Source organism: Opisthocomus hoazin, chromosome 16 (assembly GCF_030867145.1).
Source record: "Opisthocomus hoazin isolate bOpiHoa1 chromosome 16, bOpiHoa1.hap1, whole genome shotgun sequence".
Lineage (NCBI taxonomy): Eukaryota > Metazoa > Chordata > Aves > Opisthocomiformes > Opisthocomidae > Opisthocomus > Opisthocomus hoazin.
The window spans coordinates 20,184,369-21,293,768 of record NC_134429.1 but is presented as its reverse complement, the minus strand read 5'-3'; the positions used below and the strand labels follow the sequence as shown (position 1 = coordinate 21,293,768).

The window sequence follows — 1,109,400 nt, the reverse complement described above, 5'->3', positions numbered from 1 at the left end:
ATCACCCAAGGTCTCAAACTCCTCTAATGGTCCTGACGGGACTGCACAACAAGGCACAGCTCCAGCTCCCCAGACCCCTGGCAGGAAAGAGTCCAGAGGCTGGGGAGCTGGGGGGGAGGGCTGAGAAGACGTGGAAAAGCTGGAAAATATTTCACGGGACACATCTGCCTCCTGCCCGTTCTCCAAGCCTGAAAGAGCCACCGCAAGCCCCCGCAGCCCCCCGGAGCCTCCCTGCAGTGTGGGCTGCCTGCCCGGGGAGGTCACCCCGCTTTCCAGCAGCAGCTCACTTTTGCAGGGAGGCATGCTCTTTAGCCACTGCTGTCCCCAGAGTCCTCCCCAAGGAGAGGAGGCAGAGCACCCTGCCCTCGCTGCCGCAGAGCCTGCCTCGCACGGCGGGCTCTGTGCCCCCCAGCAGTGTTTGTCCAGCACTGAGAACCAGCAAAGAAGGCAGGGGAGTCGCTCCCCAGAAGCTAGCGCCCTGTATGGTGCTTGTGTGCCCAGGCTGCTCTCAGGCAATTTCTTCTTTTTCCAATCTAAACATTGCTAATCAGCTTCTTCAAGCTCTAACATATGTCCTATAAATATCCCTTGTGGAAGAAAAATCTGTCTCATATGTGTATGCAAGACAAAAGGAAAAATTGGAAAGCATGAAGCCCTGACTTCGCAGCCCAGTAGCATAATTAAGCTAAAGCCTCAGAGATTAATGAAAGAGGGAACAATGCCTACCTCCTCCCTGCCCTGCACACAGCCACAGACCACGCAGAAGCCCCAGCAGACGCAGAGTTTGCCCGGGCTCAGGTGCTCGTTGTTATTGCCTTGCAGGTCCCTCATAAGCCACCCACAAGGCCTGACAGCTGTTTGGCTGAGGACGGGACCGGGGATGGCGTGGGGACAGGGGTGGGAAGCATTTTCATCTTGGAGCTAAGCAGGAAGCTTGGTGGTTGCTCTTCTTGATGTTTAGCAACAGCCCCAAGAAGCTTTCATAATTTTTCTTTCAAGTGGTTGCTTATGAAATTTATGGGTCCCCGGATGAGCTTAGGGCAGGGTGGGATGTCACGGTTCTCAGCTGGCCTCTAGGTGGGACGGGATGGGGACAAGCTCCTCGCGCAAGGTACCTTCAGGTACCAGTAACCTGAATGCAGCAGCACTGCCGTGTAGACAGGGCTCCTCCGGCTCTGCCTCTATTCCAGCACGGCGGGAATGAGCTCAGATCAATCACTTTCCTTTCTCTAACTGGTTATGAGCTCAGATCAATCACCTTCCTTTCTCTAACTGGCTATGAGCTCAGATCAATCATCTTCATTTCTCTAACTGGTTTCCTTGCTTGCATCCCCCCCGCCTCCGGGCCAGGCTGCAAAGCCCTGGCTCTGAAGCAGGACCCTGAGGACAGATGAGTATCTGAGCAGCCTAATTGCCTTCAGCAGAAGAATCAAGAATCCACCTGCTCACCCCACGCTTCGTGCTCAGGTACCTTCTGTTTTGATGGAGGCACAGTCAGCTCTTGGCTGGCTTCATCTCCAGCACGCTGAGCCCCCGCTCCTCTGTTTGGAGCGGGCAGGGCAGGCAGGGGCTGCAGAGCCCAGGGGCACAAGCTGAGGTCAAAAGCAAATGCCTGAGGAATAGCACTTGCGGGAGACTGGAAGCTGTGCTTTTAACAGCTCGCGAGGTAACCTGCCTTTGTTAACTCCGCTGAGAAATCCTTGGCATCGCTAGAAAGGTGACACTGACTTCAGCATTGCCATGGTTTCCCCAGGTTTTACATCTAGCTGCTGCAAGGTGAAGCAAGGTGGCTCTCCTTCGCGCAGTGGCTGTCGGCTGGGAGACTTTAACGACCCGGAGACGTGAAACTAAAGCTGAGGTCTCCTCTGCCTTGCAAAGGAGAGGTGCCGTCCTAGGGTGAAACGCTTTGCACCGTTCCTCACGGGGAAAGAAAAGCTAACCCAGTCCTGTGTTGCTAAACGGGGTGAGGTGAAGGGAACTGGGCTTGTTCAGCCTGAAGAAGAGAAGGCTGCGAGGGGACCTTATAAATGCCTACAAATATCTGAAGGGTGGGTGTCAGGAGGATGGGGCCAAGCTCTTTTCAGTGGTGCCCAGTGACAGGACAAGGGGCAATGGGCACAAACTGAGGCACAGGAAGTTCTGTCTGAACATGAGGAAGAACTTCTTCCCTCTGAGGGTGACGGAGCCCTGGCCCAGGCTGCCCAGGGAGGCTGTGGAGTCTCCTTCTCTGGAGATATTCAAGACCCGCCTGGACAAGGTCCTGTGCAGCCTGCTCTGGGTGACCCTGCTTGGGCAGGGGGTTGGGCTGGGTGACCCACAGAGGTCCCTTCCAACCCCTACTATTCTGTGATTCTGTGAAAAGAAATGTCGCGTTCTTCTGAACCTCTGCAGGAGCAGGGGCTCAAGCTATGGCAGGAGCCTGAGCTCCGGGTGAACGAGCTGTAGTCAGGGCAATAGCAAAGAGAACTTTGATTTCACTGGTTTGCAGTTCCCGTTGGCCACACAGCAACCACATCGCGCGGAGCAGCTGCTGCTTTAGAACTGCGGTCCCCAGCAGGAAAAGACAGCGTTAGCAAACCCGGCACTCGGCAGAACTTCAGAGAGCGGGCCACCGGCTTCGTGGCCTCCCCGTGTGGGTGCTTCCATTGCTCTGAAGCCTGCCTGCAGCGGGTTCCTCCCTAGGACACTGATTCATGCGGAATTACGGGTTTTTCACCTTGATGGTGGCGCGTAGCGTGTGTAGGTCCAGCCCTACAGTTCCTCCTGTGAAGAGGTTTTCTCCAGAGCGGGGGCCTGATGCTGAGGCAGCTGATTTCCAGCTCCGGTGCCGGTGTAGCCATCTGCCGTGTGTCCCTGGCCGAGGAGCTTTCCCGGCTCTCCGTCGCTGGGAGGTGGTACGCGGGGTAATGAAATTAGAACACTTGGTTTCAGAAACGGTATGCGCTTCTTAAACCCTACCAGCATCTCTGGCAGGGCTGTTATAGATTCCCTTTGCTTTGGCTATATTTGTCTTATAAATCTCAGTGATGTTGACAATCAGGCACGGTTTAATTTTGCAAATCTGAGGAATGATCAGGCCAATTTAGTTCACATTTAAAGCATTTGTGTTCACATGCTGGAAAGCCTTTTTTCTTCCTTGCTCCTTGCCTAAGGCCCTTATTACCTGCTGGTGCTATTTATCAATGCACAGCAGGTGTATTACAGTGAGGTCTCTTTCGTAAAGTGATACAAAATAATCATTCGTGTTCCTCATCTGCTCAGCAAGAAAAGTGAGCCTGACTCTCGTGCGTGTCAGTATTCCTGAGCCGCGGCATTTTTATATTACTGCGGGAGAAGTGATTTAGCTCAACAAGCTTTCCCCACAAAAGGCCATGGTTTTATAAAGCGAGAGGAGGCGCGTGTGGATGGCACAGCCTCGCCCTTCAGCTCCGTCCCCTGCCGCCTGCCCCGGCTGCGGGGGGTGCCACGGGCCCCCTCCCCGGCGGCAGCGGGAGCGATCCCCCCTCCCGCTCCCAGCTCGCGCCTGGAGCCGCGTCCCAGCGCTGGGAAGCCTCTCGCCGAGCGGGCGGTGCTGGGACGCTCTCCTTTCCGGGCAGGGAACTCCCATTTGTGCTCCTGAGGTGCAAGAGATGAAGAAGCAGCCTTGAATAATGGCTGGTACCTCTGAGAAAGCCGCTGCTCCTCCTCCACCCGCGCACACAGCTCCTTCTCCCCTCTTCCCGAGGCAGAGCTGCCGGTGTTTACCTGTTTTGCCATTTAGTTGACACCAATGCATGCGTTTGTGCTGCGTGCCGTGCCCGCAGGACGCTGCCGGTCCGCAGCGGCAGCTGAAGCTGTCGGAGTAGGGTGCTGCTCCCTCGGGCGCGCAACGAAATGCTGGGTGAAGTGGCCTGAGATGTCTGCACGCCTAGAAAGCACCACAGAAAGTGAAGTCAGGGCGCGTGTTTCCCCACCGAAGTTACGAAGGAAGATCGCACAGAGCCAGGAGACGGAGAGGAGCGAGTCCCACAGGACCCACGAAGGGCGACCCGCGTGCCCCAGGCACCCGAGCCGGGCTGGCTCCTGGGTCCTGCCGGATGCCCTGGCAGAGCCGGGGCCGAAGCTCCCGGGCTCCTCCGCGCTGCTGCTGCCCTCGGAGCGATGGCCTCTGCGGAGCGAAGGGGATGATTTAACGGGCTGCCTTTCCTTGAGCACAGGGAACGTGGGTTTGTTTGGCTTTCTCCTCCCCCAGGGACTGAGGTTTAATATTACCTTCCCATTAATTTATATGAGAACATTTCCAAATAGTAAACTTCCAATAAATTAGTAATGCTGATCTATAAAAGGGAAAAAATGGTGTGTTGTGAGTTTATAGCCCTGTGGAAAAGACATTAAAGAGAGGCCTCCTTCGCAGAGAGCGCTCTGGGGGCTGAAATCCGGGCTGGAAACTGGCCCGAGCGCGGCGTGTCTGCAGGGAACCCGGCTCACCTCCTGGCTGCGAGGGCACTCGGCATCCTTCCCCTCCGCACGGGGTAAGACCTGAGGCAGGACGGGTTGTCTCATCGCGGACCGACAACGCCTTTAGCGCTTACAAAACTCCCCTGCAGAAAGGGGCCCGCAGGCACGCGCTGGGCGACGAGGGGCTGCTGGCCTCCCGTCCTCAGGTTAAGCTCACCAGCCCCGCAGCTCTGCTCTGCAGCCGGGGGGCCGCAGGGATGGGCGGCTGCGTGCGTACGAGCTTCCCCTGGAACAGCCATGTTCAGTACAAGTGGAGTTGATTGATAATTTTCCCACTGAAGAAATGGAGTAAATAGGATTTGACATCCGAGGCAGCGATGATGCTCCCCTGCTGTCCTCTGTCGCTGTGTGGCACGGGTGCGCCCGCTGCGGCTCTCACCATCAGGAGCTCCGGTCCCCACCAGTAACACACTGGGCAAACGGGGAATGGAAACCTCGCTCCTTCCAGGTTTTTCTGTGTGTTTGGCACAGGGCTTGGGGCCCGCTCCTTGCTTGGCGTCAGCGTCTCGGGGCGCGTGGCGCTCCCTGCTTCCCGGAGAGGCTCCTTCCAGCAGAGACAGCGGCTGGCTGGAGGGCAGATATCGAGGCCAACTGGTCATGAAATCTGTCCTTCACACACGGAGGGGAAACCTCGGCGCGGGTTTCGCTGCCCGGCCGAGTGCCCCCTGACCCGGCAGCCAGGTGCCATTCCCACGGCTGCCAGCGCGGAGGCAGGATCACCCTCCATGCCCCATCCCTCCCGCGTCTGCGGTGTGTGTCTCCTGGTCTTCATCACCACGCAGCGGGCGGCGGACGGGCAGGGTGCGGGTGGGCTGGGATGCTCCGGCACGCGGCTCCGCACCGCGTCTCGACGCGACCCAGCGCTCCGCTTCTCCAGCCTGTCCCTGCCCCAGCCGAGGGGACAACGCGCAGACGTCACCCAGCCGGGGGACAGGGAAGGAAACTTTGATCTCTGCTGTCGAGGCCCCTCGCTGCACAGAAGAAAAGCGAGCGCTTTCTGGTTGTTTTCTAAACGCGCTCCCCCCCGGTATCTCTTTGTCAGAGCCAGAGAGGGGAAAAAAGCACAAAAAGATTCCCAGCGACCAAACCAAAGGTGATGAAAAATGAATGAGAAGGCAGTTCAGCCTGGAGAGTACAAACAAACTATCTGGAGCAAATAGTTTATTTTAAGATGCTAACAAATTTGCTCCAGAGGCCTGTAGAAAAAAGTCAGGCACCGTACAGCCAGCCTGTCCCTTATTTATAGAATAATTACGATGATTTATTAGCTGTGATCAGAAATGTATTTATGGCATGGAAGTTTTCAGCCATATTTCAAGTAATTCACCACCTCGCACAACTCCCCGTCGCTGTCATCCCAGCTCCGCTTTTTCTTCCCCTTGAAACCTGCTTGCACGACGATTTATGGCTCTGTTTGTGGGAGAAGCAGGTGTCTTGCTCCAGAGAACAACAGCAAAACAAAGCTCAAGGGTAAAGCCCTCTCGCCAGCCGCCCCCCAGCAGCTCGCCGCGCCGGCGAAGGCAGTGCCCTGCCCGGCACGCGTCCCCGGCACGCGTCCCCGGCACGCCGCCGCTCTCGCTGGCACCATCCTCAGGCAGCGGGGCAGGGCTCTGTCCCCAGACCCCGGCTGCTCCTTCCCGAGCCCAGCGAGGCGTCGAGCTGAGGGTCTCCTGGCAGCGTCTCCCCGGCCCCCTTCCCCCGGTGCCCAGCAGCAGCCAGCCGGGTAGCGCGGATGGAGGGGTGACAGCCAGCATCCCATCCGCCGCAGGTCACATCGGAGCCCGGCTCGCTGCCTCCGAAACAGCCAGAAAAAACGTCTTCATGTTCTCCTGCTAGCCGCTTAATACAGCCTTGTCCTCTCCCTGCTCCTGCTGCTTGATATATCTCGCTGTTTGCAGCCCAGGGAGAAAGTGAACGCCCTCAGAAGAATGCCAAATGTAACAAGTTTGGGACAAACACCAAAATATTTGGCCTTTACCCCAACAAAAGCAGTAAATATTTTTTTCTGCCGCACCTGATGTTGTTTTCCCAGTGAGCAGGCGCGGCGGGGCTGCCGGGCTGGGAAGGGCAGGGCTGGGGGCTCGGGGACCCCCGGGGTTGGCTTCGGAGGGGAGCCCTGGCAGCCCCCTGCTCGGGGCACGGGCGGCCGTTCCCCGGGACGCAGGGGTGGCTTTGTGAGCGACCCTGCAAGTCGCTTCCGCAGGGCGGGATGAGCTCACGCGCCGCGGAGCGCGTGTGCACGCTTTGCACGAGGGCTCGTGCGCGGGCTGGGTGTGCCAGGCTGCAGACAGATGGACAGACGGACAGACAGACGGACGGACGAGCAGCCGCCGGCTTTGGGCGCAGCCGTGGAGGGGAGCCGAGATGCCCATCTCTGCAGTTACCTGCTTCAGACGCCTCTGCCGCTTGCTGTCTTCTGCCGCTTCCAGCCTGAGCCACAGAGTTTTATTTAATCACTTCTCCACTCTCCCCTTGTCTTTTTCTTTTTTATCTCACAGTAAAAGTAAGCTGTTATTTCCAATTTGTTTCATGATGCCCTCATTCATCCCCCCCTCCCGGTACCCACGGGGCTGGCAAGCTGGAGACGGTGCCAGCACTTCAGTACTGAGGGGGGAAAAAAGGTCTTGAAGTTTGGAGGCCCTTAGGAATGAACGAAGCTCCACGCTGCTGGAAATACGAGCTGCTGCAGTCGAGGGCCTGCTGCAAACCCATTGATTCTCATCAGCTCTGATTTGCCTGCCTGCACGGTCTTAGGACTGGCTTCTTGCACAAACATCCCCTCCCGCTGCCCGGCTTCTCCGTGCCTTTCTCCTGTGCAGGGTCTGCGTGAGCTGTCTCGGAAGCTTTAATTCTCTGCTTTTAGGAGGTGATCGCACTTCACCGGCTGAAATGCCGGGTTTTATTACAAAGCTGGGCTTGCAAACTTCATAAAAAGGGACTAAACCCCCCCTGCACCCTCCAGCAGCTCGGCTGCCATGACAGCAACCTCAACTCCCTCCTTCAGAGCACAGGTATTTGGGCAAAGGGCGGGCCAGGGGTAATTAGCTACCCTTAATTGGCTGCCAAATCCCCTCCTGCCCTGATGTGGGAAGCTGCATCCAAGGGCTTTTGCTTTGTGCCCTCTTGGAGTAACCTGAATTTCGCACGCCCAGGACCAGATGCAAAGGCTGACACTAATAGGATTAATGACCAGGGACCAGAAACAGCTCCATCGCGGGTCCAGAATTAGATGTATCTGGGAGCAGCCAGGATATAATTTGGTTCATTTGTTAAAATAACATACAAAAAAAGAAGTCTAAAGCAAGCCCATTCCCAGGGCCCGAGAAGACAAATAAGAAGGATGGCCCTTGTCTGGGGTGGCATTTGTTTTCATTAAGTGGGTGGAAGAGACCTGATGGAAGCGGAGCGCTCGATCCTGGAGTAACCTTGTTGACTCTGGAAAAGCCAGCAGCTTGCAAACAGCAATTAGCAAACCAGCTCGATTAAAAAGGAATAAAAACCAACCTAAAGCTTAAACCTCCACATCCCTCGGCTTCTCACTCGTTTTGATGAGTCTCCAAGCGTCAGCTCCCCACCCGACACCCACCTGCAGAGGACGTGTCGGGGTCACGCGAGGATCGCCGTCGCAAGCCGGGGTGCTCCAGGAGCCCTCTGCACAGCCGGAGAACCAGCGGCTGGAGCTTCCTACCTAAAGGGCAACCAACGAGAGAAAGTTTTAGCTCCTCCAGCTTGTTTAATTCTCTGAGCTTTGTTTCGTGTTTGCTCCCAAGGCACCAATATTAAAGGGATTTGTGCACTAAAGTGGTTTGGAAATTTATGACTCGTGGCCTGGTGTTCTCCGGGAGCCTTTCCTTGACATCCGTCTTTCTGCCTCTGGTTTTCCCAGAAGCAAAACCTCACCGGTCTCTTCCCCGAGTTAAATGCCTTTCCCAGCCCTAATCCGCCTAGAAATATCCACAGCGCAGGAGCCTGCCCTGCAGACGGAGCCGCTGGACGCTCGCTGCTCTGCAGGCTGCCGGCCAGTCCTCCCTCGGGAGCCGTTTCTGCCCGCCGTGAACGCTGTGCCCGGCCCCGGTCCATGGCAGAGGCAGCCCCGAGCCCTTGGCCGAGCGTGCCCTCGCCTGCAGCCCGGCCTCTCTTCTCTTCTCGCTCGGTCAGCTTGGGTAGAGCTCGTCAGCTCGTCCTCCAAATCTTCTTGGCAACGAAGTCACCTGGGGCAGTTTAATGACTGTTAGAAACTGGTTAAACGATGCCTGGCCCTTTTGCCTGCTAATTAGAAGTCCTTCTCCCTAATACTTTCAAGGTCACGGCTCTTCTCCCCAGGCCGCCTTATGGCTCTGGGCTTACGTGCTCTTTGACTAGTCCGGCTTATCCCCCCGAGCTTGCTTTGCTGCAGCTCCTAATCGCTACCTGAAGCGGCTCCTCATCGTCACCGCGTCCCTGTGTGCGTGCATCGCGGCCGGGTAACGGGGCCCCTGGGGCACCCCGCTGCAGGTTTAATCCGGGGGGCAGGGAGGGGGGAGAAGCTTTTCTTGCTTGGGCTGGGGATGCTGCGCGGTGAGGAGGGGCCAGCGGCCTTCGAGGGACCCGGCGCAGGGAGAGGGGTGATGGGGCATGGGCAGGAACCCGCTGCCCGCTCCTCTCGCTGTGCTCCGGGCCGTCTCCCCCCTTTCCTCGGCAGGAAAACCACCGAGAAACGTTCCCTTTTACCCCGCTTCTGTGGCTCCAGGCTGCAGCGCTGGCCCCGAGCCCTCTGTTAGTGCCACCGCTCTCGTGAGCCCTGTGCTGTAAATCAGGGACTCCAGCCCGCGCTGCTGCGGAGACCTGTCCCGTCCTTCCCCAGCCGCTCCCGGCCACGCAGAGGTGCCTCCTCGGCGCCGCTGCCATCTCGTCCCTCTGATGCCGGAGATTTTTTTGATAAGCTCCTTGTTTCCCAGGCACAGAGCACAAAACTATTTTTCTTGCACTGAGCAGACAAGATGTTGAAATGTTTTTTCCTGTGATAACTGAAAGGGGAAGAAATCCTGCCTGCGATTCTTGTCAAGTCGAGGGATCTCTTTGTAGTTCAGTGAATCATTTCATCCCCAATGTTAATTTAAAAGCAAACAAACAGAGCTGAATGCGTTTGATAGTAGAATTATTTCCAGTACATTTCAGGTTTTGTTGCGCTGTGCTGTAAAACGCTGCTGTACGGGCACTGTGAGGTGGGGCTGGGGGGGCTGGCAGGTCGGCTGGGGACGGCCCTGGCCTGGCTGCACCCCACTGCACCCCGTCACACCCAGGCTGGGTCCTGCAGGGCATCAAAGCCCGGTGCTGGGGGAGCAGAGCCCGCTGCCGGGCCCAGGGAGCATCCCCGGAGCATCCCCATCTCTGCGGGCGCGGTGGAAAGGGCTCTCACTCACCGACGCAGCCACAACCCGGGCACGCAAACCAAGAGTTAAAGCCTCCTCTTGGGAAAGGGGAGATGCAAAGCATCAGCCTTGTTCCACCTCAAAAGAGCAAGAATGAATCAGAAAAGGGCAAAGTGTGTGAAAAGGATGAATTGTAATAAAAACTGTGTTTAAACGTGCCACCAAGAATTAATCGTTTTTTCCTGTGTAGCTTCCCTTTCATGGGCTCTTCCTGGGAATGCGTGGAGGGAAATGTGAACAAGGAATTAGTTTTATTCTGCATGTAAAGGAGATGGGGGGTGTGGCTGCCCTGGTCTGCAGGCACAGGGCCTGGCTCCGCGGATGGGAGCCATCAAGCCCACCGGCACCTGCGAGGCGAGCGGGGTGCAGCCGGGGTCTGCAGCCCCGCACCCCCCTGCCCGGGGGCTCTTGGGGGGGGGGTAGTACTCCTGGAGGGAAATTTTGGCTCTCCTGCAGCCCCAGCAGCTCGCCGGGGCGGTGATGGAGGCTTTCCCACTCGTTTCGGTGGCAGTGGGGTCGGGGTGAGAAACGCCACGGCGCTGGCAGAGCAGGAGGCGGCCGGTGCGAGCCCAGCGCCGCGGGGACCAGGCTGGCCTCCGGGCTCGATAAATGCCTGAAACGGGGAGCGTTTATCCGCTTTGAGCCGAGGGCTGGGCAGCAGGCGTCCCAGGGAGAGGCAAAGCGCTCCATCTGCTCGGCTCGGTGGGAAGGGGACCGGGGCCAAGCGGGTCCCAGCCAGCCCAGGTCAGAGCCGGGCAGGGTGGGCAGCGATGGCAGGGAGCCCAGGGAGGTGATGCCTTCCTCCCCATCACCTCATCCCGCCTCCTCCTCCCCTCCCTGTTCGCTGGGTTACCCCGACGCCCTCTGGGAGCGAGACGCACGGTATCGGTGGGGAGGATCAGCGCTGAAGGATGCTTTGTCATCAGAACCCCCGCTCGCTGGCAGGCCCTGCGAGCGTCACCTTTTCAGATACACAAAATCAATGCTGTCCTGCATTCCAAAACCTTTAAACACCAGACAGGCAATTTATCTTCTTTTATGGTGGCTGAGAGTCGGAAGGAGCCTGGCCAGATTAAATAATCCAGCAATAGCAATTTGAGGTCATTTTCATCATATTAATGGTTTTCTTGCCGATACTCAAAAAGTGAGCTAAGGACCCGAGCTTGAACTGGCTCTGTGTCAGCACCGCTTTTCTGCTGAGAAGCCATTTTTTATGAAATTTGCAACGAAGTGGAAGTGCTGGGTGACGAGGCAGCCCACATCCCGGGCACGCATGGCATCTGCTGCAGCCCGGGGAGCCGTGTCCTGCCTCCTGCCCCACTTCGGGACCCGTGGGCTGCTCACCTGCTCTGCCAAGGAAGCAACGGAAGGAGAATTATTTGAGACTCTGCTTTTCACCCCCCTTTTAATGAGGAAGCAAATAGAGTTGGAGCTTTACGAAGCTGTTTGAGCGTTTCAGTGCAAAAACGCAGCTCTGTATTTTCAGGGAGGTTTTGGTGAGCAGCTCTGCGGACGCGCTGCTGTGCGGTTATGCACAGAGCACACGGCCTCACTCCTCCTCCCAAACCCAGCTCCTACACCGCGGGCAGCGGGGGGGGAGGAGGGAGGAGCTGAAAGTCTGAGCGCTCCTTAGAAACAGAAGGCAAATTTGAGATAACGTGAGAAACATCATCTCGCATATCAGAAAGCCTTTTGTAAGCACTTTCCAGGAATATTTCACGGCCTCCATTTCATTACTAAGAACACTTACAGAAAGCAAATTCTCAGCTTGAATGCTTGTGCATTTGGTGCTTGCAAACGTTGCGTTACAGATTCAGCTGTGGGATGCACAACTTGGGCTGCGAGATAACTCCCACCAAGAAAGAGCTGCGTGCGGCTTGTGGGATTCCCCGGCACAGCCGGCTTCGCCAGCCCAATAAACCCCCTGGAATTCCCTGCCGGGGGCAGGCTCCGCACTGCCGGGCTTGTTCACCGCGGGGATATTTCTGTCGCGCTCCAGAATGGCATCTGCAGGCAGCCACGGGTGGCACGTAGGTAGCTGTTTGCCGGGAAGGAGACGCAGCTCTCCTGCGCGACGCTGACTCAGCGCACGCAGTGCAGACCGCGGTGTTTCCGGGGGAAAGTCAGCAAGAACCATGGATCCATCAGAGAGTGTCACCGGCTTTTTGCCTGTGATTCATAAAGAGTGAGGGACACTAAACGTACCGAATAAGTAACTTCTTGCAGAGATATGACTGAAGTCAGTTACGCACGGGACGCACAGGAGGGCTCCCTCCACCCCTCCAGCCGAGCCCGGCAGCTCTGCCTGCAGCAAGGCAGGATGCGGGTGCTCCCTCTGCCCGGCGAGGTTTTGGGGTCCCAGCCCTTCGCCAGCTTGCCAGGCAATTCATCCTTGAGGTTTTTCTGCTTCAGCACGTTGCCAAGAGAGACAGTGACAGATAGAGGAGGAGAGTTCCGCGTAACCTCGATTACCCAAGGATAATGAGCCCCAGTGCACCCTTAAGGTATTGGCAATATTTGTATCTATTCAGCTTTTTCAGCTCTAAAGGTAACCATTTATATCCATTAAAAGCAGACAACCGGATGGCAAGCGGAGCCCTGCGTGCCCCTCGGCCCCGGCTGCCTCGCGACGGGCAGCATACATCACGCCGCACGCACCCGGAGATCCCTGCCCGCGGCTCAGCAAATGTCACGACGCTCTAACGAGCCGCCGCCGCACATCACCTTCGAGGCTGCCCCACTGCCCATTCTGGCAATGCCAGCCCAGGGCGAGCATCCCCATCCCGCCGAGCCCCAGCACCATGCCCGGCACTGCCGTCCCCACCGGCCCCGGCTCCTGCAGGCACCGCAGCTGGTGTCCTCCAGCCCTCGGAAACCAAAGGCAGAGGGATCCCTGCCGGATGCCCTCCGGACAGCAGTGTCTGCTTTCTCCACCGCCTCCTGCCAGGATCTCTCACACCACAGACGGGGCCACGCTGCGGTGCGCGAACGCCCGTGGGTGCTGCGCAGGGCTGGGTGTGCTCAGCACCTCCCCAGCTCCGGCGCGTGACGGTGTCCTGACACAGAGTCCACGCACATCCCCGGGGAATCCGTCCCTTGCCTCCGCAGGTGCTTTTCCAGCACTGAAACCCTCGATACGCTACTTTTAATTATGGGGGCAACATCGTTAAGTAGACTAATCTTCACACCAAACTAATGTTTGGTGGCCACAAGGTGCCTAATTGGTTCAGGCATTTTATAATTAGACCCCCTCAATACCTATGCAGATGGGGCCACTGGCTAGAAAAAACCCCTGTATTTCCTGCCAGAGTCATTTAACCAGATGAAGAAGTGACTTTTTTTAGCCTAGAAATAGAAAATTAGATGTATTGCTGTTAATTCCTTTTCTTATGTGAAGATGGTGTAAGAAATAAAAACCAAAGCCCAAACCATGCACGTTGCTGATGAGTTCCCTGAGTAATTAGAGAACTTGGCGATGAAAACAGACAAAGGCACCCAGCCGTGGGGGCTGAGCAAATTGAACAAATCAGTTTGGTTTGTTCCCAGAGGTCACCCGGTGTTTGGACAGCCCTCGTAGAGCCGTCCTTCGGATGCGACACGCACCCCTCTCAGGTAAATATTTGGCCGGGGGATGGGGTTATCTTCCCCTTTGCAACGGCTCCTATCTGTCCTGGCGCAGGCGGGCACGGCCCGAGCCGCCGGCTCCGGCTCCCTGATCGCTGTCGCTGCGGCGGTGGGAGCGCCGGCAGCCGAGGAGCCGGTGGGATAGCAATAGCAATCACGCGTCTCCGATGTTGCTTTCCACCCATAGAACATAATTGCTTCTGCAGAAGAAATTAAGCATCATAATGAAACGCCCATAAAAAGAGGCTTTGCTCTCCATCACCAGATCACAAATATCGCAGACGTTGCCTGACGGGGCAGGAGCAGCTCTGCTGTGCCGTCCCCCCCTGCTGACACCACTGGCTCCGGGGCCAGGACTGTCCCTGCTCACCGACCTTCACCCACAGAAGAGTCTGGATGGAACCAAGCAGTAAAGGTGACCCCAATTCGCAGACCCTTTCTGCCTTCCCAAACTTCTCAGCTTTCGCTCAGTTCCCAGGGTATTGGCTGCCCCTCGCTCAGCTTTATCCCCGTTCCTGGACAGTCTGTCAGGGTCCTGGGGACACCACGCGTGGCTTTAGCCCAGGTGCTCAGGCTCTCAAACCTGGGAAGGGAGGAAACACTTTCCAGAGAAGCTGCACGTATCCGAATGCAGGGTTTGCAATGCAGCGGGAAAGGTGACTTTACCAGAAAGGGCAAAAGCGCAGGAGGAAAGTGAAATGTCAGCTTTGCCAGCTGAATCCTTGCGCTGCTCCGAGCGGTCCCTGGGTTTTGGAGCAGGGCTCGTGCCAGAGCCCCCTCCCAGCCGGGAGCTGCGAGCGATGCAAAGCTGAACTGCAGCCGTCGCTGCCTTTGCGTCCACTTCACTGACGTTCTCGAGGAGCATCTCAGACACGTGGAAATCTGCTCTGCGATCTGCCCTCGAGTGAGTCCATGGCTCCGTGCTCCCGGGGCACGGCCGGGCAGGGCCAGCTGGCTTTGGGAGCCAGCGCCCTGCAAAAGGCTTGATTTTGTCTCCTCTCCCTCCACTGAGCACAAACTCCTGCCCGAAGCGTCCTTTTATCATTTCCTGCCTGTGTTTTCTTCCTCCATTCATCACCCATGCCGAGATGCTGGCTGAAAGCGTTTCTAAGGCGTCAGCCTCAACCTCACCCACGCTGGTTAGACAAGTGTCCTTCGTGCCAGAGGTCCCCTCGAGGAAGGGCCAGGAGCCCCATCTGCTGTGGAGAATTCACCCGAGCAGTACATCGCCCGTTCGTAGTCTCCTTGGACACTACCGAAGAATCTGTCCACTTAAAACAGGATTATTTCTGGGTGGCAAACCACAAAGTTAATTTGGCTCTAATCCCTTTAAATGGAACCAATTATTGGAGTGCTAATGACTCTTCTGGAGGTCTCACCCATGCCGCGGCTGGCGAGGGCACGGCAGGCTGGCAGGCAGATGAGCCTGGCCTCCCACCCGGTGTGGGACCAGGGCACCGGGACGATCGATGAACCCCCTCTGTGAGGGGCCATGGCGCTGGGCCAGGACCCCACACAGACCCCGGAGCTGAGGGTCCCCTCCTGCCCGCCCCGGGTCCCTCACCGCCTGCTTTCCGTGAGAAAGCATGAGAATAAACAGCTTTAATCATACAATCCCTGCTTCCTATTGCTAATAATATTATTATCATGATATTAAGCCACTTAATTCTTTCTCTCAATTTATTTGCTTTTGTTTTTGTACTCCCATGTTGTAATTTTCAATTTAATTAGTTTTAGTGTTTCTGAGGGCAATAGGTCTTGGTTTATCTTTGCAGCTAATAGTCCTAATTGTTTACCCTTTCTTCAGCAATATCTCATTAACTTTATGGGCCATCATTTCCATGGCATCTCCAGAACTAATTCCCTCGCTATTTGAGTCATATTCCTAAAATCTCCCCCTCCATTCACTTCTCTAAGCCTGCTTGACCTTGCCCATCCTGGCGTGCCCGGCTGCTCCTGCAGCCCAGAGCTGTGTGTCCCACGACGTGCTGGGGCAGAGCCGGGGCACCCCGGGACGGTTCGCACCAGGGATCTCCCACAGCAGATGGGATGGGAAAAGGCTGGAGCAGGGGGAAAGCAGGCGTGCCGGCATCGCCGGTGAGGCTTGGCAGCGGCCAAGGGGAGCAGAGCCAGGGCAACTGCCAAGCCGTGCCGGGAGGGAGCCCAGGCTGCTGCGGAGCAAGGATCAGTGCTGGACAAGGAAACCAAGAGGCTTTGGGTCGATTCTTACACCGGTGTCAGGCCACAGCAGCAAAAGGAGCTTTGTTCCTCAAAGTGCACTTCTGGTACATCTAATCAAGCAGGCAATTTAGAAGAGAAACCAGATCAGGTCCCTCCTGAATACAAATTTCGCCAGCGCTGGAAGCAGGCTGCGCTCCAGGGACCTCGCCATGCGGGGAAACTTCTGGCTCCCACTCCGGCGCTGCAGGGATGCCGGCCCCGGGCAGACCCCCCTGCATCTGTCATCTGGTAATTGCAGTCACGTCTCTCCTCTTTTTGTGCCTTTCCACAGTTGGCCCTGCTCCTCAGAGAACATTTTTGGTGGTTGTTTCTATCTTTAGCAGCCCAGGGTTGCTTTTCCTGCCAACAGAGTGGTCTGGCTGTTCCCCTCAGCTCCATCCAGCTCAAAGTTTCTTCCCTCCAGCAAGGGAAGACAAAGCTGTTGGGAAAATAAAGCATCACACCACTTTTGAGGCGGCTAACGCGGTGCAGAGCTCCTCACCCCCCTGCGAGCTCGGGTGCCTTGGCTTCGGGACAGCGGGGCTGCTGCCGCACAGCACGGGAGCTCGCACGGGTTAAGCGGAGGGCAGAGCTTGCAGATAGCTGTGCTACCCCTGACTCCTGCTTTCAGATGCCATTAATCATGCTCCTAATGAGTTTGTGTTCACAGATGAGATGTTTTTGGCTGCAGAGACGAGTTGCAGATTATATCTCCCATTGATTGTTTCATCCCACTTCAATGATTTGTACCAGGAAACGGTTCTGAATTTTCAGCTTAAATCATGCTCGGAGAGCGGGCTTGGCACGTGGAGATATTTGTTCAGTTGTTGTGACTGCAGCGACTCGGGATTCGTTTTCCCCTCTGCGTTCCCAGCTTTACACTCGCCTTCACCCTCAGGTCTGATCTCCCTGGGCTCAGAGGGCAGCAGACCCCCGTGCTCGGCAGCCCCAGTTGGAGGGGCTGCTGGGTGCAGGGGCTTGCACGGCTGCGGGAGCGATGCCGGGAGGCTCCTTTGGTTACTGCTGGCCCCTCGGGGCTCCCCACCCCCGTATCGCTGCGCGAGCCGGGCACCGAAACGTGCGTTCCCATCAAGCAGGCAGGGAGGGACCCACTGGCAGCAGCTGCGAGGGCACCTGAATTATTGATAGGTACACAGGCTCCAGCCGAGGCAGCGAGGGCGGCGAATGGCATCTGGCTCGCAGTGAATCAACCGGCGAGGCCCCGCGAGCGCTTGCGGCTCTGCACACCTCGTGCTTCACGGCTTGCAGCGAGAGCTCAGGGAGGGCAAAAGTGATGTCGGGGCAAGGACGGCTTTAATTTTTCAAGACGATCAAGGGGGTTTGGATAAACGGCTTTGAGGAACAGCCCAGGGAAGCAAAGCGCGCCTAAAGCTCCTCAGTCTTTTACAAGATAATTTTGATGGGCTGGAGACTATCGCTGGCAAGCAAAGTGCACGGGGGGTGAACAAACACATGTACGTACAGCATATGGAGAAACACACATGAAGTACAAATCAGCCATATGGCCAAATGTTCCTGCCAAATTTTCTTTTCTCTTTCTTTCCTTTGGCTGTTTTTCATCTTCCATGGGCTGCCATGAAACATGCCCCGTCTCCTCCACGCCCCCATCCTGTCCCAGCTCCCTTTCTGAGGGCCAGTTTGAGCCATTTTCTGGATGCTTCCATGTCTTAAATTTTGTTGTATTTACCTTCCAGACTGAACAAAGGAAAAATATGCTCTAAAATCCAGAGAAAGGTGGGCAGAGGGCTTGACCTGCGGGGCAGAAGGTGCCCGGGCAGCCGGCTGAGAAAAAGGCATCACTGCTCTGCCGCTCGCTCCGGGTCTGCAGCATCGCTCCCACCTCCCTCGCAGCCCCGTGTGTTGCTCTGGGCATGAGCCTCCACAGGTGAAGGTGACAGGAGCCCAGCTGCCTGCCAGGGACAGAATCAGGGCCAGGAATCACCTTTGGGTGAGCAGGGTCTTGCTGCTGAGATCGGAAGGATCTGGCTTGTGCTGGGCCATCTTCCAAAACTGGAGACAGAGCCGCTACCCCGAGCAGCGCAGCGTGCAGAGACGGGGGTGCAGCGTCACCTTCGTGCTCAGGTTTCGTCACCCCATGGCATCGCGCTCTGGTGCGTGAATCACCCCCTGCTCTCCGTTTCCACTGCAGGCTGAGCGATGCCTGGGCAAGGCTCTCCAGAAACACACGACTTCAAAGGGAAACAGCAAAAAGAAAAGGTGCCCAAGGGTTGGCAGATCTGATCCGGTTCAGGAAAGGGAGCGGAGCTCAGGAGGCATGTGGCCATGCCAGCCAGATGTGGCCATGCCAGCCAGATGTGGCCGCGGAGGCTTCTGGAAGGGAGCCCATGGCAGGCGGTGGTGTTTCTCTAACCCCGTATTGACTTTGGCTCCCAGAATCAATTTTCTTTATTAGCTGATGAATCTCTTCAAAAGACTTTCTGTACTGAATCTAGATAAATTATTTAAGCAGTAAATTCTTTCCACTCTAGCACTGTTACGGCGCGGTGATTTCACAGGGGAAAGCAGCAGGGAGGGGTTTGGGACAAGGTCACCGTCAGCAGAAGATCAGAACAGGAACAGGTTTGCTAAGAAGTGACTGTACAGCCAAGAGCTACTGTAAAACAGAGGCGATTAATAAGAAACAGGTTTTTGGCAAAACGCTGGGATTAGGGGTGAATACGAGGAGCAAATCATAGGAGACTATAGTCTTAATTATTTATGCAAGCAAATTGCTGTGGATGGAGGCAGAGCACAGCGCTGGATGCGGGCGGGAGCAGGCAGCACACACGCGGCAGGGCTGTTGTCTGCCCCAGGCGAGGGCTGTCCGTGGGCAGCAGCTCTCGGGCTGCCGGATGGACAGACAGACCTCGGCAGGAGCTGCCGTGCGGGAAGGCGCGAGCACCGGCGCAGCAACGCGTTTGCAAACATCCAGGCAGCATCGGGGCTCCCGCCGGCTCTTGGGACCGCGACCGCCCACACGTGCGCTGCGGTTGCAGCAGCAATGTCCACGGGCACCATCGTTTGTTAACTGGCACCCAAGAAGCAAGGTGCCAGTGGGGGGCTGGAGTCGGAAGGGTGCTCTGCTGCCCTGCCTGCCTCCAAGGTCTGCTGCCAGCATCTCGTTTGCTTTGTAAATGGGGCTTCACGCACTTGTCAGGGGCTGGGGAGCTTCAAGGCCAAAGCTAACCTACGAGCCAGAGCAAGAAATAATTCTGCCTCTGAGAATAATGCTGGCTCACGAGGTCAGAGAATTCGAACATATTTATAGCCAGCAGAAGAAAATGATTGTGTTAAACAGCAGCTGAAGTACGCGGAGACCCGGCAAGAACTGCTGGCTGCAGCCATTCATTACGCTACCGGGAGCGTAATTACACAGCTCGGTATTCACATCCCAAAGACTGTTCTGCAACCCTGCTCAAAAGCCCACTTTGGGGATCAAAACGCTAATGTGTATTTTCTGTGGAACAGCACTGTGAATTGAAGGCTGCCCAGGGGCTGCAGAGGCATTCCGGCCGGGTGGGCGCGAGGCAGGCACAGCGCGGAGCCGTGGGGCCGGCGAGTGAGCGTGCGTCCCCCCGAGCGGGGACAGGGACAGGTGGGAGGGACCAGAGGGACTCACTGCCTGTCTCCTCACGGAAATCACACCAAGAGGAGTTCGACCTGGTTCCAATATTCAGCTATAAATAGCAAGCTTAATTAAGGCAACCAAACAAAGGAGACGATGGATACCTGCACAGAGGGACCGGGGAGGGAGACGGGGTTTCTCGCCTTCCCTGTGCAAACACCACATTTTCACACCAAGCCGAGAGCAGCAGGTTGAGCACGGGACGGGGACAGCGGGGACCGGGATGCCAGCACACGGGCTGTGCTGGAGGCTGCAGCAGCGTGCCCTCACGCTCAGACACCCACCGAGGGGCTGCACCCCGGCACACAGCCCCTGGCCAGAGGCACCGGCCGGGCTCCCTGCACGCGCTGCCTGCAGCCCCCTGCACGCCCGCTTTGCTCCAGGCAGCTCCGGGCCATGCAGCGCCTGGAGGTTTCAGGCCTGAGCTTTAATTACAGCCCCCCAGCCAAAGTGAAAACCTGTTTCCCAGTAAAGTCTTCCCCTCCCCTTACTAGTCAGTTTATACTTGTGGCAGTCTCATATTCAGGACCAAGTATGATTAGCACCTTTGTGTTAATTTTTCACACGTACTCCCCAAACCAAGCAAACACAAAGCATTGAACCGAATGAGGCTGCCCCGGTGCAACGCCCGGCCCTGGCCATCACCCGCTGGCAGGAGCCCAGCTCCGAAGCCCCTCACTCACCGCCCACAGCAGCAGCAGCCACCGCAGCCCATGGATCACCGGCATTCAGAGATTTGCTGTCTGGGGAACCAGCATGGCAGCCCCACTAACAGAGAAAACCACAGTGCTCCCACTGCTGCTGCTTTATACTGCAGCCTGGGTCGAGTCATTAAAGCCCAATTTCTGCTAAACCCTTTCAGCTGGAAATGAATGCCAGCATTTGACCGGCAAGGGCTGATTTTTAGTAGATGGGATAACCGCTGCCAGCTGCTTCCACACCGGCTCCCTCCCTATCCACGGGGAGAGGGATCCTCGTGGCAGATGGGTGCTGAGCCCTTTGGTCCGGGGCTGCAGGGAGCAGAGGCACAGCCCCGGCAGCCGCGGTGCCGTGTGGCTGCGGAGGTGGGTGCTCAGCTCCCGCGGCCGGGTCCCCCCCGTCCCCGCGGCGGCAGGACCTGCCAGGCACGGGCATGGCCCAGCAGCTCGTTAGGGAGCTCATCGGTGCCCTCATCTCCCCCCACAGCAGCGGGGGTTCAGAAGCACTGGGAATCGAAGGAATAAATTTAAAAGTGTGTACACCTCGCACTGCATACATCAAGCCCGATTTATTCAGAGCGAGCAGCTCGGACATGCTCCCAGCAGCCTGGAGAGCGTGTTTATCAGCCGGGCTCCTTGGGTGATCGTTGCCATTGATTGCCATGTCATTGTCACCTCTGGGCACTACGGGAGGCCGGTGGGAGCCAGGTGACAGCGTCAGCAGCACCGGCGATGGCGGGGAGCCACGGTTTCCCCGGGACGGGCGGGTGTGCAGGGGTCAGGCAGAGCTGGCGATGCTCTGCTCGGTGCTGGAGCCTGCCATGCGGGGGGACCAGACCCCGAACACTGCTGAGCTCTGGAGACCCAGGTGTGATGGTGTGACCTGCCAGAGCCCTTCAATGGTGTTGCCATTTATTTACAGATTTCTATAGTGCCACCCGCGAGGAGAACACAGGCCTTTTTCAAAAGGAGAAAAGAAAATCCCACCTGGTGGAAACAGAAGCAGACCAAATGCTGCACATAAAGAAGGAGAAAAGGCAGGCAAAAATGAGCTGAGGGTTGGGAAAATCTCTTCCCCAAAAGGAAGTTAAAGAGCTCAGTCTATTGAGCTCATTAGAAGAAGGCAGAGGGACGGCTTGGCCCCTGCGCAGGAGGACGCGCGGGGAGGGACAGCACTGCAGGGCTCCCAGGTACAGAGCAGCACTGCGAGAGCCAGCGGAGGGGAGCTGAAGCCAGGCACATGCCAATTAAAACTGAAGTCTTTTTATTCCAATAGCACCATGGGCAATTAATGACACCGAGAGAAATGACGGACTGCTGGTGTCTCCACCCCGAGGAGGACCCTTCCCGCTCTCCCGAGGGAGCAGCTGAGGGCTGCCGCGCTCCCGCAGCGTCTTGGCCCCAGGGAGGGCTCAGCGGGAGCAGGGACGGTGCCGGCCCAGGACGGGGCGGCTGTGGGTGCTGCTGGCCCAGCCGGAGGGGAAAAACTACACCCTACCCAGAAAGGGACTGCTGCTGAGCGGTGCAAAGCCCTTTTATCTTTACTCCGAATTGTTATTACTAATCCTGACCCCCTGGACGCCTCTGTTGATCAGCAAATCCACAGGTACTTTGGAAAGGAGGTTGCTCCCATCGTCCCCTTTTCTGCAGACGAGGAGACCGAAGTCAGCTGGAATTGCCGGCGCTCAGCCCTCGGGAAATGAGGCTCTAAATAAGGGAGAGCGCAGGGGCCGGGAGGGAGGCAGGGTGTGACAACCCGAGCGGGAAGGTGTCCAGGGCAGCAGAACGGGCACTGCCGCTCCGGAGAAACATCTACGTCACGGTCACGAGCGGTGTGAGCACTCCTGTTTGCACGACCTTCTCGTCAGCGAGGCAGAGACGGGGCGTGGAGCAGCCTCGGGGGCCAGGTCCCAGCCAAGCCCCCCCACTGTGCCCTCCCGGGGGGTCCCCACCGCCCGCCCTGGCCACCCAAAGGCTTTGTGGGGTTGGATCACGCACCACAACTTCCCACTCTTGACTTGGACTCGGGCACGGCCGCGGGCTGACGCGTGCGGGCTCGCAGCAGAGCGGTGGGGAGGCAACTCCCGGCTGGCAGAGGGGCGGGAGGGGGGCTCGGGGAGATGTCACGGGGCCAACCCCACCACCGAGATTCCTCCTGGAGAGACTCGCAGCAGAATGGTTCGGGCTTTGCAGTCACGGTGGGGTTTGCCTTGTCTGCCCGGTTGCACTTTGCTCGCCGTGTTTCCAGCTGCTCTGGCGTGTGTTTGCACTTTGCAGGCTTTAATTGGGGTGGCTGAACAAAACCTGTCCGCAGCCTGCGATGCTGCAGCGATAAGTAACAGGAGGCACAAATTAGAGCAAATAAATCAGAACCAGATTCAATTCCTTGTGCGATCACGAAGACCAACACGCCAAAGTGCAGGCGCTATAAATTAAAAGCCGCCGGGAAGAGAGTGGCAGGCGCTTCCCCGCTGCGGTGGCTGGCGCTCAAAAGGCAGCAGATCTTCACAGAGTGACCCAGAGCCCTGCGAGCTGAGCAGCACGAGCTTTCCCTTCACCGCCAAAAGCTTTTTGCCACCAGAAGATTCCTTTCAGCAGACAGGAAAACCCTCTGCGGCGGCGGTCTGTGCGCGGCGGTGGCAGCACCGCGGGGGTCCCGGCGCAGGCGCGCGGGCGGCTCGGCGTCGGCAGCGCTGGGCTCGGCGTCGGCGGGACCCGGCGAGGAGCGTTGGTGCCAGCGGGCAGGGAGGTCCAGGGCCGGCTGGCGTGGGGCGAGCGCGGGCGTAGTTTTTCCCCTCTGGCTGGGCCAGCAGCACCCACAGCCGCTGCGTCCTGGGCCGGCACCGTCCCTGCTTCCCACGTCGTCGCCGGCTGCTTTCACTCTGTCCTCGGCGCAAGAAATGGGCGTTCGCAGGTCGGCTCGGCTGCGGAGCTTCGGAGGGGGGCCGAGCCGGCCGATCTCCCCCAGCATCGCGTCGGTGGGCCAGTGGGTGCCCAGCATCGCGCTGCTCCCGGCCAGAAGCAGGGCCTGGCCACACCGCGGCCGGCGGGCGGGAGAGCACGCTTACCCCCGCTCCAGAAATCACCGCTTCTCTGGTAGAGCAGTGCGCTTCAAAGAGCGAAAAGCTTCCACGGTATTGTGCAAAAAAACAAACTGGTGGATTTCAAAAGACGTACGTGGAGATAAACAAGCAGGACGCTCGCAGGCTCGCTCGCTGTTACATTATTTTTCACGTTCCTTTAGCTATTAACTCGCTTCTGTTTGATCAATGAAACTGTCTTTGCTCCGGGACACAAAATAAGTGGCATATAAGGAGGGAGGGGTAAAATTTACCTGCTTTAAAGATGAGCAGAACTGTCTTCTGCAGCTTAAGCAGCTACCGAGAGCTGTGCCCACCTCCCTGCTACGGGGCACTTCCCTGCTTATTGATCTGGTGCCTGGCGTGCGCCGTTTGCTTTCCCACCGCCCAGCTGCCATTTGAATTTTATTGGATTCTTCTGTTTAAAATTACAAGCAGGTCCTCTGAATTGGCATTAGCTCTTTAAATATGTGCTGCATCTTCGAGTGTCATGCCAGCACGAGCCAAGCACATCAGAAGCTGCTAGATAATAGGCAATTACTGCTCTTAAACAGACGAGGCATTCACTAGCAGAATGGGCTGCATCTTAAATCTTCCATAAATTCTCTAATAGTCCTTCTATTAATACCTGGTTTCTGGCACATTCCTAATTATTGTGCTCCTTATCAAACCACCGCCTTTCCTCGGCAAAACAGCGGTGCCGGGTGGAGGAGGTGAAGGCAGGAGCCGGCACAGCGCCCCGGAGGGGAAGCCCAGGCTTGGCGCTGGCTGCACCGGCACCGGCCCGGCTGTGCCGCGCTGGAGGGATGCTGCTGGGCCGGGGGCTGCGGCGGGCGAGCAGGCAGGGTGAGGGCAGCTCTGCCTCCGCCCCACCGCCCGCAGGGCATCGTCCCGCCGTGGGAGCTGCGCCGCTGCTGCCTTTGCCAGGCTTTCCTACGTAGGGTTCCTCAGCTCTGCCTTCCCCGCGGCGCTGTTGGTCGAGCAGCATCTTTTGGTAGAGGCTGAGGCTTTGGGGCAGATAAAATCACCCAAGGTGTCCTGGCGGAGGAAATAAAATCTCCCGGGTGTCCCGGCTGCGGTGGCTCGCCGGCCTCGGAGGAGCCGGGTGGGTGCCGCAGAGTTTGGCTCCTCGGCAGGCACCGCACCGGCAGCCCCGCTCGGCGCATGAGACGGGTCGTAAACGCCTCCCGTCCTCCCTCTTGAGCCATTACACACTCCAGAGGATGAGCATGTACAATTCATGTCTCATTAAATTTTTTTGAAATATTATCCTTTTCTTCTTCCCTGCGTTTTCCCCCTATTAAACCAAAATCGTGCTTCCTTTGGAGAATACAAGTCATTAGTTACCATAACAACACCTTTCCTCCCGCACCGCCAGTGCAGCCGCCGCTCCCCTCCTGCCTTCGGCCCCTCCGCGGGCAGCAGACCCCACCGGGGCCGGTGCCGTGGGACCCCCCGGTGTGGCGGGACCCCCTGGTGTGGCGGGACCCCCCGGTGCGGGCAGGACCCCCAGCACTGCCGCCGTTCCACCGCTGCCGGGGTCCAGCATGGCCCTTTGACGGTTCAGCTCTGGATCCGGGTTCTGGGGGCTCCGAGCTGCCCCTGGCATCGTTTGGGCGAAGCCGGAGCCCCCGCGCAGCATCTCCTCGGCAGCGCTCCTGCCCGCTCCCGTCTGCCGAAGGAGCAGGTTGACGCGTTCGTCTGCCAGGCCCTCAGTTCTCTCCGAATCCTGATCGCACGAGACTCTTCAACGCCGGGAGCTTTGATCATTTTTTTTTTTTCCACGTGCCCTGAAAGCTCCCCAGAGCCCGGAGGGAAAGCGTTGCTCCGTGAACTCCCGTCTCCAGGTACCTCCCGCAAGGTCGTCAGTGCTGCTGCCGATTAGAAAGTCCCCGTCCCGCCTCCGGACCCTTGCCGTGCCAGGATACAACCCTCCCGAGTTCACGTGAAAACTAAACACCAGAGAGGAAGCTGCTAGCTTGGATGCACTGACGTGGATCGGCAGAGCCCCAGCAGCACCCTCCCCGGCACCAGAGGCGAAGCCGCCCCGGGAGGGAGGGGAGCGCAGCCCCTGGCAGGGGGTTGGGACCCTCCGGAGCCCACGGGACCCTCCGGAGCCCACGGCCCGACGCTGCCCACCGTGCAAGGAGCTTTGCGAAAATAAAATGAAAATCGTCTACAACGTCGCGTGTTCCCCAGGGATGGCCCTGGGATCCCCGAATTCTCTCCCTGCCTGAAGTGGGGTGCGAGGCGCAGCGGGACCCGTCCGAATGGCAGCCCAGACCCCGGCCCCCTCCTCCGGGCAGCACCCACCGGCCCCTCGGCTGCGGGAGGCGAGAAGCAGCCTGGCAGGGGAAGGAGAGAGCAAACCCTGCCAAATAATTCCCGTGCATGTTGATTCCCCTTCTTTCTCGCCACACAAGATTGATTTATTTATTAAATAACCTCGCTTCCTCCAGCCCCTCACCCTCTCGGCACTCCCTTTTGGAAAACCTTGCTGCGGCTCGGCTGTTGCCAAGGTGGAGGCACAGAAACAGCTCTCGGCGGGCGTACCCTTGGATTGGCAGAACTACCCAGCGCCCCAGCAAATCTGGAATAGAAATGTGCCGTGAAATGGAGACTTTGGAGGATTTCCTCTGTGAGCCGGGCCACGGGGAAGGGAGACGAGCGCCGGTGATTTATGCGACCTGGCAGCGCAGCCCGGGTTTGAATATTCCTGGTGAGCAGACGGGAAACACGCCGTCCGCGTGGCAGCCGCGCGGCGGGGAGCTCCGAGAGGGGCCGCTGGGACCCCCGGGGAGCAGAGCCGCCGGTACCCGGCGGGAACGCCAACGCTCCGGGCGTCCCTACGCTGGGGTCGAGGTTTCATCTTTGGGATTGGTGCGGAGTCGCTGCACGCCCACGGGAAGCTCCTCACACCTGGTCTGTGGGCTGAACTTCACAACTTTGCTATTCAGTTCTTCCTCGGCTGCCCATCCCAGGCCACCGAGGAGGGCAGGTGCCACCCGGCGTCCCCGGCGCCTGCCGTCCCGAGGCAGTGGGGTACCCCTGGCACCCCGCTCCCCTCCAGCAAAGCCCCTGGAAGCTTGGTCACTGTCAGCTCCTGACCAAAAGTGGTTCTTTTCTGAAATGGAAGTCATACGCGGTGTTGGTGCCCCACCTTTGTGAATGTCCCCGACACTATTTGGCTTTATGAGGTCCATAAAGAAATTAAAATACAGTTAAAATGGTTTTCTTAAATGGACTCATAAAAGCTTTTGATGGAAGAAACACTTTATTCTTCTAACTTTTTTACGACACCTATTCACACTTTTCCTTTCACTATGAACTTTTAATGACTTCTAATTTTTTTGCAGACCGATTTGTCTGTAACCCCCAGGAGACCCCTTTCCGCCGCGGTGTCGGTCCCGCGGCAGAGCCGGAGCTGGGGGACACTGCTGGGACAGCCCTGTCGGGCGGCTGGGCCAGCGTGCCCGAGGACCGCAGAGGGATCGGATGCTGTTATCAGTATATATTATTACCATCAGTATATATTATTACCATACTATACCATGCTCTAGTGTACTATACCAAGTGTTATTATATTACTGTTAATATCGGTATTGATAATGGTGATGATGACAACGATGCAAATGCTGCCCGCTGCTTCTCTCGGGCTGCGCCCCGGCAGAGCAGCCTGGAGGTGCCGGGTCCCGGCGGGTGCCGGGGGGAAGGCAGGGTCCCGGGGCCGCTGTGCCACCCCAGCTCGCCGCTCCCGAACGGGCGGGAGACGAGGTCCAGCCCCTCGATGCCACAGCGCTGAAATAAAGATGATTAAGGAGATATTCCAGCCTCTTCTTTTTTTCCCCTCCTCGGTAAATGTCATGCTTCAGGGGAGTATAGCCAAGAAAAGTTCAAAGTAATAATATCAGAAATCTGCTTCTCTTTTCCTTTTGACATTTTATTGTGATATGAAATAGCAGGGGATAAAAGCTCTAATGGGGATATTTGGTTCTTTCTTTCGGTGAGCATTTTAAATGCTGGCTGGTTATGACTCACATTTATTATGATATATGCAAATCTTTAAGGGCCTCATTCACAAAGTCGAGGCGGCGGCGGCCGCCCTTTCAGGGGACTCACGGCGCGAGGATGCCTGCCGCCCAGACTCCGCGCTGCGCCCCGGCTCCTCGGGCAGCCCGGCCCCGGGTCCCGGCTGCACGGCGGGATGGCGACGGCGGGATGGCGACGGGGCTGCCCACGCCGCCCCGGCACGGCAGCCCCCGCGGCACGACGGGCAGCTGCGTGGGGAAAGTCGCTCTGCTTCACCCTGGCTCTCGTCGGAGCACGCGGCTGCGCCCTGCGCCCGCTTCTTGCAATTAAAGCACAAACTCTTTCTCCGCCGACTGCGTTGATTGTATTTCTGTGTTGACTCCAAACCAGAAATTTCCAGTGGATAAACAATGGCAAGTAACCGGGCTATAAATACAACTTTAATAATATTTAGCTGGTAATGTGCACAGAGTCGTGTTGATTTGTGTAGGGGAACAACGAGTTGATTTAAAAAAAAAAAACACCACCTCATTTCACATTGAATCCTATCCTAATTAGACGCTATTATTGCTCTCCAACAAATAATCTTCTGAACTAAGTCCATTCCACCGGGAGTGATCAAAGGGTAATTTAATTAAATTTTCATGTTTAATTTTCCTTTTTCATTTCTGACTTTTTTTTTGTTTCTTTCTCTGATGACTGCTGTTGGAGGGGGCAGAGGTGCTGGCTGGGGCACGGCTGGCAGCCGGGTCCTGCTCCGGGCCGGCATCCTCCCCCCGGGCACCGTCGGGTACCGACATCCAGCTGGTACCCTGCGGCGTGAGCCGCCCAGAGAGCGGGATTCCTGCTTCATGGTGTCTTGGTTTTAGCTGTCTGGTCCGCAGCCAGCTTAAATGTTATACTTAATTTAGAGCAATAACACTTAAATTATGAATTGTCTGCTGTAAGTATAAATTATACATTTTGGAGATGAATATTCAGGTCCTAATTCAAAGCAGCAGATGTGGTACGGAAACGTTTGCAGGCAGACAGGAGTCCAAGCCATGATTTGTTTTTATTTTCCCTGGGAAGCCATCGCCGGCCGACCGTCCCCCGCAGAGCCGGGAGCCCATCGATGGCCCCAGGCCTGCCCCGGCCCCGTCACCCCCCGAGCCCCCGGGTTTGTTCGCTCTGTGCCCTCAGGGCGCCGGGGTTCGGCTTTGCAGAATCCGAGAGAGCAGCACCGCCGGACGCGGCCGGAGCTCTGCCCGGAGCCGCCATTGGTGGCTGCCGGCGCTGCGCGGAGCCGGTGCCGACGGAGACGCGCTCGCCCCGCAGACCGTCGTGGGGCTTGGAACTCGGCGACCAGCGCCGAGCGCCGTAACGTCTGCGGTGAACTTGGCCGTGGGCAGCCGAGAGCGGACGAATCGGTCGCGTTCAAGGCGCAGACGTGGGCTGCGGGAGCAGCACCCGTGGGTGGTCAGGAGGTGAATCTTTGCTTGCGCCGACCGCCCTGCTCAGAGGCCCCGCGCTTCATGGCTTTCGGGGTGGATTTTTGCACACGAAGCCGCTGACGTGGCGTGGCTCGCCGAGTGCGGCGGCTGCGTTTGAGGGGAGCCTGCGTCCGGCCTCTCTGCAACCACCCAAAGGCTCCGCTCCCGGGGAGCAGCACGGGCACGACCCAGCGTCCCTCCTAACGACGCCTTCCCGTGTCCAACTCGTGGGCACAAGGACAACGTGTATTGCCGATTAGCGGGAAGCACGTAGGCTTTTCTCCAAAACGGGGCTCCCCGGCTGCAGCCCGCGCGGCTGCTCCAGCTGGCATCTCCGCGGCGGGAGAGGCGGCGAACAGCCCGAGCCTCCCGCGCTGCCTCTGATGGCACTAAAGAATTCATCAAAGTGACAAGGCTACAAAAGCCGCACATTACTGCTCCACCGCTCCCTTGCCACTCACCGGAAAATAATGCCCCTGCTGAGTCGCATAGGATCTGTTTCAATTATTTTTTAATTTTCAATGTGTTAGTCAAACTCCGACACTTGGAGAAAAAGGATAAAATCATGCAAAGTACTTTTGAAAACTCCTGTTCTGGTAAAAAGCTCTCCTGCTATGAATGCACAATATCTCCTGTAGCAACTGGCAAGTTAGTGTGCCTTTAGAAAAACCCCATTTACATACAAATATGATTTCAGCCCCACACCTACATGGATGGAGAGATACCTCCTCTTTTCTTCCAGCCACGAATAATCCCGCGATCATTGGCTTAGATGTTCAGAGTAAGACGTACGCTGACTTGCACAAGAGCGTGGCTGAGGAATGTGGTGTGCTGCCTGCGATGTTCCTCCCCCTGTTTTTAATCATGCAAATAATCTTTCCTCAGGGACTAACTGCTGTGCCCGTGGGCACAGGGAAGCGGGCAGGATGGGGATGCAGGCGGGATGGGGATGCAGTGGGATGGGGATGCAAGTGGGATGGGGATGCTGACAGGATGGAAACGCAGCGGGATGGGGATGCTGTGGGATGGGGATGTGAGTGGGACGGAGATGCGGAAGGCATGGAGGTGTGAGTGGGATGAAGATGCAATGGGATGGAGATGCAGACGGAATGGAGATGCTGACAGGATGGAGATGCTGACAGGATGGAGATGCAGTGGGATGGGGATGCAGGCGGGATGGGGATGCAGGCGGGATGGGGATGCAGACGGGATGGGGATGCAGGCGGGATGGGGATGCTGACAGGATGAGGATGCAGGAAGGATGGAGATGCATGTGGAATAGAGATGTGAGTGGGATGGAGGTGCAGTGGGATGGGGGTGCAGATGGGATGGAGATGCTGACAGGATGGAGATACAGCTGGGATGGAGATGCAGTGCGCTGGGGATGCGGGCGGGAGCTGCTGCCAGGCCTTGCAGCACATCTGTGCCAGGCGGTTGTGCGGGGACGGGCAGGCGCTGCGCAAGCCTCAGGTGCTTGTATTTGGCTCCAGGGCTGGCAACAGCCCTGTGCCAGTGGTGCCAGAGACGTCCAGGAAACCATGCGCCAGCGCTTCATCCCCGCCGCTGAGCCCAATGGGTGCTTTTAGAATGGTTTACCCAACGGTTGCTGTCGAATCTCAGCTTCTACAAAAGTACTTATCTGATGGAAAAAGCTTTATTTTTAGCTTTGCTTTTTCACTGAAAAATGAAGAATTCCCCTCAGACCCCTCAGTAATGAATTGCAGAGAAAGTTTCTCTCCAGTTCATCTGAACGATGCTCATCTGAGGGGGTGGAAAATTACTGAAAATCTTTAATAGTAAGTAACAAAAAAAAGTCTTAAATTCAACCTTTATGGCATTTCTAATCACATCAGGCGTGATTCATTTCACATGCAAATCTGGCCTCACGCTCTCTGTGCCGCTAAAGCATCTGACTTCAAACCATTTCAGCACAAAACCATTTCAGCAGAAAAGAGAGATTCAGATCTTCACCAAATAACAACCGGAATTCTAATTTTACTTTGAAATCTGGGATTCCTTTTGTGAGCGGGGCATATCTGACAGCACCCTCCCATGCAGAGCCCTTCCGTCTCTAGCGGCGGGGCAGGACAGGTCTCTGGGAGCGCAGGGGTTCACGTCCCAGCCGTAGCAGCAGTCCAGACAGCAGTAACAGCCCCTAGCCCTGCTGCACAGCGCGGAGTGTCCCAAGGCGCTGTGCAGGCGTGTGTAATCTCATTACTGGCCAGCTCAGCAGCCGGCTTTCTCCACTCATCTCTCACAGAAAATACAAATAAATGGGTCACCTGTCCCATCTGCTGGGAGGGGCTGTGATGCTGGGAGCAGGGGTTTGTGCTGGTGAACGGGCTCACCGCGCTTGCCCTGTCCGTGGCCATCGTGACCCGGGGTTGGGAGCCGGCTGGTCTGTCCCATCCCGTCCCGTCCCCGGGTCCCGGGTGCGAGCAGCTCGCTGCCGTGCTGCAGGAGAAGGAGCACAGGGGGAAGGGAAATGAATGGCTGGGGAAAAAGCCATCAGGGAGGAACTTGCTCTATGCCTGTTGTTTTCTGATGACCCATTTTAGAACAACAGCCATTGAGAAGAGCGGGTTTTGCTCTTCTTCTCCGATCCACAGCACAGGACAAAGGCACCTCTGGAAATCGGCTCGTGCTCACCGCCTGGACTGGGCCACCCCACCAGGCCAGGAGGCTCCCAGCACCTCCCCAAGCCCCAAAACCCGCCGAGCCCGGCAAGGCCATCCGACAGCAAGCCAAGGGCACCGCGTGCCAACCAGACCCCGAGGCGGAGGGGCTGGGGACAAGAGCCCAGAGCTCCCCGAGACCCCGCGATGCCTCGGGCTCCGCTCCCCTGGGCAGCGCCGTCCTGCATCCCCTTCACCCAGGACACTGCGTGACCGTTTGCAACAGTGCAGAACACTAAAACTCTGGCCAAAGAGGTTTTTCACCAGTTTGCAGGTTTGCAGCCACTTTTATTCATTAGTAAAAGCAACCCCACTCCGACTCCTGCAAAGCCCCCTCCAAAAGAGAAGCCAGGCGTAGCACAGCGTTTCTCAGCTCATTTTTCTTCCTTAGATTTTAGTCTAACCTGATTGGTTTTTGTTCCTGCAATAGCCCTTCCTGTCGGTGGGATAAATAAAGCAGAAAGCATTTAACTGATCAATAGAGACGTAATGAAGTGGATGGTGTCCGGTGATAAATGAGCAGTCAGAGGTGACTCCTGGATTGCCGACTGCGTTGGCCATGGTGTTGGTAATGGGCACGGCTCACAACCTCCATTTCGACTGCAATGCACATCAAGTATTTATTAAGATGCTCTAAATTAGAATAAGCTTAAGCAGAAAAGGGAAATAAAGCGGTGACCTGCATCTTTAGAAGAGGGCTCTGAGCCGCCCCGCTTGCACTGCTGTAAGAATCCGAAACCCTTTTGATTTCAGCAGTACCGTGACTGAAAACGACGAGGGGAAAAAAACATCTCCTGGCTGTGAAAGATGCGGAGCGGAGCCAATAAGAAGTTTCTTTCAGCTGAAGGGAGTTGGGGACATTTCCAAGCATCCTGGAGTTTTGTCCACCTTATTCCTTTTCTCACTGCATTCCCCACTCCTTTCTTCTGGAAAAATGAAATGAAAGGAAGTTGACTTTTTCAATGTTCAGATTCGCATGAAACCCCGAGAACAGGGACCACCAGGTGCCGATGTGATGGAGAAATCAGGGTGACGGGGCAGCCAGCTCTGACGCGGGTGGCCATGCCTGGGGACCGTCCCCTCTGGCCGGGCACTGGGCTCCCACGTCCCTTCTCCTCCTCGGCTGCTGCAGGCTTGCCATTCTCCCCACCCAGCCAGAGCCGAGCCGGGATAATGGGATGAGGAGGAGGAGGAGGAGGAAGCCAGGGATGAGCTGACGACGCGGCAGCTGCCCAGGGCAGCAGCGACGTGCCTGGCACCCGGAGCCGCTCCCTCCCGCGTCTCGCCGGCGGGCGATGGTACAAACTCCCGCAGGCGCGCGGCGAGCAGAGAGCACGGCACTACGCGCGCTGGGAGAGGGTGCCAAGCGGTGCCAACGCCGGCCGCCCGACCCCGGCTCGGCACTGGTGAGCGCAGACGTTAACGACGTCCCAAATCTGTGTCTTGGAGCACTGCTGGCTCTTATCTGCTTGTGACACAGCTATGTGTCATAATACACAACAGAAACAGGTTTCTACTGCACAACTCCGGCTTTTTCACGCTGATATAATCCTCGGATTGATTCAAGCACTGTATGGCAGTGAATTCCTCTAAAGACAATTTCTTTGGAAGCAGAACACGTTGTCCAGCTCTTCTTCCCCAGAGAATTCAGCCCATTCGCTTTTCCTCACAGCTAAAGGAATAACGTGAAAAAAATCCCACGAAAGTTGTTCAGAGGGGAAAAAAACTACAAAACATTTTTGGACCCCGCAGCATCGCGGGATGAAGCTCGAATCCATCACTCCAGAGCCGGGGCCATGCTCGGGGCCGTGCCTCTCCCTTCATGGCGAGGGCTTCCTTGCCAGGCTGCGCCCGGCAGGAGCTTTCCCGAGGGTGACGGTGCCGCAGCGTGCAGAGGAAGACGCGCTCAGCTCTCGTCAGTAAGCCGACACGCAGCGACGGTCTCCAGCTGCCAGGTCACCCAGCGACGGTCTCCAGCTTCCAGGTCACCCAGCAGTGGTCTCCAGCTGCCAGGTCACCCAGCAGTGGTCTCCAGCTGCCAGGTCACCCAGCGATGGTCTCCAGCTGCCAGGTCACCCAGCGATGGTCTCCAGCTGCCAGGTCACCCAGCGACGCGGGAACCAGACCTGCCCCCCCAGCCAGGCCCTGGCCAGGGCTCGGCTGCTGCACAGCAGCTCCGCGCGTCCGGACGCCAGCCGAGCGCTTCATTACGTGGCGTTTTTTACACCAGTTTTGGCTCCTAATTGGATACAGTTTCCCACAAGGAGATAAAATATTTAGAAACAAGTATATGAAAGAGAAAGTCAGCCTTTATTAAAATGACTTCATCGTTTTGAACTGATGCCTTCAAGTACTCTTTTGTAATTCATCCTTATAGATATAAAATTATCATCTGAAGGAAGATTGTTAATAAAACTGACACTTCCCCATCAGTCAGCTTAATTCACAATATAACACTTTCCAAATCCAATTATGTCTGTCTGATGACTGACGTTCGGCTCAGCGTTATTGTTCACGTGGAAAAGCGGATACAAAAATCAGACACAAGTAAATCATGAAGCACCAGGCGATTTCTGTCGGGACGGCTCTGGAACGGCCGCTGGCAGGGACGAAGCCGACAGCCCAGCGCAGGTCCTCCTCCTCCTCCTCCTCCTCATCCCGTTATCCCGGCTCGGCTCTGGCTGGGCGGGGAGGATAGCAAGCTTGCGGCAGCCGAGGAGGAGCAGGGACGTGGGAGCCCAGTGGACCCTCAGCCCCTCTCCCCTGCTGTCGGAGGTCGGGTGCTCGCAGCAGGACCCTGCGGCCTCGCCACCTCCCCTCCCAGCTCCAGCCGGGCTGGACCCGGCTCTACCCGGTGACCGGTGCCAGGGGCGCAGCCCTGCTCTAAACAACCGCTGCGTGTTTCTCCATACGTTTGAAACATTTACTTGATGCTTTTCAGCGCGTGATCAGATGCCTTCCCGAGCCAGAAGCCCTCCGCACACGATGCCCATTAACACCTGCGCCGGCGGGAGCCTCGGCAGCCCCCTGCGCCCCGGGCACGGCTCTGTGCCATGCGGCGGCGTGACGAGGCGGCACGGCGTGAATGGGTCTGCATCTCCGGGCTGAACCCGTCACGGGATGGCAAGAGACAAAGCGCTTGTTCGTCTGGGGGTGTTGCCTCTTCCCACGGGCTTTCTACTACCTTTCTGCAACTTTAATGTGATTTAGGTTTTGTTTTTACATTTGGATTTTAAATGAGAAACTTACATTCCTATAGAGGTTTTATTTTTAAAAACAGCGGAGTTGTCTCACAATGCAACTCTGTCTGTTTGCTGGGGGACAGAAAGCGCTACCAGAACAGCACTGGTAGCCCATCCACCTAGGGAGCACAGAAGAGGCTGCGAGACTGCTGTGAAACTGCAGCGACAAGCCGCAGCTCAGGCAGCATCTGAACGGGCTGAGCACCCACCAAAGAAGGGGTTATAACTGTCCTCCTGGCCACGTTATGCTTGGAAATCTGCACATGCCGCAGGGCTGTGACCGACGGTCGTGTCCCGTGGCGGGACATCATGTCGTACCCGGGCAGGACCCTGGGAGGGCAGGATACGGGCCGTGACCGCGCTCTCCGTTCCTGCCGCAACACCCGCGTTCCGCCTTCGCTGCAGACCGGGGGCAGCTCCACCGCCGGGTTCAGACCCCCCGCTTTCTCCCTCTTTTCCCCCCTCTCCCCATCAGCGGGGGCCCGTCCATCCCCAGCCCCGCGTCGTCGCGTCGCGGGGCTCCTCGCTGCCTGGGCCTCCCCAGGGGACTCCGACACGAGCCCGTTCCCTCGGGAAGGAAAACGTGTTCAGCTGAAGTCAGGCGGACGCAGTGCCACAGCAGCTATCGCATGGCAACCATTGCCAGGGAGACCGAGCTCTCCGCCGCGCCGCGCCGGGCATCTCCGTCAGGCGACCGCGTTTCGGCCAGGACGGTCCCACATCGCCCCGGTCTCTGTGCTTGCCGTGCCTTCCCGTTCTCGTCCCGCGCTGCCCCGGAGGGCTCCGCTCCGGGGGGTTTCCACCAGCCAGGGTGGGGAGGTCCCAGGGGTGCAGCACAGGCACCTCGCCTTTATGTAACGTTCATAAAGTGTTTTGAAATCCTGGTGAAGTGCTGCCACGTGGCTTCTCCTGCCGCGCAAACGACGCGTGCGGGGCCAGCAGCAGCACCAGCGCTGCGAGGCAGCACCCCGACCCGCCGCACGCAACGTCCGGGTGCTGGGCTGCGTCGTGCGAGGCGCTGGAGCAGCGAACGCTGCTTCCAGGAGCAGATGGGCAGCAGGGCCGGCGTGCCGCGTCCTGCTCCTCCCCATCGGCACACGCACCGGCTGCCCAGGACACCGGTGCTGCCGAGCACAGGATGCGTCCCGCTGCCTGCAAGCAGTCATTCCTTCAATGCACAGTTAGGGTGTCTGAATATTCTTCTTTGTTAACCGGGGTTATTTGTTTAAAGACAAATATCTCACCTGATTGCCACAAGGAGCAGCAGCTTAGCACTTTACCACTCTTCGGGGATGCCATTCGCGTCGCGTTTCACATTTTATTCCCTTTTATTGGCTGTGGGGTTGTTGTCAGGGAATGAGGTGCATCGATCACGCGCGCGGGAAATCTGCCGAGGTGCTGGGGCCTGGCTGGGGCTGGGAGGGGAGGTGGCGAGGCCGTGGGGTCCTGCTGCGAGCACCCCACCTCCGACAGCAGGGGAGAGCGGCTGAAGGTCCTCCGCGGCGGAGGGGACGGGCAGCGAAGCGATGCCCCGTCAGCGGGGGCTGCCACGCTGACGGAATACGACGCACGGCGGATTAATCCCTCCTTTCCACCTGGTTTAGCAGAATGCTCAAATAAGCAGCATAAATTTTTATTAGAGCAATAAGTCGCGGGCTCCTCTCGCAGCGGCCGTGCCCCAGCCCCGCGGAGGCGGCCGCTCGTACCGGAGCAGCAGCGGGTGCTGCGGATGTAAAGCCGGCAGGAACGCGCCGCGGTGCCACAGACGGCCGTGGCACAGGATCAGTCCTCCCCCAGTCCGGATGGGAACAGCCTGGGACTTTGCTTGGTGCTTTCCACAGTCCAAGAGGAGCGTGAACACGAGACCGACACGAAGACGCGGCAGCTGGCGCTTCCTCTAAGGTGGCCCCGAGCACCGCAGTCAGCCAGGGAGCTGCATCGGGCTCCTGAAAGCGACTTTCTGTTTCGCAGCTATTTCTGTTCAGCGTTTAAAGCCGAGCAGCGAATTGTTTCCAGGCAATGCAGCCTGTTAAAGCAGACAAAGAAACATCCCGCGTCTACCTGCGGGGCTGAGGCTCTCCGAAAGCCGCAACTTGCCGGTGAGACAGACCTCCAGACCTCACACGAGCAAGAAGATGGTCTTGGAGCTTGACATTGTCCAGAGATCTGCCCAGCCAGCCCCAAGGCACGACTGTCCTGCAGACCTTCTGCTACTGCGCTGCTGGCGTGACTCCGGCTATAGAAATAGAAAATCTTGGCTTTGGAAAGAGTTTGTTTTAGGCAACGTTGCTCAGATGTAATGCTGAGGCAGGGAACGACTGCTTTATGTAAGCACAGCGCCGAAGGTCTCTGTTTAAAAGAGCTGCACGGTCCTGCTCGGCGTGGATGCCAACCACCACCTCCTCCCTCCAGCCAGAACAGACAGATGCGGGGGGGAAGGAGGGCTGAACTCCCGGTTCTTGCCCCAAAAGCAGCTGCAGAGGAGCAGTATGGAGCGAGGGGGCCCACCTGCTCCTTAGAACATCAGTTCCCCCCAGCAGCCTGCCGTGACCAGGTTCAGGCAGAGGAGAGAGAAATTCCTTGCCACGGGCAGCACGGAGCGGGTGAGTTACAATATACATAAAAGATACAATCTACAGGAAGAGAAAGGTGCGCATATCAAAGCGAGCGGGAGCAGAGGGAGCCCTGGGCGTGCAACCTGCAGCAGCGCAGGGCGCTCGGTGTCACACCGGCCTCACCCCGGGGCGCAAGAAACACGGAAATTAAGACGAGAGATGAGCATCAGTTATCTGCAGGCTCCCAAGACCGGCGGAAAAGGTGTACCCTGCCTCTCCCTGCCCTTCGGCTCCAAGCATTAATAATTCCCGTCCGTACTGCCTGGGAAAGGGCAGCAGCACCGTTGCCACGGGTGCAGGGAGCGTGTCCGGAGCCTCAGCCGGCGCTGCTTGGGGGCTGCGGGCAGCGCCGTGGGCAGCCACGCTCACCACGGGGCCGTGGTCCACCCCGAGCCTCCAGCCGAGCATCTCCAGTTAAGGCAGGGGGTAAAATCCTAAATTCTCACTCCAAGGACGGCGTCAGAGAAAGCCGCGTTCCCAGCGGCCGTGGCGTCCATCTGCCCTACGCAAGCAGAAGTGAGAGAGGGGCCACTTTCCAACAGCAAGACACAGCAGCCGCTGCCCCGCGCTTGGCAGTGCCCTCCCCGGCGGCACGAGAAGCGATGCTGGGGCAGCTCTTCCACCACACCGGCCCCACACCCTCACCGCCGGCACGGTGGCACGGCTTGGTGGCTTTGCTGCCGCTCCCCGGGGTTTGCTCCCCTCGCCTCCTCGCCTTGTTGAGCACGACGGTCAAGGCTCAGCGAGCCTGCTGGGCACGGGGAAGGCCGGGGAGCCTGCCAGCCGCCTCCTCCCCGAGGTGGGATCTGGCAGCGGAGGAAAACAGGGCTGAAATTCCTGCCGGTGCGACAGGCAGCCCGGTCGCTTTGCTTTGCACCGTGCCCTGCGCAGCGCCGGGTCTCACCGCGCTCTCCCAAGCACCCGCTGCAGGCTGCCGTGCCCCGGAGCACAGCAGCTCGGCAGGGCAAACAGTGCCAGGCGCAGGACGTCATCCGCTTGGGAAAGCTTGTGGTGGCAACCAGGGCACACAAGTTAGATGAATGGTTCGAAGAGCTGGGCTCGTTTGTCTTGTTGCCCTGCTGAAAATACCTATAGATACAGGAATGTGCGTCGTGCTTCTCCGCAGGGTCGCAGCTGTTCCCTTCCAGCACGGAGGTTCTGGAAGCAGCGCGTGCCACCCGCTTCCCGAAGGAAGCAGAAGCAGCTGCGGGTGTCGTGGCGTGCACCGGTACCCAGCTCCACAGCACGGCATCCTGCCGTCGCCATGGAAACCAGAGATGCCGGCAGCACTGCCGAGCTGGTGCTCAGCGCGGGGGGACCTGTCCTGCCGGAGGGCTGCGGTGCCCAGCGGCGGGCGGGAGGGACACGGAGCGCTGGCTCCGGCCGGGCCACAGGCAGGCAGCGGGGAGGAGGGGGCTGGCTCTGCCGAGCCCCTTCCGCAGCGAGGGAAACAGCCGGCGATGCTGGAACTGAGCAGCACTGCCGCGTCCCTTGGCAGGGGTTGGGAGAGTTGCCCAGCCTCAGCCGGAGGGCAGGGGACAGCAGGGGTGAGGTGAGCCCCGGAATAGCTCTCTTTGAGCCTGGGGGTGTCTGAAAACCCTTTTTGCCAGGTGCTTGCAGTACACACGCGAGCAGGATGTGCAAACCCCGCAGTGTTTCCCGGTCATCAGCCACCAGTTTCCCCAGCACGGGGACGACGGCTCCCCTGAAGCCTGGAGGGTGGGGAAACAGCTCACAGCACTGCCCCATCAAAGATCATCTGCCCTGGTTTTTCACCTGTCCCGATTTTGAAACCACATTGCTCTCCTGTTTTCCTCCTTCTTCAAGAAAATTCCTGGATCAATTACAAACCCGCTTAGTAATTAAAACGAAATGAAAGTTCACTCACGTCCCCTTCCAGGGTCCGCGCTTCCTCCAAGCGCATCCCAAGAACTAACCCAGGGACAGCAGCAAGCTCTGCGTTTGCTCACAGCAAGGCAGCCGCAGCGAGGACGGACGGACCCGCTCCACAGCACCCTACGTCATCTCCAGCCCAAAACGCCCGGCGCCTTTGCCCTGCCGTGCCACTGCCTGCAGCCTCCCGGGGGTCCCCACCCCCCCGGAGCTGCTCATTTCCATGGAGATGCTGAATCTTGGGCTTCTCCTCCACCCAGCGTGAGAGTGCCCTCGTCCCGGGGAAATCCCAGCAGACCTGCTGAGCTGATTACGCTAATGCAAAACATGGGAAAAAACCGAAATCAGCTGGAACATCTGCTGCTGATGATGATCATTTCGGCAGAGGGGAGCACTGCAAACAGCCCAGGAGCTGCTGGTGCAGCCCTGGAACAGCCACTCTGCTCCCGACGGTCCCGGCGTGGCCGCGTCTGCCGCGCTGCAAAACCGCGTGGCCGGGGCACAGGCGCCAAAATCCCTTCCGCACGCTTTCACAGTTGTGAGCCTTGGGGACCGCTTACGCAGATTACGGAAAGAAATTGCTCTAAGCAAATATCAGAACCCAGGCTGATTAAAAACAGCACAGCTTCAAAAAAAAAACAAAACCACTTTTTCATCCAGATGCTGCATTCTGGACTTGTAGTGACAGCTCATCCGCTGATGGGAAGGGTACGGCTCGCCCGGTGTCAGAGGGGAGGCAGTCACGGCAGCGTACGCCGTGTAGCACTCGTGTGATGTTTAACCGGCAGAATTCATCACCGTTGCTCAGTATTTTCACCCTGTGTATGTGTCCTGTGCGGTCCGCAGAGAAATCCCAAGCAGCATCCATGAGCTGCCATAAAAACATCTCCAGGGTGAAATAAAAGGGAGAAGGAACTCGGTACTTCACGGATTTACAAAACTATAAGAAATGAACACAATGCCCCATTTTCCAAACTAGGTGCTCCTCTTGACGGCTCCAACCTGGAAACCAGCAACTGATGGAACATGCAGCACGGACGTGACAAACAGAAGGAAAAAAGCTATCTATCACAGCAATTCCTGAAGCCTTGCAATAAAACAAAGTGCCAAATGGAATTATAAACCACTGCTGGTGCTTTCGGAGCCGGCTGGGAAGCTGCAGCATAAATAACAGGTCTGAAGCAGGCCCCGAGCTCAGCCCGCGCAGACCGCTGCTGACGGGAGCGATGCCCTGGGAGCTGCCCCGGCCAAAAGGCAGCGCTGCTGCCAGCAGGACTGCGCGTCTGCCTGCATCCCTGCCTGCACCCCGGCTTCTCCAGATCGCCGGGGAAGTCAGCGCTGGAGATGGTGGCAGCTTGCTTTTCACGGTGAGGATGAGACCAGAGTCCTCCAGCCTTTGCTCACCGCACACGTGGTCTGTGATACCCAGGCAAGGTCTCTGTGATGGTCCAGCTCTGGCACGTCCACGTGAAACACAAATCTCACCAGGATGAGTTCACTACAGCCAGGCTTTTGGGCAACGTGAGCTTGACAGCCAGCTTCACCATCTGGTACTACCGGAGGCTTTCCTCCAGGCTGATGACATCTGCCATCCCGGGATGTGCCCAGGAACAGGCGCCCGCCCGAGCCCCCCGTGTTTCTGCAGAGGAGAAGCTGCTCGTGTCTTCATGGACCATCAACCTCAAGACTTCGCCTGCTGCTGAAAGGACGCAGGGGTTTGAGGAGGGACCCTTTCAGCTTTTCAGAAGAGTCCAAGCGCTACTGAATCAGCACAATATTGTTTTTTCTCCTCTTCTTTTTTCTTTATTCATCTGAAATAGTTCACTCTGCTATTAAGGCTAAACCACGAATCTGAGAGGACCGTATGCTGCCAGCTACATTGCAGCAGCCCAGGACTAACGCGGATCTTGAGCCCGTCTTTGGGCCATCTGTTCGCAGGATGCACAAGACAATGTGTCATTATGGCTGGGAATTTGCATAACGGCTTCGGAGGAATTGTGTCCAACTCTATTCATACCAGCCACAAAGAATTTTCTCGCGCTGCAGGAAGGGGGCAGGAATCGTACGAGAAGCCGACGAGTATCGCAGAGATGTTTCCCACGAGGGGCCCGGCCGAGGAGTGGACCGAGCATCCGTGGGACCCCTTCGAGCCACTCGAGCACCGGCGCTGCCATCCCCCTCCGCCCGTCCTCCCCACCCGTCATGGCTTCAGCTCTGATCTGCAGCAGCAAACCCACGCCGAAGGGCAGAGCACCGGGTGCTTGCAGCCTGCCGGCACTCCATCTTCTCTGCGAGGTTAACGCATTAATTCTCCCAGCTCTGACAACAAAGGCTTAAATAACCGTGTAAATAATAGATCAGGCTGCGGAAGGCTTGGCGGAGCGATGCCGCGCTCGCTGCAGCCTTGGGCCCTCGCTCTCCTTTTCGGCTGCGGAGGAAGCGATGCCAGCAAGAGATAGCAGAGGCTGAAATCCACCAGCAGATGCATGGTCTCCTCCCCAAGGCTTGCACAGGGTGGAAGCCCTGGCTGGGGAGCCCAGCCCTGGCCCAACATTGCTCCTCCAACATGTCTCCAGTTCTTCATACCAAGCCCCAGTGCGACTGGTAGCTCTCCCCCCGTTAATCGCTCCCTTAGGAGGCTGCGGGGTGCCTCGCACTGCAGAACTTCCCCAGGGGATGAGCGATGGGCCCTGCCTGAAACCAAGCAGGGTTTGGGCAAAATCGTGTGCTGGGACATGCCCAGCTGCCCCAGCAGCCAGGGGAAGGGAGCAGGCAGGCTTCGGCCCCAGCTCCACTCTTCCTCCCTTGGCGAGCAGGAGAGCCAGCCTGGAAAGCCTCACCCGCCGGCTTTGTCACCGCCAGCAGCACAATAGCCCTTTAATGATAATTACAGGCTTTCCAGCAGCTTTGTTGTTCCGTGGGGCTGGGGCTTTTTTGGTAGCAATAGGTGCTGTTTAAGTACTTGAAAGAATGGCACTTAGCAGATGTCTTGGGGTAAATGGTAGGTTAAGGATACCGAGAGCACCCGCGAAATGAGCGCTAATTTACGCTCACATGATTCAATTTGCATGGTTAATTCTATTTAAAGCAAACATCCAGCACACGCCGGAGCTCGAAAGAACCATCGCTCTCATTTCGCCTTCTCTGCAAGGCTTTGGAGCAGGAAGCGGTCGGGATAACGGAGCTGACAAACACGGATGGGCGGCAGGAGCAGAGTTTGAGTCACATCTCCCTTCGAAAAGCCTCAGCCGCACCCCAGAACATCACGGGGCGCAGAGGCTGCCCACTGCAGAGCAAAGGCAGCTGCTGCGTTGCTTTGATTAAATGAACATCCTTCAGCTATGTCAACTCCTTTGCTGGTCTGTGCCAGCTGCCAGGGACCGGGTGCTCCCACCCTCTGCTGTCACCTGGGATGGGCTCAGGCTCCTTGTGATGGGTGAGCAGCACCCAGCAAGTGCCAGGCCCAGGTGAGCACCCAGCTGCAAGAAGTCTCCAACCCAGCAGACAATAAATCCCTGCTTTTGCATCCGCAAGCCCAGACCGGAGGCGGTGGGTGCCAAGGCTGGCTGGAGGCGTGGGCATCCATCGAGGCAGCGCCTTGTTTGAGAGCTGCTTGTGAGCTGGGCTGGTTTCAAATTATTGCCTGCAATAAATGCTTCGTCAGGATCTGAAACTGCCACCCGTGAAATGCTGAGCACACGTCTGGTGCTGCAACGCACGCAAACGCCTTTCGCTCTCCATGGCTCCGCTGCCGGGTGCCAACGCTGCCGATGCCACAGTGGCATGGGGCCGGCTGGCTGCTCACTGCCGTGTCTGAGGGACAGGAGCCACCACCGTGGCCTGCATTAAGCTCTTACTGGAGCACCTGGAGCCGCTCGCTGAGGATGAAGCACAGGCAGCACACGCAGACCCAGCGGGGTCGGAAGCATCGCTGTCTCCTCCAGCTTGGCCGGGTCAGCAGACAGGCACCCCCCTCCCCGGGACAGGCACCCCACTGAGCTGCAGAGCCGGTACCCAGCACGCTCCGCAGCACTGGCCCCAGATACAGGAGATGCCCGTAAGAGGAAGAGGTCTAGAGCAGGTTTTCTCTCTTTTTAGCTGTAATTTAATAACCTAGGTAATGCTATACAGGGAACTGAAGTATCTTTAATTTGTTCTTAATTGAGGTTCTTAAAAATTTACCGTAGCACCATGGCTCTTTGCCACCTGGATGTTATTTTCCCTGTTCCGCACCACTTGGGATTTTCCCTGGGGCTTTTCCCCCTCCAGTTTGACACTGGGAGGATGGAAGGCAGTGACTTTGTTTGCTTTTTAGCAATCAATATTGCTCATTAGCTGAATAACAACAATTCCTCATTACAATTCAAGTTCTGCAGGGAACAGAAGGCCTGTAAACACCCTGGATGAGCAAAAAAGCATAAATTACCTTGGAGATAATAAGCCAAATGTAAACAGTATTTACGGCTCATTAAAGCAGTGATGCTGCGCGTGCAGGGGAACACACGCAGCAAGCAGCCGGAAGAGGAAGGCGTTTGCACGCTCTTTCTTCTCAGCCTGAGAAATGTGAAAGCAAAATATCGGAAGAGATCTCCAAGCGACGTCCTACAGATATCCACATCAGCACACTTTGCTGTTTTCCCTTCCTCTCACAGGGCAGAAAAAGAGCTCTGCGTCCTGCCGGTGGACCAAGCCCAGGCATGATTTGGGAATTACAGGCGGTGAGCAATCAAAAGCAATGATCAGAGGAAATATTTCACAAACAACCAACAGGGCTGAAATCTTTCCAGCAGAGAACAAATTTGTAAGACTCCGAGCTGGTGCCTGGACTATTTGTGAGCAGTAAGAGGAACCGAATGCAACAAATGAATCGCTCGCTGCAAAGCAGCTCGCACGGCTCCAGTAACCACCCAGCAATACCAAGCCTCCCGCAAATTGCTAGGTAACTACGCTGAACAGAGCCAAAAATAATCCCTCCTGTGACTTGCTCTGACAGTGTTTAGAAGAGTGAAATAACAGTGTTTCATCACATAATGGTGTGATACTGACTCTGCAGCGCAGCGCCAAAGGGTCTCTGTCCATGGCACACGAGCGATGTGCCGGTGGTGGCAGGTCCCTCGGGTGGGTGCTGCCCAGGGGCTGGGGCACCCAGCTCTCCCCAGAGGCTCCCCGAAGGCTTTGGGCTCCTTCAGGGTGGGAAGATGGGAAGAATGACATGTGGGCATTTCTGAAAATGGCAAATAATGGCAAATAAAGGCAAAAAAGGGGCTCTCCAGGTCCTCCCTGGGGAGCATGGCCGAGGGATGCTGGAGGGACCCCTGCCCTGACCCACAGCTTCCAGCCCGCGCACAACCACCAGTGACTGGTGAAAAGTCCTTCATAAATATTGCTTGCACCAGGGGTATAAATAACGCCCGGCCATCTCTCAGGTGCTTCTTGAAAAATGTCTTATTATTGCCACGGAAGTTCAGGAAACATCCTGATTAAATCAAAAAGGCACCATAAATTGCCAAAGTTAGAATTCTCTGGGATGAAAAAAGGAGCAATTTTGTACCCTGTCAGCAGAATGTAAATGAACGGGCTGAATGAATTAGTGCACGATAAACTTTTAAAAAGCCAAGTTACAATTTAAAACAGTAGCGAGAGCTGTAGAATGATTTAAGATATATAAAAAAATAAAAAATAGCACCACTCTAATGCCATTCAATTATGGCCTGCATGGCTACCCATAAATATCTTTTACCACCTTCTGAGACAAGACATCTTTGTTCCGCAGTGCTAAGAGGGTTACGTGCCCGATGCCTTCTGGATGACCGCCCCTGGCATGGGACCACGAGGATGACGTTGTCCACTCAGGGCACCTATGGAGGAGCTGGTCCTGCAGCCCCCCCCAACCTGCTGGGCTCCTGGCAGAGTTTTCTGCAGAGCTGCGTACTGACCAGCCATCAGACAGACCTTTACACGGGGACACAGCACTAGGACAGCCTTGACAGAGAGCACCTGCCATGCCTTTCTGCTGCTGGCAAGCAAGGGCTCCCTGCAGAGGCAGGCAGGGATGCTCAGCTGGGGACACCGCTCCCGGGAGCCCCTGCCTGGCCCCAAGGCCGGGGCTGAGCCCCCAGCACATCCCCGCCAGCAGCCCAGCGGTTTCCCCATAATTGCTTTGTGCAGCCGCTGAGCGCTTTATCGGCACCGTGAGATTTCCCGGGTGCCTTGCTGCGCTGCGCGTAATGAGATTAGCCACAGCCCCCCGACAAGTTTCGAATAATAATTGGCTTTGTTTTGTTTTCAGTAAGCCACAATGACTCTGCTGATCCGAGCGATTAATTCTGCTCCTTCCCGATAAAAGGGTTGATGGCTGTGTCATCCAGGTCCCTGATCCTTTACTACTTCTGCGGAGGTGGGAACATGGCGAGCTGGTGGGAGCGCTTCCCAGCACCCATCCCCTGCGCCCATGGGGCTGCTCCAGCAGAATGGGGAGCACAGGACCCTGTTCTGGGGAGACACCCACCCAAACACCTGGGCCACCCCACACCGCCGTTCCTCGTGGAGCCCTGGAAGGGTCAGGGCTGAGGATGCTCAGGAGGTCCCACATCCCACCCCAGCCACAGCAGAAAGACTAAACACACCCCGCAGCCGAGCTCTTGCTTTTCCTCTGGACAAAGGCAGCGCATCCTCTATGGCGAAGCAACGCCTCCATCGCAGCAGCCAGAAGTGCAGCAGGATAAAGATTAGTCGCAGAAAAACCTCGCCTCTGATCAGGCGGCTGCACGGAATTGGCACAGACACCAAAATCCAGCAGTGTAGGTGCGCGGGTGCAACTCTTCCGCAGCCTCACACGCGCCTGGGCTGCGTGCAGGGACGCAGGCTGCCTCGTACCGCCGGGGATGCTTCCAGTCCCACCACAACAAGAGGCAGCGGCTGTTGGCACCCACGCTGCCTACCCAGGCACCCCACCGCCGAGCACCTTGGGATGCTGCAAGGTGGTTTACTTAGCAGAAGAGATACAGAACTTATCCCCCACCCTTTGGCACTTTGCCTGCAGCCCCTTCTGCTCAGCCGCATCCCCCACGAAGCGCATTCAGCCCACGGGAGACGCAGGCAGGCAGCCAGCCCAGCAGAAGCCGGCAGCACTGCGGGCGGGCTCGCTCGCAGCCAGAGGTGACAGCAACAGCACCGAAACGCAGCCACAACCATTTGGTGATCTCTCATCTCTTCTCTCATCCCAGACAGATGCCCGTTGCTCTAACGTGGCTCCTCCAGGGCGGTTCAAGGCAAACACCCCCCCCATAAGCAAGCCCCCACGCCAGCTCAGCCTCCTCCGCGGGGAGCCGGGCACGCCGAGGCTTCTTGCGGAGTCGCTCGATGGTAAATGGCTGCGCTGATCCAATTTCATGCTTATCCTGGAGCCTCTCGTCCTCCGCCGCAGCGGCTGTTAGTGGCTGTGCTTTTTGCTACCTGCTATTAGCCCTGGGTGAACGGGCTCTTCAGCAGCCGCAGCACCAGATGAGCTGAGCTCCCTGGGTCACACACAAGGCAGACTTTGGGGGGAAGCTGGGGGAGCAGAGACAGCCGAACAGGCTGCTGACGCCCTGCCACAGGCACGCTAACTGCTTTCCTTACCTTGGGCAAGGAAGGCAAGAAGACTGGGTGATCTCTGTTGCTAAACGCAGCCTGGAAGAGCTGCCCAGCCCTGGTGCCTGCTGCTCGCTCAGACTGATCCCTATGAGGCCACGGAAAGCCAGAGCACGCCCTGCACCTCTGCAGGGACAGCACGGGCTTACTGCGCATTGCCAGCGTCCAGGCAAAGCCCCAGCCCCTCCAGCTGCAGCCCCCCAGCCCGGGCTGCGGGAGCCAGGGGCTGCTCCCCGGGACGCTGGCGCAGAGGCTTCACGCCGCGGAGCTCCAGCGATGGCATGAGTCAGTAATTGCAGAACTCATTTTCAGATAGTGCTGCAAACGAGCCTATTACCATCAGCTCACATCTCCTCGGAGTGATTTACCTGTTTCATTTTATCCAGTGAATTAAACACAAAAATAACCGTGGTCTACACCAATCCTGTTATCGATCTGCTTCAGATGTGCAGCATCTGTCACTCCGGGGCCGCGTCCCCCACCCGCCTCGCCGCCACGCGGGAGAACGCTGGGCAGGTCACCGGCTGCGGGTGGGGAATTCGGTTCCACGGGCACCAATCCGCCTCCCCAACAGCCAGACATCAGCCTGTGAGTAATTATTTGAGGAATGAGACATTTTATTGTCCAATTGATGACATGTCTTATAGCATGCCTCAGACATTAATGTTCTTAAATCATTGCTGGGTATAATATTTTGCCACTGATACTGCACATAATCTTCACGTTTGATATTCTCCTGTTACCTAATGGTACTCTGTAAAATTACAGTGACACTAATGCTTGCCACCCTTATTGAATGGAAAAATCAAATTAAAGATGAAGTATCATCGATTCTGTTATGGGCTCCAGGGTGGCAGGGAGTCAATTGACCTTTCTCAAGAAAACAAGAAGCTAGAGATGTTTCTGTAGTTTTTTTTATCGCCCTCCTGGCACTTATTGTAGTTTCTTCAGGGGTTTATTTCCTCGCTAGCTTTACCGTGGTTGGTTTTCTGCACTAGAACAATGCAACCAAAGCGCTAAAACTTGCAGGCAAACTGGGAGAATTTTCCCAAATGGGCAAAGACAGAGATTGCAAGGACCATCCCGCCAGTGCACAATCGAGGACTGAAAAACCCCAGCAAGCCGCTGCCAGAACCACGTCTCCTTTCCGGACGCTTTGCACAGAGCTCCCGATCTCAGCCCCACCCCAGGGTCCGTGGGTCCAGCACCGAGCACATCCCAGTCCCAGCTGCGCAGCTGGAAGCAGGAACCCCCCCTCCCCAGCACCCCTGGGAGCTGGGAGCCCAAGGGCTGGCAACACCGCTCTCCCACCTCGCCCTCAGCACGTTCATCCCTTAAACCGAGCCCGTCCACGCTGCCGCTCCGTGCGAGCGGGCTTCCCCGCCTGCTCCGCACAGCGTGCCTTAGCAGGCTGGAGACACTAATGCTTCGCTGAGCCCTGGAAGTGGAAGCTGCTGCTGCTTACCAGCCCTCTTACAGAGCTTGAAAAGTCTTCTACACGCGTCCTGACTTTGTTGAGACTATTCTTAAGAAATTCACAGTGAAATGCAACAAGAAAGGATCCTTCCTTATCAGGGTTTGCGCCACTTGACAGACAAACTTTCCCCTTATTAAAGACGGAAAACACTTTTTTCCCCATGAATGGCCTGAGGCTTTGCAAATTTGATTAAAGACGAACAACTGCTGCAGGATTCACGCGTCTCCCCTCCTTAAGCCGAGAGCCAGCACCAAGCACGTGCTCCACCAGCACTACCGGCAGGCACAGGGAGGGCAGCCCCAGCAACTGGAAGCCTTGCACCAGTGCCCTGGCGCAACTGGAGCTCTGACGAGGAACCGCAGCTTCGTGCTGCACGGCCAGAGACCGCACTCCCCACCCTGCCCCACCGCAAGAGCCGCACGACCTCGGGCAAAACATCCCACCGGCGTTCCTCACCCGCTGCTCTCTCCATCCTCCTACCTTGCTCCATCCTTCCTCGCCTCTGCAGACCCCAGCCTGTCCCGCCTCTTGAGGAGCATCTGGAGAGGGAGGGAGTCCTTGCTGGTGCCTCCCATCAAGTCTGCAACAGAAAGGGTCACCTCTGAATCTGATGATGCCAGCGGTTACGTCCCCAGTACCCAGCTCCGGGGTTTTCCTCCCCGGGCTCCCCTCCCTTCCACGACACGCAGAACGAGACGGCTCCCTCGGTAAATGGACGGCAGCTTTTTCACCGCTGATTGCATTAACCTAAAAATACCTGCATAAAGCAATCAAAATAGGGACTGGAATGTTTTCTGTTTGTGTTTTAAAAACAAAGACCTGAAGTATTGATTAAGTTAGAGGATTAAATTAAGCAGTGACTGCATCCAGTGCAAGGGCTGGTGAGGCTCTACGTGCAGCACGCTGACAGCAAAGGCCACGGGGGAAACACGCAGGGCTGAGGAGCCCGCAGAGCCACGCACCACGGCCGTCGGAGCAGAGCGAGACAGGCAGGAGGAGCACGGCCAACGGGCAAAGCCCCCAGCCCCCACCCCACCACTGCACCTCGCAACAGCCCATCAGACACGTGAAACGCAGCTTACGGCTGCCAGCCACCGTCAGAGACACGAGGGACCCTGGAGGAAATCCTGTGGAAGGCTTCTCCCCAAACCAACCATTTTCTCCCTGTAGTTAACTCTACACGCAGCCCAACGACACCCCCCTCGCACTCGCAAGCTCCATCCCTACAGGTGGGTTCCCTTTGATTTCCATGGCTGGTGAGGACCCAGCAGTGTGGTCCCGTGGGTGACTGCTCGCCAGTGCCCCGTGCAGCCCGGCCTCCCGTCAGGCACAACGGGACACATGGCGCAGCGCCCGCCGTTCGGAAATGCCGTAATCACGGGGATGTGGGAGTTTGTGTGTGCCTTCCATCAAGTGGCATCATAAGCTGTTACAGTGATTTCTCACCAGTGGTCCTGAGAAATTGTTGCTTCTACTTTTCTCTTTGAGAAAATTCCGATCCCGCATCAGAGATGCGAGTTGCATCATCTGGGTGCGCAGTAAACCGCTTGTTGTGGTTATCGGCTTTTCCTCAGTTCCTTCAGGCTGGGTCAGCTTCACTTACACAAAATTGTCGTCAGAAGACCAAAAAAAAAAAAACACTTTTTCAGCTGGTACAAGTTGGGAGATCCCAATTGAAGTGAACAAATTGATTTTAGCTTACATTATCCAAGTATCTCACTGGAAACCATAAGATCCAGACTAAGAAATTCTCCAAGAATTTATCACTTCTGATAAAACCAAGATCAAGGGGTTTTGTGAACTTCATAATGGAATTAATATTGACATCTCTGCTGTGCGGGAGGCTGCAAAGGATGCACAAGGAGAAGGCAGGCTCTCCTGCACTTCCCACCCTGCCCAAGGCTCACTTCCAGCTCCCCCACTACACTGTTGCTGGAAGGGTAGGATTTGGAAAATCCCTTGGGCTAGCCAGCAGCTTCTCCATTAATCCCAAGAGACCCAGAGAAACATGTAGCACATCAGCACCTGTAATGCTGCAGAAACAGACAGCGACCCGACCTTGGCTGGAAGGACAACGCAGCTCCCCCCAAGCAGCACTGCCCATGCAGGGGCATCTCCAGACCCGGACATCCTCAGGCTCCAGCCCCCCGTGCCAGGCCAGTGACCAGGGGAGACAGCCCCCCACTCTGCCCACACAGCCCCATTCCCAGCTCATCCCCCTGTGTCCTCTCCCGGGCAGCTCTCTGCCCCGCACCCGGCTCCCGGGAAGCTCCGGAGCCGGCACCCCAGCTCAGCAGGGCTCCCAAAGGCAGACAAATAGGCAGGCAAATGAGTAACGGCAGCCTGGCGACTGGGAAGAAATTTGCTGAACAAGAGGAGCAGCAAGTTAGCTCAGGGTTGGTAAATTCTAGAGGCTGAGGCTGGAGAATAAATGCATCTGACAGGCAGCAGGCGATGCCAGCCAAGCCACTGGAGCACCTGGGATTCCCTATCAAACAAATTAAACTTAGCAATAGGCCAGAGGCTGACATGCCCACTGCCTGGGGCCAGCGCTGCCACGCAGAGGCCAAGCTACCGGCAAGTGAACCATCCCTCTGCCTCTCCTGGTGCAGACCCACCCGGCACTGCTCATCCCACCAGCAGAACACGGAGCAGGGGGCTGCAGGTGGGTCCCCCGCCCAGCCCTCCCCCTTCCCCAGGTGTGAAGGCACAGTGCTCCGGTCACAGGACAAGCTGCCCCCTGAGCTGTGATCTGTGCCCTGCTCTTGCCCACTGTGCGCAGCTGGATTTCTTCCAGGAAGGCACGGAAAGGGAGGGATGGGGACCTCCTAAAGCCAGCCATTCCTTACAGCCCCTGTCCCCAGGAGCACAGCACCAGCAGCACCATTCTCATAGTGCCACTGCAAGAAGCATCTAATGAAGATCTCAGGAACATGTCACACTCCACTGCCATTTGAAGCCATCAAGGCCCACGTCTGTAATTAGGAAGTTTCTTTCTTTTCCAGTGCAGTAAGGGATAAGTCATCTGAAGCCACCAAGCTGCTCCCTGGGTCAGTGAGGATGTCAGGTAAAATATTCATAGGACAAGAAGCCAAGAGCATCCTCCAGAAACAGTTCTCTTGGGCTGGGACAGAGACAGCTGGTGACATGAAAAAACCTGTGTTACATCTCTCTTTCTGTGGCTCATTAAAGTGCCACTTCCAATCTGGCACACGTCATCAGCACTGCATTCCCATTTTCATACAGATGCCAGTTTATAATCTTGATGATTGGCCTGGAACCGCGCTCCTTTTTACCATGATTTGAAAGGAGAATAATGTTTTACACCAACTTCCCATTTTCATTTCGAGGGTATTAAGAAATGAAACATTAATGGAATGTAGTAGCTGAACACTCAGCTCATTTTCTATTTACCAAATTGTTCCTGTTCATCTCTGGGAGAGGAGGAAAAAAATAGGAGCAAGAATAAAACCGTGCCTAGAAACATACCATTTCTCCAATGCTTGCATGGCTGACAGCCACTAAGCACGAATGAATAAATATTTTATGTACTTTAATTTCCTCATCTACGAGCTTGATGTTCTGAGCCTTTCTTTGCTTTATTTTGCTACTTCATAAATGCTAAAAACATTTATCCTCTTACTCTTTGCAAGAAAAGTAAGACTTTTGCCAGTCTCTGCTCCTGTTCCATTTGCTTTCATCTCTTTATTAGCATAGCAAAATAGCACATCACCTGCAGGTTTCTCCCTTCAGTAATTTCTCCTTTCTATTTTTACTTCCTTCATTCCTTTGGTCGCCTTCTTATCAGCTGGACGCCCAACTCCATAGGGTTCAGGAAGCACGGGGGTTGCAGTTTTTTGTCCCAGCTGCTCATCGAAACCTACAGTCTATTGAGAGGTGGCTTGGTTTTTCCCTTGTGTTTGTTTCATTTCCTTTTTCATTATTATCTGTTCATCCTTACTATGCCATCACTTTTTTCAGCACTCTCCGTTCCCCAGCTCTCGTGTCTCCTGCGTGCTGTGGCCAGGGACATCTCCAGGCTGGCATCCTTGTCCACTCTGCATTTTCTGTCTCGCATTTGTCCTTCTTTAAAAAACACAGTTTCTGGAAAATTCCCACCTCATATTCCTTCAGAAAAAGATGCCAGCATCCCTGCGTCCGCTCCCTCAGCCAGAAGTGGCTATCCTCAGCGTGCTGCCGGGAGCATCCGCCCGTCGGGGAGAGCCAGGAGGCACCAAGGGGCTGCAGCTTTCTGGAAAGACTTCGAGCTGCCCCAGAGGCCTCAGATCGCTGCCAGACAGCTCCGCAACACCACAGCAATGTAAGGCAACCCCCCCCAATTAAAGCTTAATCCTCCTTAAATGGAGCAGGGAAAAGGACAGGTAGGTGAAGATTGCTATCACCGAGCTGAGAAACAGAGGAAGGCAATAACAAAGAACAGAGAAAGAGGAGCACGAATGAGGATTAATCAGAGGCAGAGTTCAATAGGAAGGTTTTAAGGTGAGGCAAGATAAGTGGAAACATCTCCTGAAATGGGGAATTGTCAGGAATTTGGAGAATTACCAGTACCAACTGTGTGCTGCAGCTCCAGTGTTGCATTAGCCTTTTCTGGTGATTTGCTAAATTTATTCTTCTGCAATTTCTAACAAAATTCAAATGTCGTCATCACCCAGTGGGTTATTTCTACTTGTCTGCTTTAACAGTGGTTTTAGAAAACCTCAGACACTTTTAATTAGCTTTAAATTTCCCAGCTCTTTTCCTCAACCTGTGATTACTGTTTAACTGAACTGTATCTATTCTTTCCTCCCTCCCCCAGGCTAAGAAATTCCAATTTCTTTCAAACCAGCCACTGCATCTGAAAAATTTGCAGTTGTGAGTTTGATTTTCAGAAGTGTTTTTTCTTTGCCTGTCACAGCCAAACAGGCCTGGAGCTCAGGATGCAAGAAGCACTCCGCTCCTCCCCAGAACAGCCTCTTCCCACAGGCAGCCAGGAGGGCTCTTTCGGGAGACCCTTCCCCACCTTCCAGGTAGCTAAAGCTCTCATCACCGTGAGCGGCAGAATTATGGCAGCACCCAGAGAGCTGCAAGCCACGAGTTCACCTGAGGCACCAGTCATTTGCTCACACACCTGGCCAGAGCCAGGGCTGCTCTTACAGGCAAAGCAATGCAGCACCCGCAGCGTGCCCAGCCGCTCCTGCCCTGCGTGGGCAACCCAGCCCTGCCACCACCATCACCCCTTTCCCATCACTTCGGGCTCCCACCTGCCAGTTCTGCAGGATTCAGATGGCTCATTCTTAGTGATCCCACTCATTTTAGTGGCATCTAGAAGTTCAGATACCTCCCGTGACTCTGGAGGTCTTAGCTTTGATCCCCAGCCCTCAAATCAATAGGAGTTTTTGGCATATTGCAGAGGCACAGGGACTTGGGATGCATCCCTCAGGCAGGTTTAGCAGCCCACCCGTCTCTGCACACACACACAAACCCCTGTTTGTGCTCAGCACGTGTGCCTGGGCAACACCAGAGCCACACAGAGCCGGAAAGCCATCACGGTTTGCATGGGGTGGAGATCAAAGCTGCCTCGCAGTGCTGATTACTGAGATGAGCCCTGACATGGAGAACTATTTTTAATTCAAAGAGTTGTGTCTGCCTATGTGCCAACCTGCGAGCTCTGTCAATTTGCAGGGAAGTAGTCAAATCCGATTACTACAGAAAATATGCAGGGAGGGTAACATGGTGTGAACTGACATAATACGTGTTGGTTAAGGTGCTATCCAGGGCTTGACTGTTTTCTGGATGTTATAAATCCCACAGCAGTAAAGAAAAAGAGACATATCCAAGGGTTATTACTGCCATAAGCCCTTGAGCTTGAGATATATTCACTGTGAGAGTCACAGATATGACATTTCCCTATGAATATGTCTTTTTGCAAGTGGGGTTTGCATCTTCCCTTTCCCATGTGAGAAGGTAGAGCCATACTGGCCTTATTCAGGCTCACAGATTAAGACCTCCTGCACAGGTACATCAGTAAAGGCACCTCCTGTTCATGCTCCAGCTCTCCAGGGAGCCCCAAGGACCCGCAGCAATGCTGGGTGCCTACAGCCAAGGCATCAGTCAGGGAGCTGGGTACGGCCACACAGGGTCTGGGACAAGCACTGTGGGTGGAGGCGAGGGAAGGCAGCTCACCTTGGAATTTTAGAAGTGGTGGAAGAGGGACAGAGAAAAGGCAATGATCCAGCAGCAGCATCTTCCAGGAGACCCATACAGAAGGGAACTAAAGCCTCAGCAGGCTGCTAAGAAGACATGCCTACGAAGACACCTCAGCAGCACAGAGCCCCACATCCCCATCCCTTACAACGCCAGGCCAATTAACAATCCCAATCAATAATCCTGACTCAGAAATTTCAGACAGGAGCTACAAGCATAGCAACATCTCCCCAAAGGCAGCCTTGCAGGCATGATTTTATGGTGTGCAAGGGGCGAGACTCCCTCTCAGTCAGTTCTTACAGGTCCTTTCCTTGACTGTGGGCTGTAAGGTTAGGGACAGCAGCTTAAAGAGCACTCCCAGATCTCCTGGGGTAAGTCACATCACCAATATACTTGATAATAATTGTTAATTGCCCCTTTATTGCTCTGGATATCTTGAGGTGGCACACACACATTGAGTTTCCATAAATTGGGAAGCACACCAGGTTCTCCACAATGCACTCATAAATCTTGAGGGTAACTAGAGGAGACAAGAGACCCCACACTCACCAAGGGAGAGAGCAGCACCTCCCTCCTTGGTAGGGCCCTGGGTGCTGCTATCCAAATAATAATACCAACACAGCAATTTGCTACCCTAGAACAAATAATACCTGCTAATGTGAGGGCATTTCACTTCCCCTCCAAGTAATTACCTTTCTGATTCTCGTAAGAGGCTGCAGATAACCTGCTTATCCGAGAGGGTAAACAGCCCACCTTCTCCTCCGCACGCAGGCTGGTCCTTCGCTCCCCAAGCACACCAACAGCATGCAGCCATCCTCACTCCTCACATCCCAGAAGAAAAACAGAGCTTCCTAGAGAGCCCTGGGGGTTTTAAAGCCTGAGGTCTGATCACCAAAGTGGGAGAACCTGCTGCCATCAGGGGTCTCTCCAGCCAACCCACCCAGATGCTAAGGCGAGCACAGGTGGAGTGACTACACCTGGGAACAGCCACCTGGGTACAATAGATGGGATGGCAAAGGGCAGAGGCACCTTGTTTATTTTTAGAGGGCTCATTTAAGGATGAATACAATAAAATCCATCTTTCAATGGGCAAAAAATACTGACAAAAGGTTAAAAATAGAGCTCTGTGAAAAAGAAAACAGCTAAAGAAGCTGCTGCACAGTGAAGGGGACAGGAAAACCCGGCTAAGGACCGTCATTTTCATGACAGGGGACAAGCAAGGCTGTGGTTTTGAAAGACCTTCTCAGCAGCTGTGCAGAAGGGCATCTTTGTCCACTGAATCTGTGCTCTGCTTTGAAAATTTAAAATGTTTTTAACATCAGAGAAGCAATCCCTCCTTAGGCAGGCTTTTACAGACCCAGCGTATCCGAAGCAGGGCACGTTACGATGCCAGAAATAGTTCTGTCTTTACGGGCAGCTCCTCTGCCGAGCCGTGCGTCTGCCCGGCGTCCGGCGCAGCGGCTCTCACCCGCGCCTGCCGGCTGCTCGCTCGCCCAGGGCTGCTCTGCACCACGGGGACCGGGCTGCGCGGGGCGAGCGCTTTGCAGAGCAGCCGGGTATGGGGGCACTGAGCGTCTCCCTCCCTGCGGCCACACTGGGCAGGAATTTGTCTCCCCGGAAAGGTTGAGGACAGGGAGGGAGAGCTTCACAGTTTCTCCACAAGCCACTGAAGCAGAATTTTAATGGGGAAGAAAACAAAAATATGAAAGTGAATACAACAAACAAGAATAAATTATTTATGAGGATGAAAGTGAAGAAAGGAAAGTTAACCGAAACAAAGGGAACCACACATTTCCCACAGCGGAGCTATCGTGATCAAAGCGCTCGCGAAACCGAAGCCGATCGCTCAGCAGCCCGCCGCAGCGATCACCACCGGGGCTTTGATCGCGCGCTGCGAGGGGTGCAGCGCGGCGGGCACGGGGTGCTCCCCCCTGCGCGCATCCGTCCGGGGCACACCTCGCCCCGGGGAGCGGCCGCGGGGGCCAGCCGGGCGCATGGTGCTCAGCGAGAGCCGATGCTCCGCTAATGCCTTATTTAGCACAACCTCCGATGAACTTTCTGGTTCTCAAGATGTGATGGAAACGAGACGAGGGCTCCCTCCTGCACCCCAAATGAAGGTCTGCTTCGAGCGATGCGAAGAGCGCCCAGGCTCGACCCCGCTGGCAGCGAGCAGCCCCGCTGCTGCCCGGCACCGGTGGCACGATGGCAGCTTCGGGAGGCTGCTCTCTCTGCCGAGGGAGAAACATCGCAGCACTAAACTGAGCTCAGGTCTGCGGTGCCCCTGGGCACACTGCACCGCGGCTCCTCACTTACAGTAACTCCCTTTTACGTCTCACCTACTCGGCTCCGCTCAGTGCCTGACTTCTGCGGCGTTAGAGATAAATCCCCAAGAAAACCTCGCAGCCCTTGATGCGCTCTGGGATCCTGGAGGAGCTGCAGTTCAGGCTGGAGTGACCGGCAGGAACGCTGCCGGGCGAGAGCCGTCTCTGCCTTTCGCCCCTAAACTGGGTGCCCCTCGCCGCAGGTCGCCCCAGTGAATCACGCCAGAGCGGGCTGGGACAGTCATACCTACCTGCTGCTCAGTTACTCAAATAATCTCTCTCAATTGGGTAAATTAAAGACAAACTGTGGTGCATTCAGGCAAACATCTTCTCTTTAAATATTTCAGAGCCATTAACCTCTCCCAGCACTCGTCGTCATCTGCCAGGTAATTGAAATGGCTTTGCCTAAGCAGAATTTTTCGGAGATCAATTATTTACCTCCAGCAGAAGGGTCTGGCTCCAGGCTTATTTATGATGCAGCTGTTGCTACCACCGGCTTCCTCAGCCTTGTTTATTCCTAAGCAGATAAAAGCTGGCTGATTGGAGATGAAGTTCTTGATTTTTCCAAAGTGCCTGATTGATCTTGTTGGCCACACTTGGAAATTGGGACGCAATGCTTTCATTAGGCTGTTGGCTTCCCTCTATTGCCGTTCTGCACATCAGCTGCACGACGGCGAGTGGCTAAAATTGGTGAAACGAGCTGGTATGGAGACGGGAAAACCCAATTTTGCTGTTTGTACCCCGAAGGGGCAGAGGCCACAGGTGCTTTGGGTCCCCAGGGAACCCCGTGTCGGCGAGCCCCGGCGGGAGCAGCGGCCGCGGAGGGACGGGGCTGCAGCCTCCCGCTCGATGCCATCCCACCTCGCACAGCTTCCCGTGCCCGCGCTCGCTGCCCTGCCGCTGCTCTGCACGCGAAGGAGGAGCGTGAGGGGTGCCCGTGTCTGCCTCGGGAGGAGCGGGAAGTTAAACCCGATACTTCACTCTTTTCATGAAGAGCGTCATGGCCGAGTGAAGGCGAGATGAAAAGGGCGAAGAAGCGACGTGGGAGCCCGTCAGACGTGGCTGGCCCAGCGGTAGCTGGCGCGGGAGCGGGCGGTCGCTGCTTCGCTCGGTGAGCTTGCCGTGCCGCAAGCGAGCTGTGTTTGACCGTATAAATGGTCTTATTCAAAGCAGGGAATTAAGGTAATAACAGTTCTCCGGGAAGGAAAACGAATTCAATTTCAAAGCCAAATTAAACAAAGCTTCCAATTAGAGCAGATAATGTCTTCAGTGAGCCGAACGGCCTTTTTTTCCCGCTCGGTCTGAGTTTAATTTTTCTAATCGGCTCTGTTTTGTCACTTCAGTTACTTCAAGGTGGCCAATTTCTTAGGAATTGGCAGATATTGACTGAGGATGCTCGGCTCAGAATTGGCTTTTTTTCTCCACCACCAAAATCTTTGATCGCTCGCACACCTCCGGCGCCTGGCTGGGCTCCCAACGGCCGGCACGGCCCCGATCCCCACGGCACGGCCCCGATCCCCATGGCACGGCCCCGATCCCCGCGGCGCAGCACGGCCCACAGCTCCTTGCACGTGGCATTTCTCCAGCGTGCGGCGGGGCTGTGCTGCTGGGCATCTCCTCGATGTGGCCTCGGGCAGGCCCTGCCAGCACCCCGCCGGCAGCAGGCAGCTGCCCGTACCCCGCCAGTCGGCACGCACAAAGGCCAGGTTTGCATTATTAAAGGAGACCCTAAAAGCTTCTTGGCTTCATGTAGATGAAGTTATTGATTTTGTGTTTTCAGGAAAAAGCCGAATTAAGAAGATCTAATGGAAACGTGACCCTTTATCCCCACTCTGTCTTCTCTATCAGCAGCTAACATTCAGCTGTGCCAACGCAGGAGAAAAACTGGTCTTTTTTCTGTTTCCCTTCTCGCTGCTTGCCGCAAGAGAGACTTGCTGAGTGTGAAGAAATCCACCCCCAGCACACCTGACCTCCTGAGGGGAGATACTGGGGTTCCCAGGGGAGGCAGCCGCCTGGGAAATGCAGGCAGGAGAAGGTGGGACGGGAAAGAGCCGACCCGCTGCAGGAGGGAAGCCCTGTCCTCCTCCTCCTCCTCTTCCCCATCCTCAGTCTCCTCCGCACCTCTGCCATTCCTCCCCTTAAACAAGCCAACCTGAGGCATGCTGGTGTCACTGGAAAGAGTTCTCAGCCTCGTCTGCCGGTCCCCGACTAGTTTTCTCATTGATTTCTCTCCGGACTACACGACAGAGATGCCACTTCCCAGTAAAGAAGGACTCTCCGGAGAGCCGATCCGCACTCCTGATGTGACATGAATATAGCTCCCAATAACGGCAGCGGCCGGGGAGCTGTCACCGAAGCAGAGGAGAGCAGACAACATGATTGCTTTAATGCGGGTCCTTAAGAAACTCCGCTCGTCGGGGAACGGCGCGGGGCGGACAGTCCGAACGCCGACGAACCGCGCCGGCTCTCCCGCAGCCCGCGCCCGCGCCCGGCCTCACCCCGAAGCGCAGCGTCTCGCAGGGCTCCTGCTCATCTCCTTCCAAGTCGTTCCGTGTTAAACCGGCTCTGGAAGGGCTGTGTCGGACTCGCTCTGCTCGAGGCTTTCTGCCAGATGAAGTTTTCAGGGGAGCACGGACCCCGCCGCCTCTGGGGAACGGTCTGGGGGCTTTGCTTGCGCCAAGGCTCTTCCCCCTGCTCCTGCTGCTCTGGAAGGGATCTGAAAGAAAAACTATAGAAAGAGGGCAAGAAGGGCTGCTCCCTTCCCTTCCCGGCCCCGAAGTTCCGAGGAGAGCGCGAGGTGCCAGCCCTGCGCTGCAGGACATGAGTTTTGCCACGGGTCAAGCCCCTGCCCGCGTTCCCACGCAGATAATTCAATCACTCGGCGTGTCTGACCCTTCAGACAGCGGCCGGCGACCGCGATATTCCCAGCTCACTCGGGGGGCCGGGAGGGCTCCGGCTCCTCGCAGCAAGCAACCGGCCGTGGTCCCAGCTCCTGCTCTCAGCCATCGGTTGCCATGCCAAGAAGCCCGTGGCACTTCAACCTTCCAGGGCCAGTCTCCTCCCTGGTTAATTATGTTAGAGGACCTCACTTATTAAAACTTCCCACTTTGGCAGCTCATCTGAGATGAAATCCTCCAGCTTTGTGCAAATAATTCGCATTGGATCTCGCTGCCACATATTCAAGGCTCGCTTGTTAGCTGCGAGCTGGGTGGATGCCAGCGGTCGTCACTCCTGACTATCTGGGAAATGGATGGTTGCCTGAGAACAGGCTGGCTTAATTTCTACTGATTTGATAAAGCACATACTCTCTGGGGATTTTCTAGCCTTCTTCAGCGGAGACCAGTGAAAATCTGGTTTTTCTGTTGGTTTGCCTGCGGTGGGCCGGCCGGGACACGCTGCGGACCCGCAGCAGGAGCCGTGCGAGCAGGGTCCCGCTCCCCGCTCCCACGTGTTATTGCCCTCTCCTGGGAGCAAACAGAACTTCCTGCAGAAATCATCCGCAAGCAAGAAATCACAGCGCGTGCCACGAGTAGCCCAGCTCCTAACGAAATGGGGTCCCCTGCCCTGTTTGATCTGACGGCCGCGGCTTCCACGTCGGCTCCTGCAAGGGCTGGCTCCTACCCTGCGTGCGCTGCGCGCCGCGGAGCAGCCGTAACGTGCATCACGGCAGGAGCAGGACCCGGGCGGAAACGGGTCCTCGTGCAGCTCTGGACACGTGCGGGCACTCTGCTCACGCTGTCACTGCGTGCAAGCTGCAGGCTGTGATCACATGCAAGCTGCAGGCTGTGATTACATGCAAGCTGCACGCAGTGGTTGCACGCAAGCTGCAGGCTGTGATTACACGCAAGCTGCACGCTGCGGTTGCACACAGCCCAGAGACAGCCCCGGAGGAATTTTGCCGGGCTGCTGGCAGAGAGCAGGGTGCCCGGCTGCGGCTGCCGGAGCACCTGGCCGCCTGCCACATTTTTTGCCAGCTCTTCTGCATTCGCAGCGCTGGCAGCGGCTCTCTCGAGTGCGAGCTTGTAAGGGCAAAACGGCTCAGCAGCTGCGCGCTGCGTCCCAGCAAAGCGCTCTCCCCAGGCTTCCCGGCGGCAAAGCCTGGCTAGCCGGCGTCAGCTCCGGTAGCCCCGCGGCAGGCGCGTGGCTTCTCTCGCGTCACCCACCGCGACGGCGCGGAGCTGTGCCGGGAGAGGCACCCACCGCCGCGGCAGCAGCCGCCGATGTCTCCGGGTGAGGAGCGCAAGCTGCCGCGGACGGGATGATCTTCTCAGCTTCGTTTCTGAAAGGTGCTATAAAAAGAGGTCCCAGCTACCGCGTGGCGAGGCAAAAGCCTTTAGCTGGCACTGCCAATAAAAGTGATTTGTAATTAGTTCAAAAGCAGGTTTATCTCCTCCCCGCACAAAGTGGTTTTTGCACAGGACTTCTGAAATAAATATCAGTGAGAATAACCAGAAGCTGATATAATAGAGCTGTCTGCTCTATACTTTACCTCTTCCACTGCAAGAGAAGAGTGTGAAATACGTTTATAGTCCCACTTACAACCTTCCCTAGGAGTGGTTCCTTTGGGCAAACTGAACTGGTGATCAGCCAGGATAAATCACCCTTTCCCCACCACAGCCAGTAAAGCTGTGCGAGCGGGCACCGTCTGGGGACGCTGAAAGTGTGAGCAGGGGACAGAGCCCGGCTTCGATCCAGCCTGGACCTGGCGGCGGGGAGAGCCGAAACGGCGCGAGCTGTATCGATTCTCAGGCTTTGCACTGGAAACACTGGAAACCTCAAAAAGACAAATGTCTGTTTGGAGGAGCTTTGGAAAGGATAGACCCTGAAAGCAATAAATATGCCTCAGAAAAAAGGTTAAACGTGTTACTTGCGTCTGCGGGTAGCAAAGCAGGTTAGAGCCCGGCTGGGAGGAGAGGACTGGCAGAGCGGAGCACGGCCGGAATATGGAAATTGCTGCTAAAAGAGGGTGATTTATGGACCCAAAAGTGAAATGGAAGAAATCACTGAAATACGGAGCCTTTCCCAGTGCCCTTCGCAGCAGTTCAGCTCCCAGGTGGGGAAGTCTGGAAGCAGCAGCCAGGGCTGCCGGGGCTGCTCGCTGCCGGCACGGCCGGTGCCGTGGCCAGGGCTGCGGCTGCCGGCGGGGTGGGATGGCAGCAGCCGCCCGCTTGGGGAGATGCGACGAGACGAGGTGAGATGAGATGAGATGAGATGAGGTGCTGCCGGTGTGCCGGAGTGGGGGCAAGAACAAAACTCTGGCCTGAGAGCTGCGTCCTTCGAGCCCAGGTGTTTACTGGCTGTCAAACCGCGGGCAGCGCGTTGCCGTCTGTTAAGAGCCGTTGCCTTGCAGCTGAGCCATCCACACGTCCCGAGGTCTCTCCTGCGCTCCGCCACCCTCTCCTTCTCTGAAATGCTAATGGCATTAATGTATTTGTCATTAACAAATCTATTAAGTTGGAGAACTGGATGAAACTGCTGAGGTGTAACATGTCATCTGTAATTTTTGTCGCTGAGGACGCTGTCAGATTATAAACCTGCGTCCCACACCAAACGGCGCACAGCACGCGGCGCTTCGGGGAGCCCGGCGCGGGCTCTGCCGGGAATCCAGCAATGGATTCGGCGCGTCCCGAAGGCTGCGGGAAAGCGGGGCTGGCGGTTCGCAGAGCTTCGTGTTCCAGTGGGGAAGAGGCACCTTCAGGCCCCGATGGACTAGGGACACGCTGGGGCTTCGCTAGCAGGCGGGTGGGAGTAAGCGCAGCTCCCCACGGTCGTGCCTGATGTGCCGATGGAGGGGGGCTCGGGGCTTCGGCTCTCGCTCCGGGTTTGCAGAGCAGCAGCAGGCTTGCCCTGGGGACCGACAGCGGTCTGATGGCAGCAGGGGCTGAGCAGACGTGGCCACGGGGATGGGGCTGCTCCAGCCACCCTCGCTCCCATGAGAAGGCCCCAGTCCTGCCGGTGGTCTGCCCGCGAGCCCAGCTCCGGCCGGGACGCTTCCGAGAGGAGCATCAGCGCTTCTGCATCACCGCATCCTCCCGGCGGGATGCACCCGGGTCACGGGGCTGCAAAGGGGTTACAGCAGGCTGGGAGGATGATCATTATGATTATTATTGCTCAGAAATATTAAGACAATGAGGAATAAACACTGGATCTATTTCTAGATATTCTAGGGAAATCTCACTCGAGCCATAAACCCACTTAATTGCAAATCTGCACAGATGTTTCCTTTGAATTTGAAAAGTGATTAATAAATAAATTAGAGTAATGCTTGTTTTGGCTGAAATGTAATAATAAATAATGTTTATAGTGTTCAGTTACCAAAACATCCTCGGCGCTGTGTGACAAATCAGACACATGCTAAATGGCTAAAACCTACGCGATGGAGACAATTAAAGGCAGGCTCAAGCCATAAATAAACTCAACAGCACAAGCGCAACAGCGAGTGTGCGCAGGCAGGCGCCGAAGCCGCTGCGTGGGCTGGGACGCTCTGCAGCCCCGCTCCCGGTTCAGTTCTGGCCATGGTGGTACCAGTCCCCTGGGCCCCGTGGCACAGCACAGCATGGCACGGCACAGCATGGCATGGCATGGCATGGCATGGCACGGCACGGCACAGCACAGCATTGGCACAGCATGGCACGGCATTGCACAGCACGGCACGGCACGGCATGGCATGGCACGGCTCAGCACAGCACGGCACAGCACAGCACAGCACGGCACAGCATGGCACGGCACGGCACAGCACAGCACGGCACAGCATGGCACGGCACGGCATGGCATGGCACAGCATGGCATGGCATGGCATGGCACAGCTCAGCACAGCATGGCACGGCACAGCACGGCATGGCACAGCACGGTAGGGCACGGCACGGCACAGCACGGCACGGCATGGCACAGCACGGCACGGCACAGCATGGCACGGCATGGCACGGCACAGCACGGCATGGCACAGCACGGCACGGCACGGCACGGCGTGGCACAGCACAGCATGGCATGGCACAGCATGGCATGGCATGGCATGGCATGGCACGGCTCAGCACAGCATGGTACGGCACAGCACAGCACGGCACGGCACAGCACAGCATGGCATGGCACAGCATGGCATGGCATGGCACGGCACGGCACGGCACAGCATGGCATGGCACAGCACGGCACATCTCAGCACGGCACGGCACAGTGCCTGCACCCTGGCACCCCGTGGCACCACTCCACCTCTGACTCCCGCAACATGGGAAGCTTCCCCGCACAGTCCCCTGCTTCACCTCCCCTCTTCACGCTGCCGGCAAAGCCAACGTGTTTACCGTGTCGCTCGTATTGACTTTTTTTAATTCATGCATAATTCAAACTATGTATATAATTCCAGGGTAAACACAGATATAACTTTTCTGTTGACTATTCCTTGACCCAGTTACTGTACAAATATGCCTTGGAATTTAGCAGCCCTAGAAAGGAGAGACCTTCACAAATTTCAAGGGCTCGCAGGGAGCTGTGCACGTCCCGGGGCAGCAGATTGCCGCCGCCGGCCGCAGCGACCCCGGGCACCGGTGTCACCGGCTTCGGGAAGGTCACGGCTGCGGCGTGGCGAGGCGGCCGAGGGGCCACAAACCCACCGGAGCTCCCGAGGGAACTGCTGGCGGTGACTTTGGTGCGGGACATGTGGGAGGAAGGCCCACGGCCCCGGTGAGAGCGTGGCAGTGCCGTGCCGGGGGGTGGCACAGCTGCCCGCGGCCCCGGCTCCGGCCCCGGACGCACCGAGGCAGCGCGGTGAGGGGACAACGGGTTTGACAGCTTGCAGAACTGTTGGCAAATCCCTTTGGATTTCCACTGAAACAGGAGCTTTTATTTTAATTTATATTGTAATGAAAGCTTGTAACAGTACCGTATCGTAAACACAAACAGTGCAATCTTAAAAAAATTTCATCTTTATCTATTTTGGGGAGAAATAGCCCTGTCTGCCTAATTGAAGCATCTGTCATTCTGACATTAAATAGTGCATCCATGGCTCTTTTATTATATTTCCTTGCATTTCTCATACACTGTTAAATTGAAATAACACTGTTGGCTAGCAGATAAAGGGAGATAATAGGTATTTTATAATGAGCAGAAAGGAGGATTCATCTTCAGCCAGAGCCGAGAATTGCTTTATCTTATTTTTGGTGTTGTTATTTTGTTACCCTAACGGGGGAATTCTGCTGCTCAGCCTTCCCAGCCCTCGCAGATCAAGCGAGGAGCATTTATCCGCGCGTGAAGCGGTGCGAGAGCCAGGCAGCGGCTCCTCAGCGTCCGCAGCGACCGGGTTTCCTACGCGCCGCTCCCCCGCCGACCCGCCGTCCGCAGAGGCGTCTGAACAACGCTCCTCAGGGCGCCTGGGAGACGCTTGGTCGTCGTTTTAAGGAGTCGTCTTTTCCCCTCATTGCTGTTTGTAGCTGCTCCTTCAGCGTCTGCTGTCGTGAAGAGAGTCCCGTGTGTGGGTGGCCAGGGCACAGCACGGCATGGCATGGCATGGCACGGCAGGGCACGGCACGGCACGGCATGGCACGGCATGGCAGGACACAGCATGGCACAGCACGACATGGCACAGCACGACATGGCATGGCACGGCACGGCATGGCATGGCAGGGCACGGCACGGCACGGCACGGCACGGCACGGCACGGCACGGCATGGCACAGCACGACATGGCACAGCACGACATGGCATGGCACGGCGTGGCACGGCACGGCATGGCATGGCACGGTACGGCATGACACCGCATTACACAGCACGGGGACCCCAGGCAACACCAGACCCCGAGTGAAGCCACCTCAAGCCCAGACCGATCCGTTCACGACAAGAAGGAGCTGGGGCGAATCAAATCAGCCTTGGCTTTGCACGGAATAAGTACAAAAAAGCAGGTCCAGGGGGATTTGGGATCCAGCCGGGGGGGGATGCCAGGCAGAGTCCCTCTCTGGCTGCCAGGATGCACAAGCCCGGCGCGGCTGGACCACGCGCTGCTCTCCGGGCCGACGCTCATCGCCTCTCAGCAGCGAGACGTGGCCAAACGGGGCTGCCCGAGGGAGAGGGACACCCGTGTCCCCGCTACAGCTTCGCCGCGGGGCAAACAAGGCACGTGAAATCGAACCGTGCAGCGATTTCCCCATGCCAATTTCTGTAATTAAATTCCATCCAAAACGAAGCAATTAACCAAAAAACGGCGCTGCGTGACTGCGGATGATGACCAGCACGGAGGCACCCCGGGTGGCTGGCAGAGAGGCTGGGGCCAGCGGGGATGCTCCCCTCGGGCCCTGCCACGGTGGGAGCTGCCCGAGGCAGGCGGTGGGTGCCTGGCGCAGCTGCCCCTGGGTGGGTCTGGTTTGGGTGGCCCCTGAGCCCTGCGCCGCGCTGGCCACCGATCCCCGCGCCTCCGGCTGGGCTCCACCGGTCGGCGGGAGGAAAAGTGGGGAAGGAAGCGACGCCTGGGGAGGCGAAGGAAGAGCCGGTGCTCGGAGTAAAGGCACAAGTCATCTGATTGAGACGGCCTTGAAACCCACTGGAAATAATTAAAATTGACTTCTAATACTTTACAAACTAATTAAGAGTATTGGACTGGATAACCACATTGAAATGTAAGTGGCATTTAATTGGGATAAACTGAATCATGACTGGAAATAAGCACAGCCCTGAACAATAAACAGCGAGTGGGAGAGGTTACGGGCAGCTGCTTGAACGCAGGGAAGCGCCGGGCTGGCTCGGTGGCCGCCCAACGTGGATGCCAGCGCCAGCGCATCCCTGCTGGGACACCTCTGACGGTGCGTCTCTACCTGTGCACCTCTGCCGGTGCATCTCTGCCTGCCCATCTCTGCCTGCCCATCTCTGCCTGCACATCTCTACCTGCACATCTCTACCCGCCCATCTCTACCTGCCCATCTCTACCTGCACATCTCTACCTGCACATCTCTACCCGCCCATCTCTACCTGCGCATCTCTACCTGCACATCTCTACCTGCCCATCTCTACCTGCACATCTCTACCCGCCCATCTCTACCTGCCCATCTCTACCTGCACATCTCTACCTGCACATCTCTACCTGCACATCTCTACCCGCCCATCTCTACCTGCACATCTCTACCTGCACATCTCTACCTGCCCATCTCTACCTGCACATCTCTACCCGCCCATCTCTACCTGCCCATCTCTACCTGCACATCTCTACCTGCACATCTCTACCTGCACATCTCTACCCGCCCATCTCTACCTGCACATCTCTACCTGCACATCTCTACCTGCACATCTCTACCCGCCCATCTCTACCTGCACATCTCTACCTGCACATCTCTACCCGCCCATCTCTACCTGCACATCTCTACCTGCACATCTCTACCCGCCCATCTCTACCTGCCCATCTCTACCTGCACATCTCTACCTGCACATCTCTACCCGCCCATCTCTACCTGCCCATCTCTACCTGCGCATCTCTACCTGCACATCTCTACCCGCCCATCTCTACCTGCACATCTCTACCTGCACATCTCTACCCGCCCATCTCTACCTGCGCATCTCTACCTGCACATCTCTACCCGCCCATCTCTACCTGCCCATCTCTGCCTGCGCATCTCTACCTGCACATCTCTACCTGCCCATCTCTACCTGCGCATCTCTACCTGCACATCTCTACCTGCCCATCTCTACCTGCACATCTCTGCCTGCCCATCTCTACCTGCCCATCTCTACCTGCGCATCTCTACCTGCACATCTCTACCTGCGCATCTCTACCTGCCCATCTCTACCTGCACATCTCTACCTGCACATCTCTGCCTGCACATCTCTACCTGCCCATCTCTACCTGCACATCTCTGCCTGCACATCTCTACCTGCCCATCTCTACCTGCGCATCTCTGCCTGCACATCTCTGCCTGCACATCTCTACCTGCCCATCTCTACCTGCACATCTCTACCTGCACATCTCTACCTGCCCATCTCTACCTGCCCATCTCTACCTGCGCATCTCTGCCTGCCTATCTCTACCTGCCCATCTCTACCTGCACATCTCTGCCTGCACATCTCTACCTGCCCATCTCTACCTGCACATCTCTACCTGCCCATCTCTACCTGCCCATCTCTATGTGCACATCTCTGCCTGCGCATCTCTACCTGCCCATCTCTACCTGCACATCTCTGCCTGCACATCTCTGCCTGCACATCTCTACCTGCCCATCTCTACCTGCACATCTCTACCTGCACATCTCTACCTGCACATCTCTGCCTGCCCATCTCTACCTGCACATCTCTACCTGCCCATCTCTACCTGCGCATCTCTACCTGCCCATCTCTACCTGCACATCTCTGCCTGCCCATCTCTACCTGCCCATCTCTACCTGCCCATCTCTACCTGCACATCTCTACCTGCACATCTCTGCCTGCACATCTCTACCTGCCCATCTCTACCTGCACATCTCTGCCTGCACATCTCTACCCGCCCATCTCTACCTGCACATCTCTGCCTGCGCATCTCTACCTGCGCATCTCTACCTGCCCATCTCTACCTGCACATCTCTGCCTGCCCATCTCTACCTGCCCATCTCTACCTGCACATCTCCACCTGCACATCTCTACCTGCACATCTCCACCTGCCCATCTCTACCTGCACATCTCTACCTGCCCATCTCTACCTGTGCACCTCTACCTCGCATTTCTGCCGGTGCATCTCTGAGCAGCGTGGAGCGCGAGCTACCCCGTGCCAGGGCTGCCGGAGGTGCTGAGGACGGGTGCAATTGGATTTGTTCTAAAGACACCAGAGATGTTAAACCCCCTTCAGCAGTGCTTGCACGCCGAACTCAGTTCCTAGAGCCTGATCTGCTTTATCAGCCTCCGACTCGTGCCTGTTCAGTGATTTATCTCGGCTTTAATAACGGTGCCCTTTCTGCAGCATCAGACAGCCACGCCGCTGCCTTGCCCGCCGCTCACTCTCTGCAATGAGATGGGAACAAAGTGGCTGGATGCGGGAGCTGCCGGGCCTTTGTTCTCCCTCATCTGCTCCCCTCATTACTTTGAGGAGCTCTATTTTCCTTTTCTTTACAGCTTTCTTTTCCCAAACAATGGGCTCTGAATGTATTCAAGCAATTCTTTCATAGCTCACTTCTGCGGAGATCTTTAAGTTCTCCACCTGAACAGCTGGTATTTCTATTTATGAAAACTTTCTTGCTGACCGCTGAAATTTAGATTTTATTCTGGCAGTGACGAGTTAGTTCAATTATCTCCTGTTTCATTCCCCCCTTTAGATTTAACAGCTAAAATTTATAAATGCCATCCTTTCCTCTTGTTTCCCTGTCTCCTACACACTTGCAGTGAACCCAGAAGCCTTCTGATCTCCCCCGAAGATCCCTGGAGGTCACCAGACCATTTTTCTTGCATCGTTTTCCCTGCTAAAAGAAAATGGAACACAAATTCAGACAACCCTGGATGCATTCCCTCCCTTTTCACCTTTTGACCGGCTGCAGACCTCACGAAGCGCTTTACCAAGGCAGTGAAGCCCCCGCCAGCCCTGGGAGTCACCCCCCCGGCACCCCCAGGCTCCCCGGATCGTTTCGAGGACGCTCCATGATGCTTCTTCTCACATCACTGCTTTTGCTTCCAAGACATTAAAAACCTTAACGGCTTTTGCTTCCCTCCTTTGCTTCGACAGTTCCTGTGAAGGTCGCTCTGCTTATGGCCGCTTGCTGGCCCCTCCGCGGCCAGAGGAAGTTTTCCCTCCCCGATAACGGCTTTTTGCCCTCGTGCCTGGGCAGTCCCCAAACCCTCCTCAGGGTGCAGGCTGCTTTTGGAAGAAAGCCGGCGTCTCACCCTGCTCCCGGCTCCAGCCCCACTTAGCCTTTGTCGCTTTGCGGCTGGTGGTCCGGGCTGCTGTTCCTCAGCCGGACCCCCGCGTTCCCGAGCTGCACCGGCCGGTGGAGCGGGCGGGCAGGGTGCCGGGTGCCCTGGTTGGTGTTGGTGGGTGCCGGCTGCCCTGCGCGGTGGTGGCAGCGGCAGCGGCGGCAGCGGTGGCAGCAGTGGCAGCATCCCACACCACGCAGCAGCGACGGGTTCGCCTGGTGATGGGATGCACGGTGCTTTCGCCCAGGGCTCCTCCGGCAGCGAGCCCGTCCCGCGGCACAGCGCGGCAGACGGGCTGGAGTTCATCGATGCGGTCGCATTGCACAGTCCGAGGGGCCCTGCGAGGAGCTCCAGCGCTGCTCGCACGGTTCCTGATACCCGCCCGGCTCCTCAGCTCAAAATAATTTTATGGTTAACTACAGACCATCTGTTATCCTCCACTTTTCTAACAGAGCCCATGTTCTTTATGGCTTATTAATATTTATTCAGCCTGTTTAAAGCTAAGCAAGTTGCAGGAGACTTGTGGCACATCTACAAGGACTGTATCTCCCAGTTTGGCTGCTGCTGCGCCCAGGTACCCTCAGAGAGCCAAGCGGGTGTTTTCAGAGTGGCTTTCCCTCTGCGCTGGCAGTTGGCAGACACCCTGCACGGGGAAGCCCAAGCTTCTCTTGCACCGAGGCCACTCGTCCCGCGTGTCCCTGGCATCTTCTCCGGCAGCACGAGGGTGATGCTTGTGATGATGAGGACTACGGACAGCGAGCAACTCCCTTCTGGGCCTCCAGACCACGTGGCCATCCCGCTGCGCCCACCGCTTTGCGAGTCCTTTGAGGGGAACGGCTGGATGGAGGTTTCGGTCCATGCTTCTGGCGCACTGAAAGCTCCACCGCCGCCTCCGAAGCGGGCACAGGCTGCTCCGGCTCTCCTTGAATTGCCCCCCTGGGAATTCCTTACTGCCCAGCGTAGCTGTCGAAAGCCTGTGTGGCTGCAAACCGCGAAGGCATCGGCTCTGTGCTGGCAGAGAGAGCGGTCTGACTGCCCAGCAAGCCCGAGGAGGAGTCAGGAGGCTGCTCGCAGCACCGCGCAGGCAGGAGCTTTGCGGTGGCGACGCCGGCGGGATAAATCACCCTGCTGCAGCTCCCTTCTCAGCAGAGCTCTGCTTTCCACCGTATATTCCCTTCCATTTTTAGCCATCTATTCCGAATAAACACCCCAGGGGATGGCAGTGTGCTTGTGCCGGGGTGCGGAAGGAGCAGCACCCGGGCAGGGCAGCGAATCACCGACCCGCGGCAGGGCCAGCCCCTGCCACCCCGCAGCAAGAGCGTTTTGTGGCGCTGAAAAAGCCGGGGACGGGAAAGGAGATGAAAGAAAGGAGATTTACCGTGAGCTTTGATAAGCATTAACAGCGTGCAAGTCTTACGGCTCCTGATAAACGGCGAAGATGCTGGGCTGTAACCAGCCGAGCAGCCTCTCAGGAGGCCAAAGAAAATAAAGTTTAGCATCAAATTTTAACTCTCGCTCTGCATTATTTAATAAGTGGTTTGAAATCTGCCTTGCATCATGAGAGTTTTTTAAATCATCCCTGCACTGGAAGAAGAAAAAAACCGATATCTTTCTGCAGTTACAGTAACGTCCTTCTCAGCTGTGCATGCTTCAGCTCTTGCTGCATTGGTTTGCTTTGGTTTTTTGAGGAGCCCTCATCAAAGCTTTTCAACGTGTTTAATGAGATTGAGCAAGGATGGAACAAGTGGAAACTAATCTACATGGGGGCACCTTGCGTGCCTCTGCTCTCGGCTAATTTACACACCCTGGCCAGCTTCAAAACAGCAATAACAAATCAGTCCCCTGCCTTTTCTGGAGAGCAGCTCGTACGAGCAGCCCTTCTCCGGGCAAACACAGGCCCCTCTCGGTGCTTCTCCATCCTCCTCCCAGCCAGGGAGGGTCTGGCCCGGGGGAGATGGAGCTGCCGACCTTCCCCACCGCGCTGCAAGGGGCTGAGCCAAGCGCGGGGTCTGAGCCCGGGACACATCCTGCACCGCTGCACCGGCTCCCTGCACCGAGCTAACGCAGAGCTGTGGCTGATGTGCTGGCCATCAGTATGAACTGGGAGTAATTATGCATCCTCGTTAGTATTCTTCTGCCAAGCTGTTGCAATGTAACCAAAAAATGACCTCCAAATCGATCTCATAATGTCACATCGGGGTCTTTTCACTATTATTTTTCCTGGCTGGCGGCTCTTTCTGGGGAGGAGGGTCAGGCTGGCGCAGACCTGACAGCACCTCGGCGAAGCAACGCGCCCGGCGTGCTGCTGCTTCTACCTCCCTGGGTCTCCGGCCTTTCCCGAACTCCCCGAAGGCTGCAGCTGGTCGGTGCTGAAACCCCCCCCGGGCAGAGCGCAGGGCCTGGGGAGCTTCCCAGCTGACACCGGAGCAGGGGGTTTGGCAAAGCAGCATCACCGCTGTCCCCCGCAAAGGCGAGGGAGCCCGTGCCTTCCCTTCGCCGGGCGGGACACGGGCTCCTCTCCAGCTCCAGCAAGGCAGAGGGTTTCATTACTCAAAGATTTCCAAGCATTTCCCAGTTGGAGTAAAACACACCATTTACCTTTCAGTGGAGGCATCAAGCTGTTCATGCTTTTCTCTCCCTTTTTTAAGGGAAGCTTTATTAGCCCACTCGATGGATTTTCCAGTTAAAATAATGGGTGTTTTACACTGTAGGCATCAATAAAAATGTAAATACAAATAGGAAAGGCAGCGGCAGCAATGGATTTTCTGGCTTTTGCTCCCTGGGCTGAACTGGCAGGTCTCTGGTTCCCTGTAAAGAATAATAATGAAGTGTCTAACTTGGGCAGGCAGCTTCGGCTGAGCCTCGTTACTAAAGCCCCTCCACGCTCCCACGCTGAACCGCGGTTCCCCTGGTTCTTGCTGGGGAGTTGTGAGGGGGTGAAGGCGCCTGGCACGGCCGGCACGGGGACAGGCTCGGGTGGCACCACGCTCCTCGGCACTGCTCACACCCTGCCCGACGTGCAGCCCTGCCAGCTCCACTCGCTCAGAAATTAATGGGATGATTCACATGAGAGAGACGAGTAGCTTTCTGCTTCCAAATTTCCATAATGATCGTGGCCCTAGAACGGAATAAATCACTTGCTTTGGTGAAAATATTTATAAAATGATGGTTTGTGAATCCCTGTGCGGCAATATTCAGCCTCTTCGATGGCAGTGTTACTGACAGGCGCAGGCAGCGAGGTCTCTGACCGCCTGCAGCCCCTTCCAGCACCACGGCGTGGGCATCCCTGGCCTGAGCTCATCTGCATCAGCGCAGCGCGGAGCGATGCCCGGCGGCGGGAGATGCTCTGACGGCCGGGGGACCAGGACACACGTCCTGACCTACTCTCGGGTCAAAAATGAATGGCAGGTGCTGGCTGCCCTCCCTCGGGCCGAGGAGCTCTGCATCCCCAGGCAGGAGCTGGTTAATAAACCCCCGAAAGCAGCTTATGAAAGCATAATTCCCAGTTCAAATGTCACGCCAATACGCAGTGCTCACCCATATTGATGCATCCCTCCCTACCTGGGCAAATAAATGAACACCGGGCTCTCTCTTGCAGCAGTGGAAGGATGAACTCTATGGTATTCTATACTTCCTCCTCCATTTAGATGGATTAATTGACCTTTAAAAATTTACCCAGAAAATAAATGACCTAATAAAATGAATTATCCTTTTCCACACAGAACTTGAAATCCACTGTAACTGGAGAGGAGACTAATGAAACATTGAAAGCATTGAAGAAATGACTAATGAAAGAAATAAACCTAATAAAGAATAATTGATTAGTCATTACGAAGCATGGGGCAAAATCCACAGCCCAGCTATGGACCGAGGGAGGGGGCCGGCTGGCCGGGAGACCATGGGTCAGCTCACCGTCCCCTCCAGCAGCAGGGTCCACCCCGGCAGCGCAGACCTTTCCTGGGAAGGGATACTCGGCTCCATCCTAAACTGCTGCACCCAAACAACTGCACCCCAAAATGCTGCACCCCAAGCTGCTGCACCCAGACTGCTGCACCCAGACTGCTGCACCCCAAACCACTGCACCCAGACTGCGGCATCCCAAACCGCTGCAGGCTCACGGGGTGCCGGGGCCGGAGCCAGCCCAGCAGAGGCAGCTCCTGCCTGCGCACCCGGGCCAGGCAGCGATGCCAGGGCGAGAGAAGGTCTCCAAGAGCTCACGATTCATGAGGACCCCTCCGAAATGCCACAGAAAAGCAGTGCAGGCTTCCTCACGACTGCGTCCCGCCCGGCTGCGCACCAGCGCTCAGGCACTCACACGTCTGTTGAAAGGCAACTTCCAGCTTGAAAGACCACAAAAATCACATTTTCGATTCCTGCTGGGGCACAGTAATGCCAGCCCCGCCACGTTAGTGCCCCGCTATCCATTCAGCAAAGCCTGGGCACTGGAATTGTAGAGACCAGGAGCAAGACCAAAAATGACCTGAACTTGCTGATTTTCCCCCATTTCTGCCCCTCCAGTGGCCGGGCAGGAGATGTGGGAGCCACTGCTGAGGCCCATGTGGGACCTGCACGTTGCCAGCGTGCTGCTCGTGTCAAATTATCCTTCCTTGGACAAAATTAAGGGTTAAGAAAAAGCTTAATGAGACAGCCCGAATTGCTGCCGCTTCTTTAATTGTAGTTTACAAGAGTTTGGTAAATTGGACACGGAAAAAGAAAGCTCGCTATGCTACAATCGTCTCCTCAGGCTGGAGCAATTTTGTGCTTCATTTTTGGCAACCAGAGCCCTTATCTCGCTGAATAAAAACCATTCCTTAATTTTTATGAGCTCTTCAGTGAGACTGGTCGAGCAGAATGATTGCAGTATATCCTGCCTTCTCCTCCCAGTTTGGTGCGAGGGGATATTGTTCCCTGGGTGAGAAATAAAGGCGGAAGTGTCCATGCTGAATTTACAGCTCGCAATAAGCAGGGCTTTATCAACAGCCCGCCAACAAATTATTTTTATTGTCAGCCTCTTACTGCCTGGAGCTGCGGCCGTGAAAAAGCAATTCAGCAAAACTGTAATCGTGTCACCTATTGAGTGGCCCCGGCGATGCCCCGGCGCCGGTGCAGCCGGCGAGGCCGCAGCTCCCCGCCAGCGACGCCTGGGCAGCCCCACCTCTGCCGTGTTTTCCCTGCCGAGGGCATCCCGCGGCTAGGCGGGCAGAGCCGGGCAGGAGGGCTGCCGAGCCCCGTGCCCGCCGGCAGCGGCGCGGCAGGCTCCCGGGGGGGGGTCCTGGCAGTGCCACCCTCCGCAAAGCTCCTGCGGGCAGAGCATCCGGCTTCACTGGCGTGAGCCGCTGAAACGGATGGATGCGTATTTACATATTTATTAAAGAGTTATTAGAAATTCTGCAAAAGGAAGTCGTGCCGAAGCGCTCGTTAATAATCCCGCGTAGACTGCGGGATCTCAGGTCTGTGATGCAATTGTTTAAACACGCCGACACGTTTTACAATACAAATAGGATGTACTCCTGCGATGATTCCATCCATAATTCTATATTAAAAAGTGTCACGCGAAGCTTGCACTCGTTACTCAAACTCCATTTCTTCCATTTGTTTATTTGTTCTTCCAGCACAAAACAAGTCAGCCTCTACAGTTATTTTAAGCAAATTAGGTTTTGCTCAGTTTCATTTCCATTTTAAAACACGTCCTTGCAGGAGCTGCTGGAGGTGCGGACGTTTTCAGCAAATCAATACATTCTGGCTGAACTATTTTTCTAATGGCATTATTCACGTTGGCAGCAGTAGATGGGGCCTCGGTAGCGTGACCCGACCGAGCGTGGGCGCAGGCTGCCGGTCCCGTCCTCCCCGGTTCGCCAAAGCCTGGCAGCTAGCGAGGGGCACGGCAGCGGCCGAGCCCGGGGGCCGGAGACGCGAGCCCTCGCCTTAGCGCGGCTCCAGGCACGGTGCTGATCATCTCCTCAGCCTGATTTTCTCCTCTCCCTAATCAGAATGACTGCAAGACTAGCTAGAGGTGAAGAGAATATTAAAACTGCAATGAAGCCCTTGAGACTGACACCATCTCTGGGCTCTGGTCTTGCCTGCGTGTTACCTTTGATTATAATTTATATTTTTGTAAAAAATTTAGGATCTGTAGTGGACTGGGAGGAAAAAATCAGGCTCTCGTGTAGTTCTTGGTACCCCAGCATCGGGGCGCAGCGGCACGAGTGAACCCCATGCCGGTGGCAGGGACGGGGCTGCAGCTGGGTCTGGCCGGGGACGATGCGAACAGAGCGAGCCTGGCCTGGGACGCTCGGCTGCGCGGCTGTGAGCGGAGAAAAGGCTTCGCACTCCGTCCACAAGCGTCCGTGAATCGCTCCAAGTCAACACTTGTCATCAGTCGGGTTTTCTGCCGGGAAGACGCACGGTCTGTTTGCACCGAGCCCCGAGCAGCGCCCGAGGACGGCGGCAGGGCGCAGCCCCAGCGCCCGCGTGTTCCCCGCAACGCCAGCCCTCGCCTGTTGATTCTCCTACGGCCGGCTCGGCTGCGCTGGCACATGATGGAGCTGGTTAACAAAAGCTAAGTGGGAGTTCAGGTTCGTTACGCGGAGCCTCGCCGCTGGTATCCCCCGACACCCTTGTCCCCGGGTCCCGGCCGCTCCAGGGTGACTCCTCCGAGCAGTGGCTGCGTCGCGCCGGGGCCAGCGCCGGGCCCCGCTTCATCCGACACCATCGCGTGCTTAGCGAGGAACGGAATGACACTCGTTCACAGCGCGAAGCAGCACCAACGAAAGGTTTGGTTTAGCCCCAAACGCCTACTCTTTACACCCACTCGAGCGCTGGAGAGCGTACATCTCACTCCTCCTCACTCAGCCACCCAAACCCCGGGCTTTGTGTCGATGGGGAGGAAGGCACGCGGCTGCTGGGCGGCTCGTCGGAGCACGGCTCGGGCAGCGGAGCGGCGTCCGCAGGGCAAACAGCGGGGAACACCCCGGCTCGGGCAACACCGGAGGGATTCGGTCACGGGCAGCAGAAACCTGGAACAACTTCCCAACTTTCAAGCGCAAATCTGAATGACAAGTATATTAAAATTGTTTTTTTTAAAGAATCACCATCTCTCCATTCATCTTTTGAGTTAATTGCTCGGAGCAAACAGCTCCCTGGCAGCTCCGACAGGTACAGCGCCGTGCTGATTCATGTAGAGGTGTGCAAGCAATTCCTCTGTTCTCGGGGCTTTTCTTCCTGACAGAGACGAGCAGGTTTGGCAGCCCACACACAACAGAGCCGCAACGGATGCCAACGCGCCGCGTCCCCTCGTGTCCCCTCGTTAAACACGTGTAAGAGGCAGACAGACGGCAGCCGCGAGCCACGGCGGCACTGCCTTCGGGTGCGGGGCGGAAGCGGGGTGGTGGTCACTGGGGTAACGAGGAGGGAGCTGAGCAGTCCCCGGGGAGAGGGGCTCCCCGCTGCCGCTGCGAGGTGCAGCAGCTGCACGGAGCCGTGACGGGCAGGGAACGTCCTTGCTCGCCCTTTGCACCCCCGGAGCCAAATCCCACCCCTCCGGCCCCATGCTTGTGCAGCAGAACCCACAGAAGAACCGGAGCGCTTCTGCGGAGGTCAGGGACGCGCGGGCGGGGGTCGGGACGCAGCAGCTCTGCTTACTTGAGATGCTGAACTGTGCTCTCAGACACCCTCTGCTAATTAATCTCCACAGCCCTGTTTGTGCGGCCCCGCGATGTTCCGGGCCGATGATTAATCACGGCGCTGAGTTTCAGATTGCAATGAGTGCAAATTGAACTACAGCTCAAAACCAACACTGAGGTCATCGACTCAAGGTGTTAAAGAAATGTCTGCCCGGCGCAATCAATCCCAATTTGGGTTTATCACGGTGTTATCAGCAGGGGGTCTGCCAGGGGGGGTGGCACGGCTTCGCTGCTGCCCGTTTTGCCTCCCCGGGGGTACCCCGGGAGCAGGAGCATCCCCCGGCCCTTCTGAGCGAGCACCCGGTGATGCTGCCGCATCGCACGGGAGCAGCCTTCATCGCGTGGCTTTAAGCCTGAACTCCTCAGATTTCACACAGAAACTCATCTTAAAATAACAGCTTGACGAGTGCACTTGGCGCTAATGAAATGAAAAATGTTTGTGCTGAGACAGAGAAGCTGTTAAGACAGATTTAAACATTGTGCTATCCCGTTGACTCTGAGGTGGACACGCTCTCCACGATGTTCTTATACATATTTGTTCTTAACCTCTCAGAATATTGTGGGGATGATAACTCAATTTTGCGAGCAGGAGAGAAAGCAAACAGAGAAAGCCGTCCCGCTGTTTGCCTCGGGAAGGGACGAGCCCTTGCGGAGCCTGGGGGTGAGGCCAGCTCTGCCCGGGGAGCGTAGCTTCTCAACCCAGTACGGACACCTCGAATAACCACGCGGCACCAACTCGGCGGCAGCGGGGAGCCGGGCGCTGTTTTCGGGGCACAGCGCTCTCCTCGAGGACCGCAGCGCGTTGTCCTGGCCGCCAGCCCCTGGCAGCGGCTCTGCCCTGTGGTCCCTGCGCGTGCGGGGCGCGGGGAGCAGCCATTCTCCGGTCACGCCGCTTGCGGTCCCGGCTGGAGCGGCTGTCGGTTGAGCAGCCACCCAGGGGCAAACCGTCCTCCTGCGGGTGCTGAGCTGCAGACCTGCGGCCGATGCTCGGCACGCGGAGAGAGCTGCTGGGGAGAAGCAAACGCATTTTCTGTCGTTGCGTGACTGATGCCTGAAGTCATACGCAGAGTGACAAACTCGACTGCAAATGAGATGATTGTCCTCTGGGTAGAGTACAGGTGGGAAACTTGCATTTATCAGGATGGAAACAACTTTTTGATGCAAATCTCCCAGTTCTGTTGGTAAACCTTAATTGGCCAGTGTATCAAAACAGGTACAAACACAGCTCCGTTCCCGGGATGCGATACTCCCCTCCAGCTCTCAGAAATGGGCTTATGTCTTTTCCAAATTGTTCTCCAGCTTTGGAAAAACCCAACGTAGCCTGAACAACCGAAATGAAAGACTGCAAACGGGCTGCTGTCTCCGTGCAGGATCCAAATCCCCAGGCAACAGCATCAGGATGGCTGGGGAGTAATAACGCAGAGTAAGTGTTATAAATTGCCCAAGATCTCCTGCTTCTTTTTTTTCCCATTTTTTAGCGAAATGTGAATTTATGAAGACAGACTATGAATTATTATCCCAGAAAGGCACATTAGGTATTTTACAGCATATTTCATATAGTTTCTCATCTAAAAAAAGGCAGACAGTCAGAAGAGTATAAGAACAAACTGTTCTTCACTAATAAAGTGTCGCCGAAGATAATCGGCAAGCTCCTTTTACTGCAGAGCATGTGCACGGACTTGACATTTACAGTCCTCTGCCCTGTCCCGGGCCGGGGGCCCCGCGCTCCCCCAGAGCCAGCCGCAGCCTGGAGCCCTCCCTCCCATCACCCTGGGCTTCGGGGGGACGGCTCCATCCTCCCGAGCTGCGCCCGGGTGACAAGGATCTCTATTAAGTCCTACAATAGAGCCTAAAGCCCACCTTCCTGCCTGACATTATGATATAGCCAGAAACAGCTCAAAATCCACCCTTGCAGAGTCCACAGGAGTAAGAGGATTAGGAGGGATGGGAAATTAAATGCAGGTTTCTCCAGAAGCTGAGCAGAGGAGAGCTCTGCCGGTGCCCTTCCTGGCCAAGGGCTCGACACTGAGAGATGCTGGCTGCCGAAAATGTCATTCCTCAGACGAGGAGCCTGAGTCGATGCCCTGAATTGTCCCCCTCCCTCTTGCTATTCGGTCCGTCCTTTGGCTCTTCACCGAGCCCGGCCAGGTTTCGCAGCTTCCTCTGAGAGACAGCCCCAGCTCTTGGCTTTGGGTGCCAGGCCAAAGCTGTTCCTCCAGTAGGAAGCGGCAATGTTTGCCCGAAAACATGAGGCTGAGAAATAAAATATAAACTGAATGTATCCATCTGCTATAAAATATGCTTAACTCCTTGACCTAGAGAAGAGTTACGGCCACTCTGAGAACTCTCAGGGAGAGGAGAAATGTTGGGCTGATCGGCTGACACAAATGGTAATGAAGATTTATGGGGTCTGTCGGTGGCAAGAGTTTATTTAGGCTCCTACAAAGTGCTCCTGGGAGAGGGGCATGGATGTGTAACTCGACGGAGTGGCAGAGAGGCGACCGGTCACGTCCCCCAGCCAAGCCTGGATGTGGGAGCTGAAATGGTCACAATGAGAAATTAATGACAGCACAAGACTCCCCCGTAGCTTTTCCAAGTGAAAGCTGCTTGCTTTAGGGCCCCGCTGTACGCAGAGCCCCTTCTGCCCTGTGTTTGGAGCCCACACACCGCAAAGCCGCTAATGGGCTGTCCACAGCTGCCGGCAGCAGCGTTTCTTTCTGCTCCTTCAAATCACTGCAGCTGGAACCTGCCTCCCCATATGCAGCAGCTTCAGAAAATGTGCAATTAAACCAGGGGCTGGAAATGAAGTAGGAGAAGAGTCTGCTCTGCTATGGATGTAGGAAAGGAAACAAATGTTTTCATATAAAGGAAGTTTACACTGCATATAAATCTGAATGCCAGAAGCTTAATATATCGTGGACAGAAGTTGTTCCATCATTCTGGGGCTATTAAATTTTTTAATCAAACGCTTTAGCTATTAAACTGCCTGGGATTGGCAAAAGCTTGCTGTTCCTACGGGCTAAAACCCATCACAGTCCAAACAAACACAAAATTAATTTCAGGTGCCAAAGGAACAGAGGAGTCAATACAACAGCGATATTTCCTGGGGGCTGACTTCGTGGCCACCATTTCCACCCCACCTAATGGGAGATGACCCCCAGCTTTCGGGAGGTTTGGGGATCTGCCCAAAGCTGCCTGGGAGCACATTGCAAACCTCTGCAAGGACCTGGGCTCTGCAGCCCGGCCCCTGCCTCGTCCTGCTGTCCCAGCATCACCGAGCGCCGGCGGGGTGCTGCTGGCAGTGGCTGCGGCCGCCTTCGCACGTCAGCCCCGGCACCGCAGCCGCGGGGCTGCACCCGAGGACAAGGGGGCTGTCACCGCTCCGGGGACCGCTGCTGCTGGCGCCTGTCCTCGGAGCCGTGCCGCGCAGCTGATACCCCGCTAACCCGAACCGAAGCGCGCCTTCCAACGTGTGGCACAGCTCCAGCGTCCTGCGAGTCCCAGCAAGGCCGGCGCTACAGGAAAACCCGCGCCGAGCCCATCCATCACAGCAGCTCCGTCTCCAGCCAGAGGTCCTCCGGAGGCACGCGCGTACGTCACTGCCGAAGGGCTGCGAGCAGGAGGACTGACGGGCTGTGATGGAAAGAACCGACACAGAGGAAGCGGTGGGAGAAAAATATCTGCAGCCTGGCACTTCAAAGCTGTTTTTAAGGATACAGAGAAAATTCGTGATGGGTGAGAAACTGGAAGTTCCCTTTGATTAAGTAGCCTGAAATACGGAGGCTCGCTGCACTCCTTTGCTCTGGCAGCAGGGCTGATCGTTATTTCTTATGACATTGCCCATGTTTCTAAAGCTGAAAAGATGCTGGGAAAAGACCTCCCACCCCGAGATCTGCCTGCCGAGCCGCTCTGCAGGGAAGCTGAGGCAGAAGCGTGCCCATCATATTCAGTGTCTGCTCTCCCAAAATAACCCATAACTGACACCGCGAAGTCTGAGGGAAGGCGGCAGCAGGTAATTACGATGTCCCGCCCGCACCTCGGCTTCTTCCCTCACATACTGATACCCCTGCGGGTTCTCCCTCATGCAGAAATGTAGCTTTGGGTTTGCTCTTTATGCCTCTAAACACATAATCCACCCCGAACCCCGCCGGTCCCTCGCAGCTCATCCTGACAAGGCAGCACCACATGCACCTAATAACGCATTCATTTGAAAACGTTTGAATTTACCCCTTCTAATTGTCTTTCCTTGCAATTTAGGGGGAAAAAAGATCTGTAAAGCTGCCAGGTTCTAAGCCTGAGAAACCGTATCCCCGCGAGCTCCCTGGATTCAGCCGGCGTCTCTTCGAGGGCGGCTGTGCAGGTGCCAGCGCAGCCGGACAGACGTGGGCACAGCCGAGCTGCTGGGGCGCGATGGCTCTCGCCGCCTGCCATCATCTCCCGTCTCCTGCTGTCCCCCGCGGGCTCGGAGCCCAGCCGGTGCCCGAGCAGCTCCCAGCACTGCTGGCGAGGCTCTGCAGAGCCCCAGGCGTTCGCCCACGGTGGCCGGTGTGACGGGCTCAGCAGGGCTGCAGGCACAGCGCGAGCCCCGGGGCTGGCGTTCGCCGCGCCGAGGTCAGCGGCGTGCAGCTCCCACCACAGCCTGGGCATCTCTCTGCTTGCTGACCCTGAAACCTAAGTTGCTCTGTGTCTGTTCACATGAAAAACCCAAAACGTTTTGTCCTGGATTTCCAAGCACTGAAACAAGCCTGGGAAAGATTAAACTCTGTTCTGAGGTCTCCTGGGTGGAGGGATTGCTCTCTCTGCCCTCAGGTTTTCTGCGTACGCGTAGTGCTAAACTCGTAGGTCGTGATCCCGACAGCCCTGACGCTTCCCCTGGCAAAGTCAGGAGGCCATGGTGGGTGCCGTCACCTTGTTGGCCGAGTTGAAACCAGCCACCAGCGCCTGCCCGCTCCGTGTCCCCGGGGTGGGTGCCAGCCCCCGGGACTCGGGCAGCACCCGGTGCTGCGGGGGGACCCTCCCCGGGACCCCTCGTGCACCCGACATCCCCGGGCGAGGTGCCTCTGCGGCTGCCCCAGCCCGAGGGCCCGGCTCCGCGCTCCCCCTGTGCCTGCTGCTTTGTAAAACCCTCTGCAACAGCGGATGAAAAATGGAAATTCTCCCGCAACCCCTGCTTCAGCCTTTTGCTGCTTAGCGTGTGCAGCGCAGGAAACGTGTCGCATCGGAAACACGCGGCGGTTTAGAAATGGTTTGCTTTCCAACACGGGAAAATTGTGCCTTAATTGTGTCCCGAAAAAGCCCAAGGCTCCCAGCACTGGAAAAACCCAGCATCTAATAATAATTCCCCAGTGCCTCTTTTTACTGATGATGTCTTGAACGATTTGGAAAAAACCCATTCAAGGAAGAAGAAAACCGAGAGGGCTGTCAGCAAACAAAGAAGGCAGCGGCGAGGATAGGACGGAGCTGTGTATTTTTCTCTGGTATAGTTAAAACTGTGACGGTTTAGAACGACTTGAGCTGGTTTCACCGTTGCGCGGGTGGCACGGGCTGCTGTGAAGCCTGCAGCTCCGGAAAGCTGAGCAGCCGGTGAGCCAACGTCGTGCCACGTCTGCTGGCTGCCCGCCCGCCCAGCCGCTCGCTCGCTGAAAGCCGACGGGCTGAGACCAGCCACGTCCCTGCTTCCACCCACCCCGGGGACGTGCTCTGCCGTGCCACGCAGCAAGGACCCGGGCACCGCCTCGCACCCGTGATTCACGGCTTAGGAAAACAGGGAGCTGCTTAATTAGTGTGCGCAAAGAGAGCGATGTGATTTCTGCTTATCGGGGATCTCTGGCTGGACCTAAAATGATATACACGGCTTTAGGGACAGTGGGAATATTTTTTCTTTTAAATAACAGCACCTACATTTTTAATTTAGGTAGCACAATAACCATAAACCCTACAAAGCAATTCTTCATTTTAATAATTCATCTCCCCATGTTTTACTGTGATTGATCAAAGATATTAAATTTAATAAGAGAATTTATCAAGGTTATCTGATGTCAAAATGAAAGAGAGTCTGGCTTTTTTCACCAGCTGGGGGATGCTGAGCGTTTGCGCGTGTCCACGTCGTGCATCCGGGTCGCAGACGCACGCAGCAGCAGCGAAACCCAGGCCACGCAGCCGCAGCCTCGCCGGACCGGGGCAGGAGAGTCCATCGGGACAGGGCTCCGGCTCCAGCTTCGCGCCCAGCTCCCGGCGGAGCGGCCAAGCCCTTCCCCCTCCGGCTGCAGGCTCCAGCCCTGGCGTTATTTTTGCGGCGACGCTGAAGCCCTGTGCGGTGCCACGGCCCCACCGGCGTGACCGGCGCCTGCAGACCCGTACCGGCAGGTACCCCGGCCCAGGGCAGGCGGGGAAGGGCTGGCGGCAGGGGATGCTCCCAGAGGTGAGGGCAGCGGGGAGCGGGGGCAGGAGCTGGCCGAGGGCAGAGCGAGCAGGTCGCGAGCTGCCAGCGAGCCGCAGCTCTCCCCCAGCGCGCGGCGTTTGACAGCGACGAGAGGAAGGAGCGGAAGGCGGCGTCTCGAATTGATGTTTCCAAGCACTCGGATTGACACCGGGAATTTAGCATACATCACCTAACACTGGCGGTGATTAAAATCATTTTGACTTCAATGCTGTAGGTGTAACTCAATTACGGAAAGGAAAACCCGCTACTTTAACGCAGTTATCAATCTGAATTAAATTGAGCATTTTTAATAACGTAGCTCATTCCAGGAGGCTTTGCGTGCCGGCTTCGGCATCTTCATCCTTTCCATACTTCTAAAAATGACCCAGAAGGAAGAAACAAGCAATGGAAGCTCGGTGGGGCTCAGCACACGCAGCAGAGCGTGAGTTTGCACGCGTGCAGCTCTGCTCCGCCGCCGGCCCGAGGCAGGAGGGGACGGGCTGGGGGATGCTGTCTTCTTCCCCCCGAGCACCGGCCCTGGGCCAGCCCGGGGGGATCGCGTGCCCCCGGGCCCCTCGCGCCGGGCCGAGCGGCTCCGGCCGTGCCGCTGCAGGGACGCTCGCGCGTCCAGCCCCGACCGGGCACTGCTCTGCTCGCCGAGGGGCCGAACTGCATTTCATATTTCTTGTCCATGATTCATTTTCTCCCTGAGCTGAAGGATAAGCTCCGTTTATGAAAGAGGTTGAATATCCATCAAGAAGTTGCTCAGACAGGTCAAGTGGAAACCTACGTATTCAAGTAATAACTGTAAAAAAATGTCCATTATGTATAAATTAAAGCCTGTCAGGAGCTGATAACTGCAGGTATTAAGGACTGCAGGCTGGGGTCCTCGGTTTGCATGTACCCTGCAGCCCTCACCCCTTCGTCAGGGGCTGGGGTCAGGACCACCATGGCAGGAGGAGTCTCTTCTTGCAACTGGGATGCTCCCAGTATGGCCCAGCCTGGCACCCACGGAGCACTTTGAGCCCAGCGGCGTGCAGAGCTCCTCCACCTTCCCTGCCCGTCCTGGCAGACCTGGCAGGGGCCCCGTTTGTTCAGCAAACACGAGGCTCCCAACCGCCCCGAAGGAGAGGGTTTCTCCTAAATGCTTTATGCCTTTTAAAAAGCAAACCCCAAATGAACAATAACGACGTGATGAGAGGCAGTGCCACAGCCGGTGAGAGTGGAAACTGCTCCACGCGTGTTGCGAAGAGGAGGATGAGGAGCCTTCCTCCACCCGGGAGGACGAGCTGGGCAAGCTCCGAGCGGCCAGAGGGAGAGGGAGTCAAATGGAGAGGGAGACTGCTGGACTGACAACCCTTTGGTTGCACACAAGTCCTCTCATTTCTCTGCTCAGGAGCAATTCGGCTTTGGAAAATCACGTCTTGCCCAGCCTCCAGCCCAGAAGGAAAAAAAAAAGACCCTTAATTTACATAGCTACAATATTGAATTACCATTACGCTGCTGAATAAATAAAGAATGCGGTTTCTGGAAATTCCCATAGATCAACAATCAACATAAAATGCCTCGTTATTGTCAGTGTGGTTTATGATGGGGGCTATTAACACGAAATGGAATCGACAGAGACGACGCGCAGGGAATGCGCTGTGCAACGGGGACGCCGCGGCCGAGGCCAGCGAGCGCGGCGCGGCAGCGAGGGCCGCGTGCTCTGCGTGGCGATGGCAGCCCTGCGCCGCGGGCACGGCTGGGTGCCCGCGTGGCTGGCGGCTCGCCGCCTCCGGCAAGCAGCACCCCGCGCCCTTCAGTCGCTGGCATCACCCGTGGACAGCACTGGGCGCTGCCGGAGAGCGTTGGGTGACCCCAGGCCGCAGGCAAAGCTGCTTTTCCAGGCGTGGGGAGGGGGATTTGGGGGCAGAGCCCGGGTGTCCTTCGCTGGGGAGCCTCGCCTGCTCGCCGGGGGAAAGCAGGAGGATTGCCCGAGGCTTCCGAGAGGCAGCTGCCCTCGCACAGAGGCAGAGGAAGCACCAGTGGGATGGCCAGGCAGCAAAATCCGCCCCCCCTTTCCCTTTGGGCATAACTGCCTGTTTCCAGCCCATTTCCAGCCCGTTTCCAGCCCGTTTCCAGCCCGGCTCCATCCTCAGCGCTGCCCCCGGCAAACGCCCTGGCACCCAGGATGTTTCCCAAGGAGACAGCTCCGCTGGCCAGGGAGGAGGGATTATTCTTTCAAAGACTAAAGTACATTTTGCTAATCAGGATTACGAACAGCAGGAGAAAAAAAGAAGCCAGCAACGGCTCTGTCCTCTAAATGCTAAATTTGCCCTTGGATACAAAGAACAAATTGATAATTATTGTTCTAATTCTTTTCCCTGAAGGTCTGGCTAGATAATTAAATGTGTAAGCTTTCTGGAGATTGAATACCTCAATTTATAATTTGTTGCTTCCCGAAGCACGCTGTCCTACTGCTTACTGCCTGCTCCAGCCACGACTCCATCAGCGGTGCTCTCTCCCCGCGTGCGCCGGCCGCTCTCGTGCCTGCCTGAGGGGTCTCGGGGAGCCCCTTCGCAATTTGTTCTGCGTTATAACAAGTAAATAAACTTGTCAGCCGGCGACCCGAAACGCGCGGAGGCAAGGGGGCGAATACAAAACCCAGCAGCACATCGTGCTGCCGCAGCGTCGGGAGCGGAGCTGCGCTCGGGGCCGGGACGGGGCCGTGCAGAGGGTTCCCAAAGTGCCAACGACGCACAGCGCTCCTCTCCAGTTCTTTCAAAGTCTGGCCTTGCTGCCCGGCAGCCGGTCAGTCGCTTCCCAGCGCGCTTCGCCTGCTGAGCGCGGTGCGGGGAACGGGGTGCTGCAAGCCCGCAGAGCCCCGGGGAGCCGCAGAGCTCCCCGCTGCATCTCCCCCCCCATCTCAGCATCTCCCGGGTGCCGGTGACAGCTCGGGGTGTTCGGGGGTAGCATCGCTGCGGCACACAACTCCCTCTCCAGGACTCTTACGCTGACAAAAAGGAAGCTCTGCTGAAGAAGTGTTTGCTTTTCGTGTTACAACAGAAGCCCCAAAGCGTGAAGCAAAACCTGCTTCAAAAACTGGGAACATAAACGTTGAAATCGCAAGCCACACGTGGCTCTGAATTACGGAGAGGACAGCCCCATAAATCTCCAGGCTTAGACCTTAAAATCTGATCAGGGCTATTAAAAGCAAGTAGATTTGAAAGATATGCAGAGTCCAATATTATTTAAAGCCTCATAAGTCAGTAATAATGCTTTAAAATCCACCCTAAATCTTGCCAGGAGCCAGGGAGGGTTGGTTTGACGCCGGGAGCTGACAAGCTACACGTTATGTGCTGCGCACCAGAGCGGTGGGGACGGGAGAGACCCTCGAGCACCCGCCGGCAGCTCCCGCGTCTGCGTGGGAAGGGCTGCGCTCGCTCCGGCCCCGGGCGTGCTGGAGTGGAGGATTTACTGCAGGAGCGGAGGATTCGGTGCGGGAGCGGTGGATTCGGTGCGGGAGCGGTGGATTCGGTGCGGGAGCGGTGGATTCGGTGCGGGAGCGGTGGATTCGGTGCGGGAGCGTAAGATTCGGTGCGGGAGCGGTGGACTCGGTGCGGGAGCGGTGGATTCGGTGCAGGAGCGGTGGATTCGGTGCGGGAGTGGTGGATTCGGTGCGGGAGCGGAGGATTCGGTGCGGGAGCGGTGGATTCGGTGCGGGAGCGGAGGATTCGGTGCGGGAGCGGAGGATTCGGTGCGGGAGCGGTGGATTCGGTGCGGGAGCGGAGGATTCGGTGCGGGAGCAGAGGATTCGGTGCAGGAGCGGAGGATTCGGTGCCGTAGCGGTGGATTCGGTGCGAGAGTGGAGGATTCGGTGTGGGAGCGGTGGATTCGGTGCAGGAGCGGAGGATTCGGTGCGGGAGCGGTGGATTCGGTGCGGGAGCGGTGGATTCGGTGCGAGAGCGGAGGATTCGGTGTGGGAGCGGTGGATTCGGTGCAGGAGCGGAGGATTCGGTGCGGGAGCGGAGGATTCGGTGCGGGAGCTGAGGATTCGGTGCCGTAGCGGAGGATTCGGTGCGGGAGCGGAGGATTCGGTGCGGGAGTGGAGGATTCGGTGAGGGAGTGGAGGATTCGGTGAGGGAGTGGTGGATTCGGTGCCGGAGCGGAGGATTTGGTGCCGGAGCGGAGGATTCGGTGCGGGAGCGCGGTGCACGCGGCAGGGCGCTGGCCTGGTCTAACGCAGAGGGACTGGGTGCCGTAACCGCAGGGGGGTCTCGCCAGCAGCAGGGGCAGGAAAGCCCTCGTGATTGCGGGCTGGTCGTTCAGATTTCTGCAGTGGGGAAGCGACAGCTGCCTCGTGCTCATCCTCTGAGCTTTGCCAGCCGGAACAACAGCGGCGTTTCCACTGCGAACCTCGCAGCCAACAAACCGGTCAAGGGAGACATCAAGGTGCCGGCTGCAGCGGCTGCTTCGCCCACCGCCCGGGGAGGACGTGGCTGTTTGCCACCGGCAAAAGGCTTCTTCAGCCACGCACAACAACAGCGTGTGTTTGTACGCATCGCCCAGGCACGCAGAGCCCCTCGGCATGGCCAGAAACCTATGGATTTCCTCGCAGCCGGAGCAGCAGAGGTTACTCGGCTTCATGCCCTCATAGACCCCCGATGGGTCCCGGCCCCCGGCTCCAAGCTCTTTCTTCCGGAGACATCCAGCCAGCGACCGCAGGGTGCAGGAAGCCCGAGGCCGGCGCTGCCCGTGAGAAGCAGAATGCAGATACTGATCCGAGTGCCCTGGCTGGCAAGGGTGACGTTTCCAGCGGTACTTTGGGTTCAGCCTCGCTGATCCCCTCCCTCGGCAACACCGCACGCCTCGGCCCCGGGCAGCGCGGTGCTGCTTCGGGACGCCCAAGGCAGCCTGGCGGCTGGGACGCCGTGCCCTCCCGGCGGGAACGCGCCCGGCTCCGTTTCCACGCTGGCTCCTGCCCTTCTGCCGAGCCCCGGCTTCGCAGGGACGCTCTGCTTTTCCTCCGGGCTCCTGCACGCTGCCGCTGCCGGGCCCATCCCCACGGCGCCCGAGCAGCGGCCGGAGCCTGGAAAGGGTGTCGAGAGCCTCGGAGACGAGGGACATCGGCCGGGGGTGAAAACAATACGAGTGCATCATCTGGGCTCCCTGGCAGCCAGAGCCGTCTTTCCGCTGAGTGACCCAGAGCAGTAATCCCTCGCGCGGCGGCGGGAGCATCACGCTGCTCCTGCCCGCAGCCATGCTCCGCCGGGCGAGGACCGGCACACGCAGTGCAGGATGTGGCACAGAGCCGGCCTGGCGGCTGTCAGGATCCTCACTGCTCGTCACAACGTGGGCTGGAGATGGGGGATCTGTTTCTCCTGGTTAATAAGGTTTATTTTTGTTCTGAATGAATAATACATGATTAGTGTCAAAATAAATTACAGTCCTTCCATTATAAACCACTTTGCTGTTCTGTATCTTCTCCTCTCCCTGTCTTTCTGCTTCTTTCAACTATCTTTCTTTCTCTTTGGCTTCTTCTCTCTCTTTCAAGCTCCTTCTTCCTCTTGTCACTGTCACACCATTCATTTTCTCAGCAGCAGAACAGAATTTAAATTCGATGCCTCAGGGCTCAGCAAAGTTAAGAGCTTGTTGCGTTGGGAAGCACACTGATTGGTCTGAATTATGTAAGAGCAAGCCGAAGCGGCTGGCAATTCACTCATTTGATATAAACAATAATAATATCAAAACCTAAATGCCTGCATCGTTCAGCCACGCTGGGTGCCCAGGTTGAGGGAGGGAGCAGGGCTGGGCTCCTGCTCCCACCCGGAGCCCACCTGAGTGCTGGTCCCCACGGCTGGGACGTTCGAGCACACGCGTGGCATGACGGCGTCTTTGAAGCATCCCCCAGCTTTGCCCTTCGTCCACCTCCGCCGCTCGGATCCCCGCTGCTCTCCACGCTGTCCGGGATACAGAAAGCCTGTCTGGAGCAGGGACCTCCCGGCAGTGGCTTGGCCACGGCGTGGGTTGCGAAGGGCACGGCTCCACGGGCCCGGCGGTGCCCCGGCGCGAGGGGATGCTCCTTCCCCGCTTGCAGCTCGCCCATCGCCGAGAAGGTCCCCGCCGCCGTGCCAACAGCATCACCCTCCCAGGCACCGGGCTCGCCGGGGCAGGAGGGAGCTGCAGCCGCTCCTCTGCGGAGCCAGGGCACGGCAGGCTTCAACCGGAGCCTGACCGCTCCGCGCCGGCAGCAGAACGGCCAGCTCCGATATGCATAATTTAGCAGAGAATATTGTATTTCAGACTCCTTTCTAAGATGCTTGGAGAAGGTGACTCAGGTGAAGTGCTGCAGGCTTTGAGATTGGATTGCTGCCTTGCTTTCTATCGCTAAAGAGCAAAATGGCTGTATTTTTCTTTATTCCATCATTAGAAAAAGAAGCAGCTTCATAAAATATTTATATTTCTAAAAATAATTGATTTCCTTTTAAGACCCTTGAAGTGGAACCTTATGGTGGTGTAAGTGTTGTCTGGGTCATATTCCAAAGCATAAAACCCATAATGAAACAGCTAGTACCAGCCACTTCAGAGGGAAGACCGATGGCTTTATTTAATTACTTTCTACAATGCGTACTTTGCTTTTCAGCCTCAAACAATGAAAATTCCTCTCAATCTCCGCACCAGCGCCAGGATCGAGGCAGCTGCAGGAGCTGCTGGAGCTGCTGAGGCACGTGGGGCTTTGCCAGCTCTTGGAGGGTGGGAATAGGGGGAAGAGCAGCTTGGGAACGTGGGGGTCTGAGGGGATCCGGAGCCTCAGCCGGGCCGGGGGAGCACTGGGGTGGGAGCACCCCCGTGTCACCCGTGGAACCTTGCTTTGCGGAGCGGCGAATGGCCCGAGCTCCCCATGGCAGCTGAGGACGGCAGCCACGGCTGGCCCGCAGCCAGGGGCAAGGTGGTGACTGCAAACTCTGCCACAACTCACAAGCACTGAAATGCGAAGATTTGCTGTGAAACGGAGGGACTTGCAGGGGTGGGCAGACAGGGTTTGCCTCGCCTCGTTTTTTCAGAAACACCGACGCTGCTCCCCGCTGCTGCTCCGGCAAGCGGCGATCCCTGCCCGGCGCCCACGGCACACCGCGGGGCGCGTCAGGCCCGCCGAGCTGAGACTGGACCGCAGCCGGCTCGCCGGGGGCTGCGGGGCCCTGCCTTGGCTCCCCGTCACCAGACGATGAGCTTGCCACCAGCAACGCCTGCTCACCTAGAAGCTTTCTCAACAGACACCCAGCCACGCAGCAGGGTGGTTGCCCTTGTGCTTCGGGATGCCATAAAATAAGGCGTATCGTGACCTTTCCCGAAAGAGAAAGACGATCTTCGTTTGATAAATTCCAGGGAACAACGCGCATCTCATTCAGTTTTATTACCCTTGTCGTAAGGTTACAGAAATGCTGTTTCAGATTATTGCACTTAACCCGCCGCCAGCCCCCGCAGTAAATCAGCAGCCGCTGCCCGTGCCTTACCCTTGGCCAGGCAGTGGGCAGGCGGCTCCGCGCCGGAGCTCCCGGGCAGCCCGAGGAGGAGTCCGCTCTTCTTTTAACCTCACGTGCAATTTTTCCCAGTAAATCTCCTTCAGGACACGAGTATATCACAGCCGTCTGTTTGACAGGCGTGGTGTTTCTGCCGTCACGAGGTGCAAACCCGGCCAGGGAAATCTCTCCCGGGTTGATTTGTGCCAGCAGCTGAGTCATTTAAATGGTGGGATTTATACAGGCAGGAACAAATTGGACACCTGCGCTGAGAGAGCTGAGTTAAAGCCAAAATAAAAATCAGCCCCCGATTGTTCGGCGACGGCTCCGCTGTTCTGCATCAAGGGCATTGTCTTCGGCGAGACCGTTCGTTTTCTGAGCTCGTCCTCAAGATGCCACGGGAGAAAAGCGGCATCGTCTTTCTCTAATCCTTGTCAATTGTTCAAGATGATGGCACGTACATAAAAATCCTGTCAATTCCAGCGTGTTTTGGCTTTGCTGTTTAAGCACCAGGCCCTGACAATAAGGTAAGGGATAAAGGTTTACACCATGGGTGTTACCCAACACACAGCACTTGCAGGCGCGGGGCAGGGAGGCAGACGCTTTTGCAAGATCATGGCCGCGCTGGCTGGCTTTCGGGCCGCTGCAGAGCGGTGCGTCGGCCATGAGCCGGAGGATGCCCCCGAGGACGCAGCCCCCTCCGTCCCACCCGCCCGCCCGTGGGCTTGGCAGGACGCTGGGCACCGCAGCCAGCACCGGGGAGCGGCTCGACACGGCGTGCCACGTCCAGACGACGCGCAGAGGACTCCTCTGCAGCAACGGTGCTGCGGCTGGGCTGGAACAGAGCGAAAAGCGAGTTCTGCTGGACCACGGCGCTGTGAATTCCTAATGCCTCTGCCTGGGCTGCTCTGCGGCTCGGTGCAGAAGCGCTAATGACAGAGTCTTGCTCAGAAGAAATAAAACATGAGCGCAAAGAGCCGAGGCTGCCGGCGCCGATTTCCCCCGCAGCAGCGGAGACGGTGCGAGCAGGCTGGAGGGTCCCGCGCGGCGCGGGGGGGACGGTGGCGTGGGGAGCCGGGGTCTCCGCGGTCCTGTGCTTCCAACCCGCACCGGCTTCACCCCGCTGTGCACCCCACACTCGGGGTCCTCGCTTCCCTTCTAATCGCACTTCAAAGCCAGGGTAACAACTTGAAAGTAAGCAAAGGAAGCAGCCAACAAAGACATCAGGGCTTGTTTGATCTTCCTCTGAAAGGAGATTAGGAACCGATTGATAATGGAAAAGGTGGAAGTGACAGCGCTGGAAGGAAAAGCCAGAAGAGAGCCGGGACCAGCTGCCCGTGGGGGGTTCGTGCTCCCAGGACGCACTCAGCACCTCGAGGGCAGCGGCCGGGCAGCGCAGGCAGCGAGCACCTCCAGCACCCAGCAGTTAGATTGCCCTGTTTCTCCCTGGACTGTGTGTGCAGGCAGGGAAATCCGTGTGGATGAGGCCAAGAAACCCGACGCTGGGGTGGGGGCCGTGCCCGTGCCCCATGGCCATGCCCATGCCCACACCACAGACGCCTTCCCGAAGCTGCTTCAGTGAGAGTCGGGTCTGATGGAGGAGGAGGAGGAGGGTAAAGCCCGTGTAACATTGATTCTCGCTCAGGCACGCACGCGGCGGGCACAGGGCTGGCAGGGGAGCGGTGTAATTACCCCCCACTGTCCTGAGTGTACGTTCCCCTCGTTCCCCTCAAGAGTTTCTCACCAGCTCTCCCATCTCAACCAAGCACGAGCCTTGAGTGCTGCCTGGGGTTATGCTTTTTAGTGCCAGGATTTAGAAGAATAAAGTCTAAAAGATGGCATAAGGCATGGAGTGGAGTTGCTGCCTACAACAGGAACAGTGTAGCTGAGTTGAATATGACCCCACTTACGCAGCAGGTCAGCAAACAAATCAAGGGATTAATTGCTGCTGTCAATGTTTATCACGGCAGTGTCCAAACACTTCCAAACGTGAGCCCAGCACCACGGCCGGACGCCGGAGCTGGCGTGTCCAGGCCTGGCCAGTCCCACCACACCTCGCACCGCGCGGTACTGGGGACATCGTCCGAGTCGTTCTGCTTTGCTCCCAGCTCAGCACTCCGGCTTCTTCCAGAAGCACAGAATCATCGAATGGTTTGGGTTGGACATGACCTTATAGATCACCTCATTCCAACCCCCCTGCCACGGGCAGGGACCCCTTCCACCAGCCCAGGGTGCTCAGAGCCCAGTCCAACCTGGCCTTGAGCCCTGCCAGGGCAGGGGCAGCCACAGCTCCCCTGGGCAGCCTGGGCCAGGGTCTCACCGCCCTCACGGGGAAGAATTTCTTTCTTATAGCTGACCTCAATCTCCCCTCTTTTGGCTTGAAGCCATCACCCCTTGCCCTATCACTACCTGCCCCTGTAAAAAGTCCCTCCCCAGCTCTCTTCTAGCCCCCCGAGCCAGCCATGGTGGTTTTGGCCGTGGGCAGCGCCCACCCCTCACTGCGCACCCGGGGGCACGTCCCGGCTCCGTGCCCGCGGCACCGCGGTGGCTGTCCCCGCGTCACCCTGCTGACAGCAGCGCTTCCGAGAGCCGGTTGCTAATAACCCCAGCACGCTTCTGCTCACGCTCTCCTCCGCCGGCAAACCCTGCCCGCAGCCCCAGCCGCTGCGTAGGCAGCAGCAAAAGAGCAAAGCTGAGCGAGCTCAGCTGTGAGCTCCGAGCTGAGCCAGCGGCCGAGGAATCCTGCGAAGGGAGCGGAGGGGAGCTGCGGGCTGGGGCTGGCAGAGCCGCCGTGCAGGGCGGAGGTTCTGCGCCGAGGGAAGGGCTCTGCTCTGCTGGCAGCCCGGCGAAGGCTCCGAACCCGCAACCACGAGCGGGGCTGGGCCGGTAGAAAGCCAGCAGCGAGCGCGAAGGTGGGGCTGCAGCCCGGAGGGGGGCTGCCGGCGTCACGAGGCCGTGCGCGCTTGCTGTCTCGCTTCCTGATTTCAACTCTGCATCTTAGATTCTAGCGCTAATAGAGCAAAACGATATTGAACTGGAAATGCCATTTAATTATTTTTTAAAAAACAGACTCTGGAAGGTCAGTAAATGGAAATAGCAGTACACAGATCACGCTGCCAGTCTTATGGCAACAAACGGGTCCTCCGTTCTCCGGGCAAGTCGGCTGTGACTTCATCTAGCCACTGGGCTGCAAATTATTCATGGCTTCTGATGACCATCGTCAAGAAATCATCAGCCCTTCCGCTCCTGGCAGAGCTCCTAGATAGCTGTAACAACCTATTTATATTCACGCATTCGTCATAGAAATTATTAATTAATACGTTTTATTGGTTTTGTTAAAATCATCTGTGCTAATTCTAGGGGGGATTTTAGCGATATCATTGCTGTAAGTGCAAATAACCTGGAACTAAGGGATTGTTTTTGTGAATGTGGATATTAATGCCTCTCCTGGAAACGCTCGGCAGCGGGGGGAGGGAAGGCATTAATGGTCCCATTACGCTGTATTACACAAATGGCATGTTTCGCTCATGGAGGGGATTTAACGGCTTGGTGCAATAACAGTCTAAAAGCTGGCAAGGGTAAGATAATGGACTGTAAAAAATATATGTTTATTGACACTTCCCCTCATTGTTTGGATTTCTGCAGGGCTGAATCTCCTCGGCATGCCGCACGATGCTGTGCAGGACGGTGTCTGTGTGGGAGGAGACCTTCCTCTGGCAGCCAGGGCATGAGGGAGGGGGCCCGGCACACATCCGAGCTGCCCGTGCCGGCCACGATCCAGCTGGGAAGCGGGAGCAAACTCCCCCCGCAGTGATGTGACAAGCCCCCCCCGGCTGGGAGCCAGAGGGATGCACCCCACGAGCCGGGGGACACGGCTCAGCCTCCTGTGCCCACGCATGCTGCCGGAGCTGCGAGGGATGCGAGACGATGCCCAGGGAGGTGAGAGCCAGCCCCAGCCCGTGGCAGCCGAAAGCTGGCCCTTCCACGCTCGCCTGCTGACACCGAGGAGAGGCAGCCCTCAGAAAGACGTCAAATTAGCGTTCCAGCACAATGCACAGGCTTTAAATACAAACTTCGTGAAGAGAGGCTGACATCGCTGCCTGTCTCCAGGTCCTCGGAGTCATTTCATCATCTCGCTAACAAAACACCGAGCCCTCCCAAAGACGCACCGCTGCAGGCTAAGAAATAAAATCCCCATACAGATGCCACGATCTGGAATTATATCATCCCTCATTATACAGTGAGGTGGCACAATGTGGCCCCTGAAGCCTAAGATGTATTTTTCAGACATATTCAGAATGCATTTATGTTTTAAGCGTCCACGCCCGGGCTGCCTTCCCACGGAGACGCGGGGTGGCTGTGCCAGCCGCTCGTCCCAGCGCCGTGAGCAGAGGCAGGCAGCAACGGAGCCGGACGTCCCCCGCGCATCCCACCCTGGTGCTCCCCACGCCTTCGGAAGCCTTGTCCAGGGCTTATTTTCTAACCCAGCCAGGGAGTCTGAAACCACTGAGATCCCACAACAGACACAGCCCTGTTTGTCTTCAGCTTCTAAGGATGGGGTTATGAAGGAAAGAAATCCCTTGACTACTTCTCCAAGCAGTAGCAGCAGGGCAAGAGAACGCCCTTCCAGCCCTTCGGTTGCCGCACCGGCTCCAGTCCCGGGTGGGACGGCGCTGGCTGCCGCACCAGAGCACCCGAGCTGCCCAGAGCCGTGCAGCGTGAAAACAAACCGAGGGGCGGGAGACGTCTGCGGAGACCCACGGCGGTTAGTGATACAGCACTTATGGTAATGGTTCTGCGTGGAATCTCATGCACTGGTAATTATTACTCTCCTAATTCCATTATTCACTATTGTGATAGTACCTTCACCTCTCTCTATTTCTTTCTCTCCTACAAACCTCTTATTAGCGTTCCCCGCAATGAAATTATTCCCCACCCGACAGCGGAAACAAGCCAAGAGCCGGCTGGCGCACAGGATCACCATGCTGCATGGCCTTTCTGCGGCGCCTGTCCTCCACGCTGGCTGCGATACCAGCGGCGGTGTCACCGAGGGCAGCGCGGGGCCGCGGTGCCGCTCCCCGATGAGCCGTGGGACACGCGTCCTTCCCCGGGGGGGCACGGCAGGGGAACCCACCCGGCACAGATCCCCCGCTGCCGCACAGATCGCTGCTCCAGACCACACCAAGCCACTCCATTAGGGCTGTTTGATCTGCTTCCAGAATAAAAGAAGGAAAACTTCCACTTAGCCTTTCTTCTGATCCATAAAACGCTGCTGGAGGCAGAGACAGCTGCTGGTATAACAAAGTTACGGTGCAGAGAGCTTCTCGCGGTTGTGCGGGATGCCTGCGACTGTGCAAGCGCAGTGCTGCTAATGCAGAAATCTCCACCGCTGCTGCCGTCCCCACGTCCGCGCCCCGGCGTGCCACGCACCGGCCGGCCGCCCGTCCCAGGACTGCCCCGGCGCCCGCGGCTCTCCGACTCCCTCGCCGCGCGCTGCCCGCGGGACGGCCCGCGCCGCAGCCGGTGCTGTTGCCGCGGTGGGTGCAGCACAGAAGCTCTGTCACCAGGGAAGGGCTGGCACAGGGAGCTCCGGTGAGACCCCCAGCTGAGCGCCTGGCCGTGTCCCCGAGCAGCTGGGCACGCAGCCTCCGCGTCCCACCCTGCCCGCGAAGGTCAGGGCCACGGAAACGGGCAGCAGAGGGTTAATGGAGGTACCGGAGCAGCCTAATTAACCTCAGGTGCAAGGGTATAAAAAGCTGCAGGTGGGAGGAAGGGCTCTAGAGCTCTGCTTGCCCCAGTGCTGGAGGAGGATGAGGACACGGTGGGGGCTGCTGGCGTGGAGGCTGAAGGAGCATCCTGCTGCCCACCCAAGGGGCTGGAGGTGAGGCTGGGTGGGGGGCAGCCCAGAAGGGGAGTCCCTGCAGCCCTCCCTATTCAAATCAGGAAAGCCAGCACTCCCCAAATTCTTGTCCTTGATCCATCGCCTTGTTTTTCCTCCTGCAAACTCAAGAGGGGGAGGCGTAAGGTGGGAGGAGGCTCGTGGAAGACTAATTGCAGCTATACCCTGAGACTGTGGGTGCTGCAGGCATCTGAGACAGGGGAAAAAGTAATTTTCAGCTACAAATTGGTAGCTGGATCCTTAATACTAGCTTTGCAGTTCCAGAAAACACAACAGGCTGTTGTAACGCTTCGCCACGCAGCGCTGGGATGCGGCCAGCCAGGCAGGGAACAGCGCAAGCCCACGCAGCAGCCAGGCCGGGGCCCCGTCACGGCCGCAGCTCCCGTGACGATGCTCGCAGAGGGCTCGTGATGCTCGCGGAGGGCTCGATGCAACTGTTTAACAGCAGTGTTTAAAAAGAGGAGTTGCCATGGCAACTGCCACCCGGGGTTTTTTGGCACATCATCGGTACAGGGAAATGCTTGCTCCGTGTGCGCCCGGCGCGGCGGTCACGCTGCTCTGCTCCGAGGCAGCCTGCGGTGCCCGCTCTCCTCCGTGGGCACGTCTTTGGCGGCTGCCATCGGGGGTCCGTGCCCCAGGGGGTCCCACAGAGAGGTGGCCGCCCGCAGCTCCCAGCTCGCCATGCTCCTGCCTGAGCTGTGGCTTCCTCTAGCAAACGCTCGCTCGCCTTCCAGGCTCCCTGCGATGAGCACAGCGGGCAGGAGCTCGCGCTCTTCGTCACGCAGGGACCTGCTGCCGCACGGGCCGAGGGCAGCCTGGTGCGGGGACGAGCAGCAGCTGCCCCGAGCGCAGGGCGTGTGTCCCCAGGGAGGCGACTGCTGATTTCCCACTCGTCCTTACCTTGCACGCTGTCCTAACAGCTTAGTTGCTAACTAAGACTAGATCTCCGGTAGTAATAAAAGCAGTCCCTTGGTGGGTGGGGTTTTTGGCATTTTATCTCAGTTCCAAAATGAATAATTTATACTAGGCTTTATTGGAGCCCAGAGTTATACAATAAATGTTCCATGCAAACATGCTCACATATTTCAATGTTAATATTTCTCCAGCGAATTTCCCTGGCAGGCCAAGCCAGTCTGGGACTGCCACATTGCTTATTTACGTAAAATATCATAATCTCACTTTTATTTGCATTTCTGAAGTGCCATTAGGGTGATTTGGAGCATATGAGCCCAGCCAGTTGATTGCAGCTGCAGCTCCTGGTCCGGGGTGGGAAATGACTTTCAGGACTCCAAGGCGAGACGTGGCCAAGAGCAGAAATGGGTTTTGGCAGTCGGGCGCTGCGGGAACCCAGAGCCCACGGAGGTGAACGCCAGGGCGCGGGAGCTGAGCGTTTGGGTGTTTTCGAGGGGCAGGGTGTTTGTGTGGGGCCGAGCAGACGGAGATGGGAACAGCGTGTGTCACCAGGAGCTGCAGCCTGAGCCCGTCCTCCTGTCTGGCTCTGGGCAGCAAAGCCTTTCAGGCAGCTGAAATCCAGCGCAGCTCTTGCAAGAGAAGGGTGGCAGCTTTTGGCAGCGACAGCTGGGCTGCATCCCTACCCCTCCCCAAGCCAGCATGCTCTTTAGGGGCTCCTTCCTCTCTCAGTTAGGTGAAATTGTACCCATCTAAAATGATTTCATTGCTTAAATCCCAACTGTAGCCTCCAGAGACTAATTACCTTCTTCCTGCATTTGCATCATTCACATTCAAGTTGGTTTAAGGGAGGTGTGATGTTTTGGAAGGAGATGTGAAACTGGGAGGCAAAAATCTTCCAAGAAGTAAAAGGCTTGGAAGAAAGATGTGAGAACACGTGCGTGGTGAGCGCAGCCATTTTGAGATGGGTTTGACCCTCCTTCCCGTCAGGACTGGGGCAGGGGAGGAGGTGGAGGGTGAGGGTCCCTCAGAAGAGCACTTGCCAGTGTTTCACCTGCAGAAGAGGAGTCTCCAGTGGGAACAGAGTGCAGGTTCTGCCCCCCTGCACCCCCTTCCGAAAGCAGTGACAGGCACTGGCTTGGTGACGCTGCGCCTGTCTGAGTCCAGATGTCTGGCTCCCGTACAGATCCGTGCTGCTTCCACTGCTCGCAGCAGAGAGGCAGCTGTAAGACAGGCGAAAATTATTTCCAAGTTGTTGCTTTGTGCACCGTTGTCTTCAGCCAAGCTAACTGCTGCTGGGGCTTTCTGATGTTCTCCGTGTGATTTGAGGCTCTCTTTAAAGCCGAGGATTGTGCAGTCACAGGTCTCGGGGACGGAGAGGCGGGAGCAGTCTCCTCGCAGCCAGAATGCCCGCTGACACGTCCTCTGCTTTGCTCTGCTCCAAAACAGGGCACGGAAATGACTTCCCAGGCATCTGCGCCTGCCACGCAAACCTCCCAACTCCGGCATTTCACGCACGTTCTCATCCGCTTTTCTTCTGTCCCTGCAAGCTCCATGCGGGGCTGATGCCCCAGGTCAGCTCATGCGGCCAGGAGACCGAAGGTGGTGGGATGTCCCCTGCGCCGTGGCTGGGTGGCCGGCAGCCCTCCTGGGGCTTGGCACCCTGGGCTGCCTGCTGGGTGCAGCAGCTCGCTGGGGAACAGGAGCTTAAAACACAGCAGGCGAGCTCGACAGGAGAGTTTCCAATGAAAAGCAGTAGTGGTTGTTTGAGAAAATGAATTGAATTTATTTGACAAATACTTGCAGATCTAGGGAGCAAGTACATATCTACCAGGAAGAATTACTTCAAAGAAAGCCTATTGTGGCGGCTGTCACTTGTTCTGCTCCTCTTTCATTTTTTTTTTTCCTCTTGAAACCGGTATGAACCAGAGGGTGAGTGAAAGAGGACTCATTTCATCCAAAAGCAAACTCCGTGGCACCCGGTATGTTCTGGAGGAGCTCAACAGCCCTTCATTGTCTGGCCGTGCTGCTGTCTGGGCAAATTTAGCACATCGCCAGTGGGCTGCTTGAATAGGAGTGCTGCGATTTCAGGAGAGCTGTAAGTTTATATTCCTCTGTAATTGCAACAGCACACCTCAGTGCTGTTGCTGTAGCAAGAAAATGGTTCTCCCCATGCGCTGGGGACTTGGCAAAGATGCTGCCACAAACAGGATAATGAATGTGGGATAGCTTGCATGTTTCACAGACTGAGCTTAAATATTGAAAGAGCAGCAGCCCTGCATCCGAGGGGCTTAAAACTACCTTAAATCTGGGGAATGTTGTCCCCTCTGCACACTGGGATTTGCATGGGGACCTCGCTTCAGGGTTAATGGGATTTGGGAGTTTGGAACATATCTTAATGCACTGCATCCCTCGTATCTCCTGTCTAAGTAAAACGAGTTTGAATTTTTCATCTTAATCACAGGCTTGTGATCTGGAATAGACATTCTTGTACTGAAAAGCATCTGCTTTTAGATCCGTTCCTCAGGGTATGCAACGACAAAGGCGTGTCCCCGGTCTCCGCTGCCTGCGTGCTGCGTTCGGAGAGCACAGCTGTGTCCCAGCAGCGGTTTGTGTTTCCATCGTCGCTTCAGCCAGCCAGAAAATCTCCAAAATACCTCGTGGCTCCAGAAAGACTCCCTTTCTGTGGACAGGTAAATTCAAGCAAGACATTTTGTGCTGTAATTCACCACTTGGCTTGGAATGGTGTTTTCAGTCTGCAGTGTGGGGATGTGAAGGGGGTCCCTGCTCCGAACAGCCCCGGTTTGGCAGGAGCGGTGAGGGAGCTACAGGCTGGGTGGCAGCAAGCCTGGGGGTCCCCTTCCCAGGCTGGCCCCCGGCCGGCTGGAACGCTTCGGGCAACTCCTCGTGGAGCTCGGGACCGGGCTTCCCTGGCCTTAACATCGAGCTAGTGGCTGGGGCTATTGCTGCTACGCTGCGACGGTGGGAGCACGCCTTAAAGTTGCTGCTGTAGTGGAATGAGGAGTTATCTCTAACCCTCCAGGGATTTGGCAACAAAAATAGTTTGTAATGAGCTTTAAGACATATTAATGAAGAGAAGTGTAATTATTATTACCAAGTTCAATTACAGCCCCTGGATTACAAATATTGTCCCACAATCCCTCAAGAAAGAAATGCATCCTGTCTCTGCAATTAAACAAACTGTATATCAAGGGGAGGGGAGAGGATTAAACTACAGAAAGAAAGAATTGCTTCAGCGTGGCTGTGGTGGCCCCTCTCATCCTCCCAGCCAGCTATCTGGGCTTTGAGGAGAAGGATCCCTGCTCAGCGCAGTGCAATGGCAAGAAAAATATTCTCTGAGAAACTGGTGGTTGGCTTCCGTCCAAAGGCTTCGGCATCTGTAGTGCAGCAGTTGCCATGTTAGTAGAACCTAATAAACTCCTTTCTGAAATATTTATGGAAGTGCACACCTGTACACTTCTCTTTCCCAAAGATGCAACCTAGGCACTTCTTAAGGGGTTTTTCCCTCCCTGGTTACTGAGCGTAGAGGCAAAATTGAGGAATTCGCACATTTCCCGCAAAGGAGCGTGACCGAAAGCACAAAGCGGTGAGAAATGCGTGGCTGCAAACACAGAGCATTGCCACGGGTCAAGTGCTGGGGAAGCTGCACGTGGGGTGCAGGGAGCTTGACCCTGACAACGCAGCAGAACTGTCAGACAGTGGTAAAACCAGCATGCTCCCTGGAGAATAGCCAGATCCAGGGGTTGAGTAGCTACTGAGCTGCCTCTGGGCTGCTTGGCTGGAGAAGCTTGTTTGTGGAGAGCTTTGAGGGAGGGGGCAGCTGGTGCTCAGCTGTCTGCTGAGCAGTGAGGGCCATTGCACTTCTTCCCCTTGCAGTAGTAAATCCATTCCTGCGAGGATCGCCCTGATGTGGACGCTGGGTGGCAAAGGACCAGGCTCGCACCAGGGTCAGAGCAGCTCTGCTGGCTTTGATGCCGGTGGAGAGCAGTCTGCCAGCACCCAGGAGACCGTTCAGGCAGTCCTTAGAGCACTGCTGCTGCCGTGGAAGATGGTGCTGCTCCCTTCTGCTCCCAGAGCAGCGTTGGGTGCCCAAGCCAGCCAGGGCAGGGATTAGTGTAGCTCCATATTTGCTGTTTTTAACCCTAAAATCTACCCTGAAACACTTCCAACATCAAAATGCACTGAGTTAATCACGAAAGCAGAAGTCCTTGGTGGTGCTGTGGCTGTTTCTCTGCGGGACATAAAGCAGCAATGACAGCCTCGGCAAGCGGACAGACGGACACGCATGGAGACTGACGGCAGCGGTGTGGGTGAGGCACCAGCTGCCTTCTGAGCCCTGCCGAGGAGCTTGGTTTCTCTGCCTGTTTAGCAGGATGACCAAACCGCCACCACGCATGCTGCAGTCGCTGCTCCCTGAACGTTGCTCTCGCCCGCAGACAGCGCGGTTTGCCTGCCTGCACTCGACGTCTCTGGAAATGACAGAGCTAATGCTTGTTTGAATTCCCTCAGAACCTGCTATCGGAGTACATTTCTGGTGCAGCCTGACTGTTGTTAAATCTTTCCAACCTAACCCGGTTTACACACTGTTTCAGGGCCTCCTTTTGATCGCTCTGGCTGTAGGACACTCGTTCGTACTGTGAACCCTATTTCTTTGTTCCTGCGAGTGTGCTCCCCGTGGGGAAACCTTTGTCCAAACAAGCTCACGTTCCCCAAAGAGAGAGAGCACTGCCGGCTTGCCTTTCTAGTTGCAGTGACAGCAAGGAATATATAGATTTAGTCTCATTGGTGGCTTTCTATTAGTGTACCCTCACATCAAATCAAAGTGTCGAAATAACATTCCCGGTATGCCCGCCACAGCTTCTGGCCGCTCCACGGACCCCTGAGGAGCAGGTATTTTTAGCTGCAAAGGATAACCAGCAAGGGCTATTGAGTGAAGAAGACCCAAGACACACGGTAAGAAGAAACTGTAATGCACAGACTCTCACTGGAGTCAGAGAGGACTGGAATTGCCACGGCCGCCCCTCAAACCATGCGTCTCGGCCGTGTGCCAGGCAGCTCCGGCTCCTGCCGGCATCCCCGGAGCAGAGCCATCCGAGCGCTGCGCTGCCTGGCTCTAGATGCTCAGCCTGGCCACGGCCCGGCTCGCGGCCGGGCGCTGGGCACAGCGTGGTCAGCCAGTGCCCGAGGCCGGAGAGCAGTCTGCGCTGCCACGCACCCGCCCCGGGCACGGAGCGAGGCGAGGGGAGCGACGGAAAGGTGCTGCAGCTGAGTTTCTAGGCGGATGACAGCGTTGCTACACTGCCCTGGTGAGGCCTCATCTGGAGTACTGTGTCCAGTTCTGGGCTCCCCAGTTCAAGAAGGATGAAGAGCTACTGGAGAGAGTCCAGCGGAGGGCTACAAGGATGGTGAGGGGACTGGAGCATCTCCACTACGAGGAGAGGTTGAGGGAACTGGGCTTGTTCAGCCTGGAGAAGAGAAGGCTGCGAGGGGACCTTATAAATGCCTACAAATATCTGAAGGGTGGGTGTCAGGAGGATGGGGCCAAGCTCTTTTCAGTGGTGCCCAGTGACAGGACAAGGGGCAATGGGCACAAACTGAGGCACAGGAAGTTCCGTCTGAACATGAGGAAGAACTTCTTCCCTCTGAGGGTGATGGAGCCCTGGCCCAGGCTGCCCAGGGAGGTTGTGGAGTCTCTTTCTCTGGAGATATTCCAGACCCACCTGGACAAGATCCTGTGCAGCCTACTGTAGGTGACCCTGCTTTGGCAGGGGGGTTGGACTAGATGACCCACAGAGGTCCCTTCCAAACCCTACTATTCTGTGATTCTGTGATTCTGTTTGTGTTAGCAGAATGCTTTTAAGCTCTAAGCCTTCTTCCAGGTTTTATTTAATTCTGACTCTGTTCAAGTATTAAGCACTATCAGTGCAAGCAGAAAAGAGCCCTAGAAACTCACTGCTTGTGAAGGAGTCCCCAGCTGAAGTCTTTGTCCGCTTACATGACTAATCTGTCTCCGTCTGAAGTGCAGCCACTGCGCACCGGGACGGTGTCTGTCTTTACAGCACGCAAGCAGCGTGGATGGCAAGGCATGCAGCGACCCTGGGAAGAGGTGGAGGATGACTTCAGTGCTGTGGCATGGTGTAAGAGACAGAGTTACTCCCGGAAAACCGCTGCAAACGAGGCAGTACGCAGGAGATCCACCAGTGCTTTCTTGACAGAGGCATACCTGCATGTAGAAAACACTTGAGCAGATTGGAATGAAGGTCTGGCTTCATTACTGGAGCCTCGTAGGGCTGATAACGGAATTGCTCCTGTTGCACTGAAGTCCCCAGTTGGAACGAATGTGCAAACGCACAGCACTCCAAGACACTGGAGCAGTTGTCTTAGCATGAATCCTGCCAATGGTACAATATTGCTTGCTGTTGCATGAACAGAACATGTCTCCTCTGATTGTTTTTTCCTGCTCTTTTGAGATAGATGCTGTCTGAGGATCCCCGCTGGTAGAAGGTCCTCTCGGAGGTACAGTTACAGCTCTTTACACGTAACCTCTGGCATCGGTAATGGAGGGTAGAAAAAAAAAAAATCTAAGTGCTTTTTGGATGAAGCTGGCTGCTTTTCTGGAAGGAGTTTGTGAGACTTGATAAGAGACTGATCTCAGCAGTCTGTTCCATGGTCCTGCTTTCGGCTGTTTCAGCTGTAACTATCCTTTTTTTAATTTGGGGAGCTATTGAACTGTGATGACATTCCTGGAGTGGCTTAAACTCACGCTCCTGTAAGACACCGGGGACAAGATGCCTCGAGGTAAATGCTGGTGGCTTTTTGCTCTGCTAAGAAGGTGCTGTCAGCCACCTTCTCCATCTCAGATTGGTGATCACCAGTGGGGACTGCACCTCTGCTTGGGCCAGCTCTGTCCTTGGGGGTATCATTCATCTGCACAGCAACTGGTGATTCTTAGGAGCCAAGAATTACAATGTTGAGGCTTTATAAACTTTATATATTCAATTCTCACAAGATAAGTGACAGAAAATGAGCAAGAGTTAATTATACGACGGGGGGGAGCGCCACCGCGTAGCAATCATTTCAAAGGCAAATGGAAATATTTATAGACTCAGGACTGCAAAACTTGCCACTGCGCTCTGACACGAGATGTGCTATTGATTCACAGAGCAACACTTTGAGATGGGGCTTTGACAGTCACGTGGGCCACACCTCTGCTGAAGGGTAAGTGCGTCTCATCTCAAGTTGGGTTCAAAGGGACGCGCTAATGTGACAAAATCGGGTAAAACTCTGTAAAATCAGAATTTAAAATACCCTGGCAACCTTCTCTTTTCACTCTCTCTTTATATTTCCCTATCTGTACTGCTCACTGAGGCTCAGCGCAGGCAGGGATTTCTGCGGGGTGAGGGCTTGTGGAGCTCCCCGGGCTGCCCCGCTGCACCATGGCACCAGCTCTGAGGGAGCGAAAGCCCCGTGTCCCGGGCGAGGGAGGGCTGCATGCAGCTCGGGTGGCTCCCCGTCACACAGCGTCCTGCGACGCTTCTGCTCCGCTCCTGGGTGCAGGCAGAGTGCCACAAAGCGAGGGAGCTGGGGAGAGGAGACCAACGCGGTCCTGAGAGTCTGCAGACGCGGAGCGGTAGAAAGACTTCAGGGCTGATGAGCGTCTGAGAGCGGCCCCCCTCAAGTCACCCTCCTGCGGGATGCTTCCCCGCTTCCCTGCGTTGCTCCGGAGGATTATCCCGTGCTTGGGAGCAGTCAGAAAGCAGAACAATCCTTGGGGGGTATCCCCCACCACCGGAGCCGCACGCTTTCCCAGCAGCTGCAGACTCGGCCCGCACTCTTGTCGCTTTGCTAGCAGGGACTGGCTGGTTCTGATGGGGGACGGAGAGTTTGCTGTCACCTGCAGACAACAGAGGGAAGATAATTCATTCCCTCCCAAAAGTAGTCTCTGCAGGTGGGTGTTGAGGCAGGTTTCCAGTCATCTCCCTTCGGAGACCACCAAGCAAGGCTTTAAAGAATCCTTTATATTTTTAGCAGCAATATAATAGTGGTAGAAATTTAATAAACTTCACCATCAAATATTTATCCCATTACACTGGCTCAAGTAATTTAAGCTGCTGAAATCAACACTGTGGTTTTATTTTTAATGAGCCTTCTGTAAAACAGCCTCTTCTATCACTGTCAGCGTGTGTATGGAAGGGAGTTGCATTTATTCAAAGCATCTTCAATCTCCCCAAAGAAACAATGCTAAATAATGTACATTTACCAAACTGTTACCTGCCACTGGTAGGAAACCAAGCTAGGGCTGGGCAAGCCTGATGTTTGCTGGCGCTTAGGACAGGGGAAGAGCGCTTTTTTTTTCATATTTTTTTTAATCCAGTTAGGCGAATAATGCTGAGCGTGCTCTGGGCTCAGATTTTGGACGGAGTTCACCCTCACTGGCTGCGATGTCCCCGGCCTGTCCCACCGGGAGCCGGGCAGGGAGGCGATGCCGGGAGCGGGGGGAAGCTGCTGGCCCCCGAGCTCTGCACCGGCTGGGTGCTGCGGGGGCTCCCCAGCAAAAGGCCAGCCGAAAGCCAGGCAGGAAGGCTCGGTGAGGGGGTGCCAGGCCACAGCCCCCCCTGCACCGCCGGGCTCGCACTGGCCCCCAACATCGGGCGGCAGGGCCGAGGGGACCCCCCCGGGCTGAGCCGAGCCCCCCCGGGCCGTGCAGCCGCCCAACGGGGAATGCAAGGAAAGCGGCTGCTCAGTTTGGTGCGAATTAACCCAGAATCCCCGTAGCAAAGCGATACGAAAAGGGAGAAAGCGCCGGGCAGAGGACACTTGTTTGCGTGCCTGCAGCTGAAGCAGCTGCTAAATGAAGTCAGGAAAAGGCTTCTGCAAGCCCTTGTTTTGCTGTTTAACGGCAAGGCTAAGTTGCCTCAGCCCGTGTAATCGGATTCCCGGAGCAGCGGGAACGATGTGGTCTCTGTGGGACGTTCTGTGCTGGGAGAGATTTCTTGCGTTCCGTGAAACGCTTTAAAAATCAATGCTGCTCAAAGGAATCAAGGGCTTTGGAAGGCTGGGAAGCTTTGGGCAAATCAGGTGCCCTGAATTCATCAGTTAGCATTTGCAGAGTGCTTTGGAAAGGATTTGCCAAGTAAACACCAGAGATGGTTACGAAAGTTGGGTCTGCGCATCAGTAGCGGGGAGGATCCGCTCGCCAGCAGCCGGCCCTGGGCAGGACCCCGGCACCTCCAGCCGTGTCTGTGCCAGGGAGCTCAGGGCGATGCGGCTCCGCGGCCAGACAGGCATCACAGCTACCCGGCTGGGGAGGGGTTCTCTGCATTCTCTGCTTCTCAGATGTTCTTCGAGGTTTTTCATTAATGAATATCATTGTTTTTCTCTTTGCTGCTCTTTCTTGCAAAGTCTGTGTACCCTGCTCAGTTGTGTTAATTTATTCAGATACTGGCTTTCCACATTGGGTTCTTGGTAAGATACTAACAAGAAATACGAAATAAGGCTCAAAAAGATGTTTCTCACATGGCAAGGATAAGGTTTCATTATGTATCATAAATTCCATGTTCTTTCTGAGTGAGGGCTCTCTAGTTCCTGGTGTGGACACTCCTCAGTAACGAAAATGAAGGTCTTACTCGGTTTGAGTGGTGCAAAGGTACTCAAGAGAGCAGTGTTCAGGACAGCTGCCTCGGAGTGTTGCAGACCCCCTTGGATGTTTCGGTGGGATGTCAACTCCTCCGAAACTCCTCCAGGAGACGGTGCCTCTGGGAGCCCACCATCAGCTGTTCGATATTCACGGTCATCACCTGAGTTGGCACGAAAACATCGTCTGACAGGAGAGAACAACAGCTAAAAAGCTGTGCCTTCAAACCCCGGGTGCAAGACTGGTCGTTACTGCCGGTGCGTGCTCTGCCGAGGAGGCGGCGGCAGGAGGGACGCCGCAGCGTGGTCCAGGCGCCGAGCGAGGCTCCCTGGGCCGGTCACTAAGCAATGGATCCTCCGCCTGCTTCCTCCCCAGGTCCTGCTAATGAAAAATAATTCAGCCGCCGTAACTAAAAATAACTTGCCCGTAGCAGGAAAAGACCAGCCAGCGCTCCTGCTGGATGGCTGTTGGGTTTGATAGACCTCTCGTTCAACAGTTAACAGCCAGCATGTTCACAGGCAACGGGTTTTTTGGCTGCTGTCCCTCGCATGTCACTAATGTTTAGCCAAATGAACTGGGAGGACTGTAACAGACAGGGCCACTGATGACAGTGACAGGCACAGAGACAAGTGCTGCAAGAAGCTAATTTACACATCGAGCTTCACAGCCTGAACCTCCCTTCCCGCTCAGCAAGCTCATCAGCTGCTGCACACCCGCCAGCCAGCTTTCACAAAAACCAGGGAGCTCACAACATCTTTGGGCTTTTTTTTTGCCTGCCTGCTTAGACAACAGATTCTAATAAAAACCTCTTTTAAATATTGTGGAAAATAAGTCCTCTTTTATGTGGGCATGTGAATTTAATGTAAATAGTTTGTGCTGTTCTGATTCGCTTTAAGGGCTGCCTGGCTGCTGGCAGTCCCTGCGCAGCCTTTCGAGTCCCTCTGGAGACGCTGCCTGCTGCTGAGCCGGGGCCCGATCTCAGAGGGGATCTGCGCTCTCGCCGGCCTCTCCCGGGGTGCTCCCTGCACCGCCTGACGGCTCTTTACTCAGCGAGGGACCAGCCATGTTCCAGAACACGCAACCACCTCTGCAGTCGCAAAATCGCCACGCCCTTCCCACGAAACGACGCGGTTGCAGGGGAGGATGTGGCGACCGCAATACAGGAGCTCTGCGAGGGAGCCCTGGCGTCCTGGCTTCACCTGCGCCGGGTGCCACGTCCCTCAGAAGCGCCGGGTCCCTGCCGTCGGCATCCCCGAGCCCGCGGCCGCCCACGCACACGAGGCTGCTCAGGGCTTGGCCACCTCTGCCCTCGTCGCCCCAATGCGCACGCCAACCTTACAAAGCGGCATAACGAACGGGAAGCATACGGTGTTGTGAAAAGTGTTTATTAACATTTTCAAAATTAAATTTTTCTTATGAATTCCAGCTTATTGGAGAAATTAAAACAACCACCAAGTTTTCCAGCTGCAGGAATGCTGTTCTCCAGCCAGTTCTAGTCCTATTCTGTTTACGAGACAGTATAAGTTTTCACTGCCTAACAAAAACAACCATCTGTATTCCGTGGATGCAAGCAACAACACTGTGAGAGAGTGGAGCAAGTCGAGGAGCTTTTGGAGGAGAATATGAATCATCTCAGCCAGAGAACAAAGCACAGACGGGCCCCTGAGCACCGCGAGGAATTTCAGAACAGCGTATCAGGCATGTCTCCGAGCCTTCGCAGTTTAACTGGGAGACTTTATGCTTTTGAGAAAAAATGCCTTACTTGAATATTCCCACAGGTACATTCTTGCCACTTATTTCTGTGATTTGAATTGTTGCTTGTGTTTTTTAAGGCCAGGATGAATGGGCAAGCATTTTGTCAGCTAAGTTGGATTGAGGAGCACAGGTAATATCCTCAAACCACCGAGACTTGTGGTACGGCTCTGCAATGAGCAAGAACATTAAAGGCTGCTATAAAGAAACAAGCTCCTGTGCCCTCAGCCAGGCAGAATTATAAAAATCCCCCCAGCGTCCTCAAAGCACTGAGTTAACAGCAGCAAGCGCTGTAGTTTAGCGTGATGGATCGAGCCCCTGGGCCGCATGGCGGCGGGCGCTGCCGTCCCTCCTCCGGCGCAGAGCGTCGGGCCGCGCAGACCTGCAGCTTCTCACGGCGAGCAAGCGTGCGCCCTCGCCTCCCCCCGTAACAGGAGAGACAAGAATTATGTACTTAAATCTCGGGTCGGGCTGCTTTGCGACGCAGAAACTCATCTGCGCTCGTCAGAGTCCTTGAAGTTAAACAGGGATTTGAGGTACTGACATAATTTGTTCCCTGAGGGCTGTGGGAACGAACTGAGACCTATCTGAATAATCACCCCCCGACCGCCCATCTTCCGACAGCAGCAAGCGTTGCTCCGGGAGGAAGACACAACGGGAGGCAGAAGATCTCAAACGTTTATAACCTATGCTGCGATCAGGTGGAAACGTTCGGTTCCTTTCCCCCGGCAGCAGCCCATCAGGGAAACCTGGAGGCAAGCTTCTCTGTTCGCGCTTCGCCAAAGCTCATTTTAACCTCGCGTCAGGGCCGGGTTCCCCGCCCGGGCCCCGTCTCGCCTCAGCGCCCGCCGGGGATAAGCCGCCCTCCGCCTGCCCGCCCGGTGCCCCGGGAGCCGGCGAGGCCCGGCCGCCCCTGAGGCGAGCGCCTCCACAAGATGGCGAGCGCGGGCTCCGCCGCCCGGCCCAAGATGGCGGCGGGCGGCCCGGCGCGGCGGGCGAGCGGCGCGGCCGGAGCGCGGGGCCGGGGCCGCCCGGGGACCCCCGGCGAGGCCTTCCCGGGTTGGCGGCAGCGGCGGCGGCCTCCCGGGCGCGGTGCGGAGGGGTCCCTGGAGGGCAGGCACCCGGCCAACCGCCGCCCGCAGAGCCCGGTAGGAGGGAGGGGGCCGGGGGCGGGGGTTGCCGCTAATATCAGCAGCCACGAAGCCGGCCTCACCGTGAGGGAATTACCTGGAGGCCCGGGGTACTTCCATCGCCTCCCGCCGCCGTGCTGGGGCCTGCGGGCAGCCGTGCGGCGCGGGGCGGCCGTGTGCGTGCCGGGCCGGCGCTGGCTCCGGTACCGCGCGAGGGCCGGTGGCCGTCAGCCGGTGCGCTGGGCCGCTAGCGAGCAGTTCGTTCTGCCGCGTTAGCCGCCATCTGCGGCACCCCCAAGGACACGTGAAAACGGTGCTGAGCCAGGGTGCGGGTGCAGAGGGGCTGCGCGCTGGGGTTTGGCGCACGCTGTCTGCTCCTCTGCGCTGCTTTTCCCGTGCACCTTCTGCTGATTATTTTTCTCTGGCTGAAGGTGCTACTCGCTCGATGGAGCCCTTTGGTTCCACATCCTTGCAACTAAAGAGATACGGTGATTTTAGTTTTCTTGATGTCAAGTAAGCTTTACATTCTTTCTGTTTTTCTAACAGTGTTCTTCACGCAAAGCGGCTGACAGACGATGCTCAAAGAGGCTAAAAAACAGCCCAGTAAAATCCGAACTAGGAGGACTTGCAAGTGCAAGTGAAAACCTTGCTGCACTGGGGGAAGCGCCTAACACACCTGATGGCGATCGACACTCAGAAGATCCAGGAGGCTGTGGTGTAATTCAACAGAAAAAGGGTGAAAGCATTCCTGAGGCTAATGAGGACAAGCAGGAAAAGGAGCATAATGCTTCTCTCGAGCCATGTGCAGTGAAACCAAGCGGGGCTCCATCAGAAATGGATAGCGATGAAAATCCGTGCAGTCCTGTCTGCAGCGAAGAGGAGAGCAGCTGTGCGAGTGCACTTTCAGACGGGTCTGGCGTGGAGGATGGAGATGTCCCGACGAAGCTGACACAAGCAGACAATAGTGCTTTCCTGGATGAAGACAGCAACCAGCCGATGCCAGTGGAGCGGTTCTTTGGAGATGCTGCGTTTGGACAGGTGAGCGGTGACAGTCTGTTCTCACTTCACAGACTCGGGCTCTGTTCCCCTTCAGTCTTGCATCCTCGAACAAAATTAGGCTAGCCTCAAAATTGTGGCCAAACTCGACCAGTTATCGGTAGGCACCCGGAGTCATATCCCTGGCCCCTAAATTAAATTATTTGTCTCAGAGATGAAATTAATTGCCAAGGCAAGTTAATTTCAGATGTGAAATCTTTCTCGGTTCGATTTTATCATTCCAATTCCATAAGATAGATATTTTTACTCATAAAGACACAGTGTTATTCTGTCAGAATGGCTCTTAGTTGTGATTATAGTAATTCTTCGGAATGGAAGCTGATTTCTGGCCACCTCTGCCTTTGGATCAAGAGCCAGAGATTTCAGTTTGAATCCCAGCTCTGCCTTTAACATTGCGTAACTGTGGGCATGCGATGCCACCTTCTTTTGGGCATTTCCCGAGGACTGGTATTTAGCAGGAGGCACGGCTGGTATTTAGCAGCGAGGATTCATTTAGGGAGCACTTCACCCTCTGAATCCTTCTGAAGCCTGCAGAAGGATTGCCAGCCCTCACTCTGACCGTGAGCCGCGTCTGGTTCAGGCAGGCTCCCCTCAAAGCTCCTCTGCTTTAGGTCTGGCTTTCTGCCACAGCTTCCAAGTGAAGGGGCGTGTGTTGGTGCCTCACGTATCGGATGTGGAAGTGTGGGAACTGCTGGAGAGGTGGGAGGTCTGCCGTTTGCCGCACCAGGCTGCCCTTCATGATTTTATCTGTTTCTTAAAGGATCTCCCGGCACCTGCGCTCCCCAGCACAACGATGAGCAGGAGGGAATTCAGAAAGCTGCATTTCATTGCAAAGGAAGACGACGAGGAGGAAGAGGACGTTGTCTAGCAACAAACTGTAAACAAATGAAATTTTTTTCTTTGCAATCACATAATGGTGGCTCACTATGTCACTAACATAAGGTGTCTGCGTTTGCCTTTTCTCAGAGAGAGAAGAACTGGTAGTTTGTTTTTCTGGAACTGGCAGATACACTATTCTCCCACGGTTATCTGGGGCAAAGATTCACTGACTTTTCAGTGATTTGGAAGTGAATTGTAATTTATCATTTTACCACTAATATTTAGGAAAAAAACAGGGAAAATAGAGGTTCTTACTGGTTTTTATAATTTGGAGCCACTGTCTAGGGTGAACTCCTTTAGGAGTCTAGGGTCTCACTCCTTTTTTCAAAATAGCCAAAAGCCCCATGTCAGAACAAGGTCCTTTTCCTTTTCGTTCTGCAATGTCTGCCATGGTGGCGTCCAGTTAGTAACGCAGCCAGTCGACTGCCAGTGCAGAGAGGGACACCGGCCTCCGGTGTGTAAGCTGTGTTGCAATGTTTACATCTAAACCAGAACCAAACCAACCTCGGAAATGCAGTTCTGCTGGTAAACCTAAATGCATGGATGTCAACGTGAGTTCAGTTCAGTGTTAATCTCTGGAAGCTAAGCACATTTTTATTGCACGTCAGCCCTCCGAACAACCACCACGTGAAGCTGACTGCTTCCCTCTTCCACCAGACCAGCCGCAAGCACTGCCTTTTTCAACAGTTGTGCAATGCAGCTGGTGCAGTATTTTCAATTGACTTCCGAGGGTTATGAATAGGAATTTTGTAAACAAATACATTGGTGGTGATAAAGGAGGAATAAAATCTCTCAGTGTCAGACTTCATCGGTAGATGAACGAGTATTGATTGCTAAGGATATGGGTCAGTCCACCGAATTTGTTATTTTGGCGTGCACTTTTAGAAACTAATGAGCAACCTCAGATGATTTTAGGAACAGTTAACTCACCCGATGTTTATGATAATACTTCTCTGAAAGTGTCATTATGCAATAAGCTTCCAGATCTTTATTGTTTAAATAGTTTCTTCTACGTTTCTAAAAATACAGAGAAAATGTTATCAGCAGATGGTTTAAATAAATATTAATTTCTACAGCTATAGCCTATTAAACATTCAAAAGTTGTAAGCCAAACAAATTGTATATGCATGACATGTTAATTTATTCACATTTCCACTCCAGCTGATGCATTGTTTCTGTCAACTATATTTCTTGGCTCCTTTTCACTCTAATTCTGTAACACAGAAAAATCTAATTTTTTAATAGCATATTCATGGTTTTCAGCACAACTCCATCTTGAAGTAGCTCTCCCAGCTTTCCTTAAATGCCATATTTGCTGCCGTCTCTTTCTAGCAAATATGTCTTCACACACAGACACTCGTTTTAGGTTCAGCCCTGCGCAAAATGGTGATTTTCAGTTTGTAGGAAGTGTGCCATACAGATGAATTGTGTTTGTCATCAGAAGCTTGGCTGTGATGCCTTCCCCAATGTCAAAACAGCGCAGCCTGTGCGTTTCTATCGTAGTTACCGCTGACACATACGCTGTAAGGCAATCTGGAAGGATCGACTCAATGCACTGGTATTAGAAATCCTCTGTCTAAAATGCACCTACTTACTTTTCATATTGAAATGTTTGGGAGGGGGACCGAGTTTGGCATTTAAACTAAATCAGTACTCTCTGTAGCAAAGCTTGCATTTCCAATACCTAGTATGTTATGGCTCACACAGCAATGCTCTCTTAATACAATTCTTCATGGCCTGGCTGGATTTTCCCGGGTCAGAAAGAGGACCAGTGACAGGGGGGAAGACAGAGCTCTTCCCTAGAGCTGAGCGAGGGTATTTACCTAGCAGTAAGTAGCTGGTGCTCCATTCACAAACACGTTTCCCTGTGCTCAGCCCTTCTAGTCTGTATTTGCCATGCTGTCTTGCACCTGATTAACCACTCGTGCACCTCTGCCTCCACATACACCCACAGAAAGATGGTGGTAATTTTTTTTATTTAAAAAAATTCATGTAGTTTACACCAACAGTCACTAAAAGTTCAGTTGCTATCAGCTGGTATTAAAAAAAGTACAAATTTATCTGTTTGTATGTTGTTACCTGAGGTAGGAATTGTTTTACAAAAGCAATATTCTCTAAAGCAGCAGGTAAACATGATTATTATACAGTAATGTTACTTGTGTTTCTTCAAGCAAACTCAAGCTAAAGAGCCAGAAACTGTTTGAAAGCAGAGGAAAATCAGCGGGAAAGCTGGCAAAGAACAAAGGTGGTAAAAGCAAAGATAGGGCACGGCTTTGCTCATGCTTCTAGGAGATGCGTGTCTAAAGCAGCAGCAAATGCAGTGGCCGTGGATGAGTGCAGGTTAGTTTAGTGCAGAAGAGCCAGCAGCTCTGTCACTGCATCGCCCTCTGGTATATCTGAAATGCAGTGGTCGTCTACCTGGAAAAGGCACAGAGCAAAGTAATTATCCTAAAGTATTCTGTGTTTGGCTCAGAGTTCACAGAAATAGGACTCTACAAATCCACTCAGATTAGTTGTTAAGAAATGCTTTGTCTAAGTTTCATTTCTGTGTACTGTGAGTTTTGGGCCTACATTTGTCATGGTAAGAAAGAGGTAGTAGGATGTAACCAGTGTCAGCCTCCGGCCTCATTTTTGTACTCTGACTCACAGCTGCATTTTATCCCACTTAACAGAGTGTGGTCTAAGGAAGGCTTGTAGTAAGTGAGAAGGCGGGAGAGTAGAATTAGCCATGATATGACTGTACGCTTTGTGAGACTGCCATTGAATTACTTAGCAAGTCTCTTTTGCCAGGGACTCTTAAATAAGTTTTTGTTTAAGAAACTAGAGCTATTTAAAAATACCATGTGACATGATTTTGAAAAAAGCAGGAGTCAATTCCAGAGATAGCACTATGAAATCTTGTGGGTTTGCTTCCTTTCTCTGTAAATTTTAGTTTTGTCACAGCTGAGATTGTGGTTGGTTTTCTTATGGCAGGCAATATGTACAAGTTTTAAATTTTCCACGGTAAACAGCAGCTGATAGAAGTATTCCCAGTTCACTTCTCTTCCATCTCGTGTTTTGACAGCTTCTGCCAGTTCTGGGACGACAGCACGTTTCTTCTCTATTCTTCAGTACACAAAAGAGAAAACAGTATTGCCATCAAAAGTTTTTTCATCATAATCACGTCTCCATTGTCCTTTTAGAGACAGGTGGAATTTGAATTCTTTCACCATAACTAGGTTTATGGTTTATTTTCTTTCTCGAGGAAATTAGTTTAGCAAATCCTGCTTGCATCACAAGTGCACAATGCCTGAAAATGGGTCTGAGGGGTTTTTTTGCCAGAGAGGAGCCTTCACAAAGGCTAACGTGGTGAGGAGGGGTATGTTTCCACACAAAGGACATCTGAACAGAAGCCGAGCAGCTGATGAGACAGCATTCTAACCTGCCTTCAGGAGTTTACGTTGCCAGAAACAGCTCCAGCACCCAAGCATCTTCTATCACAACGCCCTGTTCACAGCAGAGATAACTGCAGTGTGCGGGGGGAAGACTCAGTGGCTGGCCCTTTCCTGCCTAAGATGAAGGGCATGAAACAGGTACGTTTGGATTAATACTTTGTACATACATGTGATCGAGATTCCAGGTACTGAAGAGGATTCTGCTTTCCCTGTTACCGTAGGGGTTGATAGAATGCTTACATGGGCAGTCGTCTCTGTCGAAAGGTCCCTGTAAAACCAGACGGCTACGATGAAAGGCGCACTGCTCCTCACCCCGGCACGGCCCTTCCCCTTGCTGTAACTAACCAGCGTCAGCCCGCCAAGCTTCATACTGCACTGTGCAAGCATCCGAGTAACTATCTCCCTCCTCTAATGTCGCTGCAAGTCATGCCAGTACTTGCTGGAACCGGGGCACTCTGCTTTCGAAAGGGCTGCGCTTACCTGACAAGAGAACCATCCCTCCGTCGTGCACAGGCGGGCTGCCTCCTCCGCTCTTCTGTCAAAGTAGCACCCGTTGTATTTCACGGATTTCAGTTTATCTGACATCAGGTCAATTATCCTTTTATATGCATCTCTTGCTGTGGGATGAACATTTGAAGTAAAACCACTAACCTAGAGGGAGGAAAAAAAACCCAAACCAATCATTCCTTGGTGCCTGTAGCCTGAGGCCCTCCTCTACAATCAGTATGTTGCACTGTAAAATCATTTTATACATATGTGGTCACAGAATTACTTTTACTAGCAGCTTGGAAATAAGGGACTTCAATAGAAACTGTTACCTCTCTCATGTAGCTTCGTATTCTGCTTTCACAACTGTATCGCATGTAGCTTGACTTGTTCTTAAAACGAGACTCTAGACCTGAAGGGAATTAGATTGTGCTGTAACTTAGTAGTTTTAATGCTGTGCTGCTGCCTAGCTGGGTATTTATCCCTTCTTTTCACAAACTCAGTATGCACAGATTTTTTTTCTTCCCCATTTTTATTTTACTGGTTCAAGACTACCCTGCTTTTAGCACTTAAGGGGACCATGGAGAGCATCTGCTGTGAGATCAGTAGCTGATACTATAGCTGTTAAATGATTCTCGTTAATGTGCATACACAGAACACTAAGAGACTGTGAAAAGAAACACGAATCGTTCAGGAAAAACTGCAATAATGATTTGGGAACGGGAGGGGGAACTTGCAAAGAAAGTATAAAGAGGAACGTAAAGAAAGGTTAGGGGGCTGATAGGTGCAGACTGTCAAGATGCTATTAGCAAACTGTTAAAAGATTGTAAATGCGGAGCTATGTTAATGGGGAAAAAGCGTATTCCAGAGCGATGTTGGATAGAGGAACAGGGAACATTTTTTTACCATTTTCTGATAGTAAACATGCATATATTTTAAAGAAACTTGAAAACGTATGCTAATGTGATAGCTAATCCCCTGACTGGGTACCAAACCACAGCCGCCAGAAGGACTCCCAGATTTTTCCGCTCCTTTACTTTAAGCCCGGTGAAGTCGCCAGCGGTGACCGCCTGGCGCGGAGCGAGCCCCGCCGCCCCCCGCGCAGCCCCCCGCGGGTGACCGCTACCTTCGAACCACTGCTCGTCGTCCTCCCTGCCCTCGGCCAGGATGTTCTCGCTCAGGTTGTGGATGAGGTCCGCCAGCAGCTTCTGCCTCCGCGGAGCCCTCTCGCCGGAGAGCAGCCGCCTGGCCGCCCGCACCACGGCCTGGCGCTGGCTGCAGGAGGCGGCCAGGAGCCCCTCGATGTCGCTGGCACCTGCGGCGGGCGAGGCGGCGCCGGCTGAGGGGCCGCGTCCGGGCCCCGCCGCACCGCCCCGCTCCCCGCAGCCCGCTCCCCCCGCACTCACAGCCCCGCCAGGTCTCTCCCGGGCCCAGCAGCACCAGCTCCGTCTGCGGCGGCAGGGCGCGGAAGTAGCTCTCGGTCAGCTCCGTCCCGTCCTCGTAGAGGCAGAGCCGGCTGCCTGGCAAGGGAACCTGCCCCCCCCCCAACCCGGGGCGGGTGAGGACGGGCGGGCCCGCGCCGCCAGCCCCGCGCCGCGGCCCCCAGCCCGCACCTGCAGCAGCCGGCAGCCCTTCCGCAGCAGCCCGCGCAGGCTCCCGGCCGCCACGCCGAACTTCTGCGGGCTGCCGCACCCGCGCAGCCGGAACGCCCGCAGCTCGCCCCGCTCCGCCATGACCGCCGCCGCCGCCCCCCTCCCTCCCTGCCTCGCTCCCGGCCAGGCGCGCATGCGCCCCGAGAAGGGGCTGGGGCTGGGGGGGGCGCGCATGCGCGGCGGCGCGCGCGGCGTTGCCATGAGAGCCGGCGCCGGGGGCGCGGGGAGGCAGGTGGGGCCTGGCTGCTTTTCTCGCCGCTTCCCGCTCCCCTCCGCCGCTTCCCGCTCCCCTCCGGCCCGGCGAGCCGCCCCCGGCTCCCCCTAGGTCCCCGCCGCGGAGGGCGGCTCTGTCCGCGGCCCGGCCGTTCCCCCGAGTCAGCGCCGGGGCCTGCGGGCGCCGCCGCGGCCTGTGGCGGAGCGGCCGGGGATGGGGGGGGGGGGGTCCTGGGGGGGGGCGCGGAGGGGCAAATTAAAGGTACAGTATCGGTGCGGCGCGGGGGTGGCGGGGTCTCTGGCGCCTGTCGTGGCCCCCTCCCGCTGCCGTCCCTGCCCGCAGCCTCGGCGTGCGCGGGGCCGCGGGCCGGCGCCGGCCGCTTCACCCCGTGCTTCCCTGTTGCTTGGTGTTCTCATTCGGCTCCAGCGCGCAGAGGGTGGCCCGGGTCGCTCCTGTGCTGGCTGCTAGCTCGGAGAGTTGCAAGTTTCACCTCAGATTAGTGGATTTAATGGAGTTTTTTGGCATACTGCTATACAACTTAGCCAACCTTCATTTCACGAAGTAGTAATAAAATGCTCAGCGTAAGAATATGATGCCAATAGTAATTAAAGGCAATTCAGCTTTGTAATCACTGTCTACTGACTTGATGGGCCACAGGATTTCATTTTTTGACTGTAGTGTTTCCATGTTCTTTTCTTGCCCTTCCAGGGGTTAGCTTAAGCGTGAAACATCGTTGCTTTGGCTGCATCGCTTCTGCAGGATGCCCCACAAGCTCGGTTTTACAGTTGTGAGTTCATCGGGACACGAAGATGGCTTCAGCGCGAAAGAGCTGATGGTTCATGCACCGACAGTGAATGGGTGGCGATCGCCCAGGTACTGCGGGGGGAGGAATGTGCGGAGTTCTGAAGCGCTGAGCTTAAAACGAGTGGGGGGTGTACCATGTGTGCTCAGAGTGGTTTACAGCATCCCAGACCAAACTGATTATAAAACCAAAAAAGTTTCTTTAATCCCATGGAATCCTTGTCCTGGGGGAAAAAAGTGCTCTGGTTACCACCTGGAGGCATCACACAGCATTTAAATAAAGTCTTTTGAAAGGAAAAAAGGGAAATAATTTTGTTCTTGTCAGTCTTGGAGTTTGCAACTGCTTTGACTTAGTAGTAAAAATTCAGTCTTCTCGGCCCATCCTCTAGATGTGTATGCAGTGCTTTAACATACCCATGCATGCGATAAAGTGAAGAGTGTTTCTACTCTCCTCTTTGGTTTCTTTTTGCAATATTTGTAATACTGAGTCAACCTGTAATAACTCTGGGAAGTTTCACAGTTAAATGTTACTCAAGTTGGAAGTGAAGTAATCTTCAAAAAGAAGACTCAAAGATTGTGTATGTTTTCAGACTCTGTCAGTATCCACAGGAAATTGTTCTGCAGTTGATGGAGAGATGTCGAATACGAAAACTGCAGTTGCTTGCTCACCAGTACATGATTTCAAGCAAAATTGAGTTCTACATCAGTGAAAGCTTGCCTGAATACTTTGCTCCTTATCAGTCAGAGAGGTTTCACAGACTAGGGTAAGTCAAAAAGCTCTGCATTAGCTTAATCAGCAAGGTCTCAGGAGGAAACAACATTCATTACGCTTTGCATGCAACATTGATACACCATGCTGCAAGCAGTAAAGTGATTCCGTGCTTGCTTAGATCTGTAACAAAGCTGGAGACATAGGTGTTAGAGGCATGGTGCAGGTGAACAGTCTTGTCGGGTGACAGCACACATTGTCTCACTTATGAGGGAGTTTTAAACCTTATCAAAGTACTAACCTGAGGAGCGAAAATACAGCTGTGTATTTGTACGTGTCCCCTGCTTACTTGTTGTGTTTTCCTTCTCAGTTATGTCCCTCTCTCGGACAATGAAAAGACTGGTTTCAAAGCACGAGAGTTAAAATCTGTGTATATGGATGCAGTTGGCCAGTACCTGAAGCTGATTTTCCATAAAAATTATGTCAATAAATACAACTTATACGGTCAGGTAAGCTGAGTTAAGAGTCCTTACATGGTAAGCTAGATGACATTCAGTAGTACAGAACAGGCATGGAAATCTGCTCCCTTGATTGCAGAAGCCAAAAATGTTGGTTGAAAGCTCCTGGATTTATTTTTGGTTTCTTTTAAAACACAAAATACAAATGAGAGGTTATAAGTCACTTGGAATCATGTCCAAGTGCCTGCAACTTATCCAGAACAGATGAGTCGAGTGCACGTTCCATTACTGCCTTTCATTTTGAGTTTTAGACTGCACAACAGGCTCTGTGCCGAGGACAAAGTACTTCCTCTGAGAACAGCCTTGGGGTCGCTACAAAGCCACTCTTGGTCTTTAGGATCTGATGTGGCGTTGAGCGGAGGTGTTGTACAGCCATCCTGATACAGAAAAAGCAAAGATCTGCCTCAGTTCTGCGGTGACTCTTTTCACTTCCATCCCAGAAAAGGGAACAACTGGTGACTGTACAGTGTGGTCTGTAGATATGGTAACAAATTTGTAATGAGACATGAATTACATTTACCACTTGGTGCTTTTCCTTGCTTCCATACCGCCCTGGAGACCACAGCTCCTATTTTTTTGTTATTCCAATTTTTTGTTTCAGTTTTCGTAAGATACAACCTTACGCATTTACATTTCGTTTGAATCTATCCTAGGTTGCCCTGGTAGCTATAAACATTATTGGAGACCCAGCAGACTACAGTGATGACAGCAATAATACTGTAAGTGCAAAGCATCCCTGTCTTTTTACTGTTGCTGCACATCTGCAGTTACAGGGTTCTTGGGGTAACGGAATGCATCTTGCTTCTGCTAGTTTTGTGCTGTAGCAGAGGTACCATGTATTGATTGTTTTGTATTTTTTTAATGTTATCTCGAAGTAAGAAAGCTCTCAGAAATTGAGCCTAATTTGTGCATACAAAAATTAAAACATAATCAATTGGAGTGTTTGCATTTTCAGCCTCCCCAAATTCTCGTTTCATAAGCCCCAGAACATAAATAGTAGAAGTTGCATGGCTTACATTGATGGTGGCAAGTCAAAATTTCTGTCCTGAATGCACACTTGGTGTTGATGAATGTGCATTAAGATATTTTTTTCCCCCCTACAAAGCTTTCCAGAGAGAAGCTGATAGACCACTACTTAGGAATTAAATCAGATGATCCTGCCTTAGACGGAACTTACCTTGGGTAAGGATATTTTCTTGCTTATACCCTGGCAAAACATCTACTCAGTCCAAAGTAGTTCTCAGTCTCTATATTTTGTTAGTTCCCTGCTAGTGAAAAGAGAAGACATATGCTTAGTCTGGTGTATTGTGGATTAGCTGTAAGTTTATTTTGTTCATTTTATATCTTCAGGAAACCTGATTGCATTTCACCTCTGGATGATTTGGCTTTTGACATGTACCAAGACCCAGAAGTTGCTCGGATAATACGTAGACTGGATGAGAAGAAGCGCGAAGCTGTCCGTCATGAACGCTACGATTATGCCAAGAAACTCAAACAAGCTATCGCCGACTTGCAAAAGGTGTTGTTGAAAGACTGTTTCTCTCTCAAGCAAACAGTGTTCCAGTGGTCTATCAGGGACCCAGGCATTCATGTGGAATCATAATGATTTGTCTATGTTTTCAAAATAGTAATTTTAAAATCAAATAGCTTGATTTAACGCCTTCACTGGAAATACTGAAACATGTACGTATGTACAGTAATGTGATTCCAAGCTAGCTTGTTGTACCACCTTCTAGGTAGGGGAACGGCTTGGACGGTATGAGGTGGAGAAGCGCTGTGCTGTAGAGAAAGAGGATTATGATCTTGCTGAGAAGAAGAAACAGCAAATGGAAGCGTATCGCCTGAAGGTGTACCAGCAACTGGCGCTCCACGACCTTCTGGATGCCGAGCTGATGGTGGGCACTGTTATTCCTAACAGGAGGCTTTATCATGTGGGTGTTGTAAACAGAAGTGGCAAACCAACCAAAATAAATTCAGAGAATAAGAGTTGTTACACAGGTATTTTATGACAATTGCATATGGATTTTAAGTTTTCTGTTTTGTGTTAGGGAAATCCACAATCCAAACTTGCGTGTGGCATTTTATGAACATGCTTAGTTCTCCCTAAATTACACCACATTAAACTGTTAAAGTCTCAAGCAAATGACATTAGAATCCTGACTGTTTTGCATAATTTCAGGGCTACCCAATGCAGATTCATAAAGTACTGTCTCGTATTTTGAAGGTGTGTAACGGGCTTATGCTGGTGTCATGGCTAACCATACAGAATTAATGTGAAAAAATACAGTTTTATATTGTCACAGAACAGGAAGCTTTATAATCTCTCTACACACATCCACATAGAATTATTTTCTGATTGTTTCCTAAAGCTGCATCCAGTGGAAATGATCACACGTCTGCGAGTGAGGTCTGATATTTACTTGAAAGCAGCAGGATCTTGTTGACTGTCAGAGTTGTAGCTACGTTAACTGTGATTTTACTACATCGTTAGCCTCGCTTTACAAAATCTGCTTCCCTTTTTCAGATTCAAAAACCGCCTGAATTGCCTTTGGAGTCTGTCATTTGTACTGACAGCCCTCAGCACACAAAAGCTACAAATTCACCTCCTTGTGAGCACACAGAACCGCAAAAAGGAGAGCGACGGAAAGCAGAGCCTCTGCTGGAGAAGAAGTCAGCAGATCCCTCTTCTCCTGAGCCCGGTGCTCCCCATCAGTCCCCTCCTCCTTCTGTGACTCACGCCACAACCTCCAGGGAAGGGTTTCTCAGAGACAATGTGAGTAGTGGACCTCTGTTACTGCAGAAATCTATCACAGCAAATGATCTTGCATTCAGCCTTCGGAAACAGCAAGGTCTTTTGTGGTTATTCTCACAGATTACGTAGTAACTGAAATTGTGTTACTGAGCAATGCCCATCATTAGGTGGGTATTGGTCTTTCTCTTTCCTGAATTTCTTCGGAAGCTTTTACAAATGCTCATTGAGATTGAGGCAAAAGGGGATTATGCCTGATTTACAAGTAGATGAATGGAAGCAAAATGATTGAGCAGAGGTCACACAGCCAATGTAGTGGAAGCTGAATTCTGCTTGCTCCATTAATGGCTTAATAAATCTCCTTCTTCGAGTTCGTGCTGGATGAATCCACAGCAGCAAGGGAATTTATTAAATGAGGTTGTAGGGTAAGAGTCTTGGTGTCATGTCTGGAGAGAAGAAGAAAATCATAGTGCCTAGTTAGCATGATCTTTATGTTTTGTTGCTCCAGCTTTTGGCAAAGCCAAGGAAGACTTGTGTTGACTCTAGTAGCAGTAGTATTCTCTTTTAACAGGATCTTGACATATGGCTTTCTTTGTTAAATTATTATGATTTGCTGGCTTCCTGTCAACAGATGATTTCTGTAGATGTGTGCGCTTCCACAGAAACCATTTTGTGTGTGTTTTATTGTATTCAATAGACAAGGAAGAAGTTTTATTCACAGGCACTGATTCCATTTCTTCGTGATGTCCTTATAGGAACTTCAATGTCATAATTGTAAACTTAATCGTAAAGTGATAACTGCTTTGATGGGAAAAAATGCATTGAGGTGAATCCAATTAGTGATGAAACAACTTCACATCTAAGTCATTTCTAGAATAGCAAATTTTATCTTCTCTGTTAGGTTGAATTTTTACCATATGATGAGAGACCTCTTCCAGCTGTCTGTAAACAGCCTGACGAAGCACTTGTGTACCTTGAGCCGGAGATGACAGAAGGGGATATCGATGATACGCCAAGAAGTGGCATTGCTGGGGAACCAGAACCGTTGACTGACAAGGCACTGAGGGAGGCCAGCCCTGCTGTTGAAGTTTTTGGAGAAGCTTTGGTAAAGAACAACAGAATGAACATATGGATTATTGTGATGTGTTCAGCTGATTTGATATGCGCTCTGTCAACAAAGATCTGCTGATATGATTTTTACATGTTCAGAGCTGTTACTTAAAATCTGAGATTAAAATTTGACCTTGGATATATGGTGCCTGTTTTCAGTGTTTAAATCGTATTGACCTTTTAAGAGATAAACTTGTTCTGTGTTCAGGTTTCAGGAGCGTATTCCAAAACTTGGTCGTATCGAGAAGACGCGTTACTGGCTGTGTATAAGAAGCTGATGGAAATGTCAGTAAACACTCCAAAGGAAGAGTTAAGGAACATGCTGAGGGCTGCCATTTTTCTTGTTAGGAGAGCCATCAAAGACATAGTGTCTTCAGTAAGTTATGTGTTTGATAAGAAATGCTCCAGTGAAGAACGAACAGCAAAAATTGTAGAACTGTGTGGTTAACACACTTTAAATAATTTAAACAGGTAGCTTGTAAAACTGCTTTTGAGTAAGTATTAAAAGAAAACAACAGCCAAAAACCAAACCAAAAACCCAAACCAACTGAAATGCCAGCTTTTAGTTAGGCTCAAGGACTGCGCACTGTCTAGCATTCAGCAGCGAGGAAAATACTGCCCTGGGCTGAGTAATGAGCTCGAGAGACAACTGCTGATGCAGTACATGCCTAATGTCGTTGAGGCTTTGTGGTTTTTTTAAGTTGAAATAGAACAATGAAGTAACTTTTAGTTTCAAACTTGAGAGACTACAGTTAGCCTAAGGAGACGTAGGCTTCAAATAAGCCTTAAAAAAGAAGAAAAGAAAAAAATCAAAAGCTGCGTTACTCATTATAAATAAAAACACATTCTGAGGCCTTTCACCTAAGCCCTAGCAATAGGTTTTCTGGGAGAGAGATGTCTGCAGTAGCTGCCATTAAGAAGCTTACTGCAATTCTAGATTCCGGTTCACAGAATCACAGAATGTTCGGGGTTGGAAGGGACCTAGAACTGCAGAAAATATTTTACAATGTTGTCTGGAAACAAGGATCTATGTGGTATTTTTGTTCAGTGTTTCTTTTTTCTTTTTAATGTAGGTTTTTCAAGCTTCCCTGAAACTTTTAAAAATGATCATTACCCAATATATACCAAAACATAAACTAGGAAAACTAGAAACTTCTCATTGTGTGGAAAAAACGCTTCCAAATTTGCTTTCTAGGACAGGAGACTCTTCATCCCGTCTTCGCCTTATGGCTTCTAACTTTATTCAGGTAGGTGCTTTTCCTCAAATTATGGTTTGCTTTGCATTGAGAATGTCAGAGCTCACAGGTGGATAACAGCTAATCAGGCTTGTCTGAGAGTCCAGAGTTTGCTGCTGTAAAGAATTACGCATGGTGTGGGAGGCAAAGTGGTAGCACCCACTTAGTGTCTTTGCAGTATTTTTTCTGGCAGTGTGTTGCCCTCTTGGTTGTGGGGGACGGTGTGGGGAGATACCTGCTGCTGCAGGTGCGAGAAGGGTGTAACTTCCGTTCTTCGTAGTTGCAAATTACCCACAGAGAAGGTACAACGCACTCCTCAGACGGTGTTGCGATTTGATTGCGGTTTTGACAGTCAGCTTTTGAAAGTCAACTTAGCAAAGGCATAAAAAGGATGCCTGTTTTAAAAGACACAGTCCGTTCCTTGCTCAGTGTTAGCAAAGAGCAGCTGTGAATGGCTGCTAGAGGATTATTCTTTTCCAGTAGAATTTAGAAGAAAGGACAGTGGTTCTGTGTGAAAATGTGTTAATTCAGTCCCAGGAGTGGAGTGAGTCACTGGCTGGGGATTACTTATGCTTGCTTGCATCCCCGCATGGAGGGAAAAGGCTTCTCTTTCACTGCAGACGTGTAACTAAAATTTTAACAGGGTTGTTGCAGGAATCGCAGAATCACAGAATCACAGAATAATAGGGGTTGGAAGGGACCTCTGTGGGTCATCTAGTCCAACCCCCCTGCCCAAGCAGGGTCACCCAGAGCAGGCTGCACAGGACCTTGTCCAGGCGGGGCTGGAATATCTCCAGAGAAGGAGACTCCACAGCCTCCCTGGGCAGCCTGGGCCAGGGCTCCGTCACCCTCAGAGGGAAGAAGTTCTTCCTCATGTTCAGACGGAACTTCCTGTGCCTCAGTTTGTGCCCATTGCCCCTTGTCCTGTCACTGGGCACCACTGAAAAGAGCTTGGCCCCATCCTCCTGACACCCACCCTTCAGATATTTGTAGGCATTTATAAGGTCCCCTCGCAGCCTTCTCTTCTTCAGGCTGAACAAGCCCAGTTCCCTCAACCTCTCCTCGTAGGGGAGATGCTCCAGTCCCGTCACCATCCTTGTAGCCCAGGAAGTGGCCTGGTGCATCACTGGAGCCCCAGAGTTGACAGGTTACTTTCTTACTGCTGCCTGGCTTGGTTATAGCAGACTTTGTAACTGAATGAGAAAGGAACTGAGAACATGGCTACAAATGTATTTTCATAGACAGCACATGGCCTGGACAGAAGGAAAACGTGTTTATTTTGTATGGCTGCTGGTAGGTGAGACGCTGCCTGGAGAAGCAGTTCTGCAGGGAAGGGGCAGTGTGTTTCTAGCTGCAGCTGTGTCCGAACCAGAGCAGCCAGCCCAGTGCCAACTGCGCCTGGCCCTCAGCAAGAGGGGCTGCAGCACACCGTCGGCTGCTTACTGCCCGTGGCTGACAGCAGCTGGGATGGGGGGTGCCTTGGCTTATTAAACATTCTGCTACCCGCAAAGAAAGAAACACTGAGCTTTGAATAACAGCAGAATTTAGCTCTTAAGATTCTTTGTGAAATAAAATGAGGAATTATAAGATGATATATGTCTTCTGAAGCACTCTTGAAATCCATCCTGATGCAAAGTAAAGGCTCTGCGTGCTTTGTGACACTTCTTATCTACCTCCTTTTCAGACAGTTCAGTGTAAGATGGAGTTCTTGAAATAATTCTTACAACCCAGTTCTATAACTCTTGCCCCTCTGAGCATATCTAAAATTTTCTCAGTTTCTCAGTAGCTTCCTCTGATGCCAAAAGCAAGACCAAACACCAGTGTAATCGTCTGTTTAAAACCTTTGCGAGTAACTTGTGGCTTCTAAAGTAACAAATAAGCAGCTGCTTCTTCTGGAGGGTTTACTTCATTTTACTTAACTTGTTGTAAGGAACTTAGAATAACTCTACTTTGCAAAGACAGTTAATTTTCCTCATTTAGCATTCCTGTGTGCACACTGACTCTCTGTATGTTTGTAGGAAATGGCACTGAGTAGTGAAGTTAAACCTCTTCAGATTGTTCCTGTTCATTTGGTTCAACCCTTGAAACCGAACTGCCCAACGCATCTGGCGATGAGTCAAGTGGAATTAGTGGAATGCCTCCTGAAAGACGTGGGAACTGAAAACTCTGGGTTTACCATCAGCAATGTCATGAAGGTAGGAGTCTGAGTTCACAGCACATGAAGTTTTTTCTCTTGTTGTTTTATTAGGGCTTGTCTGTCAGTTTTGGAGTGCTTGGTGAATTACTGAAGAGAATTTGAGCCTCTTGGAGGTGACAACACACAACCTTGTGAAGAAGCAAGGTGCCAGTATGGGAAAAAAGAATCACTGGGTCAAAAAGTGTTTGCAAAAACCTGTCTGTGTGAAGATTTCTCCCACTGTGGTGAAATAATTGTCTTAGACTAATAAACAAGTCTTTAAAGAACATGCGGGAGTAGAAAGACATAATTTTTTTTTATTATTACTATTTTCAGTTTGCAACAGGAGCTTTGGAACACAGAGTTTGTGAAGTTCGTGATGCAGCACTGCGGATTATCTTTGATGTGTACAGGAAGCACAAAGCTGCTGTACTGGAGTATCTGCCTTCAGATGATGCAAGCATTCGCAAGACTGTGCTCTATAAGACGCTCTTTGATGGATTTACTAAAATAGACGGTACACTTTCTGAGTCTGAAATTAGGGTACGTAACAAGATTGTAGAACATACATAGCTGATACTGATTTCATAGCTATATTAGACATTGAATGACACATGTGGCAGAGTATCTTGAGGTGTATTGTTAACATTGCCTAGTGCAAAAAGCTGGTGTTCAGTTTATTGCATATTCTCACTCTTACGAATAAAGCCTACAAAGAATACAGAGATGGTACTTCTGAAATAATACACAATCATTTTGGAAAATACACATACGCTGTTTTATACTGGCTAGGCTTGGAAGCAGTAAGCACAGGGGAAATGCTATGTGTTTCTTTCAGGTTAGTACAGAGGAAGCTGGGGGGAGGGAGGTGTCGCTCTGACAGCCCAATCATTTAACCGAGCAGGATATTTCTTGTACTGCATTGACCATTTGTTCTGTACTGATGTGTTTTGCAATCTCTTCTATATGACAGATAGTTCAAAAACTTTTCCAATTGAAATAGTGTTTCTTGACAGGCACAGAGAAAGGCAGCAACAGAAGAAGCAGAGAAACAGAAGAAGGAAGAAATAAAAGTTCTGCAAGGTCAGCTGGCAGCTCTAAAGGAGATACAAGCAGAAGTTCAGGCTGGAAAGGTTAGGGTGGTTTTGGTTTGATTTTTGTTTTTTAAATCATTTTTTCCTCAGGTATCACAGGCTTTGATTAATCGTCTCATTATAAACTGAAAAAAAGGAAAGAGGGACTCCATGACATACACTAACTGACTTCCATCGTCAGCAGTCCAGCTCTAAAATTTAGGGGGCTGTTTTTCCTAACATAGTATAAAATTTGATTCTTTTTTATAACGGCTTTGTCTGTTGTATGGTATATTTGAGAGTGTTCCTGTGTCAGCTAATGAGAACAGGAATTGTACTGAGCACGTCAAGGCCCTCCAGAAGCATGCTGTGCTGCGTTTCCATTAGGTTTCAAAGCTGAACCTTAGACAGGCAGACAGCTGCCCCAGTGCTGGGAAGTAGGACTGCTTTCCTCCTCGGAAGACTGCTGCCTCAGTACCCGAGAGATTTGCTGTAGGACCAGAGGCGAGAACTTTGTAACGCGTTGGCTCTGCTTGTAAGCTTTTAATTCTAGAGGAAACCCAGGATATAATCAGTTCTCTTTCTCCCTGGTAAGCATCACTGTCATCAAGGAATTTTCTGACTTAAATTTCTTTATTCAATAGGAGCAAGAATCTGATTTTCAGAAGCCAAAGTATCAAGGTAGGTAATTTCAAATAATATTAAGAACTGTAGAGGTATTTCAAGATGTCTTTGAAACACTATAAATGCTTAATGGATTATTGAACTATCTCAGTTAAAGACATGCCAGAGTGCTTCAGACTGGCTGATTGTCAGTCTGCCACGGAGGTAACCATTATGTTCACAAAAGAAAATTTACCGTCAGATAACCGGCTAATTTCTAATAATAAATGAGTATGTCTTGGCTTGAAACCACTTTAGATTTCTCCCCAGCCTGAGGCAGAGCATCTAGTACATGTAAAAACAACCACTAAAACATTTTACTGTTGTAGATCGCTAAAGCAATAGTTTCCAGCTGCTTACAGGTATGTTGTCTTTCAGGGCCTGTTTACCAATATGGCCATGGGGTGCTTCTGTTAGGCTTTGTTGCTGTGAAGGTCCAGAGAAACATTTTTTCTAGGCATACACAAAAATTAATTAAAATGTGATCCTGGTTTTAATGGGTCTCTTTTTACAGGTTGCGAGGTAAACAAAAGCCCACAGCCTGCAGCAGCAGAGATTCCAGATCATCATTCTTCTGTTGCAAATTACTTGGATAAGTAAGTTAGATGAGCAGCTTCTAATCACCATAAGCACTTAGTATAACTTGCAAGCTAATAATATTAATAACGTCTTTCCAGTAGATTAGAGCTAATACCTTCAGCATTTAAACAACGAAAAAGAAAATATCTTCTAACAGATTTGGAATTATCACCAGGCAATCCTAGATACTGTATTTTAAGGTGTTGGATAGTGTGACCTTGAAGTGGTTTTCTGAGCAGTTGCTTGTGGGATAAGAAATTGCCACAGTTTAACGTTCAACTGCCAGTATAAAATGAGGCAAAGAGATATTATAGCTTTTGTGTGTATTGGAGGATAAGGGCATAAGAGAAAGCATTTGAAAATTCTGGAGCCATGAAAGCCAGTGAGCTGTTCTCAGTGCTTTTGTGGAATGATGTCTTTCTACGTGAACAAATGCTTCGTAGCTCTATTTACCATCAATTACAGAGTAGTATCTGTTCATGGCCTATCCTAAGGTCAGCGCTGTATAAGGAAAACAAGGCGTACCAAGATGCCAGCTATTTTTCAGAATAGTCTCTAACAGAAGAAACAGGGTTCATCCATTTCACTCTGTGATGTTACTGATGTTTGTATTTTTTTCCTAGATTATGTATTTTTTGTGGTGAAAGGGACGAATCCTTCACAGAGGAAGGGCTGGATCTCCATTACTGGAAACACTGCCCTATGTTAACCAGATGTGAGCACTGCAAACAGGTTAGGCATAAACTTCCTAGAGCTGCTACAAGACATTAACTGTTGTTATTCTGGTTTTAAGGTGCTGTAAGGTATTTAACGCTAAGAATTCTGAACACAACTGTGTGACCTTGGGTAGTGCTTTTCACAAAGAGCAGCATTATAAATTGTATTAATAACTGGACTGAAATTTCATTTTCTCTTTGTCATTTTGGAAAGTTAGATTTAACTTCCAAAAATCACAGAAGTAGTTTTTTAGATGCTACCCTTATCTACTCACTATTTATCACTATCCTTATGTACTGCACTACATGGTACAAATCTTCTTGGGCGCCTCTTGCTGTGTTGCAGGTGGTGGAAATAGCAAGCCTGACAGAGCACTTGTTGACTGACTGTGATAAAAAGGACAGCTTTGGGAGATGTCAACGCTGCAGTGAGGCCCTTCCAAAAGATGAGTTGCCCAAACATACTAAGAGCAAGACTTGCAATTGTGAGTAGTTTCAACAGGAAGGTTGAACTTCAAGGTCAAGTCAGTCAGACTTTCAAATACTGTGAATCTTTGGCAAGTCAGACCGCTTCTGTTTAGGTGCTGCGCTCTGAGTTTAGAAATCTCAGTAAATCCTCAGGAGGGAACACTTCTGGAATAAATGCCTGAGTTTCCCAGCGCTTGAAGTGCGTTGCTTCTGTGAACGTATGTGGGGAGGATGAGTGAGGAGAACAGAAAGCCTCTACCACATCCGTGTGGATTAAGCCCTGTCATTCCTTTTGATCGTGTTCTGATGTAGGTGATTAAATACAAGACTTCTTTGAGAGCAGTTAATGATAATAGGGAGGAGCTGGTTTAGCCATGGGGTAGTTCTACGTTCTTTGTTTTGCAAGTTTTCCTCTTGTATTTTGAAATTAGCTTGTCTTTGCAATTGTTACATTATTTTTCTAATAATTTCAGCTGCCAAACCAGAAAACGTGGCAAACCATTGCCCATTGTGCCATGGCAACTTTTCCCCGGGAGAGGAGGTAAGGTTGCCTTCCAGATTGGTTTGATGTTACGTCGCTGGGACTGAATTCGTGTCCTCTCCTAACACTGGCTTATACCCAGCGACTGAAGAACTGGCCTGGATTATTGCTGGGGTCTCTAATGGCTATCTCACGCTGTGGGCACCATATCTGAACCTGGGTCTTCTACCCTTAAAGGTGTATATAAGAACCACAGGGCGACAGGCTATTTGGTATTGGTCGTTCTCCTCCAGCGTAGGCAGATACATGCTGTAGAGCTTTCCAGATTCCCAACTACTACCAGATTCTGTGAGTTCACTTGTCAGCCTTAGGGTTCAGAGTGATATTATGCAGCTTAAAATGCTGCAGCGGGACTGAGCATATCCAACAGGGCATCAGGGACGGAGATGTTGATTTGGGTATAAGAAAAATTTGACATGAAGTAAGCAAGAACTGCTATAATTGTCAAGAGACCTGAGATGGCGTCTCTCTAGTTTCTACACAGTGTTCCCTCTGACTGCCTAATGCTGTGAAATCTCTGACGTGCCAGCTCCAAAATGCTTTAGTGATTGAAAATGTATAGTGGTATTATATAAGAAGTGATTTGTTCAGAAAAATACTTAACATATCTGTCTCAGTCTTTTATATGAATCAACTGATGCTACATTATGATTATATTTAAGTAGTTCTGTGTATGATTTAATTTTCTGGAGAAAGTCTGTCCAGGAGGCAGCCAACAACTCTGTGCTGAGTGTTGGATCCAGTTAAATGCCGACGGCTGATATGTAATCTATGGCACTTTCTTCCTTTCAATGGGACGTGGCAGTCGAGTGGTGCTTCTGTTCTCACAAACAGCTTTTTTCCAAATCCTTTTTACTTTGTGCAGCATGAGGAGTTCAGAAAATGTTGTAACCAGGTCTGAGATGCTTGTTGAGAAATGTATGTGGTGTTTGGATTTGGGGATTTATTTTTTTGTTGTTGCTTCTGCTCAAATTGTTCTTGTAAATAAGAGACTTCACAGTCTCTAGTTTGAAGAGGCTGTCATGTTTTCTTGTAATAGCAGCTCCTACTCCTTCGCATTGCTGAGTGCTTTCACTATTAGCATAACCCTGTAGTTATGCCCATGCTTTTTTAGTTTAAAATACATATTGACAAAAATATTTTCCATGTTGTTTGTACATTTTTTTCCTGATTTCAACTCAGTTGTTAATTAAGAAAATTTAAAAAACAAACAAATATCACTCATTTTTAGTTTCTAGCATCTGGCTGCAATTTTTATTGTTATGTACCTTTTAAATTATATTTTTAAAATGGATATATCAATTTCTGTTCCCCTTTTTAAGTCATAAGGTATTCATGCTTTTGTGAGTGAGCAGATTAAAATGCTATTGCCATAAAGTCTGTATACAACTCCAATTTTCCCTGTGTTTTAAAAAGTATATATGCATACGTAGTGCCCAGGTAAAAGATTGGCGAATTCTGCTGGTTTTGTAATATCACTTCTTTTTAATTGACTTTAGGCCTGGAAGTCTCACCTAATGGGCAACGACGGCTGTAAAATGAATCAACGGAGGTTACCCACAATAAATAAAACTGTTCTGGTGCAGCCTGGTAAGATACTATTTTATGATAATGGTGATTATGGTTTTTGCTATGTTGCCTTTACTTAAGAAAAGTATTTCATTCTTGAAAGCAAGCTGGCTCTTGATTGCTTGTTGAACAAGCCTGTGGCATTTGTGTAACCTAACTGATATTCCTTGTGCTGGTATAGACTGCAACATACTTAGGGAGCAAATTCTCAAAACATTCAAGGACAATAATTTCAGAATGAGGGCAGTAGCTCAGTCAGCTGGGGGAACTGGCATATTTGATAATTTGATCAGTTCAGTCTTGTTTCTGCGAAATAGTGTGACCGTGAGTAGAACAATCAGCAGTGATACTGAACAGGTAACAGTCTGGAAAGCTCCTGAACGCTGACACGGAGAACCAGGAGCCTGATTTAGCTTCTAATGCCCAATCAGAGGATGCTAATCTCATCGTAATTACAAGATGAAATGAATAGTTAGTGCTGTGTACTGCTTTTCCTTTTCAGCTCAGACCCAGGAGCTAGGCAGAATTTATGATTGTGTAGCTTCTACACCAGCAAAGAGAAATTGATGCTGATGTCAGGTGTTCCTTTAACAGTTGTCTTTATTTATGAAGCACATGTAAAATCCTTTTATTTCCTGAACACAGGAGTTAAACAAACAAGCTATTTTCACTGCCTGCAGCACCGAAACTCTTTTGGCTCGTAACATCCAAAACCTTTCCTCCTTCAGAGTTTTTTCAGGGTTATTTAGTCTGCTGCATGCTCAGGTTGTTGCTAGAGTTAACCTCCTCTGGCTGGCATTTGCTGTGCTCATACCTGCATTTCACAGCGACTCAAAGTTCCTGGAAAGAACTGCTGAGTTGTCTCTTTCAGCTGTCAGAAGTGAATGTGGTTAAACTCCACAGTTTCCAGTCTTGAACTGGACCTACAATCATGTCTGTCTGTCTTCAGCCTTGCTATTTCCACTTGCTTGTGAGAATGCTAGTTAGTTTGCTGCTGCTTAGAGTTTTGGAAGCATAGTCAGAAGGAACTTTAAATCCTGCCTGGGTGAAGCTAAAACTCCACAGCAGTTTCCTAGAGATAGGAAGGGAACCCTGACCATTTAGTCCTACTGCTCCTGGTATGAGACGCACCTCGGACTGGATGCCTGCCAACTTTAATTGCTAGTATCAGTCATTTAAACTTAATATGTCTTGAGAATCAAAATGGGAGATAAAATCCAGGGCTGGGACTAGATGTGCTTGCAATAACTATCTGTATTTTCTCTTCACAGGCAAAATAGTTGGCCAGTATTTAAGGAAACCAGGTCCTTCAGGAGCAAAACCTCAACCTCCCTCTGTAGGAAGCAAGATCCCAACCCCAAGAGGGGGCCCAAATAAAAGCACTGGCAAAACATACTCAAAGCGATGACAGGACAAGTATTTTTATCTTTGTCTTCATATAGTTGTTAACAGTTATTTAAAACTTGTGGGCACCTTGTATCATCTTTTTTCTTTGCTTACACGGGGCTGTTTATCAGCCTTGAGCAGTACTTGCCTAGTCTGGTAACCGCGGTACGGAACTTCTGTGTTAGCTGTCTGTGCAGCACTGTGGTTTTCTCCTAGAAGTGCTCATGTTAGAAACATGCAAATGTTCTGGGGCAGCTCTGGGCTGCCACATTCCCTCTGTGGCACGAGGAGGGCCATGCATTGGTCTCTGGCTGGTTCCTCATGCTAAAAACACTCCCCAGTGAGTATGGCGTTAACGTGGCCACGCTGTGTAGCTACTGGCACAGCCAGCACAGAGGCTGTGCCCTCGGTAGTGGATTACTCGGGTGCTGTGGTTCTGACTGGTTTTGAGATCCAGTAAGGAATTTCCTCGAGATCCGGAAGCCACAGTCATTTGCCTTTTGGCTTTCTTTTGGGGAACAGCAAGAAACTTACTGAGCAGAAATTGTACTAGATTGTCAGGACGGAGCTGAAACGCGTTTGTTCTTTTGATCTGAGTGTGACACTTGTTTGCAATTACATGTTCTGGAAGCTTGGGAAGCAATACGTGTGTTAGCTGATGACCACCTAATCGCTTTAGTGTGGTAATTGCAGAATATACTGCTAATAGTTTCCTGCTAAAATTGAATTTATAACGTGCTGAAAGTGGTAGGGTCAATAATTTTTGTTTGTCTTGCCATCAGAAACTTGTGATAGACAAATAGGTTGCGAGTTAGACTGTGTGTACTGGTTGGCGAGGAGATGGGCTGCCTCTGCATAGTTCTGCATTACCTCAGTGCATTTACAGCTAATTCATCATAATCAGAATTGAGGAAACACCGTTGAAGATATGGGTATATTAGCACCAAATGAAAAAGCTGCAGGGCTGGTGGGATGTTGCCATATGACACGCCATTCCCTGCTGCCTCTCTGGCTGTGCACTAAGTGCCTGATTAGTCCCCTTGACGAGAGGGTTAAGCTAAACCACAAGAGTCCCATTCGGTACCTAATAAGAGTGTGTATTGATGGAGCTACTGTAATTAAAGTTATGCTTTAAAATCTCACAGTTAATTCTGAAATAGATCCCCAAGAAATGGCCCCTTAAAAGAAAGAAAAAAAATCTTAGTGGGGCCCTGGAAAACTTGTATTAATAAATGTAGACCTTTTTTCCTGCTTTAGTGTACTTTCAGCTCGCTTCCAGTTCCAGCTCTAAACTGAATTTCTCTAGTCAGATACTGGTTGAAATGAACATCCATAGACTACGGCATGTGACCACTGAATAGCTTCAAAGAGAGCAAATTCTGCGAAGACACAATGTATGAAGCTTTGTACTGAAAGCAACAATCCTAAGGTTCCGACTTGTAAGGCTTGGGCCATTGCTTTCAGGACAGGATGAACTGGTCCCATGTCAGTGGACACGCAGGTACAAGGAGGAGTGATCACGGTAATACAAGTTTTGGGGGTTGGTTATTTTGCTGCCACGGAGTGAATTTGTGGTATTGTTTTTTATACACAGCACTGATTTTGTAAGGCACAGTTTTTATAGCTTGCGTGCAGCCTATCTACAAGCTTATGAATTTTACAGGTAGATTGGTGCACTTGTATTTTGAAAGGCTTTATATAAATTCTCTCTTTAACTCTTCCAAATATATGAATCAGAAAATATGCATATGTTAGGAATATACATATGTAATGTATTCTTATTTCTACTTCAGTGACACAGGTTGCCACTTGAGAACCTGCTTCCTTATGCAAGCAAAATAACCATTGATTTTGCTCAGACTGGCACGTGCGGTGGACTGCAGGCTCATGAGCTGTTGCCCAGAGCACCTTTTCCTTTTCAAATTAAAATTCTGAGCTTTCCATTGTGCAAGTTTAATGAAAAAAACCTGTTTGCAAAGGTCCTCCATTTATTTTGGATTGGCAAACATAGTATGTATATGGAATTGGTAAATACAGCTCTCCGTTGCTCCTCAACCATGGCTTTTAAACTCAGCCAAGCAAAGCGTAATTAAAATAATCAGTGAAATCCTGCATGTAGCAGGATGTGTGCTTTCTGTTGTATAACATTATGGGACAACCTTTTTAAACATGTCTTTAAAAAATGAGAATAAGCACTTGATTTAAAAATAAACAACCAAACAAAACCACCAAAACAAACCCGAGACCCCCCAGCCCCTATTGCTGAGAGCGAGGGTCCCGTTTCCCGGTGCTGGCCGGTCGGAGTCGCAGTGACGCTGGAGCTCTGTGAGCCGCTTTGGCTGCCCGTCTCCGAGGCCCTTTCTCCCTGGGGTGGCCCTTGTCTCTGATGGACGCGTCCCTGCTGCGCCGTGCTGAGTGCCCGTCTCCCCAGCGAGCGCAGCGGCTGCCTTCCTCTTCACTCCGCCGCAGAGCACAGCAGTGCTGCCCGAGGGGCCCGTCCCCCCGGCTTTTTCCCTGCCAGAAGCTGTCCCGGGGGAGACTCCTGCCCCTTCGCTCCCCTGTCCCCCCACCTTGCCTGCCTGAGGAGCAGGAATCGGGTGTGTGCATTGCAGAGCCTGTCAGGCAGCTTCTACAAGAAAAACCCGTAGGCTTGGGCCACCACGTTGTGTCTTGGGGCTTTGGAAACTTTTTTCAAATCTCAAATAGCTTTGTAGCAACGCTTTAAAGAAATTGATTAAGTATTTTGGAGTGCATAGGCTTCAGTGAGCTTGCTGAGTATCTTTAGACTAAAAAGTGCACTTCTGAAGTGAGGTGTAAAATAATAATAACTACTCAGTGGTACAAATTGGAAACAGAAGTGAGAAAATGGAAAATTTTTAGGCTGTGAAAGGCCCATCTTTGAGCACAGTGGTACCACCTGCCATTTTTAGGGGATGATTTCACTGGGCTGCTTCCTTTCACTTAACAACCAACCTGTGTTTTCTGCAGTGGCAAATAAACACTGGTGTGAAAAACACAGTGGTTTGTTCCTGTGATGCGAAGTCTTGAGCAAAATGTTCTGGAGCAAAAACATTGCCCAGGTGCAGGTCTGGCTAACGGGAAGAAGTTCTCCAAGCTGTTGAACTGGAAAACCTGAACCAGCAGCGCCGGTACCTCGTTACTGAAGAACAGACTGTCGTCCCTAGCTCCTGGGCCTCTTGCTGTCTGATCTCTTTCTCCGCACTGCACCTGAACGCCAGCCAAGTTGTTTTCATCCATCGGGACTGCGGAGACGGCTCGGGAGCAGCCAGCGTCCCCGCCTGTGGGAACTCATCGAATCTCGAGAACCACTTGGAGCTCCGCTGCCCCAGGAGAGCGTTTGTGTAGGTTCTGCGGCTCCCAGGTGCTGGATAAGCAGATCAGGTATTTAAATCCTAGAGATTTTACCACCATCATTTCAAGAGAAAAAGTCACTTCTGTTAAACATGTAAGTTATTTTTATTGCACTTATTTAATAAATTTGTTTAGCATGTTTGGACGGTACCTCTGCGCTTTCAAGCTGTTCTGACAGAAGTCGGTGCTGGGTGGGGTGAAAGTGTGGCAGCAGAAGCAAGGCCGTGGCAGCACCCGAGGGTGCCTGTATTGCACCGCGATGTTGCCGTGTTTAAGGTTCCGCTTGCTGCACCCCGGGGCAGGGGGTCCCTTGTAGTGTTTTAACGTACCCCTTGCTGCACCCCGGGGCAGGGGGTGCCGTGTAGTCCTGTTCAGACCCCCCTTGCTGCACCCAGGGGCAGAGGGTCCCTTGTTGCTATGTTTAATGTACCCCTTGCTGCACCCTGGAGCAGGGGGTCCCTTGTAGTGTTTTAACGTACCCCTTGCTGCACCCAGGGGCAGGGGGTCCCTTATTGCTGTGTTTAAGGTACCCCTTGCTGCACCCAGGGGCAGGGGGTCCCGTGTACCTCTGTTCAGACCCCCCTTGCTGCACCCAGGGGTAGGGGGGGTCACTTGTTGCCGTGTTCAGACCCCCCCTTGCTGCACCCAGGGGTAGAGGGCCCCTTATTGCTGTGTTTAAGGTACCCCTGGCTGCACCCAGGGACAGAGGGTCCCTTGTTGCCGTGTTTAGACCCCCCCCTTGCTGCACCCCGGGTCAGGGGGTCCCTTATTGCTGTGTTTAAGGTACACCTTGCTGCGCCTAGGGGCAGAGGGTCCCTTGTAGTGTTTTAACGTACCCCTTCCTGCACCCCGGGGCAGGGGGTCCCTTGTTGCCGTGTTCAGACCCCCCTTGCTGCATCCAGGGCGCGTATCTGGCCGGCGGGGTCTACCCCCGGCCGCGCCGCCGGCTCGGCGCGGGGTCTCGGGGCGGGGCGGGGTTTCCGGGCGGGGCGGGGCTCTGGGCGGGGTTTCCGGGTGGGGCGGGGCTCTGGGCGGTGTTTCCGGGTGGGGCGGGGCTCGGGGCGGGGTTTCCGGGCGGGGCGGGGCGTGGCGCGATGGCGGCGGCCTGGCCGGAGCTGGAGGCGGCGGCGCGGGAGCGGCGGCGGGAGCTGGCGCTGGCGGGCGCGGCGGTGGCCGAGCGGGTGGCGGCGGGCGGGGGGCGGCTGCCCGCGGCGCTGCTGGCGCTGCCGCTGCTGCAGTCGCTGGAGCTGAGCGGGTGCGCGGCGCTGCGGGAGCTGGGCCCGGGGCTGGCCGCCGCCCTGCCCGCCCTGCACACGCTGGTGCTGCGGGGCAACGCGCTGGGCCCGGCCGGGCTGGGCGCGGGGCTGGGCGGGCCGCTGCCGGCCCTCCGCCTCCTCGACCTCTCCGGTAACGGCCTGGAGGCGCTGCCCGCCGCGCTGGGCGGGCCGGCGGACGCGGCGCCGGCGGGAGCCCCGGCCTTCCCGCAGCTGCGCAGCCTCAACCTGAGCGGCAACCGGCTGCGGGAGCTGGGCCCGGGGCTGGCCCTGGCCGCGCCGCAGCTCCAGGCGCTGCTGCTGTCCGGCAACCGGCTGCGGGCGCTGCCCGGCGGGCTGCTGCCCCCCGCCCCCGCCGCCGGCCCCGGCCCCTTCCCGCTCCTCAGCCGCCTGGAGGCGGCCGACAACGAGGTGGCGGAGCTGGGCGCCGGCATCGCCGCCCTGCCGGCCCTCAAGGTGGGAGCTGGCCCGCGGCCCCCCCGGCACCTCCCGGCCGGGTCCCCCCCTCCCCGCCGCCGCGCCCACCCCCTGTCTCTGTCCCTTCCAGAGCCTGGACGTGGCCAACAACCGGCTGCAGGAGCTGCCCGCCGCGCTGGCCGACTGCCCCCGCCTGAAGGAGGCCAACTTCAGGGGCAACCAGCTGAAGGACAAGCGGCTGGAGAAGATGGTCAACGGCTGCCAGACCAAGGCCATCCTGGAGTACCTGCGGGCCGGCGGCCGCGGCAGAGGGAAGGCCGAGGGCGCCCGGGAGGAGGCCAGGAAGAAGAAGAGGGAGAAGCAGCAGCAGAAGGATGGCGGGGACGGGGAGCGGGACGAGCTGGAGGAGGCGAGAAAGCTGCTGGTGAAGGTTCTGCACGTCTCCGAGAACCCGGCACCCATGGTGGTCAGGGCGAGCCCGGGCGTCAAAGATGTTCGAGCCTTCATTGTGTGCTGCGTGCTGAAGGGAGTGAACCTGCAGCCGGGAAATGCGCTGAAGAGGTTCCTGTCTGCGCAGGTAACTGCTGCGGTCTGGTGTTTCTCGTTTGCAGAGGGAATGTTGTCACTAGCAGCGCTGGAAACGGACCGTTCGAGACCCCTTCCAGCAGAGAAGTTTCTGAAACTTGGGGTGAAGCTGCCCACTAGCCGGTGGTGAGGGCGCGGGGCGATGGCGCAGCGTGGCCTGGGCCAGGCCTGGCCACCAGAGCTGGTTCGTGAGGAGCCCAGCAGGAGCTCAGATGTGGCCGTGAGAGGGTGATGAACGCGCGCGCATCTGCGTCGCCTCAGTTGCAGCCGCTTGTGAGTGCTGTGGAACCTGTTGAGAACTAATAACAGTTCTAACTTCCGCGCTGGAAGTACGCTGGTTTGGCTCCAGGTTCCCTAATCCGCGCTAAAACTGTCTCGCACGCCTGACCTTCCCCCCGAGGCGCCGGGGCCACGGGCTTCGGCCCGGCGTTCTGCTGGCCTGCCCTGCAGTGGCGGGGGTTAGCTGCCTTCCGGTTGCGAGATCGCGCGTCTGTGATTGCTCTCTGATTTCAGGCTGCGTAGCTCCGAGCTGAGGAACACGTTGTGTGCTCTGCTTCGTTGTCTTTACTTTTCGTTTGCAATTCAGATAAAATTATTTCGCAGGTGAAGAGAAGGGCTCCGTTTAATGCAAAAGGGCTACTCAACTAGCTAGCAGTGCTGCGAACATGAAATATCAAAGGATCTGAACCCTAGGAGGAATAAATAATGTTGATATTGCTGGTATATTTTGATGGCATTCTTTATGTTCTAGACTAAGCTGCACGAAGACATCTGTGAAAAGCGGACAGCGGCCACAATTGCCACCCATGACTTGCAGCTGGTCAAAGGCCCTCTGACATACGACGTTCGGCCTCCAGACGAGCTGAAGGTAGGGCCAGTGGCATCACTGGGCCTTTCCACTTTTTTTCCTTTTGTTTGTTTGTTTCTTTTTCTTTTTTGCTTACCCTGTAGAACCTAGAAAAGCTAAATCCAGGAACTTTAATTTAGAAGCTGTACTAGCTTTCCTGCTACCCTGCTGTAACAAAGCGTGCTTCCACAAGCCTCACCAAGCTACCTGGTGTTACTCCCGGACAGGTCAGAGTGCATCTGTCTGAGGATGTAATCGGAGAAAGCAGGCAGACGTTTTTTCCCCCTCTGCAGACGTTCTGATCTTGCTCAGTGTGTGCCTCTGCTCAGGGTGGCTGAGGTGTGGGTGTTCCGCTGTTGATCCTTTCTCCTGTGTTGTGGTGTCACTGCCTTCATGTTCCCTGGAGGTCCGTGTGTGTCAGGATGTGCCTGCAGTCTCCTGCAGTGACCGGCAGCAGCCTGGAAGGCAGCCGAATGACAATCAGCGCAGGTTCTGTGCGTTTGCCCAGTCCTGAGTTGTTCATGTCGCTGCTTTCAAAGAAGAGGGAAGAAGAAAAAAAAAAAAGCTTGCGGTACATTTGTGTGACACGCTTTTAGACAGCACTTGTAACTTCAGTCCAGAATATAAAAGTGACTCTTCAAACTCGTCGTCCTTATTAGGCCTGTTTCAGCGTGTCCGTTAATCCCCTGCCCCAGACCCGATCTCGCTGAAGGATCGAGCAGTTGGGGTACGCTGACTCTTGGGGGCTGACCCAGAGTTGTTGTTGCATGCTGCTCTCGAGACCCCTTGGGTTTGTAACCGCTCTGTGCATGGGGCCTGATCCTCGGGAATCAAGTCTTTGTTTGCTGATGGCTTACAGAGCCTGTCGTGCATGGCTAGCAGGTTTTCATTGTTCAGTAAGTAAGGACTGGAGGAACTGGCTAAGAAAACTGTCCCCACCTGGTTCCGTACCAGCAAATGAGCCTGTTTTTCAAGCAGGTGTTGTAGCTCACACAAAGGTTTAAACTCCACGTGATCATAGCAGTCCATGTGAAAGTGTATTTCCATATTGAATAAGATGTTAGGAATGACGGCGTACAGACGTAATGGGTTTAATTATGGTCTTGCTTGCAGGAGAGTTTTAATAACCCTAGTGTTTGAGTCACTGAAACTCCAGTGTTTGTTTTCTTGTGTGGTGTAGATAATGCCCCTGGGCCGAAAGGAGATCAAGGCAAAGGATCTTCTCCGCCAGCTGCACTTAGAAGCTGAGGAGCAGAGGAAACAGAAGAAGCGTCAGAATGTTTCTGGATTGCACAAGTCAGTATGCTGACCTCTGGTTGTTTTTTCTTCAGGTGAAGTTTGGTAACTCACTCTCGTATGGAAAAACGGTACAGAAGCAAACGTGCTCGAACGTCTGACGAAGCACGTTCCGTAATGGTGATGGGGCTAACGAACCCTGAACGAACTTTTAGGAGTTGAGATGAAAAACACCGAGCTGAATTTATACATAAAGAGTAACCTGGAGTGAAACGAGGATGATGAATGCCTTCTGTTGTTTCTAGCTGCAGCAAGAGTAGATTGGTGTCACATGGGTTGTTCTTTGAGGTGACAAATGCATTGAGAATAGCAGTAGAAAGGAAATGAGGAATGAGGTGTACGTCACGCACCTTCAGTAAGCTAAGCAGATGAGAGGCACAGTAAGTCTGCGTGTAGGAGCAAGCGACCTGTGAAGCAGAGTGTGGCACTGCTCTGGCCTGTCTGGTGCTCATGCGGAGGTCACCACCCATATCCGTCACTCGGACAGCTTGGGGAGGTTTGCCAAGTACGTGACAGGAGAGCTGTGTATCACCACAGTAAGTGAGAGGGGAAATGAAGTAAGCTGTCTGGAAGAATCAGATAGTGGACTCCGATACTCCTGTTTGAGCACTGGGATCCCTGAAAGCACGAGGAGCATGTCTGTCTGCTTGGACAGCGTGGATGTTAAAATGGGAGTTATGGCTCTAGCCCATCCCCTCCTGCCGCTGGTGGCTCTCCTCAGCTGTATCACCCTGATACTGTTTTGCTGGATTTTAGTGCTCCCACTTCTGTTTTCGCTGCGTGGTGGATCAGGAACACACCAGTCTGTTTGTGTCACTGTTTTCTGCTGTTGTGTCCAGCTGCTGTTTCACTTGTTCACTTTTTGCTTCTGTATCTTTCTTGGCAGGTATCTCCAGTTACTGGATGGCAAAGATAACTACCCGTGTCTCATGGATGCCGAAGGCGTTGTGATTTCTTTCCCACCAATAACCAATAGTGAGAAAACAAAGGTACTCTCTGTTAGTGGAAATACATTAATTAGAATTAAACGGCGTTTCTTTTTACCAATAGGTATTTAACTCCAAATGGAAAGATGCACGTGGTTCTGTGAAACTTGTGATTGCGTTCCGAGTATAAATCTTCACAGCCTGAATCTCTTCTGCTAGATGGTCAGACTGAGGTGGATCTTGGAGTTGTATTTTTTACCCTGATAAATCTGTAAAGCTCTGGCAAACTGTCTCACAGGGGTCATTGTCCCTTTGCAGAGATGGTTTTATTGAATGGTGAGAATATGGTTTTTTGACTTGTGAAGAAGGGCATTACTCTACCTCTGGTAGAATTAATGACAGCCTTTCATTCAGTTTGTGTATCACAGCATTGCCACACGGCTGTGGGTGAGTATGCTCTGATTCCTTACTTGCTTTACCTGTCAAATTCTTACAGATCAGAAAAGACACCCGTGATCTCTTCCTGGAAGTGACAAGTAATACCAGTCTACAGATATGCAAAGATGTCATGGACACACTAATTCTGGTAAGGCACAATAATCCCCTCTGTCCTTGATGTGCTGCTCAGTGAAATGTTTAATTGCTCACATGTATTGAGAAGAATAGAGAAGCTTATTGTCATTATTGTTACTATAAGCGTTCCCTCTCCTTTACTTACTCTTCCATTCTTGCTGTATCGGAGAAGGTTTTTATGTTCTTATATCCTGAGTAACTACCAGACCTTAAAACACACTGGAGTAAATCAAGTTGTGTTACCACACCTGGAAATTTATGGTTTGACTTTCAATGCCTCCCCCTTGTTAGTGAGCTCATGGCTTCAGTTGCTGCCAATAAATTCTTATAGGGAGGCTTCTCACCTCGGCACGTCCGTCAGTCGGCTGGCTTGGCCCTGTCGCTACTACAGAGTTAGCTTTCAGAGAGCAGCAGGACAGTCTCGTCAGTGCCATTCAGCATGCTTGCTTTTAATTAAAGCTTTCATGCTGGAAAGGGTAAGACTTGGTCTGAGGCGAGGACAGGATAGTATGCTGTTAAACACTTTGCAAGATCAGTGTATTTCTTCTTGTCCACTTAGCATAAGCTGTAGGGCACGCTGGTGAAGGCTGGCTGATCTGTGTAGCTGACACAAGGCGGTAACGGAGGCAGTTTCACACAGAGTGAAAGCAAACTCGTCAGTGGTGATCCTGCAGCAGGCCCTCACTGCTTAGAACCCAGTCCTGTGACACAGCACAGCTGCGCTGTTCAACGTAAAAACGGAGCTATTCAGAGGAGCGGGACCTCCTGGAGATCGCAGGAGTGGCAACAGCAGAAGCCTTTTCAGTTTCCTGAAGGATGCTGACCCACTGAAGGAACGTTTTCATGCAGATGTTCCTCGAGAGGCTGGCCAGATCCATGCCTGGGAAGAAACTTGGAGTTGTTGAGGGCTTTGCTGCAGAATTAATCTTGTTTTCTGTGTTTTGCTTATAACAGAAAATTGCAGAACTGAACAGATTTACCTTGGAAAATAAGGAAGACTCAGGCTCGGATAACGAATCTGATGCTCTGTGTGGACCAGTGAATTTGAACCCCAGCCAAAATGTACAGCCGACGAATTTTCCGTTGGTGGTGGAGCAGGTTCGAGTGGTGGACACAGATGGAAACTTGAAAGTACTTTATCCTTCGAAAACTGACCTAGCCACAGTTTCCTCTCTTCTGACTGTAATACGTTAGCAGCTGTCAAAGCTAAGAACATTATTCCATTTTCTTCTTCCCCCCCATCAGCAATGCAACTTGTACGCAGTGAGGCGGTTTGGTTTTTTTAAGGAAAAGATGCAGTGCATCCTGCCTGGGCATGTAAAAACTTTACAGTTGGATCAAGCTACAGCAAGGAGCATTGCATTCTTTGAGCCTTAACAGAAAGTCATCAGTATTCTGACCAGGCAGAGCGAACGGCGTCTTCCAGTGCCATCTTAAAGGCAGGGAAGGCATTGGAAGTCAGAATGCATGAACGTGTAGAGAAAATCGTTGTGACATCGTGGTGTTTATGAAATGAGTGCTGTCGTATTTTTGTGCAAGATCACTGTTTGCTCCTGGTCTGTTCCAGCTAATTACTATTTTAGCAGCTAAACTGAGAAATCCAGTAGGGGACAGCAGTGAAACAAAGTTATGTGCCGTGTACCAGTGCTGAGGACAGAAGGCAAAACTACTTCGCTAACATCTCGTTCTGCACAATTTTATTTTTATATCTGGACTAATTGTGAAAATTTAATTGCTGTCAGAACTTGAGGAGTGATTTTTAAAGTGATGTTTTCTGTGTTCAGACATGAACACGGCTTCCATTTTTAAGTGAGTTGAATGGGCTGCAGGGGTTTGTGTATCTTGCTGCATTTTAGAGCCGTCATCCATCCTTGCGGAAATACCAGTTGTAGTGACCGCGTTGTGTACCCGTTGAGTTACTGTCGATCGAGCACTCAGGAAGTTCAGTTGCGTTCAGAGGGCTAATGCTGCCTTACATCGACACTACTCAGGCTCCCCGTCTCCCCAGCGCACGGGCGCTGGTGCCCAGCGTGACCCTCCTGGAGCTTTCTGTGTCAGACTCCCGCATGAAGAGTGTTGGGGACACCTTCCAAAACACAGGTGGAGTCGTTCGACTTTGTGCAGTCTGTGGGGGACTTCTACATCTGGGCGAATGCGAGCCTCTCCGTGAGCTAGGGTGACCCACGGATTGACTTCTTTCTGTTAAAAATTATACAGAGCTCTAACTGAACTTCCAGATACTGTGTCAAATACGTCCACCTGTTGGGACTTGCATACTGAACAGAAAAATAAAACAGTTCTCGCAGTCATACATCTCTGTGACTTGTTTTGGCACTGGTGAATTTTTGAGTCGTGTAACTACACCAACTTGCCCAAGCAGCTGTCATATGCTGCAGAAAAGGGAACGTCATGCTTTCGAGCCCAGCTTTGTAGCCCAGCACTCCCTAGCAGTGCTTCGGGCCTCCCCGTGAAGTCGCGTGTTTCTGCAGACCAGTGATGCAGTCAGCGGTGCTCTGGGTCAGCTGAAGCAGGTGAGTTGGATATTCCGGCAGAACTTGATTTTAGTAAAGTGAGTTTAATTTGTTAGCACGTTACCATCTGAAAGCCAAGGAACAGGCGCCTGGAGTGAGCGAGGTATTCTGAGCCGGCCGTTAGGGCTGCTTTTCGGGCCCTCAGAGACGCTGCCTTGCGGGACTCTCCCCCCCCTCAGCGCTCGCAGGCGACGAAGCAGACGTGTCCATGCTGCGGAGCGGGGGGACCTTGACGCCTTTCTGTTTCAGCATCTGATGGAACTCCATCCGTTAATTATTTTCTGAAAGTTAGGGGTGCGTAAAGGGGTGGGGAGGCGTTAGGCGGGAAGCAGTACTGCAGAGCGTTCTGCTGCCTCATCAGTCCCTTGCCAGCAGCTGGCAGCAGAGTTTGAAAGAGCCATTGAGCTGCATTGCCTCCAGCAGCTCCTCATCGCGACCTCTGCCTGGGGAGCCTTGCTGCCGGCTGTGCTGAATGTAGCCTCAACTATTTTGCTTTGATATCTTTCAAACTTTTGATACGAGAGGAAAGAATTAGGTGTGTTTAGTCTTTATATACAGTTCTTTGGCATTTGCGTGGATTTACAGAGACTACGCTGTCAGACTTGGACAAAGTACTAGTGAGTGATGGAATGGAAAACCCGTTTATATGAAATTATAGGCAGTTTGGCTGGGCTTCACTGCAAGTACCGCGATAATGATGCGTTTCGGGGTGGACTGAGTCCCTTACCCAGGTACCGGGCTCTGTGCTTGCTGCCAGGATCGCGTGCTGCAGGAGATGGCTTTGAGGTGGTATCTGTTACTCTGTGAGCCCGGAAGGATGCCAGAAATCTGGTGATGTAACTGTTCTGAACTCGAGTTTCTCAAGGGCTCTTTTCAGTGGTGCCCAGCGACAGGGCAAGGGGCAATGGGCACAAACTGAGGCACAGGAAGTTCCGTCTGAACATGAGGAAGAACTTCTTCCCTCTGAGGGTGACGGAGCCCTGGCCCAGGCTGCCCAGGGAGGCTGTGGAGTCTCCTTCTCTGGAGATATTCCAGCCCCGCCTGGACAAGGTCCTGTGCAGCCTGCTGTAGGTGACCCTGCTTCGGCAGGGGGGTTGGACTAGATGACCCACAGAGGTCCCTTCCAACCCCTACTATTCTGTGATATTCTGTGATATTCTGTGATAAGGGCTTCTGGTATTTAAGGCCCGTTTGCTTTGTCAGGGACGTAAGAGCTGCGTGCTAAACAGCTGGGAAGCAAATGGACTGAGCGTCCTGCTCCTCTGGCCCCGTGGCCGCAAAGGGAAGCCGGGGCCCGGGAGCAAAGGGCTGCAGTGCCCCGGTGCCTCTCGCGCTGTGCTTCTGCCCAGGAACCAGTCCAAGCTTTCAGGTTCTCTGCCCGCAGTGGCTGAATCGTCCCCCAGGAGGGAGGCAGGAGTCCGAAGCGAAGGAGGCTGCGCTTACCCTGCCGGCGATGCATTCGAGGGCCGCTCTGGTTTGCAGCTCGCTGTGCTGCAGTGTCTTGGCGTGGCCCTGGATCGCCTCGCGGGCCCGCTGCTGCTTCTGGACGTGGCAGCGGCCGCTCAGGACCTCTGCCCGCAGCTGGCTGACCGTCCCCTGTAACTCGCTGCTCAGCTGCTGCTGCTCAGCCAGCTTGGACTCCTGTGCTGTAACCACCTGAGGAAATACATAAACCGAGCCGTTGTAGCCAGGGGGAAAGTGAGCAGCTTTGGCTGCTTCTTCCCAGGGTCTGGCCCAAACGCTGCTTTTGTGTCCTGGGCAGAGTCTGCAGAGTCTGTCCACTAACAACATGGTAACTCTTACTGCTTGGCGTTTGCTCTGAACCTCCTGGATTGAGTGGGTTGGTTGGGTGGGTGGGTTTTTATGTGGCAAATTTCCCCCAAGCCAAGAACAAGCACAACTGAGCAGCCGCTGGCCCCATCCACTACCTGACTTCCCACTCGGGTTGGATTTCCCGGCGCTGGGGTCTGCGTTTGACCCGGGACTTCTTTCTACGCCTTTAGAAGGGCGTCTGAACATGAGGAAGAACTTCTTCCCTCTGAGGGTGATGGAGCCCTGGCCCAGGCTGCCCAGGGAGGCTGTGGAGTCTCCTTCTCTGGAGATATTCCAGACCCGCCTGGACAAGGTCCTCTACAGCCTGCTCTGGGTGACCCTGCTTGGGCAGGGGGTTGGGCTGGGTGACCCACAGAGGTCCCTTCCAACCCCGACCATTCTGTGATTCTGTGATTCTGTGGATGGTGCCTCAGCATTGCTGACCTTGAGGACTGCAAGCCGTGTGGCCGTGGAAATTCGGCTTGCTGTCAGAATTACTGGCTTATCTGACGGGAATAGATTTATTAATCTTTATAAAGTGGTGTTTCCACTTGTGACCTTACATCTGGACCTTTAATCTTAAAATAATTGAAGCAGAAGGACAGTAGAATAATTTTAATTCGCTTCTGCTCCGTTAAACTTGCAGAAACTCGGGGAGCTCTACTAGAAGTCGAGAAAGCCGCTGCAAACTCGCGCCCGGTCGGCTGAGTGGGTGGGGGTTGGTGGTGACCACCCCGGCTCCTGCGCGGAGCCGCCGCTCCGCCTGCGGCGTGGCTGCCGGGTGCAGCGGAGCGAGCGCGGGCCCGGCTCTCGCCGCTGCCGGAGGGCACTGTCCCTGCAGCAGAAGCAAGACTGCAGTTGCCAGGTGTTGTAATTCCCACATGTGCTTTTATTGTGTTACAAAAAAAAAAAAAAAAAAAAGAGAAACCACAGCTATAAAAATAACACATTTTCCAAAGATAACGTTACAAAAAATACCGTTCATACCAGGTTTGGGGCGCATCGGTTAATACTGCCGGGAGAAGCCTTAGCAGTGAGAACATGAATGATCGTTTCAAAACCTTTAAAGCATTAAAGTGCTTTAATGAGCCGTTCTCTTCGGGCACGCGTTCACGTTCCGGTAGCGCTGAAGGCGCCGTGCTCCGAACCGCTGCGGCGTGGAGGGGTGCGACGGCCCTGCGGCTCGCCCGGGCGCGAGAGCGGAGCGGAGCCCGGCGCCGCGGGCTGCGAGGGAGAGGAGGCCACCCCCTGCGCGCCGAAGGCTCCGAGCTGTTGCTGCACGCCGGGACGAAGGGAGGACCCGGGCCCGGGGGCTGCTGCTGCGGCGGAGTTTGCGCTCGCTTGCCCGTGATGCTGCCTTCGGGTGGGGACGTGGCCTGCGAGGAGAAGGCGCATCGCTGCGGCGCGCCCGGCACGGGTGGGACCGGAGCTCCTCTTCCTCAGCTCTGCTGGTGCGAAGGCCTGGGGCTGTGCGAGGGGTCTCCTGGCTCCTTCCCCAGCCTGGGGGCCGTGGGACGCAGCCGTGGGTCTGCCTTGGGAAGGTCTCCGGCACAGAGAGGAGGAGACGCAGGAGTGGAAAGGGGCCGGGCAGCGTCGTTCCTGCATGGGTTCCCTCAGGCTGCCCGACGTCTGGAGCGGCCGGAGGCTGAGGGGGCAACTGCAGGAGGTCCCTGCCCGCCGTCCCGCTCGGACACCGGTGGGCTGTCACCCCGCAATACGCGTGGGCGCTGGCAGGGCGCGCGCCGCCCCGCGTCCCAGCCTTCCGCTGAGGTCTGCTCCCAGCCGGAGTCAGCAGACAAATGATGCCTGGAAAAAAAGGACCAGGAACAGAGACCAAAACTGGAAAGACCTCACGCGGTCGCCTCGTCCGTCTCCTCGCTCCAGCGCGGGATCGAGTCTGCAGCGCCTGGGCTCCTGCTCGCCAGCTTGGCCCCGTGCCGCAGGGCGGGATCGCCCAGCCCGCTGCCTTCCCGCAGCGTTCCCGGGCTGGCCCCCGAGAGAGACCCAGCGCAGGAAGAAGAAATCGCATTTGGAACAGAGAAGGCCGGAGACGTCATTTTCTGCATGTTTACATGCTAGAACATGAAATTAATTTACTTGACACTACAGTGTCTCAGGAGCAGGTATCAATTTTTATAGCTTACATGAAAATAAATCTTTTTTCTCCTTACAGCACAACGACTATACCGTATGTACAATTGCTTCTGGTTATATACACAAATATTTAAGTACATGAACACATTGGGAACGGACAAACAGGTTCTTTTCTGCTCTACGAAGCACTGAAGGGAGCGGGCGCGTGCTGGCCGTCCGTCAGGAAAGCGGTGGGGATGCTCGGCGGCCGTCGCGGGCAGGTGACGGGGTCGGGGACGGGGCGGCCGAGGGCCGAGTCCTCCGCACAGCGACGCAGACCCGTGGGGCGTGGGCACCGCGGGGGCAGCCGAGCCCTGACGAAGGCTGGGAACTGTGCCACCGGCCCTCCGCCGCGGCTGTCGGCTGCGGGGTCCTCGGGTGAAACCCGGAACGGCGTCGAGCGGCGGCCGGTGCCTCCCCTCCCGGCAGCGAGCTGCCTCAGCCGCCCTCCTCTTCCTCTCGGCTCTCTGCCGAAGCCACCGCGGCTTCCCCTCCGCGGCAGGGCCTCCCGCTCGGCCGGGGCCGTGCTTCTCGCAGTTCCCCTCCGGACAACAAAATTACACTTTTCCAGACGCTCGGGGCTGAAAATATTTTTCACGGGGGGTTTCGCTCCCCCCCGGTGCCTGGCTGCCTGCCGGAGGCCCTCAGTTGATCTCTCCCTCCGTGAATTCCTCCTTTATGGACTGTTTGCGAGCTTTGCAGTCCGGGAGGTCGAACCCGAAGTCTGCCCACTCGTCGGCCGCGCCGCGGTTGGGGATGGTGATGGTGTGGCGCACGCGGAAGTGCACGGCCTCCATCACGCGCTGCCGCTGCAGCTCGCCCGAGCTGCCGATGGAGATGGTGGAGGCGTTGCTGCTGGAGCGGATGAGCTGCTGGGCCCCGTAGTCGTGGCTCTGCTTGAGCTCCTGCAGACCTCTCCAGATGATCATCCTGTACTGCTCCGGGATCTTCAGAGCTCCAAGATCCTGCAAGGACAACGCCGCTGAGGAACGGCCGGCAGGCGCGGCTGCGCTGGCGGGAGCGAGCCCGGACCCCCCAGCTCTGCTTCCAGGGGGCCACGCGAGCACGATGCCCCAGCCCCCCGGCCACGGCTCCAAGCCCACGGGTGCCTCCCCCACGGGCACTCCTCCTTCCTGCCGATGGCCAGCTGAGCGCTTACGCGAACTTTGCAGGTTAGAATTTTTTTTTTCTTTTTTAGGGGTGCGTTCACATCAAACTGATGTGCAAAGGGGAGGGAGGGGACCTGTCCCCTTCGGACGCCGGCTGCAGAGCAGCACGTGGAGCATCCTCGTGTCCGTTCGCCTGGGCGAGGAGCTGCCAGCCAGGCCAGCTCCTCTCCAGTCCCGGACTGGGAGGCTGGAGCAGCAGGTCTGGGTACCGCCAGCCCTGGGGGGCTCTGAGGGCCTTGGGGACCTGGCCGGGCTCCCTGCGGGGCCGGCGCCAGGCTCGAACGCTCCGAGGCGGGCGGTCGCAGGCTGGCACGACGCGAAGGGCGGTGGCCGCGACGCCAAGCGAGGTCGATAACCTCGGGACCCGGGGCGAATGCTGCTGTGGCAGAGAGCTGCCAGGGATCCACGTTAATGCCAAACACAGAGACTCACGTGAGTGTTAACTAGAGCAGACAGCGAGTACGCAATTAGTAATTACTAATTACTGACTGGGACACACAGCTCAGCGATCCGACACGAGTTTTGGCCACACCAAACGTTTCCTTTGACAGCTTACAGACGGTCACGGAGTTAGTTCAGAAAATGGTCCAAAGCCAGGCTAAGGTCACGCAACTGGTCCCAGCTACCACCGAGAGATCATCGCGTCTCCGCCAGCGGCATCCCCACGGCGCGGCCGCGCTGTAGCTGCCGGGCAGGCGACAGCCACCACAGCCTGCCTGGGGGCAAGGCGGGACCTTGTCTCGGCCAGAACGCCCGCGCTGGCATTCAGAGGGCTTGCTGTGGCTCAAAGGGTGCCGGATTTTTATCTCTATTTTTTTCCTTCTCCTCGTCACCCTGATGGGCCGGGGAAGCCCCTGCCTCGGTGCCGCCCTGGGTACCGTCAGCAGGAGACGCGCTTTGACCCAGAGCGGCAGCAGCAGAGGGCTGACCTCCGTGCAAGCTCGGGTTTCGGTAGCATCCCCTCTGCTGTCTTTCACACAAGGTTTTGTCTGTCCTGGGCTACTTCATTCCAGGGTTCCCTCGCTCCAAGGGCCCTGGGTTTGACTCCCTGCTTCAGCCTCTTCTGCCGTAGAGCTCAGCGGGCAGACGGCAGAGCAGGTCAGAGTCTGACTGAAAACTGCCTGAGCCGCAGCGGCGATGCTCCCGCCGGCTCAGCGCGCTGGGCGTTATTCCGCTGAGCGCTCAGCTGCTTTTCCTGCGTTAGGTGGAAAAATCTACCTGAGGTCTGGGGCTCTTTTAGCTCTTTTGTTTCGGACGGTCTGGAAGAAGCAGTTGAGGCTGCGGAGGTTGCTACCGTGGAGGGAGCTCCTGCTGCACACGCAGGACCAGGAGGATGCCCCGGCCCGGGGAGCGCAGGCGCTGCCCAACGGGCTGGCGCTCAGCTCTCCCGTTCCTCTGCAACGGATTTGTCCCTGCTTTTCAGATCGACCGCTGAGAGAAACAAGTGGTAAGAACAGATCTTCCCAAAGCATTTACCTCTATGGATAGGTTCTGCAGGTGGTAAATATTCTGTAACCCTTGTGAGGTGAAATAGTCGATGCAGTTTGGACACCCCAATCCTGTTAAAAAACTGCAGAAAAAATTTGGAAAATTAAGTGGCGTTAACTTCTCACGAAGACAAGCTGCGCTCGCAACCATCGCTGTGGCTGCAAACCACGGGCACAGGCGGGGGGGCTGCGGCGAGCCCCTGCCGCCTCTGGCCCCGGCAGCTCGGCACGGCCGGCACGGAGCTCGCTCGCTCGCTCGGGGCTGCTCCCACTGCTCGGGCCGGCTTTTTGCCTCGCGCCGTTGCCATCCCAAGCGTGACCCCCGCTGCCGTTAATCTCAGAGCGAAGCAGGCGCCTGGGTTCATTCCTAATATAGAATTTTTTCCTCTCCTGCTCTTCGGAGGTTTCAGCTGAGTAACGGACGGGGAGAACGCGCGGGGGCCGAGGCTGCGGGGAGGTGGGGGTTGCCTTGCTCTGGGCAGCGGGTCGGGCTCTGGGGCGTCAGCCTGGGGGGCTGGGGCCGTGCGACCCTCACCGCGCCGCCGCAGAGCCCCCCGCTGCCGAGACTCCGCGGCCTTGCTGGGGACCGCACCGTTACGACGTGGCTGCAGACCTGTTCCTGACGGGAATCAGCCCCCGGAGCGATATCCAGACATCCCTGGTAAGGGAGGGGAAGGGGAAGCTCACGAAGCTGCGTGCTGCTTGACATGCAGGAAAAGACTCTCGTTTGGACGCATTTAATTTTTAATTAAGCAGGGATGGATTACCCAGACAGAGGTATACGAGGGAAATAGAGGTTTCTAACTGGTAGGTAGCTGGGCTTTGGTTTCTGAGGTGAGGAGAACGGTCTACGTGATCTCGTGAGCAGTGATTTCTCAGTTGGGACCAGTGGCCAGCTGACCGGTTTCTAGACAGCTCGGAAGGTTAGAGCGAGGGACAACAGCAAGAGACGCCAGAGGACGAGACAGACAGGGCACCGGCCGCCTTCCCTACCTGACGAGGCTGGGATCGGGGTTGTAGGGCGGAGGGGGGGTGCAGTGGGATCCGGAGACCATGGACTGGGAGGAGTGGCCGCCGTTCATCTCCCCGTTGGGTTGCATGGGGTGGCTGTTCAGCATTCCGGGTCCTGCCAACGGCCACGCCAACGCAAACAGCTCTGTCAGGCATCGCCCCAGCCGCGGTGACCGCCCGCTCCCTCGGCAGGGAGCCCGCGGCCGGATGGGCCCCTCTGCCCGCGCTGCCCGGCGAGGCAGGACCTTACCCATGGGCCCCAGGCTGGGCGCGGAGCTGGAGCTGTGCTGCGCCGGCTGCCCGACCAGCTGGTTGACTGAGGGCAGCTTGTTGATTCCCCCGCCGTGGACTTTATTCATGGGTGAGAGGACGGGGCCGTAGGAGGAAGGCGGCTGCAGCGGGGTCCTGCTCGGGAAAGGCAAGCGGCAGCCGGTCAGCCCGCAGCGGGGTGGGATGGGGCTCCCCTGCCCCGTCAGACCGTGCTGCTGGGCTGCGGGCAGCCGTGCTGCGGCACAGAAACGCGGCTCTGCCACGGCTGTCAGCCCCGGCCGGGTAGCAGGAGCTCGGCAGATGCGCTGCGAGCCAGCCCAGCACCCCGGACTGGGATCACTGGGGGGCTGCTCCCCGGGCGGACCCGCTGCGGGCCCTCGGCACTCACTGCCTCTGCAGAAGCTGCTGCTGCTGCTGCCGGTACGAGTCGACCAGCTGCTGCGGGACCAGCTCCACCAGCTCCAGGCTCTCCTTTATCTTCATCAGGATCTCGAAGTTCTCCCGGCCTCGAACCTGGAGGAGGGAACAAGCCCAGGGCTTCGCTTTCTGCCCACCCCACCCGGGCACCTTCCCCACAGCCCCATTTCCCACCCGGCCGCGCGAGGTGCGGTGTCTCTGCGGCCAGGGATGACGCGGGGGTCCAGGGGTCCCTCGGACACGTGCATTCGCAGGTGCCTTGCCCCTGTTCTCTGGGTCTCTGCTCAGCCCCCGTGCCCGCTGCCCTGCGGGACACCGCAGCCCCGTCCTGCCCCACGCCGCAGCCCCAGGGCGTTCCTCGCCGAGGGGACCATGCCACCACCATCCCCAGCCGGGCTCTCGCCCAGCGCAGCCCACGGACGCTTACAGGCACGTAGTACATCTCCTCGTCCCCCTGCCTCCGCTTCTTCACGCCGGCCCCCAGCGCTGGGATGCCCTGCGGGCTCTGCTTGAAGGCTGGAAAGCAGAGAGGAAGAGCGTGGGCACGCTGTCCTGGGGACACGGCGGCGGCCGCCCCCTCGGCTCCCTGCAGGATTTGGGCTCAAGCCGTGCAGGATGCCAGCGTCACCTGGGTTCTGGTATGGATGATGTCCCTTTATTAATAACAATAATGAAGAAGAAATATATCTGGACGTGAAAGCCCTGCGCAAAGGGCTTTGCGCTGTGGGTCCTGTCTATCAGACTCCAGATTTAGTCGAGAAAAGCCAGGGCATCGTGCCTGGATGTGGATTTGAGCCCCAACTTCTGGGGCGCAGCGATTCTGGGTGGGTGGGAAAGGAGCCGAGGCAGAAGCATCCACACGGCTTGGAGCGGCAAGGGGGGGGTGCAGCCCGGGGCTGCGGCAGAGCCCCCCTGAGCCCCCTCCCTCCCCCGGCACGGGACTCACTGCGCTTGTTGGCGTTGCCATTTTTGGCTGCGCTCTCGTTCAGGGCTTGCTGCTCTCGGTAATGGTCTTCATCAGCTTTCCGGTCTCTGCCGGGACAGGCACAGATCCGTCCCTCGAACGACCTCCTGCCGAGGACCTGGCCGCTGGGAGCAGAGGGAGACGGGTGACCCTGCTTCTGCCTGGGAAGCGACGGCGGCTCCGTCCAGCGCAGTCACAGAACCACAGAATGGTAGGGGTTGGAAGGGACCTCTGTGGGTCCTCTAGTCCCAGCTCAGGAACCAGCCCAGCAAAGCGCCTTCCCACCCCACCTGCTCGGGAAGCAGCCGAGCCCCCGCGGCGCGGGTGCGGGGAGCCCCTCGGCAGCAGTCTCCTGAGGAAGAGGAGCTCCTGCAGCAGAGGAAGGCTCCAGCTGCTGGCAGAGAGGCCGATGCTGGGCTGGGTCCCCAGCCCCTCCAAGCCAGCAGAGAAGAGTTTTTCCCCTGCCGCAGGCTGAGGCTGGGGGGGCTGCCATGTCTGCTGCTCCTCGGGGTGCTCCCTGCAGCGGGGGGCTCCTCCCTGAGAGCCCCCAGCCCGCCCGCAGTGCCCGTCCCTGCTCCGACGGCCACTCACTCTCTGGTCTCCAGCGTGATGATGATGAGGATGGGCCTCCTGTTCATCCCTCCCACGCAGCTGCTGTTGCACATGAAGTTGTAGAGGATGGTGGTGAACTCGGTGCCCACCTGCCCGGGAGGGGAGAGCCGGCGCTGAGCGGGGCGTGGGGGGGGGGGAGGCAGGCTGGGCCCCCCAGACAGAAGCAGGCAGATGCTGCCTGGGCCCCCCCGGCTCCCGACATGGGGCTGGCACCTTGGCAGGGTGAGGGGGGGGGCTCCGAGGGGACGCTTCGCAGGGGGCACCGGGGAAGGGCGGTGGGGAGACGGTCCTCGCTGGGAAGCTGGGGCTGGACAAGGACTGTGGGGTCCCTGGGGTCCCCTGGGGCTGGCCTGGGGGGGGATTTCCCTTTGCACCCTGCTTCCCAGGAACGGGATGCTCTGGGGTGCTTCACGGCGCTCGAACGCAGCGGCCACCAGCGCGGGGAGCGAGGAAGGGTTGGCCTGAGGCGTGCCAGGGCCAACGGGGCTCCTGCTCAGGACACCAGCAGCCACCACGCAGCCCTGTCACCGCAGGCTCACCCCCAGCGCAGGCAGAGCTGCTGCGGCCCCGACGGAGAGGAGCACGGGTCCTGCCCCCCACCCCGGGTACCTGCGGGGGCTCGTAGGGCACCATCACGCTCTGCCTTCCCGTCACGGGGTCGTCCACGTACTGGGAGAGGTTGTTGCCTTCCACCCGGATGAGGTGGCTGGCGGGGGCTGCCTGGCCTGCAAGGCAAACGCGGCGTTGGAGGACGGGGCCGCCCGGGACGCCCACCCTGCACCCGCCGCACGGGGACCAGCGCTCACCGTCATTGAAGTCGCGGCCGAGCTCGTGGTTCGGGCAGCGTTTCACCACCTCGGTGACGTGCTCTGCCTTCTTGTAGACGGGCATGGCCCGGATGATGGTGCCCGGGGGCGGCGGGGTGGACACCTTGATCTGGATGGGACATGTCTTCGCTATCTGGCAGTAGAGTTTCTTCAGCAGGGGGGAGTACTGGGAAAGAAGAGAGCCCCATCGGGCGTGTGGCACTGGGTCTGGATGCTCCCCTGCCCACCCTCAGCATCCCCGCTGCTGCTCGGGGGCTTCGCGGGGCTCCCGCCTGCGCCGGGCTGGCGTTTCTGCTCCCGCGGCTCTCGCGCCCACCCACCCGCGGCTTTCCCAACGCTCCGAGCCGAGCGCCGGCCGCGCCGCAGGGGCTGTGCCAGCGCCAAGCCGCTCCGCGTGCCGCCGGAGGGAACGGCCCCGGGCTCCGCGCAGCCCCGCGACGGGTCGCAGCGCTGCAGACCGCGGCTGCGCGTCCCGCAGGGGCCAGCGGCCAGAGGAAATCCAGCCTCTCTCTGCAGGAGCTGCTTATTGTCTGGGCTCGATATTTGGTTTTCCCCTGGAGATATTTAAATATGACCAAATTCACCCACACTGCATCCTATCTGCTTCCCACACAAACCAGATGCAGCCACCGAGGGGGTCCAGGGCTGGGTGCTGTAGGCAGGGTTTCCCGACAAGCCTCAGCGCTGCGGCACGGCGGGAGCACCCGCGACGCTGTGACTGAGAGGAAATCTTGCTGAAAACCACCGTGAACCCTCGTTCACACATCCCTCAGCCCCGCTTGGAATCGTCACCCTGAGTCTGTTGCCACACGCAGCTCCTGGCTGAGCGCTCCGGGTGCTGATGCACCGCAGCCTGAGGACGCTGTGCTCGGCATCGTTAACAGAATCACAGCTAATGACGCCAGACCTCGGGGTTCACTTCTGGTGACACAGCCAGGGTTGGCCCTGGCCACGACTCGCCCCTCTGCAGCCGCCGGCAGTGGCCGTGGTGGGGGACGTGGCGGGGGCCGCTCCCCGGGCGGGCTGGGGGAGGAGGATGCTCGGCAGGCTGCTGGACCCCGTGCCCGCGTCGCTCGTTAATGGTTTGTCACCACTGAAACGCTCCTCGTGAGGGCACAACGGGATTTGCTTGGTTAGGAGCAAGAGGCAGACTCCTCTGGCGAGGACCTGCTTGGCACGGGGAAGCTGAGGACGGGAAGGGGATGGCAGCGTGCCCGCGAGCCGGCCCCGCTCGGAGCTCGGCAGCGCGGCAGAGCCCCTCGGACCGCTCTGCGCTGGCGCTGGGCCCTGGCACTGCCGGAGCGGGGCCAGCCGGCAGCGTGTGCCACAGCCCGTCCCTCGCCTCGCCGACACCGCGTGCCCCGGCTGCCAGCCCGGGGGGACGCACGATTCCCCTCCGCCTCTCCGCTGCCACGCTGCTCTCCATCCCACAAGGAATGCGTTTGCTGCGCAGGAGCCCACCCCGGCCGCCCAGGGCGAAGCCAGTCCCTGCATGGCAGGGCATGTTCCTGCTCACAAGCATTTTATCTCATCCCCACAACACAACGCCCGATGCCAAGGAAATACCACCGTGCAGGGTACCGGTGAGGACGTTAAAGCTTGTCCTGAGCCATCCACACACAGGGGTGCGGAGCCCAGCGAGGCTCCCGCCGCGGCAGCCCGTGCCCGGGGACAGCGGGGCTCAGCGGCAGCGAAGCTCCAGGGGCTGAGGGGGACGGCTCAGACCCCGCCGCCCGCTGCCGCCAGCCCAGTGCCGTGCCCCGGCGCACCGGCCGGCTCCGCGGAAGGGATCCGCGCTGCTGACCCCATGCCCTGCCCGCGGGAGAGGGGCTCCCACCCAGCCTGCCAGGGCTGGATGGGCTCCTGCCACCCCGGGAGCCGCTAACGAGGCAAACGAGAGAAACCGCTCTCAGGTGGCGTTTCGAGGGAAGGTCAGGGAGGATATAAAGGGGAGAGGCTTTGGCCAGGGCAGATGGCAGCAGTCCTTGTGCTGTGAGGATGTGCTGGGCTCATGGCTGGCCGGCAGCAGGTACCAGCTCGCAGGGCAGGGAGGTGGCTGGTGGGGGGCACGTCCCGGGGGGCAGAGCCCGCTCTGTGCCAGGGCGAGCTGAAGGATGCTGCTACTGGAGAGAGTCCAGCGGAGGGCTACGAGGATGAGGAGGGGACTGGAGCATCTCCCCTACGAGGAGAGTTTGAGGGAACTGGGCTTGTTCAGTCTGAAGAAGAGAAGGCTGCGAGGGGACCTTATAAATGCCTACAAATATCTGCAGGGTGGGGGTCAGGAGGATGGGGCCAAGCTCTTTTCAGTGGTGCCCAGTGACAGGACAAGGGGCAATGGGCACAAACTGAGGCACAGGAAGTTCCGTCTGAAGATGAGGAAGAACTTCTTCCCTCTGAGGGTGATGGAGCCCTGGAACAGGCTGCCCAGGGAGGTTGTGGAGTCTCCTTCTCTGGAGATATTCAAGACCCGCCTGGACAAGGTCCTGTGCAGCCTGCTGTAGGTGACCCTGCTTCGGCAGGAGGGTTGGACTGGGTGACCCACAGAGGTCCCTTCCAACCCCTACTATTCTGTGATTCTGTGGTTGTTAGAGGGTGCGATCGGGAGGTGTTACATGAAGCTGAATCTGGCAGCAAGAATTAATCCTGAATCTCAGAGGCACGCGGGCTAGCCCAGAGAGAGAGGATGCTTAGAGATGCTGCCTCTCACTGAAATCCCCCAATTTTGTACTGAGGGCTGTGACTACACCCGGGCCAGGTTAGCCCCCCGTGCCGCCGTGCCTCTCCAGCAGGGACCGTGTCCGTGCTGAAGCACGGTCCTGCCTGGAATGCGGCTGCTCCCGCATGGCTGCAGCCCCTGTAACCCGCTCACCCGCAGCGTGAGGGGTCTCAACACCCCTGTTTTGAGGAGACATCGTGGCAAAACAGGGGTTATTTGGAGGGGGGGGCTCTTCCTTGCCAGGTGTTAAAATACTGACAACTGCTGTCAAAGGATCCTTTCATGTAGACATTCCCGGGCAGCCCTCAACACGCCTGGGAAATAAAACTGCTCTGGAAGAGTGGAGGTGCATTATGGCAAGTTCTTCGGTAACAAATTCTCTCATTATACCATGTTATGACATGGATAAATCTCTGTTAAATAGCAGAGCGATTGCCCCGCAGGGAGAGAGGCTGCCACTCAACGCAGGCATGCCTCCGCTGATAACCTTATCATGTCTTAACAGCTCCAGGATTGCCTTCAAAGATCCTTCCACAATAACAAACTATTCTTTTAAGGAATTCCGTGCTGATAACTCTGGGCAAGAAAAGTCAGGGCTGTGCCCTGTGCTGCCATGCTCCTGGCTCCCCGCGGCGTGCGGCCGTCCCGCAGCCGCATCTCCAGCCGCTGCTGGGGCGAAGCGCTCCCGGGCTCGCAGAGCCGGCCCGGCCACGGCCACCGGGCGAGGGAGCGTGGTGTTCTGGGGATCCCGGGAGGCTCTCCATCCCCGGCCGTGTTCTCCACCAGGAAGAGCCCTCGGCAATGTACGCTCTCCATAGGGGACAGCCAAAGGTACCTCTTGCTCAGATGCCAAGCAGAGGAGGTGCCTCTGCTCCTACGTGGTTATCTGTGTTTGCTAATAATCTGCCACACGTGCGTCTCTGCAGGGCTGTGCCCCATAACCTGATGTCCTGGTACCTGGGAGCCGCAGCTGAAGTGTGCACGCCCGGCTTGCAGCGAGCACGGAAGCACCGCGCGTTCCTCCAGCGCCAGACGAGGCAGTTGTGAAGCGGAACCCAGGAGAGCAAAACGCCGGTATTTAATGGCCCACGCAGGAACGGCATCTCCGGACACCTGCACCCCGGCGCTGGTGCATCAGCACATCCAGACCTCAGCCCCCAGGTTTCTCTCATGCCTGCAGAAGAGCTTGGGTACATTCTGCCCTGGCACCTCCCACCTCCATTTTCAGTCCCTGCTCTACGCTTTGGGCCGTCAGTGCCTGCCTCCCCCGTCACGTTCTGACTGAGGTCGTCTCTCTTCGCAGAAGATGTCAGAGGCTCTGCTGTTGCACGTTTGCAGAGCACAACGGGTTCACGTGTCGGTGTGGCTTTGTGGGTGCTGGAACGGTGTAAACAGCAGCCACAGCACTGAGCAATCTACCTGAAGCTTACGTCAACCTGCAGAACGTAGATTGCTCTCGGCTTTCTCTGTAGTTTGGTGGCTTTCAACGTCAGCCCTCATCTGCTGGGTGAAAGGATCCTGCAGTGCAAGTCCGGAGCACTGGGGATAACTGCAAAAGCCAAATTATTTCAGTGCTAGCAGTGTATCAGCATTAACCTCTGTTTCTCCAGGGACTTGGTACCCCAAAGGGTCTTTCGATGGGGTTTGTTTTGCCTCTGCATTGAAATGCAGCCGCTTCTTGGATGAGGTGGAGGCCACGCTGCGTCGGTGCCGAACGTAACGGGGAAATGAGCACGACGGAGTTTTGGGGTGCAGCCAGCCCCGGCGGGGTTTCCCGAGGTTATCTCAGTGCCGCTGCACCCAAGGAAACGTTTTGCACATCCCGAGATCTGAGCGAGCTAATGCCCCACAACGAGTCATGGAGACGGAGCGAAGCAGCGTTGAAATTAAGTCTTGGCATCAGCTGCTGCCCACCCGGAGCGGGTACCCAGGACCTGCTCTGGAAGAGGCCACTGCACTGCTCAGACCCACAGCTACCTCTCTGGTGCAAAAAACTGGAGTGGGGAGAGGTGGTTTTCCCCACGGATGCTGTCAGCCTTGCACAAACAGTAACCTGAATCTTCTGCGTGGAGAGACCTGCCGGTGAAGTCCATCTCCCCCCAGCCCTCCCCGGGCAGCAGAACCGCTAGGAGGATGTGTCCCAACAGATTCGGAGCTGATAAAATCTTATTTATCTTCAACTGTTGACACCGAAGCGTCTAGACTTGCCTGCTTCGGGAGGGCTGCAGCCAAGTCCTCCCTTCTCTCTTGAAGGAAATGATTTGCTCCACAATTACTTTTTCCACAAATCCTCCCCCCTCCTCCCTACCAGCCTCCTCCTCCTCTTCTACATTCCAGTCTCCTCATTAGCTCTACTCAAGACGTGTCCAGGTCTGCAGTCAATGGATCCCAGTAAAGCCACTAGCCTGGCAAGAGAGAGAGAAGAAAAGTGCTGCCTCCGGCTGCTAATTTCCTCGCGCTCCCCAGCAAGCAGCTGCGGAGCTGCATCCTGGGACAGGTTCGGACAGATCGCAGCGGAGAGGTGATAATAATGTGTCTGTCATCTTACTCAGACATGTAGCATCTTGCAAACCGCAAATACCGTTAACCGGCTCGGACGAATCTGTTACGACAGATCCTGGAAGACATGCCGACTACAGAGCTAATTTTTTTTCTTTCTAATTTTTTTAATAACCACTTTTTAATCACCGGCCTATATAGTTTCTCACTGAGCTGGAAATTCCTCCCAGAGCTACTTTGTTGCTCATTTACTATGAGCTGGGTTTGAATATGCCCAGCGTACCGCTGATGGCCGAGAGGAGAGCATCCGCCGGTGCTCCCCGGGCGGCCGGGACGCTGCCCTGGGGGTGGCTGCAAGGGGTGCCCCAACACCCACCCCCCGTGCCTGCGGTCCCTGCACCACGCTGGTGATGCTTGGGGTGATGGCTGGGGCACTGCCAGCCGTGCCTGGGACAGGGGGGTTCTCGAGGAGCCTGGCAGAGCCCCCCCACCCCGCACAGAGCTCCTCTGCTCAGCCTGGCCACCAGCAGCTGCAGGGACCCCCCGGTCACCCTGGGTCCCCCAGTCCTGCTCCCACGGGTGCTGTACCACCGGTGATGTCCTGGGGCTGGGGCTGCCCCCGCAGCAGGCAGCGCAGAGAGGCTGCTGCGCTCCAGCCTGCACTCTTCTACCTTTATTATCATGCCATTAGTGCTAATTAAAATCCCTTGGTTCACCCCCAAAGGAGTCCTCTCCCTCCCTTCCCTGGTGCACACATCCTTAAAATAACTGCCAACCAGGACCACAGCCGATCTTAGTCATGGCTCGGCCAGCCAGCGCTGGCACGCTCGGGGCTTGGCTTGAGCTGTTCTAGTGTCTGGACACCCAGGGCTGCTGAGCAGCCCGCGATGGAGCTCCCTCTCACCCAAAAAGCCAGCCGAGAATCCAGCAAGGCCGTTACGCTGTGTTACCGAGACTGGATACGGGGAGCAAGCTGGGAGAGGAGGCTGAGCTGCGCTTGGGAATCGCTGCCGGGAACGAAACGCGTGAACCGGAGCCGCGGGGAGACCACTGCCTCTGCAGCATCCCCGGCAGGCAGTGCCAAGCTGGAGGGAGCTGCTGCTCCTCCTTCCTCACAGCCGCTGCCGGGAGCGGAGAACGCGGCCAGCCCAGGGCACACCCGGCATCCGTCCCCCCGTCCTGGGCCGCGGGAGGTCGGGGGTCCCAGAGCGCTGCCAGCCGCGCTTTGCGGGACGCGGGTCTGAAACCCTCGGCCCTGTGTCTGCTCCCGAGGGACTCGGCCGGGGCAGCCGAGGTGGGGAGCGCTGCTGGCCGGGACGCAGCCGCCGTGTCCCCTGGGATCGCCGCGGGGCCGGAGCACGGAGGGGCATTTCCTTCTGCAGCCGGTCTGTGACCGGAGCTCCTCCAGCGGGTCCCTCGGTCACCACCTCTCCTCCGCGCTGCAGACCCCGAGGACCTCGCTTCCCCGGCGCGTCCTCGCCCGCAGCACAGCGCTGCCTTCCCGCCGGAGCGGCCCTCGCCAGCGACTCCTTCCCCTGACCTGCGCATACCATAGACCTTCAAGATAGTGGAGCTGATAGCGGGATCGTGTTGGAACATCGCACGCCAAATTCCTTCGCCTTTTTTCTTAATTCCATTGTGTCTGGAGCTCCTGGAGCCTCATCCACGCCCTGCAAGAGCTGGTGGAAAGCCTCCAGTGGGCTGGCTTCGATGGGCTTTGGAGCAGGCTGATGCTGAGGTTGCTCTCCTACTTCTGGCACACCAAAATATCCATGCTCTTCTGCCCAGCCACTTGGATGCAAACAAAGACGTTTGTGGCTCAGAGGTAGAGTGGACGGAGCCATGCCTGGCCCCTGCTCAGCTCCAGGCCGCTGCTGTCGGACAGGAACCTCTCTGAAGCACGGAAAGGTGCCAGAGAGTGTTTGAACAAGGGGCTCCTTTTCTGTAGATGCTCCTCACAGGTTTTCCATGCTCCTCACAGGTTTTCCCTCCTCCTCACAACGCCTCTACCCCAACAAGCTCCAGACAGCAGCCAGCGAGGGAGGCCTCCTGCCACACCGATTACTTCCATCCTCCTCACTCAGCCAGCATCAGACAAACCACGTCAGCTCCCCGCTCCCCCAGCACCCGCGCTCCAGCCGCAACCGGAGCTAGCTCAGCGTGGCCGTGTCCTGCCGGCCGAGCGCTGGGACGCAGGCGGCTTTGCTGCAGGTGGCTGCTGGACGGCGTCCATCACAGCAGGAGCATCTCCCCTCCGCTTTGAACCTCTCCATCGTAGGCTGTTCGCTCCCCGAAGCAGCAGGCAAGACCCTGGATGTGGCCAGGGACCCCCCACCTGCGTAGCTCGGAGGTTTGTCCGTCCCCCCGGCTCCAGGGGCTCCATGCAAGCCCGGGCAGCTGCCCCGTGCGGGGGGCTTGAGCCCCCACGTCCTTTCGCAGCCAGGCCATGGGAGGCCAAAGACCCTATTAACGCTTCTGCTGGCTCTGGCGCACGTGGTAGCGTTTCTGCCGCAAACCCGACTTGAGAAAAATACTAATTATCTATCAGTTACCAGCTGGCCGGCGTGGCGAGGGGCTGCCGGTGAGAAAACAGCCGAGATCGGCTCGCGGCTCTAGCGTGTACGGGCAGCTCCGGGGAACCGAGAGCCCTGACAGCTTCCAGCAAACAGGCAGGCTGCCGGCATGCCCCGTCTTGCAGCTCCCGGTCCTCCTCCCAGCCCCGTCGGAGCAGCCTACCAGAGGGGGGTTCGAACCTACAGGGAAAACCTTATTTTCAGCATCTGGCCACTGCTCTCTGCTGATAAGAAGGCCATTAAAAATGAAAAGGGAGGCGGCGGCAGCCCGGGGGCTTCCCACAGCACAGACCAGCCCGGGCGATCGGGTTCGGAGTTTGTGGCAATGTGCGGTGCTCAGAGCCCAGCCCCGGAGTGGGGACATCCAGCGTCACCCACCCGCTGCCTGGCACCCCTCTGCCAGGACAGACCTGGTTCTGGTAAACCGAGCCCCAAGCCCATGTCCCAAGTCTTTGCCCCTTCTCCATTCACCCACTTCCTAAACTTAGAAATCCAGCGTTTTAAGGCTAGAGAGGACAGACGACGATCCTCCGGTTGGGTTCCCTGAGCTGCTGGCCTGAGACCTCTGCCTCCTCGTTCTGCGTTGAGCCCACGGTGTCTGCCTGAAGCACAGCTTATCTTGTGAGAGATACGCAGACTCTTCATTTGAATACTTCAGGAGTTGGAGAAGCCACCGCATTCCTTGGTAAATTGTTCCTACGGTTAATTATCCTCACTGTTAAAAAATTTCCACCTTGTTTCTAGTCTGAATTTGCCTGGCTTCGGCTTCCAAGCACTGGATCTCATTATGTCTTTTTCTATTAGATTAAAGAGCTGTCTGCTATCAGAAACCATCTCCCATGCAGGCTGTGATCAAGCCACCCTTACTCTTCTCGTGGAGACCTTTCATGCAGTACGTTTCTCTGGTATCACCCTACAAGGCTTCTGTTCCAAACCTTTCATCTTCTTTGGATTTCCCTCCCAAGCCTCTTCTGTTTTGTCAACAGAGGGTTTGGAGTGCGGACACGAGAACTGCACACGAGGGCAGTGGGCTCGGTGCTACCGTGCTCCCCCCGCCCAGGTGGTGCTCGCCTGCCCAGGTCCTGCAGAGCCAGACTGGCCCTCGGCCGGGAGCCCTGGGGTCCTGCGGAGCCTCCTCTCCTAAGCACGGGAGAACGGATAACGCCAGACCTCCCAGAGGAATAGACAGAGGGGTTTGGTCAAAACCCTTCAAAAACAGGAATCTACGGGGCTACGCTCCTCCATCCACCCCAGCTTATGGTTGTGTCAAAAAGCCACGTCAAACCGCTTGACAAGGCGACTCGCATCAAACTCTTTGGCTTGGCACTGCCCGCGCACCAGCTGTCCATCCCTCCTCGGCTGGATTCTCCGTGACCCGACCACAGACTGCAGGAGGCCTTCGGAGCCGCCGGTCTGGCCGAGCCTTCCTCCGGGCGGAGGGCTCCGCGCTGCCCCGAAACGCTGCCTGGCAAGGCCAGCCTGTGCCCAGCGCTCACAGCGGGCCTGGCCTACGTTATCTGGTGCCGTTAACCTTAAAGCATCGGGAGCCACGAGGCTGCCCCAGCTGCCGATGAAACGGGCAGTGCTGTTTCTTTCGCCGAGCTGAATCCAACCACGCGCGTCCTTTCGGGCACCGGGATGGGTAACGCGGCTGCCCGTGGCTGGACGTCACCGAGCCGTCAGGCGTCACGCTCCCCAGCCCCGCGGCCTCTGCACCTAACAGTCCTCCCCACGTGCCTGCGTTTCCTCGCAGCTTTCCGAGCCTTGCCTGCATGCTGCTACCTACGCACTGACAGCTCACGTAGGGAACCGCACTGGGGACCCACATCACTGTTTGTATATTCACTCTCTGGCAACATATAACGCACGTTTTTGTGCTGGCTGCTTTTCCCCATTTAACCAGGACAGACTCTCAGCGCGGCGGTGGCTACGCAGACCTCGAGGGGAGCAGGAGGAAGGCAGCAGCCCTGTCCTCCAGCACCAAACGTGCAGCTGCGTGGCTGGGACAGCCACCAGCCGGGAGGAGACGGAGCGAATCTGGCTGTCGCTGCAGCAGGACCGCTCTTCGTGCTCTTTCCAGGGTGCAAGGCGCTGCCTGCTCACTTCTGTTCTCGTGAGGCTCAGCTTCAGCGCGGGGAACGGCGGGCTGCCCGGTGCCAGCCCTGCAGCCAGCCCTCCTTCGGGGGACGCACAGCTCACCCACCGCCCTGCCAAGCGTTAAAGCCCATCCAGGCATCTCACTCCTCCGCCCTCCACTTCCCCGCAGACCCCCCCCTTGCAGCCGCACGCTCGGCAGCCTCAGCCCCCAGCCCAGGGACCATCCTCTGCCGGTGTCCACGGCTGCCCAGGTGTGTTCACGGAGCATCTCTGGAGTCCAGCGGCTCCCCAAGGGCTCTCACAGCATCCACGTGGCACTGGCTGCTCCCACGTAGAAAGGCCACCTTCACACAAAGGCTTGAGGAAAGAAGTGGTCCTGTCCTGCTTCGCCCAGCTCCCGCAGGACACCTCAGCTACAGGAGCCCGGTTGGCGCCGGGTGATGCCGAGACAGTCACGCTCAGTTTAGTTGGAGTTGTGGAAAGATGCCTGGCGGGTGGGGTGGCTCCGGCAAGGGAAGGGGTTGTCCCGGGGTCCCTCGCTGGGTGGCACCGCCTTGGGGAGCCTCTTGCTGCTCCCTACGCTCTTCTGGGGACAACCAGCCAAGAAGACCTTAGTGGCTTTTTTGGTTTAGTCCCTGCAGCTGCAGAGTGCATCATCTGGGGTGAGGGAAGGGTATTTCCTTACTACTAATTAAAGTGAGCACAGAGAGTATCTTGCTAGGTGCTCTCTCCATCTCTGGATGCGCACGAATACGCCCTGCCCGCCGCGCTGTCGGGGGGGTCCCGCAGCCCCCAGCCGGGCTGTGTCCGCTCCGTCCCAAAGCCTTCCCCCCGGCACCGCCAGCCGGGGACAGCGGCAAGAGAGCTTCAGGCACTTCCCCGTCCTCCTCCCTCCACGCCGGGACGAGACCCCCTGCATCACCGTGGGCTCGGTTTCCATTCGGACACTTCTGCGGCACGGGAACGCCGCCTTTCCTTGTGCAGCTTTGCTTTTAACTGCTGTGAGTTATCCCCCAACAGGGATAGGGGTGGGCTGGAGTCACAGCCTGCCCTGAGCACCTTCAGTTCATCCAAAACCTAACGAAACGCATCCTGTAGCAACACCTCGCAAGGAAAGGCAGTGGAAAACAGTGAACACTTAACCGCTCCTACGAGGGCAAGTCGTATTTAATCGCGGTGCTGGTCCCAAGCCCCTGGTCAGCACGACTCGGCAGTGAAGCTGTGAAGCTCTGGTGCCCGGACAGGGAAGCTGCTCCGCTCCCCAGCCGTGAATTTGGCCGCATTCAAAGCCGGCTCGCGGCCGGCTCGCTGCCGGCTCGCCAGCTCTGCCTGCCTGCTGGTGTTCACAGGGACGGACCCTGCGCTGCGGCAGCTGCCGTAGCCCGTCCCCTCCTGCACCCTCTTACCACGACACACCGGGAGCAACCCGCCGTGCCGTGCCGTGCCGTGCCGTGCCGTGCCGTGCCATGCCGTGCCGTGCCGTGCCGTGCCGTGCCGTGCCAGCAGCAGCGAGCGGAGCAGCACCCGGCCACAGCCCGGGGTCTGCCCTGCACAAAAGCATCCCGAGACGCATTCTGTCGGCGGCAGGAAGGACTGTCTTAGCAATTAAACACATCAGCTTCCAAAAATAAAAGTCGTTATCGCACCTCGGGCTGAGACACCTCTCCTGGTCTGCTCTGCCTGTTTCGTGCTCACGTCAAGCCGCAGCCCCAGCGGAGACCCCGCTGCTGCCTTGTGCTGCCGGCTCTCTCGCCCCAGCCCTTCTGCTCTGCTGATGCTGCCCGGAGGAGAAAGCCCCTGCCCCTGCCTCTCCCAGGCGCTCAGGGGACAGCCGTGGCACACGTGCCTCCGACTCCGGCCACAAGTGCTATTTTTTCTTAAAAAGAGGGACAGTTTCCACACTGAGCCAGGAGCCAGGATGTGAATTTAGGACCTTTTGCCACAAAAAGCAAGGCAGCCCTGGTACGCTCTGCCCGGTTCCTGCGTCCCTGGTCTGCAGAGGGCTCCTCTGCCGGGCTGCAGACGGGCGGTCAGGTCGGCAGTGAACCAAACCCGCGTCTCCGCTCCCGAGGACCGGGCTGCTGCGCCCACACCCCACGCGGCGTGATGCCACGCAGTGATCCCTCTTCGGTGAAAAACCTGCTCTGTTATTTTGCTGTGACTGCTAGAGATTAAGTTACTCTTCTGGTACAAGATGAAAAAGGATTGTAAATGACAAGCGAGAATTAACGGCAAAGGTGAGAAGGGCCCCAGTAGACGCAAGCAAAAGTCCGTCTCGCCCACTGCCTCGCCTCTGACAGCGGTCGCTGGCGAATGTGTAGGGAAGCACCAGCAGAACAAGGCAGGTATCTCCCCAGGACATTTCTCCAGCTTTGTGATTTTCAGGGACATTTACCGCAGTTTAGGGAACGGCTGTGAGAGAAGTTACATTCAATTAACAGCCCTTGTAGAGAAAACCCCTGAAAAGCAAGCACTGACGTTTCCTGCACGTTTTACTTTCCAGGACCACCTGCACGGGTGAAGTCCCCGTCAGGCGGGCTCCCCACGCGAGCGTGCCCGCTGCGAAACACCACTGAGACCTTCGGGTGCTCGCGGCCGGCCAGCCGAAAACACCGCCGGCAGCAGCAAGCATCGCTCTCGAGAAGGCAAGAAGACGTGCAACTTACTGTCCAGGTGGCTGACTTGGCGGTGCTGGACTGCTGGAAGGTCACCTCGAAGTGGTGGGGACCGGGGTAGTCAGTGTTGGAGGGGATGACGGGAGCTGGGGACATGGCGTCGAAGGTAGAGCTGGGCTGCGAGTAGGGCGAATGCGTTGGGACATTGGAGGTGTGCTCGGAGCTGTAGGGGCTGGTGGAGGCTGCTCTGCTGCCGATGCTCTGATCCATGCTGTTGTTCAGCAAATTGAACTGGGACTGGAGGAAGGGAAAAGGGGAGGAGGGAAAAAAGAAAACACCAGCCAGTTTAGAGACATGGAAACCTCAGCCACACTTCTCCAGGGCTCCAGGTGTCCTGTTACAGCCTCCTTAAAGGGCCAGCGTGCGGGAAAGCCAGCAGAAAGAGCTGGGCCGGGTCACCTGGGTTTTTGATCAGGTCACCGCTTGTGCAAGGGGTAAAGCCAACACACCGCAATCAGCCCCCGTACCCGCTCCGTCCTCTCCGGAGGCGCTGAGACCCCCGGCTTCTGGCACACCTGGCGGTGCAAAGCCACGCTTTTGCCAGCCAGGGACCGGCCAGGGAGTTTCTGGGCTCTGCTCCGGTGTGGGAGATGCCCCGCTGTGGGTGGGGGGTGACAACCCTGTCCCACGCCGGGCTCTGCTCGACGCCGGGCTCCCAGCGCCCAGAGCATCGCGGCTTGGGGCAGCTGCCCGGCCCTGGGACGAGGGCATCGCGCCCGCTGCGACCGCACCGCTCGGCGTCCGACCGGCTCTCCAGACCCGTCACGCGTGCACACACGCACACCGCTTCTGGGAGCGCTCCCCCGGGCAGAGCCAGCCCTGAATGGCGGTTTGTGCAATTCCTTTCCCAGCCGGGATGTTTGCTTTCAGCGGCTCCGCTGATCCAGGTCTAATTTGGGGAAAACCTCAAACCCGCGCCGCGCGTAGCTGTGGTGCAGCACGCTGCAGCGAGGGCACAGAGCAAGCGCCCCTGTTTATGCATGTGCTGGCTCTTCTTCCAGGCATGCTGGACCAAATCTGCACTTTTTATGATGTTTTTTGTCTTATTCCTCTTCCGAACAACTACTGTCAGATACTTCCAGTAAGAGCCGGCAGCTCTCTCACCTGCAGGCAGAGCCTAAGCAAAGCTACGTTCTCAAAAGCTGCGTGGCTAAAGTGACCTTAATCTCTCATCTGAAAATCAGACAAAAAAATCATTTTTTCTATGGTAAAGAAATAGACTAACATTTAAAAAAATACATCCCAGACGTAACTGTTTCTCAAAGCAAGGGGGATTTTTTTCCCCCCGGAAATCTGCAACTCCCGAGCCGCCCGAGGGCTGCCCTCCCGGTGCTGCCGGCGGCTGCCTGGGCTCCGCGGTGACCACGCGCAGCGGCCGTTGCATTGCTGCTGGTCACCCCACCGTCCTCCACCACCCCTCCAGCCACCAGCGCCGGCTGGGGCGGCTCTGGGAGACTGGGAGCTACTGGGAGGCGACCACCGCCGTCCCGCAGCCCAGCAGGCTGGGCCATCTGCCGTCTCCTCCGAAGGGCTGCGAGGCTCACAGCTTAGGAATCAGGAGACGTGTTTTAACTTGGGATCCCAACCTCACCCAACCGTCTGCGATGTATAATGGTTTAAAGGCAATCAGCCTTCTCCAGGAAAGCTCTCCTGTTGTCTGCATCTCTCGCAAGGTCGTTGGAGCCTGTGACTAACTGGAGGAATGCTGAACAAGATCTGGCTTGCTTTTACACATACAGCCGTTTTCTCCCCTAAAACATGTGCGTAAACCCCTCTATTCCTTCTCGTTGCTCTAGAAATAGCCCTGCCAAAGACAAACCACCCCCAGCCAAGCTTTCCACAATCCCAGGCTTCACCTGGAGCAGAAGTTACAAGAAACTTCAGCAAAATGGGCATTAACACTGCCCATGGGACACCGTTGCCATCAGCAGGGGACCTGCCCGGCGGGGGCTGCCGGGCCGGGGCAGCCGCGGCGGCGAGCGGCAGCGGCTGGAAGACGTGCAGCACCGCTCACCCTCGAAAGGCAAAGCTCAGGCGTCGGACAGGAGGAGAGCAGCAAGGAGAAAAGCGATTGCTGCTTGTCAGGGCTGATCCACAGCCGGGATAATCCACGAGCATCACGGCCGAGCTGTTTTGCTCTCCCGGGAGAACGGAAGGCCCCGGGGCACGGGCTGCACGCGCGCCCTGGACCCAGCCACGTGCCTTTTGGAGGAATGAATGGAGAGCGAAGCGCTCTGCGCTTGACGAGCAAACGAGGCGATCTTCAGTGCTGCCCTTGCACACGTACGTGTGTGCTCAGGAAAAGCGGGCTACGTCCAGACCGCCCGGCAGAGCACGGCACGTCTGCTCCCGCGGTCGCTCATCTCCTGCCGCGGTGGGAAGTGGCTGGGAAGCCTTTTGCCTCCCAGCAATATTTGCCGCTCGGGACCCACGAGCTCGGGTGGGCTAGGGGTGAGGTGGCCCTTGGAAGTGGCCAGAAAAAAACTCCACAAAACTCCTCCCTGCATTGCTTTGTGAGCTGGCGGTGCTGGGAGCAGCCGAAGCCCGCGGCTGCAGGGCTGAATGGGTGGGCAAAGTGGCACTGACCTGCTGAGAGGAGCACCCTGACTCCGCACAGGAGAGAGCCTTGCCTCGGGAAAAACGACCACCTCTCCGCACACGAAGGAGACACGAGACCCAGAGCATCACTGCTGCAAGCCGGGCTGGCCACCCCGCGCCGGGACCCCCTGCCAGCACAAAGCAGCAGGCAGCACCCAGTACCGGGGCTCTGCACATCCGCTGGCAGAGACACCCAGAGTCAGGTGCAGGGGGAAAGCCACCAACCTGTGTTTAAAAATTGCCTAAACTTTGGAAGCATTCCCTTAAAAGACAGATCCAAAGCATGAGGGTTTGTATGTGAGTCAACAAGCCCAACACAGCGCTTGTGTGTCTAAGTCTCTAATACACACGCACACACGTTTATACACACACATAAATAAATATTCATGACTGCAGCAGCGATGACCTCCCAAGTGACAGCACTATGGCACAAAATGAACCTGCTTCATACGTGCTTTACACCAACTCAGTTATGACAAAAAAAGAGGAATGAAGTAATTTCTGGTCGGGAAGCGCAGCACCGCACCGCGCTCTCTACCTGCACCCATGCCTGTATCTAACTTTTCTGAACGCCAGAGAGCAGACACAAAACCCTCCTGACTCAGAGAGCGAGCTCAGCGCTTGAGGATGGGGCTGAAAATGTATCACCTGCAAGCACAGGTCCCATTTCCTCCGCTCTGCCCTCCCAGAGACACTAAAGCAGGGAAGGAAAGCCTGCCTGGGGCCCCGGGTGCGTGCCGTGAGCTCGGCTGAGGAGGTCCCCAGTGGAAGAGAAACTGGTGCTGCTGGTGCTCAGCACCACAGGCTGCTCCTTGGAGGGATGCTCCAGCTACCCCCCCTCCCATCGGCACGTACGCAGGCGAGGGAGCCTCTGCGCTTCGCACCAAAGGTTTACACCGCACCTTGGGCTCTGCAAGCAGCGGATCAGGCAAAGCCAGAGAGGAACGCGCGGCCGAGCCACCGAGGCTGCAGCATCCCACGCTGACACCGGTTACGGTTAACGGCCGGCTGAGCCACCGAGGCTGCAGCATCTCACGCTGACACCGGTTACGGTTAACGGCCGGCCGAGCCACCGAGCCTGCAGCATCCCACGCTGACACCGGTTACGGTTAACGGCCGGCCGAGCCACCGAGGCTGCAGCATCCCACGCTGACACTGGTTATGGTTAACGGCCGGCCGAGCCAGCAAGGCTGCAGCATCCCACGCTGACACTGGTTATGGTTAACGGCCGGCCGAGCCACCGAGCCTGCAGCATCCCACGCTGACACCGGTTACGGCTCGCGGCCGGAGCAGCCGCAGCTCCTTCGTGCAGCCGTGGGAAGGCTCACGCCACACCGAGCCTCGGCATGTCCCGGGCAGTGGCGGGCACGGAGGCTCAGCAGGCAGAGCCGGAGCCCGTGCCCAGCTCCTGCCTCGGCGGCGGAGGACGATTTCAAATAAGGAGCAGAAAGAGAAATCCCGTTAATGACGAGTAGCACCTACCGTGGTATAATGCTGCATCGGGTCGCTGATGTACAGCATTTTAGTCGTCTTGCGATTCACGGAGCGCTGGGAAGTGTCCCGCCACGGGAGTCATGGGGTCGGGGCGGCAGCGGGGATGGCCGGGGTGGGAAGGCGGCTGGAATTGGGAGCGCGGGAGCCGGGGCAGGCAGTGCCAGGGATGCTGTGCTGGGAGCCGGGATGGGCAGTGCCAGGGATGCTGCGCTGGGAGCCGGGGTGGGCAGCGCCGGGGATGCTGCGCTGGGAGCCGGGATGGGCAGCGCTGGGGATGCTGCGCTGGGAGCCGGGATGGGCAGCGCCGGGGATGCTGCGCTGGGAGCCGGGACGGGCAGCGCCGGGGATGCTGCGCTGGGAGCCGGGATGGGCAGCGCTGGGGATGCTGCGCTGGGAGCCGGGGCGGGCAGCGCCGGGGATGCTGCGCTGGCCACCCGTGTGCCGCTGTGTGTTGGCTTTTTTGCTTTTTTCATCTCCCTTAGTTCTGTCAACTAGCTGCATCCAACAACAAAACGGGGCCCACCCCTTTCTGTCCCTCATGACTGTTCATTAACGCACAGGGCAGGCCCCAGCTTGCCCAGTGATGGACTGGGCGATACCAACCATTCCCACTGCAGGGAGAGCGGGGGTCCAGCTCCATCATCAAACCCAGCCAGACTCCAATCCAGAGAGCTGCTTGCAGCCTCACTGGGGTGGAAACCCATTTGGCCGGCACCCTTTACCAGCAGACCACAGCGGCTGCTCTTGCAGCGACCAGATGGTGTAGCTACTCCGAGATACGGAGTTATCCATGGATAGAGATGGATAGGTGGACGCCTAGATGGATAGATATGGACAGACAGGGAGAGATGGCTAGATAGATATCTAGAGGGACAGTTATGGATAGACATCTAGACAGATAGATATGGATAGGTGGATATCTGGTGCGACCAGGCATATTTCCTTCCGACTTGGGCAGAGGGGTGAACGGTGTTTCCTACAGCCAGACCACACCGTGGAAGGCTACAGGCAGAAGCAGATAAGCGGTTCAAAGCGTGGCGTATTTCCGAGGCTGGAACCAGCGTGCATCCCCCTCCTCCCAACATTGGTGCGCACACGCGGACCCAGGCACAAGGATGTCAGCGGCGGCGTCACACAGCCCAAAGCACTGCCCAACCCGCCGGCCCTGAAGCCGTCTCCAAGCAAACACCGCTCCGGGGGGCTGAGGAGTTGTTCACATCGTTAATCACAGCCCCTCCTCGCATACGACCCTGACACAGGCTTTGAGGAGCGATGCAGCATCCGTGCGACGCCGAGACGGAGCATCACCCGCAGCTGGAGGGCAGGTCCCAGAGCGTTTGGGTGGCCTGCTCGCAGCCACCGAGCACCAGCGCTGGCACTGGGTGCCGCAGCACCCGCTGCTTCCCGCACGCCCGCTCCGGCGCTGCCGAGCATCACGAGCACCGGGTTGCAGAGCAGACTGGGCAGCTCCTCCACTGCAGCTCCCGTGTCTTGCCTTTCGGGCCGGCAGCCCCACGTTACCTGTGCATTTATTTCCATGCACGTCAGCACGCCAGGCGTTTTGGTGATGCCAGACGGCGAGAGCTGGCCGTGGCTCTCTGGGAGCTCAGCTCGGTTGCAGGATCGGGCCAATGTATATATTTACAACCAGCTCGTTATCCCGAGCAAGGGCCAGGAGCCGGCTCTGCCCTCCTGTGTGCAGCTGCTGTGCTCAGAGCCCTGCAAGGCCAGCGCTCACCCAGCCCCGGCAGCACCCCGGGCTGCACCGATTCCCACCGGGCTCAGCTTCGGTTACAGCCGGAACGGCAAGAAAGGCGACGGCAAGCGCAGCGAGGGGCAGCTCCCAATTAGCACCGTGGCCTCCGCCTGATCCCTCCGCCAGGCTGCTGCCCACTGCAGACAAAGCCCGGGGAAGGGAGGGAAAGAAAAGAAAAGCGAGGGAAAAAGGGGCTGGGGGAGGGGATGCAAGCTGTCGAGGAGGGAAACGGCGGCTTTCTGGAGGGAGATGCTGCCAGCGGCCGGCGCTGCTTCGGGGATGCTCCCAGGAGGCCGCCCTGCTCCGGGCACTGAACACGCACAGGCGAGCCGGGCGTCTCGCACGCCCGCTACGCTTTTCAAACCCTTTGCCTTAGACGGAGACGCACCAGCTTCTTGGAGAGCAGTGCCTACAGCAACGGCACGGACCCTCGGGGACCGCGGTGGGAGCAGAGCTGGGCGCCGGGACCGCAGTGTTCCCCTCTAGCAGCTCTGCCTCGCCAGCAGCTCACAAACAGCTTTTACTACGCAGCGTGTTTATAGCAGAGCAAATTCTACTCTCCTCTTGTCGAGGACCTCGAGCTCCATCGCCGTTACAGCCTGGAGCCCCTGCTGCTGCACGCAGCAATGTTATTATTAATAAGTAGCCACCATTTATGGACGGCTGCACCACCCGGCTGCAGTCCCGCAGCGCAGCCATCGAGCACAGGGCATCAGACCCCGCACAAACGGCAGCAGCACTGCCCCTGGAGTGCCCGTGTTCGGTGTACGCACCAGCGAGCGTCCCAGTCCCCACCACAGAGCCCCCAGCCCTCCGCAGGGAAAAGAAGTTTGGGTTCGACGCAGCTCCCACGCGTGCAGCCCGAGCACACTCACCATGACCGAGTCGTCCATGCTCCTCATCTGGAAGACGTCCATCGTGACCTCTGTGCGGTTGGAGACCTCATTGCTGCCTGTGTGGTTGGGCGGGGGGAGGTCGAAGTAGGTGCTGTCTGGCTCCCTGTGGAAGAGGCGATGGCAGACCGTCAGCCCTCCAGCTCTCCAGCGCAGCCTGCGCCACCACCACCCAGCAACCTGCGAGTCCCTTGAACCTTGTCCCCTTCTCAACCTCTCCCTCCATCCTCTGCTTCTATTTTCACGTGGCAGAGTGGGCTTTGCTCAGGCAAACTGTTGCCTGGCGGGTAAAGCAAGCAGAGACGGGGAGTTCTCATCCACCCAGCTCCTCTAGCATATCCGTCACCTTGGGGTGGCTTTAAGTGAGAGGAGGCCAGGGAAGAAAGAGGATGAGATGAAGCACAGGCCTTGCTTGATCAGACCATGAGGCTCAAAGGCCAGAAGACTTGCAAAAGTCTGAGTGTGACAGGGAGATGTTTAATTTTAGAAAACACCCATTTTAATTAGGCAGCCAAGCCTCGTGACCTCATGAGTGGAGGCTGACGGGTAAGAGCGCATCCTCCCAGGCTTGGTCCCAGCGTCCCCTGCCACAACACAGGCAAGCGTCCCAGCTGAAAGGGGACCTTTGCCTTGGCCCTGACAGCATCTCCACGTGGCCCTGCACCGAGGCAGATGGTGTCACCTACCAACGCCAGCTCTGAGGACCATGGTTGAGGAAAACCAGCCGCGTGTGTTGGTGCTTGCACTCTCTGCAGCCCTGCTCTGCCCACGGGGACACGGGCAGGGCCCCGGGCGCTGCCGCGGGCGGTGGGCTCCTCAGCATGCCGGGCACGGGGGACACGGCCCGGCTGCTCTCCTCTGCCCACGGGGACGAGTCAGTGCCTCCCGTCCCAGCTGCTGCGGAGGCGTTTCTGCTCCCCGAACACCTTTGCTTCCTCGAGCGAGAGGAGTCGCGCCCCGATGCCGACCTCCAACTGCACGAGGGCACCGCGCTGCGGGAACGCTGCGCCGTGCTTTGCAGCTCTCCTGCCCTGGCATTTATCATGCACGTTGAAAACTCTGGCAGCCACACAACCCGCTTCAGAAGCAGCATCCAACGCCTTGAAACAAGGTTTGTGGGGCCCTGCTTTCAGCGTCTGCAAACTCCGCAGTCTTTGAGCTGCCCAGCATCACCAGAGCAAAGGGGTTTGGCAAAAGAAATGATCTGAGCAGAGAGATCGGAGTCTGGGAGCAAAATTCTGAATGTGGAAAAGGAGTACAGGAGAGGTGGAGCATGTGAAAGAAACTTCTCTACCTTTGGGCCATGCTAACGCTGTGTGCTAACACAGATGACAGAGAAAGAGCCAGTTCTGCCTCAGAATACACCGCAAGGCAGAGCATCAGCCACCACTTACAGCGTGCTCCAGAGGTGCTCAAACGTTGTGCCTTCATCGGCTGGAGACGACTGGGACATCTTCACAGAGGGGGACTCCGACAGAGGATAAATCACTCTAGGGGCAAAGAGAAACGGCGAGGTTACAGCACTGCTGCCGTGCCGTCTCACGCCAGCCGAGCGCCCGGCGAAGGACCCCGCTCGCGGCGGGACCGGACCCCCAGGGACCCGTCGTGGGGAGATGCCCTCGCCCCGGCGCGGGCTGCGGGCACGGGGCGGTGGGCGGAGGGGCGAGCCAAGCTCAGCCGGCCCTGGAGGCTGCTGCACCGCAGGACGGCTCGCACGGGACGCGAGGCGACTGGAAACACCTTCGCTGCAGACCAGGGCTGCAGATCACAAAATAAACCCGCCGGGCTTTCCCGTAGGGGTGGCATTTCTGGTGACGAGGTCGCGGGCCGATGTTCTTACGAGTATGTGGGTATTTTGGAAGGGGCCAAAGCGGCAGGGCGGTGGGGTGTCAGCCCGGCTCTGCTAAGCACTGATCCTGTGACTCAAGGCTTCCATTTGAGATATTTACAGTGTGCTTCAGCGTGGGCACAAACAGCAGCCCCCGTCCTGGGCAGGGGTCACACCACTGTTCTTAGCAGTCACTCTGGAGCAGCTTCATTCAGCAAAGAGCTGAGACTCTCCGGGTAGACACAGCAACACCAAACTCCTGAGTATCAGCTCTCTGAATCAAACCGAAACCCCAAGATAGGAGGCAAAAAAAAAATCTTCAGCAAGAACGAGAGCCGAAGGCACCCTCGTTGCAGCCCCTGTCCGGGCTGCCGGGCTGCACGGTGTGGTCCCTGCCCCCTGAGAGCAGCCCCTGTGCCTGGCTGCTCAGGGCCCAGCACCAGCGGAGCTGTGGGGAAATCCTGCTCCACGGATCTGGGGAATATGGGAGAGACACCCCTGTCTCTGAATCCCAGCAGTGCCACAGATTCAGGCCACGGGCCATACCCTGTAGGCTGGCACACGAGACATCCTCGGCTGCCACCAGCTCCCAGCAAGGCACGCCAGGAAAGCGGGATCGCAGAGCTCGGAGCGCTGGCAGGAGCTGAGGCATCCCCCGTCACCAGGGGCCACTTCAGAAGAAGCCTGCCCGTTTCGATGCAGCCCTCCAGGCCTGATCTGGGTTTGTCCACTTCAGGCACAGAGCAACTTTTATCCCAGGAACATCGTTTGCCAACAGGCCAGCATGTTTTTCTCAGGAAGCTCTACTTGGAAGTGCCACAAATCCGCACAGGCACAAAGACAGGTAAGAGCCTCACATGCACAGGGCAAGATATCCTAAATATCGCTTGTTCAGACACTGAAATGACCTTCCCACTTCTAAGAAACATTATTGAATGGAATATTACGCCCTCCAGGTGACACAAGGCAGGAATGCTGCTCTGCAGACGGGGCAGCGTCCCTGGGAGCAGGCGCTCCGCTCACCCCGCGCTGCGCACGGGAGGTCGGTGGCAAAGCCCATTCTTCAGCCAAAGCCTCTGCACGCGGCTGCCCGGGCACAGCCAGAGCCACCCTCAATCCGACCTGCTCCTCCGGCCCCGGGACAACGTTTCTTGGCCCCTCTCAAGCCGAAGGCAGCCCGCACCCTACCTCGGCTCTCCCTTTGTGCCCAGCACCTCTCCGACCCCAGCGGCAGGAGCGGCAGCGTTTGCGGAGCCATCTTGAGCCCCACGCTGCCTTCCTCTGCTGGCAGCCCCGCCATCTGAGCGTCCTCCTCCTCCCTCACCTGCTCCCCAGAAGCACCAGGACCATTTCCCTGCCCTGCTTGACACGGATGTTCCCCAGGCACCATCTGACTACTCCTTTTACCCACGCCAGCGTTAGCATCTCGTTTCAACTCGGTACCGACATCTAATAGTGAAAGCCCGAAAGCTTCCTGCTTTTGGGGCTCGAGCCGCCGAGCGCGAGGGAGCCACTTTCTAGCTGAGTGATGCTCGGGGTCGCCCGGGCCCCTCTGCGTCAGCTGGGACCGGCGGTTGGGGGGCCAGGAGGTAAAACGAAAGCGGGGCGGTGTCCCCCGACGGCTGGTCCCACGGGCTGCTTGCTGCTGCGTCTGCGACTCGTCTGCGAGAAGCGGCATCCCCGGAGGAGCTCGCAGGAGGGTCTGCACAGCGGAGGAGGGCTCCTTCCCCGCGGGTCCCACCACGGAAGAGCCAGCAGTGAGAGCCTGGCGTCCTCCCATCCCTCCTCGTCCCACGTGTGACACACAGAGAAACGAAAGGACCTACACGGCAGCTTTGAGCAGAGGGAAAGCCTAGAGCTGAGGCGGGCGACTGCGGGTGGCCTTACCCTGCTTCCATGCTGCTTCCCCTGGCCCAGGGCAGCGGCAGCTTCGGGAAGGGGCCAGGCCTTTCCCTGCAGCGAAGCGAGCACCTCCGCACCGCCCCGGCTGTGTGGTCATGATGGGTGACACCAGCTCTAACCACGTGGCTGCACTCGTTTTCGAAAGAAAAAAATCTGAACATTTTAAGGGCGTTTCGGAAGTTCCCTTTCTCTTTCAAAGCACAGTTGACGCTTGCAAAGCCAGGGCAGCATTTTCTCACCTCTGAGCTCCAAACCTCACCGCACGAGGAGAAGCTCGGGCTGTTCATGAGCATCCCTGCTGCAGCGATCGCCACGCAGCCCGGGAAAGCATCCCTGCAGCGAGCGTGACAGCCTGCCAGCCGGGCATCCACGGGGACACAGAACCACGAAACACTTCGCAAGGGTGTTCCCCGAGGCTGGCAGTGGTGCGGGCACAGTGTAGTTTAACAGGAGGTGCCATTTAGAGCCCCATTATGCCATGAACCGTGGAGGAATTCACATTCAGGGAAGTCGGGAAAGCCCTCTGATGGGGAGGTCCAGCAGAAGGAAAGAACACCCCATCGAGAGCAGCGGGGGCCCTGTGGCACAGCTTAATTAAAGGTGAACCAGGAAGAGCCTTAAAGACTAACCCAGCACTGCTGGAGAAGCAGTGCTAGATGGCTTGGATGTCACCGCCTTCCCAGTGCCTCGGGCTGTGTAAACGGCACCGGGAGGTCACTAACCTGGGGCTAAACACATCGGCAGCGGCAGAGCTCGAGACCAGCCGCAGCCGAGGCCCAGCTCCTCCGCCACTTCCAGCCCCCAGGTCCGTCTGGAGGCTATTTCGCCTCTGCCGTACCTGCGCCAGCCCGTGATGTCACCCGCTTCCCAGCACCAACGGAAAGACCTGAGGTACCACCCCGACTTCTGCCAGAAAGAGCTCTCTGGCCAACCCTCCGTCAGGAGGATTTAACTCCTCCAGAGACCCAGACCCGCTTGTTAAACTGAAGATCTCTTTGCCCAGGGAAGGGTGCGGCCAGGACCCCTCTGTCCCTTCCGCCCCGACGCGGGCGGGAGGCCATGGGGTAGCTCGGCGTGGCTGGCACCGGGGCTGCTGCCCGCGGGCAGCCTGCGCTGCGGGAGCCCGCGGCAGCACGTGCACTGCATTTACTGCAGGCTTCTGGAGGAAGCAAGACCGAAATGCGCCAAGCGGAGGGTCCGGTGCCGGGTGCCAAGGCTGCTGGCGCGGTTTGCCTCCGGAGAGCTGCTCCCCGTGCTTCCCCACGCCGGCTCTGCCGCTCGCTGGATTGCTGCTTCCCTCTGTTGCAGGTCAGGGCATTGCAGGGAAACCGCACTCCGAAAAGGAAGGGCAGGAGGACCGAGACGCAGCCTGCGAAGAGGCAATCTGCACCGTGGCTTGCGTTGGGGCTCAGCTCGGTCCGCAGCCAGCAGAGCACGGAGCCGGGGGCTGCCAACCCCCGGGGCTGCAGGAGCCGGTTCCTTCTGTCCACGTACCTTCCCCGCTAACCGCCACCGACGCGATTCCCGAAGGATCAGGATGGAAACACTCGGTGTCCTCAGTCTTTTCCCCACTGCTGTGACTTTGGCTATATCCGAAACGCCAGGTCAGCCGCAGCGTAGCTGAAGCAGCCACTTCTCCCCCAGCCCCCGGGATGCAGGAGAACGAAAAGCAGGCACCGAGGTCCACTGCAGCCACCCCAGACAGGGAACAACTCTGCAGAAGCAGAGCCGATGAACTCGCATATATTCAACCCTGCTCCATTCAGCCCCCAGTTTGACCACGGAGTCTGAATATATTCTTGGAATTATTCTAAACTCAGTTTCCTTCTTTCACCACCACAAGGAGGGTGAAGGGTACCAAGGGCATCACGAGGGGGCCGAAGCCTTGCTGAGCGTGACGCCTGGCAGCTGAGCTTCTGCATCCTCTAGAAGCAGCATCTCTGACCTCACCGTTAACTTTCAGCCTCAGTTTTAGGCGCTTAGAAATGTCTGTAGCTATTTCACCCAGCAATAACATATTTGACGCCATCCTGCCACTCGAACAGCCTAGAATGAAACACGACAGCATTTTGCAGCCTCCTTAAAGGGAGATAAATGCACCTGCATAACAGGGCTGTTCCCAGTTCCTAAAGACTCTCGGCCCATCCTGTGAGAGGAAGACTTCTGAGAGCAATTTCCAGCTCTCACATCGAGCTGCTGTGTGTTGCTTGACGGTTTGTGCACCGGCCTCTGGACCTTCTCCTCCCCTCCGCACACCGAGAACCACCAGGCTCATCCAACCCGCAGCAAATCACGTTTGCAAAACACTGACAGATCCCAAGGCGCCAACACTACCCCGTGCTATTGCTCATTTCTCCCAGATTATTAAAGTCACGCCTGTGAAACGAGGCTTGTAACAGTGACCAAGAGCGAGCGAGCTTTCCTGCAGCGCACCCGCATCTCAGGAGCCCTCCTTGGGGGCCAGCAGCTTATTAACAATGATTTTCTTCCCAAGGAGCAGGCAGGTTGGACAGAACTCCTCTCTGCCGGACAGAGCCATGGACAGGCAGCTCGTGGCGGGGCAGGAGGCAGCTAAACCTGCCCGCTCGCCGTCCCTCCCCGGAGCCGAGCGGGACCCAGCGGCGGGCAGCCAGCTCAGCATCCTCCCGGTACCCAGCCCCACCGCTGCAGTTCCCGTTCAAGGCTTGGTTTTTCCTCCACAAGTGCTTCAACTCTGGGTCTAAGGCACTTGGGAGCAAACTTTCCAAGGCGCTTTAATATTGTGTAACCACGCTACGAAGCAAAGCAGCCACAAATCATCTTCCAGCTGCGTCCTCGAGCGCTTGAGAGAGGGTCGTGCTGAGTAACCCCCCCCCACACAAATAGCAAGGGGTTTCCCTTTTGTCAATTTTTTCCTCCTACCTGCTCTGGCTCCCCAGGCGTCTGGAGTTCCCCCGGAGGTCTCCCGCGGACAGGAGCGGCCTGGGATTGAGGACCTATGTTATTTACTGCACTACAATCAAGTAGCGTCCCGGTCGCCTAGGCGATGACATTGGAGCTGCTGAAAGCTATGTGAAAAGTGAGGCAAAGGCTTGCGCGCTCCTTCCTGGAATAGGAGCCAGTCGCAGGGGGGTGGGGAATGCTCAGCCAAGCGTGCCGGGGAATTAAGCTGGTCACCAGTGCCAAAGGGGCTCGGGGGCAAGCTGGCTCTCGGGGCTCCGGCAGCCACCCGGCAGCACCGCGCCCGGGGCGGCTGCGGGGGTCTAACCCTGACGAAGCGGGGAAGGAGACGTGGCAGAGCCCGCGGCGCTGAAGGAGGCTCGTCCCGTCGCCAGACCGGTGGCCGAGCTGCTTTTGTGCTTGCGTTGGTCAGAATGACCAGCTCGTCCCTCCTGGGCAGCGAGGACCGGGGCAGCCCGCCCGGGGACCAGCAAGGGCCCGCGTCTCACCGCGCTGCGTCCCGCGGTGGGACACACGGCTTGCCGAGACCCACCCGAGCGGCAGTGGATGGAGATTGAACTTTTCTGATACAAACCCAGCAGCCACGAGACTCTATCTGTGCTGTGCGGACTCACTGCTGCAGCTTCTCGCTGGCTCCCGTCTTCTCGAGCTGCCGTTCCGTGGGTCACTCGCCCTCGGTCACCGGGGGAGAGCGGCGAGCGGTGCTCACGGCTGTTCAGTCACCGGCAGCGCGTTTAAGTCACCCGTCTCTGTTCAGAGACTGACAGCCTGGGGCAGGCGGTGGCTGCAGAGCGGCCGTCAGGGTCTGTCCCCTCGTCATCCGGGTCTGTCCCCTCATCATCAGGGTCTCTTCCTTTATTTTCTGTCAGGGACTGTCCCCTCATCATCAGGGTCTGTCCCCTCGTCGTCTGTCAGGGTCTGTCCCCTCGTTGTCTATCAGGGACTGTCCCCTCATTTTCAGGGTCTGTCCCCTCGTTGTCTGTCAGGGTCTGTCCCTTCATCATCAGGGTCTGCCCCCTTGTCAAGGTCTGTCCCCTCGTTGTCTATCAGGGTCTGTCCCCCCATTTTCTATCAGGGTCTGTTCCCTCGTCGTCAGGGTCTGTCCCCTCGTCTTCTGTCAGCGTCTGTCCCCTTATCGTCAGGGTCTGTCCCCTCGTTGTCTGTCAGGGTCTGACCCCTCATTTTCTATCAGGGTCTGTCCCCTCATCATCAGGGTCTGTCCCCTCGTTGTCTATCAGAGTCTGTCCCTTCATCATCAGGGTCTGTCCCCTCGTAGTCAGGGTCTGTCCCCTCGTCACGCGTAGGGCCAGAACGCAGACGCATTTACCAGCCCCCAGACACACCAGAGTTACTGTGACCCATTTTGGGGGCCCAAATGCCCGATCCGTAACGAAAGCAAGATCCAAACGCCTGCTCTGATCCCGAGCTTTATTTTTCAGATGGCGGGGGCTGCCCGTTTTCCGGGCGGGGAGGTGGGGGTCCCACACGCTGCCAGGCTGCTGCCCACCCCACGCCGAGGCCTCCGAGGCCTTTGTGCTCGGTGCCTGACAGATGGAGCCGCTTTTGGGACGCAGCTGTCCCCGCCACGGCCCTCGGTCCCCGCAGCTGGCTCCTCTGCTCCCCATAGCAGTGGGGCGGGGGGCTGCGGGACCCCTGAGGGGCTGTGGGCCCCGGGAGGGCTGGCCGGGCTCCTCGCCCTTCGCCGGCCGCTCTCCCCACAGAGCTTTATTGATTATTGATTTATTCCCATCACGCCGGTGTCCAGTTTGGCGGTGCGCTGCCATTGCACTTGGCAGCTTTGCTCCGTCCCAGGCGGGGAACCTCCCGCGACAGCCCGCCCGCGGTCCCGCTGCTCTCCGTAATTAGCCAGGAGCCGTAATTAGCCGGAGCGCGCGGGCGCGGGGGGTGCTGCCCGCGGGAAAGCGCCGAGGCAGGGCGGGGAGGCCCGGCCGGCCGCCGCGGGCCGCAGCGGAGGCAGGCGGTGGAAGGGGGGGGTGACAGATCGGCGTCTGCCCTCATTAACGGCTCATTTGCATCATAATTACTTTCACGAGACGGCTTCCCGCCCGTTTCCCGCCGCCGCGCGCGGAGCGCGGGACTGCAGCTCCCGGCGTGCCCCGCGGCACCGCCCCACCCGCCTCCCCGCGCTCTGATTGGCCGCCCGGCCGCACCCGCTCCCGCCCCTTCCGCCCGCTGCCGCCCCGGGGCCAGGGCCGCGGCGGGCGGGTTTAAACCGCGCCGGGGCCGCTCCCGCCATGAACTTCTCGGAGCTCTTCAAGCTCTCCGGCCTGCTCGGCAGGTTCTCTCCCGACGGCCGGTGCCTGGTGAGTGGCGGCTGGCGGGGCGCGTCGCGCCGGGGCCGCTCCCGCCCGCCCGCGGCCCGAGGGGACCGGCGGGGCCGAGCGCCCGGCGGCAGCGCGGGGCGGGCCAGGCCGCAGCCCGGCAGCGGCCTTTCCCCGGGGCGGGGGCCTGGTCGGTGCTGCGGGCACCGAGCCGCCGGCGTGCGGCGGGGCTGTTCGCCAGCGCGGCTCTGTGCGGCGGCGACCGGGTGACGGTTCGTTAAATCACAGTTACGAGGCAAAGAATAATGGTTTTTTAAGAGCAGAACTGGTTAACGGGTTAACTAGCGGTGCTGGAACGAGTGGGGATTGGGTTTGTCAATATAACCCCCCCGTCGCCTCCGGTTTAACTGTTTCTGCCGCCGCTCGCAGCAGAGCACAGCCTCATCAAGCCCTGCTGAAATTAAAATTCCTGCTTGCGCCCGCAGCGCACCTGGGCAACGGCAGCACGCCGGTTCGTCAGGCTAGGGCTGCAGCCCGGCACCGGCTAAGCTCCGGTTTCATTATGGCCGTGGCTGGAGCCCAGCACCAGCTCAGCTCCGGTTTCGTTGCGGCGCAGGCTTCGTGCGTGCAGTACCGCTTGGTGGTTCGGGACGCGAGCACCCTGCAGCTGCTCCAGCTGTACACCTGCCTGGACCAGATCCAGTATGTCGAGTGGTCGTCCGACTCCCTGTTCATACTCTGCGCCATGTACAAGCGTGGGGTGGTGCAGGTAAGGCCAGCGGCAGGGCAGCGTGTGTCTCCCGCTGGGGATTCGTGGGTGGCCCGAGGGAGAGCACTAGTTCAGTGCTTTTGCTAACGTAGCTGACGTTGTTATTGATAACGCATGGTGTGAGGGTAGCCCAGCATGCCGTTGTTTTTAAAACCATGACAAACATCTTAGTTTGAAAAAAAAAACAAACCCAAATTTAGAATGAAAATATTTATCAAAACAAATCAAAATTGGAGATTACCTTACCAGTTTCTTAGTGCAGTAGAAAGTAAATACATGCAAACTCATTAAATGAATGAAAACTTTTAAGTGTTGGATGTTCAGAATATTCGTCACAGGAAAAAAAAAAACCAAAACCTTACTTTACAATGTGTATTAATACACGGAGATGCAGGGCTTACTTTTGTAGTGGGATCCAGCGCCAGTCCTTCATGGCCACGGGCGTTCAGTGATCTCCTGAGCTCTCTGGTATGTGGTGCGGGAGCCCTTCCTCGGCTGGAGCAGAGGTTTCGGGGAGCTGTTTGTTCCTGCACTGTCGGTTTGCTTTCCTCTCTGACCGAGGTCTGGTCCCTGGAGCAGCCGGACTGGCACTGCAAGATAGACGAGGGCTCAGCAGGATTGGTGGCTTCATGCTGGAGTCCGGATGGTCGTCACATTCTCAACACGACCGAGTTCCATGTAAGTGTGAAGTCACGATTGCTCTCGGGGGTATCAGATGTTACTGTCTGCCCTTTGCCTCTTAAAATAACCTAAAGCTCTTAAAGCTGTAGTGGTGGTAAAGAATGCGGATATGGTTGTCTTATATTCATCTGTGTGATCTAGGCTAATTCCGGTTTAGATGTTAGTTTTCTGTTAACATTTTATCCTCTTGCTTCTGATGACAAGATAGAAAATGGACACTTAGCTTCGAAGGTACAGTTATGTGTTTGAGAAAAGTGTAGGGCTCACTGGCGTTCATCGAAGCAATTTTGGAAATCAACTGTGTTGCTTGTAGCTCAGGGAAGGCTCAGGGTTTCTAGCGGAAAAAAAAACCAAACCCCCAGCCATAAACATTTAAGAGCGGCTATGGAATTAGAAAATATGGGCTTAGGTTTGTTGACCTATGGGATGAGATTTACATCCAGATCCTGAAAATACTTTCATAATTGTTTCATTTTACACATGGGAGTAAGACTGCTGTTGATAGAACCACTTGCAACATGAAAATTAAAACACGTGCAAGTGCTTACTGGTTAAGAACCATATTCTGGAATCCGGATGGGATTGTGGATGCTGGGCACTGGGCTTGTTGGAAGGCGTGTGGAAGTCTGACTCTCCACCTTCCCAGTCTCTGGATTAGAGCTGAGAATTCGATGAACGATCAGCAAATAGCTAAGAACTACCTGCAAGACATCTTTCTCTGTGCTTTATTTACCCTTATCAAAGCTGTAGATGGATTTTCGATGACGGGTTATTGTGTCATAACCCTCACTAGCACTGAATTCAAATGTTACACTGCAGGATTCTTCCTTTTTTCCTGCAAATACCAATGTTGGTGGAATATAGACGAGGGATTTTATAATCTGTGTGTGCGGACTGGAGTTAGTGCAAATCCTTTGCTCTCAAGGGAACCCGTGGAGAAACCTGCGCACAGCTATGGTGTAGTTCCTGATGCACGCATGGGGGAATTCTCTGGCAAGGATGTTTAGTGCTGGCAAGGAGTTTTAGTGCTGACTGGGGTAGAGATTTTCTGGCTATAAAGCAGTCTCTTTCCATTCCCCTTCCCCTCTAGATAGTGAGTTACGAGGGGTTATGGATTTGGGCCTTAGTTTTCCCAGGAATGAATCACCCTGGTGGCTATTAAAATAAAAAAAAGGCTCTAAAATTTCAACCTGAAGTCGGAAGAGACATGCCTGCCAGTCAGTAACCCAAACTGAGGGCTGGTGCTGTGTGCTGCCAGCGAGTATCTCGTGGCACGTGTGTGTGGGGGTGGACTAGCAAGTATTTATTGCCTCCCAACAGAACTTGGTTTGACCTTAGAGGATTTCATTAAGCCTTTGCCAAGTTGGCATCTGTGTTGGGATAAGTTTTCTTTCCAGCTGTAAACAGGTTGCTAAATTAGCTTTTGTCAGACAGCTGCCTGGGTTATGCCGATGTCTGAGTTGTGTTTACTCTCGCTCTGCTAAATCCATGGTCTGGTGGGACAGGCGTGAGCAGTGCTTGAGACAGAAACTGTCAGGATACTTAATAGTGGTGTATTATGTACGTTATCGAATTCAGCGATTGCTTGGAGGGCTCAGAGCTTCCTTGTCAGCCAGTGCAGCTTGGCTGTGGTAGTGTGACTTTCTCAAATGGCATCAACTAATTACTCGTGCTTGTAATTCTTCAGGTCAACACGTGAGCTCCACTGTAAGCTCACAAATAACTTTCTTATTCCTAGATTTTTTTAATGGATATGGTTGTGCTAATTTATTTCTAGCAATCCATAGTTACTAGTGCCTCAGAAAAATTATTCGCCAGCTAACTTGCAGTCAAGTTCTTTTTGTGGTCAGCATTATAGTGAATAATGTTGTGGGTTTTTTGATGTGACTGGTGTGCAGTTCCTAATTTGAGATGAGTGCAGCAGAATTCTGACCCACGTTTCCAAAATCCCATTTTGACTCTGGTCTTTTGAGATCGGCAGCAATGCTTCATACGTGCTTAATATTAACATAACTCTGCAAATATGATCATTTTATTGGAGAAGAGTCTGTAATAATGGGCAGGTTTTTTGGGTCCAAGAGTTGTTACACAATGTGCAGTAATATTGGATGGCAGAGGTACCTGTCTAAACCTTTACACGGTTACTGCAATAAACAGCATGGTATACAAGGGAACTAAACGACACAGTCTTATCAGAGAAAGTGTGTAGAGACTCTGTCCTTTCACTTGATAGTGGATCACTGGCAGATGCAGAGAATTTGCTGTGCTTAATTACAAAAATGTGTGTGGTACCTAGTTACTTGCCTGAGATTTTTGAAAGCATCTTTGTGCTGTATGTTAGCTGAAGTGTTATGTGTGGAGGGGTCATTCTGCCAGCATCTGGGATGGCAGTCCTGCAGAGATGTAGAAAAGATGTAGGCTTGTTCCTCAAATCTTGCTGGGCTGGGTTGGAGGATTGCCTGCTGTTGGAGACTGTCAGCGCTGCTGTCCAGACTGGCAAACTGCACGGTGAGATACAGACTTGCTTGGTTTTGCCAGGCAAAACCTAGTTTTACTGGGCAGCTGGATGTATTCAAAGGTAGTTCCAAACTTGGAAGGCTTTTTTTTTTTGCTTTAATTGTCCGCTTATATCTTACAGGTACATGTGAGAAGTGGTCAGAATAGTTGCAACTTGATTTTTCATCACCTTGTTGTTTATACCAAGCTAGAGTACAGTTCTGTTAGGAAAAGCTGGGGTTTTTTTTTGGGGGGGGGTGGAACTGAGGCAGTGCTTTCTCATTTCACTAACCGAGAGCAAAGCTCAATTAGTTGGAAAAATACATTTTGAAAGCCTGCTGTGCGAAGTCTGTCTAGAATCTGAAAAAGTTGGAACACCACGTTAATTATACTGATTCACGCAGTGCACAGGAAAGCAGCTTGTCCCATTGCTATCGTTTGTTACTTCTTTTGTAGTAGGTTCTTCCTCTCCTGCCAAAACCTGCTCTGTGAGGCAGTTCTGCATGCCTGCTGTGTGTAGCACAGCAAGCTGCTTGCTAGAAAATCCCACGTTGTCAGTTTGTCCTGTGGAAGGTGTTGTACTGGGTATCTCTCCTCTTACAGTGCCATCGTTCCACTCGAGTTCATGGGCACATGTAGAGCTTAAGCAAGAGCTGCGGTTAAAAGGTGTAGAGAAAGCAAATGGATCCTCTGCTTCCTTGTGATTCTCATTTTTGGTGATAAATAGTGTGAAGATCAGCAGCATTGTGCTTGAGTGTTTCTTTTAGGAAACTTTGAAGATACTTTCTCTAGTTCCATGTTAGGTATGGAGGCATTAAGGAGCTTCTTTCGAACTACAGCAGCAGGGGAAAAAAAGCGTGTGTTTCTGTGTGTATTGGAGCTAATCCTTAGTAACTGTAAATGGCTACGTTGGTTGAAAAATGCTTTCTGTCGAGGAATGTGCTCTGAATAATCTTCTGAAATCCGGTGCTGACAGACACTGCTATGTAAAGAGGCCTTGTGACCCAGTCAAGTCTGGGACAAAAGTTGACAGTCATTTGAGATGCCAGGTTGTTTAAAAGTGTGTTTTTATCTATTGAAAATCACCAGTCTTACACCTGCCTGTAGCTGTCAACGTTGGGACGTAGTCCTGAACCCAGCACTGGAGACTGTTTATCACGTTACCATCTAAATACTTTTTATTTCTCAGCTGTTTTTAGGCTATTTTAAAAATGCTTCTGCTTTTGGTTTGTTTTTCCACTGCAAAACAACAGCTGAAAACTTCTCAGACAGAATTATCATTAAGATTTGAGTTTGACAACTCCACTTAATCGAGTCACCTACACTAAAGAGAAAGTACCCCTCAAAATGACCAGTGAAAAAGGAGTGCTTGCTGCAGACTTGATTGACCATGATCTATTCTCCTGCTGTAAAAGCAGTTGTCCCTTTGCCACAAAGTCTCTGAGAAAAGCAAAAAAGAACAATGCAGTTTATTGTGATTTTTGAAGTGTTTCGCTTTGTTTTTTCACCGTCTGTGCATTTTATGTTTCTGTCTCTCGTAATCATATCTGCTGGCTGTGGAGGAATTTTTCTTGGGCTAGTTTATGTTGACAACTTGGGCAGGATTGTTGAATAATGTTTTAGTTCCAGCTGGGAATATGAAGGTTCTCCCTTTTTGTCACAATTTAATTGTAAACATATTGTTAATCCATGTAAGATAGGTGTGAAGTCCATATTTTAAGCCCATAACGTAACTTTCTCAGCTCATAAAAATGTTTGAGTGTACGCAGACAGAACAACTGAAAAAAATCCTGATTTGGGGAATCAAAATGGTTTGCTTTTACGTGTTTCTAACACTAGGCCACAACCTGTGTGATTTGGGCAAGAGGTTGCAATGAAGTTATGGCAGAGCATATGCGTGGTCTCCAACCTGCAGTTGTGTGCTTCCCTTACGAGCTTGCAGCCTTTTCAGGAGAGAGACACCGAAGTTGAGTAGAGGATCTTATTAGTTGTTATGGGTACGTTGTGATTGATTTGGAGTCTGAGGTCTGAAGAGGAAGTGCTTTGGTTATCAAAGGGTTGTAGGCATCCAGTATAATAATAGGTCTTTGGTTTTGAAGGTGTATTTTTGTGGGCTTGTTGTAGACTGGGTGTAAACATCCCATGGGTGTGTGGTGGTTGTGTTCTGTAGTCTCTTCCCAGCACTGCCGTGGCACTATGGCAGTTTATGCCATATATGTTAGAAGTGATGTGTTGGGGAGGTGTGGGGGGCAATACACTACCACTCCAACAATATCAGCGTTCAGTGTTACAGGAGCTTGTGGTGTCGATCAAGTGCATGCTCAGCAGTTAAGTGCAACATGACAAGAATGAACAGGGAAGCCATTATTAGTCTCTTCTCTGGGGAGTGGGAAGCCATTATTAGTGTCTTCTCTGGGGAGTTACGGAACTTTGACCCTTTTAGAGAAGGTTCTGTCTGAACAGCAAGCAGAGGACTGCACCCAACGATGACGTGGAGATGGATGCAGAAAGACTTCTCAGAATGAAGGTGTGCTTGCCTTTTCTCTGCTGTAGTGGAGCCTCAGGCAAGGCCGAGGTGACAGTAAGAGCCCTGCAGGTGATGTGCTGTTTCTCACCTCCAGAGATTTTTCCTCTTCTGATGGACTTGAGCTTGGTGGGAGCAGTAAGGCTTTGCCTTGATCTGAGGCTCTGAGCCAGGCGATGTGGTCCAGGGTAGAAGTGTGCGTGATGCACAGCAGCCAGGTGAGTTGATTGTGAGGCCGAGTAGCAGCACAAAGGTAAACTTGGATGCCTTTGTCAGGAAAAATTACGATCCAGACCTCAGCATTCAAAGCTTGCAGCTGCTAAGCTTGTTTTAAGTGGCTGTAGAATGTGTGGTGTGTATGCTGCGTGTTTTGGTCGAGGGAGGAACAGCAGCAAGTACATTTAACACTGCAAGTAACAGGAGCAAGCAGCATATCACTGTTGCAGTTGCTACAGAAGAATGTGAGTAGGCATTGTGTTGGTATTTTTAAAGTAAATCTTGCATGCAGAGCAGACTAACAATGCTGTATTTTTGTATGTCCGGAAGTGAGCAGTTGCAGTGATAAAACTTGATTAATGTTGCTAATCTAGTGGATTCCTCTAGGACCTGCCAAATTTAAAGGTGGTACTATAGATGTCTCGCTGTAATTTCGTACCTGTAAAATAAAGAGAATAATAAACACTGTATTAAACAGTGGTCCAGTACCTTTTTTAACTTCGGATAGAAGTGGACTGGAATCCGACCTGGCTGTGCACTTTCCTGTAACAAATTTAGAAACACCCAACTGATTTCTGTGTTGTCTCTTCAAATCTCAAAACTTTCTTCTGTGTACAAGAAGCAGTAGGGAGAACAGCTAATGCTGCTCTTTTGCTTTGGGTCTCCGCGGAGCTCTGGAGGGAGGCAGCATTTATTAGGCTTCTGAAGCCTGGTTTGAGCACCAGGTCAGTTACTTGTATCATGCTTTCTAGCAAAAATGATCATGGCAGCAGTGAAAAAACTCCTCCACGTTCTGTTGCAGTGCACAGTCTGTAGCGTTACCGGGTGGAACAGATACATAGGATGCTACGTTGGAGTCCTCTGTCACCACTGAATAGTGCCAATTATTCAGAGAAGGAGAATGTGCATTGAGGACGCACGTGCGAGAAAGCGCAGCAGAAACTTCCTCCCAAGACTGCTGGTGATGCTGATGGTCTGCAGGAGGGTGCTGAAGTGGTAGGCAGGGCTGCAGTTTTATTTATATATAACATATCGGAACTGATTTTGTTGTTCAGTAGTTCTGGGGAAGGTAGCTTTATGACCGTGACGCTTTACCGCAGAAGTAGTTTTACCTGCAGGCCTTCTAGAATCTCGTACCTTGGTGCAATGAAATGTAGGAAAACACAAGAAAAAACTTACCCTGGAAACATTCCTCGCTCCGGATATAAATGCAGAGGTTCACATGACACACTGATTAATGCACATATGTCTGGTGTGGCTGCCGTTGCTAAGGGAGAGTAAGTATTTGTTTTTAATTGAATAATCTGCAGATGGCAACGCAGAGCTTCCAGAATGCGGGCTGTGACCTTGAAGAGCTGTGGAGAGGCTTGTTTTGCAGCTGACTGCCTTCTCTGCAGTTTTTGTGTTTTATGGATGCACGAGCCACCAGAAATACTCCAAATGAGATGTTTAATGCCTTCCTTTGGATACCAGATTTTAGTTCTTTTCTAATTCTTCCAGTAACTACGTAGTGTTGCCTTCTTGCGGGTGGCTGAAGAGGGAAGAGCAAAATGCAAATTAGCTGTCAAAGCTGAGCCTGTCTAAAAGTTGAAAAATACAACCAAATGCTCATACTTAGCAGCCTTTTCACAAGAGATACTATGTTCTTAAGCTGCGGTAAATTCTCGTCCATTCATAAATGCAAGAAACCTCCTTTCGAGACTGATGAAACTGGTTTTCCAGCTGAAGAGTGTCTGTGTGTGATACGCTGGCGGTCACGGAGCAAGGTTCCTGCTGGTATCGGTAACTCGAATGTGAATGAAGAGCTTCTCTCCGTGTTGGTGTCCTGCATCTCATACCCCTCTAGAGTATCCTGTGTGCCTGTAGTGTTAATGTGGCAGAAGTAGCCTTGCTAACTGAAGGCAGTTGGGAGGTAATTCCTCGCAGTTACTCGTAAGGGCTTTGTGTTTGAGCTGCGTAGAATAGCTGCAAAGTTTGATTAACCACAGAAGATGGGTTGATCTGCTTTGTGTTGTTGAATTAGGTTCATGAGTTTCTATTTACTTTTTTTAATCTACAAAAATAAACAAATACTTCCTTGTCTCTTTCTGTCTGAGACAGCTGCGGATAACTGTGTGGTCCTTGTGTACAAAATCTGTATCTTACATCAAGTACCCCAAGGCTTGTCAGCAGGGTAAGTGTCACAAATCTAACACAGCAGTGGGAGTTTTTTAATAGGGCAGAGAGAGGGAAGCGAGTTTGATGTGTAATGGTGAAACGTGTGTTTCGGAGGAGGCTCTGGCACTCTCCCTGCTGCGGGGTTAGCTCGCCCGCAGGGATGCACGGCTCCGAGATCCGTACCTGTGTGCCACCCGCTGCCGTGCGCCAAGGCGTGCTGCGGGGCTGTCCCGTGCTCGCTGTGGGTGAAGGGTTGCATCCATCTATGTGCCAGCTCTGCTGTGTTCGCCTCTGAAGGGTCCTTTAAGGCATTAAATTAAGCTGGATGCACTGGTGATGAAAAGCACTAATCCAGAGTGGCTTTTGTCATCTTCTACGCTTGAAAATATTTGAAAGGGAAACTCGTGTCAGGACTGTAGCCACATGGCTGTGGTTAGCAGTTTCCTCCCTGGGGCTCGTATATAGTAAGATCCCATAGATGACAAAGACAATTAGGTGTTACATATAAAATAAGGGTGGATGAGGACCAATGCCTGGAAGCTGGTGGAGTACGAGTGGTTGCACAACTAATCCATTTAGCTAGACTAAATGAACTGTTTATTGGAAGTCTGTGGTTTTTATGTAACAACTGTCTGTCAGTAATCAAATGTGGGTTTTTTGAAGCATGCTGAAGCTCTGCGATGTCTGTGAAGCTGCATCCTTAGAAATAGTATATTCAAAGTTTAAGAACTGCCAACACAAACAAATTAGTAACACTATGCATTGCCTTGATTAATGTGATCTGCTGTGAAGATATTTTTCCTTCTTTCTTTATTTCCTCTTTGAACTGGGAGTAACTGATTTTCCTTGGAGAATTGTCAGCTATTCTGTGGTGTTTTCTCTCTCTTTTTTTTTTTTTTTAATTAACTTTGACAGGGATAGCTTTCACTAAGGACGGCCGCTATATGGCAGTAGCAGAAAGACGTGACTGCAAGGACTTCGTCAGCATCTTTGTATGCAGCGACTGGCAGCTACTGAGAGTAAGATATGTCCTCACCTTCCACTGCTTCTGCGTAGACCACAAGCATATGTTGCACACGACGTTAGGCTCAGTCATTTGCTGCTCTGATTTTAGACTTGTCAATGCATTTTCTGTCCAGCATGTGGCTCCTTCGCTGGCCTGCAGGCAGCCTGCCACTGCAGTATTCTGTTCAGGAGGCCAATACATACTATATATGTGTAAAGAATTTCTGATGGAATGCAGAAGTTCTGCCCTTAAATTCTTGCATGAGCTTATTTACAATAAACTGTGCTACATGAATAACAATGACAGCATCAAATGCTTGATAAAGTGATCATTTGCAATGCATAATATAAAGTGTCGTATTTCCTGTTTAACAATGAGAATGGTCTGTGAAGGGTGCACATTGGCATGCATCAGAGGACCGGATGGATCTGTGAAATTAAAACCCGGGAAGAACTAGTCCGTATGTAGTGTCACCTCTGGTTCAGGGTTTCTGAGTCTCATTAGAAGCTGGTAGCAAAATTTGGGAAATGCCACTAAATGCTTGTCATGTTCCTAAGCTATGCTGGTCTTTCTGAGGCAAGGAATTAGGCTAGCTAGATTTCTTGACTGATTCAGTGTAACTACTTTTGTCTGCTTACAAAATGCTGCTCATCTTAAGGCATAGCAACTTTTTTGCTTTTTCTGTAAAGGGAAAGCAAAGAAGCAGCGAATGCAGCATACTGTAAATATTTCTGTTTCTACGCTGGCATGCAAAAGGCTCTTTTGCATTTGTGGTAGCACTTAAAAGGATAAAACTGAGAATTATGTTGGTCAGATGCACCAGTATTTGTTAGCCTAATATTTCAGATGGTTTTGTTTTTTCTCTCTTGGGGGCAGCATTTTGACACTGAAACGCAAGATCTGTTTGGGATTGAATGGGCTCCTAATGGCTGTGTTCTGGCAGTGTGGGATACGTGTCTGGAGGTACGAGGAAACAGCAGATTATTTTCTTGGAGAGTTCAAGTTGGTTTTTAGCCACGTATAAAGCAGTAACGGAAATAACTAGTGCTACAACTTTTTTCTTTTAGTCATAACAAAGCCTCAACTCAAACCATTTTAAATATTGTGCTGGTATTAGTAATGGATGCCCTTACAAGCATATGTCAAACTGTTATGTAAATCTTTAATGACAGCAAATTATCTCATTAGCTTTCTTTCTAATTTATCTTGGGGAAAAAAAAATGTAAACATTGCAGAAGCCACTATTGAAATAATGAAAGAATTCTTCCGTAAGACTCTTCTACCATTTTACTTTGCATTGCACAGTAATTTTACAGTTAAGTGAAAGTACTAATCCAAAAAGCTATATCTAAGTTAATCTATAAATTGCTATCCTTTCTGCTCTGACTAAGTAATCTTCTAGCTATAGAAAAGTGTCCTCCCGTGGCCATAAAGTTACGATCAAAACAAATACCCCTGGGAATGGGCAGGGTTGTAACGTCGCTGATGAGATGGGCTGCAGATGCCGAAGGACCATGACAGCCTTCCCTAATGGCATCTGCTGTGGACGTTGTTGACGAGCATTGGGCTGGGTGGGCCCTTGTTCAGGCCCAGTGGGGTATTTGTGTTCTTGGGGAAGGGGTGGCCGTGTTGTGAGAGTGCCAGAAGAGCCAAACTGGAAGCCTAGAGCCTCTTATCTCATGTCACAGATAAGAGACCGTGCCCCTTATATTTAATTTGCTGCATTTGAAGCAGGGAGAGTTTGGAAGGAATGGTTTTTCCTGTCCATGGCTTTTAACAGTATTGTTAGTCTTCAGAATTAATCTATTTCTGTTTCAGTATAAAATATTGCTGTACTCCCTTGATGGCAGACTGCTATCCACGTATCGGGCTTATGAATGGTCACTAGGCATAAAATCTATCGCCTGGAGTCCCAGCAGTCAATTTCTGGCAATTGGCAGCTATGATGAAAAGGTAAGAAATAGGTTTACTTTCTCTCTCTATTTTTTTTTTTTAATCTCTACCATTTGTAGAGCTTTGTCATGACAGTTCTGTCCTGCAATGCTTTCTTGAATTAGGTGCGTATCTTGAACCATGTAACATGGAAGAAGATCACAGAGTTTGAGCATCCAGCAACCATTGCTAACACGAAGACTGTGAGTATGGATCCAAAATCCACTGAATCTGTAGCAGTGCTGTGACACTGCTGTTTGTATCTGGAAGGCGCTGGTAAATCCATTTCATTCTGGAGCCCTTGCTTTTTCACGTCCTAATGTGTAAATAGGGCTTGGGGAATTGCATGAAAATTTGGGGATGTCAGAAAAACAGAGGAATCCTTTCAAGTTTGGAATACGCATGTATGATCCTCTCAGCTTCAGCAGTAATAGAGTCTCAGAGGAATTCTGTCGTAGGCCAGTGTGTTTTCACGTGTATGGTGATTGTATTACAGATTTGGGTGTGCAGAGGATGACAAACTGGGAAACTTAACAGGAGAGATTTGTCTTAACTTGATACAGTTCGCAACTTTAAACAGCATTTGAACTGTATGATTTACATCTTGTGTGTGCAAGCTGATCCAGCTCTCCTGAAGAACACTTCCTGTAAACATCTGTCATCATTTATCTTTACCCTCGTGTACCTGTATATGCAAGGCCCAGCAGATTCTGGGGGGTTGGCATGAGGCGCAGAGCTGTAGCTTTTGTTGCAGAAGTCACAAGCTGCTCTCATCCGTTAAGGTAAAAAGAACACCCAGTGTAGTAGTGCTGCATGCTGCTGCAGGGGAAGGCCTAGTCTTGTGTCTGGACAGCCAGCCTTGTAAGAGTTTGCATGTGTAGGCTGTAGGTCTGCAATATTCACGTGAATCTGTTGATGCCTCTTAACCAGAAACAAGGCCTAATCCATTAAACACACCTCAGCAAAACTTCTCATGCCCTTACTTCCCGTTAGGTGTGAAAGATGTAATGGAAAACAAATGGAAGTAGCTCTGTTAATCTCTACTACACAGACGAGAATTGCAGTTGGTGCATTTGGTCCTGGTGCTTTTGTTTGGGAGTAGTATGTTGTAGGCACGCTATTAAAATATTTTTGCTGTTTCCTTCTGCGGTGCTGCACTTTGCATTTGTTTATGATAGTATCTGATTAAAGATTCTTTGTCGCAAAAATGAAATCTGCGTTCCCATTGTGATGAAGATGATTTATTGTACTGCCAGATTTAGCTCTCAGGAATAATGAGTGAGGTGTACTCTGGCAGACTCATTCTTCGTAGACTTCAAGGTTCGTTTATTTGTCACGGGAGTGTTTTCCTGATCCTGGTTCCAAATAGCAAATGATTCACAGAGAACGCTGGATTTGGTATTTGCCTGCTGAAGCCCTTTCCTCCACTGACGAACTAGGGGTTGCTGAGATGTAATACACTTGAATATGAGCTAGTGGGATGTGGATGATCTGGTAATAGCCCATGTGCAAATTCTCCAAGGCCCTTCTGTAGAACTCTCGCTTGTTTCTTTGTAGATTGTGTATAAAGAAGTGGAGAAATCCCCATCTGTTGAAACAGAGAGACTTTCTTTCCCTCCAGCAAGAGCATTGGCTAGTTCTCTCTTCAGCACACAGAGTAAATGTAAGCCAAAGTTTACTAAAATGAGACACTTGAGTTTGCCATGCACAGTCTTTCTGTAACTCAGCATTATAGGCGAACTCTGCCTCTGATGCTGGAATGGATCCTCTGGATGCTCTGCTCAAGGCTCCCGAGTTCACTGAGGAGCTGCAAGGGCAGTAGGCACCCTGCTAGAGGGACTGCTGTCTGCATGGTGGCTTGAGGGCAGGTTAAACGCTGCTTAGTTTAACTGTTGCAGGTAATTGCAATAGTTCACCTGATTCTAGCAGTTAGAAGTCTTAGCACAGCATGTGGCAGTTCCAATAATTAGAAAAAAAAAAAAATCAGGAGTGTTACAGCCTTGCTGTCTGTTTTAGGATAGTAATTAATCCCTGAGGTATGAGGTTGTGTAAGAAAGCAGAACATGAAAAGGGCCTTTTGTCTAAGAAGCTGTAGTTGTAGCAATGCTTTAAATATGCCTGCAGACAAGAGGCTTTGAAATACTAAAGAGATGGCAGACAGTGTATGACTCGTATTTTTTTCTGGTTTTTTTACTGTCTCATTGCTTGTGGTACTGTAAATCACCTTTGTTTTGCATTAGTATTTGTTTGAAATACTGTTTAAAAGGTAGTAGAAAATTTGATATCTCCTTTTTTTTCATAGTTTAATCTCCAACTTGCCTGGATTTCCAGCCTTTCTGTTGTATGTAGAGGGGCAAGAATAGCAAGCTGTTTATATGCAGATGCAGTATCTTAAAACAATTGAAGTTTTTGATTGGAACAGCTTGGAGAAGAGTAAATTATGGCCCTATCAGTTCAGAGATGAGGGGTTTTGAACAGTTGGAATTTAATTATTTCGTCCATTCAGGCTTGCTTAATAATGTACTTCTATTTCAAATTCCAGATGACATTTCCGAGGTGCCAGTTTCTTTACAGTACATCAAGCCAGTTGCTGACAGGGCAAATCCCAAAATGGGAATTGGGATGTTGGCATTCAGTCCAGATAACTGTTTCCTGGCAACCAAAAATGGTAAGTTCCCACAGGCCCATATTAATGGGGAAACCTACTCATTTTGTGGTGTGTTTTCATAAAAGAAATAGGGACAATAATTGGCGAGTTATTTTGCACTATGAGAAGACTCATGGTGCTGTTGAAAATCAGTTCTCATTGTGCAAACATGTAACTACAGAGGAAATTCAACCTATGTCTCCTAGCATATGTAAAGTATTGTGAGCTGCCAGAACTGCTTATCAGTGCATTAACTTACTCTTGGCTTTATATTTAATGAAAATAATATGCTTTTTATTTCTTCAAATGTATATGAGCTCACTGTATTAGAAAATGAAAGACACAAATCCTTCGTCCTCCGTTTACAGCAAGTGTCTCTCGAAAGGCAGAGCTCTTCACAACCTGTGGTAGGGGGCTTTTCATTACCTCAAGTAGTGAAAGTCATGGAATTAACGTTTCATCTCTCCCTTCGATGGTCCTGAAGGGCTGACTATGTCTGGATGCATAAGCTGTGGTTCAGAGGAAAAACCCCATCAACACTAGAATAATTGTGAATAATTTTATAAAAGCCAGTGAAGCACTGGAAGAAAAACTAAGTCATTTCTTTTATCCTTTGTAATTTTTCCAGAGTGAATCCGAAGGCACTGCTAGGCAAAACTCTAGTGATGTTAAACCTGCGGTGTTTGTGTTGTGTTAGACCTCAGTTAATGCCCATTTCTGAAAGTAAAAAAGAAGTGTGATCTGTTTCTCTCTCAGGTGTTTACATGATTACATCTTCCCTTTCTGACAGATAACATTCCTAATGCTGTCTGGATCTGGGACATTCAGAAGCTGAAGCTGTTTGTAGTCTTGGAGCAGCTGTGTGCGATCCAGTCTTTCCAGTGGGATCCGCGGCAGCCTCGCCTTGCTGTATGCACAGGAAATAGCAAAGTCTACTTATGGTCCCCAGCTGGCTGCGTGGCGGTGCAGGTTCCCGTGGAGGGTAAGGCTGCAGTAACCTCCACAAGCCAGCGTTAGCTTCTTGCTTACAAAATATTTTTCCCCTTAAAAATCGGTCTGAGCATTGTCATGTAAATGGCTCGGGTGTGTTCTTGGAGCTTTTTCAAAAGCTGGTATTTCTGTCCTCAAAAAAGAGGAGCTTATAATAATACATAGCAAACATGATAAAAACATATGAAGGACAGAGCACAGGGGCTAACAATGATGTAATTGTGGCTTCAGTCATATGGCATGTTGAGCTCTTTCTCAAGCTTTATATTCGTATCGGTTTATTTACATAGAAACTGTAGTTGTGCAGAATGCCAGGTGTTGAAATGAAGGCTCTGAAATGCCTGTGATGTTTTTGGGTATTCTGAAAACAGCTAAACTACAACAAAACTAACGGGGAAAAACACCCATGGTAAATCTGCTGTGGAAAGATAGAACATACCTGAACCTGAACTCTAAGTGAGCCTGCGTGATGGGAAGTTTTCTGGTTGGCAGCAAGTGATACGAGGCCATTAGCTAGATCACATAAATGCCTTTCTGCGTATTAACCAGAAAAGGAATCGCAGAGATTCACCTTTTTCCTCTGTGCCCAAGGAGTTGCACTGTCATTGGGGTACGCAGCTCTGCACCAGTGAACAATCTTGTGGCACCCATTTGCATTAAAATGATGAGTCTACAAAATCTGTGTTTGTGTGCGGAGCGCACAGTGCTCGCAGGCTTGGGGCAGAGTCAGTAATTGGGCTTATCTGCACGGCTGTGTTGGACAACGGACCGGCACTACTGCAGCGGTAACAAAATGGAGCACCCTGCTACGGCTTCCAGGGTGGGGAGGGTATTTTTGGCAAGGGTGTGACTCCAGCTACCTCTTCCTGGAGCAGGAGGATGGACTGTCAGCTTCTCGCTGACAAACTCTGATCTGTTTCTGCAGGTGACTTCCAGATCGTGTCTCTCTCCTGGCATTCCAGCGGAGACTCCATGGCGCTTCTGAGTAAGGACAACTTTTGTGTGTGTTACTTGGAAAGAGAAGAGGTAAAATAACAATCATTTGCATTAAAAACGCTCGCAAGTTTGAGGAAGAGTGAGGAAAGGGGTCAAATCCTGTTGCCCAGTCTGAAGTTTTTGTATTTATTAAGTATTTATTTGAAGGGCCGTAACCAAACTCGTGTGTGTAAAGTACCGTGAGTGCATTTGAATGAAGTGATGTAGCAACTAAAGCGTAGAGAATGAAGCCCGGATTTCAAGAAAGCTTTAGTATTGATGTAGTTGAACTTTCTCTTGATCTTTTTCAACTATGAAACCTTATTTTCTAAAACTGTAGCTGTGTGTATATAATGTATAGCTATTATTTAATTTTTATAACTGCCAATAAATATTTTGATAGTTACAAACTTGTTCTGACTAATTATAAACCTGCACTTCTCCCTTCTAAAGTCTGTTTCTGTAGGATCAGTGATGTGACTGTGTAGCTATTAAACAGTTCTTTGCACACAACAGCACAGCTTCTATCTAATCTTGTAAGACAACAGATTTTTCTGGTGCATGAGAATGAAATATTGTAGCAGAAGTAGATATATCAGTAAGATACTTTCTAGCAAGTCATTTACTGTTAAAGCAAAACAAGGTCTTTATTCAGGAAGCAAATTAAGCCATTGGTAATAATTTTGCCTTTCCAGACTAGATATGTAAACAGGTGACAGTAACTGTGCCAGGTCTGCCACAGATTTGTTATACTGAATCTGTACAAGAAGGACCATAACTGATGCTTTAGAATGATGCATTACAGGCAGCCGGAATGGGAGCTTTCGGCCCAACTATCTAGTGCCAAACTGGAGCGGACGGTTCGGCAGGGAAAGGGCAGCTGGAGTATCCTTTATCTTTAACCTGAGTAGCCAGCCACTGTGTTCTTCAAAGGAAGGGAGCCTGCTGTTCAGGAATTTATTGGATGTGTTTTCTTTTGCTACTTAATTTCACAGCCTCGGTCTCCACAAAATGAAGAACAAAGAACAAATGGAGTTGAAATTTAACTTTACTGCAAGATTAATGAAAATTAAATAGGTATCTTAGAAAATGCATGGAGCGGGGCATGCAACTTGTTGCATTCCATCATGACTTTAGCTTTACATAGGCTTCATAAACACACATCTACTTTAAGTTCAGAACACCACCACAGCAGCACGGCATTTATTCAGTATTGCAGTCGCGCAGATAAATGCTCTGATAAAATGGCCTGTATAGAAGGTCATACATCGTCAAAAAGCTTGTTAGAGTAACCTCATGAGCAACTGCAGTTGTGGTGTCGCTTATGCTGCTTCTGAATTTCATTGCTGGATGTTTGTATGAGGTTAAGTGCAAGAATGTATAAATCGAGACTGAGGTACAGTGCTTAAAGTTTTATCTATCTCCATTAGAGTCCTGTACTGCTGCTGTCCCAAACTAGAGTAGATTTAAGGAAAAACTGCTAAGAATATAAATCTAATAAAAAATAGAATTCCTTTTCAGTTTTACAAATAATAGCTTTGAAGGCAAATGTGTTTGTGAGGCTTTTGGCAATATTCTCTCAAGAGTCTTTATCTATGGCTGCAGCAAGAAAACACGTAAGAAACGAGGAAGTTAGACTCGGTTCTTAGATGGAGGTATTGTTACAAAAAGCTAATAAACACATATTCAGCCATACACTTCAGTTTGCAAAGTGTTAGTTGATGTACACTGCTTCTGAGCAGACACAACAGTACAGCTCTAACAAAATTTGCTGACTCTGTTTTGCTGAAGAATGACTGACACAGCTTTCAAAATTCTTAACAGGCATTAATCAAAAGGCTACGATTGCTGTAATTGTGAGCACTAATACCTCTGAACAACACACATCAGTCCCAAGCATGCTACATGATTTGACACCATATATAGGGACACAGCTGTAATACGGCATGAACATTCTACTGAATCTTGGATACAGTGTTTGTAGTAGATGCCAATCGCACTTAATTAACAAGGAAGAACATGTAGTTAGAGATGGAAAATACCGCTGCTCACTAGCCCTGTGCAAGAACCACAAAGAACTGTAAATTAGATGCAAAATACAAGAATGACACTACCTTGTCTGCTTCAGATCAGTCTGACCTGACCATACCAACCAGGGCCTCCCGTCAGCAGCTGGGTCTACAACCACCCCTCTCCTTCCCCTGACGTCCTTCACTTGGATTATCGGGTATTCTGCCCCACAGCGTGCCCTCCCCAGATCACTTTCCCTTGAAAAGATGAAATGCAGTTCATTTTAAAATCCAATGTTGCCTCTTGTCATGGAGTAGCCAAGTTTGGCCTCATTGTTGATGAAGGACATCAGTCCCAGGTAGGTCTCGATCAGAAGAGGACGCTCCAGCACCAGCACGCCGTTCGCCTTTCCTGGCAATGGACGCTCCTTATGGGCTCTCTTCACGGCTTGAATTAGCTGAGTTTTAAAGTTTTCCAACTGAAAGAAGACAAAAATCACCTTGATGTTTTTTCTATTGTTTTAAAAATCGTTAGGCAAACAGCTGCTGATGTTGAATTGTAAAGGATTAGCACTGAAGCTGTAGTTGTCGTCGATCTCGCGTGCCATGGTAAGCTCTAGGTTCTGACATGTCACCTGACTGATGGTTAATTTTGTACCAGGACACTATTCATGTGTGGCTTCCACACCTGGGCTACATGCGTGAGGATCGATCAGTGACTAACGCTGTTCATGTCTGACTGTAGTTCTCCTGCCCTTATCACTGATGTGCTGAACTTAAATTACCACAGTGTTCTGTTTGTATGGAAACCTTCAGAGGAAAATAACTACAAGAAAAACTGAGAACCACTGAAGTGAAGGTTAAAGTTAGCAATTAAACTACTTGTTTAATTAGCTGGCAGTCCAAGATGAAAAGTCAGGCACTGGCCTGTCAGGTAAGTAAGAGCAGGAGTAGCACCAAGATCCATTTTTTTGGGGGGTTTTCAGGGCTCTGCGCTTTTGGGAGTCTCAGCTTCCTTCTTGTATAAATCATTTCTGGGAAGCTGGGGAAAATTGACAGTGGGGCTGCCCTGCAGGTCAAAATTTGGAGCATGTACAGCTTTTAAGTTCTGTCTCTTTGATTGAACTGCTTCTATTTGATTTAACTCCTCTATCTTCTCAAAATAATCTAAGTCGTGTCCAGCCTAGGAGGTGGACAAGCCGTCTAGCATAGAAGAGATGACGTCCTTACCAGGCAAAGGGACGCAGTCTTCTCGTCGGCATCCGCCATGGGATGTTCGGTGAAGGTGATGTATGGGATGTTTTTGGACCACGGGTTCCATCTGTGTATGAAGGAGGTGCGACTTGGCTTGTCCCACTGAATTCGAATCCCGATACCTTCTCGCCTGGTATTGAAGACGGCAAAGTGAATATGGTAAGACTTTGGAGTCTTTGAGGCAAGTTTAACTAGAAAGGTACGGCTGAAAAAAGACCTGCTTAAAACTGGAAGCTGAAATACAAGTGTGCTAGTGAGTTTTTCTTCCTCTAGAACAGCAATAGAAGAATTCAGCCCCTGACATATGCAAAGGTCCCTTCTTATAAGCTGAGTGCAGAAAGGTTAAGCGCCTCAGACACCCAGGACACGCGCCTGAACTGGACTGCCTGCCACAGCCCGCGGTAATGCGTGACCTGACGCTTACCCGCGGCTTTCTCGCAACGCTAACGTGGTGCTGCTACTGTTACTCCATTACGTAATGGCGATGAACTTCTACTCCCCAATCTATTCATCTTACCTCAAAATTCCTCGACAACTTGCTGTTAATGTAACTACTAACTGTCCCAGCAACACAGCAGCTACTCCGAGGTCTTCTAATGAAGCTTCAGTGATTGCTTGTGCAGTCACAGGAGCAAAAGGAAGAATTCTCCACCTTGTCCAATGGTCAGTGAGAAAAGTTGACAGCTCCAACTACTTGCAATAACACAAGAATTACAGTAACACTACAGTATTGCTGTGTCAGCTTACTTGTTCAGAGATGCAGCTGGGAACTCAAACTCTCCTACAGAGATGGTGTCGACGGCGTTGAGGGCAACCCTCGTCACGTGCTGGCACTGCAGGCTGACGAAGTTGTATTTGCAGATCAGGAGGGACAAATCCGTGATGAGAACGAGACGCTCCTTCTCGTTGTTCCAGTGATCGATTCTGGCAAGGTAACACAACTGAGTTTTAGCAGTTTTGATTAATGGCTAGAAACACTTAACAGCTCGGCAGATAGAAGAGTCGCTAAGGAGAACGACTCTGAAGCCTTAGTAACGCTGTGTTCGCCGTTACAGCCTTTCCTTTGACTCGGCAAGTCTGGTAAGAGGTTGAACGTCACAATGTAGTCGTGTTACAACACAGGAAAATATTAAGAAAACCAGAGAAAGTCTGAAGATCCTGAGAGCGCTCTAGTGCTCTCTGCTGTTATTTGAGAACACGTGCTGCCTCACGGGGCAGGCGAGTCTCCAACAACTCAATGTCTAATTCTGTGCTGTTAGTGTGTTGTCACGTCTGCTAAATTACTAACTGCATTTGTGCATGTTCAGGGGAGAGAAATAGCTTTCTTTAACTGTGTGGTCTGACTTAGTATTTTCATCTGTAAGAACAGCCTGTATGTTCAGGAACTTGTTGGTTTCTTCAAATGTCATGAAGTAAAGATCTCCCCTTTCCCTGAGCACCTTGTCAGACTCCGTTGTTGAACCATCACAGCTCTAATGCTCTTTCATCCTTGGGGCAACCTAGGAGTAGGCAACATCTTCACTCTAAGGGTAATGAGCTCAGCTTTTAAACTAGCACCTTTGAAATGTGCTACGGCTTATTTTTAATGTTACTGATTTAATTGTCTTTCCTTACAAGAGTTAAAAACCATGTATTGTTTCAACAGGAACACTGACGTAAAGCTGACGAGACCAACGCTCTGCTCGCTGTGTAAAGGTGAGTGCAAATGGTGGGACCCAGCAACGGGCTGGAGCATTTCCACCGGCCCTGGACCCTTCTCCGACCTGTGTCACGGTGACAGGACCCAAACCGCGCTCGGTGCTTGTGAGTCCGGCCAGGCGTTGGTCCGGAGCAGCAGGCACGCTCAGCTTGTGTTTCACTCCCCTCCCCTAGCCCCGATAGACTGCGAGTTCGGCCGGCTGCCGTTGTGTTCACTGGGGAGGGCTGCGAGGATGAGGAGGGGACTGGAGCATCTCTCCTACGAGGAGAGGCTGAGGGAGCTGGGCTTGTTCAGCCTGGAGAAGAGAAGGCTGAGAGGGGACCTTAGAAATGCCTCTAAATATCTGCAGGGTGGGGGTCAGGAGGACGGGGCCAGACTCTGTTCAGTGGTGCCCAGCGACAGGACAAGGGGCAACGGGCACAAACTGAAGCAGAGGAAGCTCCAGCTGAACATGAGGAAGAACTTCTTCCCTCTGAGGGTGACGGAGCCCTGGCCCAGGCTGCCCAGGGAGGCTGTGGAGTCTCCTTCTCTGGAGATATTCAAGACCCGCCTGGACAAGGTCCTGTGCAGCCTGCTCTGGGTGACCCTGCTTGGGCAGGGGGGTTGGACTGGGTGACCCACAGAGGTCCCTGCCAACCCCGACCATGCTGGGATTCTGTGTGATTCGATGGCTTTGGGGGCTGTAGTGTGTTAGAGCTGCGTTAGTGGTTTCAGTGTGTTGTACTGGATTTTGTTACGAGTTAATTGACGAGCGTTCATCGAAATCCTCCGGGGGCTGGATTACGGGCTGGGGGTGTTGGGAGCGTTGGGGGTGTTGGGAGCGGGGCCGGAGGAGCCCCAGCAACGATGCGAGGGCTGGAGCCCCTCTGCTGCGGGGAGGGGCTGGGAGAGCCGGGGCTGCGGGGGGAGAGCTCAGGGCAGCTGCCCGGGCCCGCAGGGGCTGCGGGGGAGACGGGGGGAACCCGCAGGGCTCGGGGCAGCGCCGGCGCTCGGCTGGGGAGGGCAGCGCAGGCGGGGCAGGACGAGGAGACGCTGCACCGTGCGGTGCTGAGCCCCGGGAGGGCTCCGGGCCGGGGGCCCCGCAGGTCCCTACCCCGCACCCCCCGGCGGTGACAGAGCCGCTCCCCGCCGCGCAGGGCCCAGCGCCCGCACCCCCGTGACGCGGGCCGTGACGCGGGCGGTCACGCAGCCGGTGACGCTGCGGGGGCCCCCCCGCGCGGTACTCACTCCGCCAGCAGCCAGACGCCCCGCACCTCCCCGTCCTCCGCCGGCGCCGCGGCCGCGCGGGCCTCGCTCACCGCCTGCTCGATCGTGCCCGGCTGCGGGGGGAGAGGCGGCGGTTACGGGGCGCGGGATGACCCCCCCGTGCCATCCCCGCCCCTTCCCCCTGGGCCCGCACCCGGAACACGAAGTACTCCCGCAGGCGCCCGCCGCGCGTGGCCGTCCGCACGCTGAGGGGCCGCAGCGTCTCCCGGGGCGCGGCCGCGGGCCCGCCCCGCACCGCCGCGGGGCTGGCGGCCGGGCCCCCCTCCGCCGCCTCCCGCAGCTGCAGCATGGCCGGGCCGGGCGGGCCGCCTTCCAGGGAGGGTGGGGTGCGGGGCGGGACCGGGCCCGCCTTGCGGGGCGGGGCGGGTGCGGAGCCCGCCTTGCGGGGCGGGAGGGCTTGGGAGGGAGCTGGACGGGCCGCGTGGTCCGACCCCCGCAGCCTGCCCGCGCTCCGCCCGTCACGGTGTTCGGCTGCAATGCCTCGCGATGCACTCATCGCGATAATTTTGTGGTCTAATGTTTCAAGATCTAATAATCAAGACAATTTTTTCATTTTAATTGTCTCCCGGAAGTCATTCCTGTAGCATCTTAGAGAATATGAATGAGGATTTTTGAGAAGAGCTTGGTTTTTAAGCACGTGAACCAACGCTAATTCTCTGACAGAGGCTGGGTTCGATGCGGTGGCTGATGTTGGGTGGAAACATCCCGAGGCTTCCTGAGCTGCTCTGGGTTTCTGCCACCCGGTCCCAGCCAGCTTCGGTCCCCCGACCCGAAAAGCGACGCGCTCTTCTCTGACGGCAAAGAAAATCCTGTTCCCCTGCGTGCGATGCGCAGCCGGTGTGCCGCGCTCCCTCCGCGGCCCGCCCGGTCCCCGCCTCAAAGCTCTTTTCACGTCCGCGGTGGCAGAAAGCTGCTGCACCCCGAGTCCGCGACGCGGTTTAGTAGGCTTGGGGGGGGGCCAGCGCTGGTGGGCGGTGGGGTGGGGGGCTGCTGGGGCATGCGTGCTTCGTCCCTGCGCTCAGCCGGGGCTGTCCGAGGGCTGCCGTGGGCCACGGTGGGCACGCACACGTGGGGACCCCCGGGCTCGGCCCACGTCGGGGTGCTCCTCGGCTCGGGTGGGTGGAGGGGGAGCCTGCGGCACCCTGCAGCGGGGGGGTTCAGGGAGCTGCAGGGGCTGAGCAGCTGTGGGGAGAAATGTGACCAGATGTAGAAACTCCTCAAAATCCCCCTGGTGAAGTTTTCTGGGCATGGTGGGACAGGGGACGCGCGGGAGGGTGACGGAGCGGGGCAGAACCACGAGCTCAGAGCCCCAGAGCCGAGGTGGGGCAGACCCTGCAGACGTGGCACCTGGGGACAGGGTTTCGCAGGCACGGTGGCGTTGGGGTGACGGCTGGACTGGGTGAGCTCAGGGGTCTGCTCCAACCTTGGTGATTCCACGCCACGTTGGGCACACTCGGCAGCGAAGGCTGGGCGATGCCAGGGAGGGAATGGCAGACTGGTGTTTGCATTGCTGTGGTCTCTGGCGCTGTCACACCTCCTGTCATCGCTATCTGGGGAACCGTATCGCATCGGTGACCGCTTTCCAGGGCTGTGTTACCCCGAGCCAGGGGATGACATCTGCAGCCGGCAGCTGGGCTGGGAAACAGCGCGAAGTTGGAAGCATGTTAAATGGACTTCACCGACGGTGGTGGGTGTCAGGTATCCATCTTCCGTACGGGTTTCGCCAGTTCTCTGCTGTTCTCTTTGCGACCTCGCTCGCGTGAGCCTGCTTAATCGGGAAGCCTCGTGGCTGGCTTTGGAGCGAGTTCCAGCAGCGTTGTAGCGTTGGCTTTGTGCTCGGTAACGTCTGGCACCACGTTCACAGCACCGGTTTCTCCATGGGAGCCCCCTCCCCGCTCTGCGGGAGGCTGTCAGGATCCCCTCGGTACCCGGGAGGCAGCACTGGGGTTCATCCCTGTCCCCGGCCGCCGAGCCGTGTCCTGGGGAGGGATCCACGCTCCAGGCTCTGCCCGCGGGGCTGGGGGCCCAGCGGCCCCCCCTTCCCTCCCCGGTCCCTTCCAGCCGGCCGTTGCCCGGGGCCGGCAGGGACTGGAGCCCGAGGTTTCTCCTGGGTGTCTGGGAAGCCCAGGTCCCGCGTGCCCAGCGCTGTGTTTGCCAAAGCTGGGTCCAGCCCGCGGGGCAGCTGAGCGTGGGGAGCGCTCTGGGGTAGCAGTGGCAGGTGAGCACCGGACGACCAACCGGGAGCAGTCTTACGGTTTCCTACGGTACGAAAAGTCCTGACAGGAAAACAGAGGCCTGAGCTTGTTGTGCCCTAGAGCTCTCTCTGTCATTGTAAAACGTCTTTCTGCAGTTGCCTTGCTTCTGCAGGAACAGTGGAAGATGCCGCCTTCCCCTCTGTTAGGCCTGGCCGATGCTCCTCGGTGAGAGCCTTGCCCGGTGTATTCCCTCCAGCCTGGGACGGGTTGGGGACAGCGCGGGAGCAGCCGAGCGCGGGTCGGGTCTGTCCCTGCCCGCTTCGCACGCCGGCCGAACTTCCTTGGGAAGCGAGCAGTGCCGTTATCTGTTAGAGAGGAAGGGTTAAACCTCTGCGGGGGGGTTGTAGAGCTGCTGGGAAGGAGGTTTGGGGTGCTGTGTGCGGAGCCGGCCTTGGGCAGTGCGGGAGAGCTGCCTTGGGAGAAACAAACCCGAACCCTCTCTGCTCCCGTTCGCAGGGTTTCCCCCTCCTCTGCGGGGCTGGGCACGGCTGGTGGGAGGGATTTCTGGCTATCAGCAAGGGAAGAGCCAGGAGAGCGTGTGAGGGAAGGGAGCTAGACCTGGGAAAGGCAGGAGGAAAGTTCTGCTGCTCCGGTGAGACGCAGGGACGCTGCTCGGAGCGTGTGCAGGGGGTGCCGGAGCTGGTGGGTCCCGTCTCCGGAGGACGGTGGGGGGCTGTAGCAGGGGGATGGCTTCGGCCGTGCCGGTGGGGTGAGCCAGCTCTGCCCGCTGCTGGAGGAGCCCTCCGGGAGGTGGGTGTCTGCGCGCAGGGGAGCACCCCTGCTCCTGCCTTTCCCTTACCGGGTGCCGATTTCTACATTGGAGCAAAGCGGAGCGCGACTCGCACCCAGCTCAGCCCAGCCGGGGCTTCCTTGCTGGACAGAACCCAGGTCTTGTGAGCCACCGGGTCTGCGGCTTTGGCAGGCAGCAAACGCCAGAAGGAAAAGTCACTTCAGCGCATTTCACCGCAAGCAAAGCAGCGTAAGAAGCCAGGTTTGGTTTGGGGAAAAACCCGGTGACAATCTGCACGGTAGTCACTTCCCACGGACTGAGGAAACGCGCTGAGCTGAGCCCATCTGGGAGGAAGGCTCCCGGCGTGACAGACCTGCCGTCCCGGCGCAGGAACCCCGGGGTGCTCCAGCAGCGTTGCGCTCTGCCGGAGCGAGAGACGGCGGCAGGTCGGGAGCGGGAGGAGCAGGAGCATCCTCCGAGGAGCAGGAGCTCGCCGGCCGGGGGCTGCGGGGAGCTGCGGGCGCCCGCTGGAAGCACCGCGGCGGGGAGAGAGGAGCTGCCGCGATGGGGCTTCGTGCCGTGGCACTCTCGTTCGTCCTTGCGCTGCGAGCGTCTGCTCTGGCTTCTGGGAACAAACTTCAGCCCCATATGTAAGTAGCAAGAAAAGAGTCCCGGAGGGTTTCTGCAGAGCAGGGAACTGCAGGGCAGAAGCTAAACACAGTGTTTGAACATCAAAGGTAAACGGAGGAGCAGAGGGAGTGGGGGGGGAGGGAGGGCTGCGCTGTGTTGCTTTATCCCAGCACCAGATGCACAGAAAGGTGAACAGAAATTTGAAAATCGGGGTGGCCTTTGCTTGTAGGAGGTGACTCGCTGTTTTAGACTGAAATGTTGCTATTGTGCGAGCACAAGAGGTGGTGGTTGTGCAAATAGTTTGGCCTTTTGTCACGGAGCTGCTGGTGTTTATTGCACTTCGTGTATCTCTTTCTTACTGCCTGTTTCTGTCGCTCTTTCGCCGTTACTCTAGCAGCACGTAGTCCGTTCCTTTTAATGAAATTTTACAGTTACAGTTTGGTGTTAATCACTTGGCTTCTTTGGAAAACTTCCTTGCACTTTTGGTCTCCTGCCAGAAGATGACCTCTCGAAGCGGAGGGATTGCTCTGCTGGTTGTAAATGAGCCCAGTGTGGCACGGCGTGCTGACCCCCAGCCGCTCTCCCTGACGCCTTTAACTGTCATCGAAGCGGGGTCCTTTTCAGCAGAAAAAGGCTTTGCAGGAGGATGCCTTTTCTCCCCGTGTCAGAGGCTTTGTGCTCCTGCCGTGACAAGTGCTTTTAGGGCTTCTTGGATGAGACCCTGGAGCAGAGACGCGTGCCAAGGCGTCGGAGCGAGGAGGCCGCCCGCCTGGGACGTGCTGTCGCTTCCCGTTGCGCACAGCCGCTCTCTGGGGCACGCAGGGACCCTTCTTCGCCGTGGCAAACGGCAGCGGAGCGGTGCCGCTGCCAGCCCCGTTCCTGGGGTTCCCCCCCGCCGCCCCTCGGACGCGCAGCCCGCTCGGAGGCGAGGCGCCTGCCGGCTGGCAGCGAGGGGCTGGGGGGGGGATGCCGCTCTCGGCGTCGGCTGGCGGCTCTCTGTGCGTGGAGACGCTCGGAGCTCGGACGGCTTCGCTGGCGGCCGCCGTCAGCGCCGGGCACCGCTGTGCTGGTGAAGCGGTGGGTGCAGAGCTGCGCCAGCCATGCAGCTCGGCGGTGGCCGCGTCTGGGGGTGAGGAGAGGGGGGCTTGGAGCGAAGCTGGACGGGAAGGAGCCGTGCCCTTAGCCCCAAAGGCACTGCCCGGCTTGCGGGAGCAGCGGCGCGGTCGAGCGTCCTGCGCGGTCAGATGCCGGCTGCGAGCGCTCTGCTGCGCCACGTCCAAATGGTTCAGGGTGACTTCTGTATAGAAGGTATTTTTGTGAAAACTCTCGGTCCCTTTTGCAGAATTGGAGGCAACAGAAGCGGTCCCAGACAGCTCATAACTTACTGAGTCAGGGACAGATGTTCCCTCTTCATTCTTAGTTAAAACTACTGACTCGTGTTTGGCGAAGGAGAGTTAGGATTAGAAAAGAAATAAAGTGCAAATGGTGTTTTCCTCATTTTCTTACTCACCTTATTATATATGTTCACTTTATTTACTGGAATTAGTCTTGCAGCCCGTAGCTCTGAATGAGGGAGAAATCATCTAAGACAGCAAACGGAATTCTGATTTAAAGCAGTATTGATAAAATTACATATCATCTCTAGTGGCAGAATGATTTCTTGCCCCAAGCACTGTCGGAAGATGCAGCTATCATTGGCGTTTGCAGTGGCAATAGTCATGAAAATGATCCCCCAGGTGCAAAGAGAGCAGATGTGTTCCCGTGTTAATGGAGGGTGGGCAGAAGGGACGCACTGGGAAGGATTGTGTGGTAGCAGGCTGCTGCCTCTGCTGCGATGCGTCCTCTCTGCGGGAAGGCGAAAAATTAGCCTGAATGTGTCAGTGGAAAAGTAATAGCTGCGCTTTTCAGGTGGGCTGTAGAGTGTCCCGGGACCTAGAGGTACGAAATGCCGGCAGCGTCCCCCCCTGCCTGCAGCCTGCTCTGTCGCAGTGCTGTGAACCCGCGTCGCTGTCGCCGTGCCCGAGCTCGCCGCGGGCTGCAGGTCGGAGGCGCGAGGAGGGGGCTCAGGACGGAGCAGCGCGGGGTTACCCAGCCTGTCCCCTCTCTGCGTGGCGATTTTCCATCTATAAATGCGGGTTGTGGTGTTCGCCTCGTAGTTCTCCAGCGCTTCGCTGGCTCGGGAGGGCCTGACGACACGTGTCGGAGCAGCAGCCGGATTCTTGCGCTGTCTGCTGTGCCGGTGCCACGCTGGGAACGCGCTGCCTGTTTGTGAGAGCACCAGACCCCGGCGTTGTGGGGGAAGGCGGGTGGGCTGCGCTTGACAGCTGCCTGTGGCTGGCTGACCTGGCAGATCGCTTTGCCCTGCACCAATTTAATTAATCAGGGAGTTTAAAAATACTGTGTGTTGCGTAGATCTTCCTGCTGCCTGTGAGGAAGCGGAGCTGCCCGTGGCTGCAGCGTGGAAGCACCGCGCTCCCCTCGCGGCAGCGTCCAGACCCCCGCACCCCTCCTCTGCTTCCCTCCGCCAGGCCAAACGTCTGCGCCGAGCGGGAGCTGGCGATCGTGGGGCACCGGCAGCCATGCGTCCAGGCCTTCACCCGCACCGTCAAAGTCTGGAAGCAGGACTGCGGAGGACGGCGGTGGTGCACGGGCTACGAGCGGAGGTACGTGTGCTTCCTCCGGGCTTGGCTCGCTCCCTGCGCGCGGAGAATGGATCCCTTCTCCCCAGCAGCAGCGGGGAAGCGAGCTGCTTGCTCCGTTTCAGAGGGCAGAGCCCGTTGCGCCGGTGGGACCTCAGCAGAGGGGGTGAGCCAGCGTGCCCATCCTGCTGCCCCGGCTGCGGTCGGGCGCTGGAGACAGTCCCCGTCACTGCTCGGTGCCCGCCGGGGAGCCTCGGTGACCGGGCAGCGGGGCTGGGGCTCTCCGGGGAGAGGGGAAAGGACTTGGTACCGGGCTTCAGTGGGGCTGGCATCGAGGAAACGGAGCAGTTCGTGTAGGGGTCGATGCAACGGAGAGCTACGTGCGGGGAGAGATGTGGCTCTGAACCCGCCAGTGAGCTGTAAATAGCAGAGTGCTTTCAGTGGATGTTTTTCTTGGCTGAAACCGAGAGACTATGAGAAATTTTGTAAACCCTGTGTGCGTGTAGCTGGAGGGGCTCCTGACCCTGCCTGGCAGTCTGTGGCACTGACCATCTTGAAGCTGTTGAGGAGTTCCTGGAGCCGCTGTTCTGCGGCAGCCTCGTCGCTGTGCTTAGCCGCTCCCGGCGTTCCGACGGTGTCCGGCGTCTGTCCCCTCCGGTCACGCTGTGTTAATGAAGCGGCTTCAGCGCATCACGTGCGTTGCTCCTGTATCCCTCGATGTCTCCGCTTCAGAGCCGAGGCGTCTCCGTGCCTCTGTGGATTTACAGAGCTGAAGGCAGTAGCTGGGTCCCGGTGAGGTTCATTGCGCAGCTCGGCCGAGGTGGGCTTGGACGTGTGAGAAAGGAGCCTGAACGTACTCCACGCGGAAAACCGCCGCGGTGGCTCAGCTGACCGGGGCGAGCCTCGCGTCGCCGGCCGGGCTTCGCTGGGAGCGGGGAAACAAGCAGGGGCGATTTGTAGGGGGAGGACTATGGCCACGTGCAGCAGCGCAGGTAACGCGCTCTGTATCCACGCAGCAGCCAAACTACGCCGTGCCCGAGCTGCGTCTGCGCTCCGGCTGCTTCTCCGGGCTCATGAGGCGGTTACAAGCCTCTACAAAATAACGACGGTAGCAGTAGTTTCAAAGCAGCATCTTGGACTAGAGACAGCTTTAAAGTCTTGACTTTAGGAATTCCTCCTAACCTGTAATTGCCAGTAATTATCTCGGTGATGATATCTCTGTGGTGATGATAAAGGAGCAAACAGAGTCCGTCTTTTGACTGTGTTTTAGGAGGGGACTCTGAGATGATAGGTGCCCTGCCGGCCTCTACTTTCAAAGGCTGGGGACTCTGCAGACCCAGCTGTCCCTGTGGTTCTTTAATGTGCGTTTCTGGCATTGTAAATCAAGGAACTGAAGTGAAAAAACCTTCTGTCATGCTTCATTATAAATGTCAGAACAGCCTGGTGCTAAAACTCTGTTCCTGGTGAAGACAGGCAGGTGAAGCCTAGGGGTGCTGCGAGGGGTTTCACCCGGGGGGCTTTAAAAGCGAGTACAGTAGAGGGGCCATCGGCAAAGCTTTCCCCAGGCAGGATTCTGTCCCGTATCCCCTGACTCTAAACTTTGTTTGGGAGTTGCCATCGCAGCAGGCTTATTCCAGTAGATGGAGGATCCCCTGCCAAGCTCCCTTGTGCCGAGCGACCGAGGGCAGCGGGGCGCGCGGTTTCGGCGTTCGCAGGGATGCTGCGCGGCCGCGGTCTCGCCCGCTGGAGCGGCTCCGGTTGGACCCGGCTGCGGCAGCGCGGGGCTCGGGAAGGGCAGTAACAGCTTCAGGGTCTGACACGCGCAGGGCTGGCCTGAAATTGGCCTCGGTGCCTCTGAGCTCATGGACGTGACTAGGAGAATCCAGCGTCTGCTCTTCCCTTCCCCGGCACACGGCTGGGCGCTGCCGCCTGCGAGGAGCAGCCGGCTGCGGGGGCTCCAGCCCTGGGTTCATCACCGTTAGCCGATTTCCTAAAATTCCCGGGCACGCCTGGGCTTCTGCAGACCCTGCTACAGCCCCATCATTTTGCCTGAGCGCTGAGCGCGATTGCGAGCGTGGCTGGGGACTTTGGGGTGGGTCAGAGCCCGCGGCAAGCCCGGGACGGGGGGCAGCGGAGAGGGCAGTTGTCTGCTGAGTTCGTGCGTTCCAAAACCAGGTTTGTTTTCGTAAGAGTCGTCTCTGTGCCGAGAGCACGGGGTTGTAACGCTTCCTAAAAATCCGAACCAGCCTTGCTCGGCACCCCCGGGACGCGGGCCCTGCCTGCTCAGAGGGCCGGCGGCTGCTCCTCAGCAGATGGACCGAGCATCCGCTGCGCTGCGCGTGGTAAAGTGATGGCTTTTACTACTGGTTGTGTAACTTTCCCGAACTGGGTGACAACAGAAGGTAGCTTTGCTCAGCCCTCGGTAACGGAGCTCGGAGGAATGACGGCGCTGTCCCGGAGGGGCTGGAAGCGGATTTTCCAGCAGCAGGACACAGCAGGGTTTTTAAGCCTGCGTTCCATTAGTTCTGGCTCATTCAACATTTTCTGTGCCAGGGACTCCTTAAAACACAAAAGCAAGCAGAAACATTGAAGATAAAGTATCTCCTGTGCGGTTCTTTCCAGCCTGCAGCATCCAGATAGCCAGAGGCAACTGGGGCTGTCCAAATATTTGTGTCTCCCTGCAAACCCCCTCGGGCTGACTGAAGGAGCTGAAGCCTCTGACAGAGCCCACCAGGGCTCGTGGGGTGGGGGGGTTCAGGGTGCTGCTGGGGCAGAAGGGTTCGTCCTGAGCTGCCTGACCCTCCTACTTCTCGGAATGGCTTTCTGAGCTTGGGCAGATGGCGAGGCTGCTCGCTGCCGTCCAGCCCTGCGCGTTTCGGATGGAGAGGACGGCGTTTCCCAGCGCGGCCGTGCCGTGGGTGCTGTTGGGTTTGCACCCGCCCGCACCTGTCGCATCCTCCCGGGCTTCCTAACGCGCCCTGCCCACCGCGTTACGGTCCTGGGCTGGGGCTGGCTCCGACGCCGAGGGGATCCCCATGGATCTGCGCCCGACTGCAAGCTGCTCTGCTGCCCTGGTGACTGCAAAGCGCTTTCTCAGCTGCTTCTGCAGCACGAGCATTTCCTTCATAATTTGTTAACAGCTCGTACAAAAAAATCGGTGTCTGCTTTTATTTTTCTCAGCTGTGCTTCCATATGCTGGCTGGCACAGCAGAGCAGCCAAAGGTTTCCTTCATGGGAATCGATGGTTCACCGTTATTTAGTTTTATTTGTAGAAACATTCAGACAAAATCAAACAACTAGGCTGAGTTAGGGTAAATATTTTCAGCGGACAAGTACAGCACATCTGCTGTGCCAAGTATTTGTTGTTGTTTGTCTGATTTGTTTTGGTGGAGTAGTTTCATGTTCTGCCAAAGGAGCTCTTTAAAAATCAGCTTCAAAAGTTTTATCTGTGTTTCAATTTTCACACACACACAACATAAAATTTTTGGGGGAGAAAACGTGTTGCTTTTATTTATTTATGCTTCAGATCAATCCGTGCTTTGCTACCCCCACTCCCACCCTGGGAGTAGCTACTAGGAGTTGTGAAAGGGACCTGCAGCATCCCCTGCCCAGGTGGGGCTGCGGCCACTGTGTTGGGAGGGGGTCCCAGTGCCAAGTCCCGGTGCGGGGTCCCAGTGCCATGTCCCAGTGCCATGTCCCGGTGTGGCACTGGGCTGGAGAGGGCTCCGAGCCCTTTCTGGAGGGGGGTCCCAGTGCCATGTCCCGGTGTGGCACTGGGCTGGAGAGGGCTCCGAGCCCTTTCTGGAGGGGGGTCCCAGTGCCATGTCCCACTATGGCACTGGGCTGGAGAGGGCTCCGAGCTCTTTCTGGAGGGGGGTCCCAGTGCCATGTCCCGGTGTGGCACTGGGCTGGAGAGGGCTCCGAGCTCTTTCTGGAGGGGGGTCCCAGTGCCATGTCCCACTGTGGCACTGGGCTGGAGAGGGCTCCGAGCTCTTTCTGGAGGGGGGTCCCAGTGCCATGTCCCGGTGTGGCACTGGGCTGGAGAGGGCTCCGAGCTCTTTCTGGAGGGGGGTCCCAGTGCCATGTCCCACTGTGGCACTGGGCTGGAGAGGGCTCCGAGCCCTTTCTGGAGGGGGGTCCCAGTGCCATGTCCCACTGTGGCACTGGGCTGGAGAGGGCTCCGAGCCCTTTCTGGAGGGCCGGGGTGACGCGCGTGGCCGGGCCGGTGCTGGCTGTGCAGGGTCACTGCGGGCGCGGCGGAGGGAGAACCGAGGAGGCGAACGCCCTTTTCTTTCCGTCGCAGCGTCCGTTCTGCCCGCCTCGACCCGCGGGAGCCCGGCGATCTCGAAGGCAGCTGCGTGGAGAGCGTTTTGAGAAGCGTGAAATTCCCATCAGGATTCTGGTGGTTTGTTTAGCTCGCCAGCACCTTGGAGACACCTGCTCATCCTCACTAAGGCTGGAGGGAAATACCTGTTGTTCTTAAAATTTAAACTTCCTTTCTTAACAAGTAGTTTAAGAGAGGAGCACAGAGCTATGAAGTAGTTTAGAAAAGGAGAAAAGAGCCAGCAGTGTTATGAGGACCTGGATGCCCCAGTCTCTCGTGTTCCTGATCAGAGTAAATTAAGAAGTATTTTCTTAGCATCAGCGATCATTGCTAGACCAGGTGGAAAAAAGCATCAGCACATTTGAAAACCCAATTCCTCATTTTACTGACATCCATAGAGTTATAAATTCTGTTCTCTCCGGCTTCCTCGTTCCCAGGAGCGAGCGTTGCCCGGGTGCTCTCTCGTTTTGTGTTTCAGGACGGCGTACCGGACGGGCTACAGGCAGGCGTACGGCCTCGGGTACCGGACCGCGTCCAGGTGCTGCCCGGGATGGTCCCAGCGCGGAGGGGACGCCGGCTGCCTCCACCGTGAGTGTCGCGCAGCTCGGGTGCGATTCTGCGCGCGCTGCCCTCACGATTGGTTTTTTTGGCTCAGGGTGCTTTTTTCAAGTCCCGTGCCTGCCGTAAATGCTACAAAAATGTCTTTAAAAAGAACTGGGGTTTTGTGTTGTTGTTTGCTTCTGGGTTTTTTATACTTATTTGTTTTAACTGTGTGTCAGAAGGATTTTTCTCTGGCTCCCCAGGCAGCGCTGTGTGTTGCTTTCCGTTTCTGGAGAATGTCCTCACCGCAGCATGAAAGGGTTTTCAGAGTCGCATCCGTGTATCCAGTTGCCAAATGCTACTAAACATTTAAAATCAAGCCCAAACCAGTGTTTCGAATGCTGCCGTTGGCAGAAGCTCTGGAAAGCCCGAATCCAGGCCCTGAGTGGACTTTTCGTTATAAAAACCAGTGGTTGCTGTCTGTGTGGCTGGTGATGGCTGGGTGCTCTTACTCGGCGTCCGTGGAGGAGGTGGCCGGTGCCTCGTGACGCGCGGGCTGCGAAGCCGGGCTTCGCTGCGCTGCTCGGGGAATGCTGGCTGGCAGAGCGCGGCCGCTCCTCGGGGCGTGCTCCCCGGCCGTTCCCCGCTCCTCGCCCCGAGTAAGCGCGGGATCCCTTCATCCGCTCACGCGTGAAGGGATGCCACTCCTCAGCGCCTTTGGGAGGGCGTGTCGGGTGCTAATTCTGTTATTTTTAAGACTCGCTGAGCTTGAGGTGCCCCTGCCAGAGGTCAGAGATCTCCGCAGTCCTCCCCTTCGCCCGGGGGAGAGCGTTCGGGTGAGGACTGGTGGGGTCCGGCAAGGGAGGTCACAGCACCAGCCTCAGAGGAGAAGGCAAACCGCCGGCACGGGTGAAGCGACGGCCTCGTCACGTTTGCAGCAGGCACGCGGAGCTGGAGACTTTTGGGTTCTGGCTGGCTTTCCTCCCCTTTTATGTTCGCCCTGGTGTCACTCCCTGCAAAGCAGGCGTGGAAGTGTCTGCTTCCCAGCCGTGCGGGGAAGCTGCGCTGTGCATGCGAATTGGAAAGCGAGTCAGGCTAGGGACGTGTGAATACTCGTGTATAAGATGATTTTATGCTGTTACTGCAGAAGACAGAGGCAGCATTATCCTCGTGGGCCCCATATTCCTGCCTCCCCCCCAGGCTGCACTGCCTGGCATGGGAGGCAGACGCTGCGTAGCTCCCGGCTCCTTCCCCCCAACACTGCAGCCGCGGCCAGCTGGGGAAATGTTTAAATTAAACTTTGCTTTTGAGATGCTGAGAGCAAAGGAAAATCTTCTTTTGAATCAAACAAAGGTTTAGCGGAGCATATGTGTAGAAATAAATGTCCCCATCAAGGCAGCACTGCACACGCTCCCTGTGATATATTATTAATTCTCTGCCTAGCTGAATAACGGAGCTCTGATCTTTTCTGGATTAGACCGTGGAGGTGCACTCCTGCCCTCGCCATAGAAAAGCAGCTTTCTTGCAAGCAATAGGCAGGCGAACCAACAAAGCCTTTGGGATCTGACTGCCTCACCATCAAGGGCATGAAAGCCAGCCGTGTCCAGCTCCGTTGTAAAGGCAATTTTGGTCGTAACTGACCTACAGTACAGGAAGCCATCTCCCACAGCTAGTCATCTTTTGTTCTCTCAAGAGGCTGCCTATACCTTCCTTGTGCTTTGATGCTTGAAGCAAAGGTTTAAAAAAAAAAAAGGAAAAAAAGGTGTGTCTAGCAAGCTGATCTTTATTCTTCCTGTGCAAAAGCCTGAACGCAGGAGAGCAGCCCCACCGTGCCAGAGGAAACTCCGTGGGGGCCTAAGAACCCGCGGCCAGCGAGCGGAGAATGACCTCGGATGAACTCAGAAAAGTGCGTTCTGAAATGGTTTTTCCTGCCGAGGAAGTGAGTAATTCCATCCAGGAAGGAAGCGGAGAGCTGCTCAGGGCGCGCTCCTAACTGACCATCCCCGTCCTGGGGACCAGCGCTCGCAGCCTGGGCGATGGTCTTCGCTGGGCGGCTCGCGGCGGTCGGACAGGAACGGAAGAGGTCCAGCCCTTCTGGAGACAAGATACCTCCGCTCTCCTGTTTGGTTTCAAACTTGCTGCCGCTGTGACGGGCAAGCCGTTGGTGCTCACTTTCCGATCACGCGTAGGTCAGCAGTTCCTGTTGCTCTCTTTTAGCTGGGTCTTGCCTGCAGGTTTTCTGTGTGTTGTTCCCAAGAGTGGGAAAGCTAGTGGGTGTTTCGCAGCTGGGGTGTAAGCTGAAGAACAGGTTACAAAGCCCGTGCTTTTCCCTCGCTTCCATCCGTTAACCGCTGTGTTTCAAAGTGCGCTGAGGGTGACACGGTCAGTGTTTAGCAGGAAGGACACGAACGTGCAAACCAAGTGCCCCGTGCCGGGGCGTAGCGCTGGGCAGCTGCGGGTCCACTCCACAGCTCCGGAGGCTGCCCGGCCGTCCCGGCAGCGCTCAGCCGGCTCTCTGCGTTGGGCTGACCCCGAGCGTCTGAAACGGTACCCCTGTGACAGGCAGCTTGTGTGGGTTCGTCCCCTGCTTCGCAGCCCCTGGGGACGGCCAGCCCGGCTGCTCTCTGCGCAAGGAGAGCGACGTGAACGCTGAAAACTCAGCAGAAATTGCTGCCAAGCTGCTGGTGGGGTTTTGAGGTGGGGTGTGAGCGCTGGCCGGTGAGCGACTCGGGTGGGATGTGTGTGGTGCATCAGGGAGGGCCATGGCCGGCTTCAAACCACTTCTCGAGAAGTTTTGGCGTGGCAGGAGGGAGAAACCAGAACTTGAGAGCATCGCTGATGTGGTAGCGTGGAGCTGGTGCTTATGGCAGAGAGGGCTTAGTTTCCAGAGGCAGAGGTTGCCCAGACCTGGCATGAGCTCGCAAGGAAGCGTGTGCTGGATTCCCAGCTGTCCTGGGGAACCCTTCTGGTTTCTGTCTCGCTAAATCCTCCGTCCCGAGGAGCTCCAGCTTTCATTCTGCAGGGCTGTGACGAGTTTTCCTGCTGGTGGCCTGGGCCTTAGTACGAGCATGTTCTTCTAGACCAGAAGAGGCTGTAGGAAGGTCTGACAGGGGAAAGGAGTCAGTGACTATTAGTGAACTGCTGAGACAGGGAAACATAGCCAGGGCATTATATTTGTCAGAGGATTTTCTATTTCGTATATAGCAATCGCGAGGCAGCCTGCGTTCACTCTCTGCTAAAGGCGATGAAGCTATGCCAAAATGTGTCGACGGGGATTTGTGGCCCTTCCCATCTGCCTTCGGAGATCATTGATCGTCTTCCAGGGGTACCAAAGTGTGGGAGGCCATTGCTGTGGACGGTTTAATTAGAGCTGCTGGGCAGCGCGTGGTGGAATCACTCCGGGGAGGACACCTTCTCTCGCTCTCCCTTGGAGGCTGGCATCTCTTCAGCGCAGTGCTCTCTGCTCCAAATGCTGGACTGTTCATCACTTTTCCTTAAAAATTGTTAAAACCTGTGGTGGGTACTGGTTCAGTCGCGTTGTTTGGACTCCCAGAGCCTGCGCTGGGGCCTGGAAGAAGGGAGCTTGTCCCATTGTAGCCACCATGCCGAGCGTGCTCATTGCCTGGCTTGGTGGCTGTCTGTAGCCAAGAAAGAGTCGCGCTCCTCTTCCTCACGCACAGGTTTGTGCTCTGAGCACTTACAGGTGGGCAAACGGCCAGTACAGAGCTGCGAGGGCAGTGCTCGGTGCCTCGGAGTGCGTGGGCGCTGCTGGGAGCAGGCAGCTTGGGAAGAGACGGAGAATTTCATAGGAACACCCTGTAAAACGGCGCTGAGCCCAGCGGTCTGAAGGCTACTGGCTCCACAGAGACCTCATGGGTCTCAAAGAATATTTGATGTCTTAGTTCCTCTCCTGCTGCGCCGCTGGAAATCGTGGCAGCCATGCTACAACGGCTACAAGGATGATGAGGGGACTGGAACATCTCTGCTACGAGGAGAGGCTGAGGGAGCTGGGCTTGTTCAGCCTGAAGAAGAGAAGGCTGCGAGGGGACTTAATAAATGCTTATAAATATCTGCAGGGTGGGTGTCAGGAGGATGGGGCCAAGCTCTTTTCAGTGGTGCCCAGCGACAGGACAAGGGGCAATGGGCACAAACTGAGGCACAGGAAGTTCCGTCTGAACATGAGGAAGAACTTCTTCCTTCTGAGGGTGACGGAGCCCTGGCCCATGCTGCCCAGGGAGGCTGTGGAGTCTCCTTCTCTGGAGATATTCCAGCCCCGCCTGGACAAGATCCTGTGCAGCCTGCTCTGGGTGACCCTGCTTCAGCAGGGGGGTTGGACTAGATGACCCACAGAGGTCCCTTCCAACCCCTACTATTCTGTGATTCTGTGCTTGCTAATGGCACCCCTGGAGCTGTCAGATCTCACCTGGTAAGGGCAGGGTGCCTGGTTCCCTTCGGCCTCCTGCGCTCTGCCCCGTCTCTGCTGCTGGCAGCAGAAGTGTGAGGGCTCGCTGCCTTTCCGTTGCCCTCTGCCTTGGAGCATTCATCTGCTCAGTCGCGTCTGGGAAGGAAAAAGGTCAGAAGTCAAGGCACCCTCTGCATTTTTAGCATGGCATCAGGTTCTTTCCCTGCCCGATTACTGATAAGACTGACTTTCAGACTAAGCTTCTCAGGTTCAAGTGGCCTCTGAGATGCTGCTTCAGTTCCCCATGGGTTCGATGACGCAGTTAAAGCCCTTGCTGATTAGTTCGAGGGGCCTGCGTGCCTGGTAGTCCCCATGATCTCTGCTTTCAGCTCGAGATGTTGAAAAGCCGAGTCCCACCGAGTCTGCATGGAGGAGCTGGAGGTGAGCGGCAGACAGCGCGTCTCTGCGCTTGGGCCAGCCCCTGCTGCATCCAGAGACGACGCGATGAGGCAGGAGGGCACCAAGGAGAGCAATGAATATGGAAGAGGCTAAAGAGGAGACCGTTAGTAGAAGTTTTAGTACGTGATGACCTTGTCGTGGTTGAAATGTTGCCTGTGAACTGTGCAGGAGGTGCCAGTGCTCTGCCCCGACTGCACGCTCCTGCAGAGCACACGGGCTCTCTGCTCGGGCTGGGGCAGCAGCGAGGCCGCGTGGCCTTGGTCCAGACTGGGTCAGCAGCTGGGAGAGAGCCTGGCTGTGCTGCGGAGCGGGATGGAGATACCCGAGTCGGTTTTTAAAGAGCTGGCCCAAGGAAATGGGGCAGCCTAGGCGAGCACAGCCTGGCCAAGAAGCGGTTTAGCCGCCGTGCAGCTGTGTGACCTTCGGCTGCCCGGCACCGCGGTGCGGTTTGGTCTTTGGATGCCTCCATGGAGCTACTGGAGGAACTCGCCTGGAGCTGCGGGTCTGAAGCGTCAGCTGCCATCCCGAGCTGTCTTTATCTTCAGTTTTTATCCAGCCCTCGTTAGGATCACGCTTTGCTCTGATTTTTAGCTCAGGTAGAGGTAGAGCCTGGCCCTCGGTAAAGAAGGAGGACTAATGTTCGTTTGGCGGTGGGAGGAAGCATCGTTTGGTGGGAGGAAGCATCAGAGTCCGAGACACGATGAAAACCCCTCCGAGCATCCGCAAGGGCTGAGTCAAAAGCAGCTGAATTTTAATTGCCTCATTAAAAGAGAAACTTTTATTAGTCACAAATGGCCTATTAAAAGGTTCCAGAGTGAGCTACCCCGTGCTGAACCGCGCTTCTCCCTGCCAGCTCTGCTCAGCTGTCGCTCCCCATCCGGCGAGCGGGGCCGGCTGCCGCAGCCGTGCTGGGCTGCTGCTGGGCTCGCTCCGCAGCCACGGCCGAGCCCGGCTCGCCGCGTCGCCCGGACAAGCGCCGAGCCCGCATCGGGGGAGCAGCTCCGCTGTTTGCCGTGCAGGTTGGAAGGCTTGGCAGGAAACGTGTCCGGTTAACGAATTAATTCCCCTATTAGGCTGGCTTTCCTTTGTACATCCCCTCTTGGCTGCTGCGGGCTCATTGTTTTGTCAGCTGAGGGGCTCTGACCGAACTCCTGAACCTTTCGCCCCGGATCAAGCGTGGCAGTGGCTGAACTTCCAGCGTGCCCTCCCCGGGGACACCACCGCTGGGCACGCAGAGGGTGGCTGCGAGGTGCTTTGCTGAGCCCGCACCTCGTAGGGGAAACGCTCTCCTCCATCGCTCTCCTTTTAAATCAGCCTCTTGTCTCCGACTCCCCAAGAATCCCACCTTGCTAAATCCTGGCGAAAGGAAAGACGTGGTCTGGCCTTGCAAACAGAGGACGGCGCCGCTTTCTGTAATTTACCTTTTCTTTCCCGTTTCCCAGAACAGCGTTGTTGCCCTTTTCCCACATTTCCATCGCATTACGTTGCGTGGCTCCGAGCTGGGAGCTCGTCTGCGGCGGGCTGGAAGGCGCAGGGGAGGAGGAGACCCTCGGCCCCTCGGCCCGCGGGGCTGGGACGCGGGCTGCAACGACTGCCTCTCGGTGCGCCCGGCTGCAGCGGGGCAGGGGCTGTCCGGGTCACTCAGGAAATAACAGGAATAACCCCCGGGTCTGCTGACCCCTGATTTGCGTCGCTGCGATTGCTTCTGGTATTTTCCATCGCTGTGCTTTGGGCCTTGCCAAACAGGGGGCTGAGCACTGCCGGCAAACCGGGCATCAGGCAGCCGGGCTTGCAGGTGATGGATTCGGGGAAAACCAAACCACCTTCTCATGCAGTTTGGCCACTCAGTCAATTCTATCTGGTAGAGTTGTGGCCTGAGGGAAAGGGAGCAAGCAGAGGACAGCCCTTCTCGCAAGACCAGAGCCAGCGAAAACTTCAGCTGCAGCCCTGGGAAATCTTCTCGCACACGCGGAGATGGGAAGCGGCAACGAAGCGCTGGCTGCCCCGAGCTCCTGCTGCCTGGCGGCGCGGGAGGGCACGCACGGGGAAGCGCTGGCGGTCACCGGCGCCGCACGGCTCCGCTGAGCAGGGGGCTTGGGAAGGCGTTTCCCAAGCTCCAGAATTCTGCACCAGCAGGCCAGCACGGGATTGATACGGGGTGGCCACGGTCCCCAGGGATACGTGGCTATGAAAAGTGACTAAAACATTAGATCAGAAGATAACTGGCTTTCTGAAACAGCATTTCATCACTGTTTCATTAGTTTGGGTAGATGGGTATTTGGACTTCAATGCTACCTTTGTGTTACAAAATAGTCTTTTTTCTTTTTTTGGAGGGGGGATTTCAGATATCGTCAGGTCCTCAAAAGAGCCTGCATGGAGGATCAAGTATTTCGGCTTTAGTGCATCTAAGGTGCAAAGTTTGGGGAGCTTGGATGTCAGTGAGAAGGAGACTTGGAACGAGCTGAGGTTGTCACTCGGAGCCGGGGCTGGCTTGGCTGCAAGGGAGCTCCTGGGTCTGCCAGCCGTGCCTCAGAGCGGGCAGAGGTGGGAGAGCAAACGCCCTGAAAGTAGGTGCGTGGCTTTGTCTGGTAAGAGTGGGTGCTTTTACAGCAAGCATGCAGATTTGTAGCATGTCATATTCACCTAAACCTGCAGAAAGCCTTCTTCATCACTGCAGACCGGGTGGAAAGCGTTGTGTAGGATGGAGGAGAAATTAGGAAGTCGGTTGTGTTTCAGTAGGAAAAAACCAGAGCCATATTTGATATGTGGAGGATTCAAGGCTAGGAGGAGATCAGTGGGAAGCTTCACGATGTGGCCGTTAGATTTCCAGCTAGAGCAGGCTGTGAGGATTCATTACGGTAGGAGTGGTGTCCATACGTGAGAGCAGAGCACCCGGGGCTGGCTGCAGCGGGTTCAGCCCGGTGATTTGACTGTCGCTGAGCCCCAAACGAAGCGCCAAGTTGTCTCTCTCCAGATGCTCACCAGGACACTGACTATTTTGGGCAGCTTCACGCGAGCTGTCGACGAGCTTTGTGCAGCCGAGGAAACCTTTTGGCATTTAGGAGTTCTGAGGAGGTGAATCTGCAGGGCAATAACTACATCGGCTTCGTTACTTAGCGGGCAGGAGGCTGGAGGTGAGGGTGGGCAGAGAAGAGGGCTCTGTAACCCCTTGTGATTGCAGGGGATGCTCGTACCACCGCAGCGTGACTCCCACCAACGCCACTGCCCGCAGACCTGTAGCCAGGAGGGACGGAATTTCTCCAGGCGTGGCAAGCTGACGCCCACGAGCTTTGGGTTTCTTCTGAGCAGGTGGTACCTGCTCTTTCCCATCTCTGATTTTGTGTAGATGTCGTCAAGTTTCAAGTTATCTTTGAAAACGCGTTGGTAACGTTGCAAATTTCTCTTCTGGCGTGCACAAAATGTCCTGCCAACGTACCCCAAAATGCAAACCCCCTCCCTGAGCGGTTGCCACCTGTGATTGCTTTTTCTGCTGAATGCACAACTGGTGTTTTGGAGTAGGCACGGGATATTTTGTGCCAAGTATTTCAGAGCCAGTTTTGGAAGCCTGCGCAGGGTGCTTTTCCTCCCCAGTTATAATGAGACAAAAAGAAATGTGTACTCACAGGCCTGCTTTTTCTGTTACTAATTAGCTACAGCTTTAGCTGGAACGGGAAGAGGAACCTGGGGCTCCCAGCTTGCAAAGAGGAGGGAAAAGCTGCAGGCAGCGTGCGTGGGGAAACCTCAGTCCGGTGAGCGCGGTCGCCGCTGGTTTCTGGCCGTCCCGTCTCGTACGTGGGGTTGCAATTTAATCACAGGCTTTGTCTGTTCGGTCGGTCACTGCGAAGGTGCCATGTCATCGCTGGCCTCGAGCGGAGTATGGAGCCCTCTGGTCCGGGGCTGCTCCACTGGCCGGTGCCAGGACCGCGCGCTGCCCTCCGCGCCGGGCGCTCGCCGGTGTCTCCTGGGGACCATAGCCAGCGGTCGGCTCTCGGGCTGTGCCTGCTGGAGATGTATCTAATTCTCCAGCTTTTTCCTTAAAGCAGTCAGGGCATGCAGAACTGGCAGCCTTGCAGCTTGAGAAAAGAAAAAATGGCTTTTTCAGGCATTTTTATTTACTCATTTATTAATTTAGTCCGTCTGCGCTCAGGAGCCCAGGTAAGGTTGATGCAGGAGATGCTGCTGTGCTGTTTTCCCACGTAATGAGAATTCAGCCCGAGGGGTTGCAGACGTGGCGGGAGCGTGGCCAGGAGCACGCAGGGCTCTGAAGTCGGTCTGAAACATCTCGGGCTTTTCCTCTACAAAGCGAAATCCTTGCAAATGCTCTTTACCCTGACGCACGCAGTCTGGCTGTTTAAAAGGAAATGTGACTGCCGAAGTTCTGCGGAGAGGCCGGTTCTGGTATTATTCTGGAAAGTGCTTTTCCTGAGCGTGGGGGCCGGTTCTGGCCGTGGGTCTGCAGCGGGGTCGCTCGCTGCTTGTGATCAGCTCACAGACACCAGCAGCTCCGCTACCCCCGCGCGTGCCCTGGGAAGGGAATCGCCCCTAACTCTCCTAGCAGGGCAAAAACATGGCACTCCTTCTTCCCCCTGTCGTTGCCACTGAAGCCAAAGCCTTTGCTTCAGCAGAGGAGGCTTTCCCGAGGATGCCGTGCATGTTTGCAGGTTGCTGGGTCACTTCTGCTGGCCGGTCGCTGCGGTCGGCGGTGGTGCGGGGCAGCGGTCGGCGGTGGTGCGGGGCAGCGGTCGGCGGTGGTGCGGGGCAGCGGCCGGCTCCAGCCGGCACACGGCCCTCGATAAATCACGGTGTGAGCTCTGCTTGGCTCCGCCGGTGTTCATCTGCTCGCCTGCCTTCTGTGCTCTTTCTAGCAAATCCGCATTTCCGAGCCAACAGGTTTTGGATTGCCAGGTCTGCCTTTTGTAATTCCAGCTACTTGAAATAATTATGTTCTCTGGAGCCATCGACTGGATGGCTGGACACGAGGGCCCCTGGCACAGGTGGCCGTGACACAGTTGGCGCTTGCAGTGCATTCCTGCCTGGACCCTACGGCACTTTCTCACCGCTTCACGCAGGGGCTTGTCTGGGATTTTGTGTTCCAGAAGCTGCTGCTGTAACTGCGAGTCTTCGGCTGGAGGCTGTGCTTTTATACTGCGTGTTGGTGCTGCTTTTTGAGGCGTATCAATAAAGAGTTTGCTTTTTATATACTTATATACATCTATATATGTGTATATATATATATTTCCTGGGATGCGTGAGCGGCAACGCGCCGGTCCCCGCTGCCCGGGGCCGTTCGGGGTGGGCTGAGCTGGATCTCAGGGCAGGCGAGTGGGAGCTGCTGGGCCAGGCACGACCTCTGCATCTCTCGCGCCACGGAGACGGGTGAAGCTCTCTTTGCTCCCCGTTATCTGGTTTGCCATGGCTTTCCTGGAAAGTATTCCTACCCAGTCCCGCTGTTCTGGGAATTTGTTGCAGTTTGTTCAATGGAAGTGAAAAAGGAAAGAAAAAGAGAAGGCGCAGGAAAAAGAAAGAAAAGAGAAATTGGCTGTCAACACAGCTATGTCCAGATCAGCGAGTAGAGAGAAAAATTCATTGTCTGAATCTTTAAATGGACTTAAAAAGGAAGATGGGCGCTTGTTCTGCGTCCTTACACTTTGACAAAGCACAGCACACACGATGGCATCGCTTGTTAACAACATTTCTCCTTCTGAGATGAACGTTTTCTAGTGGGAAGTTTAAGATGTTGGCTGTGTTTCGTGAGTGATGAGAAATACGCATTTCACAGGAAAAACCCGTCCTTGCTTGTGGTTTCATTTAGGTGATTTGAAAAGGTGGATTTCGGAAGCCTAACTGAGCATTCTCTGTCTCTGTGCACGTTTTACCCTTCGCTTGGTGAGGACAGAGAAACGCGGCTGCCCAGGGCTGCTGGCAGCTCAGCTCTGTTCCACCCGCTCGGGAGCGGACGCCGCGTCTGGGCAGCCCCCGCTCCGGGACAGCTCTGCGACAGGCGGAAAGCGGCCGCTCGTGGCTCGTTCCTGGAAGATGCCTCCAATTTCAAAACGAATAACTTCTCTCTCTTGCCACTAGATCTGGTGTGACTCTGCACGAGTCATTTTCCTGACAATTTTGCCCACTTGTTGGCTGGAAAAGCGTTATTTCACCAACAGCCCTGCAGCTCTGCTGGTGTTTTCCTGGGAATTGTCACTTAGCCACACCAAGAAAAGCCCTTGGACACTGCCTGAGGTATTTTACTTGCTACCCCAAATCTTGAGAGACTCTGTGTACTGTTGGAGTTGCCAACTGAAGAAGAGTGGCCTTTCAAAAAGGGTTCAATGGTATTTTTATAATTCAAGCTTGCTACAGGGCTGCAGGAGCCTCATCAGTGATGGGTGTTTCTGAGTGCGTGCACAGCCCTTGTCGCGCTCTCAGGCGTTTTCTCTCCCTCCTCCTTGCAGCTGCCTGCAGTGATGGGGTTTGTTTCAACGGTGGGATCTGCGTGGAGGGGTCTGCGCAGCTCTGCCGTTGCCCCGCTGGCTTCCGAGGAGCTCGCTGTCAGTACGGTAAGCAGTCTTCTCAAGTTCTTCCTTCAGTTTGGAGTCAGAAGTGGAGGGGACAAAGAGCGAGGGATGCCCCAATATTTTTTTTCTCCTAGCCATTGTTTCATCTGCACAACTCCAACAATCTGCTCTCTACTTTCTTTGGCCGCTGTTTGTGATGCTTGGGGAGCTTGGCTGTTTGGAGAGGAAAGGCTTATCACGACTGGCTGTGAAACGTCGCTCCGTCCTGTACAATAGCTTTTATTCCTGGCTGCCAGCGGCAGAGGGGTTCGCTGGAATTGGAGAAGGAAGCTGATTAAAACTGGGTCAAACAAAGAAACCCTGGGGTCCCGGCCGGTGGAGTGAGGCTCAGCCATGGGGAGCGTGGCGGCGGGCTGCCGCAGCAGAAGGGAAGGTAGCTGAGCTCTGACTAGCTGGGTCAGGTATATCTTTGGCTATATATTTTCCTATGTTTGGTCATTTGGAGATGTTCTGATTTGGTAAGGTGATGGTCTATAGCAAACAGCTGCTATAAGCTGGGAGTGGTTGTCTGTGCCACATACACGGCAGGAGAAAATGTGCCTCGTGCTGGGGTAGAGAGAAGCGGCTGTCCCTTCCCTCTCACTGCAAAGTCTGCAAGGTACAGGGCAGTAAAAGTCACTCAAATTCTGGATTTATAACAGCAAATTAAATAATAAGATGGCTTTTTTTTTTTAACCATCCATAAGTGTGTATCCCTTCTACAGACAAGTGGCTCCTCGCCCTTCAGAAGTGGAGGTAAGTTCACAGATCTAGAGGAGCTGACAGCGGAACAGTCCTTGGCAGGAGCTGGGCTTTTCCCACCAGGAAGGGCTGGGGAGGAGAAACCCTCCAACCCCGGAGTCACCAGCAGAGAGGGCCGGCGGGTGGCCGTGCGGGTGAACCGGACCGGGGACAGCGAGTGTCTCAGCTCCGTGTCTGGGAGGGCGGGTGCCAGGTCTTGGCACTTCAGGAGGCACGCGGCCGCTGCTGAGCCAGCCGGCTCCTGCACAGTTTTCGTGGTTCGTCTGTTTTAAGGAACTTTAATTGTTGTTACAATGTCAATTTAGGAGTGCTTAAAAGGCCCTTACTTTGCATTTAGATAATAGCTATAAAAGAAAGGGATTCTACAAGCTGTAGATCGGCCAGACCCTCCCCGATGCTGTTGACTTAAGGCTCTGTTCGTTCCTTGCTCTTTCTTTAATCTGTGTCGTGAGCTGGAGGTGGAGCTGGGTTTGCTGCAGTCGGAGGCTTTCCCTGGACTCGTCGGGGGCAGTGGTTTGTGTCTGGTGGTTACGAGCCCCATGTTCCAGTGACAGCACGAGGTCTTGCTTGGGCAGAGAAGCAATTTCCATGGTGAGGAGAAAAAAGAGTGGCCTCAAGCCCAGGTGTAGGGGTCACGAGCCTGGCCGCTGCTCCGCTGCTGCAGGGCGTCCACACCAGAGCTGCTTCCACCAGCGCGGGCTCCCCTGGGCGAGAGCCGGCCCCTCGGGGCGCAGCCTGGGCAGGGAGCGGGCACGGACCCGTCCGACGCGGGGCACGGACCCCCGGAGCCTGCCCGAGAGGGTTCTGCTGGGTCCACGGGAGACGGGCGATGCCCAGCCGACGGAGCCGCCCGGCTCGCACCCGCTGGTCGCCCGCAGCTCCGCGGCTGGGGCCACACCAGCGGTTTAAATTCTGCACTTTAGGGGGAGGAGAAGAGAAAGCTGCTTGGTCGCAAAACCAACTGCCAGTTTGAGAAACCTACAGCAGAAGAGCAGTTTGAGAAACCTACAGCAGAAGGTTTTGCTCTTCTGCTGTAGGTTTCTCAAACAGCCACGCTGCAGGCACAGTAGTAACAGGAGTCCCAGTTCTCTACCCGCTCTGCCGCCTGCAGAAGCAGCAGGCTGCGGGTGCTCTCTCCTCCGAGCCCGAGGGAGCGGCACGCGGCCGATCCTCGGAGACGCGCCGGGTCCCGCGCTGCTGCTTGGCTTCGTCTTTGCGCACGTGAAGAAGGCGTTACGGGGTTCTCCGGGAAACAAACCGCCCCTAAATTGTCCCTGCAATTTTTTTGTCGTGGTTTCTCTTGCACAAATGAAGAAAATAAATGTTAGGTGCCTCCCTGCACAGAACCGGAGAGGTAAAAAGCATTTTCACGTTTGGAAATGCTTAGGAATTCCCGCAGCCATAATTGGTTGCAGCTTTGAAAATAAAGCGCACATTTCTGAGACCCCCCAATATTTTTTTAAAGGGGAAACGACTGCTTTATTTTGGAAAGGAGAAAAATACGCCTGCAGTTCCACTGACGTGACCCCCCCTTCGATGCTGGACTCGAAGCTGGTGCTCTGGGTCCGAAGGGGTCAGCCCGTGGCCGGCTGCAGCTCAGCGTTGGCGTTGCTGCCCTGCAGCCCGCTCGGCAGCGCCGGCGGCGGAGCAGGACGGCCGTGGTCTGGGTCATCTTAATTTCTTATTGACTGCTGTAAATGATTTTTCTTGGTAAATACTTTTTTTTGGACAAATTTCTGGTGGAAACCTAATTGTCTGGATTCTCGTCTTCTCTTTCAGTGTTAGCAGTGCTCTGGGTGGGTAACTTCCGCGCCGGTCAGTCAGCATCTGTGCCGGATTGTAAGGATAGGTGGGAAGCTGGAGGCTGCTTCAGCGGAGACAGCTTTGGGGAAAGACACACAGTGATTAATTAGTGAGCTATATTTTCTCATCTGTCACCTATAAAAGAAGCTATCCTGGTATTTGAGATGATGGCACCTTCTTGAGAAATCGTTCCCCGAAATGGAGCTGCGTAGCACCGACGGGGATGGAGCTGGTCGTGGGCCGGAAGGCTGCCGGTGGGGCGGCTTCGGGAAAGCAGCGCGAGAATAACCCCGAGGGAGCGCAGTTGCTCCACGGCGATATTCCACGGTGCCCTTTGCCTTCCGGAAATCTCCGTGTCTGATCTTAATGCTATCATTTTTGCTTTTCTGGAAAGAAACACCGGCGTGTTTGTGTTAAAGGCAGGACGCGCTCTGCCCTGGCCAGACTCCTATCCCACCTTTCAGCGTGGGATATTTTCACTGGCCAGCCCGGAGCAGCAGCCGTCCCGTGTTTACCCTGGCTGGAAAGCAGGCGCTGCCCAGTCAGCCTGGCTTCCACGGGTGCGATGCTGCCCTTCCTGCTCTCCTGAGCTGCTGAAACATCTGAGCGCTCTCCGTCTGCGCTGCATCATCCCCCTGGGAAGGCAGACCTCTCCACGGGGCCGCACGAGCCCGTGCGGGGAGGTCTGCGGTACGTCTTGTTGACGCTGACTAGACTTTGCTGAGGGAGAGAGAATAATGGTGAGCTAAAATACCAAGGGTGACTGCTTCGGTAGCTTAAAATAGTCTCTTTTTTTTCCCCTCTCTATGCAGCTGCAAATCAGTATCATGATCATTTAAATACTGTACTTCCAGTCCTGTATGCATAACGAAGAAGGTAGTCATAGCATTGTTTTTTCTTTTTAATAAGGAAAAATTGTATAGAAATTTAATGCTACTATGATCTACAAAGTAACAGGGAGGTGGGAAAGAAAGATGAGGAAGTTGTAAGTTCCCTACCAAAGTCTACCTGCAGATTTAAGAGAAACAGACCAGGAGAAAAACTTTAATACTATATCAGACTTAAGATAAATAATTGAAGAAAAACATTGAAAAAAAAAAAAATCTGAAAAAAAAATTGAAAATAAAAAAAATCTGAAACCCGTCTGGGTTTTCAGCGCCTTTTCTGTTGCTTCTTGCATCTCGGTGGCTTTTTGATCTTTCAAGGTGCTGTCAGGGTGGAGATTTACCTTCTTTCTTTCCCCTCCGCAGCGGGGCATCGCCGACCTGCTGTAAGCGGGGCTCTGCTGGCGCGGCCAGCCAGCGGGAGAGGTTGAGCTGAGCGATGGTCGTGGCTGTAGTGACTGCCGAGGCCGTTCCTGAACCGAGGAAGCAGCTGGGGTGTCCCGAACTCCTTCGTCATCGTCCGTGTCTGGTAGATGAAAGGGTTGTAAATGGCGTGTTTGAGGTTCGGTCTGGGCTGAGACTCGCCTTAGGAGCTCCCTTCTCTGAGCTTGGGCGTAAATGCCCTTTCCGTAGAGGGCTGGTTGCTGGGAGGGAGGGGGTGTCGGGAAGCCTGGGCTCTGCTCCAACCTGCCCTGCCTTCCCGGGGCATCTCGGACCACCAGCTCGGGGTGCCCCGGTGACCGCGGCGGAGCGGCTCCCGGGACCGGCGCGCTGCGGGCTGGCGCGTTCGTGGCGGGGACCCTCCGTCCGCGGGACGGGGAGCGCGAGGGCTGCCGGTGTTCGCATCTCCTGCCGTAAATCAGCTGCTTGGCTTCAGCCTTGGCTTACTGAAAACTTCACGGCGGAGCGGATCGTTTCAGCAACACCCCGGCTTTGGGGGCTCTTGTGGGGGAACTTTGCCGTGCTGAGGGGACGGGACCCTTCCTAATTAGCCCGGCTGCGTCTTGAAGGCTCGGCCAGACCAAATCTTCTTTAGCTTTGCACAAAGGAGAGGTCAACTGTGAGCAAGCAGGCGGTGATTAGTGTCTGCTTTGGCAAGGCCAGCTGAAATGGCTTTGTCCCTGCTCCAGGAGACCATTACTGTCTCTGTCTTTTATAGCACTGCCCTCCTTCACACGAGCGTTTGACGTGCCCTCGGTGTTGTTTGACTGACTAATGACCCGATTTCTGCCGCCGGTCTCTTCGAGCTGTTCAGTTGGAAGCCTTTGCTGTGCGTTAGGGCATGGGCTGCTTGGGCAGAGGGGTGGGAGAGAGGGGATTGCTGCAGCCCTCGGGCTGGAGGTGGTTTTCAGAGAGAAACCCGGGACTGCAAAGCACTCAAAGGCATTGAAGTCAAAATTGGGAAGGTTTTGTCTTTGGAATCAAAGGATCCAGGAGCCAGAGGCGTCTTTCCGAGATCAAAAGGCACCCCGGGTGAGTGTGCACGTGTGATAACGCTTGCTGGGACTCGGGTGACTTCCCTGCTCCACGGGGACCCCGGTGCCGATTTCAGAATGACAGCAGCAAGATATTGCGTTCGATGTTTCATGGGTTTACAGTTCACAGGGCCGATTTAAAATCCGTTTGTAGGACTAAATAGCAGCAATTGTTCTTCAGCTGTCAGTTTATTGGAGAGAATCCACTGTCAGTAATACCAGGGCGAAATTAGCAGAGCATTTCCCCTCCAACAGCCAAGAAATCCAAATACTTTTGTTTACAAACAGCCTCCTGATTCAACGGTTTGGCCGTCTGCTGGGGACGGGAGCAGAGCCTGAGCTGCTCAGGTCCGCAGCGTTGCCGTGCAGCTCTGCCTGCCGGGATTTTCTCCTTTTGGCTCAGGAAGGCAGTGGAACAAGGGCGGCTTGTGCAGAGCTCGGCTTCGTCCCCCGCTATCTGCTTGTCCATCAGCCAAGCGTGAGGTATTCAGTCGCTGGCAAACAGGTAGCGCTGAGCTCTTTGAAAAAGTTAGTGAGAGGAAACAAGCCAAGGCTATGTAGGGGTTTATTCAGTTAAAAAAAAAAAAAAAGTTCTGTGAAGTGAGTTTTGAAGAGAAGGGGAAATGTGCTGAAGCGGGGGAACGGCTGGGCTTGTCCCTGCGAAGCAATTTCCTCGCCCTTCCACCCGTAGGGTGTGCTGGGGTCCAGCGCCCTTCACCGAGACAACGCGGCGCTCATCGTCAGCTGCCTGGCACGACCTCGGTTTTACAAATCTGGCCATAAATGCAGGGCAATTACTCTATGAATAACTTCATAGTTCATATGATTTGAGTTTCTAAAGGTTAACTGGAGTACAGCAAAGAGCCTTTTGGACGTATGCTATCGCATTTAAAGTCGTCCAGCTTCATGGATGAGTGATGGAGCATACGCACAGGCAAAAATATTACTGACACATTTGTTTAAAGGAACATGATAGAGGGTGAAAAAGAGCTGCGATTTTAAGAGACTCAAATCTTTAAAGGCTTTAGTGAATTCAAAATATGCCTTTCTTTGTTCTTTTCAAGCTTTCCTTGGGTTGAACTCAAGAATTAAGGATTTCATTGTCATTTAAAAGAGGTGATTATATTGGGTGACAGAAAATACATGGCTCAAGTCCTTGAGATGAGCTGTAGCCCTCTGCTTGGATTTTGGCAAAGAAACGAGAGAGGAATCCCTTCGCTGACATTGCACTGGTTTGAAATATTCCTACAGATCTGCACTGTTCCTCGCGTTAAGGTCTGTCGGTGGTGAGAAAAGCTTGGAGGGAAACTGCTGGTTGTGCCAGCTGGAGAAGAGCAAATCTACGCTTTGTTTTGAGGGATTCGTACCTTGGGCCTAGTCGTGTGAAGTGCTGGGTGCCATCTCCAAAGCGATGCGTGTTTTCCCTGCAGTGAGGGCTGAAGCTCCCCAGCACCTCCCGCGATCGCCGCCTTCATTATTGCAGTGCCATGGCGTGGCGTCGGGCCCCGCTCCAGTCTCCCCTCCAGGGTTTCCGTGACTGTTCAGGACCAATTAAAAAGAGGGGGTTCGTTTGCAAAACCTCAGCGACTCGCCAAGTTGAGCTACGGGTCCGAAGGTCTTTGCGTTTTCGAGAGCTATGTAGTCTACCCTAAGTGTTTCCTTCTCATAAAGCATCTGTTGAAAGTCTGACTGTAAGCGTGGAGGTGAGTCCAGGGATATTTATGTAGGAGAACAGATCATTTTCCAAGCAATGGAAAATACTCCAGTCTTAAAATGGACCACTGGGGACCCACCGTGTGATTTGGAATAAGAAGAATTTGATACGTGAATGCCAAGTAGACTGAATTAACGCTGAATCTTTGCACCATTACCCGAGGGGAGGAGGCCATCCCAGACTCAGAGCTGCTTACCCCCCTGGCTGGGCTCTTGAGACGAGAGAGAAGGATGCGGAAGCCGTGGCCTGGAGCGGTCTGTGCAGAAGCACCTTTTCTGGAGCCATGGCTGAGATTGCTGCTCCTGCACCCTGCTCGCTCCGTGGCTGCTCGCCCTTTGGCGTTTGGCTCTTTGGTGTCACCCGAGAGAAGCGGCGTAGGGCAGCTTAGCCCTCGGACCTGGGATCTGCCGTTGTTTGCTGGGATCCTTGGGACTTGGCAGTGCGGGGATCCACGCTGGCTGCGGCACAAGGGAACGGGTTCCAGCCAAAATAGGTGGTTTAGTGAGTGCAATGAGGAGTGAAGCCCAAAGCAGGAAAGATAAGCATTGCTGCAAACCTTCCTGGAATTTTTAGAATTAATTTATGCTTAAATACATAGTACAGTCTGCAATAAATCGTCAGTATGTTATGCTTTCAATTTCTGGGTTTGGAAAGGTCGGAGAAAACATTTTTCTGTTCATTATGTGCTGCCTTCTCCAAGGAGTCTTTTTAAAGCAGTGCTCTCTAGCAGGTGATAACATCTTTTAACCAGCCTCTGAAACTCCTGCTCTCCACCTCAGCCACAGGTTTTCCTTTGGTTTTTGCTTTGTTTGTTGTCTCTCAGCCCGTTTCCTCTCCTTTGCTGCGTGGTCTCAGTGCTGCAGTATGATTTGTGTAAGAATTCAAGAAACAAACACATGTTGAGATTCCAGCCATCACCAATACTTTTTTTTTTCCCTGGGAAGATGCTCAGAGGGCTCCTGCTCCAGAGGTTTAATTACTGAGGGTTCTGTGAGAAAGGGAGGACGCTTCCCGTAGATCCTGGATCCGAGTTCAAGGGCTTGTGCATTCCTGTTGTGCAATGCAGGTCTTTGGCCTGGGCTGGAGATACCCAAACCAAGGGGTCTGATAGCGACGGCGGAGGAAAACCTCCCACCCACAAACAAGCCAAGGGGGGCACCAGCCCGCGAAGGAGTTTGTCACAGTCACTGCGTTGCTGCTAGGTGTGTTGCAAAAGTTCAAATGAAAAATGGTGTCGCTGAAAAGAGGAATCCTCCGGCTCGGTGACGGGTCTCCCCGTGCCCGGGCTGGGGGGCAAGCGCTGGCCAGCGGGAGCAGCTCTGGACCGAAAGCAGGGTCCGGGCAGCCCTTGGCGTTCTGGGCTGAGTTCTCCCACTCCCGGCGGGGCTGGTTGCCTCCTAGATCTGCTTCATTTTCTGGGACCGCAGTTTCTCGTGGTTCGGCTTGCACACACGGACACACACGCTCTATGTGGCTGTGCAGACGGTTTTTCTTTGTGTAACTCAATGTTCGTGGGGCCTCTGCGACCCCTTTCCATTGCTGCTGGCTGCAGGGACACCTGTCAGACCCTCCGTCTCTTTGAGCCAGCCAAAAAACCCTTTTGAAGCCCAACAGGCGTTTCTGCTTTGCCGTACGTGAATGCATATGAACCGTCTTTCTTCTCACCTCCCCAAGCAAATCACCCCGGGGCTGAATCTGGAAATGCTCCGCTCGACACCAGAGCAGCAGGCAGCCCTGCCGGGGGGGCCAAGCAGCCCAAACAAGCTCCCCGCCCCGTGGCGGGCTGGCTGGCGTGCCCACGGGCCAGGTGCCGGGGCTGCTGGCCTGGAGCTGCTCGCTGGAGTCATGCGTTCGTGTTTTGCTTTCCATTTACTCTGGAACATGAGCTGAAAGGCCTGGCACGCTGCAGCTCTTAGGACACTGCCACCACTGCTGGCTTTTGTCCTGCAGGTCACCAGGCAGGCTGGTCCAGCTCTGCCTGCGCGCAGTCGGTGGCCATCAGAAGTTCTGCAGTGGAAGCAGTTTTTGATGTTTTTCACCCTATGAAGCACATCTGCCTTTCTTGGGTGCCTTCAGTCCAGGCTTCTCAAAGGGGTCTTGTGGGTGGCAGAGACTTCGACCTCAGGTCACTGGTCTGAGGTGGGACTCTGCTGCAGGCGGGCTGTGCTGGCACAAACGAACGGTGATAATAAAGAAGTAGAATAGCCTGTGTCTGCAGACTAGAATAGGGATGTTTTTTGTTTTTTTGTTTTTTTAGAGATTGAAGTGGCTTGCTTAAAGACTGGGTGGATCGTTACCAGAGGTCCAAACCAGCTCTTGGCCCTTCTAGCCAGGAGCTTCTTTGCACCATTGATAATGGCGGTTGGTTCTGCTGATTCGTGGTCCTGACCTGATTTGTCAGGGATCAAAGGGCTGAAAAAATGTGGTCCTGTGTAATAAACACAAGCGATCGGTGGGTGCTGGGTTCCTTTCGCTGGTTTGACAACGTAGTGTGCAGTGGATAAAGGGGACGGGTGGGTCTTCAGCTGCTGAAGAGAAGCCCGGGGATTTGGTGCCTTTCCCCAGCGTACCACGGCGTTTTGTGAGGCAGCTGGGGTTTCAGGACAGCGGATGCTGTGATGACGGGTGCCAGATGCGTGTCATTAGAGGATGCCTCTTTGTACCAGCTGCAAATTGTCCATCGCTTCCTCTCCTGTACGTTTTCATCGTGAGAAGCTTGAATTCCCACAATTTGCTGGTATCTCAGGTGTTATCAGGCTTCTCTTCGACTGGAAAGTCATGGGCTTGTGCAGCCCAAACCAGTCACAGGTGGAAAAGTCAAATAATGTATTTTGATTTGTATTTGTTCAGGAGCTCAGTTATGATTTGCCTTGATAAACTTGCCCAGAAAATTGTATTTTACATTTCACTTGTAAAATGAATCCCTTGAAAACTCCAAGGATTTAAGTGAAAGAACGCCAGAGATGTTTTTGTACTTATGTGAGAACAAGCCCTGGCTTTTCACTTTACGGTCTCTAGTGTAACAGGATACACTCTTTAAAAATGCACATTTTAAAACTGAAGAAATGGTTAAAAAGAGAACATTAAGCCATGCAGACAGTATGAATACAGACTGTAGGATGGCACATTTAGGGATCATTTCATTATGGAAATATTCATACTTTGCACGGGCTTTTAATCGCAAGGAATCTGAGGTTTATGTGAGGTTTCATATGTGTTGTTTGGTGCAGCTCCATAGTAGGCTTATCTAGTTCTGTGAATATACCATTTTCTAAGTCTCTGGAAGTTCATCCCTTCCTGCACGCATTTCCCAGACAGAATGCTTCAGAAAATGATTTTCTTGAGATGGTTTGTAAGGTCATTTTTTTTTTTTTTTTTTTCCAAACCTAGAAGAAAGGTTGATGGTAAGGGAAACCGTGCCGCTGACTTTCCTGGCAGCTTTCTGCTCCTGGGAACACCTTTGGGCTCTGCTGATCTCCCCTTCAGGCTGTGCCCGGCTCAGGAGGAGGGAGGTGAGAGCTGGGGGCAGGAGGGCAGGGGGGAAGGGGCCCTGGTCCCCGAGAGGGACGTGTCTGGGGCTGTTGGTACCACCCTTCCCCGCTCTGTGGCACTGAAACTTTCCGTAGCTGGCGATGCAGCACCTTTCTTGTGCAGCATATTGGCTTTGACCTTTTTTAACGCAACAGCAGAGAGCAGAGATATTTGAAATGTGTAGGAGAAACAGATGTAGAAATGGTTTTTGGGAAGCAGCAGATCAGGTAATTTTTCTGGTTTAAAACGATTTAGGCATTATCGCCTTCCGTTGCGGTCTGGGAAACTGCCCTGAACTGCACAGCAGAATACTTACTTCTAGCAAAAATGGCTGTTTTGAACCCTCTGACTAGATTTTGACAAGTTTTTCGTCGGTTCTGAGCGGATCTCATTGGCTTTGGATCAGGGCGATGGCGCTGGTGAGGACAAAGCTCCGTGCTTGCTGGCTGCCTCGTCTCCTCGGGCGCGTGGCAGAAGGTCTGGCCTGGCCGGGCTGCTGGGGTCCGTGGAGAGGCCGTGGGCTGCGTGCCGTGGGGGGACAGAGCCGAGCATCGCCAGCTGCCCGGGGAGCGCAGAGCTTCGCCCTGGCACGGGCCCCTCTGCCAGCAGCAATTCATAGCGGGACCGAAGTGCCGCTGCCGTTCACACCTTCGTACGCGCAGCGTTGGCAAACGCACCCGTCAGCTCGTGGAGCTGAGGTCGCTTCAAAGGCTTGGAAACTCTGAAGGAAGTCACTTCTCCGTAAGAGGGCTGCGGGTTCCTTCCCATGAGAGCCATCTTCCTGTCTTCCTGTGAAATGCAGTTCTGGCCATACAGCGGGAAAAGAAATCATCCAGCACTTCCCAGCTGCGGAGCTCCCGAAGGGAAGCCTCGGAAGGGCTGCCAAGCGCCGTGTATTTTTGTATTTTGTCCATTATAGAACGTGTCAAAAAAGAACTCTCTCCACTACGGAGAGATTTTTACAGCCCATAAGGCTTTATGGCAGAAGCTGAGCATCTAAGGTTGCTCTGCTGAGACCGGGCAGGCTGCTGGGCTGGAGGGCAGCCTGGGCCACGAAACAGCCCGGCTGAGGGTGCTCCCCGCGGGGAGACAGAGCGGGAGCGCGCCAGAAGGGCGAATCCGTTGGGCGCGGCAGCAGAGAGCGAGGACCTCAGCAGGAACCGGTGACAGCGTATGGGACCGGGCAGGAAGAGGAGAGGACATCTCTGGTGATGTGGGCGGGAGCCTGGCTGGGGCTTGCGGTGGGCAAGAAGCTGAGGGAACAGGGAATCGTACGACATCGATGGGAATAAAAGTGCCTGTGTTCTGAGTGGAGCGAGAGCATTTGATGAACATCTTTGTCTCGCCCCTTAAGGGAAGCTGTGCAGAAGACACCCAGCACAGCCAGTTACGTGTGTGGAAGTACTGGCAGGTCCGCATAGCTGTCATCTCTTGCAGATGTTCCTTCCTCCAGAACGTCTGCACAGCCTGGAGAAGGAACTTCTGCTGCTCTGGCAGGTATTGGCACACATTCCAGCAGGGAAGGAGCGGTCCCGACAAGCCCTTCGCACTGCGTTGTGGTGCAGATGGAGAGGTCGCAGACGTTACTTTGAGCCTCCGTTAGGTCAGGGAGACTTTGGGGAAGCCCTGGTCACAGTTTCACTGCAAAGATCATTACCTGGTCTTGGAGGAGGCCATGCAGCTGGGAGAGGCAATGAGCAGAAAGGCATCTCTGTCATGTGTTTACCCAAACTGAACCACTGAAATATTTGAGCTTAATTTTTGTCTTCTTTAAAAAAAACAAATACCTTAAAGAGTAGATAAAATCCTTTGGACCTTTTCATGGCATAGGCTGTCATGTCCAGGAGTTGAGTTATAAAAAACCTGCAAAGTTTATGATCAGTGTAGGTCGACTCACGGTCTTAGACAACCTTAAGTTCATAAAAATTTAAAGCCCTAACTATGATATTGATTAAATGTAATTTGGCCAACTTACGTACTTAGGTTTGTGGGAAGTTTAGCGGGAGCCAAATGATAACGCAGCCGCTCTGGAGAGGCTGGCCGAGGCTGAGCAGAGGACCGAAGACTGCCCATGCCCGGCTGGGCTGTGTGGGAACGGCAGCGCTGCGATAAAGGGACCCTACGGTCTCTAGCCCGTCTGTCCTGGAACCCTCCAAACGTCCGCTTAGAACAGACACCGCGCAGTGTACGCGTGTCTGCCTGCGGGTGGCTGCGAATCTTGATACTGACGCCGTGAAAAGCCGGAGCTGCAGACTCCGTAGTCAGAGGGCTGTGAAGCAGGGATTCCTTATTGCGGAGCCGGGCACACGGGGGATCTCTCCTCCGAACGTGCACCCCAAACACCCCTTCATTTCAGGTTAACTACAATCACAATATACATATTCATTACATTTCCAAGAAATGTTTAGCATATTCATGTCTTTTCCAAGAAGACATTAACATATGTTAATATCTTTCACGCATGTCTGTTAGTGTCCTCGGGTGGTCTTTGGGGGTCTCAAGATGAAGGCTCATACTCCTCATCACAGTGCCTGCTGGTTGACCTTTGTTTCTGCGCAGACTCCGTTGTAAGATCACGTATCCCGTGTCCTGCCAGGTTGTTTTGCTCCGGTCTTGTTGCCCTCCTGGTGCCTCTTTCTCTCTGTAGCTTGGTGCATCTGCCCTGCCAAGGCTGAGCTGTCTGGGGTAGAATTATTGAGGAGCCTCTCCATCTTAGAGCTTTCCTACCTTCTCAAAACAGCAAGTCCAGTTTGTCTAAGTAGTGTTATTGAGGAGCCTCTTTATCTTAAAGCTTTCTTGTCTTCTCAGAACAGCAAGGATCTAGTTTGGTTTAATTACAATCACTCTGGTAAGTGGAAATTTTACATTTACAGGTATCAATACGCATGCTGCTGCGTTTTGGACATCAACATCTTAAAAAGCATGGCAGAAACGACTCACACGCTGCCCTGCCCGTCATAGCAGGTACAGCCTCGCGTGGTGTCGTTGATGACAAAAAGAGTATGATAAACTAAAAGGTGGAAAAGACCAGATACATCCAAAATGTCTGAAAAATTACATGTAAGTGACCAGCAGAGTTAAGACGATGTCAGTTTGGACAGAAGATTACAGAAGACATTATGGGTGAATGAAAAGCCTGTGAAAAGCAATGAGTGTTGCTCTGAGTAAGTTTTATCTGAGCACTGCAGGAAGCTACGGAGCTGTGAGAGATAATCTGCTCCCTGCAGACCCCGGCAGACCGCATCGCATCAGGCATGTTCTCGTGAAAGGCTCTGCTCTTTCTTTTTTTTTGTTGTAAAAAAAAGAGGTTTCCTGGAGGAGCTGTCTGTTTTATTACGTCTCTGTTGCTGTGGATCAGGAGGAGACAGGCTGAGGCTGTCTGGCTGTTTGATATAAGCCTTAGAACGACATTGAGTTTATAGACAGTTAGGTGGGTAAAGATGAGAATCTGGTTAAGAATCCCTGAAAGATGGGAAAATATAGGCTGTATCCTTACAATTTCTCTTTTTTACAAGTCTGGGTATACCCTTGTATTCTGCAGCTTGCCTTTCCCACCTTCACGACCCCTCTGCACCAGCAGCACTGCTGCCCTGCCCGACGCAGGGCTCCGTCGCTGGTTCTTCTGCAGCGAGAACTGAGCCGGGGGGAGAGCCCCGTCGCGAGGCTCGCTGTCTGGACGGTGCAGCAGCCTGCTCCGGGCTCGTCGCTTTGGCGGATTTTCAGAGAAACCGTTGAAAATATTTTCTTTCAAACCAAATTCAGCCGCGCAGAAGTGTCCGTAGGACCCACACGGTTCTGGCATTGCTACGCCTGACTGCTTACATTTTAGTACTAGAGAAGGCGCATTCCCTTGCTGCCTTCAGATGATCAGGAGGGCTTGTTGTTGGGAGAGCATTAGGTGAACTTTGTTGAACGGGCTGTGTTATAATGGCTGTAAACCAGAGTATATCAGATTCTCAGGACATCACAGCTTTTCCCCAGTACGGCTGTTGGAATGAAGATACGCTACAGCAACTTGATTTTTCGTGAACGGTTCTACGACGTTTCATCCCCGGAGTGAACCGCGCTGGCAGTGGCTGTGAGTCCGTGAAACGTCGTCACGGCCGGAGGGAGGGGGTAGAGCCTCTCTGCTCTGCTCGGGAGAGGAGCCTGGGGAGCTGGGACTCTCCTCAGGGTGCCTACCTCACCCTCGGACAGCGGTGAGAATTTTTCCCGTTGAAGAGCTGCAGGGTTATCCCTTTCGAATTAGATAAAAATTATTTTATCCCAATTTTCACCACTGTTAATCTATGCAAACTCTAGCAGTTTTTAATTTTTTTTGGTCAAACAAAATGCAGCAACTTTTGTCTATTTTTTTGCCTTATCAAAGGTCACTTCCCTAATAAAAAAGGGAAATAAAAAAGCTTTTTTAAAGCTTATAGAGTTTTTCTGGGGGAAAAACATTACAGATAGAAGTTATATGTATGTGTGTGTATACAATACTACACGTGTAAGTGTGGATTCTGTTGGAAAAAGAGACTTCGTGGGTTTTATTGCTGGATGATCTTCTGCACAGGCATCAGGGCAGTATTGCTGAGAGGCGTTTGGGGCTGAGCCAGCTGAGGACGTGAGTTTTGCATCTTGCAGATAAGAAATTCTGCTTTCTTGGGGTGAGGGTTCAGCAGCCAGGAGCGTGGAAGCCGTACAGCCGTCTTGCGTGGAGTGCACAGGTGATCTCAGAAACAAACTCCCCTGTATTTATAATAAAGAATATGTTTAAGTGAAGAGAGAGAGAAGGGAGCTGCCAGTACCTAGCTGTGGGTGTGGAAGAGGCTGTGGGCTTCGGGAGCTGCTGGGAGCTCCCAGCTCGGCGATGCGAGGAGAGTCGCTGCGGCAGCCGGCGGGGATGTGCAGAGGGGGAAGAGTCCCAGCAGAAAGGGTTTTTTCCCTGAATATTGGGAATGAATCCAGTCTGCTTGCTCTGTCCAAGGGGAGGAAATGGGCTGCCGAAAGCAGAAGGAACGAGAATGAAAACAGCGGCACCGACTGGGCTGCTTGCGCTCGAGGTTTTGCTTCTCGCCCGCTCCAGAGCCGCAGGGTCCCGGCTGTCGGCAGAGCGAAGGCAGCGTCTGGGTCCCTCCCGCGGCTTGTGGGAAAAATCCCAGCAGGACCAGAGCCTCTTCCGACACCGAAATGAGGGGAGACGAACGTCAAGGACTGGAGAGAGCAAAGGGGGAGTCCAAACCACGCGCGCAGTGGGGGCTTTTGGCTCCACAGAAAAGTCACAGTGGGAACCGCGGAGGAGTCCGTCTGCTCGGGGCCGGGAAAAGAGCAGAATCACAGAATGGTCGGGGTTGGAAGGGACCTCTGTGGGTCACCCAGTCCAACCCCCCTGCCGAAGCAGGGTCACCTACAGTAGGCAGCACAGGACCTTGTCCAGGTGGGTCTTGAACATCTCCAGAGAAGGATGTAACAGCAGCTCTGCCGCTCTCGGAGGGGAAAGGGCCCTCGCGAGCCAGGGGCTGCGGCTTCTTGCCTGCGGCCTCACACGATGCTCCCACCCGTGCTCTCCCGGCTGGCAGCCCGACACACGCTGTCCTCGCCTTTGGGACGCGTCCTGGCAGGATTGTCCCTTCCCGAGTCCTGCTTCACCCCCTCTGCCCCGGGCCAGAATGTCCGCTGCCATCTGCGGCCACCGGCGTGTCCCCAGCGTCGCGCTGTGCAGGGCGGCCATCCTCGGCCGGGAAGGGCTGGCAGTGGAACCCGAGCAGATCTCCTGCCTGCTCCTCTCACCTGCCACCTCGGGTGGTTTTACTCACTTCAGGGAAATTAAGCCATGTCAAAACTTCACCTGCTGGGATGGGGAGGAGGTTGGCGCGTCAGCACCAAACTGTGGACCCCGGTCCTCCTTTCTAGGGACTTGTGAATATGCAAATAGCTGAGATGTGTGGTCCAGAGTGCGCTTACCTGGTATGGGTCATCAGAATAATGTGCAAAGCTGTTCATTTTTCTATTGAGGGTCCCGTTCTCTGCCCTGAGTCTCCAGAACCTGGCTGATGTGTGAGCTGGGAGGCAGCTCTGTCACTTCGTGGTGTGATTTCTGGGCATGCTGGAAAGGGGCAGCTGTGTGCAAGGGCAAGCCAGATGCTACAAAACTGGGGCCTCTTGGCATTTAAGCTTCCTCCAGGCCTTTTTACAAGATGTTGTAAAGTCGCTTGACAATAGGCTGTGAATATTAATGGTCTCTTAGCCCAAAGGCAGATGGAAAAGTGGGGAGGGGGTGTTATCAGTTTGAGTGGATGGTTTCTTTCTTGTGGGAGTGTGTAAGCTCCATAAATAAAATACCAGATGTGCTTGAATTCTGTTTTCCTTAAAATGACTCATAAAGAACAGGAATGCCTACTGTTCTCAGTGCTTTACTTCAAGTGTTTTCTAGCAAAAGGTGTCCAAGTGAGTTTGTGAATGCCGGAGCGTGGTAGCCAGGTTGCTGCAGAACGGGTACCGCCACCGTCACATGCAGCCTCGGTCCTCCCAACGCTTCAGATGAAGCCAGGCTTACCTGTAAGTCCAAATCCCATCGCGAAAGTGCCGTGCTCGATGGAGCAAAGGGGAACGCAGGACCTCAGACGGCCCCGTGAGCGAGCATCCGAGCGCAGTGCGGACACGCGGCAGTCCCAAAGGTAAGCCCTAAACCCAGCCGAGCCGTCGGTCTGTCCTGTCCGTGCGCAAGAACAGCCACTGATGCATTTAAAAGGGCGATTCTGAGCCCCAGCAAGAAGTGCCAGCAGGATGGTAAATACAGGCGAGCAGAGCTGTGCGGTGCAGGGGGGACGGCACGGCGCAGAGAGGAGAGCTGGCCACGGCCCTCTCTGATGCTGGGTGGGATCTGGGCTCAGGGGGGGGCTGAGGATATATCTGATATCTGATCCCAGTCTTGTGCAGGTGCAGGGCTAACGCAGCAGTGTGAAATTCCTCTAAAGCAGATGAATTTTGTTGTGTGAGAAACATGGTCATTAGCTGGGCGTGACTGAGCTTTGTGAAAGGTCTAAGCGCTCCTCTGCGAAGCTGCTTAAAAAGATGGATGGATTTTTATTTTTCAATTTAACTAAAATGATATCTTTCTTTTCGTATCACAGCCCTGCCACTTCGAATGTCGTGAATTTCTTTGAATGTTTGAAGGTTGGGCTGTATCTGATGACACAATTCGGTGGTGATTTTAGCGTAGGACCCTTACGGTTGGTTTCGGCTCGCTCGGGCGCTGCGTGGGTGGGTAGACGACCGCTAAGGACAGTGAGCGTGAATATAAACTATTGCCGTGCCTTAGAACCTCTGCTCTAGAGGGAGCACGGAGCTCGAGAAGCGAGGCGATGGCTGAAGTCTCAGCTGAAGCGTTGCGGAGCGCTGTGCGTGTGTTCTCGGAGGCGTTCGTGGCCGGGGCTGCGGGGCACGCGGGCTGGGCGGCGTCACTCGCTGCTCCGTCTGCTGGCTGGGAGACAAGCAGAAAGCAGAGCGGGTATCGACCGGTTGCACTGCGTGTTTATCTTTCCTCTAAGCACCCTAGGATTCCTGCCCACCTTTGATTTAGTGGGAGCGTGGATTATCTGGAGATCGGTGTTTTTGAATGAGCACAGATTGGAAAAATGTGCTGTATGCGTGGAAGTTCAGTGCAATATTCTCTTATCTGCTCCTGACTCTTTCTTAAAAAATAAAAAGCAAATGTATGTATTTTACAAATGGATTAATCACAGAATCACAGAATGTTTGGGGTTGGAAGGGACCTCTGTGGGTCACCCAGCCCAAGCCCCTGCCCAAGCAGGGTCACCCAGAGCAGGCTGCACAGCACCGTGTCCAGCCGGGGCTGGAATATCTCCAGAGAAGGAGACTCCACAGCCTCCCTGGGCAGCCTGGGCCAGGGCTCCGTCACCCTCAGAGGGAAGAAGTTCTTCCTCGGGTTCAGCTGGAGCTTCCTCTGCTTCAGTTTGTGCCCGTTGCCCCTTGTCCTGTCGCTGGGCACCACTGAACAGAGTCTGGCCCCATCCTCCTGACCCCCACCCTGCAGATATTTGTAGGCATTTCTAAGGTCCCCTCTCAGCCTTCTCTTCTCCAGGCTGAACAAGCCCAGCTCCCTCAGCCTCTGCTCCAGTCCCCTCCTCATCCTCGTAGCCCTCCGCTGGACTCTCTCCAGTAGCTCCTCATCTTTCTTGAACTGGGGAGCCCAGAACTGGACACAGCACTGCAGATGGGGCCTCACTAGGGCAGGGTAGAGGATTAATTGAAACCAAGTTTTAAGAGAAATCTTGTAAGAAGGTTCAGGCTGAATTCATTTGCATTTGCTTGGCACTTCAGTAATGTACAGAGGACGCTAAGGAGAGGACGCAGCCTGTCTTGGGAACAGGTTTCCGGAGCTCCCCGACGTCCGCCGTGCGGACCTTGGAAATCAAGTGTAGGTGGAGCCTGTGGGTGCGATCCGAGGCGACCCATACTTGGTTTCAAGGGTCTGCAGGGCATCCACGGAGGGCACCGGGCCGAGCACCCCGCGTGCTCCAGCCGTTGTATGAATCCTCTGCTCCGTTACCGCAAGGAAAACGCGAGCGCGCGGAACCCCGGCCTTCCGCTGCCGAGGGGCCGGTTGGCTCAGTAGTGTGGCTGGACGCTGACTTTTCTTTTTGGTTTTGAAAAATCCTCCAATGCAGGTGAAAAGTTGCATTTCCCAGGCGATGTGAACTATAGGAGTAATCTGGACACAGACGCTGCGTCCAGACAGCCCGAGCCATCTCATGCGGCCCTGCCTCCGTTCACCTCCGCCCGCCACAGCTGAGGCTCTGAGCAATCTGCAGCAGACTCATATCCACCACCCCAAACATTGGTGGGTCGTTGTGCACCTACAGTCGCGTTTCCAAGCACTGAGAAGGCTGTTTGCCATCATTTCACACCTTGCTGGCGAGCCACGTGCAACTTTGCGCTCTTTTCTTCCCCAGGATTGTCTTCTAAAAAAGCGTGCAATGTTCAAGTCCAAGTGAGGATCGCGGTCTCTCAGGCTGGATTTGATTTAGGGAATTTGGACAGGCCAAAATGACATACTGTGAGTGGATTCCCTACGAGAAGTATGAAGGATCTGTGAGTTTTGCATGGTTTCAGTGGGAAATGGTGACTTGGCCCTTTTCATGCTCAAACCCAGTCCTGGTTTCCATCAAAGAATTTCAGACCTTTCAGTGAACTTGAAATGAGTTTTGAGCTTGTCGGGAAATATAAGTCCAAGAAAGCTCTAGGCAGGATTGATGTTGTAGTAAAAAAGTTGGCGCGAGGCGGTGATTTCAGGAGTACGTGGTCTGCGGGCCAGGTTCGGGTCTGGGCTGCGACGGCAGCGACGGCAGCGACGCAGCGCTGGGTTGACGCTGGTGTTTCAGAGGGAGAAGACGCTCGGAGTGCCCAGGGTCCTCGGTGTGTGGGCTGTAGGTGCCGTAACGCAGCCAGCCCCCAAAACCCGCGCCAGTTCCTGCAGCCGCGCCTTTGGCACCCAACGCACCGGTCCTGGGGGCAAGGAGAGCGCTGGCAGTGGGTGGCATACGGCACGCACGCCGAGAATCTTCAGTGTGAGCCAAGCACACGGAGCGAGGGAATGCCTGCGGCCATCGCACCTTTCTGAACTACTGATGGATCATTTCGAAGGTGCACGACAAGAAGATATAAAATCTTCCCTCCCGAGGGCCGCGAGGACCGATCCCAGCGCAGCTGCTCCTGGTTAGCTCGCAGCTCCAGGAGGCTCGGCTTTGATTTAGGGACCAACCTTTGCCACTCCTTGTTCGGGACGCCCGGCTGGTGGTGACAGCTGATTCATAGCTGCTTGGCAGAGGCAAAATAAATCTCGTGCTTCTGTGCCGGGGGGTTGACTACAATTTCAAGGTATCCTTTGTCCAAAGATTTTCTAACTTAGGATGGCCAGACAGCCTCAGACTGAAGCTGGAAAAGTAGGTAACCTCAGCCTCTCCCCTGTTTCTAAACAAGGATGGGCTGTTAGTATCTCAGAGCTGCTTTTCTGTGGTAGTTGGCAATTAATGCCCTTGGAGTGCCATGGCAATTAATGCCCTGCGGTGCGAACAGTGGCAGGGGACAGGGGTATGCTCTGGCGTTAGGGTCAGGTTCAGCAGAAGCTGCGGGGAGCGAACACTGAGCGTCCCAGCCCACGCCCTGGCCTCTGGTGTGAGCTTTCACGCTCTGCCCAGTTGCCCTGGGAGCACGGCTGGGATTCCTGCTGTTGGGAAGTCGGGGGGCTCGCGGGAAGCGGCAGCGTGAAATCAGCCCCGGCTTCGAGCAGACATCGGCTCCGAGCCGCAGCGGCTCCCGGGCAGGAGCGGGAGTCGGGGTCAAAGCGCGCGAGGTAGATGGACAGCGGCGATGCCGGAGCGGGTGGCTTTGTTCCCTGGGGTTCAAGGTGTCTTTCCCTGTCCCCCTGTGGTTTCTCTCTGATCCTTCGTAAGGTCATAATGTGGATTTACGGCCTCGGACAGGTCTCCTCCCGAGCGACAGATCGATGTCCCAGGCGCAGCTCTGCTTTGCTGCTGTGTGAGAAGCTGAGCAAGAGTCTTATTAAACCCTGAGATGTTAAGAGGATGAGCAGCACTGAGACAGGCACAGTCTGGATCGTGAACTTCTCCCTGAACGCGCCTGGCGGGGTTGTTTCCACTGGAGAGGGATCTTCAACCCGACAAGCCTTCCTGCTCCTCTTTCCTTGCCTAACTCAGTGTGACAGATGCTTCATTGCCTCCAGCTGCCCTTTCAGCTTCTGAAACATCAGGTTTTCAAATTCTTAAGCCTTCTCTAAGTTTTACAGAATCCCACAGGCCTCATTTCCTAATCCCCCCTCTGCTTCACGTAACACATGGGTAAGTGTTTCTGTGAAACGCTGCATCGCCCGGGCGACGTGTCTGGCCGCCGCCGCTGTTCGTGGGAATGGAAACCGCGTGAAAATGGTTACAGGAGCAGGGACAGAGCAGGAAGGAGCATCCTCCCCGGTCTTTGTGAGTGTCAGTCACAGCACTTGGAATCGCTTTTCTTGTAACACGGGAAGCAGAGTCCACCGTGTCCGCTGCCAGAGCTGGCATCTCCCTGGCAGTTCCCAGCAGCACAATACGCACAGGTTTTGCCAGCTCTTTGGTGAAAATAGGAAAGCCTTTAACTGATGGACAATTACTTTCCAGAACTGGTTTAAAAAACTCTTCATGCAGTTGTGACAGTAACACACCTTCTGTCAAACAGATCCTGCATTCAGGCAGCCACAGTACATGAGAATCTGATTAAAATTTACGGAGCGATTGAGTTCATGCTTTTGACACCTGTGGTGTGAGCAGCCACTGCCGGAGCGCCGGCGAGGGGCCGGCAGGTAGCCTTGCCCTTGCACGCAGGTGTCTGGACCGAGCTCCTCACGCTGCCAGGTTGCTGCCGTGGGAGGAATGAGCAAATACAAACCCTTGGGGAGTTTGGTAAGCTCTAGCAGGTCGGAGGGCTTCCGAAAGGTAAAAACTTGCATGGTCTGGTGTTCCAGAAGGAGCTGGGGAACTCCGAGCCTGGACAGGACTGAGTTAGATGAGGGAGTTAAACGGCGGGTCTCTCTGATCCCATCAGCCTTGTTTTGATCACCGTCCTTCTCGGTTCTTGGCAGGTAATGCATTTCATTCCGTGGTGCCTGCCAGGTTTGCGCTACCCGCAGCCACCTTTGATTGCTGTTATGGCAGGAGTGTGCTAGGGCCCGTTTTATGCCGAAGAAAGAGCATCGCTGCATGGACGCCGCTGCAAAGAGCTGTTCTGCGGGCAGGGCAAGGCTGCTGGCAGAGCACGGTGGATGCCCGGGGCGCGGCGATGGCTCTGCCCGTCCCCATCCCTGCCCCGTCCCCATCCCTGCCCCGTCCCCGTCCCCCTTGGCACACGGTGTGTGTGCAAGAGCTGCTGTGCTGCGTCAGGCCACCCGCTTAACTCCATGCCCACCTTCCTCTGCGTCTAAAGGGAAATTTCACGTGCCACTCACGGCAGTGACTGGCTCCGTGGCTCGGTGTCCCTGGAGACAGCGGGGTCTGACACGGCAGCTCCCCGGCCGTTGGGCACGGGCAGGAGGACGGAGCTGCTCGCCTCCCAGACCCAGACGCACCCTCGCCCGGCCGGCGAGAGCAGCCCCAGCAGCACCGCTTCCGCCTGGCTGGGACCCAGCCTGTCCGTGCTGCTTTGTGGTCCCCAGTTTGCAAACCGCTGATTTTAAACGTAGTGCGACGGCTCACCTCGATACCATTTTTTTCCCTTTTCTCCTGCTAACGCAGGCATGTGTGGGTGGCTGCCCGCCGGCTGCCGCTCCGCAGCGTCGGGGTTGAGCGTGCTCTCCGGCGTGTGCCGGACCCTGCCGCGTTCCCAGGGCTTGTCGGAGGCTCCTGGCTGCGTTTGGCCGTGGAGGCAGCGGAACCCGAGTCGGGCTCAGAGCTGAGGGCGGCCGGGAGTGGGGCTGGCTCTGCGTGAGCAAAAGCAAAGCCAGATTTGTCTGCAGTAGCAGAAGGAAACGTACAGGGTACAGTATGGCTGGAGCATGCGTTTTTGGCAAAGCTACAGCTCATTATTCTTCCATCCAAACCAAATGCCTTGAAACAGCATTTGTCTCCATTTCTCTACTTTCTTTTAAGAAAGAAATGCTTCTTTACAGAGAAAAAAAAATAGCTTCTTAAGCACAAATACATTTTTAGAGTGCCTTGCTTAGTGCCAAATGTCAAGAATTTGCTAACAACTGATCAATCCTTTTGAAACCTCCCCATATATTTCACATATCTAACTGAAACTTGGCTTTTCTTAATCCGGGGTTGATTTTGATCTGTAACTGAAAAGACTAAAACGGCCTAACGTTGATGCAGCACAAGGTTTCCTCCTTACTGTCTCGCTGCCCGTTCCCTCTGCCGTTCTGTAGACAGGGACCGGTCTTCCTGGCTGCGCGTTCGGTGTTTTCCCGGGGACTGAGGATGCACGGGCTGTGCGGGAGCAGGGATGTGCAGCCCCCTGGCCGGGGGTCCCACTGCCTGCACCGTCCCCAAGAGCCCGGGCAGCCGTGCTGGGGGTCCCACTGCCTGCACCGTCCCCAAGAGCCTGGGCAGCCGTGCTGGGGGTCCCACTGCCTGCACCGTCCCAAAGAGCCCGGGCAGCCGTGCCGGGGGGCTGCTGGCTGCAGGTTCTGGGGGGTTCGGTCGGTAAGGCTGGGATCCTGCAGTACAGTGGGAGCCCTGGCAACCCGCACACAGTGGGCTTTTTGGACTAATTGAAGTCGCTGTCGTGTATCTTGGTGAGGTGTGAAAATGCATGAATTGAAAGCATCTCCCGTGCTTATTACCCGCTTCCAGACGGACTTTTGGGGGGTGCTGCTGCAGAGTTAGAGGGGAGGTACAGGCTGCGGCTCCTCGGGCCCCCCCCTTGTTAAACCCTGGCTGAACGGAGCCTGTGGTTAGGTAACAAGGAAAACAAGGGGGGTGGCGATTCCGCCATTCCACCTGGTGATTAGTCATCCACTCTGTTAAAAAGGTAATTTGAGAAAGGTGCTCTGTGTTCCTGAAAGGTCTGGCCCATGCCCTGCTGAGGGGAACAGAAATCTCTGGTTTCGGTGGGGTAACATGATTTATTCTGGGCTTCAGTTACAAAAACCAGTAGAAAATCTGTACTCTGTGGGCATTTTAATTTTTTCAGCCTTTTAGTTTAGTCTGGATTAATACTATTCAGGCAACTTGTATGGGTTTATTTGAAGGAATTTTAGTGGAAAGGTATAGTAGTTCTACCTCTCTGATTTAAGACAAGAAAGTAAAACTTCTAAATCAACAAGTTAAACTTGGAAAACAGCACATTTTTAATGTAAAATAATTTTGTCTTCTCATTTTCGTGAACAAGATGGCCATTACAGAGTGAGGCATCGTGTGTGATAACGAATATATCCTTATCTGTGTGAGTGCTGGTGTTCATCCAGGTTAGGAATCTTCTGGGTAGTGGCATCTTAAGTTTTGGGTGTGTAACGAGGGGGATCATTTTGTACTGGTTAATGTCCTTTCTTATTGGCACTGGAAAGTTAATAATAGGAGAATAAGCTGCAATAAATCATCTGTTTTCCCCTCGTCCCCCATGGCTTGCCGCAGCAGCTCACCTGCGCTCCCCCTCCTCTCGCCGACGTGGACGAGCGCGAGGTGGGGAATGGCGGCTGCGAGTCCGGGTGCTGCAGCTGCGCGGCGGGGCTGCGGCTGGCGCCGGCCGGGAACGCGTGCGCAGGTAGGGTCAGGGTGCTGGCACGGCCCGACGCGGGGGCCGGGCACGGGCGTCGGGTCTGCCCTCGCCCCTCTCGTCCCGTGCGCGCTGCGGGTGGTGTTTAGCCAGCCCAGTGCTCTCATCCGGCTGCGCGCTTAGAGCCGTGAACGGCAGTCGTAGCGGGAGAGCCTGACCTGGGTAGACGCGAAGTTTTCCGGGTGAGACCTTGGCCCCGTGGAAGGTGCTGTGCGTTTTATTGCTTCGAAAGAGACGAGGCTGCTCCTTCAGAGTCTGTGGCATCACCTAGAACTCTTCCACTTAAAATCTCTTGTGGAATGTCTGCCACTTTAAATCTCTTGCTATCAAATCAAAGTGGAAGAGAAGTTGCAGTTTTACGTTTGTAAAATCACAGAATGTTGGGGGTTGGCAGGGCCCTCTGTGGGTCATCCAGTCCAACCCCCTGCCCAAGCAGGGTCACCCACAGCAGGCTGTAGAGGACCTTGTCCAGGCGGGGCTGGAATATCTCCAGAGAAGGAGACCCCACAGCCTCCCTGGGCAGCCTGGGCCAGGGCTCCGTCACCCTCAGAGGGAAGAAGTTCTTCCTCGGGTTCAGCTGGAGCTTCCTCTGCTTCAGTTTGTGCCCGTTGCCCCTTGTCCTGTCGCTGGGCACCACTGGAAGGAGTTTGGCCCCATCCTCCTGACCCCCACCCTGCAGATATTTGTAAGTATATATCAGGTCCCCTCTCAGCCTTCTCTTCTCCAGGCTGAACAAGCCCAGCTCCCTCAGCCTCTCCTCGCAGGAGAGATGCTCCAGTCCCCTCACCATCCTCGTAGCCCTCCGCTGGACTCTCTCCAGTAGCTCCTCATCTTTCTTGACCTGGGGAGCCCAGAACTGGACAGAGTACTCCAGATGGGGCCTCACTAGGGCAGAGCAGAGGGGGAGGAGAACCTCCCTCGCCCTGCTGGCCACACTCCTCCTAATGCACCCGAGGATCCCACTGGCCTTCTTGGCAGCCAGGGCACACTGCTGGCTCATGGTCACCCTGTCATCCACCAGGACACCCAGGTCCCTCTCCGCAGAGCTGAAAATGGAAACACTAGATGGGATTTGTGTTAGCCCAGGACCCCAAGCAAGCCTCACCTTGCGTGGCCTTTTCAGCTCCTGCAGCAGAGTCTGTGCTGCTGGGCACCGAGGGGCTTCCCCGTCCCTTTCTCCCCGGCCGTTATCGTCTGTACAAGCGCTGCGTGTTCGAGCCGGCTGGAGCTGGGAGTCAGAAAAATGCAAAAAGCTATTTGCTTATCGGAGCCAAGAACAAGACGCTTTTCTGGAGTGCACTGCAGTTCCAGGATCCGGTGTTAGAGAGAGAGCCCTTCGCTGGGCTCCTGCAGACCAGGAGCCTGGAGCTCCCGTGCTCTCCAGCGCAGCGTCGCAGTGCTCGCCGCAGGGCGCTCTCCGGGTTGCTTCGGGTGGTTGCGTTTTTGTGGTGGGGTTCTCGCGTGTTTTCGGCACTTATTTACTTAGCAGAAGTCCAAAAGCATTCAAAATAATTAACAAAGATTGCTAACAAACTGGGAAAGAGTCATTTCTGAGGATATCGGTTGGGACATTGAAGAATTCTGCAGAAAAATGTCCGTTTCTTGCCAATTTGGTACATTTGTCTTGTTTTGTTGAAAATAACTGAAAACTATTTCCTGGCTCCGTACCACTGTAGAGATGTGTGAAATAAACAGCTCTGCCCTTATCTTAGCCAAGCTAAAATATTTTCGGTTTCCCCAGAATTCCCCTGATGAGGATTAGCTTCTCGGATGATTAAGAGTTCAGGATTTTGGTGGAAACAAATAATCCGTTTTTTGCCTCCCCCTCCCCCCCTTTTTTTTTAGGGGAGACAATGTGAACCCCTTTTTGCAGGTGTTCTTGGAGTTATTTGTAATCAGCTGTGCCTGCAGAGCCGGCACGTGCCCCCTCTCTCCCCGTCGACGCAACCTCGTGGCAACCCACCTCAGTCCCCCCCGTGCCTGACCCCCTCGCGGGGGGCCGTGGGGTGCCCGCAGTGCCGCCGTCCTCCGGGAGCTCCCCGTTCTTTCTGTGTGCCTTTGTTCTGTTCTCTGCAGGTTTCGTCACGCAAAAAAAGAGCACGGGAAAGAGTAAGCCCTAAATTAATGGCGACTGGAATTTGCATTGAGCCCCATCACTCCTGTGCTCCCATTTTCCTCCAGCGTAAATCTCCACATGCCAGCGGAGCGGGTGTTCGTTATCCCCTCCCTGGTCTGCACTTCCCCGTCAGTCTTACTGCTGTGATACTGGGTGGACCCTGCTCTACTCGCCACTTTTTACGTTCATTTTTATTTTTACGTCAGATAAGAAACTCTTTCCAAATACCCTGAATGCTAATGCAGGTGTGAAGAAGAGTGGGTGGGATTAGATCTGTGTTTGCACAGACCGGGGAGCGCAGGAGAGACAAAAGGCACTGATTAATGTTTACAGTTTGCAAAATATTCAGCTTTTCTTGACCAAAGTCCTGATGGAGCCTGAATAAAGCAGCCTGGGCTTCCAAAACATGAGGTCAGATCTCCAGAGCCCTTTGCTGGCTCCGTGCTGGGCAGGAGGGCTTGGACCTTGCACCTTTCCCGAGGGTGGCCCCAGGAGAGGAGTCGTGGGCTCAGAGGCCGGCAGTTGACTTTTCACCCTTGTGACTCGATCCCCGGCTCGCGGTGATGCCAGGCTGGCCTCTTCGGAGTCCTCCTCTCTGAAGTATCTGCTGAACACATAGCTGCGCAGTAGCATCAGCAGCTTTGGGTGGAGAGCAGAAAACTGCCCAGGTTTGGCTTCTAAGGTAGGAAATTTTTTGAAGGAAAAAAATTTAATCTGGGCTACGTGAGGACTTTCCGACCTAACCTCTGTTCAGCAGCAGAGGGATGTTGTGGCTCAGGGAGAGCTTGCCACTTCTCCTGCCCAGAGTTGGTGAAAGGGATGGTGGTTCACCCTCCGTAGATATATGGAAGGTGGGGGGTACCACTGCAGGAGCAAGCAGCAAACCCCAGAATTTCTTCCATGCCAGGGTGTTGGTTGGTTGGCTGATGCCTGGGATCTTAAAACAAGTGTAAACATTCTCCTTCAACGCTGCAAAGCAAGCTAAGAAATTCTTCACGTGTTTGGCTGTCCAGAGCCTGGCACACTTGGCAGCGCAACGACAAGTTGCGATGGTCCCATGCGACGTCTCCCGAGCTACGGGACCCTCCGGTTACTTCCCGCTCTGCCGTTTCCCGCTGCCAGCAACGTCCGCCGCGGGACGGGGTTGGGGGACGTGTCCGTGTGTGCACGCGTGTGCGCGCACGCTGCTGGCTCCGACCTGGCCTGGTGCCTTACGGGGTGACTCCTGGCTTGGTCTTATCCAAGAAACAGGCAGACGGGCAGCAGCAGTGTTTGGCTGGCTCTCCAGTCTGTTTTCACTTCTGAGCTAAAGGGATTATAGTTAGAAAGAAAATCCTCCCCTGGATTTATTCAGTCCTGGGCTGCTTTGCTGATGCTGCCGGGAGAGGAGCCAGTTGTGCCCCTCTGGGATCTGCCTGCCAAGCTCAGTCCCGGCACCGAGTCCCTGGGTGGTACCAGCTCTCATTGACATGGCTTGAACTTGAGCTGGGCAGCTCGAGTCGCAAGGAAATGCGTTTTGTATGCTACCGATTCTCGTATGATTTACTGGTATCAATAATATACAGCTGACTTAGGTGCTTGTCGAGTGCTTCTGTTTTTTGGATATAGGATGGTTACACTTGTAAAAAAGCTCTTAGCTTTTCCAGTTTGTACTCATTCCTGTTTCTTCCTCTAAGCTATTCCTGTGGCATCTCTTTGGTTAAAATTCATAAATAAGAGGAAAACCTTGCCCACAGTAGTCCCAGGTGGCTGAAGGTGGAAGGCTGACCCTAAACAGCTAAGAAGTCCCCGGGGACGGGCGAAGCAGGTAAAAGATGCTGGAGCAGGCTTTGTGAAGCGCACGGCCCCTGCTCACCCCTCCGTTGCGCAGGCGTACGCGAGCCAGCAGCTGCGAAGCATCTTGCACCGCTCGCGCTCCCCGTGCCTTTCGCCCGGCACACGAGGCGACGGCTCGCGCTGCACGGGACCCAGGGCCACCAGCCCCGTGCCTCCGCCTGGGGCTCGCCGCTCTCCTCCCCTGTTTCACCTCGTGCATTTGCCTGGACTGATTTCATGTTGTCTATTTAGCTGTTTCCTTTTAACTTTTTTAAATGTCAGAAGAAACTTGCTTTAGGGGTTGGGTAATTTCTGGATGAAGGTTCAAGCACTCATGCTTGCCTAGGCTGGTTGACCTGTGTCTGTGCGGGGATGAATTAGCTCCAGGACTTCACATGCCGTTGAAATGCAAAGTGCCACATCATCAGCTGTAACTTGTTTGGGTTCTTGTGAGAATTTATTAATGCTAAGATGGAATCTGAATGAAATTCCACGAGAGCTACGGGTTCGGTCCAGCTTGGTCCCTGCTTACAGAGCCCCTCTGATGTTAATGCTCTCCCAGCTAATTCCACAGGAAGCAGAAACGATTTGCTGCTGATAGTAATGTGTTACCATACACCAACCAACTCTTAGTCCTTAATCAGCTGAAGTAAATGAGGTGACAAGGAAGCTCGAGCTGGCTCAGACCTGGCCAAGCACAACTTCTTACATAAGCAGAATTCAGTTTATGTTCAAGCCCGGTGCACTTTTGATGCCTCTGCTACACCACAGAGCCCTTTGGAAAAGTCTGAGCCTCTGACTGTTTTTTAGCAGTCTAAGAAAATATGAGATTGAACAAGTTTGTGAGATGATTTGTGGAGCATCAGCGGCTGTGCTGTGCTAGCGTTCGTTTCTGCAGGGCAAGGCGCGAGGGCTTTTTGTCGGGAGCTGCGTACGCCTGGGCAGGAGGAATTGCCAGGTCCTGGAGCCCCTGGAAAGGTGCCCTTGGTTGGTGCTGGTGGAGCCGGGGAGTCGCTTGGAGAGCTGCGCTCGCTGCGATGCATCTGCATCCCAGGCAAGGGTAATTGAACGTGGACAATGTCTTGGTGACATTACTGAGCTGAGGAAGTCGGTCTAAACCGCTTTTCATAGCTCTGTGGCAACATTCAGTTTTGCGTGTCAACACCACTGGAAACCTTTGCAGGAAAAGTGTCAACGCTGGCCATCGTGACGGCTGAAACGTCCCAAGGAACTGAGCCAGCCAGCCATGAAAATTCACAATGTCTGGCAATGTGTTATTTTTAAACGAGTAAAGTATTTGGCAGATCTAAAAGGGGTTTCTAGCAGGGTGGCAGCAGATGGCGGCAGGCACAGAGGCGTGTTGCACAGCCGGGCAGTCAGTCCATCACCGGGCTTGAGGTGCGCGGGTGCCGTTTCTGGCACCTCTCCATCGGCCCCTCCAGCGCTTCCCCTCCTCCTGCCCCTCTTCTGCCCCGTCTCCTGTGTCCCCCGGGGCCGAGCATCCCCTCGGGGACGCTGGGGGACCTACCAGGCAGTGGGAGGGCTGTGGCACGCCAGCAGTCTGCACCCATTTGACTTCTGCAGATGGGTTCTGAACATTTGCAGCATCTTTCGGAAAGGTTCCTTTTTTTTTTTTTTTCCCACAAAGTAACTGACAAATTATGGGGTCAGGTTTTTTTTTTTTTTAACTCAAAATGTTAATGAGAAGCATGTGTATGGTTGCACCGGTGAATATTCAGATGAGCTGAAGCGCTCCTTGAAATGTTAGGAAGCTGCTCTTGCTTGGAGCGATCTGCAAAGGGGGCTCGTGACTGGAGTCCACCTTCGCTTGGAAACCGCTGCAGCAATAGCCTGAAATCCTTATTTTCTTCCTGGATTCAGCTCCTCTCTCTGTTTCAGAATTTTTTTGTGGAATGCTATTCATTGCAGCCTAAACCACAAGTTTTAATTTGGAATTTTACTACGGCCAAATAACGCTGCTAAAACGCCTCAGAGTAGCAGGCGCTGCTCTCCCCCCGCTCAACCCCGCAACCGCGTTGTTTCAAAACATTTCGGACAGTGAAATGAGGCTTTGGATCTGCCTCGGGAAACCCAGTACCTGTTCTTGCTTCTTGCTTAATGAAAAAGGTGAAATAAAACTCTCGGCCCTGCCTGGCGGAAGCGGGGCCGCTGGGCGTGGAGCTGGGGTCGTTCGAGCTCCGGCGTGCGGATGAGGTTTCTCTTTTTCCCCTGCTTTAAGCAGAGCCCGGTGCGGGTCTCCCCCTGCCGCAGTCTCACCGGCTGCGGGCTGCATCTGGGAGGTGCGGTAACGGGGCGCCTGCCCCGCATCACGCACCCGGGGGGACACTGGGGACCCCCCACATCCCCCGAGGGGGCTCGCTGCGGGCTCGGGGCCCGCTCCCCGCCGCTCCTCCGCTGTTTTCGGGGCCAATACGTGTTTTTGGTGGTTTTTTTTTTTTTTTTTCTTTCTGGCGAAGGTTCCGCTCCGGTTCCGGAGATGCCTCGGGAGGGTGACGGCGGCCCACGCGTGTCCGGCTGCGGGGCTTCTCCCGCGGGGTGGGCTGGGCTGGGGTGGGGGTGGGATGAGCCGAGCCGTGCCGGGCTTTACCTGGGTGGGCGGTGCGGAGCGGGACCGCCCGCCCCCGGGCAGAGCCACCGCCCCCCCCCCCCCCCCCCCCCCCGCAGCTCCGCGCATCACCGCCGCGCTCCCCTGCGTGTCTGGGCTCGGCCGCGGAGCTTCCCCGCACCCCCCCGCCCCCGGCCCGCTGCGGGGCTCGCCTTGCGCGGGGTGCTGCGGGGGTCGTTCCGGCCCCCCGCCATGGGCCGGCAGCAGGGGCGGCTCTGGGCGCTGCTGTGGTGCCTGGGCGCGCTGGGTGCCGTCCCGGGGAGCGCGGGCAGCCGCTACCCCTACGTCTGGAGGAGCTGCTACCCCTGCTTGGTGGGGCACCCCGAGCTGCGCCCAGGTACGTAGCCGGGCCGGGGGCTCCCAGGGGTTCCGCGGGTGGGGGGTCCCCAGGCTGGCAGCCGCCGAGGCCGCGGGCTGGTGACCCGGCTGTCCGTCTGCCCGCGTTGGCGTCGTCCGTTGGCATCGTCGCGGGCACCGTCCGCCCTCGGCGGGTTCGTTGTTGGCAGCCGTCAGAGGGGCTGAGGAAGGGGGGTGTCTCCCCATCGGTGCTGTGCAGCTGCGGTGCGGCGTGCTCAGAGACGGCTACTCTGCAAGGTTCCTTTAAAAAACAGATGTACACATTTTGTTAGGCTCTGTTGGTTAGTTTGTTCCTCAGTTCCCCACCCCAGTCCAGGGCGATAAATGAAATATGATGCTGTTTTATCACAAAAAAAATCTGCCTTTCTCCCTGCGAGGGGATCTGAGTTTGCCCGCGTGAGCGTTGTGTCGCGGGGTTTGGCGAGGGACGGAGCTCCGCGTGGCTCGGTCTCGTGCTGTGCGGCGGGCGATGCGCTGGCAGCCGCCGCCGGGAGCTGGGCAGCGTGAGGGCTGTCGCTGGCGGACGCGGTCGGAGCGGCCGCGGCTCGCGGGTCGCCTCTCTGTGCTGACCGCTGTTTGAAGCGGGATCCCCACACGGGTGTCTCCGGCCGGTTGCTGTGCGGATGGTGCTCGCCCGGCCCGAGCTGCCCATCGAGGGGGTGGCTGGGGGGGGGGCTCGCTCCGTGCTCCCGCTGCATGTGTCGATGGCACCCAGCGCCGTGTCATCACCTCCATGCATCGGGCGGTCGGGAGCTTTGACAGCCGGTGCCTGACAGCAGGAGATGGAGCTTCCAGCGTGCCAGGAGGCGAACGCTCGGCTTCCATGGCTCCGTTTCCCTGGCAGTAAGGAGCAAAGCGCACCGTTCGCCCCTGGCATCGATAGGTTTGCTTTTGTTTGCTGGTTTGTTTTGTGAGACTTGCGCTTTCTGCTGCAGCGTGCCAGGCACTGCAAGGAGGTGATACATACTTTTTTGCTGCTTTCCAGTATCTTTTGTTGAGCGTTTACGTGCACTGGCTTCTGTGTGATGGCAGATGGGGACGCTGAGCGAGGTGCAAGCTCTGCGAGTACACACACGCCTGTTTCTTCCTCGCCGCGTGTTCAGCTGACTTCGCAGCAGATGAAGTTTGTGGTTGCCTGAGGTTTTAGGAAATAATGGGGAATATGTGAAGTTCACTAAAGACTTTGGATGCTCGCGAGTAATGTAGACATCAGGGAATGCATTATCTCATCGTGACATAATCCTAGTAAATAAATGCCCCAAGCAGTCGGTTATAGGAGTGATATCAGTGTATTTGTGCGGTGTGCCAGACCTGTGGAAGTGGGGTGAGTTGCTGTTTTATTCTTTGTAGATCAGCTGTCGGTCTCAAACTGAGACCGCGTCTGCCGTCCCCATCCAACTGCGTTAGCTCATACAACTTCTCCAAGACAAGCTCCTGGGATCCAGCTCTGTGCCTGGAACACAAACCTCCAGCCTTCCCTGCCCTACCCCACCTGCTCCTGCGTCTGCTTACCTCGGCTCCGCAGAGCGGTCGCTCCGCGCACACTCCTGCCTTTGCCCTGACTTTCGCGTGAGGTGTCTCTCAGCCTGCAGGGCTGGGGTGTTTTTCTCGTGTTGGGGAAGGATGTAATTTAAAGCTTCAAGCAGGAAAGCAAAGCGCCTTCACCCAGGCCTGCTGGCTCTTCTTGCGAGTGCTCTGAACCTGGGGGAAAAGTGACGAACCTGCAGAAAAGTGCATGTTCTCTACGCCTCTTTTTCCAGGAGCCTGGTCTTTTTCATCCTCAGAAAAGGGGTGAATATCCAGATATTTGCAAGCCAAAATCTGGCAGATAAGCGAAATATGTCTTTCCTCCAAGAAGTGATGTCTAATATTCTCACATGGTTTACAAAGAAGTAGGTGCAGATTGCAAAATAAACCAAACCCAATCCAAACCCACCACAGCCTTCAGGCCCACCCAGCTGAGAACAACAAAAAAGGACAAGAAAAAAAGATATTCTTCTCCCTCTCCACCTCTGAACACAAGTGTGGGTTTGACCTGTTGACCTCGCTCTGTGGGTGCTGATACAACAAACAAGGTAATTTTTCAGGGGACTTAATTTTTGGCTTTGAACGCACTCAGGTGCTCGGGAGAGGTGACCGGAGAGGAGGTGCTGGGCGAGCTCCCTGGAGACACGGCCCCTGCTCTGCAGCCCTCGCCCGGCAGCGTGCCGGCGCATTGCCCCGGGCGTGCGGGAGCGGGGCGGTGGGAAGCTGGTGGATGGCAAGGCAGAGGAGATAGTCCCAGGCTCATCCTAAGCTTGGCATTGCTGTGGTGTTGGCTGGTGATTTCTCCTTTGCTCCTTGAGCTTCTCTTGAACAGGTAGTAGCGGGCGTTCTCTTGTTCGTGTGAAAAGCCTTCTGTGTACAAAGAGTGCTCTGCTGGATCCTCGCGTCAGAGCAGAGTGGCTAATGGCAAGGCTGTGCGTTATGTCCTCCTGCAGCCAGCCTGCACGGGAGAGACCGCTGTGCTCTGCTGGGCACTTGCGTTAAATCGTCACAGTGAAGTAGACCTGGTACCTTGATATTCTCTCTGTGATCCTCAAAGCGTGTCGGGAAACAGCCTAGAGCGTAGCTGGGCGCTGTCGTTGGGTTATGCGGTTTCCATTAGCTCCTCAGTAGGGACCAGCGTTTCCATCCGTCGGCGCCGTTGCCAGGCTCGTGTCAGTGTTTGCCTCTGCGGTTCGGCGCGGCGACCGAGCCGACGTGCCCCTGCACAGGTCCGTCTGCTGGTCAAAAAGACGTCCCGCACCGAGAAGTGGGGTAAAACAGAGCCGCGGCAGAAGCTTGGGGTGGGTGAGCGTAGCAGCAAGTCGAGAGCAGGCAGCCTGCTTGTTGGTACGTGTGCCTCTGCCCCGCTCTGAGTAATGCCTAATTATCAGCACCATCCAGAACAGAAACGGGAGCGCGAGGGAGAGCTGGGCGACTCTCCCAGCTGCTGCGCTTGAAGGCAAAAAAAGGTGAGCCGAGGACAACGCGAGTGACTGAGGCAAAACGGCTCCCTGGTGCGTTTGCACTCCATCAGATCGTTGTAAAGCCCATGCATCGGCTCCCGCAGTGCCTCTGGGAGCTGCCGCTGCTGAGGGCGGCACGGGGAGCACGGGAGAGCCCTGGGCCCCTCCTGCCTGCCTGGGAGAGGCTGCAGCAGAAGGAATGCCAGCCCACGTAGCTCCTTCCTGAACGCCTCTGTTAGAACAAGGTGAGGACGGAGGGCGTGGAGGCATGGTGGCCACCCAGAATGACCTTTCTCCTTTCCTCGCATGAGCCAGGCGGATCCCGAGACCAGGCTGGGGCAGGTTCCTTCCTCGCCGTGTGCTGGAGGAGGGGAGAGCTTCCGAGTGAGCAGGGTGGGGGCAGAAACCATCGTCCTCTCCCATGTCTTCCTTGCCCTGTTGGACCTTGCTGTTGCCGAGTCCCGTCCGCACGGTCGACGAGGGGAGCGTGGGGTAACGGGGCCTCCAATGGCTCCAGGCTGCCCATGCTGGGGGCTGTGCAATATGTGCAAGAGAGAAAGAAATACGGAGGAGGTTTTCCTCCTAACACATCCCGGCATCTTTCGGCACCCCGAGTTTCTGATCCGCGTCTGCAGTGCGGGGTCGGGCTGAGCTCCTCTGCCCGGGAGCGGGCGGCCGCTCTGTGGGTTCGCCTCCTTCCAGCCTCTGTACTCCTGAAAACTGCTGAACTAGCTTCAACAAACTGGTACCAGAAAGATAAAGTCGCTAAATCCCACACATGCTCATCTTGATGGATTCTAATTAAGCTTTTCCCTGCAGCCCTGCTCTGTAATCCAGGCTAATTGCCGCAGGGATTGAAGCCTGGCACTGCCGCTTGGCCAGGCAGAGCGAACCTCAGCAGCGTATCTGCTGCCTGTGCTTCCAGCTGGGATCCATCTCCTCCTCCTCAGCCTTGCAGAGGAGATAAACTGCCTCTGTACCAAATATGTAGTAATTTGCAGAGCTGCTGTTGCCACTTTCTTTCCTCTGACACGGAGCTCTTGTTGGGGATAAATCATAGCATTTCTTCTCGAAGGACCTGCGCGTGGTCAGGGAGTGAACCAAAGCCATCTCCTCACACCCTTCTCTTTCTGGTCTTGTGTTCATCTTCCCTACGTTCGATTACAGCATGGTCCAGGCAGCCAGGACCTGAGGTCCGATGGATTGTTTCTGTTGGGGAAGAGGCTGGTGAGAGCCTCAGCTGTCTGTGGGGTGAGCCCCGTGTCCTCGCAGAGGGGGACATGAGCTCCGGTTTCCTTCCGCAGCAGGGAAGGTTCCCTGCCTGGCGAGCCAAGTCCCGCTGCCAGGCTCTTGCCGTGTTTGGCTTTTGGGTCTGCCTCGGAGGGCTTCGGCCGGTGCCCGCTGCCCTGGCCGTGCCGGCCCGGCGGAGCATGCGGGCACGTGGGCTTGGCACGCTCGCTCCTGGCATGGCTCTGGGCTGCTCGGTGTCAGCTGCCCTCCTCGGCAGAGAAGCCTGTATGCTTCTAATTTTCTTTCTTTGGTATATTAATTTCAACCAGATTTTGTCAGCTCTCCAGTGGGAGAATAACCTCAGCGTGCCACAAACCGCATCTCGCAATGTGTCACATAGGTTTCTGGGTCTCTGTACTGCCAAGACGTGCAGCGAGGGCAACGTGGCCCTTCACAGCGATGCTCCGTCCTGGCCCCGGGAGCAGCTCCTGCTGCTTCATGGTTTATCTTCCCAGGGGAACACCTTGCTGGTGAGCCTTGTGCACGCCTGGGCAGGCTGGAGAGGCTGCCGTTGTGCTGGGGGTGGCCAGGGGTCCCCAAGGCCAATGCGTCGCCCTTCCTCCATCACAGATCCCCCTGGGAAGCGCAGCTCTTGCCGCTTCCCTCGCTCCGTGCTCTGGTGTCTGTCCTGGGTGTGGGAGAGCCAACCTGGGCTGCAGGACGGACCCTGGTGCTTGGGCATGGCTGGGCGAGGGCCACCCGGAGCTGGAGCCACTCCTGTTCCCCAGCGTGAGCCGCTGCTGTCGCTCGGGCAGGGCAGGGCAGAGCAATCCTCTCGGGGCCCCAGCGCACCGTCACTGCAGCCCCTTGTTTCTAGTGATGCGTTTCGGGTCAGACCAGAGAAAGCCCTGCTGTTTCACACACCCGTGAGCAAGCTCTCGCTCCGCTGTGCCCCAGCCGCAGCCCACGACGCGGCGGCCTGAGGAGCGAAAGCAACCGGTCCCCGCCAGAGAATGGAAACTCTCGGCAGAGCTTCGCCCACGAGGTGCCTCTGCTCCCCGCGCGCTCGCACCAGAGCTTGAAGGTGTTGGGGCAAATCGCACGGTTGCGTTATTTCCAAAGGCTAAGATTTCTGGGGGGATGACGCTGCCGCCCTCCCGTCGGGGTGCGAAGGGGGGAGGTGGTATTTTGGTGTCACCACCCTGTAGCATACACCCCAAACCCTCTCTTCGTGCAGACGGAGGTAAGCGAGGCTGCAGCAGGACCAGCAGGGTCGCGCGGGCAGTGGGCACGGTGGAGGTGACGGCGTTGCTGCGGCCGGGCGCGAGGGGCTGGCCGCCTGCCCGGACCGAGGTGGGACGGGGCAGAGGGGGCTTTGGGGTGGGGGCAGCCCTCTGCAGTTACGGAGATTTAGAGGGTGAAAAATACAAAGGGGGAAGAAGAGACGTTTAGAGAGGAGATGTGTAATTACTGAGTATGAGTAATGGGGTGAAAGTAAGAAGTTTATTCAACACATCACTAGCTTTTTTGGACGGTGAATTCTCTGTAGTTTCAGATTAGAGTTGGAGGGAAGCAGTGGAACAGTCATTTAAATTCAGACCAAAAAACTTTATTACTCTATATAAAAGCTTTGCAAACCCCAGTTTTCCTGTTCTTGAGCTGAACAGAGCCAATTCTGTGTATTGAGAGCTAATTCTGTCCATAGAGACGTTAAAAAACCCCAAACAAAACAACAAGAAAAGGAGAAGGAGCAGAAATGCAGAGTATGAAGCGTGGGCCGGCTCTGCATCGCTCACCACGCTGGCTGGACGGGCGCAGGGCTCGTGCCGCCGCGCCGAGGGTGGGATCCCCATCCGTGAGCGACCGACCTGGGGCAAGCTCCTCGCGGAGACGTCGGACCCGAGCCCGCGGGCTGCAGCGCTGGGGGATGCTGGGGAGCTGCGGGTCGGAGGCTGCCGGCAGCGGGGCTCGGGAGGACGCGTGCCCCGGGGTCGCTCCCGACAAGCTCGCTGCCCTCCTGCGCGAGCGGTGAGGGCATCGGGGGCCCTAGGGCTCGGCAGCGTCCCAGTGGCGTAAAGCCTTCGCAGAGGAAAGGGATTTAATCTGAGCTGGGTTGCTCTGACAGGCATCTCGGATGCATGCCACAGCATTTTTTCCCCCCTGAAAAGCTGGTTTGGATTTGGGTTCCTTGAGCATCACTCAGAGCTTATGTTTCACCTCAAAAATCTGTTCATTCTCCTTTCCTTAAAAATTAAGTTTCTTGGAAAAAACAGGAAGAAAATACCAAAACCTTCCAAAACGTCCAGAGAAGGAATCTCCAGCCCACTGAAGGAGGGAAGGTCTGGGGCTGCAGGAGCTGCCGCTTTCTGTGGGGCCGACGCAGACCATGGCTGCGGCCGGGAGCCGCGAGGAAAGGACCCCGCACGGCCGACGCAGCAGGACATGGGGAGCCGGGGTCGCGGGCTCGCTGCCCGTCACCGGGACAGGGAGGGCACAGAGCCGTTCCCATGTGCTCTGATCCTTGGGTTTTAGCTTTGTAAGCAGTGAGAAGCCTTCTAAGGAAAAGTATTGGGAGAAAACAAGTATTTTTATGATTACTGTGTAGCTCAGACACACCAAGTCAAAAGAGCATCAACTTTCCCACTTGGCTTCCCGCTTCTTCCCTGACCCAGCCCATTTGCTTGCTGCTAGCTGAGTTTGTTGGCAATTAATCAAATGCCAATTAATGTAAAATTTTAGCACTGGCTTCAGCCAGGGTTGCGTTTCTCCTTTTCCTGTGGTTTTCGATGCACTTTGCCTCCCCGGTGAGGACAAGCCGGCAGAGCGAGCGGGGAGCCGGGCGATGCTCCGGGCAGGGGAGCGGATCGCAGGCGCCGGGCGAGGGGGAGGCGAGAGCAGCCGAGGTTGTGGCTTGCAAAGACACAGCCAGGGGCAACACCCTGCCGTGATTCACCGAGGAAACGTTTCTCTATCTTATTAGCAACAGTCATTGATGAAACGGTGCTGGCTCGCTGCTCGGCTTGGCGCTGTGACCCACGCCGCTGTGCCAGCGGGCTCTGCCCTCGGGTGGTCCCCGCGGGGCAGCACCCGGCGAGCTGCCGGGGAGCGAGGGGTGGTCTGCGCAGAGCAGGAGCACAGTTCCTGCTGCCGGTCCCATGCATGGGAGTCCTACCACCTGGCTGAGCCCGACTCACAGGAGTTCTGCTCCTGCTCTCCTTGGTTTGACTTTTCCATCATGTGATGGTGGGACTGGAGCATCTCTTCTATGAGGAGAGGCTGAGGGAGCTGGGCTTGTTCAGCCTGGAGAAGAGAAGGCTGAGAGGGGACCTTCGAAATGCCTCTAAATATCTGCAGGGTGGGGGTCAGGAGGACGGGGCCAGACTCTGTTCAGTGGTGCCCAGCGACAGGACAAGGGGCAACGGGCACAACCTGAAGCAGAGGAAGCTCCAGCTGAACCCGAGGAAGAACTTCTTCCCTCTGAGGGTGACGGAGCCCTGGCCCAGGCTGCCCAGGGAGGCTGTGGAGTCTCCTCTGGAGATATTCCAGCCCCGCCTGGACGCGGTGCTGTGCCCCCTGCTCTGGGTGACCCTGCTTGGGCAGGGGGTTGGGCTGGGTGACCCCCAGAGGGCCCTGCCAACCCCCACCATGCTGGGATTCTGTGAAAAGCTCCGGGGAGCTTCAGTGAGGACTGGGAGGCTCCGGCTGAAGAAATAGGGTGGACTGGACAGATTTACCGAGGTGAGTGACGCGACAGCGGGGAGAGTCTAGGATGCAAAAAGAAGTCACGCGTTGTCTGAAGCACTGCACACGCAGCGTAAAGCCTTCGGTACTGAAAATGTGCGTTTTGCTTGTGGCAAAATCAAGCTGAAATCCTGTTGAACAGCACAGATCTCAAAGTGCTGTGTCCTCAATCAAGTGTCTCAGCTATGGTCTAGCTTCATAGCTAACCGGTGGTAACAGCTTTTTGGGTACTTAAAGTGCCCTAAAGAACCTGAAGTGATGTATGCCCTTATCCGGAGTGCCCCCCGTGACTCTCCCCGGAGCGGCTCTTTCCGAGCCGCGTGCACTGCTTTGGTCCGTTGTCACCCAGGCCCTTTAAGGCATTGATTCTGAGCAACGTGTATTTCTGTGAAGCTGTGGAGTTGCCCATGGAACAAAGCTGGTGGACGGGCAGGGCTTCGTGTCGGATGCTTAGCAGCCTCCAGAGATTTTTCTCCTCACTCCCCGCCCCGTCCAGGCCTTGGGCTGGGGTTTCTGCCCAGGTTGTGGCACCGGGGAAGGGTCTGGTGGGCAAGCCCCGGGCAGAGCTGTGCCCCACGTTAGCTCCTTGCCTGGGGGGGGTTGGCTGCCTGCTCTGGCAAACTCCTGCCTGACGGGTGTCATGGCCAGCAGCACCGCTGCGTGCCAGCGGACGATCAGGGTGTGTGCTGAAGATGTTTGCACAAAACGCAGAAAGTGCGTAGAAACGCTAATGGACCCACAGCTACTGGAGTTTTCTCTCCAGGAGGAAAGGAGTTGCTGGCCGGCTTCTTTGCTGTTAGCGGGAGTGTGATCTGGTTCCCTCATCTGACCAGGGATCTTTGGTCCTTTCCAGTCCGAAAGGTAGCGTAGATGTTCACGTGTGCACACCCACACAGCTGGCAGGGACTGGGGAGCTGTGCAGCCATAGCCACCAACACCCCTGTCATTTCTAATCACCGCTGTACGAAGGAGCCTGAATGTCTCAGAAACTTGCAGATGCCTTTGACAAGCTTCTGATGCGCAGCTCGGTTAGCACCATGTAGCTGGGTGCTCCAGTTCTACGTCTCTTCTCAGTCCTGGAAGTTATTCCCAGCGCTTAAAGGCGATGTAAGGTCTGTGCAACAGGAAGGAATCTCCCTTTCTGCAACGCGCTGCCGCCCGCCTCCCTGATTCGGAAGCTTTGATAATGAAAATAACAGGATTTTTTTTACCCAGAGCTCGTGGGTGAGTTCCTATTTCAGCTCTTCAAAGTTTGCTTGGCGCTCGGCGGAAGATGCGTCTGGCTCGGGGGCTGCCTGTTGTTCGAGGGCCCATCGTCTGACCCGTGGGAATGGAGACGCACGGATTTACTGGCCGCTGGGTTCCTCGTTGCAGGCACGGCTGCCTCGGTTCTCCCGGGCTTGCTCTGGTCGTGGGGCGGGGAGGAGAGGGCTGGGGACCTGCGGTCAGAATCTCGCCGTTTGTAGCCTGCCTTTTGTACTTTGGGGTCAGGCTGGACTTCGTCGTGCTCTCGAGTGTCGTGTAGTTATGAACAAATCCTTGCTAATTGTACAATTGATCCATTGGTGGCTGGGCCGGGTGGCAGCCGGGCTCCGTGCTGCGAGGGATGAGGCTGGGGGCTGAGCTGTGCTGCTGCGCTTCGGGCTGAGGCCTCGGGGGTTTGCGCTCACCCTTCGTGTGCGTGAGTAACAGACGGGCTCGCCCAGTGAGGAAGTGTGAAATTTTAATAACTCCATGGTCTGAGAGCAAATGGGAAAAGTAACCGTTGCAGGGTGAGCAAGGCGAAGGACGGTTTATGCTGAGTGACAAATAAGATGCCTTTTTTGTCATCCCCCACCCCCCAACCCATGCTTGTCCTTGGAATTTCTTGAAGAGCTTGACTGATCAAACACACTGCGATGGCCATCTTGTTCCTTCTGCGTCCGTTCCTCAAGTCTGGAGCCGCTCACCAGAGGATGAACACTCCTGGCTGCAGATACCACCATGCCCGCTGCTCTGAACGTTTCTTCCCCTCTCCCTTTTCGCAGATGTCGACGAGTGCCAGGTCCACAACGGGGGCTGTCAGCACAGATGTGTGAACACCCTTGGGTCGTATTATTGCGAATGCAAGCCAGGCTTTCGCCTGCACACGGACGGCAGGACCTGCATTGGTGAGTCACAGGCTGAAGCTGGCTGAGAACCTGTCATTCTTTGCAGCCATTTTCCCACCTGTAAACGCGTGGCGTTGTTCACAGAACGCTCGCCCTGGCTTTCCCGCTCGCATCCGTCCTCTGTGCAGGGAATTTGAGATGGTGATGGTGGAGCGCCTGTTCCGATGTTTCTCGGGATCCTGCTGCTCTTTCTTAACACGTTCCTATTCCTGGGCTCGTAGCGTTTGCTGCTCTTCCGTACGGCCACGTACAATTTAGACTTCCTTGCAGCTCCTCGGTTTATTCTGGTTCAGGAGAAGTAACTCCCAGCGCTTCTGCTTTTGATACTGGGTGTATCAGATACGGCATTTTCAGAGCAAATACATAAAGGAGATTATGAAAAGGTTCAAGTCAGTCATTTTTGCCTCAGCGACTTTCCCTAGTCCGCAGGGTAGGCACCGGGTGTGACACAGGCGCGAATCCGCCTGGCTGCGTGTGGAGCCGTGGCCGTGCCAGCCTCACGGCCCGCTGCCCTGGGACGCTGCTCACGCGTCCGCTCCGATGGCGCGTGCCCAGGCGCTGCGCTTCAGATGCCAGGTCTGGCTTGCAGCTGGCTTCGGGGCCAATTTCTTGAAATGTTCTCGTCTGCCTGCCCCAAACTGGAGGCTCGGAGGCACCGGGGTGGAGCTTGGAGCCTGCCTCTCAGCATCTGCTGCTGCTGTTGCTTTTATTAAACCACTTCTCCCTCACAACTTTATTTGACACATTTTTCCATTTTTTGAGGGATATTTTCATACAAGTGGAAAGAATTCCTGGGCGATGGTATTGCAAAGGCCATTTGCTGTTTTTTCCTCACGTTCCAAAGTTTGCTAAAATTGTGTGTTCCGGCCGGGAACGGTGATGTGAGCCCAAAAAAAGCCGTCTAAGGGACTGGCACCCAGCATGCCCAGAGCAGCACGGACTGCCCGTCCTTCCGCAGCTGCCCCGCTGTGTGCCGGGACTCTGGCAAGCGCAGCGAGGCGTATGCTGAGGTGCAAGGCACCGAGTGCCCTGCGTTTCGCTGGCAAAATCCAGAAGCGAAAGGATTGTGAAAGCAGAAGGCAGGCAGTGGTGCCCAGCCCCCTGCTCTAGCACGGCACACGTGAACTTGTGTTCCTGGCTCTGCATCGCTGCTGTTTGCTCGAAGCGTGGTGTGGTCAGGCACCTGGTAAGGGGCTTCATAAGGTGGAGTTCTCTTTTTTGTGGGACAGAGTGATTCTCTGTGGTGGGAGTCAGGAGGACAGGGCCAGGCTCTTCCCAGTGGTGCCCAGCGACAGGACAAGGGGCAACGGGCACAAACTGGAGCAGAGGAAGCTCCAGCTGAACCCGAGGAAGAACTTCTTCCCTCTGAGGGTGACGGAGCCCTGGTCCAGGCTGCCCAGGGAGGCTGTGGAGTCTCCTTCTCTGGAGATATTCCAGCCCCGCCTGGACGCGGTGCTGTGCAGCCTGCTCTGGGTGACCCTGCTTGGGCAGGGGGTTGGCCTGGGTGACCACAGAGGGCCCTGCCAACCCCAACCATTCTGTGAGTCTGTGATTCTGCCGCCTCTGCCTTGTAGAGTAAAACACGAGCCAGCCATTGGGAAGCTCTGACGTTCTCAGGAGGGTCAGGCCCAGAAGGTGAAACCATTTCCAGAGAAAGCGGAGAAGGGATGACTGCAGGGAGGAACGGCTTGTTTGAAAGCAACCTCCATCCTTTGCTTTCGCTCTTCAGGCTCAGCGACGGGGGCTGCGATGGGATCGGGGCGGGCAGGGCTGCCCTGCTCCGCGCTGCCTCGCTCCGCGCTGCGAGCCTGCTTTGCGTTAAACTTCTGCGCGTGCGTTTGCCCTCATCTGCTCAGTGCTGGAATTCATCTGCCACAGTGCAGGGGTCTCTGTGCGTGAAGCCTGAGCTGCTGCGGGCGTCACTCGGGCGGTTCGGGGAGCTCTGGGGAGGGCAGCTGGCAGGGTCTGCTGGCGCTTTGGGGGTGCCTGTGCCCCTCTGAGCCACAGGGCACACGGAAGGCAGACGCAGACCAGGCAGGGCGAGTGAAAACTCTCCCTACGTAATTGTCCAAAACTGTTTCTAAAATAACAACAGAACAAACTTAAAAATCCGCCTTTCTCGCTTCAGGGCTGGTGGCTTTTGTTCTTGACACTTTTGTGACAGAAATGTGCATATATGTGTGTGTACATCATGCCTTATGATGGCTCTGGGCGAACCGATTAAACCAGTTGTGTAGAGGGGTGGAAGTAAACTTATTTTGCTTGTAAGAGCTCAGCACAGAGCACAGGTTTAGGGGTTCCTCCTCTGTGAGGGTGTTTGTGGCTGCCCGCTGGGCACCCACAGAGGCAAGGTTGCCTTGTCCCACGGGTGTCTGCGTCCCATGGGTGTCTGTGTCCCATGGGTGCCCGCATCCCACGGATGCCCGTGTCCCACGGGTGCCCGCATCCCACACCTGCCCCGCTGGCTGCCTGTTCCCCGTGCACAGCTTTCTGCCCTGTGGATTCCGTACGATGGTTCTCGATGCCGGCGCCCAGCAGCAGTCCTCCCTGCGTCTGCTGGCTGCCCGGCGGCTCGGCGTGACGGGGTTGGCGTTCACGCGACTGCTCGTGCCCTCGGGACAAGCCCACCCCACAGCAGAGCCCAGGCGAGGGAAGCACCTCGGCTGGTGGCAGCGGGGAGGCCACCGAGGGGATGCTCTCGCCCCGGTTCGGGCACTGCGGCGGGATGCACTGTCCCGTTCGCTGCCTGCGCCGATGCTCGGACAGGGAGCCCACGAGCCCGGCCGCGGCGTGCGGGCCAGGCTTTCCGCAGTAATCCCAGTCCCTCGAGCGTGCGCTCGCACTCTGTGGTGTTTGCACGAGTACACGCAAGTGGCTCTGTCCTTCAGTGCTCGGTCTAGGTAAATATTTACACTGCGAAGTCAGAGGCTTTGCTCCGACTTGATCTTGGAAGTCGCCCGGTTTTTATTAAGCCAGCATTCTCGAGAAGGGTTACCAGGCAGCGCGGGGGTGCGGCCAGCCGCAGCGAAGGCAGGAGGGCTCGCTCGGCACACCTTCCCTCCACACCTCCACGTTCTTCGTGTTTCAGGAGGGCATTCCCAGCACTGCCGGGGCAGAGGAAAGCTTTTTCTCTCACTAAATGCCGAGCTTAAGGCCGGTGGTAACGGGAAGGTGGAGCAACACGTGGCTGTGGGCATGCTGGGGGGACCCGAGGCAGGGTCTGACCCAGAGCAGGGTCCCCCCCCGGGCAGAGCAGCTCGTCCTTCCCGTGGAGGCTGAGCAAGGCTGGCGTGGACAGGAGACGCGGTGGCCTCTCTGGGTTGTGGCATGTGGCAAGGCCAGAGCCGCAGCATGATGCTGAGCGGGTCAGGGTAGGTGTCTTTGGGCACATTGCAAGGCAGCGGAGACATTGTGGTGCCTGGCAGCTGCTTTCTGGGGCTGAAGGTAGCAAGAGGTGGTGGGTTCTGCTTGGGAAGACCTGGGCCACGTTTCTTCACTCCTGTGAAGTTTCAGGCACTCACTTGACTGTGACTTGAGTGGTTGAGTCCCCATCCCTGGAGGTGCTCAAAAATATGTAGATGTGGTACTTGGAGACATGGTTTAGCAGGCATGGGGGTGTTGGGGTGACGGTTGGACTTCATGATCTTGGAGGTCTTTTCAACCTTAATGATTCTATGACTGCAACCAAGGTGTTTTTTTTCCCTGCGTGGTTCTGAGGGATTAGGTCAACGGATAGAAGCTGTGTTTCTGGTCAGGTTGGGATATCTTCTAATGTTTCTGGACAGGGAAGATTCAGGGCTGCCGAAACAGGAAAAAATGGCCACTAAATAAAAGGAATCGGCAAGAACTGGAGATAGCAAGACTGTCCCCTCCGTTCCCTTCTGCTCCGGAGCTGCTCTGCCCGTAGAGGCAGGGAAGTCGCTGCCGGGATCGGAGCCGGGGTGCGGGGAGGCTTGCGGCCTAGAGCCGGGTCAGGCGCGGCGAGCGGCTTTAGGGCGCTGCGGGCAGCCCCCGAGAGCAGCAGCGCAGGCCAGAATCAGCTGGAAGACGGAAGACGACGATTGCCGTGAAGTTTCTAGTTAAGCTCTGCAGAACCACAGATCTAATTCTTGAGATGTTTTCCAGTCCCCGCCAAACCCGCAGAGGCTGCAGCGGCGCGGCCGCGCTGCCTGGAGCGCGGTGCCGCGGCGTTCCCCTGCGGAGGCGTGAGCTGCCAGTCCGAGCTCGCGATGGAAAGTCGCAGCCTGTTTTATTCCTGAAGGCGTCAGAGAACTGGAAAACGGCTAAAATCTTTTGCTACTTCATTTTGATGGCTCTGCCCCTTTGGTAGTTGTTTGCACCTTTGTGCAAACAGGTGATAAAAAAAGGCACAATGCAGGGAAAAATCAGCAAAACATTTCAGAAGTTACTTAAGCACCTTTAAGAGCAATTTCTGAAGTGTATTGCGGTTCCAGATTAAGAGCTGTTTAGATTAGCACTTGTGCTTTGTAGGATTGGAAGAAATAGTTTGCCTTTAAAAGCACTTTTCTTTGAGGCTGTTGGTACCTTGCACAGCGTAAGCAGAGCTTGGCTCTGTGCACAGTCCCACAGGGGATTCCTCAGTCTCGTCTTTGACGTTGGCAGGAGACTCAAAGGCAGTCGATGACAGCAGAGTCCTGGTGTCCCCTCGCAGCTCGGGATCCCTTCCTTCGCTGGAGCTGCGCCTGCCCCAGCCATCACGCCGGGAGCGAGGGGCTCCGAAAGCCTCCCAGCGATTGCTGCGGTGCAGGAGAGCAGCAGAAGCTTCCGGCCAAGGCCGAGCTTTCGGCCGTGGGCTGCATCCCCGAGATGCTCCCGCGCGACCTGAGAGGCCGGGGCAGCTCTCCAGGGTCCGCTGGTGGCTGGAGCCACAGAATCACAGAATGGTCGGGGTTGGAAGGGACCTCTGTGGGTCACCCAGTCCAACCCCCTGCCGAAGCAGGGTCACCTGCAGCAGGCTGTAGAGGACCTTGTCCAGGCGCTCGAGTGGCTGCGGCTCAGGAGAGCAGGAAGGATGGCTGAAAGCCACCTTCCCACGCCCTGCTCTGTGCCTCGCAGCGGCTCTCAGCCCTTGGTGCTTCGGGTAATCCGCAGCTCGGCTGTGCAAGGTTCTTTTATTGTGTCTTTGCTGTTCAAGGATAGCAAGTCACGGAGGTTTTTAGTACAGAAGGGAGGGGGAACAGAGCAGACATATCTACTGAAAGTGAAACAGAACAAAAAGTGTCCTCGGACGTCCTGAAATTACCTCTTTCTTTATCAGAACCACATGGGCAGGAGGCAGGAAGCTGACATCTTCAGGTCCTTCTCCGCTGCTTCAGCGGAGGGATGAACTCCAGTCCAAGGCAAAGAATTTAATCGGAGCCAATTGCTTTTGTTGGCCTGCAGAGCAGAGAGATGGTCTGTATTAGCACACAACATGTTTCTGGAAATTGTCTGAGGTTAGAATAAATCAGTTTGGGATTACATGATGTATCCCTATTTATATTAAGAACACTTCAAACGAAGAAATCTCAAATACAGCAGCAATTTATGTAGTGACCAGCACTGTGTCGTGAAGGTTTGTGTGGGCTTGAAGTACGTGCACAGAGAGTGATCATCTGTGTGTCCTTGGTAGAGGTTTTTAATTCGCATGCATTACCCAGACACCTTGTACACTTTAGAAAAGTTGACCTTTTCTTTGTCCAGTGGGGCGTTTCGCAGCCATTTCTTAGAAGCAGTGGGTTTGTGTGGTGCTGTAAAAGGGAACGTCATGCTCGATTCCAGCTACTGCTGCTTATGGTTACTTATGAAGTATCGGCTCCCTGCTTCTGATGGCGAGTTACTGGGGTGTGAAGGAGATGCGGATGGGGAAGAGGAGAGGTTGGAGTGGAGGAGCCCGAGTCAACCCCAGCCCAGGGTTGTTACCAGCCCCTCGCCGCGGTGCGAGAATGACTCCAGGTTTGCAAGGCAGCTGAACACAGGCACGGCTGCAGCGCTGCCCAGCTCGCCTCTGCCGCGGAGCTGTGGGGACGAGTGGAGAGGGATGCAGAGGCTGCGAACACCGATGATGGGAAGCTGCCGATGGCCCCTGGGCTGGGCGAGGGGCCCTGCTCGGCTCCCCGGAGGCTGCAGAGCTCCAGGGGCCGAGTTCAGCTCTTCCCAGTTCATGGGGGTCAGCTCAGCTGGAGGGTGGGGAGCTTGGGTAGCTCAGTTACCGACTCCTGTGTTAGGCTGCAACTTCGCAGACCCACTGCAAATGTGCAGCCAGCACTAATAATGTCCTTTTTGTCCCTTTCTATCCGTTTCCTGGGCCCGAGGGGATCAGAATCTAGGAGCTAGCACCTCTCAGCAGCACTGCTCTCCCTTCAGACAGAGGGGATGGAGGCAACGTCCCTCTCGCAGACGATGAAATATCATCTGTGGAAAATCTGTCTGAGCTTTAATTACAAAAAGCTGTGGGATGTACAAGATGACACTGGATTTGGCAACATTGTCCCAGAAATGTTAAGCTAGGAAAAGCATCTGGGAATGGAAATATTTTTAGAGTGGTTCTGTAAACAGCAAAAGAAAAGCGCAGTAATTAAAACAAGGCCAGCAGTGAGGTCTACTGGCCGTTGCTCTGCGAGAAGCCAGCTAAGGAGACCCAGCGTTAGCAGGCCCTTGCTGTGACGGAAAGACACCCCAAAACAATTTAAACAAGTTTCATTTGTTTTGTCTCATTATTCCTGAGTCTTAACTTGAATTAGTTCATGCCTTCGTGAAACTGCGGTGCTGCCCGAGCACCCCTGCCCGGTCAGTGCGCCGGGGCTGGCTCTGCGTGACGCCGACGGGCGCGACCGCGTTGCTCGTCGCGACACGCGCGTGCCGCCGGGGTCGTGGAGCTGACGAGCACCGCAGAGCCAGTGGTGCCCGCCGCTCCTTCCCCCTGCACGAGTCCCCTGGCAGAGAAGGGCTTCTGGTTCCCATCACCCGCGGAGCTCTGGAACGTACCCGTGATGGCGGAGACAGCAGCGTGCGCCGGCGCCTTCGTCATCGTGTGCAGTCGCAGAGCAGGGAGGCTCCGATGGGGTTATTGGTCTTGAAGAGCACGTTTGCTAGCAAGTAAGCTATACTGAAACACAAGAGGAAGGGACATGGTCTGCACGACCCCCGCACTCCCGCTGCTTCACCTCTTACGTCCTCTTGGTGCTCCGCACACGGTGTTGGTGAAGCTCTGCGTAAGCGGTTCCAGCTCCTGGTTGTGCTTGAACACCTTGGCCAAGGGGGACTGGCGGGAGCCGCTGCGAAGCTCCATCCCTACGGGGTGGGCACCGTGTCTTGGCGCACCGGTCGGCGCAGCCCCGAGAGGCGCGTTGGTCTGCTGGTGGGCAGAAACCGTGCGTTTGGGAAGTCGGCTCTATCCAGCCTTACAGGGTTTCTGTCTGCTCAGGTTTTGTCTGATAAAGAAGAACCTGGACTTCAGCTTTTTCCACTGTGAAAAGCTGTCTTCTAGAGGTATGCAAGGAGGGCAGTTATTTAGGCTGCAACTTCATACAAAGAACTGCATACTGGGAGGTTACTTTAGACGTAAGATGCATTGGCTTGTGATAGACTGGCCCAGCACTTTTCCCATATGAAGGAATGTTTTGGCAGGCATTAGCATTGTTTTACTTTTTTTTTAAAAAAAGCACTCCAACAAGCACATTATTGATGGGTATTTTTGAATATATGTCATTAAACACTTTAATATATCAGAATATTTTAAAATGACCACCCATCTCTGCTAAAGCTGGCGTCCTGTAACTCTGACCCATAACTTTTCAGGAACGTGGAGTATTTCTGTTGCTTCCTTCCAAACGGATTAAAGGAAACGAAGTCAGCACAACCAACATGAACGCATAGCTCTTGCTCCAGCTGTATGTTGTGCATGGCAATACTTCAGCCCTGTTAAGTCACTTTTATTCCCCCAAACGTTGTTCAGTTAATTAGAGGCATACAAAGGGAAGTTGGTTTTTAGGAGTTAGAAGTGAGAGCTCCTCTGCCCTAAGTCAAGCCATATTTTCTGCAGGGGAACTGTTTGCATAAACGAGAATATGAATATACAGCTTTGTCTTTTATTTTCCTCCTGTGCCAAGTATCTGTTTTTCACTAATATACAAGAGAGGCTTAATCAAATTACTTTCAGTACTTTGTCAATAGAAAACACTCTTTCGACTGCTCGGACGCGGCGCTGGCAGAGCGGAGCTGCCCGCCCACCCTTTCAAGGCATCGGCACCTTGCTGCCTGCCGCCTGCCCGCCCGTCCGACCCAGCTTCCCTTGGGATTCAGAGACCTTGCTAAAAGCAGGGACTTTTACTAGCACGTGCTTTCCAGGCTCGCCTGCTTCCTAAGCTCTCGAGGCTGTTGAGGGCACTGTGATTACCTGAAGTGTTAGTTTGTGGAGAGATGTTTTTCATTAGAGATATTTTTAGCTTTCTTACAAGATTGCTCAGAGTCAGCACATTAGTTTATCCTGGAGTTTGAAAAATAGGTCAGGAACATGTGAGACCACAACTCATCATACCATTCTGCCTATGGAAACCAGGTCTGGGTTTCCATCCCAGCCTGTGGCTGGGTTTTAGTTGTGTTTAGTTGCTTTGAAGTGCACAACACGCTGCACGTCGCGGCCATTCGTGTCTCGTAAGAGGAAGAACAGACTTTAAGGGCTGTTTCCCAGCTCCCATAAGGGGCACCTCGCTTTGGAGCAGGGATGCTCACCCATCAAGGAGTAGGTGAGCTATCTCAGGAGACATGCAATGGTCTAAGAGGAGACTTTCATTACTTTGGAGGCAAGGGATTACCCCAAGATGGCTGATGTACCCCAGTCTGTGAATCCCTCTCCAGAAAGTCCTTCCCCCCTTTGCTTTCTAGCTCAGGTTTCTCCTGGACGTTCTCCTGGACGCAGCAAGGCCAGTGGTCCCGGGTAGCTGCAGCCTGGTAAAAGCAAGCGGGCAAGCTCTGCCCACTTGCTGGCTGCAGGGTGCCCACATCTCCAGTTAAACCTCTTGCTTTTGTGGCTTGTCCTGCAGAGAAGCCCCGGGTCAGAGCAACAGAGAGCGGGGAGGAGAAGACTAAGGCTGATTAATGACAGAAGCCTGCAAAGAGAAGAGAGCGTGCTCGGTCACAAGATCTGTTTTGCTGCCGTAGCCCAGGCAAAACCTTCTGTTTCCTGACTGTGATCCTTGGGGCAGGAACGCGCCTTGCGCAAGGCCACACAGAAACGCCGTGGCACGGCCAGGAACACCAGTCGGGAATCGCAATTCCCAGTCCCGCCTGCACTGGTGATGAAACCGCAGCTCCCGCCAGCACGCCTTGGCCCGGCCGGCCGCAGCGTCGGTTCCTCGCGGGGTGGGCGAGCACACGCAAGCCCCCCACCAACCCCCCCACCAAAGCGCTGAGCTGGGGGGGGGGGCTGCTACACCTGATCGGAGCGCGGACGCGCAGGATGCGTCTGAAAACACTTCCTTAAATGTTGCCAGAAGAACTGCTGGTACCTGCCAAGCCCTGCCCTGTGCGGTCAGCGTCTTCTGCACAGCGTGGAGCCAGGAACTTCGCTTTCCCTGTCATGTTACGAGAAATCACAGACTCACAGAATGGTCAGGGTCGGCAGGGACCTCTGTGGGTCACCCAGCCCAGCCCCCTGCCCAAGCAGGGTCACCCAGAGCAGGCTGCACAGCACTGCGGCCAGGCGGGGCTGGAATATCTCCAGAGAAGGAGACTCCACAGCCTCCCTGGGCAGCCTGGGCCAGGGCTCCGTCACCCTCAGAGGGAAGAGCAAACCCGAATACACCCGCGTGCCTCTCCCTGGGCGGTAGTTAAGCTGAGCTGGTTGTGGCATTGCACTCGCAGGGACGGTCTGTCACCAACGTTGTGAGAATTTCAGCCGTAACGCAGCACAAGGAGCCTGCTCGCTGGCACGGGCACCCTTCGGAGAGGGCTGGTAGTGCTGGCTCTGGGCTTCCCTCCCGGGTGACACCGCACAGGACCCGGCCCGGACACCCACACCCTGGTCTTGCCTCCCAGGAGAGCGGCTGGGAGCTCTCACTGCAGAAAACAGCGATTTTCAGCTGCTGCCTGGCACTGTAGAGGCAATCTTACCCCCAAAGAAAAGGGACCCCACCTCAAGGGGCCCTGCCCAAGGTCACTCTCTGGCACAGCGGTGGGTGGGCTCTCCCGTCCACCGCATACGGACCAGAGCTTTGGAGCAACAGCTCACATTTAGCACCCTTCTTGCTTAAGAAGTTTGCTGTGAACTTCTCGCTTTATCATAGAACCATAGGATCATTAAGGGTGGAAAAGACCTCAAAGATCATCAAGTCCAACCGTCTCCCCAACACCACCATGCCTGCTAAGCCATGTCCCCAATTGACGTATCTACATGTTTTTTGAACCCCTCCAGGGATGGTGAGTCCACCACTGCCCTGGGCAGCCTGTTCCAATGCCTGACCACTCTTTCCAAAAAGAAATTTTTCCTAATATCCAATCTAAACCTCCCCTGACACAACTTGAGGCCACTACAGCATTTAGCACAGGTTGAATATGCCCCAAGTTTAAATTCTCGTTAGCAGTGCCCTGGGTGAGCGTGCGCCGTTTGCCCTGGTCCCACACAAGAGCCTCATCCAGGCGCCGTTATTTGTGTGACGAACGCTGTGTCCCTTTGCCTCGTAGCGGTGCACACGTGTGCCCTGAACAACGGCGGCTGTGAGCACGACTGCGTGCAGGTGACGCTGACGCAGCACCGCTGCCGGTGCCGGCACAGCTACCAGCTGCGGGAGGACGGCAAGCGCTGCGTCCGTGAGTCCCCTCGAGCGCGGCCGGGGAGCGCGGGAGGCAGAGCTTCGCTTTGGCCTTTTATTCCTGGGCAGCTGAGAGGTCGGGGGGGAATACGGAGCGTGCGCTTGCGTGCTCGGATGTCAAAGAGATCAGAGCAGGGAGTTCCTCTCCGGGAAAAACTCTGCCTGTTGTATTGTGGCGGCTTATTGGGAAGGAATTATTATTATTAAGGAAGAGCTGAAGGAGTGCAGCCAACGAAAATGAGATTGTATGAAGGCACTCGCTTCTGAGAAAGCGAAGGAAGGGCAGCGTGTCGCTGCGGGACGGGATCTTCTCCCCCTGCTTGCAGACAGCTTGCTGGCTGACCTGCTCCCGGCTGCGGGAGGGAGGGAAGCTGAAGGGGGGACAGAGCAGTTTCATCTCCTCATTCATAGCAGCTGGCATTCAAGAAGCAGGAGGAGGGAAGTCTTTAGCTGTGAAGCTGCTAGGGGAAAAGGAACAAGTGGGGTATTCATAATGCAGCAGTCAGCAGGGTTTTGTAGCATCTGTCCAGGTCCTGGAGCAGGTCGGGGATTGACAAATCTCTCGATAGCAGCATCGGAAGCAAGTTTGCCTGGTGCTTGCTCGGTCATCTCCGCAGAGGGAGGGAGATGCCTATGCCAAGCTCCTGCTTGAAAGGTTTTACTCAGGTTAGGGCCTTACTTTTGCGGGGTCTCACACTGTGTAAATCCTCCTACCTGGAGGGAGCAGTAAACAGTAGCAGAGATTTTCTGTCTGGTGCAGAACGGTCTTTCACAGACTGCAGACTTTTTGGCTAGGCATGGCTGCTCGAGGCTGTGCTTTCCCGTAAGCAGAATGCCAGTAAGAGCTAGGACTAGTATGAACTAAGCCTGCCTCTGCTTCGACCTGCAGTGAGGAACCCCTGCGCCGACAGGAACGGGGGCTGCATGCACCAGTGCCACAACCACCGAGGAACAGCCCGCTGCCAGTGCCACCCCGGCTACCGGCTGGCGCCGGACAGCAAGGCCTGCGAGGGTAAGACCCCACAGCAACGCTTTTAGGAGAAGCCAGCCGTGTCCCCCGGGGCGAAGAAGTGCCCGATCGTAGCGCCTGTCGGCGTGTGAGCCGAGCGGGGCGATGCCCGAGCCTTCCAGAGCGGCAGCATGGAAGAGCTCGGCTGCCCAGCCGACGTCTGCCCAAGAGCCCTGCTCACGTTGTCCGGAACAACACTCGAGTTTCATGGGATCCAGCTTCATGGGAAGCTGTGCAGTAATTCTGAACCCTTAACTCTGTTTCTTTGTTGGTCTGGACATCAGTGAAGACTTCAGGGTGCAAGAAACCAGTGAAAAACTTGAAGATAGTAACAACTGTCCCTTTGAATGAATGTGTGTGGCTCAACCTGCTTTGCTTATCGATTGCTCATCTCTTGCAGACGTGAACGAATGCCTGACGGGACTGGCCATGTGTGCACACCAGTGTCTCAACACGCGCGGCTCCTTTAAGTGCACCTGTAACCCGGGCTATGAGCTGGGGGCAGACGGCCGGCAATGCTACCGTGAGTACGGCAATGAGCACGGCAATGCTGCCGTGAGCACGGCAATGAGCACGGCAATGAGCACGGCAATGCTACCGTGAGTACGGCAATGAGTACGGCAATGAGCACGGCAATGCTACCGTGAGTACGGCAATGAGCACGGCAATGCTACCGTGAGTACAACAATGAGCACGGCAATGCTACCGTGAGTATGGCAATGAGTACGGCAATGAGCACGGCAATGCTGCCGTGAGTACAACAATGAGCACGGCAATGCTACCGTGAGTACGGCAATGAGTACGGCAATGAGCACGGCAATGCTACCGTGAGTACAACAATGAGCACGGCAATGCTGCCGTGAGTACAACAATGAGCACGGCAATGAGCACGGCAATGCTACCGTGAGTACGGCAATGAGCACGGCAATGCTGCCGTGAGTACAGCAATGAGCACGGCAATGCTGCCGTGAGTACAGCAATGAGCACGGCAATGAGCACGGCAATGCTGCCGTGAGCACAGCAATGAGCACGGCAATGCTACCGTGAGTACGGCAATAAGCACGGCAATGAGCACGGCAATGCTGCCGTGAGTACAGCAATGAGCACGGCAATGAGCACGGCAATGCTGCCGTGAGCACTGCTCACAGACCCCACTCTCAGATGGGGAGTTTGCTTCTGCAGGCAAGTGTTTGTGCAGCATCCTCCGAGAGCTGGCGGGGCCAAGTTAGAGCAATCTTTTTTTGAAGAATTTCACAAGCAGGTCTGGGGCTGTTTACTCTCCCACCAAGATAAAAACACTTTGTCTGGTCTTTAAAGTTACCACGAAGCTACTTTTTCTGGTTTAGGCTATTGATTTGGAGCTATTTGGCTCCAAAGAGGCCGAGTTCTGCTCTTGGGGACTTCATGGGATGAGTTCAGTCAGCTGCAGATGTGTAACTGAAGGAATTGAGCTAGCGAAGCGATCACATCTGCTCCCATCAAGAAAAGGAATAAACGCTATTACACAAGAATGAGCCAGATTGTCCGCACCTCTTTGTCCAGCTGATACACAGCAGCAGGGACAGTCCGAGGCAGAGCTGTCAGCGTTAAGCACTAGCAGCCCCCTCGCAGATGAAAGCCACGGTGTCAGTCCCAGTGCTGGCAGCTGGTGTTACTGGGAGCCTGCCAAGGTTATGAGGGTAAGGCTTTGCAGGCCATCAATGGGTCTTGAAAGGCATCAAACAGAGCAATGTGAGGAACCAGACTGATTACCTGCTATTTAAGAGCCTAAGCATGTAGACACCTTTTTTCCTAGGAACGTGGTTTTTCTCACACTCCATATCCTGTAAAAAAATATCCCATAGTTCAGTTTCATGTGCAGCTGCGCGTTTACCTCCAGCTGTTGGGGTGAAGAGGCACGATAGCCAGCCAAGCTTGCAGAGGGTTGGGTTAGCAAGCCAGGTCTACGCCCAGTAAATCTTAGCTACCTCCTCACCTCCCTCTGTGACTGTGCGGCAGGGAAGATTACCCTTTGTGGCTTCGGCTAACTGGCTCACCAGTGATCAGAAGCTTGGGTTTGTTGCTGCTCAAGTCTTGGTTTTGTGGGTAAGCCCCCAGTGAGAGATGCCAGCCCTGGAGGGTGGCTGTTGGCAGCAGGGACAGTGGAAGCACAAGCTCCACTCGTGTTCTGACATGGCTCCTCCAGTTGCTGTGACTCATTGCCATAACCATTGACAATACCTCTAATTTGGTGCCAACTACAGAATTAGTAGCCTTCCTGTATGGACAATGTTTTCCCCTGCCCCTTTTAGCAAGTTTCTTCCATGGAAAACCCTGGCTGATCTTGCATTAATAAGAAAAGGAAGGACAGAGGGACTATATTCATGCTGTGAAATAGGGAAGATGGTCTTCCACCATGGCACAGCTTTTACGACGTGCACAGATCCAGTGGGGAGCGTCAGGTGCCCCTGCTTTCATCCTCCTTGGGTCTGAACTCACTAAAATCTCAAAAATATTCTTGTAGGCAGAAACTGTTTTCCTGAGGTACAGGACTGAGTCAAAGCTCCATGGTACAAGTTCCTTTCAGTTTAAAAAAAAGCTTAATTAACCAGACTGAAGTTTACGTAAACTTTGCCCAGCTAAGAAGATATATGGCTGCTATTGATGTTTGAGCCTACTATTTTTGACATGTCGGTAACTAGCATTTCTAGCTGTAGGCATCTGGATGTTTCAGTAATTAGCTGTACTCTGCTGCTCCCACTTCTAGCTGGCATTAGAACAGCTCTGTACGTACGAAGACTGAGCCAGCTTTTGGTCGGCAGCACATACTGCAGCTTGTCAGGAGTGGGAGCAGTTTTGCCTGCAGTCTGGTTCATCTCCGAGGTTGTCCAGAGCCTGCTCCACAACTCCATCCCTAAGAGGCTGCGTGGGGCGTTGCCTGGGATCCATCGGTTTATGTCCAAACCTCCCTTCCCAGCCCAGCAGTGGCCTCTGTGCAAAGCTCTTTTCCTCCTTTCCCCGCTGCAGATCACTCGGCAGAGCTGCACACACGAACACGCACGCGCGAGGAGCTCGGCTGGCGGCTGCTGTGTGGGTGCCTGCCCGAGCGCAGCGCCGAGGGGAGGCGTGGGCCTTCCTAACCCCTGTGCCTTTTCCAGGGATAGAAATGGAGATCGTGAACAGCTGTGAAGCCAACAACGGGGGCTGTTCCCACACATGCCACCACACCAGCTCTGGCCCAGCCTGCACCTGTAACTTTGGCTATCGGCTTGAAGAGGACCAGAAGACGTGCACTGGTAAGGCAAGGGGTACCTAGCTTGTTTTCCAGCTCAAGTAGCAATGAGGATCTCCATAGGTTAGCTACTGTGTGTTTATGAACTGCAAATAGGTTAACGAGGCTAGAAACAGATGCAAAGTAGGGGATGAGATGTTCCTCTACTGAAGGTATCCTTAAACCTCTGCTCAAAACCTACTTGGACAGTGAATACTGACCTCAGAACTAGTTAGTTTTTCCCTGCTGAAACTGGTCTAAGGTGACCTTGGCAGATACAGAGACTCACATCTCAGGTGCTTAAAAGCCTGCATCTAGAAGGGATGATGCTTGAGATGGACACCTTGCCTGTTACCTCAAAGGAAGCAGCAGTGCAGCTGAGTGCAGGAGTGGAGGGGTCACTAGCTGCAAGCCAAGGGTAGTTCAGCCCTATCCAGTTCTATAAAGGATGTATTAACGGAGAGGGAAGGGTGAAACGCACCTTGAGCTCTGTAAATGCTATGAAGTTGAGACGTGTAGTGTATCTCCCATTGCTCTGAGTCCCTTGCAGCAAATAACCTAGTCAGAACGCCCTGCAGAGCTCTCTGGTAGCCAGACATTTCCTGCACCCGTGGCGGGCTGCGGTTTGCCCCTCTGCTGCTGATGGGGCCGGGGCTCAGACTTGCCCAGCAAGGCTGGCTGGGTGTTCCCACCCTCCCGGCAGCCCGGAGCTGCAGGAAGCCCTGGTGCGGGTCCATGCCTCAGGCAGCGCAGTGAGGCACTCACACCTAGAGACTTCTCTGCCTATAAAACCAGCAAACAGGAGGTTGCTAGCAAAGAGTAACAGTGTTTAGTGATGCAAAACAGCACTTACATATTTCCATGCAGTGTACAGTTGCAGTTCACATTACTGAGGAAATAATTTCTTGAATTTGCTGCTTCTCTGTTCAGTATCACCTTCTTCCTGCAGTTTTGAAGGAGGATGTCTGCCCAGGACATCTGCTAGAACAGGTACACTGCTTATCAGGCTGCCAGGGCACCCACAGTCGCTTGGGCAGAGGGGGTGACTCCTCTGCCAGAGGAGAGGAACCCAAAGTCCCCAGGACCTTTGCTTTCCTCCACAGCTCCGAGGAAGCAGTCGGAGCTGTGTCCATACAGCAGCACAACATGGGAACAAAAAAGCCAGGACCTGAACTCAAGTCTACTCTGAAAGAACATTTTTCCTTTGCAAACTACAAACTTTCTGTAGCCCAGCAGTGCTATTTGCTTTCCTAGCAGATACCTCCTTGGTCCAGCCTGCTCTGGTGGTAGGTGGATGCTTCACAAACCTACTACTACATGGGCACAGCAATAATTCCACTTCACAGTGGACAAATGGAGTCCCATCAACACAAGGGGCTTGACATTTAAAGCTGCAGGAGCTCAGCTTTCTCCAGGCTATCTAGATCCATCCTTCAGAGAGCTCACTCTGAGACGGGCTGAGACCACGCGGTTCTCAATAATTGCTGTACTCAACATCAGTATTTGTAACAGTGCAAATCAGCAAACAGAGGTCAGTGTTACAGCTGGAATCACACAAAACATTTAAGAACAGTCTCAAACTGAAGATCACGGTTAGCTTCCCACAGGCCTCTAGGATTCCGGATTCCTCCCTGGCAGGGACACTGGGGAGGATGAGCTCGTAACATAAAGCTCACTCATTTCAAGAGGAGAACAAGAATACTAGCTCAGCATTCGGCAGCCAGATCAGTAAAAGCTCACCAGGACCCGTCACAGAGCAACCTTAGCAAGTACTGTCACCGCTGCATGGCCAGGGGTGTGTCAGCACCCAGTGCCCTTTGTTTCTCATTCAGATATCAATGAATGTGACAACGGCTCTCACTGCTGTCAGCAAGACTGCCTCAATTACCCCGGAGGCTACGAGTGTGCCTGCTATGCTGGCTACAGGCTCAGCGCGGATGGCTGCGGCTGCGACGGTAAGCAGAACCTGGCTGGACTCCTGCAAGTAACCCGGCGCGGCCGGGGACACGCAGACAACGGGTTCCCCCCAATTCTGGCTTTCTGTGCATTGTCAGCCTCCTCGGTTTGCTGACTCTTGAGGCAGCTCAGCTGCTCTAATCCATACACTAGTCCGGCACCACTGCAGAGGAACAACGGGGCTTTTGAACACACTGAGTTCAAATCAGGAAATTTCAAAGTGAAGTTGGTCCAGGTCCGACTCCATTAATTCACAGAAATAATTTTATGGTCAACCCCAGAGGCCAACTTTGCCCATCGTTTTCACCCAAGAGATATAGACAAATAGAAGTGTCTGTATAAAATATAGCTAAGACAGTGACTAAGACAAGCTTTTAATAAAGAGAAAAAGCAATTGTCCTACCTGATGATGAACAGCCAGGCATTTCTTCCAGTTTCTCCCAGCTGATACCAGTTTTCCTGTTGGCTCTCTGGTGAATCACCTTCTTACAGTAAAGAATTTGGGGCTTTTTCCCTCCTAATGACTTGTTCTCGCTACTGAAGCTCTCCAATTACGCTTCACAGGTGCAACCCCAAGTTTCCCCACCTGTTTCTACTCAATTAGTGAGAGTTGTGAACTGAAACCCAGCACTTGGTGTTTTGAAACCCAGGGCTGCCCGAATCACTTAGGTAGTCTCACTCAATCTGCAGAGGTGGGTGGCTTCACACCATGAGGCTGCCATCAGCCTCCTGCTGATCTGCAGTCAGAGGCACATGTGGGCCCCCGTCCTCTCGAGGACCTGCTCCCATGACCCTGGATCACCCCGTGTTTTTCAGATGTGGACGAGTGCTCTTCAAATAACGGTGGGTGTGAACACACATGCCAGAACCTGCTAGGGTCCTTCCAGTGTGGCTGTGAGAGCGGACACAAGCTGGATGAAGACCGAAGGAGCTGCGTCTGTAAGTGCAACGCCTGCGCGCTGCCGGCCCCTTGCCCGCTCCCGGCAGAGCCCGGTTGCCCTGCACACCGCCTTGCCCAGCTTTTCCCCAGCACTTACTACTGTTGGCAGTGGCACTGACTCACACCACCAGTGGAAAGCTTTCCCCTGACAGGGCCAGTCCCATTTCAGCCGTGTCACACAGCACTTTCCAGAGCAGCACAGGGGGTTTGGGCACAGCTACGCCTGCAGTGATGACTCCACATGAACCAACGAACCAGAACCCTTTCCACAGTCACCAGCCTCTACAGTTTTTCCTTATAAGAAACAAAGGAATTGTTTTTAAGCAGTAGCATCTTTATACTCCCACTAAACACACTGTTACACCACTTACTCACTTAGTAGGGCAGCCAGCACCCCACTCTTCACCAAGTGACCCCCAGCAGCATTGCCCAGGTCCCTGGAAAGGCTCTCTGAGGTCTGGACCCCAAAGAGCAGCACTTCATACCCACCCCCCTGGCAAAATGCCTGAGCCTCCTCCGGCCCCGTGGCTTTTATAGGCTCTGCAGCCCCTGCCCTGGCTCCAGGTGTGCTGGGCTGAGCTAGATTGCCTGCCTTGAGCCCTGCAGGGAAGGAAACCTGTAGCTGTAGCTGACAAATGCTCTTCCCAAAAGGAGAACCAAGCTGAAATGCATCGCTTGATTTTGTTAGATGGGCAGGCTTGTTTAATTTTCCAGAAAAGAATTAACTTATCTGAAAGCTCAAAGAAGCTGCATGGCTCAGAGCAAAGGTGGTGGTGTGAGCACGAGCTCAGCTGCTTGAGAAGCCAGAGCTCCGTGCCAAGGTCAAGATCAAAGCTTCTCCTGTAGATGTTGAAGTCACTGAGCTGGCCCGTGCCCTTTCTAGCCGAAACAAACAAGCCAACAGTCTGCAAGTATTTTAGAGGTGTCAATACCAAGAGAGATCAGTGGTGCGAACCGTGCCGAGTCAGCTGCCCCAACCCTGTGCAGAGTTCTGGTTTCCCTTTCCTATTACAGAGGTTCTGTCCCACTGTTCACCTCTTAGGGATCGTGCCTCTGTTCCCACTGTGACATTGTCATCTCCATGACTGCTTCCCTAGCTATAGAGGACCCTGTGGAAGCTCTGGATGCTCAGCACCCCGTTATCCGCCCTATCCCTCACGTTGCAATCCTGCGAGATGAATTTACCCAGCTCTTTAATGACGACTATGAGGAAGAGGAGGCAGAGATGGAAGCAAGAGGAGAGCACACACTTTCAGAGAAATTTGGTGGGCATTTTGCAGCGCTGGTAAATGACATACTTTGCTTGGAAGTCTTCAGAATTAATCATGCCTGCTGAGTTTGTCTGTATTTGGTGAGCATACCCACAAGGCTTGTCGAGTGCCTTGTCTACGTACGCAGAACCTGTGGCACAACACAGACGCATTTAGCTTGGCCGCAGCCTGCCCACGGCGGGGTTGCTCTGCCCAGACTCTCCGCGACGCTGCGGCGGCGATGGGGAGGGCTTTTCACCCGCAGTGCCTCTCGTTGCAGTCTGCCTGGAGCACACGTTCGGCCCCGACTGCAGCCTGACCTGCGAGGACTGCCGGAACGGAGGCTCCTGCAACGCCGAGGAGACCGGCTGCAACTGCCCGGCGGGCTGGACCGGTGTCCTCTGCAACCAGAGTGAGTGATGCCGGCGGGCGAGGAAGCTCTTCTGGTCCCCGCTCCGGGATGCTCGGCTGTGCGCGGGGCCACGGTCGCCCACTGAGCATCGCCTTTCTCCCGCCCCAGCCTGCCCGGCCGGCACCTTCGGCAGCGACTGCAGCCTGGCCTGCCGCTGCCAGAACGGCGGCACCTGCGACCCCGCCACCGGCGCCTGCCGCTGCCCGCCCGGCGTGGCCGGCGAGCTCTGCCAGGACGGTAAGCCCGGGCGATCCGGCGGTGAGGGCAATCCCCTTCCTTCTCGCCGCAGCCCTCGGCGAGGCGCGGGGACCTGGCGGGGTGCGGGTGCCTCGCCTCGCTGCCGGAAGGCGGGACGGCAGCGCTGCGGGGCCCCGACATCCAGCACAGAACACTGCAGCTTCCCTTGTCTTGCTGAAATATTTTCCTGCGAGGTTATAGCGATATTCCAGAGCTGCCGGTTGCAAGCGGTGCTCCCCAGCCTGCGGAGGTGGCTCGTTTCTGTTTCTCTCAGCCTGTTTGCCATGACTTGACAAATGGCTGTTACAGCCATCCCTGATGCCACTCTTTGATGTCCCAGTTGCGCTCCTCTGAAGCCTTAAAATGCTTTCTGCAGAATGGCTGACACTGCTCCTGTGGCAGCTGCTCACTGAAAGCATCCCTCAACTCTGGTGTTGACCCGTCCCAGTGTGAGGGGCTCTAACACATCCCTGCTCCGGCTGACTCGGCGGGTCTGGCATGGAAAAATGTCATTTTAATAAGGAAAAGATGGTAAAGGGGATTCTTCACCCACAAAACAGTGCTCCGGGGAGCACGCCTTGTCTTTGCGCTGGAAGATCTTTGCAGTCCCTGCTTGCTACTCGGCAGTGACGTGGGCAGCCGTCTGTGTTTCACTGGCCATTCGGTGGTGGGCACAGAAAAGAGTGTCAAGGCGGCTGTTCAGTGGTGAATTTACAGCCCTGGGGAGGTATTTTCTGCTGGAGATAAAGGAAAGCATTGAAAAGTTGTGGCCGCAGTAGTTACCCAAATTACTGCAAAAGGAGGTGTCACTTGCTCTTGGTAGGTATTTGTTCTCCCAAAGAGTTAAAATCTGGGGCAGGTAATCTAAAAACTCAGAAAGAGTGAGACAACAAGAGGCTCAGAGAAAATGACTTCAGACAAAGGGTGAGGAGCATCTGGGAGCTATTACTGAAGGAGAGCGAAGCAGAATGTAAATGAATGCAAGAGATACCCCGACCTTTTCTTTCTGTAGGAAGGAGTTGATTGAGGGGTGCAGAGAAAAAACAGGAAGGTGAGGTTAAAATAAACAGTGACGAACTGATCTGTTGTCCCAGGGTGGCATTTCCTCTGCTCAGACTGTCTGCTGTTCTGCTCACACGGGAGAAGGCGTGTGCAGCCGGGATGGATGCTGGCCGGCGCTTGCTGCTGACACAGCCTGTCTGCCATGTGCTTCTAATATTAGGATCTTTAGCATAACAGAGAAAGAATAATAATTTTATTCTCTTAATAGTGCAAATATCACTGTTACTTATCGGTAGGAACGGCCTCATGGGTGACTTTCTCACGTGTGAAAAAATTGACTTCTGGGAGCCCTGCGGGGTAGCGTCCCAGCAGGAGCAGCGGTACCGTTCCAGGCGAGGTGCAGAGCCCATGGATGCCCTCGAGGCCCCTCCTCGGGCTGCGGAGCGGCAGCAAGCGAAGGGCACTGTGACACTGGGTGAGGACGGGGTGGCCGGCTGCTGCCGCGGTCTGATCCGGAGCCGGGGCGGGGAATCTGACCCCTCATACCATCACCTTACTGCGCAGAGACACGAGCACGCTCCTGGTCAGGAGACAAGTCAGCCTGCTCCTCAGCACTCACTGCGCCCTTTGCTTAGGTTCATTTCTGAGGCGGTGCAGCTTGAGTTGGGTCTGTTTTTCCTGTGGTCTGCCAGAAATGAAATGACAGGCTGAAACTGGCTCATCGCCCCAGGAAAATCTCTCTCTGTCACTAGGATGCCCCAAAGGATTTTTTGGGAAACAGTGCAGGAAAAAGTGCAACTGTGCCAACGGCGGTCGCTGCCATCGGATTTACGGAGCCTGTCTGTGCGATCCTGGCTTGTACGGACGGTACTGCCATTTAGGTATGTTTGTCCCCCTCTTTTTTTTGGTAGGTTACAGCTTCCTAGGTGCCGTCCCTGGGAAGGGCCAGCGCCGGGTGGCCACGTTTCTGTCCCTTGCCCTGGGTCGCTTGGCCTCGCGGGTCGCTGACAGCTCTTTCCCCCTGTGTCCAGTGTGCCCAAAGTGGGCGTTCGGCCCCGGCTGCTCCGAAGAGTGCCGCTGCGTGCAGCAGAACACGCAGGACTGCGACAAGAGGGACGGCTCCTGCCGATGCAAACCCGGCTACCGCGGCGAGCGCTGCGAGACGAGTGAGTTGCCAAGAAGTCTCCACGGAGCATCCCCCTTTCTCCCCCCGCGCCCTCCTCCCCCCTAACTCGTTTTCTTGGAGAAAAGCTCAGCTCGCTTTCCACCCTCTCAAGACTGTCTTGCCCGTAAACGTGGCCGGTGGGTCTCATCCAGCCGCTGCACCCGGCCGTCGGCTCGGCAGGGTGCTGGTCGGTGCCCAGCGCTGCGAGCTGGGCTGCCCGCTCTGCCAGGTCAGTTGAGCAATGCCCGATGTTCTCTCTTTGCTTTACGATTGTGGACAGGCTGTGACCCTGGCTATTATGGGGATGGCTGCAAGAAGAAGTGTAGCTGCTCCCCAGAGGTGTCTTGCGACCATGTCACCGGGGAGTGCTGGAAGGAGTGTCCCCGAGGCTACCACGGGGAGAACTGCGACCAAGGTAAGGCGGGGGCCCTGCAAGGCAGCTCCGAGCGTGCCGCAAGCTCACGATTCACAGAATCACAGAATCACAGAATGGTCGGGGTTGGAAGGGACCTCTGTGGGTCATCTAGTCCAAGCCCCCTGCCGAAGCAGGGTCACCTACAGCAGGGTCACCTACAGGTTCCTCACCCACACAAACCTGCTCTTCACGAAACAACATGAAAGGACTTCCAGAACCTCTCCTGTGCTCTCTCAGACCCCCTAGTCCACTGCGGTTCATCTAATGAGTGAAAAGGTGAAATGGCTTCAGGGGGCACAAGAGCTGCCATGTGCAGTCTTTGTACAACGCTGCAGTCTCGTTAAAGCGGGCAGGCAGGACGTCTCATGCGTAATGAGTCTTATTCAGAAAAGAAGAGCAAGGTCTCATTTTACCCTGCCACTTGGGCACCTCTGCTTTTGATGATGAAGGTGTCAGATACCTGGTTATCTTCCCACACACACACTTTGATGCCTTTTTACTTCCAGGCAATAAGTGCCCAGCAGAACGGCATCATATTTTCCACTCCATGCTCTGTTTCATATTGAAACTCTATTTGATCTGCAAATGGAAAAGAAAATTTTGTATTTCATTTGCATTAGAATTTAAACTCCTGCCTCTGAATGAACCTCCTGGAGCAGTTTCTGCTCTTCACCAACGGGCCAGCTGGCAGAACGGTACCGGAGCTGCGCGGCTCGCTGCGTGCCGTGTAACACCCAGGCTCTGAGGGTGCAGCGGTTCAAGAAGTGGGGAGACGGCTGGGCTGTCAGAGAGCTGGACTTGCCCGAACAAAGGTGTTTGGAGTGAACATAATGGCAGTGAGTCACTGGCACGAGGTGATGACTGCAAAACCTGAGCGCAGTTCTTGGAAGACAAGAACTTGTGCCAGGCTCAGCGCTGAGCAGTGCCTGGGGAGCCAACGTCCCGCTCCCGTGAGGCCGTCTCCTGCCGAGTCGCGCTTCAAGCGGCCGCATCCAACGGAAAGTGCAAAACGCTGGACTCTTGCAGTCCACGCCTGGAGACACTGGAGAAGACACGCTGCGCGAAGAGGCTTGTGGTGCTCAGCAGCCACGTCTTGATGCGGGCCCCCCGGGCGTTTCTGTGTTTGCCCAAGCCCTGCATCCACACCCAGCCCAGCAGCTATAACCGTGAACCTCGTTAAGCTGCTAGCACACGATTATCGTGCAGAACACCGCAACGGGGAGAACGTAGCTGGTCTGGGGGTCAGGCCAAAAGCTGCAGAGGGCCACAGTAACTTCCAGCGCAACCAAGTGCTAACAGAGCGTTAGGAGAGCTGCGAGCAGCTTTGGCGGGGCCGGTGCCCCTCGCAGGGGTCCCGGCAGCCCCGGTTGCCCCGCGCGGTGGGATGCTGCGGCCCCCGGAGCCACGCGGCGCCGCAGCCGGCCCGGCGCGCTCCGTCGGGATGTTTTTAAAAAGAATAAGAAAGGAGCTAAAGCCTGTAGGGGGGAGTCACAGGAAATAACACAAATATTTGTATAGAAATAGTAGGCTCTTGGCTGTTGTTGGGATCTGGAAATTATTAAAGGGTGAAGACAAACATCTGCCATCAATTAGCAAAGAGGAGGAATAACAAAAACTCCACTGTGGCACTTGAAGTCTGCGCGCTGGTGTGCTTTTCCTCCGTGATTTGTGAATGCTGGTGTGCTGGCATCTGCCGAAGCCTTACGAAACATCGGCTTCAGTGAACAAAAGGGACTGCGAGCATGGAGCTTTTTTGGGAGGCTCAAATAGGATTTCAGGATCTTTGGGTCTGAGGCCTTCAGTCTGCACGCAATTAGCTATTGCTCAGTTGTGTCACGGGGTACAAAGAGCAAAGCCAGCGTTCTGGCATCAGCAGTACCGCCGTGGCGTTCAGAGCAGAGGGAGGAAAAGCGCTTACTGCTCCTGTGCCGGAGGATGCTCGCTCTTTATTGCTTGGCATCGGGGTACCTGCTGCAAACCTTGCTGCTTCGTCAAAGCCCGGCTCCCAGATCCTGGAGGCATCCAGCCAGGGCAGCAGCAAGCCCTGACAGCAGCTCAGAAAAGCCAAGGGATGGTGGGGGTTTGGGGGCTGTGCGCCCGGGCTCCTGCACCCCAGCACAGAGGGAGCGGGGTGGCTCGGGTCTCTGCCCGTGGGACGAGCACCTGTGGCTCAGAGGCAGGGCGAAAACGCATCTTTCCTGGCCCGTTTGCCTCGGTGCGGGTGCCTGCTGGGGTACGGCCGGCTGCGGCTGCTGCCCGGGCCGCAGCCCTGCGAGGGCTCGTGCTGCAGAATGGAGTTCACAGTTTGGGGACCAGCCTGGCCTCAGCCGTTCGGCGTGCGAGCGGTCGCTCTCCCGTGAGGGAACGCTTGTTGAAAGGACAAGCGGCAGCAGAGAAGCGATGCTCGGGCAGACGGATGGGGGGAGAGGTGCGGGATGCTGGGGGCTGCGGGTGACACTGTGGGCACCCACCGCGCGGTCACGTCCCAGCCCGTGGGCTTCCTCTGCAGCCTGGAGACCGTGCACAGCCCGGCGTCTCCTCACCGAGCCGGCGGCTCCCTTGGCGTGCGGGCTCTGATGCTCTTGGAAAGCTGCTAAAAGTCTTGGCTGTTTTCGCTGCAGAGTGTCCGGAGGGGACGTTCGGGGCGGGCTGCCGGCGGTCCTGCGCCTGCCGGGGAGCCCCCTGCGACCGGAGCACGGGGCAGTGCCTCTGCCTGCCCGGCTGGACGGGACACGACTGCGGCCAAGGTGAGCAGGCAGCAGCGGCGAGGTGGGGGGGAGCAGGGCGGTTTTTTTGCTCTTGTTAAAATTAGTTTTAAGAACACCTGGTGCAATTAGAATCATCTTCATGGAAAATTAGGAAAAACGCAGCTTTTGATGGTAAGTCTTAAACGCTAGCTGCAGCTAGCTCAGCTCTGTGGAAGCCGAGTGAAGCACGAGTAAACAGACATGATGAAAAAGAAGAAGATGCTTTCGGTTGTTGCAGCTCTTAACGTAGGAAAGGAGCCTTTCCTTACTGCTGTATATTTTTAATTACCTGCACCATATTACTCTTTAACTGCTGGAAAACTGGAGAGTCCTAAATGAAAAACGCTTACATGAGTATGCAGTGTTGCAGCAGCTGGGAGACATCGGTCACGTATGGCTGTGCTGCTCCGAGTAGTCTGACGGAGCAATAGAAGCAGGCGTGCAGAGCGCTGGCCGTACCTTGCGAACGGACTGCTTCCAGGCCCCGGAGCAGCTGAGGAGCAGTCACACAGGGATTCTCGCCCCAGTTTGATCACTTCGTAGCCTTTTGCTTCTCCTCTGCAACTAAAAGCAGATCTGGGCTGGCTGACTACCGGGCTGTCCGGCGGTGTCAGCCGCGAAGCCCCTTTGCCAGCAACGCCATTCCCTCGCGAGGAGCCCTTGGAGCTCCCCACGAGTAGATGTGAACCCAAAATCGACGTGAAAGTACTGGAGTGCGCTCAGAACAGCGCTTAGCAGGGCTCACACGCTGTCCATAGAACAAACCAAGCGAGGTTGTCCTTGCTGGTCGCCGCGTGTTGCCAAACAGGAGCCTGTGCTTTGCCTGGCGCACGGACACGGACGAGAAGCACGAATCTGTCTGTGCACCAGCAAAGAGAAGCTTCCCTCTTGCGCCTGTGATCCCCATCCTTGTCTGTCCTCTCCCCTGCCGCCCTCCAGCTTGCCCTGACGGTCGCTGGGGCCTGGGCTGCCAGGAGCTCTGTCCCGACTGCGCGAACAACGCGAGCTGCGACCGCGCCACGGGAGCCTGCCTGTGCCCGCCCGGCTACACCGGCCACCGCTGCCAGGACGGTGAGTGCCGTCCCTCGCCCTCGGGGGCCGTCTCCGGCTGGGTGGGGGTTGTGTAGGCTGACCTGGAGCACCTGCTCCAGCGAGCAGAGCATCCAGCACCGCCGCACTCATCATAGAATCATAGAATCATTAAGGTTGGAAAAGACCTCTAAGATCATCAAGTCCAACCATCAATCCAACACCCCCACGCCTGCTAAGCCATGTCCCCAAGTGCCACGTCCACATGGTTTTTGAACCCCTCCAGCGATGGGGACTCCCCCACTGCCCTGGGCAGCCTGGGCCAGTGCCTGACCACTCTTTCAGGAAAGAAATTCGTCCTAATATCTGACCTAAACCTCCCCTGGTGCAACTTGAGGCCATTGCCTCTGGTCCTATCGCTGGTTACTTGGCAGAAGAGACCAACACCCACCTTACTACTACCACCTTTCATGTAGTTGTAGAGAGCATCGGAGCAGGGCTTGGCACCACGCACACCTCCATTGCCTCACGCTTCGGGGCAGGCGCTGGGCTCTTCCCTTGAAGCCCCTCTAGTCCTGTCTTCCCGGTGGCCACTTTTGCATCAGCAGAGAGGGGGGTGAAACCGGCAGCCCCCAGCCCTTTGAGCCCAGCACCGAGCCCCACGCTCGGCCGAGGCGCGGCAGTGCTCAGGGTGCCTCTGCAGAGGCGCGCTGGGGGCTCTGCCGCGGGGAAGCCCGTGCCGCCTGCAGTCAGTCTGTCTGTGCCTTGCAGTGTGTCCGCCCGGCTGGTTTGGCCCAGCCTGCCAGCTGAGCTGCAGCTGCGGGAACGACGGGCACTGCCACCCTGTCACCGGGACCTGCAGCTGCGCGCCGGGCTGGACCGGCCAGCACTGTCAGAGAGGTATTGCACCCGCTGCGCGTTAGCCCCGCGGACGCCGACCTGGGCAGAGCTGCGCTGTGGTTTGCTTCGTTGCCATCTGCGTGCGGTGCCTCTGCCAGGAAAAACCATCTCTCTCCGAGATGCTTTAGGTTTCTCCGCTCTGTCCCGCCGGTGCCGCGTGCCTGTCTGTAGCGGGAATGAATTCGCATCAAACACGTGCTAGCGTAGCACCCGCGCTCGCTGTCTCGCGGGGTTTCCTGAGGACCCACAGCCGTGTTTGTCCTGCTGCCCAAGCGAGCGGTGGTACTCAGTGGGGAACCACAGAACCACAGAATGGTTGGGGTTGGCAGGGACCCCTGCGGGCCATCCAGTCCCACCCACTGCCCAAGCAGGGTCACCTACAGCAGGCTGTAGAGGACCGCCTCCAGGCAGGTCTTGAACATCTCCAGAGAAGGAGACTCCACAACCTCCCTGGGCAGCCTGGGCCAGTGCTCCGTCACCCTCAGAGGGAAGAAGTTCTTCCTCATGTTCAGACGGAACCTCCCATGCCCCAGCCCGCACCCACCGCGCCCCATCCCGCCTCTGGACACCACCAAAAAGAGCTTGGCCCCATCCCCCTGACACCCACCCTTGAGATATTTGTAAGCATTTATTAGGTCCCCTCACAGCCTTCTCCAGGCTGAACAAGCCCAGCTCCCTCAGCCTCTCCTCGTAGGAGAGATGCTCCAGTCCCCTCCTCATCCTCGCAGCCCTCCGCTGGACTCTCTCCAGCAGCTCCTCATCTTTCTTGAACTGGGGAGCCCAGCACTGGACACAGCACTGCAGATGGGGCCTCCCCAGGGCAGAGTAGAGGGGAAGGAGAACCACCCCGCGGAGCCGGCAGCGCTGAGCCCACGCCGTCGCTCGCCGCGGGAGCCGAGCGCGTGGACCCCGCGCCGCTGAGGGTCCCATCCCCGCTGTGTTTCAGCCTGCGACGCGGGTCGCTGGGGGCCCGGCTGCGCTCACGCCTGCAACTGCAGCAACGGCGCCGGGAGCTGCAGCGCGGCGACGGGGCAGTGCGCCTGCGAGCCCGGCTACACCGGCAGCCGCTGCCAGGAGAGTGAGTGCCGCCAGCCGAACGACGCGGGCTGGCTTTCTGGGGGGAAGGCGTCGGGTGGGCAGGCCAGGGGGCTTCTGCCTTCTCCTGGGGGGGGGGGGCGGGGGGAAGCCGCAGCGCGGATTTGTCCAGCAGTGAGTCTGGGTTCGGTCACAGGAGTTCGGTCCCCGTGCCCTGTCCGTGATGCTGCCAGTCCTGTCCTATCCTGGGGGTGGTTGGGTGACACGGACACACATCGGGAAGGGGTAGGGTAGAGCCCACTGGTCGTTATAAAAAAGCAGCTGCCAGATACGGTGATTTCCATTCAGAGCCTGAGCTCCTGCCTTAGTGCAGCTTCCCGGGGATGGCAGGGAAGGACAGGCTCCTCAGTCTCACAGAATCACAGAATGGTCGGGGTTGGCAGGGACCTCTGTGGGTCACCCAGCCCAACCCCCTGCCCAAGCAGGGTCACCCAGAGCAGGCTGCACAGGACCTTGTCCAGGCGGGGCTGGAATATCTCCAGAGAAGGAGACTCCACAGCCCCTCTGGGCAGCCTAGGCCAGGGCTCCGTCACCCTCAGAGGGAAGAAGTTCTTTCTCATGTTCAGCTGGAGCTTCCTCTGCTCCAGTTTGTGCCCGTTGCCCCTTGTCCTGTCACTGGGCACCACTGGAAAGAGCTTGGCCCCGTCCTCCTGACCCCCACCCTGCAGATATTTAGAGGCATTTCTGAGGTCCCCTCTCAGCCTTCTCTTCTCCAGGCTGAACAAGCCCAGCTCCCTCAGCCTCTCCTCGTAGGAGAGATGCTCCAGTCCCCTCCTCATCCTCGTAGCCCTGCGCTGGACTCTCTCCAGTAGCTCCTCATCTTTCTGGAACTGTCTCGTTTGCTTCTGCTTGCTAGAGTGCCCGGAGGGGTGGTTTGGGCTGAGCTGTCGGCACCAATGTCAGTGTGAGAACGGCGCTGCCTGTGACCACGTCAGCGGGGCCTGCACCTGCAGCCCGGGCTGGCGAGGAACCTTCTGCGAGCACGGTGAGTTCCAGTGCCTGCGGTGGCCGCGGGCCGGGGCTCCGTGCTGGCAGGGTCTGCACTCCTTGGCTGACTTTGCTATCCCGATACGGCAAAGAGAATCCATCGGGAGGGTGGTGGGGAAAACCGCATGTCCACAAGCTGCTAAGTGTCTGGTTTTAATTCTGAAGGCGAAAGGTCTAGGAAAAAAAGAAAAAGAGACTAGCAAAATATAAACAAGGAGTAAATGCACAGCTGCCTCGGGCAGCCGTGGGTGTACACGCGTCGCACATGGGGTCTCGGAGCAGCCTCTCCAAGGGGTCCCTGGAGCAGGGCTCTGGCTCCCACACAGCCTGCTCGGTGGGCAGAAACCTCGTGCTGTTCCTCTCCGGATGCACCACGGCTTTGTCCCCTGCCCTCGATGTCCACAGTGGACGGGCATCCAGCGCTGCTGCCCTGCCGGGGAGAGCCGCAGGAGCTGGCTGTCACACTGGGGTGGCACTGCGTCGGCAAAAGAGCCCACCCAGAGGCATCTCCTCTCGCTGGGAGGCTTCCAGCTCTCCGTAGGCATTCTGTGGGGACTTCTCCTTTGTTTTCCGCAGCCTGTCCTGATGGATTTTACGGGCTGGAGTGCCGGGAAGCCTGCGACTGCCTGAACGGCGCCCGCTGTGACCATGCGACGGGCCGGTGCCACTGTGCCCCCGGCTGGGACGGCCCCCGCTGCGGGCAGGGTGGGTGTCACGCGCTGGCTGGAGCGCGGCCGGAGCAGCCCTCGGCGAGGCACGCGGGACCCCCGGCCGTCCCTGGTTTAGGTGTCTGTTCCCCACCTCTGATTGTCTCTGCGTGGACGTTCGTTCTGCGCGGCAGAGAAATGGGTGGGCTCGGGGCGGGGGACTGGGGGGCTCTGGCTGAGCGCGCTGTTGTTGAAGGTAGTGAGGGCTCGGGCATCCAGCAGAACAGTTCCCGGACAGGTAAAATGATGCTGAGGACAGCAACGCTGTCCGTGTTCGGATGTCACCTGTAGAATGCCGCTGTCACTTCCCCCAGCACCATAAGAACCGACTCGCGCTGCCAGCGCAGCCACGCGCCAGCGCTGGTGCCGCTCCCAGACAAGTGCCTTCGGGACGGTCAGGAGGAGCTTGGCTGACGCCGTTCGTACCTGCTGCCTAACAGTTCTGCCTGCTTCTGCTCCCACGAAGCGTGCCAGGAGAACAGGTACGGCCAGAACTGCAGCCAGACGTGCGGCTGTCGGAATAACGCTACCTGCCACCACGTCAGCGGCCGGTGTCTCTGCGCAGCCGGGTGGACGGGCCCCACGTGCCAGCAAGGTAAGACGCCCTGCGGTGGCTTCCTCGCCCAGACCGGCTGCTTCCTCTGCCAGCGTGCGTTAGAAATGCCGTTTCGCTGCGTGGGTCGGAGTTCGCGATGGAGCAGCAGCTGCAGAAAGCTGAGACAGTGTGACAGCAAGGCCAGATGGCAGCTAAGATGGCACTTAGCTGGGCAGTGCTTCCTAATTCATTCACAGAGAGACAAGCCCTGAGTTTGCCTTCTCCAAGGGCGCCAGAAATGGCACTGACTTGCAGTTCTGTAGCAGCACACGGAGTAAGGGCTCGGTCGGTCACTGCACTGAGCATTCAGACACCAAGTCAGCAGTGCTTTTAGGCACAGCTCAGTGAAACTGTGCACATGAGAGCAATTATTCGTGTGCTTAAATCGTTTTTTGCTGTGCCAAGCCCTGGCACTATCTGGGTCTAGGAGAGGAGGATGCTCTGCAGCTCAGGGCTGATGGTGTTGGCTACCAGCTGAGCATCGCTCCTGGCTGCTGAACTCACCCAACCTTTGTTATTCTGTGTATTTGCCACCACCAGAGTTAAGGCTCTAAAGAGACCAGGCACCCAGCACCCTGTGCCATCTGAGCAGGTTAAAGTACCGAATGTCTTTCTGTGGGCAGCTCAGGAGCCTCGGCGCGTCGCGGGCTCCGCTCCCCGCGTCTCCTCGCAAGCCATGATGGCTTCGTTTTTCACCAGCCCATCCACCTCCTGCTCTGGCAGGCTACCAGAGGCACGGGGCTTGCCTTTGGAGCTGGTTTCTGACCGGGATGTTTGGCCTGCTTTTCCCTCAGCGTGCCCGGTGGGGTTCTACGGGAAGAGCTGCCTCCAGCGGTGCCTCTGCCAGAACGGTGGCACGTGTGACCCCGCCAGCGGGCTCTGCGCCTGCCCCGAGGGCTGGACCGGGCTGGCCTGCGAGCTGGGTGAGTGACAACGCCTCTGCACCAACTCGCCCCGATTTGGACTCGCTGTCCTCTGACGGCTGGGGGTGACGTGCCCGGTGCCGGGACGAGCGAGGGTTTGAGGTCGGGGCGCGGGGTGCCGGGGCGGCGTTTCACCGTGTGCCTCCCCGCAGAGTGCGCGCCGGGACGGCACGGGGCAGACTGCCAGCAGCGCTGCCGGTGCCGACACGGGGGGCTCTGCGACCGCCGGACCGGCCGCTGCCTCTGCCAGCCCGGCTGGATGGGCGAGGAGTGCGAGAGCCGTAAGTGGGGCCGGGGGGGTCCTAACCGTGGGGACCGCGGGCTGCACCGGTGCCCAGGGGGGCTCTGGGGGGGGGCAGGGGTGATTTAAGCAGAGTCATAAAATGTGGATTTCTCCAGTGGGAAAGGGGTGGGGTCCCCGAAGGCTCCGTGCAAAGCTGCAGGCTCCAGGCAGGGATGCAACGCAGGGCAGCAGTCCCCCCCTCGCCCCACCACCGGCACAGTGACCGCAAAATGCCGAGTGCAGATCATCTTCTGTTCTGTTTATTGTAAGAGCAACAGAAGATCGTCTCCTTTCCATTCTTTGTCCTGCTCTTCCCTGTATCCCTTATATATGTTATACTGACCCGAGATACCTGGCTTCAGTCCTAAGCCCCAGCAAATAATCACAGAATCACAGCATGGTAGGGGTTGGAAGGGACCGCTGTGGGTCACCCAGTCCAACCCTCCTGCAGAAGCAGGGTCATTTGGCAGGCTCCTGTGTTTTCTTTATCTTTAAATGCATCACATACCCTGGCAATCCCTTTACTATGTGTCGAAAAGGCCATTGGCCTTATTCAGAGCAGGAACAGGGACTTGCATGGAGCATCAGCCCACCAAGAAGAGATCCACAAGCTTCTTCCCCTTTCAGGGGTCAGACCTCCTCAGCCTAGCACATTCCCTATGCCAAAGGCATGTCTTAGTCCCGGGCCACTCGTCAGCAGAGGTCTGGGCACAGGGGAGCTCCCGCTGCAGCCATTTCTGCCATCAGCCACACCAAAGTGCTCTGGGGTTGCTGCCTGGGAGCGTTGCACCTCGCAGAGCCGTGAGCAGCTCGGCTGGCCGAGGGCGAGCAGCCGGATTCTGCTGCATCCTCAGGCCCGCCGTCCCCTCCCAGCGACGTACCACACGCCTCCAAAGTCCCACACCGAGAAACCCCCCAGCAGCAAGGTCCCGTGCCCCGAGGCAGGATGAGCTGCCGGGGTGGAGATGACGAGGGATGGGTGCCGGGGGTCTGGCTGCCGGGTGTCCCCGTGGTTCTGGCCATGGGACCCAGGGGACCTTCCTGCCCACCCTGCCCGCGCTTGCTGCGCTGAGCTCACACGCAGGGTCACTTTTGTAATTTCTTTCAACATAAATTAAGGAAAAAAACCCACCCACAAATGCATAAATTACATGATCTCTTTTTAAACAAAAGCTAGAATGCTCCCCTCGGCGTCCCGCAGAGCCGCGTTTCAGACCGCATCTGTGTGCAGATATCTGCCCAGCTGCGCGCAGCGCAGCCACACGCTCGCCGCAGCTGCGTCTACAAACTTGGCCCTTGCCTGGATGAGCAACCAGTTTGGACAGTTCTACAGGGACTTGCTGGGTTTTTTTGCATTATTTCATGAGGCAGAAGTCAAAATTAGGTTCATGGATTTTGCACCTGCGTGCTAACTTCTGCATAGCTCCCGTACTGCACATGCTGTGCTTTGCGGCCGCTGTCGAAACCGGGTGCCCCTGCGACAACAGAAGCAGCAGCAAAAAACAGTTGCTGCCACGGTTGACAATAACGCCACGTTGGCACCCGGCTCTCATTAAACAGTGCCAGGAACAACACTTCTGAAAACACATGGTGCCGTTAAAAGAGACTTTCACACTGCAGGAGACCGCCAGCGGTACACGTCACGCGCGTGTACCCCGGGCAGATGTGACCGGTGATGCTGCTGAGAAGCCCATGCTTCCCGTGCATGCGGGTCTGGGCCGTGCAGTGATTTCCCACGCCGTACGTGCTGTGGGGCGAGGGAGGGACTGCAGACCCCGCGCTGCTGCTGCCCACCGTCACCGAACCGACAGCAAGCGGGGCCGTTAGCTCCAGCCGCGCGGCTGGCCGGAGCCGTGATCCCCTCGCGGGCTGGCAGAGGCCACCGGCCGTCTCACAGCACCGCTCTGCCTTGGCAGCCGTGACGGGCACGTTAATGACACGCGTGTGCCTGTAGACGCAGCAGCGAGAACGGACCCACGTCACCTTTTTTTGTGTAACTTGTCGTCTCTCCCGTGTTTGCCTCTCTGAAGCTTGCCCGGAGGGGCTGTTCGGGGCGCGCTGTGAAGAGCGCTGCGACTGCGGGGACAACGTCTCGTGCCACCACGTCTCCGGCGCTTGCGATTGCCCCCGCGGCTGGAGGGGCCGGCGGTGCGAGAAGGGTGAGCAGCGTCCCCTCGGCGGCACGGCGTCCCGCCGCCGGGCAGACCCTGCCGCAGGGGCTCCTTCCGAGGCCGCGGAGGCAGAGGAGCAGCGTTTTTAATGAGAGTTACAAGGTGTGGCAAAGCGTGCTGAGCCGCTGACAGCCTGCCCTGGAAGAGGCTTTGGGCTGCTGCAAAAAATGCAGTCTGGGTGCTACGGCAGGGTCCTGCAGCCGGGCGCGGAGGGCAGGAGCTGGCCCTTCGGCTCTGACGCCTGCCAGGCACTAGCGATACCTTGAAATCCGGTCGGGAGACCCCCCCCCCATCTCCTTGCTTGTCTCCCCACAGCCTGCCTGCCGGGTTCCTTCGGGAGGAGCTGTGCCGGCCGCTGCGCCTGTCCCCGGGGAGTGCCTTGCGACCACATCACCGGCCGGTGCGGCTGCCCGCCGGGCTTCACGGGCTCTGCATGCGAAAAACGTACGGAGAAGGGAGTGAGCCTCTGGTAGCGCTGCTGACAGGCTCTGGGAACATGACGAGTCAAGCAATTGCTATATAAAATAGAGGGGGGAAAAAGAAGAAAAAAAGAAGAACCCCCCCCAGCAGCAAGCCGAGCCAAGGAGCGGCTCACATTTTGGCAGCTGGGTGCCCGCCCGCAGAGTGTTAGCACAGCACAGGGAGCCAAGTGGGAAATCAGGGCTGTGTATTTATCCAGAGGATTAGCAATAACTCGGTATTAAAATGAGCTCTTGTGGGTATGAGCAAGTCTGGAAGAGCCAGAGGCATGTGAGCACATTCCTTGCCCAGAGGACGGGGTGTATTTGCCATGTCTGCGTGTGTGGGGACGTTGTTTGGCAGGAATATGAGGGCAGGTAGGGCTGGCATTGCAAAAGGCATCTAATGCCTTGAAGTGCTCAGTTTTCTTTTCAATCTAAGTCTTTCCTGGAATTGAGGAACCATTTGCGTGTGGCATTCCTTGCTTTTTGGGTGGCAGAGAACTGTCACTGTCATAAGAGGCTTCTTAAGTCCTGGCTTAAAATAAAAAGGGGGGAAAAAAGTCTTGTGCAGAGGGGTGGGATAGCTCCTGCTGGGCGAATCTGAGTCGCCCTGGTGCCCTCTCTCCCGACAGCCTGCCTGCCAGGGACCTTCGGAGAGGGCTGTGCCCAGATCTGCCAGTGTGCCGGAGCCACCCAGGAGTGCCACCCCGTCACCGGGGCCTGCGTCTGCGCCCCGGGCTTCCACGGTCCCTCCTGCCAGCTGGGTGAGTCCTCTCGCTGTTCCTCTGCTGCGTCCTGACCGCGCGGCGCCGGTGCCGGCAGTGCCAGCGGTGCCGGCAGTGCCAGCGGTGCCAGCGCTGAGCCATCGCCCCGGCACGGGGGACGGCGCTGGGCTGACCGCAGGCACCAGCTCACCGGAGCGCTTCAAAGCACGGGTCCCGACGGGCTGTCTTGCCTGGTTTCTTGCCGTGCTCGCTCCCCGGCAGGGCCGAGGTCTGGTTTGGTCTGTTCTTAACCGTTGCCCAGCTCTTGCAGCTCGGCGCTGAGTCTGTCCGGGCAAGTGCTTTCTTGCTCCCTTGTCCAAGCCTGGCCCTGCAGGCAGAGGCTCTGACCCCTGTGGTGTCTCTCATGGACTAATTTGCAAGCAGGAGTTCATGAAGCAAATTCTTGTCTGCGCTCAGGCCATTTTTTTGCCATTTTCCTTTTGGATTGTGGGCTATTTACCGGCCATACCTTCGGCAGAGCGGTTCCAAACAGTCTGAAGCTCCTTGGCGTTGTTGCTCCTTTGCCGTGAGAATGCTTAAAAGTGCTCTCTGGGGTTTCCTTTGGGTCCCGTGAGCAGCTGGCACCTCGGAGCAGCCGTGTTCCCGTGCTGCAGCGTGCGCTGCCGGGAGGGCAGAGGCACCCGCGCATGGCTGGCGGGGGCTCGCGTCGGCTCCGAGCTGGGGGTCGCATCTGACGCAGCCAGCGCGAGCCCAGGGACGCGTCTGCGTGACGTGCACGCCCTTGGCGGGTCGCTGCAGCTGGTTGACGTGCTTTGGAGCAGCTCTGCGCTACGAAGTGGGTCAGAAACCCAGCGGCCGTGCCAGCCCGGCACAGACCCGCTCCCGGCAGAGCTGTCGGCTTCCTCCCTGCCGAAACGGCTGCGGGAATCCACGCCGTGGATTTTTCCAGAGGGTCGGGACCTTCTTCTCAGCTTCCAAGGCACTGAGGGCCACGGTTCCTTTTTCCTTCCGCAGAGTGCTCCCCTGGGTGGTACGGCCACAACTGCGAACGGCCGTGCAAGTGCAAGAACGGGGGCCTGTGTGACATTACCACGGGGATGTGCCACTGCCCGGCTGGCTTCATCGGCGCCGACTGCGGTATCGGTGAGTGCCGGCTCAGCGGGGGGATCGCTGAGCTCGCGGAGTTCCCTCAGCGGGAGGGGAACGGAGGTAGGCGCAAACCCTGCGCGCAGCCGGGTTGCTGACGCTGCGGGAGAGGAGTTACGGGGACTGGCTCCCACCCTGGCCCAAAAAAACCTCCTGGTCTCACCCTGCAGCCCTGCGCTGCCAGCGATGCCCTCCCCGCCTCGGTCCGGGGGCTGCGGGCGTGCTGCCAGCCTTCCTCTGGGACTGCGGTCGCAGCTGACCTCCTTCGCTGCCTGCCTTAACCTGCGGAAACATTTTTCTTGCACCAAATTTTATGCCAAAATGATTGCTCCACCACGAAGGGCCTGCGCAGCAGCCTCCGCATGGCGCGGGGCGCTGCGTCCAGCGATACCTCGCTGCCTCGCTGCTAGAAACGCTCCGCTCCGCCAGCAGAAGGAAGCCGAAAAGCTCCGTCGCGCTGCGGGCTCGCGCCAGGGCTGCAGCCCGTCGTCCCCTCGCGCCCCGTGGCTCTGCGCGCGTGCCGTCGCCGAGGCTGTGCTTTGGGGCGGCCGAGGCAGCTCGAGGTCTTCCTCCCGCCAGGATGTCCTGCTGGTCGCTACGGCAAGGACTGCGCTCGGGTGTGCTCCTGCGGCAACGGCGCTGGCTGCCACCCCGTCACCGGAGACTGCGTTTGCCCCACGGGACGCGCGGGTCCCGCCTGCGAGCAAGGTGGGTGCTGCCTGCAGGGTCGGGAGACAGCGGGCACGTCGGGCAGTGAGCTGGGAAAGGTCCGGAGTGGGAAGTGATCTCCTTGCCCTGAGACCCCTGCCTGTCCGTGGGTGCTCCTGAGCTGTGGTCTGCGTGGTCTGCGTGCCCGCTGCCACCTCGTCGTGTCCCGCAGGCTGTGAGAAGCACCGGTACGGCGTGGGCTGCCAGCAGACCTGCTCCTGCCGCAACGGCGGGCGGTGCGATGCAGCCGACGGCTCCTGCTCGTGTGCGCTGGGGTGGACGGGCACATCCTGCGAATTAGGTAAAGCTGACCCGCGCTGGCCCAGTAACTGTGGAGCTCACAGAATCACAGAATCACAGCATGTCAGGGGTCGGCAGGGACCTCTGTGGGTCACCCAGCCCAGCCCCCTGCCCAAGCAGGGTCACCCACAGCAGGCTGCACAGCACCGCGTCCAGGCGGGGCTGGAATATCTCCAGAGAAGGAGACTCCACAGCCTCCCTGGGCAGCCTGGGCCAGGGCTCCGTCACCCTCAGAGGGAAGAAGTTCTTCCTCGGGTTCAGCTGGAGCTTCCTCTGCTCCAGTTTGTGCCCGTTGCCCCTTGTCCTGTCGCTGGGCACCACTGGAAAGAGTCTGGCCCCGTCCTCCTGACCCCCACCCTGCAGATATTTAGAGGCATTTCTAAGGTCCCCTCTCAGCCTTCTCTTCTCCAGGCTGAACAAGCCCAGCTCCCTCAGCCTCTCCTTGCAGGAGAGATGCTCCAGTCCCCTCCTCATCCTCATAGCCCTCCGCTGGGCTCTCTCCAGTAGCTCCTCATCTTTCTTGAACTGGGGAGCCCAGAACTGGACACAGTGCTCCAGATGGGGCCTCCCCAGGGCAGAGCAGAGGGGAAGGAGAACCTGAGCTCGCTCAGGTTGTTTCATACTGGGTCCAGTTTCTGCTACCCCGCCGTGCCCGTTGTGCCTTACCGTGTCGCAGCACCTCAAGGGTGCAGGACCAGGGCCGGCTCTCCGGCCGCGGAGCAGCTCTGCCCGCTGCGTTTCGCCCGCAGAATGCCCGCCGGGAAGGTACGGAGCCGACTGCCAGCTCCGCTGCGCCTGCCTGCACAACGCCAGCTGCGACCCGGCGACGGGAGCCTGCCGCTGCGCCGCCGGCCGCTACGGGCCCCGCTGCGAGCACAGTGAGTGGCGGCCGCCCAGCACCCTCGGCTTCGCGAGGAGGAGGGCGGGGGGGGGGGGTATTTTCCGAAGCTCCTCCAGCGAGCATGGCCGTAGGACAGAGGTGTGACCCCGCTGCAGCCGCACATGCGTGCGCCGACGGGCTCGTCCTTGCTTACTGGTGCTCACTGGAACCCTTCCCGGGCAGCAGAAGCAGTCACGGAGAAGGTGATGTCTGTTTTTTTGTGTGGGGACCGCTGGAGGCAGAGGTGCCATTCGCAGGCATGCGTGTCATGGCCACGCAGCTGGGTGCCGGCTGACCGAGCCATCGCGCCGGCGCTGACCCGCTGCGCTGCGCAGCCCAGGCTCGCTGCCGGAACCCGGCTGCGAAAAACCGCCTGTTCGGGCGCGTCTCGGCGAGGAAGGCTCGTTGCTTCTCTCTGCTGGGCTGAGGGAGGCTTCGCTGCAGATGCTGCCTGAGTTCAACCCGCCCGTGCTCCAATGAGCTCTCCATCCCAGGCTGTCCCGCCGGCTTCCACGGAGCCGGCTGCCGGGAGCGCTGCGACTGCGAGCACGGAGCAGGCTGCGACCCAGCCACCGGCCGCTGCCGCTGCCCGGCCGGGCTCCGCGGCGAGCGCTGCCAGACAGGTACCCCGTCCTCCTCCCAGACGGGCACCCCGTCCTCCTCCGGCTCCCCGAGAAGCAGGAGGGAGCCCGAGGCACAGTCTCGCAGCTCGTGTGCTGCATCTCACCTCCCAAAACAGGCTGCAAGGAAGGGACGTACGGCGAGGGATGCCAGCAGCTCTGCGACTGCGCTGGCGACGCGCCCTGCGACCCAGCCACGGGGCACTGCCTGTGTCCCCCGGGGAAGACCGGCCTCAAGTGCGGCTCGGGTGAGCTGAGCCACAGCTCGGGGGGGTGAGAGAGGGCACTGTGCAAGAGAGCATCGACAGCAGGCTAGAGGCCAAGTCCTGAAATGGATGCAAAACCCCTCTTCTTGGCGCTGGATTTGCATGGATGGGGGCTTTTTTTGTGTGTGTGTGTGTCCCCTCAAAGAGTAAGAGGACATCTCAATGATGCTGTGATTCTATAACAGTGGTAGTCACCTCCCCAGCCTCTATTTATAGTCAGCTCCGAATGCAGATGTGCCCCCAGCCTCCAGTGCCCTCGTGTTTAGATCCCCAGGGTCACAAGGCTGAGGCTCACACGGAGAAGGAGCACGCCCTTGGCCTTGGGACGCTCTGATGTCCCGAATCCCCGGCGCTCGAGAGCAGGCTGGGGCCGGGGGGCGGCGAGGCAGAAGGCTCTCTGCCTCACCTCGCCCTCAGCCTCCCCTGCAAGCCCTGCCTGTCGCGCCGCGGGAAATGCCGGAGCGTTTCGGAGCCTAAGAGCCTCTCTGCCCCTCCCCAGACTGCCGGCCGACCGAGTACGGCCCGGGCTGCAGCCTGCCCTGCCAGTGCGTCCCCGGCAGCTCCTACTGCAACGCTCGGAACGGCCAGTGCCTCTGCCTGCACGGGCACATGGGACCGACCTGCCGGGAAGGTAACGCAGTGCCACGGGGAGCACCGCGGGCTGCACGTGACGGCGGTCCCGATGCAAAGGCAGCCGCTGCGGGGGGATGCTGGGGTGCCCGTGCTGGACCGATGCTCGTGTCCTGGTGGGTTGGTTTCGGTAGCGGTGCTGTCAGCTGAAACCAGTGACATGGCGGAGCACCTGCCCCTTCCCATGGCCCACGCTTGGTGTGATTTGTTCACCGTCACCCCAGCCGCGAGGGAAAACGCGGGCTGCGTGCTGACAGTGCTGTGAAAACAACGCTGCTCAGCAGTCGGACCCCAAATGCGCCCGTGGTAAAGCCAGGGCACAAAGCCCACTCTTTTCTGGGCACACTGGAACAAAATGATCCCGGGCACAGACCGTGATGGAAGAAACGCACCCCGTATGCCTGCCCGAGGCATGGCTGAGCCTGTTGGCTCCCCGCGGGCGCTGCTGCGGGACGCTGGCAGGACGGGTCCGCCTTGCTTTGCAGGTGCTGCGCCTCGTCTGCCGCCGGCCGAGCATCCCTCCGCGGGCCCAGGTCAGTGACAGACCCCCGTGAGCAGCCCACCGCACGCCGCCGCTGCCGGCACCCGCCGGAAAATGCAGCTCCGACGTGGAGCGACAGAGCCCGGCTGCGGGCGCAGAGCGGGGCCAGCGCGGCCGGCTCGTGCCGTGCCCTGGCCGGAGGGCAGCGGGCGGTGCGGCGGGTCACCCTGGCTGTGGCATCTCCCCTCCCGTGCCATGGGCTGTCGGCACCCGCTGCGAGCACTGACCCGTCCCGGCTTCCCTTGCAGCTGCGCAGACCCCGGTGCCCACTGCGTCACCATGGCCCCGGGCCGGGCGCCAGCCAGCCGAGCACTAGGTCCTGCGGCCACCGGCAGCCGTGTGACCAAGCAGCCACCCGAAGATGCCAACGACCCATTGAATGGACTTGTTTAGGAGCCACACGAGCGGTTATCGTCGCCTGCGCTGCTGCTTTTGGAGGTGTCTGAGCAAGGCTGAAGCGCCGAGTGTAACCGGTTCACCACGATGGCACGGGCTGGCCTCGGGGCATGCCACAAGGACACGCACGCCGACACCAGTCCATGCCACGAGGACACACACACCAACACCAGTCCATGCCATGAGGACACAGGCAAACACCGGCACATGACACAAGGGCATGCACGCCGACACCGGTGCACAGCATGAGGACATGAATGCCGACACTCGTGCACATCATGAGGACGTGCACACCGACACCGGTCCATGCCACGAGGACACATACGCTGACACCGGTCCGTGCCACGAGGGCACGCACGCCAGCACCGGTGCACACCACGAGGACACGCACACCGACACCGGCACACGCCTCGGCCAGACAGCAGAAGGAACAGTTCGGGAGCGATCGCTTCTGGGCAGCGGACAGCGGACTTGATAGCTCGTGGCAAACTGCTGGCCTTCATCTTTTGGGTGCTGGGCTTGGGGAGGGGGCTGACGTGGTTCAAAACAGGTATTTATGCAACAATATTCATGGGGAGCTGAACAACAGGGTTGTCAGAACTGAGAGCCGAACGTGCCTGACTCTCCTGAGTTCTCCTCCTGTAGAAGTACCGCCGCACTTGAATTTTTTTTTTTTTCCAATTTGAATTTGCAATGGTCTTTTACTGCAAATTATCATTTGGCGTGGGGGCAAGGCGCTGGGCTCTAGCACTTAGCACTCCGGCTCCGCAGCGCCGTGCCCGCAGCCCGACCTCCTCCGTCAGCACGAGCCCAGTGCCCCCAGTTGGCACGTGCAGCGCGGCCGTGCCTTCCTCGCGGACGGCCCGTCTGCCCTTCGCCAGCTTCGCAGGGGTCAGGAGCCGGCGTTGCACACCAGGAGGGTGTCAGCCCACTTGAGCTGCCCACCTCGTTTGCTCCACTGAAAAATAAGCCTAAATTAAGTGTAATAATCAAAGATGCTGTGTGGATAAGCTCAAAGCTCTTGCATGGTCAGGTAAATCCCAATCCCCATTTAAGCGTTCTCGCCCCAGCCCTGGACCCTGCGTTATTTTCCCACCCCAGCTGAGCCCAGGAGCTGGGAAGGGGACGGAGGAAGAGCCCGGAGGCTGCACAGCCTCAGCCGGCGCCCGGCTCGGCAGCGAGCGCGGACCCCTGGCTGCCACCCGCCGCAGCGGGGACCGCCGTGCCCCAGCCCGGGCTCCGGGGCCAACCGCCTGCCCCAGCCCCGACACGTGTGTGCACAGAGCTCTGGGGTCGGCGGAGCGCGAGGGCTGGCGAGGTCAGCAGGCAGCAGCTCAGTGAAGTAACGGGGCGGCCCCGGCCCCCCCAGGTGCCTCTGCCACCGCCGCCCAGCCCTGCCCAGGCGCTTGGCCGTTAAATTATTCCCACGGGGGCCAACTGAAAATAATAAAAGAATTGTTTCTTTTCCTGATGGAATTTATTTTAATCTGTATATAACTTGTAATTTTTTGCTCATTCTTTTCTTATTTTATTTCTTCCTTAACAGTATTTTTTGCATTAGGTATCATTATTGTGAAGAAATAATGTTAATATAAGTCTGTAGTGAAGGACCAAAACGGTGTAATTGAGGGTGTCTGTGGGGGTAGGAAGATGTTGTCCGTGTGCCAAGCGACCCCGATCAGTCCTGCTGGCCCTGCTGCCGACTCCCCAGACAACCCGACGTTCTGTTCCCTTTGCCTTTCAGCGACCCTTGCGTCGGACGCAGGTTTCCATCTCTTTCCTCGGCCGGCTGGGAAGCGAGCGCAGCCTCCCCCGGAACGCGAGCAGCCCCTGCCCGCGGGGCCAGCCGGGCTCCGCAGGGCGAGCACGGAGCCGGCCAAAGACCCGGGAGCCGGCGAGCGATGCCACCGCGCCGCGTGTCCCCCCGCAGCCCCTGCCGCCCGCCAGCACCGAGGTGCAGAGGAGCCCTTGGCCCCCCTGGCCCTGCTCCGGGGGAGCGCAGAAACCCAGCCCAGCCCCTAGCACGGGGACCATCGGTCCTGTCCCGTCCCAGCAGCGAAGCCGGAGCTGCAGCTCGGCCCCTGCTTGCACCGAGCCACACGGCTGAGCATGGGAGCGCAGCAGCTATATTTTTTTATATCATGTTTTTTGTTGCTGTTTGTATTTCTCAATACAGTTTGTCTGCTTCCTCTATTCACGTAGCTAGTGCCTCTCTTTTTAGATCCCATCTCCTCTAATTTAGCACCAATGAGAAATCCTCGTTCTTCCACAGTTTAGAGAAATAAACGGAAAGCCTCACCGAATTTCCGTCTGCCTGGCGTCTCTCAGTCCATTGCACGTGAAACGCGCCGTGCCTGACCGGGGGTCTGCAGCCCGCTCTCCCCACGGAGGTGTCCCGGGGTGCGCGGTGTCGACAACAAGCAGAGGCCAGCTCGTGCTGCCAGCCAAAGGAAGCTTTCGCTTTAGAGCTTTCTCTTTCTCTTTAGAGCTCGGAGTGGGGAGCCCTGGCTCCTTGGCGCTGACCTGGCACGGAGCGGTCGTGCTCAGGGACGCCGTCACCGTAAACCCGGGGCCCCACCGGTGCTGCTGACGCTGTGCGCCGTTCCCTTTCGGGCAAGGACAGGCGTTTCATGGGGAGCCATGAATTTATTGTGAACCCAATTCATCCTTTAACAGGTTAATCCAAACAGAAGCATCGCAACGCTGTCGACCCAAAGCCAGGCAGCGCGTGGAGCTGCCTCACCCCGAAATCGTGGCTGCCGTTTCCCCTCCACGAGGTGCGACCGGCTGAGCATCGCTGAGCGTCGCTGAGCACCGCAGAGCGGCCGAGAGCCGCCCGGCCCCGTCTCCTTCCCCCCACCCCAAGGCCCTGCGGCATGGAACACCCCACTCCTGAAAATCCCAGATGCGAACTGCTCAGCTATGACAGAAGAATCACACTGCCTCGGCCCTCTTCGTTAATCACTTGTTGGTGCTAATTCTGGGGGAGAAGGGGACAAGAGGGGACCGCTCTGCCTCGGGAAGGCCCAGCTGGACCCTGCGTGCCTGCGTCCCGCTCCAGGGGACGGAACCCCCACCTCCTGCCCATGGTGGGTGGTGGTGCGGGCAGCCGGGCGCCGCAGCACGGCTCGTCCGGCAGCACCTGCCAACCGCTTCCCATTTCACAGCCACTTCTGGCCCTGGAGCAGACTCCGTGGGAACAACGCCGACCGCACCAGCCCCCGGCACCGGCTGCTTTGGGCAGCGACCGGGAGGTGGTGGGCACCACCTCGCCCTGTGGCGGTCACAGCTGTGTTCAGAAGAACCAAGAATAATCATGGGGGGAGGAAAAAAATGAAAAAAAAAAAAAAGAGGAGGGGAAAATTGGGCCAAGAGATAAGCCTAGCACATTGATTTAAGCTGTTAGAAGTTCTCCATTCCGGTACGCTCTCCCTACGCCCCGGTCTGCCTACGCCAGGCGTGCGGCCGCTGCCAGCGGGCACCGGCCCAGACGTCAGCACGGAGAGAGATGGCAGCACCAGGCGCTTCACGGAGCCCAGAACGCAGCCGTGGCCTTTTCAGCTCGAGCCAACACCCCGGCTGCCTCCCAAAGCGTGTTCCGGGTCATTCATATCGGTGCTGGCCCGGAGCGCTCGGACGTCTCACGTCAATTGGCTGCTGTCACGGCCACTGCAACGACCGGCCCTGAACGATAAGACCTGCCGCCTGCGACTGCTCAAGACAAAGGAAACTCTAAGAAGAGAGCACCTCCTGCTCCCTCCTCCCTGTGGGCTCAGTCCGCAGAGGCTTGAAGACCCCTGCAATAAGTCCCGACGGAGGCGTCTGTCCTTGGCCGTGAGCTTACACGTCGGTCTCGATGCGCAGCCGCTCCATCCGGCGGACGTTGCACTCCACGGCCGTGCGGCTGGTGATCTGCCGAGCGCAGGCCTGGGGAAACCAGCCCCGCTCGCCGTCCCTGAGCCTCTCACCCCAGCACCAGCCTAGGAGGAGAACAGAGCTGGTCACAGAGCCTCTCACCCCAGCACCAGCCTAGGAGGAGAACAGAGCTGGTCACAGAGCCTCTCACCCCAGCACCAGCCTAGGAGGAGAACAGAGCTGGTCACAGAGCAAGGGGCCAGGGCCACGGCTCCCGGGGATGCGCGTGGAGGGAGAGGGCTGCACCAGCCGGGGACAGCGGGGAAGGCTTCGCAGGGGAGGAGGTTTCTGATTTACTGGGGCTGATTTCTCTCCCATGTGAGGTCTCCAAAGCCGGCTGCGCACAGGAGTCACTGGTGAGTAAGGCAGCGGCCGCCCATGGCAGTGCCACCTCCATCACCCTGCTGTCACAGCACCAGCCAGCGACACGGACCCCACCAGCAGCCAGGGCTTCCTGGAAGCCTCTGAAAACTGCTGATGTCCCAGTTCACTGGGATCACTGGAGCTTTCCACCCCCCCACCACCGCTGCTCTGCCCCAGGTCAGCCTTCCCCGCCGCAGCTCCCCGCTCGCCGGCACTCACCGTCCTCCCCGCCCAGCACCAGGACCACGTCCGCCTGCTGCAGGGAGAGCTCGTCCGCCTGCTTGGCCAGGTACGTGCGGATCATCTCCACTTGGCTCAGCTCTGCAGAGGACAGCGGGGGCTGAGTGAGACCCCGGCACCCCTCGCTGCCCACCCCGCCGGGCTCCGCAGCCCTGCCCCGCGCCCCTCCTGCCCCCCATCCCCGCGGCACACCGGGAGGGGAGGCCAGACCTCTCCTTCCCAACAGCCCGAGGCACTCCACTGTGCCTCCCAGGAAATGTATTTAAGGTTTATTGTGACTGCCAACTTAATTGGAGGCAACTCCTAACAAGCAAGGCGCGGTGCCCGGAGCTCTCCTCTCCCTCCACACCCGTCCTCAGCTCCTTCTCCAGCAGGAGCCGGTGGGAAGCGGGTGAAAACCTGCGCCTGCAAACGCTCAGGCTCCAGCACGGCCGCCAGTCCCCGCGTGCCGGTACCTCCTCTAGGAGTGGCGTCCGGCTGCTCCTTGTCTCGGTGCATCAGCGCAGTCATCCACCGGGCCCGGTCGCTCCTGGCAGAGGGAAAGCCCCGCGTTACGGAGAAAGCCTTAGGGACAGCGTCTGTGCTGCTGGCGGTAGCTGGGAAAAAGGCTGGATAAAGGATTTCCAGGGGTCAGGCTGGACAAGCGTCTGATCAGAGCGTTCCGCGCAAAGACACGTCCCAGGCAGCGCACATCACCCAGCCGCTTCGCTGAGTTTTACACGGGAGCTACGCTGGAAATCGGAAAGAGCGGAGGAAACGGCAAAGGGGCCGCTGGTGGTGGGCATCACCTCGCCCTGTGGCGCTCACAGCTGTGTTCAGAAGAGCCAAGAATAATCATGGCGGGGGGGGGGGGGAATGAAAAAAATAGAGGAGGGGAAAATTGGGCCAAGAAATAAGCCTAGCACATTGATTGAAGTTGTTAAAAGTTCTCCATTCCGGTACGCATGGAACGACTGCGCAGGTCGCCCTTTCTGGGAGGAGGAGCGGGGAGGGGAAGGGCGCTTCGCCTCAGCGGGAGGCACCGGTTCATCCCCCAAGCGAGAGCCAGCACCCTGCCAGATCCCACCGGGCCACTCACAGCGTCTCCGCCGAGAGCACGACCTCCTCGCGCCGGCCCTCGCTGTCCTTCTCCATCGCCACCCGCAGCAGGTGCCCGTTGGCCGCGCCGCGGGCCGTGCCGCCGCTCCCGGCCTTGCCGGGAGGAGGGGAAGGTGGGTCCGCGCTCTCGATCTTCTCCACCGTGATCTGGTCCAGCGCGGCGTAGTTCACGACGGCGTAGCTCTCCTCGCTGCGGCAAAGACGGGGTCGGCACCTCAGCCCCGCGCAGCCGAGAGGGGACCGAGCTGCCTCCCGGCACAGAGCTCAGCGGGCAGCACCAGGGTGACCGGCACAGTGAGGACACGAGGTGATGATGCCCAGGGGTGGGACACGGCTCTGCAGACTTCCTGGCCACCCACAATCAGCCAAGGGCTGCGGAGCTGGGCGCTAGGAAGGGCCACGTCAACGCAGCTCAAAGCAGGGAAATCTCGAGAATTTCTTAGGCTTGGGAAATTAAGATTTTAACCCCCCTGGAGGGAAAGGAAGGGGCGTTAAAGCCTTGATGTTATGTAGGGAAAGGAAGCGCTCCCCCGCAGCCTTACCTCTTCTTCTTGGTGATGATGAGGACGTCGTTGAACAAGAAGAGGTGGCAGAGCCTGCCGGCGCCTCGGCGGAAGATGCCGGCCTCCTCCGACGGCAGCAGGTACAGCTCGCCCCGCTTCAGCAGCCAGCGGGAGGCAGAGATCAGCGGCAGAGGCTGGAAAGGATCCGCAGAACGGCCGGCTTACTGCCCGTCTCACGAGTGGTGGGAAGAACCCACCCGAGAAGACGTCTTGGGACTCGGAGTGGACCCTGGGGTCAGTCGGGATGGACACATCACGCACATTTAGCGCGTGATGTGTCCATCCCGACTGACCCCAGGGTCTGGGTCTCCTCAACAGCACGTCCCCAGAAGATTTTCTTTTTTCCCCCCACCCTGCTTCCACAAGTCCTCACCTTCTTCTTCCCGAATTCCAGCTGCTTCTGCAGGGTGTACATCTGCTCGGTCCTCTCCATAGCGCGAGCTCCCTCGTTGCATTTCTTCACCAGCTGCAGACAGAAAAACCACCAGAAGGGAAGCGGAGAGCGGCGAGAGGCTGAGCCCATCCATCCCTCGCATCAGCAAGAGCGCGGCCGGCGCGGGCTCTGCCCACGCTCCTGCACTGGAGAAAGAGCTGAGTCCTCGCAGAGGGTTCAACCGGGTTTGGGACCGGCAGCTGGAGGTTCTCCTGCCAGCAGAGAGCTCCAGGAGGGAGACAGCACCTTGCCTCTGCCTGGAGAGGGACCAAAGCAAAACCTCACCGAAACCGAGCTTCACCGAGGAGGAAGAAGAGGACTCGAAGAGGAAGAAATAACCACCTGAGGAGAGGAGGTGAAGACAGGAGGACGGGCGATCAAACAGTCACTGGGGAGGTCAGAGATGGGGGGCCAGCGTGGCCCAGCCGGGGGGGTCACGCAACCGTTCCCCCCGCCGGACAGCCGGCGAGCGGCAGGAGCCCACGGCCAGGAGCCGGGCTTCAGGGGGACGAAAGGAAGAGCCGCCACCAGCGATCCGGTGGCCGTAACCTCCGTGGCATGTTGCCTTGTGGGAATGACCACCAGGTGGGAAAGCAGGTGGAGGTGAGACACGGGAGCATGAACAGCGCACGGCCAAGTGCCACCGTGCCCGCCGTTCCCTCGCTCCTCTGCACCTGGCCCTTTGCTTCCCTCACTGCTCTTCGCCTGAATCTCCAAAACCCGCGGCGATTAGGTGTCGAAGGCCACTGTCACCTCGAGGGAGGTTCTGAGGAGGGAGAGCACTAACGGAGAAGACAACGCTGAAGGGAAGGACAGAAGATGGGCCAAAGAGGCAAGAAGAAAAGATGACAAGAAAAAGGAAAAAAAACAAGATCAGGTGAAAAAGGCGAGGAAGGGAGAAGACGCGTACATCCAACAGCTGCCTGGAGCAGAGGAACCTCAAGTGAGGCGTAGGGAGGAGAAACAAGAGGGCAGAAGGGCAGGCTCGGGGCCGGGGCGACGGACCGGTGCGCTGGAAGGACGAGAGGCGCAGGGCTGCCAGCCGGGCCTCACCTTGCTGACGGCTTTCAGGGCTCTGGTGGCAGCTCCATACGCCGCAGTGCACGCTTTTGTTTTTTGACAGATAGTCTAGAATTTCAAGATAGGACACTTCAGTGATATCACAAGACAGAAAACCGCGCACCGGCCCCGGGACTCCAGGACGGGAGACGCGCTCGAGCCGCTCCCGACGGCCAGCCCAGCAGCGGGACAGCGTTCAGCGCCAGGTTTAACGAGCTCGTAGCTGAGAACCTGGTCTCTGCTGGGGCTTCCACATCAGCAGGTGCCTGAGCATCCCTGCCAGCCCACGCAGCGGGCAGCCCCCGGCCCGCGCTCCCGCAGCTAGTCACAGACCGGGAGCAGTCACCAGGAGCCCCGCGTCCAGTGGCTTGGCTGGTGGAGCAGCTGGGTCCAGAAGCCACGGGTTTCGAGGAAGCTTGGTGCAAGACCTGCTTTCCCTTCCCGGGCCACCTGACCACCGATGAACCAGGACGCCCGTGCCACCCCACCCTGGGCATGGAGACACGGCACGGGGCGCAGGAGAAGCGCAGGTCGCTCAGGTGGACGGCGCCGAGACGCGAAGCCGGATTCATGCAGCTTGAAGCTGCACATCTGGCACCCACAAGAAGCTCTGGAGCTAAATCCCGAGTTCAGGCTCGGGCATCCCGGCCTCGGCTCCCGCAGGGAGGGAAGTCCAAGCAGAAGGCTGGCCCGGGCTCAGCACACCGAAGTAGGACGTAACCCCGTCACCTCCCTGGAGGTGCCAAGCAATGCCACCCCGTGACTTACATCTAGCAGCAGAGGAAGCCGTGTTACTCTCTGCATGGGGAGGATGAGAAATGAAATCATTGGCAGGCCTCCACATTCCGGTTTCCTTTCAATTTGTTTCAAGGTCTCTTTAAATGAGGAGTTTGTGTTTCTGGAACGGGACAAGAAAGCTGCATGAGCTCCGTTCTTCAGTCCTCAGCATTCTCCAGCGCTTCCCGTGCACGAGAAACGCAGCGACGGCACTGCCCTGGTGCTCAGCGGCAGTCTGCCGAGCTCAGAGCACGGAAAGCGGGCGGATCCATTAGCAGGAGATGGACAATCCCCTAGAGATGCTGAGGCCACCAACAGGCAGGTAAAGCCACAGATGTACCAGCAGCGGACACAAACTTGACCTGCACCACCAGCGCGGTCCGAACAGCCTCCGTAGGTGTCCCCACCACACCCCGTACGTGTCGCTGACCTTGGCAAGACCCATCTGGCTGCAGCACGTGGCACCAGTACCCCCACCTACCCCCGTCCTTCACCCTTCCCGCAGCACAACACGGAGCACGTCCTAACATTTCCAAGAGGCAATGGACCCAGGTTGCACCAGGGGAGGTTCAGATTGGATATTAGAAAAAACATCGTTACTGAAAGAGTGGTCAGGCCTTGGACCAGGCTGCCCAGGGCGGTGGGGGAGTCCCCATCCCTGGAGGGGTTCAGAAACCATGTGAACGTGGCACCTGGGGACATGGTTTAGCAGGCATGGTGGGGTTGGGTTCACAGTTGGACTTGATGATCTTAGAGGTCTTTTCCAACCTATGATTCTAACCATCCCCCACAGACACACCGAGGTCTGGAAGCTGCAGTCTGCTCCGGAAGGAGACAGCTGTCCTTTGGGAACAGGACACGAGCCCAGGGTGCGGGACCCACGCCAGCAGCCGGCCAGCAGCCCCGAAGCCCGGGGACCCCTCGCAGGCACCTCCCCGGCTGAGTGCCCGGCAGGACTCACAGCAGCTTCTGAAGTGTCCTCTGCTGGTAGACCTCGTTGGAGCAGTAGCTGACGTAGGGGTTGAAGTGCTTCGAGGCGTGCTCTTCCACGATGTCACTGATGTCGGGAATGACGAGGTTTTCCTGGTGTCGCTTCTCCAGGTCTTCAAAGAAGCTAAGGAGAGAATTTCAAGTACCTTCACTACAGGACGAAGCGAACAGCCAGATGTTTAACAGTGTTCCCACTGCAATTTTTCCCCGGTTTTCCCAGCGGAGCCAAAGCCCTGGAGCCCTTCTGCCCAGCAACGTCCACACGTACGCCGGCTCTTGGAAGGGGCAGCTTCAGGTTCGGCACCGGAGCGAACCCCTGCCCGCGCTTCGGAGCAAGCAGCCGCCCGGTGCCGCGCCGTCGGCCGTGCCACAGCCAGGCTGGAGCCCGGCGGCTGAGCTCTGCCGGCTCCATCTGCCCCTCGCACCAGCCCCGAGGCATCACCTTCACGGCAGCACCAGGACACCCGAGCAGGGGTTCCCAGGCAGACAGGAGCATCCCAGGCGCGGGGACCGGGGCTCAGCCAGCTTTGGGTGCCCGATGGCAGCCACACGACTGAGCACCACCACCATAACCCATTAAAAAACTGGGTGTCTGGGCGACAGACCCTTCAGCTAGACGATCTCGGGCACATAACAGCAGAGAGCGACAGCAGGGGAGCGTGCCGCGGCACGAGGCGCTGGGGAGATGGGCGATAGACGGGACATCTCGGTACCTTCCACAACCCCAAATGAGCAGAGCTCCAGAGCCCCTCCCCGGGGCCTGCCCGGTCCCAGCCCCGCTTGCCTCGTGCTGGCGGCCAGGACGTCGCTGATGTTGGAGAAGAGGTGGTGATGCTCGGTCTGGGTCATGGTGCCCCTCAGCTCCCCCGACCTCATGAAGTGGCTGACCAGGACGCCCAGGCTGTGCAGGTACGAGTACTCAGAGGTGATGATCTCAAACATTGCCTGAAAGAAGCAGGGCGGTGAAGATGCAGCGACACAAACTGGATTATTCCTGACCAAACAAGGCCGTGGATTAGAACCTGCTGTATCTCCCTGGCATGTGGCTGGCACGCAGCCCCTGGAAACGGCTTTTCCCCAACAGCAGGGCAGCCCCTCACCCGATGCGCTGCCTGGCCTACATCAGTGATGTCAGCAGGTTTGAGGACTTTCGTTAGTAAGCCACAGCCCTACGAAGCTTTGGCTATTTCCCATCAGCGTCCGAAGGAGCTGCCTGCTCCCCTGCCAGGAGACGTGGGTGAGCCCTCCCTACGCTGCCCAGTCCCAGAGCTGCTGGGAACCCCCAGCAGCACCACAGACCCCGCACGCAGGAGCTGAGCCCAGCCCTGCTCCCAGCCGACCCCTGTGCGAGAGGGCTCGGACACCCACGCCTGTCCCACCGCCCTCTGCGCCGGGGCCCACCGAGGCTCTGCTCACCTCCTGCCGCCTGCGCTCCTCGGGCGAGATGCTTTGCAGGACGCCGGCTTCCAGCACCTGCGGGCAGACGCCGGGGTCAGCGGAGCTGGGCAGCCCAGCCATGGGCTTTGCGAGACCTCCAGTGCGGCCAGGGCTCGGCCCCGCAGCCGGAGGTGATTCTCCCCTGAAGAAGAAAGCAAGCCCAGGCGCCAGGAGCACCCGCCTGCTCCTCTCCCAAGCACCACGGCAGCAGCACTGCCGGCATCCCGACGAGCCTGGGCAGGAACCTGCGTGTCCCAGCCGGCACCGACAGCCCCACAATGTCCCACTGCAAAGACGAACGCTGCGGAATCACCTGCTCAGTTTGCTCAGGGAGATCACCAAATCCCAGCATGGCAGGGGCTGGCAGGGCCCTCTGTGGGTCACCCAGCCCAGCCCCCTACCCAAGCAGGGTCACCCAGAGCCGGCTGCACAGCACCGCGTCCAGGCGGGGCTGGAATATCTCCAGAGAAGGAGACTCCACAGCCTCGCTGGGCAGCCTGGGCCAGGGCTCCGGCACCCTCAGAGGGAAGAAGTTCTTCCTCGGGTTCAGCTGGAGCTTCCTCTGCTTCAGTTTGTGCCCGTTGCCCCTTGTCCTGTCGCTGGGCACCACTGAACAGAGTCTGGCCCCATCCTCCTGACCCCCACCCTGCAGATATTTAGCAGCATTTCGAAGGTCCCCTCTCAGCCTTTTCTTCTCCAGGCTGAACAAGCCCAGCTCCCTCAGCCTCTCCTCGCAGGAGATGCTCCAGTCCCCTCCTCATCCTCGTAGCCCTGCGCTGGAGATTTTAAAGCACGTGCAGCTGCAGCACGTCGGGAGCACAGGAGCAGCTGCGGCGAGGCCAAGCGGGGCCTCTCGGACCCCCCGGGCTGGGCTGCTGCCCTTACCTCCGGGAGCTGGCTCCAGCTCACCCGCGCCGGGCGATAGCTCCGCACGACGACAGCGGCTCCCAGCGGGGCCGGCTCTTCTGGGATGGGCTCCTCCAGCGGTTCCTCGTCTGACTCATGGCTGACCGAGTTCAGACCTCTCTCACGGATTTCCTGGTATAGCTGGGGCTCTGCAGATAGAAAGGCAAGAGGTCAGGGAGGACTCTCCCATGGCTTCCCTTCCCACCCCCGCCTCGCCCCGTCAGCCAAGAGCACCGGAGAGCCAGGGCTGGACTTTGCACAGCCCCAGCTGGCCAGCAGCTCCGCTCCCGGCAGCGTCCCGCAGCCAGCGCTGCGCGCGGCTCTCCCATGTTTGCCCAGGGCAAGCAGAGCCGGGAGCGACCCGGCTGCGAGCGCGGCAGCAGCTGCCCGAGCCCCATCGCGCCCCGGGGAGCGGGAAAGCGGGGCCGCAACGCTCCTCGCAGGCTGGGAAAGAGGGGCAGCAGCCGTCACCCCGGGCCAGGGACCCGCAGCAGCCAAAGGGACTTGCAGGGACTCGCTTGGCCAGGCAGAGGGACGCCGGCACTCACGGTCCTTGAAGGAGCCGCCACGCTTCTGCACCCGCCTCCGTCCAAATGCTCTCTGCGGGAGGAAGAAGAGGAGAAGACGCTGTGGTTACTGCGCTTCTGCGGCTCTGGAAAGGGGAGCAGGCACCTGCACACCCAATCAGCCACCACCCCCCCGTTCTCTCAGCCAGGCCTTTGAGCGTTTGTTTGCCTTACCGAGGTGACTCAGCCCTCACCCGGCACTATCGGGGTCACGATCTGAACCATTTCGCGGCGACGCCGCTGCCTCTCACATCTGTCTGTCTCACTCCTGGACTTTGCCTGCTCCGGAGTCTCCTTTCGCCCAGCCCGGCTTCACCCGTGTCTGAGCACAACCAACCGCCGCCCCGAGCTGCACGCCCGGCCAACCCCACCCTGCCCTGACGACGAGCCCCAGCGCAGCCAGCTGCACCCCCCGAAAGCCATCGCAGCTCTTTCTGGGCTCTCTGGGGACCTGCAGCATCTGCGGGTGACACGCAGAGCCCGTCCCCAGGCTCCGCAAGCCCCGCCAGCTCCCCGCCAGGCTCCGTAACCGCAGCAGGACGAAGGCTCTGCAGAGCCCCCGGCAGCAGCTCATCACCCAGGAGAGTGGGGGGCTCGATCCCCCCCCCAGAGCAGCGGGGTGGCAGCGGGTGCAGAACCCACCTTGCTGCGGCCGGGGCTGCGGGCGGGCAGGGCGCTGCCCTCCTCCGACACGGGCTGCAGCGAGGGGACGGCGCTCGCCGGCTCCGGCTCCGCGCCCAGGCCCTTCATGGCGGCGCGGTAGGACATGTTCCTCAGGTTGCGCTTGAGGACCCCCCCGCCGTCATCCTCCACCTCGGCCTCGGGGAAGAGGCTGGGGACGGACGCCCGCTTCGGGTCGGGGCCCGGGGGCTCGCGGCTCAGCCCGGCCACCCCGAAGCTCTGGTGCCGGGAGGGGCTGGTCCTGGTCTTGGTGGAGACGGCCAAGCTCTTGGGGATCAGCTGCTGCGTCCCCATCTTCAGCGCGGCCGGGCTGTCCGTGCTGAGGACGATGCGGCGGGGCTCAGCGGATGGGGGGGAGCCCGCAGCCGAGAGCGGGGCTGCATCGGGCTCCATGGAGCTGCGCTTCCCGGGGGGGGAGGTCGGGCTGGGGGGCTCCGGCCGCGGCGGGTGGCATCGGTACTCCAGGAGAAAGGTCTGGTCACCCACAGCGCTGCCAGGGGGGCTCCGAGACATGGCGGTGGCACGGGAGGCTGCGTGAGACAGACAGACAGATGGAACCACGCTCCCCAGCGAGGCAGAGGGCATCCACGCTTCGCCACGGCCGGCGTCACCGCTCTGCACGGGGAACCTCGGGGCAGCGCAGGACGCAGCCTCTGCTCTCCCAGGGTGCTGCGGGCAGGCAGAGCCCGCTCGGACGCCCTCGCGATGCTCCCGCTGCCCACCCACCTCTCCCCACGCCCGGCTTCGGCAGAGCAGCCAGGCCCCGCGGCAGGCATCACCGTCCCCGTCAGGGACCGGGGTGCCGGCAGCCAGAGCCACCGGCCCCAGCCTTCACCTTCCGACTTCCACCTCCCCCAGGCTGACCGGGGGTGAGGACCCCGGTGGGTGCCTCGCCGCGAGCCCCCTCTTCCCAAAACCACCCCGGGGAGCGGCTCCACGCCCCGTGCCGCAACACCTGCCTGAGCCCCCAGAGCTCCCCGTCCGGGGTTGAGCTCACTCCTCTCCTCCCATGCCACCCCACGCACCCTGCACTGGCCGGACAAACACCCGGCAGAGCATCGCACGCCCGCTGCCCACCCCGTGGCACGACCCATGGAAAACCCGTGGTTTAACGAGGTCTCATTGACCGCCATCGCCGAGCTGCTCCTTCCCAAAGGCCACGGACCAGGAAACAGAAAGCAAAGCCCGAGCGCGTCTCCCCACGCCAGGGATGGGCAGAAGGACAAACCGGACCCACCGGCAGCAGCTCCTTTCGTCAAGACGCTCCTTCTTCCCCTGCCCTTGGAGGAAGGACGCGCGGCCAAACGTCCCGCCGGCAGGGAAAGCGCTGCGTTCTACCCCAAACCCCGTCCTGGCTGCAGATGAAGCCCACCCTGTGGATGAAGCCCACCCTGCGGGTGAAGACCCCCCCTTCTCCCCACCCACACCCCCGGAACCCCTGGCCGGGACAGCGAGAGCATGGAGCCCCACAGACACTCACCGCTCAACCCTCTGCGGACCCGCTGCCTCCTCCCGGGGGTCTCCTGGGGGTCTCCTGGGCTCCACCAGCCTCCCTTCCCCCCCCAGGAGGGTGCCCGGTAGCTGCTGGCTCCGGGGCCCCACGCTCGCCTTGGCCCCGCCCACTCCCTCCCTGGCCCCGCCCCTGGCTGGGGGCACCATCCTGGCTGGGGCGGGGCCAGGGAGGGAGTGGGCGGGGCCAGGGAGGGAGCAGGCCCACCCCCTCACCCAGGCATCAGGGGTCCTGGGGTCCCCGGCTCTGCCCCAAGCCCTGGGACCCGCGGCCGGTGCAGCTGCAGCCATCTCGGCGAGCTCCCGGGGGGTCCGGAGGCTCGGCAGCAAACCAAGAATTAACTAAATTAACTAAAATTCACTAAAATAATCATTTTTCGATGTTTCTCGGCGTTTCTTCCGCGGGGTGTCTGCCCGTGCCGCGCCTCTCCTCGCCCGCGGGATCGCCCGTTCCCCAAAGCCTCCCCACCGAGGTCAGCGGAGGTCGCGGGGTGGTTCGGCAGCGTCCCGCTGTCACACTGACCGGTGACCAACTGCCCCCCCCCCCCGGGGCCTGGAACCCCGCAGACCCCCCCGGCTGTTCCAAACCGGGGGGCTGTCTCTCACCAATGTCAAGGCTCACCGTCGCAGCTCAGGTCTTCCGTGGCTCGAAGTCACCCCGGCTGTCCCTCCCGGGGCTCAGGCACCAGCTTCGGGGGCTCCGCTGCCACGCGCTCGCGGCCGGGGGAAGGGGGTCGGGGGGCCAGGCTGCTGCCAGCCGCCCAGTAACGAACGCGGCTGCCCAGTAAGCCCAGGCTCAACAGAGCTCTGTGTATTTCACAGACTCATAGAATGGTGGGGGTTGGCAGGGCCCTCTGGGGTCCCACCAGCCCAGCCCCCTACCCAAGCAGGGTCACCCAGAGCAGGCTCCACAGCACCGCATCCAGGCGGGGCTGGAGTATCTCCAGAGAAGGAGACTCCACAGCCTCCCTGGGCAGCCTGGGCCAGGGCTCCGTCACCCTCAGAGGCAAGAAGTTCTTCCTTGGGTTCAGCTGGAGCTTCCTCTGCTCCAGTTTGTGCCCGTTGCCCCTTGTCCCGTCGCTGGGCACCACTGGAAAGAGTCTGGCCCCATCCTCCTGACCCCCACCCTGCAGATATCTGTAAGTATATATTAGGTCCCCTCGCAGCCTTCTCTTCTCCAGGAGACAGGCTTTTCCCTGACCTTCTCCTTTGCCCCTGCTCCGATTTTTTTTCCCCACCCTCAAAGCAGAGCCTTTTTCTCGCTGGTTTATGGTGAATCTCAAGCGCTTTCCGGATGACAAAGTCCACTTGTCAGCAATGTTCTTTTAAAAGACCCCGTTCTCCTCTCCCCAGGCCTGACAATCGCTCTATTATCAGAGCTCTCTTACCCGATGGGATTTTTTCCCTTTCCCGCCGGGGCTAACAGGGAGGAAGGCTCCGGCCGTCACCGAGAGGCGGAGGGTTCCCACGCCGGAGTCCCGCCAGGGCTGAAACCCTCCCACGGCCAACTCCAGGGAAGGGCTGGGACGCTGTAGGTGGGACACCATCCCTGGAGCACGACGAAGGACTTCTTGGAAGCGGAGACCGTCCATCAGCGCCGTGCTGCGCGTGGTTGGTTCAGACGCCCTGCGCTCAAGCCATTTTCGCTCCCGGGACCCCCGCCGAAACGCCTGACCGCTGTCTCTCGGCAGCCCGCTCGCTCCGGCTCGTGGCTGTGAGAGGAAATATTCTTGATGTTTTCAGACAGCTCGCAAACGCTTTGTCCTAAACCGTTCCCCCCGCCCCAGCATGGTCCCTGGGGCGGGACGTGGGGCTCCGCGCCCACCGGCTCCTTCCGGACCCCCGCGGCAGGGAGGGCTGCCCCGGGGCCGGGCTGCGCAGGCTCTTTTGGAGCGTTACCAACCACGCACGTGAAACACCAAAGGTGCCGAGGGCTCTTTAGCATTACACCACGTCACTCGACGGAGAACCATGGAATCATGAAGGTCAGGAAAGCCCCCTCAGATCACCAAGTCCAGCCGTCACCCCAACACTGCCATGCCTGCTAAACCACGTCACCAAGTGCCACGTCCACACGGTGTTTGCACCCCTCCAGGGCTGGGGACTCCCCCACCGCCCTGGGCAGCCTGGCCCAACGCAGCGCGGCCCCCCGGCCCGGCGCGCAGCAGAGCTGCCGGAGGTCTGGCTTCCTGCGGCACCTGCGGAAGAGGAGGAATACAAGATGTTATTTTTGCAGACTATAAAAGTTCTCAAATCCAGATCTTCGTCCCCACCTACGTTCTTCCACCACGTTCCCCTCCAGCCCGGGGCTCGCCGGCCCGTACCGCGGCTCCACCGCCCACCCAGCAGCCCCCAGCCCACCCAGCAGCCCACCGCGCCGCCGCCGTCCTGCCAAGAAAGCGAGCTCACGGGACCACCGCTTATAAAAGCACACAGGTTTATTGCATATCAATCTCATGTATAAATTCGTTGTAGCATTGGAAAGATTACATTTGGTATACATTCCTATTCTACAGCATTAACCTCAAAATCAGCTTTTTCTATTCATTATTTTAAAGGAATTTCTCTACACAAGTACATTTGTCTTTTATCACAAGCATCAAAATGAAATTTGTAAAATCGCTTTTTTAATTATTTTCTACACTTCATATCTTTTATTTCATTATGCTCCCAACAAAGCGATTTCATATTAATTAATAACTGCCAACACTTTTTTTTTTTTACTTCTTCCTTGGCAGTTCAAGGCTTCTAGCCCCGGACGCAAAATCTAATCACATATACAATAAGTGCATCTACGGAATTTTTTTCTTTTTAATAAAAATTTCACAAACAGACACAATAATGACTGCTAAACACAAGTCATGCACAGTTTACTTATAAACATAACAGAAGCAATATACAATCAAGAATGATATGGAACAAGCACCATCCTCTTTCTCAATGTTTTTTAAACATTATATGAAAACCAGACATTTACAATTGATTTTAAAAAAACACTATACAGTTCTAAAGAAAAAAACCCAACTAAATCATATCTGTATTGTAACAATGGGAAAAGGAATGACATAGGATGCACAGCTTTATGATTCTTGCAAGCACAATATATATATGTTTTAAATTACATCTTCTGCAGGCTGGAAATGACATCAGGGCAAACCATCTCCTGCTTCGGAGAGAGCGACGAGAACGTCAGATACATTGAGAATTACTTTCAGAATTACTTTGTTCACATGTGAATTGCACATTTGGAAATCAAAGCTGCCTTTTTTTTCGTTTTCATTCTTTTTCCAAAGTGGTAACAAGAATTAATGACAGAAGAGAGAGAAAAATAATCTCGGAATCATTCAGTAACATTTTAATCACAGTATCACTCAACACTACAGAGAAAAAAGTTCCATGGCTTTGTGAGAACACTACTGACCATCGGCCGGGAGCAGGGGGTTCTGCCTGCCCGCCGCCAGCGCCGCGCCCAGCGGACGGCGTCGCTCCCTGCCCGCTCTCCGACGGGCAGCAGCGGGCAGGTTCCCACCCCGCGACGCTCCCTGCCCCCCGCCACACACACACACACACAGTACAGCACGTAAAAATCGCATGGAAGTCAGTAGATCGAGCTCGGCGGGGGAGGGGGGGCTCCCAATCCAGTGCTTTGATGCTTAGAGTCAAACACGTCCACGCCATTGTGCAAGTGCTTTGCGAGAGGCTTCCGGCGAAGCGAGAAAGAAGCCGTTGCCACGAGCGTCTGTCGCCAGTCTAAGTGCTGAGCAGGGAGACGTGGAACGCTTCCCGCCAGCCAGGCGCCGAGCGCCGCGCCTGGGCCCGGCACGCAGCGCAGCGCGGGACGCGGCTCGAAGGCACGCGCCGAGCGGGAACGCCCGGCTGCATCACGCCGCAAACCGGCGCGGGCTTGGCTCGTCCCGTCCCACCGCGGAGCCCGGCGCGCTCGTGGCCGTGCCGCAGCGATCTGCATCCGTACCGACCCCGAGCGCGCAAGGGACGGGCACAGCACGCGCACCAGACCCCGCTCCTCCTCCCCGACGAAGACAGACCCATCCCTGGCCAAGGCGGCGTGCGGGAGGAGCGAGGTTCCCGTCCCGGCGCAGCTTCGCCCCAGCAGCGTCGCACGGCCCAACGGCCACCACCCGGCGCGGCTCACACCAGAAATCCGCAGCCCTTCTCCGCTCCGCTCCCCGTCGCGGCGGCACGGCTGCGAGATGCGACAACGCTTTTCATCAACAGATCCTGCGCAAGTATCCCCGGGGTGAAGCCCACCGCGAGCGGTGCCCCGGCGTCCCACCACCGCGACCGCGGCTCCGCGGCATCGCCTCCAGGCCACGGGGCCCAGGCTGGAAGCCAGCCGCGCTCCGGCGGCAGGACCTGCCCGGAGACGCCGGGACCGCTCGGGAAGCATCCTTCGCAGCACGGCATCGCCTCTGTCTGCAACGGCAAATCGAGAACGGAGCCCCCGCTACGAGCTGCAACACGTTTCAAGTGCAATCGAAGGCAAGCTACGAGATGGCGAGGGACGCAGCGAGGCTTGCTGTTTATTTAACTGGGGGAAAATTAAAACTTGTAATCAGTGCTAAATTAGAGGAGTCGGGAGATCCTACAACAAACAGAGACACTGGCTAGAGAAAACGGGAAGAAAACTGCATTAGGAAATACGAAAAGAAAAAAAAAAAAAAATCATTTCATGATTTTAAGAACTCTGTTTCGAATGTCCTTAATCCCTGGCTGGATTGTGCCTGCCCGTCCCCGGCACCGCGGGAGAAGAGCCCGGGGAGCGCGGCGCAGCCCTGCGAGGGTCCGGAGCTGCTGCCCCGCCAAAGCGCCCGGCGGCAGGCACACGGCAGCGGGCAGGGGGCTGGGAACACCACGTACCCCCCCAAAAACCCCCACAGTAACAGCCGCGTTCCTCGGCGCTCAGCCCCCACCCGGAGAGCAGCTCCGTCACCTCCTCCCGCGGAGCAGCACGCCGCCGACCTCGGAATTCACAGCTTCCTTCCACAACGACCGAAACGCTGGGTCAGAGCACGCACGCACTTACTGCGACCCACAGGTCCCGTTCCAGCACGGCAGACGGAGTGGCGGGCCCTACCAGGAGGATGCTCAGACGTGTGGTTTACTCCAGCCAGGTCCCCAGGAGTCCCCGAGCTGCAGCGGGACAGGAGCCGTCCGTCCCCTGCGCGAGGCCGGGCTGTGCCGCCGCGCTCTCCCGGAGCAGGGTCTGGGAACCCGCGCGGTCCCATCGGGGCCAAGCTGGTGGCGATGGTCCCCAGCCCCGAGCGCTCGCCGGACGCTTCCCTGCGCTCCGGGGAGCGGAGCTGGAGCTGCCGGTGGGGGCTCGCGAGCCGGAGGCTTCCCCGGGGCAGAGAACGGGTGCGCAGCCCTGCGGGGGGACACGCGGCGCGGTGGCATCGCTCGCCGGCGCGGTGGCATCGCTCGCCGGCTCCCGGGTCTTTGGCCGGCTCCGTGCTCGCCCTGCGGAGCCCGGCTGGCCCCGCGGGCAGGGGCTGCTCGCGTTCCGGGGGAGGCTGCGCTCGCTTCCCAGCCGGCCGAGGAAAGAGATGGAAACCTGCGTCCGACGCAAGGGTCGCTGAAAGGCAAAGGGAACAGAACGTCGGGTTGTCTGGGGAGTCGGCAGCAGGGCCAGCAGGACTGATCGGGGTCGCTTGGCACACGGACAACATCTTCCTACCCCCCGGTTACCAATCACACCACAGACACCCTCAATTACACCGTTTTGGTCCTTCACTACAGACTTATATTAACATTATTTCTTCACAATAATGATACCTAATGCAAAAAATACTGTTAAGGAAGAAATAAAATAAGAAAAGAATGAGCAAAAAATTACAAGTTATATACAGATTAAAATAAATTCCATCAGGAAAAGAAACAATTCTTTTATTATTTTCAGTTGGCCCCCGTGGGAATAATTTAACGGCCAAGCGCCTGGGCAGGGCTGGGCGGCGGTGGCAGAGGCACCTGGGGGGGCCGGGGCCGCCCCGTTACTTCGCCGAGCTGCTGCCTGCTGACCTCGCCAGCCCTCGCGCTCCGCCAACCCCAGAGCTCTGTGCAAATCGTGAAGCAGTTCGGGTTACACCGTTGGTCTCAGAGCCTTGGGCACTTGCACAGGGTGGAAAACCAAAAAGGAAGGGTAAATTTTCTTGGAAAATATGCTGATGCTGCTAGTTGACCTTTTGTTCCTTCTGTACCAAAGCCACCCTAGATGCTTTCCTCCTCGGACAGTCTGAAGCTCCTGGCTAACTAAAATCGGCCTCACGCCTGCTCGTGGGTGCAGAGAGCGAATTGCAAGGGCATCGTTGGTAACACAGCCCCCCGTTCCCCCGAGCAGCTGTTTCCCGTGTTTCAGCATGCTGGAGGGAGCCTTCGCCGCTGTGCTTCTCCACTCCGGCCCGGCACAGCAGCCTTCGCCTGTCCTTCTCCACGCCCAGCAGCCGGAGAGGCTGCGCGCGCCAAGGACCTCCAGGCCGATACACTGTGCGCCGTTCCTCCGAAATCGGCCGGTAGCCCCGTTCTGCAAGCAGCTATGACCCGACACGACACTTCGGAGAAGCACTAAAACACGGTGAAATTCATGGGAGCAGCTCCTCTCGACGGCGGTGGCTGTGGACGCACCTCCCGCTCCCCACGGGCTGCGGATGCGGAACGGCAACAGGTGAGACGCGGAGCACGTCGTTTCGCTCGGTGGCGGCAGCAGTCCAGTCCTCGGCATTTCTGATTTTTAGATGCTGTAATTCGAAAATGCCCCGGACACACATCCTAAACATCACCTGTGTCGCCACAGTTACCCTTTGCAAGGTGTAACTGCTCTCCTGACCCTCCTGCAATCCCGCTTTACCGGCAAAATCACTGCTACAGCAGCAGATCGCAGCTGCAGCGTAGAACAGCGTAAACATCACAGTATTTCTGGAGGCTGCTTTGTATCGGTGAGGATGACGAGACTTTGCAGCGATTTAAAATCACCCATAAAATATCTGCGAGCAATTACACTCAGAGAGACAATTCGATTCTTAGCTGTGTGCTTGAGCAGAGGGCTGTACCCCCGAGGTTGCTGACGCAGAGAAATGATTGAATCTTTCTACTTAAATTATAGGCCAAATAGCAGTGTGCGATGCAGAAGCAGCCATCCAGCATACCAAAACAACGGCACGAGTCAGAAATTTCTGCCACAGCTCCCGGATACTATCAACACGGAAAGATGCCACTCTAAATAAACCCCAGGCGATGAACTGGACGTGTCCGCATCGCCCTTCCCAAGGCCAGCCCGCCCCAGCTCAGACGCCCTCGCCTCTCCGGGGAAGGGTTTGCCCCGGACCTCTCCGCCCGGGCAGCCCAAGCACCCCCCGCAGCGCGGGCCCAGGGCCACCCCCTCGCCCCACAGACTCTGTGAGCGCGGCGTTCTGTGACGCGCTCCGGATGCCCCAGGGCCGAGCCGCAGCCTGGGCTCGCGCGCAGCAGCAGAGGTGGGCAGCGCTCCGACCCTTCCAGCGCAGGCGCGGACGGAAGGGCGTCCAGGGCAGAGCTGACGACCGCGAACCGCGCATTCGCACGACATCGCTGACCCCAGCCGCAGCGATGCCCCAGGCTGGCGCTGCCTCCGCCGGGACACCGCAGGCTGCAGGCACCGGGGCCTCGCGTTCCAGCAGCTCTGCACTGTGCCGACGCCTTCTGATGGGAGCAAAGGACAGGACGGGATTTCTGTGGGAGCACAGAATTTCAGATTCTTTTGGGGGTCAATTAAAGGGGTTGAATTTACCCCTCCCTGGTATAACTCCAGTGACTGTGCCAGAATTGCACCAGGGATAGGTCACCCCTGGCTCTCCTTCCTCGTCCCTTCACTACCCAGCTGGACGGAAAGGCCGTGCTACCGACGGTGCCAAGCTCTCATTCGCACGCAGGCTGTCCTGGCTCAGGGAGACCGATTCGTAACGTCAGAGGGGCCAAGATTTGATTGCACTGTTGCAATTCGTGTCTTGCTCATGCTATTCCTATAGACCGTGAAATCCCAGGGCCGTATCAGGGTTATCCAGTTTTGGAGAGGTTCATTCTGATAAATTAGAAACGAAAACTCTGGATAGGTAAAAATGCAGGACTTGTAGGTTGGATGCGACAGGTTTCCTTCTCAGCCAAAAGTCCAGACGAGTCCCTGAGGCCCTCTCATCCATCTTCTGCTTGCTAGGATTTTTGCTAGGGTAACTGCAGCACCACCGCCTCCTCGCTTGGGCTCTGGCCAGTGCCTTGGTGACCTCTCAGAGGTGGTTGATGGGGTTAAAGCTCCCCGACTCTGAAGCTGCTCCTGCCATGTCCAACCAAGCACCCAGCGAGTTCTGGGAGGACGTGTGGAGGGGAGCGTTCTCGGACAGGGACAGCATCATTGCATAAGCCTGGAGAGAAAAGAGCAACGCAGAGGACACGTGTGAATAGACACGCAGGACAGGCTGAACCAAACCGTGCCAAGCCCCGCATCTTCTAACCATACAGGACACGCAGGCCAGCCGGCAGCCGTTGGCCCGGGCCAAGAACCTTGCCAGCAGGTCTAAATTCACACCCACACGCTAGCGTGACGCCCGTCACTCCAACCATTCACACTGGCCACAGAGTTTACAGGCAGCGGTGGGCTTGGTCAGGAGAGGCCTCCATTCCCACCGGCTTCTCCCGGACCGAATCCAGGCTGTGCCAGCTCTGCGCTTGGTCACAGACCCACTCTTCATTCCAGGCTCTGCTCTCAGGGGAAAGCGGCTACACGCAGAATGCCAGTTGCTTTGTTTTGTTCTTAAAATGAGTGCACCTACTGGCAAGCGGGCGGCTCGGCTCGGTCACACGCCGCAGGAACGGCGTAGCAATACCCAGAGCACCCAGGCCAGCCGCAGCCCCGGGGACAGCCAGGTCACCATCCCGACTGACCGCCTGGCCTGAGCCCACCGCTGCCTGCCGAAACCCGCATGGAGGTTTTTAGGAATACGGGCACGACACGCTCATCAGCATCACCAGCGTGTTCGTATGTTCTTGTCAAGGTAGATTTACTACTTATTTATTATTTATTTAAACGGTTAAAAGCATCTGCTGAGAAAAATGCATCGAGACTTCTGTCTTCTTGATAACAATCTGCTTGCTTCTCTGCGACCCAGACGCTCTCCCTCTTCCAAGACTACTTGTCTCACAGACCTTCGTGTCATTTCACAGCCCACAGAAGCTCTGTGAAGGGTTAGGCAGATGGCAACCTCCCGTACTGGAGGTGAAAGCCAGTGTAACTGCCACCCACGATCTGACGCAGAGGAGGACACGGTGTCCCCTCCTCCCCGGTCCACATTCGCTGGTGCAACGCCTGCTCCCACCCTGCAATGACGCTGTGGCTGCACCCACCCACACGCAGTGCTTTTTTTTTTTTTATGTTACTTCTTGTAACTTCAGTGTAACCAGTCCTGCATCTCGTACACTAGAAAACTGATTCAAAAACAAAAATATCCCCCCCCACCCAAGCATAGGCTGGACCTAACGATGTAGTACACATTTTACAGAGCAAGCTGTGCCTAAACAGTTAGGACATTGGGCACATTAGTAACAGCACACATGTAAGAGGCAGGCAAGCGGCTTGTGTTTGAATTGAGTTTCACCCAGGAAAAAGCTGTGCCCCATCCTCAAGCAGACCTTCCCCAGCTGCAGTACCAGCACCTACTGTGGAGCAAGACAAGAATTTTGCAAGCTTTGGGTGATAATAAAGCAAAAATCATGTTCTGCTTGGCACCTGCATTAAGCTGCTGCTTTGCTGGACGTTTAAAATAGATTCAGTGACAAATTCTGTTGCTTGAAGGTTAGCAAGAGACTCCAAGGCAACAGCTGCCCTCATCCCCCAGGAAGGGCCCGGTGATGTGACTTCACTGAACAGTTCTTTCGTGAGAACCCTTCTGTAGGGATCAAGATCTGAACTTCATAAAGCTAGGCTCAGTATTCTGGTTTAATGATTTTTCTCAAAACTCCAGTAGGTGCTGAGATGTCATTTTGAGGTCTCTTGGTGGGTCTGCACTGGTCCAGCTCACAGGGCAGATTTCCATTTTACAGTTTCTTTTAGAAACTGGGGAGATACACGAGGCAGTCCTCTAGACTTGCCAGATTGCAAGGCCTCCAAGCGCTACTATGACACCTTTCATAATCAAACCCAAGAGCGCTTTATCACTGTTTCTGCAGATCAAACCTTGAGTTTCTCAGTATACACCAACTGAAGACCCATCCCAAAGTGTAAATAAACAATAGTTATAAAAACATTTATACAGACAGATAAAAACAGACAGATGCCTCTCTCTTTCTACATAAGCATGTTCTCACAGCACAGGAGAAACGAGAGATTGATCTGGTGACCTAAAACTGCTGCCCACCCCGTTTCTCCTCTGTTCAGCATCACTGCACCAAGGCTCGGCTCGCATACGATTCAGCACTGCAGTTGGAATTCCTGCTCGCTGGAAGGGGGAAAGGAACCTCAGCTACAGGAGGCCAGCTGCTTGCTAATGCTATCGCAGGTGCTGGCGGCAAGCTAGATAAAACGTTCTGTCATATACCTACCTGGTTTTTAGCCTGCCTGTACAGAGTCTGTTTTATTGTCTCAGAGTCTAAGGTGGAATTAAACACATCTTTAACTTCAAACGCTTCCTCGGCTGCTTTGCGAAGATCCAGCCCCTTCCCAAAATTCGGCATCTGCTCCAAATCTAACAGGCCGGCTTCGTCCTCCTCAACACACCTGTACCAATGACCAGGGGAAGGGGTTGACCCGTTGTTAGCTCATCTCACCGTTCACATCTAGCCAGCGTGAGGGCTGCTAACCCAGTGCCTGCATGCACATACCACGGGGGTCTCACAAGCCACATGCGTGAACGGACAGACAGACGAACACGGAAACGACACAAAATGCAAGGAGCAAAGAAGAAGTGGAGAGCATGGCTGCGCGCAACCAAGCAGCAGCGCTACAGGCGTTTGCGATTCAGCGGGGCTACAGTTCACTCTGGTCTTCTGTGGGGAGATGTCCAATTGCTGTCCACTCTGTGAAATGTTTGACACTGGAGCAATGTCTGAAGAACCCTGCTGCGTTCTCTTTGAGCTGCAGCGAAAATAGTGATGCACTGAAATCGAGTAAAATCCTACTTTGCGTCATGGGACACTTGTTACAAATACTGGCTGGGAAACTGAGGCAAACCGAGGCAACAAGAAAGCTAAGCCTGTACTATGGGCAACAAACTTTAATTTTAAAGGTGCCTAGACCTTGGAAAAAAAAATCTTCACTTTTTTCCCAGAGCTCTGAGAACTCCGCTTGAAGTCAACAACATTTTGCTACAGCTGAAACGGGCAGAGCAGCACAAACCAGACTGGATGTGCACGCCTCTTCCCTCGCCCTGGCCCCTGTTTTGGAGCAAAGGACATCACCCGCTGAACTGCAGGACCCTGACAATGCTGTTCTCTGTGCTGGGCTAACAGTTCTGACAGGAACTTCTCAAGCTTTGGATAAATTTCTCATCACAGCCTCTCCTTGCAGTCCACTTGTTTCATGTCCCCCACCACGGTGAAGATGGCATCTCTCAAGTGAATGCTTAAATCAAACTGGAGGCATGACACATGGCTCGAAAAATAAAACAAGAGCACTCACAGTCTACCACCGACACAGGGCCAGAAGTCTGAGCCCTGTTTGACTTCTCAAAGGGAACGGCCGGCCTCACCTTCGGGTGTGGTCAAAGCTCATGGTGAGAGATGTGGGCTCTTCATCTTCTTCATCCTCAAATGCTCCTCGGGGCTCTGCGGTGGGCGATACCGTTTCATCCTGTGACTTCCCTGTCAGGCTGTCATCATCTTCCTCTTCCAGTTCTTCATCTTCATCATCCACATCTTCTGTTTTCTCATTTGTTAATCCATGACACTGGGAATTGCCATCGATATCTGGGATTTCTGGCCTGAAATATTTGGTCAAGGAGGGGAAGAAGAAAGAAAAGAAAAAAAGAGAAGATGCCAAATGTGTTAAGTCCTGCATTTTCACCGCAACACAAGACTCTGATAACTTTATACACATGTATGAACATGGAGACATATTTATGTACATCTACATACTATTTAAACTGCAAGGAAAAGGAAAAATTACATGTTTCAGGCATTTAAAACAATCAGTCTTCACCGTGTCTTAAGGGCTAATAAGCATGTGAAGTATATACCAACCCCAATGCTTTTCAAACTAGAATTTTGTCCAGTCTGGATTTAAATGATGGTTTTCCATGTCTTATATAACATCTGTGGGACAAGCGGCTTTCCTCCTCCTTCTCTGTGCTACTGTATCCTAACAGCCTCCCTTCCAGCAACCAGGAGGAGGAAGCTTCCTCACGGTGTAATCTAACAGCCAGCCTAAATCCTTTCTCGTATTACTTTTGCTGTTTGTGCTCACATGGACCTAGAAAACTCCACAAAAGTAGCAATTTTACATCTCATTAAGAGAATGGGATCGCCAGTGCTCTGGACCTGGAACCCAACAGGATGACACCAAGTGGCAGAAGACAAGATTCACATCCTCACTAGAAATGTTACACCAGCACGTTCCACACTTCTCACTGTTCTTTACGTGGATCACATCATCACGTGGATTCCTCGTACTTACATTTGGGACTTAAACCTTAGCATTGGCACTAATTAGCTATTTGTGCAAACAGGACAGCAGCAGGTGAGACAGCCCTCTGTCAAAACAAGGCTCGTGATACCGAGAGATGTGAAACAAACTGACAGACCAGCAAAGCAGGTGCCTCCGGCTGCCTTAATCCCTGCTCTCTGGTCGGTGATGGACCAGGCCACTTGGCTTCACGGCAGAAGGTAACGGATCAATAATCACATTTATATCTAGCGAAGAAATGGTGTTTTCTCACGGCGACTGCGCTGGAGCCCAGCGCCGCAGCCAGCCTGCCCGCCCTCTCTCAGCGCACTGCTCTCGGAGTTTGCCCCACTGGTTGCTCCCACCGGTCTCCAGCCGTTAGCAGCTCTCGGCTGTCAGCCCTCCTACCTTAAATCTCCTTCTGAAAACACTTAACACTGGGCTTAGAGCTTGAAGTTCAACACATTTTCCTTCCAAACTGTTAAATTTCTCTCTTTTGAGCATTTTAAATCAAGCAGTGCAGGACAGAGGCTGACGGCTCTTTCACCCGCGTTAACAACACATGCCACCAGATAACTTCATTTGCTCGTCTACCTTTTCTCTGCTAAAGTTGATGCTTGATTCATCTCACTATTAGCAATAAAATTTCTGATTTCAGAGAAATACGAATCCTCTTTTTCATCTAAAAGTGCATGGTTGTCTGATTCCGAGTTTGGGGAAGAGGCGCTGGTCCCGAGGTGGTTTGTAATGACTCCGGAGTGCTGGCTCACTGAGCGAGAGAAACAAGAAAAGAGAACGGGGAAACAATCAGGTCTTGTCAAAGCCATTAGCAGAGGAACAACGAAGGAGGAACGTTACGCAGCAATCCTCTCACTAAATAGCAGTGGTTTAACATTTAAGAGAAATCCCACGGACCGAAGCTGCCAAAGGAAGCTCAGGTTTTCCAGACTTGAACTACAGAGGGAAACACGGGTGATGTTTAGCATTTACGGCCGGTATATACAATTTAAGAATCAGTATCCATTGCGTAGCTCTTTGCCTACAACTTTTCCATAATTTTTTTTTTTCCTAGGCTGGGAAATCACTCAGTTGGCTTCAGCACAGGAATTTCTTCCTTCAGTTTTTATCTCAGGGCAAGTATTTATCTTCTCGAACTTCACACGTACCTAGGGTTGAACACCCTCGGCAGAGCTTGGCATGGCCACAGCAGCACTGTGCCCGGAGACCTGACAGCGCCAGGCTGGGCCCCCTGGGCAGAGCCCCCCGGACGCCGGCATCGCCATCGCCGTTCTACGGGCTGGGAAAGGGCAGGCGTCAGCAACACCTGACGAGGGCCTGCCAGAGCCGAGTACCGCGTGTGCGCGCGGGTGTCACAGCTAGGCACTGCGGATAAATGCACCTTTGGCTGCACGAGGAGCTGGCAGTTGGGTTTGGTACCTGATGATACTCAGCCTTAAGAAACAGTGCTTTCCACAACGGCTTCCCAAGGACCAGCGAGACCAGACCACAGCATCTTCTCCCTCCAGTGCCCCAAGACAACCGCACAGCAATGCCCCTTCCTACCTGGAACGTTCTCGTGTTCGTGCTTCTTCAGATGTCGGTCCAAGTTGGTCTGCTGCCCAAAGCATCGGTTACACAGGTGACATTTGAATGGCTTCTCCTTGTTATGGATGTTTCGAACGTGCCGCTGGAGGTTGGAGGAAATGCTGAATGACCTGTCACAGTATTTACACCTGAAAAATAGAAGCAAATGCCAAAGAGTGAAATGTGAGGGAAAAAAAGAAAAAGAAAAATTTGACTATCAGAAAACCAGAAAATGTTGGTCTATAAATCTTTACCCGGCTGAGGACCTAGGAAGCACAAGGCATTAATCATTCCAGACAAATCTGATATTATTGTTATTCAAGGAGCACAAAGAAAGGATTAGGATTAATTAAGAAGTGAGCCGTCCAAACAAATAAGAATTTTAAACACAATAATTACTTTTCCACATACGAATGTAAAAATAAGAAAGGTGAATTTATTTCTTCCACCCTTCTTATTTTGCGGGGGAAGCAGGTGAAATACGGCTGTGGAGGGAGGCAAAAGAAGACAGAAGGAGAAGAAAGGAGGTTAAACGTATAAAGTAGTTATTAGCTAGCATGTCCCTACATGACAGAGTTATCTGGACGTACAGAAAACTCCAGATTTGTGAAATTCCTTGTGGTACTTAAGATGTAGGCAGTACAGCATGTCTTTAAAGCTAATTATGGTTATTATTATAGTACAATAGCTCCCAAGAAATACACCGTAGTTTCCAGACAGAACAAGGTTTACTCGTAGGTAGCGAATATCTGGTTTACGACGAAAAAATGTGGAAAGTAAGAAGCCAAGCCAGAATGTTCAGAGAAAGTGCTGAGTAAAGAAATGCTCCCCCTTTGAAGCCAACCGCCGCAGGACCCACGGTGGATGTGCTGGATGCTTGTTCAAAGCTGCCAGCCCCCTCCAAACAGAAACAGGGCTCTGTAAAGCTGGTGCTTTGTGAACTCAGCCCTCCACTTCTCCTCCAGCGCAGGAGGAGGAGGAGGAGGCGGCAGCCGATGAACTCAAGAGGGCAGCTTTGAGCCACCGTGAAGAGTTTCAGTACTGAAGTTCAAGAAAATCTAATTCCTCTTTGAGTCCGCCCGAATCCCTCATCAGATCGCCCTTCAAATGCGTCATTTGTACCTCGCAAAGCTGCTTTCCTCACAGCTCCGCTTCCAAAACCCACGAGCAGCAGAATCCTTTTTCCGCTACGGACCTCTACAAATCCTCTACGCTTACGGGACACAATAAAACTCGCTCCTAAGCCCCCGTGATTCCAGGACAAACTCTCCTGCTTCAGCAGACCTGCTCCGTGCTCCTCCAGCCGAGAGCAGAGCTTGCCCCACCGAGCTGAGCCGCTCTCCGACGTGGCACCAAGATGGGCTTCAGTGGCGCGCGTTCTGGGAGCGCCATCAGTGCGTTCTGCAAAGCGGGCACACAGACCCGATCTCGTGCCCGTGTCACCGAAGTACAACACGGGATTTGCCCTGTCACTCAGGCCATAGGGCTGCTTCCTACAAACACAACAGGTTCAAATGTGGGAAGGAGGTGCGAGCGTAAAAACGTACGCTGTGAAACACACAATTTCCAGATGTGCTACAGCTGTGATTTTTATTTGGCCTCTAAAAACAAATTGGTATTATTTTTGGAAATAGCAGAGATACATTTATGAAACACTCTCTCTTACTGAATGTTTATGGATTCCATGTCCACCTCCGAATTTCCTACTGTTAAATCACCAAAAAGAATAAAGATTTTTCAAATAATGAACCTTTATGATGATTAACCTAGGAAGAAAGCAAAACCTCTTTTTAAACCACAGTTTTCTCAGCCTTCAAAAGTTTTTCTTTTTCATTTTTTTCAAAAATCATGAATGGAACAGCTAAAGAAAACAAGACGTTATTTGAACATCAGCAAGAATAAGCACACTTTATACGCTGAGAGTTAAAAGCACAGATTTCCAGCTCCTACTCTCCTCCTATCTGCTAGCAACCAATAAATCTGCTTTCAGGAGCTGCCAGGCTTCGGCAGCTTCTACTGTTCAGCACTTCAGAAAACTGAAATATCCAAACTAGCCAGCACCCCAACATCCCCGCTGCCCACAGGGCGCGGCTGTGCCCAGCTGAGCTCTATGGGCACTGTACCGTCAGCCCCCTCCTTGCCCCCGCTGCCCCCAGCAGCTCCGGGCTCTCCTCCGCGGGTCTCTGCCCGCTGCCTGGCACGAGGGGCACCGGGCCCCCGAGCGCGGCCGTGCTGCCGCCTGCCCCGGTACCCACGCCGGCTCTCCCCGGCAGCCCCAGCGACTTCAAAATGCGTCAGGCCAGAGCGAGCCGGCCTCCTGTATGCCCATTTATTTTGATGCTCAGGAAGTCTTTGAGCAGTTTCCTTTGCCAGGTCCTCGCTCTGACTGTGAGCTATGTGGATCCAGGCTGGGGTACGGAGAACGGATCAAGAGCTTGTTAAAAACCCAGAACACAGAGGGGCATTCGAAAGGAGCAAGAGCGAATGCCTGAAAGCAAAGGGATGAGGGAGACGTACTGCATTATTTGTGGTCCCAGAGGGGTCGGTACTTGGATCTCTGCTGGTTTTAATCTAAACAAATGACCCAGACAGAGGAACCAGCTTAAATTCAGGGAAGAGGTGAACACAGAGGCAGGAGAAGAAGAAAACTCCAAAGAAACAGTATTTGCTTTGTAAACACACTGACAAAATGCTAGTAAAGTTTCTTCCTCATCAGTTTCAAGTAACACACCAATGGGCTAAAAAAACATAAAGTGGGAGTGAATGATGGCCCAGAACAAGCCAAAGCTTAGAAATGCCTACAAATATCTGCAGGGTGGGTGTCAGGAGGATGGGGCCAAGCTCTTTTCAGTGGTGCCCAGCGACAGGACAAGGGGCAATGGGCACAAACTGAGGCACAGGAAGTTCCGTCTGAACATGAGGAAGAACTTCTTCCCTCTGAGGGTGACGGAGCCCTGGAACAGGCTGCCCAGGGAGGCTGTGGAGTCTCCTTCTCTGGAGATATTCAAGACCCACCTGGACAAGATCCTGTGCAGCCTGCTCTGGGTGACCCTGCTTCGGCAGGAGGGTTGGACTGGGTGACCCACAGAGGTCCCTTCCAACCCCTACTATTCTGTGATTCTGTGAAAGCTGGAACTTGGGAGCCCTGAGGGACCAGGCGACCTCAGAGCTGGAGGAACCCCGATACCCGGCACCCCGCGGCTGGGAGGGGAGAGCCAGGCAGCACAACCCCGCAGCGCAGGAGCGACTGGCTGGGCGATCACTGCCCCGCCACGACAGCACCTCGAAGGCGACAGAAGGGCGCTGGGTAACACGCTCTGTAGTCTCAGCAGCACGGCAGCGCTCGCAACATTTCACCCTTCTGCTGTAAAGGCAGAACTGCAAAAAGCACAAAACCCCCGGATGGCTGCTCTTGCCCCGAGTAACTCCTTAACCTCAAGTGCATTTCTACCAGGGATGATTTTAGGCTACATTTTTTAAAAAAGCAAACAGGAAAGAAGAGATTTTCACTGAACTACACGCAATCTTAAATGACATGGCAGATGTCAGCCTTAGCTGTTATTTTCAGCTTAATGCAGATAACGGGACACGGGGGCTTCAAAGGAAATTAAAGAAAAACAAATTCAAAACAGACGTCAGGAAGCACATCTTTATAGGAGGAACCACTGCCGCACAGGCAATGCTTCAGGACCGGGAGTAATTCAAGAATCAATTAGATGGCATCCTGGAGGGACGGGACATTCGAAAGAGGAACATAAAGTCTGGATGAATCAAATGGCTCTTAGTTGTTCCCAGTCCAGGTTTTATGTAGTTTACGGGATTCTGTGATTCCAGAGAATGAAAACAAAACTAAGCAGCAAACCCACAACTGCAATGCACCCTTACGGTCACGTGCTCGAAGCACACGGAGCTTCTGGACATGGCTTGGTAGCTCAGAACGACAACCAAGCCCTATTTTCTGCGACCTGAGCTTCCAGGTAAGCCTGACATGGATTCTTAGGAAGTACATTACCAGGTATTTCTCACTCTCCAAAAAAGATGTAGCTCCTTCTCTTCATAAAAAGAATTCGTTTGCTTCCCTGTTGTGTATGTGCTATTAATTCCTACTTTTTACCTAGTTAAATAGACACCCAGGAAGTTTAAGTGACCTGGTAGAAAACGCATCACTTCTCAACAACAATCAGGAACCGAAACCAAAGCACCTTACTTTCTGGCCTCCCTGTTTCTTGAGCTACATTTGGACATTTGGCCAGTTTCTGTTAGCTTTAAGCACATTGTAATTCCTATTTGGATGAATATATAACACTGACAGAGCCAAAAGAAAAAACATTTAAGCAAGTCATAAGCAAGACATCAGTAAACCACTGAATGCTCCTTTCTGCTGCATCACGTCGGCACTTAAAAAAAACAGCTTTCAAAACAATCATTGCTGCGAAAGTTGGAAATCTCAGTTCTCTGAGAGCAAAAGAAAATCAATGATAATTAAGCTCTTCTGTAAACGTAGCATTAACTCTCAGGAGTGCCATTATAATGCAACATTGTCCAGAAGTCAAACCTCTATTACAAAAAAAAACACGCAGGCCATTTTCTGGGAGAAGACCAGATCAAATAAATCTTTATTTTTCTAACCTTTGTTAAGTTGCAAGTCTCCTTTTTTGGAAGAAAACTGAACTAACAATCTCTGAATAATCGGGAGCAAGCGTTTTCGTCAGACAGGGGTGTCCAGTGAATACACAGTACTCATTCAAGACGTATCAAATAACGCAACTGAAAAAATCAGAACGGGGAAAGGTTCCAAAATATATGTCTGCTTTGGAGAGGGGCTTTTTTATTTTTAATTTACCTAATGTCTACACTCAAAATTCTGTATGACTCTGTATGGAAAAAAGATTTGACTCCGTATGTACCAGGGATTACAATGTGGGAGAGAGCAGCTTCTTAAGTTAAACTCAGCATAAAAATTTGATGTATTTGACCACGTGGCTTTTTGCTGCTCATAAATTTGTTTGCGTTTCTCTTTACATAAAACTATCACATTAGCTTTGTTGTGAACTTATGATTGTGTATGGAAATACCACAATATTAGCTTACCAAAAATGAAACTGTTTGAATTGTTGCTATTGTTTGACAACGTGCAAAACACTTACCTCACATCATGGAAAACACAATGCTTGGTTTGCAGCGAGCTCCCAATTCATCAGTCATTCACTTTTGCTCACGTATGTACCTATTCTAACAGGACAGCAACCAAAGCATGTTTTTTGCCAAACTTTGTTGAAAGCGACTGCAAAACACCAGGAGAAAATACTGGGGGAAAAAATTCCCACTTGGTCTTCCATGAGAAATACTCCTTTGGATACCTGTACACACGCACGCATGCTCACACACGTTTTCTTCTGAGTTGCATCCAAATTTCAGACACTGCCTTAAGCAGGAGTCCGTCTGTGAGACCTGTGCGTGGAAGGGACGCCTGGGCGCAGGGTGCTGGCCGGGGGGACGTGCAGGGTGCCCCTTTGCACAGATCAGATCGCTGTGGCCACAGCTAGCAGGGAAGAGCACTCCGGCTTCTGCCTCAGACACCCAGCTGAGTGGGTGCAGCAGCGGCCGAACGTTCCCCCCAATCACTCTTTTTAACTTTGTGATTTAAGGTAGGACGCTCCCTAACTTCGATTTCCAAGCAGATACACTACAGGGCTTTTCTGTTCTTTCCTTTTTTGATCCACTACTCCAGGCACCTCTGCTATGCATTAGGAAAAGAAAAAAAAAATCCAGCTCGACCCAGCAGTTCACTCGCTGGCAAGCCCTTCAAACCAGCCCGGCTGTCAGCGCCGTGCAGCACCTTCAGCCGTCCTTGAGATGAATGGCTAACGTGAGCGTGAAACAACCCCGCCGATCGGAGCACTCCTTCGCCAGCATACAGCTAAATATAAGTGAAGTGTCTCTCTCCAAGCTGCCAGGCCTGATTATTTTTGTCTGGTACACATAATATACAATCCCATGAATCGATGTATGTAACGCTACAGCCCTGCGGTATTATGCTGGCACAGCTTTACAGAAGGGGAAAAAAAAATAACAGCGCGGTGAATGAGGCGTGTGTTGGGGAAGGGGTTTTATCGGGGGACAACATCACCTGTACGGCTGCTCTCCAGTGTGTGTCCGCAGATGCCTGGTCAGGTTTGCCGAGCGCGGGAAGATCTTCCCACAGTACCTAGACAGCGAAAGCCAAAGCAACCGTCAGCGTGAGGAAGGCCGGCCACCCCGCACCGGTCACAAACACGGTATCGCCAGCGACCATCGGCCTCACTCCTCTGGTACCGCCCCCACAACGTGGAAGTCCCTTGCACCCTAACAAGGCTGGGCACCCACCTACTGGGGAGGGAAGCCGTGGGGGGAGGAACTAACAGAGCAAACCCAGCCAGTGCAAGGGGAGCTGCCGCGGCGAGACGCTGGTGTGGCCCATCTCCACCAGCGACACAGACTGGCAGTCGATCACCGCGTCATCGGGAAGGGCCGGAGAAAGAGAAATCCCTGTGAGGACACCCAGTTACGCCCCAAATGCTGGCTGACTTTGTAGCTTATCTTGGAGGCCTGGGCAAGTGTGCAGGAACCCGGGGATGGAGCGACCCAGCCCCAGCACATCCTCCCAGCTGCCGTCCGCAGGTGAAGACCCTCCTGAGCCCCAGGCTGCGCAGCCGTGTTCAGTACCCTTTGGCTGAGTTTATCTCTCTCAAAGTTTTTCGAATGCACGTAAGCTTTGGCCACCTGCAGCCGGCCACGGTTCCTCTGCCGAACGCCGCGCCGTGTGAAAGGGCCTCGTGCTCCTCTGAGCCCGTCACTGCCTCGCTCCTGCCTCAGGACGAACAGTGTTTAGTCGCTGCCTACGCGTACTGTCCTTCGCTTGAAATTTTTCTAGCTCTCGTTTACTGCCCTGTTCAGCTGCTTATCATACAGGAGCTACTCGATCGTCCTTCTCGGAATTCACCGATTTTTCTTCTGGACAAACGCGGCAGCACTGCGTTGCTGTGATCGGGGGACACTGCTGTGAGCCTGACAGTCTGCTCAGAATAAGGAAATAGGCAATAGGAAACGAAATCCGAGAAGGAACTGTGTTCCACAATAAACCTCATCCACAGTAAACTCAAAAGGAAGGGAGGCATGGATAAAAACATTAATTGGGAAATAAAATATTAAGGATGTGATACTACATTCTGTGACTAGGAAGCCTGACGCTTAATGTTGTGCAAGGAACACGTGATTAGACTTTCTTGATCTGAGACATTCAGCACCTTCAGATGTCCTTGAGATGAATGATTAACGTGAGTGTTAATCAACAATGAAAATCCAAATATTGACTTGCTAATGTATATCTAAATATAAGTTTAGCCCCTAGTGTAGGCAGAAACCTCAAATGTCTAAATACTCCACTGAAATTTGAGCCCATAGCCTTCGTGGACATAAGAAATGCATCAAACAGAATATGCACCCACTTACTGCACCCAAGAAAAATGCAGCGGGAGCCACCACGAGCACCTCCAGCAGTCGCCAGTAAAACTGCGTACGGAGACACAGGTTTTGATACCCCAGCGATCTGCTCCGATACCAGCTGCAGTGGATACGCAAATAATTGTGTGGATACAACTCTGTTTGAAAACTTGGTTTACTGTGTGGCATTTTTAAAATTGCAATATTTTGCACGGCTGCGATCGGACATAGCCGAGATCGCACTCGCTTTGGGAACTGTGACATTTGCCACCACACACAAGAGCTTGGCTCGGAGAATTCGGCTTGCTTGAGAATCTCCAGATCTGCTCCCAAGGTTCTTAAAAATTACAAAGAAAATAGAAGACGCTGATTTTCTACCAGACAAAACAAGCTATTTCAGAGTGAATTAGTCATCAGAATGCTCTGTTCTAATTCTGCTCCTTCTTGTTTTCCCTCCCACCCCTGCCGAGACGGCGGAGACGTCCACGCGAAGCTGCGCTGCTGCGCGCTGGTGCCCGACGCAGCTCCCAGCGGGCGCGAGGAGCCGGGGGACGCGCTCGCTGCCGCGGGGCGCCCGGGCCCTTACCTGCAGGTGTAACGCTCCTTGCCCTTGCGCAGGATGGGGTCGGAGAGCGTGGGCGGCGGCGATCGGAAGTTGAAGGGGTGATGGGGAAGGGGCTGCAGGGAAGTGCCAGTGTCTGCCTTCATGGCTGCAAAACTCTCCAGTTTCTCTGTCATCGTTTCTATGGCTGACATCTACAAGCACAAGGCAAGATCTCACGTCACAAAAATCCACAGGAAGAACAGCATCTGCTGCGTAAAACACGTCTTTTCGCACTAGTGTGTCGGTCCAAGCCCGCTGCTGATCTTTGCTCCTACCCTGAGCAGCCAGCTGCACAGCGTGAAATGGAGCCAGAGCCCAGCCAGGGAAGAGAGAACGGCGTATCGGGCTCGGACGAGTCCGAAATGAGACCAGTGGCAAAGCCGTGCGGCAGGCGTTAGGTCTCAGGGATCAGGCACTTGTTTACCTTCTTCAGTGCACACGTGCCTACTTTCAGCATTTCAGACTAAAAATTATCTCAGAATACGCTTGGCTTCCCTTTTTCCAGGAATTAGACACCGTGGTCAGCTGCTGGGTGTCGAACTCACCGCCCAAACCCTCCTCTCAAACTCCGACCAGGGTCTTGGAAGGCAAGGTTTGATTTCTGACCCAGCATCCCTCGCCCTCGGACGGCGCAGGGGCTGGCAGCAGCGAGCTGCGGGCAGGGGCTGGCAGCCGGCCCCTGCTGAGAGAGGACACAGAGGTTTGGGGCAGGAGGCAGAGGAACCCTGGCCGAAACGGTGCGGGAGGGAGCACGGGGGAACGCGCGCCCGCTGGCCCGGGAGCTGAGACCGGAGGGGCGAAGAGGGGGAGTTAAGATCAGACTCAGGACGGAGTGGGGGCACTGAGAGTTTGCCTAGAAGAGTCCAACATTTTAACGATATCTAAGAAAGGTTTGGAAGCCAGGAAAGGTGATGGAAGGATGGGTGGGAGATGGTTGAGCTCCCTGGAGTGCAAGGGAATGCCAGCCCCAGCACTCCACGCGAGCCATGGCTGGATGAGTCGTAACTCATGGGGGACCACGGCCCAGCACTGAGAGCCTCTTCGGATGGGAGCGGCAGGCGTACAGGCCCAATAAAACGATTCTGGGTGCCTTTACCAGCTGTAGTTTGGCTCGGCAACGGCCATGTTCTCACCTACACACTGACTAAATGCCACACCAGACAGAGGGAGAAAGGGAAAAACCTGGAGATACAGGAGAAGCAGAAGCTGAAATAAGTCTGCCTGTGTGAAAAAAACAGAGATACGCATAAAAACCCTACCTAAAGAGAACCACTTGTACTTTCATTAGAGCAAACCAGGAAATCCAAATCCAGGAGAGAAAGGCAAGTCGGCGGACTACGCTGACAGCTCCAACGTTTGATTTTATGCACACTTGAGAACGTTTTCAAGACACCCAGCAGAAAACAGGGATAAAACAAACAAGGCAGCAATAAAGCTGCCTCGTCACCGCAGCTGACGTCACCGGGCAGGCAGGGAGCTGCGGGGAGCGGGAGCCTGGGTGGAGAGCCGGCCCGGGCGCCGGGGGACAGCGAGCGGGCGGAAGGCAGGAGGAAGCCATATATCAAAACTAGATGCTCTATTGTACAGGAAGGGCTGACCTTTTGCACGTTTACACTTTATTAAACTGGGCTCGGGGGGAGAAAGGGAGCCAAGATATTGTTTAAAATGTATGACTATAAAAAAAAGTTGTCTTAATCACCAAAGAATACATTGTGGAAGGCTGACAACCATTCATAAGCCGTAAAAAAGAGGAGTAGTAAGACCCATTTCTCGATAATAGATCCACGGCCCCTTAGTTGGAGGCTCCCAGCCCATGACAAATAGTAAGTAATACTTAGCGCCAGCCACTTGAAAAGGTTACTTGATCATTTACAGCAAAAGCTCTGCCCCAGCTGCCAGTCATGTAACAAAACCATCACGTTAAAATGCTATCCGGATCTTTCAGAGCTATGCCACTCAGCCCTTTGCTGGAGTACCTGGAGATATCTTTTGTTGTGCCCTGTTCTTTAGGCACTTAGTCAGAGATGTTTGCTGGCTTGATAGCCGTAGGCTTATTTTAAAATTCTAAACACCGGCCATAGCCTCTCCAGTGGTAAAGGCACTTTGCTATTTAGGGAACAACTGCCTGGTTATAATAAAAAAGAAGGGGAGAAGAAAAGAAATTTAACAGGTGAGAAAAGGTTTTCCATTAAGTTATCAAAAAGTTACACCTTTTATTTATGTTGTCCAGAGTTTCATTTAAAACAGACAACGCAAGAATAACTCCCATCAGAGCAGAGAAACTACTGTCACTGACTGGCCAAGAAACAAAAGTTGCCTGAAATTCATTTTCAGAGAGAAAGCATCTTCTGAATGCTCAGTCTTTATCACATCGTTCGGCTTAATCACATCCCACGCAGGGCCCTCCGTGAGAGCTGGGGAATTATTTGCAGAAGAAAAGGCTGAGACCAGACTTGTCTTCAGAGTGAAACACGCGCAGAGCGTGCCTCTAATTGACCCGCTACAGGAACGCTGGTACTAACGAAGCGGACAGAAGCAGGAGCCCCTGAAAATATGACTTCTTAAGAGCAGATCCAGGATCATACCGGATGGGCATTTGGTAGTAAAAATCTCACATATTCTTGAACAAACGACCTGTCTTCATTCACCGCATGTGAAAACCCTGCTTGATGACATAGCATGGGAACAGCAGCTCTCCAGATCAAGTGATCTTCACACAGCAACCCAACTTCATTAAAAATTAGTTATCAGGAAGTTTCGGGCTTGAGTGATTGTAAATTTTAGGCTATTCTGTGTGATAAGCTATTAGAGATAACCAGACCTTCCACATCTTTTCATTGCCATGGGAAGAGGACGTGGTCAGGATTTCAGGAACAATGTTAACAACCTTCCACCCAAAGCTTGCTCCTGCTCAGGGTCTGGACGTTTCTCATCGTCTTGTTGGGTTGCTTTGCCACACTAGCTCCTCCCTGCTATCAGATTCTTTACAGCAGATATCCCCACCATTCTAACTCACACAAACACAGGATGTTCCTGGCCAGCCTGTCACCATTATCCAGCCTGTATGAAGGAAAAATCGGGGGAAGTTATTAACCAAACTCTGGGGCTGATGTGAAACAATGAGGGAACTAAGTTTAGCTGTGAAAGCAACCAGGATCCAGCTTTCACAAACCTGCAAGTTATTTATCTAAGGTGGGAAACACTATCAGAGGAGAACAATGCATGTGACTATAAAGGAGAGCAGAATAACGACCACAGAGCTCAGCTCCCAGCAGAACTGGCTGCATTATCACTAGGGAGCAAGGAATCCTAAGGGCAAAGAGCAACCGCTTCTTCCAGAGTTTAGTTATCGCTTTTCAGCTCAGGGTTTTTGCAAACTGGGGTTGATTCTCGTGAACAGTCGCGGTTGCACCGGACCCGGTCGTGCCTTTCACTCGGGGGTGAAGGCCTGGTGCGGCCGCACTGCGGGGCGCTGGGCTGGCACCCCAGGCCACTGGCAAATGGGAGCAGTGCCCAGCAGCGCTTCCCATGGCTCTGCAGTGACTCTGACCTGCAGGAGACGCAGAGGGAGCAAGTATCTGAGCACTGCCAGAAGAACAGAGACTAGAGCAGCTGTGCAGGGATGGAGAACACAAGCTCTCCACCAAGTGACTCATCAGCTTTCGGAGCAGGCAGAACTGAACCCTGATCCTCCGCTGCCCTGCACTCTCACGCTTTCTAGATGATGTGAGGGAATGCCAGGCTGGTGTGAAACGCTACTGCTTGGATGCTGGACAGTCCACCTGCAAATGACCACACCAGGAGCTCCCAACGGAAAAATTATGCAGGCATTCTGGCACATGAAAGGGGAGCTTGGCTGTCCAGACCTCATCCCTGCTCTTCTGTTAATGCAAGAGAAAGAGCAAGGCACAACCACCCTCATCCTCAAACCAGGTATGAAACCAAAAGTGTCTGAAAGTAACTGGTGGAACACAGTGGAGTTTCCAGTCAGGCCCCTGGACGAGAAAGCGTCTGCCCCAAGCGACCTGTTGGCACCAGCTCCGTCTCAGCCTCCCCAGCACTCCACCAACGCCGCATTGTAGCGTTGCTGCTGTTACCTGGGGGTGAAAAAGCAGCGGGGAGGGTCGCAGGTACTTCTCCTTTAGGGCACCCACAGGGTCCGTCACCTTCCGCTTCTCCACCCTGCTGGACAACAACACAGAGGGTTACATACCTCACAGGGCTGCAGGCAGCACAGAAAGAGCCAAACCATCGGCAGAGGTGTTTCAATTCTGTACCTGAGGCTGTTCTCCTACTGACACAAACACCTTTCTTCCCCTTCCACCAGGTACTACAAATGATGACCCACAAGTTACCCCGCAACAGGCACTGGAAACGATACGAAAACGGAGCCCCTCCTCTTGGCAATATTGTTTTAGCCATCAGACTGATGACTAAGAAAACCTTTTGATCTATGTGAGAACCAATGCCTCTGCTATAGTGGTTTATAAGCCTCTGCTGATGGAAAAAGTAATGAAAAAAACTACATTTACAGCAAAAGCAATGTTTAAGTGGGAGAAGCTCTAGAGTCCACAGCAGGCAGCCACTGCATGGAAAAAATCGGTCTTTGAGAGCTTGTCTCTATCTCAAGAGTTCACGCTGAACCAGGCTTTGCAGCCCCCCGTGTGCTGAAATCATGAGGTGTTTCATATTTATTTCCCTTGCAGCTGAGACATAATTTGCATTGAGTTTCTTTAGCAATAACATGTGGACAACAACGGGAACAGTTGGGAACTGGTGGGAGATTTCTGGAGTGACTCAGGAACCCGAGTTCTGATGTCACTTTGGTCCACGCTTCAGCATCTTCCTATGCAGAAATGATCCTAAAGTCAGGCTCCTGTTTTTGACTATACTGGCTTTGCTTTCACAAAATATTCTACTCGCAGGGAAACCACGGTGTCGAATCACCAGAAAGAGAAACTGAAACGTCCTCTATGGGAAAAAAGTGTTATGAAAGTAACTCCAATGATCACAGCTGCATCTTCCAATGACTGGAACAGAGTCCATCTCAGCTAAGCCAGCAGAAATCCAATAGCAAGAGTAATTTTAACTACGTTCGTCCAGCAGAAATGAGAGCAAATTATTTTGCTGCGTTTCAGCTGACTGGTGTGTGGATCAAATTTCCAATGAGTTTAAAAGAAGAGCCATGCAGAGTGCTATTTAGCGAACGTATTTAATCTGCATTTATCTCTCTTAGGTAGAAGAAAAGGGAAGAGCTGGATCTGAACTGCAGTCAGAATTACTGCGCTTCGGAAGCTGCACGTTTTTACGGGCATGAGTTTTCAGACAAACAACGATCTGTGAAACAACAGGTAAAAAGTTGCTCCCCGACACGGGCAGAACAGCAGACGGCAGCGAGCGGCACGCGAGCGCTGGGGCTTCGCTCCCGGCGAGCTGCGATGCCCAGGGCAGAGCCCCGGGACCCGGCAGCAGCCGTCCCGGGACGCGGCCCCACCGGCACCAGGCAGCGACAGCCGGAGCGAAGCGCCAGCGTTCCACACCGCTTCGCCACCTCCCCGCGTCGGGCAACGGCAGCACAGGAGACGCACAAACCTCCTCGTCAGAGCTGAATTCCGCAGCGAGCAGAGGATTAGGCTGATCTTCTCAGCCCAGTGCCTGAGAACGTTACCTTAACAAGGCTGAGCTAAAAACTGCACTGATTTCAGGCTGTCTGGCTGCATTAAATTATATCACCGGGAGAAAATGTCAAGGATTTAAGTGGCCTTTGGGAGAAAAATGAAGGAGCCAAATGATGTGAGACAGTCTGATAACAAGAAGTTTAGAAACAAAATATTTCCATATTTTTTAAGCTGGGACTTGGAAGCTCTGCTGTTTAGCTCATTACATCAGAAGTCTGATTCACAAGCAACTCCACCGCTGACTTTCTATTTTAATATATTACTAAAACTATATGCATCCCATGGAATGCAACAAATGATGCCCCCATCCTTCACTGCCATCTGTCTTCTGGACCTTTATGGTTTTCCCGAGGCTGCTATTTTAATTGGCAACGGCTTTTTCAACCCGTGTTATTTTAGCATTCCTCCTGAGAATGCCCAGAGGTGGCAGGATCCTACGCTAACGCGGAGCTTTTGCCTTCCTATCCCATTCATTTATTTTTTTCCAGAAGTGCTTTTTACAAAAATAAATGCTGGGCTATTCCCATCGTTACTTGTTTTTCCAGGAGGAGCTGCCCACGGTGGGTCCCAGACAGAACCCATTACACGTCCCAAGCTGTGATGCAGCCGTTTCCATCGCAGATGGCAAGCGTGGAAGCGAGCAGCGCAGCACCAGCCCCGCGAGCGCGGGCAAAGCCAGAGACGCTTTCTTAACAGCAAGCGACGAGGGCTCGCTAATCCCCCTCTCAGCTGACAGTTCTCTGGCCTGGCTAGACATTGACATCATTTTTTCCCACAGTTATCAGCCGTGCAATAGCAGCACGGCAGTGACATAGGTGCTGTTCTCCCAGCCCGCTTTTCCAGCCGGCGGCGAAGCCACCCCACCCGTCGCTGCTCGCAGCCCAGCGAACGGTCCCAGCGCTGACACGGCCGCTCTGCGGTGACCGTGAGTCTGTCCAGCGCTACGGGAACGCCGGCTCCTGCAGCGCAGCCCGGAGCCTGCCCGCGGTGGGCCCACGGCCGGGCTCACCGCGCAGCCCTGCCGCACACTGCTCGCCTTCAGCCCAAGTAACGAAGACCAAAACCGCTCGCGTGCAGGAGCCGGCTGCCCCTCCGGACACCGCACCCCGCAGCCCTCTGGGCCAAACCCACGGACCAAAACGGATGGTACAAGGCATCCTGTCCCACGGGAGAACTAATTGCCACAGTGATGCCTGAATCAGACTAGTTCTCTCTTCCCTGGACTTTGCTAAAGCCAAGCAAACGGTATTTGCTACGTGGCAAACGCAGCTCACCCGTGGCAGGAAGGTCACCAAGGCAGTGCCACTGCCCGGGTGGGTAACCCAAACTCACTGGCACCCTCACGCTAAAGCTGAAAATAATTTTCTGTTGGAAACAGGTTTTATAAAAAAGTTCTAAAACAAAAAAAGACTCAGGTCTTCCCTTCACCTCTTCTTCTGAATTAATTCCTTCTGGAAGTTTAACTGGCATTCAGGTAACCTCATCCAGTCTGCTCTACACATGCCTTCCACGTTCGGCTTATTCTAGGCATGACATAACGAATCAGCCTTCCTCAAAAACCGTCCGTTTCGAGTGAAACTAGAAAACCCTTCTTATCTTCCAAGAAAGATAAGTCTGCAAGAAATGTATCTGGGAGAGACCGGCTAATAGCACTCTGCCGCCTATTTACACAGTACTTGCCACTCCAGGCTTCAAAATGTTTCAAAAGGCTGGGTCCACACCAGCAGTTCCTACAAACCGAGAAACTCTAAGAAAAGGAATTAGAAATAAAACAGGGGGTCAGGAGGAAGAAAGGTGAAGTGGCTCATCGAGTCAGTCAGTGGGAGAGCTGCATTTCCAGGCTCCCAGGGCTCCTGACTCATTCCCAAGCCATGAGAGCCCGGGCTCCGAGGCATCTGAACTCTGCATTCTTATCGAATCAAACCTCTGGAATTTCCCCAGCAGAAGTGCCATCTTAGCGTTGGCTCGTGGGAGAGTCCTTAAATAGGTCAAGCTACTTCTTTATCAAAATAAGGATGTGTTCTTTATACATATTGATTATGAGTCCTCCTTTCAAAGATTCACCCCTTTTGAGTCAGCAAACACAACGTGCTGTGGCAAGGGAGAAGCACAATCAACTGCAGCAGACTGTCGCTGCTCTTTCTGAACATCCTACGCCCCGATCCACCTCAAGCTGCCACGCCAGCTAGAAAATTAGCTCATTAGAGGAAACGCTTAAGGCAGGGTATGTTAATACCTGTATATGGGGTCCATGAAAAAGGGTGATGGCTTAGCGTAATGCAGGGATGGCTGCTGAGGCAGCTGCGACTGGGAAATCTTAGGTAAGACTTCACTCGCCATTAGCTTCCTCTCCCCATAAATGTGGTTTTTCCGTGGCTCTCTTCCTCCGTTCTGACTGGCTCGGATGCGGTTGCCAATGCTCAGATCCAGTGGCTGTTCCTCCCCTGAGGACGGGGCTGGCAGGACCTTCGGCGGCGGCAAGATTGGCTTCATCTCTTTTGGCTTTGTGGTGAGATCGAAGGGCGACTCCGAGCTGGTGCTGCCCACTTTGTGGAGGTCCCTGGGTGACTTTGGTTCTGCCTTGACCAGCAAGTTGTGATTGAGGGTCCGCTCCGTAAAAGGATAGAGTGAATGGGGGAAATTGGGGAGGAACTGAAAAGGGAACATGGAATGATACGGGAGCGAACCCATCTTTTTTTCCTGCATCCCCATAAAGCCAGGTCCAAAGTATTTCTCCGCGATGGAGGCGATAGCTTTAATAGAGTCATTGGCTGCTCCCGTGGCAGGCAGCAGGTGCTCCTCGGGGGGAGGAAAGAAGGAATGCTGAGAATAGAAGAGAGGGATCTCACTCGTGTTGTTGGTGGAACTCGCAGACACAGAGCTGCTGACAAAGTCTGGCTTGCTCTCCATTTGTTTGCTCTTCTCTTTCGTTTTGTCCCTGTCGCTCTCTGCATCACTGTCCAGGTCAGACCCGGTGCCAGTAGTGGTGTCCAGATCCGTGCCTGTGGTTGTGTTGACATCCTCAAAGTCACTGCCGTCGGACATGTCGCTGTTCCTGGCTTTGAGCTTCTCCAGGTAGGAGTTTTCCAGGCTGCCTTCACACTTCTCCCCTGAAGCGGCCTGGCTGCTGTTGCTCACGGCAGAGATCAGCGGAAGCGCTGGGTTCCCAAGGGGGCTTGGAAGCTTTGCGTCTGGAGTGTGGTTGAGGGGACTTTTGAGTAATTGTGTGGGCGGTAACAAGGGGGGCCTGGGGTATAGGGACGGTGGGAAAATCCCTGGGAATCCCGGAGTGAGGGCAGGAAATGCTGGGGGGGCAGGTGAGAACGGAAGACCCCCCGGGTGCGGGCGGGATGGAAAATAATCATTAAATCCCAGGCTGGCATGATTGAGGTTGGGAGAGGGCTTGGATTTGTCCATCATGGAAGTGGGCGTTAGGGGCAGGCCAGGGGCAAAAATCCCACCAGGGCTGTAATGGTTCTTGCCCTCGCAGAAGCGCCGGTGCTTGTTGAGGGAGGAGGTAGTGCTGAACATCTGGCCGCAGTCCTTGCACTTGATCTGGGTGCGACAGTCCGCGTGCATCCGCTTGTGACGGCAGAGGTTGGAGAACTGCGTGTAGGATTTGTGACAGACCTCACCTAAAGCGTCAACAGAAGGCAACAACAAAAGCGGTATGAAATTAACAGGACACGGCAGGGACCTCCCAGGAGCTGCTGCAGCAGCGTCCCCCCCGCCACCCCGCTTCCCTAAAAACAGAGAAAAAGAGGCAAAAAGCAGCTACGCGCGTGGGTGCCGAGCAGCCCCGCGCGAGCGGAGCCGGCTGGCAGAGCCCGGAGCAGCCGAGGGAAACAACGCTCCCCGCAGCCCGGGCATCGCCCAGCCCCGTGGCTGCCGCCCCAGGCACAGCAACACCCCCTGAAAGGGGTTCAGCAAACCCCCTCCCAGAGAACCGCCCGCGAGCGACTCGCCACAGGGACCCAGGGGATGTGCGACGCCCGCGCAAACCATTGTTTTTTGGATTTTCAGTACCGATAATCACGCATTTTAACGACAGTATCTATTTATATCAGCTAGTCTGCTCTCCCTGCAGCCCTGGCATGCCAGGAAGCGCTGAAGGGAGAAGAACTTCGCCTCATTTAATCAAACCTACCCTTTCTGCAATGCCGTTCATAGTAAGCACGCACTCCACGGGGATGATCTATAAATACCCGGCCAGCCAGGCCTCAGCTCAGCTAGAAGCGGAGATCTTGTATTTGGTAAATTAGTAAGACACCCTAGTCATGGTAAGTTAACGCTTAATCAGTGTTTTCTTTAACAACCTGTAAATACCAAGCTTCCAAAATGTGCATTTTTCTGACCTCTTTCACCTACAGACTCTGCTGGTGTGGAAGGAACAGGGCAAAGTAAGAGAAAAATCCCACCCAAACTTTTCTCTGTATCAGAACACCGTAACTTTTTATTATCTGATGCCTCTTTCAACATAGGAACAAATTCTACCTCTCCAGGAGTTAACACGCTTCTTTCACCGGAGACCTGCTGTTGTCACCACTTTGTGAACGTGGAAAGGGAGACAACGGGAGGGAAAGCGCGTTGTTTGGGGCTGGGCAGGCACGGACCCCAGGCCAAGCTCTCCTGCCTGCCAGCCGTCCAGCTGGGTGACGAAGGGGTCCTTCCTCCCTTCCTCCCTCCCAGCGTTTCAGGATAGCTGCATGCAAGTGTGACTTTCCCTGTTTTTTCCTAAATCCTTAGGATTTACATCAGTGCTGGAGTACCAAATGACTGTCAGGAGCATATTTCACCAGCAGCTCTGAAAATACAAGGGGAAGCCCCTTCTACTGAAATTCAAAGCAAAGATTACTGAAATTTAACAAATTTGATATTTCAGTGCAAAGGAGCATCCCAAAACCAGTGGCCTATCACTGCAGGGTGCGCAGGGTCTGCTTTCTGACCGCACCAGGCATTCCACAAGCACCACCTCTCCTCCGAGCACGCCAGCCCTGCTGCTCCGGACCCCGACGCAGCCAGGAGCTGCACAGGAACACAAACAGCAGGAGAACCAGAAAGCCATCAGCAGAGTTTCAGTGTTTGACCAACAGCTTTGTCCGATGAGTATGCTAAAGCCATCCCTAGTTTTTGGCACTCACACCTTAAAAACTTGTGTCAGTTCCTCTGAACTACTATTATTTCATACATATAGTTTTATGGCTGTTGCTTGTATTATTTTAGCTACCGTAGACTTTCAATGGAAGGGTTTATTTAGGCTTTTTACTTAAGATGTTTTCTTAAAAAATATCTGAATAGAGTTCTTAAAGGAACCACTACTCAATTTACTCTCCATAAAGCTAACAGTCCCTTCGATACAACAGCCTCTGTTTCTGCAGAAATCTCAGCAGAAGGGCACGTCGGCACCCGCGTCCCACGGACTGGCTGTGGCTCTCCGGGCCGCTCCCCTGCGCTGCTCCCGCGAGCGATGCTCGAGGGACGCGAGGTGCCGGCCGGCTGGGCTCCGGAGGCCAGCGCCCTGCTGGGGCTGGATGCTCCCTCAACTGCTCGGCCCTTGGTTCCAGAGCGGGCAAGCACTTCGCTTGTCCTGCCTGCCTACACAAAGCCACATCTCGGAACCGTGTCCGAACGAACAGGCAGGTGCAAGTACTTCTACGTGTAAGGATACAACGGGTAAGCCCCCTCTAAAATTACTCATAATACCTGAACAAATGTCACATTTGGGTGGGTTTCTTTAAAAGATGTTTGTACGTTTTTCTTCCCACAACAAACTTACCCCTTTCTAATTGTACCCACCTCCCTTGCCATGTGCCAGGGGATGCTCTGCTGGGTTTAGAAGATTCGCTCAAGTTTACAATAAATGGCTCATCTGCCCAAGCAGCCCGTACCCAGCTTTCTGTCAGCTTGCGCTGGCTCCCCACTGTGTCGGTGGTGCTGGCGTTACTTTTACTGCACGCATTCACAGTATCACAAAAAAGAAGTCCTACTGTGCCCATGTGGCAAAACTTTATGACAAGACTAGGGACAACAAAAGCGAAGTCTTCCAAGGGGATCAGGTTCCTTTCCTCCATTTCCCACTCCTGGAAGAGCTGCTACATACATACGATCTATGCGATGCCGCACAAAACTCCCTGAAGAAAAGCGTGTCAGGTATGAGCGCTCACATCATCATTCTAAAATAAGGAAAACGGGAAAATCTTTGTTTAAGTCCCCATTACACAATGATACACTAACTGTGGGTACTGTCCTCTCCAGCTGTCCTCTGTTCTGCAGTTATAAAGATTCGGTTTTGGGGTTTTTTTTAAGTATAATATTGTAAAACACAAACAAGCAAACCCCCCGCACACAACCCCTTTTCTCCCGCTGCAGGGGAAGCGAGCCCGCCTCGCGGCTCCCCTGCCGCCGCTAATGGGTTCCATACCCACGCAGGTGACTCCGCCTGGCACATCTGAACCAGGCAGGATCAGTCTCGAGTCGCTTTACACGCTGATTTAGACTGACAACTCCCTAATTCTTATGAGGTGAGAGTGAGGAGATTATGAGAAGAAATCATTCATCTCAGTGCAGCAATACTATGAGATTCAAATTATCTCTTTCATGTGCCCGTCACCAAATGAAAGATTGCATCAAAATGAGCAGTAAGAGTATTTTTTCTTCCTCTGCTGACACCCATCTGATTATCTCAGAGCACATTAATGAAACGAGGCTCCCAGGATACTCTTGCATACTGTTCCCATTATACCAATAGGGAAAGAAAGGCAGAAGTGGGTTCAGTGGCTTCCCCACCGTAACATCAAAGCCTGGAATCAAACGCAGACCCCGCTCTGTGCTTGAACCACGCTTTCTGAAGAGTGTCAGGAAGCAGTCCCCAAAGTTTCTACAGCTTTGTTGTGACACAATCCACTTTTCTGAACAGTTATCAAAACCCAATAGGTGCTGTGTCAATTAAAAAAATATACAACCCTGAGAATGACAAGAGATGAGATGAATGGCTCTCCAGAGAAAATGCCCTTTTGGAAATATTCCACTCAGGACACAGCTGATCTGCTGCTTATCTGGCTTCCACGCATTACCTAGATGAAACATGCAGCAAATAAAGAAGGCAAAAACTCTCTTTAAAAAACACCTTCTTCTTGTCTCTGTGACTATTCCAAATTCTTTACAATGGCTACAGGATTTGAGGCAACCTGAAAAACATTTCCATCGGGCCGTGTCAGCTATTTATTTATGTCATCAACATGAACATTCAAAAATTATTAAGGAAAAAAGAAGACAGAAAGAAAAGATATCAGAAAATGGCATCGCTAGGACTGCTGAGAGACTCAGCTTTTAACTTGTCAAGAAAGTCAAAAACTGCCATCAATGTTTACTGAAGAAACAGGGAGCGTGCAAAAAAAAAAAAGAACAAAAAAAAATTGCTGCGGAATTTCATCTTGTGCTCTGACCTATGAAATTACAGCGGCTGCTCACAGAGGGACAGCTAGTACTGGGGGGCCCTGCAGGATACGGGCAATTACGGCAAAAGCCAGGGCTCCGTGATGGCCGTGACAACTTACATATGAAAGGTTTGACAGTGCTGTGAATGTGCTTGTGCTGTTTGAGGCCAGACGAGGTGGCAAAGGTTTTGCCGCAGTCCGGGCAGGCATGGGCCCGCGCCCCGACGTGCTGGGAACGGATGTGCCGCTGGAGGTTGCTGGGGTCCGTAAACACCTGGAAGAGAAAAAGCCTTGAAGGAGGGAAACACGGCAGTGGGGAGAAGAGCATATATGTGAAAAACTTGACTGTTTTTTTCGTTTTTTTGTCACCAGCGCTCCTGGCATTCGGCGAGCAGGACATTCACCTCCCGCTGTGAACAGACGCGGAGCCGAGCGGGCTGAGCCGTGCCCCGCCAGGCTGCTGCCACGCTCGCCGAAGCGCGCGGTGCTCGCCACTGACCAGCCGCTTGCTTCCCCGCGTCTGCCCGGCCCACGCTCCCCTGCCTCCCCGGCAGGCTCTCCAACGCCCGGCGCAAGGCCGAGCTCCGCATCGAGCTGCCACGCCGGGGCCCGCCGAGCAGCCCGCTCTCCCCGCGTCACCACGCTCCGCACCACGGCTAGGCCACCACACGCATCGCCCGCCCTCCGGACCCCTTCCCCCAGGTCCCCGCGCCCTCTCCCAGGCAGAGCTGCCCACGGGTACCACGTCCTGCGCCGTACCTTGACGCAGTTTTCACATTCAAACCGTTTCCCGCTGTCGTGAGACATTTGGTGGCGGATCAGGTTGGATTTCCAGTTGAACGCCTTGGGACACTGGTCGCACTTGTACTCCCGCTCCTCGGTGTGGATCACCATGTGCTGCTCCAGGCTGGGGGAGAGAGACAGGCTGAGATCGCGCTGCCGGGGCACGCGCTGCTACAGAACTCAGACCAGGGAGGCTGGGAACGAGAGAGGTGGTCAGAGATGGAGACAGAGACACAGGAGGGTCCGGGGGGCTTCCAGGACTCACTGCGGCCGGCCAGCGCGACTGCCAACGCCTTCGTGACGGGAGGCGAGCAGCACGTCGACCACGGGAGGTGCAGCGACACGCACCCACCATTTCTCTTCTTGGCATTTATTTTACAGAAGGAAGCTGCCCTATTCTGCCTCAAAGGATGGTGCGTTTTATGGTATTTCTTACTAAATATCTGAGTCCATTTACAAGGGGGAAAAGGAAGGTGAAACCAGACCTGACCCTGCAGGTTCCTGAAGGGAAAAATGAGCACTTTGTGACCCAGACTCCTACGGCATCCCCACAGGGAGAGACAAGACATTAGCTGCTGCTGCCGAGACTATCACGTTGCCGTCCGCATGGGCACAAAGCCCACGGCTTCCCAGAACGCAGCAACTTAACGTTGGAGAGAAACATGATCAGGTGCAAACACATTTCACTTCTAAATGTCAGACATCTTTTATTACTTAACTCGGCAATTCCAGCTCCTGCCAACTGGCAGCTCCTCCCCGCCCAGGAGGACGATGGCAAAGCCGAGCGGCTGCCGGCACAGGGCCACGGCGGGGACGGCTCGCAGAGACACAGGGAGCTCCTCTTCCCTCCGCCCCAGCCCCGGCCCTGCGCATCGGGCCACCGACCGGGCGTGACAGCCACCAGCAGGCACGGGCGGTGGCACCGGGAAACCAGTCTGCAAACGGTGCTCGTCAGGCTGGAGACCCCGCTCCTCTCCGGCCAGCCCTCAGCAACAGAGGAGGGACGCGTGTGTCCTCTACTGCCTTCCGTGTAGTTGAACGGGAGTTACCAACGCTCCTCCTCACCGGGACTCCTGACGAAGGACAAACTTCCCTGAAGGGTGGGTGTCAGGAGGATGGGGCCAAGCTCTTTTCAGTGGTGCCCAGTGACAGGACAAGGGGCAACGGGCACAAACTGAAGCAGAGGAAGCTCCAGCTGAACCCAAGGAAGAACTTCTTCCCTCTGAGGGTGACGGAGCCCTGGCCCAGGCTGCCCAGGGAGGTTGTGGAGTCTCCTTCTCTGGAGATATTCAAGACCCGCCTGGACAAGATCCTGTGCAGCCTGCTCTGGGTGACCCTGCTTCGGCAGGGGGTTTGGACTAGATGACCCACAGAGGTCCCTTCCAACCCCTACTATTCTGTGATTCTGTGTGATTCTGTGATTCCGTGAAACCCACCGCTGCCTGAAATCCCCTCCAGACCGGTACTAAACCATTCCTATGGAACTTGAAAGCACGGCTGTATTTTTTACAGGAACATTAAAACTAAACATTACTGAAAAGTCCTGCCAGTCCTCACTCAGTGCCACAGGACAACCTCGCAGCAGGGAACTCCTGGGCTTTTCCACGGAGCCCGAGGGCTTTAAAAACCAAGGAATTGACTCAGCTGTGGCAGGTCACAGAATCACAGAATCACAGAATAGTAGGGGTTGAAAGGGACCTCTGTGGGTCATCTAGTCCAACCCCCCTGCCGAAGCAGGGTCACCTACAGCAGGCTGCACAGGACCTTGTCCAGGCGGGGCTGGAATATCTCCAGAGAAGGAGACTCCACAACCTCCCTGGGCAGCCTGGGCCAGGGCTCTGTCACCCTCAGAGGGAAGAAGTTCTTCCTCGGGTTCAGCTGGAGCTTCCTCTGCTTCATTTTGTGCCCGTTGCCCCTTGTCCTGTCACTGGGCACCACTGGAAAGAGTCTGGCCCCGTCCTCCTGACCCCCACCCTGCAGATATTTATAAGCATTTATTAGGTGCCCTCGCAGCCTTCTCTTCTTCAGGCTGAACAAGCCCAGCTCCCTCAGCCTCTCCTCATAGGGAAGATGTTCCAGTCCCCTTATCATCCTCGTAGCCCTCCGCTGGACTCTCTCCAGTAGCTCTTCATCTTTCTTGAACTGGGGAGCCCAGAACTGGACACTACTCCAGATGGGGCCTCACCAGGGCGGTGTAGAGGGGAAGGAGAACCTCCCTCGTCCTGCTGGCCACACTCAAGACCGTACTGCTCGCACTCTCTTCAGAAGCCCATGGGACCAGCATCCCCAGTGGGACCAGCATCCCCAGCGGGGCAGTTTGCCGACAGGCACCTGCCTGCACCGCCGTGGAGCACAGGGCCTCTGAACTTCCCAGTGTAAAGGCTAACTGCACTGACAACTGACCTGCACCCAGCCCTTCGTGCCCCGGGGGCATCTGCTGGCCCACGCGCACGGGCCAGCCTGTAGCGGGTGGCTCCACCAGAAGCGGGCTCGGTGGGACTGCAGCCTGACGGCAGCTCTAGGGACCAGCCCAAGCAGCTGCCAGCCTGCTGCTCCCTTGAAGAACCTCCTCTTCCTTCAAGTCAGACAGTTAATATTCATGAACATGCCCCTTATAAACTGCCAATCCACCAGTTTTAAAGAAGCAATATTCATTTTGCTAAAGAAACGGTCTTCTTAACACCACAAAATTTTTTACGCATGCAAAGAAATATATACCTTTCATATACATATACAAAAATACGCTCCTGTTAACTGTGATTTATGAGTTTATTTAGAGCAAATATGGACAAACTAATATGCTGTTTAGAGGGAAGTACCTACTGGGATTAGCAAAACATTTATTTATTTAGTCAGCTGCTAAATGCTCAATTTCAGTTCCCCAGTGGCACTCTTGATTTGATCTGTATTAACTTCTGAAAAATTGTAAGAACATCGAGGTATGCTGCCTGGATACATTCTGTGTTTTAGTGGCTTTCTCAGTGCATAAAAGGCAGCAGACTGATGGGGGAGGGATAGACGGGGACATTCTCTCCCAGCACCACCAAATCCATCAGCGTGCAGCACGCTGAATGGTGATGTTGCTGACTCTCTCTTTCCCTGTCAAAAAAAATGACTTCATATGATTTCCTTAAAAAAAAACCCCAACCCAAACATTTGGAATCCACGGTCTAAAAGGCAACGCAGCCACCGAGCCCAGGAGCCCCCACCACAACTCCAAACATCTTCCAAGCACATAGGTCTGTGCCTGGTGACCCGAGTCCAGCTGGAAACACCCCAAAAGGCCTCTCCATCACCTGGGGACGCTCAGCAACTGAAAATCCCTGCTGGGGCACACACGGGGACGTTTGCCTTGCGCTCAAGGCATTTGTGTCGAGCACACTGATGCTGGGTAAGTGTCCTGCCACCTCTCCTTCTTCACTACAAGGTCTGCAAAGTAACAGTTGGGAGTGATGATTTTGAAGAATCTACTCTGCAGGAGAAAGTCCTGAAAATACACCAGGGCAGGGCTTGTAAAATTGGCGTTCTGTGCTCGGCCTGACTTTGAACAAGTCACTTGCTCATCCCTTGCACCTACGCACCCGTAGAAGCCGTGCTTGCGCCCAGAGCCCGCTGCTCCAGGGCCAGCGACGCTGGCAATCGAGCTGTGCCCCGAGGGGAGCCAAGTCCGACGCCGAGTCAAGGCTGGGCTTACCCACGTCTCCCAAGAAACCGAGGCAAACGGGGACCTTAACTTGAATACCTAGAATGAGCTTCACCAGATGACTGCACGTCTCGCCGACAGGGAGAAGTAACCACGAAAGGGAAAAGGGGACTTAAAGTCCTCCTGCTGCTCTTCACCGCTGCAAAACGGACGCCGTGCCACCCCAGGACCCACGGGGAGCCAGGAGACACACAGACACCACCAGGAGGAGACACGGACATTTTAAAGGGCATTTCCTCAATTAACATAAAAACTACAGAGTGCTGGAAGCTAAAGAGGAGAAAGTTTCTATCTAACACAGCTAGAGAAGTGAAAGAACTGGAATTCCCACTAAAAATCATAAATATTTAAAACATTTAAGGGAAGTTCTCCTTTTCTTGCCACGTAAAACAAATAAGAGAATTGCAGCCTCCTAGTACCTACTCAACAGCAGCCAACGTAGCAGCACGAGGTGAGGACCGAAGACACCAACCTGTGCTCAGAACCCTACACAGACACCACCGGCAGACGGGATCCGTCACGGCTTGTAGGACGCCCACAGCGCAGCCGAGAGCCAAGCTCTTCTCAAGACAGATAAACTAGCGGAATGTTCTCTACGTTTCACCTTTCTCTATATTTTTTTAAACCAAGAACTTTTCTGCACTTACTTAGATAAAAGATCTGAAAGTAACAATATAGTTAAGTTCAAAATGACTAATGCTGGTGAACCTCTTTTAACCGAAATGGAGCAGGCCTTACACTGGCTGTAAGCTCCAGGTTTTTGCTCCCCTTATTAACTACAGAAGAGAGGACTGCCCGCTCTCACAACTCTACACCAGATCTCGCTGTGCCTGCTGTTTGTGCATCCGAGCAGTCAGCTGAAATGAGTGTGTGAGAACTCCAGCCTCCAGCAAACAGAGAAAACTCTGGTCCTCACGCTGTGGAGAAAACCTTGAAAACACAGCGCAGGAGCTAAAGGCTCAGGATACCAATAAACACAGTTCCTACAATGATTTTAAAAAACCCTCAACTTTTTAAAACTGGCTTCTAACATTTAACCATTCAAGCCTCACACTGCAAATGAATCAGAAATCTGAAAGATCTCTGCTTTAACGCTGCATTTGATTGCCATCACAATGTGCTTGAAAGATGCAAATTTTCAGTTAAAACTTACTGGGACAAATAATTTTTCCTTTAAAAAAAAGTTTAATTCTTACTTAGAGTTGTCTTATAATACTAATTCAATAATTATTGCCAATAAAAATATGAGATGGAGAAGATTCTATCTTCCTTTTTTCCTTTCACATTTCTATTACAAAAACACTTGGTGAAAACAAAATGTTTTCATGAACGTTTTCTTTTTAAAAAGAAATTAAAACCAAAAATTTGATTGGAATAGACTTCTTTTAATTGCTTCTGCAAGATCAAAGAGGAGCTCATGACCAAGTACGAGCTCTTAGTGTAACAACGCCTCTTTATACTCACTGATCTCAAATGACCAAGAATTACACATAAAAAAAGCCTTGATGCAAATATTGGCAGCAGGTAATACCGCTGTTTTCCCTCAGAACCAGATCACACGGGAGCAGCGGCCGCACAGAATCCACCCAGGTCTACCAAGCTGCCCGTCGCAGCCCTGAGCAAGCACAGGGAACTCAGCAAACCACCATTTCACTTTCTATTGCCAATAACCCGTGAGTGCTTCTGCCAGTGGGTACCCAAAAGCAGCACAGTCTACGAAATCAAGGTGAAATCAAACGCTGTCCAATAGCTAATGACATCGAAGGATCCTAAATACGACTCTCCTGAACCCTACGGAGACAGGAAAGGTACATCCCCGCAGCGCCCGGAGCCGCCTGGCTCCCGCCTCGGTCCCCCGTCTCCTGTCACCAGCCAGGACCGGGCAGGAGGAACGGAGAGGGGCGGCCGGAGGAGGCTCTGGCAACTTTCCGGTACCTGTATTTATTGGGGAACATCCTCTCACAGTCCTTGCACTCATAGACCTGTCCATCTCCAAGACCTTCTTGCTTGATCTCCTCATTCAGGGTCTCGTAGAGGGAGCTGACGGCGTTGCAGGCGTACTTCTTGTGTCGCCGCAGGTCGAGCTTTGACTGGAACAGTTCATCACAGTCCTCGCAGCGAAACGTGTGCTCTTCTACAACAGACAGAGAAGATGGTTTTGACTTGTGGGTCAGGATGTTCAAAGGAGTCTAATTATTCTACCCAACGCAGGGCTTGTAAAGCAAATGTCATGTTGTGTGAGGATCTACCAAACAAAGAGGCAAAGGGGAAATCTGCAAGTGGCAGGAGAGAGAAACCAAGGCAGGCTGTGTCAGCAGAGCGCTTTCGCTTTAAGCATTAAGAAAAAAATAAATCAATCACACAACCAGGAGAGATCTTGTTTTCTTTGTGTCCTGGCCTCTGCTGAGACGTGGAGACCTACGAGAATGAGCCGATGCTCAGAATACTGGGGGTACTTCTGGAGCGCTGTGTCTGTTTGCAGTGAGGTTTTCCGAAAATAGCAACGAGCTCTTCCTCAAAAGGGGCTCCCGGGAAAAAAGGAGCAAACCACACTCCTAAAGACAGCCCCTGGGAAAAGCAAACCGCCACAGCACAAACCTGGAGCAGCTCCTTTCTAAGAAAATGTCTTTCTAACGCTGTGCTCCTGCCTCTTCCCGCACAGCTGCAGAAGCACAGTGCGCTGTCAAGCCCCCAGAGTTCAAGACCGGAGTAACATGGAAGAGAGAACAGGGAGCCAAAGTCTTTGTTGTTGTGCTGGGGTTTTTCTTTTTTTTTTAAAAAAAGATCTAATGCACATAATAAATTACTGTAGTCAAGGTCAAACAAATTAAAAAGAGGGCAGCTATTATTAAGTTTACAAGGCAGCATCCTGACCATAGTGCCAAGCCAAACAATCAGCTCGGAGCTGTAAATTTTCCAGGAGAAGGACGTCCGCGAGGCAGTCGGGATAGCTCCGGGCTCCTCACCCAGCAGCCAGCCTGGAACAGCAGCTTCCCAGCCACCACCAGGTCCCCGGTGCCGCGCTCCCCCGTCCTCCGCTACCCTCTTCCTCCAGGCTCTGCGGCCCTCTTCCCTATTATGATTTAGTCTCTTTTTCTGAGAACTTTATTTTCAAAAGGAAAGCTTGTGGTAAAACGCATTAGTTCAGAGGGAAGAGTGGAAATATTCTGTCTAAGCGATGCAGATGAAATCCAGCGCTGTGACAGAGCTGCTGCGGGGAAGGGGACAGCGGGGAAGGGGTCTCCGTGGCCACCACTCTGCCCCGAGCCCTTTCCAAAATCTGCAGCCCCGTGGTTTACCGTACCCCGCGCGCTGGTTTGCCTGAAGTTTTGCACCATTACAACCCCTGAGGCTGTGCTTAAAGGCCTGAAACTGTGTTTTATATAAATCAGGGTTAACTCTGTTAAAAGTGCGACACGAGCACAAGCAGAGGCAGTGTCACACCCAGCGACCGCCGCTTCCCCGCCTGCACTCGGGCAAGAATCTCCCTTCTCTGCTTCTCTCAGCAGAGCCTATTTCGCCTCGGGCTGTGGTTTTCGACCCGTGCCCCTGCACGCCGGGGACTCTGCGACTTGCTGCTGCGGTGACTAAGACAGACAAGATCCCATAAGCGGCTACAGCAAGCTACGTAGGCAGATGAAACCCAGAGTGGTCCACACCTACACGGAAAGTATCGACATCCCCACAAACTGGAAAAAGTCAAGCGCAGCTGAAAGAGAAAATATCACTACGACCTCATGGGCGAAGCCTTGCTGTTTATCCACGCAGCGGGTCTTGTGGTACTGTACCCGCTGGACACAGGAATGAGCAAAATACAGAGACGCTTTGGGATTTCCTGAACTGCAGAAGAGGAATGTGAAAAGAAGAAAAATCCAGTAGGTCAACATTTTCCTTTGGAGGGCGAAGGGGGTTTTGACTAAAAAAGAAGACCTAAGGGAAGAAAATAGCCGTATCTTTCCTATTTCACCTAGTTTTGCCAGACCTTATACTCTGAAATTGCTATCAGCAGCCTCACAAGGCAGTGGATCAGGCCCTGCTCTACTCCTCACAGAAATTCTGTTTACTAGCACTTTGTAGAAGAGTACCAATATGTTTTCTGTCCCTAGAGAGGGAAACCTGGAAATCAGGACATAAAAAACTGCCTAGCAGTATCCAGACACCGTGTGGTGCCTACCATTAAAATAACCTACCATTAAAATAACCAAAACTACTTTGGGGGGGGACAGAAAGCATTGTAGTGTCACGGCATGTCTTGTTATCGCACTCTACTCATAACAACAGCACAAAGCATGCACTGTTACCTATCAAAATTCGCTATTTCATCTGCACACGTTTCTGGACCGAACACATCCTCAGTGTGAAAGCAGCAAGGTGGGGGGGGTAAGCGCTGTGACTCGGTGTGCTGCACCTTTCCACTCTCCACGTGGTCGTGACCGGGGGAGAGGAGATGAGCCCGACGGCATCGAGCGACCCGAACGCAGGCTCTGCATGGGCTGAGGCAGTAACCGCCTGGTGCCACCCCTCCCCATCGCTCCTGAACTCACACTGCAGCAGGCGTTTATCCGCTGCGGCGTTCCGTTTTCGCAGTCCCAGACGCCAAGCTGCAGTGCACAGTGCTGGCACTAACAACCACGACCGCGCTTCTGCTCTGTGCCTGACTGCTCGAGACGTACGTGGGACAGCAGCTCGTCTGACCCACGCAGCCCACCGAGCTGTGGAGGAACAGGATAAATCCCTCGGTAAATCCAGAGAGCGTGGAGCTGCTCTGCCAAGGTGTCCACCCAGCTCAGAATTCGCCCCGCAAATCAAAGGTGTCCCCTGTTTTGTAAATAGAGCCATGGCTCAGCACAAGAAGGCTCTTTCGCAGCAGCAATCAACAGCTCTCCAGACCGGGAACTCCCAGATCACTTCACCTCCTGAGCAGGTCCCGCGAAATTCCCAGCATCTCTCAAGCTCAACCTGGCAATGCCCCAGACCCAGAAACTTGGAATGGAGCAAACAGCTTTTTTTTTTTCTTCTCTTTTTATGACTTCAGACAAAATGCATCAAAATACCTTCTGCAAATCCATACTGAATTCTTCCTACCAGTTCGAGATTCATATTATTAATTGTACCTTATTTCACCCAAACTATCCTCCAGGAACCAGAAATCCACTTTGAGTTTGCAGCACTAGCCAAGCAGAACAATTTACTCCATACCTGGCGAAAGCAGGGCACCTCGCCAGCACCCCGTCCCGCAGCACACAACGACACGGCACTACCTGCTGCTACCAATAACCCACCCGGGTCCTTTCTGTGAGGTTACAGGACAGGCTGACAGATGGACGGACGACATACACTGACAGCCTCAGTAACAACTGTTAGAGAGAGCTTTTCCTTCGAATTCTGCTCGTCCTTTGCCACAGATCTGGCAGAGACCGCAGGCGGCACAGGGTGCTCTCAGCGGGCAGCAGCTGGGGAGCTGCCCCGTGGGACCGCTGTTAAGCAGCGTAAGCACCAAGGCAGTTCAGCCCAGGCACGTGCACACTCTCAGAGCTGCACAGATTTTGCAGCTTTAGCCCTTGCACATCACTAAACTGAATAAGCCCTGTCAGTTCTGTACAGGTTTGTGCTTCCGTAACAACAACGCTCCTCTCCCACCAGCAGCACAGCAGCTCTTCCGCAGGTAGCGAGGATGGATGGCAAGCAAAGAAATGCACGTGCTTCAGAATATCTGGGCTTGGAAAAAGAAGTTTTATTGACAAGAAGAATTGGAGAACTGATACAAACACGATTCAAAGCCCTGCAGTCACACGTTGCACATGTCACCACTGGTGGCAATGCTATTCTGACGCTCAGACGGGTTAAACAGAGGAAGACCTGGGTGGCTGGTAGAGCGGCTGATGGTATCGTACCAACACCCAGCGCCTGGTCCTTGGCATTCCCGTTTCTGAGCTCGGGAAGATCAGACTTCTCACTAAACACCGCTGCAGGCAAAGGAACTGACCGGTAGACTAAGGGCCAGAGCATCACCCTGCAAAGGGAAACCTCAGCAACCAAGGAGGCTCAGGGCCAAATGAAAGAGACCTGGTATCTACCCGGTGTCTGCACCAGACACCCAGCTTGTAGGCTTCAGGTTCATTAAACGGTCTTTTTTTCTGCTTCTTTAAGCACCAAAAATAAAATATTGCCCTTCAAAGCAAGTTCTCATTAAAGTTTTTGTCTTTATTTAAGCACCACAAATGAAAATCCTGCCCTTCAGAAAAGGTTCCCACTTCAGTATCTTACAGGGAGAAGGGGATAAAAAGAAAAGAAAAATCCAGTTACAAAAAAATTGCTGCCTGTTCTCTGTGTCTTGTTTGTCAAATCTATGGTTATATGTGTCTATCTTAAGTTCCATCAGTAACACTCAGGACAAAGCAGGAATGTAACAGAAAAATAAATCAGTGCCTAATAGCTTTCAGAGAAACCAAGGGGAACACAATTATGTGGCATCTACATGCTAATCTACCAGACTTGAATCTCAAAGGAGTTCAAGTGCCCTACTCAAAATTCCTGCAGTGATAAGGGGTCTGCTGTGTTTGGCTGGGGTTTGGAGAAAAGATTTTTATGATAATTATCTTTGTGTGGAACAATTTTGCATTTTCTTTCTTCTTAATTCAGACTCGAAATGGGGGTGCGAGGCAGCAGGAAGATAGCATTACCGAAAGTAAAAAGTATTAAGAAGTCAAATATTGAACGTTGGCCTATTATAATTTGAAAGTAATTCTGTGGCACAAGCACCAGACATTACCAGGAAGACACGGATAAACGCTACACAATGAGGACGACGGAAAACAAGGAGCACTTTTCGTTTGTTCAAATAAAAGCCTGTTAGAAACAGAAATGCAAAACAGTGCAGAGTTTTCTCTCTGATTTCTCCCCAACATCCAAAGAAAGGCACGTGTTACTCCATCAGTGTGAATGCAGAAATTATCCATCTCTGTGTGCTGGTCTCATGAAAACTACTAAGTTTTTTAGGGAGAAAGAAGACTGAAAAAATAATCCCAAACGTGGCATCTCCGTCAGACAGCAGCTACCACACTGCCTGTTCGTTCCCTTCACCCCCAGACCTTCAGCAAAAGAGCCTGCAGCAGCACTAACCCCCAAACTATCCACTTTTTCATAAATATTTCAAACTAATTGTGCATATCATATGTATGCTCTTAAAGAATTTCACTGCAAATTTGAATCTGAAAATTCTATTCATATACAGGTAAAAGAAAATAAACGTACTGTCGGATGTCCAGGCGAGACAACTCAAATCTCAGCGATTCATTTTGTAGAACGGTGTTTCCAACTACTAGTTTAAAAAAGACTGGAAGCTGAGAATCTATTTATAGAAATTAGTCATCAAATAATAATGCGAAACCTGCAATAGGCTCTACACTGAACGAGCAGAAAAAGACAGAAGTAATACACCCTAATGATCTCTTGAGAAAATTCCTGTCCCTGTTACGCTGTCCTCTAACTTTCCCTGCCACCCAACGTCAAGGAAACTCCGAGCCCTGCAAAAGGGGAGCAGAACCTCGCAAGTCCGGACCGGCTTCCACGTCGTCCCAGGACCACCACGCGCGGCCGGAGGGTGAGGGTTCTGCAGCGCTGCCTCGCCACAGGGCTCCGTACTCCCCTCCGCACCGCAAATCTGAAAATGGGAATCTGTACCATTTTTGATTACTCCAGACACATCTGTACTGTTGCCTTGTTTTTGCTGTATTTTTGGGATTGGGGTAGCACCTCTTTCCTAGTTTTCCTAAGAGCTCACTCTCATGGCAGAGTGTTTGTATCGACAGGCTCTGTCACCGGCAGTCAAAGGGGTGGGACGCCAAACACCAGCCCCAGTCCCAGTGGAACGTCGAGAAAAGCACTGAACAAAGGAAAAAAAAAATCCTGGCGACGCTCTCAGGTTGCCGGAATATTTCAGGCCACGTGCCTTGCTAACCTGTCCTCCGGTCGCTGGCGGGGGCCCCTCCAGAGGCGTGCGAGGACGCTGCGGAGGGCAGGTGAGCAGCAGCCCGTCCCCAGGAATGCCACCGCCGGACGGCCTCGCGACGGCCGCTCCTGCGCCCGGCTCCGGCTGCGCGTCCCTCCCCAGCCCCCGGGATCAGCTCCGCAGCCTGACTGCAGGAGCTCTGGCTGTTCTCCCTCTGCAGTGCCAAATGCTTCTGTTCCCTGTGAAGCTAAACCCGACCCCAAAGTTCTCCCCAGTCTAACAGAACGATGAGCAGAAAGCTCCACGCTGCTTCTTATCACAAGTCAGTCCTTTATAGCCATCCCCGTGCACCATCAGAAAAGGAAGGACTCAAAGGCTTCTCTTTTTTTTCTCTTTTCCCATCCCTCTCTGTGTGTCCTCTTGAATTTCACATAGCACCAACCTGGCGTAGGAAGAGAATCCAAGAAGCGCAGTGCTCCTTGCTCTTGCTCACCAGAAAACGCTCGCTCAACCCAGAAAGCATCACGGTCTTTTACGCAGTCTGTGTGATGACCGACCTTCAGTAATTAACAGCAGGCTATTCAGAGGAAAATGGTTATGCTAGTACACGAAGCAGCGAGTAAGGTTCAGTCTTCCAGGCTGCTCCACACGCAATAGCGGTTCAGGAAACGTCCGCCTCTGCGAGCTCGTCTGAGCTACGCGCCTTGCCCGGCAGCACCAACTCACCGCAAGGCAGGAGAGACACTGCAGTAACAAAAATGTCAACTTTTGTTTAAAAAATAAGCATTCTTTCGGCCTTTGCTGCACCGCTTCAGGCTTTCAGAGGCGTCTATACTGTAGCAATAATAATGCCAGCTACGAGTCCTCCACCCTCTGCCTGGCTCCCCCTTTTCCGTGCCATCTCAAGCTCTAACGACCCCTGATTTGCAAGCCTTGGAATGGTCTGGCCCATTTTTATTACACCCAAAGAAACACGGTGACCCTGGGAATTAAGAAGGCACCTCCAACCCCATCCATAACCACAACATTCCTCAAAGAGAAGCAGCAAAACCATCTGCAGCATGCCTGGAGGTCAGTAAAAACTTTCTCGCTATCGTTGACCGAGGCAGCTACGCTCGCCAGAGGAGGAGCGGAAACAAGCACAAAGCATTGACAGTCGCAGCCGGGGCAGGTACCGGACCAGGTCTGTGTCCCAGTCCAGCACCAGCTGAGGTTCTCAGCACTCCCAGGGTTGCTGGTGAGAGGTGCACAAAGGTCCTGTCTAGCGAAACGAGGCCTTACCTTCCATGCTGGGCGCCATGTTCCCAAGTGAATAACCACCTTCCTTCAAACACACCAAGAGCTCTTCTCCTGGCTCAATTTCTTTAATAACTTTATAATAGATCTGGGAATCAGAAACAAAAAATTGAGAGACATGTTAAATATGCGAAGACTTGCATTTTACATTTTAACCAATAACGCAAATTATCCCAGCTAATAGGGGAGGCTGTCACTTGATCTGTGCGATAATTGCTACTGAGAGCTCTTTTTTCTGCGGTTATTTTCCTACACGTGTGTCAGCGTTTCCTGCAGCTTGGGCAACGGAGCAGTAACAGCCTCGCTCCTTCAAACTGCGCACAATCCTCACACGGTTCTCCCTGCCGCCTGTGAGCTCCGGGGATCTGTCACAGCGAGGGGCGATCACGCTGACAGAGGGAACCGAGGCACTCCAGTCCCTGCTCCTCTAAGCCGACACCGGCCTGACGAAGAATCGGCTCATCGTCGTATCTTCACGGAGTTGCTCTGCAGCTTACCCTCACCTAGGGCCTGAGGACCTGACCGCTAAAGCCAAGATCCGAACCACCCCGCGCTCCTGCCCACCCACTGAACCTGTGCCTTCGCAACGGCAGCGAGCGCAGCGCCGCTCGCCCACTGCGCCCCAGAACAGACCCAGAGGGGGGAACGGCCAGGGACCGCGCGCCAGCTGCACGCCCCGATCACGTTTAAAGGCTGCAGACCAGGGTTTAAAGGACACCTCGGCCTCACGCAGGTTTCCCGAACCAAAAGGCGTTCTCCCGCTCCAAGGGTGCATTTCTCAGAAAATACTACAACGAGAAACCCCCTTTCTCCAGGGCGCAACAAGTCTCACGCTGAAGGCACCGGCCCATCAGCGCACGCTTTCACGCACCCCTCTTCCCTGCTCTGCCCCCAGAGCAAGCAGCCCCCCGGGGCAGCCCGTCCAGCGGCACCGGGTCAGGCGCCAGCGCAGCCCCGCTGCTCCCGCACAGCGGGGTCGGCGGGGACGGACGGCGTGCTGGGCCGGGTCCGCGCCAGGCTCCCCTCACGCACCGGGACCCCCCCCCCCCGGCACGGAGCGAGCAGAACGTGCCCGCGCCGCGCACTCCCGCAGCTGCCGGCGGAGCCCGGAGCGGGGCCGGGAGCGCGGCGCGACCCCGCCCGCCCCAGCAGGGGGCAGGCTCCGCCCGCCGACGGCCCCGCGGCCCGGCCCGCTCCGCTCCCCCGCCGCCGAGGGGAGCGGAGCGGGCCGGGCCGGGCCGGGGGTGGTTGTGCCGCGGGGTCGAGGCCCGGCGGGGCCCGGCGCCCTCCGGCCCGCAGGTTCCGCGGCGCTTCCGTCGCCCTCGGCGCCCGGCACGGGCCGTTCCGCCGCTCCAGCCGCCGCCGTTGGCCCTACGCGCGCTCCGAACCTCCCGGCCACTTCATCTGCGAACTGACTGAAGCGCCAGCGCCTCGGGTACAAAGAGGCGAGCAGGAAAGGCCGCGAACTCTTACCGAGGGCTTCAAACTGGCCACGGGGACGTGGTCACAAAATCCACAGGGTCACAAACCCAGACGCTTAAGAAGAGAAATTAAACCTGGCTGCATCTAAAAGGTGTCCCAAACTGCCAGCATCCTCAGCGGGATCCTCACGGCCCTTCTGCAGGGGTTCGCACCCCGCTCCTCCGCCGAAGCCGCGTCCGTCCTCACCCTGTGCGCCCTCCGGCCGGCAAAGCACCCACCCGGGGATCCCCGCTGCGAGACCCCGCGCAGCGCAGCACCCGCTGCCCTACGGAGGCGATCCTGTCCCCGAGCCCGCGCTTCACTGCTTAATTCCTGTGGCTTCCCCTGCAAACTACAAGTGCTATCAAATTCTCCCGTTTATCATTTTCTTCACTCGCACTTCAACTCTCTTTCCTGCCTGCTTGTCCGACAAGAAAAGCCTTTCCTGGGACCAAACCGCACTTCGCTAAACGGCAAACCTGCCTGAAAAACAAAATAAAGATGAGGAATAAGCACAGAGTTTAGGGCTTGACTCGGTAAAACAGAACTCGCGATGTGCCAAGGCTTGCAGCTAGCTAAGAGAAAAAAGCACTCAAAATAGCTATTAATGGGTATTCCGCTTTCAGCTAATAACCCAAAATCAAATGAGCACTGAAAATACACACGGCAGTCTAAAGGTACACCTAGTTCATAGATGCACTGGAAAAATCCTTCAGACTTCTAACAGCAACTGGCTAACACTGCCTCTGTGTCATCACCTCTCACTCCTCTGCCTCTCCTGTTTGTTTGCAGAACAAAGTAGCTTCTCGTACATAAAAACATGTCTGCTACACTCTTTCAAGAAATATAGTACAAGGTTCATTAATGATTAGGGAGAAGCTGGATTCTGCTGGAGTCACGTTAATTTCATCAAACATTTCATTATAATAATTAACTTCACCTTGCAATCATGCTACTGATGGTCTGAATTAATTATAACTACTGCTGTGTTTCCTTTTCATTTTTATTTGTTGTGCACCGAAAAAGATCAGATTTACTAATCCATCAGAACATTTACATTCATAAATCATTTATGTTCATCGCTTATATAAAATTTCCACACACCATCGCTCCTTATTTCTCACCCCGAACGGGCACCTCTCCCAATCACTAGGTCAGTCTCGTTTAACAAAGCAGTTCACAATATAACTGGGGTTTGGGCAGTGCTCTCCCAGATGACTGAAAATACGACATTTCTTGATTTTTGTCAAAATTATTCTAGGCACAGGGCACTAAAGAAAGAAGAAAAAAAGGAAAGTAAAATAAAAGCAACCAGGGGAATCCTTTTGCAGTCTGGGCTCGACACACGGATCCGCTCTCTGACTGCTGCTGCGGGTGTGAACTCGGTGTAGCAGAACGCCGGCTCTGGCTACAGCGTTCGGCAGCACATCCCCAGGCAGTCTGGCACAGTCACTGACAGAGCCGTAACGCAGAACCGCAGCACACAGTCCCACTCTGAGGCTGACCGCGCTCCGAGCGGAGCACAACGCACAGCTAGATGGCTTTTCTCTGAGAAAAAGCGTTCCTGAGGCAGCCGCAGCTCAGAAACAACGTGCTAACGGTGCGTTTCCAGTCTCACGGCAAGAGATGGAGATGAAACAGGTCAAGTGAGAAAAGTTCGTCCGAGTGCTGCCTCGCTACCCGGGTGCCTCTCAGCACAGCCCTGGCTGCCTGCTGTGCGAGTTGCGTCTCTCACTGTGGCAACACGCTTGTACTTTCGGGAAAAAAGAGCACCGGAGAACAGCGCGAGCGGCTGCGGCGTTCACCTCCAGACCAAAGCCACCCCCCGGCTGCATCGGCGCGGGAGAGGGGACGGACAGCGGCAGTTTGAAACGGCCACACGCGCCCGCCTGTCTTGTCTCGCAAACCGTTCCACCAGACGAGCACGGCAACGGAACGCGAGGCAAAGGCTTCTACCTGCTGTTCGCCTCCGACAAGAGTCAGGGCTGCGGCTGCCGGCTCACGGAGCAGCGAACCCGTGAAAGTTTGCCCTCGTGCGCTGCTGGCCAGAATGGGGCTGCACGTTTTGCTTTTGTTCCGACGTTTTCCTCCTTCGGAGTCGCCTTCCCTTTGTTTCAGCTAAGCCACAGTGCTTTTTGTTTCCTCTTTTTGAGGCATTGTGTTACACACCTAGGAATCCTGAACAGAGCCACCGAGTATGGACGTAAAGTGCAAGTAAAATATCTCGATCCCACACACACAGATAGGCTGATTAAAGAGGCCTGATTTTTTCCATCACTGTAGCTCCTGTTTATCCTTCTTTTTTCCCATGTACAGAACACAAACAAAAGCAGCAGCTAGCATCCTGAAAGCAAGCTCATGGCTATTATATTCATTACATATACCCTGTTTAATATTACAGTCTCCTGAGTAAGAACAGCTAAACTGCTGAAGGATTTGCCCCATGAAGGTAGCAGCAGCAACATGAAAAAATAAAACCAAAGTCATGTATCATTTTCCAGACGCATTTAGCAAATCGTCTCATTTTTCTACCACCCTTTTCGGTCCTCCTTTGGAAACACAATTATCTCAGTCAAAAACCTTCTACTCTTTTCAAATACTTAGCAAGTAAGAATAAATATAAAGAAAACTGGCTAACGTTATTTTACATTTGAAAATTGGTTTCACAATTGAAAAATAGCTAATGAAATGTCTAAACTAATCCCTTTCCAAATAGCAGCATTTTAACCTGTAAATCAGAACCCCCCACACACACATTCAGAGGTCCAGATTCTGCTGACAACTTCACTAAAAATCCAGGAGAATTCTCTGTACATTCCTGGGAACGTTCCCAAGCTACAGGAGTGTCCAGAAGAACAGAATGTGGTCGGGGGGGCAAAGGACCATTGCCCCATGTAAACATGTTTGTTTTTTTCCTGAAAAGCAACTGGTTTTGATTAAAGGCTTGTCCTGGCTCTTATCATCACAACGCTGCTTAGCTATTTTGTGGGTAATCTTTTATTGCAAAAGCTTTTCTTTTCTGCATGTACTTACAAACAAACCCCAAATCTTTGCATGCCTACGGAACAGGAATGGTAAAGCCTCTCTCCCTGTTTTTTGGGTCCTTGTTGTGGAAAAAAGTGTCCACTGCTAGCAACATGAAATGAAATACTGTCAAAACCAGCCGCGTTAGGAGACAGCACTAGGTAGAAATCCGCAATGCTTGGTCACTCTGAGCATTTATAACCTAAGTGTTCAGGAGTCACTCGTCAGGGCCCGAGAGCTCGCCCTTCGGCGCTGAGCTCGCCCCGCTGCGACCTCCCTCTCCTCTCCCACCCGCCGCACGCTCACAGCACCCAGCAGAATTCTCCCCTCCAGCGAACGGTGCGTGGGCTTTTGCGCACAAGAAGGAGAGTTTGAGGTTGACACAAATCTAGTTTTCCAAGTATCTCCCACAGGGAAAAAGAGGGGGCTCGTTCCTCCAGCGTCCGACGGCCCCGGCCAGAAGCACACCCTGCCCCACGGCGCAGCAGCCGCACTGCTCACACGCGGCAAGGCCACCCCGAACACCCACGCCCCGCAGCCCCTTTTCGCTAGCACGGAACTCGCACTGACACCAGCTAAACCAAAAGTCATGGAGAGGAAAAACGTGTGGCACCCTCCAGCTAGGTCCAACTGCAGCATCTTTGAGAACGGACGCCGCTTTTGCTTTGGTATTTCGTAGTCCACTGGTTCTTAGGGCCAGGATGAAGAACTTGATTTTGCAATCTAGTAATTTTAATTTCAGTGCCTAAGAGCTCAAATGCAGGCGGTTTCTATCCCAAAGGCATCTTGGCTATTTGAAAATTATGAATTCATTGAGTCTGATGAAAGCACGCATCAGCTTGCAAACACACATGCTTATTTTCTGTTTCTGTTTCTATTTGCATCTTACTCTCAGTTTCTGCGATAACCAAGTACACTCACAGCCATCTCCACGCTCTGAAGCTTCGCAATCCAAAGGAATCACTATCTGTTTCAATACAAGAAGTGGCCACCAAGCCACACCAGAATCTTTCCAGGAGGGAAAGCAGTGAGACCCGGTTTTGTGTAGCAGCGGTGCGAGAGAAAGCTTGGGATGAATAGGAAATTCCAGAACAAACTTAGTTAAATTGTCTCCTCTATAAATAACAATACACAAATCCACAAAGATTTTAACGTGCTGCTGGTTGCCCTACATGCTGCCGCCATTTGAATGCGTCCATAGGCTGTCATAATCAATAGCTCAGGAAATATCCTTACTCCGACTTTACTCCTCCCTGCCAAAGCACCCAGTGCCTCTAGTTATCAAACACCATCATCTGCTGCTTTTTTACACTGGATGTTTTCATTCCCACCAGCTGGCCTGACCTAAGACTCTTCAGTCTTTCGGGAAAGAAGGCTGAGGGGGAGAAAACATTTTGCTTTGCTCCTGTTTCATTATATTCTGCACCTTTTTATTTTCTTCCTCCTGAAGAAGCATTTGCTTGCTACCCACCCCCTTTTATGTGGCTTTTAGTAAATATGTTTATTAAGAAGTTGTAAAAGAGTGGTCATTACAGAGACAAAAAATGAAGAAAAGAAGATGAGTGTGCACGATAAACAGCTGTTCTTTCCAGTCCGGTTGCTGCACGCACTAAAAATACGCACAACCAAAAATCTCCAGATGAAGGACAAGGACAGAAGGAGATGCAGCGGACTAGGCTTAGAATAAAATGTGGTGTAGCCTTCAGGTTTCTGCTCAGTTTTGTATATATTCGTAGTCCTTAATCTAAGCATTTATAAGAACCTGGGGAAAGCCAGCAGTGTACAAGTTAGCATTTAAAAAGAAGAAATATGTATTCATGGAAAAACACCTGTATGAACTCCATTTCTTTCCCCACATTTTTGAGAAACCCAAATTCAAAATATTATTTTTTTCCCTTCCTTTTGGTATTTAGTGTATCAGCAGGGAAGGCTCCTGCAGACCAGGACTGTCTGCGCGGAACGAAGGACGGGGAAAGACCTCGGGAAGAGGTGAGGGAAACGTAACGGCCCCGAAGACATTTATCCCGTCACGCTGTGAAACTGAGACGCGGGAGCAGCCCTGTGCGTGCACAGAAAGCACCGAGCAGCCGGCGGTGCAAGGCAAGGAGTCGACGCGAAGTGCTGGCCCCGCAGTGCACCCGTGGGCAGTGGTGAGCGGGCACCGAGGCAGTCAGCGGCTCCTCTGAACTGAGCAGCCTGAAATGTAGAGCTCTGTGCCTCAGTCTCCTCTAGATTGCTTAAATCACAAACATTTGTGGAATTTTTGTATTTTTTTTTCCTGCACCCAAAGTTCAGTTATTTAGAAGCATTTTAAAAGAGGAACTACTCTGACAAAGTGGGCTGACATTTTGGTGCACCCTGAGCTAGTCTCACTTTACATGAGCTGGCTGGCTTCGGACTGATGAGCTTCCCTGTCAGCTACAGATTTTTAAATGTTTTTGTTAGCAGTGTATTTTTCCATCCTCGGCTCATTTTTTGTGTGCATCCAAATACGCCTCCTGTTTGCTGACGGGTAACAGCATTAAGACTGCATTTCTCATTTAACTTAGTCCGAAACTAACTCCTACTTGAATTGTACTCGATTTGAGGTTTGTGAAACTCCCAGCTTGGCTTGCTCATCTTGAATCCCTTTTTTGGGTTTAAGCTTCAAAGAACTCCACAAACGTTAATGAATGTTATCAAAATCCTACGAATTCCATGGAATATCCCCCACCCCGAGACTGCTCTACCAGCATTTCTGCAATACGCCTCTTAGGTTTTTATCTTCTTCCACCTCAGCAGACTCCCAAACCACCTCCCCCTCTCACTCCTCTCTTAAATACAGACGGCAACGGAGTTTACGGCTTGGAATCGCGCTCCCTGCCCACCACTGGCAACACAAACTTTCTCCAGTTTGGCTGGCAATGAAATACCCACGCCGGCTGCCAGTCGCCTCGTGTTCCGTTCAGATAACCTGTGTTTCACACCACACGTTTCACGCCATCTTCCCCACCACGTAAGGAGTCAAGGACTGGGAGATCTCACCAGTCCAGGGGTTTTAGATCATGTCAGGGACGCAGCAGCAGGGCTGCTGAACGGATGAGTCCCTCAGCCAGTTCCACTCAGTGCAGCATCCTCTGGCCAACCCACCCCAGCATCTCTTGAAGTGGTGAGGTGAGCACAGCAACCTCGTAATGGCTGAAGTCATTACCTGGTCGTTAACGTGACAGACAGCTAGATTCTGTTCATCGCAGGAACAGGCCACGCGGATGTACTTCAGCCAGTTCCCAGCTCCGCTCTGGCTCGCATCGACACAGAACTTCTCATTTCCCAGGTCATCAGCAAGCTGTAGAACAACAGGAGAAGAAGAAACACATGGGTCACCTGATATCGAAAGATCGCTACAGAAAGAAGAAAGAAAGAAGAAGAATTGCAAGGCAGGATTCCAAACAAGAAACGGAAAGGAGAAAGCTGGATGATATAGATCATTAATAAAGAGACATATGACAAGACTAAAATCAGCTCTCTGTCGTACTGCGAAGCTCCTGGTTAGCAGCACCTCCAAGGACGTGCACCAGAGTCGTCCGTGAGTACCGGGCTCAGGATTACAATTGTCATGGAGACAAACACACAGTTCTGGCATCCACAGCAGCTTAAGTAATCAAAGCAGATAACTTCTCCAAACTGCACTGATTTTAATGACAAGGCCCTTGAAGCGCTCCATCTCCACATTATCTACTTTATCCTTTCATGCAGGATCCTTTTTTGTTAGAAATAAAACACAACGTTCCTTTATTCAGTAAACTTTCAGAACAGGTCATTTTCCACAGTGCTGTGAAATTATATTTTAAGAAATGCTGTAACAAGTATCCCTTTCATTTCTATAGCTACAACACTAGGAATTCACCGACGCTAGAGGATCCGTGTGGCTGAAGGTGAGGTAAGATCCAGCTAGTGTGCAAAAGAGGAATCCTTCCAAACAAAAACTCTCAAATACTTAAAAGTCCAGGTGTGGGGAAAAGACAGGTTAATTAAAGGGTTGTGAGCTAACGAAAACCGCTGTTTTACCGGGAAGAGACTTTTTCCTTTTTTAAGATAGCAAAGTCAGTTTGGTGATACAGAAACAGAAAAGATGCTCAGCGTTCCACACCAACACCTGCAATGCTCTGTTCTGCAACTCACTCAAAAAGGCCCATTTCAAAAGTTACACGGGACCCCACCAGAGCGAGGAAAAGCCGGCTGAGTCCGGCGTGTGGCACGACCGTACCCCGCTCAGAAGTGGGCCTCCTTGGTACAGAAACTCCTTTTTTCCCCAGACTTCGATTTCCCTCTCCCCCTCCCAGACCCTGTGTCATTGCAAATTACTTCAGCCATCAAAAGCTCTTAACATGCTTTTGCTAGCAATTAATTCTCTCAAACTCTCATGGGATACGATAATACTTTCCCATCTATTTCAAGACAGAGAAGAAAGAAAAGGTGGGACCAAAGGAGAGGAAAACGAAAACACGGCGATGACAGCAACACCTCGGGAGGAAGCCCGGGCAGCGGCACCCCGGAGCGACGCTGCCAGCTGGGACTCTCGCTCCGCAGCCCGCGCGGCATCGGGGCCACCGGCCCGTTCTTCTCTCAAAACCGAGACGAATCGTCAGTGTCCAGCTGTTGATCTGAAGCCACCGAACAGTCTGGGTATGCAGCATATCGTTTTTACTGGTTTGAATGAGCAGCAGCCCACTAACCTCCCAGTACCACGGATTTACACAGCAGCCATCAGTGAAACCTGGGAACACAACACGGCAAAAGTCCAGGCCTACACAAATCGTCTATTTTCTTTCATAGCTGTACCTTCCACAGACCCTCTCTTCCATAATCTAGAATTATGTGGTTGAAGACACCCAGATAGCTCCGGGAAAACCCAGCACTCAGCTCAAGCTCACCAGCTGTTTCGCAGGGCCCTGCGCAAGGCTCGACAGCTCTGCCTCAGCACGAGTCCCGTCTTAGCTCGAAATCACCTGAAACTCTGTGGTTTTATCTGAGTGGAGCTTTAAAACCCAGACAGGGGGTGTGAAATCTCACAGATCAAAATGAGAAGAAAAGAGGTTGCATGAAACCCTGAGAACTTCAGCCCCTGTTTTTCACACACACTCACTCTACTCCGTAAATAGAACCAGGCATCACGGACTACGGCCCAGCAGCGTCACTGAACGGTGTTCTGCATGTTACTGTCCCTTAGGGAAAGGTTTGCTCTGTTGTTATCCACGAGGAACCTTTGCCATCGGAACAGCTGGAAAACAAAATCAATGTTATGGAGGTAGCAGAGAGCGGACAGAGCATCACCAGCAATCTCCTTGTTAAGTGGCAGTAAGTTGTCACTCGCCAGCTGAACCACAGTGACGCAGTTATGCGAGTTCTCCTATCCCATTACAGATACCAGTAAAAGGCGTTATTTTTAACTAGGGAATTTCCTAGGATTTTTGCTAACACGTTTTTCCTTCGCAACGGCAGTGGGCTGGAAGCGTGCGGGCAGTCCCGTGAGGGGAGGCTGCAGTTCAGGCTGACACCGTCTGCTCGCGCTTGAGCAGACGGGCAGAGCCGCAGACGGGCAGAGCCGCAGACGGCAGTCGCGGCGCGCGGCAGAATATCTACGACTGGAGCTGCCCAGCTCTGGGAGCAACTGCAAACGCCCCAGCAACCGAAACCCGCCGGGAAAGGGGGAGCAGCACGCAGCCGCCACGTCCCGGGCCCCAGCAGCACCCCAGGGCTGGAAACAGCCACTGAGCAGGGAGTCGGGACGGGCGGGATCACGTTCCCAACATGGGCAAGCGTCTTCCTGGCGCGGGGTCCCTTCCCTGGCGCTCCGACCCCCTGCCACCCCGGGGCAGCGAGCTGGGCCGCCCCTGCCTCCCGCCGTGCGGATCTCGGGCAGAACCCCACTCCAAACCGCCCGTTTCGGGTCTGCTGCCTTTTCTGCACAGCAGAGAGCCCCGACGTCGGCTTTCATTTCTCCCGTGGGCTGCGGGTTCACTCGCTCATTCTGAGGAAGAAACATCCATCAGGATTGAGTGAAGATCAACCACAACGGGTACAACGATCTGGAACAGGGCATCGGCAAAGTCCTTCAGAACGGCGGGCCGATAGTTTTACCTGGTGTGAACCCTTGTACGTCGAGATTTATCTCGCTTTCTCATTTTCAAGGAACATTTTCTGCCTGACGAATAACAGTATTTCTTTCCGTGTGCCCACGATCCAGCAGCAAGCGAAGGTAGGTATAGATTTAACTACCAGTTATTTAGTCCCTGGCGGTTAGATATTCATTAGATACTTGCGCTTTATTGCAGGTACAAATACAAAAGCAAGATATTATCCACAAGAACACAGGCAAGTCTTCTAAATCCTGCCTTTACCTAAGAATTGTTCCATAAAAATATCAGTATTTTCAAGCACATGGTATACGCCTTTCCCCTCTAGCTGAAGTAAGAAATACAGGTGGTATCTCCAAGGCTGGCAAATACTTTAAATGTTAATTTACTAGGACGCTTCAAAATTTGTCTAAGAAGGTGTCAAACTGTCTGGAAAGGAGGGTTTTTCTCCGGCTCGGAGAGGTACAGTACGTACAAATCAAGTGAGCATCCGCAGCGCTGCAGGACCAGCTACAGCGCGGGGGCATTCTCCAGCGAGTCCAGCTCGCTGTGGTTGACACCTCTAATTAAAGCTCACGTTCACACACTCATTCTCTTTTCTGGTGTTCTCTATGAAAGTTACATCACAAGTTTAAAAATACTGAAAAATCCGAAAGTAATTACACATCACTACCTGCAGTATATACTTTTTCCTCCATTATATACTTTTTCCTACATCAAATGTGCACACACAGAATAATCTTCTAAGCCCTTCTTCCCCCCACCTTATAAAGCTCCGGAAAAACAAACTGAAACCTTTTACCACATCTCCTTCCAGTGCAGACCAGAAGGAAATCAGAAATTTCCTCTGCCAAAATTCTTCAAGCCTACTGTTCACAAGTCATTGTCCGTAACAAAAGAGATTTTCTGTCCGAGGGCCTGCTTTCGGAATGCACCTACATCATTCCTTCTGCGTGTTTTGCAGAAGTGGCATGACCAGCACTATGAGATAACTGATGCTCTAACGACGACCAAACGCAGAAGCAAGGGGAGGCCAACAGTATTATCCATGGGTGAACCAACGAGAGCAACGGGAAGCGGAGAGGGATTCATCCCACAGCGGACTCCTGGGAGGCTCAGTTCACCCCGGCCACCCGATGTGGGACGTACTCATCAAAAATAGTCGTATCTAGCTCCTCTAAAGCAACTGGTTATTCACAGTTAAGACCAGAACTTGGTTAATCTCTATCAAGCACTAACCAGCAGCCTTAATCACAAGCCCATCCATCCACAGATATTCCTGTTTTCCTGGACAGGTGAAGGCTGACATCAGGGATTCAGCACCAACAGCTAAAAAAAAGCTGCCACGGGCAGAAAAAACCCAACGGAAAATCACGTGTAACGAGCAGGAACCTGGCTCGGTGGAGCTGCAGCCGAGGAGTTGTGCTGCCTGCTCCTGGCGCTCAGGCTAGCTCTGAAGTCAGGGAGGTGGCAGAGAGGGCTCTCCGATGGGTGATTCGGCTTAGACATTAAGGGAATTTATCAAAGGAAAAGGAGTGGGGAAAAAACCAAAAGGGAAGATAAAGGAGGGGAGGAAAAAAGAGAAGACATTTATAATTAGTAGTTGGTAACATTTTTGCAAGTCTCAAACCATTCCGTGCGGATACTGCAGCCACTTTCAGGGCAATGCACTTCACCTTCCCGAGCAGGTAAGATGGGAACCGCAGTAGCACTGCCCCACGAAGCTGTGCTCAGCACCACAACGCGATTTGTCCGTCGTCCCTTCCCCCCCAGTGACACCGCGGGCGGGCGGGGACCGGCGTCAGCGCTTGGGGACCCGCTGGAGAAGCAAGCTTTCATCTGGACCGCAGCCGGGGGGCATTCTCATAAAGCTCATTACTGCGGGAGCACTTCCTTTGCCTCATCGCCCTCGGAGCAGCCTTCCATTTTATCCCACCCACCCAGCCACGGGTTTCTCGTTGCTTTTTTTCGATTGAACATGCCAAAAACTAAGTTCATCTTTTTTCCTTCTGCTGCAGATGAAGAGTTCAGTCTCTACTTTGCATTTCTTAACCCAAGGCACCTCCCTTCACTTTTGTCTTCAAACCCAACCGTTCATCCAAGGATTCTCAGCTCCATCCCCCTCCCTCGCCGATTCTGTGCCATGCTCTCGCCTTGCCGAGACGTTTGCCACCTTCTCCCAGGATCATGTCTTTGCCCCACTCCCACGGCCCCATCCCTCCCCTCATCAGCCGAGCTGGTGACACAAACGCACCCGGCGCTCCCGGGGCTCGCAGGGACCCAGACCCAGGCTGCTGGCGGCGGCTGGGGGTCCGCCTCCCCCTGCCCAGCCAAGAGGAAATCGCTGTCCTGTTCCAGGGCTCGCTCCGCAGCTTCATCTGCCGTCTGCCGAGCAGCGCTCAGGACTCGAATCCAAAAGGCTCACTGATCTTGCAGAGGCTCCGTCTCATAATTTATTAACATCAGAAATGCTGAGTTATGAAGCAAAAGTTATGGAAAAATTCTCTTGAACGTTGACAATTTTTTTTGCACATCATTTGAGGTTTCCTGCTTCTCTAATTCGTGGGCTCTCTGTTGGGTTGTTGCTTTCACGTTTTAATGGGCAGCGGCCAACATTTGGCCCCAGCAGAGGTGTGCTGCAGGCCTGGAATGCCGAGGGATCTGTCGTCAGTTAGCTTAATGGATTCCTAGTGTGCACGAAGAAACGACGCAACCAGGAGTTTGCCATCAGTGACCCAGCGTCCTGTTGCTATAACATCCCTCCCCAGAAGCCGAAAGTGTAATAAACCTTCTCATCCCATGGTTGCAGGATCTGCCTTTGACAGTTTGGCTGATGTACGCATTTTATTTGGCAGGAGTTAGAGGGAGATTTTTTCCTTTTTTTTTTTTCTTTTTGCTTTAATGACCCACAAGCTGATTTAGAGCAACAAACTGTTGCCATGAAGTTTTGTTGTGTTTCTTTCAAATAAAAGGAAGGGAGGGACTGCTACAATTTATGGCTTTCAGAAGTAACTGAAACAGAAAGTCCATTCTTGCCGCAAAATGAAGAGAAAAAGACTTCATCCAGCGAAACACCTCTGTCAGTGTGTGGACATGAAGCCTAGATGAACTCATAAATTCAGCACTCTGCCTGCAATTAAGTAGGCTTCCCGGTGATTTGACAAAGAGTTAATGAGAAACGTGTCAGACAAAAACAGGTCAGAGCACTGAGAACCGACGGGAAGAGCAGCTGAGCCAAACCCAGCCCGTTTGCTGCCCTCAGCTCAGGGCCGCAGGAAAATCTCCGAGGACATCCAGCGACAGCTCCTGTTCTTTGGGTAAATTCCGTGTCCAAACGTGAGGTCCTCCCGCGCAGCCTGAAGCCACCTCCCCACCCCCAGCAACGCCAGAGGACGAGGAGAGCAAACGCCGTTCCCTGCAAGCCTCTCCCCGGCTCTACCCACCCTCCGCGTGCGCCGCGGAGCTCTCGCCGCCGCCCCGGGCGAGCTACTCGGGCCCTCGTCCTCACAGCACCCGTGCCGGCCCATGGGCGCGTCGGGGCCAGGGGACGCCAGGGACCTCTCCAGGAGCAAAGTTCTCGGTGCTGCTGAATGGCTGCAGATCAGAGAACTTCACTCCTCCGCGAGTGGCCGTCCGGCTCCGGGAACTGGCCGCGTGGGCATCCTCGGGGTCCGCACGCGCTCCCGCGTGCAAGCAGGCGTTCAGAGAGACCGAGTCATGCTTCTAACAGAAGGAATGTTTCTGAATTTTCACTCGCACTCAAGCCACAGGTCTGGAGTGGAAATTTTCCACTGGTGTGTGCGTCTCTGAGTCTGCCGTTGCGCTACCGTATTCTCTGGTTTCGGGAAGGATCTGAAGGAAAAATATCAGCAAGCTGCAGGGAAGGCTGTTACTGAGACATACTTTTGTCGTGGAAAAATAACCTTCTCATTCTTTTTTCCACCACATCCAAGGAACACCAGGAATCACATGAAACAAGGCTGTTTTCCACCAACACGTCCTGTTCCGTTTCCAAGGCAGAGGAGTCTGGAGAGCTCACACAAGCTCTGTATGCGAGGCCGAATTTCTTGAGCGTATTTGAATCCAGCGGAGCCGTTTGAAGGTCTGCCCGTTACGAGCTGCTGTTCTCCTACGTACCAGCAGCAAGCAGCCAGCGAGTATTTCCTCCGTGTCAGCTCGCTCCGCACGAGGATGAGACGCCTGCAGAATCATCGCTGCGTCTTTCACGCTCAGCAGATTCAGCCCGGCTGAACGAACACCAGGCCTGACCGTCAGTGCAAAGCCTCGCAGGAGAAACCAACAGCAGCAATAATTACACAGCACACCGCTTAGAGAGCTCGTTAAACGTCATCTCCACGAAAGCATCTCCTGCCCTACAAAGCAGAGTGATGCAACGGGCACCACCGCTTTCCAGACACCACATCGATCACACGGCAGAGCACGTTCTGTGCACAGGGGCAAAGAGGAGAAGCCAAGAACTCTCGAGAAAAGTCAACCCCGGCTCTGCTTTCCCCTCCTGTGCATAGCACTCCTCAGATTCTCGCTTTGGAGGTGCAGTTTTTCTACCCAGAAGACAACCCTGAATAACTCGGGATGTCGAAGAAGGAGCCACCAACGCCAGCTCCTGTCGATGCATGAAACCAGTTCCACCTCCTTGTATTTCTCCCCCACCCTCATTCTCTCTGAGGGCGATCAGCTGAGCTTGCACAGCACCATCTAATCACCACGCAGAAAAACGGAAAGTACAAGTGTCAAAACAGAAGAAGATTTTCAAGATGATGGCACGCATTTATCTCGACAAAAGCTCATTTTTCACTAGTAACATAATTCATACCACACTGATTTAAATTAAACAGCAAACCGTAAAAAATTATGCCTGAATCAAATCGCAGGGTTGCCCCAGATATGGTACACATGATTCAGGAAAGGGATTTCCAGTTCTCTGTAACATACACACACAAAAACTTTGACGTTTTCCTCCTCCCTGGAAAGTTCAAGACATCACACTTCTGAATTCTACTTCATTTTGCCTCATTTTAAAAAAACAGTAATTAGCAAAGTTCTAACAGCTTAACAGATGAAAAATAGATGGGAACTGGAGAGAAGTCTTGCTACGACAGACAGAAGACAGAGACCACTTGCAGGCAGACGGGGATTTGGAGTTTGAGGACCCTGCATCTCTCTCCCCAGGAGGAGGGAGCGGAGCGCGGGGTCCGCAGCGCCGAGCTTCCAGCGCTGTTCCGCGGGGCTCAGCCAGCGCCTGGCAGCTCCTGGGGAGGCACAGAGAGCTTGAGGCCACGACTGCCTGCTCCCGTCTCCAAAGGAGGACGTGGGGCCACAACGGCTCTCTCCAGTGAGGGACTGCCAGCCAGCCCAGGGGACGGGAGACCAGAGAGCGCTCCTGGCAAAGGCCAGCAACCACCGGCGCAGAAGCCGAACAGAACCTTGCCGTAGGAAGAGGGGAACAAATTCTGGTGGTAATTTCTCCAGGAGTTCTCTTACCTCTTGCGACACAGGTCCCCAAACAGCTCTCCTCAGCCGTTTTTCCCCAACGCTCCAGCTAAATGCGCTTGGCTGGTTTTCAGAAGTGAACAGTTCCCACAACCCAGCTGAAGGCACCGCGGAGGCGGACACGTCGGGCTCCTTCCTGAACCTCCCCGAACAGCACACGGGTCTGTCGCACGCGACACAGGTCTCGGCAGCGCCCAGCCCTGGTGCAGTGGAGGCTGACGACTCCAGAGCGCTCGTGAAGCAAAACCTCTGGCTCTCCACGTCTTTAACAGATTTGCAAGACTTCAAGTCTCAGCCTCATTGCTTTACAAGCTCGTTAGAGGCATCTCGATGATGCTCAGCCTTCCGGAATTTCGCCACTTTCAGCAGCCACGCGTGCCTTCTGCAAACGGCAGATGTTGTCCTACAAGCACGATTCCTGGTACAAAGGTGCCAAAGAAATAGGAAGGTGCCCGGGGGAGTCCGACCGCTGTCTTTCTGATCGCTCTCCATTACTGCCTGCCCAGTATCGGGGGTCCCTCGGCAGGCTGAGTTGTGTGGTATGGTGGAGATGCCAGCTCCACACACATCTTTGGGTAGAATCGCTCACTCACGTGCTGCCGAGGACCGAAAATGAGTGATTCTGGGCCGAAGTCACGATGAGCCACTTCTGACTGAGCTAGAGCGAACATTACCACCTCTCAGGTACAGGGCAATAACATACGCCCTACAAAGCAGTTAATTTTTGCAAATTCTGCAAATTAGGGCCCCAAAATCACATGGTTGGCTTAACATTCATGAGATGATAAAAGTGCTGATGGATTCTTTTTGCTTTCTTTTTGGTTTCTGAGTCTGTTGTCTGTGATCGATTCACCTTGGGGTTGCCCCGTGCCTGGCGATGAAGAAACCTGAGGTTCTGTACTAATCGCTACTTTCCAGGAACTGGGGCTTTACACTGCACATTTAAAGTGGCAAGACATGCATCATCTGCTACGATGAAACCAAAGAAATTGGCTCCTTCTCCTTATTCATACTCCAAAGGTGCTACTGCCGTAACAAAAACACAGCCAGCCTTAAAAATAAATTCTGATCAGCTTCTCCGGGCGCGTTCCGGGTGTTTCGCTAGATCAGGATGTATGGAGGTTACTGCTGCTTGTTTTAAATCATTTCTTATTACTACAACTTTATTTTAATAACGTTTGGGGAACGGAGTTGTGGAACACCACTAACATGTAGACCTCTTCAGAGTGATTTATTGAAAGCACTGAGTGCCAAAACCATTTGCCGCATTTTACACTCTGGCCAAAAAAGTAGCAGAGACTTCAAATGCCCATTCATCCCGCTAATCTCAATTGCCAAACACCGGCCCTTTCGCAGCGCCAGCGAAGCCCACTGCGGGATCCAGCACGAGAAGATCCACGCGAGATGACACTGTCTCGTGGCCTCTTACGAGCCTTCTCCTCGGGAAGAACGCGCGCTGTCATCTGACAGTCCTGGCAGCTCCACTCCCTCCCCCTGCAAACCCCTCTTCAGCCCATACTGGATCATTAATAATATATGAAACAAATCATAACATCAATTATCCAGGTACCCCAGGGAAAGGTGAATGAATTCAGAGAGTTGAGGTTCTTGATACAGCATGTATTTTCCATTAATTCACAGACATGGCCCAAGTTCAAGCATCAGGAAGAAGCAGATAACTGATGTCCAGATAATTCAGCACATGTCCTGTGGTGTATTTGACAGATACAACTTCTGTGTCTCACTCCCTAAAACTGAAAAGAGAATTATTCTTAAAGCTCAGTATCTGGAGTTGTCCTGACGCCTGGATTTGGTGGTTGGGCCACGTTTCGAACACCTCAGCATACCACAAAGCAGTTTCTGTCAGGGAATTAAAATTAGTGGGAATCAAAAGCACAGGGAATCAAAAGTACTGGCAGGGTAGGCTACAAGCAAGGTAACACGACCGAGCGGTTAAACCTCTCGAGAGGCAGGAAAGGACACCAGGTTCAGTTGGTTTTACTCTGTACGTGCCCGGTGGTGGCTCCATCCATGTACTGACAAACACCGCGCTGGTCTCACGTCTGTCTGCACCCACAGCTCCCGTCCCTGGTGCAAAGCTCCCTGCCTTGGGCGCTGCTCCAGCGCAGCTCACGTTGGCCACGACTGACCCGTACTGGACACAACTCTGGGAAGAAGGGCTTCACCACAAACAAGCTGCCAACGGCGCGGCTCGGAGTAGCAGAGCACGGGGGAGAAGGCAAGCCCGAAGTACGACGGGTGCCACGCTCTTCTCGCACAAGATGAACCAGCAGCGTTATGCCCAGTGCAGAGGGCTGTTATCCCTCCTTACCTTTCACGTCAGCACATATAATGGCAATCAAACAGTCCAGGAATATTCATCTGGAAGTGTATACTTTTCCACACGCTAGCTTTAAATACCTTGAATTTACAGGCCAAAAGGGTGCCTATTACCATAGCTTTAGCCATGGCCTCACACTTTCAGATTTAAAGAAAGGAAAGAAAACAAGCCCAGCAGCAGCAGCCCCGCGCCGAGCGCTGCGAGCGCAGCTGCACCGCGGCTCCATTTACACAGGAAACCCCCCCAAAGGTGCCACAAGCCCACCAGGAAGCAGAGTCCTTGTAACCTTTCTTATCAGAAATGAGAAAGGCAGCTGCGTTGCAGAGTATGCTCGTGCTCTTTAGAAGGTGTGAAATAGATGAGTTTGTGAACTGGGCTGGCACCGAGAACAAGAACGAAAGGATATTCGAGGTTTCCCTCCTGAACAACGCAAACAGGAACAGCAGACCCCTGCTTAAAGAGCTCCGAAAACAAAGCAGCCATCTCACACCGAGCCAAAGAGAAATTTTCTCTTGATGTACCAACAATGTGCTGCTCACCTCTCATAAAGCCGAAACGTGTGATTTCTTTATAGCTGATATTTACCGAAAACATTACCAAAAGAAGGTGCAAAAACGAGGCGATGAAGCCTGTGCGCCCGTTCCACAGCAGCACCGGAGGCTCCCACCCCGCTGAGCTCCACCCTGCAGAAAAGCTGCCGATTGATTTATTTTAAAAATATATACAAACAAGATCGCCAGAGACCTTCCCAGCACAGAGGCAGAGCCGCTTCCTTCGCTGAGGCCTGGAGCCGCACTCGCTCCCGCGGGGATGCTCGGGGGGTCCCGGGGCAGGGGCGGCAGAGCCGGCCGGCCACCGCGGCACTGCCCGTCGGCACAGCCCCGCGGGCTCCCGGCGAGGATCGACAGCCAGTCGCTCACCCCGCCTCGGGCTGCGGAGGGACGAGGAGGACGGCTGCCCGGCTTGGGGACCGGGGCTGGGGAGGCAGTGCCCTGGCTGCTTCGGGCGTGGAGAAGCGAGCAGGGAGGCAGCCAGGCTCAGGGACGCTCGCTGAGCAATGAGAGCAAGGTCAGGACAGCAGATCCCCCGAGTGCTTCCAGCTGCCAGAGAAGCCGCTTCTGGGCTGGTTTGCCTCATGAGATTGTTCACCTTGTAGGAGAACTTCTTCAATCTGTAGTTCTTACGCACAGTTCGTCTTCAAGTGTCACTAAAATGAGACCCGGGGACACCAGGGCTGGGCATCTTTCCCTCCAGTGGTTTGTTTCTGCACCAGGAAAAAACTTTTGGAGTCGCTTCCCACCTGAAGATATTGAAGTGTTTTTACAGCAAGGGAGCCGCCCCGACGGCCACCCGCGAGCCAGCAGCATTCTCACTCCGCGGATACACAGGAACAAACTGAGCAAAGTAATTTTCCTTCAAACTCATGCAGCGAATACAGTAACATTGCCCTCTAACACAATTGCTCAAAATGGGAAGGAAGTCTGGGGTGCTCGTTTTTCACACCTCTCAGAGCCGTGAATATTGCTGCCAGCGGCACAGCCCGACACCCGGCAGGCTCCGCGGTGCCGCTTGCGGGACGGAGACCGGACACGCACAGCTCCTGGCTCAGGGAGCATCGCGCCTACAGACCTGGTACTTCCATACCACCACCCTAGAACAATCACCTTCCTTTTCTGGCATTGGCACCCTCCAAAGAGATCTGACTGTCACCCTCCCTCACTCCAACATGTAGAAATCTCTCCTTTTTTAAAAGCAAGCTCTAGAATTCCTCAAGCCAGAACTTGTTGCTCCTGTCACAATTGCGACCAGTGCAGGACTGATTCAATCCTTTCCTTCTAAAGCTCGGTGATCTGACCTCTCCGCAGCTGAAACTGCACGAGCATCTTGTCTGACATGACGAACTGAAATCTTAGTCATGAGGAAGTACAAGGGTAAACTGCACAGTCCCCAGTGCCGCCGGGATGAACTTTACCCCAAGCCAGTTCACCTACTTATGAAACGATATATTCCAGGGAATTGATTCTAATGATAAATCTGCCCTTTGAATAGGCTGAGAAACAACATTTCAAAATCTCCAACTCCAATCTCATACCATCTCTGGGGCAAAAGACAGTTCAGCAGAAGGATGGTGTTGAGGGAACTGCTCAGATGGAAAGCCGCAGCAAAGCGGCAAATGAAAGGTACGCGGATGCCTCCGCTCAGGTTATTTTACTTAGGCAATTCCAACACATCTGGTTCTCTGACAGCGGCTCTCAAAACAATACATGATCTGACATACCATATATCTGGCGGTGCCTCAGCAAGTCGGGTTTGAGTTAAGGGGATTCTGATAACCTCCACACAGAATTCCTTATCTTCTGTGGACACTTGTCTCCAGCCTTAGAGACACCGCCGAACAGCTAAAGCCAACATTCTGCATCTTGATCCACCTCCCAATCCAACAGAAGACTTCTGCTCTTTTTAAGATGAGCTGGTTTGAAGCCAAAAGTAAGGGAAAAATAAAGAATAGCATCTGCCTTTTAGAGCGATTCTACCAGAAACGCAGACTTGGATCTAGGGGATGGAGCTGAGGACGACAAATACTTGCTTTCCGAAATGGCCCCACTGCAGCACGGGAACATGCCCCCGCTGCTGGAATAAAGGACCGTACATCCGGATCCTCGGGCCAGGAAAAGGGATCCCACACCGCACCCCCGGCACCGGGCACGCCTGCCCCCAGGACAGCCGCAGGAAAACCCCGCGTCTGCCCGCCCAGCCAAGCCAGGGCAGAAAGCAAAACGCCCAGACAAAGAGGCTTGAGGATGCTGTTCATGTATGAGCACCGCAGAAGGAGGTATTATTTTCTGAAGCCAACTCCCAGTCACGCTAAATGCGAGGATGGTGGCGTCTCCTTCAAACCAAACACTTTTCCACCACGGAAACACTCTCAGAGAAATATTCAAAGACGTGGTATTGAGAAAGGCATTTACAAACACAAATACAAGGGTATTTAGAGGGTCCACCTGACAATAATCTGAAAGTCTTCTTCATTACAGGTGGAGACAATTTCTTGCAACAGCTTTCTTCTTATTTTGAAGTTGAAAATCATGGATTATAGAACACAGGACTTCGCAAATCCCTTTCAACCACAACAAAAAGTATTCATTTAACACTAAGTAGGAAGCACCGTATCACATTTTCAGCAGCGCTTTAGCATGCAAAATCAGTGAAACCTGTGGTGAAAACGACAATATTGTCTTCATTCCCCCTGCAGATACCCACGCAGTAAGCTGAAGCAACGGTGCAAGCCCTGAAACGCTGCTGAAACAGTTTATAGAGACCTAATCCTACAGCCTTTGAAAAAATCTAATAGCGTAGTGCTTCCACGGGATAAACGATTCCTGTCTGTATCTGGCAGCCCCACCAGTTCTCTAAGGACGAACATAAATTCAGCTATACCAAATTAAATCTGAACATACATAAGCCACATAACATTTTAATTGGGGCAATTCTCAACTGCTTTTGGAAGAGCTGTACAATAGTAGAGTCTACACAGACGACACAAGACATATGCTTTCTCCCTTGAGCTGCCTGCTTTTATGAATTACTCCGGCAGAGATATATTTATATTGATGTTGTCAGTGTGTGAACAAAACCTCCTGGACAAAAACGGTTTAATTAAAGCAGAAAAACGTGGTTTATGGGTGGTTAGCAAATCTGTTCTTTAAAGTCCGTAAAACTCTCATAAGCGATTAGATAAAAATAAATCTTAGGAAAACATTTGCACCAAATATGTCTTCTACATTTTACACTGAAGCACAAAAAAGAGACCTCCGGAGGCACCGGGACTCTGTATCTGCTGGCTGCACCTCGGATCTCGCGCGCCGTCAGCTATCCCCCGTCCCTTTCTTCTGCGCTTTGACTCACGCTTCTGCCTCCTCTGCCCGAAGCCGCCACCTCCCCGCGGCCCGATCTCCGCGGCGTTATCGTTAACGTCCGAAAATAAGCCAGGAGAGGACACAGCTACACCCCGGCCCGCTCTGCCTCGCGATGGCCAGCACGCACCAGTACGCGGTTACTGGTGGACTGGGGACAGAGGCGCGGGGCAGCAGGGGCTCTGCCAGCCGTGTTTTCCCGTCTCTCTGTGAATACCCACCGAGATGTCTGGGAACCCCTTCGGGGATGGGAAGAATGCTTGGCAGACAGAGCCGAGGTGCTGCCCACCCCTCCGCAGCTCGCCTGCGCTGCACGGCCAGGCCGGCACGCGCTGCCCGGGGACGCAGCAAACCGCGCTGAACCGCAGCAGCTCACCCTGGGGCCCTGCCAGCCGGCACCCAGCAGCAGAGCAGGGGGAAGCCCCGGGCGCCCGGAGCAGCCCCGGCCCGCGGCCCCCTCCCTGGCACAACGCTCCCTTTGTCGAGGGACAATATTCCCGAGAGAGACGCGGCTGCAGACCAAAGCTAGGCTGTGGATGTAGATCTCACATTCTAATAAATAAAAATAAATAGCTGACCTCAAGTAAAAGATCCTGCGTTTGACACTCCTAATCATTTTTTATACTTCAAGTTCAGTTTTTACTGGACTGGATCCAGCCATCCCATGGTAACGTAACAGCCTTTTTCTTTATACGAACAAAAGTCCTTTTCTAGTCCTGAGGGCCGGCAAGTTTATCCAAATACTCTCGGTTTACTATTAGCCCCGTTTGGAACTGATGCGTTCAACACAAGAGCACTTTGTCCCTGCAGCACACGGCACGGGGCCACTCGCCGGGGCTGGGAGGAACCGAGCCCGTGCCCGGCGGAGCCGCCTGCCCGCCCGTCCTCCTCCTCCTCGACAAAGAGCGGCTCACACCCGATAGCACCGCAGAAAGAAAACACACACAGAGCAGCTCCTCCTCCCCCTCCTGCCATCTCCCCAGGAAGAATGTTTGGAAATGCTAAATAGTCTTTTCCATGTTTCTACATCAGTTCTTATTTTGGCTAAGCTTGTCCAGTCTGTTAGCAGCTGCCAAGCGCATGAAGTAATGAGAAAGCATAGGGAGAGAAAGCTGACTTCATTCCAGCCGCGCTGGAGCTAACGCACCCAGTATGTTCTGTGCCTGTCAGCATGTCGCTGGAGCGGACCTCATTAGCAAATCGACTCAGCAGCCAGAGGAGACGCATTCCTCGGTGCCACCTTCCTTCTGCTGCGAGCTGGGCCTGACCTGCTCCTCTGCTCCTGGCTCACGGAGCTGGAAAGCGGCTGTGAGACGCGCATCGAAGCCCCCCGATGTGACCCGCAGCCAGCCCCGGAGCCTGCCGCGCCGCGCCGGGCCAGCAGCAAGGCCGGGCCCTCACGCCTCACCGCAGCACGGCCCTTCTGCTCGGCCGCAGCTCCGGACACCGGCGGCCGGGCCACAAAGTCCTGTGCCAGGTTAGGTCTGTCAGACCCAGCCCCCCCAACGCCAACAAAACACTTTCTCTGTTGGTGACAATTAAAATCCCTCTGCGGAATAACACCACGCTGGGGTGCACAAAGGGACCGCAGCCCTCGGGAGCCACGAAGCAGACTTCATCCCACGCAGCGTCGCTACGGCCGCCACCGGGGCAGCTCTCTCCAAGCAAGAGGAGAGGAACTGGAGCCAGCCCAGCGCAGAGCAAGGGAATGAGCCGAGGTCTGGGAACACCACTGTGAGGAAAGCTGGGCAGAGCTGGGGTTCTTCGGCCCCGAGGAGAGGGAGTGATGGGATGTAGTGACAGTCTCCAGACACTGGGACACTGTCTGACAGTCAAGAGAGCAACACAGAAAAGGCAATTACCTACGGAGATGGTGGAGCCTCTGAAGGTAAGGAGCAGGTTAGACAAATATCTGCCCTGAATGCTCTGGAGATCCTGTGCTGGTCAGGCCGTGGGACAAGGTGGCTTCTGCAGCCTCCACATGACTAAACATCTTGCGGTAAAATAAAACGCTTGGGCCACCTGCTTTGAATAAACACAAATGGATTCAACCAGGGCTTTCACAGAAAGTAGAGTCATTATCAGTGGGGGAAAATCTTAAGCAATGCAATTTGTTGCACATCTGTTGGGTCCTTTTGTGGCCGGAGCTGAAGAGGACACCAGGACAGAGGTGTCAGCCCGGACCTACAGCCCAGCACCAACCAGGAGAGGCAAGGTGTGAGCCAGCCTCCTCCACGCCGAATCCCCGCTCTGGAGGCTTGGCTGCCGGACCCAACAACCCCTGTGCCCCAGGGCCACCCCCCTGCACACTAGGGCCACCCTTCTGTGCCCCAGGGCCACATTCCTGCACCCCAGAGCCACCCCCCTGTGCCCCAGGGCCACCCCCTGTGCCCCAGGGCCACCCCCCTGTGCCCCAGAGCCATCTCTCTGTGCCCCAGGGCCACCTCCCTGCGCCCCAGGGCCACCTCCCTGCGCCCCAGAGCCACCCCCCTGCGCCCCAGGGCCACCCCCCTGCGCCCCAGGGCCACCTCCCTGCACCCCAGAGCCACCCCCCTGCACCCCAGAAGCCACAGCTCCCCGTAAAGCACAGCACTGCCCATCCCAGCGCCCTGAGCTGGAATCAAGGCTGTGGCAGGCGCAGAGCAGACGAGTAACAGAAAGTCGGTACTGGGTCGTCTCTGGGAGTAGCTGTGCCACCGCCAAGCGCTTACTCAGCAAGTGACACCACCCGAGGGGAACGCACTGCCTGGAAATGCTCTCTCTGAGCTGGCCCGGGAACACCGCACCTCCAGCCCCTTCCAAGGAGCATCCTGCCCGCTGACACATTTTACCAATACCTGCATTGTGAAGGGTCATTTTATTTCTACACGTCTTCTCACAACGAAACAAACATTTCAGCAGATAAAGGTCCATAAATCTCTTTACCCTGTTACAATGACTGCTAGCTAAGGAAAACGAACCCCGCTTACCCCTGGAACACGTGCTGCGCTCTCGACGAGGGGTTTGCAATAACAGGCACGAGGACGTGGCTGAGCCCAGTGCTGTAATTTCCATGGGGCCGAGTGCCACAGGTGCACTAATATAGGCATTAGTGAATGATTAGGCCTCGTAAAATATATGAATGCTGTTTCTTTAAGAAGCCATAAAATTTTATTGAGGAAAAAATCCATGTGTAAGGCTTTTGGTTCGTTTCATGCGGTCATTCAGAATTTCACTCATTTCTGACAGGACTATGATAATTAAAACTGTGGCCTGGGTCTGGTTTCTATAAAGTCCATCTGGCCTTCCGTGATGGAGAGTTTTGGAAGTATGTAATTGCCTGGGCAGCAAATAACTATTTTGCCATCCGCAGTAGTTTAATTTTGTCCCTGCAGCAGGGGAGCTAAGTCAGAGGGGCAAAAGATCATTAACGGCTGGAGCTGGAAGAGGGGCTCCCAGAGCAGTCGGCTGGCCCGTATTTGCTGAAACGCTTGACACCAACGGGCCCCATTAATGCACGGGTTAGATACAATCTGTGGAAAAGGGTCTATTATAAAGGGATTATTGGGAAGTGTTCTGTAGTTGGGGGTGGGTGTGATTGAAGGACTTAAAACTGTTACATTAACCCTTAGGGCACTCCGAGCAGTAACAAACCTGGCATTAAAGAGCTGGTGTTTGTCACAATTTCTGCACTTCCCTCTTTCTCTGCCACAAGGTCAAAGAGATTAAAAACATCCATAATGCACTCTTCTGAGTTACAAAGATGAAGCTTGTTTTCTGTCCACTTTATGGCTGCAGCCGGCCCCCCCGCCCCTCTCCTCTCACCCCAAGCAGAATCGTTAAAGCAGAAAACAAATTGCGAAAGACAGACAACAGCAATTATTTTTTACATCTCTATATACACGTATGTATGCATTTACCTATCTATCAAAAGAAAGCCAACACAGACGGCGTGGTGACAGAAGCAGCTCCAGAGCTCTGCTTAAACATCCAAAATGTGGCTGTTGAGGCTTTGCTTGACAAAAAAAACAAGCTGGAAATATCGGGCTCGCGAGCTGAGGCCGCTGCTGGCAAGCTGCAAGGTTCTGCCGTGTTTTAGCAAAATGCACCCTGCTGTCCCCCGCCTTTCTGGCTGATACCAGGAACGGCACAGCGGAAAAAAACCTACTCAGAAACTTGATAGACTTCAAAATACTTCACAGAAGTCCACTTAAATAGAGTTCGTTTAACCTACATTCTAAACAGCATTTTGTGCTGTTTCTTGGTCGTGTCAGCTGGACGCGAGCGTCTCCCATGGGAGACGAAACAGAGGTACCGGGCATTACGGGGCTGAAGCTAACGAAGTGATCAAAAGCTGCACCCCCAAAGGCAGGCACGCCAACCACCACCCAGAACTGCTCACATGTGCACTTTTTTAAAAAATATGTAAGCACGCATTAACCAGTCTCACTTTCCACCCAGCGCCGAGTCTTCCCCTCGTGCCCAGCCCGCAGCAGCGCAGATGAAGACGAAGGACACCTGTCCAGTATTTCTAACGACGCAGATGGCGTTGCTGCCACGACACCACAGTGCAGTGAACACCGTGTGAGCACCCCGTCTGCCCTGCGCTTTGAACCCCACTGCTCTCGGGTCCAGTTTCTGGAAAGCTCTTCTCTCTACAAAGAGCTCTGCACACGCTGTCGAGCTCGGCAATGTGCTGTTTGCCCACTGACTTCAACAACGTGGTCTTCTGCTTCATTTCGCTTATCTTAAATAGCAAGTCCAGCAAAAATGTGTTTCTGTTTGGCCTGAGGATGAGGTACCGCCTTGCCAACCATCTAAAAGGGTGAGGAGATTCAGGATCAGCTGAATTCAGACATTCTGAGTGCTTAGAAACTTGATTTGCGGGATAAAAGGCAGGAAGTGGCATGAAAGATAATGAAAGGATCAAATGCAGCAATGCATGAGAAAATCAAATGTGTCTCCAGGTGGAAAACACACTGCCCCGGTGAGAGCTTGGATGGGATCCTCAAACACTTGCACATCGCCTCCAGACCCGCGTGCTCGCTGACTGCAGCAGTGAGAGCTGCGGCAGGGAAACACCAGAAAGGGGACGCAAGCTCCAGAGATGGGCAGACCCAGTTCACCAGGAGCATGGTCCTCCTCCTTTGGCTGCAGCTTGTCAACGTGACAGATCATTTACACAAGCGTGCATCATCATAACCTCAACGACTGTGATCATCAGCGGCTGCAACTGCAATTTTCTCTAGAATCAGTGACTTTTGCTTTACTTTCTTTCCAAGGGTTCATTCATTTCATAGGACTTTATGTGATTCTCAAATCCACCCCTCGATGCGCAGCGTGTTTACGATGGTACCGAGAGCACGGTAAAAACCCCGGCGGCTGCCAGTGTCCCGTCTCCTGCAAGATCGTACCGGACTCTGAGAGAGGAGTGTTCCTTACTGGCTTTACTTCACTGGGCAGCTCTGGAAACTCTGAGAGAAAACATGTGCGTATTAACTGTTCCCTAGACCCCTCTTGAAAGAACAACAGCAGATATCATAGTGGAAAACACACTTTATAGGGAATTATTAGAACCGCAACTCCTCCAGTACAGTAGAGTATCTGTTTTCTTTGGCTCACCAGAACAATCTGACAACACAAACTATGGTCAGAAATGATCAACATTTAAAAATAGTTCTGCTTGGAAGACCAATGAGGGTGATTAAAACCCATAAATTAGAAAAAAAAAAACGTTTTAAAACCCTTCTCTTGCAGCATCTGAGCCCAATCCACAGAAGTTTGTATAAACTGAGCATTTACGAAGCCAGACCTCCTAACTGCCCCGACGCTGCAGCTGCGAATGCCAGAGCTGTAGGTTTGCTGCCCCCGGGCTCTGCCCCGTGTTCGCTGCGGCACAGCGGACCAAGCCCGCGCTGGCCTGCGAGGCGCAGGCAGAGGCCACAGCCGTAGCAAAGCGAGCGACCAGCAGCCTCCCTTCTCTCCAGCAAGACACTACAAAGCACCAGAGCCACTGCTGCCTTTTAAGCAGCGTGTCCTCAGTACTTTCCAGGAAGCCCACACGTCCGAGACGACTAAGCCTTACAGGAAACACAGCCAGGTGCAACCTTCGGCAAGATGATCTCACCGCAAATGAACCCAAACTCCAACTCGATCAATAGCATCAAAAGGCAGGCGTCTCGGATCATATGAATACTGACACAGCAATAAATGAAAATTTAAACGCGTTCAAACCAGCCCACGTCTCTCAGGACGGCACCCGCATCACGGGCGTGCGGTGCTGCTGGCCCAGGGCCTGCGGCCGGCGGTGCTTCTCGCTGGAGGGCTGCCTTGCCGCCGCTCCGCCGGGCTGTCAGGTAACTGTCCTTACTAAATCAAACATACATGGGTTTGCTGGAAAAAAAGAAAGCTTAATGGAACTTCAGATGGGCTACGCAGCCGTACGAGAGCAGCCGCCTCTCACGCACGTCCTCGCTAGAGCCTTCGCCTTCCAGCACCCGAAGGTGGAGAGGGACCTTTGCCCAGGGCAGGCAGGGACAGGGCAAGGGGGGGTGGCTTCACGCTGAAAGAGGGGAGATTTAGGTTAGAAATAAGGATGAAGGTCTTCCCCGTGAGCGTGGTGAGGCCCTGGGCCAGGCTGCCCAGAGAAGCGGTGGCTGTCCCCTCCCTGGCAGGGCTGAAGGCCAGGTTGGACGGGGCTGGGAGCAAACTGGTTGCTCACATTCCCATTCCCTCCGAACTGGGGTTTTGCACCTCGCCCTCCTCTAATCGCAGTGGGATGCGTGACCGCCAGCTTACTCCACACAGGCAGCAATCAGCCATGATAATAGCTGTTGTAAGCAAACAGATGAGAAGTTTTTAGTCTTCAAAGCCAAATGATATGGGAGATTTAGGAGGGGTTTTTTTAAGAATAGGAGTCTTCTAGGGCGAACAAAGCCAGGCATCTACAACTCCCTATATCAGATGGTCGCCTGCAGCAGCAGCGGTATGTATGCTGCCTGTCCCTGCGTGGATACAGACCCAAGCAGTCTCAGCAAAGCGCTTTCGAGGAGGTTCAGAACGCAAACACCGCTCTTAACAGGGCTATTCCTGTCATAATGTATCCTGGATGATGCCAAGAAAAGAGTTTTAAATACTACTCTGACATGCAAGCTGTATACTTAATCAGTAATACTCTGAATTAGATTTTCAATTGCCTTTTATTAGACCACAGTAAAAACAGAGAATTCTCTACCCACACCAAAACAAAGCGGGCTTCGGCTGCAACATTTCGCAGACAGCTCCCCCCAAGATTTTGTTTTCCTGTGCCACAGAAATCCTCGCCAGCAACAGTGCTATCTTTTTCTTGGAAATCACATTTAAAATACTCTGTTCTCCTAAAGACATTGTCGATGCATTAAACCTGTCTCTTTTCTAAATCGAGGAGAGTGAAATCTTGCTGGGCAAAGTAAGCGTGAGATTGCCAAAAATCCTGAAAAGGTCTCTCAGAAAAAATAAAAAAACCAGTATAAAAGAAGCTGTGAAAGTTTATGAGGATAAACACTGATGACAGGTGGAGTAGAAGCTGAAATCTGAACTCCAAAGTAACTGCAAATAAAGATTTGTTACAGATGGTTTCAATACGACCTAACACTGGGATGCCAGCTACAGTATCACTTTTTCCTGTAGGCTGGACAAAACTAATCACACAGTTATGGAAACACGCCGCGCTCGCAGAGACGCCGAAGGAACGCACGGCCTGCAATGCACACGCGCTCTCCTCCTACGCGAGCGAGGCAGGACCAGGAAAACGCTGACGGGGAGACACCGCGGGGACCAGCAACGACGCGCGTTTTACACAGGTAAATCCAAGCCAGTCCTTCGCCTACACACGCACGTGCACGAGGGGGTGTGCGTGATGGAAATGTGCAGCTTGGCACGCGTTTAATGTGTGCCACTGATCTTTTGATCTTGGAGAATAATCCTTCTCTGTTTTCTAAAGGCTACATTTGGCAAGTGGGTTCCACCCCCTTCACGACAGTATTCGCACCAGTGGTTATAACTGTTTCACAAGGACTTTTCAGAAGGGAACGTTTGGCCATTTTTCAGCTATTAACAATTTTCTGTTTAATTCAGGGCACTGAGAGTCCATTTCCTTCAGAATGCTTTGAATCGCACGATACCCTCGCCGCTCTCTCGCTATGAATCGTCGCGCGTACCTGTAGAGAGTTTGTAGAGGAAAGAAGAAAGATAAAAATCCTATATAATTCCCTTTTGTACGGTCAAATTAACTCCAGTAACTACTCGTACAGCTAAGTACGGCAAGGCTTGTGCCACATGGATGCAGCCTGGGTCCCCTCGCTGAGAGCACAGTTTGCTCCCCTCGCAAGGCTGGAGAAGGTTCAGGCCGGCAGTGGGAAGGGACGGGGCGACGTGGCGGTGAGCTGGCGCGGGAGACGGGGCCAACAGCCCCTCCTTCATGGGTCAGGGTCTCACCTGGAGCCTGGGCACAGCCTTCGCCAAGGGCTCCTGAGAGCAGCCCGGTATAACACGACCGGGGCTTCCGCCGTGGAGCAACACAAACCTCCAGCAAGGTTTGGAAAGGGACACAGGCACAGCACAGACCTTGCCTTGGAGGGCAGAGACGTACCCGAGAGCCAGAGCGACGCGTGGCCTGGGAAGCTGGGCTGCAGCAAGGGTCCTCTCGGGGGGCTCGGCCGTGAGCCTGGACCGGCACACCAGCACCCGAGGGCACCAGCACCGAGCTAACGAGCCCCAGCACCAATGGACTGGGAAAATATAACGGGGAGAGCAGCCCGTGGTGGCAGTGGCACGGGGGAGAGGACGGACTAGAGAACACCGTGATGCCGGACCAGTGAAACACGCTCACTGCTGGCGAGCGCGGGCTGGAAGTGCTTCACCCCAGCAATCTTCTCCCAGCATCAATTTTCAATTCCTCCTCACTTCATCAAACTGCAGCCACCAGAACTTACCAGACAGCACTGGTCCCTTCCTCTCGCTATTTCTTCTCTGGCAAACCTTAGCAAAAAAGCATCCAAGAACCAGCCAGGGAAGAACACACGGACATGCCAGCATTCAGCATTTCTGGTTCCCAGTGCTTTAGAGCCAGCAAACTTCCCTGTCCCGCTCCCAGATCTCTGCGTGCGTTCCTACATCTGCCGATGCTCGAGGTGCTGGCTAAGCACGGTCCCCCCCGCAGTCCAGCCGCGCGCTGCTGGGTGCACTTGGTGCTCCTGCTTTGCTGTACCCTGCTGAGTTCCGGCACCCACACACGGGGAACCGACAGGTGACTGTCACTACTGGTAGCTACATCTGAATTGTACCCACGGTCACTCAAATGCCACAGTCCTACGCTGCTACAGCTGCGCCGAAACCTGGAGCGAGAGATCTCGCCATCGGAGAGCAGGGACTGCTCAACCTGCCAGCACCTCCTGGGCCCCGAGGCCTCGCCCGAAGCCGCTGTGACAGTATAACCACAGAATCACAGCATGGTCGGGGGTGGCAGGGCCCTCTGTGGGTCACCCAGCCCAACCCCCTGCCCAAGCAGGGTCACCCAGAGCAGGCTGCACAGGACTCTGTCCAGGTGGGTCTTGAATATCTCCAGAGAAGTAGACTCCACAACCTGCCTGGGCAGCCTGGGCCAGGGCTCCGTCACCCTCAGAGGGAAGAAGTTCTTCCTCGGGTTCAGCTGGAGCTTCCTCTGCTTCAGTTTGTGCCCGTTGCCCCTTGTCCTGTCGCTGGGCACCACTGGAAAGAGTGGCCAGGGCACACTGCTGGCTCATGGTCAACTTATCACTCCTTCCTTCCTCCTACACCAGCGGTACCGCTCAGAGATGATGAAGGAAGGGGAAGACGACTCTTATTTCCACCCTAAATTCACTATTTTGGCAGCTGGACCCTCGCAGATAAGTAAACACATCGGACCTTCTTAGGGAGAGTTGTGAAGTTCTTGTTTCTGCGCACTGACCTCCACCCCAATTTCTGGAATCTCTCCCTTATTTCAAAAGCAAAACCCAGCTGAAACATGCTTGGTTGCTACATCTTCGTCTAGACTTCAGGCACGTAGCACAGTTGGCAGGTTGAGGCCTTCTTGCCGAGAACAGTGCCAAGTAACCCGCTCGCCACGCCGCCAGCAGGACCTGGGGTAGGCACGGAACGCGGGGCAGGGTCGGGAACGCTGCGCTGGTGCTGTTCTCTCCACTATCAGCTGGCTGCTTCATTTGCCATGGTTGCTTCAGTCAGCTTTTAGAGGAACAAATGCAAAAGCTATTCAAGAAAGAAAAACTTAGCAAGATTCTCAGAAGTGCCGAACACCTTGACATTTGAAGCCGTATTTATCGAGGACACAACTGAATGGACCAAAGCTCATGAAGTCAGCAGCACGCCGAACCAAATGTATAAATGAAACCCCTAACGATCACTTCATCACATCAGCCACTCCAACTAATTAACACGGCTAATGACAGACATAGAAGGAAGCTGTCTGGGTTTGTACACAGCTATACAGCTGGTTTATTTTATATTTTGACTGGTTTTATGTAGGCATAGAGTAAAACTAGGGAAAGACCAGTGAGGTCTGGTGTCAAAAGCAAGTGAAAAAGCTGCACTGAGCAGCGGGAAGGTCCCGCCTGCTGCCGACGCGCGGAAGCAGGACTGGGCGCTCTCACCACCTCACCCCTCCCTCTCGGCTGGTGGGGAAGGGCTCGCACCCAGCCCGCGAGGGGCTGGTTATTGATGGGGGCTGGCTCGGCAGCAGCCTGTGCAGAGCGGGGATGCAGCACAGACCCCCGCAGCTGCCTGCTCAGGCTAGGCTGCACGGATCCCAGCTGGCAGCTCTTCCTTCGCTGCCTTCTCCCACTGACGCTGTCAGGCAAAACGCACACGGGGCAGCGCCTTATGGAATAAACAGTAGTTCCTCTCCATCGCCAGTAAAATGTCCTGCCTTTACCTAAGAATATTGTAACTGGTAGTTGGAGAGCTTCCCCTGTCAGCCCGACGGCCGCAGCGTGGGCCAGCGACGCCGTCCTCGCCGGGCAGCCCCGAGAGCGGCCGCGGCACGCTGGGGCTGGGGGCTTGCCATAGCTCATAACACCGAATGGAGTCATCCATAAATCCAACATCAGTAATCATAAAATTTTACCACTCACCTTATGTAACTTTTATTTTACACTCGATTAACTTTTATTACCAACTCCAAAGAATAAAGGCATTCTTACTGCAGAGAATTAGAAACAGCCTTTTGGGGGAAAAAAAAGAAAAAAGACGCATTCTAATATCAGAGGCTGCGTTCCCCGGCAGCTTGGAAATACCAAGAACAAGCACAGCTTAGAACACACGCAGCTAATTCGCAGCTAACAGACACAGCCTTACCTTGCTTGAGACTGGTCAAGGGACCCCATGCTTTACCAACGCGCCGCGCTCCCCAGGATCGAGCTCGAGGGACGCACCGAAGCCAGGAATCCCCACGCGCTGTACGCACAGTGACTCAGTATGACGGCAACTAATTTAGCAATTCTTATTTTCCAATCGCAGCAAAATAGACCCAAAGGCACAAAATCTTTATTAATCACCAAGGTGGATGTGTCTGCACTACGTACACAAGCAAACGACTTCCCAGGAATCTGTGTTGGTAAACGCAGGAGGAAGCCACGCCTTTCTGGATTTCCTTTAACTCATTCTGCTTATTTTGTGAAACTTCTGCACGTCCATCGCAACAGCCACGCCGAACAAGCGCTGGTTTGTGAAACCGGACAGTGCCCTCGGCCATCACGCCCGAGGAGCCGGGGGACTGCCTCATGGCTGCTTCCAATGCGGGCCAAGTCCTTCCTCCCCTCCTGTTTAGTATAATTTTATACTGGGTGGACATATTTAGGGCCTGAATGGTTTGACAGTAATGATTAATACCCTGCATTAGGAGATTCCAGTGAAAGTATTCAGGAGCACGCTGTGCAGTTTGGTTCTCATCAGATGGTCAGGTCTGCAGGCCTATTAAAAACAGCGGGAGAGCTGCAGACTTAATCACAGAGGCTGGGCCCGTGGCGGGAGGAAGAGCGAGACACAAAAAACGGAGAATGCAGAGAATGAGAGAGCAGGGGCACACGAGAGCAGTCAAACTCACGCTCAAGCCAGCGACGAAACCCGGTGAGGTTTTCTTTTTTAAAATCTGCGCCCAAAAATGATTCAAACACAAAATCTCTTTTCAAAGCCAAAGCGGGTGAGGCGAGAAGGCTGTACGAGACAGTAGCAAAGAGCCACAGGTGAGAATTCCTTACGGCCTAATAGCAAAAGTTTTAGAAAGCCAAACTAAGACCCAAAGCAGAACAGGTAACTGCAGTGCTCCATACAGCAGTAGGCCCTGGAGAAATGTGTCCAAACAGTTTTTAGGAGGGAAGTTGGAGAAAATAAGCCACCAAAAGGCATCGGAAGTCACTATGGTTGTTTGGTGCCTTGCTGTTAGCTCACAGAGCCAGAGTTGTCTCTGGAGGGCCGGAAACCTCACCGCAGAACACAGCCCAGCCGAGGTCCCCAGTGACTCTGCAGGAACGGCGAGAGCTTCAAGCAGGAACGGCGAGAGCTTCAAGCAGGAGCGGCGAGAGCTTCAAGCAGGAGCGGCGAGAGCTTCAAGCAGGAGCGGCGAGAGCTTCAAGCAGGAATGTCGAGAGCTTCAAGCAGGAACGGCGAGAGCTTCAAGCAGGAACGGCGAGAGCTTCAAGCAGGAGCGGCGAGAGCTTCAAGCAGGAGCGGCGAGAGCTTCAAGCAGGAACGGCGAGAGCTTCAAGCAGGAACGGCGAGAGCTTCAAGCAGGAACGGCGAGAGCTTCTAGCAGGAACGGCGAGAGCTTCTAGCAGGAACGGCGAGAGCTTCAAGCAGGAACAGCGAGAGCTTCAAGAGCTTCAAGCAGGAACGGCGAGAGCTTCAAGCAGGAACGGCGAGAGCTTCAAGCGTAGCACGGCTGAATCCTGCGCAGCCTCCTGACCCTCGGCACAGCAGGACAGCGTCTTCCTCATGCGTGCCACCAACGCCTCCCAGCAGAGGACTGCAGACGATCTCCCAGGCGAGGCCAGTATCGTAATCTGTGTAATTAACTATTCAGCATCCTCCATTTGAACTAATCTGGGGGGGGCTACACCAGGATGTTGAGCTTGGAAGTCCCCAGAGGACTCGGGACAGTGCTTCATGAAAAGGGCGGCTACTTTTTGCCACTTCTGTCGCAGAGTAAGAGCACAGAGGAAACCAGAGACACCGAGGCGAGCACAACGCTCACCCGTAGGAAGGTACGGGCTCCACGCAGCGGGCAGGAGAAACGGCCACGGCAGCCACCTAGCTCAACTCAAGGGAACAGAGCTATGACCTAGTTTTGCTCAAGCGGTGTTCTCCAGGAGGTGAGGAAGCACTAAAGGCTGGTCAACAGGGCTTCACACAGTGCTGGAGCCTTTCTGACTCCTGGTGTTCCACGTGCTCATTGTTTTCCTCTCACCCCTTTCTCCAGTGTTCAGAGGTTTCAAATATTAACGGTCCTTGAAACATTACCCTGGCCACCAGCGTCCCAGTTCTCCCTATGGTTCTGTGCAGGGCTGGGGGCTACAGCAGAACTTACTCTCCACCACAGAAGAAAAACCAGCCCAACCACATGGAGATGCTACGTTCATCTTACTGAAGAGTCTGGAACTGCAGCAAGGGCTGGGTATTTACTCCTTTATCCAAAAAACAGACTTTTAGACCATTAAGTAGCAGATTGCATGCCTGTCTCGTGAGAAAATTAATGTTTCTGACAAAATGAAGCCATCCCCGCCAATTAAAATCCCAGGATGTTCCGCAAAGCCTAATGCCGACAGCCACCCCCGCCCCCCCCCGCCTCTCGGAAGCGGGAGCAGCACCGCAGCAAGCGGTGCCGGGGCGGGCGGACACGGCGTTCCAGAGGCTGGGATCTGCCCTGCCGCCGGGGAGCACCTCGCCTGTGGCTGCCGCGGCTCCGTGCCCTCCTGACGAGGACAGGACCGACGGACGAGAGGGGCAGGAGCTGGAGCCAGCTCCGAGCCCGGGCTCGCGTTTCAGGCCTGGCGTCACAGTCACAAGAGCGCGGTGGGGAACCCAGCTTACGGACTATGAAGAAAAGCTGTGAAATATCTACATGCTAAATGTAAAGCTCCGACGGTGTCGCTCCTTGAGACCAACTATACAGGGGAAACAGATTAATGGATTGCGACACCTTTTATGGGGCCGGGTGGGCCATTAAAGTGTTACACGTTACTCACCTGGTCGGCCATAAAGTACAAAGCGTGTTAGCAAGCAGGATGCAATGCCAGCAAAATGCTGCTCGATACCAAGCGGAGCAGGGATTTCTCCTCCTTTGAAGAAAATAGCTAAAACCCACAAACACGGGCAGGTGAAGCTCTGTTCCGAAAGCCACGCAGACTGCAATAAATTGGCTTGTTCTCGGCAGCGGTGAGCCCTTCGCAGCTCCCACCGCAGGCAAGGGCAGATGTTTTGTACTTAGTGCTGCTGAAAACAAAGCCTTTTCAGAACATGGCTTTTCACAGGCTGCGCAGCGTCGGGGCCACACGGCAAACCTCCAGCATGTGAGTTTTTGAGCTCCTCTTACAGGCAGGAAAGCTTTATGTGCTCCTGAACCTGCAGAGCCGGAGCCTCCCCGTCGGGAGCAGCCCCGGCGACTGCCCAGCGGCCAGCAGCACCGGGCACGAACAGCCCCAGAGCATCCTCTGCCCCCCGAGAGCCCAGCACGTTTCCTCTAGTTTGAATCAAAGGACCGGCGACACGCTGTGACTGCTCTTGTATCCGCCACTTTATAGTTTTGGCAGTGAACTTTCAGATGACACCTCTTTATTTTCCCCCACAGGTACAAAATTTAAAGAAAAGTGTTAAACAAGGTCAAGACTTCATCCTCTCCCCAGAGCTCCTGCCACCAAGATCAGCCATGGGTTGCAGGAAAGCGTGTCAAGATGCACTCACTACTCAGCGTTCAGGTACGTGTATGAAACAAACTAGAAGTTACAACGTGGTGAATACTGTAGGTATTTTTTCTCCAAATTTTCAGTCATTAATACTCCCAATGTGTATTTGCACCCCATGAATCTCCAGTTCCCACAAATTTTTACAAGGTCAATATTTGTTTGCAAGACCTTTGTAGGAAGCTGCATCCCAGCGCTGGAAGGGGCGTGCTGCCTCAGAGGCGTGATGGCCAGCCAGAGCAGGTTTCCTACAACCACCTCCTTGTGAAACAAAAAAAATAACATTGTTTTATCAAAGGAACAGAGCTGAGATCACATGTGACTCTTCTCAGTTGCTCTCATGAATCTGTACGGTTTAGAACATCCACCAAAAGCATTATCAGAAGATCTGACAGAACGGATCGCGAGCACGCTGATCAACCGGCGAACACTCTAGAACCAGCTCGATGGAATCACTACCTTCTGTTTATCAGAAAAAGGGGGAACTTCAGCTACTTTCACAGCGTCTGGTGAAAGTTTAGCTCCAAACCAAGCTGCCTGGCTCCTCAGGGAGAGGGCGTTCTCCTCCCGCGTCCCAGCCCTGGGGCTGCTCCCGGGGGCGCGGGGGACGGCTGCACCGCTGCCGAGGTTAGCATCGCTGTGTGGGCAACCGAGGGCTCTGCTGGGCAGGGCTGTCACCTTTCAACAGTGCTGAATTTATATTAAATACCCAATCATCATTAAAACCCCAACAACATACAAACGGCATGTAACAAAGCCCCTGAGGTGTTCAAAGTCTGCAAATCCCCTTTTTTTGAACGTCTGAGTAACAACAAACCCAAAACAATAATTAATTCTTCTCCAATGCACAGACCCAGTTCAGTAACAAGCGCTAAAAATACATCTGAACCTTAGAAACAAAAGAGGAGGCACAGAGCACTTTGAAAGTTTGCTCCAATGATTAAATAAATTAGAGCTGAGCTGCTAAGCAGGGAAGGACAGAAAGTTCACTGCCAGCACGACACGACGTTGCCAGGTCTTGACTTGTTTACGAAGAGAAAAAGGGGGGAAAGCCAGCACATCTTCACAGATATCCAAATCCCAGGCTTTTTTTTTATTGTGGGGATTTATTCAGGATGGGGCTCTCGCTCCGACCTGTCCCAAGCTGCCGCTTGTCTCCCTCCCCGGCGCATCCCTGCGGCTCCCAGGCCGACCTCCCGGCCGCAAGCTCCGTGACCAGCAGACTCCCTCTGCTCTTACCAAAAACCTTGGGATTGAAACCCAACGCCTTCTTGTGAGACACGAGCAATGTTCCCTTCCCATATTGAGAATCATCAATGAGAAAGATGATTGTCTGAGGATGGGAACTCTGGATAGGTGTTGAGCGGCGAAGGGGATTTCACTCAGCCCTGGTGCCTTGGCACGTTTAAACGGCGCTCGCCACCCTCCACAGCCCCCACACACAGCTGAGGCCACGCTTTTTCACCGTGTTCGGAACTATTAATCCAACGCAACAATTCTCTTCTCAGACGTGAAAGGAACGCAGGGCTCCCTACGACAGCACTCTTCCGAGCCCGTGCAAGGATTTCTCGCATCCCACTGCTTTCCCATAGCTCGGACCAGCTCTGGGAGCTGCAAACAGAGCGAGCGTTACCCTTTTGGAAGCACCGTCACTTTTTTCGATTGGGTGCTTGAATGTGACGGACAGCAAGAGAACACGGGGACAGGACTCCTAAACACCCTACCGATATCTTCACATTATTTGGATTTGCAGGTTATCAGTGGGGCAGCGACTTCAGCGATGACCTCATTAACTAATGTGGCCCCATCAGCACCTCTCCACAGCCTTTATCACTCATCACGTGTCATAAAGCAGCCTGCTGACACCTCGCAGCGAATGCCGGTTGTATCTTATCTCCCGCAGGGCCAGGACCCTCGCGGGGAGACAGAGAGCATGTCTAGGAATGCAGCTAGGAGACAAGTTCACCAGCAGCAGCTGACAGGGGATGATTTCTCAAACAAACACTGAGTGGGAAATTAATGGGCTTTGGTTTGCCACTGACAATACTGAGCAGAAATACATTAGCTTCTGACTGCTATAATTTAAGAATTATTACTGTAATTTTAGACCAAAGCTACTGGGACACTTTCACTACTCCGCACGCAGGGTACAGCTGCTTTACCCTCCCATCGTCACCACCACACCAGCAAGGTCCAGCCTCTTTCACTTACAAAACACAGGCTTATTCCTGGTGGCTGGATGGTGGAATTCTCACCCCACATCTGAAAACTGCAACAGCATTTTCTCCTAATTTCTTCACGTAGAAACCCTTCTTCTGCACCTCACAAATTGGATACTGGGAGAAAAAGCAGCACACCCAAATACAGCAGCTCCCAACCAGCTGGAGTGGACGCTAAAATGCTGCCAGGATGCGTTACCTTGTTCTACCTAGCACTACTCTTCCGAAGACGGCTTTTAACAGCTGAGTTTTGCGAGGAAAACGGCACAGGGAAGTGGCAGAAGCGGCGTGTTCTCCTCTTGATGGACAAGGGACGCAGCACGGCAGGGACCGAGGTGCAGGGACGGGGCGGTCGCAGAGCCGCAGGGAACCCTCTGCACACATCGCAGTTGGTGTTAAAACGAAACACAGCCGGCACGCGGATTTTAGAGTAACTCAAATGGGCCTGTTCAATGGCATTAAAAAAAAAATAAAAATCAACAAACCCAGAAAAAAGGGAGGTAAACACAGCGCAGTGCACCCGGTGAGCACGGGTCACCAGGGACCGGGTCAGGAGGGCATCCCAGCCCCAAGCGGCAGCGGCTGCAGAGCACGCGTGTCCTGTCCAACCCGGGCAGCCCGCTCTGCCCAGCGCAGCGAAGCCGATCTGCTGCTCGAGGCGTCGGCCTGGGACGACACAACACGCGGGCACGTGCCCTGACGGGTCACTGACGCTCTGCGCGACTTCCAGAAAGTTCCGTGGTCGTCGTCTTAACGCTTCATCTATAAAATTGTGTTCGTAATCTTTTCTCTGATGGGATTTAGACCTCTCGCCGTTCGAAGCAGTCGCTCTGGAATCATTACAGGAGGTGGGCAAAACCCCAAATTCCCACTCTACAGATGGAAAACTGGAAATGCAGTCACCGTGCGCGACAACCGCGTAACCTCTCATCGGGCACCCAGACAACGATCATCAGTGCAGACCCCAGACCACGGAACCACTCTGCACCCGACAAACGCCAGATTTTGCTAAATGAATTTACCAGTTAGAATTTAAAACCAACCAACAAACGAGCCCAACCACCCCCCCGAGATCCGGCATCGCGCTGCCCAACGTCCGTCCGACGCTGCCTGCGCTCTGCCCGGCGCCGGGGGTCGGCGGGATGGGGCGGTGGAAACCCACCTCGCGCACGCAGCCTGTCTGCGGCTCCCCGGGGGAAACACCATTCGTCAGCCATGGTTAGGGGTGCTTGTCTTACCGCTTTAGGATCCCTGGAGTCTTCAAATGTAGTTTGCATACCAAGTCAAATGTCCTTTTTTTTCCTAATTACTCTCTGCTTTTGAAGAGAGCGTCCTGTTCTCGGCTACATTTTTTTCTTTTGCAAGTGATCAAACAGCGTAACCAGGGAAGATCAACTGGTGGGATCCAACGGCTGTAAAGTTCACGAGCCTGACAATTTAGTTCCCAACAGCTAAACTATGAAAAATCACTCGATCTTCCGCATTATTTTCTCACCTCCAAAAGCTGTTATTGAGTCTGGAGACCAACAGAGCCCTTACCATCAACACTGGGACTCTTCCCTACGCCTTCTCCAGACTTCAAACCAGACCTTTTATTAAACCACACGAACCTAACCATCCTCCCTTAATTTCTCCCCTGCTGGGTAACACCGTGTCGGAGCGCGAGCTGCCAGCAACACCCCGAGTCCTGCTGGAAGCTGTAAAAGGGGCTGACGAGATGCGCACAACAGAAAACATAAACGCGCCGGGCTGACCTATTTTGCACGGATTAAACTGACCAGGAACATCACGACGACTTTTCTCAAACGATCTAAACAAAAGCAAAACCCGAGAAGCCTTTTCCACACCCAAAAAGCTGGGAAAAGCCATTTTTGAAACACAAGTGAGACGAGGCGGCTGGCAGCAGGCTGCGCTTCAGCGAGAGCCGCCAGGCGCATCGCCGAGGACACGCCGCGCGCTCCAGAGGCAGCACCGTCCGACGGATGGTGGGCAGCCAGCAGCTCCGGGCGGCCGTGCCCAGCCCTGCCAGCTCCCCGGGGCTTCGCAAAGTGGCCTCTGGCCATCGTCCATCTCCTCCGCATGGTGTCATCGTTAGCCCATTAATCACCATCCATCTCCTCCGGATGGTGTCATCATTAACCCAATAATCACCATCCATCTCCTCCGCATGGTGTCATCGTCAATCCATGAATCACCATCCATCTCCTCCGCATGGTGTCATCGTCAATCCATGAATCACCATCCATCTCCTCTGGACGGTGTCATCACCAACCAATGAATCGTCACCCATCTCCTTCAGATGGTGTCACCATCAGCTGCTCCCACTCAGGTGGTGCTCGGGACCCTCCAAGGAATGACACCGGGTCTCGGAGAGCTCTCCAACACGCCCTTGACGTGACGTGCTCCGGGATACTCTGGTGTCACACCTGTGTCACGCTGAGCCATGACAGCCTGGGGAATTTACCTGCTGTCAGACCAAGCACCACCAGACCCGGCCCCCTGTGACACCGACTCTGCTGAAGAGCACTCGGGACAAAATGCAACGCTTTTCCGGCCACATCTCCATTACGAAAACCTGACCCCCAAAGGACACTTCTTCATAACAAATACAATATTTTGTTCCAATTCCTTCATCTTTAGACTTTTCTTCTCAGGAAGAATCACACAGAATCACAGAATGGTCGGGGTTGGAAGGGACCTCTGTGGGTCATCTAGTCCAACCCCCCTGCCTAAGCAGGGTCACCTACAGCAGAAAAACAGAAAGACCAAAACAAAGAATATCTCATCATTACTTTTCTGTGGCCTCAGAATTTAAAGTATTTTGAAGTGTCACCTCAATGTGGAAGTGTTTTTCCTTCTTCTCCCCTGCATCACTACTGGAGAGAGTCCAGCGGAGGGCTACGAGGATGAGGAGGGGACTGGAACATCTCCCCTACGAGGAGAGGCTGAGGGAACTGGGCTTGTTCAGCCTGAAGAAGAGAAGGCTGAGAGGGGACCTTATAAATGCTTACAAATATCTGAAGGGTGGGGGTCAGGAGGATGGGGCCAAGCTCTTTTCAGTGGTGCCCAGTGACAGGACAAGGGGCAATGGGCACAAACTAAGGCACAGGAAGTTCCGTCTGAACATGAGGAAGAACTTCTTCCCTCTGAGGGTGACGGAGCACTGGAACAGGCTGCCCAGGGAGGCTGTGGAGTCTCCTTCTCTGGAGAGATTCCAGCCCCGCCTGGACGTGGTGCTGTGCAGCCTGCTCTGGGTGACCCTGCTTCGGCAGGGGGTTGGACTAGATGACCCACAGAGGTCCCTTCCAACCTCTACCATTCTGTGATTCTGTGATTCTGTATGTGGGCATTCTGGCAGTGGAACAGCTGGGGTATTTCTTTATGTCGTGTTTTTCAGAAGACATCCAACATCTCCAGGGCCTAACGCAGCCTTTGTCACAGACACAACGACCCGGCGGCCAGGCACCGTGCCCCGATGTCACCGCGGCTGCAGCAGCAGGCTCTGCCCTGGCCCAGGCTGGGCCCCGCAGAGCCGCCAGCCACCCTGCGCTCGCCCACGCGAGGAGCTGGCTCCCCGTCGGTCCACGCGCGCGTCTGCGTGCTGACCCCTCGGCATCCCCCTCGGGCGTGGACACGCTCCGGCGCGGGACGCGCGGGGTCGCGGAACCGCAGCAGAGGCCGGGCAGGGTTTGTCCCCGCTGCCACCCCTGTCCCCTGCCATCGTCCTGGCTCTACGCGCACGGCCCCGGTGGTTTCATGGCAGCAGTTCTGTGCGTTAGCCGACGATCTTCCTTTCTCTATTAAATCTAAAGCATCACTTTGTTTTTCTGAAGCCCATCCAAAAGACCACGTCCCCTGTGAATGATGACGTTTAGTTAATAATTTAGCACCGTGCTCCCTGCTGAATTTTCTGAATCCAAACATGATCAATGGGGAAACAGCTGGCTTATTGAGTTTTCTGTCAGTTTTATTTCCTGAAGACATGGAAGAGAGTGCAAAGGATACCCGCTGTGCAGAGCACGCTGCTGAAAAGTTAGACTGGATCGATGCAAGTTTGCCAAAAATAATGCTTCTCTCGGTGCATGTGGACGACCCTCCGACACACAGACCTCCGCAAGCTGAAGCGGGGGGAGCCCGGAGGCTGCTGCCTCTGTCGGTGCTTCCTTAGCAACTTGAAGAGATTCTGCAAATAAGTCTCTATGCTTCAGCAGCCTACTTTGAATTTTTATATTATCTGTATGAAAAGGACGTGGCTGGAAGGTAGGACATGAAAAAAACGTTAGCAAACATACCGCTGGTGGAGACAGATCGTTCCAGAACCTCTCCTCCAAATAAACGCAAAGTACTTGCTCTGGCTGCCGTACCTGTTTGCGCACATTAAGCTTTGCACCGAGCAGGTGCCCCCTTTGCACCCCGTATCTTTCAGTGCCACGCAGGGAACGCTGATTTCATCGACAGTCCCGAGCAGGGGAATGTGTCCGGACACAAACCACGGCGAAACCGGGTCCGCAGTGGCAGCTCGCTGGGGCACGGCCACCGCCCGCGCAGAGGGACAGCAGCACCCCGGCAACACAGACCCCTCTCCTGGGGACCAGCCACCTTGTCCCCCTCCTCAGGACTGACAGATCACAGAAGGGAGCTCTCACTGCGCTGCTGTCTCGGGATTCTGTAACTGCCTCAGCACCGACCCACCCCACCGCACAGCGATACGCAGGGGAGCGGGGCCCCCCAGCAAGCGCCCTCCAGTAACGCAGCGACGAGCAGCGACGGACATGGATCCCACCGCGCGGACCGGACTCCGGGCTGCGGTCTGAGTGCTCAGCGAGCAGCTAGCGTTCACGTCAGATGGGAGCTCGCTTTCTCCATCCCTTTGCAGTTCCCTGGAACCTTGCAGGTGTGCGTGGATTCATTTTTTCTTTTTTTTTTTTTTTCCTGCAAAGATTGATTACATGCTAAGCAGGGTTTCTTTCGCGAGCGCTCACATCTCTAATTATTAGCACTGCCAACTTTCCCAGCACAATGCTCAGTGTCAGATAAACGAAATCTGTTCCTGTCTGTTCTGTAACTGATACCAGCTCCATAGTGACAGTCCCTGACCTAAGGACCCCAGGCTTTGTTTCGTGCTACATCTTTACTCTGTTGAGAATGGAGTCCATACACTTCAAAAAAATCACCAATATTAATTAAATCACAGATGCTGTTATCACTTTACTGAATAATGGGCTTTTTCAAGCCACACTGAGTAGCCTCAGCAACGCTCCTCTGCTGACGACGTTCAAGTCGTTAGGTTGCCAATACTTTCTTTCATCTTACCCACAACCTATCTGAACTGGAGGGTGTTACATCACGACAGTTAGAAACCTCTCAGAAATCTATCTGTACACAGCACAATACTCTACAGATACATATTTAGATACTATATGATTCATTTTCTAATGGAAAAAATAATTAACCTCATTATTAATATGTAAATATCAGCAGACTGCCTGCAAAATGGCCATTCTGTCAGCATGACGTGTTCTGTCAGCGCGGATATCCTGTGACGTCTGGCACAGCAGGCTCGAAGTGACAGAACGCGGGGTTTATCAGCGCCCACGACGGGAACACGGCATTACCTGGGATCAGGGTCTCGTTTTCCCAGGGACAGCTCAGCACACCGGCAGTGTTCGATCCTGACAGTCACTAAAGCTCTGTCGGAGGCGACCGAGGAGGGCACCCGTCGAGGCGCGTGGCTCGGGCGCGCGCTGCAAGGCAGCACAGAACCCAGAGCAGAAGCCAGGAACCCTGTTTGACTCCCGAGGGACTTTTTTAAGCGTTGTATCAGAATTCGACAGGCACCGGCCAGAGCCATGCGTGGCACACGGCAGCTAAGGGAGAACACCTTTACAGAGGATCTTCTGAAAGCACGATGTCCGAATACCTCCCTTTTTTATTTTCAGTGCTGTCCAAACCTAGAGAGCGTATTCAGAACGTAGACATTTCCTTCTACACCACCCCAGCGCGAGCGACCTGGCTCGCCTCCCGCCGACGGCTGCCATGGGAGTTCTGTCCCTGTGCACAAGGGGCCTGCCCAGCGCCGGCCAACGCCATCGACTTCTGTCAGACGACGACGGAGGCTTGGAGACAGAAAACAACTGCAAAGGGGTAAATAACAACAAGTAACAATAATAATAATAAAGAAACATAGCTTCCTTTCCTTCCTCAACTCTAAAAGCAAAAACAGTGAGGAAGCGTTTTCCAGCTCTGCAGAATTCCAAAGGTCTGACCAACTCCTCAGCGAACCCGGTCTCAGTTTGCCAGTTCTCAAACACACCCCGAAGGTGGGAACTGCCTGGCTTTGGGGAGACGGCGAACGCCTCCCCTCCGCAGTCACCCCAACCCTGCGGGGGCAACGAGCCCCAGCCCCCCCTCCAGCCGCAGCCACTCCGCCCGTGACCCCACTGTTTTCTCCCAGGGCAGTGACGCGCACACCGCCAGCGCCCTGCGCACACACCTACAACCTAAGAACGTTCAAAAGCTGAAGCTGCTGCTGTACTTGAGAGTTGATTTTTAAATATTCATAATAAAATGACATCTCTAATCAATATGAAAATATCTACTATGACCATGTCAGTATTGCTCCTGTTCATTATTTCACTAGCTCTATTGGTCTGATCAATCTCTGAGTTTTCAGTCCTTGGGATTTCGGCCCGGCCCGGCGGCGGGGGCACAGCCGGGACGTTGCCCATCGGGGGGCAAGGAGCTGCCCGGGCAGGGGCCCCGCTCACGTGTGGGTGCGATCCGGAGGAACCGGAGTCCAAGAAATCGTGCTGTAGTACCAAAGATGTGGAGCAAGAGTAAAGCCTAATTTTAAAAGTAGCTCAGGCAGATGTTTCAGAATATTAACCTTTCTTTAAATCTTTCAGTGACCTGCATCTCGCTTTGCTCAGGAGCGCCTGCGGTCAGTGAGCAGCGCAACAACCCAACCCAACCCAACCCAACGTCTTCAGCAGCGCGCGGTGTTCCACGGGAATTTCCTCTTAGGTTCATGTGTGTGCGGATTCTTAAAGCTGAAACTTCAAGGTGAAATGCCACAGGTCTGCAGAGCTGCTTGGCTCCCAGGAAACAGCATTTATTTGGTTTTGGTGCTGAATAATTTTGAAGTAATTCGCTCACGAATGGTGGTGTGACCGAGAAGCCACCTTCCTCACAGAGCAGCTCTCCCCACGTCTGAAGGATCACTTTGAATATTCACTTGGCACAAACGTAAGAAGAACTGAAGGTAAGAAAGTCAATACAATCTTGGGACGCGTTCTCCCCTGCTGAGGGGACCAGGCAGGCCAGAGCCGGTCCCTGCCAGGACCCCGAGCTCCACTCGGCCGGGGCCCACAGCAGTGCCAGCACGGAGGACGCGGCGGCCAAGGCCACCCCTCCGGTGCCGCAGCCCGCGTGCTGCCCTGCCCGAGGCGAGCAGACGCCAAACAAAAAGAGCTCAGAATTTCATGCCAAGCTGACACCACTCGAAGGAGAAACTCCATTTTCGAATGGCACCACACTGTGCTGAGAAGCATCTTCCCTATTCCCACAGGGCCCCACAGATAGAAAAAGTCCCGGTAGCAACTGTCACTGCCTGCTCACGAGGGGACTTTAGCAAAAATCTGTCCTACCCCCTCCGGTCCCATCGACGGGCGACACGCGTGCTCGGCCTCGGCGTGCTCCGCGGCGGGGAACGCGTCCTCCCGCCGACCGCTTGCCGCGAGGAGCTGCACCATAAACCCCGCTTCGCTCACCGCCAGCGTCACCGGGCAGCCCAGCGTCCGGACGCCCGAACGGAACCTCGCCGCGGCCCGGGCAGCAGCACCCGTCGGAGACGCGGCGCCCGGAGCCGGGCGGCAGCGGAGGCTGCTCTGTGCGCAGGCTGCGACGGCGTTTGACGTGGAACGGGGGTGAAAGGAAGGGGTTTGCGGGGAGCAGATGAACTTCTGCGTGAACACACACCATTTCCAACAGAGAACTGGAAGGGACGGACAATGCTGAAAGCTGTTGGATAAAAATGTTTCTAGAAACGTTTTCCGTTCAGATAGGTTTGTGTTGGAACTTTTTAACTTCCTGGGAGGTCTGCAAAGCCGGCGTTCGCTCGTTTTCACGTCTCTGGCAGATCACTGCGACTTGCCTGGTGGCCACGGCGCGGGGGGAAACACCACACGCTCAGACACGTCTGAAACTCCGGCCCCTACGCCCCTCCTGCAAACTTGAGGGGGGTTTTATAAAACAAATATAATCACCCTTCACGGGTGATGAGACGATGTATTTTATGTTAATTACTGGGAAGGCGGTTTGGTTTTCAGCCCTAACCACTGCCATTACTCGTGGGACAGCGGGGACGTGGCCGTGCCTTCCCCCAGCTCGGGTCCCGTCGCCCGCTGACGGCATCAGACCGGTACGGTTTGGTTATTTTCTCTGTCTTAGAAATCGCTGCAGCTGAACGATAAATCAGTGTAAGAGGCACTTTTTGACATCCAGAATGTTGTCCTTCCTCCCTAAACTCTTTTTCCCAACTTCTTTTCATGACAGTTATTAAAGGCATGTTGATTACTTGTATAATTGGCTCATACTGCTGGTAACAACACAGCAGACTAATTGAAATGTATGAGAAACAATTACCAGTAATTGGAATCAATTAATTGATGATTTTCTGGGGAACTGCTGCTTGATGCAGGCAAATTCTAATTACATTTACACCGCCTAGGAAAAAACCGAAATCACATTATAGATTTTGCAGCAGCCTTGTCGCTCCTCCTGCCCGCCACGTGGTGACCAGCAGACCCGACCCACGCCGGTGTGGGGCCCAGGACACCCGGCCAGCACCGTGCCCACTGCCAGCCCCCAACCTCTCTCACAAAATTCTGCCTACAGTACCAGCAGTTTTGCCTGCCTTCAGACTCAAACAGTTCCCAGACAGGGACAAAAGGCCTAACGAGGAGACAGGGATGCTCGGGAGCTGCCACAGCGAGCTGGTGTCCTGTGACTTGGGGCGGACCTGCTGGAGAGCGGCTCTGTGGAGAGGGACCTGGGTGTCCTGGTGGACGACAGGTTGACCATGAGCCAGCAGTGTGCCCTGGCTGCCAAGAAAGCCAATGGGATCCTGGGGTGCACCAGGAGGAGTGTGGGCAGCAGGTCGAGGGAGGTTCTCCTTCCCCTCTACTCTGCCCTAGTGAAGCCCCATCTGCAGTGCTGTGTCCAGTTCTGGGCTGGCCAGTTCAAAAAAGATGAGGAGCTACTGGGGAGAGCCCAGCGGAGGGCTACGAGGATGGTGAGGAGACTGGGGCATCTCTCCTACGAGGAGAGGCTGAGGGAGCTGGGCTTGTTCAGCCTGGAGAAGAGAAGGCTGCGAGGGGACCTTAGAAATGCCTCTAAATATCTGCAGGGTGGGGGTCAGGAGGATGGGGCCAGACTCTGTTCAGTGGTGCCCAGCGACAGGACAAGGGGCAATGGGCACGAACTGAAGCAGAGGAAGCTCCAGCTGAACCCGAGGAAGAACTTCTTCCCTCTGAGGGTGACGGAGCCCTGGCCCAGGCTGCCCAGGGAGGCTGTGGAGTCTCCTTCTCTGGAGATATTCCAGACCCGCCTGGACGCGGTCCTGTGCAGCCTGCTCTGGGTGACCCTGCTTGGGCAGGGGGTTGGGTTGGGTGACCCCCAGAGGTCCCTGCCACCCCCGACCATTCTGTGATTCTGTGACAGACAACGCGTGGGCGCTCGGAGGGCTCCCGCAGCAGCAGGGGAGCGCACGGGGCGAGAGGAGCCGGGGTCAGCATCATTCCTGCTGACGAACGCTCCGTGACGTTACTGCCTTGATTGCCAACACACACAGCAAACTCCGGCAGGGCAGCGGCCGCCTCTCTCCCTCGCCTCCGAGCAGTCTCCCCGGCAGCACCGAGTTTGGTGTCTGTCTCTTATCAGATGAGAGCGGGCTGGAGTTTCACCGCCCCGACTCCTGCCGTTCTCCCCGCATTCATTCCCGCTTCCTGCTCTCTGAAAGTCAAGCTCCCAGTCACAAAAGACGAGGCCTTATCTCCTTACCTCTTGACCCTGAATCATGGCTGCAAATACAGGATTTTATTTCTGTCACCTGTGCGCTGCCCAGCAGAGTCCTTTGGCTCTGTGTCTCTCGAGAATAAAAGAAACACCATCTTCCGACAGATTTTTGTTGTGTTGAATACAGGAAATCTCAATCTGCAAAACCCCTTTAGAACAATCTACCCTTTAGAAACAGATCTTAGAAATCAGGAGGACGCTTGCATTAAAATCAGAATCGCCTCGAATGCTGAGAATTTTCAGCAACACAAATGCTTGGTTCCAGTGAATTTTCTCTTTCGCCAAAGCCCAAAATTCCAAGCGACTCTCCACCCAGCAGCTTCTTCACTGAAGACGCACCACATCATGGCCCTTATCGTAACTCCCTTTCATACTTCGCCTGGCTTTGCCGCAGGTTTATCAAGCCTTCACCCGGGAAGCTTCGGCAGGGAAAGGACACAGGAGAGTTAAGGGAGCTACAACACGAGTGCCCACGAAAGCTGAGAGAGGCAGGAATAGATGCGTTCTGTTAACGACTGGGGAGAAAAACCATTTACTTGTGAGACAGAATTAACTTTCAGAATTAACTGTTAGCCTTCAGAAGGCTAAGGGTTTTTATTTTTTTTTTAATAAACCCATATTTAAAGAACACATTACCCCTATGGGCTCACGCTCTGCCCTCACGCCCTGCTGAGTGGCAGGGCACTGTCCTCAGCTGTGAGCACACCTCCATCGCTCATTCTGCAGCTCTACTTCATCTTTTGCAAATTTAAAACGTACAAAAACTCCAAACCTAATAGAAAAATTGCTTTTCGTATTTATGGCTACTAAAACTTTTGTTACAGTTTCTTCTGAAATATATCTTGCTGCTAAGTGAAGCACTGCCCGCACTTGCCCACCGCCACGCTAAGCACACGCAGGACCAGCCTTCCTCCGCCAGCCTTCCTCCGCCAGCCTTCGTCCCCCAGCCTTCCTCCGCCAGCCATCGTCCCCCAGCCTTCCTCCGCCAGCCTTCCTCCGCCAGCCTTCCTCCGCCAGCCTTCCTCGGCTTCCTGGTGGCTGCAGCTTCGGTCTGGCAGCCGGCACACGCGGCGCGGGTGCCCAACAGACGGACGCCGTGGTGGGAGAACCGCTCCTCGGCAGCTCCAGGAGCAACAAGCGGTGCTGCCACAGAGCAAGGGGCTCCCGACCCCGTCCCACCCAGCGTCACCCGGGTCCCCAGAGGAAACAGCTCCTCAGGAACCATCCCATGGGCTGGAGGATGCTGCGGGACGGTGGGCTCCTGGCCCCCAGCAGTGGGTGACAGCGGAGAGCACGCACGCACCCGAGGAACGCCGTGCAGGACCCCCATGAAACAGCACCAGCGCTACCTCTGTAACCTTGTCTCGGGCGCCCAGTGTCAGATAAAAGTGACACGAAAGCATTTCTCTTCTCTGCGTTCAGAGCTGCCCCACGGCGGGACAGTGAGAGCTGACAGTGTCCAGTCGGCACTGAAGCGTTCAGCAGCCTCTGGCACCTACAAGATAGCACAAAGAGCCTGCATTTAACAAAGTGTTCGTGGGCCTTTGAACTCGTGATGAGCTCTGCGCGCTCTCTCCTCTTTATTTTTGTCACTGCTCCAGACCCTGAGGCAGGTGGTGCAAACGGATCAAGGCAGGGTTGCAGGGAGCCACAGACCCTGGGTCTGAGGGGCGAGGCAGATGGACAGACATTGCCTACAGTCACCGACACAAGGACGATCCCACGCCGCAAGGGTTTCAGACAAGCCCTTCTGGACGCACGGTAGAAGAAAGGAACTTCTCTGCCTGCACAGCTACTTCCTTCCCTTCCATATGCAGACAGAAAAGCACAAATACTACCTCAAAAGTATCTCCCCTTCCCCGAGAATCCTGTAGCAACTTGCACAGATCAACAGAGAACAGCGAAAAGAGAACCGACTCGCTTAAAACCACAGAGCAAAAGCGAGAGCGAGGAACACCACGCTGCAGCCCCGCCGGCCAGCGAGAGGCCATGGCTGCCGCAGAGAAACGAGCCTCCATTCGCGAAGCATCACTCGCTGCGCCGACAAACCCTCCCGGCACTGCCTGCCAAGCCCAGACCCCTCCTCGGCAAGGCTCGCCGCAGTGCACACACCGCCGTGAGCGGCCAGCCCCTTCGCAGCGCACAGTTGGGAAGGGTCAGAGCCTTTGCAGGAAGAGTTTGGAAGACGTTTCCGGTGAGATCGACACGGCACACATTGGGATGCTGTAATTAAAGCATCCCAGTTCGACTTACGAATGTTCAACCCTGTCTACAGGTGATTAGCAGAAGCTTTCAGCTTCACTTTCATCCCCTCTTAATTGGTTTATCACCTGTCCAGGTGGCCTGAACAAACAGCTACCACAGTTAATCTGGAATGAATTATTCAGAAGACCTTTCTCCCCAGCCAGGAGAAAGAAAAACATCCTAATTTCAAGAATAGCTTTGTTTAGGTGAGATCTTATTCCTTGATGCTCCTTCTCTGCCTATAAACAGTCCAGCTGCAGCATCCCAGGTGCCAATGCAGTGGATTTCACATCATCAGCAGGTAAGTCAGTGAGCTGACACATTCCATATCAGAAACACGATCAGCCTGAAGGTCAGACAACTTATTGTCAGCATAAACAGAATTACTAGAATAGGCCCATCTAACTGTGGTGGCCCTAATTGTACATGGCCTCAGTGAAAAATGACTCCCGGTGCACAAAGGGTGTGTGGGTACGGGCTGAGTGAAGTGGGTGCAGCAGCTGATTCCTTTCATACCAAAGACACACAGATTAAGACAATACTTGGACAGAGACTAGTGCAAATTTACCTAACGCTGGCCTAGAGCTATCGACCATGAGGTATTGCTGCAGTCACCACCGGTCTTCCCGAAGCCACAGGAAGTTTTGCTTTCTGTGTTCTGCTTTTAGTTTGTTCTTTTTCGGAGCGCCTGGATACTTCGGATGCCTGAGGTGAAACATGAAAGGCTGTGGTTATCAGTGGGGCTGTGCGCCCCACAGCGAAGAACCGTGGAGGAGCTGCCCCCGTGCAACGCCTCAGGAGCACAGAACTCCAGTGCACACGGAGGCAGCGGGGCCAGCCCAGAATTAAGCTGTGTCTGAAAGGGCGTCCTTCCCTTCTCCCCACTCCGCTCACCCAAGTCGCTATACGCCTGCGAGGGCTAACTCCCCATTTCTAGAGAACACCGACTCAGTGCGACTTATCATGTCATAATCAGAAAAATTTCAAAGCCCAAACACCAGCCTCGCGCTCGCGCAGGCTCGCTCCAAGGCAGCGCTGCCTCTCACGACGAGCTGCAACGCACGAGGTCGGCATTTCTGCCTCGTGGCTCGGAGCGGCACGTTGCACCTAGCAGAGGCGCGCGCAGCCGGGCGGTCTGCCCACCCACCCCGGGGCACTGCCTGCCTTCAGCTCCCGTTTTTTTTCAACTTTGACAAATTTTCCGAAGGATAATATTTTACGTTTTTGCCCCGGAACCTGCAGAAGCAGCAGCGCGAGGCAATTTAACTCCGCATTCAATCTTCTGCGATAACAGGTTATCTGCATCGCAGCCCGCAGGTCGGGCCTCCCATCATGAGAGATGCCTGGCAGTTGACTGAAAGCTGATTCCTGTCAGAAGCTATTTTCTCTCCGAGACAGAGGAGACATTGTGCCCCTTGGTGCTTGAGTGTGGCCTTGGCTACTGCCAAAAGACCACCTTTTTTTTTTTTTTTCTTTGCTGAGACAAAACAGAATCCCCCTGCTGTCAGCTCTATCTGGAGCTGCTGAAAGGAGATGTATAAGCCCAGTAATGCTGCTGAGGAGATAACTGTCAAACAGCATGAAAAACGCTGCCTATCTACCCAGCCGAGGAACCGAAGCACCATGGAGGCTACAACTCAATGCTCAACAGTTCTTGGCATCTGTGAGGTCTCTTTCTTAGTTGCTTTTTAATACCCTGGTGAAAGAAAATACTGTCTGCACCAGTGCGATTCAGAACCTGCTTCTACTCCCCAAACGCGCGGGGAGCTGGTCAGCCGGGTGGCTCCTGGAGGTGGGGGAACGGACATTGTCCTCTTCAGCGGGAGGGGGGCAGCGGGCAGATTCTGCAGCGCACGGCGGGAATGCGAACTAGATTTCAAACCTGGTTTACAGTGCCGGGCTCAACGGGACAGAAAACCAGACCCCAAGAGAACTCCAGATGTGGATCGAAACGCCGACAACACTCGGCGCTGCTGGGAAGCTGCGTTTGTCACCACAGGCGTCGGCCACCGCAGTTACACACAAACCCGCGGGCAAAGCAGTCTGCCCTGACTGCGGAACAGAAACTCCAAGCGAAGCGTATGCAAAAATTATAGAAGTATTTTAAAAAAAGATCAAATACGGTATGGATGAACATAAGAAAACAGTATACCACTGTCTGTAATTATATGCTAGGAACAGGTAAAGTAATGTTTTCCTCCCTGGCATTATCTGAAAGCCACAGCTGCCAGGAACCAAGCCCCGGTTACCCTACCTAAGAGCACCTCTGGGGCAGCGGTTTATCAGCGTGTGCTCCAAAAGTACCTTCAGCTGCTGCCAGGAGCTAAGTACTCCGACGAGATCCACATCTCTCTGCTTCAGAGACGGCAGCTGGTCGGTCAGGGTGTTTATTCAGTACCACATCTCCCAAAGCCTCCGCATTTCACGGACTGCGGAAGCCGTGCTACAAAACGCTGCACGAACAAGGATGGTAGCAACAGTGGGCAACAAAAAACAAGCAAAAACCCACCGCCATTCCAATCAAGAAAGTTCAGCTCCCTTTCACAGCACTGAAAGTATGAAGCTCATTAAGTTATATAAAGTATATGGAGAATGCTCCTTGTTTTTTCTACAGCATTTGCGAATGAAGAGAAAGCAAACTCCACCAGCGTCAACAACGGACTGTAATGCCCAGTCCCTTAACGACGGAACAGAGCAGTAAGCTCCAGATTCGAACACGTTACCGTCCTACAAATCTCCATGCAAAATCAATGCTATTAGGGTACTGCAAAGTCAAGTTCAAAATTATTGGTCGGCAGAGAGTTTCACTCCCTAAAGCCTTTCCGGCTCCCCAGAGCCCCTTCTGCTGCCCAAAGCTTTTAGCGGGCTTTCTCCTGCAGCTTACGACAGCGAGCTCCCCAGTGCTGCGAGGACTCGCCTTACTCATGAAAGGCAGTCTTTTTTTCAGAACAGGGGGATTTGCGCAGGCTCCAGATTCTCAAATTACTCCTGGAAGTGTACTCGGACTTTTTATTCTCCACTGGGAATGTCTGGTCATTCGCTTCTCATGAAGCTCTCACTCCCAGCCCACGCAGCATCTCACCACGCGATGGCCACTGTCCTACAGCGTCCCCCAGTCTGGGTGGCACTGCCTTTCGCGCTACCTCTTGGTGATACCGCACCAAGAAAGGTCTGCCCATGCCAAATTCAGAGCACTGAGTTGTAGCAGGCAAGTATTTCCTTAAAAAAGGCTTACAGAAAAATCAATTTTATCTTATGAGTTCTCTGGGGTAAACTGTGAGTCCGCAACACCACAGAGTAATTACATTGATTAAACTACAATTTAAAATGGATGATGTGCAGGTACAATACGGAAGAAAGGCACACAAATCAAGAGTAATATCTGCAGTAATCCCTGTCAGTCTGTTAGGGCTTAGCTCCACGTATGACAAAATGACTTGGCTGTTCACAGCCAGCCCAGTGCGTCCTTGTGGATATTTTCTGAGTGAGAGCTTTAAGAAAACACGAGTTAAATACTGAGGTGTCAGCCAGGCATTTCAAGCGCAGTTACAGCCACAAGCACAGCGCAGCCTCCACTGTGTAAACCGAAACATTGCTGTGACGTTACACTAACACATAGCCAGGACCTGAGAAGCGATGAAGGCCACACGAAGTCCTCAGACTCGTCACGGGCAGCAGCTCCCAGCCCCGGGGACGCGCCCAGGAGGCGAACACGCGCGGTGCTGGCACCGGGCTGCGCACGATTGCCTCCGGCTTACGCCTGCCTTCCAAATTCAGCTGCAGCTCTGACCCAGGGAAATCCCTTCGGCGGGCAGCGGGCTCTAGTCCTGTCGCTCCAAGAAGCGACGTCAAGTCCTGTGATCTCCGGTATGTGACACCCACACCCCACACGACACCCTGACTGCCTGTCTGCGCCCCGCAGCGATTACCATCGTCTATGAACGGCACAAACACCGACCCCTCGCCTGGTGCTGCTCCGTCCCGCGCCCACGCTTCGCAGCGCACCCTGAAGCACCTTATCTTCCACATGCATATTTTTTAATAATATATGAGAAGAGAAAGTCTTTTCCCCTGTTTATTTCATTACAAGGTAGAGGCAGCACACTACTTAAACTGAAAATTCTGAAGCCTCAGCTGCCTTCCACTGAAATCTGGCTCCTTCATGAAGTGACGCTGAAATTCTTGCTGAGGAGTGATTAGCCACGGCCTCACCGTCTTTGGCCGAGAGAAATGACCGGGCTTCTAGGGTTCAGGAATCTTTGGGTAGTATTATGCCCATAATATCTTTAGGCATATAAATGAGATTTTACTCTGAGATAAAGCATGCTACATACCTTCACATAAATACTCAATAATTGTTCCAGCTCCGTGACACAATCTTGATGGAGGCCAGAGTGAAATTACACAGAGCACGCTTGTCTGCCGAGCCACATTGCTCACACTCCTCCTCACACTCTGCACCCGGTTCAGCACACTTGCTACTGTGAGAGGCCCTGTACTGTGTTCTCCAGCGGCAACGACTTCCACAAGTTGTACATATATATCACTGTAAATATATAGATAGAGACGTGTGTGTGTATGTGTATCTATTGCTCAGACACGGGGCTCTGAGCAGCCTAATTTCATGGAATCCTGCTCATTCCAGAGGCGCTGGACTAGATGGCCTTTAAAGGTCCCTTCCACCCAAGCTATTCTATGATTCTACGATAAATTTTACCTTAAACCTATGTCTACACGAGCAGGTATGTCTTAACGTCTGCAGGCATCCTTCTCTGTTCACAGAGCTTCCTCAGGCTCCAAGGTGCGGGGAGGAAAGCATCCACCAGAGGTTTGAGCCCAGCCAGTGAGTCGTTTGGGAACCTCCAAACAGAAAGTGCAAATCGGAAGCGGAACGTACTGGGGACACCGCTGCTCAAACCATCACGATGGAGCCCTCAATCCACGAAGTGATTAATCAGATACCTTCCTTTTGTTTTCATAAATGATAAGTAAATCCACTTAGTTTATACGAATTGTGCCTGCAGGGATTCCTTCTTCCTCACCCCTGTGCTAGCTCTGGGATGGCAGCAAGCCAGAAACGAGCAAATACTACCATTTTTGAATTATGTCAACTTGTACGTTTATTTGTTTTCTCAGGGGAAGGAAAAAAAAAGTCTAGAAGGAATTGCTGGTTTCTTTCTCTAGTTCTGCTTTTCCTGCACTTAACCACAACATCGCTATCACAGCGTCCCTTGGTAAGTAAAATACAAACTGGTCCACCTATAAGTTTAGTCAGTAACAGCACAGCCAAGTGTCGTAACCATCACTCTCCCCTTTACTGAAGGAAAAGAATAATCTTCACTCACACTGTATGTCTAAGAAACTATTTTAAAATACAGATGTTCATATGTTTACACACCTAATAGTAGGGAAGCCACTTTAGAGCTGATCAGCTGCAATAAAGAGAGCAGAACTTTCGGGTTTTGGCGTGAAGACTTGGACGTTAGCCACTGGAGAGCCTGCACCAGGCTAAGCACTGCCTCCCGCCATCGTCACGCTGCTACGCACGCTGGCAAAAGGCTGCAGACAGACTGAGAAAAGCCCCTTAGGTTTCTTCAGGGTTCCTCGAGACTGCTGAGCCCGAGCTCTTGCTGCCGCGGGGGAAGGAACGAGGACCCGCTCAGCTGTACTAACTCCAGTCCCTTCTCCATAAACTCCACGTCCCCATGCAACGATTATAAAAATTAGCACCGAGACCTGGCTTCTTACACCACGAGCGATTGAACGCCAGCTCTTCTTGGTTGGCACCTAGCTTGTAGGTGAGAAGTGGCAAATTGCCACTCCTCTGGGGCACCGCAACATCAAACCACGCGTTGTTCCGTCTAAGTCCCTTTTTCACCCTCCAGAGCACTGATAACCGTCCAAAAGATTAACCAGCTGTGGAAAGCGCTGCAGCCCGTTGTATCCCATTAGCAATGAAAAAAATAATAAAACGCAAATCCCCGCTGAATTAAAAGATCTCTTCAGATGTGAGATTGAAGGCAAAACTAACGAGCACTGCAGCAAGCTCAACAACGGAGCGTTTTTCTTTTCGAGCAAAGAGGTCACGAATTGTACAATAATCAGAAGAATCCAGTTTTTAACCGAGGCACCTCTGCCAGCCTGGGTGTCTTTGATCAGAAATATTACTGGAGAGAGGAGAAACCCGGACGTGTGAATTAATGACTCGCCGAGCTTCGTGGCCAAGCCAGGAAGCCTGCTATTTAGCTAAAGCCCCGTGATATGTATGGGGAGAGTGTTATCTAAACCACTCGGACGACTATAAAATATCTTAACAGCTTCTGCTGCTTAGCTGGAAGCAGGGCTCCCCGAGTATCTAATATGAAACAAGTGGCCCAGCCTGTGAAAGGCAGCTCTATATTCAGAGGCCACAGCGGCTGGAAGCTATGGGGTCGTCTCAGAAGCTCTCAATTGTTTTTAAATTCTGTTTTTACAAGGAGCGTGAGATTTATAGGCTCTTGAGGGGAAGAAAATGATGTAACTTGAGTAAATCAACAGGCCATTTATTCCTGGCCCTGTTTCCTCTCCGTCACCGAGCTCTGGAACTAGCCCCCAAGCGCTCCCTCTTCCAAACAAGAGGCAGCCCCGCTGCAGACCCTTGCAGGGACAGTTAAAGGCGCAGCTCCCTGCTCCCGCGCCGCAGGGGGGCCAGCCCTGGCCCCCAGCCCTCCCTGGGCACCCCCCGTGCGAGCCCAGCCTGCACCGCTGGCTTCCCCCCCCCCAGAACTCGGGGAGTGGCAGGCACCCCTTGCACCCGCGCTGCCAGCAAGGGCAGGTGGGCTCGTCCCGGGGCAGAGCCCCACGTGTCACGAGGGGCAAAGCCCACCGCGCCGAGCTGTCTGACGAGAACGCTTCCCAGAGCCCAGTGCGGCAAACGGGAGCGAGCTCGGGAACAGCGGGGCGGGGGGTACAGAGGGGAGAGGGATTTTTTTTTTCCCCTCTCACATTCTGGTTCTCTAATGATAATGGATTAGTTCATTATAAACAATTTCCAAACGGCTCCTACACCTTCAGCTGAGTTTAATTGCTGCTCAGCGACCACCGGCTCATGAAGCGATGTCCACTGAACAGCAGCACAGCTTTGGAAGCGGGGCAAAGAGGGATCGTTTTCCTTCCAAAGCACCTTAATTTGGATAAAGTTTCTTTTTTTGTCGAGAGAGTCAGCGAATGACCTTCAGCCCCAGCCACCAGCTCAGCGCGGGCACCGAGAGCCACCGCGCTCCTCGGGCAGCTCAGCCCACGCCCGGCTGCGGGCGCGCGCCTGACGTTCCCTTCCACGAAGCCCCGGCGCAGTTCAACGCGGGGATTCCCACCCAAGGGCCTGCTGTGCCCTCCCGAGGGTGCTGCTCAGACGCAGACGGGACTCCAAGGGCCCCGAGCAGCGTGGGCAGCGGCAGGCAGCCACGCAGCGGTCCCGCAGCAAGCGCGCAGCTCGCTCGCTCGGCGGCACGGGGTGCCTGGGCGTGCCACAGCAAGGAGCCTGCCGGAGGGTTTCACACAGCAGCACGTGTTTGATAATGGCTTCTTTCACAGAACAAAACCGGGACGGCTGAAAAGCCTGATCTGAACCCAGGTATGCCTACAGGCTCCAAATTAGAAGAACACTTTAACCTTTGCACTCTTCAAATTTCAAGCCTTGTTACCATCCCCTAATCTGCTCCCTTAACCTTGACCAGAGAAGGAATTTTTTTTTTTTTTTATAAACACCCTTTGATGGATATACACTGTAAACAGCAGACCTCTGCTCCCCCACCTCTCGTTTTTCAACGCTCTGCCTATTCAACAGAGCAAGAAACTTTTGTTCCCTGCTGCCACACAGCTGCCTTCAAGTTGCTGCTACGGCAAGCAGGGCAATTCCACCGCTCAGGTCAGCTAGGCAGGTTGACCCCTCACCTTTGACAGTGATCTTTATCTAGGCTCCATCTTAATTATTTATCTCAGGAAGGTCAGAAAGAAAATGCCTCTCTCAGGACCCCTCCCGCTGCAGCCGGTGTGAGTTGTCAGAACGCGCGCTCCTGAGGACGGCAATTCAGCCACGGCAGCCACGGAACCGCGGCCCCGCTCCGGGAACAATTAGCAAGCGCTGATGTTTAGAAAATTGCTTTCAGCTCACAGTTGTTATCCTCAAACCCAGCAACTGAGAAATTCTTCTCATAAAACTGTGAGACTCAGAAGGGCCGGTAGATCTTTGCTAGTAAGAATGTAAAAGAATTTACATCATTTTCAAATCCATTAACGTGTTTTTCCCTAAAAGTTCAAAAGTTTAGCAAAGATAAAAACCTCAGATACAATAAAATTTTAAAACTCTTGGAAAATACATTTATATAAAGAATTCTTCCGCAACTTCAGTAGTGTTCAAGATGAAAGAGTTGCAAGCAAAGTTTTAATAAACTTATTAAAAATGTAATACTTTGTCTTCCTTGCAACAGTATTTCACAGCATAATTTAAGAAAAGCCACACACACAATAAAAGGAAGAAAAAGGGAAAAAAAAAAAAAGCTTGTAGTAAAAAACTGGGGTATAATTTTCTTCAATCAACTCCAGCTCATGACTGCAATTACCCCAAATCTTTCCGAACCTTGCTGTGATACACCAGGGACAGGTCTTGGAGCCTCTGTGGGTGGCAACCTTTCATCTGCCTCTCAAACTGTTCTTTATTGTAAGGTCTCAAATTAGTGCTAGCAGCAATGAGCAAATTTGATAATTCGATCTCAAATTAGTTAATGTAATGTGCCAGGAACCACTAACTAAGGCATTGCAAAGATGAAAATGTATCTTTGCAGACTCGGGACGCAAGGTTAACCAGCCTGACGTTTCATATCTGAAAAGTTGCTTTTTATTTTAATTAAAATGAAATTTTGCTTTAAATGTTTCCCCTTTCTTTCCTCGCCGTGTATTTTTCTCATTCTGCGTGGAAAAACACACTAGAAATACCGGAGGCACACATTCTTTAGTGATAGGACATAAACTGTGCCTGACCCAGATAGCTGTGAATTGGGTGGAAATCGTTGGGATCGTGTGTACTGATGGAGCCTTTGCAGATCCAAAAGTTAACTGGGGATATGTTTCCATGGCAGCTCTCCACGAAACGAGCCAGCGATTCACACTGCCGATCCTTACCTCCAGTTTACCCAAACTCATTTGTTCGGGAAATCAAGATGAAATATTTAACAAAAAAACAGACACAGAGTTTTCCAGTGGTTCGTGGTTTTGACAGGTTGGGATCACGATGGCATCTCATTGCACCTTGGTGGTTTTGCTTCTCTTTAAAGATGAAGCCAGAGAGAGCAGGTTTGAGCTTTATGTACTTTTGTCTGTCTTGGAAGAACTTCCCCTCTTCCACCTCTGTACTCACTTTTTCTTTTCAGGGCAATTAAAGGAGCTACAAAGCTCACGCCAGTCCCCGTGCATTTGCCCCCTCCTGCAGCACCCAACCTCACGCTGGGCTCTGCCCCTGCCAGGGTGCTGGCTCCCAGGACCAGTCCTGGGGCACAGGGCCACCGAGCACCCGTCTCCAGCACCCCCAGCCCGCAAGGTGTGAGCTGCAGCGGGTGAAGATCACTGGCTTCTCCTTCTTTCTCCGTGCGCTGCCTACAGCCCCTTCTCTCCATACCCAGGCAGGCGCTTCCACGGCACTGTGGATGAGCCCTCATCCTCCCTCCAGCCAAATAAAAACGCCGTTATTCAGACAGACTGAGATATTAAACACGGGAGTCTGAGAGCCCCCCAGGTGGGAGCGCCTTAAAGCCACGGGGAAGGAAAAGTATACGGGGAGAATCACGCTCAAGACCCTTCTCCGAAACCATCTGTGGATTTCTGGCATTTTTAAATTCATCTTTCTTCCAGTTAAAAACATCCATTAAAATTGACCCAATCCGCGCTCCGTTTCAGCCTCCCGAAACGGCGCTTCCTGCTGAATCCACGGACCCTGACATCAGAAAAACGCTGCCGGAGTCCGGAGTGCCGCAGGTCGGCCTGGACGAGAGGAGCACAAGAGGCAGAATAAAATGTGTAAAACTTTCCAAAAACATCTCCCAGCCACTCTTGGCGAAGCTGACCCACGAAGCTCCAGTTTTTCCCCGGGCATTACTCTATGTTGAGAGCACAGGTCGCGGTCCACGCTCCATTTCTATGAACTGGCAGACCCACCACGATTTAGCCTAACAGTCCAAACTACCCCGCATCCAGCTAAAACTCCGGACAACACAGACGTGTTGAGGATCCACCCAGGGAAATTAACTGCCCCTACAAAATGTCCTTCGGTTGTGGTTTGGTTTATTTCCTTCTTGGTTCTGGCTAGGATGGAAAGAGGGAACAGCCATAAAATTCCTAAACCAGGAGCTCTGCAAGGGACTGGGGAGCGCAGCCTGCGAGCCGTCACCCAGCCCAGCCCTTCCCAGGGGAATGCCTGCCTGCGCCGGCATCACCGGCAGCGTCCGAACGCTGGGCACTTTGCTTGCAACTCTGAGAAGCTGTGAAGCAAATTCTAGAAGTTAAAATGGAATGAAGGGCTGGAAAGAGTTTGAAAAGCATCACTGTTGCGCCGGGCTGCGCACCTCAGCCGGAGCTGCAGGGCCTCCAGCCCGGAGCCGAGTGACAGATGATTCTCCCCTGAAATGTTTGAAAACGGAACAGAAGACGTTCTTTATCTGTGTGGTCTGAGCTCATTTACTCCAGGAGAAATCTCCAGCTCCCGGCCGACTGAAAGCCAGGGCTTGTTCTCCCATCTGATGGATGAATGGAATTCAGAAGTTTGATACTGTCCCCCGGGATGTCATTTAAATCCACGGATACATTCAGCAGGCAGGTAAAGTTATAATGTCATTCCATGGGCTCATCTCTCCGGCCCCCCACCCCCTCCTCTCGCGTACGAGCCCGTCTTCGCTTTTTCTTGCTGTTACAAATCCCAGCACCTCTAAAGGAATTCTCCCATTTTCTTTCTCTGGAGACGTCTGTCTGGGTTTGTGTGTTTTGCTGTGAAATGATGAAGCAGGAAAGCGAGCTCACACACACGCAGCTTCTTAATCACCTGTCTACTAAAACTAGCTATGAAAAAATGACTTCTTTGTTATTTTTAAGCTATATAAACAAAGAAGGAGAAGTAAGCGTTGCTGCCACTTCTCCTCGCGAAGCTGTACTGATGCCAGCCACGGAGCGCCGGCCTTCCCGATCCCTCTGGGCGGTGGGAGCCCCCAGCTCGGTCAGCGCTTCAGGCTGGCAGGGACTGCCTCTGGGACAAACCGACCCGTCTGCCTGAAACTCAGGCATCGACCCCAAGCTCTGTCCTAAGCTCTTGCAAAGCCCTTTATGGCAGTTTGATTTATTTTGCCTGTTCCACTGCTGCTGTAGATTCCAAACTTTGAAAGCAGCAGAACGCAGCAAAGCAGCAGCACAGCAGCAAGATCTTTTTTTTTTTTTTGGAGCAAAGGACTCCTTTGCTGTGCTGACATCCACACAGATTCTTCTCCAGGACAGACTGCGCTCTGGGGTAACTGCTGCTGAACCTGACATGAAAGAGATTCTTCCCAGGATAGCAACATAGAGGACACGAGGGGCTACTGCCTCTGATCCCCACCGAAGGCGTGCGCGCGTTCAGTCCGCCCCACGCCCGCGCGTTTCCCTGCGCCTGTGAGGTCACCTTCGCTTTATCACAGCCAGGGCTCCGAGACAGTTGGAGCTGCTACTGTGGTAATCCATCCAAGATGAAGGGCAGAAAGGCCTGAAATCAACCCCCAGCTTCCTGTCCCATGTGTCTGCCAGACTGCTGGCAAAGGTCAGGGGCATCCTCACTCCAGACTGGTAATTGCAAGGAACGGAGGAGGTGAACCCTAACCAGCAGATCAAAGGAGAGGAGGAAAGGAGAGGATTTTACAGCGAACAGACTGGCTACAGGGGCAAAACTTCAGGGGAAAAAAAATATCTTGTAATAGAAAAAAGCCAATATAATTAGCATTGCCTCCATGAATCAGTCAGATACCAAGTAAAACTGAGCAGAGCGCTAAGCGTAACGATCACCGGCCCGCCGTTTGTTCCTATTACAGCAGGACACGTTGATGTTTTACTGAGGTAAATTTTCTCTCTAAGTCGTAATGGGCAGTGACACACAAGTGCTGGAAAACTTCCTTTTCATTTACTGGGAAGAAACAAAACCGCCACACGATCAGAACCTTCACAACCCTCAGAACATTTGGCACACGCAAGATCGGAGAGCCCACCAGCTCACTGGGCCATCCCAGGCTTGGGTCGCGCACACAACACCCCGCGCTCCGCCAGCATCCCCACGTGGCACGGCCAGGGCGCTCGGCACCGACCGCCTCCAGCCCCAGCTCTCTTCCACTTTCAGGCCTTTGAAAAAGCTCACAAATTTCTCCTAGGTCAAAAAATGAACAGTTTCTCTCCCCCAGAGCAGGCAGAGCGTGGCTGTAAATGCGGACGCCGCAAAGACAGCGCAACGCACCTCTCTGCTCCGGCTACATGTTAAAAGGAATTTCCTCGTTTTCAGGTCTGTGTGTTCAATAAACTAATCCATTAATGACATTTCCTATTTAAGTGAACGAGATTATGCAACTAAACAATATTTTGCAACCAAAATGGGTGATAAATCAAGCCCTTTGGAAGTGCTAATGGTGCTCACATTTATTCCTGTTAATGCTTCCTGGTCTTGAAAGCTGGGCCCGTTCCAGAGATAATGTATTACAAACTTTCCCGCTGAAGGATTTGGGTTCCTCTAGGCTTCATTCCAGCTATAACTGGCAGCTAATACTTTCACACATTCACAAATCCCTAACTCCTCCCCAAGCAGCGGAGAGCGGGGAGGCTTTGCCTTGGGTCGACCGGGGAGCGAGGCCGTCCTCCGACCGCCGGGCTCCGGCAGCCGCCGCTCTTCGTAAGCGCGCCTTCGTACTTCACACACTCAGATACATAGGTGCACACGTCTGCACACCTATGTAATGTCCTGGAAAAAAAACCCTAAAATCAACGTACAGAAGTGCAGCATTACAAATGCTTTCTTTAGAAGTACCATTACCTGGCTGTAAATAACACGCTTCTGTACGAACTAACCGAGCCGTCCACAACAACCACAGCTGCACAGCATTCAAGAAATGTCTGCAACAGACACAAGGATGAATTTGAAATGGTCATGGACTCTAATTTCGTTTTTCCTGAGCCCAAGCTACCTGATTCCAGGCCAGCCCAGTCAGAGAGACCCCCAAGCCTGGGTAGGAAGGCACGGGGAAAGGAATCCTTTGGGAACAAAGTCAAAGTGGTACAGCTTCTGTTTTCAGATAAGAGAGCGAGAGCCTGGCACCGCGTGAGGTTAGTGGTAGTTCCACCACCTTCTGACAGGACGCAGCTCACAGAAGAAGGAGCCGGCTGAATGCCTCAGTAGCTTGCTGTGGGCTCCCCTGCAGCTGCAGCCGTTCACCCCTGGGTACCCTCTGCGCAGGAGCATCGCTCGGTACCCAGCCGGCTGAACGGGAGGCGGCAGCCCAGGAGCACCTCGGAACGGCACAACTTGGGCTTCTGCCACCGACCCCCACTCTGGCCTTTAGCCCGTCACCGAACCTCTCAGAGTTTCCGTTTACTCCCTGTCAGAAGGGATGCTGATGCTCGGGGTTTTGTCAGGGGTAACGTGGGAACTGGCTGGTGTCTATGCAGTCCCTCCAAAAGGCCGTTGGGCTGAGGACAGAACTGATTCCTGTATTGCTAGGGAATTAAATGTCACACAGTACCTTAAATCTAGCCCCAAAAGAAAGCTTCACAGACGGCATCCTAATCACGGCGTGTACGCTACCAAGTACGCTCAGCAGAAACCCCAAACCCCAACCATCGGTCAGCGATCATCAGATCCATCAAGGAAACTCTGACATCGTGAATTTCTGAACACCAAGTCCGAGGGGAGCGGGAAAGGACATGGTTTCATAATGACTCACAAGAAATGTCTTCAAAAAAACTATTTCACTTTCCCAAATGTGCTCCTTACTTTTCAAAATCCATGTTAGTATACATTGCGCATTGTAAAACACTTCTCCGCTGCATCTGACAACACCTATATCCAAGACCCTCACGCACCTTTAAGAAGTTATTTCTGGAAATGTTGAATCTCATAACAGCAATAAAAGGAAAATCTTGTTGTAGCCAAAATAAATGTCTGTTTGGAACATGTTTAAAAAGCATTGGAATATTTGTGTAAGCTGGAAATACTAGCCTTCACAGAAGAACGGCCTGACTGTTGAGAGATATCAAGGAGCAGGAAAAATTTATAAAAACCTCATGGTTGATTTGTCTATTTAAAGGAAAAGCTCAGCAAGATAAAAGTCTGAATTTTGATTCCTTTGCAGCCAAATCAGAACCCCGCTCTATCCTCTACCCAATCAGTTACACAGCATGAAAACTAAACCAACAGCTCACACAAGCCTCAGCACTGCGCATTTTGCTCAGGTTGCTGAAGACCGAGGTTGTGTTGCTCGCGAGGTCAGCGAGCTGCAAGCACGCAAAAGCCTTCACGTGTCATCCAAGGAACCCTGGCACAAGAGACGTGAGATCCCAACGAGGATGTGCGAAAATATTCACAATTCAAGCAGGAGAGTGTGAGAAAACTGTATTTTCAAGGTTCCACTAAAACTAGGCTGGGTTTCAACTTGGCTTTTTTTCTAAAGAAAACAAAACCTGTCACAGCTGCAGTCACTTTACATCTGCCCAAGGAGGCCAGCAACAAGTGGTTTGGTGCGCGCGGGGGCCAACGAGCCCCAGTCCAGAAAAGCTCTGATCCTTCACCCTAAATCCGACAGTCCGACTGCGCGCTGGAAAGGCGACCTTTCCCAGGTCACGTCTCCCTTCTGGAGCCGAGTCCGGTGGGTAAGCGAAGCTCGCAGGCAGGAGCGGGGCCGACAGCAGGAGAAGGCCGTTTGCTTAGCGCAGGGAAACGACTCCCTCTGCAAACAGCCCTGTACATGCCCCCACCCCCCCAGCGCTGCCAGGCACCTTCTGAAGACTCTACCTGGTGTCATTTCAGTTATTTCGTCTGAGCTACTTTGCGCTAGGACCCGGACCCGTGGCACTGCAAACTCCCTCTTTTCTTCTTTTGCGTTGAGACTCGGCACTCAGACCTGGCAAAACTTTTTGCTTTATTTTTACCTTTTCCAGAAAGCAAGCCAGATGATAACACAGATGACCTCTAGAAATATAACGTATGGGCTCGGGGTTTTTTTTTTAATAGAAACAACAATAATGCTTCTCTCAAGCTAGGAAGGGTATCTGGGAACAGTGGAATGATTGTTGTAGGAGTCAATCTGGTTTTCATTAGAGGGAAGTGATGGGTCCAATTTCTGCTGGGGACTGTTTGCTTGCATCCCTTGTTTGTGCTCCGCGTTGGCAGTTAACCCTTTCGCTGGGGAGCAGCGGAGCCTGCCACCCGCGCCCGCGTCCCACCCGCCCCGGCACGGCAGGGACAACGCGCTGACTCCAGCCCCGACGCCCGCGCAGAGCAGCGTAAAATGACTCCGGGCAGTGTCTGTCGCCGAGCTCAGCGGATGGGGAATCTTCCGTCTTTGGCCTCAGGTTGGCAGGAATTTCAGAACTGCTCGTGGCCTCAGCAACTGTTGGACACAGAGAAAATCTCCGCGCGGCCGCGCACCCACCGCTGCACAGACCCGGAGCAGGCTGGCTGCCGCGCAGCCCTCCCGCCGCGCCCGGCGCTGGGGACAGCCGCTGGCGGGAGTCACCGAGCAGGTCCACAGCCAGCCCGGAGAGGCCAGAGGGGCTGGCTGGCCTCCGCCGCGCCGCCTTCCCGACCACGCAACGGCGGACAGGAACGAGCTAATGATTAGGGAGATACCAATGCAAAGCCAGCTGCGAAAACCTCTGAATTGCTAACTTCTATTTTAATGCACTAATTTCAACTATGTATTTACTAATTTCACACTAGCATATTAGTACATTAGCACATACTAATTTCACCATGTTCTTCTGTGTTCAGTCCACGTTCCACATTCTCCAGACGGAACAAACCCCACCGTTACACAATGGTAATGAACCACTGGAGCAATTTCACTTCCTTTTTCGTACACAAGTTTCTATGAATTAACTGTCAAACCTTGTAACGCATTCACTGCTCAGAGCTCCTGGCTACACGCATGTTTGTGACTACTCCTTGATTTACAGATGCTTTGCAAGCAGTTCATCTCAAATTTAGTTCTTCTTCCTTACGTTGATAAAAACTCCCACATCTGACTAGCTAAAAATGAGTATCCTCTTTAAATTTTCACAAGACAACATTGCAAGTATTGAAACTTTCTCCATTTATGAGTTAATTCATCAATATCAATACCATCATTTATATTATTTATTAATTAAAACGGGATAGATGAATGGGTGTCAAGGCAGTCAGCAAAAGACGTTTAGGAGTATCATTCCATTTATAAGGTATTTACTGTACCTCTATCACTGAAGAGAGTTTGGCCCCACATTTGCAAACCTTCCTATCACTGAACGAAACCGTGCTTTGAGGCGTGCTCAGGGTCGCGCCGCGAGACGCGCACCGGCGTGTCCTTCCTGCCGCTGGTGTTGAGGCGTTCAAGGCAAGCCAGGCTGGGAGCACCCAGCAAGGTCTGCAGGACGCGTGCCGAGCAGACGCCGCGGGGCAGCGCACACCGGGCCCGGTGGCCGGCAAAGTCGCTTTTAAAAATGGGAACCGGGCACTCGCCCACCTTCAGCCTCGGGACTGCTCAGAACGCGTCCGTTTCGCAGCGACCGGCCCAAACGAACGCGGTCGCATCCGGCGATGTTTTTGTATGTTGTTGGGATTTCAGGGCGATGTGACAAATCAGATCACCCGCAGCTGGTTACAAAGCCCTCAAACTTCCCTCCTGGCAGTTTTATAAATAATATCCTACCTTTACAGCACGCTGTTCACACCATACCCTCCCAAACGGGCCAGCGCGACGTCTGCGTTGTGAAACGCGAACCTCGTGGTTCCATTTCCCTCACAGACGCCGAGCCCCGCGCAAACCGGCGGAGACGTTTGCAGCGCGCTGTCGAACGCCGCGGCGCGGAGCTCAGCGCTCGCTCCTCTGCCTCATCACCCGTCTCGTCGCCGCAAGGCTCCGAGACAGAGCGAGCCCATTGCTTTGGGTGCTCTGCACCGGCGCCAGCAAGCATGGGCTCTGCCAAGGGGAATCTACAGTCAAAGCCCCTCATTCCGCAGCGAAGTCACTGCGCACCCACACAGCATCCCACTGCAATGCTGGAGGATTTTCCAGAGGAGAAGAAATGTGGGTGAGATACATGGAGCAAACAGGGAAAGGGGGTAAGGTGATCACTGACAGACCGCTCCGATCCGACAGACTTCATGGACACAACAGGAGAGACCCAAAAGAAAACTGGAGCCAGAGTCTGGCCCTAAGGATCAGAATTAGACACAGCACGTACACAATATCCAAGCTTTATTTATTTAGGTTTGATTCACCTCCAGATTACAGGGGATGGAACAGCTAAGCAGAACGCACTAGGATAAAACATTTGCTTGAAATGGGATTTTCTGGCCTCTCCTCTTTTCTCTACAGACCATCTACCAACCCCAACGCTCTGAACCTGGAAGGCATCACACACAAAACTACTCACAGACCAGATTTTAGATATAAAATTATAATCTCACCCAGTTCAGCAACCACCTCCACTCATCTTTAACCTGCTCGGAGCAGATCTGCCCCGTTGCATTGCCCTTAGCTCTGTCCCTGTCCATGAAAAACAGCGGCACTGCCCCAAGCCCCTGACCCCTCCAGTGTCACCACCACCAGCAGCACACCCTCAGAGCACAAATGTTAATAAATACGGGGAAAAAATTACTCTGTCAGAAGGCTTCTCGGTTAGATAAACCCACAGATATTGTTAGTCAGCCGCTAAACTAATACATGCAGAACGCAAAGAAGATTAAAAGAAACTGTCACCACCTATTGCTAAAATCGTTCCCTGCCCTGCTGCCTCAGCCAGCCGGCATTGCTGCAGCTCTGCAGATCCCTTCCTCCGGTCTCCGCCAGAAGGGCTACGAGGATGATGAGGGGACTGGAACATCTCTCCTACGAGGAGAGGCTGAGGGAACTGGGCTTGTTCAGCCTGGAGAAGAGAAGGCTGAGAGGGGACCTTAGAAACGCTTACAAATATCTGCAGGGTGGGTGTCAGGAGGATGGGGCCAGACTCTTTCCAGTGGTGCCCAGCGACAGGACAAGGGGCAACGGGCACAAACTGAGGCACAGGAAGTTCCGTCTGAACACGAGGAAGAACTTCTTCCCTCTGAGGGTGACGGAGCCCTGGCCCAGGCTGCCCAGGGAGGCTGTGGAGTCTCCTTCTCCGGAGATATTCCAGCCCCACCTGGACAAGGTCCTGTGCCCCCTGCTCTGGGTGACCCTGCTTCGGCAGGAGGGTTGGACTGGGTGACCCACAGAGGTCCCTTCCAACCCCTACTATTCTGTGATTCTGTGATTCTGTCTCTCGGAACGAAAATCCCGCTCTCCCTTTTACTGGAGGGGAACCCCTCGGACACCCACCTCCCCCTGACACCGAACACATTCCCGTCAACCACGCCGCAGAAGGGCACCGCGGCAGCAGGGGCTTTCGCTCGTGTCCCTGCCCTCCGCCCGGTCCCCAGCCCCGGCGCAGCACAGCCCCACGTGCCAGGCCGTCAAGCCCCGACGGCAGCGCGGAGCAGGCAGCCTTTCCCCCTCCCTGCCCTATGCCAACACGTTTCAGGCTCCTCAAAGCAGGGCATTGTACGCCTTCTTTCTCTTCAGATAATTCCTTGAATTACTTCAGAGATCTTTGCTGCACTCCGTACATTTATTACAAACTAGGTGTCTTAAGCCAAAACATTAATTGCATCTTCTAGGAAGGAAAAAATCAACTACATTTAGTAATGTATTCATTAAGTGACTGATTGACACAGCCAGAAACGGGGTTTTAAATTCAAACCGTAGAGGAGGACAGAGCGCTGGGAGTCTCTCGTATTCAGCTGCAGTAATCTCACCTCTCTGCGGTTTATCTCTGCGAGTCGGATAATTTGTCCTCCTCGTGGCAAGACAAAAAGGGAACTTGGCAGAGGGGGCAAGACAAAAGTAGACATTTTGTGACTGCTAAGTGCTAACGTTTCTGAAGATAATTTTTGCAAAAGGTTTCTAAACAGCCCCTGTCAGCCAAGTTGTATTTTGTTATTTCAAAGTGACTGTGGGAGTCTAATCCAGTTCAAATCCTTTGTAAATTTTAATGGAAATGTTCATACACAAAGGGCAAAAAAATTCTTAGCTGCTGTAAGATATTCAAGAAATCTAAATCTAATTTGCACTCCTAATCAGCGCTACAATCTCTGCAATGCCTGTTGTTTCTCTGTTTTCTCACTGCAATTTCAACTGCAGTATCTATTTTATACCAAAATACAGTTCTACATACAGCCATGTATACAATTCTGTATACTGATGAAAATACAGCTTTAATTAATCACCGGGGAAAGAAGGAAGATTTTTTTTTAAAAAAAACCAAAACCATGGTATATTGCTCTAACTTGTAAGTGTGTGGAAGCATGGAGTCAAAAAAGGATTACATCCATCAAAGATGAAGTGGGCTTTTTTTTTCCCCCACACTTAGGGAAGATGAAAAGCATCCTCGTGCACGTTAAAGCCGCAGATTCCCTGAGGCAGGCGCGCAAAGTACCTTTTTCAGCCAAAAAGGAGGAACGAGAGCTGCCCGATTCTGCCCAGGAAAGCAAAGGCCCCGGGAGCTGTGACAGAGCTCCCCGACCCTGGGACACCGGCACAGAGGGGACGCGACCTGCTCCGGCCCACGCTGCCCGCCAACGGGAAGCGGCGAGCAAGGACCAGAAGAAATCCTAGGACAGAAATGCGAATGCTCAGTGGTGAAGCGGAACCAAATGCTCACGGGTATGAATTAAATAACAGCTCTGCTGGTGACAGACAGACAGGAGCTGCCGCACCCATCCTGCAGACGGCGAACTGAGGGGCACGGGAGGACCACAGCCGACCAGCGCCGGGAAACCAAAGAGTCCTGACCTACAATACTTCCCTCTAACTGCCTAATTCGAGGCTTCAGAAATTTTGGGCCTCACTAATTATGGATAATCCTACAAAAAATGAAGTTGATCGGGAAGAAACAGAGGACCTCCTTCATCGCCCAGCGCGGAAGGTTAAGCAGACCGCAATATGTATCAGCAGACACGCAACAAGGCATTCCTTTCCCATTCCATCTTTTAATACATTACTAGCTTTACGGTACCACAGTTATTTCTAGAGTTTGCTACATTTTTGCCAGCAACAGAGCAAACTCAAGCAGTAGCTGTCATATTATTAACACTGCAATTTATTAAAATAATCCCACAGCAGGAAAGCAGTCTGATGGGTCAGGCCTGAGTGTGGTCAGTCGAATTCCAGCTGCTGTTCAGAGACCCAGAGCTAGAACGACACTAGGACAGCACCTCTGCTCGATCCACGCAGCCGCCCAGCAGTTCCTCCCTTCTCCATTTTGTTCAGGGCTCAGAGCCCCAGAAAACAGAGCTCCGTTAGGCACCGCAAGAAATTCCTACTCACCAGTGTGAGCTGCAGCATGCTTTATAGATTTCCACTGACTTGAGCTGGAGATGACACAAAGATTAACCTTTGTATTAAAATGTTGGTTTACATTTTGGAACAAAATTATGTTTTAAAGCATTTAAAGTTTTTTTCATTACGAACAGGGTAAATGTAAATGCACCACTTCCACAACCTTAAAAACACTCGTAAAGTGAGAAATTCATTCATACCATCTCCCCCAGGAATTTATTTTAGCAAATTCATAACAAAACAACATAAGTTGTGCAAGCATCCTAGGCTGGTTCCAGCCTCAGACACCCAGCTACGGAGAGGCACAAAGCACAGTCAGAAGGAGCTTGCTGAGTACTCTGGAGCCGAGTTCCACATTGGTCCCCACTCTACAAAGCCATGAGGGCAATGCAGCACACAGGAATGCTTAAAATGAAGCCATCATTCGCAATACCGAGGCTGAAGTGTTATGGTATGAAAATGAATATATATTGTAAATAAGTATTTATATAGAAACCTCGACACAAGATACTTCTTCTGCCCAGTCCCTGCAACAGACAGAAACATTTCAGGGCTTTGTCCTACTGCGTTTTGGGAAAAGACCCCCATTTCTTTGGGCTATCTGAACAATGTAACGTGTAGGAGGGACTTTCAGGTTAAACCATTGTACATGAAATGTGTAAAGATGTATATTAACACCCGCTTGCCAGCTGGCGAACATACAGGCTGTGCTCCAGAGATGGGAGCACCCCCTCGGAGGAGGCAGCAGGCTGCCCAGCGCAGCCAGGGACGACCGGCCCCGAGGAGAAGCAGTGGCTTTGCCAGGCGGGGATTTACCGAGTCACTGTCGGCTCCTCTCCCACTGTCTTCTGCCTACAGAGCTCGAGAGGAAAAAGAAAGCCTACAAACCAAACGCACTCCAGACCAAACAAAAGGAAGAGGGGGAAGTCCTAGTGCCTTTCTGTAGGAAGCAGGATAATTGTGTTTGCTGGAAGGGCAGGCTACACAGTTCCTCCTATTTTAGGGAAACCTTTTACCCCTGTGAAAATAAAGATACGAACACTCCAGAAAATAAGTATGGAGTATATTGTTGTGTTTTGCTCTAATGCATGTATGTATATAATCTTTCCAGAAATATTAAAGAGTTTATTAGCTGCACACCTTGTGCCGGGATCCCACAGGAACACGGCAGATGGCAAACCTGCTCAGCAGCGAGCCCGAGCTCCCCGGCTGCTGCCCTGCGCCGCAGCGGGGCATTCGCAGGGACGCAGCTCTCTGCTCCGGGCACCAGCGCTTGGCTGGAGGCAGAGCCCGGGCCGGCTGAGCTGCCTGGCCACCAAGCCTGGCCACCAAGCCGCTCTGCTGCCCGGCCACGTCCCCGCTGGGACAGCCGGAGGGAAGGCAGCTCCAGGAGCCGCTCCCGGGGCCGAGAGGAGACCTGACCCCGGGGTCCCGCTGCTCCCCCGCGAGACGGGCTGCCAAGGGGTGCAGCCAGGTCCCCACCTCACTCTGCCGTGGGAGAGAGACCCAGGGCCACACTTCTCACTGCTGGGCTCATTATTTTCAGATTTTTTCTTGTTACGAAAGATCCCATTCCAAAATGAGTAGTTTGGGTTTAAAGATGCCTGCTGTCTTTGTTTTTTCCTCCCTCTCCCCTGTCTTGATGCCAAATTGCTAGCTCCACAGCCACACTTGTTATTTTCTTGCACTTCTTTGCATGTCCAGCAACGTTAGTTTACAAACACCCAAAAGGTGTTAAGAGTAAGTGGGGAACTCAATTTACTGTCAGGTGAAACTCTCAGGCAATAGAACCTCTGACAGAAATGGAAGAGGACCATAATTTTTTGTTTTACAAAACCAAAGAGGACAAAATACTAAAAACCAGTCACCTAAGAACATAATAAAAACGGAGGGGATTAAGTCACTCCATCCCATCTCTCTGTGCCGTGATACCGACCTAATATTCCTTAAAGAAAACACATCCGAGCACAGCTGATACACGCTGACGGGTTTACATGTCTGGAAGAGCTCTCTGCTGACGGAGCGCCCAGCCGGGAAGCCGCCTCGATAGAAAATAGATCTGTGTGTGTTTTCACGAGTGCTCGTGTATATTATGGATGAGCAACATCCATGTTTGAGTAGAGCCAACAGCTCAGGAGTGAATGGTTGGGGAGCCTTCTTCACTGTGGGCATAGATTTTCTTACTCAAGTAACCACAAGTTAGAAACCACAGCTGGAGATGGGATTTGCTTTGGTTGGGTTTTAGCTTGGGTTAATAGTTAAGATTTCACAGTAAAAAAAGGCCCATGAGAAATAATCGCAAATCTTAAGGGAAAGGAAAGAGATGAGGAAGATGGACGGAGAATCTCAAGCCACTGGTGCTCTGTGCTGCCGAGCTCCACGCGCACAGAATTGCTCAAAAACCCATTCAGCAAACTGAAAACACGTCCTCACCATCACTTGAGACAAACAGCTCCCCAGACCAAACGCTGCTCCTGAATTCACCTGCACTGCATTCCCACACAATCACCAGCTCACGGCTGACACACCTGAACCTCTTTATTTATGAAGTAATACTGGAATTACCTTTAAAGCGCAGAGTCAAAGTTCAGTGCCTTTGCTAAGTCTGCACTCTGACTTTGCCCCTGGCAATGCTGCGCCTCGTCCGGGGTCGCAGACGGATGAACCGCTACACAGACACCGGCAGTTTCAGCCCCAGTGTCCACGGCGAGTCAGGAAGGCTTCCTCTAACACCAGATGGAAGTGGGGGGCTGGCGCAAATGTTTATGCTGATTATCGTATCTAAAATCTCTGAATGTTTTCAGCTGTAACCATTGGAATATGGATGCCAAATTCTTTGCAGAGAATCCTGGGGTCCATCCCGGCAAGCCCCGGGGGCTGTGCCCACCCCACTGCTGAGCGCCGGCAGCGGGCACCTCTGCGCAAAGCCCAGGATGGAAACCGAGGGAGGGATCCACGCGGAGACCGAGGGAGAGATCCATGCAGAGACCGAGGGAGGGATCCATGCAGAGACCAAGGGAGGGATGCACCCGCAGACCGAGGGAGGGATCCACGCGGAGAGCGAGGGAGGGATCCACGCGGAGAGCGAGGGAGGGATCCACGCGGAGAGCGAGGGAGGGATCCACGCGGAGAGCGAGGGAGGGATCCACGCGGAGAGCAAGGGAGGGATCCACGCGGAGAGCAAGGGAGGGATCCACGCGGAGAGCAAGGGAGGGATCCACGCGGAGAGCAAGGGAGGGATGCACGCGGAGAGCAAGGGAGGGATGCACCCGCAGACCGCACGCCGGAGCTCCCCTGACCACGGCAGCGCTTCTGGAGGAAAGATCCTGTCAAGCACGTGATGTTACTGGTGGTTTTTTAAAGCAGATTTTTGCAATGCTCTAAATATCATCCTTCAAAAAAGACGTTTTTAAAAATCTTAAAAATGCATTTATGAAAGTCTTCAAAAATCCCTACAAATCTCTGCAATAGGAACACAAAGAAAGAAAACACCCTAAGCTTGGTCACAGCATAAACACAACCATATGCTGTGGGTTACTGTAATTTGAACAAAAATGTTTAGAACGGTGAAAAATCTTGAGAAATGCTTTTAAATGTACCTAAAGGGATTATGAAATTTTTTCTAAGAATATCTAACTGATAAATTTAATGACTATCTTTCAACCGTTTGTCTTCGTTTAAAACTGTTTCAGCACGCGGGTGTGGAATATCGTTCTTCGGTGGGACGCTGAAATTCTAGATTATGCGTTCACGCTCAACAGAAAAGGCTTAATTCTAAAAACTACAAACACTTCTCTGAAAAAAATGATTTGTTTAAGCTGCCTCATGACAAGAAAACTCTCCCCCCACCGCAGTGGAGGGCCCAGGAGTACCAGAGCGGCTCGCTGCGGCTGCCATTTCCGCAGGGCTCCGGCGCAGCTGGGCGCAGCCCTTCCCCCGGCTCGCCCCGCAAACCCCGGCGGGAGGGCCGCAGCGAGACCCGCGTCCGCTCCCAAACACTCCCGCTGTGCAAACACTCCTCAGCTGCCCCTGCTCAGCGCCATCGCCCCACCACATCCCCAGCTCCTCGACGCCTCCCCGCGAAGGGCTGAGAAGGCCGGGGGTGGCTGCGGGCACACGTCCCGCGACGGCAGCCGGGCGAGCTGTCCCCCCAGCCGGCACGGCCCCGCGCGAGCAGGGGGACCGCAGCCGACCCGCTGCGACAGCGCCGGGCTGTAAATCCGACCGTTTGACAAAACAACCTCCGGACAAGCGCGACAGGAATACGCGCTCATCTCTCCGTCCTCTGCTGTCATGAGAAAACGTCCTATAAAGTAACTCTTGTTCGCGTCCTTTATCCTCAAATTTATAACCGTCCCAGACAGTGCAGTCAAGGGTGAAGGTTATTCGTGTCACACTTGCCCAGAAAGTGCCCCTTTCAACACTTAAGGCACACAGTCAAACCACAGATAAAGCAGCAGACAAAAACGATTCTGTCCTTTTCAAGTATTATTTATCTCCTCTATGTTCTTTGTTTCCCTTATGGTGGAGATACCCGCTACAGGAAGATTCACAGACTGAAATCCTTGAACCCAAGTGCGTAATTTAATTTTCTTTCATTTGAAACTAACATCAGATGGGAAAACCAAGGGTCAAACTTGAAACCCACCCTCTGACACACTCAGGCGTTCTTTTTCCTCAGAAATAGGTCTCAAGCCGACACTCAAAAAATTGTTTGATGAAACTAAGGGCAAAGCTTAATGCAAATTTCCCTATGGGAAGCTCGGCTGGGCCAACTATTGTTGTTTTTTGCTAGTTAGACAAAGTTTGTCAGTAAAGAGAGTTATGATAACTCCCAGTGTGTTACACTCGAGGTTTACAGACACAGCCGGTGAGTTCCGGGCACTCGCCCATCTACAACCAGGACTACTCAAAGCGAGCTCCAGCCTCGCAGAACCACAGGCACCGGGCACTGAAGTGGTCCCAGCCGGGCAGCATGGCTACCAGCCGGGCAGCGTGGCTACCAGCCGGGCAGCGTGGCTACCAGCCGGGCAGCTCGGCTACCAGACGGGCAGCTCGGCTACCAGACAGACAGCGTGGCTACCAGAGCCCGTGAAGGCCGTCCCGCTCCAGCCCCGCTCGGACGGACAGACAGCCGGCCCCAGGGTGGGCAGAGCGGAGCGGCAGGAGCTCATCCTTGGGATGAAGCTCACCCCCTTCGCCTCGTGCCAGGTTCTCGAGCACAGGGCGTCGCTTCGGTTCAGGTCTTCACCTTCATCAGACCCTTTCCCCCTCCCGGCCCAGCCGTCCGCGAGGCAATGCCCGCCGTGCGCAGCGGCGAGGCGCGGGAGAGGAGCCCGCTGCCCTGCCCGGGGGCCGGGCCCTCCCCTAATAACGCTGGTAAGATGGTTAATAAGGCTCCCGATGAATGATTAGTATGGATTTCTGCACCGCTAATTTCCGTAACTATCACCCTTTGAAAGACAGCTCCAGGGATTCTGGGCCCGGGGTGCCTCCGTCTCTCCAAACAGAGAGCTGCATTATACGGCCCACTTCAAACTGGCGGATCCCATTTCACTGACCTCATGGGAGCCGCACTTTAAAACGATACAATATTTTGAAACATGCAACTGCTTTACTGATACTGTCTGTGCCTAAAAGCCTCAGCGCAGCTCCAACAACGGCCGTATCTCATTCTCTGGAAAGTAAGACAAAGCCCTGGCATGTGCTCGATGCCTCGCGACCCGTCGCTCGGAGATGGGCACGGCGAGCCGGTGCCCTGCGCAGAGCGGGCCCGTCCTCGCCGCTCCCGCTGCCCCGAGGGCTGGCGTCCCGGCCGTCGCGGCGGCGTCGGTCGTCACGCTGCTAAAAACACGCAGCGGTCCTGCCCGCTCGTCGCGAGAGGACGGCGTGGCCCGTGGGTTCCGAAATGGGCACCCGAGAGCCCGCGGACGCAGGCACCCACAGAACCCGGCGGAAAGCAGCTGCAACGAAACGTTAACGACGTTTGTGCCTGCGGCGCGGAGGGACCTGGGATGACAAACTCCACGCAAAGCAGGGAACAGAAACCCGGCGTTAACGCAAAGCAAGGGAGAGAGAAGCCCCACGCTCGGTCACACCCGCGCTCGTGCCAGGCCCCCAGCTCCCTCCTCAGTAAAAAGGTTCTATTTAGGCCAAAGCAGACATTTTGGCACAGCTCAATTCTGCGAACAACTTGTTGGACAGGTTTCTCATTAATTCTTTTGTAAAACAAAAAAACACATTTCCATTAATTTTTCTGCATCTATTCATATTCATACACACAGACACCCTCACGCCACTTGGATTTCAGAAGAAGCAAAGCTGAACTGGCCCCATAAGTTTTCCTTTTTACAGAAGATCTTTCCTACGCTGGTGACCTCTTCGAAGCCGCATTTTCTGTAGTGGTCATCAACCCCAGAATTATTATTAGGAATTTAATCTGGGATTCTGGAGGCAAACAAAAAAACAACCACAACACAAACACAACACAAAGCCAACAAATGTATTAATTATTCAAAACTGCTACTGCTGGGTTTAACCAACCCTCCGGAATCCTAGTAAGAATTCAAGATTAAAGCACAAAGTCAGACTTGGAGGGGTATTTACGCATACAGATTACACTACATGCAAACTCCTTATGTATTATATTAAGCAAAGTGTGTTTTCATAAATTACTTATTGCCATTTCTGCACTCAGTACTCTGTACTGGAATATGGCACTGAAAATACCTGAAGGCTTGAGACAATGTCCAAGTTCCTGTCAGAATGGAATGTAATTAGTGCAAATTAAGCAGCATCCTGAAAAGGGGGAGGTCAGGGAGAACTGGCAGGGTCAAACCGGGTCATTACCAAGCATTTTCACAGCGAGGTAAGCAGGAGGGATACCGAGTTACCCACTGCCACTACGGCCTGAGCTCCGGCTCTGCGACCCAGACCGGCTTCTCCACGCGGAGCGGGGCTGGGATCCATCAACTGGACCAGCAGCAGCCAAACAGCCACCGACCAAAACTACAAAAAATCAGCGCGGTTGTTCTTTTCGTCTCCTTTTCGAGTTGCTTTTTAAAATTGCAGAAAACAAAATGGACTGATCCAAGCCCCGCGGCCTGTTACACGTCTGCGCTGGGTTTCGTGGCGTTGGGTGGCTCGGGGGGAACAGGTGAAAGCCCATTTATCCACAAACGGCTGTGTTCAAGCACGGGACCGCACTTCTGCCTTTAAAGGCCCACCGTTTGCCTCCTCTGCAGGCTTGAGAAAGACGCGCTGCGCAGGCCCCTTCAGCGCTGTGGGCAGTCCTTGGTCTGTCTTCAAAGATTTCCAAAACTCTACTTCACAGATGACATCAGAATATTAGACTAGAATTCACTGATTTTAGAGACACACGCATATGCCTACACGCTGGCACTCGGGTATGGACACACATACACCGAGGGAGATCCGTACACCAGTGCCAGCTGCTGGGGATCAGTCTCGGAGCTGGGTACCAGGCATTGGCCAGCCCAGCCTCTGGGTTAGAAACCCTACGAGAAAACGCTTCTTTCTGCCAGACTGGAATTTTACGTATCGGGAAAAGCCGCAGGGTGTGGGGGATGAAGGCAAGAAAGACACCTCTGCATAGGTCACCCGCTGGTTTGGGGCAGCTTTTCATGCATTTCTAGTCAGTGGCTGCGCAGAGCGAGATCTCAATGGTATAGACTTTTTCCCGTGTCTGACAAAACACTAAAAAACCCCTCCAGCATGACAACAAAAAATAAATATCAAAAGAACATTTGAAGAGCTCAATAAATTGATCATATTCTGCTGAACCTTCACCCTTGTAACGATAGTACCATTTAAATGCTAATGTCATTTTTAAAAAAGTCAATTACAGGAGTTTTAAAGTAATGGAGTCAGCAGTCTTGATGTAAATCTGTTATATTAATCTGCTCTGTACCCTGTATCCATGGGCACTGATGCATTCACCCCCTTTTCCCTGGAGGTACTGCTCCTTCGCAGTGGTACCAGTAATTGAATCAAGTTGATACAGACACCAAAAGTATTGTAAGTCTTGTAGGTAATGAAAGGCATATGTTGATAAAGCCAGTTGCTGTACTTTTGGATAGAAGAGCACTGACATTTGGGGAGTTCAAAATCAGAATTAACCCTTTGATGATTAAGTGACCTGAAATTGTCTTTGCAAACTCCGCTGATTTCACTGAGAAACTGCTTGGAAGCTGCCCTGAGACAGCTGAGGTCCTTTACCTCTCATTTTCCCTGTTTATTTCCAATTAAATTCACTTCCATAAAGCATGATTTTTTCAAAATTTTTTCAAACTGATTCAGATGAAACATAAACGATCAGAACACAAACATTGCTCAGGTTCAAATTAATTTCTGTGCCTTTTTTTCAGGCCCAGCTGACGCTGGAAAGTCACAGGAAGAGAGGCGTTTGCAGTGTGCAGGTGAGCCGGACGCCGCAGCCATCTCCAGGGCAGCCCCTGCTCCGCGGGTTGTGGGCGCAGCTCTAAGCTCAGAGACACCAGGCATTGACCACCAGAGGCTTATCACCTCTCAGACCACCTGCTACAGGTGTATGACAATCAAAATAGCCTAAGAACGTCTCACAAATTAACGGCAAGCAAGCTGAGAACCCGAGCACGGATTGCCCGCGTTGCGCCGCACCGGGAGCTGCCGCACGGTGTCTGCGCTGGACGCGGCGCAGGGGCTCCCGCTGGGAGCCGGCCGCCTGCAGCTCTGCAGAGCGCCTTGTTCACAGCAACCAAACCAGCCCACCCCAGAACACACACGTACGCCCCGCTCGACGAGGGACTTCCAGGCGGGAACAAGCGTTTTCCCTCTGAGGGTGACGGAGCCCTGGAACAGGCTGCCCAGGGAGGTTGTGGAGTCTCCTTCTCTGGAGATATTCCAGCCCCGCCTGGACAAGGTCCTGTGCAGCCTGCTCTGGGTGACCCTGCTTGGGCAGGAGGGTTGGACTAGATGACCCACAGAGGTCCCTTCCAACCCCTACTATTCTGTGATTCTGTGATTCTGCGGACACAGCCCCACAGCCTGCAGCTCCTCAGCCCACGACGAACCGTCCAGGTTACTCAGAGCAGAGCAGAGGCGGCTCTTTCGCACGCCACGTACAGTCGCTAGGAGTTTTTATAACCAAAGTTTCCCAGGCACGCTCAGGATCCCTTCACCCCAGAAGCGATCAGCGACGTCGCGCACACCCCGTGGAACGGTCCCAGCGTTTATGATGCTACCGAGTCACCCATCACCGGTTTAGGAACACGGACTGGTAATGCACACCAGCCACGACTAACTTTTAAACCAGTCTCACCAACGCAAAGACTCCAGGGTGAACAGCAACACGCAGCAGCAGACTGTCCCTTCGTGATCTGCCATCTTCCCCCTTGGCAGAAATACAGGGCCCAGTGCGTCTGCTGCCCGCCTGCGCCAGCCTGTCGTGCAAACGTACCAGTTCCTCTCCCAGTTTGGTGAACTGGGGCCAGACGAGCGAGGTGCAGAAGGGTGGGTGGTGCTCAGGCTTCTGCCCAGCAGCTGGCAGTGGGGTTCAGACGGACTCACAGACGTGCAGCTTTCTCTGCCTCCACAACTACTGTAGGTGACCCTGCTTTGGCAGGAGGGTTGGACTAGATGACCCACAGAGGTCCCTTCCAACCCTGACCAATCTGTGATTCTGTGAACTCGTAAAAGCTGAAATGTCCCTCACCTTAAACAAGGTTCATTTTGGTTCATGAAAACAGGAGATGATGCACATCAGGAGAGAGGCTGAACTCCATGGCTTGGGAGTATTATAAATGCCTACACATACCTGTGCGCTGGCCTACGCACGTGCACGCGTGTTTGAAGAAGTATTATCATTTACGACAGAAGATCAAGCCTCCTGAGTATTTCCAGACAGTAAGAGTTATAAAAATGAAAAGACTAAACAAACACATTCTTGTAGGTAGCAATCATAAGCGCCTTGCATTCACCATCGCTCTGGAACGGTGAGAGTACGTCCAGATACAGAAAGCTGTCACTGACCACGTTCGCCGTGTTGTGCAAACACATGGCTGGTTTTGCTGGTAGCAGGGGCTGGTCAACGGGCCATCACGATTTTCCTGCTTCTGCCCTTTGCGAATTAATTTTCAAGCGCAGATCTAATATAATTTTAGCAAATGTCCCAGAGGTGCTCCAGCAATACTTGCAGTGCCGTTACAAACCGGCACGGTTTGGATCAGGGCACTGGCAGCTGGTCCGTGAGGGCCGCACGCTGCGGCGGCTCGGGGGTCCCCGCGGCACTGGAACGCGGGTCAGGCAGCTCCGAGCTCACCACCAATTCAGAACGTGCCTCACAGCACTGCAACATCCTCCAAACCTGGAACTTCTCCCCAAGTTCTGCAGGCTCTAAGAACTCGAGAAACCAGGCGAGAATTTCAGAGAAGCTGTGTTGCCACCGCAGCCGCTCGCCGCCTGCGCCGGAGCCCGGTCCCGCGCGGGTGGCACCCCCGGCGCCGCGCGCAGCACCTACCCGCACAGCGCAGCAAACCACCCCGGGGCAGCCAGGCTGCCAACTCCCTCGCGCTGCTATGCAGAAAGGGGCATTTTTCAACAGTGTTTGGAATAATTTAATAAATTGGCTCGGAAGGCAACATTTAGCTACTTCCAGCGAAATCTTCTAGCTAAATCTTTTTCTGTTTTGGCAAAATTGAAAATCACCATTCTGGCACGAAACTGAAGTATTTTAGTACTCAAAGCACCTCAGAGCTTTTTTGGGGTTTGTTTGCGTGTTTGTTCTAGCGTTTGCTTTTAAACGTGGATGAATGAACCTCCAAGCCGTATCTTATTTCTAGCAAATCTCCGCGTACCGCTCCCCGCAATGCCCCGGAAGTCGTGGATCCAGGAACAGTTTATTTTATTGGAATAATAATATCCAGAAAAGTGCTGTCATTTTTGATGTAGTGTTCACAGACCCGATATTAGGAACAGAACCACAATCCCTCAGGACCTGATAGAGACATAAACTACGACATGGTTCCTTTGAAACCAAACCCTCCTAGCAGTCGACGCTGCGAAACAAAAGAGCGTATTTGTTCAAGCCAATTCTCCTCCCGCGTAGACCAACGTACAAGGGAAAAATTCTCCCAATAAAAGAAATACCTGCACAGTCCAGGCCGGAATTGAGCCGCATCATCCTTCCATCACAGCGTGTCCGACCAGACCTGCACAAGGGGATGAAAACACGGGACGTTCTCTTTTCCAAAGGACAACTTTGGATGGCTGCACGGCCCCTAACGCCGGGGACGTCACCGCTCGCGCTCGTCGGGAGGCACCGGCTGCCCTGCCTGGCGGTCCTCCCTACAGCCAAAGGCTGCCAGCTAAAATAAAAGGTGCCTCAAAGTTCACATCTGGAATAAAGTCTACTTCGCTGGACAGGAGACGGGTTTGGAAGGGAGACTGGGGCCCCTTCCACGCTCTCCCTCCGCCCCTCGCGGAACACTCCCGGCGCCGAGGACCTGCCTCAGTTTCCCCGGGAGAAGAGGGCAGAGCCGGTACCCGGGCGGAGCGGACCCGGGGCCAAGGCCCAGCACTGCAGGCTGCTCACCCAGCGACGGCGCGGCCGGGAGCGGCGGCCCCGCAGCGCGACGAGGCGGGAAGGGGCCCCGGGCCGGCTACGGGAGCAAGCGCGGCTCCCCCCGGCATCCCGCCCTTTCCCGCCGCGGGGACGGGAAGGACCTTCTCATTCGTAAGCTTTAAAACGGCCGCGCCAGCGCAGCCAGAGCCCCGCGCAGCGCCCGCCTCCCGCCGACAGGGGGCGCCCTCGCCCAGGCCGTGCGGCGCGGCCGGGGTTCGCGGCTCGGCGCGGCGGGGCCGGGGTTCGAGGCGCGGCGGGGAGGGACCGGGGTTCGAGGCCCGGCGGGGCGCGGGGGGTTCCCCATTTATGTTTTAACAGCATCTAACTTCAATGAGGTTCACATTGATTTCTTTTACGAACAGTTTAGCTTAACCCTAGGCCAACGCTACCGTACCGTGACGCATTGCTGCATGAGCGCCCGCGCCCGGACTCGCTGGCACCGTCACCGCAGCGGGGCCAAGGGCCGAGCGAGGGCAGGTTTTCCGCAGGGCTCTCCCTGCCCAGGAGCTCGCCCAGGCACCGGGCCCCAGCAAATACCCCCGGGCTCGCCCTCACTGCCCACCACTGCTCTCCCACAGCCCTTCGTCAACAGGGGTTAAACAAAAAATACATCTTTTATAAGGGATCCTTCACAAGGGCGGTACAGCCCAAACAAAAACATTTTAAAACAGAGTTAAGAGACAATGAAATCTAAACTGTTTCTGCAGAAGAGACGCAGTGGAATAGCCCGGAGGGGTCACACGCGCGGAGCCCTCTCTGCTTCCCTGCGGGTTTACCCCCTCGCTGCCCCGCTGATGAACCAGCCACAGAGTGAAAACAACCGCTCAACACCAGAAAACCACAAACCAACTGGAAGTGAAGACTTTTTGTTTGTTTATAACTTTTTTCCCCCCTTTTAAATGAGTTTGTGAAGTGCCCAGTAAACACCAGCGCAGGCCGTGCCCTCCTACAACCTGTCCTTCCTCCTGCCCCGGGGCTGCTCTAGCGGAGGACGCTCTTCTGCCTGCTTCAAGTGTTTTGCCTGGCACAGCTCGTTCCTCTCTTGTCAGCAGAAACCACGTTTAAACTGCGTTTTAAGAAATTATGAAAGCGGACCAGGGAAAAGAGGCAACTACTTAAATCTTTCCGACTCCAATAAAGAAAAACAAAAACCAGAAAAGGAGTCATCCTGAATTTCTGCCACAGCCCTAGCCCAAAATTCTGTTTTGATTTGAGTTTTGCACCTTTTATATTCCTGTTTTAACATGCAACCACGGCCACAAAGATACTCCTAAAGTATCTGCACAGATGAGGGCAGAGAAAAGGGACGAAGTAGGGCTGGCACACCTGGGCCAGCAAACCCCTCACCTCGGCACCGTGGCCGCGAAGAGCGCTCACCTGCGCGGCATGCCGACGGACCGCTGCTCAGCTTCCTCACACCAGCACCGCGCTTTGCTGATCAAGCTGCAGCCAAACCGCAATTACTTTGCTGTAAATTAGTATTTCTAGTGTTTCTCAGCGGCTCCACGTGCAAAAACAGCCAAAGAAAGGTGGGAAGCAGAGCCAGTCCGGTGGTATTTGTCGGGATCACGCGGTGTGCGATGGCTCTTGTGGAAATGCTTCCTCCCGGGACAGATGGGCAGGCCTGCCGGAGATGCTGGATCCGCTCACCGCACCAAAACCCCAATCCCACTGACACCCGTGTGAAGACTCCTCCTCACATTGCTTGGGCCACAAATTTTCACCTGAATTTCTGGATCCAAGTACAAGATCCAAGGCCCTTCAGCCCTTCGTGTCACTACTGCAGGCGCAGCAACAGGGTAAGGGGGGTTATTTTAAAACGAAATTCTTCGTTAGCCTACTTCTAGGGGACCAATTGCTCTGGGTTTCCTTGCAAACCCGAGGAATTTTTAACTCCTTTCATCAAAAAAGAGATTTCTCTTCCAATTGAAACTTGGACATGTTTGCTCATAGGAGCACATTTTACAGTTAGAAAATCTAAAAAACAAATGGCTCAGACATTTTTATAGGCATAAAAAGGAAAGCCAAGTTGGTTAGTGGTTTCAGATGCTTTTTATTTGCAAATCAGAAAGGGCTTCATTTATAAATTGAAATTGTACTGGCTGCTAATCCTGAAGGCAGACTAAGGCCTTTGGCTCTACTTGAAGAAGTAGAGAAAAATGCATTTTAAAGACAAATTATTTCATTTGGAAAATTGAGTGCTGTGGTTGGACAGTACATTTATTTTTTCACAAAACTCGTATAGAGCCTGTTCGATTTCAGTCCTACAGCTGTAGCGGCACTGCGCGGCGCGGACGCTACCGCTGCGAATCCACGGCGCCTGCTGCCGCCCGGTCTCCGTCCCAGAGCCCGGTGCCGCGGCGCGCTCGAACCTCTTCACCGGAACCTCGCTCACAAATGCCGAGTCCAGGAACACGTCCTCCGGGGGTAACTGTTACCGTTACAACATGGTCCATTAAAAGGTGAGCTCAGCAGGCAGGGACGAATGAAACAGACCTGAATTCTCTCTCTGCACCTAAGGGGAGGCTTCACAAGTCTCTCCGTTTCTCCCTCGCTCCATTGCCCTCGTCCTGCTGAGCTCACTTCGCTCGGTCATCGTCCTGCAGAGTAGGACGGCTGGCAGACGCCATGCCAGCGTGGCACCCGGCTATTCACACAACTGGAAGCGCTCACACAGTGCGCGGTGTAACCGCTTCACAGACCCACAACGTCTTGTTTCTGTCTTCAGCACTTCACACCTGCCTCACAAAAAATAACTGTATTAATAATTTCCAGCGAGAAGCTCCTTCAGCATTCCTCCGTGTGCCGTCATCGCACCTGGGAAACTCCGCCAGGGACTGGCACCTTGTGGTAAATGCCAAGTAGTCCAGTGACAAGGCAAACAGGTCCTATTTCAAGGGATCGGAAAGTCAAGGATGAAGCGAGACATCAACGTTAGGCGCAGCAGAGAAACGGGGGAGAGCGCGCGGTGGGAGGAGGCGCGCCAGCCGTCGCAGGTCGCTCGGAGCCCATCGCCAGTGGCTTCCCGACCGGGACCCCGCGCAGGGCGCTCCCAGGGATCAAGGCAAACTCAGACCTCAAAGGTGATCAGAAAAAACACCAACGGGGGCAAGGACGAAAGCGGCGCAAAACCAACAGCCGTTTGAAACGCTGGGCAAAACCGAAACCTGCCCGTAGTGAACAGCTCGGCCACGGGTACACGAACGCACAAAACCCGTGCGCCGTTGTCGGCGGGTTTCCCAGCGAGACACACAATGTATTCCTCCAAGTACCGACGCCGTTATTGTAACTCCCTGCTCTTTCTGGTTTATGGCTTCTAAACCCAATCTCATCCTCCTTTGCCTTCCGTTTCAATTCTTCCCTCTCTCTCATGGAAAAGAAAACCTCTGGTACTGGCGGGCTGTCCCCCCCTCCGCTGCCCTCGCTGAGATCACGGCTTGTTATCACACCAAGGCAGCACTGTTAGCTGCCTCCTGCAATTGTTTTTGCTCGAGTCAGACTTTTTTTGGGGGGTGGGAGGGTTCTGTGATTTATAGCAAAATAAGAATGATTTCTTGTAACAGAAACCACTCTGTTATTACACAGAGCCCTTAGTTAGCTGCATTTGAGAAGCTGTTCGCTTGCTCATACACAGGAGGAGATGGACAGCAGATCTCACCATACGGCTTTTTTTTCTTAACACCTTCCAGATGCCACGTATCAATCCCTCACTTCCTATCAATGATAAGTAAACGCTCACGTGGATTACTCGCAGTCGCTTTGGGAGTTCCTACGTGACAGGCTGCTCTCCGGCTCTCAGCTCTCCCCACGCTGTCCGCGGCTGCTCCACCCGCGCCTGGCAGCAGGACCAGGCTGTCTCTGCTGGGGTGCGGACGGTGCCGTCGCACACCGCAGAGGTGGGTGGGGGGTCCACACTGGGGTGCTCCACGCGCTCGCCACGACCCGGCACGACGTTCGGCTGTCTGCGGGCTCCTCACAGAGCGGGCTGGGTGTTTGGAAGCGACGGCTACGACAGGCAGCTGAGAGCACCCTGCGCGCCAGCTGAAAGCACCATGGAGACCAACTTAGTTTTTTAATACCAAAAAAAATTTGTCCCAACATTTCATTTCCCTCTTTGCAAAAGCATCTCTTTCCTCCTCCAGCCCCTCTCAGGAATCACAGAATCACAGAATCACAGAATAGTAGGGGTTGGAAGGGACCTCTGTGGGTCATCTAGTCCAACCCCCCTGCCGAAGCAGGGTCACCCAGAGCAGGCTGCACAGGACCTTGTCCAGGCGGGGCTTGAATATCTCCAGAGAAGGAGACTCCACAACCTCCCTGGGCAGCCTGGGCCAGGGCTCCGTCACCCTCAGAGGGAAGAAGTTCTTCCTCATCTTCAGACGGAACTTCCTGTGCCTCAGTTTGTGCCCATTGCCCCTTGTCCTGTCGCTGGGCACCACTGAAAAGAGCTTGGCCCCATCCTCCTGACCCCCACCCTGCAGATATTTGTAGGCATTTCTAAGGTTCCCTCGCAGCCTTCTCTTCTTCAGGCTGAACAAGCCCAGCTCCCTCAACCTCTCCTCGTAGTGGAGAAAGAGGGAAGGAAGAGGAGGAAGAGCGGAGATTTCAGCCGCGCTCCTTAGGCATCAGGTGCCCTGCCACGGCTCACTCCCAGTAAAAGGCTGCTGGTTTTCTTTTCTTTTCTCCTCCTCTGTTCTGGGGAAATTCCCCGTCGGGGCCTCCCTTCTGTCGGGCAGTGCAGCCCCCGAACGCGGTGCGGGCGCAGCCGAGGCGGGACGCGGGCGCGCTGGCTGCGTGCGGCACAGAGCACCTCGATGTTCCCCCTCGCTGGCGGGCCGGGCTGGGACCCCCGGCAGCTAACCACAGCTGGGGCCGAACAGTGTCGTGCCTTATTCGCCAGCGGGTCCCTGACCTCCTGTCCTCTGAATGTCTTGTTCTTTTCCAACGCTTTCATCTGACCACATTTACCCAAAAAAACAACTGCTTCTCGGGGGCCCCGACCTCAGCCTGCGTCAGGACCACAAAACGAGGTTTGATTCGCTTCCACGTCCCATAAACCTGTGGGGGACCAGCAGCTGTCTTCCCCGTTCCAGGAGCAGAGCTCTGCGCACCGAGGTCAGATCCCCGCCGACGCGGTTCACGCAGCCGCTGCCCGCTCGTCCGTGCGGAGACCTTCCCCGGCAGCCTTCACCCGCCAGCGGAGGAGCCGAGCCCCGCGCTCCCAGGGTGGCTGATCTGTGTTTAAAACACCCCAGCGCCCAGCCCACAGGTAGCCTCGCTCAGTCCAAACTGTGCTTTCGGGGAAAAAAAAGTTGCCGTTTGCTAAGTTTTTTTAAAAATGGGCAAAATTCAGAATATTGATCTGCTGAGAAGGCCTGGACATGAAGCAGAACTTCGACCCCATCGCCCTCTGCCTCGGGAGCGGAGGGAATGGAACGAGCTCTCGCACCCTGCTGCAGGTCCCGCTGTACGAGCCCGCACCCGAAAAACCAGCGGCCCCAGAGCAGGATTTAAAAGCAGCCTGGCTGAGAATCCTCAGCTTCTCGCTATCTCCAAGGTTGTGCTAAAAATTCCACTAAAGTAAGGGACCGAAGGAGAACTCCTGATTAAACAGAAGAAAAGCTGATCTATACTTTAATTCTCAAAAACCTGAACATTTTTTAAATCCTCAAGAGTGTGTTAACATGGGCTTAATGGTTTGTTGACAGTTTTGCTGTTATGCTGTTTTCTTATAACCATACAGATGGTTTCTGCAGCTACAGAAGTGCCAAGAAAACCTAAAAAACCAGTCCTGAGGTACTTTTTGTTCACATCAGGCCATGCAGGAGCAGCCATCTAACAAGCCTGGAGCGCTTGCAACCGCCTTGGTGTGTCAGAACAACCTCAGAGCCCTCAGCACTCCACAGGAGCAGCTTCTTGGGTGAAAAGCACACGATTTACAACCTGATTTTTTAAGACATTTCAGACCTAGCTGAACTGTGAACGCTGCCTTGCTGGAAGCCTCCGCTGTCCCTTCCGTTTATCAAGACAGCCGTACACGTTCTGTGCTAAAACACAAACTCTACCCATTCCTTAATATCGGGGCGACGCTTTATTCTGGGGACTCTCCAGTCGCGGCAGGGCTTTGGCACTCACAGTCGAGTGTCCAAAGCCACAGAACAAACCATGAATCTCACAGGATTCCTGTAATGGCTTTTAAACCTTACATTGTGGGCTGTTTATGGCGCAGTTGCATTTGCTTTAGAGATTTGTTTTAATGCTGTTGGTGTTATTTAGAGAGATATTAAATCCAAACAGCTTTATGGTTGCTAATAAACATCTATTACCATTACAGACATTCTGATATAAAAGCCCCATACAGGTGCTTTCTCTGAACTATGCAGATTTGATTGATTAGGCCACAGTAGTTTATTTTACACTTCACTGGTCACTAAATCTATCGTTAAGATTAAAAATTGCAGTTTGTGCAGTCTCGGAATTACTTCACACTCAAGCTGTAAAATAAAAGTCACTTTACCAAAATTCTGTGGGGAAAAAACCACAACACACAGAGCAGGTTAAAAGCAGAAAAGTTTTGTAACACCTCACTCAGTGCTGTTCAGAAGATGGGTTTCTGCCTCTACTGCGCATCACGCGTGCTGTCAAGCCAAAGATGTCCAGAAAAGCAAGATACAGGCAACTATTTTCTCCCAGCACTCGGAAACCCCACGAACTGGAGGGTCTGGGGACACAGGCAAGCCTGCCATACAACACAACGAGTTCTGAGCCAGCAGAGACCCCAGCTACGTGTTACCTCTGGACTGAACGCCCTTCTAGATCAAGAAAGATCTTTTAAAATACGCATTTTAGTGCAAAGTCAGCTTCCCACTGGTTTTATTCCTGCAATGCAGACAGTCTCTTGCAAGATACAAGAATTTATAGTTAGTTAGGAGCATCATTTGGCCTGTGTGTTGCAGAGTAAGGCAATAAATAAGGAATCTGCAATATTTTTTCTGCCCCTGGACTTTAAGTAAATAGAAATGTAAGTGAAGAATATCTGCATAACAGTTTTAAGGCAGTATGCATCTTTTTTTTTCTTCTTTTCCTACACACACACACAGAGTCTATCAAAGCCTGAGGCACGCGGGGCTTTAAGCAAGCGGAGTTTGCTGCAGTCGGTGTTCCGGGAGCACGGAGAGCACCAGCACCCCGCGCACAGCGACCACCGCGCCGCTCCCGGGCCAGCAGCCCTTCCCTGGGGCTGATGGCTTCCACCTGCCCTGCTGCGAGCAGGACCACGCAGCCGAGCGAGCGGCGCAGTCGGACGTGCATCGGGAGGGGCAGCTTTAGAAAAGGAAGGGGGGAGACTCTAAGCCTGAGATTTGCACCAATTTTGATTCAAATACGGCGTCATTTATTACTGTCTCTTGCATTAGCGGCACCGCGGTGCCCACCGGCTCCGATGCTCTCCCCCCCGGAGCGCTGCCGAAGTCGAGCTCGCCTGCCTGCCGCGCGGTGCTCAGACAGTGACCACCAGGGAGAAGGTTGATAAATGGCCAGTTTATAATGCTGTCATGCCAATTTTGTCCTATGGGAAATGTGTGTGTCTCTCAAAACAGCTTATTACCAACCTGTGGCTGCGGCAATGATCAATCAAACTGATCAGATATGGCAAACATGGTAACTGATATAAAGAAGATTTCTTACTACACAGTTTGAGGTTAACATGACAAATGATAGAGTGAGAAAGAATAACTTACAGGGGGAAAAAAAACAGCCCATTAAACGCTGAACTTAAAAGTAGCTTTGGGAAGCAGCATTAACAACAATTCCTTTTAACACACACTCCTATTCCCTTTCATTAAGGTAACCCTGAACGCATTCCTTGCAAAGTCCTCACATAATCCAGGAGGAATGTTTTTTTAAACACGCAGTCTGACTGTAAAAAGAAATTTAAACCACCTATGCACACCTCCAGTCCTCAGACGCGATGGCTGCCCATGCAGGTAACGCACTGTTTCACGACTCATCTTCCGTCGCTCTGGCAGCCCGTGTGTCAGGCGAGCTGCGAGTCAGTGGTCTAAAATGTCAAGAGCGGCCAACGAACAGCTTTACACCAAAGTTCTGTGTAAACCGTTACACAGAAGGGCAAAATCTGTATGGAAATAGGCACTCAGGTGCCAGGAAAGACAGCAAAGGGTTCTGTCCTAGGGGACCAAGTTGCATCATGCCCGGAGGTTTGGAGTCTCCACATGCCTATTGCCAGCAAAGAACTCTACCCACCCCCACAAATTTGCATTTTTGTAAATGTTCGGGGGGGGAAGTCGCACGACAGAGCATTGGACTGGAACTCAGGAAAAGAAACCCTGCGTTTTACGCCCCGCTCAGCCATTGCCCGATCGGTTCAGCCTCGAAAAGCCTTTCCACACCCTGCACTCCCGCCTCTCCATCCCCATTTTTCACCGGGGGTTCTGTCCCTTCACTGACTGCACCTGGTACCAGGGCTGCGGGGCATGCCCCAGGGCACATGCAGCCCACAGCTCGGAGCCAACCTCTATGGGGCCTTGGGCAGATCATCTCCCTCCAATTTTCTCATGCACTGACATTGTAAGAGGTTTGGGCTGTCACTTCTGAAGGACACACAGACCACCTAACATGGTAAGGCCTTGATCCTGGGTGAGCATTTTGCTGCAGCTGAAATAATAAAGGTCAATATGCAAGTGGCTTGTCTAAATTAGCTGCTCTGCCACTGCTGACAGCAATGAAAAGATTTCAGATGAAAATCCTAGGGCAGAGATACATCACATCTTGTTAAAATCCCCAAACATTTTGAGATATTCTATTGTCAGTCAGAGCAGAGCTGTCTGAGAATGATACTCTTCCCAGAACTTCATCTATTTGCCTTCAAAACCACGGAGGACGAGTGGTGAAATGCTCCACGCTGTGCGCAACCTGACTGTAATGCAGTGGCTCTTCCAAAGCACGCACACCGACACACGCTTTGTTAAACAAGATGGAGCTACGGCTCAGGTTCGTCCCGTTCGCATTAGCAGGCTTCCTCTGAACGGTCCGATTATTAAATGCCCTTTTACCTTCACTGGTCACACAGTTCTGAGACAAGTCTGGCAGACCTGGGCGTGGAACTGGACCCATTCCCTTCCCGGCTCTGGGAGGGGGAGCATCCCTCGCCGTACCACGCTTATCCGTAGCTCTGACTCTCGGAGAGTTGCTACAGCAGCTGTTGAGCCTCTGGCGAACATCTGATATTGTTCACTTGACTGAGTTTGTGAAAACGAAGCCTTATTTGCTCACAAAATTAATGGGAAGAGAGTCTTCAATGAGACAATAATTTATGGCTTCCGCAGCAGCTAGCATGTACGGTGAAATTCATCTGACACTATTCTTCACAGTAAAGGCAAATATCAGGGGAAAAAGGTGTGGATTTATTTTCAGAAATATTGTTTATTATTTCAAAATTAGGTTCGTAGCTGGGTATTTTATTTTATGAAAACCTTCCAAATTTGCTGAAGGTTGAAATAAATGGGCCTTTGTCCCCCTCACCATACCATCGCATTTAATGACAGCGAAATAAAATTCTACCCTATGGCTACGCGCCAGAGATGAGATGATACAAAGAACGCACAACGTATTTTACATTTTGCGTTGCACTGAAAATTGAGACACATTGCAATATGTTTAGAAATGTATACGTTCGGCATTATCTGTCACTACGTCACCGAAAAGCGAGAGCTGCTAAAACGTCTCCTTTGCCTTGAAACTCGGATCGCGAATCTGGTCGTAAACACCAACTCTTTGCCTTTCAAACACTGAAAACCGCAACAGAAAAGCCCGAAATGCATCAGACAATAAAAATACGTATAATGGCTACCAAAGTCAGTTCTTCTCCCCCCCTCTTTTTTTAACAGATAGGTTTTCGACTCTATAATAATCATGCAGCTAAGATACAAGGTCTCTTGTTGGCAATAACCTACATGACATGACTTAGAAGGCAGGTGTTACTGTAATTAGCTATTGTTTGACTATCAAAAGTCAGAGCTGATTAAAGCCACTAAGTACAAGTGCACTATTTTATTTCAAAGAATATTATGAACTGCATGCTGGGACTCTTTCACTGCGGACCTACCTTCCGGAGTCTGCTAAGAGCCCATGCCAGCAGTAATCAAAACTAAAATCTGCATAAACCTTCAGGGTTTTAATTCAAGCAGAGCCCTTTCATTAGAAATATGTTACTTTATGAAATCTGGTCGCCAGCAAGGGGAGAAAAATGTGACTTCTTAAGAAAAGTGAATGGCATCTCTTTAGTGATTAACCCAAGATTAATGGAGGCTCCTACTGCTAGGCCTAAGTCCATTTTATTGCTAATTCATTTAGGTACTATTTCAGATGTACTTGATGAAAGTCACCTGCTAAGAAGTCATGTTTTGGCAAGCAAGGATAGCCATTATGGTCAAATCCCAAATAGAATTTTTATTAAAGAAGCTTTGAAAAGTGTCTTGTATTAGTCTTTCAGAGACATACTATTTAATGTACTCAATTAGTTAAAAATTTGAGGCCCAAGTCACTAATCAAACATTCATAAAGCTTTTTTCCTTTTTTTTTTTGTCTACATGCATCTTTAATGCTCCAGGTAGGATGAACACTGTACTGAACAGGGACATTTACACACAGACAAAAGAAGCAGTACTAAGACTTACCAAGAAGTGGGTGGGATTTGGGATAAGTGCACGGCTGGAGACGCGAAATGTTGGCTTGGCAGAGCATCTCTTTGTTCCCTGTGATACTGCGAGGACTTATGCAAATCACATGTTCTTAAACTGTACATAATCAGCCGGCTTTGGCTTGTGTATACCTTTATAGCGTGAGGCTTGAGCTCCTAACACAAATCATTTTCATTTTAGACTTTTCTGCAGTTTGTTCTTTTTATAAATTAGAGTTTAGGAGATTTAACGATTGGAGAGCACAGAACACTGCTTTGTCACATAGACGAGATGTGTTCCACACAGACAAGCCACCTCCATATCCCATCCCAGGTGCAGACCTTGTGTCCAAGCTGGCTGCAGTCTGGGCAAGCTTCAGCTTGTGTCATGGACACGTCTACGTGGTGTCACCACAGACCTGCTACGTTTCCACCCTCCTCCCGAGAGACCGGCTGCTGGGCAACACCCGGGGCTGCATCAGGGAGCCCGGAGCGCGGGTGCCGTGCGCTGGACTTCCCTGTTCGGATGCGGACACCCCGACAGCCAGTCCAGGAACCCTCGCTCGGCAGGGACAAAAAGTAGAGTCTAGAGGTAGTTCTGATGGCCACAGACAGTTTGATATTTACATGTAATTGTGCCCTTCTTTTTCAAAACATGGACCCAAGTCTAATGGGGCGGAAATAACCACAGGTGAGAAATATGGGTGCTCCTCATGCTCAGGTCCTCACCAGCCAGGCACGCCCAGTGATAGAGTCTCTCCTAAGAACCACAGCTCTTGAATTACTGACAACCATTACTGATAACCATCACATATCTTTAGCTGTTCCCACTGTTCTGGGTGCAAAGTTACTTGCTTGTGCCTAAAGACAGAGGCCTGAGAAATCCCTCTTGACAGCCTGCACGGCCCCCCTTCGTAACTGTGAAGGAGGAGATTGTTTTAGTGGTAGAAAGTGGCAAATCAATCTGAAAATGTCTGGTTTGGGGTTTTCAGCTTCTTTGGGCTGAGCTAGTTCCACACTGGGGGCAATGACTGACTTTGTAGTCAGCTGCTGCGACCCAGCACCACACACCCGACCCAAACTCTACAAATCGCGCTTTGCTTCTGCCCAAGAAGTTTGCAAATCCCCGAGCTTTGGTTGCAATCACTGTGCAAGTGCTGCTTTCCTCGAGCTACCCCGAGCTGCAAAAGGAAAGCAGATTTTTTTATTACCCATCTGGCTTTCCGAGGGGTCAGCTTTAACTGCCGATGACGGAGGTATCCCAGGTATCACAGGCATGGGAGCTTTGGATCAACTCGTGCTCCGTTCATGGCACTCACGGCATCTCAGGGGGGATGCCAATTAGCGGGTGCCCGGCACAGCCAAATTCCCTCTCTGCTATGCCCCGACAGACCGTGGCAGAGGGCCCGGCTTCGGGTAACGGTGGCAGAGGCGAGGGTCAGTCAGACCCACCGCCTGTACTGACCAAGTGGGACCGTGCTCAGTTTGGGAGATCTGAAAAAGGTGGCTGCAGAAGACTGCACTTCTGCTAAGTGACTACTTAGCAGAACCCAGAAACAGACCAATTTGACCTAGGGCAGGGAAAGGATCTCAACTTTCCCTTCAGTACAAGGCTATAATTGTGAGGAAGGTCTCCCAAGGTCCCTTTCCTAGCAGACTGTGCCCTCACAATACTCCTTCATCAGGTTCATTAGCAATGTGCCAGCTTTCATCCCCACAATCTTCCACACTTTCCAAAGTGCCTCCTACAGCCAAGAACATCACAATCTGCTTCTTTTCAGTGACCAGCTACAGGAAATTTGGGTGAACCAAAAACCTGTGAAACCCCGACACTGGCTGGGCATGGGGTCCCCCCCTCTGTGCCCCCAGGACGGCACCGGGGAGTTCGGTGGCAGCCGGGCTCCCGCGAGCAGCCACCTTCTCTGCCCCTGTACCGATACAGCTGCATGCGAAAAAACACAGATTTTTTTTAAGTCTACTCTATTGTCTTCAGAAATTTATTGGAAGTTTCAATTTAAATAGATGTCTCAGCATGGAGATGAAGGGAGAGAAAAATACGCACGTGTCTGATGTTACAAAGTTAAAGATCTCTTAAAGCACAGAAAGTTTGAGGTGACGTTAAGATTTCCTCTTTGGCTCCTGGAAACACAGAATGCTTCTAAATCTGACAATCTCGTTTCTAAATTTTTTTTTTTTAATGACCAATGCAGTTTCCAAAATATTTACTGGAATTATTAGAATTAGTAAGAGCAACAAAACCAGCGAGACGCGTGGCAGACGCCACAGCCAGCCCGGCGCGGGTGCCGAGTGGGTGCCCCCAGCCCTCCGATACGCACCGCAGCCCGGGTGCCGGCGGGCGCTGTCAACAGGCAGAGCCAGGGCAGCAACAAGACTTCCAACACTCTGCTGGCAACATTCAGAATTATTAGAAATGGCAACACATTCGGTGGCAGAATTCTCCTCTGTGGAGACCGTACAAAAATCAGCACGGACTTCTAAAATACTTCACTGAAGGGAACGCACTACTAAGAGAGCCGCCTACGTGTGATAACGAAGTTAACCTAATCTGTTCCCTCTTGTGTGCTGGGGCACTCACACATGCAAATCTTGTCTCGTTCAACTGTGTGTGTTCACCTCCATAGTCCTTCGGTGATTCAAATCGGTGTCTTACTATCCTATAATACCCTTGTCTAACAGTTCTTTTTAAATGCATGTGTTAATTATCTTGCCACCGCTGTAATTTCTCCCTGTAGTCCATTAATTAAGAGGTCACAATCTAAGAGCATGTTTACCCAATAAGCTTTCTTTTTTAATTATCCTAATTGCTTGGATACTGACAAAGACTCTATCCCTCCCCTTTCTCCGAGTGGATTAGAAAACGACATTTCAAAGCCCCACACAATGATGGGTTTGTAAAACACACACATATGTATGTTTTTATAATCCACAATGTTCAAACAGCAAAGGTCAACGAGACAGAAGATATTCTATCTGTGTAGCTCTATAAAATGTAGATACAAACTGCTCTTCGTTAATTTAGCTATTAGTCTAGAATGTTAAATTGCTCAGGAAAAATAGAAGCAAAACTTCTAAACCTTCAGTACCGAACAAGCCCTGCTAGCTGTATAGAGCTTGTTCCGTTCTGGAGACCATCGGAGCCAGAAGGGCAGCTCTCCCTACACCTACACGGATGCCTTCGGATAAAAGCAAGCAATGAAAAGACAGACAGACAGACAAGGTAATAAGCTTCTACTGCAGCAAAGATCAATTATTATTTCCCCACCTCCAGAATATTGCCTTCCCATAGGTCACATCTTGGCAAGCTGGCCCAAACACTTTTTTTACTGACTTAGCAAAAATCAACAGACAAAATCTCCACCACTTAAAAAATTTAAACTTCTCCTTTTGTCAAGCTTTTGAGAGGGAAAAGTAGCTCTTTGAATTCCAGATAGGGTTTTAACACAACAATTAGTAGAAGTTATGTCCAGAAAAATTACTTCTTTGTCAGAATGTGAAACAGTATTTGATATGTCAACTAAAGCAAATTTTTTTGTTTTAATAAAGCAAATGTCTCATTCGGACTAGTCATCTCAGGACCCATATAACAGAAGTATAATTACTTAGAAATTGCTTAGGTAAGCGTGATTGATGCATGGTAAATAGATGTTTCCAGCACTTATTGTTTCTTCCTGATGGATTAGGAAGAGTTGTTTAACAGTTCATTTGGCCAGTCTCTCCTGGTGTTTCTTGAGTCTGGCTGTGCCAGTCCGCACCAGCAGTTCCTGGTAGTTTAAGTCTCTTTAATAAAGATTAAGATGTCAGAGGTCCTGCATTGCACAAAATCCCAATTTTATTAACTTCTCATTATCAGCTGAAATATGAAGTGTATTTCTTTTCATCTAAAGTAAGGCACTTTCTCAAGGGAAAGAACAGATATATAATATACATTTATGATGATTGAGGGTGGGTTTGTTCCAACCTTGACTGACGTCGGTGAACGTTTTCTCACATGATGGGTACCACATACATTGATATTTCTTCCCCGGAAAGCGTTTGAGTATTTCACGACTGCGGACCATCACAACACACCAGTAAGCTGGCAGTGGTGAACGGTGTGGTTGGATGCTCAGACTGCAGCACTTCAGTCAATAGTGCTTTCATTGCAGGGCAGCAATGCGCACCGCACCGGCAGCAACACTGCACCTCGAGACTCACGCAGCCAGGGCAAGTAAAACACTGGCACTGGGTCCTTTCAGTCACTGCTCCCCTCTTCACACTCTGCAGCTCGAGGAAGACAGCAGAGCAACAGCACAAGGACTACGCCACACTCGTTACAAGAGATCATAGAAGCATTCAAAGTCCACTCTGACCAGAAACGCAGATAAGTTCTAACACCACCTATGTGAACTTAGGCAGCAGCTGATAAAGTCAGAGCGCTGCAGGCAGCAGCCCAGCGCCGTCTCTCCAGAGACTTCTTTAATCCTGTCTGTGTTACAACCGGACCCTCGCCCTCACGCCGGAGAGCTACAGGGCAACGATGCGCGAGCAGACGCCCACGGAGGTCCTTTCCCCGCGTGATCCGCAGAGCCGTACTCTTAAGGGATTTTTGAAAGCTGACGAATTTATGCGTTTTGCATATTTTAAGGAAAGCCTTTGACGTACTTCTTGTTTTCAACCCTGTGTATTGCAGGAAGGAAAGAGCTGGCACTGTGTGTACTTTCCCAGCACAGGACGGCTCCCGCTGCAAACTGCCCCGACGCGGCGCAGAGGCAGCCGCGGCTCGCCCCGCGCCCAGGGACCCGCACACGCGCAGCTTTGCGGGGCAGCTCTTCTGAGGGTTAAGCTCTGTTCCTTCTGGTCTCTGACACTGCTAACGGCACTCTCAAACTAATTGCATTTCTATACCTATACGTACATCTAGGCAACAAGTAAGCCCTTTAATCAAACAGCTTCATCTACTTTAATTAATTCAATTTCTGTGCCTTTTTAAGAGTACAGGAGCGTACAAAGATACAGATGATAGAGCACATTCTGTTGCCAGTTGACAACTGCTCTGCTCGAGCCTCCCTCATGACTCAGACCAGTTCTGTGTGTCACTATCTTATATCTTTAGTGTTTCTGCTGCTCGAGACTCAGTGGATTCGTGCCAAAGACCAACGGTAACAAGCGGTGGCTGTGTGGAATTAGTTACAGTTACCTCAGCGAATCCCTTTTGCATTTGCTTATAGATTTGGATCACTTTTTGTTTTCATCAGCAGCTGTATTCATCTTGTCTTTGAGCGCACACAGCAGTGCAGAAGAGCAGACTATGGCATCAGCTGAGCAAACAAGATGGTGGCTGTTTGCATATCCAGCCCCAGCGTAAAGTCTACAGTTCGAGGGCCACCAACTTTGAAGGAAATGCTGATTCTTCTACGTTTACTTCTCTGATAAAATAGGTCAATGCATCAGAAAAAAAAAAATCACACCATCAGTATTTAGGAAAGAGAAAAAGATATGCCATAAGCTGTCTATTTCAAAGGTATGTATGTACAAAAGGCATGATAAGTGGGTGCTGAATAGTTAGGAGTGGCAATTATCAGTTACACATATCATTATAGTCTCTCAACTTTTCAATAGCACAGAGTTCCTAATACCATGTTTACTAGATCAGGTAAAAGGGGACTCTTAGTACTGTGCAAATATGACTTACCAAAGGACTTTGCTTTCTCACCTATTCTTGGGCTTTTCAAATCAACATTATTAATTGGCTGGCTTATCGGTAAGTGCTGTCTGGCAGTTAAAGGATGTTTCCACCCATTGCAACGATACATAGAAACTGAGCAATGTCAGCCCCAAGGACAAATAGCTTCCATCTTGGAACAGAAAAACATTTTGACACCTTAAATCTTCTTTATTAAAGCACAATGCGTTTCAGCATTAATTTGCTATCCTTTATTGCCTCTGTTACTCCATACTCTATCATCTTTGATTTTCCTTATTATACTAATTCAGAACATTGGCTTACGGTTACAAGTACTAGGGCTTCCCCCCCCACACCCCACTTGCTTTCTTTTCTTTTTCACTGGTTTTCTATTATTCAGGTGTGTATAAATACATGTTTTAGAATCTGGATCAACTAACTTCCACACTAGGAAACTCAACCACATAGGAGTTTAGGAGGTAACTTTCCATCCTTCAGATCAACTTTCTCTTACCCTGTCAGCTCTCCTGAGCACCAAATCCACTTGAAAATGGAAAAAAAATGTTTGGCTGATAAGGAATACTGACAGCAATGAGCACAAAACTTACCAGGCACCATTAAAGAAAAGCACCAAAGTCTAAAACGAGAAGAAAAGCATTCACTGCCCCTATCTCCCACTTTTCAGTACACTGCAGTCTGCACGTGCAGCCTACCCAGAGAACGAAAGGACGGGTTCAGCCTCCCCGCCGCGCTCCCTCCACGGCTTGCTTTCACACCGATTAACAAGATAAACTTATAAGCACCATAAAAAACCGTAAGGCTCGAAAGGATCTCAGGAAGTCATCGAGGCGATCCCCTTATTCTGACGCAGGATTGTGTGTATCTAGTCCAGCCTGGCAGGTATTTGTCTAAACCTCTTAAGAGCCTTCAGTGGCAGATATTTTATCTCCTCCCTAGAGAGTCTACTCAGGTACTAAACAATTCTAGTGTTTCCTTTTTCTCAACATCTAACCCAACGCTTTCTTGCTACGGGGCTGGCTTCTTCTCATCTTGTTCTGATGGATGTGTGATACATGATCACCCTTTAGGTTAATGCAGAATATTAATTTTAGCTTCAGCTGTTTATTTTACAGAATGACATCTGCTTATCTTAAAGAAATTTTCCACTAGAAGGATGATCAGATAGCATTTATTTATTTAAAGCATTTCTGGTTTTTTAAAGAGGATTTCCCTTTACCACCATATTGGCTTTGCAGTTGTGACCCATGAATTAAGAGGCTCAGCAGGTTTTTTTCCCTTTTTTAAAAAGGAAATGGTTATTCATTTTTTAAAGAAAAATCAAACAAATATTTGATGTGCTGTGTTAGCATGAAAAGGGGAAGCACTGTGTAGGTGCAGGTGAACTGTTTTATGTGAGTGAAAACAAACTGGGGGAAGAAGGGCTACTAACAAAGGTAAATCATGGCTATGTAAATACAAAGAGAGGGGTATGGTTATTCACAAATGGGAAAGACAGTTACCAAACACATGGCTATTATAATTCAGTGTTTGACATATTTAAGCATCAGAGAGTACAAAAAGCACAAGACTAACAGAGCAAGCAGAAATACAGGGTGATACAGTGAATGAGATCAACTGAATATTTTTCTCCTACCCAAAGAGTGTCCAGCACATTTTCTGACTGACACCAAATATTAATTTAACCACATATCTCAAAGACATTCTCCCTCTTCACAGCCTAAAAATGCTACGGGTTCTCCTCTGGCATAGTCCAACCACAGTAAAAGGAATTGTTTCCAGTCATTCAAACAGCTCTGCGCAGGACTGCATCCGTCCACAGGCAGTTCCGGGTGGAGGCCAAACCTACCAGTGCTGCACTCAGGCATTTTTCGGTTTTTAGAATAAATCACTGGCATATGAGTTTGTTATTCATCATATTTACCATTCACTTACTATCTAGTCCTCTTCTAAAATCTGCTCGTTATGCCCACCATATCTACGTTTGTAGTTCTACTTCGGTACGGAACGATCCACTAAGATATACCAAAAGAAGTTGTCCTTGCTCTGTAATTCTGCTAAACTTCTGCGAGAAGGAAAACACATACTCGAAGCTTTGTCCAGCTCTAAAGCATTGCTGAACTTCCAGAGGAAAAGAAAAAATCCATTAGCTTCTTTTCTCATTATTTATGTACATAAGCTTCTAACACTTTAAGACTTTGGCTGGCATTACAAACCAAACAGAGAAAATACAACAAGGAAACCTATTTCTTGGGTATTTCCAGCCCAGTTAGTGTGAGGAATTAGAAGAAATTAATTTTTTTAAAATGCCATATGCAAGGTTTTCATCAATGTTTTTCAGTCCAAAGGGGTTCTGATGAATTTCAGAGATGCATCCAAACTTCTGAGCAAGTTTCCAAACCAAACAAGCCTGCAAACTCTGACATTCATCAGCGACTAGTTTGCCAACCTTCCTATCATACAGCAAAAAGGGCCATTCAAAATCATCTCAGAATAATCTGCTTTCACGGTCATGGTCATTTCACTAGCCTCCGTCTGTGTAACACTTTTAAGTCACAAGAACACAAACATTCATACAGCAAATGGCTACAGCCTTGGTCTAGGTTCAGAAATAACACAGATATATACCAGGATTAAATAATAAACCTTGTTTTTCTGACTTCATTACACAAGAAAATCTTGTTATCTGGATAATAATAATTTAAATGTCTAGTACTCAGTATTATGACTTCTTTTCTTGGACTTCAATAACTTCAAAAAGCAAAAATCACCATGCAGCTGTGTGAACAGCAATCTGGGCACAAAGAAGGGAAGGGCTTTGCCAAAAGTCATCCCAGCTTCAGGATGAGGGTGGCTTTTTGCTGGATGCCACTACTGTAGACGTTCAGACTTCTACACAGCAAGGCCTTGGAAAAATGAGTATGATCTCAAAGCCGCCCATTTCCATACAGCAGGGCTGCCTGGCTTTCACCAAGGGCGGTACGGATGCACCGAGGTTTGCTTCGCTGGAGAGACGACGCTGCCTGCAGTACGCCTGTCCGAGCAAAGAACAACTAAGCATATGGTGAACATCAGAACTGGAATGGAAGATGGGATACCATTCAAACTAGAAGTTTTTATTGGCAAAAGGACCAGCAAATATAAACTGCCAGGAATAAATTTACATTGGAACTTGACATGTTCTAGTCATCAGAAGAGAAACAGCCTGAAAGAAATTATCTTCCTGAAGGGGGGGCACAGTCTACTGCTGAAAGATTGCACATCCTTACTGCATGCGACTGCAGGAAACTGGACAAAATAACCCAGCAGGGTTGCTCCAGACCTCTGTTCCTAACAGGAATTAAGGTGAAAAAGAAACAACCACCCACATGAAGCAAATGAGCCAACAGAAAAGGAATTAGGTCAGAATAATGACCATTATCACTCGAGTCGGACTGAAACAGAGCGCTGAGTTTCTCAGAAGACTGACAGTGTTTTTCTTCATGTATAGATTTACGTGGCAACCTGGGCCTCATCATACCTGAACTCTTTGCACAAGTATTTCAGGATTCACCTTGTTTAAGATTCTCGTGACAAAGAAAATGATTAATCTCCATTTCAAGGAAGCGGTAGCTGGGCAAGAGACTGCTTGAATTTGCCAGTACAACTCAGCAGGCAGCCCCAAGCTATTTCTGGGCACGACTACAGAAAGATAAAAAAAGTTCACCAGGTATTAAGGGAAGTGCCTGAACAGTGAAAGTCAATATTTCTCTGGCTTTATCTATAAATATAAGTAATTGCAGAGGGAAAGAAGAAAAATGAAAATTCTTGATTAATTTTTAGATTTAATTCTTAAGGAAAGAAGAAATATACCTCTTCAGCACTATCATAAAAACAACCTTGATGCAATAGCATTTACATAAACTTGTGGAGTTTTCACCAGATTGCACAGAAGGAAGGACTAGGCTGCTTCTGGGTGACGCAAGCTGAGGCTTAAGACTGAAATTCCAGTGGAAATTAAGAGAAACAATTCCTTTAGGACTTGCGATTTATTCTTCTGGAACAGAAGCAATTATTGCACCAAGCAGGATCTAAAATGTTCTGACAGCAGATAAGCATAACTATCTCTACAGTAATTATTAATGATCTGGAAAAATGTTCAGCAGCAAGCTAAAGTCACCCTTCTGAGGTCAGCATTCATCGCAACAAACCCCTAAGATCATCAGCTAGCTCATGAAGATTAGGAGATGGGATGCCTCCATGTGACAGAAGATTTCTTAATTTCAGTAACTTATAGAACACATTAAGCCTAAATAGAAACACAAGGAAAACTTACTCTAAAGTTTATAAACCAGTTTATAATCTATTCCACAGCTTTCTATACTTCTTTTCTGTATCTCTATGCTATATTTTAAAATAAGGAAAAAAAAGGAAAAAAAAAAACCCTCAGTGACTTGGGTAGCCAAGTAAGGGTTTAAGTACTTAATTTAGGTGCCTCTACTTCTACTACTACTACTATTATTATGATAATATTATTTTTTTGTGTGCATGAACAGCTGGTCAAGTAGTACATGTACAACAGTGCATGTCCAAGTAACCAGACTTCAGATCCCTCCTGCTGCCCAGCTGGGCAGAAACGGCCACAAAACCCCCTCTGCAGCGCCGAGAGAGATAACGTTCGTTCTTCTCAGCTCAGGAATTTAATCGGGGGATTTTCAACACTTAACATCAAGCTAAAGCTGGGAATTCAGTGAAAATTACTCGAGCCACAAGTGAAGACGGAAGGCTAAAGTTCGCATTTCACGCTGTTTTTGCCATTATCTGGTCTTTCGGGTTGTGTGTCTGGCAGAGAGAAGTCACTGCCGACGCAATGCAGGAAAAAGCAAAGGCAACGAGACACAGGGAGCTACAAACGGCCGAGCCCTGCGAAGCGCCGAGCGGCCACTCTGCGGGGCCAGGGACCCGCGCGGTCCTCGCCAGCGGCCAGCTCGCAGCCCCGGCGCGGGGTCTCACACCGGCGCGCTCCTTTCTTACCCGTTACAAACTCTGCAATGAGCTGCTAAGTTTAGAAACTGCTGATCAGCTACTGGGGAGAAGAAGAATAAAATACCTATCTGACTTCCAGGCTGCAATCAAGTAACGCATAGGTCATCTCGAACAGCTTTGAGGTAATTATAAACAGCATCAGGATTTTTCAGACTTTGCACCTTTTCTCACTATTACTCTGAGAAACACCTACACACAAAGGAAGAATCAGATCTGCCCACTTTAGCAGGACCCAAGCCATAGGTCCCTCGAGTCTTACACTGAACCTGCCGAACGTAAAACCAGAAGCCGATCCACACAAGCCGAGGCCACGTCCTGTTCCTCCGGACGCTGAGCGACCTGGGTTGGGAGCTGCAGCTGACAGCCCCGGGCAGGACAGATGACTGCCCCGGCAAGCAGGGGCTCAGACGGACTGCGCTGGTAGGCATGGTGCCAGAGCAGGGTCCTGGGCATGCGGCAGTGCCCTCAGCTGCCACTTTACCTCCTCCTCGGGAAGGCCAAAATCAGCCCTGCAAGCTCCTGTGTCTCTGAATTAGCACGCAGGGGATTTTGGACTCTGAACTTGGCAAGTCCCCATCAGTTCAAACACTACATAAATGCTTACTGCTCTTGTAGATATAAATTAAAGCTACGAGTAGAATCAATTGTACATTTCCCAACCCAAAACTACTTTGCTGAAAAGTTACAATTTGATTAAATCAAAGTATTCACAGACATTAAAATTTATTGGAAGTTAAAGGAAATAATCTGAAAGTATAACTCAGTTAAGTTTAAGTGAAGTATTTTTGGCCCAACTCGAAATAAAGTTTTGAAAACTCCTGATGTTGTGAGAAGAAGCATCTGTATCGAGTAAAAAAAAAAATCTTGAGGACAATCATTAAGACGTGAAGCCCAAATTTTCTCATCACCCATAAATAAGTTTGGATTTATCTTGCAGGTTTTCACATACAGAACTCACTCCTGCAACTGCTGTGCGCACTACAAACAGCAAATGGAATGAGCTTAATTTGCTTACGATGTGCCGCTGCTGCACGCTGAAATTTCCATGGGTAACGACAGAAGGCACTACTGAACATCACTGAATAGCTGACTTCTAGTAATTATTTTTCCCTCAAAACTGCCCTATGAAAAATAAATTGGGGCTTTTTTTCAGAACACATATTTTATAATCTCATAAAAACCTCATCTAATCTAAAACCCCATCTAGCTGACATCATCAAAATATACTGCACTCCGGGAACGTGCACGGGACAACAGTCATATCTTTACTGCTTTGTAAACCCTTGATATATTTCTAGAGCAAAATATTAAAAAAAAAAAAAAAGAACAAAAGCATTTTTTGGTTTTGCTATGATATATATATTTAATTATAGGTCACTGGCATCCAGTTCCCTGCTTTTTGGCTTTGCTTTTCTCTGTTTAAAGCAGCACCATAGGTGCTAGCAGTCAACTTCCAGCCACTCTCTCTGCTGTTCACCCCCCGCCCTTTTCTTTCCTCCCCAATTATTGTCCAGGTTTTTCTTTTTAGCTAGCGAGCCCTAAGAGGCCTCCTACCTGATATATATTCTCTTTAATAGCTGCACAATGTGATTAACCGAATACTGCACACACCTCAAGATCACAGATTATATTAATAGAACCATCTGGCTTCCATAATGTATGTAACATATACAATAAATCCCGATTCCAAATTTCGCTCTGGAACAGAAACCTGTCCCGCTCGGTGCAATCTGTTCTCACAGCGCTGATGTATATCGCCAGCACTGTGTAAATAACTGGTAGCGACGCACACGGCGAGCTCGCAGGTCCCTCCCACGCCGCAGCCGCGTCCCAGCCCGCCCCGGCGCGGTTCCGAGTCCCGGTGCGGTGCCGAGTCCCGGCGCGGTGCCGCCGACGCCTCCTGGCCCGCTCGCCCTCGCCATCCCGGGAGGAACGGCGGAGCGGGCCGAGGCGGGGGCTACCCCCGAGCTAACACACAGTTCTGAAATCCCAGAGGCTATCATTCCAAAATTTGTGATGTTTTGTCTACTCCGGTGATTTAAGGTTTGTCAGAAAATGTCAGAGAGGCCACGAGGCCAAGGGCTTCCTGATGACTGAGGATTTTCTTTCACATGACCTTCCTGAAGTTGATTTTGGGCTCCAGACAGTGCTGCCTTCAGCTCTGACAGGGGCCGGCTGGCAGCAGATTCATGGGGATCTCTGGGGCATTCTGGCATTTTTAAACTGAGCAGAGGCTGTAATACCTCCTAATCATCCAGAATATTATTTCACTGGTAATCGCCTTACAGGCAGTACGCAAATGCCAGCCTTTCAGTTTGCAGTTCATTTCGCTAGCAGAAAAAAAAGAGTATGTGCTCAAAGGTACGCAAACGATTAAAAGCATGTCTAGATTCACATGAATGAACACGTCTGCAGAGTATTTTTAATTTCACATATGTTCTTACACGTGTTTTTTCAAAAAGGATCATTAATTGTATATACGCTGAGAGATAAGCAGGATGGTGAGAAATGTGCTAAAACTGTCACCGTCTGCTTGCGATCGCTCTCACAGAGGGCTCCCTCACGAGGGCGGGGGGTTTCCCACTCGTTAGGAAGCTTCTACTTCTAAGAAAGTTTATAAATCTTAAATTTGCATACATCTTCAGCATACCAGATTACTCGGCCCGAACGTCTTAACGAGTCTCCCCTCGCCGCGTTGCTCTGCGGCACTGCCCGACCTTGCCGCCGAGCGGGCGGCTTCCAAACGCCGCTCTCCGGGGCAGCCAGCGGCCGCGCGGCACGGCCGAGAGCGGCGAGTGCCGGCAGCCTGGAAGGTACCTGCCCCTGCCAGCCTGCGAGTATCGCCAACAGAACGTAAGAGATTTTAAACCACTTGCAAAAAGAGGAATAGCATGAGTTACTCGGCCAGCTAGCTAATGAATTGCCATCCCTGCCCTAATGAGATGAGGTCGCACTGCTGCTGAAATACGACTCTGACACTTGCTATAAATCACTGGTGGAGTGGTTTTGGCTTTTCTCCCCCTCAGGCAGGCCACTGGTCGGGCACAGGAGTTAAACAAGCCAGCAATTTGGACTTGACTCTACTACTCACGCTGCCTGTTCAGAGGCGCAGCAGACCAGCGACAGCAGGTCGGTTTGGTTTGTCTCGGGAACAGCCTCCTGCCTTCCCACCTCCAGGAAAGCGGAGCTGGTTTGGTTAATCACTTGAGGCCACCATAAAGTCTGTGTGTTTGAGATGCATTACACAAAGACAAGGTGACCCCTCGTAACTGTCTGTGCCTGAAGTTACACGGACACTTTTATCTGAAGCGATGGTGTTCAACAGAGGCGCACGTCATTTGGAACAACGGGTATAAATAGCTCAGCTACACATTTCGGACACTTTCAGCTACAGGAACTCACTTCTTCAAGAAAATAAAGACAGCAGCTTACAAATGAGTGCTAAAAGAACAAATCAATGTCACTGCTCTTTGGTTCACGCTGGTGGCTGTAGCGATTTAACTACAAACTCGCCTAGAGTGGAAGGGAGGAAAAGAACCAACTCAATTCAGAGAAAGGTCCTATTTAAAATTGTGTGCGCAGTTCACACCGTATCCATACTTTGCATTAACCTGCGAGCAGAGAACACAGTAAACGGCCATTCACCACCCTGATCGCCTCCCACTACTGCAGCTGCTGCAGACAGAGCCGTGCCGAGGCGCGCTGTTTACATCTCGTCGCGATGCACGTGGCCGTAGTCGACTCCAATGTACGGGAGATGCGGAGAGAGCAAACTCGACCACTGCTGGGCGACTTAACTTGCCCTGATTTACGGGTTCAGAACCCCCAGAGACCTCTCTATGGAGTCATTTGTCATACACACACACTACACAATCAAGCCCAAACATACGTATCGCAGAAATTAAATATACAATGTTATTCCTGCAAAATAATTTAACCATCCCTTTCTTCACCGACTTCTCTGTGCCAGCCTTACACCTTTTTTACTTTACATGCTTCATTTCAGCAAAATCAGGGATGCAAACTTCTTAGAAGTACTTAGTTTCCATGGAAACCTAAGCTGACCGCAACATTATTGTTCTCAAGAGGGAACTGACTTTACTATATGTTCATTCACTGAATTAATGGACTCCTGGTTCTTTTATTAGCAGCTCTCTAACAATGGAAAGAGAGAAATGTTATAAAAAAGACTCTCAGACAACTGTCCACTCTTTTGTCCAAGGCTTATTGGAATGACGCAAGTCTATTCAAGAAAAGATTATAAAAATCAACTCAAAGCTGCCTCTGTTTGTGGCAGCTAAACATACCTTTATTCCATAAAGATACAACCTATAGAACAAGCAAATTAAAGCTCTTTCTGAAATAGTAACTGTAAGGCAGCGATCGTGCTGAAACTGGACTTTAACGGCGATAGCTGGGTGCGTCGCACAGCCTCCCTGGGTGCTGTGAGGCATCATTACCCCCCGGGTTCGGTCGCTGTGCAGCGCTGTCTTCGGGCTAACGGTAACCTGGAACGTTTTATAAGAACATGCTCTCCTTTTTTAGGCTAAATTTAGGCATGCAAAAGCAGATGATATTTTTAAAATAATTCAGTCTGGTAAATAGTGTAAATTCTCAGTAAGTATGAAGACTGTTTTAAAACCACTAAAACCGGGGGCTTGATTCTTCAATATACTGAACTGAAAGATGAAGAAATATCACTGAAATTTGAATTTTACATCTTTACTAACAGTTTTAGAACACCTTTTACTAGATATAGATAATAAATATGTTCATAATATATATTAAATGCAGAAATGCCAAGTGTGTTTTGTGCAAAGTGCTGCAAATCCAGGAACTTGAAACAGCTCAGGTTAAAACCTCTAAGTCCATCTCTCTCTGCGTGTGTAACATTATGACAGACTGTGCTGGGGCCCGAGGCTGTATGGCCCAGCTAGTAATTGCTCCACAAAAGACAGTTAACAGTTCCCTTGCTCTTCTCTAACTACCTTCCTGACTGCTTATTGAAGTCTGATTTCTTACTCCTCTGGGTCATCATTCATCAGTCCTACAGATCCCACTGGGAGAGCCCGACCAGACCTTTCCATATCCCTTGTTGCCAGAGGCCATTTCTGACGGCCCATGATATAGAAAATGTCTTCACAGCAACCCAGTGGGACAAACTATGGTTATAATACCCAAATAATCATTTTGCAAATTATCATAATTATCAATCAATCATCTTGTGTGAACAATGTGTTTCTGAAGTATCAGATGGTTCCTGTGACCTGTAGCATTTTGTATATAATAATAAACCCAGAGAGATTTATGGCCCCATCCCGCTTTGTATCCGCAGTAACAAAACATTAGTTGGTTTTTACTTTTGTTTCAGGAATAAAAGCTTTCCATCCACCTAGGTTCCTTGTTCACTACTTGATGCTTTCTAAGAGGTCAAGATTTCTAATCTCTCCCAGTTTCTACCAGTAACTTTATTTTTAAAACATCTATGTGATTTGGGAGTAGAGAATAAACTACTGTGCTGAATATATTATTTTTAGTTTATAGTGCCATCAGCATTGTATACCAGCTTCTAGCATTTTGCAATGTGAGTGCAAAGTCGGCCAAAGCAGGGGAAAAAATTGGTTTTGTCTTCAGTTTTTGTTGTGTTTTGCACAATACCAGATTGAATCCAACTCTTTTGAAGCTGATAGCATCTCCCGCTCCCTGTGTAGTACATTCTTGTTAATGGATAAATTCAAGCTCTCGAGAAAGTCAAAGAATAAATTTAAAGCCTTTTGCCAAATGCCTATCCTATTGGATTTTGATAAGATGGCTATTGAGCTTTAATAATGTCTTCTATCCTTTTTCAGCTGGCCCTTAACATGTCTCTTTATTTGTCCCTAAAGCCTCTTCAGCGATGCCTTTTTATTACAAGTCTCTCAGCTTGCTCTCAAGGGAGACAGGGTCGACAAGAGTGATAGATAGATAACTCTATAGATTATCTCCCACAGATGTTTTCTCTCCAGTAGCCCCTCAGGCTATTCCCTCTAAGTAAACAGAAACTAAATAGAGAGTCTACTGCAGAGAGAAGTCCCTGAGGTCTCTTGTCACCACAGTCAGAAAAACAGCCCATCCAGCCGAGGCTGGCGAGGAGCTCGGCACACAGAGCCTCCTTCAGCAGGATCCTCAAACCATCAGCCAAAGTGACTTTCAGAGGAGAGAGAAATACACCTAGCATTGCTCCTTGGGAAAAAAGGTGTCTTGTAACGGACACTGGCCCTGCTTCCTGCCGGAGGAAGTCGAAATCTTTCATCTCCCTCTCAAAGTTAAATCAAAATGACAACGGAGATAATGATAACAAGCCATTTTTTTCAGTGCATTAAATGCAGTGGAGAAGCTTAAAAAATTCGGAGCAATAGAACATGTGAGCTGCTCTCTAAGCAAAATAAACAGACTGCAGGAAGGTGGCTTGGAAAAAAAGACATTTGGGAACACCGGACAATGTACCCACAGGTAAACGTACGTATTTGAGCACGTCTCTGAACATATGCACTCAGTTCACTAAAAAAAGTGAATCTCCTATTTTAGCATTACTTTCACAATGGATTATTTAAAATTAAACAGGATGAGGAGCTGATATATATTTCTGCAAGTTAAACTAAGTATCAGCAAGCAAAGTAGATAAAAGGAAAAGTTCATAGGAGTACAACACGTTTTAGTCTATGGCACAGCACCATTCCAGATACAGAATAATGGTCCTGCATATAGGTCCTTTAATAACCTTGCTAGAAATCTTAATTCTTGTGAGACAGCCACTAACAAACAAATCAGCTCTCTGGTGTTAGTGGTCCCAGCAGAAATAACAGTAACACAAACCAAAAAATACTGGACATAGTGGGAAAATACGTCTTATTTTGCTCCAAGCCAAAAAAGGGACTGCTTTATCATATAATATAATAATAGTTTCTGCTATGCTATGTCTTCAGACTTCTCACTACCTTTTAATTTCTTAAAAGTTATATAACAGAACTTTTTTTTCTGGCAGCCTAAGAGCAGAAACAGTACTGTGATCAGTTTTTAAGCAGAGATTGTTTCCTGTGCATCTTTCTACACTTCTCACTGCTATCATGCTTCCCTTCCCTCTATTTTTTTTTACTGTTTTTAACAGATTTTCTCTTCATTCTAGAGATTTTTTTCTCTTTCTAGTCCCTGTTACTACCCAATTCTGAACCTGATACAGCAGTCAGCCAAATGAGCCACTGAAAATTATGGTCCCTCTGTTTGGCTCCGGCTTCCTTTCCCCCTAGTTTAAATTAGCCCACCCACTACAGTTACATTTGTCTTCAGTCACCTTCTCACCACCAACTTATCTCTGAAGGAACAGGAATAAATTGAAGTCAAATCTCAACTATTGTGTCTTCAGGGATATGACAACTGAATGATTTAGAGAGGGTGGAAAAGGAAATCTTCTCCCAAGAGGGTTTTGTACCACTGGAGGAAAATGCTGGAGTATTACTTACAAATAATTTTAAGATACTACAAAAATGGTACAGAATGATTTTTCATTCTTTATTTTTCATTTTCTTCTGACTGAAAAGCTGTCTAGCAGTAGTCTTTTCACAAGCCATAAAGTTTAGACTTGAACTCTTTACCTTACTGCTTTGACCTTTTTTACCCTAGCTGTAAAACCCTACTGCCCATCCTTCAATAAATTTATCACCTCATAAACTCCCACTAGTGCTTCTCTACAATGCATTTAAAAGACAGAAGTGGAAGGCCAGTCCTTCCCCTCTTGTCAAATATCATAATTGTCCGGTTTTATACCTGCTGTACAGGAAAATATTTAAATGCACGGTATTTTTCAAAGACCTGTAGTTTTTGCAACATTCCCCTTTGAAATAAAAGTGATGAAGCTTAAATACAAACGCCCGTATTGAACATATAAAGCTGCCAGCTTAACGTTGCCTTCTACCCTTGTTCCATACAAAGCCTGCTCTCTTTAGGGTAACGCAGACTGGGCTGCAGAATTTATTTGTGATATTGTAATTAAAGACCGAGAAAGAAATAGCTGAGCAGTCCTGAGCCACGGCGAATTTACTCCATCCTTGTGATAAGTGCGTTGTGCTAATAAGAACCTGCCACCTTGTCGCCATGTCTGTTCAGACAAAAGGATCCCACAGAGGCAGAGACAAACACCAAATGAGTTATGGAGACGAACAAGGTAAAAAGTTCAGCAGTATTGCGATAGGTCTTTCGCAAGGTCATTGGATGGTCACAGGATGCTTCATGTTGGTAGCCTGGCTTTCTAAAATAAAAGCTTATTTTTCTCAACGCGGTAAGAACAGAATGATCCCACCGGACATGCGTCTAAATATCTTGTCCCAAACTAACTTTGGAGGCTGACAAGTATTACATTTCACTTTGTTTGGCAGAGTGAAACAAGTGTTTCCTTGTAGCTTTCAGAGTCAAAAAACAGTATTGACGCTCGCCTACATGGATGAATAAAAATGGCGGTTGTTCCAAGTTCAAATTTAAAATATTTTCTACTTTCAAAAACTCACATTTTATGAATAGGACTGTGAATACCCATTAGAAGACAATTGCCCATGAAAAGAATTACAGCTAGCTCATTATTTCAACAGGAATGCACTACCCCTGGACATCCAGAGAGGCTACAATCAAATCTGACTGGTCACACTTTACGAAAGTCAAGCCGTTAACCAAAAGACAGCCACGGAAAGAATGTCATTTTAGTGTTACCGAGAATAACCCCAACCGAACAGCAGACCGGCCACTGAAATAGCTAATGCTGAGGCTGCCTCACAGCTACTGTGAAGACATTTATACAGCTGGGCTGTATTTGGAACACATTTTTCTCTGGTCAGTATTATAGTTTAAGCATCTCAATGTGATGAAAAGCACCGGTAATACATCATATGAGTTAAATTTTATCCTTTCATATATCTATTTCCTTTGCCTTGGACTTCACAAAGCCACATTTACATGGTGAAGTGACCTCTAAAAATTTAGCACTTTTAACAAAGAACCAACATTTTCTTTAACTGGAAAAGAGGTAAATGAGGTTTTTGGACTGGTAGATGCATCAAGGAACACTTCAAACTATTATTTCCTTTTGCATAAATACTGGAATCACGGAAAGGCAGGAAAATATGCCAATAGAACCACAATACTTAATCCAAAAAAGCAACAGCAAATATTGGAAAACTTTGACGACATTATTGCGATACACACCTTTGTTCAAAAGTAGAAGAGAAAAAAGAGTCTAGGTGTATTTCAAAGGCAGACAGTAAAACAACTTGCCTAAAGATTGATCCACATCCTACCTTTTTTATATTGCCCTCTTGGGAGGTCACCTCGGGATCAGTCAGTATTTGCTACGAAAAAAACAAAATAGGAAAAAAATTAAGTTGAATTGCAACTAAGAACGCTGTAAAATATAAAAATGATGATGATGCTTGTTATTATTATATTTAAAGGCCAAAGCTCTCAACTGCACAGAGCAACGCAGATGTTTTGGAAGTCAGACTGTTATATTCTATATCTATAGGTATATATAGAGATTACACAGTTAGTCATATTCTCCCACATATCTTAAGGTTTTCTGCAGCTTCTGTAAATAATTTCTTTAGCTGACAAGACCACGTGTTTCTGTCCCAAACTGCAGGCGATGTAGGGTATGGGCACTAAGCAGATGGAGACCTGTGGGCTCTCCAAAGGCGAGTCCCTGGGGAGCGGGCGACCGAAGCTGGCAGGGCAGGGCAGGAAAAAGGGATGGGGACAGGCCCAGTGACAGCTGCGCTCCCGGCATCCCCCTGCGACGCCGGTGGCACCTTCTGCCCCTCGAACACGAACACGCTCGCATCCAGCAGCCAGGTGCTCAGCCCAGAGCTCCCCAGCACACTGGCAGCTCATCCCAACAGCCAGCACCGCTCGTGGGATGCTCCGGCACCTCAGTGCTTCCAGCAGCTCATCCCAACGGCCGGCACTGCCCAAGGGATGCTCCGGCACCTCAGTGCTTCCAGCAGCTCATCCCAACGGCCGGCACTGCCCAAGGGATGCTCCAGCACCTCAGTGCTTCCAGCAGCTCATCCCAACGGCCGGCACTGCCCAAGGGATGCTCCAGCACCTCAGTGCTTCCAGCAGCTCATCCCAACAGCCGGCACTGCTCGTGGGATGCTCCAGCACCTCAGTGCTTCCAGGAGCTGCATCCCAATGGCCAGCACTGCCCAATGGATGCTCCAGCACCTCAGTGCTTCCAGCAGCTCATCCCAACGGCCAGCACTGCCCAAAGGATGCTCCGGCACCTCAGTGCTTCCAGCAGCTGCCCAGGAAGTTCTCGAACTCGTCCTCCCAGAGAGGTGTGGGGATACAAGGCATTAAAAGGCTGTGGTGCTCTACCTCAGATTAGATCCAGGTCAGCAAGCATTCCAGGAGGTCAAGTGCCTCAACTTTCTATCGCCCCGGCCAGCCCCAGCAGCATAGGCAGACGCTACCAGCACAGCCGCACTCCCAGCATCTCAGTCATTTCGCTGACCCCAGCAGGGATCTCGGATGTCTAAGGTTAAACATGTACTCAAGGGCCAGGGTGGGGTGAAGGTACTCAGGGCTTCCAGGCCCAGGCAGTGTATTCTGGCTACCAAAGAAGAACGGAAAAAAGCTCCGAGGAACAGAGATCAAAATGCAAGGAAACCCAAGATAAAATGAGAACAGGTCAAGTCCTCTCTTGGTGTGAGCTGACTTGTTTCTGACAGAATCAAGGAGGCTCTGTTGCTTTTCAGCAGCTGGGGATTTGGCACAGAGTTCTTGGAGCCCTTTCACCATGCCCAGGTGAGATCGACCAACTTACAAATTTCAAAAATGTTGGCAAATATCTCCAAGCTCAGCTGTAATAACAACGTGTCATGTTTGAAATAGCAAGAATCCTAAGCCATTCTGTATTTTACAACAGCTCTAATAGATACTGAAACTGCGGTTTAGAAAGTAGCTGAAAGCAAATAGGACCAAGAGGTGAATACCAGAGCAATAAAAATCTGTGTGTTCCTGCACTGGTGTGTGCCCATACACACGCTGAAATCTCCCCCTGAATTACTGAGAGTTAAATATCTGCCCTGCGCAGTCAGCAGCGCGTGTCACCAGGTTGCTGGGGCACCGCTGACGCTTCTCAAGTGCAGAGCACCCACAGCTCCCGCTACTTTCACTGGGAAGCAGCGACCCTCAAAAGCCTTTTGAGAACCAGGCCATGAAACCTGCAGAGCTGTAACAGAAATATGGCTACGCTAAATGACTTAAAAGCCTTCATGGAACACTGCTGCTTCCAAATGAAGACACTTAACTATAATTATTATATGCAAAAAATCTTTAAATACAATTGGTTAAGTATGTGCATTCAGAGTGCATAATCCACCCGTTCAACATGACCATAAACGTGGAGGGGAAAAAAAATCAAAATGAAGTGCAAATTGGGCTGTGGTATAGTCCTGTATAAACAGGCTTAAGAGTCAGGAATTCCTGAGTCTGAATCTAAATGCCAACACAAGCTTCCTTTTGTTGGTTTGGATAGATCTGCGCTCAAGGGACAAGTTCTGTTTCTCAAACTGTATTTATTTTTTTTCCCCTTCAATTCATAGCAGATCCCAAATTTCAAAATTCTTAGAGAACAGAATTTCTGCAAAAAAGTATTTCATACATAATCAAAAGTGGTACTTCTACAGAAAAGCATCAGTGGCTGTTGATCTAACCGTTCACTCAGAACACTACAACATGGCTGAATTTTGACAAGGTGAAGTATTTTTTCAGTTTCCTTCTACTACAGAACTTCTGGGGAGACAAACTCCGATCTCATGAAGAATTTTAATTCCGATGGAACCATCTCCACACTCAAATTATCAGAACATTTACGAGTGGGAAAAGGTATTTAAGCAGTAGTGGGAGACCAGGAACCCTTTTTAGATTATATTCTCCATCCTTCCTTTACACTGGACTTTAAGAGAGACATACGAATATGTCCAAAATGCAACAGTATGGGACCACGTTCTGCCACAGACTTGCTGCATCACCCTGGGCACGGCCCACAGCCGCAATGTCCCACATTCCCTGTCTGCCGTGCCAGTAGAAGGGGCTGCCAGCCTGATGCCGAAACGGTTGCGGTGTTTGGCGGGGTGTGGTGTGTCTCGTGGGCACGCAGGGGCACAGGACAGAACCCAAAACCTCCCGCGGCCAAACGCCGCCAGGGCTCCGACAGAGCCTGCAGAAACCTTCCCGGGCTGTGGAGGAAATTTCAAACTACTTCTGCGTTCCGGGTCTGGAATGAAAACTGCCTGCCAGCCGCTTCCGAGAGGGACGGAAAGGCAGCGGTCGGGGCCGGCAGCAGGCGCCCTGTCAGCTCCGAGGGGCAGGGACTGCCCCGCGAGATCGAGCTCGGCAGCAGCAGCAGAACCTGGTGACTGCAACACTGTGATGTCAACAGTGCCTCCTAATCACAGGAGAAAGGGAGAAGGATGGAAAGTAAGTACCAGATGCGGTGTTTATGAATAAGAATAACAAAAGATACTTTGAAAATCTACTCATTGGGTAATTTTAGCTCAGGCTGGACTTCATCTTACGCGAATGCCATAAGACTAAATATAGTGCTTGACGTGTACAGTGGGCTGCACTTTTGCAGCTAACACAGATGTTCTTAAATGTACTCAGAATTTACACCATATGCTTTTTCTATCAACTGATATGTTGATTTTAGCCAAAAGAAAGACAACGTGTCAGCAGCAGCCACGTCAGAAAAACTGGTGCTTCAGGGATGGGGCTGGAGGTGTCTCTCCTCCGGCTGCTGCCGAGCCGCACGGCGTTTCAGTTCCTGGATTCAGCGACCTGGTGGCAACACAGTCCGGACTTCGTTACATTACTTAGGGATGTGCTATAATTTTTGCAAAGCCTCCTGAATGTATACTAAACATGTCAAGTAACACCATGTGATTCTTTTTGAAAAACAGTTTACAAGCTGGCATTCTCCAGCTGCAGTTAACCCTAATTTGATTACATTACCGAGACAGATCACAATGAGCTTATGTAAATAGTAACGTTATCCATTCATTCCGTGAGCTCAGATAAACTGTCATTTGAAAAAAATACAAAACCCCAAAACTTAAATAGGCATGGCTTGATGCATTCAGCAAGCTCTGAAGGTGAAGATGACAGACTAGAACCTGTCCCTGCTGTATCACAGAGTCGTGATTTTAGTATTTCCACATCAGTCCAGAAACAGAAGAGATGCCCAATAATTCCACAGAAGTTGGTGTGCATATAATAGCCCTTTTTTCAATAACTTGTTCTTCGTTATCACCTGATCCTTTAGTAAAACCTCAGTACATCACCGCTGACGTCAGTAAGAATCAAAGCGAAGCAAGCACTTCAGCGTTCACACCAGCGCCCGGGCACGCAGCCCTGCAGGCTCTGGGCCCGCTCTGCAGAGCCCCCGGCACAGCCCAGCCCAGGGCAGCGTTACGGGGACACCGCTTGCAGCTCCGGAACCCTGACTTAAACCTGCTGCTGCTTCAGGGAACACCAAAAAGTCTTTTCTTGAAAACACTGACTTTGCCTGCAATTAGCTGAGGGACTCGACTCTTACTTGCGCCCAAGTCCACGTTCAGCTGACATCGCGGCGATGTCCCTGCTGTGCCTAATTCGCTGTTGTTAACAGGTGACTTCTCCTGCCTGACTGCGAAGCGATGACTACGCTGCCTGCGCGATCGCCCGGCGCACGTGGGAACAACACAACACGCAGAGCAAACGGTTTCTTCCAGCCAGCTCATTCTGGGCTTTAAAAAACGTCTCAGCTGTGCTACGGAGCAACCCTCACAGCAGCACAGCGATCACACCGACCCGGCACTGCGCATCCCAGCCCTGGCCGGGATCGGCCACCTCCAGGACACGGTCTCCAAGCCGGTAAAGCCACCTGCCCGGCTGCGACGGGCAGCGGCTGAACACCCTGCGCAGCTCCACGTGCTGCCTCTCCCGTCCGACGCAGCGGCAGCAAGCGGCTCCGCTACTCGCACGCCTCACCTGCCTTCTGCACCGCTTCCACCTCGGCTCGGAAGAGAACGCTGTTACTAAGCTATAAATCCCGTTCTTCATAACTGCCATTAATTATTCCTCTAAAAGTTTTATCCTGCAAAGTCCTGCGAGTGCTGGCCCTGGCCCAGCCAGGTGTTTAGATGAGTGGTATCAGTGGAACTAACAGAAACCGCACTGTTCGCACGCGTAGGGGCCAGGAGCACGCCGCACCGCGTGGGACACGGCCCCGCGTCCCAAACCTCCTCCCAGGTACGGGCAGCCGCTCCCACCTCGCCTCCACAGCAGCTCTGACCACGGCCAGGACACTCCCCCCGCGCTCCCACGGAGGCTGGAGCTGGGACGAGAACATGGATCTGCTCAGCTGTCTGCTGGTACGTGCCGGCTCACTTGGCTCCGACGCGTACAGAGGTTCTTGACAACTTCATGCCTGTCTCTACCTGACTTCAGCAAATACCACAACAACATTCTCACTCCCTGGTGCCCAAGGACAATTTTATAAAAAAAAAAAAAAAAAAAATTAAAAAAAAAAAGCACATGAAGTGTTTCTCATCGTTGCCGTTTGCCTGAGACACGAGCAGCCATTACTCATTATATCGACCGGTGCTGCTGCTACAGCAGTAAAGAGCTAATCGACTCTGCCACTAACAGCTCTGTAGACTGCAAATAGCAAATGCACACGCAGGAAAGGCTTTGTTTATTTATTAATTAACAGTTTGCCAATTTTGAAGTGAAACCAAAAAGCTCATTTGTGCAAAATGTAACAGTCACAGCTGTTGCCTCTCTGGTTCTTCCCCGCAGCCCGGCACGCCGCAGAAAGGTCTCCTACGGTACGCAGCCAGGTATCCGAAACTCCCCGCTGCTTCTGCCACGGGCTCCAGATACCTCCGAAACCAAACACCCGCGTCACCCTGGGTACCACAGAACTTCCAAACAGCACACGGAAGCAATATAAAATCCGCTGAACTAAAGTTGCAAACAACCATTGCATAAATATAAAAAATTAAACAGTAAATTTTGTAAGCTCTGAACTCTCCGTGGAAGAAAAACCATCTACTTGAAAAGCCTACAAATCGAGGTCCAGAGACTGAGTTGCCTGAAGTTATATGGTAAATCAGCAGCAAAATGCTCAGCCTTTTGCCCTCGCTAACAGACTACAGAGCCTCCCTGTTGAATAACATGGAATAAATAATAATCTGATCTACTGTCACCGAAGCCATCAAGTCCTGAAATACAAATGGAACCACCAGTTCCCTTCTCTGCACGAATGTTACATGGATGTGCTCCATGAGCTACAATAGCTTGTGCAAAAAGCATGAAGAGTGTTAATCCAGCTCGTGAAGTTATTTAAGTATTGGCAGGGAATGAGCTGGCTTAATATTAATTTTAATCCAGACATTTTCTGTGTAAACCTGTAGTTTGCATGTCTATTTTTACCATCCAGCACAAAGAGACTGAGCTTCATCTGAGCTTCCTGAAGTTCCTTAAACACTGTGATGATTAACGCCCATTTTTGACACTTGATGCTTTTGTCTTTATAAATATAACATCACTCAGCTAGGAAAGCCTTGCCCAGGAATGCCCTGAACACATGATCATCCCAAAACCCCCCAAGGTGGAGCTATGGAAAAGGTCAGAAATTACCTATGCTGATGTAGGCCACATGAGTTGATTAACAAGCACTATAATGCTATTTGTGCATACAAGATTAACACGACCTCAAAGGAACGTTGTGTTCATGAGGACAGAAGAACCACATAGCAAGGTATTACGGAAAGTACGGACAAAATACACGTGAACCTCATCTGGGATTGCCAGGTTTACATCGCGTCCCTTCAGCGTCCCTTGGGTTTCCCCGGGGCAGCCGTCCCATCGCTCCACGCGCTGCGGAAGGAGAAGCCCGTTCAAGCCCTTCAACCTCCCCTGCGCTTCGGCACAAGCAGGACGAGCAAGAGCAGCTTTTGAGAACCGCAGATGGCACGGCATGGGCTCGCCCCGGCGATGGCTGTGAGCGTGCTGTCACACCTGGGCTCCGGAGCTGGAAGAGTCCTTTAAAACACATCAGCTACCAGCCCTGCAGTAGCCAAGTCACAGACATGATGTTCTTTCTGTGGTGAGGCCAGAGGAGAAGAAACCCACAGAAAACCATTTCAGCGCTGAACAGTTTTTTCTATTAGCCGTATTTTTAAAGTGCAGGGATTTTATAGCACTTTCTGGCCAACAATTTACCAAAATTTTACATTTTCTGTAGTAAGTAAATTTCTGAAGCCCTACTAACGAGGAAATTTTCAATATCCTGCCTTGGGAATTTGAAACGAATGTGCCTGGAATCAAGAGGAAAGGGAGGAAAGCTCTTGTCTGAGAAGAAGAATTTCCTTTCCTGGCTGGTGAGTGAAGGAGGATGAACAGCACTGCTCTGACTGGCAAGAAACAAGCCAAGGGCTGAAAAGAATATAAAGAATAAACCAACCATTCACTGCTAAGGGCAACCCCAGCACAATTGGGAACACTGTAGAGCAGCCAAACTGTGGTTTGTGGACCAGTAACAGTCTGCAAAGCCATGGTATGCACTCCACAGACCATTTTATAACCATTTATTTTTCAGCTGAAAGCCTGAACAAAAAGGTGGTACAGTGCTGCATGAAAAATGTTCAAAATTAGGAGGGATCCACAGTCCAAAATTTCTGGTCATCTGCTGCAGCGAACTGCTCTGCACTTGCTCATGCCCTATGTCCTGTATCGCTTTACAGAGGGATTTTCCCTGCTTGCCAGCCTTCAGGAGAACAAAATGCACTTTACAGGGCTGAAGCATTACAGGCTATCCCAAAGGGCGTTCAAAAGAAAAGAACGTCCCAAGTCATCTTTTAATAAGAAACAGCACCTTCTTATCGCACGAGACAAACTTCTATGCATCCAGAAAGGTGCAGGGAAATATCAGGGGTAGTTAATGCCAAGAAGAATGAACGTCAAACATTAAGGATGTGTTTAAGAACAAAGACTGCAAGAAAGAAAATAAACTTGCAATTTACATACATGGTATCAAAATTTCTGTATCACTTTTAAAAGACATAACTCCTCCATGACGTTGTGATCCAGCTCAACTGCAAACACCAGGAAGTTAAACAGAATCTAATGGAGAGCATTTGTAATAACTTCAATAAGCTGGGGACTTGAGACTTTCAGCCAAGACAAATAAGAGAGGGTACTGATTAGTAAATGTCACCGTTTCTCTTGCCAAGCACTCAGGGACTGGTGATAGGAGAGTATTAAATATAATCTCCCAGTCTTTAGGGGCTCTTTGATTTTATATTGCGTTCTTATCAGGTTCTTCAAGTCCAGTGTTAATGAGCATGAGAAATGCACTTCATAGGTTGGCAGTTTTGCTGAAAGAGAACGTATTTCATTCATTACATGTGTTCCTTGGATCCAAGTTAGAGATGCTTTTCCCTTCCATAGGGCGCCACATCGAACCTGCCTCTGTTCTTTTTCTCCATTTCAGCAACCCAACATCACCTTTAGCAACCATCTACATCCCCTTGCTATTTGAAGAAAATAGGTTTCACCAGCTACAGAGAATGAGATCTTTAAGGACCCTGGAGCAGAGATGAAACATTTACACAGTACGTGCACACCCACTGCATCCCCCTTTTGCAACACAGAGTGACTCCTGAGAGGAGAGTAAGTCCCAATTAATAATGTAAGCCTGTAAGTCCTTTGTCTAGTATTTCGTTCACTTGTTGAAACGCCTCCCAGAAAAGAATTATGTAACAGTAAACACGAGGAAAAAAAAAAAAAGCTTAAATTAGTTATTACTTTCTTTCTAAAATACCCTTACAAATATTATCTTGAACTTCCTTTTTGCATTGTAACACTGAATTCTGAAAAGACGAACAGGACACTTCTCTCTGTGTCTAGCGCTTAGCTAGAGTCCAAGGATAAAAAGAGAAGTTGTAAGTATTGAATTATATCTGTATTTACTCAGTTTTTTCATCATCAAACCTGGGAACATGCCTAGCAGACTTTTATGCTAAATAAAACATGAGATCCTCTGACACAACACGCTTCTGAACTGCAAGCCAGTTACATCTTCACCCTAACCATAGAGAAAATAGCAGTGGAATGGAAGCTTAGGGTCATCGACTCTAAAGTCTCTCTGCCACAGAACTACATAACGCAATCACTTAATGTATCTACAGCGATTAATTATCTGAGCAAAAAGTCATCTTGAAGAGTGAAGTGTAATGTTTCAGTTAACAGATAAAGCTCTGCTGTTGGCAACAATGTAAATGGATTGGACGGTTAGCTTCAGTCATATATGAGCCATCTAGCTTTTGTTCTCGACCCCTTTTAGTTACAAAAATGACCTTGATATTGACAGAGTAATATAAATGAACTTCCTCTATACTTCATATATTGATAACCTGTTTGTTAAGATGATCAGTAATAATCATAAGTAAATAAAGAGAGATCATACATCTTCTTGTAATGGCAACGCTGACATGCACTTGATCTGACGTACGGGGACCTCTGGGCTTTGGCTGAAGAGCTCATGCTTCATATTAAATTGCAGCCTTTCTATTCAGGACACACATTGACATATAAATCTATATAAGGCAATGGACTCAAATCTTAGTATCTACTCATACCTGGTATGACTAGGGTATCTTAGAAAATACCCTCAAAGGGAAGACCTGTACTGAAATGGATTCAACAAATGTACCAACTAGCCCCTGGAATAATTCATTATTTGAACACCAGTCGTTTATGTCCCCCTTTGGGTGAGATTTAAATACAGCTAGTTGCCTGATTTGCCTCTTTCTTGCCATCACTGGGCTTGCACTCATTTCCAGTTCCATGGGCAAGACCATCAGAAACTCCCTGCCCTTCTCCCTTCAGCGGCAGAGGTAAAGTACTTTCAGATCTGTATGTCGACATCAACACTACTGCTTTTTTCTTACAAAATCCCCTTCATCGTAGTCAAAGTCTTGCCACTGACGCTGAAACTGATTTGCACCAATACTGTGGGAAACAGGAAAGTCTTGGTGCTTCGACCTCTCCACGCACACAGCTGCCAGAGAGCAGGACTGGGATCGGCTGTGCCACGGTGAAGGCTACGGAGCAGGGCCAGCTGGCCTTGGCTTCTCCCCTCGCACCGCTGAACGGCGCAGCCTCCACCTTTACTGACGTGTAATAACGACACAGTTCAGAATTTGAGAAAGAACAGACAAAAGCGACCTCATTTCTTTCTCTTCCTCACAGCCTAAAAAGACACTGATAAGAATTACGAGTTGTTTTACCACATTTAAAGAGTACGTAACGCATAGATATTTTCATAGGCATGCTTGCCTGTCTTGGTTCAAAAGCCAAGTCTTTTCTCTACCCAAGCGACACACAACTTTGCTGAGCTCACTGAAATTGTTCTAGGTCCCCACACGCAAGCATGTCAAATCACAAGCACAAACATAAAAGCCAGCTTGCAATTCACTGCATACAGAATTTGCCAAAAATCCAGCTCAGTAAACTGTGCCTGTACCTAGAGCTTATTATCCTCAGTTCCATCAAAATAATGGCCTTCAGTGGAACCACAGCAGCGCGCAAAAGCTAAACAGCTAAGCTGTGACATGTAGATTTCTGATCATTAATCACACTTGAAGGAAAATAAAGCCAACATGCAACGTTCCCACCAATTTCCAAAGTCTAAAGCGGGAAATGCACGGTCTCATTTAGCAGCTTAGCGTTGCTGCTCGCTCTGCGAGAGGTGCGAATGCCAACAGCAGCCTTCCCCGGAGCTGGTACCGCCCAGGGGCAGCGCAGGCTGGCTGGGAATGCATCCCTGCCTGGCACCCGACACAAAGGACAGCATACGTCAACTTGATACCCATCAGCAGGATAACCTGACTGTCACTTTAACATGACAAGGTCGTAGTCAGTCAGGGTGATGCAGTAAGAAAAATGGCCCAGTAAAGCCTGAGAAGAACTGGAAGAGAAGCGTAGGCTGATGATGAGATGTTCAAGTCCTAGTTATTCTGTGGAAGATGTGGTTCTTCAGTGCTCCTCCGCAGGGACCATCGCACTGAGATCCCTTCTGAAAGGAAAATACGATGCAGGTGACCAGCGTAGCCACCACGGGTGCCTGCCACAGAGAGCGTGACACAAGTTTACATCACTTCACTCTCTTTTAATTTAGCAAAAGAAGTCTTTGATAAGATGAAGTTATGAAGAGCCTTGCATGGTCTCTAAACAGGAGGGGAGTTTTCTAGACTAGTGTGTTTCTTTGACGGTATGATCAGTGTTAACCACGAGGAGCAGTTTCTGCTGTTGTACGTGCCACTTCTGCCACTTGTCCGCAAGGCGCACGGCCGCTCAGATAAGGAGTAAGTACTTATTCCGAGCTGGAAAGTTAACTCAGAGAGGAATTCCCTGTAGTAACGTTCTGTGCAAGGAAAAAGAACAACAGAGGGACAGAAAAGGGCACTTTGTCTTCTTTCATTCGGAAGTAATATTAAGCAAATGATACTCTCTATAAAGAAAAGTTAATATGGAATTATTCTGTGGACTAACTTCAGACATCGGCACAATCAGTTTTTTATTTAAAAAGCATACAGTGTTGTTTTATCTGAATTGATTGGAGGTGCCAGGTGAGTTCCCTTTTAAGAGCTGTAGAAACAATTTCAGACCGAACTGGATAATATTGTGCTTGGAATGATAATATTGTGTTTGGAAAAGGTCAATATTTTATTTAATCAGCCAGACAGAGAGTGGGTGGCAATTTCAATGCATTTTCTTGAGACAGGAATTCAGGGAGCCCAAATGGAAAGAAGTTTCTGCTTTTTTTTCTTGGGCTGCTGCTGTCTCCCACAGGTAGCAGTTTGTGCTCGGCGTGCTCAAGCACACGCGGCAGCAGGGCCGGGCGCAGCTCCAGTCCCCTCTGGAGGCAGTGCCATCCGGGGGGTGACAGCTTCGCCTGGCATCTGCTTTGTAAACCAGCTCCGTCTCAGGAATCGACAGATCAGACAATCACAACTGCAAGCTAAGAAAATTATTAAACCTAAGGTAATCTGTAATCTTTCCAGCGTCTGTGTAAACAATGACTGTGATTCACTTCTCGACACAGATCTGAGACGGCGCATCACACGCTGTGCTGGGCAGCATGAGCTCCGCAGGAAGCGTCTGCTGGTCACCTTCCCCAGTGTACAAACCAGTTACTGAGACACAATAGTTCCTGGCTACCAGACTGTTAGTTGCTTTGGTCGCATTTCCAAAACTTCCTAAAACAAAGGTAGTAAAAAAAATTCAAGAGTGACGGAGAACTTTTATCTATGTAGATATCTGGCCTTTGTCCCAAGTTAGTTTCTAAAAAGGATGGAACTTAAGAGCAAATGCCTCAAAAGCCTCTCAAAGGCTTTTTAAGTAATTGCTGGGAGAGCAGAGAAAAATCTCCTGGTTAGAAGCGGAAGAGTGCACTGAGCCTCTAAGAGCTTCAAAGATGCAGGAAGGTGAAGACCTTGCTTCCTCAGGATCCGTTACACTGCGGATGCCAGGAGCACCTCTTCCACGGAGTTCCAGGCAATGCGTTCTGGCCAGAGAAGCTGCTGCACTCTCCGCACAAGGTGGGAGACATCCATCTCAGCAGCTCCAATCTGCTGCTTTCTTCTTCCAGCATAGCATCAGAGGAAGACTGACCACAGCTGAAAATCTCCCTCAGCTGATGCCAGACACAGCTCAACACCCCGGTACCACACACTGGACTGGAGACAAATTCAGGCCCTGGACAAGCCATCTTGGGATGTGGCTCTACGAGTAAGACAGAGCAGCTTTTGCTTCAGTTTCTGTCCCCACACTGAATCCCACAGGAAAAGCACTGAGGATCTTTGTCTCTGCCTTCGACTCAGACGCAGTACCCGGTACAGCTGGGCACCTACCTTTGCCAGTGAATCAGAGGGAAGAAAGGAGGCCTGCAGACTGGAACCGCACCTGGCTGTCAGCACGAGTGTCACAGCGCAGGAGAAAAGATCCAGCGCCAAACTGCTCTGCATGCTCCGTGCTCTGCTCTTACAGTAAACGGCAATCAGATATTTTATTGTCTCTCTTCCCCATCATATATTTTTCGTTTCTCCAAACTGAAGGGTTCTGCACTTAGTCCTTTCCAGAGGGTATTTCCACAGCATAACTCATTCTTCTGCTCTGCCCTTGAACCTTCTCCTGCCAAAGTGCAATTTGGGGCACCACTCAGACAGTTTTCCGGGGCAATGGCATCCTCCCATCTGTTTATACAACAATTCTCTTTTCAATATGACTTGAAAGAATGTGTCCTTTACACATTCTCACATCATATCTGCTTTTCCAGAGAGCTGCTGAACTCACAGCAGAGTTTCGGGCATTGGTGGGGGGGGGTGTTTTGCTTTAAAAGTACATACAATAATAAAGCAATGGGATATGTGAAAACTGAGGTGGGCAATAACACAACACAGCAGAGCTTCAACGTCTCACAAACTGCAAAACCCTCTGAACGTTCTGTTCTCTACAGTGCCTCCATGCACCTCTGATTATCAGGAAGCTGCTTCTCAACGTGAGGCTACAATTCTTTCATTTTCTTTGCTGCATTCTTTTTACCGGCTCTTCCAGAAGAGCTGCTGCCAGAGGTGTGAGGGGAACCTGCCCTGAACAGCAAGACCACAATGCCAACACGACAGAGAACCACTGGGATGACTGGTAACACCGCCAGTAACACAGGCTGCCTTGCAGGACAAAGCCTACCATGCACTGAGCCTCCAGAAAACACACGGAGTTTTAAAACAGGACCTCTCCTTTAAGGACCCTACTGTCACCGCCGGCGCGAACTCTGGATCTGGGGCGACTGCAAGTGACAGGATGCAGAAAGTGACCATCTGGCTCTGCAACTCCACCAGAGACCCTTAGGGCTATGAGGATGGTGAGGGGACTGGAGCATCTCCCCTACGAGGAGAGGTTGAGGGAACTGGGCTTGTTCAGCCTGGAGAAGAGAAGGCTGCGAGGGGACCTTATAAATGCCTACAAATATCTGCAGGGTGGGTGTCAGGAGGATGGGGCCAAGCTCTTTTCAGTGGTGCCCAGCGACAGGACAAGGGGCAACAGGCACAAACTGAAGCAGAGGAAGCTCCAGCTGAACCCGAGGAAGAACTTCTTCCCTCTGAGGGTGACGGAGCCCTGGCCCAGGCTGCCCAGGGAGGCTGTGGAGTCTCCTTCTCTGGAGATATTCCAGACCCGCCTGGACAAGGTCCTGTGCAGCCTGCTCTGGGTGACCCTGCTTGGGCAGGGGGTTGGGCTGGGTGACCCACAGAGGGCCCTGCCAACCCCGACCATTCTGTGATTCTGTGACCCTGCGGCACCGGTGCCGAGGCGCACAGCCCGCCTGGCACAGCGCCGGGACCCGGCTGCCCGGCCCAGCACACGGGCACTGGAGCAGGCGAGGTCTGCTCCTGCTCGGGGAGCGGCACCAGCTGCACCCTCCCCACCAGGACCACGTCTGGCCTCCGAGACAGAAGTGGGCTTTTCCTGCCCAGGAGAGAGGCAAACCCTCATCTAGATGGAACACTGAGTAAAAGAGCCAATGAATAAGTAGAGAAATGTGCTTATAAATACAGTGAGCACTGCATTTCTCGAGGTCGGAGAACTTGACCATTCTCTGCCTGCTCGTGTTTTCTTTACTTGACATCTCCGTAAAAAGCCCTTGCAGCCACCACTTCAAACAGACACCTGACAAAGCGCTTCCCCCACCCTGACCGCAGGCTTCAAGCCATGCTCCCAGCTGTCAGTGTCTGCTCAGAAAATTCTGAAAGCTCCGCAGAAGGCTCTCCTGCAGTAAGCCAAAGTGGCTAAGAGATTTTTTTTTTTTTTTTTTATATGTTATCCTTAGTAACTCCAGTTGTTTGCTATCAGAACTAAAATGGATTCTACATTTGGAGCTTCTTTTAGAAGAGTACCAGGACTTTTCTTCATTAAAAGTTTTGAAAAGCACACACAGCCCTTACTGTTATTAAACACTCCAAGTGAAGTTCGTAGCAGATCCAGCTCCGAGTATTGATTACAAGGAGTTTTTTGATCTTGTGCCAAAAGGAACACTGAGGTTAAAAGATGGCTCCATACACGATCTTGCCAAATAGCATTTCTGTTTATGTCTTAAAAACTACCACCAATAGATCATAGACAAAGAAATGTCCATAATGTATCCAGATGCTGGAAACAAAACGTATTTAGGTCATTGAAGAGGGTTTAATGAAGTAAAGCATTTTTTTAACTGCCAGCCCAAAGTAAATAATCACTGATTCCAGTATCGTTAAGAGATCCTATCTGACGCACCAGATGATCTGAGCGTGCCAGTGCTTTGTGGGAACAACACAACAGCAGTTTCACATTCGCAGAGACTTGGTTCTTGTCTTCCTCAGCACCCTGCACCTCTGGGGACGGCGGAAGCGCAAAGCAAGCACAGCGAAAGCCCCAGGACTCCCTCGAGCCGGTCCGCCTGCGCTGCCACTCGCCAGGGCCGCTCGGTCCCGCTCCCACTTCGGGAAGGGAAGGATGCACTCCTTGGCCAGCGGCTGCGGCCATTGCCCTGTGGCACCTGTTTGGACCAAGCTGGCAACGGACCCAAACCTGGCAAGGCGGACGGCCCGGCCGCTCCTCCTCCACACTGCATTGTACAATTACCTGTTTTGCTACAGCCAAGGCTGTCACTTTGACTGTAAATTTGTAATTTGTATATCCTCCCTTCCCCAATCCAGGCATTCAGTCTTTTGGTTAGGAGAACATCAAAATCATATCCAAAAGCAATAATCTGGCTGACATTTAGCTGGGACAGGAGCTCAACTTGATTAATCCCTCACCTTCCAGAGACTTTTGTGCTCTCGCTCTGCCAGGGGTGAAACGACAGTGGCACTATCTGCCAGTCTACACGGTTGCTAAACTGTGTTTTGGCTGAAATAAGAAGGGAAAGGAGAACTTTACAACAACGCCTCCAGCCTGTACTACCTGGTAAAAGTACTAAGAGTTTCATTCACCTTTCTGAAAGTAAAAGCTATTTAAGCAAGAGTCCTCAAAAACAAACAAACAAAGGTAAAATATCAGCTTCGACTGATGCATAATAAGCGCACGACCCAAACTAATATATACAAGTCAGTTTTTTGGAATAGCTTATTCCAGAACAATAAGTTTTAAAAGTTTGGGGGTTTCACTTTCCTGGAAGCCTTCCAGGACGTGTCAGGAGCAATCGCACACCAGGCAGCCCTGCCAGGCCGGGGGCTTTCCCAACAAGCTCAGCAGACACATCTACTCCACCGTTTTACTCAGGATGGGGTTCTGCAGCCCTTCTACACGCAACCAATTCTTCAGGTGGAAAGGAATGCTCCTCCTTTATCGGAAAATAAGCACGAGAGAACATTTCAGTCCCCCTCTTGCCCTCAGAGCCTTCTGCTCACACAACCAGTGCAACTGTTTTCCAGCTCTGAGGATGCACAATGACCTGACCAGGCGAGCACAAACAATGAAATACAGGCAAAGAAGGAACAATCCAGCCTTACTTTTTGTTTTCTCTTGTGCATATATGAAAAAAGATAATACTCTATAAAGGGAGATTTGGCCCTGTAGAATTGCTGTCCTAAGTCACTCAAAAAGAACACACAAAGCAGCATTTGCAGCATTACCTCATGAGCCATAGCACCAGAATTCAGGTTATATGCATTTGAGTTATATGCATTTATTTATCACATATTTTGTGCAATCTGGTTCAATTATGAATTTGACTGCTTTTTTTGCAGAATATAAACTCCTTTTCCTTGCACCATATAATTGTGTTCCATGGCAGAGCTGGCATTCATCATTGCCCCGCTGTCCCCTAGCCTAAAAGATAAAACATCCACAGGGCAATAAATGTCAAACTATGATTATTGATGCTTTCAATTAAATTGATTATCTATTTGAGGTGCATAGCATGGTGATTTATTGCTGTCTCTTTACGTTGCACTTGGCACAACGGCTTCCCTGAAAGGTGAGCATTTTGATTGTTTCGATAGATTTTCTATTAAATCTGGTTTTTCAAAAGTGGCTCGCAACCATCCTAGTGCTTGGTGAACTGAAATGGCACCTAACCCAAGTCTGAAAGACGCTACCTGTTTTCTGTTATCTTCTGGAGCATGGAGGTTAGCAAGCAATGTGTGAAAATAGAAAATGAAAACTTTTGTTTAAGTATTAATGGAAGGACAAAATACATCTTTGACTTGCATCCCTCATTCACGAACTTTTATTTACAGACTATATTAGACAAAAAGTGTGTGTAATCCTGAGCTTTGTTGAGTACTACCCACCTCAACCGAGAGATGAGATGACCTTCAACTCATCACTGGCATTGTGTTTTTATTAGTTTCAGATAACAGGAGCTATAAAATTCAAAGACATTTGCTCACCAATGATAATCAGCAGCTGCTTCACAAACACTGCTTCTGTTAGCTGCGTCATGCTTAAGGTGACACAAGTTGACCTTTCTCTGATAATTTACTTGAAGAAATGCCTTATGTGGCTGGACAGCCTAGTACCAGCTTCCACTGCTGCCATTTCTCCAAAGCAGAGTACAGTTGCTTCAGTCTGTTTCAAAAAACAAATTTGGCTTAAAACCACATACAGTCTACTCAGCACGCTATGCATGTTTTGTGAAATGCAGAAAAATGGCATGAGGAAAAAATCATCATTCTCTTACCGTCCTGTTCTTGCTAGCTAGGAAGAAAAATACATAAAACTTCTCTTCAAGCAGGTAGACTGAGAGAATCTCAGCAACAAATCCCACCATTTCCATGGGGAAAAAATTCGGTGCTGATAAGCCACTGACTTGAAGTTTGAGACGGGGACAATTTTTTCTCCATTATTCGCCATACCTGGTGTTTCCGAGTAATGGGGAAGCCCCACGTCAGATAACCTTGTGGCTGAACTTCCTGGTGCTACACTACGCCCGACCAAGTCTCCCACCATCGATTATCAGGAGCATCCAGGAAAAGAGACTGAAGCCCAACTGTCCTAGTCTGCCTAAAAGAACTTGCGAAATAAGTACACATAACAGATGAAGGGTGAGAACAGAAAAAGGAAAGGATTACTATCCAAATTTTACAGACAAGACTGAGACAAGAAATTAGGTTATTTGTCCAAATCACAGTCTCTGGCATTTAGAAATTGAGTTTCAAGCTTCTTCAACCTAATCTCAACAATGAGGCTGTCACTCCTCCTCAGATGCAAACACCTTTGACCCCAGCAAGCTCAGAATTATACACACATCAGTTCAGACTTTGAAGCCTGGCTTATCTCTCAGTAGTGTAACTGTCCCCTCCACTATAACTAACAGCTATCTGAGTAAAAAACAAACAATCAAGGAAGGAAAAAAAGAAAAACAAAATCCCTACAGCTCAGGTCAGAACTCTTCAATTTGCTATGTGCTACCTCCATCCTGGCAAAGCCCACAGTGCTTTACAGTTTCTGCAGGTAGGGGAATCTATTGCACACTAACCGAAACGGGACCAGCTTCAGAGAGGAACCACAGCAAGCATCTAACAACCCGACGCAACTCCGCAGAAGAGGTAAGAGCAAATATTAAAGTAGCATTTCCATTTGACAGTGGTGGCTGCACTTGAGAATTCAGAATAATCCAGGCTTAAATCTGGTCATCAAACCAGGGTGAATACCCGTTACGAGTTTCTGACATAGCCCTATAGGAAAAGTCAACTCTCTACTAGCTCAGGTTCATCAGAACATCGTTCTGGGGCATCAATTCAGAAGAAGCAGTGACGTGATCCCTGCAACCGCCTGGGTTTTTATTAAAGGTCCCCCTTCAGAGTATTAGACCCTCCTGGCTGACCTGTGGGAGCAGATGAGGAAGGTACTCCGCACTGCGACGGCAGCAGCACCTGCACTGGTCGCCAGAGATGAGGCTTCAGAAGAGTCCCTTGGAGATCCCTGCTGCTGGCCCCCGTTTTCCAGCACTGGACCCGCGGGTCCCCACAGCCACCAGCCACGCATCAGGGGTAGGCAGTGCTGGTTTACCGCACTGTGAGGCTGGTTGAGAAAACACGAGTACGAAAACAGACCGCAAGCAACAGGGAATTAGGACAAATTCTTCTTAAAACTACAGATCAAGGCCAATTTGCTTAGCTGTTTCTGAACATCAAGGCTATTTCCACAAAAAGATAAATATATGGACTGTGAAGTTTATGTGGCCAGCCACTACCCCTGCAGCAGAGATTAAAAAATGTGACCTCTGTGTGGCCACGCACAGTTGTAATTATAGAAACAACTTGTAGCAAACATGAATGTACTTTTTTGGCTTGAAGGAGGATACTAAAGGCCTGGAAGAAAAAAATAAAATGAAGACAAAATAAAGCAGGAATCCCCCTATGATGGAAGGCACCGACATCCCTCCTTAGCACGCATCACAAGCTCCCAGACGCACGGAAACAAAATTCAAAGCAGCCCTCTGCGGTGAGGGCTCCCGCCCTGCCCCAGGAGCGCGGACTGATTGGCAGAATGCGCCCGTTGTGATGGGAGCAGCAGCTCCGAGGTGAAGGTGTTTGCATATGTAAAGTCCCTGGACTGCTTCCAGTCCTGCAGAACTGAGAAAAAAGCAGCGTGCCCTGGGCTGCAGGAGGAACACGGTGTCCAGGCTCATTCTGCCGCCGGGGCCGGCTTCTGGCGTGGGGTGTGCGCCCACGCCCGCGCACCCAGGGAGAAAGCACACCCCGTATGGCTCCTGGCTCCAGCTCCGAGCACCCTCTTTTCACTGGCTGACAAAGAAACCAAAAATGACCATGGGACTTGATGGTTTTTATTTCGACTCAAGGAATCACCAGATTCCTTCACGCTGAAAAATTTCTGCACCATGAGTAGCGCTCCCTTCGGCACGGGTTGCCCGCCAGTGCTCTCCTCGCTGCAGCCATGCGTGCAGGCGGCCGCGGCGAGCCGGCCGCGCAGCCTGAGGAACCCAGTCCACCCCTGTTCACTCTCTGCGTTCTTTGGATAGCAGGACAATCATTTAAAAAAAAAGGAAGAACTTTCTGAGCATTTATTGCTGCTTCCCATGGAAGTTTCTTCTTGAAATTATTTTTCAGATTGCATGGGGCAAAGTTCTGTCCCAGAAAAGGCAAAGCAAATGAAAAGCGAAACGGAGGCAACTGCGGTTACTTACTCACTCCAGCACAGACTGTGGCTCACAGATCTTTCCACCCAGCCCCAACAAAAACTTCCTAAATCCTCCCAGAAGTTTGAATCACTCTCTCCTCTCCTTTCCTTCCTGTGCTAGACGCTAGCATGTGTCTCGACAAAGGAAACTCACTCTTGGCTTCGCTGACGGACTCGGTTCCACGTAACAAGGGCTGCAGCTCCCTGCTCTGGCAGTCAGCGCTGAGAAAGGCCCGTCCCGAAAAGGAAACACATATTTGGCCTTCAAGCCTGGAACCCAGAATAAACCCCTTTTTCTCTCTCCCTTTCTTCATCCCATCCGAGCAGTACTATTTTCATATCAGATCATAACTAACTGCCTGCTGAGATTCACATGAATGAAGGAGCTGTAAACTGACTCTCCAGAACAGCATCTTCGTTCTTGGCAGCAAGCAGCCGTCACATTCGTACTGCAGTTAGCTGACTAAAGGTCTTTTTTTTTCTTTTTTTTAATAGGGACACATTGAAAATGTTCCTGTGTTATCATGGCAGCTGGACACAGCTATCAGCAATAACTGTGACGGCTGGACTGGACTCTGCCACGGAGGGACCGGGCAGGCGTCTGCTCTGTTTAACGCACAGGAAGCCCAGGGCAGGTTTTAAAGAAGTATGCAGGGGATGTAATGGAGCCTCTAATGTGTTTAGGTTTCTCCAGCGGAATCCAGTTTTATCGGAAAACAAAGGTCCTGGTGGGATTATCAGCAGAAAGAAACCCAGAACCTGTCTAGTTGGGAAAGGGGCTGCGGAGATTGTTATGTCAAGGTGCACAGCTTCCTTCCAGGCAAAACTAACAGCTACCTCTGCACATTAGCCACCTCCGCCAAATTCACCGCAATTCTGTGCCCACACGTAAGATTTTTAGCGCAAATAAATCAGTGCTTGCCTCGCGCTGATCCCCTGCAGAAAGGAAAGAGAAATTAAGATGTCTTTCTGCCACACTGAAGTTGCTCTACAAGAGGTACCAGTATGGTAGCAAAATAAAATGTTACTTTCAAGCAGCTTATTAAGAAGCGTACGAAGTTCGTCCTTGTTACACATCCGAGTGCTGCAACACACTGCCCATCATGATGAACCAAATAAACGTCTAAAGCTCACAAGCCCTTCACACCTTCAACACCACTGTTCCGTCTTCAGCTAATTCGTGTGGAGCAAAAGGTGGGGTGGGAGCAGCAAGGAGGAACAGGAAACAAAAGTAGAAGAAACTTTTTCACGGGCAAATAAGATTGCCATTTAGAAAGTAGCAATTATTTGTGAACTTGATCCTTGTCTCAGTTTTTTTGGTTACATAATTAATAAAACAATTATAATAATTATTTAAATTCAAATATCAGCCTGTGTAGCATCAAAATGAGCCACGTCAATCTGTTAGTCTCAGCTCTGCTCAATGCAGCTGTATAACAGGAAAAAAAGCTGGTGCCTTCTGAATCTCTCCGCAGAGACTCAGTGATCACTTTAGTCAGTGGGGATGATTCAGATCACTGAAGAGTTTCATGAAATCCAGATCTGCATCCTGGTTAAGGTATTACACTACACTCAAAATAGCATTTGGATTCAAGGGCTCTTGATCAGACCATGAAATAAATACAACATAGGTATTTTAAACCGAGAACCGCAACAGTGCTGAAAAACACAATTTTTTTTTTTTTATTTGCCTTCCATATCCCCGCAGAGCTGCACTGTTCTCTCCCCACTCCTCTCCCTCCCGCCCCTTTGTCGTGTTGCTGGCATCCTCCAGCAGCTCTCGAGGATTACGCTCTTCACGTGTTAAGACATCACACAAATCTGCTACCCTTACACAAGCAGTACGCAGGAATGCTACTGCCATCCTCAGCAAACCACCACGACTGCCGTTGGGTGACACTTTGTTGTGTTATGGATGTGGAGGGGCTGTTCATCACTAGCCTGAGCCTTTACCCCCAGCACCACGTTAACCTCCATCCATCTAATACCTGTGCTGTGACCAAGGGGTGCCTGGCTGTACCGACTGCTTCAGGAGGGTTAGAGCTGGATCAGAGCGCTGCTCCACCTCGCTGCAGCTACCTGGGGTCTCCGCGTTCAGATGGACACAGGGGATGAGGCTGTGCACGTCGTCGCTGCCGAGGGCAGCCCTCCTCCCTCTCCTCCCCGTGCCCCCCTTTCTGCTGTACCCTACCATCCCCTCGCCTCCCCCACCAGCACCAACTAAAAAAGGGAAAGAATGAGAAAGTGAGCACTCTGTAGCTGGCACTGCAGACAATGTATGTCTTGTGTGAGTAATTTAGCACTATGGCCAGTCAATCTGGTTTCTGGGCCCAATGCCCTGACCCTCTTTAGAGCTGCTCTCTCTCTCCAGCACAGTGTGAAACATTTCCTTTCACAGCACTGACACTTTGCAGATTGAGACGTCAGGCCTGTCCAACTGCAGCAAATTAGCAATTTTTCTTTTACTAATTGGAAATAAAAATGTTTGCTAAGGGAATAATTTGTAGGAATGCAGTGTTAGGTTTCCGGCTTTTTATAAGGATGCTTTAAACTTTATACATGTGCACTTTTCTTCTGTTTTGATGCCTTGCGCTGTAAATTTTAATAGGTTACTCGACTGTTAACTTTACAGTCTCAGCCTTCCAAAGGATTAAATGAAGTTTTTAATTTATCTTCCTCTCCAAGGCAGTGGGGTCTTCTTAAAATAGTGCCTAGCACAGCTTGCCCACATCTCAGGAAGCAAAGGAACACAGCTTCAAAGGGTTAAAAACATACATGGCTACGTGGCATCTGGATGAACCTCGGGCGGGCGGTTTGTTTGCAAAGCCTTCAGTTCACAGCTCTCCAAGTCCCCTACGAGCATGGTGGAGAGAGATGGGTAGCAGATTTGGGAACGCTTTTCAGCATTAAGCTGCCACAAATGGGCAATTTCATAATTCGGAATCCGCATATTAGCACAGCAGTCGCACTCCGACCACGCACGCAGAGGAACAACGCGCTCTCGTCTCTGCTGGTGAGGAAGATGGGCAAGGAGGCTCTGCTCTTCCATTCTGCAGCTTATTTGCACTAATGCAGCTTTGCCCATTCAATGAGGAAATATTAATGCTTTGGGCAGGGTTTAGTGTCTGGACTTTTAAACTCCTTTCACGTGCAAAAGTGGACTGGGGACTGTTTGATTTATTTGATCCTAAAAATCACTCTGCAGTTAAGGAATGGCATGCAAAAGGCAGTCAAAATAAAGACTTCTTCAAATAAAAAAAGTTCTTCAAAAAAAGTGGGATCAGGAAAGAGCCACCTATAATCTAGAAAGATCTGCTAAGGAAAAAAACCAACTAGAAATGAAAGCAAAACGCTCTTTTACCGAAATACAATATTTCAGTTGAACATGTCTCCAATTCCTAAGGCATGTAATGCCTCCCTGCAAACTGCACTCGAGCAGTAGTACATTAGCTCTTATAACAATGCCAGCACATAAAGAGTTACTGTTCTTTCCCCCTGCACCCCCCCCACCATAAAGCATTTGACAGCCATGCCTAATAATTCTTTCTGGTGTGGTTTTTCTTTTTCTTGATGTCTTTATGTGAATATGAAGCCAGAGTGAAAGGCTTTGGGTGACCCCCGTGAGAGAGAAAAAGTATGAACTACAGAGCAAAAGAGTGAGATATAGACTCCCCGCCGAGACATAGGCATCTTCTCTGGCAGCTCACAACTTGGCTTCAGAGGGCCTTTGTAAAGGAAAAAGGACTCTTCTTCACTCAGGCTGTGACAATAGGTGTTTTGTCAGAGAGGGACAGGATAAAAAGCAGGGGGTGGGAGGCGAGATCATCATCGGCAAGGGGCTAGCCTTTGGGGCCTGCAGATGTTGGAAGGAGGATGATTTATTGCTCCAGTGTCCTCAGTGGCATTTGGCTACCTTCCCAGACCCCAGCACTGGTGGCTGGGCGGGAGGAGGGAGCGCTGCACACCACGGCATCTCCGTACCTTCTATGGGCAAAGCGTGCTGGGGGCTGCCGGCGAGACAGCCCCGGCCAGGCTGCCGCAGACCCGCGCCTGTGGGGCTGAGTCTTGCCCTGAAGCAGCCAGGGAGGGACCGGATTACACAGAAACTATCTCTAAACCACGCTAACGCGAGGAATTAAAGAAAATATTTATAATGTCTCAGCCTAGAAAGGCCTGGCAGAAAAAGAGGTGCAACGGTTACCTACAAATTACAGGCACTGACAATCAAGCAATGGGACAACTTTGTGCTTACAATAACCAGACCCAGTTGAGCCATCTTCATCCAAAACTTGAAACTGAGACTCTTAGGGGTGTTCTTGTGGGTGGGAAAGCACAGGAGATTATCCTTCCTGCAGCTCCTACCACCAACTAGTGTAACCTAGGTTATTTACAGATGGCCGTATCTTTGCTCATCCATTAACGCCGGAGTGAGGAGAGCTGAGGTGCAAAGCTTTCTGCTGTAGGACAAGTGGGCTCTGCACCTGGCTGACTGATCCCAACGACGATTTGGCTTGGCGCGTGAAAGGGAGGGAGGGATCTGATGCCTGTTTCTTGCTCAGAAACTACAGAAAGGCTTGGAAGCAGTGAAGGAGGATTTATACAAATCAGCTGAGAAAAGGAACTGGTATTTTGGATGTCTCTCCATACCCCCAAAAAATCTCAGAACCGTTTGAAGTTTGCCCACTGCTTCATATATCCAGTATATTGAAAAGTATCCCAGATCACTGAGCCAGGAAGTTCTGGATCGTTTCCAAGAAAAAGGAATCGCAGCCCAGCAAGAAATACACACCAAGACAGTGTATTGCCAGGAGTTTGATTTAGGACTTTTGCCCAAGCTCCTTTCCTCTTTTAATATACAGTTTTCCACTACACTTTCTATACAAATACTGTATCCTATGGCTGACAGCCTCTCTCAGTCGATTTATCCGTTAGCGGATTTACTAAAAATGTTTTCTGTTGAAACAAGGGCACATGCTTCACCTCAGCAGAAGACAAATTCAGAGACAGTATCAAAAGACAAAGCCAGTAAATCCTAGACAAGATAGATGCAAAGAACAACTTTCAGAGCCATTTCGTTCAGAAGTTGCTAGGTAGAAAAACTAAAAAACTAGCAGACAAAATGCAAAAGTGGAAAGGGACTGAAAAAGGCATGAAAGAAAACCTACAAAATTCCCAAGGTGAGTGCCACAATAACACTACGTAACAAAAACCCCCTCCTGAAGAGTGCTATTAGTTTCAATCATCAAGACCCAGCAGCACCCATTATGAGGGAAATCTCAAAATGCTTCACTAAGTTCCAGACGCACTTTTCTGCATGTACTCAAAACTGTTCTATCCATGTGCAGAAGGAAGGGAAGCATTCAGAGGATAAGCGACATGTCCAAGGTCACACACAGAGTCAACTGCAGAGTCAACAGAAGAGTAACTAGATCTTTGCTTAAAATCCCTTGGCTTTGACTGCTAGACAATGGCTCCCCCTCCCACGTAATCAACCAGTTATGGAAAGGCATAAATGCATATTTGCAGGACTAAATATGCTCACTTGAGAATAAAAATGTTTGGATGATTATCTATAAATTATATGACATTATCCAGACCTCTCTGGTTTGGAAGTCGCATAGAAATTTGATGAATTACAAGCAAGACACAAACATTATAAGAGCAGCTTTGCTTTGACTATTTCTCTTGGTCTCTGCAAAAAAGTAAGAATTGCCAAGATATACCAAAAGAACACCCCCCCCAGCTCTGAGTTTTCTACGCCTCCCAAGTTACTATTGTTATTCCTGATATTAGTTTGTTTATCGCTGCTGGCATTTACTATTCTACTACTCATCTGGCCACAAACTGAGGTTTTCTAAAGTAAGGCGGTAGCCACAAAGTCTGAGCAAAAAAGTCTATCTAAGAGGCACAAGAAATGTCGCCTGGACTGTCACACACTGTCAGCTCTCAAATGTCTCACATTTGCTGATGAAATTATTAACGCTCCTCTACGAATAAGCCTTGCATAGCTCGCACATCTTAGGAGCTGTAATTCAAGTAACAGAGTTGTTTCTTTTCTTCACTTCTGTTTTTTCAGACTGTGTTCGTCTGTGTTCACACACGCACAGATTCTCCTTACGCGAGTGCAGCAAACCCTGTACGCTGCGTGGTGTCCAGCTCTCCGGCTCCTGAAGGACGTCATGCTACTGCAAGTAGAATATATGGCAAAGTACACTATAAGGGAACACGCTGGTAAAAGCTGGCTTTGTCTATTTTTCTTTTTTTTAATAGGCAGGGTTTGGACTACAGACATGGATAATACTGCATCTTTAATGCTTTGCAACAAATTGCCACATCAGCACTAAATACCTCCACTTAATTTTTCATTTGGATACGATGAAACATTTTTTTCCCATGGAAGGAAAAGTCTGGTCTTTGTGATCGTGGCACTGCCAGCCCAAGTTACAGTAAAGGTTAATCACAAACAAGAGACAAGTAAAGTAGACAAAGAGCATCATACACTTCACTTTTCAATGGATGTTTTCATAAATGTATGAATAATTTAAATTATCATTGCCGAGTATTTATTCGAGTGTTTCAGGGGAAAAAAATGCCTCCTCTTTTTTTCCCCTCCTTGATTCTTTTCATTTCTGTCTCATCTCTTTTATGTGCTGCATCGGCTGTTTTCTTGCCATCTGAATCAGTTTTTTGGAACAATGGGATGTATGAGGGCTGAGGGGGCAGTGGAAGAATACAGCCCTTGTTGTACACTCTGTGACTTGACATTGATTAATGAGGGTGCGGACATGGGCAGAATTTGATAGAGAGAGAAGGGGAAATTGGAGGACCTGAGGGCACCAGAAGGAGGAGGGCAAGGAGATGACAGGGAGAAGACTAGAGCAATGCCAGCGACTCGGCGCAGGATGTGGAAACCGCGAGCGGCAGAAGTCACCCCGCTCCGGGCCATCCACCGCGAGAGACCCGCCGTGGCCGGAGAGACTTCTTGTACCATGAGAAAGACCTAACAGTGACAGCGGGGCATGTCAGGGAGTATCACACCTCTCCCCAGGTTTATCCTGCACGTCAAGACTCGCTGTGTCAACATAATCCTCTCCTTCGTGCGAACATGTGCCCCCAAAAATATCGGCAGAGGAGGCTTTGTTGCTGCCTCTATTCTTTCACACATACCTCAGTCTCCACCCTGTTGGTTTACTTTCAGAACCCAAATACTTCGAGGCTTGTAACCTTTCCTGCAGGAGTCTAAAACGCACACGGCTGTCCTTAAAAAGAATATTCAGACCGAGGCTTTCGGGATGGTTGGGGGGGGTTGGACTAGATGACCCACAGAGGTCCCTTCCAACCCCTACTATTCTGTGATTCTGTGGGGTTAGGATGGTACCGCTTCAGAGAGAGCAGAGTTTTCCAAATCCTATTATTTCAGTAGGATGTCTTTTATTTTCTCATGTGAATAAATAAGATGCATTGATGCTGGTCAGAAAAGAGTAACATTCATACGCTGAAAAACCAGAGATGTTTTTGGTTGGCTGAATGTTTGGCGATGCGGTGTGGCTTTTTTTAATTTTATTTTTGTAAGAAACCCACCTTCCCCCTTCAGAAGTATCGGCCCACAATGCACTTAATCACTCGGCGAAGTTGTGGGAGAAGAACAACATGTCTTGCTGGGTGGTTCAGGTTTAATGAAGCCTGAAGCAGACAGTCACCAGGTTTTCTTTAGTTGTATTAAATTGGAAAAAAAAGGTGTATAATAGAAAAATTCAAAAAGCAGAAAAAGCAATGAAAAATGAGTGGAATCCCTTAAGATCCCCTAACTATTTTTTTGCATACAGAAATCTTTAGATTTCTTTTGATAATGTAGTAGACAAAAGCACTTTAAATATGATCAAACAGAATCTGAAATTTGTTGCTTCAAACTTAGTATCATTCTTATCTGTTTTTTCACTGAGGTGCCAGTATATTTGTTCTTATCCTATACGTTCTACACTACTACCAAAAAGCTTAAGTAACAAAAACTCATGTCTAAGATATATCAGATTTAACAGTGCTGTAAGTTACGCATAACATTTCTAGAAGGACAGAGAGATGAAAAGACCAGTTTGACCACCTGGAAACATGCTTCATTTAGTTTCAAAATAGAAGAATGCAAAATAACTATTTTCCTCAGCTGTGACAAACTAGTGGACTAGCTGGAGAACAACTTCCCCACCTCTCTCCAGCACTTCACACTGAGGGGGGCGATTCCCACCCCAGCCACAGCATTGCCTACAGCAGGGTTCTGGGTCTTCATTTTGTGGAACTGCAATTGTAGATAAATTGACAATAATATCCTAAGGAAGGAATTCCTCGCAGAGTTAAATAACCCAATACAGATTATAAAGCGACGAGTAATAAATGCTGGGCACGCCATCTGGCCGAGGATTACAGATTAGGATTACAGCAAAGACACGTAAAGTCTGAGGTGGCATTCCCGTTGGCCCACAGTCATTCCCCTGCAAAGAACTCGCTGCTGCTCAGAGTCACTGTCCCCGAAGAGGCTGGTCAAGGAGCCTGAGGCCAAAGGACCGGCCGACTCGCCCTCCCCACCCCGCTCCAGGACTGAGTGCGGGTCTCCCCGGCTCCCAGCGTGCCGAGCTGCGCAGCCCTGATCTGGGACCTGCACGTGGTTCGGCTTTGGATGATGAGGGTAAGCAAGATGAGTGCATCAGCACAGCGCAAGATCAAAGCAGACAGCGGTCACACAGCTCTTTCTACTATGTGGAAGATAAAGTGTTTGCTTATTCTGCCACTTCAAGGTGCAACTGAATAGCATTCATCCGAACTAGTAACTCTTACGCCTGTCTTGTTGGATCCTGCCCTCTGAGAAGAAAGATGAAGCCTGCTGGCTCCGGCAGAACGGAAACGGTCACCAAGGCGCTCAGACGCCGTCTGCAAGCTGTACACTGATCTGTGCGACGGTCAGCTGGCTCCCTCGAAGGGGCTGCACCCACAAGGTGATGCATCAAGAACACTGTGGCCACCAACCGAAAACCTGCTGCTTTAGGAGTGAAACACAGCACGTTTGGTACAGCAGGAAAGGCAGCACCCACAGTACGCCTTGGAATTATTGCTATTGAAAACATCAATAGCTGTATCTTACTAGTCAGAAATCTTTACAGAAACCACCCCTGATGAAACCTGGAAACAAAGCTGCAGTTTCAGTAATCTCAGAGAGAGAGAATCTGCTCCAAAACAGCAACAGCCCAGTTCTCAGACTCACATTCAAACTGTTTTGCCTTTCTCCACCGCCCCAGATAAATTCGGTATCTGCCAGACTACTGACTGTTCATGTGCTAATCTGACTCAGGCTCTCATTCACGGCTGCTCTCTTTTGCATAAAACATTAAATGTTCATTTAAGGGGACAGTTGTCCCTAGACCCTATGTGAGAGCTCTTGCTCCCAGCCTGCTGGCCACTCTAACTGTGTCTCATTTTCCCTTTGGGGGGGGGGGGGGGGGGGGAGAGCAAAAGATCCTGGTTTTGCTGGCATCTGTATAAAAGGAAAGCAGGAAAGTTTCACAAACGAGTACAGAATCTCCCCCTGCCTCCCGTCTGCCATGACCACCACCAGCTAGCCACCAGCTTTAATGCCTCCCCAACGAGTAACACGAAAATACCACACGCGGGCATCCTTTGCCTCCTGGTTGCCGGATGCACACCACCTGTGTGAGCAGCAGTGATTCCTGCAAAGACAACAGCCGCCTCCTTTCCCTGGACATCTGGCTGAGCGCAGTGTCTTAGACCTTTTGGACTGCGGCAGAGTCCCCCAGCGTCTCCCTTTCCCTCTCCCCTCTGCATCCAAGACAAGCAGTCCAGTGATCACCTGCAATGGCAGCCACAGAGGGTGACCTGAGCCCTAGAGCTACTGCTGGAACAAATGAGAGAGCTTAACTAGAGCAAGACTGGCATAAAAAGGAAAGAGAAAAAAAGAGAGGAACAAAGATTCCGTCCAATTTGCTCTTTTCGGCATTGTAAAAACTGGCCTGTTTCCCAGTATATCACTCTGCCATTGAATAAGGTCAATTGCAGAGCAGTTCTTCAGTCATCCTGATGGGTTTTCATGAGAAAGTGAATGGAGTGCAAATTAGCCAAAGTCGTCACAAGCTTTTTTACTGTCACTCTAAGCCTGACAGTCCAAAGGAAAATGAGGATTAATAAATCTAACGAACTTTCTCTATTATCCAAGCCAGGTTAGGAAACTATTTATTGTCTCTCTTTTTCTATGTTTCATCCATTTTGCCTACTGTGGTGAAGCATTTCAAGAAGAAAGAAACAACAGACGTATGCACACACACGCTTGCACGCACACACAGAGCTTAACCTCTCCAAATCTGCTAGACAGAGCCACAGACATACCAGAAAATAAAGGCACTGGCATCATGGAAGCAAATCAAGATTTTAAAATACTGCTACCTTATACATACCGTGCAGTTTTATATGAATCCTTACAGCTGCTGATTTCCATTAACTAATATGTGTTCAATGTGCTAAACACATATTTTATGGAAGAAAGAATAGTGACTGCTAGCAAGTCTTAAGAACTACCTTTTTTTAAGAGCAAAAAATTGGTTTCAAGTTAAGGGGGAAATTTTTTTAACAATTATATCCACGTGTGAAGTAGATTTTAGTGTAGCTTCAAAATTATTATTATTTTTTTAATAGAATAAGGCATTTCAGTAGCTACTGGTCTAGAATGCCAATCTGTACTCATTTATTAAAATCATTTGTATTTGGGCAGCTTTTGAAAAACTAGCTTAACTGAGAGAACTGCCCGAAACATTCTGAGAGACCAGGAGGCCACGCTAAGCCTATGGCAGAAGTGGTGCAAAAAACCTCCAGGAACCATTTGGCAGTTTTCGAGGGGGAGGTTTAAGCACGTGTGTACGTACATACATGTATGTATGTATGTATTTTAGGCCAGCATAATGCAAAGCTGTCCAGCTTCACAGTTGGACAAAATGTTATCCCATGTAATTTGTAATACATCGCAATTAGCACAGTCGTTTTCATTCAAGAATCTCAAAGTCTTTTAAAAATTTTCACGAACCAGGCCTCATGCTGCCTGAAAACAGATCTATCTGTTTCAGAACGCACGTTTCAAGCGCCGATTAAGACGTTTCACATCTGCGGTGGAACAGGTGGGGAACAGGAGACAAAGAGATCGCTGGCTCGCTAATGCCCTTCGACACAAACGCCTGCGAGCAGACCAGCACAAAGTTCGGGTCACCTGGCTCGTCCTCTCATCTTAAGCAAAAGTGATCAAGATCCTGATTTCTGAGGATTAGCAATACATTAATGGTGGAAGCAAGCAAAATACACTGTAAACAAAAGTTTGGCACCAGGATCCTAATAAAACCACCCCCAGTATGGCGAATAAGGACAAAGATTCTAAGGAAACACTGAACCAGTCACACACAAAACCAGCAGTTTCTTGGACTAAATGCTGAACTTCAACACTAGCTACAGTCTGAGATGATGCAATTTTTCATCTTCGTGAAAACAGTTCTTTTAAATCTCACTTCTCGCTTTTGTGTTGGTACTGACAGTAAGCGTATTCCTCTCCCATCAGAATTTGGTAAACTTCTTTCGTTAATAAGAAGGAAAAAGGTCAAAGGAGAAAACGCAAGGTTTCATTCTGGAGGTTACTAAAAAAAAATTTGCTTTGATTTCTTCTATCTTTATCTGAGATAATCAAAATTGTTGCAAAAAAAGTGCATTATACATCGTTGGGACATGTTCATGGCTGCAGTGGGTAACAAACCAGTTTACAGTCAAGTCAAAGAGTTTGTTTCAGCACTTTGTTTTCACCTCTTATGTGGAGACACTTCTCAGAATAAATTCCCCCTGAGGAGGCTCACGCTACAATCTGACTAACCGAAGAAAAATTGTTTAGCATTCAAAGCAATCTGGGGTTTGTTGAGATTTCCCTTCTCCTACTTTTACAGTCACTTGGCATTCCATTTAATAAGAGAGAAAACTTTCCTGACCATCTAAATTATGCCATTCAAGACATTAAGGAAAACACACATACCCCAAAGTAAAGGTAAAATTATGCTGCAATCATCAAATCAGCCTTCTCTTCTTTATCCCATCTGTATGTTCTCCTCGTAAATGCTCAAGTACTGTTTAGAAAGCTACACGAGCAGCACAGTCCTACCTGCTTGCCACTTAAATTGCTGGTATTTTAATCTCATCAAAGAATCTGCGTTTTTCTTCCTGCTGTTTTGACTTTGCTGTCTCTTAGTCTTGTCACATCCACTAGTTTTGAATAAGTGCAGAACTTGCATTTACAGAATTTGCAATCTGCAAGATTGTTTAAGTGATTTATCAAATACTTTGATTGAACACTTATTGCTGTTCCAGTTCTGAATCTCATTTAAATTGACTGGGCTTGACATAAGCCTTTAGAGTGAACACAGAAACGAGTCCAGGCTGTGTCAGGTACGGCATGAGGGGAAAAAAAGGTCCACCTCCAGCCACAGCACTCCTGGAACTGCACACTGATAAAACCAGCCAGGTAATATGTTCCTTATTAAGCATTTTACATCTGATAAAACCAGAATACCAACAGTCAGGCAGGCTTCATCTTATTAATGATCCAGCACAATGTCCCTGCAGGTAGGTTCGTAATACACGGAGCATCTAGCATCACCCAGGTTTCTAAACCAGAAATTTGGTATTACCGGGCTGTGGAGCTAGCGGGTCCGTAAGGTCGGTGTGCTCTGCCCAGCCACAAAGACCACGCTACTCAAATAGAAGCCACCAGCCCTCTGCACTCACAGACAACATACAGATCAGAGTATCGCTCATCTCTAAGGAGTTTCGAAATAGTTGCAAAGTTGAAAAAAGGTACATTTTTGTCATCAAGCGGATGATGTACTTCTGGGGGATTACTAAGCAAACTGAAGGCAAATGAGTTTGAAGGTCTACACAGAAACCTAACGCCACAACAGCAGAAGGGATGCAGCAAAACTCTTCCCATCAGATTAGAAAGCAATGCACCACAGACAAGTATCCTTGGAAGATACCTTTTTAAATATGAAAGAAAAAAAAATGTACGTAACCCCAGACTTCCTTTGCATTTACCTCTATGATCCCCGTACGAAGTGTGCACTCTGCATCAACTTTTTAGCATGTTGTTTGTATCTACCCCTACTCCAAAGATACTATTCAAGAGATGAATTAACTGAAGCCCTCAGAGGTGACTCGAGTGATTGCGTACCTGGCTATCACACGCTTTTGGTCCGCAGAGGCACGGGGCAGCTCTGACAAGGAGCAGGTGGTTCTTCCAGCAGGCTGCTCTGAGAAACCCTCAGCTTTGAAATGTTGTTATCCACTTCACATCAAATACTCAACGTCTGTTATCTCCAAGGACGCTGCACATCCATCCCTTCCTTCACGATGTCAGTGAAGAAAATGGATGCTGCAGTGGGTGCGTGGACTGGGCACGGCTGCGAAGGTGCAACGGCGCTGCCAGCCACCGGTGTGGCTCTGGCTGCTCCCCTCCACCACGGACATTCCTGGCTGTGGTGAGGCCACAGGGCAACCTCTACAGATTTGTATCAATAAATACCGTGGAGGCTTTTACAGAATCACAGAATCACAGAATAGCAGGGGTTGGAAGGGACCTCTGTGGGTCATCTAGTCCAACCCCCCTGCCAAAGCAGGGTCACCTACAGCAGGCTGCACAGGATCTTGTCCAGGCGGGGCTGGAATATCTCCAGAGAAGGAGACTCCACAGCCTCCCTGGGCAGCCTGTTCCAGTGCTCCGTCACCCTCAGAGGGAAGAAGTTCTTCCTCATGTTCAGACTTGGCATTTCCTAACAACAAATAAATACATGTTCATTGCCTCTGTTCCTAATTTTGATCATGTTCATGAGATTTTAGAGCTTTATCAGATCAGCTAACAGTTCATGTTCAACGCCTCACGCTTGACCGAGGTACCATCTGAAATGAGCTACTAGTACATTGAATTCAAGCACAAGAGGAGCTTGCCTACTGTTTCATAATTTAAGATAGAATAAATATAGTCTCCCAGAACATTTGCTGTCTGCCACATCACTTTCAATGGTATAATCATACAGAAACAAAACTTTGAAATTAATAAAAGTACACAAATGCTGTGAGAAATCTCTCCAAAAATAGCAAGTAAAGATGGGCCAAAGCCAGAGTGGATTTCAAGCACCAAGGATTCAGAGGTGATCAGACAGAGTTTGCATCATTAATAACAAGCAAAGACAGAATAAAGTAAGAGAAATTGTTTCAGTTCAAAAGAGATTAAAATTACATGCTTTTGCAGCATAACGATTGAGTCTTCCCTACTAAATCTGCTGTCTTTCAGGCTCATGGTATTTTCAATGCTTCCTCCAAACTCATGTGGGATAATGCACTTCCAAAAAGTAGGCTCTAGGTATGCACATTCTTAAAATCAACCACTCAACACGCATCCAAATAAAAGTGAGCTTTCCTACCCATTTTCCCCAAGAAAGGAAGCTCAGAGCCCTTTTATGCATTGTGAATGGCCCACCTAATTTAGACTGAATTATACCCTAACCTTCATTTCCCCTTTACTTCTTTGCTCCATTCAGCAGTTTCTGACTTCAGCTAATTCACTAACAATCCCAGCTGGTCCTTCCCAGCTCCCAGTTCTTTAGCACATTGTCCAGGGAAACTATGTGCTCCCATCTACACTGGTATTCCACTCTCCAATTAACCTACTGCTGAGAGGCTTTACCCCTTTCCACCATCCATTCCTCTGCACATACATTTTTTTAACCTTTTACTTCTTGAATTAAAGTTTATAAGATCTCTTCCAGGTGAGAAGGCGTTAAATTTGTTTGTTAAATGTGGTGCTGGTTACACAGGAAGACATAACACAGGATCAGGCGATAGCTATGAAAAAATAATCTGGTTGATCTAGAATGCGTTTCAAAGCCAAGTATTAAGGCGCAGATGTTTAAGATACAAGTAAACAAATAACAAAAGAATTTCAACACTTGCGTATGACAGGCATATGCTTGTTCTTATTACTTAAACCATGCAGAGGAACTAAGGTCAGCCAGAGGTATGGCTGGTATTTGATCTACGCAGCCCTGCAGTAGCACTGCTGAAGACGCGTAGATGGATTTTCTATTCTCATTATTTAAAAACAATCAATCACTTTTCTATCATACAGTTCTAGCTTCGACGACATTACAATGAACGCCTGCACCCATGCAACCACACGTTCTTTACTGTGAATGTTTGACCATGTCTGCAAGAGACAGCAGTCTTAACCATGTCCGCATTTCAGATCTATGTCACCGATTTCTTCAGGATACAGTTTTGTCTAATCAGGGACATAGACGATCCTAGCTGGTGGGTACCTGACCATCACTCATCTACTTGCACAAACAGAACAAACCAGGCTAGAAAAAGTTCTGCTGTCTTGGCATAAAAGCCAAAACTCCAACATCGTGAGGTCCCCTATCCAATGGCTACGCAATCACACACAGAAAATTCCCACAGCAAATGTTAATAAACCGCACTCGATGCACACTAGAGGCTTGTCTCTCCTCTGGTATGGTGAATGTCTGCACACAGCCCGTGCTGATAAAAAAGTGTCCATCTTTTCACTTCAACTGTTGCAGTTATTCCAAAAACTCTTTTCCGCTGTAGATTAAGACCGCATTTTAAAAGGCCTAAACTTCAATTTAGGCTTCCTGAGCGCCATTTAACATCTCATTTTCTGACACAATGCCAAGCGTCATCTTTCTAGGTAAATGGCACAGATCTCGTTGTTGACAAGATCCTAGATAAAACAAAGATAGTGAAAATTTAATTGATGGCTATTAAACACCTACCTCCCCCAATTCCTTCTTTCTCGTGCATTTGCTTAGAACCAAGCGAGCATAACAGCAGCACAGTGCTCAGAAAGTGGTTTTCAGAATCAGGCAGTGAGAAAGTCAATATGGAGCAGTGTGTCCATTTGTTTTGATTTATCTCACTAACTTCAATTGACAGTTAATTCATCAGAGTAGGAAAATGCCAGTCTAGTGAAAACACAACTCGTGAAGGAGAGAGAACAGAGTGGAAAACATAGAGTGTGGATAATACAGGTAATAAATTAAAGGATACAGTATCGGTATTTTATCATTCACATCGTGAATTTGCTATATTCCTGCTCTTGCCAATTACAGATTATAGTAAGCAGTAAATTTACACATGCATTTACTGATGTCTATCACACACACGCAAGCCCTTGACAAAACAAAGCAACTTTGAAAAACAGGAAAAGACAGGAAAAGTAGTCACTTTGGCTCAAATCTCTAAATCTGAAATTTCCAGCAGATTACTACAAAATCCTGTAATAAACTACAGGCAAGATGAGAATTTCCACTGCGAATGCTGCCTTGGATCTAAACCCCACAAAACCAACAAAGAGTTGAAAATGAGATTTGCAGCAGAGATCCTGGTGCAGCACTGCCAAAGCGCGGGAAGGGAGCGGCAGACGTCCACCTGCCCAAGGCCACGCGAAACGCCCCGAGCAGACCCACCGCCTGCCCTGCCCAGCAGCCCCAGCAGGGCAGCCTCCCCCTCTTATCCAGGGGCTTTACTTGGTGTGTGCCCTGCTTTAGTCCCTTGACCCCACAACTCCTCCCTTTATGTCATTGCTGTCCCCCAGAAATATTTAATTTCTCCTTGGGTTTTTGTTTGGGGTTTGTTTTTTTTTCCCCCCTTAATGCCCCTTTCTCCCAAAGCACAGCTTCAAGGATGTCTTTAGGGTTGGTCTTTGCCTGACTTACGACAAGATCAGTGATGACAATGAAAGCTGGAGACAGCATTTAGGGAGCACGGGAGCCTGGCTGATTTCCACTGCACTCGCCTCCAGTATCCAGAGCCACTGTACAAGACACATTAGAGAGAACAATCCTGCCCACTCCTGCTGATACATCCATTTATGGACTGGATTCACACCACCCCAGTCCTCCCTGAACCTTCTGACCCACCTGTCTCTGAAGGCAGCATGTTCTACAAAGTAGTACTTGCCTGCATTTAATTTAAATATGTTTTCTACTAGTTTCATCAGATGCTCCTACTTCAAGTATTACATTATTTCTTAGATACCAATTTCAAATGCCCTTTATCCACTGCTTTTAGGATTTTGCAAACTTCATCAGTACCTACTCCACACCTCCTCCTCTCCAAACTCAGCAAATGTAGATTTTCTAGTTCTTCCTCCTAGAACAGTTGCTCAGTCCTCTTGGAAATTTTAGTTGCCCTCCTCTATTGCTTCTCCAACTCCACTCTACCTCTCCTCACATCAGAGCTGCAACACAGAGGCACACCAAGGTCTGCACAGCGGCATACTGATGTCCTCTGTCTTCTCAGCATCCTTCCTGGGAAGCCCAGGGTACTGCTGACTTTTTTTGGCTGCCACTGCAGGCTGAGCCCATGATTTCAGAGATCTATCAGCAGAGACCACAAGCTCTCCTCCCCGCGTTCCATCTCCCAGTTTGGAGTTCAGCACTGCACAGGCACAGCTTAGATTTTTCTTTCCTGGATGCCCTACATTACGTGACCTCACATTTATCTAAACGGAAGCTAACCTGCGACCGTCTTTGCCCATCCACTGAGTTTTGCAGGGTTATTGACACTTCAGTCCGCACCAGCCCCGGCGCTTAACTTCTGTCTGTAAAGTTCTGCTTGTCCACTTAGCAGTAAACCCCAGTTTCTGCTCCAAAGAACACCAGACAACTCGACAAGAATCTGAACTTCCTGGCTTTTTTTTTTTTTTAATCAAGCTTGTATGCTTATTAAAACCTAAGTACAGCTGCAGTGGACTATAAGAAATTAAGCTTCTTTCTGTCCATTTCCCAGGAAACTGGACAAGAGCCAGAAATAATCTGTCCTGTTTAAAGTAAGTATCTGCATTGGCCCTCAATAACTCTCCAGAAAGGCAGCCTTTCTATTTCCCTTCCACGCTGCTGAAATTCATCTTGGAGATGATATAAGCATTTATGAGTAGCAAAAGACACTTAACTTCTGAGAGTGACAGTGTCTGTAAATCAGTGCTTAGGACAATAGTTTAGTTAGGATTTAACAGACGAGATGCAGACCACTTTGTTTGAATGCAAGCAAGTACAGAATAAGGTGCAAGCTTCAGAACAGTGCAGTACTTTTGCATTATTAAGCTCTCTCAATAAGAGATCAAACAAAACCACTGAGCAAAGAAGATTGCATCAACTCTAAAAATCCTACGACTTTCATGTTAGCAGCTACAAGACTGTAAAGGCTCAAATATGGATTAGCAACACAGAAGATACAACGAAATCACAGCCTGAACTTTCACCCAAGTGTCTAAATTAAATCAGAAGTCTTCCAAAGGTTCGGAAAGCCTAGATGTTTCTGTTATAACCACCACCCACTGCATTTTGAGGGCTTTATTGCTCAGAAAGGGAAATATCAATCGCAGCAGAGTGTGTCGGTGCGTACAGCAACAGGAAGATGCGAAAGCCTCGTAGCCAAAATGCCAGGCTTGTCCAGCGAATAGGCTAAACTCCTCGTAACCTTAAAATAATTTCAAAACATCGGTCTTTTATCTGCATCCAGTTTCTAAACATCTTGTGGTTGATGTTCGCCATCACCTGACACTGCAAGATGAATTTCACAAGCTGGCTCCTCCATATGTTTTTGCCTCGCTGCTCACTTGACTGCTCCCACGCTCCCCCCCACGCCTGCAATTCCATCCTTTGCCTCTCCCTGCTTTTTTCATCAAAAGTTCAAATATTCCAAAACCTTCAAATATACCAGAAGTTCAAACGATCTGCCGAAGGTGTAAGACCCGCCGGCATTCAGCTGGCCGAGGCAGCCCGGCCCGCGCCGGCCCCGCAGCCCCGTCCCACGCACGGGCAGCAGCACGGCTGCGGGACTCGGGCGCAGCCAGCGCCGTCCGGCACCTCCCCAGCCGGCCTTCAGCCCCCGGCCCTGCTTCTCCACTGACAGCAGAAGGGACACATGCAATCATACAGCGGTTAGCAACCACCACCACTGCCGGTATCAAAGGCCAAGGCACGGGAGCTGTATTTAATTCTTCCCTTGCAAAAGCTTTCAAGTCAACTGAATTAAAGTAACCCACCACAACGATTCCAGGTTTGCAGACAAGGATTTCCCCCACTCAGCTGAGCAGCTTATGGCTGAACAGCAATGTTTCAAAGTTGTTAAACAACCTTTTCTTTCCTTACATAAAAGATGAAGAAAGCTAAAAGCACTAAAAAGATATCTGATGTCTTACGGTATTAGGGGTGGAATCTCCAATTCCACTAAAGCTAGCAACAGCTGCCTATGTTGCACAGACAGAATATTCACTATAGCTGACAACTCTCTGCTCCTTCATGAGACAAATATTTATTCCGCTCCTCACAGCAAGTCCTTTGGACTATGGCTATTATCAGCTAAAAGTGGATCTTTTATCTCACATCGGGCTCTTTGATACTTGTCAAGTTCACTTTAAAAAAAAGTCAGCTCTTGCAGTGTTGAAATCATGCTCCCAATAAAATTTTTGCTGGTCTGCAGCACAAAAATACTCTAGTATATACATATGTAATCCAGTTTTAAAAATTTGCTTTAAATCAATGAATTGGATTTAAATTTGCAAGAATCCCTCGTTAACAGCTCTGAAAACCTGGAGGCCGTCGGGCTGTGAGGCCGTTTTCTGCAGGGCCTGAAGCCCTCCCTGCCCCTCTGGGGACAGACTGGCCGACAACACGGAGCCCGCCGGGTAACGGCCAGCAGAGCCACCGGGAAGTTGCTTACTGCTCAGACCTGCCACTTTCTGACTTCAAGACAGGAGGTTTATCCAGTCCCCCACATCACTGTTCTTTTCCAAACATTTGGCTTTGGCGATCCCCCCCCTCCCCCCACCCCTTCCCTTTCCCTTACTCCAAGTTTAAGGCAGTTCACCACTTACGGTCATTTACAGCTTACATCTCAGTAAATCCAGAAGGTGTCTGATGAAAAAGAGGGACTAGCCAAGCATCTTAATCCCCCTGTTCATTCATGCTCTCTGTAATGTTCTTTCAGGCCTCTGCTGAGAGACTAGGCTGAAATGAAGGCTGATAAATTAGTCTGGAGGGAAACAAGGCAGATTCTGCTTGTAAAAGGTCATTCCAACTTTGTTCTGGGTGAGGGTTTATCTTGACTGCAGCTGCGACAGACAATGGCCGGGGCCTAAACGGCAGAAATCCTAGCTCTGCTCATGAAATTACTGTGCTGATAAGGTAGAATGGACTTCAGTGAGATCTAAATGGGAAAAGGGAGGTGGGGGACAAGGGTGAAATGTAGGTATTTTTGAACATGATTGAACAGGGATGACACAATAAGATGTACAATTAAACCAACGACTTGCCCAGGCATTATCTGAAAGTGAAGAAACACACTCCTGGCTAATCAGATCAAAAGGAAGAAAATACCCACTTCTGTGTGCTGAACAAACTGCGTCAGTACAAACGCAGGCACGAGTGGGCTGAATGCTGCACTTTCTATACCAGAAAGGTTATGAAAGACGTTAAACACAAAGGTGATTCTTAAAGATCGAGGCTTCTGAACCACCGCATCATTTACGAGGCATTGCACTGATTCCAGGACACACTGCAGATCTGCTTCACTAGCAGCACATTGCCAAGAGGAGCCTAAATAAGCCCCACTAAAGAGCGTGCACGAGCAGGACATCTGGGTGAGAATACTCTTCAGTGAAAAGCGCTTTCATTTTTTTCAGCACATTTTGCACATTTCTGGGGCAAAGAGAGTAAGTGACGGCAAGTTCTGACGAACCGCTCTCTAGTCTGTGCTTCCCGCTGTGTACACAGATTGGCTTTCCTTGCGAGAGAGACGCCTCTCCCTTATTTACACATCCCACTTGAACGTGCATGTCTCCGATCGGCGCAAACGCAGCCCGTGGGCCCAGCGTCCTGCTGCCAGCCTGGAACCCCGCTATGCTGACCAGCCTCCCCTCAGGCCCGTGCCTCCGGCCATCTCGTTAGCTGTCTGCTTGCAGACAGGACCGAGAGCGCCAGGAAACGAAGAGAGATGCACAAATGAGTCGAGGTGGGTATTGAAGAGCTACTGGAGAGAGTCCAGCGGAGGGCTACAAGGATGGTGAGGGGACTGGAGCATCTCCCCTACGAGGAGAGGTTGAGGGAACTGGGCTTGTTCAGCCTGAAGAAGAGAAGGCTGCGAGGGGACCTTATAAATGCCTACAAATATCTGAAGGGTGGGGGTCAGGAGGATGGGGCCAAGCTCTTTTCAGTGGTGCCCAGTGACAGGACAAGGGGCAATGGGCACAAACTGAGGCACAGGAAGTTCCGTCTGAACATGAGGAAGAACTTCTTCCCTCTGAGGGTGACGGAGCCCTGGAACAGGCTGCCCAGGGAGGCTGCGGAGTCTCCTTCTCTGGAGATATTCAAGACCCGCCTGGACAAGGTCCTGAGCAGCCTGCTGTAGGTGACCCTGCTTCGGCAGGGGGGTTGGACTAGATGACCCACAGAGGTCCCTTCCAACCCCTACTATTCTGTGATTCTGTGATTTCACACAGACACTTTGCAAAGAAGCTCGCCTTAGTCACAACTTGAGACACAAAGCACACCATTAGTAATAAAGTTTCCAAAGGCAGCCCTACGCACGGAAACGCTCCTTCCGCTCTCACTGGTCAATTCACCACCTTGCCTGACCACGAGATCTCCTCCTGCAGACACGCTTCTTCCATTCATATTTCTAAATGTGACTCTAACTTAGCTTCGCACCTTCCTTGGATAAACAACCCATGTTTTTTAAAGCTGTGAGCTTTCAGTACAAGGACTGTCTCCTTTTGTACAGGTCCCAGCACTTTGCTGTGATGAAATACACAAAAAAAAGGAAAGGATGAATAATTAAATGATACGTTAACAAATGAAGGACAAAGACACACCGACGTCACACTACTTCAGGAAGAGCGATAGACTCAATTTCTCATTTTCATCTCCATACACAACAACATACCGCCCTTGCACTGCCAGAGCCAAGTAAGAAGCAATCGAAGTGCCAAAATGTGTGAAGTGCTAAATCCCACAAAGTAAGAGTTGCTACACTTAGCAGTTCTCCAAAGCTGCGGTGCTGCTCCATATTTACTATGGGAAGAGGAGGACAGTGCCAAATTAAGCAGAGAACGTGATTTCCCCTTTCTCTAAAAGTAATTAACAGCACATTTTACTCTGGAAAATCTACCAGTTTTAATTCTTGTATCATACAGATCGAAGTGAAGAAATTTAATTTAAACCTTGAGGAACCCAAATGAGGTTCACTGAAAGGTTTGCTAGTGCCACAAACCTTTGGAGCCTAAACACAGCTTTAACTACTCCAGCCTGGACTCAAAGCTGAGTAATGACTTTCTCTCATGGCTTAGCACAAGGTTACTGGAACTCGGGGGCTAAGGATAAGCCGCACAGAAAAAGGACCCCTGGAGAACCGCTGGTGAACACCTAAACCGTTCAGCCGGCCAGGGTCCCTCACCCAGCCAGGACAGCAGAAGTGAGGCGAGGGTAGCCCACCTGCGGGCAGGGAAGGTGCGGCCGCTCCGACGCTGGCAGACAGTTCCCAAGTTCACTAGAGAACTCGGGTACGTTCCTCTGTTTCTAGCTTACGCTGGAGTCCTCGACACCACACTATCACCCGTACATTACCTGCTGGGAAGCAGCACCAGGACTGTCTTCTCAAACAGCAAACGCATCCCTGACTACCACGTAGAAGCAGCCTAGGAACTGTACAGCGAGTTATTTCGCATTGCTTCCACTGTCTGAAATTGCAACTGAAAGGGTGATGCCGCCTTTAAAGCTCCCCGTATGCTTCTGGTTTAACTCCAACTTATTGATCATTTCCTTTACAAAAGCCTACTGTGTTCCAACACTCCATCACACAGGCTTTTCTGGGAACGGACAAAATAGAGGTTGGATTTCTATGAAGGTTAACATTCCAGAGGAAGAACTGGTGGCCTGTATTCTGCAAGGCTTTTGACAACGAAAAGAGCTATTTTTCAAACCCTGAGCTTTTCGTGGGATTTTCTTTTCCTCCTTTTTTTTTTTAAGTGTGGATGATAAAATACTGTTTCAGAAGCTGGTATTCATGGATGTCTCTCGAAGACGAAAAGAAAATATTTATTTCCTTTTTCTGCTTGTGAATCAGAATGTTCTATTTAAAGAAAGTGCCCTCTGCCGGATTGCTCATGAGTTATTACCCCTTATGGAAATAAAGGAGAAATATCAGGAGGTATTCTTAGTCATTCCCTTCCCCTGTCTCTTCTTTTTTTCCTTAATTCCTTATATACCCATGTTTTAGAGAAGTGCCTAAGATAGAGCAAGATATCTTGGCATTCTTGGCCTTAAAAAAGACTTACTCTTTTAACCCTGACATTGAAGCATTTGGTGAAACATAAAAAAAATGGTACAAATTTCAGTCATTTCACTTGGATGTCATAAGGTGCATTTTTCCTTTCTATCCAGTGTTGAAATTAATACATTAACTCCTCCCCAGCAGATTCAGTTGTGGAATATGGGTTTTTGCCTTTGATACAACAAGCAGTTCCCCCACACCCCTCCCCGCTTCTTCTTTGTTGCCTCTCTTTCTGAATCAAAAGCCAGCAGCATGTGCCTACTGGCATGTTTTTAATACCAGGCATAGGAAGCTGCCTAACAATTGACAGGACCTGGAAGCTGCCTCTTCCCCTTCCTCACGATGGTCTCCTAACACCAGAACAAAGGCCATACACTGCGGAGAAAATCAAAGGACCGATGTTCTCACCACAGTTGTTCCCTGGAAAGGGGACAGTATCTAGCACATACAAAGTTGAGCAACTTTATTGGCCCCAAATCACACAGTTTTTGGAGTATTTAGAGTTCAGTAAGTTCTTTTTCCTCCTTGAGATTAATTTTTTTCACTGAGGTGCCAGGTTTCAGTCTAAAGCAAAAGTTTATCTGCAGTTTTATAGGGGATGGATATGAGCATTCTACCTACGAATGCCTGTTAGCAACTGCCAGCGGCTAAGGGCATACCTGGGAAGTCCCAGAGTGCTCTTACACTCTGATTACCTTAGGGACCCATAGATTCTCTCTTCTACAGAACTATTTTAGCCAAACACAGCTTTTGGGAGAAATTGTGAAGTAACCCTGCATGGGAAGTGTTTCCTGCGTGGGTAGCACACCCCATCTAAGGAATGGCCATGCACACCATTCTTCATGACTTCCAGGACTGCTCACTCCCTGCTAGAGCATGAGATGTGGTTTTGAAAACAGCAATTCATAAGCTCGTTCTCCCTGAGCGATAGAAGCTGTTATAGTAACATTATTCTCAAGCCAAAGGAAAAGGCAGAGGCCAGAGAAAATGAATGAATCAGAAGACACATGAAGAAAAACTACAAGGAAATGTCATCACATCCTTTCAGTCTAAAAGCTGAAAGAACGTTAGCAAGAGATGAGTGCAAACAGGTTTGGGGATTTCTTTGCTCGTTTAAGGACTCATACTGCTTTTAGCATCTTTTGTTAAGAAACAGCACAGAGAAAAACATGCTGCACTTGAACAAAACGTATCAACTTCTAAAGTGAAATGAGGGAATTTGGGCTGTGTGTTCTATTAACCCGGAAGCATGGCAAAACCACCACAGTTAAAAAAGTGCTTAGAGTCTCCTTCCTATTTTAATATTTTTAACACTCAAGGAAATATAGTATAATTCTCCTCTCAGCAAACCAAGGCCAGCCATGTGAAGTAAATTTTCCTTGGCCCTAATAAGTATTTCTTAAAAACAAACAAACAAACAAACAAACAAGACCGTCACATCAAAATTTAAATATTCTGTTTTGTGGGAACAGGGACGCTGAACTGCTCTGAATCACTGACGCTACAAAGCATGTTCAGAAAACAGCAGAGCTTTCCACTGGTACAGATGTGAAGCCAAGAATGCCTGCTGCATCCTTAGCTGCCGGCTCTTATTTTTTCCACGGTTATTTGTCTTTCATGGGACAGCTTCTATCCTCACCCTAAAGTATTAAATGAAAGTACTTATTTTTCACATGTAAAGAAGTCTGCCTCTTACATTTTAGTGTAACAGAAGTTCTCTTGTGTTTCAGCAAATAATCTCTCTCAAAATGTGAATTGAAACAAATGAACTAATAACTATATTTCATTAATGGTATTTACCCTGTGAAGCAGACTGAGCTAAAAGCATATCTGATTGCTTCCAAATTCCCTAGAATTCAGTCTCTAAATTTCCCTCCGGGATGTGATTCCCATTCTTCTCTCAATTAGCAAAATAAACAGTGCTATGATAAATATCATTATTTACTCAAAGTGATCAAAATCATTACGCATTTTTTTGTGGGGTTTTTTTTTTTTTTTTCTTTTTTAGGTCCCAGAGGCAATAAAGTGAAAACACGCTGTGATTTATTTGGGGTACTCTGAATGGTATGTTCTGTGTCAGCAGGCAAGGAAGTAATAGGATCAGGAGAGCAGAGCAGAAATGCAATCACGTCACACTAAATAATCACAAGGCTTTTAGTTTGGGTGGTGTCTTTTAAGGAGAAAAAGGTAGATAAACATGCTCAGCACAGTAGTGTCAGGGAACGAGGCACAGAGGGAAAACACACAGCACACCATCCTATACAAGCACTTCTTGAATCATCTCTACGAGGGGGTGGGGGCCGGAAGACCGACACATCTCATTTATTTTTATGAAATGAGCATGAATCACTCACTGCCATCCCATGTTAAAAAAGCCCTTGAATAGTAGGTGCGGTTTAATTTAAAGAATATTTTTAAAAACATATTCCACAAAGCAAATATTCCCTCCAGTCTGGCTGAAAGGAAAAACTTCTATAATAAAAAAAATTACATATCTTTTTTTCAAGATATGGCAAGTAAGACACAGCAGAATGCACTCCTGTTCCCTACAAGGTTGTAGGCTATTAGGCGAAATAATGAGTAAAGCTGAAAGTTTCAGCAAATAGCATTCTTCTTTTACCTCCTGGAGCTAGATGTTTTACATCAGAGCCAGGTCTGGATCAAACAGTTTAGATGAAAAAAGAGCTGGCCCCGACCTCCAAACAGGAGCCCGTGTTTCTTGAGGACTTTGAAAAAAATACAGTTAACTGTTTTGTTTCATTTTAATTTTCACAAATCTGTCTTACTGAAGTTTGAAGAGAGAAAGCTATTTCTGCAGTGTTTATGTCTTGGGTAGAAGAGAGAGATCCATTTTCAAATGAAAGCCCTTAATGCCCCTCAAAATGGACTTTTTTAATTACAGAAATCAGGAAAAACAGATCTTAACTGTCAAGTACAAACTCAAGCATTTTATTTTTTTTTAAATGTATTGTATTTTAATATGCTGAATTAGCATGCTTAACCTTTAACTAACAAAATCCATGGAATAACAATAAAAACATGCCTTCCTACATGCCTACACACAAAGACTCTACCTCGACATCTGCCAGCACTGCCCAACCCTTCGTGCTGTCTCCAGCAGACCGGGGCTCCTTGCAGACGGGCACAAGTCCAAAGATAGGAGGAAACCTGCAGCGTGACCATGTTCAGAGGCCAGATACGCATTTCTAAGCACAAAGATGCGCCCTATACAACATAAACATCAGTTCCTAAGAACCAAGATGTTGCTAACGAATGCCCACTTCAAAACGAGATGTAAAGCACTCTTAGATACTACCACCTCTAGTGGCACTCTCGCATTCAAAGTCTGACAACAAATTTCCTGTGATGAAGGGCGAGAACTTTTTGTGCAAAAGGAAGAAACATTACCAAAATTAAGGAACCGATTATCACTAAAAACACACAAAAGACCAGTTTTTCAGGATCTGGGGGGGGTTGGCGTTCACAGAAGTGGTGTCATAGAGTATAAACTATAGGATATGAACTGAGAAATATGAATAGAGAAGAAGGCTGCGTGTGAAGAACAGGTATCTATCCTGAAGTAAAAGTACTACTATATCTATCAGAGCAGGCCACTGCAGTATAACAGTAATATCTCAATCAGCCAGTGATAAGCAGTTAGGGGTAGGAAGCCTTACAACAGCATTCAGCTTTCAAGTCACTGCAAGTCAAAACTTCAAGTTACAGAGAAGTACTGCCACAAAATGTCAGACTACATGAGAAACACTTCTCATGGTACACTACTTGTACTAGGTACACCTAGACTTGTTAGATCCATCACTACTGTAAGAAACAACACACAGAGCCCAAAGTCTAGTCAACAAGTTACAGGATGGCAAAAAACTCTTCTTTTTTTCTCTTGCTGCCAGTTGTCTGCCTGCTCAATTGTATTAACAGAGGGTGGACACACATCCCCAGTCACAATTTGCTGGCACAAGTGACATCACGTAAAGCTGCCTAGAACACCTCTTTCAGGCTTTTCCAACCTTACACTCAAAGGAAACGGCTCAGAACCCAACACGCAGGCAGAGAGAGCATTTATTTCATGAATTCCTGTTTAGCCCATGACAGTATTTGCGTGTGTTGTTCCCAAGTGAAATGATGAAGGTACTGAGTGACTAAAACCAGATTTCTTAACTTTCTTTAAACATACTGGGAAGTGGAAAACTTCAAGAGGTATCTGCAAGTACAAGCAAGGTCAAAAGAGATAGTGTCAGGGTGGGTCTAAGACAGTGTTTGAGGACATCTGATGGAGGACAAATAGTCCTCCCTCTCAGGTATGAAACGTACCTGCCAAACCAGAGAATAAAAGAATGCCGCTGAAATGTGAGACGTACCACAGAGAAAGAAAGTTTGTTCAATTACACTACAAAAATAAATAGTATCGCAAAGTCAACGTAGACTGAAGTTAATAGAGACGGCTTATATCAGGCCTGGCATTCAGTGCAGAATGGACATAGGGAACATTTCTTAAAAACATGAATGTAAACACAAACTTTTATCAGAAATATAAAACACAAGGACAAAGTTTTGCCAAGGTCATAGAGAAAATGATTTGCATTACTCAGATTTGGTCTGACTTCCAGCAGCCAAGGAGAATAGCACTTTGTTCCAAAAAAACCATTGTCTTTAAAAAAACAAAACCAAATGCCACCTATAAATACTGGGCTTAGCACAACAGAATTCACCTTTCTGTAGGAGCCACTTCCACACTGCAGCATACAAATAATCAATACTGCATATTCCTGGAGGAAAATTGTGCTTTGTTTCCGACAGCCCTTCATGTGACCAGTACATTTGGTAATCTCAAGCTGCCTCATACCTATAGCCTCCTTGAAACAGAGAAGTATTGCCCGGATATTAACAGATTCCTCCCCTACCCACCAAAAAAAATCAGGTTTTGAAGCCAATACAGTAATACTAAGCAAATACTCTGTATGATATTCACGAGAAAGGCAGCTAACAAAGACGTACTTCTGAGGAACGCCATCGGCAGGGGGAGAGGGAATCAAAACTCTCAGCTGAATTTCCCTTCTTTCCCTGCATTAGGAGAGAGAAAAGGAAACTCTCGACGCATTCAACCAAACTTTGATTTTAGCTCTTCAGACATTTCCTGCTGCAGAATAACAAAACAGGACTGAGTTTTGTTTTGATAGCAAGTGTTTTTTGCTTTTTCCTGCACTTTTGACACATTAAAAAAGTAAATAAAAACATCTGGACATACAGAATCTAACTATTCGCTGATTTTTCAGACTTGACAATCGAGAGCGTAAATATAATCAGACACCATTTACGATGTTAATGCTTAAGTCTGGCCTTTTTGATCTCATTTTCTAAGAAAACGGGCTTCTGTGATTGCACTGTTGGCATGCCCACTTGGTAATTCTGACCATTTTATCCCTTAATTGCTTCCCACCTCTGTACTCCAACAGTTTTTAAACCACAGCTTCACGTCAGTTAGTGGCCGCCGGAGAAAACAGGCCAGGTTCCTGCTTCACTCAGGGCAAAAGGGAGGTAAAATTCAGCTTCCCCATATTTTGAGGGACGGGGCTAGCCTGTCAAACAGCACGTGAGTCCCCGAGCCAGCTGCCCCAGCGCAGCCTCTTCCGCAGGACAAAAGACAGCAGATGGGATCGACGCGCAGCGGGGGCATTGCGCTGCCGGGGCGGATGTTCGGGCTACCACAGAGAAGCAATTATCTATTGTATAATGGACACGGGACGCACTGGGATGGGACTGCGGACGCAGAGCATAAATCCTAGGCTACATTTCACTGTTCACAGAATCCCTACAATTTATGAGAATTCTTAGGGGCACGGATACTTTCAAATCAAGAATGTAGGAGCAGAAGAGAATAAGATGGTTTCTGAGAGAACCCCAGAAACACAGGGAGAAAGATATGAGTTCTGGGATAGCAGTGTTTTTCCTATTGAAGATTGAGTTTCGGTTAGCTCTTACGGGGAAAATGACTTTCACATTTCTTTATCTTTGCTGCAGAACAAGAACTCAAGAACATCTAGGGTGTTAATGGGTACATGCTATTTTTCTACGACCAGTTAATAATGCCTGCACAGCTGACATGGACTGGAAGTCAAAGGTAACACACCCAACTACAAAACATGATGCGACTAATCATATTTCTTCCATTGTGACAAGTTCTGAACACAGTTTGAAAATGACAAGCGCTTTAAGAAGTGACCCAACATCATTTAAAACCAACCTTCTAAAAATGGTGCTAGAGCAGTATTTGTAGCCCAAGAAGCTATCTTAAAAAGGATTTCTGCTGCTTTTTAAATACTGCACGTAATCAGGGATGCAAAACAACGCAGGGGAACACAGCATTAGCAAAGTCACTACTTCTGTCCCCCGGCCAGTCAGGACTCAGTCTAGCTTTACGAACAGTTTGCACAGAAGACAAATGAATGTGATCATCACATTCAGCATGCTTACCTCCCATCCAAAGTTTGTTTCCTTTAATGTGCTCCTCTGTACTGTCATATAGGGTCCAAATCTCTCCCCAGCTTCAATCTTCTTTTTGGCCCAAATCCCTAGCCCTGCCCCTGGAATCGAAGATTCTCTGAGTTCAAAATCTGGTGGGATTGGAATGTCATCAGGAATGTAGACGGGAGCTTCATAAGGTGAGCCCTCCTTGGGAGTGAAGTCCTCACTGGTGGGAAAGGGTGATGGAGGTCCGACAGGAATGGGGGACATAATACTGTCCTCTGTTTCCTCCTCTGCACTTTCGCCAGCAAGGAGATCAGGGTCGGTCTCGTACATATTATTTACAATCTCGCTGTCACCTAAAAGGGGAAACAGCAGAACAAAACACACTGAAATACTCACGTGAACATTAGTTAATCTCTTCTTGGGACAAAGTTTCAGAACGGCTGGTTTGCATGCTTTAAGGACAGAAGTAGTGGCAGAAAAAGAGATAATCCTCACCTACAGAACTCGGGTAGAACTGAGGTAAGAATACTCATACTGGCTGCACAATATTCAGTGCTACTGAAGGATGAGGTGGAAGCTACCTGCAGGCCTGTCACGTTATACGGGATCAGGGTTACTGGAGCGGTTGTCTTCAATAACGGAAAGAGGGAAGAAAACCCAGAAGAGGTGCTTGAGGCTCCCTCTGACCATTTATTAACTGGCTCAGTATATTTTGTAGAGGAAATAAAAGAGAAATTAAGGTAAAACCCGACCTAAGTTTGGCAGGAACTGCTTGCCTAGTCTTTGGGCTTCTTGGGTTCAATGCGCCACACAACGGAAGCCATGGCTGACGGGACCTTCCAGCTCCATCTCAGCATTGTACCTCTTCAGGTGTAACAACAGCATCACCAGTTTGTAACACTACCTTAAGACTAGTGGGTCCTACATCCTTAACTAGTGAGCATTTTAAGCTACGCGCTCAACCACAGCACAGCTTTTGTTCCACTGAACTCCACGGGACGGGGAGCTGGTTTGCAATAGTGCTACAATGGTCAGAGAAAAGCAGGGAAAAGCTGTACACGTTCTTCTGCTCCACACAACATCTCATAAACCAGACAGAGTAACCCAAGTAGTATTATAGCGTTATTCTTTAAAAAGAAACCCAAGCACTTAAAAAACACAGGCCTAAAATGCTTATTTAATTTCATACTATTCAGGATGTAAGAATTCTGAAGGCGAGTCACGATTTCTTTTTCCTTTTATAAAATAATGATTTATGCGGCCTTTCCACAAAAGCATCAGCAGAACTGCAGCTGTTTTTCCTATGCCTCAACTTCTTCAGTTGTATAAGGTAGTAGGAAAAAAACCCACAAACACCTAAGAAGATTTGAATGGGATCTATATAGAATAAAGGCAAAATTTTAAGTAGGAGGAGTTAAAGTTACTAGCCAGAACTGGTAACTGCATCCAGTTAGAAATATCATGTCACATCTTTCAGGCTTAGCATCTTCAGTATAATCACAGCACTGTTCAGCTCAGTGCCTACAAAAGACTGGGAATCAAATTAGTCTGGAGGATAGGAAGGGAGCATGAGTGCGTGCGTGTGTGTTTGGGGAAAACAAACAGCCTCTCCACCCCCCCAGTAAATACCCTTAATCCTGCAAGGATTTTTAAGCTTCATTTTCCAGCAACAAATTATTACACTTCAGAGAATTACAAGTCAATTCCATTATTAAACCTGTAACAACACGCATCCATTTTCTGGTTTGATATTGGCTTGTACAAGCTAAAAATATTCTTCAAACACCCCCTCCTCTTCCATCACTTGCCAAAAACAAATAATCTGAGACATGTTTACCAGAATGCACTGAAAGAAAACTAAATAAGAAAAAAGGCTGTGAGCACAGAAAGAACTTCACTAAAAAGTTTTCAGAAAAACACTTTCAACCGGAAAATGTTAGTCTGCTGAATCCAAAATGCTCCATTCAGACACGCATTTCAGGGATTTCACGGCAGAACTCTGCTAGCTGGCTGCAGCTCTGCTAAGGAACTGCCGCATTTCCTCCAAATTCATTGCTGGATCAGCCGAAGAGGTCCGTCTCCCAAGGCAGCCTCGCCGTAAGGACTCGCAGGGCTTCCCCCAGCTACCCCCTGCTGCGCAGATGGGGGTCTACAAGCCCCCCTGACCTGCAGTTCTAGCAGAGACTCGGCCACATTTCCACACCAGGAGCCCGGGCAACACAGCTGGAGCTCCTGTGACGCTTCCCTCTCCGTCACGGGGCCAGTAAATGCAGGGGGTCATAGCTGAGCGCATGGCAGATCTCAGCACCCAAGGACACATTTCATTTTTCTATTTTCAGAACCAAACACCCCAATCATTTCAAATTAATTGTCCCCTTTCCTCCTTTGCTTTCCTGATCATATAAAATTTTGAAATTTAACTCTTTTGATTATAAAATTAATATGATTTTCAAATTTTTTTTTATTATTTTATTTTTTTTTTTTTACAAAATTCCTCAAAGACAGAAAACTCTGGGTTTTGACCAACTTCCCCTTGGACTTGTATACAGTGAAATACCCACAGTCAAACCACATTCTGAGGTACTTGTGTCTGGAATACGCTTATCCTTATGAAATGCAGTTACGACTGTGATACCAGTGCTGGAAGCTCCTGTTCGGTCTGATTAACCAGCCCCTTCTTTAAAGGCCTTACAAAGAGACAGAAGGAGGAATGGTTTAGAGAGTCTTACAGATGAGAGACAGCCACAGAGAGAATAAACAGGTTGCTACAGAGCTGGAAAATGAACCCCGGGTCTCAGCCGATGACCTTCACACGGAAAGCATCCTCCTCCTCTCTCCAAAGGTGGAACAGAAAGGAAAGAGCCTTCAGTCTGCAGGATTGCCACCGCCGTTCCTGTCTGAAGCAAGGACCTTCACCAGAACTCGAACCTCACTAACACCAATACTAACTAGCAATGGAGGTGATTTTTTTTTTTTTCCACTAAGTGTACAAACCCGGGGCAGGGTAATTTGCAGCAGCATCGCCACAGTTCGCAGTCCAAACACGGGCCCACAGTCACTGCTAACCAGGCTTCAGTTACAACAGAAGTGCTTCCAGTCACTCTCCCCTAGCTTGCTGGAGGGTCAAGAACTGGAGTTCTGCTTAAGACTCAAAAAATATGCTACATAATAGTACTTTTTTTTTCCATTTATAAAATCTTTAAATTCTTTGGGTTTTTAAGGCTTGATGTTACAGGCTTATAATTGTAGCAATCATTCTGAAATGTTCTCTGGGCAGCCAAAACAAGCAGTTTAGGGGAGAACAGAAAAAAATACGCAAGCTGCTGTCTTAAACAGAAACCAAAACCCACGTCACCAGTTTCTGTTATCCACTGCAGCACCTGCATTCTGATGATAAAACCTTGACGACTGATTTCCTGAGCCGAGCTGGTCTGCTGCGCTAGAGAGCTGCTACGCCGCGATGCAGAGGTGCATCGTAAACCAACCAACAGATCTGCCAAGACATACCTCACTGACAGATTTTAAGGACAGGAGAGAGGATTTGTGCTAATTCCATAAGACCTCCTGCATTACTTAAGACCACAGGACTCCTCTGAATTATTTCCATCTTCAAGATCACAAGGTGGTGCACAGCTTCTCTTTTAGGCTGAACCCCCCCACTTTAAGATTTTCCAGCAATGGCCAGCAAGCCGTGGTACGCTGCTCCGCTTCTGCCCGGTGCCGATGACTGTCCAGGGAACAGGGCTGGCACAGCAGCCCCCACGCACACACAAAGCCCACGGCTCGCCAGCAAGCGCTAATGGGGGAATTATAAACCCCTTTGTCTCCTCTCCCCCGGCAAGCCGTCTGCCTCCTTTCTACCTTCCGCATTCAACATCTCTCCCTTTTCAATTTTTGAGGATGTCACCTCTTAACCTCTTGAATGAGCTACAGAGGATAGAATATCTTTCACTGAAATGTGTGTTTTCAACCCTTTAAAGACTCCTGACTGAACCATCTGTGGTTTTTCAACAACTTTTTTGAACTATCTATATTAGAACTGGCTAGAGGATCCCAGGATCATCCAAGTGAGTGCTAAATCAGAGAGAAATTTTCCAAAGGAACTCCACGCCAGACAACAGACTTAAACTTTGGGATGCTTTTACCTCTTCAGATTGTTAGTGCTACACTGGGCCTTGTTCAGATTTTACGATCTTCGTCATATAAAGTATAATACTTTAACATCATATGCTGTACTTAAACGAACACTTATTCAAGCATCATAAACCTCTTAAACAGAGCTATTAGATTTGGGCTCTTGTATCTTATACTTCCCATACCTGAAACACAATATACCTACAGACTGTAGTTCCAGCTTCCCAGTGCACAAAGACCACTAATGAAATTTCCCCCTAACTAAAAATGAGCATTTTCACTCCAACAGTTTGAGATTAAGAAGAAAGTAAGTTTCAGACATCTTCCCCGAAAGCTATTAGGAAACAAAAAAAAATAATTACTATGTATCTTCAAAGTTTTTGCCACATTAATTGGAGTGCTCGTTAGCATATTAGAATACCCTATTTGAATTGAATGTGATGAACGGATGTTCACAGGCCTCGTATCAGACTGAAACAGAATTTATATTACTTCCAAATATAGAGGGTTTAGCTAACAAAAAACCCTGTAGTTTTAACAAAGTTGGGTAAAATGTTAAAGTAATATTCCAGTACCAGTGAGTAAGCAAATTATGATTGTGTAAAGCAAAAATAGCTCACATAAAATTACATTTAAAGTTAGTTGTAGCTACACCATAATAAATCCGTAGTTATTAATCACAAATTAATCCTGAATTAACAAAAAAACAAGTATTCCAATCAGCTTTGTAGCATACAATTTCAGCCATTAATTGGAACTCAGCATGAATTATTACTTCCTTCCAGTTCTGTATTTCACAGAGCAAAAAGGGATGTTTGCCAGTGCCCAGTTTTTCCAACACTAAACAGAAGATACCCTATCTGTCGCGATGGAAAGCATCTCAGGGAATTGCAAACACTGCTTACTTATGCACCAAAGTATTATTCTAACAGGGCAGCCTCAGAGCAGAGCCTCTAAAAGAGGCACACTGAAACGCAGAATCAGATTTAATAGTGGGAACAGTGCAAAAGAAGTGGCAAGCAACCGAGACAGATAAATAAACGGACTTGGAAACAGGCAAGCTTTGAGCAGCTGAGCAGCACTAACCGAAAACTCAGCTGATCTTTCCAGTTCTGATTCTGGAAACTCTACCTGATAGGAATAAATTGCTATGGAGATGGTCTAATTCATTAATTTAATGTTAAATAATTTTCACCAATCAGATAAGTATGCAGAGACTGAGAAACTGCTCCTGATCGAAAAAAATGCGCAATACCCGAAGTAATTCCCGAGCCCTCCCATCAGAGGAGTGGTGACTGTCCGGAAGCACCTCTCGGTAGGCTCCAGCATTTCAGAACATGAACTCTTACTACAAAGAGGCAGCAGAGCTACGGCAGGTAAGGAAAGAGTCGTGGTATCTCAGCCGAGAACCAGGCTTCTGGACTCCCCCATGCTAACAGAAATACCGAGCGTGGCTGGGGCCTGTCTGACCCTCCAGAGGCTACAGGCGTCCCTGCTGACCCGGCCCTACGAGCACACCCCTACACCGCCGCCGAACGTCAGTACGAACACGAAATAAGCTTCAGAAGCAAATCACACAACCACTTCTGAACATCCTAAAGAAAAGAAAAACGGAGGAAAAAAATCCCCCAAGTCTCAGGGAGCCTGAAATACCCAAGAGAGGGGAAGCTTAAGAGTGAAAACGGTAGACTCGGAGGGTAATAAAGTTTAGGGGTTTTTCCAAGACGAGTCAATTGCTAAGCTACAACATTCACATGTAACGAAAATGGAGCTTTTTTTTTTCATCTGAAAAGGAAAAAAGGGGGGGAGGGAAACAGATGAAGGGGAAAAGAAAAACACATTTGTCATACAATACAAGTAGTTGAAGTATTTTGGGAACAGATTTGCCATCTCTCAATTAAACATGAGGCAGCATGACTGTGCTTTCATTGCACAGTAGTTTCCACTATGATAACAAGTCCAACAACCGCCGCATTGTGGGCCACGCCGAAACGAGAGGGACTCCCACAGTGCATATTAATGACTGACCTCTGATGTCATCGGGGGGAAACAGCACCCAACAAAAATTACAGTTTTCACTGCAGCATGGAAGACAGTTCTTGCTGCCAAATAGAAACCATCAGGGAAGAATAGCTGAAAAAGCAAGGCTCGACTAAGGTGCACATACTGCAGCTCTTCTGTACCCTCAGAATACACCTTCTGTGTGAAAGACATCTCCTCCTCCATTTTTTTTTTTTATGCCTAATAAAGATTTTCCTGAGTTCATGCCTAAGAAACCTGGTGGCAGACTTTACTAAAGAAGAGGATTTTGATTCCTTTGCCAACATTTTTTTGCTCCAGCTTTTGAGAAATACAGAGAACTGCCTGCTACAGCTTACAAATGTTTCCTCTGCTGAAAGTGCAACCCTCCTTACTCAAACATGTCGCCAGAAACAAGCTTTCATAAGTATGATATACTCCATAATCCTGAAAATACTTGTGGTTGCTGTAAATGTTTTCTCTCCTAGTATTAGCAAGTCAAATTATTTTCTACTCTATGATTAGCCTCTTTTGCACTTAAGAAACAGGAATTCCAACCGAGTTGAAAAGCAAAACTAGGTTTATTGGAGCACGACCTGTAAAAATTTTCAAATGCTACAAGTATAAAGACACCTCGCTGCTGAACACTGTTAATTGAATTTCTTCTGTGGGACAATAAGGCCAGTTCTGATTAAATTTCAATTTAAGCTGAAGTTGAACCCACATCTGACTAACCTCATATTTCAAGAGAAAAAACATGAAACACAGGCAATCTTTTCCTTCTCCCTTTCTGGTTGCTAAAATCAGTTATTGGGGACTGGCAACAGGCATGAAATGACAACGAAACAGCCCATTTTCAGGTCGTGATAGTCCTGACACAAGAGATACCGTATGGCACCTGGCTGAGCAGAATCACCCAACAGGTGTTTATGTATGCACGTCGGGTTTGTCACCACAGCCAAATACTTGGATCAACAGCTTTTACATCGTATTTATTAACAGCCGGGGCTGTCAGAGGGAAGGGAGCCGTTCCTGTACCTGTCGCTGCTTTTGTGCGCTGCCAGGCAGAGCCGTTCGGTCAGAACGGGCTCCTGGCCTGTGCCTGCCCGGGATCCGCATGGCTCCTGCTCTGCCCTTCCCACCAGCTGGACCTGCCTCGCCAGAACATCACCTGGGCAGAACCCCAGGCTGCGAGCCCCCGAGCGCACCTCTAACGCGGCAAGTCCTGCTGCGCAGGAGCTTCCAGAGGCAGCAGGCAGGTTTCACTAAAACATGCAGACGTGCTAGCAGATCTTTTCCACAGGGTGTTTATTCCAGGGATTTTAGGGAAATTCAGCAGCTGGGGTTTAGTTTTGATTAGAGTTGAAGCATCTGTGACAAGTCCATCTATTCACACTATTTCTTCAGTACTAAGCCTCCTTCATTTCTGGTTGTTGCACTGCTGATAGGCCTATAATCACTGCACGGCAGAATCCTCTAGATTGCTCTTACGGCATACTGTACCACTTATCAACTTCAGTGCTCCTCTCAGCATTACTCTAGATGTCACACAACTGGTTAAAAAAAAAAAAGCAGCAGAGAGCATCTTGTTGTTTAGGAACAATCTTCAGTTCTACTGAGCTTCATCGCAAATCAGCTGGCTGCTATTCGAGAGCGGCATGTGGGATGTGGCCGTTCACTGATGACAACCACGCTGTCCTACATCTGCCCCTCTTCTAATGGCAAGTATTTCAAGGCTCTGGAATGTCTGGTTATGTGAAAAGCAGTACAGAAATACAACTTGACCTTATTGTTATTGTCATGAAACTAAAATTAGCCCCTCAAAGCTCACTAGCAAAATTACTCAATAAAAAGACCCATTGAAAGGTTGTTTCCACAGATAATCAGATATGGGCACAGGCTTAAAATCTGTGTGACACCAATGAGGTTCTTCCAACAAAGAGAGTGAAGCTTTAGCATTGGTAGAGACCTCATGAATAATCTATTTAGCAGCTGTAATGACAGAAAAAGAAAGTCTGACATTAAAGGAAATGGTGGTAAAAGAAACAACGCGTTAGACTTCGGGTGGGTTTTTCTGTAGGTTTTGTATTAGGTTTTTGATAGGTTTATTAATATTATTGTTGTTATTTAAAATTCTGCTAAGGAAATATCTACTTATCTGAAAAGACCGAGCATCTTCTACGTTCACAGACACTGCAAAGAACATCTCTGACTCCTTCGCTAGGGACACTTACAGAACACACCAAGAATGAATTAATATTGGGCAACCAACATCTGATCAGTAAGCACAATCTGCCTTGAATTTCACTGACCTTGAAAATAAATATAAAACTGGGCCCAATCCCACATTCCTTCTGTTCTCAGAACTCCCATCACGAGCAACAGGAATCTTCAGAGCAGAGAGAACACGGGACTGAGCCCATCACACTTTGGTCATACGCCATGGCACTGTGCTGCTGGCTGACCCAGGGTGACGTTCCAAGCTCCAGTTTGGCAGACAGCTCCAGAACGGGATGTTCACAGAAAACAGCTCCTTTGGACTTGTGCATGAAACAACAACAGGCTGAAGTCCACAATGCTGCCCGGTCAGAGGATGCTCTTGTCAAATTGGTCTGTATTAATACAACATATGTGCAAAAGACAGGTATTTTCATTTTTTAAATAACAACGAGAAGAACTGCAGGCACCCACTGAACTCATGCTTTGCCTCAGAAGCTAACCTGGAATTGCAGGCCCAAAAAAAGAACAGAAAATACAAATATGCACACATAATTAAGACTTCATACTTAAGACTGAAATGACACAGTGATAGATTGACAGACTCTTTTTCTTTAGGGATTAATTAGTTGCTGAAAGTTTTTTTTTTTACTTAATTATTCAAACTTTGCAACTCCTTCCTAGCTGTAAGTTCAGAAGCGCATACAGGTATTAAAACTATAGTATTGTCTAGAACTGTTTGCTTTTGGGCTATTATAAAATCACAGAATCACAGAACAGTTTGGGTTGGAAGCGACCTTGAAGATCACCCAGTTCAAACCCCCCTGCCACCAGCATAAAGTCAGTAAAACACCCACTAGGTCAGAACTTCCCTGGGATTCATTTCCATTTTTCTAGTTCTAGGGGAAGAGCAGTGGGTGACCTCAAACATCTTTCCCAACCCGAAGAGGGACCGTTGCCACCACCTTTACAACTCCATGGAATGTATCGAGGCTCCTGCACTGTGTGGATTTTCCTTTAGAAACATTCCTCAGGGAAGAAAACAAAACAATCAAACAAAAAATTCCAGGTATAGTGTTACTTTAGAAAGAAGGCATGGAATATTTCACACATCCAGAAAACAAAGTCACCTACATTTTTAACTCTGGGGCGACAGGATTCTGTCTCTATTTGCTGTACTGTTAGTATGTTTCATGAGCAAAAATAGTCATTTTTATGACCAATCTGTAGACCAGCAGAGCTGGAAGGAATTGTCAACATTACAGCCTAATTCAGCCAAGAGTGCAAATACTTACATTAAGCAAGTATGTGCTTAACTACTGCCAACAACTGACAGGGTTCATTACCTCTGAATATTGTGCTGCCCATCTATAATTTAGTTCAGGTAAATTCTAGCAAGTACCTCTCCTCTGCCCTGCCTTCTTCCATTCGACATTCTGCATGAACCTTGCTCCCTGCTCTCGCTTCATCCTGAACAGGGCGGAAAGCTGACAGCCAGGTGCAGACCACAACTCGGAAGACACATCCATAAATTCCAAAGGACACTCAAAAGCATCAAACAGCACCCACCCAAACAGTGGCTTCAGAACAGTGAATGATCTTAGTGATCAGATTGCCACCTGATGGCCACAGCTGAAATACAATAGAAAATCAGAAACCTAGTCCCTACTTGGACTGAGTCTGCCTGGCCTTGGTTACAAAGCCCGATTTCCACAAATTTCAAGCATTTTGCAGCACCAGGAACTGCCATCCCATCTCACACAGGCTCACGTTCTCTAGGACGCAGGTCTTCTGCAGCATGCTTTGCAAACGGCAGCATCTAAACAAAAACGTCAAGGTATTGACACAATCCTCAACAAGACTCCATTATTCAGGTCATCTAGGAATGGCTTCCCAGTCGCCCTGCTGGGGAAGGTAACCAGCTGCCCACTGCTGGCAAGACCGTTCACCTACAAAGGCGCATTTCCCACAACACGCTGGGAACCTTCGGACTAAAGAAAAGAACAGCTGGTATTAGGAACGCTTGAAAGAGCTTGCATACGCAAGCCAAAGACCTAAAATTCAATGCAAGACCATCTCTGGAAGCTAGTCTAGAATATCTGGGTCTCCTGCTGCCAGAAAGGATGCAAATTAGTGCCAAAACTGTGGTGACAAGAATTAGTCCTCTTTCGTTAAGGATGTGGACTGAAGCATTAAAGTGCTTCATGGCCATACGAAAATGGCTTTTCATCCATCCACAGACAATATTCATTTAATTTTAATGGTGGCAAAGAAAGGACAATAAAGAATAAGTTCGGTAAGATTCTTGAGCCTGTCATGCAACTTCTTCCTTCCATTCACTGCAAGAGCCTTTCTCCTCCATCTGAGCCGTACCGGTGCCTACAGCATTTGCTAGTGGATGCTGGTCAGAAAGCAACACATCCAGCAACCAAAACAGAAACTGCCGCAGAGCAAGCCCCTGCGCACACCTGCATGGCTCTCGGACTACGGGGCCATGCTCCAAAAGGTTTTCTATACGGCTCTTGACTGCCGCAGCAGGAAAAGTTCATTCTGCTTTAAAGGAACATTTACAAATGGCTTTTTTCTCTGTCATTCATTCATGAAAACCCTTCATCTTCACAAGTTTTACAGCTGAAAAAAAGACTTGGGCAATAAATGTGCAGGGAGTGAAGTGGACGCAAGTGGGAAGTGGTTTTGCCACCATGCCACTGTGCCAAAGGAGTGCCACACCATCTGTTTTGACCTTTGAGCAATTATGCTGCTAATACAATCCTCCATTTGATTTTTTTAGTTTAATGGGCATTTCTGCTATAACTTGCTCTGATTTTTGCCTATTTTTTCTTCCATAGATGCTGAACATATCCAGAAATATCCAGCTTTAAATAGTATTTTCCTTCCCTTCAGTTATCTCTTGATTTTTTTCCAGCCCCTAAATCCTGGGCCTTGAATAAGAGATGACACCAACACATAAAGCACATTAGATATACTTCTCAGTGAAGTAAGCCTGTTTCTTCTTCTGAACAAATCCAGAGGTTTTCACAGGCTCCCTGACTTTATTATCTAAAAGCACTCAAAACACTACAATTAAAAGGAACTAGCGACAACGAAAATGGTCCGAGGGGAAGATCTGCTATTTCATACTCCCTGCTGAAGACAGAACGGCCGCGCAGTTGCGACAGGCTAAGTCACAAATTACTGGCTTTGTTCTAACTGACAAACCAGCCAGCTAAATTCCACTGAATAGGTGTGCATATGAAGTTCAGATTCTGCTTATCTCCAATCCTTTGGATACACAGTCAGATCTGAGCTGATTCTTACCCATCTCTAGCTGACATCCAAACTCCAGCTCTCTTAGCTCGCTGCTCTGTATTTTCCCTTACAACACTGTAAATACATTTTACTCACACGCTACGAAGCACAGTATTTCAGGAATGCTCAAGAAGCAGGAAGATGCTGACTTTGTAAAAAGGATCCTGCAAATCAGTGGTCAGGTAACCCAGTCCTGACGGACCCAGCCACTCAAAAACCGGACTGCCAAGCTCCCTGTAACTCAGGAGCAGCCTTCATGGCAATTAACGCCTGTTCTGACAAACCCAGGCAAAATATGCTATCCCAAAACACTCGCACTTGCAGGACTACTCAGGGAAAATTTTATTTATACATGTCATTGAAATTAAGTCCAAAGGAGACATAAGTTTTAACACATCTCCTGTGTAAAAATTCAGAAAAGAGGAAGCTACGTGCACTTCTCTCGCAACGGGACACTTTCGCAGACACTCCTGTATTTGAGTGTCCCACTCTATCATTCAGATTACTCCAGCTTTGCGATTGGTGTTTAAGGACATAGTACATGAAACTTCCCCGAACCCCTGTGTAATGCAGAACTGCTGCAGAATACATTTTAAAAAATCAGTCCCGAAGAATACTAAGAACGGCGGAGTTATTCAGAGATGGAGACCATGAGGGACGAGGCAGGAGGAGACAGGACAAACGAAAAGGACTATGGTAAAAACTAAACATTTGCAAACACAACACCATGTTTAATTTCTGTATTCATTTTTCAGGTTTCACATTTATGGTCTGTTTTGTCTTGGTTGTAATTACACCTCTCAAAGCATATTCAAGTCCTTTCATTAAAAAGAAACAGAAAACACCTCAGATTAGAAGTCAGATAATGACTGAGTACAGAGCACAAGAGTTAACTCGATGTATTTTTTGAAAAACATTCTAAAAAAATAGTTGCTTCGGAACTTGGCTGTAAAAGAAGAGGTATTAAGGATTTAAAGTGCCTTTGGTTTTAAGCAAAAAATTAAGTGTTTTCTTTTATTAAGAGATTTCTGCTGGCAGAAGTGAAGAATAAAGCTTGAAACAGTATTTCAATGTGTTCCTTAATATGCATTTTCCTCTAGTAAAACCAGCAGGGAAAGTGTCCAAATTACCCTCCACTAAATGCCAGTATTATATTTCCAGTACAAGTCTAGTTCAGCCAGGCATCAAAAATATTTCCACATAAGATCCGTTCAGAATCAAACTCCTCAGAGAATGCTGTTGTCCATAGCTACCCTTCACCTGATCTCTCTGTATTTAGTATTTTGTTTTATATTTGAATTCAAGATGACATTTCTACAAATTGTGCTATGTTAAAAAATTAATTCCATGCATATTTGGATGCAGCAAATAAAGTAGGTTCTTTTAAGGAAAAAAGCTCTACTATCCTATTATTAAAACCACTGGAAAAAATATTAGCCTTTGGGATTTCTGTCTCTAAACTATTTACAGCATAATAGCTCCAATGAAGTGGCACAAGAAATGTACAGTGTACTACACATACAGTCGTAACAAACACTTGTGAAGAATCTATAGAAATAATACAACAGAAAGAAAATCTGCAAAGGGGGAGATGAAAGCCTAAAGAAAATGCTCCACTTCATAAAGAAAAATCATAATTGCTTTTCAGGGGTTTGCTTATTTTTGCTACAAAACACCTCCTCTTTGAAAATCTGTAAAACTATAGAAATACTCCAATTCTACAGAAATTTCTGGGCTGGAAATGCAGTAATGAGGAACTTTAAAAACGACTGCGAGAGAAATTCTCCTCTAAGAGAAATGTTACCTATTTAGAATAAATAAATCAATGCAGCTAGACTAGCTCTCCAAAAACTAACAAATGATGCTGGATATTTCTCTCAGTCCTGGATGTCAAACCACAGAGCAAGAATAAAGCATTTGTAAGTCTCCAAAAGGAGACCTTGCAATTGGAATTCACATCTTTGCCAAGTGAAAGCTTTTCGGCTGTTGTCACCGTCTCATTGTCATTCAACTCACTGTGGGTTCCCCAGGGTCCAGAACAGGAGTCCTGGCATTATTAACATAGCAGATTAATAGCAGTGGGAAAAGACATTTTCACAAACATGCTAAATATTAATATTAATCGATAACAATTTATATTTCCTAACGTGAGCCAGACAAACATACCCCAGGCATGGAGGAGGAGAGGGAGGGCAGAGCAGGGAAAGGGACACTGTCAACAGACTCTACCGAATAAAAGGGAATCAGTGAATCAATGCAGGACAGAGGACTGAGCCGTGAGGTGGGTGTCAAAAGCAGAGCTCTATTTTCAGAGGCACAGAGGCACACATTTTAATGCCACTATATAAGTTGGATTTTCCATCCCTGGCCAAAAAAAATTCCAGTGAAGCTCACCAATTTTATATTGCATAATAAACAGCAGAGCTCTGCACAAACAGTGAAAAATTGTTTCATACTATTTTTACCATCCCGGGTAGTGCTGTATTCTGCAAACCATATTTTCCTCAACACTCATAACACTATATAGTTTTTGTTTCAAATTCAGATATGCACAAATTTACCAGATTTTTAGACTTGTATTTCAAGCCTGCTTTGTACTCAGGCTATTTTCTACCATCTACCCCTCCTAGTTTCAAGCCAAAAAAATCTGTAAAACTTGTTGCATTTTTTCCAATGAATTAGGCCAATCAAGTTTTTAAAACTCAGTATTTGAAAGTCTTTATAATTATCTCACATACTTTTTAATTATGAACAGCAGAAGTAGAATGCACAGTCCCACTGCAAAAGAGGTCCCCAAATTTGCCACCCCACAATGTCTGTGTTGGTTAAGCCAAATCAAACCATGCCAGCTCGAGACCTCTTAGCAGAACATAACCCCCACACGGTCACTGAGCTGAGTCCTCCCACAGCTGTGTACGACCGATGGAGCTGTTATTCACAAAATTCATGGACACATTTTTGCAGCAGCCTCAAACTTTGGTTTGACCCAAGAATCATGTTTTTGCCAGACCTGAAAGTCAAGTGAAGATCGGGGCAAAAACTCCTGCACCCCAGCTCAGTCCTCCCTGCCATGCTTGCTGCTTGCCTGGGGGTAGCAGCAGATCTGCCTGCTTCCGACACCGGACACGTTTCAACCAGGTAATTCCTGGGTTTGGGGGGCAGAGGCTTGCTTTACCTGTTGTTGGAAAGTACCCTGGCTTTGGCTGCTGCTCCCGAGTTTGTACTCAAAACCCTCCACTTTTCCTCATTAGAACGCCGTGTCACTGGCCCAAGCCTACGACTACGAACAGGCAGGGCTCTGCAGAGAGGGATCTCCAACAAGACCGTGAAGAGTTCCCTCCTAGAGAGGTGTTAACCACAGAGACAGATTAGACGGGGCTAGGAGCAGAGGCTTGTGTTCAAAAATCAACTGGAAATGGCTTTCCAGCTTTCTACGGATTTGCTTCCGAAGCAGAGGGAATGCCGTGGGGTTTTACAGCCAGCCCTTGACTGGCTTTGAGTTTTATTTCAGCGCTCCCCCAGATCCTTAACTGGCCTCTACAGCCCGCCAAGCCAGCGGTGGCCTGGAAACCACAATGAGAGTCACAAGTAATCGTGTTTTCTGTGTCCTGCGCATCTTCTGGACATCTAGAGAGCCTTGTGACCACTTTGTTAGTCCTTTTTTCAGAACCTTTATAAAGTAGGAATTACCAACTGATTTTTCTTAACAGTAATTGCCCATAAATTGATGACGCGGCTTTACAGAGGAAAAAACATTGCAACAATCACGCACTACAATGGCAACTGAACCTCAAATTTGCATCTGACCTTCATGTCTGAGACACGCTTCTAACTAAAGCCATCCAGCCAACTTCCAACTCACATTTAACATGTCAGATTTCGAACATGCAAATCAAGAAAATTCAGCAAAGACTGACTTAGAGGTCTACCAAACACTTCCCACCGTTAGGCTGAGGAATCACGTTACTGATGCTATGGGAACAAAACCGAACCCCTCCCCTGGGCCAAGCACCTTTCCTCCGGCTACCAGTGTTCTGATGGATTACAGCAATGCTTAACTGCTATGAAAAAATGGAATTTTAATGGGGCAAGTGATGACAGTAAGGAACACAACTTTTTTTAAACCCCATTCTCTGCAGAGATCTCTCTCTATTTCTCCTCAGAATGTTTCGTATCCGAGTTTCAATAACTGTTGGCACTGTGAGCACCTCTGCAGACACTACTGTTTGGGGTATTTTTTTCCTGATGACTCAAGTGCTCTTTAAAGACGGGCTTTCCTCTCTGTAAGAAAAACAAAAGTACCTGACAAAGAAGTAAGCGTATGTTTAATCCTAGTGCTTTTTTCCACTGAAGTCTATTTACAAGACACTTCTGACTGAGAAAGTGCTCCTAGACTTTTTCTGCAAAGCGTAGGACAGAAATGACAGCAAGTTCAACAAATGACACTACACCCAGACCTCCCCTAACACTTTGAGAACAAATGCTGCCAAACAGGTAGGTTTCCTGAGCATTTTGCAGGGGGGTTACAGGACCTGCCCAAGGAGCTCTGAATAAATGTCAAGCAAGAGTGGACACATTTGTAGGATCTCACGATCTCCAGTGGAAATTCGCCCGATGCCAGGGAACTCTGGCAGTTTTAGACCCATTCAATTCGCAGTCACACCACAGTATTCTTATGGCTTAGCCTGACAGATCCATTATTTTTAAACCATCAGATTCTGGTTTAAGTCAGAATATGGGAAGATGTGGAAGGATGAGGGAGATGGGTGTTCGCAGGGCAAGTACCCACATCCAGACAGAGGTACCCTCTCCCACTTCCCTCTGCTCTCTTCCAAAGCAATCTTGGGTGTTGCACCCACCACCTGGCCCTATTTAAAGCCACTACATTATTCTAAAAAGGATTATTTATACTAAAAACGCTCCCGGGACTACTGTATTTGTATTTCAGGGCTGCTGCATCCCCTATTTCCTCACTGCTTTAATATAGCCTGAGGCAGAGCGGGTGAAATGACTTGCGATGCCACTGTAATTTTTATCAAGGCTTGTTCCTGGTAAAAAGCCTCTTTGTTTCAAAGAAATGTGATTTGGCCTTTTTCCTCCTCTGCTGTGTTCCTTGGTTAATATACCACTTCCACTTGCCCTGGGGCTAAGAAAGGTATTCCATGGAATTGGTCAAATCTCACTGTTTTTCTTCTAAATCACAACTGGCTTTTTTTCCTCGACCCTTGCTAAGCACTATCTAAGCTGACAGTCTGAACTTGAGATTTTATTTGTGCCTTAACTCTTCAGCTCCTGGATTTTAACAGTCACATGGCCACGTTAAAGAGATGCATGTCAGGACTGGTCAGTCTGCTATGGCAAAGGAGCTGGCAGTGATTAAGAGCAAGGCAGGGAGGAGAAGCTCTGGCTAATGTTATTTACTACTTGAAGCACAGTCAGCCATCACTGACAGAGGTATATGCAGCCATGTACTCATTTACTATAAATTTGAAAATAAATATCTTCTGCCCAGCTGACAACTGTCAATTTCATTCACGTAGTTTAAAAAACACTTTTCAAGGATAACTGCAGATGGATATATTAGAATATAATATAAATGGAAAAGACACATAATGAAGCATACAAGAATTTAGATGTAGCATTGTGGAAGCTCCAGTTCCACACTGAAAACAGTTCTCTCAGAGATATGTATTGCAACAGCTTGATCTAAGCTTAAAAAAAAAGCATAGATGCTTTAAAAGAAACCCAAAATTTTTATCTTCAAATAAAAAGTCCAGGTTCACAAAAATATACAAAAGAAAGAAGAAAAAAAAAAAAACCCAGAGCAAAAAAAGAGTAGTACAGGTACCCAATGGGCTCAAATACATTGGATAAGCAGACTTTGGCTGCCAGAGGACTATGATCTTAAGTAAAGAGAACAGGGCTCCCTCAAGTAAAAGACATGATTAAAACTGCAGTTAAAACCAAAAAAAAACACAAGACAACAGAGAAAAGAAACCTGAGTCTTGACGGATTCACCATCCTTTTGCTAGACTGCTGCTTCTAAGGAGATCCACCATAACGGCATTTGCTTTAGGAAAGCTTAAACACTTTTTCCCAAGCGACATTGCACTTCCAGCCTCTTCTTCTAGAAACGGGACACAAACCAAATCCTGCAATGAGGCCTCACCAGAGACCTTCCTGGACCTTGAAGGAGCCCAACAGAAGCAACAGACTGCAGCAGGATGGACTCCTGAGTTACAGCAGTGCAAGGTAACTGAAGCAGTGAGCCTTCACACCAGGCGTGGCAGCCAACCTCTATGAAACAGAGTTTGGGAATGGGATCCAGAGCTTAACTTACAGGACTTAAATGTTCAGACATAGAGAACCAGTGGGACTTCTCCCTTCTGCATCCGTGTCTACAGAACAAGGAACCAATACAAAAGTTCTGGGAAAAATATTATTCTTTCAACACTTCTCACAACAATCCCATAAAAAATTTACACAGCTTTGAAATTTTATTTTGTTGGAAGAAAGGTGTAAGTTCAGATTTATTTTTTTTTTAATAACATGCTCCAAAATATTTCAGTTCAACATTGCCAAATCACTTTAAGATATTTCAGCATAACTTTATGGAACAACCAACATTTTAGCCTTGTTAAAAAAATTCCCTTTCTTGTTAGAAGTTAAATAATACTGATGAACTCCCACACAGCAATTAAGATTTATTCAACAAATACTGTCCAATCCCATCAGAAAACTTTTTACAACTGAATACACATGGTTCTTGACCTAATTTCCTAGCACCAGATATCTGTGTATAAGCTCACAGGTATGTTACTAAAAATACGAATGGATCTACAGTGTCCCAGACAAGGCCAAGGCAACGTGTATTTTATTTAATACAGTACTGGTTTATGTAAGTACCAGTGGAGTTTTACATAAGTTACTAAGTTTAAATTTATAGTTTTCAAAGTCTTTTCAAAGACAGGCTCTTTGTTTCTTATGTACCACAAAGAATTTTTTTCTAAACACAGTAACGCTTAACCCAGATTTGGGATTGCTTAATCAAGCTTTAATTTATTCTGTCTCTCTCACTGACAAATAGGGTAGATTTTCCAATGAAATATATGCCAAACCCAGTGTTCAAGTACACCAGTAAAACATACTTCAAAAGCAGAAGCTGTAGCAAGATGTGGTGTGCTGTTCTCCTGCACTTATACAATCCCCACGGTCTCCCATACAATGTATAAATTATAAACCAGGTGTTCCAGTATTTTTTTAGCCATCTCTAAACTGGTCGCATTTGGAATCAAATTTCCCATTTACCAGGACTCAGAAGCACTGCACACAGTTGAGAGCGTAAGGGAAGAACATTTCACCTCGAACACACACATGAAACCTGGACAATACATCATTATCCCATATACTACTGCATTTTCACATGGGAAACAGGAGTTCAGATCCTAATGGGCTCTTTAACAGCCAAAACCAATCCAGACTTTGCTTAGTGTTCATTCTGAAAGAGAGCATCTCCATCCTGAATTACAACTAATAATCCCTGATGCAGGAAGTTTTCACTACTGCTCAGCAGTTTAAACACATTTCTAAACTTTGCTACCCATAAAATTGTATCCACAGAAAGTGAATTAAAATCATCACAATGGCATTCTGCTTTCTTACGGTTCTTCTTTTGAGATCGTCTCCCTAGACGCAAACATGTTTACATTAAAATTAAATTCAGGCAGGAAAAAGAGCTCATTAAGGGAAACAAAACCCAAAAGTATACAAAGCTTTTGCTTCTCCCAAGATAGCATCTACATCTTGTGAAAAGAAATGCGTTTTTAAATACTATAAATATTTCTCCTTGTGTTCATGAAGAGAGTATCTGTCAGAGCATCTTTCCAGAAAACAGCAGCGTAGCATGCAGGATGGCCTTTCCTGCAGCACACACAGGCAAGCTGACTGCTGCTGTGCCCCGCTCTGCAAAGCCAGCCTGGGCACTTCACAGCCGTTCCAACGTAACATCGAGGTCTCTTGTTTGTTTGTTTGTTTTAAAGCTTCCTCATGTTTTCCTTTTCTAATCCCACCATTTTTCTGCTCCCTAGATAGCCAAATAAATGATAACTTGGAAAATGTTAAAGATCTCTTACAGATCAAGTGGTATTTCTCTTCATATACATGACTTTAGAATGGTGAAATTGCTTGAAGACGATTTCCCATCCGTATTTGATAAAAAAGTAAGGCCTTATAGGAGGGTTGTTTGACATTTGTTTTCTACTCAATGCTAGGATTTTCACAGAATCACAGAATAGTAGGGGTTGGAAGGGACCTCTGTGGGTCATCTAGTCCAACCCCCCTGCTGAAGCAGGGTCACCTACAGCAGGCTGCACAGGATCTTGTCCAGGCGGGTCTGGAATATCTCCAGAGAAGGAGACTCCACAACCTCCCTGGACAGCCTGTTCCAGGGCTCCGTCACCCTCAGAGGGAAGAAGTTCTTCCTCATGTTCAGACGGAACTTCCTGTGCCTCAGTTTGTGCCCATTGCCCCTTGTCCTGAAATGGTCCTTCATCAGTCACTTGGCAAGAGTATAAAAATTGCAGCTAACGCAATCAAAAAGGAGCTGATCAAAGCTCCCTGATCGTTTCCATAGGAGTGCATCCACCTAGGTCAGTTCCGAAAACCACCACCCCCACAAGGACTCCAGCAGCGTTCCCGCTAGTCTCTCGGGAATCCGAGGTACTGGTGGCCTGCACCTTGTGTATTGAGACTCGTATGCTCTACAGATTGCATCTCTAAGGCAATTACCTCACTCGTGGGACCCAACATTTCTCACAGCACCAGAATCGGAGGTCCTCATGAAACCAAGCCAAACTCTTCTGTAACTACCTAGGAGACGCAGCTCACTAGGTAACAGGTAGTCAAGTACCGGCTCCTGCTGCAGTGTCAAAAAATTCTGCTGACTTCTTCAAGGATGCTGCCTTTGCCATGTCATTTCTTGCTCTCTCACCCATTCTCCAGCCTAGTCTCAACAGCCACCAAGGACAAGAACAACCTCTCCCAGAGGACCGCTCCCTGCCCAGGCCCGGCAGCAAGCGTCAGCAGCGATGTGAATACCAGCGTAACTGGAGGCTGGCTTGGGCAAGGAGCTGACCGAAAGGACCAAGCTAGCCAGCAGCGCTCGGCAAGCACAGAAGGGTGGCTTTGCCAAAGTTCTGCGCCCAGGAGTGGCCAGGGCACTCTGGAAACGTCCTTGAAAGAAGAGAGGGATCCACTACTCACTGATACCAAACATTCACCCCCCCCTATATCAGATCAAACCTCTTTTGGTTTCTCTCTCCTCTCCCTCCTAAGGCAAACACAGACACAAACTTCCAAAAAGCCTCTGTGCATCTGAACAAACCCCTCTGGAACACAAACAAAATCCCCAACAACACTTGCCACATCCTATCACAACCATAGTAAAGATGTTTATAGTTTTAACCATCAAATAAAGTGCTTAATTCCACCGAGCTTGTCCCCTCCACTCAGTCACTCCACAGCTTCATTTAGCAGGCCAGTGGTAAAAAAAATTCATTAATTTTTATTAACAGGGAGAGCCATTTGTTCCCTGTGACAATATTTGACTTGTCGAAATGATTTTCACCTCTGCCATGAGGTGCGCGCTCCCCACATACATCACCCGATTACTCCAGGAGCGGCCAGAGTTGCAGTCATTAGCCAGTGAATTAACGACAATCCACAGCGCTATTAATCACGCTGACAAAAGCGTTAGCTTGCTGCTGACCCGAGCACGGCTCTGGGACACGAGCAGAGGAAAGGAGAGCACAGCCACAGGGCTAGGAAAGAAAGGATTTTTTTTAATTTTTTTTTTTTTTTTAAGCTGCTGAGGCAGGGAAAAAAGGGATAGAGAAATTAGTAACAGTGGAGCAGAAGCAAGCTACATGTGAAAACTGAGGAAGGCACAAAGGTGCTAAGAGAAGGAGGAAAGAAGGAGAAACAGAGTCACCTACTGTAACTCTGTAAGCACCATGCACTAATTTCGTTTTAATTGTCTGCGTGGTGCAGGGAGCCTATTGCACTGACTTTCACCAGGGTATCGCAAGCCTCCAAACGAGCTGTGGGGACTTGCAGCAGTCCAATTTCAAGTTTCCTTCTCAAGCTGCCCTCCCCTCCCCACCTTCCACACCAGTTGTTACTTCTCACGTGTGTTAACAGAAGGTAAAAGCAGTGGTGGTACATAAGGTAATGCTTTGGATGACCAGAACATCTGTCACCAGTTTGCCACCCCTCCTGTAACGAGAGAGAGCAAGGGCAGGAATGGTAACCTCTTGAATCAGCAGCACTTTTCAGGGGCCAGTTTTGGAAATCCTTGGAAACACAGTTGGTCTGATCAGAGCTTCTTCCCAAAGGCCTCTCCTCTCTCCCCCTGAAGACTTCAAGTAACCACATTTCATAGGGAATGGAACAAATCCTCCTGTCCTGCTTCCAGAAGAATGGTCCCTGAAAACTTCTGCCTTCCAGATCATACAGCACTGGCCACTTGTGCCTGCAAACCCTCTGAAACAAACTCTCAGTGTAAGGCACGGTGCTTTCTGGCATATAGCCCCCATTTTTTTGCTTTAACGCAGCTTCTAATTTCAAATTTCTGGACACTGAGCAAAATATCCAGAAAAGATACACGCCAAATCCAACCACTACAATTCTTTGAAAATTTAATTTTTTTAAATGGCACAGTCTGTGCTCTTTATGACAGTGCTGCAGTAATCAAAAGCAATACGTTTATTTGACTGCAATTTTTAAATCAAAAAATACTGCCAGCAGAAACAGCCAGGAAGGGAAATCTGAAGAAATGCAGTTCCCATACGAAGGCACAAGGAAGGAGACTTAGACATGCTCTGTGGTAGTGGAAGAACAGGGAGAAGAATGAATCTTTGCAATCGTTTTGAATGTTCCTGCTGTATTGTACCAGCAGTGGCAAAGAAACCGCATTCTTTCAGTCTTGCCCCGTACCATCAGTTCGTAACTCCCACTACAGCAGTTTCAACAGTGAGACCATTGAAAGTTATGAAGATAATAAAACCATGGTGAGAATTCCAAAAATCTCTTTCGAAAGTTTTTACTGCTTTTTTTCCATTCATGACCTAATAAGGGATTTAACTGAGAATTTTCAGAAGTGCTCAGTGGATTCTTCCCCCCCCAGTTATGAAATCATATACAGCAAAACGCTGTAATACCGCCTGTGAGGACCAGGGCTATAAAGCAGTTGTTGGGGTGCTGGCAGCGTATGACCACCTGTAACAGACATTATGCCTCCATCACAACCCACCAGCTACTAATCAATTCTCTGCACTCTCAAGTTCCTCAGTCACAGTTTATCTTTCTCTAAAACCTTTTTTTAAAAGCAGTAGAACTGCTACTAAACAGGTTGATGCTGTTTCACTCTTACCATACAGAATAATTTTAGAACCTGTTTCTTGTTACCCACTTTCACCGGTTTAATTCTCCTTTTGCAGCGAGGAATGTCATAAGGAAAGCTGGGTTCGGAAATCCATGATTTCCTGTCAGTTAATTCATTTCAGCAAAACAGAAGGCAAGGTGATATTCCTGTTTAATGTTGCAACTCAGATACAGTAATAACCAGGGGCCAGAAGGGATTCCATCTGCTGCCATTTTCTCTGCACTACTGACAGCACCAAGTACCCACCTTGTGCCAATTTATACTCTTCCACCCTGCAGCCATTTTGTCCCAAATTTAAGCATCAAAGCAGGGACAAGAACCCGTCTAGGTGCAAACCACTAACCCTGGTTCTACAGCAGACTGTTCACCCGTTTGGATTAGCAAAGGTTTCCTATGGCCTTCTGCACAGTACAGTCAACTACCTTTCATTTTTTAAGAACTCAGTTTTGATGCAAAAATAGCATTAACACCAATAAGCAGCATTTTACTTAACATTCGTGCTGCATGGAACACCTGTCTGGAGTCCTCTGTTTCAGGACTGGCTCGGCAGTGTCATCTCCCCCAGCCAGGCTGCCCAGAGAGGTGGTGGAGTCTCCTTCTCTGGAGATATTCAAGCCCCGCCTGGACAAGGTCCTCTACAACCTACTGTAGGTGACCCTGCTTCGGCAGGAGGGTTGGACTAGATGACCCACAGAGGTCCCTTCCAACTCCTACCATTCTGTGATTCTGTGACTGCAAAATCAGGGCTCTCGCGGGCAGCCTCCAGCACCCATCCTGCTCGGGCAGGAGCCCTTCCTCGCTCCCTGTCCAATTCCTTGACTCACGTAACGAGCACAGCTGCTGGAAGACGTGAAGGAAAGAGATGGGGACAGAAACACTCAGCCTTGCTACACCCTCTGCTACAGACCTACCCCATGAGTCTCTCCAGCTTCCTCGGCAGTACTACATCCACCACCCCCGTCTCCTCACTCACAGGCAGGAGATCACTGGTCCGAGTGATGAAATAAAGTGAACTGTGCCATTTAACAACTGGTGGCTGCCTCGCCATCCCATCACCTCTTCAGCCCATCGGCACCCAGGCTAGCTGCACTCTCCACTATTCATCATGAAGATCTTCACTGAGACTTGATAGCTAAATTCTTAAGGCTTTACTATAAAACTTGATACAACTTCTTTAGTTCTGTACAGATCTCTACATGTAGATCTACACTACCTAACATTTCTTCCTCCTGTATTACTCCTGCTAGAAATACTTTTGTTGGGCCATATACCATGACAAAATGATTCACATTCCAGGCTGCCCAGTAACACCACCAAAACACAAGGTCTTCTCTGCGCTACAACTTGGTCTTTGCCATGCCACAGCATACAACAGTCAACTACAGTTGAACAAGCAATTTTTCTGCCTTTGAAGCTATTATTAAGAAAAATATTTAAGCTAAAAATATTTTTACATTTTGCTTCTGACTGGCCACAATAGCCCCACATTGTTTGAAATATTAACTGTTACCAAAGGGAACTTCAAGCTTTCTCTTTAAGAGGAAAAAGTCTTACGCTCTCAGCCAGGTGTCTAAATTACTGTTATTCTTCACTGTTTATTTTTTCAGGAAAAAATGCAGATGCACTGAAAATATACCAATCAAAATCAGCATTTTATTTTTATTTAGAACTAAACACAGCTACTGTCTTCTAATATTGCCTATGAATAACATCATCTGCCCAGAACAACAAAACCGAAAAAACCTCTTCCCAGATGCTCAAGAAAGCTCTATACCCTGTGAAGAATACTTTCGAAAAATAAATAAATTTGCATTTTTGTGCCTTCTGTATTGTTTTGGTGTTTAAACTTAGGTTTTGCAGCATCAACCTCCATCAAACTCCACCTCTGCATCTAGTTTGATGCTGAGCCTTTCCTTTTGCTTTCCTTTCATGGCCATTCCCATTCTGTCCCCCTTTCAATACGTCAATTTTGCATCTCACCTGAAAACCTATTTTCTTACCTGACTTTGTATTCGGTGCCCTTCTTCCTATGTTACCTATTGTTTAATTCTGCAGTCGATTTATAATACTATGTGCATGGAAGTTAACCACAGAAAGTTCTCTTTTTGAAATAATTTTTAAAAATTACTTTCCTAAATCAGTTATACGTTCTTCAACTCTTTTTTGATCTTTAAGAGATTTTTTTTTTTTTGAGAAAACAGCTATCTAAGCTTTGAAAGACAGAAAGACCACCTTTTACTTGCGTGGGGCAAGGTGTAGATTCAGAGTCCCTAGCTTTACTGCTCTTGTTATACCCAGCAGGAAGACAGAAACCAAAGTTACTTTAAAAAAAACAAGCCAAAACCAAACCAAACCCAAAACCTAAACAAAAGAAAACCCCCCTAACCTCTTTTGGCTGACCAAACGCTAGGTATGATGCACAACCAGCAGCCAGTACAGCTCTGAGACAGTGAACAGTGAAATAAGCTTCTTGGTGTTTATTTTTCTCAGCTCCTAGCCATCCCTGAGAGCTCTTCCAATGGAACTCAGCTCGCTATTTTAATTGCGGCACCCCCGTGTTTCTTACATCTGTGCTCTGGACCCTACTGATCTAAAAAAGCGAGGAGCAAAAATCAGGATGTTCATGTACAGTAAATGATAAAACCGTGAAAGCATGCTGCTGCTGCCCCACACGATAAGTTAGGAAACCTTTTCCAACTAATTCCTGAATATGATCCTTGCTATCCCGGATCATGAATTTTTCAGTTCATTCTCGAAGCAAAAATTCATTTAAAGAGCTCAGTGCATATTAAATAACAGCAGATTTTTTCAAGGCTTTCAATTAACTGAGGGAAAAAAAAAAAATCAGATCAACTCAATTCACAATGAAGTCTGTTTTTCTAAATCTGGGACATCTTAGTCCTTTCATGCTTTCTCTTTTCCTTTTTTAAATTCAGGTCATTTTGGGTCAGAGCTAAATATTTTAGCTTTTTTGAAATAAAACCCTATAAAAAATATTCAAGCCTCTGTTTGGACATGTTCATGATTTTCCATTTTTCTGATTGAAGCTGCTTTGCAAATTCTACCTCCAATACTTTTTTCTTCTTTTATAAGTCAATTAGCTGTTTAAAAAGCCAACACTCTTTAAACCTGGACAGACACCCTACACGGAGATGGCAGTTTATCACTCATGTCATCTTTTCTGGTATTCTAAGATTCACCAGGGCTTTTACGTAAATATGGGCAAACTGAGTAAATGGTCGGAGCTCGATCATCTCCGCAGTTGTCCACACTAGCATCCGTGTCAAGTTTGCCCTGCTTTGGTAAACACAGATGCAGAGATCCAGAGATCACAAAAAGGAAAATCTGGCGCTTAATGTTTTTTCCGTACTACTTTCTGGCTGCTTTATATCTTCTTCTGAAATGCATGGTGAATGAAAACATTAAATGATTCACAGACTTTTTAACTTAGGGTCTTCATCCCCACATATTTTTCATATTACTCATATTCCCCTGCTTGAGTTAAACTCAAACAGGCCTGGAACAACTTCATTAACATAAAACCACATGATAATAGGAAACAGAGCCTTTTAATGGTTTATTTTCTTATTATCTTGTGATATATTTCATCTTCTCCCGCTTTTCAGAGTGCTACTACATTCTGTTTTCACTCTGCTAGCTGGTTCCAGCCGAGCCCCGGCTTGGCAGCAGGGAGCAATAGCAGGGAGCAGTCGCCACAGAGCAGCAGATTCCATGAAGTCCAGGCACTTCCAAGCTCACAGCCTACAAAGCACAGTGTCACTACCTCAGTGTATGCATTAGCCCCAAACTTCTCGTGCCCCGCAACGTCTTCCCCTGCTACGCGCCAGCTGCAGCGCTGCTGCCGTATAATCACCCGGTAGAGTCAGTGAGAACCCAGACTGGTCCTGGCCAGAGAGAGCAGAGCCACCACACCACCCCTCGCTACCTGCTGGTAGGGAAACCCCCTCCCACAGTCTGAGCCTCTGCTTGCAGTTCCTTTGCTTTCAGTCACTTCCTTCGCAGCTTACCGCTTTGGATGCTAGCAACGCTGTAGAAGCTGATCTGGGTTCCATTAAACTACCCAGCTTGGTACCAGGGCAATCCTAAAGGCACCAGTAAAAGCTGTAAAATGGCCTGTGTTTAGTGTCAAGTTCATACGTAAGCATACTGTGCTATATCCTGACATTACCCAATTAGCCTTCGTATAATGTCACATCTCATCTGTGAAAATAAAGAGTCTCTACCCTCTACATTTTGTAGTAATTTATAGGCTCAGACGGTCAGGGAATATGACAAGGGAAGCTCTTTTGCAATAACACATTTTCTTTTGTCCCAAGACCACAATTTCAAAATTCTGGAGTTGCAACAGTTTTTATGAAGGTTAAAGGAATCTGAACTTCATGAGAAACTGCATCACGATTGAGGATGGCTCTTCTAAACTTCAGTCATTTTTACCTTTAAAAATCAATAAAAAATTCTTTACAGGATTTCTACTTTAAAATATTTTCTTTTATTTTCTTGACTTTTTAGACATGTCTTGAAAAGCTTTCACAACAGCTTAAATGCTAAAGAATTGCTCCAACTTCCTTACTATTTTGTACACAATAACTTAAAACCTAATTAATCAAAAAATGCAAGCTAAGTGTATTATGTCTGACTATAAAGCACATTAACTTGGTATTCATTGACTATATTTAATCTGTTGCTTGAGAGGTTCCGTAGCAGCCCTAGACTCGTCTTTAAAAAGAAATGGCAATTTCTAGGATTCACATTCTATCATAGCTCAAAGTAGGTTCTCTGAATAAATGGGAGATGGAAATCAGTGAGATATATTAGCACCAGTATATATTTTTCATTTCCCTCTGTCTCTGCTTCCAAAAGAATATTGGTGATGAATTTGCAAATGGTTCTGGATTATGACAGAGTTTTTTACCCTTCATTATTTATCCCCCCACTGAACACCTCTATTAGATATTACAGTGACAAATGCATGAATAAAAGGCAAAGACAATATTTTAGCACTGCGGTGTAAATCTCCTTTTACGCATTATTAATTTAAAGAAATCCATTATACCATACAGCTCTGAGGGGAAGACAAGGTTACATTAGAACTGTTATAGGCAGCTGGGGGTCAGCTGAAGACAGAGCCCCACTGCCATCACCCTGCGACGCTCCGGCTGCCAGGCACCTTTCTGGGGAATCTGCGTTTCTTTCATACGCTTCCCCTCTTAATTTATTTCTTTGCTTTTGTTTAACCCGGGCAAGAGGTGGCTCACAGCCTAGACCAGCTCCGCCTATCTCAGACTGGACACAGCATGGGCAGAAAGATGCTCAGTGTGCCCCAAACACGGATTATTCTCCAAGTCCCGCAGAGGGGCATGGAAGGAACTACATATCAGGGGTGAGAGAAGAATAAACACTCTTCTGCTAACTCGGCACCTTCAGCCATCTGCTGGAATTGCAAAGAGAAGTGTGTATGGTGATGGGAGAGGAAGGATAGAGAAATGAGCACCTGCTGAAGAAAGGTTCTTCTGTTGTGGACCCTAAATTCATCATGACTGGGACTTGCGTCCCGCAGGCCACCCACAAGCTATTAAGGCAGCAAAAACGGTGATCGCACTCTATCTAGGCTCCCTTTTTGTAAAGCCTTACATGTATGCGTTCTCCAAAAGCCTTTGAAACAAACAACAAAAATTGTTCCTTCTCCCCTCTTTCCCTTTTTCTTTTCCCAAAGACAGGGCTTAAATCTTGGGCAATATCCTATAACACAGAGCCAAGCAAGGCTTTGCAAAGAATCTCCCTCTCCGCCCCTCCAACAGAGTAAGAAGGGGAGGAAATGCTGCTCCTATCAAGAGGAAGGAAATAGGAAAACAGATGGAAAGCACTCAGAATTGGAACAAGTGCGTTTTAAACAATACAACAGGTCCCTTTTACTCCAAAATAACAGAACACTTCTGTGGAAATCTATATACAATCATGCCATCGACAACAAAGATAACAGGGAAATAATTCTGTGAACCTGAACTGAGAGTACTTTTTGTGAGAGACGCTAATCACCAGACACAATCTCCATATAGCTCCCATCATGCAAACCCAAGCCTTTGATTTCACCTTCTTTTTTTTAAGATCTTGCAACAAAAGACTTAGGACTAAAATATCCATCACTTACACCTACCAGTGGCTTAAAAAATATCCACCCATTTGCAAGCATTTATCACCAGTTCGTTTCTTACGCTGCAACTGACTGAACTATTTTCAGTTCATCTACTCAACAAAACCACTCTTGTTCCGTGCTTTTTCGCTGACAGTCTTCTAAGAGTTAATATGTTACTCTGCTTCAGGTCAATCCTTCAAACGTTTACCGATCACAAAGATTTCACTGGGATTCTCTCTCCACGTGCTTACAGGAAAGCGCGAGCCCCTCAACAGATACAAAGGACGAGCAGTACTGGAATGAACACAGAACTGGAACGCCTAAATATGAGAGCTTTCTGTTATTTTCTGCATCACTGTGGGCTTAGGCACTTGAGACTCTGTATTTGAAAATGTAGGGTTTAAACATACAGCCATTTAAGCATTACGACAATACAGATTAAGCACCTACTCCTGTTCGCACTGACAAAAATGTTAATCTCCCAGTTTTAAAGGGATTAGCAACCAACTCATAAACCAAAAGGTTCTCGCACTTCAGGCCTTTGTCCTTCAAGAGAGGAACACTTCATCACAGTATTTGCACCACGTGTTGTCACCTGGGCCCTGCTTCTGTTTCTCTACCTGGTGCTTCTTACAACGTGCCAGGGTGTTCTGCCAAGGATCTGCATCATAAAGTCAGGCTTTCTAATGCCAGCAATAAAAGGGACTACAGAAGGGCCAATACAGTTGGTGAAAAGCAGACCCCAGAACAGTGGAAATTTTGTTCTGAAAGGTCAGATAAGGTTTGCATGGTAATTTGTGAAATTCTTTGATTCTATGCACAGAACACACTGAATATACCCCATCTGAGTATACAATAGTTCTGCTTCTGCTCCTGATGACACAGCTTAGAGTCAAAAGAATCCAAATAAACACAAAGGAGGAGGAAAAAGATCAAATACTTCGCTTTTCAAAAGCCTGGTAAAGGCTAAATTCTGTCTTGATCTACTTGTTCACTCGGCACTGTTGGTAACTTCTCCTAGTCATCAATGTTTAAAATAAATTTTGGGGAATAGTTAGAGTCGGAAGTTTTTTAGCTCATACATTATGAAGTACAAAAAAATCCATCCCTTCATCGCTGAAAGGACATTGGGAAATAAATGCTTATCAAACACACTGTTTTACAATTTCAGGACTGATTTTTAATGTCCCAGCATTTGCTACCGCATTGGAAACATCAAAAAGGAAATGTCTGTGTAGAATGCAGGTACTTACAGCTTTCCAAAAAATTTGGTTTTTTTAGGATGCTTAATATTGGAAACTTAAGCTCACTAGTTCTCTTTCAAAATGTAGACTATGGTTCATTGATCTCTCTCCTTCTGAACTGAGGATCTCAGTCAAAGGGGTTGAAAATAAGATACTTTATAGTAATTTTAAACCCCTGATTTGTTTGCCCTCCCCCATGCTCCCTATACCTTCACAATAAATCCTTTGAAAAACTAGAAATGCTTTAGTGAAAAGACTGATGGGAAACGTTAAGAAATATCATGCAAGCAACATCAAGTTATCTCTGTTATTTTAGGCAAAACATATTTCCTGCTTTTTCCCCTTCAGACTTACTTAAAGTCTGCTGTAGCGCTCAGGCTTCAGACTGTTCTGTCAATCAGCGGTTGGAAAGGTGACTCACGTTGGGGCTTCACCAGTGTACAAACCTCCCGCTGTAGCAGCACCTTCACCTGTACAAAGCCCTGGTGTCGGCACAGCGACCACAGCCAGCAGCTCCAGCGCGAGCTCCAGCTTACGTCGGCGCGGCAGAGGAAGGGCTGTGGAAGTAACTTGCGTGACTTTCTTGTTTCTGGGACAGGGGATTCCTTGTATGAAGACTTTCCCTCTATAGGGACTTCAGATTTTAGAACATTAACATTTTATAAAACACAGCACCTGAAAGCCCACCGTGTCACTCTCCACGTCACAAGCATCTGAAAAACTGCCATGGGAACTACTGCAATATACTAAAATTTATGTAAAAATCACAGAAATACTTCCATAACCCCTCAATGAATTTGATGAAAAGGGTCATTATTGCATCTCAGTGATCCTGTCCTAATAAAAAAGAAATTAGTCTGTTTAATAACAGTGCATAATTAAGACTGTAGAATAAAGCAGTGGTAATTTGTCAGTGATTAGAAGGTCAACGGGTCAACTTAGGAACAACTGAGTTGCTTCACCTGAGGGTGCCCACTTCTGTAACCCAAGAAAGCCCCTCCTTTGTCTCCGTTATCTCACCACCAGTACATTATCAAAATAAAGCTGTAACTTATCAGTCACGAGGGAGACACAGCCAGGTAACTACAGTGTCTATCAACAGAACTTGGAATTCCCACGGTTTGTTTGAAATGTTTTTAAAAAACAAGACTTATTTTTCCAAATGCAAACACTTTCCCCATTTTTTTCAAGAAGACAAATTACGCTTTCATCACAAACATTATGGAATTACAGCACTTCTGCAGAAATATTTTTTTATCATAGTCATCTCAAACAGGCTAGTTTTTGGTGACATTGTCAGCTGTAACCAGGGAGGAAAATTCAGAACGATGAACTGCAGGCTCATGAGATTTTCCAGGTGTCCTGCACTTACTCGCATATACATTTTAGGGGCCAGGTTTTGTCCTCAAACGCCTGCACCTAGCCCCAGTTCAAAGTACAGCTTGTGTGTAGTAATGTCATTTATACAGGCTACAACTAAGATTAAGACCATCTTGTCCTAGATGCCATAGAGACAAAAACTACGTAAGATCTGAGCCCAAAAACCTTCAGACCCAAACGCAGAGAAAAACACAGAATTTTTATCCCAGTGGTACAGATGAGAAACTAAACCCTAGAGACAGGAAGTGATTTGGCCAAGGTGATAGAGTGAGGGCTAGGAAACTACTTTTGCTTTTACTAAATCCTGTTTTAAAGCCTTTGCTGTAAAACCATCTTTCCTTTTCACTGTTGGGGCTCGCGCTGGGCTGCATAAATAGCTGAGCCCTGTCGCCAGGGATCTCTGTGGTAGGCGCTGAGGCCATCTTTAATGGGCACAGAAACCGGTCCTTGTCCTGACTCAGACAGTGCTCTGCCACAGAAGAGGAACGATGCTGCCACGTGCCGAGCACATGTCCTGCAAGCATCCCATCCAGGCGGCGAGTTCAACAAAGTTCCCCTTCTCTCAGCACTAAGCTTTAAAGTTGCTTAAAGATTACGGGTACCATCTTGGCAAGCGATTGCACTAACAATGTGTTTAATATGTGGCCTAGTGTGACATGATATTCCTGTGTTCCTTTTGAAAATTTAATTCACAAGTAGACAACAAAGAACATCTCTGATCTTTCAAAAGGCTTAAAGTTCACTCTGAACCTATACAAATGCAAATTATTTTTATTATTTTAATGTAAAATAATAATGTAAAATAAAAAATAATGTCATTTATTCAATTTATTTCTAACACAGATTAAAGGAGGCTAAAAATATTAGCAATAATTTTCAGTGGACATACATGCACACACACAGAGAATCAGGTAAAGCCGCTCTGTTTCATAAGATCAGGTTCCATTCAGAGTCAAGGGACAGAAAAGCTCACTGAATTTGAATTGATAATAACATTGTGACTTGAGCTCCAAGGAATTCCCTCCCCCACCCCTTTTTTTTTGCTTAAAATAATTAAATTGGATGAGGCAAGATACCTGATCAGTTAACTTTTCCATTCCTCCATTTCCAATGAAATTAAATCTAGCAACAAGTTTTTGCAAAAGATTGTGTTCTGTGCCAGTGGGTCAGTGGCCAATTTAACCGTAACAAGTAATAGTCTAGTCTTTCAAAGTTTCAACTATTTTTTTCAAGGGAAAAAAAGAATCTGAGTTCTGGAAGACAGTCTGGATTTCCTCTGTATTTTCACACTGCCAAGTCACTAGCACGCTCTCCCTCTGGCTGCCTAACACATCTCCCTGGTGAACACGTGCAAATTGCAGCCTCAGACGACCACTGCAGCGAGGTCACCGACGCTGACTACAGGCATATTTGCTGGGAAGTTCTGTAATTTCTTAACAGCACAAAAGTCGGGTAACATCCAGATACAGTGCAGCTTTCTTGGCTTTGCTGTTTGCGTTCTGCAACTTAAATGGCTCTGGTTGCTGAGGAGTTAAAATATTTCAGTTCTGAGTTAAGGAACAGTAAAAGTTCTAGTCCAGAGACACTTTTTTCCTCCTTCCCGATGGTGGTTGGCTTCCCCTGCACCTCTTTTGTTTTGAGAATTTTGGAATATGCAGACTTGTGTAATGCAGAGATTGCTTCCAATTTAATTTAGTTGTTTTGTCTTTTATCATAATGGAAATGAGCACAGGATCCTTCTTGGGCTTTTTGCCATATAAAAGGATGCAGACTTTACTCTTTTGGTTCCTCAGAATAATGGGGGAGGGAGAGCAGGGGGAGAAGGATTAAATAAGATGTTAACTGAAGGTAACACAGCAACTTCTGCACGGCTAGCAAGACCCAAAAATCTACGCTCGGACTCTGCGAGTTAACATTTGCCCAAGCATCATGCATAATCTGCTAGATGACCCCCCCCAAGAACCTAGAAGAGCCCTTGCTCCATTTCATGGAGAAGAGCATGCCAAAGAGTGACCCGATGAGTAGGTCATCAGCTTCTCGATCTGAAATCCACTGTGGATTCAAATGGGTAGAGATTATATTCATGATAAACTTAGCCCCTAACTATGCTAACAGATTGCGTTTTCTCCGAACACGTTTGATTTTTTAAGTACCTGCTAAACGGCTGGAGTAATCGCACGCAGTTCGCTGGTTTCTCAGAGAGTTCATTGCACCTTTTGCTGTCAGGGTTTCTCCCTACAGCTCCTGGCAGAAGCGCTATCGCGTACGACGCCACGCGAGCGGGCCGTCAGGAACTACCTGCAGGAACTGGGGGCTGGTCGCTGCAGACACTAGTGCAGAACAGTGCCCCAGCTGGACAGCCAACCTTTTTAAACAAGAGAATAACAAATAACGACTGTTGTCTTTGCACAGAATAAATATTTGAACTAATAACCATTCAGGAGAAATATGTGAAGCTTTCAGGATTTACAAACGTTTTTCCAAATTCCTGGCATTCAGCCAAGCACTTGACAGAATATTATGCTACAAAGCACAACTCAAACTACAGGTGCAGAAAAAGACAACTATTTTTGTTTTTTTCGTTTCAGGTACACTCCAGTACTAACACTCCTAATAATTTTTCAGACAGCACTGTTTCCAGGATGGATGGAGGTCACAAATCTGTGTGAAATGGTACAATAGACAGTAGGGCACCTGGCTTAGGTGGCAAAGGCACTTCTGCCTGTGAGAAGGGACTTGGACTTCATCAAATTCACAGAAGACAACTAGCCATCCTCCTATTTAGCTGGATGAAAAGTTCCAAGAAATTTCACACTGAAGGGATAAAAGGATGAAGCAAATACTGAGCAGATGTATGACTACTTGTGACTAGTAAGCCTGCTTCTACTCTTAACACACACGAGGCAGATTCATGAATTCTGGCACCAACTGCAAAGGATTACGAACCCAACAAGAAGGTTTTATCCTGCTGGACAAAATGTGTGTCAGGATCAAATCATCTACCCTCATTCTTACAAGTGAATAAAAAATCTCTTAGGCAATAGTACTGGACTGATTTCCACTGTAGTGCTTTGTCTTGCCTTTAATTCTCTACGTTTCACAGGAAACTAACCGATATTTCTTTTGGAAAAGATTAATAGGTACAGGAACTTTAAGACGCACAACATCCTTCGCAGCTCGTGAAAGGAATGCAGTTGAATTGTTAATAGCAACGATGTTCAGAGAAGACCAGGCAGACAACTTCATCATCTGGGCAGTCTGGAGTGTTCCCACAATGACGACAGGATACTGGGGACGTCACATTCAATCTGCAGTCACATCTCCAGTCACCCCTTCACCGTGCATACTGGGTGTAAAAGAAATTAGCACTCTCCATATTAAGAAACCTCACGGATGGAAACCTGTTTCAGATATGAGGTCAGAAGTAGAAGAGGAAGCTCTGCCCTCTTACTTGATCCTTGGAGGCGCATCCTAATCAGGAAAGCACACACACATCCCCATGGTCTAAGAAATAGCCAGGCATTCTAACTAAGAATTGAGACGTATTTGCAAAACTACAGACACACATGCCCCTTGTTCCACGGAAAGCAATACCCTCTTGATTGGCATTTCGAAAAAGGCTATGTTTCAAGAGAGAACATGCAAATTTTTTTAAAAGAATAACAAAGCACATCTTAATTTTAAAACCACTTCACATTGTCACAAAACCCCTCATTTATTGACCAACAGACTTCTGAGAAAGAAATATTAAGTAAACATGATGCAAATCTATTTTTAGTCATGAATGACTATTTAAAGAAAGCTCAGAATATTAATTCAAGATAAAACAGTACTTTCAATCTTATAACCCATCATTTACACACAAGAAAATCAAGCCACACACACTGACTGCAGTAATTTTGCACACTTAGCAACTGGCTTTAAGTGTTATTAATTGCTGAAACCTGAAGCATAGGCCCTGCTGAGCCCCAAATATTAGCAGCGCACAGAAACTGAAATTTTGCCACTGTCACCCTTTATGCAGAAGAATATGAAAGATGAATATTACTATAGCATATTTTGACAGGGCCAACAGATGGGATTGGGTTTTTTGAAGCTTGAAACTTCTGACTAGATCTTTGAGAAGAACAGTTAGATATCCCATCAGTATTGCCCCTGTGCAGGTGAAACAATGCAACATCTCCATTTTAATCAAGAAATACATGAATGAACCTTGACAAGCAGCAAAGGAAATCCTATGGTGTATATACGGAGTTTCTGTTAACGCTGGCAAGGGGACAATCAGCTATGGCCCTCCACTTCAGTCTCTAAGCTTCTATGTAGAAGCCTGGGACACACGGAAACTAGAGGGACAGATCTTGACGTGTATTTAGTAATGGAATCAGTTTCAGGAAGCACAACTAAAAAAACCTACATTATTGTCAAACTGTCAGGCACTGGAGAGGCAACACATGATGAGATGGCAACAGTACAGGGCTTTAAATACCATCATTTTAATATTTGCATAAACCCAAGACAGACATAGCTCTCCGTGCATCAGTCTGCATGCCTGCATAATGGAAGAATCTAGGTGATTCACCCTTTATGGATGAAATAGGTTATCAGTGCATTATAATCATTACTTTCACAGTATGCCAAATACCTAAGTATCTGAGAATATATAACACAAAATCAGCACATTCAGAAACTTTTCAAAAGCTATTTCCCAACACATTGTATAAGCCATGTGATCTGATAATCCCTGCTGAACAGAGAGAGCAGATTACATGAAATCATACCATACAATTACATTGAAGTATAACACGCTACAAACATGGCATGAGATACTCATTTGTCAATGTACGAGATAAATTCAAATAGCTCCTCCTCGATCCCCTGGCTGTCTCGTTAGCCACAGTGTTCGCTGATTTGCTGGAAACGCATGCAGAGCGCCAAGTTTCTGATTACACTGCTGAACTGTTCTCTAAACATGATTCAGCAAGACAAAACATGCACCCCTGGAAGGGCAAGAGTGCTTCTGCTACAGGGTTAAAGGGGTGGAGAGGCGAGAGGAAGAAACCCACACACAACACAACACAAACAAAGCCAAACCCTTCTTAGGTATTTGTCCACCTGCTTGGACTGCACAGGACTGTAGCAAAGCAAACAAAATCTCCACGCTATCAGCAGATAGCACAGTTCATGGTTAACTTCAAGTAGCACAGAACACACCTCTTCAGAAATAGCAGCAGCTCAAACAACTTCAGCAAAAAAGAAAACCCACACACCCACGACTTTAGGAAGGGTGGATGTCCCTGGCTTCCAAAACTCAAAAAACCATGTACACGAGATCATTGCTGCTATACGTACAAGTCGGCATGACAACAGGGAGAACCTGAAACACTCTCTAATCCCCATGAAACGGAACTTTTCAAGTGGCTCATTTTCACTACGTTAAGCCCAGAAGCCTCAAAAGATGTCTTTCTGGCCTGTAGATCTGCACTCAAACCAGACTACAAATCTCTGAGGCAGTTATTATCTCTGGTGTTTGCAGCGTCTCTAGCACAGCATTCACGGGTGGGCCTTCAGAGGGGACCGAACCACAAGTAACAGCAGGCACAACAGCAACCGCACTGTATCAGAGAAGGGCACCATGTTGTTACTCCTACTGTTCTTATGTCTTTCACACTTGGAATGAGAATTAAGTCACAAAAATGCTGTTTGAATTAAGATGAAACCCCCATTTTGAAAGCTAGCTTCCGCTCACAGGCTCCCTCCCTCTTCTCTATCTTCACAACACCTCTTACCATTAGACATAGGATACGGACTTACCTGAACCATGGGTCTGAGCTGTAACATCAATTCCCAAGCATCAACACCAGTTTGCCAAGTGGATAAACTGGTGACATCATTACCACTCTTCCAGGGAGTCGGAACACAAGCACCTCTAAAACATTGTATCATCTGAATAAGTGCCTAAATGTGGAACCCAGTGTCCAGAGCCAGACAAATAATCACAACTCAGTAAAAACAAAAACAGAAAACAAAACCCATGAGTCTAGACCTGTGTCTTTCACCAACCACATTAAGTTTACTAAACACATTTCTAAGAACAAGATCCCTGAATCTGTGAATTGAACGTTGCAAATGAGAAAGCTCTGGATAAAATAAAAGAGCATTAAGGAATCCAGAAGAACAAACCTTCAAGAAACAGTCTCCCGACAGTTCAGCTGCTAATTTGTATAGCTTCAGAAGACTGAAGGTAACGGGCTCTTAATTTGAAATTATTCCTATCTCCAGAAGTGCATTTGGTAGCAGTGATAATCACACTAAAGACAGTATTTACAAACAGAACATTCATTAGAGCATGCTAATAACAGTGATATACAGGTATAAATAATTTATCCCTTGGATATTAATTTGGTGGGTCTGACCCTTTGCTGTGGAACATCCACACTGACAAATCTTTCTCCCCACACACAAACCTTTTTTTCAAGCCATCTTTAGTTCCAAATGGAAGACTATAAAATATCTTTATTAAAGTTTGGTCTTAGATTAGCAAGAGGGCAATAGCACTGTGACTCTCAATCTAGTGCACACATTTCCCCCTAATGATAAAGTCAGGGAAAGCAATGTGATGGCTCTTTCTACCGTCCTGATTTATAACTGTCTATGACTATAGGTCAAATGAATGAAAAGCACCTGGGGAGCATGCTGCAGGAACAAGTCCTTAGTGTGACAGCAACCCTAGAGTGCAGAGGAGATAGCTAGTCTGACTCTGTCAGACAAATTAGATAATTAAATGGAAACGGGCTAGATAAATTGCACTTTCTTAATTGGGTTATCAAGAAACAATAGTGACTATGAATGACCTCACTGTCTGTGTAGTCTAACACTTCGCTCTGTAGGAACTAGGAGGGAGTTATTCGTCTAGGCTAGGGTTATTGTTGGCCTAGAATGCTTAAGAACAACTTTCTTTTTTTCTCTCACACCAGAAGCCATTACAGATAAAAATCTAGGTCTGCTGATTCGGAGGTGGGAGTGTGCATGGGATGCAAAGAAAAGAAGCATTGCACGAACCTTGCATTAAAAATGAATAGTGCTCTCACCAAAGTTAACTGATGTGCAGCAGATCACTGGTGCTAAAGTCTGGGCTTGCTTACACCCAAAAATTTGTCATCACTTGAATCATTCAAACAGAACGGTTGTGTGCTCTGTGCGTGTGTGCTAGAGAGAAACATAATACTGCAGTACTTCTAAAATGCTACAGAGAACACAATGGTCAGAAGGCGAGAGACTGGGAATTAGTTACCCCCCCGTCAGGCCAAAAAAGAACCCATAATTGGGATTTTATGGCTCAAAATCTTTACTGCTCCACAAAGTCATAAGTGTGCATCTCCATGGAAGTCTTCAGGGAGAGGGGAGGACAGGAGAGCGAGGAGGAAAAATTCTTAACCCCTCCATCTGTAAAGCGTCTCTACCCCTCTACCAAGAGCAATGGATATGAAAGAAATTAACAGGTGCAAGACCATGAGATCTCAACCGATCTGTGCTGAGAACAGTTCACGTGTCTCCTGCTGGCAGATCTGTATATTGTGATATAACAGATGTCTAAAGACTTCGGATGTATGGCCAGTATCAGCGAGTTTAACATGCTTGCCCTAGCCCTTCTCACTCACTCTTTGCCCTTAATGATGCGCAACAACTTGGTTCCTGGTGGACCTGCACTGCTAAAGGCTATCAAAAGCCCTAATGCCAAATAAAGGCTCTTCTGTTCTTTCCTTGTAGGACCATGCACCGCATTGGCTTGGTACTTCGAAACTACTTCTGGTTCAGATTTGCATCACTAAGCCTCAGTGCTGTGCAGCTTCCGACTCCTGAACTGTGCTGCGTGTCCTCAGGTGCGCGGCAGCCATCCAGCACAGGCTCGCGCAGCCGCCTGGAACCGTTGACATTCGCCATGGCTGAGGGACCTCGCTCAGACACCTTGCAGAGCCAGGGGCTCCACTTCTCGTCTGGCTGGCTGGGGGAGGCTGGCCGGGGCCTGGGATGAACACCGGCCTCTTGCCCAGGACAGGTACGCGTGGTCTGCGCTGCAGTCCCCCATTATCTCTCCAGCTCCCCGATAACATGAACACTCTTCACTTTCACCAACTACTAAATTTAAACAGGAAAGAATTATTAACAAATCATTAACAAAATTATTAACAATTATTGACAAAAAACACTTCACGTTTGCCTGCATTGCCAGGCAAGGCGGCCACTTATTTTTCTTCCACAATGCTGGGCTGAGAACAGACCTAGGAAAACATTGTTGTAAAATGAGCGTATGTTGCAGCTGAGTCAACCAAATATTTAGATATGTCACTTCTTCAGCAAAAGTGAATTACAGCCACTTCTGACTACACTGCTACAGAACAGAGCCAAAAGCTATTGGAATTCAGTATTTTAAAACATTTTTAATAATGTCAAGATCTTGATATTATCTATTGAGCTATCGTTCCATCATACTGAAGATCCTGCTTAAAAAAAAGAAATCATATCCAGAACTCCTTTGGCGAAAACCACGCTACACATCTCACATGCTTACTATGCATAGCAGAGAATGACCAAGCACAGGGGTGGAAAACAGAACATGTACTTTAAAAGCACATTTGAAAGAAAGAACAAGCATATGGCTTATGTTCAGAAACCTCTGTTGACTCAACAACCCCAAGGCTACAGGCTGCATTGAAGCCCAAGCTTAACCTGGTGTTAGTGGTCTGTCTGCTCTATTTTGTTAAAATAGCCCCTCTACCTTTCATTGAGTTAATGAATATTATCTTGTTTGTGCTCAGTTATTAACATCCTGAAATTGATTCTAATTCCACACACACTTCCATTTACTTCTGTTCCCTGTTTATAATGCAGAAAGTAGCTGTACCCAAAAAACTAACAACAAAAATGCGTTATAGGATGTTTTGCAGCTTGTTAGCTTAAACTTTAAGCACTCCCTCAAAGACAGTGCTACCTAAAGCTACTTTTACTCAAGGTTCCTATTAAGATACCACATTCTCTATTGTTATTTTTATTCAAAATGACAGGAAACCAAAACCATCAAGTGTAGACCTTCTATTTAAGCCTCCAAGACACCTAATGAAAAACACAACTAGAGGCTGCATCCAAGAATATGTTTAAGATTCTCTAACTATGAAAAGGCTACTGACATTCTTCAGCTAGTAACCCAGCATCGGACACTGGCAAGTCTGGGTATTCTGAGACCCAAACAATAACTTCAAGAAAAAGAAAGGAAGACTCTTCCATTCCTTCTGCACCTTCTGTTCAAAGATCTCAAAGCACTTGGGTAATGTCTACAGCCTCACTAAAGCCGTGAAGTACCGACGTTCTCATTTTTATCAATAAGCAACTTCAGGCACAGAGAAAACAGATCCAAGATAACATCCTATCGCTCCTACACAATGAGTACTTGGGGAAAAAACGAACACAAAGCTGTGTATTGGTTGACCAGTTTAAGGCAGTCACGTGCTTTTTGTGAGCGGTACTGTGCACAGCCCTCGTGTCTTCCTGTGTCCCTGCCCGTTAAATATTAACAGGCTGGCTGAAAACTGAATGCTTTCAGAAAGAAAAGATGGCAAGACTTTCCACCTTGAGAAATATCAGAAATTTACTCCATCAGGTACAAGTTTCCTCACAGCTCCTCAGGATACTGGCTGCCCAGTTGCATCTGCTGCAATGAACGGGCAACTGGAAAACACCCCGATACTGCTTCTCGCACTCCCACGGGCAGAGTAGCCCTCCCTCCCCCTTTTACTTTTCAGGAATTTCTTCTATGAAAAATTGTTCTCATCATTTTTTTGTAAATGGATTTTTCTCTATCAGTGGATGGGATTTCCTCCCACACACATGCACAAAAAAAAGATCAGAAAAGGGCTATATTAAACTAAACATCTCTATAGCATGAAGTTTAACAAGGCAACTCTACATGCATAAATTTTAGCATGGCAAAGTCTTCTAATTTTATCTTGTTAAAATCGGGCATCCAAATAAATCTTTAATTATTTACAAATTTGGTTTTCCTGTAACTGACCATTTGCACTGGATTCATGCAGAGTTATAATTACATTCAATTTCAGCTAAAGTTAGGTCATTTTTCTCCTAAGCTTTTTTAATAAATTAATTAATCCCCACAGCTGCTGCCAGAGAACTAAAATTCGCTTTTGAATTCACTCAGCCCCTTCTAACAGGAATGAAGCCACGAATGTTACCTCAAAAGCAGTATCAGTGATGGATAATTTGCCTTTATGCATTAGGCCAATCTGTATAGGTTCAACATAAAAATACCAGTTACCATTTGGTAGATTTACATGAACCTTCGGCAGTCCTGTTTTACAGTCAAGCAGGGGAGAGTTAATTATTTCTCCAGAATTTATCTTCTGAATGGATATTCACTCGGTATGTTATTCACACTACTTTGCAGTGAACTCTGCACTTTCCTACTCCTCTCCCAGGAAGTCGCAATCGAAGACAAAAGCCTGGAAATGATAGACAAGGGCAGAGGCCACGTCCAACTTTGATATCTTGTTGATAACATATTGTACAATAAGATCAATTTGACAATTTCCATTATGGCTGATAAAATATTTATTGAGCCTTGGAGATGATGTCTGATCCCTGTGCCATTTGTTTTACTAATGGGGGAGATATTTACCAAATCAGTAAAAAGCATTCAAATTTCAGATCCTCATAGCCTCCCCAACATTAGATTTGCAAATTACTGGCTGAAGCCATAAATTACAGCACAGCACAGCCAGACTGATGCCAAGCTGACAAGGTAGGTAGATGGCTTGCGATGACATTGTTTCATAGAAGCATTAATCATAGCGGGAAAGAAAATACTCTCAAATTGGTCCATAAGTCTAAATATTAAGGAATGAGAAGCAGGTTGCCGGGAGATAGCTTTAGCTGCAGCTGGAAAATTAGGAAATGAAAAACCCTTTCTATTATTTAACAAATCATCTTAATAATGTTTTACGCTGTAATGCCAGCAAGCAAACGAAATTCCTATTCTTTCCCATTTGCTCTTTATCCTCATTGCTCTTTAATAGGAATATTAATAATCTGAGGACTGGTGCAGATATAGCCCAAGCTGTATTTTTCTTCTGCCATAGGTTAACTAAAAAAGGATAAAAACTGAAAGAAAATAAAATTTTCATTTCCATGTTTAAACTGTTTGCTTTGTCAGCAACACCAATGGGAGCTATAGCTCCTCTTCTACTATTATGTTCAAGGTCAAGCATACGTTTACTTATGTGCAGGCCAAACTTATTAAAATCCCACAGATCAGATAAACCGCAGAATCCAGCTTACCATGAAATAGAGACAGAGGTCTGCAATCTTAGGAAAAAATATACATGCATCATCGCTGATTAAATACAAGCCCTGCTGAATAATTTAGAGAAAAACACCACCTTACAGGGATGATTATACAATGAACAGCTTAAAATGCTTCCCTGCTAATAGCGTTGTCAAAACTCAGAACCTTACAGTACATTGGCTAAGGGAGATTCATGGCATGCCATGACTAAAGTAAGTTGAAGGTGACGTATTTGTCTAGCAGACATAATTAAAGGTATAATATTGGTGCTAGAGGTCAGAGTTGTAGAGTCCTAAGGCAAAAGCACTTTGAAAGAAAAAGCTCTGAAATAAGGGAATGAAGAATGACGTTGGTCAAGAGTCTGACACCTCTCTAACTAGAATTGCAAAGGTTTGTCTCAGCAGGCCTGATGTTCACATTTTCCTACCTTTCACCAGCAAAAAAGCAGGTCACCCAGGGTTCAGAAGTCCCAAACGAGCCCAACTGCTCAAGCGCTGTGCCTTCGTAGTTCCCACTGTAACTCATTAATGGCCAGATTTCCAACACAACTCAACACCCACTGCGTACCCGAATCTTCAGAAAACTTCAGCTGTCACTCAGGGTCTAAATGGAATTTGGGCATCACAATGCCCAGCTTTTAGACACACTACTGGTGTTAGACATCTACTCTCCCTTTAGAAATTCATGGGAAAGCTAGACAGGGACAGAACCTTGATATTGAGCAGGGAAGCACTTACATAGTCCCTTACAGTTTGTCACAACACAGTGCTAAGGAATGGGTTTGCCTTAAGGTTTGTCTCTGTCAGAAGCTTAAGCACCATCTCCGTCAGCCGGATTTGTGCGTTCCATCAAAATGAGTGGCAGAAGATGGCCACGGTGGTCTTCTGCTGTGTAACTCCTCTTCCCGTTCCCAAGGGAAGATGTAATTTCCTTTTTTCACTGGGAAAAATGTCTTAATCACTAGGGCCTGCATACTGTCAACCTTTCCTGCTGAAGCAGCTCCTCCTGCAGAAAGCAAGACAAGAAAATGTCTCAATCAGCTAAACTACTGCCTGAGGGTTCAAAGATGCTCTTCCCATTAACAGAATTTGTGCAAGTAAAATAATAACTGCATCTTCTCAAAAATTTTCTGAAGAACCTTTACTCAGTATTGTCAAAACAAACAAGGAGAGTGCGATACCCCATGTCTTTGCTGAGTACCTAACTGGGTTATTGTATAGAAGAGTTACGCAGACAGCACATCTCAAAACAGAGTACTGGTGGTTACGATGGACATTCTGAGGATCCACATCACCAGCTGCACACCTGAAAGACTGAGCTGGATGACACTCCTTCACCTCCACAGCTCCCACTGTTGCTTGTCCCCTCTGCTCCACATACTTCACATCCGAGTGGTTTTCTCTGTTTTATACTTCATTTACGCTTGTAAGCTGTATCGCTCAGCACAGTACACGTTTCATGTAACCTCTCCTATATGAGTATCCAAACAGCATGCGCTTTAGCATTTTGACAAGTGATGACGGTGGGGGGGGTGCGGTGGAATTCACCTCCAACGTCTCAGGAAAGCCCTTATTACCCTTGTAGATTTGTTGTGGGAAAAATGATTTGGTGTGTGTAAAACAAGAACTGATGGAACCCTCTCTCAGGATGCTCTGGGGTTCAGAAAAAAGCTGAACTCTTTATTGCTTCCAACTTTTTAAAATCTTACGCAGCTTTGCAAATGCACCTTCATGCTCATGTAGTCCCTTATACATTTTGCCAGACCACCATAGATTTGAAACAGCTACAAATCCCTCTTCATCCCACTCCCCGACACCCTCACTTAGTAATTCACAGTGGCCAAGGGAGAAGGTTACTACATCTTTAAGAGTGAAATCCCAAAGCAGCGCTGCCTGTTTTGTTTGAGATAGCAAAGTTATTGTCCTTTGCGCTGTCTGGCAACCCCTTATGTCCCTTGGATTTATCTCACACACATGATGCAGCTTTGTGGAAGGGATCGGGAGAGACTTTGCATTCCTCTGGTAGGATGACATGAGCTCGTATCTAAATCTGTTCCATATGACCCACCTCACATGGTTAGTGTCTCGCTGATTCACTTGTAAAGGTCAAGAAGTATTTCAGCCGAGGCTTCAAAGTCAAAGGGTTTGTTAATAAAAAAAAAAAAAAAAATCCTACTGACAGAATCAGGACTTCATAACACCACCACGAACATGCCTTACTGTATAGATATATTTAAGGACCGTAAGTGGCACAGGTGCAAGGGTGAGGCTTTATTTGTGAGATTGTGGGTGCAGTGTTAAGGGTCTCACAACCTTTCCACCTTAGATGACTGAGCCTTAAAAGAATCTGGGATAACTAAAATCCTTCCAAGTCCAACAAAATTTTCTAAGTCAAGAGGAGAGGGTTTCTCACCAGATTTTTTAACAAATAACAGGACTTTGTGAACTAATTGAGACATATTGCTTCTGGCCGGTAAGAACCTGGAAGTGTAAAGCTGTGCACAAAAGCTATTTAAAACTCTCCAAAACCTATGAAATGTAAAGATGAAACAAATTCAAAACCATATCCAAAAGCCTCCCAGATCATCTGTCTCAATAATGAGCTATTAGAAACCCACGGAAGTGAATGGGGCCAATACTGCTCCCAGTTTTGTTAATTAGATTGCTCCCACCATGCCAGAACCTCGATGGAGGTACTCTATTTGAATCAACACTTCAAAAGAAGCGAAAATTTACAGTGAGTTTGTCTTAAGCAAACCAATTCTCCCTTCTCTAGACAGTGCAGCCTTGCAGCACACTGTGTCTCGACTCCGCTCCCGTGTACGTGTTTGGGAGACAGTGACAGACATTTCCCAGACTACCGGTATCAGTATGGCAGAAAGCAGTCTTTTGTAGGGAGAGGATCTGAGGGATGGGTGTAAAGTACACCTGACATTTTCAACTGTATGCAATGATTCTTAGAATATTAATCTCTCTAAATATTTGAAGTTTCAAATCAATAAAGTCAAAGCAGAGATTTGAAAGGAAAGACCAGAAAGCATTAAGTTTGTAGCCAAATCTGCTGTACTTTCTGATTCCTGAGAGGCCGGATATATGCTCGGGATATGGCTATATGAATAAGACTCTCCCAGGCCATCAACTGAGTATAAAAATTCACAGTGCATCAGTAACTCCACGGAGGTTGCCAGTGTCCACAGTTATTTTGAAATATATGTGATGTAACATACCCTTCTTTCATTAACTATCTAACACAGTCTTTCACAAGATTTTACTCAGTCATCCAGCTTGCAAGTATCGGAATTCTCCTGGCAAAGCTGAAGTACAAGTCAGTTTGAAAATTATATCAAAGTTTTATTTAGTCACTCTAAGAAAAGCCTCACAGAACTCCATGGCAACTCCCAAGCACTTTACAAATTCTCATTACATACCAAGCTCAACCAGACCACAGCCAGTCACATCTGGAATAGGTTGGAGGCAGATAATCACATCACTAATAAACTATCAAAAAGGCAGATAAAACCATTTTGTTTTGCTGTACTCTTCCACATGCTTCAGAAAAACTGAGACTAAAATATCTACACACAACTAACTGCTTTGTCTGAAAGCAGCACTCCCAGTGTCTTACTACTTCGCCTGTCCCCAACGGAAAGCACAGTTGGTCCCTCTGTGTTTGAATCTACAATTCCAGGGCTTACAGCTATCTGGGAACCTGATGTTTTGATCATTTACACATTTTACAGAAAGAAATTTCCATAGCACTTACAACTTGAGCACATCTTTACTGCTAACGCTACTGCATTTAGAACTGTCTGGGACAACTCTGCTCAGAGTTATACAAATCCCCCACCAGCAATCTGTCCATTTAAAATTACAAAACAAAATAGGGAGAGACAAGTGCAAACTGAGACTACAATGTCATGCAGCTAAGCCAAGAAACAGTAGTTTGTACTGCAGTACAGACAGTGCTCTTGGATGCTCTCGAGACCAGCAGACAAGATGACAGAGCTCCCGAGACTGTGGAGCTGCACATTACAATATCAGCACTCTGCAGGTCAAGAACTCTTTGCAGAACTTGAAGAAAAGTGCTGTTCTTCCCTAGAGTGTGTTACAGAGCTGGTTGAGAAATAATCCCATCCATATTTTCATTATCTGTTTGCTCCAAAGATTTTTTCCTAGGTTCAAGAAGTAGCAAATTTGGGTGCCCCGAATGATCTATTCTCCAGAAAGTAAGCATACTTCAAACAAGCAAGCAAGCTCATGAGAAAATAGCAGAGGTATAACAACAGCCTTTAGACAACCCTTCAACATCCCAAAATCTTATGTCACAATACAGCTAGGCAGAAAATCAATTTAAATCTGATTATCATTACATAGGTCTGAAGATCATCAACAGAGGCAGAACAGTGGATGGCACCACATAAAGGTAAAATGCTCAGAAACATTTCTCTAAGGTTCTGATCTTGGGGGGGGGGGGGGCAGCGGGGAAACTCAAGCTTATTTTTAACCAACAGGTAAAAGGAAGATTTAGGTAGCTGTTTTCCATCTTAATAGTTCTGCTGAAGTTCAACCACAGAATAGTTGTGCTGCAGTTCTGTGCTTCAGCTCTTTGAGGGATCTGCAGATAGTATGGAAATACCTGTTTCTCATCAGACAATATGACCCTTACAATTACCAGTGGTTCTCAGACAGCGATACTGTTTAATGCCAACCATAAAAAAACCCAAGATAAATCTATGAAAAATACCAAACTTAAAAAAAAAATCCATATTGGCATTGGCTGAGATGATATGAGGCTGTAATGTCTTAACACAGGCACGCAATATAAGAACTTGCTCACGAGCAGTATTAAAGTCTGAAAATCTGATTGTTGCTACCAGTTGAAACAGTAAAATCCACCCAACCGCTTTAGATCAGGTTGGACTACATCCTGCTCCATTCTTGATCCACAGGACTCAGCCTGCCCGTGGCCACTTTATGACCAAAATACCTGCATGCTCAATCTTACATCATAATTTTGAAGAAGTCCTTTTTAACTATAGGCATTTGTAGTTTCTCAGAAATAGGGAGTTTACCACTAGACATGCGATGTACACGTGCATATATACAACAGGCTAGACTGACGCCGATTAAGTACTGCACTTATCTGAAAGTCCATTAGACGATGAACACAAGGTCTTACAATATCCTTACCACAAGAAAGGCAGAAAATGAAAGGCAAAATAAAATGACAATACAATTTATCCTTCATGGCCAGTTCAATCACTAAAATATGGAAGCTGATTACTGCACATCAAGTTGATGGGTCTGTAATATACAGTTACATTTATCAAGAACTGGTTTAAAGTCACCAATTCATTTCATACAGACCACCAGCCAAGGACAGGAGGAAAAGTTTTTGGACAATGCCCTGTATATGACCTACATGGACTAAACAACTACAATCATCATTTGAAATCCCCACAGTATTCCATATTCATAGGTAGCTTTTATCCCCTTAAATGACACATTAAAAAATTAACAACTGACCATCTGAATAAGACCTGATTACGTACCAGGCAGCAGACAGCCAGGACCTCATGCAAAATCAGTACCTTAACTTCCTTCCTGATAAAGCTGCTTAAAACATTCACCATCTGCAAGTGCCTGTCATGAAGGTCTCAGAGCTACCAAAGAGTAAGACTGAGGAACCTGTATCCATTTTCAGAGGTCACATGAACATGCAGAAGACCAAGTGCTACTTGAAGTCAGTGGCATCTGTTATCCATACCTTAACACCAGGTCAGTATTAACATAACGAATCCAAGGCTCATTTACATTAGCACTGGGAAGATCATTGCCCCAATTTTTCCTCTCATTTAGGGAAACCTTTTACAAACTTGTCTCTCCAACAGACCTTGTGGGTGGCCAGTGTTTTCCCTGCTGCACTAGCAACTTCGACTTTTAATCCCCCTGCTAATACCCCAGCCTGATTCGCTTTACTGGCGATAGATAAGTCATGTTTCTGGGTCCCGCACACAGTGACCGGACACCACCTCTCAGCGGCTCGCAAGCAAGCTCTGTCGCTAAACAAAAGGTAGTCTGTTTGGTCACCCTTCCTTCAGAGGGGCTTAAGAACATTTTTGTCATTTTTGAACAGCTAAAATCTTGCAGAGGGGGGAAAAAAAAGTTGTCTAATCTCTTTAAATTTAATCTTTACTTTTTGAAAAATCTGAGCACAGATGCTTAGTGCTGGACTATGTTCCATTAGACTAATTAGGTCAAGGTTACCTAAAACAGTATGACTCCACCAACTCCATTCAAATTCCCTCCCTCCTGTCCCTAAAGTTGCACCGTGTAGAATTTTATTCCCTCTTTCTTTCTATTCCCCCAGAGAGCACAAAGTGTGTGGGCAAGTATTATTAAAAACCAACAAACAAACAAACAAAAAAAACCCTGAATGAATACTGCAGTGAAATTTAAGGGATTCTGCTCTTGGTCTTCAGCATCAGTCCAAACTGGACAAAACTCTATTAACATTTCCTGACTTCAGGGCAACCGTGCTCAATGGCACTGGGGGAAAAAAAAAAAATTCTGCTTATATTCTTGTTTTTTGCTTCATTTACAACATAGATCCAACTTAGCAGTTTTATTAATCAACAGTTTCTTGTTAATGAATGATGGTATTTTTATTTCTTTTCTCAGTCTTTGAGAAAGTTTTAAATACTTTAAACCCATTAAAGCAAATAATAATGAATTAAAAGCATTGCCCATCAGGTCATCCACCTGCCCCTCAGACCAACCTGCGTAGATGGGTGTCAGTTTCTGTATTTTTCCAATAAAGATTTCTCATATTCTTCACAGCCATGACCCATAGTGGGCTGTTTGGCTCACTGGTTCAAGATTAACACAAACAGCTAAGATGACAAAGGATACATTCCCCCTCAACCCAAAAACGGGTTCCCAGCTCACCTCAGACCCTAAATCTCACTGAAGGCAAGTACATTCCGAGGGGCACCTTTAGACAACTATGGAAATATATCCTCAAAATTCATGTTACCTGAGCCTTGTAGCTAATTACTCAAAGCAATCAAACAAAACAAAGATATTTATTTTTATTTAGGATCCTTCAGAACATGAAAGAACACTTAATCATTCTTTTCCATGTGCTTATATAATTCTTCACAGACTGATAGATTTTGCTTTGAATTCCTTCTATATCTGCTTTACTAGAGAAGTCTTAAAGGAAAATGAAAAGAATCCTGACCAAGGCTCTAAATCTCCTGTGCAGCAGCAGAAGACTTACGAGTTGAAATTCAGCTCCTAAACTTCTTTACTTGAGCTGATAAATTAAGGTCAGAGCATAATTTTTAGATCAGTGGGATGTACAACTGGCAAGCTTGGAAAAGGTGTACAGTTCCGGGGAGAGGGCAGGCCATTTGCTTAGCACACACAACCTCACGGGAGAGCAGAGCAAGCCAGCACTTTAGCTGCAGGAAGAGGAGCTGTGTGAAAAGAAAGTCCACTAAGCAAAAACACACTGAGAGCTCTTGCCTAAGCTGCAGAATTTTCCAGTGGGTGTTAACGAGTGCTACTTGAACCTCAAGGTGTTTGAATTGGTCTGCACCTCATGAAAGCATTCTAGTGCTCGTCCCCAGCAATCCCAGCATCACCAAGTTGCATCAAGCAGACTGGAAATCTCAGGACAATGCACTCCTGTGATAACTGCTTGCACAGTCAAGGTTTAGGCCCAGGCAAAAAATCAACACTGCTGATGTGAAAGAAGGAGAAAATGAGGCACAAAGCAATGACCCACCTTTAATCTTTGCAAAATTGGTTCAGACCTTGTACATCTCCCATTAATCCAGCCTCCAATAAAGCGTGGAGGTTTTTTCAATTTTAGATCAGGAAGAAGGCAATGTGGGTGAAGTACAAGGTACTTGAGGGTCGTCTTTTCCAAAGGAATTAGTTTTCATCCCTGTTCTTTATGGCAGCATCCCATTTCCTTCCACTGTCATCCAAAAAGGTAATTCTTGAGAGGACCTTCTTCCCTTCCACTTCTAAGTTTACTCATTTTTCATCTAGATAGTTCACCTGAATTAGGTTCTAAGAGTTTGGAACCAAGATTGGCTTATGACAGTATGTTAAAAGCTTTATAAATACAGTCATAATTTTCAACATACCTAAATACTCTTTGTCTTCCAGCTCTACCCTTGAACACCACTGAGAGAACTCCAAACTGTTAAAATACAGTATTATCTATGGAGCTCAGATATTAGAACATCTCCATCTCATTTCATCCTGACAAAGAGCACAGAAATGTAATCAGTGTTGCCTTTCATCCACAGAACCCCTTCAGCTCATTATCTCTGCAGTCTGTGGGACAGGAATATTGCCCGCTGCTGCCATCCAGAAGACAACAGATTATTTGTGGACCCTGAGCACAGCTTCACACCAACATGCTGCTTTCATCTTAGCTCCTAAATTGCTCTAGCATTGTTCCATACTCCTAGAAATATTTTGTCACTTTAGATCTACAAGAGTGCTGCACTTCAGGCTTATGTATAGAACTCTGGAAGGATACACAAACTCTGGGGTAACCTGAAAGAACATAGAATCAGGGCCCAGATCCTCAGTGGAAACCAGACCGCGAGGCTACAGATTTCTAAATTATGGAAGTTAGGAGTCTGTTGTGCATTTCAACTCAATATATGCAACATTAAAGAAGTTATTAACATAGATTGGTGGAAATATGAAGAGGAGTTTTGCTAAAGGTTACGAGTGAAATTATTTGTAGTTTACTAGCGTTTGAGGCTGTGAATATGTTTAACTGGCATTTTGTCAAACGTACCGTAATAGATTAAGCCAGCTGAACAGTACAGAAACAGGATTTCATAGGGATATCTGAGTAGGGCTTCCCCTTGAGAAGGAGAGTTTGTGTGTATGCACACATACATATGTTTTCACCCTCATCATTTTTCTTGTAATCATCAAGAAGGTTTTAGTCAGTTCATCCTACAGCATCTTTTAAATCCGCAAAATGAGGATGTGGACAGTTTCATCACTGAGCTAGATTATATCAGAGTAATCTGGGCATAATAAACAGTAAAACTGATGTACACTGATTCACTGTTTATTGTCATGCCACCCCTTCCTCCAGGCAAGCAAAAAGCTGTCATTTAGGTAGGGAAAATGTTAGGGAAGAGGCATACAGACTTGCACGGCAAACTCTCAGCAAATATGTTACCTCAGTTCACTTGATGCTCTTAATACTCCCCATTAGCTTAAAAATCAATTAAATTCAGAGCATTTAAAAAACATTACTTTAGCACTTGGCTACTTTAACACTGTCTGAACAGTCTGCAAAGTGCTGCTGAGCCATATTACATTAACAGCCCCAAAACCATTCTTGGTGGTGCTTTTCATGGTTCTACCCACTAGCTAATTATCCGAGCTGAAATCAGGCAGTTTGCTTTAAGTCTCCAAAACTAAGTTGTGCTGGTCTAGGAAGGCCTGTCTGCATGCCTCTGAAACACCCAAAAGATGCTGCTCTTGATGTTCAGCTCTACCAACAGCCTGACCACTCGTCCTAGAGAACAGCATGTCCTGAAGTCCAAACGAAACTACCACTCACAAAGCAGCAGGGCAGATGTCTCAGGTTCTGCAGGTTATGGATACATCAGCTGTAGATATCTCCACAAGCCCTGTTTTTTAACTCAAATTAAGGACATTTCTCCTGTGTGCTCATCCTTCTTGGGTGTGGGCTTCGATATTTACCAACAGTCAAAAATCCACAGACAGCTTAGGAAAGAGAGAAATGACTAGCTAAATTACACCAGGATGTTTTCCAACATTACTACATGTTTAAAAGAGACAAGGCATTACGAAATACATTGCAAGTGACCATCCTGCACTGTCATAACCCAACTATACAAATCTTTTCTACAATGTGCTGCAGACAGGACACACTTTCAGAGAAGCCTGTTCTTTAGCCACACCTTTTGTTATCAAATCATCCATCAACAAGGAGCTGAAATTTTAGTGAATCTTATCAAAACAAAGCCTCAGAAGCACAGCAGATTTCTAGCTTCAGTCATATATCCACTTCTGAATTCTCCATACAATAGATTCAGTCTCTGAAATGGAGTCAAACTGCAAACATAATCATACTCGCTAAATTCTACTATTTTGGAAAGAAGTGGCATCCCATTATACTACTAAAACCGGAATTAAGAAGTGGTACAAAAATTAAGCAGAATGAGAACGGCGTTTGATGTTGCACAGACTAAACAAAATGTCACAGACATTAACTGCTAAGCCTGCATCAATGAACTGGTATCACTTAAAAACATGGTCAAATTTATTCACATGACCAATTCCATCATCAACACTGGCCACAGAATGAAATATAAGAAATTAGTTACACCTACTTTTAATGATTCAGGGTTCAAATAGCTGAAAACCTGTCCCATTTTCAAACTACTGGTTTGGGTTTTGCTTTGTTTTTTTAAATGTGCTATAATACAGATCAATTTTAAATGCATGTTAAAATATGAGCAAGGAATACTTCAGGACTACAAGAACAGGGACATCGTGACAGACCATGAAACAGTTCAGATCCTACCTTAGCACACAGGAGTTACCAGCTCTGCCACAGACTTCTCTTGCGACCTTTGTGAATTCACCAGTAAAATCAACTGACCCAAGAGCAGCTGAACCCAATCAAGTGTTAAAATCAGCTGCTCTCCATTACCTCTCCATCTAGCTCATTGCCCCATTAGCTGTTGCTTTTACTCGTTCTATGAAATTATCTGCATAAAAATAACCTATTAAGTTAAAAGGACTTGCTTTCTTGTAAGGTTACAGCCTCTGACTGCGAAGAGATAAGATGAACAGTTAAACTGCCAGATGCAAAGGGTCAGCCACATCTGGCAGGGAGCAAGGAGAGCAGGGGAGGACAGGCCGGGCACTGCAGCCAGGGCAGCAGCGGTTGGGTCAGTTCTGCTGACCGGGTGCCCTTGCAGGTTTGCCAGATGAGCATGGAGGGCTGACAAGGTGACTGCCCCACAACCGTCAGCCCTGCCTCTGCAGCTCAGATGTTGTGCATCAGCTCCTGAATCACTCCAGTTCCCAGTGTAACATTTAAAGAAAATCAGAAGCAGCAATAGCTTTCTCTGAAAGTTTCATAACAGAATTCTGTTTGCCCTCTGTATAACGGGGACGGTAGCACAGTGCTACCTCAGAGAGGCAATACAACATTAGTAACATTACGTATGCTGAAGTTTATACTAAGAGCAAAAGCATCCTCTCACTGAATAAGTGGTGCAAAATGAAGGAGATTCAGGACAAAGGTGATTTACCCATCCTGCTGATATTTTCAAGTTTTCTTTTCTCCAGAGACAAATTTTAATGTTTTGAACCTTTTTACATTCTATTAAAATGACTGAGACAACCCAGAATAACTCCACGATAAACAGTCACAGGAGAAAAAAGTGCGAGTCTGGTCTGAGTCACATATCATGGACTGGGTGTTTGCTTCTGCCTCTCACAATCAGTTCGATCCTGATGACTAGGAACATCCTTCAGGAAAGGCTTTATCAAAAGGTCTAGTTAGCTTCAGCGTAAAGGCTTTGAGAAAGTCAAGTCCCACAGAATTTTAGCAGACTAGGCCTAAAGCAATTCATTTTTCATCCTACAAACATTTAAACACAAGCATAACTTTACACACTTATTTACCCAGTGATGCATATCAAATGTCAGTTTGTTGTCATTTCCCTTTCTTAAAAATATGTTTTATCCAACTTAATACGGAATTTAAGACACAGGATCACTTATAAATATGTTCTTTCAATTTCTGGAAGATAGGAATATCTTCTTTGGCTGAACAGCATAATAGTCCATTTATCAGTGAGGAAAGTCTCCAGAGGAATGAGATTTTTATTTCAAATACACTTTCACAGTTATTGGAAAGGATTCAGCGTTTTTCTTGGAGAAAGATGTGATTAAAGTAGAAAGATGAGGGAAATGCTTGCGTGCAACATAGGCTTTTCTCTGATAGCAAACTGGTGCCCCTCTGGACAGATCCCTGAAGACTTAAGCAATCCCAATTAAACCACAAGCACAGAGCTCTGCCTACATAGACCTGATGTCTAGATCAAGACTTTGGAATGTGAGCTTCGAAATTTCCCTGGCAATTGCATCACACAGCCTACTGATATGAAAAAGCTATAGTACAGGCAGGCATCTCCCTCCCCTTTCTATTTTACTGACTAGTACCTTTAAGGTGGAAAAAACCAAAAAAGCCCAAACAACTTTAAAAAAACCCTAAATACTGCATTCAGTATAGGAAAATGTGAAAGGAGTGAATTTGAGAAGTACTGTCAATGAGCTAAGGGCTAGCTGATCAAGTTCAGTCTGACAATATTCTATATTTCAGTGAATTCCATGTTCTATGGCATGAAATGTAATATACATTTGATCTTGAAGGAATTAATAGTGAAGTAATAAATATTTCCCTGCAGAGTAATTTTCCTGTAAGCAGAGATTTACTGTAACCCAAATTGAAATTTACTCATTTCATAGCATTAAAAACTAATCAGACTCTCACTAGAACTTACATCACTGGAAGAGGATTCCACAGTACAATTACACTCCCAAAGAGAACCCACAGTAAGAACATTGTTATAGATGTTTTTCATTCACCGGGGGGGGGGCGGGGTGGGGGGGTGATTTTTGTTCTGTTCCTAGCCATCTAGAAGACAGGAAAAAAATAAGTTTATTAAAAGGAAAACAATAAACAATGGTAGTCTTTTAGAGACTGGGTGGTTATGTTTAGAACTAACATTTCCAAAATAAAATTGTCAGGAACTAAACACAATCAAGCTTGGGTCAAACAAAACTTTTGCAAGCAAAACAATTAAAACTCTACTGGGTACAGCAGAATTCCCCTGCCTTGTAAAGGTTAATTCTCTTTCCACACTCTCACAAATACAGGAAAAAAAGTATGTATTTGCTGCACCGAGAAGCATTAAATAATATCTTCCCAATATGCCAAAATTATGTGTAGCAAAGAGGAGAACAATATTCAAGAAAACCTGTGTAAAGAAAATTTGGGGAAGGTGGGCTTCTGGCAAGCACAAACACAACTGTTAATGGATTTTTTAATAACTCTGTGCCATGAAGTAATAGGGAACCACCTGCCAAAAGCACAGCAAGGTCAAGCAAGCGTCACACACATGTTACAGCCGAAGAAATCCTGTGATTGTCTACTCTGACCTTCCACTGCAGCCACCACTGCAACAGTCTCATACAGTAGCATGGCGGGTTTCTAGCTTGCATTTTGTTTGGTCAGTTCCCTTTTTCTTTACTTCAACATGCTTATTTTGTTGCAAATACCACCTAAAATAAATACAGGCATTTTATGATGCCCACACTTCTCCCCCTTCCTCAACAGCACTCTTTGCTCCCACCCCACGTGTGATTCCACAATTATTTGATGAGGGAGAGTGTCATAACACACTTGGAATGAATCAAACCCAAAGGCAGGCAGAACAAACAATACAGTGTGTGTGCACATGTTTGTGTAAAAATGAATCACTCCGGGTTTCCCTGGCTTTCGGCTGCCAACAGCTGAGTGGAGACGCCGAGAGGGTGCGTGCGCCTGCACGGGGGGTCAGTCAGCACCGTTTGGGCCAGCCATCCCCACCCGTGCCTGCACACCTGCCCTGGCCAGGGATCGGGCACGGCTCCCCCAACAACGGGGCCTGGCGTACCCCCAGGCAGCCAGCCTGGCCCGCGGGCAGCGTGGGCACCAGGGGCCGGGGCGAAGGCAGGGCCTGGACCCCAGGCCAGCATCAGCGCCCAGCAGGTACCGCTGGCCACGTACCCAGCCCGGCTACCGCCTGGGCACATGGCCCAAGGGAGGGAGGCCTGGGCCCCGGGCCGGGCCGTGGCCTTCAGGCCGGGCCTGGGCCCCCAGCCGGGCCGTGGCCTTCAGGCCAGGCCCGGGCCCCCAGCCGAGGTGCAGGCCCTGCTGCCGCCCGGCCCCGCGGGCCCAGCTCCGCTCCGGTTCCTTGGGGCAGGTCAGAATATTTAAACAGTTGTATATTCAAAGACCACAATGGAAGGAAGAGAATTACCTAAGGACAGGGTTAGCCTGTTTGATCAATGCATAATCAGATAACTGCTCCAGCTTTTTTACAAGTCTTTAAGCAAAGATCAGCCACTCAAATTCTAATTCCTTTTGCTAATTAAGCAGCCTGTTAATTGCTCTCGGGGTCTCTAATGCCATGTCATTATGCTTTTTAACAGCCTGCTTGACATCAATAGGGCTGCAAGCTCCACACAAACAAAGCGGGCATCTAGCACTTACTGAATTAGGCTAATGCCGGCCTTGGAGCCGGGCACTGGCACGTCGCCTCCAGCGGGCGGCATTTCATTATCGTTTCATCATCCCTCACGGGGCGGAGGGGGGGGGGGTGTAAAAAAAAAAAGGCAACTTACAAATGTTCAACACTTACCAGAGCGGGCGGCAAAAAGCGCGGGACCTGAGGGGAGGGCGCGCGTCACCTGCCCCCCCCCCCCCCGGCGGGGTCAGCGGGGCCGGGGGCCAGGCCCAGGCTCGGCTGCGGCTCCGGGCAGGGCCCCTTCCCCCGGCCGGGCCCGAGCCCAACATGTGGCTCCAGCTGAGGGACTCCGGTTTCCGCACTCCATTAGTCCAGGCGAAATTCCACCGGCGAACCGCTGAGTGAGGGGCCGTGTCTGCCTGTCGCAGATTTGTCTCCGGGAGGGCAGCGCGGGGCTGCTCGCACCCCGGAGGGGCTCAGCCCCGGCTTTCGCTCCAGCCGCCATGCACGCACACAGAGATACGAAGCCGCAGGAGTTTTCAAGGCTCCCGGGGAGGAAAAGCTGCTTCGAGCGGCCCAAAAGGCACCTCTGTTCTGGGAGCTGTTGTGGGGTGCCAGGGGTGACCCCAGCCCAAGGCCACCGGCTCCGGCCCAGGCACCCGGCAGCGGGCAGCCCCTGCCCGCTCACGAGGGAGGGCAAGAGGCAGAGGGAGGCCTGGCTGGCGGTAAACGAGCTTTCATGGCAGCGGATCCCACTCCTGCTGCCAGCACTCTGCATGGAGCACACGTGCGAGGGCTTCAGGTGCGCTGAGCCTTACACCACCAAGAGACACCGCTGCAAACACCCTGCTCCCAGCCTTCGAGGTGCACTGAGCCTTACACCACCGAGAGACGCCGCTGCAAACACCCTGCTCCCAGCCTTCGAGGTGCGCTGAGCCTTACACCACCGAGAGACGCCGCTGCAAACACCCTGCTCCCAGCCTCAGCCATCAATCAGGCACTGCGACCCCTGACCATAGAGGACTACCTCAGCGCACATCTTCGCCTGAGATGCTTTTATCATTACTTTCGAAGTAAACAGACTGCTCCAGCTGAATGCGTCCTCCCTCTTAATGTCACCATCCTATCTTTGCAACAGAAGGACAGAGCTGCGCAGCTCTAGGTGCGTGTCAGCTAAGAGCATCACTCTGCAAAGGGTGCTCTGTTTAGCCCTGAGAGCAGGGAATGATCGTGAGTTATAAGAGGTCAAGTTAAAACTTGGCTTTATAAGAACTTCCACATCCTGAGAACTGCAGTGAGGAATCTGACTCTTAATGTCAGATCACGTAAAAATGCCCTGATCTTCCCTGTTACTGAACAGCCATCACTCACGTCAACAAACAAGAAAGGAATTAAAGCTAGAAAATAGCCATGATTTCTCTGTCTCTCAGGAATGATGTTTACAGACAGCACAGAGATCTTGGCATCCTTAACACCGTAGTATCTGAATGACCTATGCTGTAGTTGAAGAGTCACTGTTATAACGCATGGAAAATATTTTCACTTATACCAAGAATCCATAAATTGTATTATGTTGCTGGACGGGACAAGCTTGGATAAAGTAAAAAACCACGAACAAGTTGCGAGACCAGACTGAGATCTCCACTGAAGCAGAGTCAAAACAAAGGACTAAACCAAAGTGTGAGTTGTACTGGATACACCCAAACTCAACTGTTCTTATTTCATTCTTTATTTTGACATCATTTAAAGAAATTCCCAGTAACCTGAGTGAAGAATTCTACTTGCAAAGATGTGTCCAAAAATCTAGTAGCACAATAAAAGTAACTCGTATCCTAAAAAGAATGGGTGTAAGTTCCAACCACCCCTTACCAGCATTTGTTTCTTAAGAAAACTGAGGTCTCAATCTTGAAAATGCTTATGCACGTTCCTATTTTTTCTCCAGTTTGTAGCCCCATAGTTATGATTTAAGGGGAACTCCTCATGCACAAAGCTAAGCACATTCTTAAGCCACAGGTACAGCAACTCATGCTTAAAGTGCAAAGATTAAAGAATACAATGTAAGAAATAAAAGCTCTTTTAAACAAATTATTAAAGCATATTTTTGTATTTTGCAGCAGAAAAAAAAAATGCCAGGGTGCTTTAGCAGTTTGAAAAGTATTTGTTTGTCAGGCATCTTGAATCATGAGATGGAATAGGTAGCCGATTTTACAAAATGCTGAACATCAATTAATAGAATGAGAAATAATGATTAAAAGCTAAATTAGGGTTGACTCCTCTTTTCTGCTGGGGACCAGATGTTTGTTTTCCACTGTCAGGCCTTTTACTGGCTCTTGATGCAGAAATTCGGTGTTTGGACAAAACAAGTCCTAGATCTGGGCTGATAACAGTCCCAGTGCTTCAGTTCCCATCAAAAAGCAGCAGCAGCAGCCCTGCTCGCCCGTAGTGCTTTGAGCACAGATTCACACTCCTTGGAGTTACATTTTAAAGCAGATGGTCTCGCAAGCTCTCTTGTATCTTAAATAATGCTTGATAGTATCCAAGAGATGCATCTTTGGTAGAAACATTGCGCTTCGTCCCTGACTGCAAAGTCCCAGCACTGCCTGGATAAGTGCACAAACGAGTCGGAGGCCACGCGGGGCATCGCAGCATCCGTGCTGGTATGAGCATCTCAGAGCTGAGAGCAGAGCGACAGAAACCGTCTGTCAGCACAAAAAAACAGCACATAGGGAACTCTCACAGGTGATGAGCAAGCAAGTGAATTGGACTTGGAGATCTGAATTCAGTATTGGCTAGGAAGTGACCTGGCTCCCCTCAGCTGCTCTCCTCCTCCTCCCTGAGCGAGCCTCACTTAACTGAGGAAGCACTGCTGGTTTTGACGAACTGACTTGACTTAGCTGCTGCCTGCTTGGGGCCACTCTTCGCTTCTGAGCTCCAAGAATTAAGCGAAAGTCTTGGGTACACCTGGCAGGAACTTTTGTTTTAAGTTTCCTCAGTTATTCATCCAAACCACAGCTCCACCTCAAAATAGCTAGAAATGCAATGGTTAGGGGACCTTGCCGAGTAGAGAACGGGAATTTGAACCTATGTCCCTCTCATTGCAGGTAAGTGCTGTGCTGCAAGGCTGGAGAATCAGTTGTTCCCCCCAGTGCCGCCCTCCCGCTGGGGAACTGGTGTTCATGGCACCAGAGGCATTACATCTGCCCACATGGGGCTGCTTTCAGGCAGGTGACAGCCTGAGGGAGACCTGGGTTTAAATTCCAGCTCCAGATTAAGCAGACAGAAATCTGAACCTGCACCTTCGTCCCAAGCAATTGCCCTATTTACAAAGTATTCTGGAGACCAAATCTGTCTGGATTTTAATGCTATTGCTGAAAGATCGACGTTTTGTCCCTAGGTAAATGTAAAACAAATTTTGTAAACTCAGTTATTTTTTCAGTAACAGTGTTCTTGTTTGTTAGCACACTGTAGAGCCAGGCTTCTGTAACCCAGAGCTACTCACGCACCCCTTCCCCACTTATGTTTTGTTATCTCCTTTCTGCTCTTCAGTACAATTCATCTTTCACTCAAGACTCTTCCCCCTCTTTTCCTTCATTCCTTACTCTGTCCATTTTCAAACAGCAGGAGCAATATCCTCACTATTACTGACAGTTTCCATCTGGTTGCTATCTCCCCATGCTAGCTGTAGTCTGGGAAACTCTCCATGTTGTCCTCTTCCCCTCACCATTTCCTTTGCGGCTCTGGCAGGAATGGCTAGTGCTCTTCAAACAACTGGCGAAATAATGAGACAGGACGAGCATGGTCTGCCCAGAGATCGACACTCATCTGTACCCACAGCCTTAAATATTTCTGTTCCGATGTCACCAGCAGAACTCATTTTAGACTGCTTCCCTTTAAACTGTGCCTTGTTTTAGTCGCTCGAATCAATCTCTGCAGCTCAGACTGTAGCTTGTATCAAATGTGCCTAGTTATTAGCTAAGTTAAGAGACCCATTTCAGCTTCATTTCAATTTCTTTTTCAAGTAAATTTTGGCATGTCAGAATGAGAGACAGAAATATTTAGTATGTGACCTTCTGCATTGTTGGGTTGTCTAAGGAACTGTTATTGCTGATATCACACAGAATTAACCCTTTGGCTGCTGACTTCTTATTTTATTTATAAATGAGAAAAGCGATTGAAAGACATGCCCCTCTGATATCCCAAATATGCTGTTATCCTTAAGTGGAATTATTCTGAGGTCCCTGTGTATGCCCATTTAGGTACAGATATTTATGTGGATGCATGTGACAGGTAAAAATGCATACACATGCAGAAAATAATTTTATGCATCTCCCATGTCTGCTGCAGGGTAGTAACACAATTAAGTCACCATGACTGAGAGAATTATCCATACAGTAAGTAAAATGAGATGTCCACAGTGTGCTGAGTTTTTAAACATGTGGGAATAAAGTACAGAAACTCTGTAGAGTCATGCAGCTAATGAGCAATATATACACACTGGCACACACTCATCAATTTTAAAGTCTTGGTATGAAAAGAATGTAATTAATTAAGATACGTTGATTTATAAGAGGTGACATAACAAGATGGATAGAGAAATCTTTTCCCTCCGATCTGTCATGGTTTCTTTCGAGAAGACGGCCCAACACGTGACGATGCCCTCCTTGGACAGCCATAAAGAAATCGGCTGGAGTTTTGGTTTGGTTTGTTTTTCCCCAGTATGCTAAGGAATACAAACTTCCTTTTTGACCCTTATTTGCAGTTGGTACAACTACATTTGTAGTGAAACAGTTCTAAAGACATAAAAGGAAAAAGAAAAAAAAAGCTGAAAAAATTCTATGTAGAAAAATCCTTTCCACTTTTTTACTGTATTATGTGTCTGCACATCGAAACATAAACCCTGTTTCCCTTTCTGCCCCCCCTCAAGTCAGATGACTTTTTTGTAACTTGGCATACAGACAGTCTGGTATAAGACAGGACTGTAGCATTTGTTGAGTCAAGATGTTTAATTTTTTTCACTCACATAATGATCCTTTTTTCCCTCCAGCCACTTGAGTTTTGTTTATGTTGCTTGAGCCCTAAACTAATACATGAATTCTCTTCACTGCCAAGATGACGACTTCGGCACCAGGCGAGAGGAGCCAAAGAGGACTACATTCACTTTTAAGGATAGAGGTATCTTAAAAGACTTTTTTCCAGTTGTGACAAATTAAATGCATTAAAGGAAACAACTGCTGTTGCGAGAGCTACTGGACTTCAAGGAGGAACTGGGAGAGTTTTATTTTCTTTGCAAGCACTTGACTTTTGCTAGGGGGCACTTTGCTCCTGTGCCAACTCTGGCTTATATTTTATTATTCTTAGAACAAAAGGTTGCAGTAATTAGAATTGGGGAAGTCGTGCTCAAAGAAACTGAGTCACCAGATAGATTTGATACCATTAAGTGGTCATAAAAGGTGGGATTTTTAAAAATAACTGCTTCAATATATTGGTTTTATCCTGTCAAGAAAAGATGAATGAGAAGTACAGCTACTTTCACTCAGGCTAGACATGTAAACCTTGTACTTAATGACTGATGAGCAAAATTCTTTCTCTTCCAAGTGCAGATGGGCAAATCCCTCATAATTACAAAACACAAGAAATCTAATTTTACCAACAGCGAGCAGCGCACTGTCCAAATGTTTCCCAAGCAAGAGCTCTAGGTGCTCATTGAAGAAAAAAAGCCAAACAACATTTCTTATAATGTGATCCATATTCTACCACATGCACATTTAATATAAAAGTTATGTTTGATATATACCGCCTTAGCAGTTTTCTGTTTTAACTGAAAGCCTTTTGTTCTGTCAAGATTATAGTAGGATTTGCTTTCATTTTTCATGATGTTTCACTCAATACATCACTAACATTAGCAGGACTTAATAAGCGCCCACCTTTCTCCTTCCCCCCGCCCTGCCTGAGGTCTTTTGATGCATATTCCTCAAGAATCTTCAGATGTTTGAAAAGTGGCCTCTCTGTACCCTACTATCACAGATAATGAAGAGGATGAGTCTGTAAAATACCGTGTGGTGCAAGCAAGACAGTAAGCAAAATGTTTTGCAGCTTTAAATTCTGCCCTGGGTATGGTCCCTGTAATGGGCTTCCCTTCCTCCTTTTCTCTGTTGCAGATTCACATCTGTTTCTCTGCATTTTGAAACTGTGTTCATTTTTCACTGCTGCCCTTTGTCCCACACTTACTAGCTCTCGCCAAGGGCTTCATTTCACTTATTCAATAAGTGAGAGGCACTGCAGACTGGAGAGAGCTTTAGGACAAAGCTCAAACTTCTATTAGGCCTCAACAAAAATGTTTTTGTTCCCCATCAAGGAACTTTTTCCTATTGCTTGTTGTTGCCTTGTTTTGTTTTTAATTAACATTTGTAGTTTGTAATTGCCCAACCAGCTTGCAATTTCAAACCTTTAAAACAAATAAAAAATAGATGCAACAAAAATCTATCTTCTCTGTTACCAGAAAAACTTTGTACTAGAAAATCCCGTTTGTCTTTCATCCTTTGACGTCCACGATACTTGGCTGTATCTGCAAATACAGTGCATTTGTACTTCTGAGATCCTGGTTGCTTTCTATGGCTACACTTACGTAAGCACTCTTTACATACATTTTCGCGTCCCACTGGCTTCGCACACATAATACTGGAAAGCAGGCGGGACTTCCCGGGAGCGCCTTGCCAAGCCACCCCTGGCTGCGCCTGCCCTGCTCCCTCCGGCCCGTCCTCCAGCCACAGCACTAATTGCTGCGGTTTGCTGCACAGCACAGCTACGGAGACCAGCCACACAGGTCTTCCCAACACGAGAATTTTGACATGTTCACGAGTTTGTTATATCCTGTTGCTAATCTAAATACCAAGGGGCTCTTCTTGGAGAAGAAATAGCAAGGATGAAACTTCCAACACTTAACTATTGTACTAACAGCTTAATGTCTGCATGTGAAATTATTTAACTCGTGTGGCTATGTTCATTATGCCACAAGCACGTGAGTCAAATACAGGTTTTTTCTTACTAAATCATCATCTCGCTATGGTGCCAGTATTATAAACCCTCTTGTAAAACTGTGAGGTTCAGGAAATATTTCTGCATGTGTGTTGCTCAGCCTAAGGTTATTGACAATCTCTGTATGCAAACCATGTTTTCCCCTCGCTGTATTTCTTTAAAAGCACTCAGCCTCCTCCTGTTGAAGCTCATCTGATGCTACAGGCTGGACTACCCCTGTTATTTGCATGTACTTGGTTGGTAGTTACATTCTATTTTGCAGCTTGAAGCTTTAAAAGGCACAGAACATATAAGTCAACATCACATGTACGTTTATAACTACTACACCTAAGGAGAAAGCAAAGCATGACAGCAACTCGTGTTTGTTGGTTTAGTGCCTCTCCCCAGCATTGAAGTAAATATTCTGGGAGAAACCAGCAGAGCTACACTCTCACTGTTGGGGCGGCTCTAACTGTACTTTATTTGGTAGGGGAAACAACTTCAGAAATACGGGCCAGGGGTGTCTTACATCCCTCACCATTCCCATTTAATCCATGATTTTTTCTGTCATTAATCTGAACCTTACATCCTCGCTACCCAGCTAACTTTGGCCCCAAATGTTGTGTGTAATTAAGAGCAGACACCTGTGTTCCTTGTCAGCAGCAACAGTCCTTGTGCTGCAGACCCGAGTGAGGAATGAACAGCCAGCAGTTACCCTGCTACCTTGCTTTTGCTTAGGCATTTAGCATTATATTTCTTCTGTGACCAGTACTCATGCATCTTCTGGTCTTACTATCTTATCACAGCTGGCATTGTTACGCTGTTTGGTTTAGGTTCTGTCTGCTGTCGAGGAGTTTTTGAGGGAGTTATCTTAATAACCCTACCACATTTGTAGCGTCTTGACTTTCTCAGCTCTTGTTTACTGCAGAAATTTTAAGTGTGGATGGGCTTTTCACGGGCAGCCCAACTATATTTACACTTGTTCCAGCCTCTGGTAATTTAAGCCCGTAAGTCAAAGTGAACAACTGGTGACATTAATGAGGCTTCAGAAGAATGAAATTGGTGGTAACTTGCATCCCCTGGGAGGGGTGTTGATGATGGAAAAGGGAAACTTAATATTTGTGAAATTAAATAATACTGAATAAACAAGAGGTCTAAACCAGACTGTATCCATCTTTTTAATTATTTAGGGTTTGTTGTGGGATTTTTTTAAACTAGAACCTGTTAAAAGTATTTCTATTTTCCCCAGCCTCCTATGGGACCCAGAAAGCATGCTATTAAAAGCCTGAACATCGCTCTTTGAGGGTTGGGAGGGGTTTGGTTGCACAAAGCATCTTTCTCTAGAGAGCTGAATTCAAATTAATGCCTTGGTCTTCAGATACTGCCCAGCACAAACTTGCCAAGTTACAGTCCCAAGGGAGTTTAGCATCTGGTCAGCAGCAGATGACCAGGAGATGGGTAAACTGGGAGAGAGAAAAAAAAGGGTTAAGCAGAATTTGAGAGGTAAAACCTGCAGCCTTGTTCAGGTATTTCCCTTGAGTCACCAAAACGAGATCCCAAACCAATTTCAAAGACCTTAGGGAGTCATGCATCAGGTTGTTCAATACAGTGTAAAATATTAGGATCTATATTGGAAGATGGGAAGAAAAAGGGGGGAAAGGGGGGAAAGGGGGGAAGTGGAGCAGCTGATTTTTGTTCACAAGACAGTTTCTATCATTTGGCTGCCTTCCCAACAGCACAACAGATCTTTACAGCCCTTGCACTTGTTGATTTTAGTCAAAGAGTAGTTGCACTTCACTTTACGTTGCATTAAAAATGGTTAAAATGAAGGGAAAAAAACCTACCCTAAAACACTTCTGTGAAAGTAGATGGCTTTCAGTTCTAGTTCTACTCCATCCAAGGTCTTAATGTTTACACTTAAAACTGTCAGATTCTTCCCACTTCATCCTGTCACCGCTTCCTACCCCCAGTCCCCATCTGAACAAATCGGCACATGAATATTTACAAAGACACGGAAGAATGTAATTGTGCCCCAAGTTCTTCCCAATTGAAATATCATTTCAAGCTGGAATCATGTTAAAGATAATTAAAAAGGATTCCAAAGGGGCAAACCCATCCCCAGCTCACCCGTATGGCAGCACAATGGGCTACCACTGTGCGAGCGAGCAGGCCTGATGGCACTTTATTTAACACGTCTGTCTCGCCTTGATGAGCGGCTCGTCTTGTGAATCACAAGGAAGACGTACTACAGGACAAGCAGTGCTGACAGATACAGTCTGTGACTGTTCATAAAAGGGAAACAGCGAGAGCCCTCTGCAGAGCAGGGCACTGTCCCACTCTGTCGCAGCATGGAATCGATACGTTTCTAGCTGAGTTCGCTAGGGAAGTTTGGAGGGGGCGGGGGAATAGGAAGCATTATGCATTGATAAAAACTGCAGCAGGAACCGGCATCACCACACCAGCAAACTTTGCCAGGAGCAAAGATAAACCAGGCTATTAAATCATACTGCAAGTTTCTCCCTCTGCAAGATATTTATGCCAATGTGCAGAGTTTTCTTAAACCGTGTCCTCTATTAGCACTTGCTTTCATTCAAATTAGGGCTACAATAAAGACAAATGACTGTGGCAGCTTCAATGCATTTTTACTTGTCAAACACAAACACGCATACTTTCCCTCATGTGCAGCTGGCTGTTAAGGTAACTCGCTGCAGTAGCCTGGCACGCCACAGATAACTCGTGATGTACATCTAGGCTCTTTTCAGGGTTCCTATTTTAGGCAAAATGCTTCTGAAAATGCAAAGTGTCCCTGTTTCATGCAGCACACATAGGGGCATGCAGATCCCTTGTGCTGCACAGGTGAGGAGTCCTTCGGCCACTGGCTCTGCGCACAGACACGTCCAAGCTTTCTGATTTTGTGAAACAAAATTAGTAGATTCCTTTGAGATACTTGAGTGGAGAATTAGCTTTAATTTATTATATACATCAACTGATTCCAATTAAAGCCTCAGTGAAGCAATGCATTTATTATTAAAGCTAAGCAGAAAAGAGGTGTAAGCATTTCTTGGGATTCTCAAAGCTTGCCCCCACCCCACCACCCATATGACGTGCAATTTCTCTGGCCCAAGCAACCGTGTTACGAGGGAAGACAAGCCAAAATAAATGCAAAACACTCCTTTTTGCTCTAGCTTCTCTGAGCACACGTTATGCATAAATTACAGAAAGGGGAGAAAAGATAATGAGAGGGTTTTTCTGCTTGTTACTTGGTTTAAATTGCTGGTGTTCAAGAAAATTCATAAAAACAGAGGCAACATTTGAAATATACGTAAAATGGCTTCACTTTCTCATTCTCAGCGTATCATTTCTATTATTTTAGTACTGTCTGACAACCAGGAGCAGTGAGATCATGGCAGTAACCAAGCCAGCCAGACAATACTGAGACTAAACTTCTCTCTGCCTGCCCTCCCTCCCCCAGTACACACCCCCAACTCTGATTTTGAGCCAGGTCAGCTCCCATGGAGCAGAGATCCTTAACTGGCAACGCTTTTATAACCTCCTTGCCTCCAGCACTAAAAGCAAGGTACATGAGCATTCCCTCTTCTCCAGTAGCCTTGGAAAGAGGGGAGAGGATGCCACTCCAAAAATTATTTAAGAAGCAAATTCCAGCTCCGTAATGGCTCTTATGCCTTAGCAATTCCCCGTCAGCTTCTTTACTGCCCTCGGAATGTGTTCCTGGTGGGAGAGCCACAGGGGCCCCCCACCCTCGCAAGGTAGGCAGCAGGGTCGGACGGCGGGGCTGCCGCGGGGGCACAGCCTGCTCTGCGGCGGGCTCTTCGCTGCGTGACGGGCACGGGTAGGAATACAATCCCGGCCGTCCTCGTTGCCCCGTTTATGCTCGTACGTCGCGCAGGATGCGGCTCCGGAATGGCACGCACCGTGCGCACACGGCGAGGCGGCCGCGGAGGGCTTGGAGGGGCAGTGGTCCCAGCAAGTGGGAGGGAATGGTGGCCTGCAGCGCGTCCTGCAGAACTTCACCAAACCTTCCGCATGCGTGAAGGATGTGGGTGCATGGCACACAGCGGCAGAGCTTTTTATTTCTGCACAAGGCTGGTAGTACCATGTTTCCATTTCAGCTTCATCAATTTCTTCAACTCTTAATTTGCATTGCATCAGTGTTCATGAGACAAGGAAAGTGGGGGGAATATACACAGCCTTTCAGAGGTCAAAATGCATTTATTTTTAAGTAAATAGGTTCCATATAGGTTATTGCAACTCACGTGCATTCTAGTAGCTCTACACAAACTGAAAATTCTTGATTTTAATTAAATACTATGCTATTAAAAATGTTTACATTGTTCGTGGCTAAATTTCCCCATGATTTATTTCTATATATTTTACTTGGATTTAGTGTGCGTCTTTTATTAAACGGCCTTCATATAAACCTCACCTTTCTATAGCATAGTTATATATATATAATATCTAAAATAGCAGCTTATTAGACTCTAATAAAAAATACTTTCTGCCTTCCAAAGAGTTCCTTCAGATGAGATAATGCCTATTTATCTAAAATATCAAATGGGTAGAGAGAAATATCAACAGAGAAACTGATAGGCACACAAGAGGCTGTCTTTCCTTCTCTTTCTGAAGAGACTTTAAAGCTGAATAAACACCTTGCAAAAGCACAAGCAATATACGGATCTCCTGGGTTCTGAACCTGACCTTTCAAAGTTAAAAATACACATTTGCAAGGCTGATCCTACCAACCCTTGCTCACAAGAGCAGCCCTACCGATTTCATTCCGGTGAGCCCTGCAATGGGGTCTGTAGGATGGGATATGTAAGGTCAGGCTGAAGTTTGTTCATTCTGTCTGTTTTCTTGATCAAGCAAAAGCATTCCTGCAATGTCTCCTTAGCATTAATTTCATGCTCATGATGATTAGCATATAAATCTAAAAGCATGTGTTGGTCTTTCCAAGGGATTTTTTTTTCTCCATATTCAATACGACATTAATCTTATTAGCTCAGGTAAACAACTAATAGCTATTAAAGAGAGTGCAATTTATCAGAAAATAGTTAACTCTTTTGAGCATGCCAGAGGAAAGGGGAAAACTCCCATAATGACAGAAACACCTATTTTTAAGAAAAGACACTCGAACGTAGCAAATTAGGTGTGTTTTACAAGATGATGCTTGGGCCCTCATTTCAGCCCGTAGCGGGGTCAGCACTCACCCCCAGGCAGGGTGCAGCTCGGAGCCGGGGTGCCTGACGGGGCCACCCAGCCCAGGGTCCCCGCACCAGCCCGCAGCCTCCGTTGCTCTGCCCAAAGCTGCTGGAGGCTTTCGAGACGTGAAAAGAGAAGGGACGGGACTGAGTCTGAACACTCCAACGTCAAAGAGGCCCATCAGGAAAGTTTCAGGCTGGCAAAGCCTTCAGATTGAATCTAAATAATAATGTCTAAAACAGCCAGAGCAGGGCTTCAGCGTCCCTCTGCCATGGGGACGCACGGGCTCACAGCCCAAGACCCCCGCGCCGCTCGTTATCGGGCGCAGGGGAAGGGGCTGTCTCGCAGTCCCTGGAAAAGGAAGGAAAGGAAGGGTGCAGCCTGGGGTGCAGTCCCAGCAGGACTCTGGACTTGCTAATCGGCGGGGAGGAGTCTCGAGAGCCTTAAGAACAAAATGAAAAAACCAAACTGGCCCCTAAAACAAGTGCGTCAGCTGGGGGCTGCAGCAGGCAGAAAGCTTCAAAGCTCGACAGAGTCACACCAAAGGCTTTTGAGCACCAGCAACGGATATATCCAGGTGCAGCCTGCTCCTCGGAGAGGGAACCGGAGCTCTCCTGCCTGCTCTGGAAGAGATTTAGAAGTGCCCACCCCGCTCCGAGGCAGTGGGTGTCTTCCACTTTCCTCACTTCGAGGCATTTTTCAGTCTCTTCCCTTCCTTTTATTACAGGGGCATTTCAGTGTTGCACATAAGCCCGCACACATTCTTACTTCTCTTCCTCCACTGCCGAACAAAAGGCCTAAACTGCCTCTCTTTTTTTTCCCCCTAGAGAAGGAAGGGAAGGGGAGACCACATCTACCTTTGTCCAGCCCTGCAAGAGCTATGAAGATTCCCAAAGGGTTCTCATCCACATCGCCTCGTCCCCTAGAAACTCCCCTCTTCATGTTGGGCAGCCTGTGGACTGCGTCCCCTGCCTGCTGCCACTCATGGGAGACGAACAGAAAACCAACACAGTGCTTAACACCAATTTTAAGCCCTCAGTGCAACCAGCAGCTGAAAAGAACATGGCTATCAAAGACAAATCTTTAGCCTTACACCTCTGCTGGCCCCCGGTACTGGAAATATTTCTTGAGGTGAAAATTAGAGCAGGGGCGGGTGGTAGAGAAATCCTGCTGGAGAAGGAGATGGTGCTTGGGGAACAGCGGAAGGGTCCTGACCGCTGCCACTGGGACACCCCACTTGGCATTACGCCCGCTGTCTAGGCATCAAGCACAGACAAGATCTGCCTATCCCAAACGACTGCCAGCTATTTCCACCACCCCCCCCCCATATATATATGTAAATGCATATTTGTATTGAAGAAGGGACATATTTCTGCATCATGCAGCTAAATAGCATAGAAAAAATCAGATCCCATCAGTTTTTCCGAGTTCCACAGAGAGTGAACCCAGTTTATACCAACAGGAGGTTTTGGGAACAGAAGTGGACGAAGACAGGGAAAAAAGTATTCTTTCTATGTGCACAGTCTGCCCTGAAGTCCAAAACATAAACCTTTTTTTTTTTTCTCTTCATGAGCACTAAATTCCACATCCCTGCCCCCAAGACAAAACAAAGAAGAGAAGGTTTGAAAGGAAGAAGAGAAACGAGCCCGAAGCCTGGCAGCCCCCAGCGCAGTGCCAGAACTGCGCAGAGACGCAGGCTTTGCCACATCTCCCTTTCCAGCATGGCAGGAAGGGCTGCCAGCAGGCAAGGCTCCCCCCAGCCTGCAGAAATCAGACGGCACAGAATTCCCCTTGCAGGCTTACATTCAAGTTTTGCCGTGCACGGAGACGGTGCAGTGCGAGCAACAAGCGCAGGCGCTATCAGCAAATCTCTCTCCTCTGTCCACACAAATGCTGTTCACAAGGTCTCGGGCTCTCTCGCCTGATAGAGTATTGATCCCCCGGAGTGCAAAGTCCAGCATGCCATTAGTCCAATCTGTTTTCAAGCTGACACAATCCCATCATTTGTCATCTTCTCCTGTCCTGCTGTGTTTGTTTAGGAGCAGGATATTTGCTTTATCTGTCACTTTCCAATCCTCACTGTATTCTTTACCTGACATGGAGTTTATTGGGTCCACAGTTTTCTCAGAGTCATTAACAAGGGAGATCTTGACATGCTGGTGAGATCACTGGAAAATGATGATGGTGATAGCTGGGAAAGCGTTCATGAATTAGACTCAAAGTATGCTTTGAACAAGGATAGTTTTTGTATTTGAAACAGAAATTTTTGTATTTTGAAACAGAAATTTTCAGTGCAGAAATTTCTAAAGAACATTTAATTTTCCACAGCAAACATATAGAAAAAGACAGGCCAGCAGAAGACTGGCAGGTGATTTGGTTCAATATGAATACGTGAGAAAAACAGTCAGCTCAGCAACCACCTTCGGAATTTCTGTAAAGGAAGAACGGAAATCCCTGCATCCATCGGCTGTGAGAAGGGGAGCAGACAGCTTGCGGGGAAGGTACGGATACAGAAAACACGGAAGCACGTTGCGTGCTTCTTGTGTGACAGACTTGCAGTTTTCTTTTTTGCATTTTGTATTTAAGATCTGTTTGCGTCTCATAACACGGTTGGCAAACATCTCTCCAAAATCTGATGGAAGTTGCATTTAATCATTTTCAGCTACCTTATCACTCACTGCTAGCTGCAGAAATGGTAGTTAGCTTGCACAGAAATTTTTATCATAATCATTGGTATCTCTACACTTACGGGCACAAAAAGCACCACAAGAACAGCATCTGTTTGTCATCTGATTGCCAACATTTATAGCCATTTTATGATTTTATATTTTTTAATGCAGATAACCCATACTGGAGCAGCGGAGTCTCTCATGGCTCAAGTGACCACCGGCACACCGATGGCAAGTGGTGCCTAACCAGTTCCCCGAGGCAGACGTTTCTTTGAATAAAGCACGAAACTCTAAACTTTGGCTCAGACTTGGAAATAGGGAATACAAGTATAGAAATCTGCATCAGCACACAGGGAATTTACAAACGGAAAGAAAAGCCTTGGTTTTTCAGCTCTTGCTCCACGAAATTCAATGTTTTTGTTGAGTGGAATACGCACTTTTTAAATTTGCAGCTTCCATTGGAACTTCACAAGTTTTGTTACTGCAGGATCTTAAAATAAATACAAGCAAGACAACTCTCCCCAGGCTACGAAAGCAACGATGCACTCACACACTTAAGTAAGTGTTTAATTACAAAGAAAGCTGCCGGCGTCTCGGAGTTGGAACTGCAGTTAGTGCACCTTCTAGCCAGCATACCCAGTAAAGCCAGCAGAGCTCTCGTAAAAGCCCGACAGCATTGGTTACCCTTCTCCTTTCCCAGGGCTCGGCGGAGTGCTTCCCACTGCCCTTTGTGGGACGGGATCGGGCCCTCCCCTCCCCTCCCCTGGGTGGGTTTACCATTATATTTCGTCAGCCGAAGCACAGTGTGCATCACACTGACCTCTGCACACACGGAAAAATGTATCTGCGTTGAAGACCAGCTTCAACCGAGCTCTGGAAACGTCCCCGTCGCGCCAACGCTTCCGTCGCGACGCAGCTGCTGGTCTGGGCGCAGGGCAGCAGCACTTTGCCGCTGCAGGTTCTGCTTTTGTCCTTCGCTGCTGTATAATGATTGACTCCATATCAGAGACCTCCTGAAAGACACACCGCTTGTGACTACCCGCTCCTCTTGCCTTTTCCCGTTGGTTTTTGGAACGGCAGGAAGAGCACTTGGAGGTGCAAGGGGATGAGAGACCCCAATACCTTTTGCTGTCTCCCAGATTCTCCAAACTCAATGTGCTGGAGTCTGGGTAATAACACAGTGCCCCTGGCTCTTCACGTCTCCTTTCTGTGCGCCCTTATCTGTTCTTTTTCGCATTTTTTTTCACATCTATTACCCAGTTTCCATATCAAAATATGTTCTATATGTTGGGGAAACTGGTAGAAAGACATGGAGAAAGTAAATAAGCAGCCTGGGTAATTTAAGAGGTGGCATTTCAGGGGTTCTGGAAACCTCTAGCAGTTCAATGTCCCTTAGAGATTTGGATTAGGTAGGTTACAGATCACAGGATACACCCCTCAATAAAATTTTAAACATTCTCATTAGCTAACAGAAGTCTATACACGGAAAACAGCTGTACAGCTGCTGCGGATTGTCTGCGCTGGCTCCGCGGGGTAAAGGCCGTGCGTGCCACCCCGCCAGCGCGTAGCGGGAGGAGGAGGAGGAGGAGGAGGAGGAGAGGGCTCCCCGCCTCTCCGGGGACAGGGAATTCACACTGCGCTCCGCAGCCCTGCCACTCAGCCTCGCAGATGTTCGCCCGGTTTACTACCACCTTCTGCTCATTGCTTGCAGGTTGCTGAAGTAATTGGTTGAACCAAAAAAAAAAAAAAGGCAAACTACTGCTAATAATATAATAAAAGCAAATGCTAGCCAGCACAATAAAAATAGGAGGCAGTTTATGCTTTCTGAGCAAGCAGTATGCGAATTTATGGACAAACAGGCCTCTGCGTTCTCTCCCTTACACATATTGGGGATAAGGTTACATTTTATTTGTAGGGAATTTTATGGCAGTAAAGCCCATTCATTAGAGAAAGAAAAAGAGAAGAGAAAAAACAGATGATTGTTACCCAGAAATCCACATCAGTTCTCCCCCAGTTGTTTATCCTTTAACATTTTAAAGGAATTTTTAGACAAAGATGCTTTCTTTCTCCTCTGGAGGAGAAAAAGGAGTGGGGGGGAAGATGTACAGTTTCACCCAGGCGCTTTTCAAATCTCTTTAGGCAGCACCCTGAAAACAACTTTCCCTTTAATGAAGACCTTTCTGGTCCTCTCTTCAATATTCACTTAAAAAAAAATTAAAACTTCACAAGTTCATAAGGACGGATCCCTGGGTAGGACTTTTATTAAGTCTTTTCTATTTACTTCCTACCTAGATAAGATCTTAATCACAGCCCCCAAATTATCCGCAATGACATTTATCAACTCTAGTCATCTTTTCTTTAGCATGCTCCGCCTGACCAGTCGGCTTTTCTTCCACCCCTTCCTTTCAATGGAAGTTAATTTCGAGTACATGATTTATCTTGCTGGGCTAACAGCACTGAGGCAGCCCACCTTTTCAAAGGGCTGGCCAGGGAGTGAATTATAGCAGAGTTGTCCAGTGATTGCGTTCCATAGGGAAGGAGAATAGGCAGCCAGTATGTTGCCCCGATGTGGCGCTGGGACCTTTTCAGCAACTGAAGAAAAAAAGATTGGGCCTCTGACCGTGGGGCTGACAGGCAAGCGTTATATCAGCAGACAAAGGCTCGAATACCTGAAAGGATCAGAACTCCATGTACTCCGAGATGTGATGTTGTTTACAACACCATACGCTGACCCTGTCCTGAATTTACATGATATCAGTGCAGTGGTCTTTTAACCTCTGCTCATTCTTCTTCCCGCATCTTCACACAGCCATTAGCATACGGAGAATTAGCCACGACTGCATTAAATCCACCAACACTTTGAAATCCTTTGCTCACATTCTGCGGCAAGCGTTGCTGAAATGTATAATTTCCCTGCATGCCCTGTATATATCCAGGGGCTCTGTTTGGTTTGGCAATGGGTTTCATTCAGTATCTATTAACATTCAACTTCTATTTGTAAAGGGCATGTACAACCCACTCAAGTACATATTTGGCACAAGCCGCAGTCATTTAGTATTGGTCCAGGAGTACAGCTGGTGCCATCTGGGGCAGGATAATAAGAATCTTTCACAGAGATCTCAGAAGCTGTGTTTTCATATTCCTTGTTCCTTCATCGTGTTGTACAAATGGGGGTGGTTTGTGAATGCGCTCCAGTTTCGGGTTAGCAGCTTGTCCAGAGCCGCAAGCCCCAGCTGCATTGGGGGGGGATAACTCCGGAGGCTGCGGAGGTGCCATTGCAACAAGCACCCCAAATTTGCAGGGTCCTGGCTACGGGCTGCTGGACAACCTGAAACCCCGCCGATTTTCGAGCAGCAAGGAAGTTTTCCAGTACTTTCTGATTTACTGCTAGAAAACTAGGTATCTCCTAGCTAGTAATTCCACTTTCCCTACCAACAGGGTTGGGAAATTCAGAAGTCACAGCTTGTCTGAGGGAGAGAATTTCTCCAACAGAGCAGGAGATTCTGCAGGGTTTAGCACGAAAGTTTCAGCTGGTTCTTAACACGCATCGCTGCTCGAGTCGGTGGTGAAAGGAAATTTCAGAGATACAAAAATCACTTGACACTGCTGAAAAACCTGGGGCCAGACAACTCGAAGCCTTCTGCCTCCACTCAGCTGTTTATTTTCCTGTTCGCTGAGTTATTCTAGATGGAACGCTACGCAAGCCCAGCACTTCGCGTGGACTTGGCGCAAAGGAGAGCCCTGCAGCTCCAGGCGGTGCCTCCCCTCCGACCCTGCCCGTCACCAGGAGCCTGCGCAGCCGCCGCCGAGCGGTGACAGCCCGTGACATCCCTGCCCGTGCTGGGGACACCAGCCCACAGTGGGGACCATCGCTGGGGACGCCAGCCCACCGTGGGGACCACCTGTTTTGCCAACACAGCCCAGACCTGCAACACGCGGGAGCATCAACGTCAGGTCCAAGGGACAGAGGAGCAACTGTGGCCACAAGCAGCCACCCATCAGCTAAGGAAACGCTTCTGAGCATCAAATTCCGGGCCTCCCGTGGGTGGGAAAGTGGGAAGTAATTATGTTTCTAGTCGCTGCCAGAACATGGATCTGTTCTCGGAAGAGACGCTCGTGCCACATCGCTGTATCACACAGAACTGAGACGAGAACAGATCTGACCTTCCCTTGACAGGAGGACGCCCTGATTATCTGGTCAAGCCAGGAACTTTGTTCGCTCCTCTAGCCAGGCAGAATTTGTTTTTTCAGGGTGTGCTCCCTTTTACTGCTCTCCTGGCTCCATGGAAAGATGCACATTCCTTTTAGTTAGTTTTTTTGGACTGAGGGGGGGAGGGCGATACTGCTTCGAAGAGACCAGTGACATTTTGGATGGTCCAGGGCAAATCTAACATGAATGCAACACTCAGAATGACTTCCACACAAACCTGCTCAGCCTTCCGAAGGGCAAACCCTGTCATCTGCCCTACTTGCTACCAATGCAAGACACAGGCAGCCCCCTCCCAAACATTTAAGAAAGTTTATCTGTCCCTGCGTAATTAAAAAAACCACTTTTCTCCACAGACCATGTTACATGAGCTTTCGTTCCGTGCCAGTGGATGGCAGGGAGTTCAGCAGGCTGCGTTCCTCCGAGAAGCCACCGCGACGGTCGGACGTGCGACTGGCCAACAGGGGTTCTTTACAAAGTGGAAACCTTTGGTTATTTCTCGTTCCATTCGCAATGGCTAAAATCATATTCACAATTCAACGTAGAACTTGGGTAAAAATATTTTGCTTTATACAAAAAAAAAAAACCCCACACATTCAGGCTTTTCTCCCCTTGGTACCACAGCGCATCGCTGCCGCTAACGCCGACCCACTCGCTCGCAGCCATCTCACGTGCAGTGCTGCTTCCACACGCGAGCTGTTATTCTCTTTGGGCTGGACGCATCATTCCCATGATACCATTTCTGCCCTGCGGTTGGTGAATATACAGGAACCCAGACACAAATTCTTGAGGACTTTTTTTATGTTCAAATAGAAATGGAAGTGCTGTTACCACAGACACACGCTGTTCCCAAACGCTGCCCCACCTGCAGGGAAGAGCAGCTGGGAGGAGAGTCCTTCACAGGGAAAACCCAAGGGCTAAATGCAGTCAGAAGCCAGGCAGACCCTCTGAAAATTATCACTAGTAAACATTCCTCACCCAGCCAAGACAGAGAGATATGTATCATGCTACGTACAGCTTTAAGTATTACAGTGGGGAAAAATAACTGGACAACCAGAATAGGTATTCATCCCTCCACCCTTCTTTGTCCAACTGTCTGGCACCATCCGGGTGCTGAGATGTTCTGGTTCATGAACAGCCGTTGCTTACGGGAACGGTAAAAACACAGAGCACCCACGGGGTTATTAAAAGACGCCTGACTTCTTGAAGCCTCACAAATCCCAGGCCTTTTAACACCTGCCTAGAGCGTTGTGCACACCTCTTTGCCAGTCTCATCTTCACAAAGAAGGGCATGAATTAGCGATTTAAAAAAATGGACACATATACACATGGGGACAAAAACCATTTCCAGGTTTTACTGACAAAGTTTGCCAACCTTTTATGAAGAGAAGGAGAGAGAACAATATATTTTGCTGTAAGACATGTGCATTTCTGTTCTACTGATAAACACGATTAGATGAAGAAAGTCACTGTTGTTAAGAAGAGAACTATATATTTTTAAAAGTTACAACTGTGTGTCCCTACACTTTAGTATAAAGTTGCCTCTCATTCAGGCTAAGACCATCTTGTGACAGCCAAATACATTACACAAATTGTAAACACTGCTACTCTTTTCACTGGAATTTTGTACTCTGTGGCCCGTGGTTCTCTGTAAGCACATCCAAGGAGGAAGCTGTATTCTGTCGGAGCCAGCGTGCTTAGCTCCGTTTCATTAGGCATACGGTTAGATTTCAGCAATGTAAGAATAAACTGCAGAGGTGAAGGGGGGAAAATAATTAGGAGTGCGACAAAATGCAAGAGCACATTAAGGTGTTAAAAGGGCTGGAAGTGTGAAACCCAAAAATAAACATTCTGCTTAATACATTAAGGTAATGTTTTGATGTATGCTAGCCAAATCAATATTTGAAATCACGATAAGAAAGCTTGCATTTCCAGCTGGTGTAAGGGCATAAAAATGGAACAGATTGTATTTAGAGCAAGCCTTAGCTTTGCACTGTTCTGCAATATCACAAGTTTGCATTTAGTGGCATATAAATCGTGTTATTCTTTGTTTACGTTAGGATTAACTTTGTGGATAGACACTGAAGAACTGTAAAAAGAGTTTTAAACCCCCTCACTTTTGTGATCTTTTCTTAACCACATTAGCTACCGTAAGCTAACCTGACTGGCAATAAAGACTCCTGGATTTTGAGTGCTTTCTTAAGCAGGAGCCTCCCAAATGCATTCCTGTTCTGAAACTGCCTTTGCAAGGCCTGAAGAGATGGAACCAGCTGGGACTTCCCCTCATCTCAGGTGTTAACATTAAAAAAAAAGAAAACAACAAAAACACCTCTCCCAAAGCAGCGATGAAAGTACTGTTCTCCTCCTTCTCCGTGTGTTGAAAGTGTATCACCACAGTGCACCAGCAGGAAATTAAACATTTTGTGAGAAAACAATCAAAGCAAACAGAGCAAACCCAGCTGATGAAACACAAGGTGAGGTTCACCTTAGCTTCTTTCTGACCACAGAGCCTATCCCAAGGCCGACAGGGAAGATGCCCGGTGGTGCGTGTGTTTAAGGAGCTGGTGAGCCCACCCTGCCATGCTTAGGTCTGGAGGCAGTGGATGAAACCCCAAACCACAGCGAATTCTTTCATCCTCAAAGAAGAAAGGCCACAGCTACAGAATGGTGGATTTGGATGGAGTATGGCTGTCAGGAGCAAAATTTGGCACCCAGGGAAAGACCCTGAACAGAACAGCGCAGGAAAAAACACCCCATCAGGCTTGCTCAAACCAGAGGAGAGCCCGAGCCCAGTGCCCAGAGGGACAAACACCCTCACGCTTTTCCTGCGTTCCAGGAGCGCGGGAAGCTCGGGTTCCTTCAGGACATGCCCGTCGTGCCAAGGCACAATTCATTCACTAGTCCAACTTCAATTTAGCTAACCTGTGCTAACCTGAACAAAACCAAGCTGGGCCTGAATTAATCTGAAATAGCAGTGTCCAGGAAAGATTTTAGCTCTGTTTAAATGGATTCTCAGTAAAAAACCCACTTTGATGAGACCGCTCGGATTAGCGCAAATCCCAGTCCAAAACAAACCCTGAGAAAACGGTTTCTGTACGTGTTATTATTAGAAATGCACTCCATCAGACAATAATATCTTTCAGGCAGCAAGATCACCTCCAGAGATCCCTTCCAACCAATATTTTATGATGCAGCAAGTGCGGCCTTAGTCTGCACTATGGACCTGGATGAAGTTTGCCTCAACCCTGTGTGAGGCATCTTCGACCGCGCAGGGTGCTGGGTTCAAGCCCCAGGGAAAGCCAGGAGTTCTGCAGAGGGGAACCCTAAGGAACTTGTAGGCGCAAACAGTTGTGGCACAACTCGCCTAGATTTCCTGGGTTTGGAGGAAAAGAGAGCTTAGCTAAGAGAGCGAGGGCCAGCCACGCTTGGGGTGCAAGCATCCAGCCTGTTCTGAAGCAAGACAACTGCTCGTTCACGAGTGTGTCTGGCAAACCTGGGACAATCCCTGATGACACCGTCGTCTCCGTTAAGACCCGCAGATGCCAGCCTGAAGCCCAGGCAGCGCAGCTCGGAGGCGGCTGAAACGTGCTGCCGAGGGTACGCTGGTTTGCCAAAAGGCCAATCCGCGCACAAAGAGGGTCCTGTCGTTGTGGAGGAGGTCCATCTTCATGGCAAATCTGACAAATGTCTTACTATTACTATTATTTTTTTTAAGTGGGCTTGTTCTCTCTGGGTCACTTTACTCAAGCCTGCCCAACCTTGGTAATAATGAGCTGAGGCTGGTTAAGCAGCTAATTAGCATGCCGTTTGTTAGACGAGTTAAGAATGTAATTATTGTGAGTAGGCAGAGCCTGCCGATGGAATGCATTTTGAAGGTTACCATAGGAATCTTTCCTTGGTCTATTCATTCCGAGTGTAATACTAATCACTATCATAAGGAAAGGATTGCTTGGATATAGACTGTAGGTTAACATCTGATTAGATTGCCAGTGAACAAAGCAATTCAGGCAGTTTGTTTGTTAACCCTTTTGGGTACTGCCAAAGTGTCCTGACCTGCGCGAAGAGCTCCATGCCGTTGGGTCCCGCTTCCCCTGCCCTGGGTTTGAAGTCACGGCATCCTGCCGCAGAGCTCGGGGCTCTCATTGCAGAGGGCAGGCTGAATGCTGTCCTCCAAACGTGCTGAAATTAGGGAGGTATTCACCAAAACTGGCATGGCAAGCCATCTATTACTGCTTTTGTCACTTGTAGATCGGTCGGGTTCAAATTGTGCTGGATAATTCAAAGACCTGGTTAGAACAGTAGCTGGGAAAAACTAAAGAGCAGATCTACAGCATCATTCTTGTATTTATTTGAAATACATGGCTCCTCAAGCATTCAGCGTGGAGTCCTGCAAACAAACATCCCAGACACAAGTCCATCCTGTGATATGACGGCTCCACCCTACAGCACTTGCATAGAAGGTCAGCTTGCTCTTCAGGTGAGAAGCTAGCTACTAGCCTTTGTGACCCCACCTTGGAAAGCCCCAGGCTAGAGTACCCCACTGCAGGAGAACATGGACAAGGCCCCCCAGCAAGCCTGTGCAGATACAGATGCCACCCAAGGACTCCCATTTGGTAGCCCTCAGGTGCCGGAGGGCAGGAGCTGGGAGCTCTGCCGGCCGGCTCTCAGGCCCCACCGTGTCCCTTTTATCACATCAGCAGAAGAGTCCCGAGACGCCCAAACCCCAGCCCCATCTGTGTCACCTCCAGCAGAGCTCCTCCCGAAGCAGACGCCTTGGCGAGGCACTGCGGAGGGCAGCAGCCCTGAGCAGTACCTGCTCGGTGGAATTCTTCCGTGGATGAAGAGCAGCGCTCTGTTTAAAGAGGGCAAGTGTGCTACCTTTTGTCAGCAGGGAAATTCATGTAAATTTGTCCTTTGTTCCCCGTCCCCAAAAGTCACAGTCAGCAGAGATCACATTTACACCAGCACAGCTTCAAAGAACCATGGATGTTCATTACATCGCCTCTGCATATTTTGCTCTTTTTTTCCCTTCAAGGCTGCCTACCAAAATCTCCCCGTGGCGTTCCTTAGCTCTTATCCTAAAAATATTATAAAAAATGAAGCAGTGAATGCCACAATCTGAATGCATTCTGTGTCCAGCATCATGCTGTTCGCAGCTCACTCGCGAGGCCCAAGTCTCGGTGGGAATTTACAATTCATCGGCGACCAAACTATTTTAATGTTATCAACACATCCTTACCCTGGCATACGAGTGTGTGACTTATGAAGAGAGAAGCAATTTGTTTCATGAATTTCATCCTTTGTTATTGAAAGCTGCTGGATTTGGATGTATAAAGACCTGTGCCATTAAGCCACAGGGCAGAAGCATCCTATGGGCTAACAAGTTTGTTTGCTTGTTATTATTATTTTTTAAATACAAATTACTTTAAAAGTAGCATTATGTAGGACTCTGAAGGTGCTTTACTTAAGTCTTGTGCCTCTTCCAAAAGATTGTAGAATATGAAGAAAAATGCATGGAACAGTCCGTGATCTCAATTCAATACGAAAATACCAGCTGATTTCTAACCAAATTAATGTATGTAATTCAAGGGCTTTACAATTGTCCAATCCAGTGTACCTCTAAATAACTGTATTTATTAGAAATTGTGGATTTATTGGAACAGGAATTTGTCTGGTGTCTTTTTAAGAAAATTCGAAAAGATAAATGAGGATCGGTGTGAGAAGACAATTTGACATTTACTATACAGCTCCTTTTCTGCTGCAAAAGCTGTCTGCTTAAATGGAGAGGTCTGATTCATAAAGAAAAGAGTCTTAAACGTAAGGGTGAAACTGAAATAAATAGTTAGGGTTACTGAAATAAAAGGTTTCTATTGACAAAATCCATTTTTTCAAATAATTAACAATTTGCTGTTTTCACACCCTGCTCCAACTCAAGTCAGGCTGCGCGAAGCCGGGGCAGCCCTCCCCGAGCAGCCCTCCCCGGGCGGTGCCAAGGCGCGGTACCGCGCTGGGCTGCAGGGCGGGCGCAGCAGTCCTGCCCCGCGTCCCTCCGCCAGCGCCATCGCAGCAGCGAGCCAGGGGCACGGGGTGACGCCACAAGACACATCACCACTTTCACAGTTTCATCACAGACCTTGCTGCGTTGGTGCAGGCTTCCTGGAACAGCACAAGTTTTGTGAGAGATCGGCTCTGGGTTTTCCCTGAGCAAAAGTTCAGAACCGAGACAATTCAGGACAGCAAATAATTGGGATTTCCTGAAATAGGAAAGGACTGGATCAGCCCTTTTGTATGACGGTTGGAAAAAGTAGAAAAACTTTTCTTTCTATTATATCAACTACAAAAAACACAAAAAATTATTCTGATCATGTATTTTCTCAAGTTAGTCTATAAAAACAACAAGCCAGGAAACTAAGAGGAATAATATTTCAATCCAGCTTCCCCAAGATTACCAGATTCAACAAGAAACAGAAAAAAGTGTTCTTTGCAAACTATTGTTCTCCAGCCAGTTCTTTCGCTCTATTTCTGGCTAATTAAATTAATCTGGTAAGCAGGTGTAAACCCACTTGTTTAAGCAATGGTTTGGGTTGCTAAAAGGAGAGATTGGGGGTATTTGTGCAGTAAGAGATTTGTACAAGGGAGCATTAAACCCTACCAGCGAGAGGAAACTCCACTCCGGATGCAGAAAATCCTGTTTAGCACTTACCAAATCGTACCAAACGCGAAAGGCAGCCCGCTTCTAATCCAGTGTACCAGCACCAAGGTGAAGTACAATCATCTGTTTCCTTAAACCGAAGAGTCTGATCGCTGTGTTGAGCACGTTTTGCACAGGGAATATTTTACACAGTACATAGGAACGTATAAATGCTGCTGTCCTTTGACATCCCCGGTGTATGTGCAGTCAGTAGTACGCTCAGTTTTGATTCAAGACCAGTTACCATCCGACCATTAAAGACAGTGGAGAACTTTTTCCATGCGCTTTGTATTTTGCAGAAACGCAAACTGACCCAGCTACCAATAAAGACTGCGGGCATGCACAACATCAGGCACCCTGACTGTCAGAGGCAAAGTAATATTTCATAAAAACAAATACATTCCAATCAGATCAAAAAGAAGAATATCAGCAAAGAGCAAGAAATCAGTCTCACCTACATAGACTTATAACTGATCACCCTCAATTTGCAAATACTAAAAATCAGTTTGTTGTGATTATTGTAATTTGTCACTAAGGGATAGCAGCTAACGTGAAAAACGCCGGATTGCTGTTTATAAGTTTGTGTGACCTTTCCCTGGGTGATCAGCGTGCTGGCAAAGAGTGACAGGTCACCGCCTGGAACGCGAAGGAAGCTGCACCGAGCCTTCGGTCCTCAGGATCCCTCAAGCAACGCCTCAGTTTTGAACACGTCAAGCTCATCATCAAGCACTCGGTCCACCAACCAAGCATTCATGTCCCTGTTTGCTGCATTTCAAAAGTTCTTCTTTGAACCACCAGAAAGAATGGGACAACGTTCACTGAGGCATCTCCAGCCCAGATGCACGCCAGTAGTTTGTGAAGAACGCTGTAAGGGTGAGCGTAAGGGGAGGAGAAGGAGGAGAGGATCACAGTGATACAAGCACTGACTGCGCGTCCCGTGTCCTCGCAGTGCTGGGCTCTTGCCAGAGACCAGAGGAAGCATTTAGAGAAGCAGCAGCGGTGGTGTTGCCTGTGGGCTCCTTGAGACATGACATCTGCTCAAAATATTCCTCCTCCCTCCAGCTCCCACCAGAGCCCAGCCCCTCGGCTGCGGAGGGTGAGCCAGCTCCAGCAGCTGAGCAAATGTGTTACAAAACCCGTGCAAAAGTATTCGCCTGAAGCCCGCCGCAGCCATCCCTCCCGAGACAACCTGGGTGGCAGAGGGTCCCCTGCAGCGCACCTATAGCCCGCGCCTGGGCGTCACTGCAAGGCTGGATCCTCGCCGAGGGACCCCGCGAGAGCACCACGCTGTCATTCGGGGACTCCCCGGGCTGCGCCAGGACACCCCTTCGCCCAGACCGCCCTCGCGCTGAAGGATGCTCCTTCCTAACGCTCCACCTCGTATTTATTTCAGCGGCGAGGAAGCCGGAGAGCCAAGCGAAATGGCCATTTCATTTACCTCATTCTCTAATAACAACCTGCAACAACCATTAACATCCCTCCTCTTTTCCCCAGCCCAAAGCACTTCTGCTCTTCCCCCTCCCGCCCGCCCCTTCCAGATTTGCTCCTGTTTTTCGTCTATTTGTGAAGGTGCCCAAGACAGGAGCTCACTTAATACGTTCCCTTACGCTTGTGGCGCAACAGCCTATTCAGCACAGATAAGCCCCTTTAGAAATGAAGGGGAATTTAATTCAGTGCTTGAGTGACAGCAGGAAGATTTATCCCCTCAGCAGACAATACGGCTTTTGGGGCTTTAATCTTGCCCGGACAATGGGCTGTTTCTCGGCCCTCATCTTGTGCTTTTCCCACGATGTTCGGTGATTAACCGAGGCTCCATTGGATGGAAGCCACTATCTCTCATTTGAGAGTGTTTGCGCCTCTGTCAAGGACCGGGGCGGGCGGGAGGGAGGTGGGAGGAAGAGAAAGGAAGGGGAGGGGGGGGGGGGAAAGTTAAACTCATCTGGGAGAAACGCGGCGAGGCTGCGGGCTGGGCGCCGGCAGATGCCAGGGCTCGTGGCAGCGGGCAGGGGTGGGTGGCAAAGCAGATGGGTACCGGCGTCGTCACCTGCGGACGGATGCTGGCGTCGTCACCGCTGCGGGAGCGGTGGGCAGGGCCCTGCTGATTCACGATTTCGAACAGAAGCTCCTCGTTTAGTTCGTTGTGGTCTGTATTTAGGAAAGCACTTGTCACCGACTGAAATCCTCCTTGGGTACGCGCTGCCTAAATTCAGGCGTCAGGGCTTTTCTGACAGGGAAGGAATCACTGTACACGCTGAGCCTCTCTTAGATCAGCCACCGCGCTCACGGTTAGCGTAAGAAGCTCAAGTTCTGCACTTTTTCTAGCAAAGATACTCAGACACCACAGCAGAGGACAACCCCACAGAGAGTACAGCAAAACCACCTGCAAAACATAGCAGGTACTCGAAACCCCTTGCAACAGAGGCGTTCATCGCCACGCCTGCATCGCACAAAGTGTTAGGGATTATTTCTTTTTATTGATGAAGGCTATTTCATCATTCGAAGCAGCAGCACCAGGAAGCTTTCACACCCCTAGTGAGGGGCAACCATTACTGTTACTCTAATTTCTAAACTAGTCTGTGTGGCAAAAGAATGTTTTACGTCCTTCTTACTCAAAGAAAATATTGTGAACACCAATGCTTCAGTTTTGGTAATGAGCAGAAATACAGATTTAGCCTCAAAATAACATCACACTATTCTGCGTGGATGCTTATTCCAGTAACTCTATGCCAATTCAGTCGTCATGGTCGATATTAAGGCACTGAAGTGTCAAGATCTTTTTACACAGAAAAAGTTCCTGCTAAACTAATGTATTTTTTCATTTTGTTGGAATTTTATTGTCAATTTTTAAGAGTTCTGTTTAAAAATCAGATTGCTCATATAGGAAGTCATCTTCCATCACAGAGCTGCTTGACTCCCACAGAAGACGACAGCCGCCCGTTTGACACCGAGCACGGAGACGGGACTGAAAGTTCCTCTCCAGGGCTGAGAGGCTGCAAGGGAGGCAAACGTTCAGCCTTTCGTCTCTCTCCAAGGGCGCCGGCTCAGACCAATAGGTCTTCTGCAGGCTCATGCCCTTGTGGTCGATAAATACCTTAGCGATCCTAATTTGGTGTCTACCACCTGAACCACTACACAAAGCGGCAAATGGAAGAGAACCACTGCACACAAATGGCTGTAAAATCAAGGGAACAAAAAATAACAAGTTTAGTTTTGGAAGAGGAATCATTTTCTTCACTCTTGAGACCTGCCCACGGGGGATGTACTGCACCAGCTGAGGAAAGTAAGTTCTGTAAAGGTAGAGGGTTCTTCTGTAGGCTTCCTACTCCGAACCAGCGAAGGAGCATGGTCTCATCAGATCAAGTCATGTCCCTTACACTTCAGTGCCTGCAGGCATCAGTTATGGCCACAGCACCAAGTGCCACACTTACACAGCCAAAATGCTCCGAGCTCTGAAGTGTTGGCTGGCGTGGATCGCTCCTGTCAGACACGTCGACACGGAGCTGCTTTCCTGTGGCCAGGCTCAAAGATGCTTTGTTTTAGCTATCACCCATCCTTCATCCTCTGATCCTACAACTGCATATTTGGATGACTCAATCAGCTGAAAAAAGAAAATGTTGCAGTGTTCTCTTTTGTTGGTGTGAATGTTTGGGAGCAGCTGAGCCAAAAAGCAGCAGCATATGTTCCGCGCTGCGCCGAGACCGGAGTGTGTAATCCAATAGACACAGCTGAGTCAGGGCCACCAACAGACCGAGGTGCCCACGGGGACCCAGGCACACGGCGAGTACACGGGGTGCCCGAGGCACGGCCCAAACCCTGCCCGGGGAGAACGCTCGCCCACTCCACCGAGACAAAGGTGGGTGCCATTTCAGTTAACCTGGAACTCGTAGGTGACCCGCTGGTTACTGCTTTACGAAGAGGAGGAAAGGGGGTGGGGTGGGCTCACCAGAGGGTGCTGCCCCATGCAAGCGCTCCTCTTCCCATGGCTGGGACTGCAGGGGTGGTTGCTTTGGGGAGAAATATTCCGCACCATGTTCTCTCCAGATGGAATAATTTTTGGCACAAGCCCGTGGAAACCAAAGGACAGGCGTGGGCTGCCACTGATGCAAGGGCAGGAGCCTGCTCCCGGAGGGGTGATCCCGTGGGCTCCGACAAACAGCCCAGGGAAGCAGAGATGCTCAGCCTCGTCTGCTGAGTCTCACAGAAACTACTGCCTAACATCGCCTCAGCTGCCACCGTTAATTTGCCTCCTTTTTTCCATCATCTGAATCTCCAAATTTCTGAATTTCCAGGTTTCAGTTACAGAAGCAGCAGCCTACAAGATTTTCCAGGCAGCAGACGTACAGTCTGAGGGGTCTGTGAGCAATGCAGACGCCTGAAGCTTGCACGTTAATTACACACGCTGACGCCTTTCATTGCTGTGAATTGTATCTACCTGCATGGTAGATTTTTTTCTTACTACTTTGTTTTCCATGTTAATTTTCTCTAGTGCAGAAATAAAAACAATCAGAGCCTTTAAGCCTCACCACACCTTAACACGGGGCCATTAGAGGGTAGAGCTGAACATTCCCTTAGCATTGTATTTGGGACTTCTCGGCTCCTTCAACCGCAAGTTCAAGTCCCTGAGGGGTCACTTCAGTTCTTCAGGCTCTTTAATGAGATCAGCTGAGTGAATAGGTTTGGTTTCTTTTTGAGTGGCCTTTAAATGTAAATGGGTTGAAAAGAAAAGGTTCTCTATAATATTTTAAGGTTTTGGTTTTATTTTTGGTTTGTTTATTGCTTTTCATTAATTTGACCACAAACTGCATTTACAGGACATGCTGGGGACTACCTGCCCACCACCGCTGTCCTGCAGCGAACTCACCTCGGGAAGCCTCAGGACAGGAATCACGAGTTTGTGGAATAAAACGCCTACAAAGCAAACTCCAGCAACAGATGTTCAAACAGCTAGTGCAGCCCACTGTCTCATACCAGGGACTCCCTGCCCACACTCTTTGCCCTCTTCCTTTTCTCTTTGACTCCCGTGAACCCATTGAAGACTCCTCTGAGGGCTCGCTATAGTTCCTGGGAACCTTTTCAACACCTTCCTACTGAGCCAAAATACACCTTGAACATGCTGAGCAAGAAGTATGGCCATACATCCCCTAGCACGCTCTAAACGCAGAAGGGCTTTGGTTTGATTTTGCTGCACCTCTGTCTTAAAAGATAAAGGCCCCGTCTTCCACATCGCTTTACATCAGCTGGGCACGTGTGGGACCAGGGTCTTCTGGCAAGTGCCTAACACCGCGAGCAGCCGGGCGAACCACAGCCCGCGCTCTTCGCCTGCAGAGCATCAGGGCCCACAAGCAACTCTGGGCTCGCTGCAAACTGGTGACTGGGGCTACACGGGCATCCTGGAATGCTTTCTCTATCTTGCCTTCCGAGCTACTGCAAACTGTGTTTTTCTATTTTAAATGGTGAATGCAGGGAGGAGGGAGTTGGGGGGAGGAAAGAACACGAGAGGAACAAAAATAAGATTAAAATAAAAACCATATAGGGAGCCCACAGAAAAACAAATGTCAAGGCCCAATTCCCATGTTGTCATCTCAACCACTGTGAACCCAGAGTCACTCCATTTAACTCAGAGAGATCAAACTGTGGCTTATAATTTTTACAGCACCTTTGTCTGGCCTAGCATTTAGAGGAAGTGGGGAAAGTAGAAGGAAAATTCTTCTGTACAGGCTTCCTGAAAACTACGAGCGACTTTTGTGGTAGCAGCAGTCGGGTAAAACAGACCTGCATTTAGAAGAAATGCAGCATAAAAATAAAATTCATTCTGCAACCTGCCCCGACCCCTCTGGCCCCCACACCCAGGCCAGCACCAGCCGTGCCCACCGCTGTGCTGCTTCCACGGCGGGGAGGGGATGCATCCGTGGTTAGAGAGGTCCCAGGAGCTCCCCCACCCTGCAGACAGCCCCCTTTTCTTTCAGAGGTGTCTTTGCACTAGGTGCTGGGATCAAAAGCAAGGGCTTTGCGTCCTTCACCCGAAGGTATGGTTGCCCTCCTCTCTCTGTGTTTACAGCAGAACCCCCGCAGCCAGCAACAAGCAGCCCCTCGGCAGCGACAGAGGGGCTGTCAGCACCGCCGGCTCCGTGCGGACCAGCGAGAAGGAACAGCTCGGGCTGGTGGCAGCAGCAACAGGGATGAGTGGCCGGTGTGCCCGGAGACACCCAGCCGTGAAGCAGCTCCTCTAGCCATGGCGCCGGGCTCTTACACAGGGCACTGGGGTCCCCTGCCTCAAGATGGGTGATCTCAGACCCAGAGGGCCAAACCAGTGATGCCAGCCTGGTGAGCCCGACACCACCACACCTTCGACCCCCGAACTGGAGTCAGACGTTTGACGAGGTTGCAGGCTGCAGACAGACCGCCGATCGTTACCGTGCCTTTCCATTGCCAGTTCAGCGTCACGTTAGCCATATCCCGGGGCTCCCTTAACCGCATCGGTTCCCCGGAGAGCCCGAGTGATGATTACCGGTTGCCAGGGCTGAACTCCAGCTGAACCCTCGGAGGCCAAGGCTGCTGAACAGCAACGAGCAGCGTTATGCAAGTACCGAGCCAAGCTGGCAGCGTGGCACAGTCTGGCAAGGCTGGGTTTCTGCTTGCTGCCCCTGAACTGGGCAACTCGGAAGGTTTTCTGCTTGTATGTGTCAAAATATTCTGTGATAACGGGGCATGCAAATACCAGCTCACCACGGCGGCAGAGGAGCCCTCTGCAGCTACGGTGCTCCTCGAAGGAAGCGAGCAGCACTCGTCTGCAACAGCCAGGGTCCCTTCACCCTCTTGACTTTAAAAAAAACTATTTCTAGTGGCTGCTTTCAGCTCATCCAGGCTGGCTGCTTTGTGAGAAGCTGCTGAGAGGGGAGGTCAGGAGCACATCAGACCCACTTTTCCAGCAATTGCTCACACTTTAGGGAGGTCCCCTCTCCCCAGGCTCTGCACAGCCTCCACAGCTCCCAAGAGGAATCCGTGGGGCTTACTCAGCACTGCGTGACACCACACTTCGATCTGGTCTCCTGGCTATTATTAGCACACTTGCACAGAGCAGTTCCATAGTTACAAAGTCAAAAGCAAGGCAGCCATCCAGGTGACCCAGATGGGATACAACACCTGAAGGGAAAAAACCCACCTTACACTGCGTGCAGGTGGTTTTGGTTTGGATTTATGATCAAGCAGAGCACTGCCCACAAGCAAATTAATACATACTGCTCAACCAAGCTGACAGTGCCTTAGCTCATCTAGGGTTGTTATTTCTGTGCAGTAATCCCCAGAGGCCTGGAGCTGACACTGGACGTGGTATCACTTGTTAGCGAGGGCGAGTCCTTTCCCTGAAGAACTGACAAACCCTTACGCTGCGTGCTAAGGGTGCAGAGCAAAGAGGAGAAATGACCACGCAGAGGTTCTCGTGCCGGGTAGTGACGGAGCCAGAAATCTTGCCTTCCGGAATGCGGGTCCTGCACCCACAAAGCCAGCCTGGCTAAGGACAGATTAGCCCAAACCACGCACATCTGCCCCGAGTGCAAGCAAAGAGCTGTTAGATAGAATTAAGTAAAGTCTCAGCATCCACTGCTTGCATTGTAGGTTACTATTAAACTGGTTTAGCACTTTGTTTGCTGTCTTGGAGCAACACAAAGCACTTCAACCAGAAGTATAAAACCCTTTGCCCTTCACCAGTCTTTGCCCAAAGCCACGAAGTGACACGATAGCTATTATACATAGCAGCTCACCTTGTTTTTCTAATAGGTTTTTGTTTCAAGCATCCTTAACTTCCCAAGCCCCAGGTCAGGCTAACATAAAAGCACAAGTATTCAGGAAGCTTCTTTGCTTTAAAATTGCTGCGTTCTGACAGCAGCACTAACTCTTCAAGACATTACACCTTTTCCTCAAATAATCCACTTAAATATATATACAGAAAACTTGCCTATATAAGCTCCAGTCACTGCAATAACACAGCTCCTAACCGAGGTAGTGTCAGGTGTTCTATTTATAGGGCCTTTCAATTAAACATGCAGGTGTGTGCATTTGCTTCTAAATATCCAGAGTCTCTATAAACAGAGCACTGATTTCCCATCCTCAGCTGTTTGACAACTCCTATTAACCTGGTTAACATCAGGTGTTACGAAGCAGTTCTTACACAGAGGATTTTCCCTGGATAAACGTCTCAAAACATAATCGTGCCCACTCACTACTGGTTGTTACACCGATGCAGTACTTTAGAGGCAGTACAATCCATTTCTTTAGGGAAATATGCTTAGACTTTTGTCCCGACCCAGCACAGACGAGGTACAACTGACAGGTCAAGGGATCAAAGTCTCCCCTTTATCAACACACACTTGGCAGAAATGTAAACTTCCCCATATATGGCTTCACAAATTTGTTTGAACTTACTGAAAAAACAGCTAAAGACGTCTCAAGGAGTGAAAACTCACTGGCCCTTTCAGCCTCAGCAAGAAAGGCAACCCAGGTACATTATACAGTGGAAGTACATTTTTTTCTTCCATCTACTGTTTTTAAGTTTTCAGGGGAAAACTACTGTGTTAAGGTTGGCATATTGAGTATCTTTCCATAGCAACGGAGAGGAAAAAGTAAAAGAAAGTATCAAAAGATTTTTTTCATAGAAATGTAATTGGTTCGATAGTGAACTGCTTATTTATTTACAGAAATAATCAACTGGTGCAAATCCAACTCAAAAGATCATGCAGCATGTAACCAACCTCCCATCACTGGCTGTCCCAGCTGCAGCAGGCAGATGAGGGAAGAGCAGATCAGACAGGCAAGAAATAAACACAAATGAAGAGCAACCTTATCAGAAGGAATGATTAACAGCAAGACAGGCAACCAGCAGTGCCGAACATTGCTAAGCGTAGCTCAGTAAGAGCTAACCGGACTGTGGAGAGGAAAGCTCCTGCCCTCGCACAGTTCTGCCATTTCTGCAGCTCTTTACAAGGTGTTTTCTACATCAGGATTCTTCAAAAAGTTTGACTTTTAAGTTTCCTTGTAACATTAAAAAAAAATATCTTGGGTTCTGGTGAAAGAAAACATGCCAATCCTTTCATGATACCTTTTGTGTATTCCTTTCTTCCCTATTTCTGCGGCCATCCTTGCCCTAGAGCAAAATGTGACCACTGTTGTACAGCAGAACAACTGAAGGATTTGGAAACTATTCCGTGGGCACCAGTGATTGCTCAGAAAAGGATGGCCGAGGTGAAACTCCGTGGCTCCCAGGCTGGTGTTCCAGCTGGGAAGCACGAGAGCCAAATTCAGAAGATCAGATCCAAAAGCCAAGATGGGTTGTCACAGGCTGGAATTCTAATTGAGACTAAAGACAAAATGAAGGATTGCCAACGGCTGTAAAACAACAAAGCCAACAACAACAAGTTAGGTGTGCATTTAGATTCCATACCTGCAGTGAAGTGGTTTTTATTTGGCAAGAGAAATACCTGGAGCAGTAGAACATTAAAGGCTATCATGCAGATACGCTCAGAGACAAATAAGCCAGTACCGATCAGCACACTAGAAATGAAAGGAAACCGTAAGAAATCTTGAAGATGCAGCTGGTAACACGACAGCGATGTGATACAAGCAGGGAAAAGCTTAGGGTGATTTTAGGCAGACTTACATGCAACAACACCTATGCTTTTTTTTCTGAATAAAGGGACTTCTAAAACAAAGTAATCAGTAAAGCAAATAGAAACACATACCAGAATTCTGCTAGCAGCCGGTCTGATCCAGTGCTCGTCACGTTTTACTGCCCTGGAAATACCCTATGTGTGGGTCTGATGCAGTAGAGAAACCTAGACTGCTCCTCAGAGGTCAGACCCACCTCCCCTGGGCTAAGGAAAGAGTCTCGGGTGCTTTCTAAGGGACTAATGAAATTGCTTTACCTGACTAGCCATAGGCTTCAAAGAGGAGGAATCTGAGATGTGGTTTTTGTCTGCAAAAAGAGGCAAGACAACAGCTAGAGGCAGAAAGAGGAAGGAAAGAGGGGGACGAACTAAGAAGGAAGTACCAGTTCTTTGACACCTTTCTGATGGAGTTAGATTTGCAAAGCAGAACATACCCCCTTCCCTTTCCCTAGCGTACCCTGTCTAATCTGATTTTAAAAGACCTCCTTGGAATGAATCATCACTCTGCCACATGTGCTGCAATAGTTCTGCGTTTGAGGGCTTCTGCATGTTCACCTTTGTGCTCTGCTCCTGATACACCTCCACAGCACCGCGCAGGGCTTAGCGGGAGCGGTGGGGGCCATAAACCCCAGCCAAGCCCGGGATGGAGGTGCTTAAAGTGCCATCAAGAGGATGGACACGAATGGCAGCTGCCCTTCAGCACAGCGTTCGCAGGATACGGTGAGATGGCCCCTGGAGACCAATGATTTCAAGGCAGGCCAGAGTCCAGGTCTGAAATCCCCCTCTAATGGTTATGTAAATGCTTCAGGTTTTGCTTTCACTGCTACTAACAATTTGCCAGCAAACTTATCTTATTCACTGAGCCCAGTTTCTCTCATTTATCCCCCCAAAACCCACAGGGGCTTGATTTTTATGAGGTGCTGAGCAACCACAGCTCCTGTTCACTTACCCTGCGGTTGGAGGTGGGAGGGCAGGGATGCTCAGCTCAGCACCTCCGAGAAGCAGACCCCGAGGAAGGACGCTCTGCGCGTCCTTAAGGAACACACAAACTGGCTGAGCAACCGGGTGCCTACAGCTGGGACCCTCAGCTTCGCAAGCCAGGGGAGGTGGTGGCCTTCTGGACCTGCACATCTGAGTTGCCACCTGGCTCTTTACCAATGGAAGAGGGAGAGAACGAGCTTTGGGGGAAGGTTTCTCTTGCCATACAGCTCTGCCCTACTTTATATGAACAGATGAGTTACCTGCTCTAAAAACCTGCGTGATAATATAGCTTAGTTCGAGGGCTAAAGACATTTGCCAGTGGCGGTGCCGGCAGCGAACGGAGCCTCGCACTTGCTCTGACAGCGAGATGCTGTCAAGCCAGAGCAGAAGATGCCCGATTCCTGTGTTTGAAATCACAGTGAGAAATATCCCCCTTTTTCTTGGATGCGCAGTTGTCCACGTGTTCGTAACCTGTTGATCCGGGGAGTGCAGGGACTGGACAAGCAGAGGAAGAGAGCGCGTGAGCTGCCGCCTTGGCTCCGTCCGCGCTCTCCAGCCTGCTGCACTGCGGAGCGGGACCGCTCAGCATCCACGAGAGCCAGCGCTTTCGTGTGCATCCCTGGCACCTTTCGAGGTCCCGAAGTGTCTCCGGGTGGAATCCAAGGGGAATGCTTTTATAGGCACCTCAGGGAAAAAAAAAAAATCTCAAAGCAAGAGCGGTCTGGTTTTGACGCTTGTACTAGAACTGCCGTGAGACCCAGCACCGTGCACGCCTGGCAAGTGCCATACAGTGCAGCCTGCGGCAAGAGAGGAAGACAAAGACACTTGCCCAGGGTCGCACAGGGCGTTCGTAACAAGGCCAAGAACAGGTCCCAGATCTCCTACACCCCAGTCCACCTTGTCAGATGTCAGAGTCTTCATTTTCTTCCTTGGTAACTCTTGTCTAGGACGGAGTTTCACAGGTGCCTAACCGTGTCACTGCGACAAGGATGCGCTCCTTGCCGGGAGACAGTCTGATAGTCGTAGGGCAGATGATGGAGACAGTAGACATTTCCATGTTCCAACTGACAAAGAAAAGGGATTTGACAGCTAAATCCAACAAGTCTCCCGCTTGCTGCAGGATTCCATTCAAATAACTATTTCCCTGCATTTCTGTGGCATCATTAAAAAACATGGTAAACTGGTTTAAGATGTCGATTACAAAACCAAACCAGGAGTGTTCAGGAACACCAGTAAGAAAAAAATTCCTCCATGCCAAAATTTACATCAAAAAAAAAAAATTAAGCATTTACCCTGGCAACGCTACAACTTTTCTCTCTGAACTTTGTAAAACTTCATCCCCAAATGGGTTGACTTCTACATTATCTGACATTTCCTCATTAGCTTCTTTCCTTTCTCTCTTTTCTTTGCAAAAAGGCCCTTGAGTCTAACAATGTCAGAAGTCTCTGAAATTTGACAGATCTTACATTTCCAGCTCATTTTCTAATGAGTTTGTACATCAGGACTGATTAGTGTAATAAAGAATTCATGGAGCAAATAAATGTAACATGAAGATACCTTGAAGAGAGGAAAGAAAGAGCAAGTCAAATCTGTTGAGAAAAGGTCTGGCCTTTTTAACCTTCATTTAATCGTTCTGACAAAGACACTTCATCAAAGAGACTTGGCAGGTATTTGGACTTTGTGCACATAAATACCAGGCTTTGAACTTTTTCTCGCCTGCCTTACCAGGAGAACCCGTCATTAGCCTAATTCAGGCAACTTCTTATCAAACCCAGCTTTTGCTAACCATCTACTGACCTGCTAAACACGACTTAAGTACCGCAGAGGGTGAAAGGCGTCCTCGGTGAGCGGCTGGCACAGGTACCCTGCGAGCCGCGAGGATCAGATTCCTCGGCCACTGCAGTGCACACGCTCACTGTGCAAACCCACGGGCAAGCTTCCTGGAGGACAGCAGCCGTCTCTCAATCTGAACTCATCGGTAAATTCCTCTTGTCTCCATTAATGTGAATCTGAAGCAGCCGTGCCAAGCAGAAGGACTGCAGGTTTTTGCACGATAGGTGCTGCTTCCCCATGTGAGAAAACAGAACAGCACGGTCGCTTACAAGACTCGCCTTTCTGGATTCACTTGCATTTTACTGTCACCATGTTCAGTATCACTTTTCTGTCACCTTTTACTTAGCTTTCCATAGAGCTTCGCCCCCCCAAAAGTTATCTGAGCTAAATAAGGTTGCGCAAAGACAATTTCCCTCTGGATACAAACTTTCAGGAGAGAACTGGCAAAGAACAACCACCCAGATGTTCAGGTCCTATGGGAAGGAAATACCAGTACATTTTAGTTTTACTTATTTTTATCTACAGAATTAAAGTAGGCTTTTTTTAAAATAGGAGCGGATTTAATCTCTCTGCTAAAGAAACTATAAATTTGAGATGTTTGCATGGAAAACGTGCCAGGGGTTTTTTGACCTGCTTTAGTCTGGAATCTCTTCCACTCTGGACGTGACTCTTGGCATCGGAGGCCTCAGACTCAGCAGGAAGCTGCACACGCTGCTAGAATAGAGAGCAGAACGATAACTAACGCTAACAAAGAATAATTCTGGAACATATGTTCGGATGAGTAACTTAAAATTCATGAGAATTTCAGTGCTCAGATCTGTTTCACTGCTGGACAACAGCGACTAAGGCGGGATGAAATACAGCCAGGCAAAGCTGCCACTTTCCCCCAGGAATCCCGTTGGCGTTACTCGCTCAGCTGTGTTCACTGTTCTCCTAAGAGAGGGGCTCACTCTGTCTGTACCCAAACGTAGTGTTGTCAGGGCTCCTTAGGAAGCTGCAGGAAGATTTTTTTGAATAGGGACTGTATGTAAAATAGTTCAAAAGAGTCCTTGTCCTGTACAGACTAGATCTGCATGGGAAGTTACTTTTTTGTTCTTTGGAAGAAAGCAAAAACCCACAAGGAAAAAAAAAAGGGGGGGAAGAGAAAAAGAAAGAAACCAAAGAAACCTCAACCAGTTCAAAGAGCGTTTCATCGGCATCGCAGTCCTCAAGAGCAAGGACCCCTTTGTCATCTGCGGGTGCGCGACTTCTCCCATGAACTGGATACACACAGAGCATCTGATGGGCCCTTACAGCAAAATTATCCTTCCCGAGCCACGCTGAAGATCCGCTCTCCTTTGCGGAAACCCCTGGCTGTTCCCTGCACCCGCCGCGATGGCCGCTGTCGCCGAAGGGCTCTGCGCACAGAAGCAGGGGCTGCGCGGCAGAGCTGCGTAGCCCGGGAGGCACCCGACCCAAACACAGCACGCCGGGCACCGCGCACTCTGCACGCTCCCCCGACCACGCGTCCTCTGCTTCTGCAGGGAGAATCGCCTCTTCTCCTGTTAAAGCTTTCAAGGTGAAAAGTTCCACTAATAAAAAAATTTAATCTAAATCCCATTGTCCCTAAAATTATGAAATTCAATCACCTCTGAGGCTCTTCCTGCTAATGTTTTAAACTAATGTCTGTTCTTAAAAGTCTCATGAAACTGTAGCATAGAAATGCTTCCCCTCCACTCCACTTCTTATTTTCTGTGCCTTTTTGACCCCATTTGTCCTAGCCACCTTTTTTCCCCCTTATTCTCCTTTTGCATCTGATCATATTCTGCATCCTCTTTATTCTTATCTTCCATCGCTTCAGCTCTTCTCTCTCCCCAAGTTCTGCAACGCTCTCGCCCGAACCCCGCCTCCCTTTTGCCTTCCACTTTCAAAGACATTTATCTACCTCCTCACTGAGCACTACAAAAGAAAAGCTATTTCCTTCATTGAACGGCTGCTCTAGCTTTAAGACTACTCTTTGCAAAATTTTCATGGACAGTAAAGCTGGTATCATTTCCAAAAAAGAAAATACGTCCCACAGGTTCACACAGTCGGCACGTAAGGCACCGGCTGATACACGGCGGGGTGTGTTTGTCTCATGCTGCACTTCAACCTTTTCTTCTTCCTTTCCGACACACTTTCAGAGAGTCTGAATAAGCTGCATTGCTATGGTAGCAGGTAACCAACAACACTGTTTTCCAGAAAACTATGGGAAAAAATCAATACAAGTGAGAAGATGGTCAGAAACCGAAACTAGTGATGGGATACTGGGGAGAAAGCGTCCAGCCGTTCTGACGTAACAAATCATTTATAATATATATGATAAAACCAAGATCCAATATAATTAGTATGGATGTGGCAAGCTTCCAGCATGCCAGACTAAATACATGATTCTGTATTTGTTTTACAGCATAGAGAACTATTTATATTGTCATCCCAGCGCCTGAGGGAAAACTCTCTCCTGGAGTAACTCTACGAACCACACCAGCGCAGCATCGGCCCTTCGTTTTTAGCTCGGGCCTTCCAACCCGTGGCTGCAATCCCACTCGTTTCCCTGGTTTTGCACATCTCTCTTGCAAAATCACCAAAACGCTGCAGAATTGTCTGGGCAAGATGGGGATCTGCTGGTCCCCGCTCCCCCAGAGCCAGGGCTCGGGCATGGCAGAGCTGGACAGAAGCTTTTGGCAAGAGCTGTCATGGAAAAAGACGCTTCCCAGTTTTTCTCTTTTTGACCAAACTGGCCAGCAAACAAATAGAATATTTTTCCATCTTTCCCCCTCCCCACGTTTCCAGTAGTCAAATGGAAAAGGAGAACTGCGTAACGTTTGTTAAAACAAAAGTTTCCATATGTTTTCCTGAATGGTGTCCAACTACCCACCCTCCTCAGACAAACGAAACTCCTTTTCAAAACCTTGGTTTTGAAACCTTCGAAGTTGCTCAGTTTGGGGGGAAAGAGCTCACCCCGAGGTGCCCCGGCCCTGGTCGTGCCCTGCTTAGGGCTCCTGCAGGTCTCCCCACCACTGTGTGACACTAACCGGGGTAAACTTCCAGGTAATTCCACCACCTCGCCACTTCTGTTAACGAACTTCTCCATTCGGACCAACCACGTGAAGCAGCGTTACTGCAGCGGCAGAAACGCTCATTATCTCACAGGGCAGCGGCTGCTCAGAGACACGTTTTTCCCATGGAGAAGTGAGTTTGCCTGCATGAAACTCTGGGCATCTCTGGTTCAGAGTCACCTGGGAGGAGACGCTGAGGGTTCTGCAATCACTTGAAAGCTGCTGGGGGCAGAGACCAGCACTGAACGAGAGAGGGGACCCTCCGCATCCCTTCACTTTGACCTCGGTCGTGGTAATCAACCCCCATGTGAAAGCACCCTGCCAAACTCCAACCAAACTCCGACCAAAAACCTCACCAAGACGCAGGCTGACGGGCGACTACGAAGTTTGGTGTTTAAATGCAGCTTTTGGGACAATCATTTACAAAACAAAGTCGAGACTTTCAGTCAAGTGCGTTGCGATGAGGTGGAAGATAGAAATACAGTCAACTGTCCTCTTTCCTGCCTAGCTTTTTATTCATTTAGCTCCGATTTTATTAAGAGCAAAAAGATGCTTTTACCCTTTAAAAGAGAAAATATTAATGGAAGCTGCTAATCCATAATTATAGCTTGAAGCTAGGAGCTGACGGTCCATAATGATAGTGACCCTAACCTCATGAAAAGCAAGGTCAAAAGGCAGCGTGTCGTGGTTTGCCAGGCTGACCTCCGGCACAACGAGACTTCCTCAAATGGATTCCTGCTTGGTACACACAGAGCTCGCAGCAGGCACCAAACCTCAGCACCCAAAGCAGCAGCAGTAAACTTCAAGTCACTGGCAGATTGTCTGAGCGTGGAAACACTGTCCCGGGGAGTTTTTAAGAACACACTCGACAAACACCGGGCAGAAGCAGACAGGCAAAGCTCATCTTGACGTTGCCCGGAAGGACACACGAGGTGATCTTTTAGACCATTTCCAATCCCGTTTTCTTTGATTCCTTTTCTTTTTTTTTTTTTAAATAAAGCCTTATGTTAAATTGGGTGTCATCACACCTTTAGTCTATGGAACCAAATTTTGTTATTAGGTAAGTACTTTAAGATGGCATTCAGGTCACCTTTTCACTTTCTCTTCATTAAACTAAACAGATTAAGCTTCTGGGATAACAGGCAAACTGTTTATTTCTAGGTTTATAGCTGCACATTTTCGTTAGAAATTATGCATGAAGGTTTCTGTTACAAAGCAACAAAATGTGTTTTGCGTTGCTGTTCTTTTAAAAACCCATTTCACAATGAAATCCAGCCCCTAATCATCAATGGAGAATAGCAAAGCAAGATGTATTCTAACCCTCGTCATTTGAATGTTTTAATGAAATTAAATTTGAAGATACCGCAGTAGGGTCTTGCCCACCGCTCTCAGCTGAAGGAAGGGAGAAATGAACTGACTTTAAAATGAAACAGGTTTCTCTTCTGACTGCCTCAAAGTTACAGGATGTTGGTAGTGAACCAATTAAAACACATCTTAAAACGATAAATACAAACCAAATGTACATTATCGGCATGTTCAGCCTTTTGTTTCTTGGTCCTATTTTGTATCTGCTTATTGCAATCATATGTGTTTTGAAGGAGGGGGAAAATCAAATCATTTTAGGAAATAATAAATAAAGAATTCAGAGAGGGAAACAAAGGAGGACTGCATTTATTCAAATGTAAAATAAACCATGCCTTCAGAGAGTAGGTTAAAAAGAAGCCACAATATCCATGGATCAGCAGAGCTCAGAAATATCTAGAAAATAGAAAAAAATCCATCTCAACTGAAGATGGTAATGTGGCATCTCTGGAATATTCTGCGAGGGGAAGGATCTGCTGTGTAGGCGCTGTCTGCATCGTCAGCGAGAGGTGCCCAGACGTGGCCAACGCGGGATCGTCACCTTGCCGGCTCTGCCTTCCAGCCTCTCGATTTGCTGGGAAGGAGGGATCAAACCCGAAGCAAAGTGAACAGATGCATACACGCAGTCTGCTTCCTCTTCCCCTGCCACAACTGAATTACCCTGTGGCTCCCTGCTCTCAGCTTCTTTACCCCCTCCGGGCCATTTCAGCTCCCGTCCCGACTCGGCGCTGGGCTGGCCGGCCCCAGCCTGCTGCGCGATGGCAGGAGGCTCGCGGGCTGCTCTGCTTCCCAAGGCACTGCCTTCCTCGGACACTGCTTCTCAATCCCTACCACTTATTCTGTCCTCTGAAACACCAGCAGTCTGCCTGCTGACACGTGTCAGGTATCTCTGTTTGACCCAGCATCAATCATCTGATGCAGCAAGACGAGCTGCGTGAAATTATTGGTCTGAATTTCACTACTGTTTCCACCAGAATATTGACATTTTCACAAGCAGTTACAGATTAGTGCTAGAAGAAAACTGTCACTTCTGTCATGCAGCAGAGTTTTCTAGAGTTGCAGTGAACGGATTTAAGTATCTGTGTGTATAAATATGAAAAAATGACACCAACCACAGGCACTCACTATTTTCACAGTAAAATATACATAGCTTTTAGAAGTGAAAATGTTTCACTTTTTACAAGTCCCAGAAAAACAGATTTTCTTTCCCCTACATTTTTCCTCCCCAGTTTTTGCTTTCCCAGGGCATGACGTTTTTTTCTTATTGATCTGTCCCCACTCCCATACTCCAAGTGCATTCTTCTTAATGAAAAACTGCAGAAAGTTTGCACATTTTTTTCATTATTTGAGGCTGCAGGTAAGTAGCTGCATAGTCCTGTGCTTAGTGGAAGGAAGTATTGAAAATCTCCTTTGCTATTCCTTGTTTCACGGTTTATAACGTGATACTTATAAATACTTTGGTAGCAGATTAAGCTCCAGAGAAATGAAAACATTTAAAAAAGAGCACAAAGCCTGCAAGTGTCCAAATGAGGGAGCAGAAACTCTGCTTTAAGCTGCAGGAGGGGGTTTATGAGATGTAGTGCCATGTGCCATACAATACAAGATAAACATCTGTTGTTATTTCAGTAAACTTAAGTCAGATGTTAAGCTTTTTCTTCTTCAGGGGGATAGTGGCACAAAGAAAGATTCCCCCCCCCCCCTCCTTACCACGGTGGCCATATCCTGTGCCAGGAAGGCTACGAGAAGATTCTGGGGGGGACCGAAGTAAATCCCGTTAAAGCAATACAGTGGCGATAAGGTGACCTTTTGTAGCTTTTCTTATATCCTAAACCTTCAACCCTGGATTCCTGCCCAGAAGGACATTTATTAATATGGAGGCCAATACTGCAAGTACCAAGGATGAGTTATTACATTCACATACTGAAGAACAAATCCCAAACTGGATGACTCCAACGGAAAGATCTTTCTAGTTTTTGGTGGGCTTTGGATTAAGCCTTCCAAAGCCACCCAGATGATCACCCTGTGCTGGGCAGCTGCTCTGCAATACCCTAATGGTGTGAAGAGAGGGGCTGGGAAGCCCATGGCCACCTGCAGACATCACGAGGCTTGCCAGGTTGCTGTTTAAGGAAAGGTGCTTGGCTTTGTTCCCGTCAGCTCAGTGAGAAGTCTTCCACCTGAGGTCCCAAATGACGATGCCCAACTCCTGGCGTGGACAGTACCCCCAGACACCAGTCTATCCCCTGCGCAGAGCACCTCTTCTCGCAAAGGGATGGGAGTTCGGTGCCAGGGATCGGCACCAAGCGTGCTGGAGGCATGGCAGGCGCGTGCCCCGTCCTAGGGAGGCTGCCACAGCCATCTGCCAGGCACCCAGAGCCCCTGCTGCAGCTCCAGAGGGGACCCTTCCCCTCCGCCCCAGCCACCTGCCTTGGCCATTAGGCCATGGAGGGCTGGCAAAGATGAAACGCGTCCACTGCATCGGTTCCAGAAAGCGTAAGGGAGGTCAGACGCTTGCTCACGCAGAAGACAAAAATCAAAACAAGCTAGTGCCAGTTTGCCGTTGTAAGCCCAAGCTGGTTTGCCAGCAGTGACACGCTTTGACTAAATAGCATCAAATAGTTCAGTTTTATATGTGATATTCCACATTTTAAATTGTAAAGGATCAGTCTTAATCGCTAACTTTGACGGCTTGTCTACTTTTCTCATTACACACTGCAAGCTGTAAGCTACAGCTAAGTTAATATTCCAAGCTGTTTCTGTTTTGACCGCATTAAAAGGGACCTTATATCCAAAGCACCAGACAGCATATGGAGCTCAGCTCTCCCAGCCTTAGGGTAAAACTGCTAGGGGTTGTGCTGGACCACTGGAGATGTTGTAAAAAGGAAATTTTGCAAGGTACAGCTCCAGGAGCTGTGCTCGCTTGTGTTTCTCCGCACAGTGGTTACCGGCAGCGCAAATGAACCATAGACCAAACGCAGAACTCTGGATAAAGTAACAGTAATCTGCTTTTGTGTCCAATTCCAGATGTATTTCTGTTCAGCTTTTAATTCGGAAATTTAGCAGCATAAAGCGGTTTAACAATGCACTTTTAATGACCCAATATATATATCTTTTGTTTCATTTTTATTTACCTTAGCAGCATACTAAAAAGTAACCAGCATACTTCAGCTTTTTACATTATATTTTAATTAGTGTTTTCATATATGGAAGACAAAGACGCTACTCAGTACAAACACACATCTACTGTGCTGTGTTTCCCAAGGCATATAATTTAATACCCAGAACACTAAGTCTCTCTCCATCAAAATTAATATTCCCTAGCTGGGCAGAGGCCTTGGTCCATCTGGTAGCTGGGCTTTAGGGTCTGTGTGGGGAGAGAACAATGTTTGTTGTTTTTGTAGAAGCACTTACTGTTTTATAAACTCGTGAAACTTCACAGAATTAGTATCACTGTGAAAGTAACACAGGGCAGGCAGATGTGCCCCACAATTAATTAATTCTAGGTGGGTTTTTTGTTTCCCTTTCTGTTTAACAGTCACACATCGATAGGGACAACGTAAGAGAAAAGAGCAGGACTTTTCCCGTAATGCAAGCTGAATGCAGCCCTTCTTGGCATTGCGTGCTGCTTATCCAACTCTGCCTACATATTTTTCTGACGTATTTTCCTGAAGAAAACCCTTCCCAGCACCAGAAGCTGACAACCCCGGCAGCGAAGTGAAGATGACCGTTTGGCCGCAGCACAAACCCCCGGCGCAGGGGATGCACTCAGCAAAGCTGCCGGAGCCACAGGGAGAAGTTCAAGGCGAAAGCGACCAAGATGAGAATGCCAGCACCCACCTGAACTAACCCACTGACTCCTCAGCTGCTTCTCTCCTCCTGGGGAGAAGACAGACCTCCTGGTCTTTCTCATCACCATCCTCCCTCAACACTGACAGAGTCATTCTGCGCTAAATTTGGGCCAGGAACACCTAGAAGCAGCAAGCACAGATTGCTCCTCAATAGAAAACTTTGGCTCCTAGCTCCTCCAGGGTGCAGCTCCCGGCTTTTAGTCGCCATCGATAATGGTTTGGCCATCTACAGTTTCAATCCTGTGCAACATTTATGGAACATTCCTTTCCTCCTCCTCTGAAGCAAGTGCAAATACTATTTGGCAAAGGGGAACTGCCCACAAGGAAAGAGTTCCTCAGAGCAGTTCTGCTAGAACTTGAGCTAACCATAACATAACACATCTGAATAATACTGTGAAAAATACATAAAATACGTTATGGCATTAAAAATTTAAACATCATAAATCTTCAGCGTGCTATTTACTAGGCTGAGAAGGTGATAGAAACAACATTCTGAAGTGGAATGAGAAAAGAAAAGAAAATGTACATGGAGGCCAGAGTGCAGGGAAATCCCGCGGGACCTGGCTAAAAACGCAGCCCTGAAGGAACCGTCAGCCCAAGCTTTGTGCAGCCATGGCTGGTGGAATTTACCTGCAGCACGGCAAGCACGCACCTCCCCAGCAAACTACTTGGTTAACACACTGGAAAAAGATTTTAAAGAAACTTTCACCAAAAGAGACAAGAATTGGGAGGAGAAAAAAAAAAATCGGATCAGAATTAGTGGCAAGGGAAAAGCATATCACAAATAGAATTAGGTTCTCGAAGCATGCCATCGCGGAGGCCCCGTTCCCTCGGCGCGACTGAAGCACCCCGCCACAAACCAGTGGAGGGGTTATACAGAAAGGGAGATTAAGATTGCCGGCTACAAGATTTGCTCCAACATTTGCCAAATTTCAATATAAATTCAGAGTTCAAGCTTAAATCCAAAAAACCATTTTGTCAATTTTCACGTTGGAACCTTGCTAAAGTACGAGATCGGTTTGAGCTTCTTTCCACAGACCCGATGACCGATCTGTTGCTCTCAGGCTCTGCGTTACATCTCAGCAAACAGTATATTTAATAGCTACTGTGAAAAATATTGGAACAAGCAACTGCACATTTTGCAAGCCGTCAGTCCCAACAAGTGATCTGGGGGCTGTGAGTGCGGAGGCATAGGGTTTCTCTCTTGTTTTCTGAAGGGCTGGGGAGGGTGTTTCCCACCCCCCCCTTTTTCTTTTTGGTGGATGGTTGCACATTCAAACTTTCAACGAGAAATCAGTAAGACCCTGACTTGCTTGTTCTTTGGAACTGGTAATTTATAGGAAGCCCTGTAAAACTGTACAATCATTTTCTTCACAGAATTCCTGTTCCCTTAACTCTCTCAGCAAACGCTGTTTCTTGACCAGTTGAGCAAATTCCAACTTGTATAATAATGCTGTTAGGGACAAGAGCTACACACACACAACCTAGAGACGGTCCCGACCAGCTTCGTTACCCCGACATTCAGCTGATGTTGCCCACGGCATACAGTACACGCGGACAGAGCTTGGACTGGGACCGCAGGTTATTCCTCATGCAAACTAACTTTATTTCAGTTAATTCAGAACAAATTCAATTTTCCTCTGTAACTGTGAACTTTTCTAGCTTTTGTAGCTTCAAGTCAGCTCATTAACATTACTTAGACATCGTTTTTATAGTTGAATTATACTATGTTTACACTGTGGAATTCCATTACTTAATTGCTTCACTACTGGAAATTTCAGTGGGGTTCTCATTTTTCGCATAAATCTTGAGAATAAACATGTTTCTGTATTTCTCTTAATTAAGTGCATATTTCATAAAAATAGCCAACACAGACAAATTAAGCAAAGCATCATCTGTTTAATCAAATGGGAAACTCATGCCGCATGTAAATGGGGAAACTTCGAAGGCGTTGGCGTTTGCGTCCGCTAACGGCCGGAGCCCGGCGGTTCCTCCGGACGGCCCAGACCCGTCCGGCCTGCAGAAAACCACGCCAGGAGTCACTCGCACAACGTTCTCGCAGTAAACCCAGCCCCAGAGCACGTCAAACTGGGAAGCAGGTCCCTGCCACATGACGTGGTGGCTCTAAAGCGGGGGGAGTGCGGGTGATGGAGGGGGCACCCGCAGCGGGAGCAGGGGGAGGAAGCTGGGCACCAGCCGTCCCTCCCCTCGTGCCACGGGCACTCGTGTCAGCGCGTTGTGTCCAGCCACGCCGTCCGAACGTGGAGCACGTCTGCAGCTCCGCACTGACCCAGCTCCTCTCCCCCAGGAAACCTGCTCTGCATTCAGTTTGGGGTTTTTTTCCCCCCCCCAAAGGCTTTTATCTAGAGAAAGTGTAGAAGATCCATTTGGTTCAGTGCAGGGGTAGCTTGTTGGGGCTGGGGTTTGTTGTTGTTGGGTCCCCCGTCCCCCCCCATATGTAGCCAAGGGACTCTGGGTGATGGGGCTTTAATAAAAATCAATCAGTAGCACACAAGGACAATATTACAGCATTTTCCCTCTCCTAATGTGGAAACAGCAAACAGAAGACAGACCTTCTTGCAATGAAGGAGAGAAGCAAGAAATGAAACCGAGAAATAACAGGAATAAATATCTGACTTTTAGGTCAATGGCAGGATTACTTTTTTCTTTCAACAATTTGTTTCCTCTTCTCTGTGGAAGTTTTCACAACTAAATATGTTTGAAGTTTAACAAGGGATGAAATAATGCCTTAAAATTAATAATTACTAAAATTAAGGTCCTTAAATTTTTAACAGCTATTTTGGATGACACGAGCTAAGGAAAAGAGCAATGCACTTAACAGTAGATTTGTTCCCACCAAAGTGAGAAAGGTCTCATTTTAGCCATGCATTCATTTTAATTCTAACTTCTCTTCCTACTTATCTTTACGATGTGTAGGTCAAGGTATAGGGATAGAATTTGGGCTTTTTCTGCAACTGCAAAACAACTCCCAGAATTCTTTTGCCTTGCAGACAAAGTTTTGTCTTTTAAAGCTGGGGTTTCTTGTCGCTCCAGCTGCCCCCTCCGACAGAGCCAGTTGGATGTTGTCTAGCTACCGCCCAGTGCAAACCAGCTCCGTAGCAGCCCAAGAGACCACTGCCAAAATACCAGTACTTGACTCGCAAGAACTCCTTTTGCCAGGAACTGCCCCAGCAATAATTGTGTAGACAGAATTCATTCAGAAATCACCTTTAAAATAAAGATGCTTTCCCTGAAGGAGTAGCGAGCACTGAAGAAGGCCTTTGCAGCTCGTTATCCTGGAGGTGCAACTGCCCTGTCCGTAGAGGAATCATGCCTCGGGAGGCAGCGCCGCGCGTTTAGAGTTACAAATATGTTTCCTGAAAGAGCCCATTTTGAGCGACCTTTTACTCAAACATCAAAACCGTTCAGAAATTATCACCTGTCTTGGCAGAGAAGAGGCAGCTAAACAATACGAGCATCTGGATTCTGCGTTTGCGTCAGCCTCGGTAGCTGGCATCGAGCATCAGCCTCACTCATCGCTTTCTGAACCACAGCCAGGTTCCTACTTGCTAAATGAGACCTGCCTGCACGGTGACATTCCGTTTCACTGGAGTCCTGGAGGAGTCGGGTGATTTATGGAAACCAGTTACTCACACTTGAAGCCTGAGCTAAATCGTAACCAATAATTTATCAATATTTTTAATACAACATTATGGACTCAGATTTTTCTTCCACCAAGGCATCTGTAGCACCATAAATAACCTCCCTGCTACACCAGGGACGGGTCTGTCCACGGGACTGACCTCTGAAGTCTGCTTAGGTCTGGTCGGAGCCGCGCAGCTCCCGGGACCTGCAGCTCACTCCGTGTGCTTGCAACTCATCAGGAAAACACCAGGCAGAAAGGCTGGGCCGAGGACGATGCTGTCACTGGACAGTTTCAGGTATCAGGCAACACAGCACAGAAAAAGCATGAATATATCTTTGACCTTCCTTTGGTAATAAGAACTTCTGGAGGTGGGCACGTGTCGAGATATGCCTTACTTCTCAATAGCTCTGCAATTCCCACCTCATTTCAGTAACGCCAGGGTCAGTAACGCAGCTAACTTGCCTGACTAGATGGAAGAACACCTCGCTGACCACCGCTCACACGGGCTGGGTACACTGCCCAGACCTGCCTTCTCCAGCTACCACGGCTTGGCAGGAAAAAAATCCACCGTTATAGCTCAGGTGGCATCAGAAAGGCCATGACCCTGCAGACGGGTGCCTCGGACAGCAGCTGTTCCAATCTCTGAAGATTTCAGGTGCTCCAAAGCTCGTAGCAAAGGATCTAAGCATTTCCATTGAGGAATAATAATATTCTTGAAGTGTTTGTCTTAACAAGTACCAGTTCTTGGTTCCAAGGGACAAAACCCAAAGGAAGGTTGCCCCACTGAAATAATGGCTCTAGTCTGAAGGGGATCTGAAGCCAAATATCTCTCACACAAATATACAAAACTCTGGATTTTTTCCTTTTCCAAATGCAAGCAAAGAAGTTCCTCCCCGGCCCGGTGCAGCACAAACTATGAGAGCAGCACTTATTTCTGCCACGTGCTTCCATCTGCAAACTTAAGTACAACCACCAAAATTATTGCAGTTCTTAAGGGGTTAGAAATGAAAATATCAATTCTACAGGACAGAAAAAATGGTTTCACTTTGATCTGAGTGACCTAGCTCATGCATTTCGAAAACCAAATTTGGTTTTTAGCTGTCTATTGATTCAGTTTTAAGACTGCAGCCAGCAGCGAGAACAGGCAGTCCTGAACCTCCCAGGCCCAGTTCTGGAGGGTCTAAGGTGACAATTTCAGCTGCATTTAGAAATGGCCAGTGCTTCCCAACACAACTTTGCACTGTTTAAAACAAACCAGCAACAGTTTTTGGGAGTCAAATAAGAACGGGTAGTGAGAAAGATCTGTCAACAAGGAATCTATGCAACACAGAAAAATGTGTGCAGAAAATAGCTATTTTCAAGCGGTGCCTGTTTCTCCATTCCCTCCCTTATCTCCATTTTACCTACTCCCTTGAGAGCAAGAAGTGGGCAGGTGGGAAAACAGAGGACCGTAAGCTCGGGCTCCATTCCACAAACGGTAATATTTACCATCATTAAACTGCCTGCAAGACACTGAAGGCAGAAAGCCTTATCCAAAGCATCTCATTGTCTATTTCCGATATTAACGTATTTTCCTTTGGCTTTGACACCTTGCATTAAAAATTCTGCTCTTCATCAGCTGTAGTCATAAAATCTAATCACGGAATCACTGAGGTTGAAAGAGACCTCCAAGCTCATCAAGTCCAACTGCCAACCCAACACCACCATGCCTGCTAAACCACGTCCTAATACACGAGTTAATCCAACAGCAGAGTGAATTTTTGGCCTACGATACTGGACACTACAAAAGGTGACACAACGGACCAGCAGACACACTGGTGAGCTTTTTCCCTGTCTTGACAAAATAGAAACTAGCCAAAATCAAACCAAGACACTTCCCAGACATGTAAATCCACAGTAGGAGCGGGCTGTGTTGCCTCTCAACTCTTCTGCGCCTGCCATGGTCCACCGCAGCCCGGCTCGGAGGGCACGGCTGGGCCCGGCCGCATCTGCTGCTTTCAACGGGGCTCAACGTGACCCCCCGTCGCTTCTCATTACCTCTCGCTATGTAATCACCCTTGTACGAGCACCTTTCCAAATGGGAAATGAAACACCAGAGAGCACAGTATTTCAAGCTGGATGCCAAAGTGCCAACCCCAGTAGCGTACTCCCATTAGCAGAGAGTTTCACGCCTTGCTGTAATGACTTATTCAACTTCCAGTGTGTATTTCATCTCCCTGAGGTATGATTTAAAATGGACTCAGTGGGTATGACTTAAAATGGCCTCAAAGACATCAGAAATTGAGACATGAAAAACCTTGATGCTTTCAGATTTAGCTCACGTGTTCTTGCCAGTACCTACAATAAGAAGCCTTTTCTTACATGCAAAAGCAAGGGGGATGACATCGCTCCAGTAGTTTTCTGCAGTCGGTAGGGGTTTTTTTTATGGTAGGCTACCTTAAAGATACAGGAATGCCACTTAGCTGTACAAAAATGACTCTTTTCCAAGAGTACTGTAATATCTAAGTAGTCCCTAACCTACCTTTATTGAAAGAACATTACTACGTGGTGCATTTTAAAGGGAACATGACATATAATAAAAGTTTTATTTCCAGCAGGCCAGGCTGCTTCCCACCCATCTGTGCAGCGAGTGGTGCTGTGCAGCAGGGGTTCCGCTCCTGCCTGGCAAAGGACTGCAACGAAACATTGATACTTCTTGTAAACCCCAAAATGTTTAACGTGTTGGCACAGAGATGCCTTTAATCTCATTTCACGTGTAAAGTCCTCTCCCCTTCAAAAGGCTCTTCCCCACACAGAAGCCATCCGCAGCGTGTAACTTAGCCAGTGGTTGTGGCTTTCAAAGCAAACCCAGAAGTATTATTCCATTTTTCCGCTGAATAAAAGTATTGAGGTTTCTTTGTCAGGGAGAAGCGAGGCTGGATTCCTGCCTCCCCCTGCCCTTCCCGCCGACAATGCCGCGCTCTGTCTGGTGGGCTGAGGAGGGGTCTCCCGAGAGATCCCAACAGGGTTCAGTCCTCTGGTAATGGACTCCTAACGCTTACTAGAACCATCCACCTCCTCCACATTTCTCTTTGAACGAGGGTAGTCTGTCGGGAGTGGGAAGCAATTTAAAACCACTGGTAAAAAGAGAGCTTCGGAAGAGAAGAAAGAATGATTTCTTATCAAAGCTGCCAATAGAGAAGACCCAGGTGGTATGGCAGAGCGGGATCCCAAACACCCACCTCCAAGCCCAGAATCAGCAGATGAGATTCAGCAACAAGCAGCGGCTTTTAGCAGCTCAGCACAACCTTCCGAGGGCGATGATTAACACCTCTGCCGGGGGGAGAGGGCAGGAGGGGACAACGGTAAGAGCCTGATGTCCCAAGAGGTCTGCAACGCTGACATTGCCTGCCGTGGAACAGGAGAGCCGCGGGCTGGCTGTGCCATCTGCACCTGGCGTCGCAGAAGGGGCATCAGCCACAAGGGTCTGCTCGGGGGGCTTTGGTAAAACGTGGTGGGTACACACGTACGCGTGTGAGCAGGCCCATGCGGGGGGAAGCCACGAGAACACCTGGCACGTGTGGTCTGTGGAGGCAATCATTAATGGTGTTCTCCAGACCCTGCTGGGGCTGGCTGGGTGGGCAGAGAGGACTTCATCGGAATGATTTGTCCGTTTGGGTCTTTGTTGTTGGGCCGTGTCAGAGAGGTGGGTCAAGTTATGCCCTCGGAGAACTGCCCCGTTAGATTTCATTTCTCGTCTTGAGTGAAACCGAATTCTCATTTCCCTGTTTTTTCTATGAAGAATAAAAGCAGTTTGTGTAAGAAACAAGCAAAGTTTCAGAAATAAAGCATGCTCTCAGCCAAAGAGGTGGAAGGGTCTGCTTTCACCAAACAACAGTGATTTAAAAAAATCTACATGCAGAGATGTGTTTTCAAGCGTTGTCTTTGGACAGGAAACATTCCAGACTTCTGTACATAAATTAGAGTCCTTCTAATACCTTTAAGTGTGGGGAGGGGGGAAACGTAATCTGTTTTGATAACTCTTGACATTAAACAGTGATAAATAATTAAATATGTTTAACTGTTTCATTAACTAAAGATAGATAGATTGAGAGAGGTCCGTAGATAGAATATAGATCAAAAAGATTGAGACTGGCTGTAAATTCCCCCAATGTTTTATGACGCCATTTGTATTCTGTCACTCACTGGCTTTATGTATAGTCCAAGCTGTGAACTGAATACCCCATTCAGAAAGCCACTCACTCTGCATGTTATTGCAATTTAATATTTTCACACACAGACACATCATTATCTTGGAACCTGACACTGCAAGGAGAATTCAGTAATTTTTCAAGAGTGCTTTTTTTTTTTTTGTTCTAATGTGAGGACTGAGGCACAAGATTGATCTAAATGACCACTCTTCCAATACCAAGTCTCTGGATAGACAGATCAGCAGGTAGGTATGTCTGTTTTCAGGGATTCTTCTAATTTCAAACATGTATAATGGAATTTCACCGAAAGAACTAAATAGAAAGATTAAGAATCTGTCATTATCAACAAGAATACCAACCCTTACATAGTTACAGCTTGCAACTGAGCTAGATATATGTGTATGTATTGACAGGGAAGTCCTCAAAGCTGTGTCTTCCATCTTCAGTTACTGAAATGTGACTATGGAATGGGATTATTCCACTTCTGCTAGGATTCTGAAGGGGGACGACATGCACGTTCCTCCAGGCTGTCTGAGAAGAAGCACGCATATAGCTCTTCAAATTACAGGCAAAAAAACCCATTTGTTTATCAATATTTTAAAAGCCAGGTCACATCAGAAAAAGGACTTTAGAAGTAGAGACAAAGGCACAGCTGATTTCATCCGTGGAAATAGGTGTATCTTATACCAGACCCTTGGTAGCTAATCATTAACGAGCATTAGTTACAAACTCAGATATAAGAAAAAAATCTTTATATGAGAATAGCATTGACGTCCCAAAGAGTTCAGTGCCTTGAGGGCCTGCTCCAAAGTCCAGCGAAGTCAATGGAAAGACTGCCATGAACTTCAGCAGGCTTCAGGTTCTGAGCAGTGAGGCTGCAGCTCTGCTTTTCGAGAGTAAATGTCTGGCTGCGGTGGAGGTTCCCTGAAGACAGTGCTCAGCTGTACAAGGTTAAAGGCAGCCTGCCATTACGGAACTCATATTTCCTGGTCTTGAGTTAGAGAGGAGCCTCAAACTGCCTGAAGTTACACCCTCAGTATTTTCATCAGGAAAGAAAGGAGGGTTCCAAACCAAAGCAACACTCCAGGAATCTTCCACAGGTTCTTGTTCCCTTCTCGTCCCCCACCTCAGTTATTGAAGCAGTGGCTTCTACAGGAAGCGAGGGGGGAGTCTCTAGGTGCGGAGGGTGGGGAGGACCATCCCTGAGCTCTCTGCTCAGTCTCCAGCCCTGTGACTGGGGCTGAATTACAGACCCATGAGAACCTCCGCTGCCCCAGACAAGCCAGGCGGGTTCTTCCTTCCACCACTGTCATGCCAAGAAGCAAAATACACCAATATAACGCGAGTCACTCCAGTAGCGTGGCGTAGACACACCTGAAAGGCGCTGAATAGAACGGATTCTGTGGCAGGACATTTCTCTGGTTAACACCTCGAGACTTATTTCACAAACTGCTAACCAACGATACCTTGGAAAAAAAACAACTCAGTTACTGGCCATTGGGTAAAAATAGATTTATAGATAGGTGTTAAATGCAGCTGCTTTTTCTGATCTACTGGAACAGACAGCACTATTACGTAAATCAATATTTAGCTAGGGTATTGACTCCAGGATCATACAAGAAACTTTCTGATTGTGGCCAGGGGCGATGCGTGCGACTGCTTGCACCCGGCCTCCGTGTTCTGCCAGGACGCGGAGATCTATACAATAACTGAAGAACTGCACCAAAAGGCTGTTTTATCTGAAATGGGAGCTAAAAGGTAATACCTAAGTTTAAGGAGGAAATGAAATACATACTTTGAAACATGAAGGCCTTGAACATCTGTATCACCCGCCTCTGCCTGAACAGAGGTTCCAGCAGCCAGTTTTCTGGGGCACGTTGAGCAGGTTGGTACCCATTTTGCTTCACAGGTGGGCTTATTTTTTATATACAAATAAATAATCATAAACCCCCTGCCATAAACAATGTGAGGGACCACTAGAATTTGCCTGAAGGGCCCCAACTGCGCAGACACCCTGGCAAAGCGCAGGTCCCCGACGGGCTGCGGGAGCACGGGCAGCTCCGCAGGCGCTGCCGGGAGGACGGGTCCCTGCAGCTCGCCGGGATCCCCTGACGGCTCACGCTCAGCCGCTGCCACGGAGCGGCCCTTCACATCCCCCCTTCACAGATACTGTCACGAACGGGAGACGAGGAACCACCTTCTGCTCTGAACTTTATCTGGGTAAATACTTGAAGAGTATTCTAGCAGGAAGAATTTAAGAACTCCCAAAGTAACAAAGATCTGGTTTTTATTCCTTATATATGGGATATATGAGCAGAACTGTTTCCGAGCAGAGGGCTTTTCAAAGTTCTCCATGAGGTATCAACTGCTTTTAAATATGACTATTGTGCCATGTAGGGATTTAAATTTATTTTATTCTTACGTGATAATTCTAAAATAAAATATATGATCACTTGCAAGTTGTGCGTGTTCTTTATTTCACATTTATGTAATAAAGTATAAAATGAAACCAGTCCTTTTCTATAAACAGAAATAAACGGTAAAGCAATTTTATGCTACACAAACTTCAAGCACAGCCGTTTAAAAATTAATTTATGTGATTGAGCCCAAAAGGTCCATTCACTGTGAAATAAAAAACACTAAATACTATCATGAAAGGGAGGAGAATGCCAGACTACACGTAAACAAAAGTATTTTTTATAAGTGCCTGAGACAGAATAGAAGATTTCCAGCCAAAACTGAAACTCACAAAAAAAGAAAAAATCTGACCCAATAAATTCAGCAAAAGCATCCCAAGGACCTCGGTGGGAGCTGCAACAAACACAGCGATCGTTAGCAATACTTTATCCAGAAATCAAAGGCAGCTATGCACAGCCCTCCCATTTCACAGACAGTAGCTGAGGGTGAATTCTTTGCTCAGGTTGACGCAGCTGGTTCATCAGCTTCGCAACAACCGCCCCTCGTGCTTTCTCTGCACCCCAGACCAGTCTCCGACCAGGTAATATTGTTCCCGTGGGCTCAAAGTTTGCTGGTTTTTTTTCATTTTAACAGCAGCAGCGCAGTACCCCACCCCCGGTCCCATTCTGCACAATCCTACAGCTTTTCCGTGTTCCGAGCAAAACTTCACACCCAACTTTCCATGTTTCCTGACGGCCAGAGGATCCTCTGCTCAAGGCACAGCAACGCGGGGCTGCGAGAATAAACACGCCTGCTAAATACAGCCTTGGTGCAGGAGCCCAGCTCGCGCTGCGGAGCTGGCCCCAGCCCAGCCCCGTGCCTAAAGCGCGGGTGAAGCCGCTCTGCGGGGACGGTTTACGCAGCGGTGAGGGGAGAATCTCGCCCCGTCCTGCAGCTTCCCCACACATCGCCCGGGAGCGGGACTGGGCTCTCCGGAGCAGGGCAAGGGAACCAAAAACCCCACCGTGGCCCCATCCTCATCCTCACCCTCGCTGCGCGGGTCGCTGGCACTACCTCCACCTTCCTCCAGACCCACCCGCTTCCTCAGCCCGCCTGAGGAAACCACCGTCAGCTTCTTTAGTCCCCCTGAAGTGATTTTATATCAAGTGGGAAGTTGATTTCCCCCCCCCCCCCATAATACCAATAAAATAACAACTCGATATCGCTTCTACGAAAACACCGCTGCTATAAAGCTAAAGATATGGAAAAGAAAATTAACTACTGTTTATGGCAGCAGTTGGAAGGGAAAAAAAAGGCGCAGTGCCTACAAGGGAGCAGATGGCTTATGTCCAACATGGCCCATCTTCTGGGTGTTGCTTCTGCGGGGAGGAAGTCCATGCCACTGCAGAAAACAGCAGCCTGTCTCAGACATGCTGGGGTTGTATAATCAATCATTCCACACGTTAAGAAGAAACCAAGCTGCATTTCTCCATCGGGTGTTGATGTGCAGATGCTAAAAGTGAGTCCCCTTATAGCAATATTTGTGTATTTTATGCACATACGCACAAAGTCTCTTGGGTCGTGTCCTCAGCTGGTGAAAATGAGTTTCACTGATGTTGATACTGATTCACACGAGTTCAGGATCTGGCCTCCCATTTAAAAATAAACCCCGAATTTTTTCGGTTCAACCTCAGTTTTCACAGCAGAGAATTAGGCGCACGTGTCCTGCTCGACATCGTTCACCGATCATACCTGCATCAAACCAACACCGTGTGCACTCACACAGGAAAGAGACATAGTAACAAAAACAGCAAAGAACAGCTTTGGGGCTAAATCGTGGTATCTGAAAAATACAAAATGCCTGGTGTGGTGAAGCGCAGGAGCTCCAGCGCTGAACTGGACGAAGCGCCAAGCTCTGCGCCCGCTGTCGGGGCAGGGGGCCCGCCGAGCCGGACAGCTCTGCGGTGCTCAAGACAGGCGGTGTTTGGCCCTTACAGAAATCTCTTGTCAGGAACAGACCCTCCCCTCTCCCCTCCCACCCTCGGAAGACCACAGAAACACTCAGAACTACTTTGAGAAGATACTGCACACTGGGTAGCACGTAAAAAAAAGCCAGTAGGAAGAGGAGGCGGTATCTGAAATGATGCAGGATTTGCACGATGCTAGGAAAAGCTGCTCCTTGCACTTGCCTGGCCAAAAGCTAGGCTGGCAAACTGGTTCCAGCAAATTCAGCTGACAAAGTACCCGGGGACGTGCGTTTCGCTCAGTACTGACAGGCCATCCTCAGGCCGGGGGGCTGCGGGCGGACAGGCGTGGCTTTGCTACAGGGGAAGCGACCTATGAATCACTCAATAACGCAGACATGCGATAATGAATAGCCAGCCTTCTTTGGTGGTGATAAGATATTTTAACTAAAAACATCAGGGCATGTTTAAAAAATGATTACAAATTATTTTAACAGTGTATTTGCAGAGGGTTATAAAAACAGCTATAATATTTTTGCCTTGGATTCTAGAGTTACCAGTGTGACAGCTAATGCAGTAATGATTTGTTTCAAATGCCAGTGTTTAAGCTGTATAAAGCTGATTTTATACATTTTTCCAGTAGGCCGCATTGTAGTTAATGAAATTAAACACACCAATCGCATTTGTCCCCAGGGGATGAGGAACTGAACACGCCACTGGTTTATTTTTTTATTAAAATAAATTGCAGCCAGCAAGATGGACTAATTGCACACAGAATTGAAAAAGAAACATTCCATTGATATAATTAAGCCAATTTTCATGGACAAAAATAGTTATAGTGGATATAAAATAAGCAGAGCATTCACTACAGTTTGACTTCTCCCCACCCTCCTTATTTCGTACAGAACATTAACTATTAAACAAATACGTCTCTCCAGTGGGCTGACAGCGTTATCTAGCAATGATGGCTAAATTGATCCCAATAACCGACACCGGGGCATTGCGGCTCATAGCTTTGGTGAGAGAGCTCGTAAGCCAAAAAAACAGACCTGCAAAAACCTACCGCATCAAAAATATTACCTTAAAGCAAAGCACCTGAAAGATGTAAAACTACCACGACAAAAATAAATCAGCACCCGGTTTCTTTCAGCCTGACACTTGGCCCCGAGTGCTTGTGCAGTCACTTCTTTCTGGAGAGCCACAGTCCAGCCTCCCCCAGGTTTCTCCATGGCATTACAAAAAGCGAATGGTTAAGAGAAGACGAAGCCTTTCCACACCGGCTCAGCAGAGACCGAGATTTACCGTGATAGAAGCATTATTCTGTGGCCTACTGGAAATAATTTGGCTGTCTCCGTCTATTTTCAGCTGGAAAATCTCTCCCCAAGAGAACCAGTGGCCCCGTTCGCAGTACAAAAGTGGGTCCAGCAGCACGAAAATATGCCTTGTGAACTTTCTGTCACTAATTTGGGCGAAGCGCATCTTCGGGGCGCCGGGGTGAAGGCTCATCCACCCTCCCTTTCTCCCGCTGCCCTGCACGCCAAGCGCTGCCCAAGGGAGCTGCTGGGCACTGGTACCTCTGCACAGAGGAGCACTTTACTCCGGGGCTGAGGAGCTCCGATTCTAGCCCTACCTACCAACGCTAAGCACACATCGTGACCCTTACCACAAAGAAATTTCATCCCAATTACTTAAAAAAAAGCAGCAAGCTGCTTGTCCAGGGTATAAGCACTGAGAAGCACGAAAAAGCATGCTTATTCCAGGGATGAAAGTCATATTTCATTTTTATCAAAGAGGGTCACATCATTCACTGAATGAAGACAAGGAAAAGAAAAACCTCTTCAGGACAGGGACACTCTGTTACAGATTTGGACGCTACATAACGCACAACCTACTGCAATAAAAATAAAAATAAGCAGTACATGAGTAGGTAGCGGTGATGCATGAAAATCCATTAAGAAAATAAAAGAAATAAGGTTGTAGATCTTTTCCACTACGACATCCTCGACCTGAAATTCCTCCACAAAAAAAAAAAAAGGGCATATTTAAGATCAGAAAACACAGCAGTAATTTTGGTGTGGAATGCTGTGGAGTACTGAGATATCAACAGGCTGTTACCCAGAGAGTGGAAACAAATGTGTTTGCACAGATCCTTCAGATGTCTTTATTCTTCACCGCAGATGGACGCTGCGTGTGCGCGTACTCCCTGACATGCTGGTTACTTACCCCGACAGGATTAAAAATCTCTTCGGGGAAACAGGCATAAGAAAATCATTATTCAGCTAAGATTTTGATCCTTTCAGTTAGCCTTCAGAATTGCCCGAATTTATCATTTAAATAATCTCTAACTGGGGAAAAAAATAAACATATCCAGTAAGTGGGGGAGAGCCACCAAGTCGTGGAGACGGAGCGCGAGCTTGCCCTGGCCCCCTGAGCGCAGGCACCGTCTCGCGTGCCATCGGCCCTGCGCTGCGGAGAGCACCTAGTCCCTCAACGGAGATTTTTTTTTTTTCTTCCACTAAACAGTTTCTCACACCAGAATTTTACTGCAACAGGAGGGGGGTGTGTGTAGAAAGTAATAATCAGAGAGAATGTAAATTTTACAGTTAGAAGGGCAAAAGCAAGCCTGGAAAATGCGGATTGTTTTCCTGCTGCTGTCAGCAGGAGCGGACAGGGATCCTCCGCCAGCCCTGACGCCCGCTGCCTCCGCTTCCCCGGCCACGCCGCAGAACCAGCACCACGCTCCCCGCCGCCCAGGTGGCCGCGGAGCCTTACCTCCGCACTGTTTGCAAACTTCTCGAGGCCTTTGTCTTTGAAGCACTGTATTAAATAGTGCAGAGCTTTCATAAAATATCTAAGCCATAATAATCACAGCCGTAATAACAATAATAATAATACTTTTCACTCAATAGGGCCTTTCCTTCCGAGAATCTCAGGGTGCTTTACAAGCATTAATGCACACAGCCGCGCCACAGAAGGACATTTCCCTCTTAAACAGAAGATTCCCTTGTCCTTCACGTCAGGTATCTCGGCTGCGAGCCGAGGCGGGCAGGTGTAACCCCTGTGCAGCGGGCGAGCTGGAGCATTCCTCCTGCTAGCACCGGTCACGGAACGGTTACGTCCGACTGAGGAGCCGGGGTATTATTACAGCGAGCAACGGCGATGAATTACGCTGCTCCCGTGTTGTGAAACCCTAGCTCCAGCCTTGCGTTTTGCTCAGAAGCGAGTGGAGATTGTGGGTGTCTGGGGTGCGCTTGGCTCTCCCCCGTTCGATAGCTCAGAATCCGGCCCATTTCAAACTCTTGCTACGTTAGAAATGAACGTTGGACGGCGTCTGTTTGTGTGGGGAACAGAAGAGCGATTCTTTGCTCTTTCTGACCTCCGTGTCTCCATCAGGTGTTTTGAATAGCAGCCTTTAGAAATATGCTCGCTTTAATTTCTTCCCCTTAGCTCATTAAAGACCTCATTTGCTATTGCAGAACTTGATCTCACACTGCAGTTCCAATACAAAGTCTGAAAATAAGGCAGCTTCATTTGTTGTTAAACAAAGTTTCTTAAAATACAAGTCACTCCATTTCTGCACACAACATGCTGGTTCACGATCGTGCAGTACCTGTAATTTTACTATGTGTTGTAAGACCTTTGTATGTGCATTATCGGTTCGACAGACAAATGCATCTGCATAGACGCGTTTTGCATCGGCACGGTGTTTTTACAGGACATGGGAATTCAGTGAAATTGGAATAACACACCATTCTCCAATGCGCTTTATAAACTTACATTTATACACGCACACGCAACTGCCCTGTGCTGTGAACACACGTGGGTAAAATCACACGTGCTCACACCCGAACTACGGGGACACCCGCGAGCACGGACTTCGCTGCAGGCCAAAATTCAGCCCCGAATCCTGCGTCCCCGCCAGCTCTACCCCTTTGGCACCCGAACCCTGCCGGTCTGCGGGGAAACCCCGCACGCTCCCGCATGCCGAGCCCCCCGCTCTCACCAGGCCTGGGCCCGGGCAGGCAGCGCCCGGTTGCTGTTCCCCCCGCTCTTTCCCAAACCAACCGGGCAGCGAGGGCACCGAGCAGCTGTATTTGCAGAATTTTGAATTTTTTTTTTAATTTTTTTTTTTTTTAAGACTAAACTGATCTTAAATCCTTGGTAATTTTTGTTGAAGCGCTAATTACATATCACCTTAATTAGCGGATCACCACCCCCCACCCCCCCTTCCCCGCCCGGCATCCCTAATTGCCTAATTGAACAGATCCGGGGCAGGGCGGGCGAAGCAGCCGCGGCGGCGGGGACCCAGCTGCGGGCCGGGCTCCGCGGATCCCCGCACGTCCCCGCGCAGCCCGCCCTGCCCCGGCCCTGCGGCTGCGAGCCGGCATGGCGAGCCCCGCACCGCACCGCCGGGAGCCCCAGCCCCGCGCCGCGGCTTTTTGGAGATTTATCTGTATTTTTTGATTTATTTATATTTTTTCTTTTTTAATTTATTTTTTTCTACCCCACCCCAACCCCCTTCCCCCCGTTTGCAAACGAGCTGCGGGAGCCGGTTTCCAGCTCGGGGGTCTGGGTGCGGATAGGGCAGAGGCGGCGGCAGGCTTGGAGATGTTTAAAAAAAAAAAAAAAAAGAAAAACCAAAAACACGAAAAAAAAGAAAAAAACAAACCACCCTTCACGCCCGAAACCGCCGTAAATGTTCTCCCCCCGTCTCGGAGCGTCTGCCCAAGCCGACAGAGCCGCACGCCGAGACGCGGGACTCGGACTCCAGCCCCGGCGCTCGCTGCTCTCCCGCTCCCTTTCCCCTCCGCCGCCTCATCAGATTTAATTAAAAAAACCACCAAAACACAACCAAAACCGGTGAAGGGGAAGCTGTCCCCCTCGCAGCAGCCCCGGGGCGAGGAGCAGGTACCGGGGGCACCGGGCTGGGCTCGCCGCACCCCGCAGCCCGCCCGGGAGGCTGCAACGGCTCTGCCGGGAAACTCCGACCCGAAACTTCGCCGCGTTCCCGAAGGGGCTGCGGAAACACCGGCCGCCCTTTGCCAGCACCAACGTTTATTTAGAGCCCGAGGTCCGACAAAAGCCCGTCCGTGCGTGGTTTGGGATTATATTTGCGCTCTGCAAACGCAGTTCGGGGATTTCGAAAGGAAACGAATTTGCGTGCGAGGCGCAGCGCCTCGCTCATGGATTTGCCGCCTCTCCACCCTCCCGTTCGCAGAACAGAGACCGCCAGCCGCCGCAGGACCTGCTCCCCAGCCACCGATAGTTTTATTTGCTCGCCAAAGGACCGGGCCCGTTGGCCGCGGGGGCACGGGCACGGCCGCCCCCCGCCCGCCCGCTCCAGCGGCCACCCCGTCGGGGCTGCCGGCACCGGCCCGGGCCCCGGGATGGCGGGGCCGGGAGCAGGGCACCTTGACCCGCTGCGGCCCCCGCACCCCGACCGAGCCCCATCTTTTGATTTATAACCGTTACCGAAAGCTCCCACCCACCCCCCCGGAGGCGAGCGATAAAGCGAGCGAGAACAATTCCCATCCTTGGTTCATCTCCGCCGCCGCCGGTACCTGCCCTTCTCCCGGTGAGCCGGATTCAAATCCCCCAGAATTTCAGTGTTAAACCCCCCCCGATCCGTTCACCCCGTCCCCACGTCGGGTGACAGAGTAGAATTCCCAGGGGGGCCCCACATCTGCGGAAAATATTGCCCAACGAAATGAAATCCTGCAGCGCGCTGGGTCCCGCCGCCGGGCCCGTCCCGCATCGCCCCGGCCGGGTGCGGGGCTTCAGGCGGCGGCCGGCGAGGAGGGCTCGGGGCGGGACGTGCGGGATTCCGTGCGGGAGCTGCCGTTCCGACCACCTCGCCGATGTTAAGGCGGCAAGACCCGCACACACGTATCCGCGTTACATCTGTTTCGCAAATAAATACTCCTGGGATACCGAAACCTCAGCGTCGGGCTACTGTGCTGAGCTGCGAGCCCAGAAAAATCCGCGGCTGGAACCCCGTAAACCGTTGGGCCCTGTATCGTGTTAAACACCTGATTTTAATCAGAGCTCAGCCCTCCGAACAGGCGCTGCAGCCTGTGCCGCCGGCGCTCCCCAGCCCCTCTGCTCCCCCCCCAGCCCGCAGCAGCCGCCTCACCGCTGTCCGCACAGCTGCAAAAAACCCGCACCCTCCGCTGCCCACACAGCTGCAAAAAGCCGGTGCCTTTTGCAGAAGGAAAAAGCAAGAGGAAAGGATAACAAAAAAAAAAGAGAAAAAATAGAAATATTCCAACTCTATTCGACCTCGCTTTCACAGCCAAGAGAGCTCTGAAAATTACCCTTCTCCTTAACAACCTAAAACAATAAGCGATGACTTTTTAAAAAGTTATTATTTGAATGGGGGCTTTTAAAGCGTGTATTTATTGGGGGAAAAAAAAATATATATATATATCCCAGGATTAACTGAAAGACAACTTCCCAAAGAGCGCGGCAACGCTGACCGCGCTAACTGCACCCCCCCGCTTCCGAGCACCGTTTCTGCGGGCAGAGCCGCTCTCGCTGGGGCCGCGGGTGCGTGCGGGGGTCCCAGGGACGCGGGGCTGGTTTGGGGCTGGGGGCTGGAGCCGCGGCCAGGGCGGGCGCCGGGCCTTGGGGCGGCTGTGCCGCTCCGGAGGAAGCGACGGGCGGCGGTGGGTGCTCGCCCACGCCGGGACCCGCCGCCAAACTCCGCAACAAAGCGAATATATAGAGATATAGATATTTTTGTTGTTGTTTTTTGTTGAAGCGAGCTGGGCTGAGGAGCCGGGTCTGGAGCGCGATGTCCCCTCTCCGGGCAGGGAGCGGGGAACCTCCGGCTTCCCGAAGCCAGGAATGCCCGCTGACCTGGAGGAGCTGGGAAAAAGCTCCCGAAAAACGAATTTCAACGACAAAAATCCACCCCGGAGCCCACGCGTGGGAGCGCTGCGGACCCTCCCGCTGCCCCCCGCCACCGGGGCTTGGAACCGCGTCCAACGGCGGGGGGCTGCGGGCTGCTCCCCCCTCCCCTCCCGCACGGGGGGGCGGGGAGGGCCCCCCGCACCCCCTCATCGCCCCGCTCCCAGCCCGGCAGAGCCCTGCCGAGAGGTTTCCCCGGGAGCAGGAGCCGGGAGCCGCCGGGCCGAGCTCCTGGCAGGGCTCGGGCTGCGCTGGGACCTGGGCAACCGCCGGGCGCGTCGCGACAGAGCCCGGGAGAAACAGAAACTAAATAAGAAGAGTAAAAACAATAACAATAATGACAGCAGCGCGGACGGGCTGCCCCCGGGATCCCCCGCCGCACCCAGCCCGGCGGGGAAACAGACCGAGACCCCCCCAGAGCGGGCTCTGCGGGGGGGGAGGGGGGGGGCGAGAAAAGCCCCAGCTCTTCCCTCCGAAAGCCGCGCTCTCCTCCTCTGCAAACCCAGCCTAGGAACGACTCGAAGGGAAGGAAGGAAGGAAGAAGGGTCCGGTGGAAGACGGAGGAAAAAAAAGCTGCGCGAGACTTACGAGCCGCAATTCCACCCCCGAGTCAATTTTTTTTTAAAAAATTAAAAATTAAAGACACTCCCCCGCGCTCCCCTCCCCCAGACCTTCTTCACCCCCAGCTGGGACACCCGAGCCGCGTCCGGGATCTTCCCTCCGGACCTGCGAATCCGAAGCCCCTCGGCTGAGAGCGGATCCATAATTTTTTTTTTTTTTCTTTTTCCTCGCTACAAACTCCCTTCCTTCCCTCTCCTCGATAATTGTTCCCGAGACTGGAAGGGTTTCTTCCCCCCCCCCCCCCCCCCCCCCCCCCCCCGGCTCAGGTCCCCCAGGCGCTCCCATCAGACGCCAATCGCAGGCCTCTAGCGCCCACTATTTCAAGAGCCGGGAATATGATTTCACAAGACTTGGAACGGCTCAATAAAAAAAAAAAAGTTGCTATCCCCTTTCGTCAACTTCCAGCTAACTTTCGCTTCCCCCCCCCCCCCCCTCCGCCCCCCCCCCCGGCCCCGCGCCGCCCGCCGAGCCCCGCCGTAGCGCGGTGCGGGGCAGCGCGGAGCGGTGAGGGACGCCCGGTCTCGGCGCGGACGGGGCCGGTCGGCTCGGCCGCGGCGGGGAGGGAGCGGGGCTGCAGCCCCCCGGCCCGGCTCCGAGCCCCCCCCCCCCCCCCGCCCCGGCCCGGGTGCGCGGAGGAAGGGAGGGAGAGGACCTACTTTTGGGCAGTTTTCTCGCCCGCGCCTTGGATCGCATGGTGCCGGCCGGCGGATGCCTCTCCTCCTCCCCGAGCCCAGAAGCAGCTACACACTATCTTCATCTCCCAAGCATTGTCAGTTTGGACACCTTCGCACATGCGCACAGAGCATTCAATCTGACACCCTCACCAGGGCCAAAAAAACTTTCCAATGTATTCATCATCATCAGGGGTGGTTGGTGGTGGGGTGGGTTTTTTTTTTTTTTCTTCTTTTTTTTTTTTTTTTTTTTCTTTCCCCTGTCCTATCCTCTTCTTCACACCACTTATCTCCCCCCACCTCCTCTCTCCCGGCACCGCCGCAGCCTTCCCCTGATCTGCCCCTTTAAGAAAAAATCAGCCCTCTCCGCTCCTAACCCTCCGCACACTGACCTTACACACCGGACAATATTTCAGGATCAAGGTGCCATCCCGTAAAGAGGTGATTATCATTATCTTATTATTATTATTACTGCTACTAAACGGCAATGCTGTAGAGAGTTTGTTAACGGGTGTCATCGCGTCATTGTACCTATTTTAGACGTGCTTTTATTTTTAACCTGAAAAATATGTATTTACAGTAACTTCTCAGCCAGCGTCTGCCTGTGTTTTCTTCCTTTTTACCCCTTTTTACTTTCTCTCCCCCCCCCCCCCCCCCCCCCCCCTTCGGCTCAGGGGCTCGCAGAACTTTTAAAATAACGTGATTTGCACTTTATGTTCCGCCGGCATTTCTCGCGTCTCCCGCAGAATATTCCCCCCCCCCCCCCCGGCAGCCTCCGCTGTCTCGCCCGCCTTTACGCAGGTTTTGAGCCAGAACGCGGACACCCCCCCCCCTCCCCGCTCCCCGGGGTGATGGGGGGGGGGCACAGACCGGCGGGGCGCGGAGCCGCTCGGCCCCGGGGCCTCTCCCCGGGTAGCGCCGGGGTGCGGAGCTGGGGGGTCCCGGCCCTCGCCCCCCACCCCCGGGGCACCGCGCAGCTCCCGCGGGAGCGGGGTGAGGGGGGGGGGGTCCGCGCCGCTCTCTGGCTCGTTTCAGGTGAAGGCAGCGCGGCCGGGAGCGCTCCCGAGGGACGGGGGAAGCCGGGAAGAGGGCGGAAAGGGGGGAAGAGGAAGGAGGAAAAAATATATAGAAGCCCCCCCCCAAGCCCCCCGGGACCTGCCCGTCCCCCCCCGGGAGAGAAGGTAGCGAGAGCTCGGGCAGAGCCGCTTTGAAGCGAGGAGCGGAGTGTAAATAGCGCGGTGATTGATGTGCTGCCTTTGACTGCGGAGAAAGCGCTATTTTAATTCAAGTGGCCAGGTCAGATGGTCACGGAAGAAGGTTGAAAGGTAGGATTTAATGAGATTAATATGGAGAGGGGGGGGGGAAGAAAACGCGCGCCTCCGTAACGGCTCGCTGCCGTCGCGGGGCTGGGGAGCGGGGACCCCGCAGCCCTCCCATCGCCCCAGGGCTCTGCTGGGAGCCGGGCCGCCGGCTGCACCCCTGCCCTGCAGGTGGAACTGCGAGGGGCGGGGGGGGGGGAAGATTCTGCCTAATTACCGGTTCCCCCCCCTCCCCTTAATAAACTCTTTAATTGCGAACAGGAGCCGGGCCCTTGCAGGCGCTACCTGGGAGCCGGCGTGGAGGGGAAGGGGGGTGGCGGAGCACAAAAATCCCTCCGAGGGGGGACCCGCCGGGCCCCCCGGGGCCGGGAGAACGGGCTGACCGGCCCCGCCGAGCCCCCCCGGTGGAAGGAGAGGGCCGACGTTTCCCATTCACCGCACCAGTTCACCCAGCGACCCCGGCTGCCTCCCGCATCCCCGCACCCGGCTGCCGCGGGACGGGCCGATCGCAGCCCGCAGACGTCCCGGCTGGTCTCTCCGCGTCCTTCCAGCGCCGGCCCCGCACGGACCGAAGCGCAGCCCCCAGACCCGCGGGGAGAGGAGGCGGGGGGATGCCCAGGTGCCCGGTACACCCCACCCCGAGCCGGGAAACCCGCGGGCACCGAGGGACGGGCGGCCGGGCTGGAAGCGGGGGGCACGGCAGCCCGCAGCCCTGCCCCGCCACAAGCCCGGCTTTTGTTTTCCTGCAGACCCCCCACCCCCGGCCTGCAGTTTCCCCCCCCCAGGAACGCAGATTTCCCTAGGAAACAGCTCCTATAACCAATTAAATGAGCACGCAACGGCGGACCCGCTCGCTGAGGTTTTGGGGGACGCAAAACGTTTTCGGGGGTGTACGGGGGGGGGGGTGCGGGGTGTTCCTCCCCGCTGTAGCTGGCGGTTCTGCGAACGAAGCCCCCGAGGAGCGATTGCAAAGCCGCCGGGAGAGCCGGGGGCTGGGGCTGCCCTCCCCTCGCCCCCGCCATCCCTTCCCCGCGTTTCTGGCTCGCCCCGGCTGCGGGAGCGGCTCGGCGGGCACGGCCCCGGCGGGAAGAGGGAGGGGGAAAAAATGGGGGAAAAAAAGGAAAAGGATAAAAAAAAAACCCAAACAAGGAACGAATTTTTAAGCGGGGGTGTCGGGGTGTGCTGGCGGCGGGCTGCGGGACGTGCGGGAGGGGACGCGCTGCCACCTCCACCACGAGCAGTGTCCCCTCCCGCACCGGGCAGGCCGTTGCGGTTCAAGCTCGATTTAAGCCCCCCCAAAAAATGCTCTGAAGGCAGCACGGCTGGTGGCGAGGGCAGGGGAGGCTCCGGGGCCCGACCCGCCCGTCCCTCCGGCCCCTGCCGAGATTTTTGTCACGGGTGGAAGCCTGACACCCCCCCACCCCGGGGCTCCTATCCCGCGGCTGCCACTGGCTTTTACAGCCTGCACCTGTCTGCGTGCGGCTTCCACGCGGGACAGCTAATTAATCGGCGTGGAGGAAGGGAGCAGGGGGCCGGGGGAAGCCGGCGGCCCCAGCCACGCAAGCAACCCCGCAGACACGCGTGTCGGCGAGGGGCTCTCCCCAAGGCCAGCGTGGGGCAGACCCGGAGCGGGCTGGAGGGGGGAAAAAAGAAAAGAAAAACCATAAAAGTCTCCCCCGGAGGCGGCCGCTGCTCCGCCGAGCCTTCCTAACGCTCTCCTCCGGGGAAACGAGCCGCCTTCCCACTTCCCACCCCACGCGTGTCGGGGCAGAGGGACCCCCCGAGCCCCCCGGGGCTCAGCCGAGCCGGCGGCAGCGGGATCCGCCCGTCGGGGGTTTCCAGCCTCCTCCCCGGCCCCTGTTCGCCCCTTCCTCCCCGCACCACGCAGCTCGCCGCCTGCCCCGCGCCCTTCGCGGGGGTCCCCGCACCTCTGGGGAGGGGGGAAATGGGGGGGCTGGCGCGGCCATAATTTACAGGTGGGTGGCTTGGCGTTTTCAGCGCAGCTTCCCCGCGCATTTTACGCGGCCGGCTTTGGGAACCGGCTCCAGGCGGGACTCCGCAGGTCCGAGCCCAAAATATTTTTAAGCGGTAAAGAAGATTAAAAGCGGTCGAGGCGGTCCGGGAGCTGCCGCGCGCGCAGAGCAACCCCTTCCCCTTCCCGAGGATTTGCGCGTGAACCACTCGTTGTTTCTGCGTGACGATTAGAGCGAGAATTAACATTATAAACTACGCAGGGTCCCGGTGGCCTCCGACGGGGCTGCTCGCCGGCAGGGCCAGCCAGCCCCGGACGGATTAGGCGGTGACAATGTCACACGCTTCCCCAGAGACTTATTTTTTGCCCCCCCCTTCCTAATCTGCCGTTAATAAGCGGAGAAAGCACACACACACCCGCCACGCTGTAATGAGGGTCTGCCTTCGACCCACGCAGAGGGCAGCTCGCCCCGCAGCCCCGCCGGTGCCCAGGAATTTCAACGCCTTTCGGCCGCGGCCGGAGCCCCCTGTCCCGCGTGGGGCCGGCGCCCGGGGGCACCTGAGGACAGCCCCGGGGCTGCGGGGGGGGCCGTGCCCCCCGCCGAGTTCGTCGGCTCCCCGCCCGCAGCGGCCGAGGCAAAGAAAAATAAAATAAAAATTAAAAAAAAATATATATTAAAGCCATCAGCGGGCAGCTGCAAGGGGCGGGCAGCTCGTGGGGCCGGGCCGGGGGCTGCGGGGCCGGTTGCGGGGCTCCAGCCCCTTTTGCGGGCAGGGAAACACCGACCCAGGCTGGGTGCGGGGTCTCCCTCAGCCGGGGGACCCGAGCAGCTCCACTCCTGAAGCGGGCGATTTGCGCGCTCCTCGGTTTAAAAATCATTGAAAGCCTTTGAGAGGCTCCAGCAGAAACACCGCTCTGAGAAAGGCAGAAATGTCTGCATTTCCTACAGGAAAAAAAAATACCGGGTCACCCTCCTGGTCCTCTTAGCAATGAAATTCACGGGGGCAGGGGGGGGGGGGCACCAGCGCAAAACCCGTGCGTGCTCGCTGCTGTCCTGACACTCGAGCTGCGCAGAAATCGCTCTCCGCATCAAAATGCCTTTATCAGACTTCCCCCCCCCCCCCCCTTATTTCTAGAAGCAAACACTGGCTCCTCCGGCCATGAAAAAACACCGTGTAAATTGCCATTTAAGATTTTTCAAAAAACACGCTCAGCTATAAGAATTCCTACGAATTCGTTACACTCCGCCGTGCGAGGCTACGCCTTGCCGGTCCAGGGTAAGGTAAAAACGCACGCCCTAAAATACGAAGTCGTCAAAAGAAAAGCAACATTTACATTTGAATATCTAACTCGAACGGTATTATAATTACAATCGTAAAAGATCGCGCGCTGCTGCCTTCCCGACGCCAGCCCGAGAACAGACAGTTTTCGGCGGGTGTAAACACAGCAGTTTTAATCACGACGGTCTCTCGGAATGAAGGGAAATTAAGGAGTTATAGCAATTTTTCCCCAGACGTTTGATCAAAATATTTTTGCCGGGAGAGCGCTTGCCAAATGAAAGCGAAATGGCAACGACGGGGCGCTGGGATGCGGCGAGCGGAGGCGCGGTGGAAGGAGCCCGAGTCCCCGGGGGCTCGGGGCAGGGCTGCCCCTTCCCTGGGGGGGGTCCCCCTCCTCCCCTGGGGGTCTCCCTCCTCCCCCGGGGGTCCCTGGGGGGGTCCCCCCGCTGCGGGAGGCGGCACCGGGAAGCGGGTGCTCGGCGCGGGATTTTGGGGTGTTTTCCAGCCGAACCGGGGCGTTCTGCGGCCCCGCAGCGGGTTGGCATCGCCTCCCCTCCCGCAGCGAGCCGAGCCCGCTCCCCGCGGGAACCCCCGGCCGCCAGCCAGAGGAAGACTCCGCTGCCTTCGGCCCGGCCGCCGGCACCGGGGCTGGCAGCCCGAGGGGAGATCGCTTTAATTAAGTTTCACGGAGGGGGGGGAGGGTGGAGGCGGGTGAACCGAAACCCGCCCAGATTCCGTTCGCCGGCCGGCCGGAGCTCGCTGCCCTCCCGGCTCGCCCCCCGCCCCGGCGGGAGCCCCCTTGTGCCCCCCGGGTCTGCTCGGGGATGGGGGGGGGGGGTGTCAGTCTCCGGGGCGATACTGCCCTCCCCAGCCCCCCGCGCAGGTTACGCGCCCGCGTCGCTTGCTTCCCCCCCCCCCCCCCCCCCGCTCCCGACGGCTGCGGCGGAGCCGGCTGTATAATTATTAGCTATTAATTGAGTTCAAGACCTTTTACGGCTATGGGAAATGAGGATCCCGACCACTAATCCCAAGCCTCGAGCGGGGAGAAAGCGGCCCGGGGCTGGCTGGGCCCGGCCCGACACCACGGTCCGGGGGGGCGGGGGAGCCTGCACGCCAAAAGAAAAAAATAAAATTAATTAGGTGAAAATTATAGAAACTTTAAACCGATGGATTTATTTACGAGATCCCTTTGGGGGGCTGCCACTCGAGAGCGGGGGGAGAAGAGGGCAGAGGGGCGAGGGCTGGCAGGGGGGGACAGGGGCAGCCTCGGGGTCCCCCCAAGCCGGTACCCCGGCTTCCCCGCCGAGCAGCAGGGTGGTTCTTACCGATTCAGTTTCCACATAGCCTTATCTTTTTTACATGCTTCCACCTTCCAATTAAAACTTCCCCAAATTGCCAAAAAGCCTTATTTGCATGCAGGGGACCCGGTTCAAAGATGCTAACTTATTGTCTCCTCGCAGAACTTAACATTTCTCTCTTCAGTTCCCACTTGAAAGAAGTTTTAGAACAGTATTCAAAGACTGTCCAAACGAACAAAACCTGCCCCTTCGCTCGGGAGAGAAATCCGGTGTATTCAATCAGAGGGCATATTCTCAGAAGTTTGCAGATTTGGTTTTAAAGGCTGTATTGTTCGTGCCTTTTTCCTGAAACTTTTTTTTTCCAGAGAACGGCTCACATGCCTGCAAAGGATTATTAAAATAAAACATCATAGAGCTTCCCCCCCCCTTTTTCACTGTTTAGAATTACTTTTCTGGAAGAGCTTTCCAAGCATCTCCTCCCGCCCCCCAAGTCATAATTAAGAACATTTTTTTTCTACCAAACAGGAAAAGTAAAGGATCAAACCCTTTTCCAAAAGCTCCTTTTTTTCCTTAAACGCTAACAACAGAGCTGTGCGCTTCAGAAACACCTATCTGCTACAAATACACCTGAAAATGGTCCTGGTGCTCAAGAGGTGTTGTTCTCCCACAGCAGAACAAATGCAAGCAGCGAGGCTTTCACGGCGGGCGAAGCCAGAAGCGGCTCTGCAAGCATGAGAGAACCGCAGACTGCAATCCTCGCTGGGTTTTCGAAAGCGGGACGGGTTCTCTGCCTTCAAATCTCCCCTCCCCTCTCCCCCCATCCCCGCGTTTTTCTTTTTAAGGTGAAAAGATGATGACCCCGCGAGCTGAGGATGCAGGACTCCCTGCGACAAACTGCGGGGAGCCGGCGGCACCCCGGGTACGATGAACTCCTTTCCACAAAGGTGCGTGAGGGAAGCAAACAGGGACCTGGCGGGACACGACCATATTTCATTCATTTAATACAAAGCAGCTTTTAAAAAAAAAAAACCACCTTACAAAAACTGCGGTTGGGAGCAGCACTCCGGGGCCGGGGGCAGAGGGAAAAGGGGCGACTGATGGGGTGAGATGTGATTTTGCCGTCACGCTTCGCTCCGCAGCGCGGGTGCGCAATGCACGGGGGTGGGGGAGGACACACGGACAGACCCCGGGCCGGCCCCACGCGTGGGGCAGCCCCGCAAAGCTCGGGAGCATCACGCAGGGCGCGGCAGCCCCATGGCTTTGGGGGGGGTGTGAGTGGTGTCCTCCCCCTGCCCCCCCCAGCACCCCTCATTGCCCCCGCAGGTCCCTGGCCCGCTCCCCGCCAGCCTCGCGAGCAGCACCGGAATAACACGAGTGGGCACAAAGGGCCCCTGCCCTGGGGTCTGCAGATTGCACCCGGGGGCAGGGAAGGATTTATGGCCCCCCTTAAGTGACCGGTGTCTCCAGTCTGAGGCAAAGCCAGCAGTACCAAAAATCATTTTTTTTAAACTGTAGGGCATCAAGAGCTCATTTAGGTTTACCAATTAACAGAGACCGACAGTAGAAAGTAACAGTAAGAACACGTGTTAAAGCGCAAGAGAAAGAATTCCATCCATTTCCATGCGAGGTGGATTGTATCCAGGAAGAATGAGTCAACTTCATTCCTCGAGTACAACTCACTGAGCTGAGCAGGATTACACCAGGCATCAGTCTGGGTCATCTCCCCCCCATCTCACATATTGCTGTCCAGCTAATTGTCACATCAGTGTTGTTACAGGCTAGAGAATTTTTAAAAAATGCTTTTCATCACTGGAAAATAATGATTTGACAATTTTTTTCCCCCCCAGTATCACATCAGTGACAAGTCATCATTCAGCCCAAGTCACACACACGAGACAGCATGATCCAGCGCAGGAAGGAGCAGCTTTGTGCTGAGGGCACAGGGAAGAACCACCAGAGCTTAAGCACATCACGGCAGTGCTTGTGCTCCCAGCTGCCTGTCCTGCTGCTCGTTCTTGTTTCTCCTTCATCCACATATTTAGTGTTAAACTTTGCAAGGTTTTGGTTTAATTTCCACGGAGGAGATGAGAATTCTTGAAGCCACTGAAATGTTTCCTGACAGGTATTCTTACTCTACAGAGGGATGCAATTAATTTCAGAGGGAAAAGCAGCATGTTTAAGTAATTGATAGAGAAATCTTTCTCCAATCACACATGCACATTTTTGTTTCTTTTTGCAGGTGGAAGAATAAACTACTTATCACTGTAAGAGATTTGGGTTGCAGTCTCAGAAGATGGTGCTGGGAACACCTGTCAGAGTTTTGGTCTTTGCATTCAGACACCCACGGTTCCCCACAGCCCCCCCTGCACCTGCTTTAAGGCACAGAGCTCAAACATCCAAAGCCAGATCTCCCGGCTCTTCACCCTCACTGCTGGGTTCTTGGCTCACAAACTGGCAGCACGAGAACTTGTGGCAATCCCACAGCAGCCCAGCAGTTTCCTTGTTAGAACGAGGCACAGCTAGTGATAAACTAATTGGTGAATAGTTAAAAACCAAGCTCCATTTTTTAAGAAGTGGTTAGAAATTTAAATGCAAATATATACAAAATATCCAATGGTTTTTATGAATATAAATGTCTACCTTACGACCACTATTTTCCAGCCAGCTTTCCAACCAGGGCAGTCTTTGCTCTTCTGTATCTACAATTGTACCATTTATAAGCCAGGAGCCCACCTTGCCCAGATGCTTGTTCCTACAGTGACTCATGTTCCACTGGGTTTGTTCCTGCGAAGACTTGCGTTAAAACAGAGGAAAGAGCAGAACCTCTGAGGAAGGAGCACTACGTTTTGGAAAGCACCAGACATACTCACTATTCCCCATCAAAAAATGAAAGCACCAATCTACATTCTGTGTAGGAGAAAGGCTTTTACTGTTGGTATAGCATTAAAAGTGAAAAATTAATTTGATACCTGGGTCAAACAAGTCTTGCTGAATAATAGTGCTTACTCAATGCCTTAAAAATGGTTTTCCTAGAGGAATACACTTGGGAAGGAAAAACTCCTAAATTACCTAGCTAAGGCATGGCAGATTACTTTCATTCTATCGATCTGTTGAAGCCCCTCCAATCACACTTCCCTGAGAAAAGCTCACCACTGCTTGCTGGCAGCATTTCACAGAATCACAGAATGGTAGGGGTTGGAAGGGACCTCTGCCTGACTGCCACCGGTTCCTGGGTTCTGCAGGGGAATTCCTTCCCCACCTTCGTGATTAAAAAGCAGCGTGTGACAGTGCCCGAGAGCTCAGACTGCCACAGCTCGCCGCTCCCCAGCCCAGTCCGCAGTTCGGGGTGGGCAAGGGGTGCGTGCTCGAGCCTCTCGTTCCGCAGACACCGTCCATGTGATCTCAGCTCTAGCACACATCACGCAACAGCTACAAAAGGGCTGTATCAGCAGAGCCCAACAGATACAGCTCCACCCAAACTGCAAAGACATTCAGAAATCCATCATCTCCAGCACTGTCTGTAAGCGTTAAGGTTAGTATTTGGTTACCTGCTTTATATCAAGTGGAAAAAACAAAGACAAGGAAGTTTCCAGGCAACAGCTGGCCTGGCAGGTTACAGCTCAGGGATCCGAACGAGCACTGTTTTCGAGACTCGCTCCAACTCTACCTCATCATTTCTATACAACACACAAATTGTGGCACTTCCATTAGGGAGAAGCAAGGTACCTTCCAGCCAGAGTGTGTGTTTCTAAACACCTGACCAGAGCAACAGCCCAGTAAGGCACCATCTGCTGCCATCCCCATCCTTCTGGGTTTTACCCCGTAACCTGCTGAATCAGGCATTTTACAGGTGGGAAACCCAAAGCTCTGCTGCTGCCCAAAAGGCAAAGCTGCTCCCAAGGCCTGGGGTGGGTAGGATGCTCCCAGGGGCAAGTACTGCAGAGCCAAACCAAAGACCTGAACATGGTGATTAAAGGTTCCCAAGGCAGAAAGGATCCCAGCCATTCTCGTTTGCTTGGGGTATTAAGGCCCATTGCCTTGAGGCACCTACCAAGGGAGTCCCCTGTCCCACTTTTCCCTGGCAGGCTAAGCCTCTGAGCGAAGGCAGAGCTCTCTCATGAGCTTGCCACCACTAAAAGAAGAAAAAATCATGTCACAAAAAGTTCCCATAAATTTAAGAAGTGTTTTTGATACAGAAGTTGGCACAGCAAGCTGCAAACTTGAGTCTATTCAATAGGAAAGGACATCTTATTTTTGGAGGCCTTTCTTAGGATTTTGTTTGATTCATTTACTGCCCTGAAGCTACCCACTCTACTGCTGGAAGAGCAGCTTCCAGACTCACCGATGAAAGAACAGAGGAGCAAAATGGTAGTATGGTAGGACACTTCTGTCCTCTAGGCAACAACACAGCTACGCGGGACACTCCAGCAGAGCTCCCAGCTTTCACAGCAAATCATCTTTAAAGTCACCATGTACACAAGAGCAGGGAGCCAGCAGAGCAGGCGAGCACATCACACCAAACCAAGTTCAGCAGCAACGCACAAGTTCTGGCTCCCAGTCCCACCATCAGACTGCACCATCTGGTGCCACACAGGGTATTCCCAAAAACCCGGGTCCCTGCAGAGAAGCTGCGCCCAACACTGTCGCACCCTGACATTAGCTTGAGACACTTGTGTCTTTCCCAGCAGTTGGCCAGAAGCTCGCAGCAGTGCCCGTAGTACTGTTCCCCGATATATACCACAAAATCTTCTCATGGTTTCACTCCAGATGCTGTTAGTGCCCCAGAACAGATCTATCACGCATTGCTTGACGGCCATTCAGCCACAGATTCTCCCTTCAGAATAAATTAGATGGGGAAATAGTTTCATTTCTCTGCAGGATAAAGTTAAATAGAGTGAAGTGAGAAGTTTCTTTAAAAATAATGGAGTGAGATCACCCGTACAGTGATTTTGAACAGCTCAAATAAGAGCAGTGCTCGCACTTCGCGAGGACATCCCGAGGAGGAGGAGGCTCTCTCCATTTCAGCCACTTGGGTGCGTGACAAGAGGGACTGCTCATTCACAGGGGGAACAGGTTTTCTACAAAATTATTACTAACAGCTTTTTCACTCCGCTCTTAAGCAACCCAGAACATGAATCAATTAAAGATCACAAGAGAACTCGACATTTTCAAGGGAATTTGAGTCTTAATCGATTATTTCATCACAAAGCTCAGCTGAATGGACCATCTAGGCAGTGAAACACTTCATTCCCAAGCATACTGACCACTCAATCTGGGCTGGCAGGGCACAACAAGGGTGTGAAGAATGACCATGGAATAGTAAAGCCCAACAGGAGAAGTAGTGACTAGTGTCCCCCGACTTCTTTTCAAAACAGGTAGGAGTTGCAGCTCTGCTCAAGACTAACTCACAGCTTTGCAAAAGCTCTGGCAAGCCAGCAGGTCAGCATTTCTGCATTGTAATCACCTCAGCCTTTAATTTTTACAGCTGGGCCTGTTTATCACAGCCTCACTTTAAACAAAGCCATTTAAAACTCTGCATCTTACCATAATTAAATAAAAGAAAAGAAGATTTTTGTTCTCGGTGTCGTCATTCACCCCGACACTGCTGCTTTTCCAAGCAAGCCACAGTTTAGTATTTCCCCCCCTATCAAATGCATACAAACTAGTACCAAGATTGATTGTTTTCTCATCATCTGGGTTGTTGGAAAGCCATATTTCTGACTGTTTCACCATTTAGCTGTTTTCTCATGGGTCATACAAGCATATATTGCACAATGAAATTCTGGATGCTTCTGTATTAAGAACACCCCAAAATTTATCATACATATGATACAGATCTGGAAAATACTCAGGCAACTTTAGACATATAAACTGCCACAAACCCACAGAAGCAAGAGATCATCTCTTAAAGAATAACCAAAACCCAGAATATCTCACCCAAGAACAGAAATGCAACTCACAAAACTGCCTATTCAATGGGTAAACCCAATGTTTTTGTCACTCAAGTGAATCATTTTAGCAAAAAAAGAAAAATCACAATAAAAGGATTTTATTCTGGAAGGATGAGAAAAAATGTTAAACATGTTTTTATGGGAGAAACAGAGATACAGAGCTAGCTTGAAAACTGAAAATCTCTCATGCCCCGATCTATAAATAAAACTAGTTGGGCTTTTCTTTTGTACTAAATTTAAAGGAAAGTCTTTTCCATGGAGATTTTTCTTTAAGACACACTGTGCCCCAGAAGGACTTTAACGATGGTGTTTCCAACAAGCAGCATGAGTGAATTAAACAATAAATGCAGTAAGAAAGCAGCTGTATTTTTCTTTAATAGCAGATGAACATGTAACTCAAACACGGCTGCGTTCTCAGAGAGGAGGGCAACTCCTCACAGTTCTCACCCAGATTGCAACCACAGTTTTTCTTCACCCCATGCTCCAGGACCTTGGCTCAGGTGCCAGTTGCCCTCCAGCATCACAAAAAGCTTCAAGGTTAGCTCCAGCAACCATCAAGCAGAAATGCCAAGTTCTGCTGCACACGCACTACCAAACGATTCAGCTCTCCTCTGCACATTATCCGCAGGCTACGCAGGGGAAGGGGGAGGACAGATCCTTGGCTCTCCTTGACAGAGCCAGGTCAGGTCTATCATCACCATAGAGCAATCACAGCCTAACTGCTCATCTTTATTCAACCGCTTCCCTTTGGAGAGCAACCTCAAGGTCTTCTGTAATTACTCAGTCTGGAAATCACCAAGGTCTCTCTCCTCACAAAAAAGTCTCACAACACCCTACTAGGAGCCAGAAGCATCAAAATAGCCAACTCAGAGCAACACCAAAAGAGTCTCCAACAATTCCTCTGAACACACACATGAAACACTACAATGGAAGCAAGCTCAGGAGATTCAGTGCTGTGCCTTTGAAGAACAGCAGTGCTTGCCTGATAGTCTCGCACCAGCCACTATTTTCATTCGGTATTTCAAATAGATATCATCACCTCAGCTTCCTGACTGAAGCTGGTACTCAGAATTGCTGAGCACACACCATGTTCCACCTCAGAAACAACAGCATCTCAGCCAGAGCAGAGCACAGAGGCCCTTGCAGTAATCCAGGTCTCCACATCACTTTCTATCCAGGCCCTGAAGCTCCACTTGCTTCCACTTTTCCCTTAATTTGCTTTCAGCCTTGAAACTCCAAAAGAAAACTTCTTTTTCTAGAAAGGAAAACAGTTTTCTCCTACTTACCAGGTCTGCATCTGTTGTTTTCTTCTTCCTCTACAGTGAGGAGCCTTCTCTTGGCATACAGGAGCTGGGCATCCACACCGATAACATCAGAACCCACCAGATCTGGAAGAAAAGGTGCACTATTAAGTTGAAGCAAACACTTTATTTCCTTCTAGCGCTGCGTCTTCCCCCCATTTCCACTGCAGCCTAATGTCGGTGGCAGCAGGGCAGGGCCTCTAACGCTCACGAGGCAGCAGAGTTTTCTTTACACAGTAAGAAAGCTACAAACATTGCAGAGGTTCCTGCTGGAGCCGCAGATTATCCAGTCCTTTGTGGTGTACATCACCCATGAGCAATTTTTTCAGCATAGACTTTACTGATGCATACACAGCATAGATAGGCAAAACACAAACATAAACCAGCTCATATTTTGCTGTCACAGCTCTGATTCTGTTTCCTATAGCTGTGAACCAGCCTTCAAATCACTACCTTGAAACAACCGAAGAACATACAGACCTCCAGAGGCTGGGGAGCCGCCAGCTCACGGGTCAGCACGAGAGGACTCCACACACAGCAACCCTTGCTCTGACAGAGAATGGACCCTTCTAGGAAGTAGCTCGGAGGTGCCTATATAGGCTTAATTGGCTTGAGGCAGGTGCTGTAATTAAGGTGAGTGCAGCCAGCTGGATTCAATTCAGTTCATCAGGTCCTGGGCTGGGCCTTGCTGGGGTCAGGAGCATCATGGCCATCAGCTGGTGATGAGGAGCACAGTGCAGAAAGGCAAGTGATGTTACAGCCCCCTCCTCCTCTCGGTATAGCCCCGCTGTTCCTCAGTACAGCCCTGGTGCCCCTCTCAGTACAGCCCCATTGCTCCCCAGTACAGCCCCACTGCTCCCCAGTACAGCCCCACTGCCCCTCTCTGCCTTCTACGGAGCTGCGCTCTGCAGGCAGCCACAACGCGGGCGGCTGTCCCACCCGAGATGGCCCCTCTGCACGTGTAGTGAACGTCTTCATGGATGTGCCAGTGGTAGAGAAGGATGAGACCAAATCACTGCCGTGGATGTGCTCTCCAAGCATGCTGACTTCACGGACAGATTCCTACTGCGTGTCCTAAGAAATGGAGATTTATTACGTGATGAAGGGAGATAAAACACTCATGTTGAGACAACTCAGCTGACCAAGTCAAAAGCCAGACAATTAATGAATTTTAGGTGGGCTGTCAGTAATTCCTGGTGACATGTGAAGCTCATCTTTGTGTCAGTCAAGTAACACACACACACCTGCACTCCCCCCCATACTTATGGTTACTTGAAGAAGGCAACTATGGCAGCACTGGCAAACATGGGACAGACTTTGTCTCGCAGAGGAGTTAACTGTTCGGCATCCCAAAGGGTCTGCGTTTAGTACTCCTGACATTTCCACTGCTTAGAGTCTTTTATTCACAGTAACTGCATGTTTTGTAAGCACAAAGACTGAGCTTCCTCATATGTGCTATGGAAATACATAAAACATAACTCGGAGTCGTTCGACCTGCTGATACTTCTATTTCCAGAAGCGAGCAGGAGCGCTGAAAAAACCCCCAAGTCTTTCCCAGTGATTTCTGATGTATAGGATGTGACATAATGGTGCAAAAACTTTTGGCAGAAAACAGGGATTTTAAATTGCTCTGCTCTGTTTTGCTGGGGTGGGAGTTTTAACGCGGCGCACTTTGCCTGGAACTGACGCGGAGGAACAGACGATCACCTCGAGTGCGTTAGAGGGAAGGACAAAACAATTTCCTGCACAAAAACATAATGAGTTCGGTGCGCTGTTTATAGGTTACAGCAAACAGAAGTGTTTGATGTGATGGAAGCTTTCTGGCTACTGGGGAGCCTTCCAAGGGCCCCCACGCCGGAGGGAGGTGGCAGTGATGGGGTGGCAGGTACCTGCTACAGAGGGGTGAAAGGGGACAGCACTTTATTTCCTTTTTTACAAAACAATTTGCTGGGCTCCGTGTATCTCACTGGGCCCCGTCGGAAGGGAGCGGGTAAGGGCAGGCTGCCGGCTGCAGCTCCGGGAGGTGGGGGACCAGGTCCCAGCACCCCCGGCACGGACGCTGCTCTGACGGCTCAGCTCCTGCGACGGTGCCTGGCTGCGTGGAGGATGTGGACGAGGAAGGGGCCAGCACGAAGGCGATGCCCTCTTCCAGTCCCTCGTAGATAAAGCAGTGTCTTTTGGGGGGCTGCTTGACCTGCTGGGTGCTCTTCAGGCTGAGGCAGGAGGGGTTTCTCCATCCGAACAAACGATTTCCTCAGATGACCACGGTGCCAGCAACCTTCCCCTCTACGCTGCCCTGGTGAGCCCCCATCTGCAGTACTCTGTCCAGTTCTGGGCTCCCCAGTTCAAGAAAGATGAGGAGCTACTGGAGAGAGTCCAGCGCAGGGCTACGAGGATGAGGAGGGGACTGGAGCATCTCTCCTACGAAGAAAGGCTGAGGGAGCTGGGCTTGTTCCGACTGGAGAAGAGAAGGCTGAGAGGGGACCTAATATATGCTTACAAATATCTGCAGGGTGGGGGTCAGGAGGACGGGGCCAGACTCTTTCCAGTGGTGCCCAGCGACAGGACAAGGGGCAACGGGCACAAACTGAAGCAGAGGAAGCTCCAGCTGAACATGGGGAAGAACTTCTTCCCTCTGAGGGTGACGGAGCCCTGGCCCAGGCTGCCCAAGGATGTTGTGGAGTCTCCTTCTCTGGAGGTATTCAAGACCTGCCTGGACGCAGTCCTGTGCAGCCTGCTCTGGGTGACCCTGCTTCGGCAGGGGGTTGGACTGGGTGACCCCCAGAGGTCCCTTCCAACCCCTACCATTCTGTGATTCTGTGATTCTGTGAAAGTGACTTTATTCGCTTTGTTCCCCATGCGTTGGCGCAATGAGGAGATGCTTGCGTGATGGTTTGCACTGGAAGCATCTCACCTGGGCACCTCCATCTCCGCACAGTCCCAGCACACTGGCCGCTGCAGAGCTGTTGCAGAAGCCCCTTGCCATCTGTCACAGGGCTTGGGGTTTGGCAGCTTCCTCGGAAGCGCAGTTTTCAGTGCAGTGGCTGTTGCTGTGATGGCAGCAGGGCACTGCACAAGCCCTGGCTGTCAGTCCGAGCAGCGAGGACATCCTGCGCCCGCTGATACCAACACTGCCTCCTTGTACGTTCGTTCTTTTTCTCGTCCCTCTCTCTTTTTCTAATGAAATCTTTCCATATTATTAATGGCTAGGGTGGATCTATAGAGTGTGTTCCTTCCAGGATTTTCTTGTTTGCTGTAGTCTTCAAATTTTCCAGTTCATTTCCTATTTTTCCTGCTCTAAAACCCCTGCCAAAAAAATCCCCGAAGCACACTTTGGTACTTGAACAGAAAAAAAATGAACATTTGAGAATAGACATTTGATCCAGACTCTTGTAAATCAGTAGCAGTTTTCCCCGCAAATATGAGTCATTTTCATCAGTGGCTGACAGTTCCTCACGGTGAGTTTTTATCTAATTAACTATGCAGATGCATTTCAATCACTAAAATGGGGAACACCGTGTCATGTAATTGATGTGAATTTTGCTGTCCAAGAGCATTCAGCCAAAATACAAAGACTGGCCTTACGATAGGCTATTCAATCGGGTTCCTTTAGGAATTAAATGATTAGGAATGAAATTAATGAGATGGACTTATGCCTGGATATTCTAAACGACACTAGCTCTCCTAGCTGAAGAAGAAACAGGTACCCAAGAAAAAGTTCCTCACTTCTGGGCTGGAATACTAGAAACAAAAGTGGCTATGTAATCCCCCATGGAAAGAATTATTTCGGTTTCATGTAATCCCTCACCAGAAAAATTGGAAACTTTACAAACTGCACTGATATTAGAGCTCAAGTGCATGATGGTGCCAATTGGAACAGGTTAGGAGTTGGGGGAATTCCTTAGGACATTCGAGGAGAAAACAATTCTGGAGTAATTTCATGGATTATTGTTGGTTTTAATCCCTTCTGTGGCTTCTGAAAGAAAACTCTCACACATTTAGTTGCTCGTGACACGGACACTTCCCTGTAAACAGAAACTGAAAATAAAAGCAGTTGGACATCAGTCAAACTGGTGGAACTGCCGTTAACGGACTGGGGCAGCCAGACGTGTGAGACGGACTGGTTATTTCACTGTAAAACCCGGCGATTTGGGGCTGAGCTAATTCTATTTGTGGGCCTGATCCACTGTTCTTTCCTTGAGAATAAAATAGCAGGTGACTCTCAGGGACCTTTTGCTCTGAGCACCCCCCAGGTACTCTGGATATGCAGGGATCTATTCTTGCTCTCATAAGGGAGTAATGATCTCACACCAGTAAAAGAAAAACCAGTTTCAAAGTAAATCCACTGAAAACAGTGGGTTTAAAACAGTGTGGCTGAAATCAGCATCTGGACAATTGTCTTGGATACCTTCAGCATCCGTGATTTCCTCCTCTAGGGGCATGTGCTTCTAGGAAACACATATTGCTTTGGCTGCAAGACAGCACTTCAGAGCATGTCATCGGACCACCAGCACCGTTGCGTAGTTCTGCTGTGCTGTTCCGAGAAACACTGTTTTCTGCAGGAATTCAGGAATGACCCATCAAAACAAATTTGGCAGCGCGTGTGTTTCCCTTTGGATTTATCAGGGTTGCAAAGGATCTGAAGAGCTGAATCTTTCCAAATCTTCTCAGCTCATCTACATTACAAGGGCTAAGTGGTTCACCAGTGGTTCCCTGGTTGGTCCGAGGCTCTGACATGAGCAGGGTTACATTTGATCCAAGATGTCTTGAGAACCGCAGGGAGAGTGGTGTTTTCTAACACCGCCAAATTCCCCTCTCTGTTCTTGGGGAGAGAGATTCATTGCAAAAACAAGCAGTAAATTCTCAAAGGCTGCAAGTGCGCAGCGCTGAGGGCCAGGCAGATTAAGACAGATGTTCTGAACTTTGGGATAGCGAGGATGTGGTTTCGTGCGGCCGGCCATGTGAAGGCTCTCAGAACATCCTCCCTTCTCAGACACAGGAATGAAGCAGATAGCGTAATGAGACACAATAAATCGAATCCAAGATGACTGCGGAGGGTGGGGTTGCAAACCTGCAGCCATTCCTGGGGCCTGCGAACAGAGTCCACTGCTCAGCTGACTTTCCCAGCTAGATTCATGCTGCTCAGCACATCACCATTGCCTGGTCCTGAAAAATATAAAGGAGGAAAGCGTGGGCAAATGTTTGAGAGATAGGAAAAATAATTTGTCAGGAAGTCTTGCAAAAGAGAGAGATTTCTCATCATATTACTCTTTAAGTCTGCATGGCCACAGAGAATAAAGAAGAAAAAAAACTGAGGCATATTCTGGAGGGAAGCAGAGGTCTCCAGAATGCCCAGTGAGCAGTGACAAGCCATCCTCAGGCAATTCTGTTGCTCGCCCGACTGAAGCCTGCTTTCTTGGCTGCTCAGGAGAGCTGGCAGAAGCTCTCTTAGCCAGCCTTGCAGTCAGCCTTCACACAGCTGTTAAGCAATGGCCTCTTCTCCCCAGCTCTGTGCGCTCCCATCACCCCTCGTACACTGCCTGCCCTCAGGAGCTGCCTGGTGAGCCTTGCCCCGCAGCCCATGCATCCGTCCGTCCATCCGTCCGTCCGTCCATCCGTCCGTCCGTCCATCCATCCATCCATCCATCCATCCATCCACCCACCCACACACCCATCCATCCATCCATCCATCCATCCACCCGTCCATCCATCCACCCATCCATCCATCCACCCATCCATCCATCCATCCATCCATCCATCCATCCATCCATCCATCCGTCCATCCATCCACCCACCCGTCCATCCATCCATCCATCCATCCATCCATCCATCCATCCATCCATCCATCCATCCATCCACCCACCCACCCACCCACCCACCGATCCATCCTCTCCCATGCTGACCACTGAGAGGGACCTCGCAAGGTGCAGGACTGGGGGCCCTGAGCTGTGGAACTCCCCAGGGCATGGCCTTCCTGCGTGGCATAGCCCAACCGGTTCGCCTGCCTGTTTGCCAGCGCGCCCCAGCAGCAGGAGCCAGCCCTGGGATTTCGGCCTTTTTCAGATTGAATGGTGCCGCCCTTACATCCACGGTGAGTTAGTTTTGTTTTCTCTGTGTGAACAACATAGAAGCATAATTCCAGAAGAAAAATGTTTTTATCCAAAACCATTGGAAAATTAACTGGCAAATGCAAATGAGAATGATACTCAAAGTCAGTGAAGACTGGTGTTGTGGCTCAGATTTGACACCCATTAGAAGCATATCTGGAGCTTGCGGTGAGGAAGAGCAGTTTCTACCACTTTTGTCCACCAAGCAGAAATATCTCCGACATGACTGACAGCTGTCACATCACAGCACATTTCTTTACTTCCATACTGTCAATTGTGGTCAAATTTTTCCAACATCAGATTTTTCCTTTTTTTTTTTTTTCCTGTTCTTCCCTTTCCTGGTATATAAATATCAGACTGTGGACACAGAACAAATCACCTGGGTGGGAATGGTCATTAAAAACGTGGGCAATATACACGCTTATTGTCCCACATGTTTTTCCATTTAAAATATTTGGCCCGAGAATGTGGGAGGTAAAGAACTTATATTTTGAGGTCTTTATAAAACATATCTTACATCGCCTGATTTATGCTCCTTGGGACTTGTTATATGTAAAACATTTAACTAGCTATACTTTAGATAAAAGAAACATCTGAAGCTTTGGTTGTTTTGGAGTTTCTCATTCTTTTCTCCCATATATCTTCATAAAAATTGTCAGGCACAATATTTTAAGTTCAGAACCTTGCTTCTTGTTCTTGAGTTCTCATTTCTTTAGCAACACTTGTAATATCGCTTTAATACTCTCCCCTACGGCTGGGCTCTCGGGACCAGCACAGCCCATGTCACCGGAGCAGCACAGTGCAGCCATCGAAGCAGGGGACCGGTCTTCTAGTTCCAGTTTTGCCAGTAAGGCCACAAGGCAAAGTGTGCCAAACGCAACTCATGCAAAACAAACGTGTGAAATGGCAGCTTCCACCGGCATCAGTGTCCGGAGCAGCGCAGTGGCGGAGCCCGGCACGCGACCCTCTGCCCGCTGCTCCGGATCCCCCGTCGCCGAGCAGAGCGGCACAACGTGTCGAAGATCTGCAACCAGCCGAGTGGGCAGGGTAAAAGCAACAGCAGGCCCTCCTTGCTTGGAGCAGAGGGCTTGTGCTGCGTCTCTTTGGCAGAGCTCTGGCCTGACGATGTGTTCCTGAGCAGGAACAAAGAGTTCTGGTACTGGTGCACCCTGCCAGCGCAGCGTCTCTCTCCCTTGTCCCATCCTGCCTTCATCACCATTTGGGATGCACATCCACGTACTGGGACAGCTTGGCCTTGCAGCTACGGCACTCGATGGGGACGAAGAAAAATCTAAATTGAATTCCTGGCTCTGCTACATATTTTGGTCAGGATCTGAGCCAGGTGGTTGTGTCCACCTGCCTCTAATACAGTGACGGGATTATTCCTTTTCTTCCGCCCTGGGTGCGAAGCTCCGCAGGTGGTTCTGCAGGGTGTGGGGCAGCGCTGTATGGAGACGCCTCACCTTGTTCAAAAGGTGCTCCCTCTTCTACGGAGAGCTGCTCAGCCATGCTAACTGCTGGCTGATTTGCTCAGTCAGGAAATAGGGGTGCAGTGGTGGTCCAAGCACCGTGCTAAAAGATCTCCCCGGCTTGTTCCGCGCTGGCTTGCGTGTCGGTGCCCGGCACGGCGTACGGACAGACGCTTTGAACAGGCACAGCCTCTACCAGCTATTACTGTAGTCATAGATACACTGCCCTTAGAGAAATCAGAATCAATTTAGGCACCTAATACCGGGATGTCTGTGAGTGAATTGGTTTTGAATTAATGGAGTAAAACATGGCAGTGAAAACCCATGTAACATGTTGGTCTGGAAACCGCTGCAGCCCTGGGGATGGAACGACAATGCATATTTTACGCTATGAATGTTTTATTAAGGGCTGTTTTTTTATTTTTTATTATTGAATATGAATATTTTACACGTCCGAGTTCAGAACAATGCTTTTTTTGGCTGCCTTTGCACTTTTCATGCTTGTGTACCCTTGCATTGCATAACCGAGAGAGATCCATTTACACACAGGGGGAAAGGGGACTAATGAATCTCAGCAAAGCTAACTTTACTGCGTGTGAAAAAAGGCACTCTGAAGTTTTCCAAATAAAAAAATATATATACATATATAAAATACTTGCATGGAATGGCTTAATAGAATCAGTGTGTGTGTGTGTACATGTGGGTGCACGTGTTCGTGTGGGTGGGTGTGCAATGACTGCAGAGCCTCTCTCAGCCAGAGCTGCATCTTACTCCATGTAGTGACACCTCCGCTGGGAAAAGCTCTAGAACATTCTTACCTGCTTCATATCAAACCCCTCATATTCCGGTGCTCACCTGGATGTTCCCAAAGTCGGGGATATGGAGGTGAGCCTGCCAGTTGCTTGGTGAATGAACTGACGGGGCTGCCCGTACTCACCAGCAGGACTGGGGTTTATCTGCCGTTGGTTGCCCTTTCTGGCCACGTCTGAGCGTGGTTTCCACCCCCGCCTCTGCAGGACACCCCCACAAAGGCTGCCTGGTGCAGAGCCTTCGCCTTACCGCTCCTTCTCCGGCATTCCTGGCTGCGCCGGGTCTGCGCTGGGCTTCGGGATGGCCGCCGCTCTGCACGGCCACGCTGCCGAGCATCTTTGACCGCTGCTGGTCTGTCGGCGGTGGGCTGCACACGCTGGCCTGCTGGCATCGCTTCATTCCGACCTCATGTGGTGAACAAACACCTAATTTACCCGGGCAATTCGGATCTGACCTTGCTCGCTGCGCATGGCTGCCAGCCCTGGCGTGGTCGGACGGCGAGCGCGGCATTTCCGTGAGCTCAGGCCCCTCTGCGCGGTGCCCGAAGCATCGCCCCGCTTGCGGAGACAAAGGGGCTCGTGTCCCCCCGCTCTGAAGGGATGTGCTTGGCACCGTCCCTCCGGCTGCCATCGGAACCAGCTGCCCGTCCATCATCATCCTCCTCGAGAGCCGCGAGCTGCAAGGCAGGGGTGAGGGCACCTTTCAGAGCAGCGTGCTCACCCGGCTCAGCATGGGTGAGGGCAGGGGACAGGAGGGCTGAATAATAAAGATAGTCATTATTTGTCTCGTGTATATTTGAATCCAGCCTTTTATTGTGCACATGATAACAGTGAGGAGAGGGAGAAAGCAAGAGCTCTTGTACAGTTCTCGAGAGCTCGCAAGCAGAAATGGGCAGGGTGACAAGAAGCACATTGTTTTGGGTAATCAGTGCGCATTGTCCCAGGCTGACATTACTGCGTACCAATAAAACCTTCAAATTCACAGGGAATGGGGAAAGTGCAAAATGATGAATTGTTTGACATTTAAAAGAAAATAAAGAGCTGCTGCTGGATTGAAACTTAAATGAGACTTGCGGAGGGAGGGAAAAAATTACCAGGAGCAGGTTGAGATTTTTATGTAATTCCAGCGCAAACTTCACAAACGATTGCGTGTTTCTGATCTCCTGGCCCCAGAGATCCAGATCTTTGCACTGAAACATGTCCTTAAAGCAAGAGACAACACTTCTCCCAAATCGCTTGCAGGACGAGTGAAGGATGGAACAGAAGACGAGCGTTTATGAGTGGAAACCAGTATCTGATGTGCCCAAGATTAAACTTTTCATTCCACTACAAATCACTGGTAAATCTAGGAATTAACTCAGGCCTCTCTAATCGCTGAAACCAGACCCACATTCATCAGACTGGTGTTGCTTTCCTGAGGCTGGAAAGATCCCAGGCATTCACAATTTAAATCCTCTGCGTATCCACAGGACAGGTAGCGCACAGGTGGAAAGGCATCAGAGCAAGGATTCTTGCAATTTGTTTTGGACGGCGTGAGGGCGGAGGGAATCAGGTCCCAAATGACTGAGACCACAGATGCCTTCAAAGCAAAAATGAAATGTAAACAAAGTAATGAATTTCCCGTGCCCTGCACAGTGATGGAGGCACAAGGTGACCAAGAGACCGAAGAGGCTGATATCAAGTCTGGAGCCACGGCGCACATGCCAGCCGCTGCTATCTCGTTGTGCGTCCTTGAGCAAAGTCACATCTAAGAGGTAAATGGAAACAGCCAGGCCAAACCAGTGCTACGGGCACCCTGTAATAACGGTTTGTTGAATGATTTTCAGCGGGGAGGAGCTGAAGCAGGTCCCCTGATGTAAAACAAGTTTGGCATCGGTGAATCCATCCTGGATTACATCAGGCAATATCATGTTCTGCGAGGGTGAAATCTCATACAGAGCTCTGCTAGGTGTCACTCTCCAAACACGCTCTGCGTCTGCACCTGGGGTTGCAGAGTTATCACGCTTCTTCCTTTTCTTTTCTCCTTCCTGACCACAACTTTGAGCTGCACTCTTCGCCCTGCTTCCCTCTGCTTTCCAGCACACTGTTTTTTGCATTTTTATTTGCATTAGATTATTGGAGCAGGAGTCTAAACACTTAAGTTACTCCAAATCCCTCCTCATATGGAAGTCAGTGAGCTGTAAAATATTTAAACTGTCTACAGTTGTACCTCGTTTGTTTACACATTTCCAGTGGGCTGCTAAAAGGTAACATACTGTAATAGAAGAAAGATCGAAGATTGCTGATTCTGATTTCAGAACAGCTCTAAAAGTGCTCTGAACACTTGAATTAACTTGATGGAGTAATGTAGATCTCAACTTTCTGAAGCCTTGGGGCCCCAGCGGAGCAGGAAAGCCATGTGCTGTACTCCAGGCTTTGCTTTATGCTGTCACTCTGATCGTTGAGGAAGATGAGGTTAGGTGGGTCTTGCCGTAGTTACTGCTGGAGGCATCCACAAATCGGCCTCCACTCCCCTGCCCACGTCCTCCGCAGCTGGGTCTTTCAGCCCTTTGTATTTTTCCTCTTGCCCTGCTGAGGAAGCGCTCCAGGGCTCGGTGGACACCTGAGCACGGGCTTAGACGTGCCTCTCTTCAGGGCACTTGTAAATGTCCTGTAGGAAAGGAGAAGCGTGCTGTTATCCTTCAAAGGGCAGCGAGAGGAGGTGACAGTTGACTAATCAGTCCCAAGGCAGCAGAGGGCATCCATGAGTTTGAAGATTCATCTCCGGAGCGGAATGAAAATAGCCAGACACTGCATCGAATAATTAACAGGACAGCTTTCAGCTCTTTTCCTGTTTTCCCTTTAGTGTTGGACAAATTCAAGAAGTTCTCAGGTTTATCTTGAGGCTTTTTTTTTTTCCAAATACTCTTTGAACAATATAGAAATCATAGTGCAAATTAGTTTCACAAATGATGACGAGATCTCTCTTGCCTGACTGGATGCAGTGCATGTCTTTGCAGGTGTGGATAAAGGTGATCACTGTAAACGCATAATTTTAAGGTTGTTTATTTGAATGCAAATTTCACCACTGAAAATTCACACCTTTGTTAGGAATTTCGTAAGTTCACTTTGGAAATCCAACCAGTTAGCCATGATATTTATGTTAGTTAAGCTTATTTAGTGGAATTGTTTGTAAAAATGAGCTTGGCAAGGCAGATTTGCTTAGTAATTCAAGCAAATATTTGCAGGATTATTTTGCCACTTTCTCTAGCTCTGTGATGGTGATAAGGTAGAGGAGTAACACTTCCTCCTAACATATTCAGCTTTTCCCGAAAGAGAATCCGTGTCAGCTAGGGACCAAGGCCTCCACCTTCTCTTAGATACCTGACATCAAAACATTTGTTCAGGAGTCCTCCAAGAATAAACCCAAAGTAGATACCTTTCACCTTGAGCTCTCTAATTAATTTCCTAATTTTAATTAACATTATATTAAATTATCTAAATGTAGTCTCATGTAGTGCTTATGCTAGAATATTAGTGAAACCCCACAGATGGACAAACAGGGGCAACGTTTTACGTGATGTGACATGGCAAATCACACGGCAAGGCTGCTGATGGCACAGAGACTCTCCAGGTCCGAGGGCTCTGCTCTAACAGCCAGACCAACTTGTTCTCAGGTCATGAGCAAAAACAAATTTAGAAGTTCCGTCCCCTCCGAGCTCCTCCACAGCTGCTAGAGCAGATCTCCAGTGCTATGGGGAAGGGTCAGCAATACCCCCAAGCCTTCTGGTTCTCCATCAGAGAGGTCTCTTTCCACTCGTTGGAAGTTTACGGTGAATGGCAAGGAGCCAGCCCCCACGGGCATGGGATGGAGGTGGCTTGTTCTCGAGTGTTTAAAAGTCTGACAAACTGTTTGCAGTTCTAGCAGGGATCAACACATTTCTAGAATTAAAACCAACATCTTGGATAGCAAAAACGCTCTGAACAAGGACTCTTTCTTCAACCCAATGCACAAGGGAACTTTCTTTAGTAAGCTATAAAATCCCTTACTATAAATCAATTATTTTTGCACTGATTTATTAACTGCTCTCCATCTGTTCAGATTGGCGCTTAAAAAAAAATTCCTGGATGGTCCTACTGAAATTTTCAAAAGCATTTTCTCTGAAGTACTGTTGGTCCAACCTCATTATAATCTTCCCTGGTAACCCACATATTCCTAAATGTTCTCAAGCTGGCAAGAATGGAAGCTCCAATCCACGCAGAGTACATCCGATCTTGCGGCGAGATGATCTTGATGTGAGTTGCGTTGGGAAGTCCTGTCTGGAGCTCCTTCAGAAGCCTCTCCTTGAAACCATGGAAAAGAGTTGACCCGCCCCATAACAGCACGTTCCTTAGGAGATTGGACTGGGTATGCTCGTGACACCTGGTGATGCTCCAGAGGACCATCCTCCCAACGCCTGGCCCTGGGATTTCTGCCTCCGCAGGCACAAAAAGCGCTTCAGGAGCTCGGAATAGCTGGTCTCCCACCTTGACAGCCCTTCCGTCAGGGACAATGTACTCGCAGTTAAGTTTTTCAGGCTGCATATTTTGGCTAGGATCTAAAGCAACATAGCACAGCTTCTCCTTCATATCCCTGACCATTCCCTTCCCTGCTGTGCTGACAAAGGAGTGCCCGGTCTCCAAGAGCAGCCTAGCAAGGTATTTGGTGACACCTCTGCCTGCAAAGTCCAGCCTGGTAATGCCATGTAGCAGACACCGGCCTTCGTAGACTGGGACGGTGACGGTGACACCATCACCACTGTCCAGCACCAGTCCAGTTGGGCGGGCAGAGGCGTACAGGGCCGTCAGCGCCTGCAGAGTCACGAAGAGGGCAGGCACCTGGAAGCTTTCGAACATCGTCTCAGCCATTTTGTCTCGGTGGGACAAAGGATTGAGTGGGGTCTCGGTCAGCAGCGCTGGCCTCTCGCTCAGTTTAGCGTTCATGTTCATACAGGTATCTCCAAATCTTCTCCATGTCGTCCCAGGATGTAACTACCCCATTTTCCACAGGGCAAGAAGGACAAAATGCCCCTTTTGGACTGCGCTTCTTCCCCGATATAGCAGTCCTTCTGATTCACCCCGAGCATGACAAGTTTGAATTTGGGGTATCCCACAACGGTAGAAATCACCGAACGGGGTGCCTGTTCCCCTGACAGACCGGCCTTACGCTGTCCAGAGCCGAAGTCGAAAACCACTGCTGGGGTCCCTGCCACCGCGGCGTCGGACATGCTGGCAGGATGGTGCTGTGCCTGGAGAAGCGTTCTAGATCCTGCAGCAGATCTGGGCTGAGCTCACAATCCTCCTCCGCAGCCGCCCCGGCAACGCCGCTCCCTCCAGGGAGCGTTTTGGTCCAGGGATAGTACTTGGAAGTGAAACTGGGTGTTCTTACCTCCCAGATAAATTACAGCCGAGAATCAATGGATTTTTTCAGACCCTCAGGCACAGGGGAGGGTCGGTTACAGTAATTGCATTTGCATTGATTTGTATTTGGATTCTGTTTGGGGTTTTGCTGGGTTTCTAAAGGAAACATTTTTAATGACGTCAAAAATAACATGAGAGCTACTTCTAGAATGGAAACCCCAGATATCTCAGAGACCTTAGAGGGAGGAATCCCCCAGCAGAGGAGGTGTGCTACAACCCACCTGACTCCAAGGCAGACGGCGAGGCGGTTGAGGAGCTGCTGCATCCCGGTGACACGTGCACACCTGTAAACTCTGCGGAGGGCTAGGGGAAGAGGAAGGGGGATGATAATAAGATCGTCATTACCAAAGTTTTCAATGTTTTGTTTTCATACAGGTTTTGTCAGCCAACAAACGCACAAGCAGCTATAGCACCTTTTAGGTCAGTTAGCTCTTGGCAGGGTTTCCTGCTCGTACATCGTCCTAGCAAGCCGAGCAAGCCGCTCGCTCGGTCTGACGTTCTCCTTAAAAGCATTTTCGGTGAATGACGGCTGCCCCAAAATCCCAGTAATCGCTCACGGTGACCCACATCTTTCTGAAAGGTGCCAGGCAGGTGAGGATGGAGGCCCCAATCCACATGCAGTTTTTTCTCTTGGGGGGTGCAATGATCCTCACAAACATGCCAGCAGGCATTTGCAGCTTCATCTCCTTCAGGATCTGTTCCTCCAGGCTGGGGAAGAGCGTGGACCCACCTGAGAGCAGGATGTTGCCATAAAGATTCCTGCACACGTCGATGTCACTCTTCATGATGCTGTTGAAGATCATTTTGTGCGTGCCAGGAGCTTCAACTCCAGTGTTTGCAGGCTTGAAAAGGGTCTCTGGTGCACGAAAGAGCTGGCTGCCTATCTGGATGATATTGTTGTCAGGCAATTCGTATTCTTTCATGATTTTTTCTGGCTTTATTTTCATTTCTTGGATAGGGTCTAAAGCTACGTAGCACAACTTCTCTTTGATATCTCTCACAATTTTCCTTTCAGCTGTGCTAACAAAAGTGTGTCCACTCTCCAAAAGAAGCTTCATAAGATATTCGGTGATATCCCGGCCAGCAATATCCAGCCTGGAGACAGCATGGGGTAAACAGTATCCTTCGTGTAAGGGGACAGTGTGGGTCACACCATCCCCACTGTCCATGACTATTCCGGTCACACGGGCCGAGGCATAGAGTGCCAGAGTTGCCTGGACTGCCATGTATGTAGCCGGCACTGCGAAGCCTTCGAACATGATCTCTGCCATTTTTTCCCGGTTCTGCAGAGGATTGAGGGGGGCTTCAGTCAGCAGCACTGGCCTTTCACTGGCTCTGATTCTCAGCTCACACTCATAGACATGTCTCCAGATCAGTTCCAGATCATCCCAGGATGCAACTATGCCACGGTCAATTAGATAATTCAAAGACAGGATCCCTCTTTTTGGACTTCTCCAATGTAACATTCTTTCTGCCCAGCTCCCAGCATTGTAGGTTTGACTTTTGAGCGACCAACAATTGCTGTAAAAATAGACCTTGGGCCACTGTCACCTGCGATACCCGCTTTGAATAACCCAGACCCCCTGTCAAAAATTACAGCTGGGACATCCAAAACGCTGGGGTCAAACATTCTTCGCAGAGCTGGTGGCTCCCCAGAGTGGCTCCTCAGCACTGTTTGCCCATTCCCCTCTTACAGACTGGTCACCATTGCTAGGGAAGTCATCTTCAGGACCTACAGCTTGCCGGTTCCAAAGTGTCTGCCCCCAGCTACCTCATCATGGCCCGTGATACAATAAGACATTTTCCCAGCAAGTTACCTGATCCCGGACACTGCCCTGGGTATGGCCAGTGCAGCTTTACCATGACTCCAGTCAGAGGACTATCAGCTCGCCGAGTCTGATCCACAGATCATGAACCATGAACGTATCCCTGTAATGAGATCGTGAGCATTTTTTTTTTCTCAGAACAGAAAAGCATGTATTGCAAAAGACATGCATGACAATAATTAAATTTTTCACACGCGCCTCTGGCTTAGCTAAGGCTCTACAAACGTTTCCAAGAGCTGATGAAGATTAGGACAATTTTGCCGCCTTGTATGTATTAACTGAATTACAGTTTGCTTTTCTGAGTAAACTCTGCATTGCAAGCAGACCTTTTTCAACTGAATCTTTTCTGATCTTTTACAGGAAACTCCTAAAAATATTTTCAAATAGTTACAACTATGTTTGGCACTGAGTGTGGCATTCTGGAGTATTATTCCCTTTAATTTAAAGACTACTTTTTGGTAAAATCACAAAAGTGAAATAATAATTCCTGCCTCTTGCTGGTTCAAAACCCCCAACAGCTTTACACAGTGCTTGTAATACATTCTAGTGCAAAGAAATGCCTTCCCCTAATGAATCTCCATCCTAGGCTGCTGACAAGCTGACCTGCCTGCAAATAAACAGACATGCAGATGTCTTCCTTCCACGCTTCCCTTTGCCATTCAGCACTTCACTGAGAAGAACAAACTCGTTTTTGGAAGCTTGTTCAAAAGGATTAAAAATGTCCTAGACCCTCACAACCGATCCCCATTTCACATCTAATTGTTGGGATTTTTTTAAACTTTGCTCCAAGAGAAGATTTCCCAAAGAAATAAATTTCTACAGCTTTGAATCCAGTCAGATCTGACAATCCAAACCCATTTACAGAGAAAAAGTCCTTAAAAAAAAAGTCACTACATAACTTCAGTTTGAATCCTTGGCTGCCAGAGTTTAATTGCTTCTCCTTGTGGCTCTAAATCCAGGGCAGCTTCAAAGCAAGGGTGGCTTCTGTTAAATTTAATTACTTGTTCCTGCAGCTCACATGGCAAAGGTGGCAGCTACTAAATGAAGGTGGTTACGAATCAGAGGCAGATTCCAAACAAAGATATATATCAAACAGAAATTTTAAGTGTAAGCAAATGACCTCCTTGTACAGAGCCATTTATACCCCAGAGGAACCACTGAAAAAAAGCACCATCCAACAAAGGATCAGCTCTGTGTATGTTATTTCCATTCTGCTTAGATTCCAGACATGTGTGTGTTGAACGGCACTCTATCCATTTCAGCAATTTCTCTAATCCTCTTAATATTTGTGTACATATATTTCAGTGTGTGGCACACTTGTTTTCATGCATGCTTCTATATTAATGTCAACAGGTGTCCTAATCATTTAAGAGGTTGTTATATGCATCACACTAGAAGCCCCATTTAATCCTGCGTGGTCTGCACGCAGCTTACAGCGAAGCACTCGGTTTTGAACATGATGTTGAGTATTCAAAACAAGGGAATATTGACTGCGATCATTAAATGGCAGTTGAACCTAGACGCAGGAATGCTCATCTGTTCCCTCATATTGGTTCTGCCATAAATCACCTTAAAAAGGGCAGGGGTGAATTAACGTTGTCACTATAGGGTTTGCAATAAGGGAAATGACTGTCTGCGTTCAGCTGAAGTACTCTGAGCTCGTAGAAGAGACAGTATGAGACGTCAGCGATCTCACCTACTCACCTGGCGGCACAGCGCACGCTGCCACGCCAAGGTCTCCTTCGGGAGGGGGCAGAGCCCGTTTCGGAGAGCCAGCCCACCTTCTGGGATACCCCAGAAACAAACCAAAGGATTCATTAAAGCGCTAAAGCTGAAGTGTTAGAACTCTGTGCTTTTGCAGCTGACAGAGCCCAGTTACAGAACCGTCTCCCTGGAGCACGCGTACGATTTGTGTGACAAACAGAAGTGCGTTTACGGAGTGAATCCATATGCATTGGAAATTAATACAAGAAGAGAAAAAAGGAGAAAAAGAGCGCATTTCGACCCAGTGGAAGTTTGAATGAAGAGGGACAAAAGTCTTCTGTTCAGAATACTACCACTGAAACTGTGTGTGGGGCAGACAGATGGGGGCTGCTCAGCCTGCTCCATGCCCTAAAGCCCCAGCGCAGCAGCCCACAGCGCACGGAAGAATCAAACGCATCAAACACCGCCGCGCTGGGAGATGCCTCTACCCAGCCAGCCCGTCAGCGCACGAGGACAGCACTTACCCTGTGCCACAAGTCATGCTGGCATGCAGACAAACCCAGCTGCTTCTTTACATGGAGGTAGCACCTGGACATCAGCCGGGCTTTCCCAAGGACTGCAGAAACAAGCAGCAAAGGGCAGGCCCTGCTCGAAAGAATTCAGTCTGAGAAGTGGGACGAAACCAGTGGGAGAGACGAGCAAGGAGGTCGGGGTGGAAGGCACGGGAGACAGCGTGGAAGAAATCAGGGGCTGCGAGCAGTGCTTAGCCAGGAAGAAGCAGTAATCACCATCACAGATGCTTAGCTCTAACAACTTGACAAGATCCCTTTCTTCACGTAGAAGCTGTGTTTGACTGCTCCCATGCTTGTCTCCATCCAAAATCCCCGTTTTGCAATGTCTTCGTGACACTCCAAACATCCACAAAGCCCTTTGAAGTCGAATTTTAATGTGTTTATTGACACCAGTTATGATATTTCAAAACACATGGGCTACAAATTGTTACCATGCACTCCTAGTGTTTACAGTAATCCCTGTATTAAAACAAACTCAGCCTTTCCTGATGATTTTATATCTTCTTGCTGACTCACTTGCCTGTGTTTATTTAAACTCCTGTTGAGGGTTTTTTTTTTTCATATTTAACACTTTTGAAACATAAAAAACCCTATCTGCAGATTTCATATACTTTTGAAGCGTTCTGCGTTCGTTTTTATGGGCACCACATGGCCAAAATGCTCCTTTTCAATTTTCCTTGCAGATCTGCCACTCGCAACAGGGGCTTCCCGTGCTCCAGCCCCGCAGTTAACCCCAGGCGTGCGGCTGGCCCTGGGGCCAGCACCGCTGCCAAGGGCCAGCCCAGCCACGGGCGGCTCCAGGAGCTCAGCCCTGATGCAGCAGCCTGGCCCGGGGGAGCTTTCCCTCTGGTCTCCAGGCGCTGGAAGTGGGCTCAAGTTGCAGCAAGGGAAGATTTTAGGAGTTCACATCTTTGCCTGTTCGAAACGATGAGGGTGGCTACTCCTGCCTTTGAGCAGGGCTGGAGAGCTTCCGCGGTCTCTCCTGTCCTTTGAGGACACGTCGGCTGCTGAGGAACCTGAAGCTGCCCGCTGGGTCAAGTCCAGGACTGTGACAGGGCTCTGCCACCCTCAGCAGGTCACGCTTCAGGACAGGCAGGGCCCAGCGAGCTGCCCGTCCAGCTACTGGAAGCAGCAGGCTAGCAGGCACTTGGAAGTGGATGCTGCCGAGCCCCTCGGGACCGCGCGTCTCGCCAACGTCTGCAGCTCCGGGCTGTAAAAGGTTTCAGCAACCAGCTCAGAGCCAGCAAGGTTGGGCCCTCCACCATGCGGCATGAAACAAAAACGTTTTAAAACTTTACGTTTTAGTGTCTACGGTTACAAGTGAACAGCCTCATAAAAGTCCCTGTAAAGCACGAGGCAGGCCTGGACTGCTGGTGCTGGCCCCAAGACGCTCTCAGCACCAAACCCCCTCGGGTGCTGCCGCGGGCAGCTGCACCGACCAGCGCCAGGGAGGAGGGAGAAGCACCCACTCCCGTGCTGGGACCCAGTCCCGCAGCCTCCCCAGACAGACCCTCTGGAAAGCACAACCAAAGAGACATGTTAATTTTGGCAGTGAACAAAAGCACCGGGGGAGGAAGTAAAAATCAATGTTTGCTAAATAGAAAAAAAGGATCTAAATTGGGGGAAAATACATTTGTTTTGTAATTCCTAAAAGGTACTGGAGGGAGGGAAATTGAGCTTGTAAACAAATTATAAATATATTAAAAAATGCTACGATGTGTTGTCTTTTTAAAGGAAACTTAAATTACTGCATTGCTAAATTGGAGCAGCTCTGGGGACTCGTTCATGGTCTTCTACACTTTAGATTCACAAAGTCTAACCGGTATCTCTAGGGGTGGCTGGGTTTAATAGTATCATCTAAAATGTAATAAACCCCGCAAGTGATGAACAACTGGGAAGGTGCAGAATCCACTGGGATTCAACTTTAATTCAGATGATTTGGAATTCAGCATCTCAGAGCTACTCAGAGTTTACACGTTACTTTCCATGTTGGAGGAAAGAAAATAAGATCTATACCTAGGAAATGATATAAATTATGTGTATATAAGTTTTGGTTGAAAATCTGTATATTTAAAATAATAGTCTTGATTATATGAAGATGAAGAGAAGCCCAGGAAAAGACACATTTTTCACTGTCTGAATGCTCTGAATTAGGTAAAACAAGTGCACCACACTGAGCTCTGATCGCTCATCCACACATTAACCTTTTCTGGGGACCTGGCAGAACGGAGACCTGGGGGCTCAACTCTCCGCAGTGACCCCGTCTCGGTGGGTTGCCTTGGAGCAGCCACAGGGAGAAGGGCAGCCGTAGGACACAGACCTGGGACGAGCAGCCGGCAGCCGCACGGTTCTCTCGGTCTCCCAGCTCCTGTCCGACCACCAGCCCCCCTCTCCAGCACTGTGCTGCGGTCACCACCGAGAACGCAACGCCAGCAAGCCCACCCACCATCCCCTGCATCTCAGCGGATGGACAACCCCAGGCTGCGCCGGACGCCTTTCAGCATCAGACCAGCACAAACACTAACATTTGACACGGGAAAAAAAAAGTTAAAGCGACACTTTTTATAATCCTGAAAGAGCACTTCCCACTCCGACCACTTCTGGACGAGTGGACGGTACAAGGACCTGGCTGTCGGCTGGCTCCCAGCTCCTGCGTGCCGCACGGCTCCGGGTCTGCCCAGGGGACAGCCTTTGTCAAAGAAATGGGAGTTGCTGCGAGCTTTGAGTCTGTACGATGGAAAAAAGGGAAAGCAGGGCTCTCTTACCCTTGGAAAACCGTCAATTCAGCGTTAAATACATACTGAGCTGTTCTGGAACCTCGTTGTTACTTTATATAGCCAAGTACCATTACCTCTAACTGTGTTCCAATGGCTGTCGGGCTTGGGTTTACGAGCAAATTGTTAAAAGCTGCATCTGAGGTATGAAAGCGACAAGTGGAAAGCATTCCCATGAAGTGTGCAGGACCACTGGAGCGGGGCCAGCGGTTTAGGTCAAAACTCAGTCACATGTCCTGCTAGCTGGTCCGGAACATCCTTCAAATCCAGCTAAGCAAACAGCTCGAGAGCCCCGCGCCAAGTGCCAGCTCCAGCTGGCATCCTGGTACATTTTATTCTGCAGTTGTTGCAGTTTTGGAGGTTATGAAGAGTTTACTAATGAGAAACATTTCGGGAGCCCGTGCCAACAATGTAGGCTGAAGGAAGAGCTGTAATGACATGAGCATATATAACTTTGGTGGAAAGTCTGAAACATCGGCTCCACACCCTGAGAACTGCCTCTCTGTTTATAAATCCCAACAATTCTGAACAGCAAGAGCAATCTGTCTGCTTGCTCTTAAGGTGTTTACATTGTGCCTTCTAAATATTTAAAACCGTTGATGGAATTAAAGACAACTTCCACGATGCTGTGTTCCTCACTTATTTCTTTCGATTTGGTTTGCAGGGCCAGTTCTTCATTCGTAAACAGGAATTTGATACAGCAAAAGGGGTGTGAGAGCACTGGGCAGCCAGGGATTCTCAGCAAACAATTCTGGTCACCAAGAAAACCCTTTTTAAATGATCTTACCAAATTTCTGTTGGGAAATAACACATTGTTTAGATTTCTAAGAAGGAAGCACTTGCAAGCAGCGTTGTTTTTCCACTAGCACGGGCAGGCAATCAGACTTTCAAGTGAGAAGTTCAACTTCAAACATCCACTTTGAGGCAGAAGCCCACCACCAAGCCTTATCTGCCAGATGATAAAGCGGCAAATCCCACGACAAACCTCCTCTTCTCGTCGGTCTGATGAGCGCGATTCCAGCCAGCACTGCCGGAGCTGCACGCGCTCGAGCAGCGTGCCGCACGCCCAGAGCCGTTCCTCGCTTCCCCTGCTTGCCAACGGCTATGGACACTCCGGCGCTCCGACCCGCGGGAGATGGATTTCCAGCAGCTGATGAGGTAGCACCTATAAAAGCAAAATACCACAAATACGTGTCTCCCTGAACCCAGGTTGGGGAAAAAAAGTCCTATTTTAGAGCTGGGTAGCAGCAACTCAAACGGAAGAAAACCAGACACACACGATGCAGAAGAGGGGATGGGTGGGTGGGTGGAGAAGCTGCCTGTCAGGATTCTGGTGTCGACTGTAGATGCAAAACCCATTGGAGTGTTGTTCAGCGTCAGCAAAAAGGAAAGACAAGGGATTATTACACTGGATTCTCACAATAAAACAATTCAAAGAACTTTCTCAGAGGCTGTTTCTCTCCTTCATTTTCCAAGTCCTCCTTTGGCTGGTGTTGCAGCTGGCATTCAGCTGACAGAAAATAAACCCACGGTCCCCAGAGGATTTCTAGCAGCATATTCAACATATTACAAGCAAAAGAAGAGACACTGAAAGTGCAAGCAAAACGTCTGTTCCCATCTTCCCTCTAAGACAAGATTTGGTTGCAGTAAGAGTACAGAGCGGTGTTTGTCTACCTACCAGTGCTATTCATCACTACGTTTATCATATTTTACTTTTCTTTCCATAACTCCTGGCTTCACTCACGTCTGGGTGTTTTCTAACCAGTCTTAAAGCAATAAATCAAAGCTGTCAGCATTGGAAGAAAATTAATGTGAGAAGTTGTTCCAAAGGCCACCAGCCTTTTCCCTACTCGGTGTGCGATGTTAATCCAGGATTCCTCAATAGCTTTCGATGTTTTTGCTATTTTCACCAGGCTTTGAGGCCACGAATGCATTTTTTTGAAGGGTGGCTTTGAATTGTACCCTATGAGATACAAAATTCCTGGAGTTTCTTTAGATTTCAATGAGAAGCGCGGGCGCTCAGCCCAGGCCCACATCTGACCCTAGGCCATCTCTGGCCAAGCCACAGGCAAAACCCAGATCCAGAGCTGGAACGCATCAGGGGCGGAATCTGGGTTGAACTCTTCATGAAGAAAAAGGCCAAACGATTCAAAACCAGCCCTGTTCCTATGCCCCGTAGTGATGATGCTGGTTGAATTATTCATTGCCAGTTATTTATCCAAAGAATGCGGCTGGCATTTCTGCGGAATACATTACTTGCAAGTTTTGATTTCTTGTTTCATTACTCACTCTGCTCTGTACCACTCAAACTCCAGCCTCTTAATTTCTGAAAGTCTCTTTTTCGAGTCTGAGAAAAAGAACACTTGGGAAACAGCCTTCAGCGGGTGCTGATCTGATACAGCGCGTACCTCCCTGGGAAAGGACAGCCTGGCAGGGCAGGCGTTCTCCCGGAGCTCGGGGAAGCAATGTTCTTACCCTATTCAGCTGCAGGCGAACTCCGTAACCCTGGGCAAAGCACTTTGCTCCCCATACCCCTCTGGCTGCACATTTAGAAAATGGACATAGTATTTCTCCCTGTAAGATACTGTAAGGCTAGCTATGTTAAAGATGACGAATTGCCTAGTTACTATGGAAACTGGAAAAGCACCTAATGCAGATGGATGAGCTTCGAAATAGATCCACCTGACTGAAAAATCATGAGCAACTGGAAACTCCGTTAGGTAAAATTCATCACTTTGTGATCAGAAGTGTTCTGAGATCCACTCAAAACTTCCTTTAATAGAAAGTACAGGCTTATTAGATTTGCCTCTGGATAGACGTGGAAGGTTTTCACTTGTATATTTTCAAACTCTCCTGTTTAATGTATCTGTTCAGATCTGTTTTCCTCCAGCGTCTTGGGATGTTTAGGTAGCAACTAAAATTCTTGTCCTACCAAACAAAGGCGATTAAGGCCAGAACAGTGATTGCAGAAATCAGCCCAGAAGTCTAAAGACTGGGACATAATGAGAAAGAAGTTTAATTCCAAAACTAAAATCTCACGAGCCATTTAAAGAGAAAGTGCCGAGCAACTGCTGCATGCAACTGTGGCCATGTTCCCTCCGCGGGGAGACTACCGTTGGAGTTATACCCTCACAAAAAGCTGCTCTTTGCTCTGGGATCAGACTTCATCTGCCAGCTGCTGAGCCAGCCAGAGGCAGCTCAGGGCTGTGTCCCAGTACACACCGAGCAAGGACTTCCAAACCCAGGCTGGTGTTTGCAGAACCAATGGAGAGAACCCACTCGCCATTTCTCTTGCGCAGGTCCTAAATAAACATGGGATTTTCTTTCTTAGTCCCCAGAATCTGACTGATGAATCTGATTTTTAAAGAGGTGTTTAAAATGTGGAGGTCCCCCCCCTCCTGCAACACGTCCAATTATAATAATTTTGAGGTATTTCAAACTTCAGACCTTGAACTAGTCCTCTTTGTCCTATCAAATTATCCAGGTCTTTGACATAAAAAGTCGTTATTTGCAAAGACTCCCGGCAGCAGCACTTACTGAAGTGAGGCTGTTCAGGTTTGGGAGCTTAAAAATGGGTTTGCCATCGCAAATGGCTCCTCGAGCTGCAGTGGTGTCTCGGTGGGGTAAAGCACTCAAGGCTTTCAATTGCAGCAGGCCCTGCTGACTCAGGGAACGAAAGCTATGGAACCGCTGGCAAAGGAAATGCTAATAATTAAAGCAGCAATCGTGACTCTGGGGCAAGAAATAAATGCCTACAGGGTGACGAGAGATTAAATAAACAAAGCAAATCAGAGCCTCATGCTGCACAGCGGCGCAGAGCGGTGATTACAGCCGGCAGCACACCCCCGGCCAGCGCACCCGCCCGGCAGGGCTCAGCACGCAGCTCCCCGCACGGTGCGTGCTCCCCGCACGGCGCGGGGGAACGGCTCCCAGCCGAGCGCTGGAAACGCAGCCCCGCGCGCCAGGGGCCTGTGCGGGGCACCCCGAAGGGTCCCGCTCCTCCCGCGGTATAAAGCCCTCCCGGGAAGGTGAAGGATGCTTCTCTTGGGTATTGGGCATGACGGGTCCACGCTGACGTTAAAATCAAGAATGCCAACAACATTTGTGGGGTTTTTTTGGTTAGAGACGGCCTCGTTTTGGAACCACGTGCACCAGAAGTTATTTTGGCGGTATTATTATTGAAAAAGAAATATTGGTGGTGAAATGACAACAGCAGCAGCAGAAAGCAATCATGATAACTTTGACCTTACACTGCACGTTACTACCAAGATCCTCAAAACGCTTTCCAAACAGTTACCTCCTCCTCTCAGTCCTCTTCCGAGAGGAATGGCAGCTGCTTAATTATAGTGGGAAGCAATGAATAATAGAAATACTTCACGGACAAAAATTTTCCGCACAAGTCACTGGTGTCCCCGTCACGCTAGCAGATCGCACACCTCAATAAAATGCTGTGCGCAGCGGTGAATACGAACAGACAGGCCACATCCAGCTGGGAACAGAGCAGAACTCTCTGCCTGTTCAGTTCCAGACTACACTAAGATACCTGAAAACACCAGATTTCTCTGAAGTATTTCGTGGAGAGGAATCCGCTGTCATCCACGGCAGGTGAAGTACCAAGTGTCTGCAGGAAGCACAAGGTCCCTGCAGAGGAGGGCAGCCAGCGGCAGCCTGGCTCGCTCCCCGCAGGGCTGGGTGCAGGATGTGCCCCCGAGTAAAGTCCAGCGCAGGAGTAACCTGGCCCCTTGCGACTGGCGATCACTTCATTCACTGTCACTCAGGTGTCACGTTCCGCTTCCTTGTTTGCTGAATGGAATAATATCCTGCGGTATCTGGCTTGCACAAGGGACTAAGTGAAGCAATTTGGCAGCAAAAACAAACAAATGAAAGGAGTCTTTAAATACATCAAAGGGAAAGTGTGCTACTATCTGCGGGGCCATCATCACAAGCTGCACCGCCGGGTCCCAGCCCTGCAGCGGAGATGATCTGCACGTTGCCGCTTCCATGGCCACAGCTCAGGAGACACTTTGCTCCTGCTTGTTGTGCTTGCTGTGTGCTTGCTGTTTGCTGTCCTGTATCTGCAATACTTAAAATTCACAGGAGTCTTCTCTTCCCAGTCCGGAGATTGTCCTTCCCAAGGAATAGATGTTACTCTTCATCCCAAGGCTGCAGATAGGAGGATAATAAATCTGGCCCAGGAAATCCTTGTCAGGAAGGCACTTAATTTCAGGAATAAAGACAACTGGGGAGGAAACCTGGGCCAGGATATTAGGAGTGGAAAGTAAAAATCTGCTGTTACACCATCAGTAAAATACAGTGTTGCAAATAAGACTTCTTATAGAAAGGAAAATCTTGGGGTTTTTTTTCATTTGTGGGTGTTTTTTTCTCTCTAACAAAACTGGCCTAGTGATGGGAGTAATTAAATTATAATGGCTACACTATCGTTTGAATAAGGCAAACTCCCTCACATGCCATTAATGTAGTACTGCCAACAGCAGCCAGGAACAGCCTCAACAATAGAGAGGATTTTCCAGCTCACTGTGCGATTTGATCTCTATAAACCTCCCATAACATATACTGTACGGCAGTAAATCATTTATAACATCATTATCCGCCCATCTGGGATCAGAGCGCAACCACTAAGACAACGCAAGAAATCTGGGCTCCTTTCAGCACCCGGTGAAATGAACCTCGTTGGTAAGATTTCATTAATTCGGCAATTCAACAGCTAGATCACGCTCCCTACAGGAGGGACTCTACTTTCCACTGGCGACCTTCCTAGCATTTCCCATGGCTCTGGTATTCTTACTCCTCAGTATTGCTGATATTTTCACTTGTACTTCAAACTGGTTATTGCTTGAGTGTGGTTGACTGGTTGCACTCCAGTTCCTAGTGAGCGAAGGAAGTGGTTTCAGAGAAAAAAAGACCGTGTTTTCCAAGTTAGCATCAGACTTGTTCCCAGCTTGGCTCTGGTGAAAATCCTTCTGAAGTCTCCTTCTGCAGAAGCCCTTCTGAATTTGCTAGGTCGGAATTGGAGCAGGAAAAAACCAGCGGGAGTCGAGGTTCGGCCAGGCTCGGGTGTGTGTGCAGGAGCCGCGGGCTGCTCGGTGCCCTGCCGAGTGCCCGCTCTGCCGGCAGAGCTTCCCGGGAGGTGGTGTGGAGCCAGCGGACGTGCCCTCGCTATCCCAGGCTGTCACCTGCTATGGACACCAACAAAAGTGTTGAAACGCCTTCCTGCGGAGCTTTGCTTTCCCTGCCGTGGGCTGTATCTCGCAATCTTCCTCCTGCATCAACATCAGCCCAGCTGAAAACCCAGGGGTGACGCAAGACCGTGTGTCTACCTCACAGAAAATGTGCGCATTGGTATCAAAGCCTGAACACCACCACAGCTGCCAGGCTTGCCCCACAGACGAAATCTCTGCTTGAAATTTCAAAGCGAAGTTGCCTACAGCTTGACCAAGGAAAAAGTGTGCACAACCTTCTGGGGGCAATCTCTGCCAAATTCCACATCGATCAAATGCATGGGCATCCAAACATTAAATATTATCTGTTAAAGCAAAAGACCACCGCTCATTACCTCCAGCACGAGTCACAGCCTGCTGAGCACAGCCGATTACCAGGCCCCGAGCGGCACAGGGAGGAGGAGACGGAAGCCTGTCCTGGGAGAGCTGGGCTCTTCTGCAAGAGCAGCACGTCTTCAGGAGGGAGTGGGGGGAAACTCCTGTTGCTGGCCATGGGATGAAGCACCCATGAATGTGGCAGAACACAGTTATCTGCAGGATTTTTCAGCATAAAAATCACCAAATGGGAAGCCAAGGTAGTGACAGCTCAACCACCACCAAGCTGCTTATAATCAGATTCGTATTCGTATCGAACCTGCAATCTTTTCTACGCACACCTAGAACAATATTAGCATTAAATAAAAATCTAATCAAAGCGTCATTTATTTCAGAGCCTCTGAATAATTTTATGTAGGCTTAATCAATTCATATACACATACATTTATTTATCTAAACTGATTGCCTAAAGCCAAGCCAGTTCTTTGGCTACAAGCCTATAGTTTTTCACATGTTCTTCAGAATAAAAGGAGAAATTCACTGCTTTTGTACTGAGCTGCTTTTAATCCAAAAGAAGCGTACCAAGAAAGAGAGCGACTTTCAAACATCTACCCACTGCCCCTTGATTATTTGCTGCAATTAATGGTTTTGTACCAGTCCTTTTAGAGAAGATTCTTTTTTAATGTATCGAGCCATGAAACTGAATTTTCTTTGGGTAAACGTTAAAAGATAATACGAGGAAAGCCCCCCTATGAAGCCTACATTCCTCTGCCCATTAGCAATAGCTGACACAAACTGTGCCGTCCCCACCTTTGGGGGATCAAACCCCCTGGTTTAAGCAGGCAGGGAGGGAGGGAACACCCAGCCGCAGCGATGGCTGCTTCCATTGCAGTGCCTCTGCGGGGCTCGGAGTCCTGGCACGCTCGCCTGGCCAGGCACGGTACCTTGCATTGCTCTGCAAAGCTGGGGATGACTGACAGGCACTCCCTTCCCTAAGGAGACCAAATTCAATGCAGGTCCCTTTTGGGACGCCCTTCCTGAACCCCACCGACCTCTCGTCTCTCCAGCCCTGCTTCCGACCCGTCCGTGCTGCGGTAGGTAGCGAGCAAAGCCTTTTTTTCATCGAGTCAATCCCCAGCCCTCCTCAAATGTCACGTCTTTTCAACATACCTGGCGGGACAAAACACCCCTCAGCTCTGTCCCTGCTGAGGCTGAGTGCTCAGATGGCTTTGCTGGAAGCTCAGCAATGGCTGAGCGAGGCTGCAGGTTTGTTCTGTTCCGGAGACCTCAAACCAACCTGAACGGGTGGGTTTTCCTCCGCTTGTCACATCGGCGGCCGGGGCTCGTGACAGGTGGCACATGGCTGGCAGCGTCACGGCAGGTGAGCGGAGCAGCTCCTCGCAGGTCGGCGAGCGCAGCCCTCCGTCCAGGGCCTGCAGCCCCAGCGCTGCGGCCGAGCAGCACCGCTCCCCACGCAGCATTGCCACGGTCTGCTTGCTGCGTGCCACCAGCCGGCTGCCCGCGCCGCGTGCCACGCACACGGGAGCGCGTCTGTGCCGGAGGACGTGCCCGCACCCCGGGGACGCTGGCTGCGAGGAAGAGGGGAGAGACATACCATCCTCTGTAGGGCTTATCTGGAGGGCTTTAATCACCCCACCTGCTTTGCTAGCTGTGTTCCCAATGAGCTGCAGCCATGGGTGTCTCCTGGTGTCACAGGTCTCCTTTCCAGGCTCCTTCTCCCCGTGTCACACCCGCAGCCACGGCTGCACCTCACTGAGGCATCAGAGAGCAGGCACCTGTGGCTAAGCAGCCTCTGTGATGTGTTCGCTTGCAAAGCTGAACAATACACAGTTCTCAAAATAAAAACCAATACAAAAATACAGGTTTCAAATTAGAGACCAGAGCCATCTTCTGTTCTTTTCTGGCTTGAAACTTCTCTTTACTTTTTGACTGAAACAGCCTCTTACCCTTGCACCCAGTTTCAAACACATGTGTATAAGCATACATACGTATAAAATATTCCAATTCTAATCAGCAGCTACTGAGGCAACTGAAAGTGTGTGCATACGCAAACAGACCAAAAAACTACTCCTAAGTGCCAGGTGTACCATAACAAATTTCTCTCTGCTCTGAGTAGCTTTTGATGTTCTTGCTACTCTCAAATAGCTCACACATCCTAGACAAAGCCATTTCTTTCTAGAAAACCACAGAACATTTTTATCTTGGCATAAAAATCGTTGTATTCTCAACATTTCAGAGCTTCCCCAGGCCAAACAGTGCCACGACAGAAAGTTCGGGCACTGGGAACGCGTGCCGTGTCCTGCTGAAGCTCGTACCAAAAGCAAGCAGCTCACCACCGAACACATGCATACTTCCCAGGATTGTGGATTTATTTAGCCTAATCTAACGTGAATGCCTGTTTGCAATGTAAGTGAATATCTAAACAGATTATTAAAAGTAACAGCCACGGCTTTTTACAAAAATCACTGGGATTATTCAAATCCTAGAAGAGAGGAAAGTAGAGAAGAGTGTTTCAGTAACATGATCTGCCAAAACAGGACGGAAACTCTTTAACAGCACCTTGCCAGAAACAATGCACGGCGGAGTCTGCTTTAAACAAGATGATTTTTCAGAATATTGTTACTGACTTTTTGTATAGTGTTAGTGAGTTTTGTGTACACTAATAAAAAATGAAAGCTGCTATTAAAAACAAATCAATGGACTGTACCTGGTTTTGATCACACGAGCTGGCCATTTGCATCGGTATTTGCAGCATCTGTTCCAATTAAGACTTGTTTTCTAGTTTAAAGATATTAGTCCAATCACTAGTGTTCTGTTGAGAACATGAATAGAGCATTGTTCTGGCAGAATGCAGTTAAACAGACTCCACAGACTCTATTAAACAGCTTTGCTGCCCAATTAGAATGGGAAGGAGTCGGGCAGACATGACTGTACTGTGCACCCTCTGTTCCACATGTATTTTTATGGATTCATAGTCAATGAAAACAACTAACGTGGAACATGTGTTAAGAAAACACAGGCTGCATGCTGCCTTCGAGCATGACAAACGGCGCATCAAGCAATTTATCAGGATTTAAGGGACACCAAATTTAATGATGATAACGACTGCGTGGAGAACAACGCACAAGAACAGTGACCCATGCTACCTCCACAGGATGGAAAGAATTGTTTGAGGTTTGGCAACACAGAAGCCTCAAAGTCTTACAGCAGACAAGGACCGCGTTCACCTTTGCTTGGGCATTGCATTGGGTAGCTCGAGACCTCGGGCTGATGACCACAGTAGGTGGTGGGACTTCTCCAGGGCGCCCTGTGCTTGACGAAGTGGAGATTTATTGCAGACAGCTTGAAGGCTGATGTGGGTATGTGATAATACTCAGAAGAGGTGACTTGATATCAAATGAACCATATTGCATATGACATGAGAGTGGAGATTAATAAGCAGTATTTACTCTGTTTAATTGACCAGGGATAGAAAAAGACTATAGGAGTGAGAAAGATTTACAAGATATTCTACTAAGAAATAACATTTGAGAGGGTGATGATTATAGATGGATTACATGAAAGCAAGGTTCACGTTTCTTAAGAACTGCCCAGCTTTTTGCATGTATTTCCAATGCCTGAGATACTGCTAACACATTATTTTCTGAGTTTTGTCAGGAAAAAAGTTTACATATCTGGCCCATCCTGGCACCAGGAGAAGACAGATACAGATTTTCTGGGGTTTGCTGTCATGTGCTTTTCTCCACCCACAGAAGTGCCTTGCTCATTCCACGCAGATCACCACTACAAAGCTGTCCGAATTGTTGCACTTCAGACAGTTTCTGCTGAGTCAGCTATCCCCACGTTTTTGCCTTGCTGTCCACTGTTGGGCAATAAAAAAGAAAGCTTGCATATAAACCATACTGTGAAACTCTCGAGGGAAACAATTCTGTCTCATGAACAGACTGTTCTTCCCATGGTATTATTCAGCCCTGTGCCTCTGCCCTCAGTGGACGGGTTTTTGTAGTCACACACCTCTACAGTCAGCTAAAAACGGGTTACAGCAACACCAGCTCTGTGGAAATTCCCCACAGCACCAAGGGCAGACATCAGGGCTTTGCACCAACGAAGCCCCAGCCCCAGGAAAGGGACCGTGCGTCAGACAGCGCAGCACTCCGATACGCTTCCTTCCGAGCACACCGCCCGGCTGGCACCCAGGCCAGGTGAGAGGCAACACCGTAGGGACTGCCCACAACATTTTGGGCTCAGTCTCCAAGCCCGCAAGCTACTTTTCCTTCAACAAAAGCTTCCATCCACCTTGGCCTCTGCCCAACGCGCTGTCTGTCTGCTGGCGGGGGGCTGGGGACCCGCGTGGATTCCCCCTGGGCTCAGCAGAATGCCCGCGCTCGCTGGCAGCTCTTTGCTGGGTGGAGAACCAGGCAAGCTGAGCTCTACCAGGGAAGGTCCCCGAGCTGGCTTTCCCACCAGAGCCAGCGCCTGCGAATGCAGCGGGGATCGGGTGCTGGGGCCTCATGGGCAGCTTTGAGGCATGTGCAGGGGAACGTACCTTGCATCCCCCGCCGCAAGTTTATAAGGTATTACACACCCCACTGTGTCTCACAGCTGCTGCCGCTTTGACTCCGGCTAATTAGCTTTTGCAGCTTTGATGGATGGATTGATTCAGCAGTTAAACAGAGATAAATTAACTGTCTGTCTAAAGAGAGTTTAAGTGAGGAGGGAATTCTGATTAGAACGTTATTTCATGCAGTACTGCTCTTCTCAGCAGATGCTGCAGCCCAGCAGCCTCCCTCGCAGCGGGAGCTCCAGGTCGGAGCTGCAGAGCTCTCCAGGAATGCAGCGAGCTGGGTCCCTCGGGGGACGCATGCGGGAAGGGCTCTGCGCTGCGCACGTGGTACGAACCGACGATGCGGCAGTGGTTTCTACAGGCTGAAGAACTGGTCTATGGAATTTAATTTCCTAAGACTTTCAGGAGCATCTGAAACATATTTTATTCCGAAACCCATTACAATGTCCGAAATCCAGCAAAAAGTTTGCATTTTCTCTTCACTCTAAAGGATTTCTGTGTTAAAATGTGTTTTTTTGCTCTGAAGTAAGAAATGTCTATACATTTTTTTAAAAGGGGTAATTACAGAACTAATACAAAAATCCTTAACAACTGTAACAAGGGCTTGGAGAAAGACAGGTTTTGTTAAAACTGCATGCATCACTGAAGTACATTAACGTGCAAATGGTTTAAAAAAATAAATACAGCCATCACCTATATATGTTAAACAAACATGCATCAGGCTAGATGAATTTTAGATCATTTCATGTAAATATTAACTCCTAAAGCTTTCCAACTGGCAAAATTCAGGCAACAGAGAATGCCACTTTACTTGCATCCTCATACACTCAGCAGTCCTGGAATGGAACCAACAGGGGAAAAGAAACAAAATCAAGCAAATGCAACATAAAAATAGTGCTTAACATTTCTGTGGACATGGCCAACGAAAGCTGGCACAAGGATGAACTTCCCTGGATGCCTCAGCTCTTCGGTAAGAGCCATGTGCTAGCGCTGGCACGGCTGGCCAACTCCTACCGTGACGCTCAGCCAGCTTTGTTGTCTCTTCACTCGGGTGCTGGAACACATGCGCCCAACATTCAGGTCACCAAGCATAAAAAAGTGCCTTGTTTTACTTTAAAAACATAAAAAAGACTGATGAAGACAGTAATCAAGCCGCCTTTTGATAGAACAAAATAAATTTTTTTCTGGCCTCTTCCTAAAACATTCTGACTTTTTTGAGCCAACCTGTCTGAAAAGTCTGCTGCCTTGGCGTCGCTCAGCTCCGGTTGTCCCGTTTCGCCAGTTAGCTGTTCTATGTGGGGGAAGAATAAGACCTTTTTCTGGTCAAAAATGTGATTCCTGCCCTATTGCCCGGATGCAGCATGTCTCTCAGGCTGTGTTTAATCATCTCTGCTATTCACCTGTCTGCAGTCCAGCACAAAAACCACTTTCTCCCGGGGCCAGAGTGGTAGGAGGAAACCAGAAAGGGACATCTTTTTCATACAAAGCACATTTCTTTTTGTGTTTTTTTTTTTTTTTAACTTCAAGAACCTCAGTGAGGCGAAGTCACACCAAGGAGAGCCAAGGGTGTGCGATCGTTCTTTTTTGTTGAAGAGGCTGCAGATACATTAAAACTAATTACTCCTTGTTTTACGCTCCAGTAGGATGAGAAATTCTGATTAAGTTCGGATAGGAATTAATGCCAGTGGGCAACTTCTTTTACTGTGTGAAAAGACAGAACCAAGCAGCACTCGGTGGCAGAGGTCTTGGGAGCAATCCCACAGCCCGGCCCCAGCACTGCTCCAACACGCTGCTGTGCATCGCCAGACACCGACGCGGCTAACGGGGGGCCAGCCCTGCCGCCCGCAGCAGCAGCTACCAGGCTCTCACCAAAAAACTGGGGGTCAAACCAGCTTTTTTGGCTTTTGAAAAGCCAGCAGCCAAGCTGCCGTTCAGTTCGCGCTCCGAAGATGATGGTGGATCACAGAGTGACTGGGCTATTTCGCAGAGCACCTGACGAGAGGAGCACAATACCTAAAAACGCAAATCTAACCAGTTTTTCATACTAGACTCGATCACAGAGTCACAGAATGGTCGGAGTTGGAAGGGACCTCTGTGGGTCACCCAGCCCAACCCCCTGCCCAAGCAGGGTCACCCAGAGCAGGCTGCACAGCACCGCGTCCAGGCGGGGCTGGAATATCTCCAGAGAAGGAGACTCCACAGCCTCCCTGGGCAGCCTGGGCCAGGGCTCCATCACCCTCAGAGGGAAGAAGTTCTTCCTCGGGTTCAGCTGGAGCTTCCTGTGCCTCAGTTTGTGCCCGTTGCCCTTTGTCCTGTCGCTGGGCACCACTGGAAAGAGCCTGGCCCCGTCCTCCTGACCCCCACCCTGCAGATATTTAGAGGCATTTCTAAGGTCCCCTCTCAGCCTTCTCTTCTCGAGGCTGAACAAGCCCAGCTCCCTCAGCCTTTCCTCGTAGGAGAGATGCTCCAGTCCCCTCATCATCCTCGTAGCCCTGTGCTGGACTCTCTCCAGAAACTACTGATGACAGCCATTACTGCAGAAACGCAGTATTCCTTAAATATGCTGAAACACGTAAATTTCAGGCAAGGAAATTTTCAGTTCAGACACAACTCCTGTCCCCAACGGAGCCAATCTCCTGTGGATTTTGTATCCTGAGAAAACCCCAACTTTGTGTGCTTTCTGCACCTCACCTGTGCAGCAAGGCCAGCCATGATTTCTGATAAACCAAAGTGATAGGATCTTATCCCAAGGCCCTTGCACAACAACATGAAAGATTAATTGTGAATCAATCGGCTGACAGGGTGAGGCGAGGGAGCGGGGCTGGGGACGCCGATGCTGCAGAAGCAGTGCCCCGCGCCGGCCCCGGGCAGCACAGCACCCGCCGGGGCAGAGAGCTCGCAGACCCCCCAGCCCCCATGGCATCCTCCTCAGCTCACTCTCCATGGGGTCTGCGGTGCCCCTGGAGCTGTCAAAATGTCACACAAATCCCTGCAATGCGCACTTTTTTGAATATTGCTTTAAAAGAGAAAATAAAGGGCTGTGTTGATTGCTTTTTTTTTTTGTTTGCTCTTGCAACAGAACCCAGCACCGGGGCAGCCATTGCAGTGGCCTCCTCAGCTGCACCACTTGGACACAGACTGTCTGTCACTCCTCGACCGGGATTGCCGTGGAAATGCTGGATAAATCCCGCGCTACCTCTGCCTCGTGCCATGGCACCGCACGCCTGGGCAGGCAGAAGGCACGGCCCCCAGTGACCCCCACCACACCGCAGCTCCACGAGCTGCCCTGCGAGAGCATCGGTGCCAGCGCTGCCAGACGGGACCGCTTTCATTCATAGGGAGATTTGGAAGAGATATTTTCAGTTTGCAAGGTGCTTCCAAGCTCTGAGTGCAAATTATTATTATTCAGAGGCTATTTTAGCCTGTCTGGGTAAACTGTGCAAACAGCAGCAACATTACCCAGGGCTTCTCATGTTTGTGCACTTCAAGCAGATCCCCTTACTCTCCGCGAGCAAGCGGGTCTGTCTTTGTATCACGTTTGACTTTTTTGTCTTTCCAAAGCTGTTTAGCTTTTTGTTACTATTTCAACTGTTTATTTCTTTAACAGCTCATTATTTTCAGTGGGCTCCTGTGTCTCATTACACACAGTTCAGTTTTAAGAGGAAATTTGTCCTTTATACAGGTTTATTCTGCCTAAAAACATAATCATAAGTGTTTCCTATTCTTCTGATAGCCGTCTGTATAAAGACCACTGTGCTGTATGTCAGAATCCTTTTGTAAGAAATGTTTCACTTGCTTGAAGTGAATTGGAGAAAGTCACAAATATCTCCAGAAAATATTCTGATTCTGTTCTAATTTAACCTACGTGCAAGAATTTTCATTCTATAAGACTAGCTTGGGGAAAAAAATCCTTTCATTGCTTATATTGCTAGTGTTATTTCGACAGAACAGAACTCCTCTATCTGCATCACAAAATTTAATCACCTTCCCAGGTCTCCAGAGACGCCGAGACAAACGGTCATAGAATAAAGAGCAGAGCAGGTTAGTACAGACGGACAGCATGCAGATAGAAGAGATCTGAAATTTCAGCTGCACGTGTGCGCTGCAGAAATCTTCTGGCATTTGCAAAATGATGCAAAAGAGCTTATGAAAACAGACTTCTTTAATGGCAGCTTCATTACTGCATCATCCAGCTTAAACAGAAATTCAGCTGGAGCATATGCAATTTGGGTTCTTTCTGCTTTTTCTTTGGACTAAGCTGGAGGCGGGCACTGCAAAGCTGCTCTCAGATGTCTCCTCCCATATCCCTTGGTTTGACTCTTGGGTCATTTAATTCAGGAAGGAAAGTTTGGTGGGATCAGGTTTTCAGAACGTGTCAATCTCTCTTTCCTGCAGGTTCTTGCACTTCCCACGTACTTAAATCAGAGATGCCCTTTGCTTATGTGTGGCACATGGAATTTGAATCACCTCTGCGCTCAGCCACAGGCAGTGGTGGTTCAAAGCCCCTCAAATCTAATTCTCAGTCAAGTCCACGAGAGGGGTATGTCCTGTGATCAATCTCTGCCTCAGTTTCTCTACAAAACGGTGATTGAAGCTGCAAAGACGACAGCTGTATTCAAGGAACTGCCTCCTGACAACACACGTAGATGAAGGGATGAGATTCCATCAATTCTGTAAACGCAGGCGATGTAGCGCGCAGTGAATCGGTGCTGACACACAGCCCCTCGGTCACAACACAGTCAGCAGGGCACTTAAAAAAAATAATGATCAGAAAAAACAGAGAGGACGGTACTAGATATGTGAGAGGGGATCTTCGCTTCTGCCTGACACTCTGCTTTCCTTCCAGGTGCCAGAAGACAGATCTCCCACCTGCATAGCCATGGAGATGTCTTTCCGAGACGTCACCCCAAGAGCAGCACGGCTAGCGGGGCAGCTCCACTCCCAGCATGCTCCGCCAGCCGAGAGCAATGGCCCAGGGTAGAACTTCAACAACCTTCTGGCCTGAAGGCGACCGGGCTGCCAGCAGAGCCAGGGAAACACTCAGATTCCTTCAGACCTAAACCGCTGACGTGATCCATCACGCCAGCAGTGCCTGGGTGCCATGGGTGAGGCTGACATCAACCTACGCAGCAAGGCGCAAAAGAATCCATCACCCCACCCGCTGCTCTCCTGGAAAGGTGTAACGTTCATCCTCATCTTCTGCAGCCCGGATGGCTTCACTATGCACAGAGCTCTTCTCGAGCATGAGTGTAAGAAGTACATTAACTTCTTCAGCACTGGTATCTCATCTGGTTTGTGTCAGGAACACGCACAAAGACACCCACCTACACTAAAGCGGAAGCATCTGACAACTTCATGCATTGCATCATGGGTGTTTCTTTTCAGAACAAGTTATTAAAAAACTAAAATTCATGGGTTATTTTTCCTTTGGCTCATTGCAACAAACCCCAAGGCCTTGAGGTTTACCTTGCTGCTGGAGTCACCCAAGTTAGCTGGTTGGCATCGAGCCCCAGCGTTCGGGCTCTCCAAGGCAGATGTGCAACAGCGTGTACCTTTTTCAACAAACGCTCAAGTTACCCAAGTGCGAGAACCAACGCACTTCCATGAAGCTAAGGATTTGAGGGACTGAGAAGATAACTCTGTGCAGCGCTCTTTCTTGCGGAAATCACTATTCAGTAGGAACTGGGTCTCCTTCTCTGAAGGCCCTTCGAGCCAGTGGAAGGCTGGGGGGTGGTTCTGGTTTTAGGGTATGTCCAAGTCTGAGAGCCCCATCAGATCCAGAAGTTTTTAGAGGAATTTGCTTCACAAAATAATGAGCTCTGTTATTTTAGCTACCAGAGAGCCTTGGCCAGCCATGGCATCACTCAGACCCTACCAATACTGGCTCACAGGCACTGGAGAACAGAATTCTCACAGCCTGTGTCCGTGCCCAGCAGGTTGCATCCAGCGTGGGGTGATGGTGCTGATGGTCACACCTCTGGTTTCGACAGCTGTGCCACTAGAGCCACAGTCAGGGTCACACAGCGTCGTGAGCGACGCGCACGCTGCTTTGACCCGTCTCCCTGCTTTCACCAGCGGTTCCCACAGGCGCGGGGTGCTCGGTACACACCGCGGGTTGAAATAACAGCTCAGCCAATAAACGCTTGCAAAAGAAAACTGGTTAAAAAAGAAAAACAGTACTCAAAGAATTTGGGAAGCTGATTTTCAGCCCAAACAAACTAGACAGAGAAAGGGGGGCTGGGAAGGGCAAGAGGGAGAAAAAAAAAGAAGCCAAGATCTGGAACCACTGAATTACCCTTAATTCTAGGAGCCCGGCCAATACAGCATACGAATGATTGCACAGACAGTTCCAAAAATGACACACACGCTCTCTCCCTGGCTCGCTCATGGCAAACCCGCAGCAAGGAGTTTTTTTTTTTTTTTAATGCCCCAAAATTCCCATGAAAGCAGCGAAAGGAGCCAAGGCAAGAGGAGCTAAGATGGTCAAACATCGCAGTAGCGCCCTATATTTAAACACTTCTACAAGCCCTTCAGTTACCAAATGTGATTCCCGCCAGAGGCAGCCCTTTGCCCAATACTTTCTTTCAAAATAGCAGCCCAGAAAAGGCTACGACCTGTCAGTCCCACCAACTTTTTTTTTTTTTTTTTTAAATTTAACATACCTTCTCAGATATTCAGCCTCTTACAAAGGAGGTAAGTCTCTCTCTGGTGTTTTTTTGGAAGGAAAATGTGGCATGCACCTATTTTGTTTCATTCTGTGCCAGGACCTATAAAGTTACTGTGGGCTGCAGCTCCTGCCAAGTTCTAAAGGTGACAGGGCAATGGGCACCCAAAGGACGCTTCTATCAATGCCCTTTTATTTCCCTCTCTTTCCCCTTCCACCAACCTTTTTTTTTTCCTAATAGAATTACTCTTATCTGCAAGTGATTTAAACTCTAAGGTTTACAGAAGATTTAAAGAGTGCGAACACAGTTGGAATGTTTTAAACTAACAGTACAAGTTGCATTTTAAGAAAATAATTAACTCCCAAGGGAGGTGCGGTTCTTGGAGTAATGACAGATTCAAGGCTGGCTTTCCCTATATGGAGTTTCCAAATAATAAAATATCTTCGGTTCCCTACTGGTGTCAGATGAGAACCTGTTAGTGTGCTAGCTGCTGGTGGACTGTCATGGGTCTGGGGGTTTTTTGTTGGTGCGTTGGTTGTTTTTTTTTTTTTCAGCGGGCCCATTAGCGTTTTAAAGACACAGTACACAATAGGTAATCCTGCATGCAAAGATTTAGCATAAAATACTGTAAATGCATTGAGTTTATGTGCTTACAACATTTCCTTGTCCCTTCTTCTCATTAAAAAAAAAAAAAAAAAAGAAAACACTTTCCCCTTGTTTTGCGGTTCTGGGTTCTTAATGTCTCTGCTCCTGCTGAGGACTTCTCATGGCCACAGAGAAGCCAGGGAGGAGACGGGCACGTGGCACCCAGCTCAGCCCAACTCGAACCCCTCTCGTGTCCAGTGCCAGCCATCAGACAGCACAGCCGCCCTGCAAGGTGCGAGAAGGGATGCAGACCCCCGGCTACGAAGGCTGCTGCGCCAGGGCCTGGGTGACAGCACTTAGTGGCCAGCATTAGACGACTGGGACTCCACTGCTAGCACTAACAGCTTTACCCAGGAATCAGGGTCACACACTTTGCCAGGTCAAACTGGACCGCCAGAGTTTGCTCTGTCCTCAGTCGCGTGCTCGAACAGCCCGTCACAGGCCAGCTCTTCACCCACCTAAGTGTGCCTCCAACTCATTAGAAATGCTTGTAATAATTAACCCATAACACCTCGGGCTGCTGCTTAGCTTGTCTTAGCAGTACCCCCTCTTTGTGGCATCTCTGTGGCTTTCTCGGCCCCCTCTTTCTAATTCATGCCTAATTAACTCCATATAAGTCCACATTTCAGAGTGGGTACCACAGATTTTGTCACACATGCAAGAGGTTGTTCTGTATCAGACAGTGAGAAATGGATGAATAATGCATGACCTTAGTAAAAGCAGCCCCTGACATAAAATAAACTCCATAAATCCAGTCTTCCAGAGTGTGAAATGCTGGGTTTGAGCCACTGGAAGAACCAGCCCTCTGGTGGGGTTTCCACAATCTTGCCCTCTTTCCAGGCACTAATGTCACAAATATATTTACTGTAACCAGGATGCTCAATCAAGTGTGGAAGTGAAATTTTACATCTGTTTAGTGTAGTGACTTTTTTATTTCATACCCTCGAAAAAGTTGCGATCTGAAATGTTGGGTAAAACTTAGGGTTGCTTCTTATTTCATCTAGGATACACCTCCCACGCATTTTTGAGATGTCATCATACAGGCACAATACTTCCAGTGAAATATGGTGACTTATCAGATTACAGATGGGAAGCACAAAGGCTTGCATGAGGAATACAACTGTATAAAAAACTGAATGGTTGAAAGATAAGAAGATTCACTATGACTTGTGCACGGACCCTAAAACAGTGCGTGTATTAAAGCTACGGTTTAGGAATGCACTATAGCATGGACAACATCCCATGCCTTCTCTTTGTAAAGTGCGAGTATGAGATAGATATACATACTTAATGTATATTATACACATGAGATTCTCAACCGAAATATTTTAAGTCTTTTTCAATGATGTATACAAGTTATATCATGTTGTGTATACTTATGCCATTTATTTTGCCCAATAAAAAAAATTAAAACGGTCATATTCTATGATTTAAACATGCATGCCATAGTTTCATAATATTTGGTTACCAAGCTGATAAAACACAACAGCAGTAGTGTGTCTAACTCCAGACTTAGGTTAAAGGAGCCACCTGGACTGATGAGTGTCAGCCCCACTGAAGCTGTGCACAGCTAGTCCGCTGAAGTTTAAGACTCCAGCAACACACAGACGCACGCCTGTTGTCAAAAACACTCTTCAGCCTCTCAGGGACACAACTTTCCACAGATTTAATTACTTGTAAAACCTTCGGTCATTAACACCCAACCTAAATTCTATTGCAGGTCACAGGCTATTAAAGAAATAAAGTGTCTATGCTCCCTAAACAATGATTTGGTTAACCGTAGCTTTGATTAAATCTGAAGCCACCACAACACGGGAATCCTGTCGGTAACGTACTCACCCCATTACTCTATCTGCTAGAGCCAATTACGAGGTAATTATTTCTTTCCAAGTTTTTGCACGACGCTTCACGATACTGTTCGCCATCCCTCAGGCCACTAAACCTCTGTGTGTGCATATACAGACCAAAACACCTAGTCACCACGACTTCTGCATCCCTCCCATTTGCTAAGGCCAGCACGCCACTGAAGCCCCACTTAAGGACAGTGAGGATTACTTCTAGAGAAGGTTCCATACTGGTTGGCTGCATGAGGCAGGACTTCAGCCAGATGGAACTAACTGCTACTGGATACCAAGCCATTGAGCAAAAGACAACGTGAGCCTCGTGACCATTGTAGAATCATTAAGGTTGGAAAAGACCTCTAAGGTCAAGTCCATTATTAACCCAAACCCGTGCTCTCTGCGAGTTCCCGCAGCAGCCTGTTAGGAGACTCGCCATCAGTGGAGCGGCTGCAGGTGTACAGCACGAACTCCATGTGTGGGGCTAGACCTTCATCACCTTCCTTCTGCCTTGGTCTGGAACGGGCTCCATCAGGGACACACCGCAGCTGCTGCTCCTGTATTTTCTACAGCTCCTTCATGCAGCCTGGCTCAAGGCAGCAGAAGACCCAGGCCTGGCTCTCCTGGAGTGGAGCTGGCTGGAGAATGACACATAACTAAATCTGCATGCATGTCCTCGCAAAGGGAGAGCCCTCTCAGGCTGCCTGCACTAGGGATATTTTATTGCTTTCATAATATTTTCCGGGTTTTGAAACGCAAACCATATGTTTAATATTTTTTCAAAATTTACGCATTGCACTTGCTGGATAGTGTTCATCACAGCCCCCACAGCCCCAGACCCTTCTCAAAAATGAGGAGAGGGAGGAGAAAGAAACACAGGAGATCTTGCTGCCGTAGCTCTTGGGTAGCCCTGCTGCTGAAGTCCAAAACATTGGGTGCACTCCCCACCTACTTTGATTTTACAGGGCAATAAAAAGTTAATTTGGATTATCTTGTCATCAAGGAAATCATTAACATCCAAACAAAGGATGGAAGCCTGACAGCTTTCTGACTGTGGAGGAGGAGAAAGTAAACAGGTAGAAATGCTCTCAGCCAAGTTCACCTGGGGTGTAACACCCTCGAAGCTGGTTCCGTCCCACCGCAGCTTAGTCCGGCCGCACGCAGAGTCACCTGCCACCCCCGGGAGCAAGGGCAGGCTGCCTGCCTGCGGCTCCGCTGCCCGGCTGCCGGTGCAGCAGGGCCCTGGGAGCAAGAGTCCTGTTCTGGTATTCAGAAACAGGGATTTCGAGTCATTAAGTAATTCCTCATTTCTGGTGGGGCAGCAAGAATTGATCTGCTCCACTCTTGACATCCTACAGAAGTCATATCACACGCTTATTATACGCGGGCATCGTGACTGACCTGCAGGCGGATCACAAGCTTTCGACTCCAGCCCATCTTTAGCTTCTTAAAGCTAATAACCAGTTAGTTCATTTGCTTTTGTTCTCAGCTTTCCTCAACTTCTGGGCCACTTCATTCCTTTTCAACCGTAACTTCTACACCTCCTTCAGGACTTTCAACTCACTGGTGCACCCCGTTTCATCACAACGCTGCCCTGCAAACCGTCTGACTGCTTGCACTTGGGAGGCAGAAGAAAAGGTTGTTTGGGGTTTGCTTTTTTCACATGCATATCCAGAGTGAATAGTTAAGGTCTCACTGTGCTCCGGTTATTAAGCTGTTAATTATTCTGCGACATACAGGTTTTAAGCTTCTGATCAGATTAGCCTAGGTGCAAGAGCTTGATGCTCTGCAGATTCATTGCTAGCTCTTGCATTTGCAGCATTTGTTACTCTGGGGAGAGACCACATTCTAGCTGGCAGTGAGGAATGAGAGTAGCTTTGCCACCAGAGCAGGCATCTCTCTCCTTTTCCCCTGTGAAGATATCCAAGCTGCTGGAATGCAAGCCGGAGAATTTACGAAATAGTTGCGTTTGCTGGGCGTTGGACTGGTGAATTCCTAGCTGCTGTGACCACACAAAGCTGCACTTGGCAGGCAGCTCACCCCATAAAATCTTTAAAAGGGACATTTTCACTGAAGGTGAAATAACCATGAAGGTGGGTTCTTTTCAGTTAATACAGATTTTCAATGAAATCCTGTAAGCTCTAAGCTTCTGGCCACCTCAGCAACTTGTGGAAGGACTGAACGGGCCAGGGCTCAGGGTACATGAAGATGCTTAGCAGATTATGCATCACTGTCTCCCACGTACCGTGCACTGTGCCTTCCTTAAAGGTCCTCCAGTAGATATTAGAGAAAGTTATGATCACGTCATCCATGCTCTTACCCCACAAACTCAAGCTATTGATCCCTTCAAAGTAAAGCTGAGGCTAAAGGTCAATGTGCAAAACATGCATCAGCCTGGGAAAATGTTCCGTCCTGCTCTGGGGGGCTGCGGGCAGGCTGCAAAGCATCAGTTTAATCAGGTAATGCAAAGCATCAGTTTAATCACAGCGAGGATATTCACCGAAACACAATCACCTGTCTTTTGCAAAGAGTTCATTAACTAAAAATTTGAAAGTTGATGAAAAATATGTGTTTGACTTGTTTACAAGTTTAAGTGTTGTTGTTGGTTTTAGCAGCAAATAGAATCTCAAAGTTATTAGACAAATCCTGTTTTCTACACCTCAGAAAAGTGACTTCTCCGAAACTGGAACTTCCTCAACGTTACTACGAGCTCCTCTTAGCGATGGAGAAACCTCTAAACTTCTGAATACTGCTGCAGAGGATGATGGGAAGAGTCCAAAAGTTTTAAAGCTCTAAATTTAAAAATAAATGGAAGGATTTGCAAAAGCAGCCAGGAGCCCAGCTCTCCTTGGAACCCCTTGTATCATCGCTTCAGGAAAACTCTATTTACTGGAGGTTCTGCGCGTTGTAAAAACGCAGAAATTATCCTGTGCCCTGGGGACAGTCCCAGCCAGTTGTGCTCTTATTCACGTTCAATTTGCTGCCAAGCAATTTACAGGTCAGTGGGACCTACACGTGGAAGAAGCTCTGTTTGTAAATCATGTCCTAGGAGTGACAGCCAACTCCCCCACGTGAAATCAATGGGAACGAGACGCCCAAGTACTTCTGCAAATCCTGTTAAGTAGCTGTTGCATCTGTAGGTTCCCTCTAAAACCTATCACTCTCCACTTGAGTCTAATGGGTGTTGAATCACGCCCTTGATGCTTTCTGACTTTTCCCTCACTACTCCTGTCTTGCGAGTACCCACACATGTCAGGAGCCACGCTTCACAGTCCAAAGAAAATAAAGGTCCTTGCTGCAACAGTCCCGGTGCTTTCATGCGGAGACAGGGTGGGAAGGGTCCTGGAGCTTCTGCACACAGTGCGAGAAGGGCAGCGAGTCACCTAGCCCCTCCCCACCACACTTCTGCTGGTGCCCAATACATTAATAAAGAATGCCATATTTTTATAACAGAAAATGCCGATATTGGAGATTTAATGAGCATACAAAATATTGGGGAGTTATGTTTGTCGTTAGACATTTTAACGAGCGTGTTCTCCATGAAGGAGCTCGGTGTCCCCCAGGCAGGATACAATCCACACTGCGCTGTGTGTTGCTTTGATTAGGGCTCATTTTAATGGAATAGAAGGTTAAAAATGCACATAAAACTCACACGAAGGGCCTACATTTGTGTGTCAAGGCTGCTCCAACACAACTTTTGCAGCCACTGCTCGTCACTGTCTTTTCCTTACAAGAAAAACAGAGTAGCTGGCACATGTGTTCCAACTCCTGTCATCTTGCAGCATCACCAAAATGCTTCAGTCGTTGTCAGGGGCACAGCTGGATCTCTGCGATGCGCGAACTTCCCCCGACAGACGAACAGCAGCATCTAGGGGCCAGAGAATCCGCACCAGGGACCACACGCGCACGACCAGGGAAGCTCCTGGAGATCCACAGAAAGAATTGCTCCTGGGCGTGATTCTGTCACCCAAGAGGCCCTCTGCCTTGTTCTTATTTGAAGCAACACGCTGCACAGTGTCTTACAGCAAGAAAACAAAATGCAGCTGAGCTGGTTCGGTATCACACATCATCTTTACTCCAATGACCTTCCAGCAGGGTGCAGTCACCCCGGACCAAAGCAAGCGACCCAGAGCGCCTTTGCCCTCTGAGCTGGAGGGATGCACATCAGCCTTGTTCAGAGGTTGCACAGCCACAATACCATCATGACAGAATTGACCCAAAAAGCCTCCAGAGATCTGGCTAACGTGACTACAAGGCACCCAAACGGGAGGTGGCTTACCCCACGCCTGCCCAGTTGGCATGCCACCAGCCCTTGCCCCTCAAGGCTGCCATCTAAATCACCGAGCAAGGTGCAGCCTGGGAGCAAAGGTATTCACAGCAGTAAATATAACCCCCTCCCCACGCACACTGAAATCAGTAGAATTCTCCCACCGATGTCAAGAGCGTCAGATCTGGCTGAGGCTGGGAAGAAGGAGCGGGCCATGGCCACCAGCCCTCCCGGCAGAAGAGCTGCTGCTGGTTTGCCTATTGAAACACCTGCCTGCTGCAAGCTATAGTCCGACTCTTAAATCGACAGATAGCCCTGAGGATGTAAAACATCCTCACAGCAACGATGATTCTAAACCACATCATGTCCAGAGGGAAGTGATATTCACTGGGTGAATGAAAATTGTAAAAATAAATACATGATCCCATCCCCAGGGGACAATTACAGTCAATTACTCTTGTACTCGCATCCAGTTTGCCGCCAAGAAATTTAGACTATCAGGATTTACACATGGAAGAACCTCTGTGAGGCAAGAAAGTCCTAAATGGTGGCCAATTTTCTTGTATGCAGTTAGGATTTGTGCCTGAAATCTTCCGACTACAGCTGTGCGGCAGAGATCAGGACGAGAGCAGGAACTTGGGCAAACTTCTGATTACAACTGTCCTAGTGCTACAGCAAGGAGGCAGCATCAGCTGTTTGCTGTCACTTGTTTCAGATAGTGCATTAGTAAGTGTTTTTATCACAATACAACCAAAAATGCGATTTCCTTGCCTTCTAACAGCAGGGACAAGGGAGCCGTTCGCATTTTGCTGGGTAGATGAATGTTCACACTTTTGGAGAAGAAAAGCCTAGAAGGAACTTGGCACTCATTACTCCAGATCCAGCTTGAAGTGGCAGGAGTAAAGACTAGAGCACGTTTAACACTTCACAGATGAAGCAGATGCACGTCCCACATGGGAGACAGGACTCGAACAAGCCTGGTTAATTGATGTGTCGTGTAATGTGGCTTCCAAAACATACATAAACAGAGCTCCAGGCCAAACAAGCCTATTGCAATAGCAACTTTTAGGGACTTCAAAATAAGCACATTCTGCATGACACTGTCCCCTGGAAGCAAAAAGGCACGGAACCACACAAAGAAGGGACCTGAATTCACGCTTAAAGCCAAGCCTAAGTGTAAATGCTTTGTTGAACTGGGGACTAACAGAAGAGATGCTGCTAGAAAACGATAGCTGCTAGGCAAAAGTTGGTCAGGTTCTTCACTACAGATTTCCAGCTGGCTTTGGCTCGGCCACGGAGTGGCTGAGGTGGGCCCTTAGCTGCTCTATGAGGGCAACTCCAGACTAAAAAGACACACTGGCACAAAGGAAAATGGAACAGCGGGGTGTTTAACATACATAAACCCACCTCAATAGAAAACAAATGAATGATGAAATCATGGAGGTCCTGACAGTCCACGCTCTCAGCCGTGGAGTTTGGGGCGATCCCTGGCTACTATTTTCACAATACCTTGCATTCATTACTTTATTTAAAAATGGTGTACTATGTCTGGAAAACAGGAAGTAAGCCGTAAATCTCTATTTTAAAAGCCATCTGAAGCCTGTGGACCAGATATGTTCTCAATCAGTAGTCAGGCAGTAAATAAACATTTATATACAGCAACTGCTCTCAACCAGCCTGACCTCCGGCTATTACAGGGCACATAAAGAGGAAATTTGTTTAGTCCCGTAAAAGCCCAGGCAATATATCAATAGATTATTAAAAATGGAAACAATGTAGGCTAATGGATTATATTGATTTTAATAAACATAAGTATATGGGATTCAAAGATAAGATTCAGATATGACGTCCTTCCAAGCTCACCTTTAGGGATATCTCCTAAAACTAGCAAAACTACATCTGTCAAGAATATCAGTGGATGCTATTTTTCGCTCTGCAAATTGACATATTTTTGGCTGAAGGACTTAAATTGGAGGCTCTGCATTTTTATTTCTGCTTGTGAACCATGAACGCAGTCAAAAAATAAAACTTGTACATCTTTTAATGTCGCTGCTGTACAGAAAAAAGTTCAAGCAGTCACAGGCTACCCCCAGGCATGCCAGCTGAAAGTACCCAGACGCTACGGTTGGTTTTCAAGGAGGATTGCTCACTCTTGTTGCAGCCACTGTTGGCGGCAGATCCTGAAGCCTGAACCTCCTCCATTTTGGAAGCTGGGCAGGATGCTCAGGCAGTCCCAGCACTGTCATCCGACGACTTCTAAGTCTGAAACCAGCCCAGTACATTTGTACTTGCAGCAGTTCCGACAATGCCAAAACCCAGCAATCCTGCAAAGCCCTCTGATGTTATAACATGTCTGTATCTCTGAAATAGTTGGCACGTGCCCTGAATATGCGGGTGGTTGTCAGAATCCTCTGATATTTTTCCACTGCTAAAGAATATTTTCCCTCCACTATTCTGCTGATCTGCAGGCTTCTTTTGAAGAGATCCCTTCAGTTTGCCCACCGCGACTGATCCCCTTTGATTTGACCTAGGAGTTCAGCAGATAGTCAGCACTGTTTTGAAAAATGACTTATGTTTAACTTTAGGAGAAGGTTTGTGGGAGAATTAAATACATCGATTATGCAGTCTCAAGGATGAGGGAACAGAGAGGCTTACCAAAAAGCCAGGCAAAGGCAGCCCTGCAGATCAAACTGCATTAGTAATTGTGACATAACTGGTTCTGGGATGAAGGGGGCTATGAAGCCTATTAACAGACTCTAAATATCAGTGTGTTCTGTATGATAATTGGCTCAGTGTGATTACAAGTTTAATCTACCTCATCGATTATAACCAGACTAAATTAAAGCAATCCTTGGTGCTAAAGGATGGAACCATGGATAAAAACCTAGGCTGTTTTTCCAGTTGGAGGAAAGGCTTTCCACCAGCAGCAAGGCATCAGCGCATATGCCCCAATTATTTAACAGTTCAGGAGACCTAAATTCACACTTCCCTTAAAGATTGTACAAAGCAAATTCAAGCCGCTAATTATGAGCATCCTTAAAACCTGGAGTAACTCAGCTCTAACCTTTGTGGAAGGTTAGGACACCTTCCTAATTTATAGCAGGGACATGTGTCATGCATTTTATTGTACCAGTCAAATGCTGCTGGAAAGCAAACGAACACAAGGCTAACATCAAACATTTTAAAGTTTGGCTGTATACCTGGGAGTTGAATACTTATGAGAGAGCCATCTGAACTGCCCATGTTTGTTGACATCACAGAGAGTGATTATAAGAAATTATTTGTCTTGCTGCCTACAATTAAAACATGGAAAATAAAGGAACAAGCCAAAATGATCTCCTTCCATTAAATTGCTAGAGATGATCAGAAAGTTGTCCAAAGGACAGACATGCACTGCTGTCCTCCTCTGCGCATTCTTTTCCATTCCTTTCCTTGCAAAAGGAGGGATTAAAAGCAGGTGAGCACAGGTGAGCATCCATTTAACTGGAAGGTCTGGGCTTCCCCCACTAACACAATTCAGTCTAATACTTGTTGAGCATTTTTTTTTCTGATTATAAACCTAAGGCTGAAGCCTTTATTTAGTGTCAATTTTTTTCTTAAAAAGAATACAAGACTAAACTTACAGTACATTTCTACCGCTGTTCATTAGCTCCCAATGGTTGAAATAACACCCTTGCAAAATCCTGAATACCTCACAAATTACAGTAATCTGCAATTATAAACTACAGTGTTAATGAGGTTTGATTGCCTGTTATTTGTGATGCCACCTATAAATGCCACTTACATTTTACGGCATATTGAAGTTAATCTGTTTTGAGAAGATCACTAATAGTCAAATGGACTTTTATGAACACCTTTTGTGATTTCAGTTTGTTTCCTAGAAACAAAACCTGGCCACAAAGCATTTGTCCTCACCGCAGAACTGATGCTTCCCGTCACCGTGACTTCCCTTCAGTGCTGATACCGATCTTTATGCAGGATGGCAGGTTTTCTTAATTAAGGAGAGTACCATCTGAATTTTTATGCTTGACCTTTAATCAACAGTATTTTTGTAAGTCTCTAGGTGGACTAATTGTGTCATTCATATACTTAAAGGATAATGTGCCTTGCAGAGTGGTACAGAGGGCAATAAACAGCTTTTACAAGAGATTAAACGCCTAAGCACAGCACAAGCATTTAGATAACTGCAAAAGCCATTTATTGATGCTGCTCCAATGCCAAGAAACACTTGTCTTATACAGTTCTACTCACAAAAAAGTAGCAAAAAACCCTCACAGCCCTTGCTTTTCTTCATTCCTAATCGTTTTCTGTGCTTTTGTCCCATGGATATTTCTTCAGAAAGTCTAAGAAACTTTTCGGGTCATTTGCTTAAGAAAGAAAACAGAAGAAAATCTCTAAGGATGACCGAGAGATGTGTTATTTTCAGTGAGTGGATTCGATTTCCATAACAGGGGAAATCTTGGACTGACTGACTTGAATTTAACCTGGATTTATGCTTCTTTTCTCAGTGGTAACACTGACACAATCAATCAGAATGGACCTGGAATGTACATACCAGCAAGGGAAAGCAATATTTAGGGTGCTTGGGGAACGAAGGAACCAAATTGTGCAGGGTTATCTGGAAAGATGTAGTATTAAAAAAATGGTTAGCAAAATATGAAGACAAGCTGCTGTAGAAAGGAGGAAACAAAAGATCAGAAAAGTCTGATTCTACTTTCATATTTCATCATGCTTGACTCTCAGCGGTTGATGGCAATTGAAATCCGACGGCTAAATGCAGCTCACTGCATCTGATGGTGCGGGGGTCACAGAGAACAGCCTGCACATTACAGAAGCAGCTTTACAGCTGCGAGTCCCTCCGGCTCCGCGCTTCCCAAAGCACCACTTCACACTGCTGAGAGCCCAGAGAACATCAGTGGAGTCAGAGCTGGAACATCTCCAGTATGGCCCCAGCACAGAGGTGGGTACCCAAGACAGCTAGGGCCTAGTTCCTTCAGGGTGTCGTGAACTGAGTCTAAAACAGATGGAGAAACTGAATTTCCATCCTCTCCCAAGAGCACTGAGCAAAAGATTCAGTGCTTTTTTTTTTTTGATGCTTCTGAATTTTCAGTCACAGACTTTAAAACTGGCAATTAATCTTTGGACAGCCACAAGAGCTCAGAATAAAAAGCTACCGGTGTCATCTCTTCTGGAGCTGTTTGCTAAATCAAACGGATCCTTTCCTAGTTGGAAGTGGGAGAGCTAAGGCAGGAAGGGATGTTTGAAGTTAAGAGTGCAGAAAGAAAAATAAACCATTTGTGCCAGTGTGTTATTGCCTCTGTCTCACAACAGAGAATTCCCAGTAAACACTCCAGCAGCGAGTCCAAGCCAAGCAGGTACGTTCAGCACTGGGCTAATTGCTGGTGACGTCCTAAGCAGACTGTTTTGAGAAACCTGAGCAGAGTCAGGAACGGGGTTGCCTGGGTTTTAACCCCATAGCTCAGCCTGCTTTGCGCTTCCCATGAGGCTGTTGCAAGCGTGATCGCAGTGGGTGCATGTGCCATGACCCGCCTGGACAAGGTCCTCTACAACCTACTGTAGGTGACCCTGCTTCGGCAGGGGGGTTGGACTAGATGACCCACAGAGGTCCCTTCCAACCCCGACCATTCTGTGATTCTGTGATACCCAACATCCCTCCAGTTACCCACGGACACAGAGAGGAAAACACATCCTTTCGCTCATCCCTGCAGAAAAAAATATCTCCTACAGCTCAGGGCTACAATTTAGGGGCTTGGATTAGTAAAACACCTTGCCACAGATGGACTTACAAACGAACACGCGTCTCTTGCCGCTGCCTGCCAGCCAGCGACGAGGCAGAGCACGCGCCCGCCCGCTGACGTGGTGCCCACGCGGGGACCCCAGCTCGCCCTGCCTCCGCTGCCAGCCAGGCAGACGCGAGCTGGTCCGAGGGCCGCAGGCCGATGTCGGCGTGCTCCTGCGCTAACCCAGCACGATGAGGGGCCCAGGACAGATGCACGCAGACCGAGGTTACGCCCGAGATGTGCCAGATCATAAACGTGCCCACCGCCGCTTGCCTCCTGGTAGAGGAAATATTTGCGGGGTGCTCAAGTAAACGGATTTCTTAACTTTCCTTCCACAAAATTTATCCACGTCTGCCTTTCAGACCTCTGGGAAATCTTTGTATCTTTAGTAGGTTCCTGCTACTATGCCACATCCAGGAGCAGAGAATTAATGCATCCCCTGCACAAGTTGAGTACATAAACTGTCACAAAATATTAACACAGATATGAAGCTATTAGAATAAACCTCACTCCATAAACTGACTTTAAATACGGGTAACCAAGATAACAGTAAAATAAAAGGACGCATTAAAGTTATATACCTTTATAAAATTAAACAAATCAGTTTTATAGTGATAGGCACTTCAGAAAGCTTATGTTTGAAAGTCTAAGGGCAAGTCAATAAGGCATAGCTAATTGGAGAACAAATTGACATTCATAAGCTGGCATTTAACCCGACCATGGTAAACAAGGTAATAGACAGTTAATGCGGTGGACGAGGGTGGTGAACAGAAGCAATCCAGGCTGAATAATGGAATAGCACCAATTGAGCAAATTCAAAGTGCAAACATTCTGACTTCAGCCTGCCTAGCAGGGATCGCTCACAAGCTCACAGCTATAATGGCCTTGTTTGGGCTGTTGTCTTTAAAGAAAGAGCATATCCTCTGAAAAAAGACAAGAAATCTACACCATGGCAAATGAATCTGGGTTACTAAGTGCACAGTGATAAGGTTCAGGTGGGTAAATACTAATGGCTGCTTAGCACTGACGGACATCTGAAATGACAGCAAGCAATCAGCATGCGTCTGGCCAGTGCATTACTTAATGGTGCATTATCTTAATATAAAAATTACAAGGAGTCAAAACCCAAAGGAGTCACTGGAGTTAAGCCCTTTCTTACACAGAGGCCTCATGCTCTGAAAAGGTGTGCTGCTCCCTATGGCACGGAGACAAAGTAAATCTGGGAGGATTTGGGACCTCTTTCTCACACAGTCACAGAAACTAACACCGAGAGGCTCGCTAGGATCGTACAGTCTAATATTTTGCCAAATCCATGTCCTGAACTCTCCTAGTGCTTCCCACATGCACCGTTCCTTCTGGAGGAATCAACACGTAAGTCTCAGCATCGCACCCACACCAACGGATTTTTCCTAGACCGCGGACTAACCACAGGCCTTAAGTTATTGTAATATCACTATCACACAGACTAAAATAGCATATGACATGTTCTTTAGTGCCTTTTCTTCAGAACTGAGCAGAGGATTTGAGAATGTTTAAGGGAACAAGCAGAGAAGTGGTATTTTCTTGCCTTTCACCTGACTGGTGGCAGAGCTTGAAGTCTAGGAGGGGAGAAGCAAGGACAGGAGATGCGAGATAGGGAGAGCCAAGGCTTCAGCTACAGAGCAGGGTTTAATTCTCTCACTCCTGGCCTTCAAATACAGAGACTATGTTCATTCTAAGCACTTCTGAGTAAAAAAATTTTTGGTAACCAGAAAGTTTGATTTCTCAGCAAGAACCATCTCCACCGCATCTTACCAGAACTTGCTCAGAAAGTGAAGGTCTGATTTCAGCAGTGTAAGTGAACTTTTTTTTGTTGAAATTTCAGTCAAGTTTGATGTTCAAGAATACTTGACCAGCTTTTGGATTTTGTGCTTTCTTTTCCAGTAGAGTCATACGAGGGGCTCTTTACCTACATATCTAAAGCTGATTTTGCGTACCTTCCATTCTAGTTGCATCCCTGTTAAACATCTTTCTTTCCAATATTCTTCAGATAATAGACAGGAACTGTCCTCCCAGCCCCAGAGGTGCCAGGATGTGTCTAAGGTCTTCACACAGCCCAGCCAGAAGAACCAAGAACACAGCCCTTGCACCGTGCAGGATGTGCGTGATTTTTATCGTCTAGCATCTAATATCAGGTTACGCCTTAGCCAGACTTCCTCATCCTATGCCCTCAAGTTAAGCAACCACCACTGCAACAGCTAATACCAACAATCTACATGGCGTCTCAGGCATTTGGTCTAAAATTAATGAAGTCCAGCCATTGCCAATTAACATCATGCTCTTTACTCCACTGCTCTGAAATCGATCAGTGTTACCCCAGCGCTCAAAGGCTTCCATTCGCCTGCGAACAAGGCCGCTCGCCGTCCTAGAGTCTGGATCAAAAAGACAGCTGATGCTTGCTGTAGAACTTCCTACTTCTCTCTGGGTTTACTGTGTGCTTGCAGAGAGAAGATGGCTTTACCGAGGGCTGGTAATGATCCCCACACACCACCTGGCAAGGCCATGATCTCTGCTTCAATTTCCTGCGATCTATCAGCTCTTCTCAACGCCCTTGGCCAAGACACTCTTGGAGCACTCAAGGAGTGATTTCTTTTGTTGGAGTCCCTGGCTTTGTTTCAATCTTTGATTAATCTAGAGCTGCCAATTTAGGGCTGCATGTGATTTTCTGCAGACAGTTATCTGCTGTTACCTTGTCCCACAGAGACATCTTTTGGAGCCTTTCTTGATTAACACATTTCCTCTCAACTCTGAATTCCAGGTCTACAATTCAAGGCAACTGTAACACAGATGACAAGCAACTCTGCTGCTAAATATAACCATTCCTAGACTCTCTTTGCATTTCAGATGTTAAGCCCATTTTTGTATCCCGTTACTCTGATTTCAATTGCTTTACCATCTTCAGTAGTTTTCCCATTTTCAACCAGAAAATGTCCCTCTCTGCTATAGATTGTATAAAACTGTCTTCCCCAATGCCTTTGCTCTTCAGAAACTTGGATGCCATCCAACCCCAATTTAGCCCTTGAAGACTTTAAAATATACCAACAAGACAGTTTTTGTCATCAAAGAAATATTTTTGTGTCCAGATAGTCCTCAAAATAGATCTGGGAAGATTCTTAGACATGTCTATATTAGGGGTGACTAAACCCGAAAGGATAAAATAAGCAGCAGCTTTCTGTAGCTGAATACACAGCTTTCCCCCCCCCAAGCAATTCATAGCTGGATTTGGGATACGCGACGAGCGGTGTGGAAGCTGCACCACTAACAAGACGACAGGCTTTTGCAGTGCTGGAGACTCTCCGATGCATTTCCTCTACATGCACGCATGAAAGAGCACGTGTGAGGAAAGGAACTCCAGTCTGGCACACTTTGTAACAGACCCCACTGTATATTAATTATAACCTCATTTGTTTTTGCTGGTGTACAATGTGCTTGTAAGGCTAATATTGATAGTGGTCTGAGTCTCTTAAAGCCTGCAAATTAACTAACTACACACCACTAAATTACGGAAACACAGCTGTGAAGGATGCTTTCTCTAAAGCATTGACTCATGTAATTGATGACAATGGTTTCCTTTTTAGCTGGTTGCTGCTATATATGGTGGGAGACAAAATGAATTGCATATCCTCCATTGCTAAGTGACAGCTAAGATTAAGCAGATGCTCACTGAGGTATTATCCCTTATGCAAACAAATGATAATTTCCTCCATAAGCAACCTGACTCATAAGGAATTATGTATGTGTGGGCTATGCCATCTATTCTGAATTTCTTCCCCACCAGACAGGATACCCAGGAACTGTCCTTTACCTCTGTACAACTCAAGAAGGACCTTGCTGAGGTTAATGATATCGTATCTGATAGAGGAGAAAAGGGGAACAAATGATGTGGTCCTGGTGTGGGATAAGATAAAGACCTGCATCTAGAATATCTTACTGGAAAGTCACAATCTCATGAAAGGACTGTAGTGACCTCGTGGCTTTTGCACACTGAATATGCAGCTCTTTGTCCACTAAGAGGAGACAAACTGGCCTAGAACAGGGACATAACGAAGGACTTGACAAGAAGTCACGACAAGCAACAGCCTGCATCACTGAAGACCACAGTCCTCCTCTGCTCCCACACCACAGTCTCTGGAGCATCATTTGGCAAATCCCTCAGTCTGAGTCTGTCGCACGCATTTAAGCATCTCTCTCCCACTGGCTCCATATGTACATACCATAAATTGTGGCAGATCTCTCACCCATTTGCTTTCACCACTATGGTTCCTACTGAGCTAAATACTGCTGAGGATTTGGACCTCAGTTGTAGTTGGTAAAGTGGAGCTAAGTACTCTTTGCTCAGCAGCTTGCAATAGGCATCGGAGCCTGCCAGGTTTGCACGCTGCTGCACCACTGAAGCTGAATTGCAGCAAATGTTCACTAGAAAGGTGAATGGCCCAGTACGGTAGTGGGACCTTCGAGAACTCTGGCATGTTAATGTCTCAGAAGGCACCTGAGAACTACCCAAGGAAGCTTGGAAAAGTGTCAGGAGAAGGACCAGCCCAGGCCCCATGGGAGCCTTCTGAACAATTAAAAATTGGTATTAGAAACGTTTGGTTAGACACAGAGCAGCACATCCATCAAGCTGCTGTTTACACGTGTTTTGTAAAAGCCACCCCCACAACCACAGCATTTTCATTATGACCAGCAAACACTTCAAGCTGAATAAAATACCTGATCACAGAGTGCAGCTACAGACTAAAGTGCTATTTGGACAAGTTCATCTTTGAAATATAATGCATGGGTGCGAATAAACTTTAATCAAGGAAAAGTTATGTTTAATGATTTTAAATTACAGAGAGTCTTCCTTACAGGCTGTGTACTTCTGGAACATTAAGAGATTATTCCTGTTTTCCCCTTTCAAACCCTGCTTTTGAAGACCACCTGTCACCAGCCCTCCCCACCAGCCTTGGCAAAGCCAGTTCAGGGTGCCCGGCAAGGCTGGCACGCCCGAGTGCTGCTGGCTCCCCTGCCCGCTCCCACACCAGCCTGCATGAAGATGTGCACTTGAGATAAGAGATATTTCCATTGGAATCAGCTTCTACAACTGGACTACACTCCACAGCAGAGCACCAAAGAAACAGCAGTTTATTGCTGGAGATTATCAGCACCAGCTTTCTACAAGGGCTCTCTCCTTCAGGATCTAAGCAGCAAACAACTTTCTAGTGGTCGTCCTCCACCACGCAGAGAGAAACCCAGGCCATCATAACGCTGAAGCCAACGCAGCTGTTAAACTTTCACATTTATCATTCCCTCACTAGCACCTTGGACTGGAAAACAAACCCATCACAGCCTTCCCAACGCGAGCAGGGAGCATCTTCCTCGGTGCCTGGCTCACACGGATGCCCCAGCCCAGAATACGCGTGTTTTCAGCACATGATTGACCCGGTTGATTCCCTGCGCTCTGGTGCTCTCCCAGGTCACATCCCAGGTCATTGGGACTAGCCGAGAAGGAGCAGCCACCCTTCCCTCGCCAAGAGGCAGCAAGCTCTGTGCGGGTGCCTGGCTTCCACGGGATCTCCTCCCGACAAGCCCCAGGCTGCGGGTGCTGCCCTTCGCTTCGGCACGAAACCCACCCTGGGGTTGTCCAACCACGCCACCGGATCCCATGCCAGCAGACGGGAAGCCCCCAGCAGAACCAACCCTGACAAAAGGCCTTTGCCCCAACTAATTCCCAATTTCAGAAACCTCCCGACGAGCTCCTGTCTCGGCGCAGAGCTCTCGCCATGCTCGAGGCAGTGCCAGGTTCGCAGAGACAGTCGCAGCGCAACAGACACCGCGGTTAACGAGCGCCGGTTTGCTGGGAGGGGAGCAGCCACAAGGCAACCGCTGGTAAAGAAGTGCGGGTACCGGGATATAAAAGATCTCCAGGTTTATTTTACCCAGAGTCAAAGTCAGGGCTGCGCAGGGGTAGTTCATTGTTCTGTTTTCATAAAGTCATTTAAGTAGCAAATGGCCCCTGAAACTGATACTATGATTTGAGTCATGTTGGAAGACGTATTGAATTAATGATGCAGGTGTGGGTTGTTGTTCCAAAAAACTTTTTTATAGCAACAGTGGGAGAGGAGAAGGGGGGGTGGGGGCAGTTAAATGAAAAGATTTGGTCTATGTTATGTTTTTCTAATATTTGAATTTTAGCTAAGATTACTCTTTCTCCTCTCTTTAATATATTGTTTTAAATAAAAAATGCTAATAAATCTTGAGAGAAATATGTCATAGTGGAGTTTAAAAACTGTAGTGCAATATCTAACAGTTCATAAAATATTCTATTCAAATAGCCAAAATTGTAGTGCATTTGGACCAGAAGTAGTTAACTGCAGGAACAGCATTTTATTAGCTACTAAAATTAAGAAAGAGTACTGCTGTTTCACAGCCAGATAATTAAGTACCGTTTTCTCTTTTTTAATACTATAAAATTAAACTTCCTGTTTAAATGGCCTGGTGGGGACTGTAGGCAAAGGGTCGTCTGATGAGCCCTCCGGGCAAATCCAGAAACACAACATAGCACTTATTCACACAAGACTTTAACAGGGTGGAAAACACTGATTGAGGAAAAAAATGCTGCAGTAAGCGAAAAATTGCAGGTAATAAATCAGAGATCCATTTTTTCACATCATTTTGGCTAATCCATTAAATCTCAGTGCAAAGGAATCTCAGAAACAGAAGCCACTGCCTTCACTTCTCCGTCTCCAGATGTTATTCAAACTGTATAAGCAGTGAAAGAACTCAATTAAACCCAGCGCACTGACGAGATGTTCCAGTCACGCCTGGCCCACCAACTGCTCCTGGGTCCGCTTTTCCTAGTGACAGTCTGTTCTTTAGAAGGGGTTACACTTCAGAGCTTCCTCAGGGTGAAAATTGTTCTACAATGCATTTTTGTCCACTCAGTGTCTCTTTCTATGTCTGACCAAAATTAATTGTTAGCAGCAGCGCAATGCCTAGGTTAACAACCTGTAGTAGGTGCCCTTCTTTCACCCATCAGTCTCACCCTGCTATGAATCTGCGTGCTGCGAGAAAAAGTTATTCCTGTTTTGACTAAGAAGCACAAATACTGCAAAGAGAACGATCCCAACTTTGCGAACACGAACACCAGTTCTGGCAGTCTACAATCCAACAGTGAATTTTCACTACGTAGCACGCTGTTAGATGCAAGATCGCAGTACAAAGCAGGCAAGAGTCTCGCCGTTAACCACCCAGCCTCGGTTTCTGTGTATTACAGGGCTGCTTTTAGGGGCTGGCGGCAGATGCGTGACCTGCAGCAGCGCAGGTGGGTGCTGGTGCACAGCCAGGCAGCCGCTCTGCAGGAGCCCAGCCCTCCGCACCCGGAGCACTGGGTCCCGGCGAGGGGCTGTGTTGTCCCTCCGGCCGGGAGGCTGCACGCCCGGCGCGCTCCTGCACGAGGAGCAAAGCCAACCCACTGCCAAACTCCCTGTTCAGGTTGCAGGCTGCTTCCTATCAAAAGCTGAAGAGGTTAAAATCACCCATGAAGCCTTACTAAGTAATGAAATATCATCTTCACTTTCACCAAACGCTACAAGTGCAACGGCTGTTGGTCTGCTCAAATGTTTAATGTTTTGTCCAAAACCACTTACTAATAAAATGCTTCCATACACCACAAAATTACCAAAAGAAATAATAACGTTACGGTTAAGGCACTTTATTAGGATTTGGGAGATCCAAGACCATTCCTTCCTGTGCAGATGATGTCCTCTGGACCCCACGCAAAGCCCTGAGTGGGGACGCATCCCCACCACGCGTCAGCAGCCAGACAGCCAGGTGCCCCATCCGAGCCACCTCACAGGAGGGGAAGATCGGCACTCTGCGGAAGGGGGAGTTCCGATTCATAAAGGATTTGGGGATTTTAACACACATGGGTTTTTAGCTGAGAGCAAAACTCCAAAATACCAAAATCAATTAAGTAATTTAAAGCCTGATTGATTGAAACATTTTATTACATCAAAACAACACTTCAGTTTCAAGTTTCTAACAGTATGTGTTCGTTCTGTGTTACAGAAAACACAAAGATTTCAGAAGAAATCACTGAAAATCTATCGTGACACTCGATAATGTATGAACATGGTCTGCTTATTCCACTGCAGCTTTTTGCTTACATTTTTCTTCTGAAACAGAAATTCAGGAAAATTTGACTTAGCTTTCTGAAGCATTTCAATGTAATGTGGTTTTGGCAACATTTCTGTCTAGCACCAGAGCATCACATTTTGTCTGAAAAAAAAGAAATCCCAGAAGAATGTGGGATTTGCTTTCCTCCGCTTTCCTCTTTGACTGCTGGTTCCCTGGAAGTTCAGCATCGCACAGATCTTGAGAGCCTAAAGGAGTGCGCTGATTTTTGTTGCATTGGGGTTTTTTTTGTTTTGATTTTTTGTTTGTTTTCTTTCCTCCCAAGAATACAGACAGAAAAGAAAAGGAGATAGTTTGTGTCGATCTTTGTTATGTTTCCTCATGGTTCCCTGAAATCTGGGTAAAAATCACCTGGCCAAGCATCACTTCATTCCCCTATGAGACCCAAGGGACAATTTTAATGTCACCGCAGTTAAGACAAAGTGCAAATGGCATAAGCTGCCCAGCGTCCCACCAGCACCACCCTTTGCCCAGCAAAACAGCAACGTTTCAAACACACTGAACCCGTCCTGCTGGCAAGCAGCAGTTCCTACCGGAGGGCATCGCCTTCCAGTTTCTCAGACAGACAAAGCAAAGACAAAACAAACCATCATTCTCCCCACAATCCTTCTCCCCGTGCGAGGGTCACTGCTCCCATCTGGCCCAGAGCTGGCCGCTCTGCCATGTGTCACCCCAGGGCATCCTCAGCAGCATCCAGATTTGTTCCCCCACTTTGGGTGGATGTTTTTGGCCCTTCTCAAGTGCCCCCCTTCACCAGCCCCAAGTGTCCGCAGGACACAGTAGCTGTGAAGCTTTATTGTGGGCTTTGCTTGCAAAATCCTTTTGTGCATTACGGTAACGCAACACCACATTTTCATAGCGAAATACGTTTCAAACCTTAAAAGAGAAAATAAAGTCTTTTATGTTGCTATTAAGTTTGGGCAAAGCCTGGTGATCGGGTTTCAGCCCTCTGTTCTCCGGGCCGTCGCATCAGATTGCTCCGCAGATAAGCCTCAAACAGCGGGGTCTCCTCAGGCATCCCGCGCCCAGGCAGCTCCCGGGAGAGACAAGACACCCCAGCCACGTCGCAGGGAAGAAGTGCTTTGCATTCTGGCAATAATAAACTGCTTCTAGAAGTAAAATCACCCTATGCAATGTTTAGTCTCGTTTAATCTAATATTGGTTGTTCGTGGGCTCTGATCTTGCTTTGCATACGTAAGGAACTCCTTGCAATCGCTCAACTGTTGAGATTGGCTTTTGCATTTCGTTCGGAGCACGCAACACCTGATCCCGGGCAGGTCAGTATGAGCCACTTCCAAAATCAAACATCAAGAGCTGAAAACACAAGAGTTATAAGCTAATATTCCAATATTTTTCTATTTATTTCCTATTCACTTTAAAAATGATAGCAAGGGCGTAAAAAAATGGACAAGGACACTCAGTTTCAGGCATAAATATTTGGGAGAAGACATGTTTAAGTTCTTCTGCAGTTTTTGTTTGTTTATTTATTTTTAGAAAGTGCCAGAACACAGCATAAGTATTAACACTATGTTAAAAGGTCTGAGAGAGAAAGTGAGTAGCAGAATCTCTTTCAGACTTTGTTTTGTTGAACTGCACAGTTTTAGACAAGATTAGAAACCACTGCATTAAGGAGAAATAAACTATTTAGGTTTCTTGCTTGGGCTACAAGGGACACGACTGCTTTTACCCAAAGCAGCATCCTACCATTACAGGTGCTAACGTTCTCAATGAAGACGACTGTCACAGTATTTACTCTTTCCTAATTTTTCCATCCATCCATTTCACTCTACACTCAGATAATATTTTCCAATTCAATTCACATTGTTCTTAGCTGTATTTAGCTTTGTCAGACTGCAATTGCAGTGATATACACACAGCATTGAAAAAATAAGTTGGCAATATTGATCAGATACATAGAACAGGTCACGTGGCAATATGCATAGCACTGGAAACGCAGTATTATGAGATTAGCGTTGAAATTTCACTTATAGATCAGAACCAAAAATGTAATAGAAGTAGACTAAAGGGGTTAAAAGGGATCATGTTTTATATCAGACTAATTTTGAATTAGATGATCTAGAATTGTGACCAGTTTGAGTTCAACAATGGATTACCAGCAGAAGAAAATATCTATATTGGGACTGGTATGTACTTTAGAAAGATTTCCATCATTGTGTCTCTTCCTCTTCTCCTCTTTTCCATAGCTGTGAGTAATGCTCTTTGCACAGAAAAGTTCCCTGAAAATGGTTTTCTCTCGCCATTACCAGCCAGGTAGCACAGCAAATGGCTTGAGAACAAAACTGCACAGCTCGAGAGAGGGCTTCCCCATGAAGCCAGGTCAAGGTGAGGTTTGGTCAGCAATTGAAAGCTCAGGCCAGCTTTACTGCAAGTTTCTTTTACATACAGGAGCGGTTCAGACAGCCTTTCAGTGAACCCAAGAAGTTTCAAGACCCCAAACCACACAGGCATGCACGGGCTGGGTGAGTTTCGGCATGGAATATTCAGGTCCATTAGCACAGGGAAAGACCTAAGAAATGGCAATTCTTATGAATTCCCCAAGATCTGTCCCAACCTCCCCCCCCACCAAACGCTGCTCCAGCCATGACCTGCCCAGGTGAAACCTATTCCTCATCTTTTTAAAATTCAGTCTTCTTGCAGAGACCCACTCCCTTCGGCCAGGTTCTCTTCTGCAGGCCAGGCAAACAGAGCAGTGGTCTCTGCATGAGGCTCCCTAATTGGCAGCAGAGCACGGGCCCAGCCAACATCTGCAGCTGGTTTCAGTGATAATAAATCAGGGGTGGGGGGTTTCAGCATGGCCAGCTGCCAAGGAGCTTTCCTTTCCCCATTTAGCCAAGAACTAGGAGGACAACAGGGAGGACTGGGGCAGCTCCAGTGCACAGAGGTGGATGGAGAGAGGGGGGAAAAACAATCCAATCCATTTACGACCAGCCATCGGTCTCTACTTGGACTTGCAGCTTCCTAAGAAACAAGCTGGACCCTGTCACGCAGGCCAGACGGCAAATGACTTTCTTCCACCACCGAGCAGTAACTTGTCCAGGAAGCCTCAAAAATATCAAATATTCAAACAAGGGCACAAATGCAGGAGCAATTGCTTCCCAGAAATGAAGGGTTCCTACCCCAGTCCTAAGAGATTTCAGAGCTGCCCGAGTTCGTGGTTGCTCTCTGATCACCCAACACTCACTGGAAACACCTCCGCAATCAGCAGGTTGGATGCTCAGACCCGAACACTGGATTTCTCCAGACGCCTGCAGCACTGACAGCTCACTGCAGTCCTTTGCTCACAAATCCAGGTGAAACAGGGACCGTGGGTGTAAGGTAATCCCAATTCTGAATGGGGAAAATCAGACTAGGAAAAAAATAATCAAAGGCTGAAGCGGTTGTCTGAAACAACTAGGAAACTGAAATTTGTAGCCAACAGAATAGAACTGTTATTTTAAACACTGCTGAGTCTTTCCTGCTGATCCCTGCAGCACAGTTTTATAAAAACTTGCCCGAAAACATAGTAAAGTCAGATTGTTCAGGTACTGAGCAGTGCAAGAGGCACTGGCTGCAGAGGCCAAGGCACAAAGCTCCGCTTACCACGCACGCACCTCCCCACCCCAGCTATATTCTTGCAGGGAGAAAAAACACTTCAGAGAACACATTTTTATTAAAGCAGTTTGGTTACAGAGATGCTGAATACCAAGCTACATCTTCCATCTATTACAAGTGTGAAGTCCCCGGTCTGGTACTGCGTTTTGCAGCAAGCAGCCCCCCGTGCTGCCAGCCCCAGACAGCAGGCACGGGCAGCCCTCCTCGGGCAGATCAGCCAGCACAGACGACACCCTGCAGCAAAGCCCTCCTGTGCCCTCTGTGGTTTTTCACTTGCCCCCGCCGCTGTCAGGAGCATTTCCCTTAGCTCCTGATGCTGAGATGCCCTGAGCTGCCCTTGCTGTTCCCAGTGAGAGAACTTTACTCTCCCTCAACCCCTCAGTGAAAGAGGAGAAACTGGAAAAGCAGCACCAAGGGATCTGAGCCTTCCCCAAGCGTGGGTTGAGCTTGGAGGTGTCTATCTGTATTTGGGGAAAGCCAGCTGACCTCGACCAAGTCCTTCTGAACACCAGCGAGCAGCTGCTTGTGTTGCACTGGGGAAGGGAGAAGAGTGGCCTGAGCTGCAAGTGAAAGACCTCAGTTCATGGCACAGTGAAGACAACCTCCTCCACTTTAGAAGTCCTCTCCATTCAAAAAGCATAAATTGTAGACTCTCCCTTTCAAGGTGGCTGGTGCCATATCAATTCATTTTGGTGAATGATTTCTACCAATAACCTCCATACTAATATTTCCACCCCCCGAGCAAGCCAACCACCTGGCTCTCAAGGCTGCCCTTACGCCAGCCCTGTATTTGCTCCCAGACGCCTTCGGCAGCCTTGGGCTTTGAAGGCATTTTGCGACCTTCATTCACAGTTCTCCCAACCACATCTAGTTTGGCCCCAGCCCTTCCCCCAGCCTTAGAACCTTGCCACTTCAGACTGCTGTCTCCTGTTGCTGAGGGCTCCCCCACCAAGTACCAGTCCTTACCACAGTCTGGTACCACTATCATAGGAGTTGTCTTCCACACTACACACCCACCTCCCCTACAAGGTCACAGTCAGTGCTAGCCTGAACCCAGCTACGCAAGCAACAAACTACACCTCTGCAGCCCAAAATCACTAAAGAATGTCAGAGAGTGATTCAATTACAGAGAATTTAGTCCTTTCAAAACCAGCATTAATAATTAGTACAATTAAGAATGCATCTGCTGCTTACTGCAGTGCCACCTTTGACAACTGCAAACAGTCAGGTTCTGCACTGCTTGGAAGCAGTGATTCACATTTGCAAAAATAATATCTGCCAAGAAGTATTTCTTTGGCTTATTTAAGCCCTAAAGAACTATGGAAGGAGCTGTGCGTGATATCCTGTTTGAAAGCATTTCTAATTTAAATTAACAACCTGAAGGATATCTCAAGGCAATAATGATCTTATTGTACTAAATCCTGCAATAGCTGAAATGAATTATAAATTCCTCTAACTGATTTAGTGGTTAACGTTCTGAATCACAGCTAACCGACACAATGCTTGCCGAGTTCCAGCATCAGATTAGCTGAAACTGTATCAGCTGTCTTCAGCCTCCCTGGCTGGTTTGGAGAAAAACGCTCTCCTCCGAGTCAGTGGAAAGCAGAGCAGCCCTGGAGGTGATCAGCCCAGGCTTCTGGGAAGGGGACTGCACTTCAGCTGAGCACCCCATTGCCAGCGCTGAGCTGGAGAGACGCTGGCGTGGCCGAGAGGCAGAGGAACAGACCGCTGACACCGAGTAGGAGGGTGAGCTCACCAACAAGATGAGCCCTGCTCGCCTCAAAGACAACTGGAGGTTTGTCCCTGAGTTTATACAGCGCAGGGCTTGGCTAGGCAAGGAACCCCTGAAAATTCGCATTGCACGCACCGTATCATTTGCTGCTGGTAAGGCTCCTTCTTGCCCCGGTGGCGATTTGCTCATTTGTAAGTCCATAAGTCACACGTATACAGAACATAATAAAAAAAAAAGGTGGATAAAATTTCCCTTTGAACAGACTTAGAACCAAATTGCCCCTGAAAACAGCGCTTTCAGCAGCTGAGAAAAGTAGTCTGTTATTTTACTTGAGGGCCAAACTGCACACGAAGCAATTGGTCAGGACTTGCATTTAGTACTTGTTTCATGAACATTATTATGAGTATACGGGTCTTCCTCAGCATATACTCTAAGGGATTTATTTATATCTGGGAACAGCCTAGTTTATACATCATCTGCATTTTATCAAATTTTGCCATTTCTTATTCTGTTCAAGACGCAGTAAACAAAGCATTTACTCCAAACACGGCTCCGTTTTAAGCTCTAAAGATATTATTAGCATTAGGTTTTGTGCTCTGCTATGAGCTTGGAGTACGTACCAAGCTGTAAAATGTGACTTACTGAAAGTATTACCAAAGCCACAATCCATTTCAAGCGAAAGCTCAACAGGTTTATTGTGGTGATACCTGGCTGGGAGGAAGGCAGAGTTTTCAACTCTGTTTCCTTTTGAGCTGAGCAAATTTGTTTGAACTCCTAATTCAAAACACAGCTTTAACTTTCCAAGCCCACACGGCTAAAAAACCACCGGCGTGAGTGTAAGTAAATCACCAGTACTTAATAATTAATTATTAGCAAGAACCTTGGAGAAGTGGAACTACTGAGCTGCACATAGCTCTGGCCACGGCCATCCTTCCAAGACTTTTCAACAGTGAGTAACAGCCTCTCCGCACACCTCCACAACCTGATGCCAGCAGCGAGCACGGGGCAGTTGCTACAATTCTCACTGCTCTTTTCACCATTTTCTCCACTTGTGCCTAACAGCATCCTTCAACGTGGAGGCAGGTCAGTGCTTAGGGACACCAGGATGCCAAGGAGCAGCTGCACAGCAGAAAAACCTTCCCATCTCGTAAACGGCTAATCTGTTTTCCTTGTTCCTCTCCTTCCCAGGGTATACTTTATTATTTTAAAGCACTTTTCTCAGGGACAGACTTTGCCTCCCATTATTTCTAGCTTGTACCCAGTGTTGAAAGCCTGAAAAAAATGATAAATTAAATGAGAAGGAAATGTTTAAGGGTTCCTATTCATAACAAAAATACTTAAGGCAGCTTGGGCCATGAATCTTCCAGAAGCAAGTTGAGATATACATAAAGAGCCTGATTCAGAAGAGACGTGTGGAGGACTTTCATGGATGCCTGCTGTTCGGTGGATTTATGGGGGTAGAAGCTGGTATGTGGGTAGAGTCCAGGCAAGTAATTAGTTCCTTGCAGAACTCAAATACGGAGTTAGCGTTTTCCAGTTGTTCAAAGGCTTTCTACCCGCAGAGTGGGCTAGCAATGGGCAGCTCTGCTTTCACATCGCCCAGTGTCTGCTTGTTCCGCGGCTGAAGACTGCGCTGAACTAGTTGTCCCTTGTGCGTGAAGATTAATGAATGACCAAGTCCTGTTTTTTTGTCAGCAGAGACACGTGTATCTAATTAAAGGATTCAGAAATCTGGCAGAAAAGTCCCATGGTGTTTTCCAAAGCCACCCAAAGTTTTTGTTTGGTTTAATTTTCCAGTTATGCCCAGTTAATAGGGATTAGCTTACAAACCTCATTTACCTTTTTCTATGTATGTCAGCTCTTGAGTTAACATAGTGGGGAAACTGCTAGATCCATAAATCCTATGGATTTAAATCATGTGTTTACCCACAGAACAGGAACAGGCCTGGACTATGGCACAGAGGTGCCCCTGTCATCACGTCTCTCTGGCACAGAGGACCACCTTTTGGGTTAGGTCCCCATCATCTGTCCTTTCAACTCTGACGATTTTCAACAAAAGTCAACTCCTGCCAACAAACCAAGGTTCTGGGTTATTTTAGACCTGGAACCTGCAATCTTAACCAAGACCACCCATTCCACATAAACAGAAACAAGCAGAAATTCTACAAGAGCTGGTCAGATACAGATAGAAACGTTTAAGCTTCCTTTGCAGGCTGGCGAAGACCTAGCTGCTTCTTTCGACGGATACGCTTCCACGTAAGAGAAGTCCCACTCATAGCCCTCCCCACAACAAAGAGAAGCTCCCTTCCCTGACACAATAAGTAATGCATTACTGCAGAGAGTTCACTCTGAATTGCTGCAAAAGAAGTCTGAGAATCTCACAAGCGAGCAGAGGCCGAAAGCTGACGGGTGACAGCCCGGCTGCGCTGGATAACCAGACCTGGAAACCCACCAAGCACAGGTTACTCAGCCTGCCTCTGGGCTGCTGGTGGTGGGGAACAAAACAATCTCCAGGCCTGCATAAAATGGTGAACATATTCATCCTTAATTTGAACCACCTCAACATTCAGCTGTGCTGAGCACCAAGACCTTCGTGTATAATATCTCCTAACATCCAAATTTGCCTGGACTTTCAATTATCCAGACAATAATGAAAACATGTTGGCGAGGCAAGCATCAGGTTACAATCACAAATTCTTACTTCAATAACAGCCATAAAACAGAGACCTAAAGCATGTTTTTTTGCTTTTTTTCCAAACATTAGCAACTCATCTGATACTTAGTCCAAGGATCCAGTTTCCTGCAAGCTGATGACATGTGAGACCACAACCCTGAGGCTGATATTAAATTATACATATATACATATATAAATATACAGAAAGAAAACCTGTGAAATTACAGACACAGATGTGTTATTGGTGTCATAATTTTTTTTCCATTAAACACCGTATTAGGTTTATCCCCTTTCTATACTTGAAAATCTTCACATATAAAAGATGAATAGCAACTTCTCAAGGGGATCCTTGTGGTTTAACCTTGTTACGGGAGGTCAAACGCAACATACAAACTATATTGGTACAAAGATGACTGTAAAATGGAATTAGCCTTTTGCTCTCTGTTCAAATGGAAAGGAAGCAAACCTTCACGTTTCTGAACCACTCCTGCTTCAGAACCCCAGCAGGGACTTGAGCACACTGGTCTCAGAGAAGACTGAAGAGCACATTTTGTAGAGAGAACCAACAACGCGACACCGTGATCTGAACTGGCATGACATTGCACTTCTGAAATACCGAGCCGTAATAATTTAGGTTTGAAGCAGTCCAGACTCCCACACCTTCTCACTGCTGACCTCCAGTAACTCGCTTCTCCTCTCACACATACAAGACTAACCTGCTCAGCCAATATGGGTAGAAGCTTCTCTGGCAGCTCTTCAGTCTTCCATGTGGCAGGAAGATGGCACGCCTTTAAATTAAAAAGGAAAAAAAAAAAGAGATGTAAACCTCCCCATAACAAACAGAGGGGGTGAGCAGGGGCATTGGAAAGAGACCTCAACTTTCTGTCCTTGCTTGGCCTCTCTGCCAGCCCTGCGCTCTCCCCACAGGCAGCCCAGGAAGGTGACCCTTCATCTCTACCCATTCCATTTCCTAAACCAAGCCGACGCTCTGAGCCCGCATTTCAGTCCTGCCAGCTCTTGCATATCTACGGCGATCGCCCGATTTCATAAAAGGGGACTTGAACACAAAAAGCATAATTCCCCCAGCATCTGGGGTACCTTTTTCTTGACCCATACCCTCTCAAACTTGTAGGAAGATGCTTCCTTTTACCTCCCCTGAAGATTGGTTGCTGCCTGCCTGTGGAGACAAGCCTGTGCCCCAGAAGTGCCTGCCTTCCAGCACGAACAGTGTCTCATTTTCAAGCTCTCTTCCTGAAGTAGCCAGGTACATGAGCAACAACCATACTACTGAAATAAGGGTGAGACAGGGTGCAGCAACTTTAGCATCAGCTTGTGAGATAGTTAGAAATTGTGCTAACTCCTGACACACCATTGCTCACGAGGCTCTTAGGTCTGGTCCAGAAGTGCACACCCAAATGTTCCCTCTCACTTTCCTATGGCTTGCTCCAGATCTCACACAACCGCAGCTTCTCCACCTTCCCAAAACTCCCTATGCAAAGGGCTGAGAGAGCATTTCACTGCAAAGGCAAGAAGCATGCTTCTCAGCCCAAGCCACAGAACCACAGCACAGCAGGGGCTGGCAGGGCCCTCTGTGGGTCACCCAGCCCAACCCCCTGCCCAAGCAGGGTCACCCGGAGCAGGCTGCACAGCACCGCATCCAGGCAGACTTTGAATATCTCCAGAGAAGGAGACTCCACAACCCCTCTGGGCAGCCTGTTCCAGTGCTCTGTCACCCTCACATTGAAGAAGTTCTTCCTCCTGTTCAGCTGGAACTTCCTCTGCTTCATTTTGCACCCATTGCCCCTTGTCCTGTTGCTGGACACCACTGAGAAGCCACACAGCTCCAGCTCATGAAAATTCCTCTCCACCCAAACCTCCCAGCAGACACAGGGCAGCAGTTAACAGAGCCAAGGAAGCTCTTTGAATTCCCAGAGGAAAGTCCAAGACCTACCAGCCAAAGCTCCAGCAGCATAGAGCCTCCACAGCAAGAGGAGCAGGAGCAGAAGCAGGAGCAGACTGCTTTATCTGATCTCCCCGGCACACCCCTCCACCCACAGCTGCCTTCCCTGGGCTTTCACAGCCAGGGAACAGCCTGCAGCTCACCTGGGCCTCCTCTCAGTTAATTAGCAGAGAAGGTTAATTCTTCATCTGCTAGATTAAGCTGCAAGGCAGAGTGCAGAACAATTAGGCCCACGTCAAATGTACAAATTTCTTTCTCAGCTATATTAAAACAACACTGATCATACTATAAGCAGGAAGGAAGCACCATTACCTAATTTGTGATATTACCGATGCTCTAAAAACCTGGGACCTCCTACCTGAGCACGCTGCGGGAATTCGGTGCAATTAGGGCTGAGAGCCTGTGCCCCAGGTTTTCCTCAGATTTTCCCAGTGGTTTGTTGGCTGCTGTGAGATATTGCAAGTAAGGAGCATACCCTATAGCGAGAACATCCCACGAGTAGCCAGGCACAGAAATTCCCACCACAATAATTAATACCAGCAAGTAACTATGACAGAGACCTTACCAAGTGGCACCCACAGAGAAATGTCGAATCACTATTTTCTCCTAATGCCCTCAGTAGTGTATGCGTTGGGATTTTGTAAAGAAAAGCTTCCTTCTCCTCCAGATGCTTAGGAGGAGATCTGCAGGCCTTATGAATTTTACAGTCATAGGAGCAGAAACACAAAGCATGAGAACTTCCAAAGGAAGACACCAGCAGCAACACACTAAAGATCTTCATTATTTTTCCTTGACGTTTTCATGACAGAATTCATGTAGAACACAAAAAAAGCAGAAGTCACGTTTACTGGATGTTTTATAGTTCAATAAAACATAAATAAACAGCTTTTTAGATCAAAGCTACATAAATAAGGAAGCAATTATTTTTTAAGTACGTTATCTAACAAGCACAACTGAGGTATTTTGGTTTTTAGAGTACCACCACCTGGCTTGTGAAGCCTTTTGCGATGAGATTTTTAGGTTCTATCAATAAACTAATCAAAAGAGGAGCCAACAGTCGTTCTTTCTAGGAGCGCGTGGGGTTGCTGCATGTGCGATAGCACTGTCCGAGCACCGAGCTCCCGGCGAGAGATCAGCTCCATCCGAAAGGATCCGCCTTTCCTCGAGGTTAGCAGGAAGGCTGCTGTTGGTATCAGTCCGCTTCGGATCAAGTCCTGGCCTTTCTGAGCAGTGTGAGTAGTGAGGCCTCATCTGGAGTACTCTATCCAGTTCTGGGCTCCCCAGTTCAAGAAAGATGAAGAGCTACTGGAGAGAGTCCAGCGGAGGGCTACGAGGATGGTGAGGGGACTGGAACATCTCCCCTACGAGGAGAGGCTGAGGGAGCTGGGCTTGTTCAGCCTGGAGAAGAGAAGGCTGAGAGGGGACCTTAGAAATGCCTCTAAATATCTGCAGGGTGGGGGTCAGGAGGATGGGGCCAAGCTATTTTCAGTAGTGCCCAGCGACAGGACAAGGGGCAACGGGCACAAACTGAAGCAGAGGAAGCTCCAGCTGAACCCAAGGAAGAACTTCTTCCCTCTGAGGGTGACAGAGCCCTGGCCCAGGCTGCCCAGGGAGGCTGTGGATTCTCCTTCTCTGGAGATATTCAAGCCCCGCCTGGACAAGGTCCTGTGCAGCCTGCTCTGGGTGACCCTGCTGCGGCAGGAGGGTTGGACTAGATGACCCACAGAGGTCCCTTCCAACCCCGACCATTCTGTGATTCTGTGATTCTGTGAAATACCCCATGCAAGGAAAAGAAGAGACCTCTCTAAACTTTCAGCCTCCTCACGGATACGTGCCTGCCTTCTCACCCTTCCTTTCCGCTGGGTGCCAACCCCAGCCTACAACCAGAAGAACGGATGGACTCACCGGGGCATCTCGCTGGTTTTACTCACGCTGGTCCTGTCAGGTACAGGGGAGTTTTTGTAGGGCTGTGATTGCCTGTGATGCCATCAGCCCCTGAAAATACGTATGCAGACCAACGCCGGGCTTAGCCATCGACAAACCCAAAGCCTCGTGTAGTTTGGTCGCCATCCTGATAAACCTTTTCCATGTCAGCTCAAAAGAGCGGCACACGATGTCAGACGTGGACTTTTTATTAGGGCCGTACTTCGGTTTGCGCCAGAATAAACTCCGTGCATACCTGCACACATATTCCAGGATCTTGTGTGGTTTGCTTTTCCATTCCTGCCAGAAACTGTGTGGATTATGACTTTTAAGCATTATGGACGATCATGCCTCGGTCTGTTTCCTGGTCTGCGTTTTGTATTGTGTCCTTTGCATGGCTTTTGCCGTTATTTTGGTCCCATGTCTCCTAATATGGAGTAGTGGCACTGAACACACCACACAGAGTTCATCGTGGTGGGCATTTATACATCTAACGCCAGGGTACTGCTTGCCGCTCCTAAAATAGTCCTACGCCCCCCGAGCCCAGGGCACCCCTTCAACAGGACAAAACCAATGCCAAAGCTGCCACGCAGGCACCTTCGCCCAGGCGTACGCGTGCCCACAGACACACACGCGTGAAACCCGTGGGTCCCCAGCGGCACGGCCGTGTCCCTCCTGCAGCAGACGCGAAGCCTCCTGCCTGCCTGGAGCTCGGGGGACCTTAGAAATGCTGATAAATATCTGCAGGGTGGGGGTCAGGAGGATGGGGCCAGACTCTTTCCAGTGGCGCCCAGCGACAGGACAAGGGGCAACGGGCACAAACTGAAGCAGAGGAAGCTCCAGCTGAAGATGAGGAAGAACTTCTCCCCTCTGAGGGTGACGGAGCCCTGGCCCAGGCTGCCCAGGGAGGCTGTGGATTCTCCTTCTCTGGAGATATTCCAGCCCCGCTTGGACAAGGTCCTGTGCAGCCTGCTCTGGGTGACCCTGCTTGGGCAGGGGGTTGGGCTGGGTGACCCACAGAGGTCCCTTCCAAACCCAAACATTCGGTGAGTCTCTGATTCAGTGGCCGGGCACGTGGAGCACCGGAGAGGCTTGGGCTCCGGCTCCTGACACCCCAGGGAAAACCCTTCCACTTGTCCTTATGGTAAAAAGGGCTTTGCTGGGGGTTGGGCAGCTGCCTCCTCCACCAGAGCGCGGGGCACGGGGCTTTGCTGCAGGGACCCTCTCCTGCTGCCCTCCACGCCGCGGGAAGCACCGTGTTCCAGGGCAGTCGACAAAAAGTTTGGTCAACCCCGATACCTTAAAGGCGTCGAGGAAGCACCACTGCTGACCGTGGGGACTTAGGGGTGACCCTGGCAGCTCAGCCAAGCCGCTGGCCGGCCTCCGACGCGCTGTCACGTAGAGACTCAGCACTGCTTCACCGAGCTGATAAAAGTCTCTCTCCGCTAAGGACTCTCACCCGGGCTTGAAGTGCCATCCTGCTGTCAGCACGGCCCGCGGTGACACCGAGCCGCTCCCGCGGCCGCTCCTCCGCGATCCAGACGCGCCTGCTGCAAACCTCGCCGAGGTCCAGGGTCTGCTCCAGCCTCGAGGATCCCCAGGTCACGCTCGCTCGAGTGCATGAGTGGAAACAGCGCTTTGCCGACTGCCTTTGCGGTGACTGTGCCCGGCACCTGAAGGTCGGGCTGCGCTTTCTCCGCCTCACACATCATCACCCTCTGCCTGAATTAACTGGCAAGGCTGGTGCTGATGCGTGAGGCCAAACAGACTCCAGCCCGAGCTGCCAGGGATGCCTTGGCTCGGCGGCGCTGACAGGGCTGGAAAAAAGCTACAAGCGGATCTGAGAAAGTTGGATCCCGGCTCACGAGCCTGAGCGGCAGGGCTGGGCGCCGGGGATGCGCAGGCGTTGTTGGCTGGAGGCACCGAGGGGTGGGCGATGGCTGCACCCCAAAGGTGCTGGCCGGGGGGCAGGGCTGGGCTCCTCGGTGAGAGAGCCGGGGGGTTCCTCACCCACCTGGGACCCCAGTTCACAGCCCCGTTCGCGGTCGCGGTGCTGCCAGGGCTAGAGAGCGGGAGATGCGGGTAGCGAGGTCCTGCTTGTGTCGGCGTTTGCTTGTCTGCAGTCCTGCTTCCTCTACCAGAGGTCTCTACCAGCCCATCCCGGCAGCCAGCCCGCCCGGAGCCTGGCCTGGGGGACACACACGGCCCCCCGCGAAACCCCCGCGGGGCAGAGAACGCAGGAGTGGGACACGTCCTCCACCCTCACCGGAGTGCCCGAGCCAGGCGCCGGGCTGCAGCAGCGCCCAGGCCGAGAGCGCGGAGCAGGGACACCCGTCCACGTTGACGTCCGTCTGTCCCCCGCGGACAGACCCGCTGCCCCGTGCACGCCGCAGTGGGTAATTTTATACCAAATGTGCTTGTCTAAAAATATCTCACTTCTGTGTTTTTTGACCATATGCCCAGGATCGTGAAAATTTTTCCGTAGGAAAAAAAAAAAAAAGCTGAAAAAAACCCTTCAACCCATAACATCTTGGAATGATTTGACCACTTTCTTCTCAGGACATTCTCTCCTTTTTATAACATGATGGGGTTTCTCCTGAATTTAAAACATCAATTTGGCCTAACATGAGGAGAGCGCTCATTCCTCCAAACCGTAAAGATCAGAGACTATAAACTGTTGTTTCTTAAATGTTTCACAGCAAAAGGCATTCAAAGCATAACATTAACACAAAGTTTTTCTGTAAAACAATCTGGGAAGTGTAATCTCTGTAAGAGGTTTTTTATGCACCGTGGCTAATTGTTCCTGACAGTATGATTTTACATCAGGCATTTTTTTGTAAATTCAACACCATGCAAACTTTATGGCAGGTAATATTCCTTACCACTGCTAAAGCCTTGACCGTGTCTGAATTGCTGTTGCAGAATGATGTGCTGCTTTGGGGTTTTTTTCACTACAAAACATTGGGAGCAAATTCCCTCCCGTGCTGCAGGTTGTACCACGCGAGACACCTCTCTGACGCTCCTCCGTGGCAGAGTTCCACGCTGAGCCGGAGGAGCTTCTACACCTCGCGTGCTCCTCACGGCGCGTGGCCGTGCTGGTCGTCTCTGCAGCAGACGGTGGAGGAGGCTGGGGACATGTCCAGCCTTCGAGGTGGAACATGGGGCTCCTTAAAATTCATATTCTAAAATGGTTTTAAATGGCTATGTTTGAAATGTGGCGGTTGTATGGAGCCTGATTCAGGATTTCTCCACGCTTGCATTCACCTACACTAAGCTGAGGGTGTCAATGTGCATCCCATGGGGGTTCTTCCAAGGAGCTACCAGTCGGCAGTGGTCCTACAAGCAAAATCTGTGTTTTTTAAGAGCATCTGAAAGATGGAGTGGAGACTTGAGGATGTGTGCCCAGACTGATGGGTCTCTGCGGAGCTCTGCTCCAGCCCAGACTGTGCTGAGAGCATCACGTGGTTCAGTGTCTTGTCCCCAGGTAGAACCCCTGACCGCACAACCCGATACTCCGTGGAGGAATTCACACCCTTACTGATCACCGAGCAGGATTCACCTCTGAGCGAGGTGCCTAACCCAGGAGTGTGCCAGCCTTACACCCTGGATTTCCCGAGCTTTGCTCTCCTGGCTGTGCTCAGCAGCTGAAACTACAGGCCAGGTCTCAGAGTCCAAAACCAACTACAAGAAAAGAATCACAAAACCAGTTTCACGTGGCTAAAAATCCCTGCCCGTGCTTGAGGTCAATGCCACAACTACCAGGCAGACTGCCCTGAAGGGTAAATCCAAGCTTCGTTTCTCTACTTACAGCTTGCAGGCTTTTCTGATCTGCTTATGTGATTGAAAACAAAAAGCCAAATTAAAGTTCACCATCTGAAATGCACATTGTGAAGCCCATGAGATAAAATGACGCAGAAATGTATCGTGTGCCCAGCACTCAGTACAGGGACTGCAGCACCCAGAGGTGCACCAAGCTACAAAAGCTCTGGGTTTCACTGAAGTAAATGTTCTTCTTGGAACAAAAAAGAGCAGCAGCCCCCTGTGTTGTTTTCTCTTTCATAGCCCCACACAGGATCGCGCTGACGTACCTGCACCATCCTTCGTAATCAGAGTAAGGTTTGAGAACCGGCTACATCGGCAAGAGTCACTTTCTGAGTATTTCTTGCAAGAAAAGCTTCAAACCCTCAAAATGTGATCTGGAGAAGGCTGGTCCTTCACTGGCAAAATCCTCACACTGCATCGCTCGAGGACGTGGTGGGCTACTACACGGAGCGTTGCTGCTCCTGCGATGAAGATGGCAGGGTTTGCCTGCTGTCTCTCCAACCACCCCCGCACCATCCCCCCCCGACTTCGCTCTCCTCCACATCCTAGGGGTCACTTAGACACTGGGACTGTGGTCCACCCTACAGAGCCTGGCTGAATTACTTGTGTATTAGCTCTGATTCATATGCACACACACACACACACACGAAAAAACTCCTTTCGGCCAACTCACTATACCTTATAAAATATGGGTTATAAAAACTTTATGGAGCCTGTTCCTCCGAGGGGCTCATTCCAAAGCGCGGTACGCAAAGCCCAGCTCTTTTATAGCACGGCAGAAAGAGGGCTCAGTCTATGCGGAGCGCCGTGTGTGAATCAGAAACCGGATCGGGCTTCCAAACGGACCACACAGCCTTGACCGGGTTGCTTGAAGGGCAGCAAATGAATGCGTGCCTGAAGAACACCGTCAAGTGGGAAAACACTAGGCCTTTCTGCTAGAAATTCCTCCTCCCCCCACCTCTGCGCAGTTCCACCGTAGGGGTCAAAGCGAAGGCGGCTGCGTACAGCCCGGGCCTGGGACGCCCGGCACCGCAGAGGCACCGCATCGCCAAACCACGGGCAGCCTCCAGCAGCCTGGCCAGAGTCAAAGGGCTCCAGCTGCAGCGGCTTCACTCAGACCCGATTCCCTCGCGGCTGGGAAGGAAGCTCCGGAGCATCATTAGGAGTACACGGACCGCTCTCCTCCCAGAAGGGAGAGCCGGGCTCCTGGCAATTCCTACACCTGAGCATAGAGAAATAATAAATGCCCAGAGTGTGATATTTATCAAAATTAGAGAGTAACTCAGGCTCAGTATTGTGAACATGTAAAACATTTCATGCGGAGGCTCAGATCGAATCAAAATAGTTTCCACTTCTTCTCTCCACCCATGCTCTGAACACTTTCTGGTGTCACCTTCTGCTGCTCTCTGTGCCTTCCCTGTGTTCTGCCTGGAACCCAGCCGCCAGCGCCGCTTCCAGCGCTTGCCGAGGATGACCTTGACCTGCCAGAGAGACCGCCCTGCCCTCCCTGCCTTCGAGTTCTGGCGTCAGCTTTGCTCCAGCCATCGAACTGTACTTCTTCTTCGGAGACGACACAAATAGGACACAGCAGGTGCTGCTGCAGAGGTGGCTGCTTCTAAAATGCCACCAACTGAGTCTCAAATTCTTTTAAAATCTACAGTATTATCTGTACTCTCTGCTAGAGGCTCATTACTGGCTTCTGTCTTGGGGTTATTCTGGGATAACTAAGGCATTGCTTTCTCAAGAGAACAAATCTGTGTCCTGTTCTACAGGCAAACCAGTTCTAACCAGTAAAGCTCTCCTAGCATGGGATTTAACCTCACTGCTTTTCACGGAACTTCAGCCTGTGCTGGGTTTGCTGAGGAAAGCTGCGTAATGCTTGCCCAGTGTTTACTTTTCTTGCACTGAAAGTGGATTTAACTGCATGCGACCCCCCTCCTGCCCATCTCCCCGCTAACCAGACCGTGCCCTCCTCCGCTGGGTTCCAAAGGACCGCTCCCAACAGCAACAGGCTCGGGGTTCTTTGGCACTACAACGCTAAATAAGATTAATTGTAATAAAGAACACCATTAATAACAAGATTTCAGAGACTCTTACGCTATATCTGGCTTTACTCTCATCATTCCTGAACCAGATTCTTACTTTAGGTGATCTGGACTAGTTCACCCTCGGATTTATTTTACACTTGTTCAGCAAATCCGTTTCCTTGGTGCACAGTTGAATTATTCATTGTATTTTTTTCTAGGATGGAGAAATTATTAAAAGGTTTCTTTCTTGTATAAAGCATTTTCATGTTTGAGTATTAATTTTTAAAACCTCCTGTAAGCCCACAGTACTTTAGGGTTGTTTGCCTAGCCTCTTTCAAATTTATCATTAAATCCTGTGAGTGCGCATGCATGCGCATATATATAAACTTCTACAAACAGATGCTCGCATATTTAGTCCTTATCTTTGTATTTGGACACTTTCTCCCCCGGCACAGCGTGTCAGCCTTCCAACGTACGCTTAGACCCATCCTTGTGGAGAGACACAGCTTGAGCAACACAACTGAAAGTTTGCTGAGCGGGAGGTGGACGAGAAGTCTCTGCGATGTAAGCGCTGGACTCGTGGTCGATAGCAGAAGAAGTCCTCTGCAAGTCCAGAGGTCCCTCCTCCGTCGCTGTCAGATGGACACACTGCCACCGGGTGAGCTCCTGGCCCGAAAACCGCTCCCCGTCTCCGGAGCTGGAGGAGCAAAGCTCATCCCCCCCGCAGGTAACGCTGCGCCAGGAGGGCGGCCGCACAGCGCGGCCGGCAGAAGCGCGCTGATCGCGCTGTGCCGCTGACGCCAACGGGGAAGGAGCTGCTTCTTCAGTGAGTTTTAAATTCAGTCTCACCGACACAGCCGCATCACAGGTCACGTTTTAAAAGCGCTTGCGGTCAGACGGCCTGGTGTACCCGCGCTAGCAACATCTCCGGGTATTCTCACACGCAAACCAGTGCCTTGCAATGCAGAAACATCAGAGCTGCTGAGAACTAGCGCAGCTCATCCGTTTGTCTCACCGGGCCGGCTTCCCTGGCACCTCGTGGGTAAAGTGGCTGCAGGATTTTTGGTGTTGTGAGCAGAAGTACCATAAAATATAACATCACCATTGTGGGCAATATTAAGCCAACGCTGGCTGCTTGGCCAGGGGTCAGACAGGCTGTAGGGCAGCGCGCGGACGTCCCGGGTCTTCTATCTGCTCGTTCTGCGCTGTATGCCCACCTCCGCTGGGAAATGGAGCATTTTAAAAGTTTCAGCAGCTCCATGAGGTCACTGTAGCTGCAGAAAGCTGTAAAAACTGCCTGGGTTGATGGTTCAAGCAGCCACAGGTCTTTTTAATTACAGAACAGATATAACCCTATGAAATTATTACAATAATAACATCATTTATTTCAACAGGACTGAAGCAAAAAAGCTTTATGATGGTGTTTTATACGTAACATGTGCACTATAAATATTTCCATAAAAACATGCATTAAAACATAAAGTTGGCAAAAAGAAATCAAAAGTCAGGAGGAAAAAAAAAAAATCCAGTTAAACAGGCATTAAACCGTAAGCCATGGAATGGTGAATAACGAGCCCCTGCCAGTCGTGGCAACAGGCCTTTCTTTCTCTGGTTTCAGCTACTTCCAAACACACTGGTAGGAGCCAAGGTAGCCACGGAGAAGGGCCCTGATGAACTCCCACACCACGCTTCCCTGGGCTGTCACCCTCCTCATGACAGTGAAAATACATTTTCCTTTCCCCGTCTGGCAGCGCAGGTGCCCACCCCTCCGCCCCGTCCTCCCCAGCCGCCGCCGTGGCTTCGCTGCAGCCGGTGCTGCCAACGCCGGCGACCGGGCTTCGCAGGGCGGAAAGTCTGCTCACGCTGGGGTTGCTCCTAGGAGCAGGGGACGGGACACCAAGGGTCTGGGGCAGGAGCACGTGGCTGGAGCAGAGGCTGAGCCCAGACCTCCGGAGATCCATCGCAGAGCCAAAACCAGACCATCGAGGGCTGCCCTTTGTGTGCTTCTGATCACCAAATCCCAGCATGGTTAGGGTTGGAAGGGACCTCTGTGGGTCACCCAGCCCAACCCCCTGCCCAAGCAGGGTCACCCAGAGCAGGCTGCACAGCACCGCGTCCAAGCGGGTCTGGAATATCTCCAGAGAAGGAGATAAAGGAGCCCAGATCCAGGATCAGGTGTCCGACCCCTGCGAAGCGCGCTCTGCACTCACGCCTCACACCGTCCCTGCTACGGTGCCGAAAGGAACGCTCTGCCTGGGCACCAGGCGAAGCAGCCCCCTACCATCCGCTCCTCCCTGCGCTCTCCCCCCTTCTTTAAAAACAGTTTCAGGGGTCACGTTCATCGGGCCCCCCTGGCTTCGAACGCGATAAAGGCGTGAAAAGCAGCTGCACGCGCCAGGGACCTCTCAGGTGCCAGACCCCGGGTCTGCGCAGTTCCACGGTAGCTGGAAGACGTGGCGTTTCGGCTGCCAAAACCCAGCAGGCACTGTTTACCCCAGCGAACACCCTCACAACAGAATTCCGCTTCCCAGGCCAATTCTGCCGTAATACGTCATCCCCGAGCTCGCTTGTCAGATTGGTTTGTCTGCAAATATGTTCACACTTGGAAATATCTCCCTTCTGCGAACAGCAATCCATTAAACATGCATCTCTCTGTTTTCCCCGTCTTGCTCTCTGTACATAAAATAAGTTCTTTTGTCCCCAGTAAATGCCTATTCCACGTCTTTGCATGTTTTAAATATTCACGCATACGAAAAAAGCTGTAAAAACATGGCACACCTTATTTATTATTTAGTTTACACACTTTTTCCTGCAGAATACCAAAATAAAAGACATTTTAGTCAATTTTTTTTTTCATTTCCTTTGTATTTCATTTCCATCACCCCGCTCGTTAAAGTTTAAAAACTGCTTTGTTTCCTGACAGTTGGGATTTGTAGGTCTTTCTGCCAGGGAACGCATCTGAACCTGCCGAGGTGACGGCAGGGGTGGGGGTGCGACGCAGCAGGAGCGTCTGGCCTGTCCTCCGAGGGTCCGGCACGCACGGAGGAAGCTCAGGGCACGCTCGCTGCAGGAGCTCAGAGAACTCAACACAGAGTACGGACACACGCTAACCCCAGACTTTACAAGAGCTCTGGGTTCAGCTGCGAAGCCTGCAGCCACTGCAGGACAAACAGAAGGGCACTGCGCTGCGGACAGTAAAATCTCCGGAGTAAATATTGCCACATGTCGGCCTTTCCACCAGAGTCACCTGATCCACAGATTTTCAGGCCAGCCCAGAAAGATGACTCAGGACGACCTCGTAGACAGCGCAAACCAAAGAACGTCACGCGCCAGCTTCTCCGCCGACCCCTTCACGACCACTTGGGTTGCGGCATCGCTGCTGGAATGAGACATCGGTCGCGACCCACAGGCTGCAGGAGCTGCAGGGCTCACCGCGTCCCTCAGGAGGCGATTCCAGTGGCAAACGGTCTCCTCCCTCAGACGGGTGTTTCTGCTATTCTCACCCTGCTGCAACGCTCCGCAGACACCTCCTTCACTCCAGGAATTACTTGTACAGAAAAGCCCTGTCTGGCTGGAGCCCAGCCTGGCATCAGGCAGCCGACTGAACTTCTCCGAGCGCTCCCCCTCTCGCAGCACCCTACCAACCCCCCGACGCTTCGCAGCCAGTCGGAACGCTGCCCCGACAGCCGTGCTCCACGCACGCTCAGAGCGACGCGCGCGACCTCGCCGGCGTCAGCCCCGAGCCGAGCAGCCCACCCGTGGGCCCTTCCCCAGAGGGCATGGCCGTGTCGGCATCCCAGGCGGCTTTCCACCGCCAGCTGGACCGAAACCAAGGGCCCCGCTGGCTTGGGTCACCGGGCAGACGTGACCACCAACCTGGGCTGCGTTCAGAGGGCTGGCCCGGGGTGAGAAGAGCTGGAGCCCGTGACCAGCGCCGTAAAAGAGGGAGCAGTTCTTAAAAAGAAGTTTGTCGCTCCTGGAATCAGATGGCTTTGGGCATGGGGCATACATAAAGGTATTTCAGAGATAGGCAATGCAGTCATTTTTTAGCATATTTATACGGTATTTTACAACATGGAAGTTAAACAGCACATTGTAAAGCACCCAGTACCTTCTACGTGCTAGGCAAGCACCACACTACTGCGCATTGTAGAATATAATCTTGTCTTGCCAGCAAGCTGTACCAGGTAACTTAAAATACGCTTCATGTTATTTTATTCTGCACCATTCCTCCCCACAGCATTTGAGTAATCCTTCCTACGCCTGACGTTGAGGTGTACACACACATCTGTGCACCACTGCAAATACTCCAACCTTGCCCACTCTCCCAGAAAGAAGCTAATTCTTTTTCCTCACCTTCCTGATGTGAGGGAGCACTGTCACGTCAGGCAGTTCAGCTGTACTGATACGACACCGACCCGAGAAAATTAACTCCAGTTCCCTAACCCTACAGTGGGCTAAATCGGGTGTTAACTGACTTCGCTGACTTGAGGGATGCCACTATTCAATCCACTGCGCTGAGCCCAGAATGAAGGAGAGATCTCCTCATGGGTCACATCCTGTGCTCGAAGAACAGCAGGCGGTTTCTGGGAGAGAGCCCTTGCTTTTGACTTTCTAATTTCTGGAGCTGTTGGCTAGAGCAGTCTTCAGGAGCCTTCACACATTGTTCCCAAACTGTGGCAGAATGCTTTACAATGCTAAATATTGATGGTAATCACGTCACTGATGATGTAGGGGTTGTATAATTGTGTATTTAATTAATGCATATGTTTATTTAGAAGGCGGGATATCAGGAACTCGGGGTGCAGCCACCCTCCCCACGGAGCCAGCCACGCTCCGTGCCCCTCCGCGCTCCCTGCAGCAGGCGGGACGATGCCCTGCGCGGAGGCTGCGCGGACCAAGGGACGTGGGCACGGCTGTGGCCCGAAGCCAGCAGCGTCCCTTCGGCCGCGGGGCTGTCGGCTCGGCCGCGCAGCTGGGCACCCGCCGCCCTGCCGCCCGCTGCTCGGGTCGGAGACGCGGGGACTGCGAGGCAGGGGCTGCTCCTGGCTACCGCCTTGTCGTGGTCCAGGCGGTGAGCGTGAGAGTAACGAGGCGTTTCCTAGTGCAAAAAATGCCAAAATGGTGTTCGGCGTGTGCACGTCAGCGCACGAGCGCGTGCACGGGAGTGCGTTTTGAGCATTAAACACCACAAAGGGAAAGAAGGATCGGGTAATGCTGCGAGACAGAAAGAACAGGAAAACACAGAGAGCAGGATTCTGGAACGTTTCAGCATCCTGTTGCCTCCTGAGATTGGAGCAGACAGGTACAGCCCAAAGACAGCGGGATGTAAACGTGGGCCAAGCTCTAGCACACAGCAGGAATGTCTAATTTTAGTCTGTCCAGTCCTGGCAATGTCACCTTTAATTGCACGGCTCATTTGAATTGTAAAACACCTTTAAAAGCTAACTAGTAAAAGGAAATAGGCCATATTTTCGAGACTAACAGTCATATTCAATTTTAACTGCAACGAAATTGGTTTTAAACAGTTAATGCACATTAGGGCTGGAGTTACCAAAGAAAACACGTCCCGTGAACATACGCGCAGACGCTTCAGCCCTTCGGTTGAGCCCGCACTCAGATCATTCTGTGGCAGTGCTTCTGCAAACTTTTCTGAGACCCACAATTTATGGGCATGGGTTTTTCCCAGCTAACAAGCCTCAGACTCCTACATCGTGCGCGCTGCGGTGGACGGCGCTTCGGATTTTCACGCACCGGACTCCGCGATGCTCGAATCCATCCGCGGAGCCGGAGTGCCAGACCAGCGCGCGCCGGCAAGGCTGCGCCTCCGGGCACAGGGCACGCGGAATGGCCGCGTCGCAGCGAGCAGGGTCCTTCACCAGTCTGATTTCCACAAAGCACAGCCCTCAGTAGGTACACGGCGCGCTGTGCCGTGAAACATTTGGATACGAAGTAAGATCTGTTTAGTAACTCGATTGTTGGGCCAGCTTAGGATTTGAAAGAAAGAGTTTTAGCAGAAGAGAGGATATGCTGAGAACCTGGGCTGAAGCTAAGAAGCAGTTTTCCACCAGCTCCAGCGAGGCAGGATTTCATCTCGCATTGAGCACACGGTGCAATTTTTGGAATTTGTGATTTTGTGAATGAAGCCCAAGCGAGTGCCTGCTGGAGTCACTGAATACGCATGAGAAGCCATCTGTAGCGAGCTGCTCCTGGTCAGCAGATGCAGGAAAAACATCGGGAAGTGCCTTCAAGTAACACTCACATTTGTGAAATAATTCACCACCGTCCTGGAAGCGCAGCCGTGAGGACTGCACTACTTTGTTATGACTTCTAGTCTTGATTAGGCAGACCCCAAGTCAGGGCCGGTTTCCTGAAGCACCCTCCGGTTCCGCGCCAGAAGGGCGACAATCGGAGAGCTGCAATTGCAGGGAAAGTGCTGCACGGCGTCGGCAAGAGCAAAACCCCGCTGAGCCGCTGATGGGGGTGAATATTTCAGGCCTTTGCCACTGGCGTAACCTGTGCCGCCACCTGAAACACGCTCGACGGAGAGTGCTTTTTTGTTGCCTCTGATTGTGCCGCACGCGTCAGCCATCGCGTCTTCCCGGAGAAGCGGCTCTCTGCCACCCTCTAGAGAGGTCTGCGCGCCACTCGCGAGCCCGAAGCTCGTTTTTCTGCTGCCTGTGGCCAACGGGCTTTGGACTTGCTTTTTGTGTCTTCCTAAAAAACCTCTCGGCTGCGGAGCACCGAGCCCCGCCGCAGGCACCGGCCAAGGAACGACCGCCTGCTGGTATCAAGGGTTCTAACTCTGTAGCTGCCCATGGGCGGGCACCCCGCTTTCCTCAAGGCATTCTGCTGTTCCACCCCGCGCTCGTGTGTTTCTCGGTTTTGGCTCTTTGCTGCCTCGCCCCCCGCAAGACGCTGCTCCGTCCTCACCCTCACGCCCGGCAGCGCGCTGCCGCGTGGGGCGAGCAGAGCCCCGGGTGAGCTGTCGCTCCCCACGGCTGGGGAACACGCGAACAGCGCGAAAACCAGCGTCAGATGGGAGCAGAAGCTCCTTCCGAGCTGGAGAGTGGAGTAAAGACCCAAACTCCCCGCAAGGCCCTCCCGCAACACGGAGAAAGCTTTAAACGGGAGACTGCGGCAGCACCGTCACGCTGGGGAAACATGGAAGTCAGCTGTCTGCCCCCGAAAGAGCCGTGACAAGGAGCACCAGGACGTGTCCCACGGCCCAGAATCACAGACTCACAGCATGGTGGGGGTTGGAAGGGACCTCTGTGGGTCACCCAGCGCAACCCCCTGCCCAAGCAGGGTCACCCAGAGCAGGCTGCACAGCACCGCGGCCAGGCAGGGCTGGAATATCTCCAGAGAAGGAGACTCCACAGCCTCCCTGGGCAGCCTGAGCCAGGGCTCTGTCACCCTCAGAGGGAAGAAGTTCTTCCTCGGGTTCAGCTGGAGCTTCCTCTGCTTCAGTTTGTGCCCGTTGCCCCTTGTCCTGTCGCTGGGCACTACTGAAAAGAGCTTGGTCCCATCCTCCTGACACCCACCCTTCAGATATTTATAAGCATTTATTAGGTCCCCTCTCAGCCTTCTCTTCTCCAGGCTGAACAAGCCCAGCTCCCTCAGCCTCTCCTCGCAGGAGAGATGCTCCAGTCCCCTCACCATCCTCACAGCCCTCCGCTGGACTCTCTCCAGTAGCTCCTCATCTTTCTGGAACTGGGGAGCCCAGCACTGGACAGAGTACTCCAGACGGGGCCTCACCAGGGCAGTGTAGAGGGGAAGGAGAAGGCCAAGCCTCGCCATAACCAGGCTGGGGAGGACGGCGGGGCGGTTGGAAAGTGCTCACCTCGAATTCTTAAGCCCTCTTCTCGCGCCCACGGCGCGGCTGCGCCAGCTCAGCAAACACAGTGAAGAGGCTTCCCGAGCGCTTCGCTCCGCCCGACGCGGGCTCGTTAACCACTCCGTGGCAAAACTGAAATGCTCTCACGAGGAAAGGAACCCCACGTCCGTGACGGCCCATAAAATCTGTGACCAGTTGAAGAACTCTGTCAAGGTAAAGCAAGGAAAAAAGTGAGCTTCCCAGGTCAACGTCCTGCCAAGATTTAGGCAGGAGCTGGTGCTTTGTAACGGGGCGTTGTGGGGGTGCACGCGGGAGCGTGAAGCGGGCTCACCCTGCAAGCCAGGCAGCAGCAGCACCGCAGCCACGATCCGTGTGGACGAGCAGATCTCTAGGAGCCCCTACATGGAACTGCTTTGTATAGCTTGAATTTGTGGCTGGCGTTTACTTGGGGCCCGGACCTCTCCGATACCCGAGGCCAAGGCCAGGTGCGTATCCCTGCACGTGAAATCTGGGCTTTCACGTGGAGAATGGTGACCCAGACCTGCCGTGGCACCCGAGAAGGCATTCTGGGGCCTGGTTTGCTCAGAGGGGTACCCCGGTAGGCATGGTGGAGCCCGTGTCCGATGGCATGTGGCAGCGCTGGAACGGGCAGTGGGTTCAGCTGGGTTCTCCTCTCACCCCCGCGCAGGGACCCGGCCGTGCCCCGGAGCGGCGGCTGCCCCGTGCCCACCCCACACCCCGCTCGCAGGCACCGCACAGCAACCCACGCAGCTCACCAGAGCGCCTGTAAGCAGACACACCACCTCCTCGTCTCCTGGGTCCCGATGTCAGAAACTTCTAAATTTAATCTTCAGAACTCTGAAATGATCCCAGTAGACCTATTCACACGCTAAAGGTGCTGCATATACCTCTATCTTACAGAAACCATGTACATCTTGAACACGTTTCTTATTAGAAATAATTGTGCAAATAATTTTAATAAACAATGCCTGGTCTGGGGCTTAATAAAGAATGTTTATTTTGTTTTGCTTTGAATATCCTTAATACTTGAAATCTGACGTCTTCTCTGGAGACACACAAGTCACATTTTCCCTCCCCATAACATATCGCTTCCTTTCTGAGGTGTCCAAAACTCGATGCAAGATCTTAGGTGGACTAAATTCTGTTCTTTCCCCTTAAGCCTAACGAGTCATTAAAAAAGGCAAGTGGGAAATAGCATGGCAATTAAAAACAGAATATGGAGGAAAAAATTAAAGTAATGCACCCTTGGACTGCAATTTAGAGAATTTATTAGTCATAAAACCCTGATGAGTTATTCTTCTGACAAAACCTGTAACAAGAAGAAAAAAAAATGATAAAAATAACGAACACATTTGTATGACAGCAATTCTAACAAGTACAGGGAATGACAGAACCCTTCTTTGGAAGGATTTAGCCTCATAATTACAATCATATGGATACCTTTTAATGCCATTGTTTTAGTAATATATTGCTAATTTTGTCTTAAAAACCTCTCCACTGAAACCACTTGCATTTTATCTTTCAAAAATAAACACGCCTCTTGTCTTCTGCAAAGCAAACTGCTGGGAGCTGTGCAGAGAACTTCCCCCAGAAACCCAGCGAGTGATGACATGAGCCTGCCGGTAGGCTGTGGAGCAATCCCTGCCCGTGGACGGGTTTGCAGAGGCCTACAAATGTGATTTATATTTCTGGGTGGGACTGCAAAATCAAGTCGTTTCATATATGTGGGAAGGGCACTGTAAGGGTGTCTAAACAAAAGTAGGCAGATGGCTGATGTGAGTCACTATGAAAATAAATAACTGGGGTTCATCCAGCAAATGAACCCCCCCCCCCTTCAACTCCAGTCCCCGAGGGAGCAGCAAGGGCTGCAGGATCAGACCTTTGAGTGCTGAGGACAGACTGACACATCAGCACCAGGCCTTCAGTGCCCCAACCACCACCCCGGCCCCGGCCCCGGCTGTCGGCACAGCGCAGGCAGGCTGCTGCGCCCCGGGCTGCTGATGCCGCGTTTACGGGAGCGCGGCCGCAGAAATCCTAACCTTGATTTCAGTTTCTTGGCGGTGGCACCCACCTAGGCTTAGGTGCTGCGTTTCATCCTGCGCAAGGCAGAAGGGGGCCCGGCCGAGGCGAGGAGCGGGGAGCACCCCTCCGGGAGGAGTCGCGGTCCCTTTGCACAGTACCTGGGGTTACTTCACTTGAAATACCGCAGGAAGCAGGGAAAGAAAGATTTGAATTAGACCCTGCAGATTGAATTTCAGAATTAGAAACCAGATCCTCCTGAAATCCCACCTGCAAACAAACTCCGAGCACAGCCAGCTCTGGGACTAAGATTTAATGGACCGCTTCTACCCGACCCCCCACCCCTCCTGCACTTCCTCCCCGTCGCGTTTCCTTCTGCCTCTCCCCAGGAGACAGCCTCGGTGTCTGATCCATGTTTCAACAGCGAACGGTCCACAAGCAAACAAAAAATAACAAGCAATAAAGAGAGGGACCTGCAGCGGCGCGTCGTCAATAATGCATGCCGCCGCTTCGCCCAGCTAAGTGACAGTGTTTCTCCATCGCGGGCGTCAAGGCTCATTTAATTTCCCCAGCAGCCAGCGTCCTGACAGGCGGGTGAGTAACACCTATGCGGCACTTCGTGTGTTGAACGAGTGTCTATGAGCTGGTGGGAAGCGGGGGTCCTCCCAGAACCGTATGATCTCTGCCAGAAATAAACCTCGCTTGGAATGGGAGGGCTCCGATAGGCACAATCCGTTAGCAGCAAATTGAACTGTCACCCTTGTATGTCATGTTCATTTGGCTGATTAAGGAGATATTAATCTACTGTCACTGTTACAGTATCTGTCATCCTGGGGGAAAAAAACCCACGGATACGCAGGCAGCTTTTCTGGATATATCTACACACAGGCGGGGAGGGGAAGGCAGAGGTGTGCAGAATACAAATGAAACTCTGATCTGCTACAAATATTGAACCAACTAGAATTGATCACAGAGGCACGTACAGAGCAAACAGCGGGTCCCGCTGCAGGTAATACCAAAGCTGGTTTTGGGCCAGTTTTGACTCCCCCTCGAAGGCAGTAGGACGAATTCTGGGCAAGTCCTGCTTTGCCCCCTCAGAACACAAACATGTTCAGCCACCTGGACAGTGGGTGCGATGAGCTGCTACAGCAAGGAGCTTCTGAGACCACGTTTCGTTACTTCAGGAGGCAACATCAAACACCTTCACTGCTATCATTGGTAAAGGAGCATAGAGGCTCCAGTTATTTCTGCTGAGTGGCTTCAAGGCAGGAAGCTCCTGAAATGGTGAATGAGCCTTGCATTACAGCTTTTCTTGCCTCAAACACCAGGACCTGTTTCTGAAATGCATGGTGCTGAATGCACACAATACATGCCCAGAGCAAACTCACCAGTCATCCAGCAACACCGCAAAAAGCCACCTCAGCTCGTCTGCCAGACGACCTTTTCCCTTCTCTCTCCTCTTTGTGCCTTTCCTGCCTGTTTGCCTGCGCTTCCCCCACGGCAGCAGCTCCGACGTCCTGTTCTCAGCACCCTCCTTCCCACCGTCTGATCTGCCGAGAGACGGACGCTGCGGCAGATTGCTATTCTGAAAGAGAAAGTTAGACTACAGAATCTGAGGATGCCACGGCCGCTGCGGCGTGACAGTGTGCTGAAGGTGGTCTGAGGGGTAAGCATGGAATGTCTGCAGTTTTGGGGGATTAAGAGCAGCGTTGACGTACAGCAGCACAGTTACCAAGAGCGAACGCTGACTACAGAAGTCCCAGAGAAAGCTCTAAAGGAACAAATTCGGGTCCAGCGGACGCAGCTGCAACTCCCGCTGTCTTTCACTTGAAAACTCTGGTGAATTAATTTAAACTGCTGGGCAGTTTCAGATAGAGATAGTTCAGGATATCAATGGCAACGCCGGCTGGCGGAATCCTTTCACGAGAGGCAGGCTGCCACAGCTTTTATTTAAGAGCACAGCCGCCATTAAAACAGTATTTTAATGGACATGCACACACAAAATCTTGTCTGCATAGGTTCTTACTCATTTTTGTGCTGGCAACATTAATACAACCTGAAAAGCTCAAGAATACATCATTAAAAATTAGCTGCTAGTTCCACGCTTTCTTGGATGAGAAAGTGTATGCTAAACCTCTCCACCTCCCCTTACTTTTGCAACAGTCTTCATAGTTCATGTCTGAATCAATAACTATTTTAATATGGGGAGTTTAGAAAAGTTGGATTCAAATTCCTTTGACACAGTTCCATCAACATCCAGTTATAGAGCCATTCTGCATATGACTCATTAAATATTTAAAAGATTCCTATTATTGAATTAACTATTTATTGATTTATAATTTAAAAGATTTATGCTCGGCCATTAAAAAAAATTCCAAGCTGACTTTCACTTAAAGAGATGTCAGCTGCCATTTGCTGCTAGTGAATGTCTAATGTACCCTTTTCACCCCTGGAGTGAAGAAAGGACAATTACTCAAGGACCTCTGGTTCAATATTCATACTGTTTAGATGCTGAGGTCTGTGGTTGCTTTTTTTTCCAGCGCCATTAGGTCATGCTCAGCAGCGTCTATCCATCCCACCGAATCTCAGCCTCCATGGAAATGCACAGCTTGTAGTTTCTCTCCTGTTACATTTATTGATCGGCACCCCGGATGAATTTTGCGAGCCTTACGAGACTTCCTGATTCTATTCTTGTGGCAGTGATGTTCTGGCTGAGGCCATAAACGTGAAAGGATAAACCACATAGGTACGCACTGGCACAGCTGATGCTTCTCTGCTATCACTGCTCTTACAGGGCCGGATTCAGAACAGCTTTTCAGACTGGGAGCCTTGCCTGGGGGAAATAACGGGTTTTTCTAAAATTAAGAATGGATTTAAGAGCTCTGCTGAACTGGGACCACAGAAATTAAAATACACTCTGAGCACTGTAACATTAACTCCCAACTTTAAATCCAACACCTACCAGGTTATCGCTTTGCTCTTTCTATTAGGAGCTGGAGTAAAAAATATGAATATATTACCTTTATTTAGCACCTTTACTCTGAGGCTCACAAACTGCTTTACCAACATTAATTATTTAAATCTGGAAGAGCCCCTGAGGGGTGCCTATTATTATAATACTCCTTTTACAAATGAGTAAACTGATGCACAGGAAGGTTAAGTGACTTGCTGAAGGCCACACAAAGAGTCCACGCCAGAGCCAGCTATAGTCTTTCAAAGAGAAGGAAAAGGGGATAGAACAGAATAAATGCACCGTCTGCCCTAACTGTACAAACTCAAGGTATTTCCAAATACTACTTAGATCTAAAGGAAAAAAAGAAACACAAAACATGGGAATGACTTTCTTTCTGTACATGGCTAGAAGGGTCTGCTTCAGATAATGATCTCTCACTGTTTGTTTTACTTTTGACTTTGGGGACCTAAGTTTTAGTGATACACATTTTTTTACAACCCATTCTTGGCTCTGTATCAAAACCACACAGAGTAATTAGCACAGGTCTGTCAGACAAAACTATAGCAGAGTAATGCATTATACTGCAGAAATTGTTGCTCCAGTTTCTCCAATCCGTGACTTATAAATAAAGATTTTGATGAATTGAAAAGGCTGCCTGCTCTAAGTAGTAACTATTTCAGGTCTGCCATACAGCTTTCCTAATGACATTGTTGGGGGTTAGGGATTAACCCTAGAAAAATAATTTTTGGAATATCAGACACAAAACTGTAACAAATGGAGTAAAATTGATATAATAAGGAAAAAAGAGGGTATTATGGAGCCAGAGAAAAGGCAGCTCACTCCAGTGCGATATGGGAGAACACTTTGGCAAATATACATACGCACACATGTATATACGCTTGTCTTGTCTTTACTCCTCACAAATGGGCATTGAAAGCAACACTTGGACTCTGGCAAAGGTACAGAAGGTCAGCTCAAATGACAAAGAAAAAAAGGTGAGGCTCAGAGCAGTGAGCTGCATCCTTACCAGTGCTGAAATCTAGATCGGTTATTTGAGTCGCAGCTGCTCAGCTCAAGGCTCTGGGACGCAAGCCCCCGGATGCATCCCGTGCTCTGCTGCAGGATCCCTGCTGGCCACGGACAAGTCAACGGCCACTCGGATCCCCCTGGATTAGCCTGCAAGGTCCCCACTGAATGCAGACAAATCCCATGCAGATCTACCCTTTCCTTCCTCTGCTGCAAAATGGGAATAGCCGTTCCCACCGAGAAGCGCAGTATGACCTTGACTGCTTTATAGATGTGCACTTGCTGTAAAAGAAAGGAGATTCACATATTGGGCATGTGTCTTCACTAAATATATCATGACTGGCCACAGCTCTCAGATTTTTGTTGCCTTTTTTCTTTCATGGGTGATGGATCCAGAGCAACGCTGTCTGCAGCGGCATTTCTTTCCCAAGCAGCAGGTTAGAGCTGTTCACAACGCAGGCTTACAAGTCTTCCCCTGACCCACTTGGAAAATGATAGGCAGGGATTTATTTTAAGCACCGACATCCCCACTTGGGAAGAGGTTTGCTCTAGAGCGGCCATTGCCTATGAAGTGCTAGGAGGGGTGTGTGGGACAGGGCTTGGCAGGGCTGGGAGGCTGTGGTCTGGCTCCCAGTGGAGTCCTCTTCACCTGGTGCCCAGCATGATCTGAAAAAGCATGAGCAGACAGCTCTGGCACGAGTGCAGGAAGGGACGAAGATTCGCCCCTCCAGGGACAGCACTGACAGACAGGCTCTTTATGGGCTATGTCACTTGTAATGGACTGGAAACTGAAAAGCCCATGACAAGGAGTCAAAACCACCACTTGCCTCTCTCTGCAGAGCAGGACCTCTCAGGCAGTCAAAGATAAACCATCTGCCCTGCCAGCCCTCATTAGGAGCTGCATGCTCACAACTTGTTGGCTGTCCAAGGCAGGAGAACACACAGCAAACACACGCCCACTGGAATTTCCATAAACCCTTGGCCAGTCAGTTCCACTGGCTGTCACAGTACCTTGTCCTCCGGAGCCACACATGAGCAGCCTGGCCAACGGATCCCCCAACACTGAGCAACAGTTCTTCAATGTGAATGACACGTATTCCAGAGCCAGCCGCGAGCTATGCGCAGTTTAGATGTCCGTGCAAGTTTCAGGTGCTTCTCAGAACTTCTGCGACAGATCTGCTCTGCTCAGCAAATAAGCTCCTTCCCTCTGCTTTTCAGATGAACCTGTTACAAGAGTTCTTGAGCTGCAGGCACGTTATCAACAACGCTCGGGCAACTTCAGTGCTGTCCATACTCCTCAGAGAACGCCATCACTGAAGGCACGTGCTTCCTCTTGCTCACAGACTTTGCTCGAGCTTGGATCCAGGAGTCACTGCCAAGGTAAAGATAAAGTTGTGAGTGCGTAATCTGATCTTCGGCAATACACATCATCACAGAAAACTTGCATCTGAACATTCAATAGCCCCAAATACTTGTTCTGTAATTTGTAGCCAGGCCAAAATGATTTACCCTTATTTGCAAGTTTTTTCAATATTAATCTAAGATAGCCATCACAGCAGCAAATACAATGTGTCATGTTTCATCTTAAAAATCAAATCCTGAATTTTATAGTACAATCAACAATGCTTACTTGTACATATGCAATCACGCAGAATAGTCAGGAACATATGTAGGGAGTAGTAGCTGTATTGCTTTGATATTTAAGTACCTGCGAATTACAACATCGCTATGTAAATACATGCGTGCAGAGACAGGCAGACTGGAAAGGATACATACATGAATAGGCTAATTCAAAATGAGTGGAAGTAAAATGAATTATTCACTCGAGGTTTTTTTATCTGCATTATTCACAGGATGCACTGGAACACAATTATCCACTTGGTCAGCAGACCTCTGCCCAAAGTTTACTGTGCTGGACTTGAAGAGACAAAAAAGGTTATTTCACAAATCGAGGCTCAACCCAGCTCTGCATTTAACAGTAATCGCTGCACACCAAGATTAATAGAACATCATTCAGTGAGTGAGAAAGCAAGTTATGATGAAGAAGCTGTTGAAACAGGAAACAGTTGATTTCCCAGGAGTCCTGTAAATCCACCTCTGATGTCCTTTCAAATTCTCTGTTATTGCTGCAAAAAATTTTAAACACCAGTAAGAGGGTGAAACGGCTGACACACTCATTTACCATGAGAAGAATTGTGTTCTGGGCCTGCCTTTGCAAACTGGTTCAATGTGCTCAGCAGACACATCAAAAGAGAGAGACCTCCTCGGAGGGGCTCTGGAATGCGTGATGGCACCCGGGACCAGCCACAGGCTCAGCACCTCCCGGCCTTCCCTTGGCCTCACTGTTACCACCTCGCACCCTCTTGCTCTCCCGCAGCATTCCTCCCCTTCAGCAGCTGATTTTGGGGTCTCCAAACTTTCACCTGCCTGTAACGGTGCGAGCCGGGAGGACCCTGGCAAAGGGCTTGCAGGGTACTTCTCCGCTGTACGCTCCTTCTGACGTTCTAGCAACAGCATGCTGTAAATCTTTGCTAGGCACGGCGCAATCCAGCCAAGAGAACTCTAATACCACAGGATTTATTTTATTTCATTCTGTTTATTTTAAGTCGACTAATTTTATACTACATTAGGCCTGATGCTGTTCTGGATATCTTGCCAACTTTTACATTGAGCCTCCCAAGAAGAGAAGGCCAGGTATCATCTCACAGTGAGATGCCAGCTTCATTTAGCTGCACATCAGGCAAAGGCAGATCCAGAAGCAGGAGGGAACACTGTGTGGAGTTATTTTTTTTGTTTGTTTAAAAATCTACTGATTCTCTGCAGGTTTTGTGATCAATAATTAAGAGCCACTGCAGCTGTCACCGGCACAGCAGCCCATCAAAACACTCAGGAAAATATGATTTTTGCAATTCGGACCCTACATTCCCTCAATGCAGGGAATCTGGGTTCAATTTTCAGCTCTGTTATGGATGCGCCGCCTTTCTGTAGCCGAGTCGCTCTCTTTCAGTTCACCACTCACCAACGATGTGTGCACAGCTTGCTTTGTTGGCCACGTAACCTATTTAGACTGCCAGGTAACACAACGGCAAGTATTCTCCACAATAACAATCTTTTGACATAAATGCCTCCCCGTGACATTAAAAATGACAGTGTTGAGAAACTGATAACCAGCATGTGATTCTTGAAGAGTCACTGAAAGCGGAGGTTACCATGTCCACACGTGGACTTCGTTTGCTATTGTGCTGAGAAACTAATTTTTCAATATCAAAAATTGCCTTTTCTTCATGTGTGTTGAAGCATTATTAATTCTTAACTGCATTCTTTATTTTTTCACTGAACAAGAAAGAACAAAATATAGATTTAAGTTCACACTTGTCTCAACATTTTTGCTTACATCCTTTCCCCCCTATACGACACTTCTATTGAAATATTTTTGTGCATGAAAAAGCACACTGTGCTGCTTTCCATAACAGCAGCAGCAAGTCAAAAGCACTACTCATCAAGGAACAAACTCCCTTTCCGTGCATCAGACCAACGTTCTTCCTGAGAGGATGACAAGCACCTACTGTACTTCTGCGCTTGGGAAAGAGTCGCTTTTAAAACCAGCTTTCACAGCCAATGCCTTCGATTTGGTAAATCCAAGTGAACAAGAAAAATGCTTTTTGCCCTTTCTATTTTGTTGTCATTTGATGGAGATGCCATCAGTTCCCCGTATTCAGTGGCCCTTGAGCGGGGCATGAATTCTGGCCCTGGAGCCAGCTGCTTCTGCCACTAAACACAGGCAGTCTCCATCCTCCTGGCCTCATGAAGAACGCAAAACACATTTTAACCACCAGGTCACATTTACCAAATCCTAGCCATGCATGACTTTATTATGTGAACAGCCGATTCTTATGTTTCTTCATCAAGGAGTTTTTCTTCCTGCTTTCTCAGCTGTACAGTGTCTCTGAATTTTTTTTTTGGCTTGAGGTCTCTGCCTAATTATCTGTAACCTTCTGTTCGAAGATCGCTGTCCTGGCCTGATAAAAACCAGTAACTTTGAAAACAAACTGGGTCTTAATTTTCCTTGACAGCCCTTCTTTAAACATGTGGGCAAAGCCCTGGCTTAATTAAATGCACATTCGTATTCCAAACAAATTAAGTACAATTAAGGACTCTGAGTTATGGGTATCTATCACTCGGCGATGTTTTTGTAAAAATTACCACATTTAGATCAAACACAGAGGACCCTTTGCTTAATTGCTTCATTAGGGCCCGATGCAATAGGCTTCATAAATACAGGGTCTGATGTCTCTCTGGGAATTGCCCAAAAGACTGCTCTTAAAGTAATTGCTTCCACATTTCTCCCCGTGCAACGTTCATGTGCTCACTGATGAAAATGGGATGGCTCTCAGACATGTCAGGGGATGTGGGTCCCGTCTTATCTTCCAGCACCGTGGCTCTTGCACAGCTCTCGGAGGCAGGCAGGTTTGGGCCCCTGGTTATTCCCCGTTCCGTTTCGGTGAGGGGTTTGACAATTCAGACAGGGTAAGGCCGTCTGCAGCACGCTGGCAGCATGGTGCTTTTCTCATATATCACCTACAGAGCCCACAGACTGAGGTAAACACAATGCTTTGGGGTTTATTCTTCCAGAAGCTGCTCGGAAACAATAACGAACGTGCAGAAAACATTAGGTAGGTACGTCTCAGGTCTTTTACTAGTTTTATCCCTTTAGTTCTTACAAATGCAGTTATTACAACCCTTTAAAAAGGAAGTCTACTTACAAGGAATGCCTTAGCCGAACACAACCTACTATTGATTAAATTAAACCTTCCTTCAAACGCACGTAGAGCGAGGAATCCAGTTAGAGGGAATCCAGACTCAGCCCTTGCTCCGATTAATGCCACTCCGTGCATACGCACAACCTGGATGTAGAACGGGACTGGGGCACAGGTTTTTTCTGACAAGATGTAGAAAGAAGAGCAAAAGAAGATATGCCATTCTTTCCCTTTTTGCATTTGTTTCTGCCTTACTTGACAGACTCAGGAGTTCTGCGTTTTCACTGTGGAAGCCAAAATAACCGGTGTGCACCCAGAAGCAACAACAGTGATCGCAGCAGAGCTGAGAGGCAGCGGGAGCTACCTTGACAGAGCAATGAGAAATGGCACGTCATTCTCAAACAAAATGTTTGCAGCAGTTTTGTATTTTTGTTCAGATATTCCTGCTTTTTACCAAGAAAAAAAAGTAGCCAAAAGGTTTTCCTTTCCAATTCTCTCTCTTCCAGCTACCTTTCTATTTATCCTCCTTTTTTTTTTTTGGTTTCCTTTTTCATTTGCTCCTCAAAAAAGACAGGGAACAGGAGAACGGAAAGAAATAAAAGGCAAAAGGAAATGCATCTTCCCCAAAGAAAATGCTTCCAAGTTTTTATCTCATGCTAAAAATACACAGAAAGACATTGTTTCTTTGATGAAATATTATAGTTTCCAGAAAAGAAAAAAATCGCTAAAAAAAAAAAAAAAAAAAGATCATCACTAGTTGTACGGAACTGCTAGCAATTTAAATCCATGCTAGTGAAAATGGTTGTAGAGGGGTTGAGCTGTTTCATTTATGAATGATATTATTTCAGCATGTTAATGTAATTTCATCACGGCCATATTGACAAGATCAGCATGGACAAAACTGAAGACAGATGCAGCAGAAACAGTAGAAAACAGGCAACAAAAATATCAGCACTGCTGCTGCAGCGATAGGACTTCTCCAAAGCTCAACCTAAGGTACACCTCCCTTATTGCCCTGCTGAAAATGACATAAAACCAGAGACCAGACCCTTCCGTGGCCCACTCTCTCCAGCTTTCAGTCAGCCCTCTCCCACAAACAGGGTGGAGACGCCCTTTGCTACGCACCCAGAGGCTGGTAGCTCAGCTCCGACACCACTGCACCCCACCACTGACCCAACCCTAGCACAGTGCCTGCCCATCAGCCCTCTGAGCCACCTCCGCCTCTCCATCCGCAGATCGATCCCGCGGATAACAGCAGGACAGAGAACTTAGCAGTCGTAAAGAACGCGCTCACAGTTCTTCTGCAAAGAAAAAGTCAGCCTGATTTCCACAAGTTATAAAAGTCCATCAGCCTCCAGTGGCCAAAGAAACATGGCTGCTTATTTTCTGACTGCTTTATTCTCCAGACCAATTTTCCTCAATGCTAAAGTAGAAAAATGAACGGCAGATTGTCCAGTTCATGACTGGATGGCTGGCAACAGAAATCCTATTTCCAAACTGACCCCTGCTTTCCAGCATGGCATTCATTAATTCCACAGTCTCACATTTCTAGGAAGATGTCAGTCATGTATGTGATTTTTCTATCAGCTATTAATGCCAGATCACAAGGTGAGAAAGCAGGGGTTTTAATCTCAAGACCCTCAGGAGATGGAGCTGCATACATTTGGTGTGAGCCATGTGTCTGGAAATGTCAAGGACAAATATTTTTAAAGTAAGGAGTGTACATATCCATGCGTAATCTTAAGTACTACAGAAGTGATCCAAACCATAGCCCTTTTCTCCTCGTTACGAATGCTCGGCTGTAGCAACACACAGCTGCTACTTCCCAGGAATTAAGTTTCGATCATCTAACTAGGCACCTCTGCATTTAGGAATTTGCGTATTTATACTGAGCGACACTTTCAGGCTCTCCTAAAGGCTTTGCCCCTGGCAGAGTGTTTAGTTTTCTATTTGTAGGAAGGAAGAGTTTTACTGTATGAACACTAAAAGTTCCCCATCTGTCTCCAAAAATTGTTTGTTCTTTCATTCTAAATAAGGTTCGTTCTGCACCTCTCTATTTTTTTTTATTCCCCATTAGATTATTTTCCCATTGTCTGCAAAATCAGGCATTGAATTTATTACGAAGTCCCTGATTTTAGACCCAGTTACAGATCTCACCTTCCTAAAAAATGCACAAAACCTTTTCTTTCCTTAGCTCAACTAAATGATAACTTTGAGTCTCAGTATAATCCAGGCATCAGACAGAATATAAATATGCTACTACTGCTGGAACAGAGGTAATTAAATTACTGAGAAATATACAGAAACCCTATTAAAATGCCATTTATGCACATTTTCTAACATAACATACAAAGAACTAGCACTGTGCTTTACCTTTCCTCCTACAAGTTCCACTGAAAAACTAACACTGCGGAAGGCTTCCTCGAAACTGTGATGTCAGAGAAGCAGGAAAAAAAAAAAAAAAGGACCCAATCTCCAAATTTTTTGTAAATTATGGACTTGCTGGTTACAGTTCAAGAAATGCCACAGTTGAGGGTGGGAGCAGAAGCTCACCCTAGCAGATGAACTCTTCCCGAAGGGCGTACTGATACCTGCCATAGGATGGCTACAAAGGTGGACTGCAGGGTTACCGCCCTGCGAGTCTTGGTGGGAACACCAGGGAACTGGGAGAAACACCAGTTACGTCCAATAACAGAAACCCCTCTGCCTCACCAGCCCCTGCCATCATCAACAGTTGAAGAAAACATTTGCATGACACCTATTTCACATGCCATTGCCCACTGCTGCAACCAAGGAATGTTATTTAACTAACAAAGAGTGTTGCAAATAGTTACTCATTTGCCCTTCACACGCTGTCACCAATTTTCTTTCTGTGGGCCCACTTACTTCTAATCATTCACGTTCAAGACTAAAGGGTGTAAAAATTGTCCATCTCCCTACTGATGTGAACCAGCTGCATGCACTCGCGTGTTACCATGTAAGAAGTGAGAAAGAAAGAAAGAGAAATCTCTGCAGAAACCCGGATGGTGTGCACCTTTTCGCAATCTTTTCCTAGATAGCTGCTCTATTGCTTGAAATACAGATCTGAGTCTGCTTTTAGCTGCTAACTGCCATATAACATATTATCCTACTTACTGCATACAGTTACAAACATCTTGTATCTGGAAGCAACAGGGAGAAGGCTCCTTTATCAAGTCAATCTCAAATCCCATTATGTTCCCCTACAAGTTTCCGTAAACATTCAGCAATTTTCAGTGTCTGAGTTGCGCAGCTGAAGAGGTGCATAAACAGGCTCCACTGAAATGTGAAGATGACTGATAATGTACTAACATTGAGACCCCTTGCTGCGATTATTACCCCCTGAGTGCTCCTTACAGAATGTGCCTCTTATCTCACACTGACAACGCTAATAGAATATGCATAGCCCTATTAGCATACAAGATAATAGCACCCTGGAGGGGACAGAGCCATAAAACTTTAAGTAGAAATCAAAACAGAAGGAGGAAGAAAAAGGGAACATTGTCACAAGCCAAAAAGAAAAAAAAAAGGAGCCCGAGGGCAAATTTTGCTGCAGAAAACACACATAGTCATAATTCTTGTGCTAGTCACCATGCAAATGGTAATAGTCTTTAGTCCCATGAATACTATCAGTGCCGCGTTTGCTGTGAAACATTAATTGAGATAATGTGCCCCTTTCGGATGCAGCAGGGAGTCGTATGTCAAATTGTACCACAACAAAATTATGGCAACATCTGCAAGAAATATACAACAGCAATTGCGGTACCTTGCCTTGGATAAGCCCAACTGGGTCTTCGCCTTTGCAGATGGAGCCTGCGGAAGAGCCGGAGCCTGCCAGGGGAGGCAGGCAGCTGCCCCGGCAGGTGACACGTGTGCCTACCTGTAGCTCACTGCTTCTCAGCTGCTGCAGAGTTCAAAGCTTTGCAGGTTAGACGTGTTATCTCTTGACCCTACTTCAGTCACTGGATTAAACCTCAAGCTGTTCTTTGAATGCCAAAGCCTTTCTCCACTCACGGCTGCCCACTGCATTCACATTTGTTCCATGTAGCCGTCCATTGTACCAGACCTTTCACGGCTCACCCATAGCTGGCAGACAGCCACGCATTCATATGCTTTCCATCTTACAGCAATAGCCAAAGTAAATCTTTCAGTGCTTGGCACAAGAGTGTGAATTCAATAAAAAAGGCTTCAAACAAGTTTGAGATGGCTTGTCTCTAAACAAACGCAGAACAGTGAGCTTTTTTAATGCTCACTGTGGTTCAGTTCCTGCCTACAGCTAAATCCAGATAACCCCCAGCAGCACTGACAACCCTGTCTGGTAAAATAGTCACCTGTCAAGTGGGCATGAAAATATCCACACATCTCGGCTCCGAGGGGCTGGAGGGAAGTGCCCTGCTTCTTACCAGGAGCTTCAACAGGGGCAATCAAAGGTCCTTGTTGTCTTCTTTGTGAGATCTGAAACTTTCCAATATTAGTGCTGAATGCACAGGACCCCGGGGTAATCGCTCCACAGAGCGCCGCATGCTTTCTGCTTTACAGAAAGATGGTGTCAGGAGGTAACAAGCACGGGATCCCTGTGGTGCATTTTGAAGCATCATGCAAAGTTTTCTGGGATTCCTCCTAGCATTCACTGTGATTTCTATAGAGCTAAACTCTTTGTAAAGTGGCTTTGTGTTGCAAAGTTTTGCAGCTTGTGGGAGTCTGCCTCACTTCATTTGGGTTGATGGTACTTTATGCTGACGGTTTCAGCAATTAGAACACAGTTGGAAAAGATTCTGGTAAAGAAAAACCAACCATTTTGGAAAAGAAAAGTATAGTGACGATTAGAGGAATGATTTCTGAATGTACCTCCGTGTGTGCATGTGTGTTTACGCATTCATGCATCCTCTGGATCTACATTATCACGGGCAAAACTGCTCACCTCAAAAACATATAGATTTGAGAGACTGATTAAGTATTTTGTTTCATGTTCTTCTGCGGTCAATACAAACTCTGCCATAGTTTCTCCTTTCTCCCCAGAAAGATAACAAACCACCAGTACATGAGGCATAGGAACTAACGCCACCTCATGTGAATCACAGATGTACAATTCTCATTGGTTATCTCCATCCTAATTTTTCAGACTCTGACTCTCTGACTAGTCTTATTATCAGGAATTAAAAAAAGAAATGCTGCTTCCACAAAAATGCATCCCAGCATCGGCTAAGGCTAAGGCAATGCCTGGGTACCTACACCTGAAACAGCACTCTGTGAACAGCTTCTGAACCTGGGTCCAAACAGGATCTCTGGGGCACGTCTCCAGGACCCTGAGCGATGGCTCCTACCACTCCAGGACAGCTGGGCAATCTCACTGAACGTTGGTCAATGCTTGGTGTGTGTGGGGGGGAATATTTGTACATTGTGTGATTAGCAATTACCTGGTTCGAATTGCTTTCTGTAGGAAAAAAGGAAATACAAAGATGCTAAAAACTTGGCAAAAAACTTCAGAAACGCTAAACTATGACAATGAGAATAGAGAAAAGTTTGTGCAGTTTCACCTGAAGTTTGCTGTATCTCCTTTCATGCCTTTCTTTAGCGAGGCCCAGCCCCTGCATTTGCATCTCGCTGCGCTCCCTTACCGAATCACGCCTCGGTTCCGCAGGGCCCCTAAACACCGACTCCTGTCTGAAAGTTTAGCCTACATATGTCAAGGTTTTGCTTGTGGACGTTTCCTGGCTCCACCAGTAGACAACCTCCGGGCAGAAAAATTGTTAGCTGCACCTGACTCACCTCTCCATCCAGGGAAGTGCAGGTGCTCCAACACAGCAAGGTTCTGGGTACGAGAGCGAGCAACGCAGCGCACGCGTGCACTTCAGAAAGACAAAGGGGAGAGACAGGATTATCAGCCAGCTCATTGCAACAGCAGTCATTTAATGCACAGGTAGCTATGCCAGAATAAATAAGTATCTATTCTCCCTATACTAAGGTATAACTTATATTTAGCAGACATTATCTCCAAGGATCCTTAGCAGCCCAGGACACAGTGAAGTAATACAGCGCAGTCTGGATGTTGTTATGTATTTATTAAGTTGTATCAGGGCCCATTTAGTAGCAGCTCTGCAGTTTATCACGTAAATATCGAATGCCAAATACAAAAGAGAAGAAAATAGCAACATAAAAAATTTATCTTTGGGGGGAGGAGAGGGAGAAAGGGAGAGAGAATGGTGCTGATAATGTGATTGTGCCTTCAGCAATAGTGGCTAATATCCTTTTGCAAGGGGCGCGGTGTAAAAATATTCCAGAGCTGGGGGAGGAGAAGTGAAGAGAGGGGAGCCGAGCTGTTGTTTGTTTGTTTTAAAGTGTATTCTGGTTGCAGGCTAGGTCAGCGGGTGGCCAGACTGAGAAAATGAGTCCCCCGGGCTGTAATAATTGTAACTGTCAGGGAAAAAAAGTCAAGGTCTTAGATAGCAGTGGTCTGCTCTGACTTCTGACCATGGAAAAATATATATGAAAACTATCGCCTGGGGCACTATGGGAAGAAACCAAGAGGTTTTAACTCCTGGTGGCTTGTGCTTATGAATTGGAAAACTCATTTTGCACCTTGGTGGTTTGTATATTTATGATTATTTTCATTTGCAGCATAAATGAAGCTAGAGGTATTCCTTCTCCTTATGCCCAAATTTGCGATGCAACGAACACCTATTACTAGACTAGCTTTGCATCAGGCTTATAACTAGTCTTTTAACAGTGGATATTCACAAGGAGTCTGAATCTGATTATCTCTTGCAGTGCACTCATTATTTACCTGAGCGGTCTGTAGCTGCCTTCAATGGATTAATCCAGAATTACACAACAGTAACTTCACTGACTGCACCAGAAATATTCCTAGTACAAACGCAGTGCCAGAGAGAGATAAGAGATTGAAGAATTTATACCACACAAGATGCAACCTTGCAAACGGGGGGTGGGGGTGTGTGTGTGTGTGTGTGTGTGTGTGAACACATGAACCTGGTTTCTTTTTTTGTTTGGTTTTTTTTTGTTTGGGGTTTTTTTTTTTTGGACTAGCTAGTGAACTGGTCAGGCTTTCAGCGAATCACCAATTTGCCCCTTTCTTTAAGGAAGTACACGAGCTCTAATGAAAAGTTTGCTAACGAACCTGAGCCCAAAGGGTCACATTTTGGCTGTCTGTTATGCAGTACCAGGCTGGGAGCCTGGATGCATCCTTCCTCTCTCACGTTGCATCTTTGCTCCCCAAACCTAAGTGAGGGGAGATAAAGCCCTGGACACAGACTCGCTGGTGAAAAAAACCTGACATGCATTTCTTTGATTATTCCCTCCCCACGTTGCTCTCAGATTCCAACACACTTCTGCTGCATTGGCCCTAACTTTATATCATCCATGGGGACTGTGCAGGAAACACATAGTCCAAAGGCAGTGCTGGACAGCCAGTCCACCAGCTCACTCGGCAGGTATATGCACGGAGCAGAGGGACATTTCAGAGAAGCATCTTTGCACATCTCCTCAGCATTCCTGAATGTATTTTTCACATACCGTAAAGGAAAGACAGCTCTCCAAAGTGGAAAAAATGACGCAGAATCAACTGTATTCACTACTTCAGCTGTGAGGGAGGTCAGAATGTAGCGCAGACACTTCCTTCTTTTGGCAGGGGTCATCTGAGCACAAGAACAGCCAGAGAGCAATACTGTGACACCACACTGCAAGGTTTCGAGATCTTGGACATTGTTTCTATTTGCACTAGGTGAAAACAAAACGCTTTGAACAGTTGCAAAATTCAGTTAAGCCAGGGCATCTGTTCTGGAGCTCTCAGTGTGTCCCTTCGGCTGGAGAATACACTCTGATGCTGAGAAGCTTCCTCATCAAATTCCATGGCCCTCTGCAAAATGTTCTGGTGTCCATTAAATGTTTGGGCTTCCCCCCCCCCCCCCCCCGCCACTGTAAAATGCTTTGTTCAAACATCCCAGCTTCTCTGACAGCCTTCTAATATGAATTGATTAGTAAATCTAATTCCTTTAATATGAACTAATAAGGGGAATTGAAAATATTTATATACCTAGTGAGACTCAGATAAACTACATAAACATCAAACAGCGATTAATCCCAGTTTGAGAGTGACAACAGCGTGTAAGGTTTTGCTGGCAAAAGAGGATAATTACTGCTGGAAAGTGATTTACTTGTTGAAAGTCACTGTAAGAGCTGGATAACTTTTATGGGCCCCGTCTGTACTTTACTCACCTTCCTTACAGCCTGTCTGTGTCTTGTGAGGAAAGTATAGCATGTGTAATGGAGAAAGAGAGAGCAGTAACGTTAGTAGTAAGGAACTGTGTCCAGTGGAGCAAATAGGCACACACATACAAGGAAAGTGCATAACAACGATACTCCTGTGTTTCAGCGTTACATAAATAGCTCCCCTGCTCTGTCTCCCAGTAGCCCGAAAGCTCAGTAATTCACATTTCATTGTTCACTGCATTTTACAGAGAGGCAGCAGAAATAAGAGACATGGCTTGTGAAAAGAGGAACACTAATTTAGGACACTCTTTAAAGTTCCTTTTCCTCTGTGACTAGGCACTTCTGAGAAGAGCATGGCAGAAGCAGAGACTCAAGCACCAAAAAGAAACACCAGCTCCTCCGGCCTGACCAGAGTAACAGAGCCCAGACAGTTTCCTCCTCTTACTCTGCACTAAACCTACTGAGTTCTGCTTGGAGAAAGTGTATTTTCCAAAATGGTGTCCAATCTCAATTCAAAGATTTCAGGCACAGCAAACCTACTACTCCCATTTGACAGCTCTTCCAGCAGCTAAGGACTTCCACTGTTCAGAATAATTTACCTTATTTGAATTTGTCTTCTCACCACTGATTTTGTTTCTTTTTTCTGCTAAAGTGAAGACTTCTTCAGGACTTTGTCTTCTCTACCTGTGAATATACTGATACATGGCAATCATGTTGCCCCTGGATCTTCATCTTAGCAATAAATACTGGTTCCTATGGGCTCATCCCAAGTCCTGGAATGAGGAATGTGGTCACTGGGCAAGCAAAATGCACTAGTGCAACTGAAACACCTGCAACACCTAAAGCTTTTAAGATAGGAGCAGGAAGCCAGAGTGGAAATCTCAGCTCCTAAGGTACTTCCACAAGATTGAATCTTGCGGAGCCTTCTCTTACTGAAGAACTCACCCTGAAGAGGGGCACAGGAACTCACGGGGCTCCCCTCTTCTGAGCTCTTCAGAAATGCCGGCTGGCTGCACTGTTCCCTTTCGGGAAGGAGACAAAGGTCCAGCCGTCCTACCCGTGCTCCGGGCTCTCTTCACGCTCAGAGAGGCACAGCACCGTGCTGGGGCAGAGGGGCTGCGGCAGCTCTACCTGTGGCTTTGCTAATGCAGCCTGTGCCCAGACAAGCAAATGATTGTTCAAGCGCTTTTCTATTTTAAGGTGAAGGTGGTACATGCGGAAGATCTCAATGTCACCACAAAGCAGGGAGGGAGGCTGTAAGGAGGAGGAAGGCAGAAACCTTCAAAACTAATGTCAATTTTCTGCATCAAATATTTTGATAATTAAACAAAGCTGATCAAGAGAGGAAAACAGCATGTCTCCAGAGCTCCGGAAGCAGAGGCCCATTAAATAGAAGAGTCAGAAAGTGCCAGAGGCGGCAGCCTCAGATTAATGGCACTCCAGTAATAGATTTTCCCAGGCACAGTCACACAGGAGACAACTACTGTGTAGCCAGAGCAGCGATGAGGCCGTTAAAGCAACAGTAACATTAAATCACCTGGTACCACGGGGTGAGGGGATGGATGGGAGCGCATCGGCCTCGGCACTGCGGAAGGTGTAAAGCTCAGTCTGCTTTCAGGCACAGGGACCGGATCCCAGCGGTCCTTCACAGCAGGGAAAGCAGGCAGCTCAGATGTAGGACGTGTATGCAAGCAGATAAACAGTAGTTCCAGAAGCATGGTGAGCTGAGCACAGCTACCTCTTCCTGAAATGGAGAAGCAGGCAGTAAACATCGTAGTGTTTAGTTTTGCTGAGACCGACCATGTCTGGTTTGGTTCAGCTGCTTCTCTTAGTCAACTATCAGGTACTGGTCTTCTCTCTCGTGTTTCTCCACTGACTTTTAGGGTGTTAAAACACCATTTTGAACTTGTTTAAATGCAGCTAAAGTGCAGGAAGGGAAGGGGAGGGATGGCAGCAGGGCGGGAAAGCAGCCCTGTTTTCTTGTTACCAAGTCAGTCTTACCTCAGCAGTGTTTGAGCCGATCCTCCTTGAAATGTCCATCCTGTCTAAAGCATTTCTTTCCATTTCTGTAATACAATAACAACAGAAATGAGGCCTTCTTCCAAGCCGGGCTGGCATGGATTACAGTCCGCCGCAAGAGTACTTCACTCCCAGCTGGGATGTATGGAAACCAGATGAAGTGGCTAAAAATCGGAAACAACTTTTAGATGTACTTGAATCCTGATATGATCACATCACAGGGATGGGTTAAATTTATGATCTTATCTAGGATTTTTGTTTGTAATCAATCCCAGACCTACTGGCTATCACTCACTATAAGCTTACGATTTCCTAGTGCTAACAAGGAAAAGTTGGGACATCAAACTACGAGGGAGTGAAGCCAAGCTATGATATTAGCAGATAGGATCAGAACTGGAATGCAACAACAGCAACAAAAACCCCCGAACCCCCACACTACAAAACAAAAGAGAAACGATAGCCCCCTGCAGCCTTTAAATTTCAGCCTTTCTCTCTTTTGGCCTGTGCTTCATACATGAACGACGGTGTGTGCATAAACCCCCAGTTTCCAGGCAGAAAGATTTGGGGATAAAAGCTAGCAAAAGAAAAATTAAAACTGAATATCCCGAGATCAAAGCACAGCTTCAGCGTGGAATAGAGCTGCTATCCTTAGCCACGCACATGCAGTGGGACACGCAGCACAACGCACAGATTTCCCAGGCTTCTCCCGCTGCGGTTATGGCAATCTCATCAGCCAGTGCCACTGATTTTTTTGGATTGCCTACCACATTTACCGTGGCAACGCCTGACCCCTTTGCAGGTGACTTGGACAGCAGATGGCGAGGAGTATCTGTCAAGCAGATTTGACCCTGGTAGCTCTCTTGGCTTACTTGAATGCAATTAGAAAGAGGAACGGCAATCCCGGGATGGAGCCCACGGCACTAGGATAAAGCCAATTCTAGACAACATTAAGCAGTTTTCACAATTCCAGCACCAACATACGAATAGGGAAATGGCATAGATTTATGCATGATATTTCTTTGCATCTTCTCCCATTTTGATTCCAACAGAGGCCTGTTTTGATGCTATGTTAGAGCCAGTCTAAGTCAAGGCAGAAGAACTACTCTTCCCCAACTACCACTCTATTTTCCAGGTTGATCACTGTTGCACGAGGTACTACAAAGCACCGAGTCTCCTGCATGTTTACCCACAGCAGATCAAACGTACATTGCTTTGGGGTGCCCCTCATATTCAGCTGTGGCAAAGCCACACTGGAATTTGGACAAAACTTCAGTCTCGTTATGCCATGAAAACTTGTTTGAATATGACCATTCAGGTGGCAGGGCACCAGGAGTAAATACCCAAGTGCAAGTGCATTATTTCAACAGTTTCCCTTTCTCAGGTTTCCAGACCAACTAAGAGCTCTTTGCACGCCTTTTTCTGGAGATCCTGGCACCAGTGGCACATTCTGGTGCTCCATTTATCTGTGTTGGGTTGAAGAGAAAGAGACTTCAAGGCCAGATACCCTTCACATGTTCAATGTAGGAGGTAAACAGTTGTCTTACAACATGTAGACGCAGCAAATCTCCCTCACAGGTGACTGTCGAGCTGCAGATAAGCATCTCGGACAGTTTAGAAGGCACTAGGAACATCCTGCTCAGCATTCTGCACAGCCCTTCACACAGCGAGGAGCTTCCAAATCCACACTGAATTGCTTTCTTCTCAACTTTGCATGGATTAGCTCCGAGACTAACAGTGTGACAAATCTGTTAATGTTTCAACAGGCAAGTCTTAATTTTGTACATACCCTTCAGTCATTTTCCATATGGAAACGGAAATGTTTTTTTCACAAACAGTCTGTTAATATTTTCAATATAGGCATAAAAAGATCGGGCAAAATGAAAAAGTTTCAACCGGAGGCATTCAGGTTGTTTCAAAAATCAGAATTCTTAGGCAGTACCTATGGGTTTTGTAAAAAAACATTATATCTACTGTATAAATGGAATAGATAGGTTTACAGCAGAGGAGGTTTAGCAGCTTACCTAGGATCATATTCCAACTTGGAGTAACCTATGAATCCCAAGCTCCAATCCAAAGGGGCTTTCTCATAACTACTTGAGCACATTGAAATTTGCATTTGGTTCGTGAGCTCAGAGTCAGCCCTATGCAAGCAGCAGCCTACAGTATAATTAGTCCCCCAAAGCAAACAGAACTGTAACAGGGAAATAGCTAGGGCCAGGCTCTTTTACTGTGTATAAATCAGCTCTATAAATCAAGAGTGACTCAGCTGAAGCTGCTAGTGTTGCTCTCCTTTGGAATGAATAGATCAGAATCTGGTCCACACATTTCACACATTTCTGAGAATCAACATTTGTAACTGTATCAGTAGCCTGGAATGTCTCCTAATTGGCACCAAATGTGAAACAGCTCATTACCTGGGCAAGGCAAATAGCAGGAAAGAGATGTCAGAAACTGAATGTAAAGTACAAGTAGAAACATAGACAGCAAACAAGTTCCACACACAGATAGGAACTGAGGTGTAACAAGCATTAAATAGCTATAAAATTTTATGCATGTACACGAGTTACAATATTATTTCTTCCAAACTGATGTTCACTGTAAAGGTGTGCGATGTTTCCCTTTGTGATGTAAAAATTACTCCTAAAATTATTATGTAACGTTATTTGTGTTGTGTAAGTATCTTGCAATTTTGTGCTAGTATTTATTGGTGACTCTAAGAATTATGTGCATGCAGAATCTTTTGAACCTACTTGACTGCAAATGGCTTACAAACCAGCTGTAGAAATACTGTGTTCCCCGTGAGCCTAGTAACTCACCAGTACAGGTGTACCCTTCAGGGTCGACGTCCCTTGTGCTACCCAATAAAAGATACAAGTTGGGATCTGTAGAGAAACTTGAGGAGAAAGACACCCATAACCTGCTGAAATCGCAGCGTCAGGCAGTCGGGTTGCTTGTTAATCTTCAGAAAAGAAAGTGCTTGAGGATCCTGATGTTTATTCAAGCAAACAAACTTAATAAATCCTGTTAAAATGTTACTAAGAGTTTTGCTGCTCTACTTGAGATTTGTACCCTCAAGTCTGAATGCTGACTGAGGAAAGGAAGTACTATTAACTAATGCAGAAAATAAATCCTGCTTTATTCACAACAAACGTAGCTGCTTGACGTTCCTGACAACAACAAACCGTAAGTTTGCACGACGCCGTAACACCAAGGCCAGCACAGAGATGTTCTGCTTTCCACTGTCACAATGCTTTGGAGCAGGCTCATTATTAAAAGCAGCAATTAAATGGTAATAACTACCTGTCTACATCTTCCTGTCTGAATTAACCTCGTCCCTAGAGGCATTTTGAAAAGCACATCCTGAGTTAATTACACATGTCCACTAACGGGTCTCTGCCGGACCATCAGGTCATGGCGCTTCCTCCAGTGGACGCCCTGGCTCCCACCCTTTTCTTCAAGGGATCTCCTCTTCTCACGCCTGCCTTTCCCGAGCTGCGGAACGGCAGCCGATGCTCTTCCTCGAAAGCGCAGGCACCTTCGTCTCAGAACCCGATCCCACAGAGGCACCCAGAACTGCAGCGCAGTCAGGAACCCAAAAAGCTCCCCCCCTTCCCCCCACCTTTAAGAGTAATTCCTTGGGATGGAGGCCAGGGTGGGTCGGTCACAGGAGCAGCACAGAAAGATCGGATTTGGGGTTTTGTTTGCTGCGAGTAGGTAACCCCAGCCTGCCTGCAATACAACCAGATCCACTTACAACGCAGACAAGGTCAAAAGCTGACCTTTCCAAACTGGTCAGCCACGTTGCCTCGCAATGAGCATTAGTACCACATCATTATGTCCTGATAAAACTCAGTTACTCCTCAGCAAAACCCCATCAATCACGAGGCTTCACCCAATCAGGGTTCTGTCACTGTAACTAAACAGTGACTCGGAAAACACGATATCTCTATTGGCTGTGACGGGGGATATAAATCTGCCCCGGCCGCCGCACCGCTGGCACCGGGGCATGGCACCGGGGTGACGGCCAGGCGAGGATCCAGCGCGGCAGAGACCACCATCACCCCCAGGCTCGATACGCGGGGGAACCCGCACCTCTTGTAGCAGCTGCTGAAGTGTCTCTAATTTTACAGTGTGGTGAAATGTTATTTCGGCTATCAGTGCCGAGAAAGGTCAATTTGTGCTTTGAAAGGTTGTGTGTCACAGCAAGCACACGCTGGGAACAGATTTCCTCCTTGCCAGCCTCGCAGGTACTGAAATCCTGGGGATTTGATGGGAAATCTTAAAACGGGCATCGCTGGCTGCGCAGCAGCCTCTGCGAGTGGTGGCACTGGGTGGTTCCAGGACACAGGACCCCCCTTGTCCCCACCACGCTTCACAAGGCATCAGCACGGCAGGGCGAGACTCGGGGTGCACGCTGGCCGTCGGCTGAGCCCGCTGCGGATCAGGCTTCCAGGGGGGTCTGCTGGGGCGCGGCTGGACCCTGCCCGGGGGGCTACGGCGTGAGGCTGGCAGCAAGGCCATCTGAGGTCACGTTCCCACAAAGGAAAGAGGCCCTAAGGGCTGGATAAAGCTTTTCGAGCGTAAGGTGTGACCTGGATTATACTTTTCCCCAGTTTCAGCAGCGAGAAACTCATTCTTGAGAGAATTCCTAGTGCACCATCAAAATCACAACACAACCTGAGCTTGGCAGTCTCCTCTGCCGAAAGGTAACGGCTTCTCCAGGTGCTCCACGGGGCAATCCTTCATAACGCACAGACACGCGCTCTGACTCTCGCCTAACACCTTGGCAGTTGCCTCAGATTTACCCCACACCAGCGACTCGCTGTGCACGCTGAAAACCACCGTTATGCCTCAGAGGGTCAGGCTCTGGTCTGCTCACCCACGAGTCGGACCCGAACCCGCCAGAGCATCCACTCTTCCCAGAGCATCCACTCTTCCCAGCACAGCAGCTCTCGCCCCGCAGCGAGCTCTGCCCAGACCGGAGGGCACTGCCTGGCCCCGGCTGTCCCCAGCCTCTCCCATTCCCCACGCCCTTTCAGAAACTCAAACCTCCACACAAAACCGCCGGCTTCCTCTTCCCCTTTCGGGCCTTTCTCAGCCCCTGTCTCCACACCAGCGGAAGGGACCAGCCTTTCCCTCCCGGTGCAGGGGAGCAGCTCTCTGCAGCTCCCACCCAAACAACTTCATCGCTCGCCTCCTCCTCTTCTCGGGGAGGGAACTACTGGAACTCCAGCTACTTCGCTTCTCTCTCCTCCTCCTCAGCTTGTCACCCATAACCCAACACCGTACCTTCATCACAGCTTATAGGATGAAGTCATGAAAGCCACACTTGACACGGCTAAGACAGCATTCAGTCTCCTGAGCTTCTGTAGATAGGCAAACTGAGGCACACAGAGAGGAGAATGATTCTTTTCCCTCGGATAATTCAAAACAGGGGAGCAGAGTGGGCTCCTGAGATCACCATTCACAACATCCAATTTGACTGTCTCAGGGTTTCTCTTCGGAAAGCTCCCCTGAAGAGGCCAGTGCTGGAGAGGGAGTCTCCGCGATGAAAAAGCTGTGCCCGCTGAGAGTCACGACTTCCGAAGGGAGGCAAATACTCTAACCAGGCATTTTGCCTTTGGAGATGGGCAGCTCTGCTTCAAGGGGAAAACTACTGTGTGAATTGGCCCTAAAATTTAATTCGCTCTTTAAAAAAATCCCTGCATTGGCATTTTAAGCAGAACCTCAGTGATTTACAACACGGAGTGACATTTCAAAAAAGATAATGTGGGTAATGAATTATTTGCAGATCCAAACGAACAATTGGACATACCTACTTTTCATGGATTTAATCTTTGCCGAGGCGTTAGCTAGCAAGCATGAAATATCACTTTTCGGGGGCATTGTGTTGCATTTATGCAGTGTACAATTACATTAGGCAGCTTTATGACACATTGACTCGGTCGAGTGTGATGCAATGTAATACAACCAAAGTAATATGAGCTTTTAAATGCAACATGATGGCAAAAATCCATCTCAGATCTGATCTTTGTTTCATTTCAGATGCCAACCGTCATAATTCACAGAGAGTCAAATCCTTCTGGTTTTGCTCACGTGAGCAGCTCTGTCAAGGCCAGTGGGATGTGCCCGTACCGGCGAGGAAGCAGCATTCCACCAGACAGGGGTGAAAGCACGTGAAGGAGTGAGCTGCGTTAGCTGGTACGCATCTTTTAAACTGGAACCCCAATAGCTGCAGCTCACACAGGGTTAAAAACCAGCACATTCAAAACGAGCCCAAAAGGGTACAGTATTTCTAAATTCTATTTTGCTAGCCAGGAGTTTGCCCCCCTCACTATCTTTTGCCTGCATAGAGTAGGCTTTGCAGGGAACCCAGGTGGCATCCCCTGATCTACTGCTGCTCAAGAAGCTCATACGAGAAGATTTTATCCAAATCTTGATAACCAGCAACACGTAATACATTTCAGAGATTCCCTATAAGCGATGCCCTGTACTCGAATGGAAATGGCCAAAGCAAACACAGGCACAGGGACAGGACAGGAGCTTGGTCCTTCCTCCCGTCTCTCGGTGTTTGTTCTTCCTCTTGTGAGGTATTCCAGCTCCGCACATCTGCACGACCGAACCGCGCTGTCAGGATCGGACGGTAGAGAGAAATGTGTCCGTTTCAATTTTGATTCTGATCCTAGGATATTTCTAACTCTCTCCATATCCTTGATAGATAATGGTTTAATAAGCGATCTGTTTTTTATTTAAAGGGTCGGTAGTAAAACCCAGATCACATTTCTCACTTGGTGGGTTAAAAAACCGCTTACGCTCATTTCTGCAATGTAAAACGACACTATATCAAATCAAACATTTCCAGATGTGGCCAGCTTGTGCATGTAAGTGCAAGAGGAGCGGGCACTTCCAGACAAGCTTTCCCAGGTTTTTTTTAACAGGGCTGGAACCCCACCTACTGGCAAAGGTTGTTATAGGAATGTCAAGACAAGAACCCACGCAGGGCTCGCTCCTGGACTAGAAGCTGCAGTGCGGTTCCTCCATATGCAGTCCGATTTCCATAGGGGCTGAGCATCACTGAAGTCAATACGGGCACCTCAGTGCTGGCACTTCTAAAATCACATCCTTAGGAGTGTCCTAAACGCCCGTTGCACTGACAGACACAAGCAAAAGCACAAATACCACTTAAGAGCTCATTTGTGTTTTCAACACTTATGGTACCTCAGAAAATTTTGGCTTTAGTAGAGTAATTTTGGTCCTAATTTTGATAATCTAGGTCAAACAGGCCTCACACAGCCTGTGTTTAGATAATCAACCCAAAAGTCTGAAGTATCACATTCTAATAACGCACAATGATGAAATCAGTAATATCTCTCTATGTTATGCCCCTTATGGTAGATGAAAAATTATGACAGTTAGAAATTAGACAGGATGAAAAATATCATTCTAAACGTCCACACCTGAATTAGGCAACTCTGAAAGGAAGAGTTCTCACATTTCACTTCGAACTCACTAAAAAACACCCCACCACTTCCCGTGTTACAGCCTTCCCACGAAAAGGAAAATGAAGAAACCCATCTTAGAGACCATTTATGCAATCTTAGGTCTTGTTAAAATAGTTCAATTAGCAATACAAAAAATTAAATTTTAACATGTTTCAAAGCCAGGTAAGTTTAAAAAAAGAAATTCACAGAAAGCAATCCTCTAGCACTGGAAATCACTGTTTTTAACACTCTCAAGTGAGACACCTCCCACTTACAGCCAGAACAAGAGAGACCATTCCAAAGCCAGAACGCCTACACCCCGCATTGCTCCATCACCGCCATTTCATTGGCATCAACCCAGAATGCCCCAGGTTTGATTTCACCGCAGAACAAAGCCCTGCAGCTTCTTCTCTCAAGAAATCACAAGCAAAGACTGAGGAGAGCGCAAGAAGAGGATGCCACAGCAAAACTTTCAGCCCATTTCCAAAGCGACTCGTAGCTTCAGGAAAGCCGCACTCACTCCCCAGCAGCTGCTCTGCGTAACCAGTCCATGCCACCTCTTTCTGAGTGCAGCACAGGGGAAAGCTTTTGAGAGCTGCAGGCATCCTTGGAGATGTGCACAGCTCTGCGCAGAGACCAGCAAACTCTGCGACCATGGAGTGACAATCCCCCGAAGAACGGTCCTGGGGACAGAAGCAGCTGGAGGTGGGAGCATGTCTGACGTGACTGTATTTAGAAATGCAAGCTCATGGTGAGGAATTGCACTGGTTCAAAACAGGAATCTGCTGTTAGGGGGAAAACTCCCCTCTGCTGCTGAAAATTGCCACCTCCTCTGCCACTTGATATTGGCTTAAGTCCTGAGAGTTCCTGTAACGTTTGTCCTGAAATCCCCATCGCAAAACACAAGAAGGTCTCATGTTCTGAAACAAGCTATGAAGTGGGGCAAGTTCCCCAACAGTTTGTTCTCTTGCTCTTACCCCTTATGTCGAAGAAAATCCAGGTCGGAGTCTACCACTGCCATGACACAGACAGAAAGCATCAGGACGCTGCCTGACGAAGAGGAGAGATGGGGCTGTCTGCGGTATCTGGCATGTGCACCAGGCATGTCCAGATGGGAAGAAAAAAAAAGGTCTCTATCCTGGACCAAAGCACTGAGAAGAAAAAGAGGTTTCCAGGATGCGGGTCAGAAAGCACTGGAAGGATTTTCCTTGATGAACTAATAACAGCAGGGTATGTTAAAGCGTCAAGCTAGCTGCTTAGATAAGGCTCAGGCAGACACGTATGCTTTCTGCCTACGAGAAAGGAAACCAGACATGCAGAGTGAAGCACGCCAGCTTCCAAGAGTTTCTCCTGCATGTGGAGAAAATCACTTTTTTCACAGTTGCCTTTCGAGCACACTTGGGCACTGGTACGCAATGGCAGAGGACTGGTCACACGCCTGCCGCAGGGACCGCCAGCCCTCCCCCGGCCCCTGCCCGCTACCCCTGCGCCTTCTGCGAGTCGGGCAGCTGTACTGAGCTGACACAGAGGGGGGTTTCAATAAAAACAGAAGTCTGCATCAGCACTGGCTTTGCCTGTTCTGCTATCTTCGGTGATCAAAGACCTTAAACAGCTGCATGTCTCAGCTCACTGGCAATAAAACCTGCAGTTGATCGGCTTTATCCCAGCCCCACAGCTACAGGGAAAGTGCAACCACAGATTTAAAGAGGGGAAAAAAAAAGCGAACACCCAAGCCGCATTTAGCCACACTCTGCATCCTCCTAACCTGCAATCTCTTAAGTGCCACTTACTCAATTAATCCAAGCTCTTCTACGTTAAAAGCAAAGCTGTAACATATTTAAACAGCTTAGAAACTCTACCCAACAGGCCGTGCTCCCCATCTTCTTCATCAGCGGCAGGAGTGACTGTGCATTAACGAAGCGAGCACACGACTCGATTAACACTTCCGCTGCCACCATTCTGCTGCTGTCGGTTTCCGCTGAAATTTCTCAGCTTTTTTTAGTAGGGTGGATCTCCTCGCAGTAGGGACTGTCTTTTGGACCAGCTCCTAGAACATCCTCGCAGCAGCTATAGTAACTATTTTTATAGGCAAGTTTTATTAGGAAAGTATTTTAAATGGCCTTTGAATGCAATTTAGCAGCTGGAAATGAGGCAGTATGCCAGCACCATGTGATCAGACAATCTTGGTAGCACTTGCTGGTGCTCCACGAGGTCAGCAGTACCCTACAGACCGTGCATGAAAACCCACGACAGAACACGCTGGGGACATTCAGCAAGCCAGAAGGTGCCCTTAAACTGCAAGTGCCTGAAAGGCTCAGCTATGCTATTCCTGGATCCCTTACCAGAAAGGCCCTACTTTCAGAGACCTAAAGGAAAAGTTTAGAGCTAAAATAGGTACGGAAATGGTGTTTATTACATGGTAGATACCAGCTTATCATAAATAAGTGTAAGGATACAAACAGTACAGTTTGCACTTCTGTGGTGACCAGGGACTGTGCAAAAGGAGAGTTAGATGCTGGAGGGGTTGGTTCCAGATGAATGATCTAGCGTATAAAATGAAGTAGCCCAAACAGACAGGGCCCAACTCATTAATCTTCTGCCACATATGCAAATGAAGGAGGAAAAAATCCACTTGCTTCCCCATTTTGACCAGAGCTGAGTCTGATTCTGGACAAAGGCCTTTTTACCCTCCACCTCCATTCAAGTGGACACAGGACTCTGTTGTCAGACCTAACGAGACCTCTCTTTCCAAAAGCTTTTCATGCTTTTTGTACAGCAAACATCTCCCCCAAGAACTAAAACAGCACTCTGCAGTAATGCTTAATGTAAGTAATGAAAGCCTGATGGACAGACTGGGAACCTGTCCCGGGAAGGCAGGAGAGCAGAGCTGAGAGTGTTCCCCAGCACAGCAGGCAGGCTTCAGCCCTGCGACATGGGAGAAGCAACTCTCCATTGACCTTACATGGAAGATGGGCTCCATAATCTGAGGAGCTGAGGCAGATGCCTCCAAGAAATGGTTAGAAAATCCCTGCAAGATGAAGTCACCCACAGCAATGAGCCATCACACGCTCCTCGCACCACGGTGCCTACTGTTTTTTCAAGGATGCACGTACCTTCTGTTCCCACTGGAGCACAGCATGCAACGTTTAGTAACACAGACCTGGATTTTGAAAAGTGCTGAGCACACACGAGGCCCTGTTGCTGCGGTCAGACTCTTCTGCGTGGCTACAGCAAGTAACCAGGCTGGCATCGCCATCACCAGTCGGATGACTGAGAAAGTGAAAACAAAGCCTGGCACAGCTGAAGCCCCAATTCTAATCTCAAGCCGTACCGGCACAGTCTCGTGGGGAATTACTGTGGTTGAAACCCATGCAAATGAGAGTGGAAACTGGCCTCCAGTTCAAGTGCATGCTGAGGGAAAAGACAGCTTTCCTTTTAGACATGACTCCAATTGTACAGTCTGAGATTCAATTAAGTTTTGCTTTCCTGACATCTCCTTCCAAATAAAGGCCCAGTCTCTGTGCTAGGCATTTTTAAAAATAAAACAAAATCATACGTTTGGCAGGACCTGGGCATTCCTGCTACTAAATTGTTCTGTACTTTATGCAAAACTTCAGTATATTAAAGAGAAGGGGAGTAGCCTCTTTCACCAGTGTCCAACTGTTTAGAACTGCTAAATGCGAGTTTTTGCCCATGTTTACATGTGGAATGGCACAGAGCCACTCAACCACAAAATGTTCCCAAAGCAAACATCCAAAACCTGGTTGCTGGCAAGGTACGTTGACAGAATCGCCTGAAACCAGTCATTCACAGAACGCCAAAACACCAGATGACCACTGGTCGAAAGTACGCCCGGTTCTTCTGTTCCCTCCTGGGAAGAGGCCGTCGCAAGTGACAGGAAACAGCGACTGGCGAAACGGAATGTAGGCACGGGCTTTTTGCATTTCGAGGGAGAAAGCAGATTGGTGGTGTTTCAGATCTGCAGGAACGGGTGCCATGAACACACTGCAGCTAGCAGGTGTTGCCAACAGCACGTACGAACCACCCGAACCCGGGTACACATCTCCTGCTAAGTCAAGACCAGCTAAGCAACACAGAACAAAGCAACAGAGGTAACGGCAAACCGAGACCAAGCAACTCGCGCAGGACACGGCAGCCCCAGACTTTCTCAGAGCGGAAGGTGAGATCAGGAGGTGACCTGTGTTCCTTCAAATGGAGGCCTACATTTCTGTGACAGTCCGTATTTTTCTAATCCTGGTCGTGTCACTGTAGCTCTATGCTTATTCAGATAAATGAAAATACGTACTTGAAGTTGGCACGCAACAGAAAGAACATAACAACATGCTCATGTCACCCTTCAGAATGTTGCGAGAGGGGAGAAATCTATGAAATAGGGCAAGGAATTACATCCCTGCAAAAATTGTAAGTAGGAGCTCAGGACACAGCTGGAGAGGATCCTTCCTAAGGAGCGTGAGTTTTAAAGTGACTTCTAGAGAGTCCACTCCGTTTTGCACAGTGCTAAGAGATCAACCCCTCTTGCATTTCCAAAACGTTTTCCAGAGGTGACTGCTCCTTGTCCTCCTGCTCTCTGGCAAACAGACGTGCCCATTCACACCTCCTTCTTGGGAGGAGACGGCATCTGGGGATGCCACGTCCCGTGAAAGCCAAGCCAGCGTCCATAGGCTGGATCTGCCTTACAGCATTTGCCTGCAGCGTTCCGAGCGCTGCGTCCCAGGGAGCCAGGTTCCCCAGTGCTCCTCCCGCACAGCCACGTTCCGGCGCTGGCAGGGGGACACGAGCACAGGGTGAAGAGCTGGGCATCAGTCACTGCCCAGCCCCAGTCAGGGGTGGAAAGGCAGGCTCAGCTCCCAGTTCCAGGCTCAGCTCCCAGTGGGAGCCTCAGCAAGGGAACGCACCTGGAGGGGAAGCTCGGTCGGGAGCTTCTTCCTAGCCCTACTTCATCACGGCAGAGCACTCTCAGGTTCAAAGCAGAGTCCCTACAATGACAGCTTCCCCGAACCATCTCGGCCAACCATGAGATGTTTCTGAGGGGTGGGCAGCAGCCCACCTGAGCTTTCCATGGCAAAGGTGCCTGGGACTTGGGTCCTCTCACCAACCCTTGAATTTGGTCTCACAACTGCAATGCCCTTTTAAAGAGCGCTTGCGTTTAGATCCACAGAAGCTACGTGCAGTGACAGCCTTCTCCTGTGCCACACAAGGTCCTGAGCACTTTCTGCCACCGTCACCTTTACATCTCACTCACGCCAGGCACCCTCAGCTTTCCAGCTAGCAGCAGCAGTCACAGGTGTACCACACCTTACCTGCCTTGCCACGTTTCATCTCGTGCCCTGCTTCTTTCACATCTCTGAGAATGATGCGATGGCTAACTAACCAACAAATAACAGTTTTTCACCATAATGTCTTCTTTTCTCCCGCATGTTAACACCTCCCCACCAGCTGAGTGATCCCTGTACGCACCAAATTCTTGTTACTACTCTGCCTGTGCATTCACACCTTGTTGTACGAGCGGTGTTGATCGATTGCAGGTGCCCCTCGCTATGAAACTGGCCAACAACCCACTCACAAATTCGCTCCACTTGTTAATATTAAAATCATATGGCCACTGCCTTCCTAAATTGGTTCAGGCTTGAGGTACTGCTGCTTCACAGTAGGCAGAGTGCTGCAGCAGGCTTTCGGCAGGCCCTACTATTTATGGTAAACACTCTGTTCTGTTGAAATAACATAAAATTTTGAGATAAACCCATTCTAGCAAAGGAAACATTAAAGTGCCACCATCTCTGCTTTGCAGCATTAAAATCAGTTGCATTGCAGCTGCCTTGCATGGGACGTAGCTCAATGCACGGGGCTGCTGAAGGCCCGAGGACCACATGTTCTCTGCTTTGATGAAAATGGTGAGGAAAAGACTTGAAGTGCTCCTGCTGGTTTGATTATCTTTGCGTTGTGAGTACACAGTAGAGTTAGAATACAAGGAAATTTCTTTCTTTGCAGCTTTATCTGGTTATGAAGTTGTGTAGACAGTGTCAGGCCAGGGTCTGCCTCCGCTGTTTGTAGCAATGTGAATTCTCTTGATCCAAGACCACAGAGAGACCGCTAAGAGTAGTGGAAATTTTGCAACGTAAAGACCAGCTTAGGTTCTCAAGACTCACTGCTTACCAGACCCGGAAGGGTGCATGACAATATTTGTTAGTGCTCCTCTTATTACGCAGAAGAAAGAAGGAAACTCTTATTAAACTCTCAGTCACAAAACCTAGGGCTGATTTTTGTTATATAGATTGGCTAAAGAAAGAGCGAAGCTGGTTTTCACCTTCCTGCACAATTTATTTCATTCTTTCATATTTCTTTATTTCATATTTGTTTTCAGGTCCCAATATGATCTCTTGGGAGTTCAGCCACCACTAAAATAAAAGCACCTTAAAAGACTTCAAACACAACACATTATCCCAAATATTTACGATGGGCATGTACTCCTTTCATACTTTGTTGTCTGAAAAATATTTTAACAGCTGCATTGGCAACGGTGCCTAACAGCAATTTGAACCCCTAAGTTTATTGGTATCCCAAGAGCTAAGCACCAAGCCGCGTTCCGCTTGCTCGCAGTGACATGGAGGACTGGAGCTGCTCCCGAAGCCAACGCTCGCCAGGGAAGCGGGCAGCAGGCATGGCCACCGCACGGTGCCAGTGCGGTCAGCCAGACCGGATGAATTTGCCTATTTTCTGCCAACTCCCCTCATGGAACAGAAAAATAAAGTAGGATGGAAGACGTCCCTCTGCGCTGGCACAGTCCTAGCAAGAATCCCTTGCCAGCCAAGGCTGTTTCCTTCCGTTAAACAGGTGACCACCCTATTTCTTATCACTAAAATACAGCTTTATTCTATGGACTGATTAGCAGATTCTTAGCTACTCCAGATGTGTTCAGACGACGCAGTGACAAAGGTATTGAAGAGATTATACAGAATGAGGGCTTTCTTTTTTTTCCCCAACATTTGTAATGCACGGCCGAGCAAAGTAGACTGGCTGTCATACATCATCCCATCTTGCTCTGATGTTAAGCTTTAAACTGTTTATTGTACGAAAGTTTGAGGTTGCATTGTTGTTCTGGAAACAGAAATGGTGGCAATGCCACTGGTCCAAGACACTAACAGTTCAAATGAGCAAAGGTCCAGGCAAACAACCTACGGCACAGTGTTCCGCTGCCCAGAGAACGCAGTTTATGATCCACCACAGCTACTGTGAATGCAAATGGAGTAATTTTATGGCTGTGAATTCAGTGAAAGACATCAGAAACCTATAAGATTTTCCTGGAAATCTGATTTACATGTCAAAAATATGAAAAACAAGGCAGAGTGTGTGATTCTGCCACTAACAGTTACTTTAAAAAGATAAGTTTACACACCACCTTTATATGCTTATTTAAAAAAAATAAAAAATCAAGGAATACGTTTCAAAGAATGAGTGATATTGCATGCTCCAGGTTATCCTCTTAAACCTTCACAGAAAAACCTGTCGCTTCCCTCCACAGATACATACTTGAAAGGTTTGACTGAGATTCCTTCCATCTGCTTTTAAGACATTCAAGTTATTTAAGTATTGTGAATTCACTCTTTGCAGGAACCAGAGTTTGGTGTCTCATTTAGGACGCATTCAGGCAGTTATTCGAACTCGAGATGCCAGACAGAAAAGCAAAGCGAAAATTTGAGGCGGCATGCAGACAGAGGGTCATTATCAGAACAAATCAGTCGAATGCTGAGAGCAGATAACAACATCGTAAAACAAATGTATGCATCTTCCAGGGGGATTTTCCCAGAGTAATTGCACGGTCTTGCCTGGTATTCCTCGGGAAGGCCACCCCAGAAGTTGATGGTTTACGGTAGTTGAAGCGGGATTAGCCTTCATGAAAGACTCAGGAATACTTTTTCTCAGTGAAAGTTTACAATAATATTTTAAAGACTCTCAACCAACACCCATACTTAAGCTTTGAAAACAGATAACGCATTTTTAATGGGATTGCACATCTGACAAGGAATTTGACTAATTCCTCTGATAGCAGACAGCTTCCTCCCCATAATTCATCTCCAAAGGATCAAAAATCAAAACACTCCCTACCATCTTTGGAATGGCCCCCCCTGCGCCCAGCTGCCTGGAAAGGATCAGATCAATTCCAGCAACTCTATGGCACGAGAATAGAGCAACAGATACCTGACCTCCCCGCGGTCTGGGCTACCAAAATAAGGGCTCCAGGCAAGAAGAGAAACAGGCAAAAGCCCATCGGGCTGCTGACACCGAGTCCGCTGTGCCACAGCTGCAGCTGGCAACCAGTGTTTTAGCTATCCAAGTGCTAAACATAGCTAGCAAAACCTTCAGAGTTGTTTGAGTCAGGTCACGTCTTTGCTCTGGTGAACTACCAGTTGTGAAGCATTGGGAGGTGTCTGAATTCGAGGTGTTTTAAAAGGAAAAGCACAAAAGTTTCCATTAACTTTTTTATTTTTTGCCCTAATGAGGATTTCCTCTCATAAGTGTGTGTTTTGCCATACACTAAAGCCCTTCTCCAAAGGAGGAGACAAGTTGGTCCTCTCCATAATCACATGGCTGTGCCTTTAATGCCACTCGCAGCATAACCCTTTGTGGATGATCCACAGCACAAAACCTAGCAAGGTCTGTCAAGGCATTTTTAGCATTTGTTCTGTTAAAAAACAAGAAAAAAACCCTGAGGTATTAGGGTGCACTAATCTTTAGAAAGGTTAATTTATTCATAGAGATTTTGACAGAGATGTATGGCTAGGCTAGAGTCCCCGGCACTTCTTCCCAAGGGGAACTGCTAGTGCAGAGGCAGCTTTCCTGACAGAAGCGCGAGGCTTCAGAAACAGACCCCAACTGCATTAACTTGGGGGCTCCATGCATTTCCAGCACTGCCACTTTCTGCGGGCAGCAGCTGAAGCTTCTCCGGCTCCAGCCGAACTTTAGCTGCCTGTTGATGTAGCAGGCAGGAGCCTGGCAGCCTGGAGACCACGGTCCCATACGAGCTGCAGACAGCAAAAGCATTGCTATCTCTGGTAAAAATAATCGGTAGTGAGCCTCTTTCCTCTTTTACAGCAGGCGTGTCCCCTGTAAGCAAATTGAGAGCATGCTCCAGAGCGGTGGGAGCTGATGTTAACATGGGATGGACAGCACATGATGCTGTCTCGATGAAAGAGAGATCTGTTCTTTCAGGTACGCCCTTTGAGGCAGACCATGCTTCTGTCTGATTCTCCAGAGTAATGTTTTGGATTTCTAGACAACACCTTGGATACTTGTTCTCAGACCAAAGTTTAGTGACACTAAATTGAAATTTATTTTTCTGGCTATTTTGGATTCTCTTTTTCAAAATGCTAGAAGATAAATCTGCGGATGCTCCAACAGGAGACATCACACTAAAAGAAATGGTATCCTTGGAATAAAACACATCAGAAGGGAAAGGGGGCAGACTTTAAGATATTTAATCGTGTCCTATTTTATCCACATGGAATAGTCTGCTCTGTAATTGCACAAACATCACTTATGGATTAGAATTTTGATTACCTGTTTGAACTTGGGCAGAGAGGATGCAGCAGCAGCCAGTCGAACCTCATCTCTGCAGAGGCCTCTGGGACCTGCCAGGACGTTGTAGAAGCCAGCCTGATAACCAATTTGGTTGCTTCTTTTTAATTTGCTTGGGGTCTGTGCAATTAAAACTAAAGTTTCCACCTGCTGTAGAAGGACAGAGCTAATTTGTGACTGCCCTCCAATTTCTGCAGCAATTCTTCAATGTCAGGAATACCTGCGCTGCTTCTTTCAAGCTCTTGACCCACAAAGCAACTTAATCCTGCTGGCAGTCCCAGGAAAACGGTCCTTTCCCTCTGTGCCTATGGCATCTGGAGCGCTGCGGCCAGCCTGGGGCTCACCAGTTCAGGAAACACACTGAGAGACTGGAGCAAGGCCAGCCACAAGCCGCCGACCTGACAGGGGCTGGAGCACCCAACTCACGGGGAGCACCCGAGACGCGAGTCTGTTCAGCAAGCAGAGCAAGCGAAGGGGAGACCACGCTGCTGATCTCTGTGGCCTCTGACCAGGCAGTTAAGATGGGGCCAGGCTCTGCTTGGAGGTGTGTGGCAATAGAATAGGGGCAACAGACACAAGTCAGAAGATGGAAAAATCCAAATATATATAAGGAAACCTATTTTTTTTTTTTTATTTTACCGTGAGGTTACTCAAATACTAGAAGAGGTTGCCCAGATAGGTTCTGGAGTCTCTGTCCTTCAAGATTCAACTCAATATGGCCCTAAGCAACCTGATCTAACCAGACCTGCTTCGAACAGCAGGTTGGAATAGACAACCTCCAAAGAGCCATTCAAACCAGTGCTCTGTAACTCCACGATTGCTGTCAGTGGACGTCCAGTTAACAGAGTCTCTGACGTGCTGGACACATGCTACAAGAAATGACTCCCCACATAGCACTGGGAGCCAAGCTCAGCCAGGAGTTTTGCATATTTTTCTTGTGCTGCAGAGAAGCAACCACTTGTTCCCACCAAGAACGCGAAGGTTTTGCCTGAGCTGTCTGTGCATGGCACTTGGCAGGACAAGGATCTCAAACTACACCTGAACCAAGAGCTCATCTGCTCTTAGAGAATCCACCTCCCTCCTCTTACAGCCATACACACGCAGACTAGGTTGTCCATCAGGACCTTTTTTCCACTCAAAACACTTCACAACATCTCCCCCGGTGCTAAAATTAGCAGTTGTTCATCTGCAGCTAGCCTTGTTCGGGGTCCTGTTTTCACCTGCATTTCCAGCACTGCAAAGGACAAGGGACCAGCTCAGCTAGCGTGAGCCAAAAGCAATAAGGCTCTGCTGACCATAGCTAGTTAACTGCTAGTTTAGATTATTAACCTCTTGCACTTAATGAGAGTCCTGAGGCTGCTTAAGCCACAAGACTAAATTTCTCCTAACCACAAACATGGAATCCTCATTAATATGAATCTGAGACACTTTCCCAGGAAGAAATAATTTGTAGAATGTAGAATCTACCCAGAAGCAAACGATGCTGGATTCAGAAGTATGTTTAAAACTTCTGCAGTTCAGTTTAATTTGTCCCCAAGGAGAGGGAGGAAGGTCTGAATCAAAAAATGGATTTTTTATTTTTAATTGCCAGGTGTCACCAGACCTTAACAAGAAAGTTTTCTGATGTTTTCCCCAGCACCCCCCAATACTTGTAATTATTTTCTGGGGAATTTTACTTGAAAAATGATCTATTTCTAGCTGAATTTAAGCCTGTGTTATGCAAACAGTAAACTAGCTTGTTTGAAAGTAATCTGTACCCAAGGGCTAGCAGAGGAATAAAAATAAATAAAGTATGAGAGGTTTTACAAAACCACAGACACCACCAGGTTTTCCAGGTCTGAAGGAAGAAAATCTCATTCTGTGGACTCCCTTTTATATTTTCCTAAGTTGAATTTTTTAAGATGTGTTACAATTGATATATGGATCAAGTTTCCCAACAATCAGCACCTGCTGCCTCTGAGGTGGAACGTGGCAGTGCCTAGCAGCGTACAGAGAACTAGCTGAGGACAGGAAGCAAAATTTATTGCATTAATTCAAAACTCCAGAAGGTAAGGGTTTAGCAACACACGACTACACATTTTCAGCTCAGTTGTTGATCTCCCTACTACCCAGTGCAAAGCCAATGTTCCAGGATTTCCTTGACGGCCACAAGCGACCAAGGCCCCTGTATTTACACCGGACCCCAAACGTGCCACAGCTTGTAACACAGCTCTCGTCTCAGGATCACCAACCCCGTTCACCGGGTACCCGAGCTTCGGCAGCGACTCCCCAGCAAGCCCTGGCCAGACCCCTTGCGACTGAGCCGGCCGGGCGGTGGAAAGCTCTTGGCGAGTCGCCGGCAGTCTGGGCAGAGATTGATAGTGGCACATCTCTTCTTTGAGGTGCTTTAACCTCAGCGGGGTGCTCCCACACGCAACGGCTTTGAAGGAAGCGGAGAGCCTGTCTCCCAGGTGGGATTCTGCTCTAATGCCAAGAGGGGCTGCCTTCCCGACTGTTCTGCCCGTTGGCTGAAACGCAACCCCCCCGCCTCTAACCTCAAAGCGCAGCGGTGCTGGGTGAAACCTGAAGACCACGGCAAGGTGGAAGCAGTTCTCTGAAGTAAGGCAGGAGGGATCTTCACCTTGTACTGCCAAGATAACACCTTGTGAGAAACTGTGGCTCAGAAACTCGCATCCTCCGACAGAAACAACCCACCACAACTGCTTCAGAATCGACGTCCTGGAAAGCATCAGTGTGTAATGCATTATCCCCTGGTGTCTGAGCTACTGTGCTGGCAAAAGCTTTTCATAATGACAATCACACACCACCCCACCCCCACCCCCCACACACACTGTTTTGCATTACAGAAAACACAGTACGACAGAAAGCCAATTTCTCTGCACTGCAATTGGGTTTGGACTTCCTCCAAGCAGCCACTATCTAACAATCTCCTTCCAGGAGTTCCCGCTCGCTTCTCCTGTATCAATCTATTTTTATGTTGGTATCTTGTTTTAATCTTTTCTTTCACATGGATGCGAGTGCAATACCAAGAGCAGATGTGGCTCATTTATGTGTATAGCAAGTCTCAGGCATAATACATTTAAAAAGCTTTCTCAGGTATGTTTGTTTGGCTTTTATAACACATACATAGTGTTTTTCATTAAATTTACTTCTGGCAGGCTTGGCTGAAATTTGAAGGATCAGCAGGGCAATTTTTCCCCTCTCTAATTTAACATTCTTTTCTGCAGGGATATTTGTCAGATATACAACATTCACGTAAAAAAAAAAAAAAAAATCTGTAAAAAATGGCTTTTTGACCAAAACAGATATTTTAATGTTGATTTGCAAAGTAATTATTTCATTATTGCTTGGCTTGGGGATGTGTTGGAATTCCCCAAAATACAGGGACACAAACTTTCTGCTGCAGAGTCTGTTCTCCTCCCCGGTACGGCAGAGATGGCCGTACCAGGTCAAACCCAGGCCCAGGAAGGCGCAGGGTAGATGTGCTGTTCCATGCCCCCTGCACTGCCTGTTCCGAGCACAGGCGAAAAAATGTTACTCTGCAGCCTGTTGATAGGGACATTCCACCAGCCTGAAGTTCACTTCAAACCACACACTGTGCAGCAGCGAATTCACACAAGAACCCACAACACGAGGGCCAGTAATAATGGACTAGGCAGGTTTCATTCCTGCCGGTCATCACTAGCTCAAGTGACAAATAAATTCCACAGGCTTCCACCTCTTCCTGAAATCCAAGAGCTTTCAGGGATCAGCAAGGATCAAGACGAGCCATTGAGCACTGCCAAAGCATCTCAGCAATGGGAGCTGCTCAGTTTTCCTGCACCGCTGTGGACCGCGAGGTACGGTCACCCTCACAGCGTTATCCCATGTAAACGGCTGCAGTGTTCTTCAACGTCCTCCCGCAATTGTCATCTTCGCATAAGTTAACCTCTTACAGTGGAACTACACCAGACTTTCCCTCATTTATCGGATGGCAAAAGCTACTCCCTATCACCATTTAAAATAAGTAGTTTTCGCTAGCAAAGCGTAAAATCCCCTTAGTGCAGTTCGCACTCTGCCACTGGCTGAATACGCAAACGATCACAAGCACGGCACAAACCCCTCTCTCTCCACTCGGGGACTGGCAGGCCGGAGACTGATTTTTCCAGCATTTTTCCTTCCTTTTAGCCTTCTATTGCTGACGCCTCTGATCGGTTGGGTCAGGCAAAGGCTGTGTCCTATCGCCTCATAGCCCATTCACCTTCACAGGCATGGAACAGCCGTTTCTTCCACGGGTTCCTTCGACCTGTGCACTGATTTTGAAGTTATCTGTTAGAGAGCTGCATTTTGTGTGGAAGACAGATTGATGATCTCTTTATTACTTTTGAAAATATACATAAAACCTACCAAGAAACATCAAAGAAAGACAAAAGACAAAAATACTGCAATATGCTCAGCAGTTTCACATCTCACCCTTGGTCTGCCATGTCCTGCCGGAGCTTACCGGGCCCGAACCACCCCTGCTCACGGCGTTTAACCAATTCCACCCAACGCCCCGTGGCCTGACTCCCAGCCGGCACGGGCTGTGACACCACGGCTCCGACACCGCCTTCTGACCTTTTGTCCTGCTCTGACTAGCGTAGGCAATGATGCTGCAGGTTCATTTGGGCGTGTGGGTCTCAACAACAATTCTGATACCTCTATGGTTTTTGCTAGGTTTTCTTCTTTTTTTTTTTTCTTTTTTTTTTTTTTTTTTTTTTTTTGACATTTTACACAGGACAGATGTTGTCACCAAGGCTGTTCTTGTAAACAAGATATGGAGATGGTCTGGATTGGGTTACCTTGGTAAAATAGTTTAAAATAAATAAAAGGATGGTTGGTCTCTCTCGGATGAATTAGCTTGATTGGAACTGTCAGATTAAAAAGGCCTAAATAAACAGAGTTGTGCATCTACCCTTAATAGAGTTAAGGGCCCAGGACAAGTAGTAAAGATACACAAAACAAAAACCTAGATGATAGAACTCATCCCTGCGCAGACACGGCTGATATGGGTGCAAGCGTCTCTTAAACCCCAGTCTAAAAGCAGTCTTGGATTTACAGAGACCATGGACTTAGTTCACAACACCCACTAAAAGCTCTGGTGATTCTTTTTCCCTGCTAATAAATAATTTCATAGAAACATAAAAACAGGAGTCAAGGACATCTAGAGACGAGAGAGACCATTTCTCCTTCCTGTAATTTTAGAGCTCCTGGCCCAGGGCAAGATGGGACCTCGTCCCACAAACTGTGCTCTGGACTGGTTAATTGAAGTCCTTAAAAACCAAAGCTATTGCACTACTCCGGCTCCTGCCACAGAACCACCGATGCCCTAGCCTAGCTGCAGGGCTCTTGCGCAGGCTCTCCCTTCCACTTCCGCACCCCAACAAATTCTGCACTGGCTGCTCCGAACTGCTGAGCCATTTTTGATGCCGCGTCGCAGACAAGCCCTGGGTTGGAGGCTTATAGACGTCAGTCATGGATGAGTCTTCACCTATAAAACCTTCTCATGATGTTACATAGTCACTTCGGGACGAAAGATAGGCAAGAGTAGATGTTTACAGGTTTTGAGAAGGAAATGTAAAATTCAGCAGAGCATTATCCTCCAACTCCTTTGGTACCTTTAAAAGGCCCATAGTAACTGTGTAACACTGATAATTAAAGACTCTGACTGTTTTTACAACAGTACCTTTTTTCTTTTCTTTCTCTCTCTCTCTTTTTTTTTTTTTTTTTTTTTTTACATTTACCACCTTGAGCTGTTCAGACCAAAACTTTCACAGTCTGTCTCAGACCCAAGTTTTTCCCCCCAGAAATAACCTAGCTCATCTGTGGGCGGGTTTGTTTGTACACAAATAAAAGGTAAAGAAAAGCATATTGTTTTGCCATGCTAAACATAATCTATAAATGGCATGGTCAAAAAACTTCTAGGAGGTTTAGATTTCAAGTTATTAGAACTTACTGGATACTGTGACTCTCTCCCAGTTAACAGCTATGAATACAGCACAGAAACAGAGGTACCTACACAAAGAATTTGGCCCACAGCAAACATATATTATTGTAAAGTTGTCTAGAAAATAGATGCTGTTCAGACCAGAAATTACCTTAAATGACTGTCGAGTTGACGGGGTTACAATATTTTAAGGATCATAAAAATAAATATAGTTGTCCAAACAGTGAGATGCAGTGTATTGCCAAGTAAAACACCGGTGCACGAAGGGGTGCTGGCCCTGCGCAGCACCGGGCCGCCTGTAAACTACAGGAACCAGGATGAAGTGACTCTTTGTTCGGGCTGTGTGTTTAAAAATTGACGAGTGCTCCGTGGTATCAATCATGCCTGTCAGACAGCACAAGTGCAGATCTGTTACACTTAAAGGGTTGTCAAACGAGACATGATTTAATTTGTCATTTTTTTCTCTCTCTCTTAGTGCAGCACGCACGTGCTCTTCATTACTCTTCATCATCAGGAAAATGAATACATTTTTTGTATGATTTTTTTTTTCTCCGAGAGGGTGGAGGGATGGTTGTTTACCAATGACCCAGCACTTGTGAAGAGATCATAAGCAGCTGTTCCCTACATGCCCTCACGATCCGAGAATTTAACTAAAGCCGTGGGAGGAGTGGGATAGGAGAAGGGGCTATTTGGTCCCTTTTTTTTTTCTCAATAGACAAAGGCCCCAGTCCCACACAGCTCTGCAAAGAGACTGCAGGAACAGAGTCTTTGAAGTTTGTCCCATGTTCTATTTCTTCATTAAATTTTCCTCTTCAAATGTGTCTGAAAAATTTTAACACGGTATCTTCACATCATGTTTTTGGGAGCACAGTTGTCAGGGAGTTCTGCCCACTTCAGGACCGCAAGATTTAATTTAAAAAACCTTCTGATTTCTATAACTCTGTGTGCATGGTTTATTTAATTCTTGGGAGAAGCTTTACCTGTTGTCTTAATCCAGGCAGTAAAGCAGATATATGAAATACCAGAATGTTGTGGAAAAAGATTAACTCATTTGTTTCACAGTTCATGTGGGATTTTCTCCATTTAAGATAAAGAATGAATGGTAAAGGAGAAAAGAAACCATATAAGGAGAAATATACTGCAATAGAAGAAAAAGAAATATTACCTATTGGTAAGGATACTTTTCAAATTGGGGGGAAACATGAAGCTACATCCTCAAAAGAGCTTTTAGATACCTGTGAGGGCAGTTACACTTTTCCCTTTCATAAACTAATCTAAACCAATAAAAATGTTCTTGACTCTCGGCAGAATTCTGGATACTTCTTGAACCAGGTAAATTCCTACTGCTCTCAGTGGGAGCTGGTGTTCCAGAACTGTCCAAGGATGCCACAGTTTGGCCTAACACATGATAATGCTTTCACAGTATTATTATTTTATCTGAAGCTGAGAACCTTCTAAAAAGCACTCGGCAGAACCAAGGCCGCGTAGTGCTTGTCTTCAGGCACTTCAGAGAGACAGACACTTCCCCTCTCTATAGACGAGAAAACCAGAACATCTGCAGCACAAGTGAATGTCACAGGTCACTTGTCCACTCTGTACAGTGGACTAAAGCTCTGGAACAGCACTGCCAGACAGAGTAAATAAATGTACTTAAATGAGACCGAACCCCCTAATCGTGGGTCATAAGCCACCGCCTAAGCTTGGGACTGCGGGAATCCAGGTGAGATCCAGCTGCATCTTTCAATTAACATTTCATTCATTGCAAGAAGTTGGATAGGAAAGTCTAAAACACGTCTCTACTTTTAATGACACCTCTCTTTCTCTGCCATAAACAATCTGTCTGCCTTCTGCAAACACATTTCTCGTGCAGCCAGGACTAGACCAGCTCAAAAGTAGATGTCATGAGAAACTCCTTCCAAGCACAACAATGACAGTCCTGTCTCACATGAACGAGAGTCCAAAATGAAGCTTTACTTCTTCTAGCGTTTCCTATGGAAAGATTTTACAGGTCCCCAAAGAAAGTCAGCTTGAATTAAGTACAGTGCTAAACTGGTAAATCTCTGCCATGTTCCATCACGGTGTATCAGCAAGGTCATTTTCTGAAATGCTTCTACCATATGAACCTAGCGATACGGCACTGGAAATTACAAAGCAGCAACTGTCAGGAAGTTTCTTCCTATTTTTCCCGGTGATCCTCTGGTAGCACGTCGGTGCACAGAGCAGTAGGTGCAACCCATCATTGAATTCAGGACTGGGGGACAGAAATTACACAGCGAGCAGCAGTGAACCACCTAAACTGCACAGAATGGCCACGCACTGATGCCCACCGAGTACCCGAGCTTTCGAAGCACAGTCTTGGCTCAATCCCAGTGTTAGTGGCAATGAGCACTGCTACGACAGAAACACTGACAAGGATTAGGGTCAAATGAAAGCTTTCAAGGTGCCGAGGTACCTTATACAATCCTGAGAAAAGGCACCCAAGTGGAGGGGTCTGGGCAGATTACGATATGTAGCTTGGCTGAAGCAAAAAAGAGGAGTAGAACGAGGTAAAACACAAGCAGAAGCACGTCAGAAGGGAACACCACAAATACTGAGCTTCACTCTAGCTCTTCAAATCCAGAAGTAAAAAAACAGAACTCAAAATTCAGCATCTTGAAACACATTTTCAATTTCTTTAAAACAAGAATTAAAACATGAAGAAAACAGAAGTTGTAGGGAATACTTTATAAGGTCATTTTTCCCATCGCAAATAAACTTCAGATATAACGTGGAATTTGAAAACTTGAAGAAGGATGCTTTCAAGACTTCCTTGAAGACCTCTGCTCCTAACAACAATTGAAATGCAAGGGAAAAACCATTCTTCAAAAATAGCAGAAAGCACTTGAGAATATTAAAGGGTTTCTCTCCCAGTTCATTTAAGGAAAACAGCAAGGTTTGACAGATTTCCCATTCCAGCACAAGATGTTTAAAATATATTTAAGTTACTCTCCACTTCTCTTGAATGCAAATCTTTTAAACACAGACACCTAAATAACGACAATGAAACATAACTTACTTATTCCGATCCTCCCAGGATCCTCAGTGATCTAAGTGACCGCTGTGCACTGTGCGAAAGGAATCCTTTCTGCAGAGCACACAATTAACCGGTAGATTTTTTTCCTCTCCAAATAATTTCGATGTCAGAGACATCGGCAGACTTAGTGAAGGAATAGGCATGTTCTGTAAGCGTTACCTAGTTAGACTGTATTCCTGCTAGCAGTGCATTAGGAGTCTCACATTCCTAACAAAAACAAAAACCCAAGCACACCGCTAGCAACTGCAGACCCTACAAATCGCAGGGAATTTATTTTATCTGATGGCTGTTACAAGTATCACCAGTCCATAGAGGAAGGCAAAAACCAAATACAAGGGCAAACCGCTCCGCTGTAGCCTTACATTTGGCCTGAACTGTGCCCTTCCCAAGCATCCCATCTGCAGGGGACCAGGTATGCGACTCCACCACCCAGCAGCTTAGCAGAGCGTTTCAGAGCCGGTGTTCCCCGAGGAGGCAACAGCAGCAGCGGGGAACCAAAAGGACAGCAGGCCTTCAGCACACGCTGGATGGTTTTCCTGAACCGAGTCCCAGATCCTGCTCTACCTATCAATGTGAATAGCCCTATTGAATCCGACTGGGCTGCTTATGGGAATGGGGACAGAAAACTTTGGCTCTACTTTGGTAAACTGAACTTCAGGGGCAGTCTGAGTGTACCATAACAAAGGCCCTAAAGCCAGCAAGCATCATGAAAGAAGCTTATTTCATTACTAAATCAATTTATAAATATAAACACAGAGTTATCTGGCTAAAATATGGATATTGCCTATTTGAAATACTGCACCTCAGACTTACTAAATGTCACCAATAGGCATCCCTTAAGGAAGCAGGCAGCATGCTGCCTTTGGATGCCCCAACTATAAATCAGGAGATTTCCTGAAGCCTGCCTGGAATAGTGGAGAGTAGCCAAAATTACATGAAGTGCTATTTGTGTGCTACTAGTCGTGGGGTGGGAGGGGGAGGAGTGTGTGAAGGAAAAAGGGGAAGAGGGAAAACCACTTTCTTAATAGTTCCTACAATGTTTGGAAAACATTCATTCACAGCATCCATTTATCAGGCTTCCTTGTAATAACTCCAGGCCAAAAAAAAAAAATAAAAAGCCTGAAGGGGAGGTAGGCAGGGAGAGGAAATCAGGGATACTAGGTTTTAACGGGGAAAAATTGGAATGTTGTTAATGTTTCCACTCAAAATACATATCATAATTACAAAGTAATGTTTGTGTCTAGGTGCCATTTGGAGGTAGCAGATGATGTCAATTTGTTCTGCTCAGCGGTTTTACACCTGAACAATAGTCCAGTTTTAGGCAGATTTTTCAAGATTTTACATTCAGTCAGCTGCAGCCTCCCACTCCTCAGATGCATTTATATCCACTTAAAGAAATGCCCACGGTGCCGTTCCGATAGCTGCACAAGCCCGGCAGACGCCAAGGCCGGGTCCCGCGCAGATGTGGCCCAGCAAAGCACGGCATCCGTGGCGACGGCTCCAAGCCGGAGCGCGCCCAGGCTCTGTGCTCCGCAGCACGGGGTGCCGCGACACCCTGGTGCGACGCGCGTATGACACAAGGGGTATTTACGAAAGAAGCCCCTCACCGCTGCCAAGGCAGCGTTCCACACGCTCCGAGTTCCGGCTTTGCAGCTTGTTCTCGCTAGCCACCCAAACATTGCACAGTCCTCCAGCGGGCGGGTGAGACCCTACAGGGGAGGGCTTCCATCTTCTGACACGCAAAACGGAAAGGTGCTGAGCAATTAGCCCCCAGTATCTCATTTCATTGTGAATTTGAAGCGTGCAGCAGGAACCAAGAAACCGAAACGAAACAACGCGCACACGTGAAGCGGAAGACAGGGTGGTAGCAAGCCGTTATTAGAGCATTAGAGCTGTCAGGAGTGACCTCCCCTGCCGAGTACCGATATTCGCTTAACCGCAAAAATTTTGCGTCAACTGTCACCTGCAAGAAAGACAGAGCTCAGCACAGCTACAGCAGAAATTCTTTTTCTCATATTTTAGCGGATCACGTTCATGGTTGTCCTTTGATGTTTCTAGCTGAGAGAACATTTTCATAAAACAAAACAAAAAAAAAAATCTCTTTGGGAATCCCTGTTGGTGCAATGTTTTTGATTAGCGCTAATGTTTTTCTGGCCGGCTGTGAAAATGCATTTAACTATAATTGACTAGGCATTGTAATTCCAAAGCTTTATGAAACAAAAATCCAGAGTGACAATCTGATATAGAAATCTGGCAAAAGATGATGTATCTTGCCCCTCAGAGACAAGTTTAATGGAATAAAAATATTGATCTAATATAGAAAGATTGGATATACATTTTCCTATAGCTTTCAGTATTATCAAGGGGGTAGCAGAGAAAATTCCCAACATGGAAACCTATTCATATTTGGAATAGTTTCCTCTGAAAGGAAATGGTGTAATTGTAATTTCAGAGCTCAACACACCGAAAACCAGACAAAGCATTGAAGACTATCCCACCGTGAGGAGCTCTGCACTGGCCGACGACACAAGTCCATTTCTCCAATTCTAATTTCTACGATTCCATGGTTTCCTTTTTTGCCGCAACTGGAAGCAGGGGAGAGAGGCGGAGGAGAAAAGCAACAGGATGTCCCCACTGGGACCACAATTACACTAGAGCTGCATTCAGCCCGTCAGGGATGGGCTAAAACACCGCTTGCCATTTCCTGAAGCGCTCCTTTTTCTGGTAGCCATAAGGAAGCCACGTGTGTTCCCTACTCAACCTCAGAACTGGAAAACGCAAGCCTGGTTGATTATCATGCTGTAAATCTCAGAGTACTTTTAAACAACGCTCTGAATTGGATCTTCTGGTGGGGAAAAAACAAATCTGTCAAGAGAGGAGACTTTTCAATTAGTGAAACAAGGCGCTCAGCGGTACGGTAGTAATGACACCATCAGTTGGGTTCTAATAGTCGATACCAAACTGAACGGGATCACGGAGATGGAACGTGGCACTGGGTAGACAGCACCAGGCAACTGTCCACTGCTCTCCCTTCTGGCTCATTTTAACCACAGAAAAAGCCGTGGATGATTCCTCCCGCTTTACATTTTGAAAGGGAAAGAAAAAAAGAGGACTGAAAAAAAGAACAACCCAAAAGAACACTACGGATAAAGAAAAAAATCGCAGCATCGAATCAATTAATGCGAGTTCTTCCTAACTTCCATGCGAGCTTTGCCTTCAATTAGCGTGATCTCACTGAACCCTCTTGTGTAGGCCTGGAGCAAAAGCAATGGAAACTTTCTCCCTTCTTGTTTTAATCTTTCACCAAGTCCTGACTTTCGCCTCCAGCCCGTCTAATTGAAACTAATCTTCGCGGGCGAGGCCTGTCTCTTTCCCTTAATCCCTCTCTAAGGAAGCTCACATGGTCCCAATTACAGCCACACCGGCCCCTTTTATTCCCCTCCTCGTCTCCTTCTGCCAGTTTCATTTTTTGAAAGTTTGCATTATTAACTCCATGCTTGCGAGTTCCTGTCTGTCACGGGGGCCTAGAGATGTTATCACTGGTTGCCGATGTATAGGGTTACCATGAAAGCATTTTATGGATTACATTTTGCAAAAAGGCGATAGAGGGCATGATAGCTAGCACAGTGGCGAGCTTCATAGGAGTTTATATCTGCAATAAATGAGAGGCCAAGGAAGTGTTTATCTTGGACTTCAGTGTATACCTGCTTAGTTATCTTGCGGCAGAGACAATAACAGCTAAGAAGGGATCGCTAACATTTACGACAAGGGTTTCACAGAGATGCTTATGAGATGGGCTGCTACCCGGGGAGGAAAGCAGGCCAGAGACACAACCAAGGAGCCCAGATGAAGAATGTGTTTAACATTACAGAGTTAATGAGGTTATATGAAGGCAAATATAGCACTGGATGGTTCCCAAGCTGGCTCCTAATCCCAAGTCAAAGCCTAGCCCGCTAGTACTGAAGCTCAAACAATTTACTGAAAATAGACAATTTTCCTTCTCTTCCTTTTTTTTTTTATGCTTCCTTTTCACAACTTGCTGAGTCCCAGGCAATAGCTTCTGTGTTCCTGCAGTGCCATGATTTATTGCTTGCTTATACAGTTTCTGGTTCAAAGCTAGGTGCGCAAATCAATCACGGTGGTTGCTCCCCTGAATACATTCCTCTGAACTTCTCTGCTGTAGCCCCGAGAAAGGCTGCTCAGCACCACCACAGCGACCTCCCTCCCTTCCATCCCCAAAGGTCGCTCTGGACTTCTCTGAGCACTAGCACACGCATCCCAAAATGCCTCTCCCAACCTCATCCTCCTTCTTAAGCAGGGCAGCAGACATACAAGAGCAAAGAGCCTTCCTCCACCGCACTGGCTGTGCAGATGGCATCAGTCCCAGGCTAGCTGATGACAGGCAAGTGAGGGGAAGACAGCTGCAATCCCATTGAACAGGAGCTACAGCCTTCATAACCACCTGTGATCCAGGCTATAAGCAACCAAAACCACCAACTGCTGCCAGTAACCAGAAGCTGGAGCAGATATTCACATCACCAAAATACAACTCTGGAACCACAAACCTGGCCATCTCTCCTTCAAGGTGGATGGCAGTTGAAGGCTTGCCTTTCTGTAGCGGCAGAACGCAGCATCGCAGCCACCTAGGCTATTCAGTTGCCTCAATAAAGCAGTATTTCTTCACCCTGTTTCCTTTCCCTTTGGAGAGAAAGGAAGAGCGAGAGGAAGAATCCCCCGTGGCAGATGCGAACGACACCTCTTCCAGGGGAGGTCACACCACAGCTCTAGGCACCAGCTCCGCTGCTGTAAGCCCATACATGCCCCTGGGATTCCTCTGCAGCTCCTGGAAAAGAGAGGCTCCTTCTCCCCGTCCGCAGCCCTCCCAGCTAGGGTACCTACATTACAAGGTACTTTATATGTTCCTGGAAAGGGTGAATGCTGTGAGAGTTCTGGATTTTAGCTCTACAGATGAGATTTTTGGGGGAAGAAAACCTCAAAATATGAAAAACACTGATCTGACTAAATGTGCTAAAAACTAGAAATCTAGGAATTCCTGAAGTAAATACGTCTAAAACGCCTTATCACTCCTGTCTATCAAAATGTCTTCTCTATATTCCAAAGCATTTCGGTGTTGAACATCTTGAACTTTTTTAAGTATCTTCAGTTCACTAAAGTTTGAAAGCAAACAGTCATTTAAACCAGAAAGATGACAACTGCATTTTTTAAAATGTCAAAATAACAAACTTTGACAAACTCCAAGCATTTTTCCAAAACACAAACCAAGTCAAGAATTTGTCAGAAACCTTTCCCACAAGGAAAACTGGCATTTTTAGGAAGAAATAATAACTTGCACATCTGGATAATGAATTCCTGGCGAACACTAACTCATGAACTGTGGTCTAGTCAGCAGCAGTTCCACCTGCAGAACTGTGGCAGACTCATCGTTAAATCCTCGAGCAACGAGCCACAGAGTAGACACTACAGTTATTTCAGTTACCCTTGCATGAAGCCTGCTCACACATTGGCTTTAAGTGCTCCTAATCTTGCTTTATAATGGAAATACAATCTGTGCTTTCCTCCAGTGTTTTTCTCAGCGTGGAAATCTTCATGACTCATCTGTCATTATTTCAGTGTCTTTCATAAGACACTTTCAATAAATGCCTGAAAATCTCACCACCCTTCATTAATAAAAGCATTTCTGCCTTCCACATTTGGGAGTCAAACTTGACAATCCTTCCCACCTCAAGTTTAGAACGAGAAGCCGATAAAATAATGAAATAATCAGGCTTGTTTTAAGTCTAGCTGCTAGAAATGCTGAGGTAGAGTTGTCTGGTGAGGTATTTTTAAAGTTTGTACTACTCATATAGATTTTATAGAGAAAAAACCATCAACAGACACTGACATATGTACGCAGGCATGTGATCCTTGCCGTCTGCTTGCTTTCTCTTGGGAGATTGTATTGTCTTTGAACACATTTATGCCCACTTCCTTTTTGGCCTAGAAAGCACAGTCAGCAAGAAACTCCACATTGCAACCTCTGGTTTGCTGCTGAATTTTTCACGTGTGAGCTGAGAAGTAAAAACTCATAGCACAACACCATACATTTTATGGCACAGCAAGAACAGGTCATTCTTTTCCTTTGCCTGGGATATTTATGAGGACTTAGAGAATGATTAACTGAGGGGGATGGTGGAAATGAATCCTTCTAAACAGTGAAGCTTTGGATTCTCCAACCAAACGAATAGCTTTTATTCCAGATTTATGATCTTTTCACAGCCTGGCTGTGATGAGTAATGACCTATCTTCACACTATTAAAGAATTTATTATGACTATTTATCACCAAAGTAACATAACAAGATTTGAAGAGGTACAGAATAATGCTAGGAGAGCAGCCAACATTGTCTTAGCTGTTGACTTGCCCAGATACCGTACAGCTAAAGTGGGGCTGCCAAAGGAGGGGGTCTGCTTCTGAGCACATGCTCAGAGGGGAAAGGACTACGGGAGAGTGTGCGGTTGGGTAGGAGAAAGTCCAGAGGGGGACGCATACAAGGGGAGTATCTCCAAAGGAAGGAGGGGCAGAGGATATCATTGTGTGCACATACACATCTGGTTATTCCTCTTTATTCCAGGCTTAATGATGGGGAGGGAAACAGATCTACAAGATGATATCTAAGTGTGTAGGCTAATGAGGCTGTTTCCAATGGAGAATGAAGCCCCCTAACAGCTGAGTAAATGAGACCCTAGATGATGTTGCCCACAGCAGAAAGAACTTTTAGAGAACGGAAACAGCTGCGCTGAGTGAACAGCGAGTACTCTGGGTCTGAGGGATGCTCCGAGGATGTCCTAGGAAACATCCAAACCTCTTCCTACCACTAACTTTGAATTCTCCAGTTTTCAGCTGCAAAACTATCAGAATTATGGCTGCCTTCAAGACTTTTGCAGGTTGGTAATGCAGCTTGAGCCCAGCAGATAAGATCAAAATCCACAGCATTTTGTCCCCTTTGCTAGCTTTGAACCAAGCACTAACACCCTAGCTGACCTCAGTGCCAGCTACCAGAAAGTCTCACGCAGAACTTGCAAAATTCGCTCCATCATACGAGCTAACTGCTGAAAAGACCGCTCCTGAAAGAAACACAGTCCAGCAGAGCACGTTATCGACTCACAGGAGACTACAGCCCCTCCTGCTAGATGAGCTCTCCTCTTTGCAGTGGGTTACGTTCTGATGGCAGCTCTACCCGTGGAATCAGGAGCAGTAACGGATTGCCTCCAGAGTCTCGGCACGTAAGTGAGATCAGGCCGTTCCACTTCTGAAGCAGGCTGTCAGTAAATGTCATATTTTATTTCGCTTCCAAAAGACAAATATGGCAACACACACTTTGTTAGCAGGCCAAAAGAATTATAACTATTTTGCTGAAAGCAATGTTGATTTGGATTTAGCTTAACGCTGCTTGTAAGACTGAATTACACTGAATTTGTTTTAAACAGCTGTGACGTTAGGATCTTTACACACACTCTGCTGGCTATAGTAAAACTGCAATTGATGCTCAGGGGAAAGGCAGCTCCTCTCAAAATCACAGGAAGTCTCTATCCAGGCCTTAGAAGCCGGTGAAGTAAGCGAGAAGAGAGAATTCATAGGAGAGTCTGGCTTCTAGATAGCTGTAGATGATCCAATACCAGGTCAATCACTGAGACAGGGAGCAGAACCTACACGAATCCCTGGAATCTCATCCAGTCTCTGGCCAACAGAACCCTGAACCAAAACAGAACACTGAGTTTCACAACACTTCCATTCCCCTAACGCAAGGTCAGTACCAACAGCCCACACGCTTCGAGCACTGAACAAATGCTGGGCAATAAGTCTGTCGGAGGGTGCAAAGCCCAAAGACAGTGGGCACCACTGAACCAAATACAGTGGCTGGAATTTAAAGAGGAAATCAGTGGGGCTGGACTAGACTCCAACATCTGATACCACTGGAGAGGCAGCCACTTGCTGCAGGCTTATACATTTTTCCAGTGCAGTGTGACTGTGCAGAATTGCAAGAGGCAGATGCAAGCTGCTTGCAAGATGCCAGACAGTGCTGAAGGGTTTGCGTCGCACCCTTCTGCGCCGCTACCATGGGGCACGGCGACATGTTACGCACAATTCCGGATTTGCTTACCGGTAGGGAACTTCCTCCTGACCCGTCTCTTGTATGGATGCTCAGGGGTTTCTAACAAGATGAAAGACCTCAGTGTAATTAAGGACTAACAAAACAGACAGCCACAGAAGAAGAAAAGATGTGTGGATGGCTACGCCTGCCCTCCTGAAAGTAAAGACCTCAGTGCTCATGGCTTTCTGCTATAAATATCAATGCCACTGTTTCATTCCATTTTCTTCAATGAAAATATAGGGCAATGTATGTATAAACCTACCAAAACAGTTCCAAAATCATAACGCTATTTGATACATTTTCTTCCCTAGAAAAAAAAATTACAAACGCCTGAAAGATGTTCTTGCTGCTCCCCAAGGGACTACAGGAAAGCCCCCAAATTCCAGGGAGATGAGCAGAGAAGCCCATAGAATAGAGCAGAGCCCTACCTACTCCTGATTCTACCGACTGATGTCTAAGATTGCCATACATCACCAGTGACAAACTACCAGACCCATTCCCCTGCACCCAGGTTTTCTACCGATCTGCAGAGACTGGACAACTGGCAGAAGCGGAATGGGAGGCTTCCTCGGGCAAAGGGGCAGCCCCTTCCCTGCCACACCAGGAGAGCTCTGTCACAGCAGCAAGGACAGTTTATGCTTTCAGGGCTCTGGTCAAAGACTGTTGATAGCTCATTACATTCTGATGAGTTTAGGTCAGGTCTAACACCTGGGGCAGTGATGCCTCTCTTTCCACATGTATTTTTGCTCCATAATCCAAAGAGTTCCAGGAAACTCCACAGGGTCAAGCCCCGGTCTGAGCCAGAGTCTACTTTCAGGAGAGGATCCCAAGCCTGCCAGCCTTCGGCTTCCTTGGCCACAGCGTCTCAGTGCCTCAACTAAGGCGCTGTGTTGACCACTGATACCTTTTTCTTCTTCTTCAGGAAAAAAGGCCTAATTACTAGGCAGAGCCTAGCTGTGGGAGCTAGTTCTACTTTAACCATGTAGGTGGACGAGAGGGGTCACTAATAAAACAATGCTGGTTTCTGTGTTCCCAAAACTGAATCCCAAACCCAACAGAGCAATGTCAGGCTCCAAGTCCCCCAACGTCATCTGCAGCAATCATTAAATAAACTCTTAATGGTGTCTTCTGTAGCTTTTAATAGACTAGAGTACTTATACTGTCAGCTTTTACTGGGCAAGATGTAATTTTCCAATAAACACGATCTCTTCCAAAAAGCAGCACTTTCTGAACTTTTTCCAGAATCCAAAGGTTTTGGCTGCAGAAATGGGAATCAAATTATAAAAACAAAATCCCTCCTTTCACTCCACGCTTTCAAATGTTTTTCCAGGGCTGAAACGAGAGGCGCACTCCCTATTTGTTTCTGCTTCTGTTGGCTTTTAAAAGCACGAGAGGGTAAAGGAGCTGGCTGGCTGTAACTTTCACAGCTTGCTTATGTACACAGTGCCATAACCTTTGTGTCTTGCTGTGAGCAGCTGCACTGCAATTGTATTAGTCTGACTGACTGTAAACTGTGTGGTAATATGTAAAACATATTGTGAGTGATGATGACTAATCGGAGAACATCTTGCAAGACACTCTAAACGTGTGTAAAATGTCATCCAGCTGGAAGCTGCATTCTGTCCTGATTGGCTCTGTATTGCTTATCAGGGCTTCAGGGCTCACCAGCAACTTTGCAGATGAATGGTATAAGGTATGTCCCTTGTTTCACATCTCCTCCACCTTTACTCACTGATAATTGATCAATGAAACTTAGTTCTCAGGCTCTGGTTTCCTAGTAGTCATTCAGAACACCCTGGCTAGATGAGCCTGTTTGTCAGCAGGAAACTAGGATACATCAGCTGTCCTTTCCAGAAAAAAAAAAAAGCACACTCTAAAAAAACAGGCCTAACCCCCTCCCCTCATTATACCTAAAATCTTGTCCCTGTTTCCAGCACTCTCAGAGGGACTGAACTCTGCTAGCAAACTGTCATAGTCCTGGTGCTGGCATTCCTGTGGATGCCAGAGATACGGGATGATAGCACCTGGTTCAAAAAGCCGGTAGATCCTACACTCAAAGAGCACAGGGGTGTTAGCTGCCTGTTCCAGGAACCAAGACTTGCACTGGATGAACCATCGGGTTTGCTCAGTTGTCAGACCATTGGCCAGTCGTGCTGCTCTACATAAAACATTCTCTCCCAGCTCATGTGGAAGGGAAGGTATTCTCCATCTCAGAACGCAATTCCGTATTTATCTGTAAGAGCCTTTCTCTGCAGTTAGTAAAGCAAAATAAATTTTTCAGGAGATCTCTTAAAAACTCTTTAAAATTACAGATTCCGTGCATGAAGGACTAAATGGTGTATGGCAGCGAAACGGTACCTCTTAATGAACACATCAAGTGGATCAGGTCTTTTCTTAAATGCCATTATGCAACGTACTTCAGAAGCAAAGATCTTGCACATAAGAGATTAATTAGACTGGCCCAGAACAATTATGCCAGTTTTAATGAGAAGTATGCTTTAGAAAAGCATAGCTGTCCTATTGTGCTAATACCGCTTGCCTACGGGATACGCAAACAGCAATTGCTATGCCATACATCCACGACTGGAGTACAAAGTAGGCAAAGTATAGCAGATTAATGATCATTAAAGTGTTACAGCTTTTGTCTAGAGAAGCTCCTAAACTCACAGTAATGAAAGCTTAAATCATGTAGGATTCCACAGGAAATGGGAAGTCCTCGTAAAATCAGAGCGATTCATGTGTAATGGTGACTCCTCGAGACTGTGCAGTAACGTCTCCAGACAGTGACACTGCAGATGCCCTGTGCCTCCACAGCATCGCCTGCACTGGAAAACCTTCAGCTACAGATCCCCAACAATGTCTCCCATTGTTCTCCTCAGCTCACGCTGGACCAAAACAATAGGTTGGTTGTAGTCCCAATAAGCTGGAACATATCTGCTATCTGGTGTGCAGGCAACAGGGAGGTTAGCTAGGGGGGAAAATCATTCTGTCCTCCTTGGTGCTGAAAACCCTTTCATTTGTACTGATATTCAAGGCCCTAATTTAAACAGGGACCATCTCTTTGTGAACCCATCTGACTGGCAGCACAGGATAGAATTTCAGCTGTATTGTCTAGCTTCTCCATTACGCATTTAAACGCTGTCAAGACGATACTAATGAACCTCCCCATGACCACCGCTCCCAGGGATCGGAACGAGCCCCTCTGAAAGCCACGGCGGTTTTGGAGGTGACCAGCAATCAGCAGTGGGGTTTGGTTTCCCGTGCCAGACCACGGGCAGAGGCAGGACCCAAAGGAGCCTTCCACGAGCTTCCCGGGCCAGCGGCCCGGCCTCGGCACGCGCAGAGAGGCTCAGGTGGGGCCCGGCAGCGCGAGCGCGGTGACCCAGCGTTCACCTCCAGCGCCCGTGCTTCAACAGAGCCGTTTTGTTCCTCCCCATAGTGGAGGGCGTCCAAACAGCAAATGTTCAGTGAGGGCAGGAAGAGCGTTTGAAGCAAATTCTTGCAGAAATAAATGTGAATTTACTTAACTTACCATGTCTCCTGCTTTTCCCCTCAGCCCCCCTTTTCCTTCCTACTGCTGTTCCTCAATACCATCCCTCTACTTTCCAAGTCATCCTTCACACTCACCACTGTGGACCCCTCTCCCTTTTGCCACCCACCGCCTGTTTCTTTATTTTCTTTTTCTAATTTCTTTCCCCTCCCTCCATCTCAGCACAGACTTCTTTCCAGGTGAGAATATTTTACTCAGTGATTCTATTAAAAAAAAACATTGTAAAAGAACTAACCCTTGCTGCTTTCAGCTCCTCAGAACACACTCATGTAAGCCAGTCACAAAAGGGATGGGGACACCCGCAGAATCCAACCTGCACGGAAATATTTGTTTCCTGTGTTCTTTCCTCTAAGTGGGTCTGAGGTTTCATGGCTTTGTCAGCCACACAGATTTTGTCATGAGTTTCAGCGTTTTGCATTAAGCTGCAGCTGTCGCGTGTCTGTGTTTACAGGCTAATTGAGTTCTCCTTTGTAACAAGCTTCTACCTCTCACGCTATAGACACAGCTTGAACACTAGTAACACAAAACTTCAAAATCCAAAATTTAAAACAATAACTTTCAAGCAATAATCTTGTTTTTTTAAGCCAATCTAATCATTTTGGGGCTCAGTTCATCTTTTAAGGCTCCTTGGCAGACCATTCTACTCATGTTTGACGCTCCAGTACTACAGAATAGCATCCTCAAAGCCAGATAACCCCCATTTCCCAGACACAGTGAGCGAAACTCGGTGGGTCGGTTCCTGCCCTACAGACCTCGGACAGAAAGGGGAACGTCAGTCAGCAGCGAGCCAGGCGAAGGGAGCCCTTCGGCCCTCGTGCTGAACACAGCCAGGCGCAGGGGCTGTCTGTGCTGGGGGATGCACAGTCTCCAGGGAGAGCCAAGCACAAGATCTGGAGCACCTGCTCTCCGGAGAAGTGCCGGGAGATGCAGCACACAAGAAGAAAGCTGGCGAAGCGCTCTTCTGTGCTTCACAGTCCTGCACACAGCACCCACACTCACACACACAGGGAGACACAACCCAGGCGGCAGTCGGGCTCAAGAGACCGTTAACAACCGCGCTGCTGCTTGGGCCAAGGAAACAAGTTCCCTTCCCTGCTTCTCCAGTTCTCTCTTTTTTGGAATGGTCCAACCTTTCTCAATTCTTCATCCTCCACGCTGCCAGGATTCAAACACCTACACCTAAGCAACAGCCTCCCTTCACAACGGTTTCACCCTCTCCTTCTCGCCAGTCTAAATTTCCCCACTAGAATGGGATCAGAAGAAATATTTTATAAAACAGAAGTGATCCCCCCAGACAACCGAAGAGGATGTGTTCCTTGCTCTCAATCTGCCAACACAATTCCCAACACTGCAGTTTGCTCAGTGTGGTAGCAACCAACACCAGGTGCCTTTGCCACCCACGGAGTGGCTGGGAAGAGTTAAATGCTCTCCGGATCACGCTCACAGAGCTCTTTCACAGGGCAGCTATGCTCAGGATAATATGCAGGTTGCCATTAAGTATGTTATATTAATACTTGATATTAAATTTTAATACAGTGGTTACAGAGGAGAAACATTGTACTTCATATTAGGAAGGTACTAAAATGTTTGGGAAAATAAAAAAAAAAAATCTTTGTTTTGAAAGAGGCATTTATCAAGTATCGTTGTTTCTTCTTCATAGCACTTAGGCAGGATGTCCACAATGGGGGAATCCTCCCCATTAATAAGAACAGGACATTCAGCAACGCCTTCTCTTTGCTTTTGTTCATCCCAAACTGGACTAGAAGTATCTTTCCAAACCTAAAAAGGCACTCAGTTCAAATGGCCTGGTTGTCCATCCCTCCCAGAGTATTAGCTATCAGTAAAAAACAGTGAGTCTGTCAGCTTGGGATCCTGTTTAACGAAACCCGTCAATTCAGATGCTGATGAAAAATAAACAAATCCCAACAACCTTCTTTCTGCAAATCCTTTGCAAACCCAGCACAATTCAGGGTTCAACTGGATCCCAGTCACAGCTCGCTTGCATCCATGTCCATTTTTTGTGGCATCCAGTTCTCCTCCAGACTACCTGGAAGGCTTCATATTTTCCAAAGGGAGGAGCTGATATGCGCAGGACAGCATTGGAACCATTGATCCCAGAGGCCCAGGTTCTCCAGCAGCAGAAGGAAACAAAGAAGCTAGTGTTTTCTGGGAATGAGATGGAAGAAAAATAATTTTGGCTGAACCAGCACTTGCCAGTGAAAACCCTTTTTGTTAGAAAATTCCCAACTACGTCTACTGATGGGAAAAATATAAATATCTTGGCCTGTTGCTCTGAATCATCCTGACCAAATGCCTTGTCCTGACCCAAGACACAGCCGATCAAAAAGTATTACAGGGAAGTTCTTTCCCTTGAATACCTCATGGAATCAGCAGCGGAACAGTCTGCAAGCAGCAGCTCTTTTTCAAGTAAAGCTAGATACAAAACATTTCTTAGAAATATTCCAGTAGAAGCAGAAGATTCCAATTTTCTTTTCAAATTACTTCTTCAGTTTTGTATTACACAACATGAAGAAACAAAGATGAAACTGGAATGTAACAGATTTTTAGTGTAACAGTATACCAGAAGCACAGACATCTACACATAGAGTGAAAATAGTTTTTGTTTCAAGGGAAGTTTTCACTGCCTTTTTCTGTACCCTATTTTCAAGCAGAAGAGACAGCATTTCCTGAAGTGACAAGTCCAAACCCTGTTCTGACTTCCTCATGTACACAGGCCTTTATAAAAGGCAGAAAATATTGTTTAGTGTTAATTGCCAATAGCTGCCTTGCCGCCTTGTTTCCTTCAGGTGCACCTTGAAGACCTATCAAACAAGCACAGAGCCAGCAGAGCGAGCGCCTGAATGAGCTAGTGTCTCTGGGCAGAAAAGCCACAGTTAATTTCCTAAAGAAAAAAAGGAAATTGAAGGGTTGGTTTTAATCTTGTCCCGGGCTGAGTGAATCCAAGAGTTGGAGCAAATGGTATCCCCGTAAATCTAACAGCAGCCACAGTGAAACCTTATCCCGTGCCTCTTTTAGGAAGTACTTAGTGTAAGAAGTAGCAGAAATGGTTAGTGGAAACAGACCCTTGCCTCAGCGCTGCAGCCATTCCTTGATGCTGTGACCCTACCAGATGTGTCCATTTCAGAGGCAGCACCAGGGCCAGAGAAGGACCCTCGCCATGGAATTAATCAGTTCCCATTCTCTTAACCCCTCATCTGCCTGTGCAGTGGGACTGTGCAGTGCCCAAAGACTTCTGGAGCCATTCAGGTCTGAGAAAGATGCACACAAACCCTACTTCTTCACTGCAGCCCTAGTGAGAGAATAGAAACCCAACCAGCCCATGAGGTGTTGGCAACTCGTGAGGCACCCTGCGAGCCTGGGCCCAGAAAGGTGCACCCATGGCCTTAAGACGGGTGCTTGGAATCGAAGGACTCCGTAACGACAGCGAAAGGAAAGCCCACTGCCTGGCCGGCACTTCTCACCAGAGCAATACCTTCGCAAAGCACCGATACGAGTTCGGAGTCGCAGGTCCCCGCTCTGACTGCGGCTTCACACCCTCCCTCTGGGGACACGTCCCTAGACATACTTTATCTCCTGCACTGCATCAAGAATAATTCCCCGAGTAGCTCTACGTTCACTCCTCCAAGCTGAATTTCATATCTGGCGCTCTCAAACTCGCGTGTAGTGATTTCTGGACTCTGGCACCCAGTCTAGCATCGTCCTAGGCAGGTTAGTGCTTCAGTCAGTTCTCCGGGCAGCCTGCTCACTTGCCACCCGTTCCTGCGGATCCTGGTAATCCCAGGGCCTGGACCAGTCAGGAACCATTTGGGATACAGATGAGTGCTGATATCTGACTGCTGTCAGCCATGAAGGGAGAGCGGAAGTAACAGTCTAGCCCTGCAGGAAAATTCAAGCTTACACAGTTAACGTGGTGGATGATTAAACCAGAAAACACAGGGATGCCCTTGAAGTGAAAATGGGGAAGCTGAAATGAAAGCTTGGGAAGGGCCCCGAGGGAGAAGAAATGCACCTTTCGGGGAGTAAGAGGAAGCACTAGTATCCAAACTCACTAATAACTAGCAGGAAAACTACTGTGCTCTCTCTGCCCACCTGTGCCTGAGCAACATTATTTCAAGCTTCCTCATGTTGTGTTTTTTATTTAATTTTCCAGCGAACACACTCTTTTATCATCCAGAACCGTGAAAGTAAATTAAGAAGAAATGGTTTTCTTTCAATTAGACTCACAGTTGCTTTGAGTAACTGCCTATAATTCTATTTAATGAAAAAATAAAATCATTATTCCAGTTCTCCCTGTGCCCTGTGACAAGCACACAGACGGGCCCCATTAGCAAGCACTGTAGATGTACTTAATTAGAAAAATATTTTGTTTTCTCCAATTCTTAAAAAAGGAGAAAGAGAAAAAAAGAAGCAAGAAGAAACCTCCAGGCACAATATTAATCTAACCTGTTACCTGGTGCTTAATAACTTATAAACTAAAGGCATCTATCAATCTACAATTTAGTTTTCCCTTTGATCTGCTATAGCATTTGGTTCACAGTCTAGTTAGCAGGCTGGTGCTGTCCTGCCCCTTCTGCTTCACTTCTAAGCACAAGGGCCTATACCCCTGCCTACGCATTAATGGTCTTTTTGGAGAGAAGACGCTGAGGTCGGTGGGTGTAGCCGAGCAGAGCTTACGCCCTGAGCCAGAGGAAACAACAGATCAACGGGAAGCAGCCAGCTACCGAACCTGGATCCCAGCTCATGCCTGTGGGTGTTGACCTCGCAGCCTGGGCTGCCTGTGGAAGCACAGGCTGCTCGGCACGCGGGGCTCCAGCCGCTTGTTGCGGGCACCGCTGCAGCGCGAGCAGGTGAGAGTCTGCATCCTGACAGGCCCCACCGAGGAGTCAGTTCATATCGGGGGAATCAGTGAGACTCTCCTACAAATTCCTATCCTTTTATCTCTGACCTCAGGTATCCCACCCTCTAACTCCTTCCTTTAGCTCCACACGAGGCTCCCCTATCCCACTCTTGGCTAATGGACGGGAGACTTTAAGGACACGATGTGCAGTTGTGACTGCTTGACAGCGAGTGTTTTCACGATCCAGCCTTCACAGTTTGAGAGCAAACACCCTGCTCTTCAGCTCCCTTGTTGACCTCAGCAGCATCTCCACAGCAGAAGAGCAGAATGTGAAAGGGGTAATTAAATAGCATTGATGAGAAGCAGTAGCCCCATCACATCAAGCAACAACAGTTCTAACTAGGACACTCTCTGGCAAGGAAAACTAAACACCCATCTCTGGCTGCAACAGATCTCCCTATAGAGCTTCTGCTGGACTGCTGGTAAAGGCAAGCAGAAAGTCCAGCGGAGATCCTTCAGCACAGCTGCGTGCTTGGCACTAGGTGTCAGAGTTCTCCTGGCATTTACGGGTTACTTGAAACAATGCACTCTCATTTTATCTGCATCTTGCTTTTTTATAATGATTATTATTCCGCTGCAGCATGAATGCCTCCAAGAAGAGGAAGTTTCAATTAGGATGCCGAAACCCTAAGCTGTAGTTTTATGGCTTTAAATTAACATATAGAGATTCGCTCCAGGTACCGTAACAAAATCAACATCCAGCCATGCTATCTGATTACATGAGCTGATAGAGAATTTATGGAACCTAGCACAGGAAGCTCTCTCTTTACTGGCTGCCGTTCCGCAGGGCAGTGCCCCTCGCGAGGAAATGATGGGGGCCAGTGGAAGAGGAGATAAAAGGCACTAGGCTGGATCCTCAGCTGGCGTAAATCAGCCATGCTTCATTGACCAGGCCATTGCTCGAGCCATGCCAGGCTGTGGAGCTGGCTGGAGCACTCCAGCCTTGCCTGCCACTCTTGGCTTGTGCAAGAATTCATTCCCCTTTCAGCATTTACCGTCTTTTCTTTGGTAAAATTACACACTAACCTACAAGGACTGCAATTTCTCAGCTGTATCCTCTTCTGCCATCATCTCAGTTGGTAAACTACCCAAACAGATCTCTTCTGTGTGTGCACTTGTAAAGTCTGTGACAATTCTTCTCCAGGCATCAGAGGGAAAGGGATGGACTGCCAGCACCTGATCTCATCTGTCTAATAAGAGATCAGGTAAATCAACAAATACTTTCTGCAAGCTTCCTCCCTTTTCAGGTGAGCCCTGAACCACATGCACTGCCTCTAACGACAAGCAGCTAGTTCTGTCTCCAGATGCACTCAGCTCTGGGCTTCTGCAAACTGGAAGATGCAACAGGGCTGCCAGAGCAAGACCTGGATTATCTTCTCAGTTAACAGACAGCTACTTCACAAGGTGGATAGTGTCTCTGGGCACCGGCCGCTCGGAAACTGAGCACCGTGGCTTATTAATGCATGGCAACAGTTGGCTGTAGTCAGTGGCAGGGCTACCAGTTGCTACACAGAGCTCACCTTGGCTGGGTTCAAAGCTACACAAACCAATTTTCAGAACTAAAAAGACAGTTATACTGTAGTCAGCAGCCAAACTGACTTGAACAGGGTTGGAACGCAGCGTTCAACAGACAGTGACTCGGGCCTGCATTTCATTTTTGGGAGGTAGGGCAGCTGCAAACACAAAACTTGAAGCATTCTGGAGGGCATTCCTCAGAGATGTTCTACATTGTTATAAATTACACAGGCTCTTACGAAAAGTGTTTGGCTAAATTCCTAGTCCTAGTTTGCAAGGAACCTGCTCCTGCAGTTTAAGATCTCACTCAACTATCATCCAGAGCCAGACACTCAACTCTCCTTAGCTCCACAGAGTTCACTGGACTTCTTCACCCTCCAATATAGCAACTCAAAGCCTGCCTGAGCTGGGAACTTTTAGACTTTCACCCATCCTTACAAACTATCTTGAATTAATAAGGGCCAGTGATATGCCAGAGGTAAAACACAAAAGTCCAAAATAAAAATCTTTCTGTCTGGGGAAGAAAAAAAAAAAAAAAAAAGAAGGAAAAAGGGAAAAAGAAAATATGTTTGAGCCCCCCACTATGAACTCCTTCGTTCTGCCTATAACAGTCAGGATTTTGCAAGCAGCGTCTTGGGGCAAATTCTGTGTGCTGAACTCACAGGCCTCACAAGGCAGCAGCTTTCTGCTTTTGAGTTAGCCCCAGTTAATCACACAAAACAAAAATAAAAAAATAATCTAAAAAAGAGTTCCAAAGATGACGACTTCTGTCCTTACAAACAGTGCACTGGTACCCTCTGCTGGGAACGGCTCGTCACGACAGAAGGATGGGCACTCCATCACCAGCAAGGAGCGTTGCATCTAGGTTGTGACACCTTTTGAGTTTAATTTTGTGCAAACCTATAGCTCTTTACACATCATAACAATGAGCATCTTTGTCATGGAGAGAATCTCTAGATTCCTGTATAATAAGAAGGCCAGCCTGATTTTGGACCAAACCTGCAGTGAAATGAGTTTTGTCAGATTCCAATCTCCCAAACAAGCGTCACGGATGCTCTGCAGGCGCATCACAGAAAACTGCCTGACTTCAGACCTCAGGTCTACCCTGCTATCCTGGAGCTGGATCTACACCACCCAAACCCTCCCTTACAGATGTTTATCTAACCCATTCCTACAACTCTGGTGACAGATATTCCACAACCTCCTAGGACAACGTGTTCTCATGTTATGAGAAAATGCCTATTGCCTTTCATCATCGATTGATTCTTGATCAAATGAGACGTGCTCTCGGCAAACTAATGTGCAATAGTTCCCAGACTGGCATTTTATCCATTGTGTAAGCAACTGGGTGAGCTCATCAATGATCATCAAGCTCACCCATCAAGGACCTCGGTGCAAACTCCACACAGATCAGTGGCCATTTACACCGCATGCCTGCCGTCAGACACACCGGGCAACACCAGCTACAAGCCACAAGTAGCATAGAATCATTAAGGCTGGAAAAGACCTCTGAAATCATCAAGTCCAACCATCTCCTCCTTATCAAGATCTTCCTTCCTTTAATCATTATGCCCTTTGTAGTAATAAGACCCAATTCCAGCTCTCCATTTAACTTCTGAATGTAATAAAAAAAGCGTAAAAGTGTTAAAAAGAAAAAACTGCTCACTTTCAAATATGCACGTGAGCAAGCTATTCTTTATTGTAATGTATATCGAGGAATGGAAGTGTGATAACCTGGAAAAAAAAACAAACTCAAATTGTACCTAGATTTTCCATTAAATCATCAGAAAGTTTCTGCCAAAAAGGAAACAAAGAGGAAAAAAAAAAAAAAAAGAGAGACAAAGTAAATCCTTTTTGCTTCTGAACTTCAGAACTGCTTATGACATTCACAGTTAATGCTCTTCAGGAAGACAAGCTCAGCCCTCAGCTGCGAGCCTAGCCTAAAATGCAACCGCCCCACCTGGAGTACCAGCACCCTCAGCCAGCCTGAACCCCTGCTCCTGACCGCACACCCACACACGCGTGTGAAGCGGCACAGGCAGCACCGTGCCCTGCGCCCGGAGCGGGGGCACCCCCAGAGCGGGGTATCACCGGCAGCCGAAGCAGTGCCAGCGCAGCATTGCTTGAAGCAGGGACTGCAAGCGGGATCACATCAAATCCCAGCAAAGAGGGCCTAGAAACAACAGATTAAATGAGGATTGTTACCAAAACCAGACAGTGGGAAAACTGAAATTCCAGCGAAGCGCCGTGAGGCGATTTAACATCCCTATTTGCTACCCCACGCGGAGGAGCGGGCCAGTTCCTCTCAGGACGCCAACAGAGCCTTCTGCAGAAACAACGCTCGCTCGTGAAACGGAGCACAGACGCCCGGAGCACGAGTGTGCGCACACGCGTCGGTGTGGGCCACGCTGCCCGAGCTCAGCGCTGCAGCAGGGAATAGCACTGAAAAAACATGCTCGTCTGACTTCATTAATCTAACTCTTGCTCATGTATCAAAGTGCAGCACATTTTCTTGTAAAAATGATTAAGCTGCTAATTAAGCTGTTTATAACTTGTTTCCCTGGTTGCTAATGATAATTAACATGCAAATTAGCTGAGGGAAGAGAGGCACAGGGGTCCTCAGTTCATTACCAAGTTAATTACTGTTTGCATACTTAAACATAACAGTTATAAATGGTGGCATTTAATGTAATGGCCAAGATGATAATTATACCAACGACATTTTGAAAAGTCATTTCACTGTGTGCTATTTTTCTGGGTGATTAATGTTTCCATGGCTGGTTTGATAAACTTAGTTCAAACCAATAAGAGTCAAAAACTCAGTGTAACCAAGTAAGTTATCCCTTAACCTTTTCTTATCCCTGTTTGTTTGTAGAGTAGGGAGGGAATAAGAGGAAATAAAAGTAGCAAGTTTCAATTGTAACAGAGGAGAAATAAAGCGGGCTGGTTAACACTGTTTAATTTGAGTTGGCAGTGTAGCTACAGAGATGTTGTAACAGCTTCCTTTTTTCTACCTCCTGGTTTATTCTTCTTCATGTTACAGCAGTGCTGGGAGATCCCTTCTGAGATTCAGCCCATCGTACTCATCACACCAGGCACTATTGCTGGCATCAAAAGCTTATATCCTAAATAAACATGGCAAACAACATGTCACAAAACCAGAGTTTGATAACAGCCATTTTGCACAGGGAAGAACGGAAGCAGAGAGCATGATTAATTTTTTGGACCACCACTTGCTTGGCGTGCTGAGGACTTCGCTCCAGCGAACCTGTTCTGATGACTTCCTCCCCAGACACAACGGTGCCGAGGCAGCTGAAGGATCAGCCTGGCTGGCTAACTCTGAGGGCGCAAGCGATGTGAAGCCTAGCACGTTGCAACGCTGAGCTGCTCAGAGGCTAGTCTTGCTCCCCAACTATACGTGGCACAACTGCTATCTATTTCAGCAGTCTCCATCTAGAAAAATCTCGTACTTGCCAAGCTAAGCTGGGAAATGCTAGCAAAACGACACGGAGCAGGAATTTTCAGCTGGAAGCGTCTACCCTTGAGCCTCTGTATTGGAGGATGTGGCATCAGAGGGGAAGAAGGGTGCCGACTCCTGAATGCCAGGGGAACAGACGACTCTTCACTGAGGGGCACACTCGGTACGCACCCTCTGGAAGGGGACCACTGGGCACGAGCTAACTGCTTTATGGGAATTTTTCCTTCTCAGGTCTCAGTGCAATGTCTGGCTTGCCCTCTTCAGTTAAGACAACTGTTTTTCAATTGAACACAAGCTTGTTAAAGGTAATTACTGCTGAGGGTCATACACATCACACCTGTGGGAGCAGACAAGGAAAACTGAAACCTTGCAGCAGACTAAACCCCTCACAGGTATTTAAGAACCACACGCAGTTTCAGCAACTAAGAAAGACCATTGCTTTAAAGTTCCTGTTACTCCTTGGAAACACTTCATTCACATCATGAACCTTTTGTTCCAAATCAAGCACACCTACCTGTCTGCAGAATAAGCAGATCCACTTTGCTAGCTCATACAGAGAGCTACTTCAGGACTCCCAGCGCAAGGAGAACTGATTAAATTATGCGACTGCGCTGCCGAATCCCACAGTTAAATCATAGACAAATAACTGAGACAGCAAAGTAGGTGTGTGGTGACCTTTGGGGGTTTTCTGCTGTAACTGCTTTAATCTCTAGAATATAAACAAAGGGATTATTTCTTTCTCTAATGGAGTGACAACCTGTTTCTTGTAATCTTGCTCAAGTGTGTTTTAATCCTGCTGTGTATCAAGGAGCCCTGCAATCCTTTGCATTCTCATTGGGGTGAACACAGATGAAAATAGTCCAGTGCATACAGAGATGTTGGCTTTCTGTGACCATACACCTTTATGCGCTCAGAGAGTGCTAGGGCATTTCATGTATTAACACATTTATATTTCAGCCCAGCAAAGCCAAGTGAAAAGTTAAGACAGTCACCTCCTCAAGGCCTTACTGAGAAACTTGAGCAAAGGGGTCAATTTTGTAATTCAGAGAAACTGGGTCAGACTATAAAACGACAAGGTTAAAACTTCTTCTCTGACCTATGCCACCTTTCACCCACATGTTTCAGAGCTCTTTATGAACACTACTTTAATCATCTTGTAGTTTTCCGAGGATGTGTTCTACTTCTGTGATTATCTGGGGTGCAGAAAGGTTTGACCAAACAGCAGTCTATCATATTGTATAAAGAACAGCAGATGAAAGGCTGGCAGAGAACCTGAACATCCTGAAATGTTTCACACATGCTTCCCTACCAGACGACGTTAGGAAGTACACCTGTCAGTAACCAAGCTCAGAGGTCTCCATTTGAAATCTGCTGCTCTAACCCAAAGGAATAGCAGCAGCTGTGGTGACGGGGATACAGTCCCAGGGGTGCAAATTTTCTTCACGAGAGAAGAATACCCTAACTCAGTTTGACGAGTGAGGTACCAGCAGTCTAACTCTCCTGGCGGACTGTGGAACTAAATATGCCTAGGGATGAAATTTCATCGCGTGGCTTAGCAGCTTGGTACATCACCAGAGCTTCTTGACTTCGGTGCTGTGGGCATTCAGTCACCCAGCCTGTATAATTTAGTACAAGCCACCCTCGTTCCCTAGCCTGCATGCTTACACCAGCCTAAAGGAAAGCAGAGTTTGGTGTCTGCTCTCCAGTCCAGGTACAGCTTAAAGAATGTTAGTCAAATAAATCAAATTTTTTTTTTTTTAGTTACTAATGCCCCACCCCATTACATTCCTTTCTATTAAAGAAAGTTCATTCTTTTCTTTTTCATGCCAAATTCTCTGTACCAAATGCAAGTATTACTGATTTCTCACCCTCAGTCCCAGCTACACCTAGCACTTACAAGCCCTGAAGGGAGGGACTTATTACATGCACTGCAGGCACCGAGAGCCTTTAAAAGAAACAAGTGCAAGGTTTCTCTGCCGTGTCTCTTGAAAAGGATTATTGCAGACACATGTTAGTGCATCTCCTGCTTTACAAAGCCCTCCACTTGTTGTGCTGTGTTTACTCCCTTCCCACCCATCTCCCTTCAAAAATTTATCAGTAATCAGAGACATCATGAGGTGCTAGTGTAGTATACTTAATATTTAATGAGTGTGTAGTATACTTAATATTTAATGTTTAGATAAACATCTCCACACTTTTTTCCTCCTCTGCATTTTTATGATCCTAGAAACAGGGCTTGCCATATCTACCCCATAAGACAAACAGCAAATTGCCTGGTGGCTTGAAAAAATATTATGAGCCAGGGCTTCTAAGTTACATTGCTGGTTGCACCACTTTAAACAACAGGTTTTCACACTGGGCTTTAAGCACACACCTCAGGTATCATACCAGGTCACAGTACCTTCCACTGGAAAAATACTCTCTTTTTCCATCAGCATTGAGCTCTTGTAGATGCTGTTCCTCATATTCCTTTAAGGACTGATGTTAGGAACCTAAATTAACCTAAGCTTAAGTATGAGGCACAACTTAAAATTGTACCACCTGCTACCTAACCCTAAGCCAACAAAATAATCTCTTCGTGTTGCTGGCACCTTTCTGACCAGCCACGCGGGCTGCACCAGCACCCCTCCAGCCACCCACTTACGGCAGCGAGCACGCTGGATTCTGGGCTGAACTGGGACTCCATGCTAGGAACGATGAATGGAGGATACCGGCATCCTCCACGTTCTCTGTCTACAAGGCAAAACGTGGCTGGAAGCAACTTCCACACCACTCAGTCATGCAGCAAAGTCAAATTATGGCTAATGATTTTTGCAGCCCGGACCACAATGGGTTGAAGGCCCCGGTCGCATTTTCATTCCCACCAGCTGTGCCTGAACCCCAGCGGAGTGGCACAGGCACACGCGTTTGATCAACCCCGCTCCTCTTAATGGGATTTCTATTTCAGAACGGTTTCTTTTTGTGCCCTCAGGTCTTTCTTGGTAATATCACCTGTGGCCTAACGTGACAGCAATGCTAAATTATACCTTGATGGCTAATTAGGGTAATTAAAAGGAAAGTAATCAAATCAAAGTAATGGGCAAACTCTTAATAAAATGGCAAAAAATCTCTATTAATCATAGAGGGGTTTTCTCTTTTGAATGTCAAGGAAAGAGGGTAAGGAAAAGGCTGGACTTCAGAAGTGGCCCTGGCGGAGAGGAACATCATCGCTCCAAACACTCCTAAACACATTAATTGATTTAAAGCTAAAAACGTTTCTTATCATTAAAAAACAGAGTTAACAACGCAGGCTGCACCACAGAGTTCGCTGCCTTGGGTAACTGCCGCGCTCTGCCCAGCCCCACCGAGGGCCGGGGACCCGCGCCGGTTCCCCTCCGGTACCGGCTTCTCCCCCGCGCCCTCCGCCGCCGGGCCGGCCCCTCAGCAGCAGGGAGGGGAACCGCAAGCCAAGCCCAAGCCGCCCGCCGCGGGAACACCCCCCCCCCCCGCACCCCGCGCTTGGACCGCCCGAGGCCCGGCTTCCTCCCGGGCCGCCCCCAGGCAGGCGGCACGGCCCGCTCCCTGCCCACCCGCCGGCAGCGGAGCCCCGGCAGTGTTTGCGGTCTCCAGGCAACGCCCGGCCCCGCTCTCCGTCCCGTCAGCCTCGCCTCGCCTCACCTCAGCTCGCCCCGCTGTCCCGTCGCCTCAGGAGCTCCGCGGCGGGAGCAGGCCGCGGCGCGGCCCAGCGCACGGCCCCGGCAGCCCCCGGCCCGTCGGTCGCGGGCAGCAGCTCCCGCCACACCCGCGCTCAGGTATTTGTGCTCCCCGCCCTGCGCGGCCGCGCCCCGCCGGGGATCGCCCGGGCTCCGGAGGGCCCTCAGCCCGACGGCCCTCAGCGGGCCGGCCCTGCCTGGAGCTCGGGGCCTTGCGCTGAGCCGCGTCTGTCCCGCCGACTCCCGGGGTGGAAACAGGGAGAAGGTGCGGGTCTTCTTCTCCCTTTCCTGCCTCTCCAAGGTGAAGGAGGACAGGCAAGTGGTGGGCAAAGCATCAGGGTGCTCTTCTGTCTCCTCCTCGTCCACCACCAGCGTCTGATGATTAAAAATTCCTCAAAGTGCCATCTCAGCCAGGGCGGACAGGGCCCGGCAGACGCCCCAGCCTGGAGGTGGGAGCAGTGCCGAGGTTGGGTGGCTGCTCTCTGGCCAGCGTTACGTGGCTGTGGGCTGAGAACCGCTGTCGTGTTTCTTTCGTCTGGCGGCTCTGCTCCCCGGTGAGCCTGTCAGTGACAGAACGACGGCTTTTCACGGGACCTAGGCTTGTGTCTGTCAGCTGGAAAGCTGCCCCCCGAGCAGAAGAACCCCTGTGCTCTACAGCCCCTCACGTTACTGATTTTCTGTTTGACAGGCGCTAGCCGCATTGCATATGTGCTGCTGCTTGGTGAAGATACAAGTGCAGAAAATGTCACCTCGGGAGCTTGCCGCACTGCTCTGCAAGGAAGGGAACCGCCATCTCCGCCAGCAGGAGCTACCAACTGCCACTGCTTTCTACACAGCTGCCTTCAGCTGCAGTGCCCCCACAGCACTGCAGAACGTGAACTCCTTAGACAGAGGGCTCTGGGAGCAAGTGGTAGCCACCCTGCAGACGTGGTGCAAAGGCAAGAGTCAGATTCCCAAGATCCAGAGCAAGAACTTGGCTGTTGTCTCCCTCAGCGTGGGAATAGCTGCCGTCTTTCTCTCCGCCCTAAGTCCCAGCAATGTGGTATCCTCAGTATACAAACTGGAGACCCTGCTCAGGCGAGGATGCATGGAGGAGGTGGTGAGTAAATGCAATACCCTGCTCAAGGCTAACCCAGAGCATTCAGTGGAACTTCTGCTGCTGAGGGCGTTGGCATGGGTGCTGTCAGGGACACAAGTCAGGAGGGGAGTGGCGGACTATATCCAAGCCTTTCTAATGCATCGGGCTGAGGCGGTGGCCTATGTGTGTAGTAGGCAAAGGGAACACCTGCCACAGGTCATCCAGGCCTTCTCTAATTATCTGTCAACGTATCAGAAAGAGAGCCCAGATTGCAGTTCCTTGGACCAGTGGCTGGGCAACTGCTATGACTTCCTCTCTGCGGTGGCGCCGGATGATATCTGGGTTTGCAGGGTGCAGGCAGCTTACCTCTTTAAGAAAAGCAAATTTGAGGAGTGTGCGGCAGTTTGTAGCAAGGCCCTCAAGGGCTTCTCAGCTGATAATAATCTCAGAGATGAGGAAGCTTTGGGTCTGCTCTTGGAACGGGCTGCTGCATATTTCTTCTTGGGTGGACGGATGCAGGAAATGATACAGGACTTAACAGAAGCCTTTGCAGCAACCCCTGCCCAGGCAATGAAACACTTCGAAGAGCTTTTCTCACCACATGACACCGAGAGGATAGAAGAACAGGCGAGGACTGTCCTGGAGGTGAAGTTTGCAGCATACAGGGAGGCTGTGCGTACTCGGACTGAACTCAGAGGCGATCATGGTACCGAACTGCTCCCTTCTGTCATCCAGACAGTCCAGTTCCTCCTTCAGATCTCCCCAGGGTCCAAACGTGAGCTCAGTGTTCGGCTAGCAGACTGCCATCTCCTGCACGGACACATCAGAGCTGCCCTGGATATCTGTGACCACCTCTTGGCAGCAGAACAGAAAACTTACTATAACACTCTCTTGGCATTGCGAGGATTCTGCTCCCTCCACGCTCATGACCATCAGCAAGCCCTGCAGGACTTTCAAAAGGTCATTGAGCATGATTCCCCGCATCCTAACAGCTGTATTAAAGCCTTATGTGGGCGTGGACTTATCCGGATTTCTGGTGGCAGCCATTACTTGACAGCCCTGGATTATATCACAGCTTGCCAGTTAAAGCTGGAAGAAACCATCTTCACAATCAAGTCCTACGTGCCGTGGAACCAAAGAGGACTGCTGCTAAAGGTTCTCCAAGAAGAAGGACAGAAGATGCTCCAGAAGAAGAGGTACCCAGAAGGCAGTTTAGCTTGTGGGCAGAAAAAAACCAGGGCTGTGCAGATCGAGTACTTTCTTCAGATAACTGAGAATAGAATATAGACCCTTTTAAAGTTCCTAATTAACATAACAGGTTGAAATAAAACTGGACAAGTGTGGCTATTCCAGCAAAATACTGTTTTGCTGGTATGTCAGAGTGCAATAGGATCCACATAGCCGTATCAGGTCAATCTTTCTATGGAATTTAAACCCTGATATACCAATTGGCCTAAGCTAGGAGCAAGCAACGTGCTGGAGGGAATATGACAGATTTCTCCTCTAAAGGAGTAGATACACCCGTAATAAAACAGATTTGTTGGTGCTGGGTGGTTCCTTTTTCTCTCAGCTCCGAACAGAAGGGTTTGGTGGGCCATGAAGTACGAAGCCACTAGAAAGTGGCCTTCCAAGACAGAGCTGAGGTGCTGCTGTGCACGTACTTGGTGCTGGCAATCCAAATTCTTCTTTCAATACTGACTGTATTAATGTATTTAAGGCTGGGAGATCTGAGACAGTAACACCAAACTATTCCAGCTAAATCTATTAAAACCTGAGTTTGAAGGTAGAACAAGGTGTAACAGAGGGACTCTGAAGTTTTAACACTTAAAAGAATTTTTTTAAAGGTCAGAAAATATTGCTAATCAAAGTAGCACCTGTATTAGTTTTTTTATTTCTTCCAACCCAACACAAGCTACTATTTAAATGTAAAAGTTTCAGTATTTCATTTTCAGAGTATTGTCTGATACCATCCCAGGAAAAGTCTTCCATTTTCTCCAAAACTGATTTTTTATATTACTTTCTCAGTTTTTCCTCATGTGAAATATTTCGAGGGAAAACTTGAAAATTTGACGTGTGAAATAGCATTGGAAAGTTCATCTCAGGTGGCTGCTTTTTGCAACTGATACCCACATTTATTTAGTCTCTTAATTTAGTGCTATTATGGCCTTTTTCTTCAGTTTCACGATGCACATTTCACACCCAGTGCTTGAGGCCTGCACTCCAGTGGTAGAACTGAAGGACAGAAAAATGTGCTAACTCATTCGGTGTTGCACTGGCAGATCAGGGCACAAACACAAGCCGCTTAGACACGGGTCACTGCTGCTGGAACAAGAAGCAGCGTATTAACATGGCTCTTCTGAGCCTGTGCAATTTTTAACACACAGCTTTTCATTAGAAATGGCAATTTTATTTCTTTTTCACTATCACCGTTACTTTTTCCTTTTCCCATTGTGGTATCAGCTGCAACCACAGATATGAATCATGATTTGTTACTCTTTCTTTACAGCCACAACTGCTTAAGGACATGTTTTTATAAAGAGGTATTATGATTATGGAATAAAGTTGCAGAGCTACTTGTGGTGCTGGATATGGCAAAACGTGTCATCCATTTTGATACTGGACTGGTAACCTGCTTCTTAGTTTCCAGGTGAGACAAAGAGGCTCTGTTACTCTCATTAGCATTTTTCCTTTCCTTTTTCTTTTTCCTCCAGAGATGCTCCTGGGGTTTACCAGCTGGCTTCTCTCTTGGTGGAGCTGGACACCTCTGATGAAGCATCACAGATCCTTTGTGCTGATGCCCTGTACCAGATGGGCTGTGTAGAAGAAGCTCACAAGCTCCTCTTGCTAGCACTCTCCAGAAATCCACAAAGGTCTCCCATCCTGGCTAGACTTGCACTGCTGCAGTTGAAGAAAGGTTTCATATATGACGGCAACCAGGTAAGAAGCACCTCGCTAGCAGAGAGAATGAGAGTAATCGGGGATGGTATGGTGAAGAGGGTTAACAAGCGTTTTGGCTGATACAGAAGATGCATGGTAGAACTGAAGAGGGTCCACTTTCCCAGCACACTGCTCTGCTTGTCTCCTGCTCCTCAGTGTTACACGACAGCGGTAAGGCTCTGGGTACAAGGTGCACTGTGAGGTCACCTCATCGCATGGTGCAAAGCTGGAGCCCACCCCATCACACAACCTGTGGATGGGTTTTCCAGTGGGACTGCACCTACCCCAACCTGTGCTTCAAGACACTTCTCAGGAATGGTGGTAAACAGGTAAATACAGGCCTCCTAAGGAGAACATTCTGTCTGTATCGCAAGCCACACAAGGACTCCTAGCTAAATACACCCTATTCATCACATGCTATTTAATGGCACTTTTCATCAGAGACTTTAACTAGGCAGAGCATGACTGAGCATCACGCCCCTGGTGACAATATTGACGGGACTGGTAACTTTCCCCTAGAGAGAATAAGGCAAAACTACCACCTAACCGATTATCCTAATGAAGCATTAGTGGGGGGGAAAGAAACAAAACCAGAAGCTCAAATACCAGTACACAATTTTCTGTTTTTAGTGGCTAAGGACTTGTGCTTGAAATCATGAAGGAGATTCCAACGTGTTGGTTCTCCTACAAAGCGGAATTACCCGGTTCTGCCATCAGAGGGAACTATTGCATTTTTAAAATCCGATATAAATTCTACTGGCTATAAAGAGAAAGGTTTTATTGTCATCTTCTCACTGCTCCTTATGAAAAACTCAAGTTTTGGATGATTTTCTGCCTTTGGGAAGGCTATTAATGAATGGCATGACTTTATTAGAGTCCATATGTCGCCCTTGGAGGTTGGATTCCTATCTGCAGCTTCTGCTACAAGTTCTAGATGGAACACGTGTTGGCAAAAATTTCTCTTCAAAACATTTTTGTCCCACCTGCCTGTCCCCAGCCAGACACTTCTATCTATTAATAAAAATAGAGAAAGTAATAAATTCAGTGGATGTGTCTGGTGCACCAAGATAACTTTGTTCTTGTCCTGGCTTCTTTGGCTCAGATTTGAATGTTGAGTACCTGCTAAGCACATTTGCTTTACTGGAGGAAACACCTTTTGATTCTTTTCCTTAGGAAACGTAGTAAAAAAGTGCTTGGTGATTTTCACTCTAGTGAAAGGTACCATACGTCAGGCAAGATTCTTTTCCAGGAGGACAGTAGTTCATGGATTTGAATCCATACTTCTCCCAGATTCCCAATAGCAGTACTGAAAGAAAGGCACAGCACTTCACTGATTTTCCATTAATTCACTGGTTTCAATTTTTTCAGTCAAAAGGGGCCACTGGAATCCTGCTGTTCCACAGAAACTTTCTCTCTTTGGAGTAATAGTCCTGTGGTTCAGCTGTATTTATAAAAACAGTTAACTGCCAGTCTGGAACAGATGCTGCCCAAAGTAAGCAAAGCAGCATTAGTATTTCCCCAGAGTGATTTCCACAGCTGCAGTGGTGGTGAGAAAAGATAAGAATTAGTGTTTTCTCCAACATGCATTTACACTATGACCACCTGAGGAGTTAAGTGATAGAGATTCATGATCCTTGACTGGACCGTGGCTGGCTGAAGCCCCAGTGAAACTTGGGGAAGCACTGAGTGAGAGCATACTTGTCTCACCAGGCAGTAATATTTCCAGCTGTAGCATGGCTTCATTTATCTTTTCATACCAGTCTTTCTCTTCTGCCTTTTTCTTTCCCATTGTTAAGCTGCTAAAGAAAGTGATCAGAATTGGAGATACCTCCTGCCTCCTGCCAATCATGGACATTTTCAAAGATGAAGACCGGAGGTTGATGCAAACTCACTGCCATTTCAGAGCACTGACCATCTTGAAGAGCAAACAGGAGGACGCTGACATCAAAGAGGCCATTGCCTACCTTTCCTTTGCCATCATTGCCTCAGGTAGGGTTATCAAGATACTGACAGGAGATATGCTTCTGTGGGAAGTCAGATCAGTGGGTAGGCAAACACGTCCAACCAATTCTCATCTGTCATTTCCCCAATGAGAAGACTTACAGTAGACTTACAAAGGCAGGTGATGAGTGGGATAAAATTTGCTTAAAGTAGCAACTCATCTGGACCAGGAAATAGTGCAATTAAACAGTGATCACAGTCCTTACTGTCCCATAACTCCTTGAAATGCATTGCAAGGGTTCAGTTCACCTCTACAGGGACATCAGCCCCTTTTCTTCACCTGTCTAGAAGACCCAACATGTGATTTTGTTCTGTTGTTTAGGACCTGAAATCCTCCTGGAGCACAGCTGAGCGTTCTTTTAAATTGCATTGTTCACATGCTAAAAGTTAAGTTCAGGCATAAACCACCCTTACTGGGTCATATCAACACACAGAACCCACAATTCCTTCATAACTGGGAAAGAGCTTTAACATCCTGAACCCATCTATTTCGAGCTGGTGGCTTAATATTTCTGATCTAATCATTTCCCCGTTTTTCCTGCTCCAGAAATGTGATGTGTGGAGTATACAGGAAACACAATGTATGTCTTCTTTACGCTTTACAGTCGTTTGTTCTGGTAGACCTGCTACCAAACATCAGACTGCAATTACTGTTTGGTTGCTGTAGGTTTCTTCTGAGTAATTGGTATGGACAAACTGATCTGTAACCATAATTTTTTTCATACGTATGGTCACAGATTTTTCTCACAAGTACAGCTGTGCTGCTCAGCAAACTACATGTTTTAATGTGAGCAGCGCCATCTTCTCAGAGCCATTACATTATTTTCCTTTTCACGTGCCATGCTTTCTTTCTTTACTGTGGTTTAAAAAAAAGAGGCTTTTAGGATAAGCAGTGTAACGTTGTTCTTCCGTTGGTAAAGGAAGAGCAGAATGGCAGGGGAATTCTGCTGTGCTTAGTGTAGGGAGGCTGTTTTATCACAGCAACAGAAACATGCTCAAAATAGAGGGAAAAGTCTCAAGGATATCCTACATAATTACTTTTCCTTCTATAAAAGTTGATTTTTCAGTAAGTAACTGTGCACACAGGTGACTGAGGTAAGCTGGAAGCCTGGTAATGTCAAGAGAAGCCAGGGCTTTTTGATCCTGTTTTTCAGCTACTAGGTTGGATGACTGTATTTTTGGAAATGTTTCCCCAGAAAATTAAACTTAATCTAGAAAGGGATGAAAGCTTCTTTGAAAACACAATATAATTGTTTCTTAGAGATCAAAGCCAAACTTGTGATAAATGAAAGCGGAATTAGTCCCTGTGAGCAGTTAGTCCTTGAAAGAGTGTGAATGAAGGGACGCTTCACAAAATCATCTGGATGAAGGAAACCCGCCTTTCAGAATAAAGAAGCAGCCTTCATCCAGTTTGTTTTGTGTAACTTTTAGAGGAGATGCTAGCCAGTAAGTAATTTGGAAAAGCTACTGAAACAGAGCCAGTTTCAGCCCAATTTAAACAAGCGATGCAGAAGCAGAAGGCTCCCCTGTTTCAGCCTTAATTTGTTACATGTACTTCATGCCAATGAAGTTTGTTCAGTACCTCCTGTTTCATCAGAATGAGCATGCTGTAAATACAGTCATGGCAGCAAACAGCCTGCCTTCTTCTTCCAACACACCACTGAATGCGTATTTCCAGAGCAAAAGAGTGAATGCACCCACTTACATGCATCATTATCCTAGCTTTTCCTAAGGCGAGAGATCAGGCTAATATGGAAACGCTTCTGGCATGTTCCAAGCAAAACCATGTTTGTATGGAAGTCTGCCTTTCACTCTGAGCAAATGTTATGACAGCAGCATTGAGAAGAAGAGAGATTGGCTTATAAAAATGGCAAAAAAACCCTGTTAATTGCTTGGAGATTGTTCCATTTCACAGCCCATACGTTCCAGCTTACCAACTCCCCACCTGCTAGAACAGATGCTTGTTAAGAAATAGAGATTGTCTTTATAGCATCCAATTGATAGAGCTCCAGAGCGATAATAACCTTTGGTACAGAAGTTTTGGAGCATGTCAGGAAGGAGGAAAAGCCTCATTACTGTAAAAGAATTGCTAGAGCTTGTCTGCTGGCTCATCTCTGCGTGCAGCTGTGCAAGACGCTGCATTTGCTGAACTCCCTATGAAAAAATATTTACAGTGGCACTGATGATTCATCATCCAGTATTGGGATGCCACAGTTATTGATTGCAATCCTGGGAAAATTAAGATCCTCATTGAAATTGCCTTGAAAGGATGGGTCATGTGGATGGCAGAAAGATATATGCTCTGCAACCAGTGAATGAATAACAAAGGGCAAAGATTTCCAGACGTCCTCAAAAATTGACAGAAGTAGTTCCATGACAACTGGCAAACACGAAATTTCTCTATACTGTCAGCTGGCTGAGTCTAGGTATCCCATAGAAGGTAGAAAAAAATTGCCTGTGTGGGAAGGTTGAATGGTTAATAATTACGGCTGCTCCTTTTGCTTCCTTTGGCTGTTCCTGTGGAGACCCACTCTTGCTGAGACCTTGAGGCAATCAGGAAAACAGTCATGGATATTTGAGGAGAGACAGTGTTGACCGACGTGTGTATTTGTTTTTATTAGGAACCAGGAAGCTTTTGAGCTAGTTGAGCAATGTGATTTTATGATTTTCATTCTGTTGCCTTTTCCACTCATTCAATTTTTTATTACAGTGTTCTTTTGGCATGTTTAACTAGACTGAAGACTCTTTGAAGTGGGGCTTGTGTTTTTGGTGTGCCTGGCACAGTGTGGTTCCTGTTCCTGTCTGGAAACTTAGAGTTGAGTCACAGTAGGACAGTAGCAGTAATAAATTGCAGCCATACAAGTACTCTCAGCAAAGTGCCTTTTCTTTCTGTAGATCACTGTTAGAACTATTTTTTTTCTTGCTGCAAATATGAATATATATACACCTTTCTAGCTATTTCTGTAACTGGTTCTTCTGTTTATAACATGCAGAATCTATTTTTTGAAAAATTTATCAAAATATTTGCCCTGAAAAAGTTTTTTGCACATACTGCAGCCCAGACTTTTTTATTGGTCCAGGCTTGCCTGTTCCTTGGTGGCAGACAGAGCAAGTATGACGATACACTGGTTTCTGCTGTCTGCCATCCCTAAGTGAGAAAGATGGCCAGCTTTATGTCACAGGGAGAAGGGCCGGGTTCACCTTGGCACTGGTGGGTGGCCCTGCTGCCTGGGCGGGAAAGCTGTTAGGCTGACAGTATTAGGCTAGGGTAACACCCAAACTGCATTAATATTTCTGTGGCTTGTGTCCAATACACTGAAATCATCCCAACTAGCCACGAAAGATGTGTTTCCCAGGTTAGATGATGACATACAAAGACATTGAGTGCTTTTTCTGAAGTTAGGTAGGAATTTTGAAGCAAAGCTAAACCTCGAACTCCAGTCCTGAGCAGCAGCACTGAACCACAACCCACCGTTTCCCTGCAGAATGACATTGACACATACACCACAAGACCTAGAACATCAAAGTAGCCTTGTCTGTCATGCACACTAGAAAACACTTTCAAGATTTCACCAGTCAAAAATCATTCTTTGACAGAATTCTGCTAGCCTCAATGGGCCACTTAACTGATGCAGTGCTATGTTTTGGAAACCAACCTGACATAGACTCTTTTTTTCCTTTCAACTCAGAACTGATAGTATGCGACAGGAATTCCACTGGCAACAAAAATAAACTACCACTTAAGTACTCTCATTGTACTTCATCAGGTATCCTCAGGCAAAGTGGAATTTTTTTGTGGCTTCATGTGGATATCCTCAGATATCCTCTCAAGCACCCTCCTGATTCTTTCTCCAGTCACATCTGTGGATTGTAGTTCCTTATAATAGCACATTTGTCTCCATCCAGCCCACCCCTCTTATTCCACCCTTGCCACAGCTCTGAATGAAGTAGTACTTTTCATTCCTGCAGTCACCGTAACACGACAGGTAGGTCAACTGCATCATTTTCACTTAGCTGCTGTGAAGCCCTTCAGTGGGGCTTAGTGGTCTGAGCACGCTGGGATTTACTGCACCCTGTTTTCAAGCTGACTCAAGACCTTTTGAATAAGCATGGCTGTGTTTCTCTCCTCCAGGTGGTTATGCTGAAGACTGCCTTCTCATCAGGGCTCAATGTTATGGGCGCCTTGGTCAGAAGAAAACTGCTATTTTTGATTTTAATGCCATCCTAAAGGAGGACCCTAGGAATGTGCAAGCTCTGAGTGGAAGAGGATTCATTTACCTTGCTCTGAAGCAGCAGAAGGTATTATCGCTATATTGATTTGCTGGTGACTTTTCTGACAGTATTAAGCAATATTAGTTTAAGGTACCACAGGCTTTGTCATGGACTCACTGAAATCAAAAGAGTTTCTCACAGAATTTGGTCAGTGAAGGCCCTTGTTTTGGCTGAGTGTACAAGTATTCCACTTGACGTTACTGATTTGCTTTCCCAAGTCTAGAGAGAGGAAGACTAAACCTTAGTCATAGAGCTTATTCATTGTCACTGCCATGCATTGATTTGCAATGCTGCAAGCTCTCCCCTGTATTTGATGTCATATTTTCATGACACGATAGTGTGTTAGATGAAATGTAGCAACAGTAAGAGGAAAAAGAAAGAACAGTTTCAAGGTTTAGTGAGTCTCTTTCCATCTGTGAAAAGCTTGTGTGTGCAATTAGCGTTACAATGGACTTTGGAGATTGCAGTATACCATCGCCTGGGAACCATGTCAGATGTTTGCATGGTTTATCTGCTTCTAATATGGTCAGCAGCCTTACCCTTCGCCTGCGTATCACACCAGTCTTACAGCAAATTGGAAATGGTGCATCTCCAGTTGGGTGTGTGGATTAGTGCTGGTTTATGCTGGATGAGTCAAATACTCCTTGCACTTAATCATTCACAGCATCTCTTTCTTCTTGCTGTAAGAATTTTTTTCAAGAATAATCTGACGAGTCCAAAACACTTTGCAAATAGTCATCCAAACCTGTCTTTATGCTCGTATGTGAGCTTTGCAAATGGAAAAGATGCAGCACAAGGGCAGGGAAGGTCATCGAGCTTCCAAAGGTGCGCGGCTGACCTGTGGGACAGCAGAGAACTGAAAGCACCTGGAAACAAATTATCAATACATGGTTATTACTGCCATTTCATATTTTGGTCTTGTTTTTACGTAGGAGGCAGTGCAAGATTTGATCTCAGCACTGAAGGTGGAGGCAGGAGCAGTGATCCCAGCAATCCTGTCTTTAAAGCCTGAAGCCCAAGGGTTGCTCACTCAGTGGCTTCTTCAGCATGGCAGGACTGCGTTAACTGAGCTTGTTGCCACTAAAGACCTCTCGAAAAAAGAAACCCTCAGGGATCTTCTCATGATTGCACAAGCACTAATTAAAGTTTGCAAGGATTCACCATATCACATCTTCTACATAGATGTTTTGATTGCAGATGGTAAGTTCCCATTCTTTTACATAACTGATCAGACTGAAGTGAACAAGCAGTAAATTAAAAGAAAGTGAATGTTAAATGGCAAGTGTATTGTTGTATAGTACTTTTTAAGAGACATTTGCAAATGTTTTGGAAAAGGGTATGAAGTAGTTAATACCCTTAGATGTGGACTGTGGACAGGCTACCTAAATCCTGCGTTAGTGAGTTTTCTTGATGTCTCTTTCTCCACACGGAATGGGTTATATAGCTTGTACTGGTGTTAACCAACAGGAAGGTACGAAGAGGCCCTTGAGCACCTTCAGGAGGCATTTGGCCACTCTCTTGCTGATGACTTTGCTAGTGCAAGACTGGCTGTGCTGCAGCTGAGGAAGAGGAACGTGCCAGCAGCAGCTCACTCATTCAGCATCCTAGCTAAGAGAGATGAAAGCGAGCTGGGGTTTCTCCTGAACTTTGTAGACGCTAAGCAACAGCAGCATCTCGCTCAGGTACAGTCCTTTTTTGATGCCACATCTGTGGATTCAATCAGGAAAGAAATGGGAGCAAAATTAGGCTGCAGAGATTTTCCCTGCCTTGTCTTGAACAGAAGCGTGTGGGAAGACCATTTATCAGGTGAACAAGGAACAAATTGGCTTCTTCCTCCAGCCTTCACTTCAGCCAGACTAGGGAGTTGAATCCACACTTCTTTGCAGTGACCTCGATTCAGTCTTCAATAATTCATTATTACCACTTCTTACCACGTGGGGGAATTTCTTATTGGTCTCCGTAGCATGAGACCTGTTTAATCCCAACGCTACAATGCAGGGGATGTGAGGGGCAGCAGGTAGAGATTTAACAAGATCGTTGCTGGTGTAGTACGCTATAGAGTTACACGGTGCTCAGAGCTGGCTTCTGGGGAAAGGGAATTCATGTTTTGTTCATTTTCTTGATGAAACGAAACTGAAGGTTCTGGGTTCAGTCACATTAAATGCCTCAGTCGTTTCTGCTCTTTTGTGTAAGATTTAGAGATTTAAATATATTCACATTTTTATAAAATGATGAGCCTTTGAGGTTGATGTTGGTTCTGTCAGCTAAAACTGTTTGACAAAAAGAATGGCACATTTCTCTAGTCCACCCAAGTATGTGTGTTTCAGTATTTTTTTAAAGTTTCTCCCCCAAAGTACATCCAGCTCTGAGAAAGCATCTCCAGTAATAAGACAGGGCAAGGTCAGATTGATGGTGAGGAGTTTTAACATTCACTCAAGCATCTGTAGTTCTGATTACCCAGAAGCTCCATGTTCTGAGAATCAGTTTGCTTCCTTTTATTCAATTTGTAGATTGTGTGCACCCTGGTGAGAAGCTATATTGTTATGCTTTCTCCCAGGTTATAAAACAAACAACATGCTGATATACTTAATGCATCTTGAGAGGAGTACTTTGTACGTATTTTAGCAAAACAGCAGGAGGATATAAGTAAACAAGTATTAATTTACCAGCCCCTAGATATACCCCATTACAGAGAGAAGAGCTCCTCTCTTCTGAATAATGTAAAAAGTTCAGTCTTATGGGGAAGAGTTTGAAGATTTTAGAGCCAATTTGCAATCTTTCACTATATAAAGTTGAGAAAGATACGATCAAGAATGTGTCTATGGAGGCCCTAAGGAGGTGTCTATAAACGAAGACAGGTTTTACAGCTGAATTTCCCTTGCTACCACATCAGTCATTCTGTATGGAAGTCTCACAGCTAAGTCCATCCGTGCTGCTTTCTGAGAAAACACAAGAGGGATTTTCTTATGCTGTCAATAAGAAAAAAAGAGAAGAAAAAAACCCCACTACAAACCAATTTTTGTACAGCTTAAACTGCACTGATGTATTAGGAACTCACTGGTGCCACAGCTTAGTTAAACCTTTAAAATGAGAGAGACACTTTATTTCTGTGGGGTTTTTTTGGCAGCTGTGGAACAGGGTCTGGAATAAAACCCTTTGCTGGTGGCTTATTTATCATGGAAGATTTCCCTGCCACTTGAGAGAATAGGGGTGGCTGGACTGATTTCAAGACTGAAATTCAATACCAGTGTTGGAAGTAAAATAGATTTTTTTTTTCTTTTGATCTTTAACCTTGCGCTTTTGTTAACTGAGTTAAACGTTTGGACTCAAGCACCTGGGAGTCTTTTCATATTGTCTAGTCTTCAAAGATATACACCAAAGGTGATTACTTTTATTACCGATTAGCCCAGAATCATGATTTTTTTTGTTATATGTATTTTACGACAAAGGGATAGTATGTACTTTGCCGGGGTGGAGAAAGAATTGGTTAATTCACCTGCCTGGTGTCTCAAAGGATTTTCCAGCACCACTTGCTTTTGCCTGCAAGGTTATTCCAGTTTGTGTGTGAAAGGAAGAACTCAGTAAAAGCAAAAAAGCTTACAGACAAAATTAGTCCAAAAACCCCAATGATGGCCTTACTTTGCCATAGCTCCTAACTATGCTCTCGAGGAGGGTGTTCTTTCTGCTACCTCCATCTCACAAATAAGGGGACTGAAGCAAAGAGTTGAGTGGTTTACGCTCAGCCCTCAGTCTCAGCACTCCACGCAGAAAAGAACTACCACCACATTGTTTTAGAGTGGTGGGAGATTACAGGCATTATAGAAATGTGTCATCATTATCCTGGAGTCTGGTCTGAAAAGCTAAAAATAATTCTACGTAGCTGAATAGGAAAGGGTGGAGAAAGGAGAGCTCCTTGATGTACTGATTTTTTTCCACGAAAAACAAAGCAATAAAATTCTTCCATTATTTATAGTCTAAGGGGTCCCCTGCTAAGAAATTTGTAAACAACTGGGAGAGCCACATGGGAATAGGAATCTGAAAGATTTATTAAACTGCAAAAGGTCAGAGGAAGGGAGTTTGCTTGCCGCTAGTGCAGCTTCAACCCTTCAGTTTCCTATGTCAGAGGTTAAATGCATGACTGATCCCTAGCTCCTTGTCCAGGTCCTTAGAACCGCGCTTGCTGTTGGCTGTTGACATGCCATAGGACATCCAGAGCTGACTCCTACAGAAATGGTCTCAAAAGCTGTATGGTCTGTGTCAGAATTAGGCTGTCAGCCCAAGGCAGAAGTTGCCATTCCACATGCCTTCATGGCATATGGACCCCAAATAGGGTTTGCAGGTAAAGAAGGAAAGATTTGCTCCAAGCTGTTCTGAAAGCATCCAGCCCCCTTCCAAAGCTCAGTGCTCAGCAGTCCATCTTCTGGTATTTACAGCTCAGAGACTGACCCTTGGCCGCAATTCCACGTCTGTTAAACTCCTCACTCATCTTCTTCCTAAGGAATTGAACCTTGGTCAACTCCAACATGAGTCACTAGGGACTGGAACCCAAAATGCAGCAAAAATACCTGTATTTTCAGTCCTTTATCACACAGTGAGGTAACTAGACGGCAGAACGGGACAGAGAGACCTAATCCATGAGGCAGTCCAATCACCCATCACTTATGGCCTGCTGAGCCCTGTCCAGATGGCACCTGGATTATTTCAGTCTGGAAGCCATAATCAAATCTTTAGTGACAAATTTGAAGACGGACTACAGTTCATCTATGAATGGACTACAGAGCCTGCTCTTGGCCTGCTACAGCCACGTGCAATGAGGCTGATGGCAAAAAAATGTGCTTCTATAAAGCCACATGCAGAGAGCAGCTGAAGTCAGTTGTGCAATATCCTGCTGGCTTTCAACAGACTTCCTGTATCTTCTTTCCATAAGTCTTCTTTTCATATTTATCTTTTTTCAGAAGATGATGTGCAAGTAAGCTGCTATTTAATCTGTGTTATACACCAAAAATGGGTCCCTTTGAGTCAGGCTGAGCCAAAAGAGAATCGAGCTGCCTGATGCCCATATTTACTCCATTGGTGAAGAGCAGAGAGAACCATTTATTCTCAGATACACCTTTTTCCCCCAAGTATAGTAGGAAATCCAGAATCTTGTGGCTTGCTTACTTTGTGAATTGTCAGTGAAATGCGAAGAAGTGAAAGCAGTGGCTCCGTTAGTAAGTGGCAATATTGTATGTGATGCAGTAAAACCAAAGTGATCCTGGTTAGCATGCTAGCAGGTTCAGCATTACATTTGTCATTCAGAAGAACAACAAAAATTGTATTTTTCTTTTGCTACTAAGACCACAAACACACTTTAAAGCCTGAAAATTACAATTTATCTATACAAACACAAGGTATTTTGAGGAAACTCAATGTACTCTTTAGAACAATGTGATCTAGAACTTTAGAATTTCTAGGAAGAAAAATCTTCTCATCAGGATGCTCCTCACATGCAGATGCAATTGCACCTTGATTCCTTGTTAAAATCCTGCCACTGAGAAAACCCTTGCATTGACTAGTTGCCTTAAAAACACTTGAAAGGACAAACTAAATTTGCTGCTTTTTAAATGTATGCACAAACAGACATCTGAGATGTTTTTGGACAGGGTGCCTTACAATTTATGGCCAGAATTATTAAAGCCAGTGACTGACACTATTTGGGGAGAAGTCCTATCTCTATTTCTATATACAGAAGCTGCTGAGAGACTCTTTAATAAATACGACTACATCAAGGATTTTACATTCCTTTATAGCAAAGTAACTGGGGTAGAATTCTTCATAAACTGCTGGGAATGGCTAAATTATTTCATGCCACTGGTCTCAGATGAGGTGCTTGGATGTGACCTGCAATATTGATCCATTTCATCCAAAACCTGTTTTCCTTAGTTCTGTCAACCAGCAATCAATTCTAATCTAAGTCGACCAAAATCAAAAGACAAGGCACACAGAGACTGGAAGACCCGAGCCGCCTGTCGAGCGTGGCTCCGGAGACAGCGGCTGGGCTAACTGAATTCTGGGAGCCTCGAGCATCCGAAGGCAGTGTGTGATATCCCATGGAATGAGACTGATGAAAACATTTATCGTGTGCTTGAAGTCTCAGCTTGTTTGGCTCAGCCTTCTGTAAGACCAGAACTGCTGGTGGCAGCCTTGTTTATAACTTAAATATTCACTCTGCTGCAGCATGTTAAAAGCTTTGTTTACTACCAATCAAGGGAAATAATGAGAAATCCATTTGAGGCAAATAGTTCTAATGGAGTTTTCTTTATTGACCTTTATGAACCTAAAATTATGTGGCTCTTTCTGCCTGCTCTATTTTCTTGTTGTTGTTTTTCCTTTCAAGATAAGGGCAGATAGTTCACTTGCACATGAGATTAATGATTAGCAAAGCCATCAGGTGGCCATTTTTTCCTATAGCTAGGGTAAACTTCAGCAGAGACCAACCTGCATTATTAGCACATGCAGATATTTGTGAGGCAGTACATGGGGCGAACTAGCTGCTGACCAAAAGATGCAGTTTCCAGACAGTCACCTGCTATTGGCAGAAATTTGGTTTTGTGAAGGGAACACTGTCTACTTTGAGAGTTTGGTCCATTCAGTTTTCAGTTCACACATCATTCCTAAGGAATGGAAACAACTTCAGAAGAAATGTTCTGAGAAAGTTTTTGCAAAACATGCAGAAACAAAGAAGAGTGGTTCAGAAACTCAAGATAACAGCAAGTGCCCATTGAGCCAGGATTTTTTACATCTGCATGCAAAATATATGCCAATTATATGGTCTCCAACTAGACGCAATTTCAACATCTGAAAAAGCATCCAAAATTTCTTAGTGTTTGTGTCTACCTGTGGCCAGTCCAGACTAGATATTTTACTTTTTTTTTTTCCACTTTTAATAGCTAATATTAAAGTAACTTTCTGTCCGCAGGCAGCAGCCCAAGAAGGAAATGTGCTGATTAAAGAACACCACTACGAGAAGGCTATCGGTTATTATACCCTGGCTGTCTTGACAAGCAGAGATAATCCAAGGTATCTCCGACAGAGAGCTGCTTGCCTTATGCACCTGAAAAAATATGACAAAGCTTTAAAAGATATAGAGAAAGTGATCCAGAAGCATGGGCGTAACAGCCTTAAAACCCGCATTGAGGACCACTGCTCAAAAGGACACCTGCTGTTGTCAATGGCTGAGGAAGAAACAGCAGTTAAGCAATATATTGAGGCACTGCAGTTAGATGAATCTGTGGCATTGTGCAGCATCATGAATGGCCCTGGCAGTGAAATTTTAACCAAAACATTTCATAAGGTCGCACAATATCATTTTGAAATGCAGCGTTATGAAGAAGCCTGGAAAATCACGGACTATGGTCTTAAAATTGATAAAAATACTGAACTTAAAAAGCTAAAAACAAGACTTAAGCGAGAAGCATCAAGCTGTAGCATACATTAATTTATCTGTTTGGGGATTTTCCAGTGTCTGATTGCTTTCTGGTTTGTTTGTGAGGCTTCAAGAATAAGGGAAAGATGAGAAGCTCATGAAAAATATGCAATGGACATGTCACTGAACATGGTGCAGCGAGATTAGGAATAGAAAGCTTCAGGAAATGAAACAAAATGGGCCAAGAGAGCTATGAGAAAAAGGCAAATTACAGTATTCAGTGTTCAGTAAAATTATTGTGGGTGTATGTAAAACTGTGAAGAAAGTGTTTTTTCTGGCTAAACTGAACTAATTCTAACACATCAGTTCCAATCATAATGATCGAAAACATTCAAATAGCTTGCAGTTTCTGAATAATAACCATGTATTTCCTTGCTATTTATTTGATTAGCTTTAACGCATACTGTTCAATGAAGTGGCTTTCTTTTTATGGGCCAGTCGAAAAGACCAGCCAAAAGCAACATTTGCAATGTGCTTTGTATGTGGGAAGGACCACAGGTGTTGCACCGCTCAGATGACCCACTCCTGAGTGGAAGGTGCTGCCCTTGTCACAGTCTGGTGGATTTGCAGCGATCAGCACCGATACAGGGGAGTAGGAGCAGAACAAATGCCAAGTAAACTGTTTTTCTGTCCCAGGGAACATAGATAATGTGAAGGATGAGACTCAACAGAGATGAAACATCCAATCTAGTGACTAATACGCTGTGGTCTGGAACACACAGGCAGCGATACTCCTGACTTCACCTTGGGCTTGCAGATCCCTGTGTCTCAGTTTGCCAGTGCGGATAATGGAGATAATCTCTCAGCAGGGGTGTCTACAAGAGCCTGCTAAATATCATCTTTCACATTCCTGGATATTTGTGCACAGAAGACAGCGCTGGAGCATGAGCTAATCAAGAAGTGATCAACGTACAAGTAGGAGGTCGGGGTTGGAGGCAGCAGCCAAGATGGTAACGTGATTGCTCTGCAGTGATTCAGCAGTCCTTCATCACCCGTGCTGGACCACAGGGGAATCGACACCTCACATGCTCACCACCTGTAAGGACAGCTGGACCTGGGGGACAGCACAGGAATAGTGCTGATATACCCAGTTTCTGCACGGTTTGGCATTTCGCCTGCGCAGTGGGAGCCTATAGCTTCGCTTGGAGGCAGCGTGCCTGTGCTGTGCAAGAAGGAAGCAGCCATGTGGGGCCCAAAACAACAGACTTGTGTGTTTGTTTTGACTGCTCCAAGTGAACTTGTCCCAGTGTTTTTGGAGTGTGATAATACAACCATGGAGAAAAATAGAAACTACTATTGAAAACAAAGATTAAAGCAATATTGAGACCTGCTCTGCTGGTTTGATTAGGATGAAAGGGAAATGGAACATCATCTTTTTTGTTACATTGTTTTCTGAAAGGCAACATTCCAGAGTGAAACTTCATTCAGCAGCCGCGTAATCAGCCCGATAGGCAAAGATACCATCTGTACCCTTGCATCTTTTGTTTCTTCTCTGCATGCTCCTTTTTTTATTCCCTAAGAGTACAGGTAAGAGCGGGCTTCTTTCCTTCCAAATTCAAGAAAAGTTACTCTGATTTTAATCCTAGTGACACTGATGAGTGCTCTTTGCTCCTAATTGGCATTAAGATGCTACAGGGTAGTTTCTTTCCAAGCATGAAATTATATCCTTAAACAACTGCTGGCTACCTTTGCAAGCTGAAAGAAATAACTTTGTTGATTTTTCTTCAAATAGTAATCAACAGGTAGGAATTTCTCTGTGTCTCATGCTGAAATTTTTGAGAAGCAATTGTTTAGGGCTTTGGATTTTTTTTTTTTTTTTTACTTGATTTTTGTTTTGGGATTTTGATTGACTGGAATAATGGATCTCTTTACAGCTTCACATTGCTATTCTGCTGGCATTGCCTCTTTTAGTTGCAGGTTTGGTTCAGTGTCAGTCAGCTGATGGTTTCTCTCTTCAGCAGTTTGATCCTTCTGTGGCTTTTAGACTAGAGTAGTTTCAGTTGGAAGGGACCTACAGTGATCATCTAGTCCGACTGCCTGACCATTTCAGGGCTGACCAAAAGTTAAAGCACATTATTGAAGGCATTGTCCAATTACCTCTTAAACACTGACAGGCATGGGGCATCGACCACCTCTAGGAAGGCTCTTCCAGTCTTTGACCACCCTCTCTGTAAAGAAATTTTGCTAGTATCTAGTCTGAGATCTCTATGTCTATACAATGTACTCACCATCGTGTGGACAATTGAGACGATTTATAGTCTCCTTTGCCACAATTAATATTGCTGAAGATGTTATAAAAGCATGGAAGTCTAGACATGCAAAGAACAGACACAGATGCTCAGCTCCACTCAAGTGAAGTAATTTCATTACAGAGAGACCATGAATCTGGTTCTGCTCCCACTTATCCATGCTGACAGACAGAAATAATATCAGTACAAAAAAACGCGTGAAGGAGTCAGAGTTTAAATCAAAACGAGAAGAAAACAGTCCACATAGCCTACTGAATTAGTAGCCTCTCTGCTGACAGCAGCAGTACCAACTTTCTGAATTTTACTATGTAATTTCTAGTGAACTGAGATTGTCTTAAAGCCCCAAGTCTTTCCATTATGTAAAAACAGAATACTCAACTTTTCTCAGACCACCTGGCAGTCATGAGAAGTACTGGGAAGACAATCTGTTTGTCCTGTCTCCCAGGCTAATATTCCATACGTTGGCCTGGGCTGCCTCTTAGGAAGTTTGGGGGGTTTGGGCATGTTTTGTTAAGTAATATACTCTTCTTTGCTGCTCTGAATAGAGTGCATTTATTGCCCCTAAAGAAATTTTTCTTTAAAAATAGGGACCACATGCATCCCTGCAAGATCACTACAGAGTCATGCTGAGGAAAAATTTGTTTTCAGGTGCCTATAGATACTGGTTTTTTAAGCACCAGGAAGGCACGTAACTTCTTATCTATTCCTCATGGTCTACATTAATGGCTGCTGCTCTCAGCAGATTTTAACTGTTCTCATCAGCATTTTTTTTTGTTTCTTTTATCTTCGCTGTCCTCTTTCTGTGCCCACTAAACTACTGTGATCAAAGTCCTTATCTTTGCCTGCATCTAAGCTTCTGCTTTATTTCTCTGTTGTGTGCTTCCTCTTCCAACTAATTTCTTGGAATATCAAAGAGATCTTTCTGATTAGTCACAGTGAGAGAGGTTTGATTAGCAGCCTCGCTGCATTATGCATGCCTAGCACAATTTCACACTCACCACAGCCTGTTCTGACACTCATTTCCTGGAGTCTTGGGGAGAGGACAGCATTAAACGCGACCCATCTATTTCAGCTACTGCCCAGCCCATGCACCTAATGGCCAACAGCACCCCTGTGCCTGCCCGTTCCCAAACCTCCACCGCTCCGTTACGCTGTGCGTTGCCAGAAGATGCTATCTTTCAAAAAACAACGTGCTGCAGTTTGCAGGGAAGGAGTCCTTTCTGAGTACCCAGCGTTTTTAATACACAGTCACCATCGCTGGTTTTGGTTAACTCAGGCTAATTATGATCTTTCATTCAGTGCTAGTAAGGCCATGAAGACCATTTAAGATGCCTTAATAGGATCACTGCACTTGAGTCTGGCTCTAGCCAGACTGCTGATCTGTTAAACAAGCTATCACAGCAATCAGCAGCGAGGGCATTGTTTTCGCTAGGGAGTTAGCTTTGGCTGCTTTCCTTTCAGCCCAGTCTCCCCCACCAGCAATAGTTACACACCAGAAGTCTATCATTATTTATCAGCAAACATCTCCCTCCCCTCCAGGCTGATAAATCTCATCCTTATCTGTTGCCATCCCATGTCAGGAGCTGGGACCACTCAGCTGAATCACCTACTTCATTATATACATGCCATTTTCTAACAGGATATTGTTTCCACTGCTTCCAGATTGAAGAATCTGGATAGAAAAACTGCAGTGGTCATTTCTGTATGGTTCTTTAACGTTAAGCTGCAGTTCATCAAGACTGTGGAGCTCTTTCCAACTGCTTTGAGATGCACCCTTCATTCTATGCATGCAGCCAATGGTTGAAGTTACTTAGAAAAGGAACTCTATTGTAAAGTCTCTTGTGCAACATGCTTTAGGGCGTATTCTTATGGCATGCTGCTGTAAATGTTATCTGTGAAGAATTCAAGTATATGTATATGAATCGACACTAATGTAATCAAGAAGAGAATATGGCCTGATAACCGATGTAAATAGTGGAACCAGATACCCGTTCATTTGTAAAGCAGCTTGAAGCTACATTCATCCCAAGGAAAGATTAAATATCTGTAGTTTATTCAACTCTGAGCTGTGTACGTACATTACCAAATATTTCTTTACTCCCCATGAATTTTATTCCTTTAAAGTATTCTGCAACCTTAGTAATGCACCAGTCAGGCTGTAGTAATTGCAAAAAGACTAGCTTGTTGCACATCCTCACCAGGTAATGAATAATGAAAGAAAACTTTGAAGTCGTCTTTGAGAATGTTTCTACACAACAATTGCCTGCTAGTCTTGGCTGTATGCAGTATTCAACATTCCTTCCAAGAATATGAAAGAAAAATCAGATGTGAGAATATTTGCATCACAAATACAGTTACAGAAGTTTCCTGCTTAAATGGTCCTGCATTTTGCTCTGCAGTCCAGCAGGCAAAAAACAGTTTAGAAAAGATGGCAAATTGTTTGGAATTAAATATTGAACTGGAATCTTTTCCTCAGAGTTCAGAGAGAACTAAACTTTGAACTTTTGTGATCTCAAAAGGTTTTATTTCCTTTAAAATCACATCACTCTCATTTATTTTTCGTATTTCAGTTAGTTACATGCTCCCAGGTAGTAAGAGAATCTAAGCACGTCATCCAACTTCAGCAACTGATCAAATGCATTTTTGAAGCTGACATATTGCCTGGGAAGTCATCTTCCCGACTTTCAGTCTAATTCATTGCGCTTCCCAGATTTAGATCATGGTGGAAATGTGGCTCTGGCTTACAGCCGTGCAAACCCAGTAACTTTAATGAGTTTCCACGTGCAGAAGTGAGGACATTCCACTTGACTTGCAGGGGCAGATGTTTCACCTTAATGACAGCTAATCTAAAAGCCATTTCTTTTACTATCATTTCCCTGCGGAAGATTAACTGTGTTATCATTGTACTGCTTCTGCATCAAGCAATTTCCAATTTGCCAGGACTCTCAGGAGTCACTGTCACCGTTAATTTAATGTGCCACATGAAATTATCACTAGCATTAGAGTCTGCCTTTGGAGTCTTGGCTATTTCAGTCATATTTCAGCTAAACTGGTCTATGCTGGGATCTTTTGGTTTGGTCAGCCATTACTCAGTGACACTGTAAGGAGTCTGACTCGTTACTTAGAAGGCAGAGCACTCCAAAGCTGTGGGATTCAGAAGGCTCCTTCTCCTCCTACTCTTGCTGTGGGTTCCAGAAATAACTTTTTTGTATTCATTTGTTCTGTAGGATGCCAAAGAATACTGCCAACCTGGACCTGCCTCAGAGATGTGTACAACTCTGACACCCCAAGCACAAGACCAGTGGTTTATTTGGTCACAAAAATGCTTGGAGGGTAGAAGACCAATAGAGGATATTGCTGTTTGTAGCATTCAGCAGTTGAGAATGTATGAGGACTGGTGAGAAATGAATTGCCTTCCCAAATGGCAAGGTTAGAGAACATGAGCCAGTCCCAAAGATGTGTCAGCAGCGAGTGGAAGACAATCATGATCGCAGTGGTGTTATTTTCAGTTTCTCACCTATGGACTAGCAATAGGTGTGCAAGTGAAAAAACAGCGTCGGTTCCAGTCAGCTGCCATCGCCCAGTCTCGGCCTTCTCTTTTGTCACAGCCTCGTGCCACTGACCTTCTGGCTTCCACACCTCAATACAGATGTATAACCTACACATCCAAGACCCATGCAACTATTTAATTTTAAATTAATTTAATTTCCAAAGTTTGTTTTAGGCATATGATTCATGGCCAAAACCTACCTGAGACCTTGACAAGTCTACTCTGTGTTGCTGAGAACCACTGAGCACTTGTTCTGCATGCGATGCAAGACTGAGTTTAACCTGCCGGATTAGCTGTGGCTTTAGGTGCCTGACCATCCAACCCGATCATTTTTGTATTTCTATGTTCCCTACACGATTCCAAAAAGTTACAGAGAATAAACTAGCATAAGGATCTCCCCAAAGACTGTAAAGGAAATTAAGAACAGTATCTGATAATAACTTTGCATGTCTCATTCTTGAACTGCGTCACAGTGAATGAGAAAATTTAGCTGTAAAGCCAGAGGGGGAACGTAGGAGGGAGCAGGAAACACAGGAGGATGTTAATGATTCCATTCCATTCCTGGTTTGCATTTTGCTATGCCCCTCAGTTGTGCTTTCATCTCCAGGTCAGTGCTGCGTAGGTCTAATGCAACCTAGCAAATATGCTTCATGGGTGTCACATCGCATGATGTATAGGGATCTGAAGTCACAAGGGAGCCACATTTTTAGATCCAGATCAGTAGTGGATGAAATGAAAAACTGACAGCGAGTAGTATTTTCCCAGTTAAAATGACCAGCTCATGGCGCATCTTGATTGTTTAGAAACCTCAGATGTCATATAAGACATTCAAGCACTGGTAATACACAATATGTTCTGTAAAAGTCACATTAAAATCTTACAATATTAGGAACACCTCAAAGTGCTGGTAATGGTGTAGAGTTTGTTCTTTTAGTACAGGGTTTTAACAATAGAAACATTTATACCTTGCCATTTTCATTTTTTGCAACCTTGCCAACAGTATTTTTGCAATGCTGTTTCTTTTCTTCTCATGCATCATTTGTCCATTCTTGGGCAATAAAAACTACTTACTGGAGAAAACAGGTAATTAGCCGTCTACATAAATTGCCCTGTGACTACATCATTAATGTGTTTGGATGCTTTAATTGATTACATTCTCTACTGTTTTGGATGGCTTAAATGCCAGCTAATGCAATCCAATTAAGCCTCCTAATAAACCTGACTGATGAACTGCAATATAATCACACATCAAGTAGAGATGTAGAGGGAAATGCCACAGAAGTGACAGTTTAGAATAGACTATGTCATTTTGAAGGACCCAAATCACTTCTCGACAGGGAGACTTCTAATGGACTATAACTGGTGGTGGATTTGGTATCCAAGACACCTTTTAAAAACGCGCTTAAGCCAATTCCTATCCACAAAACATTTTTCAGAGAGTCATAGAACAGCCCAGGTTGGAAAGGACCTCAAAAGATCATCTGACCAGGAAAGGGAACCTAGGTGAGATTATCTAGCAGCCTGTCCAATTGCATCTTGAAAACCTCCAGTGATGGGGACTCTACCACATCCCTGGGGAGGTTATAGATTTAAGGGAGTAATCTGCATGAAACTCTGTGCTGTTCTGCCAGATGCCAGACAAGATGATAGCTCCTCTGGCATCAATGTCTATTAATCTAATCTTGACTTTGATTCTCTGTGTGACTTTGTTTCAGCTGTAAAATGGGGATAATACTCTATTTCAGATGCTTGTCAGTATTGCTTAGTTCTGGGTACAAAGTGCTTTGAAGGTGACATTATTTTTACATTTTACATTATTTTAGAAGAACTACGGATTCTCATCAAACCCTTTCCCCAATCAGCGACGCTGGTAAAGGTCACCCCTCTGTTCTGTGTCTGACACCCACTTGTTTATTTGTACAGCTGTCTCCAGCACAAGTAAAGGCCGAGCTTCAGCCCTCAGTGGGAACAAGAAAGCATCTGGGCACCCCACAGTACGCAGCCTGCTGGTCCAGACTGCGTGTTTCCTTTGTTGGCAAGGGTTAAGAAACAATCAAAACACGTAGATACCTCCCTATAGGCATGGCACTGCCTAAGTTTTAGCCCCAGAGTCTTCGCTGTACGTTTGAATCCAGATGCCAGAGGCACACCCTGTGCTGCGTGCACAGCTGGCTGCTTCGGAGAGTGAACTGCATGCCAGCCAGCTGGTACCTGAGGGAAACTCTAACTACAGACGTGCTGCCAGGAGCCAAATCTGTTTCTAGCAGGCAGTGGGGTACCTCTCTGCATCGCCAAAGTCAGGGTCCATTCCTGATGTAAGGCACCTCCAGCAGTTACTACATGAAAGAACTGACCAGACCTCTCTACCTTCTTCTATCCTGCAGCTCCTGACTCTGCCACAGCCACTTTCCACACTGCCACCAATTGTTCAGTCAGGATGCAAGTTCAATACCTCTTCAGCACGAATGATGCAAAACCTTCTAGCTTCCACAACTATGTGCCCTAATAGTCGGTGGGCATGAAAGAAAGAGGTAAGGTAGGGGTAAAAATGGGAAGTTTTTTAAATGTGAAGCATATTTATAAGCATTTTGATAATTCAGAACTTCACACCATGGACACCCTTGCCAAAATCAAGTGTGACAATTTATTGAAGAGGATCTTATGGTTTGGTCTTCTATGTTCAATTAAATTATATGTACATGGTGTTCAAATGCATATGACTACGGTTATATACTCTAAATTTTTGAACTGGTCTGAATATCCGTGGAAAATGGACCTATCTTCTGTCATTTACAAGATACAAGAAGTGCATTTAATAGATATTACAGCTGAAATTTCTATGTGCTCCATAGTCAAGTAAAATGTCTTAAATTCATTTTGTTTGTAATCCGTCTTCCCATACAGCAAAGTAATGCAAAAACATACCATTTAAGTGCATATAATTTTAAAATGTTGTGTCATTAAAAACATAATTGCAATATTCATCACTGTACTGAAATGAAGTGTACAGAAAATGAGACACTGCCTTCCAGAAGAAGTTTTCCTGCCATAGATATTTGAAAAATCTCTTGGGAAACACATAAAGCACGTCATGTGAAATGAGAACTTTCCTAAGAATAAATTACTATAATAGGAGAGACTTTCCTAACTGCTAACAAGCTAGGAAATCATCTTGTCCACTTAAGGACAGCATCGCTTATGCCTGCTGCACAATCTATTTTCCAGTCTAGATATAAAATGAACTGATTTCATACATGGTGGAAAGGGTTAATTCTCCCCGAGAAGTCTGTGAGCAGAGCATTTCATTCACTGGGCGTTTTAAGCCACCTGTGTGCGAGAGTGAGTGTGCAAGGAAAGGGAGAGGGAGATGCAGGCTCAGCACTTTGCCAGACCATTATTGGGGAGAGCCTGTTAAAGCAATCAATGCTGATAATAAGCATTTGTTTCTGACTGCCAGAAAATATAAACATTCCAATTGCATCCCAGAAACTACACAAGCCACCTGACCTCTGCAGCTGAAAAACATTCTCCACAGGACAGAGGTAAGACAACTTCACGTTTTTACCTGCTTCTCTGTGCAAAGTGCATGCATTTAGAAATTCACTACAGGAATCACTGCATACCTTTTATACCTAATAACCACCAGTGTCTGATATTTTTGTCTTCTGACGATGTTCAAAAGATCATTATCTCTAAAGGGAGGGTGAGTGAAGAGTTTTGAAACATCATCTAAACTTCAAGGTTTTCCCAATTCTAATTGGTTTCAGATGTGCATCTACTAGGAGTTATTTACACTACACACATCTGGTAGCCAACTAGCTGTAAGAAGATACTTGTACTGGGGGCTTTTTATGCTAGTTGACAGATGACAGGGTTACCCTGGCTCTCAAAGACAAACCCATTTTTTTGAGCACAGTGAGTTAACCTCTGTAGCCTGCATCCCTGCTACAATAATGGAAAGGGCAGCAGCCAGCCGTTGTCCCGGAGTCACTCGCTCATGCTGATTTACTGGGGGCTAAGGTGCTTGGTTGTTTGGTTTTTTAATGTCGCCCTGTAGCTTCAGATTGTCTTCTGTATTTAAGGTAAAACCGTATACTAGACTCCTTTGTATCAGAGTTTCTTAAATACCCCTTTCACTCTTCAGGAACCGACTGCTTAGACTGAGGCTACTGAAAACATTTACAAACATTTGACAGTACTGGAGTAGTGCATAGTCTTTCGGTTACTAAGCAAAACTAGTGATATTGATAGTAAGTCTGACAGTTTTAGACATGCATTATAAATCTTGGTGCAGGTGAACTTTCCTAAAAAATGCACAATGCTTCACAATTTTTATCTCTAAAATCATTTCTTGCTAAATGAAGAGTTGAAGGTCAATTTGACATTGTAGGCAACTAAGACAGCAACCAAACTTCTGAGAAAGGCAGTAGTGTCCCTGAATACCAGCTTCTGACAGTGCAGTGTCCCAGGTGCAACCATGGTTATTCCGGAATCTCCAAGGCAAATATGAAAAAAATATTCACAGCCCTGAATCAAGTACAGTCCCTGGGCAAGTGAGGTACTGGCTAGACTATTTGCTGTTCAGGGCTGGAGCTCTCTGACCATGAATTCCTCCCATACTCAAGAAACTTTCCCAAGAAAACTCCAGACCAGCTCGCTCTCTCTATACCAGAACTGTGCACTTTGGGATGCCTGAGGAAGCAGGTCTAGTAAGTAGGCATACATGAGTCTTAAAGTTCACAGTAAAAACGTCCTAAAAGGAGGCAGTCACCCAGATTGCCTACTCAGGCCCCACCCCTCCAGGATCCAAGTGTAAAAATCTATGATTTGAGGCTTTTTTGAAACTCTAACCCTACCATTGCAAGCTCCTCATAAATCCAAATTCCAGTAACAGAAGAACCTCCTTTAATTACAAAGCAAGTAAAAAGAGAAGAATCCTTTCAAAGCAGCCCAATACAAACAGCAAACTCCTCATTACTTCATATGTTTTATATCTGTGTTGCTTTGGGAAAAGAGCATGTTTTCCAATAACTGAAAACCCCTCCTGAGAGTTTCTGGAAGAAGAAATCCCCAGGTCAGTGTTCACCTTCACGTTATTGTAAATAGAGATTACACTTTTTAAGCTAATATGTAAAACCAGAGTCTAATGGATTGTGAACTAGACCAGCAGATGAAAGACTAGAACATGAAAACTTCTGCAGGCACTGACTGCCATTGTGACTTTGACAAGTCGCAGTGCTTTCCCGTGCCTCAGTTTCCGCATTAGGGTATAAAGGAACTGAAATGCACTGCAGAAAGAAAAAAAAAATAATAATTTAGATGAGATTTAGGGGAAAAAAAGAGACCACTTCCACTTGCATCATCAGATCTCCTTTGCCATAAAGACTACAAGGTGATACCAAGACCATGTCAGAAACCAAAATGGGTCTTTCCCCTTAGAAGCGACAAACAGAACAGCGACCTTGGTGCACTAGTGGAGAACTGTCAAAATGACAGATTACACTATTTCAGTGACCACACAGAGCTGCTCAAGATAATAAAAATTAATGATTCTGCAAATATATCCTTTACACTTGCTGGTCCTTCTCCTCATACAGAAGAGAAACACTTTTTTTTTAATTAAACTTTCTTACAGCACAGCAACTTGAATACTTGTTACCAGATTACTGTTGTGAAGAGAAACATCTAGAAGAAACAAGACACATTCTTCTTAAATCAAAATCATACTATCTAGTATTGCTATCTCCATGTCTATCAATGTGTATTTTATAGCTCACGTCTCCCCTCACAAACTTCAGCACAAACCAGCAATGTATCAGGTCACAAGATCCTTTCACACCCATAAAAATCTTTTACAGAATATTCAAGTCTTCCCACCCTTGCATGTCTATACTCTCACGTTCACAATTACAGCTCCCTTGACTGCCTTTAATATTAGCTCTGCTTGCGCCTCCTTAGGGGAGGAATCGCCAACAGATGCATGAAGTAAAAGAAAAAAAAAAAATTTCTTCCTGAGTTAAAAGGTACAAAAGTATTCAGGAATGTCCACATCGAATTTTCCCAGTGTATTTCATCAGCAAAAGCGCTCGGTGGTTTATTTCACCAATAGCTTAAGAACAACAACCAATTCAGCTTCTTTAGGTCCAGCACATGGAATTTCATTATCTGTTTTCTGTACATTCTGTATAATTGATTTGTGTGAAAGCACAAACTGATGGGCTGTTCATTGGTTGCAACAATCGCTCCTAAGCCTAAAGACAATGTAGATATACCTAAGACACTGAAATTATGTGCTGTGGTTGCCAATCAGTCAAAATTTGGATCTTAAGAGGATAAAAACTTTTTCCAATAGAAAATGGTATTAATAGTCAAGCATTTCCTTTACTTCTCTGCAACAGCTGCAAACTTCTGGATGACTACTTTGGGTTATACACTGCTATCACTCACCCATGCTGACTTAGTGTAAAAAACAGGTAAAGAAATAATTTGAAATAGGACCTGAAGGAACATGATAAACTTAGTAACCCAGTTTTCTCTCTTTTCTGACATTCTCTAACCCAAAACAGGCTCAGCACTACCCAGACCATTTATCACTGATACCTGCTTGAGAACTGACAAGGGAAGCATTTTCATTACAAATACCGAGCAGTTTATTTCAGAGCTAAATTGCAAGAGTGAAAAAAAAATACAAAATATTTGTCACTACTGACTTTCCAGTCTGATGCTGAGATTGGCCTAACGTAACCTTTAGAAAAGGCAAGCCAATGCCATTGCTATACCCAAAGTTCCTTGCACTTCCTGTTGGAAACAGTGCACCTTTTCCTCAGCTCTGCAAGGAAGTGAAGCCATTAGAGGTACAGGAAAAGATTCTTGATATAGTTCCCACTTGCTCCCAGAATTAAAAAAAGAAAAAGGAAAATATTTTCTTTATAACTAGGTTAATGCTTTTTGAGGGAATTACGATTTTTCTGGGGACATAAGAGATCTCCAGTCTTGATGCTCATGTATGACTTATATGAAGTCACTTGGGCCATGCTGAAATCACTTACTACAGATGTTACTTCTGACTTTGCAAGTCCCCTATCTCTTGATTATGTGGGGAGCTGGGGTCTGCCCCCTGAGGAGCAGGCAGTTGGAATCGCTGATAGCATTCCCAGCCTCAGAGACCGCGTTAGTCGCAATAGCTGTGCATAGAAAGCAGCTGGAATAGAGCCCTTAGATCCTTGGCACCTGTGACATGGGCAGAACACCACGATGCAGGATCTTATGGCCGTGTTACAAGAATAGCTACGTTAAATCCTGTGAGACGCTTGTCTGTCGCAGTATTGTGGGCCTTAACTGGGTGGACCTTCCTCAGAGCCAGCTGCGTTGTAAGGTAACAGTAAAACTGTTCAGCAATAAGGAACATTCACATGCATAGGAAACTAATCTTTTGACACGTTAGAACTTCCTGCAAGCAGAAATCGGAGATCACGCATCTCATCATTACATCTGTAGCTTTGTCCTTATAAGCAGCCTTCCCCTCTGTAGCTAGTTTTCACACACGGACGCCCAGGATCTGCAAGTGCATCCATTTCTTTCAGATCTGCGAGTTCTTACAGTCCTCCTCAGATGGTGGGATGAGAATAGCTGCCTTCACACTTGACAGAAGCTTAAGATAACACGACTGAAAAAAAGCCGCAAATTCTCACAGGGCTTTTGAGGCAGAGTACTGACTAGAAGAGGAGGCTTAGGCCCCTGGCAGGAGAGACTGGCATTCGTTGTTTCCTACCCCATTCACGGAAACAGGTCTGCGTTCACTTTGTTGGAACAGTCTACGTGTGGGTTCCCAGCAAAGCGGGCTGCCGCCAAGAAACCCCTGCTCTGCCTCAGCACTGCCTCCTCAACACACACCAGTCTTTGGAGTGCTGGTGAAGTGCTCAGGTCGAGAGAGGTACCAACCTGGAGATTTATATAGTGTGAAGTTTGGCAACGAGTTACGCTAGCTCAATAAACCAGCCTGCAGGGGAAAAAAAAATAACAAACCCCAAAACCCACACCAACCAACCTGCTTCCCCCTCGCTGAAAGTCAGTTCTGGAAAAAAATAAAATAAAACCCAAGGGAAATTGCATGCCTACCCTGCCTTTGCTTTCAGTGCCTTTCCCAGTTGTTGCCAGACAGATTTCCAAGCAGCAGCATAAAAGAATTCCGTGCAGAGGCTGCAGCAAATCTGTAACTCGGTGTGTTTTCAAACATGAAGCTGCTCCCATACGTTGCACCCAAATGCTGCCAGCACTCTCAGAGCCCGAGGATTTCAATAGGTTCGCACGTCTCTGACTTCACGCTCCTTCGGTGAGCGCAGCAGCCGGATAACCTGGCGGCAGATTTCAGGAAAGCCAGAGGAAACTTCCGAGGAGCTGCAGCCGAGCGCAGGCTCCGAGCACGCAGCCCTGTGCTGCAAGCCCTCCTCCCCTCCGCTCCCGAGCTGGCAACCGCGCTCGGCTGAGCTCAGAAGTTTGAGCATGGCTCCGAGAAGCAGGAGGTCACAAACTCCCGCAGACCTGGGAGCCGACACGTCTCCTAGGAGCCTTCGACTCTGCAAACCCTTCATCTCGGCTGAGGACGGAGCAGCCGCAGCTCAAAGGCTCTCACACCTGGAGGGATCTCATTTTGGATTCTACTGCTGCTAACAGAGCTCTGCAGACCTACTCCCATCCACAGAGGAAAAAGAGGAAAATTCTTCGAAACGGCAAGATACTTTTCGGAGCAGGGAGTGGAAGGCGGCAGCTTTTCCCCCCTCCTTCCCTGTTTGGGAGAAAGGAGTTGCCCAACCTGGTCATGAGACTTTTCCCTACTTCCCAAAGCAGGCTCCTGGGGTTAGGACACGGCCCCGCTGAGAGCCTAGGGTAGTGCAGTCCCGAACAGCCCCCCAGCCGCACACCCTGCGTGCCCCCAGCCTGGCAGGCGCAGGAGATGGAGCATGAGGTTGGCAAGTCTGTGGACAATCAAATGGACAAATACATGTAATAATTTGGAAGTTTTCTTTATCTGTCTTTGCTTTTATTCTGCTTCCTTTTTCTCCCTGATTTGTCATGCATTTATCCTTATACTGATTTAGCTGTGCTGTTAATTCTTTCTTACCCTCCCCTCCTCAATAGAGTTACAATAATGGGGAAATCAGAGAGTCAAATGGATATTGTGGAAAAATCAACAAAATCTGGGAAGAAATCCTGGAGCTTTGTGGCGATCGGTCTGACTGTCTTGCTGCTCCTCATGACTTGTGCAGTGGTCGCCCTGGTGATCCTGTATGCCAGCAGCAGAGGTAAGGAACCTGCGAATAATTCTTCTCTTCCCCCGCAAACAACATACAAGTCTTTTTGCAGAGCTAAATGAAAACAAAAACAGAGGGAGACAGTGCGGTCACCTCTGTGAGGGACTTGTCTCTCTCTGTCTTGTTCCAGGCTCATGCACAGAGAGGATTATGTTGGGTTTTATTTCATTTTATAATTATGTGATGTAAGATTCTATTGTTTTTAATTAATTCTATGCATTTTATGGAATTCACCATTGTTTTGACGAAGGTAAAAAAAATGTTGCACTGTTTTAGAGGGGAAGGTGTCTTGTCTGTGTGCATCTGGCTATAAGGCTTGGCATATCCTTATTTTATAGGAACCTGAGTCAGGATGCATTATTGCCAGGAGTTATAAAGCAGCAGCTGCTTAGCAGATCTAAAGGGGAGATTACTTATTACAGAGGGAAAGCTTTTTTTTTAAAAAAAAAAAAAAAAAGCCAGTGTGCTGCTGAGGAAAGGGAGGCTTTTTTTAGTATTATATCAGGCAATTTGATCTCTAGGTGAGATCTGGTTCAGTGACTTTCATGCGAATGTCTTGCCAGGAACCTGACACTGAGGCATACTGCTCTGAGGCGCTTTGCCTAAATACGTTAGCTGCAGAGCGTGCTTACTCACAGAACTAAGTTTTTGCACTAGCACACCAAATGCAGAGCCCTATTTAAAAATTCTGTGAAGCAATCAGCATGACTGGTAGCAGCGCCTGCCTCACGTGTGTCATTTCCATGAATGCCTCTTGGATTCAGAGCTTTGCTAAAACACCGGAGAATAAAACTGGGACCTATAAATAGCAAAACTGAAGCAAGGGTTTGTTTTCTCCTTACATTGTCTCTGCATCCCCTGCCTGCAGTGAACCGCTTTCTTCAACACTTCCAAGCACCACACTGCACAACTCTGCGCAATAATTCATGAGAAAAAGCCTTTTTGTTTACTCCTTTTGCTACCAGCAATTGTATGTTACCAGTGTTTGTTCCAGTGTTAGGTGAAATCTCTGAGCATTTGGTATGCAGAAAGTTGCTTATGTTTATTCTACTGGCTCAGAAGACAGGAGGGAGGAAAAAAGAAAACCCCAAACAGAGCTAAGTTCTAGGGTAGGAGTTACTGTATCAGAATATTGAGCTATGCAGAATTTTATTGCTTGCATACAGAAAGGATTTGAGAGATCTGCTCTACATCTTGCTTTATGAGTTCAGGCAAATCAGAATTCAGGTATTAACAATACTTGTCCAAATGCTGGTGTCTCATCCACATCCATGGGGAAGAGTCAGTGCACATTAAGCAAGCGCTAGCTATTGCATTTTGTTGATGAAGGGCTTATCTGTGGGAATGCAGTTCCAAAATCTAAATATTTTTCAGGCTCACATCAGCAATTAAACATTCACGGGAAACGTTTCCCAGATTCAGACACTCCTGAGCAAGCCGTGAGCGCAAAGCAGAGCTGATCTGCTGCGTGTCCCGTGCGGCGTGCCGCTCCTCCCGGCCGCTGTCTCGAGCCTCAGAGGCGTGCTGTCAGCACTGCCCTACAGTCAGCTTCTGCCCCTCACGCTTTACTTGTAAGCACAGGTAGCTGCACCACTGCAAGGAGACGCCAAGACCTAGTCAGACCCCAGGGTCACCACCAGAGTTAGGTAATTCACAGGTAGGGACGGAGCAGCAGGAACTTTGAGCTACATCATCTTTGAGATGAGTGCCTATATGCGCTCTTTGGGTCTAAAACTGAGAAAGCAAGAGCTCGTCAGTGCAGCCAGGGAATGTTCCTGCAGAACAGAAACTTTTTTTTTTTTTTTTAAATCTTGAAAAGTTTTGTCCAAATCCAAATACTCCACTTGGTTCTGTTCCAATGTTACATCTAGGCCCGTCCCCAGCGCTCAGTCCAAAGGCTGAAGTCTCTCAGAATTACCACATGAAAACCATGTATTGCTCGAAGCTGTGCAACATAAGTGTGAATCCTACACAATATCAGGAAGAAAACCATAGCTGAGCAGCATTCTTGGGCTAGAACCAAGAATGTTATCCTCGGGATTCTTTTATTTCTAATTTCACAAAAATGTTAGTTTTGAAATGCGTATGGGACGCTGGATTGTTGACTAAGAGCAGATTCAGATTCACCACTTCGTCTGTGTATGTCCTTTATCAGAATGACACTACCCAGACAGGCTTCTAAAAAATAATGCTTTAGCTAATGGAAAATTAAGAGGATTACCCGTCCTGCCTTATACTTGCTCTTTTTTTATATATGAAGGTGTATTATAGGCTCTGTGGTTCAGGGAGTATGTTTTTGTTCTGCTTGTATATAGGTTGCAGAAGAGCATTGTGGTGCATGAAACAGGCCTCTGGTTATAGCAATAATGCATGTAATATATAGATAAAAATCAGTCAGTATTAACACGCAGCCAGACCACAAAAACACTGAAGCTCTCACAGGAATGCAGTTATATAGTTCTAGAAGCAGATTTCTGACATCCAAGGAAGTTTTCATACCCATAAAACCTTGTCTAAATAACCTAAAGGAAAATACAGTAAGAATAGCAGAGTAATGCTTGGGTGATCATAGAAAGGGAGGCAGACAGAACTGAAATAATTTGTTTTTGAATCCGAAGACACCATGCTCTCAATCTTTCCGACACACCCACACATACACCTTTACAGCCTTTTCACAGCTCGCTCTCAGCTATGTTCCGCAAATATTTACTAAGCTCGAAGCTCATCACTTGTCAGAAAGGCTACAGTCTGAAAAACATTTCAACTCTTATTGTAGCTGACACATCAAGTTACATTCAGCGACTTTTCCAGACAACTTAAGAGTTACAAACAACTTACATTCTCATCTAATTGCTGGTCCTGACTACTCAAAAGTCACGTTATTTGTTTAATTGATATTTTATTCGCTTTCTGGCTTCCAAGTTTGTAGGGTTTCTCACAAGTAAGATTTTGGATACATTTTTTGTGTGTGCGTGTCTGCATCCCCACAGGTTGTCACTATTCCCATCTCCTACAGAGGCTGTTACAAAGCTAGAGGGCATGCTTATGCACTGATGCTCTATGCTCTTAGGCAGGCTCCAAACAAATAAATAAAGAGAAATACAACACTTGGCCTAAGAAGCACCTTGTTCTGAGAATGGATTTCAAAAATCCACGTTGTGCTCCTGCCTTTCCTATGTGGTGAATGGGATTGATGTGCACTTGAATAAAAGATTTGCAAGAACCTGCTGACTAGGGGCAATATCTCAACTGGTCACTGGCACACCACGAAAAGGTTGTGGCTGAGATCTGGCTGGTCTCCTAGACTGATGCCTAGTCATTCTTTGACTTTGTGAATGTTCATTAATGAGGCATCTAATCAAGGAGATGGAGAATTTAAAAGTGGTAGCTTACACAAGTCATTTCGTCATGACATCTGGGTGGCAAGACTCTTCTCAGTTCTACTCAGATGGAGCTATGTGAATGTAAAGTGGGAATGTGGAGTGACAGACCATGCAGGGCTGCAGAAGTGGGCAAATACTCAGCTTGATGATTCTCACATGAAATTCTGTCTCAGCCATGCTTATAGATAGACTACAGTTAAGAAATCGTAAGATAGGTGGTATAAAAACCAAACACTTGTGTTATGGAGTCCATTTGAAGACACTGACATCTGGTGTAGACAGCCTTCTCAGAGGAAGAAAAGCTAAATTTGATGATTATATTATTTGTTGCAAACAATTCACTGTTATAATAGCAACAAAGGCAGTCTGCAGTGCTGACAGCACTTCTGCAGAAGAGATCTGTGTGAGAAACAGATACGGTGCTGAAAGGTGAAGCTCACACTTGACTGCCTGGTGACAACTGTGGCTCTAATTGTTTCAGTGTGTGCCATCCCCAGCCATCTGTGGTCCTCCCAACACACTGTGGGAGAACACCAAACACAAACTGCACAGAATGATTTGCTTCGCTTTTGTTGCCTAAAAAGGAACTTCAGTAAGGCTGTGAAAAGCAACTTGTATTTCAAAAAAATTGTCATTCAAAAGATGAACTGATAAAGAGGAAAACAGTGCTCTACAGTTCTCAGAAGTTATCCTTCTATCCTACTGCTGACCAGTGCATGAAATACTGTTCAGTGGCTTCTTGTAAAGTTAAATTAAGATGATAGAATTCTTTACGGTGAATCCAGTGGGGTCTGAAGCATGTCCCATTTCTGCCGTTTTTCACGTGAGCAGTTGACCTCTGAAGTAGCATCTGGAGTACTTCTTTTCCCTCACTTTCTTCCCTCTGGAGTAGTCCCACAGCTAAGGCAGTTTTATTTAGCTCCGTTAAAGCTTGCCTCCCCTTATCAGTTTTCTGTTGGTGCTCTGTCAGACTGCAAGTGAGGAAAGCCTTCAGTCTGCAGAGGGTTCATTGGTTCTTTTCTACCAAAAAGACTGTCAACAGAGCAAGAGTATGACTTTATGAGGTAAATGCAAGGGTGACAACTGCAGAAATCCTGGACTGAGAGCTGTGAAGGAGCTTAGTACTGCACAACATAGGCCAAAAAGATTTCATCACTGGAACTATCTCAGTTCTTTTGGCATCCCTCTTTGATAGTTTTTAAAAGGTATAGCCAAGGAAGGGTACCTCAGAAGAAAGAGGTGGGAAAATGGAGTGATTAATTTTAAAAGAAACTGTCCCTCCCATGTCTCTACTTGCAGTGGTCTTTGTCCATGGATGTCAAAGCAGGAGTCTCTATGTCATTGTATAGCTCAACCTGTCAGCAATATTTAACCAGGGAGGAAAAATAAATACATAGATAAATACCTATAATTATACTGAAAACTCGAGCAGTTGTTTTTAGCAAGGTAGTCTGAGAAAGTGAAGTGCATAGAGTTGTCTAGCTGAGACTTTAGAAGGCGCATTTAACGTTTGTTTCTAGTGATTTGAAGTTCAAGAGGTGCAGCAGACAGAGCCTCAGTCAAGTGAGCAAAGACCCAACAAATACATTGCTGAGTAAAACAGGGCAGTGTTGGTCGTATCTCATACAGAGTCAGGTTGGCTTGGTTCTTTTTCAGGAATGGTACAGAGGTATAAAAGAGATAATTGATAGAAAAACAAAGGAGCCACTTTTAGAAGTAAACTGAGAGCCCCTCACCAGCCATTTCTAATTATCTGGGTTTGTGGCAGAGTTTCAGAGCCCTGTGTGTGCAACCAAGGTTTCAAAACAGCTTTGGCCTCCTGCTTATACAGCTCAATTACATTTTTGCAATCACGAGGGCTTTTTGAATGTGGGGAGTTAGAATCTTGTTGAAAGCAGTTGGGTTCCAGAAACTGAAGCAAGACATTGTCAGGTTATATTAAAAAGAGACACTTTCATTAAAAAAAAAAAAAAAAAAAGCTTCATTTGAGTCCTGCCTGGTCCCCGAGAAACGGTGAGAGAAGTGCAGCGTGCTTTTAGTACAGTTGTCTCTTTCTCACCTTGCCCATTACTATTTCTCCCTTATGGAAAATTTTCACGTGCCTTTGAACTACTAACTTCTTTCCCCAACAGGATTTTACTTTTTTTTTCTCGTGGAAATACCCTGAGCTTTTAAGTTTTGGTGGTTTGGGGTTTTTTGTTTTGTTTTTTGTTTTGTTTTTTTTTTAAATTATTAGAGAGTTTAGGAAACTCCAAAAATTGGGCTTAGCTTCACCCACTATAAAAAAGCCGCTAAACCCCTCTACGTGAAGCTTCACTTGGTTACAGGTTTTGCTCATCCCATGTTCAGATTGCGAGACACTGAACTATAATAAGGCATGCAGTTATTCGAACGCAGATCTACTCCCACGCAGCACGACAGCACTCAGCTGAACCCTGAATGTTACATTCCCAATCACAGTGGGGGCTTTTTATGTTGCTTCCACTGATGAACTTCAAAGCCCTCTTTTCTTCCCCACTGTTTTATTTCTATCTGAATTACTGTAATCTTGTTTGCTCTCATGTAAAACACTTGTTTTCACTGGAAGGATTTTTTTTTTTTTTTAGTAACTCTTTTCTGCAAACATCCTAGTGTAAGGATCAAAAAAAAGTTTAAAGACATGGCTAATCCTGTTGGAAAGTAAGGGGATCAAGTTTTTGTTTTCCAGTGTGGAACCAAGTAGCTGTATGTTTAACATAAGTAAATACTAAACTAGCCCAGTTTTGCAAATGGGAAATTAAAACAGAAAAAATAATTTTCTTGTGCCCAGGGCCCAGGCCACTCACTAGACTGGGATGCTGAGATACTTCCCATTCCAGTTCCGTAGTGAACAGCACACGAGAGGGGCACGACCAGCATCACAGACACATTCACTTTAGTACTGGGCATAAAAAATTACGTGTCCACGTACAAAGGCTCCACTGCAATTCTGCAGCAGAACTTAGGGCTCTGAATTCTGACCTGCTGCCTGGAGTACTGAGGTGCGTCGAGATCATCGACAATGACTTCACTGGACTTTTCCAGTCTCGGCTCAAAGGCAGAACGCAGACTTGAACATAGGTCCACAGTCTCCATCACACGCTATTTCATCAGCCCTAAACACTACAGATCAGGGACCAACCTCTCTGCTGACCAGCAAGGAGTAACCTTAAAGGACATTACTTATCTGAAATATTGACCAAACATAGCTCTGTTTTCCCCCCACCCTGCCAACACATATACACACACTTAGAGAAGTAAAAAAAAAAAAACAACAACAACATTTCTTTCTCTAAATTTGATCTTTGTGACTCAAAACAGTGTGAAAGCGGTAATCCAGCTATGGGCTTTTCTCCCCCTGTTTAAACTTCTCAATCATGGTGATTTTGGAGAGCATGAAAGACCCCAGATGCTCAAAACACCTCAGTAGATTGCCTAGAAAGGGATCTCATACTTTCAGTATGTGTCAGAAAGACTGCGGAGACAGCAGGTTAGGAAAAAAAAAAAGTCTTACTCTCCCTCTAGGAGAATTCAGATGTAACACTGCTTCCACATAAATTTTCCTCCTAAATCTGCAGATAAGATTTCTTCACAGCTGTGACTTGCTATCTTTTACTGGTATCAATATCCAGTCTCTTGCTCTAAGACTTCAGAGCTGTTGCTGAGGTTGGGCTGCTGGCAAGTGACATTGGTAGCACTTTCTTTCCAAAACAACTAATTCCATCTGCTTTCTTACTCCTCTCCCTGCAGGCACTCACTACAGCACCAATTCAGGCAACATATGTACCACACCCGGATGTGTTACAGCAGGTAATGATTGCTGCAGAGGTGATGTTTGACATGTTGTTACTTCTACCGAACCGGAGTAAGCTACAGTTCAGGTTTTAGGACTGAAGAAGCTGAAAAGGAATGTAATTTCCCCTTGGGATAGATACACACTGCTATTACTGTCAAAGGCAGCAAGTACAGCTGTCCTCAAATACAGTTCCATGTGTAAACACTGAGAAAAAACCCACCCTATTCTTACTTCTCCATTGTATGCTTCCTTTGTCACCAGGAGTATCATTCGTAAGGAAGTAGTACAGGAAAATTCCCAGTCTGGTTAACAGTTCTATGGCTCTGGCCTGAGCTGCAGACACATGGTTTGACCAACACAGTCTCTATCTACGAAGTATAATAAAAATCCCCTTAGACCCAATTCTTTCTCAAAAAGAACGCATTCTACACATGGGGCTATTCACCTTCTTATTCCTGGCATCTACTTGTACACCTCCATGATATGCAATGAGAGGTAAGACTCCAGCACAGAGGTTCTCATTTTCCCCCTGGAAACACTGGCTTTGTAGGTAGGGCCCCAGCAGAGCACTGGGCAGCACGCCCACGCCTCTGAGGTGCTGTGCTGTGGCAGAATCATTCTGCCGTTCAGAGGATCTCTCTAAAGCAGTACAATTGCAGTGAAAGTGTCTGCTGTCAGTTCCTTCCTTGCATTTTTAAGCAGAAAATAGGAGCCTTTGACTCATAATGCATGAGAATGAGTCTTATCCACTATAAGCAGCATAAGCAAGGTGCCTTCTTGCCAGGCAGCTTTCTGACAGTCTTTGGTAGTCCCAGAGATTACTGGGCAGTCTGTGGAACTCAACTCTCCGATTTCAATACCTAGCTGCTAGAATAATTCAGAATATGGACCCAACAGCTGACCCTTGCAAGGATTTCTACCAGTATGCCTGTGGGGGCTGGCTGAACCGGCATGTTATCCCAGAAACCAGCTCCAGATACAGCATTTTTGACATCCTGAGAGACGAGCTGGAGATCATCCTGAAAGGTAGGAACAAGGCTACTCTATCCTTGGTTATGCATTTTTGTTTAGTTTCAGAAGTTATTTACTGCACATTATAGAGAGAAATGAACTTCCGTAGAAGTGTTGATTGTGATTTTTTTTCCACCCCCTCCAAGTCCTTTAATCTCTACATCTCTTACTACATCCATTTCATGGGAACATCCTGTTCCCACTAAAAATTACCCACAGGTGATTTGGTACTAACTTCAAAAGGAGCAGGACAGGCTGCATGCACGTCCTTCTTCCTGACACTTCTTCCATTAATAGCTCCTTTAAAGAGCACTCTAGTCTCACAGTAATTGAGGCCTACACTAACAAGTATTTATCATAGTTCTGAATTCTCAGTGATTTCTATGAAAAGATCAAAGCTCTCCAGGGCAAAAAAATCTCACTGCAATGGTTCCTTCCCCAGGTGTGTTGGAGACTTCAGATCAAGGGGACAGAGAAGCATTTCAGAAAGCTAAAATACTTTACAAGTCGTGCATGAATGAGAGTGAGTCTCTTCTCGTTCCATTGATTCACTTGTTCAATACCAAACGTACGAAAGTACCAATGTACTTCTAAGCAAAAGTCATCACTGTCCATGGCCTTGCCTGGAAAACTGATCTTCCGCTGAATGAAGATGGCTTGGTACATCGTTAAGGCTTAATATACACATTCTAGGATGTACAAAGGGTGGATGCTTGTTACCTACCTCTGGTATCAATGCAAAGCCTTCCCTTCTGAATGCAAAAACGTGTCCCTTTTCATCCTTTCCAAACCTATTCAGTCAAAATTGGTACTGAAGCCCGCAGAAGTATTTTCATTACTTTTTTTGAAGACTAACATAGGAGACAGATGATTTCATGGTATCTCTTTTTCTGCTGTGACAAATTCAGTTTCAGATTTAAACTGTTAGGCCTATTACACATTTTTCTTCATTTTTTTCCTATGGAAATGATACAGTATTTGTTTTTCCTCTCAGGTCTTATAGAGCAACGAGATTCATTGCCTCTGCTAGAGGCCTTAAAGATGGTTGGAGATTGGCCAGTGGCTTCTGCAGACTGGAATAAAACCAAAGGTAATGCTCTACCTGAAAGAGTTCAGTACTGTTAAGTCAAAATCATTTATTGTACCAAGGAGACTACTGTCATTGTAGTAGATTCTCCCTTTTAAATTTTCCTTCATAAAGAAAAGTCAAGGTATCATACTTATTTAGCACACAGTGATCTGTATAAATATATACCCATATTATAAGGAAACCTAAAACACCAACATGAACAATGAAAACAAAAATAATATAATCAATACAGCTGTGTTCTAGTGCTTGCATATTAATTAGGGTTTGGAGCATAACTGCCTAACTAGGCTAGGTCATGGTGATTTATACTGTGCATAGACAGTTGCATATATCTATTAAAACATTTACTGATTACTTTATATCAGAGACAGATAAGGCCAGTAAGAACAGTCTAGCCATTTCTAGCCACTGTAGGAATGTCCTGTACAAATATTCTCACATCATGTCCAGTCTGGTCTCAACAATTTCAGCAGTAAACTTTCAAACTATACAACTTAATCAGTCCTGATACATATTGATAAATAATGCATATTTTCCCTTTTATTTACCAGAACCAGACTGGAGCATGGAAGAAAAACTCTCCATAATGAACTCCAGATTTAACAAACGTGTCCTCATTGACATGTTTGTATGGAATGACGACCGGGATTCCAGCAGACACATCATATATGTAAGAAAAAGTCTGCAGAGAATTATTTATATGCCAGAATCATACTGGATAGTTACTTCCACTGCATACAGATTAGCTTTCCATAAGTCAGTGGGTATGCACAATACTGGCAAAAATGTGTGCAACAGTTCTGTTCCCCAAGTGGCAGATCTCTCTCAAAGTCATATTGGGAAACACTTTATGGTAGCATAATTTTTGTTAAAGAAATAAAAATCAATGGACAGTTGCCGATTTACAGCATTTAAGGATTGTAGATTCTTGTGACTTGCAAAATAATGGTGAGGTTTAATATATAACAGGCAACCATGTTTTTTTAAAACACGTAAATAATATTTCAGGGTTTGTTCATGTATGCTTATGCATGAAGTCTAGCCCTCAAGTCAAGCAGCTTCTTTTTAGAGTTGCTTAAATTTATTCTTAGACCTCAGTGGTTACTGAAAGATTTTGTTTAATACCCCACGCTAAGTATCAATCCTGTCCTTATCTAGAAATCCAGACACAAAAGTTGTGCCTTCCATCTCATCCCAGTTCCTAGAAAGCTAAAGTTCTGCGATTGTGTGGTGAGAGTGTGCTGTTGTCATTGCAACACTGAAGGGAAGGCACATGCAGCGCTTCGTGTTGCCTTTCAAGGATGCCTTTGGAAAACACCAGTTCCTGTTCATCACTAACTAAAGAATCATATATGATTTCCTTCAGATTGACCAGCCAAGTTTAGGAATGCCATCCAGGGATTATTACTTTAATGGGGGCAACTATCAAAGGGTAAGTATTCCTTGTAATTTATTTACTATGCGCTACTAAATCACTTTTGTTACATATCCCTGTGTTTTGGAAAACTCAAATATATGAAACTTTGTGTTATGTTACAACCAGAATTAGACTGTGACATTCACTGCTAGATTTTTTCCTAATTATGCCAGAATTTTGTAAAGTTTACAGAAGGACTGAACAACTGTATAAATATCAAGCCTCCCCAGAACTGGCCATTCATACAGATGAGAAGGTTCTGGGAAGATAAAATCATCTTGTTTTAAAGCTTAAAACAGTCTCTAGTTTTGAAGGATAGCTTCACATTTTCAGCACAGGTTGTCTTGGATTTGCTTACAACTGCCTCTGAAGCCACTGGTTCTGGCTGCTATTTTAAAAGGTACTGGAAAGATGGATTATAGATATGGGAGAAGAATTGTTATACTGGATCATATTTGAACATACAATACCCAAAATACATTTTGCTGAACACCAAAATGCTCAGAGTTTTTCACATGTTCATTCAGGGGAAAAAACGTTTTAAAAAGTTTAAGAAGTGGTTTACATGGACCAGCAAAAGCTATATTAATGGAACAGATACTCAGCTAGTAAGAATCTGCTGCCACTTACTCCCCCCCCAATCCCCAAAATTACATGAAAATTGTGAGAGATTATTTTCTAGCTGCTTTTCTCTGCCAGTGCTCAGAGCAAAAACATCAGGATTTCTGTAAATACATAGAAAGCTGTCGCAAACATAGCCAGATAATTTATCAGTTTCCAAGATGAAAATAGGGCTTTAGTACATTTTATTTTCCTCAATTATGTCATACTAACAAAAGAGGACTTGCAGCCTACCATCAGACTAATTTTCCTAACGCGAATGGAAGGGAATACAGAGAGACAGTAATCAGCATTTTAGACTCTTGTCTTGTGGTTGTAAAGGCAGATGAAAACATCAGGGAGACTAGTTTTCTTCTGACTTCAACGTATTTGACTATACTCTCATATGTAATATGGTCCTGTGAAGTTTTCATGAGATTGTTTCCACACCTTCTGCACACGTTTATAAACTACCAATTTCTGTTAATCTGTCTCATGATACAAAACAATCTCCACGTCATTCTGCTGGGAACAGCAGAGAGCTGCTGGAACTGGGATTCTATTCTGCAAGTTTCACCTATATAGTGGCAGTTACAGCAGAAAAGAGGGGTATTTATGCATTGTTGCATGAAAGTCAGATTTAGATTGACTTGTAGGAGGTAGAAAATCAGGTACAGTACCTAGACGATCCTAAATTAGCAAAAGAAAACCAGTTCTACTTAATACAGTTTTAATTTGAAGCTATAAAGAAGCGCTAAGGCTGCGTTTTTAATCTTAATGAATAAGGAGGAGACACAACCCCTTTTTATTTGCTATTTAACAGCTCGCTTCCCACAGACAATGAACCCAACGCTGATGTCCCAAACCCTCCCCCCCCGTGCTTAGACCAGCATCTTTTGGCAAAACTCCTGCTGAGGCCTGTGGGAGTCTGGCCTGATTACGGCCTCAGCATTCAGCCTAAAAACACAAATAACAACCATGTAAGTGCCCAGACTCAATTTCACAACTGTTACTGTATTTATCTGGTTTCCAAGGTCTACAGAGGAAGAAAAGTATGCAAGAAGAATAGGTAGTATTAAGCTTCCCTGTATCAGTACTCCCTCAGCAGCCACCTATCTTTCCAAGGTCCACTCCGAGGCATAAATCACAGCCACACTCTCCTATTAGAAATAAAGCAAAAGGTATCACTGGGAACCATCCAAGACAGAGCGTTTTTTTCAGGCAGTAAAAGCAGGGAGTTTAGAAGATTTATGGTATTACTTTCAGAGAACATCAACCTTCCACATCTACCCTGGTATTTTGGCTAGTAGGGATCACTATTCCTGTAGTGTAACTCAAAGGACAGAGCTTTCTCTTTGCTCGGGTAGTAATTCTCACCCAGAACGCCAGAGTTAAATTGCACAGGAAGAGTTGCTTTGTCTATGTATTTTGAGACTGCCAACTGCACTGTAAGGTATTCCAGGATGAACCGAGGTCCTAGGAATTGCAGTTGTATCTATTATAGTAGGAAAAAAAGGATGAGACAAATGGAATAAGGACAGTTGCATTCAAGACAAGGGCAGAGGCTGTGACCTCTGGGCCAAACTTTTTCACAGCACACTGTGAAGCTAAAATAACACAAAGAATGGTTTGCTGAATGAGAAATGATAGACAGCGATCCTTTTCTTTGGAATGCTACACACGTCCTGTTTCTTGCGTGCAGGTGAGAGAAGCTTACCTGCAGTTCATGATCACCATTGCCAAAATGATCCGGGAAGACAAGAACACGTCTAAAGACGATTCATTTGTCGAAGAGGAAATGGCAAAGGTTATGGAGCTTGAAACAGAGATTGCAAATGTGAGTCAAGAACTTCTCAGATTGCGGGGGAGAAAGCAGCACAGGACACCATCAGATAAGCTTTCATTTTCAAAAGAAACTTTTATTTGCATATTATTTGAGTGTGTATATGTCCACATGCATGCAATTTCAGCCATTGACACTTGTATTAGTTGATTCTAGTAATAACCTTGTGAATGTCTTCAGGCAACTACCCCAGCAGAAGAAAGGCATGATGTAACCTTGTTGTACAACAAAATGACCTTAAAAGAGCTACAGGAAAAGTTTGCATTGAACGTAAGTGTTTAATGAGCAGTCTGATACTTGCAGCCTCCTCTTATTACCATGCCAATTGAAAATGGCTTTGTGAATTTATCAGTGATGCAACAGAGAGGTATAAAATGATTCCCATTCTTAATCTTCAGAGTCCCTTAAAAAGCATTTTTCTGCTGAACAACACTACAATTACATTCAATCCCATGGACTGTAGAAAGTCCAGACAGTTACTAAGGCACTTAAACACCTGGCATTGGTATATGTCTTTCTGTCTGCCTAGGAATTTAACTGGACCTTCTTCATCCAAGGTGTCATGTCTTCCGTAAGCGTTCAGGTTGACCCTGAAGAGGAAGTTGTTGTATATGGCGTGCCCTATCTGCAAGAGCTGAAAGCAATTATCTCAAAGTACTCAGCAAGGTAAAGAAACTGGAGAATATCCAAGACAAAAAGTCACAGAACTATTGTGGAAATGTAAATTATTGGGCCCACTTGCTAGTCCTGCCAGAGCTTCTCTGACAAAAGTGACAGCACTTCCCTGTAAAATATTGGTAATGTCTGCTAAGCTCCTAGGTCCCCCAAGTACTCTGGCACTAGGAGTCTCACCTGCTCACATTCTTAGAAAAAGTTAAATGGGAAGAAAAAAAAGAAAAAAAATGCATCACAGGCTTAGCTTTTGTTACACTCTAGAAGAAAAAAATAAAGAAATTAATCCCTGAACAGACATGGTGGCACAGTCCTCAGCCTGGATGCCTCTACAGTCAGCCAGCCTGTTAAAGGACACTCACCTGTAGATGCTATAAAACTGATGGCTGGCAGCAATCGTTTGCTTTCTTATCACCACTCAAAATTGAGATCCCTCTCTGACTGTCTGCACTAGTGTTGCCTTTCACAGAGGATTAAACTCAGCTTTGCTTTCCCACACAGCACCATCCAGAACTACCTCATTTGGCGATTAGTAATCGATCGAGTCAGCAGCTTGAGTCGTCGTTTCAAGGATGCTCGGGCCAGCTACAGGAAGGTATTTCCTCTCTTCCTAAAGAGGCTGTAGAGCATAGAAGAGAGTCCTGCAGTCACCAAATCAAGTCCTTGTCGATACAACAACATTGTTATGTCACGTAATCCCCAAGCAAGTCCAAGAACAGCAGTGAACAATCGAAACCTTTGGAGGTTAACCTCCTCTTTAGGCAATGATTTAGAAGAGAGATGCATAGGCAGCACTAATCTGTGATGTTTTGCATTGCAGGCACTCTATGGGACAACACTGGAAGAAGCCCGCTGGAGGGAGTGTGTGAGTTACGTCAACAACAACATGGAGAATGCAGTGGGAGCAATGTATGTGAGGGAGACATTTGCTGGTGAGAGCAAGAGGATGGTATGTAGTTTACCCTTCATACTATTGTACATCCACAATGTCTACAGTGCCTGTTCCCCTCCATCTGATCTCCCAACGTTTTTTGTCTGCTAAAGACACCAATCAGCCAAGAGTCAGAAGGCATAAGAACTCATTTATGATGCTCTTTTAAATGCTGAGTGCCATGTTTTAGAGCATAGAATTTGGGAACATCATCTTACAGTAGGAAGCCTTTCACACCTCCTTAGCTGTGCCTGGGAAAAATAGCATTTAGATGATTAATTTCTTCCTGCCTCTATTTTAGGTCCGAGATTTAATAGAGAAGATTCGTGAAGTGTTTATAGAGACTTTAGATGAGTTACAGTGGATGGATGAGGCATCTAAAGAGAAAGCTCGTGAGAAGGTGAGAGATAACAAGGCACTTCAGTATTCTGTCATGAATCTGAAATCTTTGGACTTTTGTAGTATCGCTATTCTCAGTTCCTCTACAAGTGAGAGGGGAAAACTTTGACATTCACTATCCTGTTATCCATTATCCTATTACATTGTCCATTTCTTTTTAATCTTTTGTTAGCTCACATACATTTTTATTTCCTTTAATAAGTCTTGTGAACCATGTTATAAATGAGGAGAGAAGATGGCACCAAATGCATCTACTAGAATGACAACTGAATACAATGCAACACCCTCAAAGAAAACTTTTCAAACATTTCATTGAATTTAGGACCATCAGCACCATTCCAATAGCACAGGGGGGGATGGGGGGGAAAACAAACCACCCCACTAGACGAGTGTTAAGCCCAGTGCCTGTCAGATGGTGCTGTAGGGTCTGCAAGTCTACCACAGTGGCTGGACACCAGTAGGTGAGAGGAAGGCTGAATGTTTCATATTTTAAAAAAGTTTCACTAGGCAACAGAGTGCATTTGAACAAGGTCTTTAAATATTTACAACCAATTTCTCACAAATGGGTGGACAATAGCAATAAAGAATTTGAACTGCTACGTGTATTGCAACTTTAAAAAAAACCCCACAATTAAGAGGAAACATTAAACTCTTTTCTTCTAGGCAATGGCAATTAAAGAACAAATTGGCTATCCAGATTATATTTTGGAAGATCAGAATGAAAAACTAGATCAGGAATATGCCAATGTAAGTATGCTGTGTGAACCTCAATATAAAAGCCTACACTTATTTCCTTGCCACTTGAAATACTTATACCTGTGCAACTGTCATTTCCAAGTGACTGGACAGCATACAAAATTGATTGTGTTGAACATTTTAATAAGTAAATGCATGCAAAGAGCTAACTATTTAGTAATATGAGGAATTCCTCTTTCCTCACAGCTTACTAATATACTTGGATATCTGTTCTTTAGTTAAACTTCAGTGAACAGAATTACTTTGAAAACATTCTGGAAAACCTGAGAGCTGGAGCCCAAAAGAGCTTGAAAAAACTTCGAGAGAGAGTTGACCAAGATGTGTAAGTTTCCAGACTGCATGCTGCAGCCACAATCTCAGTTCTGACATAGTGGTCATCATGCTGAAGTCATATGCTGTGGATAGCTGAGACTGATTAAGAAAGTATCTTATAAGATCTCAGACAGAAGCAAACAAGTAGTTCATTGCCTTTTGTGATAGGAATTCATCCTGTTCTCTTAGCATCTCTTTAATCCTTCATTAAGCTGCTTCACATTCAGATACTACATTGAAGCTACTTAGCACAAAAGCAGTGACAAATCTTTCTGACAACTGAACAAGGAGGAGGTGAGATATATCAGGGTACTTCTGAAAAATTTATATTCAGGGAAAAAAAAAAGCTTAAAATGTGCTGGCTGGAATTCTGTTGGAAATATGCCCAATCTTGGGAAAGCTGAGCCAATTGATGTCCATTTGCAGCCAATTACCTCACACTGCACCTAGTAAAGTATAAACATATTTTTCAGGAACTTCCTGTCATGGGTGCAGGTTTGGCTGCTTCATGATCTGTTCTTTGACTCCATAAATGCACCCTGAGTAAGTCTTGGGTCTTCGGCTGCATTGCCCTAGCTGTTACCTCACAGTTCTCTACTCTTAGGCAAATTATCAGCTAGTGCTAGTCTTAAAACAATCAAAAGCAACAATTTATGAATGTGCTACTAAGAGCTGCAAGGTGAGCAGCTGGCATCACTAACCAGTAAGAAGTATTACTACACAACATCACCAGGACAACCCCTCCAGTCCTTCAAGCACAGCTGAGTTCCTGCCAAGCCCATGACATGGATACGTCCCAGAAGCCCTGGCTTGTATGTTCAACAACAAATGCCTTGGAATATGACCTGATTTCCAGAGCTATGAGCTATCCACTCTGAACTTCTGATAGTCCAGTTAGCTGTGTTGGAGGTGTCCAGATCAGGAAGCCACCTGCAAAGCTACTGCTGAACACATTACTGACAGATACACTGTAATGGAAGGCAGAAGGAAGGAAGCTATTGCCAACTTGATGTGGTGTTCACTAGCAGGCTTCCAGCCTGTGTGATGCTAGAAGAGAATGTTTTGAGACAAAGGAAAGTAGATTCCAGTAAGAATTTCAAACACCTATTCACAAAATGTAAATTAACACAGAGTTATTAATAAGCAAGCAAACAAGAACTCCCCAAAGGGAGGCATTAGCCAAGTTAACTATTGCAAAGCTGATTCACTTTTTCTATCCTGCTTTCTGTGAGCTGGTTTTAACTCAGAATGCGAGCACACAATGCACACGCTTAGAAACCCCCAGTGAATTACTGATGAATAATTCACCAAGGGAGTTTTCTGATCAGTCAGCTAAATAACAGAGCACTTTTCTGCCTCCTCATTTCTTGGGGAATCAATCCTAGTGCTCTTCATAGCAAAATTCTTGCACAGCATTGGTTTTCTTAATCCACAAACTGTTACAGATCACCGCTGACTTTTACAGTCTGTCTACAGACACAGATGGTAGCCCATTAGCCAAAATTCCCAATACCTCTGCTCATTCTAGGTGTGGTTTAAAGCACATTTGTGGGAACCTTTTCATGGATTAGGCCTTCTTTGCCTGGTAGTTTCATGATACAGAAAACACCAATAATTTGCACTTTTTTTTCACATAATGAACTGCATCTTTCTAGTGATGTCTATCCAGCAGCTTGAAGGGTTTCCCCAAGGAGATGTAAAAGCACTTATCACTCCAGATCACTGTTTAATTAAACTGAAGGCGAGTTCATAACTAATATTGCTGATATTATTAGCTAATCACTGCAATTAAGAAAACTAGCCATTTTTCATAATCATAGCCTTCTTGAGGGGGCCATTATTACAAGCTACCTGGCCAGCTACAAACATTTCATGTCAGGCATATCAAGGAGAAGCTTACGCACCAAAAACGTGTTTTCACAACAGGCTGGCCTTCAGAGCAAAGCTGTTTTGAAAAATTCTCAAGTACCCCCTTGAATTCAGGAACAGATTCCTGCTCCCTCTCGCTGCATGTGTTACACAAAGATTCGTGGCAATATCAGCACAACTCATCTCTACCACTTACTCCTTTTCCCCGGCTGTGATGAGCAGTCCTCTCTGTTCTATTAGTCCAGAATAACTGATTCGTCTATATCTTTCAGTTTTTGAAATGTGCTGTATTTCTTAAACAGGAAATCCGATTCCATTGCAGAGCAGCCCACAAGTAGTTATGTCAAAATATAGCAGATACAGCAACTAGGGCATCACAAGATGCTGTGAGGACAAGGGATGTGGGAAGAAGAATATGCAAAGCTGGTGCTGCTGAGTACTTATCAGGAGTTCATGGCTTCAGACTGTTACTGCATGGTTCATAAGAGCAGGCTGACTACAAGTGTATATCAGAGGTAGAAGAGAAGGGGAAAAGACAGAGAAATACAAAGAATAAAGAGTTACCAAGCTATTGGAGAGAGTTTCCAGCAGTAGCCTACTTAAAAATAACTTCTCAGAGTTAACACTCATTGTGTATGAAATACTTGACTCCAAATGCAGACATTTATATACCTGACTGTGATTATTAGTTTCAATTTTTCAACGCACCACTTTGGTCTTAACTTCCAATTTGAGTAACTGCCTTCTGCTGCTCAGAACATCCTCTAAATGCTAGTTTTCTTTTGAATGTGAACTATTCATGTCTTCTAAGCTTAGATAGCGTTAAGATGAGCTGGTAAACGGTTTCCATATGTACAGCCTGAAAGTGGCTGTTCGACATTCAAGAGCAAAAGCATTTCCCTCACTTTGACTTGGCATTGTTCTGAATGAAAGGTGCTTATAAATGAGACACCAGTTATTTCCTGGTATTAGTATTTCTTTACAGCTGTGTTCAGTGGTACCCTTCTTCTCCAACTCAGTCGTTTCCTCATATACAGCCTACATTTTTTTAACAAGAATAATTCAATAAAAAGAATGTGTGGGGAAAAACAAGAATCATGACTAACTTTGTGTGCAACATTTATTTTTAGATGGATAATTGGAGCTGCAGTGGTCAATGCATTCTATTCCCCAAACCGGAACCAGATAGGTAGGTTTACAACAATTTTAAACAGCTGCATGGAACTAATTAATAATTTTTTGCACCACAAGGATGCAAGTCTGCTGCTCAGAGGCAAACCTGCCTGTGCCCTTCAGGCAATCCTGGGCAAGGTAGACCGGCTGTTCTTTTCAAGCAGTTACTTTGTTGATGGATGTTCAGCTTCCCCTCCCCACACTTGGCAGGCACAGCGTATGTACTGTAACTGGATCAGCCTTATGTTTGAAAGCCCGAGACAGTAGCTGCTACTATACGAGTGCCAGCTTCAGAGACCAGAGAATGCTCAGTGTGTTCTGGGCTGTTTGTACTTGAGTTTCCACATTCCTGATAAACATATGGGCAGCCCTCCAGTTTGCTGTATGTGCAGATGGTGCTGAAATTGTATTGATAAGAGGCATACCACACTAAAGAAACCTGCCTTTGCTTACAGAACGTCAGATCTGGGAGTTTTTGCAGAGTTGCTAGGCTGACCTTTCTTGTTCTCAGCAGAGAATATCATCAGACTTAAGACACAGTGGACCTGCCTGGCTCCCCATGCTCCCTGATCTCTGAGCTGCTGCAGGTGGCCAGAAGCTCAGGTTAAACCTGCAGATGCTGTAGAGACTTTGCAAAATTCTGAGCACCCCAAACAGGAAAGGAACCAAATCATTTCTACTAAGCAGTGCTAATTAAAATGCCCAGATTGCCAAGATCTACTATCCACATACTGCCAAATACCTTAAGAGGAAAAATCCATGCCTTTTTTATACCAGACAGCAGCTGTACCCTGCTCACAGGGCAAAAGCCAGAAACAGAAAGCAGCCCAACCAACTGACCAACCATCACAAGGGAAAACATAGATAACTGCTAAAAACAGAAACATCCAAAGTGCTTATAACTTAGCCCTCCATCCTCATCAGAAAGAGCTGGTTTCTGCTTGTGTAGCTTCCACTTACCTCCATATTGTAGGTACAGTAAAAGCTGCGACCAGTCCTTCAGCCATGGCAGGGTGCTCCTGTAGCTTCCCAATGCAGATCATCTCAGAGCTATACTTGTAGTCAAGCTCAGGTCCCTATTTATCTACTGTGGTTTTATGCTGATCATAATCAGCTGTGAGCCAGCTTTCCAGGCAGGGAACTCAAGTCTTAAAGAAGACTGGTACCTCTGCAAGTTTGCCCTGATGAGTAATATTGAAGTCACTGGTTTAAGCAACTTAAAGATGAATATGCAAGCCAAAAATCCAAGCACAGCTACCCACGGTAGTGTAGATGTCTTAAATCCTGTTTCCTCCTGTCTCTAATCTGAGGAAAGCAATTTTCCACACTACTTTCAGTTTCCTGCTTCTGTCTTACTGCAGTCTGACTTAGAAATTTCATCTCCCCAAAACTATATGGGTAAAACCTATATAGTCGGAAGGGTTTTGTCTCTAAATGAAATATTTGCTATATAATTTCAGTATCTCACTTCTTAGAAAGTATCTTATTAGAATGAATTGCTTACGACCTTAATTCCTCTAGAAGCCTATATGCTTTTCATTTTACATACATGGGGCGAAGACTAAACCCCATTGACTCTATACAATGCTTTTGCCAGTCGACTGAGGAAGGACAGACCTCCCCCTACCCGCCACCCGGCATCCAGGTGCACTGGGGGGGCTGTAGGAATTACTGCTGTGCATGTTTTACACACTGACTATTGTTGGTAATCAGCATATGATTGCTAACCTTTCTTGAACAAAAATAAAGCAATAAAACATCCATTAGTTCCCCTATAAAATGGCTGTAAAACACAAACTGTACCTGTCTCCAAAAGAGAGTTACTCAACATTTTGGTCTTGACTTACTGCAGCATACGTTACAGACCAGATTAGGCTGAAGTTGAAATGTTGCTTGGTTCTCAAACAAGGAGATACTGTAGTGGCAGATGTGCTAAATTAAACATTTATTAACTTGTCATTTTCCATTTATCAAGAGAGAAACAGTTTCACATGAGGAGGCCTGACGTTGTTTCTAATCATTCTGTATTTTATGTTCTATCCTGATGCTTAAACCAAGCAAACAAACTGCCTGCAAAGTATGCAAAAATAAAGCTACCTTACAGTATCTCCCTCTCTCTTCCCCTTTTTGCAGTTTTTCCTGCTGGGATTCTACAGCCCCCCTTCTTCAGCAAACACCAGCCACAAGCCCTGAACTTTGGAGGGATCGGGATGGTTATCGGGCATGAAATTACTCATGGGTTTGATGACAACGGTGAGAAGATAACTGAGAAAATATTCTTCTTTCAGTTGCAGACATTGCACTGTAAGAAATGAGTCACACACCAGTGACTGAAGTATCGGTGCGCACACGATCGTACACCCGCTAAGGCACTATCCGGGAGCACGCTATTAACATTGCGTTGAACATTTTGCGGTGAATGTTTCACACAAGAGGTAATCAGATGTGAAAAATAAATTGAGTCAATGAGAATTCTCAGGAAAAACTGTTACTTTTACAGCATCATCAGATCGGAAATACAATGCAAGCAGATATACTGGCTGTGAAAGTAAAATGAAATTTTGGAACTGTGTTCTTTGGATAGAAGAGCTGTCAGTAGTGTCTTGATCACAGGAGACTTTTTTTTTCAACGCAAACATTTAAAATAAATTGACTTTATTATCTTTCTAGAATGCTATGTAAAATAGCTTTGGCCAAAAACTCACTTCTGATACCATAAGATAGTAATTTCTTATACATGGGCTTTCTTCAATGTGGCTATTTTATGTTAATTAAGCTTGTGCAGATTACACATAAGCACACAATATAGTCTCGGTATAAAAAGCATGCTTTAGCCAGAGATCTGAGAACACAAACACCAGAACTGCAATTCCAGCTTCCTCCTGTTGTGGCAAAGTAATTAATTCTCTTTGAGCCTCAGTTCTGTCACACGAAAGGACTGCAGTTCATCTGTTCCATTCCCTTGTGCCAAAGCAGAATCAACTGTGACAAAAACACTGCCGATAAATCTCTGTAGCACAGACCAACTAAATCCAAGGAGGAAAGAGAGGAGGAAGTGCAGCTCTAACGTTAAAAAGAAACAGATACAGTCTTCCCTTTTCTCTTGGATTTTCATACAGGGAGGAATTTTGATAAAGACGGAAATATGTTTGACTGGTGGAGCAATTTCTCAGCCATGCATTTCAAGGAACAGTCTCGTTGCATGGTTTATCAGTACGGGAACTACACATGGGAGCTCGCTGGAGGACAAAATGTAAGTAAAAAAAAACAACATTTCACCCCACTGGTGTTTTTTATACCGAAAAATAATGAATGTAAATGGAGAAAGCATTAAATCCCACATACTACAGGCTAATTGTTCTGGAAATAAGATACAGGGGTGGTTTCTTGTAAACTGGGGATACTAGCGTAGCCTAGAAAACCAGCAATATCTGTGTGCCATTGGGTTAATGATGAACCAGGCCCACGTGTGGTTCTGCTGCCAGACCCTATGAAATGTTTTTTGCAAGGCAGGGTGGAAATCTGGTGTTTGCTGCTGTGCTTTGCCAGTCCCACTAGCATATGTTCTCCCCAGCAGCCCCCATTCTGTTCATGTTATATTCGTATATATTCCCTCTATTCTAATCTACGGCTTTTACCCTGTTAATTTTTCTTTTTCATTCTCTCCTTTCTTTGACCTAGCACAAAGTCACTGCTTCCTTCTGTTCCAGACTTGACTGTCTGTCTGTGATATATGACTCTGCTTCAGCTTGTGGTTCTTAGGCTTGCTAATGTTACTGACTATAAAGTAAATGAACGATTATTCTTTTACAGGTCAGTGGAATAAGCACATTAGGAGAAAATATTGCAGATAATGGAGGAGTCCGACAGGCTTATAAGGTAACTTTCAAATACACTGTGAATTAACTTTACCTCTGGGATTCAGCCACGGGGTTACCTATTCTGTCATAAAAAAATTGACAAGTAACATGTTATGACCATATTCAAAAACTTAAAGCCTCTATTATACATCTAGCAGCTTATGTCCCCATAGATCCAATCACAGTGTAGGACTGCTGGCATTCTTGCACTCAGGAAAAGGCCACCTAATTCTCCTAGCTGTACTACAACGCTTGATGCTGCATACTTCTGTCTCAGGTGAACAAGGGCAACGTTCATAAATAGGCACAGTATTACCTAGGAAGAAGGTAAAACACTCTCCATTTTCTAAAGCCCTTAATTCTGAAAATGGCAGCCACAACTTCAGAAAGCTTTTCACATGGCAACAGAGCGCTAATTTCTTGGCAACACAGTTTAGTGATATTATGAAGCAGGGCAACTGGTTTTTGCAAGTTTAATTCTCTCACGCTTTTCATCTTTGATCTCAAAAGTGACACGTCAGGTAGGACATGAAAAGAATAGATGGAAATACCCATCTCTTTCCCAAGAGATATCAGCCAAAATACCTGTCTCTAAAAGCCTACCTCCTTTTGTTGCTTTCTTTATATGTTTTATAAGCTTTACCAAAATAACAAAAAGTCCCTTCTACCTTGCTGCTGTTTATTTTCCATGCAGCTAGAAAGCAGAATAAAAATACAAGGGCTGGTAAGCTCAGAACTGCCAGCCTTCTTCCAAGGCAAAAGGTGGCTTCAACCAGTCAGTTATTTTGAAAACAAGAGAAATGCAACTGGTGTTTCAGAGCACTGCCTCCATGCTGTGGTTGAAAAACTGTGGTGTTCAGCATGGTTTTGCCTGTTAGAAACACTATTGCATATCACCTTATTTCTCCTGCTGTACCAGGGGAAGTCAGCTTCCAGACTCAGGGAAGTCCAGTAACTTTAATCCTCCAGGTTTACAAGCCATCGTTAATGAATAGGAACACAGGAGTTACCAGCACAGAGGCTCTTTCTGTGTGCAGCTCAGGTGTGAGCATGGAATGTTCTTTTCTATGAATAATCCTAACAGATATCATGGTAAAACCTGTTCTCTCTGGTGTTTTGAATGTGGCAACAGTTAAGGGTGTTCCTGGAAGAATACCCTGAATTTTCAGAAATCTAAAGTGACTATCCTGAGTCTGAGGGATGCCATTAAAATGAATTACTTTGTTAAAGTGAGTATGTACATGGTTCTAAAAGCTATTACAAATGTGGAAGAGCAGCATGGTATGATATAAACTGCCTGCATACGGAATCCTCTCATGTTCTGTGGTGCTGGATGTATTTTCACCCTCAGCTCTACCTTTTATGTTTTGTGTGCTTTGGGATTATCTCAGCAACCAAGAGGATAAGGTAACAGCACGTTTGAAATCAACCAGCATGAGGACACATTAACTTGTCTCCATTGTGTCAATATACCTAAAAAAAGAAAATTGGCCAATTAATGTGTAACAATAAAAGGTAATGGATTTAACATTGAGCAAGGTTATTATCTGCTATTTTATGAGCAGTTACCTGAAGAGATAAAAATCATCACCATAGAACTGTGGAGAAGACTTAATGCTTTATTGTCAGGTACAAATTCCTATAGAGGAAGTCAGTGAAAGCTGATGATTTTACTTCAAACTGCAGTCACGGGCATTCAGTCTCTGCAGTGTTATTGATTTGATATGCATCACCAGCTATACTTAAACATAGTATTAACAGTCACACTTTGTCATGCTTGCTGGCTGAGACACAATAGCAAACGAATGGTCCATCGAGGTAGTGGCATACCTGTCGCTGAAACAGTGAGTGACACCTTGCTGAAGAAATTCGGAACAGATCTCCCAGTGACTCCGTAAAGAACACCCATAGCTTCTTGCAGTGGGGGTCAACCAGCCAACAGTAATGACCGCTCTAAAACTCCACTCCCATGTAAGACTTTGGCCTTTTTCCCTGTTTTATAAAGGTTTTCAGTTTAGAGATTACTGTACTTAAGAAGTTGAATGCAAATTATCTTTGTTTTTCATTTTTTTACTAGAAAAGTCAACAGAGTTCTTATGATGATGACAGCTTTTTCATAAAATCAAGTGTACTATTTGTATTAGAAATATGAAAACTACGAAAATACAGAAGGGAAGACATGTTGAGTTCATATACGTTGTGACTAAATCTCTCACCCCGAAATAACTTTCAAAGTACCCATCCTGCCTGAATAGGCCATTCTGCTGCTTCTCTGAATTGAATCTGTGATCATTTCTAGGCCTACTTAAAATGGCTGGAACGGGAAGGGAAGGAGCCAAAGTTGCCTGGACTGAATCTGTCCCACAAACAGCTCTTCTTCCTCAACTTTGCCCAGGTAAGAACACTTGGATGCAGCCACTACATGCTGCATGAAAGCGTAAATTAGGTTATCCTAAAGGTTAGAGAGAAAATCAGTCCCAAGCTCCACTCAGACAGTGATTCACCATTGACTGCACCCATCAAGAGGTCCTCCAGACAGATGTGAATAAGGTGGTTTAGTGGTTTCCTTTAGAGGAAGGAGTTTTCCATAGCTTTTCTGAGGGCACTACTGAAACCTGCCGGAGTGAGGATACAGAGAAACAGGGCATCCACCAACATAAAGGTGTGTCAGACAACAACTTACGGGGGACATCTTCCAAGAGCTTGCCATTTCATGCAAATATTGGTTCCACTAGCATTTATGAGAAAACTCCTTTTGCTTTCCATACAGACAGGGTTTCATCCATTTTTTAACATGTGCTGGAGAAAACTGAATGCCTGAGAAATACCAAGCCAGCAGCCCTGAAATAGGAATACATATTCAGATCACAGATGTTGCTACAGATTCCACTTATTTTCCTCTATGCCACTTCATTACAATGCAGATAAGTTCGCTGAGCTGAACTTCATCCTTCAGACTGGATAAGAAACTCCGATATGTTTAGTCTTAGAGTAACAAATATTTAACAGTAGTTCCAATATTTGACAGTAGGCCAACACACTTATTGTTGTGCCTCAGACTCTTAGACTTAAGCTCACCTGTTTGAGGCAACACAAGGGTGAAACCAAGAGCTAATATATCTACTCCAAAGCACCAGATCTTGATGCAAGAACTTGATAAATCAAAAACTAATTAGTAAATAATTGTATCTCTTCTGCCTCCTCTATAAAATGTATTCTAACTATATTGTAACAAATTGGGATGGCTCCCCAAACTGAACTCCCTTTAATACTGACTCACTAATTATTAATCCTCCTTATCTAGGTTTGGTGTGGTTCCTACAGACCAGAATATGCTAGCCAGTCAATAAAGACAGATGTTCACAGCCCTCTGAAATACAGGTGGGTTTTACTGATTTACTAATGGGTAACTTCCTTGGTTCAACCCATTGCACCTACACAGCGCAAAAGGAGAGCGCGGCTCATTGCTAGCAGCTGTGTTCTGAAAGACAAGATAAATCTAGACTAACTTCCAGAATTTCTCCCATAGCTTGCAGGACACTGCTGAAGAGTACCTTCCTTTACTTGGCCTGGTAAATTTGCCAGTCTATAGAGAACGGACCAGAACCCGCTTACCCTGTGCTGTGTTTGTTTTAGCTTTTCATTAGTCATATTAGCTATATTTTTCTTGCATAAAGTACCCCATGTTCTGAGACTTTAATTGTGTTATGAGACTCTAAATCACTTTATGGACGTGGCTTTCTGTTTTCCAGAGCAACAATCTCCATGCACTGTATCCATGTAAACAAGCTCCTTCTCTTTGTTCAGGGTGATGGGATCTTTGCAGAACTTTGAAGCGTTCTCAGAGGTGTTCCGCTGTAAAAAAGGCACAGCCATGCATCCTGCAGAGAAATGCCGAGTGTGGTAACCAAAAAGAACACTGGCGAGAATGGCAGATACTCTGGTGGCACAACAGACAGTTCTTGCCAGTGACGTGCCTGATGTCCTCCCATTCAGTCACAGCCAAGGCTAACGGTGCAGCTACTGTCGTGAGAACGGAGGAGGCTGCAGCGCTGAAGCTCTCACCGTTCCGCTGGGAAGTACGCAGGTATCTCGGTGACTGATGGGCCCTGCTGAAAGCCACCCCAAGCTCCAGAACAGAAACGACTGTTTCAGATGACATCCTGACTGTTACTACGATACCGCATCAGGGTTACAGAGACTAATTCTTACATCAAAGCAAAACCAACAGACACCTATATGTCTATTTTTCAGAAAGGAACAATAATTTTAAGACATCTTACAACTACACCTTCTGAGACTCAGCAAACCTGTTTGAGATGTTTCACGGAACTGGTTTCCAGTATTCCCATTCAGTTTCTGGGGCATTCTTCCCAAATTTGGGTTAGAGCTAGTTTAAACTCTCGTGCTGTCTGTGTACTTGCACCTTGATCACCGCTTTGTTGTAAGAGACTGCTGCTTGTTTGGATATGTTACAAAGTGAGCTGGATGTTACGATGCCTGTCGGCTGCTAACTTAACGCAAAGCTGCACTCTCCTACTACACTTGAGTTCCTCCGCTCCAAAGAACGACTGCAACGTGACCTTAAAGTGAGATATTCTAGAAAGATCACATTTTTAAGAGTACAAATTCTGTTGTTACAGTTAAAATTACAGGGTCCCTCCCTTCAGAGATATATTTAAAATGATGCTTATTCTTGTAGAAAGTGTATAAAATACTTTTTGCCAAATAGTGAACATGTATCCATGGAAACAATTAAGCTATTTTTAATCCTGTGCCTTTTCATTTTGCCATAGGCTATTTTTCAGTATTTACACTTGAAAATGTAACAAGTATTAATTTTTAATTAAAAAAAAAAGAAATCATGGTAGACAATTCAGCAAGCATTTTACTATAGAGAGTTTTGGGTGGCTTTCCTCACTACGCATTCCAATATAATGATAGTATCTTAAACTGCCAACATTTAATAGTGAATTTTCAGTCTCTTCCAGGAAATGCTTTTCTTTCTAGCACAGAAATCACTGGCAAGCACGATAGTAACTACCAAATCCCACTATTCACTTGCTTCACAGATTTCGTTAGCGCAGCACTAGTGAAAGGTTTGGATACCTAAACAACAGGGAAGGAAATTAAGATCACTTAACAGAAGCAGCTTTGCCCTAAGAGAGGACCCACTGAATTATTCTGGCCATTTGACAGTAAGAGCTGGCTAAACACTGACTGAAACCCTCCCGATTGTTCCATGAATTTTACCTGCTAAAGTAAAATCAGTCTACTGATAAACTGCTACTTTTACTGTAGCTGAGAGAATATAGTTCCATTACAGTTTATTTCCATCTTAAAAGTAATCTGGGAAGATAACTTGCTCAGAGAATCAGCACTACCTCAGGGGTTAACCACTCTTCTACGCCCTTCAAAAGTTTGAGAGCCAAGTACAGGAGGGAGAATGAGCAGTAACGAGTTTAGTTGCAAGTTTGTTTATTTAATCTCTTTTCAAAAGCGTAAGAACCGAGTGTTCAGTGCCCATCAGTAGAGTTGCCTACTGCAAACAAATACTACACAAAGCATAGAAATTGGCTTTCAATGCAGTTAATAGATATGAAACAGTTTTTCTATTACTGCTTCTTTGCTGCACCTCAGATGACTATATGCACAGACCTCCTCAAGGGAATGCAACCTGAATTACATTTGGGTTTGGTGTTTATTTCAGGTGCGTCTGTTACCCGAGAATTGCACTTGAGCACATTATTTCTAACACAGATCCTGATTCAAGGCAGATTAAGTGTGAGGAAAGAATGCTTTTTTCAGATGGGAATTGTTGGATTCACATATGTAAGTGCCTGAAAACTTTAGGATTGACCCACACTAAAAACAACAACAAAAAAGGTGAATAGGAGAGTGCGCTACCAAGCTCTGAGAGGCCTTTCAAAAGGAAAAAAAAAGTTACAATGTACTAGGATTAAGCTCCCCTTTAAGTTATTTAAAAGCCCTTAAAGGAAACCTGGAGATACAGAACCTGGCACATGCGTGTCCTGCTCACACCTCTGTGCAGCTTGAAGGGCTTCAAGTGTTGTTAACGCTTTTGGTTCTGCTGACACATAGTGAGGGGTTTGGTTCCTGTCAGACAGTCGGTGAGGTACTCTGTGTTCCTGGTACTTCATCTCAGAGCTGGACTAGTTTAGAACACAAAACCCCTCGAATTCACGGCAGTATTAGTGCACTGAATGCTTGTCCGCTCTGATAAGTTCCAGTTCTCTGATACTGAACACCAAAACCTTTTGAAGTCAGACTTTAGAATGCTACTAAAACACAACAGAAGCAATGTCATAGAATATCACAGTAAATTATCCACACAATTTAAAGATTAACAAAGAGGGTACAGGGTAAAGCTAGTTGGGAGATCCCACAGACTCTGTAAAACACAAATGGACAGTAACTACTGTAGACATTAATCAAGGTTCAACTCAAACTACAACTAACCAGGAGCTTTTGGCTCCATCCAGGACCAGAGCCATGTAGTTCGCTTACAGATGTAGCAGTGGATTGGTGAGAGGTGAGATTCTGATGTCCTAAAAGGCTTCACGCCAATTACATGATTTTCTGCCTACCCTCGTTAGAGAGGCGAGGCCAACGTATCAGTGAGCTGGTGAGACTTCAGAAGACTAAGTTCTGCGTAACAACAGTGCTTCAAGATGTTTGCAGCTGGATGTTGAAGACAAGCCTAATTATGTTCCATTCTGGTTTTCATTCACTTTTAAAAGAGTTTTTGCTCTTGAATTAACCAAATGCTCGCGTCCCATGCCTTGTTAAAACTGACTGTCATACAGACTAGGTTTGTGTTTGCTCCTGGATTGGATCATACATGTAATAGGGTAGGAACTTTATTTTCCTAAATTGCTCCTTATCTGTATAAAAACTCACATTATCTACAGCCCTCCTTAGTATGAAGTGCTGTCCAAGCTTCATTCTGGCCATGAAGTGAGGTTCACCTTTCTCATCACATCTAAAACTGATGTCCATAGAAAGATCATTTCACTACTATTTCCTGTTGCAAGGATTTTAATTTGTTTTAGCATTAAAAGACTGGTTACAAGACAGTCAAGTGCTCTGCTAAATCAGCTTTTGTTATTTAATTATTTGTGTGTGGTGGCAGGCAAAATAAACTGTATTTAACTGCATTTTGTCCATCTTCACTTACTCAGATTTTCCACGCCAGATTGCGTGCGTACAGTAAAGCTAAGGCAGGTAATAAAAACCTCTCCCCTTGTGTAGCTGATATTTTCATGGCCCTTCCAGAAAGCTAAGTTGGCCAAAGTGCCACCCCTCTTTCCTCTGTCCTCCCATGCCTTTAACAGCCAGGTGTTACAGTGCAACGGACTCGCCCAGAATTGTCCTGCCCTGAGATGCCTTTCATGTTTGCCCCCTACATATCATAGTCAATAGTCACCTATCTTCTCAGCTTGTTCTAGGAAAAAGGAGTTCTCCTTGGACTGCTCGGGGGAGTCCCACTACACTGTGAACATACAGTTCCTTTTGCCAGCTTCCACTCAGATCCATCATAACAGTTAGGTCTAGATTAGTGTGACAATTACAGATTTCATAACAAGTTCAGGTAGTTTGCCTGCCGTCATGAATCTGTTTTTATTCTAGGGTTATTAAGAGAGTGACATTTTAAATACGACACTGTTTGATAGTTTAACTTGTCTATTAGGTCACCAGTATCAGTACCTCAGGATAAACTACAACTGGAATTCTTCAAGGACAGAAAAATTAGGTAGCCTCCGTCTTCTAGCAGCAGAGTATCAGAAAAAAGAAGCGAATTTGAGAGGTAACTTTTTAATGTAAAATCCAAGAGACAACATATGAATGAAAAAAAAAAAAGAAATAAACACAAACTACTGATTGCTGCTATGAACAGTATCACAAATCCAAGGATAGAATCTGTCCCAGTATCTTTCGCATCTGACACTTACTCATGCTTGCAGCGGTCCAGCTATCATCCGAGACTATTAATGCAGGGAGGCACGTTCACTGCAGACAGGGAGTAACAAAGACTGGCCTCGCAGCTTCATTTTTGCTTAGACATTTCACGCTCCTGTTCTGTGTTATCCGATGCAGACCCCTTCGTTGCACTGTAAGAAACACAGAAGTAACTATGGCTGGGGAGCAGGGTCTCTAGCAGGTACATCCCCAACCTGCCGGAAAGGTCCCTTGCTCACCAGGCAGGTCACAGGGTGATGCACAAGGACAGAAGCATGAGGTTACGGAAGAAGAGTCAACCAAAGCTGTGACCAGGAATGCAGTGCTATTAACTGCTTTAGCTGGACTACAACAGCTACAAGTATACTACAACTATCACAGTAACGTTAACTTAGCATTTACAGATACCAGAAATGGTCCTAGGGCTTGTCAGACTTGCATATAATCCTGAGCTAAAAGTACAAGTTATTACTGTTACCATATTCATAGAACATTTTTGGCCTTGAGAATTGCATTATTCTATATTTTGCTTAAGACTGTGAAACTGCCTGATACTGGATTGCTAGGCAGTCACTGCCTACTGTGAGGGAACTCAGGAACGTGTCAAGGGTATATGTATGCCAAGCAAGGGAAACAGCACGCAAGCGTGCAGAGGTCAGGTGGAGGAGGTTCACATGGCTGACAATTTAATTATTCTGCAAAATCATTAAGCTCTGGAGATGTGCCATTAGAAGTTCTGGCACATGCAACTGCTAAAGGGATAATTAAAATGTGCCTGGGAGGTTTTATTCCAAGTTATTATGACAGCACATGGAAGTTACTTCATTTTTTCATGTAAGTTTATTACGCCTCCCACCCGCAGAAGCCTCCTTCCATCTGTCACTGTGTCTGCGCCAGCACAACCCAAGTGCAGAAGCCACAACCTGCCTTCAGAGTCGCAGTGTCCTTCTGTCTGACCCTCCTGCAGGCACAGCTCCCAGCTCCATCACAGGAGCTGCCGACGGTCTTGAGGCTTCATACTTCAGCAGCTGTAGCACTGCGATGACTTTTCAGTTATGTTCAGAGCCCTGCATCAAACCATCTTTTTCTCCACCTGCACAAGTAAATACTGTATTTACTGTCAGGGAAGATTGAAATTGTTTGACTCCAAAACAAGGTCTATGATATTTTTTAAAGGAATTCCCAATAATTCAGAGTTTTCACGACTGAAATAGGGCTTCTGCACTCCAGCCCCCTCAGACACCGCTCACCCCCCACCGCAACAGAGCGCCTTCACCAGTAGCTACTGCTGTGGGCAGACGCAGGTAACTGGGCAGAACTTAGAAGCTCCTGCAGAAGATACTTCAGCCTAATGGAACATACTGTACCCAGAGGTGTTTTGCTGCAGATCTGATTCCATTTTGGACTCCTGGCCAGTGAAGCATCAGAGCAGCTTTAGGAGAACAGCGATGGAGAGGCCAGGCTCCCCAGGAGAGGAACACAGCCTGTCCTCCTCCCGTGCTGCCACCTGGTGACACAGCAGGCTCCAACTGCTGAAACAGACCGCAAGACACCACAGCAGCAGGGCTTTTCAGGCTCCAAACACATGACTGCTGTAGACATTAAATGCACTGCTGCTACGGCAGGCACCCAAAAACTATTTTTAGTGGGTAGCTTGGTGATCCCTGCCTGATGCTGCATCCCGTCTCGTCACCCTACAGCCCACAGCTCCCAGCTCATCTACAGCGACTTCCCCAGCTGCAGCTGAAGTCGCAGAAACCCAGAGTGCCTGCCCAGGCCCAGGTACCCGACAGTCTCTTAGGGTCTTTCCGATGGTTACCAGGAGCAGCTCGGTTTCTCAAGCCAACAGGAAACAGAAGCTGAAATGTTCTTCGTGGTGGTGGCTCAGAACGCTGGGCGCAGGTTACCTCTTCCTACAAGTCTGGCGTCCCCAGTCTCAGGAGTAACGAAGCAGCAAAGTTTCTGTGCCATTCTAGATAGGCATCTCCCAATAATTATGGGGCTGGAGGACAGGTATTTCTTGGCAGAAACATCTTTGGAGCAATTGCTGCCTAAAGGCTACAGTAAATCCCTCCTCCAAACGACAACACTGAACCACAGCAATGTTTAACTCCTCTCCCTTCTTAAGATCTTCATCTGCTTTCACAGCTGTTTAATGAAAGGTCCACCTCAGTAAAAGAGTAATAATGAATAATTTAAGATCCAGAGTATGCCAATATACTAATTTAAAAATCCCGCAGACTGTAAGGCAACCGGAGAGCCGATGGTCCAGCAGCGGCCTGGCAGCACCAGTAAAAGGTTTACACGTGTCCAGCATCTGCCCACCGAGGTTCACAAAGTGCTTTACAAACAAATTAACCCCCAGGGAGAACTGGCAGATCTGGATTACGCAGAGATGAACAGCAGTGAAATCTTTAAAACTTGAAAACCAAGGGCAACCTCTACGCCCACCAAAAAGCCAGGCACCCTGTCAGAAATATTACTGCCAGGTCATGACTTGCACAACTTGCGTTTTTTTGGAAGAAAACAACGTACATGTCAACCAGCAAGGTCCTGAGCAACACCTGCCACCTCTGAGCTGCAAGCAGCACTCTGAGCTGTGGGATCTGCGGTCTGTGGAAAGCCACCGGGCCACCAGTGCGGGTGCAAAGCGCGGGATGCCACCGCAGTAAGAGCAAGTCGTTGGACGACGAGAAACAGCCAGAACTTACCCCAGGGCTGGCACGTAGCGCAGGGCAGGCTGAAGCTTCCGTGTCGCTGCTCTCTGAGCTCTCTCCATTTGGGGTTTTGGTTTTATCTTTAAACTTTGCCCAAGAAAGCTTTTCACTAAACAACGGAAGCAACCCTTCATACCCAAGTATTGGAGAGGAGCAAGCGGTGGTTAACAATTAGCAAATTCTACAGCCCCGTGAAACATTAACCAGCCACCAAAGAAATGATCTAGAGAAAAAAGGGCAGGACAGAAAGCCTGTTCATATCCAGCGAGTCGTATCAGACCGGCCACAGAACTGGCAAAAGTGAAAAACAGGAAGGCACTTGCTGGGTGCCGCTGGCGTTGTCGGAGCGGTGCGTTCGCACTGCCTTACCGACGTCTCTCGTGTCTCGCCACCGAAAGTAAAACCGATTCTACAAAGGCAACCGTCGGGGCTCGTGAAGCCCTTTCCGTGTGACTCTCAGCTGCCACCCGTGAACCAACAGAGGCCGTGTCTCCTTTAGCCGCAGATACCCTCAGAGCTTTGACATCGGCGCTGGAAACACTGTGGGCATGCTTTTTTATATAACACCAGCCAGGAGTAAAAGAAATGGCAGACAGTTTGCCCTTCCATGATTACTGCAATGTAAAGGTTTTCATAAATATGACTTGCATCAGAATTTTTAAACAAACACTAAAAATCACATTTTTTTTGTTAGAACTTTAACAGAAGGCAGTTCTTCATGGACAGATCTGCATGTACACAGCAGAAATTTTAAAAGGAACTTTAAAGCATTCTCTAAACGCTTTAACTTTCTGTTGCTTGCAGCTTGATTTCACAACAGAGCCGTACTTTGGCTACAGGTAGCAATGCAATTCTTATAAAACGTAAAGTTCAGTTTCTGAAATGTCACCTTATTTTGGGGGGGGGGGGGGGAGAAACACCACCAAAAAAACACAGAACTAATTCTGCTGAACAAACTAACATAGCTTAAAAAAAAAAAGTAGTTGTCTATCATAATTTCCCTAAGCAAAGTGACAGCTACTTCCCGTTTTCTTCCATTCCTCACAGTCACATGGGGAAGGGGGTTGGGTCTGTTGGTCAGAGCAGTGGTCTCCGGATCCGCGCCCCGGGTGAACGAGAGCTCAGCGGGACGGCCTCAGTGCAGCCAAACCGCAGGCGCCCCGTGCCAAGCCCTGCCAGCCCTTCTCCCGTCCCCCTCCCACCGCTCCGCTCTCCCCTGCAGTCCCTCAGAAGGGAAGTGCGGAGACATCTCCCACCGGCCCCTCTCCAGCTCCACCAACAGTTCCCTCCGCACCCTGGGCAACACAAGCTTCTCGCCCTGACTCTTGGCTGCTTTCTCGGGGCACCTCGGTGTCTGCTGACGCCGTCAGCCCCAGCACCCCCTCCCAGGCGTCCCACCACACCCATCGGGGGCCTTTCTCCACGCCTCGCTCCAGCTCCTTCCACAGCCCCTTTACATGCAGTTCTTCACCTCGGGCTCAGCCGACACACGAAGCTTTGCTGTCCTCACCAAGTCCTTCCTCAAACATCGGCGTCCACCATGATGCTCTAAGAACAACGCTTTTCCTCGAGATAATGCCACCAGCCAAGCAACTCGGTGTTTTCACTTCTTCAGGTAACAGGAAAGTTCTTTTGCAGAGAGAATGGGGTTTCATTAGTAAAAACTTTATTTCTAGATATAAAATTCCCGCAGGACCTTGTCCTTGTAACACATGGTAACAGCTTAGAGCAGAGCTGGCTAGCAAAAGGCAGTAATTGTGTCATTCACTGATGTTACTAAAAGAAGTTACATCCTTCTTGATGTGCAAGATTCCTTTTCCCACCAATATTTTATCTCATTCTAAAAAGGAAAAATTTGTACAAAAAGCATTTGGAAAATGTGTTATGTATTAGTTATGTGGACTCTGTAAAATGAAAAAAGCTAATTTTTTTCCACTATCAAACATGTCCTGGAATAATTACACACATCCCAAGTGACAACTGTTCGAGTTGGTAAGGCAGAAACTCCCAGCATATCATACACGCTGCTGCTCCATGCAGCAGGGAAGGCGAAAGACAAAAATAAAAGGGGAAGAGCTTTAAAACCTCTGCCAACGTTGTCCAGTACCTTGATGGCTCAGCTATTTCAGACTTTGATGCGTCTGGGCTCCTTCGCTCCTCTGAAGATCCTTCCTTTTCATTTGCAAGCAGTCATCTTCTCCAGGAACATTTGGAAAAAAGGTCAGGCTTTTTCTGTTGGGATGTTTGGGGGTTTTTGTGGCTGGTTGTTTTTTTTAACCATCTCCATTGTCTACAAGAGTTCAAACAAACGGCTACTCAAGCCGCGCTTCTTCCGGATTGGCACCGGTTTCCTGCACAGGAACGGTTGTTTGCTCCTCGCTCTCCACGTTTAATACCAAACTCCGACACTGCTGTCCACTCTTTAAAACACGTTAAAGGAAAACACAGAGCATGAAGAGTCAGCCTGTATTAGCAAGCGCCCGCTCTTTGCGCCACTGACAGCTAGGCTTTTGCTTCTTCCTTAAAAGCAAGAGTCACTGTCGGTCCCCTCCCAAATCAGAAATGCAAACTGTACAGCCCACTCAAGGGGTTTCCTGCGGAACACCTCACTGCACAGAGGTCAGCTCTGGCAAATCACTGACTGGAACTTTTAGGGGATACGTAATACTGTCGGATGGACAGAACAACAGACAACAGTTCCATAAGACAGACTTGTATTTTCTAGTAGGAGTCCATCTCCTAAATCCCCTTAAATATTCATTCTTAGACAACGTCAGGAGGTGACAATGGCCCTGGGATTAGATCCCAAGCCTCCTAACGAGAATCACATCAAATGAGTTTATACTGCATAGTCTTGGGGATTCTGGAACTCGGACACTCCCAGTACCCACAAGCTGCTCCAGTACGCACCAACCCATCAAACACCTTGCACATACAAACACTGAACAAAACCTACTTCAGATTTCAACATATTACCCAAAAAAACCCAAAAAAAGAAAGAAATGAGAGCAAGATACTCACCCCTGACTCCTGCACCGCTGCAAAGAAAATGAAACGGTCCCATCAAAACGCAGCAAGGTGAACCTTCTATTAATGCATTTTTCTAATCGCGTGCCCCCGTCCCCAGGCGTCGGCAGCAGCGGCCGGGCAGCGAGCGGCACAGGCACACCCCGCGCCCGGCATCGCTGCGGCACGCAGGAACGGAGGGATTTCCTTGGAGTTCACCTCTAGTCGGCTGTTAAGGCTTCAGCTCAACATCTAGTGAAGTGAAGACCACTCCAGAACACTCACTGTTACAGAGCTCCCCCTTTATACGCCTGCTAGTCGTACTTACGTGGCACGTAATTTTTCCTTTTCCTCTTTTGCCAGGTATACACAAGGCCAGCTGCAACAGCTAGCACGATTACAGCGACAGAAACAACAATCGCGGTAACAGAGGAATCTGAGGAAGAATTCCCGTCCTCTCCTTCTTCTGGGTCGTTCTGCTCAAGTCTGACGTGGGAAAAGAAATAATCGTGTACTCAGAACCTGGCAGCAGACCTGGCAGTGGAACTGCTGCACCGTGCTTAACATCACACCTCCACATCCAGGGGCTTCCCAAAGGTCCCGCTGACTTGCTGGGTAATCCAAGAAGGAGCTGAATTTTACCTCTTTTTCTTAACGCTTGTAAATACAAATTGGTTCTCCTCCGGAGCAAACTCTCACCTGTTCTACCAGAGCTAAGGGATGTGGCAGCTGAAAGCCAGCTACCCAGAGGAGTGCACGGCTCTGTGGGTCCAGCCCCAGCTCTGCTGGAACCATCTGAGAGTCTCCTGCGCAGTCACAAGTTAGGACAGGAGCCTGAAGGCTACATCTGTCACGTTAAGGAGCTTACAAAAAGAGAAGCGAAGCTGTTCCCAAGAAAGAATGGGCGACAGGAACAGGATTCCACACTCGCTGCCTTATGGGAAGCAGGCAACCGCTGTTTCGAAGACAGCAAAAGGCAGAGACAACAGTTAAAGAGAACAGTCCCGTGCCCACAAAGAGTACGAGGTGCTTACTCATGCCACGGCCTGCAGCTGGAGGCCATGCTGGTGGTGGAGGAGGTCCCAGGAGGACAGGCTTCACACACGTTGTCAGTGGTGTCCGTGCCTACAAGGGAAAGGACAACGGGATTGCTGTCTGCACCTGTGGCGAAGGAGAGCTTCAGCTCAGCGCGGTCCTTGTGAACGACCAAGCCATTGCTGCAGAGACTCTCCGCTACGGACAAAACCTCACACGCTTCTGTCTTTGCAGACAAGGCCAAAACCAGTCTTGGCCACATCGGCTACCTCAGCATCTAGGACTTCAACATCCCTCAAGCTTCCAGCTGTGCGCTGGTGCTCCGACCAGCCACCACCACACCCAGTGCGCGCTGGCCCTATCCGTTCACACCCATCCGCCACGAATTTTTTTCTGGATGAACTGACACAGCCAGCCCCCTCAAAATCCAGCCCCACAGACATCCCCCGTAAGCAAGCTTTGCTGTTGGTGGTGTTGGTGCTATGCTGGCTTACCCCCTTCTTTCACCATGGTGCCGGGAGAGCAGACAGTGTAGCGCTGGCAGAGTTCACAGTCGTCCGCCACGGAGTAACTGCAGAAGTACCCCGGCAGACAGCCACACACAGTGTTCTTCACGTAGCTACACGCGACTTTCGGCACTAGGTTGGCTCCTAAGAGAAATCCACACGCACAGCCAGCATTTACATGGGTCCAATCAGCAGATACACGAGCAAGAGTGAACATTCAGCCTTGCCCTCATGCTCTGGTGAAGGGCACCAGAACTATCAGGATTAGTGAAGCCAACTCCTTTCTTGAAGTCTAAAGAGCCCAGTTCCTCACAGACACAGCACCCTGGGTCACATTTACATCCGTCCTAAGCGACTCACGTGGCAAAGGCAAAATGCTCCCAACTCCAATGTTTATAAACCACCCATCCTGGTGGAGCTGGGCAGCTCCAGGAGCTTTCAGGCCTGAAATCCCAAGTGTTCCAAGAGAGCTCCTCAGACACCACGCTGCAGTCTAAAGGAGCGGTCACACGCTGAGAGGCTACGGCTCAAACCGCCACTGGTGCCAGCTGAAGATCTATGCCAGTTTTTCTCCTCCGCCACCCAGCAGACAGCATTCTGAGGTCTGCCCAGCGACACAAGCCTCTGTTCTTCACACTCTAACCAATTCACCAAGCGAACGAAGCAAGAAAGGAGAAGGGGAGAACGTATCTACAAAAGGCATGAAAAACCCCTTCGAGCTGGTTCTTTAGCATCCTCCTTACCTTCATCACACCGTTTGCAGTCCCGGCAGCGTTCCAAGCCGTTGGGATGGTCCGTGTAGGTGTCCCCCACACAAGGTATGCACGTCGTGCTGGAATTGGCAGTGCAATGCCGGAAAACCCGACGTCCTGAAAACCAGAAACAACTGTCCCAGAGCAGCGGCTCTGTTAGCAGAGCCCGCCTGGCCCAGGACTGATACTGACATTAAACCACCCGTAGCTACTATAAACAAACTACCAGGAAGCAGGTGACCCTGCTTCGGCGGGAGGGTTGGACTGGGTGACCCACAGAGGTCCCTTCCAACCCCGACCATTCTGTGATTCTGTGAACTGCAGAGCCCATCCTCAAACGGAAACTGGCACCCAGGACGGACGCCCTTGGGGACTGCGAAGGTACCGGTGACCTCGGGGACCGCGAAGGTACCGCAGACTCCGGCGCTCATCGCTTCCAGCCCGGAGGCTCCACGGGCAGGGACGAGGCCTGGGGCTGCCGTACGTGGGGCGTGAAGGCGGGCTGCAAGGGGCCGTTCTCGCCTGTTGCAAGGCCCTGGCGAGGGTGCGACGGGCGAGGCGGTGGGGCAGCCGCGCCGAGGAGGAGGAGGAAGGCAGCCTTCCTCCGGCCGGTCACCTACCAGCGGCACACATCGGGCAGCACTTGCCGCCGACGGGGTACTCTCCCGGCTCGCAGCCCAGCGCGTCCGCACGGTCCAGCTGCATCACCAGCGCGACGGCCATCACCTTGGGGCAAGACACGGACCCCGTTGCCACCCCGCGGCCCCCACCCGAGGGGCCGGGGTCGCGGCGAGGCCCCCCGGGGCCGGGCAGGGCCGCGGGGCCGCTCACCAGGCGCATGGTCGGCCGGGCCGGCTGCCGGAGGCGCGGGGCTCGGCGGGGGCTCGGCGCGGCCCCGGCCCCCGGCCCCATGCAGCGCCCGGGCCTGGCCGGGCCCCGGCTGGAAGCGAAGCGAAACCGAAAGCGGCGATGGCTCCCGCTCCCCCCGCCCCCGCCGGGAGGGGAGGGAAAGGGAAGGGCCGGGCTCCAGCGAAACGGGGAGGGGCGAGGGGGGCTGAGCGGGCCGGGGGGCTCCCGGGGCCCCCAGCACCCCTTACCCACCGGGGGGCTCCCCGGGGTCCCCCGCACCCCTCACCAGCGGCTGCTGGTGAACCCCCGGCAGCCTGGCTCGGAGGCCGAGCGTGCGGCTCCGCTCAGAAAACCGCTGACAGCCCCCGGCAAAACCCCCAGCCGTCGGCAGAAGCCGTGGCAGGGGCCCGCCGGGGGAGGTACGGACCCCAAGGCCAGGCTGCGCCGGGGCAGCCGGCCGGAGCCCCGGCCGCAGCCCCGGCCGCAGCGCTCAGGGACGTTCTCTGCGGGCAGAACCTCTCGGCGTAAACGGAAGCCGCAGATCTGCAGACCCCCAGGTTTTACGACACCAAGGAGCTGCTGGAATTCTCCGTTACCGATACGGTTCGAATCCTGGTGAGGGAAGACAGAGAAAGGAGCTTGTGCATCAGATTCGGCAACCAAGTTCTAAAAGAATTCTGCTCCAGTACTGCTGGAAAAAATAAACTCTCTGCATCACCTTTACGCTCCATCGAGTTGCCCTGTTCGTCTGTCCACATGCACACAATGACGGGGTCATACACAGAAACCGGGAGGTGGAAAAGATCTTATAAAGTCTCCGGCGCTGGCTGACATCTGGTCATTAAAACTCATAAAGCGAAATCACACGAAGCGCACGCTTGAAAACGCCACAGCTCTGCTCGCCCTGGCTGCTTCGGCCAAGCGGAAAGGGGCTGTGCAGGAACTGCGACCTCTGGTGGCTACAAGTGAAAGAAAGTTAAAATATCATTTATAAGCCTCGCAAGGGCGTTAGCTCACAAAATCGTATTCACACTACACCAGTAAGAATTTGTGTACACCCAAGGAATGTTTTGCAGTGAGGACTTTTCAGCGTTCTAAATGCTCTGACAATTGTTTTGCATATTCATAGAGGTTTATGTAGCAAGTTCTCTGTGCCCAAGCCAATTCACTCGCTGGATAACAATAACAACACGTCCTTATCGATGTTACTATTTGCATTTTAGCCACATCTCCAGTCCCCAGATGCCCGCTGCTTTGCAAAGTTACTGCCAGGAACTCCAGAGCTGGAGAGAGCATGGGGACTGTCGCTTAACGGTGTCTCCTACCATGGACCCCAAATTCCCCATCACAATGACAGGCACAGACGTGAGAAAGCAGCGATAAAACACAGCAGAACAAATCATTCCTCATAACAAAAGACAAATGAAAACCTGCGTAAGAAAGCAATGTGCTATTTCTAGCTAACATAACTGGATTATGTGCTTCTAGCCAAAATATTCTGTAATTTCATATGTGAATTGCAGAGCTAACGCATTTCTTTTATCAAAGGAGAACATTTTTCGCCTTGAGCTTGCACAAGCTTAGCTTATTATCACGATTAGTTTGTTGTCGTAGGGAGAGAATTTGCACTGAGCTGTGGGTGGTTTCCCCGCTCTGGGGACACGTCCGAGGGGCTCGGCACCCCTCCCACAAGCCCTGACGGGGGATGCTCGAGGAGTCCCGACCCACCCCAACGGCCTCCCCCGGGTGCGTGTCCCTGCCAGGGCAGCACTCACCGGTCTGCGTCCGCGGGACCCCCACGGCTCTCCCAGCCCTGCTCCGCGGGACAGCCTGTTCACCCCGCTGAGCTCTCGGAGGGGAGAGGGTGGGAAGGTGTTAGAGGGTGCTGAGTGCTGCAGCCACGGAGTCTGTCCGCTGCAGTATCGAGGAGAAAAACTGCGTGGAAGGAGGGCTCAGCCTCCAGGTGCTTCCTTTAAAAGGACCTGATGGTGAGGCCGAAGGCTTCATTGCTCAGGTGAGCAGGTTTTGTGTGGGGAGGAGGGGCAGTAAGGGAATGCTTGATATGATTCAGCTGAGAGAACCTGTGTGACAGCAGCACTTGCTTACTTCTTGGGGTTAAGGGTGCCAGGTACTCAGGTGATGGGATTAACGAGAACACAGGGAGGAAGTGAGAATACGAGCACCTTTCGCTTTGTGAAAAACCCCACTTCTTTGGAAGACTTATGTATTAGCCCTTTTCGGGGCGCAGGTGGCTGCGTATCGCTCAGAAGCAGAGGACCCAGGCAGAGGTTGCACACAAATGCATTTTATTGCTCTCTACAAACCCAGAGACGCATACACGGTATGCACGTAAGCCGCAGGGCTGTCCCAGTAGCGGGAGAAACGTTATTCACCATGAATTCAACCACTCAATACAAACAAAAATCATTATTATAATGAAAATGCTAGAAAAAGCATAGCTTACACCCAAAATGTATAACATTGACCATTTAAGCCTTTTACCTACTACCTTTTCTTTAACATAAAGCAGCAACGCACTCTTTTTCTAAATTGAAAAAAGCAGCAAAATAGTAGAAATATTCCACACAGTTTCCTATCTTCTGTTCGCCTGTCACACTTTACATCCCAGGACTATGAAAGGGTCGCTGGGGAACAACCTGAAGCAAAACCAAACCCGTCTCTGACGCTGTACCGGTTACGAGCAGAGGGAAACGGATTTTAACCCAGCGTGCGTGAACCAAAGGGCGGCAAATTGTCACTCTGGAGCGACCGAGCGAACGAGCGTCGCGAGTCAAGCCAGAGCCCAGCTGGTGGCTCTTACAAGCAACGTGAGAGAGATCTCTCCTACAGCGATTCTCGTCCGTCACAGCCGGAACGTTTACGGAAAAACCCTCCTTCCCTCGGAAGACGTTCGCGCCCTGGCTGGGCAGCACGCTGCGGGCTGCTACCGCCGGCGTCTACACAGCGTCGCTACCACTCGACGGAACGCCTGAACTTTTGCCAGAGGATCCCATAAAAGCCACAAGTGTGCCATTCTTTGCACACGTAAATCAAGTACCCGGGGAAATAAAGTTCCCTACAGAAGAGGGGATCAGATCTGGACTACCAGGTGCAGTCAGATCCTTCCTCTGGACAGTAAAAGGCAAAGGTCCATGACATGAGGACTGCCCTGGCTACCAGGGCCTCCAAAGAGCACTGGCAGCCTTGGGAGACGCTTGCTTCGGGGAGCTGGGGCTCCCGGGGGACCGGGCGGCCGCCGCGGCAGCTGACTGGCTCCTCTGGAAGTGGCTTAAAAGTTTGGTCTGCGTTTCAGTTCGGACTTTCTGAAGAGAGAGGAAATGGAAGGCTTCTTGCAGACACCTGGAGTAGCCCTCTCGGAAGTCAAACTGAGAGCTTTTGTGGAAGGATCCTGCCGCTGGAGAAGGGCAGAGAAGAGGGAGGGGGAAGAAAGAATAGTTTAGAGCAGCTGCTCATGGCTAGAGGTTCATAAACTGTCACAGATTTGCAGGAAGCTAGAGGCAAAACTCAGTACTCACTCTTCATCTGCAGCTGGCTCTGCTGCTTCAGGTAGCTGACGGTCATCTCCAGGATGTCGGCTTTCTCCAGCTTGGAGTTGGGCTGGTGCCTCTGGAACTCCTTCTCCAGGAGCAGTTTCAGCTGCTCGATGCTGCTGTTAATCCGGTCGCGGCGCATTTTCTCCACCACCGGCTTCCTCAGCTGCAAAAAGCAAAGGAAAGGAGACCCGTTATTAGGAGGATCTCTCTGCCACCTCGCAGGACCGCTTGTTGCCCGTCACTGTTCCTAAGCAACGTGGACCAGCTCCCCAGCTGGCGTGAGCTGCTATGAGAACAGCCGAGAGCGTGGCCCGAAGCTGCCGCGCTGTGCCCGGACTTACTTTGTTTTTCTCCTTTGGCGTCAGCAGGTTGTCGGGCTCCATGAAAACCGTGCTGGGAGCCATCTGTCCCGGGAAGGGGAGGAAGGTCGCGGAGTGGAAGTCCAGGAGAAGTGTGTTGCTGGAAGCCGCCTCTGCCCGATATTTATACCGTGCAGACTCGCTCAGAGCCTGTGGGTCTCCGGCTCGGCGGAGTTTCCCACACTCCGCGGCCAATCCGGGAGACGGGCAGCACAATAGGAGCAGCATCTCTTCTCGCACGCTCCGCTGCCGGTGAATAGCGGGGGGATAATGACCTTCTCCCAGATGAGCAGGTGGGGAGTGAGCGCTACGTGAAAGCCTGGGATCAGAACTGCGGCGTCGGAAGCTGGGAACGAGCTGGCCTTCGGTGGGCACGGGCTGCTGACTAACGCCGCGGATCAGTGGCATTCCAGGGGCAGCCGAGGTGGGCTGGCAGGCGTGGGGGAAGGAGGGGGTCTGCTGCCGACGGCGGGGAACGCGCTGCTGCGGGCGGGCTGCGGCATGGGGCTGCCGGCCGTCCTCCTGGGGACGCGCCGAGGCACGCGCTTCAGCACGCACAGATGCACCCAGGAGCATCTTCTGGTTTGCTGAGATGAAGAGCAGAGCTTTAAACACGCTCACCTTGTTTCCTCAGTGAGCCAGAGCTGGCTGCGGCACCAGTTTGGCCCCTGTCAAACAGAGAACAGCTTTTCCAGTTTGGTTTATTGCAAACCAATACGTTTAATTGTAAGTACACGCAGTTATTGAAAATGTTTTCTGTTTTCATCTTTGTTCTCTGCCCTTGGTACCTCTGCACCTCTTTAGCACGCTCTCAAGCCACGTCATAAGCACTTGATGTTTCTGTTTTCAAATACCTGCAAGATCAACCCTCGAGGAGCGGCACCTCGGGGCGTTTTGCGATCCGTTCAGTCTCACGTGCTGCTTTCTCACTGCCTCCCCAAAATGCGTTTTACTCTAATTATTTTCGTTTAATCTGTGCACAAAGGAAAACGGAGTGCAGAAGAAATTCACATAGCCCATAAGATTATTAGAAATCACATTGTTGATTCCTCCTTCTCCCCTGGGCCAGTTTCTGTACTGAGATGCACAGACTTTGCTCCGCAGGTGCCCGCAGCTGGAAGAGCGACCGCTCCCGCTCTTTGCCTCCTACAAACACACAGCCAGAGATTCCCGTCGGAAAACCTGAACCACATCTGCTTGCATTTATCCCACCCTCTGCCCCGCACGCACTGCCTGCTCTTCTGAGCTCTAACCTCACTCGAACAGCCGAAGAAGGGAGGGAATGGAGCCGAGGGGCTTTGGGCATCCCCTGCCCAGGCACCCCGGGCTGGAGCACGGCTGCCGGCCGCGTTGCCCTGTCACACCCCGAGCGGGGCGAAGCAGGAGGCCGCAGCATCACCCGCACGCCTGGAACCACGCGCTCTGCTCCCAGATCTACTCCAAACGTGCTGTGACCTAACCAGTTTGACACACTTCTCTGGGAGCATCAGTGTGTCCCTCTGTAAGATCCAATACAAAAATAATAATAATCAGGTAAATTACTGTCAAGAAATGTTAGGGCTTATGTTTGGCGATGTTTTACTATAGTAAGTAAACACTGTGTTTAATGTACGTGTATGTGTGTTCAGGTATATATTAATATATACACGTGTCTTTTAATGTGCATAGACATACACACAGACACTTTTCTCTCTCTCTCTGCAGCTCCTCATTCGTGAGACCAGGTAAGGCTTAAATGACCTCTTCCAGGAGCCGCCTTGCCATCCCTATTGTGCTGCTCTTGAATAGGCTCCCTTCTTGTCCTGCAGAGCAGCAGCTGTTGAGCTCAGAGTCTTTTATGTCAAGTTGTGGGAAAGCTTTTGTGACACCATTTCACACGTTCTCCTCAAAGCTTGTGGATTATCTCTGAGCCCATGTAATGCCACCTCTGAAACCAATCTTTGGCTCTGTGCATCCCTCTTGGGGAGATTCTCTGAAACAGAAACTCCTAAGTAGTAACTCATTTCTTGAGCTCGTTAATCAAGTGCATGAAGAAGAAATGTGCCCGTCCCGTGATCGGCAGGGTCCACCAGCAGTTTTGCTAGAGACAGTTTCTCTTTTCCAGATTAGCTGACTAATAAGCAGCTATAAGAACAGCAACAATTTCCCCTTCGAGAACAAGGTGCAGGAGCAGGCACTCCAGTTTTAGCCCAACAAAGTGCCAGATGCCTTCCTCCGGTACAGAGGAGAAACTCAGCCTGCTTCTCAGGAATCTGTGCATTCCGGCATTCCTGCCTCATGGAACTTTTATTCTGGGGGGTACAAATTAACTTTCCATGACAAAACTGCAGTAGAGCAGGTGTGTGACTTGGTCTGCCTTTGGCTTTCTTCTGCCACATTGGTGGGCTCTGGCTGTTTCTGGGGTTTGCCCAGAGCTTCTGCAGAGGTGAGGGAGAGCAGCAAGAGCCCCGGGCGGCTGTCGCTGCCCGCGCTGGGGCAGCTGGCTGCAGCCCCCCGGCCCAGGCCGAATGCATTGCCACCCACGTCTGCCGCTGCGGATTCCTCCTGGGATCTCTGCAGCAGGGTTTCACACATGCACCTCTTCTTTCTCCACTCAGTACCCAGGGGACTACGAGGGTGACTCCACAGGAACCGTCACGGCTGAACCACCTCACTCTGCTTTGTCCTGGTAGAAATTGTACTTAGTTCACTATTACAGCGTTTAGCTCAACTTAAAAGGGAATGAAAACCTCTACCTCCTTTCTTGCTCCAAGAAAGTAACTTCCCTGTACCTTCTTGAAGGAACGAGTTAGATGGGATAAAAAAGCCTACTCGATTTTCTCCAGGATCCCAGGCATCAAGCCCTGCTCCGTGTCAGTTTACTGCATGCACTTGGGATGTGATGGACCCTTTTTTCTCCTGCTGCTCGGTAGTTACGCGGTGAGGCGTTGTCGCTGTCACCCAAGGCTCCCGACTTCTTGCCTTTGGCCCTGCCACCAGCTCAGGGCAGCGTGAGCCTGAGGGCAGGCGAAGGCACACGCTGCCCCGTGACCCACGCCGTGGGGATGTGAGCAGCCCCTTGGTGCCTGCACCCTCAGGTCAGCACCCCCACGCTGGTTTCGGAGCTACGCGAGCTCAGGTCCCTTACAAAAAGCCCACCGTCCAGCAAAGGCACTGTCAGCTTTCCTGGTGGGGCCTCCAGAACAGGAGGGGAGCAGGAGGCAGTCGTGCCAAGACTTTGCCCGGTGGCACTGTGGCAGGAGTTGTGCGCTTGGCACAACCAAGGGGTCAGTGCTCAAAATGTCATCTCCATTGGGGTCCAAACTAACCCACAGCCTGCTACGGAGCAGCCCAAATGGTAAATAACCTTCTGTGGCCTTGAGAAATTCACTTAACTATAGAGGCTGGAGGCTGCACGCATTTCAAATGTGCGTGGTAATAAAAATCACAATACTCAATGTCTTATTGTGAGGGTTAACAAATATACAAATGGTGAATGTAGCAAATCTCCCCCAGATGGTAAATCCACTGAGGTTCCTACTTCCTCACTCTGTGACACATAAATTTTAAAGCATCAGAAATTAAAACATATATTTAAAATAGCTGTTTATTTTCTCTTTGGTTTCACAATCTGTGAGGGGAAAAAATAGCCAGTTACTGACTGTCCTGGAAGAGTTACTCAGATGTTCAGTTACCCAGAATAGATGCTCTGCTTCTGCTTTCCTTGGAAATCCTCAAGAAAAGTGATAACAAAAATTCCTCCCTATTGAAAAGTCAGCAGTCAGTGGACTTTACACTAAGGATAATGAATTCTTCCACTATGCTTCCAAACATACACCGCAGTGCACAGAGAACTTACTAGGACCCCAAGGTACGGGATCTGAGGAACATGTTTGAAATCAAGCACTAGCAGTAGCCTTGCCCCAGAAGTTCAGCCAGATGTTAGCTCTTTAGGGAGACTTAACGATGCTGCTGCTTTCCCAAGTCTTGAGAGATGCTCGCTGCTCCCATCGCGTCTCTCCCGACCTGTGCTGCCCAGATGGCCTTTTGGGAGCGGGGTTTCCCACTGAACACAATGCAGAGGCAAGCACCGTTGCTAATGTGGTTTGTAGGCAGGCACACTTCCTTTGTGGCAGGAATGAATATAGTTAAGAAATGGTGTGGGAAACTCGGAGGTACACAGACTTCCACAGCCTTATGTTAGTCAGTCAGTTAGAACGCTAAAACGCTTGGGAGCAGGGATGGAGCGATGCTTCTGAATAGAGAACGGGAAAGACAGCAAAAGGTAGGAGACTCGAGTCGTGCCAAGCCCTGCAGATCATCCGGAGGTGAGAAATAAAATGAGTCCAAGCCTAAGGGCCCTACTTGGATCCTCACTGAAGCCGACAGAAACTTTGGACTCCATGAAGAGTGGAGCAGGCTGCTGGACTCTACCTCCAGAGCTATTTCCTCATCTCCCATAAACTGGTATAGATACAAATTACCTCTACACCTATGGCAGAATTTGTCAAAACTGTAATCAGCAAAATCTGAGCCTGAGTTTTCACCTGCCAAATGCGGGACTCTGGTCTGTTGTTTCCCATTCCTTTCATCCAAGCAACACAAAATAGTTTAGAAGTATTAATGAAAAGCTTCCCCATAATATTACTGGTAGAAAACCTGATCTAATTGTCTCAAAAGCCAAGCCCAGCTCCTACAGCTCAGTAGGGGTTGTAGGAAAGTCTCACGATATCCTCGTGGTCCACAGGAGCCATCTGTGTCCCTCCGCACTGTGCAGCAAGGAGACACAAAAATCCCGTTGCAGATCCGCGGTGGTGGCTGCCCGGCTGTGGTTCAGGGCTCCGTACTTCCACCCCCGCTCAAGGTGAGCGCACAAACCGACGCGTGGAGCTCGGGAATCGGCGCCCTGCGGTACCGGTGCGGGTGACGGGCTGCGGTGGGTGCCGTCGCACTCGGGCAGGCCGGCCTTCGATAACAAGAATAGCGAGACAGAGGGACTGAGCAGCCTGGGGTCTGGGCACCCCGACTGCCGAGCAGCACCGGGACCAGGGTCTCTCGGTACCTGCCAGTGGCTCCACGGAGAGCCCGGGCCAAAAACCACGTTCTCCTGCTGGGCAGTGCCTCACCTACGGCAGAGGATCTCCAAGCTGGCAGGGGGAAACCGGTCCTGTGTATAAACCCTGTGTTTAAATCACAGCAAACAGCAATTCAGATTAACATGCCAGGGTAATTAAGGCTTGGAGGAGCTTCTGTATCTGTTTGCAACAGTGTGCATAAGCTTACAAGCAGCCTGACTAATATCAAGGGTCTGTGTTTCCCAGGACACGTTAAACAAATCTGGGGAATTACAGAGGCTAACAGAGTCCGCAGCTCAGAGGTCTCAGTGTGGGCCAAAACCACCTCTGCCACCTTCAGTGGGACATTCCTCCTCAGCCTCGCTGCTGGGTGAGCAAGATTCTGCTCCTGCAGCTCCTTCCCCTATCTTTTCCTCCCGGCCCTTCCTCGCCCTGCTGCCTGGCAGTCCCCTGCTTGCACCCGGAACGAGTTCTGTTGGTCTGCATAGCGTCCTTCACTTTTTCCTTTTACTCGGGGTTTATTTTCCCTTCATGAAGTTTTTATAATCTGATTTTTCATTCTGTCACTCTTTCCCCCCTCTGTCTGTCACAGGCAGATGTGGTTTGAGGACAGGAGTGTCTCACAGACCCGCAGACTGTGTGAGTTTGGAGTCCCTTCCAGTTTCCCACACCGCTCCCCTATTCACCGCATTCAGGCGGGGGATAAAGGAAGTGTGCCATGCTACAAGCTGCATTAGAGACGGTGTTTGACTTCCCTTTGTACGGCACAAAACCCTTGCTCTGGGTAGACCATCTGCATAGCACTCACTGCAGAGAAAACCATTGATCAGGGCCTGTCAGCCCAGCTGGGGGAACTTGGGAAAGCAATTCCTTGTGCCACTCCAGCTCCTTCGGGCTTAACATCTGGCCGGAGGGGGAGGCGACCGTTGGTGGTTTAACAGTCTTGCTTCCTTTCAAGTTTGGGATGCTGTTTTGATCCCCGATAAGCCTTTCTGAAATCCTGATTTTAATAACATGGAAAGCATCCAGGAGACTAGGAATAATGCACTGGCTTTGCATTTTCAAAGTGCTTTACAAATACCAGCTAATGAATTCTCGGCAACCTCCTCTGTGAGATAAGGACGTATTATTAGCAATGTTTTACAAAGAAAGAAAAATAAGGCCGACAGGAGAAAACCAAAATGTCAGTATTTCACACAGCCTACTGGTTGCAGTGCTTCTATTGCCAAGGGGCTATTTGAGACATCTGGTTTGCAAAGATGCTCAGCACCCACTTTTGTTTTAATTAGCTTTGGCTTCTCTGAAAAGGAGCCAACTCCCTGGCTTGTGGGAGAATTTGGATTACTGGCCTGGACCACACTTGCAGTCATGCACCACCGAGATCAGCAGATGCAAAAGTTCTCCTTTGGACTAAAGTTCAGTAGTGGTTTTTGAAAATGTTATTTAGGACAATTTGTTCAAGCCCAGGAAATGGCTGAAAAGGAAGATGCACTCAAACCCTGGATCAGGAAATACTCCATGATCTATTGGACAGAAACCAACTAGATCTCTCTAGAAAGTAAACTAAGTTTGCATTTGTTTTTTCACACTCCTAAAGACCTACCAAAATCTCAGCCTTAAGCTGCAGCTGTCCTTAGTCCTTGTGCAGATCCATCTGTCAGCAGCATCTAATTCTGATCAGCGGCGTCCCAGCGGTTACGGTTATTCCGGGCTTGGAGCTCCTTGGAGCAGAGGATGCGGTGTGCCCCGAGTTACACAAACTTTCCCAGTTTATAAGGGAATTTCAGGCCTTGGACACTTGGCCTGAATAAAACCAGTGACTTCGACAGGAGAAAGGAGCCGTACTGCTTTAGGCAGCAGTCCGGTGCCATCCGCAGCTGCAGTGTTGTGCGCTGGTCACTGATCGCAAGCAGGAGTCGTCCACCCAGTCTCCTGGTGGCAGCTCCCGGGGGCTTCGTGCTACCAGCTACACCGGAGGTGTTCTGGGGGTCCTGGTCCTATTCTTAACCCTCTATGGACTGTTTTCTTCAGAGTCTGGTTCTGTTTATTGCACTGGATTCCCCCGATCCCAGCATCTGACAAGGTGCCTTGCCCTGTGGTGCAGTGATGAGGGCATCCAACTCTGCCTTGAATGGACCAAGGTCTGTCAGTTCTTGCATGTGCCCCTTTGCTATTCTTAACTAGGTTATCTAGCTTTGGAAAAACCATTCTTGCCTGCAAGGCAGGTGCTTGCTTTTCTCAGACATGATCTCTTCCTTCTACTGCCAGCTGAACACAGCAGAGATGTTCCTCAGTCCTCCAAACCCCACATGCCTGGCAGGGCAGGACCTGACTCCGAGCCCCAGGACAGTTTCTCCAGACACAGGTCCACTGTGCCCCGCAGCACGGTGACAGACGGCCGCCAAGCAGGAGAGCGTGGATCCCGCGGGCGCTTACATCTCAAAGCTCAGGCTGAGCCCAAGGGAAGGGGCATAAATAAATCTGCTGGGGTGTAAAAGAGAATCAGCTGCAGGTTACAAACTTGTCCCAAGGTAGGGAACAATCAAATGAGGCTCAGGGGACACCAGGGAAGTCTGTGACTTATCTCCCCCCTCCACCGCTGCCCTAGCTAGGAGTTGAGTGATTAAATGTCTGACACATGCAGATAGGATTAATTGCTGCTCTTATAAAAGGGGAGAGGTGACTGCCCTCCTATCTGGCACGAACACACCATCTCCATCTTGTCAATGACAGCAAGCGGTTGTCGGGGCCAGACCTCAGGAACCACACGCCCAATTCTCAACCTGCTCCTCTGAAATATTCGCTCTGCAGGACACCTTCTCCCTGCCAAAATGCTTGGCAGCACTCTTTGGTAAGCCTTGTGATTCTTATCACGAGACGCATAATACTGCTGGCCTTCAGTAAGACTTCACGTCCAAGCCTCATGATTCTATAAAGAGAAACAATTAATTATATCAATCCAAACAAAGTCCAAATGCTCAGTAATAAATAAAAAAATCCATCAAAATACTTCTATTTTTATTAGAAACATCAAAATGTTTTTGTTAAATCCCTATGAATTTCAGCCCATTTCTTGAAGCCCAAATTTTGACATTTGAAAAGCTGGCAGTGATGCCAGATCCTCGGAGATGCTGAGCCCGTTGTAAGAACAGAATACCACTGTCTTCCCAAAAAACCCCAAAACAAGGAAGGAAGTGCCTGAACTCTTCTGTGTTCGCTCCCTGCCCTCCTGTCAGCGACAGGCTGTCCTCCTGCCTTGCCCAGAGCCGAGCAGGGGACGGGGGTCTGCGTGTTGCAGGGGGCTCCGGGCAGCGTGTGCTCCCACTGAACTCAGCAGTGTCTGGGGTGCTTCAGAGCCAACCTCAGACCCCTCCGGCAGCGCGTGGGAGCCAAACGGGGTCCCTGCCCTGTGGCCGAGGTGCGGAGCAGTCACGTCACCGAGATCAGAGCTAACCTAGCACTGACTGGCGCAGCTGCAGAGCAAGGTGCAGCCGAGTCCCCCGGCAAAAGCAGAAAGTTAGGATACGTTCTGTGGCTGTTCCGTGTGGGTTTCTGAAGGAGGAGGGTGGTAAACACATAACGTGGTGGCTCCCGCAAAGCCTGCTCCCGGGGCAATGTGTTCCTTTGAGACATAATTGATTCCTGCCATCAGGCACCAGCCTGCTCTCCCCCAGGGTCAGCGCTTTCCCACATCCAAGCCCATTATCCCACAGCCCATGCCTTTTGTACAACACACTCCAGCTATTCATGTGCAAAGCAGCTGTAATCCCCAGACCTTTCAGAGTCAATATACCAGGAAATAATAAATCCCTCTTGTGCACTCTTGAATATGCCGAGAGGTGCCTTGTGGGAATTTCAGCTGGGCAGAAAAATAATAAATTCTCCTTAATTTTTAATTACGTGTAATACTCACTGTAGAAAGACTATGTCCTCGGTGCACGACTATTTCAGGGTCACCCTCACAAGCAGCTACAGAAATTGCTTCTGCCTCTAACAACCCTGAAAATGCAGATCAAATTGTCTCATATGTTTCTTAATGATCAAAGTCCGCTTTCCTTCACTTACACACCTGGGAGCGGCAGTATATTAAGCATTCTGGATCTAAAGAAAAATTAATTAAAAAAGGTTAAATCCGTGAAGAATGTACTTTACAGTAATAAGAGACCCCTTTTTGCCAGGGTTCTAATGTCTAAAGGAGGCAAGATAATGCCATGCTAATGACATTTAATGGAATATTTTATACAATAGGTCTAATAACAACAAAACCTTTTCCCCTGAAAGCGGCAGATTTCACTACGCTTCTGCTCTGTTGGTTCAGACAGCAGAATTATGCTCGGCTTGTGAGGGCAGGAGAAGCCAGTCCTGAATAGCAAGTTCTGCAGGATAATTTCTTTATATACCACCTCCCAAGCCAAACCATTTTTTAAACTATTTACTCTGTAGAATGCAACATCACTGAAACACCCTGAGCAGAACGTGGTAGGCAGGGTTAGGTGCGCCGAGGGGGCTGGGAGAAGGGATCTTCGTCTGTGACACCAAAACAAGCCGTGGCTCCTAGATTGAAAACTGTCCAAGGATCTGTGGGGTTCACCTCAAACTGGCAGCACCCTGTCTTTTCAGACCTTATCCAAGATCCCGGTCATAAGAGTATGAGGATGATGAAGGGATGTGGTAACACTGCAGGGATCTGCAGCACTAAAATCCAAGAATCTTAAACATTAGGACACGTCCACCTGGCAATAGTAAGGCAGCAGTGTGGCACAACATACAGACCCAGTAGTTTTATCAAGCATTCAGTTGCCATGTGGACGTGTCAGGACAGGTCTCCTTGGGACCCTGGTCGGTGTTCTCATTGCCACCGTCTTCCTCAGTGACGCTGCGCTAGCGCATCCCCTGTGAAAGCGAGATCAGAGCTAGCTTGGTGCTAAAAAGCCTTCCCTTCTCCCCACATCAGCAAGCCTCACCAGCAAGGCTAGCTGTGGGCTGGCCCGAAGGAGAGCCAAGCCTGCTTGAGAGCAGACTGCACGCAGGACAGACCCCGCAAGGCCCTGGCAGCCGAGATGACAAAGGGGTGTCCCGGGGAAGAAGCATCTCTGCCAGGCTCTCAGTGGATGGGGAGGACAGAAACTCCCCAGCGAGACGGCGAGAAGAGGCCACCAGTAGCACTTCCACTGCAGAGGAGCACCATCCCCAGGGCTGCTGCTCCTCCACTTTGCTCTCCTGGGGATTCAGCAGTACCCAGAATCACAGAATGGTAGGGGTTGGAAGGGACCTCTGTGGGTCATCTAGTCCAACCCCCCTGCCAAAGCAGGGTCACCTACAGCAGGCTGCACGGGACCTTGTCCAGGCGGGGCTGGAATATCTCCAGAGAAGGAGACTCCACAGCCTCCCTGGGCACCTGTTCCAGGGCTCCGTCACCCTCAGAGGGAAGAAGTTCTTCCTCATGTTCAGATGGAACTTCCTCTGCTTCAGTTTGTGCCCGTTGCCCCTTGTCCTGTCGCTGGGCACCACTGAAAAGAGCTTGGCCCCATCCTCCTGACACCCACCCTGCAGATATTTGTAAGCATTTATTAGGTCCCCTCTCAGCCTTCTCTTCTTCAGGCTGAACAAGCCCAGCTCCCTCAGCCTCTCCTCGTAGGAGAGATGTTCCAGTCCCCTCACCATCCTTGTAGCGCTAACTGATGCCAGAAAAGCACAGGGCTGCTTCAGCCCCCTCCCTAACCCCCCGACAGACCCCGGCTCAGCACCGCTCCCGTTTCCCAGCAGAGCAAACCGGGGCAGGGGGATGCAAAGCAGCAGCCCCCGGGTCAGCCAGTGCCGCCGCTGAGCTCGGTGTGCCCGCTGCCCACCCTCTGCCCCCTCGCCCCACACCGCCCCGTGAAGAGATCCGAGAAGCCCCTGCCTGCACGGCCAAACCTGCACTTTTCAGCCTTACGTGGTGAAAAAAACCATGTGAGATCATGGTGCCTCGACAGGAGCGCAGGCTCCACAAAGGGGTTATTAGCACCAGGCTGCGTGGGTTTGAATTTCTCCGCGTTTCCCATACTTTTCCCCCATTGATAACATTTCTTGTTGGGACAATAGAAGTGTGCCTTGCAACTACTCACGACATTAGTGACGGTGCTTGAGCCTGAATGATTTAAAGGGAAAGAATCCAACTCCCAAAAGACCATCTGGCTATCAGTTATAATACAGCAATAAAGGTCAGGGCTGCTTCTCAGGAGCTGGGGAAGGGAGGTTTTCTGACACCGACGAGTCTCTTCAGGTAGTTTGGTACATGTCTACCTGTCTGCTCCTAGCTTCAAGGCCTGCCACCATTGCTCCCTTGCTAGGAGAGGGCTAACACAGGACTTCGGGAGGAAGGCCAGCCAAAGAGTACAGGAGAAAGGGCAACACCTTCTTTTAGCTGGCAAAAGCTAGGGCACGGTCTCTGAGCTGTATCTTACTTTGTATCATAATCCTTTGACCGGTTCAAAGTGTTCATGAGATGTCTCGTCTCCTGGCTTTCCCACAACACAGGGAATAAAGGGCTCCGAGGACAACATCTGCCCTGAACAAAGAGCTGAGCCCATTCAGACCCCTACAATGAAATCCACAGAGCTGGCGATTCCAGTGACACATCCCTCCTTCCTGTCAACTCCCCATTAAACTCAGGCTTCACTTCAGGATTTCCAAGTAAGAAATTTTCTGTGGCTTTCTCACCTCACTGCACGCTTCCCTCCAGCGTTTCCCCTTCCAGATCCTCACAAGCAGCACACAGGGAGCAGATGAGCATGCCCCTGCCCCGGGCGCTGCCGGCTCGATGCTCAGACGGCACGATGCAGCGCAGCTCTCCTCAGGTAGGTCCTGGGTTATTTTTGGTGCTGCCTCAAGGACTGCATCCAGGCAGAGATTTTTCCTGTAAGACAAAATCAGAACTGACCTAAACTGTCCACACAGCTTCATTCTTTTTCTTGCCTTTACCACAAAGGAAATAATGTTTGCTTAATTTTAACTGAAATTGTCATGCAAATACAAGCAAGCAGCACTATCCCCCTTCTCCAGCTAAGGAAATGGAGTGGGGATGACATGCTGAAGGTTACACAGGGAGGCAACCAGGTGGTCTCTGAGATCCCACGTTCTGCAAACTGCGGCAGGTCCGTTCTGCAGCGGGGCAGTGCGATGCTCCTTGGTCAGACGAGACCGGAGCACACCAGAAATCTCTGCAAGAAGCAGAACTGACCTCCTTGGTGAGGTCTGAAGATGGGCCTCTGCTGCTAAATCCCATTCACAACATGCCTCTGACTTCCCAAGGCTAGGGCTGCTGAGTCGAATCTGGTGCTATTCTTCACAGAATCACAGAATGCTTGGGGTTGGCAGGGCCCTCTGTGGGTCACCCAGCCCAACCCCCTGCCCAAGCAGGGTCACCCAGAGCAGGCTGCACAGCACCACGTCCAGGTGGGTCTTGAATACCTCCAGAGAAGGAGAATCCACAGCCCCTCTGGGCAGCCTGTTCCAGGGCTCTGTCAGCCCACCTTAACCACCATTCTTGTAAATGCCCATATGAAAGAAAGAGTTGAGAAGGGACAAGAGCGAGCTGCGGGGTGACTAGGCATGGGCCCAGTTCTGCTAGGAGGTGGGTGGTTGTCCTTAATAAAGGCAATGGGAACACTGGTGCAACAGGCTCACAGACCTCAGCGTGTAAAGAGAGAAACAGAGTCACCATTTCCATTTGCTTCCCACTCCCTCTTTCTTCACCCTGTCAGTCCAACATCCCACCAGCCCGACTGCAGATTCTCCACAGCATTTAGAAGCACTGTGCAAACCAACCTGTCGCTTCACACCAGTGACACTTTGGCTCACCCGTTAACAGTGTGATGACTGGATCGACCAGTACAAATGCACCCACACGCTGGCAGATGGCACCTGGGAGGCCGTCTGTAACGTGCCCTCTCTAGAACGGGTCGAGAGATGCCCTGGTGCTGTTGAACTTGACCCTAACAGTGCTCCCCCTCTCCTCCTTCTCCCTCCTTCCCCCCGACGCGTGCCTCCTCCACGCCACCAACACGACGGGCACACGCAGGGCCCCGGGAAGGCAGCGCGTCCCAGACAAGCAGCTGGAGGGTCAGCGTTTTCCCAGATCCCTGGGCAGCCCCAAAGAGCCACGCCGCACGCTCCACCAGTCAGCCTGGGCAGAAGGTTATTCTCTCCGGGGCATTTGCACTCAGTGTACCATGCGCTAACAGAGGCTTCCTCTATTGTTCAGCTGGGGGCCTGGATTGGCTGCGTGGCTGTGGGAAACACCAGCCATCCCCAGACTCACGTCTCTGCTGAAGCTCCCCGACGTATAAATAGAGGCAGTCGGTAAGCACGGAAGCGCAGCCTTTACGCTCGGCACAGCAGCCCACCGTGGGGGTCTCTGCCCAGCGCCGAGAGCACGAAGAATGGCTCCCAGTACCACCCTCATGATCCACATGGAGGAGAAACTGCTGCCAAAAGAAAAGAATAAAGTAGAGCGCTTGACAGGATTGGAAAGGCTGGTCTGCGCCCTGTGCAATGCGCTGCCGCTCTCAAATAAATACTACATGGGACAAGACAAGGAGGGAGAAAGTGCTCTGGGGGAGGGCAAAGAGGTTAAAGAGATACAGGAGACTGTATAGGCTCATAAAAATTCAGTTGAGCAGGGAACATGTAGGCAGCATGACCAAGCTCTTCTACCAAAAGAAAGCATCTTTGAACACGTGTATATCAGGGCATCAGCAGGGGAAAGTAGGTCAGGTCTCAGAAAATCCTTAACAATCTGCTCCACCTCTCTTACAGCTGAGGAAGCCGGTGGTGGAGAAAATGCGCCGCGACCGGATTAACAGCAGCATCGAGCAGCTGAAACTGCTCCTGGAGAAGGAGTTCCAGAGGCACCAGCCCAACTCCAAGCTGGAGAAAGCCGACATCCTGGAAGTGGCTGTCAGCTACCTGAAGCAGCAGAGCCAGCTGCAGGGCCAAGGTGAGTGCAGAGCAGCTATTGCACACCATGTGAAGGCTGCTCCCACGGGCTCTTATTGCCACCATGCCATGTTTTGGCCATGACCTTAACCCACTGCATTTGCTTCTTCCTTTCTTTTCTAGCGTTCATTCACAAGAGCCTAGAGCAAGACTTTAACAGTGGATACCTGCGGTGCCTCAAGGAAGCTATGCATTTTCTGTCTTACTACGAACCCAAGAAGGAAACCCAGGTGCAGCTACTCAAGCATTTCTGCAAGGCTCAGCTGGGTGCAGATGTCCTGTACTCGCTGGCTCTGCGTAGTCCACCTCTGTCACCCTGTCTGTTAGCCAGGAAGCAACCTGCCCAGAAGACCACAGCTGCTGCTCCTACCATCTGGAGACCCTGGTAGACCTGTTCGACTTCGCTTTATTCCTATGTTTTGCTACAAAAACTAGAGGGACCTGTGATTTAATAGTTCCTCTTTAAAGTAGGAAACATTGCTTTCCAAAGGTGGGAGGGGGGCAGTTATTGTTTTTCTGTCACAAGAAATGAGGGTCACTGAGTTGTTTCCCTTCATAGTGAAGGAATGTGTTTGTGTCTTGCAGCAAATTTGCTGCTTTTATCGGTGGCTCCCAGCCAAAGAGAGGACCAAGTTCCGCAGTGATTTAGAGAGCCAAACGCCCTTCGGTCTCCATCGCCCTTTTGCGTGGCAAGGCTGCTGAGCCTGTGGCTGGCAGTGGAAATCTTTCTACTAACTCCTTGGGTCACTGGTTCAAGTGCTCCATTGTCTCCAGACAATGTATTGACCTTCCTAAAGAAGGAGCACTTTGAAGAATGTATTTTGTATCATAAAGAGACTATTGAGCCTTTACCTTTTGAGTGAAAGTTGCTATTAAGTAATGCTGATTCTTCTGAAGTTCCCATGCTATTTTTAGTATACCTTCTTACAGAAAGCTGTGATGAGAACAGATAGCTCTAGGGAAAACTCTCTTCATGTCAGTATGTGCTGCTCTCAGTTGAGGGAGAATCGATGCCTTTTGTAAAGGAAACGCCTGTGATATACCTTGAGGAAAAGGGGGAGGAAGGGAGGCAACAACTACTTTATAATCATTCACTGAACATGCTCAAGAGCTTAAAAAGCTTTTATAAAGTTGCGATGTATTCATCCTGTGTGATGTTCAACTTTGGTGTCTTCACTGTTCAATACAATAAAAATGGTTTTAGTCACTAATCCTTTGGTTTGAAATCACTAACATGGCTAATACTCCTGAACGAAGCGCAGGATGTAGACTCCTCCTGCAGTGGGGAAGCTAGGAGGAGATGCAGTGTTTCTGAGCCCTTCATTCCAGTACAGGGTTTGTATTTGTGAAGTTCATTTGGCAGAACAGGATTTCAGATCCTGCAAAGAAGCAACCTCTGGAACAGTCATCAAAAATTAAAATGGAGGTGAAATTGAAGTGAGATACTGAGAGGCGTAGACCCAGATACTTAACAGCAACTTCTCCAGGCTTCAGCAAAGCACTAATTTCACAGCCTGTTTATTTCCACCCATTGCCCATTACTTTACCCACCAACCTGGCTTCAGTCTTGTACTTTCTGTCCATTTAGGAGGTAGCAACATGCAAAACTCCGAATAACTTCCAAAGAGTTTGGCACCTGACTCTGCTTGGGGATCTCATCCTCCTCTTTCAAACCACCTGCAATGGGGTGAACTAGTTTTTGTTGTCTCTTAATTTTCGCACCTTCTATTACCTAAACACAAATTCTGTTAGGCAACAGGATTGCTTTCTTTACTGAAGGGAAATCTGCCCATATATGGCTAAAAGTATACATAATTTGATAGCAAACAGAGACTGAAAAAGCATTTCCTCTCTGAAATTATTTCCCCATACTCTTTTCTTCAAACAGTTTATTCTCTTTCTCCGACATCCACCTAAGGGCCCAAAACATACCATGAATAGGGCCTGCGCCTCAGAGTTGAGAAAGTGCCACTCTCCACCAGGCCTTCAAGATGTTTTCTATCCAGCCTGTTGTAGAGATGGTTTCTCTGCCAAGAATCTTTTAGCTGAGCCTCCCTTGATTTTTTCACCCCGTCTCAATTCAGAAAACCAGTCTAGCATATCCTTTTACACAGCGGCTCACAACAGCCTGCCTGGCTGGCACCAGCTGGGTGACCCAAGGGAAGCAGCCAGAGAGGCACTGCAGCATCCCTGCGCGGTCTCCGCTCGAGCCCTGCAAGCCCCTTCTGCGATCCCCTGCGTGTGGGCCGTGATTCCTGTCTCCCAAGGATGAATTCAGCCACGCTCTGGTGATGCGAGGAAGAGGAGCATGTGCTCTAAGGGATGTGCTTGCCCTGCTCCCACACAGCTACACAAAGAGGGAAGGGCTGAGGTGAACAAGCAAAAAGGGATTCAGAATGTGTTTGGGGAAGCAGGAAGAAAAGCACGAGAAGTGGATCCTAAAGCCACCTCGAGCGCCTTAGATACCAAGTCTCTCCAAAACACAGCACTTTCCCCAGTAACAGTCACTCACTTTTGCTCAGAAGAGTTCCCATTCATTGCTCAGTGGGGACTATTAACCTCTTATTTTCCCTTCTCTTCAACGTAAAACAAATCCGCACAAGCAATCAGTTCACAAAACTGTTATCTAACCACGGCAACACATTGATTTGGGTATGTGACAGGGAACCCTCTCATTCTTCCAGAGATCCAGTAACAGCATGAAACACCACTGATCAACAATTTCAGCTCTCCTCAGATCCCCTGGGAGAGATGCCATGAAAAACTTTGTTTCTAACATATGCTTTTTTTCCTTAAATGAAAGGAAACCTAGAAGATCTGATCTTGTCAAATGGCTGCTTAGTTAAGCACTAAGCAGGCTCAGATCTGATAAACCGACAAGATCAAACTGCATTTAAACACTGCTAGCTGCACCTGGCCAGTCCTCACATGATTTGTAATTAAACCCTTTGTTATACGTATGGAAAGGACCAAAAAGCCAGCTAGCCAGGTCACGAACGTAGTGCTCTACCTCATCACGGCTGTGTGAATCATTTTGGTTCTTACTTTACCCTGAACGCACAAGATGGTTGAGTGCTCTTCATCCATCTGCCAGTGCAATACAAGGTGGGGTTTTGGTAGTCCTGCAGTTCACTAGGAGCTGATACCAATGCTGCAGATAGAGCTGAGCTTCTTAACGAACGACTAAATAATTCAGAAGAGATATTTTTAGAATTTGTGGCTACTTAAGTGATCTTGAAAAGTCACTCCACCTTGCTGTGCTCAACTTGCCTTTGTCAATTAGTAGAAGCTTCTGAATCCCAGCAAAACTCCAGCTGTTCATCCACGCCTGGGCATTCTGAAATCTAGCCTAGCTTGCGGATAGGAAGTCTGAGGGAGTTCAGACTCAGTCACAATGCAACGTGCCCCACAGCACAGCACAACCTGACTGTGCACCACAGGGACGAGGAATGGAGTCACACGGGGCAGGGAGAGGTCTGCTGCTGTTATGTGGCATCTGCAGCTCATGTGGCACCACCCCAGTACACCACATGTGAAGGTCACAGTTGGCAGCATCACTGCAGTGCGTTTAAAACTGACAGCATAAGCAGAAAAGAGAAAAGGAACCCAAATAAGAGCTGCACAAACTGGAAACTGCTGGATTTGAACCCGGTCCCTCCAGTTCTAGGGTAACACAACAACAGGCCATAGAAGTGACGACTGTGCAAAACCCCAGTGAGCTCCCAGTCAGGCTTCTCAGCCCAGAATTCCTGCCACCCATATTGGCACAAGCCTGGAGAGACACAGCCACCGTCCCTCAGACCACAGGGTCTGACTCGCATTTACACGGAGGCCGTATTGCATTGCTCCGGCTATAGCGGGGGAGCCGATCGTGCTCAGCTGTTGGCGTACGTGAGATTCAGACCTACCGCTTGCAGAGTGGTATTAAGGGAAGGAAACAGCAAGCGCTTTCTTTCTGGGCAGGGGGGAGAAACCAAACCCCACCAGGAAGCCTCCATTTGCTCCAGGGAGTCAAGATCCATGGCTGGTGCAAGTGCACTGCTTCTGTTTTTCGCCAGCCAAAGACGTGCCCCTGTGGACTTTAATTTACCAATTAATTGAGAGCTAAAAGCCAGACCTCCAGTTTCACCAGTCTTCGCACAGCAAAGGTTATGTTTACAATTTATTAATTATTATCACTCGTACTAATTGAACGCAAAGTTGCTTCTTGCTCCTCCATCCCCTGGGGTGACCCTCCCCTGCTCCAGCACATTCCCGCCCTTAGGGAAGATGTTGTTTATTATGCTGATCCCACAGCCCAGGAATACTCTCCTGACAAAGCCCCTATTAACCTCAGAGTGTGGGCCTGAGTTTCTCAGAGTTTCCCACACTTTCTTCCCTATTTATGACATTCAAAGGGACCACAAAGGAAGCGTGCCTCACAACAGCCCACATTAGTGACGCTTTTTGGCTCTGCATTGTGATGACCAGCAATTCCTGTCCCGATAGACCATCTGGAGAGCTATTTTCCCAAGGAGCACATTGATCGATCAGTATTATGCCAGAGCCCTTTTAAAACTTGGGAACGTTATGCTCTTTGACACTAAATAGGTGTCTCGAGAGGGGTTGTCAGAAAGATTTTAAACCATTTAAGGAAGGCACAGAAAAAATAAAAATCGTAATTATTTCTTTAAAAACGCCATCAATAGCATTTGTGAGACAGTCTGACATGAATGTAGAAAATGCTCTAAAATAAAAATGCTCTAAAAGTGAGACAGAAAGGAAAGCTTTAAGCCATCAAGTTGTTTGCTGTAAGTACAGCCCCAGATGTACAGGAGCACTTCTTTTTAGATCTGCATAACATAGACAATGAAATTCTGGTTTTCTGTACTCTGATCTAATAGCCCGCTTTCCTCCCGACCTGTTGCTGCACTGCAATACACCGGGTTCCTCTCCACGGAAAGCTACGGATCAGAGGGGCTAAGAAAGCTGCCAATTGGTATTACAAGTAGTAGCAGCTTTGGTGAAAACAGCACATGTAGTAAGTCTGCACCTGGGCTGAAATTGCCACCTGCGTACCGGAAAGCTCCGTAGCCCAGTACCAGTTTCCCAGACTCACGGTCCTCCAGCTGTTTTGATTGATGGGCTATGGTGAACACAAGCCTACCGATGATAGTCCTGGGGCTGGCGAGTTACCTCTCCCGGCTCCTCTGCGGCTGCTCCTCAGCTCAAAGCAATCTGGGGCACACAGACTGCACACCATAGCTCAGGGTCAAAGGGTGAGCATCTACAGTCGGAGACAACGTGGTGGTTCCTGCCTTAGGAAAAGCCAGGACTCCTGCCCGAGACGCGAGGTCTGTAAGTACAGATACTGACAATCGTTTGCAGATTCTGTTTCCCCTTAAGCTTTTCGTATCTGTACCAAGACAGGGTGGAGACCCCTCTCTGCTTTCATGTGTGATTTTGAAGACTGCATCTTCACGATGCAGCTCACGGCTGTGATGTGATTTACAGTGGAACAAGGCCACCAAGAAAGGAAGCCTCTTTGCCCACAGCATAGCTGTCGTCTCGCAGGAGCAGGTCCAGATTTTACACCAGCCTCCAAAGAAGGGAGACATTAGTTAGTCAACATTATTTGGTCTGTGAACATTATTTAGTCAACTCCACATGTTTGGCAGTTTTTGGGATTTGTTTCTTTCAATCCTTCATTCCAAAACCAGGGAAACCCCTGCTTCTGAGCCTCAATCAATCAATCTTTCATTCTGGCTCTGCATCAGCAGTCAGAGGGAAGCACAAACTCCTCCCAGAGAGATGAAGGACAGTGACAAGGATTGGGATCAAACACGTGCTTCTGTGGGACAGACAACTGCGCCAACAGCTGAATTTTAAAAAAGCGCAAACTGAGCAAACTAGTTACAGACTTTTAACAACGAGCAACTGAACTGCCCAAGGCACAGGAATTTTTTCGTCACCAAAATCCTTGCAAAAAGTGCATACTGCACCCTGTTCCATAACGAATATATTCTAGGGACAGCCTTAGTCTAGAAAATTTATTATTCTGAAGCATCAGTTGGGAAATATCATTGCCACTAGGTTTTCAGGCCTTAAGAATCAAACCAGACGTGGCAAGGGAAGATATTTGTTTCTCTTTTCTCCATCAACAGCGTACAGAGGGTAGGTGAAGCAAGGGGGAGCCGAAGCTTTGCTATCTTTTCAGCTGACAGAGAGAGGGGGAGAGAAGCTGGGAGTTTGTGAGCCCAGAGGGCTGTTGTCTGCGAGCTGGCTGCAAGGCAGCGTGCCCAGTTCACCATTCACATCAGATGGTGCAAGTCCACCCTTGCGAGGATTTCCCACATTGCCCCATTCACAGTGTTAAACTGCCAACAAAAGAAGTGTGCCTCTGTGGGTCCCGAGAAGAAAGCCAACGCCTGCTGCACCATCTGCCCAGCACTTCAAGGAAGGGCTAATGCTTTAATCACTGGGAGCTGGTTTAGCCCTTTGGAGCGCAGGGGCATTGTGCTGGGGATAGGATGGCATTATTTAAACCCACTCATTTCATATTTCCAGAACTGAAAATTGGGTCAAAGCTTCCCTCCCATCTCGCTCTGCCCGCTGCTGCTGCAAACATATTCCTTGCCGTACGGTGCGTGGCAGGACCTGCTGTCCACTCCATCTCACGTGACCCGAGAGAGACGTACAAAGCCCTGTGCTTGACTTTGCGCTCCAATAATGGCACAAGTACATGCAGCCAGGGATTGCCCCGGCCGTGAGTAATAATGCCGCTTGCAAGCTGACAAAATAGCTCAGGGAACTGATTTTGAACAGGACTCATACTCCCTGTTCAATTATAGGTTTTTGACAACCATCAGCAATTAAAATTGTTACCCCCTACGTGATCCATCTAAACACAAAATACCTTTGGGTTGGAAAGGGAGGAGGGGAGAATGAACTGCCACGAGAAGCCAGGAAGTTCAAAGGGGCTTTGTAAGCTTCGGGTTAATAACTAGTTACAGGATCATCCTGTGCAGGATCATATCCTTTTATGCAACAACCCTATGTGTGCAGGAACACGTTGCTCGCTACATCCCCACAGACACAGGTTCTGGTCCTGGCTTACTGAGAGGGATGCTGAGGGCAGGTGAAGCAGGCTGACTGCAATTGGCAGCGAAATGGAAGGTTTCCTTTCTGGTTTTGAAACAGACACAGGAGAGCGCTAGTTCGTTTTCAGGTTTTTGTCTTAGTAACAAACAGATATTCAAAAATAACATCCCTGACCTGACACCCTATTAGCATAATCTAGGTTTGCTCCCTGTTCTAGCCTCTGACCACACAACACGCATTAAACAACAAAAAAATATGCCCATGCACAGCTCCCGTTAAACCCACAGAGCTCCACACGCTATCGCTGAACGATGTATACCATAAAGCGTAACTGGGAATCTGTCAATACAAAGCCTCACATGCCTGACTGACAGATCTTAAATGTGACTGGCTTTGTATTGGATTGTGCTGGGGAGAGGGGGAACAGCAGACCTGAGCAGGCAAACAAGAACACCCTGAAAAAAAAGTCTCAAAAAAGCAGCTTTAATCCTGGATTCTATCTGGTCCTTTCCACTTCGTTACCCGTGTTCATCGCAATACGCGTGGCACAAATACCGAGCAAGCCCAAGACTGCAGAGTCACCGGACATCCTAGCACCTGCATTTACATTCTGCAAGTGGGATAATACAAGCAGAGTAATAGACAAGAATTGACTTTTGACTGCATCTCAGTCATCTGTAAGGGGAAAATATATTTAGGTGCTCCACGTGGAGACTCGGGACCAAGGGAACCGTGAGGCATTTGCAAAGTGGCATGAAATTAAATCAGACTTGTTTGGGAAAGGCATCATAATCATTACATGTCATGGGGTACCACAGGAAGGCCCAGATTACCCCTAAAAAGGCAAGGAAGAGCTCCGAATATAACTTGTAGAGGGACTTAAAAAGTATTTAAACAATGGAGAACAACATATTTTAACCTAACTGCTTAGCGCAAATTGCTTTAAAGTTTCTTCCCTTGATTTTAGTCTTTAGTTGCCCAAAAATTATCTGGTACTGTATTCATCTAAGCACGGTTTAATGTCAATGAAAAGGTTTAGTCCCTCTAATTCAGCATCTTTTCCTTTTCAACCTCTCTTATGGTCGCGGGCACAGAGCATTATCTCTTCCTGGGATCAGTCTTCTGTGCTTAATTTCACCACAGCCTGGGAAAAAGCAGCACATTGAGATGTTGACGTTCCCAACACCAGGCAGAAGTTTGATTATAATGACGGCGAACGCTTTCCCACGTTCTTACCCCAGCGCGGTAATGCCAAGCCCTATTGTGTCCCACACTCCCCAGTCCACCTGCTCCTTTGGGAGCAGGGTATTATCCCCAGGCAATTCACAGTCGATTTGCCATGCTGTAATAGATGCCTCCGCTATTGTCCCGGGGCGTGCGTGGATTGGCTCTCGACTGTGGGAAACTCGAAGTCGCCCAGGACCCATACATTTGCATGCAGCCGCTGCGTATAAATAGAGGAGCTCCCGGCTCCCTTCTCCACCCGCTCACCAGCAAGCTCCGAGCTGAAACCAGCACTTGGGATAATGGCACCCAGTGCTCTCTCCCTGGAAATCCTAACACCCAAAGAGAAGAACAGAGTAAGTATCTGCTGCCTCTGTGACTGCGAGGGCAAAGAGCTAAGGGCCAAGCTCCTTTAGCAGCGAGTTACACAGAGATGGGAAGGGGGAAGTCTCACACTAACCGTCCTCTTCCCTTTCTGTGTTACAGCTCAGGAAGCCAATTGTGGAAAAACTGCGCCGCGACCGGATTAACAGCAGCATCGAGCAGCTGAAACTGCTCCTGGAGAAGGAGTTCCAGAGGCACCAGCCCAACTCCAAGCTGGAGAAAGCCGACATCCTGGAGATGACCGTCAGCTACCTGAAATACAGCCGAGGTGAGTACAGCCCCCCATCGTGCACGCTGCCCTTGCTTTTAGGCAAAACTCCAGCCTGAGTCTCCCCGTGTAACACTTCTCTCCTCCTCTGCCCTTGCAGCTTTTGCAGCATCTGCCAAAAGCCTGCAGCAGGATTATTGCGAAGGGTATGCCTGGTGCCTCAAGGAAGCTCTGCAGTTCCTGTCTCTCCACTCGGCAAACGCAGAAACCCGGATGAAGCTGATCTGCCATTTCCAGAGGTCACAAGCAATGCCTAAGGACTCTGGTTCTTCTTCTGCACCCGCTTCCACCCACCAGCCCCCGGCAAAACAAGCAGCACTGAAACCTTCCGGCAGCCTCTGGAGGCCTTGGTAGGCCGAGAGTACACTTCTGTGTTTCCTGGACATTGCTCGTACTCCAGAGGAGATGGTGACTTGCCATACAAGTCCCCCCGCTCCTCTCATGAGTAGGGAAGAATGTTTTCCTTTTGCAGAGCATTACTATGCTTGGATGTCTGCTTCCCTTCTTCCAGAAGGACTGAAACAATCCCACCACGTGGAGAGAAAGTTATTCTAGAAGAATACGAGATGTAATCCTCCTGCTAGGAGGACTGAGAGGAGTTGTTCAGAGAGGAACACCGCCTGTTCTTAACCTTAGTGAGGTTGTGTGCGTGTATCTGTTGAGAAAGCAGTAACTTCTAAGACGCTCAGGCTAGCGTTTTCAAAAGTGTCCGCTCAGGAGGAGCCTTCCTGCTGACCTGACCTGTCCCACCCGAGGCTCCGAAGCGTCCCAAGCTGTCCACACCTGCACTGCCCGGCTGCAGCCGTGGGGACCCAGGGTGTCTCGAGCAGAGCAGCCAGTCTGACTGGACACTTTTGAAAACCTAGCTTTCCTATGGGTGCCGTAACGGGTTCTATAATATTTGTAGACTGTACTGAGCATGCTCGGAAAATGGTTAAACTCTAACTCAAACTACGTAGAGGAAATTCCTCAGGATGTCTTGCTCACAGAGTCAGAGTAGTGTTTGTGAGGTTCAGGATATGTATGCCTTTCATAAAGGCAAAAGCTCATTTTTATATCCTTATAGGAAAGAAAGTTACGGCTGCATTGTCGATTTTACAAGAGGTAATATTAAAGCTTTCCATGAAAGGCAGGTGTACAAATTGTATTTACTTGTTAGTACCCTAGCACCGGGGGAGAATGCGAGTTCATTACTGTCCTTGGAGGATGCTATGACGTGTTCTGTGTGAGCCGCACCGATTGTGTAACCTGTACCAGAAGTTTTCTTGAACTTCAGAAGTTGCAGAAACTTAGTACAAAAATAAATAAAAATCTAGTTAATAAATCCAGCAAGTCATTCTTTCCCGAGTAGTTCGCATAGCTGTTTTCCCTGTGGTCCCTGGGGTTAGAGGGCACCAGGCAAAGCCGTCAGTAAAACCAGAGATAGTCAGGACTGGTATTTCACCACCTCGGGGGTCGCGTGTCCATGGGAACCCCTGCCATGCTGTTCTCCACAGCCCCGAAACACCAAGCCCAGCTCTCCCAGTGCGAGACAAAAAGAGAGGCACGCCTCGTCGACAAATTCCTTGGAAATTTAGCGCCAAGGGACTCGTCGAGAGAGGTCACAGCAAGGGCAAACTCGGGAAAAATCCTGCCTGGCTCCCAAACAGAGAAACGCTTTGGATGAGTAAAGTTTGCCGAGGCACCCCGTGTTACGCTCCGTGTCCTCACAGCACGCACCCGAGTCAGACCCCGGCCTGGAGAGCAGGACTGGGAACCCCTGGGGTGCTGCCCAGCGGGAGGCACGCGTGGCAGCGCGACACACGTGTGCGTGGGCATGCGTGTGCGCGGGCCCGCACCCCAGCAGCTCTCACAGCCCTGGCAGCGCCCGCTCACCCCGCCGGCCCTTGCTTCCCCCCCGTGAGCCGCTGGGGACCCAGCCCTGCTCCCCCCCCCCCGCTCTGAAACCCCACTCGCGTTCACGACGCGCTGTGACACCCCCCCCCCCCCCCCCGGCGAGAACCAGCTCCCGCCTCATTCGCATAATCTATGCGCCGGCCTTCTTAGTATGTAGATGTATGCGCATACATTTGCATGCCGATGAGGCCGGGCGAGGAGTGGGTCGCGTTCAAAATGGCGGAGCGGGGCGGGCGAGGTAGCGGCGGTCACGGCAGTTTGGACAAGAGCATCACCCTCCCGCCCGACGAGATCTTTCGCAACCTGGAAAACGCCAAGCGCTTCGCCATCGACATCGGTAACGGGGCGGGGGCCGCGGGGAGGAGGGGGACGGCGGGGAGGGGGCGATGGTCGAGGAACGGGCGGCGGCTCTCCCCCGCTGAAGGGACCCGCAGAGCCGGGCGGCCTTCCCCGCCGCGCATGGCACGCTGGGAAATGGAGTCCCCTGAGGCGCGCAGCCCGGCGCCGGCTGCCCGAGGCGCACTACAGCTACCGGCAGGCGGCGCGGCGGGCGGGCGGCGCGGGGCACGACGGGACCGGGAGTCCCGGCGGCCGCCGAGGCGGGGGGCGGCAGTGCAGGCCCCAGCGTGTCGCTGCGAACGGGCCGCCGAGGGAGCCGCGTCAGGGAGAGCCCGGGGCCGCCCTTGGCGGCTGAGGCGGGGGGAGGCCGCCCCCTGAGAGGACGAAGGGGAACGGGGCCCGGGGGCGGCGGCAGGACGCTGCCCTAGGCCCGAACGGGGAGCAGGGCGGCGGGCCCGCCCCCGGCCGCAGCGAGCAGGGCCATGCGTGCTCCAGGAGCAGCGTGGCTGGGGAAAGCGGCTACTCTGCCTGCCCGGGCAGAGCGGGGTGGGCTAGGGGCCTGTGGCAGTGGCTGGCGGCACAGCTTCCTCGGCCGCCCCCAGAAACACCCCCTGTGCTAGGCCTAAGCCTGAGAACACAAAGCTCCTGGGTGTAGGACAGCCCGCACCCGGGGGCAGAGGAGAAACACACATCAGAGCAACACCTGAGCCCCTCAGCGGGGAACTGCTGCGGCACAGCTGAGCTGAGCCTTTAGCCAACAGTGGTGTCACCTGTGCAGGGATTAGCATTCATTCGGTAGAGATCTGCAAAAACCAAAGTGCCAGTACACACCTTTTGCTGCTGTTTGGTCAGTGGAACGATTCAGTAGGGAAGCCAGAAGAAAAGCGTTCTTCAGCCACAGTACAGTATTGGTGCCAGCCTCCGTTACTCCTCTGGTTAACACTGCTCTGGGTGGTGTGGACTAACTGTAGTGGAAAGAATATAGGCACCAATAATACACAAATCTTGTCATCACAACTCTACTTAACTCCTTCAGAAGCTATTTGTCCCATGCCTGTTAAAACAACAGCTGGAATTGGTCCTTTCTGTGGGTCAGAGAGGAATTAGAGTTGTGGGATTAGTTATAAAGCCTGGTTACATCTCTCATCTGGTGTTCCCAAGGGGTTTAAGTCTTTAAAAAACTGGGAGGAGAATGTATAAAGCATAGCTTTACATACAATTTATCTGGTGATGAAAGTTATTTGCTGAAGCATCAGTATCACTGTTAGTGTTGTACAAACAGTATGACATTCCAGCACAAGCTTCATGATTTCTCTGCTTAGAGGTTTGGCAGGAAGGTTTTCCTCATAGCACAGAGCTACTGAGTTTAGTTTTTGAGAAATAACCAAAAGCTAAGAAAATCCTCACCTTTAAGCAATGAGCTAGCAGAACAGAGTTTGGATTTTCTTTACCAGCAAGTTTAAAGCATTGACTAGCACACTGAAATAAGATCTAAGGTCAGAAAAGCTTTATTGTTTTTGTTACTGTGTCTGTCAGTGATCACTTGAAGTTGACCTCACTTGAATTTTGCTGGAGAAAGCTATTTTTCTCATACGGGTTGCAGAAGTTTTCTTGTTTATTTGAGCACTATGAAAGAGATGAGAGTGCTGTTATGAAGGCAAAGCTGTAAGCACTAGCTGATTAGTTTTCACTTGCCCATGCTGCATTTCTTGATTAGTTCTCACTTGCTCATGCTGCATTTCTTGATTACACTTGTTTATGATGCAATAGAGTGTAGGGCCACTGAATTTAGCCATTATGTTATGATCTAGTATTGCCAGGTTTTTATTTACTGTTTAGACAAAGTTTAACCCAATAGTTGCTCATGATTATTTCCCATCTTGTACACAGTATTTTCTGTGAGATACGTGGTAAACTTGCAGGAAGGGGTAACATGCCAAGGCTTTGGCCAGAAACAAGTAATGCACGTAGACTTAAATTCAACTACTCATTAGGCCTGTAGCGCTGAGAGATGCGGACAGCCTGACTGCCTTGTGCTCCTGTTCTGACAGCACAGGTACAAAGTCAGTTCTGACTTTCTGTACAGATAAGGGTGGTTATGCTCTGCAGCCCAGGGTAGTTTTTATGCAGAGTGAAAATTAAGAGTTTTTCTCCAACAGCCAAAGCAGCTTAGAGGTTTATGATGCAAACCAATACCTTACTTGGATCCTGTTACTCAGGAGTGGTTGAAGATGCATTTTTCTTTCAGAAAAAAAGAAACTTAAAGCTTGTTTTAACCAAAATAAGCAGGCTTTGACAGCCTCCTACTTTCAGGCTCAGATATCTACTTGATTAAGATACCAGAGGTATCAGAAGCACTAGCAAGTACTGTTTTGTCCTAAGGAAAATCAGTTAGTGAAGTTATTCAGTCTAGCTTCATAGATTCACTTTTGCAGGTCAGGTGCAAAGACAGCACACATAGGGCAAGTGGTTATGTTCCATTTCAGTGCGAGAGAGTTGGAAGTTCTATTGTCTTGGTGTAAGCATCCTCAAGGCCAGAAGAGGGTGATGAGGCTGGTGTGCTCAGACTTGCACTTTAGTAGTACCACTAACTGGTATGCTTGAGGAATATCATTTCAAGTGTTCTTGCCCCCAAAACCAAGAATAATCTTGCAAAGTAGTTATTGTAAAGTAGTAGCTATGAATTTGTAACTTGTCCCTGGAAACAAGTTAAGAATATTTACTTCAGTGTTCCTGATGAAATGCTTTGATTTTGCATATGGCATGCATTGCTCAATTGTAGCAAACCAACTTATAAAATCCTCTTATAAGCAGCAGACTTGGGGATTTCTATAAAGAGTTCTCAAGCAGGATAAATAACAGTGATACATGTGCTAGCCTAGCCAGTTGGGAACTTCCACTTATTTCTGCCCATCTTCAGTTATCCCCCCATCAGCTGGGTATAAGCTCAACTTGTGGTGGAGCTTCCTCCCACCCCCACCCCCTATAAGTAGTGTGTTTGGAGTTGACTGTGCTAAATCAGTTTCTAGACAAGGGTTCTTTGGCTTACTGCATTATGCATTTAGCTTAATTATATCTAGCTTTAGCCAAGAAAATCTTAAAAAACAAGAACTCTTAGCTAAAGCATACATAAACAAAAGTTTTATTATTTGGTCCAAGGTGAGACATTAATCATAACTTATCTTTTTATTAACAGGTGGTTCATTAACCAAGTTGGCTTATTATTCAACTGTGCAGCACAAAGTGGCAAGAGTGAGATCCTTTGATCATTCTGGAAAGGTAAGACTTGCATCATTAATCAGTTACATGCGGTTGACTCCCAGGAGTGAAGTACTGGACTGGTTTCTCATAGTAGAATAGAAATTTCATCTGAAACCCATCTGGTAACTTGTTCTATATAAAACTTAAACTATAAGAAAGTTCTAGACAAAGTGTGACCTGCTGTAATGGCTGTTACTCTGAAGTAAGTTGTCACAACTGAAGTGTTTATTTTAAAAACACATTCTAGTATGTGCAGACACAGCCATCCATAAGCATTTGTACCGCAGCTCAGATGAGTGTGGGGCTCCTGCTTGTAACATTTTGCGATCTTCCAGGGGAAATTAGCCATTAGCATGGATTTGGCAATTACTTTTGCTTTGCGAGCTTAATATAGCTCTAGATCTCAATTCACATGATGATACATCATACATGTTCTCTTTACTGGAAGACTGCAGGGCTTCAGAGTTGGGCAGCCTATGCTCAGGCAAAATCAGTTACATTCCTTGCCTTCTTGGAAGTGCTTGAATTGCCAGTTAGTGTTTGATATAGTTACTTTTAGACAGGCAAGTACAGTGCTTTTTTAAAAAACTGCTACTCCCTTTTAAACATGTGTAATGCACGGGAGAATTTATTATATTCTCAACTTAAGGAGTATTAAGATCTGCTGAAACTGGTCATCTTTGAAAGTAGCTTAGGATGTTATGTTTTTATTAGCATTAACAGTGCTTCAAGCCAAAGGAAGCACAGGTGTTGATGTTCAGTAGTTAGCACATAACCTTGTTTCTCAAGGAAGGATTTTTGAATAATCTATAAGAAATTCTTTTTTCTTTTGAAGGACATAGAAAATGAACCTTTGTATGAAATATCAGTTCAGGAGGAGATTACAGCTCGACTTCACTTCATTAAATTTGAAAACACTTATATTGAAACCTGCCTAGATTTCATCAAAGACCATCTTGTCAATACAGAGACAAAAGTCATCAAAGCTACAGGTGGTGGTGCCTATAAATTCAAAGATCTTATTGAGAAGAAATTGGGGTTGAAGTAAGTGGAACTGTTTAAACTTATTTATAGGAGTGTATTTCTTCCTTGATGAGATTTTAGTAGGCTAACTTGCTGCTTTGCCCATCTGCTCTCAAAGGCCATCCACACCACAAGAGCAAAGTAGTAGAACGTGTGCATGCGTCTTGGTCAGACCCAGGCTGACCTGGCTTGCTGGTGAACATAAGCTGCAGAAAGATAACTGTATCGTGAACGGACACAGCAGAGGCGCAGGAACAGCGCCAACAGCCAGGAACACAGCATCCAGGAAAGAGACAGTAGAAAGAAGGCAGCGGAGCATTATCATAGCTTTTTTCTACAAAGGATCCAATTTGCACCTACTCCATTTTTAGGTTCGATTGTTCTGTCACAATTACAATAATGGTGTTTACTTTTCACCTTTCAACTAGCAGCATTTCAGTGATGGTACCTTAGCATGCTTTGGCTGTACCATTGAGCTAGAGCTCCAAATACACAAAACCTACTGTAGTATGTAAAATGAAGTAATATTTAAAGTAAATTTGTTACTAACAAGAATTTTAGCTGGGAATCCTTGGTCAGTTAGTGTGATGAGATGTGTTTAAATGTGTTGGGTTTTCTGCTTGCAGTTTAAGGATGAAATCCACAAGAGATCTTTGTTACCACAAGCCAAAATATTGATAGCAAACCCTTTCCCCCACACGCACCTTGGGTGTCCCCTATCTCTATAGTTACCTAGGTTCTCAAGTTAGAGTTCCAAAAACTAACATTTTTCTGTGCACGCTCAGACATAAGTAGTTAATATGATACAGTAACATACTGTGTAGCTCCTACCTAAACTTCACGCAGAAGCATAGACTTGTAGGAAACTAAAGGGCAATCTCATAAATTTATTATTAAAACATCTTTATCAAACACTATATGCTAAAAAGCTGCTGTAAATATAGATTAAACCCCCCCCTCGATTTATAGCAATATAAGACATTACCTGATGTTACTGGGGAGGCCTCCAAGACCTTCTCATGCTGTAGCTCTGTGTAGTACCTTCTTCAGTTTCTGAAGGACTGCATTCATCTTCTTTTATACTATCTCAAATTACTTTCTTCTTCTGATAGGTAGGATTCTGTTAACATTTTTTTCAAACCAGCCTACATCAGTGCCTTATTGGCTGTTACTAAGTATCAATTAATCAAGACAAAGAGGCAATTACCCCCTTTTCCCATGTGGTGCACCTGTTTTTTGTTTCTTTGGTTTTCATTTGGTCATGACATACTTAATTGGTCCACAGGCCTAAAAAGCAGCACCTTCTCCATCCTGACAAACATAAAGCATTCTGCATTAATTGAGATGTATATGTGTGCTGTGTTTATATGTTTTTAACAAGGCTTATGATATTTCATGTAAGAAATTTAGCGTATTTCATTCAAGAGATTTACCATAAATCAGTAACAATATGTAAGATACAGAGTTTACTGAGGTCAGTAAGTGTCAGCTGACTTAACTACACCATTCACCTTACCTAAATCATATATCATGTTCCCAGACTCCATACTCAGGATATGTGCTGTAGCAAATCCTATTATTCTTGTGAGAAGTCTTTTTCCCCTGTGTTTGGTAATCCCAGTAGTAGGCTCCTCGCAATCACTTTGATCTGCCATAAACTAGTGCTGAAATGTTGAGGGGGGCCTATTTTCCTTTATTGAGAAGGAAAGGGAAGAGCAAAAGAAAATTATTCCACCTTAGGAAATTGTTTTGTTAGGATAATTTCGAGACAAGTTCCCTGACCTGTTGCATGGGTGCACGTATACTTGTGCTAGCACCAGAGCCCTAAAGAGGCAGTGTAAACAAGCAAAGAGGCAAGCAGGATTATTTTTAATGACAGCATGATTAATGTAAGATTAAAGTTACTGTGTAACTACAGTCTGACTTCGGACGGTGTGTTCTGGCGTGGAAGATGAACATCAGAACATACGCAGATGTAGGTTTCATGTTCTAAGGGATCTGGGCTTTTGCCCTGTGGTGTGGGTTAGTCTCTCCAGTTTGTAAAGTCTTTAAGAACTACCATTCTGAAAGCATACTTGCTTATCAGTAGGACTGTGAAATTTATGTAAGGTTTTTTTTTTCTCCCCCTTCCCTTCAGAGTAGATAAAGAAGATGTAATGACCTGCCTAATTAAAGGATGCAACTTTGTGCTAAGGAACATACCCCATGAAGTGTTTGCATACCAGAAAGATTCAGACACAGAATTCAGATTTCAGACGAACCACCCAAATATTTTTCCATATTTACTTGTGAATATTGGCTCTGGGGTTTCTATAGTGAAGGTGAGTGGCTGCTAAAGTGTTGTATTGTAGAACTTAATAAAGGTCATCTGAAACATCTTACTGTTCTAGATTTGTAATTGTTTCTTGGGTAATAGAAAGTTTAGAAAGAAAACAATGTGGGGTTTGGGTTTTTTTTTACTTTCCATTTCAATGTAGTTATGAATGCATTTCCATTTGCTGCCATAGTTTCTTTATAGTTTCTTTTTAATGACATTTAATTATGTGTTTAGAGAAATTGTTAAATCAACAGATTAGGACAAAGGCTGTCAGATCAGAGCGCTTTTTAATATTTGTTTGTTTGTTTTGGTACACTGTTGAGGGGACCAAATTTTATGTCTGTATTTAGGGTTATTGGCCAAGAATGAAATACAAAGATTTCAGAAACTGCTTGTGGTAGAACATGCACCTCTGGAGAACTTCTCACCTGATACTTACACAATTAAATAGTTCTTCCTACACCAATTCCACTGTTCAAAAAACCCCACGTGCTCTCGTATCTAACTGTGTGTTTGTAGTTAGAGTAGGACCCTCTAAACATATCTGCCTTGCTTTATTGACAGGTAGAAACAGAAGACAAATTTGAATGGATTGGAGGGAGCTCAATTGGAGGTGGAACCTTCTGGGGTCTTGGAGCGCTGCTCACAAAAACAAAGGTATCGGAGTGTCACTTTTAAGGGGCATGGGATTAAATGAGATGCCAAGAGGAAGCTTGAAATATCGGAATGCCAAACTCTTTGAATAGGGAGAAATAATTATTTTAGATAATGTTTGGATGGGAAACCAGAAGTCTAACATTACTGTACTAGAAGATGAAAAAAATTCTGCCAGTCTCTTGGGTGATTTTTCCTTTTATTCAAAGAATTGCCACCCTCGTGCAGAACCAGAACAGGCAGTTCTGCAATGCTCAGGACAATTTCAGTACTCTCCATTAGGTGCTTGTGGTCCTAGACTGGTAGATAACAAGGCTGAGTTCTTGACTTATATTTTCGAAGCATCTGATGTATAAAAGGAAGCTTTAAATGCAAAAAGATACTAGTAGAATATAGGGACAAAAATAATGAGATGCTCATTAGTGGCAAAATAGTAATCTACTCAGGACTCAAGGAGTTTGTCAGCCTGGACAAATAACGTCTGCAGTGCAGAGAATAGCCTCCTCAAAGTGGCCTGCTAGTTTTCTGTGTTCTTTTTCAACGTGAAATGCCTGCCTTATTTCTGCAATATTATCTGCAGAAGCAAAGCAGAGAGCACCCAATTACTGCAAAATGTCTGGGAGCAGAGAGGCGGAATTCTGACCCTTTGTTACACGTTAGGGCTTCAGGCGTTCGTCACTTAAATCCCAGACATCTGCCAGAATAAGGCCTGATTTAATACTGCTCTGCCTAACCCAGCTCTTAAATCACACTGGTTTTTCCTGTCTCAAAGATCCACGTGGCTTAAATAGGTGTCCCTAAATGTCAGCGGTGTAGAAAAAAGCTAGAGTTACATATGCACCAAACAAGAAAATGTCAAAGGGAAGACCCAGACTTGCAATATTTTGTTTGATGCTTTTAAAAAAGAAATCTTAGAACATGACAATGTCTACTCTTAATTCTCTCTGATTTTTTAGAAGAAATTAGGGTTAACAGACTTAAATAAATTAAGTATTGGGGTAATGCAGATTGCGTGCAAGTTTAATTTCGTGGACATTACTGCATGTTTGCAACAGTAAAGGCAGGCTTAGTCTTTTGGTTTTTAAACATTGTTTTTGTTATGCCTCAAGGAGACATAATTCTGTTTACTCTTAGTTACTATGTTTTTGACTTCATTCCAAGATAAGAGATGCCTGAGGCTTCTGACTGTTTTATGTGTGCTGAACCATCTCTAGTTTTCAGGGAAAATTCAACAAATTGTTGCAGATAAATGCAGATAACTGAAGAGGATGGTTGTGCTTTTCATCATTAAAAGGACCTCCACTGAAGATCAGTCTGTCTGATAAGATACAGACGCTGGATAAGTCCTTGTAATTAGAATTAATGTATCTTTTGCTGGCAGGGTTGATTCGAGCCAAAATCCCCAGCTACGGTCAGCAAAGATGCTGCAGAATTCTTGATTTATGGGCACGGTTCTCTTGCTGTCCAGGAAAGCTCAAGTAACTCTGCTTCTCATCCTCAGAAATTTGATGAATTGCTGCAACTCGCTTCAAAGGGACAGCACACAAACGTAGACATGCTGGTGAAAGATGTGTATGGAGGTGCCTACCAGACCCTGGGGCTGAGCGGAAATCTGATAGCTAGCAGCTTCGGGAAGTCCACTACAGCAGATAAAGGTACTGGTGTATGGAAGATCTACCCCAAGATTTGCTGTACAGTTAATAGTTTATATTGCCTGCCAGCACGGATTTGCTGCTTGTGCTAGCTTCCTGTGAACATGTAAGTGGATGGCAAAATAGTTTCCAGCTTCATCAGCACAAACATGTATATATATATATATATAAACATACATATATAAAAACATATATATATAACATAAACATATATATATATATATATATAAACATAGTTATTTGGAGTTGTTTGAAACTAGTGAGGAGAAGTGCAACCATCTTCTCTGGCCCTTGGGAATCTGATGTTTATAATGCCTAACGGGTGGAGCTGGAGAATAACCACCAGTCCTTTTCATGATCTTGCCTACATGTGTTTTGTCCCCACAGTATTTTATTGATGAAAAATATTACATAGTACTGCCTTACAAGCAGGCATTCAAATTTTCAGTTTCGGATTGCGTAAGTCTAGGCAAACAACAAAAACAGCTGTCTCGATGGCCCAATGTTACTTCCTTCGTGGGGGAAATGTGTCCAGAAAAGGACCGAAGACAGTGATTTACTATAATTTGCAATTTTATTTGCAGTTACGTAATAAAATGCTTGCAGTGCATCTCAGGTCAAGATGGATGGATGAATCATCATCCGTGGTTCCTAGAGAGAAGAAATGAAGTTCTTGGCATTTGCTGTTGGCCTTTCAAGCAGGTTTCTTTCAAGAAATATTTCACAGAGGCTTAGTGGTTTTTTCATGATATCTTCAGTCAAATACACACTCCTTATTGTTTGAAGTAGTTTTTTTATAAAACATTTTGGGGAGACACACACACCTTTCTTATGCACATGTAAAGAGACTGGTCAAACTTGATTTTTTTCTCCAGTTGTAGGCTGTTAGAAAAGTGCAGTCCATCTGAGCAGTCTTCAGCTGTGTTTAATTTGGTTTACTATTTCTTTCCTTTAAGAATTTTCCAAAGAAGATATGGCAAAAAGTTTACTACATATGATCAGCAATGACATCGGTCAACTCGCCTGCCTCTATGCCAAACTCCATAACTTAGATAAAATATATTTTGGAGGATTCTTTATTCGGGGTCACCCTGTTACTATGCGCACAATAACCTACAGTATCAACTTCTTCTCTAAGGTAATGAACACAGAGATTTTCCTAATAGCAAAGTCAGTGTTTAGTTATCATTTTAGGTTGTTGGGAGACTTTAATAAGTTAATTTGCACACGAAGTAAGCTTAGAGGGCTGCTGTTTAGGTAGCTAAGGCAGGACTATTAAGATCTGTTGTGGGAGGGGTAAAATAAATGTGAATTGCCTGTGAGTTCTGTCTGGCCTCTCTTTCTCTCTCCCTCCCTCCCTCTCTCTCTTTATTATTAGTTTTTGATTGACAGTCTGTCTTGCAGCTGCCAGGTGATGAGTTTTCACTATTTTCTTAGATAGGTACCATTGTTATTCAATTCCTCTTGCTGACTTGCATCTATTTCTTTTCACCCCCTAGGCTGTGCAATGTGGGATTGTTCTGCTGAGATAGCTAGCAGTTAGTAGCAGTGGGCATTTCTTTGTTGGTTGTTTGTTGCTCAAAAAAAAAAAAACCAAACCCAAAACAACGAAGCTGTAGTTCTTTGCATATTTTGAAGCTGTGGAAAATACTGAAGATTTTTCGCTAGAAAAATGGTCAAGTCCAAAAGCTCACTCAATGGTTGTTACAGGTAGATTAGTTCCTGCAACTTCTGCAATTTTATAGAACAGATGACACAAATTATTTTTTTTTTCCTCAGTGCTTCAGGCAAAAGAATCCTGTATGCTGCCTTTTTTCCCCCTTTATTTCACCATTGCGGTCCCTGTCTGTAAAACTTTGTTGGGTTTCAAGAAAACTATTGCAAAACTGCAGCTTTAGATTCTTGTAAGAATAGCTTTACCAGTGATGAATCTCACTGTGGTTTGTAGCTGATCTTGTGCTGTAGCTTACCTCACTCCCTGTGAACGGTTCTTGGGTCGCTGCTGCAGACGTACCTGATTTCCCTTCAGAGCAGGTGGTTTCTCACCCAGCCTTGCCTAGGAAAGCAGAGGGACCCTGCTGCTGGGGTGGAGGGTGTGCTTATTCTCCCTGGCATTCGTGTGTTATATTAACAATTAAACTGATGGACTTGAAGAGGGAAATGCCTGCCTATGGATAATACACAGAGTGTCTGTATGTTGCTGAACAGCAGTGTAGTGAAACGAGGATAGTGGGTGATGTCTCGGACATGTTGGACGCCCTGTGGCACGCACCGAAGTTGATGACCGTATATTTCCAGCCTGTTCAAGCAAGAGGAGTTGAATACTCATGGAATGATGCAGTGGTCTTTTCTAGCGAAGGCACTGGCTTCCCTCTGCTCCTGTGGTTGTGCAGGCCTAGAATACACACCACTTCTGCATGTGTTTTTTTCCCCAGCTGTTTAATAATTGTGGGATGATGTATGTAAGCAGTTTCTCCTGCAGCTGTGTTTCAGAAGCACCTTTGAAGTTACTGAATGCGTTAGAATGTAGCACAAATGAATATTACCATCTTCTAGTTGTTTCTATTAAATTTAAGTGTAAAACTAGTGACAAAGAAGTACGTGTTAGCCATCAGGGACCATCCAATTGCAATGTTTCATATTGTGGCAGGGAGAGGTTCAGGCATTGTTCCTGAGACATGAAGGCTACCTGGGAGCCATTGGGGCATTTTTAAAAGGAGCTGAACAAGACAGTAAGTACAGCACTGCTATGTTCTGTATATGCTGTGTTCTGAAATGTCAGTGTAATGTCCGAGTTTCTCTTTAGAGGCTGCATGTAAGTTGTTGCCTTTGGCACTAATAAACACAGATGCTGGGCTTTGGTTTTATGTGTTCTGGCAGGGACATCTTAATTTCTCACTGTTTTTCCTGCTCACCTTTGAGAAGCCAGCAGGATTTGGCTCTTCTCTTTCCTGCGTTTCTGTGAAGAGCAGTCATATCTCTGAATCAAACTGGGGAAATGTGGCTTCTGAGAACTTTGCTCCTCTTTAAGAGGCCAGCTTCTGAATTCAGTCAATGTACTGAAGACGACCAGCATCTCAAAACTGTGTTCGCCTGAGAGCGAGAAGCCTCACAGACCGCTGTGAAGGATGAGACACTTCTGTCCAGCGTTCTTTGGGTATAGGGTACTCTGGTTGAGGTCTGCCATTTTTATTTGCTTTTCTTCTTGCTGATGTGCTGGCTAGCCAGTCAGTATGTTAGTTTTAGTGGAACAGATAGTGAAGTTGTTAATGGTACTTAGTTTTAGTAAATATGAAATACACCTCAGAATAAAGAATGTGGAATGCTTTTCATACCCATTTTATAGATATGGGCAAGGAACCACCTACTGAGGAATTAAATACGTTGCTTCTGAAGCATGTACTGTACATCTGAACTTGATTCAACTTTTTCTCAAATAAAAAAAACTTCTAGAAGTAACTTTAGTGTTTATATGAAACTTACATTGTGCTTTGAGAGTTTTGTAACTATGTTTTGTTAAGAATGGATCTAGATTTAGAAATAAGAAACTATGATCAGTGATAGTGCCTTGAAGGCATGCTGGTCATAGCCCTTAATGACAAGGAAAGGGAGTTAAAAAAAAAAAGAATTATTTTAGAACTGAAATTGTCTTATGTCTCCTTCAGGTTGAAGCTCTTTAGAGCCAGGTTATTCACTGGGCAGTTGAAACATTATTTTTGGGGTTTAGAGGGAAAAACTATGTTTACTTATAAAGACAAAGGGAGATGGCTTTTGTAGCGAAGTGGCTTCTCTGAAGGGATGCTGACTCTAGACTCACTCATGGGAGTGTTTCCAGTTTTATTTTCAGATTATGTGTGTCTCTGTCTTTCTCTTTTCTAGATCCAAATCAGTATAGCTGGGGAGAGAACTACGCTGGGAGTTCTGGTCTTATGAGCACATCGCCTGATGTTTACCCTTTGCAGAGAACGAGGAGTGGTACAGTATGTGGTTGTCTTTTCTCAAACTAAGTGCCCTCTCGTAGTAATAGTGATTTGAAAATAGGTGGTTATTCTCAAGCTACTTGCTTCTTGCCCCTGGGTCTCCTGCTTACCAAAAAAAGTGACTAGTGCGGTGTCTTGTGTCATGTGTGGTGTTGTCTTGTGTGTTGTGTGATGGTCTGATGTAATGTCTCATAAAAACAGGTTGTGGCTGCTGCCTTTTCTTATTCTCCTTCACCGAGGCGGGGGGGACGGACACATTCATCTCTTACCCTTTCTCTGAAGTAACTGGATTTTGCTACAGTTGAAATATTGTGCTTCAGAATTATGAATCTGATGTTCCACTGTCTTTAAGCAGCATTTATTTACTGCCTGTGGGAAGAGAAATATAGAATTGGACAGAAGAGCATGAGCCCAGTCATCTCTTAAATACACTGACAGTGCAGTAATTCCGATTTCACAGTGAAACTGGCATACAGTAAGCAATCGGAAAATACATTAAGGTTCTTAAAATATTCTAATACTGCATCTACTGAAGTGCTTTTGAGAAGAAACTGGAATAGTGGAGCTCATTGTGTTTTACTGTCTTTTGCCGGTCTGCATGTCAGTGTTTTTCATGTCAGGTTTTTTAATATTTCCTCCATCATTGGTTTATCTCCTCCTAGTTTTCAGGAATTAGTTTCCTATACTCGCTGTAGGGTGCGGGGCGGGAGGAGCAGGTGTTGGCTTTCGTTGGTTGTTTCCTGTTGGTTGCTCGGCTTTGGTGGGCCTGAAGATGAGGTGCAGAACTCTTACGGAATGGTTTCCCAGACCAAGCCTTAACAGAAGTCCCTATGAGCTGCAGATGATGGATTTTGTGGGTTGTGCCTATATGTAAACAATATATCTAATTTTAAGCTCTGCCATAACTGAAATTGTTGGAATGAAATTGTGGATTACAAGTATGACCAAAAAAATACTAACATGATCCTTCTTAATCATAAAATAGATGACAGATTTTCAAAAGTATTTATGCAGCTATAATAATGACCTCCTGTTGTTCGTCAGCCCTTTAATCTGTGACAGGATTTTTTTTGTCCATGCTGGCAGTGGTACAGGAGTCTCAAACCAGCTGTGATGTGCTGTCCACAGCTTCTCCGTTTTGAATTCTTCTCTTGCGTGGCACTCACTATGGTCACATAAAGGGAAATCTCTTTGCAGCAACCGTAGTTCAGAAATGTCCACTTTTCAGCCGTGGAATGAATCCTGAAGACAATGATTCTATAGCAGCCGCTTTGGTTGATGTGCACAAAGTCTTGTTACAGCGTGGGCTTTAATCTGTACCTGCTCTGAGTGTTTCTGGGCCATGCAGTGTTTGCAAATGCAATGTGATTAGATAGTGGCATAAACATAAATGTGCACAGGTTTTTTTAGACGTAAGAAGGCACACTTTGTGTGCAGAGCTGTGTAACTATACATATTTCACATGAATTTAATCTCTGTCCTTAGAAATTTGATCCCGGTTATGGTTTTCACAAGGTGGAAGGAAGAGTTTTGGAGACTTGATTGGGATTGTAAAAGGAAGTTGTAAAGCAGCAGAGCAGCTTTCCTTTACACATAAGCCTACGCTCAGCTCTCTGTGCTCCTGTCCCTTAACCCGATAGCCCAGCAGATTTGACAGTGCTGGGGAGGAAGGGAAGGAAAATAATGAAATAGAAGGCGTGTAGCAAGTTTTCAACATGAAACTTGATCATCCCTGCCTATAGGGTGGGCATCGATAAATAATCCATGCAGGGGAGCGGATTATTTACGGTAACATACGCTGTAATGTAGTTGTCTGCAAATCTGTCAGTCTTAACTGTGGGTGGACTTCTGTAGCCCTTGTACTAGTTTGAATTTGTTACGAATCAATTTCCGAGTAAGTTCTAATAAACCTCTTTCACTCTTCACCTAGTTTGACATGCTTGAAATGGATAGGTTGGAGAGACCGCTTGTTAACCTGCCGCTGCTGAAAGACCCATCAACCTATATTCCAGACACTGTTGACCTCACAGACGATGCCATGGCCAGGAAATACTGGCTTACCTGCTTTGAGGAGGCACTGGACGGGGTAAAAGTCACAAGACAGTGATACGTATGAATGATGCAAATACTGAGCAAATAAATCTTACGTTCACCAGTGTGTTTACCCTGCAGAATACACCTGCTGTGTCAAACCTGTTGTGTGCAAGTACACTTCCTCTGTCCCCCGTTAACAGAGGGATCCGATTTTGCCCCAGTCTCCTGAGGAAGTGCTTGACACCTTCACAGACAGAAGTATTATTCTTCTGTGGTGCACTTTTGTTTTTAATAAGGTGTTTCCAAAGCATCTTCTGTCTTAAATGGCACTTACCGCCTCTTTCTACAGAGCTGGCAGGCAGGGTGGTTATACAAGGCCAGAAGGGCAAAGGCCACGGATACTTGCGATGTTCTTACTCCTGGGAGCAGTCCTGCTGCCTTACAGCCACTTTCACAAGCCAAGAGTGATTTAATCAGATGTGAATTGTTTTTTCTGCACTGTGAAACTGATTCAGTCAGTGCATGCTAGTACTTAAGAGCTATGTATACTTAGTAAGCAAATTCAAATCAGAACCGTCATGAGTGTTTGTCAGGAGAAGGGCTGGGAAAAAAACAGGGGCAACACATTGACTTGACCTTACTGTAGCAAAGACAAAACGAACACAAGGAGCTGCTGTGAACTGTTGAATTTCTGCCTGTGTCTCCTTTTTGTGTGTGTTTGGGGGAGGTGTTGTTATTTTTTTCTCCCTTCTCTAAGTAGAACTTGTGTTTAGTTTCTAAAAGTGCAGTGTTGAAAATAAACTTTAAATCTTTTGGGAAGAAAGGAAGTATTTAAAATTATTCTTTGATGGTTGGAGTGAAGGAAAGTTGGAAGATAATGTGTGGGAGGGACTAGAGCGTGTGCAGGCACTGAACAGTATAGCAGATGGAGGGGTTATTTTTCAGAGTGAACTTCAGATCAGTTACATGGAGGAAGAATTCATTTAGTAACCTCAGTCTTGCCTCATTTCTCTGCCAGGTGGCAAAGCGTGCTGCAGCCAGTCAGCCAGACTCGATGGATGCACTGGAGAGAGCGGAAAAGTTCCGACAGAAATACTGGAATAAGCTCCAGACGCTCAGGCAGCAGCCTTTGTAAGTGTCTTTATTTTCCCTTTTTCATCACTTGCTGCATCTGTTGAGCAGAGCTAACTAAAAGCTAGTTAAAAGCTAACTAAAAGCTAGCTAGGTTACGAAGCAGAGCAAACGGAGAGCTGAGTAGGCTGAAGGCTGTAGCAAGTTGATGTGCTGTCAGGTCCTCTGCACAGAATTTTTGGATCTCATAGTATTGGAATTTAACGGAAAAGTTATATCTTGGCAGAACATTTGTTAATAAAAATTGTGACATGGTTATTAAAAATGGTAGCATGTTAATTCAAGTATCCAGCTTTGCTCTGAACATTTTCCCTCTCTGGATTTAAATCAACTGGGATAGCAGATTTACCACTTAGAGACTGTGTTTAGCGCATGTGGCATGTAAAGACTTTTAACCTAAGTGCTTGACGTGCTACCGCTTACGGAGGAAACAGAGGAGAGAACTTTTTTCTGTTTGAAGTAGTTGATGTCTTTTTTCCCCCCCCTTCTCCTTTTTAAAGTGCGTATGGTACCTTAACAGTTAGAAGTCTTTTGGATACAAGGGAACACTGTTTAAACGAGTTCAATTTTCCGGATCCCTATTCGAAGGTAAGTGGTTCTTGCTTTACAGGGTGGACAACATGTAAGTTCACGACACTTTTTCTGTACTCTGAAACTTTGTGTGAGTACTGGCTTATAGGGGCGAGATTAGTAGCTGGCTCCCGTGTAGCAGTTTAAGAGTTGGTGGTTGCCACGGAGGCGAAACAGCAGTGGGTAATGGGGTGTAAATGTAAAGCCTTTGACCTCCGACGTGCTCGTGGTGTGGAGAACGCTAACCAAAAATATTACCAGCTTCTGAGAAGCAAATTGACGGTGTCAGTCCTGCCCTGACGAGTGCGTGGTGCCTGTCGTCAGACACCGCTGTAACGAGCTCCTCAGCGAGGAGCCGCTTCCTTCGCTTTAGCGCTGCGGAAGCTGCGTGGAGAAGCCTGCGCTTCTGATTGTGGTGTACCTCACAAGTGACCCGAGAATATAAATTCTGAGGACAGTCCGTTTATTTCCCTTTATACTGAGGCTACGACTGCAGTCTGGCAGACTTCAGGAATTTTTCTTCTCCTCATAATTCTCTTCATGGTGTGGAAACCATTTTCAGATTTAAAGCTGTCTGTAGTTATAGAAGTACTGTCCAATGAATACGTAAATTGCAGACGTTTGTGAAGGACACTTGGCATTGTTGTCTTCTAGAGCAGGTAACAATCTCAGCAGCTCCACGCAGAAGTCACCAATGCTGTGAACTCTGTGTTCTTTAACTACCTTCAAGTGTGTTTTCTTTTCTTTCCTTCCTCCCACCCCAAAGGAAAGAAAAGGAAGGGGCTGTGTGTGCTCATACACAGGCAGTCATCCTCCCCCATCTCATCATGTCCAAAAAAGGCCTGAAAAACCCCCAGCTTCACCCATTCCCTGCCTTGCTGAGGCAGCCTGTCCTTAACCAAACTGTGCTGCTTTCCTCCATAGCGTCTCTGGATTCATTTCCTGCTGTGCTGTAAAAGGACTCTTGATTACTTTTGTAGTGTTTGAGATTCTCAGCAGAGCTGGGTTGGGGTCTATACAAATGCATAACCTTTAGCTCTTAAAAATAGTAGTTGCCATTGTGCAGGTGTTTGCTCTTTGTATTTTATTCCGTAACGTAGTATGGTTGGGGAAAGGAAGTGACTTCAGTATTTCTCAAAAATAACTCTCTGTAGGTCTGATCCTCACCACTTGTCTGTGTGGACGTATAAATAATAACAGTGCCAGTGTCTGGTTAGAGACTGTTTCTGACTGTTGATATATTTCTACAAAATCCATAGAAGGTTCTCCCTAGCTGTATTGTCAGATGTTGCATTCACTCTAAGAAAGAGGTAAAAGAGATGCAACTTTTACTGATGTTTGTTTGCTATTCACTAATTCAGACAAGGTACCGCCAAGGAAAGATCTTAATGTAGAGCTGGTATCCAGTATCACTTCTAAATTTTTTTAAGATGACTAGCTGTGTGACACTGATCTCCCTGTAGATGGAAGCAGAGAAAACAATTCAAGAGCTTCTGAGCATCTGAGATGATTAAACTCTTGATGCAAAAATAAAAAAAAGTCTTCTCTAGTTTTTGTAAGACGGGTAGTGGTGAGCATTCGCTGGTGACTACCTGCGTTTGATGGATCGTGTTGCTGCTAAAAGTTTTTTTGTGTGTCTACTCTCCCATTCCCCAATCTGCTCAACATCTGTTGCACCTCTAACTTACTGAGAAAAGTATTTCTTGGGCTGCAGGTCATATCCTAGCACTAACGAACCTTTTTATTAGAATCCCTGGAAACGTTTTTCGTGTTGACATTAGCATGCCGATAACAGTAACTTGTTGGTCCATTAGAGGCCATGAACGTAGAGGAGAGTGCTTGAACGTGGTCTTGGGACTGAGACAACCAGTGATGGGTAAGAAATTTTTGTCTATAAATCCAATGTTTCATGTCTTTCTTACAGGTAAAGCAGAAAGAAAATGGCATAGCCTTAAAATGTTTTCAAAGCGTAATCGAATCTTTGGATTCATTAGGCTGGGAGGAGAGGCAGTTTGCTCTGGTGAAAGGACTTCTTGCGGGGAATGTCTTTGACTGGGGAGCAAAAGCAGTCTCAGAGTAGGTGTTAAATATTTTAAAAGCACCCTTTTAAGATACAGAATATCCAATTGTTCTTTTTTTTAAAGAAATAAAGTGCACCGATCTATCTTTAATTGTAGTTTGTCTTTCACCTTAATCAAATGTTGGTTGTTTATGTACAAGCATTGTTGTGGTGCAGGGAAAGTTACCTTTCCACCCTTTAAAAACGGCAGACACGTCACTGAACGTCCGAATTAAGTGACAGAGCGTGTAATATTCCACTCTGGCTGCTTTGCTTGTAGCACTGTTACCAGCACTACTTTGGGGTATATGTTGTACTGTTCAGCACTTCCCTTCCCTTTCTGCATCTTTGAGGAGTTTTCCCTCCGATTAAATCAAGAAAAGGCCATTAAAAATAAGGTGATGCGAGGCTGCGTGGGCAGCCTTAGTCTGGTGTGACTGCTGATGCTGCCCACAACCAGAAACGTGGACTGACGGCAGCCGGAGCAGGCACTCCCCTGGCCACGCGTGTTGGCGTAGCTCTCGCTTCTCTGTAAGGAAGGACCTCAGAGATGCAGACTGCATTAAACGTCACTTGGTGCCAGATTTAAGGAACTTTGGGAGACTTGACTGGCGAGCATTGCCCAGTGGTGTAATGGTTTAACTGACAGCTTAGCATCCGGCCACCTCAGTATGTAAATCCTCGTCACCACCTGCGTCTTTGGGGCTACTTTGCTATGCATATAGCCAGTAGCAGGAGGCTTTAAAACCTGTGTCTGGTTATTTTAATTCCTTTTTTTCCCCCCCCATGCAGGTACAACTTTAAAAAGCATTTTTAGACCGATCTTCCACTTAGACTTTGTAAAGCAGTGTTTTACCATGCAGATATTGGCTACTTTTTATGGTGGGCTGCAGACCAAAAGATGTCTTTTTTGCCTGTAGTCTGGTGCCTGCAAACATTTGCATATTGATGAAGCTTTTTGCTTTTAGCATAAGAACTCTGATTTAATGTGCATCTGAGCCTTTTGTGTTTAACATAAGCAGAGAGTGTCTCTTTCTCACTCGCTGGACCTATCCACAGTCCCCTTTATAACCAATGCGGTAAAATTGCTGACCACCTGCTAAAGAAATGTTTGAATTACATTTATACGAGTTGAAGTTGCTTAACTGCGTACCCTTTATATCTCTTCTGATGCAGTGTTCTGGAATCTGAGCCACAGTTTGGATTTGAAGAAGCCAAGTCAAAACTACAAGGTATAGGGAGATCTGTGGTGGTGATTGGAACTGGATATTGTGTTAATACGAGAGTGGAGGGGAGTGTGAACGTGTTTCTTGTGGCCGTTCTGCTGCCCAGGTGGCAAGAACTCCCTAGGACCTGCTGGGGTGACCTGAAATACAGGCTGCCGAGTTCTGGTGGAACGTTCCTATTTGTGTGCCAAAGGAATTGAAATCTGAAATCCTCTCTCCTTGAGCAGAGGTCATAGCTGCGCAGCTATTCAGAATACCTTGCTCGTGCTGTCTTTCATAACTGCTCTAACCCTGTCGAGGGGATGTTGTCCTGGGAGGCACAACACCCTCCATCCTAGGATGAGGCGTTGGGATAGCCAGCTTGCATGACTTTGTTGCTTTGTTATGAAAATTCCATTTCAAGACTGCTGTAAGCTATTGCCTTAATTACACACTCGGGAACTCTTTGAATCTACAGGTTTAACATTCCAAACCTGAGCTCAAATGCTTTAATGCTTAAGCAGCTATAAAGATACCTCCTGCTTTTCGTAACGTATGGAATTACTGTTTGCCCCAAAGCAATGCTAACGTGACTTTGTCTGTGACGCAGAACGTCCCTGGCTAGAAGATTCCTACAGTCAGTGGCTCGAGCGACTGAAGGTACGACTGCACGATTGTTGCTAACCACCGAGTAATTCAATACGTTAATCATAAACCCACCTTACTAATCTTGGTTTTTCAACAGATTTAACAGAACTCTGTTCAGACAACTCAAAATAAATTCTGGTGACGCAGTACCAGTAATTCAGCAGCCTTACCATAAAGAAAGGAATAAAAGGAATTAGTCTGCCATTGCATCACTTACCAGGCTGCTCAGCTGACTTCTTCAGAAACTGCAGCATTGGGAGCCCAGCTGATTTCAGAGCTCTTCCAAAGCCACCATGTTGTGTCCCTTCTTTATAAGGGCACATAATTCCGTACAGCTAGGCTTGTCATTTTCAAAATGCAGGTCCAAGTGTGATGTTTGGGTTGCTCCTCCATCTGAGTAGCCAACCTAAAAACGACCTTAATTTAGGAGCTGGCTGAAAGTAATCAACTGATCAATTAGTGAAGCTTTTTTTGCCCTGTGTGATCTCTATTACTGGTTAATTAGGGTTAATTGAAAAGCTTTTGTTTCTTTGTGTAACTCTCTATGTTGAAAGTGATGGGCAAAAGGTTTGGTATGAGTAGACTATTGCAAATCATTACATACTACATCTTAAAACAAAATTATCAGCTAATCTTGTGTAACAGTGACAACTAAGGAACTCCCAGCTCTGTCCTGACAGTTTTTTATTAGCAATTAAGCATTGTTCACTATAAAAATTCTGCTGGTATGAACTGGAGTGAACTGAGTTTCATAACATCAGATTTAGAACAAGTTAAAAGGTTAATGGAGAATAGGAAATATCTTTTCCTTTTAGGATGTCACTGCCCCCAGCAGTCCATCCTGCCCTTTCCTGGCAGAAGGGAACCCTCTTCACCCTCAGCATGCTAGCTTAAAACAGCCACCAAGGTAGGTTTACGCTGATGACCAGCGCGTTCACGCAGGCAGCTGCCCACGCCGCCGCCGCTGCTGCTGCTAAGTGAGTGGTGTTCTCCGGCTGCTTGGCACAACACGGCGCGAGCCGCAGGCCGGCCTCCGGAGAGGAGGACTGGGCCTGACGAGTGCTCGGCCGCCGCGAAAGTACGGGCCTGATCAGGGCTGATGAGTGAGGCGTGTCGTTAATTGGCAGATGTCGGCTCTACCAGTGGCGTTTGAAAGGCCTCTCTCAAACAAAGCAAAGTAACTAAAGGCTGTTTTAAATAACCATGCAAAGACAACGTTAGGAAAAGCGATTTCCCCTAAGATCCAGGGTAGGTAACGTTCTGATGAGTTATGCTGCTACTGAATAACCAAAATTGCCCCTCATTTAAGGGTATAAAATGTGGGGGCTTAAAGTGAGTAGTTCTAAATAACACAAAGTAGTCACTGAAACGAATTGTGACCTCAGTCCTGAATACGTTGGTTTTCTCTTACAGGAGGGTCCCCCTCATAAATGTGCCTTAATTTTCGCAGATAACAGTGGAATAGACATAATTTTAGGAGTCTTTCCTTTTGTCAGAGAGCTCCTTTCTAGAGGGACAGAGGTAAGTGGTTTTTCATTGTGAATTCACTATGTAATGGGCTTGGGTAATTGGCGAAAGGTTTGTTAACTACCTGCCAGCAGTGCTCTTCACCAGACTGGCTCCTAACATCCAAACTGGGAGTAATCCAAGTCCCTGGAACCCCAGAGTCTAACTTTAAGCGGCGTGTGAAAGGTAGCAAGGCCTCTGTCAGCCCCAAGTCTGCTGAACAAGGGTCTGTGACACCAACAGCCCAGAAACAGCCGGGTAACGGAGGGAAAACGAGGCCTGGGCCTCCAGCCTTGCTCCTGGCATTTCCTCTTCTGTAAAGTCAGGCAGCGGCGCGTGCAAACAGACCAGCAGCTGTAACACCGCAGTGGACCGTGTTAACTGGTGAACTCTGCTGACATCTGTCCCTCAGGTTATACTGGCTTGTAACTCTGGCCCTGCCCTAAACGATGTCACCTACAGCGAATCCCTGATCGTTACCGAACGGATAGCAGCAATGGATCCGGTCATCCAGTAAGCGTCCAACCAGTCTTCGTTCTGTCTCGTGCCGTGCACAGGAGGACAAAGCCAGTTCCCTGTGACACACTTAGTTCATGTTTAACTGCGTTTATTAGCGTCTGAAATCTGCAACCTGCAAGTAAGCTGAGGCAGATCATTCACTTTCATTAAGGTGAAAAATTTAGAAATCAGATCTTTCTTGAACATCCATAATTATGCTTCTTGTCTGTATCTTCCCTGAGAAGCACTCAAGCTACTAAACCATAGATTTTCTATGTTAGAAAGAATAGAGGAAAATACACATATTTCACATACAGAGTGTCCCGGTAGAGGAGACGTAGCTGACTACATAATCCTTCTGCTCAGGGAAACACTCTGTTTCGTGGTGAAATCCTGGCAGGAAAGAAGCCTTTGCAAAGAATGCTTAGATGTTCATTGTCACCTGGCTTATTACCAGATCCACATGACCCTGCTGAGGTAGCTGGTTAATGTTTTTGTCTATTTTTTTAAATAAGATCTGCACTGAGGGAAGAGAAGCTGCTGTTGGTTCAGACGGGTTCGAGTTCTCCGTGTCTCGATCTCAGGTATGTTGGCAGAGCACCAGCTGGTTACCTGTCTCCTCCGGCTGTGGGACGTTCAGAGCCTGCGCCCCGCAGCACCTCAGCCCCCCTTCCCGACACCAGTCACTGTGGCACAGCCATCAAGAGTTGCTTGGATTCCCAGGCTGTAACGCTGATGAGGCCTCACGAGCTGTTGGACACCTTACGTAGCGTGTTTGTGCTGAGCAGTGACACTGTCAGATCTGTGAGCAGCTGAGGTGCGGTGGTGTAGGGTCCTGCATGTGAGCAAGAAATCCACCTGACCATAAGAAGCATTTTGTGCTGTTAGCTGATTTATTTTTAATTAGTTTCTCTATTGGAGACAGAACTTACCTGTATTTCCTGGGAAATCCCAATTCCGCATGCATTTAATGAAACTTTAAAACTACGCCTCAGTCTCCTTTGATTTAAAGCATTCCTGTTTATTGGCATCAGTAATTCCACTTCCCACCCCGTGCAGTGTAACCGATCAAGCCCTTAGAACAGCCCGTCTTTTGTCTGCAGCGAGTAGGGTTGTTGCTAACGCAGAGCTCTCGTTTCAGCCGTCTGGACAAAGGCTTGGCAGTGCTGGTCAGAGAGCGGAAGACGGACCTGGTTATCATCGAGGGCATGGGTCGTGCCATCCACACGAACTACTACGCGGCTTTGAAGTGCGAGAGCCTCAAGCTTGCCGTTATCAAAAACTCCTGGCTCGCCGATCGTCTCGGAGGGAAGATCTTCAGTGTCATCTTTAAGTATGAAGTGCCATGTAAATGATAGGGATCTGGTCGGCGGGGTGAGCAGGAGCAGCAGAATGGACTTGCACTAGTTTTACTTTAACTGTAAAGAATGTATTTTTATTACAACAGGGAAAAAGAGTTCACAGGAAATTCCGTATTTATATTGTGCTTTTGTGACTTAAAAAGCAACAATATGATTCACTCTATAGCATACACACTCAAATATATATATGTATATCACTCATTGTTTATTTTGGTAAGTGTTTATTTTAATGCTGCAGTATCTGTGATGAAAAGACTATTTTTTTGTTCTGTGAGACATTCATATAGAAATATATTTAAATGTCAATGAAACCTTTTTTTATACATCTCTGCCAGCGATGACATGGCACGTACCAAACAGTTTTTAAGTGCTAAGTGAACCTGACATCGCATTTTCCACGTCAGCTTTTAAACCTGCCTAAAGTGTTTCATGCTCTTTGCGGTTAATTCGGTGGAAGGACCGATCCACCTTCTGACCTAACATTGCTTAAGCTGTTTGTAAAATCGCGCTGTCGTGATCCGAGAGCGCGCAGCCGGTGGCCGAACAGCGCCAGTTTACCAGCAGCTGGAAGGACTCCTGACTCCTGCTGCTCTCGGTGGTTGCTCTTGGTAATGGCTGGGTGGGAGGGGAACTCTGCAACCCTTCTGCATTACTCAGCAGGAGCTGGAAGGTGAGTCCCGCTAAGTTACCCTCCCAGGGAGGCCGTAGTGCTTTGTTCAGGAACACCCAGCTGGTTTCCTGGTGCAGGCATGGTAGTTTCTGTTGCCCTCGGTTATTTAATGCTGCGAATGAGAAGAATTATTCTCTCTGTTCATGCAGTGCAGTTAAAGCCATTTCCAAGTAACTGAATTTGCTTTTTTTTTCCCCTCCATCAAATGTGTAGAACATAAATGGAGTAATTTAACCCCGAATTCGCAAACCAGCATGTGCATGCATCAGTCATTCCAGCTCTGAAATGAAAAACAGCTTAATTAGAAAACTCTTTAATATGCAGCTGAGATCGCTGTTACCCCTGAATTTCAAAGATTCTTCTCCGAGAGCAGAATAATGCAGAACGCCCCCTGCTCACTGCCTCACCCTTGCCTGGTGAGCTCGGACTTTGTTTTGACTGATTACCTAATGTCATGCTCTGGTAGCGCTGGATTTCAACTGTCAATCTTCCTCCTAAATACTTCTTGATCAGGTTAACGAGGACAAAGCACCCTCTGTGGCTGAACAGGGAACCAGACAAAGGACAGGCCCACGTCTTGCACTGCTGAAGTCTGGCGGTCCCGTAATTGCGCGGTCTCACTTTCTGGGGTCCTGCATTTTGGGGGTTTGCGCATCAGTGCTGTCGTTTCTGATTCAGAAACTGCCGTCACAGGGACCAGCGTCTTCTGCTGAGAAGAGGGGAGGAGCACCGTCTATTGATAACTACAGTGTTCAAGAGGCAGTTGTTCTTGGTTAGAACAGTCAGAGGAGAGCTTTACTTTTCCAAGATTGTACCTCATGCTGTCACTAGTGAGCAGAGGCTTCGTACTAACCTGTCCCGCGTCACTTACTCCTACAGGCGTTCATGTACTTACATCGTGAACTTCTAAACCAAGTATGGATGCTCCATCTTAGCCACCTCAACGTTACGTTACCAAGTTGTTAACCTCCCTTAAACAGTGACCCGCTACCCCTTACCAATTTAAATTCTTCCAAGCCACTTAATTTTATTCTCTGTCCAGCTCCACCGCCAATCCAGAAATGCTCTCTGTGTTTGTAATTAGAAAACTAACACGCTAGGCTTGCAGAAGAACATCTTTCTACACTGCTGTAGTTCCTATGATGTGTATATGGTATAAACCTAATACATGCCCATTCCTTAATCCAAACATTCTCAAGCGTTAGCCCTCCCTGAAGTCTCCTGGCTTTGTCTTGTATTTTCTTTTATACGTAGACGAGCGCACATCTCTTCTACGAAAACGGAGCAACACGATTTCTGAAAAACACAAGGGGAGGAGACGGGGGGGTGAGTTGCTCCGTGTGATGGAGCACCGTCTCGGCGTGCACAGCCCAGCCCTTGCAGCGGTGGGGAACAAGCACACCACGGCGCACGCGCAGGTCCCAGTGCGGCTGCGTTCACACGCGTTGTCCTGCGTGTCGGATGACTTGAGAACAGCCATAACTGAGAATAAACTTGTTACTGGGCAGTCCTCTGTACACACTCAGCGTACTGGAACGCAGTTTGGCTGCCTAGGAGTTACAGTAAATGTTTCTGCTTGATATTTTGTGGGGTGGGGGGTTATTTTATTACTGTTACCCTGTTCAGGCTACACGGCTATTGCACAGCCCGAGCTATGAAACGTCAGCGCTGTAAAGAGCAAACACATTGCGTGTCTGCCCCCTCACCCTGCTGCACTGCTTTCCTTGGAAAGCAGAAGGTCGGTGTGGAAGCCCAGCGTTGTGCCCAGCTTGTCCTGCTCAGCAGGAGGGACACAAGGCAGGAGGACAGGAGGTCACCCCGTCACCTACCTTCACGTGTCCAGCAGCGTGCCTGCTCTTATTGGAGAGCTCCACCACGGCCGCAATCACGCCCAGGGCAAGGCCGACTGCGAGAGTGAGGAAGAGCCCACCCAGCGCCTGGGGCTGCAGAGGACTCCATCTGTCTCTGCTCTGCTGAAGGCAGCTGGTCTCCCACCACTTGTTACGCAAGTAGTCGAGATCACCCGATTCACGCAGCTTGAGGACGGCAACGGAGAGCTTCTTAGTCCACGGGGATGCTGGCAGCGGTAGAAAGAGAGAGAGAGAAGAGTATGGAGGGAGCCCAGCCATGGTAACGTTTCCAAGCTCTCTGCTGCTACGCTGCCAAGCGGGGTCAGCTGGGCGCTGCTTCCCCGCTCGCGGACGGCCGTTCTGCAGACAGAATGCAGCAGGCAAAGCCAAGGGCTTTTCCTGGGTAACAACCGTTCCTGTCCTACCCACAGAGCTCTGGCGATGCTTGTGGAGTGACGACAGAGCGAAGGCACCTTGAGAAACACAAGCAGTCGTGCTCCACAAGAGAACTAACGGTGCCCTGCGAACTGCTCGGGGAGCTCGGCGTTACTGGGAGCAAGGCAGAACCAAAACAAACCCCAAAACACCCAGGGCAACCAGTGACCCCCAGGAGACAGAATTTTTTTGCACATTACAGTTCAGTGTAAGGGTCAGTGAGTGCTGGCAGTAATTCATCTACAGAATGAAATGCTGCACAGCAGGGTTACCAGTTTGTTCACACTCGGATATTAGCGTTAATGCAGAAACCGTGTGCAGCCTGCAGGACGTGGCTATGCCAGGCCTTCTGCTCTGCCAGTGCTGCTTCAGCCCCGTGAAATCCCAGTGGAGCAGCGGGGCAGGAGTGGTGCGCAGTGACTAACCCTGGGTCGTGGCAATGCCGAAGCCTCTGGCTCCGATAACCTCAGGGGCCCTGATCAAGTTGCAGTGCCTGGCAGCCGCAAGGTCTTGAGAGATGGATTCGCCGATGAAGGCGTAGTTCGATTCCATCACACGCTGAACTGCTTCCTGGTAGGTTTTGACTAAAACGTGCTCTCGTCTCTTGTCCATATATTCGTAGATCATCTGATGGATAGGATTCTTGGAGTTCTGCAGCCCAAAAATCCAAGTGTCAAACCGGAGCGTATAACAATCACCCGAAAATATCTGCATATACATGCGGTGGCTGCAGAACAATCTGGAGAATAAGAGTACTTAAACCATTGCCCTTTGAGCCCTCTCTGCTCAAAACTAGCATACAGCTGGCACAGATTTCCTCTCTAACACACAGTGTTACAGGGATGGAAGTACTAAATATTTTCCACCCCCAACCTCCCCCCCACCCAAACCACCTTTGCAGGCATCCAGGTAACGTATCCAGAAATTGCCTACATCTGTCCTCGTGTTCAAGGCACTCAAACATAACCCCTCAAGACTAGCACTGCTTTCTTAAAAGAGATTGCACTATAAAAATACAGTCCTGGATGCTTTTTGTTCTGGGAAAAAGTGGGAGATGAGCAAAACAACAGATGCCAATCACATTATTTGAAGTATTACAGGAAAACTGATGGAGCCTACAGGAATGACGGTGGGGTAAGGACCGTCAGGCTTGAAGCTAGACTATTTGGCTCCAGCTTAGCAGTTCTACGGCACAGATGTGTGTGCACATTGAGATTCTCTGCACCTTGAAGAAGTAGAAAGTAGAGGAGCCATCCAGTGTCCCAAACTCGAGCTTTCTTTGCTTCACAAGATCTTCAAAAGTCTGGATTGGGAGCTGCTCGCTGCCAGAGCTCAGCAGCACGGTGAAGTTGGCGATGTAGGCAGCCAGCAAGGTGATGGTGAAGAGCCACCAGACAGCAGCGATGACCCGCACCGAGAACGCTTTGGGCCGAGGGGTGACACCTGCACGACCAGCGGAGCCCATAAAACATACGGGAGGTGATGTACAGTGAGAGAAAGACAAAGAACTTTAGATCCATGAGCGTGAGCTGAAGACTTCCCTTTAATTAAAGGCCAAACTCAAAGCTTGCCCTGCAGCTACTCAGCGCATGAGCCTGGAAAGACCCGCTATGGCTGGTTTGAACTGCACCGCTACTGCACGCAATGCAGAGCTGAAGCAACATTGGTGGCCAAAAGCAACAACAAAAAACCACCCTACAAGCACCAGTTGGTTAGCTTGACATTTTCTAGGGCAACTGGTACAGCAGAAAATATGCGTTCCTCGACTGAAGCCACCCATCTGTACAATTCCAACCACTCTGCAATCAAAACTCCCCAGACTGGGAGTTTCAGTGCTGCCGAGCGTCCCTGCTGGAACCGCTTTCCCCTCAACAGGACAGCACACCATGTTACAGACAGATGAGGGCTGACACCGATCAGCTTAAGCACCCACCCTGCTCCCAGAGCTGCTCTGCTGCAGTCCTCCCCGCTCACCTTGCAGGGCGAGCGCTCCTGCTCCAAACCAGAGGCTGTTTAAGAAGGTGAAGTGGTTCTCTTCATTCTTCGGCTCATTCCATTCACAGGGGCTCAGTCTGCAGGAAAACGACAGGATAAAACCAGACATTCAGGGGGGAAAACATAACCCTGCGGTGTGACTGCAGCAGTGCAGATGGCCTGGAAATGCCCTTTCCTTCCACGGTAGCTCCTCCTTCACCTGAGCCCCAGTTTAACCAGTGCAGAGGGAAGCGCCCCTGCTCAGTGCCTCAAGTCACTGGCAGCAGCGGTGGCTCGGGCTTCTGTTCAAGACTGCAGCTGCAGAGAGCACTCGTGTGGCCTAAGCAAGCAAGGGGGAGAGAGCTGAGTCTCCTGGGAAGGGGGCGGCAGGGCGGCAGAGAGCAGCTCTGCCACAAATCAGTGCAGGGCACAGTGCACCAAAATACACCGGGAGAGACACCCACACGTAAGAACGTGGCCATAGTTCAGAACAAACTCTGATAAAAGTGAGAAATAAGAGCTGATGTACACACATACAGTCCTTTCAGCAACCCTAGGTAATCCACATCAAGAGATATGGTGCTCTCCTGGTGAGATCCTAATCTTAATGCTGTCTTAATCTGACATGACCTCAGCTTTATTAGCCCTGGTTCTGGACCTTTACAGAAGGTTCCTCAAAGCAAAATGCACCCTGGTACTGTCTTTAAAACTGAGATCTCTCCATAGCTGAGAAAGCAGTTGAGTGGAACAAAATCTGTGAAACAAATTCATTTATACCTGGCAACAAGAAAGAGGCAGAAGCACGTCAGCACATAAGCAAATAAAAGGCCAGTCCAGGTCTCCTTACTGAACGGCGCCAGGAAATGGAAGAAAGACATCTCCGGAGAGACGGTGTCTTTTCGAAGCAAGATTCCAATCCCAGTCTGCAGGAATGGTGTGGTGAAGGAGACCACCTCTTCCCTTGCTGACGTGATGGTCAACGGAGCCACGGCCATGTCTGCTTCCTGTAAGAGGGAGACAAAAGATAATCAGCCATCCAACCTACCTGAAGATTTCTGTCACTCAAATGGAATCCTTCCCAGGCTGCGTGGGCAGGTACCTACACAGCAAATCACTTCTCTGTGTCAACAGACAGCCATCATTACAGACTGCGAGTTCCAAGGAATAGGAGAGTTTTCCATTTTGCATTGTTCATAGTGGGGTGCTGGGTGGTACTGGAGCTTCTGGCTTCCTACTCCAGCATCACACAGGTGCACTGAGGCTGTGCACCACGAACCACATTGGGTTTGTTCACCAGACTCAGAAGGCACGCTCCTTTCTGTCTCTGGCTGCTGTGTCCATGTGACTGGCAGCTGGACGTGGGACTGAATTCAAAGGAGCAAAGAAGGTTTAATTCAAACGTTACCAACAGATGACAGAATGCCCACCCTAGGGAATGGCACAGGATGGGGCAAGATGTGCATTCAGCATCTGCTTGAAGAGTCGAAGGGATTACCCTTCTGAGAGAGAAGTTCACCTAGTGATTAAGCTCAAGGTAAGTTTTCCTTAAAGCCATTATCTTTGTTTCATTAGTGAGCTCAGATATCTCTCAGACTGCAAAGAAACACTGGGTAGCCTCCAAGACAAGACAAGCACTGCACCAGGAGTGCCTTGTTGTGACAATGAATTCCTGCTATGGCCATTGTCTCCTCGCTCCTTAGTTTCCACATTTGTAGACTAAAACCAACGACAAGCCTTGCTGTTCATTAGTTCTACACAACAGGCAGGATGACTCCAAGCTGCTCAGTCCCAGAGCAAATTCTAATGAATTCCAGGAGCTGCCAGCACTGTTCTTCCCTTCTAGAGCTGCAGTTTGTCAAAAATATAAATTGAAAATTACCTGTCTCAGTATTTCGCCAATCATCCCCGTCCAGTTCCCACTGGAAGAGACAGCACCATACTGCCCGTCGCCCACCACCTTCACCTTGTAGCTGAAGTGCAGCATTGCAGCAAGTGCCTTCAGCAAATCAATGCAGTATCCCTCCAGTTCTGTGCTTCTCACCATGACATACGGATCTTCCTGCATTTAAGGGGAAAGCACACAATTACACACTCTGCAGTGCAGCTGATTGTGGATTGAACCATTTTTTGGCAAACCCTCCCCAAAGACCTCTATCCACATCATTGGGGAACAACACTTCCAAATTTGAAAGCTGCTCGCTGGAGTCAGGTGCCACCACCAGTCACAGGCTGCAGCTCCGGCAGGGCAGCCGCATTCTGCAAGCCACAGGTGCCACAGAAGTAAGTGACAATCTTGTCTCAGTCTCAAAGCCCGAACACATTTCATTTGTCCCCTCAGAGCATCAGATGAGGGCCGCGTGCTGGTGCAGGACCTGATGTCAGCATCGGAAAATTCACTGCTGCAGCTTCCAAATAGTCCTGCTTGTCTGCTGCACGTGGTAACGCGCTTTCTTTTTTTATAGCCTGTTTTTAATCCCTGCACACGTGTGATCTTTACATATTTCCACTGTAGGACAGAAACAACGTATAGGTAACATGACAACTGGAGAGAGTCCAGTGGAGGGCTACAAGGATGGTGAGGGGACTGGAACATCTCCCCTACGAGGAGAGGCTGAGGGAGCTGGGCTTGTTCAGCCTGGAGAAGAGAAGGCTGAGAGGGGACCTTAGAAATGCTTACAAATATCTGCAGGGTGGGTGTCAGGAGGACGGGGCCAGACTTTCCAGTGGTGCCCAGCGACAGGACAAGGGGCAACGGGCACAAACTGGAGCAGAGGAAGCTCCAGCTGAACCCGAGGAAGAACTTCTTCCCTCTGAGGGTGATGGAGCCCTGGCCCAGGCTGCCCAGGGAGGCTGTGGAGTCTCCTTCTCTGGAGATATTCAAGCCCCGCCTGGATGCTGTCCTGTGCAGCCTGCTCTGGGTGACCCTGCTTCAGCAGGGGGTTGGACTGGGTGACGCTCAGAGGTCCCTTCCAACCCCCACCATTCGGTGATTCTGTGACAACCCTTAGATGTAGCTAAACAGGGTGAAGAGGCCTGCCCGCCTCCACAGAGCAGCCATTTATAGAAGTGTACGCCCAGCCCGTGTTGTGGGCTGGCCTTGATAGCCCTCGAATCCTCCCACTGCACACTGCAGACACCTTGCCCCTCCGCACCACTGAGCCAGCACTCCAAACCCAGCCTGTGATCAACAGGGATATTGGTGTTACAGACAGCCCAAAACACCACCTGCAAATATATGGGTGAAAAACCCCCAAGGTGTAATTGCAGCTATCTCCCTGCCGCTGTCAGGGTCGTGTCGCTGCCTCACCAGGATTGTTGTGACGGTCAGCATTGGAAGACCCTCTTCTGGTCCCCTGGAGTCAGCGCCCTGCCAATCAAAAAATGAAGAAGAAATAATTGGATTTCAAAGTCCCAGGCACGGCCCCACTCAGCTAGGGCTCACATTGTAACTGGGGGGTGCGCATGTGCTAAGCCCCCTATGAATCTGTCCCTGCAAACTGCAGCGATCTCACTCCCCTGGTTCCTTAACAGTAATTAATAAATCACAAGCATTTCACTTCATTGGGTGTTGTCAGCATACTTTGTCCAAATAAAAATCATTTTAAATGTTGTCACAGTTCTTCAGATACACAGTGCATAAGTCTTCCAAAGAGATCAATTCCTGTTGCAGGCAAAACAGCTAGAGGCCAATTAAGGTCTCATTAGAGAGCAATTCCAGGAGACAACGAACAGTAGGAGACCTGGGAGGAGGGGGAGGAAGAAATCACGGATTCACCTCTGCACGAAGGAAGTGTAAGATGTGTGCAGTGAGGGGACCAGAGACTCGGAACAGGGGAGGACATGAGAGGAGTTGTGTTTCTCCGGGGCGTTTTGTTTGCTTGTGTTTATTTCTCAACACTGAAATCACCAACTGGAGGTTTATGCTCACTGAACCTGCCTGAAATTCCATGGCTTTCCCCAAAACTCCCTTTTTGGCACGTGACAGGCATCCAGCATGCTTCGAGAATGAGAAACGAGCTGAGACTCAGGTGACACAAGTTCTGTCTCTACCTATGCCATCTGGACAATCAATTTCATTTCCCAACACTGCCATAACCACCTCTCCCATCATTTTTGATTGGAAAATCTTTAGGACAAATACTGTCCTGCATTATGTGAATATATACACTAGCAGGTTAGATTTTAAGTGGTGTTTGCCATCTTTCTTCTAAGAGCCTGAGGAATTACATCCCACACAGACTCTTTTTATGTTAATTGCAAACTTTTGGAACTAAAACATACATCTTAAGAATTAATAAAGTTATCTCTGCATGTTCACATGTGTCTGAATTTTCTTCGATGTTCAGAATTTTATAAAGATCGCAAGTGATGCAGTAATTCTGATGTTTAAATTCTATAAGCCATGAAGACAGGCCTAGAGGCAGACTCTTCCCTGAGGCATGACTGAATTTTGAATCCTGGACAAAAGACTGAGTAAAAAGCACAGACAGTTAGATACGGCCATCCCTAGCCATGAAAAGGGTATTTAAAATAACAACTCTTCACAGATTACAAGCACTGCACACTACGACCACATCTATTTCTGGATTTCAAATGTGAGACCTTTTGCACATGCACCCTCATTGGCAGCTCTGCACCAACGAACTTCAACATACCTTACCCACAGCACCATCGTTCCTTGCAGTTCCTGAAAAAACACAACAACAACAAAATCAGCTTCTTACAGGGCTTATATTTACTGCTCTGTAAAAGTGAATTTTCATGCCCTCATTTCATATTGCACTTCAGTAACCAGAATGATCATCCTTGACTCACAAGCTCGCAGAGCAGCCGGCTTGCAGCAGTTTTGTCACATCTCTTTCCCCCTTCACGGCAGTGTTAGTGTGAAACAACCAGAAGCAGGAACAGACACAGCCGGATCCAGGCTGCAGAAGGTTCTCACTGTCACTTCATGATCAGGGCTGTCAATCACACATCAAGGAACTGATTCCACAGAATCCATCGCCTGATTTCCTTATTGTCCTCCCTGACAAGGTGAAAAGCCAGCTCTCCTGCTGCTTCCCACAACTAAGATTTCCCCCCAACTCCTGCAAAACCTTGTCTATACCCCTAAGGAGAAGCCCTGTAAACAACCAAGAGCTCATCACCGGTAAGCTCCAAGACACCAGGTTTTCTTTCTCTTCCCTTCCCCTACCAATGACAGGTTCCTCCCGTCCGAGCAGCCATAGAAGCTGCACCTACTGGGGTAGAAACCTTTCTCCACCACGTTGTAGTGCGTTCGCCCCTCAGAGGATAAGCACCGTGACTTTTCATTCCTGTGAAAATGAAAACCTCCAAAAGGGCCATGATCAAACCCAGGAGCCAACAGTGACAGCACGGAAGCGAGAGGGCCCGGGAAGCCTGTCTTGTGTTGCCTGTTCTCTGTACCGCGCCAAGGAGCAGAGAGCAAGGGCAATACGTGACACTGGCAGGGAGTTCAAGTGTGACGAGAGCCAGGACAGCCCGGGAGGCAGCACTGAAGTGACTGTCAAATCGTCAAACCCACCATCGATCTTTCCTGTATTACTGCTCCTTCCCACGCCTCAGTTTCCCATTTGTACCACAAAGATAATGACACTCCCCTCTTTGGTAAAAACACGGAGATGCACCCATAAAAGTACTGTTACTGAGGTGAGCCATGCTTCTGGGTTCTACTCTCTGCTCTGCTGTGTGACTTTTAACAACTCCTGTTAAACTGTTTGGTCCACAGCTTCCCTTTTCACAGTGCTCAGGAGAATACCTCAATCCCACCCCAGCTGCAAGAGAGCTAAACTACAATGAGTGAGACGCAGAATTAAAACCACAATTGTGTCAATATATGACTCATTAATTGCCCAGGATGTTTCTTCCAGAATGTGCACAGCATTGCTCCTTGGAATCAAAGAACTCACAGTGCCAAAGCCAAGAATCCCTCAAGATAAAACAAAAAAAATAGAGTTTTTTCACTCTTTCAAGCAAAAGCTGTGAGTTTTTCATGAAATATAACAACATACTCATTTATTATGTATTATTCATTCTCTGGTTTTGCATTTTCTGGCCTTGTGCTGAACTCTACATTATTGCAAAACAAAACCTGTTTTTTCCCCTCTCCACTACAGTTCTCCATGGGAGCTGGAAATCTTCACAAAGGAGTTCTCTTGTCTCCCTTTAGAAACTCATTAAAGCCAGCAAAAGCTTTTTGAGGCTCCTTTTTGAAGACCTGCTAGGGTTTCTTGGAAGAAAACAGTCTGTACCGCGGGCTTCAGCTCCCCCACAGCGGCACTGGATGCAGCTGTTCAGAGCCCCATTGTGAGAACTCCTGAAAGGACCAGAAGGAATCAAGCTGCAGCGCTAACTCAAAGTTCATCGCAGCGACGCTTCTCAGAAGCCAAGTCCTCATTGTGAGGATCCTTTGTGAGAGTCTACAAAAACAGAAGACAGAGACAAGAGGCTCATCCCTCCGCTCTTGTTCCCCACGGGCCAGGGGCTGCAGGAAATGACTGGGGGTGCAGACATTAGCCTTGTCCTTACCCCTTCTGCTCTGAGCATGCCCAGCGTTCTCTTGGGAGACAGCTCCATGTTTTAACTGCTCGTGAAAAACCCTGCAGCACTGTTAAGAGCTGGCCGCCTCACCCCAGTTCTCTACCCCACCTCCTGCTCTGGGTAGCACCCTTGCCTTTGCATCCTCTGCCAGCAGTTCCCCTTTTGCAGCTCGTGACCAGGTGCGACAGCTGAACTAAACGCAGAGGCGACAGGTCAGGAGGATTACAGTTCTGGGGTACACCGGGACATCCAGGCTGAGAGAATTCGCAGTATGAGAGAGTTTGACCATCACTGCAGAAGCAATTGGCTGAAGCATCTGCAACCTGGGGTGAATGGCTGCTGCCACAGCTATGCAACCACCAGCTCTGGGTGGATGGGAGACGGGTGCGTGAGACGGACAGGAGAGACAGCCGGGGAAGTGAAGGTGCTCTCTCAGTCCTCTAGAAAACCAATTTTTATCTCCCAGTAATTTTGCAAGGTCAAGCTACTCCTTCGCCTGAGTCCAGACTGCAGGCACGGAACACCCAAAAGCCACACTGAGATCAAAACAACGGCATTTGTTGTTCTGTCACAAAATCAAACTCCCCAGCTCCTCGCACCGAGCGCGAGGTGTGATCCAAGCGGCTGACCACCGCGCAGAAGGCCCTGGCAGGCTCTCACTGCTGTTCCTAAGCAAATTCAGGGAGAATGCAGCGTTACACTTTGCCTACAGAAAGACCAGGGACTCGCAGAGCTGACAACTTCAACGCACCAAATCCCCTCTTCCCGACACATGCCATGAGCAGAGGGGCTAAACAGGTAACATGGAAAGCATTACTCACAGGAGAACAAGTTAATCAGCGTATCTTGCTGCAATTCAAGGGACCGTAGACTCAAAGGAGTGCAGCTTTAACCACAACCATCGTGTTCAAGGACACCTAACCACCCTTTTTCCAGGTTTTTTCAGCTTCCCTGATCTCTGCCATCTGATTTACAACTCTAGCAGCAAAGACACTTTAGTAACAGCACTCCTAACACAATCAAGTCTCAATCACAAGCTCTAACAACAACGTAGGCCCCGATGATGTCTTAATAACCAATTCAAAAGCAAATTCTTACATTAAATCTTGCAAGCACTAACAGTTAAAGACTGAAAGAATTAACACTGTAAAGAAGAACAAAATCAGTTTTGGATGCAGCCGGCATTTTTGGATCATTTTTCTCACCTGTCTGGCTTGATTCTCTCAGGAGCAGCGTGGTTGCAATCACACAGAATGTGAAGTGAAGACCTCTGTCCATTGCAGCAGAAATACACAAACTTCCTGCTAGAGAGGAAAGGCAAGTAGTTGAAGCTGGTTTTACAGTTCCTTGTTGCTGGGATAAAATCAGGATGTCCTGGATTTTCTGCCCCTCGTTCTGAAGAGCCCCAATTCAAACAAAGGTCTCCAGGTGAAAACAGCATCACTGGATGGACCAGCCCTAACAAACACCAAAGAAAACCTTCTGGTGAACAAAGAGGACGTGACAAACCTGCGAAGCGGATTTATCCCCTGGTTGCCGCGCTGCCTCTCCTCGGGTCAGCTCTCCAGAGAGGAGCGGCGTGCCACCATCGGCGTGCAGGCTCCGGGCACAGCAGCTGGAGGGATGTGAGGAGCGAGGGGCACGCGCCCCGGGCTCCCCGGGAAAGGCACGGGAGGAACCGAAGCGGACTGCTCCTGATGCTCTGAGAAACGGGAGGGTGCTGTGAAAGACATTTTAGCAGCTGGCTGAGGCACTAATGAAACAACCAGCTCCAGGAGTTCTCATTCGGGGCGCTTAACAGCAAAACCTTCATTTCACTTTCTATTTGGGCTGCAGAAAACAGAGGTGTTCGTTTCATCTGCACCAAAATGATCTGAAACAAAGCTGTTTCACCCTGCATGAAGACATATGAGAAAACGCCCCAGAAGCCCTCTTTTGTCTCAACCTCCTACTCTTAACTGAAGAAGGAAAAAGAGATGGGGGGAGGAGGGTGAAAACCAGCGTATTTTATTAACTTTTTTTCATTTCAAACTCTGCAACAAAATTTCTGCATGGCTTGAAATAATTGTACATTTGTCATTGTAGAACAGCAACAGAACTATGAAAAAGAATCAATGCCAGGTTATATTAAGTCTCAAGCACTGCATTGGTTTTGATTGTATTTGTTGCCACAGTGCCAAACAAGGTTCAGGACACCATTACCCCAGAAACTATCACAACCATATTAAAAATGCCCAAGAAAACTTACCATTTAGGAGACTCTGTAGGCAAAAAAATCCTACATATGGTATTACTTGCTTCTAACAGATGCTTAGAAAACACTGGCTTCGGTTAATTTTATCTCAAACTTTTATGAGATTTTCCCCAAACCTGCACTCCTGTGGAAACTCTTGACATTACAGCTCAGTAGTACCCTCACTCGTTTTCTCTACATTTTTCACCCGGTAAGAGACATGAATAAATTTTACACAGAAGATTCTTTCTGGGTTAAATTTAAATGCTGTCCTTTTTGTTGTTGCTGTTGTAAAAAATACTTCAAAATGGGAATATTTTGATCCTCATGAAAGGATCAAAGGCGAGGACTGACGTTTGCGTTATGGATCAGCCTACATTTCCTAGGCAGTAACTGCAGAATACCCACGACGTGGCAGCTCCTGTTAGCTGTCGCCAGAGCAGCACCCGAACTGAGCAGCTGGACCACCCACCCAGGCACACAGCAGAAAAGGAGCAGCAGACTTCAGGTTGAGCCAGTGAGGACCTGCATTTTCCCTGGTAGATTTAACCTGTAAATTACTGCTACTTTTTCCGTACAATTCAGTACATACTACAAAATCATCCTTATTTGAAATGGCCTCCTTCAAAAAAAGCAAATCAGAGCTGGTAATACATTGCTGGTATCACCTTAAAAAGAAAGTTGTTAACACACCAGCTGCTGACTGCCTAAAAGAACAAGTAGAGTGAAAATATGTGCAAAAAAGAATTTTTACAAAGGCTAATACACTTCCCTAGCTCTGATTTAGTCCTAGAGTCATTTAAGGACAAAGGGAATCAGTTAGAGAGAGAATAACAGGAGAGCAGAGGGGTTTAGTGCCTCCCAGTGTGTAAAGTTCCTTAGCCACTGCTTCAGTTAACCACAGCAACAAGATCCAGTCACCCTCCACCTGAGGAGGTACAACAAAGTTTTCTCACCCTGGCTTTACAGCAAAACAAAGTAAGGATTTAAAAAGTTACTTGGCTAGCATCAGCTCTCCCTCCTCAGAAGGTTTTCAGTCTTTTTAAACATAAACAAAAAAAGACAACATCACTCCTCAACCAGCCTTCGGTGTGCAGTGCTGAAGAAAGGCATCAGCATGAGAGCACAGGGGAAAAGCCGTCAGCCGGGACGGAGCCCTCTGATCCTTGCCATCTAGAACAAGCAGAGCAGCGGTGGAAGGCAGCGTCTCACTTACAGCAATTCCTTCAGCCTCTCCTAGCTCCGTTTGCCTGAGCAGGCGCTAGCAGACGCGACTCGATGAACAGGCACAATGAAACTGCTGGAACGCTCACAGGCTTCCAACGCTGTTATAAAGATAAATGAGAGGGAGGAGCCAGGCGAAGGGGCTTCTGCAGAACATGCCAGCTCGGGCCACAGGCTCCAGGGCACCTCTGGGGAGAGGGCGGAGGAGAGTACACCCAGCAAAAAGACAACGTTCAGAAGCAGTTTAGTCCAGCAGCTGAATACTACATTGAAGCTCAGAAAATACTATTGCTGGTCTGCTGTGTGGTCCTGTAAATGTCCTCCCTCTTTAGAATAGCGTTCTATCAAGCTGTGCCCATCTCTTCTGTCTGTTGATAGTGTAAGCCGCTCAAGACTTTCTCCACCCAATGACTATCTCCAGAGATAGGTTGGGGGACACATGTATCACAAGATATTACAAAACACAAAAACCCCAAACTGTAACATACGTCTAGTATTTCCTCGCAATGCCTAGACAGCTGAAGGAAGGCCTGAGCTTCAAGGTAAACCATTAAATTCCTCTCTCGATTGTAAGTCCTGCTTCACACACAGGCACAGAAGTGAAATTCCTGGCCCCTTCATCCTTCCATTTACTAGTTTCACTTCAAAAGTGAGCTCAAGTACAATGCTGCCAAGTGGCTGATTCTGTTGGGCCAGGTCACTTCATCAATACACACATCAAGAAACCATGATAACAAAGAAGCACCTTCGCAGGGATTCAGCAGAGTGAAATATTGCAGCTCATTCTGCAAGGCAGTTGGAACATGTCCTCACTTCAGTACGGAACAACAATTTACTCCCTACTTGACTTTGAGCAGTGTTGAGAAGGAAAACTCTCCAGCAGCTTGCACATCTTGGCCTTCTTCCCTAAGCTTTTTCTATACATGCCACTGAGTACATCAATTATTAAACATCAACACAGCTTGCCTTCTGCAGAGTCAAAAATTGCTTGCATTTCAATAAAAAAATGCTAAGAAGACTGCATCTGGTGCAGCTTGCCCTAACAGAGTGCAAGGGCTTGACTCATAGCTGACTGCCATTAAGGGGAGTCCTTAGATCACTTTCAATGCACTTCGGACCCCACGTGGTGCAAATCATTCTTGCTATATAAATTACAGCAAGATGCTAAGATATGTTATAAATGATAATTATATCCTCTCTACAGGACAAAACAGAAAAAGAATCTAGAAAGATCTACTCACCTTGTCTCTCTCTCGGAGGCTTTGACCTGTTTACAGGTTCATTCCCAGGTGCTACCCTTGGTAGTTTGAATGCAATTTGTTCTTCACACTCTCACCTGAGAGCTATGCCCTAGAGATTTTGGCAAAGGGGTGCAAGTAGGGGGAAGTTAGCAAAAATCAGATAAGCTGAGGTTTCCAGCTGCTTTTCATGAATATTTTCTAGGCTTTAAAAAGGTGAACATCATGGTATGCGATTTTTCACAGCTGGCAGCTAATGAGGGCTGATAGGCTCAACTACAAGCAGCTGAAAGCATCTCAGCACAGATAAAATCAGTTTTCAAAAACACAATCCAATATTCATCATCAGTGTTCCTAAACACTAAGTTGGAGGAATGCAGACCATAAATCACAAGCCCAGCCATGTATAGTACACTGCATGTAGTTTGGAGACTCTGGGCTTCTAATCTTAGAGTTTAATGAGCGGAAATCCACATATGATAAGAGGCTGAGGCCTCACAGGAAGAGCTCTGGACAAGGGAATATACTTGCTGTCCCTGTACAAGCCAGCAGGAATAGACACAAAATGGGCTTTCTCTAGGCAGCATTATCGATTTGATTGATGGATGAGGTATAGCCAAGGGAACGCTCCCATACGCTAGTAGAACGCCCCGACCCACGCTGACTTTCTCTCTCTATGCTCATTCAGCAGTTTCATTGCCAGACCTATCTCAGCAGCTTTTCAGTCAGTCACTGACCTTCTCAAAGAACAGCGATTTCGAGGGCCTTCCTGAATGCCTGCACACCTGCACCAGGCTTTGGTTCCACCGCACGACATCCCGAGTGGAGCACACCAGCAATCACTGTGCCGTACTAGCAAGAGCCTCTGGCCTAGGTATGGCTGCCTCCTATGGATTCCTAAGTCTGTTGCACTACAGGTGTGCGATCCTAGTAAAAATTTGCAGCTACTATACGGCAAGCAGTGATTACTGCAAAATGAATGTTACTGCCTTAGCAGATGGCATGCACTGACCACTGTGGTTTCATGCTCAACCTGTGTCCACATTTTATCTGCCGACAATTTCACATGGAGAAGGGAGAATCTGCTTTTTCATCTCGATTATCATATGAATGGTAGAGAAGATCATCAAGCGAGTAAGAGCAGTGAGGCATTCATAAAAAGAAAATCAGTTCTGCCTGGAACCTCAGCTCCTGACTCCCTCCACTGTTACCGAATCTTTATTGCCTTCCTTTCCATTTCAGATAGCACTCTGCCTGCTGAGACCACCTGAATAAGCAATTTTTCTCTTCTGCAATAAAGACTGGATGAATCAAGAGCAAAACCACTTAGTAAGCTTCTGCCACTCAGCAGTGTGGGTGCCATGAAATAAATTCCATACATAGGAATAAATGGACACATAAATAATGGTCTTATGTAGTGTAACAAAACAAGCTGTATAGGTAGTTGCTATAAATTTGGAAGCAGGAGGACAATATTCCCCTGTACCTTAGTAAGTTAAATCCAGACACTGTTTTTTAAAAAATTTGAACAATGTTTTGAAGTGCTACATGACAGTGCCTTCTGTGAGGTGCATTAATTTAACAAGCATTGCTTAATGAATTAAGGATAAAAATAATCTGATTGTGAAACTTGGTCTTTGAAAAGACACAAATAGGCCTTTTAAACATTAACTTCCTAAAACTGTCAAGTTGCATGTACTTTCTTGATTCAAAGACCAAAAAAAGCAGCAATTCCTTGCAGCTTTTCAGCCCAAAACTAAAGTATTACAGAGTGACTTTTCGTCTAGAGAATGTTAATGAAATTTGCTTTGTGGTAAGACACAATCTGCGATTAATCTTGGCAGATCACACATTCTGCAGCTGATTTACCTTTTTTCCTTCAGAGACCGCAATAATATTGTAGGGTTACTTCAGTGCATGTTCCAAGCCTTTGTTGCACAAACCTCAAGGGCCTCTCATCCAAATTATGAAGACAAACAATGAAGATCTGAGCCAGGATGGAAAACTGAGAGAATTTTGTTAGACAAAACATACTAAAGACCATTTGAAAAGATTTAATCAGAGAATTTAGCCCCTCCCATCCACTATCTTCATGTCATGATGATATCATTAGCTACAATTAGCCTTGCATTTTGATGTCTCGGAGTTTAAATGCTTGTGGCCAAATAATACTAGAATTAGAAACCAAGAGCTCCTTTCTAGCCCCGCAATCCACAAGTAAGCTGACGGCCCCTCCAGGAGAGACTCTGAGCTAAATAACACTCACTGTCACTGTGCGCTTTGCTGGGATGGGAAGGCAAGAGATTCTTGAATGAGACAGGTGAAGAGCAAATTTTTGCTGCAGTATTTTCAGGCAGACTTTAAGCAACCTCAGTGAAGAAGCAGGGCTATCTATCTTACTTGGAGAGCTGTAACAGAACAGATTAGGTCCTTGGATTGTGTCTGTTTGGCTATTAATTACATGAGTTCCCCTAGAATTTTCACCTACACAGCCATCACTGGCTACCAAAGACATCGCTTTGAAGCAACCCACGTGCTGCGTACCATGCAACGACAGAACGCCAGTCTCTACCAATACTTGCATGCATTTTGGTGCACCTGAGAAAATTTGAGCTGGATCTGAAATGGCTACCACTCTGAAAAAGAGTAAAATTAAATGTTATCCACTAAGGAATTTTCAAAACAAGGCAGATAGAATTAACCATGTTTGTACACCACAAGCTTCTAGACAGCATAGAAAAATTGTTACGTTACAGCTAAAGAGTCAACAGCTGCAAGGTTAAATATGTTTATTTTAGTAGTGTAAGGTGGCTTTACAAACAAATTTTTAGATTTTGCAATATACACAAAAGAATCATGACAAACAAAAGCAAAATATCCTCTCAATAATAGGGACTCTATGTAGCCTGAAATAAAATTAAACCTCTGTTTCTCTTTAAAATGCATCTCAGTAAACATTCTTCTCCATCACTGATAAAATGTATATCTATAATAAATGACATAGTAATTGGGAGGGGGGGGACACGACGACATCCCTAAAAAAAAGTAAAAAAAATGAGGAGGAAAAATTATTATTCTGTTTAGGTTGGTATTTAATTCTAAATATGTCCATCTAAAAAAATTAAATATCTCTTTTTTTAAAACATATCATTGAAAATTTTGCATGGCAGTGCAATACAGAAATAGTAAAATTCATCCAAAAAGTGCTATGTACAGCAGCATTGTTAAAATACCATAAAGAAGGGACGGTGCTGTTTTCAAGAGAAGACTAGCATGCTTTTTAGCCATTTCTGAATTAAAGTCAGAAGATATTTCCTGTCTATTTTCAGTAATTCCCTTCTCTCTCCCGTCTCATTCACACAGGTTATGTTTTGAGACAAGGAACAGTCACAGTTCAGTTGAAGTGTGTGCATGTGTACATATATGTGCAGATGTATATATATATTTATATATATAAACAAGCTTGTTTAAAAAAGCATTGCTTTGGAACATAGTGAGAGCTCTTCTTCAAAGAGTGAGACAATATGGATTTTCACTGAAATAAACAGGTCCACAATGGAAGATGGACTTTACCTACTGCATTATTAATTCAAGAGACAATTACATTGCAGTTTTGACTATTTCCCAGAGAAGACACCCTCAGAGGCCTCTAACTCTTCCAAAAAAATAAAACAGAACAGGGAGCATGATTTTAAATCCAGCCTCTTTCTGTGGATCACAATTTGTAAAAGTAAAATTTACCTTAGCTGTCCTTAAGATCACATAGATGGTCATCTATTTTAAGAAGCAATTACGGAAATTAGTAAAGTAAATTGCACAGAGCAAACTGCAAACGCAAAGAAGTGGTCACACACAAAGGAGGCCAAATCTGAGGCTGGGAAAAGTGTAACTAGAAAAAAAACAAAAAAAAAGGAGGTCAGATCATTAGGACTGTAAAAATACAAGACTCCTATTTCACTGGATTGTTCCATTTCCACAAACTGCTGACAAATTTAACACTCATCTATTCTTTGGGGGTCATGATACTAAGTGCCCTTAGAACCAAGGGACGGCCAGGAAGCACTAAGCCTTATGAGGACATTTTGTGCCTCTCGGGTCACTGTAGTTCGCTTTGACAGGAATGTAAACATTGCCTTATTCAGTGCTCCCCAGAATTACAGTTTCAGCATAAAGAAGACTTCTGTGTCAGTGTTATGATCAGTTTGGTTCTTCAGCTGGGATGTAAACACGGCAGGAGAAGCTATATCCATACAAACGGCTTTTGCAACGCTGCAGGCTCCCTCTGGATTCCCCCTCTCCTCAATGGGGCTCCCACCGAGATGGCCGAGGCTTTGCAGCCGTTGTCTCTCCTGCGCCTGCTTAGCCCTGTTGGCAATGTATCGCACCCTGCTCTGACTGCGAGAGGAAGACCTGCGAAGGAGTCCCAGGCTCTCCCCTTCCTCTTCAGATTCAGTTGGATCAAGACTGATAGGGGAAGTGATATCATTTTCCTGCTGAAAGGCTGTCAGCTTCTTCAGCTGCTCAGTCAATTCATCCTGGGATTTGACTGAGGATCTCAGGCCTGATGAGCGGCGCTGCTCCCGCATTGATCGAGTGACAAAACTCCTGCTGATGCTACGGTATTTGCTTTCAAAAGTGCACACAATATCATCAGAGGTAAGGTCTCCAAGACTCTTGGATTTTTCCTGGTTATTCCCAACCATATCCTGTGCTTTGGATTTGTTAGAAGACTGTCTGAGACTTTCCATGTACAGTCTGCTCCAGGTATGCCTTCTAGGAATGGATGAGAATGCATCTTGAGGACTCCTGGCAAGAGGACGGGGGCACAATTCATCTGCTGGCAGCTGCCCAGACCTCAGGTTAGGATTAGATTTGCTCTTGCTCACCATTGGCATCTCGTTACTGGATGTTGTAGCAGACCGTGGGCGCATACCCTTTCTTATGGCGAGGGGCTCAAAATTTTCATGATGGATGCCAAGATCTGGGAGGCTTTTGCGAGCTAGATTGGGTAGAGAGAGGTCTATCACAGTGTCATTGGAGGACATGCTGGAAGAGGAAGACATGCTGTCACGATGATTGCTGCAATCTAGCTTGCTCCAGATCCGGTCGTTAACAGTGGCATCAAAGTATACTTCTGCTGCTGGAGACAGGCTACTTGGAATTTTTATTAAGGCTGAGGAGTCTGATGTCTTCAGCCCTTCACTCTTTGACTTTCTTGCTAACACGCAAGAGCTCGTCTGAGAAAGAGAAACAGGTAGAGCCTGTGCAGCCTGGGCTTTCTGGAAAGTATCCGGAGGCAACATTGTCTGTGTGCTGTTAATCACATTGTTTTGCTGCAGTAGAACAGCTGCTGCACCAAGGTTTTGGCCCTTGGATTCAGTGGTGCTTTTCATGTCTCTTAATACCCGACCTAGGTGGTCATTTTGCTTCTGGCAGTCTGCAACAGGTTGGCCAGCAGTCTTACCTGCTGCCACTGCCAGCCAGGCTTTTTGAGGACGCACTGCCAGTCCACACTGATCTCCAGCTTTACTGCATGCCTGTGTCCAACCATTTTCTTCTTTGAGACACCCTGCCAGGCTTGTCCTCTCATCCTCTTGGGCTACTAAACTTGTGTCAGCTGCTCTTGTGACTACCTGCACTTGGTCTTCCACAGCCAGATTTGTTCTTTGTTCTCTAGTGAGCAGAGATTCTTGAGGCTGGTTGGACGTGCTGCTTACTTCCGATCGAGATTCAGTGGAATGATCAGACACAGACCCTTCAGAATCACTGTAAGAAGTAATGGGTAGAGGGAAGAAAAGGCTGGCATGATGGCTTTCATTGGCAATAACAGGCTCTTCAGTGATAGTTTCTAGGCTGCATAAGGAAGTGACTGACCTCTGTATCGAGAAATGGCAGTGATCTACTTGGGAGACATGAAAAGATAGGAAAAAGAAAGAAACAAGAAAAAAGATCTAGGGTTAATATGCTGTCACTAATTGCAGTTTAGATGAAGATTTATTCTTTATGTGGTATCATTTTGTTTTTAAGCTAGTAGTTGCATATATTAATCATGATTTTAAAAATAACTTATGATTTCAAACGCCTGGCTAAAGGCAGCAAAAATTTTTGCTCATTCAGTTTTAGCTGCCCAAAACCCCAGTTGCTTTCAAAAAAATCTCAGTCCACGCAAAGTAGCACCATATTACTTTTCTAATTATCTTATTCAAACAACAACTCTATCCATCAATTTCTTTCTGTCCTTGTATCCCCTCTCATAAATTAACATTTCTTCCTCTACCACATAGCACCACTTAAATTGCTTTTTTGCTTCCTTCCAGCACTCAAGCATGTCAGTATACGGGATCATAATCAGACTGCGTATAATGATCAGAACACCACTGCCTAACCAACAGATATGATCCAAATGATGAGCTACTCAGAGCAGAAGCAGCATAGGACTTCTGGAGCAGATTACAAATAAAACAATCTGTATGCATACAATGGAATGCAGCCAATGTGCCTTTTAAAAACAAACCAAAAACTTTAAACAGACTAACTTTGTTTTCCTAAAAAAGTTTGTCACTTCTTTTTCAAAAAACTATACAGACGCATGGTTCATGAACACCAGGCTGACAGTGCAATCCTGAAGAATCGTGCCAGCCATCAATTGCCTGAAGAAACTGCTCCGTCCGTCTGCAATGTTTATAACCTGCACCCTAAGAGCCAAAGCAATCATGCCAAAAAGACTATTTCCCACATCTCCAAACCACAATGCAAACATGCGTTTGAGAACCAGCAAAGCACCACTGAGCCAGACAACAGCCTCAGGAATACAGGGGCAGATAATTCTAAGGCAGGAAACAGCCAAAAACTGGGACCACAGGCAACAAGGTGCTTGAATCAGTGACACTCAGTAGACAATTACCTTTGATTTGCTTGTCCTTTCAGTTCTTAACTAGAAAGAGAGGGTGTGCATGTAGAATAATAGGACAGAACAGAGGAAAAATCCAGTTAATGTAGGGAAGGCAGGTGCAGATAACAGGATAAATTAGTGCTGAGGGAGGGAAGGGAAACAGACAGAAATATTCACACGTTTTTGTAGGATCCTAAGAATTTCCGACCAACCAGAGCACTCAATGGAATTCATAAATGGACAGGTACCAAGTCCATTATTTTGTCATAGAAGAATAAAAGGCAATTTTTGGTATTGTTCAAGAAATGCACTCCACTGGACTGGGGAATGGAAGCTAGCCTCCCCTTCTTCAAAGCCCTCTCCCTAATGCTATGGAAAAAATCATCCACATGATCAAAAATTGCCAAGGGAATATTGGGCCCTTCCTTTCAGTATCTCCAATCCAGTGTAGTGACAAGAAGCTTAATGATGGAGACAGTTATTTAATGGCCTATATTATGTTAGCTGGGAGTGTTAAAAGGGAAGAAGGCACATAAGCAAAGTCCGCCATCCACAACACTGCAGACTTTTCAGTATCTGGAGGAGTACTGGGAGGACTCCAGAGCTGATCAGACTAACGAGCTCTCCTTCTCCCCATCCAGGCTAGGCCATCAGCATAGATTAAGGCACACTTACAAGACAAAATACAGGAAACCGTGATGCTGTTGCCATAAAGAGGACAACTAGAGACTATAGTTTCCTGTCTCATCCTTGTGGCACTTCCCATCAACAGAATATTAATTATGAAATGCAGCCATATCAGGCTAACGTTATTGGTTTCCTTGGTTTCTTGGCCAAAGGCACTAAAATAACGGGCGGATGGGGAAGGCATGCTGTTTGTGCAAACATAGCGTCTGTCACTGGATCATCAGCATCCAGTCCAAGTGACTATTTCACCATTTTAAAGGTTTGCTGATTCCATGCTTGAGAAGTCAGATGGATTTAATCAAATTTCAAGCATATCACAATATTTATTTAGTGACTTCAGGGGCTGGTGGGGAAGCTGGCACTGATAATGGGAAAACATTTAATATGTCACGCTACTTAGAGCTTATGAAAAGCCTAATGCCAATAGTTTAGGCATAGAAAGAGTTCTGCTGCCTTGGATTAATTTCAAGTCATGGGAACCAGCAAATTTATTCCCTCCCCCTCCCATTGTCCTGGTATTTTCCTAAAAGCTCAAAGCAGTTATTGGAAAAAAGATGTAAAAAAAACTTTAAAAAGAGAAATAAAGTGAAATTGTAGACACCCAACCAGATTAAACTGATCAAACAAATAGAATACTTTAAATTTCTGTATGAGGCTTTCAAAGAAGTGGGCAGTCAGGACCTAGTACTAAAAAAGGGATTACAACTGAAGAAGCACCAAGGCCACTTAACTGTTCCTGAAAATGTAACCATCAATGTCCAAATTCCTTGGACAGTTAAGGGGCAGCGGGAGGGATTTGAAGAGAAGCTATCGCAGTCATAGACAAAAGCTGCATTTCTTTACTTCCTCTTCACAGTTCTATGAAACAGACAATATCTTGTCAAAATCTCTTCCGTTCCCTCCCTTCCCTGCCAAGTCAGGAGAAAAAAAAAAAAAAACAAAAGCCAGTTTCCTTGTTGAAATATGTTCTTTGATTGCCTCTGTTCCTATTTTCCATCTTTACAAACATCCAGTTCATGAGTACAGACACAGTACGTGAGCCCAGGGACCACAGGCATACTCCTGGCTTGAAACGACTCTACAATGCTGTAGCTTAAGCAGCCTTCTTTTGAACAGACACATTTTCCTTTGCAGCTGGGAAATGCTAACAGTCCACCACGCCTGGCTGATGTCAAGTAACATCAGATCACATACCTTGCTTCTTCATATTATGCAACTGTGCCCTCAGGTCACAGTCGAATCATACAGATAACATTAAGCCCATCTATAAATGTTTGCATACTGGGGATTCATACATTTAGGACCAGAATGGTCTACTGCGTTCATAAAGTGTGATTGCCTGAATAACGCAGACCAGAGAATTCCATCCACTAATCCCTGAACTGATGGCAGTAATTTTGCAAGTCCTTTGAGGAAGGAACTGATTTTATTGTTAGCAGAGTGCACATTAGATATCATTTCTGATGTGGTTATCCCTCAGTGACACACAAATACTGATAATGGAAATAATGTTTGTTAATATGGTTTTCCCACATTCAGTCTCTACTTAATGCTCTGGTTTGGATCTTAAAATTTACTTAGTATCATACCACATTCACTAAAAAAAAAACGAAGGAAACAAAAAAAACCCTGAACAAACAATCCGAATATTCATGGACTATCGACAGCTTTACTACTGCAGATGATTAGCTAGGCATGGAACGGACTAATCTAAACCAGACACGTCTAGGAAAAAAATAAAATAAAAATATTTATGCAGACTTTTTTTTCTGTCATTGCCAAAAATAAAGAAAAGGAGCTCTTGACAGCAAAACAACATACAGGAGCTTCTAAGTAAAGACACTATGCAGAAGCTGAGACAATGATGTGATCTAAGGTGGAGAAGGGTGAAGAAAATCTGGTCTTACCAGTAAAGAATATAGGGGATTTACTTCGAATTTCCTCCAATTTTTGAACGAACAAGGCATTCATTTCCCTCTGTAGGGTGCCCACTTGCCTTCGAGAAGTTTCAGAACAGTGCTTGGGGAATTCTGGGCTTCCAAGGCTTTCTAGACTGCTGGAGTTGGAGGATATAGAGCCATTGCTGGCTGGAACCAAGTTGACAGTGCTTCCATACTTGCCACCTGATTGGCACTGCCACCGCTGCCGGGAATGAGCCTTCATTCCATGACACTTAGAGTCAACACTTTTCTTCCCTGGGGTCAGAAAAGACTGGGTGCTCCTTGTTAGATCATCGGCAGTTCCAGGGCTGCTGCAAGACTGCAAATCTGATTGCCGCCTGGGCTGGCCTGTAACACCCCAGTTTTTTAGCTCTAACCTCTCTTCTCCAGTGATACTGCTATACTGATCATGGTGAGGTATATCTTTAGCAATAGGCCTGGTAGGATGGTCACTCCACTTGCTTTCTAGATCTGGGCTTTCTTTGGAACCAATCATGCATTTCATGCAATTGGTGGCCACTCCAATCCTACCAGAACTGTTGATGGCGCAGCGTGCGAAGACGCTTTGCTTCTCGCTCTGGTGCTCCTGAAGCCGGACCCTGCTAGACCTCCGTATGGGCTCACTGAAAGCAGAACCCCCTTGAGCACAGCTTTGGCTTTTGGCTTTACGAGAACTATGGGCCTTACCTTTCAACCCCTTGCCATGTACCTCCCCACTGGCACCATCTCTGGGAGCTGGTGACAGAGAAGCTCTTTCTGGCTCTTGCTCAAAGCGTGGCTGTGAGGCAGCTTCCACTTCCCGGTCCTCACCGGCCCCTTCAGAGCTGTTGTCTTTTGTGTCAAAAGCAATTTCAGGAAAGCCCTTCTTGTTCTTCTTCTGGCTTTTGGTGGGTGCACTGGCTGTCCGTCTCAAGATGTGGCTGCTAAAGGAATGTTTGCGATGGAGCTGACCAGCAGCATGACTGTCCAGAGAGGCCTGCTTTGGATTTCTGAGAAACAGGCCTTTTAGACCTAGAGCTTGTTTGGCCTGCAAAATTAAAAAAAAAAAACAAAAAACAACACAAAATAAAACAAAAGTCTTTAATAGAAAACACAAGTGTCTTCCTTTGGGCACAGGAACTCATGTACACAAGATCAGTTCACATGTGCACGCATATAGTCTCCTGCCATATTCCTACCATCAGCATGAGAACAACATCAGAAACAGGACAGAGATTAAAAACGAAAAAAAACCAGTAAGAGCAGCATTGTAAAATTTGACATCTTTTTTGTTTAACTATGTTTTTAGACAAAATTTTCCAGCCAGGCTTATCTCTGCATTTGTCATAATTTTCTTCCTAGCGTAAACATTAGATATTGAAAAGAAAAAGTGAAAAAAAGGAAACACTTCAGTCTACAAAGGTCTAATTCTGAAAGGTGAAGAGTTTCTCAGTGTGTGTTAAAAGCCACAAAGCTTGAGTTGTTCCTAATGCCACACACTTCAGACTCTAAACTCAAAGTGCTTCCTTTTTAGCAATACAGCTTTCTGGGCGGTTGTTGTTCGGTTTTGGGTTTTTTAAACACAAAGCTCTGAGAGGTCTGGGTCAGATTTCCAACACATTGTGCACATTTAAAACAGTTCTGTCCCAACAGTTTAATGACACGGATACACTGCAGAACCTGGAGGAGGCGTAAGAAATCTGTTCACTACAGGAATCCGAGGGCAAGTGGATGATGTGCAGATTTGTTGCACCCAAAGCGTATGTATTTAAAGTACGTCGCGTAAATGCTTCCCCTGAATGGCCCCAGAGGAATCGTACAACCCAGCTTCTGCACTGTGAAGTCACACTCCAGCATGCTGCGCTCTACCGGGAAATCCCAAAGAAGGTTTCTGCATCACACCATAATAAAAATAAAGCAACAAATACTGCAAGCTTATGTTATCTTAGGGTGTGATTACTAGCTTTGGGGCCCTACACAAGTTAAGCCCAGCTGGAAAACACAATAGTAAAAAAAAAAAAAAAAAAAAAGCATGTTTTTCAGTAAAACAAATCATCTGCAATCTTGTAGAATTAAATACGTTAGGACTGGGCCAGTTAAAATTGCTGATGATTTCAATTAAATTGGACACATAGAGCTGAATTATCTGCCTGGTGCAGGACATTATACTTGGGCAGAACTGTACATCAGATGCTGTCAAGTCTAATTTTTCTTGTCTCTTAAACTGGAGATAGTGACTAGCACTCCTACTTTCAACAAGAGATTTGTGGCATGCAACGGAGGTCCCAGCTCTGGAACAGAACTGAATGAGTAAATAAGAGGAAGAAATGCAAAAAAAAAACAAAACCAACCACAAAACAAGCTATAGAAATGGTGGTAATTTCATAAGTTACTTTACAATAATTTTAATTTTACTTCTCATGCAACATAAGGTGGTTACAGAATTTAACTGATAGTGACGTCTTATGCTAAAGAATAGTCCTGACATGACAGGGATAATAATAAATTGGAAGTTCAAGTGGAGATTTACATTCTTTAGGAACTGCTGGAAAATAAACTGTGGACGTAAGAATACAATATTTTGGTTTTCAGTATAAAGGAAATCTACATTCAATTGAACTGAGCGCTGTCATGAATAGCAGTTGAACTATATGCATGACAAACGATCATAAAACATTTTGCTTTCCACCTGTGTACCTACATTTGATTCATATCCTACCATACAACACTTATCCAAAGACACTCATGTACGCTTTCAGCACTGAAGAAACACACTATAAAGAAGTGCAGTTAGTCAGGGTGATAATACAGTACTTCATATACTTCAGTACTTACTTAAGCATTAAACATATGTATTCACCATCATAAATGTCCCACCATCATACAACTGATTCACATTTCAGTGAAACAGAGAGTCACAGCATTCCTGTGGACATTCCAGGTGTACTTGCCAACTTTTAACGCAACAGGCTGATGCCTGAGAAGGAGCATGCTGGTTGTTCTGCTTGTCGAGCCTGGTATACATAAATCACTTAAAGCAAAGAAAGAGGTATTTCCCTTCTAATCTAGTTCTCCTCCTTTGTTCCCTTTATTTCTCAGTTAGATCATACTCTCTTTAGTAGCTGTACCATAAAGAATTAATAAAAATAGAGTACATAAGCCTGTGATCGAAATACATTGTAAGAAACCCATGATAAAATTTGATCAGCATCCACGCTACTTGGCACTTGCTGTCAGTTCAATTTTTACCCTGTGATGTCACGGGAGGTCACATTTCTGCAGGGCCAAACAACGGCACAGAAATGTCTAATTTAAATTACAATGGTCTATCTTTCACCCCAAAATATTTGAGTGCATGCTCATGCATTTCGAGGGGTGCTTTGTAGGACTTAATGGATAGATATTAGCTGTGCTGTGCAGTAAGCCTTCCTTAAAAGCTGCTTTTATTCATAAGTGTCCTGCACAATCTGGCATATGGGATCCAGGTTTATTTGTCTGACACAAAGCCCAGTGAAAGCATTTACAATATTATTTTTATAATTGACTGAAGTTTAGTTAACTCATGCCAAGCTCCAGTGTGAGGAGGAGATGATTTAAGAGACCTAAAATGGCCTTTAAAAGTATATACAAGATAAGATAAAGAAGGTAGGAACTGATTTTTCCCATACAAGGCAGAGAATATTTAATTTAAATATTAATAAACCTGCTGTGAGAGCCAGACTATTGAACAGTCTGCTTGGATCACTGTGGATTCACTTTCACTAGAAAGCTTTAAAATGCAATTATGCATTCGTTAAGGAGTGAAGGGAAAAAAGCGTTCTGCTTCAATGGAAGCAAGTTGGCAAGTACATGAATTTATTGCTATAAAAATCAGACAATATAAATATTTGCAAAACCCAGAAAAAATTGTCATACATACACACACACAAATAATACCCAACAAAAACAGAAGTAAAGCACTGATGGAATGGGTGACACGCAGTGCAGGGCCCCAGGTATCATTCTAGCTTATTTGGTGCATCTTTGTTAAACTAGCCACAGTGCTTGAATCAATGGAGTGATTCAAGAACTCAAAGACAAATCTGGGTAACTTACGGAAAAAAAGCTTAAAAAAAAGGAAAGAAAAAAAAAAAAGAAGAGAGCCATTTTGAGGGAGATCCAGAACATCTGCTTTCAGCTTCTAGTTCAACTTTTACAGGGCTATTTCATTCTTTAAAGCAGACTTGAAAAACAGCACAAGAGGCTTTCCCACAGTTTAGCAAACACTTCACTGTTAATGTTCTTTTCCACGTGAAAGAAGTGGTTTGAATTGTAGCACACCAGAGAAAAGACAGTAGAGGTAGAGACTCCAAGAAGAAAGAAAGGGAGGGCATGGAAGGACTTTTATCCTGGATCTGCTTCATATATGGAAGGCTCTCTGGCTGACCAATGACCCAACAGAACTGACCAAGTCAAATGTCACAATTCACATTACATGAGCTGAAGAGCTTCAAAATGCTAATAAGGAAACATTGATGCAAATGAAGCAACTAGTCAGAGGCATGCAGGTGTGCGGTGGTGGTCACTACACCTCCCTGAGACAGGAGGGGGTACCTTCCAGGTGTCTAAAAACGCTCTGCTTCTAAAAGTAGACTTTTTTGACATAGAGAAGCCCACTGAAATCACAAACAGACAGAGTAAAGGCAAAACAACAGTGAGGGAGGATCTCAGAGATATGCACATCTAGAAAACCACAAGAAATTCTGCAATATACGAACAGACTACAGAAGAGACAGAGACAAAAAAAAGCATCTCCCGGAAATAGTGCAAGCTACAAAGAGATTTCAGTTACACATAGGTTAAGGTGAAAAAGTCTAACACTCTGCTACAGTGGGTGGAATAGCTACATTTAGAGAAAAACCCCAAAAGGTTAATGTTTGCATTAGCATATCTGGATTAATAAAGCATGGGTAAAACAAGGCTCGTAACTGTGGTGGCTTTTCTGCCTGTAATTAAGAGTGGAAACAGAGAAATAATTCTAGTTTTAAGAAAAATCTGTTAACTGAAAAATCAAAGCAGAACATGATTCAGAGAGACCAAAACAGAAAGGGCTGTGTAATATTTTTTTCCATATTTTCAGTATTTTTTATTAAAAATTATGAATTTAAAAAAAAACCCACACACAAGTTTTCCTTCAAATCCTTGTTTTTTTAACCACATCAGCACACAGCATCAGCATCTTAACACCAGCAAACCCAAAGAGACTGCAATGATAATGAGAAGCAATAAGGGATGTCTAACAGACTTAGAACATGAGAAGGGCATAAAGCACTCAAAAAACCAAATCAGCGCAGTAGATTGGAAGCTAGAGGATAAGGACAGGGAGGAGAGACCACGATACACAGGGGTCTTTCAGTTGTTTAAAACACTTACCAAGAAAATCTAGTGTTCTCAAAATAGCTGCCAAAGTTTAAATGGGCATGTTGCCCTGATGCAAATTATAACTATCACCAGCCAGTTACTTATGAAGAAGCCAATAAGAGTAAATAATTATGAAAGGTTGGGTGAAGTAAGGATTAAAAGAGAAATAGTGCCTTGCAGTATTGCCAAAGATGATTTTAGGTGAAAACTCTTAAAGCATTCACAAGGACTACGAGCATTGTCTCCTTCATGAAACACAGCTATCAAGCAGCGACTTGGAAGCTGATGAAGTTAACCAGTCGGTGATTAAGGCAGGCAGACCCAGCTTGTCTTTTATTTAAAAAATCCCATTTGCCAGTGGATACTAAGCTACAGACTTTGACTTCCAATGAAGGCTACTGAAATATTTGCTATCCTTACAATAGTTCTGAGAGAGCAGTGCAGAGGGCATCACCTGACAGCAACAAACAACTGGAGCATCATGAATGCACACAACACTGGGAAGAGGAGGGTCTGCCTATGCTCTGTCATCTTTGACTATGGACAGAACAGAAAAGAAGAATTCGCAAAAAGGATGAGCTGGGCTGGCCAGGGTAGTCATCTTCCCTGCTGGATGCATACAGCAAACAGATGCCTGCTTTCATTAAGGGACATACATGAGGGACACAGTCACTAATCGGATCAATTCATTCTCGCTGGCCTCGTGTGCCCAAGGCTGAGGTATCCAACTTCCTTGTTACAAGCATGGAGAGTTTGACAGAACTATTCAAGAACCTATCCAAAGCAGTTCATGACAAAATTTAAAGTTGTTTGAATCAGTACTAATGCATGCATCCAGCAAGTGTCTGTAAGGGTACTGAGACGATTGCATCCCTACCTGCAGTCAGAACAGGCATGGCTTACGTCCTGTACAGTTCCCTTCAACTCAAAAATACAGTCAGGAAAGACTTTAGCATTGAAATGTTCAGCCTGCCATCACCTTTCCCTGAAGCCTGGGACTAAATGGCATTTCTACCACACCCTGGATGCTAGACTTTTACCTGTGACAGGTCCTGCAGTCTGAAATGAAACGCTGCTCACCTGCTCTGTTCTGCTCACCCCAACACCAGCTGCTGCTCTTTCACCTAAAGCTTCGAAAGCCTCTTGCTCAAGTGAGTGAAATTCAAACACATTCATAACGTCATCACACCGAGTTTCAGGGAAGACTCCTAACTGTACCAGGATGAAGCTATACCTGTCTGAAGGTTTAGCATTAAACATCAAATAAAAAAAGCAGGAACTGAGCTAAAATGTCTGAAGTGACATTCATTCCAGAAACAGCCCTTCTTCCTACAAACACAAAAAGAAGCTTTCCTGGAAGTTATCCCTGTTTTATCCCAAAAAAGCTTTGATTAAAATCTAGCCGTTTAAAAAGCTACTTTCCTTTTTATGAATTGTTTTAACTCCTTTTACATGAACAGCACCGCAAGAAAAGGTACTCAAACTCCCGGCCTATTCAATGCCGCCTCCTGCAGCCGCGCCGTTGATGTGACAGCCTGCTGCTGCTGCGGCTGCAGAAAGCGCAGCCGCTCTGCGAGTGAGTATAAACCGGTTTTGAGATTCTCATGGCACTGTAAGATACTCTGCTACCTGAATTGCATTGAAATTAATAGCATGGAAGTAACTAAATCCAGTGCACTATGAGGAAAGAAGCTATCTCATTTTGAGCTGGCCTAGGAAAAGTCTGAAGTTAGGGCTTTAATTTCAGCTTGTAGCTATTCATGTGAATTTAGATATAGCACCCAGACAGTTGTATTTTTCCTGCACATGAAGCAAACACACTCTTAATAACAGGTAAGCAGTGATAATAAGTCCAACAACTGTTATAAGGATCATCTTTCCTCTGCATTTTAAGTGTTGTCATGCAAAGCCCCCAAAGCAAATAACCCTCATGAAAGCATCAGGCAGACAGAGCCTTTATAGAATCAGCTTTGCAGGCAACAAGCACTCATGGCTGAGGTGTATAACCTTTTGTTCAGCACTCCCTGTATTGGATTCGACCGTACTTATTTATATAAATGTGTCTGTGCTGCAATGAAATAACTTTCCCCTATGGCTCCCTCAGAAAGGCACTGCAAGAATCCCTTTTTATAACTTTCCCTGCGATTTGCCTTTATCTCCATGTATATTCAGAAAGATCTCAGTCTACCAGGACAATCACAGAGATGAAGTTTACTCCAGTTGAACAAATCCGTTAGCCTGGACCTTCAGCCAGTGCGCTTCCCGAGTGCGATACAAACTCCTGTCAGTTCGCTTGTGTATGCAGGCTGTATTATATTACGCTGAAGGCACTCACCTTACCACAGATGTCATTAATAGCCACGTGAACGAAGATGGATGCCTCTTCTATGCCTTCCAGGTACACGTGTCGGTAACCTGAAACAGAGTGAACAAAGCTGACAAGGAGTTGAGACAGATGATAGGAAGAGCATCTAGAGATTTTCCTTTTGTAGACAGCCACAGAAATTAACCATTTTTTTCCCCAGTTTCTCCTTGCAATAAGCATCCAGGCTTCCGCATCACCTAGCTACACTCAGTTATCCAAGAGTCACACCACTTACAAACTTAACTGCCATTTCTTCTTGTCTCTTTTATTTTATAAAAGCGCCATGTCCTGTTTCTCCCTGTGTCCATTATTGCTGCTGTCAATCCGTGACTTAAACTTGACTGCATTCTCTCCTGGGGACTTAGAGTCCATTACTAATACTGCAAACATTTCAACCAAGTTCATTTTATCGAGACTGGGTGTTTGTTTTCAATCTTAAACACAAACTGTTTTCTTTACTTTGAAAGAAAAGAAAACCAGACACAGTAGAAGCTTTGATGTGAAAGACTGACTGAATTGAAAACAGAAGTAGGAAACTGACAGAAAATGGCATTTAATAACCTGGATCCCATCATTAGAATAGGTAACTACCTATTATTATTTTATATTACATTTACATTATTTTATATTACAATTATTATTATTTTATATTACATCTATATTGTTAAAATAGTAATAATATTAAATCTATATTAAACTGTTACTGATAGTAATATGACCAAAACTCTAGTGTCTTTCAAAAACTGATGTGAAGAAAATGGAAGAAAAAGCAGTATGAAGTAACAGGAATAAAGATTCTGTATGGTAGTCTTCCAAGTCCACAGTATTTAGCCATCCTGCTTAACAATCTTATGCATTTTTTGAAAATCTGGTCTGATAGAGTTAATTGATCTAGTCTTCATCATCATGTAAGTCAGTAGTGGACCCAGGCAGAGAACTCAGGGTCCAAACTCCAGGTCTCTTGCTCTAAGTAGAAATTTCTGCAGCGGATACATGCACACATATTAATCCAGCATTTGCATCTTCAGTGATCACAGAAAAAAGTGCTAGCCAACTGATTTGTGATTTCACCCTTTCTGTCTTACCTGGCATCATACTGCTGAAAGCTATTGTCCTCTGTCCAATGAAATCACGCCCAATTGGATCGTGATCCCACACCAGGAATCGAATCAGTGCAATCTCTGGCATGTGTACTGTGAACACCAACGTTTCCTCCCACATTGGGTTAAAACCTCGGAATGAAGGAATCGGCTTTTAGACATTTCATTCACAAGATGCAAGAAGAAAGACGACTGCCTACACAAGGAATGTCTAAACTGCAGTGTTGTTCTAGTTTTCCTAATAGTTTGATCATTGTTGCTGGAAAATCCAGTACTCCCACTCACTTCAGCAAGAGACACAACAGCACAAGTATTTGCAAGAAACATAGTTGGATCTTACTTAAAGTTGGCCCTGCTTTCAGCAGGTGTTTGCACAACCTGCCTGTCTTTTGACCACAGCAAGCTCCAAATATCCCCCTCTCACACACAATGAGAAGTCAGACAAATGACTTGTTGTACACTAACACCTTCACAACATTATACCAACTCAGTCGAAAAATTCAAGACCCAAGTCTGATTAACATCAAGAATGCTTAAATCAATTTTTTCAGTGCTTTGCCCTAATAGGTACCAAATTTCATCTACTTGTATCTTTATGAACAAAACCTGCCTGAAAGAGGATGTTTCAGCCATCAAAAACCCTAAACCCCACACAATCTTACCATTATCATCGACTACTCTAGTTTGTTCTTTGAAGCAGTCAACAGGTAAGCCTATAACTTCAACTTCAACAAATGGATCTATGATCTGGAAAACAGAAAGTAACAAAGAGTGACAAAGATGAAATTCAAGCACATAGCTTTTAGAATGTGGGCATTGTATGTTATTGTTGTAATAATTATTGGTCCTGAGACTTTCTGTAATGGATTATTATGCTGATGAAACATCTCTAGCTAAATCACCTAAAAGCATAACTTTGAATTATCATGTTGTATGCATTTGTGATCATTTCTCTGGTCTATTCTGTTTCTCTGTTCTCAAATGAACTTTAAATTCTGCTCTTCGTATGAATGCTTTCTAATTTAGTGGATATTTGAGTAAAAGCTTTAAAATACATTCAAAACAGACATGTATGAGAAGTACATTCTAAAGCAACAATATTAAAACAATCCCAACAACAATCATCTGTTAAAAGTCTCATTGTCTATAAAATCATCATGGCACAATGGACAAGGCAATGGTCAAAACAAATGGGAGATACAAGTTCAGCCTCTGGCCAATTGGCAAACACCTCCTATTAGTATCTTACATTTCTAGAAGAAAGTCTGCTTAGAACGTAAACTTGAAAAACTGAAGCATGTCTTGTAGAAGGTTGCTCTAATTACACAACAAAAGCCAAAATGAAGGACAGAAAGAAAACATGTAACAATAACACTATGCTATATGGAAGACCGGGAGCAGATTCATGCAAGCAGAGGGAAGGACTCCCGAGTAACTCTGCTTGCCTTGCCTGACAAGCTCAGCAATTTTCTAGATGTATTTTTTTTAAGACACAGACTGTCTTGGCTCTGTTTGCAAGGGTATTTTGGAGGAAGGCCGATACTTTAGAGTACTATTGTGAGTAGAAACTCATCGTGATGAGCTTATTAGCCCGTTTTTGCTTCTCCAGGCAGCACTGTATTGACAATTGGAGAAAAAACATTCCATTGCTGCAATGCTTAGAAGTGAAGAAAACCACCTAAAGATCGAGGATGTTAACAACCTCATTTATTGATGTTCTATGTCTCCTGACAGATAAATGCAGGAAGTGAAATCCTCATCCTTAGCCCAGCCAATATGGAAATAAACCTTCTCCAATATACAAGAACAATCACCAACTGTCCCATACCTCTCCTCTGTCTCCCAACATGGAATCACGTGGTTTGGGGAGTTGTTGACCACTGATAATTCTTAGAACCAGCTGTTTCTTCAATTGACCAGGCAGTGGATCTTCAGAATTTGGATTAAAGACACCTGTAAGAATGATAAGTCACATAAGGTGAAAGTGCAATTTTGGGGATTACTCTAGTTACAGATACCTTCTGGCTTATTTGCTTCTAGCATCAGAAATGCATTTTTAAACAAACTACAATAAGAATCTACACCCACTCTTCTCATGCAATTAAGTGATCCACTTATTTCGTTTGTTTTTCTTACCTTGACACATGCAGCTTGGTTTGAGGACATAGCCACAATTCCCATTGGCACTAAATTTGGCCCGGTTCAGTTGCAGCATTCTCCCCTCTGACTGATAGTTAAGTGCAACTATTAACAAAACCAAAAAAAAAGTGATATCACTTACTGAGTGCATTAACAACATACTTGTAGAACCAAGTTAAAGGAAGGACACCTAAATACATTTTCATACTTGACTTCTTGGATGCAAAACTTCAAATATCTTATGAAAAAGATTTCTCTTATACAACATATATCACAGCTTCAAGGAGAGAAGCTCTCCAACAGAGTCTGAACTCTGAAGTCCTTCTGCATTTTAGAAGTTCATTTATTTCCTTTTGTCAGACAACTACTTGCATGTAAGACACGTGTTTGAGGTAATCTATCTAGGTAATAACATAGACAGTAACAAGGAGGACTCAATTGTCAGTAAAGTTGGATGAGCAGAGAACTCACAGTATTTTAAGGGGTGGTTCTGGAGATCCTGTTAAAACATCCCTCCCAAAATAAAACAAAAATGAACAAGTTTTCTTTCTGCTCACCAAGTTGGCAGCCAGCATTCCAGAAGGGCTGGGGATTATAGTTGCTAGAGTCCACACGATAAGAAGATGGGTAGATGCGGGACAACTGATGCTGGTTGAAACGTAAATACTGTGCTGGCTTTTGCTGCAGTATTTGGTGGGCTTTTGTTTCACTGAAAGATGAAACCTGCCAGCTGGAAGAGACTACAAAGAAGAGAGGAGGAGATTTGAGGTAATCTCCTTATTTATTTATTTATTATCTAGATAGAGCATTCAAAGTTACCTAGCACTAGTTCCTTATAACTATCAAGCATCATTTTAATACATCCCACTCACAGGGGACTACTCTTTTCTTATATTACAGCAAAATCATTGTGCTTATTGGAGGAGTTATGGTTGGGAAAGTGAAGATGAATATAATGAATGACCTGAATCTTCATTAAGAATTTTTAAAAAAATTCTCTACTATTTCTGTAATTTACCCAAGGAAAGTATGTTTTCTGGCAAGCAATTCTCTCTTTCTGACACTTTTAACTTAAACTTGATTCCTGTCAAATTAAAATGTGGAAAACTTAGAAAGAGGACTGAAATATTCTAGAAATTTAATACTGATATTTCATCAGATTTGACTTAAAAATTTAAACTTTAAGCTTGAAATGCTCTTCAGACCATTCTGCCCAAGAGCATAACTCAGTCCTCTGTTATTTTCCAGGATGTAAGTGTCATGCAGCAGCTTTTATACAAGCTAGTAAAAGACTACATGTGTACTACATACTACCTGTAGTAACTTTTTCTCCTTTACGGAAGCTGTCACACAATTCTAGACTCACTTTGTGGATTCTGAATGGCAAGTAGTCGGCTACTTCAAAATAGTATAGCTTTATTGTGTGCAGCTCTTCTGTTAAAATCTTTTCAGGGTGGGGAAGAAACAAACATAAAACCAGCTTTTAATAAGAAGCTGTGTAAGAACATGAACCTTTGAATTTCTTTGTATAGCAATTATTTTCAGCAGACTTTTAGTTCAACCTACTTTCAGTTTCAACATCGTGGGTGCCAACAGACTTTGTGTATTTCACCAGGTCAGAGAGTGCCCTGGACAGCTTCATTGTTTTCTTCTGTCGGTTTATCCTGGAAAGAGAAAACAAATTAAATTCCCATTAATTAAGGGGTAAAATTCATCTTTCATATTTAAAAATAAATCAGAGTAAAGAAATATAAGAAAGTTTTCTTCCACCAAGGAGGTATTTAGTAGTTTTATACCACATACGGCTTCACTGTCAAAGCACAGAAGTTGTAGAACCAACGGCATGAAATCTACAGAACAAGTCAGTCCTGTTCTTACATGTTAATGGCAGACATATGTATTCACCTAGTAAGATCTGGTGGGGAGGACTCTAAGTTGCTTTGGCCAAGGGTTGGAATATCTATTCACATATATATTTACTTCCCAAGTAAAGTTCTAACAAAAAAACTTTTTAAATCCCAAAGAAACAGTATGAAAGTAATGCTCTGATCTTCCTCATTTGCTTCAGGTTATCACTAACAGCATATCTACTAACCTCCCAAAGAAAGCTCCAAAGTACCCTAAAGAACTGCTTGATCTGATTTCTTTCTTTTGAAGCCTGAAGCTTAAGCAACCATTCTGCAAAGGATCTTTGATGACAGGATTTTTGAAGAGGCAATTTCAAAAGAAAAATCAAAATCATCACCTGAATGTTGATGCAATATCATCTCACAAATTATAAAATAATTTAAAAAATCAGCTGGGGACCTGATACACTGCAAATCCACTTTAATGGATTCACTGGGCCACCAGTAAATTGGCCTATATATCAGCTGGATGAGATGGTAAGAGTTAAATACATATACAAGGTCCACTGCGCTTTGCTAATTAGTCGGAATGGCACCAAGAGATCATTCAGATGACCTTGTGGCAGACATCGGATCTACCCTTACATCATTCCTGTCACGTGCCTGCAGCCTTCAACAAATTGGCTTCTAGACCTGAAGCATATCTATTTAGTGGGCACATTTATGTAGGTATCTTTTTTAGAAACAAAATGCCAAATCACTTGTTAACAAACCTGCTGTAATGTACAGAGCTCCTGGCTAAATTTCCTTGAGAATCCGAATCATCTTCACCCTCTTCCAGACTTGTTGCCTTTTTCAATTTGCTTCCTTTTTTCTGTGCCACAAGGAAATAAACCACAATATCATAACCGTCTGATCAATGTTCGAGCAGCTGGACACAATTCTGCTTTGTTATGCCAATGAGTATGTTACTTACAGAAAATGGGAAATGACAGCTTTTGCAATACTCAGTACTGCACAACGATATGCATGCACATGGGGAAGACTCAGCTGGAAGTCAGAGGCTTTATATAAAGGTATCACAAATCCTCACATAAAAGGTGCAAATTAATTTTTATGCTTTTCCAATTAGATCTTGGATGCTTTTAGACCTTGGTGTAAATTGAAACTGTTACGCACAATTATAACCAGTTATCCAGCCTATCTATTCACTGAACAGCCTGATAGCAAGCCTCTGCCAGAAAATGCAATTATGATATTCCTCCCCACCACTGTGCACAATGAAAAAACCTATCCAAGAATACCCAGTGTAGACCTAACCTAGCGAGTGGCTCACCTTGCGTTTAGAAAAGCTGCCCATCAATGACCGGCTGTGCCTTTTATTGGTACTGAAGTCTTCCCCAGATTCCACATCATCCTCAAGTTTATTCTAAAGCAGCCAAACAGAAAGAATAATGTAGCAGACCAAACGAGTGCTACAGACAGCATATTTGAACATCATCAGAAGTAGTTTGGGAAGCAATCCTCCCTAATAATTGCCATCATTTTTGTCCATGGGAACTTTCAGAGCAGACAGAGATCACACAAACACCTAACTCCAGTTTTATTTTCATCCAGGCAAAGTTTGAATCCCCCCATACCACGTACATTCATTGACACCAGACTGGTTTGTAGTTTAATATTTGAAAAGCATACTTTAACAGGACTTTTTTCTGCCAGTTACACAGTTCTACTAGAATACTCCATGGTAACAAAGAAACAAAATTCTTGTAATCCCTAAAAATGTATATACTTCATTGGTGCCACTGTTTTTTAATATGACCTTACAGTGTCATTGTTTCCTAGACTAATAGAACACAGACTACCCTGGTTAACACCTCTGCGGAAGGATTCTTGAAGTCTTGGCCTTGTAGTAGATCTTACAAGAATAATTGTCTGATATATTATGTAAATCATTAGGCTTAAAAGTACATACAAAACTCATGCCATAGAAAGTTTTCGGAAGCTGATTTTTAGTTCTTATCTAGTTTTAATCCCTAGTTAGTACAGCTGCTTATTACTGGCAGATCTCCAATGTTTTTCATTTGCATGCAACAATCTTCCTAAGCATTTTGTGGCTTATTACAAATTCTAAAATGACAATGCCTCAAGTTCATGAAGCGGAGTCTGTGGGCTGAGTACATTTTTATAGATAAGCATTAGTATAAAATTAAACTACAAGGGTAAATGCATAGAACACAGAGAACGAAGGAAAAAAGCCCAACTTTCATATGCACTTTTTATAATGGAAAATAAAATTATTCCTGTTGAAAAGTCATTTCACATGTACATTTCATGCTCCAATTGCTGTGTGAGCAAGAAAAAAAAGCTTTGCGTATCTGACAGTGATGTTCACCTGGCATCATTGTTAATTGAATGAATTCAGCTATGAACCTGAAGTCAATAATATATGATTAATTCAGTAAGCTAATAAAACACAACAAATGGAAATGCTAAACACCTCCTTCTCTGAAGTGACTGGAGAAAGTCATTGGACTTTGGAGAAAGAGATGGCTAGCATTTCAGTTTATATTATGAAAGAATGCCATATTTCATTATTTGTCTGCAATAACAGACTATCCCTCTGCATTGTGTGAATCATAAAACCAGCTAAAATTAAAATCTCATTATCAGCAAACTCAAAAGAAGTTTCTACTAAATGGACATAAATGTGAAAAGTATTCTTCCTTTAATATAGCTTTTATATAAGCAACATGAGGTATTAATAAGATGTCATGACAAAAAATATTATAGAAAATATTACAGAAGAAGGGAAGATGTTTTCTTATATAATGAAATAGCCAAATATGTGGTGGTCAGGGCAGTCATCCAAGTATGGAAAACATAACCTCCAAATCCCAGTTCCACCTAAGTCTGACTAGGGCCATGAAGCTGGATCTCCCACGTCCCAGGTGAATGTTTTGGCTGTCTGGTTATTCTTGAGTTGTACTACCCTAGTTACCCTAGACAGAAGACGGGGACTTTATTGCAAATAGACTCCACAAAATTCATCGTGTGACTCACGCTATCTTGTTTTAAGGGAAGTGCTGAGCATTCTTTAGTTTCATTAGTACTGTGATAGCTGCAGACACCTCAAGTAAAGTGAGCTATCTTTATTGGGGAGTCTCAAAACAGATTTAAAAGCCAAACTTTAGACATGCACCTTTGAAAGAACAAGCATTACTGTTATGAAATAATAGTACTATGTAGCTACAGAGACAAACAAAACAACAATCAGGTCTAGGGGTAAGTGAAGTACAATAAAACATGTTCACCTTCTTACTATCTGATTTTAGACCAGCCTTTCCTGATGATGGTAGAGCGGTAACTGTAAAATTGTTTGGATCTTCACAGTCACGGATTTTGGATTCTTTTATCAGTGAGTCAAGTTTTTTCTTTGCTATATTCTCCACTCTCTTCCTATTAGTAGATGCCTACAAACAAAACAGAATCATTAAACTAGGTAGTGATGAAAAAAGTCTTAGTACTTCCAGCCAGCATTAACGCAAACTAAAATGTTATGTGCAAGAACAAAAAAAAAAAAGAGGTTCTTGATCTGCATAATGCAAAGCAGTTACCTGCAGCTCAGTGTCAGACTTCATGCGAAGTATGGAAGCATATGAGGCCCTGAAGTAGATGTTAGATCTAAAGTGTAAACAGATTGTCTGAAGTGATGAGAGAGTAAAACTAATTAAAACCAAGTTCTAATTAAACCAAGACTGGCTGTTAGCAGAGCTATTCAGATGTCACATTTGTTACAAGCCAAGGACGTGCTAACATAGAAATACTTGTTACTGAGATGACTCCTCATATTCACCCAGATTAATGTATGCTATGCTTTGTAGTACACGTTTAGTAAGAACCCTGATCTATTCCACTGTGCTGTCCAATAGGCCATTCTTCATGGAAATTTAACAGTAATGGATACGTGTGACAACTCTGAGTATACAGTATTTCTCTCACACCTTGGGGTTGATGGGCAGCAGTCATATGCTATGTCAGGGTTGACTCTGCAGCTACAACTGATGCAAGATTCGATGGGATCAAATGGGAGAAGCTTTAGAATCTTGATTTCAGCAGGTCAAGGGCAAAATATAGGAGAATTCCTGTTCCCTCCTTCTGTGTACATCACAGCCCGAGTCAGGAACAGAGGGAAACAAAAACAGCAATCCAGAGCTTTTTTTTATCCATGAGGCATAAACTCACAACCCTTGGTCTTTTAAGAGGTGGCAGATTGTGCTTTCTCAATAGGCCTTAAGAATTCCCAGTTAAATTTGTCATGAAACAAGCTATGATTTTCTGAGTATTTCAAAATTTGGCTTGGAAAGCAAACCAGATGTAGCAAATCTTAGATCTAAAGCATCAGTAAACCTCACAGCAAAGTGAACTGCTAGTAACACAGACAATGAGGTCAGCAAAGCAACGCCTGCTGAGCCTTTAGTGAGAATAATACACCCAGCCATAACATGTTACTACCTAATTTTATTATGAAAGATGACACTTTTCTTACTGGCATTAATTTCTCCATCCATTTAATAGAAGAAAAATCAACATTATTTGACATCTCTTTATAAATAGCATATGCGTGGGCTATGTTGAAAAGAATCATGGCAAAAGTAATTTCTAGGAAGGAGAGACCTGCTAACATTTCCGCTTGTTCAAGCATCTGGATTAGGATCCTCTCGAAACAAACCATCTTGAAGTCTAGAAATCATCTGGAAAACTTGCAAAATCAGGATCTTAAGTACCACAGTGCCCCTGATTTCAGCAGGGTTGTCAAATCACCTGCATTGTTTCCTCTGGATGTTAGGAACAGTCTGCCATGCATGGGATACAGACGAAAGAACCACAAAACGCAGGAAAACAAGCCGAGTGAACTTTGTTGATCACAGTGAAGTTTCAAAGTCAAGAAATGCCCAATTCTCTTTTTATTCTGTTTGCGTAGTTCTAGATTCCCTGTACAGTCAACTACACGGGTAGCCCCTAAGTGGGTTGTAAAAGCTTTTGGTTTGGCTTTCAACTCGTTTTCTCCCTGTTCAGAATGGTCATGCCCTGATACCAGGCCTGATCTTACACAGGTGGAAAGCCTGCTGGACTGAACTGTATCACCACTGGCTGTACAATTGCTTCCAGCTTGAAACGATGGAACATGTAACAAGAAAGCATCAAAAAACATCACAGATGTTGTCTTTGAAATATTGAAAAGTGATATGCTAAAACATAATAATTTTAAAAAAACAAATTATTTTTCCCCTTTGGTAGACTTATTCATAAAGAAGTTTCGGTTTTAGGTGAAAAGGATCAAATCCGTAATACAAAATGAGGAAATAGCCTGAGGCGGAGAGGACTGAAAATGCAATCTCTCTCCAAGGCAATCTAGTTTATGTTATTAAACAGTTTGGCTGTATTTTATATTATTTGTATAAGATGCAATGTTACTTGCCAGAAGATTAAAGTGACAAAAAAAATTAACTTTTAAAAAGGATGAAGAAATAAGGGATTTTCTGATCGAAGCAAGCAAAGATTAAAATATTTTCCCTTTTTAACACCTCCTTACAGTAAAAAATCAACTAAACCCAGCATTCAGCAAACCAAAGAGATGCTCTGTAACAATGACCGCAATTTGACATAAGTAGAATTTTTTTCTATTCCTTTTTGCATTTGAGGGGAAGAACACTATGATGCAATAAGGAATCATGATATATTACTATTTAAAATATTACAAGACACAAAATTCCAAACTTTAAACATAACCACTAGAACTGGTGCTGCCTCACAGGCGCTTTCGTCAAACTTATTCCTGTGAAGGTTTAGAACATAAGAGACCTGCGATGAATCCCAAAGGTTAGACCACATCCATATTCCAGAGAACTCACACAAGGTTTCTTCTCACTGGTCTGGGAAAAGGTAACGTACATTTACATTGAAATGGTCACTTAACTTACATCTCCATTCATTAGTTTACAGTCATCATCAATCTCATCAGCACTGTCCTCATCAGAAACTTCACCTTCCTCTGCATCATCACTGATGTTGGCTGGAAGTTTCTTCCCCTAGAAAATCAAGCGATTACACAGGCAGGTTAGCATGCTGCTCTTGCTACCACACATTAAAAAAAATAACAGAAAAGAAAAAAAAGAATAATTATTCAAAACACGCAACCAGGTTCTTATTGATTGAGAAGACATTTGTTCAGAACCTTAAGTACCAGGCTCTTAAAGACTGCTTTTTGTAAAATTATTTAAGTTAGGGTATAAGTGATAACCAGGCAGGAATCATAATCATCACAAACAAAATGAGGGATGGAACAAACAAAGCAGGTTTTTACCTTAACCAGTATCTTTCCTTTAAGACTTGCTGGTGAAGGGAGCTTGCTAGAATCATCATTGTGCAGAGAAGACAGATCAAGTTTGTCTCCCAGAATTTCTGTAAGATACTGAGCCATCTTCTTCTGCTGAATGACACTGCAATGGTTCTCAATTGACAAGATAACAGGGTACCTGGCAGAGACATAAGCAAGTATTATGAACTGCAAATTTAGCTTTTATAGTATAAAGAGGATAAGGATTATCACTGTCTGAGCAATTCCTGTAACAGGCATCACCATCAGTGAAATCCACAGGGGTCAGATAAATCAGCGTGGGCACAGGACTGACACTCCACTACTCACTCCAAACTGAATGGTCCATTTTTGACAGCCACAGGATAATTAAACTTCTGCAATCTGATGTGATGCCTTTTTCCAGAGCACACTTTTCACCTTCCTACACTACCCAGTCCTGACCTCCGCTTCCTACCAAAGAGATTCTAGCCAGCCATTCATAAGCAAAACCTACATAGCCAGTGCCTCAGCTCTGCTCTCCAGCCGGTGCTTCAGCCCTTTTGTACTCTGACTCTCCCAGTGATAAACCTGTTGTGTTAGTTCCTCCATGAAAATTTTTCTAGCTAGCAATGGAACAGTCATACAAACAAGTCTGCAGATAAAACCTCTTCTACAAAGACACTTAAGTATTATTTCTAGATTTAGTTTTATTGCTGTCATTTATTGCAGATTCTCCAGGCTGAGGCCAGGAAATAACGATGCCTGGTTGTTTGAAAGGCATGAAGATAAGACTTGTGAAACATCAATTTCAGTGTGGCTAGTGCCATATAAAAGCACACCGAGGAAGGATTTCTGTTTAGAGATGATGCATTTTTAGGATGTGCACAAAAGCCAGTATACAGTGCATTTTTTTAGGGCTGAATTATGAGGCATTCATTCATTAATTAAAAAATAATGAAGAATAAAAAGATGTCTATCCTGACATCTGGCCCTCATTAGCTCCTCATCAGGAAAAACGAGGCTTTCAGCCAGACAATGCCTGCAGGACAAAACTTTCCAAATTGATGACTATAGTTAAATTCCTGGCTTGGCCTCGTTATTTCTTTTGAAGGCTTTCTCCGCACAGAAAACAACTCAGAATTCTGGCGTATGCAGAAACAGGTTAGATTTTCACTAACTGTCTTTACAAGGATGCCAGGAAACACTCCAGTTCATATCCCTGAGACTCAAAGGTTGGCAGACTGTATACATACTCATTTTTGATAAAGGCATATTTGTTGATAGTTTCAATCACATCTTTGAAGAGAATTTTGGAAGTCAAAGTGTATCCATGGTGGACAATTGGTTCACCGTCTGGCCCATCCCAGCAGTCAACTGTAGAACAGAAACAACGACACCCATCAGACAGGTAACATCTGGGGCCACCATCTGTGGAACACTGAGACCCTGCAGCTCCCTTCAGCAGCCCAGCCAGACATGTACCCAGCAAAGCAGGGCAAAGGTTCTTTCCCACCCTTCATCTGCATCTCCCTCCTCACTGCGCTGAACGTCCTTCCTCTGAAGAAACCTCCTGGCCTTGACATTCTACTGTGTACAGGTGACTGTTCTCATTGTCTGAGAAAGCCCAAGCAAAAAAGATCTCCTTTTAATAAGTGCTGAGGAGTATTACGACAGGAAGAGAGTCGACATAGCATAGCGTTACTTGCATTATGCTACTGCTGAACCTGAAAAGGAAAGCAGAGACTCTTAGCCAAGCTTCTCATACCACAAGCAAAGCCAAGACCTAGGCATCTCCAGCCCTCCTTGGATTCTGCCTAACCTTACACTTGTTTACAATCATATTTCCATGAAATGTTTTACTCCTCTGAAGCACCCAATGGGCATGACCACAACCTAACCTGAGCAAACAATAATACTGGCCTTCTGAAAAATTGTGAAAACACTTTGATGGTCAGAATATTAAAGATGATTATGAAACAGGTACTGTCTCAGAAGGGCACTACAAACATCAGAAGAGATTTCACATAAAGGCTTCCTGGTCACTGCAGAGACTGTCAACATTTCATGTAATAGAACCCTACTTCCCTTACCAGAAGCTCTTCCTTTTACGTGTATCCATGTTATCCCTCTTACATGGAGCAGGAACTCTGCCATAGTTACCAGATTGTCATACACTTGGCTAGAAAGCATATACACCAGAATATTCTACTGAATGTTAATATCCTCTCTATAAAAATATTTTTCAATTTTTTTCCTCAGTACCAGCGACACTACTCTTCAAATACCTGCCATATTTCCACGCTCAAGAAAACTTGTCCATTATATAACAACATTAATTTGTTGTTCTTTATGGAGGGAAGACACCATTTTGCTAGGCTTTTTCCTCTACCCAGTTATCATGTCTTCTGCAGAAGTCATGAGTCCTCCTTTACAGAGGAGAAACAAAACTATGGAGCCCACTGATGATTCCTTTTCGATCTTTACCTTCAACGCAACGACAGCCAGATTGTAGCACCCATGCATACATGTCCACCCTAGACTGGGACATCAGCTGATCTCCCATGAGGTAGGTATTATGTGAAGAGGTAATGAAATAGTGACTCAAAGGATAACTCATGTCCTGATTCACTTGGTAGTGTTCTGGGTTGAATATGTCCCCTGATGGACTCCGCATGTAATTGGTGAAACCTGTAAACAAACAATACTATAAATAATACAGTTCTCTCCTTGTTGTTGCTGTAGCCTTCCTAAAACCAGCCTAAAAATGCATCCCTACATTCACCAACACATTCATGAACATGTAAGATAAATAAACAAATAGCATCACTACATCCCAACCGTCACAATGACCAATTGTGATATTCCTTTCAAGAAATTTCTATTTGCTTTGTACATTTCTCTGCTCTGCCTTTCCTGAAAAAAGATGTCCATTTAATCTAAACCTGACATTTTAGGCTTATAATTTTAGTCAGAAGACTCTGCTGGGACATTAAGTCACATGGCGTATAAAAGCCTCCAGAAATCTGGTCATATTCTGGCATGGTTCCTCAGTGAAATGCGTTGAAAGATATGGCGTTGTACTGCCTAGAAACAGTTTCTAGTGGCCCAACACAATGTGAAGCAAGGGAGATACTTTCCTCTCTGTTTCTCCTGAAAATACGAGAAGAATGTCAACACACATTGGCTTGTACAAGCAACAGTCTCTAATTTTGATATGACACGGCATGCACAAACACGCATGTGGATGGGAGAGATCTGCAGTATTGCAGTACTGTCACTTTATGAGACTGAAGCTCACTCCAGACTTGACACCGAAAAATCAATTATCTGTAGTACCTTCAATGATGCTACCAGAAGAATTTATTTTCCGAAATAGTGGGATGCTTGCAAATCATGCAGACAACATCGCCTGGACAATTGCTGAACTGCAATCATTACTCTTGTTCAGAAGCAAATTTTTAGCAAGTTATGTTTTTTATCTTTGTATGAAATTGCTGCTTTCGGATCACCAGTATACATTTGCGCACATATATACAGACTTTTTCACAAGACAGACTAACATTAAAACCGTAACTTCCATTTCAAGTCTCCCCAAAATTCTTTTCATTCACCACCAATGAAAGGCTAAGATTTCCATTCGCATCCTAGCTTTAACAGCTGCTGACAGTGATGATGCCTTTACTCAAAAGGTTTCTGCTTCAAGAATTTTAATTCTCCTGACATCTCACTCATTATTCTATAAATAAAACAGTGCCTGTATAAAAATCCTGTCAAACTTCTAAAGGTCTTTATGCATTTTCTCTGACTGTGACAGACTGGTGCTTTGTTTCACTAAAGCTACACAAGGTGAAATAACTACAGTCCTCAAAACCAGTCTCAGAATACCAGTCTACAGAGCACAGAGAAGTTGAGCTTGAAGAGAATTTAAGATAAAATGTCACCTTTATGATGGTTCTTATAGGCTTTACATTTTGTGTTGATGAAAGTTTTACTAAAAGAGAAGAGCTGATAAGTACAAATGGCAGCCAAAACTTTTTGAACAATAGACTCGGAAACGATGCTAAGGAACTTAATTCTAGCCTAATATTTGTGTCTCAAGACACACAGCAAACCAGTAACACAGCTAGAGTGAAAAGACTAACCAAGTCAGAGCAGACACCATGAAAAATTGCTAGGGCGCAGTGTATGTCAGCACAGATACAGCTAACAATTCTTGGCAGGTTACTCATTTCCTCTTACTACAAACCAATCTGCTGCTACAAGATTAATTCCACACACCACTGTTCGGGTAGCCTCCGATACAACACTATTGTTTAAGCACTTGTTAAAATATAATATCAAATTGTTATCAGGAGTTCACACTAACTGGACCTATCAGCTTTAAGATAAAGAAACATGAATGAATCAAGATACTGTCGGCAGTGTGTACCAGAGACCTCCAGTATTTACACACTCAGGAAAAGTGTACTGACACAGTGCTTTATTTTGATCAACAGAGGAAGGTAAGAGGTTTTTCGCAGGACTACGTTGAACAGGCTAATTGTCACAGGCCAGTCCAAGGTACTTCATGCTAAAAGCCATCACAACTGTGGACGCAAGGCAATCCTAGAATCAGAACAGTTTGGGTTTGAAGGGACCTTTCCATTACAGATACGTGAATGAATATGAATGAACAAAGGACACTGTATTATTATTTTACTGCTATTGAAGTGCTTCAAAGTGTGGGCAGGATGCTCTTGTCTGGGCTGTACCAGTTTGAGGAATAAACATACAGCTTCAGTTTCCATAGCTGTTGTATTTCAGTCTCTCTAGGCAACAATCAATTTGTTTTCTGGAAGACAAGAGGAATCTAAAGTCTCAGCTACACACACAGACAAGAAAAGAATAACTTCTGTAACTTCTGTGCGTGTGCACACACGTGCATAGATGTATATCTTCATGCAGATATATATATCTCTGTTTTTCAAGCAGTTCTTTCTTCTTTGTCAGTACTCAGTCCAGCAGTGTGCCCCTTTTCAGCTCCTCAGTCACCTGTGTTCGGATGCTATCATCAAAACACTCCAGAAATCTCCTGCATTAGTTAAGCTCTAGATCAGATACGTTCTGTTCTGTTGCACTTCCAGCAAGATACTGGAGTGGTTAAAGTCTCCCATAAGGAGCAGAGCCTGCTAACATGAAGCTTTTCCCAGTTGTCTCAAATTGACCTCACCTTTTACTTCCTCCTGATCAGGAGATCTGCAGCAGACATCCAGCAGAACGTGCAGCAGCAGTCATGTTGGACTGCTCTCTAATCCTAACCCATAAACTCGCAACTGTTTTCTTGTCCATTCTTAGGCAAAGCAATTATCTAGATCAGGCTATTTTTTTAAAAGTTCTTTTTTCCAGTATGACAAACTACAATTGTTTGAAAAGCCTAGTCTTACTATTCTAGCTATGAGGAAGGCAAGATAATAAACCTAATTATTCATTATTTATGTGATTGCCACTGACTGTAAAGCACCATAAAATAAATATATTAATATCTCATCTGCTACACTCACTTGGCATTAGTATAAGCTTTAAAATAAATTGAAAATTTAGTCTGAAGGTAGAACGGACATGAATCCATCCTAAGCAACCATCACTTATTGAAAAAAAAAAAAAAACCCAAACCAAAACACCTTACACAATATACCAGAAACTACCCACTTCTTCATGCAGTAAAACAAACTGAACTTATCTTTTGCCACTTTTCCACAATGACACACACCCACAGAAAGGAACAAGACTGATTCTCACAGAATCACAGAATGGTAGGGGTTGGAAGGGACCTCTGTGGGTCATCTAGTCCAACCCTCCTGCCGAAGCAGGGTCACCTACAGCAGGCTGCACAGGACCTTGTCCAGGAGGGTCCTGAATATCTCCAGAGAAGGAGACTCCACAGCCTCCCTGGGCAGCCTGTTCCAGTGCTCCGTCACCCTCAGAGGGAAGAGGTTCTCAAAAGGTCCTAGAACTTTTGCACAGAATCTAATTCCTGAGGAATGTACTCTGTCCTTGGAGTCAATAAGACCTGGCAGAAGGTTTACTATTTAGGGGAAACAATTTAGAAGCAGTCCTCAATATAACAGCTACCATCATGATGGTACAGCATCATTATATTCACAGTGAAGGCTTTACAGCAGAGGTCATGAAAGCATGCTTCTAGACAAATTTCATCTATCATCCCACTTCACAAGTTTACTCTGCATCAGATCACTCCTTTTATTAAAACTTACAGGATTTCCAAAAATACCTGCAGGAATGATGCAACTAAATTCTACTGTATTTTCCAACAGCACAAACAACGACACATCCAGCTCCAGCTGACCTTCAATGACTGCTGCTTCATCATGATCTGTGCCTTTAGAAATCTTCCAAGGAGTACCAATTTCCCTTTAGGTTCCTCAGCAAATAATACATATTAAAAAAAAACCCCAAACCTACTGAAAAGCATTATGCCAATGAATGCGATATTCTCATAAGCTTTTAAACATTTGCCTCCTTCCTACTAAAGCTACACCAGTCTTACCATCAATCCCCAGAGCCCCCTCCTTCTTGTTCTCCAGGCATGGTTCAAACTTGCTGATGATTTCCAGGCAGTGCTCTTTAGTCACATTTGTCATCTGTAAAAGCAGCAAAAATGAAGTGTTAACTAGTAATCACAGCTTCTCTTCGCTCTTTTCTCTGTATACAGTTTATCAGCTGGCCGATTATCCATAGTGGTACTAAGGATTTCCAGTTACCAGTGAGATTCTCGCTCCTGTCAATCAGTGTCAGGTCAGATCAGAACCAGACTGCTTTGGGAGAAGTTTCTGTCCTATTGGCAGCTGCCGGACGACAGCCAATACAGACAGAGTTCTGCTTTGTAGGTCAGATCTGGTTAGAGTGTTTTTAGGCACACAGAGCATCCAAACAGAACAAGCTTTGTCACAAACCAATGGGAATTCTTCTCTTGTAGGATTAAGGGATTAGTTTGCATTATCAAAGGATTTTTACTTTAAAATAAAACAAGAAAATGGTTCATCTTTATGCAGCAGACAGAAAGATCAGTTACTAGCAGGGTAACAGAGAATCAGGACATAATGCTCTCAGAAAGCTCTTTGAGGAAGTCTGCTAGCTTCAAGGTTGCTTTGCATTCGCAAATTAAAAAGAGTACAAAGGGAAATAGATGTCTGTAAATGTTGTTGCTTATAAAATGATCCATTTATGATAAGCTGTAGCTTTTTTTAACTTGCAATGTTTCCATAATTCAATTTTAGTGCAAATATTTAATATTCCTGCTATTTACTGTTTATTTATCCTCTAATTATTTTCCCTGCTATTATTTAATGTTCTAGTCCTAAGTGGTCCAGCAAATCCTTCCCATCAGATGCTGTACATGATACATGAAAATACAGCCCTTGTCATCAGAGGGGACTGCCAATAAAGTGGACAAGCTGATGACTGTTTCAGCAATGTGGAATCTTTGCTTAGGGGGAAATGAAATGAAATCACCAGCGTATCTTCTAGCAGATCAATGCCTTTTCTGGGGGTAATTTAAAACCTAATAAATACAGTAAAAGAAGAGGAAGAAAAAGACCCCTAACCCTTTATTTGCCTGTACAATATAGGTTTGCTGGGTTCAAAAGATAAAGCTCTAGAAGAACAGAAGGTTTTTCTGGTGCAGCTTCGAATGGCCAGGGTGAACATTTGTTCTCCCTGTACATATTGTATGAGAAAGGGTAGCGCTAGGCAAGGGAGAGAAGTGCCACAGGCACGAGTCGTCCACGTCAGTGATGAGCTGAGCTGATTTGTGTCCTGTGGTGAGTGGTCATTTTCCTCTCGCCATCTGGAGGATCAATTGACCAATGAAATGGAAACATACTCCACTTATCTAAAAAGATAACTGCCAGAGAGGTGGCTTTTTTACTCACTCGTTTCTTAGACAACATTTGAAACGAATGGATATTTATGATTTACAGACATGCAGCTTAAAAAGAGATCATGAGAGGGAAAAGGCAAAGACGAATCAATGCATTTGCTCCTGCACCGACTGCATCTTGCTGTACAACTATTTTTTCTCACTTCAGGATCTTTCACAAGCCTCTAGATGAAAGATCACAGGATTGTTCAGGGACCTCAGGAAGTTATCCAGCCCAAAATCCTGCTCAGAACAGGGTCAACTACAAGGTCACATCAGTTAGCTTAGGGCGTTACCTAGTCTGGTCCTCAAAACCTCCAAGAACGGAGGCTGCATAACCTCTCCAGGCAACCAGTTCCAACGGGTGAATGTCCTCGTGGTACGGAAGTTAGATGCCTTGCCATTTTCTGGTCTGCCAAATCACCAGAAAGACAAAAACTGTTCTGACCAAAGGGCATTTGGGATAGGAGTAATAGTGTCAGGCTTCCAGGTAGCTTGGTTACAAAGATTCCTAGTGCCACAAAGCTTCAAGTCAGTGACGGAGGAAGCAGATCAGTGGGCGTTTATGTGGCGTGCCATACATACAGAGACAAGAAACTTTTATCTTCTACCATTAGAAAATAAGAATATATCAACACCAGTTTCCTTTTCTGACGAAAACATATATGAACTGTCAGAAAATGGACTTCTGTAACTTCAGTGTGCACAAGTGATGGACAAAATTTCTAATGTGACTGATGTAGGCTAGCCCTGTTGTTAAATACAGTGATCCAAGTGGACAGCAGTTACTGCAACACAGCACATAGTTTGCTGGTATTTTGCTGAATGTGCATAAAACACTATAAGCACAATGTATAGGTGCACTTCAATACCTGAATAGCAAAGCTTATAAAGCTATGAAGTAACAGCTCTGAAGAGCTGTAAAATGTCTCAGATTCATGAGCAACATTAAATATCATGCTTACCATTATCTACTGGCTGCTGTCACTGCCACTCCCTACCCCATACAATTATACAGGGCATATACAGACTACCTGGTTTGTCAGACAAAAATATTTCACCTCTTTCAGATCAGCGAAATGGAAAAATAGTCTTTAAGACTCACTCCAGCAATGGAGCGCTAAGAGAAAACTTAATATGTGCTACTGTATATCCTCAGAAAACTTTCCCAGACATTAATAACCCTCTCAACAACTCTTCAAAGACATAATCTTCCACTTTACAAACTGAGATAGTGTGACAAAGTAATTCAGTGCCTCATCATGCACCATGCACTAAGTCAAAAGCAGAGCCAGAAACAGCATCTGTGCACCAGGGTGCTGAATACTGGGAAAAGACAGATACTGATGGAATTGTCCTAAAAGAACACACGAGGAACAAAGAAACTGTAGAGACTCTGTTTAGGGGCACAACAAAAGAGCCTACAGAAAAAAGAGGTACTCAGAACAAGAAGGTTCAAGAAATAGTCATGCCAGCCTACGAGATGAAAATCCAGAGGCATCTGACTGTCTATTGTTCACATGCATGACAACAAAGTTCCCACCTCTGTTAAAAGGCAATGCATCCCCGATGGCAAACAGGAAGGCACGCAGACGGGAAGTCTTTTCCTGGCTTGGGCCTACCTTCTGTTCTGTCTCCAGAAAGCGTCTCAGGTCATCTGTATCTAGGTAGTCCTTGTGGTTGCTGTAGGTGAGCATTAGCAGGTACAAATCACGTCGTGTTGACATCATTTTATAGAAGGCGCAGAACTCATCAAAGCCCAGCATGCCCTGGTTATCATCCGTGTCAGCCTCCTGCATTACACAGCAATAAGGCAATGAGATACCCAATTGCCCAGCAATAGCCTGAACAAACTTTAAATAAACAAACTCCTCCATGAGAAAAAAGCAACAGTGAAATTAAATGCAGGTTGATGCTGCCTGACATGGCTACTCACTGTATGGCCTGCTAGAACAGATTATCAGGCTGATGCTTGCCATACAAATGCTTTGCACAGCTTTCCCCTTTAAACCTTTTAAATGTACGCATTAGTGCATGAGCCAAGAAACAACTTTTAAGGTCTTTATTGTTGCACAGGGACCCCTGCTTGATGGATTTCTTCCATCTATGGCAACGAAGTAAGACGGCATACCCTGTGACATAGAAGAGAATATGCACATGTCTGGCAGAATTACCCATTCATGTTTTCTTGAGAAGATCATTAGAACCCAAGTCATCTTGAAATCAATTTTATATTCAGGATTTGGGAGGATATCTGTTAAATCTATGTCCATCAACTATATAGATCCGCAAGGATAATAATTTTGCAAGTAAAGAAAAAAATCATCAGTAAATGATACTATATTATCTGGTATATCTATCACCTACAACATGTGCTTTTCTTGGTTCTTTACTTTTTGGGGCCAGATGCCCCAGCCTGTGATCCAAACCACCCTCAGTTGTATCAGCAATACTACTTACTGTTTGCACACAGTGGAGACAGAATTTCTTCAAAGAAATCTTGTGAAAGTCTGATCACAATGAGATACACCCGATGATATAACTATTTGGAGGAGAGATGATGGAATTACTGTGTTTCCTAAAAGTCTGTTCTTAGAAGCATGAAAAAATGAATGAGAAACTCTGCCAGGGGAAAGTATGCAAAAGGAAAGCTGCAAAGTTTCCCAAACAGGATAGACAACACTCGCATATTTTATGAAAAAAAGCTTCTCTGGCACTCCCTACTTTATTCTCAATAAAGAAGTTGCTTTGCTCACCTTCACTGTAGACATGTTTAAGCACATTTCAGGCCACAAAATTAAAAAATAAATAAATCAGGCAAATTTTTACCAAATCACCATTTTTTTTCACCAAATGTCTTTCAGGTACTGCCGTACATAAGCACTTGTATCAGTTGAGGAAAACGCTGATAATAAGCTCTCACACCCATGGACAGCAGCACTGAGAAGCCTTCACACAGCCCTTCTGTCCCGGCAAACTGGCATCAATTTGCAGTTATTTGCCCACGAACAAAGTACTGCCATAGCCACAATTTATTCTAATACGCCCACAGAAATTTTTAAAAACTTACACTAACTGCCTTCTCTTTCCTCGTTCCCAAAGGACACCCTGCACTGGCTCCCTACGATTTAGCCTCAATAGCCCTCAGTATTTTGTCTCTTTTCCAGTCTCACACCACAGCAGTTGCAGCGCCTGTATCCGCCACAACACCAAAGCTGACAGTACGACGGAGGAAGTGACTGGAGGAATGAGGAGTCACGAAGTCATAGATGAAGGTCCTTTAGAAATGAGCCCCAGGTGAAAATATGGATGCATTTGTGTGCAAGAAGTAGCTAATAAAAATGGCTTTTCCCATTGTAACTATGGCAGGATTTTTTTTAAATGACTCACTACGTTTTACACTAGAAAAATTAATATTCAAGGTAACTTTCTTCAAGACCTACCTATAATATACACTATTATATGTTAAAATACTTGGTGTAGCTGTTTTGTTAACTGAGAGACTTGATTTTTAATTTCAAGGCTGCTTAATATTCTGCTTCTAAGCTATCAAACAGCAATTATATTTTCAGTTGAGACCAACTCAGTTTCAAACATACACTGCATGTGGAAAAAGTAAACCTATTCTTCCTTGTTAATAGCATTTCTAAAGCACCCAATATGTGTAGTAATTGTCACTGATTACAAACAGTAAAATCGCAACACAGCGTACAATAAGAACACGTTTTTTTCCCAGGAAAGTTTTACCCAGTCTCTTCTATTTAGCTTGCATCACACCTAATGGTTCATCCTGGAAAGAGAGTCACTTTAATCTACTGCTTTTAATGAGTTTTTAAAATCCATTCTTCACTGAGCTACATCCATAAGCCTAGTATTTGCTGGTATGAAAGAAAAAAACGGAAGATGAAAAAAAAAAGTAGCAGCATGTAAAAGCCCCTTGTTTTCTCTAGCTGTACATGCACGATTCTCAAAGGCTTTTGAGCCTGGATTGTGTCCCAGTACTGAATTATTGAAAATCCAGTGCTCGCTAGGCTAGCATGACTTTGTACTAAACATGAAGCAGCACCCAAACAGCTGCCACTCGAACTGTGAGATTTTCAGGCACCTAAATGTTGTCGCTGCACTACCACAAATGTGCATTATGTTTTTTAAGGTAGATACATACTCTGTCCAGAAGCTTCATCAGGAAAATTAAAATAGCTGAAAAGTCCTCACCTCCAATATTCTCATAAGGTACAGCCTGCACCCTGGAGGTAACAATTTGGTGTATGGAAACAACCAGGACATAACACAGTAGCATATACTCTTGCAGAGACAGATTACAACCATTCATCCCAACAGCCAGTACTTCGGGAATTTAAAGAAATTTCAGCTGGTAGAAGACATCTGTGTTGCACAAACTGATGTTTAGTGCAGTAGCCTCACGTAAAATTTTTTAGGGTCATAACCCTACAGGTCTTAATCCATCAGTTGGATAATTTATCACCTGCAGAAGCGAAAGACACAAACTGACCTTTTTTCTTCTCCACATGCAAAAGCAAAGGAGAGGGTATTTGCAAGTTCCTGGTGATTAGCATTTCATGCAATTCAAAAAATTTATTTTTCTATTTGGAAATATCTATGGTGTTAAAATGCAACAGTGCGCAACAGCATGGACAAATCTACTTTCAAAATTCATTCTGCTCCCCATAAATTTTATGCAACAGAAACAGAAGATGGTAATCAAAATGCGGGCTAGCATAGTAAGAGCAGCCCAAGAGCAAGGAGCACCCAGCTTCCTGGGGCATACATGTGCTATAAGCCTTTATTTCTCTTTTATTCAGTAGCATACAGAAGAAACATTCAAGTATTTAAAGTCTACTGCTAAACTTCTGTTTAAATTTCCTCCCTAGGGGCAAACTCTTTTTTTGCAGGATTTTCTGCTCCTAAATAACAACCCACCCAAATGATGGGTAAAATATTAGCCTGATGCATACACTAGGATAACTTGTATCAGCCGATTACCAGAAACTTTCCGATAGCCTTTCCTTCCCTCCCCGTAACCTTGAGTTGCAGTGGTTTGCAGAGTTATCCTGTTTTCCATGCTCCATCTGAGCATATTTTACGATTGCAGACCCACAAAGGAATTTAGATTGCACATAAGATGCAACCAGGCAGGCTTCAGCATCAGCTGTCAGTGGGATTAAAGAGAGAGCAGAAAGAGATATAAGTTAAAAACATTTTCAACCCAGAGGCATTAGAATAAATACATACAGCCATGGAAGAGAAGGAAGGTTTCAAGGCCAATTTTTTCCCCCAAAGTAGTCAGCAGATTTCCAAGTTAAACTCCTTTCCCAAATTATTCTCTAACACTCTTCTGCTACAGTTAAAAGGCCATAAAGTGGGCTATTAAAGATTGTCTGTGGCAAAATGCAGTGGCTCCATTGGTTTCTAACCAAGGAAAAAGATAATTTTGCCTCCCTTTCTTTTCCCAGGAATAAGTTACAATACAAGAATGACAGCTCCATGTCCAAACTGAATACAAAATCACCCATCCAATTGTACACATGTAATTGTTGTTCAATTTCATGTTAAAATACTTATCAGAAGTCATGCTGACCACCACTATTCTTAACTTCTCCTTGATCCCGCACAAAGCTACCCATACTGTGCAGGAGACTACATTTCCATGAGTTCTGCACAACAGACTCACTGAGCTATGCAACATTCTGGCAGTTTATTTAGGAACTAGAGCCCCCAGACTAAAATTTATTTGCACAAGATTTATAAATTGTATCATAAAGCCTCAGCTGATTGTCTCTTTTTATTTTATACAATTGTTCCATTGCAAAAGAATAGTAAAATTCGTGGCTGTCATCAATGAAAGTGCTTTTCCTTCAAAGTTCTTAACACCATCTAAACCTTGAAGCTTAGGGTTTACACTTCTTATTATCCCTCGCTATATGGATCAATTTCACATACAGGTAGGTAATTCTCTAGGGAATACTAAATTCGGTAGAACGGCACAGATCCTTCCTAAATTATTAAGAGCCTAACTTCTACATCTTAGCAGAGATGATGTCAAAAGGAGAGCAATCGTTTACTACCATGAATCAGTAAAATGATTCCAAAGACTCTGATATGATTTCAGGTTTCTATTTCATAGAACTACAGCTTTCTAATGTTCTTGACCTAGTGCATTAAAAGTAGGATTAAAAACAAAAAAAGGAATTTTAACACTTCGGCAATACCAAAAGCACTACTTGTTTCAAAGTGGTATTCTAGGCACACAGCAGAAGGAAAAGATATGTGTCCAGGCAGTTTCATTCCATAAGTACTTTATCAAACCACGAAAAATATCTCAAAACAAGAAGAAAAGCTTTGGAAAATGAAAACATGAACTTTAAGAAATCTTTGGTCAGTCTTCAATTGATTGCAAAATGCCCAGTAAATGCTTAGAATAAAAGATGGCTCAGTCTCCAAGCACCAACAGAGAACAGGATTACCTTTTCCTTGCCACAGACCTTTGTGTGACCTTAGGCAATTCACTTATTCCCGCTTCAGTTCTGTGAAATTGGGCTTATAACATTTCTCCACCTTAAGTTAGGCAAAACTTACCTATTCAGCTACATACAATGCCTTGGACAGATTTCAAATGTCTAGAGAGCCGTTGGTAGATGGGTATTTGATCCCTTTCAGTGCTGCTGAGATTCCAGTACTTAGTTTTCTCTGAAACAACCTCTCTCAGCCTCTCCAACAGAACATACTTTAAAATACCAGAGCTGCTCGAAAATCTTGCTGAGATGTCCCTGACTCAGTGTAGTGGGAGTTCACCATGCTGAAAGCTACCAATTCAACTTCTGCTTAGGTCCTTCACATAACAGACTTCTTGATTACAAGAGCATACATACATACATACATACAACATCTCCATAGTTCAGTTGCTCAATAAATTGAGTCAAGGTCAGTAGAATGCAATGTCAAACAAATAGCTCTTAGCAATGCAGAAAACATAACAGATACAGAAGTTTGCACACTGGATATTTTATTAGTACCAGTTACTGGAGGATATTGGATACTTTACTGGATATTTATTAGAAAGAACGTAATCAGAGGAGGAAACTCGACTGAGTTTCAGATCAACAAGCATAGCAAAAAAGCAGTCTTTGTACTGTGTGTCGTCATGTTATATAACACCAGAAGGTGTAATGCCTTTTTCTATGAATAACAATTTATCTATGACGTGTTTTTGGAGCTCTCTTGAATTTACCAAATGGACTGTGTAGTATCTCTCAGCAGAGTGGAAACAAACCAGCTGCCAAAGTATTTACAATGTCTCCTATTAGGTTTCATGTTAATTCTCCAGCAGCTCAATCCTTGTTCTTTTAGAAAAAAACACATTTTCATTTCTTACCTTAAACATTTGCTTGACTTTTTGTCGGGGTAGGTTCACATTCAGTTTGTGCATTAGCTGGAGCACTTCACTAATACTCAGACTGCCATCACCATTTTTATCTGCCTCATCAAATGTCTGCTTCAACCACATTGAACAGGAGTTAAGGAACGGCATGGAGTATCAAGCGATATTACTCAACATTATGTATATATGATTTTTTTCATGTTAGGGAAGACTGTATAGGAGACTGGGGATGAAAGAAAGTTCAAGGTAATATATAATATAATTGTACTTGTTATTTCAGTATCAGTTTCTGGACTTGCTTTGCTCAACATGCAACACGTGCTATTTACCCATAGTACAGCACAGAAGAACTAACTTCTGAGCAAATTGCAAGGTTGCAAAACACTTTGTCCTGTATAATCAAATGAAATGGATAGCTCTACACAGGGAGTAACAGTGAAGGAATATACCTGTATATTTTTCAATCCACTCCAGTCTCTCATCTCCAAATCTTGCTCAGAACAACCTTCTTCAAGGACTCCTCTCTTTCTGTCTCTGGAAACAGAGAATACAATAGGAACTGCTGTGAAGCGTTGAGCCTAGTGCTGCCTTTTAGTAAAACAAATACTGAAAGGAATTCCTATGCTATTATTGATAGCTCTCCACCACCGGGAAATACTTTCAGATAGTATAAGAAGGATATTGGTCTCTGGTCCTTTGGCGTTTTGCAAGGCTGTCTTCATCACTGATCCCTGCCATCAGGTATTTTAGCCCTGTGATCCAGGTGCGTGCTTCCTCTCCACTGGAAGATACCAGGTCAAGAGATTCCATATGGTCTCCATAGTAGATGCTGAAGCAGCAGTTGGGATCAAAACTGCCATCGGCATAGCGCTGAAAGATCTCTGATTGCTTCCCCTCGCAAACCTCCTGAATAGAGTCGATAGAAACTAGAATGACAAAAGCATGTAGTTTGTTAATGACTGTGTGCATGCCCTAGGCCAGACAGGATGCATTTATCGTGTAGAGAAGGGACCCAAACCTCGTATTGTACGGTCCCCAATTCACCCAGGTTTTGCCTGCAACTCACAACATACTACTCTACGGCAACCTGCATAGCTAACAACAGCAGCTTAATCTTCAGAAACTATTAACCATAAAATCATGTACTGCCCTTTAAATTCAAGTAAAACTTTCTTCTTGATCACCTGTGAATGAACCAAATCCTTCACGCTCGTTTATAAGAGGGCAGGATCCTACAAGGAATCAGAAGAAAGGTTCTGTGGTTGACACTCACTTTTGGCTTTCTCATTCTTTCGAGAGGGTCTCCAGCGAATACATGACTTGTGCTCATCCAAGTAATAGAAGCGGACCAACCCTTTGGAACTGCCACGGAGCTTGATCATTTGGGTACCAGCTTGCATGCAACACATACATTTTTCCACTGAAGAGAGAAATAAAGCGATATCAGTAAGTGAGACTTTGCTCCCTTTAAAATCGCCTTTACAGGAAGCAAACATATCGAGCAGCTGCCAAATTAATAGTTCAAGACAAAGGGTAAGATCTCCTGTACTGTCTACTATAAGAGGTCAGGTTATGTGATCAAAGTCAGAAAGATTCTTGGCAACTGTGGACTTCTCTGTAAATGTGAAAGCTTTCATTCCCATATTAATAGGTATGAAACATATATACGTTGGAATTGGTGCAAGGTACAAGACTTCTTAAGACCATCCCGAATGCTGAATTTGAGCTCCTACAATATGTAAAACTCGGTGCTGGACACAGTATGAAATTTCACCTGGAAGCTCAGATCCTTGGCCAGTGAAAACTAGCATGGTTCCATCCACATCAGGAGTTATTTTCATTAAGCCTCACATTTTTGCCTCTTAAACATCAAGTAACCTTGTGGCATAACTTCAGTAAGTTTTTTTTCACATAAGTCTGAAAATTCTGGAGTTCCTGTTAGCAGTATCACCATTCAGAAGCACCATAGCTTCTTATGAAGCAGTGTAGTTCGCATTCTGTCTATCCCAAATCTAATTTAAAAAAAATATCTAATTACCCAACTTGGTCATCAAAAGCATTCTAGGAACCCTAAAAATAATTCAAAGGCTTTTACGTACAGACAGCTTAAGAGTTAAACCATTTTCACTGCCTTCAAATTTAACAGCAAGAAGGTGATTAGACTGCAGTGTGTGACTGCAAAGACGAAGCTAGCTCCAAAGGCTACGTTCTTATAAAGACATCTACAGTTAGGGTCAAAAACAGTAATTTTATCCTACACCAGTCAGGTAAATGTAGAGCCGAACAAAAATCTTAATAAGCAGAAGGTGGCATTATTTTGATTTGCCTTCTGTAATATAAATAGCATTTTACTGTGCTTAAAAAGATTCCGAAATTTTCTTCTTAGGAAGAAGCCGAAAGAACACTACTGAGCAGATACTATTTACACTAATCAATGTTTTGTGTGAGGCACTCAGATAACAGAAGGGTAAGTATGTATAAAAAACTATCAATATCTTTTTTTCTGTCCTGTAACATATATTATGAGTAAATCCCCACATTTACATTAAAGTGGATCAGAAATATCACTTAAATATAGTTCTTTATGACCGAGTTAGAAAAAAAACTGAATGCTAACAAACTTGGATTTGTAGCCCATAACCTGACACTATGGAAGATCTGTAATTTACTCGTAAGCACCTTAGGTTCAGAAGCTCAGTTCTATGAACACTTACCCAGATTAGCTGCCTCCAGCGTGCAAACAATCCTAACAAGCAAACACAGAAAAACACCTCTGCCTATTAAAGCAGTTACAAGCTCAGGACCTAAAATGCTGAGTGGATCTATGGAATTACATTTTAGCATTCACTCCTAATTCATAAACATGCAGCCACTGTTCGCCAGTACCCATGACTGATGAAATACACGGTTAATAAGCAGAATATAACAGAACTAATAGGAATGCACTTATTTGTGTGGGGATTTAGCTGAACTAATAATATTGACCTTCTGATCATGTACTAAATCAAACTACTATCAAATATCAGTCTCTAGAATAAGCACAAGGAAATCCAGCGAATGCTTCTAACTTGCTTGTTCACACCAAGGTATCACAATATGTCTGCCAAAAGGAAACCAGATTTGTAAAGGAACTGTTTGATCTTTCACAAGAGAAAGAGTCTGAGACAAAGCGAAACTGAATTTATCAGTAGCATTATTTTGAAACTCCTTTGGTAAAAATACAACATTTTTAGCATGACAGACGAACACCAAGAATTCTGAAAACCATGAAGAAGCTTTATAGCCCAAACATTTACTTCCCTCCAGAAGGAAGAATGCGTGTTTTCATTGCATACGGAGCCATCACAAAGGCATTGCATCTGCCTGCTGTTTACATCACAACTCTACTTGCCATCCAGGCCAAAGAAAACTCTAAACTCTGGAAACAATAATTCTAGAAAGTTAAGATGGATTATCAGCTTTTCCTCCCATTGCTTCTGAGGATTAAGTCACCGATCCTACAAATTCACATCTAGATGTCACAGCAAGAATGTAACAGACTTTTCTTCTTCCAAATCACTTCAGATCACACTCCCTAGGAGGAGGCCTTTCACCTGTATTGTACGTTGTCTCTGGGCCCTTCAAACCTGTTCTGCTCCTGGGGATCGGGCAGCGTTACAGACGGTGCAGCCAGTGGCCTTCAGAGAAACCCGTCGTGGAAGAAGCTCCCTCGCAGAGCTCTGCTCTGTCTCGGCAGGGCTCCTCCCGTTCCTTGGGAGCTGAGGCTCGTGCGTGCGATGCCCCTGGGAGCAAGGCTGGGGCCGTGCCTACGCCTGCCCAGACAGGCAGCGTTCTTCTGAAGGCAGCTGTGGCAAGGATCTTAGGTTGACAACATTAACACAAACAGTTAGGCAAACGGATGGGCTATGTCCCAGGAAGGAATGCAGACTCCTGTCTAGGCCAGGTCTCCCCTTTATTGCCCATCATGACAGAGCATAGCCTGTGACTTCGTATTCCTCTGGCTTTTCTGCCTGGTCCATTTAAATAAAATTAAAATTACTACCATGTCCAATATATTCAGATATTTTTTTCAGACCTAGAGATGAGAAGTGTAAATTACTACTCAGATTCTGGATGGAAGAATGAAAACTAATACATATAATATGTATTCTAGTGAGAACGGATTGATAAAGAAAGACAAGGAAATTCTGAAGCCAGGCTCCTCTTTTATCAATCTGTACATACAGATCACAGATGAATCAGTGTCCAAACTGAAGCACTGATTCCATGTATTCCAAAAGGCATCAAAACCCACACAATTCTTTGGGGTGATTCAAATCTGCCTCCCAGGCAAAAGTAGAAACACCCAAGAGAAGCAAGGTAGAATAAAAAGAAGCGGAAAAAATCATTGATGCTTCTGTGCTTCAGAGCTCAAATTCAGACAAATTCAGTAGTTTGCTCAGGAAAAGGTTCATCAAAATAGATTAATTTGAAAGCAGATCACTAGCAACAAAAGAAAATTGAAATTTAAAGCCACAATTTTGTAGAGTACATTGTTTATGTTAATAAAATATTTACAGAGATAAGGTGTTAAATTAAGAACAAGATAATCCCTCGTGTAACATTTTATTTCTAAAGCTGATCCCTTGGTTTCAATCACAGATGCCCTTAGATGAAACCAACGTGGTCAGCAGGTATTATTAGCCATAAAAGCAGATGCTGTGCTACAGCTCAGAAGCGTTACTGGAATTCACTACAACATCCAAAGTAGATTCAAACTCGGCTTGACCATTTCCCAGACACTGCAATCTTTTCAATATCTGCTTTCATTTCAGTTCAGAAGAAAGATAAATACTTCTCAAATTTGCTGTGAGACGATGATTATGGAAAGCTTAAACTTCTTTTAATTTCACAAGGTTTATATTTTTTGGTCAAAATAGCTAATAAAAAAAGTTCTATTAGCACTAATCACACAAACTTCAAACCACATTACATGTCCAGCTTTCTCTCTGGAAATTATTGCAGTAAATAATTTTATTTGAAGAAATTATAAGAGAAGAAGTGAGAGAAGTATCAAAGACCACACTTGTTACGAAGCAGAAAATAATAAAGAAGCACCAAAATAAAAGCACACTTTATACAACATACACTTACTTTGATTTTACATAAAGAAAGAATACACTCCTGGGCTGTTAAAATTTTAATTAGCATCCTTAGACAGCTTTTTCAATGCAGCTGCTGATTTCTGGTGCAGGATTGCTCACCCAAACCTACCCAGAGCGTAGAGCACCTCAGAAGCTGTCCTGCTGCCAGTTCCAGCTGATCTGGACACCGCACTGTTCTTTGGTGATTCAGCGCACAACTGCAATTAATGTTCGCGGACACAAACCAGAGTTCAGTTGTATTCAGCGTAGCTGGCAACTGAATGGTCAGACCAGACCAAATACTTGTTTTAAGTATGTGTTACTGGCTTTTTGGCTTTGGTAGCACAAGGAGAGGAAAGCACCAGAAATATCTTCATTCTTGTGTCAGGAGAACAGCAGCTTTCCTGAATCCTACCAACACAACAGGAAGGAAACGTTTAAGGTAATGCAGAAGCGTTACTGGGGGTAGCTAGACAAAGCCCAAGAGACTGAGATGGAGAGGGGAAACAGTGCGCCTCCATGTCTCTGCATATGTATGGGCACGGAAACATACACCCTTGCCTGTCTACGACTAACAGTATAGAGCACTAGAGAGATTGGCAGAAAAACACGCAGGAAAAAAAATAATCACAGTGGCACTTTTTTTTTTCTGAAGTCTTCCCCACCATGTAAATGAGAACAGCACACTGATGATAATACAAGTATAACTGCTTCTCCTTACCATTGTTCAGAGACCTTCTTTAAGGATTCATTTTTATAATTCATTTCAAATAAAAATCCCTCAGTCTTGCAATGAATCATTTTTTGGAAGAAATGGCTTCTAGCTATCTTCAATTGAGGCTGAAGTTTTCTTCTTGGTTAAATAATATTTTGCACTTCAGTCGTAACTTTCTGCAGAATTCAGCTGAGGATCGGCTCTGTTTTGATCTAATAAATTGCGTCAAGTTGCATCTGGACAAAATACAGTGATGGAGAGAAGATGGATCTCTGTACTGCGGCAAAAGGCAGTGTCACAGCAGAGCAGGAAACAGGAACACAGAACACTGAGTTCCGTTCTTGTGTTCTTACAAAGTGACACCAGACTGACACAGTAAAAAGAGCCAAAGTGATTTTTCATAGTTCATGGTAACATTTATAGTTAGTATAAAAAGTTTTAAAGTAACAATAACAGCACTACACAAATCATAAATCTCTATAATCCCTACAATGTCCTGATTCAAGGAAAAAAAGAGCCTGATTTCATGCTCATTGTTAGAAAGATGTTCTAACATCTGTTAATTATGGTTCAGTAGCATTATTGTCTTTGAGGAGTTCCTGGGTTTGATGCAAATGTGTGAAGGAGTGGGAGTGTTTTAGCATGTGAGGGTGAAAAGAAGTTAAAAGGATTGAGTCACTGAGTAATTTTATATGTGGACAAGTTTGTCAAAAGATTCACGTCCAGAGTTCAGTAGGGCTCCAGGTAACGCGGTACGGCTGCGGCCCTAGCCACCCTCCTTAGAAAAGTCAGCAGGCCGGCACCTCACAACCCTGCTGAGTTCCGCCCTGTTCACTGATTCTGACAAGACGCATCCTGATTGTATGCTTCGAAACAACTGCTCTTCTAAACACTATAAGGAGAGGAAAATAGATTTCAGAGGCTTATTTCTCTTCAGGGCCTCCAGCAGATGCAACGTGCTTGTCAGCCTAGAGAAACCCCTCCAGTACACGTGCACTATCAGAGCAAGCTGTTCCCTGCAAATATTACCAAACCAAAACAGCTTTCCCACATGCCAACAGAGGACTCCCACACTTGTCATACATTCAGCACTGCAAATTCATTGAAGAGACAATAATTGCTACATTTTTTGAAAGTCTCACTGGAAATAGTTTTGCAGCTATAACTGTCTCCTCAATAGGTAAATTAAAGAACTGACTGGCCCCGACTATTCCCGCCAGGAATATCAGTTTCAGTTTAGACAGGAGGCACCAAATCTTTCTACAAAATCGATCTACAAATATAATAATGTAAAGCATATAAAATATGATAAATATATCCAGTATAGTGTGGAATTCTGTTCAGCTGAAACATCTTGGAATTCAAAGATACTTTGAACATTCTGCAAGTGAACTGTACAATTGATTTCTGTGAGCCTGAGGAGTCTCCGTGACAGTTCATCACACCACTCTCCTAATAAAGGCTCCCAGAATGCCACTTCTGATCCTGAAGACATTCACTCAACTAATGGTCTTATCACGGAAGCTCTAACATTAACTGCTGGCTACAGCAACCTGCTTTTGCTCCTTATACAGGCACCTACGCTAACGGAATACTTTAGTAGTAATACCTACTTGACACATTGCCTTGCAAGTCAAATAAATTGCTAATAAAACCAGCTTCTGTTAGATAGAGAATGTAGCATCCTGCGGTTCATAATGGAGGGAAAACATCTTTAATTTCAGTCTTTAAATTATTTATTATTTCTTATTTATTATTACATAGTTAAAGTACAGTCTTTTCCTTACAACAAACTTATTGAGGGAAATACTGGTTCAGTTTTCTCTTACATAAAAACTGGACTGTTCTTACTGAGTGGATTTTACTTTGCACACACACACACAACCCCCAAATGAACTAAGAAACCGCAGCCAATCAAAAAAAATCTCAACAAAAAAACAGGCCCCAAACACACAAAAAACCAGTAAAGGAGACATTGTCATGCAGTCAGTGGCATGATCAAGAGTTAACCTAAGGTATTTTCTGTCTACAGTGTTCATAGATCAGGTACAGTAGGGTGATTGACATCATTATGCCAGGATCCAATTAAAAAAACAGACCACATCCAACTTCCTTAATCTTCATTTCATTTTGCATTCCTACAGCCTTGTGAGCAGGTTTTTCTCACCTTTCAAACCAACCATCTTATTACCAGTGCAAGAACTTTTCCCCCTTATTTGCTCTCGCTGACTTCAGCCTCGCTAAATTTCAGACCTCTCTGCTATTCTTTTCATTGATTAAAAAAAATAAAGTACCTTTGAAAAAGAAAATTTCTGTATAATTCTGCCAGCGATGGTTGGGGCAATGTTTACTGCATACAAGAGACTGAATCCATCCTTAAAGGGCACAACCCCTAACAAATGAGATGTTAATGGGAGAAGAGATGCTCTTAATCCTGTGGAAATTAGGAGGCCTAATTTGAGGTCAGTCTGTCAGCTCTCCTTCTCTCGGTTGAGACTCCATCCACCATCTGGATCCAGGGAAATGCAGAAGCAGAGTATGATGGCATTTCTGGACCTCTGCAAAAATTGCTATTACAGAACGACAGAATGGTTTGGGATGGATGGGACCTTATAGACCATCTTGTTCCAACCCCCCTGCCACAGGCAGGGACCCCTTCCACCAGCCCAGGCTGCCCAAAGCCCCGTCCAACCTGGCCTTGAACATTGCCAAGGAGGGGGCAGTCACAGCTTCTCTGGGCGACCTGTGCCAGAGCCTCACCACCCTCAGAGTAAAGAACTTCTTTCTTATATCTAATCTAAGACTTTAAACTGAAAGAGGAGAGACATCACCCCTTGTCCTATCACTCCATGCCCCTGCAAAAAGTCACTCCACAGCTCTCTCGCAGGTCCCTCCAGGCACTGACAGGCTGCTCTAAGTAAGGTCTCCCTGGAGCCTTCTGCTCTCCAGGCTGAACAGCCCCAGCTCTCTCAGCCTTTCCTCACAGCAGAAGGGTTCCAGCCCTCAGATCATTTTTGTAGCCTCCTCTGGCCCCACTCCAACAGGTCCATGTCTTTCCTGTGCTCAGGGCTCCATCAGTTTCTAAGGTATCTATACCTACAACTTCCTTGTTAAAAAAAATAAAACTCTGATTGCTGAAGCTGACAGATGAGTAGGACAAAAAGGTGCTTCCAAGGCAACAGGTGGTTCTGGTCAAGGCCACTGCAGATTTCTGACTGGACATGAGTGGCTCAGGAAGACTGCTATTAAAATGCATTTACCAGAACAGGAAAAATCTCATTTCTCTAGCTATTTCCAACTAGGTGTGCTATTTTATTACCTATTTAAAAGAAAAGCTGCTGTGAAGCAAAAAGGGATCTTTCTCAGATAGCTAGTGAAGCTTAAGAATTTTGCCACTGTATATCAGGATTCAGAAAACAACCTCCCAAGAGTCCAGTGACCTACTATGGAAGAAGATAGAGATACTTCTAAATACTCATTTCAAAGACTGAAACCTACAAATATTGCATGAAAAATCACAGAGTTACAAGGTGTATAAATTCTGGCAGACAGACTGCGGGTATAGAGAGGGAGATAGATTCTATCTACACAGTAGAAAATCTCAAGAGGTCTACACGTGTCAAAATATACAACTTTGCATTTGCTTTTCCATAAGAATGTAAATAAATCAGTAATGAAATTATAACTGAGAGGTTCTTGAAGACCAAAAGAACTGCGCTAGTAAGCACGCAAGATAACACAGGACTAAGACTGTGTCTCAAGTTCTCGCTTCTTTTCCACTTCCCCACACTACCGCTAGACAAAGTTGACACTAAGTAAGATTTAAACATGAAAGCTTTCAAGATGACACCATCTTGCTCATTCAAGTGGCAGGTATTCAGCCTGCATCTTACCAATATGGCCGATTTTCCATCTTGGAGAAGCTACGATGCTGCCACCAACCCAGAAAAACTCTTCAGCCAGACGGGCCACTGAGAACTTATTTTGAAGCAAGGGAGTTTTTGAAGCATCCATATCTGAGATAAAGGGCAGCTTCAGAATTGAATACAAGCACTGATGGCCTTAGTAGATATCAAAATTCTGTAATACACATTTTCAATGTAATCGCATAAAAATATTATCAGGAAAAAACAATCTGTAATTTCCAAAATCCACTGGTATTTTTCAGTTGTTAAAGAGCAGTTTCACAGTAAATTTAGGCCTCCTCCCCTGTCCAGATTCAGAATATTAAAATCCCAGCCAAATCCTTTTTATTCCATGTGATGCACCTGGGTCTCTATTTTTGAGGACTGGATGAGTTTCAGTTCACCATTTTAAAGAAGACACAATGGACACGGACAGGACCACGAGGCAAGACGGCATGTAGATGAATCCATCTCTGAACAGAAAGGCCTCCCGATGATATTCTTTTTCCTTTGCTACTTTACCAGCTGCTAAGCATCCACCAAGACACTATATCAATTTACAGTTGTTGGCTTCTCCATGCTGCTTCCTCCTTCTGACAGCAGTTCCTGCACAGAGGTACCCCTTTTATATACTTGATCACTAACAGATTTGCAAGTTCCATTCTTGCTGAGGGCTCTACTTGCTCTTCAAAACCAACCAACAATATCCATTGCAGTAAATAAGTGCAAAGTTAATAGTACAATCCATTCCCCTCTCTGCCCTCCTGAGCCACCCTTGCCTTTCACTGTCAATCTGTCCAGGTGCTTAAGCTCTTCAGTGTCTTTCCAGGTCTGAAAAAAGAACAATCACATTTTCTTCTCATATAGCTCTTCCAAGTATCATTGTACCAGTCTTCATCTTTTCTCAGCAGGTTCTCCTCAGCATTTTAAAGGACATGCCTGATAAAAGCAAGAACATTTCTCTCTAGGCAGTAAAAACTAAATACAATGCAAACACAGCAACACATGTTTGCTTCAAATCCTAAATCCATCATACGCACTAATCCTAAAGCCCTGGTTCTGCCCTATCCAGTCAAGGGATTTAGGTGACACGTTACAGCTGTAGGAAAAAAAAAAAAAAGAAAAGAAAAGAAGGTTCACAAAAAGTGTTTTCTTCTTCGCCTTTGTTAACAGCATCTCTCCATCTCACAACCCATTTCGGAATGTCTTTGCAAAGTGACACAACCCCATAGAAGATACTCGCTTAGGACACAAGCCAGGCAGCTACACTGTACAGAACAAATGCTGTACACAGAACCGGGAACAGCGAGGGTGCTTGAAAACGAACAGAGTTAAAAGCAGGTAAGGATTCATTTTTTAAAAGCACTAAGTCACTACCTCATTCCATTTCAAACGCATCCATTAAACTCCAAATACAGAAATCTGTCATTTGTGTTATCACAACCTCTTAATCTACATTATGTTTTAAGTACAATACACAATTGCTCTCGCCATCTGTGATCTGTACACAGAGCATAATATCCTTCTAGCTTGATGGGCTAAACACAAATTGCCCGTTTAAAAACACATTCATTAAGTGCTTTCTACTCCTCCTCTCACAGTTTGAAAAAGCTTTAGAGTAGTTAATTCCAGAGATGATTCACTCGCAATTAGAAGTTGTTTTTTTCACCACCTATGCCAGGAGTTCTTACATTAGGCTGGACTCAGAATTTAACCACAGATTAATTTCAAAGGAAAACCAAACTGGGTCTGCGCTAAGGGTCAATGGTGGCAATCATGCTACGTATAGTCTTGTCACGTTCTGCTATTTATTCAAGCACTTCAGCAATAGCCTTCTAGTCTCCTAAGGCATCTTTCAAGAGTAATTGAGCGAGATGACTGAAAACTAATTGTCATTATAGGAGGAGCAACTTCTTCCGTAAAATGCCAAGAAGCATATATCCATACAACAGAAAACTGCTATACAGAAGGCAAGAACCCCTAAAGTATTGTTTTGAAGATCCTAGTCCCTTTTTCATATGAGGAAAGACCTAGCACGGGCCAGAATGAGACCTGAGAAATGTGAGCTTAATATCTGCTCTGCCTCATGCTTCTCTGAATTTCTTGAAGAAATCGGTAAACATCTTTATGGGTAATTTCCATTCTATAGAGTTAAGTTCTTAAATGGGGAGAATCACATTGTTGTACCTCAAAAGGGAGGAGATACAACTAAGCTTTAAGGCTCTCGAGGAGATAAGGATAAGAGAGATAGAGTAAACTTTTGCAATAAACCAGAAGTATGGAGGTTATTTAGCTCCTTGTTTTTCTCTTGCAGCTCTGATCAGGATTCCTTGCAGTCTTCCAAGTTGTACATGCAACAAAATCTCAGTAGCTGGCAACTCTGTGAGCTAGGCAGCAAAAGGTACTCCTTTTAAAATCCAAAAATTAATTCTGCAAGGACATTCTGGATTCTGCATTAACCATTTATGTATTATCAACCTGGGGACAAAGCGAAGGGAGAAAACGTGTGAACTGTAGCTCCTGTTGCAGCATTGCCCAAGACATTAGTTTCACAGTTCAGAATTAGAAGTCTGCACAGGCAGGACTTTGAAGGTGGATTTATTTTTATTCAGGTACAGAGAAATGCCAATGATTTATAGCACCAGAAAAGAAGAACTATTTCAATGTTCAAGTTAAAGTTAGATCTGGAATCCGAAGCCCATCCAGAGAAGGTTAATTTAAATCCTTTTAGCTGGCACTATGAATCCATCCTTCAGGCCTCTAAGATGATGATCACAAACAGAGAAAAATAAAGTCTCTCAAAAGGCCTCTCTATTTACTGATTATGCTGGGTACTAGGTAACAGTGTGGGAAAGCAACAGGAAATAACAATGGGTTAAATGTGACATAATCCCTCTCCCAACTCTTAAGCATACTGAGCTCGGTACTTAGTATATAAGCCTATTGAAATGGGTTTCTATTCTTGCCTCACTTAACATCCAGAAAAATCTTGCTCACCTGACACAACGTGCAGATTAAAGACTGCTTTCCATGGCACTTTAGAAACTTATTATTCTTTGAGTGTAGTAAAGGCTTTTCATGCCACAGAAAAAGATTTGAAAACCAACAATGTTGGAGTCTGCAGGCTGACCTGTGGCTTAGGTAGAAGAGGAACTCAGAACACTTGACAAACAATGCCAGAATGTCAAAAGTCTTGCAAAAGAAAATTCACTTCAAGAATGGCAGAAAAGCCAGAGTCCACCACGTATCTTGCAGAAGATATAGGAGCACAATATATATATGGTTTGGAACATAGAGAAAAGTGAGCAAAAAGGAGATCCTCATGAGACAAATGGGTTTACCATCAATGCAATCCATCAGGATGAATGGATTCCTTTCCAACATGCATGTGTTAGTGTTGAGGGAATGATAAAGTGTTAAAAATTATTAATATAGGGTAAGAGCTGTAGCCCTCAAAGTAGAAAAGACAAAACTAAAAATTTAATTGTGGGAAATTTCAATACATAGGCCAGACTCTGATCTCTCTTTTGTCTTCTGTACATCAGAATTCAAGCAGAAGACAAAACAAAGATGCAACACAAGGTAAATTAGCCTCACAGTGTAGCAGGAAGCTTGAGTGTATCAGGTAACAGAACGCAGACACAATTTCTATACTTCAGATGGCTAGTTGAAGATGTTACAAAAAATACTTCAGGTATACTTAATAAACTGATTTTCAAAATTCAAGACATTGATCGCCAGAGACATTAAATATCACAGACCTGATACTGTAATCGACCTGTAAATCCACAAGGATTAGACGTGTAACACCACAACTATGCACTACATTTATCCTTGCATGAACACACTACAGACCCAGTTTATCAGATTAACAAACTAACTGCATCACAAGAGGCTGATTTTAAAATACTTAGAAACGCATGCACAGCAATTAGCGATATCTGTATTAATGTTAATACAGGTATCACTATTTCCCACTTCCCATCCAGGGAAATCTTGCTCTTCACGGCTATAAAATAAAAAGAAAATTATTGCCAACCCACAACACAAGTCACAAAATAAAAGAAGAAAATTATTTCATGTCTTCTGGCACACTGCCATTTATCTGTACACTCACTTACTTTTATCCTCCTCATTGCAATTTCAGCAGTAAACACCAGTCAAAAAGCACTGCAAAACCTGCAGAAATTACAGTTACAGCTATATCTTAGATACTCCAGCCTAACATCTTCATGTTTCATATGAGAAATAACAAAAGAAATCTTGTTGAAATGCACATCACTAAATACAGTTTAGAAATACATCTGTTATAGTAAAGGTTCAAAACCCAACATACATAAGCACAAACATGAACAGCAGGAGCACAGAAAGCCTGACTTGATGAACCAAAGTCATGACACTCATTCACTTCTTCTAAATGTGTGATTTATTCTTCTTCCCTTTCCCCCAGCAATGCTGCTTCCTGAAGGTCTGAAGCAGCATGACCTAGACAGCAAAGCCAGTCAACTTGTTTCAGTTCCTCCGCTGCTGGAGCCATTTGCCCTCAGGTTTCCATGGCGCTCTATGTTCTTCTACTGCTATGTGTCTGTATGCAACAGCTGCCTATGCTTCTGGTACCACCTCATCCCAAGAAGAGGAATATGGGGAGTATGTGCTGATGGAGCGCAGACAACATCTGTTAAATCTTCTATTTTTGTTTGACAAGTAAAAACTTCCACATTAGTTATATTAAGAATTCACTAAAACAATCACTTTCAGATGGTTTTGGTAACTTCCACGGAAGGTAAAAATTCAGATCCATGGCGAGTTATAACCAAGTTTCCTGCACTCATTCAGTCACCCATTCACAGACTCAGAAAGGCCAGAGCACTGACTGGGTCACAATATTATCCCAACTGTATATAAGCTACCTTTTCCTTAATTCTAGCATAACTCCATTCTGCTGACCTTTGACATGGATGCAGACAGAGCTATAGTCTACTACAGACCGCTAGACCATCTGGACAGCAACTCTAAGCATAGTAATCCACACTCCAGATTAAAGCCACACATCTTGCCCATGGCAAGTGGAAGCCAGGTTATTTACTAGCTTCTGTTTCTCACCCACCATGCTCCAAAGCCTAATATTTTTGCACTGGCTCAGAATATATAGAAGCTATTCGGTTTGATTGAAATACCTCTGTCTCCAGTATACATTAATTCACAAGGCCACCAATTCCACTGGGAGAAACAGCAGTGGCTGTACCACTGCAAGGCCTGGTGCACTCTTCCAGTATTGGAAATCACGACGGATACACCCTGAGACAGCTGCATTAGCTAAGCAATGACAAGTATTAATATCTCCAGGGCTTTCCAAAACTGGTTAGAAAGTCACATTATTAAAATGAACTGATCTTGAAATCCCTTAAGTTACTTTATTCACATGAAGGAATGTTCATGGAACTGGGACCCATTAGCAAGAACAGCACTAATGTAATGACAACAATTAGTCTGCCTCCTTCCATGACGTTTAGTTCTCTTGAGCTCATCTGAAAAAAATGATGCAATTATTTTAATTAAGTGAGAATAGGCTTTGTGTTTTGAGCCTTTGAGCAGGTTTTGTATTAAGGAAGACTGTTTCTTTAACAAACATTTTAAGATTTTTGTGTCGTGTTTTATCAATGAAACTGTAGCAGTACTATTAATCCTTTTCCACTTAAAACATGCACCATCTTTGAGATATTTCTATAGGTTTTGCTTTCAATTATTAAAATACAATAACAAAAGCCTACTAATGAATGCTATTAAGAATTCTGCTGCTGGTTTTGGCAAAGGAAATTCAATTTTCAAGATATCTTTAGTAAAAAGGATTTAAAAGCTATTAAAACTTTTTTTATTGCAAAGCCAAAATAAGGAAATTTTGTTGACTGTAGAAAAATGTCAGCATAAAATAAAGGTTTTAAGACTAAATGTTGCTCTAAGGTCACCTTGTTTCCAACCTCTGACTTGTATAAGAATATGTCCCTAAACACTTAATTGAAGTAAGATCTTAAACTCTTTACATTTAAAGATCTTTCAGCACTTTACCATCTGTTCAGTGACATAGGTCATAAACACTGAAAGGAAGATTAAGGCACATTGGAAGAAAGCCATCAATATTACTGAACCCGTTCTATGAAAACACCTCTAAGGATTCAGGAATCCAAGGCAAAACTGGTACAGGAAAACAAAATGGATCGAAAAACATTCAGAAAAGACATCTGCTACCGAAATGCATCACCACAAATTGATTTTAACTCATAAATTTTGCTTCCATATTTTGGGTGAATTTTAATAATTCTACCTGTAAAAGATTCAGAACTCTTCTAGCCATGTACATTTTAAAATGTGACAGACTCCTTATTTCTTCAAACATATACTGGTGTCATGAAACATAGAAAAAAATGGAGCTGCATTGTCTCTAGGAACAAGTCAGTCTCTCTCTTCATTCAGTGCTCTCCTCAGCTTCTGTGTCATCCAAGAGACAGCCTTACGAGGGTGTACTGTAAATCAAGTGAAAACAGTGGGATTAAGCCACGAAGCTTAAGTCCACAATGAAGATGAAGGTCGTCTTGCTCCCTTTTAGAAACACAGGCAGGTTACAGGGCAGCACAGAGCTGCAGGTGCACAAAGATGAAATAGCAAGGTGCTTGCTCAGCTACAAGGGTTAGTCTGGGAAGACGTAGCTGACAGGTGAGAGTGGAGAGCCTCCTGTAGAGCCACTAGTTTAGTCCATCCTTTGCTGAAAATAAAATGTCAGAATAATTCGTACAAAAAATAAGAAATCTGTCTGTAGTGACGTGAAGTAGATGGCTTGTATTTAAACAATCTGGGAGCCAGAAAGTCCTGTGCCCGGGAACTTCAGTAAAGAAATGTATGCATCTCCCATCCTTGTGATTTCTTCCTATGAATTATAATAATCAGGAGCAGTCCTTACCCATCCCCAGGCCATTACAAAGTTCCAGCCTCTACTGATAGGCCTAACAAACAAGAATTATTTATCTAAAGTCTAAATATCACGTAACTTCAAAAAAATTGGATGTGGCTCAGAACCATATTTTGGCTTTGAACTTTGTTATCAACGACACACTTTCATAGGGATTTACCTGATCTTAGACATTTTCTTTGGACTGGCAGAAGGGGTGTGGAAGTGACAATATGCTTTTCATTAATTACTAGCTATTTCAGAAAATAAACCATTTTTTCTTGTTTCTACCTTGAAAGAAAACACAAAGCTCACGTTCACATTCCTTATTAACATTTTAATGGGCAACTGTTCGTGAAACTGAAATGATTAGGTAAAGCAGTAATTTTTTAACTGGAATTTATGCCACAGTTTACAACATGCAATCAGTGTGTATTCTGAACAAAGGACAGAATGAAGCCTGAGCAATGAAGACAGAAATGTGATTTTGAATTGATGGAGGGCACTGAAATTTCCAATAGTGTCTTGAATGTAGAGGCATTCAAGTAATTGCTTAACTATGATGCCAATAAAAGATACTACAGACGCATTGTGTTCATATTCAATTACCAGCATGTCACTATGAAGTGTGGATCTCATTCTGCATTCCATTAAGATGGTGTAAATTCTTAAAATGATGTAGAACCTGTCATTTTAAAAGTTACACTGATTTACAACAGATAACCTGAAAGCAGAATACTTGTTCTTTCCAGGTTCAGGATGTTGGATCTCACCTCCAAACCCAACTGAGTCAACAGAATGATACATTTCGTAACCAAAGTCCAATGCCCCACAAACATAGACTTCCTCAGACATTGGAGGCAGCAACAACTTCTATCCCAAGTAAAGCAATCACTCTAAATCATTGTAACAGAGAAAACGTAGAGTAAGCAATACACATTTTTATTTGACAATAAAACACATGCATTTATCATAAATATTGAGAGTACAGAGATATATTCAACCATACACAGAGTAAGCAGGTAAGTCATGCTCAAGCTGGTTTCTAACTGGCTTGGCATAAGGATGAAAGAACTATCTCCTGGAATTCGAGTTTTCCAACCTCGACCCAGAGCACCAGGATCATCAGTCTGAACACAAAAAGTACTGCTGACTTCGGGTTTTCAGCAGTACCTACTACACTTGATCCTGAGCTGCAGCAAAGGTAGAGAACAACTACTCTAGTACAGTTTTAATAATGATATCAAGATGACAAAGCCTTCATCAATATCACTTTTTTTGAGAAATGTTTTCTGACCTCTGTGAAGTGTGCAAACAGCTGACACACAGCATATGGCTACAACAGGTTACAAGAGGGCAATGAGTTAAAACATCGACAAATCACAAATTTCAATCTCACCAAATAGACCAGAGCACGAGAAAGCACGAGCCTTAGGTCTTCAGAGCTTTGTGAGGTGTCACACTGCAAGATGTTTGCCAACTGGCACATTCTTAAAAGACTTCCCCAGACAAGAAGCTTTACTCAGTACGTGGCCCATTCTTCTCCCAATGGTACTGACAGACAATACAAATTATTTCTTTAGCAATAGCTGAACATTTCAGAACTACTGGGAGCAAGTAATTTTTTAGATGATCACCTACAACTCACCAGCTTCTAGGCAGCCAGCATCTCTTAAAAAAATGAGTGGCAAGTCATTAGAACACTGAAGTCTTGCAAGCCAGTATGTGAGTACCTCTCATTATGAATATTTTAATAGTGTATCATATGAAGACTTCTAGAGGCATTCGCACACTATGAAATTACTAACTTCCGTTGCATTACCACTGTTTTATACTTGAGAGGAGAATCACATTTCTTTTTAATGCTACAGATGACAGCAAGAAAGTGGCCTCCCTTTACAAAGAAAGTTCATTCAGCCACCTTGTCCATAGCTTCAGCTCATGGAACTTCTGGTCTTTTAAGTTACCCCATTTGTTTTCAAGGTGCTTCCACTAGCTAGCTTAGAACGACACCATCTGGCAGAAACACCGAGCTGGTGAACATCCTTAGATCTCAGTCTCAGCATTTTCTAACTGCAAACACAGAATGAACATGAATAACTGCTACATGGATGATGCTCTAGGGAGACCTTCAAGTGAGAGCCCCTCTCTCTCATGCCTGTTTTCAGAAGATGGAAGCTGAGCCTAGTAGTAGGAAGTCAAAAGGACTTTTAGTGACAAAAGTCCTGTTCCATCACACCTTCCTCGGGGACCTTGTCTGTTTAAAACACAAACGCATCCACAATGGTACATCAGGTTTCAGAAATCAATAGTTAGAGGAGGAATACGCGGGCTGTCCCATCATGACATTTTCAAAACTAAAATATTTTGGTTTTCAGTCCTGAGACACTTCTGTTACAAAATGCGATCAATAAGAATATGTTAAATGAAAAGGATTCAATCAAACTGTACCATTTCAATCAACTCAATCCAAAACTTGGGGATTTACAGCTTACAAAGATTGAAGAAAATCACCTTCTTTCCTTGGAACAAGAGAAAGGAAAGAAATAGTTTCTCACAATTCTATTTAGCATCTTGTTAAATTAAAGCTTGTATGCTTCCAAAGCTTTAGACTCTATGCCATCAATATGGCACAGGTAAATAAATCCTTATGCCAAGTTTTAAAATATGCTTCAAGTTTTTTGCTATTTAAATAAATATTGACAATGCCTAAATGCATCTCATCATCTCTGCTTCACTCTTAACAAATCTGAAAGGAAAATCCTGGCTAATGCTTTCCTGTTCTTCTGACAAGGACTGAGACTCTTTCATTATTTACCTGAATCATTTGCATAGTTCTCACAACAACTAAATCTGTCACAAAATAGAAGTATTCTTTGATTTGATATTATTTTTATTACTAAAGAATACCATTGCCAAAATGGTCACAAAATACAGAAAAAACACTGGCCATTTCTATTTACAATAGAAGATTTTTCTACATGATGTTCTATGGACATCCTCTTTTTTAAATTATAATTCTGCTCTATAATGAGACTCTTCAGATCATCTTGCTTTAATTTTCACATTCATTCTTCTTTGGTTACTGGAGCAGTATATGCTGCTGTGATTAGTGACTACACAGGTACAGCCACACCTGTCTGCATTACCTTTTCTCACTTTCTGAATGAATAGCATTGCTTTAGCTTAGTTTTGGTATGCTAATAATAAAGACACAGAGCAGTCAAAACCAGAGTTAATGGATACCAGGTTTGGTTGCAACACTTAAACATCAAGTTAGATCCAAGTATTTTTCCACTTTGATGAAGTTTGAATCTAGGCATTATATTTTCAGCCAATGTTACAAAGGAAAACCGAACTTTAATGAGTCCGTCCTTCAAAAGATATGGGAAGATATTCATGAATGTGTGACTCAGTATTCCAGCAGCTGAAAATACAGGTGGTCAGGACTACTGATCTGCCTTCCCAGAGACATGAAGGTGTTAGAACAGTACGCAGTGCACACAGAGCAGGTTTTCTGAACACAGAGAAGTCATACTTTTTTACTTGTTGCGTAACTATTGTAAAACCACATGCCTAACAGGCATAAAATACAAAATGCATAGAGACAAGCAAGCAGGCATTTGATTCAATTAAAATATATCACTGGTAAGGTTTTCTTTGTCTGGGCTTTTACCAAAGAAATCAATGAATATATAAAAATTTTAAAAAATGAAAACTGGGCTTTTGAGAATTGGTCTTGAATTAATAGGATTTCTTAGGAAGCCACCAGTACAGACGGTATGACCTCTCACTTCAGATTGCAGAAAACTGCAGCATAGTTTTAACAGCTTGAGGCAGTATCACAGAGAGGACTGAATTCATCCCTGGTGTAACTCACCGGGGACAAGTTCAACCCAAACTGATTCTGTGCACTATTTTTGTTCAATGGGTATAAAGAAACTATATCTAATTAGAAGCAAATCACATATTTCAGAAAATTAAAACAATACAGCTGACTCATAATAGTACCAGAGTCTCTGTTCTCTCTTCTAATGTGGGAGCAGGTCTATAGTTAAATATAGAAAGCCTTTCTGTACGGTGACAGCTAGCTACTTAAGCAAGCAGAAAAGGGACACGAATATACCTGGTGCACTCCTCCTTTGCACTCTTCATGCGGGAAGACACAGTCATTAGAGATGCATGTATTATTTAAGGTTTGGTGGTAACAGAAAGCAAAGGTAAGGTACAGCAAAGGCTGCCTTAAGAAACTGCTAAACATTTGTTCAAAGCATTTAAGTTTGAATACCAGAAAACAAGTGTCCAAGAAAGCTCTGTAAACTACACTTTTCCATTTAATGAAACTAATTTCCCTCAGAAAGGTGATTAAAATAACATTTCCCCTTACCTTTATCTGGGCTGAGGCATTTAATGGTGCTTGCATCATCCATATTCCAGTGAGAGAATCAAATGAACAGAACACCAGAGGAAGCAGCAAAGACCTTATGTACATCACTGATATTGCAAAAGACTCTTTTAAATAACATTGCACGTTGGTCTTTAATGTAACATCAGAAGGTTCCTAAGGATGCTTGCTGCTTCTGGTCCGAGCAAGCTCATTTTTGATTCCCTGTATAGTAGTGTGTCAGGAGCTGCTGACAGTAGAAACCAGCACAGGAGCTCAATGAATGTTACCAGCCTTTCACTGCAACTCAAGTGTTCAGCCACCTGGGACAATCGTTTATTAACTCTTTGTTTCCCCACTCTAGGATAGGATATATGGATGTATTTCGCTTCGCCCCTTTGAAAAAGAACTGAAGGAAAAACTTGTGGATCTTAGGAAATAAGTACAAAAAATAGCTCACCTTAATTCCTCTAGGATGTATTTCATTCATTAGGCAATAAATATCAATGGGGGGCTACTTCATTTAAGAAGGAAGAAAAAAATTCTTTTTTATTTTAAGTCTTCCCTGTGTCCATACAGCATCCTACATGTTGTTAAATTCCCATACTTGCTTATATTGAGAAAGGACGTCTACAATTACTGATAAAAATAGGCAAGCTGTTCTCTTTGGACTTCTGTCTGATCTCCTTTCTTGGCAAAGACCACATATTTCCCTCCTTTTTAACTTGCAAGGGAACATTAACGCAGAATTAATGGCAAATGGCTAGCAAACAATGCACATTATTGTATGTTGTGTCCCAAAACACAATGCACAAGACAGATGCAGACCTTTGAGGTCTGCCTAAATTCTGGAGAATTTCAGCATCTTTGGATGATGGTACTGCCTAAAAGCTCCAACCAGAAATAGCTGCTGCCTGTCCTACATGCCACTGAAATAGGCTAAGACACAGGCTAAGACAATTTATGCCTTTGAGAACTTGAAATCTAAATAAATTGGATTGATAAATGAATGGAAAAGAATTATTCTCTGCTTTAGAAAAGGAAAACTAATGTATGGGGGCAGAGTAACAAGGACAACAGTACACTGCTCAAAATGTGACATATCTGCTGTAGAACCCTGCAGGCATTCACCCCACACAGATTTAGCAGGCGGTGTTGTTCTTGATCCTTTCCCCATCCCAACTGCAGAAAGTGAAGTCAATCCATTTGTGCTGTTTGACATCGCTCTGTTGCCTTACAACACATCATTTCAATCTTGACCTACTTAAGTACATATGTGAGGTGCTGCGTAATGCTTACAGTTATCTTTCTCCCACCCCATTCAGTCTTTCCAAACTAGAAATGTTGAGTCTTATTCATAGTTTCTAGTTGTTACAGCTAGATTGTCTTGCTGTTTTCATTCTGTACCATCTTTGCATTTTAGGCATCCGTCAGCATTCCAGATAGATCAAGATCTTTGCAAGATTCGACAAAATCCCTACAATTTTCATTTAGGCATGAATCCCGTTGTCCTTACCATCTAAGGAATGATTTCAGAATTTGGCTCAAGTCTTTTTTCAGTAAAATATTATCCTATTTGCTTACTCGTTTTCAACACTAGCCATGTCCCCTGAGATATCATCTCCTGGGCAACCCAGTTCAGGAGTGCTTGAGGAGCACTTATTCTGGGAGCCTCCCGGGGCATCACGTATTTACACCACGCTACATTTGGGTTATTCCTATTGCATCAACTACATTTTTAATGCGTGTTTATCAGGGCAAATACCAAGGATCCTTGCTGCTGTACTGCACTGTGCAAGCCCCAGCTGACATAACACACGTGACTGGCAACGGCAGAAGGCACAAAGATATTGTGTACATCACAATGATTTTTTTTAACATATAAAGAAACTGTAAGCTGCATAATAGGTTGAGGTCTGGCAGTCATCATCCTCCAAGCTTTTAAAAGGAATGATAATTTCACATATATTCTGCTTGACTACTTATACACCACTATACTCAAGGATAACCATGGACAATTCTTTACCCAGAAAGCAATATAGATTTTATGTGCTGGTAAATTAATTGCTATTAAAAGACTCTAGTCCTCACCAAAAGCAAGTCAAGAACTAATTTAGAGTGCTTTAAAGGCAGAATACATGCAGCAGCTGCATATATTCTGAATGTACACAGCAAATCCTCACATAATCCAGTATTCTTTCAGTGATTTCCATCCAATTTAGACTTGCATATCTAATTTAAATAAACTAACCTAACAGGTAAAACACATTTATTAAGGACATAGCATTATCCTGTGCCCATGAAGGAAGCTGGTTTCATTAATGGAAGTGTTATTATTTAAAACAAAATGTTGAAAAAATAAGCATTCTGGGAGGTAACATTTCACCTTTCAAAGCTAACAGATTTCAACAGGACAATTATTTTTCAAGTCCACAAGAAAGGCAGCTCCAAAACTAATAATGAAAGTTAATCAAAATTCATTTAAAAGAGCACAAACACGATGAAGTTTTGGTCTGATTTGTTGGTGTGTGGAAAAAATAATCCATAGAAGTGTGGCAAATTATCTTGCCTGTTTTTCTTAATTATTAATTTATATTTTTCTCTTCCTTCCTCTGTATTGAATCCTACCTTTGCCAAACTACTCATATGTTGGCCTGAAACTTCAGAAAGAGAAATTAGAAACAGACAATAACAATGAAAGAGACCTCTTACTCTTACATCCAGACTGCTGTTATCAAGAAAGCCTGTTTATCAAACGACTTTCCAGATTGCATTTCTGTCTATCCTGAAGTAAATCAGGCTTCTTGGATTCACAGCAGCAAGAAGCCCCTTCTCTTAACAGTGACAACTACATCATGCAATGTGTTTAATAGAATGTTCCAGGTTTATCCTAAAGGTAATGAGCATTTCCGTGCCACTGTTCTTATTTCCTGTAGACAAGTACAGGTTATCAACAAATCCCTGTCTTGCACCATAAGGGAGAAGCAGGGCAAGCGCTGAAGCCCAGAAAACGTCTCTAAGACAACCTCCCTGGGGAACACAGGGCCAGGAAGATTTCACACTACAGGCTAGGCTCAATACAGTGCCAAGAGACAAATCTCCCATTTAACACCATCTATTCTTCACAACTTTATCACGAGACAGAGCAAATTAAAAGATACCAGCTAGGACTGATCAACTATTTCACTGATTAGCCACTCAAACTGATCAAAGCTTGTTGCTTTTCCAGGGTTTACCTTTTTTTTGTTTTTTTCAAAAAAGTTAACTATTCACATCTGAGACTGTAATAGATTCAGAATCAGTATTCAGTTACTGTACCAATTTCATAAAATGTTTTCTTTCTCTGGGAGTTTTTTGCTATGCAGTTAAAAGAGGGTCACAGAACAAGTGTCAGAGCAATGTTGAATGTGTTCACAATACATGCGAGTTTTTAGGAGTACAGATAACACAGATATTGCTGTCAGAGACCAAAGCATTTAACAACTAAAAGATGCTCTCACTCTAAGTAACATGTGGTCTAAAACACAGGAGATTTCTATATGAAAAGCCAATCCACTGACTCTTGAAATCAATGACAATTTTTAATGTGGCTTTCATGGACTCTGAATCACACCCAGAAGAGAACACGTGATAGGGAAAGGTCACTGGCACTCCAATTCAGAAAGCACAATGCTAGCATGGAACAAATCCATGCCATTGTCAGTTCCACATTATACAAAACATAGCACGCCCTAATTCCTTCATTCTCCATTCTCAGCTCCCTAGTTCTACTAGCCAGAGCGGAAGAGTGACTTGTGGTGTGACACTGTCACATCACAAAGATTTAAATTCTAGGAAGGGACTAAAAGAGGACAAGAATTCTCTCAGTTCATACTTTCCCAAGTAGGCAGGGAAAGCACAACACAATGCTACTGACCAGCTAACACTTCTAGATAAAACAGCCCAGCTATTATGTGACAAAGATTTTATCTTGCTTCTCTTCAGCTAAGGCTGAAAAGCACAGCGCTCTGATGCACTACTACTCTCTCATCTGTAAAATACAGCAACCTGTATTAGTGTCCTTAACATTCATTTGGATGCAACTTCATCACATGGTTGTGACTCACTGGCAACTACAGATACCCAATCCATATAAGATGTAAGTCTATCACACATCTCTACTACGCAGCCACAGCAGCACTTCAGCCCTGGCCACCATCCTGGCTAGCCAACTAGGCAAGGAACCACGCACTTCTAGAGCAACAGCATGAACTACCTAAGTTTCAGGTAACAGCCAAGGCTTCGTCTTGCGACAGTGCTACACACCATAAGGTTACACTAAAATTTGACTATATATTCATCTGCACATTCAGCCTTCATCCTGAGGCTCCAGAGGTGCTGCTGCCACATACTATGACAATCTAAGTCCTATTCTGTAACAGAAATAACATATCTTATCGCCCAACCCAGTGGAGGAGTGCTACCAATTCTGGGGACAAAATAAGGCAACTGAGAAATACAGCACAACAATGTTATACTGCGGTTAAAATTGGAGAATGTAACATCCACAATGCCAAGGACGTTCTAAATAACTCATGAAAGTAGAATACTTAGCTCTCATTAAAAGCCATCAAACTCCACACCAGATAGTTCTGGATCTCACAATTCATGGCGTCACTTCAAGACCTTCTATAAATCAACTTTAACACATGTGGGTGTCTGTTCTTAAGTTTTTGTTCCCATAGTTACCAATGTACTTTACCACAGGAGAAAACAGCAGGTGGCTAAGACATAGAACAAAATCACTATTCTTTTAACCTATGAAGAGTTGGGAAATTTCAAATTAAGGTTTTATTGCCGAATGTTTACTGACAGTTACCAAGACTAGCACAATCAGATCAGTAAACTATAAGATCCTTCCATATGTTTATTAGTCAGTGAACAGTGAGTCCAACAACATCCAGTAAAATAATCAATTTCTAGCCTTGCATCTGATGATGCCATGGGGCTGCACAATCTGGTGCAGAAATTTAGTTTCCTCTTTTTTTGTAATTTGAAATACTCCCCAGGTCTCCTTGACACCTTTACATGTGCTTTCTGCAGAGAGAAGGTAAAAAAGCACACTGTGTACAAGATAGATTTCTCACAATGAAATTATCTTTGTGGGATAAAAACAGTAAAAACAAACACCAACTGTCTGGTCAACCAAAACAACGATTTACTTGAAGACTCCTATCAAAACTATCACAGCTTGCAAGGTAATACCTTTTCCATTTTCAACTAAAATAGAGGGTAAAATGCACTGACATTATTCTGGCATTGAATGTGCTGCAAATAACAACATGATGCTTTCCATTAATATGGTTTGTGACTTTTTGTATATTAAAATAAGATGTTGAATTACTGTGCGTGGTCCATTACCTTTTGCTTTTTTTAAGGCAGATGAACAAAGCTAATGTCATTCTCACGCCCGATGCCTACAGGCTCACTGTCACGTGTGTATGACAGCAGGGCAGGAATTAGAACTTAACAGTTAAATTTTCGTATCTGCTGTAGAAATCCTCTGCAACCCTCATTGGTTCATTACTCTGGGGCTCACCAGCCCATTTATAACAAGGAGATAACAACTGTTTCTTTGACTTTTGAGATCTTCTCTCCTGCTCCAAACACACATAACGGGGATTTTCAGCCTCTGCTCACCACAGCAACTCAGACACTGACAGGCCACTGTCAAGGTTCTTCCTTTTTGTTCCTTGATAAATTATGTGAATTGAGTGAGCAGGAAGTTGAGTATGGATGTCCTCAGCCCCAGTTCACCACAGTAAACAAAACCACCTTTCTTTTTGGCAGTTACAGCTTCCAGTTTACAGTAGCCTAAGTGAACTGTGCCTATTCACCCTCCGCTAGGCACAACAGGGCAAATTCTGTTCTCGGCTTCAACCAGCCAGGACACAAAGTAGATTGTTCGACTTTGATTTGTACCACTGGCTTTTCAGGTGAAGCAACAATAATGGCTGCAATAGCTTTATGTCAGCATTTGGTATTTTGCAAGCTGCTCATCATTCTTTTGTATTTAAGGTGCAAGCATCCACTTGAAGCTTCTTTGGGCTTCCACTGGAGCTCCAATATCTTTGTTACAGAAGGGGTTGTAACATTCTAGACTCATAAATATTTTCTTAAAAGCCCCTTGCATTATCAGCTCCTTGTTCTGCTGATCTCAGAGCACAGTTTGCCCCTCTGTCAATCAAGACTGAATAAAAAGCAATTCTTACCAATTCTTCCAGCAGAAGCTGCAAGTGTATCTTCTCCATTACACTAGCTGATGTCAAAACTAATCTTTCTAAAGCCCATGTTGTTTACTGCAGGTCACAAAGCAGCTTTTAAATTTAACTTTAGGTCACTAGTAAAATCCTGGATTATCGACCAGTTTCACTAGCAAAATGATACTGTTACAGTAAGCCTTCAGTCTCCAGCAGCTTCTCAGAACCCCCACTGCTTGGCTGGCAATGGCAACCGGATAAGGAATATGGAACACACAAATCAGCTAAAAGACAGCATCGGCAGGGAGAGATCAGGTGCTGAGACAAGGAAGGAAGAAATGTTATAAATGTGAGGAGCTAGAAGTGTAGGAACCCAACGAGCAAAGGAAGTTTTCAAAATAGAGAAGAAAAATATCCTCTAGCTCAACAACATACTAATAATTGACATTATATTGTAACCATCCACAACATTGGAGTTTAAGTAGGAGTACAGTTTACTAATGTAATATTCTGGGGGTTAGCAGATAGCTGTTGTTTCCAGGCAAGAAAATGAATTACTAACTTAGTATGCAATCTTTCCATAATTGGTACTGACAGCAAACTCACTCCTTTCAACATTAGTTATGGTGGGCTTACTGCTCTTTAAAATGGATTGTATTTCTGTATTTCCAAGTCCAAATCAAGTAAAATTTCTGTTGAAGACAAAAGTCAAGACAACGTTAAGAAAGTTGTTTTAACTGAACTGGTTTAACCTGATTTTTTTTCACCACAACCTGTATTATTTCAGTCTTAGCTCCTTTTCCAATTCAGAGACTGGAAGAACTTAAATACTTTGTTAACATATCTTCTTCAAAGACCCATAAATCATCTTGGCCATTCAAGATTTTCATGGAACCCACATTCTTCCAATAAAATCTGTATTAATCAAGGTTGGAAGATGCTTGTGTCTAGCCAAGAAGGGGGAAGGCAATAAGGAAAGAAGGGAAAGACAGTTTCAAATGCATCTTGGGGTCTTCGAAAGACTTAAGAACTAAAGCTGAGCTATGTCCCACGCTGAACCAGTACTGATGAGTTCTCAACTACTTTGATGAGGAGAGTACTCCATAGTGCTACAACTTCAGCAACACATATACCATAAGCCTTTATCCTGCACTTCTATTTCTTGTGGTGTTTTATAAACAAGTTTCCAACATGTTTTTAGACTTCTGACTAAGAATCTAGAAATGAGAGAAAGAATCATCTGGGCCACCTTGCCTAAGCAAAAACACTTTGGTAAGTAGTTTACATTGTCTGCAGGATATAAAATCTACAGCTGCTCCAGTGACAGCTGCAGACAGACAAATACAAGGCTTAGGCCGCTTTCTGCTGGAATGCATGCTACTGATTTTAAGATCATTAAAAGCAAAATATAAAAATCCCTTGGCTTTCTGCTCCTCTTTGTCCCTTCTGGTTTTATAATTGAGCAGTCAAATGCCACGTTATATCTTGCTGTACAATTGCTCTTGCTGTAATATCATTAAATATCTAACAAACTACAACCAGCCCATATGTAAAAAACAACCTTTGGTAGTGACTGTATGGCTACGCAGGTGCCTTGCCTCCAGCCACAGCTGTTTCCAAAATGTATGAAGTCTCTGCAAACAGAGTTCTTGGGTAAACATCTATCTGCCTTTCGGAAGGAGACAGCTAAGGGCAGGCAGATCTTAAGGGTATACCAGGAAGGAGCACTGTTTTAAGTTCAACCCTGCACTGTGGCATTCCTAACATCTATATTTTATGGAGAAAAAAGGGAAGAAAAATATTTTTATTCACCCACTAAGAGGAAGTCCCTGCTAGAAGTTATACAGTCAAGCTGAAGTATGCAGGCAGGAACACTCCCGCTGGTAGCACTCGTGAAGAATCACTAGTGCCCTCCTGACAGCAAGAGGTATTTTATTAGACCACACCAGCCACTGAAAACTTGATGTCTCTGCTATTTAAGATTAGAAGCTACTAAGCCTTTCTGAAGGCCGCTCTCAGAATTTGAAGTCTTATTGTCCCTGTTTGAAAAGCCTTTGTGCCAGTGGGAGGAATGAAGGGAAGGACATTTCTCAGGAACAAGATGCATATGGCAACCATTCAGCTTCAACCACACACCTAGCAGAAGCTTCTGTCACAGCCTTCTTGAGGAAGATCATAAGTCACTTAATTATCCTCTACCAGATTTTAAAAGATGGTTATGCCAGTAGACATGTTCATAAGTACCTAATTTTCAGAACCAAAGAGGCATCTACTACTTACTTACTTGAAGAGGACGCAGTCATCTAGGACTTTTGAAGACTGCATTAGCTGCCTACATGTATTTGGGAATGCAAATAATTTAAAAATCTATTCAACCTTTAAAGAGAGATTTTTAACTTCTGCCTTAGGCACATTTCAAGGCATTCTGTGAATAAAGTCCACTTGCATACTTTTCTGAAAGCTGCATTAACTGAATCTCAAATTCACATTGACCAAAATGAAGTCAAACTTTACTGAAACAGCCCTATTAGCCACTTCGGATTGTAATATTGATACTCACTAATTTGAACTGTTTGAATGTCTCCCTCTTGGCTTATAGCCTGCTCTTGAAATCTAAATGCCCAAGAGCAGCAAAAGAAGTATTAAAAAAACCCGAAATGTTCCTTCAGAAGAAACCTCCTTTACTTCCACAGTCACACCTTTCAAGTACAACCTTAAAGGTGAAGACCAGAGTACGTGGCATTCCTCAGCAGTTGAGGCACTCATCTCTGGCCCGTGTTAACACACAACAGGACTGTGCTCGGTATCCAGTACAAACTGCAGTCTAAGAAATAGTTCAGGAGAATGTACACATATCTGAAAGGACTGATTTTCCACACGTTCTACTCTGCTGTGAAAGGGTGTGTGTTGGAGTGTACGTAGCACTGAACAGGATGATTGGCTTAATTCCTCATTCAGCTACTAACCTGAGGATCGTTTCCCTTCTCAGTGCCTCTACTGTTCTACCTCCCAACACTTTCCCTGTCTTTTCTACTTAGTTTTATAAACTCCTGAAGTGAGGGGCTAAATCCCAGCTACTACAGCACAGGCCTGGTTACTACAGATGCATCCAAGCAACAGAGACACAGCTCACAGATTAACATTAAATTACATCAAATCCCTTTGTTTCTCCACATATTTTTTCTCCCCTTAAAAACACAAATGCATTAAGATCCTTGCTTGAATGCAGCCCAACAAAATCCCTTTATTCTGTTTTTTTTCTGTTGGTAGTGGAACGGAGCATGCTCACAGCTCCCTTCCCTGTGCTTGTTCACATTACTGCTTTTGACATACTTTTACCCTACAGCCTGTTGTCTGCAAGGCTCAGTTTCCTCTACGAAGCTAGTGTCAGTGCTATTAGAGAGCTGCGAAAAAGGCACAAACCAACCATAATCAGAAGAGAATCATGGCTGCCAGAACTACATGAATTGTCTTTATAAACAAGTAATAATATGCTTCATGATAAATTGCTTCTTTGTTGTGTGCTGGGGACAAGATAAAAGATATCCAAAGACAGGAATGGAGCAAACAAGTTCATCTTTTCATTCTTCAGAAAAGAGAGCAGACAGAAGACACATATGACAAAATGTGTGTAACAAGTAGCACTTGGAAGTGAAACCTGTCCTGAGCCTATTCTCTCCTCAACATCAGAACTTCTAATTCATTCAGTCACAACTATGACCCAGATTTCTGAAGAGACATAGTTTTCAGACAGTTGAGCCATGAAGGGCTGAAAAACGCATAGTGAGGTGGTCTTAATTACTTATTATTAATAGAAGACAACATATGTTTGCATATGTAAAAAACCAGCTGTGTTGCACTCAGTTCCATTGTTCCAAATAAACTGAAAAAGATAAATGCATTGCTCTGTATAAGCACTAAGTAGATGAAGCATTTATGCTTTGTTAAACTTTCCAGACACTCGAGGGTGTTTGAAATTATGATGCGTGTTAAATTTAAGCAGATTTATTATCCACGTGTTCTGAATGTAATGAACACTTCACTGCCTCACATTTCCCACTTAAAAAAATACCAAATTTTCCAAACAGAACACACACGTGTATCTTGCATAGGACTAACAGAAAACCTTCAGTCGTGTAGATACTCTGCAGTAACAGTGAATGCCTAATTTTAAATGTTTTCCAATAGCTATTTTATTTATGTGCACACAACCTAGTGCCCACAAGGGCAGTTACACTGAAACAGACTTCCGACAGGGTTGGGCATTTGTGAGCCAAAGGGAACTTTGGGAACTTCACGCTGGAAGTTCTTAAATAAAAAGTTTCATCATAAAACACTCTAGCTAATACACTCAGATCACTCTACCTGCTACCAACGAGAACAAAACAGTTTGTACTATAAGACCTCATATTTAGATAGTTGCAACTCTAATACATTCAACTTTGGATTAAAATTTTCCAAACTTTGTTTTCACACACACAACTGAAGCAAAGTATAAAGATGCAGCGACACACAGAAATTAGTATAGAGTGCGGAAATTACAGCTCACTAACTGCACTAATTCAGACTCTGGATGCTTATTAAGACGGAGTAACACACCTTATGGCACAGTAAAAAGGAATTTCAAAACAGAAGTTATTCCAGTGTACTTTGTGTTTTGTAATATATAAACTCCCTAAGTAGGTACTGTGGGGAGACGGGTGCAATTTCCGGTGTTAGATTTTCCATGTATAGATGAATACCCAAAATGAGATATCCAAGTCCTACTTGAAAATTCAGGGCTTGTTTCTTTACTTCCAAGCACTCTTCTTATGCAATGCTTTAATTTAAACTATCCTGAGTACTGGCGCAGAATTAATCAGGTCAGTGAATGGAGAATGCTAGCCCTGATTACTGCACCTTTAAATACATCTCTCTACTGTCAGTTCAACTGTTACTCTTCTATTTTTAAACTAGTTTCAAACTCAAGACCCACGGGGCAGCAGGGCAAGCCCTTCCCCAAAAGTGCCACTGACCAGAGGCCAACACCCTCAGCTCTTCAGTTTTTTTCCCCTTTTTCCTACAGCTTGTTTACTGGATTGTTAAGCATTCTGGCAGCAAATGGAAGGGGGTGGGGAAGAAGACGAGCTGCCACATTTCTAAAATTAGCATCTTGTGTCTCTGAGAAGCCTGTAGAGATTTAAAAAATTAGGTTTCTCTGCAAGATGCAGGGAGATGTGGAATTTAAACTGTGTTACACAGCTGACGTCTTAAGCTCTGTTTCATGCCAGAAAGCAAGTTCACCTTTGCTCCCCCCCCCCCCCTGCTTCCAGCTGTCCGTCAGAGACTATTACCACAAAATACCAAGTCCATTTTGTTATATAAAGTAATTGCATTCATTTGCCCTGTCACCCACAAGCAGCTCCATGACACCTTCCACATGAGCTTGCCTATGAAGTCAGGCTCATTCCCTTGACAGGTCACTCCCGCTGTGCTGTCAGAAAGGCATCGTGAGGACTGCAGTTCCTGTTCAGTGCGGTTTTCTCCCCTCAGCTGCCCTGTTTTGGTCCTCAGGTACCAGGTAATGCCTTGCTCAGAGAATGTGTTGTGTCCTTCTTCAGTCTTTAGAAGGCAAATATTCATAACAGAAGGTGCTGCAGTTAACTGCTGTATCACATTTGCATGTGTAGATATAGCCATTACTGTACTAATTCTAATTCCAGAGTAGAATGTGACATGTTTTTAACATACATACTATCACGAAAACACAATTAAAAGTGACAATATTTTCATCTTTGCTACTAATTAATAAAACCCAGCACTAAAAGAACTGATTGTGCCTCAGTTCCTGTCAATCACACTCATGCTACCAGTACCATTTGCTCTGTACAAAAATACCAGAAGCAGAAATAGCCATGTGTTGCAAAATCTTAAAACTCAGAATGTCGGTAGAAATGCAAGAGACTCGGGCATGAAACTCAAATTCCGCTCCAAGAACCACGAAGTGTGCCAAAGTCTTACTTTGGTTTACCTCTTGAAAGGAACCAAAGACTCAGCCATGGTAAAAAAAAAAAGCAGGCTAGCACAGTCAGATTTAAAACATATGGGACTAGAAATTTTTGTTCCAGAGTTCTCTTTTTTCAGCAATTATACTTATTCTACTCCTCTTACAAGTCTCCGTTCATGTCTTGTAACAACTATATTTGCTTAGACCATCTCACACCACTTCCTTCAGATGCCAGAAAACCATGAATTTTGGTTCAAAATGTTTTGTTTCATCAAAATAGTTACTGAATTAAAGAGTACATGAGACAGTATATATTACTCATGCTGTATATTATATATAATTAGTAGTATGCAGTATATATTACAGTATTGCTGGAAACCTTCAAGGCCAGGTTGGACGGGGCTCTGAGCAGCCTGGTCTAGTTGAAGATATCCCTGCTCACTGCAGGGGGTTTGGACCTCTAAAGGTCCCTTCCAACCCACAGCATTCTATGATTCTAATATATACTATGTATACTAATATATATAATCTTAAATGAGACAAGGTATTTCAAAACAACCAAAAAAATCTGTATATTTTATTCCAAAAGTGAAGAAACAGGTTTATTTGAACATTTGGTGGAATACTTTTGTATTTTCAGTCTGAAGTGAAAAACAAACAAAAAAATCAGTTTCACAAAATATTTCACATTTGGTGAAACTCCATAGATCCAAAGTAAGTGATTTCATTCACATTACACTAGCCATCTCTAGTTTAGATGCTTACTACAGAATTCTTCTGGACCTGCTTTGAGTCTTGAAGTTAACAAAAGATGATTTTTTTCAAGTACTTCCTGACTGGCAACAAAAATCTTCATAAACCTGAAGCAAAATCCAACAGAGCTAATAAGAGGGTTCAACAGACACAAGTTTAGGCCTTGTCACATCCTAAGCTTAGGGCTGTCCCACAAATACCACAGAGATACTGTAGTTCATAGCTTAACACAGGAACTTGCTGCAAGTTAACTCTCTACATATCACTGCTAAATTAAAACCACTGTCACCCCTTTTAGCTATTTCCTACTAATGAAATAAAAGCAGAGAGTTCTGTTTGTCTATTTAGGCAGTCTGAGCACCAAAAAACCAGCGTGCATGCTGCAGCTTCACTGTTCTTGGTGATACCCAGTATGCACTTCATGTCTGCTCTGACCTCTCAGGCACAGCCCTTCGAAATTCCCAGGATCAGCCTTTGTTACTAAAAGCTGAGCTTACTTAAAGGTGACCAATGGTCCCGAGGCATGAAAACCCCTTACTCTTCCTTTAAGCAAAACCCCCACCCCCAACAAGCCAGTGAATTTAGTCTGTCCTCACTGCCCACAAGCAACGGTTTGTTCATTCTCGGCCATAAATTATGAATGCCCCCCTATACACATCTGTTACTCAAATCACCAGCTAAATAATGTATGAATAAATGAAGAGACTCCTCTGAAGGCAGAGAACTGTGGGGGACTAAACTTTGAATCATGTGCTACAGCAGCAAGCATCAAAGCTTTACTATCAGGTTTGACCCCAGCTGGGTTTTATTTTTTAAAAGGGTTAGAACTAACCTCTTCTGAACATGAGCAGCTAAACAGCAGGGGCATGGCATGAAAGCTTGCCCAGAAGTGCAGGGAAAGAATGAAATCCCAAATGAAGAAACTTGCTAGCAGCACAGGAGCAAAGGTCTTCACTACCTTGGATCAGTCTGAACTGGGACAGGAGGTCGCAAGTGAATTGGGCATTTTCTCCAGAACTACATTGGCAGGTAATTCCCACTAACAAAGACAGTGTTCTGGTTCAAGAGAACTGATGCAATTTGAAAGTACAAAGCCTGCAAATAAAACTAAAAGGTGAAGAAGGGCTGCTCAAGGAAGTTTCTAAGCTTATAAGCAGCTTACAATGACAGAAAATTAAAGACAAGTGACAGTCCTTGACAACAGTGATCTAATCAAACCACAGCCACACAGCTACACCCAGTAAGATCATAAACTTCATTATTCTTGGTAGTTCATTATAAGGAAAATCTGTAAACACATGTGCAAATAATTCATAGTTTCTGTTACACAGAGATCTTACTGCTGCTTCAGGCAAAAAAAATCTGCATTAAAATACATCTGCAAAATTGTATTTCAAAACACTACCACACTGCATTAGGCTGTATCTCCACATAAGACAAGTGAGGTACATTCCTGGAACATCCAATTAAAGCTTGTTACACCAACGCTTGAATAAATTTGAAATGAACCAAAATCAGCCTAACATATCAAAGGATAAAGGAAGTGTCCCAGTGTGATGGAGAAGGAAATGGGAATTAGTTCCATCCTTGGATGCCTTATCTGATTACACTCTGTATCGAAGGAGTCAGAGCACCTAGTATTATGTGGAAGTACTTGTTTTAAACAATTTCTGATACATTACTAAAGACATCTGATCATTAGCTGGCATGTTGAATTCCCTACCAACATTATATAGATAAGCAATTTTTCTTTCTTCGTCCACAGAAGTTGGTTGAGCTTGGCAGCACTAAATCTTCATTACATTTACAGATGCAGCAAGTCAGTCAAAGTCAATTTACTGTGCTCATTGTCTTAATATTCTGCCCTTTTCTTGAGATGCAGACAACCTCCTGTTTTACACCAAGCAAGCTGAACTGCTACCTTTTCAAAGTCTGTGACAATAAAACCAGTACACCACCATTACAAATCCCTAATGGATGCAGATGACGCTGGAGCAGGAAGAATGCATTTAAATGGTAGCTTTCTTCCTCTCAGAAGTCTTCACTGACAAAAGTTCCATGAAGGCAGTTGCTATAAAAAAAACACTCCACATTTTACTGTTCCATCTGAGAGTTATTTCAACTTGTTGACCAGCCTTTCTCCTTAAAACATAATGCAACAGAACAACAATTTGATTTAAGGATACTTCCACTAACATCTTCCATGTGCATGTTGATTCTTCTATACATCTTCAGCACTCCCATGCGTCTAGCTTATTAGATACCGTTATACAGTAACTTCACACCTCCCTCAATATTAGTGTTCATGTTTTGTCCTTGTAAAATATTTCAAGTATCTTGAGGAAAGTTAACTTACCAAGCCTTACAGTCCACAGCAAATGAAAGATTCATACTGAAGGAATCTGTTTCCCTCCAAGACAGGCAGGGGAATGCATGGAAGGGAAAGCACCTACCACCTGTAGGCATTTTTTTCAGACAAAAGCAAAACCAGAAAGGATCATGTTACATTGCACCTCCAGAGAGAGGATTTATTGGCAGACAACAAGGCTTACAAACTGTGCATCTCTAGCATCAGTTCCAGCAGCAAACAAGGTAACCATGGAAGTTTCCATACTACTGCCGGGCCTGCCTGCTTTGGAAAACATGACCTTGCAATGGCAAAAAAAAATACCAAGTCATGTTAAACCTGCCTGTGTACCTTATTTAGCCACTGTATACAAATATTTGTAGATTAATAAAGCAAGACCTACTATATCTCCAATTCTTAAAGAGAAGGAAAAAATTGCTTTATCATGTAGCTGACGGAAGCCAAAGATGCAGGTGGCTTCTGAACAACAGCACTGACAAGCTGACCAGTTAATCTGAAATGATTGCAACCCGATAAAAAAATAAGTCTAGCTTGTGTTTGTTGTTACAATTGAATCAATGACATGTATTCTTCATGCTCGAGCTCTTCAGCAACATACTAGTTATCCCTAAACTTGATAATGCAATTTCCTGAGTTACATCTGGGAGCTGCTTTTTCCGATACTAGATGGAAGAGTAAGGAAACTTAAGACACTACAGGTTGCATCTGTTGATAAAAATCACATTGCTTACTAGAGATGTAACAGACACAATCTGTTTAATGGCCACTATTCCTAATTTAAAAAAAAAAAAATACAGGCATACTGGCAGACTAAACATGAAAGCAGCTATAGGATGCAAATTAAGTTTAGTTCAACTTCGCAGCCACTGTAACATCCAAGAGTTATGTTGTCAAACCTTCTACAGATAAATCAGCATGACATTCATGAAATTTACAGGTTTCTTGAATCATTGTATAGTAGAGATACAATACAAAAAATAGAAAATGGAATTTCAGATTCCAAATCTTACTCAAATTATAATTTCTACTGTAAACTTTGGGGTAAAAGTAGAAGCATCACCTTACAATACTGTTCTTCAGAAATGCTGAAATAAGTTTAGGTTGGAAGGGACCTCTGGAGATTATCTAGTGTAGCCACCTGCTCAAAGCAGGGCTAAAACCCCAGACTTAAGTCAGGTTGCTCTGTACTTGTCCTGTTAACTTTTGAAAATCTTCCAAAATGGAGATTCTACAGCCTCTTCAGGCAACTTGGTGTAGTACTTCACAGGTCTTAATCACTGTCATGGAGGTCTGTGTCCACCCATCATTCCCACCGCTGCCACATTCAAGTTTCCCTTGTTGCAGCTTGTGACCTTTGCTTCTTCCCTTTTCACTGTGCACCTCTGAGAAGAGTCAGGATCCACCTGCTCTGTAAGTACCTATTAGCAACAGAGAACCACAATTACATCTCCTCCTTATTTCTCTCTTTTCCAAGCTAGTCAAGTGCAGTTCCCTCACCCTCTTTCCTTGCACATCATATGCTCCAGTCCCATGACATCTACTCAAGCGCTGCTGGAGTCTCAAGTTGGAAACATCAGCCATATGTTGGGGAACCAAAACTGGAAACAGTATTTGGTGGGGGCGCAGCAGCGACGCACAGGAGGGAATAATTCCCTCCCTTGCCTGGGCATCCATGTCCCTTGGACATCCTGCCAAGGCCACCACATGCATGGTTAGGGACCATGGCCACAGGGATGCTGCCGACTCAGACATGACTTCACACCACAAGAGGAAAAGCTCTCCCATCAAATGCAGCAGGCTTTGAATTAGCCCTGAGAAGTGCAACCACTGTCAAGTACAGGAAGAGAAACAGAGAATGGCACATCTACAGACTGTTTAGTCTTCACAGAAATAGGAAATATGCCTTTATTTGTGTAGAAGGACACAGGAATTCAGTGCACAATCCACTGCATGAACTATAAAACTTAGACATAAAAAGCTCTGCTAGTGCAGGCTAGTGTCTTCCAGGTAATTGGCAAAGCCTCCTTACTTTAATGTGTCTCATCCATTGAGAGCATAAACATCACCTGTTCAGGGGCTGAGGACAGATATAGTATTTATTTCTCCATTAAAAAAATGAATGGAAGAATCTGTCACTGCATCATCTCATGTCCCTAAATTATCTAGTTATGCTGCATGTTTCACAACAAAAAGATAGAATGGGACCTTCACACTTCTAACTTTCATTATCGATCAGAACAAAGTTTGAGGCAAAGCAAGAAATCTGCATAGCTTGGATGTTACTTGAAGTCAGTCAGCAACTTCTGTTGAGAAGTAAATGGCAAACTGCACACAGCACAATCAGTCCAGTCACCAGAATTCACAATAGGAAAGAAAGCCAGGTTCTAAAGCAGACAGTAAAAACCCAGCACAGACTCTCTGGTGACAGTTACTGTCAAAGTTACTCTGATACCAAAACAGTATTTACAGGACATCAAAGCCATGATACACAATGCAGAGAATACAGACTTTATCCCTATGCTACCTGTCTGTAAGAAGCTTGAATCTAACATCTGGTACTTGCACTACTCAAAAAAGCTCTCCCAGTAGAGGATTAACCATAAGCATCTCAATAGTACTGTGGCAAATGCATGCTAGAAGAGTGGGGAAGGTTATATAAAGCCCATAGAGAGAAGAAAATGCAACAATGGAACTGTTCCGCTAGAAGAATATCCCTAAGGTCACTGTTTCCGTGGACACAGAAAAAAGAAGCCAGCACTACACCCTACAAGACAGTTAAGTGGTTGTTCAGTAGAGCTTAGAATAAACACCGATCTCCCCATGTAATGTTTTCTGAGGACCTGGCATCGCACAGCACTTGAATGCCTGCAGGTGCTTTGAACAGTTAGATGCATTCCATGCACTAGCTGTAATTTACTTGTCAGTCATTTACTTGACAAATTATCTACTCAAAATGGCTCATCACACAGGATACCTGAAGTGTTACAACTATCATTAAAGATGCAATAGCTTTATCCTCAAACAGAACAAAGATACAAGTAACATCATCCCCTATACAAATATGCTTTGTCATAAGGCTTGCAATTGACATATGCATATACAGAACCACAAAAAACACACAGCACTGGAGAATAAATTTAAGATTTAACATGTTAATGGCTTAGAACTATGTACCACAGCCAAAGAAAGAGTGACTGCACAATCAAAACTGACCAGCATAACCTACAAGAGCAGAACTACTGTATAATCACTGAGAGAATGCCGGTACATCAGAACTGCCTGGCAGTTAGCATAAAGATTCCATTCTGGATAGCAGTGATTAATGACATTAAGAAATGATGTGCAGAGTTCAGCACACTGCATTGCTGTGTAGTCCCTCTCGTTTAAAAGCCAACCTTCATTTCCTCTATCAGTGAAGTTTGCAAGGTACACTTAAATGTAATGTCTATAGCTAATGAAACTGTTCCAAAGTAAACAAATTTGTCAGAGAATTATGAATTGCATTATCTTTAGCATTACCATTTCCCTGAAGCAGTACATATTTCATTCACAGTAAGTGGAATGGATTTTCATTTACTTAACAGTCTTTTTATTCATCTAGATACTATGGCCATAATTAATAAAACATCCCTGGTAAATCATAAAAGAGCTTTTGGAATGACAGTGTGCTGATAAGGTCTAAAAAAATATTATCCTCTAAACACACAGGGTCAAACAGCTAAATAAATATCTCTGGACAAGTGAGAAAAAAGGAATAGTAATGTGATGTTATCAAAGTACTACTAAAAACCAACTGTGCCCATAAGCACAAGTACAATTTATCCTCTAGCTAAAATCCTAGCGTATATGGTAAAAAGAGTAAATCCACCTACTGTGCTTCTGCGGTGGGCTTCCTAAATCCATTGTCTTGTAGAAATAAGAATGTTTTTCTCAATTGCCTATGTTAGAATGTAAAAATACTCAACATTTTCCCTTTGTCTTGCTCCCTCTTCTGCAAGTCCCTCTTCCTGTTCGTGTGAGAAGGCAGCTTAAATTTCATCCCATTTATTAGCTCAGTCACTGAGGAATCACTGTCAGTTTTCTGATGGTAGAAGCTCCTTTACTGTACACAACACCCGAAGATGCGGGGGAGAGAGAAGAGGTAGGATTTTATCTAAACTACTTTTTGCTGGAACAATTAACTCCTCATTGACTGATATCTTCCTAGTATCTCTAGAGTCAGTTGACACCGAAATGTCCATTCCTCTAAGGCAACAGGAAATTCTTTATGACAGCTGTTTAATGCTCATGTTCCTTCTTTTAAGATTTCCTCTGCTTTTCTTTTCCACTGCTTAACAAGGAGCTATAGTCAGACACTGCCACAGCCACGATTTATAGCTATATGAGATACCCCTTTTTCAATTACGCCAGAGTGATTAAGGATCACAAATCCTATGGATTTCTAGAGCTCTCTATTAGAAATTTATTCTCCACCAACTAACACTTGCTTCTTCAGGTAGAATATTTAAAACCTAACCCTGAACATCCAAAATAACAGAACAAAATTATCTGCAAAGAAAACAAATTCATTACCTCTAGAATAATAAAATGTGGATGCACCTGTATACATCTTCTAAAAAAGAAACACAGTTTAGTAACACCACCCCATAGCCATCTAAGTACAATCAACTAGCACTGCAAAGGTTTTCACAAGTTCCATGTTTTCCTGGGAGTACTACATGCCCTGTAGATATATACATCTCTTAAGGGTTTTAACTTTTTAATCCCTGCCCACAGTAAAACTTCTGATGCAAAGGTTTACCTAGAGCTGCATGAGGAAAGCAAGTCAAAAGAACTAGATTTTCCCAACTAACCATTTTCTTCTGGAAGACATCATGTTGGATTAAACACAAACCAGCCTTCCCCCTCCCCCCCCCAAGACAGTACTTAGTTCTCCATCTATTCCATATTTCTGCTAGTAAATGTTAAGAACAAAACCTGTTTTGCAATCATGAATCTGAATCCCAGTGATTCTAGCAAACGACCATTCTGACCTTCTATTAAGTTCCATTTCTTGACTTCTAAGCTTGATCTTGACAGCAACCCAGCTCCTGCATCTATCACTACTGAAATTTGTCTTGTGCTGGAGCACACTTTCCTGAACCAATTTTCCTCTGACTAATGGTCTTGCACATTCTAAGCATCTGCATATGTAAGCGCAAAGTTCATTCACTGTGACACAAACCTAAAGTTCTGTTCTTCCTTAGATCCAGTCACAAATCCTGCTAGCCTACTAGGAACCAACACATCGCTTCCGGTGCAGTGAGAGATACACCGGAGTTAAGGTGATTACGATGGTCTCTAAGCAGGTGCAAAATCTTCTGTCTTCTTTACTGAGCCAACTGGCTGGAACTTCAGCATTTCAGGGATGGAAAAAGGTTATTACTTCAGGGAAATATCAGTGGTTCTGGCAAGTGGTAGAGTATTGGACTGATTTATTTTGTCCACTGACTATAGTTCCATGCCCTATCACTGTAAAAAAAATAGTTAGACTATACATTTTGAGTGCTTTAAACAATTGATCTCAATTCTCCATTAAATTTTGGAATATTAGCCGTAGACACGGTTAAATAAGTGTTATTCAGAGAACTATTCTAATCAAATTGTTATGAAAATTTTGCAGTTATATAGTGTAGTGCAATATAGTACTTAATCAACAACACATATTTCAAAGCATGAAATGAAAAAAGTTTTAAATACAAGGAAAACTACAGAGGCAAAGCGACATGATGACATTATATAAAATTCAGTAAAATGCCAAAACATGTTCTAATATATTCAGATCCTTGATGAGCTTATTGCCTGAACCTTGGCTCTATTTCCTCCAAGAGAAGCGTCTCCCAGACTTCACCCAATATCGAAGGAAGAGAGGGACTAGTAAGAGTAAAATGAAATAAAGGACTGAAGCTGTTAACACTTCTCTATTCAAAATACATGCCAAGGAACACTCATAGTAGGGTAAAGGAAGCCTCATTCGTTACTTGAGATAAGGGCCACGTTAAAAAAAAAAAAAAGTCAAACACACACCATAAACATTTGAGACATCACTGGAAAAGCCCAGGGCTTCTTGAGGTAAGCTCCAGCTCTGTAATTATCAACCACACACATTAAGCACATTCTCTATAGGGCTGCTTAGGTCGACTATCTGCAAAGGCTCTTACCATATTGTGGTACTGTTCCTTCTCGTCTAAGAGAAAACTATCGGGGCATTCTTCCAGGAATTAGAAGAAAAAAGAAAAAAAGGAACACACATTTGCTAGCAGAATTTATCTTATCATTAGAGGTAACATTAGTTTTTCTCAGCAACAGCATCTACACCAACTCAGAAGAGTATCTTTCTCAGAAAGATCTCTTTAACCATTTAAGATGTTTTTGGCTTAATACTGATGAATCTCAAGCATCAAAGCAGCAATGTAGTTACCCATTATTGCAAGCATGATCCTTGAGACTCGTTCTGATCACTAGCTAAGGAGTCTGTCTCACACTGAGGAAAAAAACCAACAAAAGCTTAAGATATTTCCAAAAAATAGTCTCATTCACTCTTCTCTATAAACCATTCACAGCTTTTCCATTTTGTGCGGAGCATTTTCAACATAAAGGGTCCATAATCGAACAGTTTTCTTTCACATTGGCTACATAGGTTTAACTCATGGTTTGTATATCTGAGATGAGTTCAGAAGTATTCTCATTTTTTTCTACTATTTAGCCAGTGATGCAGCTGAAGACTCCTGGATTTGCCTAGAAGCTGGCAGCAGCAGCCACGGTTAAAGTAGTTCCTCAATTAACTGTAAAAAAACCACTGTGATTTTCTTCGGAAGACAGCTGAAGGTATTTGTTCTCGCAAGAAACAAAGCATTCCTCTCTCTGATGAAGTATTTAACCTCAGATCAAACTGGCAGATAAGATTCTGATGTGAACAAAGATAAAAACAAAACTGCTTGCAGATGAAGGGCATTTAAATGTTTTGGGAGGTAAGAAATACCTAAAGCCAGGCAGGTTTCACAGTATCATAGTCAGGGACGGCTTGGATTTTAAAAAGCCATTTGCCAACCTCCAAATGCAAATCAAAGCCAGACAATTGTCCACACTGTAAGACACAATGGCCAAGAGTCACATCTGCATTCAGTGACTCCCAGGGGGATTAAGTTTACCAGAACGATCAGCAGATACAAATAATTCACTTGTGAGAAATTGTGATGGAGAGACTCAGCTTTCGCTTACAGTGCTTACAAGAACAGCATCCTTCTGAGCTATTTGATTGACACATTTATTGACAGCTAATGGCTGTATCAAGAACTTCCCACAGATAATGCCAATATAGCTGAACCTGGTTAAAGCATACTGGATTCCCCCCTCATTTTTCCACAAACACATGCTAAACGCCCATCCAAATGAATGAAAAGAACATATTTTTCCCCTCGCAGCATTATAAAGACTTTAGTTTTCATTGTTCCAGCACTGGTTCAGTCAATCCAGAACTTAGTTTACTACCTCTAAAGATGCTGCACTCATTCTAATCATCTGAGCATTAATTTTACTTATTTCACTAGTTTCCAAGAGTCAAACTACAAAGAAGTGTAACTTCCCTGCTACCAGATACTCACACCTATCAAGAACTTTTATTCTGCCTTGCAACTAGCAGCAGTTTTGAGGGAGCACACCAGTAGTTGCCCGAGGTAATAACCAGCAAGTGACACTTGGTACAAAAGCTCCAGAAATAACAGTACTCTGACAGAACTGGTTCCAACACAGCAGGAAGCTTTCCAAACCCGCATTCTAGAAGGATGGAGTGAATGTTTGGAGGCTATGTAAATATGAGCACACATGCAGTGTAGTCTTCTGTGGCTTCTCTCTTTCACAGGAAGCCTGCATAGTACTGGTCATATATGGTAGAAGAACCATATTCATACATCATGTTTTTCTCACTGTACTGTCCACAAGAACTGTTCAATAACCATGGAAGATATACATATAAAAATAGAAACTTCTTGTTCCAAAATCTCCTCTCTTTTTTAGTTCGGTTTGTGCTCATGATGCCAGCTTAGCATTTGTGCCTGCATCCAGTAGATGGCAACAGCGATACAGACAGACCGTCGTATTCACAACACACTTATCCTAGGCTCTGGGTGTGTGTGCAAGCAGTGTTAATTACTCTGCTTGAAGTGTCCCATTTCCCACTACATCTAACATCTTTACAGGCAGCAACGGATATACAAGAGAAAGAGCAAAAAAACTTGAGGGGACAGATTTTGGTGGAGGGGGAAGAAAAAGCAGAAGGTAACATTCAGGTGATCTAGTTTCTAATCCATGTTCAACCATAAGAGCTCTTAACACCAGCACACCAAATATGTAATATGCCTCAGGCTTTACCTCAAAATAATTCAACTTCTTCCTCAAGTGACACAAAAAATAGATCCATCAACATCACAGCAGTATGTTGGACCAGACAATACTATGCTGATAGCATATTACTCAGTTGTTGCAGTCTAAGCCTAAAGTAAAGTGAGGCTTGGTCAGTCTCCTCTCTGAGACTGGTTATTTCTGTAGGGGCAAAATAACTTGCTCACAGATTCTCTAGAGAGATTTAAATTGTCTTGGAGTAATAACAGTCTTCATTACCTCAAACAAGGCAGTCTCAGATGATTTTTTGCTCAGTGGAAAGATTTAACCCATCAAACCTGCCATTTGTTACTTTCCCTTTCAAATTTTAAGGTGAAGGCTCCGTGATTTTAAGTTACAGAAATGAAAATCTGAGATGCAGCTTTCTACTATAAAGCTAACATAGGGTGATATCTACACACATAGTATACTACTTTTTTCCCCCAGTACATAAAAACACTGATTCTGTAACACAGTTCAGTCAGTACCTTTCATCTTGTTTTCACTAGTTAACATCTACAGAAGAAACAGAGCTAGCATATATATTGACTATCCAAGTAACTCTCCCCTTTTTATTACAGTCGCATGACTTCAATAGCACACAGAAAAGAAAGGTGAGGCCAAACTGCAATATTCCTACTGACAATGGAGAACGACCAAACCAGACATCTTAAGTACCTTTATGGTTCTCATTGCTATTTCTGACAGTTTCACAATCTTCCACGCGTTTATCCTAACAAAACTCCACTAAGACAAAGACAGGTGGTTATTAGTGTGTGCATTGCTGTAAGATTTTTTTTAATCCAATGGTTATTTGGAAATACAACCCATATCAGGCATGATTACATGGAATCCTGTTGCAAACAAGTGACATAATGTAACTAAGCATTATCTTTATATGTCATCATCTGTACCTTACTTGAACTTCAAATGATTTTATAAATCTCAATTTTTGGCAGGTACACTTCAGCAAATATTAAGTTCTAGTGATTTCTCTTTTTTTTTTTTTTAAATGGAAATTGCTAAAATAATCTGCAAGAGAAACTAACAAGCCATCACAAAAATGATTGTTCAAGTTTCTATTAAGCAACCTTTTGCAGCTGGAAACAAATCCTCTGAGGCCCTGTAACCTGGGCTTAAGTGGTTCAATCCGGAATCCTAAAATTGAGCCTTCTGCTCAGCCCTTTACTGGTGGAGAGGGCAGGAGGGAAGCAGGGACTGCATACTAAGCCAAATGTCTTCCTGGTGGCTTCCATCATATACGATTTGCAAATCTCTGCCCTACATCAGATGTACACAATGAACGTATGGAACACGTGTATATAGTGTAATGAATGTATGGATCAAATTAAGAACACCACTGCCCTCTAGAGTTAAGTTTCAGTCAAATATTACCTTCTGTATCACAAAGCGATCTGAGGACCAGAAGTTGCTCTTGTTATCAGGTAATTCAGAATACTTTCTCCTTTACAACACATACTACATTACATAAATGGCACAAGTTCTTACAATTCTGTCACCTCTTAAGGGGAGAGAAAACAGCTCAAAGACTGAATTCTTTCAAACAATTTTTCTTCTAAGACTTTAACAGTATTAAGGAACACTACATGAGCATGGACAACAGAAAATATTTTTCAAAAACTGAAGACTGATTCAGTTTCACTGTTTTATCAGTCCCCAGACCTGCTCCAGACCATCACCACCCAAGACAAAAATATCTCAGGCAGAACACCCACCTAAACATTTGGGTGCTTATTTGCACATATATGCCTGCAAATAGAACAAATTTTGTTTTAAAAAACTGAAAGTCTGGCTAGAGATTGTCAGTCACATTCTGAATCTGCATTAGGAAGCAGTTAAAGCCTAAACTCAGAGAAATTCTAGGCTGAAAGGGGCTCAAGCAACAATGTAGAAATACATCTCAAATCTTTCTAGCTCTACTGTTCCAACGCGCAGGTACCGAGGTTCAAAGTTGCAGATAGGCACATGGGTCGCAGCACAGCTCTAAGACTTACAAATGCCTAAATGTACACACCTCTCTGCGAATGAAGTTAATCCTGTTCCTTTATTACTCACCCAGAAGCCTCAACAGAAATTCATCCAGTACCGTACATACAGAGACACTTTTGAGCCCTCTACTTACACCCTTTTTTTAAATTTATGTACTCTGGGACAAATTCTGCCCCTCAGATACACACAAGCTTACTTTCAAAGAAATCATTGTCTTACATCCACGGCACAGTATTTACATTTCGAAATGCCACATACAGGTGAAATGTTAATCTGAGAGGGACTGCAGGGGAATTCTCTATGCAGACTTGGAAGTGTCTATCAACTGGAGCAGAGAGATATAGCCAATTGCCACACAGATAGTCTGTTATTGTCCTCTGTTTTCATCTTGTGAGGCACAGAGCAAGGATCCAGTTTATCCAGCATAACCGCCAAAAGCACGCAGCAGAATTTGGAAACTGCTGACTGCCATCCTTATGTACAGTTCACACTGCAATTCATAGACACACAGCTCAATTGACATTTTCATAGCCCTACTCTGTGCCTTTCTCCAATATTTTAAAATGTTAACTTGACAAAAGCAACAGCATCTTTTCCCTCCTGTTCTTAGTATGTCAGGCCCTCGTAGATTAGGCATCCCTAAATGAAACCAACTGGTACCTAGAATACATTATGAGAATACTAAAAGAAGATTTGCCTTATACAACAGATGCTTCACTTATTAAACAGCCCTTCATCATAAAAGACATGGCTTTTTTTCTGATACAAAACCATCCAAATCTAATTTTAAAAACTTACGTATGTCTAGATGGAGTGGCTTGGAGCTTTTTTTTGTTGGTTGGCTTTTTGGCAGGAAAGAGTAACTAACATACCAAACTTCTGCTTACCTAACTCAGTATTTCTAGCCACACAAAACTTCCAGGGTTCAGACTCTCTTGGGGTCTACAGGCTGTACTTTGCAGGACAGTTCCCAAGCGCTGATATCAGTACTCACACCCATCACTGTGTAGAAGATATTGCCATAGTTATTTCACTTCTGAATTATTTAGGTTGAACATTATTTATGTTTCAGCATGGGGAATAAAGACCCAGACATGACTGGGAAGTGTCTGTTGTGCAGGAATAGCAGTTCCCATTTACAATCAAAATTAGAGACAACAGAAGGACTATGTTACAAAAACAAACAAGTAGTCAGTAACAGACCCAGAACTAGAATCTGGGTCTGCTGAGCAGTCCAGTATTATATCTATAGATTCATGTCTGTTACAACAGTCCATGGACCCAAGAACACTTTAAATTAGTATAAGCTGATGTTGCCAACAAAGCAAGCAACAGTGCATTCAGCAAGCCTCACTTGTTCATTTCTGCCTCTGCAGCAAGGAGGAGGACAGACAGCAGCTTTCAACGTTCATTACACTACTGCCTTAGTCTCCATTCAAGAAGGAAAAAATGTGCTGAAAACATAATTCTTTAAGTGGAGACTATGCAAAAACTTCAGGATTTGGTGTCAGAATTCTGTAGTATCTACTGCCTATGTAGTACCAAATCAAGGAGAATGACGTGTTTAAGTTTGAACACTTCAGATGAACACTGTGTCTTTTCAGAATTCATTCAAACTGCATCAACAAAAACCAAGCCCGAACGAGTGTCCATTCTTTAGTCACTCACTTCTACATGCAGAACTAGCAGCACCACAGCATCAGTTCACATTTTTAACTGATGGGCAGTTTCACAGAAACCTAGCTTTAATTCCAGTTACTTTCAAATAGCTGATGCCAATTCACACAATCACACTCGTGTCTGTTCTTCAGCTAAACTTGTGCCACAGAATGGTTTGGACTGGAAGGCACATTTGAGGATCATCTACTCCAAACCCCTGCCGTGACAGAAGCATTGCTCATGCAGACAGGCAGCATGTTAGAACCACATACTGAAGGCCATCTTAAGGACTTCTCCAGGCTAATCTGATGGACTATATATCTAAGCAAACAGGATTTTGCATGTCTCCACACAACACTCTTTCATCAGATTACAATGGAAAAGTGAGCCTCGACATGCCAGAACATATTTGAAAAATAGAGGATTACTGAATTTTCCATATACCTCCTTGATTTTGGACTTTCCCAATGCTGCTGTAGTATTGTTGAATCATGTTCTACAGCAAAATTACGTAAAAGTTAATTGCATTCCACTCAAACTTCCTTTTTACATAGCAATCTTATTCCACATCCACATACAGCCTACGCAGAAAAGCAAAGTTTTTATTCCAAAAAAAGTAGCAAGTTTTGAAAATTGTCTCAACTGATGAAACAAATCAGAAGACTGCAGAAGAATGCGAAGAGTTTCAAGCAATCTAACATTAATAAGTATGGTACAGAAGTAGTTTGTAGGTAGCTAAGATACCATGGGACCAAATTACCAGCTGAGGAGCATTTATTTAATTGCATCAATTTATTCTGACCAGTGATTTAACTCTCTAGCTTCACCCTTTCCTAAGTTTTCTTGCAGATATATTCACCCAAATGAGAAAGCTGAAGTTTTACTTTTGACAGCATAGGCTTGATAAAGCTGAAATGTCGTATTTGAAAGCATAGGCTACTCAAGACAACAGCTCAACAGCTATTTTGATCACCTCTGTGTAGATTGCTTCACATTGATTACAATACACAGGCAAAACAAGAGAAGAGCTGTCACTGCACTACACAGCATTTAAACTGAGTCATATAAAGAGTTAATTAGAGTTAAGAACAAACTCAAGTGGGTGTTCCGAACAAGTCTGCAAAGGGATTCCTGAGCTGGAGACCAGCTTTTGTTTAGGTTCAGACCCACTTGCATTGGAATGCTGGAAGTGCAGCACAGGCACAATGAAGACTTTCTCTCCCTCCAACTATTCCTGCCATTTCTTTGCACTTTGTCCTACGTACACACACTGATAGAGCTTTATGTATAGAAGTATATAATGGACAATTCTTGTTCAGGGGGCAAATTACAATTCATCCTACAAATAAAAAGTAGTTCCCTAAAATTCAGTTTATATGATATAGCAATAACTGGAACATACCATCTTAATTCTGTAATGCCAGAAAACACGCAAATGAGGTAATACATCTATTTCACCTCTCAATTTCTGCACTTTTCTTTTTCAAAACGCTTGCAAACTGACTAATGAGAAAGAGCTAAAAAAATACTGTTGTGTGATCTGTAGCTGAGAGGCAGGAAACAATTTTTGGAAATATTTCTCTTTTTCTATTGACACACTATAGTAGTATTGGGGCAACCTTCCCCAGAGCATATAAGCAAGCATATCTTCACATGCTGAGGAACCACAAGATACGAATTGAACAGCTTGCAGAGTTAAGGACAGGAGAGCTGAAGAGTCGTGTAAAGGCGAGAAGACAGTGGAGTCCTAAAGAATGCTACAGGCCTTCTCTATTCAAGAGATTTGTCAGCTAAGAGTAATACCTCTTTGGACAGGTACATGAAGTTCCAATTAAAATATTGGGCTAAATGAACTTTTTTTTATTTTTAAAATTTAAATTTTATTTTAAATGCAACAAACCAGCTCCTCCTCCTTCAGATCTCTCCTGCAGCACAAATTCATCTGCCACAGACATCAGTTACACAATCCCCTTCCTCCTACCCAATCTCCAGTTAACATCTGATGTGCAAAATCACATCTGTAATCTCCAGAGCTTCCTAAAAGAGTTCATTTTCCTCTGAGCAAGCTGTCAACACTCAAAAGAGAACAACAGCTAACAACAGTTATTCTTCGAGCTCTGTGCATCTCAGCTCAATTCAAACAACCTTCATGGCACAGAGCCACAACCTGAGGCAGTATAAATCCCGCTCTCAACCTCAAGAAAGATTTTCCAGAAGCACTTGAAAGAATCAAGGAAAAAAGTTGCAATCAGTTTGACAGTCTCATCCTATGATAACTAATTCACATTTTTTAAATATGTGGCCCAAAATATTTTGCTTTTAGAGAGAGCTTGGTTTTCCTTACTCTTCTTATGGCCTTCATAGCTGCATTCTACTGCAGTGATTCCTCCTGGTTCCACCAGCGTTTAGCATTCGTTCTGGAATATATCCAGCAAAGATTAAAGAATAAAATATACTGGGAGCACTTGATGCTGATGAATAAAGGAGCCTGGTTGAAAGCCAAAAAATAGCTGATAGGCAACTGCACTAGAATCACCCACAAGCAGGATAATGGTAAGTCACAGGGCTACCACTGTTTCTTTCTTCTTTGTATGAGTTACTTAGATGAGAAAAATCATTTTTGTCTCAAAAAGATTCAGCATACCCTACTGCCTTCTTAAGAAGCATTCAGCAGAGACAAATATTTGCTCTAGCAAAGCTGCATAAACCAAATTCTGTAATTCTTATATATCGCCCTGTTTGCTGCAATCCTTCTCCCTCTCAAATCCACTGTTATTAAGAAAATTATTTCAGGCTGAAGACTTTCCTATTTTAGGATGAATGACCAGCACAAGGTGCTTCAGAAATCTACGGAAATAAAACGTGCAGTGACAGATATAAAAATATGTATCTCTTTCCTTCTGCGAGATATAATCCTGATCTCTACTAGTTCCTGGATTAAACCCTAAAAATGAGGCTTAATTGGGATATGATTGATGCCATTTAACAAATGGCAGATGGCATTTCTACCTACATTCAACAGCCAGTACTCGCTGGCCATCTTCTGTCTACCTGTCTTACAAAGAAAAGCAATACACATTCCTTTTAAATTCCAGTGCTTATCTCTTAAACCTCCAAGACTTCAAGACTTCTACTCCTTTTCTCACTTTCATCTGCATTTACACGTCAGCTTCATTTTTACATGTATTATTTGCAATCTACGTTAATTGCCAAAGGGAGACACAAGCCACCAGACTAGTATCCACTGAAGATATTCCAGCTAATTAATTCATCTCAGAAAAACATCTTTGCCAACCACCATTGGGAAGCAGCTAAAAATGCAATGGTCAAATTTAAAATGGGCAGCTTTGCATTCTTTCAGAAGAGTGTTAACGTTTATTAGCTACATTTTCAAACTAAACTAGATATCCACTATCTGTTGGGGACAAGAAGGGATAAGAATAAGTAAACAGTCTAATATTGGGTTCCCACTGCATTTGGCCATGAAAATCTAAAAGCAGGAGCGCAGTTTCTGTATACAGCTGCTCAGTTTTATACTTGAAAACCTGCTTATGTTGGAAGCACTTTTCGAACACATAAACCTTACATTCTTAAAGATACAATGAAAGGCACACAGCCAGGAACATGGATGCTTCTGTTGGTTTTTGTAAAGGCACCAATGTTACGATTCTTTATTAACAAATAAGGGATGATATGCACACCATTTGCAGTTTCAAAAGTAGATAGGCATATATCTCAAACTGTGCTTATGGATCTTTGAAGACATTTTAAACTTCATATATTTACCAAACCAACAATTGAAACATTCCCTGCCATGAGATTCAGCTGAACATCAGAAGGGATCATAGGCACTTTATGGGAAATGTGCATCCCCCACTTAAGCCACACATCAGACAATGACTCAGAGCCCGTTCGTTACTGATGCAAACTTCCGCTGTTCGAAGGTCTGGTAAATAAGAGCACTCTTACATTGTCCTTCCAATCTAACTGTGAATTTTGCCATGTCCTCATTTTTTTGCGATACCATTGTTATTTACAGCCACAGAAAGCAACACATCAAGATTCTAATCAGTACATTAGGTGAGGGTAGTATTTGTATTTTTCTTTAACTTGGGGGTAGAAGTCAGTTTCCCATCTATTTAAGTGCACCTCAAAAACACTCCAATCTTTCAAGTAGAAATGTCACCAGTCACATGAAGGTACTATGCCATCTAACATGTTTTGGGAAACACTGGTAACATTAGTGTCATAATCTTATGTTATCATGCAGCAAAAGGGTTCATAACAATTCATACTGTACTTATTGAACACTGAAAAAGCAAGTAGTTCCTTCACACAAAATAGTTCATAAAACACATACATAACTTCCATCCTGCATTAAAATCACCAAGGAACTAACTGTTTTTAATGGATAAAAGAGTTTAAGGGTCAGGGGGTTAGTCTAGGTGTCAGTTTAAAACAGGGAGCCAAAAAAAGGCTTGGTTTTAATCACACCTTCCTGCACATTAGAGGGCTTGCTACTAGCAGGTGAACACAACACTGTGGTGACAAACAAATAAAAGCAATTTGAACTTTCCTAAGACTGCAAATGTAAAGTTCATAATGCAAAACCTCCAATCTAAGAATGTGACGAGAAAATTCTAGCAATTCTACACATCAAAGTCCTTTCCCATGACTCAAACGTCACAGACTGTGTGTACAAGCAAGGCCATAAGAATGATTAATTCAGAGATATCCTTATTGTATGAAGCAATATTCCATATTTTATTTAAACTTGCCACAATTTTTGCCTTCCAATACTATCTCATTTAACTCCTGGCCTATATCAGGTGTTTACCGTATCCTATATGCCACTAACTACCAGAACAGGTCAAACATAGGCCAGAATAGTGACACTTTGTTTGCAGTTTTGGTTGAGATGTTGGTGGATTTTTTTTGGTTTGCATTTTTGTGGGTTTTGGGGAGGTGAGGGATGGGAGACTTTTGGTTTTGTTTTTAAATATACTTCACCCAAACTCTAATCATGATACCAACTACACAGAAAAAAGATACTAAGGAATACACAAGCACAAATCCTTCAAACAGATGTAAGGAAAACGAGAAGTACCATATGAAATCTCAATAAAAGTAAATTGGGAGAAAAAAATATTTTCAGTACCAAGCTATTAGATGAAAAGACAGTAACTTTTCACTTACCTATTGTGATGATGTTTGCAGAGAGGAAATGGAACCAGTTTCCATCATGGAGCATGAGTTCTCTTTGTGTCAAATCCCCTGCTACAGATTTCGGAGGAGTCAGAGCCATCTCAAGCTTTCAGAGCAGCCCAGAGCAGCCTAGCAACAGTGCTTGCTCCAAGTACCAAACAAAGTATTTCAGAACAGATATCTGCAGAAAGATTCAGTCGAGTAATAAAAGTATCTGAGAAAAATCAAGAATTTCAGAATGTTGCTGGCCTACTTCAGAAGTCACAGCGAGTGCCTTCTCTGCAATTCCACGTTCAGGAGACTGTCCTGGTTTAATCCTGCTGACACATATTCCACGCATTGAAGAACAGAATTCACAGTATCAGTGTGGAGAAAGGACTACCACTGAGTTCAGTCTTCATAAAATGGATGTGATGGTCCTTCCCAGGGGAAAAATAGTTACAAGTATTCAGTGTCTCTTCCGGGGGTCTCTTGCACGTTGCAGACCTGGAGAAGACAATTTTTTTAAGTGGTAGAATTTGCTTTAGCTGTTTATTATACAATATTTACTGCAGGAGCATAGCTAGATGACATGCAATTGACTGACCTCAACAGTTGCTTATACCCAGATAGCTCCTCACGTAAGAGAGGGCACCGACTCTTCTTTCCCTCACCCCAGTATTTTCTGCAATCGTAAAAAACCATGCTTTTGACAGCAGCAACTTCCCCAGAAGCCAAACTGCTCATGCTGGGATTAATTTTTTTTTTTATACATAGATACACACACACTTAATCATTCTACATAATAAGTGAATGTATCAGCTACATTCCCAAAGGACAGCTTTGAGAACTATCTGCTGTGACGTTGGCTTGTTCATTCAGTCTGTCTCTTACCCTTTAAAGCTCTTTTTTCCTCTTATATGCCTCCATACTCTATCTCTCGTCATTGTCTGGCATTCTCTTCTCCTTTTCTTTCCTATCTCCTGCCCGCTGGCTACAGAAGACTCACCTTTTCAAAGCTTTCAGATGGATACCTTCCTCAGAGAAAGAAGGTCAAAGGCTCACTCCAAAACAGCAGTCGCGCAAGACAGGAACCTGGGATCCTACCCTGTGCTGGTAACTGTTTGAATCTATGGGAGTCTCCTTCAGTTTGTAATTACAAGTTCAGCTCTGAAACATTGCCCTAACATGTTTTGTTGTGAAAGCACAGATCCAGTTTGACATTATTTTAAGAGAGAGGGCAATGAGGCATCACTATTAATTTACAGTGAGTAGAAATAAGAGGGGATTGAGACATTTGTAGCAAAAAATGACTAAGAGATGCCCCTGTTACAGCATCTGCCTGCTTGAAGTCGCACCTCTGCTTGTCTTTGGTCCCTCATTCAGCTCCTTTGGGAAGTCATTTCCCCTCTACAACCATCCTTTCATCAAGCCCCACCTTCTCTCTCCACTCTCTATCTTGTCAAAATCTCCTCTGTTGAGAGGGAGAATGTTGGCCAATGAAGTAATACCCATACACGGAGCCAAATGCACAGCAACTTCATATATGGGACAGTACTGCTTAGCAATATTAATCCTGTAGAAATTCAGTATCATTAAAATCACTTGTTTCCACATTTAAACGGAGAATATCTCAAAGGGTATCCAGTGGCTCTGAAATTATTTGGGGCACATCAGTGGGTGAAATTCATTTGGAAAAGAATATGTTTATAATAAAGCACAGCTAGAGCCGCCAAAACCAAAGTTATAGACTTCAGGCAGATTTCACAAGCTGACTGGATTGAAAGGGGAGGGAGGTAATAAGTTATCAAAGATACTCCCTGCCCTCCCTAGATACACATCCTTGTGCATGCTGTCATCTGTCTCCATAACCGTATGCCTTCATTATTGTCTGACACAAACACAATTAGTTAAAAGAACACAAAGCAAATATTCTGCTTTAGAGTGAACAAAACCAATTCATACATTTCCACGCATTCATTTTGCGCATCCCAAAATAAACGTTTTTTCCTTTAAGTTAATCCTTGACTTCTTACCAAATATATATACACACACACACAGAGCTGACTTGCCAAGGCTCATGCTGAGCTTTTCTATCCTGCACCTACTTTTCACTAGACACTTTACTGAGGCACATTTGTGATTATGACACTTTTTGAAGTCCAGCCACAGCTCTTCATCTTATAGGATTACTTGCTCCTACACAAGCTGTGTCAAAAGGAAATTCAGCACACTTAGGAGAGAACCAAAACTAGATATTAGAAGGCATCTCAGGAGTTAAATCAACTGTGGTCACTGAAAAAGCCTAAACTGCACTCAATAGCATTTCTGGAGCTACTCCCTTGCATACTCTGAGCAAGTACTTCTACATTTGACAGGCACTACCACGCAGCGGGTGAGTTATCTGTCTGCTTTGGTCATCTGGGCAACTTCTCCTCCGAACCACAATTTTATAGCCACTAGCCACAAAGTGCCGTTTCTGGTACATGTGCATTAAATGTTTAACCCCGAGATTAATCCAGGAAGCCACAGCTCACAGGACAGATGAAACTTTTAACATGGAGACAAGATTTATCCATTTCCTTTACAGAAAGTTGAACTGGTTGATAGTTATTTTGCCAGACTCTCTCACCTCTTTGCTTTAGGTGTTTTCTGAGAGGTCATTTCCTTCGTAGGAAGTTCAATCACTGACTCATTATACACCAAAGAACATATCCATGAGAGTGAGGAAGACTTAAGGGGCACAGACATTCATGCTGATACATACTGGCATTATTTCAGTGAAAGCAGATGAGCTGCAATATTTTACATTGTATGAGGATGTGGCTCACTGGATGTTTTATTGTCTTGAGTCATGCCAAATTCACATTCTTTACTATCTTTCCTGATCTGAAAGTGAAACTGTTGTGACTCATCAGATCTTTAAATGTCTTCTGTTTTCACGCAAAAGTTGTTCTTTCTTCACTCAGTTCCACCTCTTAGAGCTTCTGTACAGGTCCTCAGGCTTCCCTCTCTTCCCCCCTTCTCTTCATCAAGAAAAAAAAAAAAAAGCCCAGCCCCTTTCCCCAAACCAGCAAGCTGAATGCCCTCATAAATCCTAGGCAGCCAACAGAAAAGCACACAGTTATTCCTTAAAAATACAGCAGAATCCAAACTGGTATCTCAGAACACAATTCAGGGGCCAGACTTCCTATTAAAGTAAATGAAAGAAGCTCAGCTGGCTTTCCTGGAAAATATCCTGTGAAGATTGTATGATGAAAAATGTCAATTACATTCTCTGAAAGTGTAGTTTGTTATACTACAAAACACTCTGGCCTCTGAGAACAGCACTGTTCATTGACACAAGTCATGAAATAGTTTAAACCTTGTTCATGTGGTCTGAACAGTTACTCTCTTAGAGGACCGCTCAGGTTAAGATCCCTACCTAAGTATTATTGTGTGAGGCTCCGTAGTCGCTTAGAAAACAGGACTTAAAACCCTAGAGGCAGGATAGATATCATTTACAGACAAAAAAAGCTGTGCACAACATTAACAATCCCTTAGCCATTTTTATATCACTGCTTTATTTAAAATTTAACCCCGAAAGACCTGCTTTTGTGTTCAGGGGGGTATCATGTGGCACCCACCAGAACTCAGACAAGCTTTGATATCCTTCCAGAACAGATACACTGATACCATGGATGAAACAAAAAACAAAGTCATCACTTAAACCTGAATCTGATCAGGAAACAGATCAATAGGATCAAGAGATCAAATAGGAGAAAAAATTACTTTAAAACATTTGAATCCGAGACTTGAGATTTGCTTTTAAGTTCTACTGCAGTTCAGTATGACATACTGTTCATTTTAAAGAATGCAACTCTATTCACCGGGCAATTCTGTTTGAGATAACTTGCACGTCCAGGCATGTTACTTCACATCCAAAGCAACTGCAAAATGAAAGAAGTCTGTTTCAGTACTATGGAACAAGGGGGTAAGCCCACACCTTAGGGCGTGATACAACATTCTTTTTCCCAAGGGACAGAGCATGCACAGAACAAACTGGCATGCAATACAGAGCTCTCTGGCAAATAATTCAGTTAAAAATGTAAGGGGGAGCACAGAAAAGGCAATAAAGAAAGGAGGACATCATAATATCTTGCTGGCAGCCTGATGCATTCACCTTACACCCAGAACACAGACATTCCACTTAAAAGGAACACTTCACATTTGTCAGCTTTTCTTCAACCACTGCTTACAGCTTGAGCTAGAGCTGCACTTGCAGGAGAGCCCTGCATTTTTGCTGAATGATGTAACTGAATATTCCTTATGCAAGTAGGCAGGCTTATTAAACCCAAATAATTTATTTCAGGCTTATATTGACTGTGTCATATGACCTTAGCATTTACTTTACAAAACAAAACGTGAAATTTGCAACAAAGTCTATACATAGGGGATAGACTTGTTTGTAATCCCCATTCCTATTTATCCTGAGTTGCCAAAACCCCTCGCAGTTTCATAATCATGACTTATTGCTAGCCAGTTCCCAGACCTATTGAAATGACAATGGAAATATAGCACACAGCAGCCTCTTGCTTCTTAATAACATTTGCATTTCTTATTAGCAAGGGAAAACTGGAAAATTTTATTAGAAAAGCAAAGGGAACTAATGAAGCAAGGCTCTAAATCTTATCCAATAGCTTGGCTCAGAAGTACTTTGAAACTACAAGTTTCATACTATAGACCATGAAAAACAAAAAGCCTTAGAGCAGGAATGGGGAGAGGAAGATGTCCTGTTCGGAGACAGACAGGAAGTGACTACAGCTGGAAAAGCTATGCTTTTATTGCACATGGGAATTTGTGAGTCATATTAAAGAGTAGGCACAGACTACGGGCTCCAATGCCATTTGCAATCAAAAGATCTATAATACTAATAATGTTAATACTCTCAGTTAAGTTGGCAGTCTTGGTCACTTTCCAGAAGCCCAACTTTTTTTTTAATTTTTTTTTCAACATCACCTAAAGAGACAGGAGTTTCTTTCAAGAATAATCCCCATGACCTTTAATCAAGCTGCCTTCATGCTGTACAGCAGTTTATTGCTGTACTGGTGAATCTCTTAGATATTAAGGAATAATTTAGAATAAGTTAGAAAGGAGGTAGCAATACATGTTCTCCTTTTGCAAGTCAGTAGTAAGTGATCAGGCTTCCCCTGAGAATACCTAGTAGGACCAGATACAAAAGCCTAAGCAGAGGAAGGACAGCAAGAGAGAAAAGTGAATAAAATATATCTAATTAGCTAAATTGTGAAGTAAAAATGGTACCAGTTTAACTACTGCTAGTGAAATGAGACCATTACCCTAGGTAAAAGCAAAGCTTTTTTCACCAGCCTTATTCCAGACATACTTCAGCAAGCATTTATTGTAGTTTTCCACCACTTGTATCATTACTAAGACAAAAAGTTCTATAGCAGAAATTTATATATATAACCTCAGATTGGAACAATATGAAAAGCCAATCAGATGCACAGAATAGATCCAGAGCACAGGTTTAACACCACTGATGACTGCGGTTTCTAATATAAGAAGGCCAAAACTTCCAGCAAGGGGAAGGTACATATGTACTACAGCATCTTTGATCTGTATCCTGATTTCACTTATCTAACCTACTCTGGGTAACTGGAAAGGGATAAAACTTTGGCTGTGTTTGACACAACTGAAAGCCAGTAAGCAGGCTTCATACCACTGGAGAATATCAAGCACATGCATGCACAATAAAAAATCTGAGCTAGTTACATGCAGCTTTGGGAGAAGAGCACACAAGCCCCTTCAATGAAAACTGCAAATATTTCACAATCTAGTGTTTAAGTTCTGTAAATGGAAGTCAGGACTATTCTCTAACTACAACATAGCTCCCTCTTTCTAGCATTGTCTAAATACTCCACAAATCTACACTTCTTCCAAACATTTGACTTTCCTGAAAGCTTTACACAAAGCAGAAGCCAGTCATGACAGACTTCAAAACTAGAGATACTAGAAGGACACAGAAATAACGAAATGACCTCAGTGACAGGGAGAAAGGTGATGAGCAGAGAGCATGGAATAGCAATTCCAAGCCCAAAAGAGAGAATGACCGGCTTTGGAAGGATCTCGAACTTAAATTGCTTCAAGAATTTCACACCACGGATTTAAATAAGTGTAGATGCCCGACTTACTCTGCAATTTAAAGTGGTGCACGTGCTGCTTTAAACATCTTGAATCTAACACATTTGCATTGTCCTTAGGGTCACATGCTGCTTTTTGTTAAGCTTAATTATTGATTTATATTTAAGTGCCTTCTATGACAAACAATTGAGTTGGGGAGCACTGAATTCTCTTGGTTGGCAATTCACACTTCATTTCCAACAAATACTCCTAGTATTGATGTAGTTCATGATAAAAACATTTTGTGTGCACTCTCCTAATGCCATTGTCTCAAAAGATCATTTTTCAGACATTTCTGAAAGCTTAGTCACCATCCTGGACCTACAGCTGGGCAAAGGTTCTCATGATGTGCACAGCTGGCAACATTTTAATTTACCACAGTAAGGAACCTGGACAAAATCAAAAGCATGGTCTCTCTTCAGGTGGGTCTTTCTTCACACCACCCTACTATAAGACAAACTACACTGGTGAAAGTGACTGCTACATGTGTATACTGCAAACAAGAAAAACACGCTTACACTTGGCAACTTAAAGAGGAGGCTGTAATATTTTTTTTTTTTTGCCAAACATACAAATTAATGAGTCTTCTTCCTCATTAGCAGGAAGGGGTCTGGGAACCACTGAATCCATCCTCATTTTGTCAATTAGAACACAGTGACATACGCAAGCACTAACTAATGGACTTGCTACAAGGTAACAAGTCCTTAGGGCCTAATCCAATAAATGTCAAAGTACAGCTCTGCTTTGTTCACCACCTTATCATGGACTTTAATACTTTGTTAGTCAATAAATAACATTACTTCAATAATCTTATGTCATTCCGAATCTGTTTAAACTCACAGGAGGGAAACAAAGAAGTGAGATAGGCCACTTTATACTGCAGGAGACAAAAAAACCATAGTAAGTTATTTAACAAAGGATGATCCAAAACTAAAATCATAGACTGCAACCTCACTATCCACAGCATATAGCATCAAATCCACTAAGTGGTTCGTAAGTGTAAACAAAAAGCACACACACACACCCCCCAAATCCACACACCAGAGGCCAGCTTTAAGTGGGCATTACAACATTTGGTAAACCCCATCTTTATCACAGACTCACTCCAAAGCCAGTGGAGTTAATGCAAGTCTTTCTGGCAATTGCAGACATCTGACCACCTGTCTTAGCTCCACTCACAGCCAGCTATCTCTACACAATCCAATGTGGTCACATCCTTGACACACCAAACCAAGTCGAATATATTTCACTGAGTTCTTGCAGCAATCCCACTAAACAATACTAGCACATAACACATTCCAAAGTCTGGTTTTTACGTTCTCTTTTGCAGGCTATATAGCTGTTTCTTCTAGGCACTTCAACTTCATGCTTCTATTGTTTCCTCAGGCTTCATTCATTACTCACTTTTTTTAAATAAAAGGCAGAGAAAACTTCTAGAAAATATGTTCCAACATCTAAGGGGACTAGGAAATCTGGAATAACAAGCTGGGGGGGGGGCACATGGAAGGGGAGAATAGGCAGGGAGGAGCTTCTTTTAGGTTATTTTATAGTAACTAGTCTTGCAAGGAGAGCTATGAAGAGACATCCTTTTAACATCAGATTCAACACAAAAAGTAGTATTGCAAGTTTCTGCATAATGGCCTTTGGCAAACGACACCTGGAGGGGATGGGAACTGCATAGTTTTTGCAGCACTTTCAATCTCTCCCAGGAATGTTAGCATGTAAATCTCCTTCATCTTCCCACCTGATTTCCCTCTCAATTTCTGAGGCAATCTAGAGCTCCCTGACAACTATTAAGATGTCAGAAGATTCTCCAGGAGCCATTCCTTAATTAAGTGGAAACATGTGAGGCTGTGACAAACAATAAAGAAATGCAGGGCCAGATCAGAACCAGGTATACAAAAATCAATCTCAAGTTGCATGCTGTAATTCTGACTCAAAGGAATCTAAAAACCTCACTCGTCTGATGCTTTCAGGTCCACAGGTACAGGGAAACTGCACTTCTAAAATTATTTCAGTGCTTATTTTAACACTCTGTCATGCTTGCTTGGAATCCAACCTCAGATGGATGAAACAGTGAGCGCTCTAACAAATGAGATCCAAAGGCCTGCAGGCTAGCTTTAAGAAGCTAGAGGCTTAGCAACAAAATTCTTACATAGCTCTTCTTGTCAATAGAGCCTGCTGCACTTGACTCAGAGTATGCTTAACTGTGGCCATTTTGCACTGAGGAAGTTGCTCATGACACGTAGCCTGAAATATCATCTCCCCATCCAGAACTCTATCCTCTCCATTTTCTCGTCGCTTAAGTGAACACTTCAGGATTTTCATTCAATTCCTATCTGGAAATCAAAGAATTTTTCAAGTGTGGATTCCAGCTACCATTGTTCCTTTGTCAGCCATTATGCCTCCTGCAGAACAAGAGACACCAAGATTCTCAAAATGCTGAAACATTAGACCTGCTTGTTTTGATGTCCTCACTCAAAATTTGTATCAGTGATGCACAGGCTCACATGCAGTCTGCCAGACAGTAGTGTACAGAAAAAAAAACACGAAAGAAAGTCAGAACTTTGCCTAAGCATGTGCAAAGATTTGTCACAGCCTGCAGTTTTACAGGTACCTATCCAATGACTTTACGTTGTACTTATGTGTGCTGAAGGCAAGTGCTCCACCCCCACAAAATGGAGAGACTAAACAATGAATAAAAGGTTTGGAAATTCCCTACAGATTTAGAGTCTGTGTTTTAAGCAGTCATGTAGAAGCCCAGAACTTCATAATGACTTGCAGCAAATACTGGTCTGAGATGTTCCACAAAGTGGCCACAGACTTTATGCTTAGTTCAGGGGCCAGGGAGGGAGAATAGCCGTCCCTTTGGAACAGGACCAGGCCTTTTCTTCACTGTCATCTGATCCTGAATGCATGGTCTATACCTACTACTCACTTCATATATGCCATTAAAAATTATTCACAGTAAGTGATGTACAAGAAGGTTTGCTATCATTTAGCAAGGCAGGTGGTATCAATGGGAACAGAGGTTAACTCACATATAAGGCCAAGACAGTGGAAATGAAAGGAAATTCAGGCGTAACACTGGAGAATATATTTCAATAGTAAGATCAGATTAATTTAAGTCTGTTGTGGGAAACAGCAGGTCATTTTATAGGTAACTAATGCAGAACTGAGATACCTTCATGCATCACAAATGTATTGCAGTAAATTCAGATGATCGTTAATAACTGAAAAATTGTCTTTACTGAAAACACCTCTTCCTCCTCATCCTATTACCCACTCAAATTTATTTATACAGTCATTTTCTCAGCTTTGGACAAATTAACAGAACTAATGAACAAATTCCAGTGATATTCACAAATAAGTTGGCCCCTTTGAATTATATTTAGGAACGGAGTGCTTTGTACATTTTGTTTTAAACCTAAAGTAAGGTTGTGGTGTCCTGAAACTGTGAATACAGAACTTTAGAAGAAACATACACTCCATATCTTTTATTCCTAACCAAGATTAAAGATCTTTTACAAATTTGATTTCAATCTTTCACCTCTACAGCTGCTTACAATATTTGAATGTTATCAACAAGCTCTCCCAGTGGGAAGGAGTTCCTGCAGCAACATTGACTTAGATGCTCTCTGACAATTCAGGGTATGTACAAAGTAGCTTTTAATCCAGCATAAATCACAGAAACGATGAATGCCACATAAGAAGAAAACAAAATCCTTCTCAGAAATATCAAAGGTGCTTAGCCATAAACTAGAAAGTTATAATTTTTCAAAGCCAGAACAGAAACCAATTAAAAACAAGGAATGACTGAAAATTTTGCAGTGGTCTCCAGGGTATGAATTTAATAGGTTTTACACATTTACAGGCAAGACATTCCATTGAAGTCTCATTTACTTACCAATGACAAGGCATGAGTCAACAAACAATCCATATATCTGTGGCCCTAGAAGAGTTGTGGTTCTATAAGATGAGAACCTCCACGAGTTGCAAGGACAATCAGAAAAAAAATTAACTTCCCAAGATTAACGTAAGGATTAGACAAACTAACAAAAAATACGCAGATTAAAATTCTCCTGGCTTTAGACAGGAAGCCACACCTTAGACAGGTGATCACAATGATAAATTCTTTGAGCCGAGAAGGATCAAAATACAACATATTATAGGAGTTGATCTTCCCAACACAGTCATTAAATATAAGAATTTGCAACCCCTCAGTGTTTCAAGATTCAGTTATACAGGCTTATAGCACACACGCATGTATGACAGAAGTAGATCTGGAAGAATATTTTGCATACTAAAATAAAAAAAGCCCATGGTTAACTGTTCTGCCATGTCACATATATCTATATCTGGTCATGGTCTCTAGTCTATATACAATCAACCCTCAGTGCCCAGCAGCAGACAATCTAAAACAAGTAGTCTACCTACCAAAGAGATCAGAGACAAGTTAGCACTTATTCATCTGTTCTTCACTCACTGGTACTGAGGTCACTAGAATGCAATAACTATGACACCATGCAATCTTGCCCGCATTTAGATAACCAGTACATTTCATCAGCAGTCACTGACCTTCCCTCACAACCCTCTGTCCTTCGTTTGGACTAAACAGTTCCTTCATGGCTAATCTTACCAGGCAAAAAAGAATTCTCCCCAGCTAAAGTTTTTTTTCCACCTCAATATGAAGAGAAAAAGCTCTCTTAATAAACAAAACTTTGACCATTTTCTTTTGAACAATAAAGAAAAAACTTAACTTTGAACTAGATTCTGAAGATAGCATCAATTTCCTATCTCAAACTTACTGCAGTCAGCAGTGAATCTTACTCTGCTTCTGTCCTAATTTTTAACAGTTGAGCCCACATCTACTGTGAAAAAACCACAATTCTAGAAATTATCACCCTTAGGATTTGGGGTATGTTTAAGACCTACATCTAAACTCTGGAGCCAGAGGTATATGAAGCACACACTGCACTAGCAATGTGGCCATCCTTATTATTTGCCATATCTCTGCAATCGTAACCTACATTTTTATGCCAGGAAAGAACTGAAAATTCTTTCTCCCAGCCCAAATCAATGACAAAACAAAAAAAAAAGCCAAACAATGCATACCCTTTCAAAGTGTCATGTGTGTCTTTCCTTCCAAGTTAAGCGTTACCAGCCATGCAGTCACAGAATCAGCCAGGTTACATTACTTCCCTGGTATTTTATTTAAATACCTAAAGTTTATTTTACACTCAACTTCTCTTACCCAAGTCAGTTTTAGTTTTGGCTGAGTACACCTGTGAAAGCTCAAGGCTCCAGTTATCATTTCAGAATGAATGTGCTAGTCTCTTGTGTTGAAGAAAGCAGTTGTCCAGTCAGAAAAATCTAAACCGAAATCACAAATGCAGTTTGCTTCATGCCTACAAGCTCAGAGAATCTAAAAACTTAGGACTAGCAGAATTCCAAGGCTCCTGAACATTTTCATGAACAAGAGACAAAATAAAGCAAACGTTAGACATCATGCTTTTTCTACTCTCTGGCTTCCTTAAAAGAAAGGCAAAAGCAAAAGTAGTAGCAAACTCTGTTGCAACCATAAAGCTATATGTATTCCTGCGGCAGCATATTAGAAAATTCGTTGCTGACTTCTAAGAGTGAGCAGAAGTGTTACAAGTACACCAGAATGATTCCTGAAAGAGAAAGTAGCAAATTAAAATAAAGCCGCCCCCTCCACCACCACCCCCTTTACCTCTGCTCCCCGGACAGTGCAGCCGGGCTGTCCGAGCTGCTCTGCTCGGCGCCCCGGGACCTCCCCGACCAGCGAGGGAGAGCAGGCAAGGGCTGAGCGCGGAGGCTCCGCCCGGCGCTTCGCTTCTGAAGAGCTCCCAGCTCGCCGATCACAAAGCCGCTCTTACAGCCCTTATTCAAACAGTTCAGCTCCAGGGTAACAAGTTCAAAGTGGGAGGAGGCACAAGGCATCAGAGGGTGGTAACAATCCTGAACAGACGTTTCGTCCCTTTTACATCTGCAGAACCTGTTCTTCAGGTTGGAAACTGCAACATCTGCCTGTTGCCGTGATTGAAAGCAGCGCTCCAAACCTCTTCTATGCTAACAGGCCTGCAGAGGTAAAACCATACCTAATAACGCACAGACAAGTAACATGTGGGAGGAAAAGTTAATCATTACTGTGCACCGAGTTTGGTTTACATTTTGGACTTCCTTATGTTAGCGTCAATGAAGCAACTCACGCCCTTATCAGGTCTGTTATAAGGAAAAGTAGAGAAGCACGCAATGGAAATAAATTCTGCACAGAAATGTCCTGCAAAAGCTTAAGTAAAACACAGCAGTCACACTTTAAGAGACAGGGCAGTTTTCTGCAGTTGCCGATATCAATCGGAATACAAAGTAGAAGAAACAGATTTTTCTTGCAGATCACTGTGAAACCACTAACATTAGTCCAGCCTTGCTGTACGTGACAAGTAGAACAACTAGCCACATCAATCCCTGGGTGTTTGACCATGTCACTTCCAGTATCAGCTGAACCATCACACTGGTAAAGGATCACAGCAGGCCAATATTCTATACGATAACTCATGACAGAGTGTATTCAAGAGACTTTTATCAGGTTAGGAGGCAACATCTGAAATGTGTTAGAGCCTCAGGTTCTTGCTGTGGTTTTTCAGCTTAGCACACTTCACTGCTTAGTATTAGGTTAGAAAAAGTGCTGGTGTATTATTTGGGTAGATACATTGTATATTTCTCTTCCTTACAAAAACACACTACTTCCAGGGTCTGCATTCAGATCAGCCACTTCTCACATTCTAAATCTTTCAACTCATGATTTTTATTTTGCCAGAGGATGAAATCTGTGGGAGAAGCAGGTTTGGCCCAGATCTACAAGCAATAATCCCTGACCATATGAAATCCCTCTTTTTTTTTTTTTTTTTTTGGGGGGGGGGGCCAGGACAGCACAACACCAACAGAGGGACAACAGTAAATAATTCTAACTGTAGAATTTCCTTCTACTGTTCCCCAGTCCCAGCAGTAATTTTGTTGGCAGGTTTATGTCTGAGGGTTGTGTGTTCCCACAGGAATGAATGCATATTCTTATTTGGCAGATTATGTTTTCCCCATTGTACAAAATAGTACATAAATGCCTATAAATGTTGCAGTACTCATTAGCCCAAATTCTATGTATAGCAAATTCTGTGAAGCAAACAGGGAAAAATCTCAGTGTAAAACAACACAGAGGGCTACATCCAGAAGATCTAAACTTTCTACACAGTAGAAACAAAAAAAGAAAAGATAAAACAAAGGGAAAAATCAACATTTGCAAATACAGATTGATAAAGTTTCCTTCAAGTGAGAAGTGAGCCCCAGCTACACCAACGCATGGAAACACTGCACAGCACTGGAACAGGAGCCATCTCCTGTCACATTCATATGACTAGCCAAAAAAGATCACTTACAAATCCATTTTCATAGAACAACTGTGCTCTTTCAAAACCATTCTTCTCCAGAAAGGAAGTATGCAGAATCATATGGAAGTGAGAAAATGGAAAGAAGAAGTAAGGTGTAATTCACTGAATACTCCACACACCACAAAACATTCACTAATTCACATTTCTTCCCTCCAACTTTGAAGAATTGGCCAGTGATCCTCACTTCCACATGATCCCGGATCAGTACCATCTTTAGCGTGCATATATACACAACTTGAATTCACTACCAGTGAGTTTCAGCCTCTCTTCGAATCAGCGGTCACAAACCACTGTGCAAAGTAACACCTTATAGTCCCTTTGGTTAATAAGTCCAGCTCCACAAAATAAAACCTAAACCAACTGCTTTCCTGCAACCACCTTAGAGAAAGGGAAATTACCCAAAATATGCACACAGGCACTGGTTTTTATTCCCTTGCAAAATCTAGTTACAGAAGACATTTCATTGCATGACACAGGTGATGGAACCCTAGGTGATAAGGAACAGTTTATGTGTGAATTCAAAAACATCAGTAAATAATTAATGAGCTGACCCCACAAAACATTGATGCAAAGAACAGACAATGCACACAAAAGTGAAGCAGTTACCATACAGCACTTAAAACTGGTACAATTTGGATTTTCAGCTGTTACTAAGGTCGGTTTGGGTTTTCTGCCACAAAAAGTAGGAATAGACCCCATAATCAGTTACACAAACTTCTACTGGACCATAACAGTTTATGACCTCATTGTTCCTACAGCTTTTAGATACACTTGGACTGTGCTGTTAAAAATAACTAACTCTACTACAAAGGAGTATTATTTACCACACAACACATGCAAAATACATTTTTAACAAACGCAAATCTGACCTTCAGAAGCCTAAGCTTATCTTCAGCTGTATAAATGATTTCCAATCTAATAATTAAGTGCGTATTAGCCAGCGTTTCAGCTTTGAAAAAAAAGTCTCTTGAGTTCTTCTTTGGTTTCTTGACCTATAAAACAAGAAAACCATATTTACCCACATCAATAAAACAGCAGCAAACATTTACCCTGCAGACTTAGTAAAACATAAAGAGCACAAACAAGAAATTATACCTAGCACTAACTTCTCTAACAGTTGCTCACAACCAAGCAGGTATTACCCTAGGCCAAGTTAGCAGCCCTAACAAGTTATCACCATTTGCTCCTAGAGACTTCTGCTGTTCCAGTTCTCAGGTGCAACTGATTTAAGAGATATTAACCTGTTGATTGCTAAAGAAATCATAGGAAAGAAGACAAAGGAAATATTACCGCAGTCAGTGAGAAGATTAAACTATGATTAGAATGCACTTGTTGCACTGCCTGTGCAATGTTGAAATAGCAACCAATATTTTTGTGGTGAGAAAGTTAACAAATCCTCCAATTTTAACCACAGTCTTCCCATGCTTAGTATTTTCCTTAACAATTGAGCTATTAGTCACATAAGATAACATGGAAATCATAGCTCTCACTTTAAACAAAAATAAAAACATATGGGAATATGAGGTGAATTGCAATTCTGAACAAAATGATCCAGAGCTCGGTCAATAGGTTTCAGTTTCATATTTTAAAAAAGTGTTATAATTTAGGGTAGCAGCTTCAAGTTTCTTAACTTGGGACATATCAGATCACCACCACACGTCAAGATTTAAGGGAGAAGTGCACACTAGATGGGAAGAGATCACATTCCATATCCCTTCCACACGGGATCTTTTCTTAGGCAGGTGCTCCCTCTACCGTTCTACTAAATGAAATGTTCTAATGTTTTTCCTTAATTGCATTGATTTCATCACTACAGATTCAAGAATTCGCAATTTCACTTATGTAAAACACCAGCAAATAAAAATTTGAGTTGCACCGGGAGCAGGGAGGGAGGGGAGAGGAATGCATTACTTAAGTGTATGATTTATCACAGCCTTACTTACAACTTTTGGTGCAGTTAAATTAGAACTTTGATGTCACAAGCTGTGTTGCTAATAACAGACTACTGAAAACTCAAGGACTACAAATATCGAGTTTACCTGCGTTCGCATTTGTCAGCGGGCAGCCTTTCTTTCTGTTTCTCAGCGCTGAGAAGAAAAAAAACAAGTACCGCTCCAACTCCCCCACATTACTTTCAAGTGAGTTACTACAGTATTAATCTCTAAATTCTTCTGAAGAACATCTCTTTTAATCCAAGTGAAAGTAGTTTCCTCAAATAAATCAATTACACTGCAGAACGGTTTAACTTCCCCTTCCCTTAAGCATGTTGCAAAAGTTTATTTATAGCTACTTGACACCGAAGTCTACTAAAAAACTCAAAAGTGTTTTGACAAAAAGCAGACTTCAGTACACACGTAGGTAGCAAACATTTGCAGCGTGCTGCTACCTTTGCTAAACAGGCCATTGCTTGTAGGGAGCATAGTTGGTTTTTTTTTTTTTTTTAAAACACCGGCCACACCTGCAGCAGCCTGGCAGCGGGCACTGCGGTTCGAGCTGTCCGCGCCAAGAGGCCAACAATCCTTGTAACAAGAGTCACCAGACAAAGTCCACGCTCTGGCCCCTGAGTGAACCAGCAGCTCGACCCAACGCCAGGAACAATTTCTCAGAGACACCGCTGACTGAGGCATTAACGCTTACGTTCCCTCATCTTTCTCTCTCCTAATCCCCCCTTTTACCAGTGAACCAACCGCAAAAGAAGCCACGCCGTGGCAGAGGGATGCTCGGCGACACGGAACGCTGGGTCCCGAGCGGCGGGGGCACTGCTCTCCCGGCGGCTCCCAGCCCCGCCACGGGCGGCGGCCGCAGAGCCCGGGCTCCCGCCTTCGCCCGGCTCGTGCAAATCACCTCAGCCGGGCGTGGGCAGGGCTGCCGGCCCGCCGCCCCCTCCCGCCCCGCAGCGGGGAGGCGGCGAGCCCGGGCCAGCCCGCTCTGAGGTTGCGGAGCCGCCACCGGCCGGGCTGCGGGACACCGAGCCCGCGACATCCCGGCAGGCAGCCGCACCAACAGCAAAATCCTCCGCAGCAGCCGCCATTGCGCTGAGCAGACGGCGCGCAGCGCCTCCCGCCCTCATGAGGCGCCTCCTCAGGCGCCCGCCCTCCTCGTGGGAGGTGCGTGATGACGCAGCGCGGCCGCGCCGCCCCCGGGCGCGATGGCGGCGGTAGCGGCAGCGGCGGGGCCGGCGCGGCTGGTGCGCAGCGGGCAGAAGGACGAGCTGTATCGGAGCGGGCTGCGGAGCGGGGCCGGCACCGCGCTGCACGGGATTGCCGGTAATCCCCCCGCGGGGGGGGAGGGGGGTGTCTGCCGAGGGGCCGGGCTGCGGGGCTCGGCGTTGCGGGGGGCGGGTGGGCCCGCAGCGGACCCGTCAGCGCTGCAAGACCCGACGATGGCAGCGGACCCCCCCCCCCCGGGTCCGTGCCACCTCCCTGCTCCGGCACCGGGAGACGAGGGGTGCGGGGGGGGTGGCTGCCGGCGGAGGGCTCAGACCGGCACCATCTCCCCGTCCCTCAGGTGCCAAGAGGTGGCTGGAGTGGAGGAGAGAGGTTGAACTGCTCTCCGACGTCGCCTACTTCGCCCTCAGCACTCTGTCAGGTAACGGGCCCGGTACCGTCGGTGTCCGGCCTTTCTCCGAAGCGCGAAAGAGGAGCTGTGGGGCCGGGGCCGCTGCCACCACCAAACTGCCCGACAGTGATTTCCTTTCGTGTGGGGGTTTGTTTTTCTATAAATGCCTTTTACTAAATATGAAACCACTAGATTGCCAGAAGTTTGAGTTCAAAATGCAGCAATTTATCAACTCAGATTCTTTTAAAAGCAGAAGTTTGTTTTAGAAAGGCATGCATGACACTATGGAAAAGTATCCCTGCTTTAAGCCTAAAACCATTGCAGATACCAAAGGTGCAGATGCTGATGTAAACGTAACGCTCACCTCATTCAACACAAAAAATGCAACTATTTCTGAAACTTGATGTGTTCTGAGCGGAGCAGCTGGTCGCCACTGCTCAGCATAGAGGGAATGTCGCTGCAATTGCCATCTGACCCTGCGTGTTTTCCGTTACGCACGTTATTTAGGTTACCAGACGCTGGGTGAAGAGTACGTTAACATTGTTCAAGTTGACTCAACCAAGAAAAGGGTACCTTCCTTTCTTCGGCGGGCCATCTTCGTTTCTCTTCATACTGTAGTACCTTATTGCTTAGAAAAGGGATTACTGCATCTGGAACACGAGCTGCAGAGAGAAGCTGATGAGCCCAGAACCTCGCAGAGCAACCCAGCGCTTGGCTTATCCAGTAGGACCTTAATGCGAAACTGGATACAGAAACAAGTTGGGGAGCTTACAGAACAGCAGAAGAAAACAGTTTTACAAATTGTGTATGTTCTTAAGCAATGCATACCTTTGCTTCATCGACTACATCTGGCAGTATTCTACATAAGGGGCACTTTTTATCACCTGTCTAAAAGAATCACAGGAATCACGTATGTAAGTGGGTGTATTTCTTGTTTGGAGATGGTGTCCACTGCAGTATTTTGGCCTCTTTTGGGATGCTATGTGTGTAAAAGGAATACAGAATTTGGCTGTAGCTGATTATATTATGGGCAGAGCAGACTGGGCGAGAGGGAAGTTTTTAGCACTATGCAGAGGGGTTATGAGTCCCTGCAGTTGAAAGGTTATGGCTAATAAATGCGAATGCAATGTCAGAAGTTAATACCCTATGTTACTTCAGAACACTATCTAGTCCAGTCCGTCTTCTACAAATACACAAAAAGTGAGAAGCGGCTTAATAAATCTATGGGAAATAAAAGAGAGTTTTGAACAAAAATCAGTACACGTTTAGACAGCATTTTTCTATATGTAGAGCTTAATTCATATGGTCTTTTCAGTAAGTATCTTTCAAAAAACATCAGCCACTGGCCCAGAAATGTGTATAGACAGAAGCCTCCTCAACAGTTCCCAATGTCACTGTGGAAAAGAGGTGTTTGACTGTTTGCTCAGAGCTACATAACAAAACCAAACCAATTACAGCAGCAGTTTTGATGGGCAGACGGCCAACGCAAGACAACTGATCCTTGCACAAAGAGCAGTTGTGTAGCCTGACTGACTGACAGATGCATGCAGGACACCTTAGATCTCCTGAGAGACTGCACGCTGATAAGGCCTAGAAACACGTCAATTTTTGTGATACGAATGAGCAAGAGTTTCTTGGGGGAGGGAGGGCATAGCTTCATAAAACCACAGTAACGAAACTTCTCTATTTCTGTGAACTACGTAGCTGCATTTTGGAGGACTGCAAGGAGAAGATCAGAGTATTCGATCAAGTTACAAGTTTCTTGGAATAATTTCACTCTTCCATCTTCTTCTGACAATTGGTGTTCAGATGTACAGCTTCAAACGGAAGCAGAGAGCAAGGCAGGAATGGAAACTACACCGTAACCTAGCTCATCAGAAGTATGTTGATTTTTACTTACTAGGGAAGAGGTGGAAGCAATGGTGGGAAATGTAACAGCTTTCACAAACGGGGAGAACACTGGAGTGACACTTTGACTTAAGTTAGAACCTTAATAATTTAACATTTGATGCATTCCTCAATGTTTTAAGCATGTCTTAGATTTCATGGCTTTGAGAGCTTCACAAAAAGGCTTAATACTTGAAGGTGGTGTTTACTTTAGGACTGTGTTATCAAATGTTTCTTACACACAGGCTAAATAAAATTAAGTAATATGTAACTATGTTAACTAGAACTACAACCAAGGAGAAAACTGCTGGGCGCCACTCCCGCTGCACTTTGTGTTTGGAAGAACGGAGACACGCGACAGCCACACCTTGCGGCCACCTGTTCTGCTGGGAATGCATTACGGAGTGGTGCAACACCAGGGTGAGTACAGAAGGACACATGGAGGCTGGAAGGGGGAAACGTGATGAAATTTCTACTTGAAAATACCTGTCAGCCTGGGTGTTGAAATAAAACCCTTTCTGTCACTAAGGCACCCAAAATGCCCACACGGCACTTTACCAGGACCTATATATTTTATTAGAATAGAATGACTACGCATGACTTAGGTGAGGTAACCAAGGTGAGCAGTTTTCTGTCCCCAGACATGAAGGTAATTCCTTGATCTACAGACATAGGCTATAGTTCTGACTGCAAAGAAACAACACAAGTGATAGTGTTCTGAAGCCTTCTTCATGTGATTTCCAGTAAATAAGAGTAAGTAAGTTACAACCAACCTGAGCTAGCTCATACGCATGTGATTTTAAAGCTGGATTTTGCTCTGGATTAATGAAATACAACAGAATTTTCATTCAGTAAGGGTTTTATAGATGTTGTCCATTTATTTTCTCTAAAGAGTGAAAACTGCTTGCCAGAAAAAAGGCATCAAGTGTTACTTACAAGTAAAATCTTTGTCACAGAGGCTATGTCTGTGCTATAACTCAGATGTATTCCTGCAGCTGTTTTAGAAATGGGTGGTGTGATCTACTTAAATTTTCCTACACCGATACTAGTATGGCTGTGTGGTGGAACAGAATCAAGCAAATCCAATTTCTCAGAATTTCTGTAAGATCAAAAATGGGTCTTTGGATTAAAATCACTATAGCTGAAGGCAAGTATTTAAATGCACCAAGGTTACAGCTATGCAAGCTGTTAAGTTCCATGACAGATACACCATGTGAAGACACAAACTGGAATGCAGCTTGTGATGGGTTACTGCCTTGCTAACACCACCCTACACAAACCAGCAAACAACTCGAGTCACTTCAGATTTGCTTGTAAAGACCTAGCCAGTGTTCATCAGTCTTGCCTGAATGCTGTCAGAAGCTGTGGCAGAAACTTTCATCTAGCTGCAGGGAAGGAGTGATAATCTACTGAATTACTCAGATGTGTTTTGGAAGGTTGTGAAAATAGATGCTTTTCTTACTGGGTAGTCAGATTTATGTAATCCTTTATAAAAAAACACAACAAACAAACCATAGTTTGTCTAACACAAACCATACCACTTGCCACTCCAGTTACCATTTTTCAGCTTATCAGCTGTTTGTTTCTGAAAGAGAAATGTAATGGAGGCAGCAGACGTTAAGAAGTTTCAGCTGGATGCACAAGTTCACTACACAGCGATGCAGAACTGAAAGCTAGCAGGGGCTCCCTCCAGAAAACTGACTTGCTGGGCTGGGAATCAATGTCCCCAAAGCAGGTACCTGAAGAGACGCCCTTAAACTGGAACTATCCTGCTAGACTGTAACAGAAATAGATCTAGACCATTTTCTTAACCAGACAGCTATCAGAAGAAGCGCGTTGTTAGAGGAATAGTTCCTGTAGACAGATTTCCTATCACTTACAGTGTTCAGAATGTGATATTTGATGAAAAATATAATGAAGATTATTGAATAACCTTAATACAATATTAACTCCTGAGTACTGCCTTCTTATGAATCTGAAATTAAAAAGCAAAAAACTTAGTCCACTTTAAAATCAAGTACGGGGAGGTGGGGTGATCACTCAAAGCTGATAATTAGCAAGCAGATGCAAAATGGATTTTATATCTACCTCCCAGAACTTTTATAGTTTCCAGTAGGAAGCTGAAGCATCACGAACTAAAGTTTTCACATGCATTTTCAAAGTTTGATTAGAATAATTCAGGTAAATGATCCTTTTGCACTGTGGCCGTACTCAAGCTCATTTGGTCCCTTATGTGATTGGCTATCAATTAAAAAAAAGTTGTTCTTGTACTCTAGAATGAAGATTAGTCCTCGCTTCCTGTAACACCTCTGACTGGAAAACTAAGAAGGAACTTCAAATGAGTTAGCATTAGAAATTGCCCTGCTGACTCCCTGCTTGAAGTATCTTCAAATAATCTGGAGGCAACAGAAATCTGAATGTAACAGAAGTACACTTAGAAGGCTACAGACAAGTTCAGTTGTCAGTTTTCAGTGTGAGTACTGGCTGACAGTAGAGCTAGATTTGTTAGAGGTCATTTATTTGAGGCCATTTTTTGCACCGTCGTACACTCTGAAGCTGTCCCAGATGCACATATCTGTAGGTAGACAGCATTAAAAGTGCATTACACAGTGGTACTTCAGATCGAAAACATCCATTCACTGTAACTGCATCTTCACCTTACTGTTTGCCCTAAAGGCTTGGTGACTAATTTACTACTCGGAGAGCAGTTCAGCATCCATGGTACAGGATTTTTTCTTTCAGACAGAGATATAAGCTTGTTTTTTCTTAGCACTGACAAAAATTGTTACCATTTTAGTAACTTTTAGACTTTTGGAATGTGCTGACCTAATAAATCCTTTGACTCTCCTACTGGATTCACCAAGCAAAGACACAAAAATTTAAGAGCTCTGATTCAGAGAACTAGAAGTATCTTATAACACACAGTCAGCATCTTTAAATACTACTTCTAGTGTACAGGAATAAATGTTTCCTCATAATGGCTCTAACTGTAGGTTTCTGATTCCACGTGCTAGCAAAATTAACTGAAGAAGTAGTATTGCCATCTATATTAAAACCAAACACCAAAAGAACTGTTAAGAATCTATCCAGTTTGTTTTGGCTTACTGCTTCAGAAAATGCTTGTTAAATAGCAGGTAAAAGCATGGTCCTTGTTGGGAAACTGCCTATGATAAACTGAGGACAAAGCAACTGAGAAAAACTGCTTGCAATCCTAAGACAAGTGAACTCTGCAGTGCAACTGGCCTGCAATAAACTTGAGTAAACATGCACAATGCAATACTAGATACTCTGGGTAAAGATGGCAATAAAGTTCAGCTGCAAGTAAAAATAAAGGAAATTATCTTTAGTATGAAGAAGGAAAATAAACCACACATTACCTCTGAAATTAGTATATGGCAGCATTACTTAGCACTATTCAAGGGCAATGGAATATTTGAATAAAACAGTGAACATCTGAGTGATTCTGCTAGACAGGCTTTGTTCCCTGAAGGTGAAAATCTGAGAGGTCACTTTTACCGAAGATGAAGAGGTTACTTCCAAGTGAAGGTGTTGTATGCTGGCTCCAAGGACCATGGTTTTAAGGTCATATTTTAAGCACCCGTGTCACCTCAAATTGCTCTTTAAATTAGGCTAGCTTAGAATGCTTTATGTGGTTAAGCCTGCATCACAAACTGGCCTGAAAAAAATCTTTAGTTATGGATGCTGATTATTTTCTAGCAATAGCTAAACAGTTATATTTGGATTTTTTTTTAACTTTTAAATACATCAGTTCAGTACATCTGTTTCTTTTCTTTTTGTAGACAGAATGTCCATTGTGCAGAGAGAAGTTTCCTCCTCAGAAACTGATCTACCTACGTCACTATCAGCTGTAAAAGAAAAAATCGATGCTGTTTCACAACAAGGGCCTCAGCTCTCACACCCTCTGTGAAGTTGCTGTACAGCTTGAGTTAGTCCAAGAAAAAGACTTTATTATAAAACTGGTAACTGCCTGTGCAAGGTGGCACACTTCATGCCTGTTTTACAGAATAAATCTATTTCTGCCTCTACCCTTCTGTTTCTTCTAATGTGGTCCTTGACCATATTAAAGCTATGTCTAAGTACTTAACACACATGTCAGTTTTCCTCACTTTGGACAATGAAAAATTGAAACCAGATTCTCATTCTCTAAATGTAAGTGTGGCTCACGAGTCTTCCAATCTTTCATAGCATGCTTAAGGTATTAGTAAAATTCTACGATTTGTAAGACTCCCCTTCGCCTATTACATAATAATGAGTCCATATGGTCGATTTCAGGGGAAAAAGGACAAAAGCTGGATACAGATCTTTAGTTTAACTGCAGTTCAAGTTCTGATGATAAATGTATGTCATGTACCACTCTTGTTTTCATAACAAGGTTAATAATAAAGCAGGTTTCCTTGATTTGACAAACTGAATTTCCTTTGGATCAACAGAAGCAACAAATGCAAACCCACAGTAATGCAGACAAGGCGGCACACTGATCAATTAACATGCAGCTTCCAAACTCAAAGCTTTCTATCACTATTAGATACCAAGACTTTTCATCAAGTATTCTAGACATTTAGACTAGAGCAATGTAACAAGCGTCGTTTCAAAAAACCCCAAGTACATACACTAATAGAAACAAAGGTCAACTATAAAATGTTAGTTCTGTAACACGGTTGAAGTTTTGTCTGGGTGGTGTTTTCTACAGTCTAACACAGTGAAGAAGCTGACCAGCCACAGGACCCTCTCCCCTCTTTATGGCAACAGGGGCTATTTCAGCTAAGCCAGTATTTTAGAGTATAAAGGAGGAGGGATTTGGCAGCATCACCTCGCCAAGGTTTATTCCCGGAAGTTATTACTAGTTCAGTTATACAAGTATTTGGAGCAGCAGGGAAAAAGAAGATTGTTAGCTGTTAACATATCTTATCATTCGTGCATGATAGAAGATATACAAGATCAATTTATTCGTATTCTTCAAATACAGATAGGGAGAAAAAGCCAGATGATCCACTCTGCGGATCATGAGTTACAGTTCCAATAAATCTTTCACAGATGGCACTGAACGTGGACTTGAGGTGGCAGGGGGAGGCGTGCTACAGTAAGAGCACTTCTAAGATGGTTATTTGTACTGCAGAGACCCTGGTTAGCTGGTTAACAATTAAATCTCCAGGTGTTATCATAAAAAACTCCAATAAAATTATTTTAACTTTTCATCATAAGAAAAAATAGTTGCTGGTAACTACGCAAACACTTCATCATTACTGTACAAAAGTGATTTTCAGAGCTGCAATACCATCCCTTTCTTACACCAGAAAACATTCAGACATCCCTCACCTATTTAAACCTGTCAATGTGGAAGAAAAATGGTCCATACCACGAATCGGCACATGACTACCTAAGGAAATCACTGCCTGATCTGCCTACTAAGAAAAGAGTAAGGAAAAACATTTAGTTGCACGTAAAAATAAATAGGAAGCAGTCGATGACTGGGAAGTACTTGTGAAGCTGTCAAGCCAAGTTTTTCATGGATTCTGCAATGGTAATTTATTTTTAGCGCTTGTAAGTGACAAAAATAGCGCAAAGTGTAACGAAATGCCATCAAACTTGTCTGGCCATTGCATGCTGAGAATCATCTAGGGAACCATACCATTGTCCCACCATCATCTACAATCCATACTGAAAAACTGTTAATCCCACTGAACGCAGAGCACCTACGCCTACCTAGTGAGATGCCTATGCCTAACGAGAAGGCACAAATCGCCAGCTGCCCCTGCAGTTGGAAATTAAGTGGAGGTTAAAATGTTTAATTTGCAATGGATGTTGTTAACACTCTGTTGTTTAGTAAGAGTCATCCCAGTTGCTAATTTTAACAAACGTAATAAACATCGTATTTTTCTCTCTCATTTGCCCATATTATTCAGAAACTCCAGCAAACCTGAAGACAGCTTCTCCAAGTCAGGGCTTTCAGATTTTTAGGCAACGAACTGCAAGCATCCATGACTGGCACTTTTATAAGGCCCCTTCTGCGTACTGTGTTTCCATAATTTTAAATTTTGACGTTACTAGTTTCCATGCTGCTAATAAAACAAACACAGGCAAACAAACAAAAACCAACAGGTCAATGTGAACTAAAACTACCTGTGATTTTCCCAGGATTACTGAAAGCTGAATTCCAGAGCTCCATGACTTCACTTGGCAAAATCAGATGAAAGGGTTCCTACATACATTTTCCAATTAGGTGTCTGTTGAAGTTGCCACTATTCTCCATTAAGAATCTTCAAAGAGCTAATCTTTTCCTACTTTCTGCAAGTGAATGCTCCCTGAAGAGTTGAAAAAGACATTGCATGAAGATAAACTGAAGGGAACCATTACTGAAAAGGAGCCATAAACACTGTTAGATCAATGTATCTATATAAAGATAGAGAACAAGTAAAGGGGGACACTGTCTTTTAATAAATTTTGGAATTAAAAAGCACTTAATAAAACTGCAGTTGTATCACATGAAAAAGTTCACATGCAGGTCATTTATCTCTTTTTTTTTCCCCATAGAAAATGAAAAGCTGTGTCAAAACCCACACCGTTTGTCTGCTATGGCCAGTTTGGGTATATTCAGAAGGGGCTGCATGAACTCACCTTAAATTAATCAAGAAACTCTTACATATGAAAGAAATTCCATCTAATAACAATTATAATTCCAGGTCCTCAAAGGAAATTGTGATAGTTTGGACAAAGTTTTGAGTCATCACAAAAGAGCCCAATTTTAGCACCTGCTAGGAGATGTAATGGTGAAACTGGCATTAAAACCCAACACAAAGGAGTTACTTCAGAAGCTACATGAGTATTTTCTCCCTACTGCAAATTGCGTAATTCAGTAGATTTCTTATTCCTACCTATATTTGGTTATAACTCAGTAATACCATGCATTTAGGAAACTGGCTTAAGTTCTGCATCTACTTAGGTCTACTGTATTTTTCTATGAAAGTAGCACACGGCCATGAAGCAGAAAACAGCATCACGTGTGCCATCTTACATTTTTCCTCCACATATGTGCACAGCACTTCAGGGTGATATTGAGCAGGAGAACTATGTAAAAATATCCAACTCTAAGCCATTAATCTCTCCAGTGCAATGGATCTTTGAAGAAATACATTACCCCAAATCCATGGGATTATCCAAAGTTTCTCCAACTTCTTACAAAAGATAATAAACTCAATGCAATTTGGTTAGAATGCCAGTTTCTTCAAGAAACTGATAGTTCAGATAAAAACAGCAAGATCCTCTTAAAATGAAAATTCAACTGCTTTGTCACCACTCTGTTAATCATTTTTTATGAAGAAAAAAGGCATTGTTACAATGGCTCAAAATCGTTCCTTTAGTTAGAAGCAGAACTGGTCAACAGGTTGATTGCATCTTCTAGCTAGCAAAGGTCTTTCCCACATCTTCTTTCCCTTTGTATTTCCTCTTGCCATGTGTGAAAGGTATATATCTGTACTTTATCATGTGCTGTAAAGAGAAAAAAAAAACATTTTTTGAGGCAAGAAACTTACCGAACATTTACAAAAATGTTGTATAATACACATTATAAATTACGAAGTCCTCTGGAAAGACAGTTCTTCAGTAGTGTAAAGGTAATGAACTAGCTAATCATACGCCAGTTTACATCGAAATAGGGGCATGAGCCTAATCTTACAAATTGCAAATTTGGGTATACCCAACAACTTACACAGTACAGTGAAGATTACTGATTGGGGGATCACAGGAAACTGGAGAGAGCATAGACGTATTAGTTCTTTACTACCCTTTCATCTTTAATTTACAACTTTGAGTAACAGTACCCATCCAAAATTCTGAATGTCTGGGAAAAAAAAATCGTTCTTCTTCTAAAATGCCAACAAACCATAAGTAATTTGTTAAAAATGGTCTGAATGACTTGCCTATGTTCTTATCCCCCTTCTCTCCATCTCCTTTCTCGCATCAACTTCTCAGAACTTCCCTTTCCACCCATCAGATATCCTACAAGATCTCTTAATTAAAAATAGCCATAGTTAACCAAAGAAAGGAGGCGGATGAGAAATTAGAAGACTCATCATGTATAAAAACCCCGATACTCAGATCTAAGATCGAAACCTTTTGAAAGCAAGCATAGAATTTTGTAATGTACGAAGACTTCTTTAACCAGCATTCTTGTTTCCGATTGTCAGTATTTGCTCGAAGTTGCAAATATGCAACACTAACACGTTCAAGTGTTAGGTGTTCAAGTTCCTCTGGCGAAGAACTGGGTGCAATACATTTAATATCTCTAAGTGCTTAATTGGATGGACAGTTTGGATCAATACTGCAAATTCTGACATCAAAAATGCTACTATCTATTCTTGGCAAGTTACCTTGATTTGCCTCTTCATAGTGATACAAAATAGCATAATGAAGTACATCACAAGGATTGGCCAAAAAACAGGAACGTTGAACGCCTCGAAGAACGTACATGCCATAGCAACCAGGATTCCTTTAGTGGCAGAGTGCCTTAAAAATAATAGTAACAATTAATCCTTCGACCCCAGCTACCACTAATTTGATGCAGACATTTTATGTTTTTCAAAAACAGAGCATGGGCAGACGGATCCACTCACCAGAATTTAAACTCTGGGAGCCTTCTAATGAAAGGCCGGAATTCTTCATTTTGCCTTGTAGGTAAGGAAGGACCGTCATCTGAAAAAAACAGAAAAAATAAATCCAAACCACAAACCCCTCACACTAACTTTCCACACCATTCAGACTTTTTTAGGTTTTACCTTAAAAAAAACAAAACAAAAAAACCCAGAACACCCAAAACCATAACCACAAAACAAAAAACCCCAACTCTCACTGTTACACACAGATTTCAGTTACAGTGGCTGTTTTAATGTAACTTCACATTGGTTTCCCAAAAGAAAATACATAACAGACATGAGCACCAGGTCACTTGAGTTTCTGTGGGGAGAACTTAAGTCACATAAAACTAATACAATATGGAGAATGTTCAAGTCAGGAAAAAAAAAAAAGACAAATTTTATAGTAACTCCTGATGTCAAGTTCTACAGATTTTTTGCAACTCTATAAATACAATGTCACGCTAAAATTGCGCATCTTTACACTACTGTATCAGACAAAAAGAGCTGGAAGTTTGACTAAGTTCCAAATTATCAGAAAATTAACTATTTATCATACCTGAATCTTCCATTAAAGAGGGGTCTACCTTTGGCGACAAGAAAGCTATGAAAAGATTTAGGTGGTAGATTCCCAAGGCGTATGTCACAATGTACCAACCCTGAAGCAGGGAAGAAAAAAGAGCGAAGCTTAAAGTATTCCTGAAAACCACCTTCAGACACTGATTTTTCAACAAGATTAAGCAACCTGGTTTTTGCTTCCTTGAGAAGTGCTTTTCTACATCCTCACATTAACACAAAAAGTTTTCTGGACTTGTTAAAGAAATTTTTAAAAGTCCGACTGTACAAGATAAGCATTCTGACTCTATGAAAAGATGAAATCACCTTTATGAATCTACTTCTTTCATTTGTGTACTGACAGATAACAAATGTAACAGTTTTCATTTAAAGCTACCTAAATACTGACTAAACTGACTGCAATACAAATAAGCAAGATAAAAAAAAAAAAAAATCTATTAGCCTTTTTAAGCTACGTGTTTTCCAAGGTACACTAAGGTAAACCTAATACATTAATCAAAACAAGCCTCAGAACACGAGCAGTGCAAATCCCTCACATATTGACAGATCTAACATGGAAGCTGTTCTCAGGCACCCAGTCTCTACGTTCAAGATGTTGACACCATAAAAGCAGCATGAAAGAAGTAAACAGCGTAAAACCACCACTCTTTTAACCATCTCTGCAGGCTTCAGTCTCTTAAATCTTCCTGTTACTACCACCTGCACAGCTTTCACATTCAATCTGTAATCTTCAGTTTTTGGAATAAGAATTCTCAATTCCTTAACTGAACTGCGGATTGGCATGAAGGGGGCACCTGAGCAGTGGAGAACCGGCCTGCCGCTGGCCTGCAGCGATAAAAACCCTGAAAAAGCAATTCTGTACAGTTTGCATGGCAGAAGGTAATCACTGGCTCCGGAACGTGTTGTTACACAGCTTTAAAAATAAAATCTTAATCTCAACAGTTTTCAGAGGTTTATTATGTAACTTCATCAGAACTAAAGCAGTATTTCCACTTTCTGTTGCTATGAGATGAATACCCTCAAGCATTTGCCCATTCTCCACTCTGAAGCAGTAAGTTTAACACCAACAAGATGTGTTCCTTCTTCAGACTTATTTACCTTCTCCTCTGTGCTAAATGATACTGTATGTCATTCCAAAGTAATGCCATGCTTCAAAAACTATCTTAACACAAAAAACAAAACAGTAATGATATCTAAAACTACTTTAGCAGTAAATCCAGTTTTCTTACCTGCAGTAAATAAACTCTAATCATGTAGATAAAACTCAGACCCAAAGTTACAATCCATCGCACCGCAGTATATGGCGTAGATTTGTCTAACCAGGACTGGTAGATCTAGGAAAAAATATAAAGTGTACATCTGTAAAATACACGATGCACAATGAATAATTTTTATTACACGGTAGCATTAGAAATAGTAAGCATTTATGAAGAGTATTTTGGGAAGGAAAGTAACATAAAACATTTGTATTCTTCATTACAAATAAATTTAATTGCACATAAACATACTTGCAAGCATTTGAAAAGTTCTGTATTTTTACAAAGGCAAAAAAGATAATTTCCTAATGCTCAGGACATTGTAAACCAATTTAAATTTTCCAATATTTTATGCAAATTTACTTTTCTTGAGATGAATTCGACATGAAATCTCATGTCACTCCTCATTTTTGACAATAACATATATTTTCACTGTAGTATGTCACATATATGCACATTAAATATTCCACTAAGCTATGAATTATGTTATCTGTTTTCTAAAAGGTTTCAAAAGAAATCTTTTGCACAGATTTTAGTATTTCAACAACTCATCCAAAAAGTAATGAGTCTAAGAAGCTGCACTGAGACCTGCTTCTAACGGAGTCAGAAAAACCCTACAGAAAACCAACCTGTCCAAGTCTTGAGAAAAATCTATAGACCACAGAAGGCTTTCCATGAACAGACTCACCAATGCTGTCCCCTTCTGACATGGTTGCTGTGGAAACAAGACATGACACACAGGTAACATTTAAAACAAAAATCTAAGGTCAGGGAAGCTTTACAGTACATTATCTGAACCAGCATTCACATATGATACCCGTTTGGATTGCCCTGTTTGAAACAAATTATTTTTTAATGAAGTATTCTTAAAGAGGGGACATTTATTCCAAAAGAAATTGTCAAGAAAGCAAAGAATAAAGTATTTTACGAAAGCAAGACAGGATCCAATCCATTTCGGGGGGGAACAAGCCCACACAGAAATGCAGGAGTGAGCCCTGTTAGACATCTTCACCTCGAGCAGGCAGGAGCTGAGTTCTAACAGCTAAGCATCGAGATACGAACTGCAGCACCACCCTCTTGTCACCTCAGTTTCTAAGGCAAAGAACAAAACCAAAATAAGTACTTTTTTTTTTTAAAGTTGCTTAGGATTTTTAAATACTCAGTATCTAGACAGTGAAGAAGTTAAAGCTCAGGACTCTGTACACGAGCGGTTACAGACCAAAAACTCTACCACAAGTACCTAAACCAAAACACTGCCCACGGCCAGAATTACTCAATGACTTCATCTATCTCTCAAAGAGCCCAGCAGTCACAGAAAACTTTTATGCATGAGCAAAACTGTACAGTAAAGGGGCCAGGATTCTGAACTCATGTAAAAAATTAACCAAGGGAATTATTTTTAGTACATGCTTCTGCTACTAATTTAAGATCTTTATTTTCCTTTTCATTTCAGCTCAACTAAGTTTTACAGTTCAAGACAGAAGCAGCAACGTTTTTGCCACATCACCAGCAATCCCTGACATTACTTCCTGGAGTCCTCATGTGTGGGTGGGACTACATAACTCCGGGACAGTGGGAGTACTTTCAGCCCTGTATTAATATCTGAAGAGCCTTAGATGATAATAGATATGAAACAGTACTTAATAAGAAAAATGTAAATTATCTTAGGTGCTGCAATACAGTGACTGCTACAAAAAGTAATTCAAGACCCACAACAGTCTGGGGAGGCACAGAACCTTACAATTGTATATTTTTTCTCTAAACATCTGAAAACTACATCCTATGGAGTAATTAGCAAGTAGAAAAAAGAAGTCCTGTTACACTTTAAAAGATAAGGGGATTCATTATGAGGCCTCAGGAGCTGCAGTCCACTTTAATTCAAGCTATAGCTAAAAAGAAGAATAGAAACTCCTACAATATAGATATACTCTTTTTCGTTACAGGCAAAAGGAAGTAATTATTATTCTCCCCATTCACTGCACTGCAGAAGGAAGAAGTTACTCAGCATTATTAGCTGAGCAAAATTTTGTGCTTTATTTTGCGAGGTTTTTTTGAAATGTCCTGAACTATAAAGCTGTCACAAAAAATAGATATTAAATCTATTGATCAGACAGCAATTCTGTAAAGATTAGGAACACAAAAACTGTCATAGTCTCAAAATTAACTTTACCGATACATCCATAGCAAATACAGGCTATCAATTACAGTCTTGTAAATGTTAACCTATGCAGATCAAGTGAAAAACCACGTGCGTAAGGCTACGGATGGCTTTTCGATGGAGCAGGCATTTTGCTTGGTGTAAAAATAAATTAATTATAGGGGATTCTGTACGATTGTTTAGCATACATACAGTTCTTCCATAGCTAACAGAGAAATAAAACCAGCTCACGCTGTCTGTTTTACTGAAAAGAAACCTCTCACTGGGTCAGTTTAAGTAGCATAGACTGAAGTATATCATCTGGTATGGTACAGAATTTAAGTTAATATTTCTCATTGCTTTAAAGCATTTACTTTAAGAACATCTATAATTAGACTGTTCTCAAGAAAAGCAGTCTTTGGCATCGCTTTCAAGGCAGTTTACAGTCCAGAACACAAATCAGAGCTCGCCAGGTTTGGAGAGCAATTAAATCTAAACAGCAGCAATCCCTCTTCCATAACGTAAGAGAAGACTTTACTGTTCAGCATGAGAAGTTATGACAACGCTTCAGCCACTTCAGCAAAGCCAACAATCAGAAAGCCACGCAACGACTGACAGAACAAACCACTGAAGAGCCTGCTCCCAGCAGCATCCCACTGCTACTACAACTAAACCACATTAAGACGTTTTTCTCTGCTGAAAAACACCAAGCAGGCGAGTGCATGGCCTTCGACAGCCCTGCTTTTTACCACCACAAACGCAAACGTGTTCCTACAAAGGACAGGACCCGGGGCAGTAACGGCGCCTGACCGGTGCCTCGCACCGCCCCGGCCGGCGCAGCGGGACTGCCAGGCAGCGCCCGGTCCTGACACAGATTTCTCTCAGCACAAACGAAGCACACGGCCAGCAAGAACCCGCCCGCTCGCACAAGTTCCCTCCTCTCCGAGAGGAAACGTCCGCGAAGAGCAACGCCGAGGTGATGCACGGGCACCGGGGCGAACGGAGCGCCCCAGGAGCCCCCACCCTGCGCAGAGCGGGGTTCTCACCCGGGAACAGGCGCTGCTTCACCTCAGGGCCCGGGGCAGCGGCCGCTGCGGCACCCGCGCTCCCCGCGCCCACCCGCAGCCTCCGCGGGGCCGAAGCGACGCCGCAGACTTTGGCGGGGGGACAAAACCCGAGCGCCCGGAGGCTGGCGCCGGCCCGGCGGGGAGGCCGGAGCGACAGGGCCCGCGGCGGGAGCGGGGCCCGCTGAGGCGCGGAGGGCCCGGGGACGGCGCCGGGAGGGACAGGGGCAGGCGGCGACCGGCAGCGCGGCCCGCGGGAGCGCCTGGGCCGCCGAGCCCGAAGGAGCCCCCGGCGGGGCGTCCCGCTGCAGGCGCCCGCCCGGGGCCTGTCACCGCCCCCGCCCGGAGCCGCGCTCCCTCCCCGGGCTCGGGCCGGGCCCGCGGGCGCGGCCGCGGCTACTCACGGAGGCCCAAGCCGGGTTCTTCCTTCCGTCCCCCCTCCCCCCGCTTCCACGGAACGCACGGTGGCGTCACTGGCGGGGGGAAATCCACTTCCGCTTCCGGGGAAAGAGGGGCGGGGTGAAGGCACGGTACTGTCCGGCCATTGGCCCCGGGGAGGGGGAAGTGGGCGGTGCCGAGCAGCGAGGAGGGAGGTGGGTGGCGGCGCCTGTGTGGGCAGGGCGGGAGAGGCGGTTGCCGTTGCGGTCCCGGCTACTGGCAGCCGCTGCGGGGTCTCAAAGCCGCGCTCCGGGCGAGGCGCAGCCAGCAGGCACCGAGCGCGGGACTGCCCTGCGCGGCCGACGTCCGTGCCGCTCCCGCCGCCGCGCAGGCACCGGCCCGCTCCACCGCCCTCGGGGGCGCCCCGCCCCCTCGCTCCCGCGCAGCCAATGAGCGCGAGGAGGCTGCCGCCGCGGGGCGGGGCGCTGAGGGCGGGGCGCTGAGGGCGGGGCGCTGAGGGCGGGGCGCTGAGGGCGGGGCGCTGAGGGCGGGGCGCTGAGGGCGGGGCGCTGAGGGCGGGGCGCTGAGGGCGGGGCGCTGAGGGCGGGGCGCTGGCGCCGCCATTTTCCCCTCA

General features: G+C 48.8%; 21 protein-coding genes and 4 long non-coding RNA genes across 52 annotated transcripts; 13 read left to right on the top strand and 12 right to left on the bottom strand.

The window, feature by feature from the left end:
* The first annotated feature begins 110,333 nt into the window (after window positions 1-110,333).
* C16H1orf174 (chromosome 16 C1orf174 homolog) lies at window positions 110,334-116,078 on the top strand. 2 transcript variants are annotated; one of them, XM_075437323.1, is made up of 4 exons: window positions 110,334-110,546; window positions 111,075-111,566; window positions 112,345-112,461; window positions 115,528-116,078. In XM_075437323.1, exons 1-3 carry the CDS (start codon window positions 110,334-110,336, stop codon window positions 112,450-112,452), a joined length of 813 nt encoding a protein of 270 aa, XP_075293438.1. In that variant the 3' UTR covers window positions 112,453-112,461; window positions 115,528-116,078. The 2 variants fall into 2 exon arrangements, with proteins under 2 accessions (XP_075293438.1, XP_075293437.1); XM_075437322.1 differs by lacking the exon at window positions 115,528-116,078 and having other exon boundaries at window positions 112,345-113,544.
* Window positions 113,394-118,116, bottom strand: DFFB (DNA fragmentation factor subunit beta). 2 transcript variants are annotated; one of them, XM_075437321.1, is made up of 7 exons: window positions 117,997-118,116; window positions 117,790-117,916; window positions 117,510-117,698; window positions 116,716-116,795; window positions 116,378-116,548; window positions 116,065-116,165; window positions 113,394-113,480 (listed from the first exon to the last, which is right to left on the bottom strand). In XM_075437321.1, exons 1-7 carry the CDS (start codon window positions 118,114-118,116, stop codon window positions 113,459-113,461), a joined length of 810 nt encoding a protein of 269 aa, XP_075293436.1. In that variant the 3' UTR covers window positions 113,394-113,458. The 2 variants fall into 2 exon arrangements, with proteins under 2 accessions (XP_075293436.1, XP_075293434.1); XM_075437319.1 differs by lacking the exon at window positions 113,394-113,480 and adding an exon at window positions 113,531-115,568.
* Window positions 118,117-118,214: 98 nt separating this feature from the next.
* On the top strand, window positions 118,215-138,065 carry CEP104 (centrosomal protein 104). Of its 2 annotated transcripts, XR_012765679.1 has the most exons (23): window positions 118,215-118,267; window positions 118,958-119,122; window positions 119,641-119,814; window positions 120,130-120,268; window positions 120,931-120,996; window positions 121,383-121,459; window positions 121,628-121,796; window positions 122,014-122,172; window positions 122,802-123,050; window positions 123,928-124,131; window positions 124,345-124,512; window positions 125,210-125,383; window positions 127,390-127,566; window positions 127,884-128,090; window positions 128,564-128,680; window positions 129,265-129,301; window positions 129,798-129,879; window positions 130,486-130,594; window positions 130,925-131,063; window positions 131,520-131,587; window positions 133,087-133,177; window positions 134,428-136,043; window positions 137,531-138,063. XR_012765679.1 is itself a non-coding variant. In XM_075437357.1 (22 exons), the coding sequence occupies exons 2-22, from the start codon at window positions 119,010-119,012 to the stop codon at window positions 134,562-134,564; spliced, it is 2,856 nt and encodes a 951-aa protein (XP_075293472.1). In that variant the 5' UTR covers window positions 118,215-118,267; window positions 118,958-119,009; the 3' UTR covers window positions 134,565-138,065. The 2 variants fall into 2 exon arrangements, 1 of the variants encoding a protein (XP_075293472.1); XM_075437357.1 differs by having other exon boundaries at window positions 134,428-138,065.
* A 943-nt stretch (window positions 138,066-139,008) lies between these two features.
* On the top strand, window positions 139,009-146,141 carry LRRC47 (leucine rich repeat containing 47). Its single transcript, XM_075437517.1, has 7 exons — window positions 139,009-139,644; window positions 139,736-140,182; window positions 140,942-141,058; window positions 142,218-142,333; window positions 143,220-143,322; window positions 143,756-143,845; window positions 144,787-146,141. Exons 1-7 carry the CDS (start codon window positions 139,009-139,011, stop codon window positions 145,024-145,026), a joined length of 1,749 nt encoding a protein of 582 aa, XP_075293632.1. The 3' UTR covers window positions 145,027-146,141.
* Window positions 146,142-150,886: 4,745 nt separating this feature from the next.
* Window positions 150,887-169,850, bottom strand: TP73 (tumor protein p73). 3 transcript variants are annotated; one of them, XM_075437224.1, is made up of 11 exons: window positions 169,617-169,850; window positions 157,045-157,231; window positions 156,848-156,963; window positions 156,218-156,327; window positions 155,609-155,751; window positions 155,090-155,178; window positions 154,634-154,758; window positions 154,226-154,380; window positions 153,958-154,090; window positions 152,954-153,047; window positions 150,887-151,273 (listed from the first exon to the last, which is right to left on the bottom strand). In XM_075437224.1, the coding sequence occupies exons 1-11, from the start codon at window positions 169,833-169,835 to the stop codon at window positions 150,953-150,955; spliced, it is 1,692 nt and encodes a 563-aa protein (XP_075293339.1). In that variant the 5' UTR covers window positions 169,836-169,850; the 3' UTR covers window positions 150,887-150,952. The 3 variants fall into 3 exon arrangements, with proteins under 3 accessions (XP_075293339.1, XP_075293342.1, XP_075293341.1); XM_075437227.1 differs by lacking the exons at window positions 152,954-153,047; window positions 154,226-154,380; XM_075437226.1 differs by lacking the exons at window positions 153,958-154,090; window positions 154,226-154,380.
* Window positions 169,851-185,231: 15,381 nt separating this feature from the next.
* WRAP73 (WD repeat containing, antisense to TP73) lies at window positions 185,232-202,697 on the top strand. The gene is made up of 12 exons (XM_075437222.1): window positions 185,232-185,360; window positions 185,935-186,087; window positions 186,649-186,765; window positions 194,105-194,177; window positions 195,077-195,180; window positions 196,044-196,130; window positions 196,986-197,120; window positions 197,225-197,302; window positions 198,657-198,762; window positions 199,642-199,767; window positions 200,537-200,728; window positions 201,662-202,697. Exons 1-12 carry the CDS (start codon window positions 185,292-185,294, stop codon window positions 201,769-201,771), a joined length of 1,350 nt encoding a protein of 449 aa, XP_075293337.1. The 5' UTR covers window positions 185,232-185,291; the 3' UTR covers window positions 201,772-202,697.
* A 642-nt stretch (window positions 202,698-203,339) lies between these two features.
* Window positions 203,340-208,228, bottom strand: TPRG1L (tumor protein p63 regulated 1 like). The gene is made up of 5 exons (XM_075437223.1): window positions 208,073-208,228; window positions 207,901-207,992; window positions 205,722-205,898; window positions 204,951-205,104; window positions 203,340-204,199 (listed from the first exon to the last, which is right to left on the bottom strand). The coding sequence occupies exons 1-5, from the start codon at window positions 208,226-208,228 to the stop codon at window positions 204,005-204,007; spliced, it is 774 nt and encodes a 257-aa protein (XP_075293338.1). The 3' UTR covers window positions 203,340-204,004.
* Window positions 208,229-213,499: 5,271 nt separating this feature from the next.
* MEGF6 (multiple EGF like domains 6) lies at window positions 213,500-312,508 on the top strand. The gene is made up of 39 exons (XM_075437289.1): window positions 213,500-213,595; window positions 213,711-213,860; window positions 213,967-214,217; window positions 218,996-219,105; window positions 230,368-230,472; window positions 271,809-271,931; window positions 282,615-282,740; window positions 283,632-283,754; window positions 284,152-284,274; window positions 286,889-287,026; window positions 288,834-288,956; window positions 289,774-289,896; window positions 290,995-291,162; window positions 291,428-291,559; window positions 291,668-291,796; window positions 293,551-293,679; window positions 293,830-293,964; window positions 294,244-294,378; window positions 297,000-297,125; window positions 298,065-298,196; window positions 298,926-299,054; window positions 300,001-300,132; window positions 301,006-301,134; window positions 301,713-301,841; window positions 302,310-302,438; window positions 303,233-303,361; window positions 303,514-303,642; window positions 305,675-305,803; window positions 306,131-306,259; window positions 306,909-307,040; window positions 308,016-308,144; window positions 308,727-308,855; window positions 309,028-309,156; window positions 309,905-310,033; window positions 310,530-310,658; window positions 310,775-310,903; window positions 311,421-311,552; window positions 312,037-312,084; window positions 312,341-312,508. Exons 1-39 carry the CDS (start codon window positions 213,500-213,502, stop codon window positions 312,406-312,408), a joined length of 4,995 nt encoding a protein of 1,664 aa, XP_075293404.1. The 3' UTR covers window positions 312,409-312,508.
* Window positions 312,509-315,138: 2,630 nt separating this feature from the next.
* On the bottom strand, window positions 315,139-665,500 carry ARHGEF16 (Rho guanine nucleotide exchange factor 16). Of its 2 annotated transcripts, XM_075437221.1 has the most exons (30): window positions 665,396-665,500; window positions 540,891-541,240; window positions 491,039-491,089; window positions 383,855-383,989; window positions 376,165-376,267; window positions 368,868-369,066; window positions 363,206-363,353; window positions 362,567-362,720; window positions 357,247-358,645; window positions 353,430-353,517; window positions 349,315-349,484; window positions 347,377-347,454; window positions 341,226-341,395; window positions 340,257-340,431; window positions 338,752-338,982; window positions 335,238-335,245; window positions 325,478-326,046; window positions 324,818-324,869; window positions 324,249-324,418; window positions 323,343-323,399; window positions 322,711-322,871; window positions 321,898-322,050; window positions 320,928-321,057; window positions 320,154-320,228; window positions 319,041-319,133; window positions 318,647-318,801; window positions 318,085-318,294; window positions 317,462-317,535; window positions 316,986-317,087; window positions 315,139-316,468 (listed from the first exon to the last, which is right to left on the bottom strand). In XM_075437221.1, exons 1-30 carry the CDS (start codon window positions 665,430-665,432, stop codon window positions 316,329-316,331), a joined length of 5,637 nt encoding a protein of 1,878 aa, XP_075293336.1. In that variant the 5' UTR covers window positions 665,433-665,500; the 3' UTR covers window positions 315,139-316,328. The 2 variants fall into 2 exon arrangements, with proteins under 2 accessions (XP_075293336.1, XP_075293335.1); XM_075437220.1 differs by lacking the exons at window positions 335,238-335,245; window positions 338,752-338,982; window positions 340,257-340,431; ... (11 more) ...; window positions 540,891-541,240; window positions 665,396-665,500 and adding an exon at window positions 326,997-327,106.
* A 186-nt stretch (window positions 665,501-665,686) lies between these two features.
* LOC142363364 (uncharacterized) lies at window positions 665,687-676,810 on the top strand. The gene is made up of 3 exons (XR_012765678.1): window positions 665,687-665,851; window positions 672,122-672,223; window positions 673,519-676,810. It is a non-coding gene; the product is annotated as an uncharacterized LOC142363364 (long non-coding RNA).
* A 10,928-nt stretch (window positions 676,811-687,738) lies between these two features.
* LOC104329322 (actin-1) lies at window positions 687,739-694,031 on the bottom strand. The gene is given in 3 exon segments (XM_009934426.2): window positions 687,739-689,934; window positions 692,577-693,805; window positions 693,808-694,031. Coding segments are annotated over 2 exon segments (1,125 nt in total). The 5' UTR covers window positions 693,986-694,031; the 3' UTR covers window positions 687,739-689,934; window positions 692,577-692,858.
* Window positions 689,912-692,274, bottom strand: LOC104329321 (actin-related protein T2-like). The gene is given in 3 exon segments (XM_075437398.1): window positions 689,912-691,873; window positions 691,875-691,949; window positions 691,951-692,274. Coding segments are annotated over 3 exon segments (1,119 nt in total). The 5' UTR covers window positions 692,163-692,274; the 3' UTR covers window positions 689,912-691,041.
* A 2,790-nt stretch (window positions 694,032-696,821) lies between the features above and the next one.
* On the bottom strand, window positions 696,822-717,089 carry LOC142363370 (uncharacterized). Its single transcript, XR_012765688.1, has 2 exons — window positions 717,033-717,089; window positions 696,822-700,396 (listed from the first exon to the last, which is right to left on the bottom strand). It is a non-coding gene; the product is annotated as an uncharacterized LOC142363370 (long non-coding RNA).
* A 119,496-nt stretch (window positions 717,090-836,585) lies between these two features.
* Window positions 836,586-853,787, top strand: TTC34 (tetratricopeptide repeat domain 34). Its single transcript, XM_075437533.1, has 8 exons — window positions 836,586-836,894; window positions 837,312-838,117; window positions 839,633-839,858; window positions 841,655-841,847; window positions 845,992-846,158; window positions 847,064-847,331; window positions 847,599-847,813; window positions 853,090-853,787. Exons 1-8 carry the CDS (start codon window positions 836,586-836,588, stop codon window positions 853,606-853,608), a joined length of 2,703 nt encoding a protein of 900 aa, XP_075293648.1. The 3' UTR covers window positions 853,609-853,787.
* Window positions 853,788-854,903: 1,116 nt separating this feature from the next.
* Window positions 854,904-862,901, top strand: LOC142363338 (uncharacterized). Its single transcript, XR_012765671.1, has 3 exons — window positions 854,904-855,123; window positions 861,780-861,926; window positions 862,853-862,901. It is a non-coding gene; the product is annotated as an uncharacterized LOC142363338 (long non-coding RNA).
* Window positions 862,902-867,925: 5,024 nt separating this feature from the next.
* On the top strand, window positions 867,926-898,986 carry MMEL1 (membrane metalloendopeptidase like 1). Its single transcript, XM_009934427.2, has 23 exons — window positions 867,926-868,398; window positions 868,534-868,697; window positions 875,858-875,917; window positions 876,768-876,929; window positions 877,357-877,437; window positions 877,909-878,004; window positions 878,556-878,674; window positions 879,371-879,436; window positions 881,724-881,858; window positions 882,045-882,134; window positions 882,394-882,530; window positions 883,038-883,131; window positions 883,357-883,485; window positions 883,769-883,867; window positions 884,530-884,613; window positions 884,841-884,944; window positions 887,934-887,992; window positions 890,110-890,229; window positions 891,096-891,229; window positions 891,790-891,855; window positions 894,136-894,231; window positions 895,141-895,217; window positions 895,644-898,986. Exons 1-23 carry the CDS (start codon window positions 868,349-868,351, stop codon window positions 895,741-895,743), a joined length of 2,322 nt encoding a protein of 773 aa, XP_009932729.2. The 5' UTR covers window positions 867,926-868,348; the 3' UTR covers window positions 895,744-898,986.
* Window positions 893,248-909,125, bottom strand: TNFRSF14 (TNF receptor superfamily member 14). 8 transcript variants are annotated; one of them, XR_012765713.1, is made up of 13 exons: window positions 908,664-908,759; window positions 908,453-908,558; window positions 907,824-907,949; window positions 907,069-907,224; window positions 906,574-906,664; window positions 905,868-906,025; window positions 905,555-905,571; window positions 904,641-904,953; window positions 900,744-904,162; window positions 899,810-899,968; window positions 894,520-894,677; window positions 893,667-893,828; window positions 893,248-893,309 (listed from the first exon to the last, which is right to left on the bottom strand). XR_012765713.1 is itself a non-coding variant. In XM_075437620.1 (8 exons), exons 1-8 carry the CDS (start codon window positions 908,742-908,744, stop codon window positions 904,846-904,848), a joined length of 843 nt encoding a protein of 280 aa, XP_075293735.1. In that variant the 5' UTR covers window positions 908,745-908,759; the 3' UTR covers window positions 904,178-904,845. The 8 variants fall into 8 exon arrangements, 1 of the variants encoding a protein (XP_075293735.1); XR_012765715.1 differs by lacking the exon at window positions 893,248-893,309 and having other exon boundaries at window positions 893,444-893,828; window positions 900,744-900,909; window positions 901,184-904,162; XR_012765716.1 differs by lacking the exon at window positions 893,248-893,309 and having other exon boundaries at window positions 893,444-893,828; window positions 900,744-900,909; window positions 902,528-904,162.
* Window positions 909,126-910,999: 1,874 nt separating this feature from the next.
* LOC104329324 (transcription factor HES-5-like) lies at window positions 911,000-912,779 on the bottom strand. The gene is made up of 3 exons (XM_009934429.2): window positions 912,577-912,779; window positions 912,218-912,398; window positions 911,000-912,096 (listed from the first exon to the last, which is right to left on the bottom strand). The coding sequence occupies exons 1-3, from the start codon at window positions 912,637-912,639 to the stop codon at window positions 911,855-911,857; spliced, it is 486 nt and encodes a 161-aa protein (XP_009932731.2). The 5' UTR covers window positions 912,640-912,779; the 3' UTR covers window positions 911,000-911,854.
* Window positions 912,780-926,030: 13,251 nt separating this feature from the next.
* Window positions 926,031-935,967, top strand: LOC104329327 (uncharacterized). The gene is made up of 7 exons (XM_075437288.1): window positions 926,031-926,137; window positions 926,448-926,634; window positions 926,751-927,012; window positions 931,511-931,647; window positions 935,166-935,287; window positions 935,418-935,583; window positions 935,684-935,967. Exons 1-7 carry the CDS (start codon window positions 926,072-926,074, stop codon window positions 935,935-935,937), a joined length of 1,194 nt encoding a protein of 397 aa, XP_075293403.1. The 5' UTR covers window positions 926,031-926,071; the 3' UTR covers window positions 935,938-935,967.
* Window positions 935,968-937,662: 1,695 nt separating this feature from the next.
* On the top strand, window positions 937,663-961,918 carry PANK4 (pantothenate kinase 4 (inactive)). The gene is made up of 19 exons (XM_075437073.1): window positions 937,663-937,816; window positions 941,015-941,097; window positions 941,915-942,123; window positions 944,240-944,423; window positions 944,984-945,076; window positions 946,575-946,728; window positions 947,682-947,863; window positions 949,376-949,457; window positions 950,605-950,705; window positions 952,636-952,791; window positions 953,758-953,870; window positions 954,371-954,458; window positions 956,365-956,516; window positions 957,676-957,731; window positions 958,315-958,364; window positions 959,766-959,873; window positions 960,271-960,371; window positions 960,872-960,940; window positions 961,498-961,918. The coding sequence occupies exons 1-19, from the start codon at window positions 937,663-937,665 to the stop codon at window positions 961,709-961,711; spliced, it is 2,349 nt and encodes a 782-aa protein (XP_075293188.1). The 3' UTR covers window positions 961,712-961,918.
* A 46-nt stretch (window positions 961,919-961,964) lies between these two features.
* On the bottom strand, window positions 961,965-976,834 carry LOC104329328 (putative glutamate receptor). Of its 7 annotated transcripts, none has more exons than XM_075437074.1 (12): window positions 976,657-976,834; window positions 974,717-974,927; window positions 974,413-974,511; window positions 971,302-971,333; window positions 969,954-970,013; window positions 968,526-968,705; window positions 967,424-967,650; window positions 966,647-966,744; window positions 965,898-966,115; window positions 965,098-965,323; window positions 964,217-964,464; window positions 961,965-963,683 (listed from the first exon to the last, which is right to left on the bottom strand). In XM_075437074.1, the coding sequence occupies exons 3-12, from the start codon at window positions 974,483-974,485 to the stop codon at window positions 963,582-963,584; spliced, it is 1,464 nt and encodes a 487-aa protein (XP_075293189.1). In that variant the 5' UTR covers window positions 974,486-974,511; window positions 974,717-974,927; window positions 976,657-976,834; the 3' UTR covers window positions 961,965-963,581. The 7 variants fall into 7 exon arrangements, with proteins under 7 accessions (XP_075293189.1, XP_075293191.1, XP_075293192.1 ...); XM_075437076.1 differs by having other exon boundaries at window positions 974,413-974,508; XM_075437077.1 differs by having other exon boundaries at window positions 974,717-974,909.
* Window positions 976,835-980,186: 3,352 nt separating this feature from the next.
* Window positions 980,187-1,091,352, bottom strand: PLCH2 (phospholipase C eta 2). Of its 6 annotated transcripts, none has more exons than XM_075437186.1 (24): window positions 1,091,302-1,091,352; window positions 1,090,132-1,090,254; window positions 1,075,629-1,076,123; window positions 1,023,203-1,023,349; window positions 1,022,612-1,022,855; window positions 1,021,924-1,022,053; window positions 1,016,153-1,016,323; window positions 1,013,160-1,013,253; window positions 1,009,097-1,009,300; window positions 1,007,866-1,007,986; window positions 1,006,619-1,006,790; window positions 1,006,236-1,006,343; window positions 1,003,566-1,003,724; window positions 1,001,588-1,001,680; window positions 1,001,025-1,001,125; window positions 999,971-1,000,068; window positions 998,962-999,144; window positions 998,402-998,509; window positions 998,094-998,218; window positions 996,928-997,012; window positions 996,251-996,397; window positions 995,136-995,215; window positions 987,389-988,448; window positions 980,187-983,801 (listed from the first exon to the last, which is right to left on the bottom strand). In XM_075437186.1, the coding sequence occupies exons 3-24, from the start codon at window positions 1,075,735-1,075,737 to the stop codon at window positions 982,057-982,059; spliced, it is 5,484 nt and encodes a 1,827-aa protein (XP_075293301.1). In that variant the 5' UTR covers window positions 1,075,738-1,076,123; window positions 1,090,132-1,090,254; window positions 1,091,302-1,091,352; the 3' UTR covers window positions 980,187-982,056. The 6 variants fall into 6 exon arrangements, with proteins under 6 accessions (XP_075293301.1, XP_075293295.1, XP_075293297.1 ...); XM_075437180.1 differs by having other exon boundaries at window positions 980,187-983,804; window positions 988,109-988,448; XM_075437182.1 differs by having other exon boundaries at window positions 988,109-988,448.
* LOC142363339 (uncharacterized) lies at window positions 982,473-984,839 on the top strand. Its single transcript, XR_012765672.1, has 3 exons — window positions 982,473-982,558; window positions 982,657-982,761; window positions 984,220-984,839. It is a non-coding gene; the product is annotated as an uncharacterized LOC142363339 (long non-coding RNA).
* A 1,046-nt stretch (window positions 1,091,353-1,092,398) lies between the features above and the next one.
* Window positions 1,092,399-1,098,753, top strand: PEX10 (peroxisomal biogenesis factor 10). Of its 2 annotated transcripts, none has more exons than XM_075437142.1 (6): window positions 1,092,399-1,092,528; window positions 1,092,770-1,092,850; window positions 1,093,328-1,093,734; window positions 1,094,525-1,094,700; window positions 1,094,992-1,095,127; window positions 1,098,512-1,098,753. In XM_075437142.1, exons 1-6 carry the CDS (start codon window positions 1,092,411-1,092,413, stop codon window positions 1,098,551-1,098,553), a joined length of 960 nt encoding a protein of 319 aa, XP_075293257.1. In that variant the 5' UTR covers window positions 1,092,399-1,092,410; the 3' UTR covers window positions 1,098,554-1,098,753. The 2 variants fall into 2 exon arrangements, with proteins under 2 accessions (XP_075293257.1, XP_075293256.1); XM_075437141.1 differs by having other exon boundaries at window positions 1,098,508-1,098,753.
* Window positions 1,098,754-1,101,140: 2,387 nt separating this feature from the next.
* Window positions 1,101,141-1,109,151, bottom strand: RER1 (retention in endoplasmic reticulum sorting receptor 1). 3 transcript variants are annotated; one of them, XM_075437143.1, is made up of 7 exons: window positions 1,108,793-1,109,151; window positions 1,105,817-1,105,902; window positions 1,105,161-1,105,265; window positions 1,103,915-1,104,014; window positions 1,103,338-1,103,416; window positions 1,103,095-1,103,230; window positions 1,101,141-1,102,213 (listed from the first exon to the last, which is right to left on the bottom strand). In XM_075437143.1, the coding sequence occupies exons 2-7, from the start codon at window positions 1,105,895-1,105,897 to the stop codon at window positions 1,102,124-1,102,126; spliced, it is 591 nt and encodes a 196-aa protein (XP_075293258.1). In that variant the 5' UTR covers window positions 1,105,898-1,105,902; window positions 1,108,793-1,109,151; the 3' UTR covers window positions 1,101,141-1,102,123. The 3 variants fall into 3 exon arrangements, with proteins under 3 accessions (XP_075293258.1, XP_075293260.1, XP_009932738.1); XM_075437145.1 differs by lacking the exon at window positions 1,108,793-1,109,151 and adding an exon at window positions 1,108,371-1,108,497; XM_009934436.2 differs by lacking the exon at window positions 1,108,793-1,109,151 and adding an exon at window positions 1,106,200-1,107,180.
* Window positions 1,109,152-1,109,400: the final 249 nt, after the last annotated feature.

Bases quoted from the DNA above. Each gene is read 5' to 3' on its own strand.
- DFFB (XM_075437319.1), bottom strand. From the start codon at position 118,116: ATGGCGGAGCGGGGCGAGCTGCGGGCGTTCCGGCTGCGCGGGTGCGGC. The intron at 117,917-117,996 runs GTGCGGGCTGGG...GGGGGGGGGCAG, and splicing joins AGGGCTGCCGGCTGCTGCAG to GTTCCCTTGCCAGGCAGCCG. The intron at 116,549-116,715 runs GTAACAGTTTCT...TCCTCCCTCTAG, and splicing joins TACGAAGCTACATGAGAGAG to GTTAGTGGTTTTACTTCAAA.
- TPRG1L (XM_075437223.1), bottom strand. From the start codon at position 208,228: ATGCTGCAGCTGCGGGAGGCGGCGGAGGGGGGCCCGGCCGCCAGCCCC. The intron at 207,993-208,072 runs GTGCGGGCCCAG...CTCCCCCCGCAG, and splicing joins GGGAGTACTTCGTGTTCCGG to CCGGGCACGATCGAGCAGGC. The intron at 205,899-207,900 runs GTGAGTACCGCG...TTACCTTGCCAG, and splicing joins GGCGTCTGGCTGCTGGCGGA to AATCGATCACTGGAACAACG.
- C16H1orf174 (XM_075437323.1), top strand. From the start codon at position 110,334: ATGGCGAGCGCGGGCTCCGCCGCCCGGCCCAAGATGGCGGCGGGCGGC. The intron at 110,547-111,074 runs GTAGGAGGGAGG...TTTTTCTAACAG, and splicing joins ACCGCCGCCCGCAGAGCCCG to TGTTCTTCACGCAAAGCGGC. The intron at 111,567-112,344 runs GTGAGCGGTGAC...TGTTTCTTAAAG, and splicing joins GAGATGCTGCGTTTGGACAG to GATCTCCCGGCACCTGCGCT.
- MMEL1 (XM_009934427.2), top strand. From the start codon at position 868,349: ATGGAGCATGAGGTTGGCAAGTCTGTGGACAATCAAATGGACAAATAC. The intron at 881,859-882,044 runs GTGAGTCAAGAA...GAATGTCTTCAG, and splicing joins TTGAAACAGAGATTGCAAAT to GCAACTACCCCAGCAGAAGA. The intron at 895,218-895,643 runs GTGGGTTTTACT...CTCTTTGTTCAG, and splicing joins CACAGCCCTCTGAAATACAG to GGTGATGGGATCTTTGCAGA.
- PANK4 (XM_075437073.1), top strand. From the start codon at position 937,663: ATGAGGCCGGGCGAGGAGTGGGTCGCGTTCAAAATGGCGGAGCGGGGC. The intron at 949,458-950,604 runs GTAAGTACAGCA...TCTCTTTTCTAG, and splicing joins AAAAGGAGCTGAACAAGACA to ATCCAAATCAGTATAGCTGG. The intron at 950,706-952,635 runs GTATGTGGTTGT...CTCTTCACCTAG, and splicing joins AGAGAACGAGGAGTGGTACA to TTTGACATGCTTGAAATGGA.
- LOC104329327 (XM_075437288.1), top strand. From the start codon at position 926,072: ATGGCTCCCAGTACCACCCTCATGATCCACATGGAGGAGAAACTGCTG. The intron at 926,138-926,447 runs GTAGAGCGCTTG...CCTCTCTTACAG, and splicing joins TGCCAAAAGAAAAGAATAAA to CTGAGGAAGCCGGTGGTGGA. The intron at 935,288-935,417 runs GTAAGTATCTGC...TCTGTGTTACAG, and splicing joins CACCCAAAGAGAAGAACAGA to CTCAGGAAGCCAATTGTGGA.
- CEP104 (XM_075437357.1), top strand. From the start codon at position 119,010: ATGCCCCACAAGCTCGGTTTTACAGTTGTGAGTTCATCGGGACACGAA. The intron at 124,132-124,344 runs GTAAAGAACAAC...TTCTGTGTTCAG, and splicing joins AAGTTTTTGGAGAAGCTTTG to GTTTCAGGAGCGTATTCCAA. The intron at 127,567-127,883 runs GTAGGAGTCTGA...TACTATTTTCAG, and splicing joins CCATCAGCAATGTCATGAAG to TTTGCAACAGGAGCTTTGGA.
- ARHGEF16 (XM_075437221.1), bottom strand. From the start codon at position 665,432: ATGCGATCCAAGGCGCGGGCGAGAAAACTGCCCAAAA. The intron at 347,455-349,314 runs GTAAGGGCCCGG...TTCGCTGTCTAG, and splicing joins AAGGAGCGTTACACCTGCAG to GTACTGTGGGAAGATCTTCC. The intron at 324,419-324,817 runs GTGAGTGCCGGC...TTCTATCTGCAG, and splicing joins TGGCGGCTCCTTCAAGGACC to AGCCCCAGCTATACCAGGAA.
- RER1 (XM_075437143.1), bottom strand. From the start codon at position 1,105,897: ATGTCAGAAGGGGACAGCATTGGTGAGTCTGTTCATGGAAAGCCTTCT. The intron at 1,103,231-1,103,337 runs GTGAGTGGATCC...ATTATTTTTAAG, and splicing joins CTCCCAGAGTTTAAATTCTG to GCACTCTGCCACTAAAGGAA. The intron at 1,102,214-1,103,094 runs GTAACTTGCCAA...TTCTCTTTACAG, and splicing joins CTATGAAGAGGCAAATCAAG to CACATGATAAAGTACAGATA.
- PLCH2 (XM_075437186.1), bottom strand. From the start codon at position 1,075,737: ATGGCTCTGACTCCTCCGAAATCTGTAGCAGGGGATTTGACACAAAGA. The intron at 1,022,054-1,022,611 runs ATATCCTTCTTA...CTCCTGTTCAAT, and splicing joins CGCCAAAGGACCAGAGACCA to GTGGTTGAAGCAGACATTTG. The intron at 997,013-998,093 runs GTATGGGACAGT...TCTGTTTTCCAG, and splicing joins TGTTGGGAGACAGAGGAGAG to ATCATAGATCCATTTGTTGA.
- WRAP73 (XM_075437222.1), top strand. From the start codon at position 185,292: ATGAACTTCTCGGAGCTCTTCAAGCTCTCCGGCCTGCTCGGCAGGTTC. The intron at 185,361-185,934 runs GTGAGTGGCGGC...GTTGCGGCGCAG, and splicing joins CTCCCGACGGCCGGTGCCTG to GCTTCGTGCGTGCAGTACCG. The intron at 199,768-200,536 runs GTAAGTTCCCAC...CCTTTCTGACAG, and splicing joins TTTCCTGGCAACCAAAAATG to ATAACATTCCTAATGCTGTC.
- TTC34 (XM_075437533.1), top strand. From the start codon at position 836,586: ATGTCACCTCGGGAGCTTGCCGCACTGCTCTGCAAGGAAGGGAACCGC. The intron at 836,895-837,311 runs GTATACAAACTG...AGCAAATTTGAG, and splicing joins CCAGCAATGTGGTATCCTCA to GAGTGTGCGGCAGTTTGTAG. The intron at 847,814-853,089 runs GTACAGTCCTTT...TTCTGTCCGCAG, and splicing joins AACAGCAGCATCTCGCTCAG to GCAGCAGCCCAAGAAGGAAA.
- PEX10 (XM_075437141.1), top strand. From the start codon at position 1,092,411: ATGGCGGCGGTAGCGGCAGCGGCGGGGCCGGCGCGGCTGGTGCGCAGC. The intron at 1,093,735-1,094,524 runs GTAAGTGGGTGT...TGAACTACGTAG, and splicing joins GAATCACAGGAATCACGTAT to CTGCATTTTGGAGGACTGCA. The intron at 1,095,128-1,098,507 runs GTGAGTACAGAA...TTCTTTTTGTAG, and splicing joins CGGAGTGGTGCAACACCAGG to ACAGAATGTCCATTGTGCAG.
- LOC104329324 (XM_009934429.2), bottom strand. From the start codon at position 912,639: ATGGCTCCCAGCACGGTTTTCATGGAGCCCGACAACCTGCTGACGCCA. The intron at 912,399-912,576 runs GTAAGTCCGGGC...TGCTTTTTGCAG, and splicing joins CGCCAAAGGAGAAAAACAAA to CTGAGGAAGCCGGTGGTGGA. The intron at 912,097-912,217 runs GTGAGTACTGAG...GCCCTTCTCCAG, and splicing joins GAGCCAGCTGCAGATGAAGA to CGGCAGGATCCTTCCACAAA.
- TNFRSF14 (XM_075437620.1), bottom strand. From the start codon at position 908,744: ATGGGGCCGGGGGCCGGGGCCGCGCCGAGCCCCCGCCGAGCCCCGCGC. The intron at 908,559-908,663 runs GTGAGCGGCCCC...TCTTGCCCCAAG, and splicing joins CCCGGCCGACCATGCGCCTG to GTGATGGCCGTCGCGCTGGT. The intron at 907,950-908,452 runs GTAGGTGACCGG...TCTGGTTTTCAG, and splicing joins CTGCCCGATGTGTGCCGCTG to GACGTCGGGTTTTCCGGCAT.
- LRRC47 (XM_075437517.1), top strand. From the start codon at position 139,009: ATGGCGGCGGCCTGGCCGGAGCTGGAGGCGGCGGCGCGGGAGCGGCGG. The intron at 139,645-139,735 runs GTGGGAGCTGGC...TGTCCCTTCCAG, and splicing joins CCGCCCTGCCGGCCCTCAAG to AGCCTGGACGTGGCCAACAA. The intron at 141,059-142,217 runs GTAGGGCCAGTG...TGTGTGGTGTAG, and splicing joins GGCCTCCAGACGAGCTGAAG to ATAATGCCCCTGGGCCGAAA.
- LOC104329328 (XM_075437074.1), bottom strand. From the start codon at position 974,485: ATGGACAGAGGTCTTCACTTCACATTCTGTGTGATTGCAACCACGCTG. The intron at 967,651-968,525 runs GTAATTTTCAAT...TCCCTCTTACAG, and splicing joins TTGGCGAAATACTGAGACAG to GAAGCAGACATGGCCGTGGC. The intron at 965,324-965,897 runs GTGCAGAGAATC...TTTGGGCTGCAG, and splicing joins CTACTTTCTACTTCTTCAAG to AACTCCAAGAATCCTATCCA.
- TP73 (XM_075437224.1), bottom strand. From the start codon at position 169,835: ATGGATCAGAGCATCGGCAGCAGAGCAGCCTCCACCAGCCCCTACAGC. The intron at 156,328-156,847 runs GTACCCGGGGTG...CCTCCCGGGCAG, and splicing joins TGCCCTACGAGCCCCCGCAG to GTGGGCACCGAGTTCACCAC. The intron at 155,752-156,217 runs GTGAGTGGCCGT...CTCTGCTCCCAG, and splicing joins ATCACGCTGGAGACCAGAGA to CGGCCAGGTCCTCGGCAGGA.
- MEGF6 (XM_075437289.1), top strand. From the start codon at position 213,500: ATGCCGGCAGCGTCCCCCCCTGCCTGCAGCCTGCTCTGTCGCAGTGCT. The intron at 303,643-305,674 runs GTAAGTGGGGCC...GCCTCTCTGAAG, and splicing joins GGGCGAGGAGTGCGAGAGCC to CTTGCCCGGAGGGGCTGTTC. The intron at 312,085-312,340 runs GTCAGTGACAGA...CTTCCCTTGCAG, and splicing joins GCATCCCTCCGCGGGCCCAG to CTGCGCAGACCCCGGTGCCC.